Genomic DNA, 857,695 nt, shown 5'->3' on the forward strand with positions numbered 1-857,695 from the left:
GAGAGATCCTAATCTGGAATATTTACAGTTAAAATAAAAGTGCAAAAAAATAAATAACTAAAAAAAAAAAAAAAAAACACAAAAAAGCCAAAAAAAGTTGCCATTTTTTATTTTTCTTCTCTCTCTATTGTTCTCTATCTGTTACTGTATTTTATAACTGTAACGTTTTATTTTTACTGTGTTTAATTGTATTTGCTTTGCAGGTATGGTATGTCTAATAGGGCGTACACACGGTCGGACTTTGTTCGGACATTCCGACAACAAAATCCTAGGATTTTTTCCGACGGATGTTGGCTCAAACTTGTTTTGCCTACACACGGTCGCACAAAGTTGTCGGAATTTCCGATCGCCAACCACGCGGTCACGTACACCACGTACGACGAGACTAGAAAAGGCCAGTTCAGAACCAAGCGCGGCACCCTTTGGGCTCCTTTTGCTAATCTCGTGTTAGTAAAAGTTTGGTGAGAGACGATTCGCGCTTTTTCAGACTCGTGGCTTTCAGATCGTTTTCTGACGTTCAGTTTGTGCTTGTGGGTTTGTATCTGCTCTTCAGTGCGTGCAGTCAGTTCGTATCAGAGTTTTCTGTGTGATCTTGCCTACTCGTTGCTGTTTTTCAGGTCGCTCTTCACAGGCCTTGCTGTTCTTCAGTGCGTTCTGTTACTTCGTTCTGAGCAGCCGACCGTTTTCTAGCCATGTTTCGTATGCGTACTCCTCGTAGAGTTCGTGCTGTGCGGGGGCTTGGTGTTGGGGTCCTGACCTTGACACAAGTCCAGTCCATGAACAGGGTGGGGAGGAGTTCATGGACCAAGAATTGGTTGCTTCAGCGTGACCAGTTCTGTCATATGCCTTTGCTCCGTGAGTTCCGTGAGAATAATCCAGATGATTTCAGGAACTTTCTCAGGATGACGGACCCCGTATTTCACCGTTTGTTGGCTTTGCTGACCCCCTATATCAGCAGGCAGGATACCTGCATGAGGCAAGCCATCACTCCAGAGCAGAGGTTGGTCGCTACCTTGCGGTATTTGGCCACAGGGAGAAGTCTGCAGGACTTGAAGTTCTCGACAGGCATCTCCCACCAGGCTCTGGGTATCATCATCCCAGAGACCTGTTCTGCCATCATACAGGTCCTGCAGAAGGAGTATATGAAGGTAAGATTTTTATCCTTTTATATCACATTTTATTGTCTTTAATGTTTGATAATATATTGTATTTCTTACCTTATTCCCTAATTACCATGCTTGTAATATGCTGTGAATGTCCCCTTTGTCCTCATGCATGCTGGATTTTTATGTAATTATTATTTTATGTCCTTCATACATATTTGCCCTTCAATAACCTCCCCAGCATGGTGTCTTCTGCCCCTATATTCACCTCATGTAGTCACTTAACAATGTATTTTATCAGCTCTATAGTAGTGCTTTACCCCAAACACCCCCTAAAATGTTTGGTAATGTTATTTTTGATTTAAATTCAGGCAGAGTGCCAGAGGCTTTTTTTTAGTGGTGTCCCAAAATAATTTTTAGTAACCCTCCCTCCCCCAACTGCTAAGTCAGCTGATCCCAATTCTCTATCCTCAATCATCTATCTGCTGACTTTGCCAAACCCATGCACACTATACCTATCTCTTTTGTGGTCAGATTTATGGCTGAATTACCCAAAGCATGTAGTGCAAGGGCCTGCCTGTATACTTTCCAATGGTACTGTTTAAAGTTTTTGTATCCTATTATTATCTTGATAGGTAATAGCCGAATGTCCAAATGTCCTCAAATGTGTACAGTGTGTATTTATATCTTTGTATTATGACACTTCTTACCTGTCCAGTGGGCTGCCAATAGTGTAACTAAGGAGGGGCTGTTCCAAGTAAGACCCATTATTTAGGCATTCATCTCTCAATGAAGTGAAGAGGGTTACCTGTCCAAGATTTCCACACACCCCATAATGTTAGAAATGGCCCATGAGAGGGGGGGAGGTGGAATATGATAGGTGTACCTTATACTTTGGCCTTGTTAAATTCCCCTTAATAAATGCTATCTGGAGGTTGCCCCATAATGTTTGTGTCTAATCTGCTCGCCATGTTTCAGAGTAAAAATAGTAATGTTTATTGTTTTTTCCTCAACAGTTTCCTTCCACGCCACAGGAATGGCAGACTGTGGCCTCCCACTTTGCCCAGCGGTGGGACTTTCCTAACTGCGGAGGGGCAATTGATGGGAAACACGTCCACATCGTCCCACCACCCAACTCGGGGTCGTACTATTATAATTACAAGTGGTTTAATAGTATAGTGATGTTGGCGGTGGTGTCGGCTAATAACGACTTCTTTTTGAATGTGGACGTGGGGAAGAATGGCCGGATGTTCGATGGTGGAGTCATCGCCCAGACGGAGTTCTACAGGCATCTCCAGAATGGCAGCTTGGACTTGCCAGCTCCAGAGGACAATGTGGAAGGACTCCCATTTGTGTTTGTTGCTGATGAAGCATTTGCGCTGGGGACCATCTGATGCGGCCATTCCCGATGAGGACCCTCACCCCGGAACAGAGGGTTTTTAATTACCGGCTGGCCAGAGCCCAAAGAGTGGTGGAGAACACATTTGGAATCCTGGCCAGCCGGTTCTGCCTATTTCTGACACCTATCCATATGGCAGAGTATAAACTGAACCATATAATACTTGCGTGCTGTGTTCTCCATAACTTTTTACGGAAACATTCAGCCAACTATGCTGGCTCAGTTGGGCCTGAGGCCGGAATCTTACATCAAACCACACTGACGGCGCTTGAAAGTGGCCGTCCTGGCTTGCCCTCTCTGAGTGCCCATGATGTCCAGTTACGCTACCTGGAGTTCTTTGCGGGTAGGGGGGCTATCAATATGCCAGACAATATGTGAAGCCTTTTAAAAAAAAAAAAAAAAAAAGGAAATCTTTGTGGACATTTACTGCTTGTGTTTGTTTTAGCTGACCCTGACAGAAATGTTTTGAGTGCAGAAAATGTCGTGATTGGGTAACCTTATACAAAGCACTGTTGGCGGTTATTTCCTAAATGCAAAAACACATTTCACTACAAGTGCACTTGCAACTGCACTGAAACTGCACTTGTAGTGCAAAGAGGATTTGCCCTTAGGAAATAACCCCCACTTTTGCATAAAACAGCTATTACATCACCCCAAAAGTGTTGTAGTGTTGAGACAATAATCCACACATTCTTGAGTAAGCCACTTTTTTATACCTGCACAATCACATGTGCATTTACCAAAGGTTTTTAAAACAAACCAACATGTTTGTTGTATAACAATTTTTGCAGTAGCATTATCAAAAATTGAAATGTCCATTTCAGATAAAACAGGCCTGTGTAAAACCAACAAGAAAGCCAAAAAACTTGAACTTACAAAGTTCACATTAGGTAAAACCTGAAGGCTATATAAGACATCAGTATTTAGGAACTGGGTTTGATATAGCGTTCAGATGGGGGGAAATCACCCCTGGAAAAGCCAAATTTGGAAGATGCACACAAATTTACCAATGTCAACATGTGCTATCTGCCATCAGGGGGGATCAAGGGACATGTTTTGGGGGAGCAAGCCCTTCCTCAACGCGACTTCATAATTGAGGAAGGGGTTGCTCCCCCAAAACGCGTCCATTGATCTCCCGTGATGGCAGATAGCACATGTTGGCACACTGTGTGCATCCTCCAAATTTGGCTTTTCAAAACATTGCAAAAAAATTTAAAAGATTGAACCACAATACAAAAAGTGATTTTGTGGGGTTTTAAATTCGCCCCAAAACATCAATGATGTTATTATTTTTTTTAATAACATCATGGATTTTTTGCTGGATGTTTTGCAGTTCGGCATTACACCCCATGATCTCCCCGATCAGGATCTGGGCACTTTCTGAAGTAAAGCGTTCTCTATCCCTCACATCACGAACACCTAAAAAGAGATAAAGAAAAAAAAAACAGGTCTCAAAAATCTGCCACCATCCATCTCTTTTACCTGAGCCTGTGGTCGCAGACACTCACCTGTTGTGGTGCCAATCTCCACCACGTCTTCTTCTTCCTCCTGCTCAGCTTGTGTTGGTGTAAGTTCCCCTTCTTCCAGAGGTGGGGGGTCTCTGGTCTCCTCGGATGAGGGGTGTCCTCCGAGTCTTTTATCCCCTATGTAAAACAAAAATGGTATAATTAGCACACAGATATTTGATGGCAGAACTAGAAATAGGAAACATTGCTTGGAAGTGGGGTACAATTGTCTATTTTAGCCGAGTTCCAAGATGTATTTTTTTTATTGCCCTTTGTCAAGCTGCAATACTTTACCTGTTTAGTACAAGCTTCACAGATGGAGACCCCCCTATAGTATACACTGGAGCACCTGTGTGGCCCCCTAATAAAAATGGTGTTCTTGTGTCCCACACTAGTGCTCCAGTGTCCAGATGTGAAAACAGCTGCTCAGTGTCCTCTCCTTACACACAATCTAGTTTGCATTTCATTCTAGTAACAAACCCATCTACACAAACAAATATTTGGCATCCCAGTAGGCCCAAAAAAAATGTAGGAAAATGCATATGGCCTAAACAATGGTGTTTTAGAGGCCGAAAGAAAAATGTTTGATACGAACGAATAATGGGCCCATGAACATTAAAGTTGCCCTTTTAAACGTTACAATTAATCAAAGCATATGGAGCAGCACGAACGTAATAAAGACAGAAAGAATACGAACACAGCACAACTACTTACTTTTTTGCAGCACTCTCCGGATCTTTCGGTACTGCTCTGGCTCTCTCAACTTCAGGTCCGACCACCGCTTCCTGAGCTGATCTTTAGATCTTCGTACCCCGAAATTCCTGTGAAGGCTTTTGACCACTTTCGCCATGATCTTGGCCTTTCTGATGTTGGGGTTGGGGTAAGGCCCATACTTTCCATCATAGTCGGACTTCTTCATGATGTCGACCATCTCCAACATCTCCCCAAAGGACATATTTGTGGCCTTAAAACGTCTCCTTCTGGATCGGGACGTGTCCGGATCCGGGCTTTCCTCCTCCTCCTCCTCATTGCTAGAATTAGCATGCACCTGTTCTAACTCCGCCATGTGCTCTTCACCCACTGCGCCGAACGAAAAGGGGCGGGGAATAGACTAGAAAGAACGTCAGGGGCGGGCGGAGTTACACGCATGCGCAGTGTGTATAAAGCGTAACACGCGTGCGTATTACGTGCGATCTGTGAGCGGAGGAAGGAGCATTGGACGCGCCGATCGTAAGAACGAAGGTAAGAGACAAACTTGTGCCTATACTGCTTCTAGATTGAGGCCTATATTGTAACAAGATTAGGAGAGTTTTGTCTGACATTAGGCTTTGTCTTGTGTTGTGTCTTGCAGTGAACATGGATATGCTACTCAAAGATAATGACTTCATGTCAGTATTCATAGATATGTTACGGGAGCTGCCCTGTCTGTGGGAGATTAAACACCCCCATTTCAAGAACCAAACAAAGAGGAAGGCAGCACTGGTGCAATTGTGTGAAATTGTGACGCAGGTGATCCCCACGGCAGACATCACCTATTTAAAGATATTAATTGGTTGCCTGAGGAGCACATATCTAAGGGAGCGCAAGAAAGTCCAGGATTCGCAGAGATCCGGAGCAGCAGATGATATCTATGTCCCCAGGATGTTGTACTACGACAGGCTGCATTTTTGGCAGGCCAGACTGAACCCAGGCCATCCCTCTCCAGTCTTCCTTCCACGCTTCCTTCCCCCCCGGCTGAGGCTTCTGACGCCCAACCTGGGCCTTCCAGGCCACATGTGGAGGAGCCCAGATTGAGCCAGGTATAGCATTCCTCAAAATATTTCTGCTTGTCCAATCAATGATGTTAACTAGATGTTAGTTGGGAGTACTAATTTAGGATTGTGATTGATGATGCAAAACATTACAACCATGTCCCTTTTTCATACACAGGGATGTCTCAGCCAGGAGGTGGCCGGGCCAAGCCGGCTGGCTGATCTGCAGGTCCCTCCACCCCCCCTGAAAAGAGAAAGTGGAAGTAGGAGGAGTGCCCTAGAGGAGGCTGCTATAGGATTCTTTTGGAGGGCTACAGAGGTCCTGGGAGCACCCCACACCATGGAGGAGAACATTGCTGCCTTCATTGCATATAAAATGCAGAGGATGGAGGAGGGCCAACAAGTCATGTGTGAGGCCCTCATATTGGAGGCTCTTGAGAAAGGTATGAGGGGCCAAATGACACCTCAGACACACCTTTGGGATGGTCCTCCTCCTCCTCCTGCAGGTCCTCCTCCTCCTCCAGGTCCTCCTAGTCCTCCTCCTCCTCCAGGTCCTCCTCCTCCTGCCACATCTCCAACTGCACAGCCACAGCCCGGAAGGAAGCGTGGAAGGAAGACCAGACAGTGATTGCCCTGGGTTCAGTCTGGTCGGCCAAAAGATGCAGCCTCTTGTGGTACCACAGCCTGGGGACACAGATGTCATCTGCTGCTATCCAGATCTCTGCGAATTCTGGACCAGACTGCCCTCCCTTACATATGGACTCCTCAGGCCACCAATTTTGATGTTAAAGAATTGATGTCTGCCGTGGGGGTCCCAGGCTTCGCTAATTTCTCCTGTTGATCCAGTGTTGCCTTCCTCTTTGTTTGGTTCTGATCCCTTAATAAAGGATTTTTGTTTGGAATTATACTCTCCTATGTGTTTTACTTCAAAAAGGACAGTTTGTTTGTGAGGATTCAGGTACATTTCAAATATACAATGTGAAATGAACAAGGGACACCAACAACAAACAATCTCCTTGAGATTAAATAATAAAAGATATAAATGGTGTTGGGGTAACTTGACACACAAAACACACCCAAAAATATTCTGGAGTAAAAATAAAAATAACATTGAACAAAGATCAGCCTTGGAAAAAATCAAAACATTAAAGAAAAAAAAAGGCTGAAAATCCCAAAAAAAAAATAATATAAAACTGTCAGATGTGACAACTAATAACAATATATTCAGGGAATCCCACTAAAAAAACACAAATAAAAGTTTGTGAGAAGTGTGTGTGAATATGAGCAGCAAAACTACTTAATTCTTGTCACATTATAAAGAAGAAGAGAGTGCGCTGTATTAAACCATTTTTAACATTGCAGTGCTGTATCCATTGCGAACGCTAAGTTTACCAGAACGAGCTGTTCCGTCTCGGAATTTCTTCTGAGCATGCGTGGCACTTTGTGCGTCGGAACAGGCCACACACGGTCGGAATTGACGCGATCGGATTTTGTTGTCGGAAAATTTTATCTCCTGATGTCCAACTTTGTGTGTCGGAAAATCCGATGGAAAATGTCCAATGGAGCCCACACACGGTCGGAATGTCCGACAACACGCTCCGATCGGACATTTTCCATCGGAAAATCCGACCGTGTGTACGGGGCATTACTGTTTTACTGTAATAAATAACGATAGGGACCTCTTCGCTACTAATAATCTGAAATAAAATATAAATAAACAGAGGACGTGGAGATGCTGCAAAATCAGTATAGTGATCACTAATCACCTAAATAGGATAGAGGGTATATAATTTAAATTATATGTGATCTTGCGCATAAATCTCAGTAACAGTGAATGGTTGAGAAAGGTGCAAATAATAATATAAAATGAAAATGACGTGTGTGCGGCAAAGTCACCAACCAATAATAAAACTTTCCACCAAAAAACTCATGTAAAAAAAGTGCTCACATGTGCAACAGAATAAAAATGGTCAATACATAACACAATAAATGTGCAAAATACTTATATCAAGAGGGTGTATTGAATGAATGTTCATAAAGTGTTCAAAATGATGTGCAAACACCCAATGTATCCAGTGAGATTACTGAATGAAATTCCAATAAAAAGTTTAATTAAAAAATTCCAATGTGTACTTTCAAGAGTCTGATGAAAAATAAATGATGTGTTGACCGTGGTTCAAATGATATCCCTCCCATTGCTCTTACCTTAAGGGCATAGATCAAATGCCTTGAACCATTCCTAGGACAATCACCTCGGTGTTAGAGTCCACACTCAATCTGGGTAGGGGATGGATTCTTGATGCAATAGGTAAATATCACCTCCAGCCTGATATCCGGATCCATTTGTAAAGGAATAGCCTCCAATAGTGTATTACCACAAAAGACCAATTTATTAACCACTTCAATACCAGGCACTTAGACACCTTCCCGCCCAGACCAATTTTCAGCTTTCAGCGCTGTCACAATTTGAATGACAATTGCACGGTCATGCTACACTGTACCCAAACAAATGTTTTATCATTTTGTTCCCACAAATAGAGCTTTCTTTTGGTGGTATTTGATCACCTCTGCGGTTTTTATTTTTTGCGCAACAAATAAAAAAAGACCGAAAATTTTGAAAAAAAACAAGTTTTTCTTTGTTTCTGTTAAAACTTTTTTGTAAATAAGTAAGTTTTCTTCTTCAATGACGGGCACTGATATGGCTGCACTGACGGGCACTGATACGGCGGCACTGATGGGCACCGATGAGGTGGCACCAATGAGGTGGCACTGATGAGGTGGCACTGATGATGGGCACTGATAGGTGGCACTGATGGGCACTGATAGGCGGCACTGATGGGCACTGATAGGTGGCACTGGTATGCGGCACAGATGGGCACTCATAGGTGGCACAGATGGGCACTTATAGGCGGCACTGATGGGCACTCATAGGTGGCATTGATGGGCACTCATAGGTGGCACTGATAGTTGGCACAGATGGGCATGGATGGGCACTGATAGATGGGCACGGATGGGCACTGACAGGTGGCATGAATGGACACTGATGGGTGGCACTGCTTGTTTGCAGTGATGCCCCTAAGGGTGGCATTGCTGGGCATCACTGCAACATAATGGTGCCAATCAGTGCCCATTTGTGGGCACTGATTGGCACAGATTTGGCACACTGGGCACATGTGGATGGCCATGAGGTACATACCTGGCCATCCACATGTTGCCCCTTCCCTGGTGGTCCTAGTGGCAATTCCTGGTGGTCCAGTGTGGTGATCTGCGGGGGGGCTGTGCTGATAAACAATCAGCGCAGATCCCCCCTGCCAGGAGAGCCGCCGATCGGCTCTCCTCTAATCGCGTCTGTCAGACGCGAGTGAGGAAGAGCCGATCAACGGCTCTTCCTATTGACAGCGTGATCAGCCGTGATTGGACACGGCTGATCACGTGGTAAAGAGCCTCCGCCGGAGGCTTTTTACCAAGATCAGTGTAGCGGTGTGTCAGACTGACACACCGCTCCACCGATCACCGCGATGTGCGCCCCCGGGGGCGCGCTGCGGCATGTTATCCTGCTGGACGTCATATGACGTCCAGTCAGGATAACAGAACCACTTCCCGGACGTCAATCCGCTATAGGGCGGGCGGGAAGTGGTTAAAGATAAAATTATGCTTGAATCAAACAAATGAAGGATAAGCCAAACAAAGACCAGAAACAGCGTGTTTTTGCCACCTCATACGTCACTTCCAGTTCGCAGTAACCACTCCCGGTTCGCGGTAAACAGCTTCCGGTTACGCCTTGCATCTTACGCGTTACGTCACATCCTTGTGACTTCCTCAGAGAGACTGTAATGTTACATTTTTGTTTTATTGTTAACCATTATTTGCTTTGCAGGTATGCCATTCAGCTGCAGCATGGGTTTATTTATTCTGACAGCAACAGGGTTTGCTCTCACAATACGTAAAGCCGTGACTCTAGCGCTATAGGAGGGGATTTCACCACCACAGTTAAAAAAAGAGCATATATCCCGAAGCATGGGGGCAGGGGTAGAGGGGCAATTTGCCTCTAATATTAGGGGCAGATTGCTTCCATGCTTCGACATATATATTTTGTACTTTTTTTTTTTTTGGCACAGATTGCAATACAAAAAGTTGTTTTATTGAGTTAATGTTTTATGGTTACCATGGTTTGCTTTTTAGGTACACCAATCAGCTGCAGCACAGATTTATTTATTTTGACAGCAACAGGGTTTGCTCTCACGATACATAAATCAGTGACTCCAGCACTGTATGAGGTGATTTCACCACCACAGGTAAAAAAAAAATGGTGCACGTATTGCCATCATTAGAAGTTGGTGGATGTAGGGCGGTATTCTAAAAGTGGGCATACCCACCGATGAATCTCTTTTTTTTTTTTTTGTTCAGCCCACAGGCTGCATGAAGGAAAGAACATTACAATATATGCCCAACAAGGACCAGCACGTATGTTGCTGGATTTTAAGTGGTTATACCAGAATGATGGCTGCAGGTTTAGGTATCATCTTAGTTCTTTTCAGCCAGTGGTCTGCTTTCATGTAAAAGCAATCCTAGCAGCGAATTAGCCGCTAGACTGCTTTCACAAGCAGTGGGAAGGAAACGTCACCCCCCCACACTGTCTTCCATGCTTTCCTGTCCCACCGGGGAACCTGAGAATGCAACCGGTGGTTCCGCCAGCTGACCATAGAGCTGATCGAAGACCAAAATGGCTCCAATCATCTCTATGGCCTAAGAAACCGAAAGCTGCGAGCATTTTATGAGTTTGGTTTTGCCTGATATAAACAGCGCCATTCAAAAATTTGGAAAGCATCTGATCACACCAATCTTGGTGTGGTCAGATGCTTTGAGGGCAGAGGAGAGATCTAGAGTCTAACAGACCCAAATTTTTTCAAAAAAGAGTACCTGTCACTATCTATTGCTATGATAGGGATACTTGCATTCCCTGTGATAACAATAAAAATGTTAAAAAAAAAAAAGGAAGTAAGGAACAGTGTAAAAATAAAATAAAAAAAGCACCCCTGCCACCCCCCCCCCCAAGCAAGCATCTGTCTTGTGTTGTATGTAAACAGCAATTGCACCATGCATGTGAGATATTACCGCAAACGTCAGATCGAGGGCAGTAATTCTAGCTGTAGACATCCTCTGTAAATCTGAAATGGTAACATGTAAAGGCTTTTAAAAATGTAGATAGTTTGTCGCCGCTGCATGGTTTTGCGCAATTTTAAAGAATGTAGCGTTTGGTATCTATGCACTCAGCATAAGATCATCTTTTATATTTTACCAAACATTTGGGCAATATAGTGTGTTTTAGTGCATTGAAAAATTCAAAAACGTATTTTTTTTTCCAAAAAATCACTGCGCAAATACTGTGTGAAAAAAAAAATGCAACACCCACCATTATAATCTGTATGGCCTTTGCTTTAAAAATATATATAATGTTTGGGGATTCAAAGTACCGTATTTATCGGCGTATAACACGCACCGGTGTATAACACGCACCCCAATTTAGGAGGGAATTTTAAGGAAAAAAAACTTTTAGGAGGGAAGTTGAAGGGAAAAAAACTTACATTTAAATGCCCTTCATTGCAGCCTTGTCACTGCAGCCATGTCAGTGCAGCCATATCAGTGCAGCCTTGTCAGTGCAGCCATGTCAGTGCAGCCTTGTCAGTGCAGCCTTCCCCAGTGCAGCCTTCACCAGTGCAGCCTTGTCAGTGCAGCCTTCCCCAGTGCAGCCTTGTCAGTGCAGCCTTCCCCAGTGCAGCCTTGCCCCAGTGCAGCCTGGGATCCCCTGTCCCTGCTTCCAGGGCTTCAAAATCGCGGTCCGCAATTTGAAAATGGCGCCGCCGGCGCCGAAGTACACAGAGCCGGTCCTCGGCTCTTTCCGGCGGCTCTCGTTTACTTTCGGCTCCACTCGTAGTCCCGAGCGGAGCTATCCGAGTAGGTTCGGATAGCTCCGCTCGGGACTACGAGTGGAGCCGAAAGTAAACAAGAGCCGCCGGAAAGAGCCGAGGACCGGCTCTGTGTACTTCGGCTCCGGCGGCGCCATTTTCAAATCGCGGTTCGCGATTTTGAAAATGTGACAGCTCGGGATCGGCGGGGATCGGCGTATAACACGCACCTGCGACTTTCCCCTGATTTTAAGGGGAAAAAAGTGCGTGTTATACGCCGATAAATACGGTAATTTTCTAGCAAACATGTCTAGTCTAGCAACATTCATCTTTCATTTAAACAAAAAGTGTCAGAAAGTGCTTTGTCTTCAAGTGGTTAGAAAAGTGGTTGATGTGTGGCATAAGCTTCTAATGTTGTGCATAAAATGCCAGGACAGTTATAACCCCCCCCCCCATGACCCTTTTTTGCAAAGTAGACACCCCAAGCTGTTTGCTGATAGCCATGTTGAGTCCATGGAATATTTTATATTTTGCCACAAGTTTCGGTAAAATTAATTAATTTTTTTACACAAAGTTGTCACTAAATTATATATTGCTCCCATATGCCATGGTTATTATGGAATTGGACCCCAAAATACATTCTACTGCTTCTCCTGAGTACGGGGATACCACACGTGTGAGACTTTTTGGGAGCCTAGCCAGGACCCCAAATACCAATCACCACCTTCAGGAATTCTAAGGACGTAGAATGGTGATTTCAATTCCTCACTACCTATCACGGTTTTGGAGGACCTGAAATGTAAAGATAGCACAACCTCCCCCCCCCCATTTTGTAAAGTAGACACTTCAAGCTATTTGTTTTGAGGCATGTTGAGTCCATGGAATATTTTATATCTTACCACAAGTTTCTGGAAAACCATTTTTTTTTACACACAAGGTTGTCACTAAACGTTCAAACATGGCATGAGTATATGTGAAATTACACCCCAAAATACATTCTGCTGCTTCTGAGTATGGGGATACCACATGTGTGAGACTTTTTAGCAGTCTAGCCACGTACAGGCCCCTGAAAACCAATCACCACCTTCAGGCTTTCACCTATACCCACGCCATGTTTGAACAAAATATAATTTAGAAATAACTTATAAATAAATAAATATATTTTCCCGAAACAACATGCCTCTCAGCAAGTAGCTTGAAGTGTCTACTTTCCAAAATGGGGTCATTTGAGGGGAGTTTGTGCTATCTTGGCAACTTATGGCCTCCGAAATTTACCAAGTAATTTCAGCAGCAAGAGGGAAGGGGGCGGGCACTGTCGCGAGCTGACAGGCGGGGGGGGGGGAGAGGAGAACAGAGAGGACACAGGAGAGCTGCGGATGATGAAAGCATGTAAACTGACCAAGGTGTCAGGGCTCAGCAGCCATAATAAACTGTGGTCAGTTTACAGGGGTGAGGGTGGAACCAGACAGGATCAACCAGGTATTTCAGGTGTTACATGTTACAAAGGGCCAAATTACACAGCACAGGCACTGTGCTGTATAACATGCTTTAAGGAGCAGGATCAATTTTTTTTTTTGTAGGGTAACAAACACTTTAAGTATGTGACATACCATCACTATAATCATACTATTACACCATACATCAATGTAAATATGAAAAATATAATAAAAAAAGTGTAATATACCGTATTTATCGGCGTATAACACGCACTTTTTTTCCCCTTAAAATACGCCGATCCCCCGCTGACTGTGACCGGAGGAGCGAGCGCCACCTACATTCATACATAGCCGAGTGTACTCCGCCCAGTCCCGCCCTAAGATGGACATAACACAGGGACTGGGCGTGACTGTGAGCGGAGCTAGCCGAACCTAGCAGAGTACACTCGGCTATGTATGAATGTCGGCGGCACTCGGCTCCGCCCACAGGACTATGAGAGGAGCCGAAAGCAGCCGAGAGCCGCAGGACCAGCTCTGTGTCTCTCGGCAGCTCCATATTTAAAAACTGCAGTGACACTACAAGGCTACAGTGTCACTGGGCAAGGCTGCAAATGACACAACAAGGCTGCAGATGACACTGAAAGGCTGCATTGATGGGCATTTAAATGTAAGTTTTTTTCCTTAAAATTTCCTCCTAAACTTGGGGTGTGTGTTATACGCCAATAAATATGGTATTTTTAAAAAAAAGTATATTCCCAAAATTGTTATTGGAATATGTATGTATAATACACTATGTCCAAGGGCTTACGAATAAGTTATAGAAAAAATTATATAGAAAAAAAAACATATCACAGAACATGGGTAGATATTATTTGTTTTGTAGTCTGGATGCCCTAGATGGCTACATATGCTAATGCTAATAATAAAAATATCTACATGAATGAAACACTCCAGAGATTCATATAAAATTGTGTCTCCAATTCTTAATTCAGGCCATTGGGAAATAATGTGTTGAGCTTAAAAATCCAAAAGGATTCCATTTACATAGTAGGGAATATCTTTCATTGTCAGAGAGAGTTCTGACAGAGATACATTCAATGGCAAGAACCTCCAAACATTTAATATGCTTATTATGGTGCAAAAGAAAATGTCACAACACACTATGCTTATCACATTCCCTCTTTAAAAACCTCTGGTGTTCACACAATTTGTTTTCGCTGTGTACCTATTGTGCAGGCCACGTACAGTAAGTTACAAAAGCAGCGTAAAATGCACACAACGTATTCAGAGGAGCATGTAATAAACTGTTTGATAGTAAAAGAAACCCTTCTTTATTATAATTAGTGGATTTGCCATGGGAGATAAATTGGCACTTCAGACAGCCTCTTTTGCAGCACTGAAAGCTACCCGTCCTCTTGTCAAAATATGACCAGATATCCATCCTAAGGTTCTTATTATGAGTTTTTAATTTACTGGGCGCTATGAGTTCTGGCTCTTCTGAAGGTAACTTGAGGGGCAGAAAGTAACATGGGCGCTAATGTGGAATCTAATTGAATAACATTCTGTGTTTATCATTATCGATAAGAGCCACACCACACCTTATCATCCAGAAGGTGATACTCCCTGAACGTTTCAATCGCACCTTGTTGAACATGTTGGGTACCCTCCCTAATGGTGCTAAGCAAACCTGTTGCTAACATGTTGGAGCTATGGTACATACCTACAACTGTACCAGACATGAAGCAACTGGTTTCTCTCCTTATTTTCTCATGTTTGGGAGAGACGCCTGTCTCCCTATTGACATTCAGTTGAGTGTGTCTACTGATGGAGTGCAACAAAGAAATCACTACTAGTATGTGGCATGACTTAAACAGAGTTTAAAAGAGGCCTATGGAATCGCTGAGGAAAGTGCTGCAAAAATAAATGCTGCCAATAAAAGCCGTTTTGATGCCAAGGTTCACAAAGAGAGGGGTTTATTTATACAACAAGTTTCTAAAATTAAAAAATCCTCGCTAGATTGGGAGGACAAGGTCAGGAAAGAGGTAATAACAGCAGAAAGGGAATATGTGAAGGATCCAACCCCGGACAAACAAAGTAAATGGGAATATAAACAACAAATATATAAGGATGCAATGATTAGGAAGCCCGAACATAAAAGATTATTTCAAAACCAAATAGTATATGGGGAGGGGGAAAGGGTTGGGAAGATGTTGGCCCATTTAGTTAGATCTGGATCCTCACCCTCCATGATACCGCCATTAGGACAATGAGTGGAGAGATCTCATCTCAGGTAGATGAGATTACAGATACATTTGAAAATTATTATGAAGAATTGTATACATCCAGGGGGGCTGTGGAGGGAGAGGAGTTAGATAAATTTTTTGGAGATATTGAGATGCCCTCCCTTACAGAGTCAGATAGTGAGGTACTAGAAGCCCCGATAACTCTGGAGGAAATCAAATTAGCCATAACAGAAATGAAAAATCAGAAATCCCCTGGTCCTGATGGACTCTCTGTTGAAACTTATAAAAATTATGGGACGGTGTTACTCCCGGAGCTTCTTAAAGTGTTTGAGTGGGTAAAGAAGGAGGGGAAGCTTCCCATATCAATGACTGAAGCCACGATAATAGTGCTGCACAAAGAAGGGAAAGATCCTTTAGATCCCGGGTCCTACAGACCTATCTCCCTATTATGTTCAGATGTGAAAATACTATCAAAGATCTTGGCTACTAGACTAAAGAAAATAATCCATAAACTGGTCCACCCCGACCAGACAGGTTTTATACCCCAAAGATCAACTAGCAGGAATATCAGAAGGTTTTTTTTTAACCTGCAGATACCAACTGAAAACACTGGTGCAAGGGCTGTGATGATGCTAGATGTGGTAAAGGCGTTTGACAGTCTTGAATGGGGGTATATATGGCGAGTAATGAAGGAGTTTGGATTCGGTCCTTACTATATCAGTTGGGTTAAAATTCTTTATAACAACCCCAGGGCAAAGTTCAGAGTGAATAATGTTCTTTCGGATGGATTCCGACTTAAAAGGGGTTCTAGGCAGGGTTGTCCCCTGTCACCCCTGATCTTTGCTCTGGCAATGGAACCAGTTGCCCTTGCAGTAAGGCAGGACAGGATTATGGAAGGGTTCCGGAGAAGGGACAGAGAAGAACGGATTGCGCTATATGCGGATGATGTCCTCATTTTTCTGGGGGATACAGACAGATCGCTTAGACAAGTGATGGACATCTTCTCGAGGTTTGGAACAATCTCGGGTCTTACCATAAACTGGGGAAAATCAGCATTGTTACCAATAGATCCCATTAGAAAGAGTTCCGGCTTGGAAAATATTCAAGTAGAAATAGTAGAGAAAACTAAATACTTAGGCATATATATAACAAATGACCCAAATAATTATATAAATAATAACTTAGTCCCTCTACTATCTAAATTTAAGAACAAGAGCGATATATGGAAGGGACTCCCTTTATCAGTAGTTGGTAGATGTAACCTGATCAAAATGCTGTGGTTGCCTCAGTTATTATATCTGCTGCACAATTCACCAATTTGGATACAAAGAAAATGGTTTAAAAAAATAGATTCTCTACTAAGAGCCCTTATATGGAAAGGAAGACAGCCCAGAATAGGCCTCCAGACCTTACAACTGCCAATTCTGGAGGGGGGCCTGGCAGTACCGCATCCGGGTAGTTATTTTTTAGCAGCCCAATTACAACATCTGGGATCGGACATTGAAGGGGATAAAAGTGGGGAACTGATGACTGTAGATGCGCCACATAAGACCTTAGTGGAGGTCTTGGAGGCGAATTCTTTTGCCTATAGACCCCCTACGGTTAAGCTAATGATAAAAGTGTGGAAATCTATAAAGGATTTGAGGGGTATGGGAGGTATGGTTAAAGGTGTGCCGCTCTGGGACAATAAGAACCTACAAGAGTTAAGATCAATGGGGAAAATAAAGATATGGGAAATAAAGGGTATAGTTAGCCTGGATCAATTATATAATGGTAGCTCCCTAAAAACGTTTACTGCATTAAAAGAGGATTTTGATATACCAAACAATTCATACTATAGCTATTTGCAAATCAAACATGCTCTAAAAGCACAGTTTGGGGAACAAGGCCCGGTGTGGAGTACGTCCCCCATATACGAAAGAATAAGTAGGCCTGATGGACCTAATGGATCCATAGCGGAATTCTACCCACATATATGCAGAAACAGTATTATGAGTTCAGAAAACCTTAAGTGTAGAAGTAAGTGGGAAAGAGATTTAGGAAGTATGCCGGATGACCAATGGAAAAAGATATTAGCCGGGGGGAACCAAGTTTCTGTTTCACCCGCCCAGAAGATGTCATACCTAATGCTTTTACATAGAACATACTACACTCCTAAAAAACTGTTTGAATGGGGGCGGAGGGGGGATGCTAAATGCCCTAGGTGCTAAAATACCGGGGACCTGATCCACATGATCTGGAAATGCCCGAAACTATACCGTTATTGGACGGAAATATTAGATATTATAAATAAGATCTTTAAGCTGTCACTCAAAATGCACCCAAAACTGTGTATTATGGGAGTGGGGGAGAGGTTGGTGGAACATTAAAAATAAAGCAGTGTTAAGGTGCCTGTTTCAGGCAAAGAAATTAATAGCGCAGAGATGGCAGGCAGAGAAACCCCCCTCCAAAGTTTAAAACAGTAACGGAAACAATATGGAAGGAAAAGGTAGTATATGCAAGGAGAGGGAATTTAAAGGAATTTAAAAATATTTGGTTGCCTAGGCTAGAGGAAATGGGTTATCCCATGTAAATTGGTTGTAGGAAGAGATAAGGTAATGGATGTACGATATTAAGTTATAGGAAGATGTGGTAGTAATGAGGGTAAGATAGGGGGGAGGATATGGGGATAAAGAGGGGGGTGCTTAGGGGGGGGGGAAATAAGGGGGAAAATGGACAGTAATGTCTTTTGTTATTATATATATAAAAGGCTTTGTATAAGGTGTATTTAAGAATTGTTGTTAAAAAATAATGAGAAAAAACCTCTTTTTATACATTTTGAAAAATCGAATAAAGATTATTTAACTTAAAAAAAAAAGGTTCACAAAGACTTACAACCTGGTGATAAAGTGCTTCTCCACAATTTGGGACCCTCAGCCAAACATAAATTAGCTGATCACTGGATAAATTAGGTGTTTGAAGTTATAGAAAAAAACTACATAGAATTCCAGTCTACAGGATTTGAGGACCTGAGGGTCAGATCAAAACCTGGCATAGGAATCACTTACTCCCAGTACCACAAGTTGCTACTGCTGATGAGGAGCCACAATCTGATATTGCTACAGATTCCAATGATGTGCCTTGTGCAGGCAGTGGAGACCCGAGTGCCCTGTACAGGTTCCTTCACCTATTACTGATGGGGGTCTCCCTCCGAGGAGAAGTCTGAACCCAGCTACTCCTGTTTTTGAACCAACAGCCCAAAATTTTGTGCCTACAGTTCCAGGCATGGTTGGAGCACCAAGTTTTCCCACTAATGCTGTCCCAGAGTTATCTGGACTAATGACTGAGGGCTTGAGGAGAGGAGATGTTTTTGACGACCTCCACCAATGTTTATTTATGACACGTGGGAAGACCCTGCTATGCTGTACAGAAACATGTACAACCTCATCTTCTGATGGACATGATTGCAGCTCATAATAAGCTGGTTAGCATGATGTTAAGCAATGTTAACAGCTCATTAATTAGGCAAATTTCAAAGTCCTGCCCCTGGTCAGAGTGAAGTTAATTTGGCAATCCATTATAAACAAAAACTTTTCCCACAACACTTTAGCTACAGTTACTGCTTTTTGATCTTTGGTGGGATAGGCTTGAGCATATCGAGTATAGTGATCAGTCACAATCAAAACATTTCCCACACCACTGCTGTCATTGTCAATACACCAAAAGTCCATGCACACTAAATCCATTGGTCAAAAACTTTCCAAGAGTTCCATAGGAGCAGCTAGAGTAGCCAGAGTTTTCCACTGGAGACATCTCACACAATGGTGGCAATAGTCCACAACAGATTTCCTCATTCGTGGCCAAAAGAAATGGTCTTGGATTAGTATGTTTTTCAGCTCCTAGATGTCCATGTTGGTCATGCAAACTTCTCAAAACAGATTTTCTGTAGACTAGAGGGAGCACTAGATGTCTCCTTCCAGGATGATCATGGAACAAATGTACCCTGTATAAAAGTCCATCCATTATTTTGAGTTTATCCCATTCCTTAACATAATAGGTACCCTGCTCAGGTAGGGTTTTTCTCATGTCATCAGGATCTTTGCAGAAAACAGATTATCTAACATGTCTGATCAATGGATCTCTTTTCTAGAAGGATCATATCTTTCTCTTGCAGCTGGATGTTTTCTGGTACTCCTAAAGCAGTGGGTCAGCAATACATGTTTGGATTACACTCGTCACTAGCTCCTAAGGAGTCAGTAACTCTAAGTCAGAGAAAACAATATTGTCTCCTTGTACAGCAGCTGTAGCACAGTAGGCGGCCACAACAGGCCTAGGTACTTCCTCCCATTCACCTTCTTCTAAGTTCACTGGCAACCCAGGATGCCTAGAGAGAGCATCAGCCCTAATATTTTTGGGCCCTGGCTTGTACTTGAGAGGGAATTGGTAATTAGACAAGGCAGCAAGCCACCTATGACCAGTGGCATCCAGTGTTGTCAGCTCTGACCTCAAACTGAGCCCCATACAAGTAATCATGCAGCTTTTCAACAATAGCCCACTTCAGGAAAAGAAATTCCAGTTTGATGAGCAGAGGAAGGCCCCTCGTACAGCCCCAGTTCAGGGACCACTGAGTTTGCAACAGCGACCGCAAGAGCACGGCGAGGTAGGAGTGCCTGTGGTGTTCTCCATAGCAGGGGGACACTTGTAGCAGCCAGCAGGGATAGTGGACCTGTGGTTGGTGACTGTGGATGCAGGCACTTGTGGATGCAGGGGTGCTGCAGATGCAGGTAGGTTGCTGGTTTCGGGTACCGTGGATGCAGGTACGTGGAGGTTGTAGCAAAGGGAGAAGACTGGTGCCAGGTCAGGTACGGAAGAATCAGGTACATCAGAGACATCAATAAGAATGGTCAAGTTCATGCAAAGGTTTGGCAACACGGAATCCAGAGGTAAGACTGAAGACCTGGGCAGGCACTGGAAACAGGATACTGGGGCGTGCGCGCATGCGCAAGGGCATTCGCCCAAACCTGCCGACATGCCTGCCAGGAGGGACATCATTGGAATTGTGCCCACACATGCACAATGGCCTCTGCACATCTGCTCTGCTATGGCCAGCAAGTCCCTGAAATTGCCACCCCGTTAGGGGCAGCCTCCAGATGCCCACTTGGTACTCCCTCTGTGGGTGCCTCTGGAGAAAATCCTGTATCTACTCATTTGCATGAAAAAAAAATGGGGGGGGGGAAGAGCGTGGGAGTATCCTATCACTAAAGTTAAAAATGAATATGTGCAACTGCTGCAAACACCGATAGGTGAATCCGGGACCAAAATTGTACAATATATGTGAATGGTGCTGCGCTGTTGTAAACTAAAGTGTTGAAGCTAAAAAATACTATAATATATAATACCAAAATTGAACACATGATGGCAGTAAAACTCCAATATAAACTGCATATAACTTGTAAAGTGCAATGGTGAAAAAGAAACGTCCAGTGCAAATATGCAAAACCACAAAATCAAACAGTGCTTAATATAAATACATGAAGTGAACTAATAAAAAGTCTCTAGGTTAATCATAAAAGTATAAGTGAAGTGTGATGTTGCAATCTTAATTGTGCAACATAAGAATGGGTGATGGGTGTCTTTTCATTCCATGCAGTGACACCTCTATGGGTGGTGGCCTCTTACCTTATGGCTGTAACGTAACAGCATGGAAACATATCAGTAATCAGATTTCCTCTGTGGGTCCTTGAGTGGGTGTCTGGTGATTCCTGTAACCTTAGGGGTCCTCTTTGTGTTAATCCAGCAATCCATATGCAATAATGGATGATGACTCCACTGTATAATACTTCCAGATTCCCCCAGTAGGAAAGGAAGGGGGAGGAAAGGGACTGCCCAAATAGTGTAGTATGTCATCAAAAATTTATTAGGTAAAACACAATACAAGGTAACACTCACATTTGAGTAAGGTAAAGCAAGCAAATCTCAACAATCGGCAAGCTCATCACCTGCGTGAGTATCACCTTGTATTGTGTTTTACCTAATAAAATGTCCTCAGGTTTCAGCAGTGATATGTGAAAAACTGGGTAGATTCTAAACGATTCCAGCAAAGACAGTTCATACGATACCTCGTTTAATCTCCGTTTTACCAGAAAAGGACCCATGAACTTGGGCGCCAGCCTCTTTGATGGGCATGCCAGCCTGAGGTTTGCTGTGGATAGCCATACTCAATCTCCTGTTTGAAGATTCAGCTCCCATCTCCTCTTGTCGAATGCCCGCTTGTTATCCATCTGCGCCTTTGTCACTGCTTCCTGTAGGATCTTGTTGTTGTGACTGAGGAACTCCATTGTATTCTGTACTGCTGGAACTGAGGACTCAGAAACAAAATCAGGTAAAAAAGATACATGGAAACCATAGTTTGCAAAAAATGGGGACTACCCTGTGGCGGAATGGCTGGCATTATTATATGTTGCCAGGGGCAACAATGACACCCAATCATTCTGTACAAAGGATGTAAAACACCAGATGTACTGCTCCAGTGTCTGGTTTGTTCTCTCTGTCTGTCTGTTAATTTGGGGGTGGTATGCAGAGGACAAGAATAGCTCAATCTTCAGAACCTCACATAATGCTCTCCAAAACCATGAGGTGAACTGCACCCCCCGGTCAGATACGATGTTCACTGGAACCCCATGCAATCTCACAATCTCCTTAATAAATACTCTGGCCGTTTCCATAGCAGACAGAATATTTTTCAATGGTAGGAAGTGGGCCATCTTTGAGATATCTACTATCACAAAGATTGCCGTGCATTCCTCTGATGGTGGGAGCTCTACGATAAATTCCATTGCAATCATTTTTCATAGTCTATCGGGGGCAGGGAGTGGTTTCAGTAATCCCAAGCTTGGCTTCTTGAGGTCTTGCTTCAATTACAGATGGGACAAGAGTTCACATAACTCCTGCAGAACCCTTCTAGATCTGGCCACCAGAAGGTACGACGTACCAAGTCTTGGTCTGGTACGAAAATCTGACTCTTTGTAACCCGCCTCTCGCTACCAAGGTCACCCCGGGGAACTACTGATATTAGTGGAGGCCTATTTAATCTGTGACAGCAGATCAGGTTGTAAAAGCAGAAAGTTACCTGCGGGTAAGATATTATCTGGTACAGCCAGTTCCCTTGGGTCCTCATACATCTTTAATAGCTCATCTGGCCTAACGTTCTTGGAGTCCGGTCTTTCCGTGATATGGAAGGTGAATCTTGTGAAGAACAGCGCCCACTGAGCTTGGCGTGGCCTCAGCCGTTGGGCAGATGGTAGATATTCTAAGTATTGTGATCCGTGTAGATCAGTATGGGGTGTGCTGCGCCTTCGAATATATACCTCCATTCTATACCTCCATTCTAACGACATTTTAATGGTGAGTAATTCTGTGTCACCCACATCATCATTTCTCTCTGCTGGGGAGAGTCGGCAGGAGAAGGCTATGGGGTGCATCAGGTTCTTCAGTCCCTGGCGTTGTGACACCACTGCTCCTATTGCTGACTCTGAGGCATCTATATCCAGGATGTAGGGTAGTGCTGGGTTAGGGTGGCTTAGAACAGGTGCAGAGGTGAACAATTCCTTTAAGGTCTGGAACGCTTCTTGTGCTTCTGTAGTTGCAGTTGAATCGCAGGTTCGACTTGGTTAACTGGGTGGCGGGGGTTATAATAGCTGAGAACCCCTTGATGAATCCCCTATAGAAGTTTGTGAATCCTAAGAATTGCTCCACCCCTTTCTTGTCGGTGGGTGCCGGCCAATCCAGTATGGCGGAGACCTTTTTTGGAGGTCCCATTTTGATTCCTGCTGGAGAGATCATCAACCCCAAGAACTGCATATTCTGGCATTCAAACTCACATTTCTCTATTTTGGCATAGAGCCTGTGTTGGCAAAGTCAAAGCAGGACACTCTTGACATGTCCCTGGTGGGCATTCAGGTATAAGAAAAAAATTAGGATATCATCCAGATACACGATGACAAAGATGTCTAGAAAGTCCCGGAAAACATTGTTGATGAAGTGCTGGAAGGTGGCTGGCAAATTGCATAGGGCAAAGGGCATCACCAAATATTCATAGTGGCCAAACCTAGTGTGAAAAGCTGTCTTCCAATCGTCCCCTTCTCTGATGTGGACCAAGTTGTACGCTCCTCTTAGGTCCAGTTTGGCGAAGATGGTTGCTGCTCTTAACTTTTGGAATAATTCAGGCATCAAGGGGAGAGGATAGCAGTTCTTTACCATTATTTTATTGAGTTCTCTGTAATCGACACATGGCCGTAAGGATTGGTCTGTCTTGGTCACAAAAAAAGATTCCAGCTCCTGTGGGGGATGTGGATGGGCGCATGAATCCTTTCTTTAGATTCTCATCCATGTACTTCCTTAGCGCTTCCTGTTCCTTCTCGGATAGGGGGAAAATGCGCCCAAAGGGGATCTCAGCCCCAGGGAATAACTCTATGGGCCAGTCATATTGCCTATGTAAAGGCAGCGTGTCTGCCCCCTGTTTACTGAAAACATCTTGGTATTCCTCATAGGGCTTGGGTACAGGCTGACTTGTCTCCGGGTTGGAGTCCATACATAGTAAGGTGGTTGCGGCCTCAGAGGCCCTGGGGAAGCAGTGTTCTTGGCAGTATTGGGACTGAAACTTGAAGTCTCCAGTGATCCAATTGATCTGAGGGTTATGGGCTTGGAGCCAGGGAAGGCCCAGGATGATGGGGAAACAGTGGAGACGAAATAGCATCCAAGCTTAGGAGTTCCTTATGCTGAGCTGGTGTAGTCACAGATAGTGGACCTGTCTCCTGAGTGACTAGTCCTGACTTAATACAAGATCCGTCGCCAGGTATACCGACAACCCCTGCGTCTTTGGTCGTAATGGGAAGTGCTGCTGGTTGGCAAAGGTCAGGTCGATGAAGTAGCTGCATGCCCCTGTATCAATTATGGCGTTGACCCATACTGTTCCATTCGGAAGCTGAAAAGAGAGATGAGCGAGATGAGTTGCTTGTTTTGACAAGGAAGACAGATGGGTAGTAGTTACGTAGTTTCACTGGACAGGCATGTACTTAATGGCTGGCCTCCCCGCAGTATAGGCATAAGTCCCTCTGTCTGCGCCGCAGACGCTCTTTGGGAGATAATGCAGGGCATCTCAATCCAATTTGCATCGGTTCAAGCTCATTGGGAGCCGAGCTGGCAGAACTGGTATGCGTCATGGCTGGGTTGGACTGATTGGGGCTTATCACGGAGTGAACCTCTCTACCCGGTCTCACGGAGCCACCAGTCGATTTGGATTACCAGGGTAATCAACGCCTCCAGGGTCCTGGGTATACCGACCCAGGTGAGCTCATCCTTGAGGTTCTCATAGAGGCCCAGACGGAATTGGTGTCGCAGGGCTGCATCATTCCACTTGGTGTCCACACTCCAACGTCTGAAATCTGAGACATAATCCTTGGCTGCTCTCCCACCCTGCTGAAGTGCGTGGAGGGCTGCTTCGGCCGTAAAATAGGATTTTTATAACCGCTTACCTGTAAAATCCTTTTCTTGGAGTACATCATGGGACACGGAGCCATAGTAGTTACTTTGTGGTTATAGGCCACCTTCAGGTGATGGACACTGGCACACCCTAAGACAGGAAGTCCACTCCCTATATAACCCCTTCCACTGCTGGGAGTACCTCAGTTTTTGTAGCAAAGCAATATACGTGTATTAGAAGAGGGGAGGGGACTCTGTGTCCTCTGATGTACTCCAAGAAAAGGAATTTACAGGTAAGCTGTTATAAAAATCCTATTTTCTTTATCGTACATCACGGGACACAGAGCCATAGTAGTTACTATTTGGGATGTCCCAGACCAATGCCAACTGAGGGGAGGGAGACACAACAAAAGTAGGGCACCATGAGACTAGAGGACTTATACTGCTGCCTGCATTACACTACGCCCAAAGGCAATATTCTCATGCCTTTTTACATCCACCTGATAGAATCTGGTAAATGTATGCACTGAAGACCAAGTTGCGGCCTTGCAGATTAGAGCCATGAAAGCTTGGTGATGCACTGCCCATGAAGCACTAACAGCCCTAGTGGAGTGCGCTTTGATTTGAGAGGGTGGAATCTTCCTCTTCAAACCATAAGCTTGAACAATTACTTGCCAAATCCATTTAGAAATAGTAGATATCGATGCTGCCTGTCCTCTTTTTTAGGACTTTCAGGCAACACAAACAAAACATCCTGTTTTTCGAATCTGAGCAGTCACCTTCAAGTAGACATTGACTGCTCTCACCACATCCAGAGAATGTAGTGACTTCTCTTCCGTAGAACAGGGTTCTGGAAAAAACGAAGGTAGAACAAAATCCTGGTTTATATGAAAACCTGACACTACCTTTGGTAGAAAGTTAGGATGAGGACGCAATACCACCTTATCCTTATGAATAATGAAATATGGCTCTTTACAAGAAAGAGCAGCCAACTCTGATACCCTTCTTGCAGAAGATATGGCTACCAGAAAAATTAGTTTCCTTGTCAAAAAGACCAAGGGAATATGCCGTGCAGATCAGACAGCAAAGGCCCTAGTGCATCTGCCATCTCTATATACTGCAATTGGCCCCAATAGGGCACAAGTTTGTGCATGTGCAAGGGCATCCGCCCGAACCCGCAGAAATGCCTGCCAGGAGGGACATCATTGGAATTGTGCCCACACATGGGCAATGGCCTCTGCTGCTGCACATCTGCTCTGCTATGGCCAGCAACAGGTACTCCTGATGTAGGACTCCTCCTAATCCATCATAGCTGGCATCTACATGCAGAATGTGTGGCTTTTGTGGGTCTGCATAAGCCAACATTGGTGCTTCTGTAAGACTTTTCTTAAGCTATAGAAAAGCGTCCTCACAAAAAGAAATCCACCTCTGACTGAAAGGAGTTTTGCGGGTTGTACAGCAAAAAAGGAAAGGAGGTGGCGGCATAACCAGTATAGAAAAATAGTATTTTATTAAAGTATCATAAAAGTCAGCAACATGATATGCATACACTGCTCATGTGGCTTCAGCACAATGTGTCAATGCCAGGGGTTCCTTTTAGCAAGTCATTAAGAGACCAAGCAGTCTTAGAATAGCCTCTAATGAAGGATCAGTTGCTACCCCTTCTGCAGATATGATGTGACCCACACAGTTTACTGAAAAGCGAGAAAACTTATATTTGTCCAGGGAGAGTTTCAGACCTTCTTTCCTCAGACGATCTAGCACTTTAAAGTCTCTGGTGATGCTCCTCCAGAGTGGAGCCAAAAACAATTATGTCATCTAGGTAAACAATACATTGAGTGGGACAAAGGTCTCCCAACGTCCGACCCATTATACGCCGGAAGGTTGCAGGTGCACCACTAATGCCCTGAGGCATGTGAGCAAACTGGAAAAACCCCAGGGGACAAATAAAAGCTGTCTTTTCTTGATCTTCCTCACTCATTAGTATTTGGTAATAACCGGATCTTAGGTCTATTACTATTAACGATTTTCTGCCTCTCAAGAGATCCTCAATGCGAGGTAGCATGTATTGATTTGGGACCGTTCGCCGATTTAGAGTCCTATAATCAACACATATTCATATTCCACCATTTTTCTTTCTAACCACCACTATTGGGGATGCATATCGGCCTTTAGACTCAACAATGATGTTTTGATCTTTCATTTTGTGCAGGCTATCAGCAATTATGTTTTGATCTTTCTTTTTGTGCAAGCACTCTCGAACATCATCCAGATCTTCAAGAGGTATACGTCTGGGTCTTTCTCTAAATGGGGTGCTATCTGTTAGTATATATTAGTATATATATAATATTGTGCTGAATACTTTTAGCACACCCAACATCCATTTCATCAGTAGAGAAAACATCATTGTTCCATTAGCTGCTCTCCTACTGCTTGTTTGTGCTCTGCAGGACTATCAGCATCATTCAAGTGAAAGTCTAATTTGGCTTCTTTCTCCTTGACCTTGGCAGGGTAGGAGCTAATGGTTTCCACTGGGTAACAATAGTAGACATCTCAAGTCTCCCGCAAATTGTGGGAGACTCCCGCATATCTGCGGCGGCTCCTGCACACCAGCAAGCGCCTCCCGATCGCCCAGAAATGAACAGCTGTGAAGACTGACTGTGTCCACGCAGACATCTCTGCAAACAGCTTCCGCTCCTAACATTTTTTATATATATATATATATATATATATATATATATATATATATTTATATTATCTCTGCTTTGAAGTAAAAAAACAAGTGTATATGCTGACATCTCGCCAAAGCCCCCCCCCCAAAAAAAATATGAAATAAATTCTAAAAAATTAAAGTGTAAAAAAATAAAATAAAAAACTGACACCACTCTCCCCTGCCCTACCAACACTGTCCACTGCCCCAACCCCCTCCCCCCAAAAAGCATTGTGAAAAAAAATTAACCACTTAAGGACTGTCTCACACCGATTTACGTCGGCAAGGCGGCACGGGCAGGCAGAATCACGTACATATATGTGATCTGCCTCCCGCGGGTGCCCGAGGCGGTCCTCTTTTGTCCCCCGGCGATCGGAGGTGAGGGGGAGGCCATCCATTCGTGGCCCCCCCTCGCGATCACCGCCGGCCAATCAGAACATTCCTTTGCTGCTGTATGCTAAACAGCAGCAAAGGAAATGATGTCATCTCTCCTCGGCTCGGTATTTTCCGTTCCGGCGCCGAGGAGAGAAGACATCAATGTGAGTGCACAAACACACACACACACTCAGTAGAACATGCCAGGCACACAAAACACCCCCGATCCCCCCCCGATCGCCCCCCGATCACCCCCCAATCACCCCGCCCCCCCCCCCCTGTCACACTGACACCAAGCAGTTTTTTCATTTTTTTTTTCTGATTACTGCATGGTGTCAGTTTGTGACAGTTACCGTGGTAGGGCAGTTAGCCCCCTTTAGGTCTAGGGTACCCCCCTAACCCCCCTAATAAAGTTTTAACCCCTTGATCACCCCCCTGTCACCAGTGTCGCTAAGCGATCATTTTTCTGATCGCTGTATTAGTGTCGCTGGTGACGCTAGTTAGGGACGTAAATATTTAGGTTCGCTGTCAGCGTTTTATAGCGACAGGGACCCCCATATACTACCTAATAAATGTTTTAACCCTTTGATTGCCCCCTAGTTAACCCTTTCACCACTGATCACCGTATAAGTGTTACGGGTGACGCTGGTTAGTTTGTTTATTTTTTATAGTGTCAGGGCACCCGCTGTTTATTACCGAATAAAGGTTTAGCCCCCTGATCACCCGGCGGTGATATGCGTCGCCCCAGGCAGCGTCAGATTAGCGCCAGTACCGCTAACACCCACGCCCGCAGCATACGCCTCCCTTAGTGGTATAGTATCTGTACGGATCAATATCTGATCCGATCAGATCTATACTAGTGTCCCCAGCAGTTTAGGGTTCCCAAAAACGCAGTGTTAGCGGGATCAGCCCAGATACCTGCTAGCACCTGCGTTTTGCCCCTCTGCCCGGCCCACCCCAGCCCACCCAAGTGCAGTATCGATCGATCACAGTCACTTACAAAACGCATAACTGCAGCGTTCGCAGAGTCAGGCCTGATCCCTGCGATTGCTAACAGTTTTTTTTGGTAGCATTTTGGTGAACTGGTAAGCACCAGCCCCAGGCAGCGTCAGGTTAGCGCCAGTACCACTAACACCCACGCACACACCGTACACCTCCCTTAGTGGTATAGTATCTGAACGGATCAATATCTGATCCGATCAGATCTATACTAGCGTCCCCAGCAGTTTAGGGTTCCCAAAAACGCAGTGTTAGCGGGATCAGCCCAGATACCTGCTAGCACCTGCGTTTTGCCCCTCCGTCCGGCCCAGCCCAGCCCACCCAAGTGCAGTATCGATCGATCACTGTCACTTACAAAACACTAAACGCATAACTGCAGCGTTCGCAGAGTCAGGCCTGATCCCTGCGATCGCTAACAGGTTTTTTGGTAGCGTTTTGGTGAACTGGCAAGCACCAGCTGCCTAGTACACCCCGGTCGTAGTCAAACCAGCACTGCAGTAACACTTGGTGACGTGGCGACTCCCATAAATGCAGTTCAAGCTGGTGAGGTGGCAAGTACAAGTAGTGTCCCGCTGCCACCAAGAAGAAGACAAACACAGGCCCGTCGTGCCCATAATGCCCTTCCTGCTGCATTCGCTAATCCTAATTGGGAACCCACCACTTCTGCAGCGCCCGTACTTCCCCCATTCACATCCCCAACCAAATGCAGTCGGCTGCATGAGAGGCATTTTCTTTATGTCCTCCCGAGTACCCCTACCCAGCGAACCCCCCCAAAAAAGATGTTGTGTCTGCAGCAAGTGCGGATATAGGCGTGACACCCACTATTATTGTCCCTTCTGTCCTGACAATCCTGGTCTTTGCATTGGTGAATGTTTTGAACGCTACCATTCACTAGTTGCGTATTAGCGTAGGGTACAGCACTGCAGACTAGGCACACTTTCACAGGGTTTCCCAAGATGCCATCACATTTTGAGAGACCCGAACCTGGAACCAGTTACAGTTATAAAAGTTAGTTACAAAAAAAAGTGTAAAAAAAAAAAAAATATATATATATATATATATATATATATATATATATATATATATATATATATATATATATATTTAAAAAAAAATAGTTGTCGTTTTATTGTTCTCTCTCTCTCTATTCTCTCTCTATTGTTCTGCTCTTTTTTTAATTTTATTCTATTCTGCAATGTTTTATTGTTATTATGTTTTATCATGTTTGCTTTTCAGGTATGCAATTTTTTATACTTTACCGTTTACTGTGTTTTATTGTTAACCATTTTTTTGTCTTCAGGTACGCCATTCACGACTTTGAGTGGTTATACCAGAATCATGCCTGCAGGTTTAGGTATCATCTTGGTATCATTCTTTTCAGCCAGCGGTCGGCTTTCATGTAAAAGCAATCCTAGCAGCTAATTAGCCTCTAGACTGCTTTTACAAGCAGTGGGAGGGAATGCCCCCCCACCACCGTCTTCCGTGTTTTTCTCTGGCTCTCCTGTCTCAACAGGGAATCTGAGAATGCAGCCGGTGATTCAGCCAGCTGACCATAGAGCTCATCAGAGACCAGAGTGGCTCCAAACATCTCTATGGCCTAAGAAACCAGAAGCTACGAGCATTTCATGACTTAGATTTCGCCGGATGTGAACAGCGCCATTGGGAAATTGGGAAAGCATTTTATCACACTGATCTTGGTGTGGTCAGATGCTTTGAGGGCAGAGGAGAGATCTAGGGTCTAATAGACCACAATTTTTTCAAAAAAGAGTACCTGTCACTACCTATTGCTATCATGAGGATATTTACATTCCCTGAGATAACAATAAAAATGATAAAAAAAAAAAAATGAAAGGAACAGTTCAAAAATAAGATAAAAAAGCAAAAAAAAAAAAATAAAAAAAAAAAAAAAAGCACCCCTGTCCCCCCCTGCTCTCGCGCAAAGGCGAAGGCAAGCGTCTGTCTGGCGTCAAATGTAAACAGCAATTGCACCATGCATGTGAGGTGTCACCGTGAACGTCAGATCGAGGGCAGTAATTTTAGCAGTAGACCTCCTCTGTAAATCTAAAGTGGTAATCTGTAAAGGCTTTTAAAAATGTATTTAGTTTGTCGCCACTGCACGTTTGTGCGCAATTTTAAAGCATGTCATGTTTGGTATCCATGTACTCGGCCTAAGATCATCTTTTTTTTATTCCTTCAAACATTTGGGCAATATAGTGTGTTTTAGTGCATTAAAATTTTAAAAAGTGTGTTTTTTCCCCAAAAAATGCGTTTGAAAAATCACTGCACAAATACTGTGTGAAAAAAAAAATGAAACACCCACCATTTTAATCTGTAGGGCATTTGCTTTAAAAAAATATATAATGTTTGGGGGTTCAAAGTAATTTTCTTGCAAAAAAAAAATAATTTTTTCATGTAAACAAAAAGTGTCAGAAAGGGCTTTGTCTTCAAGTGGTTAGAAGAGTGGGTGATGTGTGACATAAGCTTCTAAATGTTGTGCATAAAATGCCAGGACAGTTCCAAACCCCCCAAATGACCCCATTTTGGAAAGTAGATACCCCAAGCTATTTGCTGAGAGTCATGTCGAGTCCATGGAATATTTTATATTGTGACACAAGTTGCGGGAAAGAGACAAATTTTTTTTTTTTTTTTTGCACAAAGTTGTCACTAAATGATATATTGCTCAAACATGCCATGGAAATATGTGAAATTACACCCCAAAATACATTCTGTTGCTTCTCCTGAGTACGGGGATACCACATGTGTGAGACTTTTTGGGAGCCTAGCCGCGTACGGGACCCTGAAAACCAACCACTGCCTTCAGGCTTTCTAAGGGCGTACATTTTTTTTTTTTTTAAATTCAATCATTTTTATTAAAGTTCAAACATAAATACATCTCAGTGCATTATATCCTTACAGTGATGCATTACAATTCAATCCTCCACATTAGATGTACATAAAAAGTCCCGTATCGAAAAAGGAAAAAAGTGCTTTGTTATTTTTTCTACCTTACCCCTTTCCCTTACTCACCCCCCCTCCCCCTCTCACCCCCCCCCCCTCCCCCTCCCCCCCCTACATCCCCAATATTAACCTTCCTGTTTCGTAAGGGCGTTATCTCTTAATTTACTATAGTATGTATCCCATTTCCTCCAACCAGGGACTCCAAAGTTTTTTAAATGTTTTTAGGTTCCTCCTTTTTATATATACTGTTTTTTCCTTCCACATTGTTTCAGTCACTGTTTTACACCACTCATCTATCTGTGGGGGGGTTCTTGCCCGCCATCTTTGGGCTATAAGTTTTCTTGCCTGGAATAGGCACCTCTGAACTATTGTAGATTTACATGTTCCAATGGCCATATCCTCCCCTACCCCCAGAATACACAGCTTCGGTTCCATTTTAAGTTCTAGGGAGAATACTTTATTAAGTGTTTCTACAATCTCTGACCAGTACCGGAACAACTTCGGGCATTTCCACATCATATGTAACAAGTCCCCTTCCTGCTGACATCTAGGGCAGTTGGGATCTGTTACCCTCCCAAACTCAAATAACTTTTTTGGGGTGTAATACGTCCTATGGATTACCATTAGATGTGATATCCTTTGGGCAGGGGAGATCGATACCCGATGCCCTCCCATTAATATGTCTCTCCATTGCCCATCCGAGATTGCTCCCAATTCCTTCTCCCATTTGCCTCTACTTTTAAGTTTTTCCGGGGTCTCTATACTATTTTTACAAATATGCGGGTATATTTTAGCTATGGTCCCCCCTTGGCTCTCCCGGTCTCCTAATTTCTGAAGCAGGGCGGGCTCACTCCAGGAGGGGCCCTGATCCCCAAACTGCGACTTAAGGGCGTGTTTAATTTGTATATAGTTATATAATGAATTATCTGGTATACCAAATTCTACTTTCAATGTAGAAAAAGATTTTAGTAAAGCCTGGTTATAAAGCTGAGCTAGTTTCACTATTCCACTCTTTTCCCATGTTTTAATTATTCCTATTTCTTTTAGTTCTTGAAAATTCTTATTGTTCCATAGGGGGGTATATTTAATCCAACCATTTATTCCCAGCAGAGTTTTAACAGTTCTCCATGCTTTTTTTATTAATTTGATCGTAGGGGTATTGTATATAAAGGAGTCTGCTTCCAACGTCTCTATCACGGTCTTGTGGGGAGCTCCCATAATAATCAACTTCTCCTCGCTGTTTCCCACTATATACTGCAGCTGAACAGCCAGGAAATAGCTACGTGGGTGCGGAACAGCCATCCCCCCTTCCCGCGTGGGTAGTTGTAAGGTCTGCAATCTTATCCTAGATGTTCCTCCTTTCCATATAAGGGCTCTAAATATTTTTTCTATTTTATCAAACCATTTCCTGCTTATCCAAATTGGGGAGTTCTGCATTATATACAGCAGCTGGGGGAGCCATAACATTTTAATTAAATTGCACCTCCCCGCTACTGATAACGGGAGGTCCTTCCATATTTCAATTTTATCTCTGAATTTCTTTAATAGTGGGGCTAAGTTATTGTCTAGATAGCTCTCTGGGTCCTTAGTTATTTTAATACCTAGATATTTTGTTAGTGTTGTTTTCCCCAACCTGTTGATGTTAATGTTTGAGGTGGTGTCTATAGTATCTGGGTCTAATGATAGTAAGACTGATTTCTCCCAATTTATGGTCAATTCCGAGACTTTTCCAAACCTTGAGAAAATATCTATTACTTGGTTCAGAGATTCCCCAGTGTCTCCCATGAATATGAGGACGTCATCCGCATAGAGTGCAATCCGCTCTTCGCCTTCCTCTCTCTGGAACCCCACTATTTTCCTATCCTGCCTCACTGTTGTGGCTAATGGTTCCATGGCCAGGGCAAAAATCATGGGGGACAACGGACACCCCTGCCTTGATCCCCTCTCCAATCTAAACCCGGTCGAGTAGTCATTATTAACTTTAACTTTTGCGTTTGGCTCATTGTACAATACTTTAACCCAATTTATAAATGAGGATCCAAAACCATATTCCTTTAGTACTCTCCAAACATATTCCCATTCTAAACTGTCGAATGCTTTTACCACATCCAACAAAAGCATTGCTCTCGGGCCTCTATTTTCCGTGGGGATCTGCAGATTTAGAAAAACTCTCCTTATATTCATGCTAGTTGTACGGTGGGGTACGAATCCTGTCTGGTCTGGGTGGACTATTTTATGAATCACTTTCTTTACTCTGGTAGCTAAAATTTTTGCTAAGATCTTAACATCTGCGCAAAGCAGTGATATAGGTCTATATGACCCAGGGTCTAGGGGGTCTTTCCCTTCTTTATGTAATACTATTATTGTAGCTTCGGTCATTGATATAGGTAATCTCCCTTGTTCTTTTGCCCAGTTAAACACCTCCAACAGTTCCTGAAACAATACCTCCCCGTACTGTTTATAAATCTCTACTGGGAGACCATCAGGACCTGGTGATTTACAGTTAGCCATTTCTGATACTGCTATTTTAATCTCTTCTATAGTAATTGGTCTTTCTAATTCCTCCGCCTCCACCTTCCCCAATGTTGGTATTTCTATATTTTGAAAGAGTTTGTCCATTTCCCCCACATCCCTGGTCCCACTAGATTTGTATAACCTGTTGTAGTATTCTTTAAACGTCTCAGTAATCTTTTCCAATTGGGATGTCGTCTCACCTGTCAAAGTCTTAAATAACCGGGACCATGGATGGGGGGGAACCCGACCTAACTATACGAGCTAGTAGCTTCCCTACTTTTTCCCCTTCCCCATACATAACTTGATTCTGGAACGCTCTTTTATTTTCTACTTTCCTAGTTATTATATCTTTGTACCTTTGTTGCTTATTTTCCCACACTCTCTGTTTTTCCGGGGAGGGTTCATTTATATACTCCTTTTCAGCTGCAATTAATTCCCTTTTAAACCGCTCCTCCCAGTCTCGAGAGGTTTTTTTAATTTTGGATACCTTCTGTATGATTAAACCCCTTAAGTATGCTTTCAATGCATCCCACATCACCCCCCTCGATGTAGTACCCGAATTGAGCTTTATAAATTCTTTCAATTCTGCTATCACCCCCTCCTGATTCTCTATTACTTCCAACCAAACTGGATTCAACTTCCATATTCTGTTCTTTTTCTTATGGCCCGGATTTATCATGATTGTGAGCGGGGAGTGGTCCGATACCCCTCTAGGGTGATAAATTATGTTATTTATTACTTGTGATGCTAAGCCATTACCTAGAGCTAGATCTATCCTTGACAGTGAAGCACTGGAACTCGAATAGCACGAGAACTGCTGTACCCTCGGGTTCCTTATTCTCCACATGTCAAGCAGTCCTGCTTCTTGTAAGAATTGTTTCAACCGGTTTTCCTGTTTTTTCCGACTCAGTTTCCCTCCTGGGAATCTGTCTATTTTATTATCTAAAACCATATTAAAGTCCCCAACCACTATAACTGGTAATTCTGCCTTATCTATTATAAATTCCAACAGGATGCACAGAATATCCAGTTTAAACGGTGGCGGGATATATAAATTAACCAATATACATTCCAGATTCTCCATTACACAATGCAAAAACACATACCGTCCCTCATCGTCTATCTTGCACTGCCTGCAGGTGAACGTTACCCCTCTACCGACCAAGATTGAAACTCCTCTAGAATAGGAGGTATATGTAGAATGAAACTGATGTTGATATCTCTTTTTCCATAAGTTATTTTTTGAATCTTTTGTCAGGTGTGTCTCCTGCAGGCAGGCGATTTCGACTTTGAGTGTATTTAAACCCTCATTTACCACTGCTCGTTTAGCAGGGGAACCCAATCCTCTAACATTCCATGAGCCAATATTCAGGACCCTATTTTATTACTTATATTTATAAACGGGAAATCTAAGTTAGCGGGAGTAGTAGCAATACATGGCGGGTAAACTACCACCACAAAAGAGGTGAGAGAAGTAGAATACTGAAAAATAAGGGAGCAACAAAAAAAAAAAAAAAAAAAGGGGGGGGAACCTATTTCCCCACCACTGGGTTCTCTCCCTAACGCCTCCCATACCCAATTACCTAGAATACTTATCTCTACTGATAGGAGGGGCTTTTCCCCATTCCACCATTTATTTATTTTAGTGACTACAAATTTAAAAGACTCATATATACTATACGTGAAATACATATTTACCATGACTATCTATAATTTACAAGTGCATTCAGTGTGGCTTTGAGGAGAAAATATTCTTCTTTTTCTTTTTAAAGTGCAATCGTGCCCTTTTTGTATTTTCCTATTATAATCCTTACCCACCTTTACCCTCCTCCCCCATCCCTCCCCTCCCCCCCCCACCTCTCTAGGTCCCCCTTGTAGGCTTTTTTAATGACCGTCACCCATTCCTCTACCTCTACCCTTCTTCCCCTCCATCCTCCCTCCCTCCCCCCACTCCCTCTCCCCTCCCTCCATCTCACACCCGTACAAACACCTATCTTATTTATTTGCACCCCTGTGAGACCCCCCACCCCACACTTATAAATTATATCCTATTATATTCTTCCTTCCTCATTTAGATTTACATTTACATTCCAATTTGCAGCCCCTATTTTATTTCGGCAAGAGTTGATCTTTCTTTTCTTCCAACCATGCTCGCGCTTTCTCTGGGGATTCAAATATCTGACTACCCCCCAGCGCATTTACCCGAAGCCTAGCCGGGTGGAGGAGCGCATACGTAATGTCATACACTTGAAGGCTACGTTTGATACTCAGAAACTCCATCCTGCGCTTCTGTAGTTCAGGTGAAAAGTCAGGGTACATTGAAATCTTGGCTCCGTTATAATAAAGGTTCCCCTTTTCCCGAGCCCTTCGAAGGAGGGTCACTTTGTCCTTGTGATTTAAGAACTTCAAAAGGAGAGCTCTTGGGGGGCTACCCTGGGCGGGGGGTCTAAATGGAACCCTATGTGCTCTCTCAATGGAGAACTGCTGTGTGAATGTTTCTGCTCCAAACGTCTCAATTAGCCATTTTTCCAAAAAACCTGCTGGATCTAGCCCCTCACTCTTCTCTGGGAGCCCAACTATTCTCACATTGTCTCTCCTGAGTCTGTTTTCCATTTCGTCAAACTTTTCCAGAAGCCTTTTTATCTGATCTTTCTGTACTTTTATCTCTTGTTTCATTGGTTTTAGGTCGTCTTCTAGCAGGCTTATTCTCCCTTCAGTTTCTGTCACTCTTTCTGCGATTTTCTTAAGATCATGACTGACGTGACTTAGCTCTTCTCTCATAGCTTTCATCTGGTCTTCCATATTGCTCAGGGATTGTTTACAGGAGTTAACTGCTGCAAATATCTCTTTAAGGGATGGTTCACCTTCTGATACTTGCGTCTGTGTACTATTTGTTTCCGGTATTTTCCCCACCATACTCGCCCCTTTGTTTGAGGGGTTCTTAACTGTAGTATTGTTTGGGAGCGTATTCATCTGGCCCAGACTCCTCCTATCTGCCGTTGTTTTACTATGTGTCTGCTGCCCACCTTTCGTTGGTGTGTGGTCTGTTATGTTAACCAGCCTCTCCAACTTTGCGGTTGCCGCAACCGCAGCTGCAGTTGCCCCTGCTGCCGCTGAGATTCCGCCTTTTTCCTTATCTTTTTCTTTAGCTGATCGCAGGGACTGAGACCCCATTGGTTCCATAATTGTGTGCTCATCCCCCTTCCTTCTTGTAGTCATGGCTGACTGCTCCGGTCTCTAGCAAATGGTTTATTTGTGCTAGTACAATCCCCCTGCAATGGGGCTAGGGGTCAGACTTTAAAAGGTGTATAAAGCGGTCGGTGCACCAGACAACGCTTAAGGTGATTCAGCTTGTTGCTGACTAGAGTCCTAGTGATTGAACTGCTGTTAATCTTCCCAGTGTACTATGCTTGTAAATTATGATATATGATATATCGCTATGTTGCCCTATAGCGTCAATAAGTTCCACTGCTTCTCCTACGTACGCTTGCATATATGAAAAAAAATTTTTTGGAAACGGAAAATGTTTACAGTTTAGAGAGCTTAGGCAACTTTAAACAACTTAGGCAACTTTTTTTTTTTTTTTTTCCCTTGTAACGGAAAATGTTTACAGTTTAGAGAGCTTAGGCAACTTTAAACAGAATGTCTTCACCAGGTTCAGCTAAAACAGTTCAGTAGGGCATACTATAAAGTAAGGCAGAGTGTATATACAAGCCTGTACACTCACCCCAAGGTCCTCTTAATGTCACTGTATACCGCTAAGCCGTTGCTATAGGGGGGGTACAGCGCCTCTGCCCTCCGGAACTCTTTTCCCACACTGTCTTCAGCTGGCCTCTGGGATCAGCGAGGCGGCATTGCCTCAGCGTGTTCCCGCACTCTCCCGCGAGACCTTGCCGCGTCACCGCTCGGCTCCGCCTGTCTCTGCTCCGCTTCGGCACCTCGGGCTCCCTCGGAAGCCGCCGATATCCAAGGTTAGGCACAGCGCGGCTTCGGCTTCTATAGCGCGACTTCAGCTTCTGTAGGTGAGCTTCTGTAGGTGAGAGCCGGCAGGGGGGCAGATAGGGGGGCAGATAGACACAGGGGCCACCAGATACAGGATTTCAGGATTCCAGCCTTGGCGTACTGTATACCCCTCTTGCACATATGGGAAGGCATTCACTTCATTCTATGGTGGGAGTGGGGGAGACTCACACACGCACTCCTCACCTCACCATCTCACTCCACCATCCACTTCCGGTCCCGCCTCCAGCGACAGGGCGTACATTTTTGATTTCACTCTTCACTGCCTATCACAGTTTCGGAGGCCATGGAATGCCCAGGTGGCAGAAACCCCCCCCCAAATGACCCCATTTTGGAAAGTAGACACCCCAAGCTATTTGCTGAGAGGTATAGTGAGTATTTTGCAGACCTCACTTTTTGTCACAAAGTTTTGAAAATTGAAAAAAAGAAAAAAAAAAAAGTTTTTTCTTGTCTTTCTTCATTTTCAAAAACAAATGAGAGCTGCAAAATACTCACCATGCCTCTCAGCAAATAGCTTGGGGTGTCTACTTTCCAAAATGGGGTCATTTGGGGGGGGGTTGTGCCACCTGGGCATTCCATGGCCTCTGAAACTGTGATAGGCAGTGAAGAGTGAAATCAAAAATTTACACCCTTAGAAATCCTGAAGGCAGTGATTGGTTTTCGGGGCCCCGTATGCAGCTAGGCTCCCAAAAAGTCCCACACATGTGGTATCCCCATACTCAGGAGAAGCAGCTAAATGTATTTTGGGGTGCAATTCCACATATGCCCATGGCCTGTGTGAGCAATATATTATTTAGTGACAACTTTTGTGCAAAAAAAAAATTGTCACTTTCCCGCAACTTGTGTCAAAATATAAAATATTCCATGGACTCAACATGCCTCTCAGCAAATAGCTTGGGGTGTCTACTTTCCAAAACGGGGTCATTTGGGGGGGTTTGTGCCATCTGGGCATTTTATGGCCTTCAAAACTGTGATAGGTAGTGAGGAGTAGGGATGAGCCGAACACCCCCCGGTTCGGTTCGCACCAGAACCTGCGAACGGACCGAAAGTTCGCACGAACGTTAGAACCCCATTGACGTCTATGGGACTCGAACGTTCGAAATCAAAAGTGCTCATTTTAAAGGCTAATTTGCATGGTATTGTCCTAAAAAGGGTTTGGGGACCCGGGTCCTACCCCAGGGGACATGTATCAATGCAAAAAAAACTTTTAAAAACGGCCGTTTTTTCGGGAGCAGTGATTTTAATGATGCTTAAAGTAAAAAAAAAAAAGTGAAATATTCCTTTAAATATCGTACCTGAGGGGTGTCTGTAGTATGCCTGTAAAGTGACGAGTGTTTCCCGTGTTTAGAACAGTCCCTGCACCAAATGTCATTTTTAAAGGAAAAAATCTCATTTAAAACTGCTTGCGGGTTTAATGTAATGTCGGGTCCTGGCAATATGGATGAAAATCAGTGAGACAAACGGCATGGGTACCCCCCAGTCCATTACCAGGCCCTTTGGGTCTTGTATGGATATTAAGGGGAACCCCGCACCCAAATTAAAATAAGGAAAGGTGTGGGGCCACCAGGCCCTATATACTCTGAACAGCAGTATACAGGCTGTAGGTTTGTTGTTAAGTAGAATCTCTTTGTAATTTTGAACGGGTACATTTTTAACGTGTTTAGCTCCAGCCAAAAAATCTTTTTTAAGCTTTTTGGAAAACATAGGAAAGGGTTATCACCCCTGTGACATTTGTTTTGCTGTCTTTCCTCCTCTTCAGAAGATTTCACCTCACTGTTTGTCCCAATGGATTGGAAAGCATCAGTGGAAAGGAGAAATGTTTTTCCCATATTAACTCTTACAGGAGAGAATTTCCCTTCCTAGGGGTAGATTTCACTTCCTGTTGTCTCCTTCCGTTTGCAAGTAGGAGTTGTTTGTAAGTTAGTTGTTTGAAAGTAGGGTCCTGCCCTATATACTCAGCAGAAATTTGGGCCTTAGGTGTTGCTGTGGCCACAACACTGTAAGCCCTCACAGGGCTCTGCTGTGAAATATTAGATCAAGAATTGTAATTACATGCCAATGTTGAACAGGAGCTGAAAAATTAGGCCTTAGGCACTGGTGCTGGTGCCACAACACTGCAACCCCTCACAGACACTCTAGTTGGAATGCAGGAAGGAGCCCTGCTGCAAAGTATTGCATCAAAAATTGTAATTACACGCCCCTGTTAAACAAGGGCTGAAAAATTGGGCCTTAGGCACTGGTGCTGGTGCCACAACACTGCAACCCCTCACAGACACTCTAGTTGGAATGCAGGAACGAGCCCTGCTGCAAAGTATTACATCAAAAATCGTAATTACACGCCCCTGTTAAACAGGGACTGAAAAATTGTGCCTTAGGCACTGGTGGTGGCACCCAGAACCAAAAATGTTCTTACAAGCTATCAGCGTGATGATTGAGGAGGAAGAGGATAATTACTCAGGGATAGTCACTCAGCATCAGCATAGGCAGTCTTTGAAGGGATCTGAGATTTCAAAAAAAATTATTCGGTTACATCAGCATCAGGTGCTTGGTAGCTGGTGGTGATCCAAGACTCATTCATTTTTATGAAGGTCAGTCGATCGACCGAGTCAGTGGACAGACGCACCCTGTGATCGGTTACCACGCCTCCAGCAGCACTGAATGTGCGTTCCGAAAGAACGCTGGATGCAGGACAGGCCAGTAGCTCAATTGCATACTGTGCAAGCTCTGGCCAGTGATCCATCCTCAAGACCCAGTAACCCAGAGGATTTTCGGTGGGAAAGGTGTCCAAGTCTGATCTTGCCCCTAGGTATTCCTGCACCATGTAAAACAGACGCTGGCGATGGTTGCTGGAACCGATCATACCTTGGGGCTGCGGACCAAAAAATTGTCTGAACGCATCGGTCAGACGGCCACCTTCTCCACCGCTCCTTCTTTGACTGACCGAAGCCTCAGCAACACGTTGTCCAGAAACAGGAGTTTGTAACCTCCCAGTCTCTGGGAACGCGTTGCACAGACCTTTCTGCAAGGCCTCCCGAAGATGTTTCATCCTCTGCTCCCTCTGCGATGGCAAGATAAGGTCCGCAACCTTACCCTTGTAACGTGGATCAAGGAGGGTTGCCAGCCAGTATTGGTCCTTCTCCTTGATACCACGAATACGAGGATCCTTACGCAGGCTTTGCAGGATCAGGGAGGCCATGCAGCGTAGGTTTGCTGAGGCATTCGGTCCGGAGTCCTCTGGGTCACTAAGGACGACATGGTCCGCAGCCACCTCCTCCCAGCCACGTACAAGTCCATGTGTTTCTTGGGACTGATCCCTTAAAGACTGCTGCTGATGCTGAGTGCCAGGCTCCACCTCCATACTGACACAATTTTCCTCCTCCTCCTCCTCCTCTTCCTCCTCGTCCTCTTCCTGTGTGATCGGCGGGCACGCAGGAACACTGTCTGGATAAAGGGGGCCTTGAGAGCTAAGGAAGTCCTCCTCTTCCTGCCTCTCTGCCTCAAGTGCCCTGTCCATTATTCCACGCAGCGTGTGCTCCAACAGGTGGACAAGGGGGACAGTGTCACTGATGCATGCACTGTCACTGCTCACCATCCTCGTGGCCTCCTCAAATGGTGACAGGACAGTGCATGCATCCCTGATCATGGCCCACTGGCGTGGGGAAAAAAAACCAAGCTCCCCTGACCCTGTCCTGGTGCCATAGTCGCACAGGTACTCATTGATGGCCCTCTGCTGCGTGTGCAGCCGCTGCAGCATGGCCAACGTTGAGTTCCACCTGGTGGGCATGTCACAGATTAGGCGGTTCTTGGGCAGGTTAAACTCCTTTTGGAGGTCCGTCAGCCGAGCACTGGCATTATATGACCGGCGGAAATGCACACAGACTTTCCTGGCCTGCCTCAGGACATCCTGTAAGCCCGGGTACCTGCCCAAGAACCGCTGCACCACCAAGTTAAGGACGTGAGTCAAACAGGGCACATGGGTCATTTGTCCCTGTCGGAGGGCAGAGAGGAGGTTGGTGCCATTGTCGCAAACCACCATTCCTGCCTTAAGTTGGCGTGGCGTCAACCACCTCTGAACCTGCCCCTGCAGAGCTGACAGAACCTCTGCCCCAGTGTGGCTCCTGTCCCCCAAGCACACCAGCTCAAGCACCGCATGGCATCTTTTGGCCTGCGTACTTGCGTAGCCCCTTGAACGACTACGGAGCACCGTTGGTTCCGAGGAAGAGGCCATGGAGGAAGAAGAAGAGGAGGGGGTGGAGGAGAGAGGTGTGTCACAATCATTAGCATTTTGGAGGCGTGGTGGCGGAACAACCTCCAACACTACTGCACCTTGTCCTGCATCCTTCCCAGCTGCCAGCAGAGTCACCCAATGTGCCGTGAAACTTAGGTAACGTCCCTGTCCATGCCTGCTGGACCATGAGTCAGCGGTAATATGCACCTTACCGCTGACCACCCTGTCCAGCGAGGCATGGACATTGCCTTCCACATGCTGGTAGAGAGCCGGAATCGCCTTCCGTGAGAAAAAGTGGCGTTTGGGTACCTGCCACTGAGGAACCGCACATTCCACAAACTCACGGAAGGGGGCAGAGTCTACCAACTGAAAAGGCAGCAGTTGAAGTGCTAGCAATTTTGCCAAGCTAGCATTCAACCGTTGGGCATGTGGATGGCTGGGAGCAAACTTCTTTCGGCGGTGCAGCAGCTGGGGCAGGGAAATTTGCCTGGTACAATCTGACGTCGGTGTACCAAAATCAGATTGCCCACAAGTACGTGGCTGTGACACACCTAATTCTACACCTTCATTCCTCTCAGTGCAGGTCTCAGAAAGGACTGAAGGTCTAGTGGGGTTGGAAATCTCAGCTGATGAGGAGCAAGCAGAGGTCCTCTTTGTTCTTTGGTGTGGGTCTTTTAGATACGCTTGCCAACGAACTGCATGGCAGGTCAACATATGTCTGGTCAAGCATGTGGTACCCAAGCGGGAGATGTTTTGGCCACGCGAGATACGCTTGAGACATATGTTGCAAATAGAAGCGGTGCGATCTGATGCACTCGTCTCAAAAAAGGCCCACACCAAAGAACTTTTTGAATAACGCGCAGAGACTGCAGCGCCCTGCACATGTGGAGCTTTGGGGTGTGATGCAGTCAATGTGCTGCCCTTAGGCTGGCCCCTGGAGGGCATCCTGCCTCGTTGGTGATGTGCCGCCTCCTCCTCCTCCTCCTCCTCCTCTCTCCTATCAGGCACCCACGTTGAGTCAGTGACCTCATCATCCCCTCCCTCCTCATCACTGGAGCAAACCTGGCAGTATGCTGCAGCAGGGGGAGCATGACTGCCAGATTGCTGTCCTTCTTGGGCACCCCCTCTGTCCGTGCTCGTGTTACTGCCTTCATCGAGCTCAGTATCATCATTAGAGCCTTCCAAACGCTGGGCATCCTCCTGGAGCATGTACCCAACACTGTGGTCAAACAGTTCGAGGGACTCCTCAGGAGGACATGGTGGGGCTAGGGAAGGAGTCACTGATGACATTGAGCCAAGGGAAGAGGCCGCTGCTTTGCCAAAGTACCCTGGGCATGGGTGAGAGAGGATGAGGAGGATGAGGACGGCTTGGTCATCCACTTGACCAAGTCTTCCGCATGTTGCGGCTCAACATGGCCAGCTGCCGAAAAAAAGGCCAAGCGTGTCCCATGGCCATGTGCTGATGAGGATGCACCGTCTCCACGACCAGCACTAGACACAGAGCCTGCTTGCCCTCTCTTATTGGCTTGTGACTGTCTGCCTCTCCTTCTTGGCCTTCCAGACATACTAATGGCCTGTAGCTGCACTAAGCTGGGATATATATATATATATATATATATATATATATATATATATATGTACTGATACTGCAGCTAGCAAAATCAACTGCCTGCCTGTAGTATGAGAACACCACCAACCTTCTACAGGTAGCTTTAGCTGAACACTGTGAGGTGGACGCACCCCACTAACTTGTAGGTTTAGCTGAACACTGTGAGCAGGGCGCACCCCACTAACTTGTAGGTTTAGCAGAACACTGTGAGCAGGACGCACTGCACTAACTGTAAATAGTCTAGCTGCCTGACTGTGGTACTAATAGGATCAAAAGAACACCAGCAATTTTCTTTAAAATACTGTAACAAGACAAGCCTGCCTGTCAGTAAGAAGATAACAGGAACGGATCTAGCTGAACACTGTGAGCAGGACGCACCCCACTAGCTTGTAGGTTTAGCTGAACACTGTGAGCAGGACGCACCCCACTAGCTTGTAGGTTTAGCTGAACACTGTGAGGTGGACGCACCCCACTAACTTGTAGGTTTAGCTGAACACTGTGAGCAGGACGCACCCCACTAACTTGTAGGTTTAGCAGAACACTGTGAGCAGGACGCACTGCACTAACTGTAAATAGTCTAGCTGCCTGACTGTGGTACTAATAGGATCAAAAGAACACCAGCAATTTTCTTCAGGTAGCTGTATTTACTGTAACAAGACAAGCCTGCCTGTCAGTAAGAAGATAACAGGAACGGATCTAGCTGAACACTGTGAGCAGGACGCACCCCACTAGCTTGTAGGTTTAGCTGAACACTGTGAGGTGGACTCACCCCACTAACTTGTAGGTTTAGCTGAACACTGTGAGCAGGACGCACCCCACTAACTTGTAGGTTTAGCAGAACACTGTGAGCAGGACGCACTGCACTAACTGTAAATAGTCTAGCTGCCTGACTGTGGTACTAATAGGATCAAAAGAACACCAGCAATTTTCTTCAGGTAGCTGTATTTACTGTAACAAGACAAGCCTGCCTGTCAGTAAGAAGATAACAGAAACGGATCTAGCTGAACACTGTGAGCAGGACGCACCCCACTAGCTTGTAGGTTTAGCTGAACACTGTGAGGTGGACGCACCCCACTAACTTGTAGGTTTAGCTGAACACTGTGAGCAGGACGCACCCCACTTACTTGTAGGTTTAGCAGAACACTGTGGGCAGGACGCACTGCACTAACTGTAAATAGTCTAGCTGCCTGACTGTGGTACTAATAGGATCAAAAGAACACCAGCAATTTTCTTTAAAATACTGTAACAAGACAAGCCTGCCTGTCAGTAAGAAGATAACAGGAACGGATCTAGCTGAACACTGTGAGCAGGACGCACTGCACTAAATGTAAATAGTCTAGCTGCCTGACTGTGGTACTAATAGGATCAAAAGAACACCAGTAATTTTCTTCAAATTACTGTAACAAGACAAGCCTGCCTGTCAGTAGGAATATAACAGGAACGGATCTAGCTGAACACTGTGAGCAGGACGCACTGCACTAAATGTAAATAGTCTAGAAGATAACAGGAACGGATCTAGCTAAACTGAATACAGTGTATATATATATATATATATATGCAACACCTGGGATGCATATATATACACAATACACTTTAAGTGCAGCTAACTGACTGACTGTCCTGCCTAATCTAGCTAACTCAAATGAAATGACACTGTCTCTCTCTCTCTCTAAGCACACCGGAACACACTGCACAGGGCCGCCGTGCAGGCGGCCTTATATAGTGTGGGGCGTGTACTAAATCCCCTGAGCCATAATTGGCCAAAGCCTCCTTGGCTTTGGCCAATTATGGCTCTCTGTTAAGGCGGCGCTGTGATTGGCCAAGCATGCGGGTCATAGTGCATGCTTGGCCAATCATCAGCAAGCAATGCACTGCAATGCCGCAGTGAATTATGGGCCGTGACGCGCCACACGAATTTGGCGCGAACGGCCCATATCGTTCGCAATTCGGCGAACGATCGAACAGCCGATGTTCGAGTCGAACATGGGTTCGACTCGAACACGAAGCTCATCCCTAGTGAGGAGTGAAATCAAAAATTTACGCCCTTAGAAATCCTGAAGGCGGTGATTGGTTTTCGGGGCCCCGTACGCGGCTAGGCTCCCAAAAAGTCCCACACATGTGGTATCCCCGCACTCAGGAGAAGCAGCTGAATGTATTTTGGGGTGCAATTCCACATATGCCCATGGCCCGTGTGAGCAATATATCATTTAGTGACAACTTTTTGTAATTTTTTTTTTTTTTTTTGTCATTATTCAAGAAAAAAATTAATATTCAATGGGCTCAACATGCCTCTCAGAAATTTCCTTGGGGTGTCTACTTTCCAAAATGGGGTCATTTGGGGGGGGTTTTGTACTGCCCTGCCATTTTAGCACCTCAAGAAATGATATAGGCAGTCATAAACTAAAAGCTGTGTAAATTCCAGAAAATGTACCCTAGCTTGTAGACGCTATAACTTTTGCGCAAACCAATAAATATACGCTTATTGACATTTTTTTTACCAAAGACATGTGGCCGAATACATTTTGGCCTAAATGTATGACTAAAATTGAGTTTATTGGATTCTTTTTATAACAAAAAGTAGAAAATATCATTTTTTTTCAAAATTTTCGATCTTTTTCCGTTTATAGCGCAAAAAATAAAAACCGCAGAGGTGATCAAATAAGTAAAAAAATCAAATTTTCAAAAATAAAAAAAACTGACACCATCCACTGCCACATACCACCCACCACCTTCCCCAGAAGCACTGTGGAAAAATATTAAAAAAGGTGATTTAAAAAATATTTTGCCGCGGGGGGGTGGCTGAAATGAGTTTACCACCTCCCTGAAATTAAATTTTTGCAGGTTGGGATGTCTGCAATAGGCTACCACTTGCCAGGCTGGTATTATAACTGGGGTATGTGGTAATGTTCCGAACTGTAACAACATCCAGGAATGCAAGGCAAAGCAGACAGGGTATAAATCATAAAGAGAAATGTCTAAAATTTTTACTGAGATCTCAGTAGTAAAACATAGCTCATGCAGTAAAAACTCGCAGGTAAGCTTTCCTAAAGGCTGCTTTCATGCTGGGGCGGGCGCCGGCGGTAAGGTGGCGATATTTATACCGTCGTTTTAGCGGTACTATTCGACCGCTAGCGGGCGGTTTGGCGGCGCTTTGCTGTTGGTTTGGCGGCGCTGCCCTATTTTCAATGGGTAGGGGCTCTTTAGGAGCCGTGAATGCACCGCTCCTACAGAGCTGCAAAGATGCGGCTTGCAGGACTTTTTTGACCATCCTGCAAGTGCACCGCTCCAGTGTGAAAGCCCGAGGGCTTTCACGCTGGAGAGACAGGAGAGACAGGAGAGGCTCTTTACAGGCACTATTTTTTGTTGCTGTAGCACTTGTAAAGCGCCTCAGTGCAAAAGTAGCCAAAATGAAAGAAAATGTATAAACTAAACATATATTTGTGTAGCACTATTCTTTTCACTCTCTGTGGCTACTGGGGTATGATGGCGTCACCTGTATAATATTTAGCAGCACAGTTTTTATAATCTTTGTGATCGGGACAGGTTCTCTAACAAGCGCTAGTTCCCCCACTCAATTGGGGCTTGTGAATAGCAAGTGAAATCCCAATTGAGAAAGTCCATATATTGAAGAAATAACATTCAGCGAACCATCCAACATAAGGTATTTTCCAAACAGGAACATGAAATCATTAGCAGTCTCTATGTATGTTTCAGTGAGGGGAAGCTGCAGCACTTACAGTCTATTCTCTCAGCAGGAATCCACTGTTCTCGCTCTGCCACATGTGCTCTCTCCTCTCACTTACGTAAGAATCCTTGCCATACCTCTGCTCTTCTTGATGACCTCATCCTTGGTGAGAGAGCATAGCAGCCATATTGCATAACAGGAGTAGGGATGAGCCGAACACCCCCCTGTTTGGTTCGCACTAGAACATGTGAACAGGAAAAAAGTTTGTTCGAACACGCGAACACCGTTAAAGTCTATGGGACACGAACATGAATAATCAAAAGTGCTAATTTTAAAGGCTTATATGCAAGTTATTGTCATAAAAAGTGTTTGGGGACCTGGGTCCTGCCCCAGGGGACATGGATCAATGCAAAAAAAACTTTTAAAAACGGCCGTTTTTTCAGGAGCAGTGATTTTAATAATGCTTAAAGTCAAACAATAAATGTGTAATATCCCTTTAAATTTTGTAGCTGGGGGGTGTCTATAGTATGCCTGTAAAGGGGCGCATGTTTCCCGTGTTTAGAACAGTCTGACAGCAAAATGACATTTCAAAGGAAAAAAGTCATTTAAAACTACTCACGGCTATTGCATTGCCGGTCCGACAATACACATAGAAGTTCATTGATAAAAACGGCATGGGAATTCCCCACAGGGGAACCCCGAACCAAAATTAAAAAAAAAAATGACGCGGGGGTCCCCCTAAATTCTATACCAGGCCCTTCAGGTCTGGTATGGATATTAAGGGGAACCCCGGCCAAAAATGTTTTTAAAAAAATGACGTGGGGGTCCCCCTAAATTCCATACTAGACCCTTCAGGTCTGGTATAGATTTTAAGGGGAACCCCACGCCAAAAAAAAAAGGCGTGGGGTCCCCCCAAGAATCCATACCAGACCCTTATCCGAGCACACAACCTGGCAGGCCGCAGGAAAAGAGGGGGGGATGAGAAAGCGGCCCCCCCTCCTGAACCGTACCAGGCCACATTCCCTCAACATTGGGAGGGTGCTTTGGGGTAGCCCCCCAAAACACCTTGTCCCCATGATGATGAGGACAATGGCCTCATCCCCACAACCCTGGCCGGTGGTTGTAGGGGTCTGCGGGCGGGGGGCTTATCGGAATCTGGAAGCCCCTTTAACAAGGGGACCCCCAGATCCCACCCCCCGTGTGAAATGGTTAAGGGGTACAAAAGTACCCCTACCATTTCACTAAAAAACTGTCAAAAATCTTCTCCTTCTCCTTCTCCTTCTCCTTCTCCTCACGGGGAATGCCACAGGGAAGTCCCGTGCGTCAGAGGGGGGCGGGGTCACCGGGTGGCCCTGCCCCCGTTATTTAAGAACCGTCAGAAGAGGAGACGCCGTCACACAGCGGGAGCCTCCCTCCATGCCAGCATGGATGCGGATCGGCCAGGAGAAGGAGGAGAAGATAGATAGAAGACGCCGCGGAGGAGATGCTGGACGAGAACGCTGGAGAAAGAACCAGAGGATGAAGGAAGATGGAAGAAAGAAGAAGCATTTAAATAAAGGAATTGTCAATAACTGTCTCTTGTCATTTTTAACATTTTTGACAGTTTTTAGTGAAATGGTAGGGGTCCCTTACCATTTCACACAGGGGGGGCCAGGATCTGGGGGTCACCTTGTTAAAGGGGGCTTCCAGATTCCAATAAGCCCCCCGCCCGCAGACCCCTACAACCACCGGCCAGGGGGACATGGGGACAAGGTGTTTTGGGGGGCTACCCCAAAGCACCCTCCCAATGTTGAGGGCATGTGGCCTGGTACGGTTCAGGAGGGGGGGCGCTCTCTCCTCCCCCCCTCTTTTCCTGCGGCCTGCCAGGTTGCGTGGATAAGGGTCTGGTATGGATTTTTGGGGGGACCCCACGCCGTTTTTTTTTTGTTTTTTTTTGGCACGGGGTTCCCTTTAAAATCCATACCAGACCCGAAGTGTCTGGTATGAAATTTAAGGGGACCCCCACGTCATTTTTTTTTATTTCGGCTGGGGTTTCCCTTAATATCCATACCAGACCTGAAGGGCCTGGTATGGAATTTAGGGGGACCCCCACGTCTTTTTTTTTTTTTTTTAATTCTGGTTCGGGCTTCCCCTGTGGGGAATTCCCATGCCGTTCTTATCAATGAACTTCTATGTGTATTGTCAGACCGGCAAGGCAATAGCCGCAAGTAGTTTTAAATGACTTTTTTCCTTTGAAATGTCATTTTTCTGTCTGACTGTTCTAAACACGGGAAACATGCGCCCCTTTACAGGCATACTATAGACACCCCCCAGCTACGAAAATTAAAAGGGATATTACACTTTTAGTGTTTGACTTTAAGCATTATTAAAATCACTGCTCCTGAAAAAACGGCCATTTTTAAAACTTTTTTTGCATTGATCCATGTCCCCTGGGGCAGGACCCAGGTCCCCAAACACTTTTTATGACAATAACTTGCATATAAGCCTATAAAATTAGCACTTTTGATTTCTCCCATAGACTTTTAAAGGGTGTTCCGCAGCATTCGAATTTGCCGTGAACAGCCAATGTTCGAGTCGAACATGAGTTCGACTCAAACTCGAAGCTCATCCCTAAACAGGAGTATACACTTGGCAAATGGGCAAGGAAATTACCACATCACTACATTCTCCCCCTGCTGAAAATCCTTCTGACCCGGCAAGGATATACAAACAAAACATAGCAAAAAGTTAGCATTGTTGTTGTCTTCTGCAGACGCAATCTACTACAGAGATTAACTGCAAAGGAAATATGGTTAGTAACAAATAGGTATCATTCTTTGACATTTTAAATCTATAGTCTTTCCTTTTCTGGTACTATCTCCCAGCCATTCTTTGCAGCTTCTTTTGTATCAGTCTCTAGCAGGAAAAAGCTACTGTTTGCACTTGGTGAAATTTCCACATAAACCTGCAACACTCTCACTCCCCCGGCTGGAAGCTTTATGGGATGCCATGGATTTCCTACACACCCTCCAGGAAGATCAAGAGCAAAGATTTGGCAGATATTTTGAAGCTCTGGAGCAACAGGCAGTTGAGGCTGAAGAAAACATGTGAAAGCAGCCTCAACGGCTTCAACATTGGAACCCACAATCGTAGAAACATACTCGTTACCTTCAAGTAGGGGCTCACATAAGCAATGATTTTAAATAGGGGATTTTCATCAGCTATCACACCAGGAATACGAAACTAAACTTCTAGACAACCATCCATAAAAACAGGATTTTATCCCACACCAAAAACAGACATAGGGGGTTATTTACGAAAGGCAAATCCACTTTGCACTGCAAGTGCACTTGGAAGTGCAGTCGCACTAAATCTAAGGGGTAGATCTGAAATGAGTGGAAGCTCTGCTGATTTTATCATCCAATCATGTGCAAACTAAAATGCTGCTTTTTATTTTCCTTGCATGCCCCCCCCCCGAATCTACAGCGACTTTACTTCCAAGTGCACTTTCAGTGCACTTTCAAGTGCACTTGCAGTGCAAAGTGGATTTTCCTTTAGTAAATAACCCCCATAGTGTTCACAGGTTGCAAAGGGAGGTGGTTTAAGTGTTGCTGATAGAATGGCCTGTATATGATAGTCAACTGAGAACCAGTATCAAACACAGCAGTAAAGGGTATATCTTTAACAAAAAAATTGAAAGTAAAAAAAAAAAGCAAAAAAAATTTGAAAGTATATCTGCCCCAGGTAGCTTGGTAAAACATTTGTTTTCTTGATTTTAAATGTACAAAGAAAAGAGAGCGCAAGGCTGCCCTAGTGTAATATTGTTTAATGCTAAAAATGCGAAATCAAGTTAAAGTTTAACCGCTTGCCAACCAGCGCACACCGATGTACGTTGGCAGAATGCCACTGGCAGGCAAAAGGGCATACAGGTATGTGTCCTTTAAGAAGCGGTGTAGTAAGCGCGTGCACACCCTCCGCAGTCTCCATGACCACGGGTCTTGCGGACTCGATGTCCGCCGAGTGCCTGCAATCATGTCACGGAGAGGAAGAACAGGGAGATGCTTATGTAAGCAAAGCATTCCCCCTTCTGCCTAGTGACAGGATAGTGATCTACTGCTCTCTGTGATTGAGAGCAGTGATCACTGTCCTGTGTGTTCAAGCCCAGCCCCCTCACAGTTAGAATCACTCCCTAGAACACACTTAACCCCTTCACTGCCCCCTAGTGGTTAACCCCTTCACTGCCAGTGTCATTTACACAGTAATCAATGCATTTTTAATCACATTGATCGCTGTATAAATGATAATGGTCCCAAAAATGTGTCAAAAATGTCCGATGTGTCTGCCATAATGTCGCAGTCCGAATAAAATTTGCAGATCACTGCCATTACTAATAAAAAAAAATTAAAAATAAAAATGCCATAAAACTATCCCCTATTTTGTAGACACTATAAATTTTGCGCAAACCAATCAATATACGCTTATTGTGATTTTTTTTTTTTTTTTACCAAAAATATGTAGAAGAATACATATCGGCCTAAACTGAGAATTTTATTTTTATATATATATTTTTGGGGGATATTTATTATAGCAAAAAGTAAAAAATACTGTGTTTTTTTTCAAAATTGTCGCTCTTTTTTTGTTTATAGCGCAAAAAATTAAAATCGCAGAGGCAATCAAATACAACCAAAAGAAAGCTCTATTTGTGGGAAAAAAGGGCTCAATTTTGTTTGGGTACAGCGTCACACGACCACGCTATTGTCAGTTAAAGAGACGCAGTGCCGAAATTGCAACAAGTGCTCTGGTCAGGAAGAGGGTAAAATCTTCCGGGCTGAAGTAGTTAACTTGATTTCGCATTTTTAGTATTAAACAGTATTACATTAGGGCAGCCTTGAGCTCTTTTCTTCGTACATTTCAGATTAAGTCCGCCACCCAGTGGATTTTTGAGAGAGCTGCAGCACCTGGAGCAAAGAGAACTTTCTTCATGTAGACTGTTACAATTTGTGTGTTGCTTATTGGGACAGCGCTGGTTTGGTTTTCTTGTGTGTTTTGGTTTTCTTGATTTTCCCTGTTTTCTTCTGTATATATGTCAAGCTTTACTGTGAATTTCAGAATTATCAGCCATCAGTGGACACTGACGAACTGGGTGGCCGGCTTGTCCACAGTGGAAATATTTAATGTGGAAGAGAAGCTTATCGCTGCAGATTTTATCAGCAGATCAAGCTCTAGGCTGTGGGAGTCTACCCACTACATTGTTTTTAGCAACAGTCTCAATTTTGTGCTCAACCAGAGAACTCTGTTTAACTTTGCTCTTAGAAGGGGTACTAAAAGGATATCAGACTCCTATTTCTTTACTTCAGTCATAGTTTCAGTAAAAATAAAGTTTCTATCTCTGAAAACAACTCTTAGACCAGTGACATTGGGTAATGTGGCGGTATCCCCTTTATTATTTGAGCAGTCCTTAATTTGTCAACATCCGTAGGAGAGATTACTGTTTCAGTGAGCAATCTCCCTAGAAGCACTTATAGCCTCCTTAAACACAGAAACATCCTCTTCCTCTTTATGCTTAGTCTGTTTAAAATCAGCACACATCTGATCAGGGTCATGGTGCAGTCCATAAGCATCTCTCAAATTATCAATATATTCTTGAGCATTGGTACTCACATGAGTGTCCTGTCCTTGTAAGCACTAATGATGCTGATGGTCTTAAACATTCCATGATTCCACAGCTTTTTTCTTTTCCTCTGAGCAGGTCCATTCCTCTATCACTTGTGCAAAATCTATCCACACCTCAAAGCTTTATTCACCAGCAGGGATAGGTAGCACTCCTGAAAAAGCCTTTAATTTGCAATAAGAATCAGCATGTAAATTCTGAGCAATGACTTCAGTGACTTTTAGCAGAAGATGCTCAATATTTGTTACCTGCTTAGCAGGTGTAGCAGTCAACATTAGTCTCTCCTGATGAAGCAGTTGTATTCAATGGTTCACACTATACAAGCAGGGCTGGTAACTTCTGCCTTACTGGAATTGAAATTACTGGAAATATTACAGCACAACCAAATACTTCAGCCCATTTTGGATATATGCAAAAGGGCTCTTTGTATTTAACCTCCATTGCCTACATTTGCCTACATTGGCCATGACCTAAATTGCCGGGACGACGTCTATTGACGTCGTCCCGTGCACGAGCGGCCTGCGCGCCCCCGGTGATCAGCGAGTCTATGAGACTCGCCTGATCACAGATCAGAGTAAGGGGTCGGTCCCGACCCCTTACCACATGATCAGCTGTCAGCCAATGACAGCTGATCATGTGATGTAAACAGAGCCGGTAATCGGCTATTTTTTCTCCTCGCGCTGACAGCAAAAAAAAGCCGATCACCAGTGGCCGTGAGAGGGACATCAGTCCCGATCATGGTGATCATCTGTGCCCCCTGTCAGTGACACCTAGCAATAGGCACCAGTGCTGCCTACCAGTGCCCACCAGCGTCAACCATCAGTGCCCACAGTGCCACCCATCAGCGCCCACAATCAGTGCCACAACAACAGTGCTGCACATCAGTGCCACCTATCAGTGCCGCCCATCAGTGGTACCTATCAGTGCCACCCATCAGCGCCCATCAGTGCCGCCTTATCTGTCCCCATCAGTGCCGCCTTATCTGTCCCCATCAGTGCCGCCTTAACTGTGCCTATCAGTGTCGCCTTAACTGTGCCTATCCGTGAGCATCAGTGCAGCCTATCAGTGCCCATTAGTGCCGCCTCATCAGCACATATCAATGAAGGAGAAAAATTACCTGTTTGCAAAATTTTATAACAAACTATGAAACATGATTTTTTTTTTTCAAAATTTTCCATGTTTGTTTAGCAAAAAATAAAAATCCCAGCTGTGATTAAATACCACCAAAAAAAAGCTCTATTTGTGGGGAAAAAAATTGATAAAAATTTCATTTGGGTACCGTGTTGTATGACCGCGCAATTGTCATTCAAAGTGTGACAGTGCTGAAAGCTGAAAATTGGTCTGGGCAGGAGGGGGGTTTAAGTGCCCAGTAAGCAATTGGTTAAATCCACCTCACCGAGACAGTGATAATGGGTATACAGTTCATAACTCTCATCTTCCTCTCTTTTATCCACAAGAGTGGCAGACTGCAAGGTTTCATTTGCTTGTAGCGCCTCCTGCAGTCTATGGGCACTCACAGTGATAGGTACATACGAAATAGCAAATGTTCCTTTAGGTGGCAGCCCCTCTTCCAGGGCCCACTGCCTCACAGCTTCTGTTGATAACAGTGACATGGTCATTCTTTAATGTCCTGATCCAAGATATTTATCTCAGCAGTGCCTCCTAATGTAGCACTATTCTTTTCACTCTCTGCGGCTACTGAGGTATGATGGCGCCACCTGTATAGTATTTAGGAGCATAGTTTTTATAATCTGTGTGATCAGGGCAGGATCTCTAACAAGCACTAGTGCCTCCACTCAATTGGGGCTTGTGAACAGCAAGTGAAATCCCAATTGAGAAATGTATCAGCCACAAAGACAGTAATCCACACAGTATTGTATTGGAAAGTCCATGTATTGAAGAAATAACATTCAGTGAACCATTCAACATAAGGTATTCTCCAAACAGAAACATGAAATCATTAACAGTCTCTATATATGTCTTAGTGAGGGGAAGCTGCAGCACTTACAGTCTGTTCTCTCAGCAGGAATCCACTGTTCTCGGACTGCCAAATGTGCTCTCTCCTCTCACTTACCCAAGAACCCTTGCCATACCTCTCCTCTTCTTGATGACCTCATCCGTGGTGAGAGAGAGAGAGCGTAGCAGCCATATTGGAAAAGGGCAAAACAAACACTGCATAACAGGAATATACGCTTGGCAAATGGGCAAGGAAATTACCGCATCACTACATTTGTACTGTATATACACAATAGGGCTGGGCGATTTTCTAAAAAAAAAACCAAAACAAAAAAAAAACTCGATTCACGATTCAAATCAAGTTTTTTTTTTTTGGACACCGCACCGGTCCTGAGGAGCTGCGGGCATCCGGCCTTGCAGACTAGGCTGAAGCCGCGGCCTCACCTAAAAACTCCTGCCCGCAGCTCCTCAGGACCGGCGCGGTGTCAGAAAAAAAAAAATCTAACAAAATTGATTTTCTTACCCTTTCATGACTAAGCCTATTTTTGAAATTTGGTGTTTACAAGTTAAAATACGTATTTTTTGCTAGAAAATTACTTAGAGTTCCCAAACATTATATATATTTTTTTAGCAGAGAATCTAGAGAATAAAATGGCGATTGTTGCAATATTTTTTATCACACAGTATTTGTGCAGCAGTGTTTTAAACGCAAATTTTTGGAAAAGGGACACTTTCATGAATTTTAAAAAATTCAAACAGTAAAGTTACCCCAATTTTTTTGTATAATGTGAAAGATGATGTTACGCCGAGTAAATAGATACCAAACATGTCACCCTTTATAATTGCACGCACTCGTGGAATGGCGACAAACTACGGTACCTATGAATTTCCATAGGCGACGCTTTACATTTTTTGTACCAGGTTTGAGTTACAGAGGAGGCCTAGGGCTAGAATTATTGCTCTCGCTCTGACGATCGCAGAGAATCATCATGTGTACCGAAGTGTGCGGGCAGAGGCGTAACTATAGGGGCCGCAATTGCGACCTGGCCCTATGCTTGGGGGGCCATGCGGCTCCCCAGTCATATTTGTGTGCACCTGGATGAGAAGGGTGGCGGGGCGACATATATACCAACTGATGCTCCATGCCCCATCTGCCTGCTGCAAATTCAATGGGTGGAGAAGCTGGGTGGGCGGTCCTGTAGCAGTTACTTGGAACCAAGAAGCGGGAGCCAGAGCCGGGGGGCGGAGCCGGCAGTCCTAGCAACTGATGTCTGCCGGAAACACATGGCTGATGAGAAGGGCCCTGGGGCGGCATATGAACCAACCTACGCTCTGCATTTTCCTTCCTGCAGTCACTGAATGCCTGCGGGAGGGTTAAGAGGTGAAGCAAGCATTCAACAGTGTGTTGCTAGGACTGCCAGCTCCGCCCCCAGCTCTGGCTCCCGCTTCTTGGTTCCAAGTAACTGCTGCAGGACCGCCCACCCAGCCTCTCCGCCCATTGAATTTACAGCAGGCAGATGGGGTATGGCATCTGTGGACTGGAAAAGCCAGTTGATCCAGTAGAGTGAAGGGGGAAGAGCGGGGGGAGGTTTCCATTGTGTGAGGATACACGTGAAGCCTGGAGGGAGTCAGGATACACAGCAAGCATGGAGTTCCGATTGAGAGCAATTGAGTGCTGCTGATCACATCCTTCCCCCCACAGAGCATTGCCACTTATTCCCATCCCCCACCACTACTGTCACTGATCCCATGCCCCCCAGCATTGCCACTCATCGTATCCTCCCAGCGCTGCCACTGATCCCATGCCCCCCTGCACTGCCACTCCTCCTATCCCCCCAGCATTGCCACTGATCCCATCCCCCCACCACTGCTGCCACTGATCCCATGCCCCCCCAGCATTGCCACTGATCCCATGCCTCCCCAGCATTGCCACTCATCCTACCCCTCCCAGCACTGCCACTGATCCTACCCCCCTCCATTGCTGCCACTGATCACATTCCCCCCTGCACTGCCACTCATCCAATCTCCCCTCCCCCAGCATTGCCACTGATCCCATGCCCCCCAGCACTGCCACTCACCCTATCTCCCCCATTCAGCGCTGTCACTGATCCCATCCCCCCACCACTGCTGCTAATGACCCCTTGCCCCCCAGAACTGCCACTGATCACATCCCCCCACCACTGCTGCCACTGATCCCATGCCCCTTAGCACTGACACTCATCCTATCCCCCACTCCCCGGCATTGCCACTGATCCCTTCCCCCCAGCACTGCAACTGATCCCATCCCCCCAGCACTGCCATTGATTACCCCCAAGCATTGCCACTGATCACCCCCTAGCACTGCCACTAATCCATCTTCCCCACCACTACCACCAGCACTACCACTGATCCCATCAACCAACTAGCACTACCGCTGATCACTCCCCCCTCCACTACCACTCATCCCATCCCCCCCAGTACTGCCACTTATCCCGTCACACCCCACCACTGCCACTGATCCAATCAACCCCCTAGCACTGCTACTGATCCCCATCCCACCAGCACCGCCACTCGTTCCATCATCCCAGAAGCACTGCCACTGATCCCATTCCCCTCCCCTCCCCACTGCACCGATCCCATCAACAGGGTGGCCTTCATAGTTTCTTCCATCAGGGCCCTGTAGGTTCTAGTTACACCTCTGCATACTCTCTCTCACCTCTCCCTTTCACCCCCTCTTTTACCCCTCTTTCCTCCTCTCTCTCACACCCCACTCTCTCACCCCTTTCTCTTTCTCCCCCTCTGCCTCCTAATCTCTCTCTCTCTCCCACTCTCGCTCTCTCCTCTCTCCCTCTCTCGCGCTCTCTTCTCTCCCCCTCTCTCTCGCGCTCTCTTCTCTCCCCCTCTCTCTCGCGCTCTCCTCTCTCCCCCTCTCTCTTGCGCTCTCCTCTCTCTCTTCTCTCTCTCTTACCCCCTTTTTTCTCTCACTATTCTGACTCCGATTGTTGTGAAGCGATTTATTCCTTGTGAGACCTCTATGCCTGGCCCTTAATGATAAAATCACTGAGGACAATCCTCATCAGATAGTTTGAAATCACCAAAGGTGCTTTTATTCTGAACATCAGGTTACAGCAGATGACAGGATACAAACAGATGAATAGGTTGTAGTATTTATGCGGTCAAAAGATTATATTGTCTGTAGCTTACAATGCAGAATACATGCGCCCTGCTACATGTGGCTTGCAGCTGCATCCATGACACAAGAAGTACAAACAGGAAGAAGGGTGGAGCATTACATACAAAGGAAGTTTGTCATAACATAAGGGAAAAAGAACAAGAATAAGAAACAAGTGCATTACCCCAAAAGGTCACTAGATAACAGCATGTGAATTAAATATAAAAGTCCATAGAAAATGGTTAAGGAACAATCTATATAAATTCTATGCCCCGTTGGGGCAGCACACTCCCCGTCTGGTATGGTAAATGTCACTATATACATCAGAACGGTAGTTATGCAACTGCAAATAACAAACAGTGTAATTTGCTAGATGTCTTAAAGACATAAAATAACATGCATATAATGCAATAACAATAACTCTTAATTCAAGGCTTCAAGTTATATCAACTAAAGTTCAAGACACTTTCTTCTTGAAGTCGCAGGTAGGATCCAGCAGCATAGGCAAACAAGTTCATTCTCCAAAGGGCAAGAGCAAAATAAGTACTGTGATAGGTCTGATGAAAGTCTTTACAGTCCCTTGTCTTGAAAACTTCACCTCCACCTTACGTACCTTACCGTCATCACTAGGAACACTCTTTACAATAAGTCCCATGGGCCATTCGATTCTTTCAGCTTGCTGGTCCTTAAACAGAATGAGAACTCCAACTTGTATGTTAGGGTTCAACCGTTGCCATTTCCTGTGTCCTTGCAGAGTAGAAGGATACTCCATCTTCCAACGATTCCAGAAGCAGTGTTGTTGTACTCGCTTCCACTGGTCATAGCACAGATTTCCTGCTTTAAAGTTTCCAGGTGGAACAGGAACAGACCCAAGCTTCTGGGTAAGAAGAGTAGCTGGGGTAAGGATAGTTGGGGTCTCTGGATCCTTGGACACTGTAACAAGTGGTCTTGAATTGATTATGGCAGATGCCTCTGCCAGGAAGGTGGTTAAAATCTCGTGGGTAAGTCTTGTGGAGTTAAAGTCCATAAGCATAGAGTCCAATATTTTACGTGTGATGCCTATCATTCTCTCCCATGAGCCACCCATGTGGGAAGAATGAGGAGGATTGAAAATCCATGTACAGCTTTTTTCAGTTAAAAAGTCTTGGATTGGCCTAGAGTTAAGCTGTAACTCTCGACAGGCTCTAACAAAATTAGTTCCACAGTCAGATCTTAGTGTCTTGACTGGTCCTCTGATGGCTAGGAATTGTCCTTTAAAGCATTGATGAAACTTGAGGCATCCATAGATTCTATTGTTTCAATGTGTACTGCACGCACACTCATGCAAGTGAACAGCTCTACCCATCGTTTGCTATTTGCTTGACCACCTCAAGTTCTGCGGGCTGTTACCATCCATGGCCCAAAGACATCCAGACCAACATGAGTGAAAGGTGGGTCAGTACTTAACCTGTCAGCTGGCAAATCTGACATTTGCTGTTGCTGGTGTTTCCCTCTCAGTTTGCGGCACTGAACACAGCCGTGTAGTTGAGCTGTGATCTGTCCTTTTGCTCCTATAATCCAAAGGCCTGCAGCTCTTATGGCACCCTCTGTGAAGTGTCTACCTTGGTGCTTAACCCCTTCATGGTAGTTCCGTATGAGCAAAGTGGTGATGTGATGGCGAGCAATGAGAGGATTCTGTTCTTGCTCACTTAACTCAGCCTTGTTTAAACGTCCACCAACCCTTAACATACCATCATTGTTAACGAATGGATTCAGGTTGGAAAAAAACAGGTTGACTGTTTTTTGCTGTGTCCCTCTTGTCACGGATACATTTAATTTCTAAGCCAAAGACACTCTGTTGAACACTGCGTATTATGATCAGTTCTCCTTCTCTGTACAGGTGGTATGTCCATTCCCAGATTCAAGTCTTTAAACCTTGTTGCATGATTGCCAGGTTGAAAGGCTTTGATAACAGCAACACTATTTGAGGCAATCTTGTGTAGTCTGAGGTTAGACTCAGAAAGCATACCTTGTGTCCTTTGGAGCAGGTCTATTGCTTCTTCGTCTGTAGGTAAAGATTTAAGTCCATCGTCCATATAGAAGTATCTATTGACGAAGTGTCGAGCATCCATGCCATACTCCTTTTCCCTATCAAGGGCAGTCCTTCGTAAACCTTATGTTGCAACAGCGGGTGAGGGACTATTTCCGAAAACATGTACTTTCATGCGGTATTCAATCATCTCATTGTCCATATTGTTGTCACGATGCCACAGAAAACTGAGGAGGTTCCTATGGTCTTCACGCACAATGAAGCAATGAAACATTTGTTCAATGTCAGCAGTTATGGCAACTGGCTCTCTTCTAAACCTCATAAGTACACCTACAAGGTTGTTGGTTAGGTTTGGACCAGTGAGAAGAACACCTTTCAGGGATAGGCCTTGATGCTTGGCACTGGAGTCAAATACTACCCTGATTTGCTTTGGCTTACGTGGATGATACACTCCAAAGAAAGGCAGGGACCAGCACTCATCATGTCTTTGAAGTGGTGGGGCTGGTTCGGCGTGATCATAGTCAAAGATCCTTTTCATAAAGGCGATGAAATGGTCCTTCATTTCAGGCCTGTTCTTTAGTGTTCATTGAAGTGAGTTGAATCTGGATAGAGCCTGTTCATGATTGGTTGGGAGTTTAACCCTTGCAGCACTAAGAGGTAATGGTGCAATCCAGCTGTTAGACTCATCCTGGAAGAACTCTTTGTCCATTATTTTGATCAACTCTCTGTCTTCAACTGACAAGGCTATTTTGTAGTCATTGCTTGCAGTACAAAACACTGTGGTACCTAGGTTGTCATCACAAAGGTTAGGAGTGACATCAGGTACTTGGATGATGTCAAGAGGCTTCTCTTTTACTTCATAATGGTGAGGGCACTGTTTGAAGTGGGATGCACGTCCGTTTCCTAACATGTACGTTTTGGAGGAGTGGATCTCGGATGACGTACGCATTCTATCCAAGCATACGTTGCCCATGATTACCCAGCCTAGATCAAGTTTTTGTGCGTAAGGGGCATCATCAGGTCCATTGCACTGCTTGCGTACTTTGTGTACTCTGAGAACGTCAGTTCCTAGCAAGATCAAGATTTCAGCATTCATGTCCATTGCAGGAATTTCATTGACAAGGTGCCTCAAGTGAGGATGGTGATATGCGGCTTCTGGAGTAGGAATTTCTTCTCTTTAGTCTGGTATCTGGTCACACAACTAATGTTGGTAGGGGTATGCCCTCTCCCTTATTGATATGAGAGCCCATGAACCCATTGGCCCTTCTACCGAAGGTCTCTTCACGACCAGAACAGGTTCTGAGAGTATACGGTGATGCGTGTCCCTCTTTACCAAAGATCTCAAAGAATTTAGGCTTAACCAGGGATCTGTTGCTCTGTTCATCTAGTATGGCATACGTCCTAAAAAAAGAGAAAGAACACATGTACGAGAGTAGGGTGAAAGGGGATTGTGGCGCTCCCTAGTGTGCGTATAAGTGACCAGTTAGTGGTGTGCACTTTAAATGGTGTAGTATACCAAGCAAAAATTGATAAATAATATGTGTGCAGACTATTATACAACACGAATGGATATAGTGATCAAATATGTTCTAAGTGCATACACAGTGCTTGATAGCAATCACTGGATCAACAGTAACCCATCAAACAATCAAAAGTACCCACACAAAAAGAGCATATATGACCATAATTATCTTCTATGAATAAAGTGAGCACTAAGCAAGCCCCACTCGAATACCGTGGTTCCACTAATGTGATTAATGAGAAAAAAAGGTATCTTTCTTGTCCTAATCCACATTCCATTAGTATACATGTACGAGAGTACCTGGGGCTGCACAACCCAAAAACAAAGATGCGAAAAAATCGTAGGTTTCCCCAGGGGGTTTTTTAAGCAGCAAAACATATAAATAAGGTAAGTCAAATATTCAAATGAATTAAGATATACAATAGATTTAATAAAATTACAGACTCTGGTTCACTTTTGACAAACAACGACATAAAACATCACTTATGGCCAAAGGCCCCCAAGAGGGCATGTATCCAGTTGCATATACAGAAGTTAATATCCACATGAATACCCCTGATACATCCTAATAGCTTCCTCAGGTTGACTCTTTGGGTATATCTTGACTAGGCATATCTTAGCACAGCATTTGTGATCTAAGTCTTCTCCACAGACTTCTAAGCATGAAAAAGAAACATTAGTTGTGGCTGGAGCATGACCTTGTTGCTTCCCGCCATGACCTGAGACAGGCCTGGAGGTAGGAGGCTGCTGTAAATTGTCTGAGGGTGGGCCCGGATGCATAGCTGTAACATGTCTGTCGCTACTGCATTCTGTGCACTTGATGACAACTTTACAGTCTTTAGCAAAATGTCCATAACAAGCACAACACCTGCAGCATATTCCAAGTTTCTGAAGAATCTCCCTGCGCTCTTGTAACGTCTTTGCCCTAAGCCCATGACATTTCTTTAGGGGGTGAGGCTTCTTGTGAATAGGGCACTGACGATTAGAGTCTTTATCTCTGTCACCCGAATTGCTCTGGTGAGCAGGAGAGGATACAGGTGGTAAGATGTCTGTCCTTTTAACAGATATTGCTTTATTAAAGTCTCTACGTTTAGCTGCTATGTTATCATACCTTGATGAAGATGATGATGAAGCAGGTAAGTTGGATTTGCTGAAGCTAGGATAGTTTCTCATCCAGGCTTTATCACTGATGAACCTGCAAAAATATGCGAATGGAGGAAAAGATACATTATAGTCTCTTTTGTACCTTGAGCCTTGTTGTGCCCATTTCTCTTGCAGGCCGTATGGCAGTTTAGACACCACTGGATTGACACCATGAACAGTGTCCAGGAAGCTTAGTCCAGGTAGACGTGGGTCTGTCTTTGCCAACTCCAGCTCCATGAGAAGGTCGCTCAGATCTTGGAGCTTGCGGTAGTCTTTGTTTCCTATTTTTGAGAAGTTTTGCAGTCTCTTGAATAGAGCACTTTCTATGGCTTCAGAGCTACCATAGGCTTGCTCAAGTCTTGCCCATGCAGCAACAAGACCTGCATCCGGGTGGTCAACATGCACTGTTCTCGGTCTTTTAACACAATCTGCAGATTCTGGTCCCAGCCACCTTATGAGCAAATCAAGTTCCTCCTTGGTAGTAAGGTTGAGATCAGCAATGGCAGCTTTGAATGTTGATCTGCAGGCCCTATAGCTCTCCAGACAGTCGTCAAACCTTAAACACACCAGTAGTAAAATTGCGCTTGCTGTAAATAGTGAGCCGCTAACACTGCAAAAAGAATAATTGCCAAATAAATCAATGGAAACCAAAACGTGTAGCGCTAAATAAATAATGCACCTTCAAACTAATGAGGTGAATATCCAGTGCTCTAAATATAAAAAATTGTCTGAAAAGAGAACACATAAATGTCCATCACTGAATTAAAAAATGAATAAAAAATCAAAATGAATAAAAAATAAAATAAAAAGTAAAGTCCGTACACATAGCGACTCTAATAATCACCACCTGTGAAAAGTGCGTAAAATACCATCACCAGCATATAGCTGTATAAAAAACTTTTTGAAAATAATGCACAGCTGGTTCCTTAGTAGTCCGACATATATGTGTATTGAATAATATACAGATGGGCCAACTCTATGCATCACACCACGGTGTCTTCAAGAAAATGTGCAATTCCCGCAACCAGTGAAAGTGGAGGCTTACCGGAGGGTTTGAACCCAAGACAGTATATACTGTAAGGGTCAAACCAGCTTGTATTGCTCACTGGCAATAGGGGGAAGACCTTGATAGCCTGGAGATGAAGGGATCCCAGGGGGCTTCATAAACGTATCTTCTCCAAATATAACGATGAAAATCCCCACGTATGGCTCATAAAGGATAGAAAAGGGGCCACATCGTGTAATACCGTAAACAACATATTTTATTGTAAAAAGAAATACACTTACATTTTAAGATGATAAAAAGCGCTTGTACATAAAAAGAAGGCGGCAGTGGAGTCCTCCCGACGCGTTTCATCTAACAAGACTTCGTCCAGGGGTATCCATCCACTGCAGCCTGACTCCCTAATATAGATACTGTAATCCTCATGATGTGACTCCAGCCCATTCAATTCCATAAATTGGCACTTCCGGGTTGCCCAAGATGGCGGACCCGCGTGCGTTCCAAGCCTCAGTTTAGTGGGTGTACTATGCGTTCCACCTCACAGTAATGTAGCCCAATATTCCCTATATAACATAATATTCTTAAGACTCCTACTAATATGGCAAAACGAAGGTGATACTATATCCAATGCCCGCTAATATCCACTAATTACAGTGGTGACTGTCTCCTAGTGTGTACGGAGACAATTCGCGGCGAGTCCCGCGATATGACGTCATGACGTCACGACGCGGGAACGGAAGTGCGCTTCTATGAGCCTCGTTCTGGAGTGGCTTGCGTTTCAACTCCAGTCGACCGGAAGCTCTCGGTGCGGAAGCGCGCTTGGATAAGCCTCGTTCTGGAGTGGCTTGCGTTCCAACTCCTGTAGATTAACCAGAAGCTTGCGTTCCACCGTGCGCCGTACATCAAACAAGTACAGCTTCACACACTTCCAATGTGTCAACATGATTGCTCATGAGAGGAATTTTTGTTTTAATAGTGGAAATACATAATGGGGCAATTGAACCACTCGATCTTAATAACTGTGGGAAAAAGAAAATTAACCCAAATATGCACCCATCTGTATGAGTGTATGTTATTACCGTTTTAGTAAATTGAATGAAATTGCCGATATTCTGGATAAAAATCCTGGTTATATCAATAGCCAGATGGGCATAACCAAGTTGTATATAAATATGAAACGCTGCATATGTATATAACATATACAACATCCTAAACGCAGGGAATTCAATGAACTGGATGCACATAAATATATACAGTTCAAATCAATTGTTATAACCCAAAGACAGAAATCACGTATAATCAGAGTATACAAGTATACCAGCAAACCACAGATTCTATAAATTATGATTGATCCAAAAAAGCATTGACATCTACCTCGACGTTTAGCCCTAGAGGGGCAAATGTCTGTAGCTCATACGCCCAGAACATTTCCAGACGGGATACCCCCCTAGTTTTGGCACCCCCTCTCCATGGTGGTGTATATTTGTCAATAATGACAAACTGTGATCCGTCTGGATTTCCATCATGGAATTCTTTATAATGCCTCGGGACCGTATGTTTAGGGTCTCTGCTTTTAATCAGGGCAATGTGTTCCCCCACTCTTATAGAGAATGTCCTAGTGGTGCGGCCTATATATTGTTTATGACAGGGACAGGTAATGAGATACACTACATATTTGGTGCTGCATGTGCAAAATGGTTTTATAGTGTATCTCCTTCCCGTCACCATGGAAGTGAACTCCGTCACTTTACATGTCCTCACAGTATTGTGCTGGCATACAACGCACTTCCTGCATGGAAAAAAGCCAGTCCAATCATGAAAGAAAGAAGGACGAGTGGGGGCATTAATGATGTTAGGGGCTATGCGACCTTGTATTGATGACACACCTCTAAAGATAACATTGGCTTCTTCTGGGATAAGTGGGCCCAGAATATTGTCTTGCTTGAGGACACTCCAATGCTTCCTCATAATATTTTTAATTTGTCTATGTTGTGTTGAGAAAGTTGTCAACATGGCCCATCTAAACTTCCTGTCAGGTTCTCTCTTGGGTTTAACTTCCAGTAGAGATTTCCTATCTGTATTAGTAGCTCTTTGGATTTCATAATCCAGGCTATTTATATCATATCCCTTGTCCAAGAATCTGAATTTCAGAATTTCTGCTTGTTCAAGAAATACGTCCGTGTCCGTGCAGTTCCGACGAAGTCTCAAGAACTGACTCCACGGAACTGCATTTAGCCATGAGACATGGTGGCAACTGTCTACAGGAATAAAACCGTTACGGTCTGTAGGTTTGAAATATGTACTAAATCTGAATTGTTTATCTACTATCTCTATCTGTAGGTCCAAAAAATGGATTTTCGTTTCGCTAGCTTCATAGGATAGAGAAATATCTCTATCATTTGCATTCAAACACTCAAAGAACTCCTCGAGAGTCTCCATAGTTCCACTCCATAGGAGGAGGATGTCGTCTATGTACCTCGTCCATAAAACCAAGGAACTGGTTCCATGAGCATACACGACATCCTCCTCCCACTTGGCCATAAATAAGTTCGCGAGACTAGGTGCGATTTCGCCCCCATAGCCACCCCGCGTTGTTAGAGATAAAAATTATGATTGAACCAAAAGTAATTGTGTTTGGCTGCGAACTCAAGTAACTCCACGAGATAGTCGCATTGAAATGACGCCACAGAGTGTTCAAGGGCTAAGAAATGTTTAACAGCCTCAATGCCCTTATCGTGTGGTATGCACGTGTACAATGATGCCACGTCAGCAGTGGCCATGATATAACCATCTTGTATATTGATGTTTTCGAGGAGTCTAATTGTGGAACTGGTGTCTTTCAGGTAAGAAGGTGTTTTCTTCACTAGGGGCTGTAGAAAAAAATCTATATATTTACCTACTCTAGCTGTGATAGAATTGATACCACTCACAATTGGCCTACCCGGAGGGCAGACTGGATTTTTGTGGATTTTCAGTAGATAGTATATAGTAGGGATCCGGGGTGCCGTAGGGATCAAAAAATCTCTTTCCCTTTTGTTCAAGATATTCAATTCATAGAATTTTGAAACCAGCTGATGAAGATGTTGCTTATATGTATGTGTGGGATTATTGGGTAATATTTGATAGGTACCTGGTTCATTCAAAATACGCTGCATTTCTGTTTCATATTGGCTTCTATCTAAAATCACTATTCCCCCCCCCTTTGTCCGCAGGGCGGACCACCAGATCCTTACGTGCACATAAGGACTCCATACCCCCTTTTGACAGTGGGGGATGGCGAGTACGTTTCATTGGTAATCTAGCTACATCGTGTAAGACAAGGTCCCTGAAGATCTTCACAGCGGGAGCTGTAGCGACAGGGGGGGAGAAAAGAGAGGGATTAGCTAAACCGGAGTGAACGGTCCCTGAAGTGGCAGCCGGGTAATCGGTACGAACTGGATTAGATACCAAATACCTCTGAATATTAACCTTACGTATGTATTTATGAACATCCATAAACTTTTGAAACTTATCCAGTTTTTTAGGGGGAGCATATTTAAGACCCTTGTCTAATATAGATAATTCTGCTTCAGTGAGGGTTTGGGAGCTTAAATTAAAGATGCCCTGGCCTCTTATATTCTTTTTCGCTTTTCTTCTTTGTACTCTCTTCCCCCCTCTGCACCCTCTCTTTGGTCTGGACCTCGTTTTCTTGAGTGTTGAGCCTCGCGAAAACCCTGGTTCCCATAAGTGTAAGAGTTATGTACATATGGAGGTTGATCTTAGTCCTCTCTCCTTCGTTCAGGGCTGTATATCTCCCTGAGAGGTGAGTACCTGTTATAGGTGCGAACGGGAGAGGAATAACGATGATATGACTCGTCTCTATATTGACGGTCTGGACGTGCTCCATATTCTCTGGGAGAAGAGTAGTGTGGAACATGTTGAGAGTGGGTATCTGGGTGGTGTGTCCTATTGCGAGAATTACCTCTACCACCCCTTTTACCTCTAAGATTATTCCTACCTCTATGGGAAGTTTGAGGACTATAGTGCTGGACCCGTTGTTGAGATACACGGGATACCCTATCATATTTGATTCCCCCTCTCTGGGTATCACGACCCCGAGAAGGAGCGCCCATAGGTTGAGATTGCACAGTGGAAACATTCATTAATGGGGGCCACCTGATGGTGTAATACCCTCTGTGACATTGGAAGAAACATCCATAGGGGGGGTGACCTGGAAAAGTTTTTGCCAACCGAAAACCATGTTATTCTTATAGTCTCCTACATCCCTAGAATATTTCTTTTGTTTTTTTTATTTTTTGATCCCGATCCTCTTTTTCTAGATGTCCCAGGAGACTAGAAGAAAGGGAATTGTATTCTTGAGAATTTTTATGGGCCAAAAGTTTATCTTTTAGATCCTTAATTTCTCTATCTATAGCCTGAAGTCTATTATTTTTCTTAGAAATAAGTACCTTTAAAAAGTTTATACCTGCATCATTAAAATATTTAAACCATGAATCTAAATCTGTTTCCCCCTGTTGTGGTTGGACTTCCCAACGGAGGCTTCTAGGTACCATTTGTTCTGTAATGTATTGTTGTAAAAATGCCAGATCCCATTGTAGGTGGAGTTCGGTTGTCATGACATTTTTAAGTCTAAGGAATAAACCTCCAATCTCTGTATCACTACTCGTTGTTATAAACACTCCCTCAGTATTAACCCTATGAGAGGCTCGGTAGTCAAATACATCCATAATGAGAGCAATCAAGTAAGCAGCAGCAAAATTAAAATTCTAAATTATATGCACCAAAAACACACCAGTAGTAAAATTGCGCTTGCTGTAAATAGTGAGCCGCTAACACTGCAAAAAGAATAATTGCCAAATAAATCAATGGAAACCAAAACGTGTAGCGCTAAATAAATAATGCACCTTCAAACTAATGAGGTGAATATCCAGTGCTCTAAATATAAAAAATTGTCTGAAAAGAGAACACATAAATGTCCATCACTGAATTAAAAAATGAATAAAAAATCAAAATGAATAAAAAATAAAATAAAAAGTAAAGTCCGTACACATAGCGACTCTAATAATCACAACCTGTGAAAAGTGCGTAAAATACCATCACCAGCATATAGCTGTATAAAAAACTTTTTGAAAATAATGCACAGCTGGTTCCTTAGTAGTCCGACATATATGTGTATTGAATAATATACAGATGGGCCAACTCTATGCATCACACCACGGTGTCTTCAAGAAAATGTGCAATTCCCGCAACCAGTGAAAGTGGAGGCTTACCGGAGGGTTTGAACCCAAGACAGTATATACTATAAGGGTCAAACCAGCTTGTATTGCTCACTGGCAATAGGGGGAAGACCTTGATAGCCTGGAGATGAAGGGATCCCAGGGGGCTTCATAAACATATCTTCTCCAAATATAACGATGAAAATCCCCACGTATGGCTCATAAAGGATAGAAAAGGGGCCACATCGTGTAATACCGTAAACAACATATTTTATTGTAAAAAGAAATACACTTACATTTTAAGATGATAAAAAGCGCTTGTACATAAAAAGAAGGCGGCAGTGGAGTCCTCCTGACGCGTTTCGTCTAACAAGACTTCGTCCAGGGGTATCCATCCACTGCAGCCTGACTCCCTAATATAGATACTGTAATCCTCATGATGTGACTCCAGCCCATTCAATTCCATAAATTGGCACTTCCGGGTTGCCCAAGATGGCGGACCCGCGTGCGTTCCAAGCCTCAGTTTAGTGGGTGTACTATGCGTTCCACCTCACAGTAATGTAGCCCAATATTCCCTATATAACATAATATTCTTAAGACTCCTACTAATATGGCAAAACGAAGGTGATACTATATCCAATGCCCGCTAATATCCACTAATTACAGTGGTGACTGTCTCCTAGTGTGTACGGAGACAATTCGCGGCGAGTCCCGCGATATGACGTCATGACGTCACGACACGGGAACGGAAGTGCGCTTCTATGAGCCTCGTTCTGGAGTGGCTTGCGTTTCAACTCCAGTCGACCGGAAGCTCTTGGTGCGGGAGCGCGCTTGGATAAGCCTCGTTCTGGAGTGGCTTGCGTTCCAACTCCTGTAGATTAACCAGAAGTTTGCGTTCCACCGTGCGCCGTACATCAAACAAGTATAGCTTCACACACTTCCAATGTGTCAACATGATTGCTCATGAGAGGAATTTTTGTTTTAATAGTGGAAATACATAATGGGGCAATTGAACCACTCGATCTTAATAACTGTGGGAAAAAGAAAATTAACCCAAATATGCACCCATCTGTATGAGTGTATGTTATTACCGTTTTAGTAAATTGAATGAAATTGCCGATATTCTGGATAAAAATCCTGGTTATATCAATAGCCAGATGGGCATAACCAAGTTGTATATAAATATGAAACGCTGCATATGTATATAACATATACAACATCCTAAACGCAGGGAATTCAATGAACTGGATGCACATAAATATATACAGTTCAAATCAATTGTTATAACCCAAAGACAGAAATCACGTATAATCAGAGTATACAAGTATACCAGCAAACCACAGATTCTATAAATTATGATTGATCCAAAAAAGCATTGATATCTACCTCGACGTTTAGCCCTAGAGGGGCAAATGTCTGTCGCTCATACGCCCAGAACATTTCCAGACGGGATACCCCCCTAGTTTTGGCACCCCCTCTCCATGGTGGTGTATATTTGTCAATAATGACAAACTGTGATCCGTCTGGATTTCCATCATGGAATTCTTTATAATGCCTCGGGACCGTATGTTTAGGGTCTCTGCTTTTAATCAGGGCAATGTGTTCCCCCACTCTTATAGAGAATGTCCTAGTGGTGCGGCCTATATATTGTTTATGACAGGGACAGGTAATGAGATACACTACATATTTGGTGCTGCATGTGCAAAATGGTTTTATAGTGTATCTCCTTCCCGTCACCATGGAAGTGAACTCCGTCACTTTACGTGTCCTCACAGTATTGTGCTGGCATACAACGCACTTCCTGCATGGAAAAAAGCCAGTCCAATCATGAAAGAAAGAAGGACGAGTGGGGGCATTAATGATGTTAGGGGCTATGCGACCTTGTATTGATGATACACCTCTAAAGATAACATTGGCTTCTTCTGGGATAAGTGGGCCCAGAATATTGTCTTGCTTGAGGACACTCCAATGCTTCCTCATAATATTTTTAATTTGTCTATGTTGTGTTGAGAAAGTTGTCAACATGGCCCACCTAAACTTCCCGTCAGGTTCTCTCTTGGGTTTAACTTCCAGTAGAGATTTCCTATCTGTATTAGTAGCTCTTTGGATTTCATAATCCAGGCTATTTATATCATATCCCTTGTCCAAGAATCTGAATTTCAGAATTTCTGCTTGTTCAAGAAATACTTCCGTGTCCGTGCAGTTCCGACGAAGTCTCAAGAACTGACTCCGCGGAACTGCATTTAGCCATGAGACATGGTGGCAACTGTCTACAGGAATAAAACCGTTACAGTCTGTAGGTTTGCAATATGTACTAAATCTGAATTGTTTATCTACTATCTCTATCTGTAGGTCCAAAAAATGGATTTTCGTTTCGCTAGCTTCATAGGATAGAGAAATACCTCTATCATTTGCATTCAAACACTCAAAGAACTCCTCGAGAGTCTCCATAGTTCCACTCCATAGGAGGAGGATGTCGTCTATGTACCTCGTCCATAAAACCAAGGAACTGGTTCCATGAGCATACACGACATCCTCCTCCCACTTGGCCATAAATAAGTTCGCGAGACTAGGTGCGAATTTCGCCCCCATAGCCACCCCGCATTGTTGGAGATAAAAATTATGATTGAACCAAAAGTAATTGTGTTTGGCTGCGAACTCAAGTAACTCCACGAGATAGTCGCATTGAAATGACGCCACAGAGTGTTCAAGGGCTAAGAAATGTTTAACAGCCTCAATGCCCTTATCATGTGGTATGCACGTGTACAATGATGCCACGTCAGCCGTGGCCATGATATAACCATCTTGTATATTGATGTTTTCGAGGAGTCTAATTGTGGAACTGGTGTCTTTCAGGTAAGAAGGTGTTTTCTTCACTAGGGGCTGTAGAAAAAAATCTATATATTTACCTACTCTAGCTGTGATAGAATTGATACCACTCACAATTGGCCTACCCGGAGGGCAGACTGGATTTTTGTGGATTTTCGGTAGATAGTATATAGTAGGGATCCGGGGTGCCGTAGGGATCAAAAAATCTCTTTCCCTTTTGTTCAAGATATTAAATTCATAGCCTTTTGAAACCAGCTGATGAAGATGTTGCTTATATGTATGTGTGGGATTATTGGGTAATATTTGATAGGTACCTGGTTCATTCAAAATACGCTGCATTTCTGTTTCATATTGGCTTTTATCTAAAATCACTATTCCCCCTCCTTTGTCCGCAGGGCGGACCACCAGATCCTTACGTGCACATAAGGACTCCATACCCCCTTTTGACAGTGGGGGATGGCGAGTACGTTTCATTGGTAATCTAGCTAAATCGTGTAAGACAAGGTCCCTGAAGATCTTCACAGCGGGAGCTGTAGGGACAGGGGGGAGAAAAGAGAGGGGTTAGCTAAACCGGAGTGAACGGTCCCTGAAGTGGCAGCCGGGTAATCGGTACGAACTGCATTAGATACCAAATACCTCTGAATATTAACCTTACGTATGTATTTATGAACATCCATAAACGTTTGAAACTTATCCAGTTTTTTAGGGGGAGCATATTTAAGACCCTTGTCTAATATAGATAATTCTGCTTCAGTGAGGGTTTGGGAGCTTAAATTAAAGACGCCCTGGCCTCTTATATCTTTTTCGCTTTTCTTCTTTGTACTCTCCTCCCCCCTCTGCACCCTCTCTTTGGTCTGGACCTCGTTTTCTTGCGTGTTGAGCCTCGCGAAAACCCTGGTTCCCATAAGTGTAAGAGTTATGTACATATGGAGGTTGATCATAGTCCTCTCTCCTTCGTTCAGGGCTGTATATCTCCCTGAGAGGTGAGTACCTGTTATAGGTGCGAACGGGAGAGGAATAACGATGATATGACTCGTCTCTATATTGACGGTCTGGACGTGCTCCATATTCTCTGGGAGAAGAGTAGTGTGGAACATGTTGAGAGTGGGTATCTGGGTGGTGTGTCCTATTGCGAGAATTACCTCTACCACCCCTTTTACCTCTAAGATTATTCCTACCTCTATGGGAAGTTTGAGGACTATAGTGCTGGACCCGTTGTTGAGATACACGGGATACCCTATCATATTTGATTCCCCCTCTCTGGGTATCACGACCCCGAGAAGGAGCGCCCATAGGTTGAGATTGCACAGTGGAAACATTCATCAATGGGGGGCCACCTGATGGTGTAATACCCTCTGTGACATTGGAAGAAACATCCATAGGGGGGGTGACCTAAAAAAAATGTTTTTGCCAACCGAAAACCATGTTATTCTTATAGTCTCCTACATCCCTAGAATATTTCTTTTGTTTTTTTATTTTTTGATCCCGATCCTCTTTTTCTAGATGTCCCAGGAGACTAGAAGAAAGGGAATTGTATTCTTGAGAATTTTTATGGGCCAAAAGTTTATCTTTTAGATCCTTAATTTCTCTATCTATAGCCTGAAGTCTATTATTTTTCTTAGAAATAAGTACCTTTAAAAAGTTTATACCTGCATCATTAAAATATTTAAACCATGAATCTAAATCTGTTTCCCCCTGTTGTGGTTGGACTTCCCAACGGAGGCTTCTAGGTACCATTTGTTCTGTAATGTATTGTTGTAAAAATGCCAGATCCCATTGTAGGTGGAGTTCGGTTGTCGTGACATTTTTAAGTCTAAGGAATAAACCTCCAATCTCTGTATCACTACTTGTTGTTATAAACACTCCCTCAGTATTAACCCTATGAGAGGCTCGGTAGTCAAATACATCCATAATGAGAGCAATCAAGTAAGCAGCAGCAAAATTAAAATTCTAAATTATATGCACCAAAAACACACCAGTAGTAAAATTGCGCTTGCTGTAAATAGTGAGCCGCTAACACTGCAAAAAGAATAATTGCCAAATAAATCAATGGAAACCAAAACGTGTAGCGCTAAATAAATAATGCACCTTCAAACTAATGAGGTGAATATCCAGTGCTCTAAATATAAAAAATTGTCTGAAAAGAGAACACATAAATGTCCATCACTGAATTAAAAAATGAATAAAAAATCAAAATGAATAAAAAATAAAATAAAAAGTAAAGTCCGTACACATAGCGACTCTAATAATCACCACCTGTGAAAAGTGCGTAAAATACTTCATCTCCAGGCTATCAAGGTCTTCCCCCTATTGCCAGTGAGCAATACAAGCTGGTTTGACCCTTACAGTATATACTGTCTTGGGTTCAAACCCTCTGGTAAGCCTCCACTTTCACTGGTTGCGGGAATTGCACATTTTCTTGAAGATACCGTGGTGTGATGCATAGAGTTGGCCCATCTGTATATTATTCAATACACATATATGTCGGACTACTAAGGAACCAGCTGTGCATTATTTTCAAAAAGTTTTTTATACAGCTATATGCTGGTGATGGTATTTTACGCACTTTTCACAGGTGGTGATTATTAGAGTCGCTATGTGTACGGACTTTACTTTTTATTTTATTTTTTATTCATTTTGATTTTTTATTCATTTTTTAATTCAGCGATGGACATTTATGTGTTCTCTTTTCAGACAATTTTTTATATTTAGAGCACTGGATATTCACCTCATTAGTTTGAAGGTGCATTATTTATTTAGCGCTACACGTTTTGGTTTCCAGTCGTCAAACCTTGAGAGGGTAGTGTTTAATGAGCTCACGGTGTACCATATATCTGGCAAAGTCATTCAAGTCTGATCTCTCACTCTTCGGTGCCAAAGTAACTTGTAGAACTCCTCGAGCGTGAAAGTTCTCTAGTGAAGTAGGGTGAGGTTTACCAGGATGAAATGATGTTGCAAGAGTGTTTAACTGTGGTGTAGTCCCTAAGGTTTGTGCTGGCTGTGGCTTGAGCTGCGGCTTGTCACTGGAAGTCACCTTGTTGTCAGCAAGAGGTGATGCGGTTTGCTGCATAGATGCACTTGTGTTGTAGACTTGAAGAGGCTCAGGCATTTGGAGCTGAGAGGTCTCTGAGTTGAGAGTCAGAACAGTGTTGTTAGTAAGACGTACAGGAGATAACTCTGTATCATTGCAAACATTATGCTTTAGTACATATTCACTGATGCATTCAACTGGGTCTTGCAGTTCAGCTGAGATGGACCAGTCTGAGTTAGCACTTTCTTCCATCGCTTGTTCGAGGACTCTCAGCCTTGCCAGGGTAGCTGCTTCCTCCCTTTCAATTTGCAGAATTTTTCATTGGGAATCTAATTGGGAATCTGCCTCTGCTTGTTGAGCTTTCATCTTTGCCTTTTTGTTTCTATTTCTGCTTCTTGAACTTTCATCTTTGCCTTTATTTCTGCTTGTTGAGCTTCCATCTTTGCCTTTTGTGTTGCCTTTTGTGTTTCTAGTTCTGCTTCCCTTCTGGCAAAGGAGCTTTGCACTTTTTTTGATTCCGCATCAGCACGGTCCTCTATTATCTTATCTCTTAATGTTGAACTTCTGGAGCGAGAGGATCTTTTGCTTGGTTGATGTGGATCTGTGAGATCTGGTCTCCTGCAGTTGAGCAATGCGGAGTTCTGCCTTACACTGGGAATTTTGCACTAAGAGATCCCTTTGTTGGTTTACTGCATCAGCCCTGGTCAGTTCTGCTGAAGAGTCCTCTATATTACAATCCTGCAAGAAAGTGTATTTTGCAAACAGCCACTGGTAGCGTTCGTACGCGGCAGATAAGCGATCTATAGAGTCTCTTAGTTAAGCTGGTTGATCATTAAAGTGTGACAAAACTGACATGCAGTGTGAATTTCTGTCCCATAAGTCTGACAGATTGCTAGAGAACTCATCTCTAGTGGTTTCATAGTTTTCTCTGAGTCTCGGTGTAGGTTTTATTGTACGTTTGGGTACACTCTGTTCGGCAATATCCACAGAATCTGCTCCCTGTACATCTGCGGGTTCAGAGGCATGATATAAAAGGAAAAAAACGCGCTAAAGAAAATTGTGTAAAAACTTATAGCTGCACGAATAGAACACCAATATCTGTGTAAAATAGGTCAAAATAAAAGATTGAGAGTGTTTCAATATTAGTTTTTATACTGATTCAGAGGCATGATGAATCTGCGTTGGTTCAGCCAAAAGGGGTGCTCAGAGTCTTGTCTAGACATTTTTCACGTTGTTGCAAGAAATGATACTGTCTCTTTAAGAAGATGAACAGCAGCTTAGACAGGTGGGGTAACGCAGTTCAATGTAGAGAAACAGTTTTTAACATTCACATGAGGTGCAGTAAACTCGTGCGACCATGTGCTTCACAAGATGGCTGATGGCACTGAGCTTGATTGCAGATCAGGTGCACACATATACACAGCAGGCTGTGGGAATTCTATATATCTTTTGACTATTCTGACTCTGATTGTTGTGAAGCGATTTATCCCTTGTGAGACCTCAATGCCTGGCTTGTATAAAATATAATCACTGAGGACAATCCTCATCAGATAGTCTGAACTCACCAAATACTGATTCCATCCACAAAGGTGCTTTTATTCTGAACATCAGGTTACAGCAGATGACAGGATACAAACAGATAAATAGGTTGTAGTATTTATGTGGTTAAAAGATTATATTGTCTGTAGCTTACAATGTAGAATACAAGTGCCCTGCTACATGTGGCTTGTAGCTGCATCCATGACACAGGAAGTACAAACAGGAAGAAGGGTGGCACATTACATACAAAGGAAGTGTGTCATAACATAAGGGAAAAAGAACATAAGAAACAAGTGCATTACCACAAAAGGTCAATAGATGGCAGCATATGAACTAAATATAAAAGTCCACAGGAAATGGTTAAGGAACAATCTATATAAATTCTATGCCCCGTTGGGGCAGCACACTCACCCTGTCACATACCTGAAGGGAGACTGAAATTACGAGGTCGGCCTCTCTTGTATCTCCAGTCCAGGTCCCGCTGAGAGTGGAACAGAAGGAGCCAAAGGACAGGAGGCACACTAGTGCCTGCAGATAGAAGCCCGGAATCCTGTAGCAGGAAGTCGCAGCTGGTCGCAGGACTGTGGTTGCACAGCAGGAAGCCGCAGGACTGTGATTGGACAGCAGGAAGTCGCAGCTGGTCGCAGGACTTGGGTAGTAATGCTGGGCCGAGCAGGGCACCCAATGAAGGTCACAGGAATAACCGGGTTTGTCGACAGGCGGGCAACAGGGTACCGGAACATCAGGCAGAGACAGGTCAGATGGGAAGCTGGGTTCGTCAACAGGCAGGCAGCAGGGTAACGGAACATCAGGCAGAGATGGGTCAGATGGGAAGCCGGGATCAGGAACCAGAGATCAGGTATAGCAGAGTTCTGAGCAGGGTCAACAGGAGCCAAGGTCAGCAACGGGAGATCAGACAGACAAACGCAGGTTTCAGAGTAACAGGAACACAGCTGAAGACCAGTCAGCACCGATCAGTTGTTGGAGCCCCCTTTAGGTAGGCTGTCTGGCGCTAAGGGGCACTCCTGCGTGTGTACGCCGTGCGATGCCCATGCACATAAGCGCGCATGAGCATCTTTGGTCCCCTGTGCACGCGCGCATGAGCACCAGCACACGTTGGGCAATCCCCACTGGTTTCCTTACACACCCCCTCTCTCTCTGCCCCTCACGCTCTCTCTCCGCCCCTCACGCTCTCTCTCCCTCTCTCTCTCTCCCTCTGCCCTCTCTTTCTTTCTCTCTCTCTCTCTCTCTCTCTCTCCCCTCTCTCTCCCTGCTCTTTCTCCCTGCTCTTTCTCCACGCTATCTCAACCCCCTTACTCCTTCTCACTCTCTTACCCCCTTCTTCTCTCTCTCCCCCCTCACTCGCGCTCTCTCTCTCCCCCCTCGCAATCTCTCTCTCTCCCCCGCTTTCTTCCTCTGACCGGCTCTGCCATAAGACATAAAATGTAGTGAAAGTTAAAAAAAATGTTTTAATACATTTCAAAATGTTTGTTTACATTTATTTAAGGACTGGTTCACACCACAAAAACGCACTCCAGATCCATTCCGAATACATTTCTGCATGCGCGTTAACACATTTTGGCGCGTTCCGTTGCATTTTTGATGCGTTTCCGGATGCGTTCCATGTGCTTTTTTTCTTCTTTTTTCCTGTTTTTTCACGGTACTGGAATTCGGTGCATTTTTTTGGTTTTGATGTGTTCCAGTGCATTCGAGTGCATTTTTGATACGTTTTACTGCATTCCAGTACAGTCCAGTGCAGGAAATATGCAGCATGTTCTACTTTTTTTCTGGAGCTGGAAAGTCCTGGAACTGACTGCACTGGGGTGAACTATGCCATTGGAAACCATATAACCTATTTTCCATGAGTTTTTGATGCAGAGAAAAAAATGCACTGGTAGTTGTGGAGAGGAGGGAGACAGATCCTGCAATGCAGACCCCTGTGATGGCACCAGGAAGTTCAGTTGGAAATCTGCGCAAGCAATGGAAACTGAAAAAGATAATGAACCTCCATGAAGGGGACCAACTTGAGCAGACATATCAATCCACCTGCATCCTAGGAATAGTGCCTTGCTTACTAATGAAAAAGAAGTGCATGAACCAAAACATGCTAAAGTGCCAAATAAATTAGTAAGTAAACCGATAGTGAATAAAGAGTTGTGGTGCAAGAGGGCACATGAAGTAGCCCATAAAAATGAATGGGGTGCGGGTGAGTAGGGATGGGCTGACTGTTTGTGTCGAACATGAGTTCGACTCGAACATCGGCTGTTTGATCGTTCGCACCAAATTCGAGCGGCGCGAAGGTCCATAATGCACTGCGTCATCGCAGTGCTTTGCTGGCTGATGATTGGCCAAGCATGCACTATGACCTGCATGCTTTGGCCAATCACATCGCCATAAGCAAACAGAGCCATAATTGGCCAAAAGCAGGGTGCCTTTGGCCAATTATGGCTCAGGGGGTAAAGTACACGCCCCACACTATATAAGGCCGCCTGCACGTCGGCCCTGTGTAGTGTGTTGCTGGCGTTATAGAGAGATAGATAGAGAGAGAGTGTGTGTGATTACATTTACTTTGAGCAGGCAGTTTATTCAGTTGGCTAGATCTCACTGCAGACCGTTCCTGCTGTATATTTCTAATCTACTTCAGGCAGGCAGTTGATCCTGTTTAGCTAGATCTCACTGCAGACTGTTCCTGCTCTACTGTTTCTAATATACATCAGGCCATTTGTTGATTTAGTTAGCTGCAGTGTATTTCATATATATATATATATATATATATATATATATATATATATATATAATATATACACACACAGACTGCTCCAGGGCTTTTTTTTCTCAAACAATAGGTGCTGGAACTCAACCACGACCCCCCAAAACCTCTCCACCTACACACACCCTCCAAATCACATCAAATAGTGTGGTCAGACAAATTTCACGAACAGTAGGAGGGTCTTAAAGGGGCATTAAATACCAGGATTGCATTACATACAGAGTGCAGAGCTGTCACTTGTAAACATAGAAACAGGACTTCTGTGTTTACAAGTGATTGTGGTGAGCAGGCCCCCCCTAGCCAAGCCTATACCTGACTGTAGGCCATTCCGGGAGTACGTGTTCAAAGACACTTTCAGGCAGGTGACTCAGTGAGCTGCACTCCATTTAATATATATATATATATATATATATATATATATATTTATACGGGCTTGTGTATGTGTATATGTATATATATATATGTGAAAATATATATAGTCTAGTCAAGCCTATACCTGACAGTAGGCCATTCCTGATGTACTGTTTTTAGTAAACTTCAATCGTTGTTTTGCCAATCAAATTGTATAGTATGTCTGGAAGGCCACCAAGGAGAGGCAGATGCTCACAGGCCACTAAAAGAGGGCAAGCAGGCTCTGTGTCTATAGCCAACAGTGCTGGTCATGGACACGGTGCATCCCCAGCACGTGGCCGTGGGGCACGCTTGTCCTTTTTTTCGGCAGCTGGTCGTGTTGAGCCACAACATGCAGAAGAGTTGGTAGAGTGGATGACCAAGCCGTCCTCATCCTCCTCATCATCTGTCACCCAGGCTCAGGGTACTTTGTCTGCCAATGCAGCTGCCAAAGTGGCCTCTTACAGCTCACTGTCAACAGTCACTCCTTCCCTAGCCCCACCATCATGCCCTGAGGATTCCCCTGAACTGTTCGACCACAGAGTAGGGTACATGGTGCAGGAGGATGTGGAGCGTTTTGAAGGCTCTGATGATGGTACCCAGGTTGAGGATGAAGGCAGTAACGTAAGCCCAGAGAGAGAGGGTGCCCAAGAAGGACAAGAAACTGGCAGTCATGTTCCCCCAGCTGCAGCATACTGCCAGGTTTGCTCCAGTGGCGAGGAGGGAGGGGATGATGAGTTCACTGACTCTATGTGGGTGCCAGATAGAAGAGAAGAGGAGGGGCCAGCTCAAGGGCAGCCAACTGACCGCATCACACCGCAGAGCTCCACATGTGCAGGGCGCTGCTGACTCCACGTTTTTCTAAAAGTTCTTTGGTGTTGGCCTTTTTTGAGACGTGTGCAGCAGATCTCACCGTTGCTGTTTGCAACATATGTCTCAAGCGTATCAAGCATGGCCAAAACGTCAGCCACTTGGGCACCACATGCTTGACCAGACATATGTTGAGCTGCCATGCAGTCCATTGGCAACAGTGCTTAAAAGACCCACACCAAAGAACAAGGCGAACCTCTCCTTGCTCCTCATCAGCTGAGATCTCCAACCCCACTATACCTTCAGTCCTCTCAGAGACCTGCACTGAGAGGAAGGAAGGTGTATAATTAGGTGTCCCAAGCACTTCCGGGCAATCTGCTAGTGGTACACCAACATCCAATTGTAGCGGGCAAATTTCCCTACCCCAGTTGCTAAATCAGCGAAAGAAATTCGGTCCAGAACCAGCGGTGCTCCGTAGGCGTTCTAGGGGCTACACAGGCACTCAGGCAAAAAGATGCCATGCGGTGCTTGAGTTGGTCTGCTTAGGGGACAGGAGCCACAATGTGGCAGAGATTCTGGCAGCTCTGCAAGGGCAGGCCCAGAGGTGGTTGATGCCACACCAGCTTCAGCCAGGAATTGTGGTTTGCGACAATGGCACCAACCTCCTCTCCGCCCTCTGACAGGGACACTTCACCCATGTTCCCTGTTTGGCTCACATCCTTAATTTGGTGGTGCAGCGGTTCTTGTGCAGGTACCCGGGCTTACAGGATGTCCTGAGGCAGGCCAGGAAAGTCTGTGGGCATTTCTGCAGGTCATATAATGCCAGTGCTCAGCTGGCTGACCTCAAAGGAATACAACCTGCCCAAGAACCGCCTCATCTGTGACATGCCCACCAGGTGGAACTCAACGTTGGCAATGCTGCAGTGGCTGCACATGCAGCAGAGGGTCATCAATTACTACCTGTGCGAGTATGGCACCAGGACAGGGTGCCATACTCGCACAGGCTTTTTTTTTTGGCTTTTTTTTTCGCCACGCCAGTGGCTCATGATGAAGGATGCATGCACTGTCCTGTCACCATTTGAGGAGGCCACGAGGATGGTGAGCAGTGACAGTGCATGCATCAGTAATACCGTCCCTCTTGTCTACCTGTTGAAGCACACGCTGCGTGGAATAATGGACAGGGCACTTGAGGCAGAACAGAGGGGGAAAGAGGAGGACTTCCTTACCTCTCAAGGCCCCCTTTATCCAGACAGTATTCCTGCAGGCCCACCTATCACGCAGAGGGAGCATGAGGATGAAACATCTTCGGGAGGCCTTGCAGAAAGATTTGTGCAATGCATTTCCAGAGCCTGGAAGGTTACCATTTCCTGGTCCTCCTGGACAACGTGTTGTTGAGTCTTCGGTCAGTCACAGAAGGAGCGGTGGAGAAGGTGGCTGTCTGACCGATGCGTTCAGACAATTTTTTTAGTCTGCAGCCCCAAGTTCTGATTGGTTCCAGCAACCATCGCCAGCGACTGTTGTACATGGTGCAGGAATACCTAGGGGCAAGATCAGACTTGGAGACCTTTCCAACTGAAAATCCATTGGGTTACTGGGTCTTGAGGATGGATCACTGGCCAGAGCTTGCACAGTATGCAATTTTTCTGCCCCTGTTTAACAGGGGCGTGTAATTACAATTTTTGCTGTAATGTTTAACAGCAGGGCTCGTTCCTGCGCTCAACAAGAGTATCTGTGAGGGGTTGCAGTGTTGTGGCACCACCACCACTGCCTAAGGCCCAATTTTTCTGTCCCTGTTTAACAGCGGCGTGTAATTACAATTTTTGATCTACTATTTCACAGCAGGGCCCGTTCCTGCGCCAACCAAGAATAACTGTGAGGGCTTGCAGTGTTGTGGCACCACCACCACACCACAACCAAAGGCCCAATTTGTCTGCCCTTGTTCAATGGGGGCATGTAATTACAATTCTTGATATAATATTTCACAGCAGGGCCCGTTCCTGCGCCCACCAAGAGTAATGCCCCGTACACACGGTCGGATTTTCCGACGGAAAATGTGTGATAGGACCTTGTTGTCGGAAATTCCGACCGTGTGTAGGCTCCATCACACATTTTCCATCGGATTTTCCGACACACAAAGTTTGAGAGCAGGCCATAAAATTTTCCGACAACAAAATCCGTTGTCGGAATTTCCAATCGTGTGTACACAAATCCGACGCACAAAGTGCCACGCATGCTCAGAATAAATAAAGAGATGAAAGCTATTGGCTACTGCCCCGTTTATAGTCCCGACATACGTGTTTTACGTCACCGCGTTCAGAACGATCAGATTTTCCGACAACTTTGTGTGACCGTGTGTATGCAAGACAAGTTTGAGCCAATATCCGTCGGAAAAAATCCTAGGATTTTGTTATCGGAATGTCCGATCAATGTCCGACCGTGTGTACGGGGCATTACTGTGAGGGCTTGCAGTGTTCTGGTACTACCAACACCTAACCCAATTTTCCATAGAGTGTATAGGGCAGGCCATATAGTATATACAGGCGGTCCCCTATTTTCAAAAATCCAACTTACAAATGACTCCTACTTACAAACAGAGGGTGACGACAGGAAGCGAGAGGAAATCTACCCCTAGGAAGGGAAATTCTCTCCTGTAAGAGATAATATGGGAAAAAGGTGTCTCCTCCACTGATTTATCACCAATCCTTGTTTCCCTTAAAATCCCCAAATTTTCAAAATCCAATTATCATTGGGAAAGAAAGTGAGGTGAAATCTTCTGAACAGGGGCACAGGCAGCAAAACAAATGTTACAGGGGTGATAACCTTTCCTTATGTTTTCCAAAAAGCTTTAAAATCGATTTTTTGGCTGGAGCTACACTTACAAACTGTACCTGTTCCAAATTACAAACATATTCTACATAAGAACAAACCTACAGTCCCTGTCTTGTTTGCACCACCTGTATACTGCTGTTCGCTGTGTTCAGAGTATATAGGGCCTGGGGGCCCAACGCCTTTTCTTTTTTTAATTTGGGTGCGGGGTTCCCCTTAATATTCATACAAGACCCAAAGGGCCTGGTAATGGGCTGAGGAGGGGGGCAACATTACATTACAGCCGCAAGCAGTTTTAAATGACTTTTTTTCCTTTAGAAATGTCATTTTGTGCAGGGACTGTTCTAAACACGGGAAACACGCGCCACTTTACAGGCATACTATAGACACCCCCCAGGTACGATATTTAAAGGAATATTTCACTTTTATTTTTTCACTTTAAGCATCATTAAAATCACTGCTCCTGAAAAAAGGTCAGTTTTTAAAACTTTCTTTTCCATTGATACATGTCCCCTGGGGCAGCACCTGAGTCCCCAAATGCTTTTTAGGTCAATAACTTGCATATTAGCCTTTAAAATTCGCACTTTTGATTTCTCACGTTCGAGGCCCATAGCCTTTAACGGTGTTCGAATGTTCGCGCGAACTTTCGGTGCGTTCGCATGTTCTGGATGCGAACCGACCCGGGGGGTGTTCGGCCCATCCCTTCGGCTGAGTGCTGTTATAGCATTACATAGTATTTTACCATAATGGATAAACAGGTAACTTTAGGTGAATACACTAATAATGAGAAAGAACAGAAAAATGTTTTGTCTTTTAAACCTAATATGGTAAATTAATAAAATGGGCAAGATGCAGAGTGATCGCTGATAGTGAAGAAGTCCCAGATAACTGCTAGTCCTGCACAAAGTACAATAAAAACCAAACACACAAGATATAGTGCTGCAGTAAAAAACAATTAAACCATCATTGATCACTATCAATTACCCACTAATTTATTTGGCACTTGTGTTTTGGTTCATGCACTTTTTCTTTAGTATGCAAGGCACTATTCCTAGAATGCTGGGGGATTGATATGACTTCTCAGGTTGGTCCCCTTCATGGAGGTTCATTATCTTTTTCAGTTTCCAGTGCTTGCGTAGATTTCCAACGGCGCTTCCTGGTGCCATCACAGGGGTCTGCATTGCAGTGTCTGGTGTCCCTTCTCTCCACAACTCTCGTGGTGAACTATGTGGACCATTGGGTGATTCTGCCCAGCTGTTTCACCTATTTGTACTTGAAAGACCAATTAAACCAATCAAATCTGCTATACTACTGACCATATGTGGAGGTTCTTAGAATCAATACAACAAAGTGTGAGTCTGGGTTGTTTTTTTTTTCCCTTAACAACCTTGTCTCTATTTCTAGATATCCATATGTACCGCTCCTGTGAAAGAAAATATGTTTTTAAATGTATATAATATATATTTTTTTTATAACAATAAATTGTTGTACATTTTACATTTCTGACTGTGCCTTGTTAAAGTCCCATGGGCAATATTCTTTAGTGCATGTACAATTTGGGACTGAGACAAGCCTATGTCCTGTACATGCCAGTTCATTTTGTCTGTGTGTGTATGTATGTGTATGTATATGTATGTATGTGTGTGTATATATATATATATATATATATATATATATATATATATATATATATATATATATATATATATATATATATATATGTGTCTATATATACATACCCACATACATTTGTGTTTGAGTTTTGGGGTGCACACCCTAATCCAATAGGGTGCGCACACCTATGATACAGTTTGATGCAATAGAAGAGCTACGGAAGCTCAAATTGCTGAAAAAAATCTGGTTCTCATCGAAAAGTGTCAGAACACACACTGCATTCCAGTTTGTGTATAGGGCTGTGTAGCAGCAGACCAGTCTGGGTGTCCATGCTGACTCATGTTGTCCACAGCCAAAAGAAAGGGCATGAAAGAACATCAGAAGTGGACCACAGAGCAATGGAGGAAGGTGGCTTGATCTGATGAATTATGTTTTCTTTTTACATCAAATGGATTGAGGGGGTGTGTGTGTTGCTTACCTGGGGAAGAGCTGGCACCAGGATGCACTATGGGAAGAGGGCAAGCTGATGGAGGGAGGCAGTGTGATGTTTTGAGCAATATTCTGCTGAGAAACCTTGGGTCCTACCACTCATGTAGATGTTACTTTGGAGTCAATGGCTCAATGGGTCAGGGCTGTTTTGGTGGCAAAAGGCACCTACTCAAAATTAGGTGGGTGGTCATAATGGTATGGCTGGTGTATTTTACATCATCTGTATGATGCAAGTTGTACCTACAGTAACTGGCTATGGATATACACGCTGCTTTTTAAATCCCTGCCTATCCTCCTGCGGAGTCAAGTTCGAACGGCAACTATTTAATATTCACATGCATATTTTATTTTGCAGGTGTTTCGGTGATTGCATATGTACATGTGTATCTGCATTGCTCATAGGGATGGGCGAACGGTTCAGTCCGAGCATAAGTTCGGACGTCAGGCGAACAACGAACGTTATGCGGTGTTCGCGTCAAATATGAAAGCCGCGGAACCCTGTTAATGTCTGTGGGACAAAAAGCACAAGTGGAGAGGCGCCTCTGGTCTGCTGAGGAAGGAGCGCGACTTGCAGAGCATCCAAGTGCGCACGCTCATGAAACGCATACATTTTTGATGACGTCGTCCCCCTGCTGCCAGCCATCCACTGTGTTCCAAGCCTCGTTCTGAGGCTGCTCTTCCGGAGCCGGCGTTTACATCATTTGGAAGATCCCCAGTCATCATACACAGCACGGATCTTGTCACAGGATGTGGGAACGTCATCTTGACTTTCTGATACCATGCTTTTCATTTTTATACTACATGTGAGTTGATCTTACCCTGTCTATTAAATTGATTATTAAAAAACGACTGCACCCAGAGGCGCCTCTCCTCTTGTGCTTTTTTTCAGCTCCTTGGAATATGGTTTCTTCCCCTAATTGATGGCAGCCTTGTGTGCTTCCTGTGGACGTTTTTTTCCCTCTCCCAATACCACTACATAGCTGATTTGCCCGTGTATGCCAGATGGACTATATCGTCAATTACTAGCAGATTTGTATTGGGACTTTTATGATCTCTGTGTTGATGCACCTATACTTGTGTTAATGTCTATGGGACACTAACATGAAAAACCAAAAGTGCTCATTAAAGGCTTATATGCAAGTTATTGTCATAAAAAGTATTTAGGGACCCGGGTCCTGCCCCAGGGGACATGTATTAATGCAAAAAAAAAGTTTTAAAAACAGACTTTTTTTGGGAGCACTGATTTTAATAATGCTTTAAGTGAAACAATAAAAATGAAATATTCCTTTAAATATCGTGCCTGGGGGGTGTCTATAGTATGCCTCTAAAGTGGCGCAGTTTTCCCGTGTTTGGAACAGTACAACAGCAAAATTATATTTCTAAAAGGAAAAAAAATCATGTAAAACTGATCGCGGCTGTAATGAATTGTCGGGTCTCGGCAATATAGATAAAACTAATTGTAAAAAACGGCATGGGTTCCCCCCAGGCAATTACCAGGTCCTTTGGGTCTGATATGAATATTAAGGGGAACCTGAACCAAACATTTTTTAAAAAATTGTGTGGGGGTCCCCCCAAAATCCATATCAGGCCCTTCAGGTCTGGTATGGATATTAAAGGGAACCGTGCGCCAAATTTAAAAAAAATGGCATGGGGGTCCCCCAAAATCCATACCAGACCTTTATCCGAGCCCGCAACCTGGCAGGCCGCAGAAAAAGAGTTGGGACGAGAGAGCGCCCCCCCTCCTGAACCGTATCAGGCCACATGCCCTTAACATAGGGAGGGTGCCTTGGAGTAGCCCCCCAAAGCACCTTGTCCCCATGTTGATGGGGACAAGGGCTTCATCCCCACAACCCTTGCTTGGTGGTTGTGGGGGTGTGCGGGGGGCTTATCGGAATCTAGAAGGCCCCTTTAACAAGGGGACCCCCAGATCCTGGCCTCCCCCCATATGAATTGGTAACGGGTACATTGTACCCCTACCATTTCACAAAAAAAGGTCAAAAATAGTAAAAAAGACAGGAGACACTTTGGGGACAAGTCCTTTATTAAAAAATAAAAAAATAAAAATGTCCTGCGATGTAGATCCATCTCACGTCGCCCAACGAGCCAAAAAAAGAAAAAAAAACTGCAACAGCTCCGTCTCCATGGGAGGCTTTTGCGGAGTGACGCTTCTTCTCGATGACAGATGTTATATAGCTGAGGGCGGGGCCACTCGGTGACGTAAACAGGTGCCCCCCCTTCCTCTGAAATCACATGCCGTCGCGCGGCGTGAGATGGATCTACATAGCGGGACATTTTTATTTTTTTATTTTTTAATAAAGGACTTGTGCCAAAGTGTCTCCTGTCTTTTTTACTATTTTTGACATTTTTTTTGTGAAATGGTAGGGGTACAATGTACCCTTTACCAATTCACATAGGGGGGGCGGGATCTGGGGGTCCCCTTGTTAAAGGGGGTTTCCAGATTCTGATAAGCCCCCTGCCCGCAGACCCCCACAACCACTGGTCAAGGATTGTGGGGATGAGGCCCTTGTCCCCATGAACATGGGGACAAGATGCTTTGGGACAATTCATTAAAGCCGCGATCAGTTTTAAATGATTTTTTTTCCTTTAGAAATTTCATTTTGCTGTGCTAATGTTCTAAACACGGGAAAATTGTGCCACTTTACAGGCATACTACAGACACCCCCCAGGCATGATATTTAAAGGAATATTTCATTATTATTGTTTCACTTTAAGCATTATTAAAATCACTGCTCCGAAAAACGGCCATTTTTAAAACTTTTTTTGCATTGATACATGTCCCCTGGTGCAGGAGCCGAGTCCCCAAACACTTTTAATGACAATAACTTGAATATAAGCCTTTAAAATTAACACTTTTGATTTTTCATGTTCGTGTCCCATAGACTTTAATGGTGTTCGTGTGTTCATCCAAATTGTTTGCCTGTTTGCAAGTTCTGGTGTGAACCGAACAGGGGGGGTGTTCGGCTCATCCTTAATTGCTCATTTCATTGTATTATTAGAAAAAATAGTAATTTTGATGTACCTGTAAATTCCATATCTTGGAGTAGAGCACAGGATACAGGCTGGATATATTCATGGATTCTAGGTTATAGGCTGGAGCCTTCAGGTTATTAGACACTAGCAAAGCTTTGCTGCACACACCCAATAGGCATACCTCTATTACCCTACCCTACTCCATGAGACCTCAGTTGTTCAGCAAGCAATGCAGAGTAATGCAGCAGTATAGGGGAGGTTTCTGTGTCCTGTAGTGTACGCCAAGATAGGTAATTTACAGACAAGTCTAAATTTCTCTTACCTTAATTGTACAGTACTGGACACAGGCCATCCTCCTCTATGTTCCTGCATTACTCTGACTTGCTCGCTGAACAACTGGGGTAGACTATTCAAAATAGCTTACTTGTACAGTACAGGATAGATAATCATTCATACCCTAGGATGTCCCCAAGCAAGAAAAAGAAGTATGGGCAATAAGGAAAACAGAATGGTGCCAACAGGTCTAACAATAACAAGGGTCAACAGAGCCAATTCAAAGTGCTGCTGCAAGAACCTGTAGCAGCATGGATATCCACCTGGTAGAACTTGGAGAAGGTATGAACTGAAGACCAGGCGGTGGCATTGCAAAACTGGCCAACAGATGTTTGATGTCAGAATACCCTTTCTGAGCTGGTGGAGTGCTGGAAGTGTATTATTCTTTAGAGGTCCACCTGGCAATAGCATATTTTGAAACATATTGTCCTTTCTGAGGCCTTAATGACAAGACAAAGAAAAAGTCTGTCCTTCGTTTAGAAGCTGTGGCATTTAGGTAAACTCTGACAGTGTCCAGACAATGAAGAGCAATCTCTGTGGGGGTGTTTAGGAGCAGAGGACAGAGAGGGAAGGGCTATGTCATTATTAACCACTTCAATACGGGACACTTTCTCCCCTTTCTGCCCGGGCCAATTTTCAGCTTTCACCTCTGTCACATTCTGAATGACAATTACGCAGTTATGCAACACTGTACGCAATTTTTTTTTTTTTTTTATAATTTTTTTCCCACAGATAAAGCTTTCTTTTGGGGGTATTTGATCACCACTCGTTTTTGGGTTTTTTTGCACTACAAATAAAAAAATACAGAAAATTTGGGAAAAAAAGGTTTTTTTTTTTAGTTTCTGTTAAAAAACTTTGTAAATAAGTATGTTTTCTCCTTCTTCACTGATGGGCACTGATGAGCACTACTGATGAGCACTACTGATGATGCACTTATATGCAGCACTGATGGGCACTGATAGGCGGCGTTGATAAGCAGCACTGATGGGTACTGATAGATTGGTATTTCAATGGGCACTGATTGGCATCCTTGGTGGGCATTCCTGGTGGGCTCTAGTGAGCACCTTTGATGGGTCTGCACTGATCATCAATGTGCTGATTATCAGTGCAAACCCCCCTGTCAGGAGAGCAGCCGATCAGTTCTCCTCTACTCATGCCTTATCAGCGTCAGTAGAGGAAAAGCCGATCAACGGCACTTCCTAGTTACCGTGTGAAAATCTGTGATTGGACATAGCTCATCACATGGTAAAGAGCCTACATCGGGCTCTTTACAGGGATCAGAGATGCGGTGTGTCAGACTGATACACCACACCACTGATCGTCACGCTGCGCGCCCCTGTGAGCAGCCTGTCTTGCATAGAATGCATTAAGGTGAAAAACCTTGAGAGTTTACAACCCCTTTAAAGGTTTTTACAAGGTAAAAGGAAATCAGATGTTATTAGTACAAAATATGTAAGACCATATTCTGGTCAAGTCCTGGTTGTAGAAATGCCAGAATGTGAGGCAGAGAAATTTCTGGGATTGAAATGCAGGCAAAAAAAGATTTCCAGATATGACCATATTTTTTTCTGGAAGTTGGTTTTCTAGCTTTGAGTAATGTGGAAATGACAGAATCAGAAACCCCTCTATCTCTTAAGTCTCGGGCTTCAACAGCCATGCAAATAAATCCAGTAGCTGAGAAACAGGATGGAATGAGGACCCTGAGACATTCTAGAGATTTGTGTCATGATTTGTTCTAGGCTAGGGCATCGACACAAAAAAGTAAGACAGAGGGCAATATATGCAAGTGCTCCATCAAGGTTTGATCCTTGAAGACAGGATCTTGCTGATTGTTCATTAACCTAGTCCTAGCTGCAGTCTGGCAAAATTAAATTGCAACAATAAGCCAGCTAGGTTACAGAGAGAAAATTTGAGAAGCTTTTAATCAGCAGAATCCTTCCATGATGGAACATCTTCTATAGACACACTTTTAAGTGAACTAATTTTTCACTGACTTGAGTTTGGCAAAGATTCTCAGAGGGGTGAAAACGTTTTCATGGTTCAGGGGCTGCAGCATTTTTAACTCAGGCTGCAAAGTATGATGGGTGGTACCCAGTAGCAGCTGGTGCTCAAAATTTTTTGGGGGGGCACAAGCAAACTGAAAAATTCTGAAAAATACTGAAACAAAAACATCAATTGCAGCTACTGTGCCCATCATATGCAGCCACTGTGCCCATCATATGCAGCCACTGTGCCCAGCAAAAGCAGCCACCTGTTCCCATCATATGCAGCCAACTGTGCCCATCATATACAGCCAAATGTTCCCTATATAATGCAACCAACTGTGTCCATCATATGCAGCCAACTGTGCCCATCATATGCAGCCAATTGTGCCCATCATATGCAGCCAACTGTGCCAAGCAAATGCAGCCAACTGTACCCATCATATGCAGCCTCTGTGCCTATCATATGCAGCTTCTGTGCTCATCAAATGCAGCCAACTGTGCCCATCAATTGCAGCCTCTGTGCCCATAATATGCAGTCAATGTGCCCCCCCACCCGCTGTCTACCCGACACTTACCCCATCATGGTGGTGGGTCAGGCAGCGGGACAGGTGGTGAGCTGTGGGATGTGTAGCGTGGCGATGGATGCAGGACTCCTCCGTGTGTGTCTTCTTCCTGTACTGCATGGCAGCCAATGGGATTGCCTCTACCTTCAGCCAATCAGGTGGTATTACATCTAGGCCTCCTGATTGGCAGAGAGGTGGTTCTGTGTTAGCAAAGCAAATATTCATTTGCTTTGCTAACACACTTGGGTGCACTGCAAGCACAGTGGTTTGGGGTGGCTACAGCGGCCATGGATAGATTCATGCAATGCATGAATCTACTCATAGTACACAGTAAGGGGTGGCTGGAGAGAGGGGGCGGCGCCCGAGCACCCCTAATGGACGCACCGCCACTGGTGGTACCGCCTGTCAAACCCATTGAGAGCATTGAGACCAAACGCTTGGCTCAAGTTGCAGCACAGTTCCACAAGGGAAAATTGCTGTTTGGCAAGTAAAAAAGTAAAAAACAAAAACGCAGCCATTGTGCAGATTGTTGTGCTGGCAGATCTGTGAGGAAGTACATACAGTTCTGAACAGTACTGTTTTGCTTTTTAGTAGCTATTGTCAAAACGTTTACATTATAGCAACAAGTTTGCATTTTATATACATTTCGTAAAGGAGAAGTATGTGTTTGTTTTTTTCCCCCATTATACTTACCTAGGTGGATGCAGCATCAGTCCGATTCTGCATCTGCCCAACGGCATCGCTGCACTGAGAACCGAGCCATTGAACACCACCGATGCCTCGGGTTCTCTCGGGTCCCCAAGCAGAGAGCTGCTCACTGTCAATCAGCAGCTCTCCTGCTCTGCTCCTCCATGCTCACTGGAGTGCTGAGCTGTGGAGAAGTGGGGAGTGGCTGTCTCAGCCTCTCAGCGGCTCACTGAGAGGCTGAGACAGCCATCAGTACAGGAACCTGGTGGATCCAGACTTCCAGAGTTGGAATGATGTGGTGCCTGGACTGATCTGTGTGACTTCACCAGAGAGTGGACTTCAGCCCGCTCTCTGCTGAAAACGGGTCGCAGGAGTGCAACAAATTGCACTCCTGTGACCCATAGGAGAGGTCCAGCCAAACAAGCTCAGGCTGGACTTCTCCTTTAAGTGTAATTAACACTGTGCTTGAAGAATGGAGGAATAAATCATGTCTGGTTGTTGATAATGTTGTATTTCATTTAACTATTGTTTTTTGCTGGGAGATTACCTAGTCATGATGTGACATATTAAAGTTTTACAATAAAGGGTAATTTTTATGTGCATTTGGCTTCTCTTTTGACCTTTTCCTTCTGTGCTGTTTCTTGTAAATGTTGGTTGGACTAGCCTGCACACCCTTGCCTTTAATCACAATAATTTTAGCATCACTAGCCAGAAGGGAAAACAAATAGCTGTGTGTTTTTTGATTGTAGAAAAATCTGCCTTGGTCAGATAGGCCGCTTGGTCAGATATGCCGATCAAAAGCAGAATCAGAAGCAGAGACTGTATTAAAATAAGGTCCTGCTCCAGTCCAAGGGAAACATCATCACTCTGAGCAGTTTGAGTGCTTTTAAGCCTTCCACAGAGTGAATGTTTTCCTGAACATTTGCCATGGTTCCCATGCACCTGGTTTCTGCCATTGCTATCAGTGAGAGTATTCCCCCGTGAGGTAATCATGGAGTAGAATGCGGAAATGGGGGATGTGTGTGTGTGTGTGTGTGTGAGAAAGCATACATGGCAACTTGGGCGATCCTGTAGAGAAGTCCTTGTGGCAAAAGGGCAGTAGGAAGCATCTGAGTACCATATAAAGGGCTTTAGGCAGACATAGTAGTCTCACTACCTGTGGTTTGATGTAACACCTAATCATCCACCTGAGACTAAGCTGTGATTAGTGGAATTTTATCGCCAAGTTCGGAATTTGCTAAAACCGTACAAGTGAATAATTTTCAAACACAATTCCCAGTTTCCTGTCCTGATGGTTTTGATATTGAACAGATACTATTCAGGAAAAGTGTAATAATTGAAGGTTGGGTATTGGTCCAGTACAAGGTAAGCTTGTCTATTTCACTGGTCCCCAATTAGGATCTGAGCTTCAGCAATGATGATGGGCATACTTCAGAGAAGGGGGATCTTCAGGGTCGGGGTTTCATAGGGATGGACCATGGAACTGGACCTGTAAAGCACCCGAACTACATGCTTTGTGTTGAGGTAACTGCCCAAACAGGATCCAGTGCCTGAAGCAACATTAAAGTTCATCCCCAGAGTGTGAGGACCGGGTACAGCTCCCAAGGTTGTACCAAAGTTGTACCAATCTGAATGCACTGTTTCTATTGTTGAATTAGAAAACAATGAGGAGTTGATTGAAGAATCCAAAGTAAAATACTAAACTAGTGAAGCAAATGATTACATCATTAGGGAGAAGAGGTCAACCTATTCCATCACATTGTGGAGCTGTTACCACCCGGTCCACTTCCCACAGCTCATCTGTCTGGGCCTTTTTTAGTACATGTGCAGCCGATCGCACTGTTGCTATTTGCAAACTTTGTCTCAAGCGCATCAAGCATGGCAAAAAAAAACAACCATTTGGGTACCACATGCTTGACAAGGCATTTAACCTCCCACCACTCAGCCCATTGACAAGAGCACCTAAAAGCCACACAAAATGGGGAACAAATCTGTCCCTCCTCCTTATTCACCTCAGTCTGTCCCTGCTATACCTCATGACCTCTCAGCAGCCTCCACTGACAGGGATGATGGTATAGTGCAGGGTGTCCCAGGTCCTTGCAGCACATCTGCCAGCAGCACACCACCAGCTGTAGGCTATAGCTGGCAAATTTCTGTGCCCCATCTGCTGCAACGGAAAAAAATACAGTCCCTGTCAAACAGGTGCGGAAAAAATTGTTCTTTTGGTGTTAATGAAACCATGTGCCCATGAAGCCTACACCAAAAACATTCTTCCAGATGAAATTAACATCCACAACACTAGGTAGCCTAGAAGTCCTGCAGAGATTACACATTCCAAAAACACTTAATTGGCGACATCGGCATCAGGGGCTTCAAAGCTGCTGGTAATCTAGGACTGATTCATTTTGATAAAAGTCAGAAGGTCCAGGGAGTCTGTGGATAGACGCGTTCTATGATCAGTAACAAAACCTCCAACAGCACTGAATGCCCGTTCGGAAAGCACGCTGGATGCAGGGCAGCCCAGCAGCTCAGTAGCAAACTGGGCAAGTCCTGGCCAGAGGTCTATTCTCATGACCCAGTAAGCCAGTGGATCATCGACTGGAAATCTCTCCATCTCGGTTTTCGCCCCTAGGTAAAAGTCCACCATGTGATGCAGACGTTGCCGATGAGATGTGGAAGCTGACAGCCCTGGGCGGTGAGGACTGAATAAATTCAGAAAAGCATCACTTAGGAGGGTGCCTTCTCCACCGCTCCTCTCTGGACCAACAGAAGCCTCAAAACTATGTTTTCCACCACACTGTAACCTACAAGAGTCAGGAAAAGCGTTCGATAAACTCCCCTTTAAGGTGTCCTCAAGAGATTTCATCTTCTGCACTCTCTGTGGGGACGTGATGAGTTCTGAGACGTTCCCCTTATAACTGTGGTCAAGGAGGGTTGCCAACCAATAGTGATCCTTTCCCTTTATACCATGTATTCTTGGGTCCTTTTGCAGGCTTTGAAGCATGAGGGAGCACATGCACAGCAAATTTGCAGAGGCATGAGAAGCAGACTCCTCGGGGTCACTGAGGATTACTGTATCTGGAACTGCCTACTCCCAGCCACGTACTACTCCCAAGGGTTCTCTTACTGTTTGACGTATGTCTTCCTCTGCTTCAATGCCTCCAAAACTGCCAGAATCATTCTCCTCTCTCTGCTTGTGTGTTCTGTGGCATAGAAACAATGGTGTCTGCATAAAGTGGGCCTTGAGAGGAAAGGAAGTCCTCCTCTGTCCTGCTGCTCTGCCTCGAGTGCCTGGTCCATAATGCCACGCAGAGTCTGCTCCAGCAAGAACACAACAGGGATTGTCACTGATGCATGCATTGTCACGGCTCACTATCTTTGTGGCCTCCCCAAATGGTGATAGTACAGTGCATGTATCCTTTATAAGCAGTCATTGGCGTGGGGAAAAAAGCCTGTCGCTGTGCCATACTCACACTTGTACAAAGTTGAGTTTCACCTGGTGGGCATGTCACAAATCAGGCGGTTTACGGGAAGGTGGAATTCCAGCTGAATTTCAACTGAGCACTGGCTGAGTATGATTGCCTAAAATGGCTACAGACTCTTCTGGTCTGCTTAAGTAGATCTTCCAATCCTGGGTACCTATTTAGGAAACGCTGCACCCTGTCTAAGGTTGGACAAGAGGTTTGTGCCATTATCACACACCACCATTCCTGGCTCCAGCTGGCATGGCATGAACCACCTTTGGGCCTGTCCCTGCAGAGATGCAAGAATCTCTGCTCCGGTCTGGTTTTTGTCCCCTAGACACACCAGCTGAAGCACTGCATGGCACCTTTTAGCCTGACTCATTGAATAGCCCTTTGAACACTTAAGGGGTACTTGAGGTTCATAGGAAAATTCAGCAGAGGAGGGCATGGAGGAGGAAGAGGAGGGGGTAGTACTGACAAATCTTGCATCATCACCGGCTGTATGGAGATATGGGAGCACAACAAGCTTCTGCACTGAGCCCTGTCCTGCATCCTTCTGAGTTGCAAGCAGAGTTACCCAGTGTGCTGTGAATTAAATATATCGTCTCTGCCCATGCTTGCTGGACCACGTGTCAGCAGTAACTTGGACTTTGCGGCTGACTGCCTTGCCCAATGATGCCACAACATTTTCTTCCACGTGATGGTAGAGAGGTGAAGATGCTAATACGGCGAAACATATGTCGGAGCAGAGAGGTTGTGGGATCAGAACCTCATCTAGGCTTGGCCTTAGGAGAGACACGGACTTCACGCTATCCCTTTAGGACTAGCCGGCCTGCACATGCTAATTACACCTGGTGCCCGGTTCGGCACTGTAACATGTGAGCGTAATTTTGTTGTCATTTGCTTTTATCTATTAAAAATACTACACTGGGACCTTCCTCTATGTCTTTTGTGGAGTCATTTTTCCCATCCTATTTTTATCTCGAGGGGTCAGTGGAGTGGAACTTTGCTGTCAGTGGAATCAATTGGTATTCCAGAAGCGCTGTTTGACCTTCCTGTAAAAAAGGGGTCATAATTCTCTGGTGAGTGGCCACCCATCTCTTGAGCACTTGTGAACTTTTAGCTTGCTATTTATTTATATTTGCATTTTTGATTCACTGAACATCACTAGTACCTCATCCAATTTTCCCGCAGCATTTGGTGACCTGTTCACTCTTAAAGGGGCAGCTTCCATTATCTTTGTTCACTGATTTCACAGGGCGCCATTCATTGTTTTTAATTTTTATAGAGAGATGGAATGGCCTTACGTGAAAAGAAATAGTGACTGGGAACCTGCCATTGTGGTGCAGCACATTTTGAAAGTTCACGGAAGGGGGTAGAATCCAGTAGGTGGAAAGGCAGAAGTTGTAGAGCCAGCAGCTTTGACAATGTTGCATTTAGACGCTGGGCATGTACTGTCAAACTATTTTTCCGCACCGGTTTGACAGGTGCAAATCAATGCAATTTTTGACACAAGGCCAATTCTTGCTTTCATTAAGAGTACCTCCATAGGGTGAAGGTGCCACCGACACACAAAGAACAAATTTTCTGCACCCTTTACAGAAATAGAAGTTCAAAGTCTGTGGTAGACACCAGAATATATCCATAAAATCTCGAATCCTGTTTCCCGTGCACTACATTGTGGCCTCATCATACAGAATGGCTCCCCAAGCCATTGCTTACAAAATTAAGAAAGCTTGCAGGGAAAATGTCATTTTTTGGGCTTTATAAATGCAATTATTGCTGCAGCAGCTTCTTTACACAATACAGATGTGCCACTTTACAGGTGGACTAAGGGGACCCCCAGGCACTATATTGAAAGGAATTTTTCATTGTTATACTTTCACTTTAAGCATCAATAAATCACTGCTCATTTAAAAATGTTTTTTACAAACTTTAATTTCATTGATGCATGTCCCCCCGGACCCCCATAACCATTGTATGCCCAATTACTTGCATATAAGCCTTCAAAATGGATACTTTTGATTTTTCACGTTTGGGTCCTATCAGTGGCGGCTCGTCACAAAAAAAAGGGCACTTTAAGAGTGTTCGGGCGCGGGACACACGGCTGCCTATGGGAAGCTTCCCAGCTTGCAATAAGCTGATTGCAAGCTGGGAAGCTGATTTGCCCTTGTTCAGGGAGTGCTCGGGGCGCAAGCGATGTGCCCGCAAACACTCCCACTCTCCAGTCATTTGACTCTGGCTTCTGTCCTTTTTTTTTATTGGCCAGGACCGGGGGACAACTGGGCAGTGCTTTTTCGGCACCAAGTGTGACTTCCTGTTTCCTGGCTGGCTCGCTGTTGTGCTGTGGAGTGAGAGTGGAGTGCGAACTGCGGAGACTGACTCACAACAGGACCCTGTGATGTGAGGCGGGGAGTGGATCACTGATGTGACGGATGGACGTGGAGCTGGCAGTGCTGAGCCTGAATGTAGTATAGCCAAAGCCTGAAGGTGAGTGCAGGGGTCGGGGGTGACAGTAAAGTGCAGTAACCCTTTTCACTTCACTGTTCATGTGGCTGCTGTGCACTGCTCTATTTACTGTATTCTCCTGTCTGTGCTGCATCTTATTTTCATGTTTCCTTCTATTCTGTGTCTCACTCGACTTCGCATCCCCTCTTCCTCCATTCCCAGGAGGTGGCAGCAGCTTATCATGGTGCTGGCCACATATTAGACAGAGGATGATGCTGGAAGCCCTTCAATGTTTTTAGTGGAGGACTTGGAGAGAGCACTGTGGATTTATCTTGGGCTCTTCTTTCTCCTTCTCTCATGTAAGGAGCAACTGATTGAAATTCGGCCAGCCCCGGCTTCGTTCAATGTATGCCCAGTTTACCCTGATCTGTCAGCTGTATACCCTGGTTTGTACAACTGAGCTGTATACTCTGATCTGTGATTCTGGGGCTGTATATTCCTGTTCTGTGATTATGGGACTGTATACTCTGACCTGTGATTCTGGGGCTGTATACTCCTGTTCTGTGATTATGGGGCTGTATACTCTGTCCTGTAATTCTGGGGCTGTATACTCTGCCTTGAGATTCTGGGGCTGTATACTCTTGTTCTGTGATTCTGGGGCCGTATACTCTTGTTCTGTCATGCTGGGGCCGTATACTCTTGTTCTGTCATGCTGGGGCCGTATACTCTTGTTCTGTGATTCTGGGGCCGTATACTCTTGTTCTGTGATTCTGGGGCCGTATTCTCCTGTTCTGTGATTCTGGGGCCATATTCTCCTGTTCTGTGATTCTGGGGCCGTATTCTCCTGTTCTGTGATTCTGGGGCCGTATACTCCTGTTCTGTGATTCTGGGGCCGTATACTCCTGTTCTGTGATTCTGGGGCCGTATACTCCTGTTCTGTGATTCTGGGGCCGTATACTCTGTCCTGTGATTCTGGGGCCGTATACTCTGTCCTGTGATGCTGGGGCCGTATACTCTGTCCTGTGATGCTGGGGCTGTATACTCTGTCCTGTGATGCTGGGGCTGTATACTCTGTCCTGTGATGCTGGGGCTGTATACTCTGATCTGTGATGCTGGGGCCGTATACTCCTGTTCTGTGATGCTGGGGCCGTATACTCCTGTTCTGTGATGCTGGGGCCGTATACTCCTGTTCTGTGATTCTGGGGCTGTATACTCCTGTCATGTGATTCTGGGGCTGTATACTCTGTCCTGTGATGCTGGGGCTGTATACTCTGATCTGTGATGCTGGGGCCGTATACTCCTGTTCTGTGATTCTGGGGCCGTATACTCCTGTTCTGTGATTCTGGGGCTGTATACTCTGTCATGTGATTCTGGGGCTGTATACTCTGTCCTGTGATGCTGGGGCTGTATACTCTGTCCTGTGATGCTGGGGCCGTATACTCCTGTTCTGTGATGCTGGGGCCGTATACTCCTGTTCTGTGATGCTGGGGCCGTATACTCCTGTTCTGTGATGCTGGGGCTGTATACTCCTGTTCTGTGATTCTGGGGCTGTATACTCTGTCATGTGATTCTGGGGCTGTATACTCTGTCCTGTGATGCTGAGCTGAATACTCCTGACACTATGGGTAGAAGCTAGTGGAATACAGGGTACAGAGTGGGTGGATTTTATAAACAGCGGAGCTTATGAGAAGTTGGAGGGGTCAAAAAGGAAGGGCGGGGTCTGGCACCCCCATCCTAAAACTTCACCAGCCGCCACTGGATCCCATAGACTTCAGTGGGGTTTGTTATTCGGTTCCGAAATATTTCCAGTGTTCGAAGTTCTGGTGCGAACCAAACAGGGGGTCCTCCAGCCCATGTCTATCAATTACCTAGGGACACTTTAAAAAAAACAGAGGTCTCACAAAGTGTGGTAGGGTTATAAGAGCACGCCCAGGGGCGTGTCTAGCAAAGCTTTGCAGTGTTTAATCACCTTAGGGTACCAGCCTATAACCCAGGGTCTATGAATGTTGATCCAGTGTCCTGTACCATATGATAGAGATAGGTTTTTATTATTTTTGTAGGGATACACAAGCTTTTCACAACTCCCATTGAAGCTAATGAAAGTAGTCTGAGAAACATGTAGAGGCAACCCCCTAGACCTCTTTGTGGAAGATGTCAACTTTTTCAATGTAGTTGATTATGCAAACGTAAGTTTGACTCGAACATCTGATGTTCGTCCGTTCGGGGAATACTGAAAATTATGGGGCGTTCGCCGTAAATTCGAGTGCCGTGGAATGCCCCATAATGCACTGTGAGATCGCAGTGCATTGATGTCTGATGATTGGCCAAAGCATGCACCTAACCTGCATGCTTTGGTCAATCACAGCGTGCTCTGCTGTGAGAGCCATGATTGGCCAAAGGTCAAAGTCCATGCCCCACACTATAAGGCTGCTTACACGGAGACCATATATAGTGTAATGAATGAGAGAAGTTAGCTAGAGGCAGGTTATTTAGTGGTGTGCAGGCAGTTATATCTCTCTCTATCTATCTAGAGATATAGATAAATAGATAGATAGATAGATAGATAGATAGATAGATATAATATGGTGGGGCAAAAAAGTATTTAGTCAGCCACCAATTGTGCAAGTTCTCCCACTTAAAAAGATGAGAGAGGCCTGTAATTGTGGAAACAAATCCAGATAATCACATTGTCTGATTTTTGAAAGAATTTATTTGCAAATTATGGTGGAAAATAAGTATTTGGTCAATATCAAAATTTCATCTCAATACTTTGTTATATATCCTTTGTTGGCAATGACAGAGGTCAAACATTTTCTGTAAGTCTTCACAAGGTTATTACACACTGTATGGTATGTTGGCCCATTCCTCCATGCAGATCTCCTCTAGAGCAGTGATGTTTTCGGGCTGTCGCTAGGCAACACGGACTCCCTCCAAAGGTTTTCTATGGGGTTGAGATCTGGAGACTGGCTATACCACTCCAGGACCTTGAAATGCTTCTTACGAAGCCACTCCTTCGTTGCCCGGGTGGTGTATTTGGGATCATTGTCATGCTGAAAGACCCAGCCACGTTTCATCTTCAATGCCCTTGCTGATGGGAGGAGGTTTGCACTGAAAATCTCATGATACATGGGCCCATTCATTCTTTCATGTACACGGATCAGTCGTCCTGTTCCCTTTGCCCCAAAGCAGGATGTTGCCACCCCCATGCTTCACAGTAGGTATGGTGTTCTTTGGTTGCAACTCAGCATTCTCTCCAAACACGACGAGTTGTGTTTCTACCAAACAGTTCTACTTTGGTTTCATCTGACCATATGACATTCTCCCAATTGTCTTCTGGATCATCCAAATGCTCTCTAGCAAACCTCAGATGGGCCTGGACATGTACTTGCTTAAGCAGGGGGACACATTTGGCACTGCAGGATCTGAGTCCCTGGCAGCTTAGTGTGTTACTGATGGTAGCCTTTGTTACATTGGTCCCAGCTCTCTGCAGGACATTTACTAGGTCCCCACGTGTGGTTCTGGGATTTTTGCTCACCGTTCTTGTGATCATTTTGACCTCACGGGAGCCCCAGATCGAGGGAGATTATCCATTCTCTAATTATTGCTCCACAGTTGATTTCTTCACACCAAGCTGCTTGCCTATTGCAGATTCAGTCTTCCCAGCCCGGTGCAGGTCTACAATTTTGTTTCTGGTGTCCTTCGACAGCTCTTTGGTCTTCACCATAATGGAGTTTGGAGTGTGACTGTTTGAGGTTGTGGACAGGTGTCTTTTATACTGAAAACAAGTTCAAACAGGTGCCATTAATACAGGTAATGAGTGGAGGACAGAGGAGACTCTTAAAGAAGAAGATACAGGTCTGTGAGAGCCAGAAATCTTGCTTGTTTGTAGGTGACCATATACTTATTTTCCACCATAATTTGCAAATAAATTCTTTCAATAATCAGACAATGTGATTGTCTGGATTTGTTTCCACATTTTGTCTCTCATAGTGAGGTATACCTATGATGACAATTACAGGCCTCTCTCATCTTTTTAAGTGGGAGAACTTGCACAATTGGTGGCTGACTAAATACTTTTTTGCCCCACTGTGTGTGTGTGTGTGTATATATGTATATATATGTATGTATGTATGTATGTATGTATGTAGATATATATATATATATATATATATATATATATATATATATATATATATATATATATATACATATTGTAACCTGGGGGACAGGTAGCAGGTACAAAGCTCCCTGGGATTAGCAGTCTTTCAGGCACAGATACTGTACCAAATCCAGTGAGGTAGTGACAAACAGTGCAGTGTTTATTTGATATATGTACAAGTCTAATATACAGGTGCTGTACAATGTTCCAAAAACAAATAGGAACAAAAATAGCCAACCAAAAACCTAGCCGTGTTTCGGCACTACCTATACAATATTTACAGAGCCTAACTACTAGGCTGAGAAAGCCTACTGCTTGTCAGCTTCCTCATTCACAGCTTAATAGCTTTTAACAACCTTTTGCTCTCCTAGACAGAAGTTGTCTGAGGTTCCCAGGCCAAGAGCAAAGGCTGTCTGCTCAGGTGAGCTTAAATTAGCCTGGGGAAGAGGACCGAGACCTGAACTGGATCATGGATCAGAGATTCCTGAACGTATATGAGAGGAGCCTGGGAGACATATAAACCCCGAACAGGACTTTTCCTGGCTCTCTCTGGGACGCTCTGCTACATAACCCCCCCTTGTTTCAACCCCAGGGTTGGAACACCTGTGGCCCAACAGGAGTAAACACAGGACAGGGCATCTACATTCCCCATCTCAACACCTGGCCTGTGTTTTACAGTGAAGGAGTAATCCTGTAGAGCCAAAAAACACCGGTTCACCCGTCTATTAGTCTCCTTCTTTTGGGCCATCCATTGCAGGGAAGCATGGTCAGTTATTAACTCAAACTGGCGCCCTAACAAATAGTACCTGAACGCATCCACGGCCCACTTTATGGCTAAACATTCTTTTTCTCATGGTCATTGAGCTTTCTGCTTAGGTACGCCACAGGGTGCTCTTCCCCATTGTGTACCTGTGATAGTACTGCCCCGATACCAACATCAAACGCATCCGTCTGAACCAAAAAATCTTTAGAGAAATTGGGGGAGTACAGTACTGGCTGTGAACAAAGAGCCTTCTTCAGGACTTCAGGAAAGATTCCTCTGCTACTGAGGACCATTTCACCATTACTGTCAAGTCTCTCACTTACCAGACCGGAGAGTCCACTTGGGCAGAGGGTAGGCTCCCTTACGTATCCGACTTGCGGCCCCTGGTAGAGCAGACAGGAGGCCCACGAGTGCGGAGTGGTATGAGAGCCTGTGCAAGAGTCCGTGTTCCGGAGGTTAGCAGTCTTCAAACAGCAGATGATAGTCAGTGGCACAGACAACAGATGCTGAGCAGGAGCTGGAGACAGGTTAGTGCACAAGCTGGGTTTGGCAACAGGCGGGCAGCAGAGGTACAGAAGGAGCAGGCAGAAGCGAAGTCAAAACAGGCCGGGGTCAAATGCAGGCGGAGGTCAGGAGAGTCCAAAAGGCAAGCCGGGTCGTCAACAGATCAGGATCACAGAAATCACAGAAACTAGGAACAGGAAACAGGAACTAGGCATGAAGCTGTTGATCAGGCAGCACTGATCAGAGGGAGAAGCAAGCCTAAATAGGCTGATTGGCGCCAAACGCCGCGTTCATGCACGCACCGTTACGCACAGGCACCCGCATGCGCCTGAGCGCGCCCCCGGACAGCGGCATACACACCAGCGCCACCAGGCGAACGCATAGCAGCGCCCATAGGCGTACGCATCCGTGCACCACCGCGTCCACCACGGCCAGCCGGCATGCCAACACCAGTGCCCATAGAAGCAGGCGCCCGAGCACCCGCAGGAAAGCGTGCACCAATGCGCCCAGGCGCGCGACGACGCCCAATCAGGTAAGCTCTCTGACAATTACAGAGTGTTTCCCTTTTGTAAGGTCTGTCAGTGGGGCAGCTATAGTTGCAAAATTTGGAATAAACCTTCTATAATACCCCGCAATGCCAAGAAAGGCCCTGACCTGCTTCTTCTTTGCAGGACGTGACCATTCCTGGATGGCTTCTATTTTACTCACTTGAGGTTTTATGACACCACGGCCAATAGTGTAGCCCAAATACTTGGCTTCCTCTAGACCAATGGCACATTTTTTTGGATTTGCCGTAAAACTTTCTTTGAAGAGGGAATCAAGGACAGCCTGGACACGGGGCAAGTGAGACTCCCAGTCAGTGCTATGTACCACTATGTCATCTAGATATGCTGCTGCATATCGTCGGTGGGATCTTAGGGTTCTGTCTATGGCCCTCTGAAATGTCGCAGGGGCATTTTACAATACAAAAGGCATTTTTTTATATTGAAAAGAACCCTCCGGGATCACAAATGCAGTCCTCTCTTTGGCGCTACCAGTCATGGGGTATTTGCCAATAACCTTTTGTCAAGTCCAAAGTGGTCAGATAGCAAGCCTTGCCAAGTTGGTCTATAAGTTTGTCCACTCTGGGCATTGGGTACGTGTCAAACTTTGTCACTGCATTAAGCTTCCTGAAGTCGTTACAGAACCTCCAAGTGCCATCCGGTTTTGGGACTAACACGATGGGGCTAGACCAGTCACTATTGGATTCCTCAATGACATCTAGCTCCAACATTCTTTTAACTTCATCGCTGATGTCCTTTCTCCTCCCTTCAGGAATTTGGTACGGTTTGAGCTTGACACAGACCCAGGTTCAGTAACAATATCATGCTGAACTGCTGGAGTCGTGCCAGGTAACTCTGAAAATGTATCTCTATTCCTTATCAGGAACTTTCTAGCTTCCTGTTTTTGGGAATATGACAGGGTGTCTGGAATCGTGACCTCAGGGATCAGAGGGGACTCAATACCCTTAGGTGTTACCGGGAGGGACCTCGCAGTTAACGCCAGTCTATCCTTCCAGGGCTTTAACAGGTTTATGTGGTAAATCTGTTCGGGTTTGCTTTTTTTCTGGTTGATATACCTTGTAATTGACCTCCCCAACTCTTTCAATTACTTCAAAGGGACCCTGCCACTTAGCCAGGAACTTGCTCTCAACAGTGGGAACTAACACCAGGACCCTGTCACCAGGTGAGAAAACATGGAGTTGGGCCCCCCTGTTGTATATCCTCTGTTGAGCTGCTTGGGCCTGCAGTAAGTGTTCTTTTACCATCGGCATGATTGCTGCAATCCTGTCCCTCATTTGAGCGATATGCTCAATGACACTGTTATGGGGTGTCTGCTCCCCCTCCCAAGATTCTTTGGCTATGTCTAAGAGTCCCCCAGGGTGTCTCCCATAAAGCAACTCAAATTGAGAGTACCCTGTAGAGGACTGGGGTACCTCCCTGATGGCAAACATCAAGTATGGAATCAGGAAGTCCCAGTTTTTCCCATCCTTGTCAACAACCTTTTTTAACATGCTCTTTAAAGTTTTATTGAAGCGTTCCACCAAACCATCCATTTGAGGATGGTACACCGAGGTTCGCAACTGCATCACCTTAAATAACTTGCAGAGCTCCCTAGTTATTCGTGACATAAATGGGGTGCCCTGGTCTGTAAGGACCTCTTTAGGGATGCCAACATGACTGAACACCATAAACAGCTCTTTGGCAAAGTTTTTAGCAGACGCAGTGCATAAGGAAACTGCCTCGGGGTAACTGGTAGCATAATCCATGATTACAAGGATATGTTGATGACCCCGGGCAGACTTGGGGAGTGGACCCACAAGGTCCATGGCAATCCTCTCAAAGAGCACTTCAAAAATGGGCAAGGGCACTAAAGGACTTCAGAAGTGGGGTAGTAGGGCTGACATCTGACACACAGGACAGGATTGACAATAATTCTTAATATCCTTCTGTATCCCGGGCCAGTAAAACCTGCGCAACACCCTTTCAGTAGTTTTTTCTCAACCCCTAAATGGCCTCCAAGCAAGTGCCCATGAGCAAGTTCCAACACCACCCGTCTGTATGGCTTAGGGACCACCAACTGTTCAACCACTTCATCATTCTTTTTACATACACGATACAGTAAATCCTCATTGCTGCTGAAATAAGAAAAACAGAGCCTGTCCCCTGGTTGGACAGGTGCATCATTAATCACTTTTCTTTTTTTCCAGGCCCTGGCAAGGGTTGGGTCTTTTCTCTGCTCGGTACCAAAATTTTCCTTGTGCACATTAAGGTCAGCAAACTCCAACGTAGGTTCAGATTCAGCAGACGGCTGTCCAGCTCCACTGGTTGTGGGGACTTTCTCAGGCTCCTTCAGCTCTCCTGCCATAACTGAGAAAGGAAAACCCAGGGAGCCCTGAGAGGAGTCCCATGTACCCACATTGTCAGTAGTGGCCAGGAGTTCTGGCTCTGCCACTGAGTCAGCTACTGTGACCGGGTCGGGACGATCCCACAGTTCACAAAACTTAGGGAAGTCCCAACGATGGCCACGTGCACCAAGTGGGGCACAAGTCCGACTGGATGGGTCACTGTACCTAAGCCTGTTTTAAACTGAACAGTGGCTATAGGATACTCGCATGTATCCCCATGTACACAGATCCCATCAACTTTTTTAGCATGAAAATTCACAGTTTCAACCATCTCAGCTGTAACCAAAGTCACTAGACTTCCAGAGTCCAGCAAGGCCGTAATAGGCTTATTATTAGCAGTCATTTGGCACATGTGTTTTCCCATATTTGGCGCTGCAGCGCATGAAACAGCAGCAAACATAGACTGCCTTCTAATAGATAGATCACACTGCATTGGTTCATCTGTCAGTGGACAGTTTGCTGCAACATGTCCCAGTTCTTGGCAACGAAAACACCTGATGTTTGCCCAGTTTGGTTTGCTGACAGGCAGTGGCTTCCCTTGTTTGGGACGCCAAACTTCAGTCCTGGCACCAAAAATCCTCCCCCCTATTTCCTTGCCATGCTTACCACCCACTTCCCCTGGAACAGTCTTACCGGTTGCCTGGGGAGATGGTGGCTTTGGGTGGAAAGTCCGTGCGGCTGTAGGGGTGGTGACCAGGCTCTCTGCAGCAAAGTACCTTTCAACGAGTTCCACCAGGTTGTCCGCCAAGTTGGGGTCTCCTTGACTCACCCACGTCCATGACCACACGCTCCACTGTTTGTGGCCCAGACAAGGACTGCGGCTGTAACCATTTCCTCACCAGGTAAATTAGGGCCTCTCATTTTGGAAGAACCAGCTGTGGACCTGCTGTGCTCGAACTGCCAAGGTGACACCAAGTCGCGCCAGGATTTCCTGCTTGACCTTTTCATAGTCTCCTGACTCCAAATCATAGTAGGCCTTCTGCGATTCTCCAGAAAACAAGGGGGCGACCAGTCCTGCCCACTGGGTTTAGGCCAGCCTTCCCTCTCAGCAGTCCTTTCAAATGTTAGCAGAAAGGCTTCTGGATAATCATTTGCAGTAATCTTAGAAAGAAAGCGACCCACATGGATGGCTGAGGGCTTGTCTCCAACATCATCAACTTTAGCAGGTGACCACTGTGCTAGCGTCTCCACAACCTCAGTCAAGGTTTTCCTATCCACTTTTGCATCATTGGCTAGCTGTTCAAACAGCCTCTGCGATAGTTCCTGTAAGGCACCAATTTGTTGGCATAGTGCCTTGGTTTGCTCCTGTGCGAGCAAACGAAGTGTTGGCTTACTGTTTTGCAGCGTTTGCTTGCTGCTGTGCAGCGTTGAATAACGCCAATTGTTTTAGGATTTCCTCCATGTTTAGTCACTCTAGGTACTGGCCTTTTAAGTAGTAACTTACTACAGCTGGTCGCAGTCTCCACCATATGTAACCTGGAGGACAGGTAGCAGCTCCCTGGGATTAGCAGTCTTTCAGGCACAGATACCAAATCCAGTGAGGTATAGACCAACAGTGCAATGTTTATTTGTGATATATACAAGTCTATATACAGGTGCTGTACAGTGTTCCAAAAACAAATAGGAACGAAAATAGCCAACCAAAAACCTAGCCGTGTCTCGGCACTAACTATACAATATTTACAGAGCCTAACTACCAGGCTGAGCAAGCCTACAGCTTGTCAGCTTCAACATTCACAGCTTAATAGCTTTTACCAACCTTTTGCTCTCCTAGACAGAAGTTGTCTGAGGTTCCCAGGCCAAGAGCAAAGGCTGTCTGCTCAGGTAAGCTTAAATTAGCCTGGGGAAGAGGACCAAGACCTGAACTGCATCATGGATCAGAGATTCCTGAACGTATATGAGAGGAGCCTGGGAGACATATAAACCCCGAACAGGACTTTTCCTGGCTCTCTCTGGGACGCTCTGCTACAATATACAAACATACACACACACACTCACACTCACACACCCACACACTCACACACCCACACACTCACACTCACACACATATATATATATATACAAACATATACAGTGTAGTCAGTTTAGTGTAGACTATATATACAGTGCAGGCAGTGCATTAATATGCCGTGTAGTATATATACTCTGCATTCAGTGTAGAATATATATACAGTACAGGCAGTGTACAGTATATAATACAATGTATTGAAGTGGTTAAGGGAACTGTCAGGAAATGTTCCAGCCACTGGTAATATCTGTCATTTGGCATGCAGTACTGAGGTCCACCAGCAGGTGTCTCCTGGCAGTTTGGAACTGTCAGGAGAGCTTTTCCCTGCTGATGTTATGTCATCTTTGGGCCGCAGTACTGGCGCCCACCAGCGGATGGATCCTGGCAGTGTGAAGCACACAGTACCTCCTACAATCAGGTGTCACTTGAGGCCAATCACAGGCCTATAAATACCCGGCAAGCAATCACATGTTTGCTTTGGTTTCTTCCTTGCGCCCTGATAGCTTGTGATCTGATCCTGATTCTGAACCTGTTCCTGTGCCCTGAATCTGTGACCTGTGTATCTGATCCTGTCTCCCTGTCCCGATCCCTATCCCATGTTCCTTACCCCATCTGCTGATCTCCCTGTGTATGACCTTGGCCTGGCTTACATTTATGTCTCTGGAACATCCCCTGTCCATCTGATGATCTGCTGTGTATGACCCTGGCCTGGCTATTGTTTATGATCCTGGTATTTCCAATTTATTGTACTTATCTGTCTGTTGTTATTTGTGGGTCTCTGTCTGAGGTTGGTTATTGTACTGTGTCATATTGGAGGTGGTTGTACTATATTATTCACTTACTTTAATAAATTATTATATTTTTACTTATATATGTTTTGGTGTCCTCTGTCGCAGATCACACGGTTCTGGTTACACCTGTTCATGACAGGAACTCTATAACAGAATTAAGAAGAAAAACAAAAACGCATGGGTTCCCAACCCCCCCCCCCACTGCAGTCGATACCTGGCCCTTTGGGTCTGGTATAGATTTTTAGGGGAACCATTACTGTGGTTTTTACTTTTTGACACTTTTTTGGTGAATGGGTAGGGGTACACACGGGGGCAGACCCCCACAACCAATGGCCAAGGTTGTGGGGACAAGGTGTTTTGGGTGGGACCCCAAAGCACCCTCCCCATGTTGAGGGCAAGCGGCCTGGTATGGTTCAGGAGGGGGGATGAGCGAGTGCCCCCCACTCCTGAACCATACCAAGCCGCCCCCCCCTTCCTGGCCTGCCAGGCTGCTTGCTTGGATAAGAATGTATGGATTTTGGTGGGGACCCCACACCATTTCACCATTTATTTTATTTTGGCGTAGAGTTCCCTTTAATATCTATACCAGACCCGTATGGACTGGGGGGGGGGACCCACTTAGTTTTTTTCCCCAATTTTTTATCTATATTGCCGGGACCCGGCAATACATTACAGCTGTGAGCAATTTTAAATGACATTTTTTCCTTTAGAAATTTAATTTTGCTGTAGCACAGTAAAACACATCAGACAGGTGAAAATCACTGCTCCTGAAAAAATGGTTGTTTCAGAAACTTTTTTTTTTTTTTTTGCATTGATACATGTCCCCTGGGGCAGTACCTGGGTCCCCAAACACTTTTCATGACAATAACTTGCATATAAGCCTTTAAAATAAACACTTGATTTTTCACGTTCGTGTCCCATAGACTTTAACGTGTTTGCATGTTCGCACTAATTTTTGCCTGTTTGCGGTGTTATGGTGTGAACCGAACCGGGGGGCGGTGCTTTCAGCTCATCCCTAGTTATAACCTTATAACTGGCATGACATCAACATTTTTGACCACTTCTCCATGCAAAATTCCTTTAGTTACAAGCAGTGGCGTTGTTAGGTGGGTGCGGGGGGTGCGGGCCGCACCGGGTGACACCCGCCAGAGGGGTGACACCCGTAGGTAGCGGCACACACCGCTACACTGCCCGCTGCGGCTTGTGCTGTGTCCCTCAGCACAGCGGACTGAAGCCGCCTCCCCCTCCTCTCTGTTTACTTCACACAGGAGGAGGAGGAGCCCGAGGGACACACACGGCTGTGTGCATCTGTCCGCGCTGTTCTGAGGTCTGTAAACTTTATGCATACAGTATGTGGGTGGACATGTGCAGGGGGATTCTATACTAATGGGGGGCGCTGCACTGAGGGGGATTCTATACTAATGGGGGGCGCTGCACTGAGGGGGATTCTATACTAATGGGGGGCGCTGCACTGAGGGGGATTCTATACTAATGGGGGGCGCTGAACTGAGGGGGATTCTATACTAATGGGGGGCGCTGCACTGAGGGGGATTCTATACTAATGGGGGGCGCTGCACTGGAGGATTCTATACTAATGGGGGCTCTGCACTGGGGGGGATTCTATACTAATGGGGGCTCTGCACTGAGGGGGATTCTATACTAATGGGGGGCGCTGCACTGGGGGGGATTCTATACTAATGGGGGGCGCTGCACTGAGGGGGATTCCATACTAATGGGGGGCGCTGCACTGAGGGGGATTCTATACTAATGGGGGGCACTGCACTGAGGGGGATTCTATACTAATGGGGGCTCTGCACTGGGGGGATTCTATACTAATGGTGGGCGCTGCACTGAGGGGGATTCTATACTAATGGGGGGCGCTGCACTTTGGGATTCTATACTAATGGGGGCTCTGCACTGGGGGGGATTTTATACTAATGGGGGCTCTGCACTGAGGGGGATTCTATACTAATGGGGGGCGCTGCACTGGGGGGGATTCTATACTAATGGGGGGCGCTGCACTGAGGGGGATTCTATACTAATGGGGGGCGCTGCACTGAGGGGGATTCTATACTAATGGGGGGCGCTGCACTGAGGGGGATTCTATACTAATGGGGGCTCTGCACTGGGGGGATTCTATACTAATGGGGGGCTCTGCACTGAGGGGGATTCTATACAAATGGGGGGCTCTGCACTGAGGGGGATTCTATACTAATGGGGGCTCTGCACTGAGGGGGATTCTATACTAATGGGGGGCTCTGCACTGAGGGGGATTCTATACTAATGGGGGCTCTGCACTGAGGGGGATTCTATACTAATGGGGGGCTCTGCACTGAGGGGGATTCTATACTAATGGGGGCTCTGCACTGAGGGGGATTCTATACTAATGGGGGCTCTGCACTGAGGGGGATTCTATACTAATGGGGGGCTCTGCACTGAGGGGGGATTCTATACTAATGGGGGCTCTGCACTGAGGGGGATTCTATACTAATGGGGGCTCTGCACTGAGGGGGATTCTATACTAATGGGGGGCTCTGCACTGAGGGGGATCCTATACTAATGGGGGCTCTGCACTGAGGGGGATTCTATACAAATGGGGGGCTCTGCACTGAGGGGGGAATCTATACTAATGGGGGGTCTGCACTGAGGGGGGATTCTATACTAATGGGGGGCTCTGCACTGAGGGGGGGATTTTATACTGATGGGGGAGTCTGCACTGACGGGGGGATTCTATACTAATGGGGGGCGCTGCACTGAGGGGGATTCTATACTAATGGGGGGCGCTGCACTGAGGGGGATTCTATACTAATGGGGGGCGCTGCACTGGAGGATTCTATACTAATGGGGGCTCTGCACTGGGGGGGATTCTATACTAATGGGGGCTCTGCACTGAGGGGGATTCTATACTAATGGGGGGCGCTGCACTGGGGGGGATTCTATACTAATGGGGGGTGCTGCACTGAGGGGGATTCTATACTAATGGAGGCCGCTGCACTGAGGGGGATTCTATACTAATGGGGGGCACTGCACTGAGGGGGATTCTATACTAATGGGGGCTCTGCACTGGGGGGATTCTATACTAATGGGGGGCGCTGCACTGAGGGGGATTCTATACTAATGGGGGGCGCTGCACTGGGGGATTCTATACTAATGGGGGCTCTGCACTGGGGGGGATTCTATACTAATGGGGGCTCTGCACTGAGGGGGATTCTATACTAATGGGGGGCGCTGCACTGGGGGGGATTCTATACTAATGGGGGGCGCTGCACTGAGGGGGATTCTATACTAATGGGTGGCGCTGCACTGAGGGGGATTCTATACTAATGGGGGGCGCTGCACTGAGGGGGATTCTATACTAATGGGGGCTCTGCACTGGAGGGATTCTATACTAATGGGGGGCTCTGCACTGAGGGGGATTCTATACAAATGGGGGGCTCTGCACTGAGGGGGATTCTATACTAATGGGGGCTCTGCACTGAGGGGGATTCTATACTAATGGGGGGCTCTGCACTGAGGGGGATTCTATACTAATGGGGGCTCTGCACTGAGGGGGATTCTATACTAATGGGGGGCTCTGCACTGAGGGGGATTCTATACTAATGGGGGCTCTGCACTGATAGGGATTCTATACTAATGGGGGCTCTGCACTGAGGGGGATTCTATACTAATGGGGGGCTCTGCACTGAGGGGGATTCTATACTAATGGGGGCTCTGCACGGAGGGGGATTCTATACTAATGGGCGGCTCTGCACTGAGGGGGATTCTATACTAATGGGGGGCTCTGCACTGAGGGGGATTCTATACTAATGGGGGGCTCTGCACTGAGGGGGATGTCTATACTAATGGGGGGCTCTGCACTGAGGGGGATGTCTATACTAATGGGGGCTCTGCACTGAGGGGGATTCTATACAAATGGGGGGCTCTGCACTGAGGGGGGAATCTATACTAATGGGGGGTCTGCACTGAGGGGGGATTCTATACTAATGGGGGGCTCTGCACTGAGGGGAGATTTTATACTGATGGGGGAGTCTGCACTGACGGGGGATTCTATACTGATGGGGGTCAGCACTGGGGGGGGTGTATGTACTGATGGGGCGGTCTGCACTGAGGTGGGAGGTTGATACTGATGGAGGGGGGTCTGCAGACTCTGTACTAAGGGAGGGTTTCTGTACTGATGGGAGGTCTGTACTGAGGGAGGGGGTCAGTACTTAGTGGGGGGTCTATACTGAGGAAAGGGGGTCTGCACTGAGCGGGGGTCTGTACTGATGGAGGGGGTCTGTACTGAGGGAGGGGAGTCTGTACTTAGTGGGGGGGTCTATATTGATGGAAGGGGGTCTGTACTGAGGGAGGGGGGCTATATTGATGGAGTGGGGTCTGTAGTTAGTGGAGGGGGGTCTGTACTGAGGTAGTTGGTGGAGGGGGGTGACACCAATTTTTTTGGCACCGGGTGACACCAACCCTAGTGACGCCACTGGTTACAAGAGGTTTGTGGATTTCTTTGAATGAACTGCCCCTTTCAAAATCTCCCTACAAAATTTAAATTGGAATCAAACCGGGTTTGGAGTAGTCCTGTCCCTGATTTCAAGGGACTGTCCCTGATTTGGAACAAAGTCCCTCTGTCCCTCTTTCCTCCTCATTTGTCCCTCATTTTGGTCTGATTATAAAGTTGTATATAAAATGTACTGGCTATCTTATAAATAGTGTTTTCCAGTGTTAAACCTTTCATCCAAATTCTAAATTGCTGCATTTGTAAATTTCAAAAGCCAGTATAAAGGAATAATAGTGGTAAAAAAAGAACTTGTGGGTTTAACTAATACATTTTTTTTTGCTTAATTCTTCTTTAAGGGAGTGTGGCAGGGGGTGTGTTCTATGCCTACATACTTTTGCTAATGGGTGTCCCTCGTTCCCATCTCAAAAAGTTGGGAGGTATGTTTTTAGGTTAAAAGTGTAACTTAGCTTCAAGTCCCAGTTCAGCTTCAACATTTGGACAGATGTTCTCACATTCTCATCCAAATATATAGTTGATGCAGTGATTGCAAGCTGCCCTTGGCCTGAAACAGCAAAGCAGTGCTAAACCATAACATTTCCACCACCATGATTCACAATTTAAACAATGTTCTTCTGGGGCGTGGCCAAGATGGCACTGTGAGCGGCTGCTTTCTAGGAGAGCTCCACTGCATTTCAGCAGAAATCCAGATCCTGGGCTGATTTAAGCCTCTTTATCCACCCCTGCAGACCAGGTGGCGCGGGAGAAAGCAGAGGACAGAAGATGCGGAGCAAAGTTGCCAAACCGGAGGCCGTCGGCCCTTCCCTGATCACTACATGGCCCCCTCGTGCTGACGGACCCCGAGGCTCCGGGGTGGAGCAAAGGCCCCCTGCACTTCCTGATAGCGCAGCAGGAGCCCCAAAGCAGACGGAGGACACAGACGCCGGGCCAGAAAGCTGAAATTCCGGTGGTGCTGGCTCATCCCAGGATGCATCCCAGCCCCCTTGTGTGTCTAGGCCGCAGGCATGGTGCGAGCGGCCTTTCCTGACAGGCCCTGGAATCTCAGAACAGGACAAAGTCGCACCGCTGTATCTGAAGGCCTGTGGTAGGGGGGATAACTGACTGGGGGCTCCATCCACCTGAAAGACTCCCCTGGGAACCCGCTGACCCCACTTCCAGACCCCTTCCACGCTGCCCACAGCATAGACAAATGAGGCACCTGAGTTCGGGCGCAAAGTTCAGCAAAGGGGGCAAGAGACTAACTTTCCCATCACGGCCGGACCCCCCCGACACCCACTGAAGCCTCGAGTCGAGGTCCGTACCATCCGGAGTACCCATAGGGCCTCACAGACAGGTCTCATGGATTCGGCTGAATCCCGACCCCCCCCGGCTAGCGGACGTCATGGCGGCCATTGCCACCTGCCAATCCACGCTAACAGCAAAAATAGAGGCTGTACAGATGGACGTGGGCCTCATTCACCAAGGTATGGATAAACTCAAGACCAGAGTCACAGAGACTAAACAAAAAGTGATCAGTACTGAAGATACGGTCGCAGAACATAGCGCAGTGTTCCGCAATCTCCAAACCAAAGTGAAAGCCCTGGAGTATAGAGCCAAAGATGCAGAAAATAGACATCGGTGCAACAACCTTTGCATTGTCGGTCTTCCCGAGGGAGCAGAAGGGAACAATCCCACATGCTTTGTGGAAGGTGTGCTGCATGACCTCCTCCCTGACGCCCGCCTGTCCCCTACTATGTGGTGGAGAGGGCGCACCGCATACCGCCTAGACCAGGACCTCCTGGAACCCCCCCCGCAAACCTTCATTCTCCGCCTGCCCATATTCAGGGACAGAGACGAAATTCTTCGCGCATCCAGGAATGTGGGGGACCTACGTTACCAGAATGCCAAGTTGATTATTTTCCCTGACTACTCGGTAGAGACTCAGAAACTCAGGAAACCGTTTGACCATGTTAAAGTGGCGTTGAGGGAGCTAAACATCCGCTACAGTGTCCTCTTCCCAGCCTGTCTAAGAGTCCAAGACGGAGAGGCAACCCGCTTCTTCAACACCCCCAGGGAAGCATCCATCTGGCTGGACTCGCTGCCGCAGGCCCGCTGATCAGGCACATGGTATGTACCATATGACAACCTCGCTTGCATTGAGCTTTGCTCAGGCCTAGGCCTGTGTAGATCAGACTACCCCACAGGAAGGGCGTTCACACCTTTGTTGCACCTGTTGTGCCCAGTTTGTACCCATGGTGTGTGCTCTGATAGTGGAGGTTAGCCCACCCCCCGATAGGGGAATCCAAGTTAGCACCCCTGACAGAGACACAGTCAGGAGAACATTGCGGCCTGCCACTTCCTTATGTTTGTTTTATCCCCTCTTGTGGCATTAGGGGCCATAATATGTATGCCCACCCACTAATGGATCGATTTTACTGAAGGGATGCATTGCGGTTTTCTTTTTCTCCTCTTGGACCCATGTCCCTTACAGCTTGTTGCATAGAGCCAGTGGATGTCTAACACTTAGAGAGCTGCTCAGACTGTTGCTTGACCCCCGGAAAGTGTCAGGGGTTTTGAGTTCGCCTCTTGCACGAACCCCCTTTGCAGCCGGCGAGCTGAAATTGTTTGGGATGAATACCCTCCTCAGTTTTAAGGGGTGGGGTGGGGGGCAGGGATTGCTGCCCCAAAGGGGCCAGTTTGTTCCTTCTTGGGGTTATGTTTATTTTTTAATGAAGATAAAACCTGCGCCGTGGAGAAAAATGTTTTTTTTTTTTTTTTTGCCAAAATGTCTTTTTAAAATTCATGACTATTAAGCTTCATGTGTCAGTGCTGTCAGTCACCTTGCTAATTCCTACTACTGTATTACAATTGCCAGCGTTGACTTTCTGCTTATTCAGTTCCCTCCGAGTCCGGCTAGGGCTCCACAGAAGGGCACACATGATTACTCCATATAGCCACATACAACAATTTGAAGATGACGTCCCTTAACGTTACGTCCTGGAACACCAGGGGGTTAAACTCGCCAGTTAAGGGATCTCTGGTGTTCCAGTTTATCAAAGCCCACAACCCACACATATGCATTCTACAAGAAACTCACCTAGTGGGCAGTAGAACCATGTCCCTAAAAAAGCCCTGGATTGGCCATCATTACCATTCTACGTACTCCACCTTTGCAAGGGGTGTTAGTATACTAGTACACAAGTCTATCACATTTTGGCTTCTGGACCTAGTGCTGGACTCGGAGGGCAGATACGTATCAATTCACACTCAGGTGGGATCAATGAGGTGGGTCATAGCAGGCCTTTACTTGCCTCCACCCGCATCATTGACTCTTCTAACTCAAATGACCTCAAAAATTGCTAACTTTGCTAATGACAATATCCTTATTCTGGGGGATTGCTAGCCCAGTCCCAACGCATTTTTGAGCAAGGTGAAAGATCAGGTAAATTGCTGGCCTGGTTGGCACGGGAGTAAGCGGGAGGAATATGCATATCTCACATACAGGACCAAAATGGTGCACTCCTTTATACCCCGACTAAATTAATGAGGGCTTTGTCTCCTTCTACCGCCTCCTTTATAGCTCCAAGGTGACCTACACACAGGACGAACTGACCTCCTACTCAGCCCCTACTGACATCTCGGCCCTGACAACGAAGTACCGAGATGCGCTTGATGCGCCTATCTCGGTAGAACAACTGTTAAAGGCCCTAAAATCACTCCAATCTGGCAAGACCCCTGGCCCTGATGGCATACCCATGGAATTTTATAAACAGTATGCTGAGGAAATAGTGGTTAGATTACACACCATGCTACAGGAGGCACACAAGACAGAAGAACTCCCGAATTCTCTGAGCGAAGCAGTGGTGGTAGTGATTCCTAAGCCTGGGAAAGACCCTTCTCTGTGCTGCTCATACTGCCAATTCTCATTGATAAATGACGCAAACCTGCTGGCCAAAGTTCTGGCCACCAGATTAAATACAGTTATACTGGCATTGGTGCACCCGGACCAAATGGGGTTCAGGCCAGGGAGGGGCACAGACATTAATACTAGGAGACTCTTTATGCACATGGCCAGAGCCTGTCCAGAAACGGCGAGAGTGGTAGCCTCACTCGACGCAGAGAAAGTTTTTTACTCTGTCGAGTGGGGCTACCTCTGGGGGGTACTTTTTGGATTTGGCCCTAGATTCATGAAGTGGCTGCGGATGCTGTATGCTAATCCAAGGGCCAGAATATGCACAAATGGCTGCTCTCTGACAGTTTTCCCCTGGAGAGGGGCACGCGCCAAGGGTGCCCCCTATCCCCGGGACTATTTGTGCTGGCGCTAGAGCCCCTGGCCATAGCCTTACAGGCAGAGGAGAGGGTTAAAGGTATACCAGTGGGAGTGATAGAGGAAAAGGTGTCCCTTTATGCGGACGACACCCTACTCTACCTTGCAGATGCATCTGGGTCACTGACGAGTAGGGATGAGCGTTCGCACCAGAACATGTGAACAGGAAAAAGTTCGTTCGAACACGCGAACACCGTTAAAGTCTATGGGACATGAACATGAATAATCAAAAGTGCTAATTTTAAAGGCTTATATGCAAGTTATTGTCAGAAAAAGTGTTTGGGGACCTGGGTCCTGCCCCAGGGGACATGGATCAATGCAAAAAAAAGTTTTAAAAACAGACTTTTTTTGGGAGCACTGATTTTAATAATGCTTTAAGTGAAACAATAAAAATGAAATATTCCTTTAAATATCGTGCTTGGGGGTGTCTATAGTATGCCTCTAAAGTGGCGCAGTTTTCCCGTGTTTGGAACAGTACAACAGCAAAATTATAATTCTAAAAGGAAAAAAAATCATGTAAAACTGATCGCGGCTGTAATGAATTGTCGGGTCTCGGCAATATAGATAAAACTAATTGTAAAAGACGGCATGGGTTCCCCCCAGGCAATTACCAGGTCCTTTGGGTCTGATATGAATATTAAGGGGAACCTGAACCAAACATTTTTTTAAAAAATTGTGTGGGGGTCCCCCCAAAATCCATATCAGGCCCTTCAGGTCTGGTATGGATATTAAAGGGAACCGTGCGCATGGGGTTCCCCCAAAATCCATACCTGACCTTTATCCGAGCCCGCAACCTGGCAGGCCACATGAAAAGAGTTGGGACGAGAGAGCGCCCCTCTCCTGAACCGTATCAGGCCACATGCCCTTAACATAGGGAGGGTGCCTTGGAATAGCCCCCCAAAGTACCTTGTCCCCATGTTGATGGGGACAAGGGCCTCATCCCCACAACCCTTGCCTGGCCGTTTTTTCAGGAGCAGTGATTTTAATAATGCTTAAAGTCAAACAATAAAAGTGTAATATCGCTTTAAATTTCGTAGCTGGGGGGTGTCTATAGTATGCCTGTAAAGGGGCGCATGTTTCCCATGTTTATAACAGACTGACAGCAAAATGACATTTCAAAGGAAAAAAGTCATTTAAAACTACTCGCGGCTATTGCATTGCCGGTCCGACAATACACATAAAAGTTCATTGATAAAAACGGCATGGGAATTCCCCACAGGGGAACCCTGAACCAAAATTTAAAAAAAAAATGACGTGGGGGTCCCCCTAAATTCCATACCAGACCCTTCAGTTCTGGTATGGATTTTAAGGGGAACCCCGCGCCAAAATTAAAAAAAAAAAAACGCCGTGGGGTCCCCCCAAAAATCCATACCAGACCCTTATCCGAGCACACAACCTGGCAGGCCGCAGGAAAAGAGGGGGGGACAAGAGAGCGGCCCCCCTCCTGAACAGTACCAGGCCACATGCCCTCAACATTGGGAGAGTGTTTTGGGGTAGCACCCCAAAACACCTTGTCCCCATGCTGATGAGGACAAGGGCCTCATCCCTACAACCCTGGCCGGTGGTTGTGGGGGTCTGCGGGCGGGGGGCTTATCGGAATCTGGAAGCCCCCTTTAACAAGGGGACCCCCAGATCCCGGTCCCCCCGTGTGACATGGTAAGGGGGTACCCCTACTATTTCACTAAAAAACTGTCAAAAATGTTAAAAATGACAAGAGACAGTTTTTGACAACTCCTTTATTTAAATGCTTCTTCTTTCTTCTATCTTCCTTCATCTTCTTCTTCTTGTTCTTCTTCTTCTGGCTCTTCTGGTTCTTCCTCCGGTGTTCTCGTCCAGCATCTCCTCCGCGGCATCTTCTATCTTCTTCTCCTTGGGCCGCTCCGCACCCATGGCATGGGGGGAGGCTCCCGCTCTTCTCTTCATCTTCTTCTCTTCTTCTCTTCTTCATCTTCTTCTCCGGGCCACTCCGCATCCATGCTGGCATTAAGGGAGGCTCCCGCTGTGTGACGCGTCTCCTCTTCTGACGGTTCTTAAATAACGGGGGGCGGGGCCACCCGGTGACCCCGCCCCCTCTGACGCATGGTGACTTGACGGGACTTCCCTGTGACGTCATGGGGAATGCCACAGGGAAGTCCCGTCATGTCCCGTGCGTCAGAGGGGGGCGGGGTCACTGGGTGGCCCCGCCCCCCATTATTTAAGAACCGTCAGAAGAGGAGACGCGTCACACAGCGGGAGCCTCCCTCCATGCCAGCATGGATGCGGAGCGGCCCGGAGAAGATGAAGAAGAGAAGAAGATGAAGAAGAGAAGAAGATGAAGAAGAGAAGAAGATGAAGAGAAGAGCGGGAGCCTCCCCCCTTGCCATGGGTGCGGAGCGGCCCGAGGAGAAGAAAATAGAAGACACCGCGGAGGAGATGCTGGACGAGAACACCAGAGGAAGAACCAGAAGAGCCAGAAGAACCAGAAGAAGAAGATGAAGGAAGATAGAAGAAAGAAGAAAGAAGAAGCATTTAAATAAAGGAATTGTCAAAAACTGTCTCTTGTCATTTTTAACATTTTTGACAGTTTTTTAGTGAAATGGTAGGGGTACCCCCTTACCATTTCACACGGGGGGGCTGGGATCTGGGGGTCCCCTTGTTAAAGAGGGCTTCCAGATTCCGATAAGCCCCCCACCGGCTAGGGTTGTGGGGATGAGACCCTTGTCCTCATCAACACGGAGACAAGGTGTTTTGGGGGGCTACCCAAAGAGCACCCTCCCAATGTTGAGGGCATGTGGCCTGGTACGGTTCAGGAGGGGGGGGGCGCTCTCTCGTCCCCCCCTCTTTTCCTGCGGCCTGCCAGGTTGCGTGCTCGGATAAGGGTCTGGTATGGATTTTTGGGGGACCCTACGCCTTTTTTTTAATTTTGGTGCGGGGTTCCCCTTAAAATCCATACCAGACCTGAAGGGTCTGGTATGGAATTTAGGGGGGACCCCCACGTCATTTTTTTTTTTTTTATTTTGGTTCGGGGTTCCCCTGTGGGGAATTCCCATGCCGTTTTTATCAATGAACTTTTATGTGTATTGTCGGACCGGCAATGCAATAGCCGCGAGTAGTTTTAAATGACTTTTTTTCCTTTGAAATGTCATTTTGCTGTCAGACTGTTCTAAACACGGGAAACATGCGCCCCTTTACAGGCATACTATAGACACCCCCCATCTACAAAATTTAAAGGGATATTACACTTTTATTGTTTGACTTTAAGCATTATTAAAATCACTGCTCCTGAAAAAACGGCCATTTTTAAAACTTTTTTTGCATTGATCCATGTCCCCTGGGGCAGGACCCAGGTCCCCAAACACTTTTTATGACAATAACTTGCATATAAGCCTTTAAAATTAGCACTTTTGATTTCTCCCATAGACTTTTAAAGGGTGTTCCGCGGCATTCGAATTTGCCGCAAGCACCCTAAATTGCTCGCTGTTCGGCGAACTTGCGAACAGCCGATGTTTGAGTCGAACATGAGTTTGACTCGAACTCAAAGCTCATCCCTACTGACAAGGGCTCTGGAGCTATTTGAACACTTCGGACGGTTCTCGGGCATCCGTATAAATTGGGCCAAGTCGGTTCTGTTCCCGCTGCACCCCTCCATCCCTAGATTAGACACCTGTACCCCCCTCATGTGGGTGGATGAATTCACATACTTAGGTCTTAAAATCGCTAACACGACGGAATCATTCATAGAACGTAATGTCCAGCCCCTCCTGTCCCAAATGACAGCAAAATGCGCAGTGTGGCGTACCGTACCGCTGACCCCAGTCGGCAGAGTCAATCTTCTGAAGATGGTATATCTCCCAAAACTCCTATACTTTTTCCGAAATACCCCTTCACACATCCCCAGGGCCTTTTTTAAGCGCCTTGAGGGTATAATGAACTTGTTTGTGTGGGCTGGGAGGCCACCCAGGGTGGCGAAACGCATTTTGTATCTGCCTTTCTCTGCAGGAGGACTAGCGATGTCCAACTTCCTCATATACTACTGGGCGGCAATCCTGGTCACGGTCAGGTGGTGGTTCTCCCAGCCCAGACAAAATCCAGCGGTGAGACTAGAGGCGGCTATACTGGGGTCCTATGTGGAATTGAGCAACCTCGCATTTAGGGGGCTCAAGGTACCACATGACCTGACAGTACCTATGAAAACGATGCTTACGGTATGGAAGGAGGCCAGAGCAGTTTATCGCAAGCCAAATTGTGAATCCCCACATACTCCACTTTGGGGCAATCCCACACTACCCCATTTGAAAGATATCCCAGACCTGTCATTTTGGGCGGGACGGGGGATAACCACCTTGAAACACGTTATAAAAGACGGGAAACTTATGCCTTTCACGGAACTGAGGTGCACATATTCTCTTCCCAACACCTCGGAATTTAGGTTCTGGCAACTTAGACATGCCATGAAGGCTCAGTTCCCGGAGGTACTGACACTTGAGTCTGACTCCATCGAGCGCCTGCTCATTTCCAGTGTAATGGGAAAACCCCTTTCCACCCTATATCTGTACCTGACGGTGGCCTATGACACCAAACCCACACACACATTCGACAAATGGAGGGAGGACATCCCAACCCTTGGTGAAGACAAATGGGAGGACTGTATATCCCATCTATGATAGCGGCCAAGGACAGAATTATACAGTTGAAGTTTATTCACAGAGCGTACTACACCCCACATAGGATGGCCAACATATACCCGAACTTAGACTCTTCATGCCCCAGATGCCAAACGGAAGTAGGCACACAATCCAAACCTACTGGGAACACGTAGCAGGGAAACTGAGCGAACTGCTGGGGACTCCGGTGCCAAGGGAACCAATGGTGCTCCTGCTGAGCTACTTGGGAGGGGTTGAGGGGGACAGATATACTAAATTCTGCGTTACTTTCTCACTATTCTATTCCAGGAGGGAGATAATGATCCACTTGAAGTCAGCCGAACCCCCCACACTGAAATCCTGGCAAAAGGCGGTTGATTTAGTACTCCCTTTGTACAAGCTCACCTACGAGAACAGGCAATGTCTGGCTACATTTGACAAGGTGTGGATGCGAGTGGGTGAGGACCGGAGAGGTGGGGGACCAAATGAGGGATTCCCCCTTTTTCTGGAAGGGGGTTATCGCCCCCCCTACCCACCGGGTGACAACCAACTATGCCAAAGGAAATCATTCTAATGCACTGGCCTGGAAGCTGCCCCCCCCCCCCCCCCAGGAGAGAGAAATAGAGTACAATAGGGATGTAATGGGTCGGATCTAGATGGGAATTTAATTGGGAATCATCACTGGTTGAGAAATGGTAGAAGTTATATTTTGTATGCATCTGTAGGATGCTAAATATGGATATTTCAAACAGATACTGTAACTAAGCAAGATTTGATTGTCGAAAGCTGACTGTATTGTGATACTGATTTGTTCAATAAAAACTTTTCTGTTAAAAAAAAAAACAAGGTTCTTCTCTAAAATGCTGTCTTTAGTTTGCAGCAAACATGTTTACGGTTAGGGTACTTGTACATGGAACTGACCTATGAACTTCAGATATTCCTGGATGGGAATGGGCTGTATAGCTCATGCATGTATTTGTACATATATACATGTATACACACGTAAAGATTCTTCTATTTTTTTTTTTTAAATCAAGGGAGTGTAGCATATGCACATAAAAATACTGACCAGCAATGTAGACTTTTTTTTTATATACTGATCTATATGTAGTGGAGTTTTTAGGCTTCCATGTGCAAAAAGCCTTACTTTGACCAAACAACTCTGTTTGATTGGTAAGTCTTCATCACATTGTTCCAGAAGGCCTGGTCTTTGCCGGTTTGTTAAATGTCAAAACTTAGTCATGTTCTATATTTTTTTTTTTTTTTTTTTTTTTTTAGGACAGCAAAGGCTTCTTCTTAACACACCTATCATGCAGACTAAATTGGGGTAATCTTTTTGACATTAGATGCATGCACTTTGCCTCCAACTATTGCCAAGTCCAACCAATGTCCTAAAAATCACAGCCTACAAATGCTCAGACAGTTTTAGTCTTCAACCACTGAACCAACAGGCTATGGAAGGCCCTAGAGGTGGATACACACTATACAACTTTTGTTGTTAGCTTTCCTTTAGAGTTACCTTCAACTACTGTATGTAGTGTAAGGACCTGCCCAATTGCATACAAATTGAAAGTGTTTAGGTTTGAGCTAATATTATATGCTTTTGGTAAATCTAAAGGAAAGAATCTAAAGAAAGTTGTATAGTGTGTATCCAGATTAACAGAGAAACCACCTTCATACAAGATTCCAACCAGACAGATTATCCACGGTCCACTGGATCAGTGAAAATAACAAACCACCAGAGCTAGGTTATTACATAAGCCAAGCCATGGCTTAGACTACAGAGAGTGAAGGAGGCTACAGGCTGATTTGAGGTCTGGTTGGGAATATATGTGGGATTGAAGGGGTAATAGGAACAGGCCCCAACTTTATTTAAAGAGTATATTTATTATGCATGTTATGAACATAATCTATCTTCAAGGAAAAAAAACATGTTAAGAAAAGGCACACTCAAGAACTACTTAGTCTTTTCTCACCGTAAGTTTGTTTTTTTATGTTTCTAAAAGGAGCTGTCCTTTAATTTTCTTATTCTGTTCCTCCTCCTTCCTCTTACACAAAAATTATTATAATGTTTACCTTTCTGCTCAGTTTTTTTAGCAAGTCAGAACTTTATGGTTTATGGCCTATGTTAGGCCCTGTGCCTTCTGCAATTGCTATGTCACAGCTGTTCCAGGAGGTAGTGTGTTTACAAGCTCCAATTTTGCAGTGTATCTGTGCATGCACCCAAACACCACAGGTGGTACAGTTGCCAGATGCCCTGGCAGTCTCTGTCATTTAAAATGGCTATGCAGAAGAGGATTGGGAGGAAGGCATTCATGCAGTGGTAAAATTATTACACTCCCAACATCACTAAATATTCAGTATTGAATGGAAATGTCCTCTAATAACATTTTTTTGGTTCACCTCTGCCATTATATTAATACCACAAAACATTTCAACCAAAAGAAAATAAAATGACCTGGGCTATTGTGTAGACAAATTATATTTCAAAGTTGCTTTTGTGTTACACATTAGACAAAACATAAGAAATTTTACATGAAACTATTATAAATAACCAGTGTACATACAATTAACATACATCATCCATCCATGTGTGTCAAAATGATTTTTAACGTTGTAGTCACATCACAGAATGGTCATTTTGGTCAAAATGGCAGCATTGATGGCTTTAACCACAACATTTTCAGTTGGGTAAAATGATTTGGCAATAACATTTTTATTAATTGTAATACCAAAGTAATTCTTATAATTCTTATGCAATTGTTTTTTTTTATTTGGAGGTGGATGTTTTTTGCAAAAATTATTTTGTTTTCTATGCAAATACATTTATTTAAACACAAACAGACGCAACAAACCAAAGAAATTGAGTTTAAAACCACTAGTGTTACTTGCAAATATAAAAGTGCACTTTTTGTCCTTTATCTCATTTGTTGACACTAACATTAGATTGATGGCATAAAACATTGTGAATGTTGTTGTTTAGTGCATTTTTTAATGTCACATTGGAAAAACAAACTAAAACCGCTTACAGATGAATGGAAAAACAGCCCAAAATAATAGCTATGGGGGGAATGGTAGGAAGGATTTAAAAAGGGGTGATTAGTGGTACCTAAGATTTAACATGAGGTTAAATTGGACTTAACAAAAATGAACATACAGCTAGGAAGACAGCTCCCTTAGGTTCCTCAATCCTCAAACTGCCAGAAAATGTTAGTTAGTAGCAAGCAGTACGAGCTTTGTCACTCAATGAAAAAAAGAATTTTACAGAAAGCACAAATAATTTTACGTTCACTTACATTCATTGAGAGACACGACTTTTAATTATAAATCAATCAGAACCAGTGTGACGTCAACAAGCAGTACTTAACAAAAGGGAAAGACGATACCTGAATAACTAATTAACATGGTGAGCCCTTATACCACATTTGCCTGATGCAACCTTATGAACCTTATAAAACTTTGTGAAGGTATCAACGGAGGACCAGGTCACAGCCTTACAGATGGATCACAGAAAAGCCCGAGGAGTGCTGACTGAATAGGTAATGGCAGGAAAAGTCATTTTTTAATGTTTAATGGCATAAGCCTGAAATATAGTTTTTAGAATCCATCTAGAGATGGTAGCAGATGAAATAGGATGTCCCATATAGGGACCATCAACCACAACAAATAAGTTAGCAGAAAGACTGAAGTAGCCTAAAGGTAAACCCTAACACCACTGACAACATCTAAGGTATGTAAATTACTTCTTTAGGCCAACAAAAAGCCAAAGGGGTAGGGGCACAATACCTTTATTGGGGTGAAACTACCTCAGATAGAAAAAAAGGGTGGGATCTTAAAACCACCTTGTCCTTGTGCAAAATAACAAAGGGGGATTTACAGGAGAAGGCCGTGAATGCAGACACGTCAACCTTTGTAACAATATCTGCAAGGGATCCTCCTAAATGATACCAAAAAGAGGTCTTTGCAAGATTGAAAAGGTCTATGAAGGAAGCAACAGCCTAACAAGATGAACACCATGGGTAACCACCTGTATAAAAGTAAGGAAATATTTGTCAAAGGGCATAGAAACATGTAAGCCAAGGTTAAAATCAAATCCCTCCAAGCCAAAAAGGCTTGCTATTGTCAGCCAATGAAGAGGAAGAAAGGACAAATTTCCTACTTCAAAGGAGGAGACCATCACACAGAACGCCATCATGCAGGAAAGAAGACAGAATTTAATTGTTTAATGAAGACTCCTAACGTGGTCCTGAAGTCTGTACAGTTTGTCCAACAGAAGAAAAACATGTTAGGATTAGCCCCAGATTCTCCAGATGAAAAATTTGGTCAGACTGCAAGTCCTGCAAGGTTTATAACATTGCCTGAATGTGGCCCTGCAAAGTTTGGAAGAAGCCTGCTCCCAAGACAAGATCATCAAGATAACCCCCAACTGGGATCCCTGAAGTGAAGAAGAGCAAGATCAGGGCCAAGATCTTTGTGAATACTCAAGGAGCAGAGGCAAGACAAGCCACAAATGGGCAATGGTAATGTTCCACAGTGATTTGTTGGTAGCTCTGACAAATTGGAACCTGAAGATATGCATCTTGAATGTTGATGCTTAAGCCTCTCTGATGGAGAGAAGCAACTACCAAATAAATGGGATCCATTCTGATTTTTTTTTTTTTTTTCCACAAAGGCATTTATTACCTATTTTCTTACGGATTTGAGTAAGTATGTTTTGGATAGCTAGAGATAAGTTTGCGAGGGAAACACAGGGAATGATTGTGGCCAGAAATCACTCCAAGGAAAGAGACCAATGGTTTTTCACACAAATATTTTAGGGCCTTGAACCATTTGATCTGTTAACGCCAACAAAGTACAGAATACCTGTTCTGATGCAAGGTCCTAAGGCAAATGTCTAGCCTTCTCCACGATGGACTGAGAGACCACAGCCAAAAACTCTCCTCAGAGTTCCAGCAATGGTATACACAGAACAGAGACTCAACTCCATTTTATGGTCCATTGGGTTTTTAAAAACATACAGCTTCCACTGCAGGGATCACTGTTGCTTTATTAAAACTTTGAAACCAGCAGTTCCAGGATAAGAGGAGTAGTCATTTTAGTGAAATATTATTAGGATGCTTCAATTCCTTGTAAATGGGATTGTCAAAGAACAAATGGTATGGAAACACTTTGGCATCTCACTTCGGTTTATGAAAACCAACAACCAAGAGTTCAGATAAGGAAGCAGGAGAATCCTCAGTTTTGAGAGTTTTACAAACTGTTTTAATCAGAGGTGAAACCAATTCCTTTTCACGAAATAAGGGAAAAAAACAGAATCGTCATTCTTGTCCACAGTGCTTAAAAAGTAAGAATCATCATCCAAGCCCTCATGAAATCCAAGACCAGACAAAACTGGGACCCAGCCGTTAAACAAGTCTGAGACCGGTGAATTTGGAGAACGTATCTATGAGACTCTGCTTAGGGTCCGAAATAGCTTGTACAATCTTAGTTACAAAGCCATCCATAATTGAAGTCAGGGATTCCAGTGTAATTGAGGAATGGGGAGGGGGGCAGAAGAGACACCTGATAGTGTAGTAGGTGGGGTAGCAAAGGCAGATGCACCTAAGGCTGCTGTACAGATAACACAAAGTGAATCACCCTGGTTACTATCCATGGTAGTGTGACAATTGGTATGCACAGAGGCAGCCGGTAAAGAGGAATTTGGATTGGAATTACCTCTTCCTAGCATCAGCCATGTTACAACAGTAGAGACTCTGTGCAATAAGAGCTGCCACCAACAAACCACTCCACAAGAATGAGGTACGCACCCAGACAGCCACTCAAGAAAGGAAGCATTTCTGAGAAGTAAAGGCTGCTCTCCTCAGGAAAGAACCCACAGATTCTAATAAGGATCCAATGCTTCAGCTTTAGAAGGGCAAAAAACAGCTGCAGCACACAGTTAAAGGCTTCAGGCTCCAAGGAGCAGCGCCTTAAGGACCTACAAGGAACAATAATTGCATAAAGCGTAAAACCAACTATACTTGCACAGTACAATTTAAAAAAACAAAAATGATGTGGTGGCTGACCAGAAAGCCAGGCAGATAAAAATAAATTACTGTAACCAGTGTAAAGCACTCTGTAATAAAAGAGAGAGTAGGAAAGGGTGGAGCCAATCGGATAGAAATCTAGGGTTAGCCAGACAGCAAAAATAACCTCAGATTCCCTCCAGGATCCAGAGAGATGGGGCCTGTAACGAGCCCCTGCTCACTCGATTCCACTCTCCTGACACTCCTCTGTGGCTATAGAATCAGATTGCAGATCGCAACGTCTGATGGTTCGGTCATCCGATGCTCCGGGATTCGAACTACAGCTATGTGCCGTTCTAATCCAGTTGTGATAGCTCAGAACAAACACCAGGCAGGCTGTATGTAAGTTCAAACAGGAATCTCTTTTATTGAAAGGAATACAGGCTCTTTTATACAGTAAAAGAGGAGGCGTATACCTCCTGCTCATATTACTCTGAACATACACCTATGACCAGAAACCTAATTAATATGGCCTAATTAACTAATCCCTTTAGACAGCCTAGATGACTCAGTCATGACCTTTAGGCCAGACTGGCCGTCTTGTAGCTCAGAAAACACAATCAACATTATCACAAATCAACCCAGAACTCTTCTTTACACAATAGCAGAGTTAATTAACACAAACAACAATGGGGATCTAATGACTCTTAGATCCCATACTAGACTTATTTACAATAAACACATTCTAGCAGACAACAGACAGACAGGTGGCTGGAATTGACATCAGCATCTCCTAACAGTATTTGTCCCAGCATTATGAATCAGCCACTATTTCTAATATGGCAAATCCAGGGTCCCCAGAGTCTGTGTTTCTTGGGGGGATATGGACCTGAATCCAAAGTAACACCACCTCAAGGGTCCTCAGACATACAGCTCACAAAGAGCACTGTTCCCCCAAATGCCAGGGCCCATGATCGATCGGCAAGAGGCTAGCATTCAGTCTCCTCCAAAAGTCTCTCTCCCGGCTAGGTCTGTCACAGGGCCCTTCAGCCTCTTTAAGAAACACTGTGACAAGCAGACCAACACAACCTCTCATACGTATTACAGTACATAAAAGGCTTGCCACTGTCCAAATAGAAAAAGAGGGCTTGTACAGTGAGTATTCGTTGCAACCTAGAGACACTGATGAGACACTATGGCTAGACTAGGGAGACTACAAGGATCAAAATCCAACCTGTCTATCAGTCAGCTTCTTGATAGAAGAAATGGTCATCTAAGACAATTTCAGGAGCAGAAGAAATACGCATCTTAATCCTTGACAGCAGACAAAAAAACAAATGTCCTCTGACAGTTGTGGGATTAAAGTGACATCAAAGGTTCATTTATAAAAAAACAAACAAACATGTCATACTTACCTTTGCACAGAGCAGCCCCGATGCTACTCTTTTCAGGACCCTGCCGGTGCTCTTGGCTCCTCCTCCTTAGCCAGTGCCCCCAATAGCAAGCTGCTTGTTTTGGGGGCACTGGTTCATGCTCGATCCTGAGCCCCGCTCCATGCATCCATAAGACACACAGATCTGTGCCTTAGCCCCATGCCCCCCCCCCACTCTCTCCTCATTGGCTCACTGGCTGTGGTTGATAGTAGTCTCAGTCAATGAGGAATGAGAGACTCAGGAGAAGCTCATCTCTCGTGCACATCGCTGGATCGAGAGGGAGCTCAGGTGAGTATTAGGGGGGACCAGTGCACACAGAAGGTTTTTTACCTACATGCATAGGATGCATGTAGGTAAAAAAAAAATTAGTCTTTAAAACCACTTTAAGCCACCCAAGGGAGCTGTTCAGATTTTTTCGCACACTTCTGGAAGCAGGCAGCTTAAGCCACTGGTTCTGATTGATCTTCAATCAAAAGCTGTGTCTCTCAATGAATAAGAGAAAATTTAATTTATGCAATTAAAATTCTACCTAATATAACGCTTTTATGCTGTCTGTATGTACTTTCTTACCACCGTTAGCATTTGAAAGTATTATAGCTACATGTGCTACTTTGACCAAATTTATGATTGCTGATCCAGCACAGGAAGTGAAAAGAATGGAATTTTAACCTTTCCCTACTCTGTCTAAAACTAAGAGAGTATGAATGTTTCCGCGCAAAGGAATAAGTACTGGCAGAAAGATATCTAATTTAAGAGAACTGCTGCCTCTACCAATTACTACCACTAGGTGGAGTACAGAAATGAGAAGAAAGTGAAGTAGATGTGGCGCTGTTCTATTGTGTTTGTGCACCTGGCCTACAGATGTGAGCATTTGGCTTGCTGCCGCCATGTTGGTTTGATTGGAGGACTGCCATTACAGCGGGGATCATTCAGCCTTTAAAGTGCTACACAGTGGCAGATACTGTACTGTGAATGCTCCATACCCCAAGAGGGGGGGGGAATTCCGGTGAGTGCAGCCACAATAAGAGCACGGATAAGACGCGTATGCTGTGATCACCCCTGGAAAGTGGAAATTATCAACACTAATTTCTTCACCAGCACAGAAGCACCTTTTTGAATATTCACTAAGTGGGACTATATAATTTTAAATGCATGTTTATGGGACCGTACTAGCCCCCTTTTTTGAGATTTAAGTTTTTTTTGAGTTTGTATTAATCCATTATAGTAATCTTTTCACCAGCACACAAGCACTTTATAGTCATATACAGTCAGGTCCATAAATATTGGGACATCGACACAATTCTAATCTTTTTGGCTCTATCCACCACCACAATGGATTTGAAATGAAACAAACAAGATGTGCTTTAACTGCAGACTTTTAGCTTTAATTTGAGGGTATTTACATCCAAATCAGGTGAACGGTGTAGGAATTACAACAGTTTGTATATGTGCCTCCCACTTTTTAAGGGACCAAAAGTAATGGGACAATTGGCTGCTCAGCTGCTCCATGGCCAGGTGTGTGTTATTTCCTCATTATCCCATTTACAAGGAGCAGATAAAAGGTCCAGAGTTCATTTCAATTGTGCTATTTGCATTTGGAATCTGTTGCTGTCAACTCTCAATATGAGATCCAAAGAGCTGTAACTATCAGTGAAGCAAGCCATCATTAGACTGAAAAAACAAAACAAACCCATCAGAGAGATAGCAAAAACATTAGGTGTGGCCAAATCAACTGTTTGGAACATCCTTAAAAAGAAAGAACGCACCGGTGAGCTCAGCAACACCAAAAGACCTGGAAGACCACGGAAAACAACTGTGGTGGATGACTGAAGAATTCTTTCCCTGGTGAAGAAAACACCCTTCACAACAGTTGGCCAGATAAAGAACACTCTCCAGGAGGTAGGTGTATGTGTGTCAAAGTCAACAATCAAGAGAAGACTTCACCAGAGTGAATACAGAGGGTTCACCACAAGATGTAAACCATTGGTGAGCCTCAAAAACAGGAAGGCCAGATTAGAGTTTGCCAAACAACATCTAAAAAAGTCTTCACAGTTCTGGAACAACATCCTATGGACAGATGAGACCAAGATCAACTTGTACCAGAGTGATGCGAAGAGAAGATTATGGAGAAGGAAAGGAACTGCTCATGATCCAAAGCATACCACCTCATCAATGAAGCATGGTGGTGGTAGTGTCATGGCGTGGGCATGTATGGCTGCCAATGGAACTGGTTCTCTTGTATTTATTGATGATGTGACTGCTGACAAAAGCAGCAAGATGAATTCTGAAGTGTTTCGGGCAATATTATCTGCTCATATTCAGCAAAATGCTTCAGAACTCATTGGACGGCACTTCACAGTGCAGATGGACAATAACCCGAAGCATACTACAAAAGCAACCAAAGAGTTTTTTAAGGGAAAGAAGTGGAATGTTATGCAATGGCCAAGTCAATCACCTGGCCTGAATCCGATTGAGCATGCATTTCACTTGCTGAAGACAAAACTGAAGGGAAAATGTCCCAAGAACAAGCAGGAACTGAAGACAGTCGCAGTAGAGGCCTGGCAGAACATCACCAGGAATGAAACCCAGCATCTGGTGATGTCTATGCATTCCAGACTTCAGGCTGTAATTGACTGCAAAGGATTTGTAACCAAGTATTAAAAAGTTAAAGTTTGATGGATGATTGTTAATCTGTCCCATTACTTTTGGTCCCTTAAAAAGTGGGAGGCACATATACAAACTGTTGTAATTCCTACACCGTTCACCTGATTTGGATGTAAATACCCTCAAATTAAAGCTGAAAGTCTGCAGTTAAAGCACATCTTGTTCGTTTCATTTCAAATCCATTGTGGTGGTGTATAGAGCCAAAAAGATTAGAATTGTGTCGATGTCCCAATATTTATGGACCTGACTGTATATGGGATTATATATATGCAGGTCACATGGGACCTAATTGTTCCCTTTTTTTTTTTGCGATTTAGATCAATGTAATTATATTTTATTTTATTTTAATTTTATTTATTTTATCTTTTCACACTCTCATTCTAAATGCACTAATACGTATATATAATATCTGATTGATATATTTATGCTCATCAGGGATTAGGTGCACAAACACAATAGAACAGCGCCACATCTACTTCACTTTCTTCTCTGTCTAAAACTAAACAAAAAAGTTTTTGGATATACATACATTTTAAAGTCAACCTGTCATGAGAGTATAAGGGCTGCTATTGCTAAGCTTCTTTTGAAAATTCCAGTTACTTGGCTGTTATGACCTACTTCGAGTCAATTAACTGAAAAAAAATACAGATTATTAAAATCAGGGGAATGTAAAAAGTCTATATTTGAATCCTTGTTCCATGTTAGTTAATCAAAATATTGAAGCATAGGGGTTACCAAGACAATCAGGTAACTAGTATTTTTAGAAGGTCAGCTCAGCCATCTTCCATGTTTCTTACATTATTTAAATTTTTACATGTATATAACAATCGACACATCAAAAAATTCTCTTTAAAAAAATATATCTACCATGAATAGTAATTTTCTACCGGTTGTTAGGAACTTAACTTTGCAGCTACAATAATTAGTGATGATAAGGAAGGCAACATGTCACGACACCTACTCTAAATCTGATCCTCTGTTCAACAAAAAAAATTAAGATGGACCTTGCACCAGAAAGCACCCATTACATCGGGTCCTCCTCCTCCTTTATCAATCACCATATGATAAACGTGCCAAAAAGCACCCGTGGGGAAAAAAGCTAGTCTATGTACTTACTTTACTGGCTTCCACTCACAGTGCCTATGCAAAGGTGACATCGCAATCCTTCTCATTAGATCCTGTGAATGACGAGGATCACAAATATTGTGCTGGTGTGTAATCTTGTGATATTTGGAATATCCAACATTCCCCAGGATCTCACTGGAAGTATAGCTGTGCCACTCCCTGTAGTGCAAAATCTGGAGGTAAGGTAAGTATTCATTTTTACTTTTGTTCCCACAGGTGTGCTTTTGTACATCCATTATATGGACATTTTGTAGGGTAGTTGAAGCCTTGAGGTAATGCACAGACTGTGCTTTCTCTTGCACAATCCTCTTTACTAAGAATGTAACTAGCTTTTTATTTGCCTCTACTATGCCTGTTTTATCTGCAAATACCAAACAGCTTCAAATCAGTTACACAGAAAACATGTTAATATTGTTTCACGTTTCTCAATGTCTATTGAAGTGTGGGAACAATTGCATATATTTTTGGTTTACACATAATGCAGACTCCCAAACTAAAATAGCATACTTTTTTTACAAAGCATTTCTGTGACGTGCGCTAATGAATTAAACATCCCATATTACACTATTTAATGTTATGTTTATGTTTTTAGCATAGCCATTGCCATAATGTCACTGGAACTTTAGATATTGCTGGTAAATCAACAAGTTGACATAGGTAAAAGGTAATATAATGAAGTGAGTAAAGTGTATACAGAGGTTCACTTAAATTTCAGCCTTGCTCATTGCTTATACTTGCCTGCCCTTCAGTCATCCATTGCTCCTTATGTGCACATGAGTGAAAATAAAAAATACTTTCTAAGCTTAAAGCATAACTAAAGGGAAAAAACGTTTTTCTAGTTTTGGACAGAATTTAGAGGGATTTAACCCATGTCAGGATTTTATCGCTGCCTATATCCCTGTTAGGGAGATTCACCATCTCTATTTGACATGTTTACTGTTATCATCGAAAGTGAAAGTGAAAAAAAAAAACTCAAATTTTGGGTTGTCCCCAGATCAACAATAGAGGGGATACCTTTTAATAGGGACAAAAGCTCTGGTGACCCTGATGACAACCAGGGATTTCCACACTTTGGAGGGATTTCCTCTAATTTGCCTATGTTACCCTCCCCAACTCTGTCCAAAATGAAACAAAAAAAGTCTTGCGAATAATTCTTCTTTAAAGTTGCTCTGGCGGGAGCTTACTCAGGCTTAGGACTATCTCCATACCACCACATGACAGTGCAAATTCTTGTTGATTGGCTGCTCATGTACCTATGCTTTCTAGGAAGAAGGAGAGTAAATCACAGTCCAGTACAATGACACATTCAAGCAGGAACCTAATGGCCATAACCCTGGGGTTCCCAAAAGATTATGTGCAAGTATTTACAGCATACCTGCATGTTATGCCACACTTACCTAATTAAGTGCCTTTCTCCAGGGATGTATTGTCCATGTTCCCCCTCATCACTCCTTTATCACTGCTGGCATCTCCTGGTCTTCTAGTAGCACAAGCTTCAGCCATTTTAATTGGCCAACCAGAAATGGATTTGTCCTAACACCCAAAGCATGCCGAGATTGAGCTGCAGCAGCTGTGCAGCTCAAGCTACAAATAGGTGAAAAATGTTATCAGGCAGGGCTTTTAAGGCAAAGGAGGCATACACTGGGGTTTTTCTATTTTACTAAAGGCAAATAGGCTGTTTATGTTGAAAGGGCATTTTCACTTTTTGTTTAATTCCGTTTATTGAATTAGGTATTTTTACTTTGCAAGTAAATTTTCCTTAAGTCTAGTGAACAAGGTGAAACTCTACTGACTTTAATTATCCAATAATGTGGAAGCAAAACACACATTTTATTATGTTCCTTTGCATGTGATTGGGTATTCTTTGCAAAGTGAATTTTAACCACATACCCAGAGTCTATTCTACCATGAAAAATGACCCCATAACAATAAAAAAAAATGAAAAAAAAAAAAAAAACTTTAGTTCTGCTTTAAAATACACTAAAATATATTTTTATTGAAAACATAACTAGATTTGATGAAGGTGTTTGATATTTGCATTTACTTACGCTTTAATGTTTCTGTTCATAAAATATATTATAATCTGTTCAAAATTCAGTTCATGTTGAGTGTCTTCCTACTATATTTTTTACAAAGCGATACTAACACAAACTAGTTGTATGAAAAGCTTTTACGTTTTCAGTTACAGTTTATGGCTAAACAAATTAACAGTATTGAATCTTATAATTTGCAATCATACTGCATTAAAAAGCAAAAGCATTTAAAACTAGCCAAACACATATCCACTAATAACAGAGGTAAAGCTATAAAACATGTAAACGCAGTACACATCCAAAAGAGTATTAAATCCAGTGAATGCGTCACACAGAGGAAATCAAACAATTCTTTTTCCACAAATTGGAGATTGTTGACAGATGACAATATGGATTTCTATAAATTTGTTCTTTGATGGTTACAAACTTCATAATTACAAAATTTCCAGAGAATGTTTTGTGGTTCGATTTGTAAGTTTACAAACATTTCACAGTGCTATTGAGAGTCAGCACCATTGTTCACATAGCCTTTTTTACATAACATTTTCAAAGAGCTGTAATGACCTCATGATATTGTCATCCTAAAAAAAGAAAGCATATGGAATGTTAATTTTCCACCTTGAATTATTGCATAGTTAAAAATTTTAACAAAATACCCAGCTACTAAATGAACACACTGATGGTCTTAAAAGAAGTATGCATCTCTAGTCAACATATTTGTTGCCAAAGTAAAAAGAAGTTTGCACATCCTCTGCAAGGACCCATATTAAACACAATGTATTTTAATTCTTTTTATTATACACTTTAATTTTCTATATTTTAAAGATTGGAAATTCAAAATAAATGTGGCAAATGTAAACGTTTGGCAAGCTGTCCATCAGGAATCAGTAACACCATCAATGGTAGAAACATTTCCTGTAACACAGCTTGTATTTTCTTGCTTTAAATTATATTTGTTTTCCATGTGGGTTTGTGAGTTTTTGTTAAGCCCACTGTTCTCTATTTTCCTCATTGCAACAAATGCAATATTTTAAAACTTAAAAAACTTTAAAACTTAAAATGGTTGTAAAGGCAGAAGGTTTTTTTATCTTAATGAATTTTATGCATTAAGATAAATAACCTTCTGAATACAGCAGCCCCCCTCAGCCCTCCTAATACTTACTTGAGCTCCATCTCAATCCAGCAATGTTGCCTTGGCTGTCCAGGTGCTCCCATGGCAAGCAGCTTGCTGTGGGGGCACTCAAAAGGAGGGAGGGACCAGGATTGCTAAAAAAGGACCAGAGAAGAGGAGGATCTGGGCTGCTCTGTGCAAAACTACTGCACAGAGCAGGTAAGTAGAACATGTTCGTTATTTAAAAAAAAAAAGAAAAACAAGACTTTAGTATCACTTCAATATTCCCATTCCTCCTTGCAGACTTCTGGTTCAGAAAAATGTACACAACTCTTTTTACTAACATTCAAGACTTTCAATTTGAAGGACATATAAAAATGTTTTTTTCTTGATCTGCCAGGTTTTGCCAAAAGTTGTTGTAACCCTAAAAAAAAAAAAAAAAAAAAAAAAAAGAGATCCTGTTCCCTTATAGCAGGTTAAACAGCACAGTGCTTGTGCTGTCTAACCTGTCCCTCTCTGCAAAAAATCTGGCTTATCCCTCCTGTTACGGTGTCCCCTATGTAAACTGACCATGGTAACCATGGCTGATGATCCCTGATTACTGTGGTAAGTTTACATGCCTCCGTCATCCCGCTGCTCTCCTCTCTCCCCCTCCCTTTCTGCCTGTCAGCTCCCGTGTGTGTGTGAGCTGCCCCTCCCCTCTCCTCTTGCCGCTATTAATAGTAAAATAAAATTAAATAAATATCACTGCCAGCACCCCTGTTTTATAAAGCCATCCTACACTGTGTAAGTGTTATGCCCTGTACACACGGTCGGACATTGATCGGATACATGGATTTTTTCCAACGGATGTTGGCTCAAACTTGTCTTGCATACACACGGTCACACAAAGTTGTTGGAAAATCCGATCGTTCTGAACGTGGTGACGTAAAACACGTACGTCGGGACTATAAACGGGGCAGTAGCCAATAGCTTTCGTTTCTTAATTTATTCTGAGCATGCGCGGCACTTTGTGCGTCGGATTTGTGGACACACGATCGGAATTTCTGACAATGGATTTTGTTGTCGGAAAATTTTATAGCAAACTCTCAAACATTTTGTGTCGGAAATTCCTATGGAAAATGTGTGATGGAGCCTACACACGGTCGGAATTTCCGACAACAAGGTCCTATCACACATTTTCCATCGGAAAATCCTATTGTGTGTACAGGGCATGAGTGTAAAATGGTAAAAAACACAAAGACTCCTACGAGCCACCAAGAACCAGATGCCCAGTAAATATAAGAGAAAAAAAGAAAAAGAAAGAAAAAGCTGCTGGCGTTAAACACATCTCACAAATCGTGCAAACATAAATGAGTAAATACTACGCCGCACTATACAAATGATCCCATCATCTAAATAGATAAAAAGTATTGGATCGATATTGTAACGAAACTTCCCTACTGCTTCGCTTGAGTGCTTTCGTCATATATCGCTTCCTCCCAGTCTGAATATAGATATCAGATGTTCCAACCGCTCACAAGCACAAAACAAGACGATACTTGTTTAATGCTGAACATGGACTCTTTTATTTGAGATGACACACAAATATATACAGCAGGCTTACAATAAGAACTGTAACCAGAAACCTAATTAACATGAGCTAATTAACTAATCCCTTTAAGCAGCCGAGCAGCCTTCTCACAATAACAGGAGTTAATTACAATTAACAATACAAACAGTGATCTCCCCCCCTCCTCAGCCTAGTAGGCAACAAACTATAGTAGGAGTAGACTGTCCGGCTCCTACCCAGTTCTATAGGCCAATGTGATCAGCTCTCTCAACTAACCTGTTGAGTTCAGAATCAAACAAACCAAGAATAGTCTTTACATATATCCTGGGAGATATTGTGAATAAATATTACTGTCCTATTTTAAGTAATCCAAGAAATATTTTCTCAGTCACCATTTCCAATACGGCATACACAGGGTTCCCAGAGTCTGTGTGTCCTGGGGGACAAGGACCCGAATCCAAAGTAACACCACCTCAAGGGTCCCCAGGCATACAGCTCACAAAGCGCACCATTCCCCCAAATGCCAGGGCCCATAATCTGTAGGCAAAAGGCTAGCATTTAGTCCCCTCCAAAAGCCTTTGTCCCAGGTGAGTCTGTCACATTTCTCCCCCACCAAAAGTTGTCTAACAGGGTTCCAGACCTCCATCTGGTCTGGACATGCGTTAGTCAGGCAGAGTGAACTCACATAGTCTGTCTGCATGATCTCCTTTCTTGGCTGCAAGGAATAGTTGACCTCAGTAGGTGTGGGGCAGAGGTCATTGACTCTCTGTCCGGCTGTCAGCGCTTCAGCTGGGTGGTGTTTACCATTCCATTGCTTGGCCTGTTCCTGGGCAGAGGGGCCCACTGCCCCAGTTCCCTGAAGCTGAGAAGAAACTGTAGGTGCTAGGCAGAGGCCAGCGGCGCTCTGCCCTGTTGCCAGCGATTCAGCTGGGAGTAGCAGCTTCACCACAACAACTTGTCACCGGAGAGAGGGGGCGACTGCCCCGGCTCCCTGGATCTCCACAGTTGTTGCAGGTGCTGGGCAGAGGTTGGTAGCACTCTACCCTGTTACCAGCACTTCTGCTCTGGCTAACTGTTGGGGCAGGAGGCTGGATTCCTTCACTCCCAAACTGTGTAGCTGCCATTGGAGAGGTGAGCTGGCTGCTTCCTGTTCCGTTCCCTCATCTGGCTATTGGGACGACATGTCTCTGGTACGGTCTTCCAGGTGCATGGATCTTTGCTGGGGAGGAAAGACCGCTTCCTCCACCCTGGCCAACTGTTGGGGAGGGACAACAAACGCCTCCTTTCCCTTCTCCCCCTGTATCTGCTGCTAGGAAGTGATTGCCACCTTTTCACCCTAAGCCTCCGGAACTGCCACAGGTGTGGGGCAGAGGTCTTGGACCCTCTGTCTGGTGACCAACACTGCAGCTGGGGAAGTTCCTTACAACTCCACAGATACTGTTGTTGGTGCTGGGTAGAGCACAGTGATCTTTGGCCCTGATACCAGCTCTTCTTCTGGAGGCTCATTAGGTTGTTCTTCCTCAGCAGAGAAGTCTATCAAATCCCTTGTCTCTACAACTGGTGTCTGGGGATAGAGGTTCACCATCTCCTGTCCGTGGAATCCAGAAGATGCTATCGGTGCTGGGCAGAGGTTAGCAGAGCTCTGCCCTTTTGTCAGCACTTCAGCTTTGGGGATGGCAATCTCCAGATTTTCCACTGCTGATCTCTGGCATGCTGCTGGACAGGCACATTCCTCCATCCAAGCTCATCCCATGCAGAAACAGGATCATCAAGGTCAGTCAGCACTTGCTGCATCTGACATAAGACCTCCGCGTCCATAGCTGTAGTGGCAGGTTGGCAAAGCACACTGTTACTCTGCCGCATTGCCGACTCTTCAGCCAGGAATTCAGAGTTGTCAACTGGTATTTCCTGATAGTCCCAGGCAAAGGGAGCCCAGCCCTGGCGCTGACCAGAGTCTAGCAGCTGTCTGTAGGCGATCTCCAGCTCCCATTCCTGAATGGCCAGAAACTCTATATTTTCCAGTGCCCAGTGCACTTCCGAGACGTTCAGTAGCCCTTCTCTGAAATCCATGATTTTGTCCAACTGCCACTCTAAATCACTCCCAAAGTTCGGGTCCCCTGTCAGCTTCACAAACAGTCCCAGGCCGCCGTAGCCAAAGCCTTCCGTTGGGCTGTCACCCGCTATCCAAGAGTATGCTTGGGATACATGCCAACGGAGGACTCTGTAGCTCTCATCCAGCTGCATCTCTGCCCAGACCAGCCTGCTTAATTCAGTTGTCTGCTCCTTGTACGGTTTTTCTCCCAAAAACAGCACCCGCAATCCATAATGCGACCAGTACCTTTCCTGGATGGAGGGGAGAACTTTTCCCTGGTGTCGCTGCTCACGGGCTAGCGCTTCCTTCCAGAGTTCACAGCGGATAGAATCAAACCATCCTAGCAGGACCTGCTCTGATACTGGTCCTCTGTGCTGTATCTGCATCTCTCGCAACCTCCTTCTGAATTCCTCTTCCATGGTGGCTGGTATCTGTACCTCTCCTCTCCTGCTATCCAGACCTTGGATCCAGGTGGAGGTTTGGATGTCCCAGACTGCAGGAAGCATCTCACTGCTGCCACCAATGTAATGAAACGTCCCTACTGCTCCGCTTGAGTGCTTTCATCATATACCGCTTCCTCCCAGTCTGAATATAGATATGAGATATTCCAACCGCTCACAACCACAAAACAAGACGATACTTGTTTAATGCTGAACATGAAAACTTTTATTTGAGATGACACACAAATATATACAGCAGGCTTACAATAAGAACTGTAACCAGAAACCTAATTAACATGAGCTAATTAACTAATCCTTTAAAGCAGCCGATGTGACTCCATGTCCTTCGGAGCATTGTTATGATTAATCAGGATTTCAGTACAGGTCAGACTTGTTGTCACTGAGCTTCACACATTAGTATAAACACAGGACACCTTCTCACAATAGCAGGAGCTAATTACAATTAACAGTACAAACAGTGATCTCCCCCCTCCTCAGCCTAGTAGGCAACAAACTATAGTAGGAGTAGACTGTCTGGCTCCTACCCAGTTCTAGAGGCCAATGTGATCAGCTCTCTCAACTAACCTGATGAGTTCAGAATCAAACAAACCAAGAATAGTCTTTACATATATCCTGGGAGATATTGTGGATAAATATTACTGTCCCAATTTAACCACTTCCTTACCAGGCCAATTCTGACATTTCTCTCCTACATGTAAAAATCATCATTTTTTTGCTAGAAAATTACATAGAACCCCCAAACATTATATATGTTTTTTAGCAAAGACCCTAGAGAATACAATGGCGGTTGTTGCAACTTTTTATCTCACGCGGTATTTGCGCAGGAATTTTTCGAACGGGAAAAAAACAGTTTTGTGTTTTAAAAAAAAACATAACAGTAAAGTTAGCCCAATGTTTTTGCATATTGTGAAAGATGAAGTTACGCCGAGTAAATAGATACCTAACATGTCACGCTTCAAAATTGCACACGCTCGTAGAATGGCGCCAATGTTCGGTACTTAAAAATCCCCATAGGCGACGCTTGAATTTTTTTTACTGGTTACATGTTTTGAGTGGAGGTCTAGTGACAAAATGATTGCTCTCGCTCCAACGTTCACGGCGATACCTCACATGTATGGTTTGAACACCGTTTTCATATGTGGGCGGGACTTACGTATGCGTTCGCTTCTGCGTGCGAGCACACGGGGACAGCGGCACTTTAAAATTTTTTTTTTTTATTGATAATTATATTTTGTTTTTTTTATTTTGACACTTTTTTGAAAAAAAAACATTTTTGATCACTTTTATTCCTATTACACGGAATGTAAACATCCCTTGTAATAGGAATATAACATGACAGGTCCTCTTAATAGTGAGATATGGGGTCAATTAGACCCCATATCTCACCACTAGGCTGGGAAGCCTGAAATAAAAAAAAAAAGCGGCGCTTTTTTTGAATGGAGAGCCCGGGCGTGACGTCATAACATCACGCCCGGCCTCCGATGATCATAGAGACTCCGGCGACCATCTGGTCCAATGGAAATCTCTATGATCTACATCCGGCGCCGGTGGATCCGCTCTCCGCCTCACCGATCATAACGGTGAGTCGGAGCAAGCATCAGAGGGCGGCGGGAGGGGGGGACGTCTCCTCTCGCCTCCCATAGAAACAATCAAGCGGCGGAACGGCCGCTATGATCATTCCTATGGTGTAGAGATTCGCCGGCTGAAACCAGCAATATCTGAATGATGTCTGTAACTACAGGCATCATTCAGATATACCCGCCCAAAGCCCAGGACGTCATATGACGTGGGCGGGCGGGAAGTGGTTAAGTAATCCAAGATATATTTTCTCAGTCACCATTTCCAATATGGCATACACAGGGTTCCCAGAGTCCGTGTGTCCTGGGGGACAAGGACCCGAATCCAAAGGTCCTCTTAATAGTGAGATATGGGGTCAATAAGACCCCATATCTCACCACTAGGCTGGGAAGCCTGCAATCAAAAAAATAAATAAAACGATCACCGCCTCCCAGCCGAAGCGGCGCCATTTTTTTGAATGGAGAGGCTGGGCGTGACGTCATAACATCGCGCCCGGCCTCCGATGATCATAGAGACTCCGGCGACCATCTGGTCCACTGGAAATCTCTATGATCTACATCCGGCGCCGGCGGATCTGCTCTCCGCCTCACCGATCGTAACGGTGAGTCGGAGCAAGCACCGGAGGGCGGCGGGAGGGGGGACGTCCCCTCTCGCCTCCCATAGAAATGATCGAGCGGTGGAACGGCCGCTATGATCATTCCTATGGTGTAGAGATTCGCCGGCTGAAACCGGCAATATCTGAATGATGTCTGTAACTACAGGCATCATTCAGATATACCGGCCCAAAGCCCAGGACGTCATATGACGTGGGCGGGCGGGAAGTGGTTAAGTAATCCAAGAAATATTTTCTCAGTCACCATTTCCAATATGGCATACACAGGGTTCCCAGAGTCCGTGTGTCCTGGGGGACAAGGACCCGAATCCAAAGTAACACCACCTCAAGGGTCCCCAGGCATACAGCTCACAAAGCACACCGTTCCCCCAAATGCCAGGGCCCATAATCGGTAGGCAAGAGGCTAGCATCCAGTCCCCTCCAAAAGCCTCTGTCCTGGGTGAGTCTGTCACCGATATAAAATACAGCAGCTAAAATCACAATAATTCATTAAATGAGGAAAGTGCTGTGCTAGGTATTATGCACTACACCCAGTAATAAGATACGCTGAACAGGAAGATGACAGGTCTGTCGCTGCACACTGTGAGGCGACGGACCTGTGAAAGCGCCGCTCTCCCTTATGGGGGATCGGATGATGACGGACCGTAGAGTCCGTCGTCACCCGATCCGATCCAAAAACGGATGGAAAAGTAGGGTTTTCCTCCGTTACACTTTTCGGATCGGAGTGGGTCGGATGTCAGCGGACATGTCACCGCTGACATCCGACGCTCCATAGAGATACATGTATGTCCGGTCCGTTTTTCATCCGAAAACGGAAGGATGAAAAACGGACATACGGATCGTCCATGTGAAAGAGCCCTAAGTATATAGTGCTCATGTGAAAAATCATATAGAATCATAAAGTCCATAAATTATATGTGAAAAAAATATATATAAAAAATAGCAAATATTAAAGTGCTCATGTGCAGACGAAGTGTCCTGCTGTGCTTCTAATCAATATGCTGAGTAATCCATGCAATCACAAAAACAGCTTGGTAGTGATCAAATGTGCCAAGGTGTCCTCCCTTCAGTGATCCACTGGGTAGTGAATGCTCACCTTGGAGCGTGCGACTTTGCGATTAAGCTCAGTCTAAACACACATTTGAACCTCCTCTGGGCTCAGAAGGGAAAAACTGCATCCAGGGCTCCTCTGTGAAAATACCTCAGTTTTATGCAAAAAATAAAAGCGCTTGATAGCGTAGTAAAGTTTGAACAATTTATTGAACACAAATAAAAAAAAAACAATGCAGGGTACTCACATCAAAAGTGCGTCTAGTGCACCACTCTATTGCCAGCAATAATCACTGAAATAAGATACCGGAAAGGTATGGGGGTGATGTGCGTCTCCTCCTAAAGTATGTAGACTGCTTCTCATGCCGTCCTGTCCCCTCCCGATGTGTATTCTTTGTATCGAATACGCGTCGGGGAGGGGACAGGATGGCATGAGAAGCAGTCTACATGCTTTAGGAGGAGACGCACCTCACCCCCATACCTTTCAGGTATCTTATTTCAGTGATTATTGCTGGCAATAGAGTGGTGCACTAGACGCACTTTTAAAATGTCATGTGACCTCCGGTAGCTCTCTTCCTCCCATCTAAATGCTAACGCAGGAGGGGCTGAGCAGACAGCACAGCGGTCTCATGACCTCCCTGGCTATCATCAGAGGGGATCTCAGCCCCTCGTGCTGTAGCCCTTAGAATGGAGGAGGAAAGCGCCCAAAGGTCATGTGACCGGCCAGAAAAGATCTGAAACAAGGTATTTAGAGGCATCATTTTACACTAACACTAGGATGGCTTCATAAATCAAAGGGGATGGCAGTTTTTTGTTTTTTTTTTTTACTTTACAACCACTTTAATTTAGGGGCATTCTAGATTGTAGAATGTTTAAGTTTAAATAATAATTTTCTTTTTCTGGCAATCATATGGTACAAAAGTATAAGGATATACCCCATAGTTAGCATGTGTGCTTTCTATTTTACACACACAAAAAAAACCTACATGTGCCTTCTTAATGCTGATATAAGCTTACTCACAGAAGTATGGTGTCCCACCGAGGATTTTCAGCATCTAAATAATACACAGCATTGTATTCAGTTTAGCATTTTCAAGTCCATAACCCTTTATTTCTTCTTTTTGACCCTTTTCTTTGGTGGATTTGGTCTCACAGACCTGCCTCCTGATTGGCGGGGAGGGAACTTTAGTGTGATAATAGCAAAAATTCATTCGCTATGTTCACACAACTGGGTGGGCTCAGAGCACAATAAGGCCATACTTTTTGAAGCCAATTAGAGCCTCTGGTTCTTATCAGGTGCTTCAAAAAAACACCCACCCTGCATTGCAATCCATGGTTTGGCACCACTGATATGTAAATCACGGGGGTGGACGCATGTATTGGGGAGGTGGCACCTGTGCAACCTCAATGGACGGACCGCCACTGCTCTCAACATAGGGGTTCACAACATGCGAAGATTCTGATTACAGTTCACATGTGAACTCAATACATATTGGGAATCCTTCTTCAGGAGCACATGTGACAGAATCACTACATTGGAACCCACTCCTAATATTTAATAGACTAATATCAGCCAGTAGGGTCGACTGGAATTCATAGGATGTGTGTGTTGCCCATAGAGGTGCAAATGAGTAAGCCACTGTGAAGCCACTGCCTCCCGGGTGGAAAATGCAGGTACATTCAGTAAACAGGCAATGGTCTTGTACACACAATCCTAAAATAAAAGGACCCACATCCCAATAGGGAACCATCCAGACCCAATGTGAGTAAGTCACCATAAGGACAACATGGTGGTCAAAATAGTCAAGGCACATATATTCCAAAGAGGGGGCTCTTGATATGTACCTTAGAAACAAATTCAGTTAACATGAATCCAGCCTCCTACTAAGGCAAACTTGGGATGGTTACTATGTGCAGGAAAAGCGTGTGTACTCCTAACGTAGAGGAATTTGCTGCAGGAGTAAACAGCACAAGACAATATTCAAAAGAGTCCATGCTGCCTTCCTATCATAGCCTTTTTGGACACAAATCACAGATAGAATAAAATAAAATATGTTACACTTCCAATAATAGTCTTGTTATGTCCACATCCCTGAGGAAAAAACAACTGTGATAAGAACTGTTAACTCTGACCTAGAGTTTGATTCCTTCTGTCTCTGCACCTCAAGCCTTTTTTCATCTGCATTCCACACTTCCCTGGTTCTTTTATCACCACTCTCTCCTAGCAAGCAGTGTGTATCAGCTTCCTTCAGCACCTCCTCCTTCCAATTCACATTTTCACCAATGCTGTTTCCCAGGCAATACATTCCATTCCACAAGGCCTTAGGAATTTCTATCCCCTTGATGAAGGTGGAGGTTCTGTCAGAGTATATGAAGGGATGGAGGCGGAGCATGCTATAGCTACAGACACTGGTTACCAAGTTCTTACATCATTACTACAATGTCTGCTCACTAACCTTTGACTTCCACTCTTTTCAGGCGCCCTAATTTATTACCTTGATAATATTATTGGGAATTATTGGTCAATCTTATCTGTAGACATCCACGGTAAGTGGAAGGATAGGATGGAAAAGGACTTGGGGATCATAGTAGATGATAAGCTCAGCAATGGCATGCAATGCCAAGCTGCTGCTAACAAAGCAAACAGAATATTGGCATGCATTAAAAAGGGGATCAACTCCAGAGATAAAATGATAATTCTCCCGTTCTACAAGACTCTGGTCCGGCCACACCTAGAGTATGCTGTCCAGTTCTGGGCACCAGTCCTCAGGAAGGATGTATTTGAAATGGAGCGAGTACAAAGAAGGGCAACAAAGCTAACAAAGGGTCTGGAGGATATTAGTTATGAGGAAAGGTTGCGAGCACTGAACTTATTCTCTCTGGAGAAAAGACGCTTGAGAGGGGATATGATTTCAATATACAAAAACCATACTGGTGACTAGGGATGAGCCGAACACCCCTCGGTTCGGTTCGCACCAGAACCTGGGAACGGACAGAAAATTTGCACGAACATTAGAACCCCATTGACGTCTATGGGACTCAAACGTTCGAAATCAAAAGTGCTCGTTTTAAAGGCTAATTTGCATGGTTTTGGGGACCCGGGTCCTGCCCCAGGGGACATGTATCAATGCAAAAAAAACTTTTAAAAACGGACGTTTTTTTCAGGAGCAGTGATTTTAATGATGCTTAAAGTAAAAAAAAAAGTGAAATATTCCTTTAAATATCGTACCTGGGGGGTGTCTATAGTATGCTTGTAAAGTGGCCCGTGTTTCCCGTGCTTAGAACAGTCCCTGCACAAAATATCATTTTTAAAGGAAAAAAAGTCATTTAAAATGGCTTGCGGCTTTAATGTAATGTCGGGTCCTGGCAATATGGATGAAAATCAGTGAGACAAACAGCATGGGTACCCCCCAGTCCATTACCAGGCCCTTTGGGTCTTGTATGGATATTAAGGGGAACCCCGCACCCAAATTAAAAAAAGGAAAGGCGTGGGGCCACCAGGCCCTATATACTCTGAACAGCAGTATACAGGTGGTGCAAACAAGACAGGGACTGTAGGTTTGTTGTTAAGTAGAATTTGTTTGTAATTTTGAACTGGTACATGTTTAACGTGTTTAGCTCCAGCCAAAAAATCTATTTTAAGCTTTTTGGAAAACATAGGGAAGGGTTATCACCCCTGTGACATTTGTTTTGCTGTCTGTGCTCCTCTTCAGAAGATTTTGCCTCACTTTTTGTCCCAATGACAAATGTTTTTTGAAAATTTGGGGTTTTTTGTGAAACAAGCATTGGTGATAAAGCATCAGTGGAAAGGAGAAATGTTTTTCCCATATTAACTCTTACAGGAGAGAATTTCCCTTCCTAGGGGTAGATTTCATCTCACTTCCTGTTGTCTCCTTCCGTTTGCAAGTAGGAGTCGTTTGTAAGTTGGATGTTTGAAAGTAGGGGCCTGTCCTATATACTCAGCAGAAATTTGGGCCTTAGGTGTTGTGGCCACAACACTGTAAGCCCTCACAGGGCCCTGCTGTGAAATATTAGATCAAGATCCAGAAACAGGAGTTTGTAACCTCCCAGTCTCTGGGAACGCGTTGCACAGACCTTTCTGCAAGGCCTCCCGAAGATGTTTCATCCTCTGCTCCCTCTGTGATGGCAAGATAAGGTCCGCAACCTTACCCTTGTAACGTGGATCAAGGAGGGTTGCCAGACAGTATTGGTCCTTCTCCTTGATACCACGAATACGAGGATCCTTCCGCAGGCTTTGCAGGATCAGGGAGGCCATGCAGCGTAGGTTTGCTGAGGCATTCGGTCCGGAGTCCTCTGGGTCACTAAGGACGACATAGTCCGCAGCCACCTCCTCCCAGCCACGTACAAGTCCATGTGTTTCTTGGGACTGATCCCTTAAAGACTGCTGCTGATGCTGAGTGCCAGGCTCCACCTCCATACTGACACAATCCTCCTCCTCCTCGTCCTCTTCCTATGTGATCAGCGGGCACGCAGGGACAATGTCTGGATAAAGGGGGCCTTGAGAGCTAAGGAAGTCCTCCCCTTCCTGCCTCTGTTCTGCCTCAAGTGCCCTGTCCATTATTCCATGCAGCGTGTGCTCCAACAGGTGGACAAGGGGGACAGTGTCACTGATGCATGCACTGTCACTGCTCACCATCCTTGTGGCCTCCTCAAATGGTGACAGGACAGTGCATGCATCCCTGATCATAGCCCACTGGCGTGGGGAAAAAAAACAAGCTCCCCTGACCCAGTCCTGGTGCCATAGTCGCACAGGTACTCATTGATGGCCCTCTGCTGCGTGTGCAGCCGCTGCAGCATGGCCAACGTTGAGTTCCACCTGGTGGGCATGTCACAGATTAGGTGGTTCTTGGGCAGGTTAAACTCCTTTTGGAGGTCTGCCAGCCGAGCACTGGCATTATACGACCGGCGGAAATGCACACAGACTTTCCTGGCCTGCCTCAGGACATCCTGTAAGCCCGGGTACCTGCCCAAGAACCGCTGCACCACCAAGTTAAGGACGTGAGCCAAACAGGACACATGGGTCATTTGTCCCTGTCGGAGGGCAGAGAGGAGGTTGATGCCATTGTCGCAAACAACCATTCCTGCCTTAAATTGGCGTGGCATCAACCACCTCTAAACCTGCCCCTGCAGAGCTGACAGAACCTCTGCCCCAGTGTGGCTCCTGTCCCCCAAGCACACCAGCTCAAGCACCGCATGGCATCTTTTGGCCTGCATACTTGCGTAACCCCTTGAACGGCTACGGAGCACCGCTGGTTCCAAGGACAAAGCACAGGAAGAGGCCATGGAGGAAGAAGAAGAGGAGGGGGTGGAGGAGAGAGGTGTGTCACAATCATTAGTAGTGGCATTTTGGAGGCGTGGTGGCGGAACAACCTCCAACACTACTGCACCTTGTCCTGCATCCTTCCCAGCTGCCAGCAGAGTCACCCAATGCGCGGTGAAACTTAGGTAACGTCCCTGTCTATGCCTGCTGGACATAAGTCAGCAGTAATATGCACCTTACCGCCCTGTCCAGCGAGGCTTGGACATTGCCTTCCACATGCCGGTAGAGAGCTGGAATCGCCCTCCGTGAGAAAAAGTGGCGTTTGGGTACCTGCCACTGAGGAACCGCACATTCCACAAACTCACGGAAGGGGGCAGAGTCTACCAACTGAAAAGGCAGCAGTTGAAGTGCTAGCAATTTTGCCAAGCTAGCATTCAACCTCTGGGCATGTGAATGGCTGGGAGCAAACTTCTTTCGGCGGTGCAGCAGCCTGGTACAATCTGATGTCGGTGTACCGAAAGCAGATTGCCCACAAGTACTTGGCTGTGACACACCTAATTCTACACCTTCATTCCTCTCAGTGCAGGTCTCAGAGAGGACTGAAGGTATATTGGGGTTGGAGATCTCAGCTGATGAGGAGCAAGGAGAGGTCCTCTTTGTTCTTTGGTGTGGGTCTTTTAGATACGCTTGCCAACAAACTGCATGGCAGGTCAACATATGTCTGGTCAAGCATGTGGTGCCCAAGTAAGATACGCTTGAGACATATGCTGCAAATAGCAGCGGTGCGATCTGATGCACTCATCTCAAAAAAGGCCCACACCAAAGAACTTTTGGAATAACGCGCAGAGACAGCAGCGCCCTGCAGATGCGGAGCTTTGGCGTGTGATGCAGTCAGTGTGGTACCCTTAGGCTGGCCCCTGGAGGGCATCCTGCCTCTTTGGTGATGTGCCTCCTCCTCCTCCTCTCTTTTATCAGGCACCCACGTTGAGTCAGTGACCTCATCATCCCCCTCCCTCCTCATCACTGGAGCAAACCTGGCAGTATGCTGCAGCAGGGGGAGCATGACTGCCAGATTGCTGTCCTTCTTATGGCACCCCCTCTGTCCGTGCTCGCGTTACTGCCTTCATCTAGCTTAGTATCATCATCAGAGCCTTCTAAACACTGGGCATCCTCCTGGAGCATGTACCCAACACTGTGGTTAAACAGTTCGAGGGATTCCTCAGGTGGACATGGTGGGGCTAGGGAAGGAGTCACTGATGCCATTGAGCCGAGGGAAGAGGCCGCGTTGGCAGCTGCTTTGCCAAACAAAGTACCCTGAGCATGGGTGAGAGAGGATGAGGAGGATGAGGACGGCTTGGTCATCCACTCGACCAAGTCTTCCGCATGTTGCGGCTCAACATGGCCAGCTGCCGAAAAAAAGGCCAAGCGTGTTCCACGGCCACCGTCTTCACGACCAGCACCGACCAGCACTGTTGCCTTTAGACACAGAGCCTGCTTGCCCTCTTTTATTGGCTTGTGACTGTCTGCCTCTCCTTGTTGGCCTTCCAGACATACTAATGGCCTGTAGTATATATATATATATATACTGATACTGCAGCTAGCAAAATCAACTGCCTGTCTGTAGTATGAGAACATCACCAACCTTCTACAGGTAGCTTTAGCTGAACACTGTGCAGAGCTCGCAAAAAAATAACTTGTAGCTTATTTAGCTGCCTGCAGTAGTGATAGGATCAGGAAAACACCAATAACCTTCTACAGGTAGCTTTAGCTGAACACTGTGCAGAGCTCGCAGTACACTAACTTGTAGTTTTAGCTGAACACTGTGCAGAGCTCGCAAAAAACTAACTTGTAGCTTATTTAGCTGCCTGCGGTAGTGATAGGATCAGGAAAACACCACCAACTTCGACAGGTAGTTTTAGGTGAACACTGTGCAGAGCACGCCAAAAACGAATTTGTAGCTTATTTAGCTGCCTGTGGTAGTGATAGGATCAGGAAAACACCACCAACCTTCTACAGATAGCTTTAGGTGAACACTGTGCAGAGCTCGCAAAAAAATAACTTGTAGCTTATTTAGCTGCCTGCGGTAGTGATAGGATCAGGAAAACACCACCAACCTTCTACAGGTAGCTTTAGGTGAACACTGTGCAGAGCTCGCAAAAAATTAACTTGTAGCTTATTTAGCTGCCTGCGGTAGTGATAGGATCAGGAAAACACCACCAACCTTCTACAGGTAGCTTTAGCTGAACAGTGTGCAGAACTTGCAAAAAACTAACTTGTAGCTTATTTAGCTGCCTGCGGTAGTGATAGGATCAGGAAAACACCACCAGCCTTCTACAGGTAGCTTTAGCTGAACAGTGTGCAGAGTTCGCAAAAAAATAACTTGTAGCTTATTTAGCTGCCTGCGGTAGTGATAGAATCAGGAAAACACCACCAACCTTCTACAGGTAGCTTTAGGTGAACACTGTGCAGAGCTCGCACTACACTAACTTGTAGTTTTAGCTGAACACTGTGCAGAGCTCGCAAAAAACTAACTTGTAGCTTATTTAGCTGCCTGCGGTACTAATAGGATCAGGAAAACACCACCAACCTTCTACAGGTAGCTTTAGCTGAACACTGTGCAGAGATCGCAAAAAACTAACTTGTAGCTTATTTAGCTGCCTGCGGTAGTGATAGGATCAGGAAAACACCACCGATCTTTGACAGGTAGCTTTAGGTGAACACTGTGCAGAGCTCGCAAAAAACTAAACTTGTAGCTTATTTAGCTGCCTGCGGTAGTGATAGGATCAGGAAAACACCACCAACCTTCTACAGGTAGCTTTAGCTGAACACTGTGCAGAGCTCGCAAAAAACTAACTGGTAGCTTTAGCTGAACACTGTGAGGAGGACGCACTACACTAACTTGTAGTTTTAGCTGAACACTGTGCAGAGGTCACACTACACTAACTGTAAATAGTCTAGCTGCCTGACTGTGGTACTAATAGGATCAAAAGAACACCAGCAATTTTCTTCAGGTAGCTGTAAATACTGTAACAAGACAAGCCTGCCTGTCAGTAGGAAGATAACAGGAACGGATCTAGCTAAACTGAATACAGTGTATATATATATATATACACAACATCTGGGATGCATATATATGCACAATACACTGTAAGTGCAGCTAACTCACTGACTGTCCTGCCTAATCTAGCTAACTCAAATGAAATGACACTGTGTCTCTCTTTCTCTAAGCACGCCGGAACACACTACACAGGGCTGCCGTGCAGGCGGCCTTATATAGTGTGGGGCGTGTTCTAAACCCCCTGAGCCATAATTGGCCAAGGCCACCCTGGCTTTGGCCAATTACAGCTCTCTCTACTGACAGCGCTGTGATTGGCCAAGCATGCGGGTCATAGTGCATGCTTGGCCAATCATCAGCCAGCAATGCACTGCGATGCCGCAGTGAATTATGGGCCGTGACGCGTCACACGAATTTGGTGCGAACGGCCCATATCGTTCGCAATTCGGCGAACAATCGAACAGACGATGTTCGAGTCGAACATGGGTTCGACTATAACACGAAGCTCATTGTCACGGGCATGGCCAGAGCGGAGGCTGTTGGAGAGGACTGTGTGCAAGCCTGTTGCCCACCGATTATGGGCCCTAGCATTTGGGGGAATGGTGCTCTCTGTGAGCTGTATGCCTGGGGACCCTGGGGTTGGTGTTACTTTGGATTCAGCTCCATGTCCCCCCAAAACACACAGACTCTGGAACCCGTTATATGCCATATTAGAATGATAAGACTGAGTTATACTGTTGGGACACATCCTGTGAGGAGATGCTAATGTCATCATCTCCACTCACCTGTCTGATGTCAGCTATAATGGGTTTAATGTAAATAAGTTTAGTCTAGGTTCTAAAGGTATTCAACTCATTGTTGTTTGTTCTAATTAACCCTGTGTTGATGTTTATGGTAATGTGTGTTAATTGAATGAGCTGATCACATTGTCCTCTATACAATGTAGGAGACGGGACGACTCCTATTGGAGCTCATGTTAATTAGGTTAATTAGGTTATGTTTGTATTGTTAATTGTAATTAGCTCCAGCTATTGTGTTTATAATCCTGTGTGAAGCTCGGTGACCACAAGTCTGGGCAAAAGGTCATGTCTCAGCCACTTAGGCTGTATAAAGGATGAGATAATTAGCTCATGTTAATTAGGTTACGTTTGTATTGTTAGAGTAATCTTCTCCTGTGTATATAAGACTGTATTCTGGTTCTGAATAAAGTGAGTTCATGGTAGCAGTGAAGCAAGTGTCGCCTTGTCTTGATGCTCAGAGAGCTTGGAATATCTGTTATCTGTATACAGACTGGAGGAAGTGGTATATGACGGAAGCACTCAAGCGGAGTGTGGGACGTTCCGTGACACTCATCCCTACTGGTGACCCCACAATAGGGATAAAACTTTTTCGCAGAAAGGGGTTTAACAAGATTCATGGCCACTCATTAAAATTAGAAGAAAAGAGGTTTAACCTTAAACTACGTAGAGGGTTCTTTATTGTAAGAGCGGCAAGGATGTGGAATTCCCTTCCACAAGCGGTGGTCTCAGCGGGGGGCAATGAGCGTTTCAAGAAACTATTAAATAAGCACCTGAACGACCGCAACATACAGGGATATACAACGTAATACTGACAAATAATCACACACATAGGTTGGACTTGATGGTCTTTTTTCAACCTCACCTACTATGTAACTACAGTCAGGTCCATAAATATTGGGACATCGACACAATTCTAATCTTTTTGGCTCTATACACCACCACAATGGATTTGAAATGAAACGAACAAGATGTGCTTTAACTGCAGACTTTCAGCTTTAATTTGAGAGTATTTACATCCAAATCAGGTGAACGGTGTAGGAATTACAACAGTTTGTATATGTACCTCCCACTTTTTAAGGGACCAAAAGTAATGGGACAATTGGCTGCTCAGCTGCTCCATGGCCAGGTGTGTGTTATTCCCTCCTTAGCCCATTTACACGGAGCAGATAAAAAGGTCCAGAGTTCATTTCAAGTGTGCTATTTGCATTTGGAATCTGTTGCTGTCAACTCTCAATATGAGATCCAAAGATCTGTCACTATCAGTGAAGCAAGCCATCATTAGGCTAAAAAAACAAAACAAACCCATTAGAGAGATAGCAAAAACATTAGGTGTGGCCAAATCAACTGTTTGGAACATCCTTAAAAAGAAAGAACGCACCGGTGAGCTCAGCAACACCAAAAGACCCGGAAGACCATGGAAAACAACTGTGGTGGATGACCGAAGAATTCTTTCCCTGGTGAAGAAAACACCCTTCACAACAGTTGGCCAGATCAAGAACACTCTCCAGGAGGTAGGTGTATGTGTGTCAAAGTCAACAATCAAGAGAAGACTTCACCAGAGTGAATACAGAGGGTTCACCACAAGATGTAAACCATTGGTGAGCCTCAAAAACAGGAAGGCCAGATTAGAGTTTGCCAAACAACATCTAAAAAAGCCTTCACAGTTCTGGAACAACATCCTATGGACAGATGAGACCAAGATCAACTTGTACCAGAGTGATGGGAGGAGAAGAGTATGGAGAAGGAAAGGAACTGCTCATGATCCAAAGCATACCACCTCATCAGTGAAGCATGGTGGTGGTAGTGTCATGGCGTGGGCATGTATGGCTGCCAATGGAACTGGTTCTCTTGTATTTATTGATGATGTGACAGCTGATAAAAGCAGCAGGATGAATTCTGAAGTGTTTCGGGCAATATTATCTGCTCATATTCAGCAAAATGCTTCAGATCTTATTGGACGGCGCTTCAGAGTGCAGATGGACAATGACCCAAAGCATACTGCGAAAGCAACCAAAGAGTTTTTTAAGGGAAAAAAGTGGAATGTTATGCAATGGCCAAGTCAATCACCTGACCTGAATCCGATTGAGCATGCATTTCACTTGCTGAAGACAAAACTGAAGGGAAAATGCCCCAAGAACAAGCAGGAACTGAAGACAGTTGCAGTAGAGGCCTGGCAGAGCATCACCAGGGATGAAACCCAGCGTCTGGTGATGTCTATGCGTTCCAGACTGCAGGCTGTAATTGACTGCAAAGGATTTGCAACCAAGTATTAAAAAGTGAAAGTTTGATGGATGATTGTTAATCTGTCCCATTACTTTTGGTCCCTTAAAACGTGGGAGGCACATATACAAACTGTTGTAATTCCTACGCCGTTCACCTGATTTGGATGTAAATACCCTCAAATTAAAGCTGAAGGTCTGCAGTTAAAGCACATCTTGTTCGTTTCATTTCAAATCCATTGTGGTGGTGTATAGAGCCAAAAAGATTAGAAATTTGTTGATGTCCCAATATTTATGGACCTGACTGTATGTAACTATAAGTGTGTAATTAAGCACAAATATATATAATATATCTAAGATAATATGGTCCTGTATATTTGAAAAATAATTTCCTGTTCAATAGCAATTACCAACGGTCTTCTAATTGTAATTTCCTATCTCCTACCACTATATCATCTAGCTCATATATTAGATTCTTACAGCCAAATAAGTGAAAACCTATTTATTGCGAGTCATCATTTACACATGGTCCTAGAAAATATCCTTTGCTTTCTATATTCATGAATACGAATCTTCACTTTTAATCTCATTCATATGCCAATGTGTTGTTTTTTGTTTTAAAAAACTTTGTGCTTCCCTTGCATTGAGAGACACAATATGCTGGTATGTATAGTTCTAATGATGGTACATGCTGGCATTTGTAATTCTTTCCTATTATAATGATAATAATTATGCTTATATCCTCTTGTTTGATGTCACATATTTTTATTTCCTTTTTTATAATTTTTTCCATACTATTGAAGTATCGGGTGTACTGTTGATTGGAACCAGATTTCATACTGTGTGAATAACATTGCTTTTATGCTTTTTAACTGTTATATAGTATGTATGGTATTTACAGTATGCATTAATTGCAGTATTACCCTACTCTATATGTATATTATATGCATATTATGCCTTCATTGTTTTGTGCTGATCACCCCCGCCTAGTTTATTAAATCTTCTGCCCATTTCCCCACCCCCCCCCTTACTTCTTTTAAGCCACATACACTGGGGCTTAGGTTTTGAAGAAGGAGCTACTGCACATGCTCAAACGCATTACCGCCCCCCCCCCACCTGACGTCACTTCTGGTACATGAGTTTCACGCGGCACATGTGCACTCCGCGGTGGTTACAGAAGTATGGCGGCCATTTGCCTCTGTGCTCTCCCCCTTCTCTGCAGGTGCTGGTCGGCACGGTGCTATGGAATGAAGCGACAGGAGCCTGGATTCTAAATTTGATGAGCCTGTGTTATGCTTGAGTCTTGTGTTTCTAAACTTATGGTAATTGAACTGTTGGATTGCTTCACTTAAAAGAGCCTTTCTTGTTGTTTTATCTTTGTCGAAGACCTTTTTTTCTATTGACTGCAGTCAATAGATCAGTATATTCTGGCAGAGGTGAGTACCGCTGTCAGAACACAATGTCCCAGCAAGGGGGGATTCCTCCATCCACCTGTTTGTGTGTATTGAGAAATCATGTTTTTTTTTTGTTCACAAAACATTGCATTTACATACGGTTAAAAAAATGCATTTAAGTACAACATTTTAGCCTTCATTTTCATGTCTGCTGACAGTCTTACACTTGCCCAAATACTCCCTATACCCCACAAGCCTATGCTTGTGAATTATATAGGGGCTAGCAGGGAAGAAGCTTTTATCAATCCTTCTGCTGAAGATACTATGCGAGTAGACACAGCAGATCATATGGGGCAGAGAGGATGAGAAAAAATATCATTCAACCTACTGGAGTCATCCCTCAAGCTGGTATGTCATATGGGGCAAATAAGGAAATGAAAAGCTTCCTGACAGATTCTGAGCCTATGAAACATGCAATGCTGAATAATGTCTGTGCTGATTGAAGATGCAGGCTGAAAACATTGTTGGAAGTCTATAGTTTACTTTAGTGGATAAACTCTGCTTTGTGTGAGCAGAAGCTTGGACATAAAAATAATTTCTAGGGGCTATGTATTTTATTTTATTCTATATGTGATTTGTGTTGATTAGGGATGAGCTTCAAGTTCGAGTCGAACATAAGTTCAACTCGAACATTGGCCATTCGACCGTTCATCGAATTACGAACATTATGGTCCGTTCGCGTCAAATTCGAGTGGTGCATCACGGCCCATAATTCACTGCGGCATCGCAGTGCATTGCTGGCTGATGATTGGCCAAGCATGCACTATGACCTGCATGCTTTGGCCAATCACAGCGCCGTCAGTGAAGAGAGCCATAATTGGCCACAGGCAGGGTGCCTGTGGCCAATTATGGCTCAGGGGGTTAAGTACACGCCCCACACTATATAAGGCCGCCTTCACGTTGGCCATGTGTAGTGTGTTGGTGGCGTTTGTTAGAGAGAGAGACAGAGACTGTCATTTCATTTAGTTTCAGCAGGCAGGCATTTCCTTCCTAGTGTTCTGTTGCTAACATCAGGCAGGCAGGCGAGACAGTTAGATAGCTGCAGTGTATTGTGTATATATATATACATCCCAGTTTTGTGTGTGTGTGTGTGTGTGTGTATATATATATATATATATATATATATACACTGTATATAGTTTAGCTAGATCTCACTGCAGACTGTTCCTGGTGTATTGTCGCTAATATACTTTAGACAGGTGGCCGAGACAGCTGCAGTGTATTTAGTATATATATACATCCCATCTTTGTATATATATAGCCTATACCTGACTAGGCAATTGCCTGAGTGCATGTTCAAAGACACTTTCAGCCAGGCAGGTGACTCACTGAGCTCAGTGCATTTAGTAAATATATATACAGGCTTGTGTGTGTATATATATATATATATGTCTAGCCAAGCCTATACCTGACTAGGCCATTGCCTGAGTGCGTGTTCAAAGACACTTTCTGGTGTACTGTTTTTAGTAAACTTCAGGCGTTGTTTTGCTCATCTAATTGTACAGTATGTCTGGAAGGCCACCATGGAGAGGCAGACTCTCACAGGCCACTAAAAGAGGGCAAGCAGGCTCTGTGTCTACAGCAAACAGTGCTGGTCATGGACACGGTGCATCATCAGCACGTGGCCGTGGGGCACGCTTGTCCTTTTTTACGGGAGCTGGTGGTGTTGAGCCACAACATGCAGAGGAGTTGGTAGAGTGGATGACCAAGCCATCCGCATTATCCTCATCCTCTCTCACCCAGGCTCAGGGTACTTTGTCTGCCAAAGCAGCTGCCAAAGCGGCCTCTTCCCTAGGCTCAATGGCATCAGTCACTCCTTCCCTAGCCCACCATGTCCTGGAGAGTCCCCTGAACTGTTTGACCACAGTGTTGGGTACATGCTGCAGGAGGATGCTCAGCATTTTGAGGGTTCCGATGATGGTACACAGCTTGAGGAAGGCAGTTACGTGAGCACAGAGAGAGGGGTTGCCCAAGAAGGACAGCAAACTGGCAGTCATGTTCCCCCATCTGCAGCATACTGCCAGGTTTGCTCCAGTGACGAGGAGGGAGGGGATAGTGAGGTCACTGACTCTACATGGGTGCCTGATAGGAAAGAGGAGGAGGCACATCTCCAATAAGGCAGGATGCCCTCCAGGGGCCAGCTTAAGGGAAGCCAACTGACTGCATCACATCGCAAAGCTCCACATGTGCAGGGCGCTGCTGTCTCTGCGCGTTATTCCAAAAGTTCTTTGGTGTGGGCCTTTTTTGAGACGTGTGCAGTAGATCGCACCGTTGTTATTTGCAACATATGTCTGAAGCATATCTCGCGTGGGCAAAACAGCAGTCGCTTGGGCATCACATGCTTAACCAGACATATGTCAACCTGCCATGCATTCCATTGGCAAGCATACATAAAAGACCCACACCAAAGAACAAAGCGTACCTCTCCTTGCTCCTCATCAGCTGGGATCTTCAACCCCACTATACCTTCAGTCCTCTCAGAAAGCTGCACAGAGGAATGAAGGTGTAGAATTAGGTGTGTCACTGCCAAGTACTTGCGGGCAATCTGCTATCGGTACACCAACATCCAATTGTACCAGGCAAATGCCCAGCAGTTGAATGCTAGCTTGGCTAAATTGCTAGCACTTGCTAGACTCTGCCCCCTTCCGTGAGTTTGTTGAATGTTTCTCGGTGGCAGGTTCCCAAACGCCACTTTTTTTCACGGAAGGCGATTCCGACTCTCTACCGGCATGTGGAAGGCAAAGTCTTGGCCTCGCTGGACAGGGCGGTCAGCAGTAAGGTGCGTATTACTGCTGACTTATGGTCCAGCACTCATGAACAAGGACGTTACCTATCTTTCACGACCCACTGGATGACTCTGCTGGCAGCTGGGAAGGATGCAGGACAGGGTGCAGTAGTGTTGGAGGTTGTTCCACCACCACGCCTCCAAAATGCTACTAGTGGTGATTCTGACACACCGCTCTCCTCCACCCCCTCCTCTTCTTCTTCCTCCGTGGCCTCTTCCTGTGCTGATTTGTCCTTGGAACCAGCGGTGCTCCATAGGCGTTCAAGGGGCTACGCAAGTACGCAGGCAAAAAGATGCCATGCAGTGCTTGAGCTGGCCAGAGCTTGTACAGTATGCAATTGAGCTACTGGCCTGTCCTGCATCCAGCATTCTTTCGGAACGCACATTCAGTGCTGCTGGAGGCTTTGTAACCGATCACAGGGTGCGCCTGTCCACCGAATCGGTCGATCGGCTGACCCTCCTAAAAATGAATCAGTCTTGGATCACCAGCTACCAAGAACCTGATGCTGATGTAACCGAATATTTTTTTTTTAATGTGAGATCCCTTCAAGACTGCCTATGCTGATGCTGAGTGACTATCCTGTTATGCTGAGTGACTATCCTCTTCCTTCTTCCATTTTCATGCTGATAGAAAATTTTTGGTTCTGGGCACCGCCACCAGTGGCTAAGGTCCAATTTTTCTGCCCCTGTTTAACAGGGGTGTGTAATTACAATTTTTGATGCAATACTTTGCAGCAGGGCTCATTCCTGCGCTCCAACTAGAGTATCTGTGAGGGGTTGCAGTGTTGTGGCACCAGCACCAGTGCCTAAGGCCCAATTTTGTCAGCCCCCGTTTAACAGGGGTGTATAATTACAATTTTTGATGCAGTACTTTGCAGCAGGGCTCATTCCTGCGCTCCAACTATAGTATCTGTGAGGGGTTGCAGTGCGGTGGCACCAGTGGCTAAGGCCCAATTTTTCAGCCCCTGTTCAACAGGGGCATATAGTTACAATTCTTGATCTAATATTTCACAGCAGGGCCCATTCCTGCGCCTACCAAGAGTAACTGTGAGGGCTTACAGTGTTGTGGCAACACCAACAGCTAAGACCCAAATTTCTGCAGAGTATATAGGGCAGGCCCCTACTTTCAAACATCCAACTTACAAACGATCCTACTTTCAAACAGAAGGAGACAACAGGAAGTGAGAGGAAATCTACCCCTAGGAAGGGAAATTATCTCCTGTAAGAGTTAACATGGGAAAAACGTTTCTTCTCCACTGATTTATCACCAATCCTTGTTTCCCTTAAAAATCCCAAATTTTCAATATCCAATTGTCATTGGGACAGAAAGTGAGGTGAAATCTTCTGAACAGGTGCACAGACAGCAAAACAAAGGTTACAGGGGTGATAACCCTTCCCTATGTTTTCCAAAAAGCTTAAAAATAGATTTTTTGGCTGGAGCTACACTTTAAAAATGTACCAGTTCAAAATTACAAACAGATTCTATTTAAGAACAAACCTACAGTCCCTGTCTTAGTATATAGGGCCTGGGGGCCCCACGCTTTTCCTTTTTTTAATTTGGGTGTGGGGTTCTCCTTAATATCCATACAAGACCCAAAGGGGTTGGTAATGGGCTGGGGGGGGGGTACCCATGCCTTTCTTCTCAATGATTTTCATCCATATTGCCGGGACCAGACATTATGTTAAAGCTGCAAGCAGTTTTAAATGACTTTTATTCCTTTAGAAATGTCATTTTGTGCAGGGAATGTTCTAAACACGGGAAACACATGACACTTTACAGGCATAATATAGACACCCACCAGGCACGATATTTCAAGGAATATTTCACTTTTATTTTTTCACTTTAAGCATCATTAAAATCACTGCTCCTGAGAAAACGTCCGTTTTTAAAGCTTTTTTTTGCATTAAAACATGTACCCTGGGGCAGGACCCGGGTCCCCAAACCCTTTTTAGGACAATAACTTGCATATTAGCCTTTAAAATTCACATTTTTGATTTCTCACATTCGAGTCCCATAGACTTTAACGGGGTTCGAAAGTTTGTGCGAACTATCCGTCCGTTCGCAAGTTCTGCTGCGAACCGAACCGGGGGGTGTTCAGCTCATCCCTAGTGTTGATAAAGGTTAATATAAGAAGGTAATATGGACTCTTTGAATTTCTTATTAATGAAACCCCTTTTCAAAGGTATCTGTGCAGGATTCCCTCCAAGTACAGGGTCCACACACTTTTCTCTACATAGTAACCATTAAAGTATGCCTTATGCCCTGTACACACAGGCGGACTTTTCGACAACAAAGGACCTCCGACGGACTTTCTAACGAACGGACTTGCCTACACACGATCACACCAAAGTCCGACGGATTCGTACGTGATGACGTACGACCGGACTAAAATAAGGAAGTTGATAGCCAGTAGCCAATAGCTGGCCTAGCGTCAGTTTTCGTCCGTCGGACTAGCATACAGACAAGCGGATTTTTCGACCGGACTCGAGTCCATCGGACAAATTTGAAACATGTTCCAAATCTAAAGTCCGTCAGATTTTCGACCGAAAAAGTCTGTTGCAGGTCCAATGAAGCCCACACATGGTCGGATTGTCCGCCGGATTCGGTCCGTCGGACCAGTCTGGACGAAAAGTCCGCTCGTGTACGCGGCATTACAATATGGAATATACACACTTCTGTACATGGTATCTACTGTATACATAACACTGCCATACAGAGAGGGAAATTATGTATTTTAGGAAGATCTAATATTTGTCTTTTCAAATATGTTGTAAAAATCAGCATATTCCATGGAATGTACTTCTTTTCCACATTCATTACTACAACAGCTCCCACTGCATGTTCCTAGCTTCCCAGCACTGTTATTTTACCATGTTTTTTTTTTCCACATGTGACCCTTCCTCATTACCTTCTTTCCTTTGCATTACCCCCTCCCTACATCTTTATGTCCTCATTCGCCATTCTCCCGTCCTGTTCTCTTCCTTTTACTAACTGCCTTTTTCTTTTTTTCCTGTTACACTAAGGTATTTCTGCTCAAGACACTTTACATAGCCAAAATGATGATTGCTAAGACCTGGTTACAGGGGCGGAACCAGGGGGTGCTTGGGTGTGCTATAGCACACCCATAGCACCCCCATCAGCAGTTGCCCTGGGCACTTCAGGGAAGAGGTTTACAGTTTGCAGCCTGGGTCTCCTGCTCATCATGATGACTGCAGGCAGACTCAGCTTTTGATGTGAGCGGCTCTCCTGCCCCTGTGGGTACACATGCTGCTCAAGGAGTAAGCAGGCACTTCCCCTAGCTGTACTGCACACCAGCCTGCCTGGAAACAGACTAATTATAATGTAAGTTTGCTTTGCATTGTGCTGAGGGATGAATACTGCAGTGCTTGTGGAACAACTGTCATATTTGTGATGGAAAACTGTAATGTTAGGGAAGCAACTATAATATGTGGTGGAGCAACTTTAATGTAAGTGGAGCATAATATTTGTGGTGGAGCAACTGTAATATTTGTGGTGGAGTAACTGTCACATTGGTGGAACAGCTGTAATATTAGTGAAGCATATTGTAATATTTGTGGTGGAGCAACTGTAACGTTAGTGGAGCATACTGTAATATTCACATAGTTACATGGTTGGTAAGGCTGAATTGGTTTTGACTGGTATTGATTTTGTGAGGGTATGCATGCTTCTTTTTGTTTTTCATCATTTTGTGTTAAAAGCGAAAAAGTAAGAAAACAATGTCATGTCCATATTTGGTCAATGATGTTACCCAGGATACCTTGGCCCTTTGTTGTGTACATTCTCCTACTGTCTGGGGAAATGTCATTCATAGCGAGTCTTCATTGGAAGCGGATGTGTAACATGTTTTCCATTTTGGCAGGTTGGCAGGCATTGTTCATTATGACTGATTTGAATTTACATCACTGGATAACATGATTGACAATGGATTAATACATTTGGACATAGGTTTTGTTTTTGCGAATGAGTAACTCATTCACATACAGTGGTGGGGCAGTAAATGGTATTTTTTCTCTTTTGCTGCAGTACGTCCAACAGATGCACCACTTCATAGGAATATTTTGGGCATCCCCCAAGCAAAAGGAGTTTTGCATTTTTAATTTTTCAGTTTAATATTATTAAAGGAGCTTCTCCCCGCTGAATGGAATTTAAAAATATTTTTTGTTTTGCATTGATACATTTTTTGGCCCAGCTCCCCATTATAATATTAAATGAAGAGTGTTAAATTGGGTTTTAACGGCTAAATTCAGCTTTTAAAAAATGTAATATTTTTGAAGGAAAAAAATGCACATCTATTTTTTTTTTAATAGGAGCCAGAAAAACATTGCACCTGTGATAAGTGTGAATGAGTGAGCCCTTGTTCACGCTGAACACGGCTTTGAAATTGTGCGAGTTCATCTGAACTTGCACGATTTCAAAGCCGCATTTCAGTCCGACTTTGGGGATGACTTGAAAGACATCTGTGTGGGTTCATGCACAGAAGTCTATTGAAATTGCCCCTGAAGTTGCCAAAAGTAGTGCAGGAACTACTTTTGGAAATCAGCACGGTGCCGCAAAGTCGGGGTTGCACTGATTGGGACGCTCCTAATGCTGGCAATAGGCTCCAATTTGACCTGTCAAATGGTGCTGATGTGAACGAGGCTGAATGAATAAATGAAGTTGCCACACCAAATTCAAAAGTGCCAGAAGCAGCAGAATAGAAGAACCCCCAGACACTGCCATAGGAGAGGGGGAAGGGTTAAGCGTTGGGGTATTCCATGTGCATCATGTTACATGTTATACCCTAAATATGGATGTAACATGGTCCAAAAGATGGAGTTAGCATTTAAGCATGACCTGTTACATTAATTTTAGGGCTAAATATTTTAAAGTGTAAAACAGATTTTGTACTGTGTTGAACAGATCAGTGATTAAATAATGTCTTACCTCTTGGCAGGACTCAATGAATTCATCTAAAGTTACAACTCCGTCTTTATTTTTGTCCATTTTCTGGAAGAGAAAATTACTTCAGTTAAAAGATAGAAATGAGCAAGAAACAAAATAACCTTATTGACATAAATAACTAGGGAAAACTTCATAACCAAGCCAAAAAAGTTAATAAATGTTCTTCCCCTTGAAATCCTTCAACTGACAATTAGTGCAGCTGGGGCTCTCAATCCCGGCTGTCACTGACAGTTCAAGTCCTCATTGATGATTGGGAACCAATCACCATGGTTCCCGATAATGTGATTACCATGTCAGATATGAAAAATGAAAGCCATTCCTCTATAGGTGAACACCTTCATGCTGAGATAGAAAGGTAGATATGCACTTCAATCTCTGCTTTAAGTTCTGCCTCACCTGATCATTCCTTCTCTGTCTCTTTACAGGTATGTGTCAGCTCAACCACATCTTCCACCGTTTACTGAAATTGGGATCTGCCTGCTGTCTGTGTGTGTGTGTCTTTGGTATGTGGCCTTCTCTATCTGTTCCTCTGTGTGCACAACCATGACATTGTTATTTGTTGCACTGGACTGTCTTACCTAAGTTTTATGTGTTGATCTTATCTTGGCCTCTGGCCTCCTCGCTATTCTGACTTTTGAAGCAAAAAGTCCACTTTGATTGTTAGGCATTCTTATAGTCACTCATGATTAATTAACGAACTTCAACCCCACCCTTATAACAGTATAAATTTGAGCATCCTTAAGGGGTGAGCACATTGCTCGGGGAGCACATTGCAATGGCTTCTATCGTTAAGGCTTCTTTCTCTAAGTGATTCTTTCTACAAGTGATATGCACTTCAATCTCTGCACTTCAGCGACTGCACGAAGCAAACAAATACAGCAATCTGCACTGGAAAGCAGCTAACAGACTGCAGGTGACCCTGTCTCTCTAATAAGCTCTCCTTCCGCTCTGTAACATGCACTCACTACCACTGCTTCTGACACTCCTCTCCTCTTTCCTCAAACTCTCTTACCTTCACCCCCCCTCTCCACCCGCCTGCTTATACATATCACCCTGCCTTCTGTCTTCTCCCTACTACTGCTCCTACCAACTCTCGCTCATTCTACATCCATACACTGATAAAACCTCCAGTACTCTGAGACATGCCCCTTCACATAAATCACAGTCCCACATTACCTCCCTCACCCTCCTGCTTCTCCTAATCTCTGGTGACATATCCCCAAACCCTGGGCCACCATCATCTGTCTTTGCCCATCGCTCCCATCCCCCTACACCCTCTGGCAGGAGCCGCAACCCACAGAACTTGGTCTCTATTCCTCTTTCCAAAACCAGCCCCCCCTTTTCCTGTGCCCTGTGGAATGCACGTTCTGTCTGCAACAAACTCACCGCCCTTCACGACCTCTTTATCACAAATTCCTTTAACCTACTTGCCATTACTGAAACCTGGCTTCATGAATCGGATACTATTTCTCCTGCTTCCCTCTCCCATGGGGGCCTTCTCTGGACTCACTCCCCCAGACCAAGTGGACGGAAGGGAGGTGGAGTGGGAATCCTCCTAGCCCCATGCAGCACCTATCAGATTCTTCACCCACCTCCCTCTCTGACACTCTCCTCTTTTGAGGCACATTGCATTCGTCTTTTCTCTCCCATTTCTCTAAGAATTGCTGTCATCTACCGGCCCCCTGGACCAGTATCAGCCTTTCTTGATGACTTCTCTGCCTGGCTACCCTACTTTCTCTCTTCTGAAATCCCCACAATTATTCTTGGGGACTTCAACATCCCTGTCAATACTAACACTACTATTACTTCTAAACTTCTCAGTCTAACCTCATCGCTTGAACTGAAGCAATGGATACAGGCTCCTACCCACTCCAACGGCAACACCCATTACCTTGTCTTCTCCTATCTGTGCACTCCGTGCAACCTTTCCAACAATCCACTCCCACTCTCTGATCACCATCTTATTAGTTTTGCTCTCTCCCTGTCTTCCACCTCCTCTCCCTCCAACCGCCTAACAGTTACACGTAGAAACCTTCGCCACCTCAACCCTTCTCTTCTCTACTCTGCTACTGATCACCTCTATGACAAAATCTCACCTCTGTCCTACCCCACCTAGCTACTTTCATCTACAACAGCTCAGTGTCTTCCTCCCTAGACAAGCTTGCCCCCTTCACTACACGCAGAATTAGGCCCCGACTGCTACAACCCTGGCAAACAGATGACACCAGAAGTCTCAGAAAACGTAGCCGCGCTTTTGAGCGCCTGTGGCATAAGACTAAGACCCAGGAAGACTTCACACAATATAAATTTGCCCTCCTAAAATACTACTCCTGCCTTCACACTGCCAAACAGACCTACTTTATCACACTCATTAACACCTTCTCATCCAGTCCACGTCAACTCTTCTCTACCTTCAACACTCTACTCTGTCCTCCACTGCCTCCACCCACCAACTCACTCACTGCCCAGGAGATTGCCAATCACTTAAAAACTTGCAAAAACCTCCCCCATGCAACACCCCATGTCCACAGACACAATCATTACTTCCCTCATTCAACCCTGCTACTATTACTGAGGTTGCTAAACTTTTATCTAGCACTCATCTAACCACTTGCCCCCTGGATCCTGTTCCCTCGCAAATGCTACGCTCACCCTCTGACTCGATTCTACGCTCTCTAACTCACATTTTCAACCTCTCCCTCTCTTGTGGCATCTTCCCAAACTCTCTAAAACATGCGCTAGTCACCCCCATACTAAAAAAGCCCTCACTGGATCCCACCAATCTCAACAACTTACGTCCCATCTCCTTACTCTCCTCCTCCAAACTTCTTGAAAGACTGGTCTACAACCGACTAAGCGACCATCTGACCATGAATAAACTTCTTGATCCCCTTCAGTCCGGTTTTCGCCCTCAACACTCCACGGAAACTGCTCTCCTTAAACTCTCAAATGACCTACTAATGGCTAAAGCCAATGGACACTATTCTGTACTACTTCTCCTGGATCTCTCTGCTGCCTTTGACACAGTGGACCACCCCCTTATCCTCAAAAAACTCCACTCCTTTGGTCTCCGTGACTGTACTCTTCGCTGGTTCTCATCCTACCTATCCCACCGCTCCTTCAGTGTCACTTACAACTCTACTTCCTCCTCTCCTCTTCCTTTTTCCGTTGGGGTCCCCCAAGGTTCTGTTCTTGGACCTCTCCTTTTCTCAAACTACACCACCTCCTTGGGTCAGTTGACTGCCTCCCACGGCTTTAAATATCATCTCTACGCTGATGACACCCAAATCTATCTCTCCACCCCCCAGCTCTCTCCATCTGTCTCCTCACGCATTACCAACTTACTAGCAGACATATCAGCCTGGATGTCACATCACTTTCTCAAACTCAACCTATCCAAAACCAAGCTCATGATATTTCCTCCCTCAGGTGCCACTTCCCCTGATTTCCCTGTCAAGATCAACGGCTCAACTATCAACTCATCTCCCCAAGCCAAGGTCCTAGGTGTAATCCTGGTCTCTGAACTAACCTTTCGACCCCACATTCTATCACTATCCAAAACTTGCCGCCTCAATCTTCGCAACATCTCCAAGATACGCCCCTTCCTAACCAATGACACCACAAAGCTTCTAATCCACTCCCTGGTCATCTCCCGCCTCGACTACTGCAACTCCCTCCTCATTGGTTTACCTCTAAATAGGCTATCCCCACTTCAGTCCGTCATGAACGCTGCTGCCAGGCTCATCCACCACACAAACCGCTCAGCGTCTGCCACACCCCTCTGCCAATCCCTCCATTGGCTGCCACTCAGTCACCGAATTAAATTCAAGATACTAACTATAACTTACAAAGCCATCCACAACCTAGCCCCCAGCTACATCTCTAACCTAGTCACAAAATACCAACCTATCGTTCTCTTCGCTCCTTCCAAGACCTTCTGCTCTCAAACTCTCTTGTCACCTCATCCCATACTCGCCTTCAGGACTTCTCCAGAGCCTCCCCCATCCTCTGGAATGTTCTACCCCAATCCGTCAGATTTTGTCCTACTTTATCCACTTTCAGACGATCCCTGAAAACTCATCTCTTCAGAGAAGCCTATCTGGCCCCCACTTAACAACTCTACATTTATCTTCTCAATCAGCACATCACCCATAGTTATTACCTCTTGTATCTCTTGACCTTCCCTCTTAGATTGTAAGCTCTAAGGAGCAGGGCCCTCTGATTCCTTCTGTATCAAATTGTATTGTATTTGTACTGTCTACCCTCAAGTTGTAAAGCGCTACGTAAACTGTTGGCGCTATATAAGTAGGAAGGCCAGTATGGTGGCCTGAATTTATGGGAGGAGCCCGGGGGGTATTTAAGCAGCCCGCTCACCTGTGGTGCTTGTCGGTTTCCTGTGCGCGATATACGTCACTAGGCCGACTATTCGTATACCAGCGTCCGCAAGTTCTTATCGTGCAAAGTTCCCGCATTCGCAATTCCCCTGCTCGAGAGTTTCGAAGCCCGTGTTTACCGATTCGTACGTTCGTACCATGCGCCTGGCTTGGCTGTCGCAGGTAGGGTCCCGTTGGACTTTTGTTTTTACGCATTATAGATATCATGTCACTAAACCGTGATATCAAACTTACGAATCACTCGCAAATTTCACGAACGTACCGCAATGTATATCACTCGTACTATCGTTATGTTACCATTTCACGTTATCTGAGAAACCACCGCGATGCAGGTGTCGCTTCATTTCAGGCATGTCTAAGTTGTTAAACATATGTCAGTAGACAGCCATAGCGATTCGCAATCCTTATCGAACCACGTCAGTTCGATACCAATCATTTCTCATTTTTGAACATTTCTAAATACATTTCTAACATTTCAAACCATTTCGAATCATTTCTTTCATTTCAGTCACGTACCGCGCTCCGATTCGAATCTAGTCGCATCTAAAGATGCACCGATTCGCTCCGGTGTGCCCCAGTAGTTACGGCCTCATTTCAGTACATGCTCCAGAGTCACGTCATTATCAGTCGCTTTCGACTCACCGATTCGTACCTCTGTCATGGTTATCATGCCACGTATCACGCTCCGTTACGAATTCAGTCGCATGGAAGTGCACCGATTCGTCTCGGCGTGCCCCAGGTATTGGCCACATTTCAGTACATGCTCCAGAGTCCGATTCGCAGTCAGTCGCTATAGCGGCATGATCGATTCGCGCCTCTGTCATGGCAACAAATGTTACACCTGCACTTACCGCGCTCCGGTTCGAATCCAGTCGCATCTTCGATACACCGATTCGTTACGGCGTGCCCCAGGGCCGGCCTCATTTCTGGACATGCTCCAGAGTCCGGTTCATTGTCAGTCGTAGTTTGGGCTCACCGATTCGTGCCTCTGTCATGGGAATCATTTCAACTGTCACGAATCACGCTTCGATTCGAATCCAGTCGCATCCATGATGCAACAATTCGTTCCGGCGTGCCCCAGGTATTTTCGGCCACATTTCAGTACATGCTCCGGAGTCCAGTCGTTGTCAGTTGCAATCGCGACATGATCGACTCGTGCCTCTGTCATGGCACGTGCCTCTACCATGACAAATCATTTCATTCATTTCATCATTTCACTCATCTCACTGTCACGTACCGCGCCCCAATTCGAATCCAGTAGCATCCGAGATGCACCGATTCGTCCCGGTGCGCCCCAGTCATCTTGGCCTCATTTCATTCGTACGCCATAGTCCGACTCATCATTTGTCGCAGTCGAAAAAAAAAAAAAATATATATATATATATATATATATATATATATATATACAAAAAAAAAAAAACATATATGTGTGTGTGTGTATATATATATATATATATATATATATATATATATATATATATATATATATATATATATATATATATATATATATATATATATATATACATATATAAATAAAGTAGTATAAATAAAACGCTTGGGCCTCAGCCAACACCTGCATCAGAACTTGGTTAGCTATCAGTTGCGGCATAACCAATTCGTGCCTTTGCCAGGGCAAACATTTCACGGTTACATACCACACTCCAATTCAAATCCAGTCGCATCCGTGATGCACCAATGTACTCCGGCATGCACCAGCGTTTCTTTTGCCTCATTTCAGTACATGCTCCAGAGTCCGGGTCGCTGTCAGTTGCAGCTGCGGCACGACCGATTCGTGCCTCTGTCATGGCGAAACGTTTTTCATTCATTTCACTCTAAGGCAAACATTTCATTTATTTCGTTGTCGCATGCCACGCCCCGATTCAAGTTCAGGGCATCCGTCAGACATCGATTCATCCTGGCAAGCCCCAGTTGGCGCGGCCTCATTGGCGCAGTCATGGCACACCAATTCGTGCCTCTGTCATGGCACAAACAGTTCACTCATTTATTTAATGCCATGCACCTGTCGCTTAAACATGTTACAATTTACCTTTCAAACCAGGTAGTCAAACCCTCCACCGGTTCTCATCTGTCATTTCCTCTAGGTCAGTCAAAAAAAAAAAAAAAAGGGGGGCCTCACCCCGTCTTCCTTCGAAGCTCAGTCATGGTCCCGATTCATTCGTTGAAACCTTCGCCTCGCTACTATACCCCCTCATAGTCACAGCACATCCAAGTATAAATTTTTGCAATCGTCGCAAATACGCATCCAAACACAACTTCTTGCATTTCATTGCAAGCACACATCGAAACATAACTTTTTGCTATTGTTGCAAGCACACATCCCATCATGACTTCTTGCAATCGTTGTAAGTACGCATCCAAACAGAACGTCTTGCAATCGTTGCAAGCACACATCCAAGCACAAATTCTTGCAATCATTTCAAATACGCATCCAATCATAAAACTTCTTGCAAACGTTGCAGGCATGCATTCAAGCATAACTTCTTGCAGTCGTTGCGAGTACGCATCCAAGCTTAAACTCTTGCAGTCTTGCAAGCACATGCAGCAATACGAACTTTTCACAGTCACTACAAACACATCTCCACCGACAGAAACCCCCTTGCAGTCGTTGCAAGCACACATTCAAGCACAAATCTTACAATCATTACAAGACACGCATCTTAGCACAACTTCTTGTAAACGTTGCAAGCATGCATCCAAGCATAACTTCTTGCAATCATTGCAAGCACGCATCCAGTCACAACTTCTTGCAAAATGTTGCAGGGACACGCCCAAGCATAATTTCTTGCAATCATGGCAAGCATGCATCCAAACACAACTTTATAATCGTTGCTGACACGCATCCAAGTATAACTCCTTACAGCCCGTGCAAGCACATGCAGTAATATGGACTTCCCGCAGTCACGGCAAACGCATCACCATTGACACAAACTCCCTGGCAATTGTTGCAAACACGTATTTAAGCACAACTCTTGCAATCATTGCAGGGCTCGCATCTTAGCATGACTTCTTGCAATCAGTACATATTTCCAGTGGCACACAATCAGTCACACATCATTCTTCTGTGGCACTTAATCGGCCACTTGTCTCCAGTGGCATTTCATACGAGCCACTCATCAATTTCTGTGTCATTTCTCGCTTAGGTCAGCTGAGTTCAGGTTCCATCCCCGCACCAGGTATCATATTGCCACACACAGCTGGCTCCTCATAACATCATCAGGCTATACCTAGCCAACATCCAGCATTTCTTGCCCTCACAGGACCCCAGAGAGTCATCCGTGTTTACGGCTCATACAGTAGGATCCTTTCTACGTGGCGTCCAGAAGCATCAGCCCATAGCTAAACGGCAAACGCTTGCCCATCACAACTGCCATCTTCAGGGACATGTCAAAACCTCAGACATTCCCCAGTCTATTCATACAAGCAGCCATCTACCTGGCCCTCTGTGGTTTTCTACGGCCTAACAAATTCACTTTACTGGCACAGGCAGCCAGGTACTACGTAGACACAACTTGACTCGCTGGTAATACCATTATGTCCTTCAGCTTGTAGTCTCAAAAAACTCAATAATCCGGAACCGAGGTCTACAATAACCTCCTCCGAATTAATGAATACCACGCAGGCCAGCCTCCCCCTTGACAAACTGACCCGTATCAGGTTAGTTCCCCAAGACTTCACCCATACACGGGTGTGTACTAACAAGTAGCTGCAGTCTTTCCTAAGAATGTGGACCTATCAATGTCGGAAGGTCCCGTACTACGTGGATCGGTGTATCAATGATTATACCTTAACTCTAGGGTCTTATCACCTACGTCGCCCTTGTCACCCCAGGTAGCGACAGATGCCACAGCCACCACAGGCATCGGCATTTTTGGCCATCATCGGTTTACAAGTACATGGCCCCCAGAGACACTCCTAAAACCCCGGGTTTACCCGGACTTCCTCCCTCTTCAAGTTACACCCGGTCATGGCAACCGCTTAACTCCAGGGTCTTAACTGGACAGGACAGGCCGTGGCTTTGCCACCGACATCCGGTCAGAGGCGAGCCTCTTAATGAAGCCAGGTCCGCATCGCTCTGTGATGTCCTTCCTGCGCACGCTGGTGTAATTATCTTGGCAACACCAGTTTAATGTCCACTGCATGTTCGTTCCAGGCTGCCATCTTCTGGGACATGTCTACTATATTAACCAGTACGCTATTGGGCCTTCTCCCCAGTTTGGCCATACAAGCAGCCATTTACTTGGCCTATCACGGGTTCTGGCGGCCCAGCGAGTTCACCCGCAGCAATCCCGCAGGCCAAGTTCTGTGTAGTTGGCTCTCTGCCAACACCATTTCATCCTCCACCCTGCAGTGTCCAAAACCCAGCAATCAAGCTCCAGGATAGACATCCATCTCCATAAAGTAAACAACGTCCGGTGGCCAGTAACCATACTCGACCGCCTACTGTCACTCCTACCGGAACACTCAAACTCTAGTCCCCTATTACCTTTCGGCCAACCCTCGAGTGCCTGCCAGTTCATCAAACACCTGGGGTTCTTCTACGCTGCACAAACCTCGACCCCAGTCAGCACTCCAGTCACTTTTAGTATTGGGGCAGCCTTGGCAGCATGTCGGCATGGGTCCCAGACCATGTCATCAAGAGACTTAGCAGGTGAAACTCTGCCTACCTCGCCCGGTACGTCCCCACTCCTTAGGTGGAAACGGCACAAGCATTCACCAAACTTGCTCAAATAAATAAAGCCAGAACTAATAAAACCACACCCCTACCTGAATGTTTTTGCCCCCTTATTCTGGCATACCGACCAGCAGACCAAGGCACACTTTCAGGTCCATTTCATATGGTAAGTCCACACTTCCAGGTCTATTTCCGATGGTAAGTTTTATGTTAACTACAAATGTTATCTATGTCCATATCGGACATAGGGCTCCACCCATAAGTAGGAAGGCCAGTATGGTGGCCTGAATTTATGGGAGGAGCCCGGGGGGTATTTAAGCAGCCCGCTCACCTGTGGTGCTTGTCGGTTTCCTGTGCGCGATACCCACCCTCCCATTCCCATTTCAAGGCATTCATTTCATTCATTCATTTCATTCATTTCTCTCTACAGAATAATCATTTCTTAAACTAGGGTATGCCCCCTTATTCTGGCATACCGACCAGCAGACCAAGGCACACTTTCAGGTCCATTTCATATGGTAAGTCCACACTTCCAGGTCTATTTCCGATGGTAAGTTTTATGTTAACTACAAATGTTATCTATGTCCATATCGGACATAGGGCTTCACCCATAAATATAGAAAAAAATATAGAAAAAAATATATAAGGGGTTGCGCTGATACCTGTGTACCTCAATACAATATCTACAGTAAAAATAATTGAATCATGACTGTAAATAAACCAGAAAGTATTGTGCAAACATTGAATGTAAAAAATCCCATCAAGTGAAACCATCAAAAATGATATCTAAGTGAGTCCAAAACACCAACAAAACCCAACAAAAGTCCAAGTGATGATTAGTATTGATCCGTGACAACAAGGGAGGGTCCACCACCAGAAAATGGAAGGGGTAGCTCCTTACCAGATGGCCATGACCCCCCACTACAGAGGATCACAGCAAGCAGAAATCTTTACAGGCCAGAGTTAGGAACTGCCAGCGATATCCACCAGAGGTCCTCTCAACATCAGTCACAGCAACGAACCCATGGCAAGGAACCCATAAAACACAGAGGGAGCTCACATAGTGTAAAACTGATAGATTTATTTAAATAAAACCGAATAACAAAATGCACACTTACAAAGCGTGATGAAATAAACAGCCTTAAGTCCGGCTCCGTGGCCACCGGAGCTCGGACAAACCCGTCCTGCTGGAGTACAATTCGCTTGGGGGTGACGTCAGCGCATCGTCTGGCTCCGCCCTACGCGTTTCGTGACATCATCACGTCTTCCAGGGGCACAGGCGGCGCGCTGCGTCACCTCCCTTACATAATCCCAGACCTAAACCAAGCCTCGTTGTGGATCGCTACACACGATGGGCAACCCAAACCACCGCAAACACTTCCGGTATCCGGATGCATTCCAAAGCGCGAGCGATCAACAGAGGCTGCATAATCAGGGCAGTCTATGTGGGCTAATGCATATTCATACAATGCCTATACATTCAAACAGCCGATCTGGACATAAACACTCTGCAAATGCATAACATGCCTGATATATAAAGAACATTATAAAATAAAAAGGACTAAATAGGGCAAACCATTCTAACACATCTTAACAATATTAGATCTTTAGCTGGTAACAGGAACTCTAAGTCGAATGGTTTGACCCGATACAAACATAGGGACCCACAATATCTGTATGATAAATAAAAAAGAACTTAACATCCAAACCTAAAATTTAGGAGACCGGAAATACCAAAATCAATGGATCGTGGTCTCTAATCTGCCTCTCCCAAATGAGTACAGCAACGCCACCTCGTGGTGGAGTCCTACACACCCATTGGGTGACAAGCATCATTTTTTTGATTTATTAAAAAAACAATAAAAAATTGTAATGAGGCTGATTTAACTTGTAGTCGGTGGGTTGGAGCTGTGGAAAGGAGGGGTCCCCAAAGGAACCTCAATCCAGTTACCCAAAAAAATTTAAATTCATCAGTAACTCCAACTTCTAAGTTCTAAAAACCGGAAGTGTGGTAATATGTTGGTTGTAGTCTCCAACCAACAATCTCACTAATATGGAATAGCGCCATCTAGTGGACGTGTGAAAAAATGCTACGAATGCCTGTGTTAGGGACTGCATTGCCAGTGTGTCCCCATTCAGTTTAAGGAACATCAATCAGATATTGTGTGAATCACAAAATTATGAAATTAAATAAAAATAAAACAAACTGTATTAATCAATGAATCTATAAACATAACCTAACCTAATAAAAATTAAAAACTAATATAAAACAGCTCGTCAGAGCTGCCAGTGCCATACACAAAATATACAGCAAATGGCATATAGCGTGCACCCTAAAATCATAGATACAGATATATAAATGCATTACAAATTATTAATGAACGCATTAACATCCGTATCTACGTTTAATCCAAAAGGGGCGTAAGTCTTTAATCTGTAGATCCAGGACATTTCACATTTGGAGATTTCCCTTACAAGCGAACTCCCCCTCCAATGTGGTCTATACTTGTCAATTCCAACATACAAAGTGTTGGAGGGGTCCCTGGCATGTACTTCATCGAAATGCCTCGATACGGGATGCTTATCAAAACCCCTGCGGATATTACCAACATGCTCGGCCAATCTGACCTTGAGGGCCCTCTTGGTCCTGCCCACATATTGTAATCCGCAGGGGCATTGTATAAGATAAATGACCCCCTCAGTGGTACAGGTTATAAAAGGTTTAACCTGATAGATTCGTGAGGTACTAGTGGACATGAATTGACAGATTTTTCTACCCCCACAACTGTTGAGGGAACAAACCTGACAATTCATGCATTTATAGTACCCTGTGAGGTCATGAAAAAAGGATCTATTAATAGCAGGTGGATCTTGTACCGTTGGTGCAATTCTGTTCCCCAATGTAGATGCACCCTTAAATGCGATGCGGGGATTTTTGGGTAAAATTGGGCCTAAAACAGAGTCCGTGGTCAAGATATGCCAGTGCTTCTTTATGAGGTCCTTAATCTGGCGATGTTGAATAGAGAATGTGGTGATGAAAGGTAAACTGAAATCACCCTTAGCCTCCTGACGTTGACCTGTACCTAATAACAGTGACCTATCTCTATCCCTTACTCTTTCCAGTGCTCTTGATAGTTCAATTTGATCGTATCCCTTCTCAATAAACCTCTCAGTTAAGATGGTTGCTTGGTTGTCAAAGGTCTCGATTTCCGTGCAGTTCCGCCGTAGGCGTGTGTACTGCCCTAAAGGGACTGCTTTCAACCAGGGTTTGTAGTGACAACTATCTAAGGGAATGAAAGAGTTTTTGTCCGTTGCCTTGAAATGGGTGGACGTCACCAGTTTATCCCCCTGGACCCTGATCTTAAGGTCAAGGAAGCTAATCTCTGATGTATTAGTCTCGAAAGTCAATTTGATACCCCTATCGTTCTCATTCAGAAACAACATGAAGTTCTCAAGCTCTATCTCACTGCCGTCCCATAGGAGGAGGACGTCGTCGATGTATCTGGCCCACAAGACTACCTGTGGTCTATCCCAGGCCTTAACGACGTCCTCCTCCCACTTGGCCATAAAGAGATTGGCCCAGCTGGGGGCATATTTTGCCCCCATGGCCACGCCCCTATCTTGGCGAAAAAATTGATGGTCGAACCAAAAATAGTTATGGCTCGCGGCGTAGTGGAGCAACTCCATGATGAAGTGTCTTTGGGGTGGAACAAGGTCAGAATCCCGGGTCAGGTACATGTCTACTGCCTCGAACCCGAAATCATGGGGTATGATGGTGTAGAGTGAGGTCACATCGGCTGTGACCAACCTTATACCCGGCTTCCACACAACACGAGACAGCATATTTATGACCTGTGTGGTATCCTTTATGAAAGATGGAACCATCTGGACTAGAGGCTGAAGGAAATGATCTATATACTTGCCCACCTGGGACGTAACCAAATCAATACCGCTGACAATCGGCCGTCCCGGGGGGCGAGTCAGGCTTTTATGGACCTTGGGGAGATACTAAATTACCGGAGTGCGAGGGGCACTCGGCACTAAAAAGAGTTTTTCCCTTTTATCGAGGATCCCCTGACAGTATCCTCTGTCCACTATCACCTCAAGTTCTTTTTTATACTTAACAACAGGGTCCCTGGTGAGGGGAGTGTACGTATCTGGGTCATCAACGATCCGATGCAACTCCTCCAGATAGTCACTCCGGTCAAGGATGACTATCCCCCCACCTTTATCCGCAGGGCGGATAACCAGAGACTTGTTGTTGCATAAAGATTCTAGACCTACTTCCAGATTCCCCCTCATTTTTGATTTACTGACCCTAATGTGTTCCAGATCTCTCAATACAACTTCCTTAAAAGTCTTGATAGCTGGAGCAAGAGAGCCTGGGGGGTTGAAAAGTGAGGCATTAGCAAGGCCCGAGTGCCTAGCATTACTTGTAATAGGGTTATTTAATATATACCTCTTGATATTGATTTTGCGTATATATTTTGTGTATATCCATATAGGTTTGAAACTTGCTCAGGCTCCTAGGCGGAGCAAATTTCAAACCCTTATCTAGTAGCTGTAGTTCAGAATCCGTCAATGACTGTTTGCTCAGATTAAACACTCCGGTGCCTAAGGGCGCCTTCTTTTTGATTTGTTGGGCCCGCCTCCCCCCTCTGGTTCCTCTTTTCGTTCTCCCGGTCTTTTTTGGCCCTGATTGGCCCTGGGAAAACCCCAATTGGAACTACCCTGAACCTCTTGTGGTTTGGGGTTCAGTCTGGGTTGGTCATAACTGCCTCCATACCTTGCAGGATAGTAAGAACTCCTGTTCAGCTCAGCTTCATTATAGGTGTAGCCCTGGGGGTGTTGGTCATAAAAACCTGGAGCCTCGGAATCGGAAAGAGGGAAAAACCGATTCAGAGTAGGGACACCAGAACCAAAATCCCCATTCTGAAACGGATAGTGAGTGTAATTGTTAAAGTTAGGACCAGGTTGACGTTGAGATGCACCTGGTCTCGGTCCACCCCTTGAGGTACCCCATGGGCGTGGGGAATTAACCCTCTAATGGTTGGACTGGTTAGAGTGATTGTAATCATTATAATCATAGTGATTATTGTACATGTTGGAAGGTACATCTAAATATGGATGTATAGATGTAGGTGCAATGGTTTTACCCTTATTCCTATTGTTCTTCCTATTACTATTTCTATTGGGTATGTTCCTCATGGGGGAATATTGATACCCCCTCTCCACTTGAGCGGGAGTGGGTTTCAATGTGGGTATTGCACCCTCCCCATTGGCCGGTTGTGTATCCATAACCATATCACCTACTTGTTCTGAGGCAAGTTTCTTCTGCCAAACAAAGACTAGACCCGCCTGGTAGTCCTCCCTGTCTCTCAGATATTTTTTCTTTTTTTTAACCTTTTGGTCTCTCTCTTCCTTCTCTAGTGTTTTGAGTAGAGTTTTGGAGCATTCCCTATATTCCTCACTAGCGACCGAGGGTGTTAATTTTTCTTTAACAATCTTGATTTCCTCGTCCAGACGGGCTAGTTTAGCAGTCTTCCTCTGGATAAGGAAACGCAGGAGGCTGACTCCGGAGTCATTAAAGTATTTATACCACCCTTCCAAATCCACGTCCCCTTTTTGGGGGGGTACTTCCCACCTCAGACTCCTAGGGACCATAGCCTCCCTAATGTAAGTCTCGAGATAGGCTATGTCCCATTGGGTATGTAATTCAGAAACAGTAAGGTTCTTTAGACGAATAAAGAGACCACTTGTTCCTGAATCTCCAGAGTCTCTGGTTATCCGCCCTGCGGATAAAGGTGGGGGGATAGTCATCCGTGACCGGAGTGACTATCTGGAGGAGTTGCATCGGATCGTTGATGACCCAGATACGTACACTCCCCTCACCAGGGACCCTGTTGTTAAGTATAAAAAAGAACTTGAGGTGATAGTGGACAGAGGATACCGTCAGGGGATCCTCGATAAAAGGGAAAAACTCTTTTTAGTGCCGAGTGCCCCTCGCACTCCGGTAATTTATTATCTCCCCAAGGTCCATAAAAGCCTGACTCGCCCCCCGGGACGGCCGATTGTCAGCAGTATTGATTTGGTTACGTCCCGGGTGGGCAAGTATATAGATCATTTCCTTCAGCCTCTAGTCCAGATGGTTCCATCTTTCATAAAGGATACCACACAGGTCATAAATATGCTGTCTCGTGTTGTGTGGAAGCCGGGTATAAGGTTTGTCACAGCCGATGTGACCTCACTCTACACCATCATACCCCATGATTTGGGGTTCGAGGCAGTAGACATGTACCTGACCCGGGATTCTGACCTTGTTCCACCCCAAAGACACTTCATCATGGAGTTGCTCCACTACGCCGCGAGCCATAACTATTTTTGGTTCGACCATCAATTTTTTCGCCAAGATAGGGGCGTGGCCATGGGGGCAAAATATGCCCCCAGCTTGGCCAATCTCTTTATGGCCAAGTGGGAGGAGGACGTCGTTAAGGCCTGGGATAGACCACAGGTAGTCTTGTGGGCCAGATACATCGACGACATCCTCCTCCTATGGGACGGCAGTGTGATAGAGCTTGAGAACTTCATGTTGTTTCTGAATGAGAACGATAGGGGTATCAAATTGACTTTCGAGACTAATACATCAGAGATTAGCTTCCTTGACCTTAAGATCAGGGTCCAGGGGGATAAACTGGTGACGTCCACCCATTTCAAGGCAACGGACAAAAACTCTTTCATTCTCTTAGATAGTTGTCACTACAAACCCTGGTTGAAAGCAGTCCCTTTAGGGCAGTACACACGCCTACGGCGGAACTGCATGGAAATCGAGATCTTTGACAACCAAGCAACCATCTTAACTGAGAGGTTTATTGAGAAGGGATACGATCAAATTGAACTATCAAGAGCACTGGAAAGAGTAAGGGATAGAGATAGGTCACTGTTATTAGGTACAGGTCAATGTCAGGAGGCTAAGGGTGATTTCAGTTTACCTTTCATCACCACATTCTCTATTCAACATCGCCAGATTAAGGACCTCATAAAGAAGCACTGGCATATCTTGACCACGGACTCTGTTTTAGGCCCAATTTTACCCAAAAATCCCCGCATCGCATTTAAGGGTGCATCTACATTGGGGAACAGAATTGCACCAACGGTACAAGATCCACCTGCTATTAATAGATCCTTTTTTCATGACCTCACAGGGTACTATAAATGCATGAATTGTCAGGTTTGTTCCCTCAACAGTTGTGGGGGTAGAAAAATCTGTCAATTCATGTCCACTAGTACCTCACGGATCTATCAGGTTAAACCTTTTATAACCTGTACCACTGAGGGGGTCATTTATCTTATACAATGCCCCTGCGGATTACAATATGTGGGCAGGACCAAGAGGGCCCTCAAGGTCAGATTGGCCGAGCATGTTGGTAATATCCGCAGGGGTTTTGATAAGCATCCCGTATCGAGGCATTTCGATGAAGTACATGCCAGGGACCCCTCCAACACTTTGTATGTTGGAATTGACAAGTATAGACCACATTGGAGGGGGAGTTCGCTTGTAAGGGAAATCTCCAAATGTGAAATGTCCTGGATCTACAGATTAAAGACTTACGCCCCTTTTGGATTAAACGTAGATACGGATGTTAATGCGTTCATTAATAATTTGTAATGCATTTATATATCTGTATCTATGATTTTAGGGTGCACGCTATATGCCATTTGCTGTATATTTTGTGTATGGCACTGGCAGCTCTGACGAGCTGTTTTATATTAGTTTTTAATTTTTATTAGGTTAGGTTATGTTTATAGATTCATTGATTAATACAGTTTGTTTTATTTTTATTTAATTTCATAATTTTGTGATTCACACAATATCTGATTGATGTTCCTTAAACTGAATGGGGACACACTGGCAATGCAGTCCCTAACACAGGCATTCGTAGCATTTTTTCACACGTCCACTAGATGGCGCTATTCCATATTAGTGAGATTGTTGGTTGGAGACTACAACCAACATATTACCACACTTCCGGTTTTTAGAACTTAGAAGTTGGAGTTACTGATGAATTTAAATTTTTTTGGGTAACTGGATTGAGGTTCCTTTGGGGACCCCTCCTTTCCACAGCTCCAACCCACCGACTACAAGTTAAATCAGCCTCATTACAATTTTTTATTGTTTTTTTAATAAATCAAAAAAATGATGCTTGTCACCCAATGGGTGTGTAGGACTCCACCACGAGGTGGCGTTGCTGTACTCATTTGGGAGAGGCAGATTAGAGACCACGATCCATTGATTTTGGTATTTCCGGTCTCCTAAATTTTAGGTTTGGATGTTAAGTTCTTTTTTATTTATCATACAGATATTGTGGGTCCCTATGTTTGTATCGGGTCAAACCATTCGACTTAGAGTTCCTGTTACCAGCTAAAGATCTAATATTGTTAATATGTGTTAGAATGGTTTGCCCTATTTAGTCCTTTTTATTTTATAATGTTCTTTATATATCAGGCATGTTATGCATTTGCAGAGTGTTTATGTCCAGATCGGCTGTTTGAATGTATAGGCATTGTATGAATATGCATTAGCCCACATAGACTGCCCTGATTATGCAGCCTCTGTTGATCGCTCGCGCTTTGGAATGCATCCGGATACCGGAAGTGTTTGCGGTGGTTTGGGTCGCCCATCGTGTGTAGCGATCCACAACGAGGCTTGGTTTAGGTCTGGGATTATGTAAGGGAGGTGACGCAGCGCGCCGCCTGTGCCCCTGGAAGACGTGATGATGTCACGAAACGCGTAGGGCGGAGCCAGACGATGCGCTGACGTCACCCCCAAGCGAATTGTACTCCAGCAGGACGGGTTTGTCCGAGCTCCGGTGGCCACGGAGCCGGACTTAAGGCTGTTTATTTCATCACGCTTTGTAAGTGTGCATTTTGTTATTCGGTTTTATTTAAATAAATCTATCAGTTTTACACTATGTGAGCTCCCTCTGTGTTTTATGGGTTCCTTGCCATGGGTTCGTTGCTGTGACTGATGTTGAGAGGACCTCTGGTGGATATCGCTGGCAGTTCCTAACTCTGGCCTGTAAAGATTTCGGCTTGCTGTGATCCTCTGTAGTGGGGGGTCATGGCCATCTGGTAAGGAGCTACCCCTTCCATTTTCTGGTGGTGGACCCTCCCTTGTTGTCACGGATCAATACTAATCATCACTTGGACTTTTGTTGGGTTTTGTTGGTGTTTTGGACTCACTTAGATATCATTTTTGATGGTTTCACTTGATGGGATTTTTTACATTCAATGTTTGCACAATACTTTCTGGTTTATTTACAGTCATGATTCAATTATTTTTACTGTAGATATTGTATTGAGGTACACAGGTATCAGCGCAACCCCTTATATATTTTTTTCTATGTTTATTCACAATTGATGTTTGTTGTGGGGATTGCAGCTTTTCACATTTATTGAGCATTTTGGTTTATTAGCGCGGTTTCTCCCAATTTTCTACATCCACCCATAAATACTGTATAATAATAATAAGAATAGACGTGCCCTGCCACTAGATTGTGTGGCCTGACCACTACTTGTCCTGCAGAACCTGCTTGCTCCCCACTACCAGGGCCATCTTTAACGTGGGGCAAAAGGGGCAGCTGCCCAGAGCCCGATTATTGTTGTGGGGCCCAATAGTGCCATGTATGGAGGATTGTGGTATTACCGTATAGTAATGTGCAGTACATGGAGTGTAGTATTGTAGAGTACAGTATGGTAGTCTATAGTAGTGCAGTGTATTGAGGAGTGTGATGGTGAAGTGTATGGAGCAAAGTAGAACAGTGCAGTGTGCCAGTCCAGTAGTTCAGTGGGTACCAGTGGTGGGAGGGAGGTTAGGGTAGTAGAGGGTGATCAGTTGTTCAGCGGATGGTGGAGCAGGGCTTGCAGTGGGGTATTGCAGTGGATGGAGATGTGGGTTGGGGATGGTGGTGCCGATTCCCGGTAGGTGCGGTGTATGGCGAATCCTGGTGATCAGTACTGTGGCCAGATCTCAGTGACTGACGTGGATCTGCAGCAGCAGATTGGAAGTGAATATGGGGTTGTGTCTTTGTCCCCGGGTCCCTCCTATGTGTCCTGGTCCCCGGTTCCCTCCCTCCCGGCTCATCCCCCAGCCAAGCGGATGGGCTTCAGGAAGAGACGGGGCTCCGCTGCTGTCCAAATTCGTGAGTGCCAGCTGCCCCCTTCCATGCCCAGCTCTGATCTCTCCGGACAGCAGGCTCTGATCCAGGGTCCCTCCGACACTATCCTATCCCCTCTACTCCTCTCCTGATCCTGTGCAAGAGTCCTCTCCTCTTCCTGCACCTCCCATCTACCCTGCACCCCTCAACCCCATCTTGATCTACTCTACAGAACCCTACACCCCTCACCCCATATAGATCACCATATACAACATCTCACCCCTCACTATACAACCTGACCCACTCTATAGAGCACTGCTCCTCTGTCCATTCACCCTGTCACCATCACACACTGCTCCACTCACTATTCACTCTGCCCCCAATCCATCATTCCAAACTGCTCCATTCTATATATCACTTCACCCCTCACTATTTATACTGCCCCCACCCCATACTTCTCTATTCAATATAACACTAACAATTTACTCTGCCACCACCCCATACTTCCCCAGACTGTATAACGCTGTACTCCTCACTATTCACCTTGCCCCCACCTCATACTGATCCACTCTGTATAACACTGCACCCCTGATTATTTATCCTGCTCCCACCCCATACTACTCCATATTATATAATACTCAAACTATTTACCCTTCTCCAACCCCGTACTGATCCACTTTATTTAACACTGCACCCTGATTGTACAAGGGAGCACCCATAATCCCCATGTATAACGCTGAACCCATTACTATGGACCCGTCCTCCCACCCTATGCAGCCACGTTCCAGTACTGGGGAGGTACAATCTGTATAACATTGCACTTCTTTAGTGTGTGCCCTACTCCTTTCTTTTACTGGGGGACCCTACTCTGTAAAATGCTGCACCCCTTTACTGTGAACACTATCCATCATAGTACTAGGGAGCCCCATTCTGTATAACTCTGCACCCCCTTACTGTGTACCTAGCCACATCCCCACACTGCCTATACTAACAAAAGGGAACCCACTCTCTAGAACACTGCACCCCTTTCTACTTACCATGCCCTTATGTCATACTGGCTTCTCTTGGTACTGGAGAGCCAAATTTCTAAAACACTGCACCCTGCTGCAGTATACCCTGCCCTTAACACAATATTTCCTCATCTGCTCCAGGTATGATGGCCCCACTCTTCAAAATACTGCACCATATAATATTTCTATACCTCCCCTTCTCTAAGATTTTGTTGGGGTGGAGATATAATTGCATGGGGGGGGGGGGACCCAAGAAAATGTTTGCCCAGGGTCCAGTCAATATTAAAGATGGCCCTTCCCACTACCTCTGCGTGCAGAACCTTTGCCTCTGCCATCAGGCTTGTCTGACATATTAAATAAAGGGGATTGATTACCTACCTTAAATGGAAGCTTTGACAATAGGAAGAATAAATATGTCATGGTTTGTTGCACAATACTTTACCACCCAAGAATGTGGTGATATACTGCAATTAAAAAGCAGTTTGGCCTGTGTCGGCAAGAAGTGTACACTGTTGGCTCTGAAACAAAAAAAGGCCCTAGCAAAATAAAATTAAATAAAATATACTTTCCCCTAAAAAAGAAACCTTAAGCACCAAATCCCAACCCTATTTTTTAGCCTATCAGAAAATAAATGTAGATGTGAAATAAAAAAGATAAAATAAAAAAAGACTGGGGGTGGGGAGGGCAGCAGCTATAAAATGGAGTACTTTAAAGTATTGTTGGGTCTCTGAACTGCAAACAGAGAGGGGACACATAAGATTATGTAGCCCACCACACTGTAATCCACAGTGCCACAGTATTTTAGAATAATATAGCAAAGTAGAGCACGATATAGCAGCATTTAACTCTCCACATCCACAGACTGTCAGCTGTCCCTAAACTATTGCTAAACACAGACAACCGGCTTTTGGGAAACAACCCTTTTATAGTAAGGGGGGGCATAACAAAGCCTAAATTTTTGGCTCCTCTGTGCCAGCTGACCTATATCCAAAGGCCATGAAATGTATATAGTTACAAAGAAATTAGTCCAGTGAAGTTCTGCAATAGATCACTGGGACTTTGAACCTTGAACAAATGGAGAGAGGCACCAAAGAGCCCAATATAGTGTAGTATTCCAATTTATTACGTGGAAAAGATAAAAAGCATGAGGTAATACATTGACACTGCGGGGGAAATTACAAGCATGTCAAGATTGAATGTAGTCCTCTGTCCGGGGCAGATGGATGGGTCGAGCCACTGGTGGGTGGATGGATGACAAGACACTGGAGAAGCGAAGCAGAAGCACCTGTGTGAGTGGGGAGCGATTCCAGGGATGGAGCTGGAATGACAGAAGCCACAACTGCTGGTGTCCGCTGTTTTGTCGGAGAGAGCCGGGGTTGTACTGGGAGGAACTACCATGCAAGGAGGATATAACAGCCTGGAACCACCGCCGAGAGCAGAGGCGGCTCTAGACTGTAACTTAGGCAAAACTTAGACATGAGGCCCCACTCACTCCCATAATGGGAAAAATAATTCAGGGGATGAAAATGAACTGTATTAGGAGGGTACAGTATAGGGGAGTGGACAGTACAGGGGGTAGGTAAGTGGGCATAATAAAGATATATTTTCCTCAAGCAGAGCTGCACAGGGAAGCTGCTCTCACAGATCCTACCTATTCTGGTAGGCTGTCACAAAGAGAGAAATAAAGGGGATGGGTGAGGAAGGAAGGAAGGAAGGAAGGAAGGAAGGAAGGAAGGAAGGAAGGAAGGAAGGAGAAGGAAGGAGAAAAAAGAAAGAAAGAAAGAAAGAAAGAAAGAAAGAAAGAAAGAAAGAAAGAAAGAAAGAAAGAAAGAAAGAAAGAAAGAAAGAAAGAAAGAAAGAAAGAAAGAAAGAAAGAAAGAAAGAAAGAAAGAAAGAAAGAAAGAGAAAGAAAGAAGGATGGAAGGAAAGAGAAAGAAAGAAAGAAAGAAAGAAAGAAAGAAAGAAAGAAAGAAAGAAAGAAAGAAAGAAAGAAAGAAAGAAAGAAAGAAAGAAAGAAAGATGGAAGGAAAGGGAAAGAAAGAAAGAAAGAAAGAAAGAAAGAAAGAAAGAAAGAAAGAAAGAAAGAAAGAAAGAAAGAAAGAAAGAAAGAAAGAAAGAAAGAAAGAAAGAGAAAGAAAGAAGGATGGAAGGAAAGAGAAAGAAAGAAAGAAAGAAAGAAAGAAAGAAAGAAAGAAAGAAAGAAAGAAAGAAAGAAAGAAAGAAAGAAAGATGGAAGGAAAGGGAAAGAAAGAAAGAAAGAAAGAAAGAAAGAAAGAAAGAAAGAAAGAAAGAAAGAAAGAAAGAAAGAAAGAAAGAAAGAAAGAAAGAAAGAAAGAAAGAAAGAAAGAAAGAAAGAAAGAAAGAAAGAAAGAAAGAAAGAAAAAGCGAGGGGGGTGGAGGAAGAAGGGAAGGAAGAGCATCCCCTACATCAGTGTACTCACTGGAAGGCAGGAGGGACTGGATGGAGGGACTGGATGGATGGATGGATCAGACTCCCCTTGTCCTTTTCTGTTTGCTGGGCTTCAGCTTGAATCTTCCCTCCCACACATCCCCTTCTCTGAGGCAGAACAGAGAACACTGCCGAGGAGAGTGGGTGGGGCAGACACAGGAGGAGAGGGCGGGAGGAGGAGGAGCAGAAGCTCTCTCTCCTCTTCTGTCTGGCTTTGCCCCTATGACTGCGAGGTCTGAGGCCACCGCCTATTTCACCTAATTAGAGAGCCGCCTCTGGCGAGAGTATGTGTCTCCGAGAGGACTACGTTCCACCTTGACATGCCTGTAATCTTCCCCACAATGTGCGTGTATTACCTCATGTTTTTTTTTTCCCATTTAATACATTGGAATACTACACTATTTTGGGCTCTTTGGCGCCTCTCTCCACTCTCTCCATTTGTTTTTAGATACTGGCCCTCCCAAGCCAGAATTGAGCAAGCAGCTTGTTTCCATATAGCGTCAGTTATTATGTGTGGCTTAACAGACTGAACTGCGGGACTTTGACTTTACATGCCCTATCAGATAACATTTTTGTTTTTTGTTTTTATTTTTGTCTTTCCTTTTTGTTTTTCATTCTTGTTCCTGCTTTCAGTATAACTTGTTACAACAGTTTATATTGTTGCAATATTACATTGTATCAAGTTTTTCTCCTTGAACGTGATCAGATATTTATTTATCCTACTCCTCTGCAATTTCCAGTTGTGAGGTAGTTTAACACAATTTTCTGCATTGGGAATGAGCGCCTAGGGCAGAAAAAGAAAAATTCTTATAATATACCAAAAGATAGTAGATTAGCGTTACATCAACTTTTTAAGTCTCAAAAAGAAATCTATGACATCAATGGATGTCCCACTGGTATCCCTGTATTTGGTTTGGTACCCATGCATGGTATGTTCCCAAGTAATGCTCTGATATTATTCCATGGTGGACAGAGGAGTAATAAACTGGGAGAGAGAGTGACCCTAAAGAAAAGTCCAGAATCTAAACATATGATTCCAAAATGTATATAATCAGTCAAAAAATGTATATATAAATATGCATACCTTTATCACAGTAGCTCAAAAAAGGGGAGGGCTTGGTGTCTTCCACCATAATGTAACATAGACAGACAATGAGAGCTAATGTGAGAAGGGTTGAGGTAGTGTCTCAGTCCCAAATTTGTATGTACAACATAGAAAAAAACGTTTTGCCCACGGGACTTTTAAAGAGTCACACTTCAGACAGTAAATGTAAAAATATGAAAAATATTTTTATTATCATACATTTAAAAACATATGTACCACAATGATAAAGAAAACATAAATGATGAACATGAATGGTGCTGACTGATTTTCTTCAGCCGCAACAATGGGAGGGGATCCAGGGGCGTGCCCCATCCCCTCACACTTTGCGAGCCCATTGGTTGATTTCAACCATGATGACGCTAAAACACGGGGCCCATTTGGAGACCAGGACTATTTAGTCCAGGCTCTAACATGAGTTCAGTGCATGCAAATCACATGTAAAAGTATAAAGTAAGAAGGTATCCATACAGTATATACATATATATATTGACTTGACTTGAACATTGGCTGTTCGCCCGTTCGCCGAATAGTAAACAATTTGGGGTGTTCGCGGCAAATTTGAAAGCCGCGGAACACCCTTTAAAAGTCTATGGGAGAAATCAAAAGTGCTAATTTTAATGGTTAATATACAAGTTTTGTATATTTTGGCACCGGGTTCCCCTTAATATCCATACCAGACCTGAAGGGCCTGGTATGGATTTTGAGGGGGACCCCCACGCCATTTTTTTTTTAAATTTTGGTTCGGGGTTCCCCTTAACATTCATACCAGACCCAAAGGGCCTGGTAATGGACTGTGGGGGAATCTCATGCCATTTTTTTCAATGACTTTTATGTGTATTGCCGGGACCGACAATTCATATAGCCGCGAGTACTTTTAAATTACTTTTTTTCCTTTAGAAATGTCATTTTGCTCTCAGACTGTTCTAAACACGGGAAACATACGCTACTTTACAGGCATACTATAGACACCCCCCAGGTGCGAAATTTAAAGGAATATTTCACTTTTATTGTTTCACTTTAAGCATTATTAAAATCACTGCTCACGAAAAAACGTCCATTTTTAAAACTTTTTTGCATTGATACATGTCCCCTGCAGCAGGACCCAGGTCCCCAAACACTTTTTATGACAATACCATGCATATAAGCCTTTAAAATTAGCCCTTTTGATTATTCAAGTTCGTGTCCCATAGACTTTAACGGTGTTCGCGTGTTTGAACAAATTTTTTGCCTGTTCGCATGTTCTGCTGCGAACCGAGCCGGAGGGTGTTCGGCTCATCCCTAATAAAAATGTGTGTGTGTATATATATATATATATATATATATATATATATATATATATATATATATATATATATATATAAATATATATATATATATATATATATATATATATATATATATATATATATATATATATATATATATATATCCAAAATGCAGCACTTGAATTCACATGAAATGTTTTTTCATTAGATAGATAGACTATATGAAAGGCCCTTCACCAGCTTCTGTACACGTGGAAAAGCACACCACACCAAGTGCATCCAATCTGCTTACCAGAAGGAAATAATATATAGGTATATAATCATCAATCTCAGGAAATCATGGTGTCACTCTCCGGATGATACAGGTAAACCGAGAAAAGGTCCAATTGTCAAATAGCATATGGCCACCAGATTATCGAACTCCAAAGCCAGAATGGATGTGATAACCATTCACCAATTAGCATTTACCCAAATGGAAACAAGAGTCAGCAATAGTGAAGCCCGTAAGGTAAAAAAGCAATATTTTATTGTAGTTCACTTACAGGAAGTAGTAGAATACAGTCATCGTGATGGGAAATAAAATCCGTGGCTCTCAACGTGCTTGCATTGGCCAGCATGACATGTTTCATCCGACGGGATATCATCAGAGGCGTGATGCCTCTGATGATATCCTGTCGGATAAAACGTGTACACATTGGTACACACAATAAGATTTTCGGACGAATGACCGTTTGTTTTTGTTTTTTTGCATGCTAATCTCAGATCGAACTTGATGAGTTTACTAAAGTCACGAAAATTCCTGTGATGTCATGTGTTGTAATGCATTTGTATTGCATTTTCGAATTATCCTGTACTGATTAAACAAAAATCATACAATCTGGCATAGTACGAAAATTTTTTTCGTGCATGTCCGATAGAATAATATCGGATGAACTGTCATGATCAGCTCTCGAAAGCACTGTACTAATGATCTGATTATCGTACGATCGCTTCAAAAGCGGTATTTCCCGTACGATTGTCTGATGTGTTTTGGGACTTTATTTGGTTCAGATGGTGTCAAGCGTGTGTGGCGGCAACCAGGTGAGGAGTACAAAGACAAGTGTGTCTTACCTACAGTCAAGCATGGTGATGGGAGTGTCATGCTCTGGGGCTGCACGAGTGCTGCCGCCACAGGGAGCTACAATTCATTGAGGTAACCATGAATGTCAACATGTACTGTGACATACTGAAGCAGAGCATGATCCCCTTGCTTTGGAGACTGAGCCGCAGGGCAGTATTCCAACATGATAACGACCCCAAATACACCTCCAAGATGACCACTGCCTTGCTAAAGAAGCTGAAGGTAAAGGTGATACACTGGCCATGCATGTCTCCAGACCTAAACCTTATTAAGCATCTGTGGGGCATCCTCAAATGGAAGATGGAGGAGCACAAGGTCTCTAACATCCACCAGCTCCGTGATGTCGTCATGGAGGAGTGGAAGAGGACTCCAGTGGCAACCTGTGAAGCTCTGGTGAAGTCCATGCCCAATAGGGTTAAGGCAGTGCTGTAAAATAATGGTAGCCACACAAAATATTGACACTTTGGGCCCAATTTGGACATTTTTACTTAGGGGTGTACTCACTTTTGTGGCTGTGTGTTACGCTATTTTGAGTGGACAGCAAATTTACACCGTTATACAAGCTGTACAATTTGGACATTTTTACTTAGGGGTGTACTCACTTTTGTGGCTGTGTGTTACGCTATTTTGAGTGGACAGCAAATTTACACCGTTATACAAGCTGTACATTCACTACTTTACATTGTAGCAAAGTGCAATTTCTTCAATATTGTCACATGAAAATATATAATAAAATATTTACAAAAATGTGAGGGGTGTACTCACTTTTGTGAGACACTGTGTGTATATATATATATATATATATATATATATATATATATACACACACACACACACACACACACACACACACAGAAGCAGGAAGCAATATACATTGGCCCGGAAGTGAATCTGTACACAGGAAGTAGGTGTGTTTTGAGGCCAAATCATTTAGACATACACACATGACCCACACAAACACCACCCCATGTAAAAATGAATAAAAAGTGATCTTACTTTGCAAATAAGGATCATCTCTTCCTCAGAGAGCAGTGAGCAGGGGCATGGTGGTGGGAAGAAATTAGCAGCAGTACAAGAAACTTCCTGGAGGGGCGTGATGTCATTCCAGTGTGCTGGCCACCGCTTTCCAGAACCAGATATGCACCACGGGGACATGCGCACACAGCAGTCGTGCATCTAGGGGCAGGCCCATAACTTCTTTGGCGAATAATAGAAAAGCAGATGCAGATTTCCAGCACTAGACTAACAAATATTTCTAGTGAAAGGCAACTGGTGTTTTCTATTAAACAAGGTTAAACTAAATTAAATCCTTTCTTATTTTTGCTTGGGGATAGAGTGCAGAGGGATCTGAAGTCTTGTCAGTTTTTGGGGATGTCTGCACCCCTGATAGGGTGAAGACACCTCCCAAATTTTGCTGGTTTCTCCTTCAGATTTATTCACTTCCTGTCACATAGGAAAACAGGAAGTGAGGGTAAACCCCTACAAATGTCTTTCCTTGGGGACACACAGGTAAATCTAACTAGTGTCCCCATTAGACAAATTGCACTCTAGCACTTTGCTGTGTACACCCCAAATTATTAGGTATCTTGGACTTTGGGGTTAATTTACTAAAGGCAAATCCACTTTGCACTACAAGTGCACTTGGAAGTGCAGTCGCTGAAGATCTGAGGGGGACATGCAAGGAAAATAAATATCAGCATTTTTGCTTCTACATGATTAGATGATAAAATCAGCAGAGCTTCCCCTCAGATTTACACCAACTGCATTTCCAAGTGCACTTGTAGTGTAGAGTGGATTTGCCTTTAGTAAATAAACCCTAAAGTCCAAAATACCTAATAATTTGGGGTGTACACAGCAAAGTGCTAGAGTGCACTTTGCCTAACGAGAACACTAGTTAGATTGACCTGTATGTCCCCAAGGAAATACAATGGTAGGGTTTTACCCTCACTTCCTGTTTGAAGACACTTGTGACAGGAAGTGAAGCTAATTTTCAAAAAAGGGACACAAAGCCCAACCTAAAAGGATAAGCAGGGGTTTTAACACTCACGTGGTTTCCCTCAAATGCCCATAATAAGAAAAATAGGATTGTCTTGAGATAGATTTTAGCTCTGTGCTCTAAATCAGTGGTTTTCAACCCTGTCCTCAAGTATTCCCAACAGGCCATGTTTGCAGGTTTTCCTTTATCTTGCACAGGTGCTTTGAATCAGAGTCAATGGCTTGGTATTTTGGACAGCTATTTTATCTAAGATAAATTCCCAAAACATGGCCTGTTTGGGATACTTGGATGTCTGAGGTTGAGAACCACTACTCTAATGAAGCTTTTAGACAAAGCAAACATTTTTTTTGCTATGCCAATCAGCCTATTTAAGCTACAGCTGGGAAATCTGTTCTAGGAAAATTATTTAGAAGGGAGTGTAAAATGCATTACTTGGATTGAGCATGCATCTGCAAAACAAATAAATACCAAACACATAAAACAAAAAATTGCTACAAATTGTATTGGTGAACAAAACAGGACTTGGGAAAAGAGCAACGAAAGCAAAAACAGGTTTATGTTAATTTGAGACAATAACAGAATATGGTTTTGAGGTCTGACCATTTTGCAGAGGAAATTAACAGGAGTTAAAAGGACTGCTCCCACAAGCCGACAGTCTCTTAAGTATTTAAACATTAGTCACAACATCTTGAGTAAGATTTTGCAAAATAATGCAGCATAGACATCTAAATCGAAGTAAAACTAACAACCTACAAACAACACACATTGACAAAATCAAAAGTATTTCAGGGTCGTGCCCACCCTACATAGTCTCCACCACGGTTTCTCCCAAAGACCTAAATACGGACCGCATACGAAAATATGTGTCCTTGCCAGAACTAGAAGGCTGCCTGGGGGCGGATAGTCCGGAATGGAAGATCGGGGATGCACGTGGAAACAAGGTGTGATCCTGTCTACCCCTCTTTACCTCACCTACTCTTCATATTACCCCTCCCCTCCTTTTTACACTTTCCCCCCTTTTTTTTTTTTTCTCTCCGCTCATCCTATTCTATCAAGCAATGTCATTAATAGAACTGTTTGTTGATTGCACAGACTGTTAGCAACTAACATAACTTACCAGGTAAAAATGAAAAAGAGATGCTCTCCTAGCCGGGGGGGCCGGGGGGGCCGTGGGGGCGGGGACGGGCCTGTGGTCCCGGGGGCGCGCCGGGGGAGGACAGATGGAGGCCTCGAGCCCCCCTCCTCCGGTGGGCACCCCAGATGGTGGCGGTCCCGAGTTGTCGCGGCTCACTTCTCCCCGGTCTGGGAGCTCACTATGGCTCAGGTTGTGGGATCTGCGGTGGGTGGTGGCTATGGCTGGTCTCCGCCCCCGCGGATTTGAAGACCTCAAGGTAACGTGTACTGGTACCACCAGAGGCACACATTCTTAAGGTCTCAACAGATATCTTAATACAGCCCTAGTCTATTTACCTCCCCTCCTTTCCTTTTTTCCTTTGTCATTTCCTCCCATTCTTTATTCATGTTATCTATAAATATGCAGGTTATTGCTAATGTTGATATGAGAAAACGTTTGTCATCAACAAGTTTATATTGAACTGTATATGTTGAGATGTGATGGACAACAATAAAGAAAGTTTAAACAATAAAAAGTATTTCAGGGAAAAATATCCCCCTCCCCCAAAAAATAAATACAAGCAAAAGTAAAGAACACTTGCTCTAAAACACATCTGTTTTGCAAAGACATAACAAACAGAAACACACCTTCTTTTCAGGGCAAGGTAAAGAATGCTATTTTCAAGCTTGAAAAAGGGGAGCACAATTAGGGGCCCACCAACTTGAGACTGAGGCCAACCACCTCGTAGTGGGAAAAAAACGCTAGTTATTAGATATTGTGCAGGTTAGATAGTTAAGGTTACTGTCTCTTTAAGAAATAGGATTGAAGATTCCATGATCCAATGGGAATCATTGGAATTTTCTGGAAACGGGGATAGGTTATTTAAGGACTGCTGCTGTCACGCTTATTCCTTTTCCCCCAGGACCAGAGAAAAAGCACAAGAGCTCCTTCCCTCCCCTGTCGCAGGCACTTTTTATGTGGTTAGGTCACCCTGGATTTCTAGGGGGGTGTTTTTGTTTATGGTACAATGTTGATACCTTGCTGCACAAGTTCTAATAACTGGACAGTTAATAATGTTTGTTTTCATTAAAGTGATGCTGAAATGTATTATTTAAAATAAAAACGTATTATATTGAAATATGTCAACCAATAAAGGTGCCGCTGCCAATATTTTGCCATAGTCAATCTTGTTTGTTTATTTAATTGGTGGTATCTGGGGAAAATGCTTTTTTTTTTAGGTGATTGTGGCCTTCATTCTCATTATATAACATAGGTTTGTGTGCTAATGAGCTAATGAGGCAATTCAAAACACACGCGCAGTCCATGAAACACACAAAATGCAAGTTCACCCAGTGTTGAGACATTACTTCAAAGTGGGTACACCTGTTAAGGATGTCCTTAAATTAACAAGTGCTGTCCCTGAGCATGCCCAGACCAACCCAAATGCATTTCACACACCAAAACCACACCAAAAAAACCAAAGTCCCAGCATGCCCAGACCAATCCATATGCAGCTAGCACAAAATAAGCCACCCCCTGTCCAAAATGAAGCACATCATCCAGCATGCTACAAAATTACAGATGGGACAAACACCCCCCCCCAGTCCAGGGAGCAAACAAACAGCCAACATGGGCAAAAGTTATACGTCAAACACCATTGCAGTCCATGGGAACTGATGTATTAATTTTAGTAGTCCCCACTTGGATGGGTTATATTCTAGTTATTGGCCTTAAAATTGGTATACTTCTGATTTAGGCGCCACATGTAGTAGAAGCGAGTGACGGTGGCTCTGGCAGGGACAGCCTAAAAGACCAGCTCCCATCGCCCAGGCACAACCCTGTCCTCTCCTGCCTCTGGTGTGCTCCCCGAACACCGCTACATGTAGCGTTTCCTCATCCCGGGCGGCTCCAGCTCCTCACAAGCCACAACACCAGAGCTGCTCTCTCCAGGCTCTCTGCAGTCCAAAATGGCCGTCACTGGCGACGTGAGTACAGCCCTGCACCCTGTCCTCACAGCTCTCGCCTCTCCAGAAAAACAATATGGCAGATTTGCCCAGGCTATGGCCACTCTTCTCCTTGTCAAAAGAAGTTTATTGAGTATACAATGTTATAAAGATACATAAAGTAAGTTTACAAGGATCTATAAAGTAAGCTCATTGTTTTACAGTAGGGTTTATATAGGTAAATATCATGAAATTTCAAATATTAAACATTGGGTTCACGTAAACCTAAATTAAAGATATATATCATTTCCTTAGTTACTTTTGTAGGTATTTAAATGATTTATACCTACTATATATATTGTTTACAAGTAGAGTGTATATAGGTCAAATAAATTCTGATAATGAGCTTTAATCGTAAGGTGGAGAAAAGGAAAGAGAAAGAAGAAAAAGGGTTGAAAGGTAGAGGTATGGTCCACAAGGTTGTCCCGCTCGTCAGTTTATTATTCTTTTTAGTTCTCTTTGAAGCCGTTGAATGGGTGTCTCTGTAAGTCATTTAATCTGTTACCATGGCAACAGGACAGAGTCATTGAAGTTTGACAGGAACTGTTGTTTTATCCAAGGATGCCAAAGTTTTTCAAATTTTGGAATTTGATTTTGATCGATGGCTACCATCTTAGCATGGGACATTGTATTATTCATTCTGTGAATTGTTTCTGCTAGTACCAATGTAGGAGATTTCCATGCCTTGGCCACTGTTTGTTTTGCAGCCGTTATTAGTTGGATCATAAGTTTGAATTGAGAGAGTGTTAACCATTCCGGTTTTAGATTAAGTAAAGTTAAATATGGATCTGGTTGTATTATTTTTTTAAATATTTTAGATGCAATCACGAAGACTTCCTTCCAGAAGGTTTGGATTACTGGGCACGTTCACCATATGTGTAAATATGTGCCTATTTCTGGGCATCCTTTGAAAACAAAGAGCTGAGGTATTAGGTGAATATTTTGCCACTCTAGCGGGTACAAGGTACCAGCGAGTTAGGACTTTATAATTTGTCTCCAGTGCTAAGATGTTGGGTGAAGATGACTTAGATGTGAGCCATATGTTAGACCAGTCCGTGTCTTCTAAAGTTCGTCCCAGGTCCTCCTCCCACCTCTGAACGTAAGAGGGTCTATTAAGATTTGCTACTCCATATAATTGATTATAAAGTGATGAAATTGTACCTTTAGCAAATGGATCTTTTGTACAGATTGATTCAAAAATGGATAATTGGGATAATGGTGTATCCCCCTTTAGGAATGGTGTATAGAAATTTTTGATTTGGAGATATCTAAATATCTCAGAGTTTGGTAAATCATATTTTTCTCTAAGCGATGGGAATGAAAGGAATGATTTAGATGCTATGAAGTCATTTAGTGTCTGAATGCCTGATGTTGTCCAAGCTTTAAAAGAATTTGGGTAGATCCATGCCGGATAAAAGGCCGGATTTCTGATAAAAGAAAGGAGAGGATTGTGTGGGGATTGTAACTGATATTTGGTTTTTAGTTTATCCCAGAGAGATAAGAAGTGTTTAGTTATGGGATTATGAATTTTAAAGTGGTCTTTAGGATCAAGCCATAATAAATTTGATATTAATAGAGGGTCATTTTCTGAAGCCTCTATAAATACCTATAATGGGATTTCCTGTTTTGCATGGTATTTGGACAGACTGGCCAAATGTGCTGCTCTGTAGTAGTTAGTAAAATTAGGGTATCCCAGGCCTCCTTTATTTTTGGGAAGATGTAGTGTGTGTATAGGTATACGTGGTTTAGAAGAGCCCCATATAAACGAAGTTGCTCTTTTTTGTACTATTCTCAAAAAATAGGAAGGAATTGGAATAGGGAGGACTCTGAATAGATAAAGCAATTTGGGTAGAATAGTCATTTTGATTGCATTAATCTTCCCTATCCAGGATAAAGGAAGTTGCGACCATTGTTTTATTAGATTTGTGATCTGTCTTAATACAGGAGGATAATTGGTTGAGAATAAGTCAGAATGGGATGCTGTTAAATGAATTCCAAGATATGGGATTGATTTTTCTGCCCATGTGAATGGGAGTGCAGCCCTAGCCGGGGTCAATTCCATGTTTGTGAGTGAAATATTAAGCACTAGGCATTTCTTAGGATTAATCATAAGGCCGGATAGGGCTGCAAATCCATCAAGAACTGGTATTAAGTTAGGACCAGAGACCTGTGGTGATGATAGAAAAAGTAATATATCGTCTGCAAATATACATAATTTGTGTGTAATACCTCCTACTTCAATGCCAGTTATAGTTTGGTTTGTTCTGATGTATTGGGCCATGGGTTCAAGTATAAGGGCAAATAATAAGGGAGATAATGGGCAACCCTGTCGGGTACCTCTTTCGATATTAAAGGCTTCAGATTTGTATCCAGCATATTTTATATAGGCTTTGGGTTTATTATATAATGCTTTGATCCATGTTAAAAAGTGGGGTCCAAAACCCCATTTTTGTAATGAATATTGCATATATTGCCAGGATACTGTGTCAAATGCCCTCTTAATATCGAGAGATAGAAAACATAAAGGGATTTTCCGTTTTTTAGCAATATGTGCCAATAACACTGCCCTGCGTATATTATCGCCTGCCTGTCTATTTGGCATGAAGCCTACTTGATCTCTATGTATTAATTTTCCTATAATGCTATTGAGGCGTTTTGCTATTATTTTTGCTAATAATTTAATATCGAGGTTTAACAGAGAGATAGGCCGATAATTCACACAGGAAGTATCATCAGAAAGGGGTTTTGGGATCATACAAACAATTGCCATTAGTGTTTCTTGCCGAAAAGAATGTCCATCTAGAAGTTTGTTAAAAGTTTCAGTGAGAATGGGAGAGAGTATTTCTGAGAATGTTTTATAGTATAAAGCCGAGTAGCCGTCTGGGCCTGGTCTTTTGTTAAGTTTTAGGTCTTTTATGGCGTTAGCAACTTCATCTATAGTTATAGGCTCATCCAAACTGCTTTTTTGATTCTGAGATAACTCAGGTAAGGTTATTTTTGAGAAGAAGGATTCAGCCTCTGTAGGATTAAATTCATTGTTTGTCTTGTATAAAGTTGCGAGATGTGAGTGAAATTTATGGACTATTTTAACTGGATTACAAGTATAAACATTTTTTGATAATTTCAAACGTATTGGTTTGAAAGATTTGTTAGTTGAATTTAATGCCCGAGCCAAATATGTACCTGGTTTGTTTGTATTCATGTAGAAATTGTGTTTGGAGCGTTTGAGGGATTTATCAACTGACTCAGTGAGAAATAGATCGTATTCCAATCTAGATTTTTCCAGATAAGATTTTGTACTCTGAGATGGATTATCTTGAAATGATATGTAGGCTGCATTAAAATTGAGTTCTAGTTTTTTTGCTAGATTTTTGCGTTCCCGTTTAAATAGTGCCATTTGTCTTTGTATTGTACCACGCAAGACAGGCTTATGAGCTTCCCACAGTGTTATTGGGGAGATGTCTGTTGTATTATTAATTGATATGTATTCCTTTAAAGCTTGTTCAATGGCCATCTGATGTAGTGGGTGTTTGAGCATTATGTCCGGTAAGTACCACGTTGGGTCATGCGCTTTTGGTATGGCTGAGGCTATAGTAGTGTATACTGCATTATGGTCAGACCACGGAATCGGAATTATATCTGATGCAATAATTAGATGTTAGAAAAATATGATCTATTCTGGTGAAGGTTTGATGAGGGTGCGAGAAATAAGTGAATTTCTTTTTCATTGGGTTATTTTCTCTCCACGAATCTACCAGATTGTATTTGGAAAGAAGTTGAGAAAAAGGTAATCTAGAGGTTATTTTGGATGGTGTAAAAGGTGATTTATGTAGAAATGGGAGGAGGACCTGGTTCGAATCCCCACACATTATCACTGTTCCTATTTTGTGTGTATTAATCACTTGTAATATATGTGAGAGGAATGGTGTAGGTTGTTTGTTAGGAGCGTAGTAGGAAATCACCGTGATTGCTGTATCCATTATATAACCCATGAGTATCAGGTATCTACCTTCTGGGTCTTTAATTTCTGATGATAAGGTGAATGGTGTGGATCGGTGAAATGCAATTAGAGTTCCCCTTTGCTTGGTACAGGCAGAAGCTGTGTAAATTTGTTGATAAAAAGGAGAAATATATTTTGGAGTAGAATCTTTGGTGAAGTGTGTTTCTTGGAGGCATACTATGTGAGCCTTCTTGTTATGGAAAGTACGGAAGGCTTTGGTCCTTTTTTGAGGGACATTTATTCCCTGAACATTCAGGGAAAGTATATTCCGTGGTGCCATGGCAATAGATCAAATAGTTTTGACTTACTTTTTGTTATGCAGAGCTGACTGCGCAGATCAACCTGTGTGGACTGAAGAGATGAATAGATAGAAAAGAAACCAGTGAATTCTGGAGTAAAGAGTAAACAAAAAACATATGAGATTAGATGATACATTGTATAAATTATTTTTTGCAAGTAATCACAATTTACCCGTGAAAGAGAATAAATATCTCTCTCAGGGGAAAAAGTGCCTTCGTCACACTCCCACATAATATGGTTGGGAGAATGAGGAGGGCTAATGGGGGTACACGGATCTTCCGCTTACAGGAGAGAAGTGCTATGTCAAAAGACATCAAAATTATGTTTCATTAATTGGAGTGCAGAATATAGTTTTTGTTGAAATTATTTATTCCAGAGTGGTTGTATATGGTTAGTCTTGCCCTAGGCTAAATAATTCAGTTAGAAAGGTACTGTTAATAACTTTGGTATTGATGAAGATAGTTTGAATTATTTTGGGATTTTAACCCTTTTAGAGTAAACAATTACATATTTTATTCATATGTAACTGTTTAGATATGTTAACTCATAAAATTGAGGTTGTATTGCTTCAGATTAGAATAAACAAAAACATAATTCTAGGAACTAGTTAGGTAATAATATATTTGTTTTAGGAAAAGAAAGAAAAAGCTTCCATTACTTCTGGATTATTGAACATATTTGTCCTAAAAAGTAATAAATCTATTGTTATTACCTGATAATATATAACTGAACAAGAATTTCCTTATTTCACTTATATATTCTAAGGCTATATGAATCAGAAGTAATAAGAAATATAACTGGAATGTAACATGATCCCACACAGTGTGTGATTATCAGAATGCAGTTACATTCAGTTATAAATACAGGTTTTTTATAGAGAACCATCTCTTAGTATAATAAATGAAGAGATATCAGGAATTAGGATGTCAGTCCATTGAATCTTCTTGGTCCATGGATGATGTGGCATAACGGTCTCTTTTGTGAGAATGATGATTCCCATTTTGTTCTGAAATTTTCTGGGTGCTGCCTGAAGGTGAAGATGATGCCATTCTTCTGCGTGTGGGGGTGTTGCTGCTTGTGGGTTCTGTCAGATTTAATTTTAAAAGGGTTTGTTGTAGTTCATCTGCTGATCTGTTTCTGTAAATTGTACCTTGGTAGTTAAATCTGACTGAAAAGGGGAAGCCCCATTGATACATAATGTTGTGGCGTTGCAGTTCCATTAGTTGGGGTTTCATGGATCGCCTTTTAGTAATAGTAAGTTGGGATAGGTCAGCAAAAATTTGATAATTGTGTCCTTGAAAATTAAGTTCCTTTTTTTCTCTTGCAGCAATTAGTATTTGTTCTTTCGTTCTGTAATAATGAAATTTTGTGATTATATCACGTGGGGGTTCATCTTTCTTTTTGGCTGTGAGGGCTCTGTGTACTCTGTCCAGTTCTAAACGTTCAATAGGGATATCTGGCTTTAGTTCTTGTAATAGAGCAGTAATAGTAGATTGCAGGTCTGTCACAGTTTCAGGTATTCCCCTTATGCGCAAGTTTGAACGTCTGGCTCTATTTTCGTAATCTTCGAGCTTAGTTTGAAGTATTAAATTCTCTTTTTTTAATTGTTCCAATTCTGTTATATTTTCTTGGGTTGTAATTTCAATTTCATCCATTTTTATTTCTAGGGCTGCGGTGCGGTTTCCCAGCTCTCTTATTTCTTTGGTTAGGCTTTTTGTTATTTGGTCTGAGGTTTGTTTTAAAGCCTTATGAAGCATCTTTTCAAAGTGTAATAATATTACTGGGGATGCTGAGGAGGCTTGTGGAGAAGTTTGTGAGAGGATTTGTTCTGTATCTGACTCAAATGGAGAGTCTTGCTGTGACATTTTCTGTCTGTGAGAGCGCCCTGATGCTGTATCTTGTGAGGTGACTGGAGCTGCTTCAGCTGCAGTGAGTGCCTGTGAGCTCTTTGTGAGGTGATTTTTATTTCTGCCACGGTTTCCTCCCAGTACCATATTTCCTGCCCAAACTTTCACAGTTTGTTCCCAGGGGCAAAAAGGTTCAAATGGATACCTTTTGAGCCTGCAGGCTCCGCTTTGTCCTTCTCTTCTCTCCTCAGCGATGTGGAGCTCTAACAGTGCATGTCTGCTCCGCTAGGCTCCGCCTCCTGCCCTCCCTCTTCTCTCTTCTCTCTTCTCTTCCTCGCGATCACAGCAGCGGTGGATAGAGCAGTGAGTGTGGGCATTGATCAGCTCAGGAGGGGGGTTAGGGAGCAGGCAGACAGACTCACTGAGGCAGAGAACCGCACATCAGAGCTAGAAGAAGCGGCTCAGAGCTCACAGGCAGCCGCCCACCAGACCTCCCAAACTCAATACTATATACTAGAGGAGCTGGATGATTTGGAAAATCGCTCTCGCCTATACAATTTGCGGGTCATTGGCCTCCCTGAATCCTACAATTCGGAATCCCTGTCAAAACTCTTCACTACACGCATCCCAGAAGCCCTTGGGATCACCTCACCGTGCACTGTAGAGAGGGCACATCGTGTAGGGGCTCCCTCAAACGACAGACGCTTCCCTCGCTTTGTCATTGTGCGATATCTTAATTACACAGACAGAGTGGCCATTTTGAAATCCTTCCGCAACGCCAATTCCTTCCAGCTAGACGACCATAAAGTACTAACCTTTGCCGACTATTTGCAGGAAGTGTCACGCAGAAGGAAAGCATTCCAAGCCATCACCTCAAGGGTGTTAAATTCACTCTGGTATACCCGGCTATCCCCCGACTCACGGATCGATCGGGAGAGTCCAAATCCTTCTCCCACCCTAAGGAAGCAACTTCCTATCTTAAAACGTACCTGCACATTCACCAGGAGCTATCCCCAATGGAGACAAATCGCTACCCAGAAGGCCCCAGGAAGCAACGTAGCCCCGCAAAGATCCCCCCAAGAGGTTTTGGTACTCAGATAACTCTGGCTTGGCTAAGCTCAGCTGATTTACAACTCTCTAGGACCTCAGGGGTAGTTCACTTCATAACCCAGCTGCTCTAGATATCTGATCTGCCTTTCATTTGACAATAATAATAGGTTTGGTTTCTTTTTGCTCCAATTTTTGTTACAGCCTTCCGGAGACCTGCGGGCTGTACCCCTGAGTGATAATCTTGTCATTCACGGGGACCCCACAGAACCTGTCATGATTCTGCATTGACTGCCTGGGGGACACGATTCTACATTTGGACTACAGTCCCCTTCTCCGGTAACGCTGTCCATTTGTTGGACAATACACGTGGAAAAAAGTGAAGTCAAGGCTTCTCTGTAACTGAGTTTTTTGGGGGTTTTTTTTGCTAAATTTGACTTGATCTCTCTTTACACAATACTCTAGAGTTCTACACCCCTCATTCTAACTCTCTCCTTCCCCCTACAAGGGCCTCTTCCATCCCCCACCCCTCCTCATTACCTAGTACTATCCCCCAGACCATTTCACAACACCAGCTAATCCAGCTACCACTCGCCCATCTTACTCCCCCCCCCCTTAATATGAGAATTACATCTTGGAATGTCAAGGGGTTCTGCTTCCCACATAAACACGTGGCAATATTGTGACATTTAAAAAGACTTAAAACAGACATCACCCTCCTACAAGAGACTCATCTTCCTTCAGAAGATTTCCTGCGCATGCGTAAATTATGGGTAAGGAAAGTGTTCGGTTTGGTGTCAATGAAGGGCAAGGCAGAAGTCCTGATTCTTATTGATAAAAACCTCCCATGCAAAATAGAATCCACAGCCAGTGACACAGAAGGCTGTCTTCTGACCCTACACCTCTGTATCACGACTAGAAACCTAGTAGTGACCAACATCTATGCCCCCAAATCTCCCATTAAATCTTTTTTCCAGTCAGCCTCCTCACACTTAGCTCCGTACCTACATCTTACTCTGGTGATAGGAGGGGATCTAAACTCAGTTGGTAGTACAGAAAGACAAATCTATGGCGAAGACCGCATTCCACCCTCACCCACAAACTCCAGCCATTCCAATATTTTCCTTTACTGACGCCCTACAGCTCATTGACCTTTGGCGCCTAGCACACCCCGAGGGCAGAGACTTTACTTTCTACTCTCCCCCCCATCACACTCTATCCAGGATTGACTATCTAGTCTGCAATTCCGTTCTCTTACCTTACACAGCAGAAACCCATATACACAAGATAGCTATCTCAGATCATGCCCCTGTCTCAGTCCACATCAGAGACTATGGCTCATCACCCCCAGTAAAAACATTGCACTTTCCCCATTATCTAGCCCATAAACTTGATCTCCAGAAAGCACTGCATGAGGTCTGGTCGGAGTATGAATTGACAAACGCAGTCCACAGCACTCATCCCAATTTCTGCTTAGACGCTGGTAAAGCTGTGTTGCGAGACATATCGCGAATTATCGCATTTACTGCCTTGTATAAAAGAAAAGTATTCAAACGCTATTGAGAAGCCTGCGACACTCCCAAACACTGTTATCACAAAACAACTCCCCTGACCATCGCAAATCCCGGCGAGAAGCCAAGACTGATTTCGATCTGTGGGCTGATGCCAAGCACATTCAGACTCACAATTCCACAAATTTGGCAATAAGCCAGGGAAATTTCTGGCTAGACTATGTAAGGGTACCCACACCCCCACACAAATAACAGCGCTAAAAGCTTCCCGGGGAAATACCTCCTCTTCTGCAACCAACATCAATATAATCCTCGAGCAGTTCTATACCAAACTTTACAGTCCAGACCAAATAGATATATCCTCAGCCCAAGATTTCTTAGCCCAAGCCTCCCTAACGCAAATTGACCCTACACTCCTCTCCCATCTTAACTCTCCGATCACTGAGCAGGAGATTCACAGGTCAATATCTATGCTGGCAAATTGGAAGGCCCCAGGCCCGGACGGGTACACCCCCCAATTCTAAAAATTGATGAAACACACGGTGGTCCCTTTACTAGCAACAGTTTACCAGAAGATTTTAGAAGGGGGTGACTATTTGCCGTCCGGATACCAGGCCCACATAAAGTTAATAGCCAAAAGGTTAAGAATCCTACGGAGCCGGGCTCCTATAGACCAATTTCCCTTTTAAACCTGGACTCTAAAATCCTTTCTAAAGTCATGGCCAACAGGCTAGCTAAAATGATGCCTACCCTAATACACCCAGGAAGGCTTCACCCAAGGCCGCTCCGTGACGTCCAACATACGGAAAGTACTCACAGTCCTTGAACATGCAAAGACCAACCCCAACAGCGATATCGCCATAATCTCCCTTGACGTGGAAAAGGCCTTTGACAATGTCAGTTTCACATGGTTGTCAATGGCCTTGCAACGTTTCGGATTTTCAGGTCCCTTTCTACATCTATTCTTTACTATGTATGCAGATCCCACAGCAAATATTGTAGCAGCCGAACCCCAAATCATTTAAACTACACAAAGGCACCAGACAAGGTTGCCCCCTCTCCCCGCTTCTCTTTAATCTCACCATAGAACCTCTCTCCCACCACATCCTCTCTCACCCCTCTTTACACGGAGTACACATAGGCCAAAAAATCTGCCACTAGCACTCTTCACAGAGGACATTCTTTTCTTCACTTCCAACCCAGCCTCAGACATGATTACTATCCAAGAACTCTTCACACGCTTTAGGAGTTACTCTGGTCTGCGCATCAATTTCTCTAAAAGTGAAATTCTCCTTTTACTCCATGCTAGGCCTCCATCCTCGACTGGTTTCTCTATCTTTTCTGTTGCAAACTCCCACATCACCTATCTTGGTATTAATATTGGGAAAACACCCTCTTCTATATACCAGCTTAATTTTACCCCAGTAATCTCAAAGATCATGGGTGAACTGGAGACATGGGTGGATCTCCCCATCTCGCTTCTTGGGAGATGCCACTTATTTAAAATGGTCAGCTTTGCCAGACTCCTCTACCCCCTCCAAACAATTCTTTTACTGTTGCGACACAGCGACATACAAAAACTATATAAACTCTATCAACCTTTCTATGGCACAGGCGACACCCCCGCATTGCTCTGCACAAACTATTTCTCCCGAGAAGCGAGGGGGGAGTTAACATAGGGTTTATAATCTTTCCTGTCTGCGAAGAGTAAGTATGGACTGGATCTCACAAAGCTCCAAATACAAAAACTATGAATTGGAAACTCAGATGATAAACCCATACAGTCTATCTGCCCTACTATACTGCAGGCTACGATCTACCCCCCCACACCTACAGCAGAACTTATTAATACGAGACATGCTGATTGCCTGGCGTGAGACCAGAGGAAAGCTAAAACTATCTCCTTGTGTGTCTCGTCACCTTCCAATTCATGGGAATCCCCCTTTCCAACTTTCTACACAACACGCAGGATACATTGAATGGATCTCTCAGAACCTTTCACATTTTGTACAGCTCTTTGACCCAACCACGGGCTGGGCGCTACCTATTCCCCAAACATTGTCTAACTTTAAGCTGGCACAACAACACTTCCTGTATATTCACCAAGCAGTCCAACACATCTCGAGCCTCTACCCTTGAACATTGGCTGTTCGCCCGTTCGCCGAATATCGAACAATTTGGGGTGTTCGCGGCAATTGGAAAGCCGCGGAACGCCCTTTAAAAGTCTATGGGAGAAATCAAAAGTGCTAATTTTAAAGGTTAACATGCAAGTTATTGTCATAAAAAGTGTTTGGGGACCTGGGTCCAAAGATTCAACTCCACAATTTTGGACACCCTACTGGATAAGCAGCAGTACAAAACCTCTGATATATACAAGCCTCTAAATACATGCCTTTGCAAGCCTCTCCCATCCACTCCACTAAACTCCCCAGAGGCCGTGACCTGCATCTTGTCTGGTTTTAACTCCACCTGCATTCTAGTTACCAGAGTTCTGGAGAGAACAACAGTTCAAGGTAATGGATTTGGCTTATATACCACACCTGCTCTCTCCACAACAACCACTTAAACGCCTCTACCCCCTATGCGGACAGGAGAAGCTGTCTCTGCTCCACAGACTCTGGTTATGCTCCCATATCGCCTCTTTCTGGAACCAAGTCGAGCACTTCGCCTCAATGGTTACAGGGCGATCTCCAACGAAAGATGTCTTCCCCTTGCTATTTGGCGACCTAAACTCTGTCTCTCCAAAGGATCCGGCAGGACAACAAGCCATCATTTAACGAAACAAGGTCTAGCTATCAACTTGCTTCATGGCGGCCTGGTGCCCCATTCTCAAAAAATGGTCCTCTGCCAACCCACCCAACATATCAGATGTCCACCAAGACCTCATAACTAGGGATGCTCTTTATCTTCGGGTCGAACATGAGTTCGACTTGAACATTGGCTGTTCGCCCGTTCGCCGAATATCGAACAATTTGGGGTGTTCGCGGCAATTGGAAAGCCGCGGAACGCCCTTTAAAAGTCTATGGGAGAAATCAAAAGTGCTAATTTTAAAGGTTAACATGCAAGTTATTGTCATAAAAAGTGTTTGGGGACCTGGGTCCTGCCCCAGGGGACATGTATCAATGCAAAAAAAAGCGGCCGTTTTTTTCGGGAGCAGTGATTTTAATAATGCTTAAAGTGAAACAATAACAGTGTAATATTCCTTTAAATTTCGTACCTGGGGGGTATCTATAGTATGCCTGTAAAGTGGCGCATGTTTCCCGTGTTTACAACAGTCTGACAGCTAAATGACATTTCTAAAGGAAAAAAAGTCATTTAAAACTATTTGCCGCTATAATGAATTGTCGGTCCGGCAATACACATAAAAGTTCATTGATAAAAACCGCATGGGATTCCCCCACAGGGGAACCCCCGAACCAAAATTTAAAAAAAAATGCGTGGGGGTCCCCCCAAATTCCATACCAGGCCCTTCAGGTCTGGTATGAAGTTTAAGGGGAACCCCGCACCAAAATAAAAAAAAAATTGCGTGGGGTCCCCCCCAAAAATCTTTACCAGACCCTTATCCGAGCACGCAAGCTAGCAGTCTGCAGGAAAAGGGGGGGAGAGAGAGCGCCCCCCTCCTGAACAGTATCAGGCCACATGCCCTCAACATTGGGAGGGTGCATTGGGGTAGCCCTCCAAAGCACCTTGTCCCCATGTTGATGGGGAGAAGGGCCCCATCCCCACGACCCTTGCCCGGGCGGGCAGGGGGCTTATCGTAATCTGGAAGTCCCCTTTTACAAGGGGACCCCCAGATCCCGGCCCCCCTGTTTGAAATGGTAACGGGTACATTGTACCCATACCATTTCACAAGAAAAGTGCGAAAATGGTAAAAAAAACAACACACACCGTGGGAGAAGTCCTTTATTAAATAATAAAAAAATAAAACTGTCCCACGTAGTCCATTCACCTCTGCCAACGGACCAATAAAAAAAATAAAGAATATCTGCTTCCATGGGAGGCACACGCCATATGACGCGTCCTCGCAGGTGACAGCTCTTTTAAAACTGTGGACGGGGCCACACAGTGTCGTCGCCGGGTGACCCCGCCCCGCTCTGACGCACGGGGACATCCCTATGGCTTCCCCGTAGTGTCAGAGGGGACGGGGCCACCCGGTCCGCCCCCCTCTGACACACAGGGACATCCCTATGGCTTTCCCATAGCGTTAGAGGAGAAGAATCTACCATAGTGTAGAATGTATAAACTGATTTATTTAAAAGCCAAGTAGAAACTTACAACAGAGTAGTGAAAAAACAGCAGATCTGTAATTTGGACGGCATTACAGGTGCCTCTTACATCACTTCCAGTTCTCGTGTGGTCCGGTCACTTCCTATGCATTACGCCACACCATATTACTTCCTCAGGGGATCCCCTGTTGCACCCAAACAAAATTGACATTTTTTTTTCCCACAAATAGAGATTTCTTTTGGTGGTATTTGATCACCTCTGTGGTTTTTATTTTTTGTGCTATAAACAAAAAAAGAGCGACAATTTTGAAAAAAAATGCAATATTTTTTACTTTTTGCTATAATAAATATCCCCCAAAGGCCAATATGTATTCTTCTACATATTTTTGTTAAAAAAAAAAAGCGCAATAAGCGTATATTGATTGGTTTGCGCAAAAGTTATAGCGTCTACAAAATAGGGGATAGTTTTATGGCATTTTTTTATAAATTTTTTTTTTATTAGTAATGGCGGTGATCTGCGATTTTTATCGGGACTGCAACATTATGTCCGACATCCGACGTCCGACACATCGGACACTTTTGACACTATTTTGGGACTATTGTCATTTATACAGCGATCAGTGCTATAAAAATGCACTAATTACTGTGTAAATGACAATGGCAGTGAAGGGGTTAACCACTAGGGGCGATGAAGGGGTTAAGTGTGTCCTAGAGAGTGATTCTAACTGTGGAGGGGGTGGGCTACTGGTCATATGACAGCGATCACTGCTCCCGATGACAGTAAGCAATGATCTCTGTCATGACACAAGCCAGAACGGGGAAATGCCTTGTTTACATAGGAACTTCCCCGTTCTGAGGCTCCGTGACACGATCGCTGGGAAACCGGCAGATATCAAGTCCGCCAGTCCCGCAGGCATGGTCACGCTGTACTCGGCGTGTGCGTGTGCGCCTGCTATCCCTGTCTCTTAAAGGGGACGTACAGGTACGCCCATTTGCCCACTGCTGCCATGTATATCGCCGTGCAGTGGTCGTCAAGTGGTTAACCACTTGCCGACCGCCTAACGCACATATACGGCGGCAGAATGGCACGGGCAGGCAGAATCACGTACCCATACGTGATCTGCCTCCCGCGGGTGGGGGGTCCGATCGGACCCCCCCCCCGGTGCCATAGGCGGTCGGCTCTCGTTCGCGGGCGATGAGAGGTGAGGGGGAGGCCATCCATTGTTGGCCACCACCTCCCGTTCGCTCCCGGCGAATGAAAACGCTTCCTTTCCCTCTGTAATGTAAACAGAGGGAAAGGAAGTGATGTCATCCCTCCTCGAGCCGGTCTTTTCGTCCCGGCGCAGAGGAGAGAAGACATCCAAGTAAGTGCACCAACACTACACTTACAGTAGAACACGCAGGCACACTTTTCACCCCCCTGTCACCCCCCGATCACCCCCCGATCACCCCCCTGTACCCCCTGTCACTCTGACACCAATAGCAGTTTTTTTTTTTTTTGCATTGGTGTCAGTTTGTGTCAGTTACAAGTGTTAGGGCAGTTAGGTTAGCCCCCTTTAGGTCTAGGGTACCCCCTTTAGGTCCAGGGTACCCCCCTAACCCCCCTAATAAAAGTTAACCCCTTGATTACCCCCCGTCGCCAGTGTCGCTAAGCGATCGTTTTTCTGATCGCTGTATTAGTGACACAGGTGACGCTAGTTAGGGAGGTAAGTATATAGGTTCGCTGTCAGTGTTTTATAGCGACAGGGACCCCCATATACTACCTGCTAAAGGTTTTAACCCCTTGATTGCCCCCTAGTTAACCCTTTCACCAGCGATCACCGTATAAGTGTTACGGGTGACGCTGGTTAGCTAGTTTGTTTTTTGTAGTTTATTATAGTTTATTACAGTTTATTATAGTTTATTATAGTTTTAGGGCACCCGCCGTTTATTACCTTATAAAGGTTTAACCCCCTAATTGCCCGGCGGTGATATAAGTTAAGTTTTTAGGATCTGATAAGGTCTGCGTCGCCCCAGGCAGCGTCAGGTTAGCGCCAGTACCGCTAAAACCCACGCACGCAGCATACACCTCCCTTAGTGCTATAGTATCTGAACGGATCGATATCTGATCCGATCAGATCTATACTCCCCAGCAGTTTAGGGTTCCCTGAAACACAGTGTTAGCGGGATCAGCCCAGATACCTGCTAGCACCTGCGTTTTGCCCCTCGGCCCAGCCCAGCCCACCCAAGTGCAGTATCGATCGATAACTGACACTTACAAAACACTAAGCACACATAACTGCAGCGTTCGCAGAGTCAGGCCTGATCCCTGCGATCGCTAACAGTTTTTTGGTAGCGTTTTGAATCAGTCGCTAACAGTCAGGAGCTTTTTTGCCTGTGAGTCTCACTAGTGTACCCCTAAATTTAGAGGCCAAAATGGCAAATCTAAGGTACACTAGTGAAGAGGCCTACACGTTTCTGAGTATGACAGATAGTGAAGAGGAAGTCACTCATCTGTCAAGTTCAGGCTCAGAATACGAACCTGTAGAGGACAGCGGCTCCATGACAGATAGCTCTGACGACGGAGTTGTGGTCCCTGCTAGGGTCAGGCGTACCAGACCCCGAACTTCTTCTGTCCTTGAAGTGCAAGAACCGCAGGGCTCTCGTATGGAGCAGAGAAGTACTAGTGCTGCTACTCCTTCTGGTGAACTGGCAAGCAGCAGCGGCCTAGTACACCCTGGTCGTACATCCAGCACTGCAGTATCACGTGGTGACGTGGCGAGTCCCATAAGTGCAGTTCAAGCTGGCGAGGTGGCAAGCAAAAGTAGCATCCCGCTGCCACCAAGAAGAAGACGAACACAGGCCCGTCGTGCCCATAGTGCCCTTCCTGCTGCATTCGCCAATCCGAATTGGGAACCCACCACTTCTGCAGCACCCGTACTTCCCCCTTTCACTGGCCAACCCGGAATTCAGGTGGAAACAGTTGACTTTACGCCACTGGATTTTTATTCGCTGTTTTTCACCGAAGATCTCTATAGATCTATTGTGGACCAAAGCAATTTGTACGCTGGTCAACACATCGCCACTATTCCCCAGTCCTCCCTTGCCAGAGATTGGAGACCAATTACGGTCTCCGAATTTAAGATCTTTCTGGGCCTTTCCCTCCTCATGGGCATAACCAAAAAGAGTGAGTTGCGGTCATATTGGTCCACTGACCCAATTCACCATATGCCCGTGTTCTCTGCCTCCATGACCAGGGCACGATACGAGCAGATTTTGCGGTTCATGCACTTCAACGACAATGAACTCTGTCGTCCTCGTGGAGACCCTGCATACGATCGGCTCTACAAAATTCGGCCCCTCGTAAACCTCTTCAACCAACGTTTTGCAGACTTGTTTACCCCCCATCAAGTTGTCTGCGTTGATGAGTCCCTGATTAAGTTTTCTGGCCGCTTGTCCTTCAAACAGTACCTTCCCAGCAAGCGTGCCAGATACGGGGTCAAGATGTATAAGCTCTGTGACAGGGCCACAGGCTATACATGTAGATTTATGGTTTACGAGGGCAAAGATAGTCACGTAGAGCCGATAAACTGCCCTGACTACATAGGAAGCGCTGGCAAGATAGTGTGGGACTTGGTGTCACCCTTATTCGGAAAGGGGTACCACTTGTACGTGGACAATTATTATACGAGCGTGCCACTTTTTAGTCACTTGTTTGATCATCAGATTGGAGCATGTGGCACCGTGCAACCTAATCGCCGGGGCTTTCCCCAGCGGCTTGTAGAGTCCCGTCTTAGGCTGGGGGAGAGAGCCTGCTTGCAGTATAATAATTTGCTCACTATGAAGTGGAGGGACAATAAGAATGTTTTCGTTCTTACCTCCCTTCATGCAGACACGACGACCCAAATTACTACGGCGACTGGTGTTGTGGAGAAACCCCTCTGTGTCCACGAATACAACCTTAATATGGGAGGGGTGGACCTCAACGACCAGTTGTTGGCGCCGTACCTAATTGCCCGTAAGGCCAGACGCTGGTACAAAAAAGTGTCTGTTTGTTTATTTCAATTGGCTTTGCTTAATGCTCATGTGCTATACAGAGCTTCAGGACAGACTGGATCCTTCCTTAAATTCCAGGAAGAGATCATCAGAGCCCTTCTGTATCCAGACGGTGCTCCACCTCACCTTCCCCAACCAGATGCAGTAAGCCGGCTGCATGGGAGGCATTTTCCTTATGTCCTCCCGAGTACCCCTACCCAACGAGCCCCCCAAAAAAGATGTCGTGTCTGCAGCAAGCGCGGATTTAGGCGTGACACCCGGTATTGTTGTCCCTCCTGTCCTGACAATCCTGGTCTATGCATTGGTGAATGTTTTGAACGCTACCATACACTAGTGGAGTATTAGCGTAGGGTTCAGCACGGCACAGACTAGGCACACTAACACAGGGTCTCCCAAGATGCCATCGCATTTTGAGAGACCCAAACCTGGTACAGTTACAGTTAAAAGTTAAAGTTACTAAAAAAAGTGTTAAAAAAAAAAAATAAATAAAAATAAAAATACAAAAAAAATATAAAATAAAAAAAAACAAAAATAGTTGTCGTTTTATTGTTTTCTCTCTCTATTCTCTCTCTATTGTTCTGCATTCTATACTGCAATGTTTTATTGTTATGTTTTTATCATGTTTGCTTTATAGGTATGCAATTTTTTTATACTTTGTTTTTTTATTGTTAACCACTTTTTTGTTTTCAGGTACGCCATTCAGCTGCAGAGCGGATTTATTTATCTTGACAGCAACAGCGTTTGCTCCCACGATATATAAAGCCGTGACTCCAGCGCTGTCGGAGGTGATTTCACCACCACAGTTACATACTTCAGCATATATGCCGAAGCGTGGGGGCAGCAGTGGGTGGAGGAGCAATTTGCTCCTGCCTTTTGCGGGAGGATGCCCCCATGCTTCGGCATATATATATTTTAGGTAGGCACAGGTTGCGTTAAATGTTTTATTTTTTACTATGTTTTTTTTTGTATTTGCTTTGCAGGTATGGTAAGTATTACTGTTATACTGTAATGTTACTTTGTTTTTTTGTTAACCATCATTTGCTTAGCAGGTACGCCATTCAGTTGCAGCGCGGATTTATTTATCTTGACAGCAACAGCTTTTGCTCCCACGATATATAAAGCCGTGACTCCAGCGCTGTCGGAGGTGATTTTACCACCACAGTTACATACTTCAGCATATATGCCGAAGCGTGGGGGCAGCAGTGGGTTGAGGAGCAATTTGCTCCTGCCTTTTGCGGGAGGATGCCCCCATGCTTCGGCATATATAAATGGTGCATGTATGCCCATCATTAGAAGTGGGCGGATGAAGGGAGGTATTCTAATGGTGGGCATACCCACCGATCAATATCTTTTTTTCGTTCAGCCCACAGGCTGCATGAAAAAAAAGTTTACAATACAAGGACCAGCAACGTACTGGTATGTTGCTGGACTTTGAGTGGTTATACCAGAATGATGCCTGCAGGTTTAGGTATCATCTTGGTATCATTCTTTTCAGCCAGCGGTCGGCTTTCATGTAAAAGCAATCCTAGCGGCTAATTAGCCTCCAGACTGCTTTTACAAGCAGTGGGAGGGATTCCCCCCCCACCGTCTTCCATGTTTTTCTCTGGCTCTCCTGGCCCAACAGGGAACCTGAGAATGCAGCTGGTGATTCGGCCAGCTGACCATAGAGCTGATCAGAGACCAGAATGGCTCCAATCATCTCTATGGCCTAAGAAACCGGAAGCTACGAGCATTTCATGACTTCGATTTCGCCGGATGTAAACAGCGCCATTGGGAAATTGGGAAAGCATTTTATCACACTGATCTTGGTGTGGTCAGATGCTTTGAGGGCAGAGGAGAGATCTAGGGTCTAATAGACCCCAATTTTTTCAAAAAAGAGTACCTGTCACTACCTATTGCTATCATAGGGGATATTTACATTCCCTGAGATAACAATAAAAATGATAAAAAAAAAATAAAAATGAAAGGAACAGTTTAAAAATAAGAAAAAAAATTTAAAAATTAATAAAGAAAAAAAAAAAAGAAAAAAAAAAAAAGCACCCCTGTCCCCCCCTGCTCTCGCGCAAAGGCGAACGCAAGCGCGGTCTGGCGTCAAATGTAAACAGCAATTGCCCCATGCATGTGAGGTATCACCGCGAAGGTCAGATCGAGGGCAGTAATTTTAGCAGTAGACCTCCTCTGTAAATCTAAAGTGGTAACCTGTAAAGGCTTTTAAAGGCTTTTAAAAATGTATTTAGTTTGTCGCCACTGCACGTTTGTGCGCAATTTTAAAGCATGTCATGTTTGGTATCCATGTACTCGGCCTAAGATCATCTTTTTTATTTCATCAAACATTTGGGCAATATAGTGTGTTTTAGTGCATTAAAATTTTAAAAAGTGTGTTTTTTCCCCAAAAAATGCGTTTGAAAAATCGCTGCGCAAATACTGTGTGAAAAAAAAAAATGAAACACCCACCATTTTAATCTGTAGGGCATTTGCTTTAAAAAAATATATAATGTTTGGGGGTTCAAAGTAATTTTCTTGCAAAAAAAAATAATTTTTTCATGTAAACAAAAAGTGTCAGAAAGGGCTTTGTCTTCAAGTGGTTAGAAGAGTGGGTGATGTGTGACATAAGCTTATAAATGTTGTGCATAAAATGCCAGGACAGTTCAAACCCCCCCCAAATGACCCCATTTTGGAAAGTAGACACCCCAAGCTATTTGCTGAGAGGCATGTCGAGTCCCTGGAATATTTTATATTGTGACACAAGTTGCGGGAAAAAGACAATTTTTTTTTTTTTTTGCACAAAGTTGTCAATAAATGATATATTACTCAAACATGCCATGGGAATATGTGAAATTACACCCCAAAATGCATTCTGTTGCTTCTCCTGAGTACGGGGATACCACATGTGTGAGACTTTTTGGGAGCCTAGCGGCATACGGGACCCCGAAAACCAAGCACCGCCTTCAGGCTTTCTAAGGGCGTAAATTTTTGATTTCACTCTTCACTGCCTATCACAGTTTCGGAGGCCATGAAATGCCCAGATGGCACAAACCCCCCCCAAATGACCCCATTTTGGAAAATAGACACCCAAAGCTATTTGCTGAGAGGTATAGTGAGTATTTTGCAGACCTCACTTTTTGTCACAAACTTTTGAAATTTGAAAAAAGAAAAAAAAAAAATGTTTTTCTTGTCTTTCTTCATTTTCAAAAACAAATGAGAGCTGCAAAATACTCACCATGCCTCTCAGCAAATAGCTTGGGGTGTCTACTTTCCAAAATGGGGTCATTTGGGGGGGTTTTGTGCCATCTTGGCATTTTATGGCCTTCAAAACTGTGATAGGTAGTGAGGAGTGAAATCACAACTTTACGCCCTTAGAAATCCTGGAGGCGGTGCTTGGTTTTCGGGGCTCCGTACGCGGCTAGGCTCCCAAAAAGTCCCACACATGTCATATCCCCGTACTCAGGAGAAGCAGCAGAATGTATTTTGGGGTGTAATTCCACATATGCCCATGGCATGTTTGAGCAATATATCATTTTGTGACAACTTTGTGCAAAAAAAAAAAAAAAAATTGTCACTTTCCCGCAACTTGTGTCAAAATATAAAATATTCCATGGACTCAACATGCCTCTCAGCAAATAGCTTGGGGTGTCTACTTTCCAAAATGGGGTCATTTGGGGGGGTTTTGTGCCATCTGGGCATTTTATGGCCTTCAAAAATGTGATAGGTAGTGAGGAGTGAAATCACAACTTTACGCCCTTAGAAATCCTGAAGGCGGTGCTGGGTTTTCGGGGCCCCGTACGCGGCTAGGCTCCCAAAAAGTCCCACACATGTGGTATCCCCGTACTCAGGAGAATCAGCAGAATGTATTTTGGGGTGCAATTCCACATATGCCCATGGCCTGTGTGAGCAATATATCATTTAGTGACAACTTTGTGCAAAAAAAAAAAAAATTGTCACTTTCCTGCAACTTGTGTCAAAAAATAAAATATTCCATGGACTCAACATGCCTCTCAGCAAATAGCTTGGGGTGTCTACTTTCCAAAATGGGGTCATTTGGGGGGGTTTTGTGCCATCTTGGCATTTTATGGCCTTCAAAACTGTGATAGGTAGTGAGGAGTGAAATCAAAAATTTATGCCCTTAGAAATCCTGAAGGCGGTGCTTGGTTTCGGGGCTCCGTACGCGGCTAGGCTCCCAAAAAGTCCCACACATGTGGTATCCCCGTACTCAGGAGAAGCAGCAGAATGTATTTTGGGGAGTAATTCCACATATGCCCATGGCATGTTTGAGCAATATATCATTTAGTGACAACTTTGTGCAAAAAAAAAAAAAATTGTCACATTCCCGCAACTTGTGTCAAAAAATAAAATATTCCATGGACTCAACATGCCTCTCAGCAAATAGCTTGGGGTGTCTACTTTCCAAAATGGGGTCATTTGGGGGGGTTTTGTGCCATCTTGGAATTTTATGGCCTTCAAAACTGTGATAGGTAGTGAGGAGTGAAATAAAAAATTTATGCCCTTTGAAATCCTGAAGGCGGTGCTTGGTTTTCGGGGCCCCGTACGCGGCTAGGCTCCCAAAAAGTCCCACACATGTGGTATCCCCGTACTCAAGAGAGGCAGCTAAATGTATTTTGGGGTGCAATTCCACATATGCGCATGGCCTGTGTGAGCAATATATCATTTAGTGACAACTTTTTGTAATTTTTTTTTTTTGTCATTATTCAATCACTTGGGACAAAAAAAATAAATATTCAATGGGTTCAACATGCCTCTCAGCAATTTCCTTGGGGTGTCTACTTTCCAAAATGGGGTCATTTGGGGGGGTTTTGTACTGCCCTGCCATTTTAGCACCTCATGAAATGACATAGGCAGTCATAAAATAAAAGCTGTGTAAATTCCAGAAAATGTACCCTAGTTTGTAGACGCTATAACTTTTGCGCAAACCAATAAATATACGCTTATTGACATTTTTTTTTACCAAAGACATGTGGCCGAATACATTTTGGCCTAAATGTATGATTAAATTGAGTTTATTGGATTTTTTTTATAACAAAAAGTAGAAAATATCATTTTTTTTCAAAATTTTCGGTCTTTTTCCGTTTATAGCGCAAAAAATAAAAACGGCAGAGGTTATCAAATACCATCAAAAGAAAGCTCTATTTGTGGGAAGAAAAGGACGCAAATTTCGTTTGGGTACAGCATTGCATGACCGCGCAATTAGCAGTTAAAGCGACGCAGTGCCGAATTGTAAAAAGTGCTCTGGTCAGGAAGGGGGTAAAACCTTCCGGGGCTGAAGTGGTTAAACATGGTTTAATTTATTTCTATATTGATTATTGTAGATTGATTCACTTTTATATAGATTTATGTAAATTACAGGTTGTCACTGCAATTATCGCACAGGGTTGCATATTTCTCTGTTGCATATAAATGCACATGTGTGTATAGAGGCATGTATGCCACACAGGTTGACATTGAGAGTAAGGCATAGGATTGCAATTTTTAATTGTTTATGAACGCAATTTTAATCGAACAATATTTCATTATTATGTTCACTAGATTTTTTACATAGGAATGGAATATCTTACCACCAATATTTAACTGCAGTCAGTAATATTAGGATTTAGTACAATTATCATTTGATTACATTTGGATAGCGCAGCATGATATTGGTATAAATTCTTATTTGGCATGAGCATATGAGACGTGGTAAATACTAGCAGCTGTCCTTTAATCATCTCTAATTATCATTTGGATTTTCACATGTTAGCTCACAAGAGTTTGTTTGTTTTTTTAGATTACAATCCATTGTCTCCAATCTCAGGGCTTTTCTATCTATCTCACCTCCTTAATGTTGCCCATTAACACTAGACAGGGCCGTCTTTAATATTAGATAACAGAAGAAGAAATGGCTCCTGCGCACAAGTGGATGACCAGACAGAAAATACAACGACACAGGCCTTGCTGCCCTCAAGGATGGGGAATCCTAGTAAACAATGAGATAAAAAGAAGAAGGGGCGCACCAGCCATGTGCATTATCTTTTGTAAACGCGTAAGCCGGTAGTGATGCTTGTATGTTCCTCCAAGTATTTTGGAAGGTTTTTGCTCATCATAGAACCGTTGCTGCTAGTCGGTGTTTCTTTCACATTGCACCTTGTTCCAGAATCGCTTGTGAGTAACTTCTTTTATCATTTTATACAATAAATATTTTTACAAAAGATAATGCACATGGCTGGTGCGCCCCTTCTTCTTTTTATCTCACCGTCTTTAATATTGACTGGACCCTGGGCAAACAATTTCTTGGGCCCCCTCTTCCATGCAATTTCGCTCTCCACATGCTTTGAGACATACAATGAATAGCAGCTAGGAGGGGCGTGACTGGAAGTCTTCCTGTTTGGAAGCCTAATCTCCCAGCTCTCTCACAGCCCCTAATAAAAAGGGACTTTACACCTCACTTACATAGGTGGTTCCAGGACAACCCGCTCCACTAAACCCCGGGGATCATCACAACCCCCGCCGGGATCTTCCACGGACCTCCGATCCTACTTCCCGCCGTCCGACATGCCGCTGGGCGGAGCAGACAAGATGGCGCCGGATGCCGCCACCTCCAGCTCAGTCTTACAGCGAAACATCAGAGCAAAACGGCAGTGCTGAGATACTTGAGGACTTGACTGCTTTCTGTGACATTCTGGAACTCCACATCCCCCAGCTCCCAGACTGGGACCTTGTGGCCACACCACCCCTACCACCCACGGTCTGGCAGAAGGTCCCCCTCTAAACGTCCCTGGGGCACAGACGTGTCCTGAAAGGCCACCAGACACAACAACGGATGACCTGACTATACTTCCGCTGCGATGGTGCAAGCTCACCTAGCGACCTATCTCCCGTCTCAAGCCAGTGACGCTGCGCTGGCCATTACCCAAATTTCAGTCCCCCTTCCAGTGCCCTAGTCTTATTCCCAGTTTGCATTATGGGCACGAGACTGAAGAGAGAGACCTTCCATACCTTACCCCTCACCCCCCCCCCCCCCCGGTTATTGGACTATAGTTGCTTACGGTTCTGTTTTTGTTTTGCTGGACCGACCTTGGGTTCCTCTGTGTCCCCTTGACTCACCCTTCGGGATTCGAGTTAGTGGAGGTCACGGGAAGCTGTCCTGACCTAGGCCTGTTGGCCTTCAAAGGTCTTGAGAATATGTTTGCAGAATGTTCTCGATGTTCTATCAAACTAACTTTTCTTTCTTTTTCCCTTTTTTCTAGCCTTTCTTCTATTCCTTTATTCTCCTGTCAACGTCTGGCTCTACGGATGGTATGTGAAGCCTGCCTGGATCTCCTCCCCTGGGGTGCCCGCTCCTGATCTCTGGCACCTGGAAACTCTCCATCCACATCAGATAAGTATCCTCCCCTTTACCCTTACCCACCTCCATGACTAAGATCCTATCTTTATACGTCCACGGCTTGAATTCCAATAGAAAACGACACCTGGCACTGAGGGAGTTTAGGCAGTCAGGTGCAGATGTCATTATGGTCCAGGAAACACATTTTGACAAGGGGGGCTCCTTTGTGTTTGCCTCCAGGTATTATTCCCAGACCTACCTTTCCTCGGGACCCCATAAATGGGCAGGGGTTGCTATACTTATTAAACAGGGGTCTACTTTTACCTGCTTGACCATTACAGTGATCCCCATGACCACTTTCTTATCCTCTGAGGCATATGGCAAAACCAGGAGGTCACCTTCTGTGCGGTTTATGCCCCAAATGTCAAGCAGCTTGGGTTCCTGTCTAGGGTGTATGCCCGTCTCTTCAGATCAGACCACGGGCTACTAGTGATGGGAGGAGACTTCAATTTAACCCAATCAGCTACCTCGGATCGCCATGTGGTGAGCCCCAGGGCATCCCCGCCTCGAGTACTTAGACAGCTCTCCAGACGTTATGATCTTTTTGATGCCTGGCGGGTCCTCCACCCTGGTGACCGACAGTATACTTTTTATTCGGCCCCCCAGCGCACACACTCCCGCATAGACTATTTCTTCATCAGCAACTCCACACTGTGACTGACCCACACAGCACAGATCCTCCTGATCTCCTGGTCTGACCATCCCCTTGTCCTGCTGACATTAGACCTTGGCACCCCCAACCGCAGACCATATAACTGGTTCCTGAACACGTTTCACCTTCAGCACCTTCCCTCAAAATCACAATTGGAATCCACTTTAAAATACTACTTTGAGGAAAACAACACCCCGGACACGACCCCCTCCACACTGTGGGAAGCCCATAAGGCGGTGCTAAGGGGTAAATGCCTTGCACTATCCTCTGCCCTGAAAAAAAATGCACAGGCCATGAAACTGCAAATGGAAAGGGAGCTAAAGGTCCTGGAACATCGATTGCAAAATTCCCCATCCTTGACCATCCTTAAAAAAATCTCCACCCTTTGTGTGACCCTTGGTGACCTGGCAGTAGGCCGGGTGGAGAAAGCCTAAAACAACTGTATTACGATAAAGGCAATAAGGCCCACATGACAGCACCGCACCAGATTAAGAATAGCTTGGGATGCTTGGTATCCCACCCTAGGCAGATAGCCCACTTCTTTGCAGAATTTTACATGGATCTCTACAACAACCCTGGTATTCCCAGTAACCCTCCTTCCCCCGACCTCTCCAAGCGTATGAGACACTACCTTGAGCAAAGCGGGATTTCCCAGTTCCAACCCTCAGACCTAACCTCTCTAAACACACAGATCATGAAAGAAGAATTATAGCAGACCATTAAAACTTTACCCTCCCATAAGGCCCCGGGACCAGACGGGTTACCATATGAATATTACAAGTCATTTCTCCCTCTTTTACCCCCCTATATGTGTAAATTGTTTAATGCCTTTCTTCAGGACACTCCTGTCCCCATGGAAATGCAGCGCTCCTTTATTACGGTGATTCCTAAGCCGGATAAAGATCCCTCCCTCTGTGCCAACTACAGGCCTATTGCTCTCCTGAATTGGGACCTGAAGATCTTCACTTAATTACTTTCAATCCGTCTAAACACAGTCCTCCCCTCCCTTATCCATAAAAATCTGACACCTATACTCCAGTCCCTCCTCCCAAGTCAAAATTCATTTTGCTCTTTCCTCCTCGTTTTCAGTGACCAATGGCACTAGGCAGGGATGCCCGCTCTCCCCCCTACTTTTGGCACCTTGTGTTGAACCTTTGGCCGCCACTATTCGCAAGAACCCAGACATAAGTGGCATACGGATTAGAGATAGGGAGTTTAAAATCTCACTATTCGCTGACGATATTATCCTCACACTGACCCAACCTAGAACTTCCCTCCTAAACCTCCATGCGGAACTTGACCGATACGGAGCTCTTTTGGGAAAAAAAATAAATTCATCCAAATCAGAGGCCCTCTCAGTTAACATTCCCGAAGCGGAGACGGATCACCTGAAGGCCAATTTTCTCTACAGCTGGAAACTCACAGCCCTGAAGTACCAGGGGATTTACATCACCCCAAAATTTGCCACCCTCTACCAGGAAAATCCCCCCCCCTCTTTCGCTACATCAGGGCCCTCCTACTGCAGTGGAAAAAACATCATATCTCCCTACTGGGGCGGGTAGCCTCCGGGCACCTGAGAAAGCTTCAGACTGACTTGCTCCAATATACCTGGAACCACAAAAGACACAGAATTCCTCATTTGGTACTAATGGTGGCGCGATCAGACAGGGGCCTAGCTTACCCTAACCTTGTTAAATATTATCAGGCGGCCCAGCTGGGGGCCATAGCTTCCTGGTTTACCCAGTGCTCCTATAACAAATGGATGGAAACCGAAAAGCTGTGGCTCACCCCAATACACCCAAACAATCTATTTTGGAACGCAAACGCAGAGGTAGACCCCGACCGTTTGTTGGGCCCAATGTCCCAACTTCAACGAACATGGTGCAAGTTGGCACTCCAACACAAGCTGTCCTCTGACAGCTCACTCCTGACATCTTTTTTCTGCAATACCAAGATGCCAGATAGCCTTACCCACCGAATGTCCTCACCGAGGGCGACACGGAATCTTTTTCACTTTGGGAATCTGGTGGATTCCCGGACTCGCAAACTACTACCTTTTGCTGAGCTACAGGCCAAATTTGATCTACCACTCCAGCAGTTCTTTGGGTACCTCCAAATACACCACTATACCATGACCTTTGCACCAAACCTGCAATTTTCCCCTCCAACCCCCTTTGAAAAACTAATATTGGCGGGCTCAGCCCAGAAGGGCCTAATATCAGATATATACAAAATACTGAATGTATGTCCATTGGAAATGGTGGGCAAAAATACCTATATGATTACATGGGAAAAGGCTCTTGGCAAGGAGATACCTATGGAGCAATGGCGGGTGATTTGGTCTCAGGCGGCGAAAAGCTTGCTCAGCATGCTTTACAAGGAAAATACATATAAAATCCTCTACTCCTGGTATATGACTCCAGATGTACTCCACGCCATTTATCCTACTAGCTCCGATCGCTGCTGGCGATGCCCAGGGGCTAGAGGAACCCTCCTCCATGTCTACTGGAGCTGCCCACTGATCGCACCTTTCTGGAACTCGGTCCAGCAGCTGCTGACCCGCCTTCTCGAAAGGCCGATCCCCACCACTCCAAAATTTTTCCTACTGGGTTTATTACCACTGAAAATCCCCGTCCCCTATAAGAAACCGACAAGCCATATACTCACAGCAGCACGCTGACTTGTGGCACTAAATTGGAAATGTCGCTCCCCTCCCTCTTCTGAGGTCCTACATGCCAGGATCAAGGATGTGGAAGTGATGGAGAAAATGACCGCCAGAATAGAGAACAGACTTGAGGCCCATGATAAGGTCTGGGAGTTGTGGCACCTCCGGGAGGACCCACCCTGATCAGGTAGATGAGCTAATCTGTTGACTTCTTACTTGCTTTCCCCCCTCTCTCCTTCTCTTTCTTTCACTATGAGTCCCCTAGTGACTCCTATTTTCATTTATGCAAGTTAATATATCTAGTTGATAACAATGTCAATGCATTTGCAACGTTCTAATAGCATAAGATATGTGATCACTGCGCCTTTATGTAAGACACTGCGTGATCGGAGTGATAGTGTTGTCTGCGAAGGTTGATGCCTTCCCATTTAAGTAACCATTTAATGCACTGCATTAGGGATGAGCCAAACACCTCCACCAGAACCTGGGAACGGACCGAAAGTTCACACGAACTTTAGAACCCCATTAAAGTCTATGGGACTCGAACGTTCAAAATCAAAAGTGCTAATTTTAAAGGCTTCTCCTAAAAAGGGTTTGGGGACCCGGGTCTTGCCCCAGGGGACATGTATCAATGCAAAAAAAAAGTTTTAAAAAATGGCCGTTTTTTCGGGAGCAGTGATTTTAATGATGCTTAAAGTGAAAAAATAAAAGTGAAATATTCCTTTAAATATCGTACCTGGGGGGTGTCTATAGTATGCCTGTAAAATGGCGCGTGTTTCCCATGCTTAGAACAGTCCCTGCACAAAATGAAATTTTTAAAGGAATAACAGTCATTTAAAACTGCTTGCGGCTTTAATGTAATATCGGGTCCCGGCAATATGGATGAAAATCAGTGAGACTAACGGTATGGGCCCTATATACTCTGAACAGCAGTATACAGGCTGTGCAAACAAGACAGGGACTGCAGGTTTGTTGTTAAGTAGAATCTGTTTGTAATTTTGAACTGGGACATTTTTAAAGTGTAGCTCCAGCCAAAAAAATCTATTTTTAAGCTTTTAGGAAAACATAGGGAAGGGTTATCACCCCTGTAACATTTGTTTTGCTGTCTGTGCACCTATTCAGAAGATTTCACCTCACTTTCTGTCCCAATGACAAATGTTTTTTGAAAATTTGGGGTTTTTAGTGAAACAAGGATTGGTGATAAAGCATCAGTGAAGAGGAGACACGTTTTTCCCATATTAACTCTTACAGGAGAGAATTTCTCTTCCTAGGGGTAGATTTCATCTCACTTTCTGTTGTCTCCTTCCGTTTGCAAGTAGGAGTTGTTTGTAAATTGGATGTTTGAAAGTAGGGGCCTGCCCTATATACTCTGCAGAAAATGGGGCCTTAGGTGTTGGTGTTACCACAACACTGTAAGCCCTCACAGTTACTCTTGGTGGGCGCAGGAACGGGCCGTGCTGTGAAATATTAGATCAAGAATTGTAATTACATGAAATTGTTGAACAGTGGTAGAAAAATTGGGCCTTTGGTGGTGGTGCTGGTGCCACAACACTGTAAGTCCCCACAGTTACTCTTGGTGGGCGCTGGAACAGGCCCTGCTGTGAAATATTATATCAAGAATTGTAATTACATGTCCCTGTTGAACAGAGGCAGAAAAATTGGGCCTTTGGTGGTGGTGGTGTTGCCACAACATTGTAAGCCCTCACAGTTACTCTTGGTTCAGCCCCTGTTAAACTGGGGCTGAACAATTGGGCCTTGGACACTGGTGCTACAACACTGCAACCCCTCACAGATACTATAGTTGGAGTGCAGGAATGAGCCCTGCTGCAAAGTATTGCATCAAAAATTGAATTACACGCCCTGTTAAACAGGGGCAGAAAAATTGGGCCTTGGCCACTCAGCATCAGCATAGGCAGTCTTGAAGGGATCTCACATAAAAAAAAAAAATCGGTTACATCAGCATCAGGTGCTTGGTAGCTGGTGATCCAAGACTGATTCATTTTTATGAAGGTCAGCCAATCGTCCGATTCGGTGGACAGGCGCACCCTGGGTTACAAAGCCTTCAGCAGCACTGAATGTGCATTCTGAAAGAACGCTGGATGCAGAACAGGTTAGTAGCTCAATTGCATACTGTGCAAGCTCTGGCCAGTAATCCATACTCAAAACCCAGTAACCCAGAGGATTTTAGGTGGAAAAGGTGTCCAAGTCTGATCTTGCCCCTAGGTAATCCTGCGCCATGTGAATCAGACGCTGGCGATGGTTGCTGGAACTGATCAGACCTTGGGGCTGAGGACTAAAAAATTGTCTGAATGCATCGGTCAGATGGCCACCTTCTCCACCGCTCCTTCTGTGACTGACTGAAGCCTCAACAACACGTTGTCCAGGAGGACCAGGAAATTCTATCCTCCCAGGCTTTGGAAACGCGTTGCACAAACCTTTCTGCAAGGCCTCCCGAAGATGTTTCAACCTCTGCTCCCTCTGCGACGGCAAGATAAGGTCCGCAACCTTACCCTTGTAACGTGGATCAAGGAGGGTTGCCAGCCAGTAATCATCCCTCCCCTTGATACCACGAATATGAGGATCCTTCCGCAGGCTTTGCAGTATCAGTGAGGCCATGCAGCGTAGGTTTGTTGAGGCATTCGGTCCAGAGTCCTCTGGGTCACTAAGGACGACATGATCCGCAGACACCTCCTCCCAGCCACGTACAAGTCCATGGGTTTCTTGGGACTGTAAATGATCCCTTTAAGACTGCTGCTGATGCTGAGTGCCAGGCTCCACCTCCATGCTGACACAATCCTCCTCCTCTTGCTCCTCCTCGTCCTCTTCCTGTGTGATCGGCGTGCACACAGGAACACAGTCTGGATAAAGGGGGCCTTGAGAGGTAAGGAAATCCTCCTGTTCCTCCCTCTGTTCTGCCTCAAGTGCCCTGTCCATTATTCCACGCAGCGTGTGCTCCAACAGCTGGACAAGAGGGACAGTGTCACTGATGCATGCACTGTCACTGCTCACCATCCTCATGGCCTCCTCAAATGGTGACAGGACAGTGCATGCATCCCTGATCATAGCCCACTGGCGTGGGGAAAAAAAAAACAAGGTCCCCTGACCCTGTCCTGGTGCCATAGTCACATAGGTACTCATTGATGGCCCTCTGCTGCATGTGCAGCCGCTGCAGCATGGCCAACGTTTAGTTCCACCTGGTGGGCGTGTCACAGATTAGGCGGTTCTTGGGCAGGTTAAATTCCTTTTGGAGGTCAGCCAGCCGAGCACTGGCATTCTATGACCTGCGGAAATGCACACAGACTTTCCTGGCCTACTCAGGACATCCTGTAAGCCCGGGTACCTGCCCAAGAACCACTGCACCATCAAGTTAAGGACATGAGCCAAACAGGGCACATGGGTCAGTTGTCCCTGTTGGAGGGTGGAGAGGAGGTTGGTGCCATAGTCGCAAACCACAATAACTGGCTTAAGCTGGCGTGGCGTCAACCACCTCTGAACCTGCCCCTTCAGAGCTGACAGAATCTCTGCCCCAGTGTGGCTCCTGTCCCCCAAGCACACCAGCTCAAGCACCGCATGGCATCTTTTTATCTTTTTGCCTGCGTGCTTGCGTAGCCCCTTGAACACCTACAGAGCACCACTGGTTCCGAGGACAAATCAGCACAGGAAGAGGACATGGAGGAAGAAGAAGAGGAGGGGGTGGAGGAGAGAGGTGTGGCAGAATCACCACTAGTAGAATTTTGGAGACGTTGCAGCGGAACAGCCTCCAACACTACTGCACCCTGTCCTGCATCCTTCCCAGCTGCCAGAAGAGTCACCCAGTGCGCGTTGAAAGATAGGTAACGTCCCTGTCCATGCCTGATGGACCATGAGTCAGTGGTAATATGCACCTTACTGCTGACTGCCCTGTCCAGCGAGGCCAAGACATTGCCTTCCACATGCCGGTAGAGAGCCGGAATCGCCTTCTGTGAGAAAAAGTGGCGTTTGGGAACCTGCCACTGAGGAACTGCACATTCCACAAACTCATGGAAGGGGGCAGAGTCTACAAACTGAAAAGGCAGCAGTTGAAGTGCTAGCAATTTAGCCAAGCTAGCATTCAACCGCTGGGCATGTGGATGACTGGGAGCGAACTTCTTTCGGTGGTGCAGCAGCTGGGGCAGGGAAATTTGCCTGGTACAATCTGACGTCGGTGTACTGATAGCAGATTGCCCGCAAGTACTTGGCTGTGACACACCTAACTCTACACCTTCATTCCTCTCAGTGCAGGTTTCAGAGAGGACTGAAGGTATAGTGGGGTTGGAGATCCCAGCTGATGAGGAGCAAGGAGAGGTCCTCTTTGTTCTTTGGTGTGGGTCTTTTAGGTACGCTTGCCAACTAACTGCATGGCAGGTCGACATATGTCTGGTCAAGCATGTGGTGCCCAAACGGGCGATGTTTTGGCCACGCGAGATATGCTTTAGACATATGTTGCAAATAGCAGCGGTGGGATCTGATGCACTCATCTCAAAAAAGGCCCACACCAAAGAACTTTTGGAATAACACGCAGAGACAGCAGCGCCCTGCACATGCGGAGCTCTGCGGTGTGATGCAGTCGGTGTGCTGCCCTTAAGCTGGCCCTTGGAGGGCATCCTGCCTCATTGGAGATGTGCCTCCTCCTCTCTCCTATCAGGCACCCATGTGGAGTCAGTGACCTCATCATCCCCTCCCTCCTCATCACTGGAGCAAACCTGGCAGTATGCTGCAGCTGGGAGAACATGACTGCCAGATTGCTGTCCTTCTTGGGCACCCCCTCTCTCTGGGTTCACGTTACTGCCTTCCTCTAGCTGGGTACCATCATTGGAGCCTTCAAAATGCTGGGCATCCTCCTGGAGCATGTACTCAACACTGTGGTCAAACAGTTCGGGGGACTCCTCAGGAGGACATGGTGGGGCTAGGGAAGGAGTGACTGATGCCATTGAGCCGAGGAAAGAGGCCGCGTTGGCAGCTGCTTTGCCAGACAAAGTACCCTGAGCCTGGGTGAGAGAGGATGAGAAGGCTGAGGACGGCTTGGTCATCCACTCGACCAAGTCTTCCGCATATTGCGGCTCAACATGGCCAGCTACCGAAAAAAAGGACAAGCTTGTCCTACGGCCACGTGCTGATGAGGATGCACAGTCTCCATGACCAGCACTGTTGCCTCTAGACACAGAGCCTGCTTGCCCTCTTTTATTGGCTTGTGACTGTCTGCCTCTCCCTGTTGGCCTTCCAGACATACTAATGGCCTGCAGTGAGATGTAGCTGCACAAAGCTGGGATGTATATAGACTGATACTGCAGCTAGCAGAATCAACTGCCTGCCTGTAGTATTATTAGTATGAGAACACCAGCAATTGTCTTCGGGTAGCTTTAGGTGCACACTGTGCAGAGGACACAGTACACTAACTGTAAATACTGCAGCTGCCTGCCTGTGGTATTAATAGGATCAGAGCAACAGCAATTGTCTTCAGGTAGCTTTAGGTGCACACTGTGCAGAGGACGCAGTACACTAACTGTAAATACTGCAGCTGCCTGCCTGTGGTACTAATAGGATCAGAAGAACACCACCAATTTTCTTCAGGTAGCTTTAGGTGCACACCGTGCAGAGGACGCACCACACTATATGTAAATACTGGAGCTGCTTGCATGTGGTACTAATAGAATCAGAACAACAGCAATTGTCTTCAGGTAGCTTTAGGTGCACACTGTGCAGAGGATGCACTACACTAACTGTAAATACTGCAGCTTCTAGCCTGTGGTACTAATAGGATCAGAAGAACACCACCAATTTTCTTCAGGTAGCTTTAGATGCACACTGTGCAGAGGATGCACTACACTAACTGTAAATACTGCAGTTGCTTGCCTGTGGTACTAATAGGATCAGAACAACAGCAATTGTCTTAAGGTAGCTTTAGGTGCACACTGTGCAAAGGACGCACTACACTAACTGTAAATACTGCAGCTGATTGCCTGTGGTACTAATAGGATCAGAACAACAGCAATTGTCTTCAGGTAGCTTTAGGTGCACACTGTGCAGAGGATGCACTACACTAACTGTAAATACTGCAGCTGCCTGTGGTATTAATAGGATCAGAACAACAGCAATTGTCTTCAGGTAGCTTTAGGTGCACACTGTGCAGAGGACGCACTACACTAACTGTAAATACTGGAGCTGCCTGCCTGTGGTACTAATAGGATCAGAAGAACACCACCAATTTTCTTCAGGTAGCTTTAGGTGCACACTGTGCAGAGGACACACTACACTAACTGTAAATACTGCAGCTGCCTGCCTGTGGTACTAATAGGATCAGAAGAACACCAACAATTTTCTTCAGGTAGCTTTAGGTGCACACTGTGCAGAGGACGCACTACACTAACTGTAAATACTGCAGCTGCCTGCCCGTGGTACTAATAGGATCAGAAGAACACCACCAAATTTCTTCAGGTAGCTTTAGGTGCACACTGTGCAGAGGACACAGTACACTAACTGTAAATATTGCAGCTGCCTGCCTGTGGTATTAATAGGATCAGAACAACAGCAATTGTCTTCAGGTAGCTTTAGGTGCACACTGTGCAGAGGACACAGTACACTAACTGTAAATACTGCAGCTGCCTGCCTGTGGTACTAATAGGATCAGAAGAACACCACAAATTTTCTTCAAGTAGCTTTAGGTGCACACTGTGCAGAGGACGCACTACACTAACTGTAAATACTGCAGTTGCTTGCCTGTGGTACTAATAGGATCAGAACAACAGCAATTGTCTTCAGGTAGCTTTAGGTGCACACTGTGCAGAGGACGCACTACACTAATTAAATACTGCAGCTGCTTGCCTGTGGTACTAATAGGATCAGAACAACAGCAATTGTCTTCAGGTAGCTTTAGGTGCACACAGTGCAGAGGACGCACTACACTAACTGTAAATACTGCAGCTGCCTGCCTGTGGGATTAATAGGATCAGAACAACAGCAATTGTCTTCAGGTAGCTTTAGGTGCACACTGTGCAGAGGACGCACTACACTAACTGTAAATACTGCAGCTGCCTGCCTGTGGTACTAATAGGATCAGAAGAACACCACCAATTTTCTTCAGGTAGCTTTAGGTGCACACTGTGCAGAGGACACACTACACTAACTGTAAATACTGCAGCTGCCTGCCTGTGGTACTAATAGGATCAGAAGAACACCAACAATTTTCTTCAGGTAGCTTTAGGTGCACACTGTGCAGAGGACGCACTACACTTACTGTAAATACTGCAGCTGCCTGCCCGTGGTACTAATAGGATCAGAAGAACACCACCAAATTTCTTCAGGTAGCTTTAGGTGCACACTGTGCAGAGGACACAGTACACTAACTGTAAATATTGCAGCTGCCTGCCTGTGGTATTAATAGGATCAGAACAACAGCAATTGTCTTCAGGTAGCTTTAGGTGCACACTGTGCAGAGGACACAGTACACTAACTGTAAATACTGCAGCTGCCTGCCTGTGGTACTAATAGGATCAGAAGAACACCACAAATTTTCTTCAAGTAGCTTTAGGTGCACACTGTGCAGAGGACGCACTACACTAACTGTAAATACTGCAGTTGCTTGCCTGTGGTACTAATAGCATCAGAACAACAGCAATTGTCTTCAGGTAGCTTTAGGTGCACACTGTGCAGAGGACGCACTACACTAATTAAATACTGCAGCTGCTTGCCTGTGGTACTAATAGGATCAGAACAACAGCAATTGTCTTCAGGTAGCTTTAGGTGCACACAGTGCAGAGGACACACTACACTAACTGTAAATACTGCAGCTGCCTGCCTGTGGGATTAATAGGATCAGAACAACAGCAATTGTCTTCAGGTAGCTTTAGGTGCACACTGTGCAGAGGACGCACTACACTAACTGTAAATACTGCAGCTGCCTGCCTGTGGTACTAATAGGATCAGAAGAACACCACCAATTTTCTTCAGGTAGCTTTAGGTGCACACTGTGCAGAGGACACACTACACTAACTGTAAATACTGTAGCTACCTGCCTGTGGTACTAATAGGATCAGAAGAACACCAGCAATTTTCTTTAGCTGTAAATACTGTAAAAACACCTGCCTGCCTGTCAGTAGGAAGAGAATAACAGGAACGGATCTAGCTAAACTGAATACAGTGTATACACCTAGGATGCATATATATATATATATATATATATATATATATATATATATATATATATATATATATACACACACACACAATACACTAACTGACTCGCCTGCCTACTCTATCTAACTTAAATCAAATGACACTGTCTCTCTGTCTATCTCTCCACCGCCGCAACACACTACACAAGACCGCCACGTAGGCGGCCTTATATAGTGTGGGGCGTGTACTAAACCCCCTGAGCCATAACTGGCCAAAGCCACCCTGGATTTGGCTAATTACGGCTCTCTGTACAGACGGCGCTGTGATTGGCCAAGCATGTGGGTCATAGTGCATGCTTAGCCAATCATCAGTCAGCAATGCACTGCAATGCTGCAGTGAATTATGGGCCGTGACGCGCCACTCGAATTTTGCGTGAACGGCCCATAACGTTCGCAATTCGACGAACGGTCGAACATGCGATGTTCGAGTCGAACATGGGTTCAACTCCAACTCGAAGCTCATCCCTACACTGCATGAATCTATGTAAAAAAAAACTTTATAAATAAAATTGTTATTTGGAGAATAGCAGCTAGACTCAAAATCAGTTTACTGAATCAGATCAGGCAGTGACTGCAATTGGTTGCCAGAGGTTACAGGGTAACATTATGTCTCACTGACTAGCTGCTAGAGGTTACAGCACACATTATGGCTCACTGTTTATTTTCTAGAGGTTACAGCACATGACTTCTGCTTGTTGATTCATTGCTAGAGATTACTGTACATCAATACTGCTCACTGATTGATTGCTAGAAGATACTGGACACCTTTACCACTCACTAATTGTTTGCTAGAGGTTACTGCACATTATTACTGCTCACTGATTGGTTCCTAGAGGTTACTGCATATCTTCATCGCTCAATGATTGGTTGCAAGGGGTTAGTGCTCAGTATTACTGCTCACTGATTGGTTGCTAAAGGTTACAGCACATCATCTCCTCACTGCCTGGACTGGGAAGGTGAAGGGTCATCAATAGAACGAAAACTCCTAAGAATCCTAGGACTCCTGGGATCAGTGGCAATGATGGGGGGTTGATGGGATCAATAACAGTAGTGGGGGGATGGGATTAGTTAGGAGACAGTACACTGTGGCAAATTCTGAATCATGTAGCGCAAAGCTAGAAATCTTTGGCAAGTATATAGTGGGGGGGATATACACTGACCATCAATGTGAGGGGGAACTTGCACTGACCACCATGTAAAGGGGGATTTTACGCCACCCAAAAATAGAAAAGAGAGATTTCTACACTGACACCAATGTAATTAGAGCATTTACACCAACCACCAGTGTAAGGGGAAATATACAATGACCTCCATGTAAGGGGGAATTTGCACTGACAACCATTGTCGAGGAGTTTTGTACTGACCACCAATGTAAGGTGACACTTCAGTGAGGAGATGATGTGCTGTAACCTTTAACAACCAATCAGTGACACTTCTACACCGACCACCATTGTTAGGGGGGATTTACACTGACCATCAGTGTAAGGGCAATTCTGCACTTACCACCAATGTAAAAGTAAATGTACACTGATCACCAATGTTATGAAGAATTTACACTGACAACCAATATAATGGTTGATTTTACATCAACAGCCGATAAAGGGGGATTTCTACACTGGCCACCAATGTAAGGGGGATTTACACTCACCACCAATTTAAAGGGTGCTTCTACATGGACCACCAATGTAAGGGAGGATTCCAAAGTGACCACAAATGCAAGTTGCGATTTTTTTAATGATTACCAATATAAAGAGGAGTTTCTACACTGGCCACCAATATAATGGGGATTTACATTGACCACTAATGTAATAGGAGCATTCACAGTAACCACCAGTGTAAAGAGGGATTTACACTGACCACCAATGTAAGGGGGACCTTCACACTGGTCACTAGTGTGAATGAAATGATTGTACACCAAGCCCCAATGTAATGAGAAGATTTACACTGACCACCAATGTACCTGAGACATTTAGCCTGCGTTCACATTTGTGTGTGTCTGGAACACATGCAAAATCGCTTTCCTGACATCACAGAAACATGCGGTCCTTTAGCAGATATACAGCACTGCCTTTAATTGTTAATGACACCCTCATGCATCGGCTGAGATGTATGTATTCACATGAACCAAAATTCAGGCTGCTGTGGCACCATGTTATTTTGAAGAAGGGTTCCACCTCCAATTTGCTCCTTTGCAGAACAGGCTGATGTTAGGCTCAATGACTATAGTTGTAGGCAGGACTTTTAAACATGCTCCTTTACCTCCCCAGTGGGCAGCATTCAGCAGAAGTGATGGTAGATATGACCTCAGGGGGACATGATATACAGTAGATAGGAATGCTGCCTGTGTTTACATATTAATTCTGCCGCTAGTTACATATTAATGCAGGTTATTTACATGTAAACACAGAATCTGCAGACGAGTCATCTGTACATGGCAAAAGGGCAGAGCTGGGCAACAGCAACAGAACTTTACACTGAGATATCGGGACATAGCATGGGACTAAAATTTCAAGGGATAAAGGAATTTAAACTGGGATAGTTGGCAAGTATGAGGCAGCTGCTTTGGGCCCCACAACAATGATTGCAGCTGCAAGATCTTAACCAAAAGAAAAAATGTCATGCCCCCCCAATACATACCAGGCCATTTGGGTCTGTTAAGGCTTTAAATGAGGGCCCCCACGTGAAAAATACCACCCCAAACACTAACAAATCCCTAGCCAAACACACAGCAAGCCAGCCCATGAAAGGGGGTGGATGCTTGGGGGCAGGAGGGGCTCGGGCACCCCAAAGGTCATCCACCTTGTTCCCATATTCAGTGGGACAAGGGCCTCTTCCACACAGCCCTAGGCTGGGGTTGAAGGGGGTTGCAGACAGTGGGCTTTACGGAATGTGGAAAGCCCCTTTAAACTAGTGGGTACAAGGTGCTTTGTGGTTGGGATTGGGCTGAGCCCAACATGCCCCAAAGGCAGACACCTATGTTAAGTGCATGTAGCCTTGTATGGTTCAGGAGGGGGTTGGGCGATCGCTCTTCTAGCCCCTTTCCTAGCTGGCCCTGTTGTATGCTCTGGAAAAGGATGTGATTTGGATTGGTGAAGGCAGCTCACGGCCTTTTGAGAATGGAGTGGAGTGTGGCGTTCCCCTTTAAAAGCAAAATCAAGCCCAAGGAAATCAAAGGGATTAGAGGGGGAGACAAGAGCATTGGAGAATGTAGTAGAGTGTGGAGTTCCCCTTTAAAAGCAAAAGCTAGCTAAAGGAAATCATATGCTTTTAGGCCTTAAAAAAGGAACTAGAGGAGCAAGAGTCTTTTTACATAATTTTGACAAGGTACATGTCACATGTTGGCAATGTAACATGCTCATATGACCTGTGTGCAAATCTTCTAAAAAAAAACAAAGGTGAATTAGCTTAAAAAAAAATTAGTCAAGATTAAAGGTGCACCCTTACAATGCATGCAACTGCATGTACTTTGCTTAACATTTACTAAGATTTTGGGCCCGGAATGCAAAAACTCATGTGAACGGATGCAAAGGCCGCTTGCGCATGCACAGTGCTTACATGGTCTCTCTGAAAAAGTTACTTTCTCATTCTATTTTGGGCATGTCTGTTACTTGGGCAGTTGTTACTAAACTTCCTCACATCACCCCATAATATTGGCACCTCCATCTTATGTTAATATTGAATTGGAGATGCCGTGCGCCATGTCCATAGAGACGCACAGATTACATTCTCCTGTGCGCCGAGACCACAACAGTAAATGGTGAATTCGAGCTCTGTTACTGGCGCACCGTGTCGCAAATATGAAAATGTGCATTGTGCCTCGCCGTGTGTCTCTACTGATGGTGCACTGCTTTAGTAAATCAACCACACAGTATTTCCAAAACCTCTTTAATAATATTAGGTATGTCCTTGAAAAAACATTAAAAAAAGGCATTTAGTTGGCTTCTCCACTGGTCATAAGCACTCCCCCCCTCCTTACACACTCACCACTATAACCTTCCTGCTGGATCCTTCCCAATGCTGGTATTTCATCAGATTTTGACCCGTAATGCAGCGTACACACAAGCGGACTTTTCGACCGGACTGGTCTGACGGACCGAGTCCGGCGGACAATCCGATCGTGTGTGGGCTTCATCGGACCTTCAGCTGACTTTTCCAGTCAAAAATCTGATGGACTTTAGATTTGGAACATGCTTCAAATCTTTACGTCGTAACATCGTAACCCAGAAATCCACTCGTCTGTATGCTAGTTCGACGGACAAAAACCGACGCTAGGGCAGCTATTGGCTACTGGCTATCAACTTCCTTATTTTAGTCTGGTGTACATCATCACGTACGAATTCGTTGGACTTTTTGTGTGATCGTGTGTAGGCAAGTCCGTTCGTTAGAAAGTCCGTCGGAAGTCCACCAAAAATCCGTTGAAAGTCTGTCGGACAGGCCGTCGGACTTTTGTTGCTGAAAAGTCCGCCCGTGTGTACACGGCATAAGATTTTGTAAAGGAAATGACATTCTATCATTGCCATCTTGCTACACTCCGCACTCGTCCACAATAAGGATACAGTGAGAAGGCAGCAAGCGGACATCTTGTTACACTCACCAGAGTAATGTATTTCATACTTATTTTTAACAGTAAAAACTTTGAAAAATCAACATCAAAACAGTCTGATGGATTTCAAAATACTGAATCTCACTATATAAGCTGAGTTTACTTTTAAAAATAAGTGTGAAATGGGTGTAACAAGATGTCCGCTTGCCGCCTTCTCACTGTATCCTTACTGTGGATGAGTGCGGGGTGTAGCAAAATGGCAGCGACGGAACGTGACTTCCATTACAAAATCTGACGGGTAGCCTAATCTGACGAAACACCGACTCTTTTCAATCATAGCCGCACCCACTTCGTCCCTCATCGCTCTGACAGGAGCCCTCCTCTCGTGTTCTCTTCACATTTGTTCTGGCAAATGACTGCTCACATGTCACCCCTTCCCCCCCCCCCCCGATAACTGCTTGTGCCAACCAGATGCGGAAAGGGGAAAGAGAAAAGCAGCTTGGCCAATGGGAAAGTTCAAAAACAGGAGTTGTCACGCCCACTAGAGCTTAGAGCTTAGTTGGTGGACAAAAGGAGCAGTTTTAAAGATGACCACCATGCAGCAGTCATCTTGGTGGCGAAACATTAATGCGGCAGGCCTGCGCGGAGCGGCACTGAGCTCAGCGACATGCAGTGCAGCATGAGAGTTTTATGTGCATTTTTTTAAACTCATATTGCATTTAGCTGCTTTTTATGTAATTTTTTTGACTATTTATTGTGTCATCATTTCCTTTTCACAAAAAATACGCTAAAATCCTTAATACTGTAGTGAACACAAACACAGCAAATCTAAAAGAGGTCTTGGGGCTCATTCACATATGCGCTGTGGCCTGAACAGTGTGAACAAGATTTTTTTTTTTTTTTTTTTATGTGGCTGGAGCTGTGTGCAGGGAACCTATGTTACATTATGGGAATGCACAGCAACTGTATGAACACAGTCACAAGTCTAAATTTGCAAAAAGGAAGAAACGGCTGCATTCCAAGATTATGAATATGAGTCCTTTATTAATCCATCCAAGTGACACACCACAGGAAAAACGACAATTAAGACATCAAGGCAGACATGTCTCACACAGTATTATGTGCTTAATCATTGGCAATGATTAAGCACATGATACTGTGTGAAACATATCTGCCTTGATGCTTTGTCATTTTTTCTGTGTCACTTGGATGGATTAATAAAGGATTCATATTAATCATCTTGGAGTGCAGCTGTTTCTTCCTTTTTTGGAATTTGTACGGTGGGCGAGCCGTGGCGAGCATCCTTGAGACGAGTCCTTCAATTCACTTCAGTTATTCATTTATCTGGATTCACCCACCTGGGCAGTGTTCCTTATTTTTTTCCCATAAGTCTTAATTTGACAGGTATGTAGATGCACGTGTGTGGCCCCAAACACAGAAGGTGTGCATTCTGGGCCACCTGCACATCTGTCAAATTAGAACCTGCAGCTGTGTTTGTACAGCTGCTGCGTCCCCATGTAAAGGAAGCCCTTCATTTTTTTTTTTTTTACATTTTCTAAATGTTTTTATTTGTTGCAATTTTTTATATTTTTTACATTTATTTTACAGTGCTTTTAGTGGGGGCAGTGGATGGTTTCAGTAGGACAGTGGGCACTGTCACTAGAGCAATGGATGGTGTCAGTAGTTTTTATTTTTATTATTTTATTTATTTGTTCTTTCAATTTTATTTAATTGATTTGTTTTGCTTTTGGGGGTGGGGGGCAGTGGATGGTGTCAGTTTTTTAATTTTAATTAATTCATTAATTAATTTATTTATTTTCCTTCCACAATGCTTTGGGGGGGGGGGGGGGGCGCAGTGGACGGTATCAGTAGAGCAGTGGATGATGTCAGTTTTTTATTTTAATTAATTTCTTTTTTATTATTTTTTTACTTTTTTATTTTTTATTAATTATTACAATTTTTTTAACAGCCATGTTGAAGGCTCATTTTGAAATCTCAGGTTAAAATCTCATTTTTGGGACAGTGATAACAAATGAGGAAACATTCCCCAGTCCCTTTCTCTGTAGCCTCAACTGCCCCTCAGAGGCTCCTGCTTATTCACAAACTGAAGCATAGTAAACATAGTTTACTATGCTTTAGTTATGAATGGACCCAGAAGCCATTGGTACCGGTCACTGACTCATTCCACTTTCCATCCTGACAAAAGCACTAATCTCCCTGTATGGCTTTCCATGAAGCAGTTAAAACCTGCGGGAGGGAGAGGAGAAGCGGGTTGTAATTGTGCCCCCCCACAGCACCAATCATTCTTGACTGTTAGATTCCCCCTGCTACAGGCGTTGGTACCAGGAGCCTCCCATGGGGCCCCCCTATTGGCCTTAGGCAGTGCCCAAGTGCTGGAATGGTCAGTCCGCCCCTGTTGCATAGCTTATAAGGTTGAAAAAAGACACAGGTCCATCCAACATATGTGTGTCATTTTTATTCTCTAATAATTTCTATAGCCCTGTAAATTCTGCTTCCTGAAAGTTGTCCTAGGCACCCATCCCTAGCCCAACACAGCCTTCATCCCTTCTTTCCACACACCACATCACCCCCACATATTAGTTCCTAGAGTTTTTATTATTTTTTCACTTATTGTTATCTCTACAAATATTCCACCTGGCAACAGGTTACAGTTTCAATGCTCATTCATACCATCTGATCACTATATGTAGTTGTGTGTATATATTCTTCCCATACAGAGCTAATACTGGAATAAAGAGAGATATGCAACCAGTGCATAAGAGGTCGCCCCTTAGGACTTTTTAGGCAGAGAAGTATGAAAAGTAAAAATATGTAAAAAGTGCACATAAGTGCCAACTTTATTAATTATAGAAAAAATAATAATAGATATATATGAATACAAAATTCACTTTAAAATACATCAATGAATCAATCGTATACAAGGTAAATATATCAACCCAAGACTCACAATCCACTGCCTGAATCAAGTTGAGGTCAGACGGATAGATTTACAGCATACATCCCGACATGTTTCGGAAATTCACATTGATATATAATATTCCTTCATCAGGGGAGATTTACAATTGGGTGATTTGATCCTTATCTGTACTATAAATTTAATTATGTAATAATATTTTTTGTATAGTAGTGTAGGAGAGTGCCAACAATTACACTTTACACAATATTCTATATCAAGGCTAATGGTACTTACATAAATGGAATTCATTATAAATCATAACAGGATAAAAACAATGATGAGAGGAATACATTCTGGCTGGAAGGTCCACAGAAATAAAGGATGGTCAGTCATGGATCCAAAGCCGATCACTGCAGCGCATCCACAATAAACACCTGATTGGAGTTTAGTGGCCAAGATATACTATTTAAAAAATCATAGAAAGAGGACAAATTAAATTAGTCCTGCATATGACGTAAGGAAATTTGCGGCATAAAGGTAAGGGAATATATATCCCTGATTTACCTATGTAGATTCAATGTATTTACCTTTAGCTGTTCAAATCCAAGATGCAGACCTCTGGACAGCAGTTCATAGACTGACAAGTGCCAGCTGAGTGTCTGCATCTTAAATAGTGCACCTGATATGGAATAGGCCAATCAGTTTAACTCATAGGCTTGCTCCACTTAATCAGCTGTATGCACAACAGCTGTATGCGGAGTTCAGATTGTCTCCCAGACCCGGAGGCATGCGGCGTATCCACATCCATCGGGGCATGATGACGTCACGCGTCACCGGCGAGTAGGAAGTCCCCACCTGTCTGGTGAACCAGCAGTGGGGACATGTAGGAGCTCTTCCCCGTGCATACCGTCATGCCCCAGCCATGCGCGGGTGGAGCCTACCCGCCGAGTGTCTGCAAGCAAGCAGGACTGTCCATATGATCCACATTGCGCCATCTAGTGGACGAAAAATTGTTTACAGCCAGCATGATTTACAAATTACATATAGTACCATGGTGACAGTACATATATAAAAGGGGAGGGAGGAAAGAGACAATAGGTGTACAGGAAAATTCAATATTAAACCAGACACGGAGAAAGGGGAAAGGGATAATAAGGAGATAAAATACATAGCGTCTCAAAATTCGCTATAAAATTCAATTCGCAAACTCCCAAGATAAATCCAGGGAAAAAGGGTCTAAAATTGAATGCCTCATTGAGGCCAGGTGGTGAGGTCGCCTGCAAATTAAATATCCACCTTAATTCACATTGGAGGAGGCGTTTGTTGAAATTGCCGCCTCTGGAATCAAAGTGGATACGGTCAAGAGCAAGAAAGTGAACTTTGGGGATTGACTCCGGATGAACCAAGGCCATATGGCGGCCGATGGGTGCATCAGGATCACGTTTTCATATGGTGGTAAGATGTTGGTATATCCTTTTCCAGAACTAATTTTTGGTTTTCCCAACATAGTAACACCCACATTCACATGTGAGCAAATATACTATGCTAGGGGTTCTGCAATTGACATAGTGTTTGGGGTGAAATTGTTGCCCGTTGGGCAGATTTATATTTACGTCTGTCCATGTACTGACAATATGGGCATCCCCCGCATGGTAAAGTCCCCAAAGTTTTGCATGCATCACCTCTATGGGATTTGTACTCACTGGTGACCACTTTGTCACCCACAAAGGGTGCCCTCCTGTAGGTGACAGCTGGAGAGCTTGAAACAAAGGGGGTCAGCAGCTGGTCCATAGATAATAGATGCCAGTATTTGTTTAAAATACGTTTGACTTGTTTATGTTGTAATGAATAGGTAGTAATGATTCTTGTTGTGTCATTATTAGAGGGTTGTTTTTGTGTGTTTAACAAGTCATGACGGGATAAATTAATGGTTCTTCTATATGCTTTTTTAAGACATGTATTGGAATATCCTCTTTTGAAGAGTCTCTTTCTCAAAACGTTAGCTAAATTTTTGAAGCCAATGGTGTCCGGACAGTTCTGACGGGCCCTTAAGTATTAACTATAGGGTAGTTCTGACGGGCCCTTAAGTATTAACTATAGGGTATTTATGCGAGAAGGGGTTTAGGGTGAAAACTTGTCGCATGGAGTAATGAATTCCCTGCCATCGGTTTTCGGTATAGTTCACTTCAGAGACTCCCGTCTAGCTGTTTCTTCACAAGTACATCTAAAAAAGTAATTTCCATTGCACTATGGGTCATTGTAAATTTTAAGTTGAATTCATTGTTGTTAACTGAAGCCAGGAATTCATGCAACAAATCGATTGTTCCATCCCAGATGAGAAATACGTCATCTATGTAATGGCGCCATGCCAAGACATGGAACATATACATAGACAGCGATTCGTTGGTAAGCAGTGAATGTTCCCACTCCCCCCAGGTACAGATTGGCATACGATGGGGCACATGTCTCCATTGCAACGCCCTGTACCTGGAGGTAGTGGGAACCATCTAAGCAAAACACGTTGTGATGGAGTATGAACTCAAGGGAGGCCAGAATGAAGTCAGTATCAGTATATTTGGGTTCACATTCACTAAATTGTGACAGTACATGCCGTATGGCTGTCAGGCCCTTGGCATGGGGAATAGTACAGGACAAAGATTCAACATCTATGGCAACTAGCTGGATACCATCCTCGATGTGCAGATCCTGAATGATCTGCAAAAAGTGGATGGTATCGCATACATATGACGATAAACATGTGACAAGAGGTTTAAGATGGTTGTCTACTGCATGACTAAGATTTTCAGTCAAGCTGCCACACCCAGACATAATGAGTCTGCCCGGAGGGTTTTTTTGATGTATATGTAGCTTGGGTAGGGAGTAAAAAGTCGCCTCCCTTGGGTAGCTGGTCCTAACAAAATCCCATAATTGCCTTGATATAACATTTTCATAGAATGCAGTGTCAACCATTAGATAGAAATCCTGTGTAAACTTATCCAACAGTGACCTAGAAATAGGTCGATGCCACTCCGAATTGCAAAGTATGGTCATGCACATCGGAATGTATTGGACATTGTTCATGACCACGACATTGCCACCCTCGTCAGAGGGTTTAATGACAATGTGGTGGTCATGGGCCAGTGCCTCCAATGCAGCTCGCTCATCTCTACTGAGATTTGCATGGGGACCAGAAAAGTTCTTCATTTTACGGATGTCAGCTGATATCAATTTAAGGAAAACAGATGCATTGTGATTAGAACTTGGCGAGGAGTAGATAGTGGATTTCTTCTTAAGTGAAAGATCAGGGGCACATACATTTGTTTGCATGGTGGGCATGGCCACAAGGAGGGCCTTAATGTCAATTGACTCTATAAGGTTCCCTGACTCATTTTCTTCCAGTAAAGCAATTAAATTATCCAGTGCTTGAGTCTCCTGGCTGGTTTGCCTGGATTCTAGATTTTGTTTTTTGGCATATAAACTCTTTAATAAAATCTAACGTATGAGGAGATGGATATCCTTGATGGCCCCAAATCTGTCCAGACTAGAGTCTGGGCAGAAAGTGAGGCCACGCGCAAGGACAGCCATCTCATAATTAAATTTATATTACAGATAAGGATCAAATCACCTAATTGTAAATCTCCCCTAATGAAGGAATATTATATATCAATGTGAATTTCCGAAACATGTCGGGATGTATGCTGTAAATCTATCCGTCTGACCTCAACTTGATTCAGGCAGTGGATTGTGAGTCTTGGGTTGATATATTTACCTTGTATACGATTGATTTATTGATGTATTTTAAAGTGAATTTTGTATTCATATATATCTATTACAATTTTTTCTATAATTAATAAAGTTGGCACTTGCGTGCATTTTTTACAGTTTTCTACTTTTCATACTTTTCTGCCTAAAAAGTCTTAAGGGGTGACCACTCATGCACTGGTTGCATATCTCTCTTTATTCCATTTGTTTATTAAGGATGTTGGCAGTACTCTATACATTTCCAATTCTCATATCATCTCAGAGCTCATACTGTAGGTTTTATCTTACAGATTTGCATTTTATGAGAATTAGCTGTAATTTTCCATTTCTACATATTTATCTGTATGTTTGTTTTTGTGTACTCTTTAACTTTTTGAACAACCTTGAGGAAGAGGGAGTCTTTGTTCCCCCGAAACGTGCTGGCTTGATTTTATTGTTGCTACCAAAAATAAAAAGTCTTTTCAAACACACATCTACTGGACATTGGTGCTCCTTTACATCCACTGATCTAAAAGTTATGACACTCTCAGATAGTATCACCTCCTGGGGGAAAGAGTTCCATGCTGCTGCTCTATCAATAAAGAACCCTTTCTCTAGTCATCTTCCAGGACGGCATAACCTGAGAGATGACTGGTCCACCTGACAGGAAACACAATCAACATACAAGGTTAAAAGGCCCCTCCCTTCCCCCTGCACCTCAGTTCTTGATTGTGTTTCCCGGCAGCGAAACGTTTGTTGTTTTTTCTCAGACCTGAAGCTAAGAGCGGATGGTCCCCCCCCGAGGGCTGGACGCCAAAGCCGGGGAGGGTGGCGGGTCCAGCCATCGCCCTGTCCTTCTCAGGGGGTCCCCCCAATGGCCGGGGGAGAGAATCTTCCCCGGCAAGGAGCCTCCCGGGTACAGAGGGGTAGCCCGGAACTCCTGTGAGCACATACCTCATGCTTTTTCCTTCCACCCAGACAGGTACGGAGGTGATGAAGGAACTGGAGCTCAGGCTGGTGTCTAGGCCACAGAGGAGGTAGAGGGCGCCAGCCAGGTCGGTACCTTGGTGCCTTGTAGGGCTGGTGGAGGTCCTGGACTTCATAGGGAATGCTGAAACTCCTGTGTATGGAGCAGGCATCCCAGGGTGGAGTAAGATGGCGGTGTTTCCGGTTCCGGGCGCTGTAACTTCCGACTTCCGGTCTATGCCAAAATGGCGGATTCGGACACTAGAGGCCAAAATCCTCCCTCAGACAGCGGCTCTCCAACAAAATGGCGCCGATCATCGGTGTATAGGAGAAGACACTCAGCGCTCCAGGGAAAAGCAGGAGGCCTCAAGATACTCCTCTCTTGAGGTCAGAAAACCTCACAAAGCAGCAGATATGGATGGAGAGGAGGTAACAGCTGCAACCTTAGCCCAGGAAGAGGCCAGTGGTGGTGAATTCTCTTCCGTTTTTGTGGTGAAGTAAGAGGGGTCTTGCCTACACCATGGGGGGGGGGAGTGAGAGAGAGACACAGACAGAAAGTCTTAGGAAACTGGTTAAAGTTTGGACTTTGTCTTTTTTGTCTCCCTAGATCCTGGCGGCTCTGCTCAAGGGGCTCACAAGATGAAGGGCAAAAATCCCCCTCCTCCCAGGTCAAAAAGATGTGGGAATTGTAATGATAAGCTCCCACAGGACCATGGGAAACCTTTTTGCTATAGGTGCATACAAAAACTGTCTAGTAAGGAAACCTCACAGGTTATGAGGGGCTTCTTTGCGGTACAGTCGGAGATGCTTTCTACCCTCCAGTCTATTAAGACTGCTATAGCACCTAAAGCGGAGGATAGAGAAATCCTGTCCTCTAGAGAAGGCACTTCCTCTCAGGAAGGTTTTTCAGACAGGGGTCAGAAAACCTTGCAAGGACCCCCTTCCTCTGTCACTTCGGGAGTTGAGGAGTTTGAGGATCCAGAGGAGTCAGAGGAGGACTCATTAGAGGAAGGTGTAGACACAGACGCTGACAGCCAGGATAGTGACAGTCCTAGAGCTAGTAGCCACCTCTTTCCCGTGGAAGACATGGGGCAGTTACTTAGGGCGATCTATGCCTCTGAGGATATCCCAGAACCTCCGGTTCAGGCGTCGGCCCGGGACAAGATGTACAGGGGTTTGGGAAAGCCTCAGTCCAGGGTGTTCCCAGTTCATCAGGCCCTAAAGGAGGTGATTTTGAGAGAGTGGAAAGACCCAGAAAGAAAGGTTCTTAGACTCAAAACTTGGAAGAGAAGGTTTCCGTTTGGGGAGGAAGAAGAGCAGAAATTCTTTAAAACCCCTAAGTTAGACGCAGCTCTGTCACAGGTTTCTAAAAAATCTGACTTGTCTTTTGAGGATTCAGGGAACCTAAAAGACCAAATGGACAGAAGGGCGGAGGCACTTTTGCGCAGAGCATGGGATTCCAATGCGACTGCCATGGCTCCAGCTTTGGCATCAGCATGCGTGGCAAGAAACGTGGAAGCATGGTTAGGCAGACTTTCTAACCATGTTTCTAAAGGCAGTGATTCCAAAGAAATCACAGACTCGTTAGAAATAATAGGTAAGGCTGTGGCATATTTGGCAGATGCGGCTGTGGAGTCTGTCAGGAACACAGCCAAATCTGCGGCCCTCCTTAACTCCGCAAGAAGGGCAGTCTGGGTCAAATCATGGGAAGGGGACCATATGTCTAGATCAAGGCTATGTGGTTTGCCCTTTGAAGGTTCACAACTCTTTGGACCTGGCCTGGATCAGGTGCTGTCAAGGTCAGCAGAAAAGGGAAAAAAGTTCCCGGTCAAAGCTAAAGTAGCAAGGGGCAGGAAGTTTTTTCGTCCCTCCGTTAACCAGGGTCAATTCAAAGGAAAAAAGGATGCGAATAGGAGGTGGGGAAACGGAAAGAGCGCACAAAAAGGTAGTCTGCTCTTTTCTGGACCTAAAGACGCCACCAAGCAGTCTAAGTGACGCCAGCATCAGGGTAGGGGGGAGATTATCCCACTTTGTCCCTCAGTGGAAGAGAATCTCCGAAAGCCCCTATATCTTGCAGATTGTAACAGAGGGATATCGTTTGGAGCTTCTCTCCCCTCCCCCTCAAAACTTTTTTCTGACCCGTCTCCCCAAGGAAACTTCAAAAGCTGCAGGGCTGTTGGACAGCTTGCAGGGATTGGTGTTCCAGGAGGTGATCATCCCCGTTCCACCGGAAGAGCTTTACCAAGGGTTTTACTCCCATGTATTTGTCGTTCAAAAACCGTCAGGGAAATTTCGCCTGATATTAAATCTCAGGAAGTTGAACAGCTTTTTGCGACAAAAGAGCTTCCGGATGGAGAGTATATACACGGTGCGCAGGCATTTATTAAGGGGTGCGTTCTTAGCCACGATAGATCACGATAAGGGATGCTTACCTTCATATCCCGATCACCAGGGAACACCAGTCCCTCATGAGATTCGCAGTCCTTACGAGCAAAGGGATTCAGCATTGGCAATTCCGAGCTCTTCCCTTTGGATTAGCTGCAAGCCCAAGGATCTTCACAAAGGTCCTGGCGGAGGTTGTAGCTTACCTACACCTACAGGGGGTGTCCCTTATACCCTACCTAGACGACCTTTTGGTATACGGGCAATCCCTAGAGCAGGTGGAGATAGACGTAGGCAGAGTGATTTTCACTCTGAAGTCCTTGGGCTGGATAGTAAACAGAGAGAAATCTTCTCTGGCACCGTCCCAAATAAAAGTGTTCCTGGGATATCTGGTGGATACAGAGGTTCAGAAACTGTTTCTTCCAGAAGAAAAACGATTAAAGGTGGTTACAGCAGTATCCTCTTTAAAAGAAACCAGGGAGTGCTCTTGCAGGCATATCATGAGGGTCCTAGGTCTAATGACCTAGTGTATTCCAGCGGTTCCTTGGGCTCAGCTCCACTCCAGGGAGCTGCAGTTCTTCTTTTTGTCCTCCTGGGACAAAAGGAGAGAGTCATTGGATGCAAGGGTGTCTATTCCAACAAGAGTAAGGACCTCCCTAGATTGGTGGCTGGATCAGGACAAGCTCAGGGTGGGCCTACCCTGGGACCAGTGGAATCCCACAAGAATCACTACCGATGCAAGCGCTTGGGGTTGGGGCGCTCACCTGGGGGACATCCAAGCACAGGGGGCCTGGACGCCTTCTCAGGCAGGGGCATCCTCCAACCACAGAGAACTCTTGGCGGTGGGCCAGGCGTTAGTATCCTTTGGAGACAGGATTCAGGGCTTAGAGATCCAAGTCCTGTCAGACAATGTGACAACGGTCTCTTACCTGAATCGTCAGGGGGGCACCAGATCCAGGAAACTACTGAGTCTAGTCCTGAACATCTTAAACTGGGCCGAAGAGAATCTTCAGTCCATATCGGCGGTTCACATAAGAGGAACCGCCAATGTGGTGGCAGACTTCTTAAGCCGCCAACCCATCCTTCAAGGGGAATGGGAGTTAAATCAGGAGGTATTTCTCCAGATAAGTCAGATGTTCGGGAATCCGGATATAGATCTTTTTGCCCACAGAGGGAACAAATAAGTGGATCGTTTTTTCTCTCTCAACAGAGAAGGGGGATCCCAGGGAGTGGACGCTCTGTCTCAGGACTGGGACTTCCATCTAGCATACGCTTTTCCCCCACTAGTCTTAATACCACGGGTCTTACAAAAATTGGCCCGCTCAGATTGCGAACTGATCCTTATAGCCCCATGGTGGCCAAAAAGGACCTGGTTTGCCACTCTGAAAAAGTGGTCAATTTCTCCTCCGCTCCATCTTCCAATCAGACAAGATCTTCTCCTACAGGGGCCAGTCCTCCACCCCGACCCGGGATTCCTCAAACTGACGGCATTGTTCTTGAGGAGGAGATCCTTAGGGGTAAGGGGTGCTCTGATAGGGTAATTGAGACCCTCTTGGGCAGCAGGAAGCTGGTCACCAGGAGGATCTACTCCAAGGTGTGGAATTGCTTCTCACAGTAGTGCCATGATAAGGAGGTGTCTTACCCTTCAGTACCAGTGGTACTGGAATTTTTGCAAGCAGGGGTGGATCAGGGGATTTCCCCGAACACCTTGTGAGTACAGATAGCAGTGTTATCTGTATTTTTGGATCAGAGGCTCGCACTAGAACCTCTGATTAAGAGATTTCTTCTGGCAAGGGAGAGGGTAACCCCTGTCAGAATGAATGTATTTCCTCCATGGAATTTATCTCTGGTTTTGGAGGCGCTGACGAAAGCGCCCTTCGAACCAGCACAAGAGATTTCAGTTAAGTTTTTGACACTTAAGTTGGCGTTTCTGTTGGCCATAACCACGGCCAGAAGGGTGAGCGACCTACAGGCCCTGTCAGTTAAGGAGCCTTTTCTGTTGATTCTGGAGGATAGAGTGGTTCTTAGACAGGACCCACTATATCGTCCCAAGGTCGCATCTAAGTTTAATAGATCTCAGGAGATCACTTTACCCTCCTTCTGTGATAATCCTAAAAATGAGAAGGAGAGGAAATGTAATTTATTAGATGTCAGGAAATGTTTATTGACATATCTAGATAGAGTAAAGGACTACAGAAAGTCGAATCATCTTTTAATTTTATTTAGCGGCCCTAGAAAGGGAGGGCAGGTGTTTAAATCTACTGTGGCTAGGTGGATTAGGCAGACAATAACATTGGCCTATGAGCAGACCGATTCCCCAATACCAGGGAACCTTAAGGCCCACTCAACAAGATCCTTGGCGGCCTCTTGGGCAGAGAGAGCTGGGGCCTCGATAGAACAGGTCTGTCACACAGCCACTTGGGCGAAGCAGGATACCTTTTTGAAACACTATAGAGTGGAACTGCTGTCGCCCCAGGATCTGACATTTGGAAGGAAGGTGCTACAAGCGGTGGTCCCGCCCTGAGGTAGGCCTTGAACTCCTTGTCCATCCTCCCAGGTTATGCCGTCCTGGAAGATGACTAGAGAAAATTGACAGTTACTTACCGATAACTGTTTTTCTAGGATATCTTCCAGGACGGCAGGCCTACTTCCCACCCATGTTTTAATATAAGTACTACGGGAAGAGTTTCTCTCTGTCACCCGGATAACCTATTACTTTGGGAGAACTGAGGTGCAGGGGGAAGGAAGGGGCCTTTTAACCTTGTATGTTGATTGTGTTTCCTGTCAGGTGGACCAGTCATCTCTCAGGTTATGCCGTCCTGGAAGATATCCTAGAAAAACAGTTATCGGTAAGTAACTGTCAATTTTCCACAATCTAAGAACAGACCTCTTTTCTTCTAACCTCAAACCATAGCGGCATTTTCTCTTCAGGGATCTTAGAGTAAACAGTTTATTACAGTTACTGAAGCCACCTTTGATGTATTTGTACATTGTAATCATAGCCCCTCTTAAGCGCCTCTTCTCCAGATTGAATAACTGTACTCAATGTGATCAATCCTCATAGCTGAGGTCCTCCACCCCCCTTATTCATTTTGTCTAATTCAAAAAAATCTTTCCTGAGGATTGGTGACCAAAACTGAATTGCCTATTAAAGATGAGGCTGAACCAGTGTTTTGTAAAGGGGTAGAAATAGTGATTATGCCTTGAATGTATGCCTTTTTAATGCATGACAGTATTTTTTTTTAGCTTGGCATTGCATGCTATTGCTAAAGCTGGATATACACTTTGAAATTTTTTCAATCATAGGGTTGAAGGAAAAAAAATCACAGATTTCATAATGTGCTAGTATGCGATGCATGGTCCATAAAGACATGGATGACCGAGTTTTGGGTGGAAGGAACATGACTGGCCTGCACAGAGTCCTGACCTCAACCTGATAGAACACCTTTGGGATGAATTTGAGCGGAGACTGCGAGCCAGGCCTTCTCATCCAACAACAGTGCCTGACCTCACAAATGCATCACTGGAAGAATGGTCAAACTTTCCCATAGACACACTCCTAAACCTTGTGGACAGCCTTTAAAGAAGAGTTGAAGCTGTTATAGCTGCAAAGGGTGGGCCAACTCAATATTGAACCCTACGCACTAAGACTGGGATGCCAATAAAGTTCATGTGCGTGTAAAGGCAGGTGTCCTAATACTTTTGACAATATAGTGTGTGTGTGTATATATGTACACACACACACACCCACACACACCCCATCCTATACCCACACACACCATCCTATACCCACAGTTGATCCAGAGGATGGCAACCCCCCCCCAATAAAGCTTGATCTAATTTGCTCCAGCAGGGGAAAAGAATTCCCTCCTTAACCCCAAGAGGCAATCAAATATTCCCTGGATCAACTTTACCTATAAATATTATTATCCAGTTATATTATGTGTATCTTGGAAAGAATCCAGGCCTTTCTATGAACAATCTACCGAGCTGGCCCGACATGAACATTTACATAAATAAATGAAAGTTGATTATTGTAAGCACCCCTGTCAGTAGTAAATGGTATGATTTAACATTCTAACTGCTACTTTTGCTGAACTTGCTCAGTAGAAAAACAATAGACATACTGGCAGGATCACCAAAGGAAAAAAAGAAGGCCTACAATTGAAAACGAATGCAGCCACGACATCTAAGAATAAGTATGCTGCAATATAATAAACGTTTGCTTTTTGGATTTAATACCACTTTAACCAAGGCAATGTTGTTTTCTGGCACACCTTGCTTCATGAAATTATAACAGAATAAGAACACACAACAAATAGAGAAAAATCTCAGCCGCCGCACACCATACAACACCATACAAGCCCATACACACCACCCAGTCCACTTATTACATGCTGGTCTTGTATTTTGTGCAGTGGCTGAGATTTTTCTCTATTTGTTCTGTGGATTACATGGAATCCTATCCTGACCTGCATCCTCAGTGGAACACACCAAATGGGGGACATATGCCAGAGCGGAGACCCTAAAGTTGGTTTCAAACAAGAACACAAGCATTCAAGCACCAAAACTGCTCTTATCTGAAATCTCTTTCCACAAGTTATAATTTTAAAATATTGCTTTTAAAGTAATGCAAACTAACCTGAAAAAATAGGTCCAGGTGTTGCTTAGGGGCATCATCCTTGAGAGCAGGGTATGTATATTTCCCCATCATGTCATATATGGCTTTAATTATATCCATCATTTCCTAAATGAAAAAAAGAACAATCATTTAACTAATAGCATCATTCTTTACAGAACAAAATGTTTTTACTGGTACTGTATAACCTTACAATCTTATCAACTTACAAAGTTACCATTATGGATGAACTTTTTACATTTGTTTGAGATGTCAGATTGTCTCAAAAGTGTGCTAAGTGTCTGGGGATTTATGAGGTGCTATGAGATTAAAGCTGATTAACAGATTGTAATGAAGTGTAAATAGTTTGTTCGGACCAAGCTGGTTCAAACAACCTATTACCTCCACTACTAGATGTGCCAGTTGTTTGCGCTGTATAAGCTGTATGTAGCATCAGCTACACACAGTATACAGTACTGTGTTCCAGTAGTGAGATCAGTAAGATAGAAACTTCCCATCTCATTCCCAGAACAAAATCAAGTCAGGGCTGAGCACTGCTCAACTATTCATAGGGAGTTTTGTATTCTACGAAATATGTGACATCATTCGTGTTTATCCTCATGACACATCACAGGAAGCACCTCCATGGTTAACAGAGGACAGAATTAAAATTAGACTTGGGAAACTTAACATTAATTAATCACCGGGACCAGATGGCTTGCATCCAAGGGTACTTAGGGAAATCAGTCAAGTAATTGCCAGACCATTGTACCTAATTTTTACTGACAGTCTACTGACTGGAATGGTACCAGCTGATTAGAGAAAAGCCAATGTAGCACCAATATGTAAAAAGGGCCCAAAATACATCCCTGGGAATTACAGACCAGTTAGCCTAACATCAGTAGTATGCAAGCTCTTAGAGGGGATGATAAGGGACTATATACAAGATTTTAGTAATGAGAATGGTATCATTAGCAGTAATCAGCATGGATTCATAAATAATCGTTCTTGCCAAACCAATCTATTAACCTTCTATGAGGAGGTGAGTTTCCATCTAGAAGAAAATGGAAGGCCCGTAGACGTGGTATATCTGGATTTTGTAAAAGTAATTTTGACACAGTTCCCCATAAACGTTTACTGTACAAAATAAGGTCCGTTGGCATGGACCATAGGGTGAGTAGATGGATTGAAAACTTGCTACAAGGGCGAGTTTAGAGGGTGGTGATAAATGGAGGGGAACTCGGAATGGTCAGGGGTGAGTAGTGGGATCCCCAGGGGTCTGTGCTGGGACCAATCCTATTTAATTTGTTCATAAATGACCTGGAGGATGGGGTAAACAGTTCAATCTCTGTATTTGCGAATTATATTAAGCTAAGCAGGATGTGGAAACCTTGCAAAAAGATCTGAATAAATTAATGGAGTGGGCAACTACATGGCAAATGAGGTTTAATGTAGAAAAATGTAGAATAATGCATTTGGGTGGCAAAACTACGAATGCAATCTATACACTAGGATGGAAAAGGACCTGGGGGTCCTAGTAGATAGGCTCAGCAATGGCATGCAATGCCAAGCTGCTGCTAACTAAGCAAACAGAATTTTGGCATGCATTAAAAAGAGGATCAGCTCCAGAGATAAAATGATAATTCTCCCGCTCTACAAGACTCTGGTCTGGCCACACCTAGAGTATGCTGTCCAGTTCTGGGCACCAATCCTCAGGATGGATGTACTGGAAATGGAGTCAGTACACAAAAGGGCAACAAAGCTAATAAGGGGTCTGGAGGATATTAGTTATGAGAAAAGGTGGCGAGCACTGAACTTATTCTCTCTGGAGAAGAGACGCTTGAGAGGGGATATGATTTCAATTTACTAATGCCATACTGGTGATGACCCCACAATAGGGATAAAACTTTTTTGCGGAAGGGAGTTTACCAAGACACGTGGCCACTCATTAAAATTAGAAGAAAAGAGGTTTAACCTTAAACTACGTAGAGGGTTCTTTACTGTAAGAGCAGCAAGGATGTGGAATTCCCTTCCATGGGCGGTGGTCTCAGCGGGAAGCATCGATAGTTTCAAAAAACTATTAGATAAGCACCTGAACAGCCACAACATACAGGGATATAAAATGTAATACTGACATATAATCACACACATAGGTTGAACTTGATGGACCACCCACCTGTCTACCTCTTCACCTTAGCCAACAGAGCTCTGTAAACTGTATGTAGCTGAGGATATACAACTCATACACATCTAGTAGTGAGAGACATTTTTTGTTTGGACCAGTTTAGTCCAAACAAACTATGTAAGCTTCACTAAAAGCTATAGAACCACTTGCCTACTGGGCACTTAAACCCCCTTCCTAACCAGAACAATTTTCAGCTTTCAGCACTCTCACATTTTGAATGACAATTACCCATTCAACACTGTACCCATATAAATTTTTTGTCCTTCTTTTCACACAAATAGAACTTTCTTTTGGTGGTATTTAATCACCACTGAGCTTTTTATTTTTTGCGTTATAAATGAAAGACCAAAAATAATAATTTTTCTTTTCGGTTATAAAGTTTTGCAAATTAGTACATTTTCATTATAAATTTGGGCCAAAAGTCATACTGCTACATATCTTTGGTAAAAATAAACCAAATAAGTATATATTATTTGGTCTTTTTGAAAGTTAGAGTCTACAAGCTATGGTGCCAATCAATGAAAATTGCTCATACCTGATGTACTGATGGTCTATCTCATTTCTTGCGTCACACAGGGGCAACCTGTCAGGCAACTAGTCAGTGCTCCATTCAGTACAATGGAACCATTCTAATAGGAGCGACTCAAGTTGCTCCGACTTAGAAAAAGGTTCCTCTACTACTTGGGGCGACTTCGGAGCGGCTTGCATTGACATCTATACAGAAGTAATTTTGCAAGCTGCACTGAAGTCGTGCTGTACGGGGTGGCTTCAAAGTCCCCTTTTTGGAAAGAAGACATTCCAAGGTATTTAGTAAGAGGCATGGTGAGTTTTTTAAAGTTGTAATTTCTTCCCACAATTCTTTGCAAAATGAAGATTTTTTTTCACAAAATTGTCATATTACCAAGTTATTTCAGACACACTTTATAGGCATACTTACAACTACACCCCAAAACACATTCTGCTACTCCTCCTGAATATGGCATTACCACATGTGTGAGACTTTTACATACAGAGGCCCAACGTGCAAGTAGCAGCTCCAGGCCTTCTAGGGGCATATGGACAATAAAAACCACAGAATGACCCCATTTTGGAAAATAAACACCCCAATGTATATTCTATAAGGAATTATGAGTCTTTTGAACATGTCATTTTTTTTTCCACAAGTTTTTGGAAAATGTGGAAAGAAAATAAACACTTTTTTTTTTTTTTTTTTTACACAAAGTTGTCCATTTATTTTTTTTGTTTACAAAAGTTTATTTGGAAGACATATAATAAAACAGTTGCAGAGTATAGCAATATGGTTATACAGGTGCGGTAAGGATTTGTAGAATATACAAAGTTGGTTAATTAATGAACAGGATATAGTGAAGATGTTGTAAGAAGGTGTGAGAGATATATAACACAAAGCTAATATAATAGGGTGGGTTACAATAATTGATTGTTGGGGTATAAAGGTTGTGATCACATAAGACAGAAATACTAAAAGGAAAAAATTCAACAATATAGGAGATTATTTTTAGCAGGGTGTGAAAAAATTATGAGCAATGAAGGTCCGGTAAGGACCAAAACTTCCACTTCTCATTATAAATGTGCATAGTATCTGAGAGGGTATGATAAATTCTTTCCGAGAGTCTGAGTGATTCCATTCTGGATTCAACCTGGAAGTTGTCCATTTATAGGACATTTCTAATACATAGCATGTACATAGCAAAAATTACACCCCAAAATACATTCTGCTACTCCTCTTGCGTATGGCAATAACAAATGCGTGAGACTTTTACACAGTCTGGACACATACAGAGGCCCAATAGTCAAGGGGCACCGTCAAGTGCTCTAGGGACATAAAATTACAAATTTAATTTCCCGACTACCTATTACACTTTTGTGAGGCCCTGTAGGGCACTGATAAGCACTGCAGTGGCACTGATTTGGCATGGATGAGCACTGATTTGGCATGGATGAGCACTGATTTGGCATGGATGAGCACTGATTTGGCATGGATGAGGCATTGATGTGGCACAGATGAGGCATCGATGTGGCATAGATGGGCATGAATGAGGCATGGATTAGGCATGTATGAGACACAGGTGGGTATAACTGAAGCACATATGGACATGGATGAGGCACAGATGGGCATGAATGAGGCACATATGGGTATGAATGAGGCACACATGAGGCACATGCAGGGGCAGGTCAGTGGGGCAACAGAGGAATTGCCCCCCCTGAGAAATTAGTGACGGGCCGTCGGGTGCATCAGTCAGCGAGGCTGGTGGGTGAGCCGGCAGATCAGTTAGCGGGGCCAGCAGATGAGCCAACGGATCAGTTAGTGGGCCGGCGGGTGAGCCAGGGGATCAGTTAGCAGGAGCGGCGGATCAGTTAGTGTACCAGAGGATGAGCGGCCAAACAAGTCAGTTGGCATGTGTGGTGATGGGCGGGGGAGCAGAGAGATGACATCTCTCACCGCCCGCCCTGCGTCACCGCTCTCCTGCCCTCACTATGCAGCTGTGGGCAGCAGAGAGATTACATCATCTCTCTGCTGCCTGCCTTCATGCTGGGACGCAGCAAGCGAGAATCTGCACATGAATGAGGCAGGGGTGAGTGCTGCAGTCTCCCTTCTCTCCTTGCATGCTGTACCAATCAGAGAGATCAATCAAACGATCGAGGAGAGGAGAGAGCTGAACTGGACATGCGCTGGTTTGTTGACAAGTGATCATCCATCATTGGACAGAGTGATCAAGTAGTAGAGGGCCACTGTGATTGGCCCTTTACTGTGATCCGTGATGCGCTGGGTCTGGTGAACCCAGCGAGCACGGACACTTCCATGTATGTGTGCCCCAGGGGGCACGTGGGAGGCGCGAGTCTGGGAGGACGTCATTGTACGCCCTCCCAGAATTAGCCGACCGCGCTGTAGCCGTCATTCGGCTATGGTTCGGTCGGCAAGCCGATATAATATATACAAAAAGCCTTTTTTTTAATACCAATTAAAAGCTTCATATATATGCAAAGACTTTGACAACAGCGCTCATATAATACATTAATGTACCACCTATATATCTCCATATGTGTGCTCTATATTTCCGACAAATGAATTTATTTATACATTTCAGCTCCACAGACATGGGTTTACCATACATTCTGATGATCAGCGAATAACACATTGGGATAGGGTCACTTTCTCAAAGTGTTTCAAAGAAATCTGCTTCCACAGGAGATATGGGGAAGGTATATGGTATTGTAATAAAATAAAGATTAAAATTAATAAGTAAATCAATATACACAGCCATTCTGACTGTCAGAATATTTGATGTGATATATGAATGTATGATATACACAGTATGTGCTGTTGTCAATGTCTATTAATGCACTAATATGACTCTTTTCACAGATATTATTAAAGTACATTTTTGATTTATTTTTTTAGAACAGTTTGTTGAAATCCATAGCAACTCAAAAGTCCCCATACACTATACACTTGATTGGGTTGTTCATGAAATATTTGAATGTTGTACTTGGACCACTTATCTACCACTTTCTTTTTTAATATCTGAGGCAATCTGACAGTTATTGAAGTAAACACACAGGCTAGCATGCCCAAAATCAAAACATCAATTACCCTTGATGTGTTGCAATTTACTGATCATCTTGATTTGTATCAATATATAGGGGGGTTGGTAGTTGGGTTTGTGACCCTCCCTTTTGCTATAGTGCAGCAATCAATTGAGCTGTCAGGTGAGGGAAACCAACCCAGGACTATTTTGCCCTCTGTCATAGACTCCAAGCACCATCTTGGGGGAGTATCTGCCTAATTGGACACAGAGTTTATGTCAAAGTAGCCATTTTTTGAGCATAGAGGTTCTATAAATAGCACAATCTGTGGCATAAGGGGACCTTGAAGTGGAAGTAAAGACAGTACCTTATTTTGGATAGGGACAGATAGGTACTGAAGACAGCTTGGCCACTTGCCAAGGAATGGACTGGGGGTTGAGAGACCCCACGTTGAAAAAAACAATTGTCTTTTAAGGCCCACCAGCTCTGATACCAGACTGGAGATGAGATTCTTATTTATACCCTCCCCCATACTGAATATTTTTTGGTAAAGTTGTAAACCTCAATCATGAAATCTGAGCAATGCACATATATCTGTAGTGTTTACTTATCTCTGTCCAAAGCTCTAATGTCCCATATATATGATCAGAAATTCTGCCAGCAAAAGTCGGATGTGAGCTTTTGGTCAGAAATTACGACCGTATGTATGCTCCATCGGACTTTTGCTGGCAGAATTCCAGCCAGCAAAAGATTGAGAGCAGGTTCTCTATTTTTTGGTCAGAAAAAGTTCCTATCCGAAAATGCGTTGGTCTGTATGCAATTCGGACAAGCAAAAAATCACGCATGCTCGGAAACAATTCGACGCCGCGTTCTTGTCGGTCGAAAGTTCAGAGAACTTTTGTGTGACCGTGTGTATGCAAGGCAAGCTTGAGCGGAATTCCATCAGAGAAACCATCCAAGTTTTTTCTGACGGAATTTCTGATCATGTGTATGGGGCATTAGTGTCATTTCTCTCTGGTGCTACATTCAATTGTTATCAGCATGAGTTACTTCTGAGAAGTTTTCCCAACACATGGGAATGAGATAAAATTTGTGTCAGGGAGGGAACTCAGCAGGCAGTTTGTCTTTTCACAACACAGTTCTTCTGCTGTGTGGAAGGGGGTGTGTTCATTTCCTCCAATCAGCTCTCACACAGTGTAACTGCAGCCTCTTCACCCCCTCCTCTGTGTTCCTGAAGAAGGATTTTAACATGAGCTGCATTTTTGAAATGGTGTAGGGAAGAGAGAGCTACTGATAGACAAATAAAAGCTATGTAGCTTTCATCTCTGTGTATCATCTGAGGCTGTTCACTTCACTGGGTATATGTGAGGGTTTACAATCACCTTAACTTATGTGCCTCACTTCTGGCAACATTCCCTAAGTGTCTATGGGTTGCAAACATATGTGGATAATTTGGCCAACATGCAGTGAACAATGTATATGCACAATGGGTGAAATGCAAACAACCAAGTGGACTGAAGGGATCACCTGGCATAGAAAGAGACTGTCACTGTGATTCAGGAAAGGATTGTGTTATGTCAGCGAGGTGTTGTTATCATTTGTGCTGCTGCACACTGCTGTCAGTGCCACTGTGAAAGTTAATTTCATGTTTGTGTGCCTGCCTATTTAAATGTCTTGCCCTCCTGAGTCCTGTCCCTGAGCTACTTACTTACTATATTGAAAATAAAATAAAAAATATGTTTTTAAATGACATTGCTGATTGTATATTGTACTTGTTTGTAGCCTAATTACTGAAATTTGCACATGTAATTTTGGAACTGCCAGTAAAACCTTGGCTGTGCCAGTAAATTTTGGTTGCCGTGTCAATAAATTTCAATCTAGTAGCTGACAACACTGGCTTAAAGTAGAACAAAGCTTTTACAGAAATACTCAGTTTTATAATGCAATGTAGGTAAAATAAGATTTTTACGTACTTAAAGTGGATGTAAACCCACTCTCATCATTTCTAAATGACTTCAATAGTGCTGATCTATAAGGATATACATGCCTCCTGCATGTATCCTTACCTGTAAAATATTTCCCCTTTACTGTAGCTGTTTGGAGCTCTGCCAGGGCTGATCCCAGGGTCACAGACGCCTGGGTGCAGAAATATTTCTGGCCCCCCCACATGGGCGTCATCTTACTAACTCCTCCCCTTTAAAATATTTCTATGGCAATGACTCAAACATGTTCCCCTAAGGAGTCTTCGTTACCCTGGGATCTTCCCATGATCTCTTAACAATAAACAAAATACAGGAAGAGAATACACTAATGGGACCTGGAGGGGGTCTCTCTAATGGACACAGAGAGGGCTTCTGTTAGAGAGTCTGTTAAAAAGAGTCCCCAGACATACTACTGGAGATTGTCAGAGACTGCAGACATGATACAAGAGATGGTCAGAGACTGCAGACATGATACAAGAGATGGTCAGAGACTGCGGAAATTATACAAGAGATGATCAAAGACTGCAAACATATTACAAGAGATGGTCAGAGACTGCAGATATGATACAGAAGATGGTCAGAGACTGCAGACATGATACAGGAGATGGTCAGAGACTTCAGACATAATACAGGAGATGGTCAGAGACTGCAGACATGATACAGGAGATGGTCAGAGACTGCAGACATGATACAAGAGATGGTCAGAGACTGCAGACATGATACAAGAGATGGTCAGACACTGCAAACATATTACAAGAGATGGGCATAGACTGCAGAAATGATACAAGAGATCAATGCATCAAATGCAGCCTACCAGTGTCCACCAATTGCAGCTTACCAGTGCCCACCAATCGCAGCCTACCAGTGCCCACCAATTGCAGCCTATCAGTGTCCAGCAATTGCAGCCTACCAGTGCCCCTAGATCACACAGAGCGGCAACGATCTCCTGCTTCACTGAGCTTGAATTTGAATCTCCCGGGCAGCCATTGTAACAAAGTCCCGCCTCCTAGACTGGCTCGCGGCTTCTATGATACACGTCACACTGATTCACTTTCACTGCATTGGATCGGTGTTCTCTCTATCTCACAGGACTTTGTTACAGCGCCGCCGGGCATTTCAGACTAAAGCTTGTGCAGTGTGTGAGACACACACAAGCAGTGGCATCACTAGGGTTGGTGTCACCTGGTGCTGTAAAATATAATATACCTGCCTCCTATTTTTGGGCCAGCAGCCCAGCGCTGGAGCTCGTTGGCACATGTTGCGGCGGTCAATAAGGCCTAGAGGATAGCAGGTTAGGCACTTTCCAATTGCTCAGTCCCTATGAGCAGTAATGGATAATGGCCAACAGGCCCTCTTACCAGACCCAGCGAAACTGCAACAGTGATTCCTCCGGCTGGACGTTCACTCACTCTGGGTTGCCCAGGGTGACTCTGGTCAGTAATGTAGCATGTCTATACCCTGGTAGTGGCTCAGTCTTTCTCTCTCTGGTGGTGCTGGCAGCAGTGTGGATCTTTCTCTGGTGGAGCAGGTACAGCATGGTGCTCTCTCTCTGGTGGTGCGGGTACAGCATGGTGCTCTCTCTGGCTTCCCAAGCACAGTCCTCTCTTTTTCCTGTAGCACTCACTCACACAGCTTCTTCCTGGGTTTCAGGATCAAAATCTTTCCCCCAGCAGAGTGCATGCTGGGGGCTGAAGTCTGCTGCCTGTGGACAACAATGGGGCTGACAATGTTCCTGGACTACATGTCCCATGATGCTCCACTCGCCTCTTCTGATTGGCCCTCCGCTGTGGCCAATGGGCAGGGAAGCAAACCGGGCACCAAGCTGGGCAAACAAGATGAGAGCTGCTCTCTTTTTACTGCTGACAGGAGAAAGGGGCGAGCGGGTGAGATACGCTGACATCCCTCAGCTCCCCTCTCTCTTGTCACAGTGCAGCAGCTTGTGTTCACTAGCAAACTGCACCCCTACCCCCCACAGTGATGCCCAGGGCTGCTGTTAGAAATCACAGGGCCCCATACAGCCTACCTGACAGGCCCCTCCAAAAAATAAATAAAAATAAAAACAAAACAATATTTTCACTAAAAATTCATGACACTCATTATTAGGAGACACAAACACAACAAAACTTCCAAATTACGGGTGGAACAGGAGGGTACGGTACAGGATGGGGGGTGGGTGTGCATGAGGGCACAGTACAGTGGTTAGGGGGGTACAATACAGGGGGAACAGTAAGGGGGCAGGAAGGTACAGTATGGGGCAGCAGGAGGGCACAGTACAGAGGGGGGCAGGAAGGTACAGTATGGGGTGGAGGAGGACACAGTACAGTGGTTAGGAGAGTACAGTACAGGGGGAGCAAGTGGGCACAGTACAGGCATAGGGGCGCAGTATGGGGGGGCAAGAGGGTACAGTACAAAGGTAGGGGCACAATATGGGGGGGCAGGAGGGTACAGTACAGGGGTTGCAAGAGGGCACAGTACAGGGGGGGCAGGAGGGCACAGTACAGTGGTTAGGAGGGTATAGTCCAGGGGTGGGAGGTAAAGTACAGGGGGGGGCGGGAGGGCACAGTAGAGGGGGAGGGTAAGCAGACACAATACAGGGGGCAGAGTGTACAGTATAGGGGCAGTAATGTATACTACAGATATGGTCTCTTCAAGCAGAGCTGCTCACAGAAGTTGCTGTTACAGATTCCACCTATTCTGGCAGGCTGTCACTGGGCTAAATCAAAACTGGAATGACATCTCCCCCTCTACCTTCCCCTGCAGAGTTTCTGGCTCTCTTCTGGCACTTTTCAGGGGCTAAGGAAGAACCCCGAGGTGGAGCATCTTATTACTGATGCTTGTGTGGGTGGGATGTGTACTGTGCCAATCCCTGCTGACCCTCCCCTCCTATTCCTCCCATGCAGGGGCAGACTGACCATTTGGGCACTCGGGCATTGCCCAAGGGCCCCCAGGCCACTAGGGGGCCCCATCAGGGTTGCCAGTCTCAGTAAAACCAGGGACAGTATGTAAAAATCTGTGTTTTTTTTACATCTGTCCCTGAAATGTCCCTTACTGACATAATTTTGGTCTGATAATCCAGAGATTATAGCTGCCCCGCCTCTCCAGTACCTCATCAACCAATAGAAATAAACTGTACACGCTACCTTCTCCAGCACGGCTTATTTGTCTGTAGCAGAGGAAATGCCGACTGCTGGAGGAGAGGAGAGGGAGGAGGGGACACTGCTGCCTGATAGAAGGTAAGCTAACTGGCCCCAGATAAATGCATTCTTGTCAGTGCTTACCCTGGTGAGCAGGGGGGAAGATGTGTTTCCTCTACCATGGCTCCTCCTGTCTCTGAGGCTATTAGATCGTTTTTCTGTGTAATAAGTGCACTGCTCCTGGAGGAAGGACTTTCTGAATATCTCCCCCAATCTCTGCTACATCTCTCTACTGATTACCTGCCCACCAGTACACAGGTACAGTCTCCTCTCCTGTATTACCACCTAATGTGTCTGTCAGCTGCTGGGACACTACAAGTACCAGCATGCCAGGAGATGGGGGCAGCAGCAGTGTGTTCCATCAGGATGATTTCTAGATAGAAAGTGTTGGTGTGTGTGTATGCCGTGTATACTGTGCATGTGTCTGTATGTGTATACTGTCTGTGTGTATATATACTGTGTGCATGTCCGTGTATACTGTGCGTGTGTCTGTATGTGCGTATACTGTGCATGTGTATACTGCGTGTGTACTGTGTATATGTATGTGTATACTTAGGGTTGCCAACCGTAGAGGATTGACCCAGACAGTACGGTTTTGGCAACTTGGGCCCGGGTTTCTGTCCCCTGGAAACCCGGGCACGCACAACATATATCCAGCACTTCTGTGTCCCAGTTTGTCCCATCCTCCGCCCCGTAGCTCTGTATTTACTATGTGGCAGGTAGCGCCGGTGGCTTTTTGCCTATCTGCTCCTCTCCTACACTTGTCTGTGTAAGAGCGCCTCCTCACCTCATGGAGCCTCGCCCTCTTCCTGCTCCACCACAGCTGGGGAGACAAGATATTGAGGTGACCGGGGAGCCCGAGACCTCCTCCGCACATCGGGAACCCAAAGGTATGATCACAGTTCCCCTCCTCTCTGTCAACCCCCCTCCTCTCTGTCAGCCTCCCCTCCTCTCCCTTGTCCCCCCATACTACACCAGGAGACCTCCCCCCACCCCCCAAAATTACACTGGGAGGCTCCCCACCAAACATTACACACTACATATACACTATATTGTACATTACACACACCTGCACTATATAAACTATATTGTATATTACACACTAAATATACACAATATTGTACATTACACACGCCTGCACTATATACACTATATTGTACATTACACACTAAATATACACAATATTGTACATTACACACGCCTACACTATATACACTATATTGTACAATACACACTACATATACACTATATTGTACATTACACATGCCTGCACTATATACACTATATTGTACATTACACACGCCTGCACTATATATACTATATTGTACATTACACACACCTACACTATACACACTATATTGTACATTACACACACCTGCACTATATGCAATTGGCTACACCCACTGTTCACCACTGCGCGTGCCGCATTACTACTCCCCTAGGGTACACAGAGGTTTTCCAGGTATTTTACAATCTCATAGTGTATGCTAACAAAAAAAAATGCCAAGCTCCGCTGAAGTGTTCGGGTTTGGCTCGAAGAAAAGGTGGCAACTCTATTTTGCACAAATAAACTTTTAGGCCCCTTTCACACATGCGGACAGTATGTCCGTATTTCATCCATCCGTTTTCGGATGAAATACGGACATACATGCATCCCTATGGGATAGCGGGTGTCAGCGGATGTACATCCGCTAACACCCGATGTCGTCCGCCTCCGCTCTCGTCCGATTCTGCGGACGGAAGAAAATCCTATTTTTCTATTCGTCTGCAGAGCGGATCGGAGGAACACGGACAGACGGTCCGTGTTCCTCCGATCCCCCATAGGGGAGAGCGGAGATCTGACAGGGCGGTCCTTGCACAGTGTGCGGGTCCCGCCCTGTCATCTGCCTCCTCAGCTGGGGAAAGCGGAGCGATCCCCGCTGAGCAGCGGATAAACACAGGGCGGATCAACACGGATCCGTCCCATGTGAAAGGGGCTATAGTTATGAAAACACAAATCATATTGGTGCAATTGTGCAGACTAGTTGAGTATTGTCTTAGATGCTCCTCCTTTCCACAAGATTAGCTTTATATTGCTGTTGCACCATTTTTAATTTTAAGAAAATGTTATTTTAGTTTGAAATAGTTTTGACTACCCAGTATGGGGGGAAGGAGATATTAATTCAGAAGAAGAAGAAAATTATAATTAAAAGAAAAAATATTTATTTGAATGGCTAGAATTTTGCACATATTCATCAAAAGAAACAATACATAGCTAAGATGTAATAAGTGAAAGAAAGCATGTAGTTCATTGTTGGCAATTAATCATAAAATATTTATTTATAAAACAACAGTTCCTGTTCCTGCTCCAAAATCAGTGTTATGCCTCGTACACACGGTCGGACTTCGGACATTCTGACAACAACATCCTAGGATTTTTTCCTACGGATGTTGGCTCAAACTTGTCTTGCATACACACGGTCACACAAAGTTGTCGGAAAATCCGATCGTTCTAAACGCGGTGACGTAAAACACGTATGTCGGGACTATAAACGGGGCAGTGCCCAATAGCTTTCATCTCTTTATTTATTCTGAGCATGCGTGGCACTTTGTCTGTCGGATTTGTGTACACACGATCGGAATTTCCGACAACGGATTTTGTTGTCGGAAAATTTTATCTCCTGCTCTCAAACTTTGTGTGTCGGAAAATCCGATGGAAAATGTGTGCTGGAGCCTACACACGGTCGGAATTTCCGACAACAAGGTCCTATCACACATTTTCCGTCGGAAAATCCGACCGTGTGTACGGGGCATAAGACTGCCTGATAATGTTACTGACAGGGATAATGCAGCTCTAATCCACCAGAGGAGGCCAAAACACAGAAAACAAAAAAATAAAGAAAGGATACAAATACCTTCTTTTACCAGACTAACCATGGGTTGTAATAGAGAAGCTGGCAGGCTGTTTCATAGCAGAACTTTTATATACCCACAATCTCTAAGCAGGGATGAAAGAACAAAAAGTGCAGTGTACTTTTTGTTTTATATTTTTTTTTTTTAATTAAAAAAACAATATACACTCAGATTAAACTATTAAAGTGGTGTTGGGAAGTAGTAATGGGAATCAACCCAAGCTAATGTATAGGTGCTCTTCCCATTCTGTGGCCCACGGTGAGACATGCAGCCGCTGGGGTTGAATATGCAAGGTCCCACTCTGAGATGGAAAAAGACAGAGTCTCTTATTGGTGGAAGAGAGATATCAGCAGTTGTTTATGTTCCTTTAGTATGCTTTTTGGGCTCATTATAACAGTTAAGTTGGTGGTATGCTGATATTTGACTAAAATTAATAATGATAGTAATGACAATGGCAATAAAAGAACAATAATAGATAAATACATTCTGTGAATAAATACATCAAATACATTCTAAAGATAAAAAGCAATATTACTAAAATACATGGATTAATAAAAGAATACTTTTTTTATAATTGTATTTTTATTAAAGGTTTTCAAAAAAACAAAGTATGCATAATAAAGGCACAACAGTAGAAGAGTAACAATGATCACGACAAGTCATAACTCCAGAAAAACTCGTTTGTGAGAAACAAACACGTCAAGAACATACACAGTGCATGAACAAGGCCAGAATACTGTAGAAGTAGGTATCAAACCAAATACAGAAATTGGGGGGAAAAAAAAAAAAACACAGAAGACATATAACAAGGGTCATAATACAAAGAAGTGACAATATGGAGGGATGGGAGATCAACCCTAGATAGTATTATTTCAAACTCAACCTCAATCAAGACATGGGAGGAGATCCGTATTCAGACTGATCCCAGATATCCTATATCTTATTGAACTGGGTCAAAGCATCAGCAACTAAAGCTGTCATATACTTCATTCTGCGAATCTCTGAAATAGTGTTCAAGAGCTGATCCTGAGAAGGGGGCGTAGGTGATAATCAGTGCATTGGAATACTTCTCTTTTCCACTAGCAAGATGTACAATGCCAATTTATTGAAAGATTTCGCAATACCGAAAAGGGGGGGCCTAAAAGATAATGTAGCCATTGGAGCAGAGACATTACCATAATCCAGAAAGGCACAATGAGCTCACATTGCCAAAAATATGAAAATGGGAGCCAGTTACTTTACCACAATGTCAGCATAAAGGGGAAAGTGCAGGGTCCTAGCGTGGGATATTTCAAGTGTTCTGTACCAAAACATTCCGGTTTTAAAAGTGGTCTCTCCCTGCACCACGCATCTGGAAATTGTAGATGAAGAGGACCATATGTTATCTCAACAGGAGATTATTATTGGGTGCTGAAGACTAAGTGACCATTTACGCATATAGATGTGTAGGTCCTCGGTAAGGGGGAAGCCTCATGAAGTATTTTATAGATGGAGGATATTAAGTGTAGTTGGTGCAGGCCCTGGGCACATATATATTCAAAGGTTGTGGGCTTAAGCAATGAAAGGGATGGGGAGAGTGTGGAAAAATAATGTTTAATTTGAATATAGGAAAAAAAAACATATATGTTTTGGAATATGATATTTAGCTTAAAGGTCACTAAAGCTAAGGAGTTTGCGAGTGACAGGGTGAACAAGTGGACAAAGCTAAAATAGGGCAGCTTGAGCCCAGGGTACCATAAGGGTTTAAGATTAGCCTACAGAAATTAGGGAGTTGAAGAGCACATTAGATAAAGGGGGCGTGGCAAAGAGAGAGAGAACTTGGTGGAACAGGAACGCCATACCTTCAAGGTAAAGAGCATTGGCCAGACAACTCCCGTAATCTAGAGTCTTAATATAAGGAAGGGGACCAAATCAGGGAGCAAGGGTGAGTAGGATAGCAGGAGCCCATCTCAATCTCTGACCATCTGTTCGGTGCTGATTGACTAGACTAGGAGGCAACTGAATGAAGGTGCAAGGCGTAGAAATACTTAAAGATATCTGGGGTTTCTAGGAGAGAAGACCACTGAGCTGGAGACCTGGTGGTCTTTATTACTCCAGATAAAGTTAAGGAACCAATGTTTGAGCAGTTTGAGTTGGGACATGGGTACTAAAGAATACTTCATTGAAATATAACCCATATATTATACACGTATAGATTACAAATTGATTGCATAAATATGCATACAAATACAAATGAATATAGTTCATGACGCTTAGGACTGAAAAATATAAATATATAGATCATGATCATTAGGACTGTAGTACATCACTGCTTATAGTGGCAATCATTGACAATAGCTACAAAAAGTCTCTAAACTTGACAAATAAATCAAAAAACAGATTATATATACTGTATTTTGCTTACAAACACATACAGGAACTCAAAGTGTTTGAAATAGACCATTCCATCTTCCAGACACTGAAAGATTCTGTAAACCTTGCAATCAAGAAATTAACTCAATCTTTAAATTAACTATTTTGGTACTCAATGGTACGAATGAGAAATTGGATATACACCCTATTCTTTAATTAGCTTGACAACTGATACATAACCTCCAGTCAACTGCTGCTACATTTTATCTCTTTTATTTCTTAGTTTTTAAAGGCTTTTTGTAGTTAATAACAATGATTGCTACAATGGAAGATCTCTACACTTGTAGCCACAAAGAATTAATCCATAATGCTCCACATGGGCAGTGACAGTCCCAATAATCATAAATTCTATATTTATTTACTCTAAACAGTAAAAAAGAAAGGACAGATCATATTGGCCCCATAAAGAATGAGGAAGGACATCCGATTACAAAGGATAAGGAGATGGCGAAGGTATTGAATTTATTCTTCTCCTCAGTCTTCACAAGGGAATCGTGGGGGCTTCAGTAACCAAAAGTGCAGTGTTGACACATCACAGGAAGCACCTCCATGGTTAACAGAGGACAGAATTAAAATTAGACTTGGGAAACTTAACATTATTAAATCACCGGGACCAGATGGCTTGCATCCAAGGGTACTTAGGAAACTCAGTCAAGTAATTGCCAGACCACTGTTCCTAATCTTAACTGACTGGAATGGTACCAGCTGATTGGAGAAAAGCCAACGTAGCACCAATATTTAAAAATGTCCCAAAATACATCACTGGGAATTACAGACCAGTTAGCCTAACATCAATAGTATGCAAGCTCTTGGAGAGGATGATAGGGGACTGTATACAAGATTTTAGTAACGAGAACGGTATCATTAGCAGTAATCAGTATGGATTCAGGAAGAATCGTTCTTGCCAAACCAATCTATTAACATTTTATGAGTTGCCATCTAGATAAAGGAAGGCCCGTAGACATGGTGTATCTGGATTTTGCAAAAGCAATTGACACAGTTCCCCATAAACATTTATTGTACAAAATAAGGTCCGTTGGCATGGAACATAGGGTGAGTACATGGATTGAAAACTGGCTACAAGGGCGAGTTCAGAGGGTGGTGATAAATGGGGGAATATTCGGAATGGTCAGGGGTAGGTAGTGGGGTCCCCCAGGGTTCTGTACTGGGACCAATCCTATTTATTTTGTTCATAAACGACCTGGAGGATGGGGTAAACAGTTCAATCTCTGTATTTGCGGACGATACTAAGCTAAGTAGGGCAATAACTTCTCTGCAGGATGTCTAATCCTTGCAAAAAGATCTGAACAAATTAATGGGGTGGGCAACTACATGGCAAATGAGGTTTAATGTAGAAAAATGTAAAATAATGCATTTGGGTGGAAAAAATATGAATGCAATCTCTATACTGGGGGAGAACCTCTGGGGGAATCTAGGATGGAAAAGGATCTGGGGGTCCTAGTAGATGATAGGCTCAGCAATGGCATGCAATGCCAAGCTGCTGCTAACAAAGCAAAAAGAATATTGGCATGCATTAAAAAGGGGATCAACTCCAGAGATAAAATGATAATTCTCCCGCTCTACAAGACTCTGGTCCGGCCTCACCTAGTGTATGCTGTCCAGTTTTGGGCACCGGGCCTCAGGAAGGATGTACTGGAAATGGAGTGAGTGCAAAGAAGGGTAACTAAGCTAATAAAGGGTCTGGAAGATATTAGTTATGAGGAAAGGTTGCGAGCACTGAACTTATTCTCTCTGGAGAAAAGACGCTTGAGAGGGGATATGATTTCAATATACAAAAACCATACTGGTGACCCCACAATAGGGATAAAACTTTTTCGCAGAAAGGAGTTTAACAAGACTCGTGGCCACTCATTAAAATTAGAAGAAAAGAGGTTTAACCTTAAACTACGTAGAGGGTTCTTTACTGTAAGAGCGGCAAGGATGTGGAATTCCCTTCCACAGGCGGTGGTCTCAGCGGGGGGCATTGATAGTTTCAAGAAACTATTAGATAAGCACCTGAACGACCGCAACACACAGGGATATACAATGTAATACTGACAAATAATCACACACATAGGTTGGACTTGATGGACTTGTGTCTTTTTTCAACCTCACCTACTATGTAACTATGTGACACTAAAGGTTATGCCAATAGAAGTTTGTAACAAAGAGATAATTTAAAATAAAACCACTAATGGCTGATTAACAATAGCTTAATACTATTAAAACCAGGCCTGAAAAGGTTCAAAGCGGGTTCACAACAAAGCAATAAATTCAAAGTAGGACCGCCAGTGGCTAATAGTCACATATTGTGTTTAGGTTCCTCTTTATAGTCATATAACCCTCACATCCCAATATGTGTAATATAAAAAATGCAAATTCATGAATTGTCTAGGAAGGCATTAAGGTCTACCTCAACGTTAAGCCCAAATGGGGTATAGCACCTTAATTTGTATATCCAGGCCATCTCAAGTCTAGAAATCCCCCTTAGAAGGGAGCCCCCCCTCCAAGGTGTAGTGTATCTATCGATCCCCAAGAAAATGGTCTTACTGGGGTCTCGATTGTGTGGCTCGAGATAATGTCTGGAGACAGGGTGCTTAGGGAAACCTGTCAGGATGTTGGTTACATGTTCATTAAGCCTTACAGAGAGAGGACGTTTAGTTCTCCCTACGTATTGCAATCCGCAAGGACATTGCAAGAGATATACCACGCGTTCAGTAGAACACGTAATAAATGATTTAATTTCAAATTAGACCGAAGTACTGGTAGAGGTAAACTTATGTGTTCTTATATGCGTACATCCACTCAGGGAACATACCCTACATTTTTTACACTGGTAGAAACCCATCATGTACTCAAAAAAAACCCTCTTAATAGGGGGAGGATCAAGAATATTAGGGGCCACTCTCCCTCTGAGTGAAGGGGCACCTTTATACACCATTTGTGGTTTGACTGGAATAATGGTACCCAATATATGATCATTTCTAAAAACATGCCAATATTTCCTAACCAGCTTCGCCACATTCCTGTGTTGTAAGGAATAGGTGGTAATAAATGGAACAGACGGTACCCTATCCATATTGGGAGCTTTATTCTTAAGCAGAATACCCCTATCGAGAGTAGTAACCTCATCCAATGTGGTTTTAAGAGACGCCTCAGGGTAACCTTTCTCAAGAAAACGTCTTATTAGGACATCAGCCTGAGCCAAAAACTCCTCATGGTCGGAGCAATTACGTTTCAGGCGTATGAGTTGGATTTTCGGCACTGACTTTAACCAGTGACCAGTTCCAGTGAGTACCGTCATTCGGGGTTGGCGAATGCGTCTCTATTTAACCCCCCTGGTACTATGGCCCCTTCTTTGAGGGTGTTTAGGGACCTAATGCTTAGGGATTTGGAACAACTACCCCTGAGAAAAATACATTTCAATAAGGATTTGAAGTCTGGTTTAAATTCTTTATGTGAGAATAAGAACCTAGTAATTAGACCTGCTGACAAAGGGGGGGGGGGGCATCATCGTCTTGGATAAGAAGGACTATCTTGCTGAGATGTCCAAGATATTAGGGGACCGAGATACATATACCCCCCTCAGATCGGACCCCAAGGCTCAGTATAAGAAAGAGCTTGAAGCAATCGTCCAATATGGTTTTGATCAAGGTATTCTGAATGGTAAGGAGAAATCTTATTTGGTACCCAGGGCTCCACGTACCCCGGTGATTTATTATCTGCCGAAAATTCATAAGCATCCTACCTGCCCCCCGGGACGCCCCATTGTTAGTGGCATTGATTCCATCTCATCCCGGGTGGGCAGGTATATCGATTTCTTCCTACAACCATTGGTCACTAAAATGCCGTCACATTTGAAAGACTCCCGCCATGTGATTAAGTTACTCTCCAATTTTACCCCCAATTCAGGGTGGTGGCTGGTGACAGCCGATGTCGCCTCACTATATAGGGTGATACCGCACAATTTGGGGTTATTCGCGGTGGAATATTATTTGAGGCGTGATTCCACATTATTTGATGAACAGATTTGTTTCATCATGCAATTACTTCATTTTGTAGCCACCCGGAACTACTTTTGGTTTGGGGGTCAGTTTTATAGGCAGGATAGAGGAGTTGCCATGGGGGCTAAATACGCCCCCAGTTTGGCGAACCTTTTTATGGCCCTATGGGAGGAGGATGTCATCTATGCCCACCAGAGACCCCAGGTGGTCTTGTGGGCTAGATACATAGATGACATCCTCCTCCTGTGGAATGGAGATCGCCAAGATTTAGACTCCTTTATGAGTGAGTTGAATGACAATAATCGGGGTATACGACTTTCTTATGAGGCAAGCCAAACCGAGATAAATTTCTTAGATCTCAAGATTGGAATTAGAGATGAACAATTTACTACGGCAACTTTCTTTAAAAATACGGACCGTAACTCTTACATATCTACCGATAGTTGCCATCATGAAGCCTGGTTAAAGTCAGTGCCGAAAAGCCAACTCATACGCCTGAAACGTAATTGCTCCGACCATGAGGAGTTTTTGGCTCAGGCTGATGTCCTAATAAGACGTTTTCTTGAGAAAGGTTATCCTGAGGCGTCTCTTAAAACCACATTGGATGAGGTTACTACTCTCGATAGGGGTATTCTGCTTAAGAATAAAGCTCCCAATATGGATAGGGTACCATCTGTTCAATTTATTACCACCTATTCCTTACAACACAGGAATGTGGCGAAGCTGGTTAAGAAATATTGGCATGTTCTTAGAAATGATCATATATTGGGTACCATTCTTCCAGTCAAACCACAAATGGTGTATAAAGGTGCCCCTTCACTTAGAGGGAGAGTGGCCCCTAATATTCTTGATCCTCCCCCTATTAAGAGGGGTTTTTTTTAGTACATGACGGGTTTCTACCAGTGTAAAAAAATGTAGGGTATGTTCCCTGAGTGGATGTACGCATAGAAGAACACATAAGTTTACCTCTACCAGTACTTCGGTCGAATTTGAAATTAAATCATTTATTACGTGTTCTACTGAACGCGTGGTATATCTCTTGCAATGTCCTTGCGGATTGCAATACGTAGGGAGAACTAAACGTCCTCTCTCTGTAAGGCTTAATGAACATGTAACCAACATCCTGACAGGTTTCCCTAGTCAGTGAAACAGCCCTTGAGAATCCTGACTTGACAATCTTTGTGGATGGATCCAGGTATGCTGACAGCGCTGGACAGTACCACACAGGATACGCAGTCACCACCGAAGATACAGTTTATCAAACTTCAGCATTACCTTCCTCCATGTCTGCCCAGGAGGCAGAACTCAAGGCCCTAACAATGGCAGAGGGGAAAAGAGCTAACATTTATACAGACTCAAGATACGCCCTCGGCGTTGCCTGCGATTTTGGGAGCATCTGGAAAACCAGAGGGTTCCTGACAGCAGCAGGAACACCTGTAAAACACAGTGCAGCTATCAAGTACTTAATGGATGCTCCACTCCTCCCAACACAAATGGCTATACTTAAGGTAGAGATGCACGGCAAGCTGGATTCCCAAAAAGCACAAGGCAATCACCTGGCAGACACTGCTGCGAAACAAGCTGCAAACAAAACACAAGAAGTGATCAGTGGAGTGGATGCACCCATCCTGGATGGTATAGTGGATACCCCTGAAGAAACTGTACAGACCACCATGATTCTACAAAACCCTCCTGTGAGCAGGACCCATCTCAAGGAGCAGCAAGAAGCAGCTGACAAAGAAGAAAAAGAAGTGTGGATCAAGAAAGGAGCCACAGAAACTGAAGGGATCATGGAATTAAACAAGAGGCCCTGTCTGCCACGATCAATGTTTCCTGCAGTGGTACAGTGGGCCCATGGTGCCTCTCAGCTGTCAAAAACTTTGATGAATGCCCTGGTCAATAAATACTACTTAGCCCCGGGGATTACACCACTTACCAACAACTTTTGCAAGTCATGCACTATTTGTGCTAAATGTAACCCAGGAAGAACGGAAAAGGTACCTTTGAAGCATCTAGGAAAGGCCCAGCACCCCTTTGAATGGATACAGATCGACCACATCCAGATGCCAAAGAGTGGCCGATATGAATATGCATTGACTGACAGCAAAAACCACGGCTAAAAGACTTTTAACGGAAATGGTGTGCAGGTATGGTGTCCCAGAAGTTATAGAGAGTGACCAGGGGACGGCTTTCACGGCCTCAGTAACCAAAGAGATATGGGCAGCTTTAGGGGTCACATGATCTTTCCACACCCCATACCATCCTCAGAGCAGTGGGAAGGTGGAAAGATTAGACGGCACAATAAAATTTAGAATGCTAAAAATGTCTCAGGAAACGGGAATGAGTTGGCCTTAGAGAGCCTACCCATTTCCTTATTCAGTGTTATGTACACTCCAAGGGGAAAACCATGGTCTGTCACCCTATGGGATAATGTTTGGTTCAGCCCCCAGACTAGGTTGTTATTTCCCTCAACAGTTGCAGCTCCAATCTGATGTATTAACTGATTATGTGACTGCTTTATCTCGAGAATTAACTTATATCCATTCGGAAGTATTCTCCTCCATTCCAGATCCTGAGCGAGATACAGGATCACACAAGTTGGTCCCCAGCGACTGGGTCCTGGTAAAGAACTTTGTGAGAAAACACACCCTTGAACCCAGATATGATGGTCCTCTCTGGGTTCTCCTAACAACTGCCACATCAGTCAAGGTGGCCGGGAAGAACACGTGGACACACGCCTCCCACTGCGAGAAAGTCCCTGTACCTGAGGAAGAGGCCGAGGGGACCGAACAATGATTCTGTATATCCTTTTCATAGTAATCATTGCCCAGCTGCAAGAGGTAGCCATCAAACAAAAAGATGGTGTAACCCAGTTCTGGTATAACTCATCCAATACACATGTTGCCACTTTTATATCCTCTTATGAACAGATAATTCCATGTACTATGTATGGGATCCGGTCTGCAATGAAGCAGTAAGACCCATGACTGTGTATGTATGTGTCACTGACATCTATTGGGGTGACAAACTGTGATTCCTGGGGAGCAGTGGGTTGGAACACTGGGGGTACAAACTGGGGGTACAAACCTGAAAACGCCCAAAATAGAAAAGACAAAAATGGGAAGTCACTCTTAGATAGAATGACAATCAACAAACACACAGATCAGCCTTACACCAAAGAGTTCAGGCTGACCATTGAGAATCCTAGCCCAGAAGACAGTGGGACCTATGTTCTGGGCCTATGGTGGGGAAGTTGGTATCCCGGTTTTAGAAAGCCTTTCCAACTGAAGATATGTTCAATAACCCAGAGTGGGGAGTTCCTCAATCCACATCTAGCGCAAACCCCCTGAGGCCCCATATACAGACATTAAAGGACATGGTGACCCTACCTTTGAGGAAACCATGGCTGCAGAAACCGGGTTCTCATATGTCAACTTGTGGCTCAAGTGGATGAGGTACAGTGCAGGGAAACACAATAAGACCAATTGTTATGTGTGTGGGGGGGCTAGACCACACTTGTGAATGGTACCCCTGAACATATCCCCTGAACATGAGACATGTTTCCTTAGCCTGTTTACCAACACAACCACTAACCACTCCCTGTGTGAACATTGGAAGGAGGAATATCCCATAGTCACCAAGACTCCCAAGCTAGGAGAAGGTATCCCCATATATCCTGGCAATTACACATGCTATGGATGGTATCAGGGAGTGGGGAAACCTCTTGGAAATTTCACCAAGGGTTACTGTGGATCTTATAGTGAGGTCTCTGCAGATCTAGTGCAAAATCAAGTCCAGTCTTTAGGAGACGTGTACTGAATCTGCGGAGGCATGAAAATTAGAAGCAGATTGACAGGACAGTGAACACGAGAATGTGCACTGGCCAAGGCCATAATGCCTCTACATATTCTCTCAGAAAACCCAAATCCAAATACAAACAACACAGCCAGGCCTACCAGGAGGCGTAGGAGTGCCCCAGCAGGAAGCTTTGACTCTCATGTATACATAAACACCATAGGGATCCCTAGAGGGGTCCCAGATGAGTTCAAATCAAGAGACCAAGTAGCAGCAGGATTTGAATCTTTGATCCCCATCATCACTGTAAATAAGAATGTAGACTGGATAAATTACATCTACTATAACCAACAAAGGTTTGTCAATTACACCAGAGATGCACTCCAAGGTTTAGCCGAACAACAAGAAGCCGCATCACACATGACTTTCCAAAACCATATAGCCTTAGATATGGTCCTAACTGAAAAGGGGGGTATGTGTAAAATGGTGCCTAAAACAGGTAAATGTTGTACCTACATCCCAGACAACACTGGCCCAAACGGTGAGGTGACTTTGGCCATCAGGAAACTTGAGGATTTGTCCGAGGAAGTAAGAAAGAATCCAGGTCTCACCAACCCTTGGGATCAATACTTCACCTGGATTAGGGGAGAGTGGCAGGGATTACTAACACAGATAGGAATAACCATCCTGATAATTTTGGTGACCTTGGCTGTATTCTCCCCGTCTTAAAAAGTGTGTAGGGAAAGCTATTGACCAAAGTTCTCCTACATTTATGAATCATGAAATACCAGATGAAAAGTATGAAATGCGCTCCATTACAGTCACCTCCCCTCAGGGTGCAACGCCATAAGGTTACTGGTATAGACAGCACCTGATTGCCCCTCCAAGCTGTATTGAGTAGTGTAATGAGTTAGTCATTGCTCCTCTCTATATACAGTTGGAAAGAGTAGCGGGCCAGGATAAGATTTTTAGTGTAAGGAACTGATTTTAAAGGGGGGAACTGTAATGGATGTGATTAAGGTGTTACCAGCTAAAAATGTTAAAATGCCTATTAAAAATATAATATTGTGTCTCAAGCTTAGCTTGTTAAAATCTTAACTCTAAGAAATTCAGATAACAATAGATATCTGCTAGTTCCCTTCTTTCAGTCTGAAGCTGAACCACAAAGGATTATAAAAAGACTGTCTCTTCCGAGAAATTGCACCAAAGCAGACATGACATCAACATCCAATGTTTCAAGAGGAAATTACCAAGATATTTAATAATAGCTATGATTAATTACTAAGTTTGCTGAAATTATTGCTAAAACTGCTGAAGCTGCTAAAAACTCAGACAATGTCACAATAAAGTGTTTTGCATATGTTAAAAAAAACGAAATGTGACCCACGTCAGCCCAGACACAGCAGAGCAGAGACTCGCCTCCATCCCTTGGATATTATATAAAGAACAAATAAAATAAGCCGATGTGGGACATTAGATGAGGTGTGTCTCTGCAAATAAAGGATATTAACCTATTGATTGTAACCAATCCCCAATGGGTAGTCCCTATAATGAACAAAACAAAATATTTCTTGTGTACAATATAGGCATGATATAAACATATTCGATGCACAATAGTCACATATTTAATATTTATACATAAAAGGACATGATTGGTACAAAAAACAATAATAAAGAAATAATGTACATAATTGGTAATAATAAATATAAAAAACACGATAAGATGAATTCATGATAAAACACGCTGTAAACCTGGCACCCTTGAGTATGGACTCAACGCTTTTCATGGCGTTTAAAGCCAATCATCAGGAGTAGGATGCTATAAAATAAATAAAAACAGAAAATAAATAAATGAGTAGATGGGCCTACATCAGATATCTATATAGTACAACAGGCTCTCTAGTTAGAAAAAAGATTAAATATAGTGATGGTACTAACCTATAGAGTATCCAATGGGTGTATACCCACTGCTACTGTGTTTGGATGAACATAGCCTGGATAAGTTGATCTCCTCCGGGGTTGAGGCTGGGGAACACAGCCCAGTGCAATCCCCCCATCATCCCGCCCAGAGTGAACGGGCAGGCTAGGTGGGGGGTGGAGGGGCCAGCCAGCTGGGGGCAGGAACGATGGACCACACATAGGGGGAACGGAGTGGAGAGTAAGGGACCCAGGATATGGTAGGGTGACTGTAAAATGGGCACATCCAAGAGTGGAGTGTCCACAGGGATCCTGCAATGCATACAATAGAAAACTAAGTAAGTGTAAATCAGTGTAATGTGTATATAATAATAGATGAATGGTAAGGTATATGTACGGAGTGTGTATGAAGATGTATGTATATATGTATAATGTGTGTGAATGTGTATGTGTATGTGAGTGTCTGTATGTTAGTAAGCGTATGTGTATGAGTGTAAGGTCCTGGGAAAACCCCACATACCTGAGTCTAGCGGGATAAGGGTAGAATTGTCCCAACAAGACGGTAGCAGCCTATGAGTAGCCCACGGCCCCCTCCCAGCTGAAAAACCCACCAAAAGGGGCGGGACCCCGCCAACGTCATGCGTACACGTGAAGCGGCGAGGAGGAGAGGCAGTCCATAGTCGCCGCAGCGTGAGATGGAAACAAATACACAACCCTCGATCGGCGCTCAGAGAGACGCCGCGCCAGAGGGTGTGTGAGCATGACGTCGAGGTGCGGAGGTCAACCCCTACCCCGTCACAGGAGGGATGGGCGAGGGGGAAGTACTAGGCACCTCGCAACCCCGGAGTGAGATCACAAAAGCCATGGCCATGAACATCAGGCTAGGGAATATAGAACAAGCTGGTGTAAAACCTCTAAGGGGAGAACCTAATGCCCCGTACACACGGTCGGATTTTCCGATGGAAAATGTCCGATCGGAGCGTGTTGTCGGAAATTCCGACCGTGTGTGGGCTCCATCGGACATTTTCCATCGGATTTTCCGACACACAAAGTTGGAGAGCAGGAGATAAAATTTTCCGACAACAAAATCCGATCGCGTTAATTCCGACCGTGTGTGGCCTGTTCCGACGCACAAAGTGCCACGCATGCTCAGAAGAAATTCCAAGACGGATCAGCTTGTTCTGGTAAACTTAGCGTTTGCAATGGATACAGCACTTTCGTCACACTGCAATGTAAAAAATGGTTTAATACAGCGCACTCTCTTCTTCTTTATAATGTGACAAGAATTAAGTCGTTTTGCTGCTCATATTCACACGCACTTCTCACAAACTTATTTTGTTACTATTTATCGTGATTCCCTCAATATATTTTGATTTCTCACATCTGACAACATATTTTTGTATATTTTTTATATATTTTTTGGCTTTAATGTAGATTCTTTTTTTGTGTTTGTATTTTATTTTTATTTTGTTTGCGATTTGGATTTGTACTCCCGAAAATGTTTGTGTGTGTTTTTTGTGACAAGTTCCCACAACACCATTGATATGTTGTTCTATTTAATCTGTAGGAGATTGTTTGGTGTTGTTGTCTCTTGTTAATTTCACATTGTACTTTAGAAATGTACCTGAATCCTCACCAACAAACTGTCCTTTTTGGATGAAAACACACACAGGAGAGTATAATTTACAGAAAATTTTTTATTAACGGCTCACAACTAAACAAAGAGGGAGGCAACGCTGGAGAAACTGCAGAGGTGGGTGAAGCCTTGTACCCCCAGGGCACACATCAACTATTTTTAAGCAAAATTGGTGGCCTGAGGAGTCCTTATCTAAGGGAGTGCAGTCTGGTCCAGAAGTCCCAGAGATCATGAACAGCAGCAGATGACACCTATGTCCCCAGGCTGTGGTCATACGAGAGACTGCATCTTCTGTCAGACCAGACTGAACCCAGGGCCATCACTCTTTGGTCTTCTTTCCACGCCTCCTTCCACACGGTGGCTGTGGTGTTGGAGTTGTGGCAGCAGGAGGAGGAGGAGGAGGAGGATGGTCCAACTCAACCACGTCGGTCTTGGGTGTTAGTTCCCCACTCACCCCCTTAAGTAGGACTTTATAAAGCAGGTCCTCACAGAGCTTGCGTTGACCCTCCTGCATGCCCTGCAATTTGGTGGCAGCCATGCAGGCAAAGGCCTCTTCAGGAGTTGGTAAGGCTCGGAGGGACGCCGAAGCCTCCTGAATTAGCCTGAACGCTGAATCCTGCACGGGACTCGGAGTGGCCTTCCTGGCTCATTTATATGGCAGGCGGAGGGGAGGGACCTGAGACTCAGTCAGGCTGCGACTGGTCCCAGGCTTCTCTTGGCTGACACTTAGCCCCGCCTCCTCCTGGCTGCCATTAATCCCCGTCTCCTCCTGGCTGCCACTAATCCCCGCCTCCTCCTGACTGCCACATTCCACAACCTCCTCCTGGCTGAGGTCTTCCTGTGTATGAAAAAGGGACATAGTTTTAGTTTTTTCTTCATCAATCACACACAATTTTCACCTCCTGACTGCTGCAAATTGAATGTTAACAAATATAACAGACTATCCTTCTGAGCCCAGCAGTTTTCATTCTTGTCCCAATTTTGGGTGCCCACTACTGTCTATTGATATGTAAAACACTTTTTTCAATCGGCAATTAGTGATCAATAATAACATCTAGTCAAGATCATTTCTTTATTGACCAGAAATCAGTAGAACAATGCTATACCTGACTCCAGCTGGGCTCCTCCACTTCTTCCTGGCTGGAAGGCCCAGGTTGGACATCGAAAGCCTCAGCTGGGGTGGAAGGAAGAGTGGAGAGGGATTCCCTGACTTCAGTGTGGTCTGACAGAAATCGCAGTCTCTCATAGTACCACAGTCTGGGGACATAAATGTCATCTGCTGCTGCTCCGGACCTCTGGGAATCTGTGACCTTCTTGCGCTCCTAAGATAAGTGCTCCTCAGGCCACCAATTTTGGCTCTTAAATAAGGGATGGTTGCTGTGGGGACCACCGGCTTCACCAACTCCAGCAGTTTCTCCAGCGCTGCCTGCCTCTTCTGTTTGTGATTATAGTGGGGGTGTCTCACTTGCCACAGACAGGGCAGCTCCCTGTATTTGTCTATGAACAGGGGCAGGAAATTGTGGTCATTGAACCCATCCATTTTCTCTGCAAGACACAACACAAGACAAACCCTAATGTCAGGCAAAACTCCCCTAATCTTGTTACAATATAGGCTTCCATTTCGAAGCAGTATAGGCGCAAGTTTAGATCTTACCTTCGTTATCACGATCGGCGTCTCCGATGCTCCTTCCTCCGCTCACAGATCGTACGTAATACGCACGTGTGTTACGCTTTATACACACTGCGCACGCGTATAACTCCGCCCGCCCCTGACGTTCTTTCTAGTATATTCCCTGCCCCTTTTCGTTCGGCGCAGTGGGGGAAGAGCACATGGCGGATAGACAGCAGGTGCGTGCTAATTGTAGCAACGACGAGGAGGAGGAGGAGGAGAGGCCGGAGCCTGAAACGTCACGATCCAGAAGGAGATTTAAGGACTCAAATATGTCCTTTGGGGAGATGTTGGAAATGGTGGACATCCTGAAGAAGTCCGACTATGATGGAAAGTATGGGCCTTACCCCAACCCCAATATCCGAAAGGCCAAGATCATGGCGAAAGTGGTCAGGAGTCTGCACCGGAATTTTGGGGTACGACGATCGAAAGATCAGCTCAGGAACCGGTGGTCGGACCTCAAATTACGAGAACACGAGCAGTACAGAAAGATCCGGAGAGTGCTGCAAAAAAGTAAGTAGTTGTGCTGTGTTCCTATTCTTTTTGTCTTTATTACGTTCGTGCTGCTCCATGTGCTTTTAGGAACTGTTGTACAGTTTAAAATGGCAACTTTCATGTTCATGGGCACATTATTCGTTCGGATCAAACATTTTTCGTTCCAACTATAAAATACCATTGTTTAGCCCATATGCATTTGGCCACCATTTTGACGCCCTATACTTGTCTTCAAAGAATCGGGTTGTGTAGATGGCTTTGTTACTAGAATGAAATGCAAACTAGATTCTGTGTAAGGAGAGGACACTGAGCAGCTGTTTACACATCTGGACACTGGAGCACTAATGTGGGACCCCAGAACACCATTTTTATTAGGGGGCCCCACACAGGTGCTCCAGTGTATACTATAGGGGGGTCTCCATCGGTGAAGCTTGTACAAAACAGGTAAAGTATTGCAGCTTGACAAAGGACACTGAAAAAGCTACATCTTGGAACTCGGCTAAAATTGACAATTGTACCCCACTTCCAAGCAATGTTTCATCTTTATAGTTCTGACATTAAATATCTGTGTGCTAAGTATACCTTTTTTGTTTTACATAGGGGAGAAAAGAATCGGAGGACACCCCTCATCCGAGGAGACCAGAGCCCCCCCCCCCTGGAAGAAGGGAAAATCCCCCCAACACAAGCTGAGCAGGAGGATGAAGACGTGGTGGAACTAGTCACCACAACAGGTGAGTGTCTGCAACCACAGGCTCAGATAAGAGATGGATGGCGGCATTTTTTTTTAACCAAATTTATTTTGGGGTTCCTCTCTTTTTAGGTGATCGTGATGTTGTGGATCCAGATCCTTTCACATCCGAAAGTGCCCAGATCCTGATTGGGGAGATCATGGGGTGTAATTTACAATTGGAAATCATCAAGCAAAACATCAATGATGTTATTCCAAATTATAAAAACATCATTGATGTTTTGGGGCGAGTTTAAAACCCCTCCAAATCAATTTCTTCTTTTGTGTGCTACAATGTGCTAAATCTTTTTGTGATTTTTGACAAAGCCAAATTTGGAGGATGCACACAGTGTGCCAACATGTGCTATCTGCCATCACGGGAGATCAATGGAGGCGTTTTGGGGGTGCAACCCCTTCCTCAATAATAAAGTAGCGGTGAGGAAGGGGTTTCTCCCCCAAAACACGTCCCTTGATCCCCCGTGATGGCAGGTCGCACATGTTGACATTGGGAAATTTGTGTGCATCTTCCAAATTTGGCTTTTCCAGGGGTGATTTCCCCCCATCTGAACGCAATATCAAACACAGTTCCTAAATACTCATGTCTGATATTGCCTTCAAATTCGACCAAATGTTACGTTTGTAAGTTCAAGATTTGTGTCTTTCTTGTTGGTTTTACACAGGCCTGTTTTCTATAAAATGGACATTTTGATTTTGGATAATGCCACCACAAAAATTGTTATACAACAAACATGTTGGTTTGTTTGAAAAACCTTTGGTAAATGCACCTGTGATTGTGCAGGTATTAAAAAGATTGTTAATCAAGAATGTGTAGATTATTGTCTCAACGCTACAACACTTTTGGGGTGATGTAATTGTTGTTTTCTGAGAAAATGGGGGTTATTTCCTAAGGGCAAATCCACTTTGCACTACAAGTGCAGTTTCAGTGCAGTTGCAAGTGCACTTGTAGTGAAATGTGTTTTTGCATTTAGTAAATAACAGCCAACAGTGCTTTGTATAAGGTTACACAATCACGCCATTTTCTGCACTCAAAACATTTCTGTCAGGGTCAGCTAAAACAAACACAAGCAGTAAATGTCCACAAAGAATTTTTTTTTTTATTATTATAAAAAGGCTTCACAGATTGTCTGGCATATTGATAGCCCCCCTACCCGCAAAGAACTCCAGGTAGCGTAACCGGACATCACGGGCACTCAGGGAGGGCAAGCCAGGACGCCCACTTTCAAGCGCCGTCAGTGTGGTTTGATGTATGATTCCGGCCTCAGGCCCAACTGAGCCAGCATAGTTGGCCAAATGTTTCCTTAAAAAGTTATGGAGAACACAGCACGCAAGTATAATATGGTTCAGTTTATACTCCGCCATATGGATGGGTGTCAGAAATAGGCAGAACCGGCTGGCCAGGATTCCAAATGTGTTCTCCACCACTCTTCGGGCTCTGGCCAGCCGGTAATTAAAAACCCTCTGTTCCGGGGTGAGGGTCCTCATTGAGAATGGCTGCATCAGGTGGTCCCCCAGCGCAAACGCTTCATCAGCAACGAACACAAATGGTAGTCCTTCAACATTGTCCTCTGGAGCTGGCAAGTCCAAGCTGCCATTCTGGAGACGCCTGTAGAACTCCGTCTGGGCGATGACTCCACCATCGGACATCCGGCCATTCTTCCCCACGTCCACATACAAGAAGTCGTAATTAGCCGACACCACTGCCAACATCACTATACTATTGAACCCCTTGTAATTATAATAGTACGACCCCGAGTTGGGTGGTGGGACGATGTGGACGTGTTTCCCATCAATTGCCCCTCCGCAGTTAGGAAAGTCCCACCGCTGGGCAAAGTGGGAAGCCACAGTCTGCCATTCCTGTGGCGTGGAAGGAAACTGTTGAGGAAAAAACAATAAACATTACTATTTTTTCACAGAAACATGGCAAGCAGATTAGACACAAACATTATGGGGCAACCTCCAGATAGCATTTAGTAAGGGGAATTTAACAAGGCCAAAGTATAAGGTACACCTATCATATTCCCCCTCCCCCCCTCTCATGGGCCATTTCTAACATTATAGGGGGTGTGTGGAAATCTTGGACAGGTAACCCTCTTCACTTCATTGAGAGATGAATGCCTAAATAATGGGTATTACTTGGAACAGCCCCTCCTTAGTTACACTATTGGCAGCCCACTGGACAGGTAAGAAGTGTCATAATAAACGGATATAAATACACATTGTACACATTTGAGGACATTTGGACATTCTGCTATTACCTGTCAAGATAATAATAGGACACAAATACTTTAAACAGTACCATTGGAAAGTATACAGGCAGGCCCTTGCACTACATGCTTTGGTGAATTCCTCCATACATCTGACCAGTAAATAGGTGGGTATAGTGTGTATGGGTTTGGCAAAGTCAGCAGATAGATGATTGAGGATACATAGAGAATTGGGATCAGCTGACTTAGCAGTTGGGGGAGGGAGGGTTACTAAAAATTATTTGGGGACACCACAAAAAAAAGCCTCTGGCACTCTGCCTGAATTTAAATCAAAAATAACATTTCCAAACATTTTAGGGGGTGTTTGGGGTAGAGCACTACTATGGAGCAGAAAAAATACATTGTTAAGTGACTATATGAGGTGAATATAGGGCAGGAGACACCATGCTGGGGAGGTTATTGAAGGGCAAATATGTATGAAGGACCTAAAATAATAATTGCATAAAAATCCTGCATGAATGAGGACAAAGGGGACATTCACAGCATATTACAATCATGGTAATTAGGGAATGAGGAAAGAAATACAATATATTATCAAACATTAAATACAATAAAATGTGATATTAAAGGATAAAAATCTTACCTTCATATACTCCTTCTGTAGGACCTGGATGATGGCAGAACAGGTCTCTGGGATAATGATCCCCAGAGCCTGGGGGGAGATGCCTGTCGAGAATTTCAAGTCCTGCAGGCTTCTCCCTGTGGCCAAATACCGTGGGGTAGCGACCAACCTCTGCTCCGGAGTGATGGCTTGCCTCATGCAGGTATCCTGCCTGCTGATATAGGGGGTCAGCGAAGCCAACAAACGGTGAAATACGGGGTCCGTCATCCTGAGAAAGTTCCTGAAATCATCAGGATTATTCTCACGGATCTCACGGAGCAAAGGCATATGAGAGAACTGGTCACGCTGAAGCAACCAATTCTTGGTCCATGAACTCCTCCCCACCCTGTTCATGGACTGGACTTGTGTCAAGGTCAGGACCCCAACATCAAGCCCCCGCACAGCACGAACTCTACGAGGAGTACGCATACGAAACATGGCTAGAAAACGGTCGGCTGCTCAGAACGAAGTAACAGAACGCACTGAAGAACAGCAAGGCCTGTGAAGAGCGACCTGAAAAACAGTAACGAACGAACAAGAATACAATGACTACCTAAAGTCACGCGGAACTTGCTGCACGCACTGAAGAGCAGATACAAACCCACAAGCACAAACTGAACGACAGAAAATGATCTGAAAGCCACGAGTCTGAAAAAGCGCAAATCGTCTCTCTCACCAAACTTTTACTAACACGAGATTAGCAAAAGGAGCCCAAAGGGTGCCGCGCTTGGTTCTGAACTGGCCTTTTCTAGTCTCGTCGTACGTGGTGTACGTGACCGCGTGGTTGGCGATCGGAAATTCCGACAACTTTGTGCGACCGTGTGTAGACAAAAAAAGTTTGAGCCAACATCCGTCGGAAAAAATCCTAGGATTTTGTTGTCGGAATGTCCGAACAAAGTCCGACCGTGTGTACGCCCTATAAGACTGGTTGTATAAATAGTGGTTAGATGGACATAAAGATTAAGTATGAATAATCTCGTTTGTAGGAATTATGTAATAATATATATATAACCCATGTTAGAAATAGAGCTGATATCTATGGATATATATGGGTAAAATTAATAATAAAAATAAAGAGGATATGTTGGGCATAAAGGGTCACAGAAAGGAATCGGTGTCTTCCACCCTAAATAACAAAATTGAAAAAAACAAAATGTGACCCACGTCAGCCCAGACACAGCAGAGCAGAGACTCGCCTCCTTCCCTTGGATATTATATAAAGAACAAATAAAAGAAGCGGATGTGGGACTTTAGATGAGGTGTGTCTCTGCAAATAAAGGATATTAACCTATTGATTGTAACCAATCCCCAATGGGTAGTCCCTATAATGAACAAAACAAAATATTTCTTCTGTACAATATAGGCACGATATAAACATATTCGATGCACAATAGTTACATATTTAATATTTATACATAAAAGGACATGATTGGTACAAAAAACAATAATAAAGAAATAATGTACATAATTGGTATTAATAAATATAAAAAACATGAAAAGATGAATTCATGATAAAACACGCTGTAAACCTGGCACCCTTGAGTATGGACTCAACGCGTTTCATGGCGTTTAAAGCCAATCATCAGGAGTAGGATGCTATAAAATAAATAAAAACAGAAAATAAATGAGTAGATGGGCCTACATCAGATATCTATATAGTACAACAGGCTCTCTATTAGAAAAAAGATTAAATATAGTGATGGTACTAACCTATAGAGTATCCAATGGGTGTATACCCATTGCTACATGTTTGGACGAACATAGCCTGGATAAGTTGATCTCCTCCGGGGTTGAGGCGGGGGAACCCAGCCCAGTGCAATCCCCCCATCACCCCGCCCAGAGTGAACGGGCACATACACATTCACACACATTATACATACCTACATCCATCTTCATTCACACTCCATACATATACCTTACCATTCATCTATTATTACATACACATTACACTGATTTACATTGACTTAGTTTTCTATTGTATGCATTGCAGGATCCCTATGGACACTCCACTCTTGGATGTGCCCATTTTACAGTCACCCTACCATATCCTGGGTCCCTTACCCTCCACTCCGGTCCCCCTATGTGTGGTCCATCGTTCCTGCCCCTGGCTGGCTGGCCCCTCCACCCCCCACCTAGCCTGGTTAAAATGATGGATACCCTGTATTTATTTTCATTATGATCCACACACACATATATATATATATATATATATATATATATATATATATATATATATATATATATAAAAAGTTTTTGGAAATAATGTAACTATTCTCCTTGAATTTCATTTGAAATGTATCTTGTTTTTCTATGTTGATTTGTATGCCCTTTCTTTTTCCCCCCTTTTTGATACATGTGTTCTCATTAAGATACATTTTTACCAAGTTGCCTAACGTCCCTGCATGACACTGTGTGTTTGCACCAGTGGTGAATGACAACGTGAATGGATTGCAGCGTAAATGGGATCTCCACTCCGGGTATTGATTGCTTGCTAATTAACCGATGATTTAAACAAGGAGACCTAACAATAGCGCATGCTCTGAAGAAGCTTGTGATCAAGCGAAACATGTAAGCAGTAGGATACTATCATTGTGCCCAGGATGAAGACACAGTAATCCCCTCCATAAAGCTGGATCCCCCCTCTATTTTCCTCGAGCCGCCATTACTTTTGAAAGCTGGAAGTCGGACATATCATCAACGGTAGCATTTCCCTGGCCGCCACGGCCGGCAAGCATCGGCAGCTTCTGAAGCCAAACTACATAGGAATGAACAGCTGTTTCAATCCTTTCAGGACGGAATCGTCCTCACTATATACCTTCTAACTGGCCTACTCTGAAGCTGCCAGGATGACGGACTGTGGACTGTAAGCCTGGATATTCAAGACTGTGATCAAATATATACAGGAAGAAACGGTGAGCTGTATCTTATCTTTACTATTTGTCAGAAATTTTGTCAGCATATCCCGTCCTGTATCTGTGCCAAGTCTACATGCAATGTTCCTGCTGCCAGATTCTGATTTCCATATAGAGCACCTGTATGTCTGTCATTAACTTGGATTTCAAATACAGCACCCATAGCGGCTATTAACGAGGAAGCGTCCATACTGCACAAGCACCTGACTTTTTACAATTTTACATTATTTGAAGGTCCTTCATCACTTTATTAGCAATTTAAATGAAAAACAACTCTTTTCAATTCATAATTACCCAAATGATCAAGGACGTTAATTCTACAATCTGATCTGGCGATCGGCTTTGGTTTGCTTGTGTGTGTGCATGACTGTGAGGGATATGAATGGTTGATCTAATATATGGTGGCCACCTGTGTTTCATCTAGACATTTAGTCCTTTTAACTATGTACTGGAGATAGATGTAGTTTGTTTTCACAAATTTTGTAAATGTTTAAATTATTTTTGGATAATCAATAAATGATAAGTAGCATATCACCGGTTTGTCCTTTATGAAGAATAGCTTTTGGGATCTTCCCAATTTTCTATATTATGTTCATCCAAACACAGTAGCAATGGGTATACACCCATTGGATACTCTATAGGTTAGTACCATCACTATATTTAATCTTTTTTCTTACTAGAGAGCCTGTTGTACTATATAGATATCTGATGTAGGCCCATCTACTCATTTATTTATTTTCTATTTTTATTTATTTTATAGCATTCTACTCCTGATGATTGGCTTTAAACGTCATGCAACGCGTTGAGTCTATACTCAAGGGTGCCAGGTTTACAGCGTGTTTTATCATGAATTCATCTTATCATGTTTTTTGTATTTATTATTACCAATTATGTACATTATTTCTTTATTATTGTTTTTTGTACCAATCATGTCCTTTTATGTATAAATATTAAATATGTGACTATTGTGCATCGAATATGTTTATATTGTGCCTATATTGTACACAAGAAATATTTTGTTTTGTTCATTATAGGGACTACCCATTGGGGATTGGTTACAATCAATAGGTTAATATCCTTTATTTGCAGAGACACACCTCATCTAAAGTCCCACATTCGCTTCTTTTATTTGTTTTGCATGTCATATTCTCTGTGTGAAAAAAGTGTATAGTTCTTATTCTGAACTGAGTGTCAGAGCTTGATTACTTCATGGCATGCATGCTTTTACATTTAATTTGATAAGGGGTAGATATAATAATATCAGACTTTTGTTCTGAATCCAAAACAAATGTGAATTTGACATTTTTTTGTCTTCTTTATTACGAATGCCATCTCATGTCATGCAATTTATTTTAAATAAACATTTTAAAACATAATATATATATACAGTATATATATATATATATATATATATCTGCCAACTGAGATCAAAATCCAAATCCAATGCCAAACTAATTTCCCATTCAAATGGCAACCAAATTCAATGAAATACCTTGAAATCCACATACCGGCCTTTTTATCAGACTTATACGGCAAAAATTATATTCCAATCCTCCAAAATATTCAGAAAGATCTCAAAGCTTGGTCGACAGGATTGTTTTCTTGGTTCGGCAGAACTTCTATTATTAAAATGACCATCTTAACAAAATGACTCTATTTAGTAAAAACGGTCCCTGTGAAATTACCACAAACATTTTTTACTTCCTTTCGCAAAGCCTGTACAGAATTCATTTGGAGTTGGGCCCGAGCTAGACTGAGCTTTGACAGACTGACTCTACCCAAATTGAAAGGAGGTCTGGGTTTGCCTGACATTCGAAAATACTACTGGGCTTGTCAACTGACCAGAATAGTGGATTGAAATGTTCACGCAGACACCAAAGCGTGGACTACCATAGAACAGGCCTTCTCACATCTTCCGCTCAAACACATACCCTGGATCAACACAAGCCACATTCCACAACAATGCAAACAACATCCCCTAATTGGCACTACGTTGCAAACTTTCAATGCAACGTGTCGCCAATTTCGAATCTTGTCCTCCCCAGGCCCACTCATGTTGATTAGACACAACCCTGATTTCTCGCTGGGTATTGATGGATCCTTTCTGCCAGACTTAGGGTCTGACGCATACCCAAGAGAGGGAGACTTCTTCTCTGAGGAGAGATTTTTATCGCTTTTCACACTGAATGAACAGAGGACAGACAGCCAGATCCCTTAATGGTCTTATATGCAACTTAGACATTATCCCAATGACCCCCAGACACGTCCTGCTTTCTCGAGAAAACAGTCACAATTTGATTTTCATTATCTACTCAATCCTCTTTTAGAAACATGATCCTAAATCGAATATTGCATGCGAACAATGGGAAAAAGACGTCTTCATCAACCTCTCAGACGCAGAGTGGGGGAAGATATATGCTAACATACACAAAGGCTCGGTCAATGTGACAGCCCAAGAAAACAGTTTTAAGCTGTTCTCCAGATGTTATAAAACCCCCTCAAATTACACAAAATCAACCCGCAGATCCCACCCACTTGCTGGAGATGCCATACCAAGGAAGGTTCGATTCTCCAATCAGGTGGGAATGTCCTTCGATCCTAAAATTCTGAACTGATATCTTCCGACTCATCTCTCAAATTACAACACTTCACTTAAACTTCTCACCAGCCCAAGGGTTACTCCACCACTCCACACTACCGATGAAAACATACCATCGATCTTTAGCTCTACATCTCTTTAATGCCGCAAAACTATGTATCCCGGTCCTCTGGAAATCTCCCAACCCACCTACAATAGCAGACTGGATTAAGATAGTAAACAAAATAGCTACAATGGAAGAACTTGTACACCAGGCCCATGACTCCTCCACCGCATATAGGGACACCTGGGCCTGCTGGCAACATTTCCAAACATCCGAATACACCCAACTTCTCAGTTAGAGGTCTAGGCACATCAGAATACAAAAAAAAAATCTAAGGGAGGGCTAGGGGCAGCCCCCCACCACCGATCCTGCTTGGATATAAGCCACCTATTTGCTATTCCTTTACCACACTCAAAATTCCCCTTAAACACTGAGTCTGGTCTACGATAAAGACCAAGCATTTCTACTATCATATACTGCAGCATTGAATAATGACAGGGAAATATGACTTATTACCCCAGTACTCCCCTTGCACCCCCCCCCCCCACGTCCCTTGACAATAAGCACACATAGACAGGGATGAAACCACAATCCCTACAGCTGAAAGTCCATGGTCTACTACGCTTCCACACATGGAAGCCAATCCCTATACACCTGATAGTAGGCGCTAGCCGGTTATCCCAAGGCTGGGCCAGGGAACGAAAGGATGCACCCCCTTACTTTACTGCACTTGCGCTAAAGTCCATGGTTACTTAATAACATTGTATAATTGGATATGGAAAAGTTTTATTATATGGCACATGAATGGACCCAAAAAACTTCTCTCCACAGCCAAGACTACTAAAATAAGCTGACTCTGATACATGGATCAACCGCCAACATTACAAAGAGATTATATCACCCATGTATCTCTACCCCATTATACAGAATAGAACAATTATTACACTGTCTTACTTCTAGGGGTAACAAATGTTAGATATAAGTTTCATGCAGAATGATCTCTCCTCAAGCAGTTATGCCATCCTTCCATTGTATCATCCAACAATACTTCTTTTCATTTTGAATTGAATGTATCAATGGTTTATATTTGACCTACTTTATCAGTTGTTATCACTTGTTTTTTTGCTGATTTAAAATTGTAACTCGCTTATGCTGTTGTTATCTCTGTATTCATGTTTGTTAACTTAATAAACTTTTTCTTGGAAAAAAAAATTCTTTACCTCTTTGTTTATATATCCATCTTTGTTTATGTCATAGAGATTGAAGGTCCACCTCAGCTTTTCGCGAATTGTTCCTCTTAGCAAGACTGATAAAGCGGATACAAAATCCTACGAAAAAAAAACAGAAAGCAAGACTATTATCAAGGAAAACTTGAAGGGTTTTGGGTCAATTTAAAAAAGACATTTCACTTGTATACATTTTTGAACTGTAGTTTATATATTTTCACTATGTATTAAAACATTTTTAAATACAATTTACAAATAAACATGAAATACAGGGTACAATAACACTTGTGTTACAGTATTGTGGATTTTCTAAGGACAGCACTGAAGACTCTGCTTGCCTTCAAACTCTTTCTCTCTCTGAAACATTTAATAGCATCATCCAAACTATTAATGAGAGAATATGCCCAAGTTTTAGTAATCAAATTTTCAGTGAATCTTATTCAAAATTTGATGAACCTGAGCTTAGAGGTGATACTCATTAAAGTCTTGAGGACGAATGTTGCTATTAAAATCAGAGAGTGGATCTTTTCATGATGTGGTGTGGAAGGAAATATAAAAAAAAACCAAAAAAAAACAAAAAAAAAACCCATAACTCGACATGCTTGAGGAATGTCTCAACCCGTGGTGTTACAAAACAGTATGATTTTTAAAGGCAGTGACAGTGTACATTCAGCTGTAGAAATGATTATTTTTAGATTATACAGTCAGGTCCATAAATATTGGGACATCGACACAATTCTAATCTTTTTGGCTCTATACACCACCACAATGAATTTGAAATGAAACAAACAAGATGTGCTTTAACTGCAGACTTTCAGCTTTAATTTGAGGGTATTTACATCCAAATCAGGTGAACGGTGAAGGAATTACAACAGTTTGTATATGTGCCTCCCACTTTTTAAGGGACTAAAAGTAATGGGACAATTGGCTGCTCAGCTGTTCCATGGCCAGGTGTGTGTTATTCCCTCATTATCCCATTTACAAGGAGCAGATAAAAGGTCCAGAGTTCATTTCAAGTGTGCTATTTGCATTTGGAATCTGTTGCTGTCAACTCTCAATATGAGATCCAAAGAGCTGTCACTATCAGTGAAGCAAGCCATCATTAGGCTGAAAAAACAAAACAAACCCATCAGAGAGATAGCAAAAACATTAGATGTGGCTAAATCAACTGTTTTGAACATCCTTAAAAAGAAAGAACGCACTGGTGAGTTCAGCAACACCAAAAGACCCGGAAGACCACGGAAAACAACTGTGGTGGATGACTGAAGAATTCTTTCCCTGGTGAAGAAAACACCCTTCACAACAGTTGGCCAGATCAAGAACACCAAGAACACTCCAGGAGGTAGGTGTATGTGTGTTAAAGTCAACAATCAAGAGAAGACTTCACCAGAGTGAATACAGAGGGTTCACTACAAGATGTAAACCATTGGTGAGCCTCAAAAACAGAAAGGGCAGATTAGAGTTTGCCAAACAACATCTAAAAAAGCCTTCACAGTTCTGGAACAACATCCTATGGACAAATGAGACCAAGATCAACTTGTACCAGAGTGATGGGAAGAGAAGAGTATTGAGAAGAAAAGGAACTGCTTATGATCCAAAGCATTCCACCTCATCAGTGAAGCATGGTGGTGGTAGTGTCATGGCGTGGGCATGTATGGCTGCCAATGGAACTGGTTCCCTTGTATTTATTGATGATGTGACTGCTGAAAATGCAGCAGGATGAATTCTGAAGTGTTTCAGGCAATATTATCTGCTCATATTCAGCAAAATGCTTCAGAACTCATTGGACAGAGCTTCACAGTGCAGATGGACAATGACCCGAAGCATAGTGCGAAAGCAACCAAAGAGTTTTTTAAGGGAAAGAAGTGGAATGTTATGCAATGGCCAAGTCAATCACCTGACCTGAATCCGATTGAGCATGCATTTCACTTGCTGAAGACAAAACTGAAGGGAAAATGCCCCAAGAACAAGCAGGAACCGAAGACAGTTGCAATAGAGGCCTGACAGAGCATCACCAGGGATGAAACCCAGCGTCTGGTGATGTCTATGCGTTCCAGACTTCAGGCTGTAATTGACTGCGAAGGATTTGCAACGATGTATTAAAAAGTGAAAGTTTGATGGATGATTGTTAATCTGTCCCATTACTTTTTGTCCCTTAAAAAGTGGGAGGCACATATACAAACTGTTGTATTTCCTACACCGTTCACCTGATTTGGATGTAAATACCCTCAAATTAAAGCTGAAAGTCTGCAGTTAAAGAACATCTTGTTTGTTTCATTTCAAATCCATTGTGGTGGTGTATAGAGCCAAAATGATTAGAATTGTGTCGATGTCCCAATATTTATGACGGTAACTACATACTTACATACAGCTTGCATACAACAGCAGCACCCCCCATACACTGTTCCTGCACATAGTTTTTTTTTTTTCACTTTCAAATGATGCAGCTTCTTTTATTGACAGTAACAAGTGAATGCTCCTCTTTGAGCACTCCAAAGGTTTCTATCAATATAAAAAAATATAAATGTGCAAAAGATATGAAAACCCCAAATTACCACCTGTGAAATAAAAGCCAGCTTTTTTTTTTAGAGGGGCAAGTAACCTAAATAAATTAAATTAAATTAAATTACACAGGCTTTATATAGCACCAACACTTTGTGCAGGTGGAATACAGTACGGTTAGATTACAATTCAAAACAGGAGAAATCAGAGGGACCTGCTTGTTAAAGCTTGCAATTTAAAAGGGAGGGTCAAGTGATACAAAAGGTAATAACTGTAGGGGATGGGCTGACAGAGTGAAAATACAATTGTTAGGTGGAGGCAGTATAGGCTTCTCTGAAGAGAAGGTTTTTCAGGGATCACCTAAAAATGGATAGAGTAGGATGGGAGAGACTTGGAAGAAGCCCTGGAGGTGAGCGTGGGAGGAGGTGACAAGGGTGCTAGAGAGCAGGTGGTCTTGAGAGGAATAAAAGAGAATGGCTTGGTTGGTAATTTGAGACTAGTTGTGAATGGCTTTGTTATTTATTGTTAGTATTTTAAATTTAATTTGTTGGGTAAGCAGAAGCCAGTGGTGGGATTGGCAGAGAGGGGTTGCAGACACTGGACGGTTGGCAAGGTTGATGAGTCTGGCAACAGCATTCATAATGGGGGGATAGTCTTTGTAAAAAGCAATGGCATGAGGATGGAGTTGCAGTAGTCAAGGCGAGAGATAACCAGGGAGTGAATTAGAAGCTATGTAGTGTCATTGGTTAGGAAGGGGCATATTTTGTAGAAATTGTGGAGGTTAAGGAAGCAAGCTTTGGATTGGATGTGGGGCCAAAAAAAGATAATTTAGAGTCCAGGATTACACCTAGCACACTGACATGCGGGGGAGGGTTGATAGTTGCGCTAACGATCTTGACAGAGAAGTCAGGGGAAGGGGCACGTTGGTGAGGAAATATTATGAGCTAGGTTTTGGATAGATTGAGTTTCAGGAAGTGGTGTGACATCCAGGCTGGTATGTCTATCAGTAAATTAGTGACGTGTGAGGAGACTGATGTTGTGAGCTGAGGGGTAGAGAGATAGATTTGGGTGTTGTCAGTGTAGAAATGATATTAAAAGCCATGGGAGGCTGACCCAGAGAGGAGGTGTAAATTGAGAATAGCAGAGGTCCAAAAACAGGGCCTCGGGGACCCTGACAGAAAAAGGAAGAGGAGACGAGGAAGTAGAATTGTAAGCGACACCAAAGGTGCGGTCGGATAGGTAGGATGAGAACCAAAGAAGTCACGGAGACCAAAGGAGTAACGTTTTTTGAGGAGAAGGGGGTGGTCTACTGTATCAAATGCAGCCGAAAGGTCCAGAAGTAGCAGTTCAGAATAGTGTCCATTAATTTTAGCTGTTGGTAGATTGAGTTTTAGGAGAGCAGGTTTTGTGGAGTGCTGAGGGTGAAATTCAGACTGAAGGGAATCAAGAAGGTTTTTCTCAGTGAGGTGCTTACTCAGTCAGTTGTAGACCAGGCGTTCAAGGAGTTTGGGGTAAAGGAGATTAAGACTGGTGGTGTCCATGGATGGCTTTTTAAGTATGGGGGTGACTAGTGCATGTTTTAGAGAGTTGGGGAAGATGCCAGAAGAGGGAGAGATTGAAGATGTGATTTAGAGCCTGTAAGTTAGAGCCAGAGGGTGACCATATTATTTGAGAGGGAACAGGGTCCAGGGGGTTAGGTAGGCATTAGAAGTTTAGCAACCTCATCTTTAGTAGAGGGGTTGAATGAGGGAAGTATTGAGTGTACCTGTGGACATAGGGTGTTAAATGGGGGAGTTATCATTACAGTGGAGATTGCATCACAAATGATATCAATCTTATGAGTTAGTGGGTGGAGGAAGTGGAGGATGAAGTAAGATTTTAAAGTAAAGAAGAGTTGACAAGGACTGGATGAGCGGGTGTTAATGAGAGTGATAAATAGGTTTGTTTGGCAGTAGACATGTGCAATTCATTTCATAACAAATCAAAATTCGGCCGAATTTTGCATCTTTTGGATATTTGGATGCATCCGAATGTCCGAATAAAAAAATAACGAATTTCAACTAATACGAAAGAAATTATAGCGAATATAACGAATGAATTCAACATGATTTGGTAATTTGTTAAAGATCTAATAAAACAAAAGGTCAAGTCAAAGTAAATCTTACAGTCCAATCAGCTGAATAATTTTGTGCTGAAGGTTGGATTACTGGCAAAGTGCATTTCTGAGAAGGGTGTTGTATTGTATTTGAGCAGAGGAGAAGAGATATTGTCATTGTGTGTGTTAATAGATTCAATAAACAAACGACTATCTAAACTACGAATCATTATCACGAATATATATACATACATAAATATCGAATTTCAACTAATACGAAAGAAATTATAGCGGATATAACGAATGAATTTGACATGATTCAAGATTCAGTATAACGAATATCGACACTCTATGAATAATAACGAATTATCTGAAAACTAATTAACGTAACATAGCGAATATAACAGAACAAATTATGTATTTTACGAATGACAACGAACCGAAACTAAATGAAATTTCCCGTTGTGCATAAGTCTATTTGGCAGTGAGGAGGCAAGAATATTTTTGGAGGGCAGGTTTATATTGGTTAAAGTCTTTCTGAGACTTATGCCGCGTACAGACGATCGGAATTTCCGACAACCAAACCATGGATTTTTTTCCAACGCATGTTGGCTCAAACTTGTCTTGCATACACATGGACGCACAAATGTTTTCGGAAAGTCTGATTGCCAAGAATGCGCTGACGTACAACACGTACAACGGGACTATAAAAGGGAAGTTCAATAGCCAGTGCCCTACCCTTTGGGCTCCTTCTGCTAATCTTGTGTTTATCTCGTGTTAGTAGAAGTTTGGTGAGAGACGATTCACACTTTTCAGCCTTGTGCTTTTCAGTCCATTACTGCTATTTAGTTTGTGCTTGTGGGTTTGTATCTGTTTTTCAGTGCGTGTAGTCAGTTCGTATCTGTTTTTCAGTGCATTCTACTTAATAGTTCGCTTCTGTTTTTCAGTGCGTCCTTGTCCACTCGTTTCTGATTTTCAGGTCGCTCTTCTCAGGCCTTTCTGATTTTCAGTGCGTTCTGTTAGTTCGTTCTGACCAGCCAACCGTTTTGAAGCCATGTTGCAGTTACGTACATAGAGTCATAGAGTTCGTGCTATGCAGGGGCTTGGTGTTGGGGTTCTTACCTTGACCCAAGTCCAGTCCATGAACAGGGCGGGGAGGAGTTCATGGACGAAGAATTGGTTGCTCCAGCGCGACCAATTCTCGCACATGCCTTTGTTGCAGGAGATCCAGGAGAATAATCCTGATGATTTTAGGAACTATCTCCGGATGATGGACCCCGTTTTTCACCGTCTGTTGGCTTTGGTATTGTATTTCTTTCATCATTCCCTAATTACCATGATTGTAATATGCTGTCCTCATGCATGACCTTTGTCCTCATGCATGTTGGAAGTTTTTAAACTTCCTTTTTTTTCCTTCAGGCATATTTGCCTTCACTAACCTCCCCAGCATGCTATCCTGGGCCCATACACACCTAGCCTAGTCACTTTACAATGTATTTTGTCAGCTTCATTGTAGTGTTTTACCCTAAACACCCCCTAAAATGTGTACAAATGTTATTTGTGTCCTTAAATTCAGGCAGAGTGCAAGAGGCTTTTTTTTTGGGCCAAAACTCATTTATAACCCTCCCTCCCCTCCAACTGCTAAGTCAGCTGATACCAATCCTCTATCTGCTGACTTTGCCAAACCCATACACACTATACCTACCTCTTTAGTGGTCAGATTTCTGGATTAATTAATTTCTGGATTAATTCACCAAAGCATGTAGTGCAAGGGCCTGCCTGAATACTTTTAAATGGTACTGTTCATATTTTCATATATAAAATTAAATAAAGAATTAAAAAAAAAATGGTACTGTTCAAAGATTTGTTCTCCTATTATCTCGATAGGTAATTGCAGAATGTAAAAATGTGCTTCAATTAGGACAGTGTGTATTCATATTTTTGTATTATGACACTTCTTACCTGTCCAGTGGGCTGCCAATAGTGTAAGTGAGGAGGGGCTGGCCAAAGTAATACACATTATTTATGCATTCAATTCTCAATAAAGTGGAGAGGGTTACCTGTCCAAAACATACCCCCCTAAAATTTCTACAATGGGCCATCAGAGGGGGTGAGGAATCTGATAAGTGGACCTTATACTTTTGTCTTTAAATACTCCTTAAAATAAATGTTATACTAATGATGGCCAAGAATGTTTGTGTTTTTCTTGTTTGACTCCACAGTTTCCTTCAACCCAACAGGAATGGCAGAGTGTGGCCACTTTGCCCAGCGGTGGGACTTTCCTAACTGCGGAGGGGCAATCGATGGGAAACACGTCCACATCATCCCACCCCTCAACTCGGGGTCATACTATTAGAATTACAAGGGGTTTAATAGTATAGTGATGTTGGCGGTGGTGACGGCGACATACGAGTTTTTGTATGTGGATGTGGGGAAGAATGGCTGGATGTCGGATGGTGGAGTCATCGCCCAGAAGGAGTTCTACAGATGGCTCCAGAATGGTGGCTTGGGCTTACCACCTGCGGAAGACAATGTGGGTGGTCTTCCATTTGTTTTAATCGCTGATTAAGCGTTTGGGCTAGGAGAACATGTGATGCGGCCGTTCCCCATTAAGACCCTCACCCCGGACCAGAGGGTTTTTAACTACCGGCTGGCCAAAGCCAGAAGAGTGGTGGAGAATGCTTTTGGCATAATGGCCAGCCGATTCCGCCTATTTCTAACACCAATCCACGTGGAGGAATAAAAACTCAACCATATTGTGCTTGCCTGCTGCATTATGCCCAATTTTCTACGTAAAAATGCTACAAACTATGTGGCCTCAGTTGGGCCTGAGGCCAGATTTCCAGATCAATCAACCCTGATGGCACTTGAAGCTGGCTGTCCTGGCTTGCCCCCCCAAAAACACCCGCAAAGTCAGACAAAAATATCTAGAGTACTTTGCGGGTAGGAGGGCCATTGATATGTCAGCAAATGTGTGAAACATTTTTTTTAACATTTTTTTTCTAAAAAATTAACTAATATTTCATTTGCTTGTGTTTCTTTAGCTGTCTCCTCCTAGGTTCTACAATGGGCTTTTCTTTTTGGCCATTTTCTTCAATAGTGCAAACGTAATTTATTTGATACATGAGGTGAAAATCTCTTCTTCAGCTAACTATTATGTTGTGGGTCTGCTACACACACACACATTGTTTTTGTTGTTAATGTATATAATGCATTAATGATAAAAATAATCATCCTTATCAGCACCATGAATTAATTATTTTGAGTCCCTAAAATGGCCTGATTGGGTCAAATTTTAGAGCACTGTGGGGGTTATTTACTAAAGGCAAATCCACTTTGCACTACAGGTGCACTTAAAACTGCACTGAAAGTGCACTTGTAGTGCAAAGTGAATTTGCCTTTAGTAAATAACCCCCATTGGCACTGTAAACACCAGCTTACTCCAAAAACTGGTATTGAGCATTGAAAGAAGAAGCCACACATTGTTGAGTATAAAACATTTTACTCTGTGCACATTCACGTGTGTTAGAAAAGGGTTTTTTAACAAACCAACATCTTTGGTGTATAACATTTTTATGTTTGACATTATAAATATCCTTTTTTTTTTGGTTAAACAGGCATGTTTAAAACCATAACATACACAGCTCATGAGCTTACAAAGTTCAACTTTTAAAAAGTGAAGGCAATATCAGACATTAGTATGTTAAAACTGTATTGATCTTGCCTTCATCAGATGGGGTGATGTCATCCCTGTAAAAGCGAAATTTTGAAGATGCACACAAATTGGGAGTCAAAATGTGGATTTCCCTCCTGATCCCATGCCTAATGTCAACATGTGCTAGCTACCATCATGGGGGATCAATGGACGTGTTTCGGGGGTGCAACCCCTTCCTCTCACCTACTTGAGTTGTGAGGAAGGGGTTGCACCCACAAAACGTGTACCTTGATATCCCGTGATGGCAGATAGCACATGTTGACACACTGTGTGCATCTTCAAAATTTGGCTATTAAAATAGTTTAAAACTAGATTTAAAATAACAAATTCCAGGACAAAACGGTACAATTTGTATGTGTTTTAGATTCTGTCTAAAACATCAATGATGTTCTTCATTTTTTGTTGAACATCATTGATGTTTTCCTTTATATTTTCTAAATCACGATTGCACACCATGATCTCCCGATGAGGATCTGTGTATTTGCACTGGTGAAATGAGTTTCTTCTTCCACAACATCCACATCACCTAAAATAAAAAAAACACACCATGTATTATAAATATGCAGGCATACATCTATTACCTGAAGCTGTGATCTCAGACACTGACCTGTTGTGGTCACTATTTTAACCACTTCATGAACCTTTCCTCCCTCCACATCCTCAGGTTGTGGTGTGGTGACTTCCCCTTCTTTAGGAGGTTGGGGGTCCCTGGTGTTCTTAGATGTCCCGAGTCTTTTCTCCCCTATGTGAATTAAAAAAAATGTATACTTAGCACACAGATATTTGAGGCAAGAAATAGGAATATGAAACATTGCTTGGAAGTGTCGTACAATTGTCTGTTTTGGCAGAGTTCCAAGCTGAAGACATGTTTTTTTCCCTTGCTGGAATACTTACCTTTTTTGGCAAAGTAGCACACACAGAGAGACTCCTAGTATGCACTGGAGCACCTGTGTGGGACACCCTAAAAAGGGTGTTCTGGTGTCCCACACTAGTGCTCCTGCATCCAGATGTGTAAACAGCTGCTGAGTGTCCTCTCCTTACACTGAATCAAGTTTGCATTTCATTCTAGTTACAAACACATCTAGACAACAATGTAATAAACTTCTTTTAACCACTTGACCACTGGGCACTTAAACCCCATTCCTAACCAGACCAATTTTCATGCAACACTGTACCTATATGAAATTTTTGTCCTTTTTTTCACACAAATGGAGCTTTCTTTTGGGGGTATTTAATCACCGCTGGGTTTTTTATTCTTTGCGCTATAAAGGAAAAAAGACCGAAAATTCTGTAAAAAAAAATGCATTTTTCTTCATTTCTGTTATAAAATTTTGCAAATTAGTAATTTTTCTTCATATATTTTGGCCAAAATTTATACCGCTACATATCTTTGGTAAAAATAACCCAAACTGGTGTATATTGTTTGGTCTTTGTGAAAGTTATAGAGTCCACAAGCTATGGTGCCAATCTCTGAAAATTGATCACACCTGAAGTACTGACAGCCTATCTCATTTCTTGAGACAATAACAAGCCAGGAAAGTACAAATACCCCCCAACTGACCCCTTTTTGGAAATTAGACATTCCAAGGTATTTAGTAAGAGGCATGGTGAGTTTTTTGAAGTTGTAATTTTTTCCCACAATTCTTTGCAAAATCAAGATTTTTTCTTTTCCCACAAAATTGTTATATTAGCAGGTTATTTCTCACACACAGCATATGTATAGCACAAATTACACCCCAAAACACATTCTGTTACTCCTCCTGAGTATGGCCATACCACATGTGTGAGACTTTTACACAGCGCGGCCACATACAGAGGCCCAACATGCAGGGAGCGCCATCAGGTGTTCTTGCAGCATAAATTACACATATAATTTCTTGACTGATGGAAACGCCCCAAAAATTACCCCATTTTAGAAAGAAAACAACCCAATGTATAATCTATGAGGCATATCAAGTCTTTTGAACATGTCATTTTTTTCTACAAGTTTTTGGAAAATGTGTAAAGAAAATGAAAACGCATTTTTTTTACACAATGTTGTCCATTTACACAACATTTCTAACACATAGCATGTACATACCAAAAATTACACCCCAAAATAGACTCTCCTACTCCTCCTGAGTACGGCAATATCACATGTGTGAGACTTTTCAGCCTGGCCACATACAGAGGACCAACATACAGGGAGCACCATCAGGTGTTCTAGGGACATAAGTTTAAAATCTAATTTGACTACCTATTACACTTTTGTGAGGCACTGTAGTGGCATGGATGTGGCATGAAAGATAACTGATGTGGCATGGATGAGCATGAATGGGGATGGATGAGTCGTGGATGGGGATGGCTGAGCATGAATGAGTATGGCCAGGTACGGCTGAGTACGGGTGGGTACGGCTGAGTATGGCTGGGTATAGATGGGATGGCTGGGTACGGCTGAATACAGATGGGTACGGCTGAGTATGGCTGGGTATAGATGGTACGGCTGGGTACGGCTAAGTATGGCTGGGTACGACTGAGTACAGCTGGGTATGGCTGAGTACGGCTGGGTAAGGCTGAGTATGGCTGGGTACGGCTGAATATTGCTGGGTATGGCTAATTATGGATGGGAATGGATGGGATGGCTGAGCATGGATGGATGAGTATTGCTGAGGATGGATGGATGGATGGCTTGAGCATGGATGGATGGACGAGTATGCTGAGTATGGATGAGGATGGATGGATGAGTATGCTGAGTATGGATGAGGATGGATGGATGAGTATGCCGAGTGAGCATGGATGGATAGATGGGTATGCAGAGTATGGATGGGTATGCAGAGTATGGATGGGTATGCTGAGTATGGATGGATGAATGGATGGGTATGCTGAGTATGGATGGATGGGTATGCAGAGTATGGATGAGTATGCAGAGTATGGATGGGTATGCACGGCTGAGTATGCAGAGTATGGATAGGTGTGCATGGCTGAGTATGCAGATTATGGATGGGTATGCATGGCTGAGTATGCAGAGTATGGATGGGTATGCATGGCTGAGTATGCAGAGTATGGATGGGTATGCATGGCTGAGAATGGATGGATGGATTTGTAACTGAGCAGCGCTGTGGGCACTACACATCCAGCCCACAGTGCTGCTGCCACCGATCTCTCCCCTCTCCACTCACACTGGACGGAGAGGGGAAAGAGGAACCGGTCATTTACCGTGATCCGTGATGTGTCGGGTCCTCTGGACCCGGTGGTCACAGATGTGTTCAGGTGCGCGCGGGGCAGGCTTCTGTGAGGATGTCACTGTACGCCCTCCCAGAGTTATGCAACCAACCTGTAGCCATCATTCAGCTATGGGCCGGTTGTTAAGTGGTTAATACAAACAGGCCTGAACAAAAGTAGTTAACCTGCATCTGTCAAAAACATCGTATTAGTGGGTCGAACGAACGATGTTTACTATGAATGATTACTGTGCCCACAAACCTGAAACTTTAAACTGTACAACAGTAAAGAAAAGGACATGTACCAGCACAAAAGTAATAATAATAATAGGAACACACGACAAATACATACTTTTTTGCAGCACTCTCCTGATCCTTCTGTACTGATCGTGCTCCCTCAATTTGAGGTCTGACCAGCGTTTCCTCAGTTGATCCTTGGATCATTGTACCCCAAAATTCCTGTGCAGACTTTTCACAACTTTCGTCATGATTTTGGCCTTTCTCACATTTGGGTTTGGGTACGGTCCATACTTCCCATCATAGTCGTCCCTCTTCAAGATGTCCACCATCTCCACCATCTCAACAAAGGCCATATTTGAGGTCTTAAACCTAATTCTGAATCGTGACATTTGTGGCTCCGGGCTTTCGTCGTTGCTGCTCTCCTCTGTATGCACCTGTTGTCTCTCCGCCATGTGCGGCAAAAGAAAAGGAGTGGGGAATATACTAGAAAGAAGGTCAGGGGCGGGCGGAGTTTCATGCATGTGCAGTGTATATAAAGCGTAACACGTGTGCGTCGTACGTACGATCTGTGAGCGGAGGACGGAGTATCGTAAGCACCGATCGTGCTAACGAAGGTACAATTTTAACTTGGGGCATCAGTGGCCTATACTGCTTATAGATTGAGGCCTATATTGGGACAAGATTATGAGAGTTTAGCCTGACGTTAGGGTTTGTCTTGTGTTGTGTCTTGCAGATAAAATGGATAGATTCAATGATCATGACTTCCTCCCTAGCTTCCTTGATAAATACAGAGAGCTGCCCTGTCTGTGGCAGGTGAAACACCCTTTTTGCAATAACAAAATAAAGAGGAAGGCAGCGCTGGATCAATTGCTGGAATTGGAGAAGTCGGTGATTCCCACGGCAACCATCCCCTATTTGAAGTGCAAAATTGGTGGCCTGAGGAGCACATATAATAGGGAGCACAAGAGGGTCCAGGATTCTATGAGATCAGGAGCAGCAGCAGATGTCATTTATGTCCCCAGGCTGTGGTACTATGACAGACTGCGGTTTTTGTCAGACCAGACTGAAATCAGGCCATCACTCTCAACCCGTCCTTCCACTCTTCCTTCCACTCTTCCTTCAACCTCAGATGAGGCTTCCAAAGTCCAAACTGGGCCTTCCACCCAGGAAGAAGATGTGGAGGAGCCCAGCTTGAGTCAGGTATATTATTGTTCAACATATTTCTTGTCCAAAAATTAATGATGTTAACTAGATGTTATTATTGATCACTGATTTCTGATTTAACATAGTGATTTACAATCGACAGTCGTAGCCAAAAATGATTGGGACAAGAATGAAAAATGCTGGGGTCAGAAGGATAGTCTTTTCTATTTGTTAACATTCAATTTGCAACAGCCATGAGCTCAAAATTGTGTGTGATTGATGACCAAAAAACTAAAACTATGTCCCATTTTCATACACAGGAAAGTCTCAGCCAGGAGGAGGCCGTGGAAAGTCTCAGCCAGGAGGAGGCTGTGGAAAGTGGCAGCCAGGAGGTGGTGGGGGTGACAGCCAGGAGATCACTAGGAAAAAAACATTAAAAAAAAAAAAACAGGGAGATCTTAAAAAAAAAAAAAAAAAAAGGAGATCACTAAAAAAAAAAAATTTGAAAACATTATTCTGGAGATCTGGAGAAAAAAAAAGATTATTCAGGAGATCACGAGAAATAATAAAGAAATCAGTTTGTCCGAACTCTGTGTGAATATCAGCAGCAAAACAACTTCATTATTCTAGCATTATAAAGAAGAAGAGAATGTGCTGCATTAAAAAATTTGCAGGGTGACGAGTGTGCAATCTCCATTATGAACGCTAGTTTTACCAGACCAAGCGCTTCTGTCTTGTACTTGATTCAGAGCATGCGTGGAATTTTGTGCATCAGAATTGTCTACACAAGCTCGGAATTTAAGACAACGGATATTGTCGGAAAATTTTAGATCCGGCTCTCAAACATCTGTTATCAGAAATTCCGACAGAAAATGTCAGATGAAGCCTACACATGGTCGGAATTTCCAACAACAAGCTCACATCGAACATTTGTTGTCGGAAATTCTGATCATGTGTGCATTAGTCTTATGCCACAGATACTCAAAAGTGCGGCTAGGTTTTTTGAGACTTCTGGTGTCATCTGTTTGCCAAGGTTGTGAGGGTCAGTGCCTGCATCTGTATGTACTAAGTGGGGAGAACACGACCAGGGTGGAGAAAGGAGATCTATTGTAGGCAGAAGTGACTACGTTGGGGCATACCCACTCCAAGTGCCCATGTGGTTTGGTATATGTGGGGAGGACCACAAGATGCTTATATAAAAGAATTAATGAGCATGTGACTAATATAACAAATGGGTTTAGAAAACATAGTGTGTCGAATCATGTCAGAACTCATCCCCAACAAAATCCAGCCCTTTTAAAATATTATGGAATAGATAAGGTAGTACCTCATTGGAGGGGGGGGGGGACATGAGGACTTGTGTCTCCTAAGCTGAAACTCAGTGGATTTTTGAGTTAGAATGCCTCATGCCTGCTGGGTTGAATATTGAAATAGATTTAAATTGCTTTCTGACTGAATTTTAACTGTAGGTTATTGATATGATATTGATAAAATAGATTATGATTGCGAAGAAATTTTTGATTATATTCTATATACTCGCACTAGGTGTTGGTTGTAGGATTGTAATATCAATTTCCTAATTTATTTAATTCATTTTATCCAGTTTAATATTCTGTATTCCTCAGTGTATACTATTAATGTTTTTTAAGACACCGCCACTAGGTGACATGGTTGCTTTTTTAGTATGCCTATGAATTTCATATAATATGTTTTATATTTTCATCTCTTAATTTTAAAAGTAATGTATAAAGTGACTAGTCTAAATAGTAGCCCATTTGGTAATCTCTACAATTAAATATGAAGGTATTTGGCTGAGAAGATATTTTTGTCTTAGTAGAGAGCATTTAAACCCTCATTTGTGTTTTAAATAGAATTTTTTAATGCTGCATAATGTGTGTGTTCCTGGTACCAAAAATCTTATGCAAGATTTTATTTGCATAAAGTTATGTAAAGCGCGGCTTGGTGGGAAAGCAGAGACATTTTCTAACTAGATATTTATTTCATGTAAGATAATAGTTTATTTCCCCCACGATCGCCATTGACCAATGGCATGCATTCTGACACTACTTAGGCTCCGGTATCATGGCGGTGGGTCCATTTTCCTGATTACGCATGCTTGAGCGTGAAATGCATCGAAAGTGAGGCTTGACTCACTTGGTACAGGAGCTCTCCGCCTCCATTGAGAGAGCTGAGACGCACGCCACGCTTCTCGAATCACACACCAGTGACGGACCGGCCCCTGCCTCCCCTCAAAGCTGCGCTGCAACCTGCTGTACTTTACACACGATTTGTAAGTGCTTTTAGGAAACTAAAGACTGTATTACATGATCAGTGCCTCTCTGCGGCTCATTCATGGTGGAGCCAAACTTTGCAGATTGAGTGGAAGAGAGCTGTGGATACGTATTCAAGAGTTTATTTTGATTGAAGATTTTACTATCTCATACCATTAATGATTGGAGTGGAGCCCAGGCTAATTCTTGGAAGCAGTAAGAAATGTCTATGTGAGGCTTGACAGAGTATAGCCAACGGAGGAAGGATTCCTTTCATTTTACATGCCTGGTGGTCACTTCTTGGCCAAAGATATCTGGTGAGCACAATTATATGTCACTTCGGGTGAAGCACTTTTTTGGCAAGAGTTGAAGCACTTTGCACTTTAGGAAGCACGGTGCTGGAGCTTATATAGAAGACCTGAATTATTATAATACATTATTTTATATGATATACATATATTTTTTGTTTTTAGTTTGCACTGTTGACACTTATGCACTTTAATATTGGATTTAGCATATGTTCTACTTGCGCCCTTAATCAATATTTTTCATTCAATTTTTATGATTAATCTTATACAGTAAGAGTGAAAACTGAATGTCTTAATCAGAATATTGTGAGTTGAGATATACCGTATTTATTGGTGTATAACACGCACAGGCGTATAACACGCACATTCATTTTAAGAGGGAAGTTTCAGGAAAAAAACTTAAATTTTAAATAAGGAACTTTGAAGCAAAATAAGGGTCAGTGCCCATCTGCAGCCTCACCATTGCCATCAATGCAGCCTGATCAGTGCACATCTGCAGCCTCACAAGTGCCATCAATGCAGCCTCATCAGTCCACATTAATGCAGCCTCACAAGTGCCATCAATGCAACAGCCTCACCATTACCATCAGTGCAGCCTGATCGATGCCCATCTGCAGCCTAGGGGGGACAGGGAGGGGGGCAGGACGAGCGCAGACAGAATACATACAGTGAGAATCTCCTATGATAGACAGAACAGTGGTCCAATGGCGGCCCAGGAGACGGGACTTCCTATTACAGAGGCCACCAAGTAAACAGGAGTTTCTCACTGTATGTAATCTGATGGCGCTCGTCCCGCCCCCCTCCCTGTCCCCTCCGAGGCAGTTAAAATTGAAGTATTGGCGTATAACATGCACACGCTATTTGCACCCAATTTTCATGGTGAAAAAGTGAGTGTTATACGCCAATAAATACAGTAGCTAAAATGTAAGATGGAGTTGGAAGTGGACAAGCATAGACAGGATCAGTTTAACCGAAAAATAATATATATTTCTTTAAAAATAATTAGGATTAGAGTGTAATAATATATTCCCAGTTTTAATTAGTATCTGTATCTGTATGTATTTGTTTAAAGTGTGTGTGTATATATATATATATATATACACACATACTCACAGTGCCTTGAAAAAGTATTCATGCCACCTGAAATTTTCCACATTTTGTCATGTTACAACCAAAAACATAAATGTATTTTATTGGGATTTTATGTGATAGACCAACACAAAATGGCTCATAATTGTGCGTGGAAGGAAAATGATAAATGGTTTTCACATTTTTTTACAAATAAATATGTGAAAAGTCACTAACAGATCTCCCCCACACGACTGACACTCCTTAGGCTTGGCTTGAGCTTCGGATGTATTTAACCTCTTTCGGCATATCCATCCGTCACTCACCAGACCGTTATAATTAAACATATCTCATGTCTCTCCCTGTTCCTCCCTTTTCGTTCACAGCGAAGGTCCCATTTAGGGGTGAACGAGGAGGTGTTCACAACACGGTCTGAACCTCATATCGAGCCAACACCCTCAGTTCGTACATATATCAATATTTACTTTATTAACCACCAGGGCCATACGCCCGTATTCACTCTCTATCAACTGCTCTTGTATTCCCTGTTTTTACCTATCAATGCCTATTGAAAGAATGTGACCTGCTCCACTGAACTGTATGTCAAACTCTACCTGTTATTCTGTAAAAATTTCAATAAAATCTTTTGAAAAAAAAATAAATATGTGAAAAGTGTGGCGTGCATTTGTATTCAGCCCCCCTGAGTCAATACTTTGTAGAACCACCTTTCACTGCAATTACAGCTACAAGTCTTTTTGGGATGTCTCTACCAGCTTTGCACATCTAGAGAGTGACATTTTTGCCCATTCTTCCTTGCAAAGTAGCTCAAGCTCTGTCAGATTGGATAGAAAGCTTCTGTGAACAGCAATTTTCAAGTCTTACCACAGATTCTTAATTGGATTTAGGTCTGAACTTTGACTGGGCCATTCTAACACATGAATATGCTTTGATCTAAACCATTCCATTGTAGCTCTGGCTATATGTTTAGGGCCGTTGTCCTCCTGGAAGGTAAACGTCCCCCCAGTCTCAACTCTTTTGCCCTGTATTTGGCTCCATCCATCGTCCCATCAAATCTGACCAGTTTTCCCGTCCCTGCTGAAGAAAAGCATCCCCACAACAGGATGCTGCCAACACCATGTTTCACGGTGGGGATGGTTTGTTTAGGGTACTGTGCAGTGTTAGTTTTCTCTGCCACACATAGCGTTTTCTTTTAGGCCAAAAAGTTCAATTTTGGTCTCATCTGACAAGAGCACCTTCTTCCACATGTTTGCTGTTTGCCTCACATGGCTTCTCGCAAACTGCAAACGGGACTTATAGCTTTCTTTCAACAATGGCTTATTTCTTGCCACTCTTCCATAAGGCCAGATTTGTGGAGTGCACGACTAATAGTTGTCCTGTGGACAGATTCTCCCACCTGAGCTGTGGATCTCTGCAGCTTCTCCAGAGTTACCATGGACCTCTTGACTCCTTCTCTGATTATTGCTCTCCATGCTCGGCCTGTCAGTTTAGGTAGACAGCCATGTCTTGGTAGGTTTGCAGCTGTGCCATACTCTTTCCATTTTCGGATGATGGATTGAACAGTGCTTTGTGAGATGTTCAAAGCTTGGGATATTTTTTTTATAACCTAACCCTGCTTTAAACTTTTCCACAACTTTATCCCTGACCTGTCTGGTGTTGACCATTATAATGCTGTTTGTTCATTAAGGTTCTCTAACAAATCTCACAGAACAGCTGTATTTATACTGAGATTAAATTACACACAGGTTGACTCTATCTATTAGTACAAACAAGGCCAAGGATAAATCCAAGAGAAAAACCAAGCTTAACTTACCACCAGCCCACAGACAACCAAATAACCTGTCTAACAGTATGCGTTAAAAGCAGGGGTTTAGTCTGGACACATTTGCAAATGTATGCGTAAGCCACAGAGCCTCGTCAAAGCACCCTGGTATCTGTGGTACCTAACACTAATTTATAAGTGTCCCACAGTGGAGGCACATGTATTCTGATGGATAGGTGAGAGCAGGTGGACTGAAAGGGAGCCACCCATTCTTAAAAGGTACAGGGGCACACTGAACACCCAGCATATAGCACAATGGCTGCACAGGTGTCAGTACATTGCCTGACCAAAAAACACGACAGTGATACAAAAAAGACGCCACTTGCTCCCATCTATAGCTGGCTATTGCAGTAAGAAGCATTGGAAGGCTAACAACAGGTACAAACAAGGCCAAGGATAAATCCAAGGGAAAAAACAAGCTTAATGTCATGGTTATGCAGTAATCTTTCTCTGTCAGCTTACCTTCTCCTCATGTGTTCAGACTAAGAGGCCAGCCACTCACACCCCAGGCCCTATCAGGGAACCCTATATTAACCTGTGCACTGCAAGCCAGCAGTGGTGATCAACCATTGTGTGTTAGATTTCGTGTGTACTTGCTGTGTTTACTACGTCAGATTCCAGTTACCGACTTTGGCCTGTTCTCGACTTTCCCTGTCTGCTTGTGACCCTGACCTTTGGCGTGTTATGTTTATCCTTGTCAGCTAGTCACCCTGACATTTGGCTTATCCCTTACTTTCCTTGTTGTTCCAGCCTGCTGCCTCCTTCCTCTTTTCCTGTAGTCTACCATGAGCTGTGAGACCCTGGGGGCCGCGACCTGGAGCCAGACTGCAGCTCAGTCCATCCTCACCACTAGAGGCTCTGGTGAACGCCTGCTGGCTCTTAGACTCCGCACCCTGGAGAATCTATGCTCTAGCTCCCAGTGGGATCTGTGTTAGTAATCCAGTAGACCTGCTTCCTGAACCTCCCAGGGTTCAATCCGCAGCAGTCAGTCCTAGGGTCCACTACCTAGCGGTGCACTTCCGACTCCTACAGAGAGCATCTGTCACCTGGTCTCAGGTGACCTGACACTTAACTTACCACCAGTTCTCAGACAACAAAATAACCTGTCTAACAGTATGCATTAAAAGCAGGGGGACTCTATCTATTGACTACTGAAGGCAATTGGTTCCATTAGATTTTAATTAGAGGTATCAGAGTAAAGGAGGCTGAATACAAATGCATGACACACTTTTCACATATTTATTTGTAAAACATTTTGAAAACCATTTATCATTTTTCTTTCACTTCACAATTGTGTGCCACTTTGTGTTGGTCTATCACATAAAATCCCAATAAAATACATTTACATTTTTGGTTGTAGCATGACAAAATGTGAAAACATTTTATTATATCTTTTCATGTGACAAGACTGAAGAAATTACATTTTTCTACAAGGTAAAGTAGTGAGTGTACCACTTGTATAACTGTAAATTTGCTGTCCCCTCAAAATAACTCAACACACAGCCATTAATGTCTAAACTGCTGACCATCAATATTTTGTGTGGCCACCATTATTTTCCAGCACTGCCTTAACTCTCTTGGGCATGGAGTTCATCAGAGCTTCACAGGTTGCCACTGGAGTCCTCTTCCACTCCTCCATGACAACATCATGGAGCTGGTGGATGTTAGAGACCTTGCACTCCTCCACGTTCCATTTGAGGATGTCCCACAGATGCTCAATAGAATTTAGGTCTGGAGACATGCTTGGCCTGTCCATCACCTTTACCCTCAGCTTCTTCAGCAAGGCAGTGGTCGTCTTGGAGGTGTGTTTGGGGTTGTTATGTTGGAATACTGCCCTGCTGCCCAGTCTCCAAAGGGAGGGGATCATGCTCTGCTTCAGTATGTCACATTTCATGTTGGCATTCATGGTTCCCTTAATGAACTGTAGCTCCCCAGTGCCGGCAGCACTCATGTAGCCCCAGGCCATGACACTCCCACCACCATGACTGTAGACAAGACACACTTGTCGTACTCCTCAGCTGGTTGCCGCATACATGCTTGACACCATCTGAACCAAATAAGTTCATCTTGGTCTCATCAGACCACAGGGCATGGTTCCAGTAATTAATGTCCTTAGTCAGCTTGTCTTCAGCAAACTGTTTGCAGGCTTTCTTATGAATAATCCCTTCTGGGATGACAGCCAGACCAATTTGAGCACTGACAGGCTAACCCCCCAACTCCTTCAACCTCTGCAGCAATGCTTGCAGCACTCATACGTCTATTTCCCAAAGACAACCTCTGGATATGACGCTGGGCACGTGCACTCAACTTCTTTGGTCGACCATGGCAAGGCCTGTTCTCAGTGGAACCTGTCCTGTTAAACCGCTGTATGGTCTTGGCCACTGTGCTGCAGCTCAGTTTCAGGGTCTTCGCTAGGGATGGGCTGAACACACCCCCGTTCGGTTCACATTCAGAACATGTGAACGGACTGAAAGTTCGCGCGAACATTCAAACACTGTTAAAGTCTTTGGGACTCAAACGTGAGAAATCAAAAGTGCAAATTTTAAAGGCTAATATGCAAGTTATTGTCCTAAAAAGGGTTTGGGGACCCGGGTCCTGCCCCAGGGGACATGTATCAATGGAAAATAAAGTTTTAAAAAGGGACGTTTTTTCGTGAGCAGTGATTTTAATGATGCTTAAAGTAATAAAATAAAAGTGAAATATTCCTTTAAATATCGTACCTGCGGGGTGTCAATAGTATGCCTGTAAAGTGGCGCGTATTTCCCATGCTTAGAACAGTCCCTGCACAAAATGACATTTCTAAAGCAATAAAAGTCATTGAAAACTGCCTGAGGCTTTAATGTAATGTCGGGTCCTGGCAATATAGATGAAAATCAGTGAGAGAAACGGCATGAGTAACCCCCAGAGCCCATTACCAGGCCCTTTGGGTCTTGTATGGATATTAAGTGGAACCCCGCACCCAAATTAAAAAAAGAAAAGGCGTTGGACCCCATGCCCTATATACTCTGAACAGCAGTATACAGGCGGTTAAAACAAGACAGCGACTGTAGGTTTGTTCTTATGTAGAATCTGTTTGTAATTTGGAACAGGTACATTTTGTAAGTATAGCTCCAGCCAAAAAATCTATTTTAAAACTTTTTGGAAAACATAGGGAAGGGTTATCACCCCTGTAACATTTGTTTTGCTGTCTGTGCCCCTGTTCAGAAGATTTCACCTCACTTTCTGTTAAACAGGGGCAGAAAAACTGTGAAATAGTAGATCAAAAATTGTAATCACACGCCCCTGTTAAACAGGGGCAGAAAAATTGGGCCTTAGGCAGTGGTGGTGGTGCCACAACACTGCAACCCCTCACAGATACTCTTGTTGAGCGCAGAGCCCTGCTGCAAAATATTACAGCAAAAATTGTAATTACACGCCCTTGTTAAACAGGGGCAGAAAAATTGGGCCTTAGCCACTGGTGGTGGTGCCCAGAAACAAAAATGTTCTTAGAAGCTATCAACATGAACATTGAGGAGGAATAGGATAGTCACTCAGCATAACAGGATAGTCACTCAGCATCAGCATAGGCAGTCTTCAAGGGATCTCACATTCATAAAAAAATTAGTCGGTTACATCAGCATCAGGTGCTTGGTAGCTGGTGATCCAAGACTGATTCATTTTTATGAAGGTGAGCCGATTAACCGAGTCGGTGGACAGGCGTACTCTGTGATTGGTTACAAAGCCTCCAGCGGCACTGAATGTGCGTTCTGAAAGAACGCTGGATGCAGGAAAGGGCAGTAGCTAAATTGCATACTGTGCAAGCTCTGGCCAGTGATCCATCCTCAAGACCCAGTAACCCAGTGGATTTTTGGTTGGAAAGGTCTCCACGTCTGATCTTGCCCCTAGGTATTCCTGCACCATGTACAACAGACGCTGGCGATGGTTGCTGGAACCGATTAGACCTTGGGGCTGGGGGCTAAAAAAATTGTCTGAACGCATTGGTCAGATGGCCACCTTCTCCACTGCTCCTTCTCTGACTGACCGAAGCCTCAGCAACACGTTGTCCAGGAGGACCAGGAAATTGTAATTTCCCAGGTTCTGGAAACGCATTGCACAAACCTTTCTGCAAGATGTTTCATCTTCTGCTCCCTCTGCGACGGCTGGATAAGTTCCGCCACCTTACCCTTGTAACGTGGATCAAGAAGGGTTGCCAGCCAGTACTGATCCCTCTCCTTGATACCATAAATCTGAGGGTCCTTTCGCAGGCTTTGCAGGATCAGGGAGGTCATGCAGCGTAGGTTTGCTGAGGCAGACCTGATCCGCAGCCACCTCCTGCCAGCCACGTACAAGTCCAGACATATGTCGAGCTCCCTCTTTTAAAGGCCTGTGTTCGTCTGCCTCTCCTTGGTGGCCTTCCAGACATACTGTACAATTAGATTAGCAAAACAATGCCTGAAGTTTACTAAAAACAGTACACCAGGAATGGCCTATAGTCAGGTATAGGCTTGGCTAGACTATATATATACAAGCCTGTATATATATATATATATATATATATATATATACAGTATTTTAAATGAACTGCAGCTCATTGAGTCACCTGCCTGAAAGTGTCTTTGAACACGCACTCCAGGAATGGCGTACTGTCAGGTATAGGTTTGGCTGGACTATATATACAAGCCTGTGTATATATATATATATATATATATATATATATATATATATATATATATATATATATATATATATATATATTAAATGAACTGCAGCTCAATTAGTCACCTGCCTGAAAGTGTCTTTGAACAGGTACTCAAGAAATGACCTATTGTCAGGTATAGTAAAAGAGAAAAAACTGTGCACTAGAGGTACACAGGGGTCGCCCCTTGGGATTTTACTGGCAAAATATATAGAGTATAGAGAGTAGATTATGTAAAATGCACGTAAGTGCCAATTTTATTTAATTGTAGACAAAATATGAAAAAATATGAATACAAAACAGTTATACAATATACATATTCATTTAAAATATACACATCAAAATGTACAAGGTAGATATATCAACGCAGTGCATTCAACCCGTAGTTTCAGGTCAAACAGATGAATTTACAGCACGTAACCCGACATGTTTTGGAAATTAGTATGTATTATTCCTTCATCAAGGGATTTACAGTTGGGTGATCAAATCTTTTTCTGTAATGTAAGCTTCAGAGTAATGAGATAGTATCATAATATATGAAACTACTAACAAGTATTGATTATAGCAGAAATATTATAAAATATTCACACTGGTTATACTTACATCAATCAGATTCATATAAATCAAATATGACAGAACAAAAACAGGAACCAGAGACAGAACAGGCTGGCTAGGAGGTACACAGAAATATGGGATGGGCAGCTCTGGGTGTGGGACTGAACGCTGCAGCACATTCACAAGAGGCGCCTGATTAAAGTCTGCATAATCAAAATAGTAAAAGGAACACGTAAATGAATCCCATATGCAGCTAAAAAGGACTATCAAACTGCAATATAGGGATAAAGGGATGTTAACATCCCATTGATTCAGTACAAATAGTAGTTAAGTTACCTCTTAGTTTTCACATATTCACTTGCGACGCAGACCTCTGGGCAGCAGTTCCACAACTGACAGATGCCCAGTGAGTGTCCGCGTCTCAAATAGCACAACTGATTTGGCTTCAGCCAATCAGTGTTTGCCCCGTTAGCTGCATAAGCAGCAGCTGTGAATGGAGGCTCAGAGCGTCTCCCTGACGCCGAGGCGCCTGGTGTAGCCACGCCCAGAAGGGTGTGATGACATCACGCGTCGCCGCGTCACCGGCGGGTTTGAAATCCCCACATATACAGTGAAGCAGATGTGGGGACACAAGAAAAGCTCCTTCACGCACAAAAGGTACGGGGGACAGGTAGCAAAACACCACCTACCAACCATGCGCGAGTGGAGCTTATCCGCCGGGTGTCTGCGAGCAGACGAACGGCGCTCACACCGTGAATTGCACCATCTAGTGGACAGAATGATTATAGCCAGCCTGTTGTACAAATGTGTAAAGATGAAAGGGAAAAGAAAAGAAAAAACGAAAAAAAACATCAAAAATCAGGGTGACACTGAGTGCTCTACAGGTTACAGAATCAATGATTTACGAATTTGAATAAAATAAAATAAAAAATGAAAATAAAAAAGGAATACTGTAGATGGAAACGGCATACAAAAATAATTAAATACTGTACTGAGTTAATTCACATGTCTTTAAGATAGTCAATACATAGGTTGCACATCTCATAGAACATATAGAGAAGGAAGGACAAGTGAATAGGCATAAAGGAGAGCCCCTATAAATTCAGCTCGCAGACCCCGATGTAAAACCGGGGAGAAATGGTCTGAAGTTGAAGGCCCCGTTGAGGCCAGGTGGATGGTTCGCCCTTAGGTTATGTATCCACCTCAGTTCACACTGGAGAAGGCGTTTATTGGAATCGCCGCTTCTAGGGCTGAAGTGGATATGATCAAGAGCTAAAAAATAGATCTTGGGAATAGATACGGGATGAACTATGGCCATATGACGGCCAATAGTTACATCAGGGTCGCGTTTGCGTATAGTGCCAAGGTGTTGATATATTCTTTTCCAAAACTCGTTGATTGTTTTGCCAACATAGTAACACCCACATTCGCATGTTAACAAATACACTATTGCAGGGGTTTTACAGTTTACATAGTGCTTCGGGGAGAAATGTTGGCCATTAGGTAAAATGATGTTCTTCCGTCTGTCCATATACTGGCAATACTGACACCCCCCACATGTAAAGGTCCCCAGTGTTTTACATGAATCGCCTTTAAAGGGTCTGTACTCACTACTAACCAGTTTGTCACCTATAGATGGCACTCTCCTAAAGGTGACAGCTGGAGAGCTGGGAACAAAGAGGGCCAAGGTTTGATCCATTGTTAATAAGTGCCAATATTTGTTCAAAATACGTTTAACCTGCTTATGTTGTGATGAGTATGTTGTGATGATTCTTGTAGTTTCATCATTGGAAGGCTGTTTTTGTGTATTTAGCAGGTCGCGACGTGATTTGTTGAGGGCTCGTTTGTATGCTTTTTTGAGGCATGTATTTGAGTATCCTCTTTCGAGGAGTCTATTTCTCAAAATATTGGCTTAAATTTTGAATACAGTATCATCAGAACAGTTACGGCGAGCTCTCAAATACTGACTGTAAGGTATGGAGGCAAGGAGAAGCTTGGGGTGGAAGCTAGTTGCATGGAGCAAGGAATTGCCTGCTGTGGGCTTACGATAGAGTTCACTAGACAAGCTCCCACTAAGCAATTTCTTTATAAGCACATATAGAAACGTGATCTCACTAGGACTATGAGTCATCGTAAATTTTAAATTAAACTCATTCCTATTGATTGAGTCCAAAAATTGATGTAGTAGGTCGATCGATCCATCCCAAATAAGAAATATGTCATCTATGTATCGTCGCCATGTTAAAACATGGCACATTTACATAGATAGTGATTCATGAACAAGCAGTGAATGTTCCCACTCCCCCAGGTACAGATTGGCGTACGATGGGGCACAACATGTCCCCATCGCAACGCCCTGTACCTGGAGGTAGTGGGAACCATCAAAGCAAAAAAGTTGTGACACTCACTGGGCATCTGTCAGTTGTGGAACTGCTGCCCAGAGGTCTGCGTCTCAAGTGAATATGTGAAAACTAAGAGGTAACTTAACTACTATTTGTACTGAATCAATGGGATGTTAACATCCCTTTATCCCTATATTGCAGTTTGATAGTCCTTTTTAGCTGCATATGGGATTAATTTACATGTTCCTTTTCCTTTTACTATTTTGATTATGTAGACTTTAATCAGGCGCCTCTTGTGAATGTGCTGCAGCATTCAGTCCCACACCTAGAGCTGCCCATCCCATATTTCTGTGTACCTCCTAGCCAGCCTGTTCTGTCTCTGGTTCCTGTTTTTGTTCTGTCATATTTGATTTATATGAATCTGATTGATGTAAGTATAACCAGTGTGAATAATTTATAATATTTCTGCTATAATCAATACTTGTTAGTAGTTTCATATATTATGATACTATCTCATTACTCTGAAACTTACATTACAGAAAAAGATTTGATCACCCAACTGTAAATCCCTTGACGAAGGAATAATACATACTAATTTCCGAAACATGTTGGGTTACGTGCTGTAAATTCATCCGTTTGACCTGAAACTACTTAGGCTGTGGGTTGTAAGCACTGGGTTGATATATCTACCTTGTACATTTTGATGTGTATATTTTAAATGAATATGTATATTGTATAACTGTTTTGTATTCATATTTTTTCATATTTTTTCTACAATTAAATAAAATTGGCACTTACGTGCATTTTACACAATCTACTCTCTATATTCTATATATTTTGCCAGTAAAATCCCAAGGGACGACCCCTGTGTACCTCTAGTGCACAGTTTTTTCTGTTTTACTTTGATTAAGGATGTTGGCATCACTTCATACATACTCAATTCTCATTGTACCTCTTATCTTTTACTGTCAGGTATAGGCTTGGCTGGACTACAATGCAGTGGATATATATTTTATGAACTGCACATCACTGAGTCACCTGCCTGAAAGTGTCTTTGAACACGCACTCCAGGAATGGCCTACTGTCAGGTATAGGCTTGGCTAGACTATATATACAAGCCTGTATATATATATATATATATATATATATATATATATATATATTAAATGAACTGCAGCTCAATGAGTCACCTGCCTGAAAGTGTCTCTGAACACGTACTCCAGGAATGGCCTACTGTCAGGTATAAGCTTGGCTGGACTACAATGCGGTGGATATATATTTTATGAACTGCACGTCACTGAGTCACCTGCCTGAAAGTGTCTTTTAACACATACTCCAGGAATGGCCTGTCAGGTATAGGCTTGGCTGGACTACAATGCAGTGGATATATATTTTATGAACTGCACGTCACTGAGTCACCTGCCTGAAAGTGTCTTTGAACACGTACTCCAGGAATGGCCTACAGTCAGGTATAGGCTTGGCTAGACTATATATATATATATATATATATATATATATATATATATATATATATATATATATATATATGAAAAACACTGCAGCTAACTGAATCAACTGGCTGCCTGAAGTATATTAGAAATAGAAAATGTACAGCAGGAATGGTCTGCAGTGATATCTACCTAAACTGAATACAGTGGATATATATATATATATATATATATATATATATATATATATATATATATATATATATATATATAGTAGTCTGACTATATATATATATATATATATATATATATATGAAATACACTGCAGCTAACTGAATCAACTGACTGCCTGAAGTATATTAGAAACAGTACAGCAGAAATGGTCTGCAGTGAGATCTAGATAAACTGGATACAGTGGATATATATATATATATATATATATATATATATATATATATATATATATATATAGCAGTCTGACTGTATATATATATATATATATATATATATATATATATATATATATATATATATGAAATACACTGCCGCTAACTGAATTAACTGCCTGCCTGAAGTAGTTTAGAAGTAATACAGCAGGAACGGTCTGCAGTGAGATCTAGCTAAACTGGATCAACTACCTGCCTGAAGTAGATTAGAAAAAGTACAGCAGGAACTGTCTGCAGTGAGATCTAGCTAACTGAAGAAACTGCCTGCTCAAAGTAAATGAAATGACACACTCTCTCTCTCTCTATCTCTCTATAACGCCAGCAACACCCTACACAGGGCTGACGTGCAGGTGGCCTTTTATGGTGTGGGGCGTGTACTTAACCCCCTGAGCAATAATTGGCCAAAGGCACCCTGCCTTTGGCCAATTATGGCTCTGTTTGCTTACGGCGCTGTGATTGGCCAAAGCATGCGGGTTATAGTGCATGCTTGGCCAATCATCAGCCAGCAAACCACTGCGATGACACAGTGCATAATGGGCCGTGACGTGCCGCTCAAATTTGGCGCGAACGGCCCATAATGTTCGATCTTCTGCGAACGATCGAACAGCCGATGTTGGAGTCGAACTCATGTTCAACTAGAACAGTCAACCCATCCCTAGCCTTGGCAATCTTCTTAAAACATAGGCCATCTTTATATAGAGCAACAGTTCTTTGTCATGAAGTGCCAAGTTGAACTTCCAGTGACCAGTATGAGAGTTATGCCCCGTACACACGGTCGGATTTTCCGATGGAAAATGTCCGATCGGAGTGTGTTGTCGGACATTCCGACCGTGTGTGGGCTCCATCGGACATTTTCCATCGGATTTTCCGACACACAAAGTTTGAGAGCAGGCTATTTTCCGACAACAAAATCCGATCGCGTCAATTCCGACCGTGTGTGGCTAGTTCCGACGCATAAAGTGCCACGCATGCTCAGATGAAATTCCGAGACGGAAAAGCTCGGTCTGGTAAAATTAGCGTTCGCAATGGATACAGCACTTTCGTCACGCTGCAATGTAAAAAATGGTTTAATACAGCGCACTCTCTTCTTCTTTATAATGTGAGAAGAATGAAGTAGTTTTGCTGCTCATATTCACACAGACTTCTCACAAACTTCTTTCTTTATTCTCTTTCGGGATTCCCTCAATATATTTTGATTTGTCACATCTGACCATTTTTTTTTTGTGTGTTTTTAATTGTAAAAATTTTTTTTCAAGGCTGTTTTTTTTTTTTACTTTTTTTTGCTTTTTATTCCAGAATATTTTTGTGTGTGTTTTGTGTGTCAAGTTACCACAACACCATTATTATCTTGTATTATTTAATCTCAATGATATTGTTTGGTGTTGGTGTCTCTTTTTAATTTCACATTGTATTTTTGAAATGTACCTGCCTCCTCACCAACAAACTGTCCTTTTTGAAGGAAACCACACATAAGCGAGTATAATTGAACCAAAAACTCCTTTATTAAGGGCTCACAACCAAACAAAGAGGGAGGCAACACTGGAGAAACAGCAGAAATTGCCGAAGCCTTTGGCCCCCAAGGCACACATCAATTATTTTACTGCAAAATTGGTGGCCTGAGGAGTCCATATGTAAGGAAGTGCAGTCTGGTCCAGAAGTCCCAGAGATCCGGAAAGCAGCAGATGACATCTGTGTCCCCAGGCTGTGGTCATACAAGAGACTGCATCTTTTGTCAGACCAGACTGAACCCAGGTCATCACTCTCTGGTCTTCCTTCCACGCTTCCTTCCATGCTGTGGCTGTGGTGGTGGAGTTGTGGCAGGAGGAGGATGGTCCAACTCAATCACGTCGGTCTTGGGTGTGATTTCGCCACTCACCCCCTTAGTTAAGACTTTATAAATAAGTTTCTCACACAGGAGGCGTTGGCCCTACTGCATGCCCTTCAGTTTGGTGGCAGCCATGCAGGCAAAGGCCTCTTCAGGAGTGGGTAAGGCTCTGAGGGACGCAGAAGCCTCCTGAATGAGCCTGGGTGCTGAATCCTGAACGTGACTCCCCTTCCTGGGTCTTTTGTATGGAAGGCGGAGGGGAGGGGACCTGCGATTCTGGCAGGCTCTGACTGGTCCCAGGCTTCTCCTGGCTGCCACTTAGCCCCGCCTCCTCCTGGCTGCCACTAACCCCCGCCTCCTCCTGGCTGCCACATTCCACAGCCTCCTCCTGTGTGCCACATTCCACAGCCTCGTCCTGGCTGAGGTCTTCCTGTGTATAAAAAAGGGACATAGTTTGAGTTTTTTCTTCATCACACACAATTTTCATCTCATGACTGTTGCAAATTGAATGTTAACAAATATAACAGACTATCATTCTGAGCCCAGCATTTTTCATTCTTGTCCCAATATTTTGTGCCCACTACTGTCTATTGATATGTAAAACACTTTCTTAAATCAGCAATTAGTGATCAATATTAACATCTAGTAAAGATCATTTATTTATTGACCAGAAATCTGTAGAAGAATTCTATACCTGGCTCCATCTGGGCTCCTCCACTTCTTCCTGGCTGGAAGTCCCAGGTTGGACATCGGAAGCCTCAGCTGGGGTGGAAGGAAGAGTGGAAGGAAGGGTTGAGAGGGATTCCCTGACTCCAGTCTGGTCTGACAGAAATTGCAGTCTCTCATAGTACCACAGTCTGGGGACATAAATGTCATCTGCTGCAGCTCCGGATCTCTGGGAATCCATGACCTTCTTGTGCTCCCTAAGATAAGTGCTCCTCAGGCCACCAATTTTGGCTTTTAAATAGGGGATGGTTGCTGTGGGGACCACCGGCTTCACCAACTCCAGCAGTTTCTCCAGCGCTGCCTGCCTCTTTTGTTTATTATTATAATGTGGATGTCTCACCTGTCACAGACAGGGCAGCTCCCTGTACTTGTCTATGAACAGGGGGAGGAAGTTGTGGTCATTGAAGCCATCCATTTTATCTGCAAAATACAAGACAAACCCTAATGTCAGGCAAAACTCTCCTAATCTTGTTACAATATAGGCCTCAATCTAGAAGCAGTATAGGCCCAAGTTTAGATCTTACCTTCGTTATCACGATCGGCGCCTCCGATACTCCTTTCTCCGCTCACAGATCGTACGTACTACGCACGCGTGTTACGCTTTATACACACTGCGCATGCATGTAACTCCGCCCGCTCCTGACGTTCTTTCTAGTCTATTCCCCGCCCCTTTTCGTTCGACGCAGTGGGGGAAGAGCACATGGCGGAAATACAGCAGGTGCATGCTAATTATAGCAGCGAGGAGGAGGGGGAGGAAAGCCCGGAGCCGGAAACGTCTGGATCCAGAAGGAGATGATTTAAGGCCACAAATATGTCCTTTGGGGAGATGGTCGACATCCTGAAGAAGGCCGACTATGATGGAAAGTATGGACCTTACCCCAACCCAATGTCAGAAAGGCCAAGATAATGGCGAAAGTGGTCAAGAGTCTGCACCGGAATTTTGGGGTACGACGATCGAAAGATCAGCTCAGGAAGCGGTGGTCGGACCTAAAATTAAGAGGGCACGAGCAGTACAGAAAGATCCAGAGAGTGCTGCAAAAAAGTAAATAGTTGTGCTGTGTTCCTATTCTTTTTGTGTTTATTACGTTCGTGCTGCTCCATGTGCTTTTCTTAACTGTTATCCAGTTTAAAATGTCAACTTTCATGTTCATGGGCACATTATTCGTTCGTATCAAACATTTTTCTTTCGGCTTATAAAACACCATTGTTTTGGCCATATGTATTTGACCACATTTTTTAGGGCCTACTTGTATGAAAATAATTTGGTTGTGTAGATGGGTTTGTTACTAGAATGAAATGCAAACTAGATTCTGTGTAAGGAAAGGACACTCAGCAGCAGTTTTCACAGCTGGACTCTGGAGCACTAGTGTGGGACACAAGAACACCCTTTTTATTAGGGGGCCCACACAGGTGCTCCAGTGTATACTATAGGGGTGTCTCCATCTGTGAAGCTTGGACAAAACAGGTAAAGTATTGAAGCTTGACAAAGGACACTAAAAATTCTACATCTTGGAACTCTGCCCAAACAGACAATTGTACCCCACTTCCAAGCAATGTTTCATATTTATAGTTCTGCCATTTTTTTTAACATAGGGGAGAAAAGACTCGGAGGACACCCCTCATCCGAGGAGACCAGAGACCCCCCACCTCTGGAAGAAGGGGAAATCCCCCAAAGACAAGAAGAGCAGGATGTGGAAGACGTGGTGGAAATAGTCACCACAACAGGTGAGTGTCTGCGACCACAGGCTCAGGTAAGAGATGGATGCCGGCATATTTATAATACATGTTTTTTTTTGGTTTCTATCTTTTTAGGCGATCGTGATGTTGTGGATCCAGGGCATTTCACCTCGGAAAGTGCACAGATCCTGATTGGGGAGATCATGGGGTGTAATAGGGACTTGGAAAACATCAAGAAAAACATCAATGATGTTATTCAAAAAAATAAGAACATCACTGATGTTTTGGGGAGAGTTTAAAACCCCTCCAAATCCCTTTCTTTTATGGTGTGCTACAATTTTTAAATTTTTTGTCTAATTGGAGAAAAGCCAAATTTTGAGGATGCACACAATGTGTCAACATGTGCTATCTGCCATCACGGGAGATCAATGGACGCGTTTTGGGGGTGCAACCCCTTCCTCAATAATAAAGTAGCTGTGAGAAAGGGGTGGCTACCCCAAAACACGTCCCTTGATCTCCCATGATGGCAGCTAGCACATGTTGACATTCAGGTATTCGTGTGCATCTTCAAAATCTGGCTTTTCCGGGGGTGACTTCACCCCATCTGAACGCAATATCAAACACAGTTCCTAAATACTCATGTCTGATATTGCCTTCAAGTTCTACCAAATGTGAACTTTGTAAGTTCAAGATTTGTGTCTTTTTTGTGGGTTTTAAACATGCCTGTTTTATCTTAAATGGACATTTCTACTTTTTCTAATGTGACCCCAAAAATTGTTATACAACAAACATCTTGATTTGTTTTAAAAACCTTTTCTAAATGCACATGTGATTGTGCTGGCATTAAAAAGATTGTTAATCAAGAATGTGTGGATTATTGTCTCAATGCTACAACACTTTTGGGGTGCTCTAATTGGTGTTTTCAGTGACAAATGGTGTTATTTCCTAAGGGCAAATCCACTTTGCACTCCAAGTGCAGTTTCAACTGCACTTGGAGTGCAAAGTGTCTTTGCCTTTAGTAAATAACACCCAATAGTGCTTTGTATAAGGTTACACAATCACGCCATTTTCAGGACTCACCACATTTCTGTCAGGGTCAGCTGCAAGAAACACAAGCAGTAAATGTCACCAAAGATTTGCTTAATGTTTTTTTTTTTATTTGATAAAGGTTTCACACATTGTCTGGCATATTGATAGCCCCCCTACCCGCGAAGAATTCAAAGTATCTTAGCCGGACATCACGGGCACTCAGGACGGCCACTTTCAAGCGCTGTCAGGGTTGGTTCATTTTGAATTCCGGCCTCAGGCCCAACTGAGCTAGCATAGTTGGCAGAATGTTGCCGTAAAAAGTTGTGTAGAACACAGCACGCCAGGATAAGATGATTCAGTTTATACTCTGCCATATGTATGGGTGTAAGAAATAGGCGGAACCGGCTGGCCATGATTCCAAACGTGTTCTCCACCACTCTTCTGGCTCTGGCCAGCCGGTAATTAAAAACCCTCTCGTACGGGGTGAGGGTCCTCATCGGGAATGGCCGCATAAGATGGTCCCCCAGCGCAAAGGAAGACGCAATGAAGACAAATGGGAGTCCTTCCACATTGTCTTCTGGAGGTGGCAAGTCCAAGCTGCCATTCTGGAGACGCCTGTAGAACTCTGTCTGGGCGATGACTCCACCATCGGACATCCAGCTATTCTTCCCCACGTCCACATACAGGAACTCATAAGTAGCCGACACCACCGACAACATCACAATACTATTGAACCCCTTATAATTATAATAGTATGACAATGAGTTGGGTGGTGGGATGATGTGGACATGTTTCCCATCAATTGCCCCTCCGCAGTTAGAAAAGTCCCACCGCTGGGCAAAGTGGGAGGCCACAGTCTGCCATTCCCGTGGCGTGGAAGGAAACTGTTGAGGAAAACAAAAAAAATTAGTCTTTTTTGCACATAAACATGGAAAGCAGATTAGACACAAACATTCTTGGCCAACATCAAGATAATATTTATTTATGGGATTTTTTAAAGACCAGAGTATAAGGTACACCTATCATATTCTCCCCCCCCCCCTCATGGCCATTTCTAACATTATAGGGGGGGAGCTCTTGGACAGGTAACCCTCTCCACTTCATTGAGAGATGAATGCATAAATAATGTGTATTACTTTGGCCAGCCCCTCCTTAGTTACACTATTGGCAGCCCACTGGACAGGTAAGAAGTGTCATAATACAAAGATATAAATACACACTGTACACATTTGAGCACATTTGGACATTCTGCTATTACCTATCAACATAATAACAGCATAAAAAAAACTTTAAACAGTACCATTTGAAAGTATACAGGCAGGCCCTTGCACTACATGCTTTGGGGAATTCATCCATAAATCTGACCACAAAAGAGATGGGTATAGTGTATATGGGTTTGGCTAAAAGTCACCAGATAGATGATTGAGGATAGATAGAGAATTGGTATCAGCTGACTTAGCAGTTGGGGGGAGGGAGGGTTCAAAATGATTTGGGGACCCCCCAAAAAAAACCTCTGGCACTCTGCCTGAATTTAAAGCACAAATCACATTTAAAAACATTTTAGGGGGTGTTTGGGGTAAAGCACTACTATGGAGCTGATAAAATACATTGTTACGTGACTACATGAGGTGAATATAGGGCCAGGAGAGCATGCTGGGGAGGTAAGTGAAGGCAAATATGTATGAAGGACAACAAAAATAATTACCTAAAAATCCAGCATGCATGAGGACAAAGGGGACATTCACAGCATATTACAATCAGGGTAATTAGGGAATGAGGAAAGAAATACAATATATTATCAAACAATAAATACAATAAAATGTGATCTTAAAGGATAAATCTTACCTTAATATACTCCTTCTGCAGGACCTGTATGATGGCAGAACAGGTCTCTGGGATAATGATCCCCAGAGCCTGGGGGGAGATGCCTGTTGAGAACTTCAAGTCCTGCAGGCTTCTCCCCGTCGCCAAGTACCGCAGGGTGGCGACTAGCCTCTGCTCCGGAGTGATGGCTTGCCTCATGCAGGTATCCTGCCTGCTAATATAAGGGGTCAGCAAAGCCAACAAACGGTGAAATACGGGGTCCGTCATCCGGAGAAAGTTCCTGAAATCATCAGGATTATTCTCACGGATCTCACGGAGCAAAGGCATATGACAGAACTGGTCACGCTGAAGCAACCAATTCTTGGTCCATGAACTCCTCCCCACCCTGTTCATGGACTGGACTTGTGTCAAGGTCAGGACCCCAACACCAAGCCCCCGCACAGCATGAACTCTATGAAGAGTATGTATAAACAACATGGCTAGAAAACGGTCGGCTGCTCAGAACGCAGTAACAGAATGCACTGAAGAACAGCAAGGCCTGTGAAGAGCGACCTAAAAAACAGTAACAAACGAACAAGAACACAATGACAAAGTCACGCGTAGCTTGCTTGCACGCACTGAAGAGCAGATACAAACCCACAAGCACAAACTGAACAGCAGAAAACGATCTGAAAACCACAAGTCTGAAAAAGTGCGAATCGACTCTCAACCAAACTTTTACTAACACGAGATTAGCAAAAGGAGCCCAAAGGGTGCTGCCCTTGGTTCTGAACTGGCCTTTTCTAGTCTCGTCGTACGTGGTGTATGTCACCGCGTTCTTGGCGATCGGAAATTCCGAAAACTTTGTGCGACCGTGTGTACGCAAAACAAGTTTGAGCCAACATCCGTTGGAAAAAATCCATGGATTTTGTTGTCGGAATGTCCGATCAATGTCCGACCGTGTATGGGGCATTAGAGTGATAAAACCAAATTTAACACACCTGCTCCTCATTCACACCTGAGACCTTGTAACAGTGATGAGTCACCTGACACTGGGGAGGGAAACATTTTATTTTTTCTTACTTACCTGTAAAATCCATTTCTTTGAGTACACCAGGGGACACAGAGCAGCCATATAGATTACTACCTGGGTAATGCGCCACCTATAGGTGAATGGGCACTGGTAGAATAACCAAAAACAGGAAGTGATCCAATATATAACCCCTCACATACAGGAAGTACTCCAGTTTTGTAGCAAGCAATGAACTCCCAAAAAGAGAAAGGGGAGGGACTTCTAGTACATCACGGGACACAGAGCAGCCATATACATTACTACCTGGGATGTCCCAGAGCAATAGCCTTGAGGGGAGGGAGACACACAGTATGAAAACACCATAAGATTTATACAGCAGTCCGCAAGACACTACGGCCAAAAGCCGAGTCCTCTGCTGCCTTAACATCTACCTGATAAAATCTTGTGAAAGTATTTACCAAAGACCAGGTAGCGGCCTGGCAAATCTGTGCCACTGACGCCTGATAGTGAAAAGCCCAGGAGATTCCAACACCCCTGGTAGAATGAGCTCTAACCCCAAAGGGAGGAGCTTTACCTTTCAGTCCATAGGCCTGAGTGATTACCTGGTGAATCCAAAGTGAAATGGATGCCTTAGAAGCCGCATGAACTTCTGATGCTTGCAGACCTTTCCAGGTAGACTCTGACCGCCCACACCTTCTGGCAAGCCAAGCTGTGAGAAAAAAGAAGGTAGAACAGTGTCCTGATTTAAATGAAATTCATAAACTACCTTAGGCAAAAAGGACAGAACAGGACATAGCACCACTTTATCATGGTGCAAAATCAAATACGGCTCCTTACAGGAAAGGGCCGCCAATTCGAAGACCCTTCTAGCCAAAATAATTGCAAAAAGAAAAACCAACTTCCGTGTCAAAATAACTTCATTTATTGGTTCAAAAGCCTGCTCCTGTAGCACCGACAAAACCAAATTCAAATCCCAAGGGCAGAGAGGTGATTTACCGGGAGGCAATAAGTGAGTCACTCCCTGAAGAAAAGTCCAAGGAATGTGAAGCCAAAGGCTTCTGGAAGTACACTGATAAATCTGAAACCTGCCCTTTAATTGTTGTCAAGGCTAATCTAAGCCTGACTGAAGAAAAGAGAGAATTCTCTCTACTCTCTACCAAATATCTGCGAGGGTGCCTTCCAAACCTTGTGATAAACCTTCCTGGTGACCGCCTTTCTGGCATTCACCAATGTAGTTATAACTGGTCCTGAGATACCACGATCTCCTAGCGTCGGAAACCATGAAATCAAACCGAGATAGAAGTATAGTTAAATCACACTTGTTTAATAATAAAAGTTAAATAGAACAAATGTAGTCAAAACATAGCCAAAGTCAGGTAACCGGAACAGATAGTCAGCCAAGCCAGTAGGTCAGGGATTAGTGTAATGAAACAGCAGGCAGGACCTGGAGCCAGAAGGGATGTCAGCCAAGCAAGTCTTTAAACAGGAACGCAGGAGATGGTCAACATCACAGAGACTAAGGCGAAGGCAGAGATCCTCTGGGCTGGACGGCTTAAGTAGGCAGGACTGACGAGCAGGATATCATCAACAGGTGAGTAACTGTGGAGAGATAGGAGCTGGCAATTAGCCGACAGCTTTGCAGCCAGCTCAGAGAAGGAAGGGCTGAGCCCAGCCCAGACAGTACCCCCTCCACAATGACCCCTTCCCCTCGGAGGACCACCAGGCTTGAGAGGAAAATGTCTATGGAAATCACAGAGGAAGATAGGGGCATGTACGTCCGAGAATGAGACCCAAGAGCGTTCCTTCGGACCGTACCCCTTCCAATGCACCAGGTACTGTATGTGCCCACGGAACCTACGGAAGTCAAGAATGGACTGTACTTCATACCCCTCATGGTTCTCAACCTGTACAGGGTGAGGACGTGGCACTGAGGTGGTAAAGCGGTTGCAGACCAAAGGTTTTAATAAGGAGGCATGAAATACATTTGAGATATGCATATTAGAAGGAAGGTCTAATGCGTAAGCCACTGGGTTAATCCTGCGAAGAATACGGAAAGGCCCAATAAACCAAGGTGCGAACTTCAGAGAGGGAACATGAAGTCGGAGGTTGCAAAATGACAGCCAAACCCTGTCCCCAACCTGGTAGGAAGGTGCAGGCAGGCATCTGCGGTCAGCATGGAGTCTGTACCTATCATTAGCATGTCGCAAAGCCTCCTGGACTTGAGCCCAAGTGGAACGAAGACCACGGAGATGCTCCTCTAACGCAGGAATACTCTGCGGAACAAATGAGTCAGGCAACATGGAAGGTTGGAAACCATAGTTCGCCATAAACGGGGACAATCGGAAAGCAGAATTCAAGGCACTATTGTGAGCAAACTCTGCCCACGGTAATAAGTCTGACCAGTTGTTTTGATGGTGAGAAATATAGCAACGTAGGAATTGCTCCAAGGACTGATTGGCTCGTTCTGCAGCCCCATTAGACTGCGGGTGATACGCAGAGGAAAAAGCAAGCTGAATTCCAAACTGTGCACAAAAGGCTCGCCAGAACCGGGACACAAACTGACTACCCCTGTCCGAGACAATCATCTTGGGTAGTCCATGTATGCGAAAGATCTCTCGAGCAAAAATGGAAGTCAGTTCCTTAGAAGTGGGCAACTTCTTAAGTGGAATACAATGAGACATAACCGGTCAACTACCATAAGGATAACTGTGTTGCCCTGGGAGTTGGGTAACTTCACAATGAAATCCATAGACAGGTGGGTCCAGGGCCTCTCTCCATTGGGTATGGGTTGTAGGAGGCCCACTGGAAGGTGTCATGGAGTCTGCCCTGTACACACGATCGGACATTGATCGGACATTCTGACAACAAAATCCATGGATTTTTTCCAACGGATGTTGGCTCAAACTTGTCTTGCATACACACTGTTGCACAAAGTTGTCAAAAAATCCGATCGTTCTGAACGTGTTGACGTAAAACACGTACATCGGGACTATAAACGGGGCAGTAGCCAATAGTTTTCATCTCTTAATTTATTCTGAGCATGCGTGGCACTTTGTGCGTCAGATTTGTGTACACACGATCGGAATTTAACAGATCGGATTTTGTTGTCATACAATTTTATATCCTGCTCTCAAACTTTGTGTGTCGGAAATTCCGACGGAAAAAGTCTGATTTAGCCCACACAAGATCGGAATTTCCGACAACACAATACGATCGCACTTTTTCCATCGGAAAATCCGACCGTGTGTACAGGGCATTACTCTGAGCACACACAGAACAGGCAGCTACGAAGGCGGTTACATCAGCACATAGACTAGGCCAACAGAATTGTTGGGAAATGGCCCAAAAGAGTTAATTCTTCCCAAGATGGCCAGCAGCCTTGGATGAATGGTAAGTCTGGAGCACGGCAGTACGGAGACTCTCTGGGACAAAGCCGCAGTCACAAGGTTTCTCAGGAGGAGCATGGACCTGAGCAGCAAGAATTTTGTCACCCAAAGGAGAAGCTGGACTAGGGATGAGCCAAACACCCCCCCCCGGGTTCGGTTCGCACCAGAACCTGCGAACGGACCGAAACTTCGCACGAACGTTAGAACTGCATTGAAGTCTATGAAACTCAAACGTTCGAAATCAAAAGTGCTAATTTTAAAGGCTAATTTGCATGGTATTGTCCTAAAAAGGGTTTGGGGACTGGGTCCTGCCCCAGGGTACATGTATCAATGCAAAAAAAAGTTTTAAACACGGCCGTTTTTTCGGTAGCAGTGATTTTAATGATGCTTAAAGTGAAAAAAAAGTGGAATATTCCTTTAAATATCATACCTGTGGGGTGTCTATAGTATGCCTGTAAAGTGGCGCGTGTTTCCCGTGCTTAGAACAGTCCCTGCACAAAATTACATTTTTAAAGGAATAAAAGTCATTTAAAACTGCTTACGGCTTTAATGTAATGTCGGGTCCCGGTAACATGGATGAAAATCAGTGAGACAAACGGCATGGGTACCCCCCCCATCCATTACCAGGCCCTTTAGGTCTTGTATGGATATTAAGGGGAACCCCGCACCCAAATTAAAAAAAGAAAAGGCGTGGGGCCCCAGGCCCTCTGAACAGCAGTATACAGGCGGCGCAAACAAGACAGGGACTGTAGGTTTGTTGTTAAGTAGAATCTGTTTGTAATTTTGAACTGGTACATTTTTAAATTGTTTGGCTCCAGCCAAAAAATCTATTTTAAGCTTTTTGGAAAACATAGGGAAGGGTTATCACCCCTGTCTGTGCTCCTCTTCAGAAGATTTCACCTCACTTTCTGTCCCAATGACAAATGTTTTTTGAAAATTTGGGGGTTTTAGTGAAACAAGGATTGGTGATAAAGCATCAGTGGAAAGAAGCAAAGTTTTTCCCATATTAACTTTTACAGGAGAGAATTTCCCTTCCTAGGGGTAGATTTCATCTCACTTCCTGTTGTCTCCTTCCGTTTGCAAGTAGGAGTCGTTTGTAAGTTGGATGTTTGAAAGTAGGGGCCTGCCCTATATACTCTGCAGAAATTGGGGCCTTAGGTGTTGGTGTTCCCACAACACTGTAAGCCCTCACAGGGCCCTGCTGTGAAATATTAGATCAAGAATTGTAATTACATGCCCCTGTTGAATAGGGTCAGAAAAATTGGGCCTTTGGTAATGGTGGTGGTGGTGCTGGTGCCATACCACTGTAAGTCCTCACAGTTACTCTTGGTGGGTGCTGGAACGGGCCCTGCTGTGAAATATTAGATCAAGAATTGTAATTACATGTCCCTGTTGAACAAGGGCAGACAAACTGGGCCTTTGGTGGTGGTGGTGCTGGTGCCACAACACTGTATGTCCTCACAGTTACTCTTGGTGGGCGCTGGAATGGGCCCTGCTGTAAAATATTAGATCAAGAATTGTAATTACATGTCCCTGTTGAACAGGGGCAGACAAATTGGGCCTTTGGTGGTGGTGGTGCTGGTGCCACAACACTAAGTCCTCACAGTTAGTCTTGGTGGGCGCAGAAACGGGCCCTGCTGTGAAATATCAGATCAAGAATTGTAATTACATGTCCCTGTTGAACAGGGGCAGACAAATTGGGCCTTAGGCACTGGTGCCACAACACTGCAACCCCTCACAAATACTCTAGTTGGAGCGCAGGAACGAGCCCTGCTGCAAAGTATTGTATCAAAAATTGTAATTACATGCCCCTGTTAAACAGGGGCTATAAAATTGGGCCTTAGGCACTGGTGCTGGTGCCACAACACTGCAACCCCTCACAGATACTCTAGTTGGAGCACAGGAATGAGCCCTGCTGCAAAGTATTGCATCAAAAATTGTAATTACACACCCCTGTTAAACAGGGGCAGAAAAATTGAGCCTTAGCCACTGGTGGCGGCGCCTAGAACCAAAAATATTCTTACAAGCTATCAGCATGATCATTGAGGAAGAGGATAGTCACTCAGCATAACAGGATAGTCACTCAGCATCAGCATAGGGAGTCTTGAAGGAATCTGACATTTCAAAAAAAATTATTCGGATACATCAGCATCAGGTGCTTGGTGTCTGGTGGTGATCCAAGACTGATTCATTTTTATGAAGGTCAGTCGATTGACCGAGTCGGTGGACAGGCGCACCTTGTGATCGGTTACAAAGCCTCCAGCAGCACTGAATGTGCATGTGCATTCCGAAAGAACGCTGGATGCAGGACAGGCCAGTAGCTCAATTGCATACTGTGCAAGCTCTGGCCAGTGATCCATCCTCAAGACCCAGTAACCCAGAGGATTTTCGGTGGGAAAGGTGTCCAAGTCAGATCTTGCCCCTAGGTATTCCTGCACCATGTAAAACAGAAGCTGGCGATGATTGCTGGAACCGATCATACCTTGGGGCTGCGGACTAAAAAATTGTCTGAACGCATCGGTCAGATGGCCACCTTCTCCACCGCTCCTTCTTTGACTGACTGAAGCCTCAGCAACACGTTGTCCAGGCACAGGAATTTGTAACCTCCCAGTCTCTGGGAACGCGTTGCACAGACCTTTTTGGAAAGCCTCCCGAAGATGTTTCATCCTCTGCTCCCTCTGCGATGGCAAGATAAGGTCTGCAACCTTACCCTTGTAACGTGGATCAAGGAGGGCTGCCAACCACTAACGATCCCTCTCCTTGATACCACGAATACGAGGATCCTTCCACAGGCTTTGCAGGATCAGGGAGGCCATGCAGCGTAGGTTTGCTGAGGCATTCGGTCCGGAGTCCTCTGGGTCACTAAGGACGACACAATCCACAGCCACCTCCTCCCAGCCACGTACAAGTCCATGGGTTTCTTGGGACTGTAAATGATCCCTTAAAGACTGCTGCTGATGCTGAGTGCCAGGCTCCACCTCCATGCTGACACAATCCTCCTCCTCCTCTTCCTGTGTGATCGGCAGGCACGCAGGAACACTGTCTGGATAAAGGGGGCCTTAAGAGCTAAGGAAGTCCTCCTCTTCCTGCCTCTGTTCTGCCTCAAGTGCCCTGTCCATTATTCCACGCAGCATGTGCTCTAACAGGTGGACAAGGGGGACAGTGTTACTGATGCATGCACTGTCACTGCTCACCATCCTCGTGGCCTCCTCAAATGGTGACAGGACAGTGCATGCATCCCTGATCATGGCCCACTGGCGTGGGGAAAAAAAAACAAGCTCCCCTGCCCTGTCCTGGTGCCATAGTCGCACAGGTACTCATTGATGGCCCTCTGCTGCATGTAGAGCCGCTGCAGCATGGCCAACGTTGAGTTCCACCTGGTGGGCATGTCACACAGTAGGCGGTTCTTGGGCAGGTTAAATTCCTTTTGGAGGTCAGCCAGCCGAGCACTGGCATTATACAACCGGCGGAAATGCACAGACTTTCCTGGTCTGCCTCAGGACATCCTGTAAGCCCGGGTACCTGCCCAAGAACCGCTGCACCACCAAGTTAAGGATGTGATCCAAACAGGGCACATGGGTCAGTTGTCCCTGTCGGAGAGCAGAGAGGAGGATGGTGCCAAACCACCATTCCTGGCTTAAGCTGGCATGCTGTCAACCACCTCTGAACCTGCCCCTGCAGAGCTGACACAATCTCTGCCCCAGTGTGGCTCCTGTCCCCCAAGCACACCAGCTCAAGCACCGCATGGCATCTTTTGGCCTGCGTACTTGCGTAGCCCCTTGAACGCCTACGGAGCATTGCTGGTTCCGAGGACAAAGCACAGGAAGAGGCCATGGAGGATGAAGAAGAGGAGGGGGTGGAGGAGAGAGGTGTGTCAGAATCACCAGTAGTAGCATTTTGGAGGCGTAGTGGCGGAACCTCCAACACTACTGCACTTTGTCCTGCATCCTTCCCAGCTGCCAGCAGAGTCACCCGATGCGCTGTGAAACGTCCCTGTCCATGCCTGCTGGACCATGAGTCAGCGGTAATATGCACCTTACCACTGACCGCCCTGTCCAGCGAGGCCAAGACATTGCCTTCCACATGCCGGAAAAAGCCAGAATCGCCTTCCGTGAGAAAAAGTGGCATTTGGGAACCTGCCACTGAGGAACCGCACATTCCACAAACTCACGGAAGGGGACGGAGTCTACCAACTGAAAAGGTAGCAGTTGAAGTGCTAGCAATTTTGCCAAGCTAGCATTCAACCGCTGGGCATGTGGATGGCTGGGAGCGAACTTCTTTGTGCAGTGCAGCAGCTGGGGCAGGGAAATTTGCCTGTTACAATCTGACATCGGTGTACCGATAGCAGATTGCCCGCAAGTACTTGGCTGTGACACACCTAAATTCTACACCTTCATTCCTCTCAGTGCAGTTTTCAGAGAGGACTGAAGGTATAGTGGGGTTGGAGATCCCAGCTGATGAGGAGCAAGGAGAGGTCCCCTTTGTTTTTTGGTGTGGGTCTTTTAGGTAGGCTTGCCAACAAACTGCATGGCAGGTCAACATATGTCTGGTCAAGCATGTGGTGCCCAAGCGGGAGATGTTTTGGCCATGCGAGATCCGCTTGAGACATATGTTGCAAATAGCAGCGGTGCGATCTGATGCACTCATCTCAAAAAAGGCCCACACCAAAGAACTTTTGGAATAATGCGCTGAGACAGCAGCGCCCTGCACATGCGGAGCTCTGCGGTGTGATGCAGTCAGTGTGCTGCCCTTAAGCTGGCCACTGGAGGGCATCCTGCTTCGTTGGTGATGTGCCTCCTCCTCCTCCTCTCTCCTATCAGGCACCCATGTGGAGTCAGTGACCTTGTCATCCCCTCCTTCCTCATCTCTGGCGCAAACCTGGCAGTATACTGCAGCAGGGGGAACATGACTGCCAGATTGCTGTCCTTCTTGGGCACCCCTTCTGTCTGGGCTCACGTTACTGCCTTCCTCTAGCTGAGTACCATCATCGGAGCCTTCAAAACGCTGGGCATCCTCCTGGAGCATGTGCCCAACACTGTGGTCAAACAGTTTCGGGGGTCTCCTCAGGAGGACATGGTGGGGCTAGGGAAGGAGTGACTGATGCCATTGAGCCGAGGGAAGAGGCCGCGTTGGCAGCTGCTTTGCCAAAGTACCCTGAGCCTGGGTGAGAGAGGATGAGGAGGATGAGGACGGCTTGGTCATCCACTCGACCAAGTCTTCCGCATGTTGCGGCTCAACGCGGCCAGCTGCTGAAAAGAAGGCCAAGCGTGTCCCACGGCCACGTGCTGATGAGGATGCACTGTGTTCACGACCAGTACTGTTGCCTCTAGACACAGAGCCTGCTTGCCCTCTTTTATTGGCTTGTGACTGTCTGCCTCTCCTTGTTGGCCTTCCAGACATACTAATGGCCTGCAGTGAGATGTAGCTGCACAAAACTGGGATGTATATATATACTGATTATACTGCAGCTAGCAGAATCATCTGCCTGCCTGTAGTATTATTAGTATAAGAACACCTGCACTTGTCTTCAGGTAGCTATACTGTAGGCGCAACTGTGCAGGGTACACAGTACACTAACTGGAAATACTTCAAGAGCCTGCCTGTGCTATTAATAGGATCAGAAGAAGCACACAAGCACTTGGCTTCTGGTAGCTAAACTGTAGGTGCAACGGTGCAGGGTACACAGTACACTAACTGGAAATACTTCAAGAGCCTGCCTGTGCTATTAATAGAATCAGAAGAAGCACACAAGCACCTGTCTTCAGGTAGCTATACTGTAGGCGCAACTGTGCAGAGTACACAGTACACTAACTGGAAATACTTCAAGAGCCTGCCTGTGCTATTAATAGGATCAGAAGAAGCACACAAGCATTTGGCTTCTGGTAGCTATACTGTAGGTGCAACTGTGCAGGGTACACAGTACACTAACTGTAAATACTTCAAGAGCCTGTCTGTGCTATTAATAGGATCAGAAGAAGCACACAAGCACCTCGCTCCAGATAGCTATACTGTAGGTGCAAATGTGCAGGGTACACAGTACAATAACTGGAAATACTTCAAGAGCCTGCCTGTGCTATTAATAGGATCAGAAGAAGCACACAAGCACCTGGCTTGAGGTAGCTATACTGTAGGTGCAACTGTGCAGGGTACACAGTACACTAACTAGAAATACTTCAAGAGCCTGCCTGTGCTATTAATAGGATCAGAAGAAGCACACAAGCACCTGGCTTCAGGTAGCTATACTGTAGGTGCAACTGTGCAGGGTTACACAGTAGACTAACTGTAAATACTTCAAGAGTCTGCCTGTGCTATTAACAGGATCAGAAGAGGCACACAAGCACTTGGCTTCTGGTAGCTATACTGTAGGTGCAACTGTGTAGGGTGCAGGGTTACACAGTACACTAACTGTAAATACTGTAAAAACACCTGCCTGCCTGTCAGTATATTAGGAAGAGAATAACAGGAACTGATCTAGCTAAACTGGATCTAGCTAAACTGAATACAATATATATGTGATATGGGATGTATATATATACACAATACACTGTAAGTGCAGCTGACTCGATCTGCCTACTCTAACTTAAATCAAATGACACTGTCTCTCTGTCTATCTAACGCTCTCCGCCGCAACAGACTACACAAGGCCGCCACGCAGGCGGCCTTATATAGTGTGGGGCGTGTACTAAACCCCCTGAGCCATAATTGGCCAAAGCATCCCTGGCTTTGGCCAATTACGGCTCTCTGTACACACAGTGCAGTGATTATGTGACTATGACCCGCATGCTTGGCCAATCATCAGCCAGCAATGCACTGCGATGCCGCAGTGAATTATGGGCCGTGACGCGCCACTCGAATTTGGCGCGAACGGCCCATTAACATTCGTAATTCGGCGAACGACCGAACACACGATGTTCGAGTCGAACATGCGTTCGACTTGAATACGAAGCTCATCCCTAAGCTGGACTGGTGCGAACCATAGCCAAAATACGATCAGGAGGAATCACAGGAACCGGAACCGACTCTATCTTGGAAGTGGAGGAAAATTGTCATGACAAAGTGTCAGCCCTTACATTCTTAGTACCGGGTAAAAATGAGACAATGTAATTGAAAATAGACAAGAAAAGAGCCCATCGCGCCCTTCTGGGAGAGAATCATTTAGCCTCAGTCAAGAATGTGAGATTCTTATAGTCAGTAAGACTGAGAACTGGCACAGTGGTACCTTCGAGGAGATGTCTCCATTCTTTCAGGGCTAAAATGATCCCTAACAGCTCTCTGTCACCAATCTCGTAATTGCACTTTGCAGGTGACAATTTCTTGGAAAAGTAGCCACAAGAATGCATAGCGCTCTCAGAGCTAGGACATTGAAACAGAAGGACGCCAATACCAGTCTCAGAAGCATCAACCTCAAGGATAAAAGGTAACATAGGATCAGGATGTACCAACACAGGAGCAGAAACAAAGGCAGACTTGAGACTCTCAAAGGCCTTAACGTACTTTGGAGACCAACTCTGTGGGTTAACCGTCCTTTCTGGTCATATAAGTCAGGGGCTTGACCACAGACGAGAAGTTACAAATAAATTTTGTAATTCACGATGGAATTTGCACTTCTCCAATCTACAATAGAGACTGTTTTCTCTTAGTTTCTGAAGCACATGACAGACATCTGTGTGGTGGCTCTCCAGGGACTTGGAAAATATGAGGATATCGTTGAGATAAACCACCACATATAACTGCAACAAATCTCAGAGGACATTGCTAAATTCCTGGAAAACTGCCGGGGCGTTACAAAGGCCAAAAGGCATCCTTTTGCCCTCCTTAATCCTCACAAGATTATATGCCCCTCTCAAATCAAGATTTGTGAAAACCGTTGCTCCCTTGAGGTGGTCAAATAACTCCATAGTCAATGGAATCAGATAGGCAATCTTAATCGTGAAACGATTGAGACCCCTATAATCAATACAAGGTCTCAGTTCACCACTTTTCTTCTTCAAAAAGAAGAAACCAGGACCAGTAGGAGACAAGGATTTGCAGATGAAACCTTGAGAAAGTGCGTCTGCAACATACTCCTCCATGGCCTTATCCTCCAAGATCGACAAAGCGTAATCCCAGCCACGAGGGGGTATGGCACCAGGTTGAAGGTCAATTGCGCAATCATACGACCGGACCGGACCGGTGTGGAGGCAAACTACCGGCTTGACCTTTGTCAAAGACATCACTAAAATCACGGTACTCCTCCGGCAGTGAGGAAAGTGAAGAGGTGCACAGGACCTTGGCTATCTTCTGGAAGCATGTCTAACTGCATTGTGGCGACCAGGAGAGAACCTCAGCATAGAGCCAATCAAAAGAGGGATTGTGCCTCTGTAACTAAGGATAACCAATTACCAGCGGAAACTTAGGTGAGGAAATAGCTTGGAATTGGATTATCTCGAGGTGAAGAGCCCCTACTGCCATGGACAACGGAACAGTCTTATGAGTCACATGGGCAGGCTGTAGAGGTCAAGAGCCTCAATGGCAAGTGGAGTGTCATGCATCTGCAGCGGAATCAAGTGCAACGATACAAAGGCAGCATCAATGAACAGGCCTGCAGCCCCAGAGTCGATTAGAGCCTGTATCTCGATGGAGGGCTCAGCCCAAGAAAGGGTGACTGAAACCAGGGGCTTATCCTTCTGGATAACTGGGGATGAAACAATGCCACCTAAGGTCTGTCCGTGACAGGGCCTCAAGGTTCGGGCATTCCCTGGACGGGTAGGACAAGACTTCAAAAAGTGACCTGCCTGGCCACAATAAAGGCACAATCTCTCTCTCCACTTAAAGGTTCTCTCATCCGCAGAGAGATGCGTGAAACCCAAGTGCATGGGTTCACCTTCACTAACCAACTCGGTACCAGGAGGCATGGGAGGTGAGGGAGGCATGGGTGGGACTGCATAGCTCGGAGACAAATGTACAGGTGGTTTCCACAAGCGCTCCTTAAAAGAGAGTCTTTCTCTGAGTCTGGAGTCAATGAGGATGGCAAGCGTGATCAACTTCTCCAGCTCAGTGGGTATATCTCGGGCTGCTATCTTATCCTTGATGGTATCCGATAGACCATGAGAAAAAGCAGCCCCGAGGGCCTCATTGTTCCAAGCAACCTCTGCTGCCAGAGTATGGAATTCAATGATGTAATCGGCAACAGTTCTCATACGCTGTTTGATGGACATGAGGCACTTGGCAGCAGAAGTAGAGCGTGCGGGAATGGAAATATCCTTTTAAAGGAAGCCACAAACTCAGGGTAACTCGAGACAACAGGTTTTTTCATCTCCTATAGAGGGTTTCCCCAGGCCTAGGCTCTCTCAGAAACCAAAGATATCACGAATCCTACTTTGCTTCTGTCCATGGGAAATGCCTGGGGCTCAGAGACTGGAGCAGCAGCAGGGACGGCCTGCAATACAGGTTGTACCGGAGCAGCCACAGTGGTTTCCAGGTGAGCCGTGCGACTCAGACGCATTTGTAACTCCAAACTGATCCATGCAGTGATCGTGCTCATCCAATCTGGAAAAAATATTACCAACAAGTGAATTGACTGCATCTTCTGAATTCATGTCCTTTGACTACTGTCAGAAACCATGAATCGGACTGAGACAGAAGTACAGTTAAATCACACTTGTTTAATAATAATATAAAAAAGGTAAACAGAGTAAACGTAGTCAAAACATAGCCATAGTTCGGGAACCGTAACGGATATTCAGACAAGCCAAAACGTCAGAGAGACAGAGATGAGCTTGGTAGAACAGCAAGTAGGATCTGGAGTCAGAAGGAATGTCAGCCAAGCAAGTCTTTAACAGGAACACAGGAGAGCATCTCTAGAGATGTGACCAAGGCGAAGGCAGAGATCATCTGGCCTGGACGGCTCAAATAGGCAGGACAGACGAGCAGGATATCATCAACAGGTGAGTCACCGTGGAGAGATAGGAGCTGGCAATTAGCCGACAGCTGAGTGGCCAGCTTTGAGAAGGAAGGGAGTCCAGCCCTGACGCTTACCTGCCGAACCTGATCCTTTAGGGCCTCGACCCCTCTAGAAGGCAAGAACGCTCCTGTCTTGACTGTGTCCATAACAAGGCCAAAGTATTCCAGATTTTGAACCGGTTTTAGGGCCGATTTCTCAGAACTTATAAACCATCCGAGATGTTCCAGGAATTGGACCGTAAAGGTCACAATCCTTATCAAAACCTGCAGTGATTGATCCCTGAGTAAGGGAACGTCTAAGTAGCCTGCCATCAAGATCCCCCAAGATCTTAGAAGACCCAGGATCTTTGTGAAGACACGGGGTGCGGTTGCGAGCCCAAAGGGCAGAGCCACAAACTGATATTGTTGTTCCTCTATGAAAAAGCGCAAAAGCCTTTGATGATGTTGAAAAATTGGCACGTGCAGGTATGCATCCCTGATATCTATGGATGCCAGAAAATCTTCTTGGAGAGAGGTCACTACAGAGCGGACTGATTACATCCGAAATGTCCGCACTGAGAGATAACGGTTCAGTGCTCTTAGATCCAGAATTGGTCTTATGTCGCCATTTGGCTTTGGAACCGTGAACAGATTTGAATAAAACCCTGTTCTCCTTTCGGGAATTGGGACCTCCATGATCACCCCCTGCCTCTTTAAATGGTCTAGTGCTTGGAGTAATAAGCCCTTTCCTGAAAGGTCTGTGGGAACGCTGGACCTCACAAATCTTTGAGGAGTGTAAGAGTGATATTCCAGCCTGTACCCCTGAGACACTGTGAAGATGACCCACCTGTTCTGAATTAGTGTTCCCTACAATCCCGCAAACTGTAGCAACCTTCCCCCCCACCCACAGGATTGGGGCGTCCCTTTACAAGTTAAAGCATGGCACCTTAAAAGAGGGCCGTGTAGCTACCTTTTTCACAGGAAGGAGGGAACTTTCCTCCAGATATCTTTTTGGATGTACTTATCAAGATCATCCCCAAACAAACGTTCTCCATGAAAAGGAAAACCAGCTAGCATCCTCTTACAAGGGAGCTCTGCTTGAAAGCGCATGCGTGCGGCTGACTGAGCAGTACATGGCTGCTTAGAGTTCCACGGTTACCGGGACCTGACAGCCAAATAACGGTGAGTCATAGCTGCACACCGATTCCCAGAAGTGACACATATACTACAGAGACTTCAGGGCACATTTTAACTGTATGTACTGGTTCCAGCATATTTCCTACGAATCCTACAGAGAAAAGTTTCCCAATTCATTTGGGGAAAACTTAAACCCCTTCTCCCAGAATGTACCCTATACACTCCCTGCATCCGTGGTGGATTGAGTGTTCCTAACTTCTCTAAATATTACTATGCTGCCCAATCGGTGAAATGTGATCCTTTATCTACAGCAAATCCTCTTTGGCTCCCACCAGCACAACGCCAGACAATTACAAACCCTATTACTAAACATAGCCTCTCAATTTGGGACAGACTAAGAGCTCATTTCGGTCTTCAATCTAAATATAATCCCCTTTATTCCTTCCTCAATAACCCTTCCTTCTATCCAGCCTGGACTTCTCTATCCTCCTTCAACGCATGGTCAAATGCAGAACTAATACGTTCTCATCATTTTTACAAATCCACTACTATTACACCTTTTGCAACATGCTTTACCTCAGAAAGAAACCTTCAGATACTTACAAATAAAACAATTTCTAATCCAAAACGCTCCCCTAGATTCATCTACCCTAAGCTTTACGATCTTTGAACAAGCTTGCAAATCTGACCCTCATTGGCATGGACTCATCTCAGATTTGTACACCCAACTATTAACACACACCACCTCTTCCCCTCCATCCTATACAACCAAATGGGAAACTGATCTAAAGCTCCAACCAGACACACTAAACTGGGCTCACATCTGGCAGGCTACTAAATCGGCTACACCGAATATAGTAGCTCTAGAGACTGGAGTAATTTTCCCTCCCACTTCCTTTATACATATTTCCCTTTTCATACCTTTTCCCCTTCCTGCATATAAGAATTCAAGCTAATTAACCAGCTACATATTTTTTAACAATACCTCTACAAAGGAGACACTTGGGATGGTCCAATTATTTACCCTTCTTCCCGGGAATAACCAAGCCACATGGATAGATCTTGGTCCTGGATTGATTATTTACCTCCCCCTACTATTCCGAGGATAACCATTCTTTCACTCTATAAGATGACGTGTCTACTCCAAACCTGAGTCTTGATGTTATAATTCATACTTTGGATTTAATTTATCTCACAATTATACATGTTTGTTTTTACTAGAGAACTATTTTCAAATTATACTTATGCCGCGTACACACGGTTGGACTTTTCAGCTACAAAAGTCCAACGGACGCTGACGGACTAAAGCTGGCTGGTAATCCGATCGTGTGTGGGCTTCTCCGGACTTTCAACGTACTTTTTTAGCCTCAAATCCGACGTACTTTAGATTTGAAACATGCTTCAAATCTTTACGTCGTAACTACGACGGACCCCGAAGTCCGCTCGTCTGTATGCTAGTCCTACGGACAAAAACCCACGCTAGGGCAGCTATTGGCTACTGGCTATCAACTTCCTTATTTTAGTCCGGTGTACGTCATCACGTACGAATCCGTCGGACTTTTGTGTGGTCGTGTGTAGGCAAGTCTGTTCGTTAGAAAGTCTGCCGCAAGTCCGCCGCAAGTCCGCCGAAAGTCCGCCGAAAGTCTGTCGGACAGGCTGTCGGACTTTTGTAGATGAAAAGTCCGACCGTGTGTACGCGGCATTAGAGTTACATACTCATATGAAAATATATACTTTCTGTTAAGCTATTGAGAAGCCTTACTTTCCATATTTGTACGTCTTGTTTACCTACAAACTCATGGTATGATACCTTGTATTGTATTCTCAATAAAATATTTGAAAAGACAAGGGAGCTCTGCTGACCAGCTTTTTAGCCATAAAATTCTGCGCATGTGCACAGGCAAAAACGCCATGTGGGAGATCTGCTGCATGGAGTGTTTAAGAGCATCTATAGCAAAGCAAAGAGCCTGAGGCAGATCTGCTCTATCCTTAACAGAGTCCTCCAGTCTATTGGGCCGTCTAGCCTGATCCTTCCAGGCTTGACAGACCCCAATTGCTGCTACTGTGGGCTGAATAGCGGAACCTGCCAGGGCGAAGAATGCCTTTAACAAGGTTTCCGGCTTCTTATCCGCATGACCCTTAAAAACCTGCGCATTATCCAGCGGACACATTAAGGTCTTGCTTAGGGAGGAAACCGATGCATCCACAACCGGTATGCTGCACTTCTTATTAAAGCTTTGCTCCATAGGATATAATAAAGAAAATCTCCTTGGAGCCACAAACATCCTGTCTGGTTTCTCCCAGTCTGAATATAGCACCTGCTTCAAGAGTGGGTGAAAAGGAAACACCTGCGTACCCTGCTGTGGTTTCAAAGAACCAAGGGAGGAACAAGGTGTTTTAGGGACCTCTACTGGAGGTAACTTAAAAGCTGTATGGACCATCTGTATAAGAAAATTGACTGAGAAGTTTTTGTGATTGAGAGGCTGATATAATCTGAGTCTCTTTAGGCTCTAAATCACTTGAGGGTGATTCCTCTGTTTGGATATCAGCTGCCTGATCGGCCATTACCTCTTTTACCTCATCGACCCAGTCTTGCTCCAATATAGGAGGAATAAGGGAAGGGGATCTGTCACGCTTTCTTCCACTTTGTGTGACAGGAGTGATCATTACAGCAATCTTGCTTTCTAGACCAGCCAAAGCTGATGATAGATCTTCCTTAGTAATATACTCTGAGGTAGAAGCATTGGTAGCAGGCAAAACGCCGGATAGATGCAGCGGCTCAGATTGCCCAGTGTCATCCGGTCTTTCAGGTGAGGCTATTGCAGCAGAGTTCCATTTAGCCTCTACAGTGTCCACTGAAGGAACACATGTGCCCCTTGCTGCAGCACTCCACCCAGAATGCTTCTTGGAAGACATAGCTTGTTGAAGCAATGGTAACTGGCTTTGTGACACAATACACAAGTTCCTTAGTACCACAATACCCCCTTGGAAGAATCCTATACAAATGACCTTTTCTTCCAGTCAATGCAACATAACTAGGCTGCACCTACCATCACTCATAGGACTCATGTGACACACCAAGGTAGGTTGCCCTGTGTCCCTCTAGTCTGCCCAACAAGACCTCTGAGAGGGCAAAGCAAGCATAGCAAGGAAAACTTTTTTTGTTAAAACATGTCAGCCTAGATACAACTGTTGCAGGGGAACATATAATAATTGGACCTTGGTTTTTCACAGAGCCACTTACCACTCCTGCCGCAGGACAATAGCCTAAGCCTAAGCCAGAGGTCCAGCCTTCACCCATCACGGCGGGTTCTGTCACCACGGACCTTCAAGGACTGGGTATCCTTTTAGGATGAGGATCCACTCCCTTGGACCTGTACAGCACCCTGCAGGAATGCCTTAGCTCTGTGGTGTCCAGGATTCCACTATGCAGGGTCCAGCGCCCGAAGGTCGCATTACAGGCAAAATCTCGTTGTTGATCCTTTATTCTTCCTTACGAGGCTTGGGTACCATTTATCTTAGCATAGTAGCTTTTTGAAATGGCTCTGATCTGGAAATGCTGTCCCTTGATTCTTAAGAACCTGTGCGGGATTGCAGCATGGAAGCTCACAGAGAGCTCAAAAGTGACCATCCATCATTTTAGACACTGGCGAAAAAACTGGAGTACTTCCTGTATGTGAGGGGTTATATAGGGGATCACTTCCTGTTTTTGGTTATTCTACCAGTGTCCATTCACCTATAGGTGGTGCATAATCCAGTTAGTAATGTATATGGCTGCTCTGTGTCCCGTGATGTACGAGAAAAAAATGGCTAATTGGGCCCAATTTGGACATTTTCACTTTTGTTGCCAGCGGTTTAGACATTAATGGCTGTGTAATTAGTTATTTTGAGGGGACAGCAAATTTACACTGTTAAACAAGCTGTACACTCACTACTTTACATTGTAGCAAAGTGTCATTTCTTCAGTGTTGACACATGAAAAGATATAATAAAATATTTTCAAAAATTTGAGGCGGCACAGTGGTGTAGTGGTTAGCACTCTCACCTAGCAGTCAGAATAGTCGCTGGTTCGAAGCCCAAGCACGACACTACCTGCCTGGAGTTTGCATGTTCTCCCTGTGCCTGCGTGGGTTTCCTCCGGGTACTCTGGTTTCCTCCCACACTCCAAAGACATGCTGGTAGGTTAATTGGATCCTGTCTAAATTGTCCCTAGTATGTATGAATGTGAGTTAGGGACCTTAGATTGTAAGCTCCTTGAGGGTAGGGACTGATGTGAATGTACATGTAAAGTGTTGTGTAAATTGACAGTGCTATATAAGTACCTGAAATAATAATAATAATAATACTAATAAAACAGAGACCTGCAGTTATATCACCTTTGATGTGTGAAGTCATGTTTTAGATCAAGAATATGTTTTTTTTTGTCAAAGTATATATATATATATATATATATATATATATATAAATGTGACTCTGATTTCAGTTCCCCTTCCCTTCAAGAAAATAGCTGTAATAAACAGTATTAATGCTTGCCATACCATGTTCTGAGTTCTGAGAAATAAAAAGACATCATAAGAGACGATGGAACATTCATTCATACACTCACGGACACACACTTAAACAGACACACTAGGCAGCAGGAAGACATCAAGACACCTATTCATATACTCTTTGATATATTTAGACAGATACATTCTCTTAGAGGCCTAACATCACGCCACTTCCTTCTTCTCAGACTCACTCTGCATTGAGTAGACAAAGTAGCACATGATAGGACAGCCATGCTACTCACAGCTTGACACATCTACATAACTTCTATTTTTATTTCTTGTATCTTCGTCTTATTTACATTGAACTGATATTTATTTTACCTTTCGTATTTATTTCATTTTGATGCCATTGTGTGATGCAATAAAGTCACCCTTTTTTATTTTGCTGGCTATCTAATTAAACTAAACATTCACATACACCTTAGACACTAAGCCCCCGTTCACACCTATGCAAATTAGATGCGGCTTACACCGCATCCAATTTGCAGGACATTTTAAAATACATTCATATGAATGCATCTGGTTCACATATGTGTGTTGCATTCGCACTGCGCATTGCACAAAATACGTGTGCGTTTTCTGGGCATTGCGGTGCGAATTACAAGTCCATTACCTTTTATGGGCATGCATCTGATTCACAGATGCATTGCGTTCTGAACATGGATTTTCTCCTTCTCCTCACTACCCCCCCCCCCCCCCCCCGCTCAGTGATCCGCAGCTGAAACGCAGAGGAACCTCTGAACAACTGATTTTTATCTTCCCAGTGAAACATGAGCTTCAATTCACACTGCATATGTGTGAACACAGGCTGAATATATTATAGATGTCCCAATAAGTCGATTAACCACTTCAGCCCCATAATGATTTACCCCCTTAATGCACAGGCCATTTTTTGCGATACAGCACTGCGTCGCTTTAACTGACAATTGCGCGGCCACAAATAGAACTTTCTTTTGGTGGTATTTGATTACCTCTGCGGTTTTTATTTTTTGGGCTATAAACAAAAAAAAAAAAAAAAACTTTTTTTTACTTTTTGCTATAATAAATATCCATAACATTTAAAAAAAAAAAAATCAGCAATTTTTAGTGGGACTGCGACATTGCGGCAGACAGATCTGACACTTTTGACACTTTTTTGGGACCAGTGACATTATTACAGTGATCGGAGCTAAAAATATCCTCTGATATTGTATAAATGACACTGGCAGGGAAGGGGTTAACACTAGGGGGCGATCAAGGGGTTAAGTGTGTCCTAGGGAGGTATTTCTAACTGTGGGGGGAGTGGACTGACTGGGAGTACAGAGAGATCGCTGTTCTTAATCACTAGGAACAGACAATCACACTGTACTCCCCTGACAGAACAGGGATCTGCTTTGTTTACATTGGCAGATCCCCATTCTGCCTCTTTGTGGAGTAATCACGGGTGGCCGGCAGACATCACGGCCACCGGCCACGTGTGCTCGTGTATCTATTACATGATGCGCCATACCAGTACGGCGATTCGCTCAATAGAGCCGACCCTGCCGCAGTATAACTACGGAGGCAGGGCGGCAAGTGGTTAAATGAGTTAGTGATAAAGAGGTCGTGGAGAGAGGTAATTTTGTTGCAGACAGAGTGGGCATTCAAAAGGGTGCGGGAGAAGGGGAGGCTGGTTTTGGGAAGAAGAGGAATGTTAACTAAATTGTGTAGATTGCGGCTGCTGACCAAGGGTGTGGGATGATGGATGCATTGGGTACAGTTTAATGATTTGGGATACATCAGAAGTTAGCAGAAACAAAAGGGTGAGGGAGGTTATATGAGAGTGCGATTTGTATGAAGGGACATGCTTGTAAGAGAAGCTCAGTGCATGTTGGAATGAGAAGGCTGGCTAATGCCCATACTTATGTGCATGCTCATAATTCTAAGCAAAAGCTCAATGCAAAACAGGCATTGTCACACTCGTGCAAACATATTAGCATGTGGAGAACACATATGTGCATGTACATAGCTGGACATGGATTGACTGCTGAGTGGTCTTCAGCTAGTTCCTGCTTTACCTGAGCCTTGATCTGCCATACCTGCTTACCTGTGTACGACTCGCCTTGACCCTGACCTGTCCTTGGATTTCTGCCTGCCTGCTGTGACCTCGGCTTGTATTTTGACTCTGCTCCTGTCTTGCGTTCCTGTACCTTGCTGCCCAGCTGTGTACCAATCCCAGCTTGTGTCCTGACTCTGTCTTTGCCTTATGTTCCTGTTCCTCACTGCCTGGTTGTTGATGACCTTTTGGTTTGTGTCCTGGCTACAATCCTGTCTGCCAATCAAGTGTCACCATGTTCCAGGACCTGGTTCCTGCCTGGTGATCTACGGTCATTTACTTCCTGCAAACCCCAGCTGGTACTACCTGCTACACCAGCCCTCATACCATTCTGTGCCCTCACACTTCCTGTCATCACTCTCAGGCGTGCTGGACAAGAGGTGCAAGAGTAGCCCCCTCTCCAGCTCGATCTCCACCAGGTATGTGACAATGCCTCAGCATCCTGGGGGCTTTATTAGTATGTGGGTTGAGGATTAAGAAGAGGTGATGAGTGCAGTAATAAGGAGAGGACAGAAGTGAGGGTGATATATACAGGCTGTGGGGAGGAGAAGAGGGGAGAGGGAAACAGAGTTTAAGGAGGGAGGACACAACTGTGAGAAGGAGAAGTAAAGAGCGCATGTTACAGAGAGATAGGAAAGGTGAATGGGGAAACAAGTTCACCTATAGTCTGATTGGTGTTTTGCAGAGTAGTTTGCTGTAGATTTTAATTTTGTACAATTACTGACATGCAGAGCGGAAGTGCCACTTAATTGAAGCTACTTTATAGAAATAACCCCAGCATAAACAAATATATGAAAACCCCAAAAGCCCATTTTAGAGTCGAATATGTTTTATTATCATTAACAAAATAAGATCACAGAAGTATTAGTCAGATGTCAATAACAAGAATAGTACAAGGCATGTCACATTTCAATTATATAACATAAAGTTACGTCAACCAGAATATGAATACCCAACCATCCAATAAAAGCAGATGGTAACAAGCTGTTCAAGGAGACATGCAGGCTAATCTGGTCAAAGAACATAACATCGGACTGTGGAGTAAGAAATTATATTCATAATAAAGAGGGAGGGAAAAGAAAGGTAGGGGGAAGACAGGGAAATGGAAGAGAGGACAGGGATAAAGGTAAGGGGGGGCTTGGGGCAGACCCCGGTGCGCCAAAACCTGTAGGGAGTAGTTAGGACGGATGTCCGGGTGGGCCTTGGGATGTCAACAAGTTTTCAGGGAGTCCGATGCGGAGTAGTCAATCCATATGAGCCATAAAATCTTAAATTTATCAAAAGTATCGTTATCTAGGGCTATCATCTCCTCCATGCGCATGATGTCATTGACTGTAGAAACCCATAAGGCCAGGGGGGGACTAGTGGTAGTTTTCCAAAATAGGGGTATAATCTGTCTGGCAGCCGATAGAAAAAACATAGTAGGTATGTTTCTGTGAGGCTATGGAGCCAGGGAGCATGGATAGTAAAGCTATTTCCGGGGAGGGCTGCAGAAGCCGGTCATATAGACTACTATATACAGAGAAAACCTGGGACCATAGGGGCTGAATGAATGGACAATCCCACCATATATGCAAATAACTTCCATCTGCTGATCCGCATCTCCAACATGAGGGAGGTACAGATGGAAATATTTTATGGAGAGATTGAGGATCCCTGTACCATCGGGAAAGAAATTTGAAGTTTTTCTCTTGGGTATAACAAGATATTGAAGATTTGTGCGTAAAATAGTATGACTTTTGCCAGTCCACTAAGTGGAGTTCCTTACCCAGATCCGTGGACCACTTCCTGGTGTAAGAGGGTGGTTGATCATGTAATAGTGCGTGTTGCAACGTGTATATGGTAGAGAGTAAATGTCTGGGAGTCTCTGAAAGAGAGCACAGCTGTTCATATTCCGTTAGGGGTCTGTGAATCTGGGAAGAGGAAAAAAGATCTAAACAAGATATACGGAGAGCTGTAAGACAGTTACCCTGGACATTTGGCAAGACAGGCGTGCCAGAGGTAGGGTCCACAAATATGCTCGCCACAGGCCACGTGGACCGGGAGTAAGGGCCTAATGTGTTGGAGCCTTTATCTTGAGGGAGTGCGGGGTGGTCGAACAAAGAAGTGAGGGGTGAGGGATCTGAGGACAATAAGGATTGCATACCTTTTTTGTACCAGAGGTGTAATGCCGCAATTGTCAGTGGGGAGGTAGAGGAGAGTAGGTGCAAGTGCTGTCCATGTCCCCAAAGTAAGGCTCGGAGGTCAAGAGTGGATAAATCTTGTTCCACCATGGTGGACGCTTTGGGAAATGGACGAGGAAACCACTCTAAAACCCTAGATAACAATGCCGCTCTATGATATAGCTCATAGTCAGGGAGGCCCACCCCGCCCAGAGTATTAGGATACGTGAGGAGGGTGTGACGGATGCGAGACGTGCCGTGGTGCCATATGAACAGTATAGACATGGAGCGCAGAGAGGTAAAAAAGCGTTTAGGGACCGCGATAGGTATAGTTTGGAATAAATATAGTAATTTCGGTAAGGTGTCCATTTTTAAAGTATTAATGCGCCCAAACCAGGGCAGTGGGGAAGAGTTCCAGGCATCTAGTTCCTTCCTAAGGCGGGTAAGTAGGGGTAGATAATTTAGAACATAAAGATCGGAGAGGTTAGAGGGAATCATGATCCCCAAAAAGGAGATGCCCCTGGAGCCCCATTGGAAGGGGAAGTTAGCCTGTACTCTGCTAAGGGTTGTTTGTGGTAGAGATATATTAAGGGCCTCTGTCTTAGACATATTTAATTTAAAGTTACTAAACTTTCCAAACTTGCGGAATTCCTGCATCAGTGAAGGTAGGGTTGTGTGAGGTTGCTGGATGTAGACCAATAAATCATCCGCATAAAGTGAGAGTTTATATTCAGATGAGGATGTCTGGATTCCCACTATAGAGGTGTTCTGTCTGATGGCCTGGGCTAGGTGTTCGATTATTAAGACAAAAAGAAGGGGGGACAGGGGGCAGCCCTGCCGAGTGCCATTGGAGATCTGGAATGAAGCGGAGGAGGAACCATTGACCAGGACATACGCAGAGGGGCGAGAGTATAGTGCCATAACCTTAGACACAAAAGCAGGGCCAAGCCCAATCTGTTCCAGGGGGAGGCACAAGAAATCCCAATTGACCCGGTCAAGGGCCTTCTCCGCATCAAACGAGAGCAGGCATGCCTTCAGGTTGTGTCTCTGTATGTAGGATACAAGATGGATAGTTTTTGTGGTATTGTCCCTGGCCTCGCGACCAGAGACAAAACCCACCTTTATGAATAAGTGAGGGTAGAAGGGGAGAAAGGCGGTTTGCTAAGACTTTGGCGTAGAGTTTAATATCAAGGTTGAGGAGTGAAATTGGTCGGTAGCTACTACATTGTGAGGGGTCTTTGCCAGATTTGGGTATGACAGAAATATTAGCGGATAGTAGGTTACTGGAGGGTAAGTGGGTATCATCTATAGAGTTAAATGTAGTGGATAATAATGGGGCGAGGTGCTGGACGAAGGATTTATAAAACCTAGGAGAAAACCCGTCCGGACCCGGGCATTTGCCAGATTTCAGACCCTTAATAGCAGCCGAAAATTCCTCTACCGTGAGAGGGTTATCCATGTCAGTTACCTGTTCGGGGCCTATTTGTGGTAGGGCCGTTTCTGAAATGTAATCTTTCATATTGGATAAGTGTGAATCTCCCGTATCGCTTGCCACGGTTGATGTGCGTAGATTGTACAGGTTGGAGTAATATTGTTTAAAGGCATCCGAGATACCACTTGGGTTACTAATCTTTTGTTGATCTGCAGTACAGATATGTGGAATAGGTCGGCGTGGGGGGCGGGGGTGCAAGACCCTTGCAAGGTGTTGTCCACATTTGTTAGCTAGAGTATAATGTCGATTGCGCCCCCGGTCCCTAGCTATAAGAGAATTCGCATCCAGCAAATGGAGCAAATCTCTGCGTGCGTTAGAGAGGTCAATATATGTTGCTGGGTCCGAGTTTCGTTTATGTGTCGATTCAAGCGTTTGTATAGTGGACAATAGGCGTGAGATGTCAGTTGTTCTAGCTTTTTTTAAGCAAGAGCCATGTTGAATGAGAGTTCCTCGAAGTACGCACTTCAGGGTCTCCCATTTAATGAGGGGACTGGTATCATCTTGACGGTGGACTTCAATAAAGTCACAAATCGCCTTTTCAACCGCTGCAACACACGGAGTGTCTTTCAATAAGTTGTTGTTTAGACGCCATGAGGGCCTAGTACGGGATGTTGGAGGGTGGGCTAGACTGAGGTGCGCGGGAGCATGATCCGACCAGAGTATATTACCTAAGGAAGCTTTGAGCGGTATGTCAAGCAGGGATTGGGAAATTGAGAAGTAATCAATGCAACTATTAGAATTGTGGGCCACGGAGTAACAGCTGTAGTCTCTTTCAAATGGATGCTGTACTCTCCATACATCCACCAACTGTGCGGAATGTAGGAGTGTCTTTATGTGTGTGAGAGCAGTGTGGGATATGGCAGACTTACCCGAGGAAGTGTCCACGGCTGGAGAAAGGGTCACATTAAGGTTGCCACCTAGGATGAAACAGGGGCCCCCAAAAGAAAGCAACTTGTTTAAAACCATAGACAGGAAGCTCCCCTGGTCTTGGTTTGGTCCATATACATTGGCCACTGTGAAAATAGAAGAGTTAGGTTTTAGTTTAAGAAATAAATAACGTCCTAATGGGTCAATGAGGGAATCTAAGACTTCAGGATGAAATGATTTGTGAAAAGCTATAGACACTCCTTTGGACTTTGCCTGAGGGTTGGAGTAATACTGTGGAACCATTGGTGGTAATGAGGATTTTTAAGAGTCGGGATAGCCGAGCCCCTAAAATGTGTCTCCTGCAGAAGCAGAATTTTAGTTTTGGCTTTGTGAAAATGGTACAGCACCTGGCTTCTTTTTCAGGGGTATTAAAACCTCTGTAGTTAAAAGACGGTAAGGTTAAGTGATCAAGTGAAGGCATGGTAGTGGTGTTGAGAGATAGCATCAAGTCTCATCAGTATCAGCACCAGGGTCTGCCCAGCCCAAGCAAAAATGGAGAAGGGGGAGCAGGGAAACAGAGAGGGGGGGGAAGAGAGCAGGATGAGTGAGAGAGAAAAAGAAAGAATAAAAGTAGAATGAGTGTATGAAAACCATCTCCAGGATCGGAAAGATTGGAGGATCAGTACCTTTGGAGACGGAAATGATCGCTGAGAACAGCATTGAATAATTATACAAATATTGCAATCTGTCTGAAATATGAAAATAAACTAACATAAGTATAGTGCGCACTTGGGCACTATTGGTCCTAATGGGGGTAAATGTGGTAAGCACACAGAGTGCCTTCCGGTCCCCGGGTCCAGTAACTGTTTTGAAACAATAATCAACCATCAATATATTATAGTTAAATAACTGAATAAGGCAAATAAACACAGAATCAAGATATGAAGCAAATACCTCATCCCCCCCCCCTTCCGCATCCATTAAAAGTGTGTAGGGACATCCATGGAACTTTACCAGGACCTAATACATGGTCAGGAACTAACACAAAGGGGGGAGGGTGAGCCATAATGATTAAACCCAACCAACTGATCAGTCCCTGCAAAAGCATCCACTAAGAGGACAGTTATCTGTGTAACAAAAAGAAAAACAAAAGAATAAGAAAAAAGAAAAAAGGGGGTAGGTCTGGAACATTGTCAGTGGAAAGATCAATCAGGAGATCTAGGGCGTCCGTTACCATAAACCCTGGGCAGGGGGTGAACGTCCTGTACCAAAACAAAAGAACAATCCCGGTTACAGGGTAGAGATTTGCAAATAGTAGAGGTTGAAGGGGAGTCAGTCATCCGGTGGCTTCTGAGGGGAACTTCTGGGCCGCTTACTCTTGCCAGCCTTCTGCCATTGCGTGCGGAATGGAAGTCCCGGAGTGGTAGGCGGAAGGGGCCAATCCGGCAGAGAGATTTGGGGCAACTCCAGCGTACTCAGGAACCGTGGAAGGTCTCCAAGGGTGCGGAAGAGGGCTGTTTTGCCTTCATGGTGTACCCTTAGCTGAAAAGCGAACCTCCACTGGTATTTAATCTTCTTCTCCTGAAGGATGGATGTGATTGGTTTAAGTGCACGCCTCATGGCCAGGGTTTGGTGTAAAAGGTCTGGGAGTAACAAAACAGGAGTGTCATTCAGCCGAATAGAGTCCTGTGTACTGGTGGCTCTCATGATCTCCTCTTTAACCCTGTAAAAGTGCACCCTGCAAAGCGTGTTGCGGATGAAAGAGGAGTCAGGATTCCTCGGGCCCGAGGTCCTGTGTACTCTGTCCAGCTCAATAGGGGTGTCTTTAGGCTGTTGCAATATTTGATTGAAAATGGCAGTAACTGCTCCAGGCAAATCTTTGTATCCTATAGTTTCCGGTTTTTCACGTATCCTAATATTGTTCCGTAAGCTACGGTTTTCAATGTCATCTTGATGATACATGAGCTGCTGCAGCATGTTAGTGTGGGAGTTAAGTGTCTCCTCATGAGACTGCAATGTGTTGCAAATGCCATAAGTAGTATTCTCTACATCATCCATGCGAGTCCCCAAATCCCTCTTGAGATCAGCAATCTCTTTACTATAGGTCTTCTCTATGCAGGAAACATAGTGCTCAAAGTCAGTCTTAGTGGGTAGAGAGCGCAAATAAGCATGCATGGATCGCATCTGTGACTCCATATCCCATCCATCCCCTGAGCATAGGGATGCCTGTGAGAGGCTGTGAGGGCTGGCCGGGTTGTATAGAGCGGGCTCTAGGTCAGTTAGGGAGACTGAGCGGCCTCTAGAATGTACCTGTTCAGCATCTGCAGGTTCAGAGCGGGCCGGGGACGGAGGCGCCGCCGCCATCTTGGATGGTCTCTGACTCTGGTAGGCCGCAGAGGATCGGGTCACAAAACATCCCAGATCTCCTTGTGTCCGGTCGCCAACAGGCTTAGAATGTTCTCTGGGCTTCCCCTTACCCATCGGAACGGTTTGGTAGCTGTGCGGGCGATGGTGTGGGAGATATGACCCCGTGAAGACCGTGAGGACCGGGAGCTGCCGCGATGTGCGTCCTACAGCTCCATGCGCTAGGCCACGCCCCCCCAAAAGCCCATTTTGTTCAGAACACTACATACCTTTAATATGTCCCTCAGCACATGGTGAGTGCATTTTTCCTAATGTATCACAGTGGTGACAGTAACCCAGAACTGCAAATAAAATCTTTGCTGGAAAATCTTTCCCAGGTCTAAAAAAAAGGAGAAGTTTTAATGTACAGTATAATGTGCTGGATCTTGCTAAGCACAAAGATTTACTGTAAGTGTAAATTTAGGATCTGTGAAGTGGGGCATTGCAGGATTTGATACAATTTGCAACCGTGGCAAATACCTCATCTAAGGCTTATTAAAAACCGTATGGTCAGCTGTCATTGCAGGTCACATACTGATCAGTATCAGGTGCCATGCTGGAACTTGTTACAATTGTAGACAATGTTTATGTTAAAATACAGGGGCAAAGTAGATGTAAACCAAATAATTTAATTTCCATATAATAATTAACATGTTCATATAATTTCATTCTTTTAAATTTACATCCTCGTTGAAATACTAACTGGTAATCTTGCTATGAAGGCCCTTATTCAGGCATATTCTGTTATGGGCTGACAACTCTCTGTCCCTGTCTCCCAACTGCTCTCTTGTATTGTCACCCTGTCACATGTGCCCCTGGTGGAGACTGTAAGTGGCCTTGACCATGGTCATTATGCAGGCATGTTTTATAAAGATAAAAAGAACACCGCACCAACACCCTAAATTAAATACAGCACAGCAAAAGACAGTTTTGAATAACTAATTATAAATTGTGCAGCGCCAATGTGAAAAGGGTCTCTGTATGACTACAGGACAGTATACGTAAGTGACAATGAAAACAATACACAAAAAAATAACTCTTATCTCTAAGGAGTGACATGAATGGCCATTAATCATATATTGATATGACAAAAATAAATGTGTCCATATAAAATGATGATAATTAAAAAATGACAGCTAGGCAGTCCACAGAGTGAAAAAATATAAATGTTGAAGTTAATCCAGACAAGGAGGTTTAGTCCTTATGGCATCAATAGATGCCAGGAATCATGTGAATATAGGAGACAGCCACCATGAAATTTAAGAAGGCTTACCGGAATATTTGAACTCAGAAAGACGTATGCCCAATGATTCACCAAAGCTTACGGTGTACAAAAACCAATGGGATGGAATATCTATGGCTTTTTTTTTTTTATAATTCTTTATTCAATTTTCAATTTTTAAACAAGTCATATAAACAATAACAAGAGAAGAAATTAACATAAATTATAATGAAAAATCTAACCGATAATCCGGATCAACTAGCTCTGCAGCAACACATATAAATTTATTAACTAACAAATGCAAATAGATACAACACCTTAATGGAGATTAATGACCAAATCAAATTAAAATTACTCAAAAAAACATGCAGTCAAGTCAAAACATTATCACAGGTATCTCCCCCAATCTTTCCAGCCATACACCATGTAGAGAATCATTCGTGCTCACAATCTATAGATTTATGCCTGCTGACTGACTAGAATACAACAAACTCTCCAGAAGCGGGCCTTCCAATGTCTCTCTGCAAAATGCACGGCTGACAATAAAGTACCTTCCCCCACTACCAAATGTAAAACTCTGAATAAAGTCTGATTAAACTAGGGAGTGGTGGGAACGAGCTAGGAGAGAGTCGGCTACATTAGGCAATAGTCATGGCTTCAGATGTTGGCCGGGCATAAAATGTCAGAAGGCACTCGCTGGGCATCAATCAGGGACATGGTGCGGAGCACCACATAGTACAAGGCAGAACTCCACTCCACCTCTACCTACCCCCACTTCCCATCTATTACCATGCTAGTGAGTGACCCCATACATTAATCCAGAGACCGCCTTGTAACCACAAGGTGTATCTAATACCTACTGTTGGGACTACTTTAAACCTGAAAGTCTTTACTTTCATATCACTGCTTAAATTCTCTCTTTATTGTACCTTCCTCCTTGCTTGATAGGAAAAAAAAAAAAAAAACCCTCTCCTGGCCCCAACACTTGGGGGTCTGGAAGCAAAATCTACTAATGAAAAAAAAAAACAACAAAGAATTATAGAAAGATATAAAAAGCTAAAAAAAAAAATCACAGCATCCACCACCAAGCCCCCCCCCCCCCCCCCCCCCGCAGGAATCCACACTCAAATTTGGCCTGCCCTCAAAAATCATGGTTTGCTAAACTAGACAGGGGAGCAATCGGTATTGGAAGATGTACAAGTAAAGGTCGTCCATGGCCGCCAAGTATCCCTACATTCCTCCCCTCTCCCATGGAGGGATGCTGTCCTAATTTCATCTATTCCAGAGAACCAATATTCCATTGATGGCATTGTAGTGCTCTTCCACAGGTAAGGGATGCATGCCCAAGCAGCATTCATCATGTGGGCTAACAACGATTTTTTATATTGATGGAAGGGCATCACATTTAGATACAAAAGATATCCCAGGGTATCCAAACCAAGATCAACTGATGTCAGTTGTTTGATCACTATCCCCACTTCCTTCCAGAATGGTGTAAGTAAGGGGCACAGCCAAAAGATATGTAATAGTGTCCCGAGCTCTTTATTACAGTGCCAACATTGCGTTGCACAATTTTATAATTATTATGCAGGCATGGTCTGCTGTCACTATCAAGAAGACCACCATGGAATGGTATGCAGCTGAATATGCAGTGAGTATGTATTAGCAAAAAAGTGGCTGCAAAGAAGCTAGAAGAGGACAGCAGCGTTCAAAGCCAAAAAGGAATGAAGTCAGTTTTTCTAAAAGAAATTAACATGGTATTTGTTTATGATACTCAGTGCCTTAACAAACAGAGTCTTCAAATTAGGGTTTAAATATACTTAACCCCTTCCCGACAAGCCGCCGCAGTTATACTGCCGCAGGTTGGCTCCCCTGCCCGAGCCGTCGTAGCTGTACGTTAGCTCTTTAACCACTTAAGCCCCGGACCATTTAGCTGGCCAAAGACCAGAGCACTTTTTGCGATTCAGCACTGCGTTGCTTTAACTGACAATTGCGCGGTCGTGCGACGTGGCTCAAAAACAAAATTGACGTCCTTATTTCCCCACAAATAGAGCTTTCTTTTGGCGGTATTTTTACCTCTGCAGTTTTTATTTTTTGCGCTATAAACAAAAAAAGAGCGTCAATTTTGAAAAAAAAGCATTATTTTTTACTTTTTGCTATAATAAATATTCGGCAAAAATATATAAAAAAACATTTTTTTTCCCTCAGTTTAGGCCGATACATATTCTTCTACATATTTTTGGTAAAAAAATCACAATAAGCGTTTATTGATTGGTTTGCGCAAAAGTTATAGCGTCTACAAAATAGGGGATAGTTTTATAGCATTTTTATTATTAATTTTTTTTTTACTAGTAATGGTGGCAATCAGTGATTGTGATCATGACTGCGACATTATGGCGGACAGATCTGACACTTTTGGCGCTATTTTGGGACCATTCACATTTATACAGCGATCAGTGCGATTAAAAATGCATTGATTACTGTGTAAATGTGACTGGCAGTGAAGGGGTTAACCAGGAGGGGGCGCTGCAGGGGTTAAGTGGGTCCTATGGAGTGATTCTAACTGTAGGGGGGATGGTCTACGTGTGACATGACACTGATCACTGCTCCCAAACACAGGGAGCTGTGATCAGTGTCATTAGGCAGAACTGGGAAATGCTTGTTTGCATCAGCATTTCCCCGTTCTTCTTCTCCGCGAGACGATCGCGGGTATCCCCACAGACATCGAGTCCGTGGGACCTGCGATCACACTCACGGAGCTCGCAGCAGGGTCACGACCACACGGCGCCAAATTTAAAGGGACATACCTGTACACTCATTTGCCTGTCCGTGCCATTCTGCCAACGTAAATGTTCGTGCGGCGGTCGGCAATCGGTTAAGACGCTGTAGCAGGCGCGCATGCACTGCCGGAGGCACCTGCAGCATGTCCTCGGAGCCAATGCGAGTGCCCGGGGGGCGATGACAACCGGGCACCTGCGATCGCTCGTGAAAGAGCACCGGGATCTGTGTGTGTAAACACACAAATCCTGGTTTTGTCAGGGGAGAGGAGAGAGATCGTGTGTTCCTACCAAGTAGGAACAACGATCTCTCTCCTCCTCTAGTCAGCCACATTCCCCCCCACAGTTAGAATACACATAGGGAACACATTTAACCCCTTGATAGCCCCCCAGTGTTAACCCCTTCCCTGCCAGTGACATTTATACAGTAATCAGTGGCTAGCTCTGATCGCTGTATAAATGTCAATGGTCCCAAAAAAGTGTCAAAAGTGTCCGATTTGTCTGCAAATATGTCTCAGTCCCAATAAAAATCGCAGATCGCTGCTATTACTAGTAAAAAAAAATAATAATAAATAAAATGCCATAAATCTATCCCCTATTTTGTAGACGCTATAACTTTTGCACAAACCAATCAATATACGCTTATTGCAATTTTTTTTTTTACCAAAAATATGTAGAAGAATATATTAGGTGGTAGGTGGTATGTCCTAATAGATACGGCACCTTATCCCTGAAAAGTAGTATATAAAAGGGGCAAGGGGAGTGGGATTATAATAAGCCTCAATTACATACCCTAATTGAACACATGAAAGGCACAAGGAAATGTGGTGGATGGATAACGATACGGTGCTTGAATGTATAAGTCAAGAAATATCTGTAGTGGCCAAGGAAGCTAAAACAGCAATATAATGCATAAGAGTAGTATTAGTGGGGTGTTCATGGTGCTATAAATAAAGAGCATATTGTTAAATGGTAAAGACAAGTTGTGAAATGTAATTTAACTGTATATATAAAGGCGCTTACCATACAAAAGCAAACGCCAATATTAGCAGTAAGGTGCACAATGCACTTAGGGTCTCGCCATCAGGGAAACTGGACAAGGGAACCCCCTCAGAAAAAGCCAAGCCTCCAGATGGATCCAAGGGACTTTGTTATCTAGATACGAATTCAATGTATATCTAATTAATACACAAGTTACCAAGTACCATGTGGCTGGATGAAGGTAAAGGAGATAAAAAGCTAATTTCTATATTTATGGCAAAGTTAGTTTTACCTTGATAAAGCGCAACCCGACCGCAGCGCATACCCAACAGCAAGTGAATGAGAAGATGAGAAAATTTGGCAGCCTTTTTTGCGTCTGACTGGTGTGTCTATCTTTTGCCTCTGTATTGTCTGACTGTCTTCTGTTATTCAGGCTCTAAACTCTGTTATCATCTTGTCCTCACCTCTTGCCTCCATTTAGTTACCACTGCTCTCCTGTCTCTTTAAAAAGGAATGTATTCTATATGAATCTATGATGGATTGTCTTTTCATCATTAATTTTTTTCAATGTTGTTATTGATATTCTGTATATATTATCATTGAATACAATATTCTCACTGAAATATGTGTTATCCATATATAGAATTTGAAGAATTCTGAAGTAAGGTGTCATACTACATATTGTAACACTGTTAGTTTCTTTTTATTTTACACTTTTTTATTTTACTGTGAGCATTATGTTCCTGCAATCACCTTCTGGCGGTTGAACCAACATTTAGCCACTGGATTGTTTGTCCTCCCTGTACCTTCTGTTTCCCCCCCCCCATCTGCTGTTCCCATCTCTGGTCCCCCTTGCTGAACCCGGTCGGGGTTGTGCCTTCTTGCTGACTGAGGACTCTGTCCAAATACAGCCTTTGGCTGCATGGTCACCCAAGGGCTGACCAATTTGTCCGCCCGCCCCTTCGGCCGGGGCCCTCACAGTGCATCCGATTCGTCACTACATTTGCCTCTTTTTCTATCCTCTCTGAATGGGTGGAGTGTTTCCCTCCTCCCATTCACCATCAGGCCCGATGCCTGTACTGCGCTTCCCTGATCATTATCCGTGGTATTACACCATGTGATGTGATCGGCGCATGGCACTCTGGGCATTGTAGGCCTTTGATTCTGGCCACTGCGCATGCGCCCGGGCCGCCCTTTGTCCGCTCCCGATTGGCTAATTGCCTATGCCGGTCAGGTTGGGGGCTTATAAGGCTGCCAAATTTTCTCATCTCCTCATTCACTTGCTGTTGGGTATGCGCTGCGGTCCGGTTGTGCTTTATCAAGGTAAAACTAACTTTGCCATAAATATAGAAATGAGCTTTTTATCTCCTTTACCTTCATCCAGCCACATGGTACTTGGTAACCCGTGTATTGATTAGATATACATTGAATTCGTATCTAGATAACAAAGTCCCTTGGATCCATCTGGAGGCTTGGCTTTTTCTGAGGGGGTTCCCTTGTCCAGTTTCCCTGATGGCGAGACCCTAAGTGCATTGTGCACCTTACTGCTAATATTGGCGTTTGCTTTTGTATGGTAAGCGCCTTTATATATACAGTTAAATTACATTTCAAAACTTGTCTTTACCATTTAACAATATGCTCTTTATTTATAGCACCATGAACACCCCACTAATACTACTCTTATGCATTATATTGCTGTTTTAGTTTCCTTGGCCACTACAGATATTTCTTGACTTATACATTCAAGCACAGTATCATTATCCATCCAGCGTATTTCCTTGTGCCTTTCATGTGTGCAATTAGGGTATGTAATTGAGGCTTATTAGCCTACATAATGAATTAATAATTAACCTCAGTTAAGTATAATCACCAAGTTGTCAATCTCTAGCTCCTTTAGGCACCTTTCCGGGCCCCCTGTAGCCAATTACAGGGTTGGGTTTGACTATTGTCCCTGACTGCTTGATGGTGCTTACTCTGGGTCCCGGAAGCCTGACACGGTATGTCTTTGATGTGGGACTGGGGGACTGGGGGTCTAGGGTGGACAAAAGTGTGATTTCTTCGTAACATGACGCTCACTTGAGCTATGTCATTATATGTGGACCTTATTATTAATGTATTTTTTTCTTTTTTCCCTAGTGTCTTTTTTTATCCCTTTGTATTAATTGTTTATTCCCCTGATGAAGCCAATGTATTGGCGAAACTAGTTGGGATGAATTGACTATCGATTACCTTTCAACATCCTTGGTGTCGGTCAATATTATAATTGCTAATTGTACTTGGTTTAATCTACCTGTTTACAATGTATATGTATTAATTATGTATACTTTTTAGATTTATATACTAATAAAAATAGAATTTTATAAAAAATGTGTTCTAATACATTTTTGGCACCGAAATAATCCCACTCCCCTTGCCCCTTTTATATGTAGAAGAATATATATCGGCCTAAACTGATGAAGAAATTAGTTTTTTTATTTTTTTGGGGGGATACTTATTATAGCAAAAAGTACAAAATATTGTGTTTTCTTCAAAATTGGAGCTCTGTTTTTGTTTATAGCGCAAAAAATAAAAACCACAGAGATGATCAAATACCACCAAAAGAATGCTCTATTTGTGGGGTAAAAAAGGACATACATTTTGGTTAAAGGAGAAGTACAGCCAAAGATCGTTTGGCTGTACTTCTCCTATGGATCACAGGAGTGCAGTTCGTTCTGCACTCCTATGACACGTTTTCAGCAGACAGTGGGCTGAAGCCTGCTGTTGGCTGACATCACAGAGCCGGTCCAGGCTTGGGCAAGATTGCAACAAAGAAAATTGTGATCCGCCCACATGCCTAGACCGGCACCTGTCTCAGCCTCTCAACGAGCCACTGAGAGCGTGATTGGGCCGCTCCCGCCCCTCCACAGCCCAGCGCTCCAGTGAGCGAGGGGGAGGGAGGGGAGAGCAGACTGACAGTCACCAGCTCTCTGCACAGGGATGTTTGATTGCTCGGTTCTCAGTGTTAGGGCCAGCGGGGGGACAGTCCGAAGCTGCATCCACCTAGGTAAGTATGAGTCTGCAAAAAAAAAAAAAGACTGAGCAGCCGGAGCGGGTAGATGACAGGTCCATGTCCACTCTGCATATGCAGAGCAGAAATGGACACAGCACGCTCTACTCTATAGCACTCTGATCTGATCTGCCCAGACAGAAAGACAGTTCCCGTTCTGTTTTTTTAAGTGGGTCGGATTGGAGATATGTGGGTGTAAAAGGACACATGTCCGTCCACTTACATCTGCCGCTCTATAAAGGTGAATGGAGGGTCCAATGGGGTCCGCCTGAAAAACAGACATTCGGACCTGATCGGACTGATCGCGTGAAAGAGGCCTAATGCCGCATACACACAAGCGGACTTTTCGACGGACTAGGTCCGACGGTCTTTCCAACGGACTTTGTAGCGTAGGTTCGCTGGACTTACAAACGGACGGACTTGGACACACACGATCACTCCAAAAGTCCGATGGTTTTGAACGTGGTGATGTACAGCACATACGTCGGGACTAGAAAAGGAAGTTCAAGCCCCAGTACGCCACCCTTTGGGCTCCTTCTGCTAATCTCGTGTTTACCGCGTGTTAGTAGTTGTTTGGTTAGAGATGATTCACGCTTTTCAGACTTCAGCTTATTTCGATCGTTTTCTGCTGTTCAGTTTGTGCTTGTGAGGTTTGTATCTGGTTTTCAGTGCGTGTTGGTCAGTTCATAACCTGTATAGCAGGCCGTTCTGGTTCGCTCATTCCTGATCTTCAGGTCGCTCTTCATAGGCCTTGCTGTTCTTCAGTGCGTTCGTTTAAGTTTGTTTGACCAGCCGACCGTTTTGAAGCAATGGTGCGTGGACGTACTCGTTCTCGAGTTCATGCTGCATGGGGGCTTGGTGTTGTGGTTCATACTTTGACCCGAGCCCAGTCCATGAACAGGGCGAGGAGGAGTTCATAGACGAAGAATTGGCTGCGCCAGCGTGACCAGTTCTCGCACATGCCTTTGCTCTGTGAGATCCGTGAGAATAATCCTGAGGATTGCAGGAATTATCTCAGGATGACGGACCCCGTTTTTCAACGTCTGCTGGCTATGCTGACCCCTTATATCAGCAGGCAGGATACCTGCATGAGGCAAGCCATCACTGCAGAGCAGAGGCTAGTTGCCACATTACATTACTTGGTGACTGGGAGAAGCCTTCAGGACCTTAAGTTCTCGAAAGGCATCTCCCCCCAGGCTCTGGGGATCATTATCTCAGAGACCTGTTCTGCCATTATTCAGGTCCTGCAGAAGGACTATATTAAGTTAAGTTTTATCCTTTAACATTACATGATATGTCTTTAATGTCTTCTAATGTATTGTATTCATTTCATCATTACCTAATTACCATGCTTGGAATATGCTGTGAATGTCCCCTTTATCTTCATGCATGCATGTTTTTTTTTTTTGGTAAATCATTTTTTGGCCTTCATGCATATTTGCCTTCACTAACCTCCCCACCATGCAATCCTGGGCCCATATACACCTATAGCCTAGTCCCTTTAACAATGTATATTGTCAGCTCCATTGTACTGCTTTACCCTCCCCCACCCCCTCAAATGTCTCCAAATGTCATGTGTGGTCTTCTACTAAATTAGAACCCTCCCCCACCCCCTCAAATGACTCCAAATGTCATGTGTGGTCTTCTACTAAATTAGAACCCTCCCCCACCCCCTCAAATGTCTCCAAATGTCATGTGTGGTCTTCTACTAAATTAGAACCCACCCCCCACATACAAATTGATCAATGGATCATCAGAGGGGGTGAGGAATCTTATAAGTGGGCCTTATATTTTAGATTTTTGTAAATAATACTTTTAAAAAATGTTATACTGCTGTTGTGCAAGAATGTTTTTGTGTAATCTGCTTGCAAAGTTATGTTTAAAAGTACTTATATTTTTTTTTTCTTGTTTGACTCCACAGTTTCCTTCCACGCCACAGGAATGGCAGACTGTGGCCTCCCAGTTCGCTGACCGTTGGGACTTTCCCAACTGTGTAGGGACGATCGATGGGAAGCATGTTCGTATTGTGCCACCACCCCATTCGGGGTCTTACTACTTTAATTATAAGGGGTTTAATAGTGTAGTATTGATGGCGGTGGTATCGGCACAATATGATTTTATGTTCGTGGACGTGGGGAAGAACGGCCAGATGTCAGATGAAGGAGTCGTCACACAGACCGAGTTGTGCCAGCGTCTCCAGACTGGTGGCCTGGGATTGCCACTTGATGCCGAGAACGTTGAGGGACTCCCCTCTGTATTCATCGCAGATGAAGCCTTTGGTCTTGGTGAGCACCTGATGAGGCCGTTCCCCCAAAGGTCCCTCACCCCGGAGAGGAGGGTATTTAACTACCGGCTGGCCAGAGCGAGAAGAGTTGTGGAGAATGCCTTCGGGATTATGGCCATCAATATGGCAGACTATAAAATCAATTATCTCATCATGCCTTGTTGCATTCTACATAATTTTTTAAGAAGACATTCACAAAAATATCTAACTTCTGTTGGGCCTGAGGCCGGACTTAGTGCCGAATCTGCACTCACAGGCCTGGATACTGGCCGTACTGGCTTGGCCCCCCAAACTGCCCGTCAAGTGCGGGACAGATATGTCAATTATTTTAATGGTAAGGGGGGCCATTGCAATGCCAAAACATATTTAAACTTTAAACTAATAAAAGAAAAATTATTTGGATCAAATCTCTTGTTTTTATTCTTGTTTGATTTTATTTTTGGCTGTCTCCTAGTGCACTTGTAGTGGCAAGTGCATTTCCCTTTAGTCAATAAGGCCCTTTGTCACTGTAAACACAAAAAGAATTACAAAACTGGTATTGAGTATTGAAAGAAGAAGCCACACACACTGTTGTAGTAAAACATTTTACTGTGCGCACATTCAAAGGTGCATTTTTTTAAAACGTCATTTAAATTTTTATTATTTTTATCATTTTTTTTACTTTTTTTATCAATCTAAAATATTTTATTTTCTTGGTTATTTTATGCATATTTTTAAACAAATATTTGTTTATACAACTTTTTTTTTACAACAGGGTTTTTTCACACATAAAAAAAAAACACAACTCTGGAACTTACAAAGATCAACATGTCAAAAAATGTGCTGGTGATGTCACCCATGTAAAAGCAAAATTTAGCAGATGCACACAAATTGTGAGTCCAAATGGGTAATGTGAACATGTGCTATCTCCCATCATGGGGGATCAATGGACGTGTTTTGTGGGTGCAATCCCTTCCTCTCACAAACTAGCATTATGAGGAAGGGGTTGCAAACACAAAATGTGTACATTGAAATCCCCTGATGGCAGATAGCACATGTTGACACACCGTGTGCATCTGCTAAATTTGGCTTTTACTATTTAACAACTTGAAAAACATAAAAAAGATAAAATGTTAAACTGAAATGAAGAACATGATTGATGTTTTAGGCAAAAAGTGATTATATTCTCCCCAAAACATCAATCATGTTCTTCATTTCCTGTTGCATGCTGTCCAGCCGATTTCTCATGCTGTCAATTTGTTTGCACATTGCATCAATTTGGCCATTCCAGACCATTATCTGCCCAATGAGTCTTTGTGCACTGTCTGTGCTAAATGGGTCCGCCGCTTGGCCTTCCACAACCAGAACATCACCTAAAATTTGAGGAGAAAAATGTATTTAGAAATATGCACGCCTAAATAGATTACCTTAAGCCGGGGTGTCAAACACTCACTTGGTGGGGTGCAAATTTCGCCCACTTCCTCCACCTCTCCTTCCTCCAGATCCTCGGGTGGGCGTGGTCTTTGGCTTGGGGTAATTCCCGATTCAGGCTGGTGAGTTTGTGGGGTCCTGGGATCCTCTGACTGTTGTCTGAGTCTTTTCTCCCCTATGAGAATGAAACAAAAGGCATACTTAACACAGTGATATTTGAGTCCAGAAATAGGAATATGAAAAACTGCAATACTTACCATTTTTGTCCAAGTTTCACAGATGGAGACACCTCAAGTATCCCCTGGAGCACCTGTGTGGATTACCCTTAAAAATGTTCTCTGGTGTCACACAGTACACTAGTGCTCCTGAGTCCAGATGTGGAAACAGCTGCTGTGTCCTGTCCTTACATTACACTGAATCATTTTTTCTAAAGCATTCTAGTTTCAAACACATCTACACAACAATATCCTAAACTTATTTTAATACGACAAATTATCAAGACCTAAAAGTATGTAGAACCCCGTACCATCGTATTTCTTGCCAAACGAACGACATTTAATTATAATCATATGTAGTTTCAAAAGAACAATCTTTACGAACGATGCTGTATAAACGAAAAGCATATGGATCAGCATGCAAGTTAAGTATCTCAACAGGAACACACGACAAGTACTTACGTTTTTTAAGCACCTTCTTGATTCTGCAATATAGTTCTGTATCCCTAGTTTTTAGGTCAGACCAGCACTTTCTCAATTGGTCTTTAGCCCATTTAATACCAAATATTTGCTCAATAGTGGTGACAACTGAGGACATTATTTTGTCCTTCGGCATATTGGGTCTGGTGTACGGTCCTTTTTTGCCATCATAGTCCTCCCTCCTCAATATGGCCACCATCTCCACCATCTCTTCATGGCCATGTTGGTGGCCTTATATCTCCTCCTGGATCTGGATGTTTGTGGCTCCGGGCTAGTTCCTGATAATCTCTCCGCCATTTTTCTCTATATACTCCCACTGCGCAACGAAGAGTGAAAAGGCGGGGAAAAATCGTCCTAAAGAACATCAGGGGAGGGCGACGCAGGCGGAGCATGACACATGCGCAGTGTATATAAAGCTAATACGCTGGCCTATGTATGTCCGAACAGAAGTAGCGAGCGTCATAAACGAAGAAAAGATTTAAACGTGGGTGTGTGTTTTGTGTATGTGTTTGGTGTGTGTATTTGTGCACCCTATATTGTGATAAAGATAATACTGGGAGTTTGGACTGACATTACAGTTTTATCTTGTGTCTTGCCTTTCAGAAAAAATGAATCCCTTTAAGGAGGAGTATTTTTTGAGTCATTTTATTGACCTCTATCAAGAGAACTGAAACCTGTGGGAGGTCAAGCACCCCTTGTATTTCAATAAGCAAGCAAGGCAGGCAACACTGGGGAGACTTCTGGAGTTTTTAAAGACTCGAGTCCCCCAGGCAGGCATTAAGTTAGTGGAAAATAACATTGGGATCTTGCGGAACATGTACAGGCGGGAACACAAGAAGATACAGGATTCCCTCAAATCAGGAGCAGCAGCAGACAAGGTTTATGTCCCCAAGCTGTGGTACTACCCCAAACTGAGATTTCTGGATGACCAGACAGATGCAAGGCAATCGCTTTCGACCCTTCCCTCCACTCTTCCCTCCACCCTTCCCTCCACCCCAGCTGAGGCATCCCAGGAAAAACCAGGCCTTTCATCCTTGATGAAGTGGATGCGCCCAGCTGCAGCCAGGTATACTTTTTTTGGTAATTTTGAATTGTCTAAATATCAGTGATGTAAACTAAAATGTTTGAATTGCTTATAAATCAATGATTTAATCACAATTATTATTATGTATACATATCACTAGACGGTAGTGGCCAAAAATGTTGTTCAAAGATTGGTGAACAGCTAGAATAACGGTGGGGTCAAAATCATAGCGTTTTCTATTTGTTTAAAATTATATTTGCAAGTCATGAACTGAAAATTGTGTGTGATTGAGAAAGCAAAATTACAACTATGTCCCTTTTTTTATACACAGGATGAGCTCAGTCAGGAGGAGGCCATGCCCAGTGGTAGAGAGGAGGAGGCCTTGCCCAGTGGTAGAGAGGAGGAGGCAGTGCCCAGTGGCAGGCAGGAGGTGGCTGGGCCCAGTAGAAGCCTCACCGAATGCCAGGCGCCTCCCCTCCGCCTTACCACCAATAGGCCCAGGAAGATGACCCGAACAGAGGAGGAATCACTTGCCCTCATTCAGGAAGCCAGCCAAATGCTGAGTAACCCCCCCAATGCTGAAGAGGCCTATGGTACTTATTTGGCCACCAGGTTGATGGAACTTGAGAAGGGGTAACGCCTCCTCTGTGAGGGGCTTTTTTATGAGGCCCTTCAGAAGGGGTTGAGGGGCCAGCTTACTCAAACCAGCCATATTTCCGATGAAGCCCCTCCTCCTCCTCCTGCCACTACACCACCAGAGGCACAGCCTCCAAGGAAGGCTGCAGAGAAGCGTGGAGGGAAGGCTGCAGGGCAGCGTGCAGGGAAGGCTCCACGGAAGAGTCGAAAGTGATTGCTTGGCTTCAGTCTGGTCTGACAGAAGCAGACTGTGCTCCCTATTCTATGGACTCCACAAGATCCCAATTTTGATTTCCACTGACTTGATGTGTGCCCTGGGGGACAAAAGGCTTCACAAATTCCGAAAGTGTCTCCAGTGTTGCCTTCCTCATTTATGTTTTTCCCAGAAAAAAATTTTATTTACCTAAAATTATTTACTATGTGTTTTTATTCAAAAAGGACATTTTGTTTGTGAGTAGGCAGGTACATGTCAAAAAGACTATGGGGGTTATTTACAAAAGGCAAAATCACTTCGCAATTCAAGTGCAAACTACAAGTGCAAAGTGCACTTTAAATTGCACTGCAAGTGCATTGGTGGAAGTGCATCTGAAATGAGGAGAAGCTCTGCTGATTTTATCATCCAATCATGTGCAAGCTAAAATGAATTTTTTTTTTGTTTCCTTGCATGTGCCCCTTGGATCCACAGCGACTGCACTTCCAAGTGCTCTTTCAGTTCAATTTCAAGTGCACTTTGCACTTGTAGTGCTAAATGAATTTGCCTTTTGAAAATAACCCCCCTATGTCAAATTAACAAGGGACACCAACCTCATTAACGTTCCTAAACAATACAAGACAATAATGTTCTTGTGGTAACCTGAAACACCTAAAAAAAAAATATATAAATTTAAATCAATAGATTTTTTAAAAGTTTTCACAAATTGTAAATATATATTGTTGAAATATAAAAGTAAAAAAGATGAGTCAAATAAATAATTTTCTACATTATTTATGGAGATCTGGCTTTTAAAAACTATAATAGTAGTCATGACATGAGGATAAATAATGAAGAAAGTAGTTTGTGAGAAGTCTGTGTGAATATAAGCAGCAAAACAACTTCATTCTTCTTGCATTATAAAGAAGAAAAGAATGCGCTGTATTAAAAGATCACAGAATTAGCAGCGTGAGGAATGTTCTAGCTTCAATACGAAGGCTAGTTTTACCAGACCAAGCGCTTCCGTCTTGTACTTGCTTCAGAGCATGCGTCAGTTTTGGTCCATCAGACTAGCACACAGACGAATGGTTTGCACGCTAGAAAGCCGAGTCTGTCGGACAGATTTGAAACATGTTTCATTTCTAGGTCCGTCTGACTTTTGGGAAAAAAAGTCCGCTGGAGCCCACACACGATCGAATTGTCCGACGGAGTCCGGTCCACCGGACCAAGTCTGCCGGAAAGTCCGCTCGTGTGTACGCGGCATAAGACTGCTTTCACACCGATGTACTGCAGTACCTGCACCTCAACTGACCTCAATCATCACTTCTTCCTCAGGATTCCTGCAGGTATCGCTGGCTGCTGCTGTCCCCCAGGCGGGTATGGCTGGTAGCTGCTGCTGGCTGTCCTCCAGGGCTGGTAATGCTGGTGGGTACTGCTGGCTGGTCCTGTTGGCTGGTACTGCTGGTGGTTACTGCTGGCTGGTACTGCTGGCGGGTACTGCTGGTGGGTACTGTTGGTGGGTATTGCTGGCTGGTTCCCGACCCACCATCCCTGTGCATCAGTGTGACAGGAGCTGCAGCTGGAGGAAGCACGTGGCTGCAGTAGAGAGCCAAGCCAATGTTTCCAGTATCGCTCCTGTCACAGGCGGAGTACATTTGGTAGCCTCGGCTCTGCTTTCTCTGGCATTAGCTCCGTTCTTCACACTGATGCTCAGGGATGGTGGATCGGGAACCCGCCATGCCAGAGCAGACGTATGGGCACCCCTGGTTTAGGCGTTCACGGGGGCAGTTGGTGACAGGATTCACAAAGTCGGTCCTCCACATTGTAATGTAAAGGGGCATTGTGATATAAAGAGGACTGCATTGTAAAGGGGCACTGTAATTTTTATTATTATTATACAGGAATACAGTGCCCCTTTACAGTGTATCCCTCTTTTTATCACAGTGCCCCTAGAAATCACAGTGCCCCTTGCAATCATGTCCCCCCTCCCTTTTCTCTTTAATCACAATGCCCTCTTTTACTCTCTGCTCACTGTGCAGAGCTCCAGTTCGTCCCACCCCCCCTGCTCCCTTACATCAAAGTCCGCACAGTCCCCCTGGCATTAAAGTCCGCAGAGCCCACCTTATATCACAATCCACAGAGCCCCCCTTACATCAGAGTCCACAGAGCCCCCTTACGTCAGAGTTTGCACAGCCCCCCTTACGTCAGAGTCTGCACAGTCCCCCTTAGAGTTCACAGAATTTCCACTTATACTGTAAGGGGGGAGCTCTGAGGACTCTAATGTAGATGGGAACCCTGATTAAAGGGGGGCTCTGATGTAAAGGGGAACTCTGATGTATGGGGTGTTCTGGGAACCCTGATTTAAGGGTGGGCTCCGATGTAAGGGGGAATGCTGTGGACTCTGGTGTAAAGGGGAACTCTGATGTAAGGGGCTCTGCTCACCAAAGCCCCTCCTTGCATCAGAGTCTACAGAGCACCCCTTTATCATTTTGCTTCGGAGCCTCTCGGCTCTTTAAAGGGTTTCTGATGCCGGGAGGGGGGGCAGTGTTTATGATCATGTTACTACTGTGATTGGCTGTCACAGCAGTCAAGATCAGAAAGCTCCCAATCACAAGTAGCAGTTTGGAGCTTTCTGTTAGCCGCAGGTAAATGTACCATGAGAGCGCAGGGAGCTCTCTCAGCACAGCTGTGTTTGCAGTGTGGTTCACAAATATCATGCTTACCAACTGTCCCGAATTTCCCGGGACATTCCCCCGGATTTAGACTGTTTTCCCGATTTTATTAATTCCCGGGAAATGTCCCGAAAAATCCACTTTTCCCCAAATTTTTCGCCGCCGCTAGAGGTCCGCGGCCGGCATTTTTGAGAAGACCAGAAGTGGAATGGAGCTGGGTGGCTACAATAGAAACCGAGCTGCTGCGGCGCCGCCCACCCCCCATGCTCTGCCCCGCTAAACCCACCCCCCGCCCCGCTCCACCCCCCCCGCCCCGCTCCACCCCCCCCGCCCCGCTCCGCCCATCCCCGCTCTGCCCCACTCCTCCCCGCTGTCAGTCTGTTATGGAAAGGTGCGGGGGTGGGCAGTGGTTCTATTGTAACCACGCGGCCGGCAGAGATATTATTTTGTTCCCCCTTGGCCTTCTGTAATGGCGGCGGATTCACCGCTGGGGACTCCTGATGTGAGGGGGGCTCCGCTGGGGACTCCTGATGTGAGGGGGGCTCTGCTGGGGACTCCTTATGTGAGGGGGCTTCGCTGAGGACTCCTGATGTGAGGGGGGGCTCCGCTGGGGACACCTGATGTGAGGGGGGCTCCACTGGGGACACCTGATGTAAAGGGGGCTCCGCTGGGGACTCCTGATGTAAGGGGGGCTCCGCTGGGGACTCCTGATGTAAGGGGTGGCTCCGCTGGGGACTCCTGATGTGAGGGGGGCTCAGCTGGGGACTCCTGATGTAAAGGGGGGCTCTGCTGGGGACTCTTGATGTGAGGGGGGCTCCGCTGGGGACTCTTGATGTGAGGGGGGCTCCGCTGGGGACTCCTGATGTGAGAGGGGCTCCGCTGCGGACAACTGATGTAAAGGGGGCTCTGCTGGGGACTCTTGATGTGAGGGGGGCTCCGCTGGGGACTCCTGATGTGAGGGGGGCTCCGCTGGGGACCCCTGATGTGAGGGGGGCTCCACTGGGGATTCCTGATGTGAGGGGGGCTCCGCTGAGGACTCCTGATGTGAGGGGGGCTCCGTTGGGGATACCTGATGTGAGGGGGCTCTGCTGGGTTCACCTGATGTAAAGGGGGGCTCCGCTGGGGACTCCTGATGTGAGGGGGGCTGCGCTGGGGACTCCTGATCTGAGGGGGGCTCCGCTGGGTACTCCTGCTCTGAGAGGGGCTCCGCTGGGGACTCCTGATGTAAGGGGGGCTCCGCTGGGGACACCTGATGTAAGGGGGGCTTCGCTGGGGACACCTGATGTAAGGGGGGGCTCCGCTGGGGACACCTGATGTAAGGGGGGCTCCGCTGGGACATCTGATGTAAGGGAGGCACAGCTGGAGACATCTGATGTAAGGGGGGCTCCACTGGGGACACCTGATGTAAGGGGGGCTCCGCTGGGGACACCTGATGTAAGGGGGGCTCCGTTGGGGACACCTGATGTAAGGGGGCACCGCTGGGGACATCTGATGTAAGGGAGAGCTCCGCTGGGGACAACTGATGTAAGGGGGGCTCCACTGGGGACACCTGATGTAAGGGGGGCTCCGCTGGGGACATCTGATGTAAGAGGGGCTCCGCTGGGGACATCTGATGTAAGGGGGGCTCCACTGGGGGCACCTGATGCAAGGACGGACTCTGCTGGGGGCACCTGATGCAAGGACGGACTCTGCTAGGACACCTGATGCAATGACGGACTCTGCTGGGGGCATCCGATGCAAGGACGGATGGCTAGTGGCAGGTGACAGGCTCAGGGATCCCACTGATTCAGCATTATGGTGAGTTGAATGATTTCATTTTATATTACAATGTAATAATAGAAATAATGCACTTCAATCATTCTGACACCATAACAGCCTTGGTGCTGGGATGATTGAAGTGCTAACACCAGGTGTTTGGAGTATCTTTATCTGCTGATTGTTAAACTTTCTAGAATACACATATTTCCATTGTTGTGTAGGATCTGGGGCTGCTGTCCCTCCATCCCTCTCCCCCCCTTTCCCTCTCCATCCCTCATTCATCTCAGACTCTAACCACACCCCCTTTGAACCATGCCCATTTAAGACACGCCCACTGTTTCATGTAAATCACGCCCGTTTTTCGGTGCTGCGCGCATTTTTACTTTTCCCCTGTGCCACGCCCACATACGCATGCCCCACCCCTAATTTTAACAAGACTCCACCTACAGGCAAAAAAGTGTCCCTAAAATTTTTTTTACAATGTTGGCAACTATGAAATATGCAGCCACTCAGTACTAGGCCCACCCGCAGAGAAGCTGCATCTTTGCGTAGTGTCGGCGTGAAGGGGTTACATTCGTACATACACTAGGAGGCAGGAGAGATGCTGAGCTTACTCACCCTAGGATGGAGGCTCAGGCATAGGATGTCAGCAGCTTTCCTCTTCTGGCTGGTGGCTGCTAGGAGTGTGGGCAGGGCAGACACAGGAGGAGAGGGACGGGAGGAGGAAGAGCAGATGAGCTCTCTACTCTCCCATCTTTAGGGAGGGGGGAACTGTCGGCACTGGCTCTGAGGCTGAGTTGTGTGTGAGCCCTGTGTGAGCCCTGCAGCCAGCCAGGGGAGACACAGGCACGGCCGCATAGCGGGAGGTGAGTGGCGGCTTACCTCCTGCTGTGCGGCCCGTTTATCAACACACCACAGACAGCCCCAGCCCACCGGGCAAATGCCCAATCTGCCCTATGTCCGGGCCTGACTTGTAATGATCAAATTTTTTTCATCAGTACATATTCACAAAGGCTTTACAAATCCAAAAAAACAAAAACAGTTCATATAATCTATAAAAGAGGGTGGAAAGAGGATGGAACAAGGATTAAAAAAAAGTGCATACTGTAAATCAATTAAGAGGTGAGGAGGTGTGTAGTCACAGAGGTAAGACTAGTAATAAAAGAATGATATATGTATATGTGTTAATATAAACATTCTACTACATTTTCTTATATGGACAACGTGTCTTTAGTGATTGATTTTATAGCTGCATGGCCATATATTCTCTTTGTATTGTAATGCCCCGTACACACGGTCGGATTTTTCGATGGAAAATGTTCGATGGGAGCTTTTTGTTGGAAATTCCGACCATGCGTAGGCTCCATCTGACATTTTTCCATCGGAATTTCCGTTGCACAAAATTTGAGATCTGGATCTCAAATTTTCCGACAGCAAAATCCGTTCTCGTAAATTCCAATCGTGTGCACACAATTCCAACGCACAAAGTGCCACGCATGCTCATAATATATTACGAGACGGAAGTGCTCGGTCTGGTAAAACTAGCATTCGTAATGGAGATAGCACATTCGTCAAGCTGCAATTTTCAAATAGTTTAATGCAGCGCATTCTCTTCTTCTTTTTAATGCTAGAACAATTAACTTGTTTTGCTGCTCATATTCACACAGAGTTCTCACAAACTGATTTCTTTATTATTTCTCGTGTTCTCCTGACTAATATTAACTATTTTTTTGTCAGATCTCCATAATAATGTTTATAATTTTTGTTTATATATACAGTATATATATATGTATATATATATATATATATATATATATATATATATATATATATATGTATGTATGTATATATATATATATATATATATATATATATATATATATATATATATATATATTTTTTTTTTTTTTTTTTTTTTTTTTTAATCAAGATCTCCTATTTTGTATTTTTTTTATATTGATCTCCATAATATTTTTTTTTCGTTTTGTGTGTCAAGTTACCACAACACCATTATTATCTTGTATTTTTTAATCTCAAGGAGGTTGTTTGGTGTTGGTGTCCCTTGTTAATTTGACCTTGTATTTTGGAAATGTACCTGCCTACTCACAAACAAACTGTCCTTTTTCACGTAAAACACATAGGCAAGTATTTCAGAAAAAAAAATAGCCATCTATTCTGGGTCATAACAAAATAAAGAGGAAGGCAACGCTGGGGAAACTGCTGAAATTGACGAAGCCTTTGTACCCCAAGGCACACATCAACTATTTGCCAGCCAAAATTGGTGGCCTGAGGAGTCCATATAATAGTGAGCACAATCCGGTCCAGGACTCCAAGAGATCAGGAACAGAAGCAGATTATTATTTTTTATTATTATTATTATACAGGATTTATATAGCCAACAGTTTACGTAGCACTTATGACAGATGACATCTATGTCCCCAGGCTGTGGTCATACAACAGCCTGCATCTTTTGCCAGACCAGACTGAACCCAGGCCATCACTTTTTTGTCTTCATTACACGCTTCCTTCCAGGCTGTGGCATTGGAGGTGTGGCAGGAGGTGGAGGAGGAGGAGGAGGATGGTTGAACTCACACAGGTAGGTTTTTGTTGTGAGTTGGCCCCTCAACCCCTTATTTTGGGTGATCACCATAAGTTCCTCACACAAAAGGCGTTGGCCCTCCTCCATTTGATGCATTTTGTATGCAGTCATGCATGAAAAGGCCTCTTGGAGAGTAGGGTTGGCTTTGAGGGCCTCATTAGCATCCCTAATCAGCCTGAGCGCTGCCTCCTCCACATTACTCCCCTTCCTGGCCCTTTTGTTTGGAAGGCAGAGGGGGTTGACCTGGAATTCTGTGAGGCTCCTACTGGGCACGGCAACCTCCTGGCTGCCACTTACCCCCGCCACCTCCTGGCTGCCACATTCCCCCGCCACATCCTGGCTGCCACATTCCCCAGCCTCCTCCTGGCTGCCACTTTCCACAGCCTTCACCTGGCTGAGGCTTTCCTGTGTCTGAAAAAGGGACATAGTTTTAGTTTATTGTTCATCAATCACACACAATTTTCAGCTCATGACTGTTGCAAATAGAATTTTAATAAATAGAAAAGACTATCATTCAGACCCCAGCATTTTTAATTCTTGTCCCTTACATTTTTGGCCACTACTGTCTATTGATATATAAACCAATTGATTAAATCAGCAATTAGAGATCAATAATAACATCTATTTCACATCATTTATTTTACGACAAGAAATATGTTGAACAATGCTATACCTGGCTCAAGCTGGGCTCCTCCACTTCTTCCTGGCTGGAAGGCCCAGGGTGGGCATTGGAAGCCTCAGCTGGGGTGTAAGGAAGCGTGGAAGGTAGGGTTGAGAGAGATTCCCTGACTTCAGTCTGGTATGCCAGAAAATGAAGTCTCTCATAGTACCACAGTCTGGGGACATAAATGTCATCTGCTGCTGCTCCTGATCTCATGGATTTCAAGACCTTAGTAAGCTCATGATTATATGTGTTCCTCAGGCCACCAATTTTTTTTTATAAATAGGTAATGTCTGCTGTGGGGACCTGTGGCTTCAGCAACCCAAGCAGTTTCTCCATTGCTGCATGCCTCTTTATTTTATTATTATAATGTGGGTGTTTGACCTGCCACAGACAGGGCAGCTCCCTGTATTTATCTATGAATATTGGGAGGAAACTGTGGTCTTTGAACCCATCTATTTTCTCTGCAAGACACAACACACGACAAACCCTAATGTCAGGGAAAACTCTCCTAATCTTGACCCAATATAGGCCTCGATCTACAAACAATATAGGCCACGGATGCACCAACTTAAAATTGTACCTTCGTTATAACGATCGTTGCTTCCGCTACTCCGTCCTCCGCTCACAGATCGTACGTACAACACGCGCTTGTTACGCTTTATATACACTGCACATGCGTGAAGCTCCACCCGCCCCTGGCGTTCTTTCTAGTCTATTCCCCGCCCCTTGTCTTTCGGCGCAGTGGGTAGAGAACATGGCGGAGACACAACAGGTGCACGCAGAGGAGAGCAGCAACGACGAAAGCCAGGAGCCACGAATGTCCCAATCCCGGAGGAGATTTAAGGCCTCAAATATGTTCTTTGAAGAAATGGTGGAAATGGTGGACATCTTGAAGAGGGTCGACCATGATGGGAAGTATGGACCGTACCTAAACCCAAATGTGAGAAAGGCCAAGATCATGGCTAAAGTTGTGAAAAGTCTGCACAGGAATTTTGGGGTACGACGATCCAAGGATCAATTGAGGAAACACTGGTCAGACCTCAAATTGAGGGAGCAGGATCCGTACAGAAGAATGAAGAGAGTTCTTAAAAAAGTAAGTAGTTGCCGTGTGTTCCTATTATTATTATTATTACTTGCACGCTGCTCCATGTGCTCTTCTTTACTGTTGTACAGTTTAAAATGGCAACTTTCATGTTCATGGGCTCAGTAATCAGTCCTAGGAAACATCGTTCGTTCACCCACTTATAAGATGTTTTTGGCAGGTACAGGTTAACTACATTTGTTCATGCCTATTTGTATTAAAAGAAGTTTGTTGTCTAGATGGGTTTGTAACTAGAATGAAATGGAAACTTGATTCAGTGTAACGAGAGGACACTCAGCAGCTGTTTACACATCTGGATGCAGGAGCACTAGTGTGGGACACCATAGCAAACTTTTTAGGGTGTCCCGCACAGGTGCTCCAGTGGATACTAGGGGTGTCTCCATGTGTGAAAACTGTACAAAAAAGGGAAGTATTCCAGCTTTAGAAAGGAACAAAAAATTTCTTAAGCTTGGAAAACAGACAATTGTACGACACTTCCAAGAAATGTTTCATATTACTATTTCTGGCCTCAAATATATGTGTGCTAAGTATACCTTTTTTTATTCACATAGGGGAGAAAAGACTCGGGACATCTGAGGACACCAGGGACCCACAAGCTCCTAAAGAAGTAGAAACCCCAAAACCACAAGCAGAGGAGTCACCACAACAGGTGAGTGTCTGAGACCACAGCTTCAGGTAATAAATGTATGCCTGCATATTTATAATACATGGTATGTTTTTTTTTTTTTATTTTAGGTGATGTGGATGTTGTGGAAGAAAAATCTCATTTCACAAGTGAAAGTGCCCAGATCGTCATCGGGGAGATAATGGGGTGCAATCATGATTTTGAAAATATAAAGGAAAACATCAATGATGTTCAACAAAAAATGAAGAACATCATTGATGTTTTAGGCAGAATATAAAACACACAAAAATTGTAACATTTTATCGTGTATTTTTGATTTTAAAAACAAGTTTTAAAGTATTTTAAAAGCCATATTTTGAAGATGCACATGGTGTGTCAACATGTGCTATCTGCCATCACGGGATATCAATGTACACGTTTTGTGGGTGTAACCCCTTCCTCGCAACTCAAGTAGGTGAGAGGAAGGGGTTGCACCCCCAAAACACTTCCATTGATCCCCCATGATGGGAACTAGCACATGTTGACATTAGGCATGGGGATCAGGAGGGAAATCCCCAGTTTCAATCACAATTTGTGTGCATCTTCAAAATTTGGCTTTTACAGGGGTGACATCACCCCATCTGATGAAGGCAATATCAGCACAGTTTGGACATACTAAATGTCTGATATTGCCCTCACTTTATAAAAGTTGAACTTTGTAGGTTCCTGAGTTGTGTATGTTATGGATTGAAACATGCCTGTTTAACCAAAAAAAGGATATTTTGACAATGGGGGTTATTTACTAAAGGCAAATCCACTTTGCACTACAAATGCAGTTTCAAGTACACTTTTGCAGTGCACTTGGAGTGCAAAGTGGAATTTCCTTAAGTAAATAACTTCCACAGTGCTTTATAATTTGCCACAATCATGCCATTTTCGTTACTCCACAAATTTCAGTCATGGTGCTGAAAATGATGAAGATTTTTATCAGTAATGCATTACATACATTAACAACAAAAAAAAAGGTGGTTGTGTGTGTGTGTGTAGCAGACCCACAACATAATAGCTTGCTGAAGAAGAGATTGTCACCTCATGTATCAAAAAAATTACGTTTACACTGTTGAACAAAAAGGCAAAAAAGAAAAGCCCATTTGATAACCTAGGAGCCAGCTAAAAGAAACACAAGCCACATTTTGTGTCATATCAATGGCCCCCCTACCTGCAAAGTACTCTAGATACTTTTCATGAACTTCACGGGTGCTTTGGGGGGCAAGCCAGGATGGCCAGCTTCAAGAGCCGTCAGGGTTGTATCCAGTAATAAGCCGGCCTCAGTCCCAACTGAGGCCACATAGTTCAAAGCATTTTTTCGTAAAAAGTTATGCAATATGCAGCATGCCATAACTATATGATTGAGTTTATATTCTGCCATGTTGATCGCTGTGAGGAATAGGCGGAACCCGCTGGCTATTATTCCAAAGGAATTTTTCCACCACTCTTCTGGCTCTGGCCAGCCAGTAGTTAAAAACCCTCTGCTTCGGTGTGAGGGTCCTCATGGGGAACGGCCGCATCAGGTGTTCACCCAGACCAAATGCTTCATTAGTGACAAAGACGAACGGCCATTCTTCCCCACATCCACATACAGGAACTCATATGTCGCAGACACCGCCACCAACATCACAATACTATTAAACCCCTTATAGTTATAATAGTATGACCTCCAGTTGGGGGGTGGGACGATGTGGACGTGCTTCCCATCTATTGCCCCTCCACAGTTGGGAAAGTCCCAACACTAGGCAAACTGGGAGGCCACAGTCTGCCATTAACATTGCAAGCAGATTAAACACAAACATTCTTGGCCAAAATCAGTATTAACATTTATTTGAAGGAGTATTTAAAGACAAAAAGATAAGGTCCACTTTTCTGATTCCTCACCCCCTCTGATGGCCCATTGTAAACATTTTCATTAAGAGCTGAATGCATACATAATAATGTGTGTTACTTTGGCCAGGCCCTCCTTACGTACACTATTGGCAGCCCACTGGACAGGTAAGAAGTGTCATAATACAAAAATATGAATACACACTATACAAATTGAAGCACTTTTTTACATTCTGCAATTACCTATCAAGATAATAGGTGAACAAAACTTTAAACAGTACAATTTGAAAGTATTCTGGCAGGCCCTTGCACTACATGCTTTGGTGAATTCATCCATAAATATGAACACAAAAGAGGTAGGTATAGTGTGTATGGGTTTGGCAAAGTCAGCAGATAGAGGACTGGTATCGGTTGACTTTAGCGGTTGGGGGGAGGGAGGGTTCAAAATGTTTTTGGAACCCCAGAAAAAGCCTCTTGCACTCTGCATGAATTTAAAGACACAAATAACATTTGTACACATTTTAGGGGGTGTTTAGGCTAAAGCACTACTATGGAGCTGACAAAATACATTGTTAAGTGACTAGGCTAAGTCTGTATGGGACCAGGATAGCATGCTGGGGAGGTTAGTGAAGGCAAATATGCATGAAGGACAAAAAAGGAAGTTTAAAAGCTTCCAGCATGCATGAGGACAAAGGGGACATTCACAGCATATTACAATCATGGTAATTAGGGAATGATGAATGAAATACAATACATTAGCAAACATGAAATACATAGAATGTGATTTTAAAGTAGAAAACTTACCCTAATATAGTCCTTCTGCAGGACCTGAATGATGGCAGAACAATTCTCTGGAATAATGATCCCCAAAGCCTGGGGGAGATGCCTATCGAGAACTTGATGTCCTGGAGACTTCTCCGCGTCGCCAAGTACCGCAACGTGGCAACTAGCCTCTGCTTGGGAGTGATGGCTTGCAGCATGCAGGTGTCCTGCCTGCTAATATAAGGGGACAGCAAAGCCAACAAACGGTGAAAAACAGGGTCCGTCATCCGGAGATAATTCCTGAAATCATCAGGATTATTCTCACGTCTCTCCCGCAACAAAGGCATATGAGAGAATTGGTCATGCTGGAGCAACCAATTCTTCGCCCATGAACTCCTCCCCACCCTGTTCATGTACTGGGCTTGGGTCAAAGCAAGAACCCCAACACCAAGCCCCCACATAGCACGAACTCTACGACAAGTACGTAACCACATCATGGCTTCAAAGCGGTCGGCTGGTCAGAACGAACTAACAGAAAGCACTGAAAAACAGAAAGGCCTTGAGAAGAGCGAGCTGAAAATCAGAAACAAGCGGACAAGAACGCACTGAAAATCAAATACGTACTATAATAATAATAGTAATACGCACTGACAAACAAATGTGAACTGACTACACGCACTGAAGAACAGATACGAACCCACAAGCACAAACTGAAGAGCAGTAATAACGATCTGAAAAGCACGAGGCTGAAAAACATGAATCGTCTCTCACCAAACTTCTACTAACACGAGATTAGCAGAAGGAGCCCAAAGGGTGGTGCACTTGGTATTGAACTTCCCTTTTCTAGTGCCGTCATACGTGTTGTACGTCACCGCGTTCTTGAAGTTCGGAATTTCTGTCCAACTTTGTGTGACCGTGTGTATGCAAGGCAAGTTTGAGCCAACATCCATCGGAAAAAATCCATGGATTTTGTTGTCGGAATGTGCAATCGTGTGTACGCGGCATAAGAGACTTATCCCTTGGGCTTTTAGTACCTTGCATTTCTACCTGCTTTTCTGTTTGCATTTATGGCTCTTTTGCTTAAAGCAGTATTTAAAGCATCTATTTTCTCTGCAAGACACAACACACGACAAACCCTAATGTCAGGGAAAACTCTCCTAATCTTGACCCAATATAGGCCTCGATCTACAAACAATATAGGCCACGGATGCACCAACTTAAAATTGTACCTTCGTTATAACGATCGTTGCTTCCGCTACTCCGTCCTCCGCTCACAGATCGTACGTACAACACGCGCTTGTTACGCTTTATATACACTGCACATGCGTGAAGCTCCACCCGCCCCTGGCGTTCTTTCTAGTCTATTCCCTGCCCCTTGTCTTTCGGCGCAGTGGGTAGAGAACATGGCGGAGACACAACAGGTGCACGCAGAGGAGAGCAGCAACGACGAAAGCCAGGAGCCACGAATGTCCCAATCCCGGAGGAGATTTAAGGCCTCAAATATGTTCTTTGAAGAAATGGTGGAAATGGTGGACATCTTGAAGATGGTCGACCATGATGGGAAGTATGGACCGTACCTAAACCCAAATGTGAGAAAGGCCAAGATCATGGCTAAAGTTGTGAAAAGTCTGCACAGGAATTTTGGGGTACGAAGATCCAAGGATCAATTGAGGAAACACTGGTCAGACCTCAAATTGAGGGAGCAGGATCCGTACAGAAGAATGAAGAGAGTTCTTAAAAAAGTAAGTAGTTGCCGTGTGTTCCTATTATTATTATTATTACTTGCACACTGCTCCATGTGCTCTTCTTTACTGTTGTACAGTTTAAAATGGCAACTTTCATGTTCATGGGCTCAGTAATCAGTCCTAGGAAACATCGTTCGTTCGCCCACTTATAAGATGTTTTTGGCAGGTACAGGTTAACTACATTTGTTCATGCCTATTTGTATTAAAAGAAGTTTGTTGTCTAGATGGGTTTGTAACTAGAATGAAATGGAAACTTGATTCAGTGTAACGAGAGGACACTCAGCAGCTGTTTACACATCTGGATGCAGGAGCACTAGTGTGGGACACCATAGCAAACTTTTTAGGGTGTCCCGCACAGGTGCTCCAGTGGATACTAGGGGTGTCTCCATGTGTGAAAACTGTACAAAAAAGGGAAGTATTCCAGCTTTAGAAAGGAACAAAAAATTTCTTAAGCTTGGAAAACAGACAATTGTACGACACTTCCAAGAAATGTTTCATATTACTATTTCTGGCCTCAAATATATGTGTGCTAAGTATACCTTTTTTTATTCACATAGGGGAGAAAAGACTCGGGACATCTGAGGACACCAGGGACCCACAAGCTCCTAAAGAAGTAGAAACCCCAAAACCACAAGCAGAGGAGTCACCACAACAGGTGAGTGTCTGAGACCACAGCTTCAGGTAATAAATGTATGCCTGCATATTTATAATACATGGTATGTTTTTTTTTTTATTTTAGGTGATATGGATGTTGTGGAAGAAAAATCTCATTTCACAAGTGAAAGTTCCCAGATCGTCATCGGGGAGATAATGGGGTGCAATCATGATTTTGAAAATATAAAGGAAAATGAAGAACATCATTGATGTTTTAGGCAGAATATAAAACACACAAAAATTGTAACATTTTATCGTGTATTTTTGATTTTAAAAACAAGTTTTAAAGTATTTTAAAAGCCATATTTTGAAGATGCACATGGTGTGTCAACATGTGCTATCTGCCATCACGGGATATCAATGTACACGTTTTGTGGGTGTAACCCCTTCCTCGCAACTCAAGTAGGTGAGAGGAAGGGGTTGCACCCCCAAAACACTTCCATTGATCCCCCATGATGGGAACTAGCACATGTTGACATTAGGCATGGGGATCAGGAGGGAAATCCCCAGTTTCAATCACAATTTGTGTGCATCTTCAAAATTTGGCTTTTACAGGGGTGACATCACCCCATCTGATGAAGGTAATATCAGCACAGTTTGGACATACTAAATGTCTGATATTGCCCTCACTTTATAAAAGTTGAACTTTGTAGGTTCCTGAGTTGTGTATGTTATGGATTGAAACATGCCTGTTTAACCAAAAAAAGGATATTTTGACAATGGGGGTTATTTACTAAAGGCAAATCCACTTTGCACTACAAATGCAGTTTCAAGTACACTTTTGCAGTGCACTTGGAGTGCAAAGTGGAATTTCCTTTAGTAAATAACTTCCACAGTGCTTTATAATTTGCCACAATCATGCCATTTTCGTTACTCCACAAATTTCAGTCATGGTGCTGAAAATGATGAAGATTTTTATCAGTAATGCATTACATACATTAACAACAAAAAAAAAGGTGGTTGTGTGTGTGTGTGTAGCAGACCCACAACATAATAGCTTGCTGAAGAAGAGATTGTCACCTCATGTATCAAAAAAATTACGTTTACACTGTTGAACAAAAAGGCAAAAAAGAAAAGCCCATTTGATAACCTAGGAGCCAGCTAAAAGAAACACAAGCCACATTTGGTGTCATATCAATGGCCCCCCTACCTGCAAAGTACTCTAGATACTTTTCATGAACTTCACGGGTGCTTTGGGGGGCAAGCCAGGATGGCCAGCTTCAAGAGCCATCAGGGTTGTATCCAGTAATAAGCCGGCCTCAGTCCCAACTGAGGCCACATAGTTCAAAGCATTTTTTCGTAAAAAGTTATGCAATATGCAGCATGCCATAACTATATGATTGAGTTTATATTCTGCCATGTTGATCGCTGTGAGGAATAGGCGGAACCCGCTGGCTATTATTCCAAAGGAATTTTTCCACCACTCTTCTGGCTCTGGCCAGCCAGTAGTTAAAAACCCTCTGCTTCGGTGTGAGGGTCCTCATGGGGAACGGCCGCATCAGGTGTTCACCCAGACCAAATGCTTCATTAGTGACAAAGACGAACGGCCATTCTTCCCCACATCCACATACAGGAACTCATATGTCGCAGACACCGCCACCAACATCACAATACTATTAAACCCCTTATAGTTATAATAGTATGACCTCCAGTTGGGGGGTGGGACAATGTGGACGTGGTTCCCATCTATTGCCCCTCCACAGTTGGGAAAGTCCCAACACTAGGCAAACTGGGAGGCCACAGTCTGCCATTAACATTGCAAGCAGATTAAACACAAACATTCTTGGCCAAAATCAGTATTAACATTTATTTGAAGGAGTATTTAAAGACAAAAAGATAAGGTCCACTTTTCTGATTCCTCACCCCCTCTGATGGCCCATTGTAAACATTTTCATTAAGAGCTGAATGCATACATAATAATGTGTGTTACTTTGGCCAGGCCCTCCTTACGTACACTATTGGCAACCCACTGGACAGGTAAGAAGTGTCATAATACAAAAATATGAATACACACTATACAAATTGAAGCACTTTTTTACATTCTGCAATTACCTATCAAGCTAATAGGTGAACAAATCTTTAAACAGTACCATTTGAAAGTATTCTGGCAGGCCCTTGCACTACATGCTTTGGTGAATTCATCCATAAATATGAACACAAAAGAGGTAGGTATAGTGTGTATGGGTTTGGCAAAGTCAGCAGATAGAGGACTGGTATCGGTTGACTTTAGCGGTTGGGGGGAGGGAGGGTTCAAAATGTTTTTGGAACCCCAGAAAAAGCCTCTTGCACTCTGCATGAATTTAAAGACACAAATAACATTTGTACACATTTTAGGGGGTGTTTAGGCTAAAGCACTACTATGGAGCTGACAAAATACATTGTTAAGTGACTAGGCTAAGTCTGTATGGGACCAGGATAGCATGCTGGGGAGGTTAGTGAAGGCAAATATGCATGAAGGACAAAAAAGGAAGTTTAAAAGCTTCCAGCATGCATGAGGACAAAGGGGACATTCACAGCATATTACAATCATGGTAATTAGGGAATGATGAATGAAATACAATACATTAGCAAACATGAAATACATAGAATGTGATTTTAAAGTAGAAAACTTACCCTAATATAGTCCTTCTGCAGGACCTGAATGATGGCAGAACAGGTCTCTGGAATAATGATCCCCAAAGCCTGGGGGAGATGCCTATCGAGAACTTGATGTCCTGGAGACTTCTCCGCGTCGCCAAGTACCGCAACGTGGCAACTAGCCTCTGCTTGGGAGTGATGGCTTGCAGCATGCAGGTGTCCTGCCTGCTAATATAAGGGGACAGCAAAGCCAACAAACGGTGAAAAACAGGGTCCGTCATCCGGAGATAATTCCTGAAATCATCAGGATTATTCTCACGGATCTCCCGCAACAAAGGCATATGAGAGAATTGGTCATGCTGGAGCAACCAATTCTTCGCCCATGAACTCCTCCCCACCCTGTTCATGTACTGGGCTTGGGTCAAAGCAAGAACCCCAACACCAAGCCCCCACATAGCACGAACTCTACGACAAGTACGTAACCACATCATGGCTTCAAAGCGGTCGGCTGGCCAGAACGAACTAACAGAAAGCACTGAAAAACAGAAAGGCCTTGAGAAGAGCGAGCTGAAAATCAGAAACAAGCGGACAAGAACGCACTGAAAATCAAATACGTACTATAATAATAATAGTAATACGCACTGACAAACAAATGTGAACTGACTACACGCACTGAAGAACAGATACGAACCCACAAGCACAAACTGAAGAGCAGTAATAACGATCTGAAAAGCACGAGGCTGAAAAACATGAATCGTCTCTCACCAAACTTCTACTAACACGAGATTAGCAGAAGGAGCCCAAAGGGTGGTGCACTTGGTATTGAACTTCCCTTTTCTAGTGCCGTCATACGTGTTGTACGTCACCGCGTTCTTGAAGTTCGGAGTTTCCGTCCAACTTTGTGTGACCGTGTGTATGCAAGGCAAGTTTGAGCCAACATCCGTCGGAAAAAATCCATGGATTTTGTTGTCGGAATGTGCAATCGTGTGTACGCGGCATAAGAGACTTATCCCTTGGGCTTTTAGTACCTTGCATTTCTACCTGCTTTTCTGTTTGCATTTATGGCTCTTTTGCTTAAAGCAGTATTTAAAGCATCTATTTTCTCTGCAAGACACAACACACGACAAACCCTAATGTCAGGGAAAACTCTCCTAATCTTGACCCAATATAGGCCTCGATCTACAAACAATATAGGCCACGGATGCACCAACTTAAAATTGTACCTTCGTTATAACGATCGTTGCTTCCGCCACTCCGTCCTCCGCTCACAGATCGTACGTACAACACGCGCTTGTTACGCTTTATATACACTGCACATGCGTGAAGCTCCACCCGCCCCTGGCGTTCTTTCTAGTCTATTCCCCGCCCCTTGTCTTTCGGCGCAGTGGGTAGAGAACATGGCGGAGACACAACAGGTGCACGCAGAGGAGAGCAGCAACGACGAAAGCCAGGAGCCACGAATGTCCCAATCCCGGAGGAGATTTAAGGCCTCAAATATGTTCTTTGAAGAAATGGTGGAAATGGTGGACATCTTGAAGAGGGTCGACCATGATGGGAAGTATGGACCGTACCTAAACCCAAATGTGAGAAAGGCCAAGATCATGGCTAAAGTTGTGAAAAGTCTGCACAGGAATTTTGGGGTACGACGATCCAAGGATCAATTGAGGAAACACTGGTCAGACCTCAAATTGAGGGAGCAGGATCCGTACAGAAGAATGAAGAGAGTTCTTAAAAAAGTAAGTAGTTGCCGTGTGTTCCTATTATTATTATTATTACTTGCACGCTGCTCCATGTGCTCTTCTTTACTGTTGTACAGTTTAAAATGGCAACTTTCATGTTCATGGGCTCAGTAATCAGTCCTAGGAAACATCGTTCGTTCACCCACTTATAAGATGTTTTTGGCAGGTACAGGTTAACTACATTTGTTCATGCCTATTTGTATTAAAAGAAGTTTGTTGTCTAGATGGGTTTGTAACTAGAATGAAATGGAAACTTGATTCAGTGTAACGAGAGGACACTCAGCAGCTGTTTACACATCTGGATGCAGGAGCACTAGTGTGGGACACCATAGCAAACTTTTTAGGGTGTCCCGCACAGGTGCTCCAGTGGATACTAGGGGTGTCTCCATGTGTGAAAACTGTACAAAAAAGGGAAGTATTCCAGCTTTAGAAAGGAACAAAAAATTTCTTAAGCTTGGAAAACAGACAATTGTACGACACTTCCAAGAAATGTTTCATATTACTATTTCTGGCCTCAAATATATGTGTGCTAAGTATACCTTTTTTTATTCACATAGGGGAGAAAAGACTCGGGACATCTGAGGACACCAGGGACCCACAAGCTCCTAAAGAAGTAGAAACCCCAAAACCACAAGCAGAGGAGTCACCACAACAGGTGAGTGTCTGAGACCACAGCTTCAGGTAATAAATGTATGCCTGCATATTTATAATACATGGTATGTTTTTTTTTTTTATTTTAGGTGATGTGGATGTTGTGGAAGAAAAATCTCATTTCACAAGTGAAAGTTCCCAGATCGTCATCGGGGAGATAATGGGGTGCAATCATGATTTTGAAAATATAAAGGAAAACATCAATGATGTTCAACAAAAAATGAAGAACATCATTGATGTTTTAGGCAGAATATAAAACACACAAAAATTGTAACATTTTATCGTGTATTTTTGATTTTAAAAACAAGTTTTAAAGTATTTTAAAAGCCATATTTTGAAGATGCACATGGTGTGTCAACATGTGCTATCTGCCATCACGGGATATCAATGTACACGTTTTGTGGGTGTAACCCCTTCCTCGCAACTCAAGTAGGTGAGAGGAAGGGGTTGCACCCCCAAAACACTTCCATTGATCCCCCATGATGGGAACTAGCACATGTTGACATTAGGCATGGGGATCAGGAGGGAAATCCCCAGTTTCAATCACAATTTGTGTGCATCTTCAAAATTTGGCTTTTACAGGGGTGACATCACCCCATCTGATGAAGGCAATATCAGCACAGTTTGGACATACTAAATGTCTGATATTGCCCTCACTTTATAAAAGTTGAACTTTGTAGGTTCCTGAGTTGTGTATGTTATGGATTGAAACATGCCTGTTTAACCAAAAAAAGGATATTTTGACAATGGGGGTTATTTACTAAAGGCAAATCTACTTTGCACTACAAATGCAGTTTCAAGTACACTTTTGCAGTGCACTTGGAGTGCAAAGTGGAATTTCCTTTAGTAAATAACTCCCACAGTGCTTTATAATTTGCCACAATCATGCCATTTTCGTTACTCCACAAATTTCAGTCATGGTGCTGAAAATGATGAAGATTTTTATCAGTAATGCATTACATACATTAACAACAAAAAAAAAGGTGGTTGTGTGTGTGTGTGTAGCAGACCCACAACATAATAGCTTGCTGAAGAAGAGATTGTCACCTCATGTATCAAAAAAATTACGTTTACACTGTTGAACAAAAAGGCAAAAAAGAAAAGCCCATTTGATAACCTAGGAGCCAGCTAAAAGAAACACAAGCCACATTTTGTGTCATATCAATGGCCCCCCTACCTGCAAAGTACTCTAGATACTTTTCATGAACTTCACGGGTGCTTTGGGGGGCAAGCCAGGATGGCCAGCTTCAAGAGCCGTCAGGGTTGTATCCAGTAATAAGCCGGCCTCAGTCCCAACTGAGGCCACATAGTTCAAAGCATTTTTTCGTAAAAAGTTATGCAATATGCAGCATGCCATAACTATATGATTGAGTTTATATTCTGCCATGTTGATCGCTGTGAGGAATAGGCGGAACCCGCTGGCTATTATTCCAAAGGAATTTTTCCACCACTCTTCTGGCTCTGGCCAGCCAGTAGTTAAAAACCCTCTGCTTCGGTGTGAGGGTCCTCATGGGGAACAGCCGCATCAGGTGTTCACCCAGACCAAATGCTTCATTAGTGACAAAGACGAACGGCCATTCTTCCCCACATCCACATACAGGAACTCATATGTCGCAGACACCGCCACCAACATCACAATACTATTAAACCCCTTATAGTTATAATAGTATGACCTCCAGTTGGGGGGTGGGACGATGTGGACGTGCTTCCCATCTATTGCCCCTCCACAGTTGGGAAAGTCCCAACACTAGGCAAACTGGGAGGCCACAGTCTGCCATTAACATTGCAAGCAGATTAAACACAAACATTCTTGGCCAAAATCAGTATTAACATTTATTTGAAGGAGTATTTAAAGACAAAAAGATAAAGTCCACTTTTCTGATTCCTCACCCCCTCTGATGGCCCATTGTAAACATTTTCATTAAGAGCTGAATGCATACATAATAATGTGTGTTACTTTGGCCAGGCCCTCCTTACGTACACTATTGGTAGCCCACTGGACAGGTAAGAAGTGTCATAATACAAAAATATGAATACACACTATACAAATTGAAGCACTTTTTTACATTCTGCAATTACCTATCAAGATAATAGGTGAACAAAACTTTAAACAGTACCATTTGAAAGTATTCTGGCAGGCCCTTGCACTACATGCTTTGGTGAATTCATCCATAAATATGAACACAAAAGAGGTAGGTATAGTGTGTATGGGTTTGGCAAAGTCAGCAGATAGAGGACTGGTATCGGTTGACTTTAGCGGTTGGGGGGAGGGAGGGTTTAAAATGTTTTTGGAACCCCAGAAAAAGCCTCTTGCACTCTGCATGAATTTAAAGACACAAATAACATTTGTACACATTTTAGGGGGTGTTTAGGCTAAAGCACTACTATGGAGCTGACAAAATACATTGTTAAGTGACTAGGCTAAGTCTGTATGGGACCAGGATAGCATGCTGGGGAGGTTAGTGAAGGCAAATATGCATGAAGGACAAAAAAGGAAGTTTAAAAGCTTCCAGCATGCATGAGGACAAAGGGGACATTCACAGCATATTACAATCATGGTAATTAGGGAATGATGAATGAAATACAATACATTAGCAAACATGAAATACATAGAATGTGATTTTAAAGTAGAAAACTTACCCTAATATAGTCCTTCTGCAGGACCTGAATGATGGCAGAACAGGTCTCTGGAATAATGATCCCCAAAGCCTGGGGGAGATGCCTATCGAGAACTTGATGTCCTGGAGACTTCTCCGCGTCACCAAGTACCGCAACGTGGCAACTAGCCTCTGCTTGGGAGTGATGGCTTGCAGCATGCAGGTGTCCTGCCTGCTAATATAAGGGGACAGCAAAGCCAACAAACGGTAAAAAACAGGGTCCGTCATCCGGAGATAATTCCTGAAATCATCAGGATTATTCTCACGGATCTCCCGCAACAAAGGCATATGAGAGAATTGGTCATGCTGGAGCAACCAATTCTTCGCCCATGAACTCCTCCCCACCCTGTTCATGTACTGGGCTTGGGTCAAAGCAAGAACCCCAACACCAAGCCCCCACATAGCACGAACTCTACGACAAGTACGTAACCACATCATGGCTTCAAAGCGGTCGGCTGGTCAGAACGAACTAACAGAAAGCACTGAAAAACAGAAAGACCTTGAGAAGAGCGACCTGAAAATCAGAAACAAGCGGACAAGAACGCACTGAAAATCAAATACGTACTATAATAATAATAGTAATACGCACTGACAAACAAATGTGAACTGACTACACGCACTGAAGAACAGATACGAACCCACAAGCACAAACTGAAGAGCAGTAATAACGATCTGAAAAGCACGAGGCTGAAAAACATGAATCGTTTCTCACCAAACTTCTACTAACACGAGATTAGCAGAAGGAGCCCAAAGGGTGGTGCACTTGGTATTGAACTTCCCTTTTCTAGTGCCGTCATACGTGTTGTACGTCACCGCGTTCTTGAAGTTCGGAATTTCCGTCCAACTTTGTGTGACCGTGTGTATGCAAGGCAAGTTTGAGCCAACATCCGTCGGAAAAAATCCATGGATTTTGTTGTCGGAATGTGCAATCGTGTGTACGCGGCATAAGAGACTTATCCCTTGGGCTTTTAGTACCTTGCATTTCTACCTGCTTTTCTGTTTGCATTTATGGCTCTTTTGCTTAAAGCAGTATTAAAACCCAAAATCAAAAATGTAATATATTGCAGCTTAAAAATCAATAGATGTGATGGCTGCATCAATATTGTTTTGGTAGGCTTTTTCCCTCTGTTTTCACATGGTGATCTAGCCAGTAACACTTCTCCTATATTACAGTAGGCACCCTCTGGTTGAATAAGCAACAGAGACACCTTTAGACAGCAGCATTGATAATCTGGGGGGATCTGTTAGATGTACTGGCAGATTTAGAAGCACTAACAAACTGAAACCAAGCTCCAGCAAATACATAATAAACAGTTACAGTAACAGTGATAGTTTTTTAACTTTTGGAAATAAATAAAAGCTGACCATTGTAGGGGTCGGTGTTAGTGGTAATTAGAGTCTCAACACTATTTCTGTTACATGCATTTTCTGTTTGTTTTCTTTTAATGAAATGTCCCTACCTCACTCTGTAGCTAGGGGATGATCTTTGTAGTTGGCCCCACCCTTTTTCTTCTTCATGCTTTAGTCTCCATTTACCACATGTACTGTATTCTGCTGCAACTAGATGCACTATGATTTTTTGACCCATCTGATTTTAATTTGTTAGGATCTGCATAAGTTTTTGGATTAAAGCTTTTTACGATCTGCAAGATGTCATTTGGATTGAGTCACTGTCTGCCAAGGTGCTGAGACTGTAAGTTAAACTATCTCACCACAACTGGATCAGTTAGAGATCACACTTTCAGTGTTTAAATTGTGAAAGTAGATCATTCTAACTGCTACTGTGAAGGAATGTAATGTAAATAATAATAATAATAATCTGAAAATGTCTATTTTCTTATGTGCATACATATTTTTCTCCTTACTCATTATATAAGTATACAGATTAGCTCTGTTCCTATATTTTCTCAAGATGGCGGGTACCCCCTACATCCCACACATCAGAAGAACGTGGAACTGAAGATAAAACCAAGATCAGCCAGACCTCGTTATGAAGATTCTCCATTTTCTTTTTCTATCTTAACCAATGAGATGTACCTATTAGACTAACATAGCAATGACGTATTTGTTTGTATAAAACATTAACACCGCCTTGAATAAATTAGAAGTGTAAGAAGTAACGGAGCTGAGCGTGTCTCAGAGTGTTTACTTTTATATGCATGCATATCAACACTTTCAAATTAGAGACAGCAGCAGATAACCTTGGGCTCGATTGGAGCTCTTAATCATTTCCATAACAGATGGTGCCGAAACCCGGGACCTCAGGCTACAGTCGAAGCTATACCGCGACAAGCATTTGGGCGTTAACTGATTGATGAGAGTGGGGTTTGCGCAGCCCTAACAGTACCGGTAAGTTTGATTTATATTCTTACTACTGTACGACTTTCTTATCTTTCGGTTGACAGCTGGATTCTGTCGGTATGCTGAGACTGTCTTAGAGGCAGGTATTTCCTCGCCTGAGGTTGTTTTAACGAACCTGCCAATGGGTTTCTGCTGACTGTATTTGTTCACTGTCTGCCATTCTTTGGGCTACGAAACTCAGCAGTCTAAAAGTGCTACATGTGTGTTCTCATCTCCAGACGAGCTGTCGGCTTCTGGAATGAGATGGGTTATTGTGGTAGTCGGTTATGGGACGGGTTACTCTGGGTTCGTCGAATCTTTGAGGGTTATCTCAGCTGCTGGCGTTGCAGTCTGAAAGCATTACAGATGTATCACCCCCAGATGTGCTGTCGGCCTCTGGGAGGTAACTGTAATGACGGCCTTTAACTGGGTTTAAGGGGGTGATGTCTGCCCCTGGGGTTATCTTAGCCTGCTGAAATTTTGCAGTTCGAAGAGTGGCAGGTGTAATGTCCTGTCGTGAGTGTATTTGTGGTTTACTGTTTGCTATACACGAGAGGGGTTGGGGTGGGGACTGGTTAAGGTCGGAGGGGGGGCTGCCCGGGGGATCTGTTGGGTCGCGGGCCGTTGCTCCTCACTACCCCTGATGTGTTTGTTCTTGTTCTGAGATTAACCTAGGAGCGCAGTTTTATGTGCTCCCACCGAAGGAATTTGTTGATAAGAACACTGAGAAAAAATATTAACCCCTTGGTTGTATGTATTCTCCTCTCAAGCCGTTAGCCGAGAAACAGAGAGAGAAAAGAATGTGATAGTGAAGAGGAGAAAAGATGTTGAAATAGTTAACAAAGTTGAAAGAAGTGGCGAAAGTTATGTTGCTGAAGAAACAGGGAGAAAAATCCTGTGTGATAAAGAAAATTGGATAAAGGAAGTTAAGAAAGATGGCGATTGTATTATGTATGTGTATCACAGAGCTGATGATATGTTGGAACTTGAAACAAAGGAGGGGAGGGACAGCACTGCCCTCCGTCTAACAACCACTCCTTTCTCACCACCCAAGCACAACCCACTGTGACAACTCAGCCCGGCTGCCATCTTAGTGCACCCATGCCTTCACTTTCTACCCAGCCCAGTGCACTTCCTGCCGGCGGCCATCTTGGTACACCCAGTAAGCTTAAACAGCCTGTACCCATCCCTCCCTGTTTTAAACCAAGATGGTTCATACCACACACTTGTCTTCCCCAATACGGGAGCATCACATTCCCAGGCCGGATATGTTAATGATGAAGAAGCATCTGAGTGGGAAGCCCAACAGCAGGCAGCAAAGCCACCCACTGATTTAACCCCCAATCCGGCTCCAGACTCTCAGTTCCGAGAGGATCTCAAACACATGCTGGCAACCGTAAGGAACAGTGCCTCTTGCCAGCCCCCGCCCCAACAACAGTTTCGGTTACCAGAAGGGGCACCAGTGATGTATGTCGCTTTTACTCTATCACAAGCAGCGGCCTTAGTGACAAGTCTGCCTGACCCAGAGAAGCAGCCAATTCCCTTCTACCACAGGATAGTGCAGATACAAGAAACTTACTCAGCTGCCTGGAGAGACTTGATCAGCCTATGCCAAATCAAAGCAGAATATGTCTTTTGGCCAGTCATGCAGACGGCCTTCAATGATGCCAGCCTGACAAGTGCCACTTCCTACACCTCAGGAGTGGAGTTCTGTGCACAACTCCACGACTGGGCAAAGGAGAAGTTGACGGATCAGACCACCACAATCCAAGATATTACCCAAGATAAAGGGGAGTCTGTGAAGAAGTATCATGCTAGACTCATAAAGGCACACACACACACACACATGTTATCAACTGCTTTTGTTTCAGGGCTCAGAGAGGATATCAGAAAAGGCCTGATGGTGGCCCGCCCTGAATACCATTCAATGAAAATGTCTGATTTATTGTTGGTGACCAGAGGTATAGAAAATCAAAAAGGTAAAAAACCAACGCCCCTCATGGTAACCCATGACGAAGATCCCGCCTACACTAGTCCACCACCACTGCCCAATACCAGGGAAAGGATCACCTGTTACAACTGTGGGAAACGGGATCACTTCAGAAAAGAATGCAGAGCCCCAAGATGTCCCAGACAAAAAACCTACCACTTTCCTCATTGACAGGGGTGCAGCCAAAAGTGTGTTGAGGGCGGTGAACCTGCCTAATAATTCTTTCCTTTCCACTATTGATGTTTCCTGCGTAAGAATGGATGGGGTGCCCCGCTCCAGTCCACTTCCTGATTTGCTTGCCAGATTTGTGGTGTCCTCTACATGTCCCTTGAATCTACTAGGAGCTGATGTGTTGTCCAGACTACAGGCCTCAATCAGGACACGCCTGAAGGGGGGATGAAGTTACATACTCCCCTATCTTTAGAAGACTAATCTGCTTTGTGTTCTCTGCCTCTCCTGATGACACTTAATGAAGCAAAAACTTCAAGTTCAATACTGCAGGAAGTACTTGACAGAATCCCTGCGTGCCTAAGGTCCACAGGACAGGAAGACAACGGTCACTTAAAGGTGCCACCAGTTTCAGTCAAGCTAAAAGAGGGCGCTTCATTGCCCCGGAAACCACAATAACCCCAAGAAGAGAATCCTAAAGGAGAACCAGGTACCTGCTGTGGATGCCTTTGACTGCAAAATACCTCACAGAGGTGGACCTTACAAACGCTTTCTTCAGTGTCCACCCTCACCCCTCCTGCTGGTACCTTTTCGCATTCATCCACGGAAAGAAACGGCAACATACCTAAACAGTTGTGCCACAAGGGGCACAGAACTTTCCAAGCCAGTTTGCAAAAGCTATGGCTATCATCCTTGACACATGACAAGAGGAACACCCGGAAATGATTCTCTTCCAACATGTTGATGACCTTCTCCTTTGTGCAGCTGACTTACCCCCTGTTGAAGTCACCTCAGAAAGCCTGTTGTGCTATCTTGCCAACCAGGGCTGCAGAGCCTCAAAGCCCAAAATGCAGTGGTGCTCAACACCTGTCATTTTCCTTGGACTAATTTCCTAGTGCAGAGCATGGATTCCAGAAGCCTTCCTACTAATGCTCTGCAATCAGACCCTTCCAGATGTCTCCTGAAGAAATATCTAAGTTTGAGGCCCTCAAGTGTGCCATCTCAGGCGCTAGGGCTCCCAGCCTACGGCAAAACGCTCAAGCTCTTTGTATCCGAACGTCTGGGACATGCTGCAGGTGTACTCACCCAATCACACGGCATCAGCCTACGCCCCATAGGATATTATTCCTGTCGGCTGGATGCGGTAGCAAGAGGAGGCCTATTGTGTCTGCGAGCTGGATTTGCTACACAAGCCTTGCTTGACAAAACTTTGAACTTGGTCCTCGGACACTGCCTCGTTCTGCTTGCTCCCCATGACGTTGTTGCCATATTCAACCAAGGTCCAGCCGAAACACTTGTCCACTACCAGACACTTGAGACTCCTGTGTTCCCTCCTACTGGACAGCATTACTCTATTAAGTTGTCAAACACTGAACCCTACCATCCTTCTTCCACTTCTCGAGGGGGGAAAGGAGGAGGAGGAGTAGAGTCTTGACTTGTCACCCCATGACCACACAGGACATGCGGTCACCACTGAAAACACTGTTCTACAAGCTGAAGCCTTACCACCGGTGATGTCTGCACAGGAGGCAGAGCTGTAAGCACTTACTACAGCATGTAAATGGGCAGAGGGAAAAAGAGCCAACATTCATATGGACTCAAGATATGCTTTCAGCATTGCCCATGATAATGGTGTTATCTAGGACAGAGGATTCCTGATGGCTGCAGGAACACCTGTGAAAACTTGATTGATGCCTTGCTTCTCCCAACCCAAGTGACTATTCTGAGTAAAGCACACGACAAAATGAACTCAAAGGAAGCTTAAGGCAATCATCTAGCCAATTCAGCTGCCAAACAGACAGCTGGTGGTCCACGGGAAGTGGACAGCAGGGTGGTAGAAGAAGACCACCCCGTGCTTACCTTACAGACTTTCCCAGTGGACAGAGTTTATCTAAAAGAACTACAGGAAACAACAAGTCCGGATAAGAAGGAAAGCTGGAAACGGAGAGGAGCAACTCTCAGAAATGGACTATTCGAGTGCAACAAGAAGCCTTGTCTACCCAGGAGTATGTACCCAGCTGTGGTGCAATGGGCACATGGAGCTGCCCACTTGACAAAGACTTTTATGAACTCTCTTATCAACAAGTGTTGCACCAAGAGTTACTCCACTGACCGACAACTTCTGCAGATCATGCATTATCTGCACCAAATGCAACCCAGGATGCACAGAAGAAGCACAGAAGAAGCACAGAAGAAGCACCTGGCAAAAGCCCTATACCCCATTCCAGAGGATGTAAATTGATCATTCTCAAGTGCCAAGAAGTGGCAGATTCGAAAATGCCCTAGTGGAAGTGGTCACGACTGCCAGGACCACAGCTAAGAAACTACTAAGTGAGATAGTATGTAGATTTGGGGTCCCAGAGGTGATATTGAGAGATCAGGGACCAGCCCTAACAGCAACCCTTACAAAAGAGATTTGGGCAGCACTGGGGGTTCAGTTGGCACTACACATCCCATACCACCCTCAAAGTAGCGGGAAGGTAGAAAGGATGAATGGGACACTAAAAACAGGATGTTAAAGATGGCCCAATAGACTAACATGAGTTGGCCCATTGCCCTGTTCAGTGTCAGACACACCCCCGGGGGAAACATGCCCTATCCCCTTATGAAATTTTGTTTGGTTCAGCTCCCAGACTTGGTTGTTACTTTCCACAACAGTTACAGTTACAGTCTGATGTGTTGACTAATTATGTAACCACTTTATCACGAGAATTAACCTGAATGCATGTCCAGGTGTTTTCTTCCATTCCAGATCCTGAATTAGATACAGGAACACACCAACTACTGTCTGGAGATCCTTGAGCCAAGTTATGATGGTCCATTCCAAGTTTTGGTGACCACAGCCACCTCAGTCAAGTTGGCCAGGAAGAACACCTGAATGCACGCTTATCACTGCAGGAGAGCGTGTTTTCGGGTGCTGCATATCCTTTTTCTGTTTGATCTAGGGGGGGGGGGGGCCCAGGGGGTGGCCATCACAAAAATGATAACATAATTACGTTTTGGTGTAACTCTTCAGGTACACATGTGACCACCTTTACCTTAGATTACTGTGACATAGTACCTTGTCTGTTTGACCCTTCATGGTGATGCCATTGGTACAGTGATATCCCTGACGGTAAGGACATATATGTATGCCACACAGACAGTTACTGGGGACAGAGTTGTGGTTTCTGTGGGGGCCAGTGGGTTGGAACACAGGGCCAGACTGGGCGACCACAGAGTGCATTAGACAAAAAAGATGAAAATAGAAAGCCCCCATATCCTAACCAAAGATACCCCTGATACATACACTGACCCAGCACACAGTCAGAGGAGGAAGCGAGCAGCTCTCTCCGGAAGCTTTGACCCTCATGTATACATACATGTCATAAGGGTTACAAGGGGGGTCCCTGATCAGTTTAAAGCCAGGGATCAGGTAAAAGCTGGTTTTGAGTCTTTGATCCCCATAACAACTGTCAGCAAGAATGTAGATTGGATTAACTACATGTCATGGTTATGCAATAGAGTTTGTCGATCAGCATACCTGTCTCCATGTGTTCATACCTAGAGACCAGCTGACCCTCACCTGACTGCCTTTGTAACCTCTCCTCTAAGCATGGCCCCACCCCAGGCCCTATCAGGGAACCCTATATTAACCTGTGCAATGCAAGCCAGCAGTGCTGATCAACCATTGTGTGTTAGCCTCTGTGTGTACTTGCTGTGTTTCATACATCTGATTCCTGTTACTGACTTTGGCGTGTTCCCGACCATCCCTGTTTGCCTGTGACCCTGATGTTCCAGCCTGCTGCCTCCTTCCTCTTCTCCTGTAGTCTACCGTGAGCGTGAGCTGTGAGACCCTGGGGGCCGCGACCTGGAGCCAGACTGCAGCGCAGTTCATCCTTACCATTAAAGGCTCTGGTGAACACCTGCTGGCTCTTAGACTCCGCGCCCTGGGGAATCTATGCTCTAGCGCCCAGTGGGATCTGTGTCAGTGATCCAGTAGACCTGCTTCCCGAACCTCCCAGGGTTCAATCCGCAGCAGTCACCCGTAGGGTCCACTACCTTGCGGTGCACTCCTGATCCCAACGGTGTGCATCTGTTACCCAGCCTCTAGGTGACCTGACACTACACATATTATAACCAACAGAGATTTGTAAATTACACTAAAGATGCCCTCCAGGGAATTGCTGACCAGTTAGCCCCCACTTCCTACATGACATTCCAGGACCGGATGGCCTTAGACATGGTGCTAGTTGGGAAAGGAGGTGTTTTGTAAAAACATAGGAAAAAACGGGAACCTGTTGTACATACATTCCTGATAATACTGGCTCAAATGGTAAGGTTACTCTAGCTATAAAGAAATTAGAAGATCTGTCACTGGAGTTGAAGAAGAACTCAGGTATCACAGACCCATGGGATCAATACTTTAGCTGGATGAGTGGGTGACAGAAGGTGCTTGTCCAGATAGGGGTAAGGGTATTAATAATCCTGGTTCTTTTAGCCCTGATTGTATGCTGTATTCTACCTTTCGTAAAAAGTTAATGAGCAAGGCTGTAGACAATAGCACACCTACATTTCTCCACCAAGAAGAAGAGGACCCCCTTATGATGGAAGATGACAAACCCTTCACTCTTCTACAGTCACTCCCTGTCCATAATCTCACAATCCTATAGGGTTTTAGGGAAAGATAGCGCCTGACTGCACCTCTCCAGCTGTATCGAGGAGGGAAGTGAACAGTTGCTGCCCAATTCTATATACAGCCTAAAAGAGTTGCTGAGGAGAAGGGCCAGGCCAAAGTGGGACCTTTAGTATTAGGGACAGAAAAGAGAAAATAGTCATTTTAGGGGGGATTGTGAAGGAATGTAATGTAAATAATAATAATAATAATCTGAAAATGTCTATTTTCGTATGTGCATACATATTTTTCTCCTTACTCATTATATAAGTATACAGATTAGCTCTGTTCCTATATTTTCTCAAGATGGCGGGTACCCCCTACATCCCACACATCAGAAGAACGCGGAACTGAAGATAAAACCAAGATCAGCCAGACCTCGTTATGAAGATTCTCCATTTTCTTTTTCTATCTTAACCAATGAGATGCACCTATTAGACTAACATAGCAATGACGTATTTGTGTGTATAAAACATTAACACCGCCTTGAATAAATTAGAAGTGTAAGAAGTAACGGAGCTGAGCGTGTCTCAGAGTGTTTACTTTTATATGCATGCATATCAACACTTTCAAATTAGAGACAGCAGCAGATAACCTTGGGCTCGATTGGAGCTCTTAATCATTTCCATAACACTACATCTGCAGGAAAGCTTGTTCTGTTTAAAAACAAAAGATTTACAGGACAGATCACCAGATAAAAATAAAAATAAAAAAGCCTAAAAAAGCAAACTAATGTAGCCACCACATCTAAGAACTGGTAAGCTGCAATATAATAAAAATTTTCTTCTGGGTTTAATACCACCTTAAAGTGGAAGTAAAGGCTACATGCCTGCTTAAAAACAGTTGCCCCCATCCTTCTACCAATGCTGTATACCGCTGGTAAAAAAAAGATGTGTAAATACTGTATTCTAATCTACTTTGGTGTGGTCACGTGATGCAGCAGCTCTAGCTTCCCTGTGTCAAGGAGCAGCTATGACAGGGAAGAGGAGAAAGCACTGACAAGAGAAGGTCAATGGAAACCAGGAGGTGATGTCACAACTCATGGAGTTCAGCCCTGTTAAGAACTCCATGACACAGGGGAGCCAGAGCTTCTGCATCACATGACCACACTGGAACATACATCTTTTTATCAGAAGTATATAACATAAGTAGGAGGAGGGGGGAGGCTGTGTTTTTAAGCCAACTTATATGTAGCTTTTACTTCCACTTTATTGCCTTCCACTTACTTCCACTTTCAGCAGCAGCAGAAAATATTTCTGTGGTCTGTTTCACAACATGATATTTGATGGCTTAGTGTGTTTAGGCTAAAATTGTAATTGTGGGAATACTGACTGTGCATTTCTCAGTAGGTTACATGTTTACTAAGGTGTGTTTACCATCCTCACTGGACACCATGGGGAAATTGGTGTAATAGTTTTTTACTCATTTGTTAAAGTTGAAGTGTAGGTATGGATATGTTTGCATTGTTACATTGGTCAACTAAACTCACAATATCAGAGGATCTGCAGACAACAGAGCAACAGAGCAACATGGTACAGAGGTATGATCTAAGCTGGGACCTATCATTTCATTCAGTTCTAGTGAAAAGAAAGTTGGAGTTCAGCTTTAAACAAATCGGCTCCTTTCACACTTGTGCCACTTGTCCTGTGACTTGGGACTGCAAAGTCACATTACAAGTCGTACCCCATGATTTCCAATGTGTACCACTCATATCTGTGCGACTTCAAGTCGCAGTGACTTCAAAGTAGTGCCTGCACTACTTTGGTCTGACTTTGATGCAATTTGAGGTCCATAGACCTCAATATTACACAGGTTTTGCTTCAAGTCACAATTGCAGAAAAATCATGCGACTCTCAGGTCGCACATGTGTAAAAGGGACCTTACTTGTATATCTGTAGTCTTCGCCTCTCTACACCCCTTCCAAAGTGCAGACTGTGTTAAAAAATCTTTCCTGACGCCACCATGGCAGCATACTAGTGATAGGCCTCGCCTCTCTTCCACTCCTTCAGGACCAGTGAATAGCATAAATTAAAGACCTAGTTAGACCCCACCCCATTCTTCTTTTTTTCCTCATACCTCCATGCACCAGTGAAGAGTAAGCAGTACTATGTCCCCCCCACCCCCTCTGCCTCTGTGCAGCATCCGGCTGGGTTGAGCCTCTCCCAGTGTGAAGTCCCAGCGTTCAGGCCGCTAAATTGCACTAAACAGCCTGGGAACCCCTTTTGTGGGTCTTGATGGGGTCCTGTAATGTTTCCTCTTGAGGAACGAAATCTACCAGTAAGTAAATGTCTGCAGGCTGAGGCTTGGGGGGGGGCAGCTAGTTCATTCATTTCACTCCTCTGGTCCCTTGTATCTCACAGGGCTGCCTATCCCTTTTTGTTTTTCTTTTATGTCTCCCTATATGTTTCCCCTTTTTTACCTTGATCTTTTCCTTTTCTGTGCCTTCTTTGTAAGGAGGGGCTCCGGCGTGTTCGCACACCCCACGTGCAGGAAGTCGGCACGGCGCTGCTCTAATCACAGGCAGTGAGACATTTCCTGATCTCTGCACCTGCACATCGGGAAAATGTCTCACTGCCTGTGATTAGCGCAGCGCCGTGCCGACTTCCTGGCGGGCTCTGTACATTCATCCTTACTTCTTTGGCTCCATTTTTTAATTGTTTGCCCTTTTGCTTGTTTTATTCTGTGCTGGACTGTTTTCTCTGTGCTGGAGGCGCTCTTGATTACATCATTGGGCTGAGCCGGTCTGCACATGCACACTGGGTGGCGAGAGTACCGAACACCATTTTTCTTTTGGGAAAAGCTGCCCTCGTTAATAATGAAGGTCAGAGTCACAGGGTAGATCTATAGATCTCCAGGGATAATTAGAAGGAAGTTTGGTCAGGCAGAGTCACCTTTGACTGGCTCTGGATCGTTCTTCCCTCTGCTTCCTGGGACAGGCAAGCTTTCCTTCAATGCCCCCTGCTGTTTGTTTCAGCTATGGCACAAAAAAAACCTCTGTGCTTGTATATATGTGTGTATGCAAATATTCGTATGTATATGCATGGGCAATAATTTATTTATTTCCCTTTAGACTTTTCTTTAACCACTTATGGACCGCCAACCGTTGTTTTATGTCGCTACTTTGAAGAGGAATACCATTGTTATGGCAGCAGCTAGCTGCCATAACCCCGTTATCCTCTTCTTCAGCGGGCAGTCCGCTTCAAGATAAAAGTGGTCTCTGTGGCGGATTCCCGGGTGGGCCCCCCTCCCGCCGATCTCCGGTGCTCCCCGCAGTGGCAGAGGCGATCATTTCCTGTCCCTGGCTTGGCATGGAGATGAGTGAGGGGAAGATGGCCCCCACCCATCTCCATACCACTGCAGGGCGGAAGCATCACTTCCACCCATAGCTCTTAAAGGGACTTTTTTTTTTCTAATGACATCATTTTTTTTTTTTTTTTTTTAATTGCATTTTTGTGTAAATATGAGATTTGAGGTCTTTTTGACCCCAGATCTCATATTTGAGAGGTCTTGTCATGCTTTTTTTCTATTACAAGGGATGTTTACATTCCTTGTAATAAGAATAAAAGTGACACATTTTTTTTAAAGAACAGTGTAAAAAACTAAAATAAAAGGTAAATTAATAAATAAAAAATAAATAAATGTAAACGAGCCCTGTCCTGTCGAGCTTGCGTGCAGAAGCGAACGCATACGTGAGCAGCGCCCGCATATGAAAATGGTGTTCAAACCACACATGTGAGGAATAGCCGCGATTGGTAGAGCAAGAGCAATAATTCTAGCCCTAGACCTTCTCTGTAAGTCTAAACATACAACCTGTTGCCTATGGAGATTTTTAAGGGTAAAAGTTTGTCGCCATTCCACGAGCGGGCGCAATTTTGAAGCGTGACATGTTGGGTATCAATTTACTTGGCGTAACATTATCTTTCACAATATAAAAAAATGGGCTAACGTTACTGTTGTCTTATTTTTTTAACTAAATAAAGTGTATTTTTTCCAAAAAAAGTGCGCTTGTAAGACCGCTGTGCAAATACGGCATGACAAAGTATTGCATAGACCGCCATTTTATTCTCTAGGGTGTTAGGAAAAAAATATATATAATGTTTGGGGGTTCTAAGTAATTTTCTAGCAAAAAAATACAGTTTTTAACTTGTAAACTCCAAATCTCAGAAAGAGCCTTGGACCTTAAGTGGTTAAAAGAACAAAAAAAAAAAAAAAAGAACACTTTTTAATTTTTCTTTTTTGTTAACAATGTATATTTTTGTCTTTCATTTTTAAACCTTTCGCTCTCTGCTATTTTCCTTTTCAGCTATTCTGTTTTTTTCAGCTGGCCATCCTATTTCTCCTCAAACCATGAGTCACCATTTATACAAAAGGCCCTCAAATTTAAAGGTGGGAGACCATCATGCGGTAAGTTTCAGGAAAAGAGTGCCTCCCTTTGTGGATTGCTTTAAATTTTTTCAGCCCCGCATGCTCATGGTCTCTAAGTTCAAGAGCAATGGAAGGCGGACGTTCTTTGGAGGAACATAGCCCTAGAGGCCTCTCCCATTCAAGGGAAATTTGCAAGAATGATGTCTTATCACTTCTTCCTAGAGCAAAGCTACCATCCCAGCAAAATTCCTGCAGCGCCTGTGGGGCAATACCTATGCCCAATAGGCTGGCGAGTAAAGACTGCCTGGAGGAGTTCGCAGTTGACAGGTAACACTCAAATATCATTGTTATTGAAGAGGGTGGCGTAAGATTTTATGCTATACTTATTTCAATGATCTCGGCCAGGCAGACCCCTCCTAGCTGCCTGTCACTAGAAGAGCATCCTGGCACCTCGGCAGGTGGCGTTGACCAACTTAATTCCACTACTCTGGTGAGTGGACAGCCTGCGGACAGTAGTAGCTCCTCTTCATCAGAGCAAGGCCCAGAACTGCTTGGCTTCAGTTTTCCCTCCATTGAACTACGTATCCATACAGTCAAGCAGGCCAATTGTATGGGTAAAGTCATGTTCACCCTTTCTTCAGAATGGCAAAGTCCGGAGAGAAAATCTCCTTTATTTGTCTATGCAGGTTTTATCCTCAGTAGAGATTGGAAAGCATAGCATTAATTCCTGCCTACAGTAGATACGATGTTTGAAACTTTGGGCTGCATTTTGTTTTTGCAGGCAAGGTCGGTGTAAGATACCTTATAACAGGAAATCTCTGTGTTGGTAGGAAACATAACACAGCCATACCAGGAGTGACAGGAAGTCCGTCCTGCTCCCACAAGATGGGAATCAAAGGGATAGGGAATGTTCCTCCTCTCAGCATCTTCCATTCTTCTAGGCAGATGAGCTGCTATAATACATACATATCAAACCTAGGGGGGGTTTTGTCCTGATTCCATTCACAAAAAGAATATACAGGCTTCAATTCAACCCTGTATGTAGTTTGCAAGGGATGGTGGCTAGCGTTCGGTTGTAGATCTGAAGACATTAAACTTTTTTTATCCCCTTAGAGAACTTCAAGATGGAGTCCATTAACCACTTCCCGCCCGCCAGCTGTCATATGACGTCCTTAACTTTGAGCGGGTATATCTGAATGATGCCTACAGCTGCAGGCATTATTCAGATATTGACTTTTTCAGCCGGCGATTCCCTACACCATAAGAATGATCATAGTGGCTCTTGCGCCGCTTGATCGTTCTTACGGGCGGCGAGAGGGGACGTACCACCGCCCTCCGGTGCTTCTATCGACTCACCGCTTCCATCGGTGAGTCGGAAAATGGATCTGCAACCCCGGATGTTTACCATACAGATTTCCGGCAGACCAGATGGTCGCCAGAGTTCTATGATCATTCAGAGACCAGGCGCGATGTTATGATATCACGCCCGGCCTCTGCATTCAAACAAATGGCTGGGTAGCCGAGATCTTTTTATTTCATTTTTTTTTATTATTTCAGGCCTAGAGGTGGGATGTGGGGTCTTATTGACCCCATATCTCACTGTAAAGAGGACCGATAATGCCATAAAGTAAAATTAACAATAAAAAAATAATAATAATTTAAAGCGCCCCTGTCCCCGTGTACTCGCACGAAAAAGCGAAAATAGTTACATAGTTACACAAGTCCATCAAGTCCAACCTATGTGTGTGATTATATGTCAGTATTACATTGTATATCCCTGTATGTTGCGGTCGTTAAGGTGCTTATCTAATAGTTTCTTGAAACTATCGATGCTCCCCGCTGAGACCACCGCCTGTGGAGCGGAATTCCACATCCTTGCCGCTCTTACAGTAAAGAACCCTCTACGTAGTTTAAGGTTCAACCTCTTTTCTTCTAATTTTAATGAGTGGCCACGAGTCGTGTTAAACTTCCTTCCGCAAAAAAGTTTTATCCCTATTGTGGGGTCACCAGTACGGTATTTGTAAATTGAAATCATATCCCCTCTCAAGCGTCTCTTCTCCAGAGAGAATAAGTTCAGTGCTTGCAACCTTTCCTCATAACTAATATCCTCCAGATCCTTTATTAGCTTTGTTGCCCTTCTTTGTACTCTCTCCATGACCAGTACATCCTTCTTGAGGACTGGTGCCCAGAACTAGACAGCATACTCAAGGTGCGGCTGGACCAGAGTCTTGTAGAGCGGGAGAATTATCGTTTTATCTCAGGAGTTGATGCCCTTTTTAATGCATGCCAATATTCTGTTTGCTTTGTTAGCAGCAGCTTGGCATTGCATGCCATTGCTGAGCCTATCATGTACTAGGACCCCCAGGTCCTTTTCCATCCGAGATTCCCCCAGAGGTTCTCCCCACAATGTATAGATTGCATTTATATTTTTGCCACCCAAATGCATTATTTTACATTTCTCTACATTGAACCTCATTTGCCATGTAGTTGCCCACCCCATTAATTTGTTCAGATCTTTTTGCAAGGTTTCCACATCCTGCGGAGAAGTTATTGCCCTGCTTAGCTTAGTATCATACGCAAATACAGAGGTTGAACTGTTTACCCCATCCTTCAGGTCGTTTATGAACAAATTAAATAGGATTGGTCCCAGCACAGAACCCTGGGAGACCCCACTACCCACCCCTGACCATTCCGAGTACCCCTCATTTATCACCACCCTCTGAACTCGCCCTTGAAGCCAGTTTTCAATCCATGTACTCACCCTATTGTCCATGCCAACGGACCTTATTTTGTACAGTAAACCTTTATGTGTCAAATGCTTTTGCAAAATCCAGATACACCACGTCTACAGGCCTTCCTTTATCTAGATGGCAACTCACCTCCTCATAGAAGGTTAATAGATTGGTTTGGCAAGAACGATTCTTCATGAATCCATGCTGATTACTGCTAATGATACCGTTCTCATTACTAAAATCTTGTATATAGTCCCTTATCAACCCCTCCAACAGTTTACATGCTATTGATGTTAGGCTAACTGGTCTGTAATTCCCAGGGATGTATTTTGGGCCCTTTTTTAATATTGATGCTACATTGGCTTTTCTCCAATCAGCTGGTACCATTCCAGTCAGTAGACTGTCAGTAAAAATTAGGAACAATGGTCTGGCAATTACTTGACTGAGTTCCCTAAGTACTCTCGGGTGCAAGCCATCTGATCCCGGTGATTTATTAATGTTAATTTTCCCAAGTCTAATTTTAATTCTGTCCTCTGTTAATCATGGAGGTGCTTCCTGTGATGTGTCATGAGGATAAACACTGCAGTTTTGGTTACTGAAGCCCCCTGATTCCCTCGTGAAGACTGAGGAGAAGAATAAATACCTTCGCCATCTCCCCATCCTTTGTAACCAGATGTCCTTCCTTGTTCTTTATGGGGCCAATATGGTCTGTCCTCCCTTTTTTACTGTTTACATACTAAAAGAATGTCTTGGGATTTTTTTTGCTCTCCTCTGCTATGTGTCTTTCGTGTTCTATCTTAGACATCCTTATTGCACCCTTACATTTCTTGTTGCATTCTTTATAAAGTCTGAATGCTGGTGATCCCTCAACCTTGTATTTTTTGAAGGCCTTCTCCTTTGCCTTCTTAAATCTTTTACCCAATGGGATGCATTGGCTAATGCCCTTATTTAATATGCTCTTAAAGCAAATCCATCTCTCCTCCGTGGTCTTTGTTCCTAAGATTTATCCCAATTTATGCCTTCTAGCAAGGTTCGTAGTTTAGGGAAGTTGGCTCTTTTGAAATTCAGTGTCTTTGTATTCCCCTTATGTTTCCTATTTGTGTGATTTATACTGAAGCCAATTGACCTGTGATCGCTCTTACCTAAATTGCCCTGTATTTCCACATCTGTGATCAGGTCTGTATTGTTGGTAATCAGTAGATCCAGTAACGCTTTATTTCTAGTTGGTGGGTCTACCATCTGACCCATAAAGTTGTCCTGCAAAACATTTAGGAACTGGCGAGCCTTAGATGAATGCGTGTTTCCCTCCGCCCAGTCTATGTCTAGATAATTAAAATCCCTCATTATAACACTTCCCATCCTTGCTGCTAATCCAATTTGTGATAGGAGATCTGTCTTCCCTTCCTCCCTCAGGTTAGGGGGCCTATAGCATACTCCCAGTATTATTTTCCCCTTAGCTTCATCCCTTTGAAGGTCTATCCATAAGGATTCCACCTCCTCCCTAGCTCCCTTAGTGATATCATCTCTCACATTCACTTGTACATTATTCTTGATATATAGGCATACTCCTCCCCCTTTTTTACCCTCTCTATCCTTGCGATAAAGGGTATACCCTTGAATGGTTACCAGCCAATCATGAGAGCAGTTGAACCAGGTCTCTGAAATTCCCACAAAATCCAAATCCTCCTCGTACAACAGTATCTCTAGTTCACCCATTGTCACATATCTTACAGCGGAGTCCGAAATGCTGAGGGTGAGGTAGTGAGGACAGGGAGTGCTAGGGCAATGAAAGGGTTCAGGTGCCTGCAGGCTGAAGGCTGGAGTTTTGAGATACAGGATCCTCTCGGAGGAAGGCATGAAGACTGATCACCAGAACTGTTCAGCAGAAGTCAGGCAGGTAAGCATGGAACGGAAGGCAAGTTCGTAGTCAAGGACAGGCAGAGGTTGGCAATGGGCTGGCAGCGAGGTACAGAATCAGGAAGCAGAGCCGTAGTAGAGAATCCAAGCCAAGGTCTGTATAATCAGTAAAGGTGGATAACAGGCAGGGGTGAGCCAGGAGAATGGTCAAGGAAGCCAGGTTTGTCAGGAGCAAGGTAACAGGTCAAACAGCAATCAGGAACTTAGGAACAAGCTGAAGATGATCCAGCACTGGTAGCAGGCAGAGATTGTGTTTATATAGGGCACCACGCGCCAGGATTGGTGGACGTGAATGTGCGTGCGAGAGTGCGCACACGCGTTCGCATGGGTGTGCGAGTGTGCGCACACGGTCGTATGGGTGCGCGAATGTGCACGTTCATTCCGGAACTCATTCGCCTCTGTCGGGGGACACTGCGCATGGCCATTGGCATTAGCGGAATGGGAATTAGCCACTGCTGCACGGAGACAGGCATTAGCACTGTGAGTTCTATGACAATGTCCATTGGCATTAGCGGAATGGAGATTAGCAACTGCTGCATGGAGACGGGCATTAGCACTGTGAGTTCTCTGACACCCATCTTGTCCGCCAGGCTCCTGGCATTGGTGAACATGCCATGTAGTTTAGACCGGTCGCATGTTATCCTTTTATTGGGTGTTTCGAGATTGCAACTAGGACTTGCTACTATACTTACCTTGGGTTTATGTGCTTTGGTCAACCTATCACTAATGCTCCCAATACTACTCTCTGGAATATGTTCCGTGCTGAATATCCCTACCTCTGGACCCTCCACCCCATCGCCTATTTTAAAAACCCCTCTAACTTTTTGGCCATCTTCATTCCCAGCTGATCTGCACCCTCCTCATTTAGGTGCAGTCCATCCCTTCTATAGTACTGGTTATCGACTGAGAAGTCGGCCCAGTCCTACAGGAACCCAAACCCCTCCTTACTACACCAGCTCTTCAGCCACTTGTTTACTTCCCTAATCTCCCTCTGCATTTCTGGTGTGGCTCGATGTACCGGTAGTATTCCTGAGAATACTACCTTGGAGGTCCTCAATTTAGCTCCCAAGTTCCTAAAATCGTTCTTTAGGACACTCCATCTGCTTCTGACTTTGTCATTGGTGCCAACGTGCACATGACAGCCGGGTCTTCCCCAGTCCCTCCCAGTAATCTGTCCACAAGATCTGTGATATGCCGAACCCGAGCGCCCGGTAGACAACATACAGTTCGGCGCTTCAGGTCCTTGTTACAGATTGGCCTCTCTGTCCTTCTAAGAATTGAGTCCCCTACCACCAGAATCTGTCTTTGCTTTCCCTTCGCTTCCCCCCCCCACTCTCACTGGAAGAGTTCTTCCCCTGGCAGCTAGGAGAGTCCCTCAGCTCCAGCAGTGCTGGTCCCTGACTGGTTTCACCAATGTCACTCAATGGAGCATACTTATTGGGATGCTTCAGCCCTGGATCGGACTCCCTGGCACTTCCCCCTCTACCTTTCCTGACTGTCACCCATCTACTCTTTCCTAGTGCCTGCACCTCTTTGTCTCCACCCACCTCTGTGCTGGCCCCTGCTGGCACCTGCCGTGTACGTTTCTGGCTCTCCTTTAGTATGGAGGGACTTCCTAGTGCTGACAGTTGCTTCCCTAGATTCAGAACCTGGGCTTCCAGGGAAACAATGTGCTTACATTTTGCACAGCAGTATTCACCCTCGATCAGATGATCAAGGAACGCGTACATGCCGCAAGATGTACGAGTCACCTCTCCACACCCACATACATAAGTCCCGCCCACATATGAAAACGGTGTTCAAACAACACATGTGAGGTATGTGTGGTTTGAACACGTTAGATCGAGAGCAATAATTCTAGCCCTAGACCTCCTCTGTAACTCAAAACATGTAACCAGTAAAAAAATTTAAAGCGTCACCTATGGGGATTTTTAAGTACCATTCCACGAGCGTGTGCAATTTTGAAGTGTGACATGTTAGGTATCTATTTACTCTGCGTAACTTCATCTTTCACATTATGCAAAAAATTGGGCTAACTTTACTGTTTTTTTTTTTTAAAGCACAAAACAGTTTTTTTTCCAAAAAAACACGCTGCGCACATACCATGCGAGATAAAAAGTTGCAACGACCGCCATTGTATTCTCTAGAGTCTTTGCTAAAATAACATGTGTATTGTAATTGCATGTAATTTTCTAGCAAATAAAATGATGATTTTTACATGTAGGAGAGAAATGTCAGAATTGGCCTGGGTGGCAAGTGGTTAAACCAGCGCAGCCAGGTGGTAAAATGCTATTTTTGGATCTTCACGATGACTAAACATCCCAAAATATTTCTTTCTTTCATATTTGGTAAGCTTGCGATCAGCCAGACGCATTTCCAGTTTAACAGTCTGCCGTGTGGCCTATGCAGGATTCTCAGTGCAGTGTTAGCTCCACTCAGAGAACAACTTCTCCGGGTGCGCCATTACCTGGACAACATTATTCTTCTATCCAGAGGTCTGAAACAATTGCTGATGCACCAAGAGGTTCTCATAAACACCCTGCGGGGATATGGCTGGTTTATTAACTCTCTAACTTAACAGTTAGTATGCCGGGAGGTACTCTGCCAACTCCTCTGTTCTGCTGTCACTAGGGAAAACAGTGGCAATCAAAGAAGGAATGCTGAAGACAGTAATCTCCACTTGTTTGTCCATTTCTCAGTGCCTCAATCTTTGGAGCACAATGTCGTCATACCAATAATCCCTTGGGTGCTTTGACTTCAACAGTTTAAGCTGGGATTCTTAGCACAATAGAGGAAACAGAGTCTGTCCGGGTTATCAACTGTCACTCAGTATGAGTAGGAGTATACGGTGGTGGCTGAAGAGGGAGAATCTGATGAAGTTGCCCCGTTAGAACCATTAGACTAGATCACAATTACTATTCTTCTCGCCAAAGATAGCCTGGAAGGCACACTGCGAGAAACCGTCAGTTCAGTCCAAAGGGAGATTCCCAGCCAAGCGGGATAGTCTTAAATACCCTAGAAACCCAAGCAGCTTCTTTAGTACCTTTCGCCTTACTACACAGAATCAAGGGAAGATCAGTCTCTCTGTAGTTAAACAACATGGCAGCAACTGCCTATATTCATCACCAAGGAGGAACTTGTGGCAATATGCTACTAAGAGAGGTGAACCCCACGTGGTCGGGGTCAGGAAATCACCTGCAAATTCTGAAAGCAGTTTACCTCCTAGGGGACTTGAACACACAGACAGACTAACCATCATGGAAACTTTCCAGAACACGTGTGGGCCCTACACTGTAGGTCTTTTATAAGCTGTGCCACAGGCGTGGCCAACCACAGACAGACTACATTACTTCTCACAGCAATTTCAAACTTAGGAGGATGTCTGAATCAGTTCCGCACCCCAAGGCAGAGGGGACAAATGCCTTTATTTTCTCCATGGATCTGCAAACTAGCCTATATATTTTCCAACAACATTTCTCGTAATGAGATTCCTCTTGAGGCTGTTGAGAGTGAACATGGTAGTCATATCCATTCCTCCATTTTGACAATGAGGGCCTTGAGTTCTTGTGGCCATTCATCTCATGAGACAGAAGCCAATTCCCCTTTGCACATACGCAGGCCGTGGCTGCAAACAGAACGACTGATAGGGGAAGCTTGAGAACCTAGCCTGCTCCAGGATGATCTCTACCTTGTGGAGTGTGAGAAGGCTCTTTACTAACAACATCTATGCCAAAATCTGGAACAAGTTTGCGTTATTTCTCAGCAGGGCGAAATATTGATACTACTGCACCTGTTCTGTACTTCTTGTTGACCAGATTAGACATGAGCCTTAGCCTATATTCCTTGAGATTGCAAGTTTCGGCTCGGTTGGCAATAACGAGGCTTAAATGTGTCCCGGAAATCCTTTTGTTTGCACAAACTTTGAAGACAGTCAGGAGGTTTCGACCACCACGAAAGTGAATCTTTCCCAGTGGAATCTATAGGAGTTGTTGGATTTCAAATCAGTTCCACCGTTTGCTCCAACAGAACAGTGTTCAGTTTGTGACATTACCTACTAGGCACTATCTATCGTAAGATCTTCAAGCAGAAGGATGTCTGAGATTTAAGCTTGGAGAGCTTCAGAAAAAAGATATTGTTTTCTTTCCAGAAGGAGTAGACTTGTGTCCGGTACATCATCTTGTATCAAGGATAATGACAGCCCTTCATCTAACAGTCATCTGGGCATTGTCTAACTTCCCAGAGGATCACTCAGGAGGGTCACACAAATTGGACGTGTACAGAACTTGAAGTCCCTATCCACAATTGCCCTTTTCATTTAATAAGCCTTACATCTTTCCAGCTGGAATTCGCCAGGGAAAATAGGCTACCTCCTGGATTTAGTAGGTTTGGTCGCGCATATAGGACGAGTGGTCTTGAACCTCCTTCAGCAGTGGATACATACTCTTCCAGAGTGGTTTTGGTCTCACGGGCTGCCCATCTGCAGGGAAGTATCATGGTCGCCCCACGATACCCTTTCAAGCGGTACGGAGTAGATCTGGGGGTCTTGCCATTAGTGGACTGCGGAGGAAGGACTGTTCTGTCTTTTGTCCCATTCTAATAAAAAATTTATTCGACAAGTAGAACCCACCCAGTCAGCTAGTTTTTTATCACTAGTATGCTGCCATGGTGGCATCAGGAAAATGGAAAATTGTATCAAATACTTACCATAATTTTCCTTTTCTGACGCCAAACCATGGAAGCATACGAACCCACCCATGTACGTATGTAGCTAATTACAAAGAATGGGGTGGGGCCTAACTAGGCCTTTAATTTATGCTATTTACTGGTCCTGAGGGAGTGGAAGAAAGGCAGAGCCTATCACTAGTATGCTGCCTTGTTTTGGCGCCAGTAAAGGAAAATACGTAAGTATTTGATACAATTTTCCATTTTCTTTATCTGTCAGCAACACATAGGGAAGCTGTGAGAGCTGATTGGAGGAAAGGAACACCCCCCCCCCCCCCTCAACACAGCAGAAGAACGGTGTTGTACATAGACAAGCTCCTTTCTGAGCCCCCCCCCCCCTTGACACAAATTTATGTCATGTGTCAGGAAAAACTTTTCAGAAGTGACTTATGGTGATAACAGAGGAATGAAGCCCCACAGAAATGACACTTTGAGCTTTGGAGAGAGAGAAGTAAACACTACAGATGTATATGCTTTGCTCAAATACCATGACTGAGGTTTATAATCACTTTAATGTGTAAAAAAAGTGCCTAATACTCAATTACTCAATTACCATGACCCTTGCACAACCTAAGTTTTCAGCAGCCCAAACCTGTCCTAAAAGTTTCATGGATTTTGGTTTTATCACAAGACAAATGAATGTCATTAACCACTTCAAAACAGGGCACTTTCACCCCCTTCTTGCCCAGGCCAATTTTCAGCTTTCAACGCTGTTGCACTTTGAATGCCAATTGTGCGGTCATGCAACACTGTACCCAGATACATTTTTTTATAATTTTCTTCACACAAATAGAGCTTTCTTTTGGTGGTATTTAACCACTTCAATACTGGGCACTTCCCCCTTACTGCCCAGGACAATTTTCAGCTTTCAGTGCTGTTGCACATTGAATCACAATTGCGCCGTCAAACAACACTGTACGCAAAGTACATTTTTAAAATTTTCTTCCCACAAATATAGTTTTCTTTTGGTGGTATTTAATCACATCTGGGGTTTTTATTTTTTGCTAAACAAACTAAAAAAGACTGACATTTTTGGAAAAAAAAGTTTTTCTTTGTTTCTGTTATAAAATTTTGTTTTCTCCTTCACTGACAGGTACTGATGAGGCTGCACTAATGGGCACTGAGGAGGCGGCACTGGGCACTGATGAGGTGGCACTGATAAGGTGGCACTGAGGAGGCACCTCTCAGGGGGGCTGCGCTGATAATCAGTGTGCTGATTATCAGCGCAGACCCCCCTGTGAAAGGGAGAGCTGTCGATCGGCTCTCCCTGTCAGCGCAAACCGAGGAAAGATGTTTAACGGCACTTCCTGGTTAATGTTGTGATCAGCTGTGATTTGTCACAGCTGATCACCTGGTAAGGATCCTCCGTCAGAGGCTCCTTACCACGATCGGACATGCGGTGTGTCAGAGTGACACACAGCACCACCGATCACCGCTCTGCATGCCGGCATGTTATCCTGAAAGACGTCATATGATATCCAGTCAGGATAACAAAACTACAACGGGAAGTGGTTAATCACTGCTGGGATTTTTGTTTTTTTACTAAAAAAAAATTTGAAAACAAAATCTTAGTTTTTGTCAGTAAATTTTGTAAGTAAGTAATTTTTCTCCTTCACTGATGGGCACTGATTAGGTTGCAGTGATAGGTTGCACTGATAGGCAGTACTGATGGGTGGCACAGATAGGCGGCACTGATGTGCACTACTGATAGGCGGCATTGATGGGCAGCATTGATGAGCAGGCACTAATGGACACTGAAAGGCAGCAGTGACTGGCATCACTAATGGGCCCTGATTGGTGTTATTGATGGGCAATGATTGGTGCCGCTGATCGGCTTTCTTTGCCACACACTCTGTCAGTGTGAGGGGATGAGGGACGATCACTGGCACTTCCGTGTTTACATGTGATCGGCTGTGATTGGACACAGCCGATCACATGGTAAAAGAGCCACTTGATAGGCTCTTTACAGAGATTGGGGTCGCGCTGTGTCATAGCAACACAGCGTGGCCGCGGTGGGCACGCGAGGGTGACCGCGGTGGGCACGCGAGGGTGGCCGTTCTGGGCGCTGTCATATGATGTCCACTCAGATCGAGAGCCGAACCGTCCCGCTGCCATTTGACGGTGGGCGGGCAGAAATCTGTTACGCTTTCTTTTTGGGGAACTTAATATAGCTTAATGTACAAAAAAGAACTTAGATGTAAACCAATTTCCCCCAAACATTACATAATGGAAGACCCATATTCTGAAAATTTCAGATCATTTGGTAAATCATACCAAAAGTTATTCACATTAAACTATTTTTTTAGAAAGAAGAAGTACCCCCTCGGCTCTGAAAATGGGACTTTAGAAGTGACCAATACACCAAATAGTATCAAAAATGATTATATTTATTGTAAATTATTATTTGTAAATTTAAACATTTGTTAAAATTATCACAGTGGACATAGAAAACATGATAATATATGAAAGATAAACAATTGATGCATATAAAGACATTCAGTTACATTTCTGATGAACCCGACGTTTCTGGCTACATGCCTTTTCTTCAGGGGTTATGTTACAAACAGAGCTCAAATATCAAAAATAAATAAATATATATATAAAATTAAAAAGACAATAAACATACTGCTGGAGTGAAAAATCTAATATGTTATTATTTATGGTATTGAGGTATGAACACGCACTACAGACCAGTGTTAATTTTGACGTCAAATTTTAATTTAGTTTTAGTCTTAGGCATTTTAGTTTTACTCCCATTTTAGTCTTTTGACTAAAATGCCATTTTAGTTTTAGTCCTATTTTAGTCATCTCAATTGTTTTAGTTTTAGTCCTATTTTAGTCGACTAAAATGGTATTAGGTTAGTTGACTAAAATGTTTTAGTCGGTTTTAGTCGACTAACACTGGTTGGAGGGTGTGGGCCATTCTAGAATTGCTGAGACCTTCTTGGGATCCATGGAAATCCCCTCAGTGGAGATTATGAGTCCCAAGATTTAGATGAACTGCTTTTCGAACTCGCACATTTGTGCTTTGGCATACAAGCCGCGATTTCGCAGAGTATTCAGTACTTTCTTGACATGGTCCTGGTGGAGTTCAAGTGAGGCTGAGGAGATCAAGATATCGTCCAGGTAGACAATCAAAAACAGGTCAAGGTACTCTCTGAAGATATCGTTCACAGTCGGTTTTAGTCGACTAACACTGGTTGGAGGGTGTGGGCCATTCTAGAATTGCTGAGACCTTCTTGGGATCCATGGAAATCCCCTCAGTGGAGATTATGAGATTATGAGATTATAAGCTCCAAGATTTGCATGGACTGCTTTTTGAACTCGTACATTTCTGCTTTGGCATACAAGCCGTGATTTTGCAGTTTTCAGTACTTTCTTGACATGGTCCCGGTGGAGTTCAAGTGAGGCTGAGGAGATCAAGATATCGTCCAGGTAGACAATCAAAAACAGGTCAAGGTACTCTCTGAAGATATCATTCATAAAATGTCGGAACGTTGCAGGAGCATTGCGTAGCCCAAAGGGCATCATGAGGTACTCGAAATACCCGAAGTGGGTTCTGAAAGCAGTCTTCCACTTGTCCCCCTCTCTAATGCGGACCAGGTTATAGGCCCCTCTCAAGTCCAGCTTCGTGGACACTCGAGCTGCTCTGAACCTCTGGAATAACTCTGGAATGAGGGGAAGGGGGTACCTGTTCTTGATAGTAATTTTGTTGAGTTCCCTGTAGTCAATGCATGGCCGGGGGTAGTGGTTGTGGTCTTTCTTTTCAAAAAGAAGATGCCTGCTCCGGCAGGTGAGAAGGAGGGACGAATTAAACCCTTGGCTAGGTTGCCAGAGGGCCTCTAACTCGACTTCGGACAGTGGGAAGATGCGCCCAAAGGGAATCTCTACTCCAGGAAGCAATTCGATGGGACAGTCGTAGGACCAGTGCAGAGGCAGGGTATCGGCTTTCTTTGTGTCGAAGGAGATTCGACTTGAGTGGAGAGGCCACAATTTTGGTGACAGTAGCTGGACGAGATGACCTCCCCTTTGCACCAGTCGATCACTGGGTTGTGGGCCTGCAGCCAAGGTATTCCGAGGATGGCTGGGAATATGGGAGATCTGATTACATCGAAGCGGAGGAGCTCCTCATGACCTATGTCTGTGATTGCGAGAATAGGGACAGTCTCTTGGGTAACGGGCCCTGAGCTAGGTGGAGTGCCATCAGCAAGGTGTATGTGCAGTCTTTGTTTCTTGAGAGGGGAATCTGTAAGTCTTTGGCAAGATTGATATCTAGGAAGCAGCTGCAAGCTTCTGAGTCAACGATTGCCTGCAGTTTGACCTCCCTTCCAGCCACCTGCAAAGGGGTAGGAAGAATGATGTGAGTAGACGCAGTCCCGAAAAGCTGGAGGTATGAAGGGTACGGGTGCCTGGACTTACTTGGCCAAACAGGACAGTTACATAGGAAGTGGCCTGTAACTCCACAGTAGATGCACAAGTTGTTTAGTCGCCTGCGTTCTTTCTTCTGGGGTCAAGGTGGGTCAGAGAAGACCTATCTGCATAGGTTCTACAGAGGTGATAGAGGTCGGAGCAATAGAGGCAGGGACTGTTGGAGCTGGGACTTTGGGTAGTACCCAGGTTGGCCGAAAGTTCTGGGAACGCTCAGAGTGTTGCTCCCGCAGGCACCTATCCAACTGGATAGAAACTTGGATAAAAGCCTCGAGTGTAGCAATAGCCTTGGACCTGGCCAGCTCATCCTTAAGGGTCTCAGATAGGCCTATACGGAATTGTTTTCTTAAAGCTGCATCATTCCAACCAGTATCAGCTGCCCATCTATGGAACTCCCTGATGTAATCTTCCACCCGTCGTCTACCCTGCACAAGGGAATGAAGGGCCGATTCGGCAGTGGTGGTTCTCTGCGGATCGTCATATAATGCTGCCATGGTTCCAAAGAATTAGGTGGCAGAGTTTAACACCTCATTCTTCCGTTCAAGCAGGTTATGAGCCCAGGATTGTGGTTCATCAGATAGGAGGGAAATAATGAACTCCACTCTAACAGTCTCTAGTGCAAAACTCCTGGGTTGCAGGGCAAAGTAAATGTATGGTCAGTGAAAATTGTTATGGAGTTCCGGGAACCCTCCAAGAGATGATGCCACTCCTCCAACGCCAATTTAATCGCAAGAAGTTCCCGATCACCAACAGCGTAAATTTTCTCTGCCTGATAATTTTTTCGGGAGAAAGATGCACTTGGTTGACATTTTTGCTCAAAGGATTGAAGAAGCACAGCTCCCACCCCAGTCGAGGAAGCGTCAATAAAGAATGGATCCCCAGGGTTAGGTCGTCTCAACAAAGGTCCAGAAACAAAGGCCTGTTTCAAGGCATGAAACGCAGAGACAGCATGAGGCCACTCCTTTACATTCACCCCCTTCTTGGTCAAGGCAATAACAGGGGCAGTAATGGAAGAGTTATTCCGAAAGAATTGCCTGCAATAACTAGTGAACCCAAGAAAGCTCTGTGTGGCCTTGAGGCTTGCAGGAAGAGGCCAGTTGGTAATGGCTGAGACCTTTCCAGGATCCATACGAAGACCCAAGCTAGAGACAAAGCATCCCAAAAACAGAACCTCTGAACATTCAAAAGAACATTTCTCCAGCTTGGCATACAGATTATTTTCTCTAAGGCGCTGAAGTACAATCCGGACATGGTTTCTGTGAACAAGCAGATTTTCTGAAAAGATGAGAATGCCATCCAGATAGATGACAACAAATTGATAAAGCAGATCCCTGAAGATCTCATTGACAAAGTTTTGGAACACAGCTGGGGCATTACACAGACCAAAAGGGCATAACCAAGTATTCATAATGCCCATCTCTTGTGTTAAATGCCATTTTCCATTCATCACCCCTCCGTAGTCGGATCAGATTGTATGCACCCCTGAGATCCAACTTAGTGAAAATGGTTCTCCTTTCAATCTGTCGAACAGTTCCGGTATTAAGGGTAAGGTATATCGGTTTTTGATCATCAGAGCATTTAAGCCTTGATAGTCAATGCAGGGTCTTAAGGTCCCATCCTTCTGGCTACCAAAAAGAACCCTGCTCCTGCCGAGGATGAGGATTCCCAAATGAACCCTCTTAAGATTCTCCGCAACATACTCAGACATGTCCTGAAATGGACAAGGGATATGTCTGGCCCCTGGGCAGGGTTGCTCCAGGAACAAGGTCAAAAGGCCTGAGAGGAGGAAGTACCTCAGCCAAATATTTTGCAGAATACATCCCAAAACTCGCTATATGCAGCAGGAAGCACAGGAGATACTGATGTGGTGGCCACAGGAATTCTCTCTTCTAACCTTGAGTAGGCAGGACGAGAAACATGAGGGACCCAAAGCTAAGATCTGCCCAATAGTCCAATCAATGTGTGGAGAATGGAGCTGTAACCAAGGAAGGCCCAATATAATGGTGGCTGAGGCTTTAGGTAGCACGAGAAAGGATATCCACCCCTGTTGGAGTAAACCTATAGACATCTTGACAGGGAGGGTCTGTAAGCAGATGGGCCCCCCAGGAAGAACAGTGCCATCAATCGCAGAGACCGTCAGCGGAGTGGTGAGAGGTGAAAGAGGAATTTTCATTTTAGACTCAGCTCCACAGTCCATGAAATTCGGAATCCAGGTAGGCCGCGACCACATGAGGGGAAGCGTTGTCATGGAGGAGCACAGAAAGAAGGAAACGGGATGATGAAGGTGATTTTCCTGGGTCCAATACGCCACCTTCCAGATGTATTACACCCGCATTTCCCGGACGGAGGGAGCAGGTGTCCCAAAAATGACCTTTGCCCCCACAGTAGAAACAAAAGCCCAGAGTTCTGTACCTAACATGCTCTTTAGGGGTAACCTAGTCCAGTCCAGCTGCATAGGTTCCACAGCTGGCGAGGGATGGGGAGGGATGGATCGAGGAGAGGGGAGCTTGGGCTAGCTAAGGACCATGGAGTACTGACGCCTTTTCTCTAGGGTCCTCTCCTGGAAGCAAATATCGAGCTGATTGCAGAGGGAGATGACATCATCAAGACCTTAGGGAATGGTTCTTCCTGCCAACTGATACTTCACTCTGTCAGAGAGGCCTTGTAAAAAGGTTGCAACTAAGGCCTATTACAGCTCAGCTCAGCAGTTAAAATGCGAAAGTGAAGGGCATACTGTTCCACCAAAGAAGACTCTTGGCGGAGACGTAAAAGGGCACTGGCCACGGAAGAGACATGACCTGGTTCCTCAAAAATATTCCGGAAGAGTTTCAGGAAGTTAGACAAGCTGGAAACCACTGGATCATTCCTCTCCCATGGCCCAAGCAAACTGTCAGGTCACCTGAGGCCAGGTGACAGATGCACACCGTTCAGGTCAGGAGTGCACTGCTAAGGTATTAACCCTATGGCTGACTGCTGCAGATGGAGCTCTGGGTGGTTCAGGAAAGCAGGTCCTCTGGAGCCCCAACACGGATCACAATGGGAGCTACAGCATGAAATTCTCCAGGGTGCGGAGCCAGCAGGTGTTCACCAGGGCCCCTGATGGGGGAGATGGACTTTGCTACAACTGACTCCAGGTCACGGCCCTCAGGATCTCCCAGCTCATGGTAGGCTACTGGAGGATAGAGAGGAAGCAGCAGCCCGGGACAACAAGGGATATTCAGGAGATAAGCTAAACGGTCAGGGCAACGAGCAGACAGGGATAGTCAAAGAACATGCCAAAGGTCAGGGTATGAAGCATACAGGGATAGTCAAGAACAAGCCAAGTTCGATAAACAGAATCAGCAAGACACACACAGAAAGCTTGGGCAAGGCAGGCTTGGACAGCGCGGTGTTAAATAGTGTATCCTGTAGAGGCTAGGGTGGAGCCATGCTGAGGGAAGATTACTTAACCATGCAGGTGTAAGCGTGCAGGCCCTAAGGCTGATACACAGTCCAGAGGTAAGCAGACAGGGCATGAAAGTATTACTGCATATTCATGACACAAGCATGAGTTTGGGTCGAACATTTGCCTGTCCGGCCGCTCACTGAACACCGGAATTTGCAGGGTGTTCGCCAGGTGTTCACCCTGATGAACACCCTGCAATGCACAGATTGTTTTCTCTAAGGCGCTGAAGTACGATCCGGACATGGTTTCTGTGAACAAGCAGATTTTCTGAAAAGATGAGAATGCCATCCAGATAGATGACAACAAATTGATAAAGCAGATCCCTGAAGATCTCATTGACAAAGTTTTGGAACACAGCTGGGGCATTACACAGACCAAAAGGGCATAACCAAGTATTCATAATGACCATCTCTTGTGTTAAATGCCATTTTCCATTCATCACCCCTCCGTAGTCGGATCAGATTGTATGCACCCCTGAGATCCAACTTAGTGAAAATGGTTCTCCTTTCAATCTGTTGAACAGTTCTGGTATTAAGGGTAAGGGATATCGGTTTTTGATCATCAGAGCATTTAAGCCTCGATAGTCAATGCAGGGTCTTAAGGTCCCATCCTTCTGGCTACAAAAAAGAACCCTGCTCCTGCCGAGGATGAGGATTCCCAAATGAACCCTCTTAAGATTCTCCGCAACATACTCAGACATGGCCTGGGTCTCTGAAATGGACAAGGGATATGTCCGGCCCCTGGGCAGGGTTGCTCCAGGAACAAGGTCAAAAGGCCTGAGAGGAGGAAGTACCTCAGCCAAATATTTTGCAGAATACATCCCAAAACTCGCTATATGCAGTAGGAAGCACAGGAGATACTGATGTGGTGGCCACAGGAATTCTCTCTTCTAACCTTGAGTAGGCAGGACGAGAAACATGAGGGACCCCAAGCTAAGATCTGCCCAATAGTCCAATCAATGTGTGGAGAATGGAGCTGTAACCAAGGAAGGCCCAATATAATGGTGGCTGAGGCTTTAGGTAGCACGAGAAAGGATATCCACCCCTGTTGGAGTAAACCTATAGACATCTTGACAGGGAGGGTCTGTAAGCAGATGGGCCCCCCAGGAAGAACAGTGCCATCAATCGCAGAGACCGTCAGCGGAGTGGTGAGAGGTAAAAGAGGAATTTTCATTTTAGACTCAGCTCCACAGTCCATGAAATTCGGAATCCAGGTAGGCCGCGACCACATGAGGGGAAGCGTTGTCATGGAGGAGCACAGAAAGAAGGAAACGGGATGATGAAGGTGATTTTCCTGGGTCCAATACGCCACCTTCCAGATGTATTACACCCGCATTTCCCGGACGGAGGGAGCAGGTGTCCCAAAAATGACCTTTGCCCCCACAGTAGAAACAAAAGCCCAGAGTTCTGTACCTAACATGCTCTTCAGGGGTAACCTTGTCCAGTCCAGTGTCAGTAGAGCAGTGGCGGGTGCCAGTAAGGCAGAGATTGGTGTCAGTAAGGCAGTGGATGGTGTCAGTAGGTTTTATTGGTATTATTATTTTATTTTTATTCATATCAGGGGTTTAAACAGGGAGAATCTGCACCACACAGGGTGATTAGGGAGTGCCCAGGCACACCTGGCACACCCTGTGCGCACGCCTATGGTGAGGGACGTGGCAACAGCAGGTGAGTGGATGCCTGCTAACAGGCGCTGCCATGATGGGTCTGAAATGACAGGTGCTCTTTGAATGTAAGGACTTATTCTTGCTGGTAGTTAGAATCTTTAATATTTGCAAACAAAATGAAGGTTTCCTATTTAAATAAAATAATAAGCTGTCATGTTAGTAAGACAGCAATATCAGAACTGATTCAATCATGCAGTTTGTAGTGTACATATATTTGTAAAACCATGGGGTAAAGAAATATTCCTGAACTTTGTTTTATCTCATGGTTACTGTGAAATTGTGTGAATGCATCAATGCAGTGCATGTTATCTCAGCTGGCAGAGCTTGGATTCATTGAATGAGTTTACCAAAAAATGTAAATACTGCAAAATATACAGCCTCATGCTACATAACTAAACGTCATTTCATGCTGAATAAACTAAATTATGAATGTAATATATAAATGGGAACAATCAGCACAAACTAATAGCTCATAAATGCAAGCTAGACACTATAGGAAATCACAAACCCTATAAAACTACTCAAGGAACAATATTAGTGCAGCGCATATAAATATAAAAAGTCCATAGCATATGAAGACATAAAACAGAAGAGAAGATCCTTCATGTGCAGAAAGTGGAACACAGTCTTCTGATAAAGAGTGACGATATCCTCCACCACAGGCACACAAATGTGCTTACCAGATTGGATGGACCTCTTAATTATAGGAGGTCATAAGCGCATGAGTTTGCTCAGAGACAAGTCAGCAATCTTCAGCCACTGTGAGATTCCAATCCAGCATCATCGGACGACACTCCAGAGGGAAATGACTCCAAGAGATGTGTGGTCAAAGGAGATGCAGCAATCCCACCAAAAAAAGGAGCAATAATCTAAGTGTATTCCGTATGATGTAGTGAAGCTCTGCGGGGGCGGGGCTTCGCTACACGCGTCACCCGCTGCCATCTAATCAGCTGTTCGTACGGAACAAGCTGTTTTTTAGCTGTTTTTACTGGTGCTCTTGTGCCGTTGTTTTTTACCACTTGTGCTGTTGTGGCGCCTGTATATTTATATAATAAATTATCCATCATACGGAATACACTTAGATTATTGCTCCTTTTTTTGGTGGGATTGCTGCATCTCATTTGACCACACATCTCTTGGAGTAATTTCCCTCCGTAGTGTGTTCCACCGCCTGGAAGGCCGAACCCGGAAGTGGCCGGAAAAGATAGTGTGACCAGGGTAAGCCTCGTCGTGATGACGTCATCAGGAAGCGATGACGACGTTGGTTGTTAGGGAGACCGCGGCCAGCTTCCTCTTCCACTTACACTGTGCCCTGGGCACAGAATGCACTGTGCAGCACTCAGTGCATTGCAGGGTGTTCGTCAGGGGAAAAACACCCTGCAAATTGTGGCAGGCAAATGTTCAGCCCAAACTCATGTTGAGCTGGACCGTTCGCCCATCCCTATTTAGAATCTTAAGAAGTCTCAAGACTGTAAATTCAAGTTACGAGGAGGGATTGAAAGGTTATTTGCCTGAAAGTAAAAGGAGCCCCTGAGAACTAGAGTAGGTGAGAAAAGCCTTGCTGCCTGAATACAATAGATGACATGAGCAGGGAACAGTTTACAGCAGGGAACAGTTTAAAGTAAAAAAGCAAAAGTGTCATATCCAGTATGCTGCAGTCTGTCAATAACCTGTGACATAATTATATGACCTGTAGAGCCATTGATTTTCCATGTCCTGTAACAGGGTTACAAAGCTATTCATTCTGCAGTGAAATCTCTGTAGCATTTCCACAAGTCCAAATATAGCACGTTAAAAAAGTTGCAACAGTTTTTTTCTTTTAGTAAAAAGACTTAAACCATATGACTAAAGTTGACAATTGTAGGCAACCTTGCCAGTATAATACTTTTTCCCAACGTCTGTTACTATCAATTTTGCTGGGCAGCTTGGCCTTCGTGTAAAGGTGGAGAAAATATAAACAAAAAAAACATAATTCATATACTGAATACTATCATAGGTATTAACACTAAAAGTTATTAGAATACATTTTTTCCTACAGTGCACCTTTATGCCAGTCGGATTTTCCGACGGAAAATGTGTGATAGGACCTTGTTGTCGGAAATTCCGACTGTGTGTGGGCTCCATCACACATTTTCCACTGGAATTTCTGACACACAAAGTTTGAGAGCTTGCTATAAAATTTTCCGACAACAAAATCCGTTGTCGGAAATTCCGATCGTGTGTACACAAATCCAACGCACAAAGTGCCACGCATGCTCAGAATAAATTAAGAGACGAAAGCTATTGGCTAGTGCCCTGTTTATAGTCCCGATGTACATGTTTTACGTCACCGCGTTCAGAACGATCGGATTTTCCGACAACTTTGTGTGACCGTGTGTATGCAAAACAAGTTTGAGCCAACATCCGTCAGAAAAAATCCATGGATTTTGTTGTCGGAATGTCCGATCAATGTCCGATCGTGTGTACGGGGCATTAGGGTGTCAGAGATAGAGACATTGATGAAGTGCAAAAGAGGAGAATTACACCTATGGACAGAATATTTTCCCTTAGCTACATGTCCATTGTATGAGAGCTAGTGTCCAGAAATCCTGAGGATTTGTTTATGGTACACTACAGTACAGGGTTGGGCTGATGGGTAAGCAGATTCAGAACCTGCCTTGGGTGTATCAGGGGTTGGGATAACACAACCAGGATTGCTGCACATAGAAGGAGCTCCAGTTATAGAAAGGAAGGTATAGCTCACTTGGCATGGACCTGAAGAATTGCACACACATCTGTCTTTTTAGCAGGAATCCTTTTTCATGGGCTTTGCAAGAACTATAAACTGCATCACACTGATGGAACTAAGCACCACCAAGTTTTCCCCTTTTAATGACATGTCTTTCCTACCTAAAGCTACTTCCAGGCTGTTTGCATTTCAAAAATCCCCAGGTGAATACAAGGCTGCTGTTGGAAGATGAGGAATATTTGCCTGTTTGAGAGTATATATACCACTGACACTGCAGGGGGTCTATAAACTGAGGACCATTGACTGTGCTTTGGGGGGGGGGGGATGGGGGGGAGTTGTCTACACTCCAGTGTTTATTTAGGGGTATCCCATGCACCCCCATTCTCTATCCAAGTTCCCTGTTCCTAAAATAAACACTAAAAGCCAAAGCCTGACTCGTCTGTGGGTGCTGTGAGGGGGAAGTAGGTCAGAAAACCTTTGGGGGTAGCATATCAATAAAACAGTGGATATTATGAAACAGAGTGTGAGAAAGTGAGAAAATGTTTCATACAAAATGTGGTTTAACCAGTTTTCAATTTTTTTTTTTTCATTAAACCAGAGAGTTGACAATTATTCTCCAAACATTATTTAATACATTCAACAGAAGAAACCTTACAACCTTTGAATTGTATCTTATTTTTACAACTTTTGCGATTTCCACTATATTTTGCAAAAGCTAGAAGTAAAAAAAATTACCCCTACTATATAAATAATACTCCAAGGATCCTAAACACATAGAATCCTAAAACGCAAAAGCTATGCAATCACACAGAGCTAGATATTTTGCAACCATGCCTACAAATATCCCAATAACAAAAATTGTTACAACTTTCCGCAGAACTGGTTCATTCCATAGCATTAAATATTTACTGTAGCTTTTTTATCCAGTATAAAAAGTATTGTTACTAATCATCTAAACCTTAATTCAGGTAAATGACAGTGTTAAATATATTAACATTGGATTTTCGGGTATATTTTGAGCCCAGATCTAGTTCCCTTTTTTTCTGTTAGCTCAGCTCGAGGTAAAGATCCCACCACCACCACTCACTTTTTCATTTGGGCGTTCCTACCTTCTCTACAACCTCTCTTAAATATGCTGATCTTTCACAATGTGCCTTTTGTGGTGGTCTTTCAGGTGGTGGTCCTCTGGGCCTCTGTATGGAAATTGCCTAGTTCCAGTTGCTAGAACCTATCCCTGGTCATTGGCCCCACGTTTCCCTCCAGAAAATATAATAACATAGTTACATATCTGAATAAAGACATCAGTCTATCCAGTTTAACCTGTGTGGGTTGTAAAGAGCAGGGTGAATAAACTCAAGTGGTGCATGCATTTCAAGAAGTTGTGCCAGTCCAGAACTGCATTTTTAAGGACATAGCCCACTTTTATTTAAAGGAACGGAAACGTTTCCCAAAAGACAGCAATTTCCCACACAGGGGTTCCACCATTACTGTAAGTTGCACAATACTTCAGCCTCCTGGCTTACTAACTTGCCACAAAGCTGCTTCAGGCCTCAAGCCTAGGCCTTAGGTCTGCTCCTCAGACCAACAAAAAGGTTTCCTTCCAGCTCTCTCATAGCTTACTCACAATCAGCTCCTTGCTGTTCTGTCGCAGACTACATCTGCCTCCTGCAGACATGCCCGCTCTGGCTGCCCCATGCAGTCTCTCTGATTCCTAGAGAGGATGCAAGTCCTCCTGACTCCCATGCACAGACCTCCTGTCTGCTGGGTGGACCCCCGAGCACTAACCCTGGGTCTATTATGAATCCAGCCCACACCTGTGAAAATCAGCATGCCTGCCTCTCCAAAAATCTGGCTTAAACGGCTAAAATAAATAGTGGCACGGGCTGGCCTCTCCACAGGGTGTATGAGTGGCTATGTATTTATGTCTCTACCATTTCCCATCTCATATGTATATTGCACTTGCTTAGATACCAATCTTTTTTTTTTTTTTATCGACACTCCCCACTGACACCGATTGTGGAAGGGAGTTCCACACCATTACTGCTCTAACAGTAGAGAACCCCCTACGTAGCTTAGGGTTTAACTGCTTCTCATTCAGCTTCATTGAGTGGCCATGTGTTTTCCTATAGTGGTTGTAAACCCCGCTTGGTCATTTTTACATACAGCTAAGCCTATGAAAGTCTATGTAGCCAAGAAATTAAGAGATGCTTGATTTTTGGGAGGAAAGCAATGGCAAACCTAGACAACGTTATTAAAAGCAGAGGCATCACCCTACTGGCAAAGTGCCATATAGTCAAAGCTATGGTATTCCCAGTAGTAACCTATGGCTGTGAAAGTTGGACTGTAAGGAAGACTGAGTGCCAAAGAATTTATGTTTTTGAACTATGGTGTTGGAGAAGACTCTTGAAAGTCCCTTGGACGGCAATTAGATCAAACCAGTCAATCCTGAGGGAAATCAACCCTGAATATTGATTGGAAGGACCTGAAGCTGAAACTCAAACACTTTGGCCACCTAATGCGAAGAGAGGACTCATTGGAAAAGACCCTGATGCTGGGAAACATGGAGACAAGGAGAAGAGGAGAACAGAAAACAAGATGTATTGATAGCATCACGAAACATCATCGAAACAATGAACATGGAGTTAAGCAAGCTCAGGGATGCAGTGGAGGACAGAAAAGCCTGGCGCGCTATAATCCATGAAGTCACGAAGTGTCGGAAACAACTAAACGACTGAACAACAACAAAGCCTATAATAGGGCTTACCTGTAGGTAAAATGAATATCTCCTAAACGTGCACCATTTAGGAGATATTCACCCTGCATTCAGCTAGTGACATAACTGGCGCATGCGCTCTGAAAGTCCAGCATACCTTGCCAGAACTTCAGAGCTTCGTGCCAGAACCGAGGGGCCCTGCTCGCATGCACGGGAGTGACATCATCGGGGTTTCGGCCAATCACATAGCTGGAGCTCTTGAAGCCAGAAGACAGACAGAGGGAACATGTCAGCCTTCTTACAGCACTGCACGGCTTTGTTCCAAGGTGAGTATTTCATAATGTGCTAGTATGCCATGCATACTAGCACATTAAGCCATTGCCTTGCAGGTTTTTTTTTTTTTTAACATCAGCGGTTTACAACCGCTTTAAGAGACCTGAGACTGAACAGTCTCTTCTCCGTGGAGAATAAGTTAAGTGTTTTCAGCTGCTCCCCATAACTAAGGTCCTTCAGCCCCCTTTTTTTCCATTCTTTGGACTCTCTCCAGTTCCAGGACATCCCTCCTAAGGACTGGTGACCAGAATTGGACAGCATATTTAAGATGTGGCCGAATCAGAGTTTTGTACAAAGGTTGAATTATTGGGGTTGATTTACTAAAGGAAAATCCACTCTGCACTACAAGTGCACTTGGAAGTGCAGTCACTGTAGATCTGAGGGGAAGATCTGAAATGAGGGGAAGCTCTGCTGATTTTATCATCCAATAATGTGCAAGCTAAAATGCTGTTTTTTATTTTTCTTGCATGTCCCCCTCAGATCTACAGCGACTGCACGTCCAAGTGCACTTGTAGTGCAGAGTGGATTTTCCTTTAGTAAATCAACCCCATAGTCCTATCTCCTAAAGCAGAGTTCCACCTGAAAAAAAAAAGTCAACAGCTACAAGGACACTTACCTGTCCAGGGTGCCCGCGATGTCCTCACCCGAAGCCGACCTGTCCCTTGGCTCCAGGTGGAGGCGCCGGCATCTTCAGTAAGGGAATCAGGAAGTGAAGCCTTGCCTGGTTCCCTACTGTGCATGCACGAGTCGCGGTGCGCACTCTGAGTGGTCCCTGCTGTCTTCTGGGACCTGTGTGTCTCCCAGAAGACAGTGGGGGGGACGGAGGAGGGGCCGGACATGGCGTAGATCGCCGCAGATACTGCCGCAATCTTTCCCTAGAAGTGGGAGCAAATACCTGTATTAGACCGGTATCTGCTCCACCCCCCTCCCTGAAAGGTGCCAATTGTGACATTGGAGGGGGGAAGAACCCGATCAGCAGAAGTTCCATTTATGGGTGGAACTCTGCTTTAAGTAGATAGCATGCATTAAAAAGGGTATTAGTCTGCTAGCTTTGCTTGCTGTAGCTTGGCATTGCAAGCTTTTGCTATGCCTGTGGTCTACTAGGACCCCCATATTCTTTTCCATCATGAATTCCCCAAGAGGTATTCCCCTTAGCAGGTAGCATTCATATTTTTAGTCCCCAAAGCCATTACCTTACATTTGTCAATATTAAACCTAATTTGCCATGTAGTTGCCAAACCTTTTATTTTATCAAAGTCTTCCTCTAAAGTTTCTGAGGTTATCAACCACTTAGTTTTGTATCGTCAGCAAACACAGAGATTGAACTATTTATTCCAACCTTTTCCTCTTTGTGTTCCCCCATTCTCTATTTGGTCAAATAATGGGTGAAATCTATTATATGTTGTTTTTTCCATTTTTAAAAGGTTGATATTAATACATTTTGTGTTTGTTCATTGGTTTTTCTATGTCCCTTTGCATCTTCCCCATTTTCTTTAAAGTGTTACTAAACCCAGGACCCTGCATTCACCATATCTGGTCTCCCACAGTACATAGAACATGGAAATGCAATCATTTTACTAAATACAAGCTACTAATTACCTTTTTTTAATCAGCAGTTAGAACAGTTTTGTGACTTCTGTCAGTGTCTAGCCAAACACTGGTTAAAGCTTGTAGGAGGATTTTTTTGACTATCTTGACAAGATCCCTGACTCTCTGTCTGCACAGCACTGATTGGCCCTGTGCTGATCGTATGCACTCTCCCAAGAAAAAAGAAAACCTCTCTAGCAATACACGCCAAACTGAGCATGTGCAGCCTGACTCCATAGACTCATGTTATCAAGAAATTATCAGGGGTCAGTGGAAGGAGGAGAGGATCAGGGAAGCCAGGATGAAACTGCCTTTTTAACACAATGCAGAGGCTTAACCCCTTAGGTTCCACAGTGAGTTTAACAAGCATGCTTTACTGCATATACACACTGATTTTGCTGTTGTGGGTTTAGTAACACTTTACCTCCTATCTTCGTATTTTTCATACTATTTTCTGCTGTTTTCCAGGGGTTGTATGCTCCTTTGGGGTAGCAACTGGGCTATTAGCGAATTTTTGTTTTTCCATAGTAAACTTTAGATGATTAAATGTATTTTAAATGCTATCCTAATGTGCATACAATTTTAATCCCTTCAAAAATATAATCTACATTCACATTTATATTTTTAGTGAAATGAAAGGTATACAGTACATAGCTGCAGAAGTACCTTTCATTAATTAATTTAAAAAAGAGGGCGTATTGTAGAATGAGTGCTAAATTGTACTTTTGTGCTTATATAACACCTAAACAACATTGCAATTGCACAGATATAAACTGGCCTAAATTAAAAATCCACTTACCTCAAATTTAACTGATCCAGACTGAGCTGCATCAAATGCATTGAAGAGATAATGTGCATACGTACTTGCATCTATTAAATAAAAATGCAACAATAATTTAGAATAAAATTAGCTGTTTGAGTTTCAAATAATTTCATCAGCTTTTAGTTAACATTAAAGTAGAATTCCAACTTAACCCTAACTAGTCTTAAAACAGTCCCCTCCTCCCTCCTAACACCTAATGTATGCTTACTAACCTGAATAAGATCTGTACACTTACCTATTTTTAGCCAGCTCAAGTTCTGTCACATGATCTCCCCTATGTCTGCGTGTGGAGCTGCAGGGGAGAGGAGGGAGTGCTCCAACAATGGCTAGTGAAGCCTGAACATCACCCATAGCCTTCAATAGGCCATCTGTTGTCTGCACTCCCTTTTGCCCTCTGCAGCCATACAGGCTGAGCTGGCTGAAAATAGATATATATACAGATCATATGCATATGTGTTAGGAGGGGGGAGGGGACAGTTTTAGGGTAGTTAGGGTTAAGCCCGGAATTCTGCTTTAATTATATACAGTTACAAAGAATATGATTCGTTATTAAACAGTGAGTGAAAAGATTCCATGTGACGTGTATAGGACATGGAATTGTTTCTTCATTTCCTCTCAATATATAACATGTGGGTTTTTCTTTTATATGAATGTATATGAGAACTAGCAAATTTGCACCTAAAATTCACCATGCATGTTAAAGTAGTTGTAAACCTCCGACATGAAAAATGAATAAAGTACACATCATTATAGTGTGTACTAACCTGAATCCAAAGCACTGAGTCTAGTACCTCTCTGATCTCTCCTCCCTCTGCTATCTACATGAAATACTCTTAATAGATTAAGTTAACACACAGTGGTGTACTAACTGGGGGGCGGGGGGGGGTCCGCCCCGGGTGCCACACATTGGGGGGTGTCAGGCAGCTCCCCCATCCTCCCCTGTATGAAACAGTAAGAGCAGGACGGGCTTGGTAGTGCAGCCGCGATGTGACATGCTGACAGTGCAGGGAGAGCTCAGGCGGACTGACCCATTGTCACAATGCTGTGCGTCTCACTCTCTGTTAAATTCTAACAGCCCAGGGAGTACAACTCCCCCACCCCTCCACAGACATGGAAGAGACTGCATCGGCTCTGCCCCCTCCCTCCTCTCTGTTTCTGTGTCCTGCCCATGCGCCGTGCAGCCCGTGTGCTGCATCTGAAAGGAATGTGGGGGCGGGAACATTTAAACAAGTATCCGCCGACGGAACTAGTGTGAGCAACCTGGGAACATCCAAGTGAGTTATCAGCACTGTCACTCTGCCCTCTCTCTCCCAAATCTCTTTCACTCCCCCTCTTTCCTCTGTTGTCCTCCAGCAGAGTCTTTCATTAACTCTATGCTAATAGTTGGCCCCATCATGTTTCTTTAGCCAGGATTTTCACTAGTGTGATCATAGACATTGCATCAGATTCGCACCGCATTGCTGTTCAAATCACATGTGATGTCTGTGCGATGCAAATTCAGCCATACAAACTGTATGGCTGAATTTGCCAGCCATACAAACTGTGTGGCTGAAATCGCATTTGCACCAAAATGGTGCAGGACCCTTTTTTTGGTCTGCACTGGAATTGGATTGGATGGGTGTTTGCACCTATGCAATCTGATTCCTGCACCATTTCACAGTTCTCACTGCGATCTGCAAACCGATCTGGGGGTATCATTAATTTTACATTGACACTCGTAGCAGTTTGCAAAGGGCAGCGTCAACGGCCGACAAGCAACATGCAATGCAGGAATCCGCACTGGAATCGTGCTGATTCCTGCATCACATATATGTGAACCAGGACTCAAGTGGGTTTACACTGATGCGCTGTGGTTCAGTTGCCTCAATTTTCACTACAGTCCCACAGACTTCTATTAGGTTACACATTTTTGCAACATTTTCTGAAAGCGCACTAAAATGTCCTCTGTACTGAATCTTTGGTGTGCTTTCAGAAAACACAGTAAAATTACACAAGCTAATTGAAGTCTGTGGGACTGCAGCTAAAAATGAGGATAAAATGCAGAAAAACTGCGTATACCCCAGCACTGCGACAAACTCCAGGACACCAGTGTGAATCCAAAGGCTTCAGGGTGCTGTGTAATGTAAAGGAGTCCAGGGGTGCAGGGGGTTTTGTAATGTAAAGAGGTCCAGAGGTGCAGGGTGCTGTGTAATGTAAAGGAGTCCAGAGGTGCAGGGTGCTGTGTAATGTAAAGGGGTCCAGAGGTGCAGGGTGCTGTGTAATGTAAAGGGGTCCAGAGGTGCAGGGGGTTTGTAATGTAAAGGGGTCCAGGATGTGCAGGGTGCTGTGTAATGTAAAGGAGTCCAGAGGTGCAGGGTGCTGTGTAATGTAAAGGGGTACAGAGGTGCAGGGTGCTGTGTAATGTAAAAGGGTCCAGAGGTGCAGGGTGATGTGTAATTTAAAGGAGTCCAGAGGTGCAGGGTGCTGTGTAAGGTAAAGGGGTCCAGAGGTTCAGGGGGTTGTGTAATGTAAAGGGGCCCAGAGGTGCAGGGTGCTGTGTAATGTAAAGGGGTCCAGAGGTGCAGGGGGTTTGTAATGTAAAGGGGTCCAGGATGTGCAGGGTGCTGTGTAATGTAAAGGAGTCCAGAGGTGCAGGGTGCTGTGTAATGTGAAGGGGTCCAGAGGTGCAGGGTGATGTGTAATTTAAAGGAGTCCAGAGGTGCAGGGTGCTGTGTAAGGTAAAGGGGTCCAGAGGTTCAGGGGGTTGTGTAATGTAAAGGGGCCCAGAGGTGCAGGGTGCTGTGTAATGTAAAGGGGTCCAGAGGTGCAGGGGGTTTGTAATGTAAAGGGGTCCAGGATGTGCAGGGTGCTGTGTAATGTAAAGGAGTCCAGAGGTGCAGGGTGCTGTGTAATGTAAAGGGGTCCAGAGGTGCAGGGTGCTGTGTAATGTAAAAGGGTCTAGAGGTGCAGGGTGATGTGTAATTTAAAGGAGCCCAGAGGTGCAGGGTGCTGTGTAATGTAAAGGGGTCCAGAGGTTCAGGGGGTTGTGTAATGTAAAGGGGTCCAGAGGTGCAGGGGGTTGTGTAATGTAAAGGGGTCCAGAGGTGCTGGGTGCTGTGTAATGTAAAGGGGTCCAGAGGTGCAGGGTGCTGTGTAATGTAAAGAAGTCCAGAGGTACAGGGTGCTGTGTAATGTAAAGGAGTTCAGAGGTGCAGGGTGCTGTGTCATGTAAAGGGGTCCTGAGGTGCAGGGGGTCATGTAATGTAAAGGGGTCCAGAGGTGCAGGGTGCTGTGTAATGTAAAGGGGTCCAGGAGTTGCAGAGGGTTTTGTAATGTAAAGGGGTCCTGAGGTGCAAGGGGTTGTGTAATGTAAAGGGGTACAGAGGTGCAGGGTGCTGTGTAATGTAAGAGGTCCAGAGGTGCAGGGTGCTGTGTAATGTAAAAGGGTCCAGAGGTGCAGGGTGCTGTGTAATGTAAAGGGGTCCAGAGATGCAGGGGGTTTGTAATGTAAAAGGGTCCAGAGGTGCAGGGGTTGTGTAATGTAAAGGGGTCTAGAGGTGCAGGGGTTGTGTAATGTAAAGGGGAGCTGTGTAATGAAAGGGGGCCAGTTGTGGAGCGGGGGTACAAAGTAGTAACAAAGAGATATTCGGGGATGCAGAGTAGGGATGAGCCGAACACCCCCCGGTTCGGTTCGCACCAGAACCTGCGAACGGACCGAAAGTTCGCACGAACGTTAGAACCCCATTGACGTCTATGGGACTCGAACGTTCGAAATCAAAAGTGCTCATTTTAAAGGCTAATTTGCATGGTATTGTCCTAAAAAGGGTTTGGGGACCCGGGTCCTACCCCAGGGGACATGTATCAATGCAAAAAAAACTTTTAAAAACGGACGTTTTTTCGGGAGCAGTGATTTTAATGATGCTTAAAGTAAAAAAAAAAAAAGTGAAATATTCCTTTAAATATCGTACCTGAGGGGTGTCTATAGTATGCCTGTAAAGTGACGCGTGTTTCCCGTGTTTAGAACAGTCCCTGCACCAAATGTCATTTTTAAAGGAAAAAATCTCATTTAAAACTGCTTGCGGGTTTAATGTAATGTCGGGTCCTGGCAATATGGATGAAAATCAGTGAGACAAACGGCATGGGTACCCCCCAGTCCATTACCAGGCCCTTTGGGTCTTGTATGGATATTAAGGGGAACCCCGCACCCAAATTAAAATAAGGAAAGGTGTGGGGCCACCAGGCCCTATATACTCTGAACAGCAGTATACAGGCTGTAGGTTTGTTGTTAAGTAGAATCTCTTTGTAATTTTGAACGGGTACATTTTTAACGTGTTTAGCTCCAGCCAAAAAATCTTTTTTAAGCTTTTTGGAAAACATAGGAAAGGGTTATCACCCCTGTGACATTTGTTTTGCTGTCTTTCCTCCTCTTCAGAAGATTTCACCTCACTTTTTGTCCCAATGGATTGGAAAGCATCAGTGGAAAGGAGAAATGTTTTTCCCATATTAACTCTTACAGGAGAGAATTTCCCTTCCTAGGGGTAGATTTCACTTCCTGTTGTCTCCTTCCGTTTGCAAGTAGGAGTTGTTTGTAAGTTAGTTGTTTGAAAGTAGGGTCCTGCCCTATATACTCAGCAGAAATTTGGGCCTTAGGTGTTGCTGTGGCCACAACACTGTAAGCCCTCACAGGGCTCTGCTGTGAAATATTAGATCAAGAATTGTAATTATATGCCCCTGTTGAACAGGAGCTGAAAAATTAGGCCTTAGGCACTGGTGCTGGTGCCACAACACTGCAACCCCTCACAGACACTCTAGTTGGAATGCAGGAAGGAGCCCTGCTGCAAAGTATTGCATCAAAAATTGTAATTACACGCCCCTGTTAAACAAGGGCTGAAAAATTGGGCCTTAGGCACTGGTGCTGGTGCCACAACACTGCAACCCCTCACAGACACTCTAGTTGGAATGCAGGAACGAGCCCTGCTGCAAAGTATTACATCAAAAATCGTAATTACACGCCCCTGTTAAACAGGGGCTGAAAAATTGTGCCTTAGGCACTGGTGGTGGCACCCAGAACCAAAAATGTTCTTACAAGCTATCAGCGTGATGATTGAGGAGGAAGAGGATAATTACTCAGGGATAGTCACTCAGCATCAGCATAGGCAGTCTTTGAAGGGATCTGAGATTTCAAAAAAAATTATTCGGTTACATCAGCATCAGGTGCTTGGTAGCTGGTGGTGATCCAAGACTCATTCATTTTTATGAAGGTCAGTCGATCGACCGAGTCAGTGGACAGACGCACCCTGTGATCGGTTACCACGCCTCCAGCAGCACTGAATGTGCGTTCCGAAAGAACGCTGGATGCAGGACAGGCCAGTAGCTCAATTGCATACTGTGCAAGCTCTGGCCAGTGATCCATCCTCAAGACCCAGTAACCCAGAGGATTTTCGGTGGGAAAGGTGTCCAAGTCTGATCTTGCCCCTAGGTATTCCTGCACCATGTAAAACAGACGCTGGCGATGGTTGCTGGAACCGATCATACCTTGGGGCTGCGGACCAAAAAATTGTCTGAACGCATCGGTCAGACGGCCACCTTCTCCACCGCTCCTTCTTTGACTGACCGAAGCCTCAGCAACACGTTGTCCAGAAACAGGAGTTTGTAACCTCCCAGTCTCTGGGAACGCGTTGCACAGACCTTTCTGCAAGGCCTCCCGAAGATGTTTCATCCTCTGCTCCCTCTGCGATGGCAAGATAAGGTCCGCAACCTTACCCTTGTAACGTGGATCAAGGAGGGTTGCCAGCCAGTATTGGTCCTTCTCCTTGATACCACGAATACGAGGATCCTTACGCAGGCTTTGCAGGATCAGGGAGGCCATGCAGCGTAGGTTTGCTGAGGCATTCGGTCCGGAGTCCTCTGGGTCACTAAGGACGACATGGTCCGCAGCCACCTCCTCCCAGCCACGTACAAGTCCATGTGTTTCTTGGGACTGATCCCTTAAAGACTGCTGCTGATGCTGAGTGCCAGGCTCCACCTCCATACTGACACAATCTTCCTCCTCCTCCTCCTTCTCTTCCTCCTCGTCCTCTTCCTGTGTGATCAGCGGGCACGCAGGAACACTGTCTGGATAAAGGGGGCCTTGAGAGCTAAGGAAGTCCTCCTCTTCCTGCCTCTGTTCTGCCTCAAGTGCCCTGTCCATTATTCCACGCAGCGTGTGCTCCAACAGGTGGACAAGGGGGACAGTGTCACTGATGCATGCACTGTCACTGCTCACCATCCTCGTGGCCTCCTCAAATGGTGACAGGACAGTGCATGCATCCCTGATCATGGCCCACTGGCGTGGGGAAAAAAAACAAGCTCCCCTGACCCTGTCCTGGTGCCATAGTCGCACAGGTACTCATTGATGGCCCTCTGCTGCGTGTGCAGCCGCTGCAGCATGGCCAACGTTGAGTTCCACCTGGTGGGCATGTCACAGATTAGGCGGTTCTTGGGCAGGTTAAACTCCTTTTGGAGGTTCGTCAGCCGAGCACTGGCATTATATGACCGGCGGAAATGCACACAGACTTTCCTGGCCTGCCTCAGGACATCCTGTAAGCCCGGGTACCTGCCCAAGAACCGCTGCACCACCAAGTTAAGGACGTGAGCCAAACAGGGCACATGGGTCATTTGTCCCTGTCGGAGGGCAGAGAGGAGGTTGGTGCCATTGTCGCAAACCACCATTCTTGCCTTAAGTTGGCGTGGCGTCAACCACCTCTGAACCTGCCCCTGCAGAGCTGACAGAACCTCTGCCCCAGTGTGGCTCCTGTCCCCCAAGCACACCAGCTCAAGCACCGCATGGCATCTTTTGGCCTGCGTACTTGCGTAGCCCCTTGAACGACTACGGAGCACCGCTGGTTCCGAGGAAGAGGCCATGGAGGAAGAAAAAGAGGAGGGGGTGGAGGAGAGAGGTGTGTCACAATCATTAGCATTTTGAAAGGGGGGTGGCGGAACAACCTCCAACACTACTGCACCTTGTCCTGCATCCTTCCCAGCTGCCAGCAGAGTCACCCAATGCGCCGTGAAACTTAGGTAACGTCCCTGTCCATGCCTGCTGGACCATGAGTCAGCGGTAATATGCACCTTACCGCTGACCGCCCTGTCCAGCGAGGCATGGACATTGCCTTCCACATGCTGGTAGAGAGCCGGAATCGCCTTCCGTGAGAAAAAGTGGCGTTTGGGTACCTGCCACTGAGGAACCGCACATTCCACAAACTCACGGAAGGGGGCAGAGTCTACCAACTGAAAAGGCAGCAGTTGAAGTGCTAGCAATTTTGCCAAGCTAGCATTCAACCGTTGGGCATGTGGATGGCTGGGAGCAAACTTCTTTCGGCGGTGCAGCAGCTGGGGCAGGGAAATTTGCCTGGTACAATCTGACGTCGGTGTACCAAAATCAGATTGCCCACAAGTACGTGGCTGTGACACACCTAATTCTACACCTTCATTCCTCTCAGTGCAGGTCTCAGAGAGGACTGAAGGTCTAGTGGGGTTGGAAATCTCAGCTGATGAGGAGCAAGCAGAGGTCCTCTTTGTTCTTTGGTGTGGGTCTTTTAGATACGCTTGCCAACGAACTGCATGGCAGGTCAACATATGTCTGGTCAAGCATGTGGTACCCAAGCGGGAGATGTTTTGGCCACGCGAGATACGCTTGAGACATATGTTGCAAATAGCAGCGGTGCGATCTGATGCACTCGTCTCAAAAAAGGCCCACACCAAAGAACTTTTTGAATAACGCGCAGAGACTGCAGCGCCCTGCACATGTGGAGCTTTGGGGTGTGATGCAGTCAATGTGCTGCCCTTAGGCTGGCCCCTGGAGGGCATCCTGCCTCGTTGGTGATGTGCCGCCTCCTCCTCCTCCTCCTCCTCCTCTCTCCTATCAGGCACCCACGTTGAGTCAGTGACCTCATCATCCCCTCCCTCCTCATCACTGGAGCAAACCTGGCAGTATGCTGCAGCAGGGGGAGCATGACTGCCAGATTGCTGTCCTTCTTGGGCACCCCCTCTGTCCGTGCTCGTGTTACTGCCTTCATCGAGCTCAGTATCATCATCAGAGCCTTCCAAACGCTGGGCATCCTCCTGGAGCATGTACCCAACACTGTGGTCAAACAGTTCGAGGGACTCCTCAGGAGGACATGGTGGGGCTAGGGAAGGAGTCACTGATGACATTGAGCCAAGGGAAGAGGCCGCTGCTTTGCCAGACAAAGTACCCTGGGCATGGGTGAGAGAGGATGAGGAGGATGAGGACGGCTTGGTCATCCACTCGACCAAGTCTTCCGCATGTTGCGGCTCAACATGGCCAGCTGCCGAAAAAAAGGCCAAGCGTGTCCCATGGCCACGTGCTGATGAGGATGCACCGTCTCCACGACCAGCACTAGACACAGAGCCTGCTTGCCCTCTCTTATTGGCTTGTGACTGTCTGCCTCTCCTTCTTGGCCTTCCAGACATACTAATGGCCTGTAGCTGCACTAAGCTGGGATATATATATATATATATATATATATATATATATATATATATATATATATATATGTACTGATACTGCAGCTAGCAAAATCAACTGCCTGCCTGTAGTATGAGAACACCACCAACCTTCTACAGGTAGCTTTAGCTGAACACTGTGAGGTGGACGCACCCCACTAACTTGTAGGTTTAGCTGAACACTGTGAGCAGGACGCACTGCACTAACTGTAAATAGTCTAGCTGCCTGACTGTGGTACTAATAGGATCAAAAGAACACCAGCAATTTTCTTTAAAATACTGTAACAAGACAAGCCTGCCTGTCAGTAAGAAGATAACAGGAACGGATCTAGCTGAACACTGTGAGCAGGACGCACCCCACTAGCTTGTAGGTTTAGCTGAACACTGTGAGCAGGACGCACTCCACTAGCTTGTAGGTTTAGCTGAACACTGTGAGGTGGACGCACCCCACTAACTTGTAGGTTTAGCTGAACACTGTGAGCAGGACGCACCCCACTAACTTGTAGGTTTAGCAGAACACTGTGAGCAGGACGCACTGCACTAACTGTAAATAGTCTAGCTGCCTGACTGTGGTACTAATAGGATCAAAAGAACACCAGCAATTTTCTTCAGGTAGCTGTATTTACTGTAACAAGACAAGCCTGCCTGTCAGTAAGAAGATAACAGGAACGGATCTAGCTGAACACTGTGAGCAGGACGCACCCCACTAGCTTGTAGGTTTAGCTGAACACTGTGAGGTGGACGCACCCCACTAACTTGTAGGTTTAGCTGAACACTGTGAGCAGGACGCACCCCACTAACTTGTAGGTTTAGCAGAACACTGTGAGCAGGACGCACTGCACTAACTGTAAATAGTCTAGCTGCCTGACTGTGGTACTAATAGGATGAAAAGAACACCAGCAATTTTCTTCAGGTAGCTGTATTTACTGTAACAAGACAAGCCTGCCTGTCAGTAAGAAGATAACAGAAACGGATCTAGCTGAACACTGTGAGCAGGACGCACCCCACTAGCTTGTAGGTTTAGCTGAACACTGTGAGGTGGACGCACCCCACTAACTTGTAGGTTTAGCTGAACACTGTGAGCAGGACGCACCCCACTAACTTGTAGGTTTAGCAGAACACTGTGAGCAGGACGCACTGCACTAACTGTAAATAGTCTAGCTGCCTGACTGTGGTACTAATAGGATCAAAAGAACACCAGCAATTTTCTTCAGGTAGCTGTATTTACTGTAACAAGACAAGCCTGCCTGTTAGTAAGAAGATAACAGAAACGGATCTAGCTGAACACTGTGAGCAGGACGCACCCCACTAGCTTGTAGGTTTAGCTGAACACTGTGAGGTGGACGCACCCCACTAACTTGTAGGTTTAGCTGAACACTGTGAGCAGGACGCACCCCACTTACTTGTAGGTTTAGCAGAACACTGTGGGCAGGACGCACTGCACTAACTGTAAATAGTCTAGCTGCCTGACTGTGGTACTAATAGGATCAAAAGAACACCAGTAATTTTCTTTAAAATACTGTAACAAGACAAGCCTGCCTGTCAGTAAGAAGATAACAGGAACGGATCTAGCTGAACACTGTGAGCAGGACGCACTGCACTAAATGTAAATAGTCTAGCTGCCTGACTGTGGTACTAATAGGATCAAAAGAACACCAGTAATTTTCTTCAAAATACTGTAACAAGACAAGCCTGCCTGTCAGTAGGAATATAACAGGAACGGATCTAGCTGAACACTGTGAGCAGGACGCACTGCACTAAATGTAAATAGTCTAGAAGATAACAGGAACGGATCTAGCTAAACTGAATACAGTGTATATATATATATATATATATATATATATGCAACACCTGGGATGCATATATATACACAATACACTTTAAGTGCAGCTAACTGACTGACTGTCCTGCCTAATCTAGCTAACTCAAATGAAATGACACTGTCTCTCTCTCTCTCTAAGCACACCGGAACACACTGCACAGGGCCGCCGTGCAGGCGGCCTTATATAGTGTGGGGCGTGTACTAAATCCCCTGAGCCATAATTGGCCAAAGCCTCCTTGGCTTTGGCCAATTATGGCTCTCTGTTAAGGCGGCGCTGTGATTGGCCAAGCATGCGGGTCATAGTGCATGCTTGGCCAATCATCAGCAAGCAATGCACTGCAATGCCGCAGTGAATTATGGGCCGTGACGCGCCCACGAATTTGGCGCGAACGGCCCATATCGTTCGCAATTCGGCGAACGATCGAACAGCCGATGTTCGAGTCGAACATGGGTTCGACTCGAACACGAAGCTCATCCCTAATGCAGAGGTATCACAGGTACCCGCGGGACACAGTGGGGTGTTTTTACATTTTAAAGTGGGGGGGTGCCAAATATAGGAGTCGCCCCAAGTGCCAAATGCTCTAGGTACGCCCGTTAACACAGCCTCCCAGAAAACAGCCCGCCCCTGCTCCAGCACATAGCAGAAGACTCATACTCTCAGCTTTATGTTACTCTGAGTCTTTTTTTGGGGGGAGGGGTGTCCCTCCCCTTCAATCAGCTATTACATTTCACAGAGCTGGATGCTCTAGCTTTTCAGTATGTGTAGCACTGTATTTTTGACTGCACTGCCGAACTGTAGATCAGCGCAGCGCAAGCTTCATCGGGGCAGGCAGAAGGAGCAGCGCCGTCAATGGGTCCTGCACCATTCCAGAGGTAACTGAATGTCATTGGCAGTGGCTGAGAAGGGGTCTTCATGAGCGGGAAGTCCGGGCAGATGAGGATGCTGGACACACTGTACGAGTCGGCGTGTAGCAGGAGGTGGATTTTCTGGCTGTCTGTGCGAGGGCAGGGGGGAGATCTACTGGAGGAGAGGAAGCTGGAGGGGAGGAAGATGAGTGGTTGGGAAGATAACTGTCAGCGCCAACACAGATGGCACCAGGTAAGGCTGACAATACTGCACAGCACAGAGGTGACAGGCACAGACAGCTTGCTCCGGAATCTGTTACATGCAGGATACCATTGATTGATAAAGAATAGATATCTCTGGGTCTAACAGGTGGTGTACTGGTGCTCAGGTGTTATAGGCAGCATGGTGGTGCCCAGGTGTTGCTGGCAGGATGGTGGTGCCCGGATGTTGCTGGCAACATAGTAGTGCCTGGGTTTTGCTGGCAACATGGCAGTGCCCAGGTTTTGCTGGCAACATGGCGGTGCCCGGGTATTGCTGGCAACATGGCGGTGCCCAGGTTTGCTCGCAACGTGGCGGTGTCTGGGGTTTGCTGGCAATGTGGTAGTGCCCGGGTTTGCTAGCAACATGGCGGTGCCCGGGGTATGCTGGCAACGTGGTGGTGCCCAGGGTTTGCTGGCAACGTGTTGGTGCCTGGGTTTTGCTGGCAACCTGGTGGTGCCTGGGGTTTGCTGGCAACATGGTGGTGACCGAGGTTTGCTGACAACATGGCGGTGTTGTATTCTTGTGCACCTTGGTAGGACTAGGTGATTCTGCAGGGAAGTCTAGTCCAGGGGAAGTTCATTCTGGAGGAGCTAGATACTGTTTGCTGCATGCACTGTGCTTTGGAGCACCAGTACCCCGCATTCGATCTAAGAGGAAAAGGTGGAGCCTAAAGAGGAAGGGGTGTGGTCTTGACAGGAAGTGGTGGGTCATATTTAAATTAGAGGGTACACAAGTTTAGCCAGGCCTAGAGCAGCACAAAACCTAAATACACCACTGAGTATGTGTGATGTCAGATACTTACTCCCTGCTTTCTGCTGCTGAGAGATGTTGTGTAAAATGTGTGTTTTAAAAGACTGCAGGGGACAGAGATTTGCAGATATATAGGTACAACTTATGTAGGAGGATTTGTTTCATCTCTGTGTATCCTCTGAGGCTTGTCACTTCAGTGGGTATATGTAAAGGTTTACAACTACTTTAAGCAAGTAATCCATGAAATTAAAAGTAATGAATGGTGCATTCTACACTGTACAGATTAACTAGTGGAGAAAATAATTATTTGATTTGTTTGCCCACTTACAAAGAAATAAAGGGTCTATAATTTTTAGCATAGGTGTATTTTAAATGATAGAGACAGAATATCAACCAAAAATCCAGAAAAAACACATGATACAAATGTTATAAATTGAGTTGAAGTTCAGTGAGTAAAATAAGTATTTGATCCCCAAGCAAAACATGACTTAGTGCTTGGTGGAGAAACCCTTGTTAGAAAGCACAGAGGTAAGACATTTCTTGTAGTAATTACCAGGTTTCAGGAGGGATTATGGTCCACTCTTCTTTGCAGATCGTCTCTAAATCCTTAAGGTTTCTTGGCTCATGGCAACTCAAAATTTCAGCTCCCTCCATAACTATCTATAGGATTAAGGTCCGGAGACTGGCTAGGCCACTCCATGACCTTAATGTGCTTCTTCTTGAGCCACTGCTTTGTTGCCTTTTGCGGTATGTTTTGGGTCATTGTCATGCTGGAAGACCCATCCACGACCCATCTTCAGTGTTCTGGCTAAAGGAAGAATGTTCTCATCCAAGATTTTACAATACATGGTCCCGTCCTTTGGCCTCTCAATGCGGCAAAGTCAGCCTGTACCTTTAGCAGAGAAACAGCCCCAAAGCATAATGTTTCCACCACCGTGGTTGACTATAGGGTTGGTGTTCTTAGGCTCATAATTTTTCTTCCTCCAAACACGGCGAGTTGCGGTAATGCCAAAGAGCTCAATTTTGGTCTCATCTGACCACAGCACTTTCTCCCAATCCTTCTCTGATTTATTTAGATGTTCATTGGCAAACTTCAGATGGGCCTGTAAATGTGCCTTCTTGAGGAGGGTGACCTTGCGTGCGCTGCAGGATTTCAATCCCTGGTGGCGTATTGTGTTACCAATGGTTTGTTTGGTGACTGTGGTCCCAACTCTCTTGAGATCATTCAAAAGTTTCTCCTGTGTAGTTTGGGCTGATCTCTCACTTTTCTTATGATCATCCTTACCCCATGAGGCAAAATCTTGCATGGTGCGCTAGACCGTGGGCGATTGATGGTTTTTTGTATTCCTTCCATTTGCGAATAATCGCTCCAACAGTTGTCTCCTTTTCACCAACCTTCTTGCTGATGGTCTTTTAGCCCATTCCAGCCTTGTGCAGGTCTACAATCTTGTCCCTGACATCCTTTGACAGTTCTTTGGTCTTGCCCATGATAGCGATGTTTGAATGGTAGAAAGCGATTCTGTGGACAGGTGTCTTTTATACCCATAACGAGTTGTCGTTAGGAGCACCTTCCTAATTTGACAGGATTAATCTGTGTACTACAAGAGCACATACTGTAGCCAGTCTGTTGGAGCCAGAATTATTGTTGGTTGGTAGGGAATAGGGATGGGTCGAACGTACCACTGTTCGGTTCACACCAGAACTTTCAAACACAGTGAAAAGTGCCCATTTTGAAGGCTTATATGCAAGTAATTGGGCATACAATGGTTATATGGGGTCCGGGTCCTGCCCTGAGGGACACGTATCAATAAAAAAAAGGTTTGTGAAAAACGTCATTTTTAAATGAGCAGTGATTTTTTGATTTTTAAAGTTAAAGCATAAAAATGAAAAATTCCTTCTAATATAGTGCCTGGGGGATCCCCTTAGTCTACCTGTAAATTGGCAGGTCTGTACCATGTCTAGAATCTGCTGCAGCAATAATTACATCTATAAAGTAAAAAAAAAAAATTTCCCTGCAAGCTGCCTTTATTTTGCTCAGCAACAGCTGGGGAGCCAGTGTGTATGATGAGGCCACGATGTAGTGCACTGGGAAAAGGATTAGAGATTTTTGGATACATTCTGGTGTCACTTTGACTTTGGATAGAAGTAAAGGGTGCGTAAAAATTGGTCTTTGGGTGCCACCGTAACCCTATAGAGGTACTCTTGATGAAAGCAAGAATTGGCCTTGCTGTAAAAAATTGCAATGATATGCACCTGTCAAATAGGTGCTGAAAAATTGGTCTTTGGGTGTTAATTGTGCCCACGAAACCTATACCAAAAACATTCTTCCAGATGAAATGATTGACTACCCTCAGAGCTAGGCAGCCTCGAAGTCCTGCAGAGATTCCACATCCCAAAAAGACTTAATCAGTGACATCAGCATCAGAGGCTTCATAGCTGGTAATCCAGGACTGATTCATTTTTATAAAAGTCAAATGGTCCACAGAGACTGTGGTCTATTCTCGTGACCCCTTAAGTCAGTGAATCGTCGGCTAGAAAGCTCTCCATCTCTGTTTTGGCCCCGAGGTAATCGCCCACCATGTGATGCAGACGCTGCTGATGGGATGTGGAAGCTGACAGCCCTGGGCGGCAAGGACTAAAAAAATTCTGAAATGCCTGACTCAGGCGGACGCCTTCTCCAACGTTCCTGTCTTGACCAACAGAAGTCTCAAAACTACGTTTTCCACGACACTGTAACCTACTGGAATCAGGAAAAACTTTCAATAAAATCCTCTTTAACGTGTCCTCAAGAGATTTTATCTTCTGCACTCTCTGTGGGGAGGGGATGAGTTCTGAGACCTTCCCCTTATAAGGGTGGTCAAGGAGGGTTGCCAACCAGTAATCATCCTTCTCCTTTATGCCACGTATTCTTGGGTCCTTTCACCGGCTTTGAAGCATAAGGTTGCCCATGCGCCTCAAATTTGCCAAGGCTTGAGAAGCAGACTCCTCGGGGTCACTCAGGATGACAGCATCAGGAACTTCCTCCTCCCAGCCCCGTACTACTTCCAAGGGTCCTGAGGTTGGAAAGCCATTGCTTACAGATTGACGCATGTCTTCCTCTTCTTTGAAGCCTATGAAAGTGCCAGAATCCTCCTCCTCATCCTCCCCCCCACTCTCCTCCTGTGTGTTCTGTGACATAGGAATGATGGTGTCTGGATATAGTGGGCCTTGAGAGGAAAGGAAGTCCTCCTCTTCCTCCTGCTGCTCTGCCTCCAGTGCCCTGTCCATAATGCCACGCAGAGTCTGCTCCAGCAGGAACACAACAGCGATTGTGTCACTGATGCATGCACTGTCACTGCTCACCATCCTTGTGACCTCCTCAAATGGTGACAATACAGCGCATGTATCCTTAATGATCAGCCACTGGCGTGGGAATAAAAAGCCAAGGCGGCCTGAGCCTGTCATCGTGCCGTACTGGCAGAGGTACTCATTGACGGCCCTCTGCTGCATGTATAGCCGCTGCAGCATTCCCAAAGTTGAGTTCCACCTGGTGGGCATGTAACAAATCAGGCGGGTTTATGTGCAGGTGGAATTCCTGCTGAATTTCAGCCTACCGAGCACTGGCTGTGTATGACCGCCTGAAATGGCTACAGACTCTTTTGGCTTGGTTTAGTACATCTTGCAACCCTGGGTACGTACTTAGGAAATGCTGGACCACCAAATTGAGGACATGTGCCAGGCATGGCACATGTTTCAACTTTCCCTGTCTAAGGCGGACAGGAGATTTAAGCCATTATCGGACACCACCATTCCTGACTCCAGGTGTGAACCACCTCTGGGCCTGTCCCTGCAGAGCTGCAAGAATCTCTGCTCCGGTGCTCTCGAGAAGACATTGCTGGAAGTGGCAGCAGACGAGCTCTTTTTCCGTTTATGGTTAACCACTCTGCTGAGAGTTTGACGTCCCACTACTGTGAATCAACCCATCCTATATCAAGGCCCCTGATGTTCCATCGCAGTGCTAATTTTCGGTCCTTTGGTGGCGGTCCGGAGCATTCAGTTTTAACAGCTTACTCTGACCCTCTGTAGTGGGGGGTCATGAGTCTCAACTCTTTTTCCATTTATGGTTAACCACTCTGCTGAGAGTTTGACGTCCCACTACTGTGAATCAACCCATCCTATATCAAGGTCCCTGATGTTCCATCGCAGTGCTACTGTTCGGTCCTTTGGTGGCGGTCCGGAGCATTCAGTTTTAACAGCTTACTCTGACCCTCTGTAGTGGGGGGTCATGAGTCTCTGGTAAGCGGCCAGTCTTTCTATTTGTGGTGGTGGACCAAACACCTTGTCCTTATCCAGCAGGACCTCAATTACACTCTAACAAACACCTGGGTGATTCACCTTGTTGCTTTTACATGGACTTATTTTTATTCTTTTCACGGGTGCACATGAAGAATGCACCTTTGTTGGTTTAAATATATTTTGGTGATTCGTACAATATATTTGTTTTATACACCTTATCTGGTTTTCACTTATATGATAGACAGATGGTTACTTGTATGGACACCAGTTCTATCACTAGCGTGGTTCCAATTTTTCTGAATCGTTCATATTGTGTTTGTGTTACATATAGGAATTCGCAGCTTTGTATAATCTTTTTTGTCCACATATTTTCACTTAAGCGCAGTTTCAACCCTCCTTTTTTCTGTTAAACGGGCAGTAATGCACAAAACTATATGGCGTTAAACTGTCAGTAATGCACACAAAACGATATGGCGTTAAACCGCAGTAACGCACACAAAACGGTATGACGTTAAACTGGCAGTAACGCACACAGAAGTAAATGGCATTCAACTGGTAGTAATGCACACAAAACTATATGACGTTAAACTGGCAGTAACGCATGCAAAACTATATGGCATTAACCTGGCAGTAACGCACACAGAAGTAAATGGCATTAAACTGGCAGTAGTGCAATCAAATAGACAGTGTTGAACCGTCACTACACTGATGCTTTCTAAACTGTCCCTACTCTAGCTATACACTAATGTAAAGATTACTGACACGGTCTCACTACACTACACTGAAACCATCTGAGCTGTCCCTACTCTACACTAATGTATGTATGAATGGCATGGTCTCACTACACTACAGTGAAACTATCTGAGCTGTCCCTACTCTAGCTGCACACTATGCAAAGCTGAATGATGGTCCTCCTCACTACACTCACACTATCCCTAGACTGATACTAAACTAATATTCTACACTGATAATTGAAGCAAAATAGCACAGTATAGCAAACTAACTAACTAATAGCACTGAACAGAGCCCTGTTCTATCTCTCTCCATGCCGAAATCACACTGAAAATGGCTGCCATTGAAAGAATACTTTTATACTGTGGGGCGGGAATGAGACATGAGTGGATAAAGTCATGATGACAGTGTCCAGTCATGACTCTGACAGTGCTCTGTGCCCTGATTGGCTGAAGCTTTCACCGCTTCAGTCAATCAGGGCTTGCAATGCACTGTTCAGCGCCGCAATGCATTGTGGTCGTTTCGGGGGGCCAAACAAACGGTCAAATGACCCGTTTGTTCGGCGGTTCGCCGAATAACCGAACTTATGCTCAGGCCAAACCATTCGCCCATCCCCAGTAGGGAATTAAATAATTATTTTACTCACTGAACTGAAACTCAATTTAGAACATTTGTATCATTTGTTTTTTTTTTTCTGGATTTTTGGTTGATATTCTGTCTCTATCATTTAAAATACACCTATGATATAAATTATAGACCCTTCATTTCTGTGTAAGTGGGCAAACTTACAAAATCTGCAGGAGATCAAATAATTATTTTCCCCACTGTATTTTCAACAATCATATACTGGTACTAAATCCAACATTGACTTACGCTAGGTTCACACCTATGCATTTTTGCGGGCCACGTTTACGTGGGCACGACAGCCCATTCAAATGAATGGGTTGCCGTGTCTGCAATTCTGCAAAAAAGGTGCACGCTCCTTTTCAAAAACGAGGCTGCAGGGAAATGGCCTGGTCATGGTTCCTGCACCGCATTGCAATTTTACATGCGTAGGGGTGCCATTCAGAATGAATGCCAGCCTCGTGAGTTTTCGCAGAGCAGTGCATTTTTACTGCGGGTACACAAGCAGAAGTGTGAGCTAAGACTTATATAGTACCCTAGATATACCCGTTTTCTAATGAACTAACTCATGGTCAGAGATAACAATATGATCACTTGACCCATCGATAAATATCAACATCAGTTCTTTGCACATATACAAATATTTTTCTTTACAATTCCTCTTTTTTTCTTTTCTTGATTTAAATTTAAATTTGTAGACAAACATACAAAAATATATATATCACTTGTAGTATTTGGGTATTCTAATATCTTAGTAAGACAAACTGTATTAAAAATACTCCTTGATCTTACTTTAATTTCCCTCTTTCTATAGATCTATTCAGGTATTCCTTTTACTGTCCTCTCTTAACTATTATCCAACCTTCAGCTCTGTACATACTACTAAATGACAGGACAAGCACACATCCATCACACACACACTACTTTGTAGAGGTTTGAAATTCTTCCCATTGTTGCCACATTTCTGGGCAATTTTTTTTTATTTGCACATTGAGTTTATGTACCAAACAACCTTTTAAAAACATCTAAAACATTCAAACAGGACCCAACCCTTACTGCATTCTGTACATAGTATATACCATCCTTAGTAAAAAAATCTTTCATGCATACTCCATAATATCCCAGAATAAGCTAGATTTATGATTTTACAGCACCCCTTGAAATATCTGTCCATTTATTACTCTTAAGAATGCTATTTTTTTATATTCATCCCCCAGGGGTGGCTGGTGCACCATCGGTCGGGGGGGCATCAGGCGTACCTGACCCCCCTGTCGCTCCAGCCCGCCACCACCCGCTGGTAATTCCCCCCCCCCACCCCCGGTCGCCATCTCTCTTATCCTGTGCTGTGCTGGATGGACCAGCAGGAGATAATAGGGGGCTCTGTGCAGACTCCATTCCCAGGGATGCCAGCTTGATGAGGTCAGCGGCGGGGGGGGCGTCAATGTTGGAGAGGTGTTCGCTGTGCCACAGGGGCAAGCCATGGGAGGTCCATGGGCAATAGGTGGGTGCTCCCCTCTTCTGCAGCCACAGAAGGAGCTGACAGCACTATGCATGGAGGGGCCGGGGGATCAGACTTTGTGGCTGAAGGGTTGGTCGCTCGGTCGGACCTCTGCATCACGGTGGTCATGCGTCTCCTCCCTCCTCCTAGGTCAATAGGATTGCTTCTCCTTTCGGCCAATCAAGAAATGGGTCTCAGGGAGGAGAATCAGCGTGACAATAGCAAATATTAAATTGCTATTGTCACACAACTGGGTGGGCTCAGGGCGCAGATAATGAGAAATTTGCCTTTTGGATATTTAGGTTAGACACTTTGTCCCCTAATGGGTTAAATGAGGAGACAAACAATTTGATATAAGCATGCAATGCCCATCCTGCACATAAAATAGTGTCCTCAAAAAGGATCTGATAGCTATTACCATTATAGTTTGTTTGCCCTTTTGGGTTTTAGGGACACAGACACATGGGTGTGCACACATGTGTGTGTGCCCTCACATGAAGGGGCATTAGCATGTAGAAGTCTCTGATCACCTTTAATATATATGTCTGCTATGTTATCCACCATTTTTATTATTATTATTATTAATATTATTATTATTTTCCATTTTCTTCAATTATTATTTATTACTATTATTTTTTATTTTTTTATGATTTTTTAATTTTTTTCACTAAACCTTTCTCAAATGTTTAATATCATACCATGTCATGGCATGGGTTCAAAAACACACAGATGTGAATGGAGCCTCATTGTTCTTGTGTAAACACACCAATTTCACTTTCAGGCCCCACTCACACCTAGAGTAGTTGTAGCGCATGATTTTTGGGAACACCAGGGACACACATAGGGTAGCCCGTTTATTTTAATGGGCAGCACTACATGAGGCAAAGTAGCTCATGGGACATTTTGGCGTGGTGCCAGTTGCACATTTACTGCTGCGTTTGTAACCCATTTTTTCACTGGCAAAATGTGTGTGTGCCTCTGTGTTTGGTGTGCCATTAACAAATAGCATGCAGCCTGAGCCCTTCTGAAGAGCCGCTGGGGAAGCCAGGCAAATGCATGCATGGAGAAATACTGTGGATGCTGTGAAAACATAATTGATGGGTAAAGGTGTGCTAAGAAGGTCAGCTGATAATCTCCTTCCTGTGTCTTACTGGTTTCTCCATCCTACATCTAATGTCAGGATGTGATGATACTTTCTAAGAAATACAGCAAGGGCTAATGTACGGCCTTGTTCTCGAGATCAACCAAGGTACATTAAAGTGTTACTAAACCCAGGACCCAGCATTCACTATATCTGGTCTCCCACAGTACACAGAATATAGAAATGCAATTATTTTAGTAAATATAAACTGCTAAATACCTTTTCTCATCAACAGTATATAGCAGTCTTGTGACTTGTATCAGTGTCTGGTTTTTCATTCTCCCCTGACTGTCCTATAAGGCTGCATGACTCCTGCCCCTCTGTCTGGACAGTGATGATTGGCCCTGTGCTGATTACATGTACCCTCCCAAGAAAAAAAATCTCTCTAGCAATACACACCAAACTGAGCATGTGCATAGTGCCTCATAGGCTCTTTACTATCAGGAAATGGATTGGGGACATCGGAAGAAGGTGAGGATCAGAGAAGACAGGATCAAACAGCCTTTTTACACAATGCAAAGAATTAACCCCTTAAATTCCACAGTGAGTATAACAAGCATGCTTTACTGCATATACACACTGATGTTACTGTTGTGGGTTTAGTAACACTTTAATGGCATATAGGTACATAGGGGAGCTGAATTTTAGAAAAAACAAAAAGGTGAACTTAGCCTTTAAACTTACTTAACTGTGCAGAGTTATGTAATACAAAACATGCTTAATAATTCTGCCACTGATATATCCACCAAAAATGTATATTGGAACTGTTATGGTAGTGGAAAGATTCAAATTTTCAATATTTTATCATATCAGGGCATGTTTTACAGTTTTTTCCCCGTGCACGTAATTAAATGCTCTTTGAAAAGTGAATTTTCGGGGGGCGTGGCCTGGACATGGCTGGATAGAGACGTGTGATTGCTGAGCTCCCGACCGTCTCTCCCTTACCCTGGCTATTCCAGCTTGATCCGCACACTATGCACTCTATCAGATGAAAATCGGTAAAGAAGAGTAACAAACCGACCAGATCAACCCCTCAACCGCCCACATCGAGCGATCTCAGGCGGACATTTCAGCTCTCCCTTCTCGGCTCCCCAGAGCTCAAGATGGCGGCGACGCCTCGTGGTGAGCACTCAGTGAGACAAGCAGCAAGCGGCTCCCCATCGCCAAACAGAGACATGCATCTGCCGGATACCTATGCAGGCTTCCCCTCAGACCTCCGCTCTGGCTTGGATGGGGGATTACGGCCCCCCCTTCCCAGGCGACCGGAGTAGATCTAGAGCTCCGTGCCATACTGCAGGCGCTGCCCACCAAGGCGGACATTGCGGCCCTTATGGTATACACTAGGGGGCGCTATAGACATCAAATAATAAAGTGATGATAATTGCTAAATAGTTATAAACATATACACACAATTCACATCAATGATAGTGAACCACAATATGTTAATATGCTAGAAACAAATTGCTCAAAAATCTTGATATACATTGATTCAAAATATAGAGTCCTTAATTGAAAAGTGAGTTAAATACATTCGTGATAATTAATTGTTCCACTCCAGTGAAGAGATTAGAGCAAAAATAGTGAAAACCAAAACCAAGGAAAACAGCATAGATCTTCATAAATGCAACAAATTCTTATCGATGATAAAAAATTCCGTCACCAAAGAGGAAGTGATCACCTTGGAATAATAGATATCTGCTTACCAGATACCAATGACTCCTTTAACTAAAAAGAGAGTCATTAGCGCTTGTACAGGATTGTGCCTGTTCACATAAAGGCTGGAAGGCTGGGTGGTACTCTAGGCATAGATCCCTCCCGTCCCATTCATTCAGGATAGGAAATATAGGAAACAAAGAGGAGTCTCCATAGCGTAAAACCGTTTATTAAGTATAAAAAAACAATAAAATAGCCAAATGGCCGCTTACATTGAACGGTGCCTACCCGGCACTGGGACTGCTTGCATGTCAGGGTAAATGGTGTCCAAGACCCATCACATCACATCATGTGCGGCGTGCGTTCCACCCAGTGCGCATAGTCAGCCAGATGAACCAGATGTTGGTAGAAGGAAAAGGGACACGTGACCACGTACCGCTCCGACGTACGTTTCGTTATGAACGTCCTCAGGGAAGCGTACATTGGTCACTAAGATACCGGTTTTTATGGGGAATGTGAGCGGGTAAATTGGCTTGGTACGAGGACTCCGCCTACTTGCCAATAAAGTTTATTTGCCAAACATTAAGCACGGACTGACCAGGGGATAATAGCTCCCTCTGGTGGCCACGTGTCTCAATAGCCCGGATAATTGAAAAAGTATTAGTATCTCTCATATAGTCACATTGCTTGATGGTGCTCCCCCTGTCGGTCAATTAGGAGACAGGCGAGAGTATATTACAACAAATGAAGAAAATTAGTTGCATAAGGGACCTTGATGTTAAGAATGGGAATATTGAATATTAAGTCATGATTAATGTAGAGGGAAATTAATATATTAAACTTAATGTCCTGTCATTCTAAGCAGTCTCAGTCTCAGTTTAACAGTATACCAAATTGTGAAATCAATCACTAATAATTGATAAGCACACCTATCAACCTCCAATAGAAACAAATACCATTAAAAGTAGGGAATTCAGCCACCAAAATTAAGAATTAAAATTAAAACCGACATGAAAAACTGATAAATAGATTCAATGGATAAACCTCAAATTTGAACCTTCTTAAATACAGTAGACCCTAGTATTAGTAAAATTCATAGATGCATATTAATAAGTCTTATGCTAATCATTAGTTAAAAAACAATTCAGGTCTATGTCTATATTCATCCCATGCGGTTGTATACTTTGTAGCTTGTAGAGCCAATATGTTTCGTTTCTGGATACTATCCTTTTCATATGAGTACCCCTCTAATCCCTTATTACTTTATCAATCCCATAAAACGTACATAGTGATGGATCACTATTATGGTACAGTTTAAAATGTCTAGAGACACTATGGTTGGGATAACCATTTTTTATATTCGCAAGATGTTCGTTGATTCTTACTTTGAGTTGGCGTGTGGTTCTGCCCACGTACTGTAGGGAACATGGACATTCCAATACGTATGTCACGTGGTCAGAATCACACGTAATCAAGGGTTTGATATTAAATTGTTGCTGGGTTACCACAGACTTAAATTGGGACTTCTTTTTCTTAGAGCCCGGTTTCCTTGTTATTTTGCACGCTTTACATCTAGTGCAGTAATAAAATCCAGATCCATCCAAAAACGTAGGTGGTTTCTTCGGTGGATCCGGTACATTGGGAGCTAGTCGATTCCTGAGGGTAGGGGCCCTGCGATATATAAATTTTGGTTTGTTTGGCAAAGAGGACTGTAAATCTTTGTCTTTTAACAGAATTGGCCAGAATTTCTTAAAAATACCTTCCACTGTTCTGTATTGTCGATGAAAACCCGATAAAAATGCGCATTCATCTTTATACTCTTTTTTTGGTTTGGGAACTAACAAGGATTGCCTGTCCATGTTTGACACCTGGACAACCAATTTTTCCAAAACATGGGCAGGGTAGCCTTTTTCCAAAAATCTAGTAGTAAGAGTTTCTGCTTGTGTAAAAAATCCATATCATTTTCACAGTTTCGCCGTATGCGCATATACTGCCCTTTGGGTACAGCCCCAATCCATTCCGGGTGGTGGCAACTGTGTGTAGGGACATAGGCGTTACGGTCTGTTTCTTTAAAAAAAGTTTTTGTACTTATAGTGGAACCCTGTTTGAAAAGTGTTAAATCTAAATAATTCACTGTTGATAAATGGAATTCTGCTGTGAATTTTAAATTGTATTTGTTATGATTCATATATTCCATGAATTTCCCAAAACTTTCCTTTGTTCCCTCCCACAAAATGATAACATCATCGATGTACCTTTTGTACAGTAAAAGTGATTTGGGTCTGTTGTTGTAAATGGTTTCTGATTCCCATTTATTTAGCGTAATATTTGCCACGCTTGGAGCGTAACGAGCTCCCATGGCAACTCCACCTATTTGGTTGTAGTACTCATTAAGCGCCCAAAAATAATTGTTCCCCATAGCCATCGATAGTCCTTCTAACAAAAATTTAATTTGTGATTGTTTTATGGTGGATTTACTTGTGAAGGCCCACCTTACTGCTTCCAACACGTCTGTCTGACGTAAGTTTGTATACAGCGACTCAATGTCTATTGTCACTAATAGGGTTTGATCAGTGACAACCACAGATTGTAGCAAGGTAATTAACTCCCTGCTGTCTTTGAGATAGGATTGGCTCTGTGGGACAAGAGGCTGGAGGAAAATGTCCAGATATTCCCCCACCCTAGAGTACAGAGAGCCAATCCCACTCACTATTGGGCGGCCTGGTGGATTCTCCTTATTTTTGTGTATCTTTGGCACTATATATAGTACTGGGATTCTGGGTGTAGTGAGATCAAGATATTCTGCAAGCAGGGGGAGCACCATCAAGCAATGTGACTATATGAGAGATACTAATACTTTTTCAATTATCCGGGCTATTGAGACACGTGGCCACCAGAGGGAGCTATTATCCCCTGGTCAGTCTGTGCTTAATGTTCGGCAAATAAACTTTATTGGCAAGTAGGCGGAGTCCTCGTACCAAGCCAATTTACCCGCCCACATTCCCCATAAAAACCGGTATCTTACGTACGTCGGAGCGGTACGTGGTCACGTGTCCATTTTCCTTCTACCAACATCCGGTTCATCTGGCTGACTATGCGCACTGGGTGGAACGCACGCTGCACATGATGTGATGTGATGGGTCTTGGACACCATTTACCCTGACATGCAAGCAGTCCCAGTGCCGGGTAGGCACCGTTCAATGTAAGCGGCCATTTGGCTATTTTATTGTTTTTTTATACTTAATAAACGGTTTTACGCTATGGAGACTCCTCTTTGTTTCCTATATTTCCTATCCTGAATGAATGAGACAGGAGGGATCTATGCCTAGAGTACCACCCAGCCTTCCAGCCTTTATGTGAACAGGCACAATCCTGTACAAGCGCTAATGACTCTCTTTTTAGTTAAAGGAGTCATTGGTATCTGGTAAGCAGATATCTATTATTCCAAGGTGATCGCTTCCTCTTTGGTGACGGAATCTTTTATCAACGATAAGAATTTGTTGCATTTATGAAGATCTATGCTGTTTTCCTTGGTTTTGGTTTTCACTATTTTTGCTCTAATCTCTTCACTGGAGTGGGACAATTAATTATCACGAATATATTCAACTCACTTTTCAATTAAGGACTCTATATTTTGAATCAATATATATCAAGATTTTTGAGCAATTTGTTTCTAGCATATTAACATATTGTGGTTCACTATCATTGATGTGAATTGTGTGTATATGTTTATAACTATTTAGCAATTATCATCACTTTATTATTTGAGGTCTATAGCGCCCCCTAGTGTATACCATTTCTAGATTTGATCTTCTCATTCAAATTAAGGGGAGCAGCTTGTCATTTGTTTTTGGGATTTTTTGTAACAATTGATCATCCACGGGTGATTCATCTTTTTGCTATTTTTCAATTTTTTTTCATTTGTTTTTTCTATTGGTTTAATCTTTTTTTTGACACCATTGGCGCGGAAGTATTTTTTACCTATTGCGGCCCTTATAGCGACGGTGGAGGCCACACACCACAAGGAAATGAAAGCAGTAAAGGCAGACATCAGTGCACTAACCAACAGAATGGAAGCGGGTGAAAGCTCCCTTATGGCACTGGAACGTCGAGTGTCAGTCATGGAAGAGCAGCAGGACTCCCATACAGAGGCTTTGCAAGACCAATGTTTGTGATTGGAGGAAATGGAGGACCGGAGTCGCAGGAATAACCTGCGACTCAGAGGACTTCCAGAAGCCACGGGTCTTGAAGATCTAGCAGACATGGCTGTTGCAATCTTCCGCAGTCTACCAGGCATTGAACTACCAGAACGCATTGAATTAGACAGGATACACCGGGCACTGGGCCCTAAACCAACCGACCCTCAGAGACCAAGGGACGTTGTGTGCAGAGTGCACCATTATGTACACAAAGAACTGATCTTGCGGAAAGCCTGGGAATCAGAGGACCCTGAATTAGATGGCGCCACGGTGAAAATTCTCCCGGATCTTTCACGTGCAACCCTGCAGAGACGTGCGATTCTGAAGCCGCTACTAGATTTGGCAAAAAGGAAGGAAGCCACATACCGTTGGGGATACCCCCTTTCCGTAACATTCAGGAGAAACCAACGAAGCTTCACTCTTCGAAAGCCAGATGCCCTGCCGGCACTATTCACTTTCCTTGACACAGAACCAATTGAAATCCCCAATTGGCTTCGTCCTCTTACACGCACATCACCCTTCTTCATCGAGAGTCAACAATATTCTACCGCCGAGGCAGCAGCGGACCCGCCGCAGACCCAGAGCATCGTCTCAAGAGGACATACGTGAGTCGTGAAACAACTATAACTGCAGACAGAAGTTTTGATTTTCATTTTTACATTCCACTGTTTGGGTGAGATTTAAACCGTTTTTCTTTTTACTGTTCATGTCTGATATATGGCCAACTACTGTTATGAGTAGGGTGTCTTTTTGTGGCGCCGGTTCTTATGTTTCCCGGGAATCGGGCCTACACATGACTTACCCTCCATAACTTGGACCCCCTTTCAACCCTACTGGATGTTGTGTATATGAGCACCTCATACAAAAACTTACCAGAACTGAGCTGTTCATCTATATTATTAGATGCTGTGCATTAACCACATATATAGTGGAGCCAGGTATTTCTACAGGAACTGCTCCTGAACTTGCACAGAAGCTGCTTTTAGATATGGAATCTCTGAGATAATAGACTCAGTTATGTGTATCTAATTTGACAGAACCGGTCCTAAATTTCCTTGGGAGGTTTAGTTACTGAACTGAAACAGCCAATCAGATGACCAGATTATAGAAGTAATGGCCATATCAAATAAATCCCCCTATGTAACCAGAGATGTTGGAGACCTTGGTATGAGGGTTTGAAATATGGTCAGAAACTGTAGAGCCTATTTTTGGTGGCTTCAGGGATGGCCATATCAGCTCTTACTTAGTAGAGACATGAGGCGGCTACCCAGCATTACTGACATTGCACATGGAAAATAAACCACCTTCCTATGGCAGGTTTGATGCGAAGGTGGACTGACTCTACCTTAACATATTTAGGCACGAAAATACCACCAGACCCAGCCCTACTGTTTGACAGTAACTTCCCACCCCTTTTGAGTAAGACTAGAACCCTATTAAGTGAGTGGGATACGGGACTACACTCATGGTTTGGGCGATGTAATCTAATTAAAATGAGCATATTGCCCAAATTTTTATATTTATTTCAAGCCCTACCAATCAACATCCCTACCTCATACTTTAAACGAGTACAATCTCTCTTCACCCGGTTTGTATGGGCAAATAAAAAACCCTGTATCCCCAGATCACAGTTATGTGCACCAAAACACTATGGAGGGGTTGCACTTCCGGACATCAGGAAGTACTACCAGGCAGTCCATGTAGGTAGAGTAGTAGACTGGCACCGACATAAAGCAGCTAAATTATGGGCTCAAATAGAGCAACATCAAACAAAAATACCTCTGCAGACTGCACTGTGGTGTTGTGCCTCCCTTCCTATAGAATTGAAATCACATCCCCTTATAGGAAACACTATAAAACAATGCCTTCACGCCACACTACAGACATCACTAACGACCAGGGAATCCCCCTTGACTCCGATCTTAGGACACCCCAAGTTCCCACCTGGAATTTCATCTGAACAATTTCAGGCATTAAAGAGCTCCGGCTGTGTCAAAGCCTCACAATTTATCCAAAACAATAGATGGCCCTCTATTTCAGAATTATTGGACCCGACTGGCCCATTCAAACTCACATTTTGGAGTGCAGCACAAATTCATCATTTCCTCCAGACAATCCAAAACCCTCAATCATACAATAGACCCTTGACTACATTTGAGGAGATATGTACAGACACAGAACCACTACCACAGGTCCTATCCAAAATGTACACTCTACTAAACACACCTCCACAACAACCCAACCTGTCATGTATTATGAAGTGGGAAACAGACCTTCAGCGCTCTTTCACTGCAGTCCAGAAGCAAAACATGATAGCTCTCTCCCTTAAATCATCAATATGCACTAAATTACAAGAGATGAACTATAAGATCCTGACGAGGTGGTACTTAACACCCAGTCGTCTACATACTATATTTCCTGATACATCCAAATATTGCTGGCGATGCCAGGTGGAAGAGGGAACGATGCTGCACGTGTTTTGGTCCTGTCCTAGATTGACAAATTTCTGGACTGCTGTTCGATCTATTTCTCAAAAATTCACAGATTTTCAAATTCCAAACGACCCGGCGTTTTTCTTGCTTCAGGTGTCGTCCATGCCGCTCAAAAAGTATAAAAAATCCGTATTGCGTCACCTAATCAACGCAGCCAAGTCCTGAATCCCCTTGCTATGGAAACAAACCTCCCCACCAACCGTATCAATGTGGCTACGGAAAGTGGAAGACGTAAACAAATTAGAAGACATTATACTGACAGCTCAAGATAGACAAGCAGTCTATAAGAAAACTTGGACACTCTGGAATATGTTTAAATATTCAGACGAAGGTAAAGCCCTTATGGGGAACCCCACCTAATGACAAATTTTAACTCTTTTGTTAAAAGAAAACTGGCCTACTCAAAGCTTCCGCCGACACCTAACCATTTCCCCTTCCTTCCCTTTCCCTCTCATCCCCTACCCATCCCCTTCCTCTCTTCTTTCTTATACTTGCTCCTTCTTATCTTTAACTCACTTTCTGGTAGCTTCCTCCTGACTGATGCAGTCGCAACAGTTCATAAATATTAAACGTTTAAATGAGATATCAACTAATGTCTATGGTGAATGTACTAGGATTTTGCTGCTCTGAGATGTTGTAACACTAAGAAAATGTACAAGTCAGGGATAATAACATATAATAGAACTAGGTTGACAAGAGCTTTACTTTTATAACATACTATGTTTTATTATGATGTTCTGTAAGGAGGCTGCGACCTCGCTTTTCTATTTTATACCATTGTGGTATTTTGTTCGGAGATTTACCCCTTTTCTATGAAAATTAATAAAATTTATATTTGAAAAAAAAAAAGAAAAGTGAATTTTCGCCACATTCAATAAACTAAGAAGAAATTCCCTTCCAAAGTGATAATTCCTTGGGGAAAGTGTACAGCCTATTTGTCTAAGTTAATAATCTAATCAGTTGTACAGACATATTGGGGCTTAGCAGTCCCCTGCTGTTTATAAATCCTCATTAAAGAGGAAGTAAACCCTGATGGGTTTACTTCCTGTTTGTTCCCCTGCAAACGTAAAGCATAATGAGCTACTATGCATCGCATAGTAGCCCATTATGTGTAACTTACCTGACACAGAAGCCTGCGATGTCACCGCTGTCCCCTCTGCTACGGAGCGTCCATCTTCTTTCCGGGTATCGTGGCTCTGGTGCTGTGATTGGCCGGAGCCGTGATGACGTCACTCCCGTGCATGCGCATGGGAACCGCCACTAACGGCATATTGCCGTTAGCAGTGGAATGCTCAATGCGCCTGCGCGCCGCTGTCTACGGCGCCTGTCTTTTTGCAAATATCTCCTAAACCGTGTAGATTTAGGGGATATTTCTTGGACCTACAGGTAAGCCTTAATCTGAGCTTACCTGTAGGTCAAAGTGGTCTGTAAGGGTTTACAACCACTTTAAAGTAAAAATCCTCAGCAAAAGGCCTTGGAAAAGATTTTTAAATTATCAATGGTCTCAGCTTTTTTTATTATTTGTTTCATAAACCCCCTATTTTATTTCTACAAATCATTGTGCTGTGCACAGTACTGGAGATTTGTGGGTTTCTGTTTAAGCATGAGCGTGGGTGCATGCATGACCGCCACCCAATTTGGTGAAAGCAAAACAGTTAATTTATTTGAATCACGGTTAAATAAAAAGACAGCTTATTCAGCCAAAGTCAATAAACAGTCCAAATCCTGGTATCACAAACTAAATAGCAGGCTCACTGCTAATCTTCGGTCCCATACAGGGGTTAGGCTCCTCCATAATAAGGGTGCCAAGCAAGCCACACATGGGGGTTAGCAGCCCGTGTCTCTGCTTGTGTGAGAGCTTACACTTGCCGCAGAACTTGTGAGTCTCTCTTCCATTCACTTCCCTGACACAAGTGCTGATTTCCATCTGCTGCATTTCAAGCACCTGGGCTATGCTAGTGGCTCCCAACGCTTCCTGGTTCTCAGATTCGGCTCAGGGGCGGCTGGACACGTCACTTCCGGATGGTGAGAGAGTGTTGAGGAGTGCGCGTTAGGAGCATACATGCTTCCTAATCTGAACGCGCGCTCCTCCCCACTCTCTTACCATCCGGAAGTGACGTGTCCAGCCGCCCCTGAGCCGAATCTGAGAACCAGGAAGCGTTGGGAGCCACCAGCGTAGCCGGGAACATCAGCTGTCTCTCCACCTGCGAGCCGACCGCCTTCCCCCAGGAGTGGATGAACTCCTTATAACATTTTACATGCGCTGTAATCTCTACAATCTCGTGAGTTTAAAATCATCTGTCCTATATTAAAATGTTTTTATCATGCTGCACTTAGATGGCGCTGCTCTCTTCTTTGTTTTTTACTGTCTACAGAGCCCCTTCTAGCTTGTTATGAGCTGGCAGCAATCCAGAGAGTGAGCCCATCTGTGACCATCTACACACCTCTTGCTGCATTTGAACTCTCATGCATGGACCCCCCACTATAGAGAGTAGATTAATCGCCCATTTCTCTCTGGTTGAGCTGACAGAGAGTACATGAACATATGTCTTACCTGGAGTAGCTGGTCCATTAGAGGCGCTGGGGAGCCGCTCCCCTGCAGGACGCCAAACTCATACGTCTGTATGAGTTTTTCAAGCCACATGATTAGAGCCTGAGGCTCTAATTTGGCTTGAAAAAGGTTGGGCGCGTAGCATTGCACCCCAAACCCACCCACTTGTGAGTTGTGAAAATAGCGAATTAATATTCACTATCATCTTCCGGCTTTTCCACCTGGCCAATCAGGACAGATCGGGTTGGCCGAGAGCAGAAGCTGAGGTATACATGGAGGGGTGAGTGCGGGGGGTGACTGTCACTGTGGAGGGGTGAGTGCGGGCGGACCTGGGGGCACAGAGAAAGGGACTAAAGATAGTCCCTTTTTCTCTGCAGCACTTTACTTGAACGAATGAGAATCTGTATAGAGATTCCATTCATTCAGAAAATGTCTGATACATTGTAACACTCGGGGTTACAATATATCAGCTGTCAGTGTCAGTGGGCACATAGCAGTGATCAGTATTGATCGCTGCATGTGCCCTCTCTTCTACAGGGGGGAGCTTAGTAAGCGCATGTTTACTAAAGCCCCCCAAGCCCCAACTTCACCCCCACTGCCCTCCCTCCCCCTGGCTGTGCTCTCCAGCCTGACAGATCACGGAGATCTGTGCAGGGAGAAGCTGCAGGCGGAGGGAGGGGAGTCATGGATCAGGGGTGCGGGGGCAGTTGGGGGGTGATCTGACTGGTGGAGGGACACATCTGGACCCCCCCAAGCTCCATGTAGCACCTGAAGCCAGCGGGAGCGTGAGGATGAGGAGGGATGCCGGCTAATGATGGCTGCGGGGAGCGGGTTTGCAGGGGGGGTCGGATCGGATGGAGGGGGGTAATCAACGCTGGGGGTGAAGAAGGGGGGTGAAGGAGATAGGATAGGAGAGTTGGGGGGCAGTTTTAGATTGAAGTGTGTGGCGGGAGTGGAGAGGCAGGGGACAGGGAGGCGGCGCGTGGGTGGGGATGGTCACATTAGAGCTCAATAAGTCTGATCAGTGGGTTGTAATCCGCTGATCAGAGTTATAGAATTGTTCAGGGGAGTCTGCTGAAAAATTCTGATATAAGCTTATGGTCATTGAAGTGACCAAAGGCTTATAGGAGAGAGGAAATGTGGTCCGTATGCCTTACTGACCTAGTGACCTGCAGGCACTTCTGTACGTCTGTACGGCATAGGGACCTGGCAGTGAAAGGGTTAAACAGTGGCAAAGGTGTATGTGAGGTTATCTTCAAAGATAAATGTGGAAAAAGAAGATTTTGTTCTTGCCTAAAATATTTTTCAAGTCAATTGATGGACTCCAGAATTTAGTAATTCTTAGTTAATTGGGTTACACTGTTGCCTTTAGGATGTTTGAACACAAGCAAAATAAAAAAAAGTTAGACCCCCTATAACCCATTCTGACCATCACACCTCAGTTTTGTGAGCAAGCAGTACTTTGTACATAAAACCAACACAGGGGGACAGGACCTGTGTCCCTCAATGGATTTTAAGAAAAGGATTTTATACTAAGTTCAAAAGTATTTTTTTCTTTATCATCCACAGAGGGACACAGGAATTTAGAAATTCTTAAGGCAACATGCATGTAAAAAAGCAGTCCAACTGAGGAGACGCCAAGGGCCACTGGGAAATTTGCAACATATGAAGTTTGAAATAAAACAATCAATAAATGAACAACGTTGGTTGACAAAAAGGAAAAGCAAATAAGGAATTTGCTACTTACAAAGCAAAACACCAATATGGAATCAGGGATTGCTATCTGAAAGAATGATGACCTCAACAAGACTGTGGAGCACAATCAATTAAGCACCCTAAGGAAAAATCATGTGGAAGAGAACTGAGAACCAATCCTCAACTTCAGGAAAAAAATGTTTGACAACACAAAGCATGTCCCAATCCAAGACTACCCAGTAAACAGCTGGGAACTAAAGTAGAAAACTCATAACAGTTGACGTTAAGGATGGGGAGATCCATAGGCGATCCATAATATAACAGCTCTCACAATACAATACAAAACTAAAACAATAGAGGGAAGGAGATATGCAATGTAAAACAAGGAAGTGCAGAGTATCATGTCTTTTTTGTTAGAAATTCTAACTTTCTGTTTATAGCCCTACAGAACAGACTGTGCACAGTTCACATGTATTTACCTCCTGCTTAACTGCAGACAAGAAACATGAACATTTATTACAGAGAAAAGACATAGGGTTTAAACATACATGCAGCTACAAACTTATATTCTTCAGCCAGTAGATGGCAGTGTTTAAATCTGTAGTTGTACAAAAATACTGTATATGAACAATGTATTCCAACATCCCCACTCAACAACCACTTCTTATATTTGTCCCATTTTGAATCTCAGTTCTTCATCAATGGCTCTTATCCACTTTTGTTTCTCATGAGTTGGTAGTCTTTGCATCTCATCCACTGAATCTGGCTCTGGTTTTAATGCTATATGAGCAACATAGGACAGACATTTGGCTGGGATGTCTTTATTGCTTCTAATGAATTTCCTGATTGAAGCCTCTTGTGGCCTGGTTTCTTCTTTTACGGTACTTGGATTGTTTGTGTTAATTTCTATTTCTGTTTCACTTTGTTGCAGTTTGAAGTGTTTGTGTTAATTCATGAAATTGTGAACACACTGAAGTTTAAACCTCAAAAGTACACCTTCCTTTCCGCAAGCATCCCATTTTGTACGTTTTGATTTTGGGATGTGCACATAGAACTTTGCTTCCCAAGAAATTTAAAAGGTTCAAATTTGGGGCCCTTCCATTCCCCAATTCATATGGAGTTTTTTCAGCTTATTTTCCTGGTAGTTGATTTTGGAGCTAAAATGCGGTCATAAGTGCTTTAAAATAGATTCCAGGCAACAAAGGATGACATAAATCCCAGGATGTGGGAAGCCCAAGCAATTTGGAAAAAGATTTAACCACTTAAGGACCGAGCCTCTTTTTTAGATGTGTTGTTTACAAGTTAAAAACAGTGTTTTTTGCTAGAAAATTACTTAGAAACCCCAAACATTATACATTTTTTTTCTAACACCCTAGAGAATAAAATGGTGGTTATTGCAATACTTTCTGTCACACCGTATTTGCGCAGCGGTCTTACAAGCGCACTTTTTTGGAAAAAATACACTTTTTTTAAATTAAAAAATAAGACAACAGTAAAGTTAGCCCAATTTTTTTATATTATGAAAGATAATGTTACGAGTAAATCGATAGCCAACAGGTCACACAAAATTGCGCCCACTCGTGGAATGGCGACAAACTTTTACCCTTAAAAATCTCCATAGGCGACGTTTAAAAAATTCTACAGGTTGCATGTTTTGAGTTACAGAGGAGGTCTAGGGCTAGAATGAGTGCTCTCGCTCTACCGATCGCAGCGATACCTCACATGTATGGTTTAAACACCAGTTTTCATATGCGGGCACTACTCACATATGCGTTCGCTTCTGCGCATGAGCTCGGCGGGATGGGGCGTGTTTAAACTTTTTTTTTCTTATTTATTTTTTTATTTTTTTATTTATTTTACCTTTTATTTTTTATTTTTACACTGTTTAAAAAAAATGTGTAAACATCCCTTGTAATAGAAAAAAAGCATGACAGGACCTCTTAAATGTTTGATCTGGGGTCAAAAAGACCTCAGATCTCATATTTAAATTAAAATGCAATTAAACAAAAAAAAAATTGTCATTTAAAAAAAGAATTTAAAAAAAATGTCCCTTTAATGTCCCTGTAAGAGCTATGGGCGTAAGTGATGTTTTGATGTTGTTTCCGCACTGCAATGTCATGGAGACGGATGGGGGCCATCTTTCCCTCACTCGTCTCCATGCCCAGCCAGAGAGAGGACCCAATCACCTCCGCCACTGCCGACGGCTCTGGTAAGCGGTGGAGGGCACCGGAGCGCGGCGGGGGGTGTCCCCTCCTGCCGCCGATCAAAGTGATCTTGCAGTGAATCCACTGCAGAGACCACTTTTATCTTGTAGCGGACCGCCGGCCGAACAAGAGGATACTGGGCTATGGCAGCTAGATGCTGCCATAACAATAAGATTCCTCCTCAAAGTAAGGACGTATATCGACGTGCGGCGGTCCGGAAGTGGTTAAACAGAAGGTTTGTGGCTACAAGGTATGAGGTAGAGATGTCAAATAGGCTTGCACCCGAAGTAAAAATCTGGAGTCTAAGTGTACTAAACTTATGGACTGACATAACTGCCATACAAGACTGTAGCTTCACAAATTTTTGAAGAAGCTGTAAAAAACTCAAAGGTCTTGATCTGTGTCAAAGAAATCACTCATAAAAGATGTGATCCATTGAGACACGGTGTCACATATTAAAGTTTTCACCAAAGGAGGGCAGAGTTGTAGCAGTAAATGTTGTGTTACACTATGTGATTTATAATGCTCTGTGTCTTTAAGATCTGTTCCCTCTGTCTATCTGAACTCTTTCTCTCACCGTAGTTCTGTTTATTCTCCTCCCCTTCCACTCTCTTATTCATTGTGCACAGTATACCTCATTGCTGTAACATCTTTACAACTTCAACCTTTTTCTACCTATGGATACCCATCATTAAACGGAACATTCGAGAGGATTCATCATCTGTCTTTCCATACAGTGAGTTATCCATTGAGTTAAGCTGTCTGAATTGATGCAAGGGATAAATAGATCACCAGGTCATGTAAGCTCTATGTGAAGCTGAAGATAAAGTTATTGCCTTGTAGTTGAGTCAGAACAGTAAATATAAACTGTGACATAAGAAGGGATTCTAATTAAGCATCGGTGAAGCCCCTAAAGTTTACAAAGGAATTTGCTGTTCAATGGAAAAAAAAATCTCTATATGTTTCAGAGGAAACCATGACAGAAAAAGAGATTCTCAGTCTTCACACAGAATATTTTCCAGAAAGGAAGAAACAGGGAAGATCTTTGCATCAAGACAAGTCATAGAAGACCCAATATGTGGTTCATCAGATTGGTCTTCTCGATGCATTTCAGATCAAATGAGGTCATTCAGACTGGAAATAATATGAAACATGTTAGATGACCCACGTAAACACTTGTTCTACTTAAGAGGTAGCTGGGGAGCTTAAGACAAGCTGCCAGCAATGGGACTTGATGTTGGACTTGTGCCCTCCAGCTACAACTAAACGCTGGAGACTTAACCACCTTGGCTAAACAGGCAGTGTGTCAGTGAAATCTTAAAGGACATATTGTCAGGAAAAGCCCTCTTGCAAATATCCCAGCAAACTAAAGTTCAAAGGAATGCCTGTGCACAGAAGCGCCATCCGGCGCGCGCAATAGCGCCAATAGCGGCGCCCTGTGACAGCACTTGGCGCCAAAGGGGCTATTTAAAGAGGACTGTTCCACTGCTGCCTTGCTGTCCGGTCTACAGCGTTCCTGAAGACCCCTTGTGCCCTGTTACTTGCATTTGCTACCTGATACCAGTTGGACTGTTCCTGACTACTCTGTTTGCTGCCTGCCCTGATTCCGGCTTTTGGACTTTGACTACTCTGTTTGCTGCCTGCCCTGATCTCAGCTTTTGGACTTTGACTATTCTCCCGGATTTACCTTCTGTACCTGATCTGCCCATCTGTGTTTGACCCGGCTTGCCTGCACCCTGCTGTCTACATCCTGCTGCTGGACACTTCCCTGCTGTCTGCATCCTGCTGCTGGACTACAAGACACCTCCCTGCTGTCTACATCCTGCTGCTGGACTACAAGACACCTCCCTGCTGTCTGCATCCTGCTGCTGGACTACAAGACACCTCCCTGCTGTCTACATCCTGCTGCTGGACTACAAGACACCTCCCTGCTGTCTGCATCCTGCTGCTGGACTACAAGACACCTCCCTGCTGTCTACATCCTGCTGCCGGACTACAGGACACCTCCCAGCTGTCTACCTGATTCAGCTCCCTGTTCCAGCCTTCCAGTCAGGCACTTGTGCCCCTTCGCACTCCCGAGCCCCTGTCATCACTACCAGGGGTTCCCGAGTCGGAGGTATACGAGAGGCCGTTCCCTGCATTCCGGGCTCCACCTACCAGGTACGTGACACATATACATCCAAAATGAGGTTGGTGGTGTACTCACAAATGCAGGCAATTGGGTTTGATGACAAAAACAGGCGGCTAGAAGTGATCAGTTCAATGAAGGCAGGCAGTTGTGTAAGACCAGAGACTGGGACATGCACAGTGCAACTGAAAAAAGCAGTAAGAGTGGGAAGAGATTTCCTTATAAGCCAAAGGAAGGTGCAACATTCCCCTCTCGAAGATGACATTGGCCCTGATTTCCCTCAGACAGAGTAATTACCTTATTAAAAAATTAAAGGAATTTTAGAAAATATAGCCATCCCGAAATAATACTGTGACGCAGCTGAAACTCAGACTGCTAAATACATCAAGCAAATGTAAGTGCCGGGATTATACTCTGCTGATTATATTACGCAAGGCACTAAACAACAAGCATCTCATGAAAGACTGCAGGGGAAGGTGTCATGGCTCTGAAACTAATATGAAATGTAGTGAATGTACAGCTTGTATAACAGTGTAAATTTGCTGTCCCCTCAAAATAACTCAACACACAGCCATTAATGAATGATGAATAATTAATACAGAACATGGTGCCAGTAATCCATGTCCTTCATCTTCAGCAAACTGTTTTCAGGCTTTCTTGCCCATCATCTTTAGAAGAGGCTTCCTTCTGGGACAACAGCCATGCAGACCAATTTGATGCAGTGTGTGGCGTATGGTCTGAGCACCGACAGGCTGACCCCCTACCCATTCAACCTCTGCAGCAATGCAGGCAGCACTCATATGTCTATGTTCCTCGGCAGTTCTCACAGCTCCTCCCCGCATTGTATAACCCCCTCTCAGAAGCACTCTCCTGGGGGGTTACCTTGCGTGGGCGCTCCCGAGTCCATCGTTGTCGGACTCGGCCCTAACCCCCCGGGAGCCAATGGCTGTGCTGCTATCAATCAATCCAATCAAGAGCCAAGAACCCCGGGCAAAGGAAGAGCACGTCTCCGCCGTGAGAAATTCCAGGGCTCAGGTAAGTAAAACGGTGGGCTGGGAGGTGTTTTTTTCACCATAGGATGCATTAAGGTGAAAAAAACAGAAGGGTTTACAAATCTTGTCACATGAAAAGATATAATAAAATATTTACAAAAATGTGAGGGGTGTACTCACCTTTGTGAGATACTGTATATACACGTTAGGTAGCTTCAACCATATAAAGTGCCACTCACAAATCACCACAGTAGTGGGGTAAAAGCAGACTTGATTAAAAGCTATGCTGAGGGACTATCTGCATATTACAGCCAAAAGGCAATACTGACAAAATGCATAGTTGGAGTCACTAAAGACTGTGCCATGGGTCTTGACTAGAAGAGCACTTTTCAGTGATAAACACAGCATTCAGATGTCTGCCAGTGAAAGTCATTTAACAGACATAATCACAATTCACCACAGTAATGGGGAACTGGTGGGGTCCCCTAGCTGCATTGAAGAGATGGCAATATAATTTATGAATAGACAGAGATCACCGTGGAGACAGTGTCATGCAGCAAGCACCACAGTATACAGAGGCAGAGCTTAGTGAGTGAATTTCACATAGGTTGAAAAAATACAGAAGTCCAATAGGTTCAACCAAAAGAAAAAAATAGAAAATCCCCATATACACTATCCTATACCCACAGTAAATCCGGAGAAACCTCATTAAAGCGTGATCCGATTTGCTCCAGCACAGGAAAAAAAAGGAGGGAGTCTATTCCGCATTTTCAAAGCTCAGCGTCCAACCACCTAGGACACTAACAAAAAAATGAGGTATGACGGCTGGAAGTAGGGTTATCTGGGGGCTGGCTTCATTTTTTTTTTGCTTGTTTGTCAGTGTCCAAACCTCCTAAAGGCAGCAGTATAAACCAACTGTCAAAGATGACTACATTTGACTACATGACTACACATTTTCTTTTTGCTAATAAATTTAATCGTCATGGAGTTGCAAATCAGAAAACAGAAAATTATGTGCTCCGATTGCCCCTCTGTAAAAAAATGTATCTATTATATAGGTAGTCACCGATCTCCCCAGTGTTAAAGATACCTATGTAAACTTTTTACAAATGCTATTTTTGAAGTTTTCTTTGAATAAGTGCATTGAAAGTTCTCTTTGAATGTGTGGGAATTGTACTTTGTATTCTTTTTTCTGATGATGATGAATTATAAATAAATTGTAAAGCAGAATATCTTAGTTTAAAGGGAATGTATAAAGGTTTTTATCTTGTTTATTTTTAAGCATGAGCAGTAAAAAATATATTTAAAAATATGTTTTCTTTTTGGTTTATTCAGATAAATATAAAATATTGCTTATGAATAATTTGTACATTAATATGCAGCATATTGTTGACATTGTTAGCTCTGTTTCACATTTTCTTGAGTCTTTCTATCTAGTTTGTTGAAACAAGCTTGTTTACAGAGTTCAATAGTACAAGCTTAAATTTACATATAGACGTGAATGAGTCAGAGTAGTGCCTCATCCCATTCATACAACTCCGTATTAGATTCTGTATCAGAGACAGTTATGCCCTGTACACACGACCGGTTTTGCCGTCGGAATAAACTCTGAAGGTTTTTCCGACAGAATTCTGCTCAAGCTATCTTGCATACACACGGTCACGCCAAATTCTGGCCATCACGAACGCAGTGACGTACAACATGTACGAACGGACAATGCGTACGATGTCTGGTACTCTCTTCAGAGCATACATAATTTTTGGTACGTCGGAACAGCATACAGACGAGCGGTTTTCCCGATAGGAATTTGTTCCATCGGAAAAATATAGAACATGTTCTCTATCTAAGTCCGTCTGAATTTTCAAAGTAAAAAGTCCAATGGGGCATACACATGGTCGGAATATACGATGAAAAGCTCCCATCGGACTTTTTCTGTCGGAAATTCCCACTGTGTGTACGGGGCATTAGACTGAAAAGGAAAAGATTTTGCAGTGATTTGTTGTTAAAACGCAATAGTGCTCTTGAGAATTCAGATAACCATCAGTTAAAAAAAAAAGTAAAAGTGATTAAAAACTGTTAGCCCGGGTTCACACCTATGCGAATTAGATGCGGATTACACCGCATCTAATTCGCAGGACATTTTAAAATACATTCATATGAATGTATCTGGTTCACATATGTGCGTTGCATTCGCACTGCGCATTGCACAAAAAACGTGTGCGTTTTTTGGGCATTGCGGTGCGAACTACAAGCCTATTATCTCCTATGGGAATGCATCTGATTCGCAGATGCATTGCGTTCTGAACAAGGATTTTCTCTTTCTCCTCACTACACCTCCCCCTCCCCCCCCCCTCCCTCCCCCTCTCCCTGCTCTCTAATCCTGAGCAAAAACGCAATGAATCCGTTGAACAGGAGATTGTTATCTCCCCAGTGAAACCTGAGCTTCAATTCGCACCGCACAAGTGTGAAACCAGGCTAATAGTTTCCTTTGAATATGCAGTATAAAAATTATGGTTGATTATGGCAACAATTTGATGATCTTTTGCAAATAGTAAAGTCTTCCCCAAAGGCAGAGTTCCATTCCATAATAAATATCTGTTGTTTAGGGACCAGCAGCTCAAAGTAAACTGATATGAAATCATTAGAAGCACTGCAATTCATCTTATCCTGAAAATGTTAGTTTTCTGGCTGCTATGTTAAAAGAAAAAGTCAGCAAGTCTTCATGTTTCTTTTGTGACAGGTTTTCTTTAATGCCCCTAATTGTTTTAGAGATGTATTAGTTTTATACTAAATAACCTTTTTTTGTCTTTATAGTCTGTCCCTATAGGTTAATGATAACATGTTATTTTTTTCCCCCAGATTGGACCTTTGTTTTTTTGTAGCACATTTGAATACATTTATTTTATTTTGTAGGTTTTCTTTCAGATGAAAAATCGAAAGTTAGGGAAAAATAGGATTGTGGTAAAATCTCCTGGACTACAGTAAAGGTCACAGGCATCTTTAAATCATTAAGACTTATTTGCAGTTACCTTCAGGTGCTTGGACATTGGCAAAAAAGGCTGCATGGACATTTCCCTATGTAACCCCCTCCCACTCTCAAATAGTCACTTTTTTTTCAAGCAATAGAGAGATCATAACAGAGGGGAGTATGCTGTATCCTCTATTGCAGTGTTTTTCAAAAAAAATTTCAGTCAAGGCTCCCTTTATAATTATGCACATTTTGGAGGTACCCCATTCTAAAATGTAAAAAAGGAGACTTGTAGTTAAAGATAACGCAGCAACATTCACACATGTAGGACACCCAACATTAGAGGTGATTTATTCTCCCAAAGTAAAAACACCTTTGTACACCAATACAGACTAGTATTTCAACAGTTCTCTTCTTCCTCAATTTGTCTCCCTCATTCAGCTATTGGGACCTCAGTGCTAAAGAGGGGCAGGGAGGGGGCAAACAAGGATGTTGTGCAGGAGTCCAGTGTCCTATTGATCAACCAATGACATCGCTGGTTGTTAGGACACCAACAGCTGTAATGATGCGTAATGATGTAATGAAAACCTGTGACATTGTGTGATCCACCCACTGGCTATTTTGTATGTATGCAATTTTTCAACCCTGAAGAAACCTGAATGCACCCCAGGGTTGAAAAAGGCTGCTCTACCATACTCCAGGAAACAGATTTTACTGGTAGGTTAAAAATCCTATTTTCCTGAAATTCCCCATGCGTACTTCAAAATATATGGTAAAATAATTATGACAAGTCAAATTTGGCCTATTCATTTATTAAAGTTTTATGTCTTTTTTTTTTTACTTTAGCCACACTTTCATTACAGAAGAATAAGATTTTTTCTCCCAAATCACATTGTGATCTCTTGTCCTTGATCTGATGTTCTAATGACACCCTCTTAAAAAAACACTTACCTCCATGAGGAAAAAATTGTGAGTAGATCTGTTTAAATGTGTCTTCATTAACAACTCCACTAGGACATTCCTTAAAATATAAGAAAAAGAAAAGGTGAGCAATTAGGTAAAACATATGTATTCAGACTATATACGAGAGGTCTTCAAAAAGTTTCCTCACTTTTATATTTTCGTTGGAAACGGTGAGGGTGGGGAGAATAGTAATTGGCCATGTCTGAGCGTGTCATGTGACTAGTCTATCTGGCAATCCTGTTAACTTTGCAGTTAAGTATAATATTTGTCACACTGTGATGCTTATGATGGCTGTGAAACATTTTGAAGAACCCTCATATTATACACACACACAAAATCCAGCTGTTGCAGCACAGCAGTGTTTATTGGTTCGTTAAAGTCATATGCCATAATCCAAAATTACATGAGATAACAGTTTTGGACCATCCAGTTAAAACATTTTTCTTGAAAAGTATTCTACATTTTGTCTCGCTGACTAAAGAAGTCAATAGACCATTTCTTTCTTTAGGCCCCTTTCACACTGGGGAGGGAGGTGCGTCGGTGGTAAAGCACCGCTATTATTATCGGTGCTTTACCGTCGATTTAGCTGCGGTTTTCAGCCACTAGCGGGCGGTTTTACCCCCGCTAGCGGCCGAGAAAGGGTTAAAAACCACTGCAAAGCGCCTCTGCTTTCACACTGGAGACACAGCAGCTGTTTCGGGTCAGTTTGCAGGAGCTATTTTTGGCGCAATAGCGCCTTCAAACTGCCCCGGTGTGAAAGGGGTCTAAAAGTAGTTGTAAAGTCAGCATATTCAATAACTGCCACCCCCTCTGCCGTGCTGTGCCGTGTGTCTGTTTTTTTCAATTCTAATCCTCAAAACCTCTCCTCACAGCACCTCCATGCTGTCACGTGTCCTCCTCTGCTCTCCTTCCCCGATCTAAGGAGATGGCAAGAGGGGCTGAGATTCCCCTCTGACGTCACCCGGCCAGCAGAGGAAGGTCACGTGACCTCACATTGGTGCTGTGAGAAAAGGTATTTAGGATTAGAATTAAAAAAAATGGACACACAGCACTTATTACCTTCATAAAACAGAGGGGATGCCAGTAATTTATAGATGTTATTTTCAAGCCACAGAGAAGAGGAGCAGGAGGGGAGGGGCGGGAAGGTGATCAGCTCTCACACACAGGCTTTGGAACTGATAGGCAGGGAGAGAGGGAGAGAAAAAGAGACTCATGGCAGAGAGCAGAGAGCAGGATGATGAAGGCACGTAAACTGACCACGGTATCACGGTATCATAGATCAGCAGCCATGATTACTGTGGTCAGCACACACAGGGAGACATGGGAACAGGCAGGATCAACTAGGTATTTTACAACACAGAAAGGACAAATTACACAAACACAGTTTTTTTCCTTTTTAGGGTTACAACCCCTTTAACCCTTTCATGAGTCATTGATGCCTAGATTAAATTTAGCAGCATCAGCATATGTCTTTAATAGGGATGGGCGAACGGTTCGGCCCGAGCATAAGTTCGGGCTGAACTTTGGTTGTTCAGATGTTCTGCAAACACTGAACAATATGCGGTGTTCGGGTCAATTTTAAAAGCCGCTGGAACACTGTTAAAGTCTATGGGACACTAACATGTAAAATCAAAAGTGCTCATTTTAAAGACTTATATGCAAGTTATTGTCATAAAAAGTGTTCGGGGACCTGGGTCCTGCCCCAGGGGACATGTATCAATGCAAACATTTTTTTTAAAACGGACGTTTTTTCAGGAGCAGTGATTTTTTTAATGCTTAACGTGAAACAATAAAAATGAAATATTCCTTTAAATATTGTGCCTGGGGGGTGTCTATAGTATGCCTGTAAAGTGGCGCATGTTTTCCGTGTTTAGAACAATACCACAGCAAAATGACATTTCTAAAGGAAAAATTGTCATTAAAAACTGATCACAGCTGTAATGAATTGTTGGGTCTCAGCCATCTAGATAAAACTCATTGAAAAAAATAGCATGGGATCGCCCCAGTCCATTACCAGGCCCTTTGGGTCTGGTATGAATATTAAGGGGAACCCCGAACCAAAATTTAAAAAAAAATTGAGTGGGGGTCCCCCTAAAATCCATACCAGGCCCTTCGGGTCTGATATGGAAATTAAGGGGAACCCTGTGCCAATTTTTTTTTTTTAAATGGCGTAGGGGCCCCCCAAAATCCATACCAGACCCTTTCAGGGGGAACCCTGCGCCAAAATTAAAACAAAATGGCGTAGGGGTCCCCCCAAAATCCATACCAGACCCTTATCCGAGCACGCAACCTGGAAGGCCGCAGGGGGGGACGAGAGAGCACCCCCCTCCTGAACCGTACCAGGCCACATGCCCTCAACATGGGGAGGGTGCTTTGGGGTAGCCCCTCAAAGCACCTTGTCCCCATGTTGATGGAGACAAGGGCCTCATCCCCACAACCCTTGCCTGGTGGTTGTGGGGGTCTGCGGGCGGGGTGGATATCGGAATCTGGAAGCCCCCTTTAACAAGGGGACCCCCAGATCCCGGCCTCCCCCCCCCCGTGTGAAATGGTAACGGGGTAGAAATATACCCCTACCATTTCACAAAATAAGTGTCAAAATATTTAAAAAACATTTTAAAGACACAGCTTGTCCCACGATGTCCATTCATCTTCTTATATCGCTCCGCCGATGGACCGAAAAAGAAAAAAAAATCCGCCAACGATCCGCCTCCATGGGAGGCTCCCGCCGTGTGATGCTTCATCGCCTTTGACAGTTCTTATATAACTGAGGGCGGGCCACCTGGTGACGTACCCAGGTGACCCCGTTCCCTCTGGCACCACGGGGACTTTCCCATGGCTTCCCCGTGGCGTCAGAGGGGGGCAGGGTCACCTGTTTACATAACAGGGTGGCCCCACTCCCTCTGACACTACTATAGGATATCCACATACACGGAGCTTACTGTTTTGAAGGTCAATCAGCTGCTAGATATAGTTATGATATTAGCTATATTGCTTGTTAGGAACCAGATTGTGAAACAAGATCTATTCTATGTGCAGGCTCATATATGTATGGTGATGCCTTAAGTGGAGTACAAGTATTCACCATAGGGTGGATTTTGTCCTTACAGCTAAAGCATGTTTTACTATAAATTGGTATCACTCTTGACATGAGAGGTGGTCCACTATGGTTATGCTTTATGGGTAATGACCTCCTTATACTCATTATTTTTTCTAGTTGTGCTTTAGGCTGCTGAGCCATACACATAGGAATCCTTCGAGGACCTGACCACTAGATCTATTGAAAAAGTATTCATACCCCTTGAAATAAATGTATTTTATTGGGATTTTATGTGATAGACCAACACAAAGTGGCACATAATTGTAAAGTAGAAGGAAAACGATAAATGGTTTTTATTTTTTTTACAAATAAATATGTGAAAAGTGTTTTGTGCATTTGTATTCAGGCCCCTTCACTCTGATACCCCTAACTAAAATCTAGTGGAAACCATTGCCTTCAGAAGTCACCTAATTAGTAAATAGAATCCACCTGTGTGTATTTTAATCTCAGTATAAATACAGCTGTTCTATGAAGCCCTCAGAGGTTTGTTAGAGAACCTTAGTGAACAGACAGCATCATGAAGGCCAAGGGACACACCAGACAGGTCAGGGATAAAGTTGTGGAGAAGTTTTAAGCAGAGTTAGGTTATAAAAAAATATCCCAAGCTTCGAACACCTCACGGAGCACTGTTCTATCCATCATCTGAAAATGGAAAACGAGTATGGCACAACTGCAAACCTACTAAGGCATGGCCGTCCACCCGAACTGACAGGCCGTGCAAGGAGAGCATTAGTCAGAGAAGCAGCCAAGACGCCCATAGTAACTCTGGAGAAGCTGCAAAGATCCACAGCTCAGGTGATAGAATCTGTCCACAGGACAACTATTAGTCGTGTACTCCACAAATCTGGCCTTTATGGAAGAGTGGCAAGAAGAAAGCCATTATTGAAAGAAAGCCATAAGAAGCCCAGTTTGCAGTTTGCATGAGACCAACATGTAACTTTTTGGCCTAAAAGCAAAATGCTATGTGTGGGGGAAAACTAACACTGCACATCACCCTGAACACACCATCCCCACCGTGAAACATGGTGATGGCAGCATCATGTTGTGTTGTTGCTATTGCTATTCTTCAGCGGGGACAGGGAAGCTGGCTGGAGCCAAATATGGGGCAATCTTTGAAGAAAACCTGTTAGAGTCTGCAAAAGACTTGAGACTGGGGTGGAGGTTTACCTTCCAGCAGGACAACGACCCTAAACATACAGCCAGAGCTACAATGGAATGGTTTAGATCAAATCATATTCATGTGTTAGAATGGCCCAGTCAAAGTCCAGACCTAAATCCAATTGAGAATCTGTGGGAAGTCTTGAAAATTGCTGTTCAGAGACACTCCCCATCCAATCTGACAGAGCTTGAGCTATTTTGCAAAGAGACTTACAGCTGTAATTGCAGTGAAAGGTGGTTCTACAAAGTATTGACTCAAGGGGGCTAAATACAAATGCACGCCACACTTTTCACATATTTATTTGTAACAAAATTTGAAAAAACATTTATCATTTTCCTTCCACTTCACTATTATGTGCCACTTTGCGTTGGTCTATCACATAAAATCCCAATAAAATATTTTTACGTTTTTTGGTTAACATGACATAATGATGAAAATTTCAGGGGTTATGAGTATTTTTTCGGCAATTACTGTGTGTGTTTGGTATTCTTTGTAGATGCTATATCCTTTGTGGTGTGTTATTGCAAGAACCTACCTGCATTGGGTTTACCCATCTGAGCACTAGGCTGCCACTCCTTGTTCTGTTATGTAGTCATCTATTAGGGACTTGGCTGGTGTTGATGTGGTCTGCTATCTGTGTCCTCTGCTGTACTGTATGTCTTTAGGTCTTCCTTGCATCCACAATTTTGTATATCTCTGCTTGCTACCCCTCATTTATTTCTTTCAGGCTCTCTTTGCACTCCAAGCCTCTTTCCTGTGTCCTGGCACTAATATACCTGACCTTTTTTTAGATCTTTTCAGAAGATCTTTACACATAAGCAGAAGGTGCCCATTATAGTGTTCTGGTTAGTGTATGTGGCTGTGAGTCCTTGGTATCCTAAAATTCTTGTTTACCTTGTTACCCTGTCCTCCTTTTTTTTTGCTCTTGTATTCCTGGTGTTGTCTACTGACTCATTGCAATGCTTGCTTCTGAGATTCTGAGTCTGCTTAAACTCTGTTACTTTCTTCAACCTAATATCCCTGATCCTGCTGACTTCAACCTCTGACCTTTTCATATCCTTGGACCCAACTGCTTGTCTGACCTGACTTTGCTCTAGGGGTAGATCCAGAGTCTAGTCTCGGGAGGGGCACTGCCAGAAAATATTTTTTTTGCGGGCAATTTATCGGGGAAATGGCTGGTATTAGTGCTTCAATCATCATGGTTGTTATGGTGTCAGGATGATTGAAGTGCATTATTTCTATTATTACATTGTTATATAAAATTAAATGGTTCAACTCACCATAATGCAGAACCAGTGGGAGCCCTGACCGTGTCACTTGCCACCATCACCTGCCACCAGATGCGGATTGTTACTTGCCACGCCACCTGCCACATGTTGCAGATTGTCACTTGCCATGCCACCTGCCACACGTTGCGGATTGTCACTTGCCACCGTCGCCTGCCACCAGATGCGGATTATCACTTGTCACGCCACCTGCCACACGTTGCGGATTGTCACCTGCCACCATCACTTGCCACGTCACCTGCCACGCGTTGCAGATTGCCACTTGCCAAAAGTTGCAGTTTGTCACTGCCATGTCCCTGCCACAAATTGCAATTTGTCACTTGCCTGCCAGCAGATGCAGATTGTCACTTGCCACGTCACCTGCCACAAGTTGTGGATTGTCACTTGCCACGTCACCTGCCACATGTTGTGAATTGTCACTTGCCACGTCACCTGCCACAAGTTGCGGATTGTCATTTTCCACGTCACCTGTCACTCGTTGCCGATTGTCACTTGCCATACCACCTGCCTCACATTGCGGATTGTCACTTGCCATGCCACCTGCCACATGTTGCGGATTGTCACTTGCCACTGTCGCCTGCCACCAGATGCGGATTGTCACTTGCCACTCCACCTGCCACATGCTGCGGCTTGTCACCTGCCACATGTTGTAGATTGTCACTTGCCAAAAGTTGCAGATTGTCACTGCCACGTCCCTGCCACAAATTGCGGATTGTCACTTGCCTGCCACTAGATGCAGATTGTCACTTGCCACGTCACCTGCCACAAGTTGCAGATTGTTACTTGCCACGTCACCTGCCACAAGTTGCGGATTGTCACTTGCCACATCACCGGTCACTCATTGCCGATTGTCACTTGCTGTGTCACTTTCCTGCTAAGGTGGGGATTGTCTCTTGCTGTGTCCCAGAGTCAGGCAGCAGAGGGATGATGTAATCTCTCTGCCCGCGACTGCCTGCATAGTGCAGCCGGAACCGTGGTGAGAGATGATGTCATCTCTCTGCTCCCCTGTCCGCCGGCTCGCTGATTGGCCAGCCGCCCTCTCACCCACCAAGCCGCCCAGCTGCCCGGCCCACCTGCTCTCTCTCACCCACCCAGCCACCCGCCCGCTCTCTCACCCACCTGCCGAGCCGCTTAGCTGCATGGCCCGCCTGCTCACTCACCCGCCCACGGAGCCGCTCACTCTCTCACCTGCCTTTCCGCTCTCTCATCTGCCCACTAACTCACCCGCATCTAATTGCCCCCCCCCCCGATCTGCCCCTGCTTTGCTCATACTGTACTTCAACAACCCTGACCTTAGATGTTGTATTGACTATCCATGTGCCACTTTAATAAGAAAAACTCCGGACTGCATGTAATCCATATATAATACTTGTTCAATACTAGAAATTAGCAGAACATTTAAAATCCTCTCCACTGGCAGCTCACCTGATTCCCAGGAAACAGAACAAGGGTGCACACACCACTTCAGGCAAAAAATGGACATACCCAGATCCACGGTGCTATTCCTAGCTCATCAGCGTAGGCAATATCAAGAAGAGAAGAAAAGATTGACCACACACCTGAATCCGAAAGATGTTGTAGAAATTTCTTTATTGTCGTGAGCCAGACAAAATTGCAATGATGATCAGTTGACGCGTTTCACACGAAAAGAACCGTGCTTGTTCACAACAACTGAAATGCTCACAACACAAGCTATTTAAAGGTGTATATCAAGTCAAACACCTAACACAAAACACCTGTAGTTAAAGAGCAATCAACACAAAACTTCACCAACATAAAAACATTTCTTAAATGCTAAAACATCTGATCATAAAATGGCCAAAACGAGAAATAGATAATGTAAACTAATGTAAACGTGTAAGCAAGAAATGTATTAAGAACAAAAATAGAAAAATGAGCGAAAAAACATGTGTGTGTGTGTGTATGTATATATATATATATATATATATATATATATATATATATATATATATATATATATATATATATATAATATGTGTGTGTGTGTGTGTGTATATATGTGTATATATATATACCCCAATATAAATCACATATATCACTGTGTAACAAATTGAGTCTAATTGTGTGATTTAATACTTATTATTAAAGACTTCTTAAAAACTGTTGTTCAAGGACAAGAGGAAATAATGAGATGCTAAACTATATACATGATGGGAAAGATGCGCATACACATGAAAATCAACCATGTCCACATATATATAAATCATTTTTTTTCTTTGAAAAGCGAGTGATTTGGGGTGTTTTTCACTTCTTTTTTTTGTCCTCTAGTTGAGTGTTGAGAACGCTCCGTTTGATTCCATAAGTGATCTTAATAGAAAGGTAAATTTGATAAATATTGAATGCTTTTTATGGTGGTTGTGTGTGGAATATTTGTGATGTATATGCGTTTATATAAACAATATTTTGCCTTCATACGATTTATATATTTGTGGACATGGTTGATGTTCATGTGTATGCATATCTTTTCCATCATGTATATGGTTTAGCATCTCATTATTTCCTCTTGTCCTTGAACAGTTTTAAAGAAGTCTTTAATAATAAGTATTAAATTACACAATAATGCCGCGTACCCAAAATCACACATATTAACAAATTCCATGTTTTTTTTCCGACGGATGTTGGCTCAAACTTGTCTTGCATACACACGGTCACACAAATCTTGTCGGAAACTCTGATCGCCAACAACGCGGTGACATACAACACATACAACGAGCCGAGAAAAAATGAAGTTCAATAGCCAGTGCGGCTCTTCTGCTTGATTCCGAGCATGCGTGGAACTTTGTGCGTCGGAATTGTGTACGCACAATCAGAATTTACGACTATGGATTTTGTTGTCGGAAAATTTGAGATCCAGATCTCAAATTTTGTCGGAAATTCCCATGGAAAATGTCCGATGGAGCCTACACACGGTCGGAATTTCCAACAACAAGCTCCCATCGAATATTTCCCATCGGAAAATCCGACCCTGTGTACGCGCCATTAGACGTGCCATCAATTTGTTACACAGTGATATATGTGATTTATTTTGGTATATATACATGTTTTTTCGCTCATTTTTCTATTTTTGTTTTTAATACATTTCTTGCTTACATGTTTAAATTATCTATTTCTCGTTTTGACCAATTTATGATCAGATGCTTTAGCATTTAAGAAATGTTTTTATGTCAGTGAAGTTTTGTGTTGATTGCTCTTTAACTACAGGTGTTTTGTGTTAGGTGTTTGATTTGATATATGCCTTTAAATAGCTTGTATTGTGAGCATTTCAATTGTTGTGAACAAGCAGTTATTTTTGTGTGAAGCACATCAACTGATCATCATTGCAATTTTGTCTGGCTCATGACAATAAAGAAATGTCTACAGCATCTTTTGGATTCAAGTGTGCAATCAATCTTTTCTTCTGTTCTTGATATCACCTGATTCCCACTCCCAATGTGGTTTGAAGTTTTTTTATGTCTTACAGTTTTAACTCAAAACATTCCTTATTTACTAAAAGAAAATGCATAATAAAAAGGAGCCATCACTATGAAAATTCTAGGCATGCTTATGTTGCAGATTCAGACCCAGTGGACATTCACACATTCAGTGAGCACAATCCCTTAATGGATCTGGCAAACCATACACTGTTGCTTGCATTAAACATTGAACATCCAAATATCTCTGTTTTGTGCCATAATGTGGTAAGCGCCATGACTGCTCATAAAGGTATGAAAGGCAAATAGCCTGGACTGATAAGTCAAAGATAATTTTCTTGTGGGTGTAGATTTCAGCAGAAATAGAAAACATGTGAAAAGACACAACATCTGGTTCAAAAGGGGAAAGGGGCTTTACTTATCCTGGACAAAAGGGGGCCCATTCCCCATATCTCCTCCCTGGTGCTCTGCAAGTCAGAACAGTCATTACCAGCTGAAAGAAGCAATCTGTCTGTTAAAACGAATAAGCTAGATTTTTTTTTTATTTTGATATCATAGTAAAGCTTGTCAAAATAGCTACAGTTTTATTGGTTTTGAGACACTGCTGCTGCTACTGTTTATTATAACATTGTTACTGTATACTAAGTGAATGTTAAGTACAAATTTACATTTATTTAAATTTAAATTTACAAATTTACTCTAGCGGGGGAAAAATCATCATGCCCATCACAATACATGTTGGCCTTCATCATAAATATAACACAGAAATGGTTTCCTTCTTTGTCTGGAGGTGATTTCTCCAGATCGCAGAGGAGGAAATTGGGACAAAAGTATACTCCAGCGTGAAACTCTATGGATCAAGCCTTGATGCTATGATCCTGCCAGGCCTGAATGAGGCTAACTCATATAGACCTTTTCTTTGAATAATCTGGGCTTTATGGATGCACATGCATATGCACATATGTTATATGTGTGCAGCTGCATGTGTATATCTGGTCTTCCTCTGGTCCTCACTACTATTATTATTTTTAATTGTTTTCCTTGGTGATTTGCAGGGGCTCGGATTTGGATTTTTCCAGCAATCTAATTAAATTTTAACTTAGTACACATCTTGTGATTTGATCCATACCAACATTTGTTATATTTTGTTTATTTGTTTATTTGTTTTGTTTATATGCTTGGGTATAACATGGTCTGTGTGGTGCTGTCCTCTATATGCTCCCCTGGCTTTGATCCTATATTCCATCACTGCGATCCGCCTGGAGACATGACATATCCATGTCAGCCACTAGATGTCATCCTGTGGCATCCCAGGTTGGAGGTTTTGCCAATTTCCAACTTAGAATCTTAGGACCCAATCCTGATGTGACTTCCTGTCACAGGGAGAGCAAGGCTGCGGTTTCATGCCCCTGTTTTGTCGCTGTCTGATGGGCGACACACTGCACGGACACTGCCAGTGCCTGTGTGGGTGCCCGTTTGGAGACATTGCACATGCGCGATTCCCGCGCACACGCTCTGCGGGGCCAATTGGTTGGTGGGCGGCGCTGGGCAGGAGCCTCACACAGATAAGAGAGGGCTGAGTGTGGAGCTCAATGTTCTGCTGCAGTCCTGCTATGTCTATCCCCCCCCCCCCGTTGTGGATGGTAAGTCCTGACTACACCTGCATTCTAAGTTTTACACTGTGAAAATTTGGGTTCAGTGGTAATCCTCTTCAAACCCCTTGTTATAGAGACCCTTCTCCCATGGATGCAGTGGATGCTTGTTGGATTACTCAGGGATTACTCTAGAGCTTTTCACTCTACCATCTTTACTAGAAGGTGAGCCCTTTTAAGCCTGTGTACTCTGTGTACTCTGTACAGTCTTTGCCCTGTTATGTTTTGAACTAATAAGTGCTCTATACACTTTATATATTTTCATAGGATTATCTGTCCCCTACCTTCCCTGGTTTAGGAATTACCTGGTGATAGATATAGCAACTGAGACCCTTATCTTCCCTGTCTCGTATGACTCAGGATTTACCTGGTGACAGGCACAGCTGATGATACTTATCTACTCGGCTTATGGATGTGTGCATGCATACACATATATTGGCTATTTGCTGTTGATGCCTAAAAAACTATCTAGATGCCTATAGAGTTCAAACTTTGTTATGTTCCCTTGTGTAGATGACTTTACCTCTGTCATTTTTCATCATGTCTGTTTAGGGGTATTATGGCTTATAATAGTACTTATGCTCTTTACTAGACTACTTTGTCGCCTCCCCTTTTTGTGTCTGTGGGGGCTCCTATGCATACTGCAGTGTATGACTTCGCTTAGGGTAAGGGTTGAATTCATGTGGGGGGTAGCATACCAAAAAACATATGTATTTCAATGGCCTTGAATGTGTTTTTTTCTTGTCATTATGTCTAATATGTTTCTCTTTTTCTATTATAGTATTACATATATGATCTCTGTCCTATAAACATCATATACAAATGCAAATAAAGCTCCTGAAGAAGTGGAATACTGTCCGCGAAACATGTCGAGCATGCTAATATGATCACTACAGGGTGATTGATATCATCATTTCTCTCAGTTGTACCCTTTTTCTCTTGATTTGAGTTCAAGAGTTTTAAAATTGTATGTTTTAAATATGTTATTATAAAACGCAATAAAATGCATCTTGTTTTATCTATATATGTGTATCCCAAGTTTTATGGTACTGTTAAAGTCCACTTTAGCCTCAAATCCAATTGTTTCTATATATGAATGTTAAGTACGATAATATATTGCATGTTATGGGGCGCACACACGGTCTGACTGTTCGGCTACAAAAGTCCGACGGACGCCGACGGACCAAATCCGGCGGACAATCCGATCGTGTGTGGGCTTCCCCGGACTTTCAACTGACTTTTCCAGTCGCAAATCTGACGGACTTTAGATTTGGAACTTGCTTCAATTCTTTACGTCGTAACTCCGCCGGACCCAGAAATCCACTCGTCTGTATGCTAGTCAGATGGACAAAAACCCACGCTAGGGCAGCTATTGGCTACTGGCTATCAACTTCCTTATGTTACTCCGGTGTACGTCATCACGTATGAATCCATCAGACTTTTGTGTGATCGTATGTAGGCAAGTCCGTTCATTAGAAATTCCGCCGCAAGTCCACCAAAAGTCAGTCGAAAGTTTGTCGGACGGGCTGTCGGACTTTTGTAGCCGAAAAGTCCGACCGTGTGTACGCCCCATAAGGGGTGTGATAATACTAAAAGAACGTATGTCAAGGGGGCTCAGCAAAGTCAGGACCAGGCAGTGTCTCTACCGGATGGATGAAGTGGTCTCCAAACACTTAGGGCTGCACTCAAAGAGGGGAGCAAACTTTTCTTTTATTTGATAATACTAAAAGGCCTAGAGAGCTTTTTTGATCAATGAATGATAACACCACACACGTAAAATCAAAGAGAACACCAGACCCCAGATATCTAAGGAGTACAGTATATAAGACAGGTTCCACCTGCATACTGCCTTGGGAGGTCCTAACCACTGGCACCTTTTGTTCAATGTTTTTTTTTTAATCTGAATTATATGTGATGGATCAGAACACAATAGTCTAAGTTGGTGAAGTAAAATTAGAAAAATATATACATAAAACTATTTTTCAGAAATAAAAAACTGATAATTGGCATGTGCGTATGTATTCACCCCCTTTGTTATGAAGCCCATAAAAAGCTCTGGTGCAACCGATTACCTTCAGATGTCACATAATTAGTGAAATGATGTCCACCTGTGTGCAATCTAAGTGTCACATGATCTGTCATTACATATACACACCTTTTTGAAAGGCCCTGGAGGCTGCATCACCTAAGAAAGAGGCACCACTAACCAAACACTGCCATGAAGACCAAGGAACTCTCATAACAAGTAAGGGACAATGTTGTTGAGAAGTACAAGTCAGGGTTAGGCTATAAAAAAATATCCAAATCTTTGATGATCCCTAGGAGCACCATCAAATCTATCATAACCAAATGGAAGGAACATGGCACAACAGCAAACCTGCCAAGAGACAGCCGCACTCCAAAACTCACGGACCGGGCAAGGAGTGCATTAATCAGAGAGGCAGCACAGAGACCTAAAGTAACCCTGGAGGAGCTGCAGAGTTCCACAGCAGAGACTGGAGTATCTGTACATAGGATAATAAGCCGTATGCTCCATAGAGTTGGGCTTTATGGCAGAGTGCCCAGAAGAAAGCCATTACTTTCAGCAAAAAACAAAATGGCACGTTTTGAGTTTGCAAAAAGGCATGTGGGAGACTCCCAAAATGTATGGAGGAAGGTGCTCTGGTCTGATGAGACCCAACACATCACATCACCCAAAGAACACCATCCCCACAGTGAAACATGGTGGACTGGGAAACTGGTCAGATTTGAGGGAAAGATGGATGGTGCTAAATACAGGGGTATTCTTGAACAAAACCTGTACCACAATGTGTGTGATGTGAGGCTAAGATGGAGGTTCACCTTCCAGCAGGACAATGACCCCAAACACACTGCTAAAGCAACACTTGAAACATGTAAATGTGTTGGAATGGCCTAGTCAAAGCCCAGACCTCAATCCAATAGAAAATCTGTGGTCAGACTTATAGATTGCTGTTCACAAGCGCAAACCATCCAACTTGAAGGAGCTGGAGTAGTTTTGCAAGGAGGTATGGGCAAAAATACCAGTGGTAAGATATGGCAAGCTCATAGAGACTTATCCAAAGCGACTTGGAGCTGTGATAGCCGCAAAAGGTGGCTCTACAAAGTATTGACTTTAGTGGGGTGAATAGTTATGCACATTGACTTTTTCTGTTATTTTGTCCTATTTGTTGTTTGCTTCACAATAAAAAAAAAAAAATCTTCAAAGTTGTGGGCATGTTCTGTAAATTAAATGATGCAAATCATCAAACAATCCATGTTAATTCCAGGTTGTGAGGCAACAAAACACGAAAAATGCCAAGGGGGGGGTTTTGCAAGGCACTGTAGATATACGAGTATACTTTCTTTTCTATGTGATAAACCCGTATTTTTGTTCATTTATTTTATAAAAATGAATGCTGTTTTATTTGTCTAAATATATAATCTTTTTCTGTAGGCACTGTTTGAATAAAGTTTTTTCGTAAATACTGATGAAATATTTGAATGTACATCTTATGTAACGTCTGTTTAAATGTATTTAAAAGTCAACAATTTCCAAGGGGTGTACTTCATTTTTCACATGAGTATGTATTTCAACTGAGTATTAAGCCTCAAGTTTCTATACTGTTTAAGAATTATATTTTTTAATAGACAAAGATTCGTATTTAGAAAAACTTGTCAGAGCCCCATAATGCTCAAATATATTTTAATTTTGGAGTTTAGATTATTTGTGTCAGAAAGAATACAATTTGAATATTATTACAAAATTGTTTTTTTATTGTCTTTTTGGCCTCAAGTCACCTTGATCTATAGTATTTTGGTGTATCAGTTGACTGACCTTTTATCGTGTTATCACATCATTATGTTAAAAAAATGAATCTGCTATTTTTGTCAGAACTGTTTTTATTTGATTTGTATAAACTTACATTTTTGAACCCCCTGTAGAGAACTTGCAGCTCTAATTTTGTAAAGTTTGTTTGTGCTTCAAGCTGTTCCAGTCCTTCTGGCCGATAACAAATTGTTGTCATTTCCAGCTCATCTTCTATTTTGTCTAGAAAAAAAAGATAATGCACATTAAGTGTTACAATAAAAAAAAACTAACCTAAAATCTACATAAAAACCTTACACATTACAAAAATATTATGTAGCGCTGACATTTTTGCTTTCTAATGTCATATAATGCAAAAGCAATAGACAATGTTATATACTGGTATTTGGCTCCCTCCAGTGGTAAAAATGTGAATATACTTCTTTATTTTTCACACACAAGCTAAGCATGAAGTGACTTAATGTTTACCTTGTGAAAGAACTCACTTACCAAGAATGCTCACCTACCTACCCATAAACACTGGGTGACTGAACTGCATGCTGGGTAGGCAATAAAAGGCCCCGTGCGACCATTTTCTCTCTCTTGTTCCTGGAGCTCTGTGTAACACAGAGCAGCGGCCTACATTGTGTGGAGTGGAACAGTAGCCATTGATTCTGCCTTACACCACAGCGTGCTGGAGCAGCAGTGTGGTCGATCCAGAGACCCTTGACAGAGGTAACTGAGGACTCCCGGTTATCTTGTGAATGGAACTGCGTGACGGCGTGGCCGCAGCAAACAAACTGAGATCTTGTGGAGCGGAGGCATCCATCTGTCTGGACCTAGTGTGGTGAGAGGGCTGATGCCCAGAAGTTTGTACCGCATTTCACACACTTAGACTGATTGCAAAGCGTTGCTGGGACTGGTAGTCCCATGGAACAGTTTAGTTAAATAGAGTTACACTTACACAGGCCTCAAGCCTGATTTCATTACCAAGTGGCTGCCGCTGGAAGTTCATTCCCAGGGAAGGAGTGCACAAATACTTTACATGATTAAAGTTACAGCTGTATATTATTCTACACTGCTTTATTGGTCGGAAATCCTGCGGATTATAAGTATTACAATACAATAGCTAGCAGAAGACAGAAGATTAAAGGACTACCTCTATTATTGCAAGGCCTTGCATTCAATCACAATAAGGAAGGACTGTATTATAAGGCAGGAGGAGCTCCTTAGTAACTGTGTTTTGCTGGGTGGATAACTTTACATGCCTGTGTTAATTACAGCATACTGTTTCAGTGGGAAGGTGCTCAGAGTCAAGACATTGTCATTCTGAGCATTGGTCCCACTTGGAGACGCTCCTACAAGGGTCATTCAGGAGTTCCTTATGTGTTAAGATTGTTGTGAATACTCACTGTGCTGTTGCATTACGTTTGTGTGACGGTACAGCATTGTAATTATTGTTTTATGCCAGTTTCAGTAAAGAACACATTCTGGTTAATTACAATTGGTGTGAAGCATTGTCCCTTTTTCCTGCTGGTGGAAAAACGGATACCCAAGGTAATGGTTAAGATACACTATTATCATATTATACATTGTGTGATTACCCTTTATTGCTAGTTTCACACCAACACCACACCACAGTTGTGTCAAGCGGGTTGAGCAAATTATAGGGGGTGAGGTTAGCAGAGTACAGGCCCAATCAAATATCAACAGCTCCTTTGGGGGTAAGTGCTACACTTATATATTGATTATTACAATATGAAGATTCTTCCATTTCTAGTTCTTACAAGAAACATGAACCACATATACACTACATATATAGTACATGAACACTGTATCAACACGGACAATTGCATAGTATCACTACAACTATTCTGTAGTGCCAATCTTGCAAAAAGGGAACAAAAGGAAATCTCTTACTTAGATATTCCTTAGCCCTGTTATTGTTTTTGTTTAATTTCTCTTGTTTGAAAGGAACAAAAACAAATCTACCAGTATTAGGCCGGGTTCACAAATGCTGCGGCCGTGGCTCACAGCAGGGGTCTGGTGTGTCCCTGTTCTCCATTTCAGTTGCAAATCAGGTCCAGATTTTTGCCTGATTTCAGACCTGAAATGAAGCCAAAGACTCACAGAACCCCTTTCCAGTGTGAACCGGCTCCATTGAGAGTCGGTTACACTCTCCTGTCATGTGAATTGGATGCGGAGAAACCTGCATCCAATTTGCATAAGTTTGAACCCAGCCTTACACTTTATACAATGCAGATCAAGTTCTCCTGCATTTAAATAAATAGGCATTTACATGCATTCAGAATAACCAATCTGCCCCTGGATGCAAAAACTTCTATTCTTTTTAAACCAATTTGAATGCACCTAAAAGGAAGTCAATGCATGGTATACATTATACCATTTAAATCATTACACGTATTTAGAAATGTCCTATACACACCTATCAATGCATATAATCGTATATGAGTCAGGCCCTACAAAATATAGTGAGGCACAAGTGGTGGTATTTAGAAATAGATGACCTTTTTCATCATAATGTACTTGTTGTGTTAGATAAACAGCAAAAAATATTGTTGTAGCTATGACCCCCTACAAAGTTGCTGGATTGTACATGCCCCCCCCCCCATTCTTTCTACTGGTATGGTAGTTTGCCCTTTAGCTGCACCAAACTATTCACCGACCTACCAGCAATGAGCAAATCAATCTTCTTTTTTAAAACGTATTGGTTCGGTGTTTAGAGAGGAAATACTTACGGGTAGAGGATACCCAGAAACAGAAACAGCAGCAAAAATCCCTCAGTTGTATCTTGCAGTCTCATTGCCACCACCACTGGTTACTGCTATGGGTGATTTTATAGCATAGTTATATGTGAAGAGTTAAATTTTAAAACCATGTGCTGTTTTAGAAGCAAAGCTTCCCCCATTGATATGCAAATGAACCAGTCAGACTAGTGTTTGAGCCCTGCAGAGGAAGCTCCTTCCAGGATTTGATGTACAGGAAGTATGGGAGAGGGGAGTAGGACTTTTGAACAAGCATGCGGGAGAAAAAAGTAGAGTTGTTCTTGAAGTCAAAGAAATAAGTATTGTTCTGGCAACAGGAGAAAGCAGTTGGACTCTGAGCAAAGAATGACGAAGAAGATTTCATCTTGATTCAATCTCCAAGTTGAGCAACTGTTTCATCTGAATCCTGAAAACATGACCTGTTGGGGCGCTTTGAGGACTGGAGTTGAGAAACACTGATCTAGAGAACCTTAAAGTGGTAGTAAACTAAATTAATACAAAATCTGCTGTCAGGCAGGGCTTTTAAAACAGAAGAGACCCTAGAGGCCTCTTCTGTCACAAACATCCCCCCTGCCTTTCAGCAGGTAATGTGATTTGCACAGCTCAAACCACATTTATGGCCCCCTCTGCGTGCAGCGATGTGACTCCCATGCGCATGTGCAGGAGTGACGTCACCTCAGCCTGGACATTCAAGCGGCCAAAGATACTAAACCCGGAAGGAAAAACAGGTGAAGATGGAAGCACCAGGGACAAGGGAGAGCCATGACAGCGTAGCCCCGGAGAGCTCAGTTTCTTGGGAAGTCTGTCATAATGTACTAGTATGCAGTGCATACTTGTATATTACTGTATGACCTAAACCTGCAGGTGGGCCCATTTTTTCTGTTAATACCAAGACTTTACTACCGCTTTAAGGCAAAGATAGTTAATAGACCAAGCAGAACTCTTCTAAGTGGCCACCTTCCTGTGTATCCAGGCCGTAGCATAGGCCAACTCCCAATCCTTGGAACTCTGAAACCGTATCATCACTAGTCAACAGAACTAAAAGGCAAAGCACCATTGTACTCTTCTCATTCTCCCCAGAATGTGCAGGCCTGGCAATTGCTGAATCATTCACACATGCATCCTCTCCAAGAAAAGCCAGGGGAGGGAAAGACCCTTTACAGAAGGTCACTCACATTATTTATCTTCTTCCCCGTGTCACATAACTCGTGATTGGTCAACTATTAGTTTTGCTGAATTCCTTAGTCATTGGTCAGGTGTCACTTGTCCTCCTTACTTCTCCTAAAGACATGGGTAAGGTGATGTCCTCCCCATTCATCCTTCACCTTGATGCATTAATGTTTACTCAGATGTCACTTTGCTTAATCTGTCATTTGTCATACCCCTCCCATTTCCTCCTAACAGCTAGCTGTGAATATAGCGCATTTGGACTTGAAAAAGCATTTGACGCAGTTTCCCACACACATCTAATGTGTAAGTTAAAGTCTACAAGCTTTCCACCTTATCTCTCATTGCTGGCAGTATCTCAGTTCTTTAACGTGGGAAGAGTATATACCATTTACCACTGTAACATTATAGTTTGATGTTACTTAAAGTGGAGTTCCACCCCCCAAAAAAAAAAAAAAATTACTAATGTGCTTAAAAAAATAAAAAAAAACATTTAGAGAAAAATTTTTTTTTACTCACCTCTAAATGCCTGTTGCTAGGGGTCCCTCGTAGTCTGCCTCCTTCGGTGCCTGGGCTCCTGGCGTCACTTCCCTTGGCGCAGGAAGGGAGATCGCCTCTCAGCCCTCCCTCTTGTCAATCATCTGGGACACGTGACCTGTCCCAGATGATTGTGGGGCTAGTGACTGCGCGCGACTCGTGCGTTCGCAGTGGGTGCCCGGCTGTGAAGCCACAGCCGGGCGCCCACAGTTAAAATGCTGGCGCAGCCGAGCGGAGGGGGGACGAGCCGGGCTTCGATCCCCCGCATCGCTGGACCCTGGGACAGGTTAGTGTCTGATTAAATGTCAGCAGCTGCAGTATTTGTAGCTGCTGACTTTGAATTTTTATTTTTTTTTAAATGGGAACCCCGCTTTAATTGCACATGCATTTAATTTGAAGGGAATCCTTCAGCCGATCCAAACAGATTCATGACTGCTTGCCCAGTACGTGGCTTCATAATGTGCTTGGCATTCGCAAAACACATTCCTCCAGTGGCGGCTGGTAAAGTTTTTGGATGGGGGAGCGCCAGACCCCGCCCCTCCTTCTTGACCCATCCCACTTCTCATGAACCCCACCCCTTATATAATCCACCCACTCCGTCCCCTGTATTCCACCCATAGTGTCAGGAGTATGCAGCTCAGCATCACAGGACAGAGTATACAGCCCCAGAATCACAGGACAGGATTATACAGCCCTAGCATCACAGGACAGAGTTTACAGCTCAGCCTCATAGATCAGGGTATATACAGTAGCTCAGCATTACAGATCAGGGTATATAGCTCAGCCTCACAGATCAGATTATGCAGATATGCATCCTCTGTCCTGTATACAGCTAGCTATATACACCCACCTTCCTTCCTGTATATAGAGACATCCCTCCATCATCACTGTCTGCAGATATACATCATATGTCCTGTATACAGCTATATATAATATAACAGGACAGGTGATGTATATCTGCAGTCAGTGATGATGGAGGAAGGTCTCTACACACAGGAAGGAAGTAGGTGGGTGTATATAGCTGTATACATTATAGGACAGATGTACTCACAATTTGTGACTATTATGTAGTGTAACATAGTCAGTACATGGCATGGCAGAAATCCCCAAAATCATGTACTACAAAGCAGCCAGCGCGACATGATGTGGCACACTCACTGACACCCTGATGCTCCAGTCATTGTATAATACACCCATCATTGTCATCCCCATATTATACACCCGTCATCATCATCCTCATAATTGTATAATACACCCGTCATTGCTATCCTCATCTTTGTATAATACACCCATCCTCATCATCCTCATCCTTGTATAATACACCCATCATCACTATCATCATTGTATAATACACCCGTCATTGCTATCATCATTGTATAATACACCCATCATCATCATTAGGGAAGAGCCAAACACCCCCCGATTCGGTTCGCACCAGAACCTGCGAACGGACCAAAAGTTTGCACGAAATTTAGAACCCCATTAAAGTCTATGGGACTCGAACGTTCAAAATCAAAAGTGCTAATTTAAAAGGCTAATATGCATGGTATTGTCCTAAAAAGGGTTTGGGGACCTGGGTCCTGCCCCAGGGGACATGTATCAATGCAAAAAAAAGTTTTAAAAACGTCCGGTTTTCGGGAGCAGTGATTTTAATGATGCTTGAAGTGAAAAAAAAAAAAGTGAAATATTCCTTTAAATATCGTACCTGGGGGTGTCTATAGTATGCTTGTAAAGTGGCGCGTGTTTCCCATGCTTAGAACTGTCCCTGCACAAAATGACATTTTTAAAGGAATAAAAGTCATTTAAAACTGCTTGCGGCTTTAATGTAATGTCGGGTCCCGGCAATATGGAAAGTCAGTTCGACAAACGCCATGGGTACCAACCCCCAGTCCATTACCAGGCCCTTTGGGTCTTGTATGGATATTAAGGGGAACCCCGCACCCAAATTAAAAAAAGGAAAGGCGTGGGGCCCCCAGGCCCTATATACTCTGAACAGCAGTATACAGGCAGTGCAAACAAAACAGGGACTGTAAGTTTGTTGTTAAGTAGAATCTGTTTGTAATTTTGAACTGATACATTTTTAAAGTGTAGCTCCAGCCAAAAAATCTATTTTTAAGCTTTTTGGAAAACCTAGGGAAGGGTTATCACCCCGTAACATTTTTTTTGCTGTCTGTGCACCTCTTCAGAAGATTTCTCCTCACTTTCTGTCCCAATGACAAATGTTTTTTGAAAATTTGGGGTTTTTAGTGAAACAAGGATTGGTGATAAAGCATCAGTGGAGAGGAGACACGTTTTTCCCATATTAACTCTTACAGGAGAGAATTTCCCTTCCTAGGGGTAGATTTCATCTCACTTCCTGTTGTCTCCTTCTGTTTGCAAGTAGGAGTCGTTTGTAAGTTGGATGTTTGAAAGTAGGGGCCTGCCCTATATACTCTGCAGAAATTGGGGCCTTAGGTGTTGGTGTTGCCACAACACTGTAAGCCCTCACAGTTACTCTTGGTGGGCGCAGGAACTGCTGTGAAATATTAGATCAAAAATTGTAATTACATGCCATTGTTGAACAGAGGCAGAAAAATTGGGCCTTTGGTGGTGGTGGTGGTGGTGATGGTGTTGCCACAACACTGTAAGCCCTCACAGTTACTCTTGGTGGGCGCAGGAACTGGCCCTGCTGTGAAATATTAGATCAAGAATTGTAATTACATGTCCCTGTTGAACAGGGGCAGAAAAATTGGGCCGTGGGCACTGGTGTTGGTGCCACAACACTGCAACCCCTCACAGATACTCTAGTTGGAGCGCAGGAATGAGCCCTGCTGTAAAGTATTGCATCAAAAATTGTAATTACACGCACCTGTTAAACAGGGGCTGAAAAATTGGGCCTTAGGCACTGGTGCTGGTGCCACAACACTGCAACCCCTCATAGATACTTTAGTTGAGTGCAGCAACAAACTCTCCTGCAAAATATTGCATCAAAAATTGTAATTATACGCCCCTGTTAAACAGGGGCTGAAAAATTGGGCCTTAGCCACTGGTGGCGGCGCCCAGAACCAAAAATATTCTTACAAGCTATCAGCATGATCATTAATGACGAAGAGGATAATCACTCAGCATAACAGGATAGTCACTCAGCATCAGCATAGGCAGTCTTGAAGGGATCTGACATTTCAAAAAAAATTATTCGGTTACATCAGCATCAGGTGCCTGGTAGCTGGTGGTGATCCAAGACTGATTCATTTTTATGAAGGTCAGTCGATCGACCGAGTCGGTGGACAGGCGCGCCCTGTGATCGGTTACAAAGCCTCCAGCAGCACTGAATGTGCATTCCGAAGGAACGATGGATGCAGGACAGGCCAGTAGCTCAATTGCATACTGTGCAAGCTCTGGCCAGTGATCCATCCTCAAGACCCAGTAACCCAGAGGATTTTCGGTGGGAAAGGTGTCCAAGTCAGATCTTGCCCCTAGGTATTCCTGCACCATGTAAAACAGATGCTGGTGATGGTTGCTGGAATTGATCATACTTTGGGGCTGCGGACTAAAAAATTGTGTGAACGCATCAGTCAGACAGCCACCTTCTCCACCGCTCCTTTGACTGACCGAAGCCTCTGCAACACGTTGTCCAGCAACAGGAGTTTGTAACCTCCCAGTCTCTGGGAACGAGTTGCACAGACCTTTCTGCAAGGCCTCCCAAAGATGTTTCATCCTCTGCTCCCCCTGCGACGGCAAGATAAGGTCCGCAACCTTACCCTTGTAACGTGGATCAAGGAGGGTTGCCAGCCAGTATTGATCCCTCTCCTTGATACCACAAATACGAGGATCCTTCCGCAGGCTTTGCAGTATCAGGGAGGCCATGCAGCGTAGGTTTGCTGAGGCATTCGGTCCGGAGTCCTCTGGGTCACTAAAGATGACATGATCCACAGCCACCTCCTCCCAACCACGTACAAGTCCATGGGTTTCTTGGGACTGTAGATGATCCCTTGAAGACTGCTGCTGATGCTGAGTGCCAGGCTCCACCTCCATGCTGACACAATCCTCCTCCTCTTCCTGTGCGATTGGCAGGCACGTAGGAACACTGTCTGGATAAAGGGGGCCTTGAGAGTTAAGGAAGTCCTCCTCTTCCTCTGTTCTGCCTCAAGTGCCCTGTCCATTATTCCACACAGCGTGTGCTCCAACAGGTGGACAAGAGGTACAGTGTCATTGATGCATGCACTGTCACTGCTCACCATCCTCGTGGCCTCCTCCAATGGTGACAGGACAGTGCATGCATCCCTGATCATAGCCCACTGGCGTGGGGGAAAAAAAACTAAGGTCCCCTGACCCTGTCCTGGTGCCATAGTCGCATAGGTACTCATTGATGGCCCTCTGCTGCGTGTGCAGCCGCTGCAGCATGGCCAACGTTGAGTTCCACCTGGTGGGCATGTCACAGATTAGGCGGTTCTTTGGCAGGTTAAATTCCTTTTGGAGGTCAGCCAGCCGAGCACTGGCATTATATGACCTGCGGAAATTCACACAGACTTTCCTGGCCTGCCTCAGGACATCCTGTAAGCCCAGGTACTTGAGCAAGAACCGCTGCACCGCCAAATTAAGGACATGAGCCAAACAAGGCACATGGGTCAGTTGTCCCTGTCGGAGGGTGGAGAGGAGGTTGGTGTCATTGTCGCAAACCACCATACCTGGCTTAAGCTGGTGTGGCGTCAACCACCTTTGAACCTGCCCATGCAGAGCTGACAGAATCTCTGCCCCAGTGTGGCTTCTGTCCCCCAAGCACACCAGCTCAAGCACCACATGGCATCTTTTGGCCTGCGTAAGTGCATAGCTCCTTGAACGCCTAAGGAGCACCTCTGGTTCTGAGGACAAAGCACAGGAAGAGGCCATGGAGGAAGAAGAAGAGGAGGGGGTGGAGGAGAGAGGTGTGTCAGAATCACCAGTAGTAGCATTTTGGAGGTGTGGTGGCGGAACAACCTCCAACACTACTGCACCTTGTTCTGCATCCTTCCCAGCTGCCAGCAGAGTCACCCAATGCGCCGTGAAACTTAGGTAACGTCCCTGTCCATGCCTGCTGGACCATGAGTCAGCGGTAATATGAACCTTACCGCCGGACGCCCTGCCCAGCGAGGCCAAGACATTGCCTTCCACACGCCTTCTGCGAGAAAAAGTGGCATTTGGGAACCTGCCACTGAGGAACCGCACATTCCACAAACTCATGGAAGGGGGCAGAGTCTACCAACTGAAAAGGCAGCAGTTGAAGTGCTAGCAATTTAGCCATGCTAGAATTCAACTGCTGGGCATTTTGATGGCTGGGAGCGAACTTCTTTCGGCGGTGCAGCAGCTGGGGCAGGGAAATTTGCCTGGTACAATCTGACGTTGGTGTACCGATAGCAGATTGCCCCCAAGTACTTGGCTGTGACACACCTAATTCTACACCTTCATTCCTCTCAGTGCAGGTCTCAGAGAGGACTGAAGGTATAGTGGGGTTGGAGATCCCAGCTGATAAGGAGCAAGGAGAGGTCCTCTTTGTTCTTTGGTGTGGGTCTTTTAGGTAGGCTTGCCAACGAACTGCATGGCAGGTCGACATATGTCTGGTCAAGCATGTGGTGCCCAAGCGGGTGATGTTTTGGCCACGTGAGATACGCTTGAGACATATGTTGCAAATGGCAGCGGTGAGATCTGATGCACTCGTCTCAAAAAAGGCCCACACCAAAGAACTTTTGGAATAACGCGCAGAGACAGCAGCGCCCTGCACAGGCGGAGTTCTGCGGTGTGATGCAGACGGTGTGCTGCCCTTAAGCAGGCCCCTGGAGGGCATCCTGCCTTGTTGGTGATGTGCCTCCTCCTCCTCCTCCCCCTCCTCTCTCCTATCAGGCACCCACGTGGAGTCAGTGACCTCATCATCCCCTCCCTCCTCATCACTGGAGCAAACCTGGCAGTATGCTGCAGCTGGGGGAACATGACTGCCAGATTGCTGTCCTTCTTGGGCACCCCCTCTCTCTGGGCTCACGTTACTGCCTTCCTCTAGCTGGGTACCATCATCGGAGCCTTCAAAACGTTGGGCATCCTCCTGGAGCATGTACCCAACACTGTGGTCAAACAGTTTGGGGGACTCCTCAGGAGGACATGGTGGGGCTAGGGAAGGAGTGACTGATGCCATTGAGCCGAGGGAAGAGACCGCGTTAGCAGCTGCTTTGCCAGACAAAGTACCCTGAGCTTGGGTGAGAGAGGATGAGGAGGATGGGGACGGCTTGGTCATCCACTCTACCAAGTCTTTTGCATGTTGCGGCTCAACACGGCTAGCTGCCGAAAAAAAGGACAAGTGCGTCCCACGGCCATGTGCTGATGAGGATGCACCGTCTCCATGACCAGCACTGTTGCCTCTAGACACAGAGCCTGCTTGCCCTCTTTTATTGGCTTATGACTGTCTGCCTCTCCTTGTTGACCTTCCAGAGATACTAATGGCCTGCAGAAAGATGTAGCTGCACAAAGCTGTGATGTATATATATACTGATACTGCAGCTAGCACAATCAACTGCCTGCCTGTAGTATTATTATGAGAACACCAGCAATTGTCTTCAGGTAGCTTTAGGTGCACACTGTGCAGAGGACACAGTCCACTAACTGTAAATACTGTAGCTGCCTGCCTGTGGTATTAATAATAGCAGAAGAACACCACCAATTGTCTTCAGGTAGCTTTAGGTGCACACTGTGCAGAGGACACAGTACACTAACTATAAGTACTGTAGCTGCCTGCCTGTGGTATTATTAGGATCAGAAGAACTCCACCAATTTTCTTCAGGTAGCTTTAGTTGCAAACTGTGCAGAGGACGCACTACACTAACTTGTAAATACTGCAGCTGCCTGCGGTACTAATAGGATCAGAAGAGCACCACCAATTTTCTTCAGGTAGCTTTAGGAGCACACTCTACAGAGGACGCACTACACTAACTTGTAAATACTGCAGCTGCCTGCGGTACTAAAAGGATCAGAAGAACACCACCAATTTTCTTCAGGTAGCTTTAGGTGCACACTGTGCAGAGGACGCACTACACCAACTTGTAAATACTGCAGCTGCCTGCGGTACTAATAGAATCAGAAGAACATCACCAATTTTCTTCAAGTAGCTTTAGGTGCACACTGTGCAGAGGATGCACTACACTAACTGTAAATACTGTAGCTAATAGGACTAATAGGATCAGAAGAACACCAGCAATTTTCTTCAGGTAGCCGTAAAAACTGTAAAAACACCTGCCTGCCAGTAGGAAGAGAATAACAGGAACAGATCTAGCTAAACTGAATACAGTATATATATATATATATATATATATATATATATATATATATATATACACCAGACACCAGACAACACCTAGGATGTATATATATATACACAATACACTGTAAGTGCAGCTAACTGACTCGCCTGCCTACTCTATCTAACTTAAATCAAATTACGCTGTCTCTCTCTCTCTCTCTCTCTCTCAACGCTGGAACATACTACACAGGGCCGACATGCAGGCGGCCTTATATAGTATGGGGCGTGTACTAAACCCCCTGAGCCATAATTGGCCAATGCCACCCTGGCTTTGGCCAATTATGGCTTTCTGTACAGACGGCGCTGTGATTGGCCAAGCATGCGGGTCATAGTGCATGCTTGGCCAATCATCAGCCAGCAATGCACTGCGATGCTGCAGTAAATTATGGGCCGTGAAGTGCCACTCGAATTTGGCGCAAACGGCCCATATCGTTCGCAATTCGATGAACAGTCGAACATGCGATGTTCGAGTCGAGCATGGGTTTGACTCGAACTCGAAGCTCATCCCTACTGATCACCCTACGTGATTATTTTTGTTCTCCACCTTAAATTTTTCATCTTTAATTTTCTGATTTTTTATTTTTTATTTTTTTATTTTTTCATTTTTTATTTCATATTTTTACACTTCATTTTTTATATTAATTCTTATTCTTCTTATTTTTATTTTTTAATTATAATTATTTATTGTTGCACCCATTGGTCTTTATCCATGTACCACCCCTATTCCTCAACCCTTTCCGTCTGAACTGTATCCCATCCCCACCCACGATGGAGTTTATATCTACAATAGACAATCAAAGATATGTGATTCTGGAAAAACTATATTCCCTTCTAGCACCTGTCACCTTTTCACATAGTGCCAAACACGATATAGTCTCTGTGGGAAATTTAAACAACTCGAGAGAATAGTCCACACCACAAACCAACAGTGGTAGGACAAATTTTTCTTACAACAATACATCAGTACTCAGATATCACCCAGAGGCTTAAGAATTATGAAGGAATGTCCCATTTTTTTAGATGATGACAACACTAAAGAATGGACCAGCCTTTCTGAATTTTGCACTGCAAAATGGATGGGAATACCGATCTCACATAGAAACGATAGGTTTGACAAACTAAATGAACAAACCAAAACCCTAATAAATGACATTATTGGTTACTCTATACCCATCCCACTAACATGGCTGGAGGTATTAAATTAGAACACCAAAAAAGACGAGGACAACCTTATCAAAATGAAAATTGGTAAATTCAAACAAGATCTGGATGATTACAACTCCGACAGAGTATTTACATGTAATAAAAAACATCTTCCTGACCATAACCGTCCCACCACCCACAGCTCCGGCGACCACCCATTATTTTCAGAATCAGAGAATATCCGCCCCTCCACACCCCCTAATGAGCCTACAACCATTTAATACTGTAATTTCCAACAGATACCAAAGGAACTTCCCATCACTCCAAGCTCACCGCCCATCCCACACCCCACACCATACCCCGAGTAATAGCCTTGATAAGAAAAGGAACAAGCACAATGGCAATAAGAATAGAGAATTGTTTATTGCTCTCAATAAATTTTACAACAGATCAAGCTCCACACCTGCCCCAGATCCTATCCCTTCTACCTCAAGCCTGTCAGACAACCCCTCCACTATGGACATAACCCAAGAGCATACTACCATCACTATGGCTACATCCTCACCCAATAGCCGTGACACTTCTGATCAACCCAACATTATCCTGGCTACCACCATGGCCAATATACCATTGGCCTCCTGTACAGGTCAGCATCACACTTCCTCCAGTGACCCAAGATCAACCTTTTCTACCAGCCATGCATCACCTTCCACCAGCCATTCAGCTTTTTTAGTGCCCAGTCCTCCTCCAGCCACAATATCCTGAAAATGAAAACTCACAGAAGAGGCTGCAGAGGAGGACGAAAAAGACAACCAACCAAACGCCCAGAAAGTGCAAAGATGGTAAAAATCTTTAACTTGTCCACATACTCTTTATCTCCTGCAGAGAATTCTCTGCTTAGTTGCGGCCTCAACTTCACCCCTATCAATAAACCCAATCCCTTTCTCTTGTTTAAAGACCTCAACAGCTATATAAGAAATCTCACTCTTAAAAGACATTTTCACATAAAGCACGAAAAAGAAAAAAACAATATTACCATCATACCCACGACCAGTCCTTCTTCACAATCCCCATCCAACAAGTGAGAACTGACTCCTGAAGTCTTTGATTGTGACAACACTGATACACTTCGCTCTGAAGATGATACCATGAGATTGCTCACACAACACCTAGCCACTCCCCCCCCCCCCCATCGTCCACTCATCTGTCAAACCCAAATCTGTATTTTTCCCCACACACACCAAAGGCCCATATCTAGAAACCTTTTATAGGGTAGTGTTTGCAGATCTGGTAAAAATGTGCAACTCCACATCTGCATCCAAAACTAACAATCTCTCACTTCAAGATTCCAGAGCCCTTGAAAAACGCATGCACGCTGAAGATCTTGTAATCAAATCTGCAGATAAAGGAGGAGGAATTGTACTCCAAAACAAAGCAGACTACATCAGAGAGGCGACTTCTATCCGATCAAGCCACATACACCAAGCTAGAACAAGATCCCACCACCGAATTTGCCAAGGAAGCAGAACTTCTGATCTCTACCGCCCTGCTAGATGGCATTATCACCAAAACTGAGAGCTCATTCCTACAAAAATCCTTCTACTCCATACCTTACTTTTATCATCTACCTAAGGTCCACAAAGACTCCATACACCCACCCGGTAGACCAATCGTGGCCTCCATGGACAGCGTTACCGCTGGGTTCAGTCTATACGTAGATCAATTTCTACAGCCCATAGTTCTTCTCCTCCAGTAATATATCCATGATGGGACACATCTAATGGAACTCTTGTCTCCTTACACATAGGAACCAACCTACATCTGGCTATCATTAGACGTGAGCTCCCTGTACACCTCCATTCCTCACACATTTGACATCATGGCTTTAGAGCATTTCTTGGCTATAGACCCCCTCATCAACTCCCGTCAAGAGTCTTTTATCGTGGAAGCAACCAAATTCTGCTTAACGCACAACTATTTCACTTTCAATGGAGAATTTTACCTACAGCAACAGGGCACTGCCATGGGCACATATTTTGCTCCGTCCTATGCCAATTTGGCGATGGGCTTCTGGGAGAACCAGTATATTTACAATAACAACCCCTTTTCTGCTAACATATTTTTTGGAAGATACATTGATGACCTAATCACCATTTGGGACGGCACCCCTGAACTCATCACCTCATCTGTCCAGCACTGTAATGACAACACATACGGATTATCTTTCACTTATGAAAGCAACCCAACTTCTCTAGCCTTCCTGGATTTTGAACTGGGACATGAAGGACACAAAATCTAAGCTAAAAACTACACAAAACCAAGGGCTGGTAATTCATACCTACACTTTAAAAGCTGCCACCACCCAAAATGGATCACAAACATTCCCAAAGGCCAATTCTGCCTCCTCAGACAAAACTGCACCAGATACACCGATTATGTTGAACTAGGAGCCCCCCTAAAAAACAAATTCCTAGAAAAACAATATCCAGAGAGCCTAGTAGATGAAGCATACCACCTATATCTCCATGGAAAACCTCCATTAACCATCTCATCCGTCAAAGACGGCTCCAGCAGGTTCATCACCACGTTTCATTCCAAAAACAAAAAGATGGAAAAAATATTGTCTGGTCACTGGAAAATTCTACAACAAGACCCACACCTGAAAACTATCCTTCCATCACATCCGAGAGTCGCATACTGAAGAGCCCCCAATCTCAAGAATAAAATTGCCCCCAGCAAAATGAAACCCATCACTGCCCCACCTTCAGTACCCATCCTGATACCGATAATAGAGATGTATCAGTGTCGGAAAGCACTCTGTAAGACTTGCCAATTTGTAGAGCACGGCCAATAAACTTTCTGCACCAAAGGAAACACTTACACACTAAAAGAGTTCTACGACTGTTCCTTAGACTATGTAGTGTATGGCCTTACTTGCCCATGTGACCTAATCTACGTGGGTCGAACAATCAGACCACTAAGACAATGCTAAGACATTTCGCCTCGACTCACCATGGATCCACTGTGGGTCTTAAGGTCTGGGTAATAGAACAGATTCCTAGATCCCTCCCGACAGCCGAACGTTTAAAAAAACTGTGCGCTAGAGAGACTTACTGGATCTACAGCCTCGACGTCCTCTCACCTGGAGGAATCAACGAATGCATAGAAATCGCTACCATACTCTGACTACATACATTGATCCCCCTGCCTATATATATATATATATATATATATATATATATATATATATATATATATATATATATATATATACAGTATATATATATATATATATATATATATATATATATATATATATATATATACACACATACATACACACACATCATACCTCCCCTTATAGCATAAATGCTTAAATTACTACACACGTGCTCATTTAACATTCTTACCTTCCCACGTCTTACAGAAAACCTTTAGGTTGGCCTTCTCATTCACATCCCACCATACTACCATGGGGATGGTGGGTACTTGTTAGTATGGTTTTTATTCACAGTCTGAAGAAAAAAAGAAAATAGGAAGGTGCACTGACCTAGTGCATTACCACTGGTAAAGCTTTACCAGCATTTCTCTACCATTATTGTTAATACTGTTATCATTATTATTAATTTTGAACATGGTATATTATCTATTTTACTCTCTGGCTATGCTTGTATGGGGTCACTGCTATAAACCCCTATGGTGTTGCACTCCAGTGATTGGGTGCAGTTAGGGAGGGCTCCACCATGTGGGTGGGCATGACTTATGTGGGTGGATGCTGGCAGCGATTGAGGTGCACAGACACACATATATAGAGGGGACCGTGTGTGTAAGCAGCCATTGCCCGCTTAGGCTCTGAGTAAAGGGGTTCTCCCCCGAAACGCGTCAGCCATTGCTCTATCTACTTGACGTCAGGTCCTGATTTGTTGGTGTTCATATTGCCAATGCCTGTGATCCATGCTCGTTTGGGAGTATGCACTTTGCTGTTTTATGCTTCAATAAAGCTTTACCAGTGGTAATGCACTAGGTCGGTGCGCCTTCCTTTTTTCTTTTTTTCTTCAGCCTGTGAATACCCATTATTCTGAGGAGGGCTGCAAGACAGCAGACACTACTGTATAAAGTTGGTCACACCACATACTGAGGAACTAGACACCTGAGCGCAGGAGAGATTCTATTGTGTACGGTTTTTATTCCCCATCCCCACCCCACCCCTTAACTAACCCCCCTCTCCCCCCCTCTCTCCCCCCCTTGTTTCCCCCCCTCCTACCCCTTCAACCTTCCAACCTTTAGGTTGGCCCCCCTCCAACCTTTAGGTTGGCCTTCTCGTCCACATCCCACCATACTACCATGGGGGTGGTGGGTACTGGTTAGTATGGTTTTTATTCCCCATCCCCACCCCACCCCTTAACTAACCCCCCCTTTCTCCCCCCCCCTTGTTTCTACCCCCACCCCCTCTCCCTTCTGCATAACCACTATGCATTTTGACCATTCATTTATGTACATATGGATCTCCTCTATACACGCACTTTCGTATGCATGCATACTATACACATGCACCAACATTACATTTATGTCCTGTCCACACTCCCAATTTCCTCATTTGGTCCATTTCTATTTATATTATGCCCACTACACATACCAGCATATCCTTTTATGCTCATACCTGCGATAATTGCAATCCTACTAGTCCCCACCTTTCAGATGGATACGCGCATTTTTACACCTTGCTTTTATCTTTATATTTATTTTTATTTTATTACTATTATTATTTTTATTTTCATTTTATTCAATTTTATTTTTATTTTCATTCTTACTTTTATTTTTACTTTTATTTTCATTTTATATACTTTTTATTTTTTATTTATTATTATTATTTTTTATTTATAATTATATTTCATTTTTCATTTTCCATTTCTCATTTCATTTACTTTGCTGTTCTTTGCAATTTTGTATTTTGCCATCATTCGCTTTACTGTACACATGCATCCGCATACAGTCGTTTGTGCCATGCTGTTTTATTCACTTCATGTCGTCCCCCCCCCTTCGTTCCCATTTACCCGTGTTTCAGTGCACCCATGTTCACTTACTATACCATTTCTATGGGAATTCATATACCACACCCCCGTCCTTTCCCCATCTCCTGCCCCCCCCCCCCCATCTTAATTTACATTCCTAATTAATTATCTTTTTCACTGGGTCCACCTGTGTCATTCTGCCCCATAGCGCTACCCAGGCATGGTGCATCCTATACTGGCCACTCCCTGTTCCCACCCCTATATTAGTATCCAACTAGTCCCTGTCTAAACAGCTTGAAAAAGGAGCATGGCTGTGCACGTCATCCACAGCCTGCACACTCGTGAAATGCATCGCATTCCGGTGATGTCATCACCCTCCGCCTGGACTTCTGTGTGCCCCAAGCCTCGTGTTGAGGACGAACTCCACCGCAGCCGGCCGAACACCATCAAGCGGTGTACGAGGATACATCCCAGGACGCACACACACAGGAGCGAAGAAGGCTCTGACCAGACCAAGGACTACCCCAATTGGGACACAATACATGCCTTCTCTTTACTCCAAAAATGTGTGTGCATTGCGGAATATTTTACTGTTCAATAAAATTGTTTTAAATCTGCACCCAGAGGCGCCTCTTCTCCCTCTTTTTGTCTTTTCAGCTTTTGGGAACATGGTCTCTGTCCCTCTGTGATGGCAGCCCTGATAGCAGATCACCCCTATCCATTTCTCCCCTCCCCCTCCTCTTTTTTTCATATACCCATTTCTATCATTTTATAACTTTATGTGGACTTCCTCCATAAACATCAGCAGAGTCTGCAGACTTGACACCTTCCTTTTATTATTTATCCCTTTCTGATGTATGCAATACCATGCGCATCCAGCACGTTTACCTAATGCATATAGACTTTTACTTGTATAACAGAGTGGGCTTTTGGGAGAGGCCAGCCAAGAGTCAGAGGTATATTTGACTGTTTTAAACACAGAGAGAGAGGTACGTATGATAGACATTCCAGGCCCTGGTGGTGTACATCTGCGGGATATTATGTTATGTAGTGTTTCAAACGAGGAAACTATGGCTCCTTCAGTAGTTGTACACGTGTTATTCGAGTCAGGGTGTAGCCAGTCATGGATATTAACTAATTGAGATGCCTGGTAGTAAAGGTAAAAATCAGGGAAAGCTAACCCTGCCAGGTGGGACGGGAGGCGAAGTGTCTCTAGTGTGACTCTGGGGGGGGGTCGTCCATTCCAAAGGAAGCTAGTAGAGATAGAGTCTATGCTCTTAAAAATGGATTTAGGGATTTTGCAAGGGGAGTTAGCCATGACATACAGCAATTTAGGTAGATATATCATTTTAAGGACATTGGCTCACCCCATAAGGTCTAAGGTTAAGTCCTTCCACTGTCTGGTCTGAGTCATCAATTGGAGTAGTAGGGGTCTTAAATTATTGGTTATATAGAGGGATAATGGCAGTTGAATTACAACTCCTAAGTACCTGAATGAGGTGGCTATTTGCAGTCTATAGTCCAGTTTGATCTCCAAGATAAGAGCTTAATCTAGGGGAAAGAGGATTGACTTGTCCCAATTCACTCGGAATCCGGAGAAGTCGCCAAATGTATTGGTGACAGCTAACAGATTGGTAATGGAGTCATAAGGGGTCGGCTGGGTAGACTAGTGTATCGTCTGCATAAAGAGATATCCGTTTTCTATGTCATTTATGGGAAGACCTCTAATTAGCAGGGTGCTACGGATCCAAATCGCAAGGGGTTCCATGGCCAAGCCCAACAGGAGGGGTGACAAAGGGCAGCCCTGCCTGGTGCCTCTAGTAATAGATAAAGTCTCAGTAACTTGTGAGCTAACTCGTATACGAGCCAGTGGCATAGTATACAGGACTTGTATCCAGGCTATCAGTCGGGGGCCGAATCCATATAGCCATAAGACTTGAAACAGGTATGGCCATTCTACGCTGTCAAAAGCCTTGCAGGAGTCAAGGGATGCAATAACCTGAGTGGGTGGACAGTCATGTGGGTAGATCAGGTTATGAAATAATCTGTGAATGTTCATTCTGGTCGAACGACCTGGTATAAAGCCCCCTTGGTCACTCCCTACCAACTTCGCAACCACTTTGTTCAGACGGTTGGCCAACGTTTTAGCCAGAATTTTGACATCTACGCTGATGAGAGATATCGGCCGATAGGAGTCGCATTTTGGAGGATCTTTTCGGGGTTTAAGTATTAAAACAATTTAAGCCTCTCTCATGGAGGGAGGGAGTAGTCCTTCGTTCAAGGCCTTATTATATGTATTAAGTAGGATAGGGCTAAGGAGGTGTTGAAAGTGCGTATACTATTCAGCTGGAAAACCGTCTAAGCCTGGCATCTTACGAGTTGGTAGTTGTGAAATCGCAAGGGAGAGCTCCTCCACAGAGAGGGATTCATCTAGCTCCTTGCGGTCTTGGTCTGTCAGTTGGGGGAGTGATATTTGGGTTAAATAATCATCAAGTTGTGTCTCCGAGTATTGAGCTCTAGAGGTATAGAGATCATGGTAAAAGTTCAGGAAGGTGTTTGTTATATCAAGAGGTACATCACTAATGTGGTCCTTATGCCGTGTACACACGATCGGACTTTACGGCATACTTGGTCCAGCGTACTGGATTTCTTCGGACAATTCGATCATGTGTGGGCTCCAGCGGACTTTGTTTTCTCAAAAGTTTGACGGACTTGGATTTGAAACATGTTTCAAATCTGTCCGATGGACTCTGCTTTCTAGTGTACAAACCGGTTGTCTGTGTGCTAGTCCGACGGACCCAAATTGACGCATGCTCTGAAGCAAGTACAAGACGGAAGCGCTCGGTCTGGTAAAACTTGCCTTTGTATTGAAGCTAGCACATTCCTCTTCTGTGATCTTTTAATACAGCGCATTTTTTTTTCTTTATAATGCGAGAGGAATTAAGTTGTTTTGCTGCTTATATTCACACAGAGTTCTCACAAACAACTTTCTTCATGATTTATCCTCATGCCATGACTAATTTGATATTTTTTAAAAGCCAGATCTCCAGAACTAAAGTAGAAATTTTTTTTTTGGACTCATCTTTTTTTTTTGGAGATTTAAACAATATCTATTTTACAATGTGTGCTAAATGATCCAAAATATTATTTTGTTCAATTTTTTTTTGGTTTCTAGTTACCACAATAACCTTAATAATTTTTATTGTTTTAATGAACCTTAATGAGGTTGGTGTCCCTTGTTAATTAGACATAGGGGGGTTATTTTCAAAAGGCAAATTCATTTTTCACTACAAGTACAAATTGTACTTGGAATTGCACTGAAAGAGCATTTGGAAGTGCATTCGCTGTGGATCCGAGAGGCACATGCAAGGAACCCCAAAAAAAATAACATTTCTTTCGCACATGATTGTATGATAAAATCAGCAGAGCTTCCCCTCATTTTAGATCTTCCCCTCAGATTTACAGCGACTGCACTTCCAACAAGTGTACTTGCAGTGCAATTTATAAAGTGCACTTTGCACTAGTACTTTGCACTTGAATAGCCAAATGATTTAACCTCTTGTAAATAACCCACAGTCTTTTTGACCTGTACCTGCCTACTCACAAACCAAATGTCTTTTTTGAATCAAAACACATAGTTAATAATGTAAGGTAATGAAAAGATACATTTATTTTGGTCAAAACAGAAATGAGGAAGGCAACACTGGAGACACTTTTGGAATGTGTGAAGCCTTTTGTCCCCCAGGACACACATCAAGTTTTAGGACAATAAAATTGGTATCTTGCGACTAGGGAGCACAGTCCGAAGTCAGACCAGACAGAAGCCAGGCAATCACCTTCGACTCTTCCATGGAGCCTTCCCTGCACGCTGCCCTGCAGCCTTCCCTCCACGCTTTTCTGCAGCCTTCCTTGGAGGCTGTGCCTCTGGTGGTGTACTTGGGGCAGGAGGACATGCTATATATGTTTTTTCAGTAAGCTCCCCTCTCAAGCCCTTCTGATACGCTTGAAAAATAAGACCCTCACAGAGGAGGCATTGCCCCTTTTTGAGTTCCAGCAATCTGGTGGCCATATATGTTCCATACGCCTCTTCTGCATTGGGTGGTGTGCTGAGGATTTGGCTTGCTTCCCGAATGAGGGCTAGTGATTCCTCCTCAGTTCGGGTCAACTTCCTGGGCCTTTTTGTGCTAATGCGGAGGGGAGGCACCTGACATTCCGTGAGGCTTCTACTGGGCCCAGCCACGGCCTCCTCCTCTCTCCCACTGGGCAAGGCTTCCTCCTGTATACCTCTGGGCACGGCCTCCTCCTGGCTGAGCTCATCCTGTGTAAAAAGAAGGGACATACCGGTAGTTTTAATTTAGGGTTACACAATCACACACAATTTTCAGCTCATGACTTGCAAATATAATTCTGAACAAATAGTAAAGGCTATCTTTTTGACCCCACCATTATTCTAGCTGCTCACCAATATTTGAAGTATATTTTTGGCCACTACTGTCTAGTGATATGTCTACATATTAATAATTGTGATGAAGTAATTTTTGGTGAAGCAGTTTGAAATGTTTTATGTTTACATCATTAATATTTACACAATCCCAAATTCACCAAAAAAGTATATCTGGCTGAAGCTGGGCGCATCCACTTCATCAAGGATGAAAGGGCCCAGTTCTTCATGGGACTCCTCAGCTGGGGTGGAGGGAAGGGTGGAGGGAAGGCTGGAGGGAAGGGTCGAAAGTGATTGCCTTGCTTCTGTCTGGTCATCCAGAAATCGCAGTTTTTGGTAGTACCACAGCTTGGGGACATAAACTTGGTCTGCTGCTGCTCCGGATCTGCGCAACTCCTGGATCTTATTGTGTTGCCACCTGTACATATTGCGCAAGATACCAATTTTACTGTCCAGAAACTTAAGGTCTGCCTGGGGGACTCGAGTCTTCGCAAATTCCAAAAGTGTGCCCAGTGTTGTCTTCCTTGCATCTCTATTCGAATATAATGGGTGCTTGACCTCCCACAGGTTTCTTTTTTCTTGATACAAATCAATGAAATGGGTCATAAATTCTTCATCCTTAAAGGGATTCATTTTTGCTGAAAGACAAGACACAAGATAAAAAATGTAATGTCAGTCCAAACTCCCAGTATTATTTTTGGCTGAATCTAGGGTACACATATACACACACACACACCAAACACATTCACCAAACACACACCCACGTTTAATCTTACCTTCCTTTCTGATGCTCGCTACTTCAATTCGGACATACGTAGGCCAGCGTAATAGCTTTATATACACTGCACATGTGTCATGCTACGCCTGCGTCGCCCGCCCCTGACGTTCTTTAGTACGATTGTCCCCGCCCCTTCACTCTTCGTTGCGCAGTGGCAGTATATAGAGAAAGATGGTGGAGAGATGATCTGCAAGTAGCGAGGAGGAAAGCCAGGAGCCAAACCATCCAGATCCAGGAGGAGATATAAGGCCACCAACATGGCCTTTGAAGAGATGGTGGAGATGGTGTCCATATTGAGAAGGGAGGACTATGATGGCAAAAAAGGACCGTACACCCGACCCAATATGCGGAAGGACAAAATAATGTCCTCAGTTGTCACCGCTCTTGACCAAAAATTTGGCACTAAACGGGCTAAAGAACAATTGAGGAAGCGGTGGTCTGACCTCAAAAGTAGGGAGCCTGAACAATATTGGCGAATAAAGAAGCTGCTTAAAAAAAGTAAGTACTTGTTGTGTGTTCCTAATGAGATACTTAAATAGCATGCTGATCCATATGCTTTTCGTTTATACAGCATCGTTCGTAAAGACCGTTCTTTTGAAAATACATATGATACGAAGAAAATGATGGGGGTTTTTTTTCGCCAAATACGATGGTACAGGGTTGGACATATATTTAGGTCTTGATAATTTGTCGTATTCCAAAAATGTGGTGATAGTGTGTAGATGTGTTTGAAACCATAATGCTTCTTCAAAAATGATTCAGTGTAATGTAAGGACAGGACACAGCAGCTGTTTCCACATCTGGACTCACGAGCACTAGTGTACTATGTGACACCAGAGACAATTTTTGGGGGTAATACACATAGGGGCTCCAGGGGATACTTGAGGTGTCTGCATCTGTGAAACTTGCATGAAAATGTGTATTTTTTGGCATTTTTGGGCAGAGTGAATTTTAATCCTGTCTCCCAAATTTTTTGGGCAACAAAATGACAATTGTTCACAACTTCTAACCAACGTTTCTTATTCGTTTTTCAAGACTGAAATATCACTGCGTTTTAACTATACCTTTTGTTTAATTCTCATAGGGGAGAAAAGACTCAGACAACAGTCCAAGGATCCCAGGACCCCCCCAAGTCAGCATCCTGAAGCTAAAATTACCCCAAGCCCCAGCCCAAGACCACGCCCACCTGACGAGCTGGAGGAAGGAGAGGTGGAGGAAGTGTGCGATATTTCCACCCCACCAATTTTTTCATTAGTATTTATCAAGTAAAAACATTTTTTAAAAATAAAACTTGACAATGAAATGAAGAACATGATTGATGTTTTTAGGCAAAAAGTTATTAGATTCTGCCCAAAACATCAATCATGTTCTTCATTTCCTGTTGCATGCTGTCCAGCCGATTTCTCATGCTGTCAATTTGGTCACGCATTCTATCAATTTGGCCATTCCACACCATTATCTGCCCAATGAGTCTTTGTGCACTGTCTGTGCTAAATGGCTCCGCCGCTTGGCCTTCCACAACCAGAACATTACCTAAAATTTGTGATTAAAAAAATTTTGTGACTGACACCCCAGCTTAAGTTAATCTATTTAGGTGTGCATATTTTACAAAATTTTTTTAATCACAAATTTTAGGTAATGTTCTGGTTGTGGAAGGCCAAGCGGCGGAGCCATTTAGCACAGACAGTGCACAAAGACTCATTGGGCAGATAATGGTGTGGAATGGCCAAATTGATAGAATGCGTGACCAAATTGACAGCATGAGAAATCGGCTGGACAGCATGCAACAGGAAATGAAGAACATGATTGATGTTTTGGGCAGAATCTAATAACTTTTTGCCTAAAAACATCAATCATGTTCTTCATTTCATTGTCAAGTTTTATTTTTAAAAAATGTTTTTACTTGATAAATACTAATGAAAAAATTTAACAGATGCACACGGTGTGTCATCATGTGCTATCTTCCATCAGGGGATATCAATGTACTTGTTTTGTGTTTGCAACCCCTTCATCAGAATAATGTTATTTTGTGAGAGGAACAAAGAGATTGCACACACAAAACACGTCCATTGCTCCCCCATGATGGGAAATAGCACATGTTGACTTGAACCTTTTTTAATCCCAAATTGTGAGCATCTGCTAAATTTTTGGTTTACATGGGTGACATCACCAGCACAGTTATTAGCATGTTGAACTTTGTAAGTTCCTGTTATTTTTGGTTCTTATGTTTTTAAAAACCCTGTTGTCAAGCCAAATTTTGTGAACAATGTATATTTTATACAAATATGCCTAAACTAAAAATAAAAAAAATATTATAAATAATATAATATAATAATAATATTGTTACCAAAAAAAAACCCATAAACACGTTCAAACAAAATGCACCTTTCAATGTGCACACAGTAAAATGTTTTTACTACTACAATGTGTGTGGCTTATTATTTATCAATAACAGTTTGTTATTTTTTTGTGTGGTTACAGTGGCAAAGGGCCTTATTAACTAAAGGGAAATGCACTTGCCACTACAAGTGTACTAGGAGACAGACAAACCTAAATGCAAACAAGAATCAAAACAAGAGATTGTTGCCAAAATTTTTAAAATTTTTTTAATGAAAATCTTAAAGCTCTTGTTGCATTGCAATGGCCCCCCGACCATTAAAATAATTGACATATCTGTCACGCACTTGAAGGGCGGTTTGGGGGGCCAAGCCAATACGGCCACTTTCCAGGCCTGTGAGTGGTTCTTCAACACCCAGTCCGGCCTCAGGCCCAACAGAAGTTATATATGTCAAAGAATGTCGTCTCAAGAAATTATGCAGAATGCAGCAAGCCATGATCACATAATTAATCTATTAGTATTCTGTCAGATTGATTGCCGAAAGGAACAAACGGAACCGGCTGGCCAGAATCCCAAAGGCATTCTCCACAACTCTTCTTGCTCTGGCCAGCCGGTAATTAAATACCCTCCTCTCAGGGGTTAGTGTCCTTTGGGGGAACGGCCTCATCAAGTGCTCGCCGAGAGCAAACGTTTCATCAGCGATGAAAACTGAGGGGAGTCCATCCACGTTCTGGTCATCAGGTGGCAATCCCAGGCCACCAGTCTGGAGACGCTGGCACAGCTCGGTCTGTGCAAAGACTCCTCCGTCAGACATCAGGCCATTCTTCCCCACGTCCACGAACAGAAATTCCAATTGTGCCGAGACCACCACCATCAAAACTACATTATGGAACCCCTTATAGTTGTAGAAATAAGACCCCGAATGGGGTGGTGGCACAATGCGGACATGCTTCCCATCGATCACCCCGACACAGTTGGGAAAGTCCCAACGGTTAGCGAATTGGGAGGCCACAGTCTGCCATTCCTGTGTGTTTGAAGGAAACTGCGGAGTCAAACAAGAAAAAAAAATATAAGTACTTTTAAACATAACTCAGATTACACAAAAACATTCGTGAACAACAGAAGTCGAACATTCTTAATATGTGTTATTTTTAGAAAAAAAATATAAACATAAGGCCCACTCATAAGATTACTCACCCCCTCTGATGGACCATCGATCAATTTGTATGTGGGGGTAGGGGTTCTAATTGGGGCCAAGAACACACCTGACAGTTGCTAACATTTGAGGGGGTGGGGGAGGGGTTCTAATTGGGGCCAAGAACACACCTGACAGTTGCTAACATTTGAGGGCTTGTGGGAGGGGTTCTAATTGGGGCCAAGGACACACCTGACAGTTGCTAACATTTAGGGGGGTAGGGGAGGGGTTCTAATTGGGGCCAAGAACACACCTGACAGTTGCTAACATTTGAGGGGGTGGGGAAGGGGTTCTAATTGGGGCCAAGAACACACCTGACAGTTGCTAACATTTGAGGGGGTGGAGGAGGGGTTCTAATTGGGACCAAGAACACACCTAACAGTTGCTAACATTTGAGGGGGTGGGGGAGGGGTTCTAATTGGGGCCAAGGACACACCTGACAGTTGCTAACATTTGAGGGGGTAGGGGAGGGGTTCTAATTGGGGCCAAGAACACGCCTGACAGTTGCTAACATTTGAGGGGGTGGGGGAGGGGTTCTAATTGGGGCCAAGAACACACCTGACAGTTGCTAACATTTGAGGGGGTGGGGGAGGGTAAAACAGTACAATGGAGCTGACAATATACATTGTTCAAGGGACTATAGGCTAGAGGTATAAATGGACCCAGGATTGCATGGTGGGGAGGTTATTGAAGGTACATATGCATGTAGGGCAAAAAATTATTTATGTAAAAAACAGGCATGCATGAAGATAAAGGGGACATTCACAGCATATTCCAAACATGGTAATTAGGTAACGAGGACATTTAGACAATACATTAGCAAACATTAAATACATATCATGTAATGTTAAAGGAAAAAACTTACCTTCATATAGTCCTGCTGCAGGACCTGAATAATAGCAGAACAGGTCTCTGGGATTATGATCCCCAGAGCCTGGGGGGAGATGCCTGTCGAGAACTTCAAGTCCTGAAGACTTCTCCCAGTCTCCAAGTAACGTAAAGTGGCAACTAGCCTCTGCTCTGCAGTGATGGCTTGCCTCATGCAGGTATCCTGCCTGCTGATATAGGGGGTCAGCATAGCCAGCAGATGTTCAAAAACGGGGTCCGTCATCCTGAGATAATTCCTGAAATCCTTAGGATTATTCTCACGGATCTCACGGAGCAAAGGCATGTGACAGAACTGGTCACGCTGGGGCAACCAATTCTTCATCCATGAACTCCTCCTCGCCCTGTTCATGGACTGGACTCGGATCAAAGTATGAACCCCAACACCAAGTCCCCACGCAGCACGATCTCGAGAACAAGTACGTCCACGCAACATGGCTTCAAAACGGTCGACTGGTCAAACAAACAAACTTAGAACAAACGCACTGAAGAACAGCAAGGCTTATGAAGAGCGACCTGAAAATCAGGAACGAGCTGACCAGAACGGCCTGCTAGGCAGGTTACGAACTGACCAACACGCACTGAAAAGCAGATACAAACCTCACAAGCACAAACTGAACTGCAGAAAATAATCGAAATAAGCTGAAGTGTGAAAATCGTCTCTAACCAAACTTCTACTAACACAAGATAAACACGAGATTAGCAGAAGGAGCCCAAAGGGTGGCGTAGTGGGGCTTGAACTTCCTTTTTCTAGTCCCATCGTACGTGCTGTACGTCACCGCATTCAAAACCATCGGACTTTTGGAGTTATCGTGTGTGTCCACGTCCGTCCGTTTTTAAGTCCGGCGCACCTATGCTACAAAGTCCGTCGAAAAGATCGCCGGACCAAGTATGCCGTAAAGTCCAATCGTGTGTACGCGGCATTAGGGATCAAAATCCTGGGGATTGAGACAGGGGGCGGTCAGGTCTGGTGAAATATGCGAGTAGGCGACCCGCTTTGTTACCATGTTCAAACGTCTTCTGAGTGACATAGCATGCGTTTTTTTAGTGAAATCTAGCAAGCAAAGTTTGTATTCCCTACGACATTGCAGCCATGGAGTTAATGTAGCTGTACCAGGGTTTTGGGTGTAGGTTGCCTCTGCCACTAGTAATGCGTTTTCTAATTCCTCAATATGTTGTTGGGCATTTTTGCATAGGATACCAGTGATAGACATGAAGGTTCCCCTTAACACTGCCTTGGAGGCTTCCCAGGCCATGGTAGGTCCAGTGGAACCCTGGTTCACCCGCCAGTAGTCAGTGATGCCCTTCTAGCATTCACTCTGTACTATCTCATCCTCCAGCCAGTGAGAGTTCAGTCTCCAGACCCGAGGGCCTGCTCTTGGCAGGAGGAGGAGGTTCACAGACATAGCAGCATGATCAGAGATCCCTTGGGGCAAATACAAGACAGATTGAACAAGAGGGAGTACCTCTGCTGGGACAAATGCCAAGTCTATGCGAGACATGGTATGGAAGGAGTCAGAGTGACAGGAAAACTGTTGGTCATCTGGATGCTTCCATTGCCATAGTTCAGTGAGGTCATATACCTGGGTCCAGTCAACAAATGAGGAGTAGGATCTGCCCCCTCCCCACAAGCGGTCCACAGTAGGATCAAGTACAGCGTTAAAGTCGCCTATAAACAGTAGAGGACCAGGAGATCTGGACAATAGTAGGAGGGATATGTGGGAGAGAATTTCTGGGAAGAACGGAGGAGGAACATATACGTTCACCAATGTAAAAACTATGGAGACTATACGAAGGGTAATTATAATAAAATGTCCTGCAGGATCCATTTTCGCTAGTATAATTTCTACTGGGAGGGACTTCGCTAGCAAGATTGAAACCCCCCCGAAGTAGTTGGTGTAGATGATGTGATATTGGGTAGCCAGCCAGGGACGTTTAGGAGTCTGTAACGTATTATCAGTAAGGTGGGTCTCCTGTAGACAGATGATATGAGGCTTATGTTTTTTTAAATAGGAGAACACTAGGAACCGCTTGTGAGGTGAATTCAGACTTGTGACATTCCAGGAAATTAATTTTAGCGCATCAGCCATATATAGTCTTATCTAACATAATATCATTAGGAGAGTAATCAAACATTACAACATACCACATATGACATAGCATATAGTATCACCCATAGTAGGAATGCAATAGCAGTAGAAAAAAGGTGTTCATAGGAGCATGTAAAACAACAAAAAACCTGAGAGACCAGTCATTCTTATCATCCCTAACTTGAGATGAGACTGGTGTTGAACACCCTCCCTCTTCCCACCCCCCTCCCCGCTCTACTAACCCAAACACAGTGAGCATTGGTTCCCGGCACAAAAATGAATCCCTCTCAGCAACAGACATGAGAGAGATTAGGAAGACCTGTGGCCTCGCCACCTACTGGTATGGGGGAGGTAGCAGTTTCAAGGAGGCTCTCCAGTAAGGTGTAGGTGTCCATCTTGCAGAATATAGGATAGTTCTGTAACATAAGGCACATACAATAACAGTAATGGTACACTAGGCACAACAGGTGCAATTTGTAAGTAGATCAGGGGATATATTGCTGTTTGAAATGATCATCAGACCCGATTAGGGTGCAAGAAGGTTCAAAGAAAAGGGGTAATGCAGATACCTAATCTTGAGGAATGCTGTCTTCATGGCAAATGAGAGTGAGCACAGGATGGGGTTCTCAGATAGCCGTGCTAGCAGTCATCAAACAGGATAAACCCATAAGCATAACCCCCCCACAGAGCCTGAGGCTGATGACATCAGTTGCAGCGTTGACTGGGTTGCTTTCCCCAAAGTGGGTATCTAGCCAGGCCATAGCTTCTTTAGAGCAGGAGCAAAAGTGAGCTTTGCCTTCATGGATGATGCGCAATTTAGCAGGAAATAGCATCGCATAGGGGAGGCCTTCATAGCGGAGTCAGTCTTTTACTGCCGTATAGGACATGCGTTGGCGTTGCACTTCAGCTGAAAAATCAGGGTATATGGAAATGGAGTTGCTATTGAACTTAAGTGGACCTTTTTCTCTGGCGAGTCGCAGTATGGCAACTTTGTCACGTAAGTTGAGGATTTTCGCAATCGGAGATCTCGGGGGGCCCCTGGTTGTGGAGGGTGCAGGGTGGTGCGATGCGCACAATCAATTTCAAATGCATGTGAGAGATCCTCTGGCCCAAAAATGTCACGCAGCCATTTATGGAGAAATCTTTAAGAGCGGGAACCTTCCGATCTTTTGGGGAACCCCGCAAATCTGAGATTGTTCCTTTGGGAACGATTTTCCAAATCTTCCAATTTAGCTCTAAGGGTCACTAGCTCATCTGTTGCCGTGCGTACAGTCGTATTCAAAGGATGTACAGTATCTTCCAGAGAGCTGACACGTGCCTCCACCTCCCCTGTTCTATCCCTCAGGTTCTGCACGTCTTGCTTCAGTAAGGAGAAATCAATATGGATGCTCTCCATTTGTACAGTGAGAAAAGCCTTGCAGTCTTTTATGGCCAGCATGATTTCTGCATCTATGGAGGGGCTGGGGGAGGTGGGGTCCGCTAAGCTGGCAGGGGAGTCTAGAGCTGCTAGGTGTGTAGCCTGGGTGCGAAAGGCTGCATGAATAGAGTCGCTCACCCCTTGTGCAGAGATCTGTGATGAGGATGGAGCTGGCTACAGCGTGGCCTCGTGCATGGCTGGAGGATCGGCGCCATCTTGCCTTTGGAACCGAGCCAGTTTCTCCGCTGCGGATTGGGACGCGGGTGGCCCGTATTTATTTACCATCATGCCTGGAACGGGTGCCCGCAGTCTTTATGAGAAGTTCGGTGCCACTTGTGAGGAGATTGAACCCAGGATGCCTGCAGGATGGATATTTAGAGCCAGAGCTGTGAATCTAAGCTGCCGTTCTCATGCGCCTCAAGCCACGCCCCTCTCCAACAGCTCTCCATGCTGATTGGACAGTTAACCCCACCCTGAATTCCAAAGGGAGGGGTGATGGTCCCGAGTTGGATATCTGTTCTGTACATGTGTGATAATAAATCAGTTTGATGTTGTTGTTCGCCCTACACTATGTTACGGCTGGTAACTGGGTGGGCTAAGAGATCTCGGATCGTGAGAAAGCATTTACGGTGGACATAGTCCTGTTGAGGACAAGGGTTTGTCACAACTGGTTGGCAGCAGCGGGACGAGATCGCTCAAGATGGCGGATGAAAGTCTGCACACCAGGAGCACTGAGGCCCCAGAGTATCACCATTGGACAGCAAGCAGTCTCCAAGAAAGAGGCAGAATGTTGGGTCTCAACCACAGGGGACTGGAAAAAAAACAGCTGGTCCAGTTGCTGGAGGAAAAAAGCCAGCGGAAGGAGTTGACCACAGATGGGGGTCATGCACTTCCCGGTGCAGACAGAGCAGAGCCTCCCAGCCCAGGCAGCAGGAGCCCTTGGGTTGTCTGGTACGACGAAGAGATGGCCATTCTGGGGAAGGATGCCACCACCGAAAGAAAGCTTGCAGCCAATGAAAAGGCTCAAAAAAGACAAAATTAATGGGAGACTGCAAAAAACCATGCCACCACCCCTGTGTCTCTCCCTGCTGTATGGGAGACCCAAATAATTTCAAGGAAGGACTTTAACCACTTCCCGCCCGGCCTATAGTAGGATGATGGCTGGGAAGTGGTTCTGTTATCCTGACTGGGCGTCATATGACGTCCAGCAGGATAACATGCCGGCGCGCCCCCGTGGCGATCGCGAGTGTGGTGTGTCAGTCTGACACCCCGCATCTCTGATAGTGATAAGAAGCCTCTGTCAGAGGCTTCTTACCACGTCATCAGCTGTGACCAATCACAGCTGATTACAGAGTGAACCAGGAAGTGCCGGTAAATGGCATTCCTCGGTTCGTGCTGACAGGGAGAGCCGATCGGAGCCGATCAGCGGCTCTCCCTGTCAGAGGGGGGGGGGGGTCTGTGCTGATAATCAGCACATTGATTATCAGTACAGCCCCCTCAGATGTGCAAAAAACACTTCCAATCAGTGCCCAGCATTCCCCCAATAAAAAACCCTTCAAGTGCCCACCACAGTGCCAATCAGTGCCCACCACAGTGCCAATCAGAGCCCACCACAGTGCCAATCAGTGCCCACCACAGTGCCAATCAGAGCCCACCACAGTGCCAATCAGTGCCCACCACAGTGCCAATCAGTGCCCAGCAGTAACACCTGTCAGTAACACATCAGTACCTCATCATCAGTGCTGCCAATCAGTGCCACCTGTCAGTGCCAATCAGTACCACCTATCAGTGCCAATCAGTTCCACCTGTCAGTGCCCATCACACCCGTCTGTCAGTGCCCATCACAGCTGCCTGTCAGTGCCCGTCAGTGCCGCCTGTCAGTGTCCATCAGTGCTACCTATCAGTGCCCATCAGTGCTGCATATCAGTGCCGCCTATTGGTGCCCATCAGTGCTGCATATCAGTGCCCATCAATTCTACATATCAGTGCCTCCTCATCAGTGCCCATCAGTGCCACCTTATCAGTGCCGCCTCATCAGTGCCCATCAGTGCTGCCTCATCAGTGCCTCCTCATTAGTGCCCGTCAGTGAAGGGGAAAACTAAATTTTATGACAAAAACTAAGAAAAACTTTTTTTTTTCAAAAATTTGTCTTTTTTAGTTTGTTTATCAAAAAATAAAAACCCCAGAGGTGATCAAATACCACCAAAAGAAAGCTCTATTTGTGGGAAGATAATGATAACATTTTTGTTTGGGTACAGTGTGACCACGCAATTGTCATTCAAAGTGAGGCAGCGCTGAAAGCTGAAAATTGTCCTGGCAGGAAGGGGCGAAAGTGCCTGGTATAAGTGGTTAAGCCCTACCAAGACAATACAGGGGATGTGGATGGGTTCTTTCAGGACTTTAAACACCAATGCGAACTACTGGGGGTCCCGCCCACAGACTGGCCCCGCCATGTAGTAGGACTGCTGGAAGGGGGGGCGCTGAGGCTTAACGAATGATGGACCCTCTCAAGAAATGTAGCTATGAGTACCTAAAACGGGCAATACTGGACTATTACGCTGTATCGTCAGAGGCATATCAGGCCCAGTTCCAGACTACCCCTCAGGTCCCCGAGACCTCCTTCAAAATCTTTGCGCACAAGCTGTCCGTAACATGCCGCCGATGGCTGGAAGGGGAGAAGGCCATCTCCCCTGCGGGGATCATACAGGCTGTCCTGAAGGAACAATTCTTTTTCAAGTGCCCTCCTGAGCTCCGACAGTGGGTGCAGGAGCGAAAACCTGCCACCCTAGAGGAAGCTGCAGCCTTAGCGGATGAGGCCCTCTTGATCAACACACAATGGCGGAAGCCTTCCACCGAGGCACCCCGAGTTCCCAAGGTGTCAAGCCCCACCTCTGGACCCTATATGCCTCCCCATCATCGGATGAACCCCCAGGCAGCACTAACCCCTCGGGTCCCGCTACCACACCACCCAATTTCCCCACAACGGACCGCAAGACCCACCTTGGAAAGCCACTGTTTTGGCTGTGGGCAGCCTGGTCACCAGCTGCCCTGCCAGAACCAAGACTCTGGGACCTAGCCCTGGCATGCTAGTGCATTATGTGGATCTGTACCAAGCTCCCGAGGACCTGCAGCCACCCCCTCCAGACTGGTGTTCCTCTTATGCCGACTGGGACACCCTTCCAGGAATCTTTGGCCTACAACCTGCTGAGGCCCCTACATCGCTTCTCCAAGGAAAGCACCTACAAGAGGTCACTGTGGATGGTCAAAAAGCGGTGGGATTCCGAGATTCGGGTGCGTTCCTCACTATTGTGGACCCTGGAGTTGTGAGCCCTGGTGCTCTCCAGCGTGGCCCAGGAATAGTGATCCGATTGGCAGGCAGCACCATACGCTTCATTCCCCTCGCTACTGTCACCCTGGACTATGAACAGGGGCCAAACGCTGTGATGCGCTGAGTAATGGGAGGATTCTCGCAGATGTGCTTCTTGGGAATAATGTCGGTGACCTCCAGTGTCACTTTGTCTGGGCCGTCACGCAAAATTAAGCCCGCCGGGAAGCCACCCAGCGGCACAAGGAGCTCCAGCACCTGGGTGGAAATCTGCCACCTGCGGTGAGTGACCCTTTCCCAATGCCTACCACTAGTGGAGTCACCTGGGATAGGGACCAGTTTAAACAGGACTTAGCTGCTAACCATACTCTGACAGGCTTCTGGACCCGGGTAGGGCTGCCAGGTTCGGGAGCGGGTAACAAGAGGAAAACGGATTATTATACCGAAATAGCTCCCACGGGCGGACCCCAGACCATTACCAAGCAGCTGATAGTGCCCCAGCAGTTCCGGGCCCAACTGCTAATACTACATTCCCATGGCGGGGCATCAAGAGAAGTTACGGACAGAAAAACGGTTAGCCCAGGCCTTCTATTGGCCCCGGATGTCCCAAGCAGTAGCCCACTATTGTCGCACCTGCGATACGTCAGTGACATGGGAGGACGGGTGGCCAACGAGCCCCCCTGCAACCCTTGCCCATCATTGAGGAGCTGCTCCAGTGGATAGCTATCGACATCCTGGGACACTTGGCCCCAGCAAAACTGGAAAGTGGTACATCCTGACCATGGTGGATTATGCTACCCGTTATCCACCATGGTCAGGATGCAGCAGTGGCCCTTTCCAACATCACAGCTCCCAAAGTTGCAGAAGCCCTAGTTACGGTGTTCACGCGAGTGGGCTTTCCAGCCGAAATTCTGTCAGACCGGGGTACACAGTTTATGTCCGATCTGATTCAGTCCCTCTGGTAGACCTGTGGAGTGAGGGCCATCCGGACCACCCCCTATCACCCCCAAACCGATGGACTGTGTGAGCATTTCAACGGGACCCTGAAGGCCATGCTATGTGCCTTTATCGACCAGGAACCAGACTGGGAGCGGTACCTCCCCCACCCTTTATTCGCCTACCGGGAGATCCCACAGGAATCTACTGGGTTTTCCCCGTTTGAGCTGCTGTATGGGAGGAAGGTCCGAGGCCCCCTGACCCTGCTGAAAGAATACTGGGAGGGCTAACTACATGAAGCAGGGGGTCCTGTGGTCCCCTACATCCTAGAACTGTGTGAATGAATGGGACAACTTGCTGGGCTCGCGGCGGACCATCTCAAGGCTGCCCAAACCCGCCAAAAGACATGGTATGACCGCAAAGCTTGAACCTGTGAGTTTGCGGAGAGCCAACAGGTCCTCATGATAGTCCCAAATCCCCAAAACAAATTACAACCTATGTTCTCGCTCTGGATGATCAGGGGAAGCGGCAAAAGACCGTGCATGTCAATATGATCAAGGAATACCATGACAGAAACCTTCCCGTCCTGGCGGTCTGCACCCTGCCCTCTGGAGAAGACGACGAAGTCGCGCTTGATCTCCTGGAGGTAGCACGCCACTTGGCTGATGTACACCAGGTACCTGGGCCCCCAGCTCAGCCAGGAACAGCAGGTGTCCATGAAAACTGTTGTGCACCACCGCCGTTCCCTCTTTTCCTCTCAGCCCGGAAGGACGACCCTCACCACTCATCATGTGGAAACCTTGCAAACCCTGCCCATCCATCAAGCCCCTTACCAAGTTCCAGAAGCCGTCCAGAACACCATAAAACAAGAACTGAACGAAATGTTGGACCTGGGAATTATCCAACCCTCCCAGATCCCCTGGGCCTCACCTGTTGTTCTTGTACCCAAGAAAGATGGCACCATTCGATTTTGTGTAGACTACCAATGTCTTAATGACCACACCGTTAGCGATGCCTACCCGATGCCCCCGTAAAGATGACCTGCTGAACCGTTTGGCTGGGGCCCGCTATGTCACTACACTGGATTTGAGCAAGGGTTACTGGCAAATTCCCTTAACCAGGGAAGGGAGGGAACATTCCGCCTTCATCACCCCCTTTGGGCTGTTTGAATTTCTCAGCATGCCCTTTGGGATGAAGAATGCCCCTGCCATCTTCCAGCGCATGGTGGATCAGTTGCTGCAGGGCTGCCAAGACTTTGCCTGTGACTACCTCGATGACATTGCCATCTTCAGTGAAACATGGGAAGACCACCTCCGGCATGTGGGTACTGTCCTAGACCTAATTACAGGGGCCAACCTCACTATCCGGTGTGATAAGTGCCAGATGGGAATGGCCGTGGTCCAATACTTAGGACACCAGGTGGGGGGAGGCAGACTGCGCCCCGAACCAGCTAAAATCGAAGCCATTAGGGACTGACCCATTCCTCAGAATAAAAAAACAGGTTATGGCCTTTTTGGGCACTGCAAACTATTATCGCAAATTTGTTCCCCATTTCAGCACAATTGCCAAGCCACTGACGAACCTGACCAAGAAGACCATGTCAAGGATGGTGACGTGGACCCCGGCCTGTCAGACTGCCTTTGACCATCTAAAAGAGGCCCTCTCCCATGTCCCCGTCCTGGCAGCTCCAAACTACAAGCGAAGGTTCATTGTACAGACAGATGCCTCCACATATGGGCTGGGGGCTGTCCTCAGCCAGGTAAATGAGGAGGGGGAGGAACACCTGGTGCTCTTCCTTAGCAGAAAGTTGCTGGACAGGGAGGTGGCCTACGCCACCATCGAAAAGGAGTGCCTGGCTATAGTATGGGCCTTGAAAAGACTGCAATCCTATTTGTACGGCAGAGAGTTCACCATTCTCACAGACCACAACCCCCTCATCTGGCTGAATCGGGTCTCAGGGGATAACGGCCGCCTGCTAAGGTGGAGTTTGGCCTTACAACCGTATAACTTCAATATTCAGTACAGAAGGGGGAGCCAACACCAAAATGCAGATGGGCTCTCCTGTCAACAAGATTCCCAGTACAGTGCCGAGTCTCCCTGTCTTCTTTCCAGCGGCTGAAAGGACTCCCGGAAGAAGGACCAGTCTACGCTCTCCCCAGCAGCAGGCATGTTCTCTGAGAGAGGCAGAGGTTGGCTGGGTATGTAATGCTATGTTTGGGACAATTTATGTGGGGTACTGTGGGGATACCGGCATTGCGGGACTGGAACTACTGACTAATGCCGCGTACACACGGTCAGAATTTCCGACAACAAATGTTCGATGGGAGCCTGTTGTTGGAAATTCCGACCATGTGTAGGCTCCATCGGACATTTTCCGTCAGAATTTCCGACAAACAAAATTTGAGATCTGGGTCTCAAATTTTCCGACAACAAAATCCATTGTCACAAATTCCGATCGTGTGTACACAATTCCTGACTTAATTTTTCTCGGCTCGTCATACGTGTTGCACGTCACCGCGTTCTTGACGTTCGAAATTTCCGACAACATTTTTGCGACCATGTATATGCAAGACAAGTTTGAGCCAACATCTGTCGGAAAAAAAAACATGGATTTTGTTGTTGGGATGTGCGATTGTGTGTACACGGAATTACTTTGGAGTCAACCCGTTTGGGGTCTCCTCCGGTATTAGTCTACTGCCATAAGGGGAGATGTGTGACAGGAGTCACTTTGGCTAGGGTGCCCGAGAACTCCATTCTAATCTGTACTAGCAGGATTCTCTTTACAGCCACACTGGAATATTGTACATATGTATATATTGTGTGTTGTCTCATGCTGTTGGACTCTTTTGCTGAGATCGTTTGGGGTGCGGTTGTATTCCATTATTTTATTGTATCTGTCTGTCCTGGCTGTGGGGGGGTATTTCTCCAACAGCTCTCCTTACTGATTGGACAGTTTACCCTGCCCTGAATTCCAAACGGAGGGGTGATGGTCCTGAGTTGGATATCTGTTGTGTAAATGTGTGATAATAAATCAGTTCCATGTTGTTCACCCTACACTGTGTTACAGCTGGTAACTGGGTGGGCTAAAAGATCTTGGATCGTGTGGTACCGGACAGAGAAAGCATTTACGGCGGACATAGTCCTGTTGAGGACAAGGGTTTGTCACATTGAGCATGGGTACAACAGCAGTTTTGAGCTCTGGGGAACCTAGGAATAGATGTGGGACATGGACCCATGGTGGTATGGTTTTAGTGATTCCTCTATAATTCAACATACAATAAAAAATTAAATATTATATTAACTCAATGATAATACAATATCAACTTAAAATAATAATAAAAGTTGAAAATATTGATTACAGATTGGAACTTGACAGGTGCTAGTCAAATTAATCACACATAACACAATGGGGTTGATTTGAAGACTGTCCCGCTCTCTCCCTGGGGGTTTTCGTTACATTGCCGTATCTTTATCTATCTTGGATGATAACAGCCCAGATCTGGATTCATTACTTTTGATATATGGCCAAATTTCTTAGTCTGTGGCTACCTCTGACTGAGGGATTCCTATATTTTCTGATATGAACAATCTATGATTATATCCGGTCCTCTATGAATCATTCACTTTAATATGGCATCCCCTGTTTGAAAGTATCATACCTAGACACTCGTGATCATTGATTCACAGGTGGTTCCTGGGTGTTGTTTGCTCTGATTCGCTCTGACATCATTGCGCCACCTTGCTTTTTCCCTTACTTTGTCGATCACTGATTGATTAATATGTGATTCCCTTTGCAGGATAGTGAGACCCCTTTCTCTTCTTTGCAACTACTGAACCCCAAATGTGTCCTGAAGAAGTGTACAACGAAACGCGTAGATGCATTAGGGCTCATATCATATATAGATTGTTTTTTGTATATATGATTTTTATCGATGTTTCTTTCATGTTCCTGTTGTTTGTATTATATATATATTTCAATAAATGCTAATATTTGTGTATATTTCCACTGTTTGTTGTGCCTTTAAAGTCCGACCACAGGTTTTCCTTTTTTGGAATTCTTTTTTCTTTATTTCTTCACAAATTTACGGATGAGGAATTTTGAGTGCTGTTTCTTTTTTGTAATGGGGTTGATTTGCTAAAACTGGAGAGTGCAAAAGCTAGTGCAGCTCAGCATAAAAACCAATCGGCTTTTTTTTTGTCAAACCTTAATTGAACAAGCTGAAGTTAGAAGCCGATTGGCTACCATGCTCAGCTGCACCAGATTTTGCGCTCTCCAGTTTTAGTAAATCAACCCCAATGTTTTCTACTTTTTAAATGTTTTTTTCATTTATTGAAATTAATTGTTCAAAAAAAAACTTCACTAAAAAATAATTAAATACCTTTCTTTAGAGAGCCTCTCAGGCATCAGTATGGTAATTTTTTTTAGTATTATAATCTTATCTTGTATCTTATACACTACACCTTTCCACATAATACCCTGGGTACCCTTGCTCAATAACATAGTACCTATAAGAAATCCTAAGCACCACTCCTATAATGTAATAATGAAAAGCCTAAAAAGCTGCTGAAACTAATCACAATCCTACATGTGTAGTGCCGCGATCATCCATGCCCCTCCCCAACACGTGTCGTTACAGGGTATATACCATGTTTCCCCCGAAAATAAGCCCGGGTCTTAACTTAATTTAAAAAAAAGAAAAAGTGTATCAGCGCAAAGGACTAAGTTCCAACTTAAGGGTTGGAACTAATTGCTGGAACTGCTGCCTCTACCTGTTACTGCCACTAGGTGGAGTAAATGAAAAAGTGAAAGAAAAACAAAGTAGATATGGCGCTGTTCTTGTTGGTAATGATTACCTAATAACTGATAATCTTGTTTGGAGGATTACAAAGAGATGCTAGTAGAACCACTTCCCCTATCAGTTAGTGGGGAAAAAGCAGTCTCTCTTTGTAATCCTCCAAACAAGATTATCAGTTATCAGGTAATCATTACCAACAAGAACAGTGCCTTATCTACTTTGTTTTTCTTTCACTTATATTAATTTTGGCAACCAAAAACACAATACGGCTTATTTTAGGGGTAGGTCTTACCATGTAATGTGATGTCTTCTCTCCCCTTCTCCCTCCCTGCCTGTCAGGAATCCCCAATGTGAACCAAGTTAAAATGCCTGTAAAATCCTATAATCCACTCTATTACAATAGTATATATTGTACAATGTGTGTGTTTCTGTAATATACTTGTGCCAAATACCTTCGTTATAGCGCCGATCGGCGCTTCTATGACACACTGGAGCTCTCTTTCCCGTTCCGAACACTGCAGACGGGGGGCGAGATTCCCTGCTGACAGCTGGGAGAAGAGGAGGAGAGCAGCGGGAGGTCAGCTGAGTGCCGAGCGATGTTGTATCAAAGGTATTTGGCACAATTATATTACAGAAACACTCACATTGTACAATATATACTACTCTAATAGAGTGGATTATAAGATTTTACAAGCATTTTAAAATAGGGCTTATTTTCGGGGTAGGGCTTATATTAGATTTTGAGTATAGCCTCACATAGTATTCGATAGTATATAGTATAAACGTACCATCATCCAAGTTGACATATAAGCATAGGGCAGGTGGAGATGTGGGGGCAGTTGCTGGGGCTGACCGATACACATAACCATCTAAGTTGATTGAATGGACTATCTCGGTACTCATACAATAACGAAATTAAGATAAAATTCAATTTTTATTCCATATCAACATACAAAAAAATGTGTTAAAAAATATACATAGATATATATACACCACATATAACTAACTATTGGCGGGTTCCCCCGTTTAGTTTCTGTTAGAGTGGGGTATAGAGTATTCCTCTACCGGTTTCGCGGTGTAACCGCTTCCTCAGGAGGATGAAGGGTCTATAATAAAAATAAAGCATTAAGAATACAATGGTAACAAAGCATAATATACATTACAATTAGTATTAATGTAGGAAGGCCTGCTCACCCAAATGGTCCATATGGTTGTTTCTATGGTTCTTGCCGCCACTATAAGAAGGTCTTTTTCGACTATGGAATATAGACTGTTTATTTACTATGGCCAGATATACACAGGATAATGGCCGCTGCCCCATTTCCGGATTTAGAGCTACAGGAAAATGGCCGCCGAATGTCTATTTTAGGCTGACTATCTATTATGGGCAGATATCCATAAGAAAATGGCTGCCGTTCTACTTCTGGCGACCGGAGCTACAGGAAAATGGCTGCCGTATATACAAATTAATAATATATATAATTAGACATATATATACCATATAAAAGACACTTCCAGTGCCAATAGAGATCCCCTGATGAAGTCATGTGACTGTGACGAACACGCGTCGGGACGCTAGGAACCGAAAGTGATGTCGGCGAGCTCTCTGCTCGTTTTTTTATTTGCCTGTTTCACTATTTTAAATGTGAGTACCTTGTTTGATTGTTTGCTGTTACCAATACATCGTCTAAAATACTACACCATTGAGCATCCCCCCTGTTCCTCTCCCCATATCTTCCCACGCCTACTTACGAGGCTTACCTGGTATAGCTACACTTGGCAAAAAACAGGATTCTGATTACAGACACAGACACATACCAGCAGATCTGGAGACGCCAGACTGGGAGGCTGCCAGAAATCTAGATCCACAGGGAATACATTGGTCACCCATAAAGATATACTTATATGCTGTTACCTTACAACATTAACCACTTAAGGACCGGACCATTATGCTGCTTAAGGACCAGAGGACTTTTTCCAATTTGGCACTGCGTCGCTTTAACTGCTAATTGCGCGGTCATGCAATGCTGTACCCAAACAAAATTTGCGTACTTTTCTTCCCACAAATAGAGCTTTCTTTTGATGGTATTTGATCACCTCTGCCGTTTTTATTTTTTGCGCTATAAACGGAAAAAGACCGAAAATTTAAAAAAAAAATGATATTTTCTACTGTTTGTTATAAAAAAAATCCAATAAACTCAATTTTAGTCATATATTTAGGCCAAAATGTATTCGGCCACATGTCTTTGGTAAAAAAAATGTCAATAAGCGTATATTTATTGGTTTGCGCAAAAGTTATAGCGTCTACAAACTAGGGTACATTTTCTGGAGTTTACACTGCTTTTAGTTTATGACTGCCTATGTCATTTCTTGAGGTGCTAAAAAGGCAGGGCAGTACAAACCCCCCCCCCCCCAATGACCCCATTTTGGAAAGTAGACACCCCAAGGAAATTGCTGAGAGGCATGTTGAACCCATTGAATATTTATTTTTTTGTCCCAAGTGATTGAATAATGACAAAAAAAAAAAAAATATTTACAAAAAGCTGTCACTAAATGATATATTGCTCACACAGGCCATGGGCCTATGTGGAATTGCATACCACATGTGTGGGACTTTTTGGGAGCCTAGCCGCGTACGGGGCCCCCGAAAACCAATCACCGCCTTCAGGATTTCTAAGGGTGTAAATTTTAGATTTCACTCCTCACTACCTATCACAGTTTTGAAGGCCATAAAATGCCCAGATGGCACAAAACCCCCCCAAATGACCCCATTTTGGAAAGTAGACACCCCAAGCTATTTGCTGAGAGGCATGTTGAGTCCATTGGATATTTTATATTTTGACACAAGTTGCGGGAAAGTGACAAATTTTTTTTTATTTTTTTTTTTGCACAAAGTTGTCACTAAATGATATATTGCTCACACAGGCCATGGGCATATGTGGAATTGCACCCCAAAATACATTTAGCTGCTTCTCCTGAGTATGGGGATACCACATGTGTAGAACTTTTTGGAAGCCTAGCTGCGTACGGGGCCCCGAAAACCAATCACCGCCTTCAGGATTTCTAAGGGTGTAAATTTTTGATTTCACTCTTCACTGCCTATCACAGTTTCAGAGGCCATGGAATGCCCAGGTGGCACAAAACCCCCCCAAATGACCCAATTTTGGAAAGTAGACACCCCAAGCTATTTGCTGAGAGGCATGGTGAGTATTTTGCAGCTCTCATTTGTTTTTGAAAATGAAGAAAGACAAGAAAAAACATTTTTTTTTCTTTTTTCAATTTTCAAAACTTTGTGACAAAAAGTGAGGTCTGCAAAATACTCACTATACCTCTCAGCAAATAGCTTGGGGTGTCTACTTTACAAAATGGGGTCATTTGGGGGGGTTTTGTGCCACCTGGGCATTCCATGGCCTCCGAAACTGTGATAGGCAGTGAAGAGTGAAATCAAAAATTTACGCCCTTAGAAAGCCTGAAGGCGGTGCTTGGTTTTCGGGGTCCCGTACGCGGCTAGGCTCCCAAAAAGTCTCACACATGTGGTATCCCCATACTCAGGAGAAGCAACAGAATGTATTTTGGGGTGTAATTTCACATATTCCCATGGCATGTTTGAGCAATATATCATTTAGTGACAACTTTGTGCAAAAAAAAAAAAAAAAAAATGTGTCTCTTTCCCGCAACTTGTCACAATATAAAATATTCCATGGACTCGAGATGACTCTCAGCAAATAGCTTGGGGTGTCTACTTTCCAAAATGGGGTCATTTGGGGGGGGGGGTTGAACTGTCCTGGCATTTTATGCACAACATTTAGAAGCTTATGTCACACATCACCCACTCTTCTAACCACTTGAAGACAAAGCCCTTTCTGACACTTTTTGTTTACATGAAAAAAATTTTTTTTTTGCAAGAAAATTACTTTGAACCCCCAAACATTATATATTTTTTTTAATGCAAATGCCCTACAGATTAAAATGGTGGGTGTTTCTTTTTTTTATTTCACACAGTATTTGCGCAGCGATTTTTCAAACGCATTTTTTGGGGAAAAAACACACTTTTTTAAATTTTAATGCACTTATAGGGCGTACACACGGTCGGACTTTGTTCGGACATTCCGACAACAAAATCCTAGGATTTTTTCCGACGGATGTTGGCTCAAACTTGTTTTGTCTACACACGGTTGCACAAAGTTGTCGGAAAATCCGATCGTTCTAAACGCGGTGACGTAAAACACGTACGTCGGGACTATAAACGGGGCAGTGGCCAATAGCTTTCATCTCTTTATTTATTCTGAGCATGCGTGGCACTTTGTCCGTCGGATTTGTGTACACACGATCGGAATTTCCGACAACAGATTTTGTTGTCGGAAAATTTTATCTCCTGCTCTCCAACTTTGTGTGTCGGAAAATCCGATGGAAAATGTCCGATGGAGCCCACAGACGGTCGGAATTTCCGACAACACGCTCCGATCGGACATTTTCCATCGGAAAATCCGACCGTGTGTACGGGGCATAAAACACACTATATTGCCCAAATGTTTGATGAAATAAAAAAGATGATCTTAGGTCGAGTACATGGATACCAAACATGACATGCTTTAAAATTGCGCACAAACGTGCAGTGGCGACAAACTAAATACATTTTTAAAAGCCTTTAAAAGCCTTTACAGGTTACCACTTTAGATTTACAGGGGAGGTCTACTGCTAAAATTACTGCCCTCATTCTGACGTTCGCGGTGACACCTCACATGCATGGTGCAATTGCTGTTTACATTTGACGCCAGACCGACGTTTGCGTTCGCCTTTGCGCGAGAGCAGGGGGGACAGGGGTGCTTTTTTTTTTTTTTTTTTTTTCTTTATTATTTTTTTGATTTTTATCTTATTTTTAAACTGTTCCTTTCATTTTATTTTTTCTTAAACATTTTTATTGTTATCTCAGGGAATGTAAATACCCCCTATGATAGCAATAGGTAGTGACAGGTACTCTTTTTTGAAAAAATTGGGGTCTATTAGACCCTATATCTCTCCTCTGCCCTCAAAGCATCTGACCACACCAAGATCGGTGTGATAAAATGCTTTCCCAATTTCCCAGTGGCGCTGTTTACATCCGGCAAAATCTAAGTCATGAAATCCTTGTAGCTTCCGGTTTCTTAGGCCATAGAGATGTTTGGAGCCACTCTGGTCTCTGATCAGCTCTATGGTCAGCTGGCTGAATCACTGGCTGCATTCTCAGGTTCCCTGTTGAGACAGGAGAGCCAGAGAAAAACACGGAAGATGGTGGGGGCATTCCCTCCCACTGCTTGTAGAAGCAGTCTAGAGGCTAATTAGCCGCTAGGATTGCTTTTACATGAAAGCCGACCGCTGGCTGAAAAGAATGATACCAAGATGATACCTAAACCTGCAGGCATCATTCTGGTATAACCACTCAAAGTTGTGAATGGCGTACCTGAAGACAAAAAAATGGTTAACAATAAAACACAGTAAACGGTAAAGTATAAAAAATTGCATACCTGAAAAGCAAACATGATAAAACATAATAACAATAAAACATTGCAGAATAGAATACAGTAAAAAAGAGCAGAACAATAGAGAGAGAGAGAACAATAAAACGACAACTATTTTTTTTTATTTTATATATATATATATTTTTTTTACACTTTTTTTTGTAACTAACTTTTATAACTGTAACCGGTTCCATGGCATCCGATGGCATCTTGGGAGACCCTGTGAAAGTGTGCCTAGTCTGTGCAATGCTGTACCCTACGCTAATACTCAACTAGTGAATGGTAGCGTTCAAAATATTCACCAATGCAAAGACCAGGATTGTCAGGACAGGAGGGACAATAATAGTGGGTGTCATGCCTATATCCGCGCTTGCTGCAGACACGACATCTTTTTTGGGGGGGTTTGTTGGGTAGGGGTACTCGGGAGGACATAAAGAAAATGCCTCTCATGCAGCCGACTGCATTTGGTTGGGTATGTGAATGGGGGAAGTACGGGCGCTGCAGAAGTGGTGTGTTCCCAATTTGGATTGGCAAATGCAGCAGGAAGGGCACTATGGGCACAACGGGCCTGTGTTTGTCTTCTTCTTGGTGGCAGCGGGACACTACTTGTGCTTGCCACCTCACCAGCTTGAACTGCACTTATGGGACTCGCCACGTCACCAAGTGTTACTGCAGTGCTGGTTTGACTACGATCGGGGTGTACTAGGCCGCTGGTGCTTGCCAGTTCACCAAAACGCTACCAAAAAAACTGTTAGCGATCGCAGGGATCAGGCCTGATGCTGCAGTTATGTGTTTAGTGTTTTGTAAGTGACAGTGATCGATCGATACTGCACTTGGGTGGGCTGGGCTGGGTGGAGGGGCAAAACGCAGGTGCTAGCAGGTATCTGGGCTGATCCCGCTAACACTGCGTTTTTGGGAACCCTAAACTGCTGGGGACGCTAGTATAGATCTGATCGGATCAGATATTGATCCGTTCAGATACTATACCACTAAGGGAGGTGTACGCTGCGTGTGTGGGTGTTAGCGGTACTGGCGCTAATCTGACGCTGCTTGGGGCTGGTGCTTACCAGTTCACCAAAATGCTACCAAAAAAACTGTTAGCGATCGCAGGGATCAGGCCTGACTCTGCGAACGTTGCAGTTATGCGTTTAGTGTTTTGTAAGTGACAGTGATCGATCGATACTGCACTTGGGTGGGCTGGGCTGGGCCGGGCAGAGGGGCAAAACGCAGGTGCTGGCAGGTATCTGGGCTGATCCGGCTAACACTGCACTTTTGGGAACCCTAAACTGCTGGGGACGCTAGTATAGATCTGATCAGATCAGATATTGATCCGTTCAGATACTATACCACTAAGGGAGGTGTACGCTGCGTGTGTGGGTGTTAGCGGTACTGGCGCTAATCTGACGCTGCTTGGGGCTGGTGCTTACCAGTTCACCAAAATGCTACCAAAAAAACTGTTAGCGATCGCAGGGATCAGGCCTGACTCTGCGAACGCTGCAGTTATGCGTTTAGTGTTTTGTAAGTGACAGTGATCGATCGATACTGCACTTGAGTGGGCTGGGCTGGGCTGGGTGGAGGGGGCAAAACGCAGGTGCTAGCAGGTATCTGGGCTGATCCCACTAACACTGCGTTTTTGGGAACCCTAAACTGCTGGGGACGCTAGTAGAGATCTGATCAAATCAGATATTGATCCGTTCAGATACTATACCACTAAGGGAGGCATATGCTGCGTGCGTGGGTGTTAGCGGTACTGGCGGTAATCTGACGCTGCCTGGGGCGACGCATATCACCGCCGGGCGATCAGGGGGCTAAACCTTTATTCGGTAATAAACGGCGGGTTCCCTGACACTATAAAAAATAAACAAACTAACCAGCGTCACCCGTAACGGTTATACAGTGATCAGTGGTGAAAGGGTTAACTAGGGGGCAATCAAGGGGTTAAAACATTTATTAGCTAGTATATGGGGGTCCCTGTCGCTATAAAACGCTGACGGCGAACCTAAATATTTACGTCCCTAACTAGCGTCACCAGTGACACTAATACAGCGATCAGAAAAATGATCGCTTAGTGACACTGGCGACAGGGGGTGATCAAGGGGTTAAAACTTTATTAGGGGGGGTTAGGGGGGTACCCTAGACCTAAAGGGGCTAATACTAACTGCCCTAACACAGTAACTGTCACAAACTGACACCATGCAGTAATCAAAAAAAAAAAAACTGCTTGGTGTCATTGTGACAGGGGGGGGAGGGGTGATCGGGGGGGATCGGGGGGGATCGGGGGGTGTAAGTGTGCCTGGCATGTTCTACTGTGTGTGTGTTTGGTGCACTCACATTTCAGTCTTCTCTCCTCGGCGCCGGAACATAAACTGCCGAGCCGAGGAGAGATGACATCACATCACAGAAGAATCTCATTGGCTGGAAACAATCGCGAGGGGGGGGCACGATCGGATGGCCTCCCCCTCATCTCTGATCGCTGCCAGACCAAAGGCGACTGCCGCTGGCACCGGGGGGGGTCCGATCGTACGCCCTTTTGCCTGCCTGTGCCGCTCTGCCGACGTATATCGTCGTGCGGCGGTCGTCAAGTGATTACGGTAAGGGGACACCCATACACTACGTTGCACTGAAGACAGGAAGTCACCAGTTACTTTCACTCCATTCAAGAGAGTGGTCACCAGCACTTTACATGATTGCCTGGCACTGAAAATATACAGTCGCTTTTTACCCCGCACTTTATATAAAAGACTATGATGGATATATCAGCACCTTATTTCTCTTGTTCACATTGTATACTAAGAGGATTTCACATTATACAGTATCTATATGGACCTCTGTGATGCTTGATATTATTGTTTTTTATTTGAGAAGAATTAGGATAGTATGTGACACCTATCCTTACTGTATACCTGTTGCCTTTCTCAACAATTAAGGACACCTATTGTTGATCGGTTGCAGGCATCGCCTCTATCTATGTGTATTTGGCATTTTGCACTTGGTCACTTCATCCCCTATTTTGTAGACGCTATAACTTTTGCACAAACCAATCTTTTGCACAAACCTTAATTACACTTATTGCGTATTTTTTTTTTTCAAAAAATATGTAGAAGAATACATATCGGCCTAAACTGATGAAGAAATTTGTATTTTTACTTTTTTGTATTTTTACTTTCTTTATAGCAAAAAGTAAAAAATATTGTTTATTTTCAAAATTGACGGTCTTTTTTGTTTATATCGCAAAAAAATAAAAACCACAGAGGTGATCAAGTACCTCCAAAGAAAGCTATATTTGTGGGAAAAAAAAGGACATTTTATTTGGGTACAGCATCGTACGACTGCGCGATTGTCCATTAAAGCGACGCAGTGCCGTATCGCAAAAAATGGCCTGGTCATTAAGGGGGCAAATCCTTCCGGTCCTCAAGTGAGTAATCCCTATTCACCAACAGAACGTGATGTTAAATAGGAGTCTTAAATCATTACATGAAGTGGGTAACTACGAGAAAAATGGCACCCAAGTCATGCCTTACAATAGATGCCCTTTGCTGCCCTATTTGAAAACTGGTATATCATGTATATTTCTCTCCCATTTTATTTACCAAGTATGTTTAGATTTTGTGCCTTAACATTGCCATTGTCTCTGGTTCAGGAGTGGCTTGACACAAGGAATGTGACAGTTGTAGATTTGGCTTTTTGTTTGTCCACTTTTTTTGTGTCCTACCAATACAAACAAAATAAATAAACATGAGAATGCCTAAACATTTGTAATTGCAACAATTTTATGGGTAAAGTGGTGCAATATCTGACAGAAATGCAAGGGTGCCAATATTTTTTTAATTTTTTTTTGGCCATGACTGTACATACATACACACTACTGTCCAAACGTTTTAGGCATGTGTGAAAAAAATGCTGTAAATTAAGAATGTTTTAAGAAATAGAAGTGTTATCAGTTTATGTTTATCAATTAACAAAATATACATGAAATGGACAAAAGAGAAATTCAAATCAAATCAATATTTGGTGTGACCACCCTTTGCCTTCAAAACAGCATCAAGTCTTCTAGGTACACTTGCACACAGTTATTAAAGGAACTCAGCGAGTAGGTTGTTCCAAACAACCTAGAAAACTAACCATGGGTCTTCTGTGGATGTAGGCTGCCTCAAATCTTTTTGCCTCTTCGTGTAATCAAAGACAGACTTGATGATGTTGAAATCAGGGCTCTGTGGGGTCCAAACCATCACTTCCAGGACTCCTTGTTCTACTTTATGCTGAAGAGAACTTCTAATGGCATTGGCTGTATGTTTGGGGTCATTGTCTTGCTGCTGAATAAATTTGGGGCCAATCACATGCCTCCCCGATGGTATGACTTGATGGATAAGTATCTGTATTTCTCAGCATTCAGGACACCATTGATCCTAATCAGATCTCCAACTCCATTCGCAGAAATGCGGACCCAAATTTGCAAGAAACCTCCACCATGCTTCACTGTTGCATGCACTTATTATTGTACCGCTCTCCAGCCCTTCAGTGAATAAACTTCCTCCTGCTGCAGCCATATATTTCAAATTTTGAGCAATTCAGAGCACCTGCTGCCATCTTTCTGCAGCCCAGTTCATATGTTTTTGTGTATAGTTGAGTCGCTTAGGCATTTTTCTTTGTCGAAAGTATGGCTTTTTGGCCGCAATTCTTCCATGAAGACCATTTCTGGACAGACTTCTCTGGACAGAGGATGGGTGTACCTGGCTCCCACTGACTTCCGCCAGTTCTGTTCTGATAGCACTGTTGGACATTTTTCGATGTCAAAGGGAAGCATGATGATGTTTCCTTGGCCAACCATTGCATCTACCTTCCTCAACATTGCCCATTTCTTTGTGCTTCTTTAAAAGAGCTTGAACATCACACCTTGAAATCCAAGTCTGCTTTGAAATCTTTGCCTGGGAGAGACCTTGCTGATGCAGTATAAATACTTTGTCTTGTTGCTGTGCTCAGTCTTGCCATGGTGTATGGCATGTGGCATAAAAATTTGTCTTTCACAACCTCACCTTAGGTAGTGGAGTTTGACTGATCATTAGCACGTGCTTGGTATAATTGGTTAATCATACACCTCACTCTAATCCTACAAAATCCCTGACTTTGTGCAAGCGTGCAATTGTAAGAATTGATGGCAGTTTAAAGCCAAAGGGTAGTCACACCAAATTTTGATTTGATTTAGATTTTTCTTCTGTTCACTCACTTTGCATTTTGTAAATTGATAAAAAAAATAACTATATACAGTACTTTTGAAAGCATTCCTATTTTACAGCATTTCTTCACACCTGCCTAAAACTCCTCCACATTACTATATATACAGTATTTCACAAAAGTGAGTACACCCCTCACATTTATGTAAATATTTTGGCAATATTCTTATAGCATAGGCCATCTTTATGTAGAGCAACAACTCTTTTTTTCAGATCCTCAGAGAGTTCTTTGCCATGAGGTGCCATGTTGAATTTCCAGTGACCAGTATGAGAGAGTGAGTGCGATAACACCAAATTTAACACCTGATACCTGGTAAAACTAATGAGTCACATGACACCGACGAGGGGAAATGGCTAATTGGGCCCAAGTTGGACATTTTCACTTAGGGGTGTACTCACTTTTGTTGCCAGCGGTTTAGACATTATTGGCTGTTTGAGTTATTTTGAGGGGACAGCAAATTTGCACTGTTATACAAGATGTACACTCACTACTTTACATTGTAGCAAAGTGTCATTTCTTCAGTGTCACATGAAAAGATATAATAAAATAATTACAAAAATGTGAGGGGGTACTCACTTTTAGGAGATACTTTATATATAGTAAAAGAGTGTCTTGCAGCTAGCTTGTAAAAGTCCTGTACAGCAGTGGTCATCAACCCTGTCCTCAGGGCCCACTAACAGGCCAGGTTTTATGTATTACCTTGTGGAGATGAAAACTAGAATACTGCAATCACTGAGCAGCAAATGATATCAACTGTGATGTATTTCAGTTATCTTGCAAACCTGGCCTGTAAGTGGGCCCTGAGGACAGGGTTGATGACCACTGTTGTACAGGACTTACACATCTCCAAGTTAGCACTTTGATTTGTGTAGCTACTGCCTGAATTTTGTTTTGGAAGGATTCTTTCTTTTTGTAGCACTTTCTTTTTGTAGCACTCGGCTTTCACATTGGAGAGACAGGAGAGGCTCTTCACAGGCGCTATGCAGGCGCTATTTTTAGCGCTGTAGCGCCTGTAAAGCACCTCAGTGTGAAAGCAGTCTTAGGTTATTACTATACATTCAATAGGGACCTTAATTACTGCCAATGGAACCAATGTTCGGTTATACTGGGCCACAGGGGCTGACATTTGCTAGACGGGTTATGACCTGCAATGCTTCCCCCCTTTTCTTTTCTGCATGATCCTACTAGCCCCAAAACACTATATAATAAGTTATGTGGTTCTTTAGGTAGCTTGTAGTCACCAACCTACTACATGCAATACTCTTGACCATATATTCTCCTGCCACTGCATTCCTTGCAACCTTTAGTTTGCATTCAGATGACACCAAAAATATCAAAACATTCATTCATTAAGAGAGAGCATGGGGTAAAACTATGCCCCTGCAAGACTTTGCCTGGTATTAAGCTGCCCTTCTAAAAGAAATTTCCTCCCATCATGCTGCTATTTCACTCTCATTAACATCCTATCATCCAGTCCTCGTCAACTTTTCTAACTTTACTTTGTCTTCTCCTTCGCCAACTCTTACACTGCCCAGGACATTGCCAGCCATTTAACGAGCAAGATTGATGCAAATTGTAACAAGATCACCACTGTCCAGTCATCTTCACCATTTCACAAACTATCTCTTCTACCATAATTAACACATTCTTCTTTTGACCCTGTCACTACAAAGGAATTTGTTGAACTTTTCCCTGATGCCCCGCACACCACCTCTCCCCCTGGACCCTATTCCCAATCAACGTCTTGCTTTATTCTATGCTCTCTTACTCACATGTTCAACCTCTCCCTCTCTATTGTCATCTTCTCCTCCCCTCCAAAACATGCACTATTCACCCCCATGCCTAAAAAGCTCTCACTGGACCACACCGGTATAACCCACTCAAGACCCATCTCAAGCTCCCATTTACCTTCAAACTCCTAAAGTGCCAAGTATATAACCATCTGAGCTGCTACCTAACTAATAACATTCTCAGCCCCTTTACAGATTGGCTTTTGTCCACAACACGCCCCAAAAACTGGTCTTTTAATTTTCACTAAATATTCACTAACTGCTAAATGCAATGGTCACTTCTCAAAATCATTAGCACTTCTCAAAATCATCAGCATAACTATCAGTCCTGCTCCTCATGCGAGTGTAATCCTGGACTCTGATCCACTCCATTCAGCCCGCATCCAGTCACCATCCCAATATTGCCACCTTCACCTCTATAATGTTCCTAGAATATACCCCTACCTAACAGACTATACCACCAAGCTACTAATCCAATCACCTGATATCTCTCATTCTGACTAATGCAATCCCCACCTCATTGGCCTACATCTACACAGGCTATTCCCCCTTCAGTGCATCATTAATGCTGCTGCCAGACTCTCCTACCTTACCAACTGCTCAGTGTCTGCCACCACACTCTGCCAATCCCTTCACTGGCTTCCGATCACTGCACAAATTCCGATCACTCCACCCACAACTCTGCTCCCAGATACATCACCAGCCTCCTCTCATAATGTTAACCAAAAGCTCCTACTCTTTAGCTCTTTTTCCATGCCCCTCCACTGCCCTGGAACTCTCCACATCAATCTGTATGGCTATCTCATATCTGCCTGCCTTAATACATTTTGTATCAGTTCCCTATCTCTTTAAATTATAAGATCTGATGAGCAGGGTGCTTCTAACCCAGTTGTCTTGAATTGTAATGTAACTGTAATGTCTCCCCTTACTTTGAAAGATGCTGTTTGTGCTTTATATATATATATATATATATATATAGTAACCTGGGGGACAGGTAGCAGGTACAAAGCTCCCTAGGATGACCAGTCTTTCAGGCACAGATACCAAATCCAGTGAGGTAGTGACAAACAGTGCTGATTATTAGTGATATAAACAAGTCTTTTATATACAGGTGCTGTACAGTGTTTCAGAAAAAACAAACAGAACAAAAATAGCCAAACAAAAACCTAGCCGTGTCTCGGCACTAACTATACAATATACAGGCCCTAACTACCAAGCTGAGCAAGCCTACAGCTTGTTAGCTTTCACAGATACAGCTTAACAGCTTTCACCAATGTGTTGCTCTCATAGACCTAAGTTGTCTGATCTTCCCAGGCAGAGAGCGAACACTGTCTGTCTCAGGTGAGCTTAACCACTTACAGAACAGAATATTTGGCTGCTTAATGACCAGGCCATTAGACCAGGAGAATTCATTTATTTAAAATGAGTCTTTTGCCAAAGATCACGTATCAATTTCAGATGCTGCCGATACCTCTCCCTCAAGCATATTTTAAAACATGGAAAACAACACTCCTTAGGTACATTTGGAAGGGGAAAAAACCAAGAATAAGCTTACAAATACTAACCAGAGACAGAAAACAGGGGGGTCTGGGATTCCCAGACCTAAGGAACTACCATAGAGCAGCCCTCCTCGTTCGGGTCATTGACTGGGCAAAAAATAATAAAAACAAAATATGGGTGAAACTGGAAAACACAATTAGTAAGACGGAGTTGGGGAAATTGATTTGGGTGCCAACACATTTGAGGAACATAGGAGAGAAAGCACACAAAATGACACTGAAAGCACTAGAAATCTGGGATATGATACACAAAAAAGAAAAATGGAGATATAACTCCCCATGTATAGCACTGAAGGAGACAGAGTACTTTCCATTAGGGAAAAATAATTTGTTTGGAAACTGGATTAAAAAACAGAACGCACAATTAAAGGACATAATGGTGTAGGGAAGGTTGTGTGCATTTCAAGAGTTAAAACAAAAAAAAATTATTTAATAGTGATAGACGTATGGCGGTACTCCCACCTAAAACACTTCTTTGACTCACTCCCTCAACCAGTGAGGTCTGCAGATAATCTGTTGCCAATGGAGAAATTATGCACAGAAGATGCAAAGAGAAGGGGGATATTGGTAATGTATCAAATCCCGATGGAAGGGAATGGGATGGGGAAACTGCCATACATTAGCAAATGGGAAAAGGAATTAGGGGCACAGGTGAATGAGTTGGAATGGCGAAAAATTATAAGTTTGGCGTTTGTAACATCACAAAATAGTAATAAGCTAAATGGGTAGAGATCAGTATTTACAAACATTTTTTATGTATGTACCATCATCCCTGAAGTAGTAAACCAAAAAATATGTAGAAAATGGGATTTTAAAGGTACCCCTGATATAGGAAAAAACACTATCTACTAAAAATATATCAAATATTTATTAAAGCAGTTTTACAAAAAGATGCGGTAAAATGTGAGAACAGTTTTACATTCACAGTCAAAGGTATACATCCTCAACCTAATATTGACAATGAAAAAAACTGTGGTCACCAAAAGTTCAAAGCATAACCACGTCCACATAATTTCAACATGTTTCGCCCGGAAGGCTTCATCAGGAAAATGGACAAGGCTTTTCAATTATTCAACAACAATATTCACGATAAAAACAACTGGGATGTTCAAAAGAGAGAAAGAAGAAGGTAAATACACAGAGAGAGTATACATGAAACACTCACATTTATACAACTTGAGAGCTCTTTAGCTTGTGCAACCATAACTCCACCATAACCACCCTCCAAAAGCAAAAACAGGAACAAAACAATCCCACCCCCCATCCCACTCCCCCCCCAACACCACTAACCCCTATCACACAGGCTCACACCCACCCCTCCCCTAGTACTCCCACCCAACACAACCCCCGCATCAACTCCATACCTCTATATAGAGTTCTGGGGAAGTCGCAGGATACGAGGCGTCAACTGAGAGAAGAGGGGAGGAGGGGTGCCCCTAGAATTGACTCCCCCCCGTGTAGTCCAGATGGATGCCTGATCACCCTTAGGGAGTGATGTATATTCTTATGGATGAAGACCATCACAGGCAAAGAGGATAATTACAATATCTGTAACAGATATCATAGATAGTAAAACTTCACACATATTGCGGGTGAGCAGAGAGGTAGACCACAAGACAAACTAGACAGTGGACACCACTCACCAACCCCCCGAAGAGTAGAAGAATATTTGTATTGGGAGCTCATGAGGACTGAATGGCACAATATCAATTGTAAAAAAGCACCTGTGCAGGAGAAGACAGAGCTGCTCCACAGTTTCTGAAAAAGTATATAAAAAAATGCATGTAGCTATATTAAACTTTAATGCGACAAAAAACGTATGTACGCTGCGGTTTTAAATTTTCAAGAGCACCTGCTCACCTTGAAAAGGTATCACATCGTTATGTAAGAAGCTACGTCACATTTCTATTGGCGCTGCTGAAAGGGCACCCTAAGGTAATGGGCCACAGAAGGTAATCACTTCCTATATTTAGAGGAAGAAAAAAAAAAAAAAGAGGTTTGTTTAAAAGGTAATAGAGCACCAAAAGTGGTGCTTTGATTTATAATTAGACATATCACAGAGTGCTGGACCGACTCACGGTCAATGTTTAGTTTTACCTGGTGCCAGCGTCCATGTTTAGCATGAGCTCCCAGACTGCTAGCAAGCATCTGAGTGTGTGGGGCTTAAATATCCCTCCCCATGGCGCCAAAATGCTGCGCGTGTCATCACACTGCACCGGTGCCAAGCGGACGCAAAGGGGAAGTTCCTGGTCCAAAGACTGATTACCCGGAACCGGAAACGACAGACCGAAAGTAAAACTACTTCCGGTATGCCCAAAACAGCACTAAGACTTCCATTGGAGACAGTGCTGAGCCAAGAGAGTGAACTTGGACAGTTGGAATAATGGCTGTAGGATACGGTTATACCGGTATGCCAAGGATTATGAGGAGACCTCAAGGCGGGCGTATACCGGGTTGGCACCCCCCCAAGAAAGAAAAGCCCAAGGGGGATGTGTGTCCAACCTAGTACACACCCTTGGGCGTCCATACGGGGATCAAATGCCACTGAACTGGGGAGGGGTAAAAACGAGGGAAAATAGAGCCTGGGGAGGGGTAAAAAAAAGGGGGGGGTTTCCCAAGGTTTGGGTGTGGTCATGATTGCACATTACAATAATTCATTTACAACATTATACCATTAATTTACATCCACATATGGAAAGCTGTATCAATATGCACATCATTATGACTGACTCCATATATGTTAGTATCCCTTTTCCAAAAGATGTATTGTTTCTAATAGAGGCAACCCTGGCCTAAACAAACAATCCAGAATTAGTTGCGAGAAAAATCATAAACGTCTGGTGATCCCATGGCATTCAAACGCAGTAAATGTTAACAAAACAAAGGAAAGAGAAAGACACTCAATGGGGCACATGCTCCCAAGAAGACAGGAGTGACCAGATCAAAAAGGGGGTGATGTTTATAGAAAAGGCTTATAGCTAATCCCCTCATTAAGGCCGGGGGACCGAGTAGCCTGTAAACAATAGATCCATCTCATCTCCAATTGGAGAAGTTTATTGTCTATATCACCTCCTCGTTCATGTTCTGGGATGTGTTCAAGGCTGAAAAAGCCGATAACTTTTAAATCAAAATTGTGGTATAGCCCCACATGACGGCTGATAGGTGTTTCCATCCCATGTTTGGAGATAAGGGACACATGGTCCCTGATTCTACAAAAAAGTGGACGCTTAGTTTTTCCCACGTAAAATGCCCCGCAATGACATTTCATTAGATATACAGAACCGACCGATTGACAGTTTGTTCTATATTTGGGGGTCCAGATGTTATTGTTGGGAAGGATGACATTGTTCCTTTCTAAAATGAAGGGACAATAGTTGCACCTGCCACAGGGGTAGGTGCCTGGTGATTTAGACTTGAGTATAGTCTGGTTGCGATAGTGGCTACTCACTAAAGTATCTCTCAAAGAGCAAGAACGTTTGAAGGTGATCTCTGGATAGGGTCTAACGAACTTGGAAATTTTTTGATCAGCTGCCAATAGGTACCAAAACTTTTTATAGATATGTCGCACCTTTGCATGTTGTCTATTATATTTGGTAATCACTCTTGTTGATGTTGATACTTTATCGCATCTGGGTTTATATAGTAAAAGTTGTCTATTCTCGTTTTTTACCCTGTTAAATGCTTTTTTCAGACATGTTTTACTATATCCTCTAGCTAGGAGGCGATCGCGTAGCAAATTTGCCTCCTTTTGGAAGTCTGTATCCAATGTGCAATTGCGTTTCAGTCAAAAAAATTGGCTGAAAGGGATGCTTTTGATTAGTTTTTCAGGGTGTGAACTACTGGCATGCAGTAAGCTGTTGCCTGCTGAAGGTTTACGATATAGTATGGAACAGAGCATTCCTGTTTCATTTATAAAGATCTCTACATCTAGGAAAGTAATTTTTGACTGGTCGAACGTGTAAGTAAACTTAAGATTGTATGTGTTCACCTGTAGACCCACCAGGAACTCTAGTAGTTGTTCTTTTGATCCTGCCCACACCATAAAAACATCATCTATGTATCGATGCCATGATACAATCTTACCGATAAACTCTGCTTTGGATTCATCAAAAAAAAGGTCTCGTTCCCACCCCCCCCGGGTACAAGTTTGCGTAGGAGGGGGCACATTTTGCCCCCATTGCCACGCCCTGTACCTGGAGGTAGTGGGAACCCTTAAACACAAAGATATTGTGTGTAAGTATAAAATTAAGAATTTCAATCACAAATTCGTTATACTACCACGAGTCAAGATCTCGTTCATTCAAGAATTCTCGCACAACCTCCACACCTCTGGTATGAGGTATGGAGTTGTACAAGGCCTCTATATCGATCGCAACTAGCCAACATCCCTGAGGTAGCTGTAATCCATCCAATGTTTTCAATAACTAAATGGTGTCCTTAACAAAGGAAAAAAGTCCCTTTACGTGGGGGTATAAATACTCGTCCACTAGTTGGCTGGCCCTTCCCTTTACATTTGGGAAAATTTGCTACAACTGCCTTTCCCACAGATTCCCGAATGGCACTCATATTTAGTTCCAACACTTTGGACTCTAGGCACAATTCCCTACCTACACCTACTCCTGTACGAACAAGGAGTCAACCGTTAAAGTAGAAGGTCCCGGTTCCATCTCGGATGGGAACCGGGACAAATTTGACATTATTAATTTGTCCTCACATCCCCTGACAGAGGATGAGACCACTTTATTAGAGCTAGGTCTCACTGTCTGTCCGGATGAGGAGGCAAACAAATTTGAACTGATCAAGGATCTGCACCTCTTTGCCAGACGCCTCATGTACAAAGTCTTATATGACAAAAACCCTAATGACGTTGAGATAACGAATTCAGACAATGCCAATTTAGAAGGTGTTACTTTTGAAGACCTACGAGCTCTTCAGGATTTGATGGATTTGTAGGAGGAGAGCAATCCCGAGGAGGTGGGTTGGACATTCAACCCACCTGGATCGGAGATCTCCCAACCTGCAAATCAGGGGGCTGGTTTATCTAACAACCCCCTTTACTCTTATAATCCTTCTTCCATATCCTGTTGGAATAACCTTTGAGACACCAAAGACATATAAACCCAAATCCAAGTCTTTCCCTGTCTTACAGGGAAACTCTAACTTGTGGGCCTTTGTGATCCAGGTCACTAAAGAGATCGAATCTACCAACTGGCTAACTGGCCTTCCGGGCAATTTATCTAAACCTCTAAAAAAGGCACTACAGAACTTGAGGTCCAATAAAAACATCGTAATAAAACCATCTGACAAAGGTGGCAACCTCGTTCTGATGAATACAAAACAATACGAGCAAATGTGTTTTGATATCATACGTAATACCGACTGGTACAGACCAGTACCCAAATCTCACGTTAATTATTACATGAAACTTTATAAGGACATTCTGGCTAAGGCGCACTACAGGGGGGTCATTGACTCTAACACACTAAAATTCTTGGATTCTACCAATCCGGTGACTCCAACATTCTACGCATTGCCTAAAGTGCATAAAAACCTACAGAATCCCCCAGGCCAACCGATCATTTCGGGGTGCGGATCCCTGACAGAAAAGGCCAGCAAACTAGTGGACGAGTATTTATACCCCCACGTAAAGGGACTTTTTTCCTTTGTTAAGGACACCATTGAGCTATTGAAAACATTGGATGGATTACAGCTACCTCAGGGATGTTGGCTAGTTGCGATCGATATAGAGGCCTTGTACAACTCCATACCTCACACCAGAGGTGTGGAGGTTGTGCGAGACTTCTTGAATGAACGAGATCTTGACTCGTGGAAGTATAACGAATTTGTGATTGAAATTCTTAATTTTTTACTTACACACAATATCTTTGTGTTTAAGGGTTCCCACTACCTCCAGGTACAAGGTGTGAAAATGGGGGCAAAATGTGCCCCCTCCTACGCAAACCTGTACCTGGGGGGGGTGGGAACGAGACCTTTTTTTTGATGAATCCAAAGCAGAGTTTATCGGTAAGATTGTATCATGGCATCGATACATAGATGATGTTTTTATGGTGTGGGCAGGATCAAAAGAACAACTACTAGAGTTCCTGGTGGGTCTACAGGTGAACACATACAATCTTAAGTTTACTTACACGTTCGACCAGTCAAAAATTACTTTCCTAGATGTAGAGATCTTTATAAATGAAACAGGAATGCTCTGTTCCACACTATATTGTAAACCTTCAGCAGGCAACAGCTTACTGCATGCCAGTAGTTCACACCCTGAAAAACTAATCAAAAGCATCCCTTTCAGCCAATTTTTTTGACTGAAACGCAATTGCACATTGGATACAGACTTCCAAAAGGAGGCAAATTTGCTACGCGATCGCCTCCTAGCTAGAGGATATAGTAAAACATGTCTGAAAAAAGCATTTAACAGGGTAAAAAACGAGAATAGACAACTTTTACTATATAAACCCAGACGCGATAAAGTATCAACATCAACAAGAGTGATTACCAAATACAATAGACAACATGCAAAGGTGCGACATATCTATAAAAAGTTTTGGTACCTATTGGCAGCTGATCAAAAAATTTCCAAGTTTGTTAGACCCTATCCAGAGATCACCTTTAAACGTTCTCGCTCTTTGAGAGATACTTTAGTGAGTAGCCACTATCGCAACCAGACTATACCCAAGTCTAAATCACCAGGCACCTACCCCTGTGGCAGATGCAACTATTGTCCATTCATTTTAGAAGGGAACAATGTCATCCTTCCCAACAATAACATCTGGACCCCCAAATATAGAACAAATTGTCAATCGGTCGGTTCTGTATATCTAATGAAATGTCGTTGCGGGGCATTTTACGTGGGAAAAACTAAGCGTCCACTTTTTTGTAGAATCAGGGACCATGTGTCCCTTATCTCCAAACATAGGATGGAAACACCTATCAGCCGTCATGTGGGGCTATACCACAATTTTGATTTAAAAGTTATCGGCTTTTTCAGCCTTGAACACATCCCAGAACATGAACGAGGAGGTGATATAGACAATAAACTTCTCCAATTGGAGACGAGATGGATCTATTGTTTACAGGCTACTCGGTCCCCTGGCCTAATGAGGGGATTAGCTATAAGCCTTTTCTATAAACATCACCCCCTTTTTGATCTGGTCACTCCTGTCTTCTTGGGAGCATGTGCCCCATTGAGTGTCTTTCTCTTTCCTTTGTTTTGTTAACATTTACTGCGTTTAAATGCCATGGGATCACCAGACGTTTATGATTTTTCTCGCGACTAATTCTGGATTGTTTGTTTGGGCCAGGGTTGCCTCTATTAGAAACAATACATCTTTTGGAAAAGGGATACTAACATATATGGAGTCAGTCATAATGATGTGCATATTGATACAGCTTTCCATATGTGGATGTAAATTAGTGGTATAATGTTGTAAATGAATTATTGTAATGTGCAATCATGACCACACCCAAGCCTTGGGAAAACCCCCCCTTTTTTTACCCCTTCCCAGGCTCTATTTTCCCTTGTTTTTACCACTCCCCAGTTCAGTGCCATTTGATCCCCGTATGGACGCCCAAGGGTGTGTACTAGGTTGGACACACATCCCCCTTGGGCTTTTCTTTCCTGGGGGGTGCCAACCCGGTATACGCCCGCCTTGAGGTCTCCTCATAGTCCTTGGCATACCGGTATAACCGTATCCTACAGCCATTATTCCAACTGTCCAAGTTCACTCTCTTGGCTCAGCACTGTCTCCAATGGAAGTCTTAGTGCTGTTTTGGGCATACCGGAAGTAGTTTTACTTCCGGTCTGTCGTTTCTGGTTCCGGGTAATCAGTCCTTGGACCAGGAACTTCCCCTTTGCGTCCGCTTGGCGCCGGTGCAGTGTGATGACACGCGCAGCATTTTGGCGCCATGGGGAGGGATATTTAAACCCCACACAGACAGATGCTTGCTAGCAGTCTGGGAGCTCATGCTAAACATGGACGCCGGCACCAGGTAAAACTAAACATTGACCGTGAGTCGGTCCAGCACTCTGTGATATGTCTAATTATAAATCAAAGCACCACTTTTGGTGCTCTATTTCCTTTTAAACAAACCTCTTTTTTTTTTTTTCTTCCTCTAAATATAGGAAGTGATTACCTTCTGTGGCCCATTACCTTAGGGTGCCCTTTCAGCAGCGCCAATAGAAATGTGACGTAGCTTCTTACATAACGATGTGATACCTTTTCAAGGTGAGCAGGTGCTCTTGAAAATTTAAAACCGCAGCGTACATACGTTTTTTGTCGCATTAAAGTTTAATATAGCTACATGCATTTTTTTATATACTTTTTCAGAAACTGTGGAGCAGCTCTGTCTTCTCCTGCACAGGTGCTTTTTTACAATTGATATTGTGCCATTCAGTCCTCATGAGCTCCCAATACAAATATTCTTCTACTCTTCGGGGGGTTGGTGAGTGAGTAGAAGAATGTCTAGTGTGTCTTGTGGTCTACCTCTCTCCTCACCCGCAATATGTGTGAAATTTTACTATCTATGATATCTGTTACAGATACTGTAATTATCCTCTTTGCCTGTGATGGTCTTCATCCATAAGAATATACATCCCTCCCTACGGGTGATCAGGCATCCATCTGGACTACACGGGGGGGAGACAATTCTAGGGGCACCCCTCCTCCCCTCTTCTCTTAGTTGACGCCTCGTATCCTGCGACTTCCCCAGAACTCTATATAGAGGTATGGAGTTGACGCAGGGGTTGTGTTGGGTGGGAGTACTAGGTTAGGGGTGGGTGTGAGCCTGTGTGATGGGGGTTGGTGGTGTTGGGGGGGGAGTGGGATGGGGGATGGGATTGTTTTGTTCCTTTTTTTTGTTTTTGGAGGGTGGTTATGGTGGAGTTATGGTTGCACAAGCTAAAGAGCTCTCAAGTTGTATAAATGTGAATGTTTCATGTATATTCTCTCTGTGTATTTACCTTCTTCTTTCTCTCTTTTGAACATCCAAGGTTGTTTTTATCGTGAATATTGTTGTTGAATAATTGAAAAGCCTTGTCCATTTTCCTGATGAAGCCTTTCGGGCGAAACATGTTGAAATTATGTGGACGTGGTTATGCTTTGAACTTTTGGTGACCACAGTTTTTTTCATTGTCAATATTAGGTTGAGGATGTATACCTTTGACTGTGAATGTAAAACTGTTCTCACATTTTACTGCATCTTTTTGTAAAACTGCTTTAATAAATATTTGATATATTTTTAGTAGATAGTGTTTTTTGCTATATCAGGGGTACCTTTAAAATCCCATTTTCTACATATTTTTTGGTTTATCACAAAATAGTAATATGATAAAAAGTAGTTTTAAAAGTTTAGCACCGTGGTATATAACTCCAGATAAGGCCCATAAGTATCAAAAAGAGACTTCACAGCACTGTTAGGGGGTGCGGAGAACGGGGAACTATGTCACATATCTGGTGGACATGTCCCAAAATCAATTTTAGAAAGAAATAGTACAGAAAATAAAAGATATAACAAAAAAGGAAGTCCAAGATGATCCGTGAGAATGTTTATTCCACCAAACTAAAATGCCAGACAAACAATATATGAAAACCCTGTTCCCCCTACTCCTGAATGCAGCCAAAAGTCTAATCCCCAAATATTGGCAGAACCCAGAGAGCCCCACGATGAGGAGTTGTAGCAATAGGGTTGATGATATTTATAATATGGAGTATTTGAGATTCAGTGGGGAAGAGGGCTGGGCGGGTTTTGAAGAAAAATGGAAGGATTGGCATATATTCAAACAGACAATGAAGTTTGCAGAAATGCTCGGAGCTTGAATAGTCCAGAATAGTACATTAAAAAGAGGAAAGAGATACTAGACCCAGATCCAGAGCAGAGGGGGGAGGGGAGAGTGGGAGAGGGGTTTTTGAGGAAAACGGTTTGTTCCCACTGGGAAGCAGGATTGTGCGGGACGGAAATTAAGTTATTAAATTTGACGTAATCCTGTATATGTATTTTTGTCTGTAATAATAATAATAACAATAAAAGAAATTGAAAAAAAAAAAAAAAAACAGAATAAAAATAGCTAAACAAACCTAGCCGTGTCTTGGCACTAACTATACAATATACAAGCCCTAACTACCAGGCTGAGCAAGCCTACAGCTTGTCAGTTTCCACAGATACAGCTTAACAGCTTTCACCAACCTGTTCTCTCACAGACCTAAGTTGTCTGATCTTCTCAGGCAGGGAGCAAGCGCTGTCTGTCTCAGGTGAGCTTAACCACTTACAGAACGGGAGATTTGGCTGCTTAATAACCAGGCCATTTTTTGTGATACGGTGCTGCGTCGCTTTAACTGACAATTGCGTGGTTGTGTGACGCTGTACCCAAACAAAACTGATGTCCTTTTTTTCCCATGAATAGAGCTTTCTTTTGGTGGTATTTGATCACCTCTGCGGTTTTTATTTTTTGCGCTATAAACAAAAAAAGAATGCCAATTTTGAAAAGAAAAATATTTTTTACTTTTTGCTATAATAAATATCCCCAAAAATGTTTTTAAAAAACAAATTTCTTCCTCAGTTTAGGCCAATATATATTCTTCTTAATTTTTTTGGTAAAAAAATCGCAATAAGCGTATATTGATTGGTTTGCGCAAAAGTTAAAGCATCTACAAACTATGGGAAAGATTTATGGCATTTTTATTATTTTTTTTACTTGTAATGGCGGTGATCTGCGATTTTTAAGGGTACTGCGACATTGCAGCGGACAGATCAGACACTTATGACACATTTTGGGACAATTGACAATTATACAGTGATCAGTGCTATAAAAATGCACTGTTTACTGTGTAAATGTCACTGGCAGGAGGTTAACACTAGGGGGCGATCAAGGGGTTAAATGTGTGTTCCCTGGTTGTGTTCTAACTGTGAGGGGATAGGACTGACTAGAGGAAGAGACATATCGTTTTTCCTACTTAGTAGGGACAAATTATATGTCTCTTCTCTCCTAACCGAACAGGGATTTGTGTGTTCACACACACAAATCCCTGTTCCTGCTCTTGTGCACGCGATCGCTCGTGGCTGGTGGCAATTGCACCTGCCGGACACAAGCATTGGGTTCCCTGCCGTGCAGACGTAAGCATACGGAGATTCGGGGGAACAAACCACTTTGCAGACGTATATCAGCGAGAGCCGGTCAGCAGGTGGTTAAATTAGCCTGTGGGAGAGAACCAAGATACGAACTGGACCAAGGATCAGAGATCCCTGAATGTGTATGAGAGGAGCCTGGGAGGCGTATAAACCCTGAGCAGGACTTTTCCTGGCTCTCTCTGGGACCCTTTGCTAATATAAATAAATAGATAGATAGATAGATAGATAGATAGATAGATAGATAGATAGATAGATAGATAGATAGATAGATAGATAGATAGATAGATAGATGTATTGTAAAATCTTGGATGAAAACCTTCTTCCCTCAGCCAGAACACTGAAGGTGGGTCGTGGGTGGGTCTTCCAACATGACAATGACATGGCAACGACAATGAACCAAAACATACCTCCAAGGCAACAAAGGAGTGGCTCAAGAAGAAGCCCCTTAACCGCTTGCCGACCAGCCGCCATCATTATACTGCGGCAGGTTGGCACGATCCCGCGAGCCCTCATAGCTATACTCCGGTTCTTTTAAGCAGGATAGCAGCACTGCGGGGGAGCCGATGCTCGTGGCCGACGGTCGTGATGATCACCGCCCACGAGTGATCGCGGGCACGAGAGGCAGAACAGGGACGTGTGTGTGTATAAACACACAAATCCCTGTTCTGTTCTGTGAGGAGAGACAGATTCCTAATAGCTAGGAACCACGAGCTGTCATCCCCTCTAGTCCATCCCCTCCCCTACAGTTAGAACACACAGTCAGGGAACACAGTTAACCCCTTGATTGCCCCCTAGTGTTAACCCCTTCCCTGTCAGTGACATTTATACAGTGCATTTTTATAGCAGTGATCGCTGTATAATTGTCAATTGTCCCAAAAATGTGTCAAAAGTGTCCGATGTGTCCACCATAATGTCACAGTCACGATAAAAATCGCAGATCACTGCCATTACTAGTAAAAAAAATAATAATAAAAATGCCATAAATCTATCCCCTATTTTGTAAACACTATAACTTTTGTGCGAACCAATCAATATTCTCCTTTTTGTGATTTTTATTACCAAAAATATGTAGAAGAATACATATCGGCCTAAACGGAGAAAAAAAATTGCCTTTTTCTTTAAAAAATGGGGATATTTATTATAGCAAAAGGTACAAAATATTGTGCTTTTTTTCAAAATTGTCGTTCTTTTTTTGTTTATAGCGCAAACAATAAAAACCGCAGAGATGATCAAATACCACGAAAAGAAAGCTCTATTTGTGGGAAAAAAAGGACGTCAATTTTGTTTGGGTACAGCATCACACGACCGCGCAATTGTCAGTTAAAGCGACACAGTGCCGTATCGCAAAAAATGCTCTGGTCATTGAGCAGCCAAATCTTCCGGGCTGAAGTGGTCTAGGTTATGGTGTGGCCTAGCCAGTCTCCAGACCTTAGTCCTATAAAAAAAATGTATGGAAGGAGCTGAAACTTCGAGTTGCCAAGCGACAGCCAAGAAACCTTAAGAATTTAGAGAAGATCTGTAAAGAGTGGACCAAAATCACTCCTGATATGTGTGCAAACCTGGCCACTAATTACAAGAAATGTCTTACTCTGTGCTTGCCAACAAGGGTTTCTTCACCAAGTACTAAGTTTTACTTGGGGATCAAACACTTATTTTACTCACTGAATTGCAACTCAGTTTATAACTTGTGTATCGTAAAAAACAAAATAGGGGATGGCGCTGTTGTATGTAAAAAAAACGATGTGTATATACCATACGATATATGTATATATATATGGTGAAGAAACTATATGTATCCAGCAAGAACAAATCCTTCCTGTCATAATTAAATAAATACATAATCATTCAAAGAGACTTGTGCTAGAAAAATGATATGTGCTGATGAAAAAAATTCAAATAAAAATACAATTAAATAAATAAAAATTATCAACTAGTGTTATCAATCATCACTAACCAGCTGTGCAATAAGTATTTAACCATTAGCATATATAAAATTGATCCAATAAATATATAATCATGAACATATATAAAATTAATGTGAAGTGACTAGTGAAGCTGCTGTTAATGATATCCAATTGTAAACCAAAAAGTCAAAAATAAGTGTCCATAAAAAGTGACATAGTGCTTCATCCAGTTAGTGAAAGTTTTCTTAAAAGGTATGTATAAACAAAAATCGTGCTGCCATCTAAATACATATATATTTTTATTTTTATTTTTATTTTATTTCTTTTCATGTCAGATGGTTTAATATTAAATATATTTTTTATTTTTATTTTTATCTTTATTTTTATTTTCGTATGTATTTAAATTTCATATGGGCAGCACTGCCAGGTGGCACTGATTGGCACTACAGGTGGGAATTGATAGGTGGCACTTGTGGGCATTGATAGGTGGCACTTGTGGGCATTGATAGGTGGCACTGTGGGCACTGTTAGGTAGCACTGTGGGCACTGTTATGTAGCACTGTGGGCACTGTTAGGTGGCACTATTTGGTGGCACTGATGAGGCAGATGTGCCTCTTCCACTTGGGGACTGATGTCCCTTACATCCGAGCCGGTGATCGGCTTTTTTTTCTACTCACGCTGTCAGAAAAAAAAAACAATTACCGATCTTTTGTTTACATCATGTGATCAGCTGTCATTGGCTGACAGCTGATCACATGGTAAGGGGCCGGGACCAGCCCCTTACTTGGATCGGTGATCAGCCGAGTCTCAGTGACTCGGTGATCACAGCGCGCTCGGGAGCGTGCAAAGGGGAGGCCGTCATATGACGGCCTCCCAGGAATTCAGGTGCGCGCTGTAGCCGTCATTCGGCCATAGCGCGTATGTGTAGTGGTTAAAGTGTAGGAGAAAACCAGAGTACCTGGAGGGAATTCATGCAGGCAAAGAGAGAACAAGCAAACTCAGTCAGGTAGTGCCATAGTTGGTATTCTAACAGATGACCCCCTAGTGCTTCCAAATGCTTTCTAACCAGGTAGCCACTGTGCAATAATAACAATAATACTATAATATTTGAGCGCAATTAGTTGCCTTGGATTTTGTGACCACTTTGTTCAGAGCATTATGAGGCAATACTTTTTCAGGATCTGGTACCTGTGGCTTTTTGTTGATTGATGGTGAACCGCGCACCCTTGGGGTATGTTAAACAATAAAGTGCAACGTGCAATAATGTGAAAAACCACTGTGTGTCCCCAGTGAGTGATAGTGACAATGATGCTATACAAACAATTTAATGTACAAATAATAAGCATAAAAATCACCATCCAATGTTCAGGTGGATGGCAAAATTTGTACGTCCAAAGAATAATGCCGCATACACACGATCGGACATTCTGACAACAAAATCCTGGATTTATTTCCGACCGATGTTGGCTCAAACGTGTCTTGCCTACACACGGCCGCATAAATCTTGTCAGAACTTCCAAACACCAAGAACGCGCTGACGTACAACACGTACGACGGCACTATAAAACTGAAGTTCAATACCAAGTGCGCCACCCTTTGGGCTCCTTCTGCTAATCACGTGTTTATCTCGTGTTAGTAGAAGTTTGGTGAGAGACGATTCGCGCTTTTCAGCCTCGTACTTTTCAGTCCGTTACTGCTCTTCAGTTTGTGCTTGTGGGTTCGTATCTGTTTTTCAGTGCGTGTAGTCAGTTCGTATCTGGTTTTCAGTGCATTCTTGTCCGCTCGTTTCTGATTTTCAGCTCGCTCTTCTCAGGCCTTTCTGTTTTTCAGTGCGTTCTGTTAGTTCGTTCTGACCAGCCGACCATTTTCTAGCCATGTTTCAGGTACGTACTCATCGTAGAGTTCGTGCTGTGCAGGGGCTTGGTGTTGGGGTTCTTACTTTGACCCAAGCCCAGTCCATAAACAGGGCAGGGAGGAGTTCACGGACAAAGAATTGGTTACTCCAGCATGACCAATTCTCTCATATGCCTTTGTTGCGGGAGATCCATGAGAATAATCCTGATGATTTCAGGAATTATCTCAGGATGACAGACCCCGTTTTTCACAGTTTGTTGGCTTTGCTGTCCCCTTATATTAAGAGGCAGGACACCTGCATGCGGCAAGCCATCACTCCTGAACAAAGGCTCGTCGCAACGTTGCGGTACTTGGCGATGGGGAGAAGTCTGCAGGACATCAAGTTCTCGACAGGCATCTCCCCCCAGGCTCTGGGGATCATTATTGCAGAGACCTGTTCTGCCATAATTTAGGTCCTGCAGAAGGATTATATTAAGGTACATTTTCTCCTTTAACATCACATTCTATGTATTTAATGTTTGCAAATGTATTGTATTTATTTCATCATTCCCTAATTACCATGATTGCAATATGCTGTGAATGTCCTCTTTGTCCTCATTCATGCTGGAAGTTTTTAATGCTCCTTTTTTGTCCTTCATGTATATTTGCCTTCACTAACCTCCCCAGTATTCTAACCTGGGCCCATACACACCTAGCCTAGTCACTTAACAATGTATTTTGTCATCTTCATTGTAGTGCTTTACCCTAAACACCCCCTAAAATGTGTACAATTGTTATTTCTGTCCTTAAATTCAGGCTGAGTGCAAGAGGCTTTTTTTGAGGTCCCAAACTCATTTGGAACCCTCCCTCCCCCCAACCTCTAAGTCAACTGATAACAATACGCTATCTGCTGACTTTGCCATACCCATACACACTATACCTACCTCTTTTGTGGTCATATTTATAGATGAATTCACCAAAGCATGTAGTGAAAGGGTCTGCCTGAATACTTTCAAATGGTACTGTGTAAAGTTTTGTTCTTCTATTATCTTGATAGGTAATTGCAGAATGTAAAAATGTGCTTCCATTTGCACAGTGTGTATTTTTTTTTTATTATGACAATTCTTACCTGTCCAGTGGTCTGCCAATAGTGTAAGTAAGGAGGGGCTGGCCAAAGTAACACACATTATTTATGCATTCAGCTCTCAATGAAGTGGAAAGGGTTACCTGTCCAAAACATCTCCCCCCCCTAAAATTTTTACAATGGGCCATCAGAGGGGGTGAGGAGTCTGATAAGTGGACCATATACTTTTGTCTTTAAATACTCCTTAAAATAAATGTTATACTGACGTTGGCCAAAAATGTTTGTGTCTAATCTGCTTGCAATGTTATGTGCAAAAGTACTATTTTTTTTTTTTTTGTTTGACTCCACAGTTTCCTTCAACGCCACAGGAATGGCAAACTGTGGCTTCCCAATTTGCCCAGCGGTGGGACTTCCCCAACTGCAGAGGGGCAATCGATGGGAAACACGTCCACATCGTCCCACCCCCCCAACTTGGGGTCTTACTATTATAACTATAAGGGGTTTAATAGTATAGTGATGTTGGCGGTGGTGTCAGCGACATACAAGCTTTTGTATGTGGACATGGGGAAGAATGGCTGGATGTCAGATGGTGGAGTCATCACACAGACCAAGTTCTAAAGACGGCTCTGGAGTGGTGGCTTGAGATTGCCACCTGCAGAAGATAACGTGGCAGGACTCCTGTTCGTCTTCGTCGCTGATGAAGCATTTGGGCTTGGAGAACACCTGATGCGGCCATTCCCCATGAGGACCCTCACCTCGGACAAGAGGGTTTTTAACTACCAGCTGGCCAGAGCCCGAAGAGTGGTGGAGAATGCTTTCGGCATAATGGCCAGCTGGTTCCGCCTATTCCTCACTGCAATCAACATGGCGGAATATAAACTAAACCATATCATACTTGCATGCTGCATTATGCACAACTTTTTAACTAAAAATGGTACAAACTATGTGGCCTCGGTTGGGCCTGAGGCCAGATTTCTTGATCAGTCAACCCTGACGTCACTTGAACCTGGCCGTCCTGACTTGCCCCCCCAAAGTGCACGTGAAATGCGGCAAAAATATATGGAATACTTTGGTAGGAGGGCCATTGATATGCCAGCAAATGTCTGAGATATTTTTAAAATAAATCTATTTTTGAAACAGAACTAATATTTCATTTGATTTACTGCTTATGTTTCATTTAGCTGTCTCCTAGGTTCTCCAATGGGCTTTTCTTTTTGGCCATTTTCTTCAATAGTGCAAATGTAATTTTTTGGATACATGAGGTGACAATCTCTTCTTCAGCTAACTATTATGTTGTAGGTCTGCTACACTCACACATTGCTTTTGTTGTTAGTGCATGTAATACATTCATGATAAAAAAAATCATCCTTTTCAGCACCATGAATTAGTTGTTTTGAGTCCCGAAAATGTCCTGATTGGGGCAAATTTTACAGCACTTTGGAGGTTATTTACTAAAGGAAAATCCACTTTGCACTACAAGTGCACTGAAACTGCACTGAAAGTCCACTTGTAGTGCAAAGTGGATTTGCCTTTAGTAAATAACCCCCATTGCTACTGTAAACACCAACTTACTCCAAAAACTGGTATTGAGCATTGAAAGAAGAAGCCACACATTGTTGAGTAGAAAACATTTTACTCAAAGCACATTCACATGTGTGTGCGTTAGAAAAGGGTTTTTTAACAAACCAAGATCTTTGGTGTATAACTTTTTTTTTGACATTAGAAATATCCTTTTTTTGGTTAAACAGGCATGTTTCAAACAATAACATACACAACTCATGAACTTACAAAGTTCAACTTTGAAAAAGTGAAGGCAATATCAGACATTAGTAAGTCAAAACCTTGTTGATCTTGCCTTCATCAGGTGGGGTGATGTCACCCCTGTAAAAGCCAAATTTTAAAGATGCACACAAATTGGGACGCAAAATGGGGATTTCCCTCCTGATCTCATGCCTAATGTCAACATGTGCTAGCTCCCATCATGGGGGATCAATGGACGTGTTTCGGGGGTGCAACCCCTTCCTCTCACCTACTTGAGTTGCAAGGAAGGGAATGCACCCACAAAACGTGTACCTTGATATCACATGATGGCAGATAGCATGTTGACACACTGGGGGAAATTTACTAAAACTGGAGCGCTCACAATCTGGTGCAGCTGTGCATGGTAGTCAATCAGCTTCTAACCTAAGTTTGTTCAATGAAGCTTTGGCACTATAACCTGGAAGCAGATAGGTTTCTCTGCAGAAGTGAGCCTAATTTTGCACTCTCCAGCTTTAGCAAATAAACCCCACTGTGTACATCTTCAAAATTTGGCTTTTAACCACTTGCCGCCCGCCATATAGCAGAATGACGGCGGCAAAGTGGTTTCAATATCCTGACTGGGCGTCATATGATGTCCTCAGGATATTAAGCCGCTGCAAGCCCCCGGGGCACGCATCGCGGCGATCGTTGTTGCGGTGTGTCAATCTGCTTATAGATTGAGGCCTATATTGGAACAAGATTACGAGAGTTTAGAGTGACATTAGGGTTTGTTTTGTGTTGTGTCTTGCAGAGAAAATGGATCACTTCAATGATCATGAATTTCTCCCCCTATTCATTGATAAGTACAGGGAGCTGCCATGTCTGTGGCAGGTGAAACACCCCAATGAGGATCTGGGCACTGGCACTTGTGAAATGAGATTCTTCTTCCACAACAACCATATCACCTAAAAAAAAAAAAACACACCATGTATTATAAATATGCAGGCATACTATTACCTGAAGCTGTGGTCTCAGACACTCGCCTGTTGTGGTCACTATTTCGTCTACTTCATAAATGTCTCCCTCCTCATCCTCAGGTTGCAGTGTGGGGAGTTCCCCTTCTTTAGGAGGTTGGGGGTCCCTGGTGTCCTCAGATGTCCTGAGTCTTTTCTCCCCTATGTGAATTTAAAAAAAGGTATACTTAGCACACAGATATTTGAGGCCAGAAATAGGAATATGAAACATTGCTTGGAAGTGTCGTACAATTGTCTGTTTTGGCAGAGTTCCAAGCTGAAGACATCATTTTTTCCCTTTCTAGAGCTGGAATACTTACCTTTTTTGTACAATTTTCTCACATAGAGACACCCCTAGTATCCACTGGAGCACCTGTGTGGGACACCATAAAAAGGTTGCTATGGTGTCCCACACTAGTGCTCCTGCGTCCAGATGTGTAAACAGCTGCTGAGTGTCCTCTCCTTACACTAAATCAAGTTTGCATTTCATTCTAGTTACAAACCCATCTAGACAACAATGTAATACACTTCTTTTAATACAAATAGGCATGACCAAATGTAGTTAACCTGCATCTGCCAAAAAAATTGTATTAGTGGGCGAACAAACGATGTTTACTACGACTGATTACTGTGCCCAGGAACCTGAAAGTTGCCATTTTAAACTGTACAACAGTAAAGAAAAGCACATGGAGCAGCATGCAAGTAATAATAATAATAGGAACACAGAACAAATACTTACTTTTTAGAAGCACTTTCCTGATCCTTCTGTACTGATCCTGCTCCCTCAATTTCAGGTCTGATCAGCGTTTCCTCAATTGATCCTTGGATCGTCGTACCCCAAAATTCCTGTGCAGACTTTTCACAACTTTAGTCAGGATCTTGGCCTTTCTCACATTTGAGTTTGGGTTTGGGTACGGTCCATACTTCCCATCATAGTCGGCCCTCTTCAAGATGTCCACCATCTCCACCATCTCTACAAAGGACATATTTGAGGCCTTATAACTCCTCCGGGATCGGGACTTTGTGGCTCCGGGCTTTCCTCGTTGTTGCTGCTATTATCATGCACCTGTTGTCTCTCTGCCATGTGCTCTCCCACCGCCCTAAAAGAGAAGGGGCGGGGAATATACCATAAAGAAAGTCAGGGGCGGGCGGAGTTTCACGCATGCGCAGTGTATATAAAGAGTATCACGTGTGCGTCGTACATACGATCTGTGAGCGGGGGAAGGAGTAGCGGAAGCGCAGATCGTGATAACAACGGTACAATTTTAACTTGGGGCATCAGTGGCCTATACTGCTTATAGATTGAGGCCTATATTGGGACAAGATTACAAGAGTTTAGCCTGACATTAGGGTTTGTTTTGTGTTGTGTCTTGCAGAGAAAATGGATCACTACAATGATCATGACTTTCTCCCCCTATTCATTGATAAGTACAGGGAGCTGCCCTGTCTGTGGCAGGTGAAATACCCCTTTTATACTAATAAAAGAAAGGGGAAGGCAATGCTGGATCAATTGCTGGAATTAGTGAAGCCGCAGATCCCCACAGCAACCATCCCCTATTTAAAGGTAAAAATTGGTGGCCTGAGGAGCCCTTATAATAGGGAGCACAAGAAGGTCCAGGATTCCCAGAGATCAGGAGCTGCAGCAGATGACGTTTATGTCCCCAGGCTGTGGTACTATGACAGACTGCGTTTTCTGTCAGACCAGAGTGAAATCAGGCCATCACTCTCCACTCTTCCTTCAACGCTTCCTTTCACCCCGGATGAGGCTTCTGACGTACAACCTGGGCCTTCCAGCCAAGAAGAAGTAGAGGAGCCCAGCTTGAGCCAGGTATAGCATTGTTCAACATATTTCTTGTCGTAAAATAAATGATGTTAACTAGATGTTATTATTGATCACTAATTTCTGATTTAACAAAGTGGTTTACATATCAATAGACAGTAGTAGCCAAAAATGATTGGGACAAGAATGAAAAATGCTGGGCTCAGAGTGATAGTCCTTTTCTATTGATTAACATTCAATCTGCAACAGTCATGAGCTGAAAATTGCGTGTGATCAATGAACAAACTAATAAAACTATGCACCTTTTTCATACACAGGAAAGCCTCAGCGAGGAGGTGGCGGGGGTAAGTGGCAGCCAGGAGGTGGCGGGGGTAAGTGGCAGCCAGGAGCTGGCATTGGTAAGTGGCAGCCAGGAGGTGGCTGGGCCCAGTAGTCTGACCGAATCCCAGGTCCCTCCCCTCCGCCTTCAAAACAAAAGGCCCAGGAAGGGGAGTAACGTGGAGGAGGCAGCACTTGGGTTAATTTGGCAGGCTAGTGCGGCCCTCAGAACCCCCCCCAATCTTCCAGAGGCCTATGCCTGCATGACAGCCTGCAAAATGCATAAAATTGAGGAGGGCCAACGCCTCTTCTGTGAGGAAGTGATCTATCTGGCCCTAAATAAGGGGTTGAGGGGCAAAGCAAAACCCACCTGTGTGAGTTGGACCATCCTCCTCCTCCACCTCCTGCCACAACTCCAACACCAGAGCCACAGCCTGGAAGCAAGCGTGGAAGCAAGCGTGGAAGGAAGACAAGAGAGTGATGGCCTGGGTTCAGTCTGGTCTGACAAAAGACGCAGGCTGTTGTATGACCACAGCCTGGGGACATATATGTCATCTGCTGCTGTTCCTGATCTTTTGGAGTCCTGGACCGGATTGTGCTCACTATTATATGGACTCCTCAAGCTACCAATTTTGCCTGTAAAATAATTGATGTGTGCCCTGGGGTACAAAGGCTTCGCCAATTTCACCAGTTTATCCAGCGTTGCCTTCCTCTTTATTTTGTTATGACCCCTAATAAATGTAAATTTTTTTGACAAATACTTGCCTATGTGTTTTACTTCAAAAAGGACAGTTTGTGAGTAGGCAGGTACATTTCAAAAAGACAATGTCAAATTAACAAGGGACACCAACACCAACCAATCTCCTTGAGGTTAAAAAATACAAGATAATAATGGTGTTGTGGTAACTTGACACATAAAACGACAAAAAATATTATGGAGATCTAGAAACAAAAAAATTAATAAAAAAAAAACAAATCTTGATAATAAATAAATAAAAAAAGATCTCTATAAAAAAAATTGAAATATTATTATGGAGATCTGACGAAAAAAATATTATTCAGGAGATCACGAGAAATAATAAAGAAATCAGTTTGTCAGAACTCTGTGTGAATATCAGCAGCAAAAAAACTTTATTCTAGCATTATAAAGAAGAAGAGAATGCGCTGCATTATAAGATTAAAAAATTTGCAGCGTGACGAATGTTCTATCTCCATTATGAACGCTAGTTTTACTAGACCGAGCGCTTCTGTCTTGTACTTGATTCAGAGCATGCATGGAATTTTGTGCGTCGGAATTGTCTACACACGCTTGGAATTTACGAGAACAGATTTTGTTGTCGGAAAATTTGAGATCCAGCCCTCAAATTTTTGTTGTCGGAAATTCCGACAGCAAATGTCCGATGGAGCCTACACACGGTCGGAATTTCCGACAACAAACTCCCATCGAACATTTGTTGTCGGAAATTCCGACCATGTGTACGCGGCATTAGTGTTTAAATAAAGTCTAAAATTCATCAAATAATTTCAATGGTGCAGTGATCTCGTAGATCCCAACAAACAAATGACTGTAAATCTTCCTCCACCAACACCGGCCACTCAGTCTACTTACCAGATATACATGATCCCCATTACAGAATTCATATACAGCATAAGGTTGCAAGATATTCCCATGATCCGTCACAGTGCCCGGAAATGGAGTCTCCAATCGATCATCAAAGGAAAGGACAACCGCCGAATCTCCGGACAACAGGATCAAAAAATGAAAAAGGAACAATCTCCCATGATGAACGTTGGTGTTTTATTAAAATAGGTGCTAAAAACACTTAAACAAGTGTACACTATTAAAAAGAGCAAGTGGACATGGGGACGCCGTTGTGCGCTCCACCTGCATTCCACTATGGGCGGTAGTGACGTGTCAGGCTCGACCACACCCGACATGTTTTGTCAGCACGTCTGACGCCATCAGGAGTCATACCACACCCTTAAACTAATACTATGTTGAAGCACCTTTTGATTTTATTACAGCACTTAGTCTTTTTGGGTATGAATCTATCAGCATGGCACATCTTGACCTGGCAATATTTGCCCACCCTTCTTTGCAAAAACACTCCAAATCTATCAGATTGCGAGGGCATCTCCTGCACAGCCCTCTTCAGATCACCCCACAGATTTTCAATCGGATTCAGGTCTGGGCTTTGGCTGGGCCATTCCAAAACTTTAATCTTCCTCTGGTGAAGCCATTCCTTTGTTGATTTGGATGTATGCTTCAGGTCATTGTCATGCTAAAAGATGAAGTTCCTCTTCATGTTCAGCTTTCTAGCAGAAGCCTGGAGGTTTTGTGCCAATATTGACTGGTATTTGGAACTGTTCATAATTCCCTCTACCTTGACTAAGGCCCCTGTTCCAGCTGAAGAAAAACAGCCCCAAAGCATAATGCTGCTAGCACCATGCTTCACTAAAGGTATGGTGTTCTTTTGGTGATGTGCAGTGTTTTTGCGCCAAACATATCTTTTGGAATGATGGCCAAAAAGTTCAACCTTGGTTTCATCACACCACATGCTTTTGGGAGACTTTCAATGTGTTTTTGCAAAATTTAGCTGGGCTTGGATGTTTTTCTTTGTAAGAAAAGACTTCTAAAAGAGAATAATTAACGAGTTAACAAACCGCGCTCCCTTTAGAGTGCAAGTGCAAATATATAAATAACAATCACAAAAATTGCAAATAAAATTGCAAGTGAAAAGTAATAATTACAAAGATGTAGGAAATATTGTGTCAATAGTGACAACCATAAATAGCTTTCGGCTAGAGTCCAGTCAAAAAGCATTGAAAAGTGTTGAAATATCAAGCAGTGAAAGCAAAAAATCAAAAAATTCAAAAACAAATAGTGTTCAAAAACTGCTGTAGATTCTCAAAGCTTCTGGATAAATCCTCCTAGTATTCAGCAAACATCAATGGAACAGTAATCCACCACTATCACCGGCCACACAGCCTACTCACCAGATTGTAGTGACTCCCATTACAGGAGTCAAAAGCGCTTCATAGACATGCCAGAGAGGTTCACACGATCACGGCTTGCTCCAGGTGCTGGAAATCAGGAACGCTGTGGCTGCATAGACACTGGATGGATTTTGATGAACCCTCGGATGAAAAATGGTCGTTGAAGACCATTAGTGTCATAAATGGGAAGAAAATTAATGGAAGGCTCCACCGTGAAATAAGCCAAAAATGTATTAAAACAGGCTAAAAAACCGCATGAGCCACATTTGGGTCTATGCGGACAAACAACTAACGTAGCTACGAGGCTATGTAGCAAACGGAAGTGGCGTGTCACGTTCTGTAAATCCGACCAGTTTCGTCAGTACGTTCTGACGTCATCAGGGATCGTACGTACGGACACGTCGCTTCCTTAACCACCTGCCGACCGCCGCACGACGATGTACGTCGGCAGAATGGCACGGGCAGGCAAAAGGACGAATAGGGCGTACACATGGTCGGACTTTGTTCGGACATTCCGACAACAAAATCCTAGGATTTTTTCCGACGGATGTTGGCTCAAACTTGTTTTGTCTCCACACGGTCACACAAAGTTGTCGGAAAATCCGATCGTTCTAAACGCAGTGACGTAAAACACGTACGTCGGGACTATAAACGGGGCAGTGGCCAATAGCTTTCATCTCTTTATTTATTCTGAGCATGTGTGGCACTTTGTCCGTCGGATTTGTGTACACACGATCGGAATTTCCGACAACGGATTTTGTTGTCGGAAAATTTTATCTCCTGCTCTCCAACTTTGTGTGTCGGAAAATCCGATGGAAAATGTCCGATGGAGCCCACACACGGTCGGAATTTCCGACAACATGCTCCGATCGGACATTTTCCATCGGAAAATCCGACCGTGTGTACGGGGCATTACAGGTACGTCCTTTCCATCCCGCGGGCGGGGGGTCCGATAGGGCCCCCCCGGTGCCTGCGGCGGTCAGATTATCGTCAGGAGCAATGAGAGGTGAGGGGGAGGCCACTCATTCGTGGGTCCCCCTCGCGATCGCTCCTGGCGAATGACAGGCTTCCTCAGCTTCTGCATAGTAAACAGAAACGGACGGAAGGACGGGAGGAAGTGATGTCATCTCTCCTCGGCTCGATATTTTCCGTTCAGGCGCCGAGGAGAGAAGACATCGCTATGTGTGCACAAACACTACACACACAGTAGAACATGCCAGACATACTGTACACCCCCCTTTACCCCCCGATCCCCCCGATCACCCCCTAATCACCCCCCCCGTCACACCAAGCAGTTTTTTTTTTCTTTCTGATTACTGCATTGGTGTCAGTTTGTGACAGTTAGTGTGGTAGGGCAGTTAAGGTTAGCCCCCTTTAGGTCTAGGGTACCCCCCTAACTAGGGATGAGCTTCGAGTTCGAGTCAAACTCATGTTCGACTCGAACATTGGCTGTTCGCAAGTTCGCCGAACAGCGAACAATTTGGGGTGTTCGCGGCAAATTCGAATGCCGCGGAACACCCTTTAAAAGTCTATGGGAGAATCAAAAGTGCTAATTTTAAAGGCTTATATGCAAGTTATTGTCATAAAAAGTGTTTGGGGACCTGGGTCCTGCCCCAGGGGACATGGATCAATGCAAAAAAAAGTTTTAAAAACGGCCGTTTTTTCAGGAGCAGTGATTTTAATAATGCTTAAAGTCAAACAATAAAAGTGTAATATTCCTTTAAATTTCGTAGCTGGGGGTGATAAAAACGGCATGGGAATTCCCCACAGGGGAACCCCGAACCAAAATTTAAAAAAAAAAATTACGTGGGAGTCCCCATAAATTCCATACCAGGCCCTTCAGGTCTGGTATGGATATTAAGGGGAACCCCGGCCAAAATTAAAAAAAAAAATGACGTGGGGTTCCCCCTAAATTCCATACCAGACCCTTCAGTTCTGGTATGGATTTTAAGGGGAACCCCGCGCCAAAAAAAAAAAAAAAAACGGCGTGGGGTCCCCCCAAAAATCCATACCAGACCCTTATCCGAGCACGCAACCTGGCAGGCCGCAGGAAAAGAGGGGGGGACGAGAGTGAGGCCCTCCCCCCTCCTGAACCGTACCAGGCCACATGCCCTCAACATTGGGAGGGTGATTTGGGGTAGCCCCCCAAAACACCTTGTCCCCATGTTGATGAGGACAAGGGCCTCATCCCCACAACCCTGGCCGGTGGTTGTGGGGGTCTGCGGGCGGGGGGCTTATCGGAATCTGGAAGCCCCCTTTAACAAGGGGACCCCCAGATCCCGGCCCCCCCCTGTGTGAAATGGTAAGGGGGTACTTACCCCTACTATTTCACTAAAAAACTGTCAAAAATGTTAAAAATGACAAGAGACAGTTTTTGACAATTCCTTTATTTAAATGCTTCTTCTTTCTTCTATCTTCCTTCATCTTCTTCTTCTGGTTCTTCTGGTTCTTCTGGTTCTTCCTCCGACGTTCTTGTCCAGCATCTCCTCCGCGGCGTCTTCTATCTTCTTCTCCTCGGGCCACTCTGCACCCATGGCATGGGGGGAGGCTCCCGCTCTTCTCCTCATCTTCATGTTCTTCTCTTCATCTCTTCTTCATTTTCTTCTCCGGGCCGCTCCGCATCCATGCTGGCATGGAGGGAGGCTCCCGCTGTGTGACGGCGTCTCCTCGTCTGACGGCTCTTAAATAACGGGGGGCGGGGCAACCCAGTAACCCCGCCCCCCTCTGACGCACGGGACATGACGGGACTTCCCTGTGGCATTCCCCGTGACGTCACAGGGAAGTTCCGTCAAGTCACAGTGCGTCAGAGGGAGCGGGGTCACCGGGTGGCCCCGCCCCCCATTATTTAAGAACCGTCAGACGAGGAGACGCCGTCACACAGCGGGAGCCTCCCTCCATGCCAGCATGGGTGCGGAGCGGCCGGAGAAGAAAATGAAGAAGAGAAGAAGAGAAGAAAAGAAGAGAAGATGAAGAGAAGAGCGGGAGCCTCCCCCCATGCCATGGGTGCGGAGCGGCCCGAGGAGAAGAAGATAGAAGACGCCGCGGGGGAGATGCTGGACGAGAACGCCGGAGGAAGAACCAGAAGAGCCAGAAGAACCAGAAGAAGAAGATGAAGGAAGAAAGAAGAAAGAAGAAGCATTTAAATAAAGGAATTGTCAAAAACTGTCTCTTGTCATTTTTAACATTTTTGACAGTTTTTTTGTGAAATGGTAGGGGTAAGTACCCCCTTACCATTTCACACAGGGGGGGGCGGGATCTGGGGGTCCCCTTGTTAAAGGGGGCTTCCAGATTCCGATAAGCCCCCCGCCCGCAGACCCCCACAACCACTGGCCTGGGTTGTGGGGATGAGGCCCTTGTCCTCATCAACATGGGGACAAGGTGTTTTGGGGGGCTACCCCAAAGCACCCTCCCAATGTTGAGGGCATGTGGCCTGGTACGATTCAGGAGGGGGGGCGCACTCTCGTCCCCCCCTCTTTTCCTGCAGCCTGCCAGGTTGCGTGCTCAGATAAGGGTCTGGTATGGATTTTTGGGGGGACCCCACGTCGGTTTTTTTTTTTTTTTTTTTGGCGCGGGGTTTCCCTTAAAATCCATACCAGACCTGAAGGGTCTGGTATGGAATTTAGGGGGAACCCCACGTCATTTTTTAAATTTTGGCCGGGGTTCCCCTTAATATCCATACCAGACCTGAAGGGCCTGGTATGGAATTTAGGGGGACTCCCACGTCATTTTTTTTTTTTAATTTTGGTTCGGGGTTCCCCTGTGGGGAATTCCCATGCCGTTTTTATCAATGAACTTCTATGTGTATTATTGTCGGCAATGCAATAGCCGCGAGTAGTTTTAAATGGGTTTTTTCCTTCGAAATGTCATTTTGCTGTCAGACTGTTCTAAACACGGGAAACATGCGCCCCTTTACAGGCATACTATAGACACCCCCCAGCTACGAAATTTAAAGGGATATTACACTTTTATTGTTTGACTTTGAGCATTATTAAAATCACTGCTCCTGAAAAAACAGCCGTTTTTAAAACTTTTTTTTGCATTGATCCATGTCCCCTGGGGCAGGACCCAGGTCCCCAAACACTTTTTATGACAATAACTTGCATATAAGCCTTTAAAATTAGCACTTTTGATTATTCATGTTCGTGTCCCATAGACTTTAACGGTGTTCGCGTGTTCGAACGAACTTTTTTCCTGTTCGCATGTTCTGGTGCGAACCGAACAGGGGGGTGTTCGGCTCATCCCTACCCCTAACCCCCCCTAGTAAAGTTTTAACCCCTTGATCACCCCCAGTCGCCAGTGTCACTAAGCAATCATTTTTCTGATCGCTGTATTAGTGTCACTGGTGACGCTAGTTAGGGAGGTAAATATTTAGGTTCGCCGTCAGCGTTTTATAGCGTCAGGGATCCCCACATACTACCTAATAAAGGTTTTAACCCCTTAATTGCCCCCTAGTTAACCCTTTCACCAGTGATCAGTGAACTGTTACGGTTGACGCTGGTTAGTTCGTTTATTTTTTATAGTGTCAGGGCACCCACCGTTTATTACCTAATAAAGGTTTAGCCCCCTGATCGCCCGGCGGTGATATATCTTCGGTTTTAGGGTCAGATAAGGTCTGCGTCACCCCAGGCAGCGTCAGGTTAGCGCCAGTACCTCTAACACCCACACACGCAGCATACACTTCCCTTAGTGGTATAGTATCTGAACAGATCAATATCTGATCCGATCAGATCTATACTAGCGTCCCCAGCAGTTTAGGGTTCCCAAAAAGGCAGTGTTAGCGGGATCAGCCCAGATACCTGCTAGCACCTGCGTTTTGCCCCTCTGTCCGGCCCAGCCCAGCCCACCCAAGTGCAGTATCGATCGATCACTGTCACTTACAAAACACTAAACGCATAACTGCAGCGTTCGCAGAGTCAGGCCTGATCCCTGCGATCGCTAACAGTTTTTTTGGTAGCGTTTTGGTGAACTGGTAAGCACCAGCCCCAGGCAGCGTCAGGTTAGCGCCAGTAGCGATAACACCCACGCACGCACCATACGCCTCCCTTAGGGGTATAGTATCTAAACGGATCAAAATCTGATCCGATCAGATCTATACTAGCGTCCCCAGCAGTTTAGGGTTCCCAAAAACGCAGTGTTAGTGGGATCAGCCCAGATACCTGCTAGCATCTGCGCTTTGCCCCTCCGCCCGGCCCAGCCCAGCCCAGCCCTTCCAAGTGCAGTATCGATCTATCACTGACACTTACAAAACACTACACGCATAACTGCAGCGTTCGCAGAGTCAGGCCTGATCCCTGCGATCGCTAACAGTTATTTTGGTAGCGTTTTGGGGAACTGGCAAGCACCAGCGGCCTAGTACACCCCGGTCGTAGTCAAACCAGCACTGCAGTAATACTTGGTGACGTGGCGAGTCCCATAAGTGCAGTTCAAGCTGGTGAGGTGGCAAGCACAAGTAGTGTCCCGCTGCCACCAAGAAGAAGACAAACACAGGCCCGTCGTGCCCATAATGCCCTTCCTGCTGCATTCGCCAATCCTAATTGGGAACCCACCACTTCTGCAGCACCCGTACTTCCCCCCATTCACATCCCCAACCAAATGCAGTCGGCTGCATGAGAGGCATTTTCTTTATGTCCTCCCGAGTACCCCTACCCAACGAACCCCCCCAAAAAAGATGTCATGTCTGCAGCAAGCGCAGATATAGGCGTGACACCCGCTATTATTGTCCCTCCTGTCCCGACAATCCTGGTCTTTGCATTGGTGAATGTTTTGAACGCTACCATACACTAGTTAAGTATTAGCGTAGGGTACAGCATTGCACAGACTAGGCACACTTTCACGGGGTCTCCCAAGATGCCATCGCATTTTGAGAGACCCGAACCTGGAACCGGTTACAATTACAAAAGTTACAGTTACAAAAAAACGTGTAACAAAAAAAAAAAACACAAAAAAGTATAAAATAAAAAAAAAAATAGTTGTCGTTTTATTGTTCTCTCTCTCTATTCTCTCTCTATTGTTCTGCTCTTTTTTACTGTATACTATTCTGCAATGTTTTATTGTTATTATGTTTTATCATGTTTGCTTTTCAGGTATGCAATTTTTTATACTTTACCGTTTACTGTGTTTTATTGTTAACCATTTTTTTGTCTTCAGGTACGCCATTCAGCTGCAGCGCGGATTTATTTATCTTGACAGCAACAGCGTTTGCTCCCACGATATATAAAGCCGTGACTCCAGCGGAGGTGATATATGCCGAAGCATGGGGGCAGCAGGGGCGGAGGAGCGATTTGCTCCTACCTTTTGTGGGAGGATGCCCCCATGCTTCGGCATATATAAACGGTGCATGTATGCCCATCATTAGAAGTGGGTGGATGAAGGGAGGTATTCTAATGGTGGGCATACCCACCGATCAATCTCTTTTTTTCGTTCAGCCCACAGGCTGCATGAAAAAAAAAAGATTACAATATATGCCCAACAAGGACCAGCAACGCCTGCAGGTTTAGGTATCATCTTGGTACCATTCTTTTCAGCCAGCGGTCGGCTTTCATGTAAAAGCAATCCTAGTAGCTAATTAGCCTCTAGACTGCTTTTACAAGCAGTGGGAGGGAATGCCCCCCCACCGTCTTCCATGTTTTTCTCTGGCTCTCCTGTCCCAACAGGGAACCTGAGAATGCAGCCGGTGATTCAGCCAGCTGACCATAGAGCTGATCAGAGACCAGAGTGGCTCCAAACATCTCTATGGCCTAAGAAACCGGAAGCTACGAGCATTTCATGACTTAGATTTCGCCGGATGTAAACAGCGCCATTGGGAAATTGGGACAGATGCTTTGAGGGCAGAGGAGAGATCTATCCATGGAATATCCACTTGCCGACCGCCTCACACATATATACGTGAGCAGAATGGCATGGGCAGGCAAAATCACGTACCCATACGTGATTGCCTTCCCGCGGGCGGGGGGTCCGATCGGATCCCCCCCCCCGGTGCCAGCGGCGGTCGGCATTTGGCTAGGAGCGATGAGAGACGATGGGGAGACCATCCGATCATGGCCCCCCCCTCGCGATCGCTCCCAGCCAATGAGGAACATCCCCTGCCTGTGTATAGTACACACAGGCAGAGGATGTGATGTCATCTCTCCTCGGCTCGGCAGTTTCCGTTCTAGCGCCAAGGAGAGAAGACATGTAAGTGCACCAACACACACACACACACAGTAGAACATGCCAGGCACACAAAACACCCCGATCCCCCCCCGATCGCCCCCCGATCCCCCCCCAATCACCCCTCCCCCCTCCCTGTAACACTGACACCAAGCAGTATTTTTTTTTTTTTTTTCTGATTACTGCAGGGTGTCAGTTAGTGACAGTTACTGTGGTAGGACAGTGAGTGTTACCCCCCTTTAGGTCTAGGGTACCCCCCTAACCCCCCCTAATAAAGTTTTAACCCCTTGATCACCCCCTGTCACCAGTGTCGCTAAGCGATCATTTTTCTGATCGCTGTATTAGTGTCACTGGTGACGCTAGTTAGGAACGTAAATATTTAGGTTCGCCGTCAGCATTTTATAGCGACAGGGACCCCCATATACTATCTAATAAATGTTTTAACCCCTTGATTGCCCCCTAGTTAACCCTTTCACCACTGATCACCGTATAACCGTTACGGGTGACGCTGGTTAGTTCGTTTATTTTTCATAGTGTCAGGGCACCCGCCGTTTATTACCGAATAAAGGTTTAGCCCCCTGATCGCCCGGCGGTGATATGCGTCGCCCCAGGCAGCGTCAGATTAGCGCCAGTACCGCTAACACCCACGCACGCAGCATACGCCTCCCTTAGTGGTATACTATCTGAAAGCATCAATATCTGATCCGTTCAGATCTATACTGGCGTCCCCAGAAGTTTAGGGTTCCCAAAAACGCAGTGTTAGCGGGATCAGCCCAGATACCCGCTAGCACCTGCGTTTTGCCCCTCCGCCCAGCCCAGCCCACCCAAGTGCAGTATCGATCGATCACTGTCACTTACAAAACGCTAAACGCATAACTGCAGCGTTCGCAGAGTCAGGCCTGATCCCTGCGATCGCTAACAGTTTTTTTGGTAGCGTTTTGGTGAACTGGCAAGCACCAGCCCCAGGCAGCATCAGGTTAGCGCCAGTCGCGCTAACACCCACGCACGCACCGTACACCTCCCTTAGTGGTATAGTATCTGATCAGATCAATACCTGACCTGATCAGATCTATACTAGCGTCCCCAGCAGTTTAGGGTTCCCAAAAACGCAGTGTAAGTGGGATCAGCCCAGATACCTGCTAGCACCTGCATTTTGCCCCTCCGCCCAGCCCGGCCCAGCCCACCCAAGTGCAGTATCGATCGATCACTGTCACTTACAAAACACTAAACGCATAACTGCAGCGTTCGCAGAGTCAGGCCTGATCCCTGCGATCGCTAACAGTTTTTTTGGTAGCGTTTTGGTGAACTGGCAAGCACCAGCGGCCTAGTACACCCCGGTCATAGTCAAACCAGCACTGCAGTAACACTTGGTGACGTGGCGAGTCTCATAAGTGCAGTTCAAGCTGGTGAGGTGGCAAGCACAAGTAGTGTCCCGCTGCCACCAAAAAGACAAACACAGGCCGTCGTGCCCATAGTGCCCTTCCTGCTGCATTCGCCAATCCTAATTGGGAACCGACCACTTCTGCATCGCCCGTACTTCCCCCATTCACATCCCCAACCAAATGCAGTCGGCTGCATGAGAGGCATTTTCTTTATGTCCTCCCGAGTACCCCTACCCAACGAACCCCCCCAAAAAAGATGTTGTGTCTGCAGCAAGCGCGGATATAGGCGTGACACCCGCTACTATTGTCCCTCCTGTCCTGACAATCCTGGTCTTTGCATTGGTGAATGTTTTGAACGCTACCATTCACTAGTTGAGTATTAGCGTAGGGTACAGCACTGCACAGACTAGACACACTTTCACAGGGTCTCCCAAGATGCCATCACATTTTGAGAGACCCGAACCTGGAACCGGTTACAGTTATAAAAGTTAGTTACAAAAAAAAGTGTAAAAAAAAAAAAAAAAAAAAAAACACATACAAAAATATAAAATAAAAAAAAATAGTTGTCGTTTTATTGTTCTCTCTCTCTCTATTCTCTCTCTATTGTTCTGCTCTTTTTTACTGTATTCTATTCTGCAATGTTTTATTGTTATTATGTTTTATCATGTTTGTTTTTCAGGTCTGCAATTTTTTTATACTTTACCGTTTACTGTGCTTTATTGTTAACCATTTTTTTGTCTTCAGGTACGTCATTCACGACTTTGAGTGGTTATACCAGAATGATGCCTGCAGGTTTAGGTATCATCTTGGTATCATTCTTTTCAGCCAGCGGTCGGCTTTCATGTAAAAGCAATCCTAGTGGCTAATTAGCCTCTAGACTGCTTTTACAAGCAGTGAGAGGGAATGCCCCCCCCCGTCTTCCGTGTTTTTCTCTGGCTCTCCTGTCTCAACAGGGAACCTGAGAATGCAGCCGGTGATTCAGCCAGCTGACCATAGAGCTGATCAGAGACCAGAGTGGCTCCAAACATCTCTATGGCCTAAGAAACCGGAAGCTACGAGCATTTTATGACTTAGATTTTGCCGGATGTAAACAGCGCCATTGGGAAATTGGGAAAGCATTTTATCACACCGATCTTGGTGTGGTCAGATGCTTTGAGGGCAGAGGAGAAATCTAGGGTCTAATAGACCCCAATTTTTTCAAAAAATAGTACCTGTCACCACCTATTGCTATGATAGGGGATATTTACATTCCCTGAGATAACAATAAAAATGATTTAAAAAAAAAAATATATGAAAGGAACAGTTTAAAAATAAGATAAAAAAGCAAAAAAATAATAAAGAAAAAAAAAAAAAAAAAAAAAAAAAAGCACCCCTGTCCCCCCTGCTCTCGCGCTAAGGCGAACACAAGCGTCGGTCTGGCGTCAAATATAAACAGCAATTGCACCATGCATGTGAGGTATCACCGCGAAGGTCAGATCGAGGGCAGGAATTTTAGCAGTAGACCTCCTCTGTAAATCTAAAGTGGTAACCTGTAAAGGCTTTTAAAGGCTTTTAAAAATGTATTTAGTTTGTCGCCACTGCACGTTTGTGCGCAATTTTAAAGCATGTCATGTTTGGTATCCATGTACTCGGCCTAAGATCATCTTTTTTATTTCATCAAACATTTGGGCAATATAGTGTGTTTTAGTGCATTAAAATTTAAAAAAGTGTGTTTTTTCCCCAAAAAATGCGTTTGAAAAATTGCTGCGCAAATACTGTGTGAAAAAAAAAAATGAAACACCCACCATTTTAATCTGTAGGGCATTTGCTTTAAAAAAATATATAATGTGTGGGGGTTCAAAGTAATTTTCTTGCAAAAAAAAATAATTTTTTCATGTAATCAAAAAAGTGTCAGAAAGGGCTTTGTATTCAAGTGGTTAGAAGAGTGGGTTATGTGTGACATAAGCTTCTAAATGTTGCGCATAAAATGCCAGGACAGTTCAAAACCCCCCCAAATGACCCCATTTTGGAAAGTAGACACCCCAAGCTGTTTGCTGAGAGGCATGTCGAGTCCATGGAATATTTTATATTGTGACACAAGTTGCGGGAAAGAGACAATTTTTTTTTTTTTAGCACAAAGTTGTCACTAAATGATATATTGCTCAAATATGCCATGGGAATATGTGAAATTACACCCCAAAATACATTCTGCTGCTTCTCCTGAGTACGGGGATACCACATGTGTGGGACTTTTTGGGAGCCTAGCCGCGCACGGGACCCCGAAAACCAAGCACCGCCTTCAGGCTTTCTAAGGGCGTAAATTTTTGATTTCACTCTTCACTGCCTATCACAGTTTCGGAGGCCATGGAATGCCCAGGTGGCAAACCCTCCCCCCCAAATGACCCCATTTTGGAAAGTAGACATCCCAAGCTATTTGCTGAGAGGTATAGTGAGTATTTTGCAGACCTCACTTTTTGTCACAAAGTTTTGAAAATTGAAAAAAGAAAAAAAAAATTTTTTTTTCTTGTCTTTCTTTATTTTCAAAAACAAATGAGAGCTGCAAAATACTCACCATGCCTCTCAGCAAATAGCTTGGGGTGTCTACTTTCCAAAATGGGGTCATTTGGGGGGGGTTTGTGCCACCTGGGCATTCCATGGCCTCCGAAACTGTGATAGGCAGTGAAGAGTGAAATCAAAAATTCACGCCCTTAGAAATCCTGAAGGCGGTGATTGGTTTTCGGGGCCCCGTACGCGGCTAGGCTCCTAAAAAGTCCCACACGTGTGGTATCCCCATACTCAGGAGAAGCAGCTAAATGTATTTTGGGGTGCAATTCCACATATGCCCATGGCCTGTGTGAGCAATATATCATTTAGTGACAACTTTGTGCAAAAAAAAAAAAAAATGTGTCACTTTCCCGCAACTTGTGTCAAAATATAAAACATTCCATGGACTCAACATGCCTCAAAGCAAATAGCTTGGGGTGTCTACTTTCCAAAATGGGGTCATTTGGGGGGGGGTTTATGCCATCTGGGCATTTTATGGCATTCAAAACTGTGATAGGTAGTGAGGAGTAAAATCAAAAATGTACGCCCTTAGAAATCCTAAAGGCAGTGATTGGTTTTCGGGGCCCCGTACGCGGCTAGGCTCCCAAAAAGTCCCACACATGTGGTATCCCCATACTCAGGACAAGCAGCTAAATGTATTTTGGGGTGCAATTCCACATATGCCCATGGCCTGTGTGAGCAATATATCATTTAGTGAGAACTTTTTGTAATTTTTTTTTTTTTTTGTCATTATTCAATCACTTGGGACAAAAAAAAATTAATATTCAATGGGCTCAACATGCCTCTCAGCAATTTCCTTGGGGTGTCTACTTTCCAGAATGGGGTCATTTGTGGGGGTTTTGTACTGCCCTGCCATTTTAGCACCTCAAGAAACGACATAGGCAGTCATAAATTAAAGGCTGTGTAAATTCCAGAAAATGTACCCTAGTTTGTAGGCGCTATAACTTTTGCGCAAACCAATAAATATACACTTATTGACATTTTTTTTACCAAAGACATGTGGCCGAATACATTTTGGCCTAAATGTATGACTAAAATTGAGTTTATTGGATTTTTTTTAGAACAAAAAGTAGAAAATATCAATTTTTTTTCAAAATTTTCGGTCTTTTTCCGTGTATAGCGCAAAAAATAAAAACGGCAGAGGTGATCAAATACCATCAAAAGAAAGCTCTATTTGTGGGAAGAAAAGGACGCAAATTTCGTTTGGGTACAGCATTGCATGACCGCGCAATTAGCAGTTAAAGCAACGCAGTGCCAAATTGTAAAAAGTGCTCTGGTCAGGAAGGGGGTAAATCCTTCCGGGGCTGAAGTGGATATTTTATATTGTGACACAAGTTGTGGGAAAGAGACAAATTTTTTTTTTTTTTTTTTTTGCACAAAGTTGTCACTAAATGATATATTGCTCAAACATGCCATGGGAATATGTGACATTACACCCCAAAATACATTCTGTGGCTTCTCCTGAGTATGGGGATACCACATGTGTGAGACTTTTTGGGAGCCTAGCCGCGAACGGGACCTTGAAAACCAAGCACCGCCTTCAGGCTTTCTAAGGGCGTAAATTTTTGATTTCATTCTTCACTGCCTATCACAGTTTCGGAGGCCATGGAATGTCCAGGTGGCACAAACCCCCCCCCCCCCCAAATGACCCTATTTTGGAAAGTAGACACCCCAAGCTATTTGCTGAGAGGTATAGTGAGTATTTTGCAGACCTCACTTTTTGTCACAAAGTTTTGAAAAAAAAAAAAAAAATTGTTTTTTTCTTGTCTTTCTTCATTTTCAAAAACAAATGAGAGCTGCAAAATACTCACCATGCCTCTCAGCAAATAGCTTCGGATGTCTACTTTCCAAAATGGGGTCATTTGGGGGGGGTTTGTGCCATCTGGGCATTCCATGGCCTCCAAAACTGTGATAGGCAGTGAAGAGTGAAATCAAAAATTTACACCCTTAGAAATCCTGAAGGCGGTGATTGGTTTTCGGAGCCCCGTACGCGGCTAGGCTCCCAAAAAGTCCCACACATGTGGTATCTCCGTACTCAGGAGAAGCAGCTTAAATTATTTTGGGGTGCAATTCCACATATGCCCATGGCCTGTGTGAGCAATATATCATTTAGTGACAACTTTGTGCAAAAAAAAAAAATTTTGTCACTTTCCCGCAACTTGTGTCAAAATATAAAATATTCCATGGACTCAACATGCCTCTCAGCAAATAGCTTGGGGTGTCTACTTTCCAAAATAGGGTCATTTGGGGGGGGGGGGTTTGTTCCATCTGGGCATTTTATGGCCTTCAAAACTGTGATAGGTAGAGAGGAGTGAAATAAAAAAATTTACGCCCTTAGAAATTCTGAAGGCGGTGATTGGTTTTCGGGGCCCCATATGCGGCTAGGCTCCCAAAAAGTCCCACACATGTGGTATCCCCGTACTCAGGAAAGGCAGCTGAATGTATTTTAGGGTGCAATTCCACATATGCCCATGGCTTGTGTGAGCAATATATCATTAGAAAATATCATTTTTTTTCAAAATTTTCGGTCTTTTTCCGTGTATAGCGCAAAAAATAAAAACGGCAGAGGTGATCAAATACCATCAAAAGAAAGCTCTATTTGTGGGAAGAAAAGGACGCAAATTTCGTTTGGGTACAGCATTGCATGACCGCGCAATTAGCAGTTAAAGCGACGCAGTGCCAAATTGTAAAAAGTGCTCTGGTCAGGAAGGGGGTAAATCCTTCCGGGGCTGAAGTGGTTAAAATACAACCGCCATTAGAGAGTATCCAATCCGGTGCCATCCCACCTGATTAGGAAATTTACCATGATTAAGATATGCTGGAGGAGAACCATTAAGTGAATAAGTAAAGGCTGCCATCTTGTGAGACTGAAATGAATTACCCTTTCACGGTATAACTCAAACTCAAACTAAATAGTTGTATTTATTGTAATAATTGCATCCCTTATTTCAGTCTCATCCCTTATTGTAATAATTTTAACTCAAAATTTTTTAAGATTGAGAATTTAATTCCATCTCAAAATCTTATCCTTAATTTTTATCTTCTAAATTTTTATTTCTATTTAATTTATCTTCTTTCTTCACAAAAAGTTTTCAATTATTTTATCAAATTGCGTTATTTGGTAATTATCCACAAGATGGCAGTCTAGATGTTTTATTATATTTTTGTAACTGCTTTTTGGCTTTTGGCCACAAGATGGCAGCCTTTAGTTATTCACGTAACCTCCTTGATGGTAATCCCGAGTGTGGCTCGAGGTTAAATTTCAGTACCATTAGCGGTAACCCCGAGCCACACTCGGGATTGCATTGCAGGATCCTGGTGCGGTATACTTAACTTGTCCCCAGGATCCTGCATGCAGTTTTATATGATATATACTGTTCTTTCTGCCTTGAAACTGGAGATTGTCCCTAGCAACCAAAAAGTGTCCCTTTACATCAAAAGTGGTTTTAGACCAGCTAGAAAACAGCGATAGTAAATTAGAACACTTGCAGAATTGAGCGATAGTGAATCGTGGGGAAAATAATTTTATTATTATTATATGATTATTTTTTATCATTTTTTTATATTTATTTATTATATTATAATTTATAAGTTTGTATTTCAAACTGTATCATACCCGAGATATCTACTAGACTCTTGTTTGGACAGATTTAAATGTGTTATTGCTAAGAATTACAGGCCTACAATATAAAACGCCAAATTTCTATGCAAAAATCAGCACCTAAAATCCGACATAATCATACCGCCAGGGAGGTTAATGATTCTCCTCCAGCTTATCTTAATCATGGTAAATTTCCTAATCAGGTGGGATGGCACCGGATTGGATACTCTCTAATGGCGATTGTATTTTAAGGAAGCGACGTGTCCATGCGTACGATCCCTGTCCCTGATGACGTCAGAATGTACTGACGAAACCGGTCGGATTCACCGAACGTGCCTCATAGCTACGTTCGTTGTTTGATTGTCCGCATAGACCCACATGTGGCTCATGCGTTTTTTTTTAGCCTCTTTTTGAGCCTTTTTTAATATTTTTTTGGCTTATTTCACGATGGGTACCTTCCATTCATTTTCTTTCCATTTATTGCACTAATGGTCTTCAACGACCATTCTTCATCCGAGGGTTCATCAAAATCCATCCAGTGTCCATGCAGCCACAGCGTTCCTGATTTCCAACACCTGGACCAAGCTGTGATCGTGTGAACCTTTCTGGCATGTCTATGAAGCGCTTTTGACTCCTGTAATGTTAGTCACTACAATCTGGTGAGTAGGCTGTGTGGCCAGTGATGGTGGTAGATTACTAAAAAATACAAAATAAGTGCAGCGCTAAAACTAAATGAATTAATAAAACATGCTAGAAAAAATCATATAAAAGTGATTAATCCACCAAGCAATATATTAAAAAACACAACAAGTCTCCTATAAAGGATAGAGACAAATGTCTCAACATATGTCATATGTGAAAAAATTATTATAAAGCGTAAAAAAGTGATAAAGTAAGTCCCAAAATTGTTGCAGAAAAAAAGTCCATAAGTGAAGAAAGTGGATGGTCAAAATGAATATATTCTGGAGAAGTGTGACACAGGTGAATCCAACATCCAAAGTGACTTGCACCCAAGTGAGATATGAGGCTCCTTACCAGCTCAGGATGACCACCATGACAGTGGTCCCACCAGGCATTTGGGAAATTAACAGGTCACCCACAAACCTATGCCGACCTTTCCAGTATGTAGAACTCAAAAGACAAAAATCAAGAAAAAGCTCCCATAGCGTAAAATTGCAAAACAGTAAAATTTTAATAAGCCAAAAGATTGCACTTACAAGAAACTTCCATCAAAAACAGCGTATGACCGAGCAACACGATCGCAGCGTCTCCACGAGCTTCCGCCTGCCTACTGTGTATGTCCCATCAATCACAGAGAAAAACGTAATGACGTCAGCGTCACTGGCTCCTCCCTACGCGTTTCGTCACTATAGGACGTCGTCTGGGGATTGGCCAAGTGACGCGGTCACTACGTTTATGGTTTAAATAGTCCCACAGCGCCATATTGACTACTGGCAACTAGGACCAGACAGATGGAAACAAAACACGCGCCACCATATTGACTTCTGGCAGCCTATGTTAGTTCAATAAGGGACATACAAGTGAGTAGGGATATAAGAATTCCCCCATCTAGTGGTAGCCAATGATATTACCGGTGACAATTATTTGAAAGACAGGGGAGAAAGAACAATGGGATAAGGTTCTCGCCATCTAGTGGGCAAAGACCATACCCATTATAATCCAATGGGTCATACACACCAGCAGGAAAAAAGCTCATGGACAGTACATAGCCATACCGCATAAAATATATTTAAACATTATATAAACACAATTATGATAATCACACACATGAGATAATACAGAATCACTTTAAAACTAAATGATCATTAGAAAGATCATAAAAATTTAAAATATAAAAATAAAAACAAATATCAAATAGAGAAATGGGATAAAATTAAGAGTTATTAATAAAACAATTTATGTCCCAGTCAACATTAAGGCCTAGGGGTACATAAGATTTCATCAAAAAAATCCATTTCGTTTCGCACCTGGAAATGGCTCTCACTTTATTAACACCCCTCCAGTGGGGCTGAAGCTTATCCAGAGCAACAAACAGGGTCCCCTTAAGCTGTTTATTATGATATTTCGCATAATGTCTAGAAAGGTTGTGTTTACTAAAACCTCGTTTGATGTTCCCTATATGCTCAGATAGGCGCACCTGCAGGGCTCTCTTGGTACGCCCTATATACTGTTTGGAGCATGGACACTGGATCATATAGACTACACACTCCGTCGAGCATGTAATAAAAGACTCTATATTATATGATTTATTGGTTTGAGTAGATTGAAAAGATTCACACCTGCGTCCTCGGAAGGAATTAATATGACATATTTCGCACTTCCTGCAGGGGTAAAAACCTTTCATACTTTGAAAAAAGGAGATGGTTTTAGGGGGATTTACGACATTGGGGGCTATCCTATGGCGCAAGGAGGGTGCTCCTCTGAAAATAACAACAGGATGGTCAGGGAGAACTGGGCCCAACACTTTATCACTCTTCAGTAGGCTCCAATATCTCTTAAAGATTTTACTGACCGAGAAATGCTGGTTGGAGTAACTTGTCACTAGAGAACAAGCAAATTTATTAATATCTCCCTGATTGTTCCTCCTGGGTCCTTGAAGCATAGTGTCCCTGCTCATATTACCAACATTAATAATAGTTTCATCAATCTCCCTCTCATCATATCCCTTATCAAGAAATCTCATTTTAAGAATCTGGGCCTGTTGCTGATAATCCGATAAGTTGGTGCAGTTACGTCTAATCCGCTGAAATTGCCCCTTAGGGACTGCCCTAAGCCAAGAGGCATGATGACAACTGTTGAGCGGAATATAGGCATTACGGTCGGTTTCTTTGAAATGAGTAGTTGTAATCAATTTACCATCCTGGACACATATATTCAGGTCTAGGAAATGAATTTGAGTCTGGCTAGTCTCATACTGTAAGGAGATCCCTCTGTCATTTGAATTGAGCTTATGGAAAAACGCCTCTAGAGAAGGCAAATCCCTTGATGTTTGCCGAATACTAGGAGGATTTATCCAGAAGTTTTGAGAATCTACACCAGTTTTTGAACACTATTTGTTTTTGATTTTTTGATTTTTTGCTTTCACTGCTTGATATTTCAACACTTTTCAATGCTTTTTGACTGGACTCTAGTCAAAAGCTATTTATGGTTGTCACTATTGACACAATATTTCCTACATCTTTGTGATTATTACTTTTCACTTGCAATTTTATTTGCAATTTTTGTGATTGTTATTTATATATTTGCACTTGCACTCTAATGGGGCATACACACGGTCGGACTTTTCGGCTACAAAAGTCCGACGGACGCCGACGGACCAAATCCGGCGGACAATCCGATCGTGTGTGGGCTTCCCCGGACTTTCAACTGACTTTTCCAGTCGCAAATCTGACGGACTTTAGATTTGGAACTTGCTTCAAATCTTTACGTCGTAACTCCACGGGACCCAGAAATGCGCTCGTCTGTATGCTAGTCCGACGGACAAAAACCGACGCTAGGGCAGCTATTGGCTACTGGCTATCAACTTCCTTATTTTAGTCCAGTGTACGTCATCACGTACGAATCCGTCGGACTTTGGTGTGATCGTGTGTAGGCAAGTCCAGTCGTTAGAAAGTCCGCCAAAAGTCAGTCGAAAGTCTGTCGGACGGGCTGTTGGACTTTTGTAGCTGAAAAGTCTGACCGTGTGTACGCCCCATAAAGGAAGCGCAGTTTGTAATTAACTAGTTAATTATTCTCTTTTCACTCACCCTTATAACGTGCTGCTCCTAAAATTATTTAACCACTTCAATACAGGGCACTTATACACCTTCCTGCCCAGACCAATTTTAACCACTTGCCGCCCGTCATATAGCAGAATGACGGCGGCAAAGTGGTTTCAATAACCTGACTGGGCGTCATATGACGTCTGCAGGATATTGAGCCGTTGCGTGCCCCCGGGGCCGCGCATTGCAGCGATCGTTGTTGCGGGGTGTCAGTCTGACACTCTGCAACACCGATCCAGGTAAAGAGTCTCTGATGGAGACTCTTTACCACGTGATTAGCCGTGTCCAATCACGGCTGATCACGATGTAAATAGGAAGAGCCGGTGATCGGCTTTTCCTCACTCGCGCCTGACAGAAGTGAGTAGAGGAGAGCCGATCGGCTGCTCTCCTGACGGGGGGGTCTGTGCTGATTGTTTATCAGCACAGCCCCCCCTCGGATCCTACCCAGGACCACCAGGGAAGCCGCCCAGGACCACCAGGGAAACCAGCCACACTGGACCACCAGGTATGCCCCCTTGACACCCAAGGAAATACTAATCAGTGCAAAGGCAGCTGCCAATCAATGCCCAGGCAGCTGCCAATCAGTGCCCACTCCAATGCCTACCACTGCCAGTGCCACCAGGGATGCCTATCAGTGCTGCGTATCAGTGCCCATCAGTGCTGCCTATCAGTGCCCATCAGTGCCGCCTATCAGTGCCCATCAGTGCCCAGCAGTGCCGCCTATCAGTGCCCATCAGTGCCACCCATAAGAACCCATCTTTGCAGCCTTTCAGTGCCCATCATTGTCGCCTATCAGTGCCCATCAGTGCCCACCTGTGCCACCCAGTGCCACCCATGAGTGTCCATCAGTGCCGCCTATCAATGCCCATCAGTGCTGCATATCAGTGCCACCCATCAGTGCCGCCTACCAGTGCCCATCAGTGCCGCATATCAGTGCCCATCGTCATTGCCCGTCAGTGCCCGCTCATTGGTGCCACCTCATCGCTGCCGCCTTATCAGTGCCTGTCAGTGCCGCCTTATCAGTGCCCATCAGTGAAAGAGAAAACTTACTTATTTACAAAATTTTTAAACAGAAACAAAAGCAAAAGTTTAATTTTTTTCAAAATTTTCGGTCTTTTTTTATTTGTTTAGCAAAAAATAAAAACTCCAGAGGTGATCAAATACCCCCAAAAGAAAGCTCTATTTGTGGGAACAAAATGATAAAATTTAGTTTGGGTACAGTGTTGTATGACCGCGCAATTGTCATTCAAACTGCGACAGCACTGAAAGCAGAAAATTGGTCTGGGCAGGAAGGTTTCTAAGTGCCCTGTATTGAAGTGGTTAAGCTTTCAGTGCTGTCGCAGTTTGAATGTGCGGTCATACAACACTGTACCAAAACTAAATTTTTATCATTTTGTTCCCACAAATAGAGCTTTCTTTTGGTGGTATTTGATCACCTCTGCAGTTTTTATTTTTTGCTAAACAAATAAAAAAAGACCAAAAATTTTGAAAAAAATAAAAGTTTTGCTTTTGTTTCTGTTATAAAATTTTGTTATAACATTTTGTAAATAAGTAAGTTTTCTCTTTCACTGATGGGCACTGATAAGGCGGCACTGGTGGTCCTGGAGCTTCTTTAACTACTTGCCCCCGGCCCACCGTCAAATGACGGCAGGGCAGTGCGGCTCTCATTCTGGAACGACATCATATGACAGTGTCCCAGAACGGCCACTCTCGCGTGCAGCGTGCTGATCATGGCCGCGTCGCGTTGCTAGGACAAGGCGCGACCCCAATCTCTGTAAAGAGCCACGTCCGCGCCTCTTTAACCATGTGATCAGCTGTGTCCAATTACAGCTGGTCACATGTAAACACGGAGATGCCGGTAATCACGTTTCTAGCCTCACACTGACAGAGTGTGTGGCGAGGATAGCCGATCAGCAGCGTCTCCTCGCAGGGGACAACAAAACATCTAATCAGGGCACTGATCATCAGTGCCCTGATTACATTATAGCACCACAAGTGTCACCAATCAGTGCCCACCAGTGCCAGCAATCAGTCCCCACCAGTGACAGCAATAAGTGCCCAGCAGTGCCCACAAGTGCCACCAGTCAGTGCTGGCTAGCAGTGCTGCCTATCAGTGCTGCCCATCACTGATGTCCATCGATGCCCAGTGTCGCCCATCAGTGCCACCCGTCAATGCCCATCAGTGCTCAACAGTGCCGCCTATCAGTGCCACCTATTAGTGCCCATCAGTGCTGCCTATCAGTGCTCATCAGTGCCACATATCAGTGCCAACTATCAGTGCCCATAAATGCGGCATATTAGTGCCTCCTCATCAGTGCCACCTAATCAGTGCCCATAAGTGGAGCCTTGTTATTGCCCACCATAAGTGCCACCTCATCAATGCCCACCAGTTCAGCCTGTCAGTGCCCCATCAGCACACATCAGTGGAGAAAAATTACTTATTTACAAAATTTACTGACAGAAACTAAGTAAAAACATTTTTTTTCAACACTTTTTCGTATTTTTTTTTTGTAAAAAATAAAAAACCCAGTAGTGAATAAATACCACCAAAAGAAAGCTCTATTTTTGTGAAGAAAATGATAAAAATCTCATTTGGGTACAGTGTAGCAGGACCGCGCAATTGTCATTCAAAATGCGACAGCACTGAAAGCTGAAAAATGGCATGGGCAGGAAGGGGGTGCAAGTGCCCTGTAGGCAAGTGGTTAATGTTGCGTAGGCCTCTTGGCAGCCTCCCTGACCAGTTTTCTTCTCATATTTTCATCAATTTTGGAGAGACATCCAGTTCTTTGTAATGTCATTATTGTGCCTTTTTTCTCCACTTGATCAGGACTGTCTTCACTGTGTTCCATGGTATATCCAATGCCTTGGAAATTCTTTTGTACCCTTCTCCTGACTGATACCTTTTAACAATGAGATCCATTTGATACTTTGGAAGCTCTATGTGGACCATGGCTTTTGATGTAGGATGTGTCTTAGAAAATATCAGGAAAGACCTACTAGAACAGTTGAACTTTATTTGGGGTTAATCAGAGGCACTTTAAATGATGGCAGGTGTACTGACTCTCTTTTAACGTGAGTTTGAATGTGATTGCTTAATTCTGAAAACAGCTACATCCCCAGTTACAAGAGGGTGTGCACTACATTATTTTATATTTATCTATATATATTTATTTATTTATATATTATGCAACCACATTATTTTATTTTTTTTTATTTTTACTTCCCCCCTAAAAGATTTCAGCTTGTATTTCAATTGAGCTTCACAGTTTATAGGTCACATTAACCGGTTCCAGACCAGCCACCGCAGTTGTACTGCAGCAGGTTGGTCCAGCTGTGCGAAGCGTCGTAGCTATACGTCGTGCGTGCGGCTGGCTGAGGGGCCGCGACCATTGGATTCGATCAGGAACCGATCAATCCCCAGGCCCAGGCCAATGATATCTGGCCTGGACCTGGTGATCGGTCCTGACGAATGAGATCTTCCCCTGTAGTTTAAGTGTAAACACTGACAGGCAAAGTGATGTCATCTCTCTTCGTGTCGGTCTTTTCCGTTCCAGACCGAGGAGAGATAACATCTAAAAGTGAGTTGCACAACACTACACTGATATCAGGTCACGTACGCACACAATTCACCCCCCGATCACCCCCCCCCCCAGTTAACCCCTTCACCACCTGTCACTGTGTCACCCAGTACAGCAATCAGATTTTTTTTTTTATCGCTGTACTGGTGTCATTAGTGACAAGAATCAGCGTTAGGGCACTTGTGGTCGACCACGCCCCCTAAAACGTCACAGTCCCAGCATGCCCAGGGACTGTGACATCATATGGGGGCGGGGTCTCCGCCTATATAAGTCACAACGCAGCCCTCAGAGACCAGTCCAGCCGGAGAGAGCGTCGTGTCAACATCTGGGGGAAGAGAAGAGAAGAGAAGAGAAGCCAAGAAGCCAAGAAGCCCAGAAGCCCAGAAGTCCGGACCTCCGCTCGCAATAGAGCTACATGAAGAGAGCGGAGGGGCCGGCCGAAGACCTGCGACACCGGGAGAAGAGGCCGGAGAGCGGAGAAGAACCAACCGGACGCCGGGAGAAGATGAAGCGGAGGGACCCCCGAAGCCGGAAGAAGACCCCCGAAGCCGGAGGAAGATCCCCCCCCCCGGAGCTGTTTAATAAAATATTTTAAAAACCTGTGTAGTGTGTTTTATTACTTACACTTTTTTCCTAGGTAAATGGGTAGGGGTACCATGTACCCCATACTCATTTACATAGGGTGGGGGGCCGGGATCTGGGGGCCCCCTTATTAAAGGGGGCTCCCAGATTCCGATAAGCCCCCGCCCGCAGACCCCGACAACCAACGGCCAGGGTTGTCTGGAAGAGGCCCTTGTCCTCATCAACATGGGGACAAGGTGCTTTGGGGGGGGCGCAGGGCGCCCCCCTCCCCCAAAGCACCCACCCCCCATGTTGAGGGCATGCGGCCTGGTACGGTTCAGGAGGGGGAGGGCGCTCGCTCGTCCCCACCCCCTTTCCTGACCGGCCAGGCTGCGTGCTCGGATCGGGGTCTGGTATGGATTTTAGGGGGACCCCACGCCGTTTTTTCGGCGTAGCGGGGTTCCCCTTTATAATCCATACCAGACCTAAGGGCCTGGTATGCCCCGCGACGGGGCTAGCAAGGTGTCAATCTCACCGATAAAAGCGGCAAGATTGACATCCTTTTCTAGTCCCGTCGCACCTGAGTCACGTTCAAAATGAACGGACTTGTCCGTGTGTGGGCAAGTCCGTTCATTCTGAAAGTCCGCCGGAACTCCGGCGAAAGTCCGTCGGAAAGACGGGCGGACTTAGCCCGCCGGAAAGTCCCGGCGTGTGTGGGCAAGTCCGTCCGTTTTAAAGTCCGGCGCACCTGGCGGACAAAGTCCGTCGGAAAGTGTGCCGGACCAAGTAGGATAGAAAGTCCGCTCGTGTGTACGCGGCATTACACAGGGTCTCAGGGTCTCGAAAGATGTGATGGCCATCACATTTTGAGAGACCCTAGTCTGCAACATTTAGTTTGCCGTTTTTTTTACAGTTTTTATAAACGTGAAAAAAGTGAAAAAAAAACACAAAAACACAAAAAATATATAAAATAAAAAATCCAAAAATAGTTGTGGTTGTATTTTTCTCCTCTCTCTCTATTGTTCTCTCTCTTATGTTCGCTAGCTACTGTCCACTCTACTGTTCGCTCACTATTCTATCGTTCTCTGTTTTATTTTTACTATGTTTTATTTTATTTGCTTTGCAGGTATGGTATGTTATACTGTAATGTTTGTTTTATTGTTAACCATCATTTGCTTAGCAGGTACGCCATTCAGCTGCAGCGCGGATTTATTTATCTTGACAGCAACAGCGTTTGCTCCCATGATACATAAAGCCGTGACTCCAGTGCTGTCGGAGGTGATTTCACCACCACAGTTAAAAAAAAAAAAAAAAAAAACAGCATATATGCCAAAGCATGTGGGCAGGGGTGGAGGAGCGATTTGCTCCTAACATTAGGGGCGGATTGCCCCCATGCTTCGGCATATATTTTTTTAGGCACAGATTGCAATGTTTTATTTTTACTATGTTTGATTGTATTTGCTTTGAAGGTATGGTAAGTCTAACTGTTATACTGTAATGTTACTTTGTTTTATTGTTAACCATCATTTGCTTAGCAGGTACGCCATTCAGCTGCAGATCGGGTTTATTTATTTTGACAGCAACAGCGTTTGCTCCCACGATACATAAAACCGTGATTCCAGCACTCTCGGAGGTGAATTCACCACCACAGTAAAAAAAAATGATGCATGTATGCCCATCATTAGAAGTGGGTGGATGAAGGGAGGTATTCTAATGGTGGGCATACCCACCGATCAATCTCTTTTTTTCGTTCAGCCCACAGGCTGCATGAAAAAAAGAACGCTACAATGTATGCCCAACAAGGACGAGCAACATAATAGTATGTTGCTGGACTTTGAGTGGTTATACCAGAATGATGCCTGCAGGTTTAGGTATCATCTTGGTATCATTCTTTTCAGCCAGCGGTCGGCTTTCATATATAAACAATACTACTGGCTAATTAGCCTCTAGACTGCTTTTATAAGCAGTGGGAGGGAACAACTCCCCTCCCACTGTCTTCCATGGTTTTCTCGGGCTCTCCTGTCCCAACAGGGAACCCGAGAATGCAGCCGGTAGTTCAGCCAGCTGACCACAGAGCTGATCAGAGACCAGAATGGCTCCAATCATCTCTACCGGAAGCTACGAGCATTTTATGACTTGGGTTTCGCCGGATATAAACAGCACCATTGGGAAATTGGCAAAGCATTTTATCACACCGATTTTGGTGTGGTCAGATGCTTTGAGGGCAGAGGAGAGATCTAGGGTCTGATAGACCCCATTTTTTTCAAAAAAGAGTACCTGTCGCTACCTATTGCTATCATAGGGGATATTTATATTCCCTGCGATAACAATAAAACTGATAAAAAAAATTAAAGGAACAGTTTAAAGATATAATTAAAAAAAAGCAAAATAATTAAAAAAAAAAGCACCCCTGTCCCCCGTGCTCACGCGGAAAGGTGAACGCAAGCATCAGTCTGGTGTCATATGTAAACAGCAATTGCACCATGCACATGAGGTATCACCGTGAAGGTCAGATTGAGGGCAGTCATTTTAGCAGTAGGCCTTCTCTGTAAATCTAAAATGGTAACCTGTAAAGGCTTTTAAAGGCTTTTAAATATGTATGATGTTTGTGTGCAATTTTAAAGCATGTCGTGTTTGGTATCCATGTACTCGGGATAAGATCATCTTTTTTATTTCATCAAACATGTGGGCAATATAGTGTGTTTTAGTGCATTAAAATTTAAAAAAGTGTGTTTTTTCTAAAAAAAAATTTGAAAAATTGCTGCGCAAATACTGTGTGAAAAAAAATTGCAACACCCACCATTTTAATCTGTAGGGCCTTTGCTTTAAAAAAATATATAATGTTTGGGGGTAATTTTCTTGCAAAAAAAAAAATATTTTTTCATGTAAACAAAAAGCGTTAGAAAGGGCTTTGTCTTCAAGTGGTTAGAAGAGTGGGTGATGTGTGACATAAGCTTCTAAATGTTGTGCATAAAATGCCAGGACAGTTCAAACCCCCTCCCCCCCCCAAATGACCCCTTTTTGGAAAGTAGACACCTCAAGCTATTTGCTGATAGGCATGTTGAGTCCATGGAATATTTTATATTTTGTCACAAGTTTCGGGAAAATTACACTTTTTTTTTTTTTCACAAAGTTGTCACTAAATGATATATTGTTCAAACATGGCATGGTTATATGTGGAATTACACCCCAAAATACATTCTGCTGCTTCTCCTGACTACGGGGATACCACATGTGTGAGTCTTTTTAGGAGCCTAGCCACGTACAGGACCCCAAAAACCAAGCACCGCCTTTAGGCTTTCTAGAGGTGTAAAATTGTGATTTTACTCCTCACTACCTATCACAGTTACAGAGGCCCTGAAATGTCCAGATAGCACAATCCCCCCCCTCAATGACCCCATTTGGAAAGTAGACACCCCAAGGTATTTGAAAAGAGCCATGGTGAGTATTTTGCAGATCTCATTTATTTTTGAAAATGAAGAAAGAAAAGAAAAACATTTTTTTTTTCTTTTTTAAATTTTCAAAACTTTGCGACAAACAGTGAGATCTGCAAAATACTCAACATGCCTCTCAGCAGATAGCTTGGGGTGTCTACTTTCCACAATTGGGTCATTTGGGGTTTTTTTGTGCTATCTGGGCATTTAATGGCCGCCAAAAATGTGATAGGCAGTGAGGAAGTGAAATTACCATTTTACGCCCTTAGAAAGCCAACCAAGGCAGTGCTTGGTTTTCGGGGTCCTGTACACAGCAAGGCTCCCAAAAAGTCTCACACATGTGGTATCCCCGTACTCAGGAGAAGCAACAGAATGTATTTTGGGGTGTAATTTCACATATGCCCATGGCATGTTTGAGCAATATATCATTTAGTGACAACTTTGTGCAATAAAAAAAAAAATCATTTTCCCTCAACTTGTGGCAAAAATATAAAATATTCCATGGACTCAACATGTCTCTCATCAAATAGCTTATGGGGTCATTTGGGGGGAGGGGGAGTTTGTGCTATCTTAGCATTTTATGGCCTTCGAAACTGTGATAGGTAGTGAGGAGTGAAATAAAAAATTTACACCCTCATGCCGCGTACACCCGACCAGACTTTCCGGCAGAAAAGGTCCGACGGAATCATTCCATCGGATATTCCGATCGTGTGTGGGCTTCATCTGACTTTTTCTTTCGAAAATTCTGATGGACCTAGAAATAGAACATGTTTTAAATCTTTCTGACAGAATCAATTCCTATCGGGAAAACCGTTCGTCTGTATGCTATTCCGACGGACCAAAAACGACGCCAGGGCAGCTATTGGCTACTGGCTATTGAACTTCCTTCTTCTAGTCCCGTCATACGATCGGACTTTGGTGTGATCGTGTGTAGGCAAGTCCGTTTCAGCGTAACTCCGTCGAGAAAACCATCAGAGTTTATTCTGCCGGAAAGTCCGGTCGTGTGTACGCGGCATTAGAAATCCTGAAGGCGGTGATTGGTTTTTCGGGGTCCTGTACCCGGCTAGGCTCCCAAAAAGTCTCACAGAGGAGGTATCCCCATACTCAGGAGAAGCAGTAGAATGTATTTTGGGGTGTAATTTCACATATACCCATGCCATGTGTGAGCAATATATCATTTAGTGACAACTTTGTGTAATTATTTTTTTTTTGTCATTTTTCAATCACTTGTGACAAAAAAATAAAATATTTAATGGGCTCAACATGCCTCTCAGCAATTTCCTTGGGGTGTCTACGTTCCAAAATGGAGTCATTTGGGGGGGGGGAGGTTGTACTGCCCTGCCATTTTAGCACCTCAAGGAATGAGATAGGCAGTTATAAACTAAAAGCTGCGTAATTTCCAGAAAATGTACCCTAGTTTGAAGACGCTATACCTTTTGCGCAAACCAATAAATATACGCTTATTGACATTTTTTTTACCAAAGACATGTGGCTTAATACATTTTGGCCTAAATGTATGACTAAAATTTAGTTTATTATTTTTTTTTTATATAACAAAAATTAGAAAATATAATTTTTTTTTCTAAATTTTTGGTCTTTTTCCATTTATATGGCAAAAAATAAAAATCGCAGAGGCAATCAAATACTATCAAAAGAAAGCTCTATTTGTAGGAAAAAAGGATGCAAATTTCCTTTGGGTACAACATTGCATGAGCACGCAATTACCAGTTAAAGCAGAGCAGTACCAAATTGTGAAAAGTCCTCTGGTCATTGAGCTGCCAAATCCTCTTGGGCTGAAGTGGTTAAAGGTGGAAAAAGTTCTGAAATTATTTATCTTTGTCTCATTTTTTTACATCATAGAAACCTTCCATTTTAACAGGGGTGTTTAGACTTCTTATATCCACTGTATGTTGGGCCTGTATGAAAGTTACAATCCTCTGACACCACATAATTTCCACTTTGAACTTTCTACTTTTTTGAAGTATCCAGACAAAAACCCCACCCAGTGTGCTTTGGTCCATGCCTCCCAATTGACAGTCTGCTAAATTGCTTGGTGTAATTTTTTTGCCCATATTGTCCAGAGCGTCCATGGATGTTGTCAGACCTGCCACTTTTACACTGTATGTCTCTAGCTGATTAGACATTGTTTGTTGTTGGAAAGCCATCTTTTGATGCTTTTGAGCCTCCTGTTGCTTAGCATTTGCCCTGGTAAGCTTTCTTTTAAGCTTCTCTATACTGTGGACACAGAAATTTCAAAGTCCATATAAATAGTTTATTGTCTCTTTAAATGTCACTGGTACAAAGCTTTTACAGCCTGCAAAAAATAATTTATTGCCTATTAAGACAGTTGTGCGATCATCATCCTTTTGGTATATGCCTGTAAACACCAGTACTTGTGTTCACACCTGTATGGGTGTAGTTCCCTGAGCAGAAATCTTCCATGGATGGGAAATTACGCTCATACATATGTAAGTACTAGTGTTTACAGATGCATACCATCTGTCAATAGTGGATTTGGAGGCAGGGTGTCCTTTTTGAGATCCTGTTGACAGAACAAAGAGTCACTTTTCATATAGAGGCTGATATCACCTTAAAGGAGAGAAAGGAGGGTTTGGGGCGTAAGACTACATTGTCCCTTTGAAGGGCCGATTACTCTGAAACACGTCTAACATGGGAAAGAGAGAGAGAAGCCAAGAGATTTTCGAATGAATACAGGGGACAAGGACCAAACCTCAACTTTAGAGTACTTAGAGCTTAGTTTTTAGTTTTTAGTCAACTTCTAATGGCAGAAAAGCCATATTATGAGACACAGAGTAGTCCCTGAAGTTGAAATGCCTGTGTTCACAGTTACGGTAGCAGATTTAACTCAAAGTGTTTTTTCTGGCCTTGAGTAATGTGAGAATGATGAGGTCACATGTCCTTCAAGAACTGTATGGGTGTAGTTCCCTGAGCAGAAATCTTCCATAGATGGGAAATTACACTCATACACATGTAAGTACTAGTGTTTATAGATGCATACCATCTGTCAATAGTGGATTTGGAGGCAGGGTGTCCTTTTCGAGATCCTGTTGACAGAACAAAGAGTCACTTTTCATATAGAGGCTGATATGACCTTAAAGGAGAGAAAGGAGGGTTTGGGGCGTAAGACTACATTGTCCCTTTGAAGGGCTGATTACTCTGAAACACGTCTAACATGGGAAAGAGAGAGAGAAGCCAAGAGATTTTCGAATGAATACAGGGGACAAGGACCAAACCTCAACTTTAGAGTACTTACTGGCCTTGAGTAATGTGAGAATGATGAGGTCACATGTCCTTCAAGAACTAGGCTTCAACAGCCATGCCATTAAAGCCAGTGACGGCTTCTGGTTCTGGCGCCGCTTGGAGTAGCTGTCTCTCACGACCCACGAAACGGCCTAAAAAAAACTGCCCGAACCTCCACCACTGCTCGCAGATCCTCTGGGTGACCTCCCCATGCATCCATGGACCGTTTTCTTTAAAAAACCAGCCCGCAATCGCAAACTGCCCAGCCGCAAATCGAGGCCCCGGTCTTGGCCCTGCCTGAAAACACGGCGGACGCGCCAGAAATGGAGGTAAGTGGCTGCACAGCCTCCCCCTCTTCACACCAAGGAGACAGCAGTACTGTGCGCATAGCCCAAGCAGTGGCAGTGCTTTTATTTCCCACGATAGCTGCCTCAGTGGAGAAGGCTGTCAATGCAGGGATGAGGCAGATCAAAAAACAACTGGCAAACATGCAACCAGGCTAAATGATGCAGAACATCGCCTCTCCAATATAGAGGCGCGGAGCAGGCACAGGACAAAACCAATCAATATGTACTCCAGAAGCTGGCCGATTTGGAAAATAGGTTGAGAAGGATCAATCTGCGCTTTGTGGGCATCCCAGAATCTCTGCAAGCATCAGCCCTCACTGAATTCTGCCCCCGGCACATCCCAGAAGCACTAGGCCTTCCTGCCCCCTGAACAGTAGAACAGGCCCACCACATGGGAGCATTCGCCACTGAACGCAAATCTCCTTGCTCAATCATCGTAAATACTTAAACTACTCAGACAGCCGCTATTCTGCAAAAATTCAGGCAGTCCAGATCCCTTCAGATAGATGGTTCTGATTTTTGCGGACTACTCCAAAAAAAGGAAAACTTTTCAACACGTCTGCACGGAACTCCACCAGCAACAAGTGAAATTCACCTTGGCCTGTCCTGCAATCCTCCACCTTAAAGCTCCCAATGAGGACCGGCTCTCCTTCCAGGATCCTTCAGAAGCAGAAGTCTTCTTGCGTACACTACACGCAGAGTCGCACGCCAACTCCTCATCCAGGCTTGCCCCAAATACTCTTCCTTTGGACCAAAGAAGCCCATGAAAAACTCTCTAAAGTGTTTCAAGTACTCTAGATCTGACCACCGTTTTACTCCTCGCTGAATCTGGAGCCGCAAAAACCCACTCCGACACCTAACAGGTACCTATAAGCTCCTTTGTTATCTCAGGGTGGCTTCCACCTACACAATCATTTTCCTCTGTTAACACTTCTGACACACTAGCAGGCCTTTGTTTTATCTATAATCTTACTCAATCTCCTTTTCTCCGAAATGTCCTCTGTGGCCTCACTGCATACAGCTACCTCCATTCCTAAAAACAAACCAGAGCTTGCTGCAATAGATAACATTGACAATATGGGCAAGCCTCCGCTACCTTCATTTGGGTTAGTACTGGGAGCTGGTCTATACAATGAACCCATCTCTCAATGTTTTGTATTATGTTTTTTTTGTGCTTTTCCCCCCTAAGTCTTCACCCACTTTACGCACCTCAACCCTACACCACCCATCACACACCAGACACTCAGGTAGCAGTTGACTCTCATAAGATAACCGCATCGTTCTAAACTAACGTTACAGTTTCTCTCATCAGGTCAAAATCCTACACTAAAGTAATACCAGCCCAAACCCCCCTCAACATTTTCCCCCCATAAAAATCATCTCTTGGAACATGAAAGGGCTTAGGTCCCCCATCAAGAGACTTAAAATACTTTGCCATCTTAAGACACTAAAAACCAACATTGCCCTACTTCAGGAGTCCCACCTATCGTCCCCTGACTTTCATCGCATGAAAAAACTTTGGGTGGGCACTGAAAGGTGCATTTCCACCTTTTAATTCACTAGTCTTGACTATCATGTTATTATCTAATTACAATTACCTTTCATCTGCCAATTCCGTTGCTTCATACCCAAATATCTCTATGCATAGAAAACAGCGTACATGAATAATTCACACAGCAAAATTGCTTTGTACACTGTTCAGTTTATTATCCCGGACACTGTGTTAAATAATTATGAAAGGCCATCGTCTACCAATAAGGGGTACATATTCAAATGACACATTTGCCCCCAAATTGGCCCCTGACTTTTACCTGAACTGCTTTCCCTACTTTGTCTTTGGGCTGGCGTCTGGATCTCTCCCTTGTGATGCTCACTGGAATTTCGTAGACCTTGGGCGTGCGTCATTTGGCTAACTCTCAAGGTGTCATTCCCAGGAACATTTTCCAGCAGGAGTCCGCCTCTACTCATCTCAGCATCTCCCATGGCATTAGAACAACAAAGATGTATAGGGTAGGGTATGGGCATGAATGGGAGGGGCATTTCTTCATGTGCATAGGGCTGGGGTTGAATACTGGCTGGGGTGCATACTCCTCATCCAACATGAATAACCACAGAATCTACCTGATCAATTCAGGCCTTAACCATTGGAGGTATTAAAAATAATATTCCTCATTAAAGCTAACCTCACAAAGTAAAGCATGCAGAAATAAAAATGTTTCTCAGCAAGAGTTTTCATTATATAGATTCAATATATTTAACTAAACATTCTTCTCAAATCCAGTATCACAGCAGAATTTCAACAAAACATAAACACCTTTAGTTCCTTCTATCCCCGGGACCCAAGTGGACCGATGCTTTGATGCAATTTTTCTTTTACTTGAAGTGACCAAAAAACATGAAAAGTGCAAACGTGCAAGCAACCGTGCAGTATCGAGCATAGATTGCTCTTCCTCAGGCTTCTCTGGCAGTGTGTGAATATATATATATATATATATATATATATATATATATATATATATATATATATTTATATATATACACATATACACACACACATATACACTGCATCCAGTGTAGCCAAGCCTATATCTGACTGCAGGCCATTCCTGGTGTACTTTTTCTAATATACTTCAGGCGGTGTACACAGTACCGTGCACCCATAGTGCAGTTGCTACTACTTTTCTGATGGCGTACACAATACAGTACACCCATAGTTGATATTAAACTTCTGTTGGTGTACACAGTACCGTGCACCCCTAGTGCAGTTGCTACTACTTTTCTGGTGGTGTACACAGTACACAATACAGTGCACCCATAGTTGCTATTAGACTTCTGGTGGTGTACACAATACCGTGCACCCCTAGTGCAGTTGCTACTACTTTCCTGGTGGTGTACACAATACATACAGTGCACCCCTAGTTGTTATTACACTTCTGGTGATGTACACAGTACACAATACATACAGTGCACCCCTAGTTGCTATTAGACTTCTGGTGGTGTACACAATACCGTGCACCCCTAGTGCAGTTGCTACTACTTTTCTGGTGGTGTACACAGTACACAATGCATACAGTGCACCCATAGTTGCTATTAGACTTCTGGTGGTGTACACAATACCGTGCACCCCTAGTGCAGTTGCTACTACTTTTCTGGTGGTGTACACAATACATATAGTGCACCCATAGTTGTTATTACACTTCTGTTGGTGTACACAGTACTGTGCACCCATAGTGCAGTTGCTACTACTTTTCTGATGGTGTACACAGTACACAATACATACAGTGCACCCATTGTTGTTATTACACTTCTGTTGGTGTACACAGTATCGTGCATCCATAGTGCAGTTGCTACTACTTTTCTGGTGGTGTACACAGTATACAATACATACAGTGCACCCATAGTTGCTATTAGACTTCTGGTGGTGCACACAATACCGTGCACCCCTAGTGCAGTTGCTACTACTTTTCTGGTGGTGCACACAGTACACAATACAGTGTAGTGTGGTTTTGCTAAACAAAATTTACAGCATGTCTGGAAGGCCACCAAGGAGAGGCAGACGCTCACAGGCCACTAAAAGAGGGCAAGCAGGCTCTGTGTCTATAGTCAACAGTGCTGGTCGTGGATACGGTGCATCCTCAGCATGTGGCCGTGGGGCACACTTGTCCTTTTTTTCTGCAGCTGGCCGTGTTATTTAGCCACAACATGCAGAAGAGTTGGTGGAATGGATAACAAAGCCGTTCTCACACAGGCTCAGTGTAGTTTGCCTGGCAATGCAGCTGCCAAAGCGGCCTATTCCATCGGCTTCATGTCAACAGTCACTCCTTCCCTAGCCCCACCATCATGCATGGAGGAGACCCCCGAACTATTCGACCACAGTGTCAGGTACATGCTGCAGGAGGATGTGCAGCGATTTGAAGGCTCCGATGATGGTACTCAGGTTGAGGAAGGGAGTAACGTGAGCCTAGAGAGAGGGGGTGCACAAGAAGAACAAGAAACTGGCAGTCATGTTCCCCCAGCTGCAGTATACTGCCAAGTTTGCTCCAGTGACGAGGAGGGAGGGGATGATGAGGTCACTGACTCTACTTGGGTGCCTGATAGAAGAGAGGAGGAGGCACATGTCCAACAAGGCAGGATGCCCTCCGGGGGGCAGCTTAAGGGCAGCCACCCAATTGCATCACACCGCAGAGCTAAGCAGGGGCAGGGCGCTGCTGATTCCGGGCATATTTTGAAAAGTTCTTTGGTGTGGGCCTTTTTTGACACGTGTGTCTGAATCGTATCAGGCGTGGCCAAAACAGCAGCCGCTTGGGCACCACATGCTTGACCAGACATATGACGACCTCCCATGCAGTCCGTTGGCAACAGCACTTAAAAGACCCACATCAAAGAACAAGGCGGACCTCTCCTTGCTCCTCGTCAGCTGGGATCTCCAACCCCACTATATCTCCAGTCCTCTCAGAAACCTGCACTGAAGCAGGCAAATTTCCCTACCCCAGTTGCTAAACCATCGAAAGAAATTTGGTTCCAACCATCCACATGCTCAGCATCTGAATGCTAGCTTGGCCAAATTGCTAGCACTGCAACTGCTGCCTTTTCAGCTAGTAGACTCTGCCCCCTTTCGTGAATTTGTGGAATGTGTGGTACCTCAGTGGCAGGTTCCCAAACACCATTTCTTTTCACGGAAGGCCATTCTGGCTCTCTACCAGCATGTGGAAGGCAATGTCTTGGCCCCAATGGACAGGGCGCTCAGCATTAAGGTGCATATTACCGCTGTCTAATGGTACAGCAGGCATGGACAGGGACGTTACCTTTCTTTCATGGCGCACTGGGTAACTCTGCTGGCAGCTGGGAAGGATGCAGGACAGGGTTCAGTATTGTTGGAGCTTGTTCCGCCACCACGCCTTCAAAATGCTAGTGGTGATTTTGCCACAGCTCTCTCCTCCACCCCCTCCTCTTCTTCTTCCTCTATGGCCTCTTCCTCTGCAGATTTGTCCTCTGAACCAGCGGTGCTCTGTAGGCGTTCAAGGGGCTATGCAAGCACTCAGGCAAAATGAAGCCATGCGGTGCTTGAGTTGGTCTGCTTAGGGGACAGGAGCCACACTGGGGCAGAGATTCTGTCAGCTCTGCAGGGGCAGGCACAGAGGTGGTTGATGCCACGCCAACTTCAGCCAGGAATGGTTGTATGTGATAATGGCACCAACCTCCTCTCCGCCCTCCGACAGGGACACTTGACCCATGTCCTAGTTTGGCTCACGTCCTGAATTTGGTGGTGCAGCAGTTCTTGAGCAGGTACCCGGGCTTACAGGATCTCCTGAGGCAGGCTAGGAAAGTCTGTGGTAATTTCCGCCGGTCATATAATGCCAGTGCTCGGCTGGCTGACCTTCAAAAGGGAATGCAACCTGCCCAAGAACTGCCTCATTTGTGACATGTCCACCAGGTGGAACTCAACGTTGGCAATGCTGCAGCAGCTTCACACACAGCAGAGGGCCATCAATGAGTACCTGTGTGAGTATGGCACCAGGACAGGGTCAGGGGAGTTTGGCTTTTTTTTCGCCACACCAGTGGCTACTGATCAAGGATGCATGCACTGTCCTGTCACCATTTGAGGAGGCCACGAGGATGGTGAGCAGTGACAGTGCATGCATCAGTGATACTGTCTCTCTTGTCTTCCTGTTGGAGCACATGCTTCGTGGAATAATGGACAGGGCATTTGAGGCAGAACAGCGGGAGGAAGAGGAGGACTTCCTTACCTCTCAAGGCCCCCTTTATCCAGATAGTATTCCTGCGGGCCCGCCGATCACACAGGAAGAAGAAGAGGAGGAGGATTGTGTCAGCATGGAGGTGGAGGATAACACTCAGCTTCAGCAGCAGTCTTTAAGGGATCGTTTTCAGTCCCCAGAAACCCACGGAGTTGTACGTGGCTGGGAGGAGGTGGTTGAGGATCATGTGATCCTTAGTGACCCAGAGGACTCAGGATCGAATGCCTCTGCAAACTTACGCTGCATGGCTTCCCTGATCCTGCAAAGCCTGCGAAAGGACCCTATGATTTGTTGTATCAAGGAGATGGATCATTACTGGCTGGCAACCCTTCTTGATTCACGTTACAAGGGTAAGGTTGCAGAACTTATCCAACCTTTGTAGAGGGAGCAGAGGATAAAACATCTTTGGGAGGCCTTGCAGAAAGGTTTGTGCAATGCGTTTCCACAGCCTGGGAGATTACAACTTCCTGGTGCTGGACAACGCGTTGCTGAGGCTTCGTTCAGTCACAGAATAAGTGGTGGAGAAGGTGGCCGGCTGACCAATGCCTTCAGAAAATTCTTCAGTCCTCAGCGCCAAGGTCTGATCGGTTCCAACAACCATCACCAAAATCTGAATTACATGCTGCAGGAATATCTAGGGGCAAGATCAGACTTGGAGACCTTTCCAACAGAACATCCACTGGGTTACTGGGTCTTGAGGTTGGACCATTGGCCAGAGCTTGCTCAATATGCAATTGAGCTACTGGCCTGTCCTGCATCCAGCGTTCTTTCTGAACGCACATTCAGTGCTGCTGGAGGCTTTGTAACCGATCACAGGGTGCGCCTGTCCACAGAGTCTGTTGATCGGCTCACATTCATAAAAATGAATCAGTCTTGGACCACCAGCTACCAAGCACCTGATGCTGATGTAACCGATTGATTTTTTTATCGATGTGGGATCCCTTGAAGACTGCATATGCTGAGTCCTATTATCCTATTATTATCCTATTATCCTATTATTATTATATTATCCTATTATGCTGAGTGACTATCCTATTCCTCCTCAATCTTCATGATGATAGCTTCTAAGAATATTTTTGGTTCAGGGCATCACCACCACTGCCTAAGGCCCAATTTTTTCTGCCTGTGTTTAACAGGGGCACGTAATTACAATTTTTGATCTAATATTTCACAGCAGTTTAAACTCACATACTTTATCCTTATCACAAAGTATGGTGTTCTCAAAACACTCCATCTCCTTACACATCCTCCCAGCACACCTAACACATTATTTTGCAACCTTCAAAATTCTATTTAATTTACCTTCAAAGAGTCATCAAAACAATCAAAATCAATCAAATTGCCTACCAGCAATCACAAGTTATGCTACTAGTGAAGTAATACTAATCTGCACATACTTCAAAGTACTTCTTAAGTACTTTACCTGACCTGAGGCGTTTGTCCTATAAGGGTGGGCAACCCAGGTGAAAGCTAGGAATTAACCAACTCTGTCACTGAAGCGGCCTGCACTCTTCCCAACAAAAAAATACTCAAGAAAAAAACAATTCTCCTTTTTTTTTTATAATCTTTATTTATATAAACATTTTTTACAAAAAATTATATTACATTCAACATATATCCATCCAACTTTTATCAATGGTATGGTATTATCAATATTATTCATAATTATGGGTCCTACTTCAGTCATAAACCACTATAACCTATCCTTATGATGATAACCGACTGTGATTGCTTATATATACCACATTTCTTCCTCTCTTCCCCTTATCTCTCTTTCTTTATCTTTCTAATTTAAAGTAGAACCCTAACCACCATTAATAAAAGTCCTTACGTCTAACCATTCATACCTCCCACACACACACACACACAAAAAAAAAGGGGGGGGGACCCTTCATTTCCCCAATCCCTCCCGAGTTTGCTCATGATGTCAATGTGGCTCTATACTCTCCCCAGATCTGCCAGGAAGTTATAATCTGCTTTTTTGGCCCAGTTTCCAATACCATCCTCTCTTCTAGTGAACGCATTTCACCCAGCTTACACTCCCATTCCTCTATAGAGGGTTCTATACTACTTTTCCATTTCCTGGCTATAATTGTGCGAGATGCTGTTAAAAAATGCTTAAGAATACCCTTTTTTTATGCTTTTCACTGTACCTGGGATAATTGAAAGTACTGTTATAACTATATCAGGCTGTAAATGAATTCCTGTCACTGCCCTATGTACTTCAAAAATTTTATTCCAGAAGATCTGGACCCCCGGGCAAAAATACCATATATGCGACATTGTGCCTTTTGCCCCCCGACATCTCCAACAGATGTCTTCATTATCTGATTTTATCTTATACATCAACAACAGGGTCCAGAGACAGTGATAGCCAGCGCGGAAGATATTCCAGAGGGTAGTATTGGGGGCATTAGTGGTAGGTTAACCAAAGCACAAAAACACAAGGTGAGTATAGTAGCAAGTCCTAGTTGCAATCTTGAAACACCCAATACGAGGACAATATGCGACCAGTCTAAACTATGTGGCATGTTCACCAATGCCAGGAGCATGGCGGACAAGATGGGTGAACTAGAGATACTGTTGTACAAGGAGGATTTGGATTCTGTGGGAATTTCAGAGACCTGGTTCAACAGCTCTCATGATTGGCTGGCAAACATTCAAGGGTATACCCTATACCGCAAGGATAGAGAAGGTAAAAAAGGGGGAGGGGTATGCCTATATATCAAGAATAATGTACAAGTGAGTGTGAGAGATGACATCACTGAGGGGGCTAGGGAGGAGGTGGAATCTTTATGGGTAGAGCTCCAAAGGGATGAAGCTAAGGGGAAAATAATACTGGGAGTATGCTATAGGCCCCCAAACCTGAGGGAGGAAGTGGAGACGGATCTCCTATCACAAATTGGATTAGCAGCAAGGATGGGAAGTGTTATCATAATGGGGGATTTTAATTATCCAGACATAGACTGGGCGGAGGGAACCGCGCATTCATTTAAGGCTCGCCAGTTCCTTAGTGTCTTGCAGGACATTTTTATGGGTCAGATGGTAGACGCACCAACTAGAAATAAAACATTACTAGATCTACTGATTACCAACAATACAGACCTGATAACAGATGTGGTAATACGGGGCAATTTAGGTAACAGCGATCACAGGTCAATTAGTTTCAGTATAAATCACACAATAGGAAACATGAAGGGAACACAAAGACACTGAATTTCAAAAGAGCCAACTTCCCTAAACTACAAACCTTGCTAAAAGGCATAAATTGGGATAAAATATTAGGAACAAAGAATACGGAGGAGAGATGGGTTTGCTTTAAGAGCATATTAAATAAGGGCATTAGCCAATGTATCCCATTGGATAATAAATTTAAAAGAGCAAACAAACATCCTGGATGGCTTAACTCCAATGTAAAAATGCATATAAAAGCAAAGGAGAAGGCCTTCAAAAAATACAAGGTTGAGGGATCATCCTCAGCATTCAGAATTTATAAAGAATGCAATAAGAAATGTAAGGGTGCAATTAGGATGGCTAAGATAGAACATGAAAGACACATAGCGGAGGAGAGCAAAAGAAATCCCAAGAAATTCTTTAAGTATGTAAACAGTAAAAAAGGGAGGCCCCATAAAGAATGAGGAAGGACATCTGGTTACAAAGGATGGGGAGATGGCAAAGGTATTGAATTTATTCTTCTCCTCAGTCTTCACAAGTGAATCGGGGGGCTTCAGTAACCAAAACTGCAGTGTTTATCCTCATGACACATCACAGGAAGCACCTACATGGTTAACAGAGGACGGAATTAAAATTAGACTTGAGAAACTTAACATTAATAAATCACCGGGACCAGATGGCTTGCATCCGAGGGTACTTAGGGAACTCAGTCAGGTGATTGCCAGACCGTTGTTCCTAATATTTACAGACAGTCTATTGACTGGAATGGTACCAGCTGATTGGAGAAAAGCCAATGTAGCACCAATATTTAAAAAGGGCCCAAAAAACATCCCTGGGAATTACAGACTGGTTAGCCTAACATCAATAGTATGTAAACTCTTGGAGGGGATGATAAGGGACTATATACAAGATTTTAGTAATAAGAATGATTTCATTAGCAGTAATCAGCATGGATTCATGAAGAATCGTTCTTGCCAAACCAATCTATTAACCTTCTATGAGGAAGTGAGTTGCCATCTAGATAAAGGAAGGCCCGTAGACGTGGTGTATCTGGATTTTGCAAAAGCATTTGACACAGTTCCCCATAAGCGTTTACTGTACAAAATAAGGTGCGTTGGCATGGACCATAGGGTGAGTACATGGATTGAAAACTGGCTACAAGGGCGTGTTCAGAGGGTGGTGATAAATGGGGAGTACTCAGAATGGTCAGGGGTGGGTAGTGGGGTTCCCCAGGGTTCTGTGCTGGGACCAATCCTATTTAATTTGTTCATAAACGACCTGGAGGATGGGATAAAGAGTTCAATCTCTGTATTTGCAGACGATACCAAGCTAAGCAGGGCAATAACTTCTCTGCAGGATGTGGAAATCTTGCAAAAAGACCTGAACAAATTAATGGGGTGGGCGACTACATGGCAAATGAGGTTCAATGTAGAAAAATGTAAAATAATGCATTTGGGTGGCAAAAATATGAATGCAATCTATATACTGGGGGGAGAACCTCTGGGGGAATCTAGGATGGAAAAGGACCTGGGGGTCCTAGTGGATGATAGGCTCAGCAATGGCATGCAATGCCAAGCTGCTGCTAATAAAGCAAACAGAATATTGGCATGCATTAAAAGGGGGATCAACTGCAGAGATAAAACGATAATTCTCCCGCTCTACAAGACTCTGGTCCGGCCGCACCTGGAGTATGCTGTCCAGTTCTGGGCACCAGTCCTCAGGAGGGACGTACTGGAAATGGAGCGAGTACAAAGAAGGGCAACAAAGCTAATAAAGGGTCTGGAGGATCTTAGTTATGAGGAAAGGTTGCAAGCACTGAACTTATTCTCTCTGGAGAAGAGACGCTTGAGAGGGGATATGATTTCAATTTACACATACTGTACTGGTGACCCCACAATAGGGATAAAACTTTTTCGCAGAAGAGAGTTTAATAAGACTCGTGGCCACTCATTACAATTAGAAGAAAAGAGGTTTAACCTTAAACTACGTAGAGGGTTCTTTACTGTAAGAGCGGTAAGGATGTGGAATTCCCTTCCACAGGCAGTGGTCTCAGCGGGGAGCATTGATAGCTTCAAGAAACTATTAGATAATCACCTGAATGACCGCAATATACAGGGATATGTAATGTAATACTGACACATAAACACACACATAGGTTGGACTTGATGGACTTGTGTCTTTTTTCAACCTCACCTACTATGTAACTATGTAACTATGTAACATATCCACAGGGCATCTATACCATCTTGCTAGAATCTTAAAATTTCTCTCTTGATGTCTATAGGAGATCGATAACTTATGTGTTAATTTAATTGTCTTTTCCCATTTTACTTTGGAGATAGTTATCCCCAATTCTGCCTCCCATTTTTTGATATATGTTACCTCATGTATCTTATTATTTGAAATTAAATATCTATAAATCCTGGAAAGTGTTTGCGTTAGTTTTTGTTCTTGTAGTAGCAATTTTTCCAAATCTGTAAGTGCTCTATCCATTATCACCTTTTTCGCCAAGGAGAGGATATACATCTAAAGCTGTTGATACTGCATCCAATTTGTCTTATATTCCAAACCCAAAGCCTCCATCGGAAGAAGTCTATTCCCTTCCATTGTCTCTACTATCTTAGTATCATAATTTCTTTGCCATTTAAGATAATTTCTAACATCCCTTGCTGGAGGGAATTCAGGATTGTCAAATAATGGGGTCATTGGACCCCTATAGGTAGACCCTATTCCCAATTTCAATATTCCATCCCATACTTTCAATGTTGAGGCTACCAAGAAGGGTAGCTCCCCTTCAGGAGTTCGTCTTTCCTTTACTATCCATGGTAATGATTTCAGTTTAATAGCTGCAACTTCTTCCTCCAATCTCACGCATTGCTTATTATCCATATGAAACCAATCTATAATCCTGGTAATAAATACTGATTTAAGTTGATAAGTCTGGGAGGGCCAACCCTCCATCCTGTTTTAATTTTATTAATACCGTCCTAAGCCAATTTGTGTGGCAAGGGAAAAAATCCAGATGTAGTCACACTAAACTTATTAAACACTGCTCCACAGGTGGGATGGGATATATAGACATCAAAGACTACTACTATGCCACCATTCTATCACAAATAAAAGAATGGATGAATACATCACCCACAACTCTCTGAAGCGATAAAGAAAATCACATGGCGCCGGGCACAAACCTCGCCAATTGGCTATTTAGTACCTCTACACACAATACTCACCTTTTCCATTACTCACCGACAGTCCAGCCTCAGTTAAAGTCTGGCATGCACTGCACATTACAAAATGGGCACGACTGACGACAAAACCATTACACATTCCTTTAAATACCCTGAAGCTTCTTACACCTGACTTATCAATCCCATCTTGGATTACAGACCAGGTAAAACACACACAAGAACTTCGCGACCTCACAACCTGCAAATCCTTTTCGCAAATCAGCAAAGACCTAAAGGCACCCTCCAAAGATTTCCTCACTTACTTCCGACTACAAAAATGTTTAACGGCACACGCATCTATAGAAGGAGCACTGCCCCTAAAACTTTGGAACTACTTCTTTACAGAACACTTCAACACAAGGGGGACCTCCCTTATATACTCACATCTACAAGAAAAAAGTATGTTCATCAAATCCAAACCCCTTCTTGACTGGGAAAATGACCTACAAACACAATTCACAGACGCCCAATGGCAAACAGAAATCACATCTATTTACAAAGCAACAAACTGCACCTCCCTATGGGAACTCACACAGAAAACCTTAATGAGATGGTATCTAACTCCGATCAGACTGGCCAAATTCCACAAACACACCCCACAGGAATGCTGGAGAAACTGTGGCCACTCAGGCACACTCCTCCACATTCTTTGGTCATGCCCACATGTAACACAATTATGGAAAAATGTGGAAACCATGCTCCGTGAAATACTCCATTGCTCGATAACAATTACCCCAAAGCTAGCCATTCTTAATCTAAACATAGACGATTTTCCACCATACCAGAGATCAATGATCACACATGTTCTCCTAGCTACCAAACTCTTGATCACTAGAAACTGGAAATCAGACTACATCCCTACCCTCACTGAAGTAACCAACTTAGTTCAAACTCATTTCACGTATGAAACCCTCCTGTCACGCAGCAAACAATCTCACACAAAGACACTGGTCCGTTGGAATCCATGGATTCTCTGGTACAAAACTAAAATGATGTAAGAACTGAATGTCCTGCTCCACATCTAAACATCCACTTGAGGCTCTCTTTCCCCCCCTCCTTATCCCTTCCTGCTCCTTTTTCCTTGTACCCCTTCCCTCCCCTCCCTACCCTACCCCTCCTCCTACAATACCAGATTAACTGTTCTGACTTATGTTTTATACACACTTTGTTAACAATTTATTTCTTCTTTAGGAACGTTGTTCATATACTCTCTAATCAGACCACACTTGCAATAACCAATCTGTATGCTTATACTTGCATGTTTTCGTTCCTCACTGTGACCACATAACCTGTAATTTGTAAAACCCAATAAAAATCTATTGGGAAAAAAAAAAAGATCACTCCTACTATAGCATCCTCGTCAGCAACAAATTGGGGCAGAGACTTTCCTGATGCAGATATAGTAGATAAACTCCCACCAGGCTACAACAAAATCTTGCAACTGATCCCCAACGAATCTTGGAGAGAAACCCAACTGAAAATTTTTCACCGTGCCTATATACATTTCCTCTCGGAAAAAAACAAGCGGACTCCGCCATTTGCCCTCTATGCCATCAGGCAAGACCTTCCTTGACCCGCCGTTTCTGATCCTGCACATATATCTCCACCTTCTGGGATCAAGTCATATCCTTCAAATATGGGATAACCCTACAGAAACTACCAAAAGACCCCCTGCTCCTCATCTTTGGGTATTGGGACAAACAACTCCTAATGCGGTCCTCCAACGCTAAACCCTTACACAAAGACTGGATCCCGATCTGTGTCCTGGTCGCCCGAAGATCCATTTTAAAAAATTGAACTTCCTCCTACAGTCCAAAGATCTCACAGGTAAAACAGGAGCTCCTACAGTTATTACACAAGGACAAACTCAACACCGACCTCAAACACGAAGCAAACATCTCTAATCCAGATGGCAGGCTTTCATGAAATCGACACTATCTCAAGAGGAACTCGATAACTTTGAAAATTCCTTCTCAAACTATGAGGCTCTCCCAACACTGCTTGGGAAAGAGGACACCTCCAGCAATTGACTCTCTCCCAGCAGGACTCACGGTCCTCAATGTCATCCAGTTCGATCATCCTCCTTCCTTCCCCCCTTTTGTTTTCCACCTTGTTCCACCTTGTAGTTTAGGAACCCTCCACAGAGGATCCATCCAGTTATCTGCTGCTCAGAAGCTCTTATTTTATGATGTTGTTTATTATCCCTCCTGTTTTAAAATCCATCCATGTAAACAATGCCTAGTCAACACTGTATATGCCTAGCGAAATATGAAAATGCCTTATCGTCATTATCATATCTTGTAATGCAATTTCTTTCAATAAAATCTATTGGAAAAAAAAGCCAGTGACTGAGATTTAGGATGGTGTAGGGGGGGCTTGTGACAGCAGGTCTGGTCTGTCTTGGAGATCTGGTCATCTCCTAGGAGTTCGAGAATGTCTCTTCCAGGACAGTGTGTTGCAATGAGAATAACCGTTTTCTTCTTTTCCTCTATCTTGCGAAGCAGTCAAGGAAGAATCTACACTGGACTGAAGGCATATATTAACCTGAACTAAGTCCATGGGACTACCAGAGCATCAGATGCTATTGCTAGGGGATCCTTGAATCTGGTCAGAATTAGGGGCAACTCGCTGATGAACTTGAATGCTAGGATGTCAACATTTGTGTTTCCCCCCATTTCTGATATGATATTTTTTGCTTTGCGTCTTTTAGGTTCTTTCTGTTAGAAGCAAGCAATCAATTAAAACCTCTGTTTTGTGATATAGAAAAGGGATGACTGACTAATATGTTGTCATATATGTATGATGATGATAATTATTATAAAACAAATCTCTGCAGCAACAAGTTCAATTGTTCTTTTCCAGAGAGATGCATTTATTGAGTCCCAGCACAGAACAAAGTCCACAGAGAACTAGCAACAGAAATCCAGCAGAGTTATTTGCAGGGCTTTTTTTCTCAAACAATAGGTGCTGTAACTCAGCCACGGACCCCCAAATCCCCTCTCCCCACACACCCTCCAAATCACATCAAATAGTGGGTGTGGTCATATTTCACAAACAGTAGAAGGGTCTTAAAGGGGCATTAAATATCAGGATTGCATTACATACAGAGTGTACAGTTCATGGGGGTTACACACAGAGTGCAAAGCTGTCATTTGTAAACACAGAAACCAGAATTCTGTGTTTACAAGTGATTGTGGTGAGCAGGCACCAAAGGGTCTGAGCCGGAGGTGGTGGAACTGTGTTCCACCAAGTTCCCCCTGAAAAAAATCCCTGGTTAATTGTAAATATTACAATGAACAGCAGCATCCAAAGTCCCATTAGTAGGGATGAGCCGAACACCCCCCCGGTTCGGTTCGCACCAGAACCTGCGAATAGACCGAAAATTTGTGCGAACTTAGAACTCCATTGAAGTCTATGGGACTTGAACGTTCAAAATCAAAAGTGCTAATTTTAAAGGCTAATTTGCATGGTATTGTCCTAAAAAGGGTTTGGGGACCCGGGTCATGCCCCAGGGGACATGTATCAATGCAAAAAAAAGTTTCAAAAACGGCCGTTTTTTCGGGAGCAATGATTTTAATGATGCTTAAAGTGAAAAAAAAAGTGAAATATTCCTTTAAATATCGTACCTGGGGGGTGTCTATAGTATGCCTGTAATGTGGTGCGTGTTTCCCATGCTTAGAACAGTCCCTGCACAAAATGACATTTTTAAAGGAATAAAAGTCATTTAAAACTGCTTACGACTTTAATGTAATGTCCGGTCCCGGTAATATGGATGAAAATCAGTGAGACAAATGGCATGGGTAACCCCCCCTAGTCCATTACCAGGCCCTTTGGGTCTTGTATGGATATTAAGGGGAACCCCGCACCCAAATTAAAAAAGGAAAGGCGTGGGGCCCCAGGCCCTCTGAACAGCAGTATATAGGCGGTGCAAACAAGACAGGGACTGTAGATTTGTTGTTAAGTAGAATCTGTTTATAATTTTGAACTGGTACATTTTTAAAGTGTAGCTCCAGCCAAAAAATCTATTTTTAAGCTTCTTGGAAAACATAGGGAAGGGTTATCACCCCTGTGACATTTGTTTTGCTGTCTGTGCACCTCTTCAGAAGATTTTACCGTATTTCTGTCCCAATGACAAATGTTTTTTAACAATTTGGGGTTTTTAGTGAAACAAGGATTGGTGATAAAGCATCAGTGTAAAGGAGACACGTTTTTCCCATATTAACTCTTACATGAGAGAATTTCCCTCCCTAGGGGTAGATTTCATCTCACTTCCTGTTGTCTCCTTCCGTTTGCAAGTAGGAGTCATTTGTAAGTTGGATGTTTAAAAGTAGGGGCCTGCCCTATATACTCTGCAGAAATTGGGGCCTTAGGTGTTGGTGTTGCCACAACACTGTAAGCCCTCACAGTTACTCTTGGTGGGCGCAGGAACGGGCTCTGCTGTGAAATATTAGATCAAGAATTGTAATTACATGTCCCTGTTGAACAGGGGCAGAAAATATGGGCCGTAGGCACTGGTGCCACAACACTGCAATCCCTCAGAGATACTCTAGTTGGAGCGCAGGAATGAGCCCTCCTGTAAAATGTTGCATCAAAAATTGTAATTACACGCCCCTGCTAAACAGGGGCTGAAAAATTGGGTCTTAGGCACTGGTGCTGGTGCCACAACACTGCAACCCCTCACAGATACTTTAGTTGGACCGCAGGAAGGAGCCCTGCTGCAAAGTATTGCATCAAAAATTGTAATTACTCGCCCCTGTTAAACAGGAGCTGAAAAATGGGGCCTTAGCCACCAGAACCAAAAATATTCTTACAAGCTATCAGCATGATCATTGAGGAGGAAGAGGATAGTCACTCAGCATAACAGGATAGTCACTCAGCATCAGCATAGGCAGTCTTGAAGGGATCTGACTTTTCAAAAAAAATTATTTGGTTACATCAGCATCAGGTGCTTGGTAGCTGGTGGTGATCCAAGACTGATTCATTTTTATGAAGGTCAGTCGATCGACCGAGTCGGTGGACAGGCACACCCTGTGATTGGTAACAAAGCCTCCAGTGGCACTGAATGTGCGTTCTGAAAGAACGCTGGATGCAGGACAGGCCAGTATCTCAATTGCATACTGTGCAAGCTCTGGCCAGTGATCCATCCTCAAGACCCAGTAACCCAGAGGATTTTTGGTGGGAAAGGTGTCCAAGTCAGATCTTGCCTCTAGGTATTCCTGCACCATGTAAAACAGATGCTGGCGATGGTTGCTGGAACCGATCGTGCCTTGGGGCTGTGGACTAAAAAATTGTCTGAACGCATCGGTCAGACGGCCACCTTCTCCACCGCTCCTTCTTTGACTGACTGAAGCCTCAGCAACACGTTGTCCAGGAACAGGAGTTTGTAACCTCCCAGTCTCTGGGAACGCATTGCACAGACCATTCTGCAAGGCCTCCCGAAGATGTTTCATCCTCTGCTCTCTCTGCGACGGCAAGATAAGGTCTGCAACCTTACCCTTGTAACGTGGATCAAGGAGGGTTTCCAGCCAGTATTGATCCCTCTCCTTGATACCACGAATACGAGGATCCTTCCGCAGGCTTTGCAGGATCAGGGAGGCCATGCAGCATAGGTTTGCTGAGACATTCGGTCCGGAGTCCTCTGGGTCACTAAGGACGACATGATCCGCAGCCACCTCCTCCCAGCCATGTACAAGTCCATGGGTTTCTTGGGACTGTAAATGATCCCTTAAAGACTGCTGCTGATGCTGAGTGCCAGGCTCCACCTCCATGCTGACACAATCCTCCTCTTCCTCCTCCTCTTCCTGTGTGATCGGCGGGCACGCAGGAACACTGTCTGGATAAAGGGGGCCTTGAGAGCTAAGGAAGTCCTCCTCTTCCTGCATCTGTTCTGCCTCAAGTGCCCTGTCCATTATTCCACGCAGCATGTGCTCCAACAGGTGCACAAGGGGAACAGTGTCACTGATGCCTGCACTGTCACTGCTCACCATCCTCGTGGCCTCCTCAAATGGCGACAAGACAGTGCATGCATCCCTGATCATGGCCCACTGGCGTGGGGAAAAAAACAAGCTCTTCTGACCCTTTCCTGGTGCCGTAGTCGCACAGGTACTCATTGATGGCCCTCTGCTGCATGTGCAGCTGCTGCAGCATGGCCAACGTTGAGTTCCACCTGGTGGGCATGTCACAGATTAGGCGGTTCTTGGGCAGGTTAAATTCCTTTAGGAGGTCAGCCGGCCGAGCACTGGCATTATATGACTGGCGGAAATGCACACAGATTTTCCTGGCCTGCCTCAGGACATCCTGTAAGCCCGGGTACCTGCCCAAGAACCGCTGCACCATCAAGTTAAGGAATTTGGGGTTTTTAGTGAAACAAGGATTGGTGATAAAGCATCAGTGTAAAGGAGACACGTTTTTCCCATATTAACTCTTACAGGAGAGGATTTCCCTTCCTAGGGGTAGATTTCATCTCACTTCCTGTTGTCTCCTTCCGTTTGCAAGTAGGAGTCATTTGTAAGTTGGATGTCTGAAAGTAGGGGCCTGCCATATATACTCTGCAGAAATTGGGGCCTTAGGTGTTGGTGTTGCCACAACACTGTAAGCCCTCACAGTTACTCTTGGTGGGTGCAGGAACTGGCTCTGCTGTGAAATATTAGATCAAGAATTGTAATTACATGCCCCTGTTGAACAGGGTCAGAAAAATTGGGCCTTTGGTGGTGGTGGTGCTGGTGCCACAACACTGTAAGTCCTCACAGTTACTCTTGGTGGGCGCAGAAACAGGCCCTGCTGTGAAATATTAGATCAAGATTTGTAATTACATGTCCCTGTTGAACAGGGGCAGAAAATATGGGCCTTAGGGACTGGTGCCACAACACTGCAACCCCTCACAGATACCTCTAGTTGGAGCGCAGGAATGAGCCCTCCTGTAAAATGCTGCATCAAAAATTGTAATTACACGCCCCTGCTAAACAGGGGCTGAAGAATTGGGCCTTAGGCACTGGTGCTGGTGCCACAACACTGCAATCCCTCACAGATACTCTAGTTGGAGCGCAGGAACGAGCCCTGCTGCAAAGTATTTCATCAAAAATTGTAATTACACGCCCCTGTTAAACAGGGGCTGAAAAATTGGGACTTAGCCACTGGTGGCGGCACCCAGAACTAAAAATATTCTTACAAGCTATCAGCATGATCATTGAGGAAGAGGATAGTCACTCAGCATAACAGGATAGTCACTCAGCATCAGCATAGGCAGTCTTGAAGGGATCTGACTTTTCAAAAAAAATTATTCGGTTACATCAGCATCAGGTGCTTGGTAGCTGGTGGTGATCCAAGACTGATTCATTTTTATGAAGGTCAGTTGATCGACCGAGTCGGTGGACAGGCGCACCCTGTGATCGGTTACAAAACTTCCAGCAGCACTGAATGTGCATTCTGAAAGAACGCTGGATGCAGGACAGGCCAGTAGCTCAATTGCATACTGTGCAGGCTCTGGCCAGTGATCCATCCTCAAGATCCAGTAACCCAGAGGATTTTCGGTGGGAAAGGTGTCCAAGTCAGATCTTGGCCCTAGGTATTCCTGCACCTTGTAAAACAGACGCTGGTGATGGTTGCTGGAACTGATCATACCTTGGGGCTGCGGACTAAAAAATTGTCTGAACGCATCGGTCAGACAGCCACCTTCTCCACCGCTCCTTCTTTGACTGACCGAAGCCTCAGCAACACGTTGTCCAGAAACAGGAGTTTGTAACCTCCCAGTCTCTGGGAACGCATTGCACAGACCTTTCTGCAAGGACTCCCGAAGATGTTTCATCCTCTGCTCTCTCTGCGACAGCAAGATAAGGTCCGCAACCTTACCCTTGTAACACGGATCAAGGAAGGTTGCCAGCCAGTATTGATCCCTCTCCTTGATACCACAAATACGAGGATTCTTCTGCAGGCTTTGCAGGATCAGGGAGGCCATGCAGCGTAGGTTTGCTGAGGCATTCGGTCCGGAGTCCTCTGGGTCACTAGGGACGACATGATCCGCAGCCACCTCCTCCCAGCCACGTACAAGTCCATGGGTTTCTTGGGACTGTAAATGATCCCTTAAAGACTGCTGCTGATGCCGAGTGCCAGGCTCCACCTCCATGCTGACATAATCCTCCTCTTCCTCCTCCTCCTCCTCTTTCTGTGTGATCGGCGGGCACGCAGGAACACTGTCTGGATAAAGGGGGCCTTGAGAGCTAAGGAAGTCCTCCTCTTCCTGCCTCTGTTCTGCCTCAAGCGCCCTGTCCATTATTCCATGCAGCGTGTGCTCCAACAGGTGGACAAGGGGAACAGTGTCACTGATGCATGCACTGTCGCTGCTCACCATCCTCGTGGCCTCCTCAAATGGTGACAGGACAGTGCATGCATCCCTGATCATGGTCCACTGGCGTGGGGAAAAAAAACAAGTTCTCCTGATCCTGTCCTGGTGCCATAGCCGCACAGGTACTCATTGATGGCCCTCTGCTGTGTGTGCAGCCGCTGCAGCATGGCCAACGTTGAGTTCCACCTGGTGGACATGTCACAGATTAGGCGGTTCTTGGGCAGGTTAAATTCCTTTTGGAGGTCAGCCAGCCAAGCACTGGCATTATATGACCGGCGGAAATGCACACAGATTTTCCTGACCTGCCTCAGGACATCCTGTAAGCCCGGGTACCTGCCCAAGAACCACTGCACCACCAAGTTAAGGACGTGAGCCAAACAGGGCACATGGGTCATTTGTCCCGTCGGAGGGCGGAGAGGAGGTTGGTGCCACCATTCCTGCCTTAAGTTGGTGTGGCATCAACCACCTCTGAACCTGCCCCTGCAGAGCTGACAGAACCTCTGCCCCAGTGTGGCTCCTGTCCCCCAAGCACAATAGCTCAAGCACCGTATGGCATCTTTTTGCCTGCATAGTTGCGTAGCCCCTTGAACGCCTGCTGGTTCCGAGGACAAAGCACAGGAAGAGGCCATGGAGGAAGAAGAAGAGGAGGGGGTGGAGAGAGGTGTGTCAGAATCACCAGTAGTAGCATTTTGGAGGCATGGTGGCGGAACAACCTCCAACACTACTGCACTTTGTCCTGCATCCTTCCCAGCTGCCAGCAGAGTCACCCAATGCACTGTGAATCTTAGGTAACGTCCCTGTCCATGCCTGTTGGACCATGAGTCAGCGGTAATATGCACCTTACCGCTGACTGCCCTGTCCAGCGAGGCATGGACATTGCCTTCCTAATGCCGGTAGAGAGCCGGAATCGCCTTCTGTGAGAAAAAGTGGCATTTGGGTACCTGCCACTGAGGAACTGCACATTCCACAAACTCACGGAAGGGGGCAGAGTCTACCAACTGAAAAGGTAGCAGTTGAAGTGCTAGAAATTTTGCCAAGCTAGCATTCAACCGCTGGGCATGTGGATGGCTGGGAGCAAACTACTTTGTGCGGTGCAGCAGCTGGGGCAGGGAAATTTGCCTGGTACAATCTGACGTCGGTGTACCGATATCAGATTGCCCACAAGTACTTGGCTGTGACACACCTAATTCTACACCTTCATTCCTCTCAGTGCAGGTCTCAGAGAGCACTGAAGGTATAGTGGGGTTGGAGATCCCAGCTGATGAGGAGCAAGGAGAGGTCCTCTTTGTTCTTTAGTGTGGGTCTTTTACCTACGCTTGTCAATGAACCGCATGGCAGGTCAACATATGTCTGGTAAAGCATGTGGTGCCCAAGCGGGAGATGTTTTGGCCACGCAAGATAAGCTTGAGACATATGTTGCAAATAGCAGCGGTGCGATCTGATGCACTCATCTCAAAAAAGGCCCACAACAAAGAACTTTTGGAATAACGCGCAGAGACAGCAGCGCCCTGCACATGCGGAGCTTTGCGGTGTGATGCAGTCAGTGTGCTGCCCTTAAGCTTGCCCTTTAAGGGCATCCTGCCTCGTTGGTGATGTGCCTTCTCCTCTCTCCTATCAGGCACCCACGTGGAGTCAGTGACCTCATCATCCCCTCCCTCCTTATCACTGGAGCAAAGCTGGCAGTATACTGCAGCAGGGGCAACATGACTGCCAGATTGCTGTCCTTCTTGGGCACCCCCTCTGTCTGGGCTCATGTTACTGCCTTCCTCTAGCTGAGTACCATCATCTGAGCCTTTAAAACGCTGGGCATCCTCCTGGAGCATGTACCCAACACTGTGGTCAAACAGTTCGGGGGATTCCTCAGGAACACATGGTGGGGCTAGGGAAGGAGTGACTGATTCCATTGAGCCGAGGGAAGAGGCCGGGTTCGCAGCTGCTTTGCCAGACAAAGTACCCTGAGCATGGGTGAGAGAGGATGAGGAGGATGAGGACGGCTTGGTCATCCACTTGACCAAGTCTTCCGCATGTTGTGGCTCAACACGGCCAGCTGCCAAAAAAAAGTCCAAGCGTGTCACACGGCCACGTGCTAATGAGGATGCACTGTGTCCACGACCAGCACTGTTGCCTCTAGACACAGAGCCTGCTTGCCCTCTTTTATTGGCTTGTGACTGTCTGCCTCTCCTTGTTGGCCTTCCAGACATACTAAGCTGGGCTATATATATATATATATATATACTGATACCGCAGATAGCAAAATCAACTGCCTGCCTGTAGTATTATTAGTATGAGAACACCACCAATCTTCTACAGGTAGTTTTAGCTGAACACTGTGCCGAGGTCGCACTACACTAGCTTGTAGCTTTAGCTAAACACTAAACCAATGTTTAAATAATGTAGCTGCCTGCGGTAGTGATAGGTTCAGGAAAACACCACCAACCTTCTACAGGTAGCTTTAGCTGAACACTGTGCAGAGGACGCAATACACTAACGTTTAAATAATGTAGCTGCCTGCGGTAGTGATAGGATCAGGAAAACACCACCAACCTTCTACAGGTAGCTTTAGCTGAACACTGTGCAGAGGACGCACTACACTAACGTTTAAATAATGTAGCTGCCTGCGGTAGTGATAGGATCAGAAAAACACCACCAACCTTCTACAGGTAGCTTTAGCTGAACACTGTGCAGAGGACACACTACACTAATGTTTAAATAATGTAGCTGCCTGCGGTAGTGATAGGATCAGGAAAACACCACCAACCTTCTACAGGTAGCTTTAGCTGAACACTGTGCAGAGGACGCGCTACACTAACTTGTAAATAATGTAGCTGCCTGCGGTAGTGATAGGATCAGGAAAACACCACCAACCTTCTACAGGTATCTTTAGCTGAACACTGTGCAGAGGTCGCACTACACTAACTTGTAGCTTTAGCTGAACACTGTGCAGAGGTTGCACTAGACTAACTTGTAGCTTTAGCTGAACACTGTGCAGAGGTCGCACTACACTAACTTGTAGCTTTAGCTGAACACTGTGCAGAGGTCGCACTACACTAACTTGTAGCTTTAGCTGAACACTGTGCAGAGTTCACACTACACTAACGTGTAAATAATGTATATAAAAGGAAAAAAATGCGCTAGATCCAAGTGACAATAATGATTTAAAAAATTAATAAGAAATAATATGATAAATTTTTACAAAAATCAAAGTCCAAAGAGCAGCAGCTTATTTGCAGGATAACACAAAAATGGAATAGAAAAGAGAAGCTGCGCTATATAAGGTCCAAACCAGCAATGGCTTATAAATATCAAGATGTTAGCGTGCATGAACAGAGTCCAAAACAAGACACCCAGGTGAGCTTGATCCAAACTTACGTGCCACCACATAATAAAAAACTCGCTTACCAGATGGCAAGCAAAAGCATGCAGATGGCTATAGCCCAGCCACGGCCTTTGCTTGAGTAAAGGAACGTCCAGACTGATATACCCAGATGAGTCGTCTGTATACCGCAATCCCCTGTTGCCGTGGGTGTCCGGTAGATCTCGGTTACTCAGCTCTTTTCACACCACTCCCAAAGTGTAAATAATGTAGCTGCCTGCGGTAGTGATAGGATCAGAAAAGCACCACCAATCTTCTACAGGTAGCTTTAGCTGAACACTGTGCAGAGGTCGCACTACACTAACTTGTAGCTTTAGCTGAACACTGTGCAGAGGTCGCACTACACTAACTCGTGGTTTTAGCTGAACACTGTGCAGAGGACGCACTACACTAACGTTTAAATAATGTAGCTGCCTGCGGTAGTGATAGGATCAGAAAAACACCACCAATCTTCTACAGGTAGCTTTAGCTGAACACTGTGCAGAGGTCGCACTACACTAACTTGCAGTTTTAGCTGAACACTGTTCAGAGGTCACACTACACTAACTAAATAATGTAGCTGCCTGCGGTAGTGATAGGATCAGAAAAGCACCACCAATCTTCTACAGGTAGCTTTAGCTGAACACTGTGCAGAGGTCACACTACACTAACTTGTAGCTTTAGCTGAACACTGTTCAGAGGTCGCACTACACTAACTTGTAGCTTTAGCTGAACACTGTGCAGAGGTCGCACTACACTAACTCGTGGTTTTAGCTGAACACTGTGCAGAGGACGCACTGCACTAACGTTTAAATAATGTAGCTGCCTGCGGTAGTGATAGGATCAGAAAAAACACCACCAATCTTCTACAGGTAGCTTTAGCTGAACACTTTGCAGAGGACGCACTACACTAACTGTAAATACTGTAGCTGCCTGACTGTGGTACTAATAGGATCAGAAGAACACCAGCAATTTTCTTCAAGTAGCTGTAAATACTGTAACAACACCTGCCTGCCTGTCAGTAGGAAGAGAATAACAAGAACTAAGCTAAACTGAATACAGTGTGTGTATATATATATATATATATATATATATATATATACACTGTATACACACACAACACCTGGGATGCATATATATATATACACAATACACTAAGTGCAGCTAACTGTCCTGCCTAATCTATCTAACTTAAATGAAATTACTCTGTCTCTCTGTCTCTGAACGCCGGAACACACTACACAGGGCCGACATGCAGGCGGCCTTATATAGTGTGGGGCGTGTACTAAACACCCTGAGCCATAATTGTAAGGGTGGCTTTGACCTATTACAGCTCTCTGTACAGATGGGGCTGTGATTGGTCAAGCATGCGGGTCATAGTGCATGCTTGGCCAATCATCAGCCAGCAATGCACTGCGATGTCGCAGTGAATTATGGGCCGTGACGCGCCACTTGAATTTGGCGCGAATGGCCCATATCATTCGCAATTCGGCGAACGACCTTACAGATGATGTTCGAGTCGAACATGGGTTCGACTCGAACACGAAGCTCATCCCTACCCATTAGTCATTCATATCATAGCAAACATAGAGGTACTATGCCATCCAGCATAAATAATATGCACCTAGGTAGCTTCTATGCATGCAATAATGTATGCTATCTTCTAGGCCTGTGCTTCCATACTACTGTGTGTCAGCAATCAAATTCTTTCTTTATATACATCTTTCTTACTGACTGGTTTTACTAGCACCTTTAATCTAATGTGTGACAAAATATGTCTCCTGGCCTCGGACAGCTGCAGGTATAAGTTTCAAATTGAATTTGATCAGAGATCTCCTGTATTGTTTAAGGCAAAATCACATTCTTAACTACCCTTACGTGGGTAAACAAGTTCCACTTCGAAAAATGCTATTTACCATAAACAAATACTCAATAAATACTTGAGGTCCCTTTTCATGTCATCATTAGATATCTGCCAAATTGCATTCTTACCAAATTGCATTAAAAACCCCATGCATCTGCATTTTACAATCCCCTGTAGATAACTTCCTTTGACTCTTTTGATATGTAAAATGCAACTTGTATAAAATAAGATGAAAAATCTGTGCTTAGGTCTAAAGGGCAATAGGTGTGCAGCCTACCCTGCTAGGTCCCCAAAAGGAGACTAGAGTGTGAATAAAAATAAAATTAAGAGTAATATGGCGCTACCTATATAAAATAAACAAACAACAGACCCATATCATTAATGTAGTGTGACATACCACTAGGTGATGAGATAAAAATGTGCAGCTAATGAATGTGATAAAAAATGGCGCCTCAGAAGATGTTTGAGAACGAAACGTATGTAAGGCAGAGTCAAGTACTGACGTCACTTCCGGGTTCGATAGCGGCTTAGGAAGCCTGTGGAACGTAGCTGGCACGCACGCCGCTAACGGGAACCACGGCTCTGGAGCTATCACTCTCCCATAGATGTAGATCTTCTTTGCGGATATTTCAGCATATGGAATGCTTGTTTTTATTTATATTTTTTAAACTTTTTTAGATTCTGTTTATATATTTGTTTTTTTTTCCCGCTGGTTATTTTAAATAAAAACATTTTCCAAATTTTTGATACTACACTATGGGAGCCCTTATCACATTTTTTTGCATGAATACCCCTATCTGCACTGGAAAGTGGTGAGAGAAAGAAGTATAGCTGGGTGTTTTACCCCTGGAGATTCCACCTGCACCCAATCTGATCCAGACGAGAGATATCCTTGGGCAATCCATAGAAGTTGGATATTGGATGTCAATGCTGGAAACACCATCTGGGCACTAAGGCTTCCCTACATGCGAGATACCCCTGTAGGGGTGATTGGAGCTGGTGAGTGGGGACCTAAGAGGGGGAGCACCAAAAGTCACCAAGCATCTAAGAATTATAAAAGACTCTTGTTTTGTTGGTCTTTGAAGGAGTTTGGATGTTACAACTTGGACTTGGTCTATCTATTTATATCTCACATCTATTTTTCACATATACCGGGACTGGATTCCTTTTTGTTTTTTTTTGTTGTTTATTTTGAATATTTATATATGTCTTTGTGTATCACTCTTTCTGGATATAGTTACTTGTATTTATCACTGCCATTATCACTTATGGTTAGTGTATTACACTTCTGTCACATGCTTTTTCTATGATATTAGTAGTGGTATATATTACCACAGTAGCACATTTCACTACATAGGCGATTTAGGCTTGTTACTGCATGGCGATTCTAGCGATTTAGGCTTGTCGCTGATCACTGTTTAGTAGTGGTTACTATTTTTTATCACATTCATTATTTGCACATTTTTATCTTTTCACTACATAGGCGATTTAGGCTTATCGCCTCCTTACTGCATAGCGATTCTAGCGATTTAGGCTTGTCGCTGATCACCATTTTTTATCACATTCATTAATTGCACATTTTTATCTCATCACCTAGTGGTATGTCACACCAGATTAATGATATGGGTCTGTTGTTTGTTTATTTTATATAGGTAGCGCCATATTACTCTTATGTATGTATATATACTATATTACCAAAAGTATAGGGACACATGCCTTTGCACGCATCCACAACTCGGCCCCCAGCTACATCACTAACCCAGTGTAACGGCTGGGCTTTTAGCAGCTCTCTTCTCAGTGCTCAGGCTGCTCAGCTGTTGGATAATTGTCAGCACTCATTGTTTCCACAGTGGCTCACCTTCTTATCAATACCGCCATCAGCCAGCCCCTTCTGGCTATTTAAACTGCCTTGTTCATTCCTTTCGTGCCTTCGCATGGTCAACATGTTTATGCTTATGTTTTGACTACAAATTACTGATCTGCACCATTTTTACCATTACATTAAAAGGTGTGATTTTTACTGCATTTCTGTCTCAGTCTGATTCATGGTTCCTGACATCTAATCTCAAAATACCAACCTAATTGTTCTCTTTGTTCTTCCCAAGACCTCCTACTCTCTAGCTCCCTCATCACCTCCTCCCATGCTCACCTTCAGGACTTTTCCAGAGACTCTCTCATCCTGTAGAACTCCCTACCCCAATCTGTCCGATTATCTCCTACTCTGTTTGCTTTTAGATGATCCCTGAAAACCCTCCTTTTCAGAGAAGCCTATGCTGCCTATCCTGCCCACACCTAACAACTGTACTTTGATTTTCTCCATCATCTCATCCCCCACAGTTATTACCTTTTGTATCACTGGACAAGGGTCTACGAGGGAGGTCTCCTATATTGCAAGCTCCAATGAGCAGGGCCCTCTGATTTCTCCTGTATTGAATTGTATTGTAATTGCACTGTCTGCCCTCATGTTGTGAAACACTGCGCAAACTGTTGGTGCTATATAAATCCTGTATAATATTAATAATCCCCAAACTGTTCCAGAAAGTTGGAAGCATGCAATTGTCCAAAATGTCTTTGTATGCTGATGCCTTTAAGATTTCCCTTCACTGGAACTACTGTAAGGGGCCAAGCCCAACTGCTGAAAAACAACCCCACACCATAATCACCCCTCCAACAAATGATTTGGACCATTTGAGAGGGCCAACTGAATATTGAACACTACGGACTAAGACTGGGATGCCATTAAATATCATGTGTGTGTGTAGCCAGGCATCCCAATACTTTATACTTTATATATATATTTATTGGACACTTTTGACAAATTTTTGGGACCATTGACAATTATACAGCAATCAGTGCTATAAGAATGCACTGATTACTGTGTAAATGTCACTGGCAGGGAAGGGGCGATCAAGGGGTTAACTGTGTTCCCTAGTGTGTGTTCTAACTGTAGGGGGATGGGAGTGACTGGAGGAAATGACAGATCTTTGTTCCTAGCTAGTAGGAACTCACGATCTGCCTCTCCTCCCTTCTCCTCACAGAACAGGGATGTGTGTGTTTACACACACACATCCCTGTTCTGGCTCTGGCGCCCACGATCGTGCGTGGCCAGCGGTCATCGCGACTGCCGGCCATGCACATCAGCACCCCCGCAGTGCAGCGGGCGCCTGCTATCCCACTTAAAGGGATCGATGCACAGCTAGGACCGTTCGCAGGATCGTGCCTACCTGCCGCCATCATTATATATATAATAACACCGGCTAGTCGGCAAGCAGTTAATGTTGCTGTGGGCCTCTTGGCAGCCTCCCTGACTAGTTTTCTTCATGTGTCTTTTTATCAATTTTGGAGGAACGTTCAGTTCTTGGTAATGTCTCTGTTGTGTAATCACTGTGTTCCATGGTATATGCCTTGGAAATTCTTTTGTACCCTTCTCCTGACTGATACATTTTAACAAATGAGATCCCTGTGATGCTTTGGAAGCTCTCTGCGGACCATGGCTTTTGCTGTAGGATGCGACTAAGAAAAGGTCAGGAAAGACCTACTAGAACAGCTGAACTTTATTTGGAACTGTATTTGGGGGTTAATCAGGGGCACTTTAAATGATGGCAGGTGTGTAATGACTCCTATTTAACATGAGTTTGAATGTGATTGCTTAATTCTGAACACAGCCACATCCCCAGTTATAAGAGAGTGTGCACACTTATGCCACCACATAATTTTATTTTTTTATTTTTACTTCCCTCCCCCTAAAAGATTTCAGTTTGTTTGTGTTGAGTTGTAAAGTTTATAAGTCACATACAAGGTGGAAAAAGTTCTGAAATTATCTACCTTTGTCTCATTTTTTTACATCACAGAAACCTGACTTTCTAACAGGGGTGTGTAGACTTTTTATCTCCACTGTATACTGCACATAGAATATCCTACATAAATCTGCCTACACTCTATTGTGTATTAATGTGCTTTTACTAAACTAATGGTGCACATACAAGACACTTACAACTATAGGTAAACAATACAAGACTGACAGATATACATACAACACATTCCTAGCAAATAAGCACGAATAATAATCTGTATACAATAAGAATACACTAAAAAGTTACTTAGCTCAGGTTATAGTGGTTTCACGGTCTCCATAGGCAACCAGGATCCCAGGCTCTTCTGAACTAGCAATTGCAGGAAACCAAGCAAAAGTGTCATAGTTTCTTCTGGCACAGACCTTCGTTGTTGTTGTGTCATTGTCAAGTCCTCCAGCAGAACTGTCCCTTTGTCCCTCACCACATGGCTTGTTCAAGTCCTCCTTCCTATCCCTACTTCCCGTAGCATAATTTCCTGTCCTGAGCTCACGTAGCAGTCCGACAGGTTTGTTAGCACATAAATAAAAGAAAATTAAAATTCTTCTAAACAATACATGGACTTAAAATGTTGTTCCATATATATGCTATAAAAATCAATGAAATAGCCATAGCAGCACAGATATTAAAGATATTGGGATGGAGGGACCATTCCCCTTTGTCCAGGTGAGGACAGCTGTGAAAATTCTCCTTCCAATTGTCCACTCCTAAGATGTGAATACCAGAGGTTGGGGGTCCAGTGGTGCAGTCAATTTTATTGACTATTTTTTCTAAATTCTAAGATCTTGATAGGAAGCTTGGCTTCCCTGGGTGACCATGTTCCCTGGACTTTGAGAAACTGACACATTCCTTCCCAGCCTGTGAGGCTGGCTATCTGTTATCTCCTTCCATGAAGGTGGGAAAGAGGACTTTCCCATTTCTAACTATTTAACAATGTATCTATGTAATGCTGGACTGGTAATCCACCAAGCTAGGGAGTCCCCTGCTGGGCTGGAGGAAAGCATAGGGAAGTCTATGGATGGATAGTGTTTGTTCCAGGCCAATTTTAAGGTCCAAGCATGAGACTTTAGCGAGAGAAGCTTGTTTGGCAGAAGGTAAGTCTGAAGAATCTGGATAGCCCTTTGGACGTTTGCAGATAATATGGTCATCTAGAAACCCAGTAAGCTGGATGCTCTCAGTTTTCAAGAGGACGAGCAGGGGTGCAAGTACCATTTATGAATATTCTGGGTGCAGAGGATAAGCTGAATGGCAGTGCGACAAATTGTTAGTGTCTGTCTCTGTTTTGCTTTGTGTCTATTAAAGGTTGTTGTGGTAAAAGCCAAGGAAGCTTGAGCCTCTATAGTTTATTAATACTTTTACTAAACAGAAAATCTGCACATACAACTGCAAAAAACACAATTCATAGCATGCAAAGTATAGCGAGATATGCCTGCAACATGCACAAGCTGACTATCTTCCTAGCAAATCAGCATGTACAATATGCATGTAACAGGTAAACTAAATAGCTACTTAACTTGGATCTTTCTTTGGTGATGGAATCTTATCATAGCTTCTTGCTTCTTAAGCCTGGTACATACTATTTGTTTTTTTCCCTTCAACCCAGGGGGTTGAACGAAAAAAAACTGTCAGCTCCGATCAGAGCTGCTATACTAACTATGCAAAGTTAGTACCGCGATCTCAACCACTGAGCTATTGTGGATGGACAGGGGGACTGCCCCCGCCAGAACACACCAAGCGCTCTTTGCAATTGGCATCCAACATTAGTTGGATCATTTTATTCAGCACCACTCATAAAAGTCCCATGGGAATGTTCTTTTTTGGTTTGGTCTGGACACTCAGAACAATAAGTGTGCTGAATTCAGACAAACAGCTCTAGGCAACAAAGTTGAAATACAAACATGATAGTTGTTTTACCTACCAAAGGATTCCTGTTTCTGTGTATTAATTTCTGAGGTTTACTCAGTACTACCAGACAACACAGCCTGCCTGGTGCTTTGAATTTACGCTATTGCAGTTGGGTTATGCAATTAAGTCCTCAACCTGCCACAAAGCCTAATGCCGCGTACACACGAGCGGACTTTACGGCAGACTTTGCCCAGCGGACGGGATTTCGTCAGACAATTCGATCGTGTGTGGGCTCCAGTGGACTTTGTTTTCTCAAAAGTTGGACGGACTTAGATTTGAAACATGTTTCAAATCTATCCGACGGACTCGAGTCCGGTCGAAAAGTCTGCTCGTCTGTATGCTAGTTCGACGGACAAAAAGCCACGCTAGGGCAGCTATTGGCTACTGGCTATGAACTTCCTTATTTTAGTCCGGTCGTACGTCATCACGGACGGACTTTGGTTGATTGTGTGTAGGCAAGTCCGTTCATTCAGAAAGTCTGTCGTAAAGTCCGTCGAAAAGTCCGCCGGGCAAAGTCTGCCGTAAAGTCCGCTCGTGTGTACGCGGCATTAGACTAAAGGAAGGAAAAAAGCAAAATGATGAAAAAGCAGAATGATGACTGCATCTCTCTGTGCACTACTGTCCTCCTGTCAGCAAGTTCACAATCAGCACATTAGCGCTGCAAAACACATGACTGGCTCCCTGTGCTGACCCTCCCTCTCACAGTCTGGCTTTTGCTGTACAGAGAATTGTGCAAACTGATGTCAATACAAATTCAGGCTTTTGCTTTAGTTCCTTTTAAAAATATACTTTTTACATCTGCCTAAAGTCATCTTTAAAAGGGACACAAAACGATATCCTTATTCTCCAAAAATTATCCATACACATCTATTAGTTTATGGCCCTGAATACATACTTTCAGGGCACACATTACAGTTCCCTAAAAGCTATTGTAGCTTGATGAGAAATGGCTAATGTGTTAATAAAGCGTTCTGTTTATGTACAACTGATTACAACAATACTATATGTTGCTTTCCAAACAACATTTTTATCAGTTGTACATGAATATTCATATTCCATTTAAAGAATCAAGCCACCAAACACTGGCAGTTCATGGGATATATGCTAGAGAGTTAAATCCCCAAACTATGTGTTATTTCTCATAGAAACTCTATTATCAATATATTCTTCTGTACTTCAAATTTCAGGACTGCACAAAATTGACATTACTATTTTTAAAGCTATAAAGCTATACTATGAAGAATGAAAGAAAGAAAGTAAAAAAGCAAAAAAAAAAAAAGCAAGAGCACACAAAATTGCAATGACATAGAGCATTTCTAAGTGGGTGGATTCAATGAAAGAAACTAGGGCAAGATAATATCACAGCTGGAGTCCCTAAGAGATATGACTCAGCCCAACAGACTTAAAGTGTTTGTTAACCCAAAAAAAAAAAAAAAAAAAAAAAAAAAAAATAATAGATTTCCTGGTCCCTTAAAGCAGATTAAACAGTGCAGTGCTTGTGCTGTGTAATATGCCCCCCTCTAAACTGTAAAGAAAACCTCCCTGAACCTGCCACTTCCTGTATCCCCTCTCTATACTGACCACGAAAATCAGGGCTACTGAGCCCTGACCACCATGGTCAGAGTGCGTCCCTCCATCATAAGCAGCTGTCCTCTCTGCTCTCCTCTCTCCCCCTCACTCCCTCCTTGCGGCCTGTCAGCTTGTGTCTGTGTGTCTCCGTCTCCGCCCCCACCCCCTGCCGTTATTAGCAAACTAAAAATGTTACATGCTCACTGCCAGCCCCTCTATGCTATCCTGGCATAGCCCACTGCATTATTCTTTTATAAAATCGAGCGTTGTAAATACTGATTTAGCGCTGTCTTCAGCCGGTCATGTGACTCTCCGCCGGTTTCCAGGACTATTGCAGGAGGGGCTGAGGGGCCATGTGATCTCCCCGGCTGATGTCAGAGGGAGATCACTGCCCCTCCTGCAGAAGCCATCCATCGGAGCTGTACAGAGGCAGCAAGTCATGTGAGCAGCCGGAAGACAGCTCTAAATAGGTATTCACAATGCTTGTTTTTCTTTTTTTGGCAGTGTTTGAGTCATATGGGTTAACAAACCCTTTAACTTAAAGTAAAAAATTACTTCTGAGTGGATTAAACCCTTTAGCTTAACAGGTTACAATTAGGAGTACAGAGATGTGTTAAAAAAACAATTATGTGTCAACAGTTTATTCATTTTGTTTCAGCAAGCAAGCCCTTGTAGATTATTTGAAAATGTTGACATTAGCATTGAAGGGATGTAATGCATATACAGTAGATATTCCATCTAGTCAACTATTACATGATGCCTGCTATCTTGCATAACTTACACATAGCTTGCATGTATCCTGCAAGATAACCATTGTACAGTGTTATTACAGATCATTTTCCAGCAGTAACGTTGTGTTTTACTACATCCCATAATGTTCTAGAGAGTGACGAATAAAATTTTGTTCAGTTGGTCATTTTAACCATTTGTGGTCACTAGATGTGATATACATGGCCAAAAAAAGGTCACCAAAGTACACTGGGCATGTGTAGCACATCCTGCTCTTCTTCCCTGATGATGCCCCCTTTCCTTCCACTTGACGTCAGTTCACAGCTATGATAATGATAGCTCTCAGTTTCTGTGTAAATACAACTCATATGACAAAACGACTCATATGACAGTATCTATATATACACAGTTCAGACGCAAGATTGAGAGATGCAAAGTATATTTTTACATTTGTATATAAGCAGGGATGAGCTTCGATCTGATATGATGTCAGTTAAAGCAAACTAGCAGGTAAAAAAAAAAAATTAACAAAATTTGTTAAAGTGTGTTTATTTTTATTTTGCTAAACATTAATATATAAACTTATCTTCTTTTTTTTAAATTTTGTTTCTTTGCCCTAGACAGAGTGAGAGGAACTTCCGTTGTTCTCCCCCCCCCCATGACATTAGAAACCGGAAGCGAGACAGCTTGTAAAGCAGCCGGTCAAACCGATCTTGGTTTGATCGGCTGCTTTGGAGTGCTGAGGAGAGATCTGGGTCTTATAAACCCCCAGATCTCTACATAAAAAGGTTCTGCCATGGCCCATGCTATCACAAGGGATTATGTTTAAAACCTTAACATTATCTTTTTTTAACCTAGCATTAGTATTTCAAAGCTGTTTGTGCCGTCACTTCTGGTGAACCCTGCACTGTATAGCTAGAAAACCTCTTATATTGTATGATCCCACCAGTCTAGCATTGTAAAGATTTAATCATGGGAGAGCAGAGAAAAGAATAAGAAAAAGGAGATGAAGCCACCCTGTTCTTTAAAACAAAATTGCTCATTTAAAGCAAATTAAGCCTGTACCTGAATAGTAGGTATCCCCTGATGTCTCAACTTACCATAAGAGTTCTTGTCTGTGTCACTGCAGGCCCTGAATTTCTAAAAAGTCTGCATTTTTTTTATAGCTCCCCAACCCCCTCCACTTCCCGCGTGACAGTGTTCATGCCTAGGGCTAGGTCATTCAAGAACTAGGCATCAGATTCTTGGATGCAAAAGAAACTATACAAGTACAATACATTCTATTTCAAGGGTTTTGCATTCAGAATCATACAGGCAATTACAGGTAAGGTTTGAAACTAAACGGCGCCTACTATGCAGCTATAGGGCTACTTTGCTTTTCATGAGTGCTTTAATTTTCTTTTCTATTTTCAGTGTGTCCAGCACTTCTTTTATCTGAATTTAAAAAATACACTGTATATAACTTAATCTTTTGCCCCGTGTTTTTGTGTGTATGCACCCTAGTGCACATTCATATCACATATAAGAAATTGCAAACATTCATTCATTAAACAATCCACAATAAGCAGTGTCCATATGAATAAATTCCTTTAAAAGTTCACTTCCACAGTGCTTCTTGTTGATAGGAGTTAGGAGCCAACTTTCTGTGAACTTAAATGTTTGCAATTTGTTATATGTGATATGAATGTGCACTAGGGTGTATACACATAATAACACTGGACTCAGTATTAGGGTATACATTTACTTTATTCAGGTAAAATAAGAGCTGGGCACATTGAAAACACTATTATTTGCATAGATAGCACAGCTGCTAAGTAAAGGCTTAACGATGTATTCACAACACGATTTTAACACAGCAGTCACTTCAAGAACACACAGAAAAAAATGTTTTCTGTGTGTCCCATTCACATTGCAAGGCAGTCCAGAGATGCAGTGAGATGTGATAAAATGCAGACATGTACTGGGTCGCATGTCACTGTACAGCAGTGCAGCGTGTCGCGTTGCTGTACAGTGACATGAATGAAGTGTACTTTTATACACTTCAAATAAAGTTTTTAGAAATACAGAAAAAAGGGAGCTGTGTGTGATGCACCCCCACCCTGGGGGGGGGGGGGGTTAAACTTCAAGATTCTTCAGATTAATATTAGTAGGCTAGAAAAAACAGAAATAAAATTTGGAAATTAAAGTGATACTAAAGTCTTGTGTTTTTTTAGTTGAAAATAACAAACATGTTATACTTACCTGATGAAAGAAATAGTCCATAAAATTCAAGCAATCATAAGTGTTGTGACATCATGCTGGAAACTTCGTGGGTAAAAGTGATCCCTCCACCAACACAAGAAATGGCCTCTCACCTCAGCAACAGGACCCTTTGGTTATAGAGGGTCAAATGCGCTTTCCCTTATGGGTCATATAAAGCAGGTAAGCAGCAGATCCAGATCAGTCAGCAGTGGTAATGGATAAGCAATATGCAGAGTCAATCAATCCCTAAGCGTAAGTGCCATGTAAATATAAAAGGGGTAGACCATAGTGCTCTCCGTAATAAACTTTAATGAGGTAAAATACAAGGTAAAAAATTTACAAACAAGGCACTCATCCAGTGCCAGATGTACGCTGATGAAGTCCCCGCCCACTGGGACGCAACGCGTTCAGAAGGAAGAGAGCATTGTGACGTCACCAGCGACCATCTCGTATGTTTACCTACTCATGCTTTACCTTGTATTTTACCTCATTAAAGTTTATTACTGAGACCACTATGGTCTACCCCTTTTATATTTACATGGCACTTACGCTTGGGGATTGATTGACTCTGCATATTGCTTATCCATTACCGCTGCTGACTGATCTGGATCTGCTGCTTACCTGCTTTATATGACCCATAAGGGAAAGCGCATTTGACCCTCTATAAGGAAAGGGTCCTGTTGCTGAGGTGAGAGGCCATTTCTTGTGTTGGTGGAGGGATCACTTTTACCCACAGCAGCGGGAGCCAATGATACCGCACTGTTGTCTCAGCCAATGAGGAGGGGAGTCCCGGGCAGCCGAGACACTCCTGCAGCATCGCTAGATCTAGATGGACCTCAGATAAGTATTAGGGGGGGCTGAGGGGGGCTGCTGCACACAGAAGGCTTTTTATAAGATAAAAAACCTTCTGCCTTTACAACTACTTTAATATATGATTTAAAATTCTGACCATAAATACACCATACACCTTTCACACCATACTGCACATAAAAATGCTTTGCATTTGTATGCATTCATGTGTGCTGCAGAGTGAAAGAGGCTCATAGAAAACTATTGATCTGCATTTATCCAGAAATGTGCAGGTCACTGGAAATGGTGCATTCCCTCAGGCATTTAGTACACACTGAAAGTTCTAGCGGTAAGAATCTGCAGATTCCTGCAGGTGAAATCACAGACATGTGTGAATAGCTACAAATGATTGTTTGCACAACCAGCGATTTTGGGCCAAGTGCTGGGTCATGAGAGAAATCAGGTGATCAACCAATAGAAAAGAAAGAAAGAGAGTTCTCCTACAAGTAGTACAGCACAGCAAGATCTTTTACAATACAAATTAACATGCTACTCACAAACACACATCAATAGCAGTGCAACAGATGGGTACCGCATGCTACAGGGTTACAGCAGTCGGAAAAAGTCTGCTTCCTTTGTAATGGATAGGACCTCACAAGGATTTGGTCTCTTTGCTATTCAAGCCCAGCTCCTCTCCAGATTGTAGATATCAGCTTTGCATCCATTCTCTCAGAGGGCCTCATGAAGGGGGGTAATTTACAGCAGAACCTCACCCAAAAGGGGAAGTTCCACTTTTCTGCCTCCTCCTTCCCTCTTCTACCACTTTTGGACATTTAAATTTTAGGGGGGGGTACCTAGTTTTTACAGGTACCCGCTCCCACTTCCGCTTGGACTGCACAGGCTATCGGAGCGAAGTTCACCCCTTTGTTTTCCCTGCAGCCTTTTGGGACATTTCACAGGTCCCAAAAGGCTGCGTGACCATTCACAAACTGCAGCGCGGCTCATGCTTGTCCAGGTGAAAGCTGGCTGTGAAGGCTCAAGGAGTCACAACTGGCTTCCCTTAGTAAACATGGGGGTACTGGGGACTCGAAGACCAGCAAAGAATTGGCCTGGGTAAGGATGGCGCTGGATCTCTGGACGGGTACGTTTTCCTTTATTAGAAGTCAGCAGCTACAGTATTTGTAGCTGCTGACTTTTAATTTTTTGGGGGAGACCTAAGTTCCTCTTTAAGTTCCATTTACTGCTTTTTTTTAGTGATATGTCTGTTCTTAAAAGTGGATGCATGATATTTTTTCAATGGGTGCAACAGGCTTAATATACATAAAGATCTGTGGCAAGAACAGCCACATTTTCTCTTAGGCCAATAACTCCTATTTAATGGCCAGTGACAGTGATTCCTTCTCTGCAGCTTCATAGTAGTAATGTTTATGCTAAAGTACTTCCCCCTCAGGATGGGGGACACCCAGCAGCATCAACATGAAATTTTTTTTTTGCAGCACTTCTTAGGGCACAACAAGATGTCCACTCCACACAAAGGATTGCTGCTCAGCTCATTGAGACCACTAGGCCTCTACTTCTTCACCAATGTGCCACCACTGCCCTTGTAATTAGGGAGAATACATTAAACTAAACCATTTAGAGCATGGATTATGGGAATTTTTTGGAAGCATGGACTCAGGCAGATAATGAGTAATGATATTATGTTTGGTCCTAGATTGATAATTTTTTTAACGTGTATGTTAGGGCAAAAAAAAATGTATATATATATATATATATATTACATTCCTGCCATACATGCATTTTTGCCCACGTTTTATCCCTCTAAAGACCCTACAAGTGCAGAAAAATACCTGTTGATCTGCCAGAAATGCACGCAGCTCTTTGTCAGCATAAAGCAATTTCCTTGCTTTATGCTGACAACATGTACCATTTCTGTGTACATAATGAAGTCAGCCCTTCCAGCTTTATTTTTTTTTTTACTAAACTGATCTGAATTCTCAACCCCACAAAATAGGGACATATTGTTATGTAGTCCAAGATATCAACAGGGAGGGCTAATTACACCCCTTGAGATAACACAGGAACTGTGCACAGGATAGCTCTTAATTTCTGACATGATCAACAGTTTTTTCCACTTATCCAACAGATATAACAGAATGCTTTCAATGATATGGTTAACAGATGAAAAGGACGCTTTCAATGGTACAGAATGAAAGGAAGCAAATAAGAGAAGTTCAGTGTTAGAGTTTACATACACTTACGTTGAAAACCTTTTTTTCTGTTATATGATGATATTTTAAGGGCAGTGGTTAGCACTTTAGTGTTGCAAGGCTAGGATCCTGGATACAAAGCCTGCAAGAAACACTGACTGCATAGTTTTTGTATTTTATCCCAATGTCTGTGTGTTGTCTGTTGAGGTGTCCCAACTTGCTGCCACTGCCCAAAATTGTATTGGCAGTTTTAATGCCATCTGACTAAGTTAGCCCTAGTCTGAATTTTCTAGCATTCTATTTTTTTGTGGAAATTAAGGCAAAAATAAGGCGAACGTTCAGTTGGCCTAAACTTGATGTCAACAGGTGTATACAGTATGTAAATATAAGCATATGATATTTTGTTTTACACATATTTTTGACACATAATAAAAATCCACATATCAAGCTTTATGATGATTTCATAAACGTTTCAGTTTATTGCTGCTGTATGCTGTTGTATGATGGTGTCCTGATGTGTATGTAGACCTACAAAGATCTACACTGTAGAATGCAACATGAAAAGCTTTTGCATAGCAATGAATTTATACAAATGGTATCCATAGAGCATGTGGTGATTCTGATGCCAATGCTTAAGCCAGTAAGTCAGAAATAGAAAGATCCATTACCTGACTTATTTTGTCGAGGAGCGTAGTCCATAACATACAGCTGACCTGTAAAAGAAATAATGTATAGTAGAGAGTTCTCATATTTGGTATAGACCGGGTCCGGTATAGGCAAGACATTTGTCATGTGAATTTAAAAGATGAAAGGGGGGGGGGGGGTTAGCGACAATGTTAAACCATGTATGCATTTACAGTATTTGGATTTTTAACAGGCCTACATCAATACTGAAAATATTTAAAAACATGCATGCAATATTTAGTTCTGTTGTTACTTGTTTAATGGTATTCCAAAGATTTACTAAACGTATTACTGCCAAATATCTTAGCATGGCTTAAAAAGGGTGTTCTCATCAATGCAATATGAAGTTGTAAGAATGAGAGTGATCGTTAGACATAGGCAAATCATCCAAAATCAGCTCCACAGGCAGCTTGCCTAATATGCTCCTATAATATTTTTCACCATGTTTGACTTTGCCTTTTTATTCTGGCTTTATTTTTTCATTTTTTTTCACATCATCATTACAGTGTATTACGATGTTTGCTGTTTATCAATGAGATGATTATTCAGACCATGGAAGTTATAGCAAGGTAACCTTCAAAATTCTAAAACTTTATTGGTCTAACGAATTTGCATGAAATTGATGCATTTAAGGCTACAAGCTCCAGAATTAAGATGTTGGGGAACTTTCCTCACCTGAAATGGGTCACTGAGAGTAGAGAAGACCAGAGACTGGATAAAAAAGATAAAATATCTTTTGGATATTCTTTTTTTTATTTGGTGATTGGGAGTCTCTTAATTTTACATAAATGTTTTTGCCTCTTTTAGATCAGGTTTCACATGTTTTCGTTAACATTTGTAACAGGCATTTGCTTTGGTGACACAGTTTACATTGTCTGCTCAATGCTGTGGGGCATACAAGCAGGCTTTAATGTAAGAAGGGTCTCAAATGCTTGCTACCTTTTTTGATCACGCAACATTATACTCCTTTAGAAGATCTATGCATTTTTTAAATGTTATATTAAAAAGAAAGAATCAGCAACACTAACTATAGCAGATTGGTTTACAGATTAGATGATATTTGCAGATATAATTGGCCTGGCCAAGGTTCAACCTCAATTGTGATTTGACTTTCTGACATTAACACATTTGATTTTGCATTTGCAGATATTATTTTATCTATTAGCAAAAGTATGCAAGTTCTGAGCACAGGATGGATTGTGACTAGTAGAATTCAATATTTGGATGTAAAATTCACTAAACTATAAAGAGCTCTTTGTGCCATCCTGCTCTGTAGAGCCTTTTCTCTTCAACAGAATTTAGACTTTTTTTAATATGGTTCCTCTTTTTCAATGATGATCATTGTGTATACCTTAAAATAATTTTTTGAGGTTAAATTATTTTTTTGTTATTTTCTCTTGAACCTTAAAGTGGATGTAAACCCTTACATATACCCAGTGAAGTGAACAGCCTCAGATGATAAACAGGGTTGAAACAAATCTCCCTACTTAAGTTTTACATGCATATGTGCTGTCTTCAACTTTATATACTGTTTAGAAATTTTAGATTGTGATTTTCTCGTCCTGTTTAACAAGAAGTGTGAACTCTGGGCACACAGCCAAGACAGCTGATTGGAGGAAAGGCACACAGACCCCCTCTCCACATAGGCATAGACTCTCAGAGGTGTTCTATGATACGGCAAGCTGCCTGCTAATCTATTTATAGCAACCTCCCTGCTTTTATCTCATATGTCAGAGAGTTTGTCAGAAGTTATCAGGCTGATAACAGAAGAACGGAGCAGGAGAAAGCCATGGGACACAGAGAGGTAAGAAAACACTGCAGATATACGTGTCCAGCTCACATTTCATGGTTTACACCTACTTTAAGTCGGTGTTGAATATACAAACATGTAGACTAACCATCTAGTTGCTGTCTGCATGTCTAAAAAAAATTCAGTATCTGGAATGCATGTTAAACATCCAACATATTGAGAGAACCAATTGATATTGTCATAAGAACCCCCCCCCCCCCCATTGCAGCATGTTTGTATCATTGATTTAAAGGTTACCACAATGGTTGTTGCCAGTAGCAACACCTCTACTGACAAGGGGTCGGAAAAAATGAAATAAAAGAGCACTAGGATATAAATTTCTATACAGGAGTGAATCCTGCTTGTTCCACATCTATTAGAAGCATCAGCAGTGGCACAATCACCAGCAGTAATTATTGCAGCTTGTATAAGATAATTTTCTTCATGTTGCAGCCACAGACATGCATAGAGGTGCTGGACTATGGCCATATCCATCAATTTGAAGGCCATTGTTCATTTTGATTGCTCCATGGCTCATGAATCTATACCAACCATTATTAGGTCTGCAGGATGAACGAGTAGCCCTGATTAGCTCATTTTGCCATATAGGTGCTTCCCTGCCTAGCCTCCTGTTTCCTATTGAAGAGGGTATTTAGCACAGCATTATCATCCAAATGTGTTGATGAAGGAAAAAAAATGTATATTAATGGGGTGGGTTCTTTATATAAAAGGTGCAATTGCTAGAATGTCTTTTACTTGCCTTTCGGGACTGAAGTGGTTAAATACAGTGCCATGATCTTTATATATAAATAGAAGGGATTATGGCAATTAAACATTGTATGTTTAGTATCTGAAAGAGCCAGTGATAACTATTTCCTAAGAAAATGTGAAGATGTGCTGAGGGATGTGTGCCCTGAATAGGAACTGGCAGCACCTTGCTAGTCTCTTCCCCCATCAGTGGGTCTAAAATAAAGGTATACAATGAAAGTGGAAAGGAAGGCTTTATTTACAAGTAATAAACTTCAGCTTTGAATGCTTACTTGCATTTTCTTTCACGTTTAATATGCCTTTAAACTTGCTACAAAAATTTGACCGCTACAGGAGAGTCAGTTCCCTAGTGGAACCTCCTTTTTTTGCATGTCATAGTCCTCCAACTTCTGGCAACTTCTTTCATAACGGAAAATTGTATCAAATACTTAACGGAATTTTCCTTTCCTGATGCCAAACCATGGCAGCGTACTAGTGATAGAGCTCCATCTCTTGACCACTCCCTGGGGACCAGTGAATAGCATAAAAAAAGAGTAGCCTTTTTTATGCTTTTTTTAAGAGTACCCATTCTTTGCAACAAGCCACATACCAAAACGTACAGGGTGGGCCCATATGCTACCATGGTTTGTGAAGGCATATTTAGCTTAACCACATCCATTTTACAATATTCAGTTTCCATTTTGTGTTTTATCCTGTACTCTATTTTACAGACAGCTGCATGTACTATTCATTGTTCTTGTTATCTTTCCTTCTAGATTCGTTTCCCATAAGTTACTTCACATTTCTTGTAAAGCACGTGATTTCTCAGAAATGAACGCTTTTGCTGATTTTCGGGTTTGTCATAAAATGTCTTTGTATCTGATTGGATAATATTGGATAATGTTCAGGGGGCTGTGCTTTCTGAAAGCCCCCTTTATATTCATTGAGGCAGAATAAACTTTTAAATTTGCTCGGCGAGACTTTGTCATTGCTTTTTTATCATTGGGCTAATTTCACAGGCCTGTGGGGATTGTAAGGTACACCTTATGCAGAGTTATCAATGGTCTAAAAGTACCCCTTGACAATCTACATTCCTAACAGCTTGGGTGCTCGTCCGGAATCGATCATAATACGTCTCGGTGAGCTAAATTTATATCTATTTTTCTCTTGCCGTGATTTATTTAGAGATCGATTCCTTTAAAGGGACCTGTAATTAATTTTTAGACTTCGATAAGTTTAATTGCGAAAACAATAATAAGGCTGTTCTGAGTTAACAGCGACATAAGCCCTGGGAGGGCTTCAAAGACTGCTCTGTGTAGCAGCGGCTACTGTTTCGGGTAAACAGTGAGATAAAAAAAACTCCAGGAGAGTTTTTAAGGGCTTTGTAAAGTCCGCAGATTCTGAGAAATCTATGATTTATACAGTACTGTAATTATAAGAAAAAGTCTGATAAGGTGTGCCGGACAAAACCTGATCTCTTTGCTTTATCCTCCTATTGCGTAGCGGTCATAAGTTAATTTGTAATTTGTCTGTGTGGAATTTGTCAAGTGTCGTAAGGTAAGACGACACCTTTCCACTGCACTGTGTTATAATGAAACGTAGAGTGATGCTACAATATCCGGTGATGTATTGATTCTTACTTTTAATTATTTACATATGAATGCTTTAACTCTAAAGTTTAAGATATAACCTGTATCGTATTGTAGTTGGCAGGATATTCTGAGGATAACTTTTGATCAAAACATGCTATTTGAATAATTATTTTTGCTACTGACATCTGAAGTCAGGTGCAAATTTTGAATTTTTGCCAACAGGGTTCAAGTGCTAATATCTCACTAACCGTAATAGATAGTGGGGAATTGTTTGCTGCATTAGTACTTGTAATTGAAGGCACTGTTTGAACCTGTTGGCACTCTGCCAAAAATTTGAAATGTAAATAAAAATTGTTTGGTTATAAACATAAGAAAAGTAATAACGTACAAAGCTTGCTTGTGATCAGGGGAACTCTGGCCATAAGGAGTCCTTATTGACATTTTTGTTTAGAAAGAAAAATAAAGATGAAATTAAAAATGCATGCTGTGGAGATACTCGGCTGGACCGAGGCTCCCTATAGCATCCTAGCCCAAACATTGTCCACGATGGGTTTAGCAGAGTCATGGGATGGTAAATTAAGGGTTAAATCAACCTTCTCTATGCTTGTACCATGTGCCCCGCCTCCTCCCTCTTACATTCCACAACCAGATAAGGACCTCATCACATGAGGACACGCAGCAACAAATCTTCCCTACCAGCTTGCAAACAAAAGCCAGCAGAATCTGTGTTAGAATTCTGGAAAAAATGTATAGAAGTTTGGACACAAGAGGCAGGACTTGTTCAGTATAACATGCGCATTCTCTTTTAAAACCCCACCCCTTTACAACCATTGACCCGAATGTTTCAGAATAATACCTGGCTGTCTGGTGAATCTCTTGGGCAGAGATTTACTAGGAAAACTGGGAATTACAATGAAGGTTACAAAGCAAGGAGGTTTATATGTAGAATCTGATAGAATAAACATCCTCACCCTTTTTCCATCCATCTCCTTCACAGAAGATGTGATTGAAGGAGGAATAGAGGAGGCAGTTTGGGCAAAAAATTCACTGGATGTGGGATTTATCCCTTGTACACCTTACAAAGCCACTTTAAAACCAGGGGCCCAGCCTATATATCACAGACAATACCTCATATCAAAAGAAAAGGAGGATGGCTTATAGCCAATAGTCGAGGATTTCTTAAGGAAAGGAATCTTAAGGGAAATTATCTCGCCCTACAATACTCCCATTAACAAATGTCAAAGGCAAAGGCAAATGGTGACTATAGGTTCGTACAAGACCTAAGGGCCATCAATAGCCTAGTGGTACCGATTGCTCCAATAGTGCCTGATGTGCCATCAATACTTACCGCCATATCATCCGATGCAGAGTATTTTTCAGTGATTGATTTATCGAATGCGTTTTTTAGCGTCCCTGTGGATGAGGAGACACAGCCAATCTTTGCATTTTGCTTTAAAAAACGTCAGTTTACCTGGTGTAGAATGCCGCAGGGTTACATAGACTCATCTGTGGTCTATTCTATAGTACTCCAAGCCACCCTTGGGCCTTGGACTGCCCCTCATGGTTCTGTACTGTTGCAGTATGTTGATGATCTTTTGATTTGTAGTTCTTCAGAGGAGGACTGCCGAGCTGATAGCCTGTCTTTATTGAAATGGTTACATGCATGTGGTCACAAAGTGTCTAAGAAAAAGTTACAATGGTGTAAACAGGAGGTTGAGTACCTAGGGTTTGTGCTGTCTCCAGGAGTTAGGAAAGTTACAATGGTGTAAACAGGAGGTTGAGTACCTAGGGTTTGTGCTGTCTCCGGGAGTTAGGAAAGTCAGTCGCTCTAGTTGGTCTGCCCCGCCCACAGAAAGACATGCTTACCTTTCTTAGAATGATTGGTTACTGCCGCCAATGGATACTTGACTGTTCTTTCTATGACAATATATTGAGACAAGCAACCCTCTCTGTAATGTCTGATACTGTAAAATGGTCTGATGAAATGTTAAATGCTTTTGCCATGTTGAAATGTGCAATGGTTGTCAGCCCGAGCCTTGGCCTCCCTGAATATGGCAAGATGTTTCACTTGTTTGCCAGGGCAAATTGCAGAACCATGGCGTGAGTACTGGCCCAGGAACATGGTGGGAGACTGCGCCCTGTAGCTTTTTTCTCAAATATGGTCCCTGTGCAGGTTCAATGCCCGCGTGTCTCAGAGCTCTAGCGTCCTGTGCGATGGTGGTTGAGATGGCCACTTCTTTCACTCTGGGACGACACCACACTTCTCACCACCCACAATGTGTCAATCCTGTTGAAAAATGTACATACACAGCACATGTCTGCTCAGAGGTTGAGTGGATATAAGGTGATTTTGCTGTCCGATCCAAAATTGCACATCAAATATGCTTCTCCCACTGCAGGCCCAGCACCAATTTTAAAAGCCCTTTTAGGATTAAAAGGAGAACAGGATGAGGTTGTGCCACAACATGACTGCATAAACCTCATTCACCAAGACACATCACCCAGGTCTGATTTATCTTCCACAGCACTGCCAGACACACAGAATGTTTTTGTAGATGGTTCTTGCTCTAGGCCAAATGATCACACATACCATGCAGGGTATGCAGTTGTGCAGCTTCCAGATGTTATACTTGAGGCCAAGCCTGTCCCATATCAATCAGGTACAGCATGGTACACGACTTCGGTGTGATATGGAGTAGGCATGGCTTTGTGGCAGCAGATGGAAAGAACATTTCACATTCTTCTTTGGTAATGTCACTGCTAAAAGCTATCTAGCTACCTAAAACACTGGCTATAGTACATTGCAGAGCACATACAGGCCAACAGACAGAGATAGCCAGGGGAAATGCTCTGGTTGACCTTGCTGTTAAACAAGCTGCTATCTCACAGACAGCAGATATCCAAATGGCTATGCTGATACCTGACTTATCCCCACTTGTACAGTCACTTGCAGATCTCCAGGATTATGCATCAAATTATGAGTTAAGGGACCGGGATAAAAGGGTGTGCAGAAAGATACAAAAACTGGACTTCTCTGCAAAGAGGGGAAACCATGTATACCAACGGCAAGTGCATCACTCTTCATCTCACAGTACCATGGAATAGGCCACGCAGGTATACAGGTCACGGCTGATCTTCTGAGTAGAGATTTTTATATCACAGAATGCATCTTGCTGGTAAAGGATTATGTATCAAGATGCATTACATGTATCAGGAACAATCCAAACATCACACACAAGGCCAAACATGAACACCTGATATATCCAACAACTCCTTTTGCACATTTGCAGATGGACTTCACACACATGCCCAAACTAGGCAAAAGACAGGAATATCTTTTGGTAATTGTGGACATGTTCTCAAGATGGGTTGAAACAAACAAACAGTAGTGAGGATCCTCACTCAGGAAATCATTCCTCGATGGGGATGCCCACTTCAAATAAACTCAGACAATGGTCCAGCTTTCATGGCCAGGGTCTGCCAGGACTTGGTAAAAACTCCCAAGATAGAATGGAAGTTTCACATTCCCTACCACCCTCAAAGCTCAGGGATAGTAGAAAGAATGAACAGAACAATAAAAGACAAAATAAGAAAGGCCACAGGAGGAACCTTTGCCAACTGGAAAAAGGTCCTCCCAGCAGTCCTGGCAGAAATAAGAATGACCCCTTCCAAAACAACAGGGTATTCACCTTTTGAAGTTTTGATGGGTAGACCTTTCCCCACCCCATGGGCCAGAGCACCTTTAATGATAGAAAAGGAAGATTTAGACTTAATACAGGAAGAATATGTACGAAAACTGGTTGAAACATTGGATACAGTCGAAAGAAATATTGCTCGCACCTCTCCTTTTTCTTCACGGGAAGCTACTCACCCCTTCAAGGTGGGAGACACCGTGGTAGTCCAACAGCTGAACAGAAATAAGAAGCAAGAGTATCCCTTTGGACCTCCTACTACAGTGGTTGCAGTGACCAGAACAGCCATCCTAGTGGAAAACTGCCAGTCATGGATCCATGCCAGCCGAGTAACAAAGGTTGCCCAAAGCCTTAGGAGCAGGAAGGAGACCTTGGATAAAGGAGGCCCTCAAGCAGAAGTCCAAGCAGACGAAGGAGGAGTTCCTGGGAAAGCAGGTCAAGCCAGAGAAGATGACCTCGCTTATTTCACCACAGACTTCTGGCAAGGCATTTTGCCTCCTGATCCTGATCTCTCTGATAGCGTTCCTGCCCACCTGGATCATCACTAACTGTATCTACCACCCTGAAGATTTGGGTGCAATTAAAAGTATCTGTGGGAACACACACAAAAGAAAAAACTAAAGTGACACAAGCTAGAACAAAGAGAGAAATTGGAGATAGTTTTACTGATAAGATGCTTTTGCTAAAATTTAAGTATGCTTATGCTCAAAAATCAGGGTATGAAGAATGTTGGATATGTAGCAAATTACATCCTAGCACTGCCCGAATTCCCCTTTAAATATTTCCTCCTTCCTCAATGAGACTCCGCCTGTCTTCTTAACTAACATATCCACTCTGTACATAAACAACACTGTTACCTTTCCAATAGCAGGTAAAAGTCATTCCCCTGATTGGTGTTTTAATTTTGGGAACGAGACACAGACTAACCCCTCCATTTGTAGCAGGTCAATATTTATCATCTCCATGTGCGAATGCAGGGACAGAGCCAAGGATGCCTTCTCACTGCTTCAAGTATCTGACCCAAAGCTAAACCGTACTTTGCATAACTTTTCCTCCTTCTCTGATAATGTACATGATATATTCCACCAATTTATAATCGCAACACAGGACAAGTACACTCACGAGATTGTTGCTAAGAGACCTTTTGCATTAGGACAAAGTATCTATGTATGTTGTGGGAAAGTGTGTTATCCCTGGGTGCCCCTCCATGTTAAGGGATGGTGTTATCTTGCATCCTTGGTACCTGTCATGGGAGTGGTAGGGGATGATAAAAGGGGACATCCCCTAGAGGCCAGTATACACCCCAGATACCCCCTCAAACACCGCAACAAAAGGGAATTGTTCTATAAACAAGATATGGCCTGGGCATGGTTTCCTTCTTGGACAGGATGGGGTATAGACATGATGAAAAGGTTATTATTATTATTATTATTATTATTATTCAGGATTTATATAGCGCCAACAGTTTACGCAGCGCTTTACAATATAAAAGGGAGACAATACAGTTATAATATAATACAATACAATACAATAGGATTAAGAGGGCCCTGCTCAGAAGAGCTTACAATCTAATAGGGTGGGGCAGGTGGTACAAAAGGTTGTAACTGTGGGGAATGAGCTGGTGGAAGTGGTAGGAGATTAGTTGGAGACGTGATAGGCTTTCCTGAAGAGATGAGTTTTCAGGGATTGCCTGAAGGTAGCAAGAGTAGGGGCTAGCCGGATAGATGGAGGTAGCGAGTTCCAGAGGATGGGAGAGGCTCTGGAGAAATCCTGGAGACGAGCATGGGAGGAGGAGATGAGAGAGCTTGAAAGCAGGAGGTCTTGAGAAGAGCGGAGAGGACGATTTGGGTGATATTTGGAGACAAGATTAGTGATGTAGCTTGGGGCAGAGTTGTGAATGGCTTTGTATGTTGTGGTTAGAATTTTGAATTTAATTCGCTGGGTGATTGGGAGCCAGTGTAGGGATTGAAGTAGAGGGTTGGCAGATACTGAGCGGTTGGTAAGGTGGATAAGTCTGGCAGCAGCATTCATGATAGACTGAAGAGGGGATAGCCTATGGAGCGGTAGGCCAATGAGAAGGGAGTTGCAATAGTCAAGGCGAGAGATAACAAGGGAGTGAATGAGGAGCTTGGTGGTTTCATTTGTTAAAAAAGGGCGAATTTTAGAGATGTTGCGGAGGTGAATTCTACAAACTTTTGACAATGATTGGATTTGAGGCTGAAATGACAAGTCGGAGTCTAGGATTACACCTAGTACCCTGGCGTGAGGGGAGGGACTGATGGTTGCATTGTTGATTTTGATGGAAAAGTCATGGAGGGGGGCACGGGCGGGGGGGAATATTAATAGCTCAGTTTTAGAGAGATTTAGTTTAAGGAAGTGGTGCGACATCCATGCTGATATGTCAGTTAGTAAGTTAGTAATGCGAGAGGAGACTGAAGGAGTGAGGTGAGGAGTAGACAGATAGATTTGGGTGTCATCAGCGTATAAGTGGTATTGGAAGCCGTGGGCAGTTATTAGGTGACCAAGGGAGGTGGTGTAGATAGAGAAGAGAAGGGGTCCAAGAACCGAGCCTTGGGGGACCCCCACAGAAAGGGGCAATGGAGAGGAGGAGACAGAGTTGTAGGTGACACTGAAGGAGCGCTGTGATAAATAGCCAGAGAACCAGGATAGAGCAGAATCTCGGAGGCCAAGGGAATGTAGTTTATTGAGAAGGAGCGGGTGGTCAACAGTATCAAAGGCCGCAGAGAGGTCAAGTAGTAGGAGTATGGAGTACTGGCTGTTGGTTTTAGCAGTTAGTAAATCGTTAGTGAGTTTTAGTAAGGTAGTTTCCGTGGAGTGCTGCGAGCGAAAGCCAGACTGTAAGGGGTCAAGAAGGTTATTTTCATTGAGGTAGGAGCTAAGACGGTTGTAGACTAAGCGTTCTAGAAGTTTAGAGGTGAATGGGAGTAATGAGATGGGTCTTAAGTTGTTCAGGTCGGTAGGGTCCAGTGAGGGCTTTTTAAGAATGGGAGTGATCTGTGCGTGTTTTAGAGGGGAGGGGAAAATGCCACTAGAAAGGGAGAGATTGAAGATGTGGGTGAGGGAGCATAGGATAGAAGAAGAGGGTGACCGTAGTAGTTGTGAGGGAACAGGATCCAAGGGACAATTGGTTAGGTGGGCATTCGAGAAAATTTTTGTAACCTCTTCCGTAGTAGCCAATTCAAAAGAGGAGAGGGTTGAATGTGCTGCTGGGCAAGGTATGATGGGTGGGGAAGATGTACGCACAGTGGAGATGTCCTCACGAATTGCATTGATCTTGTCTTTGAAGTGATTGGCAATCTCTTGGGCAGTGAGTGAGTTAGTGGGTAGAGGGGGTGGTGGACGAAGCAGAGAGTTAAAGGTTGAGAAGAGCCGACGGGGACTGGATGACAAGGAATTAATAAGAGAGACAAAGTAGGCTTGTTTGGCAGCATGGAGGCATGAATTGTATTTTAGAAGGGCAGATTTATATAGGGTGAAATCTTGCAGGCATTTGGTTTTACGCCACAGTCGTTCAAGAGCACGGCAATGTCTCTTGAGATTTCTAGTGTTGTCAGTTTGCCAGGGTTGTAACGGTCGGGGCCTAATTCTGCGTGTGGTTAGGGGAGCAAGTGCATCTAGTGATGATGAGAGTGAACTGTTGTAGACAGAAGTGGCCAGGTCAGGACAGGACAGGGGAGAGATTATGTCATATAGGTTGTCAGTAGCAGAATAGAGAAGAGAAGGGTTAAAGTGGCGAAGGTTTCTACAAGTAATTGTTTGCTGCTTGGAGGGATGGGTGGTTGGAGGCAAGGATACAGTGAAAGTAATGAGGTTGTGATCAGATAGAGGAAAGGGGGTGTTGGTGAGGTTGCCAGGGTTGCAGAGATGGGAGAATACAAGGTCAAGGGTATTACCATTGGAGTGAGTGGAAGTATGTGTCCATTGGGTTAGGTCAAAAGATGAGGTTAAGTTGAGAAGTTTAGCTGTAGTTGGGCTGTTGACATTGACAGGAATGTTAAAGTCACCAAGAATAATGGTGGGTATTTCAGAGGAGAGAAAGTAGGGTAGCCAGGCAGCAAAGTCATCAATGAAGCGCGATACCGGTCCTGGAGGCCTATAAATTGCTGCAATCCTCAGAGAAATGGGAGAAAACAGACGAATACAGTGCATCTCGAAAGAAGAGAGGGATAGAGAGGGAGGGACAGTAAGGACTTGGAAGGTGCTTTGTGGGGACAGAAGGAAGCCAACTCCACCTCCTTTCTGTCTGTTGGGTCTGGAGGAGTGAGTCCAATGGAGACCACCATGGGAGAGGGCAGCAGGAGAAGCTGAGGTTGAACAATTATTCAAGTATATTGGATGAGATAATGGAGAGGAATTCAGATGACATTGCTATGTTAAACATAGAAACTAGAGCAATTAGAAAACAGCTAGAACTACATGAGTTAGCTATAGAAAGCATGAGTGCAGCTCTCACATATTTATGTGAAATGACTGAGGACTACGAAAGCTGTACTTGGATCTCTAACACAAGTACCAAGGTGCCTGACTATGATATTATTGCACAACACCGAAAAGAAGTAGGCCAGCTCCAGCAGGAAGCTAGGGACATTGCTAAAATGTGGAGCCCATTTGACAATGCAGGGTTTGGGTTTGGAGGTGTATTTTCATGGTTAAAAGACATTGTCCTTGTCATTGTTATGATATTTATCCTTGTTCTGATTCTTTACCTCTGTTTTAAGTGTTGTACCTGCATAATTGCACGCATTCAATCTCCTGATGATAAGGTTCTATCCTACATGACATACATGAAGAAACATCAGGCAATCTATGCCACAATCCCAAAGAAGTACTAGAACACTGGATAGAATGTAGAGATCATCTTATATGATCTAAGAGGGGAGTGAAGGCATGTTGAGCTTAACCATATCCATTTTACAATAATCAGTTTCCATTTTGTGTTTTATCCTGTACTCTATTTTACAGACAGCTGCATGTACTGTTCATTGTTCTTGTTATCTTTCCTTCTAGATTCGTTTCTCATAAGTTACTTCACATTTCTTGTAAAGCACGTGATTTCCCAGAAATGAACGCTTTTGCTGAGTTTCGGGTTTGTCATAAAATATCTTTGTATCTAATTGGATAATATTGGATAATGTTCAGGGGGCTGTGCTTTCTGAAAACCCCCTTTATATTCATTGAGACAGAATAAACTTTTAGATTTGCTCGGCGAGACTTTGTCATTGTTTTTTTATCATTGTCTCAATGGGCTAATCTCACAGGCCTGTGGGGATTGTAAGGTACACCTTATGCAGAGTTATCGAGGGTCTAAAAATAAGCCTAGACAATCTACATTCCTAACAGTTTGGCGTCAGGAAAGGAAAATTACGGTAAATATTTGATACAATTTTATGTTTTCCTGACACCAATATGGCAGCATACTAGTGATAAAGAATTAGCTGCTAGGGTGGATTCTGCTTGCCAAATACATTTTTCAATCAGGATGGGACAGGAGACTAAATAGTCTCTCCTCCAGTCCACTACTGTCAAGGCATCTGGGTCTACTCTGTAATGTTTGGAAAGATATGCTGGGACAACCATGATACCTCTCTACAGAGGAAGTGCAGAACGGCTGCCACCAGAGGTGGAGTAGGATCAAAGTCTCGCCCTGCCAAGAAAAATGCAAACTTGTTTCAGATTTTGGCAAAGATGTTGTTAGCAGAGTGTCTTCTAGCACTCAACAAAGTAGAGATCATTCTGGAGCAACCTAGGTTCTCCAGCCTCCCCTTTCAGCCGCCATGCTTGCATCCACAAGAGGGGAATTGGCTGCTGTATCCTGAAGTGAATGTCCAGGGAAAACCAAGGTCTTCATGGCCAATATGGAGGAATGGCTATGACTACCATGTTCTCTCTCGACAGCTTCAAGAGGCATCTCAATATGAGAGATGTTGGAGAAAATATATAGGCTGGATTGCAGTTCCAGGGAGAGACCAGAGCATCTGTCCCCTCTGCCTGGGGGTGCAGAAATCATGTTAAATATCACCCAAATTTGTTATTGCTGTGGGAAGCGAAGAGGTCTGTCTGTGGTAGGCCCCACATGTGGACCAGCACAGCAGGGAGAGGATCTGGGGAGTAAGGCCCACTCGTGATCTGAGAAGCTTGCATGATAGTCGGTCTGCCTGTGTGTTCAGTTTCTCTGGAAGGTAAACTGCTCTCGGAATATGTAGGTGATTTTCTGCCCCAGGCATTATGGGTTTCACCTCTCTCAATAACATATTTCTGTAAGTTCCTCCCTGGTGTTGAATATAGGCAACCACTGCCCTGCTGATCAACTACAGAGAGACTGGTCTTCCCTTGATTATTTGTAGCAAGGTCAAATAGTGCTAAAAAGGGTGCTTGATCTTCCAGCGCATTTGAGACTACCCCTTTGGTTGGGAATCTCCACTTGCCTTGAAACGACAGTCCCTCCCAATGCACCTCCAAGGCTGTCTTGCCGACATGATTCATAACAGTGGTCCAGTCTAACGGCTTAAACGGGACGCAACTTCCTCAAGGTCTCTCTCTTTGGCCACCACTGCAGACTCCTACTCATACTGAGTGACACTGTTATTAACTGTGCTATATTCAGTTTCCTCCATTGCACTAAGAATCCCTGCTGAAACTGGCACAGGTGCCAGTGCACCCAAGGAATGATGACATTATGCTCAAAAGATTAAGGCACTGAGAAGCTGTCAAACAAGTGGAGGCCACTTTCTTTAGAATTCTCTTGCTGACTGTCCCCGTTTCCTCTGGAGCAAGCAAAACAGAGGAATTGGCAGAGTCCCCCATGTACACCAACTGTTGGGTCAGAGAGAGTTGTTTTTTTTTGACTTAATGATCTGGCCATATCTCTGCAGGGTGTGTATGAGGATCTCTTGGTGCGTCAGCAATTATTTCAGACCTCTGTTTAGAAGAAGAATGTCGTCCAGGTACTGGTGAACCCAGAGACGCTATTCTCTGGAGCTCATATGGCACTGAGAACTTTTGCAAACATTTCTCAGAGACAGCACAGGCCAAAAGGTAGGTGGTTAAACTGAAGATGCATCTGACTGATCGCAATACATATTTTGGAAAGAAGGAAAAAACTTGAGATGTGAAGATAGGATCCTGAAGATCCAGCAATAGCATCTACATTTGGCTGCACTGTTTGAATAAACTCTGTCTTAAAGTTCCCTAAGAGGGTAAAACAGTTCAAGCTCTTCAGATCTGCAACTGGACACAGCCACCATCCTTCGCAAACCACAAACAGCGTTGAATAGAAACCTGTATATTTTTCTATGAATGGAACCTGGTTGATGACATCCTGGGTCTGAAGTGTCTGTGTGTATTGTAACCGCCCACCTGGTTTTGTGGGGAATCTGGTCCGGAGAAGCAGCAGCGAGGAATCTCCTGAAATGACCATGAGTGACTGATACCTTCACCCAACAATCTGCACAACTTGCTGTCCAGATACCCATGAAGCATGCCAATCTGGCTCCTACCGAGTGTCAGGAAGATCCTGCCAGTAACAGGCGTCCTGTGCGTGCAGTTGCGCGATCGCGTGCGCCTGGCGGGCTATTTAAACCTAGCTGTCACACGGGGAGCTTGCTGTCTGCTCTACAGCGTTACGTGTGTTGATCCTTGAGAACCTGTTTCTGTTTTAAAGACCCGGCTTGTTCCTGATGATCCTTGTTATCTGCCTGTATCTGATCCTGACTTGTCTCCGACCATCCCCGTCTTCTGCCTGCATCCGACCCCGGCTTCTCTGACCACTCTTCTGCCTGACCCTCCGGCTTATCCACAGTCCGCTTGGCTATCGATCCGGCTTGTCTGACTCTCCAGCCTAGTATACTGACTTCAGTTCCAGTCTGCTGTGTGGTTCCAGTCTGCCGTCCAGTTCCAGTCTGCTATCCAGCTCCAGTCTGCTGTTTGGTTCCAGTCTGCTGCACCAGTCTGCTGATCCAGCTCCTTGCAGGTGCCAGCCTACCCTCCAGCTCAGTCTGAAGTTCTACTGCACAGTGCTTCCTGAGTTCCAGACCCACTTCCTGCTGTTGATCCTGCCAGGCACTCATGCCACTCCTGACTCTTGTGCTTCCTGTATATCCTACCAGGGCCCTCGAGTCAGAGCCGCAAGAGAGGCCATCCTCTGCAAGTCGGGCTCGTCCACAAGGTACGCGACAGTAGCAGACAGCCATGACCGAGCCCGAGCAGGGAGCCTCTCCTATGGAAGAACTTTGTATGCACCTGGCCGGCCTTACACAGGCTGTTAAGAGTCTCCAGGAAAGATATACACGTCTGGAAGAACGGGTCCAAGTACTGTCTGGTCCCACTGTAACTCAGGGGCCTTCCCTGCCATCTACTTCTGCTAGCAGTACTACGTCTCCTACAGTAGTTATGCTGCCTCCTGAACCAAGAGTTCCCACTACTGAAAAGTTTTCCAGGGAACAAAGTAAATTCAGGGCATTCTGGAATTCATGTGAACTGTACTTCGCCCTTCAGCCTCGCACCTTATAGCTTGAAGCCACTAAAGTGGGTTTTGTGATCTCGTTACTCCTGGATGACCTTCAAACATGGGCTCACCGCCTTCTGGAACTGAAAGCCGAGGCATTGACTAATTTAACTACCATTTTTGACACAATGGCCCAACTATATGAGGACCCACAGCTTTCTGCAACCGCAGAAGCCGCCCTGCACACCCTTCAACAAGGGCGTAGGGCAGTAGAGGACTATGTTGCGGAATTCCGCCGATGATGTGCAGACACGGACTGGAATGACGCTGCCCTCCACTACCAGTTCCGTATGGGGCTCTCCGATCCCTTAAAAGATGGCTTGAGTGGGAATTCCTCAGACTCTGGATGCCTTGATCAACTTTGCTATACAGATTGACCGACGGTTGAGGGAGCGAAGAGCAGAAAGAGGTGCTGGGCCCACTCGCCCAACCTGGATGTTACCTAGGGTCCCCAGCTATACTCATCCTGCACCCACCTCTAGTCCAGCTGCTACACCTGATACCTCTGAGACCATGCAACTTGGAGTCCTCCGCCCCTCTCTCAGGATGGAGGAACGCCAACATCGCCGGGCTAATAACCTGTGTCTGTACTGTGGGGAACCTGGACACTATGTCAGGAACTGTCCTAATAAACTCCGTAAGTGCCTGTCTGTCTCCTCTGATGATGTGACTGCTTGGCCTAAGACTTCCTCTCACTTGACTCTTTCTATATCTTTGCAGCTTCCAGGAAAGACTTTACAGGTTCCCGCTATCATTGACTCCGGGGCTTGTAGCTGCTTCTTGGACTCATCTTTTGCAGCTAAACACCAGATCCCACTGTGATACAAGGCCCATGGACTCTCTATTCACCTGGCCGACGGGTCCGCAATAAAATCTGGGCCAGTTATACAAGAATCCACTCCCCTTCCAGTCACCATCTTCAACTTGCACCAAGGAATACTTTGCCTGGACATCACTGCTTCTCCTTTGTTTCCTATTATTCTTGGCATGCCGTGGCTACAAGCCCAAAACCCTGCTATAAACTGGGTCACCGGAGAAGTTACGTTTCCCTCTCAGTGCTGCCAACAGTTCTGCATTCTGAAGGACTCTTGTGAATCCCCTGCTCTGTTATGTCTAAACACCAATTCTGAGCTAAGCCAGTCGGTCCCGGAGGTCTACCAAGACTTTTTGGATGTCTTTAGTAAAAAAGGGGCTGAAACCCTTCCTCCTCATCGGGCCTACGACTGCCCCATCAAGCTCCTTCCCGGAGTCGAAGTCCCCTTTGGCAGGATTTTTCCTTTGACTGAGCTGGAGCAAGGAGCACTGAAAGTGTACATCGATGAGAACCTAAAAAAGGGTTTCATTTGGCCCTCCACATCCCCAGCAGGCGCAGGCATCTTTTTTGTAGAGAAGAAGAATCACTCTCTTCGCCCTTGTATAGACTACCGGGAACTCAATAAAATAACTGTTAAAAATCGGTACCCTCTCCCCTTGGTACCAGAGTTATTCCAGAGACTGGGGACTGCTACTATTTTCACCAAATTAGATCTCCGAGGGGCTTACAACCTGGTTCGTATTCGAAAAGGGGATGAGTGGAAAACAGCTTTTCGCACTCGCTTCGGGCACTTTGAGTACATGGTGATGCCCTTTGGACTATGCAACGCCCCTGCAACCTTCCAGTATTTCATAAAAGATGTCTTCCGGGACTACTTGGATCTGTTCATCATAGTCTACTTAGATGACATTCTCATCTTTTCTTCCTCCCTGGACTCCTACCGCAGACATGTTAACCACTTCAGCCCCGGAAGGATTTACCCCCTTCCTGACCAGAGCACTTTTTACAATTTAGCACTGCGTCGCTTTAACTGCTAATTGCGCGATCATGCAATACTGTACCCAAACGAAATTTGTGACCTTTTTGTTCCCACAAATAGAGCTTTCTTTTGATGGTATTTGATCACCTCTGCGGTTTTTATTTTTTGCGCTCTAAACAGAAAAAGACCGAAAATTTTGAAAAAAAACGATATTTTCTACTTTTTGTTATAAAAAAAATCCATATATACATATATTTAGAAACTATGAACAATCAGCGCAAAAATAACTATTAAAATAAAAAATGCAAGCTGAACACTAAAGGATTCACCAACCTAAAGAATACATTAAATAAAAAATAAGTGCAGCGCAATAACAAATAAAAGATAAAAGTCCTACAGATCTTATAGACAATATCAAAAAAGTCTTGATGGAGCAGACACCGATGTAATTCTTCACAAGCACCAATTATATTCAAACCAATAGGAAAATGCGCTTACCGGACGTGATGGACCTCTAAATTATAGGAGGTCAAATGAGCCTGGTTCACAAAGATATGGTAACGGCCTGGATCTCTTGGACAATACCCACATCCACCAGTAATCTCATACAAGCTGGAAACAGTGAATCAAATCACTCTGTAGATGCCTTGTAAAATCCTCAGTGCAGTGTTTGGTGAAATATTCGGTGCAGTTCCCCAAGAATAGAAAAAAGGGAGATCTCTAAGAGTATACTGTATATCAGTTTATTAAAGGATTCCAAAGCAGAGTTAAATTAGACAGCACTACAGCGCAACTTGAAAAAGCGCAGTCGTTCAATACAATGAATCATCCAGTTAAAACCCAGACTGTTCGCGTCCGAACAGCTGAGAAGGCTGCGGGTGACGTCACAGGTAAACTCCGCCCCCGTACGCGGCGTTACGTCCATCCGGACTTCGTCAGCGAGGGTGGAGTATGTGAGTCACCCTGGCCTCTAAAATAGCCGCCGCCTGTCAATGGGGAGTGTTAAGTTCCCGGAAACGGAACATCAACATATGCAGGAATCGCTATATGGAGACACTAACCCCAGACCTGACGGAGACCAATTAAAAGCTAATAAAAAAAGGAAAAAATAATGGGCTACGTCGTCTCATACATAAGGAACGTTACCACTAAATAGTAGTCTCAAAAATGTCTAAAAACGTGCAAATTAGCAATTTAAATCTGTCTCAACCAATTCAATTTAGAAAAGGGAAGTTAAATCAAAACCTTCACTTATACTTTTCTAAAAGAATTATATATATTAAAACTATATACAATTACCTGTGTGCACCCGCAGCATTCTCGTTACATTAAGTAAATTTTAATACAATATAAAAAAAATCATGATATAGCACAAAAAACCTTTTTAAACATAAAAAGAATTTTTAAAAACATATATTCATGAAATAGATGTACATGGCTAAAACACCAAAAATAACTGTTTATTTATCCGAAATAAAACAGTTGAGGTCAAACTCAACATTCAAGCCTCTCGGAACAGCTACCCATGTCTCATGTATCCATAAAGATTCTCTCTGGCTAAGCTGCCTAATAAAATTGCCACCTCTCCAATGTTTTGTCACTTTCTCTATCCCCCAAAATTGGAGTTTTTTAGGATCTCTGTTGTGACATAACCTAAAATGTTTAGACACATAATGTGTCTTGAGGCCTCTTTTAATATTATTTACATGCTCACTTATGCAAATTCCCATAGGTCTAGAGGTTCTACCAACATACTAGAGACCACATTCGCACTGGAGCATGTAAACTACCCCCACAGTATCACAGGTGATTAAATTCCTAAATTGATACTTTTTATCAGTAGCAGTAGCTGTAAATTCTTTCCTCCTTTTGAGATTAGATTTGCATTGCTTGCAGGCTGGACATTTACCACAAGAATAAAAACCAGACATAAAATTAAACATTCTATTTTCCTTGAACACAGGAGGATCCACTACCCCAGGGGCTATAATGTCCCTTAAGGTAGGTGGTCTCCTGTAAACAAATCACGGGCGAGCAGGGTGAGTTGGACCTAATACATTATCCTTCTTTAAAATATCCCAGTGTTTAAGAATGATTTTTTCAACTTTTTTGTATTGAATATTGTAATCCAAAATGATCCTATATTGAGGCGCATTTTGATCAATACTCTTACTTCTGTTAGAATCTGCTACCAAATTCGATCGATCGATAGTGCCCACTTTAGCCAATTCATCTGATATGTGTGCCTGAGTGTAACCTTTCTGTATAAACTTCTCCGCCATATCATTGGTTTGCGAGAAGAAATCACTATCCAGAAAACAATTACGCCAAAGGCGAATAAATTGTCCTCTGGGTATGTTGAGCAACCATGAATTATGGTGACAACTGTCCAAAGGAATGTAACCATTCCGATCTGTTGGTTTACAGTAGTTCCTGGTTCTATAAGCACCATCCTATTTAAAGATTTCTAAATCAAGGAAGGCTATGCAGGAAGCATCAGCATTCCAAGAAAGGCGAATGTTTTTGGTATTGCCATTGAGCCTAGACATGAATAATTGGAGGCTAACAAGATCGCCTTCCCATATCATGAATAGGTCATCAATATATCTTTGGTAGCAGACCAGTTGTATTGGTCTGCTACCAAAGACAAATTCCTCCTCCCAGTATGCCATGAAAATGTTTGCGACACTTGGCGCAAAACGTGCGCCCATGGCAACACCGAGAGTTTGTAAAAAGAATTTTCCTCCATACCAAAAATAATTTCTGGCAAGGCAGAACTCTAATGATTTCAAAATAAAAGACTGCAATTGGGAGGGAAGATCAGATTTGCCTAAAGCCCATTGTACAGATTGGACCGCATCATGATGTCCAATGATCGTATACAATGAACCGACATCAGCTGTCACCAACAGGCTATTATTCTTAAGCGGCAAGTTTTCAACTATTTGGATGATGTGTTTAGTATTCTTTAAAAAGGCTGTGGTGGTAGATACTAGGGGTTTCAAAAAATAATCAATGTATTGTCCCAAACGCGCAGAGACCGAGTCAATGCCGTTAACGATTGGTCTTCCTGGAGGTGCCTGGGGATCTTTATGAATCTTAGGTAAAAAATATATAATCGGTCTCCTACAGGCACTAGGGACCAGGTAAGAAGCTTCCTTTTTGTTCAATACACCACTCGTTTTTCCTGAGGAAACTAGAACTTCCAATTCATCCCTAAATTGTGTAACAGGATCCTTACTCAATACCTGGTTTTCCTATCAGCCAATAACCTGTCCATCTCTCCTGAGTAATAGGACTTACTCATGATGACTAACCCCCCCCCCCCTATCAGTGGATCGAATGACCACATCTTTGTTCTTTTCTAAAGTACTGATACCTTTCTTCAGAAAGGCGGGATCGCCTATTTTCCTCACTTTCAGGTCCTCTAGGTCACCTGTTACCATATTTTTGAAGACCTCTACGTGTCTATGATCATTCTTTGGAGGGTTGAACACCGACTTATTGGCTAAATTGGAATGTATGCCCAAACTAGCTGTGGAAGCCTGTCTCTCTCCTGGTCTAGACAGAAAATATCTTTTGATATTTAAAGTCCTAACAAACTTTTGTAAACTGATGTATGTCTGAAACTTGCTAAGATTGTGAACTGGGGCGAATTTGAGGCCCTTATCCAAGACCCTCAATTCGTCCTCTGACAAATCTATGCCACTGATGTTGAAAATGCCCATACCTAATGGGACTTTTGTCTTTTTTGTTTTGCGTCCAGCTCTTCTCCCTCTCTTTGTCTTACATATATTTATTGGTTTGCGCAAAAGTTATAGCGTCTACAAACTAGGGAACATTTTCTGGCATTTACACAGCTTTTAGTTTATGACTGCCTATCTCATTTCTTGAGGTGCTAAAATGGCAGGGCAGTACAACCCCCCCCCAAAATTACCCCATTTTCGAAAGTAGACACCCCAAGGAAATTGCTGAGAGGCATGTTGAGCCCATTGAATATTAGTTTTTTTTTTGTCCCAAGTGATTGAATAATGACAAAAAAAAAAAAATTTACAAAAAGTTGTCACTAAATGATATATTGCTCACACGGGCCATGGGCATATGTGGAATTGCACCCCAAAATATATTTAGCTTCTTCGCCTGAGTATGGGGATGCCACATGTGTGGGACTTTTTGGGAGCCTAGCCGCGTACGGGGCCCTGAAAACCAATCACCGCCTTCAGGATTTCTAAGGGCGTGAATTTTTGATTTCACTCCTCACTACCTATCACAGTTTTGAAGGCCATAAAATGCCAGGACAGTTCAAACCCCCCCAAATGACCCCATTTTGGAAAGTAGACACCCCAAGCTATATTTTATATTTTGCCACAAGTTGCGGGAAGATGACAAACTTTTTTTTTTTTTGCACAAAGTTGTCACTAAATGATATATTGCTCAAACATGCCATGGGCATATGTGGAATTACACCCCAAAATACATTCTGCTGCTTCTCCTGAGTATGGGGATACCACATGTGTGGGACTTTTTGGGAGCCTAGCTGCGTACGGGGTCCAGAAATCCAAGCACCGCCTTCAGGATTTCTAAGGGCGTAAATTTTTTATTTCACTCCTCACTACCTATCACAGTTTCCAGGGCCATAAAATGCCAAGATGGCACAAACCCCCCCAAATGGCCCCATTTTGGAAAGTAGACACCCCAAGCTATTTGCTGAGAGGCATGGTGAGTATTTTGCAGTTCTCATTTGTTTTTGAAAATGAAGAAAGGAAAGAAAAATGTATTTTTTTTTTCTTTTTTCAATTTTCAAAACTTTGTGACAAAAAGCGAGGTCTGCAAAATACTCACCATACCTCTCAGCAAATAGCTTGGGGTGTCTACTTTCCAAAATGGGGTCATTTGGGGGGGGGGGGTTGTGCCATCTGGGCATTCCATGGCCTCCGAAACTGTGATAGGCAGTGAGGAGTGAAATCAAAAATTTACACCCTTAGAAATCCTGAAGGTGGTGCTTGGTTTTTGGGGTCCCGTATGCGGCTAGGCTCCCAAAAAGTCTCACACATGTGGTATCCCCGTACTCAGGAGAAGCAACAGAATGTATTTTGGGGTGTAATTTCACATATTTGCATGGCATGTTTGAGCAATATATCATTTAGTGACAACTTTGTGCAAAAAAAAAAAAAATTGTCTTTTTCCCGGACCTTGTGTCACAATATAAAATATTCCATGGACTCGACATGCCTCTCAGCAAATAGCTTGGGGTGTCTACTTTCCAAAATGGGGCAATTTGGGGGGGGGGTTTGAACTGTCCTGGCATTTTATGCACAACATTTAGAAGCTTATGTCACACATCACCCACTCTTCTAACCACTTGAAGACAAAGCCCTTTCTGACACTATTTGTTTACATGAAAAAATTATTTTTTTTGCAAGAAAATTACTTTGAACCCCCCAAACATTATATATTTTTTTAAAGCAAAGGCCCTACAGATTAAAATGGTGGGTGTTTCATTTTTTTTTCACACAGTATTTACATCCAGCGAAATCTAAGTCATGAAATGCTTGTAGCTTCCGGTTTCTTAGGCCATAGAGATGATTGGAGCCATTCTGGTCTCTGATCAGCTCTATGGTCAGCTGGCGGAATCACTGGCTGCATTCTCAGGTTCTCTGTTGGGACAGGAGAGCCAGAGAAAAACATGGAAGACGGTGGGAGGGGGGGACATTCCCTCCCACTGCTTGTAAAAGCAGTCTAGAGGCTAATTAGCTGCTAGGATTGCTTTTACATAAAAGCCGACCGCTGGCTGAAAAGAATGATACCAAGATGATAGCTAAACCTGCAGGCATCATTCTGGAATAACCACTCACTACCAGTACGTTGCTGGTCCTTGTTGGGCATATATTGTAATTTTTTTTTTCATGCAGCCTGCAGGCTGAACGAAAAAAAGAGATTGATTGGTGGGTATGCCCAATATTAGAATACCTCCCTTCATCCACCCACTTCTAATGATGGGCATACATGCACCATTTATATATGCCGAAGCATGGGGGCATCCGCCCCAAAAGTTAGGAGCAAATCGCTCCTCCACCCCTGCTGCCCCCCATGCTTCGGCATATATCACCTCCGCTGGAGTCACGGCTTTATATATTGTGGGAGCAAACGCTGTTGCTGTCAAGATAAATAAATCCGCGCTGCAGCTGAGCTGAGTGGCGTACCTGAAAACAAAAAAAATGGTTAACAATAAAACACAGTAAACAGTAAAGTATAAAAAAAATACATACCTGAAAAGCAAACATGATAAAACATAATAACAATAAAACATTGCAGAATAGAATACAGTAAATAGAGCAGAACAATAGAGCAGAACAATAGAGAGAGAATAGAGAGAGAACAATAAAACGACAACTATTTTTGTTTTTTTTATTTTATATATTTTTTTGTGTTTTTTTGTGTTTTTTTTTTTATTTTTTACACTTTTTTTGTAACTGTAACATTTATAACTGTAACCGGTTCCAGGTTCGGGTCTCTCAAAATGCAATGGCACCTTGGGAGACCCTGTGAAAGTGTGCCTAGTCTGTGCAATGCTGTACCCTACCCTACGCTAATACTCAACTAGTGTATGGTAGCGTTCAAAACATTCACCAATGCAAAGACCAGGATTGTCAGGACAGGAGGGACAATAATAGCGGGTGTCACGCCTATATCCACGCTTGCTGCAGACACGACATCTTTTTTGGTGGGGTTCGTTGGGTAGGAGTACTCGGGAGGACATAAAGAAAATGCCTCTCATGCAGCCGACTGCATTTGGTTGGGGATGTGAATGGGGGAAGTACGGGTGCTGCAAAAGTGGTAGGTTCCCAATTAGGATTGCCGAATGCAGCAGGAAGGGCATTATGGGCACGACGGGCCTGTGTTTGTCTTTTTCTTGGTGGCAATGGGACACTACTTGTGCTTGCCACCTCACCAGCTTGAACTGCACTTATGGGACTCGCCACGTCACCAAGTGTTATTGCAGTGCTGGTTTGACTACGACTACGGGGTATACAAGGCCGCTGGTGCTTGCCAGTTAACCAAAACACTACCAAAAAAACTGTTAGCGATCGCAGGTATCAGGCCTGACTCTGCAAACGCTGCAGTTATGCGTTTAGTGTTTTGTAAGTGACAGTGATCGATCGATACTGCACTTGGGTGGGCTGGGCTGGGCCGGGCGGAGGGGAAAATCGCAGGTGCTAGCAGGTATCTGGGCTGATCCTGCTAACACTGCGTTTTTAGGAACCCTAAACTGCTGGGGACGCTAGTATAGATTTGATCGGATCAGATATTGATCCGTTCAGATACTATACCACTAAGGGAGGTGTATGCTGCGTGCGTGGGTGTTAGCGGTACTGGCGCTAACCTGACGCTGCCTGGGGCGACGCAGACCCTATCTGACCGTAAAACCTAAGTTATATCAATGCTGGGCGATCAGGGGGCTAAACCTTTATTAGGTAATAAACGGCGGGTGCCCTGACACTATAAAAAATAAACTAACTAACCAGCGTCACCCGTAACAGTAATACGGTGATCACTGGTGAAAGGGTTAATTAGGGGGACAATCAAGGGGTTAAAACCTTTATTAGGTAGTATATGGGGGTCCCTGATGCTATAAAACACTGACGGCGAACCTATATATTTACCTCCCTAACTAGCGTCACCAGTGACACTAATACAGCGATCAGAAAAACGATCGCTTAGTGACACTGGCGACGGGGGTGATCAAGGGGTTAAAACTTTATTAGGGGGGGTTAGGGGGGTACCCTAGACCTAAAGGGGCTAACACTAACTGCCCTACCACTTCTAACTGTCACAAAAAAAAAACTGCTTGGTGTCACTGTGACGGGGGGGGGGGGTGATTAGGGGGTGATCGGGGGGTGTAAAGTGTGCCTGGTGTGTTTTACTGTGTGTGTTGTGTTGGTGCACTTACTCAGATGTCTTCTCTCCTCGGCGCCGGAACAGAAAATACCGAACCGAGAAGAGATGACATCACTTCCTCTGCCGCTCTTTACTATACAGCAGCAGAGGAAGATTCTCATTGGCTGGGAGCGATCGCGAGGGGGTGGCCACGAATGGATGGCCTCCCCCTCACCTCTGATCACTCGGGGACAGATGCCGACCGCCTCGGGTACCGGGGGGGTCCGATCTGACCCCCCGCCCGCGGGAGGCAAGTAACGTACCCATACGTTACTTTGCCTGCCCGTGCCATTTTGCGTGCGGCGGTCGGCAAGTGGTTAAATGTGTCTTAGCTCGACTTTTTTTGGGACTAATCATTTCCGTGGAAGGGATCAAGATGGACCCCCATAAGATTGCTGCATTTATTGACTGGCCAGCCCCCACTGACAAGAAAGGAGTCCAATGTTTCGTTGGCTTCGCCAATTTCTATAGAAAATTTATTAAGGGGTTTTCAGCCATCATTGGCCCCACCACTCAGTTGACCAAACAAGGGGTGCGTTTTCATTGGTCACCAGAAGCTCAATCAGCCTTTGAATCTCTCTGCTGTTTTGAAGCATCCCGATTCCTCTTTACCGTTTGTCCTGGAAGTGGACGCTTCCGAGAGTGCTGTTAGAGCGGTTCTTTCCCAGCGACAAGGGACCAAAGTTTTGTTATACCCTGTGGCCTTCTTTTCTCGCAAATTATCAACTGCAGAAAGGAATTATGATGTAGGAGATCGGGAACTACTGGCCATAAAATCCGCTCTTGAAGAATGGCGATACCTTTTGGAGGGAGCTGCTCATCCTATTTTGATCTATCACAAAAACCTGGAATATTTGAAATCCGCAAAGAGGTTAAGACCACGACAGGCCAGGAGGGCCTTGTTCTTTTCCAGGTTCTCCTTCCATGTGACCTATCGGCCAGGCTCTAAGAATATAAAACCTGACGCTCTGTCTAGGATGTTCTACAAGCCTCAAGAAACCTCACCTCCAGATACGATCCTTTCCCCGGGAAATTTTTTCCTGTTGCAAGAAGATCTACTCTCCCGGATTAAGCAAGCTTCAGTACGGTCGGTACCTGCTATAGGGACAAAACTACAAGCAAAGGATGGTCTGTTTTGGTTCGGAAGTAAGTACCTGAAGGCCTACGGGTCACAATTTTAGAACTTTGTCATGATCACGCACTAGCAGGACATTTTGGTGTTACCAAGACGTCTGATCTTGTCCTGCGCACCTTCTGGTGGCCCCAAGTACTTAAAAACTGCAAGAAATACGTGGAATCCTGTACCACCTGTGCTTGGAATAAAGTCAGTAGAACCAGGGCCTGGGGAATACTGAAACCTCTACCTGTCCCAGACAGGCCATGGAAGATGTTGTCCATTGACTTTATTGTCGAGTTGCCTCCGGCTGAGGGGCACACTGCCATCTTTGTGGTGGTAGATCGGTTATCCAAAATGGCTCATTTCATTCCGATGAAGGGTACTCCCACTGCTCCTGAAACTGTACAAACGTTCATTAGAGAAATAATTAAACTCCATGGAATTCCAACTAATATAATGGTCAAACTGAGAGGACCAACCAGACTCTCGAACAATATCTTAGTTGTTTCTCTTCCTTTTCTCAGGATGATTGGCTCTCTCTGCTTCCCTTGGCTGAACTTGCCTATAATAAAGCTGTCCATTCTGCCACAAAACAAAGTCCGTTCTATGCTAATTACGGGTTTCATCCTTCCTTTTTGCCCAACTCCATTCCTGAAAGTTCCGTACCAGCAGTCCAGGAAACAATACATTTTTCTCTTCCAATAACCAAATATTACAGAAAACCATGACGAAGTCTCAAGAACGTAACAATGAAACTTTCAACAGGAAAAGACGAGGGGAATTGCTACTTGAACCAAATAACCTTGTGTGGTTATCCACTGCAAACCTGAAATTGACTTGTCCCTCCAAGAAGTTGGGTCCTAAATTCCTGGGTTATTTTCCTGTAAAAAGGAAAATTAATGAGGTTGCATATGAGCTGGATCTCCCGGACTCACTCAGGATTCATCCTGTTTTTCACGTCTCCCTGTTGAAACCTTTTGTCTCCAACCCTTTTCCTGAATGGAATCTGAATCTCCCGGACCCTGTAATAGTGGACGGAGAGGAAGAATTTGAAATTGAAGCCATCCTTGATTGCAGGAAGAGGAATAATCAAGCCCAATTCCTGATCAAGTGGAAAGGGTATGGCACGGAAGAGAACTCTTGGGAGCCTGAGGAGAACATCCATGCTAGAAGCTTAGTTCAGTCCTTTAAGAGAACCCATCCTGAGAAATGGGCCCGGTTGGGTATCCGAAGGCTGCCCCTTGGGGGGGGGCAATGTCAGGAAGATCCTGCCAGTAACAGGCGTCCTGTGCGTACAGTTGTGCGATCGCGCACACGCGCGCCAGGCGGGTTATTTAAACCTAGCTGTCACACGGGGATCTTGCTGTCTGCTCTACAGCATTACGTGTGTTGATCCTTGAGAACCTGTTTCTGTATGTAGCGCTGACAACTTTTGTTTTTAGTCATATGTGTGTTATAAAGGTATAAGTTGATCTAGTGCCATCTAGTGGACAATTGAAAAGGTACAACACTTTTATTTTTCATGATTAAGAGAAGTGACATGGAAGTGATTGATTGTTTACTTCTGAACATTAACTATGACCTACCCACAATGCTCCTGGACAAGAGAAGAACTGAACTGCATTGTGGGAGGATATAAAAGGGTTGGGAGCGGCCATCATAAGTCTCTTGTTCCTGGGACGCGTGGCCTGCCAGCAGAACTCGGTGGGTGTGTGTGTCCCACAGGGTTGCGGCCTACCTTGTGAAGAGCGGAGCAGCAGCAAGGATCCTGCCATCGTATCACAGTGTGCTGAAGCAGCAGAAGTGATTGTTCCCGTGGAGGAGGTAACCGAGGACTCCTGGTTGTTAGGAAACGGAACAGTGTGACGGCGTGCTGGTGGCTCCATACGGACTGAGAACTGCGGAAACGGAGACATCCATCTGCCTGGATCCCGTGTGGTGAGAGGGTTAACACCCAGACGTTTGTTTAATACTACACACACTTAGAACTATTACAGATTGTTGCTGGGACAGATAGTCCCACGGAACAAGTTGAGTTGGAGAATATTACATTTGCATAGACTACAATATTCAAGAGCTGACACTAGATATCTGTCTTCTTCGTATAAGAACACTTAATCAGTTTGCTGGATTATAATTGCCTTTGTGTATTACCTTACACTGCGCAACACCTCAGAAGAACTCTCTGTGGATTACAATTACCATTTCATAGCTAGCGAAGATTGAAGACGTCAAGACTATCTTTTTTATTGCAGGGCCCTGCATCTAGTTACAAAGGGTAGTGACTTTACGGTTTAGAGCAGGGGGAGCTCCATGGTATATATATACATATATATGTATATTTGTGTATGTTAACAAGACTGTCATAACTATTTACTATACTGTTGCACTACGTTGGTGTGATAGTGTAGTCACTCTTTATATAAATATATCATTTACCAACAAAAGGGAGAAGTTATTTTGGTTATTACAGAAGTTTGTGTGCAGTGTTGTTATTTCTCCTGCAGGTGGAGCTACAAGCACCCAGGTAGAGGTAAATATAAATATAAGTGTATATTGTGGGTAAAAGTTGGTATTAATATCATTACAACACTGCACTACAGCTGTGTCAAGGGGATTGAACAACTTAAGAGGGGTGAAGAGAATAGAGGACAGGCCCGATAATAAACCAGCAGCTCCACCGTGAGTTATTGCCACATGTGGGGGCTCGTCCGGGATAACTGTCACTCTGAAGTCAAGCACCCCCTTAAGAACCATAGAATGGATCCCCCCACTGTGGCACAGTGGTGTGAGGCGGAAGGCACCCGCTCAGAAGCGAGCATGGCCATGGAACTCTGGGGAGATATCTGGGATAAAAAACACATTAACCGAGTGGTAAAAACACTATCCCCAGAACAAAGAGCCAAGGTAATCTCAGTAAGACCCAATCATGAGACATTCCGCACTTATGCATTATTGGAGTAGAGGAAGGGAGTTCTGGAAAATTTCAAGGGTGCAAGTGTTGAACTCGCTGACAAGACCAAATTTTATCTGACCCACCCTAGGGAAGTGGGAGAGAATCTTGCCACCTTCCCACAGATGAGTTCAGCAGAAATCAAGGTTCCATCACAGTCAGCACCGGCTGCAATTGGGCCAGAACTTTTCACAGCCCTGGGAAATTTGGTGTCCCAATGTCAAAAAGGGAACCCAACATATTCAGGGACTGGGTACCAAAAACTGGGCATTTTCTCGGGCCAACGGCTTGTACCCAAAGGAGAAGACACCGTTGAAGAGTGGTTGGAACAGGCCACGCAAGTGTTGGATGAGTGGGACATCCCTGAAACGCAAAAAAAAAACAGCGGATTACTGAGAGTCTGAAAGGGCCTGCTTCAGAGGCTATTCAAAATCTGAAGTACCGAAAAGGTTTCCGATCTAATTTATCAATTAGAACACACCTATCAAGAAACAGGAGAGAAGTTGTCAGAATATATGAGACGATTGGACAAGGTCATTCAACAGATCTTGTTGAAGAAGGGGTTAGATCCTCGTGAGGTGGATGAAATTCGAGCCAAACAAGTTTTAAGAGGTGCCCAGCCTTTGGATCCCATCACCCTCCAGTTAAGAACTCGTCAAGATGGAGGCATATTGAAGTACCCAGATCTAATTCGGATTGTACGGGAGGAAGAAGCTATCCTAGAAAGGAAGAAGGAAAAAATTCAAGAACCAAAACACACTGTTGGAGTCAGGACAGTTAGTGTGATGGATGATGATCCTCAGATTGAGCTTCTTAAGACTCAGGTGGCCCAGCTAATGGAGATGATGGCTTTGCTGACCACACAACCCCCTACTCCGCCCAATGGAGGAACTAAAAAAATTTAAAAAGTATCAGACTTCACATTCAGAAGGGAATCTGGACTTTGTTTCAACTGTGGAGGGGCTGGATATTTTGGGAAAGTGTGCCCAAGTCCAAGGGCAGCAGTACAACGTCAAAAGCCAGCAGAAAACTTCAAAGGGCCCCAGTGAAGGAGTCAACTGAGTGCCCTGTAACGGTCGTCAACTCCAACGAAACCCAGGTTCACCAAGTTTTGAGAGTAAGAGGAGGAATGAAGTTGAATGAGCATCCATGAAAATGAGGAGTCAAGATGTGCACTAACAAGCAAAAGAAGCCAAACACTCATGGTGAATTTCCTCTCAACCTAGTGGGACCCTCTCCGATCATCCCCATCCAGGTAGAAGGAATCTACGCTAAGGCACTGCTGGATACCGGAGCCCAAGTGACCTTATTATATAAAGATTTCAACATGAAGCATCTCAAGCATCTGCAAAAGTTGAATTGGAGATATGGGGTCTAGGTACCCAGAACTTTCCTTATGAGGGATATATCCCTATCAAAATCACCTTTGACCCGAGTGTGGCTGGAAAGGCGGAGACTTTGGACACCCTGGCGGTTGTCCTTGGCCCCCCTGGGGCTCCTAGAAGTTCCCTTATCATCGGAACAAATACTGATCTGGTCAGAATACTCCTGACACCGCTTGTACAGAAGGAAAGTGCCCCGGCCATGAAGTTACATCCCATGCTAACCCAAGTGTACAAGGATATAGTTCACGAACAGAAGGCCCCACCAGAAGGGGTGGGGAAAGTTTGGCGTTTAGACCGAGGTGAAGAACTGCTACAACCGGGTGAAGTGATATGCATGAGGGCCTCTGTCAAGTTAAGTTGGAGACAACCTGGTCCTTTTGTTGTCTTGGAAACGGACACTCGAGAAGAGGATGTGGATCTGGAAATACTCCCAAAAGTGTTATCAACTAAGGCGCTTAAGAGAAGCAGAGGGAGGGTTTCAGTCAGTGTTCGGAACACGACAGCTTTGCCCGTGAAGATACCAGCAAGAATGCTGCTGGGGCAGGCGAATCAAGCAACCCCGGTCTCGCCAAGTGATGTCAAAAGAGGACCCGAAGAGGAGATTCCCATAGAGAACTTTTACCCGAAGAACACCTCCCTTATGTCTGTTTGGATGGAGAGGGCCAAAGCCCAGCTCATGAAATGGAAAGAGGTTTTCTCAAAGAGTGAGTTTGATGTGGGGTATGCAAAGAGTGCAGAGCACAAGATCAGGCTTGAGGAAGACAAACCTTTTCGAGAAAGGGTTAGGAGGATCCCACTGGGAGATCTTGAGGACCTTCAAGAACAGCTGGCTGAGCTGAAAAGGACTGGGATTATCAGGGAGTCCAGGAGTCCATACGCCTCCCCGATAGTGGTAGTGAGGAAGAAAAATGGGTCACTACGGCTGTGTATCGACTATAGGACCCTGAACCGAAGGACCATTCCTGATCAATACACTATCCCTCGTATAGAAGATGCCCTACAGAGCCTGTCAGGGGCGAAGTGGTTCAGTGTATTAGATTTGAAGAGTGGTTATTATCAGATCCCCATGAGTCCTGAGGATAAGGAGAAGACTGTTTTCATTACCCTTGTGGGATTCTATGAATTTAACCGGATGCCACAAGGTTTGTCTGGGGCCCCAGCAACTTTCCAGCGGCTCATGGAGAAGACGGTAGGCAACATGAACTTGATTGAGGTCTTGGTATACTTAGACAGTATTATAGTATTTGGACAAACTCTTGAAGAGCATGAAGACTGACTGGAGAAGGTTCTGAAGAGATTACATGATGAGGGCCTGAAACTTTCCTTGTCAAAAGAAGTTTATTGAGTATACAATGTTATAAAGATACATAAAGTAAGTTTACAAGGATCTATAAAGTAAGCTCATTGTTTTACAGTAGGGTTTATATAGGTAAATATCATGACATTTCAAATATTAAACATTGGGTTCACGTAAACCTAAATTAAAGATATATATCATTTCCTTAGTTACTTTTGAAGGTATTTAAATGATTTATACCTACTATACATATTGTTTACAAGTAGAGTGTATATAGGTCAAATAAATTCTGATAATGAGCTTTAATCGTAAGGTGGAGAAAAGGAAAGAGAAAGAAGAAAAAGGGTTGAAAGGTAGAGGTATGGTCCACAAGGTTGTCCCGCTCGTCAGTTTATTATTCTTTTTAGTTCTCTTTGAAGCCTTAGAATGGGTGTCTCTGTAAGTCATTTAATCTGTTACCATGGCAACAGGACAGAGTCATTGAAATTTGACAGGAACTGTTGTTTTATCCAAGGGTGCCAAAGTTTTTCAAATTTTGGAATTTGATTTTGATCGATGGCTACCATCTTAGCATGGGACATTGTATTATTCATTCTGTGAATTGTTTCTGCTAGTACCAATGTAGGAGATTTCCATGCCTTGGCCACTGTTTGTTTTGCAGCCGTTATTAGTTGGATCATAAGTTTGAACTGAGAGAGTGTTAACCATTCCGGTTTTAGATTAAGTAAAGTTAAATATGGATCTGGTTGTATTATTTTTTTAAATATTTTAGATGCAATCACGAAGACTTCCTTCCAGAAGGTTTGGATTACTGGGCACGTCCACCATATGTGTAAATATGTGCCTATTTCTGGGCATCCTCGAAAACAAAGAGCTGAGGTATTAGGTGAATATTTTGCCACTCTAGCGGGTACAAGGTACCAGCGAGTTAGGACTTTATAATTTGTCTCCAGTGCTAAGATGTTGGGTGAAGATGACTTAGATGTGAGCCATATGTTAGACCAGTCCGTGTCTTCTAAAGTTCGTCCCAGGTCCTCCTCCCACCTCTGAACGTAAGAGGGTCTATTAAGATTTGCTACTCCATATAATTGATTATAAAGTGATGAAATTGTACCTTTAGCAAGTGGATCTTTTGTACAGATTGATTCAAAAATGGATAATTGGGATAATGGTGTATCCCCCTTTAGGAATGGTGTATAGAAATTTTTGATTTGGAGATATCTAAATATCTCAGAGTTTGGTAGATCATATTTTTCTCTAAGCGATGGGAATGAAAGGAATGATTTAGATGCTATGAAGTCATTTAGTGTCTGAATGCCTGATGTTGTCCAAGCTTTAAAAGAATTTGGGTAGATCCATGCCGGATAAAAGGCCGGATTTCTGATAAAAGAAAGGAGAGGATTGTGTGGAGATTGTAACTGATATTTGGTTTTTAGTTTATCCCAGAGAGATAAGAAGTGTTTAGTTATGGGATTATGAATTTTAAAGCGGTCTTTAGGATCAAGCCATAATAAATTTGATATTAATAGAGGGTCATTTTCTGAAGCCTCTATAAATACCCATAATGGGATTTCCTGTTTTGCATGGTATTTGGACAGACTGGCCAAATGTGCTGCTCTGTAGTAGTTAGTAAAATTAGGGTATCCCAGGCCTCCTTTATTTTTGGGAAGATGTAGTGTGTGTATAGGTATACGTGGTTTAGAAGAGCCCCATATAAACGAAGTTGCTCTTTTTTGTACTATTCTCAAAAAATAGGAAGGAATTGGAATAGGGAGGACTCTGAATAGATAAAGCAATTTTGGTAGAATAGTCATTTTGATTGCATTAATTTTCCCTATCCAGGATAAAGGAAGTTGCGACCATTGTTTTATTAGATTTGTGATCTGTCTTAATACAGGAGGATAATTGGTTGAGAAGGGCCTGAAACTTTCAATGGAGAAATATCAGTTCGGTGAACTATTTGGGGCACATTGTGTCTGAAGAAGGGATAGCAACTGACCCTGAGAAGTTGGAAGCTGTTACTTCTTGGCCCAAGCCCACAAATGTGACTGAGCTCAGGTCATTCCTAGGATTCTGCTCCTACTATCGGAGGTTTGTGGAGGGGTTTGCGAAGATAGCCCACCCACTCACAGAGCTACTGAAGAATCAGGAAGGGGCTGATGTGGATTCGGAGGAACCTGGGAGGCGAAAGGAAGGGCCTCGGAAGAAAAAGGAGTCTATCCTGGAACAGTGGACTCCGCAATGTGAGGAGACATTCAGACAATTGAAGTGGAGCCTTACCACTGCTCCAGTGTTAACTTATGCGGATCCTACCAAGCCCTATGAACTGCACGTGGATGCTAGCCGAGATGGACTAGGTGGAGTACTCTACCAAGATCATGATGGACATTTAAGGCCAATTGCTTATGTGAGCCGGAGCCTGTCTCCTGCTGAGAAGAACTACCCCACTCATAAACTTGAGTTTCTGGCCTTGAAGTGGGTCGTGGTAGACAAGTTGAGAGACTACCTGTATGGTGCAGAGTTTGTAGTCAAAACTGATAACAGCCCCCTCACATACTTGCTTACCACTGCAAAGTTGGATGCCACAGGCCATAGGTGATTGGCTGCTCTTTCAACATTCTCCTTCAGCTTGAAATACAGACCAGGAGTGGGCAACAGAGATGCAGATGCGCTGTCAAGAAGACCCCACAGTCCCCTGAGCTCCCAAGAGGATTGGACTCAGCTTACCCCCGAAAGGGTAAGAGCCCTTTGTGAAGGAGCAGAGAAGCAGGAGAAAGGTGGGGCCAGAGCTGAAGAGATTGGAGTGACTACAGCAGGGGTACCTAGGTATTACTGTAATGTCTCTCAGATTGCAGCAGAAGGTTTACCCAAGTTATCGAGAAAAGACCTTAGGAGAGACCAACAGGAAGATCCACTCTGCAGCTTGATATTGGAAGCTCTGGAGAGTCAGCACCCTGATTTACTTTTGAAAAGTGCTCGGAAAGAAGCTCTGTTGTTACATAAAGAGCAGGCATGTACTGGCCATCGGGACTACCGGGAGATTCCCGGTGGGCCGATGGCTCAGTGGGCCAGTCAGGTGCGGTCCTGGAGCCGCTCCTCTCTGACAGTGAGTGATCGCAATTTTACTCCTGTCAGGAGGAGCAGCTTCTGTCATATGCTGGAGAGAGCATTAGGCGTTATGCTCCCTCCAGCCTGCAGGGGGAGATAGACCAACAGCAGACTTTCCTTCCTCTCTCCCCTATCACTTGTTATCACATGACTGGAGAGAGGAACGAGAAGCTGCCTTCAAAACGGTGAGTACATGTGGGAGGGGGGAGGAGAGGGAGGACACCGATGTGAAGGGCTGCTGATGGGGGCTCTCTGATGGTGGGGTGGGGACTGGTGGGGACTGTGATGTGAAGTGGGCTGCTGGTGGGGACTGTGATGTGAAGTGGGCTGCTGGTGGGGACTGTGATGTGAAGTGGGCTGCTGGTGGGGACTGTGATGTGAAGTGGGCTGCTGGTGGGGACTCTGATGTGAAGTGGGCTGCTGGTGGGGACTCTGATGTGAAGTGGGCTGCTGGTGGGGACTCTGATGTGAAGTGGGCTGCTGGTGGGGACTCTGATGTTAAGTGGGCTGCTGGTGGGGACTCTGATGTGAAGGGAGCTGCTGATTGGGACACTCTGATGTAAGGGGGACGCTGTTGGGGACACTCTGATGTAAGGGGGACGCTGTTGGGGACACTCTGATGTAAGGGGGACGCTGTTGGGGACACTCTGATGTAAGGGGGACGCTGTTGGGGACACTCTGATGTAAGGGGGACGCTGTTGGGGACACTCTGATGTAAGGGGGACGCTGTTGAGGACATTCTGATGTAAGGGGGACGCTGTTGGGGACACTCTGATGTAAGGGGGGCGCTGTTGGGGAAACTCTGATGTAAGGGGGGCGCTGTTGGGGACACTCAAAATTAAAGTGGGCCAGTCATGAGGAAGTCCAGGGCCAAATTTTTGTCCCAGTCCAGCCCTGTTAAAGAGTGGAGTCGGTTGTTGTTGCAACAAGGGGTGGTCAACCGAAGGGGCCCCTCTGAAGATCTGGAGGAGAAGTGGCAACTGTTTCTGCCAGAGAAACACAGTGTTAATAGCTCTGCATGATTGTCATGGACATCTGGGCAATGGCGACCCTAGGGGGGGGCCAGAGGGGGCCCTGACCCCCCCAACATTATGCTGGGCCCCACCATGTGCCGCATCTTACTCGGGCCACCGCTGGGGTAACACAGTCTCTATGGAGAGGGAGAACGTCCCCAGTCAGCTCCTGCGGGTGATTCCTCCCCCCTCCCTCTGCTCGCTGACACTGCATAATGCAAGCGCTCACACAACCACGGCCGCCCGATCTGCTCCTTCCCCTGCATCCTCATTGGCAGGGAGAAGAGCGAGTTGCAGGAAGGACTCCACCAGGACTCTCAGTTACTGAAAAAGAGACTGGACAGGAGAACGAGCCTGTAAATTCCAAGAAATGCCAGACCAGCGCTGTCAATAGCAGGGGCAGGACAGCAAGAGGAGGCTGGGGAACCCCACAGTGACAGAACACCAGGGCCCGGTGGCAAGACAACCTTTGCAACCCTGATAGTTCTCCCTTTGCTTTGGACCCTTATATTTTCTTGGTATGCTGGTGACATATATCTCTTGTTCTCTGTCACCCTGGGGGGGCCCCAGTAGGAAGGGAGCTCACTGCAGAACATGTGAAAGGGCCGTTGTGGGATCGTAGTAAAGAGGTAAAGGGCCCCAGGATAGATAAAATATATATAGATAGATATATCTATATCTATCTATATATATATATATATATATATATATATATATATATATATATATATATATATAGATATAGATATATATATCTATATCTATAGATATATAGATATAGATATAGATATATCTATATATCTATATATATATATATATATATATATATATATGCATTTTATATTGCCCCCCTATTTTTGTCCCTGTCCCCCCATGTGCCCCCCTAAATATGAAAGCTGGAGACGCCACTGCATCTGGGGGCAGAAAGAACTCTTCAATTGATAAGGGATAGATTCTATTGGCCTTACATGAGGAAAGAGGTGGAGAGTTACTGTCATTCCTGCCATAGGTGTATCCAGAGAAAGACTTTGCCGCAACGGGCAGCCCCGATGGGTCATTTATCAAGCCAAGGTCCCATGGATTTAGTTTGCATAGATTTCCTGTGTCTAGAATCTGACTTGAGTGGGCAAGGAAATGTTCTGGTAGTCACAGACCATTTTAAAAGATATGCTCAAGCTTTCTCCACGAAGGATCAGAAGAGCTCAGAGAAGCTGGCCCCCCTACAATCAGCACAAATAAAAACTCAAGTGTGTTTCTTTAGTGCTACGTTTGTGCTGTTTTGTTCCGTAAAAATTTACATTTGTGCAGCTTTTATTTTTAAGATATTAGCAATTGTTTTTTCCAGACCATGACATCACCTAGCCCCCATACAACGCCCAAATGACACAAAACTGGTCTCGTTGGTTAGTGCTACGTTTGTGCTGCTAAATTTAAACAGCACAAAACAGTACAAATGTAGCACTAAAGAAACACATTTGAGTTTTTATTTGTGCTGATTGTAGGGTGGGCAAAGTGAGTGGGGTTTGAAAAAAAAAAACTGTTATAACTTAAAAACCATAACAGCACAAATAAAAATTTTAGCAGCACAAACCAGCACAAATGTAGCACTAACCAATGACACCAGTTTCGTGTAATTTGGGCATTGTAGGGGGGCTGAATGACCTTTGGTGACCATTAATAAATCATTAATAACGCAAAAACAATAAAAGATAGAACGGAAATGTTAGCAGCACAAAACAGCACAAACGTAGCACTAACCAACGAGACCAGTTTTGTATCATTTGGGCGTTGTCGGGGGGCTGAGTGACCTTTGGTGACCTTTAATAAATCATTAATAACGCAAAAATGATAAAAGTTAGAATGGAATTTTTAGCAGCACAAAACAGCACAAACGTAGCACTAACCAACAAGACCAGTTTGGTGTCATTTGGGCTTTGTAGGGGGGCTAGGTGATGTCATGGTCTGGAAAAAACAATTGCTAATATCTTAAAAATAAAGCAGCACAAATGTAAGTTTTTATGGCACAAAACAGCACAAACGTAGCACTAAAGAAACACACTTGAGTTTTTAGTTGTGCTGATTGTAGGGTGGGCAAAGTGAGTGGGGTTTGAAAAAAAAAACTGTTATAACTTAAAAACTATAACAGGACAAATAAAAATTTTAGCAGCACAAACCAGCACAAATGTAGCACTAACCAAGGAGACCAGTTTCGTATCATTTGGGCATTGTAGGGGGGCTGACTGACCTTTGGTGACCTTTAATAAATCATTAATAACGCGAAAACGATAAAAGATAGAACGGAAATTTTTGCAGCACAAAACAGCACAAATGTAGCACTAACCAACAAGACCAGTTTTGTGTCATTTGGGCATTGTGGGGGGGCTGAGTGACCTTTGGTGACCTTTAATAAATCATGAATAATGCAAAAACAATAAAAGATAGAACGGAAATGTTAGCAGCACAAAACAGCACAAACGTAGCACTAACCAACAAGACCAGTTTTGTATCATTTGGGTGTTGTAGGGGGGCTGAGTGACCTTTGGTGACCTTTAATAAATCATTAATAACGCAAAAACGATAAAAGATAGAACGGAAATGTTAGCAGCACAAAACAGCACAAACGTAGCACTAACCAACAAGACCAGTTTTGTATCATTTGGGTGTTGTAGGGGGGCTGAGTGACCTTTGGTGACCTTTAATAAATCATTAATAACGCAAAAACGATAAAAGATAGAATGGAATTTTTAGCAGCACAAAACAGCACAAACGTAGCACTAACCAACGAGACCAGTTTTGTGTCATTTGGGCGTTGTAGGGGGGCTAGGTGATGTCATGGTCTGGAAAAAACAATTGCTAATATCTTAAAAATAAAAGCAGCACAAATGTAAATTTTTACGGCACAAAACAGCACAAACGTAGCACTAAAGAAACACACTTGAGTTTTTATTTGTGCTGATTGTAGGGGGGCCAGCTTCGCTAAGCTATTTTTTCTTCCTTTCTTTTGAGGGCTGTGGCTTCAGAAGAGCAGAGAGAATTCTTTGCATAGAAAGAATTGTGAAACACTTTAGTCAAGATCGCGATAACGATTCTTGATGATTAATTGTGCAGCTCTAATAGGGAGCGCAAAAAGGTTCAGAATTCCATGAGATCTGAAGCAGCAGCAGATGACGTTTATGTTCCCAGGGTCTGGTACTATGACAGACTGCGGTTTTTGTCAGACCAGAGTGAACCCAGGCCATCACTCTCAACCCTTCCTTCCACTCTTCCTTCCACCTCAGATGAGGCTTCCGATGTACAACCTGGGCCTTCCACCCAGGAAGAAGATTTGGAGGAGCCCAGCTTGAGACAGGTATAGCATTGTTCAACATATTTCTTGTCAAAAAATTAATGATGTTAACTAGATGTTATTATTGATCACTAATTTCTGATTTAACAAAGTGGTTTACATATCAATAGACAATAGTAGCCAAAAATGATTGGGAGAAGAATGAAAAATGCTGGGGTCAGAATGATAGTCTTTTCTATTTGTTAACATTCAATTTGCAACAGTCATGAGCTCAAAATTGTGTGTGATGACCAAAAAACTAAAACTATGTCCCATTTTCATACACAGGAAAGTCTCAGCAAGAAGGAGGAGGCCATGGAAAGTGGCAGCCAGGAGGTGGCCATGGAAAGTTGCAGCCAGGAGGTAGCCGTGGAAAGTGGCCGTCAGGAGGTGGCCGTGCCCAGCAGCCTGACCGAATCCCAGGTTCCTCCCTCCACCTTCCAACAAAAAGGACCAGGAAGGCGAGGAACCTGGAGGAGTCAGTGACTAATTTGATTCGGCAGGCTTCTGCGGTACTCACAACCACCCCTAGTGTCCAGGAGTCCTTTGCATGTATGACAGCCAGTAGAATGCAAGTAATGGAGGAGGGCCAATGCCTCATGTGTGAGGAGGTCATATTTCAGACCCTAAATAAGGGGGTGAGGGGTGACCTCACCAATAAAAACCACGTCTGTGAGTTGGACCATATGACTCCTCCACCACCTCCAGCAACATCTCCAACACCACAGCCACAGCCTGGAAGGAAGCGTGCAAGAAAGTCTTGAGAGTGATGGCCTGGGTTTGGTGTGGTCTGGCAAAAGACGCAGGCTGTTGGAAGATCACAGCCTCGGCACATGCATGTCATCTGCTGCTGCTCCCGATCTCTCAGAGTTCTGGACCGGATTGTGCTCCCTATTAAATGGACTCCTCAGGCTACCAATTTTGCCTGTCTAATAATTGAGGTCTGCCCTGGGGTACAAAGGCTTCACCAATTCCAACTGTTTCTCCAGCGTTGCCTTCCTCTTTGTTTTTTTAGGACCCCTGATAAATTTTTAATTTTTGTTTGGACAAATACTTGGCTATGTATTTTACTTCAAAAAGGACAGTTTGTTTGTGAGTAGGCAGGTACATTTAAAAAATACAATGTCAAATTAACAAGGGACACCAACACCAACCAACCTCTTTGAGGTTAATAAATACAAGATAATAAATGGTGTTGTGGTAACTGGACACACAAAACGACAAAAAATATTATGGAGATCACTATAAAAAATAAAATAAAGATTATTCTGGAGATCTTGAGAAAAAAAAAAACAAATAAAAGATTATTCAGGAGATCACGAGAAATAATAAGAAATCGGTTTGTCAGAACTGTGTGTGAATATCGGCAGCAAAGCAACTTCATTATTCTAGCATTATAAAGAAGAAGAGAATGCGCTGCATTGAAAGATTTCAAAATTTGCAGCGTGACGAATGTGCTATCTCCATTACGAACACTAGTTTTACAAGACTGAGTGCTTCCGTATCGTACTTGAATCCGAGCATGCATGGAATTTGGTGCGTCGGACTTGTGTAGTTACATAGTTAAATAGTAGGTGAGGTTGAAAAAAGACACAAGTCCATCAAGTCCAACCTATGTGTGTGATTATGTGTCAGTGTACACACGCTTGGAATTTGTTGTTGGAAAATTTGAGAACCTGCTCTCAAACATTTGTGAGCGGAAATTCCCACAGCAAATGTCCGATGGAGCATACACACGGTCAGACTTTCCGACAACAGGCTCACATCGAACATTTCCTGTCGGAAATTCCGATAGTGTCTATGCGGCATTAGAGTCTATATAATTTCACTTTATCCCTATCTAGAAGATTATATATATATATATATTAACTAAGGCTGCAACTAACAATTATTTTCATAATCGATTAGTTGGGCGATTATTGTTTTGATTAATCGATTAACCGGATAATAACTTTAAAAAAAGCGTGGCGTATAATTTAGTTAATATGTAAAGGTTAAAAAAAAGGCAATTTATTCTTAAATATCTGTATGCAATGGTACTGTACATATAAATAACCGACAATATAGTTAGGGAGCAAAATCTCTAATCCACTCTGAGAATAACAGACAGAAGAGATATACTGTATATACTGTTAGAGGTTGAAGAGGTAAATATCAGACTCAGATCAAATTTTTTATTTAAAGAAAAAAAAAAATGAAAGACTGTTTTGACGATTTTCAGACAAAACTGTAATATATTATGCATTCCAGACTCCCTTGTCATAGGCAGGTGGCTTGATAAAAGATCCCTGCACCTGTTGTCACTTATGTTGGCCTTACAAAAACAAGGTCTTCCTTCAAAAAAAAAATCATTTTAAGAACATTTGTTTGATTTTCTAATCGTTAGTGGGGTCAAATCGACGCTCATTTTTGACCACAGTGATGGGAAAATTCGAAGGAAGAAAACAGAAAACTTCTTGGTCAAAGGAATTTTCAGACAGTGTATGTGGTTTTCATTCAGTAATTACATTCATTTTAAAACTGAATGTTAAAAGCAAACAAAATTTTCAAACGACATTCTTTTGTTCAACGAATGTACAAAGATTTTTCGTATGAATATTCTCGTCCGAAAATCGATACGTGTATGGCCAGCTTAAGGCTCGGTTCATACCTATGCTACACCTATGCTATTCACACCTATGCTACAATTTGCGTTTTGCATTTTTTATGCTTTTTTTTTTGCCAAATTGTTGTTGGGCAGATTAAAAAACACAAATCGCTGCAAAAACGCATAACATGGTTTTCTGCAACTTCTCCATTAAAGTCTATTGAACCAAACAAGCAAAAAAAGCATTTTGAAAAAAGTCCCTGACCCTTTCCAAATACGCAATTGTTTTGCACAGAGCAGCCCTGATTCTCCCCTTCTGGGGTCCCCCACCTACGCTTCTGGCTCTTCCTGCTTTCAGAGTGCCCCAATAGCAAGCTGCAAAGTATAGTATAGCGTTCCCCTTTAGCAAGGTAAAAAAAAACTTCTGCCTTTAGAACCACTCACTTCCTGCCCAGGACTACATGTCCCATGAGGCATTGCTTTTCACACATTCACATTTAGACGTTCTCAGGCACTTACTGACATGTATGGACGGTGTACTGATCTGTATGTGTGCTTCACTGTATTTCCTGATATGTAAACAAATAATGCATTCGGTATGCAGGCCAACTAATCGGCTGACCGATTAATCGATTATGAAAATAGTTGACAACTATTTTCATAATGGATTAGTTGTCGATTAATCGATTAGTTGTTTCAGCCCTATATATATATCTCAATTACTCTACAAAGATCTAATCCGTTCATTAATTTGTTAATATTTGTTAATTGATACATTTTAGATATTAGGTTAAAGAAAACTTCTAACAATCCTCTTTGCAATTCCTGTGTTATCTCAAGGAATCTCATTGACCTCCTAATTCCTATCTTGAACTACAGAAAAATTTGTGTCTATGTTGTAGAGATGAGCAGAGTGGTAGGGTTTAAGTAGTTTAGCAAGTTATATACAGTAGTAGGTGAGGTTGAAAAAAGACACAAGTCCATCAAGTCCAACCTATGTGATAACTAAGTAATAACTGGGCAAGGCTGACACTACTCAGTCCACAATAATGCTGTGTGTTGTCAGTCCGCAGAAAGACTCAGGAGCTAACTGCATTTCTGGCAGATCAGTAGTTATTTTTCCTTACTGGCAGGGATGACAACCAGGTAAAACATGGGGAAACTTACCTGAACTGTACAGTTGCACTACATATGTTTTTTTTTTCTCTAACCCACACTTTATGCATCAGAAAAGAGCTCTAGCTCCTTCTGTGTCAAGGACTGCTATCTGCATTTAAATATCAGTTAGACATAACACTGGTCTTTCATCCCTTTCAGTGTCTGTGCAAATAATATATTGCTGGCTGAAGACAGACTTTTTTTTTTTTATTACAGTGACAGATGTCATATCTAGATATGTGTATTCTTGTCAAGCATCCAAGAGGCTAAAAGCTGAATCAACCTGCCCAGAGATATTTCTGTGAAAGAAGAAGGCTACGGTTGTAATTTTCCAACATTGTGAAAAAAATATAGAAAACAAAAGCAATAGATTTTTATTATTAAACACATGCAAACCTTTTTCAGCATCTAGGTTTGCATATTTTCAATAATAAAAATCTACTGCTATAATAAAAACAAAAAAACAAAAAAAAACAAAAAACGAAACGAAAACAAAAAAAAGTTAATGTATGAAAAAGTTTTTATATGTTTGATATATTGAAAATGAATACAGAGATTGAAAAAAAAATGTGCAAACCTTTTAAACCTGGTTAACTGATGGGTTACCCTAAGAGCCGGTTCACACTAGAAGCGGCACGACTTGCAGGTCGCCTCACCGAGACGACCTGCACACGACTGCCACGGCGACTTGCAAGACGACTTCTGTATAGAAGTCTATGCAAGTCGCCCCCAAAGTAGTACAGGAACCTTTCTTCTAAGTCGGAGCGACTTGCGTCGCGCCGATTAGAACGGTTCCATTGTACAGAACGGGAGGCGACTTGTCAGGCGGCTAGGTCGCCTGACAAGTCGCCCCCCGTGTGAACCGGCTCTAATTGTCTCTTTAAACCAGTTTGATAAACCTTCTAACTGTAGATATTTACAATGCTCAGTAGCAGCACCACCATTGCATATACTCTTTGAGCCAAGCACAAGCATGTTTTAATCCACTAGATAAATTGCAGAGAAAACACCCTCGCCATTGTCACTGACTGCTTGATTTTTAAGTGGATGCATACCAGAAGTGCTCTAGGCCTCATGTACACTGCTGCTGGTAAATGGATGTTTAGGAGCAGTTGGGCATTTTTTTCAACTGCTCCACTATGATATCTTATCAGTACATATACACGGGGTCGTTTACAATAATTTCTAGGAAGTTGAGTTTAGAAGCTTTTTTTGGAATGCAAAAAGTGGGTTCAGGAGCTGAGTGTAGAGGCATTTCGCATTTAGCCGCATTTCGTTTACAGGTGTTTTTCATTTTTGGCTATTTTGAAAAAAAAATTGTATATTTTTTTAAACGCTTCCAAACGCAAACGCAGCAAAACACCGCTAAACGCAACATGTAAATGCAGCAAAACGGACATTTTAAATGTGGGTTACTATCTGTCAAGTTAAATCGTTCAGGAGAGGTTGTAAAAACGTCCCGTGTACATGAAGCAGGCTTAATGTACACTGCTGCTGATAAAACAGACGTTTAGGAGCAGTTGGGCGTTTTTTTCAGCTGCCCCTGAACTCTCCTCTATGTTATCTTATCAGTACATGTACACCGGGACGTTTCTAGTCGTTTCTAAGGGGCTCGAGTTTAGAAGCATTTTTTGGAAAGCAAAAAAATGCATTCAGAATGGATGTTCGGAGGCATTTGAAAAGCAACAGCTTGTAATTGCAAACGGCGTTTTTAATTTTTGACTATTTAAAAAAAAATTAAAACGCTTCTAAATGTAAAAGCAGCATGTAAACGCGGCAAAATGGACGTTTTTAAATATGGGTTACTATCTGTCAAGTTAAATTGTTATGGGGAGGTTGTAAAAGGACCTGTGTACATTAAGCCTAATGCCGTGTACACACGGGCAGACTTTTCGGCAGCAAAGGTCCAACGGTCTTTCCGACGGACTTTCAACTGACTTTCTAACGAACGGACTTGCCTACACACGATCACATCAAAGTCCGACGGATTTGTACGTGATGACGTACGACTGAACTAAAATAAGGAAGTTGATAGCCAGTAGCCAATAGCTGCCCTAGCATTGGTTTACGTCCGTCGGACTAGCATACAGATGAGCGGATTTTTCGACCGGACTCGAGTCCGTCGGAAAGATTTGAAACATGTTCCAAATCTAAACTCTGTCAGATTTTCGAAAGAAAAAGTCTGCTGAAGGTCCGATGAAGACCACACGATCTGTCTCTTCTCCCCTGACAGGACGTAGATCTGTGTGTTTACACACACACATTCACGTTCCTGCTCTGTCACCAGCAATCGCGGGTGCCCGGTGGTGGGCACGCGCACTGCCTCCCGAGTGACGAGGCGGTGGCGCGCGCGCCCCCCATACTGCGGGGAAGCCGAGGACGTCATATGACGTCCACCCAGGATGGGAGATCCCACTTGCGGACGTCATATGACAATATACAGAGACAATATACGGGCTCTGATGTGGTTAAAGCAGGTTGTGTCTAACAATCAGCTTTTATGAAGTCTGGGTGATTTAAATTCTATTGATGAGATATACAGGATTCTAAAAAAGCATTTGATACCGTACATCATAATAGCCTGGTAAGAAGCAGAGGCTGAAAGCAGTAAGACAAAATGTTTGTGCATGGCTAAAGGACAGGATAAAAAGCAAGTTTATGCACCTAGGTTATGTTTTTTAGCATTGATACACACACCTCTGCCCAAGTAAGCCCTTAGCAAACATTAATGCTATGTACTAGGGTTGTCCCGATACCGATACTAGTATCGGTATCGGCACCGATACCGAGCATTTGCCCAAGTACTTGTACTCGGGCAAATGCTCCCGATGCCTCCCCCGATACCTTGACTGTCAGCTGTGATCGGCGCGTGGGGGAGTTACAAGATTCTCCCCCAGCGGCTTTCACTAGCTTTAGTGACAGACAGCGGTGATCGCTCACAGCTGACTGTCACTGCATCCTCCTCCATGCCCCCTCCGTTCCTCTGTGCCTCTCAGTTGTCCCCTCCGTTCTGCTCTTATCTGTCCCTCTCAGCTGTCCCCTCCGTTCTGCTCTTATCTGTCCCCTCCATTCTCCCCCTCAGTTCCTCCGTCCTCCCCCTCCTCCTTCCTTTGTGTATGGATAGAGTCAGCTGACTCTGTCCATTCACATAACTGAAACATTGTAATCTTCTGTGATTACGATGTGTCAGTTTATGAATGGAGAGAAGCTGCTGTCTTCTCTCCATTCATTGTCAGTGCAGCTGACGCTGCAGAGAAAGGGACTGGGGATTCTCTATCCTCTGTCTCTTTCTCTGTCTCAAGGGGGAGATATCAGAGGTCTGTTAAGACCCCTGATATCTCACCAAAGCCCCCCAGAAGGGCTGATTAAAAAAAAAAAAAAAAAACAATAAAGAATAAAAGAAATATTATTGTAAAAAATAAAAATTGTAAAAAAAAAAAAATAACACACACATACAACGTTCACCCCCTCCCCCCCCCCCCAAAAAAAAAGCAAGCACTGTTAAAAAAAAAAAAAAAAAAAATGAAAAACAAAACACTGTCACGTGACATTAAAAAAAAAGTATCGGTAATCGGTATCGGCGAGTACTTGAAAAATAGTATCGGTACTTGTACTCGGTCCTAAAAAAGTGGTATCGGGACAACCCTACTATGTACACACGATCGGACATTCTGACAACAAAACCATGAATTTTGTCACACAATGTTATCGAAAATTCCGAACATCAAGAACACGGTGACGTACAACACGTACGACGAGCCGAGAAAAATAACTTTTGTGCGTCGGAATTGTGTACACACGCTTGGAATTTCCGACAAGAGTTTTGATAACCTGCTTTCAAACAGTTGTTGTCGGAAATTCCGACGGCAAATGTCCGATGGAGCATACACACGGTTGGAATTTCTGACAACAAGCTCACATAGAACATTTGTTGTCGGAAAATCCTATCGTGTGTACGGCCCATAAGTCTTTATTTTAGACCATTAATGCTAAAGTTGCAAAAGGCTGTCCAAGATTGGAAGTATTTAACAACCAGAAATGTGTCAGTGCCAGTCATAGTTGATTTGGTTGAAAAAAAGTCCATCAAGTTCAACAATCAGAAAAAAAAATCCATGATGTGCAGATTATTATTATTATTATTATACAGGATTTATATAGCGCCAACAGTTTGCGCAGCGCTTTACAACATGGGGCAGACAGTACACTTACAATACAAATCAATACAGGAGGGATCAGAGGGCCCTGCTCGTTAGAGCTAACAATCTAGAAGAGAGGGTCAAGTGGAGACAAAAGGTAATAACTGTGGGGGATGAGCTGATGGAAAAAAAATGAAAGTACAGTTGTTAGGTGTGGGTAGGATAGGCTTCTCTGAAGAGAAGGGTTTTCAGGGATCTTCTGAAAGCTAATAAAGTAGGAGATAAGCGGACAGATTGGGGTAAGGAGTTCCATAGGATTGGAGAGGCTTTGGAAAAGGCCTGGAGGCGAGCATGGGAGGAGGTGACAAGGGAGCTAGAGAGCAGGAGGTCTTGAGAGGAACGAAGAGAGCGAGTAGGTTGGTATTTAGAGACCAAGCTAGTGATGTAGCTGGGGGCGAAATTGTGGATGGCTTTGTACGTAGTTGTTAGAATTTAGAATTTAATTCTTTGGCCGAGCGGAAGCCAGTGGAGGGATTGACAGAGAGGAGTGGCAGACACAGAGCGATTGGTAAGGTGGATGAGTCTGGCAGCTGCATTCATAATGGATTGAAGAGGTGATAGATTATGTAGTGGTAAGCCAATGAGAAGGGAGTTGCAGTAGTCAAGGCGAGAGATGACCAGCGAGTGAATTAAGAGCTTTGTTGTGTCATTGGTTAGAAAGGGGCGTATTTTGGAGATGTTGCGGAGGTTGAGGCAGCAGGATTTGGACAGTGATTGGATGTGTTGCTTGAAGGAGAGTTCAGAGTCTAGGACTACACCTAGAACCTTGGCATGTGGGGATGGGCTTATAGTTGTGCCATCGATTTTGACAGAGAGATCAGGAGAAGAGGCATAGGGGGGAGGAAAAATTAGAAGTTCGGTTTTGGCTAGATTGAGTTTAAGGAAGTGGTGAGACATCCAAACTGATATATCTGAGAGTAATTTACTGATACGTGAGGAGACAGAGGGAGTGAGCTGAGGGGTAGAGAAATAGATTTGGGTGTCATCAGCGTAGAGGTGGTATTGGAAGCCATGGGAGGCTATCAGTTGACCCAGGGAGGCAGTGTAGATTGAAAATAGTAGAGGTCCAAGAACAGAACCCTGAGGGACCCTGACAGAGAAAGGAAGAGGAGAGGAGGAAGTAGAGTTATAAGAAACGCTAAAGGTGCGGTTGGATAAGTAGGAAGAGAACCAGCGAAGTGTACAGTCACGGAGACCAAAGGCGTGTAGTTTTTTGAGGAGGAGGGGGTGGTCAACCGTATCAAAGGCAGCAGAGAGGTCCAGAAGTAGGAGAACAGAATAGTGTCGATTGGTTTTGGCCGTTAGTAGATCATTTGTTAGTTTTAGGAGAGCAGTTTCTGTGGAGTGTTGAGGACGAAATCCAGACTGAAGGGGATCGATGACAGATGACTTATCTTCTTAAACTATTGTTTATTTTTTCCGTGTGCCGCTTGTCCCCGTTCCCTCACATAAAATGCTGTGAAAAAGTATTTGCCCCCTCTGATTTTTTTTTTATTTTTTTGCATATTTGTCACATTTAAATGACTCAGATCATCAAACAAATTTTATTATTACACAAAGATAACCCAAGTAAATACATAATGCAGTTTTTAAATGATGGTTTCATTATTAAGGCAACAACTGCAATCAATACTCCATAGTGCCCCTTTGCTTTTTCCTCTTCCTTGCTTTTCCTCTCATCTTTTCTATCTCTCTTACTCATCCTGTCCAATGATAGTGCCTCATACGCTCTTGTGAGTATTTGGAACTAATACCCTTGGTAGTTCATGTTGGCAATGTAACAAGGGGTAATATGTCCGAATAAAATTTCTACCAATCGGTATATTTTTTTTAGTTCTGATCTCCTGTCTCCACTTTTTGATCATATACATGCACAGGTTTTGTGAAATGGAGACTCTATAAGAAGGATCCTTTATGAGGTTTGGTTTATTCTCCTTAGTCACAGTATGATCCCATATGGGGTGACTGGGTGTGATGGACACTACCAATTCTCTGGTATTTTATAATTATTTTTCCATGTCCTACATCACAATATTCACTTCTTGGAGGTTTTGAACTGTATTCTGTATGTGAATAAGGAACTTAGCTTACTGTGTCATCAATAGGACAAACTATGTTCTTATTCTGTGTTGGTTTCTCTTTGTTAAAACTCAAACATGTAAAACCTTTATCCCAAAAGGAAAACAAATACTGCTGCTGTAACTGCCTAAAAAGTGATAGCTTGAGTTTGGATTTACTTTTTGGTCCATCTAAATCTGCTAGTGCATCTAATGCCGCGTACACACGGGCGGACTTTTTCGACCGGACTGGTCCGATGGACTTTCAACGGACTTTTGAACGAACGGACTTGCCTACACACGATCACACCAAAGTCCGACGGATTCGTACGTGATGATGTACGACCAGACTAAAATAAGGAAGTTGATAGCCAGTAGCCAATAGCTGACCTAGCGTGGGTTTTCGTCCGTCGGAATAGCATACAGACGAGCGGATTTTTCGACCAGACTCGAGTCCGTCGGAAAGATTTGAAGAATGTTTCAAATCTAAAGTCCATCAGATTTTCGACTGGAAAAGTCCGCTGAAGGTCCGATGAAGCCCACACACAATCGGATTGTCCACCGGACTCGGTCCGTCGGACCAGTCCGATAGAAAAGTCCCCGCTATAGCTTTCTCTAATGGGACCCACATTTTACTAGGGGAATCATGACACCAATTCAAAATACGGACCAGCGACATTGCCTTATAGTATGTTGATATATCAGGAAGGCCCAATCCTCCTTCAGCCTTACTTCTACACAGGATGTCATATGTCAGCCTTGGTCTTTTATTATTCCACACAAATGCTGTAAAAGCCTTCCGTATCTGTTTAAAAAAGATTCCTGGTAACTTAATCGGAACTGTGTGTAACATATAAATAATTCTAGGTAGTATACACATCTTAATGGCACTCACTCTTCCAAACCATGTTAAATATTGTCCTGTCAATTTCTTTAAGTCCTCCCTTAACCCGGCTATTAGGGGAGTATAATTAAGATCATACAACATTTTTTGATCTGAGGTGACATGAATCCCTAAGTAAAACAGTGAATCTTTCTTCCACACAAAGGGGTATTCCCTCTTCAATATCTCTGCCATCTCTTGAGGGACATGACTGGGAAGAAGTATTGATTTTTCATAATTGATTTTAAAATTAGATAGCCTACCATATTTACCTACTTCCTGCATGAGTGACACTAGGGAAGTCTGAGGTGCTGAGAGGTAAAACAGCAGATCATCAGCATAGGCTGATACCTTATGCTCCACGCCCCCCACGCCTATTCCCCTTATCTCCCCATTACCTCTAATCTTACAGAGAAATGGTTCTAACATTATGGCAAATATTAGCGGGGAAAGTGGGCACCCCTGCCTTGTTCCGTTTCGTATGTTGAGATAGTCCGAGATTGTACCATTCACTTTAACTCTTGCTCTTGGATCTGCGTAAAGGGCCATTATCCATCCCATCATACGGTCACCTAGACCCACTCCCTTCAGAACTTCTTTCATAAAGCCCCAATTCACCCTATCGAAGGCTTTTTCTGAGTCCATCGATAGTACGATCCTTGGGGCTTTCTCTGGACCGTATTGTATACAGTGGAGCAGATGAAGTGCCCGGATGGTATTATCCCTTGCCTCACGTCCTTTTACAAAACCTGTCTGGTCGGGGTGCACCAAATCCCCTATATGTTCTTGCAATCTCATAGCTAAAATTTTGGCAAGCAATTTAGTGTCTGAGTTGAGCAGAGAAATAGGCCTATAATTGGCGCAGTATTGAGGGTCTTTCCCCTCTTTGGGGATTATGGTTATATACGCCACCAGGGCTTCTGGGGGCAAAGAATTAACTGCATTAATAGAGTTAAAATAGTTACATAGCGGTTTTATCAACTCCGAAGAGAATTTTTTATAGTAAGCATTTGTCAGGCCGTCCGGGCCAGGACTTTTCCCTGCTGGTAGGGCCGCTATTGCTCTGCTCAACTCATTCACCGTAATTGGCTGGTCCATTTCCGTCTTAATCATCTCAGATATGGTCGGCAAGGATGATTCCCTGATATATTCTCGTGTTTCCTCCCTTCTTTGATCTTCTTTATTTTCTAATTGAGCTGTCTCCGGTGTCTGAATGTTATATAGGGTCTGGTAGAATTTATGAAATTCTTTCGCTATGGCCTGTGTTTCCACTACTTTCCTGTTATGAATTAATAGATTATGAACATATCTAGAATCTTGCTGCTTTTTAAGTTGTTTAGCTAATAGTCTCCCGCATTTGTTACCTTGCTCATAGAACCTATGGGCAAAATATCTATATTTATTGTTTATTTTACGATGCAGACATTGTGCAAGTTCTGTTCAAAGATGCCCTAGTTGTTGGATATCTGAGGGATCTAAGTTTTTTTTATGTTTAGTCTCTAATATGGTAATTTTCTCCAATAGCTCTGTCACTTCCCTTTTCCTTTCTTTCTTAATATAGGCTCCATAGGCTATTAATTCTCCCCTTATAACTGATTTATGAGCTTCCCACACTGACTGCTCAGACACCTCTCCTGGCGTATTCCTTTCAAAATATTCCCGTATTTTTACTATTAACTCTTCAGTTATCTTTTTGTTATCCAGTAGCGATTCGTTCAATCGCCAGGTTCGTTCTATATGCCCTGTCTGGTTCGGGAAGAATGTTAACGTTATTGGGGCGTGATCCGAGATAGTTATAGCTTCAATAGTACAGTCCCGGACACTCTCCAGATAGAATTGATCTACCATGAATACATCAATACGCGAATACATTTTATGTGCTGTAGAGTAATAACTATAATCTTTTGCTTCATTATGCAATGCCCGCCAGGTAACAACCAGATGTTGGGTGCGTAGGCGTTGTTTTAAATATTTTAGGGCTCTAAAAGATATAGAGGATTTCCCTGATGTTGTGTCTAGACCCGGGTCTAGTACCATGTTGATGTCTCCACCCAGGATCAGACATCCTTCCCTGAATTTCTCCAGCGCCCTCAGCATTTCAACAAGAAATTTAATTGTTCCCATATTTGGAGCATAAATAGCAGCAAATGTATATCGCTGGCCATATATTGCCCCCTTGACAAATAAGAAACGACCTTTTCTGTCTGTTTGAACAGACGTTAATACCCATGGGCAAGTTTTTCTAAATGCTATTGTGACCCCTCTTGCCCTTGCAATCGGTGATACTGCATGATACCAATGGCTGAACATATGTCTCGGTAGGTTAGGTATTGATTTCTCCCTAAAGTACGTTTCTTGGAGAAATGCTATGTCCGCTGCATAATGTTGTAATTCATGCCAAAGTTGGCCCCTTTTATGTTGTGAACCCAGTCCCTTCACATTATAGGATACAATCCTTAATGGTGCAGCCATCCTTCAAGAGAAAACCAAAAAAAAAAAGAGAGCCAATACCATATTTGCCATTTGCCTGGAGGAAACAAAACAAAACAAAACAAAACAAAAAAAAAAACAAGAAGAAAAAAAAAAAAATGGAGAAAAAAGCCCAGAAAAATTCCAACCCACCCTTCCACCCCCCCTCCTCCCCCCAGACACTCCAAAAGTATCTCCCCATTCGGAGTATCTTATCTAACTGGTGGAGGGGTCCGGGCACACCCCCTGTGCCAGATCCCCTCCATCCCCTCACTAGTACCAGTTCAACCAGTCCCATTATATCGGGACCTACCTAATGGGACAATATAACCCCACGGGTCACCTTCTAATTCCCTCCTCCCCGAACTCTTTCTCTTATATTCTCCCTGTGTCTAAATCTTAACTATATCAACTAAAAATCCTTTTTTCCTTTTTCCTTCTCTTTTCCCATCTCTTCCCTCTCTCTTCCTTCTCTTTAATATTAGTGATTTCTTTGTAGCTGCTTCCTATACTATGTCTTACCCTCCAAAGATCTGTGTATGTTCCCCTCTTCACTCTTACAGTAATGGCTAATTTCCTCCACCTTTACCCATCACCCTTATATCACCTATTACACCTATTTTGTATATTGAGTGTCACTCCTCATCCCATTCCTTAAACCCGTTCACTTAGCATTGAGTTCCGTATACTTTATACAATTAGGTTATCTTCTAATCTTCTTTTTTCTCTTATCTTCTCCTTTATTCCTTCTCTTCCCCCTTCTCTTCCTTTTCCTAAGCGGGGGTCATGCCTTCCATAGCGGTTTCTACGTTGGGCCTTAGGGGAGACTTGGTGCCATTATTCGGGCCGCTGTAGGAGAGTCCCCTTTTTTTGAGTCCTCCAGTCTGTGAAGTCTACTGCCGGGAGGTCCAGTGTTTCCACAAATGACTGTAGATCGTCCTTCGTACGTAGAGTTGCTGTTCTACCATTTCTTGACGCTGTCAAGCTAAATGGGAATCCCCACCGATAATTTAACTCCTTTAAATGCAGGGCTTCAAGCAGAGGCCGGACAGCTCGCCGTTGGAACAGAGTCCTGCGTGTTAGGTCTGGATATAGTGATAGAGTCATGCCATCAAATAGGATTTCAGGGCTACTGCGGGCCATTCTCATTATGGTTTCCTTTATTGTGTACTTATGTAATCTACATATAACGTCCCTAGCTTTCTCCCTGTTCTGAGTGGAGTATGTGGGGACTCGGTGAATCCGATCTATCTCAATACTTTCAGGTATGGAGGTCCCCATAATTTGACAGAAAACTTTTTGGGCCACTGAGGTTAAATCAGTTGTTTGAATTGTTTCAGATAGCCCTTTTATGCGGATATTCTGCCTTCTGTCTCTGTTCTCGTAATCATCGAGCTGATCCTTATATAGATTTAGGACATCCTCATGCTCCTTGATCAAGTCCTGGACCTCCGTCACCGCCTGTATTGTTGCCTCATAGTAATCTTCCAAGCTTTCCACCCTATGCCCTAGTGCCTTTGTATCTTCTTTTAGGTTCTCTACTGCCTGCTGGAAAGCCTGCTCCACCATGCTGATTAGTTGCTGGATATCAGTCTTTGTAGGGAGGGCCCTTAGTAGATCTTTAATTTCCTTAATTTCTTTCTCGGCTTCCCCCGCCTCTCCCCTTGGAGCCGGGGACCGTGTCTCCCTTTTTTCCCACGAGGGGTGTGTACAGTAGCCGCGGCCTGCCAATGCTTGCTTTTCCTCTTTCGTTACTGATTCTCCCTCCAGAGGTGGAGTTCCTCTCTCTATCATAGCAGAGTTTTCCTTGAGGGGTGAAGCATCTAGAATCTTACTATTTACGGGTTCAGGGGGGTTGTGTTCCACCATCAAAGTGTCCCCTTTCTGTGTGTCTCCTCCTGACTCACTGCGATTTCCTTTTGCTGGTTGCTGCGCAGCTTGTCGGCGTGTAGTCATTATCAATATCTATATCTCATGTGTAGATTTTAGGAGGGGAGGGGAGGGTCATTAGTCCATAGAAGTCTTATAAAGTCTTATACAGCTATGTATTTTACAGTCCTCTGACCTTTTGGGGGGGGGGGGAGATCCCCAAAGTACAATATGGATCAGTATCGATTACTCCTATTCACAGTGGATTGTTCCCCCCCTTTTCAGTTTTGCAGGGGGGTATATGTGGAGATGCCCTTGTGAGACTACAGGGTATATGCGTTTAGCCTTTTTCCTTATACAGGTCCTCTCAAAGGGGAGGAAAGAGGAGATTTCTTGTGGAGTTAACTGGAGAGTGGGCAAATAAAGTCTTTTAAAACATTCTAGTAAATAATTTTCTCAGTCCATCAAAGCTCATCCAGAATCTTTCACCTTGTGATACTATAGGTCAGAGAGGATCAGAGCAGACAGTTTTTCAGTTATATTAATAGTCCTTGTCCCTCTGATCCTGCTCTACCTGACCAGCTTCTACCTGTTCACAGTGTCTTCCGTATCTGTTTAAAAAAGATTCCTGGTAACTTAATCGGAACTGTGGGATGTTCCCCCCTTTTCAGTTTTGCAGGGGGGTATATGTGGAGATGCCCTTGTGAGACTGCAGGGTATATGCGTTTAGCCTTTTTCCTTATACAGATCCTCTCAAAGGTCCTCTCAAAAGGTGCTCTACCTGATCAGCTTCTACCTGTTCACAGTGGGATGTTCCCCCCTTTTCAGTTTTGCAGGGGGGTATATATGGGGGATGCCCTTGTGAGACTGCAGGGTATATGCGTTTAGCCTTTTTCCTTATACAGGTCCTCTCAAAGGGGAGGAAAGAGGAGATTTCTTGTGGGGTTAACTGGAGAGTGGGCAAATAAAGTCTTTTAAAACATTCTAGTAAATTATTTTCTCAGTCCATCGAAGCTCATCCAGAATCTTTCACCTTATGATGCTATAGGTCAGAGAGGATCAGAGCAGACAGTTTTTCAGTTATATTAATAGTCCTTGTCCCTCTGATCCTGCTCTACCTGACCAGCTTCTTTAACAGCTCTATACTTTCCAGTACAAAATATATAAGTGCTCTATACTTTCAGGTACAAGATATGTGTATAAGTGCACATTTAAGGTGTTAATTTGGCTGATCCTACCTGGTTTCCAGGAATATCCATGCACTTCATCCTTCCACGATTCACCTCCCAGGCGTCTCTGAGGCTCAGCTGAGCGGTGTATGGCTTCTCAGAGGTTATGCAGGAGCCGCCATCCCGTTTCCCTCATACCGCTATTTGTTGGTAGTTCACCCGTCCTCCGGGGGTCCGGGCTTCTCCTCCCCGTCCTCTCACCAGCCTGGCGCACAACAGCACACAGTAGCGGCTCTCGATCCACCTATCACAGCTGCTTGCTAGACTGCACACTGCTGCTGCCCCCCTCCAAGCATAGAGAGACGCCAGCCGACCCTCAGTCAGCCAGCTGAGCGATGAATGTCTGGAGCGCAACGGAGAAATCAGCAGTTTGTTCCGGGTAGGTCTGCTTTTTCAGGGCTTTGACATATACACAGGAGCTCAGAGTCAGACGTCTGCATGTTAGCTCAGGGAGGAGCCCATGAACACTCACAGCCTCACACCTGTGAGCATTCCTCCATCTCTGATAATGCAGTTTTTAAATGATGGTTTCATTATTAAGGCAACAACTGCAATCAATACTCCATAGTGCCCCTTTGCTTTTTCCTCTTCCTTGCTTTTCCTCTCATCTTTTCTATCTCTCTTACTCATCCTGTCCAATGATAGTGCCTCATACGCTCTTGTGAGTATTTGGAACTAATACCCTTGGTAGTTCATGTTGGCAATGTAACAAGGGGTAATATGTCCGACTAAAATTTCTACCAATCGGTATATTTTTTTTAGTTCTGATCTCCTGTCTCCACTTTTTGATCATATACATGCACAGGTTTTGTGAAATGGAGACTCTATAAGAAGGATCCTTTATGAGGTTTGGTTTATTCTCCTTAGTCACAGTATGATCCCATATGGGGTGACTGGGTGTGATGGACACTACCAATTCTCTGGTATTTTATAATTATTTTTCCATGTCCTACATCACAATATTCACTTCTTGGAGGTTCTGAACTGTATTCTGTATGTGAATAAGGAACTTAGCTTACTGTGTCATTAATAGGACAAACTATGTTCTTATTCTGTGTTGGTTTCTCTTTGTTAAAACTCAGACATGTAAAACCTTTATCCCAAAAGGAAAACAAATACTGCTGCTGTAACTGCCTAAAAAGTGATAGCTTGAGTTTGGATTTACTTTTTGGTCCATCTAAATCTGCTAGTGCATCTAATGCCGCGTACACACGGGCGGACTTTTTCGACCGGACTGGTCCGATGGACTTTCAACGGACTTTTGAACGAACGGACTTGCCTACACACGATCACACCAAAGTCCGACGGATTCGTACGTGATGATGTACGACCAGACTAAAATAAGGAAGTTGATAGCCAGTAGCCAATAGCTGACCTAGCGTGGGTTTTCGTCCGTCGGAATAGCATACAGACGAGCGGATTTTTCGACCAGACTCGAGTCCGTCGGAAAGATTTGAAGAATGTTTCAAATCTAAAGTCCATCAGATTTTCGACTGGAAAAGTCCGCTGAAGGTCCGATGAAGCCCACACACAATCGGATTGTCCACCGGACTCGGTCCGTCGGACCAGTCCGATAGAAAAGTCCGCTCAAGTGTATGCTGCATAACATTACACTCTCCACAGATTGTAAAAAGGACAAAGGAAACAAATGTGTGATCAGCAGTGTTGCCCATTTAATAAAAAGGTGCTACAAATTGTATTCTTCAATTAGGTCAGTATTGATTATAAAAACAGGTCAAAACGCCATTGACACATTTCATGGCTTTTTAGTGGCCACTTCTTTAGGAAAAGGTGTACAGTACACTGGATAAAATATGTAAAAATATGACAACAATATTTTCAATATGAATCAAAAGGGTGAAATATATATACAATAAAAAATATATGTAATATAAAAAGTTGTAAAAAGTGATAACAATATCAACTACCTTGTTTCTTTGATATGTACATGCTACCAAAGTTGTCTTGTATTTACTTTCTTTTCTTTTGTTTTTCTTCTCATGTTTTTCCAGATGACTAAGTGCATATACTGCATGCCCTGCATGGAAAAATTTCTTCACAAACATATTATGCTATTGTCTCTTTATATGGGTACTTTGTAACATACTTTGTATGTTTCTTTCCTTCTACCAATAAAAATTTAAATTATAAAAAAAAAGTAAAAAAGTGATAAAAAGGCCCTTTAATCACTTCAATACAGGGCACTTTCCCCCCTTCCTGCCCAAGCCAATTTTCAGCTTTCAGCACTGTCGCTGTTTAAATGACAATTGCGCAGTCATGCTACACTGTACCCAAACAAACGTTTTATCATTTTGTTCCCACAAATAGAGCTTTCTTTTGGTGGTATTTGATCACCACTGGGGTTTTTATTTTTTGCTAAACAAATAAAAAAAAGACAGAAAATTTTGAAAAAAAAAAAGTTTTTCTTTGTTTCTCTTATACAATTCTGTAAATAAGTACATTTTCTCCTTCACTGGTGGGCACTGCTGAGGCTGCACTGACAGACACTGTTAAAGCGGGGGTCCACCTATCTATCGTTTTTTTTTTTGAGTTCATTCACAAACTTTTCTTCTCATGATTATCTACTCACATTTTCTGTGTAATAAGTCCGCCTGTGTCCAATTTCGTTGTAAAGAATAACTTATAAAATTCACTGAAGGCGGTTTCCATCTTCATTGTGGGCATTTGAAGCCCACAAGCATGTATTTCCTGGATGCGGTGAATGCTGTGCTCCCAGCATTCACCGAGATGTTGTGATGACGCTGTTGCACAATGCATGCTGGGAAGCCTGAGACTAGCTCCCAGGGGTCTGTGGGAGGTCTGGGAGAGGCTAGAAACACGCCTACTCCCATGGGAGGAAAACCAGGAAGTGCTAAGAAGATTAAAAAAAAAAGGTAATTACGGCGATTTAAATTTTTTTACACAGCATGTCAGCATCTAGGCAAGGAAGGGAATGCATAGAGATAATGTTCAAAATTTGGGTGGAACCCCTCTTTAAGGTGGCACTGATGAGCTCAGATGAGGTGGCACCAGTGAGGTGGCACTGATGATGGGCACTGATAGGCAGCACTGATGGGCACTGATAGGCGACACTGATAGGCACTCATAGGCGGCACTGATGGGCACTGACCGTCAGAGGAGCAGCCGATCGGCTCTCCTCTACTCGCGTCTGTCAGAGGCTCTGTACCTAGATCGGAGTTACGGCGTGTCAAATTGATATGTCGCAATAACGATCAACGCGATGCGAGGCACCGGGGACGCGCAGCAGCATGTTATCCAGATCACGTCATATGACATCCGGTCAGGATATCGCAACCACTTTGGCGCCGTCATTCTGCTATATGGCGGGCGGGAAGTGGTTAATTATGGTGATTGTATGTACATTTTTAAAAATCAAAGTGAAGAAGTGTAATGAATGTATGTATATTAAATTATGCATAAAGTTATGATTTGTACAGTAATATTTAGTGGTGATAGTTGTATGAATATAATCTCACATCAGGCACAAGACATGTACATACTGTATGTGTATATATATATGGGCATATGGTAAGTACAAACCAAAACGTTATGCATAATTGAATATACATCCATCCATGGCACTTCTTAACAGGTTATGGTGCGTACTGACTACCATATTCATTAACGTATAACACGCACCTTAATTTTAAGAGGGAAGTTTCAGGAAAAAAACTTAAATTTTAAAATAATGAACTTTGAAGCAAAATAAGAGTCAGTGCCCATCAATGTAGGCTTATCAGTGCCCATCTGCAGCCTCACCAGTGCCCATCAATGCAACCTGATCAGTGCCCTGTCAAGGCTGGTCTATCAGCAGCTCTCATCTCTGCGCTCAGGCTGCTTCACTGTCGAATAATTGTCAGCACTCATGGTTTCTACAGTGGCTCATCTGGTGAACATTACCTGCTCGTCAGTCCTGCCTACAGCCAGCCTCTTCTGGCTATTTAACTGCTTACTGACCAGCCGGCGTCATTATACTGTGGCAGGTTGGCCCGGCTGCACAAACCACCGTAGGTGAATGTCGGCCACTTTAAGAGCTACTTGGGGGCGCGTGCACGCCGCAACGCCAAAGCCGATGTGCATAACGGGCAGCCACGATGTTCGCCAGCAACCGGGGCTCAACCAGGGCTCAAGTGGTTAAACTGCCTTGTTCATTCCTTTCGTGCCTTCGTCTTGATCAACATAGCTGGAGAGTCTCTGCTGTGTTCCTGTGAAAGACTTTGCCCGGATTACACAGAGCAATCTCCTGTTTACTCAGCAGTCGCAGTTACACACAGTCCAGCCTCCTGGACCAGCTCCTATGATAGACAGAACACTGGTCCAATGCCAGGACATGTGACGTCTATTCTAGGAATCGGTCCAGGAGGGAGACTTTGTGTGACTGTGAGCTCTAAGTATACAGGAGATCGCTCTGTGTAATCCGGCAGCACTCACCCCTCCCCCCTCCCCCCACTTCCCCTCTGAGGCAGCCCAGGTAAAATATCGGCATATACAGTATCTCACAAAAGTGAGTACACCCCTCACATTTTTGTAAATATTTTATTATATCTTTTCATGTGACAACACTGAAGAAATGACACTTTGCTACAATGTAAAGTAGTGAGTGTACAGCTTGTATAGCAGTGTAAATTTGCTGTCCCCTCAAATTAACTCAACACACAGCCATTAATGTCTAAACCGCTGGCAACAAAAGTGAGTACACCCCTAAGTGAAAATGTCCAAATTGGGCCCAATTAGCCATTTTTCCTCCCCGGTGTCATGTGAATCGTTAGCGTGACAAGGTCTCAGATGTGAATGGGGAGCAGGTGTGTTAAATTTGGTGCTCTCATTCTCACTCTCTCATACTGGTCACTGGAAGTTCAACATGTCACCTCATGGCAAAGAACTCTCTGAAGATCTGAAAAAAAGATTTGTTGCTCTACCTAAAGATGGCCTAGGCTATAAGAAGATTGCCAAAACCCTGAAACCGAACTGAAGCACAGTGGCCAAGACCATGCAGCGGTTTAACAGGACAGGTTTCACTCAGAACAGGCCTCGCCATGGTCGACCAAAGAAGTTCAGTGCACGTGCTCAGCGTCATATCCAGAGGTTGTCTTTTGGAAGTAGATGTATGAGTGCTGCCAGCATTGCTGTAAAGGTTGAAGGGGTGGGGGGTCAGCCTGTCAGTGCTCAGACCATACGCTGCACACTGCATCAAATTGATCTGCATGGCTGTTGTCCCAGAAGGAATCCTCTTCTAAAGATGATGCACAAGTAAGCCCACTAACAGTTTGCTGAAGACAAGCAGATTAAAGCCACAGATTACTGGAACCATGTTCTGTGGTCTGATGAGACCAAGATAACGTAATTGGTTCAGATGGTGTCAAACGTGTGGTGGCAACCAGGTGAGGTATACAAAGACAAGTGTGTCTTGCCTAGTGCCTACAGTCAAGCATGGTGGTGGAAGTGTCATGGTCTGGGGCTTCATGAGTGCTTCCGGCACTGGGGAGCTACAGTTCATTGAGGGAACCATGAATGCCAACATGTACTGTGACATACTGAAGCAGAGCATGAGCCCTCCCTTCGGAGACTGGGCCGCAGGACAGTATTCCAACATAATAACAACCCCAAACACACCTCCAAGATGACCACTGCCTTGCTATAGAAGCTGAGGGTAAAGGTAATGGACTGGACAAGCATGTCTCCAGATCTAAACCCTATTGAGCATCTGTGGGGCATCCTCAAATGAAAGGTGGAGGAGCGCAAGGTATCTAACATCCACCAGCTCTGTGATGTCGTCATGGAGGAGTGGAAGAGGACTCCAGTGGAAACCTGTGAAGCTCTGGTCAACTCCATGCCCAAGAGGGTTAAGGCAGGGTTAAGGCAGTGCTGGAAAATAATCCTTGCCAAACAAAATATTGACACTTTGGGCCCAAACGGGAAATGGACTGGGGGGCCAACATTGCCGGATCGATGGACAGGTAAGCGTCCTAATATTAAAAGTCAGCAGCTACAGTATTTGTAGCTGCTGACTTTTAATTATTTGGTGGAGGGGCGGAACTCTGCTTTATCCCAGGTTCACATTGAGCTATGAGAATGAAGCCGTGCGAGTTCACTCCCGCATGTCAGTCCCGATTTTGGCCGCGATTTCAGATACATCTGTGCAGGGTTCTGCATAGATGTCTATGTAAATCGCAGCCCAAAATCACAAAAAGTAGTACAGAAACTACTTTTTGAAATCAGTGCAGTATTAGGACAGTGCCATTGACAGCAATTGCCGCCGGTTTGACATGCGATTTGACATGTCAAATTGCATGTCAAAACGCTCCAGTGTGAGCCAGGGCTTAAGGCACAAAAAATTAATAGTCAGCAGCTACAAATACTGAAGGTGCTGACTTTTAATTTTTTGGTGGAGGGGCAGAACTCTGCTTTAAGGCACATAAGAGTAATTAAAATTGGAGTTTGCTTATGAGGCTTTACAACCACTTTAAGAAATCTAAATTAAAGTTTATTATTGCAGTAAAAAAAAATCCAAAACATATTGCACACTAGTAAGCAGCTTTGGTAGGTCGTAGTTTAAGAGGGAGACATCAGGCAGGTTTTAAATCAAGAAAATATAACTAGAGGGTATTATTTAACTGAAAAAGACACTGCACACACCAACTACGTGACTTGCTTTAGTAGTCTGCAGCTTAACAGGCAGACAAAAGGCAGGTTTATAAGAAATGCAGTTTACAGTTCTATTTCACAGAAAAAGCTGGTTGGCACAGAAGAGATCACAGCTGAAGTGGTAGCTGCAGAAGGCCAAAGTTTAAAGTATAATTTTTTTATTCGTTTTGAATTACATATAGAGGGGTTAGAACACCTGCCAGGTTTTTATTGGTGTCTTTGCCTCTGTTAGGAAGATCTGCCTTCCCTATTTGTTCTGGTGAACATTATCAATGAAAGTGAAAGTGAAATAAAATCCCAAGAACAAGAGGAGTAGAGGGGAAATCTTTCAATGGAAACGCTAGTTCTGGCGACAACCAGGGATTCCCTCACTTTGCAGGGATTTCCTCTCGCTTCCTGTTTTGGCTACAGGATAGAAAATGAAGGGAAATTTCCACAATGAGACACAGATGGCAAAAAACTGACAGGGGTTGTAACTATTCCTTATGCTATCCAAAATGATAAAAAAAAGTTTTGCTTTTAGTTCTAACTTAGGAGAGACATACCAAGCAGGTGTCCATAAAAAAATGTGTTTAAGTGTATTATTTCACAGAAAAAAGAGATAAGATATTCTACAGACTCAATTCAGACAATATAAGCAGCTTTAATAGGACCTGGTTTAAGAAGGGGGCGAGGGAGGTTTTAAGCAATAAATGAAAATGAGATGTATTGTTTCATAAAAAAAGGAAAAACAGTACATATTGTACTGCTGCAATACACAGGTTATAAGAAAGCTTTATTAGATCGCATTTTTATCAGAATAGACACCTGACAATTTTAATCCAAAAAAATCAACAGTAAGTATTGTGGTGATTCTATGCACAGTATTTAAGCACAGTCACAACGCTGCATTTTGAACAGGATGCATACCAACAAGCTATTAATTTAAACACTGAAAAAAGCCATCAAACCAGTACAGTGCCTATGTGCACACTATTGAATCGTTTGTACTAGGCCCTATTTTGAAGAGATTCTCAACCACGTATTTCCTCATGAAGAAATCAACATTTGCAGAAAAAAATCCTCCTAAAATATGTTTGTGCCTACCTACCCAGTATTTAATCATCTGTACTAATCTCTACTTTGAGCAGGACTGCCACTATCCACTGTAAAATCTAGAAATCAACAGAGTAGAGTAGAGTATAACTAAAATCTCCAAAAGTTGTTTAAAAAATCTACATTATCTAAGCAGCTCTTCTAATCTGCATTTTCAAATTATGGTGTACTGTACTAGTCATGGCCAGTAGCACAGACTGCACATCCAATAGTCCAGGATCCCCTTTCTCACTTTGAAGAGTGAATTATATGGTTTAGGTTCCATTTGCAGATGCAGAACCTTCACGAACCCTAACAGCTATGTAGGTATAACCTTGTGCACAATACATACACAGTATTAAACAGTTGTAATTGGCCCCTTGAACAGGATCCCCTCCATTTTGAATAAGACCCCCCAACAGTCATTGTAAAATCTGAACATTTGAACATTGTGCCTACGTTGCCAGAATTCATTTTTTTTTTTTTTTAACTTAACTCCAAATTACCCCGGAAGGTTTACCCCCCTTCATGACCAGGCCATTTTTCGGAATACAGCACTGCGTTACTTTAACTGACAATTGCCACGGTCGTTCAATGCTGTACCCAAATACAATTGATGTCCCTTTTTCCCACAAATAGAGCTTTATTTTGGTGGTATTTGATCACCTCTGCTTTTTATTTTTTGCTCTAGAAACAAAAAAAGACAGACTATTTTGAAAAAAACTATATTTTTTATTTTATGCTATAAAACAAACCCAATAAAAAATGTATCAAATCAAATTTCTTCATCAGTTTAAACCAATATGTATTCTGCTACATATTTTTGGTAAAAAAATCCCAATAAGCGTATATTGATTGGTTTGCGCAACATTTATAGCATCTACAAACTATGGATATATTTATTGAAATTGTATTTTATTTTATTTTTTTACTAGTTATGGCGGCAATCAGCGATTTTTAGCAGGACTGCGACATTGCAGTGGACAAATCTGATGCTGAGTGACACTTTTTGGGGACCAGTGACACTAATACAGTGATCAGTGCTAAAAAATATGCACTATCACTGTACTAATGACACTGGAAAGGAATGGGTTGACATCAGGGGCAATCAAAAGGTTAAATGTTCTCCTAGGGAGTGCTATCTAACTGTGTGGGGGATGCTTTGACTGGCTGAAGAGATATATGTTCCGGTTTTGCCTGAGGTCACTACCAATTCCTCTGCAGAAGTGGGTGAGTCAAGGAGACCCCAAGTCGGCAGAGAACCTAGTGGAGCTCATTGAAAGGCACTTTGCTGCAGAGAGTCTGGTCAGCACCCCTACAGCCGCATGGACTTTCCACCCAAAGCCATGGTCTCCCCAGGCAACCAGTAAGACTGTTCCAGGGGAAGTGGGTGGTAAGCATGGCAAGAAGAAAGGGGGGAGGATGTTTGGTTTCAAGACTGAAGTTTGGCATCCCCAAATAAGGTAAGTCACTGCCTGTCAGCAAACCAAACTGGGGCAACATCAGGTGTTTCAATTGCCAGGAACTGGGATATGTTGCAACAAACTGTCCATTGACAGATGAGCCCATGCAGTGTGACGTATCTCTTATGCCCTGTACACACGGTCAGACATTGATCGGACATTCCGACAACGAAATCCATGGATTTTTTCCGATGGATGTTGGCTCAAACTTGTCTTGCATACACACAGTCACACAAAGTTGTCGGAAAATCCGATCGTTCTAAACGCGGTGACATAAAACACGTACGTCGGGACTATAAACGGGGCAGTAGCCAATGGCTTTCGTTTCTTAATTTATTATGAGCATGCATGGCACTTTGTGCGTCGGATTTTTGTACACACGATCGGAATTTCCGACAACGGATTTTGTTGTCGTAAAATTTTATAGCAAGCTCTCAAACTTTGTGTGTCAGAAATTCGGATGGAAAATGTGGGATGGAGCCCACACATGGTCGGAATTTCCGACAACAAGGTCCTATCACACATTTTCAGTTGGAAAATCCGACCGTGTGTACAGGGCATTAGAAGGCAGTCTATGTTTGCTGCTGTTTCATGCGCTGCAGCGCCAAGTGTAGGAAAACACATGTGGCAAATTATTGTTGATAATAAACCTATTATGGCTTTGCTGGTCTCTGGAAGTCTAGTGACTTTGGTTAAAGTGGAGATGGTTGAAACTGTGAAAAAGTTGCTGCGATCTGTGTACATGGGGATACCCGGGAGTATTCTATAGCCACGGTTAATTTTAGGTACAGTGACCCATCCCATCGGACTTGTGCCCCACTTGGTGCACAAGGCCATAATTGGTAGGGACTTCCCTAAGTTTTGGGAACTGTGGGATCCTCGGTCATAGTAACTGACTCAGTGGCAGAGCCAGAACTCTTGGCCAGCACCAACAATGTGAGTTCAGGAGACTCCTCTCAGGGTTTCTTTCTCAATTATGGCAGGAGAACTGGAGGAGCTGGAAAAGAAGTCCCCACAGCCAGTGAAGGTGGACAGCCGTTTGCTGACCCTGAGGCTGCAATAGTTTGCTGACCTGAATGTGCACAAGGAAAACTTTGTTACCAAGCAGAGAAAAGACCCTACCCTTGCCAGGGCCTGGGAAAATCTAGTCTAGTTATTAATGATGTACCTGTCGAACCAGGGCACAGGCCTTGTTTTCCTTATTTTATTTATTTATTTTTATTTATTTCAGGTACTTATATAGCGCCATCAATTTACGCAGCGCTTTAGATATACATTGTACATTCACATCAGTCCCTACCCTCAAGGAGCATACAATCTAACGTCCCTAACTCACATTCATATACTAGGGCCAATTTAGACAGGATCTAACTAACCTGCCAACATGTCTTTGGAGGTATTTCAGCAGCAATGAGGATTTACTGTATCATGCCTATAAAAAGAATGATGAAATTGTTGAACAGTTGGTGGTCCCTAAGCCTTACAGATGGGTGGTGTTGGAACTTGCCCAGGGGCACTTGTTAGGAGGTCATTTAGGGGTTGAGAAAACCACTGAAAGGGTGTTGCGCAGGTTTTACTGGCCCGGGATACAGAAAGATATTGAGAATTATTGTCAATCCTGTCCTGTGTGTCAAATGTCAGCCCTACTACCCCACTTCCGGAGTCCTTTATTGCCCTTACCCATTATTAAAGTGCCCTTTGAGAGGATCGCAATGGACCTTGTGGATCCACTCCCTAAGTCTGCCCAGGGTCATCAGCATATTCTTGTAATCATAGATTATGCTACCTGTTACCCCGAAGCAGTTCCCTTACAGACCACATCTGCTAAGAACATTGCCAAAGAGCTGTTCATGGTGTTCAGCCATGTTGGGTTCCCTAAGGAGGTCCTTAAAGAGCAGGGCACCCCATTTATGTCACGAAAAACTAGGGAGTTGTGCAAGTTATTTAAGGTGACGCAGTTGCGAACCTCCGTGTACCACCCTCAAACTGTAGGCTTGGTGGAACGCTTCAATAAAACCTTAATAGGTATGTTAAAAAAGGTTGTTGACAAGGATGGGAAAAACTGTGACTTCCTGATTCCATACTTGATGTTTGCCATCAGGGAGGTTCCCCAGTCCTCTATGGGGTACTCTCCATTTGAGCTGCTTTATGAGAGATACCCCTGGGGACATCTAGACATAGCCAAGGAAACCTGGGAGGGGAGCAGACACCCCACAAAAGTGTCATTGAGCATATCGCTCAAATGCAGGACAGGATTGCAGCAGTCATGCCTATGGTAAAAGAACACTTACTGCAGGCCCAAGTAGCCCAACAGAGAATATACAACATGGGGGCCCAACTCCGTGTTTTCTCGCCTGGTGACAGGGTCCTGGTGTTAGTTCCCACTGTTGAAAGTAAGTTCCTGGCTAAGTGGCAGGGTCCCTTTGAAGAGTTGGGGAGGTCAATTACAAAGTGTATCAACCAGGTAAAAGAAAGCCCAAACAGATTTACCACATAAACCTGTTAAAGCCCTGGAAGGATAAACTGGCATTAACTGTGAGGTCCCTCACGGTAACGCCTAAGGGTACTGAGTCCCCTCTGGTCACGATTCCAGACATACTGTACTAGTCCCAAAAACAGAAAGATAGAGTTCCTGATAAGAAATGGAGAGAAATGTTCAGAGTTAGCTGGTACGACTTCAGCAGTTCAGCATGATATTGTTACTGAACCTAGGGTCCGTGTCAAGCTCAAACCATACCGAATTCCAGAAGCTAGAAGAAAGGACATCAGCGATGAAGTTAAAAGGATGTTGCAGCTAGATGTTAATGAGGAATCCAATGGTGACTAGCCCCATCGTGTTAGTCTCAAAGCCGGATGGCACTTGGAGGTTTTGTAACGACTTCAGAAAGCTTAATGCAGTGACAAAGTTTGACATGTAACCAATGCCCAGGGTGGACCAACCTATAGATCGACTTGGCAAGGTCCGCTATCTGACCGCTTTGGACTTGACCAAAGGATATTGGCAAATATCCCTGTGTTTGTGACTCAGAAGGGTTTGTTTCAGTACAAAAAAGTTCCATTTGGGTTGCAAAACGCCCCCCGCAACATTTCAGAGGGCCATTGACAGGACCCTAAGACCTCACTGGCAGTATGCAGCAGCCTATCTGGACGATATAGTGGTACATAGCACTGACTGGGAGTCTTACTTGCCCCGTGTCCAGGCTGTCCTTGATTTCCTCTTCAAAGAAGGTTTTACAGCAAATCCAAAAAATGTGCCATTGGTTTGGAGGAAGCCAGGTATTTGGGCTACACTATTGGCCGTGGAGTCATTAAACCTCAGTTGAATAAAGTAGAAGCCATCCAGGAGTGGCCACGTCCTGCAAACAAGAAGCAGGTCAGAGCCTTTCTTGGGATTGTGAGGTATTATAAAAGGTTTATCCCCAATTTTGCAACTACAGCTGCCCCACTGACAGACCTTACGAAAGGCAAAGACTCCGTAATTGTGAAATGGTCCCCAGTAGCAGAGGAATCTTTCCAAGTCCTGAAAAGGGCTCTTTGTGCACAGCCAGTGCTGTACTCCCATGATTTCTCCAAAGATTTTTTGGTTCAGACGGATGCGTCCGATGTAGGTATCGGGGCAGTATTGTCACAGGTACACAATGGGGAAGAACAACCTGTACCTAAGCAGAAGGCTCAATGACCATGAGAAAAAGTATGCAGTCATTGAAAAGGAATGTTTAGCCATAAAGTGGGCCTTGGACACACTAAGGTACTATGGTGTTGAGGTGTGATGGGGAATGTAGATGCACTGTCCCGTGTTTACTCCTGTTGGGACACAAGTGTTCCAACCCTGGGGTCGAAACAAGGGGGGGATATGTAGCAGAGCAACCCAGAGAGAGCCAGGAAAAGTCCTGTTCGGGGTTTATAAATCTCCCAGGCTCCTCTCATACACGTTCAGGGATCTCTGATCCACGATCCAGTTCAGATCTTGGTCCTCTTCCCCAAGGCAAATTTAACTCACCTGAGAAAGACAACCAGTCAGGGCTAGACTGGGACAAAAATATGGCCCTGGACCTCATCCAGACTGGCCCACTTTAATTTTGAGTGTCTCCATCGGCACCCCCCTTACATCAGAGTCCCCCTTCACATAAGAGTGTCCCCCATCAGAGTCCCCCTTCACATAAGAGTGTCCCCCATTAGAGTCCCCCTTTGCATCAGAGTGTCCCCCATCAGAGTCCCCCTTGCATCAGGGTGTCCCTATCAGAGCCCCCCTTGCATCAGAGGCCCCCTTGCATCAGAGTGTCCCCCCTCCCACATGTACTCACAGTTCTCCAGAATGAAGGCAGCTTCTTGTTCCTCTCTCCAGTCATGTGACAAGTGATAAGGGGAGAGAGAAAGGAAAGTCTGCCGGCTGTCTATCTCCCCCTGCAAGCTGGAGGGAGCAGAAAGCCTAATCCTCACTCCAGCAAGTGTCGGCAGCTGCTCCTTGGTGACAACAAAGAAATCGCGGTAGTCCCGATGGCCAATACATGCCTGCACCCAGTGCTCCCTCCAGGAAAGATCAGACAACTTTGGTCTGTGAGAGAAAAAGGTTGGTGAAAGCTATTAACCCCTTGCCGACCAGCCGCCGTCATTTTAGGCCGCAGGTCGGCATGATCCCGAGAACCGTCGTAGCTTTATGTCGGCTTGCGGGATTGGGATAGAAGATGCACAGCGGGGGTGCCAATGCTCGTGGCCGACAGTCGCAATGACTGCCGGCCACGAGCGATCACGAGCACGAAAGGCAGAACAGGGAAGTGTGTGTGTAAACACACAAATCCCTGTTCTGAGAGGAGTGACAGATCGTGTGTTCCTACTAGTTAGGAACCACGATCCGTCACTTCCTCTAGTCAGTCCCCTCCCCCTTCAGTTAGAAACACGTAGCAGGCAACACAGTTAACCCCTTGATCGCCCCCTAGTGTAAACCCCTTCCCTGCCAGTGACATTTTTACAGTATCAGTGCATTTTTATAGCACCGATCGCTGTATAAATGCCATTGGTCCCAAAAATATGTCAAACGTGTCCGATGTGTCCGCCATAATGTGACAGTCCAGATAAAAATCGCAGATCGCCGCCATTACTAGTAAAAAAAAAGAATATTAAAAATGCTATAAATTTATCCCCTATTTTGTAGACGCTATAACTTTTGCGCAAACCAATAAATATACACTTATTGCGATTTTTTTTACCAAAAATATGTAGAAGAATACATATCGGCCTAAACTGAGAAAAAAATTGCTTTTTTTTTTAAAAAAAATGGGGATATTTATTATAGCAAAAACGTACAAAATGGTCAGTGGTCCAGGCTCAACACTTAAAATCCACGGAGTTCACCTTTCACTTCAAAGAGTGATTTAAATGGATATGGCATATGATTTTGTCACATATTTTCATTGCCAAGAATTCTCAAACCCAAATAGCTGCATGTGAACAGCCTCTGGCTCCTGTACAGTACGTATACAATAATTAATCACTTGTACTAGGTCTATACTAGGTCTTGTACTAGGTCTATTTTAAAAAAGGACCCCTACCATCCAATTTAAGATCTAAAAATTAACAATACAGTGTCATTTATCTGTATAAAAAATCCCCCAAAATATTGATCTTATAGAACCTATGTGCACCAGCTGAATACACTAGTACTAGTCCTCTTTTTAACAAGACTCCTAACTACCATTTTTAAATCTAGAAATAAGGATAATTTTTTCACACACCAAAACACTCAGACTATGGTTATGCCTAAATTCGCAGTCTTAAATATGTTGTAATAGGCCCCATTTTGAAAAGGGCCCATAAAGATTGTAAAATCTAGAAATAAACTTTACTGTGTCATTTATTCTGTGCTTGATTAGCTTTACTGTGGGTGACATTAGGAGTCTAACAGACCAGGATTTCCCCTTTACAAGAACTTGTCCTATACATTATGCTATCATACACTGTAGGGGACAATTGGTCACATAGTCCCCCATGCGATAGCAATAAAGTTAGAGGATCACAATTTTAAAAAATGCAAATTTTTTGCAGATAAAAAAAATTTGCAATTACTATTTTTTTTTTTTTTTTGCAGGAGCCTGGAAAGCACTGCAGCTGCGATCAGCACATTGTGGGTGCAATGCAGAGCTCCTCCTGCAGACTGTCAGTGTAAGCTGTCTGCTCATGACTTGTAGTTACACAATGATGGAAAGAATCAATGAACTACCTGGAGCACACAACAGCACCCTAGTAGTTCATTTTTAACTACAAGCCATCAGCTGCAAAGGTACTTGTAGTATGTACATTCATTCACAGAACTCTATGAATGAATGATGCGGTCGTGTGGGCGGATCCCTGCACAGCCATGCTGTCACAGAGAAGGGGATCGGAAAGCGGCTGTAGGAGCGGGAACATGTTACATGCTCCACCCTGTCTGCATTCATTTTGTTTTAGGCCTTTTTCCCCTTTTTTCACTTCTTGATCCTGCCAGTAAGTCTGTTATTTTTCAACTTTCTTCACAGACCAAGCTGTACAACAAAAGGAAGCATCACTGACAGGGGTGCTTTTATTCATTTATATACTGTAAAACCTTTACCTCAAAAGCTAATAAATTTTTTTTAAAAACTGCTGTTATAACAGCTTAAAAAGTGTTAGCTGGAGTTCAGCTTTAATTTGTTGGTCAAGTCGAGGGGCGGACTGACCACTCGAGGCACCCACGCAAGGTCAGTATGGGGCCCCATGAGAGGCTGCACATGTGTCATATGGGGGCAGTATATTTAATCTGTCTAAATAATGTGTCTGTGTGAAACCCGGACCATATTATTCAGACAGGAATGTGGCTCAGAGCAGGGTCTGGCAGGAGGGTGAAGAGAGCCCAGGATAGGAGCAGATGAGGAGGAAAGATAAGAGGGGGACTAACGGTACCGGTGAGGGAATCAGAGGAGGCGGCGGCACCTGATCTGATGGCAGAAGTATCTCACCTGTGCAGAAGTGGCAAAGCCCGGGCTGTGATCTTTCCTCGATACATGCGTGCTAGCAGGGTTGAAGGTTTTGCTCAGTGCACAGTGTGCCACATGTATGCAAAATTGGTGCGACAGCTCCAGGATGGATACCGCTGTGACAGATGTGAACAGGTTGCCCTTCTGGAAGCTCGCATTAGAGATCTAGAGGAGCAAGTTGCAACACGGGGCAGAAAGGACAACCTTGAAAGGGGTCCTCTGCTCGCTGAGCAGGTGATCAGTAGGGTTGATGTGGAGGGTGGAGGGGCAAGTCAGGATTATCAGATAGGAAGATGGGTTAATGTATTTAGAGGGAGTGAAAGGGGCTCGCAGAAAAGGAAGGCCAGTCCTGTATTTGTGCATCAAAGCAAATTTGCCAAGTTGGGTGAAGATGTGGAGGTGGCAGCCCTAGATGTCACTGCTACCCCTAACAGCCAGGAGAGCAGCCCATCTAGTAGAGCTGGTGAGGGGAGTGCAGGTAGGCCTAGAAAGTAGGTGGTTATAGGGGATTCTATAATCAGAAGGTCTGATAGAATAATTTGTACTCAGAGTCTCATGTAATCGTATTAGAAAGGTCTGAGTGGAAACGAGAAAAGTGACCTGGGGTGTGCCGAATATAGCAGATATAGAATGTATGTAACAAATAGAACCTAGGACACTGAGACGGAAAAAACCTGGAAGGTATCCCAGGCCGTGTAACCAGCCTTCCTAGGCTTAAACTGACAACGACTTGTAGACCAAGCCTCAATTGTAGCACGAAAGCCAGGTCGTTGTAACACAGGGGTACGTGGCTGGGACCTGCTGGAAAATCGGGTAACTAAAATGAGACAGAAAATCTGCTGCTGTAAACACTACCTTACTGATGAACCTATAGTAATTGAAAAATGGAACTGAAAGGGCAGCCAAATCAGCCTACATACAACAAAGAGTAAAGACCTGGAACTGTTTGACACCACCTGAGGTAGAATGATTGTCCGTGCGATCACTGGTCCAACCATCTCCCCTTGCCGTCCGAGGGACGTGGGCACAGAGGAAAATGACGTTAGTTCCCGTAGAATAGCGGGACCCTGTTTGAAAACTATGATGAGGAGGAAATCACCCACACAGTGGATGACTACCTGACAGCATACTACATGGGAGAGCCATGTACAGAACCCCTACCCGGAGCCGGATGGATGGAGGCAAAGTCTTCAATATCTGCTGCTGGTGAGATGACCTATGCAAACGAGAACAAACACTGTCATAAACAAGAGTTAACCAAATGAATCCCAACCTAACTTAAGAAAAAGGAAAATCTCATTCTTCCCTTACCGCTACTGATATGAAGGTGACCAAGAATAAATGACAAAGTAACCGTTATGCATGACTGAAAATGTGACACTCTCCAGAAACTAGCAAGGCCGAGATACCTGAGGCATGTGAGGCAGATTAAAAACGTTAAAAACGTAACTCAGGCCTATGCAACCTGAAGATGTGTCAGGCAAGAGACATGTGAAGTGTGATGTCATGACTTATGAACTCGTAACAAGACATGTGAGAAATGGATGAGGAGATTTGGCACTATACGAGCCAATTAAAAACGATTGTCTCAAAACTTTGGAACCCAAGAACGTAATAAGTAACCCTGCTGAGGAGCGTTGCCGTGAGATCTAATGTGTAAATATGAACCTGACTTGTGTATGAAATGACAATGAAAGGAATGTACATACCAGTCTCAAGAAACTAGCCAAGCCGAGTTACCTGAGGCACATCAGGCAAATTAAAAATGTAAACTCAGGCCTATCCAACCTGAAGACGTGTCAGGCAAGTGATGCGAGTAGTGAGATGTCATGACGTATGAACTTGTGACGTGGTCATGAGCGAACGGATGAGGAGACTTCTGTACAAGCCAATTAGAAACGATTAACTCAATCCTTTGGCCCCCATAACGTGATAGGTAACCTATGCAGTGGAGTGTTGCCGAGAGACCTAAGGTGTAGATGAACCTGACTCATGAATGAAATGTACGTTGTGCTGGACTGAAAACGTACCAGTCTCAAGAAACTAGCCAAACCGAGTTACCTGAGGCATATCGGGCAAATTAAAACGTAAACTCAGGCCTATGCAACTTGAAGACGTGTCAGGCAAGTGAAACGAGTAGTGAGATGTCATGACGTATGAACTTTTGACGTGGTTACAATGAACCTGAAAACGTGTCAGGCAAGTGATAACTTATTGAACAGAAACCGAGATGTAACGTATGTAACACAGATGAGGCCACTACACAAGCCAATTAAAAATGACCAACTCAATCCGTGCGAACCTGAAACGAGACAGGTAACTGCAGTGGATAATGCCAAGACTAACCATGAAAATATAACTAAAATGATGAAAACATATGCATGATACCCAGCAAAATGGTGAAAATAACAACCATGAACTGAATGAAAAAACACACAACTGGGTGAGGAACATAACTGCGTGAGAACCGTGAGCAGACTGAGAAAAGTAACCTGCGACAGGAATGTAAGTTGTGTGAAGGAACGTAACTGAACAATAGCGTGAGCAGCATGAGAACCGAGGCTGCATGAGAAACGTAGTTGCACGAGCATGTAAACTGTATGAGCAACGTGAGATACGTGGAAACCCGGGGAAAACGTGCGTCACATGGGAAACGTGCGTAGGCCTAGAAATGAAAGTTGCGCAAGAAATATTAAAAATTGCATGAGAAACGTAACATCGCATGAGAAACGTAAAATTGCATGAGAAACGCAACATCGCTATAAAACGTAACATCGCAAGAGAACGTAAAATCGCACAAGAAACGTAAAATCGCATGAGAAATGTAAAACCGCAAGATCAACATGAAATTGCATGAAAAACATAACATCGTAAGAGAAACGTAAAATTGCATGAGAAACGTAAAATTGCATGAGAAACGTAAAATCGCAAGAGAAACGTGACATTGCATGAGAAATGTAAAATCGCATGAGAAACGTGACATTGCATGAGAAACGTGACATTGTATGAGAAACGTAAAATTGCATGAGAAACGCAACATCGCTAGAGAAACGTAACATCGCAAGAGAACGTAAAATCGCACAGGAAACGTAAAATCGTATGAGAAATGTAAAACCGCAAGATCAACATGAAATTGCATGAGAAACATAACATCGTAAGAGAAACGTAAAATTGCATGAGAAACGTAAAATTGCATGAGAAACGTAAAATCGCAAGAGAAACGCGACATTGCATGAGAAATGTAAAATCGCATGAGAAACGTGACATTGCATGAGAAACGTGACATTGTATGAGAAAGGTAGAATCACATGAGAAACGTAAAATCGCATGAGAAACCTAACATTGCATGAGAAACGTAAAATCGTATGAGAAACGTAAAATTGCACGAGAAACGTAAAATCGCATGAGAAACGTGACATTGCATGAGAAACGTGACATTGTATGAGAACCGTAGAATCACATGAGAAACGTAAAATCGCATGAGAAACGTGAAATTGCACGAGAAACATAACATTGCATGAGAAACGTGACATTGTATGAGAAACGAAAAATCGCATGAGAAACGTAAATCGCAAGAGAAACGTAACATCGCAAGAGAAACGTAAAATCGCAAGAGAAACGTAAAATCACATAAGAAATGTAAAATCGCATGAAAAATGTAAAACCGCAAGAGAAACGTGACAGTGCATGAGAAACGTAACATCGCATGAGAAATGTAAAACCGCAAGAGAAACGTGACATTGCATGAGAAATGTAACATCGCAAGAGAAACGTAAAATCGCAAGAGAAACGTAAAATCGCAAGAGAAACGTGACATTGCATGAGAAACGTAAAATCGCATGAGAAACGTAAAATTGCATGAGAAACGTGACACTGCATGAGAAACGTGACATTGTATGAGAAACGTAGAATCACATGAGAAACGTAAAATCGCATGAGAAACCTAACATTGCATGAGAAATGAAAAATCGCATGAAAATTGTAAAATCGCATGAGAAACGTAAAATCGCAAGAAAAACGTAACATTGCAAAAAAAGTAACATCGCAAGAGAAACGTAAAAACGCAAGAGAAACGTGACATTGCATGAGAAACGTGACATTGCATGAGAAACGTAAAATCGCATGAGAAATGTAAAAAATCGCATGAGAAATGTAAAATCGCATGACAAAAATGTAAGTGAGAACGAGATACGAAAGCTGCGACATTTGAGAGCTAAGTTAAAACTGATTGCACACTGAACAAATTTTTTTTTTTTGTCCAGTTCCTAATAACTGGCCAAAATGCACTACAACGGGCAATGTGGGCACCCACTCACCTGACAAACGTGACATTGTATGAGAAATGAAAAATCGCATGAGAAACGTAAATCGCATGAGAAACCCCCCTCTTCCTCTCTTTAGGTTCTAATAGGAGTTTCTGGCATACAGGTCCATCTCATAAAATTAGAATATCATCAAAAAGTTACTATATTTCAGTAATTCAATTCAAAAAGTGGAACTCATATGTTTTATATAGATGCGTTACACACAGAGTGATATATTTCAAGCATTTCTTTCTTTTAATTTTGATTATTATGGCTTACAGCTAGCGAAAACCCAAAATTCAGTATCTCAGAAAATTAGAATATTACATAAGACCAATATAAAAAAAAAGGATATTTAATATAGGAATGTTGGCTTACTGAAAAGTATGTCCATGTGCAGTATAGTATGCACTCAATACTTGGTCGGGGCTCCTTTTGTATTAATTTATTGCATCAATATGGCGTGGCATGGAGGCGGTCAGCCTGTGGCACTGCTAAGGTGTTGTGGAAGCTTAGGTTGCTTTGATAGTGGCCTTCAGCTTGTCTGCATTGTTGGGGCTGGTGTCTTTCATCTTCCTCTTGACAATACCCCACAGATTCTCTATGGGGTTTAGGTCAGACGAGTTTGCTGGCCATTCAAGCACAGTGATAGCATGATCATTAAACTAGGTATTGGTACTTTTGGCAGTGTGGGCAGGTGCCAGGTCCTGCTGGAAAATGAAATCAGCATCTCCATAAAGCTGGTCAGTAGAGGTCAGCATGAAGTGCTCTAGAATTTCCTGGTAGAGGGCTGTGCTGACTTTGGACTTGATAAAACACAGTGGACCAACACCAGCAGATGACATGGCTCCACAAATCATCACGGACTGTGGAAAATTCACACAGGACCTCATGCAACTTGGATTCTGTACCTCTCCACTATTCCTCCAGACTCTGGGACCTTGATTTCCAAATGAAATGCAAAATCCACAGGCAGTGTTCTCCTATTGCTCGGGGGCCCCATGAGTTGTCAGTCCGCCCCTGGTCAAATCTAAATCTGCTTGTGTATCTAACATTACCCACTCTCCAGATTGGCAATTATGTTGTCCAAGGGTGTCTCTATTGCTCATCTATCCAGAGTGGAGACTCCCTAAGACAGGAAGTGTGTTACTGGTAGGGTCACCAAGTGAAAATAAAGGTTTAAAAAGAAGCTAAAAAATAAAACTAATACATAATGACATTTAAGGCGGTAAGCTGTAATATATTACATTTTTGTTTCTGGGTTTATTACCATTTTAAGTAAAAAAAAAGGACACCCTCTCCAGGTGCCTCTATGTTTGAAAACCTTAGGTTTACTTAGAATCCTCCAGGACATCTTACGAGAGAGAGAGGCTTCACATATTTAAAACATCTACTATCATTAAAAAGAGCACAGTCACCTATTCTCCTAAGGCCTCTTTCACACGGATGATCCGTATGTCCGTTTTTCATCCATCCGTTTTCGGATGAAAAACGGACATACAGTCATCCCTATGGAGCGTCGGATGTCAGCGGTGACATGTCCGCTGACATCCGACCCCGCTCCGATCCGAAAAGTGTAACGGAGGAAAAACCTACTTTTCCCTCCGTTTTCGGATCGGATCGGATGACGACGGACACTACGGACCGTCATCATCCGATCCCCCCATAGGGGAGAGCGGCGCTCTGACAGGTGCATCGCTGCACAGCGTGCAGCGATGCACCTGTCATCTTCCTGCTCAGCGGGGATCGGCGGAGCGATCCCCGCTGAGCCAGCGTGTGTTCACGGGGCGGATCATGACTGATCTGCCCCGTGTGAAAGAGGCCTTAGTGTTAAGCAAGAACTGAGGGCAACAAATGGAAAACATAACACAACAATAGAACACAGAATACAGGGTGGGAATCCCTGCTGTCCTGGAAGATTCATGGAAATTGAGTTTCCAGGTAACTAACTCTGTTTTCCCAAATCCTCTCTCAGGACAGCTTATGAGAGGACATGAGAGTGACCTAGAAATACCCATTAGGGTGGGGCTACTGCTTGAACTATTCAATGGGGCTAAGTCCTGACAGAAGAGCAGGGTAATCCAGATGTGTCAAACTATCATATGAAAATAGGAATAGGTGGCAGCCCAGGAGGGCTGTGAGGCAAACCACTAATTCTCTGCCCACGCTGAGGCCAAAGACCTGTGAAATGACCTCCGCTGGGAGGCTCTACTTTTAAAATGATGTACAGTATGCACCAAAATGGTGAATCTGATCCACCTGAAGCACCTCATTTGGGTCCTGTGAATAGTACCAAATAGCTACTTTATTTTTTCCATCATATGTATTTCTAAAAATAAAATAGTCTGGCTCTGAGTTAATCTAAGCATGAAGAAGTTGCTTCCTATACTAGGCTTTGAAAATAGGAAAGGATTTACCAATTCTTAAGCCCCATAGCTTGGGGTGAATTTTATTCAGACCTTCAGATCTACTATAATGACTATTGAGTCCAGGGAAACGGTACATTAGGATTCCATGATAACTATACAAAGACTGCAACTCCTGATCTAGCCAAATAGCTACTTGCAACACGGTCTTAAAAATAATGCACTCATCTAACCGCACAAAAGGGTAAATAGATATGACCACTACAGAGAAATTCTACCCCAAAAATTGCTAAATCGCCAATCATTCAATATGCAGTGCATTGTTCCATGTGGGTGAAGGATTTGGCCCTGCTCATTGTTGACTGGGAGTATCCTATGAAGAGTGTTGCACAGTCAGTGTAGCATCGAGACACCGAGGGACTTTTGGCCATAAAGGGCTGCAAGGATAATCCTCGCTGAGAGAAAGGGTGTCCCATCATTGGTGTCAGTTCGAAGAGTAGTGCCCCATCATTGGTTTCAGTTAGTATTAGTGCCCAAAAGGCCAAATAGAGGCAAGCAAAGAGCCACATCTGGCCCCCGGGCCACAGTTTGGAGACCTCTACCCTACATAATAGCCTGCATAAGAGCGATACCTATGGGCACGTAGACGATAGGCTCTTGTATTACCTAGGAGAACTTTGCCCCTGATGCTATACATGTGCAAAATGCCCTATAACTTATGACTTTCCTCACATCTATATGATATGTCATCTATGTGCGTTTCCTGTATATCCAAGTTCCCAATACACCTACTGTTACTGTAAATGCACTGTTAAGCAGAACAGAGCTGGGTAAATAATGAACATGGCTATTTTACAAATGACAGGTGCCCTGCCCAATGTTTGAAGCCTGACTTCAGTAACATAAAAATTTCAGTAATTTATTCTGGCCATTAAAATGAATGATCATTTAAGCACTAAGGCGTTCAGGCACGTTTGCATGCACCTGGTGTTTTTTTATACCCTTAACGCCCCTGCTTCTAAATGCCTGTAAATGCCTATGTGTCTGCGAACACATAGGCTAACACAGAGTAGTGTTTAGGGGCAGAAAAAAAAGAAAGACAAATTACTGTAAGATAGGATTTTGACAGCTGCATTGTGCATGAGGCCTAAGTCTCTGTTAAAACTCTGAGATTGTTCCCTAATTTACTTTCCTCTTTTTCAATACCCATGGCATAAAGGCTTTTGGGAAACCTGAATTGTATCAGAAGGAGGCTGGCACGTTGGAAAACTCCCATGATTAGCCCTTCCAAGCTATATGACCACAGTTCAGAGTTCCAAAAGTCCATGATTTGTAATAGTTACTAAGGCAGCAAATGATTGCAATGGTTTTTGCCATTTTGTTGGCCTACAAACAGCTTGGTTTAAATCTAGCCCATAGCTGACCCAAAGCTCATCTCTAGCCACTAACAATTATTTTGTTTGTATTGTAATGTATGTTCGTTTGCTGGTAATTTCTTGCCTGTCTATTAGACCTGCTGCAAGAATATTTTGTATATTTGCCTATTTCTATCCCATGTATTGTCTGGATTGTTGCTATTTGCACATGTAATGTTAACTCAAAGCTATTTAGAGGACCATAATGCTATAAATGTAATCTGCTGCAGTCCCGCAGAGGTGTTTTGAAAAAACAACCTACCCTGTATGTCAAATTCACTGGGTATGCAACTGCTTTGCAATGCTGATCTTATTACCACGGCTGAAACAAATGCACCACACACACACACACCATGCACTTAATTAGATTAAATCCCATTCTCAGTCCACTAATCAGGCCACTGAAGGACAGTTGTGGTATGCTGAAGATACTTTTAAGGGAGAGAGCCAAACAGATCAATGTGAGGCAATCTGTGACATAAGCAAGAAAAGGCACTTGGAAACACTGGAAGGAATACTACAAGTATAGAGGCTAAATAACAGAGATATATAACTAATTTGAACTAAGCTATTGGTGCATCTCTTCCTCTGTAATCCCCACCTAGAATGGGTCCCCATCTCCTATGATGCAATGGCATACACATTGTTTTAATGAAATTATCCCTGTTTCTGAAGAAGTTAACCCCAAAATGTGCCAATACAAAGCCACTGGCGCTGTATTATGTCACGTAAAACCTATATCCATATAGGAATAAGGTTTTATGTTTAAAAGCTTAAAGTGATTATACTCTAAAGTAGCATTTATCATGTGTAAATCTATGAAGTACTAAGCAGGTGACAGGGAATGGGCAACTTGGGAGAATGTTTACATCTCATTGTATGGGTCTGTTTTTTTACAGAATATTATGTAATACCATGTAAGTTCTTTTATTTTGCAAATATTTTATAGTTTATCACTAAAAATGTATGTTTGTATGGAGACAAATGCGTAATTAATATTTGGAGCTAAAAAAGCCCCACCATAACAAATATTGTGAAATTTAGTTCAAGTGACAATCAATAGCCTCAAAGTGTCAATCAATAGCCTTGGCTATCTTCTAGATACGGGTATATGGAAATAATTACTTCAAATAGGATATTGACAAATACCCCATGCATATTCAGGTCCTTACCATTGATCAACGAGGCTCCCCATTACCTTAGAGGACCCATTAATGGCATAGAAACTTTCTGGTTGAAAGTGGTTTTGCACATTAGTGTGCTCTGGGCATCAGGGTTACCAGGACACTTTGGAAGATTACTGACGCTATGAGCAGGCACCCAGAGGGGTTTTTATATACCACCCAGAGGCAGGTCACTATGCCCCAATTAAATTTACAATGATAAAACATAGCATTAGCATAGGATGTTACTTACAAATTGTTTTTTTTTTTTTTTATGTGATCACTACAAGGCCTTATATTAGTTAATCCAATTATACATACCTAAATCTTGTGAAACAATAAAGGGCGCAACAGTTGTACAGTGTCAAATGGACTAAATAATCATTATGTGAATGCACAAACAATAAATTATCGTGAATAAAAGTCCATATTTATATCAAATATTTCTGTGAAACGTAAATACATGGATCTACTATATATACTCCAACCACTGTGTAGTACTAAAGTGCAAGAATGCTTCAAATAAAGTGCTTCACCCGAAGTGGTATATCAAAGCGCTCACCAAATTACATCAGCCACCATGTGACCACCAGCCTTGTAGTAAACAGAAAACTTTATATATATATATATATATATATATATATATATATATATATATATATATATATACCATTTTCGCTTGGATTGAGATCTGGTTAATCCATAAACAGCTGGCCTATGCTGTAAGACCCATGAAGGGGTACATCGGATGAAAGAAGTTTTCTGTTTAATACAAGCCTGGTGGTCACTTGGTGGCCAGTGTAATTTGGTGAGCGCTTTGATATACCACTTTGGGTGAAGCACTTTATTTGAAGCATTGTTGCACTTTAGTACTACACAGTGATAGGAGTATATATAGAAGATCCATTTATTTACGTTTCACAGCAATGTTTGATATAAATATGGACTTTTATTCACAATAATGTATTGTTTGCGCATTCACATAATGATTATTTAGTCCATTTGACACTGTACAACTGTTGCGCCCTTTATTGTTTCACATTTTGTTCATTAGTTATTAATAATTTTAGGTGCAGCATCAGTTTAGGATAGTATATGATATTGTAGTTGGCGCCGAACACCATCTTCTCATTTTCTTCATACCTAAATCTTGAACTGCAGCAGATATTAAAGTGTATATAAAGTTTTTATTTTATTTTTTTCAATAGAGTAAACCCATGTCATTTGGGAGATTCCTCATTGCTACTTATACTATAACCACACAGAAAGCAAGAGGGAATGTATAAGTAAAAAAAAATCCGCTTTGAGACAGTTGTCGTTAAACAGGTGTCTACATTTCCCTTGTAATCTTTTTCTGGTGACAGCTCAAAATTTAGAATTTTCTAATTTTAATGGACTTTGAAACCTTGCATAAATAAACATTGGGACAGACAGACAGGGTAAATCTCTAGTGGGAAAAAAACATTGTGAGGCAAGACACATTTCTCAATCATTTGATCGTTGTGACTGGGGGTCACAGTTATCACATGACTGGGGGCCTGTCCCATCGGCTGGTGATCATAAACAGAAATTGGGAGCTATCTGTGAGGGCTTAATCACTGTACTGGGAGTGTGCTCTCAGCAAAGAAACCTTGGTCCCTGGATGCATATGTGCATCCATGGCCCACCCACCCTGCTGTCACATGCATACCTCCCATCTTTTTGAGATGTGAACGTGGGACACCTATTAGCAAAAGTGTGTAGGCCTAGGACACACCCTCTGCCACACCCCCCTTAAAGAAGAATTAAACAAAAAAAAGATTAGTTAAACCCACGAGTGCTTTTTTTTTTTTACCACTACTATTCCTTTATACTGGCTTTTGAAATCTACAAATACAACCATTTGGATATTTGGATGAAAGGTTTAGCGCTCAGAAAAACGTTTTACATAGTGCATTTTATATACAACTATATAGATCAGAGGAATATATATATATATAATATATATATATATATATATATTATATACAACTATATAGATGAGGAGGAAAGAGGGACAGAGGGACTTTGTTTCAAATCAGCGACAGTCTCTCGAAATCAGGGATAGTTGGGAGCTATGCACTTGTATGTGTTACGTGGTCAGAAGTAGTTTGATCTCGCAAGAAAAAAAGGAACTGTAAATGCAGTAATTATATGTCAAAAACATATTTAAATGAAATGAATGTAAATAACTACGTTTGACTTGATTTAAACAATTTACAATCCCCAGAGTGGCACTGAAACTGTATATATACTCTCTCTCTCTCTATATACACACTGTCAAATATACTAATCCCAAATTGGATGAATCAACCTTCCTCGCATTTTATATACTTTCAGAGCAGTTCAATTTTCCCAAATTACTGCCAAACTAATAGAATACTTGTGCATGAGCTTCATCTGTCATCAGAGTACCTTCATTTTTTTTTTGGGGGGGGGGGGGGGGTAAATGTAGATTCCATAAAATATTGTTTTCTACAGCTTCAGTTTAGGTTTTAGATAAGGAGTCCATCTGAGTATTGTAACCTCTGGAGATTTGTCCACAATGTTATCAACTAGTCCTTCTTTGACCTGAGAAAGCTTTTTACAGTTACTGTAAAACTAAGCGCAACATTTTCTTCCGCCATGGTGGAAATATAATTAAGTACGTGTGATAAATAGCCGAAACAGTACTAATTAAAAGGCTGCAAGGATCAGCAATACTTTGGCCAGGGCTGTGTTATAATACATGTTGCCAGTTAAAAAGCTAATGTACATTTCATTGGCATTTCCTTATTATCACTAGTCTTATGAGAAGTAAAAAACTCTATCATTTATTTATTTTTTTCGTTTAGGACATGTTTGTTTTCTATATACACAAGAATCGTTGCTTAATTATGACAACAAAGGCAAACAAAATCCTATTGTGAAGGTCTTGGTTGCGAACAGGTGCAACTGATGTTGCTTTTGAGTAATGATACATTTGTGTGACATGGATAAAAGCAGATTATTTTGTTCTGATACTGGCTAGGAATGCAGAAGGGGGGGGCATGATTTAGGAAACAGGATGTGATGTAGGTACAGAGACGTCTTCATCCCTTATATAAACCTAAAGCACCTCACCTACTTTCCTGGCCAATTCCTCATGGCATCTCCGTCATTTTTGCACAAGTAGACATGTTGATTGCACATGGCATTTTTATGGCAGCTATGTGACATCGCACACGGTGGCATTATGTGAAGGAAGGCATACAGGATTCACACATTAGCATAGCTTATGTCAACAAGCCGTGCAAGCAAGGAGAGGACAGGGGAGAAAAGCTGCTCTCCATCACAACGTTCCCAGGCACCTGAGCCTGTCGTCAGTCTAGATGGCTTCAGTAGAAAAGGAAATCACAGAAAAAAGGATAAACCTTACCTTTAGAGGGTCTTCTCTGCTTGGTCTGGAAAGAGGAGAACGTGCCCATCACTGCACCCATTTTGGAAGAGATTGTGCGACTTTTTTTTTAATACCTCTTCAATGAAAAAATCCCTTTGAACTGACTACTCCTGGAGAAAAAATAAACAGTGTGCAGCTGAGCCTTGTGCTGTGTGCTGTGCTCGCCTTCTCCCCCTCTCCTCTTCTTCAATCAGCACACACACATACACACACACACACACACACATACATACACACACACACTCACTGAGAGGCTTCACGTTATTATTCAAAACATCTCCCCATCAAAATGGAAATGCCTCTGGAGTCCCTCACACCAGAGCTGTCAGGAGATGGGAGATTGAGAAATAAAGTCACAGTGCTTTTTATCCCTCCCTTTCTCTCTCTGTCTATATCTTTTCCCTGCTGGCTTATGGCTCCCATAACTAGTCTGACATCAAACATGACCAAGGGATTCCTCTCAGAATACCGATCTACAGTTCTCTGGAATATAGAGAGGGGCTGCTCTGGTGAAAGGGACCTGGAAACCATCTGTTTAATAGAAAGGGAGCAACAGGAGCAGCTTTCCTACATGGGAGATGGGCCATTTTTTAAATCTAAAGACAGCATTTGACAATTTGATATGGAATCTCACATACGTCCAGCATTATGTCAAGGAACCCTTGAAATAACTTTCCTGGTGCCAACACAGCAGTGTACAGTGTACTCAGCCATGCTGGCACCAGAAAAAAAAAGATTTTGGTAACTGTTTGATATAATTTTCCGTTCTCCTGGTGTCAACATGGTGGCATGCTACCACATGTATTCAGCCATGTTCCCACCAGAAAATGATAATTACAGTAATGCTTTGATACAATTTTCCTGGTGCCAACGTGGCAGCATATTACCACATGTATTCAGCCATGTTGGCACCAGAAAAGGACAATTTTGGTAACGATTTAATACAATTTTCCTGGTGCCAACATGTCACCATATTACCACATCTGTGCAGCCATATTGGCACTAGAAAATAAAAATGTTGGTAATTATTTGATACAATTTTTCATTTTCCTGGTCCCAACATGGGAGCATACTACCACGTGTTGTCAGCCATGTTGGCACCAGAAAAAGAAAATTACAGTAATTGATACAGTTTTCAGTTTTCCTGGTGGCAACATGGCAGCATACTACCACATGTATTCAGTCATGTTGGCACCAGAAAAGGACAGTTTTGGTAACTACTTGATATTATTTTCCTGGTGCCAACATGGCAGCATACTACCACATGTATTTAGCCATGTTGGCACAGTAGTTGATACAATTTTCCATTTTCCTGATGGCAACATGGCAGCATGCTTTGTGTACAGGACTGGTGCAAGGATTTTTGACACCCTAGGCAAAACCTAATTTTGCCGCCCCCCTTGGCTCCACCCCTGACTCCACCCCATTTGCCCTGCTCATGTATATCCCACCTTTTTAATGAAGCGCCCATTAAATGCAGCCTCACCAGTGCCCATCAAATGCAGCCTCACCAGCGCCCATCAAATTCAGCCTCACCAGCGTCCATCAAACGCAGCCTCCCCAGCGCCCATCAATGAATGTTTGCTTCCATTCATTCAGGAGTCGGGACACAGACACAGTCCTCCGTCGCTGCTGTGCCTATGCTACTATGGGCGAACAGAGCGCCAGCTGCCTGCTGGTGCGGAGACTTAGTTGCTTGCTGCAGAGAGAAGAGAGTAGGAACACCAGTGGCCAGGCGCCCTAGGCAGCAGTGGGCCCTTGTCGGCTGCCTAGTCTGCCTAGTGTTGGCACCGGCCCTGTATGTGTATTCAGACATGTTGGCACCAGAAAAGGAAATTTACAGTAATTGATACAATTTTCCATTTTCCTGGTGTTAACATGGCAGCATACTACCACATGTATTCAGCCATATTGGCACCAGAAAAGGAAAATTTTGGTAATTATTTGATCCAATTTTCTGTTCCTGGTGCCAACATGGCAGCATACAATAAGGATTGGATACAATTGTCTAGTCCCAGGAAACCCCTCCTAATAATTACCATATCTACAGCTCATTGGACAATAATGTGATAGTCAGTGGAAAGAATGATCCACTGACTATTACATTGGTGGTTATTGAGAACACACTTGTTCCTTATGACAAGAAAAAAGAGAGCGCTGATGTGATATGGGTAGAGGTAGTGCTCAGTCCCCAATAGTATGCACACAAAAAAAAAAAATAGCCCATGGGACTTTTGCAGAGTCACACCTCAGACATTAAAAGTAAAATTTATAAAGAATTTATTAACAAATGTTTAAAAACAACACATAATACAGAAATAAATAATTAACATCAGTACATGGGTGAATTTGCATAAGGATTTATATGAGGTTGGAAAAACTGTGCTGTAGGTCTCGACGCGTTTCATGAGAAGGATCTCGCTCCTTCAGGAGAAGCACAGGGAAGTATAGTTGGTGGAAAAAACCTAGTCTACTAACACCTGATAGGTAGTAGACTATAAAGTACACGAGGAATTGATATATTCCAATACAGTTAATCACCCATAGACAATAAAATTCAAGGAAAAGGGTATAAAAATATAATAAAATGCCACCGGTTCCACCAGTTCAGAGCTGAACCGGCCACTGGACACCTCAGTCTGTTTGCCCTTAGGGTGCAGGGTAAAACCCTTTGTTGGTTTGACACCCATTGTCAAGGCTCCAGTCCTTGAGCTCTTCACGGTTTCACATCCCCTGCCCCGTCACAGCTCCCAGGGGAAGACTGGTGGAACCGGTGGCATTTTATTATATTTTTATACCCCTTTCCTTGAAGTTTATTGTCCATAGTATAGTCATAGTATAGTTGGTGGAAAAAACCTAGTCTACTAACACCTGATAGGTGGTAGACTATAAATTAGACGAGGGATTGATGTATTCCAATACAGATAATCACCCATGGACAATAAACTTCAAGGAAAAGGGTATAAAAATATAATAAAACGCCACCGGTTCCACCAGTCTTCCCCTGGGAGCTGTGACAGGGCGGGGGGATGTGAAACAGTGAAGAACTCAAGGACCGGAGCCTGGACAATGGGTGTCAAACCAACAAAGGGTTTTACCCCGCACCCTAAGGGGAGACAGACCAACGTCTCCGGTGGCCAGTTCATCTCTGAACTGGTGGAACCAGTGGCATTTCATTATATTATTATATTATTATACCCTTTTCCTTGAAGTTTATTGTCTATGGATGATTATCTGTATTGGAATACATCAATCCCTTGTGTACTCTATAGTCTACCACCTACCAGGTGTTAGTAGACTAGATTTGTTCCACCAACTATACTTCCCTGTGCTTCTCCTGAAGGAGCGATAACCTTATCGCAAAACGTGTCGAGACCTACAGCACAGTTGTTCCAGCCTGTTGGCAGTTATCCTCATAGTATATTTAGGTATCATGGAAAGGTTTCTCATATAAATCCTTATGCAAATTCACCCATGTATTGATGTTAATTTATTTATTTCTGTATTAGGTGTTGTTTTTAAACATTTGTTAACCACTTCAGCCCCGGACTATTTGGCTGGCCAAAGACCGGAGCACTTTTTGCGATTCGCACTGCATCGATTTAACTGACAATTGCGCGGTCGTGCGACGTGGCTCCCAAACAAAATTGGCGTCCTTTTTTCCCCAAAGAATAGAGGTTTCTTTTGGTGGTATTTGATCACCTCCACGGTTTTTATTTTTTGTGCTATAAACAAAAAAAGTGCGACAATTTTGAAAAAAAAACAATATTTTTTACTGTTTGCTATAATAAATATCCCCAAAAAAATATATAAAAAAAATTTTTTTTCCTCAGTTTAGGGCGATACGTATTCTTCTACATATTTTTGGTAAAAAAAATTGCAATAAGCATTTATTGATTGGTTTGCGCAAAAGTTATAGCGTCTCCTAAATAGGGGATAGTTTTTATGGCATTTTTATTAATAATTTTTTTTTGGCGGTGATCAGCAATTTTTATTGTGACTGCAACATTATGGCGGACACATCGGACACTTTTGGCGCTATTTTGGGACCATTCACATTTATTCAGTGCTATAAAAATGCTATAAAAATGCATTGATTACTTTGTAAATGTGACTGGCAGTGAAGGGGTTAACCAGGAGGGGGGCGCTGAAGGGGTTAAGTGTGTCCTAGGGATGTGCTACGTGTGTCACGACACTGATCACCGCTCCTGATCACAGGGTGCTGTGATCAGTGCCTTGTTACTAGGAAGAATGGGGAAATGCTTGTTTACATCAGCATTTCCCTGTTCTTCCTCTCCTTGAGATGATCGCGGGTATCCCCACGGACATCGAGTCCGCAGGACCCGCGCTCACACTCACGGAGCTCGAGGCGGGCGCGCGTCCTCAATGCCGCGTCTTAAAGGCGACGTACTAGTACGTTAATATGCCTGTACATGCCATTCTGACAACGTATATCGGCGTGAGCCGGTCGGCAAGGGGTTAATAAATTCTTTATAAATTTTACTTTTGATGTCTGAGGTGTGACTCTGCAACAGTCCCATGGGTTTTTTGTTGTGTGCACTCTTGTTCCTTATGTTTGAAGTTATTAAGAAGAATGTTATTTACATTTGTGGTCATTGGGAAATAATTTTATTTTTGCGGCAATTGAGAAAAATATTCCTTACATTGGTGGTTATTGGAAAGAACACTCCTTACATTGGTGGTCATCGAGGAGAATGTTTCTTACATTTGTGATCATTGGAAGAATGCTTCTGCATTGGATGTCAGTGGGAAGAATGCTGCTTGCATTGGTGCTCAGTGGGAAGACTGTTGCATACATTTGTAGTCATTGGGGAGAACTGTCCTTTCATTGGTAGTCATTGGTCAGAATGTTACTTGAATTACTTAAATTGGTGGTCATTGGAAAGAAAGAAGTCCTTACATTTGTAGCCATTGGGATGCATTCTGCCTACATATGTGGCCAGTGGGAAGAATATACCATACATTAGTCATCATTGGAAAAAATGTCTTCATTATTGTGGTCATTCAGAATAATGCTGCTTACATTGGCCCTCTCCGGGAAGAACTGTCCTTACATAGGTAGTCATTGGGAAGAATGTCCCTTAAATTGGTCATTGGGAAGAATTCTCCTTACATTTGTGGTCATTTGGATGAATTCTGCTTACATTGGTGGTCAGTGGGAAGAATGGTGCTTACATTTGTGGCCTTTGGAAATAATATACCTTACATTAGTGGTCATTGGAAAGATTGTTCCTCATTATTTATGGTCATTGGGAAGAATACACATTTCAGACGTCAGTGAGAAGAATTTATTTTACATTTATGATCATTGGGAAGACTGTTCTATAAATATATATGCATTGCGAAGAATTCCCCTTACATTGGTGGTCATTGAGAAGAAATTTGCTATTTTGTTATTTGGAGGTCTTTGAATGAGTGTCATGAATGGGGCTCACATATGGTTGAGTTTTCAGCCTGCACGCTGTATGGCAATGCTCAGATAGCACACACATGCAGGCTACAGCTGACATAGTACAGGGAAAAACAGAGCCAAAGATCTTGGAAAACATAGAACACAGGATTCACAGGAAGGTCAGAAGTATAGAGCAGCACTGAGGGCAGGGCCATCTTTAATATTGATTGAACCCTGGGCAAACATTTTCTTGCCCCCCCCCCATACAATAAATAGTAGCTAGACTCAAAATCAGTGTACTGCAACAATTGCGATTGGTTGCAGGAGGTTACCGTGTATCATTATGACTGGTTGCTGGAGGTTATAGCACATCATTTCTGCTTGCTGAATGGTTGCTAGAGGTTACTGCACATCATTAACGCTCACTGATTGGTTGTTAGAGGTTACTGCACAGTATTGCTCACTGATTGGTTTCTAGAGGTTACTGCACATCATTACAACTCACTCATTGGTTGCTAGAGGTTACTGCACATAATTACGGCTAACTAAATGTTTGCTAGAGATTACAGCAGATCATTACTGTTCACTGATTGGTTACTAGAGGTTACTGCACATCATTAACGCACTCTGATTGGTTGCTGGAGGTTACTGCACATTATTACTGCTCACTGATTGGTTGCTTCAGGTTACTGTGCATCATTACAGAGTGCAAGGTTGAGCTACGTACAAAGTGCAGGGTTGAGGGGTGCGCTACATAAAGCAAGCATAGTTGAAGTGTGTGCTATGTACAGAGTGCAGGATTGAGGGCTTTGCTATGTACAGAGTGCAGCATTAAGGGTGTGTTTTGTACAGAGGGCAGGGTTGATGGGTGAGCTTTGTACAGAGGGAAGGATTGAGAGGTGCGCTTTGTACAGAGTGCAGGCTTGAGGGGTGCGCTAAGTGCAGAGTGCAGGGTCGAGGGGAGCGGTTTGTGCAGAGTGCAGGGTTGAGCGGTGCGCTTTGTGCGGAGTGCAGGGTTGAGCGATGCGCTTTGTGTGGAGTGCAGGGTTGAGGGATATGCTTTGTGCGGAGTGCAGGAGTGAGTGATATGCTTTGCGCGGAGTGCATTGTTGATAGGTGCGCTTTGTGGGGAGTGCAGAGTTGAGGGGTGCGCTTTGTGCAGAGTGCAGGGTTGAGGGGTGTGCTTTGTGCGGAGTGCAGGGTTGAGGGGTGTACTTTGTGAGGAGAGCAGGGTTGAGGTATATGCTTTGTGTTGAGTGCAGGATTGAGGGATATGCTTTGTGCGGAGAGCAGGGGTAAGGGATATGCTTTGTGGGGAGAGGGATATGCTTTGTGCAGAGATTCAAGGTTGAGGGGTGTGCTTTGTGCGGAGTGCAGGGTTGAGGGGTGCGCTTTTTGTGGAGTGCAGGGTTGATGGATTTGCTTTGTGCGGAGTGCAGGGGTGAGAGATATGCTTTGTGTGGAGTGCAGTGATTTTTTTACTCCCCACTACAAGCCATACATTATTAAGCAATTCCCACCTTATTGGCCATTCCTTCAGGCGTTCAGCGGGCTGTGTGCTATGCATGCTGTATTTTTCTTTTTGTTACCTTGAAAGCATCCCTCCTAACTATGCATGCATATCTTGGTGTCTCTTGATCATTTATTCCTTGAATGTTTGCCTCAGATTCCAAAAGTTTGTGACCAATTGTTTGAGGGAGGTTAAAAATGAGAGGGTGATTTTGTGCATGAGGCTAGAAATGATGGCATGATTTGTGGGAGTGGTTAAAAGAGGGCATGGTCAGTGGGGTGTCCCTGTATTTTATTTTTGGCGTAACAGACATTTTTTCCTCCCACTGACCACTGATGGAAGGCTTTTCTTCTTACCACTGACTGCTGATGTAGGGCATTCCTCCTTCCACTGATCATTGACACCAGCATTCCTTCCTGCCACTGGCCACTGACACTAGGCATTCTTTCATATGAACATAACTAGGATAGAAGGCGCCAACAGGAAACTAGACCCTGTGAGGGGGGCAGTCTCTGTATAAAAAGTTTGTAAGAAGTTCATATAAGTATGAAGTTCATAGGACAGGAAGAAGTGATCCAACAAGAATGGGGGGATCCTAGGACATGGTGTCTAGGGCAGGCTAATTCGTAGGGGCAGAACCAAGCTCTAAATGACAGGCAGGCGAGAGAAAAAAAAATGCCTCCGAGTGCAGACAGTTTATAGGTTTATTAGGTGCAATAAAATATAAGGGGCACCTTACGTGGAGTGAATTATGACAAGCTCATCGAGAATAGGAGTCCAGGATGTCAGCCCTGGATGTCCGCAATGTGGTTCGCCAGGATCCGCTGCTGGATGGAGGAGGCCAGGCAGAAGTCTTCAGGTGGAGAGCAGGGGGAATGAAGCTGGACCTTGGCATGGACCGCAGCCCATGCCGATGATGTCACCGGAGGGGAGGAGGTCGTGACGCGTTTCCGAGTCTGCGCGATGCCAGTCTTAGGTGTAGCGCTGGTAGATTTGCGATCTACCATATGTTAGGTAAATTTAGTAACTTGTTCGTTAAATAGGTTAAGTTTGCCTCTGTTCCAGCTTGGCTGACGTTGTGTGTGTTTCCATACTGACCGGTGGGTGTCGCTGTTATCACTGGCCAGTGTTGGAAAGGTAACGTGTCTAAGCGTATGGATGCTCTTCTGTCCCGGAGACAACTCGGTGGAGGTGGTCCTCCGAGTTGCATTCTGGGCAAGGGTATTTATGGGACAGACGCCATATTGTGGGGTTCGTTTTTCAGCCACCTGCTGGCCCTCCTGGCCAAGAGGTATGCGTTAGAGAGCAATCTCGTGGTCTTCTGCCGCTGCGGCGCAGGGGTGGGCCCAGAAGCTTGTCTGGGGCCTACCACAGCAGCCGAGGAATGGTCCTGAGCTGTCTATTCAGAAGGGAAGAAGCTGGACAACCGGGGAGATCCCGGGGGAGGACCCGTCATGGAGGGATCATGCGGCGTGCTGGTCTGGAGAGGGGCCTGGTGACTCGGTTGGAGGATGTATCCTAAAAGTAACTATACAGCATAGTGTTGCCGGGTTGGCTTAAAGGTTCAAGCACTGTGACTGACATTCACCGCAAAACCGATACGTCCTGTGGCAGAGGATCGTACAGGTTTATCCCAAACAAGTCTGTGGCAGAGACTTTTGTTTGCGCTGCATACTGGCTGCTGGGCAGGTGAGAGGGGCCTATCCAGGCGAGCAAAGAGTGTGTCCCACGAGGGGAGCGCATTCTATTGTAATATCCAAATCCTACCAGGACATTTGTCAAGAATCTTACAAGAAGATATTTGAGTTTCTTCTGCGGTTTCCCTTCTGCCTCTTTCCTGCTACTTCTTTGGTAAATCGTTTAATAAAGCATTGAAAACGTATTCAAGTGTTGGTGCGTGTATCGTCCAGAGGTAAACTCAACGGAACCCTAGACCCGGTGCCGGTAAAACAGAGGGAAGGAGAGTGAAGGTAACAAGCCCACTTAAACCAGCAGCTCCACCGAGAGTTAGTGCTACATAGGCATGCGCACTCCTTCGTCAGGCACTCCCACAGCGCTATTGTGTTTTGCTTGCGGGAGGTGGGGGTTCATGGGAAGCCTTCCCAGCTTGTAGAACACGATTACTGTTATTTAGTACTGCCGCAGTAATCTCAGTTAAAGAATCTGACAGGCTGGTTGTACTCAAGTCGATCGGTTGATCGACTTGGGTACAATCAGCCTGTCTATAGATGTATGTATAGCAAGCTTAAGGAAGAGGTACCTAAAGTTACAAAAAAGAAGTAAATTGATCTTTCCTTTTGTTTAGATATATTGAGCTGTGGAGAACCACAATGGGCAGCCAGCAAATCACAGGAAGTGAGGCAGAGAGCACATTAATCATACATTCTCCCTATCACACTGCCTGCAAAAAACATGTTTTCTGCTGTGACAAAGGAATGTATAATTACTGTGAGTTCCATTCCTCCATCTGCCTAGCTGGCTGCTGTGGTTCTTTTAAAAAGTATTCCTTGGACTCAAATGCAGGCTGAAATTGCATATGGCACATTAACTTCTGACACCCTTTCTGCCCTCTGTTTTGTTTTAATATACAAATTGCTTGTTTCTTTGTCCCTTTGAAACACCCCTTCACTAATCAATGAGTCTGTTTTCTGTTTTACTGATTTATACTGTATGTGTGTTTGATCATGCATTGATGCTACACAGATGAGCAAAACCACTATATCTATGCGCATAGAATTTATCATTCGCCTGCAACATATGCAGAAATTCATGTACAAGCTATAGCAAACATGCACAAATTGTATTACAATTCTGGTTTTGATACAGAATGTACACTCTGTAGTGGTAGATCTGAAATGAGGGGAAGCTCTGCTGATTTTATCATCCAATCATGTGCAAGCTAAAATGCTGTTTTTCATTTTCCTTGTATGTCCCCCTCAGATCTACAGCGACTGCATTACCAAGTGCACTTTGTACTTGCAGTTGTAGTTTGCACTTGTAGTGCAAAGTGGATTTGCCTTTCGTAAATAACCCCAACTGTGTATTTTTTTTGTCTTTCTAACAGGTGTTAGGTGCACATCCTATACAGGGATAAAAACCACATCAAGTGCACACAGTTGTCTAAGAATGTGAAAAACTTGAAGGAGAAGTATAAAAGCTTATTTGGCCCTACTTCTCCTATGGGTCACATGAATGCAGTTTGTTCTGCACTCCTGTGACCCGTTTTCAGCCACTAAAGCCCACTGTCGGCTGATGTCACTCAGCTTGCCTAGGCTTTGGAAAGAACCCAACTTTAAAGACAGGATCAGCAGCGGAATTATCAGGGTCGCTGCAGTCGCACTTGCGACTGGGCCCTGTAGTTCCGCCAATTCAGGGGGGGCCCGCGGCCCGCCACCCGCCAGTGTGAGAAGCCCGCCGCCCGTCTGCTAGTGTGAGGGGCCCGCCCGTCCACTCTGGCTGCTGTTGTGAGGGCAGCATGTGTCCGTTCGTTCCGCTGTGGACCGCCCCGCCCCCGCCTATCCAGAGACAGAGAGGACACTGCTGACATCAAGAGAAGGAGGGGGAGGAGCTGCAGGAGGTCGTGGCCGCTGTGTAAGGAGTAGAGACAGTGACACGTGGAGCGCAGGGAGCCGAGAGAGACACAGAGCAATGCATGGGAAACCGAGTGGACACTGACAGAAAGTAAGTGTCTCTGATCCATCATCCCGGTGTTCTGCCATATAGTGTCCTCCTATCGGATAGTGTCCGCTCCGTACTGCGCAGGCGCAGCGCTTGCGCAGTACGGAGCAGAAGGAGATGCCGAAAATGTCCGAAGTTGATCAGCTGACCATCAGCTGTACACGGCGCTTCGGCAGTTCTTAGCGATGGCTGTGTAAGAGGGCCCCTCGCGGGCTCGCTTCGCTCGCCACGCTTCGGGCACGGCCTCGCTGCGCTCGGCAACTATTTATTCTCACTCTATGTCCACTTGGATAGTAGGGAATGATCCTGGACATAGGGTGAGAATAAAAGCGCAGGCGCCGTGTACAGCTGATGATCAGCTGTTAGACTTCGGAGACTTTCGGCGTCTCGTTTGTCCTCCGTACTGCGCCTGCGCAGTACAGGGAGGACACTATATGATAGGGGACTGTATTTGACAAGACACCGGCAACCAGCGCTGCCAATGAACCCAGTCCCCACCACCACCGCTGATTCCATCCCACCACAGCCACTCATCCCTTCCAGCACTGAAACTCATCCCCCAGCACTGAAACTGATCCCACCCCCCACCCCCAGCACTGACACTCATTCCACCCCCCCACCAGCACAGCCACTCATCCCCCCAGCACTGACACTGATCCCACCCCCCAGCACTGACACTCATACCCTCCACCAGCACTGACACTCATCCCCCCCAGTACTGACACTGATCCCACCCCCCCACTCATTCCACCCCCCACCAGCACTGACACTCATCCCCCCCAGCACTGATACTCATCCCACCCTCCCACCAGCACAGCCACTTATCCCCCCAGCACTGACACTGATTCCACCCCCCTACTCATTCCACCCCCCCACCAGCACTGACACTCATCCCCCCAGCACTGATACTCATCCCACCCTCCCACCAGCACAGCCACTTATCCCCCCAGCACTGACACTGATCCCAACCCCCCAGCACTGACACTCATACCCCCCACCAGCACTGACACTCATCTCCCCAGCACTGACACTGATCCCACCCCCCACTCATTCCACCCCCCACCAGCACTGACACTCATCCCCCCAGCACTGACACTCATCCCACCCCCCCACCAGCACAGCCACTCATTCCCCCAGCACTGACTGACACTGATCCCACCCCCCAGCACTGACACTCATACCCCCCACCAGCACTGGCACTCATCCCCCCCAGCACTGACACTGATCCCAAACCCCACTCATTCCACCCCCCCACCAGCACAGCCACTCATCCCCCCAGCACTGACACTCATCCCCCCAGCACTGACACTGATCCCACCCCCCCAGCACTGACACTCATACCCCCCCACCAGCACTGACACTCATCCTCCCAGCACTGACACTTAACCCCCCCCACCAGCACAGCCACTCATCCCCCCACCACTGACACTGATCCCACCCCCCAGCACTGACACTCATTCCACCCCCCCATAAGCACAGCCACTCATGCCCCCAGCACTGACACTCATTCCACCCCCCCCGCACTGACACTCATCCCCCAGCACTGACACTGATCCCACCCCCCAGGACTGACACTAATTCCACCCCTCCAGCACAGCCACCCACCCCCCCAGCACTGACACTGATCCCACCCCCCCAGCACTGACACTCATACCCCCCACCAGCACTGACACTCATCCCCCAGCACTGACACTGATCCCATCCCCCCAGCACTGACACTCATACCCCCCCACCAGCACTGACACTCATCCTCCTAGCACTGACACTGATCCCACCCCCCCACTCATTCCACCCCCCCCACCAGCACTGACACTCATTCCCCCAGCACTGACACTCATCCCACCCCCCCACTCATTCCACCACCCCCACCAGCACAGCCGACCATCCCCCCAGCACTGACACTGATCCCACCCCCCAGCACTGACACTGATCCCACCCCCCCAGCACTGACACTCATACCCCCCACCAGCACCGACACTCATCTCCCCAGCACTGACACTGATCCCACAACCACTCATTCCACCCCCCCACCAGCACTGACACTCATCCCCCCAGCACTGACACTCATCCCACCCCCCCCACCAGCACAGCCACTCATCCCCCCAGCACTGACTGACACTGATCCCACCCCCCCAGCACTGACACTCATACCCCCCACCAGCACTGGCACTCATCCCCCCAGCACTGACACTGATCCCACCCCCCCACTCATTCCACTCCCCCACCAGCACAGCCACTCATCCCCCCAGCACTGACACTTATCCCCCCAGCACTGACACTGATCCCACCCCCCAGCACTGACACTCATCCCCCCCACCAGCACTGACACTCATCCCCCCAGCACTGACACTGATCCCCCCCACCAGCACAGCCACTCATCCCCCCACCACTGACACTGATCCCACCCCCCAGCACTGACACTCATTCCACCCCCCCATAAGCACAGCCACTCATCCCCCCAGCACTGACACTCATTCCACCCCCCCGCACTGACACTCATCCCCCAGCACTGACACTGATCCCACCCCCCCGGCACTGACACTAATTCCACCCCCCCAGCACAGCCACTCATCCCCCCAGCAGTGACACTCATCCCCCCCACCACTAACACCCCCATTCCACCCCTTCACCAGCACAGTCATCCCATCCACCCAGCACTGACACTCACCCCACCCCCCAGCACTGCCACTCATCCCATTTCCCCCAGCACTGACACTCATCCCCCCCAGCAATCCCACTCATCCCATCCCCCCAACACTGTCACTCTTCTCATCCCACCAGCAGGGGTGTATGTACAGGAGTTGCCTGGGTCACAATTGCATGCTCCAGGGATTCCGCGCAGCCCCCTGTACACCTGGATAGGAGGGGTGGCATATAGAGGAACCGTTCCCCTTCATTTTCCTCCTGCAGCTGAAAGGCTGCAGGAGGAAAATGAAGGGGAACTGTTCCTCTATATGCCGCCTCCTCACTATCCACCACCTGCTGCTGCCCCAAGCTCCTGTGTACTCTTTGGCCCCCCTCATCCCCCACAGTGCTGTTGGGTTCCCCCCTCTCCTCTCCTTCCCGGCTGCTGCGAGGGGAATGCTTTCTGGATGGAGAGTGGGGAAGGGGCCGGTAAATGTGTAATTTACCGGCTCCTCCCATGTCTTAATGAATAGAGTCAGTGATCCGCAGGGATCACTGACCCAGTTCATTTCCAACTGAGGCATAGTAAACTGTGTTTACTATGCTTCTGTTTGTGAATGAACAGGAAGCTTTGTATGGAGCTATTTCTGTCCATTCATTCTGTGGAGCTGAGGCTGCATAGATGGAGATTGTGGGCTGTGTCCTCAATCTCATTTCTCTGTTTCAAAGATGAAACATCAGAGGTCTTAGACCCCTGATATCTCACCCACAGTCTATACTCCCATCGCACACATTCCACAATTAAAGCCATTTTACAACATATTTTCAGTGTTCTCGTGTGTGGAGATATATTTTAATTGATCTATTGTAGCAGTCATCGATAAAGGACGAGAATGGTGGTGTGTGGGGGAGGGGGGTGGCATTGAAAGACCCAGCCTTGGGGCGGCAAAGGTAGTAAATCCTGGCCTGCGTCCAGTAGTACAACCCCCCCTCCAGTACCACCACCATGCCCCCTCCAGTACCACCACCACCCCCCCTCCAGTACCACCCCCCTCCGGTACCAGTGGAAAAAAAATATAGTATCAAAATCATGCTTTTCGGGGGGGGGCCCTTCATGATTTCTTGCACCGGGGCCCTGAGGTTTCTAGTTACGCCACTGGACAGGATCCACCTAGACGCTTAGACCAGCAGCTGGCACAGTCTCTCAGCTGCTCTGCTGGGAGACTGAGCCAGCTGCTCCCTCCTCTCCCCAGCCCGCACTCCAATGAGCACTTGAGGGGCAGAGCAGAGAGAAAGTTACTGACAGTCATAGCTTTCTGCTCAGAGCAAAACTGAACAATGATCAGAGAGCTCTGTTTGGACCTAAAAAAAAGTTTGTTTTACCACATGTTTTGTGGGTGTTGGAGACCAGTCCCACACCGTATAGGTTGGAGACTATTGTATAGTTTAGCGCCGAACGGCAAGGATTTGTATTACTATTTTTGTTTGTTTTAATTATTTTGCAAACCTCTACTAAATAAACCTGGCAATCCACCAGATTTTAAAGAAATTGCCTGCACGTTGACTTTTTTTTTTTCTAGAAAAGGTGATCCCCACGAGCTAATCTCCCACAACCCCATACTTCTCTTTTAATTGCCTCAGTTTACTGATATCGTACTGCACGTGCACGAACTTTGTGCAAATGCCTAAAAGTTCAGTAACCATTCAGTATATGACTTTCCATACATTTGTGCTTAGAATACAGATTCTAATAATAAATATTTGCATATACACTGATTTAAAGCTTTTGGGGTTCCTTTATATGCATTTTAGGTTGATGTATGCACTTTAATTGCTTTGTGAGGTAGTTACATTATTTTTGCAAATAAGGTTTTTGCCGTGTCCATTCAACAGTAATGCCCTGTACACACGATAGGATTTTCCGATGGAAAATGTTTGATTGGACCTTGTTGTCAGAAATTCCGACCGTGTGTAGGCTCCATCACACATTTTCCATAGGAATTTCCGACACACAAAGTTTGAGAGCTTGCTATAAAATTTTCCGACAACAAAATCCGTTGTCGGAAATTTCGATCATGTGTACACAAATCCGATGCACAAAGTGCCACGCATACTCAGAATAAATTAAGAAACAAAAGCTATTGGCTACTGCCCCGTTTATAGTCCCGACGTACGTGTTTTACGTCATCACATTCAGAACGATCGGATTTTCCGAAAACTTTGTGTGACCGTGTGTATGCAAGACAACGGAAAATTGTATACTCACCTTTCCGTAATTTTCCTTTCCTGTCGTATCTTCATGGCAGCATACACTTTGGGTTGTGACTCCGCCCCTCACAACCTGCTAGGACCACATAGCTATAAGTTGTAAAGATGGCCCCCGCCCCAGTATTCTCCGTATATATATCACCTTAGACGGGTGGGAAATTGTATGCTGCCATGAAGATACGACAGGAAAGGAAAATTACGGAAAGGTGAGTATACAATTTTCCGTTTTCCTGTCGCATCATGGCAGCATACACTTTGGGGAGTAACTCGCAAAGACTGGGTGGGGATTCAAACTAAGTTTATTAATCAGAGAACAGAAGAATTGGCCTGGATAACGGCTCTTCCGAAATCCACTGTGGATAAACAGGCGGAATCCACTTTGTAATGGGTCATAAAGGTGTTCCTGGAAGACCAGGTAGCCGCTCTGCAAATTGTCTTCGCCGAGACTCTACAATATGCCGCCCAGGAGGTTGCCACTGCCCTGGTGGAATGTGCCCTTAAGCCCTCGGGTACTTGCTGGCTGCTCAATGAATAGGCCTTTTTTATGGTCTTCACCAGCCATGACGCAATGGTGCGTGAGGATGCCGCTTGACCTCTCCTGAATCCATGCGGAATAATTAGGAGACTTTCCGTTTTCCTGATGGATCTGGTAGCTGAGAGGTACTCCAGGACATTACCCTTGACGTCCAGTGGGTGAGGATCGCCCTGTTCTGTGGTGAGTGCCGGAAGGTTAATCTCTTGGTTGAAGTGAAAGGATGAGGATACCTTGGGTATGAACCGGTCTGAAGGTTTTAAGACTAATCTGTCTGGCAATACTACCAGATATGGATCACTAACCATTAAGGCCTGCATCTCTGACACCCGCTTAGCCGATGTTATGGCTATCAGGAATGAGACTTTTAGCGTCAGATCCCATAAGGATATGTTCTCATTCGGAAAGAAGGGTTCCTTAGATAGAGCTTCCAGTACAACTGAGAGGTCCCAGACTGGGAAGGAAGGTTTCCTAGGAGGTCTCAGCTTTAGACAGGCCCGTTGGAACTGAACCACAAGGGGATCTTGTGCCCATCTGACTCCTGTCAGGGCGGACAAGGCCGAGACTTGAACCTTTAGAGTACTTGATCTAAGACCCTTCTCTAGGCCTAGTTGAAGGAACTCCAGGACCTGTGACACCGATGGTGAGGATGAGTCCCAACCTTGCTGTTGAGCGAAGGCGGTAAACTTCTCCCAGACTCGCCTGTAAGTAATATTCGTGGTAGGTCTCCTGGCCTGGAGTAGGGTATCCACCACTCTCTGGGAGCATCCTTGCTCTAGGTACCTAGCCCTTTCAGCCTCCAGGCCATCAAATGTAGCTTCTCCGGGTTCGAGTGAAGAAGATGACCCTGGGAGAGTAGGTCTGGTGACAACGGAAGGGGCAGGGGATCTGCCGTATTCAGCTGTATCAGAGTGGTAAACCATGGCCTCCTCGGCCAGAAGGGAATTACTGCCACCACCAGTGCCAATGACTCCTTGAGTCTCAGGAGAAACCTCGTTATGAGTGGAGTTGGAGGAAAGATGTATCCTAGATGGAAATTCCAGGGGTGCAGGAGACAATCCATCCCCTCCGCCGAAGGGAATGGTATTCTCGATAGAAATCTCCGACATTTCGCATTCTCTGGGGTTGCCGCCAGGTCTATCTCTGGAGGACCCCAAGTCCGGAATATGAGGGCGTAGGCCTGTGGGTTCAGAGACCACTCGTGATTGGAGGTGAAATTCCTGCTCAGTGAGTCGGCCAGCACATTCTGGACTCCCGGAACATAGACTGCCCTTAAGCTTAACAGGTTCAGTTGTGCCCACTCTAGAACAGGACGGACCTCCTGCATCATGGACCTGCTTCTGGTGCCCCCCTGCCTGTTGATATAGGCAACCGCGACCTTGTTGTCCATTCTTAGAAGAACATGTTTCCCTCTCAAAAGCGAGCCGAAGGACAGGAGCGCTTGGAATGCTGCTCTCATTTCTAACACATTCGACACTGTGTCCTGTGCCCTGAATGGCCAGCGGCCTTGGGCCGCAAAGTGCTGATGGTGGGCTCCCCACCCCTGCAGACTGGCATCTGAGGTCACCGTCACCTGGTAAGGGGTGATTATGTGCTTGCACCTTCCTAGGTTGCGAGGCCGTATCCACCACAGCAATGACTGCTTCACCTCTTGAGGGATGTGAATCGACTGCGACATCGAAACACCGTTCCACTGGTGCAGGAAGGAAATCTGGAAAGGCCTCGAGTTCCATTGCGCCCACTGAACCATCGGAATGGTGGAGGCCAAGGAGCCCAGGATACTGAGGCATGTTCTGGCTGGTAATCTCCTGGCCGAGATGGCCTTCTTCACTTTCTGAATCAGGGGGGAAATCTTCTCCTCTGGAAGTTCCACCGTGTTCTCTCTCGTGTCCAGCTCGGCCCCTAGAAAGACCATCCTCTGAGTGGGATGAATACTGCTCTTCTTGTAGTTTATCAGCCACCCTAGAGACTGTAAAGTGGAGACCAGGATTCCCGGATGCTGGATGAGAGACTCCTTGTTGTTCGAGAGAAGCAGGATGTCGTCCAGGTAATGGTGGACTCTCAATCCCCTCTCTCTCAAGTGGGCTATCACGGGCAATAGGACCTTCGTGAATGTCCTGGGTGCGGTGGAGATCCCGAACGGAAGACTTCGGAATTGGAAGTGCCAGCTGTTTATCGTGAAGCGGAGGAATCTCTGGAACTCTGAGTGGATCGGGATATGTAAGTATGCGTCTTGCAGATCGATCGAGAGCATCCAGTCCCCCCGATTTATTGCTTGAAGGATCGACTGGAGGCTTTCCATCCTGAATGTTTCTACCCGGATTGACCGGTTGAGTTTCTTTAGGTCCATAACAGGACGGAAGTCCCCTGACTTTTTTCGTACTAGAAAGAGTGGGGAATAGAAACCCTGACCTCTTTGGGATGGTGCGACTTCCACTATTGCCTGTTTCCTTAACAGATCCTGGATGTACTGGACCAAAGACAACCTTTTCTCCCTGGAAGGAGGAAGCCTGGTTGCGCAGAAGTGACCCCTTGGGGGGCGGTTCTTGAACGACCACCTGTGTCCGACCCGGATGGTGGATACGGTCCATGGGTCCTTTATCAATTCCGCCCAAACCAACCCGATGGCACCCACTACCGCTGGTTGGGCGGACGTACCTTCAAAAAGGTTTCTGTTCATTGGAAGCAGGCGTTTTGGTTTTCTGAAATTTGAGGAAGGACGTCTGAGGGTTCTTCCAAGTTCTCCTGTACTCCTTCCCAGGCCTATAGGACTTTGCATCCCTGTATCTCTCCGGGAGATTGCGCTTGAAGGGAGGCGCTCTTTGTTGTTTTGGCCTTCTGTCTGAGGGAATAAGACCAGACTTCCCGCCTGTCACTTTGGATATTGCTGTATCCAGCTTTGCACCAAAGAGGTTAACTTCATCATATGGAATCCTGCACCAGTTGGACTTTGAGGCCGGGTCGGCCAACCAGGGCTTAAGCCATAACGCCCTCCTGGCCATTACCGTTGCTAGCATAGACCTTGAAGCGGACCTAATGGTGTCCACAGAGGGTTCCGCCACAAAGTCTCCTGCGAGACTGAGTTCCTGTAGGGCTTTAACGATCTGGTCCTGATCTGCGCCTTCAGCAACGAGCTTCGCGGTGTTCAAAGACCACCCGGAAATAGCTTTCCTGACTGCGGCCAAAGCCACTGCTGGTCTGCAGGCGCCTCCTGCAAAAACGTAAGCCCTTTCAAGGTCCGTGTCCACCTTCCTGTCCAGGACATCCCTGAACGTCACTGCGTCTTCAATGGGAAGCGTCACATGCCTGGCTAGGCGCATCAAAGAGGCATCCACCACTGGAGGGGAGACCAGGGGAGCTACTCTGGGCTCTTTCAGAGGATATAGCTTAGTAAGTCTGTTAGAAAGACTAACCTTCTTCTCTGGATTCTGCCATTCTTCCTTAATAAGCTCATCCAGTTCCTCTATAAATGGGAAGGCTTCAGGTACCTTCTTGAGATTCGGGAAATACTTCCTTTGCTTCTGCTGTACCTCCTCAGGTTCCTCCCAGTTAATCGCTTCCTTGACCGATTTTGCAAAGGGTTCTATGGAGCCAGAAATCAAAGCCTGCTGCCGCTTCCAGTTCTTCCTCGTCTGATGGAAACTCTTGTTCCCTAGATGTACTAGGATGGGATGGTGAGGCGCTTAGGGCTGTAGCCTCCACATCTGGGGTTGAGATATGCGTAGCAGGGACCCCGGTAGGTTCCACAGTGACTAGCTCCTTCTCCCTGGTGGCTTCGTCCATACACCTGCGGCAGGCCAGCCTGTCTGGTAGAGCTGTGGCCCCGCATACCCAGCAAGCATTCCCCGCTGGACGGGGAGGATGTGCAGGAGACTGGCGTCTACGTGCAGGGGATCTTCTATAATGGGAATGTCTATGCCTGGAGTAGGAACGGCTCCTCCTACGGCTTCCCCTGTGGGCTGAGCGACTTCTGCCGCGTGAGCGGCTTCGCCTATGGCTGGAGCGGCTTCTCCTGCGTGAGGTCTCTCTTCGCCTTGACTTAGACGACCTTGATGACCTGGTAGGGCTGACCGATTAGGCAGCAATAGTACGATCCTGCTCTCTTTTTCAATCTTCACTACTTACCATGAACATCCCCCCCCCTTACCTATTGGGCTGATGGTGATCTGCTGGGGCAGCGGTCTCCATAGAAAGGATAACTGTGATATCCTGGAAGGATACAGGCAGGTATAAACATGCAAGCAAACAGAGGAACCAGGGGGAGAGAGAAACACTTACCCCAAGGAGGGAGCGTCAGAGGTGAGGCAGAGCTGATAGCAGATTTGATAGCAGCGTCAGATATGCTCAGGAAGCTGGAGGCATCAGAAATGACATCTCTGAGCTTTTTAAATAAACAACAAAAATTTACCGCGCTACTCTAAAGATGTACCACTAATATATAGTGGGATAATTAGAGCTGCAGTCCTAAAGTGAGGCGTGCACACATATACCAAAGAAAATAAAATAAAAGAAGACTGCGCTAAAAAAATACCATATACATTGACAGCACATATAGATGTGTAAATATTAAAAGAATTCAATCTATCAGGTGATCAGAAATATTCTAATGAAAATGAATTCTCAATATAATAATATATGAAACAAGTATAATATGAAATTATAATGATGAAAACAAGTGTTATAATATCAAATAACAAAAAATATCCAAAAATAAAGTGGAAATATTCAAAAGAAAACAGTCCTTGAAGCCAAGGCAGGTTGAATAGGTGATCATAAAGGTTAAACACCCAGCACTCAGTGACAAATCCTCCACCTTAATAGATGTATGCTTACCTGAGGTAAGCTAGAAAACAGCTTATTTATGGACATCCACACAGGGGACACAACTCCTTGGATCTCCTCACAAAGAAGGGGCAAACAGGATCACTCCTTTCGGCGGACCTCAAGCAGCATACCGAGGGGACCTAGAAGAATAAAAAATTTCCTCCATAGTGTGAATCCGTAAACCAATTTATTGAAATAAGGAGTATGTACACTTACATTAAAAATCGTGGTAAAAATTCATAAGAGAACAGCCGGCCGGCTTGCATACACCCGTTCAACGAGATAGGATGGAAACGATGACGTCAGCGCGTCGGCCTTCCGACGTACGTTTTGTCCTATTGGACGTCGTCATGGGAACTTCCCATGACGACGTCCAATAGGACGAAACGTACGTCGGAAGGCCGACGCGCTGACGTCATCGTTTCCATCCTATCTCGTTGAACGGGTGTATGCAAGCCGGCCGGCTGTTCTCTTATGAATTTTTACCACGATTTTTAATGTAAGTGTACATACTCCTTATTTCAATAAATTGGTTTACGGATTCACACTATGGAGGAAATTTTTAATTCTTCTGGGTCCCCTCGGTATGCTTCTTGAGGTCCGCCGAAAGGAGTGATCCTGTTTGCCCCTTCTTTGTGAGGAGATCCAAGGAGTTGTGTCCCCTGTGTGGATGTCCATAAATAAGCTGTTTTCTAGCTTACCTCTGGTAAGCATACATCTATTAAGGTGGAGGATTTGTCACTGAGTGCTGGGTGTTTAACCTTTATGATCACCTATTCAACCTGCCTTGGCTTCAAGGACTGTTTTCTTTTGAATATTTCCACTTTATTTTTGGATATTTTTTGTTATTTGATATTATAACACTTGTTTTCATCATTATAATTTCATGTTATACTTGTTTCATATATTATTATATTGAGAATTCATTTTCATTAGAATATTTCTGATCACCTGATAGATTGAATTCTTTTAATATTTACACATCTATATGTGCTGTCAATGTATATGGTATTTTTTTAGCGCAGTCTTCTTTTATTTTATTAGCTTTTTAAATAAACCGTCATGGCCGCCGGGGTCATGAACCGGCCGCACATGTGCAGTAGCACCAAGCTGCTCTCTGCGCCATCTTGGAACCTGGCAAATGTGCCAGGACGCCCTAAAAACGTTTACTGAGCATGCGCAGAAGCGCTGAGACATCCGAGGACACAGGGGAGAGACAGAGGAGAACCACAGAGCCCAGCAAGCTGCACCAAGAGATGGAAAGACAGATGGAGATCGCTGCACACAACTAAGCCTGTTTAAGGGCTTATACTGGAGCCGCACATACCCCTGAGACCACCAGAGTGGGGTTCCTTCCATCTAGCTCATTTAGAGGCTGTACAGGCAAGGACTTCCACCCAGGAGAGGCTAGAACCTGGCTGGGGCGAGTTCGGTAAGGGGGTGCTTCTGACATCTTCAGTCCTTCTCAGGTGAGGAAAAATAAGAGAATACTGGGGCGGGGGCCATCTTTACAACTTATAGCTATGTGGTCCTATCAGGTTGTGAGGGGCGGAGTCACAACCCAAAGTGTATGCTGCCATGATGCGACAGGAAAAGTTTGAGCCAACATCCGTCGGAAAAAATCCTAGGATTTTGTTGTCGGAATGTCCGATCAATGTCCGACCATGTGTACAGGGCATAACACATTTAAGGACATTCAATGTGCATGACAATCAAGAACCATACCGTATGCATAAAACATCAATATACAATAAGCCAGAGAGGTTTATGGATTGTGCATGTGAGCAAACACTCACATACTCACACACTCACATATGCAGGCACACAATCCATGTTTATTCCTGATCCTGTTTATTTTGTTAATCAGCCTCTGTTTTGCATTGTGATAGTAATCCCTTTGCTAGGGTGTGGGTAATGGAATTCTTGACATTTGCATACTCTATATTATTTATATTAGTGACTGTAGGGCTGTTCACTTGTTAACTGGGCTGCTCTGTTTTGAATTGCTTGATCTCTAGGTTATATTTTAGGTGGCGTTGCTGGTTTTTATTAAATGGATCATGAGAGGATGAGGATAGGCTATGTTGTCAGCGATGTCATCAGTGTCTAGTGAATAGATGGGCAGAGTTATGAGTGATGTCAGCAGCCTTAAGTGAATAAAAAGGCTACTAGGGACATAGCGGTAACCCCATGGGATTTGTCACCCCCTACAACCAAGCCCCTCCTTTTCTTTCCTGTATTGTCTTCAATGACCAACAAATAGAACAATACATTGTACAAAATGTACCAGCAGCAGCAGTTAAAAAAAAATGCTTAGAAGCTGAGATTTGAATGTAATTTAGGCAACCAATGTGTTATGTGTTTTCCTCTGTATAGGTTCCCACATCTGTGCTCTGGTACAAAATTCTAAATCTTTAATTAAGCTGTCATCTCCCCTCCCTCATTTCCTTTGTTGCAGCTATAACTTTATTGGAGTAATGTAGCCCCAGAGGTGTGGGTGAATAGTGTTTATGGGGGTACCTAGTGATCGGTATAGTTACTTGGTGCTCAAGTCCTGAAAGACTGAGCAGGTGGTTTGGTTAAAGGTGGTATAATTTTTAATGGTTATTATATTCTGTTTTAAACCCAAAGAAAGGGGCCACGGTTATAACTTTCCATATTTCAGTTTCCAGGCTTTCTCTGTTATCATGGTTGATCAGACAAGTATGTTGTGTGTAGAATTGGGGTGGTTGTTTGTTGGGTTGTACAATCCCATGTGTGGTTATTGATGTCATCTGTGTCTGATATTTGGACAGGCTGCATTCTCAGTGATGTCCTTGGTTTGTGGTGAATGGTTAGGCTGCATTCAAAGGGATAATACTAATGCATAGGGAAATGGTCAATTGCCTTTTCAGTGATATACAGTGCCTTGAAAAAGTATTCATACCCCTTGAAATTTTCCACATTTTGTCATGTTTCAACCAAAAACGTAAATGCATGTTATTGGGATTTTATGTGATAGACCAACACAAAGTGTCACATAATTGTGAATTGGAAGAAAAATGATAAATGATTTTCACATTTTTTTACAAATAAATATGTGAAAAGTGTGGCATGCATTGTATTCAGCCCCCTTCACTCTGATCCCCCTAACTAAAATCTAGTGGAACCAATTGCCTTTATTTCACCTAATTAGTAAATAGATTCCACCTGTGTGTAATTTAATCTCACTTTAAATAGAGCTGCTCTGTGAAGCCCCCAGAGGTTTGTTATAGAACCTTAAGGAACAAACAGCATCATGAAGGCCAAGGAACACACCAGATAGGTCAGGAATAAAGTTGTGGAGAAGGGGGGGCAGAAAGAAGCTGGATAGGAGGAGTGGGGTGGGGAGGCGGATAGAGGAATCAATCTGTCAATTTTCCTCCTGCAGGAGGAAAATGGAGGGGATTGGTTCCTCTATATTCCGCTCCTCCTATCTAGGTGTACATTGGAGCTGCATGGGCCCAGGTCGCAACTGTGACTCCTGTAGTTACGCCCCTGGTGGCAGTGCTGTGTGGGGGATGGGGGCAGTGGCAGTGCTGGGATCAATTGCAGTGCTGATGGTGATGGGCAATGGGATCAGTGGCAGTGCTGTGGGAAGGGGGTTTGATCAGTGGGAGTGCTGGGGGGGGGGGATGGGATCAGTGGCAGATGCTGGGGGGAGGGGGGATCAGTGGCAGATGCTGGGGGGGATCAGTGGCAGATGCTGGGGGTAGGGGGGATCAGTGGCAGATGCTGTGCGGAAGGGGGTATCAGTGGCAGTGCTGGGGGGGACTGGATCAGTATGACAGTGGTGGTGATATGAGAGCGGTGGCAGTGCTGTGTGGGGGATGGGAGCAGTAGCAGTGCTGGGGGGGGGGGGTGGGATCAATTGCAGTGCTGATGGTGATGGGCAATGAGATCAGTGGCAATGCTGGGGGGAGGGGGTTTGATCAGTGGCAATGCTGGGGAGGATTGAATCAGTGACAGATGCTGGGGGGTGGGATCAGTGGTAGATGCTGGGGGTGGGTGGGATCAGTAGCAGTGTTGGTGTGGGGGGGTGGGATCAGTGTGACAGTGGTATTGGGATGAGAACAGTGGCAGTGCTGTGTGGGGGATGGGGGCAGTGGCAGTGCTGGGTGGAGGGGATCAATTGCAGTGCTGATGGTAATGGGCTTGATCAGTGGCAGTGCTGGGGGGGTGGGATCAGTGGCAGATGATGGGGGGGATCAGTGGCAGATGCTGGGGGTGGGTGGGATCAGTGGCAGATGCTGGGGGGGTGGGATCAGTGGCAGATGCTAGGGGGAGGGATCAGTGGCAGATGCTGGGAGGGGGGTCAGTGGCAGATGGTGTGGGGGGGAATCAGTGGCAGATGCTGAGGGGGGGATCAGTGGCAGATGCTGGGGGGGAATGGGAGCAGTGGCAGATGCTGGGGGGAATGGGATCAGTAGCAGTGTTGGTGTCTGTGTGTGGGCGATGGGTGTGACAGTGGTGGGATAGGAGCAGTGCCAGTGCTGTGTGGGGGTAGTGGCACTGCTGGGGGGGTGATGGGATCAGTAGCAGCATTGCTGGGGGTTGGGATCTATGGCACTAACTTGCTCTCTCACTTTCAGCTTGGGACTCTATGCTCCATGTTCCGTGTATGCTCCGGCTCCCTCTACGTGTCTCTAGGTCACTATCCCACAAAAAGGGATCTCCTCAGACAGCAGAGACCTCCTCCGGCTCCTCCCCTTCACTCTACCTGGTCAGCTGACAAGAATAACCAGTTTCTGCCTCCCGATGGCTATAGGGCTTTGCAGCTGCAAACTCAGTGGCTTTGGGTGAGCGGGCCACTGTGTAGTTACTATGGCGGTGATACAGTAATACATAGCGCAGCTGGGAACTCAATGGGCGGAGATGCTGGGTGAGCAGTCTGCTCTCCCATCATCGCCTCTGAGTAAATAGCAGAAGAACCTTCTGGCGGCTGGCCCCCCCCACCACCACCACCACTGGCAGAGCGCCAGCGCCGTCGCAAGCATGATTGGTGCAACCCTGATAGGTTCGCCACTGGATCAAAGCATATTCACGTGTTAGAATGGCCTAGTCAAAGTCCAGACACAAATCCAATTGAGAATCCATGGCAAGACTTGAAAATTGCTGTTCACAGACAGTCTCCATCCAGTCTGACAGAGCTTGAGCTATTTTGCAAAGAAGAATGGGAAAAAATGTCACTTTCTAGATGTGCAATGCTGATAGAGACATCCCCAAAAAGACTTGCAGCTGTAATTGCAGAGAAAGGTGCTTCTACAAAGTATTGACTCAGGGGGGCTGAATACAAATGCATGCCACACTTTTCAGATATTTATTTGTAAAAAAATTTTAAAACCATTTATCATTTTCCTTCCACTTCACAATTATGCATGACTTTGTGTTGGTATAACACATAAAATCCCAATAAAATACATTTACATTTTTGGTTGTAACATGACAAAATGTGGAAAAGTCCAAAGGGTTTGAAAACTTTTTCAAGTCACTGTATACGATATATACTGTATATAGCGCCAACAGTTTACACAGCACTTTACAATATAAAAGGGAGACAATACAGTTACAATACAATAAAATACAAGAGGATTAAGAGGGCCCTGCTCAGAAGAGCTTACAATCTAATGGTGGGGCAGGTGGTACAAAAGGTTGTAACTGTAGGGAATGAGCTGATAGAAGTTGTAAAAGATTAGTTGGAGGCGTGATAGGCTTCCCCCGAAGAGATGAATTTTCAGGGATTGCCTGAAGGCAGCTAGAGTAGGAGACAGCCAGACAGGTTGAGGTAGAAAGTTCCAGAGAATGGAAGAGGCTCTGGAGAAATCCTGGAGACGAGCATAGGAAAAGGAGACAAGGGAGCTTGGGAGTAGGAGGTCTTGAGAGGAGCAGAGAGGACGGTTTGGGTGATATTTGGAGACAAGTCTGGTGATGTAGCTTGGGGCAGAGTTGTGAATGGCTTTGTACATAAAAAACCAAAAAAGAAAGCGCCTCTTAAGTATAGCGGATTTATTTGTGTGTTAAAAGCATAGTATACACTCACATTAAGGTAGATGATGTACTGCTTCCATAAAGAACTGGTCCCGGTGTCTCTCGATGGTGACTGGTGATCAAAAGGGAGCCTAGATGGACGCCGTGTGGTGGCCGCGGACCTCCGCTCGGAGGCACCGGCTGTACAAGCGGTGTAGTGAAGAAGTCACTTCCGCGTTCCAGCGGATCACATGGGAGATAACGTCACTGGGACAGTTCAGACTAGCTGGGCTTTGTATGTTGTGGTTAGTATTTTGTATTTAATTCGCTGGGCGTTTGGGAGCCAGTGTAGGGATTGGCGGAGAGGGGTGGCAGACACTGAGCGGTTGGTAAGGTGGAAAAGTCTGGCAGCAGCATTCATGACAGACTGAAGAGGGGATAGCATATGGAGAGGTAGGCCAATGAGAAGGAAGTTGCAATACTGAAGATGACAGATAACAAGGGAGTGAATGAGTAGCTTGGTGGTTTCATTTGTTAAAAAGGGGCGTATTTTAGAGATGTTATGGAGGTGAGCTCTACAAGCTTTTGACAAGGATTTGATTTGGTGCTGAAAGGACAGGTCAGAGTCTAGTATTACACCTAGCACTCTGTCATGAGGAGAGGGACTGAGGGTTGCATTATTGATTTTGTTTGGAAAAGTCATGGAGGGGTGCACGGGCAGAGGGGAATATTACTAGCTCGGTTTTAGAGAGATTCAAGAAGTAGTGTGACATCCATGCTGATATGTCAGTTAGAAAGTTAGTAATGCGAGAGGAGACTGAAGGAGTGAGGTGGGGGGTAGACAGATTTGGATGTCATCGGCGTATAGACGGTATTGGAAGCCGTGGGCAGTTATCAAGTGACCAAGGGAGGAGGTGTAGATAGAGATAAGAAGAGGTCCAAGAACAGAGCCTTGGGGGGGCCCCCACAGAAAGGGGCAATGAAGAGGAGGAGACAGAGTTGTAGATAACACTAAAGAGCGCTGTGATAGGTAGGAGAACCAGGATAGAGCAGAATCTTGGAAGCCAAGGGAACAGAGTTTATTGAGAAGGAGCGGGTGGTCAACAGTATCAACAGCCACAGAGAGATCAAGTAGTAGGAGTATGGCGTAGTGGCCATTGGTTTTAGCAGTTAGCAAATCGTTAGTGAGTTTTAGTAAGGCAGTTTCTGTGGAGTACTGTGAGCGAAAGCCAGACTATAAGGGGTCAAGAAGGTTATTTTCACTGAGGTAGGAGCTAAGGCGGTTGTAGACTAAGCATTCTAGAAGTTTAGAGGTGAATGGGAGCAATGAGATGGGTCTTAAGTTGTTCAGGTTGGTTGGGTCCAGTGAGGGCTTTTTAAATATGAGAGTGATTTGTGCATGTTTTAGAGGAGAGGGGAAGGTGCCACTGGAGAGGGAGAGATTGAAGATGTGAGTGAGGGAGCATAGGATAGAATAAGAGGGTGACCGTAGTAGTTGTGAGGGAACAGGGTCCAGGGGACAATTGATTAAGTGGGCATCTGAGAAAAGTTTTGTAACCTCCTCAGTAGTAGCCCGTGTAGCCAGAGGAGAGTGTATGGAGAGGAGAATGTATGCACAGTGGAGGTGCCCTCATATATTGCATCAATCTTGCCTTTGAAGCGATTGGCAATCTCTTGGGCAGTAAGTATAAATAGTAAATAGGCTGTATTGGTAATTATGTCATCTGTATCTTCTAAATGGATAGGCTGCATTCTTAGTTCTGACTCTTGCTGTACTGTACTGTACTGTACTGTAATTAATTGCATGCTCGGTAATACCCTTAGCCCAATGTGAATAGATAGATTGCCTTCTCAGTGATAACCCTGGTCTATGGTAAATGGGTATGCACAAAAAGGCAAGTCAAACCTAATAAGCTACAGCCTCTAAGCAATCATTCAGGTTAAATTAATCCTCAGCATACACTTAGATGTGTCCCTTGCCCCCTCTGGCCCTAGCAACACTTTTCTATCAAAAGAAAATTTTCTTTCCACCCAGTGCCACCACAGCAGTGGTTAGCAAGACTTGTCTGTCACAATGATTGTGAGGCAGTGTTTTGAGTGAGGTTAGCAGTTTTATCTAAATAAATAGGCTTTATTGCTAATCATGTCATCTGTAACTGTTGAGAGCATAGGCTGCATTCTCAGTGAGAACGCTTGTCTGTAATGGATATGTTAATCCTGTAATCTTAGTGTTAACCCTAGTCCATGGTGAGTACATAGATTGCCTTCTTAGTGATGATCCTGGTCTACAGTAAATAAATATGCACTGAAAGCCAAATTAACCCTAATGACTTACAGCTTTCAAGGAATCACCTAAGAAGGTCCTATAGGCATAAACCTTACCTACCCACATACCTATGATGTCTACATGTGCTGCAAGGTCCCAATGTGCCCCTTGTGCTCTATGACCCTAACAATTCCCATGTTTTTTCCAGCAAAACAATCCTTTCTCTCTACCAGTGCCATCAAAGTAATTCTTTTCAAGGCCCATCTAAATTCATGATTGTGAGTGCCTCCTCCTCTGTCCTTTCCAGTGCCTCCTTTTCTGAATGGCTAAATGCTATACTTGATAATTATTAGAGGTTCTGCTTTTATAGCTTGGTGTTGTTCTGTTGTATGGAATAGTTGTACAAGTCCAACAAAAGCCGCACATCAAGCTCCAATCAGTAAGAGCTACCAGCTGTTTGTATACAGGTACTTCATCAGTAAAACCTCAAATTGTTACTTAGCGATATGTCTGGCTTTTACTCAGTCAGTAACACAGTACAATCACTCATTATTCACAGTGACAAATGGTCAATAGCTTATTTTCACCTAGTTATGAGATAAATGTAAAGTCGTAAGAATGCATAATGATCCTGTAAAAAATCGTTCCAAGCTATCCCTCACTCATGATACACACGCACTCAAAGTTAGGCGTTCCCTAGCAGCCTTGCTGGATTTTGATTTATTTTCATTTATGTCAGTTTTGTCTTGCCCCAATATTGATTCGTATGATATCAGTCATCCTATTGAGGCTCCAGAGCCTTGTATCAGGGAGGAATGCAGCGATTCCTGCCTGTTTTGTCAGCTGGCCAACTAAGGGTGAGCTTGTCATCAGTGGGTTGGACCTAGATTTGACACAAAAGTGATGCAATATTCTGAAAGGGGTCTTTAGAAGCCATCACTCCTGGGAGGTGGCATTCTTTTTCCCTCCTCTTGTCTAGGGATTGTCTAGGGATGGGGTGCTTTGAGAATGCTGTGTGACTCATTTCAGGCCCCAAGGTTGGAACCCCGTCCTAGAGAGTATTACATCTCTTTTTAAGGCAAGCCGTATGGACCTAATTGCACCTGTTCTGTGTATTGCTTCAGGATTCTGTAACTCACCCAGTGAATGCTTGCCAAAAGATTTTGGAGCCCTGTGTGAGTTTTGGGTATTCCAGCACCTTTGTCCTTCAGTCCTACCTATCCCAGCAATAAAAACCTGACCAGTATTCTAATCCTGCTGCACACTATTCAATACTAGAATTTTTTTTTTTTTTTTTTAGTTAAACTTTAATTTACCGATTGAAAATGGCATTCAAGTCTGGACCAACATTTCATAATAGATACCAGAGTATGTTCTTGAGAAGCTGTCCTACTTACAAGCTAAGGACCTTCTGGGGACATTTAGCACAGGGATATGCAATTAGCGGACCTCCAGCTGTTGCAAAACTACAAGTCCCATCATGCCCCTGTCTCTGGGTGTCATGCTTGTGGCTGTCAGAGTCTTGCTATGCCTCATGAGACTTGTAGTTCTGCAACAGCTGGAGGTCCGCTATTGCATATCCCTGCGTAGAACACAGAAGTTAATTCTAAGATGTGACAGGAAATGCCAGCTATGTCCATTGTGGCTGATATTTTTTCATAGAAAAGGTGGCAACCCTATTTAAATCTAATGAACTGTTAGCAGTCTGTCTGCATCTCTGAGATATAACACTATGCTCCTTAAGCAAATAAGGTATATGTGGATATTAGACATGTGCAATTAGTTTCGTAACTAATCGAAATTCGGTCGAATTTTGCATCTTTCGGACATTTGGATGCATCCGAATGTTCAAATAAAAAAATAACGAATTTCAACTAATACGAAAGAAATTATAGCGAATATAATGAATGAATTCGACATGATTCGTTAATTCGTTAAAGAGCTAATATAACAAAAGGTCAACGCAAAGCAAATCTTACAGTCCAATCAGCTGATTAATTTTGTGCTGGAGGTTGAATTACTGGCAAAGTGTATTCCTGAGAACTGAGTGAGAAGGGTGTTGTATTGTATTTGAGCAGAGGAGAAGAGATATTGTCATTGTGTGTGTTAATAGATTCAATAAACAAACGACTTTCCAAACTATGAATCATTATCACGAATATATATACATACATAAATATCAAATTTCAACTAATACAAAAGAAATTATAGCGGATATAACAAATGAATTCGACATGATTCGAGATTCAGCATAACGAATATCGATGACACGAATAATAACAAATTATCTGAAAACAAATTAACGTAACATAACGAATATAACAGAACGAAATGATGTATTTTATGAATGACAATGAACCAAAACTAAATTAAAATTCCTGTTGTGCACAAGTCTAGTGGATATTTATCATTACAATGTGCATCATAAGAAAGTGTGCTGCCACAAAGATAAGGTGGAAAACTGTTGTTGTCATATTTGCTTTAAAACCAAGATCATATTTCCTCCCCCATGTGCCCCATCCCCTGACTTCTCCATCAAGATCAATGGCAGAACCATCAACCCATCCCCGCATGCCAGGGTGCTAGGTATAGTCCTGGACTCAGAACTCTCCTTTCGGTCTCTCGTCCAATCACTTTCCAAAGCTTGCCGCCGCAACCTCCACAACATCTCCAAAATACACCCCTTCCTAACAAATGACACCACAAAGCCCCTGATCCACTCCCTGGTTATCTTTCGACTCGACTACTGCAACCCCTATTCAGTCCATCATGAATGCTGCTGCCAGACTCTTCCACCTTACAAAACACTCAGCGTTTGCTACCCCTCTCTGCCAATCCCTCCATTGGCTGCCATTCACCCAACAAATTAAATTAAAAATACTAACAATAGCTTACGAAGCCATCCACAACTTGGCCCCCAGCTACATCATTAACCTAGTCTAAAAATACCAACCTAATTGTTCTCTTCGTTCCTCCCAAGACCTCCTGCTCTCTAGTTCCTTTGTCACCTCCTCCCTAGCTCTCCTCCAGGACTTCTCCAGAGTCTCTCCCATCCTTTGGAATTCCCTACCCCAATCTGTCCAACTATCTTCAACTCTAACATAAAGTGAATAGTGCTGCGCTGCCAATTGAAATGTGCATTATGCTGTGTGTATCTTACAAAGTCTATAAAGCAAAATAAATACGGTAAAAAAATGTGCAAATCCGCAAACTCATAGATCATGTGACTCAAGCTGAAATGGATGGCACATAAATATCCACATATAAATAATGTGCAAAGTGTAAATCCACAAATAAAGCAGGTATACAAAAAAAAATCGGTGGTGAATATACAAGAAATAAAAATTGGCTATTGCAACTAAAATACAGGTAGACCTTTTTCATATATTAATGGTGTATCCCTTCACTGTTTAGTGTGAATGTCCATATACATGTGTATTCTTCCCTTTTTCCAGGTGTCACCTCTGTGCTCTCTAACCTTAATACTGCTATCTCTCAGGTGGTGATGCTATAATATCCACTCGCCTCTATGGGTCCTCTGTGTTTTCTCCCAGACCATTACTCTCTATGGTGGATGTATGGACTGTTGCTTCTGGGGGTCCTCTCTCCATGTCATCTGTAATTAGGTATATATGGAAGACACTCTCATGTTGTGATATTGTTTTAAGCAGTTTATTAGAATCAGACAGCTATTACTCACATTTAAGAACGTGAAAATGCATGAAAATCCAAACTCTTATCCATGCTAATGTCACTTCCAGTATGCCTCTGCTCACGCCCTACACGTTATGTCACACCCACATGACTTCTTCAGGGGATATCGGCGGGTGTATGTGGTGTCCTTATATAGCCTATACTAGTTATCAATGATGCCAGTCATTTTCAAGAAACCTAATGATGTTACTATGTGGTCTATGGTGGTGGCTATTTTCAGGTGGTCTGAGAGCTGTTTATACCATCGCTATTTTTGCTTTGTATTTATGTATTATTATGTATTAGTATTATTATTATTATTATTTATGTATTATTATGTATTACTATTATGTATTTATGTATTATGTATTATGTATGTATCTATGTATTTGTATACTCATGTCGGCCATTTTAGTGGAGTCCTTGTGCATATTATGGTAGTGAGACCGAATGAAGATACTAGTGTGTTAGACTTTGCCTATGGCTCATATATTTGTAAAATATAAGGTGGCTGGAAATATAATGGCGATATGACACTACTACTATATATGCTAAAACCGAGCCCAGGGATACCGGGAGGGATGTGCTAAAATACAGTGCAATTACAGTATAACACTGAAGGTAAAATTAGACATAATATCATAATGTTCAAGTAAATGTGTTATATTACTGTATTCAAATACAATCCTCAGCTAAGTGAGGAAAAAGATTAACCCTATAATATGTGGAATATATCATAATATATAACTTGATAAAAGAAATAAAATGCAAGTAAATAAAATTATCTATAATGAAATAATTAAAATAGAAAAATAAAATATAGTAAAACGTAGATAAGAGGAGAGGGGAATGTGCCTGCATCTGTGTATACAGTATATGGAGAAAGGAATGCAGATAGTAAAAAGCTATATAGGATAGCCTATGTATATAGTGAGGGGCAACAATCTCATAATGGCTCTATATGTAATATGAAAAATATTGTCATACAGGTCCAGGAACTGAGGAACTGTAAATCCAGTATTTTTTTTAAGCTAGAAATCACTAATAAAACAATTTAGATCAAATTCTATGTTAAACCCGGCCGTGAGGAGTGAGAGTATCCATAAGTTTGCATGGTTCTATACCCCAGAACTTCAATTGGGTGGGATCGCTCTGATGTACTTTAGCAACATTTTTGGACACGCTGTGTTTATCGTATCCTTTCTGTATATTCTGTACATGCTCTTTGATTCTTATTTTTAGCTGTCTTTTTGTTTGTCCTATATATTGTAGTCCACAGCTACATTCTAGGGCATTTACTGCCCCCTCTGTATTGCATCCTATAAATTCATTATTGTTGTATGAGGTTCCTGTGCTAGTAGATTTTGGAATTTGGAAGTTTGGTGCATGTACATACATAGCATTTCTTGCAAGGATAAAAACCCTTTTCTCCCAAATAAAGAGAAATTCTTTTTTGGAGGGTCTATTACACTTTTTACAACTTTATTTTCGGATAGTAGGGGTCTTTTTATATAGAATTTCAGTAGTGCAGTATGAAGGTGTTTATCCGCTGGTAATATATGCCAATATAGTTATATATATACTTCTTTCTATTTGTCTGTACATTGTAATCTAAGATGATGGGTCCTCGGTCTACTTGGTGGTTGTTGCATTCCTTGTCCTTTATTAATGTCAAACTCTTTATTTACGCTACTTCCTTAATTTTTTCTTTAGTGAATCCTTGATTGTATCATTTGTTATTAAACTTCTGTACCATTTTTGTTGCTTGTTCCATTTAATCCATTCTGTTAGTACAGTTGCGTTTCAGCCGCATCATTTGGCCCTTGGGTATATTATATAGCCAGTTTTTGTGATGGCAACTCTCCATTGGTAAGTAACTGTTCTGATCTACATTCTTGAAATGCATTTCAGTTATCAATTTATTATCTCCTTATATGATTTCTAGATCTAGGTAGTTAATATTTTTCTTACTGATATTCTATGAGAGTTACATAGTAGGCGAGGTTGAAAAAAGACACAAGTCCATCAAGTCCAACTTATGTGTGTGATTTTATGTCATTATTACATTGTATATCCCTGTATGTTGTGGTCCCTCAGGTGCTTATCTAATAGTTTTTTGAAATTATCAATGCTCCCCGCTGAAACCACCGCCTGTGGAAGAGAATTCCACATCCTAACCGCTCTTACAGTAAAGAACCCTCTACGCAGTTTAAGGTTAAACCTCTTCTAATTTTAGTGAATGGCCACGTGTCTTATTAAATTCCCTTTTACAGAAAAGTTTTATCCCTATTGTGGGGTCACCAGTATGGTATTTGTACATTGAAATCATATCCAATCTCAAGCGTCTCCTCTCCAGAGAGAACAAGTTCAGTCCTTGTAACCTTTCCTCGTAACTAAGGTCCTCCAGTCCCTTTATTAGTTTTGTTGTCCTTCTGAGTCCTGTAGAGTGGGAGAATTATTGTTTTATCTCTGGAGTTAATCCCCTTTTTAATGCATGCCATTATTCTCTTTGCTTGTAGCAGCTTGGCATTGCATGCCATTGCGGAGCCTGTCATCTACTAGGACCCCCAGGTCCTTTTCCATCCTAGATTCCCCCAGAGGTTCTCTCCCTAGTGAGTAGATTGCATTCATATTTTTGCCACCCAAATGCATTATTTTACATTTTTCTACATTAAATCTCAATTGCCATGTAGTTGCCAACCCTATTAATTAGTGCAGATTTTCTTGCAAGGTTTCCACATCCTGCAGAGAAGTTATTGCCCTGCTTAGCTTAGTATCTTCCACAAATACAGAGATTGAGCTGTTTATCCCATCCTCCAGGTTGTTTATAAATAAATTAAATAGGAATGGTCCCAGGACAGAATCTTGGGGGACCCCACTTTCCACCCCGGACCATTCAGAGTACTCCCCATTTATAACTACCCTCTGAACTCGCCCCTGTAGCCAGTTTTCAATTCATGTACTCACCCCAATGGTCCATGCCAATGGACCTTACTTTGTACAGTAAACGTTTATGGGGAACTGTGTCAAATGCTTTTGCAAAATCCAGATACACCATGTCTACGGGCCTTCCTTTAACTAGATGGCAGCTCACCTCCTCATAGAAGATTAATAGATTGGTTTGGCAAGAAAGATTCTTCATGAATCCATGCTGATTACTGCTAACGATACTGTTGTCATTACTAAAATCTTGTATATAGTCCCTTATCATCCCCTCCAAGAGCTTGCATACAATTGATGTTAGGCTAACTGATTTGTAATTCCCAGGGATGTATCTTGGCCCTTTTTTAAATATTGGTGCTACATTGGCTTTTCTCCAATCAGCTGGTACCATTCCAGTCAGTAGACTGTTTGTAAAAATTAGGAACAATGGTCTAGCAATTACTTGACTGAGTTCCCTAAAGGCCCTTGGGTGAAAGCCATCTGGTCCCGGTGACTTATTGATGTTAAGTTTTTCAAGTCTAATTCTGTCCCCTGTTAGCCATGAGGGTGCTAACTGTCATATGTCATGAGGATAAACATTTTCAGTTTGTGTTACTGAAGCTCCCCGAATCCCTTATGAAGACTGAGGAGAAGAATAAATTCAATACCTTTGCCATCTCTTCATCCTTTGTAACCAGATTCCCTTCATCATTCTTTATGGGACCAATATGATCTGACCTCCCCTTCATACTATTTATGTACTTAAAGAATTTATTGGGATTTTTTTTTACTCTCCTCCACTATGTGCCTTTCGTGTTCTATCTTAGCCGCCCTGATTGCACCTTTACATTTCTTGTTAAATTTTTTGTACAGTTGGAATGCTGATGATGATTCCGCAGCCTTGTATTTCTTGAAGGCCTTCTCCTTTGCTTTTATATGCATTTTTACATTGGAGTTAAGCCACGCAGGACTTTTATTAGCTCTTTTAAATTTATTTCCCATTGGGATGCACTGGCTAATGCCCTTATTTATTATCCTCTTAAAGCATACCTATTTTTCCTCCGTGTTCTTTGTTCCTAAGATTTTATCCCAATTATTATCTTCTAGCAAGGATTGTAGTTTAGGGAAGTTGGCTTTTTTGAAATTCAGTGTCTTTGTAATCACCTTATGTTTCCTATTTGTGTGATTTATACCAAAACTAATTGACCTATGATCGCTGTTTCCTAAATTGCCCCATATTTCCACATCTGTGATCAGGTCTGCATTGTTGGTAATCAGTAGGTCTAGTAACACTTTGTTTCTAGTTGGTGCATTTACCATCTGACCCATGAAATTGTCCTGCAAGACATTTAGGAACTGGCGAGCCTTAGATGAATGCGCAGTTCCTTCCACCCAGTCTATGTCTGGATAATTAAAATCCCCCATTATAATGACACTTCCCATTCTTGCCACTAATCCAAATTGTGATAGGAGGTCTGCTCCCTCTGGTTAGGGGACCTATAGCATACCCCCAGTATTACTTTCCCCTTAGTTTCCTCCCTTTGTAGCTCTACCCATAAGGATTCCACCTCCTCCCTTGCTTTCTTAGTGATGTCATCTCTCATATTCACTTGAACATAATTTTCGATATTTCATGAGAGCTGGATTTTCCAATTATTTTGATTTAGCTTCCCTCGAAAATTAATTTGTTTCTCTTGGTTTCCTTTCCATAGAATGACTACATCATCAATGTATCTTTTGTAAAATATCAATTCTGGTGGTGTAAGCATGTAGACAGATTCATATTCCCATTGGGCCATGAATAGATTTGCATCTGTTGATACCAGAAATAATTGTTTTTCAGACAGAAATCTATACATTTTATGAGGTATTTCCTTTGTGTGCATAATAGTGAAATATATTGTTTAAGTGCCCATTTTGTGGCCTTGCATGCCTGATGGTGTTGGATGATTGTATACAATGAAGATACATCTGCTGTTGCCATAATTATAGGGTCTTCTTTGAGTTCGATGTCCTCTAACAATTGTGTTTCGTGTCTTTAAAGTATGCAAAGTATGTTATTGATTCAATTCCATGTTTTAGGAACCAAATATTTTGCTGCTTTTTCCCCAGGATTCCTCCTTTTTTTAAGTGTATTTTTATAAAATTTTTAAAAGAAAATATACAATCTTCTTACACATTGTACATCGCACTATTAATAACAACACAATGTTAACATACATATTGAGATAAAAAGAAAAGTAAAGGTAATTGTAAACCAATGATGTCCATGGATACAGGACACAGGAGTGGACTGTATCACTTTTTAGCAGTATGTAAAACAGGTAACTCATGAATATATATTAAAACTCAAAAGCAGTCACAAAACCACAGGACTTCTAAGAAAGGTATGGCATACACATTAGAGATATCAATAAAAAAAAAGAGAAGGAAGGAGTGCATACATGCAAGAATAGTATGAAATTAATATTACTTAGGGTGTGTTGTTTGGCAGAGGTGACCCAAAATCCGATAGATCCCAAGGTTCCCAAGTTTTATTAAATTGAAAGATGGAATCGTGTACGGAGGCCGTTAGAGACTCCATTGTTCGAATTTCAGCCACCAGACTTAAGAATCTAGACCACGATGGAGGAGCATTGGATAACCAGCACAGTGGAATAAGCCTTCTGGCGGCTAATAAAATATAGGAGATTAACCGATTCTTTTTTTTAGTTGTGTTTGAGAGGGGAAGACCCAACAAACAGTTCAAGGGATCCAACGGGAGGGACACATCTACTACGCTCTGAATGAGTACACTCACATCACGCCAAGTGGGTTGTATCAGGGAACACTGCCAAAAAATATGAAATAAAGAACCCGTGTCGGTTCCACAATGCCAACAACGCGGCGAGACCGAGGGGTCAAATTTATGAATTACATCTGGAGACCTGTACCAGAACATAAGGATCTCAATGGATGTCTCTCTCTGGGTTACACATTTAGAAGACCTAAAAATAGAGGACCAAATCTTGTCCCACATTTGTACCGTGATAGATCGGCTCAGTATATGGGACCATCATCTCATGTAGTGATGTGTGGTCTCCGCAAGGGGAGTCGATTCATGAAGGATACGGTAGATGTACGAAATTAAGTGTAGTTGGTGCAGACCCTGTGCACATAAGTATTCAAAAGCAGTAGGTATATCAAGGGTCAGAGTTGAGGATTTAGAGTGAAAGAAGTGTCTTACCTGCATATAGAAATGGAAGAAATAGGGGGGTATATCAAATTTCTCACATAAAGTGTTGAAGGTATGTAATTTTCATGTAATGGGGTGGACTAGGTTTCGGAGCTGGAAGAGGGATGTGGTGAGCCATGGGAAGACCCTACCCAGGGGCAAGCTGTCTTATATTAGCGGATTAAATAGCACGTTAGCAAGAGGAGAACATGGCAAAGCGAGAGAGTAGTTTTTGAGACACTTACACCAAATGGTTAAGGTAAAAGCCATTGGAGCAGTGCATTGACGTTTGTATATGGGATCCAGGGAAGGGGGGGCACCCCAAACAAGAGAACACGGGTGAACCGGGTATAGCACTCCCTTTTCAATAGCAGTCCATTGATTAGATGCATGTAAAGAGGACCACGATACGATAGCCCTCAAGTGTGTGGCGTAATAATATTTGGTGATGTCCGGAGCTCCCAGACCTCCCCTGGATCTCAGAGAAAATACTACCGAGCCTGCAATGTGGTGAGCTTTACCATTCCATATGAATTTTAAGAAATTCCTCTGGAGTGCTTTCATTTGAGAGGAGGGTAAGGCAACTGGTAATGTCTCAAAGTGATAAAGTAACCTGGGTAAAATGGACATTTTGAGGACATTGATCCTGCCTAGTAGGGATAGAGGATATTTTGTCCAAGTCGATAGAGATTTATTAATGTCTAAAATCAAAGGAGGAAAATTTGTGGAGTAAAGGGAAGAGTAAGATGGGGTAAGTAAGACACCTAAATATTTAAGAGAGGTAGTGCACCATTTATAAGGGTAATGAGTCTTTAAGCTGAGATAGGAGAGGCAAGGAATATGTATGGGAAGGGCTTCAGTTTTGGAAGTGTTGACTTTGTAACTGGAGATGGCACCAAAGGAGGTCAGTAGTTTGTGTAAGGAAGGGAGAGATATCAGCGGATTGGTAATAGTTAACAGAATGTCGTCTGCAAAGAGTGATAGTTTATATTCCCCCTGTCGCATCACCACCCCACGAACATCTGGATGAGTACGGATGGACTCGGCCAGTGGTTCCAGACACAGGATAAAAAGTAAGGGTGATAAAGGACACCCCTGCTGAGTCCCGTTAGTCATGGGGAAACCAGGCGACAGGAGGGACGACATCTGTACTTGAGCCGCGACAGTGGAGTAAAGAGCTTCTAAAGCTTTTAAAAAAGGGCCATTAAAACCATATGTTTTTAAGGTGGCAAACTTATAAGGCCAACTCAGCCTATCAAAGGCCTTCTGTGCGTCTAAACTTAAGATCAGTGCTGAGTGGGAAGACCTGTCAAGAAGATCTATTAGATCGATTGTACGGCGGGTATTGTCCCTCGCATGTCGGCACAAAACCCACCTAGTCCCTATGAATCGGTTTGGGGATAAGTTTGGATAGTCTGGACGCGAGGATTTTGGTCAATATTTTATAGTCCGAATTTAGAAGGGCTATGGGTCTGTAGTTATCTGGGATAGAGGGGTCCTTACCAGGTTTCTGAATAACTGAGATAAATGAGTGAGAGAAATGTGGAAGTGGGGGCGTACCTTTAAGCAGAGAGTCATATAGAGCTAACATGTGTGGAGAGAGAACGTCAAAGAAAGTTTTGTAATAAAAATAAGATAGACCATCAGGACCAGGTGACTTATGTAATGGGAGATTCTTAACCACAGCCAGGAGTTCCTCAGCCGTTATGGGCATGTTCAAACTATCTAGATCTGTCGCAGACAATGTCGGTAGCTTTATATACCTGATGGTGAGTGAAATACATCTTCAATGTGATAAGGCTTTCCTGGAACAGTACATCAAAGAAGGGATGGTTCCTAGAGGCTTGAGGTGGGATCATCCCCAACAAGATGAGCCAGATCTTGAATCTTGGTTCAAATATTTTAATGAAACCGGGTTAAAACTTTTACAGTTCTTAGTGGACAGAAAAAGTGTCAAGTTGTCCCTTATAGATTCAGAAATTAAAGATCTTCGAGACAAGTTGACACCACACAAGGGTACAGCAGAGTACATTTCTCTGTCCACTAATTTGAAAAGTATTCTTGAAAGAGAAGAAAAAGAACAAAGCAATAAAAACAAAAAAAATATAATAGGGACTTCACTGATTACACTTCTAATTTGGTATATGGATGGCAAAAAAAGAATCTGAATATTCCCCCCACCAACAGTGACCCCTCTTCTGGTGACACCTTTGTTCCTGTAGTTGCACATCAAACTAGGAGATTAATCTACGAACCTCCCCAGGTACAGGGACATAAACATTCTGGGTCTAATAGACCAGGACCTAGACCGCTGCCTGCTCAACCCCCAAAGGATTCCCCCCCCCCTTCTTCCACCCACCCCGCGGTTGCAGGGAGGAGGTGGACCCAGAGGGAGAGGAAGGGGCCAGTACAACAATCCATCAGTAGATTCTCAATACAGACAGTATCCCAGAGGCCCTCCTCCAAATGGAAACCATGGACCTAACGGTCAAAGGTCACAGTATGATCCGGATTATGGTTACCGTACTCTGGTTCACACCAATAACCGTTTTGCTCCACTGTATGATAATGATTCTTACGGTAATTTTTCAGATCCATATTCACATTACGATGGGGATGTGAATTCTTATAATAGAACACCCTACTACTCCAATTCTAATTACTTGGGTCCCACCCAACTGTAGTGATCGAAAATATTAATATTTACTGGGTGATATGATGTAGAGTGGGTATGATAATTAATATTTAGGTATTATTATAATGATGTAAGTACTCTTCCGCAGCAACCCAATTCTTCCAGAGAGATGCACTTTATTGACTTCCAACACAGAACAAAGTCCAAAGTCCACAGATGACAAAGAAATCCGACAGAGAAAATATAATTTCAGAGACCCATATTATTCAGTCTTCCCATATAATTCAGTCTTCCCAGCCATGCACAGACAAGCCTCCCTCATACACAGACAAGCCTCACTTACTACCCTATAGACTGAATGCCGTGTTATATTCACTAAATATTGAATGGCTGAGCACTTTGATTGGCTGTTTCAATTTAGGACTTTGATTAGCTTTATTCTATCAACAAGTCCCCTTTAGATATATTAATTAGATAAACAGAACACCCTTTTGAGCCCTTGGAATACCTACATTCCTGCATATCAACAAGCCCCCCCTGATAAATTAGCCCCACAGGAGGGAGCCTCCGCTAGGCCAACCCAAAACACTCCTTGATCCCATTGTTACCCCCTCAAGTCTAATTACCATCAATAAATATTTCTTCTATGGTCCTTTAAACAATGTACCCTTTGAAATGTTCAATTAGGTTAACAGCCCATACCTCACACCCCTAGGTAGACTTGCATGAGACTAACACATCAAAGGGTTTTCAGCTGTCCCCTTGCTATGTTAAAATTCAGTTGGACAATGCAACTGAATTTCTGGTCAGCATGGCACTCCAATACAATATTATACATAAATTGGCCAACATATTACAACATATACCCCCACTTGGGTCGGTTCTAACTACTAGAACTGACCCATAAAACAAACAACAAAAAATATCATTATGATTTAAGGTACTGGATGCTTTACAATGGCTCATATAAAATATGAAGTTGAAACTGGTTACATCTCTCTTCGCCAGCCTCTAAAATATCCCCATGAAACAGTTATTAGATAATATAACTTTTAGACCATGACTAGAAAAGGACTTGGTAGACATCAGTGGCTCATATAGCTGTTAGGCCTTATTATATCACATCAAGATCTTGAATATTGCGCAAAGACGAGCTGATGTCACAGTCCATCCTTTGGTCTGACTTCATCACATCTCTCACCATCTACCTGAAAGTAAACTTGGTATGCTCTGGGAACTCCAATCCACATAAGTCCAGGATTTTTTTCATTTCCAGGCTCAAGCTTTCCATTTTTAAAGATGCTTTTACGCAAACACTCTACTTTCATCTTTATAGTAAGAAGAACTATCAATGTACCAGCACTCACTTTCAAGGTCAAAAGGTTTGGATATGGCAGTAAAAACTGTGCTTCAAACTATTTTCTTGCACTTGACATTCATGAGTCCATCTTTGTTGATTGCCAGTCACAATTTGCTTTTGTAATTTGCTGTAGGCCGACCCCTCATTGCCTTCAATAAAGCAGTTACTTGGATCATTCAGTCCACAATTACACTTGAACGGCATACCAACATATACATATAGATATACCCCCACACGATGGTTCAGATAGAATCAGCTTGACATCAGTGTTTATCAGATCTTCTATCCAGACAAAGCGGCAATGGAAATTCTTGCCAGTATCTTCACCATGAAAGGTAGAAAGGTCTTTTTCATCCATATATGTCATAGCCTTTAGCATATTATAAACAACTGAGTCAACAAAGTTTCAAATCATGACTAGAGTGATGAATTTCACTCACCCCTCTTATAAATTTAGGAAAACCACCCAACATGCTATAATTTATGCTATGCCAAGCCATTGTGCAGCATCTCACCTTAGATGTCAAATATATTGATCAATACGCATTATGTAATATGTACAGATGTTATGAAAATTATTTTAGGTTAAAATGCTTCTCTTTGGTTTTAAGATAAAAGTTCAAGAAATAAAACAAACAAAAATAAAAAATGAAAAGCAAAATATATCAGGAAAAGGGAGAAAAATTAAAAAATTAGGGCGTTGAAGAAAAAAAAAAAAAAGGTCCATTGCTTGATGAATTTCGAGAGTCAATGAATGCTTTATAATTCCATGTATAGTGATATATTGTCTATTCAGCATTTCTCCCATAATTCTCCTCCACTATTCAATTTCAGACTTCTGCTATTCACATGCAAGCATCTTCAGACGTCCCTGAAAAACAAAACTCTCCAACAAAACTAATTAGCAAGGTCCTTAAACATTGTTTGAAGTTAAAACAAAACACTATTTACATGTTTACAGTTTGAAGCTAATTCACCCCCACTGCTAGAGAAGTGTCATCTGCATTCAAAAACAGATCTGGAGAATATACATCTTGTACATTCATGACACCCTGTACCCCCTTCAACTGCTCTAATAATGTATCACGTTCCCCTCTCATCTTGTCATACTCAATTTTCAGCTGGTCATATTTCTGTTTTAACTGAGAAAACGGTATCCAAGTCTTGGACCTTTTCTTATTATTATTTTGTTCAGCTCTGTTTTTCATATTAATATCACCTATGTATGACCCGGAGTGTCCTCTCTGGGTGTTATCATAGGATATTATCTTCTGATCTTTATGCTCAGTATTTGTCCTAAACAATGTGGCTAAATCAACTTTGACAGCCTGCTCATTTGACTTTCTCCATAAATGGTCTGCTCTCAACAATATGTCTTTTAAATCATGAGGATTTGGGGTAACTAATAAAATATTTTGTTTGATATCTTCATGCAACGCATCTAGAAACATACTCATATGTATCGAGCCACCACGCTCAAATGCAAGATTATTACCGACCAATAATTCCATAATAGTTGCTATCCTGTGCGACAATTCATATGGAGATTCATATTGCATTTGTTGGATCTTCCCATGAATAGTAACATCAGAACGTACACCATACAAAACACATAATAATTCCAGTAATATGTCCCTTGTCCTCAGAGGCTGAATACAGATTTGTTTAATTCTCATCCAAAGACCACTTCCTACAGAATGTTGCAAAACTCTTTCTAAGTCAGATGGGTTGAGATTGTACATATCTCTGACTTGCTGCACGTCACAAAACCATTTTAAAAATCTGTTTAAATCATGGTATGTAACCATTCCTATTTCTTTAAGAATTGCGTCTAATAATTTTGGTTTCAAAGGCTTCATTACAAGCTGAACTTCACCTGTATTATTATTATTGTTATAAACTGCGGTAGTCACAGTGGGGGCAGCTGGTAATGAATTATCAGATTTAATATGAGGTTCTGTTTGCTGCAGATTGCTGAATCCAAGATTTGATGCATATCTGCATTCCTGAGATCTCTTCTCTAATTCCATAATTCTTAATTTTAATCTCTCATTTTCCTCTGATAATTCATCACAATGTTTAGATTTCTCAAGTAAAGCTTCTCCAATCGTAACCGCATGCAATTTTAAATTTACTGTCTCGGTGTCTGATTGGTTTTGTAACCTCTCACAAACATTGTTGCTATTATCAACTGCCTTCTGTAACTGCGCTATTTCCTCAATCTTACCATTCAAAGAACTTTCCATTGTTAAACAGCAAGATAACAAGCCCTGTATAATGCAACCTTTTCTTTTACTTTCTGAAATTTTGCTATCAAAAACATTTTTCTCTAAAAATTCCTTCATCATCGTCCATGTCTGCTTACATTTTTCTGGAATTTCATAAGGACCGCCATGGCGCTTAATACATTTTAATACCCATCTGTTAACTTTATCAGAACTGACACTGGCTTCACACTGAGTAAGCATTTTGACTATATTACTAATAATTTAAAAAAAAGAATATTTTACTCACCGCATCAGTTACTCCTTCAGTTTCCAGTTCTTCTGGTTCACGACACAGTCCTTTTTTTTTTGTTGTTTCCAGTCTCCAGAGAATAATTCTGGGGTTCCCAACTTGTTTAAATTTGTAGACCAGACTCTTTTATGTCACAACCAGACATTAGAGTCACAGCACAGCTCTTGGTTCTTCATCAGACTTCTGTCCACCTCACAGGATTGTTGTCACCACCGACTTCTGTTACTAAGTCCGAAAATGCTCTTCTGGTCGCTTGAACAGCACCAATGTAGTGATCGGGTATATTAATTAATATTTAGGTATTATTATAATGATGATGTAAGTACTCTTCCGCAGCAACCCAATTCTTCCAGAGAGATGCACTTTATTGACTTCCAACACAGAACAAAGTCCAAAGTCCACAGATGACAAAAAGATCCGACAGAGTAGATATAATTCAGAACCCCATGTCTTAGGTCCGAGTGTGCATACACAGACAAGCCTCTCTCATACACAGACGAGCCTCACTCCCCCATACAGACAAGCCTCACTTACTACCCTATAGACTGAATGCCGTGTTATATTCACTAAATATTGAATGGCTGAGCACTTTGATTGGCTGTTTCAATTTAGGACTTTGATTAGCTTTATTCTATCAAACAGACAACAACTCCCAGCTGTGAACAGCTGTAGTCATAAACCGCCCCAATTTGCACTCCCGCATATCAACATCAACAAGTCCCCTTTAGATATATTAATTAGATAAACAGAACACCCTTTTGAGCCCTTGGAGTACCTACATTCCTGCATATCAACAAGCCCCCCCTGATAAATTAGCCCCACAGGAGGGAGCCTCCGCTAGGCCAATCCAAAACACTCCTTGATCCCATTGTTACCCCCTCAAGTCTAATTACCATCAATAAATATTTCTTCTATGGTCCTTTAAACAATGTACCCTTTGAAATGTTCAATTAGGTTAACAGCCCATACCTCACACCCCTAGGTAGACTTGCATGAGACTAACACATCAAAGGGTTTTCAGCTGTCCCCTTGCTATGTTAAAATTCAGTTGGACAATGCAACTGAATTTCTGGTCAGCATGGCACTCCAATACAATATTATACATAAATTGGCCAACATATTACAACACCAACCTTTGGGTTTTCACAGGTCTGTGGAAGGGCACCCGAGAAATTCAGAAGGAAAAGAGGGACCAGAGGGGGGTGGAGGGTCCAAGGCCAAAAGGAAAAGGACCTAGGGAATACAGGCATTTTTAATCTTAGTTCCTGTACTCTGACCAAGGCAGAACAAACAGTCCTTGGCAAAGGTCTGAAGTTCGTTCCTCCCAGACCCCTTAATACAGGGGTCCTCAAACTTTTTAGACAGGGGGCCAGTTCACGGTCCCTCAGACTGTTGGGGGGCCGAACTATAGTTTAATAAAAATATGAACTAATTCCTAAATTCCTATGCACACATCTTTTTTGTAGTGCAAAAGAATAAAAGAATGAATAATAAATAATAATATATATAGGGGATGGACAGGAGGACAGTGGGATGGACAGGGGGGTGGACAGGGGGACAGAGGGTGGGGCAGTGGGGTTTACAGGGGGACAGTGGGATGGACAGGGGGACAGTGGGATGGACAGAGGGGTGGACAGGGGGACAGAGGGGTGGACAGGGGGACAGTGGGATGGACAGAGGGATGGACAGGGGGACAGAGGGATGGACAGGGGGACAGTGGGATGGACAGAGGGGTGGACAGGGGGACAGTGGGATGGACAGAGGGGTGGACAGGGGGACAGAGGGGATGGACAGGGGGACAGTGGGATGGACAGGGGGACAGAGGGATGGACAGGGGGACAGAGGGATGGACAGGGGGACAGAGGGATGGACAGGGGGACAGTGGGATGGACAGGGGGACAGAGGGGTGGACAGGGGGACAGAGGGATGGACAGGGGGACAGTGGGATGGACAGAGGGGTGGACAGGGGGACAGTGGGGTGGACAGGGGGACAGTGGGGTGGACAGGGGGACAGAGGGGTGGACAGGGGGACAGTGGGATGGACAGGGGGACAGTGGGGTGGACAGAGGGAGACAGGGGGACAGAGGGATGGACAGGGGGATAGAGGGATGGACAGGGGGGCAGGGGGACAGAGGGGGGGACAGGGGGACAGAGGGGTGGACAGGGGGGCAGAGGGGTGGACAGGGGGGTGGACAGGGGGACAGTGGGATGGACAGAGGGGTGGATAGGGGGACAGAGGGGGGGACAGGGGGACAGATGGGGGGACAGTGGGGTGGACAGGGGGACAGAGGGGTGGACAGGGGGACAGAGGGGTGGACAGAGGGGAGGACAGAGGGGGGCACAGTGGGGTGGACAGGGGGACAGAGGGGTGGACAGAGGGGTGGACAGGGGGACAGTGGGGTAGACAGGGGGACAGAGGGGTGGACAGGGGGACAGAGGGGTGGACAGGGGGACAGTGCAGTGGACAGGGGGACAGTGGGATGGACAGGGGTCCTCACTTGTTAGTAGGCTGTTGCCTGAAGCCTCTGCTCTCGCTGTCACTCTTCGCGCCTCCTGTCTCCGCGTGGGACTGTGCTGGAAACTACACTTCCCAGCATGCAGCGTGGCACACGGAGCCCTCCATTACTGGGGTGGGGGAGGCGGCTTGAGCGGAGCAGATATGCTCCCTGCCGAAGCCGAGCCGACCTGGCCCCCGGCCCGAGCCTGGCCTTTCGGGAATCCGGCCCTGGGTGGGGTGGGCCAGATAAATGTCCTCGGCGGGCCGCATGTGGCCCGCGGGCCGTAGTTTGAGGACCCCTGCCTTAATAGGTTCTCCACCTTCATTGATGTTCTTAAGTACACACGAAAACTCAGTGTCCAGAGACATTTTTTGGCTCAAACCATTCTACCTTCCCAGACGGAGAGTATTACTCCTCAAATTTCAGCCACCACGTCCGAATCAAGGACTGTCTTGCACTCGGGATTGAGCAATCCCTCCTTATTCAATCCCCCTGGGTCTTTGGCCCCCTCAGTACAGGTGTTTAAGAATCTTGTGCTGGAAGACCTTGGAAAATTGTCTCGTAATAAAAAAAGAGTTTATATTAAATCTGAGGTTAAAAAGGGACTTGAAATGTTGTGCGAAAGGAAAAATCTCATTATCCGCCCCGCAGATAAGGGGGTGGTATTGTAGTTTTGGATAAAGCCAATTATCTTACGGAAATGTATAGACTGTTGAGTGATACTGACACATATAGTGTCATTCCTAATGACCCGACCACCATTTATAAAAAAGAGTTATTACATCTTGTTAATGAGGGTTTTTCTTTAGGGATTCTGAACAAAAAAGAAAAAAGCTTTTTGGTCCCCCTTGCTCCTCGTATCCCTACAATTTATTATCTTCCCAAGGTCCATAAGGACCCAGTCAATCCCCCTGGCCAACCCATAGTCAGCGGGATTGACTCGGTCACAGCTCGAATTGGTAAATACGTGGACCACTATTTACAACCACTGGTTAGATCTACCGCTTCGTATTTAAAGGATACGAGGGACACCATCAAACTTTTAGAATCCACGCCTTTCAAAAAAGGGATGCTCATTGCCACAGCCGATGTGGCGGCACTTTATACGTGCATACCCCATCGGCTTGGTTTTGAAGCGGTCGAGAGTTTTTTGTCTAGGGATTCTCAACTTCCCCTCCTACACTGTAACTTTATTATGCAACTGTTGCGTTTTGCCACTCGGCACAATTACTTCTGGTTTCAGAACCAGTTCTTCCTACAGAAGAGAGGCGTGGCTATGGGCGCTAAATTCGCGCCCAGCCTCGCCAATCTTTTTATGGGAGGAGGATGTCGTCTATGTTGACCGGAGGCCGGAGTTAGTCCTCTGGGCCAGGTACATAGACGACATCCTCCTCCTATGGGTTGGAGATCGCCAGTCCCTGGATGACTATATGACCATCCTAAACTCCAATGATAGGGGTATCTCCCTAAGCTATGAGGCCAGCTCCTCTCATGTTCATTTCCTTGATTTAGAGATTATGGCCATGGAGAACCATTTGGAATTCAAAACCTATTTCAAACCCACCGACCGGAATAGGTACATTCCGGTCGAGAGTTGACATCAAGAACAATGGCTTAAAGCAATCCCACGTGGCCAATTCCTTAGGCTACGCCGCAACTGTAGCAAAACATCCGATTTTTTAGTCCAATCACAGTTGCTCAAGAAAAGATTTCTTGAAAAGGGTTATGGACTAGACCATTTGGATGAGGAGATTAATGCCGTCTTGGCTGTGGAGAGAACGGCCACATTGACGGAGCGTCCCAAAAATACCTCAGACTCTAGTTTTAAGTGGGCTTTCACCACCACGCATTCTATGCAATCTAAACAGGTCAAAAACATCCTTAAGAAACATTGGAGGGTGCTTTTGAATGATAGACTATTGGGTCCCGTTCTTCCCAAACGAGCACCAGTGATTTTTAGAGGTGCACAATCCATTCAGGGGCAGATTGCCCCTAATGTTATCGATCCACCCAAAAAGATATCCTTCTTCCAAGACTGCAAGGGTTTTTACCCTTGCCGTAAGTGCAACGTATGCCACCACAATAGTGCAGGCAGACAAAAGCTACTGACCTTTACATCCACAGTAACGTCTCGTGTATATCACATGAAGGAGTTTGCCACATGTGCATCTCAATATATTGTTTATTTGATAACATGTCCTTGTCATAAACAATATGTCGGACGTACCATCAGGACCTTCTCCATTCGTGTCAATGAGCATATCACCGGCATTAAAGGGGGAAAGAGCAAACATACGGTACCGAGACACTATTTGCAATATCATAATAGAGACCCTTCAGGCACCCTCTTCCAGGTCATAGACAGATTTGTCCCACACTGAAGGGGTGAATCGCGATTATGTGGCGTATCACACCTCGAAACCTACTGGATCTACGAGTTGAGGTCCTTCTTTCCATTTGGGATGAACGTCGAGTGGGACCTCAACTCGTTTATCAATACATCCTAGTAGTCATGTATTTTTCATGTACGATTTTTCCATTTCTGCTTGTTCATTTTTTATGTCCCTTTAAGGTATGGTGGTTTCATTTGCCATCCCCTTTTTTTTTTTTTTTTTTTGCTGATTTATTATTGCGTTATTATCAGTGTCTTTTTTCATTTATTCCTTTTCCTTACAATACCAATTTGTTCCATGTTTTTATTTTCTAATTTTCCAATCTTATATTGGGAAATTACATTTATTATTTATTCATTTATTCAATTCAATATATTGATTATTTGTAATAGATTACCTAACAGCCATGTTAATATTTTTATAATTTTTTCTTTCATTGCTATGTATATTTTGTATGTACTGGTATAAATCTATTTGGGACATCTTGTGTCCGATTTAGGTAATGCTGCTTAGTAATGTTCAGTAATGCTTATTTTCTGTTTTGGTTTATCACCACTTGCTAGCACTATTTCACTTTAGTGCTGCCATCTAGTGTTTGCCATTATTATTGTTTATTTTCACATTGATGTTTTTAGCCATGTGACAACACCAGTTCCAATCATGTGATCGGGACTTGAGCTGAGGAGATTCGGTTTCCGTGACTACCCTCTCCCATCCTGTGCACCTTTTGGTGGTTGTTGATTGGGTCAGGGAGCCGGGACGCCGCCCCTTCACATCACATCACATGACCAGGAAGTGATGCATTACCAGGAAGTGATGTCCACTATTGTTTGCCATGCGGTGGGGAGGTCTCCAGGCGTCAGTCTCACTATTAGACTGCGCTATTGGGTCCTACACTCACCGGCTGTTTTATTCATGATTCTGATTGGTCTAGCGATCAACAGGATCCAGTTCCTGATTACTTGACCTTTGTAGCTCCACTGTGATTGGCTATAGGGGTTATCTTATTGGATTAGATATTTATATATAGGAGCAGCGTGAAGGGGGAAGCTCATGCCCCTGTTGAAGACCCTCTTGGTCGAAATGCGTCGGTCGATCTCCCCTTCCTTAACCTGCTTAGATTTTATTTCAATTGTGATCACTTTTATCCATTTTTTGTATGGTATTTTTAGAAAAAAAAATCCCTGGTTTACCTGCACTATGCAGAAGCTTTTTATTTTTTATTTGCATATTACCCCGATGCAAGAAACTGCCTTCCAGTAGCCCTACTTCCATCACGGGGTCTGGATCAAATCTGCTTCTCCTTGGAACACATCCTTGAGGTCTATTGGCTGATATCCAGTTGGCGGCCCTTCCTGATGTTTCTTCACCCCACCAAAGAAGTTGAGAAGTGAGACAGAGGTTCTACCGTTCCGGATATCGTTTTCCAGCCTAGGTTTGGCTCCATGCACCATTGACTCCATGTCATATGACAGTGGAGTCCACGTCATCTGGTAAGAGTACCCTTCTTATCTTACTTCCTGATGTTTTCATTCTGATGCCCCATATCGAGATGTTGGTTTACAGCTACGGAAGTTCTGCACCCTGTTGTTGACTCAGTCACAGATCCACACCGTGCACCATTGACTTTATTTTCTAGTCTCACATCATTTTTTGGTCCGTACTAGTTCCTCTTATTAATTTGAGTTTGGAATCATCCATTTACCATATGTGGACACTTTATACTGTGTTTATTCATTTCATTTCACTTATGGTTTTGCACATATGCTTTGCTGTTCAGTACAGCATCTCTTACTTAATTGTTTCACTACACCCTAACTTCCTAATATTTCTTAGCGCTGCATTTTTGTTACCAGTTATTGTTTGTCACAATGTATGCAGCTGCTGGCTCACATATATTTTATTTTTGCTATTAGAGCGCAGTGTTTTCATATTCTCTTATATTAGAAAAGAAGGGTTCAAATTTTTCCTGGGTGAAATTAAAATTATTCTATGGAGTCAAGCAGTTATACAATTTGCTATAGAATTTACCAAAAATCTTGGACATCTCATGGGGGCAGTGCGTTCTAGATCCGTCTGCTTGCTGGAGGAAGTCAGGAAACGAGTTAAATGGTCGTGGGCAAAGTTTATTTACTAACATCCTATGAGGTTTATTAGAGTATTCGTAAAATTTTTGTTTTGTCCATAGTAGGGACTTAGCAGTTTTTTCTAACTTTATCAGTTTAATTCGTTCTCAGAGAGAGGTGACTCTACGCAGTTTCACCACTGTGAGAGCACACAGCAGCCTACGTTCAGCAGCTATCAGAGCAGATGTCAGGGACTGTATGAGTCCATCCCTATCTCTCTTCAACCGAGAGCTTTCAGCAATGCAAGTACCACGAAACACGGCCTTGTGTGCCTCCCACAGCATAGAAAACTTAGATACTGATCCTGTGTTAAGTTGAAAATAATCTCTTGGACTTTTCTCTAGGATAGAACGGGAGACCTCAGTCTGTAAGAGATGATCGTTTAAACGCCAGTGACAGGATTTGGTATATGTCTTGGAGAGCGTTAGATCTAAGATTATGGGCACATGGTCCGACCATGTAATAGGGAGAATGCCAGACTCGACCAGATAGGGGATAAGTGGGGCTGAGATGAAAAAGTGATCGAGACGTGAGTACATCTTATGCGCCGGAGAATATAACGTGAACTGTTTGGAAGAGGGATGTTTTATCCTCCATAAATCGAATAGCCAACGTGAGCTAATACATCTACAAAAGGTAGCAGCTTGGGATATAATATTTTTGGAAGGTGGGGGTCAATGTGAGAATTTTTGACCTTAATAGGACATGCCTTCCTTATTAATATGCTACTCCTGCCTTGCCCGTGGAATCCGAGGCAAGGAAGGAGGTGGGAAAAAACTTCGAGGCAAACTTAAATGAACCTCCCGCTCGGAAATGTGTTTCCTGTATCATTACTACGTCAGCGCCAGAAGCCCTGAAGTCCTTCAGGGCCATCCAGTGCTTGCTAATAGAACCTAAACCCTTCACATTGTATGATAAGATCCTCAAGGCCATGGATGAGGTCTATTCAGATAGGCTAGTGTGAGAATAGTGAAGGGGATAAAATGTATAATATCGGTTACATGAAAATAAACATAATGCTGTTTATGAGTGTTACCAATACTCGTTAGTCCTCGGTACCTGGGTATGAACCAAAGGCGTAACTAGAATCTTCAGGGCCCGGTGCAAGAAACCATGAAGGGCCCCCACCAGGGGCGTTGCTAGGTCTACAAAAGATCTCGGGCTAGAGCCCATAGCAGCTAAGTAAGGAAAGTCACACACTTTGGTGGGCATACACATGTATATAATATATATGTGTGTGTGTGTATGTGTATCAGGGTCCTTAGAGAGCCTCCCCCCTTTTTATGGTCCCCAGAGAGCCTCCCTCCTTACATCAGGGTCCCCAGGGATCCCCCCCTTACATCAGGGTCCCCAGGGATCCCCCCCTTACATCAGGGTCCCCAGAGAGCCCCCCCTTACATCAGGGTCCCCAGAGAGCCCCCCCTTACATCAGGGTCCTAAGAGAGCCTCCCCCTATATTATGGTCCCCAGAGATCCTCCCCTTACATCAGGGTCCCCAGAGATCCTCCCCTTACATCAGGGTCCCCAGAGATCCTCCCCTTACATCAGGGTCCCCAGAGATCCTCCCCTTACATCAGGGTCCCCAGAGATCCTCCCCTTACATCAGGGTCCCCAGAGATCCTCCCCTTACATCAGGGTCCCCAGGGAGCCCTCCTTACATCAGGGTCCCCAGAGAGTCTCCCCTTACATCAGGGTCCCAAGAGAGCCTCCCTACTTATATTAGGGTCCCCAGAGCCCCCCTCATTACATCAGAGTCCCCAGAGAGCTCCCCTTAACATTAAGGTCCCCAGAGAGCCCCTCCTTACATCAGGATCCCCAGAGAGCCTCCCCCTACATTAGGGTCCCTAGAAAGCTTACCCTTACATAAGGGTCCCCAGAGAGCCTCCCCCTACATCAGGGTCCCCAGAGAGCCCCCCCCTACATCAGGGTCCCCAGAGAGCCTCCCTTTACATCAGGGCCCACAGAGAACCCCCCTTACATCAGGGTCCCCAGGGAGCCCTCCTTACATCAGGGTCCCCAGGGAGCCCTCCTTACATCAGGGTCCCCAGAGAGCCCCCTTACATTAGGGTCCCTAGAGAGCCTCCCCTTACATCATGGTCCCCAAAGAGCCTCCCCTTACATCAAGGTCCTTAGAGAGCCTCCCCCTATATTAGGGTCCCCAGAGAGCCTCCCTCCTTACATCAGGGATCCCTCCTTACATCAGGGTTCCCAGAGAGCCCCACTTACATCAGGGTTCCCAGAGAGCCTCCCTTACATTAGGGTTCCCAGAGAGCCTCCCTTACATCAGGGTCCCCAGAGAGCCCCCCTACATCAGGGTCCCCAGAGAGTCCCCTCCTTATGTCAGGGTCCCCAGAGACCCCTTTCCTTACATCAGGGTCACCAGAGACCCCTTTCCTTACATCAGGGTCACCAGAGACCCCTTTCCTTACATCAGGGTCCCCAGAGAGCCCCTCCTTACATCAGGGTCCCCAGAGAGCCCCTCCTTACATCAGGGTCCCCAGAGAGCCCCTCCTTACATCAGGGTCCCCCAGAGAGCCTCCCTTACATCAGTGTCCCCAGAAAGCCCCCCCTTACATTAGTGTCCTCAGAGGGCCCCTTCCTTACATTATTATCCCCAAAAAGCCCCCCCACATTAGGGTCCCCAGAGAACCCCCCTACATTAGGGTCCCTAGAGAGCCTCCCCTTACATCTGGGTCCCAAGAGAGCCTCCCTACTTATATTAGGGTCCCCAGAGAGCTCCCCTTAACATCAAGGTCCCCAGAGAGCCTCCCCTTACATCAGGGTCCCCAGAGAGCCCCCCCTTACATCAGGGTCCCCAGGAAGCCCTCCTCACATCAGGGTCCCCAGAGAGCCCCCCCTACATTAGGGTCCCTAGAGAGCCTCCCCTTACATCAGGGTCCTTAGAGAGCCTCCCCCTATATTAGGGTCCCCAGAGAGCCTCCCTCCTTACATCAGGGTCCCCAGGGATCCCCCCTTACATCAGGGTACCCAGAGAGCCCCACTTACATCAGGGTTCCCAGAGAGCCCCCCTACATTAGGGTCCCCAGAGAGCCTCCCTTACATCAGGGTCCCCAGAGAGTCCCCTCCTTACGTCAGGGTCCCCAGAGACCCCTTTCCTTACATCAGTGTCCCCAGAGACCCCTTTCCTTACATCAGTGTCCCCAGAGACCCCTTTCCTTACATCAGTGTCCCCAGAGACCCCTTTCCTTACACCAGTGTCCCCAGAGAGCCCTTTCCTTACATCAGGGTCCCCAGAGAGCCCCCCTAACATCAGGGACCCCAGAGAACCCCTCCTTACATCAGGGTCCCCAGAGCCCCCCCTACATCAGGGTCCCCAGAGAGCCCCCCCATACATCAGGGTCCCCAGAGAGCCCCCCCATACATCAGGGTCCCCAGAGAGCCCCCCCATACATCAGGGTCCCCAGAGAGCCCCCCCATACATCAGGGTCCCCAGAGAGCCCCCCCATACACCAGGGTCCCCAGAGAGCCCCCCCTTACATCAGGGACCCCAGAGGGCCCCTTCCTTACATTAATGTCCCCGAAAAGCCCCCCCTACATCAGGGTCCCCAGGCAGCTGACCCCCCCTCCTTCAAGAGGTTCCCCTGTACCTGGCTGGTGGAGGTGGGAGGCAGCAATCGGCAGCTCTATGGTGTCCACAGGCAGGGAATCTCCATGAGGCTTGTAGTTCTTCTCCCGAGTGTATACAGTGGAGAGGGGAGGGGCCTCTGACCCGGGCATCTATCAGCAGCAGTGTACAAGCAGAGCGACTCACTGAAAGTGAAACTGATACCTGCCCGGGTCAGGGGCCCCTCCCCTCTTCTCTCCACTGTATACACTGACACTCGGGAAGAGAGAACTACAAGCTCCAGGGAGATCCCACCGCCCACAGGCACAATAGAGCTGCCGATCGCTGCCTCCCACCTCCCCCCACTGCATTCTAAACGCCAAGCCAGAGGTGCAGGGGGAGATGCCGGGTCTTGGGCCCCCCCACAGCGGCAGAATGGCAGGGCCCAGTCGCAAGTGCCACTGCGGCGACCCCTATAGGTCCGCCACTGGTATGAACATACATAACCTGTGGTGGGACTGCTCCAGAATAAAGGAGAAAGGATAATGCAATTTCAACTTATAGAGTAAATCTACAAACATGGACAAAGGAATAAAGAAAATCAACAAATACAACACCAATCAAAAGAGAAAAAAAAATAAACGTTGTCGAAAATCTGAGAGCTCAATACTTCTCAGGAAGCCTTGGATATAAACCAAGGCCTGGCAGGGTGTGCACAGACTTCCATCAGGAGACTCTAGATGGAGTGAATGGAGGACCCGCTGCTCACCTTATGAACTCGGTAACATGCAACATAAGATCGACAATGAAAAATCTGTTTACAATGAAAGGAAGATGTCAGCAAATAAACAGAAACATTTTGTCATCTAATGCCCCGTACACACGGTCGGACTTTGTTCGGACATTCCGACAACAAAATCCTAGGATTTTTTCTGACGGATGTTAGCTCAAACTTGTCTTGCATACACACGGTCACACAAAGTTGTCGGAAAATCCGATCGTTCTAAACGCGGTGACATAAAACACGTACGTCGGGACTATAAACAGAGCAGTGGCCAATAGCTTTCATCTCTTTATTTATTCTGAGCATGCGTGGCACTTTGTCCGTCGGATTTGTGTACACACAATCTGAATTTCCGACAACGGATTTTGTTGTCGGAAAATTTTATAGCCTGCTCTTAAACTTTGTGTGTCGGAAAAACCGATGGAAAATGTCTGATGGAGCCCACACACGGTCGGAATTTCCGACAACACGCTCCGATTGGACATTTTCCATCGGAAAATCCGACCGTGTGTACGGGGCATAAGACGTTAATACCTCTAATATAAAAATCTCATGGGATGAGAAAAAAGGGCTACTCAGAACAAGAAACAGAGTAGGCACCATACTTTGTGAACCAGCACAAAAAGTTTGTTGCATTTAAGCCATAAGGAAACGGAACCACAAAAGGCATTGAGGTGTGGATCCAAAAAAGGAAAAATAGGAAAAAAAACACACAAAAAAAAAAAACAATAAAAACTTCAAGGAGGTTGTTTAGAGGAATGCAGACGATGAGGTGTAGAGAGGTGTTTCTTGGATTTGTGGGTCCAGATGCGGCTGGGATTGCTTGGAGGCATGCGAACCTGGGCGGCAGGAGGTATCAGATCTTCTTCCGGAAGTGGAGGCAGGCCGAGATTTTTAAGGAAGGCGTCCGCTTCCTGCAGTTCACGCAGGGTAAACTGGGTTCTGTCTTTAGACACAGCAAGACAATAAGGGAAGCCCCAGTAGTATGGGATCTTATGATGTTGTAAATAAGAAGTAATTGGAAGTAGGTTCCTTCTTTTAGCAAGGGTGATGGGCGAAAGATCACTAAAGATTTTTAATTTCGCACCCTTGTACATAATTTGGGATTTGTTACGTGTGGCCAGAATTAGTGCCTCTTTGCTTTCAAAATAATGAAACCTCAATACGACATCCCTTGGTCTGGCTCCTGATGGGGGTTTTGGGCCCAGGGACCGGTGCGCTCTGTCCAGGCGCCAATCTATGTCCACAATTGTGGGTGCCAGGTTGTTAAAAAGGCCCAAAAGGTATGAACGCAGGTCGGGGTCTCCCACTGTCTCCGGGATTCCCCTAAAGCGTAAGTTCTGTCATCTCTCTCTGTTCTCCATATCCTCCTGTTTAGGGATGAGCCGACCACCCCCCCCCGGTTCGGTTTGCACCAGAACCTGCGAACGGACCGAAAATTCGCACGAACGTTAGAACCCCATTGACGTCTATGGGACTCAAACGTTCGAAATCAAAAGTGCTCATTTTAAAGGCTAATTTGCATGGTATTGTCCAAAAAAGGGTTTGGGGACCCGGGTCCTGCCCCAGGGGACATGTATCAATGCAAAAAAACTTTTAAAAACTGACGTTTTTTCGGGAGCAGTGATTTTAATGATGCTTAAAGTTTTAAAAAAAAGTGAAATATTCCTTTAAATATCGTACCTGGGGGGGTGTCTATAGTATGCCTGTAAAGTGGTGCGTGTTTCCCGTGCTTAGAACAGTCCCTGCACAAAATGTCATTTTTAAAGGAAAATAAGTAATTTAAAACTGCTTGCGGCTTTAATGTAATGTCGGGTCCTGGCAATATGGATGAAAATCAGTGAGACAAACAGCATGGGTACCCCCCAGTCCATTACCAGGCCCTTTGGGTCTTGTATGGATATTAAGGGGAACCTCGCACCTAAATTAAAAAAAGGAAAGGCGTGGGGCCACCAGGCCCTATATACTCTGAACAGCAGTATACAGGCGGTGCAAACAAGACAGGGACTGTAGGTTTGTTGTTAAGTAGAATCTGTTTGTAATTTTGAACTGGTACATTTTTAACGTGTTTAGCTCCAGCCAAAAAATCTATTTTAAGCTTTTTGGAAAACATAGGGAAGGGTTATCACCCCTGTGACATTTGTTTTGCTGTCTGTGCTCTTCAGAAGATTTCACCTCACTTTTTGTCCCAATGACAAATGTTTTTTGAAAATTTTGGGTTTTTTGTGAAACAAGGATTGGTGATAAAGTATCAGTGGAAAGGAGAAACATTTTTCTCATATTAACTCTTACAGGAGAGAATTTCCCTTCCTAGGGGTAGATTTATTTATTTATTTCAGGTACGTATATAGCGCCGTCAATTTACGCAGCGCTTTACATATACATTATACATTCACATCAGTCCTTACACCCTCAAGGAGCTTACAATCTAGGGTCCCTAACTCACATTCATATACTAGGGCCAATTTTGACAGGATCCAATTAACCTACCAGCATGTCTTTGGAGTGTGGGAGGAAACCGGAGTACCCGGAGGAAACCCACGCAGACACAGGGAGAACATGCAAACTCCAGGCAGGTAGTGTCGTGGTCGGGATTCGAACCAGCGACCCTTCTTACTGCTAGGCGAGAGTGCTACCCACTACACCACTGTGCCGCCCACAGATTTCATCTCACTTCCTGTTGTCTCCTTCCGTTTGCAAAGGAGTCCTTTGTAAGTTGGATGTTTGAAAGTAGGGGCCTGCCCTATATACTCAGCAGAAATTTGGGCCTTAGGTGTTGTTGTGGCCACAACACTGTAAGCCCTCACTCGCTCTTGGTGGGCGCAGAAACGGGCCCTGCTGTGAAATATTAGATCAAGAACACTGTGAGGAGGACGCACTACACCAACTTGTAGCTTTAGCTGAACACTGTGAGGAGCACGCACTACCCTAACTTGTAGCTTTAGCTGAACACTGTGCAGAGGTTGCACTACACTAACTTGTAGTTTTAGCTGAACACTGTGAGGAGGACGCACTACACTAACTTGTAGCTTTAGCTGAACACTGTGCAGAGGTCGCACTACACTAACTTGTAGTTTTAGCTGAATACTGTGAGGAGGACGCACTACACTAACTTGTAGCTTTAGCTGAACACTGTGCAGAGGTTGCACTACACTAACTTGTATTTTTAGCTGAACACTGTGAGGAGGACGCACTACACCAACTTGTAGCTTTAGCTGAACACTGTGCAGAGGACGCACTACCCTAACTGTAAATAGTCTAGCTGCCTGACTATGGTACTAATAGGATCAAAAGAACACCAGCAATTTTCTTCAGGTAGCTGTAAATACTGTAACAAGACAAGCCTGCCTGTCAGTAGGAAGATAACAGGAACGAATCTAGCTAAACTGCATATATATATATATATATATATATATATATATATATATATATATATATATACACAAGACACTGTAAGTGCAGCTAACTCACTGACTGTCCTGGCTAATCTAGCTAACTCAAATGAAATGACACTGTCTCTCTGTCTATCTAAGCACACTGGAACACACTACACAGGGCCGCCGTGCAGGCGGCCTTATATAGTGTGGGGCGTGTTCTAAACCCCCTGAGCCATAATTGGCCAAAGCCACCCTGGCTTTGGCCAATTACAGCTCTCTCTACTGACCGCGCTGTGATTGGCCAAGCATGCGGGTCATAGTGCATGCTTGGCCAATCATCAGCCAGCAATGCACTGCAATGCCGCAGTGACTTATGGGCCGTGACGCGCCACACGAATTTGGGCGAACGGCCCATAACGTTCGCAATTAGGCGATAACGTTCGCAATTAGGCGAACGATCGAACAGCCAATATTGGGGTTCGACTCGAACGCGAAGCTCATCCCTACTCCTGTTGCAGTTGTAGCTGGGAAACTGAGAGACGGAGATTGTGGTTTTCCTCTTCTATGGCCTGAACATAGCTTATCATCTGTCTGTGTTCCCCAATCTGGGTTATTTCCCCCCTCAATTCCGCGGCCAATTTGCTCACCTCCGCCGAGACATTAAAAGTGATTTGTTGAAGTAAAAGCTGTAGTTTAGTGTCCAGGATATCAGGAGTGAGAGTCTCATGCGAGGGTGGTGAATTAGGAACTTGGGTCTGAGTATTAGCTGATGGAGGATTCACTGAATCTTCCGTATCCAAGGATAGATCCACTATGACGAAAGGGTGCGCTGAGGGGTTCAGGGGTGCAGGTTGCGACCTAGTAACAAAGCGTTCCATATTCAGACCCTCGCGCAACCCAAATTGTGGCTTGTAGTAACGTTGCTGTTGGCCAACTTTGCCCATGAGGTGCTCGTGGAATATGGTGGTCAATCTGGCTTACCTCCGTAGCTAAATGTGTTTAACCACTTAACAACCGGCCCATAGCCGAATGACTTCTACAGGGCGGTTTCTTAACTCTGGGAGGGCGTACAGTAACGTCCTCCCAGAATTTCGCTCTCGCGCACCCCCTGGAGCGCGCACCCGAGAACTTCCGTGACCGCCGGGTACAGAGGACCCTGGGCATCACGGATCGCGGCCGTTTACCATGTGATCGCTCAGCCAAATGATGGAGCGCTCACATGTAAACAAACCGGCATCATATCATGACACCGGTTCCTCTCTCCCCTCTCTGTACCGATCGGTACAGAGGGGGAGGGATCGGATGGCAGGAGCGCTGTGGGCTGGATGTGTAGTACCCACAGCACTGCTCTGTGACATTTGCAGTCACATCCAGCCATCCATCCATCCATCCATGCTCAGCCATCCCTCCATGCTCAGAAATTTCCTGTGCAATACTCTGCAATTCCCTGTGCAATACTCTGCAATTCCCTGTGCAATACTCTGCAATACTCTGCAATAGCCTGCAATACTCTGCGCAATACTCTGCAATAGCCTGCAATACCATGTGCAATACTCTGCAATACCCAGCAATACTCTGCAATACTCTGAAATACCCCGCAATACCCAGCAATACCCTGCAATACTCTGCAATACCCCGCATTACCCTGCAATACTCTACAATACCACGCAATACCCTGCAATACCCCTCCATACCCAGCCATACTCTGCCATACCCAGCCATGCTCTGCCATACCCAGCCATGCTCTGCCATACCCAGCCATGCTCTGCCATACCTAGCCATGCTCTGCCATACCCAGCCATGCTCTGCCATACCCAGCCATGCTCTGCCATACCCAGCCATACTCGGCCATACTCACCCATACTCTGCCATGCTCACCCATACTCTGCCATGCTCTGCCATGCTCAGCCATACTCAGCTGTACTCGGCCTCTGTATGTGGCCAGGCTGTGGAAGTCTCACACATGTGGTATTGCCGTACTCAGGAGGAGTAGGAGAATCTATTTTGTGGTGTCATTTTTGGTATGTCCCCGTGTGCTCGCATGCAGAAGCAAACGCATACGTAAGTCCCGCCCACATATAAAAAACGATGTTCAAACCACATATGTGAGGTATCGCTGCGATTGGTAGAGTGAGGGCAATAATTTTGGCCCTAGACCTCCTCTGTAACTCAAAACATGTAACCAGTAAAAAATTTTAAAGCGTTGCCTATGGGGATTTTTAAGTAGCGAAGTTTGGCGCCATTCCACGAGCGTGTGCAATTTTGAAGGGTGACATGTTAGATATCTATTTACTCGGCATAACTTCATCTTTCACATTATGCAAAAACATTGGGCTAACTTTACTGTTTTTTTTTTTAAAGCACAAAACTGTTTTCTTTCCAAAAAAAAGCGTTCAAAAAATTGCTGCGCAATTAACGTGCGAGATAAAAAGTTGCAACGACCGACCATTGTATTGTCTAGGGTCTTTGCTAAAAAAACATATATAATGTTTTGGGGTTCTATGTAATTTTCTAGCAAATAAATGATGATTTTTACATGTAGGAGAGAAATGTCAGAATTGGCCTGGGTGCTCCAGAACGCCTGAAGGTGCTCCCTGCATGTTGGGTCTCTGTATGTGGCCACGCTGTGTAAAAGTCTCACACATGTGGTAGCGCCGTACTCGGGAGAAATAGCAGAATGTGTTTTGGGGTGTAATTTGTGGTATGCATATGCGGTGTGTGAGAAATAACCTGCTAAAATGACAATTTTGTGAAAAAAAAAAGAGAAAAAAAAATCTTGATTTTGCAAAGAATTGTGGGAAAAAATGACAACTTCAAACAACTCATCATGCATCTTTCTAAATACCTTGGAATGTCTTCTTTCCAAAAAGGTGTCATTTGGGGGGTATTTGTACTTTTCTGGCATGTTAGGGTCTCAAGAAATTAGAAATTAGGCCGTCAGTTCTTCAGGTGTGATCAATTTTCAGATATTGGCACCATAGCTTTTGGACTCTATATCTTTCACAAAGACCAAATAACATACACCAATTTGTACTTATTTTTACCAAAGATATGTAGCAGTATAAATTTTGGCCAAAATGTATAAAGAAAAATTACTAATTTGCTAAATTTTATAACCAAAACAAAGAAAAATTATTTTTTTTTACCGAATGTTCAGTCTCTTTTCTTTTATAGCACAAAAAATAAAAAAAACAGCGGCGATTAAATACCACCAAAAGAAAGCTCTATTTGTGTGAAAAAAAGGACAAAAATGTCATATAGGTACAGTGTTGCATGACTGAGTAATTGTCATTCAAAATGTGAGAGCACTGAAAGCTGAAAATTGGTCTGGTTATTATTTTTTTTTTTTTTTTTTTTCAGTTTTAAATACTGTTTATTGAAAAATAAATAACAGTACAAAATTATCAAACTGGCATAGACCACCCGGAGATACAAAGCAATGTAAGTTACTATAGTGTCAAGCTGTACATGTACCTCCTCTTGATTCATGAGCGAGAGAGGAGTGTAGACATATGAGGACTCAAGGTCAACATTCAATATTCTATTTCCTAGTGTAAGGCCGCCAGAGCTCAGGTCAGGGAACCTATAGTTCGCGGGTACCAGAGTTCCTCCAGGGTCGGCCGCGAACCCCGAATGGGAACCAGCTGTACGCGAACCTTCCCAGAGGGAACCCGGGAGAGCCTAATGGCATTTTCTGAACCTGTCCTGAGCTCACGGACCGCCCATGGTTGAGCCATTGAGAGCTCTATTGTTTCATAGAAGGAATAAAAAACAGACTATGAGCCTAACTTTAGCAAAAAAAGAAAGTATCACTTCTACAGGGGACTAACCCCAAAACTTAGAGTAGGTACCTGCTAGGTCACTATTATGTGACTTTTCCCCTTTTTTAAATTGTATAGCCCTAATATGTCTATTGAGGAATAATATACAGTTAAGGGGGTTTCTGCCAGGTACTCTATGCTCAGCGTTTGCTCAACTTAATTAGAATAAGTTTAGACGTAAGACATTAGGGTTAAAGAGAAAAGAGGAAGAAGAAAGGGGAAAAGGGTGGGGAAGGAGGGAAGAGAGATGGGGTGAGAAGGTTAGGGTCAGGAATCCTCGAGGAGAAGGGGTCAGACCTGGATCCGACCTGGACCCGGGGGGCTTCCAGCCCATATACTGATTCAAGTTAGCGGTGGTAGACCCAGGAAGCGGGCCCAGGGTTCCCAAATCAGTCTGAATTTATCAGAGATGTCTAAAATGCTGCTCGAGACCTTTTCCTGTGTCATAATCCAGGAAATTTTTTGTTTGGCCTGGCGAAGGGAAACCGAAGGTTTTTTCCAAGCATGAGCCAATGTAATCTTGGCTCCAAGCAGAATGAAATGAATCAGAGATCGTGACAGCCTAGGTACCCTCGGGATGTTGTAATTTAGCAAAGCTATTGTGGGGTTTTGTTGGATTGCATATCCTGTGGTTTTGCGTATGAGATGAAATATTCCATTCCAAAACCCTCTAATTTTGGGACATTCCCAAAACGTGTGAAGAAGAGAACCTACATGGCCACAACCCCTGAAGCAGAGGGGCGAAGAGTTTGGGTAGAATTTGGTGATTCGGGTTGGTACCAGGTACCACCTGGTTATGACTTTGAGATCTGCTTCCATCAGAGAGGAGCTGAGCATGCCCTTAAAGGAACGGGAAACACAAGTATGCCAAGTGTCCATGTCCCAATCGAGTTGCAGATCCCGCTCCCATTGCAGCATATAATTCGCTTTCTCCCGGGGTTCCGCTAGTGCGGAGTATATAAGGGAAATTCCACCCCTTACACCCATGGCTGAGGAGCACCAGAATTCGTATGGGGTAACCGATAGTGGGGTTGACGAGCTTTTCCAGATCCCTCGTAAGAAATGTGAAAGTTGATAGTAACGGAAGGTCTCTGATGTTGGCATCTCCAATTTAGAGATGCAGTACTTGAGCGATATGGGACCGGAGTTAGTGAAAAATTGACCTATTCTGTAAAGGCCCTTGTCGAGCCACCACCTAAAGGCCTCGATGTTCATACCCGGTTGAAATTGAGGATTGTGAAAAATGTGTGCCAGGGGTGACCATTCGGAAGTGATGTAATGTTTTTTATAAAGTGTGTCACACAGGGCCATGGAATGAGACAAGGCTGGGGAAAGGATCGGGGGTCTATCTTTTTGTGGTCTCCAAGCTAGGAAGTCCAGAGTGTGGTTAGGAGTGGCCTGGCGTTCAATATCAACCCAGTCAGGCTTAGGGCCTTTAGAATATATGGCTGAGAATTGGCAGAGTTGTGCCGCCTGATAATACCACAATAAATTAGGTAGGCCTAGTCCTCCTTTCTTCTTAGGTCGGTATAGTATCAGCTTAGAAAGACGGTGTCCCTTCCCCCCCCAGATAAATCTGGTAATTAAAGCCTGGAGTTTGTCTAGTGTGTGTTTTCGAATGGGGATAGGTAGGGAGCGGAAGAGATACAGGATTTTAGGGAGTAAAGTCATTTTGACTGAGTTAATTCTACCAAGCCAGGACATTTTATAACGGGCCCAATGCAAGAGATCTTCTGAAAGTTTTTTGATCATTGGAGGGTAATTGTGGTGATAGAGCCGATCTATTTTTGCTGATAAAGAAATTCCTAAGTATGGTAGGGCTGAGTCACACCAAGTGAAGGGGAAATGGGTCTTGAGCCGCTCCACCAGCTCATGTGGGGAGGAGATATTTAACGCCATTGATTTGGTCATGTTGACCTTAAGTCCCGAAATGCCGCCAAATGAGGTAAGTAGTTTGAGAATGTTAGGGGTGGAAATAAGGGGGGATGTGACAAAAAGGAGAACGTCATCAGCGAATAGTGCGCATTTATGGGTTTTTTGGCCACATTGCACTCCGTGAATGTTAGGGTTTTGTCTTATGGCCAGAGCTAAGGTTTCTATCGCTATTGCGAATAGAATCGGTGAGAGAGGGCAGCCTTGTCTAGTCCCTTTTAGAATGCAAAGTTCATCGGAGAGATGGCCTTGTATTTTGATACGTGCTTTAGGGGAGGAATAGAGGGAGGATATAGTAGTAATAAATTCCGGACCAAAGCCCCATTTCCGCAATACAGTAAAGAGGTATGGCCAGGTGACCGTGTCGAAGGCCTTTTGGAGATCTATCGATAGGACATATCCTGGCTGAGAGGGCCTTCCATCCCATGACGATTGCATGAGGGAAATTAAATCTACCGCTCTCCTAATCTGGTCCGGCCCCTGTCTACCGGGGATAAACCCCACCTGGTCCTTGTGGATATAGTCAGCTATGAAGGAAGTCAGTCTATTAGCTAGGATTTTCGTCATAATTTTTAAATCATTGTTTATCAATGAGATTGGTCTATAATTGCTTACGTCGCTAGGGTCTTTGCCCGGTTTGGGGATTACTGATACGTATGCCAGGTTGGCTGAAGGTTCCAAGGGGGACCCCGCACGAAGAGAATTATAAAGGCGGGCCAGATAGGGAGAGAGGACAGCCGAAAAAGCTTTGTAGTAGTGTGCCGAAAAGCCGTCAGGGCCAGGGGCTGAGTCTTTTTTGAGGTTCTTTATTACTTCCTGAATTTCCTCAACCCTGAAGGGGGAATCCATAATTGACCTATGGGAGTCCGAAATTGTGGGAATATCGAGGCTATTCAGGAAGGAATCGATACAGTCTGAGTTGTTTGAGTTGTTAGGGACAGGGGCTGAGTATAGCTTAGAATAAAAGTCCTGGAAGGTTTCCAAGATTTTTTGGGGATTTTGGGTGAGAGTTCCCGAATGGGTTCTGATCTTGGGAAGTGAGAATGTTTTAATTTTGGGTGATAATTTAGCAGCCAGCTGGGGGCCTATTTTATTTGCCTGGATATAAAATCTGCCGCTTAGCCATTCAAGATGCTTGTCTGCATTAGATGTAAGGGCCATATTAAGTGCTACTCGGGCTGCTTCTAGTTTGGACAGGGTTGAGGAAGATGGGTTAGCTTTATGGGACTTACTGAGGGACTGGAAATCCCTTTCCATTTGCAGAATATCCGCTTTCCTTTCCCTTTTGAGTTTAGACGCCATTTGGATCATTTTCCCTCTGAGGACTGCCTTGTGAGCTCCCCAGAGCACACTAGGAGAAACGTCCTCCGTATCATTAATACGAAAGAATTCCTTAATATCTTTTTCTAGAATTATGCAGTGGACGGGGTTAGCTAGTAGGGATTTGCTTATGCGCCATTGTGGAGGCCCAGAGGGAGAAAGAGAGCATGAGATTGTAAGTGTCACTAGGGAGTGGTCTGACCATGGTACTTCCTGTATGGAGGCCTTGGATGCTGTGTGTATATCTGAATTTGGGAGAAATATATGATCAATTCTGGCATAGGTGTTGTGTGGAGCCGAGAAATGGGTGTAGTCTTTTGCCTTGGGGTTCAGTTCCCTCCAGACGTCTATCAGGCCCATATCATGGAGAAGGCGGGCTATTTTGAGGCTTTGAGTGGGTGGGTTTTTAAGACGAGCTCTCCCCTGAGAAGACTTGTCGAGCATTTGATCAAAAGCGATGTTAGAGTCACCGCCCATGATCACTCTGCCTTCCAAGTGAGGGGCTAGAATCGAAAGCATTGAAGTGAAGAACCTTGCCTGTCGTTGGTTAGGGGCGTAATAGGAGATAATGGAGTATAGAATACCCCCTATTGTTCCTTTTATTAAAATATACCTGCCCTCTGGGTCTTTGATCGTGTGTGTAAGTGTAAAGGGAGTATCTTTGGACAGGAGAATGGCGACACCCCTTTTTTTGGTGTCGGCATTCGCCAGGAAAAAAGTCGGGAAGGAACGGTGCAGAAAGGTGGGATTATAACTGATTGGGAAATGGGTTTCCTGAAGTAGGACAACATCGAGGCCCCTAGCGTGGTAGCTTTGAAATGCCTTGCGGCGTTTAGAGGGGGAGTTGAGTCCCTGAACATTGTGCGAAGCTATTTTTAACAAGTGTGCCTGGGTATTAGGGTCAGCCATGGGTGTAGGGGGTGCGAAGCGATATGAGGCAAATGGAGCTTACCAGGACCGCCCGGGAATGGGAGTGGACACGAGGAGGAATGTATCCATCCGTTTTCCTGAAGGCTGGGTTTGTAGTTATGTTCCTCGAGGATTCCTGGGGGGAGTGTGGAAAAGAGGGGGAGGGGAGGGGGGAAGACAAAGGAGGGGAGAGAGAGGTAAAATGAGAGAGAAAGAAGGAGAGAAAGAAATGTAGGACAATAAGATTAATCAGGTATAAAAATACTTCAAACATTAAGTGCAAAATCAACAATAAGTGAGATCAAACTAGGATCAAGTGAATAAAGGCTATAATGAAAACTCGGACTAGTGTTACTAGTCCTATTCCGGATTCCCCTAAACGGAGGAGTCCGGAGAAAAAAGGGGTGGGAGGGAGCAACCTCAATATGGGTTGTCTACCTGATGTCACCGGGGGGGTACAGAGACCCCTCAAGTCACAACAGAGAGGGTGGCATGCAGGGCCGCTCCGGCCGTCTGGATCCCCCAAAGAAAGGTGTTTGAAAAAATAAAAAATTTATGGGAACGGTCACCAGGAGAGAGAGCAATTTAAATTGCGTGTCGGCCATAAGATCTTAGGTACAAAAAAAAAAAAAAAAAAAAAAAAAAAAAAAAAAAAGGAAAAACTGGAGGAGACCGGGATTAATAGTGAACGAGGGTAGCCATAGTATTGTCCACCTGGCAATGCCTATAAGTATATCTCCTCGTCAAGAGGATACGTTTTAGCCCGTACTGGGACCCCCAGTCGCCATTGTTAAGGCACGGGGGGGTCCAGTTGTGGGCAAAAGCTGGTAGGAGAGGAGAACAGCGGTGTGTTTGGTATAGGGATGTCCTTAATCTGAATAATACACGTTGTCCTCAGTCCAGCAGGTCGATCGGAAGAAGAGAGTCCAATTCCGGCGTGAGGAGGGGTGTTCATCTTGTGGAGCGAGAGTCCCGATGCCGCTTTGGTAGTTGCTTGTTCCATAGTGGAGTAAGGGGGCTGCCCGGGGGGGGTCTCTTGGAGGACCCCGGGGTGGGTGTTCCGTGCAGGGATTCCAGGGATTGTGAGATCAGGCCTAGTTGCAGGAGCAAATGTTCCCCTTCTTGGAAGTTGGAGAATTGGTAGGGAACATCTTTGTAATGGAATTGAAGGCGAAAGGGGAACGACCAGCAATATTTGATGGAATTTTGGGCCAGTATTACCAGCAATGGCTTGAGCGCTCTTCTCTTTTGTACCGTAGCTGGCGAAATGTCAGCAAAGATTTGAATCTTGTGACCTTGAAATGACAGGTTCTCTATGTTGCGAGATCTTCTCATAACTTCCTCCTTCACGACGTAGTAATGTGTCTTGACCACGATGTCCCTCGGGAGGCCATCTTGGCGGGGAAGCTGGAGGGCTCTGTGCGCTCTGTCCAGTTCGAGACTGTGGTTTTGGATGTCTGGTATGAGGTCTTTGATGAATGATTGGACGGTTTTTGGTATATCTGTAATTTTTTCGGGTATCCCGCGAATACGGAAGTTGTAACGTCTATTTCTGTTCTCCAAATCGTCTATTTTGGATAGGGCCGTATCTAGCTGGTCTTGAAGTGATTGAATACAAACTGTGTGCTGGTTTGTGCGTGCAGCTGTGTTGTCCACCACCTTCTCCATTGCATCTATCCGGGAGCCCAAGTTTTGTAGGTCAGCCTTAATGGTGGCTGTAATCTGGGTGGCATTCTGAGCCAATCCTGCTGCCAGCATGTCTGAAAAGCTCTGTAGCAAGAGCTGCATGTCCTGGGGCTGAGTCTGCTGTGAGGCTGGGGGATGGGCGGGCCCTGTTAGGCCTAAGGGAGCCTGGAGCCTGGGAGGGAGTATCATGTCACCCCGGGATTTAATGTGTAGGGAGTCTGTGTTAGCCGGGGGGGACCCTTGAGCGGTGCTGAGACTTACTGTTGCCGCCAGTATGTCAGCGCTCTGCTGGGTGAGGGAAGATCGATCCGTGGTATCCATGCTGTCTCTCTGTGAGGTAGCGGTCGCCATCTTGGACGGGTCAGGGGCCGCCTGATTGAATAGCAGTTGACGGCTCACCTCGCTCTTTTTTGTTCCGCTCGGCATGTGATGATGAGCTGGGGAGGTTCGGTGAGTCCCGGGGGAAGTCTGGTGTTGGTTCCGCTCGTTCTGATAGCTCTGGGGGAGGAGAAGGGCCGGAGCGGTGCGGAGCTCTCGATTAGAGCGTCTCCTCGGGAGTCCCGCGCATGCGCACCTGTTGGTCTGGTTATTAAGGGGGTTTAAGTGCCCAGTGGTCAAGTGGTTAAAGAAGCATCTCAGAGGTCTCGGTAAACAGGTGAGGGCCCCGTATTCAATTAAGCGACATCCTCCATAAGAGTAGAATCAGGCTCTACAAACTGGGTGTCATCACTAATCAGTGTCCCCATATAACAGTATTGCAGAGACACAGGGCTGGTAGAGCAGCAGTGATGGGGCACAACTGATGGCTCAATAAAGGCGATATTATGCTGCCGGTGTACAGATTGTGGCAGTGGGAGGACAGCACTACGTTGCTGAGGGACAGCGTGCTGATGTAAAGATTGTGTCCCGTACAGTAAGTTGCAGTGTGGCAATAAGTAGCAGGCAAACCCCAAAAGTCCAGTGAGGGGATGAGAGCTGTTGGGATGATATACTGCCTGTTCCAAACCAGGGCCCCCAACAGAACACAGCTACTATGAGGGTGGAGGCACTGGAGAGGAAGTACAGGACCACAGATGCCCAGATGATGGCACAAAAAGAGCAGGAGAATAAGTCCAGGACTTAGATTATGGCGCAGGGAGAACGGCACCGCTATACTGAGGCAAAGTACCTGGTCCTGGAGGCTCTGTCCTGTTTAGTAGGCCGCAAGATGGTGGTGGGCTGTGGACTTCCGGAATCGGCCTCCGTGGAGCTCTCAGCATCTTCTCGGGTCCCCTTACAGTGTGGCCTCTTCCCAGGGATGTCCAATGTCCGTGTGTGACGATCCGTTGCCTCTCCTCCCGTGGATCGCGGCACCGGGGCCCGGGGATGCAGGAGGCACAATAGGCCTCAGGATGGCGGCGGGTTGCTGTCTTGTAGGCACGGCCGCGAACCTGGATAAACCCGATCTGCCGGCCATCCACCACAATTCCCGCTGGGGATAAGGTAGATGTTGCCTGGGGATAGCTGGGGAGAGTTTGGAGGCTCTCCCACAGCTGGTAGCCACAGGATGGCCGTGGATTGTCTTAGGCTCTGCGGAGCTCCTCTGGAGCACGTCTTGCTCCTTCAACAGCCGGACACGCCCCCCAGAATTCCTCCTTTTAATCCCAAGTGAACCACTTTTTCCAGTTCTCTCTTAATTGTCTATTAGTAGGGTTGCCACACAATTTTTTTTGTTAGGTATCTGCATCATCCAATAGTTTCAGTCTTGATTTGTGATATTTTTCTTTAGATTGTATCATAATCCCTCCTCCTTTGTCGGCTGGTCTTATTACTACATTGTTTCTTTTCATCAATTTTTTAATGCCTCTATGTTTGTGGATTGGTTCTTCTCTTTTCTTGATCTTCAGATCTCTCATATCTTTTAATACAAATTTCTTGTTTTGCAGGTTACTGCAGTTTCTTGTATAGTCTTAGTGAATTTCATGGGGTTGCCTAGTATGTATTTTTTATTGTTCGATTTTCTTATGTACTTTTGTACTCCTATTTATGTTTGAAATTTGTCTAAATTTCTTTTGGGTGCATATTTTAGGCCTTTGTCAAGTACCTTTTAGTTCCTTGTGAGTAAGATCTTTCCCACTCAGCTTAAATACCCCTCCGCCAATTATTCTCTTTTTATTTGTTTTCTCTTCCCTGCTCTGCATCCTCTTTTTTTCTTTCTATGCTTCTTCTTGTTCCTTTTGGCTCTTCCCTTCTCCTTGGTGAGTAATTTTCTGCTCCTCTTCCTAAAAAAGATCTATTGTAACCTTGTTTATGGTTGTTTTTACTGTACTGATGTCTCTCGTACCTACCTTCCTCATGGTCATCCCTGAGGGGGCATAGTAATTGTAGGTGGGTATGGGGCTCATTTCTTGAGATCTATAGTATCCCTGTTCTTGTGGTGGGCCTCTTCTTTCCCTTGGCCCATTGTTCTGTGTGTGTCAATTGTTGTAAGGTCTTTTGTTGTTTTTCCAGTGTGGTGGTTTTCTCCATGCGTTTTGGGGTGTATGCTCCCAAAATGGGGGTCTTCTCTCTTTATTCCGTGGTGTAGATCCATTGTAGTGTCTATATCCCCTTTGAGTCTCCCATTGTGCTCTATATTCTGTTTGTTCTCTGGGGGTCTTGGTTGATAGTCCTCTTGCTGATATCTTGAATAAGTGGTATGTGTTGGTGTTCTGTTCTCAGTGTGTCTCTATTCTGACTGTTTTCTCTGGAGTTTAAAGGTGGAAAAGGGGTCTGTGTCTCCAATTTGGCTTTGCCACTTGAATATTATAGTCATTGATGTCTCTTGTATATTTTTTACATTTTCTCTGTTGCACTTCGCAATTCTTTTTGGTTAGATCTTTGTTGTGTTGCGAGTGCTGTTTCTTTATAGGTTTTCAGTTTTTCCTTGAGTTCTCCTATCTGTTGTATTTTTCAATTTTTTTTCTGTTTCCTTTTGAGGAGCAGTCTCAATAATTCTATACCTTTTTGTCATTAAAAAAAATCATTTCATCTATAGATTCCTGGTCTATGAGACCATCATTCAGGGGAACTTCCCATCTTAACCTTCTGGGCACTATATTTTTTATGATGTATCTTTCAAAGGTGGTGACATCCCACCACAGGCTGATCTTTTTTCCATATTATGACCTAACTTTCTCATGAGGCTCTCTATATCTCCATTTTTCTTAGAATTTTCCGCATTAAATACTTCATCCAAATACATTTCTTTTGCTCAACAAATGTGAAAATATCCATGATTGCTGCAAGAGTGAGTGGGATTGTGGAAGTTGTGATGAACGCGAGTATCAGATCCCTGCCCTCCTCACTAACTCGTGATAAAGGACCGGCCAATCCCACACCACGCTGTCATTTACGTAACAATGCTACTCCCAGCTGCACCCGACACAAAGATGTTCCAGCCTGCAGGACCCAATCTAGGTGCCAGCAGGCTGGGAGCAATTGTCACTGGGATAATTAAGCAATTAACCCTTTAACTGCCACCACATCCTCTTTTGGACTGAGCAGATGGAGACTCGTAATTTAAGCAATACCAATTATGACTTTAGAATAATCGTCTGTAACACACACTCTCACCCAGTGGCGTAGTGGGGGGGGGGGGGGCTGGCCCCGGGCGCAACATTTGGGGGGGTGAAATCCCACACCAGTGTGTGTCACCTCTGGCTACGTCTTCCTAATTTCGATTTCCTGTGTTCCTGCACTCCGGCCGCCATGTTCATGAGTCCATGTCTCAGTCTGGGCGGCCGGCACCCTGTGATTGGGCAAATGAGGTCATGTGCAGTGGCAGGGCTGGCCTGTCCGCCAGGGGTGTTGCCAGGTCTGCAAAAGATCTGGGGCTAGAGCCCATAGCAGCGGTCACCAACCTTTTTGCAGGTCCGGGGAAGGGGGGGTGGGGGCACGCAGGTGGTAAGCAATTTTTTGCGGGCAATGGCTGGTGTTGGCGCTTCAATCATCATGGCACCATGGTTGATATGTTGTCAGAATGATTGAAGCGCATTATTTCTATTGTTACAATATTATATATAATGAAGTGGTTCAGCTCACCATAATGCAGAATGAGTGGGAGCCCTGGGCGTGTCACTTGCCACATCTCCTGCCACCAGATGCAGCTTGTCACTTGCCACCATCGCCTGTCATTAGATGTGGATTGTCACATGCTATGTCGCCTGCCAACAGATGTGGATTGTCACTTGCCACATCCCTTGCCACCAAATGTGGATTGTCACTTGCCACTGTCACCTGCCACCTGATGTGGATTGTCAATTGCCACATCACCTGCCACCATTTGCAGATTTTCATTTGCCACGTTGCCTGCCACCAGATGTGGATTGTCACTTGCCACGTCACCTGACACCAGATGTGGATGATCGCTTGCCACGTCACCTGCCACCTTGCCATGCTGGCCAGTGCCACCACATGTGCATTGTCGCTGCATTGGTGGCAGGCTGGCAGCACTGGTCCATTTAGCACAGAGGCAGTTGCAATTGTTGATTGTGAGGGCAGGAGAGCGGTGATGTGGGGCGGGCAGTGAGAGATGATGTCGTCTCGCTGCTCACTGCCACACTTCCGACATTGAAGAGGCCTGGCTGTGAGGGTGGAAGAGCACTGATGCGGGGCGGGCAGAGAGAGATGATGTCATCTCTGCTCATCTGCCTGCTCGCTTCTCTCAGCCACCTGCCCGGCTCTTTCATGCAGCCCGCCAGACCCGGGGCCTGGCTGCAGAGAGGCCACGGCCCACTGGTTAGGCAGGGACCCCTGTAGAAAGAGACTCGGGGCTAAGGGCCCAAGATTCAGGGCTATAGCCCCAATAGCCACCCCCTAGCGATGCCACTGCTGTACTCGATCACGGGAGCGGGGCTGGCCGCCGGCTTCGATGTGAACCGCTGCTGTCTTCTCCTCCTCTCCTCTGGACCAGATCTCAGACCATTTCCTCGTCATGGCAGCCAGTCTGGCAGTGTGACGGAGGCCACAGATCATATGGAAGAAAAGCAGGTGAGAGACTCCCTCGTGAGAGTTGTTGCTGGCCCCGGGGGGAGTGGACACGGTCTGGGGAGAGGGAGCAGACAGACAGAGTAGACTAGCAATTAGAGCCATGCCGTGTAGTGGTCAGTATAGGAATACTGTAGGTAGGTCAGTGCAGTGTAGTGGTCAGTGCAGTGTAGTGGTCAGTGCAGTGTAGTGGTCAGTGCAGTGTAGTGGTCAGTGCAGTGTAGTGGTCAGTGTAGTGTAGTGGTCAGTGCAGTGTAATGTAGTGGTCAGTGTAGTGGACAGTATAGGAATACTGTAGATAGGTCAGTGTAGTGGACAGTGAGTGTAGTGTAGTGGTCAGTGTAGTTTAGTGGACAGTGTAGTGTAGTGGTCATTGTAGTGTAATGGACAGGTAGGTCAATGTAGTGGTCAGTGTAGGAATGGTGTATGTCTGTGTAGAGGTTAGTGTAGTGGTCAATGTAGGTATCGGGTAGGTTAGTGTAGAGGTCAGTGTTGGAATCAGGTAGGTCGGTGTAGTGGACAGGTAGGTCAGTGTAGTGGACAGTGTAAGAATCAGGTAGTGTAATGGTCATTATAGGAATCAGGTAGGTCAGTGTAAGGGTCAGGGTAGTGGACAGGTAGGTCAGTGTAGTGCCCAGTATAGGAATCAGGTAGTGGTCAGGTAGGTCAGTGTAAGGGTCAGTGTAGTGGACATGTAGGTCAGTGTAGTGGACAGTGTAGGAATCAGGTAGTATAGTGGTCAGTATAGGTATCAGGTAGGTCAGTGTAAGGGTCAGTGTAGTGGTCAGGTAGGTCGGTGTAGTGGTCAGTGTTGGAATCAGGCTGGTCAGTACTATTGTAGGAAGGGACTCAGTGAGTGCTAAAAGTCCGCAGATTAGGGGGCGCAAATACTTGCCTTGCCAACCCACGCTACACCACTGCTGTCACCACAGACAGGTATGTTGATAGGATTTATCCTATACAGTAGCACTCTTCAAGAGACAGGTTCTTTTCTAGCTTGCATTAAGAGCTTAGAGACAAGGTTAGCACTTTTCAAAATAAGGTTTTAATAATTAATAATGAAAAAGTCAAAACTGGTGCAAATAAAATATTTACAGAAAAAAGGTGTTTCAAAGAAATAAAGACATAATACAGCAATAGAGAAATAAGGCAGAAGTGAGAAGGAAGGATACCTACCTGGGAATTACAGACCAGTTATGCTGCGTACACACGGTCGCACATTGCGACAACAAAATCCATGTTTTTTTTCCGACGGATGTTGGCTCAAACTTGTCTTGCATACACACGGTCACACTAAGTTGGTCAGAAATTCTGAACGTCAAGAACGCGGTGACGTACAACACGCACGACGAGCCGAGAAAAATGAAGTTCAATAGCCAGTGCTGCTCTTCTGCTTGATTCTGAACATGCGTGGCACTTTGTGCGTAGGAATTGTGTATACACAATCGGAATTTCCGACAACGGATTTTGCTGTCGGAAAATTTGAGATCCAGATCTCAAATTTTGTGTGAATGAAACTCCGATGGAAAATGTCTGATGGAGCCCACACACGGTCGGAATTTCCAACAAAAAAGCTCCCATCAAACATTTTCCGTTGGAAAATCCGACTGTGTCTACGAGGCATTAGCCTAACATCAATAGTATGCAAGCTCTTGGAGGGGATGCTAAGGGACTATATACAAGATTTTAGTAACGAGAACGGTATGATTAGCAGTAATCAGCATGGATTCAATAAGAATCGTTCTTGCCAAAACAATCTATTAACCTTCTATGAGTAGGTGAGTTGCCATCTAGATAAAGGAAGGCCCGCAGACGTGGTGTATTTGGATTTTGCAAAAGCATTTGACACAGTTCCCCATAAATGTTTACTGTACAAAATAAGGTCCATTGGCATGGACCATAGGGTGAGTACATGGACTGAAAACTGGCTACAAGGGCGAGTTCAGAGGGTGGTGATAAATGGGAAGTACTCGGAATGGTCAGAGGTGGGTAGTGGGGTCCCCCAGGGTTCTGTGTTGGTACCAATCCTTTTTATTTTGTTCATAAACGACCTGGAGGATGGGGTAAACAGTTCAATCTCTTTATTTGCGGAAAATACTAAGCTAAGCAGGGCAATAACTTCTCCACAGGATGTGGAAACCTTGCAAAAAGATCTGAACAAATTAATGGGGTGGGCAACTACATGGCAAATGAGGTTAAATGTAGAAAAATTTAAAATAATGCATTTGGGTGGAAAAAATATGAATGCAATCTATACACTGGGGGGAGAACCTCTGGGGGAATCTAGGATGGAAAAGGACCTGAGGGTCCTAGTAGATGATAGACTCAGCAATGGCATGCAATGCCAAGCTGCTGCTAACAAAGCAAACAGAATATTGGTATGCATGAAAAAGGGGATCAACTCCAGGGATAAAAGGATAATTCTCCCGCTCTACAAGACTCTGGTCCAGCCACAGCTAGAGTATGCTGTCAAGTTTTGGGCACCGGTCCTCAGGAAGGATGTACTGGAAATGAAGCGAGTACAAAGAAGGGCAACTAAGCTAATAAAGGGTCTGGAGGATATTAGTTATGAGAAAAGGTTGCGAGCACTGAACTCATTGTCGCTGGAGAAGAGACGCTTGAGAGGGGATATGTTTTCAATTTATAAATATCGTACTGGTGACCCCACAATAGGATTTAAAGGAATTGGAAGCCTGGTCCCCAACCAGGTTGCCAGGAGAACATAAGGGCATTTGGACTATTGCGGTACAGTAAACATTAATACAATAATGGATAATAAACCATATATAAATATATATAATATAAATTATATAGTTGATTTTATTGATGCAGTAAAAAAATCAATCGACAGTTACACGATAAAATAAAATAACATACAGATATATCACCAGTGAAATCATTCATCCCAAAGGGGGAAATATACAGTTAAACAATTAATCACAGATATCATATTCCTCGACTAGCTTCGCGGACCATAGCCGCTTCATCAGGAGGGAATCTTCCTTTTCTTCCCTCTTTCCCCCTTCTCTCCCCTTCACACCGCCCCTTCAAACCCTTCCCCCCCCTCACTTACCCGCTGACTTGCCCTTTTTCTCTTTCTCTTTCCTCCCCTCCCCCCCCGATAGGTCTTTCCTCAGCTTATTGTCACTTATTCAATTTTTACAGTTTTACCTTTTACTTTTTATTTTCTCACAACTTCACAATTGTTCACTTCCCATCACCTTCACTCCCTTTCTCTTCTTCACTCTCTCATTATGCACTTTATATATTCCCATCACTATCCTACATCCCTCACTTTTATTATCCTATACTTCACCTATTCACTTGGTTCCGGTGTGGCAATGTTTACAGATCCCCGCGGGAGACTACACCCGGGCGGCTTAACCCTGCGCTTGTTGCCTGCTGGGACATGGGTAAGCAGCCTCGCTCCCTCCCCCCTTCTAATTTCATTAATACCTTACTTAATTGTGATGCTTTATTACAAGTTTTTATTGCTGATGTTCTTTTTGCAATTACATTGTGTCTTCTTTGCTTTCTTATTAAACAGCTGAAACCCATTTACAGATTCCCTCCTGATTAGGGATGAGCTTCGAGTTCGAGTCGAACTCATGTTCGACTCGAACATTGGCTGTTCGCAAGTTTGCCGAACAGCGAACAATTTGGGGTGTTCGCGGCAAATTTGAATGCCGCAGAACACCCTTTAAAAGTCTATGGGAGAAATCAAAAGTGCAAATTTTAAAGGCTTATATGCAAGTTATTGTCATAAAAAGTGTTTGGGGACCCGGGTCCTGCCCCAGGGGACATGGATCAATGCAAAAAAAAGTTTTAAAAATGGCCGTTTTTTCAGGAGCAGGGATTTTAATAATGCTTAAAGTCAAACAATAAAAGTGTAATATCCCTTTAAATTTCGTACCTGGGGGGTGTCTATAGTATGCCTGTAAAGGGGCGCATGTTTCCCGTGTTTAGAACAGTCTGACAGCAAAATGACATTTCGAAGGAAAAAAACATTTAAAACTACCCGCGGCTATTGCATTGCCGACAATACACATAGAAGTTCATTGATAAAAACGGCATGGGAATTCCCCACAGGGAAACCCCGAACCAAAATTAAAAAAAAAAAAATGACGTGGGAGTCCCCCTAAATTCCATACCAGGCCCTTCAGGTCTGGTATGGTTATTAAGGGGAACCCCGGCCAAAATTTAAAAAAAAATGACGTGGGGTTCCCCCTAAATTCCATACCAGACCCTTCAGGTCTGATATGGATTTTAAGGGGAACCCCGCGCCAAAAAAAAAAAAAAAAACGCGTGGGGTACCCCCAAAAATCCATACCAGACCCTTATCCGAGCACACAACCTGGCAGGCCGCAGGAAAAGAGGGGGGGACGAGAGTGCGGCCCCCCCCTCCTGAACCGTACCAGGCCACATGCCCTCAACACTGGGAGGGTGCTTTGGGGTAGCCCCCCAAAACACCTTGTCCCCATGTTGATGAGGACAAGGGCCTCATCCCCACAACCCTGGCCGGTGGTTGTGGGGGTCTGCGGGCGGGGGGCTTATCGGAATCTGGAAGCCCCCTTTAACAAGGGGACCCCCAGATCCCGGCCCCCCCCGTGTGAAATGGTAAGGGGGTACTTACCCCTACCATTTCACAAAAAAACTGTCAAAAATGTTAAAAATGACAGACAGTTTTTGACAATTCCTTTATTTAAATGCTTCTTCTTTCTTCTATCTTCCTTCATCTTCTTCTTCTTCTGGTTCGTCTGGCTCTTCTGGTTCTTCTTCCGGCGTTCTCGTCCAGCATCTCCTCCATCTCCTTCATCCTCTTCTCTTCTTCCTTCTTCTCCTTCATTTTCTTCTCCGGGCCGCTCCGCACCCATGCTGGCATGGAGGGAGGCTCCCGCTGTGTGACGGCGACTCCTCGTCTGACGGTTCTTAAATAACGGAGGGCGGGGTCATGGCCCCGCCCCCCGTTATTTAAGAACCGTCAGATGAGGAGTCGCCGTCACACAGCGGGAGCCTCCCTCCATGCCACCATGGGTGTGGAGCGGCCCGGAGAAGAAAATGAAGAAGAGAAGAAGGAAGAAGAGAAGAGGATGAAGAAGAAGATGAAGAGAAGAGCGGGAGCCTCCCCCCATGCCATGGGTGCGGAGCGGCCCGAGGAGAAGAAGATAGAAGACGCCGCGGAGGAGATGCTGGACGAGAACGCCGGAGGAAGAACCAGAAGAGCCAGAAGAACCAGAAGAAGATGAAGGAAGATAGAAGAAAGAAGAAGCATTTAAATAAAGGAATTGTCAAAAACTGTCTCTTGTCATTTTTAACATTTTTGACAGTTTTTTTAGTGAAATGGTAGGGGTAAGTACCCCCTTACCATTTCACACAGGGGGGGGCGGGATCTGGGGGTCCCCTTGTTAAAGGGGGCTTCCAGATTCCGATAAGCCCCTCGCCCGCAGACCCCCACAACCATCGGCCAGGGTTGTGGGGATGAGGCCCTTGTCCTCATCAACATGGGGACAAGGTGTTTTGGGGGGCTACCCCCAAAGCACCCTCCCAATGTTGAGGGCATGTGGCCTGGTACGGTTCAGGAGGGGGGCGCACTCTCGTCCCCCCCTCTTTTCCTACGGCCTGCCAGGTTGCGTGCTCGGATAAGGGTCTGGTATGGATTTTTGGGGGGACCCCACGTCGTTTTTTTTTTTTGGTGCGGGGTTCCCCTTAAAATCCATACTAGAGTTGAAGGGTCTGGTATGGAATTTAGGGGGAACCCCACGTCATTTTTTTTTTTTTTAATTTTGGCCGGGGTTCCCCTTAATATCCATACCAGACCTGAAGGGCCTGGTATGGAATTTAGGGGGACTCCCACGTCATTTTTTTTTTTTTTAATTTTGGTTCGGGGTTTCCCTGTGGGGAATTCCCATGCCGTTTTTATCAATGAACTTCTATGTGTATTGTCGGCAATGCAATAACCGCGGGTAGTTTTAAATGGGTTTTTTCCTTCAAAATGTCATTTTGCTGTCAGACTGTTCTAAACACGGGAAATATGCTCCCCTTTACAGGCATACTATAGACACCCCCCCAGCTATGAAATTTAAAGGGATATTACACTTTTATTGTTTGACTTTAAGCATTATTAAAATCACTGCTCCTGAAAAAACGGCCGTTTTTAAAACTTTTTTTTGCATTGATCCATGTCCCCTGGGGCAGGACCCGGGTCCCCAAACACTTTTTATGACAATAACTTGCATATAAGCCTTTAAAATTAGCACTTTTGATTATTCATGTTCGTGTCCCATAGACTTTAACGGTGTTCGCGTGTTCGAGCGAACTTTTTCCCTGTTCGCAAGTTCTGGTGCGAACCGAACAGGGGGGTGTTCGGCTCATCCCTACTCCTGATGAAGTGGCTATGGTCCGCGAAACTAGTCGAGGAATATGATATCTGTGATTAATTGTTTAACTGTATATTTCCCCCTTTGGGATTAATGATTTCACTGGTGATATATCTGTATGTTATCTTATTTTATCGTGTAACTGTCGATTTATTTTTTTCCTGCATCAATAAAATCAACGATATAATTTTTATATTCTGGTTTATTACCCATTATTGTATTAATGTTTACTGTACCGCAATAGTCCAAATGCCCTTATGTTCTCCTGACAGCCAGGTTGGGGACCAGGCTTCCAATTCCTTTAAATTCTAGATTCCTGGATGATGGTACAAGTTTCCATATGCCTACCTTAGTTAATCCCCATAGAGGCCACTTATTTGCTTTTGACCCCACAATAGGGATAAAAAATTTTTGCGGAAACAAGACACGTGGCCACTCATTACAATTAGAAGAAAAATGGTTTAGCCTTAAACTACGTAGAGGGTTCTTTACTGTAAGAGCATAAAGGATGTGGAATTCCCTTCCACAGGTGGTGGTCTCAGCGGGGAGCATCGATGGTTTCAAAAAACTATTAGATAAGAGACTGCAACATACAGGGATATACAATGTAATATTGACATATAATCACACATATAGGTTGGACTTGATGGACTTGTGTCTTTTTTCAACCTTACCTACTATGTAACTATGTAACTTGCAATCAATGTCCTTGGGTTGATCAGAGTTCAGTCAATGATGTTATTGGTTCTCAAACTTGGCAGATGTTCCTGATTGGATGGTAAAGGAGAACTGACAACTGTCTTGGCATCTCCCTTTTTCTCTGGGATCAAAGGGGTGTTGACAGATGCCCCTGACCAATAAAACAGGTAAGGAGTGTCCATGGGCTGTCCGGGGTTTACGACAGTATCAGGGCCCTCCCTTACACACAATTATAAACCACTATTCATATCTTCCAATATGTACCGGTTTCATTCTTGAAAATGATAGATTATTGTTCAGCATTGAATTTCCTGTCCAGGGATAATAAACACAGGGTAGCTCTGATAAACTTGTCACCCAGGAGGCATCTGACAGCTATCTTCGCTTCTGCATGTTTTATCCCAGTCATGGATGACCTTGATTTGCTCTGTATGACACTCCCCATTCAAATAAATACTTATTATTAATGTGGCATATTCCTGTCTGCGTTTATGAATCGTGTGTGGATTTGTTAAGTTTTTAATTGGCAGAGGTTTCTTAAGGGTCACTTCTGCTCTGATTGTCCCAGAACAATCCCAGTTAGTTCTGGGTATCCTTTGGCATGCTATGTATTCTTACTGGATTTGGTCATAGATTTACAATAGGCCTGGACAGCAGAAACAGACATCCTGCCAGGACTCAATTAGCTGTTTTACAGCTCTGCACAGGCCTAAACTTGGTTTCTAATGTCTCTAAGTTGAGATAACGGCTCTTTTGAAGTGTTCTAAAGTTAAGCCTATGGATTCCCAGAATTAAAGGAGGAGGGAGGGGGTAAGATCACTGCTGCAATGTGTAACTGTTAGACAAGACTGTCATGGCTAACGTATGATTCCTGAACAACATGGCCGCTAGCTACAGCTTTTCGTTTGTCTAGTAAATAAATAATAATCCAGCTGCTGCTAACACTCTATAGCTTATCCGCAGCTATTGTGATATAGGTATAACATAAAGTGAATAGTGCTGCGCTGCCAGTTGAAATGTGCAATATGCTGTGTGTATCTTACAAAGTCTATAAATAAGGTAAAAAAAATTGCAAATCCGCAAACTCATAGATCATGCGACTCAAGCTGAACTAAATGGCGCATAAATATGCGCATATAAATAGGGATGAGCTTCGTGTTCCAAACATCGGCTGTTCGGTCGTTCGCCGAATTCCGAACGTTATGGGCCGTTCGCGCCAAATTCGTGTGGCGCGTCACGGCCCATAATTCACTGCGGCATCGCAGTGCATTGCTGGCTGATGATTGGCCAAGCATGCACTATGACCCGCATGCTTGGCCAATCACAGCGCCGTCTGATCAGAGAGCCGTAATTGGCCAAAGCCAAGGAGGCTTTGGCCAATTATGGCTCAGGGGATTTAGTACACGCCCCACACTATATAAGGCCGCCTACACGGCGGCCCTGTGTAGTGTGTGTTCCGGTGTTGAAAGAGATAGACCGAGAGACAGTGTCATTTGATTTGAGTTAGATAGATTAGGCAGAACAGTCAGTCAGTTAGCTGCACTTACAGTGTATTGTGTGTGTGTGTGTGTGTGTGTATATATATATATATATATATATATATATATATATATATATATATATATATATATATATATATATATATATATATATATATATATGCATCCCAGGTGTTGCATATATATATATACACTGTATTCAGTTTAGCTAGATCCGTTCCTGTTATCTTCCTACTGACAGGCAGGCTTGTCTTGTTACAGTAGTTACAGCTACCTGAAGAAAATTGCTGGTGTTCTTTTGATCCTATTAGTACCACAGTCAGGCAGCTAGACTATTTACAGTTAGTGCAGTGCGTCCTGCTCACAGTGTTCAGCTAAAACTACAAGTTAGTGGGGTGCGTCCTGCTCACAGTGTTCAGCTAGACCTACAAGTTAGTGCGGTGCGTCCTGCTCACAGTGTTCAGCTAAAACTACAAGTTAGTGCTGTGCGTCCTGCTCAGTGTTCAGCTAAACCTACAAGTTAGTGCTGTGCGTCCTGCTCACAGTGTTCAGCTAAACCTACAAGTTAGTGTAGTGAGACCTCTGCACAGTGTTCATCTAAAGCTACAAGTTAGTGCAGTGCGTCCTGCTCACAGTGTTCAGCTAGATCCGTTCCTGTTATCTTCCTACTGGCAGGCTTGTCGTGTTACAGTATATACAGCTACCTGAAGAAAATTACTGGTGTTCTTTAGATCCTATTAGTACCACAGTCAGGCAGCTAGACTATTTACAGTTAGTGCAGTGCGTCCTGCTCAGTGTTCAGCTAGATCCGTTCCTGTTATCATCTTACTGACAGGCAGGCTTGTCTTGTTACAGTATATACAGCTACCTGAAGAAAATTGCTGGTGTTCTTTTGATCCTGTTAGTACCACAGTCAGGCAGCTAGACTATTTACAGTTGGTGCAGTGCGTCCTGCTCACAGTGTTCAGCTAAAACTACAAGTTAGTGGGGTGCGTCCTGCTCACAGTGTTCAGCTAAACCTACAAGTTTGTGCGGTGCGTCCTGCTCACAGTGTTCAGCTAAAACTACAAGTTAGTGCTGTGCGTCCTGCTCACAGTGTTCAGCTAAACCTACAAGTTAGTGTAGTGAGACCTCTGCACAGTGTTCATCTAAAGCTACAAGTTAGTGCAGTGCATCCTGCTCACAGTGTTCAGCTAAAACTACAAGTTAGTGCTGTGCGTCCTGCTCACAGTGTTCAGCTAAAACTACAAGTTAGTGTGGTGCGTCCACCTCAGTGTTCAGCTAAACCTACAAGTTAGTGCGGTGCGTCCTGCTCACAGTGTTCAGCTAAAACTACAAGTTAGTGCTGTGCGTCCTGCTCAGTGTTCAGCTAAACCTACAAGTTAGTGCAGTGAGACCTCTGCACAGTGTTCATCTAAAGCTACAAGTTAGTGCAGTGCGTCCTGCTCACAGTGTTCAGCTAAAACTACAAGTTAGTGCTGCGTCCTGCTCACAGTGTTCAGCTAAAACTACAAGTTAGTGCTGTGCGTCCTGCTCACAGTGTTCAGCTAAAACTACAAGTTAGTCTGGTGCGTCCACCTCACAGTGTTCAGCTAAACCTACAAGTTATTTTTTTGCGAGCTCTGCACAGTGTTCACCTAAAGCTACCTGTAGAAGGTTGGTGGTGTTTTCCTGATCCTATCACTACCGCAGGCAGCTAAAAAAGCTACAAGTTAGTTTTTTGCGAGCTCTGCACAGTGTTCAGCTAAAGCTACCTATAGAAGGTTGGTGGTGTTCTCATACTACAGGCAGGCAGTTGATTTTGCTAGCTGCAGTATCAGTACATATATATATATATATATATATATATATATATATATATATATATATATATCCCAGCTTAGTGTAGCTACAGGCCATTAGTATGTCTGGAAGGCCAAGGTTCATCTAAAGCTACAAGTTAGTGCAGTGCGTCCTGCTCAGTGTTCAGCTAGATCCGTTCCTGTTATCTTCCTACTGGCAGGCTTGTCTTGTTACAGTATATACAGCTACCTGAAGAAAATTACTGGTGTTCTTTTGATCCTATTAGTACCACAGTCAGGCAGCTAGACTATTTACAGTTAGTGCAGTGCGTCCTGCTCACAGTGTTCAGCTAAAACTACAAGTTAGTGGGGTGCGTCCTGCTCAGTGTTCAGCTAAAACTACAAGTTAGTGGGGTGCGTCCTGCTCACAGTGTTCAGCTAAACCTACAAGTTAGTGGGGTGCGTCCTGATCACAGTGTTCAGTGTTCAGCTAAAGCTACCTATAGAAGGTTGGTGTTCTCATACTACAGGCAGGCAGTTGATTTTGCTAGCTGCAGTATCAGTACATATATATATATATATATATATATATATATATATATATATATATCCCAGCTTAGTGTAGCTACAGGCCATTAGTATGTCTGGAAGGCCAAGAAGGAGAGGCAGACAGTCACAAGCCAATAAGAGAGGGCAAGCAGGCTCTGTGTCTAGTGCTGGTCGTGAAGACGGTGCATCCTCATCAGCACGTGGCCGTGGGACACGCTTGGCCTTTTTTTCGGCAGCTGGCCGTGTTGAGCCGCAACAAAGCCGTCCTCATCCTCCTCATCCTCTCTCACCCATGCCCAGGGTACTTTGTCTGGCAAAGCAGCGGCCTCTTCCCTCGGCTCAATGTCATCAGTGACTCCTTCCCTAGCCCCACCATGTCCTCCTGAGGAGTCCCTCGAACTGTTTGACCACAGTGTTGGGTACATGCTCCAGGAGGATGCCCAGCGTTTGGAAGGCTCTGATGATACTGAGCTCGATGAAGGCAGTAACATGAGCACGGACAGAGGGGGTGCCCAAGAAGGACAGCAATCTGGCAATCATGCTCCCCCTGTTGCAGCATACGGCCAGGTTTGCTCCAGTGATGAGGAGGGAGGGGATGATGAGGTCACTGACTCAACGTGGGTGCCTGATAGGAGAGAGGAAGAGGAGGAGGAGGAGGAGGAGGCGGCACATCACCAACGAGGCAGGATGCCCTCCAGGGGCCAGCCTAAGGGCAGCACATTGACTGCATCACACCCCAAAGCTCCACATGTGCAGGGCGCTGCAGTCTCTGCGCGTTATTCAAAAAGTTCTTTGGTGTGGGCCTTTTTTGAGACTAGTGCATCAGATCGCACCGCTGCTATTTGCAACATATGTCTCAAGCGTATCTCGCGTGGCCAAAACATCTCCCGCTTGGGTACCACATGGTTGACCTGCCATTCAGTTCATTGGCAAGCGTATCTAAAAGACCCACACCAAAGAACAAAGAGGACCTCTCCTTGCTCCTCATCAGCTGAGATCTCCAACCCCACTATACCTTCAGTCCTCTCTGAGACCTGCACTGAGAGGAATGAAGGTGTAGAATTAGGTGTGTCACAGCCAAGTACTTGTGGGCAATCTGCTTTTGGTACACCGACGTCAGATTGTACCAGGCAAATTTCCCTGCCCCAGCTGCTGCACCGCCGAAAGAAGTTTGCTCCCAGCCATCCACATGCGCAGCGGTTGAATGCTAGCTTGGCAAAATTGCTAGCACTTCAACTGCTGCCTTTTCAGTTGGTAGACTCTGCCCCCTTCCGTGAGTTTGTGGAATGTGCAGTTCCTCAGTGGCAGGTACCCAAATGCCACTTTTTCTCACGGAAGGCGATTCCGGCTCTCTACCGGCATGTGGAGGGCAATGTCCATGCCTCGCTGGACAGGGCGGTCAGCGGTAAGGTGCATATTACCGCTGACTCATGGTCCAGCAGGCATGGACAGGGACGTTACCTAAGTTTCACGGCGCATTGGGTGACTCTGCTGGCAGCTGGGAAGGATACAGGACAAGGTGCAGTAGTGTTGGAGGTTGTTCCGCCACCACGCCTCCAAAATGCTAATGATTGTGACACACCTCTCTCCTCCACCCCCTCCTCTTCTTCTTCCTCCATGGCCTCTTCCTGTGCTTTGTCCTCGGAACCAGCGGTGCTCCGTAGCCGTTCAAGGGGCTACGCAAGTACGCAGGCCAAAAGATGCCATGCGGTGCTTGAGCTGGTGTGCTTGGGGGACAGGAGTCAACTGGGGCAGAGGTTCTGTCAGCTCTGCAGGGGCAGGTTCAGAGGTGGTTGACACCACACCAACTTAAGGCAGGAATGGTGGTTTGCGACAATGGCACCAACCTCCTCTCTGCCCTCCGACAGGGAGAAATGACCCATGTGCCCTGTTTGGCTCACGTCCTTAACTTGGTGGTGCAGCGGTTCTTGGGCAGGTACCCAGGCTTACAGGATGTCCTGAGGCAGGCCAGGAAAGTCTGTGTGCATTTCCGCCGGTCATATAATGCCAATGCTGACGGACCTCCAAAAGGAGTTTAACCTGCCCAAGAACCGCCTAATCTGTGACATGCCCACCAGGTGAAACTCAACCTTGGCCATGCTGCAGCGGCTGCACACGCAGCAGAGGGCCATCAATGAGTACCTGTGCGACTATGGCACCAGGACAGGGTCAGGGGAGCTTGGTTTTTTTTCCCCACGCCAGTGGGCCATGATCAGGGATGCATGCACTGTCCTGTCACCATTTGAGGAAGCCACAAGGATGGTGAGCAGTGACAGTGCATGCATCAGTGACACTGTCCCCCTTGTCCACCTGTTGGAGCACACACTGCGTGGAATAATGGACAGGGCACTTGAGGCAGAACAGAGGCAGGAAGAGGAGGACTTCCTTAGCTCTCAAGGCCCCCTTTATCCAGACAGTGTTCCTGCGTGCCGGCCGATCACACAGGAAGAGGAGGAGGAGGAGGAGGAGGAAGATTGTGTCAGTATGGAGGTGGAGCCTGGCACTCAGCATCAGCAGCAGTCTTTAAGGGATCAGTCCCAAGAAACACATGGACTTGTACCTGGCTGGGAGGAGGTGGCTGCGGACCATGTCGTCCTTAGTGACCCAGAGGACTCCAGACCGAATGCCTCAGAAAACCTACGCTGCATGGCCTCCCTGATCCTGCAAAGCCTGCGGAAGGATCCTCGTATTCGTGGTATCAAGAAGAAGGACCAATACTGGCTGGCAACCCTCCTTGATCCACGTTACAAGGGTAAGGTTGCGGACCTTATCTTGCCATCGCAGAGGGAGCAGAGGATGAAACATCTTCGGGAGGCCTTGCAGAAAGGTCTGTGCAACGCGTTCCCAGAGACTGGGAGGTTACAAACTCCTGTTTCTGGACAACGTGTTGCTGAGGCTTCGGTCAGTCAAAGAAGGAGCAGTGGAGAAGGTGGCCGTCTGACCGATGCGTTCAGACAATTTTTTGGTCCGCAGCCCCAAGGTATGATCGGTTCCAGCAACCATCGCCAGCGTCTGTTTTACATGGTGCAGGAATACCTAGGGGCAAGATCTGACTTGGACACCTTTCCCACCGAAAATCCTCTGGGTTACTGGGTCTTGAGGATGGATCACTGGCCAGAGCTTGCACAGTATGCAATTGAGCTACTGGCCTGTCCTGCATCCAGCGTTCTTTCGGAACGCACAATCAGTGCTGCTGGAGGCTTTGTAACCGATCACAGGGTGCGTCTGTCCACCGACTCGGTCGATCGACTGACCTTCATAAAAATGAATCAGTCTTGGATCACCACCAGCTATCAAGCACCTGATGCTGATGTAACCGAATAATTTTTTTTGAAATCTCAGATCCCTTCAAAGACTGCCTATACTGATGCTGAGTGACTATCCCTGAGAAATTATCCTCTTCCTCCTCACTTATCACGCTGATAGCTTGTAAGAACATTTTTGGTTCTGGGCGCCACCACCAGTGCCTAAGGCACAATTTTTTAGCCCCTGTTTAACAGGGGCGTGTAATTACAATTTTTGATGCAATACTTTGCAGCAGGGCTCGTTTCTGCGTTACAACTAGAGTGTCTGTGAGGGGTTGCAGTGTTGTGGCACCAGCACCAGTGCCTAAGGCCCAATTTTTCAGCCCTTGTTTAACAGGGGCGTGTAATTACAATTTTTGATGCAATACTTTGCAGCAGGGCTCGTTTCTGCGTTACAACTAGAGTGTCTGTGAGGGGTTGCAGTGTTGTGGCACCAGCACCAGTGCCTAAGGCCCAATTTTCCTGCCCCTGTTTAACAGGGGCATGTAATTACAATTTTTGATGCAATACTTTGCAGCAAGGCTCGTTCCTGCGTTCCAACTAGAGTGTCTGTGAGGGGTTGCAGTGTTGTGGCACCAGTGCCTAAGGCCTAATTTTTCAGCCCCTGTTCAACAGGGGCATGTAATTACAATTCTTGATCTAATATTTCACAGCAGGGCCCATTTCTGCACCCTCCAAGAGCGAGTGAGGACTTACAGTGTTGTGGCACCAGCACCACCACCACCAAAGGCCCAATTTTTCTGTCCTTGTTCAACAGGGGCATATAATTACAATTCTTGATCTAATATTTCACAGCAGGGCCCATTTCTGCACCCACCAAGAGTGAGTGAGGACTTATAGTGTTGTGGCACCAGCACCACCACCACCAAAGGCCCAATTTTTCTGCCCTTGTTCAACAGGGGCATGTAATTACAATTCTTGATCTAATATTTCACAGCAGGGCCCTGTGAGGGCTTACAGTGTTGTGGCCACAACAACACCTAAGGCCCAAATTTCTGCTGAGTATATAGGGCAGGCCCTTACTTTCAAACATCTAACTTACAAACGACTCCTACTTGCAAATGGAAGGAGACAACAGGAAGTGAGATGAAATCTACCCCTAGGAAGGGAAATTCTCTCCTGTAAGAGTTAATATGGGAAAAACATTTCTCCTTTCCACTGATGCTTTCCAATCCTTGTTCCACAAAAAACCCCAAATTTTCAAAAAACATTTGTCATTGGGACAAAAAGTGAGGTGAAATCTTCTGAAGAGGAGGACAGACAGCAAAACAAATGTCACAGGGGTGATAACCCTTCCCTATATTTTCCAAAAAGCTTAAAGATTTTTTGGCTGGAGCTAAACACGTTAAAAATGTACCCGTTCAAAATTACAAACAGATTCTACTTAACAACAAACCTACAGTCCCTGTCTTGTTTGCACCGCCTGTATACTGCTGTTCAGAGTATATAGGGCCTGGTTGCCCCACACCTTTCCTTATTTTAATTTGGGTGCGGGGTTCCCCTTAATATCCATACAAGACCCAAAGGGCCTGGTAATGGACTGGGGGGTACCCATGCCGTTTGTCTCACTGATTTTCATCCATATTGCCAGGACCCGACATTACATTAAACCCGCAAGCAGTTTTAAATGAGATTTTTTCCTTTAAAAATGACATTTTGTGCAGGGACTGTTCTAAACATGGGAAACACGCGCCACTTTACAGGCATACTATAGACACACCCCAGGTACGATATTTAAAGGAATATTTCACTTTTTTTTTTTTTTTTACTTTAAGCATCATTAAAATCACTGCTCCCGAAAAAACAGCCGTTTTTAAAAGTTTTTTTTGCATTGATACATGTCCCCTGGGGTAGGACCCGGGTCCCCAAACCCTTTTTAGGACAATACCATGCAAATTAGCCTTTAAAATGAGCACTTTTGATTTTGAATGTTCGAGTCCCATAGACATCAATGGGGTTCTAACGTTCGTGCGAATTTTCAGTCCGTTCGCAGGTTCTGATGCGAACCGAACCGGGGGGTGTTCGGCTCATCCCTAATAAATAATGTGCAATGTGCAAATTACTATGCCCCCCTCAGGGATGACTATGAGGAAGGAAGGTATCCTACATCAGTACAGTAACAAAAACCATTAACAAGGTGACAATAGATCTTTTTTAGGAAGAGGAGCGGAGAATCACTCTGCAAGGGAAGAAGCAAGAGGAACGAGAAGAAGCATATAAAGAAAAGAGGATGCAGAGCAGGGAAGAGAAACTAAACGAAGAAGAGAATAATTGGCGAAGGGGTGTTTAACCTGAGTGGGAAATATCTTACTCACAAGGAACTAAATGAACTTGCCAAAGGCCTAAAGTATGCACCCAAAATAAATTTTGACAGATTTCAAACATACATAGGAGTACAAAAGTATATAAGAAAATTGAACAAAAAAAAATTCATACTAGACAACCCCATGAAATTCCCTAAGACTGTACAAGAAACTAAAGAAATTGTACATAGTAATCTGCAAAACAAGTCTATCTTCAATCCCACAATTAATGATAACAAACATATTGAGGTGTTCAAGAAATTTTGTATTAAACGGTGTGAGAGATCTGAAGATCAACAAAAGAGAAGAACCCATCCACATACAAACAGGCATTAAAAAATTGATGAAAAAAAAGGATGAAGTAATAAGACCAGCTGACAAAGGAGAAGGGATCGTAATACAGTCTAAAGAAAAATATTATGAAACAATGCTGAAACTATTGGATGATGAAGATACCTACCAAAGACTGCATGGCAATCCCACTAATAAATTTAAGAGAGAACTGGAAAAAAGTGGTTAACTTGGGATTAAAAAGAGGAATCCTGGAAAAAAAAGAAGCTAAATATTTGTTTCCTGAAACATGCCATTTACCTATTATTTACTCGGTACCCAAAATCCATAAATACAAAGAAAATCCACCACCAAAACCAATAGTTAATAGAATTGAATCAATAACAGCTAGAATGGTTCAATGCGTGGATAACTTTTTACAAAAAAGTACAGAACACAAAGGCATACTTGAAAGACATGAAACATATCCTCCAATTGTTAGAGATCATCGAACTAAAAGAAGACCATATAATTATGGCAGCAAACAGCAAATGTTTCTTCATTGCATACAATCATCCAACACCATCAGGCATGCAAGGCACAAAATGGGCACTTAAACAATATACTTTGCTATCATGCACACAAAGGAAATACCTCATCAAATGTATAGATTTCTGTCTGAAAAACACTTCTTTCTGGTATCAACAGATGCAAATCTATTCATGGCCCAATGGGAAGAAGAATCTGTCTACATGCATACATCACCAGAATTTATATTTTTACAAAAGATACATTGATGATGTAATCATTCTATGGAAAGGAAACCAAGAGAAACTAATCAATTTTCTAGGGAGACAAAATCAAAATGATCGGAACATCCAACTCTCATGGAATATCAGTAAGAAAAATATTTCCTACTTAGATCTAGAAATCATACAAGAAGATAATAAATTGATAATTAAAATGCATTTCAATAATGTAGATCGGAACAGTTACTTACCAATGGAGAGTTTCCATCACAAAAACTGGCTATACAATATACCCAAGGGCCAAATGATGCGGCTGAGATACAACTGTACTAACAGAAGGGATTATACAGAGCAACAAAAAAATGGACGGAGGTTTTTTTAACAAAGGATACTGAGAATTTATTGAGGATGTAGCGGAAACTCCCGAGAGCTCCAAATGAATGCCAGGGCCAGAGCGGCATACTCGAAGGGTCACAGAAAAATGGCCAAAGAGTGTCCAGTTGGACCGAACTACAAAGTTAATTAAGCTGTAATTAGTTATATGTTCACCTACCATCCAGATAGTAACAATGATGGATGGGTACCAGCAGCTGAAAAGCAGTCAGCAATTCAAGGGTAATACTGCACAGACAAAGAGTATATTTACTGCACAAGCTGATTATGTGCAGACAAGACAAGCCGTGTGATGTTAGTAATCACTGATAAGTAGATATAGAGCAGATTGGAAAAGTAGCTGAAAAATCATTTAAAAATAGTGAATAATACTAGACTTGAAAGATATGCTTTGTATGGAGTGAAGGGTTGAGGGCCCTGGACCCTGTTCCCTCTCAAATGCTACGGTCACCCTCTGACCCCATCCTACACTCTCTAACCCACATCTTCAATCTCTCCCTCACCTCTGGCGTCTTCCCCGATGCTCTAAAACATGCACTGGTCACTCCCATACTCAAAAAACCATCCTTGGACCCTACCAATCTTAACAACCTACGCCCTATCTCCTTGCTCCCCTTTTCCTCTAAACTCCTTGAACGCCTGGTTTACAACCAACTGAGTGACCACCTCATTAAAAACAACCTTCTTGATCCCCTTCAATCTGGATTTCGCCCTCAACACTCCACAGAAACTGCTCTTTTAAAACTCACAAATGACCTACTAACTGCAAAAACCAACGGACACTATTCTGTACTCCTACTTCTGGATCTTTCAGCTGCCTTTGACACGGTTGACCACCCCCTCCTCCTCAAAAAACTTCACTCCATCGGTCTCCGTGACTGTGCTCTTCAGTGGCTCTCATCCTACCTATCCCAACGCACCTTCAGTGTCACTTACAATTCTACTTCCTCCACTCCTCTTCCCTTCTCTGTCGGGGTCCCCCAAGGTTCTGTTCTTGGACCTCTTTTATTTTCAATCTACACCTCTTCCCTGGGTCAGCTGATAGCCTCTCATGGCTTTCAATATCATTTCTATGCTGATGACACACAAATCTATCTCTCCACCCCTCAACTCACTCCATCAGTCTCCTCACGCATCACTAACTTACTAACCGACATATCTGTATGGATGTCACACCACTTCCTCAAACTCAACTTGTCCAAAACCGAGCTTATAATATTTCCTCCCCCACGTGCCTCTTCCCCTGACTTCTCTGTGAAGAGCAATGGCAAAACCATCCACCCGTCCCCACATGTCAGGGTGCTAGGTGTTATCCTAGATTCTGAACTCTCCTTTCAGCCCCACATCCAATCACTTTCCAAAGCTTGCCGCCTCAACCTCCGCAACATCTCTAAACTACGTCCCTTTCTAACCAGTGAAACTACAAAGCTCCTGATTCACTCCCTGGTTATCTCTCGCCTTGACTACTGCAACTCACTCCTCATTGGCTTACCTTTAAATAGACTATCCCCCCTTCAGTCCATCATGAATGCTGCTGCCAGACTCATCCACCTTACAAACCGATCAGTGTCTGCTACCCCTCTCTGCCAATCCCTCCATTGGCTGCCACTCGCCCAACGAATTAAATTCAAAATACTAACAATAAGTTACAAAGCCATCCACAACTGTGCCCCCAGCTACATCACTAACCTAGTCTCAAAATACCAACCTAAACGCCATCTCCGTTCCTCCCAAGATCTCCTGCTCTCTAGCTCCCTCATCACCTCCTCCCATATCCGCCTCCAGGACTTCTCCCGAGCCTCGCCCATCCTCTGGAATTCCCTACCCCAATCTGTCAGACTGTCTCCAAAGTTATCCACTTTTAGGCGATCCCTGAAGACTTTCCTCTTCAGAGAAGCCTATCCTGCCTCCATCTAACAACTGCATTATTTTCTCCATTAGCTCATCCCCCACAGCTATTACCCTTTTGTATAACTTGACCCTCCCTCCTAGATTGTAAGCTCTAACGAGCAGGGCCCTCTGATTCCTCCTGTATTGAATTGTATTGTACTTGTACTGTCTGCCCTAATGTCGTTGTAAAGCGCTGCGTAAACTGTCGGCGCTATATAAATCCTGTATAATAATAATAATAATAATAATAATATGCTTTGTGCAGAGTGCAGGGTTGACGGGTATGCATTGTGCAGGGTTGAGGGGTGTGCTGTGTGCATCCAGGTTCACCCCATACAAAGCTCTCCTCCCTTCCAGATTCCGCTATGTGTGGAGTGCAGGGTTAGGGGGTGCGATATATGCAGAGTGCAGGGTTAAGGGGTGTGCTTTGTATGGAGTGCAGGGTTGAGAGATGCGCTTTGTGCGGAGTGCAGGGTGGAGGGGTGCACTTTGTGCAGAGTGCAGGGTTGAGGGGTGCGCTTTGTGCGGAGTGCGGGTTAAAGGGGTGCACTTTGTGCGGAGTGCAGGGTCGAGGGGTGCACTTTGTGCGGAGTGCAGGGTCGAGGGATATGCTTTATGTAGAGTGCCAGGTTAAGGGCTGTGCTTTGTGCAGAGTGCCGGGTTGAGGGGTATGCTTTGTGCAGAGTTTAGGGGTGTGCTGTGTGCATCCAGGTTCTCCACCCCCATACAAAGCTCTCCTCCCTTCCAAATTCCAGTTCAGAGCTCCCCCCCCTTCCACCCCTATTCCAATACAAAGCTTTCCTACCAAATTCTCTCCCACCACCAGGAAAACTTCAGAGTAGCGCTGCAGAAGAACATCTGCTACTTACATTGTGTCTGTGCTTTCGATTTCTGAAGAAGGTTCTGCCTGAGTATGTAGATTCTCCACTCCCTCCATCCTCGGCTCTCATACAGAGATCGATGCATAGAGCAGGGAGGGGTCTGAACGGTCGCCCGGGAGAGGAGCACTTCTGTATTTTCAAGTGACAGAAGCCAGCAAGTAACCAGTGCCGGAGGTGGCTGAACTCCGGATAAAAAAAAATGGGGCAGGCAACAACGTGGGTTCAAGAGGCGGCTGCTTTGGGCCCCACAACAATATCCCTCTTCTGCAACTCACTTTTGTGAGATACTGTGTATATATATAGTATCTCACAAAAGTGAGTACACCCCTCACATTTTTGTAGATATTTTATTATATCTTTTCATGTGACAACACTAAAGAAATGATACTTTGCTACAATGTAAAGTAGTGAGTGTACAGCTTGTATAACAGTGTAAATTTGCTGTCCCCTCAAAATAACTCAACACACAGCCATTAATGTCTAAATCGCTGGCAACAAAAGTGAGTACACCCCTATGTGAAAATGTCCAAATTGGGCCCAAAGTGTCAATATTTTGTGTGGCCACCATTATTTTCCAGCACTGCCTTAACCCTCTTGGGCATGGCGTTCACCAGAGCTTCACAGGTTTCCACTGGAGTTCTCTTCCACACTTCCATGGCCATATCACAGAGCTGGTGGATGTTAGAGACCTTGCGCTCCTCCACCTTCCATTTGAGGATGCCCCACAGATGCTCAATAGGGTTTAAGTCTGGAGACATGCTTGGCCAGTCCATCACTTTTACCCCCAGCTTCTTTAGCAAGGCAGTGGTCCTCGTGAAGGTGTGTTTGGAGTCGTTATCATGTTGTTATACTGCCCTGCGGCTCAGTCTCCGAAGGGAGGGGATCATGCTCTGCTTCAGTATGTCACAGTACATGTTGGCATTCATGGTTCCCTCAGTGAACTGTAGCTCCCCAGTGCCGGCAGCACTCATGCAGCCCCAGACCACGACACTCCCACCACCATGCTTGACTGTAGGCAAGACACACTTGTCTTTGTACTCCTCACCTGGTTGCCGCCACACACGCTTGACCACCATTTGAACCAAATAAGCTTATCTTGGTCTCCTCAGACCACAGGACGTGGTTCCAGTAATCCATGTCCTTAGTCTGCTTGTCTTCAGCAAACTTTTGCAGGCTTTCTTGTGCATCATCTTTAGAATAGGCTTCCTTCTGTGATGACAGCCACGCAGACCAACTTGATGCAGTGTGCGGCGTATGGTCTGAGCACTGACAGGGTGATTCCCCCCACCCCTTCAACCTCTGCAGCAATGCTGGCAGCACTCATAGGTCTATTTCCCAAAGACAACCTCTGGATAAGACTCTGAGCACATGCACTCAACATTTTTGGTCGAACATGGCGAGGCCTGTTCTGAATAGAACTTGTCCTGTTAAACCATTGTATAGTCTTGACCAACTGCAGCTCAGTTTCAGGGTCTTGGCAATCTTCTTATAGCTCAGATCCTCAGAGAGTTCTTTGCCATGAGGTGCCATGTTGAACTTCCAGTGACCAGTATGAGAGAGTGAAAGCGATAACACCAAATTTAACATATCTGCTCCCCATTCACACCTGAGACCTTGCAACACTAACGAGTCACATGACACCGGGGAGGGAAAAGACCCCGAGGAGGGAAAATGGCTAATTGTACCCAATCTGGACATTTTCACTTTGTTGCCAGCAGTTTAGACATTAATGGCTGTGTGTTGAGTTATTTTGAGGGGAAAGCAAATGTACACTGTTATACAAGCTGTACACTCACTACTTTACATTGTAGCATAGTGTCATTTCTTCAGTGTTGTCATATGAAAAGATATAATAAAATATTTCCAAAAATGTGAGGGGTGTACTCACTTTTGTGAGATACTGCATATATATCTGTTCTGTGAAGCCCTCAGAGGTTTGTTAGAGAACCTTAGTGAACAAACAGCATCATGAAGGCCAAGTAAAACACCAGACAGGTCAGAGATAAAGTTGTGGAGAAATTTAAAGCAGGGTTAGATTATATAAAAATATCCCAAGCTTAGAACATCTCACGGAGCACTGTTCAATCCATCATCCGAAAAATGGAAAGAGTATGGCACAACTGCAAACCTGCCAAGACATGGCTGTCCACCTAAACTGACAGGCCGGGCAAGGGGAGCATTAATCCGAGAAGCAGCCAAGAGGCCCATGGTAACTCTTAGCATTAGCATTAGTTGTGCACTCCACAAATCTGGCCTTTATGGAAGAGTGGCAAGAAGAAAGACATTGTGGAAAGAAAGCCATAAGAAGTCCCATTTACAGTTTGCGAGAAGCCATGTGGGTGACACAGCAAACATGTGGAAGAAGGTGTTCTGGTCAGATGAGACACAAAACGGAACTTTTTGGCCTAAAAGCAAAACCCTAAGTGTGGCGGAAAACTAACATTGCACATCACCCTGAACATACCATCCCCACTGTGAAACATGGTGGTGGCAGCATCATGTTGTGGTGATGCTTTTCTTCAGCAGGGACAGGGAAGCTGGTCAGAGTTGATGGTAAGATGGATGGAACCAAATACTGGGCAATAGAAGAAAACCTGTTAGTCTGCAAAAGACTTGAGAATGGGGTGGAGGTTCACCTTCCAGCAGGACAACAACCGTGAACATATAGCCAGAGCTACAATGGAATGGTTTAGATCAAAGCATTTTTATGTGTTAGAATGGCCCAGTCAAAGTCCAGACCTAAATTCAATTGAGAATCAGTGGTAAGACTTGAAAATTGCTGTTCAGACGCTCTCCATCCAAACAGAGCTTGAGCTATTTTGCATTGAAGAATGGGTAAAAATTTAATTCTCTAGATGTGCAAAGCTGGTAGAGATATACCAAAAAAGACTTGCAGCTATAGTTGCAGCAAAAGGTGGTTCTACAAAGTTTTGACTCAGTTGGGGGGCTGAATACAAATGCATGCCACACTTTTCACATATTTATTTGTAAAAAAAATGAAACCATTTTCATTTTCATTCCACTTCACAATTATGTGCCACTTTGTGTTGGTCTATCACATAAAATCCCAATAAAATACATTTACGTTTTTGATTGTAACATGACAAAATGTGGAACATTTCAAGAGGTATGAATACTTTTTCAAGGCACTGTATATAAGGACACCACATACACCCACCGCTATCCCCTTAAGAAGTCACGTGGGTGTGATGTAACGCATAGGGCATGAGCAGAGACATACCAGAAGTGACGTTAGCATGCATATGTGTTTGGCACTCTTTTTCGTGCATTTTTTTGTTGTTAAATGTGAGTAATAGCTGTCTGATTTTAATAAACTGCTTAAAATGATATCACACCATGAGAGTGACTTCCATATATAACTAATTATGGATGACATGGAGAGGACCCCCAGGAGCATCATAGAGTCCATACATCCACCATAGAGAGCAGTGGTCTGAGAGAAAACACAGAGGGCCCCTAGAGGCGAGCGGATATTATAGCATCACCACCTGAGAGATATCACCACATGCTGATCCAAAGCAATATTAAGGTGAGAGGCTAGAGAGCACAGAGGTGACACCTGGAAAAAGGGAAGAATACACATGTATATGGACATTCACAGCTAAACAGTGAGGGGATACACCATTGATATATAAAAAAAGTCTACCCATATTTTAGTTACACTAGCCAATTTTTATTGTATATTCACCACGGTGTTTGGAAATATCTATGTACAGGCACAACACATTTTTTTGTATACCTGCTTTATTTGTGGATTTGCACTTTGCACATTATTTACTGTATTTGCGTATTACAAGCACTTTTTCACCCTGAAAATCAGGTGCAAATAGTGATTGCGTGTTATACGCCAATACTTCAATTTTAACTGCCTCGAAGGGGACAGGGAGGGGGAGGGACAAGCGCCGTCAGATTACATACAGTGAGAATCTCCTGTTTACTTGGCGGCCTCTGTAATAGGAAGTCCCGTCTCCTGGGCCGCCATTGGACCACTGTTCTGTCTATCATAGGAGATTCTCACTGTATGTAATCTGTCGGCGCTCGTCCCGCCCCCCCCCCCCCCCCCCCCCCCGTCCCCTCTAGGCTGCAGATGGGCATCGATCAGGCTGCACGGGTGGCAATGGTGAGGCTGCTGCATTGATGGCAATGGTGAGGCTGCTGCATTGGTGACAATGGTGAGGCTGCTGCATTGATGGCACTTTTGAGGCTGCATTGATGTGGAATGATGAGGCTGCATTGATGGCACTTGTGAGGCTGCAGATGGGCATTGACCAGGCTGCTTTGCTGGCAATGGTGAGGCTGCAGATGGGCACTGACCCTTATTTTGCTTCAAAGTTCCTTATTTAAAATTTAAGTTTTTTTCCTGAAACTTCCCTCTTAAAATGAATGTGCGTGTTATACGCCGATAAATACGGTATATGCGGATATTTATGTGCCATCCATTTCAGCTTGAGTCACGTGATCTATGAGTTTGCGGATTTGCACATTTTTTACCTTATTTATTTTGCTTTATAGACTTTGTAAGATACACACAGCATAATGCACATTTCAGTTGCCAGCGCAGCACTATTTAGTTTGTTATACCTATATAACAATAGCTGCGGATAAGCTATAGAGTGCTAGCAGCAACTGGATTATTTTTTATTTACATACACCGTGATAGCGTGAGAGTAATTCACTATACATATCTTTAACTCTATCCACGTTTAGGCGATCCCTGAAAACTTTTTTATTCAGAAAAGCCTATCCTACCTCCACTTAACAACTGTACTTTTATTTTCTCCATCAGCTCATCTCCCACAGTTATTACCTTTTATATCACTTGACCCTCCCCCTTTTAGATTGTAAGCTGTAATGAGCAGGGCTCTCTGATTCCTCCTGTACTAAACTGTATTGTAACTGTACTGTCTGCCACAGTGTAAAGTGTTGGCGCTATATAAATCCTGTATACTCTGTCTCCCGCTCTCCCCACCAGTCCTCCTCCCCTTTTACCCCCCCCCCCTCCCCGCACAGGGGGACACTGAAGCTGCTGTGCTGTGGGTGGTTGCTGGCTTTCTCCCCCCCTCCCGCACTCAGAGTGATGCCACAGCAGTAGACTGATAGTGATCAGTAGACTGATCTGGAGCCTTATTGAAAGCTCTGACCAGCTAACTACCTTATTTTCTGTACAGCGGACACTGTTCAGCTCAATTGCTGGAATCTATTTGCTGCTGTTTATCAGGCAAACAATATTACTACTGCTTGGTTGGCACCCATCTACACCCGCACTGGCACAGCTGCCTCACCTATTTTTTTATGGAAATATGGAATAAACTATTTCCTGGAGAGTATCATTATCTCTTTGTCAGATTTTTCATGTAAATTGTTGTGTTTTTGTTTTTGTTGTTTTTTCATATGTATGTATATTTTGTACAAACTTTGATGTTTTTTTTAATATCGATCATTCCATTCGATCGTAGACTTTTATGTATATCTAATAAACTATTTTTCAGACTATACAAGTGTATGTTGCCTTTAAAGTCCCATTGAAGGGGGATTCCTCTTTTTCTTAAGCATATCCTAGGGATGTGGCAACTACACTGTCTTAACCTGATATGGTGAAACCCTCTTTTTTGCTAATCTAGAAATGAAAACACCCAAATGTTTGACTTTAAAAAAAAAACAAAAAAAACATAAAAATATCCCTCTTTGTCAGAGGCGGCTCTAGACTTTGTGAGGCCTTAGGCATAACTTAGACATGAGGCCCCAAAATTAACTGCATAAATTGCATATATTAACAGCCCTAAAGTTCTGGTTTCAGTGTCCTCTATCTCAACGCAGGTGTCAGTGCACTCTCTGAGCACTGGCGTCAGTGCTGGTGTCAGGGCACTTTTTCTCAGTGCACTCTGTCTTGGTGCTAGAGTCAGTGTCCTCTTTCTCAGTGGGGGTCAGTGCTCTGTCTCTATCAATACTGTACCTAGGTGAGAAGGAGTCCTTGTCCCTAGGGGAGAAGGGGTCCCTGACCCTAGGTGAGAAGGGGTCCCCGTCCCCAGGGGAGAAGGGGTTCCTGTCCTCAGGTGAGATGGGGGTCCCTGTCCCTAGCTGAGATGGGGTCCCTGTCCCTAGCTGAGATTGGGGTCCCTGTCCCCAGATGAGAAGGGGTCCCTGTCCCTAGGTGAGAAGTGGTCCCTGTCCCCAGGTGAGATTGGGGTTCCTGTCCCTAGGTGAGAAGGGTCCCTGTCCCCAGGTAAGATGGGGGTCCCTGTCCATAGCTGAGATGGGGGTCTCTGTCCCCAGGTGAGATGGGGGTCTCTGTCCCCAGGTGAGATGGGGGTCCCTGTCCCCAGGTGAGATGGGTGTCCCTGTCCCCAGGGGAGAAGGGTGTCCCTGTCCCCAGGGGAGATGGGGGTCCCTGTCTTCAGGGGAGAAGGGGTCCCTGTCTTCAGGGGAGAAGGGGTCCCTGTCTTCAGGGGAGAAGGGGTCCCTGTCCCCAGGTGAGAAGGGGTCCCTGTCCCCAGGGGAGAAGGGTGTCCCTGTCCCCAGGTGAGATCGGGGTCCCTGTCTTTATGTGGGAAGGGGTCCCTGTCCCTAGATGAGAAGTGGTCCCTGTCCCCAGCGGAGAAGGGTGTCCCCAGGTGAGATCGGGGTCCCTATCCCTAGGTGAGAAGGGTCCCTGTCCCCAGGGAAGAAGGGTGTCCCTGTCCCCAGGTAAGATGGGGGTCCCTGTTTCTAGATGAAATGGGGGTCCCTGTCCCCAGGTGAGATGGGGTCCCTGCCCCCAGGTGAGATAGGGGTCCCTGTCCACAGGTATGATGGGGTCCCTGTCCCCAGTCAAGAAGGGGTCCCTGTCCCTAGGTGAGATGAGAGTCCCTGTCCCTAGGTGAGATGGGGGTCTCTGTCCCTAGGTGAGATGGGGGTCCCTGTCCCTAGGTGAGATGGGGGTCTCTGTCCCTAGGTGAGATGGGGGTCCCTGTCCCTAGGTGAGATGAGAGTCCCTGTCCCTAGGTGAGATGAGAGTCCCTGTCCCTAGGTGAGATGAGAGTCCCTGTCCCTAGGTGAGATGAGAGTCCCTGTCCCTGGGTGATATGGGGGTCCCTGTCCCTAGGTGAGATGGGGTCCCTGTCCCTAGCTAAGATGGGGGTCCCTGTCCCCATAGGAGATGGGGGGATGGAGTGGAGTATGGAATTGTCTGTGGGGGATATGGAGTCTCACTCACCTTGAGCAAGTCTGCAAGGGCACGCTTCATGGCTGCCTGGACTTCCTCCAGCAGCACAGACAGGGCAATCAGCATATCTCTGAGGCGAGGAAGATCTGTGTATGATGGGAGAAGGGGGGCTGGCAGACAAGCCTGCGGTGTCCTCCGGCTCTCATACGGCTGCACCTGTGTGCTTAAACTTTGCGCGGGAGAAGTGTACAGTGCTCCTGAATGGATGCAGCCGACTCGGGGGGCGGAGCTCTGGCTGGGAATGACTCTGGGCTGCGCGGTGCTGCATGGGGAAGAAGAGAGCGACCCGGAGGAGCCGGTGATCACCGGCCAAGCACACAGGCAGGGAATGTGATACAGAGCATCTAGTGCAGTAGAGGCGGGAGCTCTGCTATTCACCCCGTCCTCCAGCCACCCGGGCGCTGCTATTTCTACCCATCTCAAGCTCTTTAATTAGGCAAATTAGCTAGTTGCGAGGCCCCTGTGAGTCCGAGGCCTTAGGCGATCGCCTAATTTGCCTAATTAGAGAGCCGCCTCTGCTCTTTGTAAATCAGTCGGTGATCATGATCCCCCTGCCTCTCTGGAAGAAAAAAAAACTCAACGGTATCACTAGTAGAATGACAGCCCCTGAGCTGTCATTGGCTATAAACAGGAAAGGGCAAGGATGGTGGTGACACCATTGACCAAATATGGCCATAGCCATATTTGGTCAATGTCATTGCCCAAATATTGCAAGTGATCATATTTAGAAAGTGATTTCATTGCTATCCCCACCCCTTTGCTTAAAAGGTACGGGAATTCCCAGTGACGTCAGTTGTTTTGTAGCGACGCCACGGGTGCAAACACCCATGGATTCTTTAGGAACCAGTGACAGTGGGAATCTCTCGTATACCATATATACATATGAAGCTCAGCTCCTACCAAACAGGGGGCCGAATGGGCAGTAGTTTGGGCATTCATCCAAACACCCATAACAGCCAAAGTTTGATCCAAACCTAGGCTCGGACCGAAGAGTCGGCTCATCCTAATTGTGGCTGGAACAGCATTCTATATGTCTTTACCTTTGTAATATTAAGCCAACAATTTTTATGCCTTGTATGGTTGGTTTTCTGATATTGGATTATCAAATGCTGCCAGACACAAGTAATTGACTTTCAGTGCTATTTATTTACTTCAGTTAACACCGCTGGCCGCAGCCTCTCTTTCACTACATCATATTTCAAGTGGTGTAACCACACTGTGGTGGTTATTTCATGCTGTTGAAAGATGACTAATTTGATGGACACTACAATTATTTGATGCCATTCTAGCTAGCTATATTGACAGAAAAACACAGAATTGTTGACATTTTTGCAGATTTATTAAAAAAGAAAAACTGAAACATCACATGGTCCTAAGTAGGGATGAGCCGAACCAGAACCCGCGAACGGACCGAAAATTCGCACGAACGTTTGAACCCCATTAATGTCTATGGGACTTGAACGTTCAAAATCAAAAGTGCTTATTTTAAAGGCTAATTTGCATGGTATTGTCCTAAAAAGGGTTTGGGGACCCGGGTCTTGCCCCAGGGAACATGTATCAATGCAAAAAAAAGTTTTAAAAATGGCCATTTTTTCGGGAGTAGTGATTTTAATGCTGCTTAAAGTGAAAGAAAAAGTGAAATATTCCTTTAAATATCTTACCTGAGGGGTGTCTATAGTATGCCTGTAAAGTGGCGCGTGTTTCCCATGCTTGGAACAGTCCCTGCAGAAAATGACATTTTTAAAGGAATAAAAGTAATTTAAAACTGCTTACGGCTTTAATGTAATGTCCGGTCCCGGTAATATGGATGAAAATCAGTGAGACAAATGGCATGGGTAACCCACCCCCCCAGTCCATTACCAGGCCCTTTGGGTCTTGTATGGATATTAAGGGGAACCCCGCACACAAATTAAAAAAAGGAAAGGCGTGGGGCCCCAGGCCCTCTGAACAGCAGTATACAGGCAGTGCAAACAAGACAGGGACTGTAGGTTTGTTGTTAAGTCTGTTTGTAATTTTTAACTGGTATATTTTTAAAGTGTAGCTCCAGCCAAAAAATCTATTTTTAAGCTTTTTGGAAAACATAGGGAAGGGTTATCACCCCTGTGACATTTGTTTTGCTGCCTGTGCACCTCTTCAGAATATTTTATCTCACTTTCTGTCCCAATGACAAACGTTTTTTGACAATTTGCAGTTTTTAGTGAAACAAGGATTGGTGATAAAGCATCAGTGGAAAGGAGACACGTTTTTCCCATATTAATTCTTACAGGAGAGAATTTCCCTTCCTAGGGGTAGATTTCATCTCACTTCCTGTTGTCTCATTCCGTTTGCAAGTAGGAGTCGTTTGTAAGTTGGTTGTTTGAAAGTAGGGGCCTGTCCTATATACTCTGAAGAAATTGGGGCCTTAGGTGTTGGTGTTACCACAACACTGTAAGCCCTCACAGTTACTCTTGGTGGGCGCAGGAATGGGCTCTGCTGTGAAATATTAGATCAAGAATTGTAATTACATGCCCCTGTTGAACAGGGTCAGAAAAATTGGGCCTTTGGTGGTGGTGCTGGTGCCACAACACTGTAAGTCCTCACAGTTACTCTTGGTGGGAGCTGGAATGGGCCCTGCTGTGAAATATATTAGATCAAGAATTGTAATTACATGCACCTGTTGAACAGGGGCAGAAAAATTGGGCCTTTGGTGGTGTAGGTGGTATTGCCACAACACTGTAAGTCCTCACAGTTACTCTTGGTGGGCGCAGAAACGGGCCCTGCTGTGAGATATTAGATCAAGAATTGTAATTACATGTCCCTGTTGAACAGGGGCATAAAAATTGGGCCTTAGGCACTGGTGCCACAACACTGCAACCCCTCACAGATACTCTAGTTGGAGCGCAGGAAAGAGCCCTCCTGTAAAATATTGCATCAAAAACTGTAATTACACGCCCCTGTTAAACAGGGGCTGAAAAATTGGGCCTTAGGCACTGGTGCTGGTGCCACAACACTGCAACCCCTCACAGATACTCTAGTTGGAGCAGAGGAACAAGCCCTGCTGCAAAGTATTGCATCAAAAATTGTAATTACACGCCCCTGTTAAACAGGAGCTGAAAAATTGGGCATTAGCCAATTAGCGACGCCCAGAACCAAAAATATTCTTACAAGCTATCAGCATGATCATTGAGGAGGAAGAGGATAGTCACTCAGCATAAAAGGATAGTCACTCAGCATCAGCATAGGCAGTCTTGAAGGGATCTGACATTTCAGAAAAAATTATTCGGTTACATCAGCATCAGGTGCTTGGTAGCTGGTGGTGATCCAAGACTGATTCATTTTTATGAAGGTCAGTCGATCGACAGAGTCGGTGGACAGGGGCACCCTGTGATCGGTTACAAAACCTCCAGCGGCACTGAATGTGCGTTCCGAAATAACGCTGGATGCAGGACAGGCCAGTAGCTTAATTGCATACTGTGCAAGCTCTGGCCAGTGATCCATCCTCAAGACCCAGTAATTCAGAGGATTTTCGGTGGGAAAGGTGTCCAAGTCAGATCTTGCCCCTAGGTATTCCTGCACCATGTAAAACAGACGCTGGCGATGGTTGCTGGAACCAATCATACCTTGGGGCTGCGGACTAAAAAATTGTCTGAACGCATCGGTCAGATGGCCACCTTCTCCACCGCTCCTTCTGTGACTGACCGAAGCCTCAGCAACACGTTGTCCAGGAACAGGAGTTTGTAACCTCCCAGTCTCTGGGAACGCGTTGCACAGACCTTTCTGCAAGGCCTCCCGAAGATGTTTCATCCTCTGCTCTCTCTGCGACGGCAAGATAAGGTCCGCACCCTTACCCTTGTAACGTGGATCAAGGAGGGTTGCCAGCCAGTATTGATCCCTCTCCTTGATACCACGAATACGAGGATCCTTCCGCAGGCTTTGCAGGATCAGGGAGGCCATGCAGTGTAGGTTTGCTGAGGCATTCGGTCCGGAGCCCTCTGGGTCACTAAGGACGACATGATCCGCAGCCACCTCCTCCCAGCCATGTGCAAGTCCATGGGTTTCTTGGGACTGTAAATGATCCCTTAAAGACTGCTGCTGATGCTGAGTGCCAGGCTCCACCTCCATGCTGACACAATCCTCCTCTTCCTCCTCCTCCTCCTCCTTGTCCTCTTCCTGTGTGATTGGCGGGCACGCAAGAACACTGTCTGGATAAAGGGAGCCTTGAGAGCTAAGGAAGTCCTCCTCTTCCTGCCTCTGTTCTGCCTCAAGTGCCTTGTCCATTATTCCACGCAGCGTGTGCTCCAACAGGTGGACAAGGGGGACAGTGTCACTGATGCATGCACTGTCACTGCTCACCATCCTCGTGGCCTCCTCAAATGCTGACAGGACAGTGCATGCATCCCTGATCATGGCCCACTGGCGTGGGGAAAAAAAACAAGCTCCCCTGACCCTGTCCTGGTGCCATAGTCGCACAGATACTCATTGATGGCCCTCTGCTGCGTGTACAGCCGCTGCAGAATGGCCAAGGTTGAGTTCCACCTGGTGGGCATGTCACAGATTAGGCGTTTCTTGGGCAGGTTAAATTCCTTTTGGAGGTCAGCCAGCCAAGCACTGGCATTATACGACCGGCGGAAATGCACACAGACTTTCCTGGCCTGCCTCAAGACATCCTGTAAGCCCGGGTACCTGCCCAAGAACTGCTGCACCACCAAGTTAAGGACATGAGCCAAACAGGGCACATGGGTCATTTGTCCCGGTCGGAGGGTGGAGAGGAGGTTGGTGCCATTGTCGCAAACCACCATTCCTGCCTTAAGTTGGCGTGGCGTCAACCACCTCTGAACCTGCCCCTGCAGAGCTGACAGAACCTCTGCCCCAGTGTGGCTCCTGTCCCCCAAGCACACCAGCTCAAGCACCGCATGGCATCTTTTGGCCTGCGTAGTTACGTAGCCCCTTGAACGCCTACGGAGCACCGCTGGTTCCGAGGACAAAGCACAGGAAGAGGCCATGGAGGAAGAAGAGGAGGAGGGGGTGGAAGAGAGAGGTGTGTCAGAATCACCAGTAGTAGCATTTTGGAGGCGTGGTGGCAGAACAACCTCCAACACTACTGCACCTTGTCTTGCATCCTTCCCAGCTGCCAGCAGAGTCGCCCAATGCGCCGTGAAACTTGACCATGAGTCAACGGTAATATGCACCTTACCGCTGACCGCCCTGTCCAGCGAGGCATGGACATTGCCTTCCACATGCCGGTAGAGAGCCGGAATCGCCTTCCGTGAGAAAAAGTGGCGTTTGGGTACCTGCCACTGAGGAACCGCACATTCCACAAACTCACAGAAGGGGGCAGAGTCTACCAACTAAAAAGGTAGCAGTTGAAGTGCTAGCAATTTTGCCAAGCTAGCATTCAACCGCTGGGCATGTGGATGGCTGGGAGCGAACTTCTTTCGGCAGTGCAGCAGCTGGGGCAGGGAAATTTGCCTGGTACAATCTGACGTCGGTGTAGCAGATTGCCCACAAGTACGTGGCTGTGACACACCTAATTCTACACCTTCATTCCTCTCAGTGCAGGTCTCAGAGAGGACTGAAGGTATAGTGGGGTTGGAGATCTCAGCTGACGAGGAGCAAGGAGAGGTCCTCTTTGTTCTTTGGTATGGGTCTTTTAGGTACGCTTGCCAACGAACTGCATGGCATGTCAACATATGTCTGGTCAAGCATGTGGTGCCCAAGCGGGAGATGTTTTGGCCACGCGAGATACGCTTGAGACATATGTTGCAAATAGCAGTGGTGCGATCTGATGCACTCGTCTCAAAAAAGGCCCACACCAAAGAACTTTTGGAATAACGCGCAGAGACAGCAGTGCCCTGCACATGTGGAGCTTTGCGGTGTGATGCAATCAGTGTGCTGCCCTTAAGCTGGCCCCTGGAGGGCATCCTGCCTCATTGGTGATGTGCCTCCTCCTCCTCCTCCTCTCTCCTATCAGGCACCAATGTGGAGTCAGTGACCTCATCATCCCCTCCCTCCTCATCACTGGAGCAAACCTGGCTCCAGTATGCTGCAGCAGAGGCAACGTGAAAGCCAGATTGCTGTACTTCTTGGGCACCCCCTCTGTCTGGGCTCACGTTACTGCCTTCCTCTAGCTGAGTACCATCATCGGAGCCTTCAAAACACTGGGCATCCTCCTGGAGCATGTACCCAACACTGTGGTCAAACAGTTCGGGGGACTCCTCAGGAGGACATGGTGGGGCTAGGGAAGGAGTGACTGATTCCACTGAGCCGAGGGAAGAGGCCAGGTTGGCAGCTGCTTTCCCAGACAAATCTGAAAAGGGGAATACCATCCAAGTAGGCCATATGAGTTGCCACCATCCCTGATATCAGGAGAAAGAGAAAAAACCCCTCAAAAAATTGGTGGGACTTTGAAGGCAACAAAGTAGTAAAAAACAATTTTATTAATACAAATATACACAGATATATAAATATACAGTATAGGGAACGTCTAATACATTTCACTACATAAACAATAAAATAAATAAGGATATGAATATGCTGATGTAGAATTCGAATGTATATTCGTGTAATCTTCCACCTTGGGCCTACACATTTCGGGACTACCTATAGAATCCCTTCATCAGGGGCAACTTGTAGGAGGAATCACACTACATGATGAAATGTAAATTTAAGATAATTAGAATCATATGCATTAAACATATACTTTCCCAGACAAAGTACCCTGAGCCTTGGTGAGAGAGGATGAGGAGGATGAGGACGGCTTGGTCATCCACTCGACCAAGTCTTCCGCATGTTGCGGCTCAACAGGGCCAGCTGCCGAAAAAAAGGCCAAGCGTGTCCCACGGCCACGTGCTGATGAGGATGCACAGTGTCCACGACCAGCACTGTTGCCTCTAGACACAGAGCCTGCTTGCCCTCTGTCATTGGCTTGTGACTGTCTGCCTCTCCTTGCTGGCCTTCCAGACATACTAATAATGGCCTGCAGTGAGATGTAGCTGCACTAAGTTGGGATATATATGTGTATATATTGTTGTATATGTTGTAATATGTTCACCGATTTATGTGGGACATTATATTATTATATGTATGTACACATATTGACGAGGCCAGAATTCAATTGACAATGGTTGATTTGTCCAAGTCAACTGAATTTTAACATAGCAAGGGGACAGCTGAAGACCCTTTGATGTGTTAATCTTATGCAAGTCTATTTGAACATTTCAAAGGGTGTTCAGGTGGTATCTGTTAATCTAATCTAATTACACATATCTAAGGGGACTTGTTGATGTTGATATGCAGGAGTGCAAATTGGGATGGTTTATGACTGCAGCTGTTCACGGCTGGGAGTTGTTGTCTGTCTGAAAGACTAAAGTATATAAAAGACCTGAATGGAAACGGCCAATCAAATTGCTCAGCTATTCAGTGTCTAGTGAATATAACACGGCATTCAGTCTATAGTTTTTGGTATAGGTCTGTCTGTGTATGACTAAGGCGCAAATCTGGGAACATGGCACTCTGAATGATATACTCTGCTGGATATTTTTTGTCATCTGTGGACTTTGGACTTTGTTCTGTGTTGGAAGTCAATAAAGTGCATCTCTCTGGAAGAATTGGGTTGCTGTGGAAGAGTACTTACTAATTAATTATCATACTCACGATACCACTATACTACTTCTACACTTATTTTTATATCACTACGTTGGGGCCGTGACCCATTCTTTGAATATTAAATCACTACATTGGTGCCGTTCAAGTGACCAGAAGAGCGTTTTCAGACTTAGTAATAGAAGTCGGTGGTGACAACAATCCTGTGAGGTGGACAGAAGTCTGATGAAGAACCAAGAGCTGTGCTGTGACTCTAATGTCTGGTTGTGACATAAGAGAGTCTGATCTACAAATTTAAACAAGTTGGGAACCCCAGAATGATACTGCAGCTAGCAAAATCAACTGCCTGCCTGTAGTATTATTAGTATGAGAACACCACCAATCTTCTACAGGTAGCTTTAGCTGAACACTGTGCAGAGGTCGCACTACACTAACTTGTAGCTTTAGCTGAACACTGTGCCGAGGTCGCACTACACTAACGTGTAAATAATGTAGCTGCCTGCGGTAGTGATAGGATTAGAAAAACACCACCAATCTTCTACAGGTAGCTTTAGCTGAACACTGTGCAGAGGTCGCACTACACTAACTTGTAGCTTTAGCTGAACACTGTGCAGAGGTCACACTACACTAACTTGTAGCTTTAGCTGAACACTGTGCCGAGGTTGCACTACACTAACTTGTAGCTTTAGCTGAACACTGTGCCGAGGTCGCACTACACTAACGTGTAAATAATGTAGCTGCCTGCGGTAGTGATAGGATCAGAAAAACACCACCAATCTTCTACAGGTAGCTTTAGCTGAACACTATGCAGAGGTCGCACTACACTAACTTGTAGCTTTAGCTGAACACTGTGCAGAGGTCACACTACACTAACTTGTAGCTTTAGCTGAACACTGTGCCGAGGTTGCACTACACTAACATGTAAATAATGCAGCTGCCTGCGGTAGTGATAGGATCAGAAAAACACCACCAATCTTCTACAGGTAGCTTTAGCTGAACACTGTGCAGAGGTCGCACTACACTAACTTGTAGCCTTAGCTGAACACTGTGCAGAGGTCACACTACACTAACTTGTAGCTGTAGCTGAACAATAACTTGTAGCTTTAACTGAACACTGTGCAGAGGTCGCACTACACTAACTTGTAGCTTTGGCTGAAAACTGTGCCGAGGTCGCACTACACTAACTTGTAGCTTTAGCTGAACACTGTGCGGAGGTCGCACTACACTAACTTGTAGCTTTAGCTGAACACTGTGCACTGTAAATACTGTAGCTGCCTGACTTTGGTACTAATAGGATCAGAAGAACACTGGCAATTTTCTTCAGGTAGCTGTAAATACTGTAGCAACACCTGCCTGCCTGTCAGTAGGAAGATAATAACAGGAACGAATCTAGCTAAATTGAATACAGTGTGTGTATGTGTGTGTGTGTGTATATATATATATACACACAACACCTAGGATGCATATATATACACAATACACTGTAAGTGCAGCTAACTGACTGACTGTCCTGCCTAATCTATCTAACTTAAATCAAATGACACTGTCTCTCTGTCTCTGTCTCTCAACGTCGGAACACACTACACAGGGCCAACGTGCAGGCGGCCTCATGTAGTGTGGGGCGTGTACTAAACCCCCTGAGCCATAATTGGCCAAAGCCACCCTGGCTTTGGCCAATTACAGCTCCCTGTACAGAGAGCGCTGTGATTGGCCAAGCATGCGGGTCATAGTGCATGCTTGGCCAATCATCAGCCGGCAATGCACTGCGATGCCGCAGTGAAATATGGGCTGTGACGCGTCACTCGAATTTGGCGCGAACGGGCCATATCGTTTGCAATTCGGCGAACGACGGAACAGATGATGTTCGAGTCGAACATGGTTTCGACTCGAACACGAAGCTCATCCCTAGTCCTAAGTATTCAGACCCTTTGCTCAGTATTTAGTAGAAGCACCCTTTTGATCTAATACAGCCTTGAGTCTTTTTGGGAAAGATGCAACAAGTTTTTCACACCTGGATTTGGGGATCCTCTGCCATTCCTCCTTGCAGATTCTCTCCAGTTCTGTCAGGTTGGATGGTAAACGTTGGCGGACAGCCATTTTTAGGTCTCTCCAGAGATGCTCAATTGGGTTTAAGTCAGGGCTCTGGCTGGGCCATTCAAGAACAGTCACGGAGTTGTTGTGAAGCCACTCCTTCATTATTTTAGCTGTGTGCTTAGGGTCATTGTCTTGTTGGAAGGTAAACCTTCAGCCCAGTCTGAGGTCCTGAGCACTCTGGAGAAGGTTTTCGTCCAGGATATCCCTGTACTTGGCCGCATTCATCTTTCCCTCGATTGCAACCAGTCGTCCTGTCCCTGCAGCTGAAAAACACCCCCACAGCATGATGCTGCCACCACCATGCATCACTGTTGGGGCTGTATTGGACAGGTGATGAGCAGTGCCTGGTTTTCTCCACACATACCGCTTTTAAATTAAGGCCAAAAAGTTCTATCTTGGCCTCCTCAGACCAGAGAATCTTATTTCTCACCATCTTGGAGTCCTTCAGGTGTTTTTTGGCAAACTCCATGCGGGTTTTCATGTGTCTTGAGCACTGAGGAGAGGCTTCCATCGGGCCACTCTGCCATAAAGCCCCGACTGGTGGAGGGCTCAGTGATGGTTGACTTTCTACAACTTTCTCCCATCTCCCGACTGCATCTCTGGAGCTCAGCCACAGTGAACTTTAGGTTCTTCTTTACCTCTCTCACCAAGGCTCTTCTCCCCCGATAGTTCAGTTTGGCCAGACGGCCAGCTCTAGGAAGGGTTCTGGTCGTCCCAAACGTCTTCAATTTAAGGATTATGGAGGCCACTGTGCTTTTAGGAACTTTAAGTGCAGAATTTTTTTGTAACCTTGGCCAGATCTGTGCCTTGCCACAATTCTGTCTCTGAGCTCTTCACGCAGTTCCTTTGACCTCATGATTCTCATTTGCTCTGACATGCACTGTGAGCTGTAAGGTCTTATATAGACAGGTGTGTGGCTTTCCTAATCAAGTCCAATCAGTGTAATCAAACACAGCTGGACTCAAATGAAGGTGTAGAACCATCTCAAGGATGATCAGAAGAAATGGACAGCACCTGAGTTAAATATGAGTGTCACAGCAAAGGGTGTGAATACTTAGGACCATATTTCAGTTTTTCTTTTTTAACCACTTGAGCCCCGGACCATTATGCTGCCTAAGGACCAGAGGTCTTTTTCCAATTTGGCACTGCGTCGCTTTAACTGCTAATTGCGCGGTCATGCAATGCTGTACCCAAACAAAATTTGCGTCCTTTTCTTCCCACAAATAGAGCTTTCTTTTGATGGTATGTGATCACCTCTGCGGTTTTTATTTTTTGCGCTATAAACGGAAAAAGACCGAAAATTTTGAAAAAAAATGATATTTTCTACTTTTTGTTATAAAAAAAATCCAATAAACTCAATTTTAGTCATACATTTAGGCCAAAATGTATTCGGCCACATGTCTTTGGTAAAAAAAATGTCAATAAGCGTATATTTATTGGTTTGCGCAAAAGTTATAGCGTCTACAAACTAGGGTACATTTTCTGGAATTTACACAGCTTTTAGTTTATGACTGCCTATGTCATTTCTTGAGGTGCTAAAATGGCAGGGCAGTACAAAACCCCCCCAAATGACCCCATTTTGGAAAGTAGACACCCCAAGGAAATTGCTGAGAGGCATGTTGAACCCATTGAATATTTATTTTTTTTGTCCCAAGTGATTGAATAATGACAAAAAAAAAAAAAAATATTTACAAAAAGTTGTCACTAAATGATATATTGCTCACACAGGCCATGGGCCTATGTGAAATTGCACCCCAAAATACATTCAGCTGCTTCTCCTGAGTACGGGGATACCACATGTGTGGGACTTTTTGGGAGCCTAGCCACGTACGGGACCCCGAAAACCAATCACCGCCTTCAGGATTTCTAAGGGTGTAAATTTTTGATTTCACTCTTCACTGCCTATCACAGTTTCGGAGGCCATGGAATGCCCAGGTGGCACAAACACCCCCCAAATGACCCCATTTTGGAAAGTAGACACCCCAAGCTATTTGCTGAGAGGCATATTGAGTCCATGGAATATTTTATATTTTGACACAAGTTGCGGGAAAGTGACACATTTTTTTTTTTTTTTTGCACAAAGTTGTCACTAAATGATATATTGCTCACACAGGCCATGGGCATATGTGGAATTGCACCCCAAAATACATTTAGCTGCTTCTCCTGAGTATGGTGATACCACATGTGTGGGACTTTTTGGGAGCCTAGCCGCGTACGGGGCCCCGAAAACTAATCACCGCCTTCAGCGTTTTTAAGGGCGTGAATTTTTGATTTTACTCTTCACTGCCTATCACCGTTTCGGAGGCCATGGAATGCCCAGGTGGCACAAAACCCCCCCAAATGACCCCATTTTGGAAAGTAGACACCCCAAGCTATTTGCTGAGAGGCATGGTGAGTATTTTGCAGCTCTCATTTGTTTTTGAAAATGAAGAAAGACAAGAAAAAACATTTTTTTTTTCTTTTTACAATTTTCAAAACTTTGTGACAAAAAGTGAGGTCTGCAAAATACTCACTATACCTCTCAGCAAATAGCTTGGGGTGTCTACTTTCCAAAATGGGGTCATTTGGGGGGGTTTTGTGCCACCTGGGCATTCCATGGCCTCCGAAACTGTGATAGGCAGTGAAGAGTGAAATCAAAAATTCACACCCTTAGAAAGCCTGAAGGCGGTGCTTGGTTTTCGGGGTCCCGTGCGCGGCTAGGCTCCCAAAAAGTCTCACACATGTGGTATCCCCGTACTCAGGAGAAGCAGCAGAATGTATTTTGGGGTGTAATTTCACATATTCCCATGGCATGTTTGAGCAATATATCATTTAGTGACAACTTTGTGCAAAAAAAAAAAAAAAAAAATTTGTCTCTTTCCCGCAACTTGTGTCGCAATATAAAATATTCCATGGACTCGACATGCCTCTCAGCAAATAGCTTGGGGTGTCTACTTTCCAAAATGGGGTCATTTGGGGGGGTTTTGAACTGTCCTGGCATTTTATGCACAACATTTAGAAGCTTATGTCACACATCACCCACTCTTCTAACCACTTGAAGACAAAGCCCTTTCTGACACTTTTTGATTACATGAAAAAGTTTTTTTTTTTTTTGCAGGAAAATTACTTTGAACCCCCAAACATTATATATTTTTTTAAAGCAAATGCCCTACAGATTAAAATGGTGGGTGTTTCATTTTTTTTTTCACACAGTATTTGCGCAGCGATTTTTCAAACGCATTTTTTGGGGAAAAAACACACTTTTTTAAATGTTAATGCACTAAAACACACTATATTGCCCAAATGTTTGATGAAATAAAAAAGATGATCTTAAGCCGAGTACATGGATACCAAACATGACATGCTTTACAATTGCGCACAAACGTGCAGTGGCAACAAAATAAATACATTTTTAAAAGCCTTTAAAAGCCTTTACAGGTTACCACTTTAGATTTACAGAGGAGGCCTACTGCTAAAATTACTGCCCTCGATCTGACCTTCGCGGTGATACCTCACATGCATGGTGCAATTGCTGTTTACGTTTGACGACAGACCGCCGCTTGCGTTCGCCTTAGCGCAAGAGCAGGGGGCGACAGGGGTGCTTTTTTTTTTTTTTTTTTTTTTTTTTTTTTTCTTTATTATTTTTTTGCTTTTTTATCTTATTTTTAAACTGTTCCTTTCATTTTTTTTTTTTTTTATCATTTTTATTGTTATCTCGGGGAATGTAAATATCCCCTATAATAGCAATAGGTAGTGACAGGTACTCTTTTTTGAAAAAATTGGGGTCTATTAGACCCTAGATCTCTCCTCTGCCCTCAAAGTATCTGACCACACCAAGATCGGTGTGATAAAATGCTTCCCCAATTTCCCAATGGCGCTATTTACATCCGGCGAAATCTAAGTCATAAAATGCTCGTAGCTTCCGGTTTCTTAGGCCATAGAGATGTTTGGAGCCACTCTGGTCTCTGATTATCTCTATGGTCAGCTGGCTGAATCACCGGCTGCATTCTCAGGTTCCCTGTTGAGACAGGAGAGCCAGAGAAAAACACGGAAGACGGTGGGGGGGGGGGCATTCCCTCCCACGGCTTGTAAAGGCAGTCTAGAGGCTAATTAGCCGCTAGGATTGCTTTTACATGAAAGCCGACCGCTGGCTGAAAAGAATGATACCAAGATGATACCTAAACCTGCAGGCATCATTCTGGTGTAACCACTCAAAGTCGTGAATGGCGTACCTGAAGACAAAAAAATGGTTAACAATAAAGCACAGTAAACGGTAAAGTATAAAAAATTGCAGACCTGAAAAACAAACATGATAAAACATAATAACAATAAAACATTGCAGAATAGAATACAGTAAAAAAGAGCAGAACAATAGAGAGAGAATAGCGAGAGAGAGAACAATAAAACGACAACTATTTTTTTTTATTTTATATTTTTGTATGTGTTTTTTTTTTTTTGTTTACACTTTTTTTTGTAACTAACTTTTATAACTGTAAACGGTTCCAGGTTCGGGTCTCTCAAAATGTGATGGCATCTTGGGAGACCCTGTGAAAGTGTGCCTAGTCTGTGCAATGCTGTACCCTACGCTAATACTCAACTAGTGAATGGTAGCATTCAAAACATTCACCAATGCAAAGACCAGGATTGTCAGGACAGGAGGGACAATAATAGCGGGTGTCACGCCTATATCCGCGCTTGCTGCAGACACATCTTTTTTGGGGGGGTTCGTTGGGTAGGGGTACTCGGGAGGACATAAAAATGCCTCTCATGCAGCCGACTGCATTTGGTTGGGGATGTGAATGGGGGAAGTACGGCGCTGCAGAAGCGGTGGGTTCCCAATTAGGATTGGCGAATGCAGCAGGAAGGGCACTATGGGCACGACGGGCCTGTGTTTGTCTTTTTGGTGGCAGCGGGACACTACTTGTGCTTGCCACCTCACCAGCTTGAACTGCACTTATGGGACTCACCACGTCACCAAGTGTTACTGCAGTGCTGGTTTGACTACGACCGGGGTGTACTAGGCCGCTGGTGCTTGCCAGTTCAATAAAAAGCTTCCAAAAAAACTGTTAGCGATCGCAGGGATCAGGCCTGACTCTGCGAACGCTGCAGTTATGTGTTTAGTGTTTTGTAAGTGACAGTGATCGATCGATACTGCACTTGGGTGGGCTGGGCTGGGCCGGGCGGAAGGGCAAAACGCAGGTGCTAGCAGGTATCTGGGCTGATCCCACTAACACTGCGTTTTTGGGAACCCTAAACTGCTGGGGACGCTAGTATAGATCTGATCGGATCAGATATTGATCCGTTCAGATACTATACCACTAAGGGAGGTGTACGGCGCGTGTGTGGGTGTTAGCGGTACTGGCGCTAACCTGACGCTGCCTGGGGCTGGTGCTTGCTAGTTCACCAAAATGCTACCAAAAAAACTGTTAGCGATCGCAGGGATCAGGCCTGACTCTGCGAACGCTGCAGTTATGCGTTTAGTGCCTTGTAAGTGACAGTGATCGATCGATACTGCACTTGGGCTGGGCCGGGCGGAGGGACAAAACGCAGGTGCTAGCAGGTATCTGGGCTGATCCCGCTAACACTGCGTTTTTGGGAACCCTAAACTGCTGGGGACGCTAGTATAGGTCTGATCGGATCAGATATTGATCCGTTCAGATACTATACCACTAAGGGAGGCGTATGCCGCGTGCGTGGGTGTTAGCGGTACTGGCGCTAATCTGACGCTGCCTGGGGCGACGCATATCACCGCCGGGCGATCGGGGGGCTAAACCTTTATTCGGTAATAAACGGCGGGTTCCCTGACACTATAAAAAATAAATGAACTAACCAGCGTCACCCGTAACGGTTATACGGTGATCAGTGGTGAAAGGGTTAACTAGGGGGCAATCAAGGGGTTAAAACATTTATTAGGTAGTATATGGGGGTCCCTGTCGCTATAAAACGCTGACGGTGAACCTAAATATTTACCTCACTAACTAGCGTCACCATCGACACTAATACAGCGATCAGAAAAATGATCACTTAGTGACACTGGTGACGGGGTGATCAAGGGGTTAAAACTTTATTAGGGGGGGTTAGGGGGGTATCCTAGACCTAAAGGGGGCTAATACTAACTGTCCCAACACTGTAACTGTCACAAACTGACACCAATGCAGTAATCAGAAAAAAAAAAAAAAACTGCTGGTGTCAGTTTGTGACGGGGGGGGGGGGGGATCGGGGGGCGATCGGGGGGGGGGATCGGGGTGTTTTTTGTGCCTGGCATGTTCTACTGTGTGTGTAGTGTTGTGCACTCACAGTGAAGTCTTCTCTCCTCGGCGCTGCAACGGAAAATACCGAGCCGAGGAGAGATGACATCATTTCCTTTGCTGCAATTTAGCATACAGCAGCAAAGGAAGTGATCTGATTGGCCGGCGGCGATCGCGAGGGGGGGGGCCACGAACGGATGGCCTCCCCCTCACCTCCGATCGCCGGGGGACATAACAGGACCGCCTCGGGCACCGGGGGGGTCCGATCGGACCCCCCACCCGCGGGAGGCAAATCACGTATATGTACGTGATTTTGCCTGCCCGTGCCGCCTTGCCGACGTACATCGGCGTGAGGCGGTCCTTAAGTGGTTAATAAATCTGCAAAAATGTCAACAATTCTGTGTTTTTCTGTCAATATGGGGTGCTGTGTGTACAATAATGAGGAAGAAAATTAACTTAAATGATTTTAGCAAATGGCTGCAATATAACAAAGAGTAAAAAATTTAAGGGGGTCTGAATACTTTCCGTCCCCACTGTATTTACTTCAGTTAACACCGCAGGCCGCAGCCTCTTTCACTACATCATATTTCAAGTGGTGTAACCACACTGTGATGTTTATTTCATGCTGTTAAAAGATAACTAATTTGATGGACAATACAATTGTTTGATGCCATTCTAGCTAGCAGTATGCTTGGAATGGTTGCTTGACACAGCTGTGGATGTTTGCATGCTACTTATGAAACGCATACTTTATGCATGACAACTTGTTCAATACTGATTTACATCATTTCAACGTATTGCACTTGGGATTATCTATATGGTCTGCTTATATGAACACTTGCATGCTGCTGGATATCAACGCTGACCCCACATGTTGAAGCATCCATCATTGTCTATCCACTGGGATTGAAATAGATTTGTTTTAAAATCATACATGTGCTTGTATTATCAGAATGATGAGTTGCCTATATTGAACAGTAACACAGATCTCACCTAATGTCTCACTATAACTTGGGAAGTAGCAGTATGAATTTTTCTCTCAGGATGTGAACAATACAGATGTTCAGCTGTACCTATATGCTTAATAATTTAACACTTGCATCTCCCGTTACATCTTTACATCTCCCTTTTGGGACATATTCATTGTACAACTCCAAATCAAAAAAAGTTGGGATGCTTTGTAAAATCTACATAAAAACAGAATGCAGTGATTTGCAAATCTCATAAACCCATATTTTATTCACAATAGAAAAAATATCAAATGTTTAAAATGAGAACATTTAAAATTTTAAGAAAAAAAATGTTGGTCGTTTGAAATTGATGACAGCACCACGTATCAAAAATATTATTTCCAGTTCTGAAGACCTCACTTACAAAAAGATTTCAATAAGATAGAATGAGTCCAGAGATGTACTAGTCCAATGACGAGGAAAAAACACTCAAGGTGTGAGTGCTGCAAGTCTAGTGTTGATTCCAAAGCGGAGGAGCCTGCCTCCGAGATCAACAGGGAAAAATGGATGAATGACAACACACTCCAGAAGGATGCCAAAATCTTTATTGTAGTAATCAACAAATAAAAGCATATACAGCACAGCGAGCTAAGAGAAAATGCTCTTTAAATAGTGGTGAGGAACCACAGGTGTTAACCATAATTACAAATCTATTAAATCAGTGGTTCTCAACCATGTCCTCAAGTACCTTTCCTTTATCTTGTACAGTTGCTTAAAATCCGATTCTATGTCTTGGTATTTTGGATGGCTATTTTATCTAAGAGAAATTCGCAAAACATAGCCTGTTGGGGGGTACTTGAGGACAGGGTTGAGAACCACTGTATTAAATCAAGATACAAAAAACCTGTATAGATCCTAGAGCATCAAAAAGAACACAGAACAAGAAGCTGCAGCAAAAGCAAGTATTCACTCATAAAAATGGGAAACCATGCCCTCTAAATAGTGGTAAGGAATCATAGGTGTTAACCATAATTAACAAATTAACCCTCACACCATCATGACAAAAAAAGTATATAAAAATAATCAAAAAATAAACAGTGACTCACAATGCATATAACAATCAAATAATTAATGACAATCAATAAAGTCAAACTAAAGTCACTGTCACAAAAATAAAAAAAAGTGAAAAAGATATATGTACTGTCTATATATAAAGTTCTATAGAATTCTATTAATTCAAGATCCAAAAAAACAGATCCAAGTATAGATCCTAGAGCATCAACAAGGACACTGAAGAGGAAGCTGCACAGACACTGAACAGTTGGTGGGAGTTGTCCCACATCTTTGGAAGGGGCAACCCATTTAGATCACATATTAGAATGTTTTTTCACCACATACTGTAGATGATCTCATTTTTGTAGTAGATGATTGGATAGGTGAGATGGACAGCTTCTTGTCATATTTGAACAACGATACATTTAATCTTAGTTTTATTGACCATATAGGCAAGCGGAAAACATGTTTCCTTGATGTCTGTTTGACAGGTGAACTTGATGGGGTTCACACAAGTTTGTATAGGAAACCACTTTCTGGCAAAAGCCTTTTACAGGCTCATTCTGGCCATTCAAGACATACAATTAAGTGTACATCTGTGGAACAGTTCTTAAGGATACGTAGGATCTGTAGTGAGGACTAGGGATGAGCCAAACACCCCCCGGTTTGGTTCGCACCAGAACGGACCGAAAATTTTCACGAACGTTAGAACCCCATTGACGTCTATGGGACTCGAACGTTCGAAATCAAAAGTGCTCATTTTAAAGGCTAATTTGCATGGTATTGTCCTAAAAAGGTTTTGGGGACCCGGGTCCTGCCCCAGGGGACATGTATCAATGCAAGAAAAACTTTTAAAAATGGACGTTTTTTAGGGAGCAGTGATTTTAATGATGCTTAAAGTAAAAAAAAAAAAAGTGAAATATTCCTTTAAATATTGTACCTAGGGGTTGTCTATAGTATGCCTGTAAAGTGGCACGTGTTTCCCTTGCTTAGAACAGTCCCTTCAAACAATGTCATTTTTAAAGGAAAAAAAGTCATTTAAAATTGCTTGCGGCTTTAATGTAATGTCGGGTCCTGGCAATATGGATGAAAATCGGTGAGACAAACGGCATGGGTACCCCCCAGTCCATTACCAGGCCCTTTGGGTCTTGTATGGATATTAAGGGGAACGCCGCACCTAAATTAAAAAAGGAAACAGCAGTATACAGGCTCTGTACTCTGAACAGCAGTATACAGGCAGTACAAACAAGATAGGGACTGTAAGTTTGTTAAGTAGAATCTGTTTGTAATTTTGAACTGGTTCATTTTTAACGTGTTTAGCTCCAGCCAAAAAAACTATTTTAAGCTTTTTGGAAAACATAGGGAAGGGTTATCACCCCTGTGACATTAGTTTTGCTGTCTGTGCTCCTCTTCAGAAGATTTCACCTCACTTTTTGTCCCAATGACAAATGTTTTTTGAAAATTTGGGTTTTTTTATGAAACAAGGATTGGTGATAAAGCATCAGTGGAAAGAAGAAATGTTTTTCCCATATTAACTCTTACAGGAGAGAATTTCCATCCCTAGGGGTAGATTTCATCTCACTTCCTATTGTCTCCTTCCGTTTGTAAGTTGGATGTTTGAAAGTAGGGGCCTGCCCTATATACTCAGCAGAAATTTGGGCCTTAGGTGTTGTTGTGGCCACAACACTGTAAGCCCTCACAGGGCCCTGCTGTGAAATATTAGATCAAGAATTGTAATTACATTCCCCTGTTGAGCAGGGGCAGAAAAATTGGGCCTTTGGTGGTGGTGCTGGTGCCACAACACTGTAAGTCCTCACTCGCTCTTGGTGGGCGCAGAAATGGGCCCTTCTGTGAAATATTAGATCAAGAATTGTAATTACATGCCCCTGTTGAACAGGGGCTGAAAAATTGGGCCTTAGGCACTGGTGCTGGTGCCACAACACTGCAACCCCTCACAGATACTCTAGCTGGAACACAGAAACGAGCCCTGCTGCAAAGTATTGCATCAAAAATTGTAATTACCCGCCCCTGTTAAACAGGGGCTGAAAAATTGGGCCTTAGGCACTGGTGGCGGTGCCCAGAACCAAAAATGTTCTTACAAGCTATCAGCGTGATCATTGAGGAGGAAGAGGATAATTACTCAGGATAGTCACTCAGCATCAGCATAGGCAGTCTTTTGAAGGGATCTGAGATTTCAAAAAAAATTATTCGGTTACATCAGCATCAGGTGCTTGGTAGCTGGTGGTGATCCAAGACTGATTCATTTTTATGAAGGTCAGTGATCGACCGAGTCGGTGGACAGACGCACCCTGTGATCGGTTACAAAGCCTCCAGCAGCACTGAATGTGCGTTCCGAAAGAACGCTGGATGCAGGACAGGCCAGTAGCTCAACTGCATACTGTGCAAGCTCTGGCCAGTGATCCATCCTCAAGACCCAGTAACCCAGAGGATTTTCGGTGGGAAAGGTGTCCAAGTCAGATCTTGCCCCTAGGTATTCCTGCACCATGTAAAACAGACGCTGGCGATGGTTGCTGGAACCGATCATACCTTGGGTCTGCAGACTAAAAAATTGTCTGAACGCATCAGTCAGACGGCCACCTTCTCCACCGCTCCTTCTTTGACTGACCGAAGCCTCAGCAACACGTTGTCCAGAAACAGCAGTTTGTAACCTCCCAGTCTCTGGGAACGTGCTGCACAGACCTTTCTGCAAGGCCTCCCGAAGATGTTTCATCCTCTGCTCCCTCTGCCTCTGTTCTGCCTCAAGTGCCCTGTCCATTATTCCACGCAGCGTGTGCTCCAACAGGTGGACAAGGGGGACAGTGTCACTGATGCATGCACTGTCACTGCTCACCATCCTCGTGGCCTTCTCAAATGGTGACAGGACAGTGCATGCATCCCTGATCATGGACCACTGGCGTGGGGGAAAAAAAAACAAGCTCCCCTGACCCTGTCCTGGTGCCATAGTCGCACAGGTACTCATTGATGGCCCTCTGATGCGTGTGCAGCCGCTGCAACATGGCCAACGTTGAGTTCCACCTGGTGGGCATGTCACAGATTAGGCGGTTCTTGGGCAGGTTAAACTCCTTTTGGAGGTCTGCCAGCCGAGCACTGGCATTATATGACCGGCGGAAATGCACACAGACTTTCCTGGCCTGCCTCAGGACATCCTGTAAGCCCGGGTACCTGCCCAAGAACCGCTGCACCACCAAGTTAAGGACGTGAGCCAAACAGGGCACATGGGTCTTTTGTCCCTGTCGGAGGGCAGAGAGGAGGTTGGTGCCATTGTCGCAAACCACCATTCCTGCCTTAAGTTGGCATGGCGTCAACCACCTCTGAACCTGCCCCTGCAGAGCTGACAGAACCTCTGCCCCAGTGTGGCTCCTTTCCCTCAAGCACACCAGCTCAAGCACTGCATGGCATCTTTTGGCCTGCATACTTGCGTAGCCCCTTGAACGGCTACGGAGCACCGCTGGTTCCGAGGACAAAGCACAGGAAGAGGCCATGGAGGAAGAAGAGGAGGGGCTGGAGGAGAGAGGTGTGTCACAATCATTAGTAGTGGCATTTTGGAGGCGTGGTGGCGGAGCAACCTCCAACACTACTGCACCTTGTCCTGCATCCTTCCCAGCTGCCAGCAGAGTCACCCAATGCTTTGGCCACCCTGGCTTTGGCCAAATACAGCTCTCTACTGATGGCGCTGTGATTGGCCAAGCATGCGGGTCATAGTGCATGCTTGGCCGATAATCAGCCAGCAATGCACTGCGATGCCGCAGTGAATTATGGGCCGTGACGCGCCACACGAATTTGGGGCTAACCGCCCATATCGTTCGCAATTCGGCGAACGATCGAACAGACGATGTTCGAGTCGAACATGGGTTCGACTCGAACACGAAGCTCATCCCTAGTGAGGACCAACAGTTTGAGAGAGACTCTTGCACATTATACCAACGATTTTTGAGTAGAGGCTATCCCTGGTGGATGTTAGATAGAGTTTGACATGGCTAAAAGTAAGAACAGATCTGATATTTTTAATAACAGCAAATGTCGTAGGACACCTGACAGATCTCATAGGCTGACCCTATCCACTCCATTCAGCCTGGAGTTTAACCAAATAAGGGCCATCATTGACACAAATTTACCCCTGTTGTATACTGATCAGACTTGTGCCACTCTGCTTAAGGATGGCATCAACATAATTTTCAGAAGAGACCCCACTTTGCGTAGTTTTTTCTCACCTACTGTGCTCCCAATCCACTACATGGTTAAGTTTTAAAGGTAACTATAGATGCGATGGTTCCAATTGGCCATGCTGTTCTCATATTCTAGGGGGTGACTTTGTGAGTTCCACTGCCAATAGGAGAGCTCATAAAATACAGTCCTTCTTCAATTGCAATACTCGGTACATTGTATATGTAATTACATGTAAAATTTGTCAGGTGCAATACGTTGGCAGGACGACCAGGCGTTTGGGAGACCGCTTACATGATCACCTTTATGAAATTACTAAGCAACATTCTACTGACTGTCATTAAGGTGATCTTTCTGCGGTATCTATTCAAACTATTGAAAAACTTCAGACCCCCAAGAGGGGTGGTGATGTGTTCCACATTTTATGCAAGAGAGAGGTTCACTGGATCTTTTGGTTACAAACTCACAAACCAGATGGTTTAAACTTTATATGGGATGTTTCTCATATTTATGTCCTTGTTGATGCTCTAGGAACTATATTTGGACCAGGCTTTTTTGATCTTCATTTAATAGATCTATAGAACTTTATATATACATATATCTTTTTCTCTTTGCTGATCCCCCTTTTTTTTTTTTTTGCCTTTTTTAACTGTTGGATCAGTGTGAACATAGCCCAAGAGCTGTTATCTGGGTGAAATGCGCTTACATTTTTATCTCCTAGTGCTCGCTGTGCTTTTATTGATCGCTACAATAAATATTTTGGCATCCTTCTGGGGTTTTCAGCCATTCATCCATTTTTCCCTGAGTCCAGAGATGGGTAACAAAAGTGGAGAAAGGTCTGGAGGATAAAACATATCAAGAGAGATTTTAGGAACTTAATACGTACAGTCTGGAAGAAAGTAGGGAAAGGGGAGACATGATTGAAACCTTTAAATACATAAAGGGGGTGAATAAAGTTCAAGAGGCCGGTATATTCAATATGAAATCAAGATCAAGGAAACGAGGACATGATCTCATACTACATGGAGGAATGTTCAAACTAATCTTAGAAAGTATTAATTTACTGAAAGGGTAGTTGAAGCTTGGAATAGACTTTCAGCAGAGGTAGTAAGTCAACAGTAAATTGCTTCAAATATGCATGGGACAAACCTAGATTTATACACAAAAAAAGTTAACAAAAAAATATAAGCATGTATAAATTTAAAAAAGAAAAGCAAAAAAATGGGCAGACTCGATGGACCATTTAGTCTTTTTTCTGCTGTCACTTTCTATGTTTTTAAAAAAGCTACTAAAGTAAGAGCTGGAAACACATTTTGCAACTAATTAGGTTCATAATTGGGTATAAAAAGGGCATCTTAGAGACAGTGGCGGCCGCTCCATTAGGAGCGCAGGGGCACCACCCCCCTAATCCATGTGCCCAGCCCCTAATCTCAATGCAGGACGCTGGAAGCATGGATTTCAATGTTGTTGTTTTTTTTTTTTGTTTTTTTTTTTTAGAAACACATGATTAGAGCTTGAGGCTCTAACTGGCTTCAAAAAGGGTAGGCTAGGGGCGCAGAGCACTGCACCCTGAGCCCATCCAGTTGTGTGACATTAGCAAAATAATATTCTCTAATGTCTTCCTACTTCTTCTCTTGGCCAATCATAAAGCGGGTCCTGAGACCCACTTGGTCAGGGAGTCTTAGGACTCCCGACCAATTGGATCTCAGGACCCATTTCCTGTTCGGCCAGGAGGAGAAGCAGCTCTGGCTTTTCCCTCGGCTTGCTGGAGCAAGGAGCAGTGGGCGGAGGATCAGCCACTTTGAGGAATCCTACCCTGGATCCAGCACCACCTCGTCATCGGAAGGTAAGGCCACGGATCACTGCTTTCCCATCTGACCCGCCCGGAGAAGGGGGGTTGTTTGCCGCCCCTCCCCCCAAAAAAATATTGAGCAGCAGCCGCCGCTGCTTACAGAGTCAGTGTCTCAGAAGAAAAGATGGGCAAAGGTTTAGCAATCTGTGAAAAGCTAAATTTAAAAATTGTCGAACAATTTCAAAATAATGTTCCCAAACATAAAATTGTAAGGACTTTAAATATATCTTCCTCTACAGTACATAATGTCATCATCAAAAGATTTCAAGAGTCTGGAGAAATCTCTGTGCTCAAGCAATAAGGCCGGAATGCAATATTGGATGCCTATGACCTTCAGGCACTCAGATAGCACTGCATTAAAAACAGACATTCTGTGATGGACATCACTGCATGGGCTCAGGAATACAAAAATCACTGGCTATGAACACAGTTTGCTGTGACATCTAAAAATGCAAGTTAAAGCGTTATCATGTAGCAAAGAAACCATATCTGAACATGATTCAGAAACGCTGCTATCTTCTCTGGGCTACAGCCCATCTAAAATGGTCTGTTGCAAAATGGAAAACTGTTCTGTGGTCAGACAAACTGAAATTTTACATTCTTTTTGGCAACCATGGGCGCTGTGTTTTCTGGCCTAAAATGGAGAGGGACCTTCCGCTTGCTATCAGCTCTCAGTTCAAAAGCCTTCATCTCTGATGGTATGGGGGTACATTAGTGAGTATGTAATGGGCAGCTTGCACATCTGGAAAGGCACCATTAATGCTAAAATATACACTGCTAAAAAAAATTAAAGGAACACTTTTTAATCAGAGTATAGCATCAATTTATCTGGTCAGTTAAGTAGCAGAGGGGGTTGTTAATCAGTTTCAGCTGCTTTGGTGTTAATGAAATTAACAACAGGTGCACTAGATAGACAACAATGAGATGACCTCCAAAACAGGAATGGTTTTACAAATGGAGGTCACTGACATTTTTTCCCCTACTTGTCATTTTGACTGTTTTTCACTAGTTTTGCATTTGGATAGGGTCAGTGTCACTACTGATACCATGAGGTGATACCTGGACCCTATAGAGGTTGCCCAGGCAGTCCAACTCCTTCAGGATGGCACATCAATATGTGCCATTGCCAGAAGGTCTCAAGAGTATGGAGGAGATTCCAGGAAACAGGCAGCTACTCTAGGAGAGCTGGACAGGGCCGTAGAAGGTTCTTAACCCATCAGCAGGACCGGTATCTGCTTCTTTTGTGCAAGGTGGAACAGGAGGAGCACTGCCAGAACCCTACAAAATGATCTCCAGCAGGCCACTGGTGTGAATGTCTCTGATCAAACAATCAGAAACAGACTTCATGAGGGTGGCTTGAGGGTCAAACGTCCTCTAGTGGGCCCTGTGCTCACTGCTCGGCACTGTGGAGCTCGATTGGCATTTGCCATTGAACACCAGAATTAGCAAGTCCGCCACTGGCACCCTGTGCTTTTCACAGATGAGAGCAGGTTTACCCTGAGCACATGTGACAGATGTGAAAGGGTCGGGAAAATCCACGGGGAACGTTATGCTGCCTGTAACATTGTTCAGCATGACTGGTTTGGTGGTGGGTCAGTGATGGTCTGGGGAGGCATATCCATGGAGGGACGCACAGACCTTTACAAGCTAGACAATGGCAACTGACTGCTATTAGGTATCGGGATGAAATCCTTGGACCCATTGTCAGACCCTATGCTGGTGCAGTGAGTCCTGGGTTCCTCCTGGTGCATGACAATGCCCCGGCCTCATGTGGCAAGAGTATGCAGCCAGTTCCTGGAGGATGAAGGAATTGATACCATTGAATAGCCCCCACGCTCGCCTGACCTAAATCCAATGGAACACCTCTGGGACATTATGTTTTGGTGCATCTGACATCGCCAGGTTGCACCTCAGTCTGAAGAGGGCGCACCAGCCTTGTGCATTATCATTTGATACGTTTATTAAGAAGAAAACATAATTTAAAACTACTTACAAAGGTAGAGAGAAAATCACACTTGTAACTCCCGACCATTTGGATCTCAGGACCCATTTCCTGTTCGGCCAGGAGGAGAAGTAATGCCATCAGTCTGTGTACTGATGGCAGTCCCCAGATCCTGAAGAGAGGATGTACGGACTGCTACTGGCTGCCTCTGGTGTCGCCTCCCTGCCTCTAGGTCTCCCCCGATTGACTCTATTCGGAACACTTTCATGCCTCATGGGTCCCCTTGGTGAGCCTCTTAAAAATGCCGGGGGACTGGATATTTATCTCAAATTAATGACACCACATTTATGTTCTCCTATTCTAACTCTCCTAGGATGTATAGTTCGACCAACATAAAGATGACCGCAGGGACAGATGATACCATAAACTACATATTCTGTCCCGCAGTCCTCCCATCTCTCCCTACTACAGTTTTCTTTCTGTGCCATATGTACATGCATGTGCCACAGTTTTTAACATTTCACTTGTAGCTCCCTTTTTGGTTGAATATTGTTGACCAAATACTAGTGGGTTTGTTGGTAGATGTCTTTACCCTGCTTGGGGCAACCAAGCTCCTTAGATCACGGGGCTTGCGAAAAACAATATTGGGGTGATAGGGGAGTGTATTACCTAGCACAGGGTCGTGTTTGAGAATGTTCCAATTTCTTTTGATGATATTCTGTATCTCAAAAGCTTTGTTGGCATACTGAGTACAGAATCAAACCTGTTGGGTATCAGAGGTGATCCGGCATAGAGGTTCTGGTGGATTGTCATAGAGGACCAAGTATTTATTAAGGGCTGTCTCTATGTGACTTGCATCTTAGCCTTTTTCTATAAACTTTTGTGTAAGGAGCTTACTCTGTTCTAAGTAATCTTTTTTTGTACACGTGCGCCTCAGATGACAAAATTGTCCATAGGGGACATTTTGTATCCACCTTGGATGGTGATTACTTTTCGCATGTGGGTACCAATTACCTCTACTTGGTTTAAAATGTGCTTCACCATCTAGGTTTCCCTGGAGTTCTAGATCCAGAAAGACTAAAACCTTTTCATCAATAACATGAGTAAATTCTATGCCAAAAGAGTTGTCCTTATAATATTCTAAAAAATTGTTAAGATCATGGTCTGACCTGTCCCAGATTATAAGGATATCATCAATATATCTAGCATAAAGGACCAGGTTTTCCCCAAAAGTATTGCTTTTCCATATGTAGGCATCCTCCCAAAAACCCATCAAAAGATTTGCGTAACTAGGGGCAAATCTGGCCCCCATAGCTGTACCTTTTGTTTGCAAGTAATGTTCACCCAAGAACAAAAAATAATTATGTAAGGGAGAATTCTACACAGTCTAGCAAAAATTTAGCTTGTAAGGGATTTAGTCTGTCATCCTTTACTAAAAAGTGATTAATGGCTCTTAGACCATGTGTGTGGTCAATTGATGTATATAACAAGGCCACATCCAAGGAGAGCCATTTATAGCTGGACTGCCATTTATAGCTAGACAGGATTTCGAGCATATGGCCAGAATCTTTCAAAAGGATGGTAGATTAGTCACAATGACCTGCAAGAAATAATCGCTGTAACATCCTAGGTTGCTAGAGAGACTATCGATCCCAGCTATTATTGGTCTCCCTGGAGGGATCTGTAAGACTCTTGTGCACCTTGGGTATATGATAAAACTATGGGGTCACAGCATGCCTATTATACAAAAAGAAATATTCATTTTTTGTAAGAACCTGCTTCAGTAGTGCCTCATCTAGAAGTATTTTAAGCTCTTTAGTGTACTCCATGGTAGGATCTTTTCTTAATTTAATATAAGTTTCATTATCGCCCAAGAGTCTCCTTGCCTCAGTTATACATTCATCTTTATTTTAAATAACGAGGCTTCCACCTTTATCAGCCCTTCGAATAATTACATCCTGATTTTGTTTCAGGCTATCTATACACATAAAATAGGGGTCAGCATTTTTGGTGCTATTCTGTTTATTGTTATAATTGAACTTTGTTTTAAAAGTATTAGAAACCATATCATAAAAAGTCAAAATGAACTTTCCTTTTGCCCAATAGGGGAAAAAAGAGGATTTGGATCTAAAAGAAGTATGGACTATTGCACTTTTACATGAGGGACCAGCCTTTGGTTCAGAAATTATCTGTCCATCTGGTTGTGCCTCTATATATAACTCTTCTAGTATATTGAGTATAGAATCCTCCTCTACACTTGTTTCAGAGGGTTGCAATGTCTCAAAGTCTGCTCCAATATTGTTACCAGTGCTATTTTCACTTCTTGCTTTTTTGAGCATATAATATCTTTGGATGAGTTTACGTATATATTTATTGAGATCGATGAATAACTCTAATAAATTTGGTGCACTGGGTGAAGCTTAATTGAGGCCCTTCCTGAGGAGGTCCAGTTCAGTTTCCGAGAAAACAGAACTGGATAGGATATAAATTTTGATGGTAGAGTGGGTAGTTTCTAGAGTCTGCCTCTTTTTACATCCCTTTCCTCCTCTTTTTTCCTCTTCTTGTTCTACTTCTCTTTTCCTTGTTTTTTTCATCATGGATGGAGTAAGCAAAAGAGGGTCTGAGGTGTCGTTGCATGTTGCAGAACCCTCCATTTTTGCAACTCCTTTCTCTAAAAAAAACAAAGGGGGTGTAGTATCTGATTTGTTAGCACTATTGTTGTCTGACTCAAAATTACTAAGAACTGTAAAGGGGTTATAGGTTTGTAAATCACTGGGCGCATCAGGATCTAGATTTGTATTAGCACTTCCAAATGATACACTTGGAGTGCAAACTTTAGTTGGAGGTAGAGTGCCATTACTATTATCCAATGGTATGATGAGTTCTCCCCCTGTGGGCTGTAAACTTGTACCTTCCTTACTTTCATTTTGGAGCTTTTTACTAGTAGGGGGTTTTTCACTTTAGATTGATTGATTACCATTGCTCCTACTAATATTACCTTTTTTCGGAAGCAAAGATAGTGTAGTCTTAATGGGGATATTCCTTCCAGAATATTGTTTTTGGATGTTATGGGTATATTCATGTTGACCCTTACTCTGAGGGTATTGTTGGTGAGAGGGCCTTAATTGTGTATAATCACCCTCCCTTCTTTTGTTCTGGCTGTCTCCTCTGTCCTTTTTATGTGTGAATTTATAATTGGTCTTATTCCTATTATTTCTTGGTTTCTTGATTTCTTTTGCGTGTGAGTCTGGGGTGGAAGTGGACAATGTCCTTGGGATTGTGTAGTATGTATCTCATTGTGTTCCTTACCTTGTGTTGAATCCTCACTATTCATCTTGTTCTTATTGTTTTTGGTGGTGAGATTTGTTTTTTTTCCAGTAAAATTCCCAATTATTTAGATAGTCTAACCTATCCCGCTCAAATTTACCTGACTTTTTAATAAGATTAGTTTCATATTCCTTCATTTGCTTGTTCACTTTCTGATCCCAACTATCAAAAGTTGAAAGGCATGAAAGTGTTCGGAATAGAATCAATCGGGGGAGACCTAGACGCAGGGAGGAGACACCAGAGGTAGCCAGTAGCAGTCCGTACGTCCTCTCTTCAGGATCTGGAGACTGCCATCAGCACATGGACTATCACAAGCCAAAGACTGTTACAAGTGTGATTTTTCCCTCTATTTGTGAGTAGTTTTAAATTATGTTTTCTTCTTAATAAATGTAACAAAGGATAATGCACAAGGCTGGTGCGTCCTCTTTTTTCTGTTTTTTCATCTGATTCCTAGGATACCTCTATCCTGGGGGGGCAGTAAGGCCGAAAGATATTGTCCACCCCGAATGTTGGACTGCCTGGCTAACACATTCGTGCACAAGAGTATTTGTTTTGCTGTATTGATTATTCTTTGGGGACTCTAGCTGCAGTGTGTGACTGTTCCAGCGGTTCCACTGGTCAGATCTAAACCGAATTTCGGAATGATGATGGTTAAATCAATTGAAGGAAGACAACTGAGAAGATCATCATTGGCTAAAGGTTTTACTACCAGTATAGACATTTTTTAATCTGAGATAACTACCAATGAGGAGACTACAAAGATAGACACTGAAAAGCAGGCTCCACACAGGGAGGACAAAATGGTATCAAATAAGGGATAGATTTAAGCCATTTTTAATTTTTTCTTACTAGTAATGGCGGCGATCTGCGATTTTTATCAGGACTGTAACATTATGGTGGACACATCGGACACTTTTGACACATTTTTTAAACCATTGACAATTATACAGCGATCAGTGCTATAGAAATGCACTGATTACTGTGTAAATGTCACTGGCGGGGAAGGGGTTAACACTAGGGGGCGATCAAGGGGTTAACTGTGTTCCCTATGTGTGTTTCTAACTGTGGGGGGATGGGACTGTCTAGGAGGAGAGAGAGATTGGTGTTCATACAGATCCCGATTCTCACTCTGTCACGAGCGATTGCGGGAGCCCGGCGGTCATCGCGCCCGCCGGGCACTCGCAACGGGGTTAAACACATGCTGCGGGCATGTGCGCACGCCTCCAGCGGCGCGCGCGCTCCTAGTAGCCAGAAGACGAAACGACGTAACATAACGTCGTTTCGCCCAGCCATGTCATTCTGCCTCAGTAAAACTGCGGCAGTTGGTCGGCAAGTGGTTAAAAATACATGCTTGATCAAAGTACTGTTCTTTGGGTTACAATTTTTTACCATAGTCAACAGTGGCATTGCTAGGGGGTGGCTATTGGGGCTATAGCCCTGAATCTGGGGCCCTTAGCCCCGAGTCTCTTGCCACAGGGGTCTCTGCCTAACCAGCGGGCTGTGGCTTCTCTGCAGCCAGGCCGCGGGTGTGGCAGGCTGCATGAGAGAGCCCGGCAGGTGGATGAGAGAAGCGAGCAGGTGGACGAGCAGAGATGACATGATCTCTCTCTGCCTGCCCCACATCACTGCTCTTCGGCCCTAACAACCGGGCCTCTTCAATATCGGAGATGCGGCAGGGAGCAGCAAGACAACATCATCTCTCACTGCCCGCCCCGCATCACCTCTCTCCTGCCCTCATTTAGAACCAATAACTACAACTGCCTCTGTGCTAAATGGACCAGTGCTGCAAGTGACCAATGCAGCGACAATGCACATTTGGTGGCACTGGCTGGCATGGCAAGTGATAATCTACAAATAGTGGCAGGTGACATGGCAAGCGACCATCCACATCTGGTGTCAGGCAATGTGGCAAGTGACAATCCGCATCTGGTGGCAGGCGACGTGGCAAGTGAAAATCTGCAAATGGTGACAGGCGACGTGGCAAATGTCAATCCAAATCTGGTGGCAGCTGACGTGGCAAGTGACAATCCAAATCAGGTGGCAGGCGACGGTGGCAAGTGACAATCCACATCTGGTGGCAGGTGACAGCAAATGACAATTCACAACTGGTGCCAGGCGACAGTGGCAAGTTACAGTCCACATCTGTTGGCAGGCGACATGGCAAGTGACAATCCACATCTGATGACAGGCGATGGAGGCAAGTGACAAGCTGCATCTGGTGGCAGGAGATCTGGCAAGTGACACGACCAGGGCTCCCACTGATTCTGCATTATGGTGAGTTGAACCACTTCATTATACTGTATATTACAATGTAACAATAGAAATAATGCGCTTCAATCCCCAGTGCCAATACCAGCCTTTGCCCACAAAAAATTGCTTACCACCTGCGTGCCCCCACCCCCCTTTCCCTGGACCTGCAAAAAGGTTGGTGACCGCTGCTATAGGCTCTAGCCCCAGATCTTTTGCAGACCTGGCAACACCCCTGGTCAATAAGTGTCATGTATATTACTCATCTTGTATTTATAATAATTTAAGCAAAAAATTTGTTGCAAGGAGATATTTAAAAAGACTAAAACATGCCCTAAAAGTCCTGGTATATGAGATTATTGACCTGGACCTCTCTGGGATCATTGTTTCCTTTTTCTTTGGTCTCAACCATAAACACGTGTCACAATTGCTAATCATATTTACAAATTTGTATTACATAATTCTTTGCAGTTATGTGGGTTTAAAACTTTTACCAAGTTTAAACATACCTCTGGAAATTAGCTTAGTATTCAACGGATAAACCCTCACATCTGCATAGACATAAGCAGATGTAAGTAACTTTGCTCTGTCCCCAAACAAATAAAAATCAATTTGGCCAGGGAAGTCATTTTTTAAATGCTTAAAATGAAACATTAAAAATGAAAGGATGCATCTCTGTGATGTACAGAAAGTGCTGCAGTAGCACTGACATTTACAAAGGAAAAAAGTGTTTAACCACTTAAAGACCAGCAGCCGCAGTTGTACTGCGGCAGATTGGCTCTCCTGGGCGAATCACCATCATGGTACGCCAGGCGCTTTAAGACCACAAGGGGCGCACTGGCGGCATAACACCAGAGCCGATGCGTGTGGCCGGCGGCCGCGATGTCCGCCGGCCACCCGCGATCGCTCCTGAGAGAGACAGAGTGATTAGGAACAGCGATCTGTCCCCTCCCCCAGTCACTACACTGCCCCCACAGTTAGAAATACCTCCCTAAGGAACACTTAACCCCTTGATCGCCCCCTAGTGTTAAGCCCTTCCCTGCCAGTGACATTTATATAGTAATCAGTGGCTCTTTTTAGCTCTGATCTCTCTATAAATGTCAATGGTTCCAAAAAACTGTCATAAGTGTCCGATCTGTCCGCATCTGTGTCCGATCTGTCAATGTTACAGTCCCACTAATAATCGCTAATCACCGCCATTACTAGTAAAAAAAAAAAAAAATAATAAAAATGCCATAAATATATATTATGTA

At 44.2% G+C, this 857,695-nt stretch overlaps 1 protein-coding gene across 3 annotated transcripts; it reads right to left on the reverse strand.

Annotated features, from left to right (window-relative positions):
* Positions 1-136,149: 136,149 nt before the first annotated feature.
* KCNIP1 (potassium voltage-gated channel interacting protein 1) lies at positions 136,150-722,703 on the reverse strand. Of its 3 annotated transcripts, XM_073620735.1 has the most exons (9): positions 722,186-722,671; positions 636,594-636,638; positions 489,358-489,482; positions 474,798-474,867; positions 432,507-432,577; positions 291,655-291,762; positions 251,565-251,669; positions 165,203-165,265; positions 136,150-136,787 (listed from the first exon to the last, which is right to left on the reverse strand). In XM_073620735.1, exons 1-9 carry the CDS (start codon positions 722,244-722,246, stop codon positions 136,740-136,742), a joined length of 696 nt encoding a protein of 231 aa, XP_073476836.1. In that variant the 5' UTR covers positions 722,247-722,671; the 3' UTR covers positions 136,150-136,739. The 3 variants fall into 3 exon arrangements, with proteins under 3 accessions (XP_073476836.1, XP_073476837.1, XP_073476838.1); XM_073620736.1 differs by lacking the exon at positions 636,594-636,638 and having other exon boundaries at positions 722,186-722,678; XM_073620737.1 differs by lacking the exons at positions 136,150-136,787; positions 165,203-165,265; positions 251,565-251,669; positions 291,655-291,762 and adding exons at positions 367,097-367,254; positions 367,335-367,487 and having other exon boundaries at positions 722,186-722,703.
* Positions 722,704-857,695: the final 134,992 nt, after the last annotated feature.

This window comes from Aquarana catesbeiana, linkage group LG03, assembly GCF_042186555.1.
Source record: "Aquarana catesbeiana isolate 2022-GZ linkage group LG03, ASM4218655v1, whole genome shotgun sequence".
Taxonomy (NCBI): domain Eukaryota; kingdom Metazoa; phylum Chordata; class Amphibia; order Anura; family Ranidae; genus Aquarana; species Aquarana catesbeiana.

Coding starts and splice junctions, on each gene's coding strand:
- KCNIP1 (XM_073620735.1), bottom strand. CDS start 722,246: ATGGGTGCAGTGATGGGCACGTTCTCCTCTTTCCAGACCAAGCAGAGA. Junction 474,868..489,357: donor TCTACAGGGGGTTCAAAAAT/GTAAGTTTATAC, acceptor TTATATTTTAAG/GAATGTCCTAGTGGAGTTGT. Junction 136,788..165,202: donor TCATTGAGTCCTGCCAAGAG/GTAAGACATTAT, acceptor TTCTTTTTTTAG/GATGACAATATCATGAGGTC.